The sequence below is a fragment of the Sorex fumeus genome, unplaced genomic scaffold (assembly GCF_029834395.1).
Source record: "Sorex fumeus unplaced genomic scaffold, SorFum_2.1 ptg000058l, whole genome shotgun sequence".
Classification (NCBI taxonomy): Eukaryota; Metazoa; Chordata; class Mammalia; order Eulipotyphla; family Soricidae; genus Sorex; species Sorex fumeus.
Window position 1 is genome coordinate 20,470,756 of NW_026606115.1, and position 1,153,433 is coordinate 21,624,188.

General features: G+C 37.4%; 3 protein-coding genes, 1 long non-coding RNA gene, 1 other non-coding gene and 3 pseudogenes across 5 annotated transcripts; 3 read left to right on the forward strand and 5 right to left on the reverse strand.

Annotated features, from left to right (window-relative positions):
• Nucleotides 1-2,634: 2,634 nt before the first annotated feature.
• NRK (Nik related kinase) lies at nucleotides 2,635-141,385 on the reverse strand. Its single transcript, XM_056125691.1, has 30 exons — nucleotides 141,329-141,385; nucleotides 132,704-132,769; nucleotides 75,120-75,176; nucleotides 71,788-71,859; nucleotides 67,038-67,163; nucleotides 63,213-63,323; nucleotides 61,246-61,336; nucleotides 58,609-58,739; nucleotides 56,047-56,101; nucleotides 51,763-51,841; nucleotides 50,407-50,582; nucleotides 48,119-48,182; nucleotides 46,554-47,718; nucleotides 43,659-43,766; nucleotides 40,274-40,341; nucleotides 38,409-38,500; nucleotides 35,726-35,820; nucleotides 33,229-33,590; nucleotides 30,784-31,120; nucleotides 29,069-29,185; nucleotides 26,247-26,418; nucleotides 24,831-24,983; nucleotides 22,480-22,623; nucleotides 19,287-19,445; nucleotides 15,299-15,403; nucleotides 13,535-13,677; nucleotides 13,116-13,263; nucleotides 9,736-9,897; nucleotides 4,665-4,804; nucleotides 2,635-2,748 (listed from the first exon to the last, which is right to left on the reverse strand). Exons 1-30 carry the CDS (start codon nucleotides 141,383-141,385, stop codon nucleotides 2,653-2,655), a joined length of 4,851 nt encoding a protein of 1,616 aa, XP_055981666.1. The 3' UTR covers nucleotides 2,635-2,652.
• A 65,645-nt stretch (nucleotides 141,386-207,030) lies between these two features.
• On the reverse strand, nucleotides 207,031-945,056 carry IL1RAPL2 (interleukin 1 receptor accessory protein like 2). The gene is made up of 10 exons (XM_056125692.1): nucleotides 945,050-945,056; nucleotides 944,441-944,714; nucleotides 903,627-903,813; nucleotides 877,358-877,511; nucleotides 572,115-572,189; nucleotides 279,682-279,811; nucleotides 255,150-255,295; nucleotides 226,448-226,591; nucleotides 221,258-221,428; nucleotides 207,031-207,750 (listed from the first exon to the last, which is right to left on the reverse strand). Exons 1-10 carry the CDS (start codon nucleotides 945,054-945,056, stop codon nucleotides 207,053-207,055), a joined length of 1,986 nt encoding a protein of 661 aa, XP_055981667.1. The 3' UTR covers nucleotides 207,031-207,052.
• On the forward strand, nucleotides 494,578-494,690 carry LOC130034327 (uncharacterized; annotated as a pseudogene).
• LOC130034205 (BTB/POZ domain-containing protein 10-like) lies at nucleotides 538,737-540,820 on the reverse strand (annotated as a pseudogene).
• On the forward strand, nucleotides 540,362-541,490 carry LOC130034206 (uncharacterized). Its single transcript, XR_008794063.1, has 3 exons — nucleotides 540,362-540,710; nucleotides 540,745-540,923; nucleotides 541,335-541,490. It is a non-coding gene; the product is annotated as an uncharacterized LOC130034206 (long non-coding RNA).
• LOC130034337 (U6 spliceosomal RNA) lies at nucleotides 911,595-911,701 on the reverse strand. The gene has a single exon (XR_008794103.1). It is a non-coding gene; the product is annotated as a U6 spliceosomal RNA (small nuclear RNA).
• An 83,821-nt stretch (nucleotides 945,057-1,028,877) lies between the features above and the next one.
• LOC130034137 (paternally-expressed gene 3 protein-like) lies at nucleotides 1,028,878-1,042,161 on the reverse strand (annotated as a pseudogene).
• A 42,311-nt stretch (nucleotides 1,042,162-1,084,472) lies between these two features.
• LOC130034138 (zinc finger protein 675-like) lies at nucleotides 1,084,473-1,087,287 on the forward strand. Its single transcript, XM_056125693.1, has 2 exons — nucleotides 1,084,473-1,084,492; nucleotides 1,085,784-1,087,287. The coding sequence occupies exons 1-2, from the start codon at nucleotides 1,084,473-1,084,475 to the stop codon at nucleotides 1,087,285-1,087,287; spliced, it is 1,524 nt and encodes a 507-aa protein (XP_055981668.1).
• Nucleotides 1,087,288-1,153,433: the final 66,146 nt, after the last annotated feature.

Sequence of the window (1,153,433 nt, forward strand, 5' to 3'; positions counted from 1 at the left end):
CCTCCCCGTTGTTCATCGATTTTGCTCGAGCGGGCCCAGTAACATCTCCATTTTTTTTTTGAGACTTGTTAGCACAGCGGGTAGGGCGTTCGCCTTACAAGCGGCCAACATGGCTGACCCGAGTTCGATTCCTCCGCCCCTCTCGGAGAGCCCGGCAAGCTACCGAGAGTATTGGATATGCCAGACACAGTAACAACAAAAGTCTCCAATGGAGACGTTACTGGGCCCGCTCGAACAAAATCGACGATCAACGGGAGGGCCTGTTGTTACTGTGTTTGGCATATTGAATACTTCACGGGTAGCTTCCAGGCCTTGCCGTGTGGGCGAGATACTCTCGGTAGCTTGCCGGGCTCTCCGAGAGGGGCAGAGGAATCGAACTCGGGTTGGCGGTGTCAGCTGCACGCAAGGCAAACGTCCTACCCGCTGTGCTATCGCTAAAACTCCATTACATTGTATTTATTCTTAAATGTAATTGTCTCTTTTCTTTAGAATTTTTGCTGGCAAAGGATATATAAACTCCAATAGGATTTACATTGAAATAGTAAATTTTCATTATTTGAAAATGATTTTAAATATCTCAGTCTTCCTTCTTAATGTGTGCCAAAGTCCCTGTTTCTTTTACATCTCACCACTTAAAACTAAGTTTATATGTTTGTAACATCGTTTGCATGGTTAACTTTGGGACATCTGTGAAGAGTCAGTTCACCATTGTCTTTGTTTACTACAATAACCACCAAACACAATAGAGGTTAGTTTCCAAAAAACAGTTAACTGCCTTACTTACTTAAAATATGATTTTAAGAAAAAACTTAATTGCATACCTAAAAGCTTGAGTAAATATTATAAAGAACAAGTCTTAGAAAACTTAATTCTACATGCTACTTAAATGAGAAAATTTTCTAAAATTCAAACTTAGCAAGCTCCATTTGCTCAGCGATGAGGTACTGCACAAAGTTCCCCATAGCCTTTCAGGTGTACAAAATAATAATAATGAGAACTACGTCTACGGAAATAATTTGAAAGAGAAGTTCTTTTTATCTTTAAACTACTGTACTTAAAAAGTCATTCGAGCTGTAAACACTCAAGGATAAGCTGTTTTAGGATCACATTATTGTGTCACAGTAAAAGAAATGTGAATCACATTTATTTTAAATTCATGGATTTAGGTTCTCCTAAGTTCTCAATACTGAGCTACTGCACTCTTGATAAAAAATTGTTAGGAAAATCCAATCCAGATATTCATTCCTGGCACCAAAGTGCCAAGATATAATGTGATGATATGAAATCACACATAGTAAGCTGCTTTTGTACTTGGGTTAACCAGGTAGTTTAAAATTATTATCCCAGTAGCACTGTCTTCACATTTTAGAAGCAGAACTAGAGTAACTATGTTGAGGTATACTTTGTGGTAGCTCTGATGCTTGATTATTGCCCCAGAACTAACCACTGTATTAAAGATGGATATGTAGAAATTATGATTTTACCAGCTACCATTTACCATAAGTGACCACCACCTATCTATGTTTTCTCTAATATATTGATGGGGGGGGTAACAGACTAGTATGATTTCACTATTATAGGTTTAATTACTTGATGAAAGCTGTATTTTTTCCAAAAATCTATAATTTAATCCTGTACCCTTAAGCGTCAATTTATGGATTTATTACTTTCAATTTTTTATTTTACTGAAATAAAAACATGGAAGGACACAAGCAATAGAAAATTTTGCCGTTCAATTTTATAACTGGTGGGAAATTTCTTGATAGTTTAATCTTGGACCGAAAAAATTATTTAATACTATCTGATGGTCACATTGTTGGCTAGACAAGAAGTTTGAAAAATCCATTTTTGAAGTGAAATTTGATGCCTACTTAAAGTGTTTTCAAAAATAAAAAGCTACAGTACATTTGTATAGGAGTTCAGTCCTGTACTCAGGCTTACAAGTGTATTATTTGGTGGTTTGTAAAAACAGCTATTGCACATGGTTGGGGGTGATGAGGAAAATAAAACACCTGAGGCTTTCTTCCTTTCTCCTTCTTAGAACTTAACTTCTCAGGAGAACTTAATATGGGGTGAACTAGTCTGCATTTCTGGGTTTAACTGTCTATAATCAAACAGACTCTTCTGCTTCAACACTGTGCTTTTCTCCAGACAGATATGTTCATCCTTGGTTTGTTTTATAGGACAGGTCTTATGATTTTTGTATAATAATCTCACACTTGGGGATTATTATATATCCTCAAAATTGTATTGGTTTGCGCTATTTTATTTTTTCTTATAAATTTTATTCACATAGAATTATTTTGAATGCTGCTTGAATCTAATTAATTACTGTTTTCTTCCTCTTTGTTATAAAATCTGAATAGTGATACTGTCCAAATGGTCCAAAGAGTAATGTTTGAATTGAATTCACAGTAATGAAAGTTTCAAAGCTTGTGCAAAAGACATTGTACACCAGTGGAGTACATAGAGCTTGCTATAGTTAATTTTTTATATGAAGTTGCATTTCTCATTAAAACTATTCTGTGCTACATTAAAAGTATCTGAATTAATTTTCCCCTAACAATAAAACTGAAGTATCATTTAATCTCAGAAATCTTAAGATGCAAATTGCTTATTTATCATGTTTGTAAATGTTGTCATTGTAACGTTTTAAACACCAAAATTGATCTTGAGCTCTTCGAGTTTCCCCAGGGTCATGAAGTAAACACGGCTGTGGCGGTTGCGCAGGGTAGAGGAAAAGAACAGCTTTAACAAGGAGAGAAAGAGGAACTTCAGTAAATGTTTAAAATACATGATATTTAATAGTTACAATTAACAATTTTATTTTTATCTTCATCAAGCAACTAAAAAATTTAGTATGCAGTCAAATTTATATATTGAAACAGCCTTTTACCATACACTGTATTGTTTTTTATGTAGCAATTCCTTTTTGATTTTTTAAAAATACTCTACTTTTAATCAGCCTGGTTTTCTTTTAATATAAGAAAGTAACACTACACTGTAGCACTGTCCTCCTGTTGTTCATAGATTTGCTCGAGCGGGTAACAGTAACAACTCCATTGTGAGACTTGTTACTGGTTTTGGCATATCAAATACACCATGGGAAGCTTGCCAGGCTCTGCCATGCGGGCTGGATACTCTCAGTAGCTTTAAGGGCTCTCCAAGAGGGACAGGGGAATGGAGCCAGGGTCGGCCATGTGCAAGGCAAACTCTCTACCTGCTGTGCTCATCATTGCTTCCTGGCGTATACATTATCATTGAAATTTTCTACTTAATACAAGTTTCTATTTCAGACTACGATCAACCAACTGATACAGTGAGTAGTGAGCTAAGTGAATCATCTGAGACTAACAGTACATATAAATATAGTCTGCTCTATAATGAAAATTAGAACAGAGTATAATATTACTTATAATATAAACATAGATATTTATCTATAATAACAGATTTCTGTGTTATAGCTAAGACTTTAAACATTCACAGTGGCTATACTTAAGAAGGAGGGTTTGTCACATAATGAAGATGATAATGTCACTCTTATCACTACCCTGTACTTAACATGACATATACACCAACCTTAGATGCCTATTATGTATATAAGCAATTTTCACATCAAAAGGAGTTATTAATATTCCCATTGTAGTATTGAAAGAACTAAGAGTCAGAAACTATAACCACTCTTACATGTTCATAAATCTAAGTTGGGAAAAGATTGAGCATCATACCCTAGTCTATCTAATCTCAAACGTGTGCTTGCCATTATACCCATTTGCACAACAATATTTTTATTGTTATTGCACAACAGTATTTTTCTCCTTGATGCAAACTGCCTTTACTCTGGTTATGCTGGTATTAATTGGAATCATTTGCAAACTCTTCTAAACATGAATGCTTCTTGTTATTATTAGTATTATTTCTTTACATTGTTACTTCTCATAATATGTAGGGACAGTAATTATTTTGTACAATGCATTTGTCAATTTAAGGTATATAATTGCCAAATACCTACTTTACTTCCTTCCTATAAAATGGGCATAATAACACTCACTTTGAAGATTAAATGTGTTAGCTTTATTTATTTATTGGTTTTTGAGCCAAACCTGGTGGTGCTAAGAGCTTACTCATTGCTCTGTACTAATGGATCACTCCTGGCAGTTCTAAGGGAACTATGAGGTGCCAGGTATTGAACCCATGTCAGCCACATATAATGAGTACAAATCAAGTGTCCCACCTGCTGTATCATTGCTCTGACCCTTAAATGTTTTAAAGTTTTTAGCAAAATGTCTACCACACAGAACAGCAATATTTGCTTTCCATTATTGAATTACGTTGTAAATTATCTGAGGCAAAATTTACTCAAGCATTCTTCTAAATATACGAACATGAAAAATGGTAATTGCAGCAAACAAAATAATGGCTATGTTTTGATCAGAACATAATTAGGACTTTTACTTTAAAAAATGCTTTCATTTTCAAATTTTGTAGGTTGAATCACCTGCAAAACTAATGTCTCTACTGCAAAATGAAACATTATATCAACAGCATGTCAATTTAAGAAATATAGTCTAAATATGTTTATGGGTAGAATGAAAAGTACATAGATTTCTTAAGTCACTATTCATTGCTTGCTTTATTTTTGCTCTGGGAAATGTAAGCCATACCTTGTCACCTCGGGTACACAGAAATCTCAGTTTCTTAACTGCTCTGTGCTTCAGTTCATTTTCCAGAACCCTTGTCGGAGAAGAGCGAACTTCAATGGCCTTTTGACCCCATCCTGTGGTTCGCTGAGTACATTCATATGCTACGATGAAAGTTTTAAAATCAGAAAAAATGCACACTCTCAGAATTAGAAAATAATAGCCAGTTAACAATTAATATGAAATTCATTATTACTGTTCAGAAGAATATATCCTTTCTCACTCTTTCTAGTCTGTACTTTGACTTAATGATATCTATAAGGGCAACAAATAAAGTATCCATTTTCACTGCTGAGACTAATGCTAAATTTCTAGGTCTCAACTTTTTTTATTAATGTTCTCCAAATAAAATAAAAAGAAACTTTACCATTCTTAAAGTCTACATAAGATGCAGCACTATAAAAGGATTTAATTTTTTTAATCTTTTGTTCAGGATAGGGCTAGGGCTGGAGCGATAGCACAGCGGGTAGGGCGTTCGCCTTACAAGCGGCCAACATGGCCGACCCGAGTTCGATTCCTCCGCCCCTCTCGGAGAGCCCAGCAAGCTACCGAGAGTATTCGATATGCCAAACACAGTAACAGCAAAGTCTCCAATGGAGACGTTACTGGGCCCGCTCGAGCAAATCGACGATCAACGGGAGGGCCTTTACCTTTACCTTTACCTTTGTTCAGGGTAGTGGTAGGGTACCATACAATAATGTTCAGGGCAGTGGTAGGGTACCATACAATAATGTTCAGGGCTTACTTCTGGTTCTTCACTCAGGGATCACTCCTGGCGGTGCTCAACAATCAAATCCGGGTCAGATGTGTGCAAGGCACGCATCTCACCCACTGTCCCTGAGTATTTTCATTTGTAGTTAATTGACATAATAGAAATACAAATCTTCAAAATTAAAACTTAAAAGTGTCTTGCTCAATTAATGATTTTAGAAATTATACTGTAATTAAACAGCAGTTAATGCATGAATGCCTTGCCATGCTATAAACAGAACTAAATCTAATTTGATACTGTTAAGATTCTCTCTTGCTTTGGAAATTTTTATAGTATTATACAATAACTTTTGGGCCTTGCTTTATATTGTTTAGTGACTATAAAGATGGTGATAACCACCTTAAAGCACTGTTGCACTGTCTGTAACACTGCCCTCCCATTACTCATCCATTTGCTCGAGCGGGCACCAGTGACGTCTCCATTGTGAGACTTGTTACTGTTTTTGGCATATCAAATATGCCATTGGGGAGATTGCCAGGCTCTGCTGTGTGGGCGGGATACTCTCAGTAGCTTGCCGGGCTCTCCGAGAGGGACTGAGGAATCGAACTTGGGTCGGCCATGTGCAATGCAAATGCCCTACCCACAGAATTGTGGAAATAGTCATACAGTCAGCTGGTTCGCTACATTGTTTTCTGACACTGGGGACAATTTTATCACTAAATATTTAAGTTGACACTAAAATGCCCAATGTTTATATTTTTCATGCAGTTTATGAGGAAACAAGTTTCTGTAAATAAAAAGAAATATCAAGATTGTGAGTCAAGTGAAAAACTGGAAAACATCCAAACAAGGCCTTATCATTGAAATATTACTGGGGCTAAAATTAGAATTGGATCCATTAAACTTCACATGTTCTTCTATGATAAAGCAAACAAAACATATACTGAAAATTATAGCAGACGCAATTTTATTATTATCTTCCCAATAGGTCATAGAATGCCATTGTTGAATCCCGTGCTCATCTGAGTGCACCCTTTTTCAGCCTTATTTCCCTCAAGGACCAATGGGAAACCGTTTCCTACCAGTTGGTTTCCTAGTCTTACACCATGGCACCTCATTTATGTAATTTTCACCTGGGGTTCCCTTGGAATATCCTGGAGCCTCTGGGAGAGAAAAACAACTTAAATTTATCTTATATGTAAGATTAAGACTTAATAATTTAAATTATTAAGACTTAAATGCATAAAAATTCATAGAGGAATTATTAAAATATTACAAAAATGACTGTCATATGCATAGTATGAGCATTTCCTTTTGTTTTTTGGGCCACACCTGGTGGTACTTAGGGCTCTTTGCTCAGGGATAACACTTGGCAGAGCTTGAGGAATCAACATGGGCCAGCTGCATGTGAAGTAAAAGCCCTACCCCTTGTACTGGCCCCAGTATCTAATCTGGTTCCAGTATGAACCACTTTCAAAACCTAAATAAATTTTCTCAAGTATTTACCATTCCAGGATTCCTTTTGCATTACAATAAAAATACTGAATTTTGTTTAAATTTGTCATAAGAATTATAAACAACTTAGACATATTTTATTCAGAAAATAGCTCTCCTAGAAAATATTATATCTAAAATGAAAATTCATTTATGAAGCACATAAGAGAAATGTTAGTATCTGAGAGATGGGAGAACAAAATAGATTTAGTCAATATGGATTTGAAAATTTTCTCTCATGTGTTGTTTAATTAAAATGCTATTAGTAGGGCAGAGAGATGGCTCGACAGGCAGGAGCACCTGCTTTGAATGTAGGAGGCCCAGGTTCAACCTCTGGCACTGCATGAGCCAAATTACTGCCAGGCGTAACTCCAGAACACTGATTCAGGGGTGCCAGGCTACTCCTGAGCATCACTGGTTATGGCCCAATGAAAAATATCAATACAAATAATAAAAGTTATCTCAGTCAACGCGCTGCAGCGATAGCACAGCGGGTAGGAGCGGGTAGGGAATTTGCCTTGCACGCAGCCAACATGGCCGACCCGTGTTCCATTCCTCCGCCCCTCTCGGAGAGCCCAGCAAGCCACCGAGAGTATCTCACCTGCATGGCAAAGCCTGGCAAGCTACCTGTGACGTATTCAATATGCCAAGCACAGTAACAACAAGTCTCACGATGGAGACATTACTGGGCCCGCTCGAGCAAATCGATGAACAATGGGAGGACCGTGACCGTGATCTCAGTCAACAACCACACAGAGCAAAGTCTTTTCAATTTAATTTATAGGCTGCTTGCTGATTCCAAGTAAACAATTCATAGCACATCACATAATTCCCACCTTAATTCCTAAACACATTAATCTGGCACTTAATCTAAGAGTAACACAACTTGTTTTATGTTGGAATACAATGATGTAGAGGAACAATGCTCAGCAATACTCTTGTTGTATTAGGCCTTATATGTTGGAATCCCAGAGCAATCGTCTTATTTAAAACACCATAAATCACGGTATCAGAAATTTTAGATTGTGGAAATCTGAATCTAGGTTACTTTTAAAAATAAATCATTTGTTTTATAGCAAAATATAAAAATTGATTTTCTTAATAACAATGATAAGTTCTTTATATTCTCAAGATGTCTTAATAACCAACTATCATGTTCTTGTGGTATTATAATTTATTGTACATATAGAAATTAACTTTGAGAGGCAAGAGCAATCCTACAGTAGTTAGGGAATTTGTCTTGCATGTGCCTTGACCTTGTTTTGATCTCTGGAACTCCATATGGTTCCTTGAGCTTACCAGGAGTGATTCCTGAGTGCAGAATCAGTGAGCACAGCTGGGTGTGCCCACAGCCCATAAGAACAGAAACTAGCTTTGAAACTCTAGAAATTTAAAATACATTTTAGGTTATACTTTTTTAACATAAGGATAAGTATTATTGCAAATGAATTTTTAAGATCTCTTTGATTTTCAAATTTGTCCAGTGGCATAAATAAAGGGTTTAATTTGGTTTCTCATTTAAACAGATTTTTCTTATTCAAATTGCTCATTAATATATTGATCACAAAATTACCACCATAGAGGCTAGAAAAATATTCATCATTTTTGGATTAGTTCTATCCATTTTTTGTCAATCACAATTTATGTATTTACCTTCTATCTCTAAAATGGTTTTAGATCTGCTGTAAATTCTTTTCTCTTTGAAGAAAGTGGAAGAGATTTTTCAGAACAATTTTTAAAACTTTGTGTAAACTGAAAACATTTTGCAGATGCAATGCAAAGTGCCTTCATCTCAAAATTTAAAAATAAGCCATAAGAGGATGATATTTAATTAATTTTATAGCTCTTTCAGAATCTGTCTTCTGTATTGACTCCTTACCTTTCTCTTTGTCACTCTTTGTCTACCCCCATCCAATCCCCTCCCTCTCCCTTCACTTCCTCCTTTAAGTACTTCATTAAATTTCTCCTTCTTCCAGGGATATATATTCTCCATTAAATAACTATAATTAAATTTATTGTTCAGATGATTATGATTCATCTCTAGAATCAATTATGCAATCACCAAATTTCAGATACATAAATGAAAGTCTTGAAATACTTGGATTTACTAGGTCAGCACTCTTTACATTCATTAGCCAGGAGAAGTAATTGTCTGGAGAATACTTTAAATGTATATGGCTACCTGATTGGTATCTTATGGACATTCAACTCAATAATACTCATCTCTTTTCTAAATGAGACTGGTTAAATTTTAGTGATAAATAGTATGTTATCTGTGTGATATGTTTATACGTGTTTCTTCTACAAGAATGTCAATTAAAGAACAAAGTACTGCTATGTTGATTAAATAAACACATATTTTTTATCTTTTATGACTATTATGTAGTTAACTGAAAAAAGTTGAGTCCTCAAGTCAATGCATTGGGGTAAAGCATATTTTATGCTTTTTATATAAATAAAAATTTATAAAATTTATAAATAAAATTTAGAAATAAAAATTAAATAAAAGTAAATAAAGATTATGCTTTTTGTGCATAATCTTTAAACAAAAGGATTCAAACAAAATTTTAAAAATATACAAAAAGAAATTTTGCATTAACTGTATAATTATTATTAGTGAACAATTATGACTGCCAAAAATTATTCTCTTTGGGATGTCATGGACTTTATATACATACAAAGCACACACATATTATGTTACTAAGGGAATAAATTTGCAGGATCACAAATTAACACTGTATTAATAGCAAAACTGTGATACTTTAGGAAACAAAAGCTCTCTGAAATTATCAGTAATTAAAAAAATCAACAAAAAAGCACTCTACATACCCACTGAAGATGGTACGTCTTTCCAGGCTTCAAGGATCCTCTTGAAGAGTTTTTCATTTGCTTCCACAGAAAGGGCTTCAGCATTGAAAGTGATCATCATACCAATTCCCAAGGAGTCAGGTAAAATGATGATATTCTGTAGTATAATGATTTCCAGGGGATGGAATTATATTTCATAAAGATTTATATGTTCAACAGTTTATCACTACTGTTTAACTGAAGAAGCATGATTACCAAAATAGTTTCAAGTGTAGGAAGAACAAGAAACTTCTATTTTTGTATTTATACATGTTACCAAATACCTGAAAAAATCCCTTCCCAGTGTCACAGAGACATCATTGTTTAATACTTTGCTTTATAGTTAAGAGAAAACCTTCTTTGAAAAACGCAGGTATTTATTTTCAACACAGAAATTCACTAAAAATTCACAAAATATTATGTATATAAGAGGATATACTGTTACAGAATTAGGTGGCAGATATACTTTAGTGGTTAGTGAGTACTTTAGTAATGAATGTGTGAATCAAATAGCACTCCATAGTGGATGGTTATTAATAAATTCATTATTATAAGAAAGATAAAATCACTTAAAACAGCTTGAATTAAAATTTTTACCAAGGAAGCATTATAACATTGTCTGCTGTATGAAATATAGCTATCATTCTGTTAGAAGAAACAATGGACTCTTAAGCAAAATTGTTATTTCAAAATACTTTTAAAACACAAATTTGAGAGACATAGTAAGTGATGGTCTATGAAATGCCAAGAAATAACTCTGAATTTCTAAATTTCTTGATTTTTATGACAAAACTTGCTTAAACTACAGATACTACATAACAGTATTTCCCAGAGAAATGAATAACTACATTGTTCTATAATTTCTCCAAGTTAGCAAGTTAGAGAAATAAGGTCAGAAACTATACTTGCCAAACCAAGCGTACTCAGGCCAAGTGCTTGAGGCCATGTCTCAGCAACAACAATTCTTAAAACTAAAATGGGAATCCAGAGGCGGAAAGCAATTTTAATACGTTCCCTGGGCACTCTCATTAGTGATTGAATTAGAAACGAAATGAAGGAAGAAAGAAAAAGAAATCACAAGAAATAAAGTTGTCTCAATAAAATATATGTAAAATAAAACTAGACTGTAGTAAATCCAGAAAGCGTCAAAAGCAATACTCTTGCTTCTCAGATGGTTCCTGAAGTAACCAGATATTCCTAAACGCAATTGAGTCCGTTATAGCATTACCGCTTTTGTAATCTAGCACTCCTAGAAAAATATTATTTTTAGTACATCTGTTACTCTCCCCTCCCTTAGAGTCTTTTCTTAATGGGTCAGATAGTAGGACATTTAGCTAAAAATACTGTTTTTGAAAATACTTAAGATAACCTAATTAGGTCAGAAAATAAATTTTTGAGATTCATTTAGTTTCATTCTTGATTCCACAATAATTAACTGATTTCTTCAAATGGAAATAATTCTCTTCGTGTGCAAATTACATCGAATGCATAGTTAAATATTCTTAATTAATTTTTCAAATAAGTGTAAACTTAGAGCAATTCTGCAATGTTCAATACTGTACCAGCTTCAAAATACAGGCTAACATGGCATAAAAATATAAGATGCAGTAAGCTATAAGAGACATTGTGGTTGAAAAGTATTGTTTAGCCTAAACTCATATCGAAGTGGCCTAGTTGGAAATGGTTTAGTGTATTATTCCATATCAAGGGCGATTTATATATAATCATAGGTGATAGCTCAGTGATCATATAAATTGCTATGATAATTGTAACAATTTTATGTATATAAACATCTAATAATTAATAGTTCTGTGCAACTTATTAGAAATGTATAATTATGGGTGCTCTGCAAAATATCACATTACTTCAATGATTTAAAAGCACAATAAAGTTTTAATCTATACTCTTTTTATATAGATTCTATGTTAAGATTCCACTTATTGACGAACATGAGTTAAAAATGGGTGAAATGAAAAAAATCTTGGTTTAGTCCTTCTTAGCTTACATTTTCATACTTCTATATTCAGCAGTGCTCAGGGTCACAAAACCATTCCTATAAGAGCTTTGCTTGGCATGGGCCTGCAGTGCTCTGGAGCCACAATTATCATATCTGGCTTTTTTGAAAACCGGTAATGGTCTGGATTTTCAAGAGTACTGAGGTCTACACTCAGCAATGCTTAGAGTCCACAATATCATATCCAATTATTCTGGTGGGGCATGCAGTTTGGGGGACAGAAATCAGGTCACTGTGCATGCTAAGCATAGGCTGTACAATTTTATCTCCCCATTTTTAGCTCTTCATTTTAAATACAGTGTTTAATAGGAAAATCAGCAAGATAAAAATCAAATTTGAGATAGCAGACCTAAATTTTTATATAGTGTGCACATCTGGGGAGGGCATTATGTTTTTGTCATATTCTTCATTTGAATAACATGAGCAACAATTTATGACTGTTTGTATTTAAACATGTACCATACTATCACTATGATTATTTCCTGACTCCTAAAGATATAATAATGTTTTTGTAGAAAATTGCGGGCTGGACTGATAGCACAGTGGTAGGGCATTTGCCTTGCACACAGCCAGCCTGGCCAAGCCAGTTTCGATTTTTCTGCCCCTCTCAGAGAGCCCAGCAAGCTACTGAGAGTATCTCATCTGCATGGCAAAGCCTGGCAAGCTCCCCGTGACGTATTCAATATGCCAAACACAGTAACAACAAGTCTCAAAAAATGGAGACATTACTGGGCCCGCTTGAGCAAATCAATGAACAATGGGAGTGACAGTGACAGTGACAGTGTAGAAAATTGTATAACTTTGTGTTGCAGTAAAGAATACTACAATCTGGATATTGAAGGGAAATACACATAATATTCAGTACTGGTATTTTTAGAGAATCTGTTAATCATTATGGAGTACACACAGATTAGTGTAAAATTTAAAACTATATATTTCATATAAGATCAGTTATTATAAATAGATAAAGTTTACTGGAGAGAAAATGTAGATCATATTTTACATTTATAGAGAAGGAGCCACAAATTGATTCCAGCTGCTAATAGACAGATAGTTATGGGAATCTGATGTTTGTCTTTTGGCTTATCAATAGAAGCACATCTTAAAGTGTAAACAAAGACATTATGACAAGCATACAAAATCTGTATGTAGATTTGACTTAGCTGTCTGCAGAAAGGAACTGTAAGTTATTTTTCTTTATCCATGAGTTCTTTCTTTCACTTTATATTTACCTTTTAAGCCTCAGTTCCAGTACAGACATCAATAGTATTATTTTAAAATCTTAAAGAGCTGGTAGAATTAGAAAATCTGTAATTGTGGCATACAATAATTTCTAGGGATCTTACATTATTTGGCAGAGTCACATCAGACAAAACCTCAGATTCTGCATCAATGATATAATATCCATCTGCTGAGCTGAAGAAAATCTTGAGTCTTTTTTCAGAACCAATAGTAAGGTCAGTTGTTACTGGCTTATGACCAAGTGTTGGAAATACCTGTAGATATAAAACCAAATACGGCCAAATGGCCAAAAATGACACTCTAAGTAAAAGAATTCTTCCCCCCCATATTCAATAGATTTATAAAAACTTATTGGATTTTCCAAATTACATCTTTTGTTTATTCTACATATTACCACTTTTTAAGGACTGTTACTAGACAAATATGACTATATTCAGGTTATAAAGAGTGGGGGTCAATTCAAAGCCTAAATATTCAATATTAAAATGAGCCCTCTATATATTCTGTTGTCTTTTAATTCCTTGCCTTAAGCTTCAGCAAATGAAGTAACTCATCTGGTCTCTTAAACCGGTTCACTGGGTCAGCTGCCTGTATTTTTGCCAGTATTCGTATATAGGCTTCGTAGGACATATAGTCTCCTTCAGAATCTGCTGATTCATCAATGCATACTTGGTAGGGAATGAAAAAGGCCAGACATGTTAATCTATATGTAATAACCTACATGTAATGATATATTCTGGACTTCTGTTGTTTCTACTTCAAGGAAATAAAAGTCTAAATAGTATTCATCACCATCTCCAGGTTACAGTGGAGCATATGACATCACCGGATTCCTATATGTAGTCACGAAGCGCAATGCAAGGACTGGAATAAGGACTCAGACCAGGGACTGTGTATCAGGCTCTATAGACTGTTTGTATTCATTTTCTATGATTTCCAGCTCCATACCAGGCAGCTCTGACCAATCAGCATAAACCCAAGAATAAGCCCATATACAAATACTGACAACTGACCCAAGGTCCAACTGACCCAAGGCCCAATTTAGTGAGATCAGATCAGGGATGAGATTTGCATGAAGAAAGACAAAGTCTACCTATAGAGTATCAAATATTTTAAAATAATATTTATAGCATATTAGAAATGCAGTGGCAGTCATAGGAGTTTTCCTATATTATTTTGTATGTATGCTAATTTGACTCATAAAAGTATACCATGTAAACAGAACTTAAGCTTAAAAATGATTCACTAACAAATTATTGTCATCTATCGTGATGTATCCCTATCAGTATTTTATAAATACTTGTCCATATCAACTAATTTAAAGTCACCCAGAAAAATTGTTAAAATATAGATAGTCAGGCCTCACCCCAGACACATTAATTCAGCCTGGGGTTTGGGTCTGATATCTAAACTTTTAACAATAATTCAGATTCTGAGGTACACCTTATACTTGCAGTTAAGTCGGCTCCATATTATGATGTCAGTTTTATTAAGCAGTTCTTAATATTATGGAATACATAAAACATGATCTTATTTAAAGCTCATAACATTATAAGAAGCTAATTGAAAAGTCTCCAGTTTTTGTGAGATGTGATTAGAAATTATCAGCAACTTATCTGGTTGGGACACTATACAGTTACCTTAATGAGGCTGATCCACAGAAGTTCAGTTAAATCATAATAAAGGTAGACATAGTACTGGTAATCCAAATAAGCCTAACCACCAATCCTTGTAATATTTCTAGAGAAAAATGTGTTTAGAGTTCCAGCTTGGAAGGAAAGAAACACATCCCTTCCCACCCCCCTTTTGCAGTCCTATTAATTAAAGCAAGGGAATTCTATTATCTCATTCCTCTTCAGTAGGGCCCCCCATTTACCATTGTCATACCTTTTATTACCTTACCTCTGCTCTCTACCCCCCACTAAAAAAGAACAATGACTTTCTCAGCTTCAAGTCATTGGAGTGACACCCAAGGTTTGCATTTGGATCTTTAGAAGAGGTCTTCATGTTGACTACAAGAATTGGGAGAGGAGTTATTGGGGATGTCCATTAAGGGGAAGGACCAAGGATTTCCCTCACACTCCCTTGATGTGGTGCCTGTGAATTATCTAAAAATGGTTAGTGAATTAATTAACATTTAATTTATTCAAATTTTAATTATTGAAATTGCATACTTAAATTACTTTAAATGCAGAGCAGTATATGTTCATATTGCTACAGTCTAAAATACTGTTCTGTTTGTAACTTCACAAGGGAGAAACTTCAAGATTCAAAGGACAGGGGGACCACTCACTTTAATAGCAGTGCTTTCATCAAAAGACTTTGGGGCCCATGCATAAAGGTGAATGGATGATTTCAAAGCAATAGCAATATAAGTTGTTTCTTCATGTTGAACTACAAAGTAAAAATACAAAGAAGAAATAATGTCAAGATGTTAGCAATGATACTCAAATATTATATTTTCTATTGAACACGTCTTAATCACAATGCAAAAGCACAGATCTTATATTTTATACAACTTGTTAGTTTAAAATTGATAGCCCACAAAGAACTAATATATTTTATAGAGTTAATATATTAATTTTAAGAAATATATAGTTTCATCCACTCATTTTTTAAGAATATTACACATTTTAATATAAAGCTGGAGATAATACAATGGGCAGGATGCTTGCCTTGCACATGGTCAAACCAGGTTCAATCCCTGGCACCCCTGAGTAGCACTAGTAGTGATCTCTGAGTGCAGAGTGAAGTGGGACCCAGAACACCACCAGGTGTGGCACAAAACTCAAAAACAAAAGACAAGAACATTTTTGAAGAAATTAAACACCTAAGTAAGTGAGAAGATTTCCTTTATTCATTCGTGGCTAGGCATAACATTGTTATTCTATTATTCTGATGATTATTTAAAAATGAAAAATACAAAATCATCCCACAGTTTCAGTGAAATCTCTAATGAAATAACTGGCCCCCTGGGTGGTTCTGGGCAGACCCTGACCGTGGCTACTAGCACAATGTTATTGGCCCACAGCTTGTCCGAGTGACTGGAAACACTTCTGCAAAAATTGAAATGCTGATGCTACAATTCATATAATAGAATTTAAAGAGATCTTGAGCAGCCAAAATTATCTCAAAAAAGGAAAATAAATTTTGAGGACGCACATTGTTTTTCAAAACTTACTACAAGATAAAGAAAAAGAAATAAATGATAAAGTACTGATATAAGGAGAGGTTATGTATCAATAGAATGTGAATTTAAGTCTACAAGCTCCTCCATCTATGGTTGATGCTAGCAAGAATATTCAATAGAAAAAAAGTTTCTTCAACAATCGTGGTGGGGCAAGCAATATCCACATGAAAAATATGAAAGTTAAAACTCTTATATCATATTACATAAAAATAACTCTAAATGGATCAAAATAGTACGTGTAATGGGATAAAAATTATCAGTAATTAAAAGGCAAATATAAGAAGTAATATCCATGACAATGAATTCTATTATGTGACACAACAAACATAAGCAACAATAAAGCAGATTTGATCAGAGAGATAGATCAATTATCTGCGTGCTTTGAAAACTGACAGTACACGGTTTCCTGAGCTACACTTGGAACAACATCCATTAACAGAGTTGGGAGAAACCTCTAACTACTGCCAGGTATGGCCTCCAAATTACTAAAAGACCCTTAAAATTAGATAACTGGGATTAATCAATATTGATATTTGTGTGTATCAAAGAACATTTTTATAGTGAAAAGACAACCTACAGAATTAGAGAAAGCATATGATTATTTATCTGATAAAGATAGAGTATACGCTATATACATAATGTTTTCAACTCAAAAACAAAACAGTAAGCATTTCAAGGGATATATACAAATGTACAGTAAAAATAAATGACCACTTGTAAAGATGATGGAATCAGTCAAGAAAAACTCCAAACCAAGACAACAATAAAATATTACCTTATAGTCACATGTATGGCTAGAATTAAAAGACATATAACTTCATAAGCAAAGAATAAGATTTAAAGGAATCCGTTCACTTACAGTATAATGCAGCAACCATTTTGTAAATGTTTAAGAGAAAAGAAAGCATATAGTCTTATAAACAGACATTTACAGAAACCATTATTAATAGTACTGAAAACCACAGAATCTCAACCAATTAACAATCCAAAACTAATAGAAAATATTTTAGAAGAAATATTCCTTGCATCACAAAAGTAGAAACAGTAAAATGTTTACAAGGATGTATTACAGAATTGGATACAAGGTGGTATGTTAATATGATCCAATATTATTCAGAATTTTTAAAAGGCAGAACTGGTCATAGAGAGGTTACTACATTAGTGAAACCTGAAAAATTATTCTGAGAAGACTGTCACAAATAATGGCATGGTACATGGTTCTCCTTAGCTCAGTTGTTCAGAAGAGACAAATTTTATAGCAAATGAGAGGAGATCATGACTATTCTGAGCAGAATGGGGTGAGTATAAAAAAAGATGAACTATGTAGTGGAAATTAAATGTTATGGGATTTCTAATTGTGACAATGAGAATTACATTACGGTGGAGATTAGACAACTATGGAAATAATAATAGCCATTGAATTATACACTGAATGTATATACTTTATGGTAAGTGTTAATGTTTCCAGGAAGCTATTTCTTTTAAAAGGAAATATGCACAAAAGTAATTTTTGTTCTCATCTAGACCTTCTGATTCTTATGGAGTACATTTCTGTGAGTCTAGATTTGTACTTTGTGTTAAATGCCCTCTTCACTGAGTCATTGCTTCTCTCTTCTCTAAACTCTTGCTTTACCTCTCTCAGCCTTCAGCTTATTCTCTTAATGTCCTCAAGAAAGTCTAAGAAGATTATTAAATGCCCAACAAGCAAAAGAATTCCCTGTTAGGCAAAATATATATAGCTTGAATAAGTATCAATAACTGGAATAAAGTCATTATTTTAAAGACCTTGGAATGTAATGAAAATACCACAGAAGTATGAGTATACTGCTGCTATATTTATCCTATAAGAAGTTAGTACTATTTTATCTGTGAGATGGATAAATGCTTTTTGTTCTTATGAGAGCTGAAATGGGTTGGAATGTAGACAGCCAAGAAAACTAGATTTACTCAGTTCAAGAACTTCACAAATTTGTAAACTGACTATGTTTTTAGGGGCCAGAGAGAGTATTTCGGGCTAAAGCTCTTTTTTGCATGAAGTCCATCCCTGTTTGATTTCTAGTACCTAATTTAGTCCTCTGAACACCAACTGAATGACTGCTCAGCAAAAAGCAAGGAATAAGCCTTGATTCACTGATGTCTGTTGGCTAACCGCGCCCCCAAATCAAAATCCCAAATTAACTAAGACTATGTATTTAGTAGGAGGCTGTTTTCCTATATAAACCCCTGGGTTATCTAGAAAACTAACCCAGGCTATTCAATTTATGGAAAATGATTTAGAGATAACTAATAACAAAATTTGAGGTAGCATATTTATTTAATGCCTAACTTATGTAAGTACTAATTTTATCTTTAATAGTATTATATGTATACACATACACATCTATGAATATCTCTTCCTGAGAAGCTTTTTTATATAAAGAACAGAAATAGTCATGATTGAAATAACATTATGCAATATAGGACTCACAACTTCAGTCACTAGTTCTGTCAGAAGATGTAGTTAGTGAAGAAGAAAAGACTGAGAGTGGAGGGGATTTACTTCAGAAATATAACTGGATGGAATGACATAATTACCTAATTGTTGACAACTTAAAGGGGATTCTGAGACCCTCCAGTTACTCCATTTCACAATGGATGACAATGAAGAGAAGTGATATACACTCTTCCCAGACAGGAAATACTTAGAAGAAATTACACATATGAATATATTCAGTCATAGCAAGAGTCAGTAGAGCATAAAATAATTTTCTTTTGATTTATCACAGGTCCCTAGTCATTCTGAGGAATTTTTGATTTTAAAAGAGGGAAAATAAAATTATTCTATTTTATTTCAAAAGAAATACATTTCCAAACAAGAAAAGATAATATATTGAATATTCTTGAAGGTAAACTGAAGATAAGAAAGTTTTTTTTTTTTTGGTGGGGGAAGAAATGTTTGGGCAACACCGGCAATGCTCAGAGTTTACTCCTGGCTCTGTTCTCAGAAATTACTCCTGGTAGTGCTTGAGGGACCATTTGTGGTGCTGGGGATCAAAATTGGGTCAGCTATGAGCAAGGAAAGCAAGGTAGACTTGAAATGAAACTTACGGACACTGAAGTGTTCACAACCAGTCAGTTTATCAATAGCCTTACAGGCTTCCTCAGTCTTTAGCATTTCCTCCTGTCTTTTATTACTGTCTGGATCATCATTCAAAATCTTGTTCCTTAGCCAGGTCAGATGATACACACGGAGTCTGTTCTTATTTCCTAACAGACACAGAAAAAATTCGTGTTTAAAATCAGATTATTATTGTTGAATATATGTTAAAAGAATGAAAAGTAAGGCATGTTGGCCTTTTAATAAAATGTATTCATTGAGAGTGAAGCACTGAAAAGTAACTACACTGTATCAGAGTTTGAAAATGTGATAGCAAAGTCTCTTTTAGTCTCTCAATTCTAAGAACTAGTCAAAGTGTCAATCTGTATAAAGTAAATATAAAATACTTGAAGACAACTTAAAACTGACACAGAAACACAATGGAATCACTATTCATTCATTTCTTCCATGGCATTTATTTAGTCATAATTCTTCCGGGGTTTGGATGCCCAAAAACTGTTCCTCATAGTCCCTATATATGATGTATTGACTGTGAATCACTAAGGGCCACTGTGATGGACCTCTATAGGTATTTTTATATTCCTGCATACTTATAATATAATTGAATAATGTTATTTTTCCTCAAGCTAACTTATAATTCTTATAATTTCTTCAGGAAAAGTAATTCAGGGGTTGAAAAGAGATAGCACAGTGGGTGGGGAGTTGCCTTGCATGTGCCCATCCTAGAGTCCATTTCCAGAACTCCATATGAATCCCCGTACCTCACCAGGAGTGATCCCTGAGCCTAGAATCAAGAATAAGCCCAGAGCATTGCTCTATAAGGCCTGCAAACATAAAACCCATTAAATTCACTAAAAATTGAAACATTTTTAATCAATTGTTCAAAACAAGGCAAGAATCCTACTTGTTATACTATTGTTCTAGCCTCTATACATTTCTCTTAACATAGAGTTACTTTACCCTTATTTTTAGGTTGATGGTTACAAGATTTCTAGCGAAACAATAGGATTCTTATACATGTGTTTAACCTCAAATGTTTTCTATGTAATTTTTTCCTGAAGTTTGATTAAAATCTAGGTATCTATGTTTACTGTCATTCAGATCGAAAATGACAAGATAAAATGGGTGCCTACATTTTTATGTGTCTTTCTGTGCTAATATTCTAGCACTATATAATGCAAGCAATAATCCTCACTTGAGTAACAGTTGAGGCAATTTGACACTGGTGGTGTGGCTGGTGTTAGAAACTTATAGACTAAAACTCAATTACCAATTTCTTTGTAAATCACAGTTCTCAAATTAAAAACCACTAAAGCTCTCACTTGAACGAAACTCAAGCATTAAAAGCAACACTTCTGGGTTAGAGAAATACGGGCATAAAGAAGTCCGTGTTCAGATTTCTAGTTTCTAAATCATCAGAAGTTTTAGAAAACTAAACATTCCCTCCATGCATCTCAAGCAAACAAATGACCATAAAACATTATACAAAATATATGAAGAATAAGAAAATCTACAAAGAATTTTTGGATCAAAGAGATAGTGCAGCAGAGAAGAGTTCTGTCTTGCACAGGACAGGACTGGGTATAATTTGTCAGTACTCTGTTCGGTCTCCTGAGCCTGCCACAAGTTATCAATCCCTGAACACAGATCCATTACTAAGTCCTGAGCACAACCGGTGTGCCTCCATCACACCCCAGAGGTTTCTCCTCTGGGTATCGGAGTGATAGTTTAGCGGGTAGATAATTTGTATTGGGTGCAAGAAGTTTGATCTCTGGCCCCACATATGGTTCTCTGAGCTCTTTTTTTATGTAGGAGTATTGCTATTTATTTAGCCATTGATCAGGCTGATTGAATTGTCTGAGTCCTTTGTTGAGTGGTCACTGAGGTTAGTGCAGGTATAAGCTATGAACACTGCTAGATGTGTGCTGTTCCCAAACAAAACAAAATAAATTTTAAAAATAATTTTTGTTTCCTCAGGGTGCAGAGAGGGTGTATAGGGGTTAAACCTTTACATTTGACCACTTCCGGTTCCTGGCACTACATGTGGTCCCTAAACACCACCATGATTGATCCCTGAGCACAGAACTAGGGGAAAGCTCTGACCACTGCAGGGTACATCACAGAAACAAATAAAAGAGGAATTTTCTCTTCTCATAAAACAATTCAAAATATTTTATATTTAGGAGTATATGCTTCTATACGAGGGCAGAACGATAGCACAGCGGGTAGGGTATTTGCCTTGCACGTGGCCAATCTGGGTTCGATTCCTCGGTCCCTCTCGGAGAACCCGGCAAGCTACTGAGAATATCCCGCCCACACGGCAGAGTCTGGCAAGCTCCCTGTGGTTTATTTGATATGTCAAAACCAGTAACAACAAGTCTCACAATAGAGACATTACTGGTGCCCACTCGAGCAAATCGATGAACAATGAGAGGACAGTGCTACAGTGCTATAGTATATGCAATAATTAAGTGTAACATTAAATGTCAGCTATGGGCACACACATATAAATGATTGTGATCAGCATTCTTTTTTTCAACAGTCAAAGCATTTTAAAAATTATTCCTATTATTTTCTCAAACATTCTCTGCCTATAGTCAGGTTTAATATAGTCTTTCCTGTTCCCATTTACTGATTAATAATCACAGTAAATTTCAGCATAACTTTATTTGCTCTTTCATATTCAAAGGTCAGTCTGCTATGATTGACCAAAACTATGACATTTAACCACTATGTGGGAAGTCAGTAGGTTCTTATACTAAGCTAGAGACAACAGTTTTTTATTTAACTACCCTTTGCTTTATACCTTGCTGCTCCTAAAAAAATCACTAGAAATAAATGATGAGTACGGGTGAGTTAACTTATGAGTTATGAAACCGTAAGTGGCTAGATAGTAGAGATCTAAAATGATAATTTTTTTCTTATAACCAAACCTGTAAGTATCATTGCAATGAGATAACATATGCCAAAATCAGACATTTGTTTAAATTTTAAATATATATAACTTATATGTTATGTATGTATATATACAATAAATTGTAAGTAAGGATATCTGGTGCCCCAGTTAGAAACTACATTTAAAGTGATTTCCTAAGAACACTTTCACCTGAAAAAAATTTTAACCCAGTTTGCAACCTAATTAATCCACATAATTATTCAGCTAATTTTAGTTCTTAAACAAACCGGAGATGGTAATCAGCAAATTGAGTGGCTCTACAACTTGAATCTGACGAAATGGTCTTCGTTTTATAAGTTTTGTAATGTCTGCCTTTCCACTTCTATCCATCAGATACAGATTAGAACGGGTTCCCAACAGCAAATTCACTCCTGTTTGCATATAAAAATAAGTACTATATTAGTTCATATAACATTTTACTACTGAATTTATATTAGGATTTTTGCTATTTTGGAGTGGAAATGTTTATCATTTTAGGAAAATATTAACCCATTCTGTGTAACAATAAACCCTGCTTTTTAGCAAATTTCATTTAAATACATTAAAATAGAGAAAATATGATCCTATGACAATATTCTTATGGCTGGTATATGATGCACCATTTTGCAAATAGAAAATTATGTGTGCATATTATATATGTACATCAGCATCATCTTAGTATTGTCGAAAACTTCATAAAAATCAATAAACCCTCTGAAATTCACCATTACATACTAAGAATGCCTACTGCACACAAAGGACTTGAGTTAAATTGTTTAACTAATAATTCCAATGCCTTAAATAATTATATGTGTATTATTAATTGTATGTAAATTAACCTTAAATTAAGTGATTCTATTAAAAAATTCACATTGTCTCATGCCTACTAACTTAGTCCATATTTTCATGTACCTAAGAGCCTACTCTGTTATTTGCCTGCTGGCTCTTTCCTTACAATATAAGCAATGTTTACTGGTCGAGATGGGAGATGTGTGCTGAAAGTAGATAAAGGACCAAACATGATAACCTCTCAGTGTCTGTATTGCAAACCATAATGCCCCAAATTAGCGAGAGAGTGTGGGAATATTGTCTGCCATGCAGGCAGGGAGAGGGTGGGAAAGGGGGTGTATACCAGGGATATTTGTGGTGGGGAATGTTCACTGGTGGAGGGATGGATGTGATTGTAATCCAAACATGAAAGCTTGTAACTATCTCATGGTGATCAATAAAATAAAAACAAAATCAAATGAAGGGCTGCAGTGAAAGTACAGCGGGTAAGGTGTTTGTTTGCCTTGCATGCAGCCAACCCAGGATTGATCCCTGGGATCCCACGTTTCTCGCCCCCCTGCCCCCACACCACCAGGAATAATACTGAGTGCAGAGTCATGAGTAACCCCTGCACATCGCTAGGTGTGATCCCCCCAAAAGCCAAAACAAATCAAAATAAGAAAACTTAAGCACAAGTCCTAAGGTTAGAATACACTCTAAATCACTGCAGTATCAATTTTCCCCTACATAGCCTGAGATGTAAGAGAGAGTGATCAAAGTCGCATGAGACAGTAATCCAGTAATTTACTTCTACTTAATATGGAGAATAGTTTGTTGATTGTATATTACTTACTTGATTATTTCTTGTGGTGTAAAGAGGAAAAATAATTCCCTCCACTTTTTTTCATTAGTTCTTAAAGAAACAGTACATGACTAGTTCTTTAAGCAATGGCCTATAGAAGGTTTAGAAACGGTATCTTGCTCCCAGAAGTTCCACCCAGAAGAAGGGTGAAGTACAACTGACTTTGACTATATTCATTTTTCAGTAATATAAAATCACAACTTATAAAAATCATATGCTTTGTATTAACTACATCTACTGGTGAATGAAATGACAATGAAGCACAAATTGCTTTCTTCTTATTTAAACTATCATATTAGCAAAATATGGAGGAAATGTTTTTGTTTTCCTGTGATGTTCAATCTACATAACTATGACGTTTGCTACACTGCTCTATTTTTATTGAAAATACGATCCTCAGCTTAATCAGATATTAAGCACAATCTATGAAGTTTCAACTTGGATTCTGGTACTTATTCTGGATTTTACTCTTCCTTGATTTCATTTATTTGTCTTCATTTACGATTTAAAATAGCTGGAGTTAAAATACTGTCTTATCACACTTAAGAAGTTCTTCTGGAAAAAAATTACAAAGTCTATCATAGATGGTACTCTAAAACTCAAGATTATTTAAAAAATGAACACACAATAATGTTTCTTATACTACTTAACTAGGTATTATCTGCTGCATACTTATCTTAAATTAAAAACATTAAATTCATATTCTCAAAAATAATAATCCTGCTTTATATTTTAATCAAGTGATTCAGGTTAAAAAGTTGAATATAATATAAGAGAAGCTTTAACAAATCAAAATCACACTACATGGTGTGGAAATATATCAACAACAAATACATTATTATAAACACATATTTTATTTACTGAGTAACTGATAAGAGCAAACAAAAATTTTATGCTTTTATATAATATTGACGTACATATAAATTATCTCTTTAAAAATATGATTAAGTTTTAATGAACCAAACTCACCCCATAACGAACCACAACAGATCTCAGAAGAAAATTCCTGTTCATATACATGTATCAGTGGTTTTATACAAGCAGGAGAGACATATAGTGGGTTAACATTTACTTCAGATGGTTGCTGAGATGATTTCTCACCATCCACTAATCCAGCATATACTGTATGGAAGCAAGAGGAAGTTATAAGAGAAATCACTACTCTATGCATTATATATGCTTTAGCATTTCTACAAATGAGAAAGTTTTAAAACTTAATTTTCCTTTCGTTTTCTTTTTCTGGAGAGCTATACTTCTCTTACCCTTAAATCTTTATATAACACAAATTATGATAGACAAAATATATTTCCGAATATAAATGTAATTCCAGGTACTATGACTGGGATTTCAAAAATATTAAGGACTTAGTTTCTCAATTGTAGTTCAAGTTTAGGTGCCATGAAGACTCCCTGAAGTGTAGGCTTTTAAAATGCTTATAGCCAGAAAGCTGGATGAGGGAAAGCATTTTGTAGTAAAGGGAGGATACTTAGATCACACTTGACCCCAGAAGTTATAGAGGAGAAAGACCAAGAAACCAAGAGGGAAGAAGAGATTGTGACGTAATGGGTAAACAGGCACCAGGGTTTCAGTTATACTGACGATAGGGGTGAGTGGTATATTCATATACCCAAAACACAGACTCAACAAAACTGAAAGTGTATGATCTAAACTGAAATCACTGAATATTTTAAATGTGCCTATCAAGTTAACAGGAGGGAGTGGGGCAGGGTTGGGGTGGGTAGAGAATATTTGCGAACACTGGTGAATCAAAGTTGGCACTGGTGATGGGATTGGTGCTGAAATATTATATGCCTAAAATTCATCTATCAACAACTTTGTAAATCCTAGTTCTTTAACAAAAAACAACAGAAGCACATAACCATTCGATTTTTATCAAATGACTATCAAAAATTGTTCTTTTCAAATAAAGATGCGGTGACCCCAAAATGAATTTAATATGTGAGCCAACTGCAGAATTTTTAAAGCTTTTTTATTGAATCACTGTGAGATAGACCCTTGCAAAGCTGTTCATTATTGTATTTCAGTCATGCAGTATTCCAATACTTGTATCTCCACAAGTATACAATTCCCAGCACCAGCGTCCCAAGGTCCTAAGTTCCCTCCCATCTCCCCCCACTTCCCACTTTTCTTTTCTCTCTTTCTCTGTCTCTCCTTTTGAGCACTTGTGGTTTGCAATATTGATATTGAAAGGTTATGAAGAGATAGAATGACTGCATTCATTTGTGGTATATAAAAATATATAGTAGATTAAAATCAGGGAAAACAAGCTTTAGGACTGGTCAATGATTGGCACTAATCACAAGTGAGGGGACTGAGGGTAGGTAAGATAGAGAAGAATTTTAAAAATATGTGGAATTCACTTACTGATGGCACTGGCAAAGTCACCGCTAGTACCCAAAGATCCATTGGAAGCAGACGAACAGCTTGCAGATAAACCTGATTCTGCGAATGCTTCTGATATGACCATGCTGTCATTCTCATCATGGGACACTAATGGTGCAGTCCCACCTGAGGGCTCACTTTTGCCACTTGAATCCTTAAAAAAGAGTGAAAATTCATTAGGAATCTAATAGTACTATAAATATAAAATATGCATAGTGGTCATTTGAAAAAGGAAAGACAAATTATAACATTTAAAAATTTCTAAACCTTTGTGAAATCCACATTCATCAGAATTCAACAATGTTACCAAAAAAGGAAACTAAATTTATTCAGATAATTGAGGTCAGAGGATAAATGCCTAGAGTTTGAAGTTTCAACCTACATAATGCGGGAACCAAAATTTGTGGAATATTAATTATGTACCAGTTACTCTGCATGATTCATTTATGTATGATGGTGAATCATTATAACAAGCCCTAAATAGAATATATATACATATATGCGTACTCCCTGTTTTATTTATAATGAAACTAGAGGTTAGAGAATCTACAAAATTTGTGCAATAATAAAAAACTTAATAGGCAGACCAGAGATTCAGAGTTTGTGGCCAATGTCTGTTTGATTCCAAAGATTACAATCAAAGATACTACGTTAAACAGCCACTTGGGGAGAAAATGTCATTGTGGGGCTGTCTTTTCCTTTGTCAAATAAGGAAACTAATAATAGGAGATCAACCAACACAATTAAAGAGTTTGAAAATAGTTTGCTAAAAAATTAGTCTGCTTTTACTAACATACAGATAATAAAGTCAGGTCACATTACAGCCCAAAGCGACTGACAACACATATAAAACTCCACAGCTGGTGGAAAAGCATACCAGCTGATTTTTAGTATAGCTTTCCTTTGATAAACATTTCTTTGTGTCTAAAGAGAGGTTTTAGACATTTAGCGAGTTATGGTCTCTAATAAAATTTATTTTCATGTATTTCCAGTACAACAGCACAGCAGGTAGGGCATTTTGCCTTGCACACGGCAGACCTGGACAACCCGGGTTCGATTCTTCCACCACCTCTCTCGGAGAGCCCTGCAAGTGACTGAGAGTATCTCACCCCTGAGTCAAAGCCTGGCAAGCTAGCCATGATGTATTTGATATGCCAAACACAGTAACAATAAGTCTCACAATGGAGACGTTACTGGAACCTCTTGAGCAAATCGATGAACAATGGGAAGACAGTGACAGTGACAGTATTTCCAGTACAATAGCACAGCGGGTAGGGCATTTGCCTTGCATGTAGCTGACCTGGCCGACCCGGGTTCGATTCCTCCACCCCTCTAGGAGAGTCCAGCAAGCTACCGAGAGTATCTCTCCCGCAGGGCAAAGCCTAGCAAGCTACCCATGACGTATTCAATATGCCAATCACAGTAACAAAAAGTCTCACAATGTTACTGGGCCCGCTCAAGCAAATCGATGAACAACAGGAGGACAGTGCTACAGTGCTATAGTATTTCCAATGGGCTAGAGCGACAGCACAGTGAGTAAGGTCTTCAATTTGCACACGGCTGACCCGGGTTCGACTCCTTTGTCCTTTTCAAAGAGCCCAGCGAGCTACCCATGGCATATTCAATATGCCAAAAACAGTAACAACACATCTCACCACGGAGAGGTTACTGGTGCCCCCTCGAGCAAATCGATGACCAACGGGATGACAGTGCTACAGTGCTACAGTATTTCCAGCAGAAAAATGCTGTATAGCAGCATTAATAACCATTCCTGAGGGCCACAGTGATAGTACAGTGGCCAGGGTGCTTGTCTTGAACACATCCTACCCAGGTTTAATATTGGCACCACAGAAGGTCTCCAGTGTCCCTCCAGCAGTGACCCCCAAGAGCAAAGCCAGGACAAAGCCACGTGCACAGCCAAAAGAAAAAGAAAACTCAATAATCAAAACAAAAAACAAAGCGTTCTTTTAGGTAAATAAAAACAGAAGGGTTTCTAAGAAAATTTTATTGAACAACCAATTTTAAGATTTTTAATAAGTACATGGATGACAAGTAGAGATACCGGACACTTTCCCAACAATCCAGGGATGCTCCTTTTCCAGTGGAAACCATCCAGGATGCCTTGCTTTTCATTTTTTGTTTTCTTCTTCATGGATTAATCTATGATTACTGTGAATTTGTGAATTTCATCTACAATTACTGTGAATCTATCACAGAATCTCACTTGAGTCAGGGGATTAGATGAGTAGATAATCAAAGACGGTTTATACATGCTCCTACCTTGAAGAGTTCACAATCTGGTGTGACAGCAAATAAGGGAATATCTAAATCAGGTTCATAGGTAGCACTGCACTGTACCGCAGTCCTCCCATTCATTAATTTGCTTGAGTGGGCCCAGTAACATCTCCATTGTGAGACTTGTTATTACTGTGTTTGGCATATTGAATATGCCATGGGTAGCTTGCCAGGCTTTGCCGTTTGGGAGAGATACTTGGTAGCTTGCCGGGATATCCGAGGGGGGTGGAGGAATTGAACCTGGGTCGGCTAGGCCAGCCGCGTGCAAGGCCAATGCCCTAACCACTGTGCTATCGCTCCATTCCTGTGTCATAGGTACTATAATTAATCTAAGGGCTAAAGATTGGCTGGAAAGCAGGCCAGGAGATAGTATAGTAATTAGGGTGCATGCCTATCATATGCCAGATATGATTTCAATTCCTGGCACCACATAGTTTCCTGAGCATAGGTAGTTCCATCCCTGAAGGTCTTTGAGAACCACGGGGATGGTGCCTGGAAGATCTCAGTACATCCAGGGTTGCCTGGGTAATTCGTAGCATCAGAGCCCAAGGAGAAGTGCCTGCTGGAGACTCTAAACTGAACTTCTGATCTGGTTGTAGGTGAGCTTCCCTGTCCCAGAAAAGGTGCTTGTAAGAATAGAGGAAACAAGGTTTAATCATGTCAAAAAATTAGAAGCAAATTGGGCCATGAAAAATAACCAGTTCACCAGGAAAAGGAGTGAGAAAACAAGATTTATTTCTTTCTTAGAGCAGAAAAGATTTCTATTGTTTATATATACCACAACATCTTTATCTATTCATCCATAGTTGGCATTTGGGTTGTTTCCATAACGTGGCTATTGTACTAAGTGCAGCAATTGAGTTGCGGGATTAAGGAAGGGGACATTGGGGTCCTTGGGGAATAGGAGATGGGCACACTGGTGATGTGCAGTGTCTGAATAATGTGCTTAAAAAACATCATTAAAAGCACTGTCAGTTACAGAACCAAAATAATTTTAAAAAAACCTGAGGGGCCAGAGTGATATTTCAGTGGGGAGAGAGTCTGCCTTGCATGCGGTTTACCCAAATTCAATCCCCAGCATCTCATATGGTCCCCTGAGCACCACCAGGAGTAATTTCCGAGTGCAGAGCCAGGAGTAACACCTGAGCACTGCCGAGTGTGACCCAAAAAGAAAAAAATAACTGAGAAAGCAGCTTTACAGAGACTATAGCTCTGCAATGGCATTTATGAAAAAGCATGGTATTTTATAGGCTTTTTAGATGATATGGCAGTCTGAGAAAGCGAACTGGTATATGTACTTTGTCTTATATCTCTCCTGCATTTTTTGGATATCTAAATATTTCCCAGTTTCCAAGAACTAGTTAAAATACCATGTATTCCAGAATTTCTTCTCTGTGCTAACTTCTACCATCAAGTGCATGTGGAACTATTTGAGTATTTCTAAACCTGCTCATAAAATGTTTTGTGGATGAAAAAAATCACTGTCTAAACACAACACAAAATTTCTATTTAAACTCTATTTGATAAAACTTCCTCAAAAAATTTATATAGAATTTAGCAATGCCACTCTAACAATTCCACATTGAGCAACTGTACTTTTGTTTAAATTGCCCCCAAAATTGAAAAAGGAACTACAATAACAGATCCTTGCATACCAATGTTAATACTATAATTATCAGTCACATCCAAAGGTGAAAGCAACCTAAGTATCAAGCCACAGGAGAATAATAAAATGTAATATAATCTATTTTGGAATATTATACAGCCTTCAAAAGAAGGAATTCTGTTGCAATATAATCTTAAACATATTATGCCAAATAAAACAGGCCAGTCACATAAGACATTATTAATTACTACATACACATAAGGTAGCTATATTGGAAGTAGAATAACAGTTACCAGGACCCAGAAGGGATTACGTGGAAGTTTTGCCTGGCATAATGAAGAGTTGTCATGATTGCGCACATTGTGAAATGTATTTAATAAGTGAATCATACACTTAAATTGTTAAAAATGCAAAAAAATTCTATATTTGTCTTTCTACAATAACATCTTCCCATGTCAAAAATATTTATTAAGGAACACTACTTAGGGCAGAAGAGATAGTACACCAGGTAGGGAATCTGCCTTAAGGCTTTGCAAGAGAAGTTCAAAATATATTTTCAGTAACTTGAAATATCACATTGAGAAACATTTACGTTCCCCTTGTAAAATTATGTATTACCTTCTGTGGACGTTCAACGTCTTGTGATGCCAGTTTCTTAGATACAGGATCATCTTTTTTTGAGCTATTTTGTCCTCCATTGCGTTTAAAGTCTTCACTTGCTTCATTGATTTCACTGACTTTTTTATCTCCATTACCTTCCTTGCCTCTTAATCCTTTGCCCATATTAATTCCACATACTTCAAGGTCATTAAGGTCTTCATTGCCCTCACTGGATATACCTTCTCCAGGGTTTTTATTCTCTACATGGCTTCCATAGCCACCACAGGCTCCTTCTATTCCATCATTTTCAACTGTACCATCTTGCTTGAGTCTTCCAAAATTGCCATAGCTTGCCCTAATAGAAGATGAATATAATGTTATAAAACCCCCAATAAAAATTCATTTGAAAGTCTGCAAATGACGCAAATTATGTGCCATCACTAGGTATGCTTTTGATGTACGTTCACTAGTATGTGCTGTATATGCACTAGTAAAATATAAAACCAACTCTGTGTTTTGCCAATCTAAAATACTAAATTAAGATTGACAGTAACCATAGTTACTGTCAATTTCCGGGCTGCATTTGGATGACAGATGGAAGATATTTTGCATTCTTTATTAGGAACATGTGTTAGGTTAGTAGCAAGAGTATGTTTTGCTTTGTTTACACAAAAGATACTTCATGCATTAGCAACTTCACAGCCACATGAAAGACCAAAGCTATAATTCTGGCTTAACCACAACACATTGCAATAATTATTCTCACAATACATCTATTTTGTTAACTTTAGCATGTAACTTTGCTTTCTAACATATGTTTTGATTTCTTTCCAACACTCTTCCATTTACTGGTCTACTGCTACTACCAGGAGTTTCAGTAATATAGATCTCATGAAGCTGATAGTGATTTAATGAGATTTTAAGAAACACTAAACTTAATAGGAAATTAACTTTTGTATAAGTGATGACATTAAGCATGCAGAAACTCTAAAACAAATTTTATTTGACAATAACATTTTTGGTAAATTTTCTTTGGTCAGCAAAAAAATGCTGATTTATATGTATTCTGTTCTTTCACATAAATATATCCCCAATACATTTATTTGAAAACTAATGAATCAATATATGAATTTCAATTCCATAAAGCAAATAATTCTGTTAATGTTTTTTAATGTAAAAGTGCCGTGTCTGGAAAGATAATAAAGTGGATTAGTGCTTTTCTAGCATGTGTCTAACCTGGGTTTGAGCCCTGACATCCTATATTTTGGGCCTGTCAGAATTGATCCCTGAGCACAGAGTAAACAGTAAGGCATGGACAATACAGGATGTGGTCTCAAAAAAAGATAAGAAAAATGAATTATCAACATTTGAAGAGCAGCTTAGTATCTGTATTGAAAACCACAATTCTGAGAGAGAGAGAGAGAGAGAGAGAGAGAGAGAGAGAGAGAGAGAGAGAGAGAGAAGGCAGGTTGGGAGATTTGTGAGTATTGATGGAAGGGAAACTAGGGCCACTGGTGCTGGAAAATGTACACTGGTGGAGAGATGGGTATTGGAACACTGTATGACTGAAACCTAATCATGAAGAATTTTGTAAGGGTTTATCTGTGATTCAATAAAAAGATCTTAAAAATAAATAAATACAAACCATGATCATATATAAAGGAGTACACATTGTTTAGAGCCAAGAACTAGTATATATCAAACATATGCTGATATGCTGAAAACACTATTTTACTAAATATTATCTTCATAAAACTTCACTACAGGAGATACAATTGAATAAATACTGAAATTAGTTAGAAATCATTTCAGAGTTTCAGTAACAATGCTGTTAGTAAACTGTAGTTTAAACCTGACAAGTGAGAGTCAATTCTATAATTTATTTTTCTCAGAAAATTTGAAGATTTTATTCTTTAATAACAGCTTCAACTTCTATTCATTAATTTGTTCGCTAAATTTCTTGCAATGCTTTTGAAACATTGTGGTTTATAGGGTTCGATAATTCACTTAGCAGGATTAAAATTTAATAGAAACAGAAGCAGTTCCACTTTTAAAGTACCTGATAAATACTTGAATGCTAACAAAATGCAGTACACAAAAATATGAAGGCAAGTGTTTAGTATTAAAAGTATTTAAATTAAAATTTTGCCTTAATTAAAATTGGGCCTGAGAGAGAACAAATAGTAAGGTACTTTTCTTGCATATAACCAACTTCAGCTTAAACACCCTGGCACTGAGTATGGTTCCTTAATACTGTCAGGAGTGGTCCCTGAGCACGGAGCCAAGACAAAACTTTAGCACAGCCAGATGTGGCTCAAAATCCCTTCTTCCACCCCAAAATCCCCCAATACAAGAAACTAAACCAAAATTTGTTTTTTACAATCAAAATTTAAAATAAACTAAAAATTCAAACAGTTATGAAATTATAAAACATGGATACCAAAAGTCTTCCAGAAAACCAACCTTGGCCAGTTACGAGCATTATCACGATTGTCTTCATCATCAGCAGTATCATTTTTGTGATCATCACCACGGACATCAACAGAGCCATTTGCATGGTTAACTTGGTATCCCATGTGTTCTTTGTCACTGCCATGGTCGTAACTATCTTCATAGGCATCATTAGAATCATTCTCATCGTATTCAGTATCAGCACATGCATCATATAGTTCAACATAATCACCATCTTCTTCAGGTTGTTGATTGACAGAAGCAGGAGTTATCCAATCACTCCGGAAGATTTCAGAGAGTGCATTATAGCCTACCCATTCATTTGTCAAGTACACGGGAGGTGATATTTTTCCTACTTTAAATCCGTCTGGAACCTGTGTGCATAAGAAAGGTAAATGCAGTTTCTATTATCCTTTTTATTTTCTCCTATGCTGGAAAGTTTTCAAACTGGCAATAATTTAAAATATATTTTCATTTGAAATGAAGACAAAGCCAACATTTTGTGTGTGTGTGTGTGAAGATATGATATCAAAACCTAACATTTACACTGTGATCATTAAAAGCCTTTCTAAATGATGAGGAAAAAATGCTGTGTCTTTCTTTAATGACTGACTTATTTTAGAAGCAGCTAATTGCATCTGATGCTAGAGACTAGAACAAATGACTTTGGTGCTCCATATAGAAGGCCCTTTCCCCTTTTGTTTTATCTTTTAATATAAAGATTAACAGGTAAGTTTTTAAAATTGACATGTTCATTTCCCAGCTCCATTTTAATGCAACGCTTAGTGCTTTTTTAAAAATTTCCTCTTTCATTGGACTGGAGTGATAGCACAGTGGCTAGGGCGTTTGCCTTGCACAGAGCCAAAATGGCCAACCTAAGTTCGATTCCTCCACCCCTCTCAGAGAGCCCGGCAAGCTACTGAGAGTATCTCGCCTGCACAGCAGAGCCTGGCAAGCTACCCGTGACGTATTCAATATGCCAAACACAGTAACAATAAGTCTCACGATGGAGACGTTACTGGGCCCACTCTAGCAAATCCATGAACAATGGGAGGACTGTGACCTCTTTCTTTAAATTCCGTGGTTTAAAAAGTTGTTTGGAATACATTTATTATAGGCACTCAATATTTTAACACCACTTCCAAAAGTACTGCCTTCCCTTCATTTTGTCCCCATTTTACCTACCATCCCCCCACACCTACCTTTTTAGCAGGCACATGCTTTATTTTATATTGCTTGCTACAAGTAAATAGCTAATGGATTTATAAAACAATATTTCAGCAAAAGAAAATTTGTGAAGTTGTTCTATTTCACTGTGAGCTCATTAAGTCTTTTTCTGAGGGCTTACTAAGATTTTGTTGCTCGCTGAGACTTCTCTGTTAATGTTTGTGTTTATGGAGCTAATTGGCTTCTATGTTAATTTCCCATATGATTTTGTGTGCTTGTACTAGGATGTAGTATAGAATTTGGAGGTGTCATGTGGGCACAAATGTGGTTCCGTGGTCCGGAAACAAAAATCTGAAGTACTTGAGAATTTCCAGACTGAGAACTCTGGTGTCTTCTCAGAATGAAGCCCCAATACTTACTGAAGCCCAATCAGCACACCCACATTCCACAACTGCTGCCACATAAACACATTGTTTTTGGTATAACTGAAACTCAATCATGAACAACTTTGCAACTCTGTATCTCACTGTGATTCAATTAACTTTTTTTAAAAAAGACTTACTGTTTTAAAGTTTCAGAAATTTCTAAAAAGCATATTTATATAAACCATCCCTTATGTTGTTATGAGCAGCACAGTAAACTCTGAACAATATGGAAGACATATATTTTTATGGTACAGAAAGAATAATTACAAAAGCAGAATGGAATGATTTGAAGCCAAAAAGAAAAGTATTAAGATATTAAAAAGCATGCAACCAGAGGTATTTTATTTTTTCATTAAATGTTTTCTTTTTCTGTGAACTGCCTCTTCATTGGAGATTAGACAAAAATTGAGTATCTAGCCTTTATTCATGAATTTGAAATTAGCTTCCGCAAGTAAATTTTATGTAGGGCGTTTGCCTTGCACGCAGCCAACATGGCCGACCCGAGTTCGATTCCTCCGCCCCTCTCGGAGAGCCCGGCAAGCTACCGAGAGTATTCGATATGCCAGATACAGTAACAACAAAGTCTCCAATGGAGACGTTACTGGGCCCGCTCGAGCAAATCGATCATCAACGGGAGGGCCTTTACTTACTTACTTTACTCTGTCAAATATGTTTTGATAAATGAATATATAGTTAAAATATTTCACTATGAATGACAAACTTTTCATATAAAATTTAATTTCTATGTATCTTAGTCATATTTCCACATAGAAATGAAACTGTATAAGATTTTTTTAAAAAACACTTACATTAAATATAAACTTTTACCATTGGCCCACATGAAAACAAAAATGTATAATTAAAATAACTTGACATTTTAAAAGAAAGAACAGAAATGTGGTAAGACGGAAACATACATGGACATCAATCAGCAACTTCTGATCAATTGTAGAATAAGGTGGTGATGACTGGGATCTCCTCCTAGTCACTGGACTCTCTTCTTCAGATGATTCTGCGGAATGCCAAACATACAATTATAAATGTGGGGATCATATACATTGCCCTGATTTACATAGTATAGAAATTCAATCCCATTGAAATTTTTATGGTATCTCTTGTGATTCTATTTAGAAAATAGCATCTGATAAATTACTATGGGACTAGAATCTTTAATCTCTGTGTTCTAGTAGCAAGCTCAAGATTTCCTCCCTCTGGAGACCTACACAACTTATATGTTTTCAACATTGAGTACATACTTACTAAGCACCTCTATCATAAGAAGATACATGGAAAGATTTATAGGTAGGTTCTTAAAAATGAAAGAATGCACCAATAATAAAAAGAGATGAGATGAGGGACATCACTGAGATTCCTTATCTTTCTAGAATAAAATGTTAAGAGTATATCAGAAGGTGACATATCAAGCAAACTTTCAAGAGGTGAGTTCCTTTTACAATACTAATGCTCCACATTCCACTGAAAGATATTACCAATATTTAAATATAAATGAGAAGTGACAAATTGAAATGATACAAAACTTATTCCTTTCTATAAAGCAAGATATGTTTCAGCAGAGGTGTTCTGCAACAGAACTTTCTGTTTTAATAGAAATACATTTCATCTGAATTATCCAGGATGGTAGCAACTAGCCATAGAAGTCTACGAAGCATTTAAGATATGGTAAATGTGTGCGAAGATTTGATTTTTTAATTCTGTTTTCATTTTTGTTTTAATTTTGTTAGCTATATATGACGATCTACTATCATAATGCACAACTGAATTCCATAGCATAACTATTTCCATTGGGGGTGCACACCTAGCATTTCTCAGGGCTTACTCCTGACTTTGAGCTCAGGGTTCACTCCCAGCAGATTCAAAGGCCCATATGTAGTGTTGGAATTGAACCTGTACCAGACATATACAAGGCATCACCCTATTCACTATATTATTGCTTTGGTCCATCTATTTTCATAAAATATGCAATTTTCTTTTATTGGAAGTCTAAATTTGATGGTAAAGGCCAACACGTACATTCATCAGGTTCAAAAGCTAATAGTTCTGGGTCGGTGGAATTAGACAAAGCTTTGGTAATTAGACACTAAGGTCTCTGTTACTGTGTGCTTGGATTTGAAAGATAGTAATAGTCCTCTTTTATTTATAGACTTTGTTTATAAAATCAATGAATAGATACCAAAGTTTCAGAAAGCATCTATTTGCAAACAGTGCTATCTTCCTAGTATCATATTGAACACACCCTATGATTTGTATCTGAATCTTCTGGCACTCACTGCTGTAATTAATCACTTAATATCTTTTTTCCAGGAAACTATTTTACTTTCAAGTCTATTCATGTAATATTAAAATAAATATGTTTTAAGGCAAATTCATTTCAGGATTCTCTATTGTTTACTGGATTAGTCATGGAATATCTCAGAAACTTCTCTGGAGTATAATACAGAATAGTTTTTTCCCAACAGGAAATATTTTAAAGACATTAAATTTTTGATGGTTGTTCAATTTCAGCAAATTAAGTACCAGTTAAGAAAATAGAAAAAAAGACTGGGTGGTGTAGATTTCTAGTATTACTTTTCATTCAAGTTTATCATATTTCTCACAGGATAATATTTCTGTATGAGTAGAAAATACAATGTAAATTTGTTTAGTTTTAATATTGGTTAAAATTATTTAAAATTAAATAGCAACAGATTTTATGAACCAAGACACTTGTCATATTTTGGCTCAATCCCCCAATACCCCTATATGGTTCCCTGAATTCCACCAAGTGTAATACCTGAGCACAAAACCAGAAGAAGTCTTGAGCATCAACTATATCCCAAAACCAATAACAATAATTTGTGAAGTTATTTTATATATTTTTAATAGTTTTTCATGAATTTTGATTAAAATCATCAACTTGTGGTATTATTTTTCTGAATGTTACCCTTTATACTTGCAAAGGTACACAGAGATACTTCTCTAGGACATTTACAAAGAATTTTCTTCACTGTAAAAAAAAGTGTTTTTTTTCTTAAATTTTTATTAGTGAAACACCATGAGGTACAGTTGTAGACTTACAAATTTTTGTGCTTGGGTTTCAGTTATACAATGATCGAATACCCAAACTGTTTTAAAACAAATATACATAACTTACAATATTTAAAATGTTTATGTAATACTCTATAAATTTATTCAATATGAAGGTGAAATGAACTAATTAAATACATTACTACAAAGACTAATGTACTACTGTAATATTTCAAATATTCCCTATATATACTAGCCTGTGAGATAAGTCTATTCTTTCCCATATTTTTCTCATATGGCATAAGAATTAAATGATATACCCCTCATCTCTACTCTCATTTCTTAATACATTCCAACTGAAAAAAATTTCAGAAAAATTTCTTAAAAATTTAATATTTAATGTTAACCATTGATGATCTATTGTCAAACCCTCACTTTCTTGCTTATTTGTCCTCTGACATTTTAAATCACTTCTTGAAATTCATTCTTTTTTGACTTCTTTAATACTGATTTAATATCAATTGTTAAAATTGTTATTATGTGTTTTGACTGTTTAAAGTTTGTAATTTGAATCACCTGATGATGATGGACAATTCTGAGGATTTTGAGAAGTTTTTTGTCTGATGTCAATGGGCTTCTGAGCTCTCTCCAAAGATACCTGAGAAACACTAATGAAAAGAGAAAATCATGTACCATGTCCAACTTTAATAAGGGAAATATATAACAATTTTTCAAGTATATGTGTTCACATTAAACTGAAAGTTAGAGATTTAAGTAGTATTTCTAATTGCCTTGTAACCCCAAAGCTATTTTTCCAGAGAAGCATTTCCAAATTATGTAAATATGTTTTCATATAGTATATGATTCCTTCCTATGTAATATTTATCAAAATTACCACACTTTCCTTAATCTAATACTTAGAAATAATTATACTTCAGTTACATCAATAAGCATAATTTTATAGAGTATTTTAGCATGATTAGAAAGCTCCTATTGTTTCATCTATTATTCCAGCATTAACATTTTTATTTAAATAGTCAAAATTCATATATTTGAATGTTCTCTTCCAAAAGTAGATACATAGCTATATAAAAAGGATAACTTAGCTCTTACTATTCAAGTTGAAAAAATATTTAAACACTGCTGTGAGTCAGTGCTGTTGAGTTTGGAGTTCTGGAATTTCAAAATTGGAAAAACTTTATTGATGCAGGCTTAGGACAGACAAAATATTATATGGCCCCAAGTTTCATAAAGTATTCAAGTTTTGTTAAAATTAACTTCACTTATACATAAATTTAAGACATTTACAGCTATAGGTATAAAAATACGTAAGTTTTAATATCAAGATTAATCTTCACTTATTAGATTTTAATAACCCTTATTGATTGATTTATTAAATGATTCTAAGAAACAGATAAACAAAGTGAGTTTCTCCCCTGTTTTTAGATAAACCAGGATAACATAATAATGGAATGCAGGGAACAATAAAGTACAAAATCTATCTTTTCAGTTTTACTAGAGTTCTGATGTTTTCAAATGGTTAATTAGGAATGCTAATGCTAACATGTATATTGACTATACTAAATGGTCAATAAATATTGATGCATGACTGAGTGAATGAATATGAGCTGAATTCTCTCAATTGTGAACTGGGATTGGAGGGAGTATGATTTTAAAAATACATATATTAATTTTTGGATTTTATATAAAATTGCATGTAACATTAAAAATATGAAACATGAGCTGTGAAAAGTACTTAGGATTTATCAATAGTACATATATTAAAGTATAGTAACTGATATATAATATAATATAAATGAGTTTTGGCTTTGAATATCCCTATCGGTCATTTTTGATTTTCAAATTTAGTGCACTAGCCTCTGAGAGTAGAGGCAGTCTCTGTGTGTATACATGAATGTGTGTTTGTTTTAGTATGTAGTACATAATTTTAAGTTTAAGTACATGATATATATGAAATTTCACATCAGGGCATTTGCCTTGCACACAGCCGACTGGGTGACCCAGGTTCAATTCCTCGTCCCCTCTCAGAGAGTCTGGCAAGCTACCGAGAGTATTTTGCCCGCACGGTAGAGCCTGGCAAGCTCCACGTGATATAGTCGATATGCCAAACACAGTAAGTCTCACAATGGAGACAGCAGGACAGTGGACAGTGGACAATGGGCTAGGCAAAAACTGCCAAATAATTCATCAATGTTTATTTAATAAACTGTGCATTATTAGCTAATGATCAAACAAAATACTGATGTTGAAAGGTCTAGTTAACAGATTACTGCAGCTTAGGTTTTAAATGTGGTTCAATGAAATAAATGATGATAATAACACGTTAATATTTTAGTTTCGACTTAAAGTAAAATTATCTTCCATGTTCAGTATGATAGTAAATCATGAATAATTTGAATAAATAAATGAGAGAGGCATACCTTGGAGAGAATGTGACACGGTGCACACGATTCTGGTTGCCAGGCACTGATGAAGATTTCCCTTGGGCCTTAGAGACATAGTGAATTATTTTAGTGGTACTCTAAAGTGTAAATTCTTTTGAATTTTTAATTTGTAGAAAATATCTTATGTAAATATATTCCCAAAAATAACTAGTGAAATAAATTTTATTTATAAAATGTATTTCTATAATTACATATTGCATAACATTTAAAGTTATTAATCATAGTTTCTGATATTCTTAAATCTTAGTATGAAGACAAATTTTGGAAGCCAGGTAAGCATATTTTACACCCACCAACTGCCCCCTGCGCCATGTAATCCCATCAACAGATAAGACCCAGAGACTATAAAATCCAGCTCTTGGAAGAGAACAGTGCAGAGTCTCCTGCCTCTGCGCCTGGCTCTCCTCTCCCGGGCCCCTTGGAGGAGGGTGGGTTGAGTTTCCCTCCCCACGCCGAGCAGAGCCCCGTCAGCTGAAGACCTCCGGTTCCAGCCACAGCCATGCTTAAAACCACTCTCCACACATTCGGACGAGCCTCTGGCAGAGGAAGCCAGGTGTGCAGGACTTGGTGCACAGATCTCCAACCCTGCTCGGATTGAGACTGGGCCTCCTCCACCCAGATCCCCCATCTTCCAGTATGGAGGTGTTACACCCACCAACTGCCCCGGGGGCCGTGTAATTCCATCAACAGACAAGACCCAGAGACTATAAAACCCAGCTCCCAGAAGCGTGTGGCCGTATTTGCGGCCTCACAACATCTTATTATCTAATTCTTACGCTGGAGAATCTGGCAGGCTACCAAAAGTATCCTGCCCACACGGTAGAGTCTGGCAAACTCCCCATGGCGTATTCAATATGCCAAAAAACAGTAACAATGATGGGTCTCATTCTCCTGACACTGAAAGAGCCTTGAATGTGGCACTTTCTAAAATCTCAGGGCTAGGACGAAGGAGACGTTACTGGTGCCTGGTTGAGGAAATTGATAAACAACAGGATGACAGTGATACAGTGATGTAAGCAAATACTGTCATCTTATTATTGAGAAATATGCATCCCAGAAAGGGAAAATTGCTTTCAAAATGATTTTACAAACTAATCAAGTGAAGAACCTGAGACATAGTATATCAGGTATCATGCTTCCCTTGCATGCCGCCAACCCAGTTTCACTACCTGGTACCACATATGTTCCCTCAGCACACCAGGAGTGATCTCTAAGTATAGCGTCAGGAAGAAGCATTGAGCGCTGCTGGGTGTGACCTGCCTTCTTCCCCATAAAACAAAAATAATCAAATCAAAAAATATCTAGCATCACATTCTAGATATGATGTGATCACATAAATCACAAACTGACCCAAATATCCCTAAATAGACAAGTATTCTATCTTTAAATAAGTATGCTTCTCTATTTGAAACTTTCAAAGTATTGTAATAGTTAGAATTACACCAATTTTTTATTTATAAGTTAATTGTTTTTTTTTAATTTTTTGCTTTTTGGACTGCACATGGTAGTGCTCAGGGATTACTCCTGGATCACTCCTGGTGCTATTCAGTGAACCAAATGGAGTGCCAGGGATAAAATCTATAAGCAACATGCAAGGCAAGCACCCTATCCACTCTTCTATCTCTCTGGTCCTTAAGGGAATTGATTTGGAAAGGTATTTAGTTAAAAATCATCAAGTAGGTCTGAATGCAGATTGAAATAAATGAAAAATAAAATAGAAATATTAAAAACAGAAAACAAACAACACAATAGCATCAAGTAAACCCAATCCTTTCTATGTTTTACTGTCATATGTATTTATATTCTGTATAATGCCCTTTCATGTGTTGCTTCGCTTTATTGTCTTGCTTCGCTTTATTGTGTCTTTTACATTGCTTTTTCCCCTTTTGTTCTGTGCAAAGCAACATTTCATAATTAAATGTTTTTAATTAAAATGAAATTCGTAACTTTTTTAAATAATAAGAAACTAATAGAAATTAAAGCAGAGGCTTGGAGACAGTAAACAATTAGGACGTATTCATGGAAGTTGCTCAACCCATCTCAATTCCCAGGACCACATGATTCACTGAATGTTGCTGGGTGCAGCCCTGGAGGGCCCTGGCACCAACTGAGTGGTCCAGCCTCGGTATTCCTGGCACTTCAGGTCCTGACCAGCATTTTGTCCTTGGACTCTTGCTCCTAACCAAAGGCCTGTTTGGTTAAGAATCTCCAGTGTCCCGCAGTGATTCACTATAAAGAAAAAAAAAAAAAAGAATCTCCAGTGGGGCCCTAGGGCCTGCTAAGAATTGCTTGGGAGATTCCCTTTCCAAAATAAAAGTAATTGTTGTGAGGTAAGCCTGTCAATTAAAGTAAATATTTAATACATTTAGCAATAATAAAAGTAGTCTTCCTTAAAAAACTGTCACTGTCACTGTCCTCCCATTGTTCAGCGATTTGCTCGAGCAGGTCCAGTAACGTCTCCATTGTGACAATTGTTACTGTGTTTGGCATCTCAAATATGTCACGGGTAGCTTGCCAGACTTTTCTCTGCAGGCAAGATACTCTCAGTAGCTTGCCGGGCTCTCCGAGAGGGGGTAGGAATTGAACTCGGGTCAGCCACGTTGGACGCTTGCAAGGAAATGCCCTACCAGCTGCGCTATCACTCCAGCCCTTAAAAAACTAAAATTTTTAATTCACATTGGTCATCATATGCATGACTGTTTATATCATATATATATATATATATATATATATATATATATATATAGCAATGATCTACTCTAATACCCTTGACCTGATCTCCCATTGCTTCTTATCTATCCCTTCCCCTCCCTTCTTGCTTTCTTTCCTTCTGGGCCACTCTCAGCAGTACTTGGAGACTATTCTACCTTTAGTGGTCAGAGTTTGCTTCCGGAATTGTTCAGGAAACCATGTAGTGCCAGCTATCTCCCTGAGTCTGTGCACTTTTAAACTATAATATAAACAATTATAACAAGTAAAATTCCTCCTTTCCAAAATCAATGAATAGGTAAGAATCCATTTGTTTTCTCTAAAAAATGTATTTTTACTGACATCTATATGTAATATATATAGATGTTTCAATATTTCCAAACATTTATAAATAATACAAATTATTTTGTTTTCTATATGAATAAAATTCTACTTCATTAAAATTTTATTTACTACTCATATGAAATAACTTTCATTACTTTTAAGATCAATATTTAAATTACTAATATTTTATATATGAAATTAAAATTACAGGTAAATGACAGTTTTCTAGGGTATTCAGTGTTAAGCATATAAATATATACCATACAAAATTAGATTCACTTTCCTTAGGCACTTATGAATATCACAGCAACCCATAGTGGGAACTTACTTCATTTCCTTTAGGATTTGGAACATATGGCTGCAATGGTTCTATTTGGACTTCAGCCTGAACTGAGCGAAATGCTTCATTGTTTTCTGATGATTCATCTCCTTTGTTCTTTGAAACAAATAGAGAATTAAATATTTTGTTTAAAAGCAAATTACAGGACTAATTGCATGATTATCATATACAATTAAATAATTTTCAAGTAGTAAAATTGGCATTAACAACTATTTTTGTAGCAGTTTTTGGTTTCTGTATCACTTTCAGAATCTGAAGAGTTCTATATATTCTCTAGAAAACTCGATGTACACATAATTACCACAAATACTGTCATAAAGATTATTGAACTTCAGGTGTTAATTTATTAGATCTAAGAATCTCTCTCCCAAAGTCCTTTTAACTGTCACTGTCACTGTCCCTCTTCGTTCATCAATTTGCTTGAGCGGGCCCAGTAAAGTCTCCATTGTGAGACTTGTGTGTTTGGCATATCAAATACATCACAGGTAGCTTGCCAGGCTTTGCCGTGCGGGCTACTCTCAGTAGCTTGCCGGGTCTCCAAAAGGGGCGGAGGAATCGAACCAGGTTCGGCCGTGCTGGCTGCGCTCAAGGCAGACACCCTACCACTGTGCTATTGCTCTAGCATATTTTCTAACTGATAAACTCAAATTATAATATTTGAGTAAGCTCTTGCAACCCCAATGTTTCAATACCCGTGCAATGTGAGATCTCAGAGGATATTGGTGGTAGGAAATATACATTGATGGAAGAACGGATGCTGGAACATTGTATGACTGAAACTCAATCATGAAAGCTTTGTAACTGTATCTCATGGAGACTCAATAAAATAAATAAATAAATCTCAAATGTTTAGAAAGTCCTAAAAGTTTAAGAAAGCCTCTGTTTTTTTTTTTAATTTAAGCGAATCAACAATATTTAAGAGTAATAGGAAAGAGTTTTCTTCTGGTGAGTTGAACCACAAACCAATCTTAACATTATAATAAATTGCCTGGAGGCTATCAGTGTTATTACTTCCTAGGAATTCTATTGCCATGGGGTCTTTTCCTATTTACCTTCCTACATCAAAAAAACCTATGACTTTTATATCAATAACAATATCAATAATTTCCTGTCCCTTTGTTTTCTTTATGTGCTACACATAAAAATATTAATCCCTATACATATTAGGCTGGAGCGATAGCACTGCGGGTAGCTCGTTCGCCTTACAAGCGGCCAACATGGCCGACCCGAGTTCGACTCCTCCGCCCCTCTCGGAGAGCCCGGCAAGCTACCGAGAGTATTCGATATGCCAAACACAGTAACAACAAAGTCTCCAATGGAGACGTTACTGGGCCCGCTCGAGCAAATCGACGATCAACGGGAGGGCCTTTACCTTACCTTTACCTTTACACATATTAGATAACAGAATTTGTGACTATTATTTTGACCTTGTCCATTTTTTTTTTGCTTTTTGGGTCACACCTAGCGATGCTCAGGGGTTATTTCTGGCTCTGCACTCAGGAATTACTCCTGGTGGTGCTTGGGGGACCATATGCGATGCCGGGGATTGAACCCAGGTCAGCTGCGTGCAAAGCAAACGCCCTACCCGCTATGCTATCACTCCGGCCCCTGACCTTGTTCATTTTAGAATGTTTCTTCACATATATATTTAAAACAACAAATGACAACTGCATTCCTTACTTTTAATACTTAATCTGATGGCGATAAATAAAAACAAAATCTTTTGTCATTTTCAGAAGTGAAAAAAATCTCCATTAGATCTTAACGTTAGGTAGAATTTTAGGAGATAGTTATTAGCAAATCAGGTAACTCAATTTCAGGCAAATAACACCATTCTAGACTCATTTCTTTTCTGTTTCTTTTTCTCCTCTTTTAACCTTTATTTTATATGGACTACATATTTATTTTTCCTTTTAATTCCTTATTCTCTTGAAATTTTATCCTATTTTGTAAAACTTAATAGGGAGATAGCATGTTCAATTGGCTGAATTTGGACAAGCCAAATGATTCCCTAATGAATGTGGATGAATACAAGATCAGGCTCACAATGATTCACTTTATGTAAATGAATGCTGTGAAGTATTATAAAAATTTGCTCTTCTAAGTTTATTGACCACATTAATTTGATTGTCACACCCACAAACTCTTCATTGTCATATTAGGGTTTGCCCGATTGAATCAATCAACTTCATCCACATTATAATCACTTACAGAATTTTGAAATAATAGATTTTTATTAAATAGTTCAAGAAAAAGATTGATATATTACATTTCCTATATCAAGAGATTAATCTCTCACTTGTGTAATGCTCTATGCAGTTATATCATTAGGCAAAATGGCTATAAAATTAACAATATAAATCATGCATCTGGTACAATGTGTTTTACAAGATACTCTACTTTTTCTTCTCACTTCACTATTGGCTTCGATATTCTGAAGTAAAGAAATTATGCAATACAACTCAATTAGTACCGTTCATTATGCTATGATAAAAAGGGATCAGGGAAATGAGAGTAGAAAGACAAAAATATTTTGATGTTTTCTAAAATTATATTAAAATTTTGATGATTAAAGAAATTTTAAAGAAAATATATAGTATTCTATATTAGCTGTTAGAATAACAGGTAGCAAACTGATAACTAATTGATATTGCTATAGAAATATCAAGTCATTTATGGATCACCTCAAGCAGGTGTTTTATTTTCTTAAATTTGGTCTCAATTCTTTAAAAAATTGGGTGTGCTTTCAAGGAAAGACAAATTAGACAATCTTCTTTGGGTCACAAGTAATATCTGTTCCATTTGATTTTAGAAAGAGAAAACATCACTATATTTTGTCAATTTATTTGTATTTGACTCAGCAAGTATAACACAAACTCTTACATTTGCAGCTTGTCTCAATTCTTCCTCATGTTGGTTAAAGATATCCTCCCATCTGCGCTGGCGCCTTTGTCTTCGGGCTTCTAAATCTGACAGCTCAAACTCTTCAGACTTCTGTGTAAACTTTGCCCGGAAGCGTTTTGGTGATAGTGTTTTTGTCAATGCCTGCTTTAGGCTAAATACTCTTGATTTTTTCTTCTGTACCTGTTCTGGTTTAGAGTAAAATGTGTTTGATGACAGATTTTCCATCAGGGTTTGTAGTCGACCAAGCGGCTTTGAGTTCTTTGAGTCTGGCGCTCGAAGTAAATCACCTGATAATCCTTCTACCAGTGCTTGAACTGGGCCAACTGCCTGTGGGGGTTCTAATGCCCAGGCTTGTGCCTGAGGTGATCTTTCTGTTTTCCCCTCTACTGGAACGAGCACCTGAGTGTCCAAATGTAGTGGTAACAGCACATGATGGTTCTGTGACAGTAGAGGCAGGCACACCTGGGCATGAACTTTTAAGGATTCAGGTGCCTGTGCCCCTGCATCTGCCTGGGCAGGCCCAGAAGCCTGCTGCTGTACCTCTGGTTGTTGTGGCGCCTGACTTGGTGCCATCTGTTCTTCAGGAACCTGGTTCTGCCTCTGCCGTTGTTCAGCTTCCTGGCCTTGCCTTTGCTGTTGGTCAGGTGGCTGATTTTGCCCCTGAAATTCCTCTGGTACCTGGTCCAGATCCTGTGGCTTCTCTGACTTCTGGGTCTGGGCCTGAACCTGCTGCTCTTTGGGTACCTGGGGCTGCACAGGAAGAGGCCTGGGCACCTTAAACTGAGCTTGTAGTGGTCTGAACCTCTTGGCTGCCCTATGTAGACGTGGAGGTGGCCTAAGCTGCATGGGCTTAGATGACTTAGCCTTCATGTGAGGCTGAAGAGGCATGAGCACCTGAGCTGCTGCCCCGTGTAGTCGCCGAGGTGCACGAGGTTTCCCCTGTAAAGGCTTAGGGTCAGTGCTCTGAGCCTTTATTGGCATGAACACCCTGGCTGCTCCCTGCAGATGGTGAAATGCCTGAACCTGTCGTTCATCTCCATCAGGTAACCACCTTGGCTGTGAGGGCTCTCCACGCAGGACTCTAAGTGGTCTGCACCGACTACTGGTTGGAAGTCTCAGAAGTTCATGAGTACAAGAAGGTCCTCTAAACATAAACATATAAGTAATTGTCATGTGGTAATAATTGCCAGTGGTGTAAAGTTTTGAATAGAAAATTATTTTATTTGAAAATAAGTATTTTTTCTACATAAAATATGTTTCAGTGCATCTTTCATGAAGTTTTCATGCAATATCAATAATATTCTTTGTATTTCTAATATATTCAATATTAAAGGTCTTATCATTTACTCTATCACTCTAATGTCAGATAATAAGAATTCTTTGAGTACTAATGGAAAAATTTCACAATATTTCCACACATTATCCCTTGAAAAGTACTATTATTGTATCTGACACAAATTTTTTTCAACCAAATGTAACAGTATGAAGTCAATTGCATTATTTGATTTGCTAAAATCAAATTATATGTTTAATTTTTATCTTACCTGAATCTTCTCACTGTGTACTGTTCCTTAATAGCTTCTTCCTTTTCACAGACCAGAGGCATTCCTTGTTATGAGAGAGAAAACATAACGCATAACCATCAGCACAGATAAAGATAAGATGCTTCAATCAATTTGTACACTTTAATGCTCAGGACACTGAGTAAATTTATAAGGACAAGAAAAAGGGAACCCTTCAAATTACTAGTTTAATGATGCATAGTTAGTATTCTAGTTCCTAGGCTCATTTTTGCATAGTTCTTGTTCAGACATGCTACATTTTCTGGGCATAGGAAAGAAAGTCTAGAAATATGATTGCTACAATTATAAAGAATGAGATATGAGAAAGGCAGAGAGAGTAAGGATAAGGGAAACTCTGGTTGATGATCCATGGTGAAGATGGCTTAAAGGTGTGTGCTCTAGATATAAGTATTTCATGGCTTGGGTTCATATCCCTCTTTGAGTTTTGCATCTTTGAGACTGGCTAGCCCTGGTTATGCCAAACAAGTGTACTTTCCACGTTGATTAAATAAATAATTTCCTTTGCATCCCACTCCTAAACAGGGTATGTATCAACTCATGCAGATAAAAGGTCCACTACAGTTAATCCTGCTATCTCTGCCTACCATTTTTCCAGGTAACTCCGCCATATTCACTGTCAACATGCCTATGGCTCTACAAATTAAATGTGGGATATACCACACAACCTAAAATGTTAAAAATTTCTCTAATTAATTTCCTATGATTTGCTAAAAATTCTTCCTGATATTTCTGACATATATATATATATAAAAGCTTACTTGCATAAGTCAGTTCCTTAATGAAATCTTACAATTCGTGAAGAGCACATCACAACAATATTACTTAAAATAATAAAAAAGTTAGCAATCACCAATTATCAGGGAGATGCAAACCAAAACAATGAGATCTCATGCCACAAAGAGTGGTACACATCAAAAAACAAACAAACAAACAAACAATGCTGGCGTGGATTTAGAGAGAAAAGTATTCTCATTAACTGCTGGTGTGAATGTCAATTGGTTCAGCCTTTCTGGAAACAATATGGACTTTCCTAAGACACTAGAATTTGATCTTCCATATGACCAAGCAATACTGCTCCTGATAATATACCCTAGTCCCTCAAAAACAAAATGCTGAAAAGTCATCTGCACTACTATATTCACTGAGCACTATTCACATTAACCAGAATCTGGAAAAGACCCAGGTGCCCGAGAACAGATGAGTGAATAAAGAAACCATGAAACATCTATACTATGAAATACTACGCAGCTGTTAAGAAAAAATGAAATTTGCTTATACATGGATGGAAATGGTGAGTATCATACTGAATAAAATCAGTCAAAGGGAGAGGACAATCATTTGTGGAATATAAAAAAAAGACTAATAAGTGAATAATGACCAAAGACAAGAAACAAGGCCAGGAGGACTGGTCCATGGTGGGAAGCTTGCCACAAACAGGTAGGGAAATGCAGTTAGGACAGAGAAGGAACCACTATGACAATGATAGCTGGAAATGAATACTCCAAACAAAAACTGAGAGCTGACAGGAGATAAGGTAATATGCATGATACTGTTTCAGTAACAGTATTGCAAATCACAGTGCCTAAAGGGAAAATAATAAGAAAGACAGAGACAGAGATAAAGAAACTGACATAGAGAAGTTTCTAATATAGAGGCAGACTGCGGGTTGGGTCGGAGGTGGGGAGAGGACGACAGGAAGGAAACTGCGGACTTGGTGGGGAAAATGTGCATTGGTGAAGGGATGGGTGTTGGAACAATGTATTACTGAAACTCAGTCATGAACAACTTTGCAACTCTATATCTCACAGTGATTCAATACAAAATAAATTTATAAAAATAAAATAAAAATAGAAAAACAAATAATAAATTAAACAAATCTGTAAATCCCATTGGGTTTTATTAAAATATCAGCTAAAGGACTATATATTTAGCTTTTATTTTTATTTATTTCATTTCTCTAGTTAGAATTTTTCTTAAAATTTTCTTAGAATTTCAGTTTTAATATGAATGCTTGCTGTGTATAACCAGAACCAATTTATAATCATATGTATGTTTGTATATATATATATAGATAGATAGATAGATAGATGCTTGATGGAGAACTGCACATGAACATTATTCTTAGTAGAAAAACAGTACAAAATCCTCAGAATCTTTTGTTTTCCGCCTAATTAGTAAACAATTGTTACTTTCTTGAAAAAAATATTGAATTCTACTGTCATCTGAATATTCGAATTCATAGATTCTACCTTTTTTCTGTCTCTTTTTTATAATTCCAGTAAGATGCTTCTTTAATGACTCAACAACATGTCCTTCATTTTTTATATTTTGAACAAATGGATGACGAAGCATGTTTGCAGAAGTAGGACGAAACAGGAAATTTTTTATCATGCACTTTTCCATGAAGTTGTGGAACTTGCGAGACCTAAAAAAGTCGAAGAGATAGAAGCATTTTCAGGCTTACCACAGTTTCTCCAACTTCCACCTAAATACTGTTCTGAAGATCATAATTTTGGATAGTTATCTCTAGATATAAACAACTTTCAAATTTCCAAATATCTTACAGTTTTACAGTATGCCTCACACAGTAACACAAATCAAGCCTCAGGAGAGACCAGAGTCAATGACAATTTCTACCCAAACAAGTAACGGAATACTTCAATGATATTGGGAGCATATATGTGGTAAAAGTCAGGTAGTAAGTTGGCAATTAAGTAACTTATATTACAAATGTTAATCATAGAACAAAATAGTTCATCCTACAAGGATCATACTTTGAATTACAAATGTTTCATGTGCTTTGAGAGACAAAGATACAGGGGTAAATCCCCGAAAAGTTTGATAATAGTACCAGGAATAACTAATATCATAGGATGGTTCATTTTAAAAAATGATGTGCCCAGAAAGTCTCAAACTGTATAGTTAAAATGTATCATTAGTGGAATGTCAGCAAGAAAATTTGTCATTTTTACCAGAGTAAGTAGCCATCACTAATATTATGCAAGATGCTACAGTACCATATCATTGTAATACAAATATAAAATCTCATTTTAATATAAAAATTGAATTAAGCTTTAGAGAGAAGGTTTCCCAAGTTTGCTTTGTGTATAGCACCCAGAAGGAACAAGTCCTCTGCATTAAGTCCAAGGGTATTTAATGGACAAGAAAACTGGGGTTCACATCATAATGACGACCAACCATTATGAGGTCTCTAGCCATAGTGAGAGACTTCATAAATGTCTCATTTAATACATACCATTCCCTAGGAAATAGTTCTACAAAAAAACCTAGAGCAGAAGATATGTCTCCACACCTCAGTGTGTTTTAGAGGCCAATTATCTTTGAGAAGTTTTTCTTCTAAAGCTTAATGGGATAGTACAATAGTTTATTAATCGCAGAACAATAGTGTCATCATAATATAACATGGATAGGACTAGTAATATTTAGTTAATAGATCTTAGGCAAACTAGTTACTTAGATGTATTGCTTTCTTAGGAAATGTCACTCGAAAAAGGTTAACCAAACAAATTATAAGAACCAAATGAGTTTTCCTTTGCCAGATAAATATTTCAAGCTAATGTAACTAAGAAACTAAATGTTATTACCATCCACTGGATTTGACTTTGGGAGCAGATTCTCGCAAAATCACGAAGAGGGCTTCCAAGGGCTGAAGGTTACACAAAGCTGCAAAGGGAAATAGACACATTCAAGATCGACAAGAAAAATCACTTCAGAGCCTAGTTTACACTGCAGAAGGGATTCTGTTTCTTCATGTCATGTGGAATAGATAGAAAGGATTAACTTGAAACAAAAGAATGCATATAGAAGAAAATTTTATTTTAATACAAAGATTGAATTAGTTGCTTTAATATAACTAATCAGTTTTACTTTCGATCAGTTTTTGAAACACTGGGGTAGGAGAAAATGGTCAATGAACTGAGTGCATATTTTGCATGCAGAAGGCAGGGGTTTGATCCCTAGTTCCACATGGTCTCACTCCCAAGCATCATAAAGAACTAGCCCTAAGTACTGAGTCTAGCATACCCTCCTCAAAGCACTGCTGAGCATGGCATAAAGACCAAAAATATTTTTTAATATTACTGATAATTTATATCTAAGAATGCAAACAAAGTCGAGAAAAGCACTAATCTGCTTAGTGCTCTTCTGTATTTTGTATTGTAGGCGTCTCTTTGCAAGCTGAGAGTTCTAGTAAAAGAGGTAGCTATGGTATACCTAATTGTTAAGTACATATCCTCTAGAATGAGATCACCTGAGTTAAATTCTTTGTGACTATACCTAATTTTCTTTATATAAAAATGGAAAAATATGAATTCCCATGAAGAAATGCTATTGTCATGAGGATTAAATAATAATCTACATGCAGGAATGTCTGGCACAGAGTAGATAATACAATTAGCTTTTTATATTTTTTAATTCTGATACCAAATAACTAGTCTGCTGTTCTCTTTTTCACTCATATCTCCATATCAAAAAAGCCCATTCCAATAGGTACTGTATAAATACTTGTCAATGGTTTGGAATTCTGAGCTTTTTAAAATAAACGTTTAAATATGTGTTTCACCTAACTCATTTCCTCTAATTATTAAAGAAAACTCATAGTGCAAAAATTCGCCAATGGAGAGCTATAGTATAAACTTCCTTTAACATTACATGTGAGGACAGTTTGATATTATATTTAGATAAGGGCAGTTTGATGTTAATGACATTTAGAGTCATACTAGCCCCAAATGCTTCTCTAGTGTCTAGCAAGTAATAAATTGAAATACAAATGAAGAAAATTTTCCCAGCGTGATTTATTAGAGTTATATAAAGTCTATTACTAAAAGGTCAAGGTTTTGTTTCAGTTACATAGGTATAAATTACTGAACTGTTCCGTTTTATAACAGGGCAGTATCGTTCCCAAACTCAAAAGATCAGTACTATATCTGACTCTTCGTTTCATCACTGTGCCCATTTAAAAGGTTTAATCTTTAAATACATTGTAAGTTTATACAATATTAACCAGTTGTCATTAATTCACATCTGAGCATTCAGTAAATAAACAACATCCTAAGGACTCAAGATGAAGTAGACCAAGTTTAAAAAGGAAAAAGGAACAGCCCACAAAAGAATGGGGTATACAATAGGTACAAAAATTTTGTCAGACAGCAACTGTGTTGGTTTCCTTCATGTTCTAACTTCAGGCATAGCAATAAAGGTGCTCTTTACTCTATCTCTTAACACAACCCAACTTTTCAACATGGTTTCTACTCCTTTGAAACAACAAATCTTTTTTTATGAATCTAACTCCTCATAGATTAGAAATATTAAACCCGGAATAATCTGAATTAGTTTAAATAAGGAAGGTGCCCTATTCACTGTACTATCTCTCTGGCCTTTAGTTCACAGCTTCATTCACTGAGATACCCTACAACAACCGTCAGGGAAAAGTTATTATTCGTCTCTTTTTACTTCTCCAGGGGAGAAGATTTTATTGCCTGAATCTCAGAAGCAATGATCATCTGATGGGCATCTTAGAAGGTAATCTCCTCAGAGATAATTATCATAATCTGGGGTATTTCTGTTAGTATTTCAGACAATGACAATAGAAATAGGTTGTGAAAGATAAATATTTTAGAAGGCTACATTTTTCATAACCAAAGTTGCAACATTTCAGTTACTTATGCAGGATTGCTCTATTTTATCTCAATGTGAATTCAGAATTTCAAGGACTTGATTATGGCTCGTGGGCAGAGGACATGACCATGTGAGACTCTGAGTTTTATCCCTAGTATTGAACATTAAAAAGAATCTGTTGGTTTGTAACCTTATTTTTCAAGAATATTGATATTCATATACTCTGAAATTCTCTTTCTTCATAGAGTCTGTCAGTTTGCTCATTACATTGTTTTTCACCCAGCACTAAATAGTTAAAAATGCAAAAATTAAACAAAAAGTAAATCAAAAAGTACAAATTTGAAAAATATTTTTAAGTCATAGTATGGAATGCTCAGAAACAATAGAAAAATTACTAATCAATGTAGGAATTAATTCTAAACAAAAATAAGCATTGAGACTAATATAAAACACCATATATATAAAAATAGGAAAAAGACGTAGCAGCAGCAGTAAGTGGCAATCTCAGAGACTAAGAACATTGCCCATAGAAAATAAAGAAATGGTCAGGAACAATATCTATCTCCCCAATATCATTTCAATTTTATATATGCTATATACACAATTTAACCATAATTTTATTATACTCATCCAACATAGATACTTTGTAATTTAGAGTACTAAAGATTGCAATCAGCAGCAGCTGACATCCATATTTGTCCCACTTTTAAATTCAGCCCCATCAGCAGATAGATAATCCAAGATTGCGAGGGTAGAGGTACACTCCTGATAGGTATGGTGTTGGAATTGTGTGTATGAGAAACCATTATTACCAAAAAATCTCAATGAAAATATAAAAACACTGTCACTGTCCTCCCATTGTTCATCGATTTGCTCCAGTGGGCCCAGTAACATTGTGATACTTGTTGTTACTGTGTTTGGCATATTAAATACCACACAGGGAACTTGCTAGGCTCTGCCTTGCGAATGAGATACTCTTGGTAGCTTGCCAGGCTCTTCGAGAGGGGCGGAGGAATCGAACTCAGGTCGGCCAGGTTGGCTGCATGCAAGGCAAATGCCCTACCCACTGTGCTATCGCTCCAGACCATAAAACAAAAGATAAAACTATATATAATTAAAAATAACTCATTGTCACTATGAATTATCGACAATTTTCTCACTACAAATTATCCTTTTAAAAATTATTCCCATTGACCTTGAAATATAGGGCCAATATAACCCAAGTGTGTAAAGCTTTGTGGGTGGATACTGTGTAGGCAAGCTTGCAAGAATATGGGAACCTATAGTGTCTTTTTGGAGAAGATGAGAGAAAAACAACTCTGCCTTCTCCACCCTTACACACTTCAGGCATTTTTTTTACTTCTCACCTAATCTATATATCACTAATATAACTAGATTTATGAAAAATACGCTATGTAAGGTAAACGCCCTACCTGCTGTGTTATTGCTCTGGCCCCAGAAAAAAATGCTTTTAAAATAATAGAATATTGATGAGTTATTTAAATATTAGAATGGTTAAGGAAACATGAGGAAACTTTTGAACAATTAATGGCACTAACATTACTAAATGGAAAAAAAGAAAGTACCAAAGGGATACAGGACTGACTAATGAAGCAAACATTTTTTTACTATCTAACAACCAGCATATTAGCTCAATTTCAATGGACAACTAGAAGATTTTATAAATTGTAAAAACCTGTAATACCAACAGTATGCAACTCTTCCAGAACCTAAATGTTACATTCTACAAATATTTACTGAAACACTTTTGGATCTTGCTTGGTTGGGACTGTCAGAAACAAATACTACTGAGGTTAAAGGTAAAGGTAAAGGCCCTCCCGTTGATCGTCGATTTGCTCGAGCGGGCCCAGTAACGTCTCCATTGGAGACTTTGTTGTTACTGTGTCTGGCATATCGAATACTCTCGGTAGCTTGCTGGGCTCTCCGAGAGGGGCGGAGGAATCGAACTCGGGTCGGCCATGTTGGCCGCTTGTAAGGCGGACGCCCTACCCGCTGTGCTATAACAATAATTAGCTGAAAATTAGTAAAATCCAGCAATAACAAACTCTTTCTATGCACTTATATCATCATTATCACTACACTATTTGGTAATTACCGAACAGGAAGTCACGTATAGTTTGGCACATAGTGTGGTACCTGCGTGGCAGTAGTGGAGATCTCCTGTTCCAAAGAAACAGATTTATAAAGCATATCTCTCTAACCTTTAACAGATATTAAGAAATTATACTCACGAGGAGCTCCTTCAGCCATTTCAATTGCAGTGATTCCCACAGACCACACATCACTCTGAAAGAAAAAAATTTATCAAAGATATGTAAAAATAGGAAACTGGCATTATTTAGAATATAAAAAGAAACTTTGTTTGAAGAAAGAAATCAGTACCAGAGACATTTTATGGATTTTCTATAGTGAATCTTGCTACAGACTGGTATACTGAAGACAACACTTTCTGAACTTTAGACCAGCCAGTATTGGACCATTGAACAGGTTGTTATGAGATGGAATTCAGTTTAAATAATCTTTATTTTCAAAGTATATCTATTGCTGCTTTTACAAAAATACCAAGAGTGTGCTGTAAGGAAATCTCATAACAAGGATGTACAAAATGCACAATCTTAAGTAATTAATTAAATTCTGTGAACCTCAAGGTTTCCATGTGTAAGTGACAGATAATTGTGGATGCCTCCTGACAAACCTGTAACAAGTATTACATGAAGTAATACATAGTACATTTTCTGCAGTTACTATGACAATACAATTATGATTTATCATCATAAAAATAAGTCACACATACTATAGTAAACTATATGAATTTGCCTTCACTGTTATCAACTGCATTGCAAGTGTATTATAATATTGTTCTTTAAAATGTAAAAAGAGATCTGGGCTAGATGTAAAGGATCTGACTAGATGATTATAATCATGAAATAATCATGACTAGATGATTATTAAACAATTTAATTGATTTCCAACTATCATTGTCAGAGTGATCACTTCTGTACCCTAACTGCCTTCTACCTAAGCACTTGAAGCAGGCTTCCAAGTTGGAAATGACCAGTCTGGATAAGAAATGTCTGATGAAATAAGGAAAGGAACAATCATGATAACCTCTCAATATCTGTATTGCAAGCCATTAAGCTCAAGAGGAGACAGACATAGAAAAAAAGGAAAGTGCTAGCCGTAGAGACAGGCTGGGTGGTGGAGAGGGTCGTGGAAGGGAAATTGGGGACATTGGTGGTGGGAAATATACAGTGGTGGAGGATTGGATGTTGAAACATTGTATGACTGAAACCCTATCATGAAGCCTTGTAAATCTGTATCTCAAGGTGATTCAATTAAAAAAATAAATAAAATGAATAATTAAGTTGAATTTTTAGTAATCCAAGCTTGTAGATCTCTTAGAATCAGAGTTGTGATGGTTTGTTTAAATTTTCAATTACATAGATTTAAAAAAATAAAATACTAATGTGGGTGAAATTTCATGGAAGACAAAAACAGTTTTACAGCCTAAAATCACTGTTTTTGCAGAAATTCATTCAACAAACATCATTCTTCCATAATCTCTATGAATCCTAATTATACTGGACTATAATACGTTTTAAATAGATCTTTTTGAAGATCATGTTGAAAGTATTTAAGGAAAGGGAAAAGAGATGAACGTTAAATCAATCAACTTCAACTTTGAGTCCTAGAATCCACACAGTTAAACCACAATGAATTGTTTGGATGAGTTATGAGTTGAGAGCAACTGTGGTTTTTCTAGTCTATAGCAACTGGAGAGATTTCTTTCCATAGCAGCTTTTTGAAAAAATGTACTGTATATGCACACAGTCCAAATTGCAGATTCAGTGGAAATTTTAATAAATATTATGAATGTTAATTTGTCGATTCCACTGACATTTTGTGTGGTTTAGAGGTTAACTATGCCAAAGATTTTTTTATCCCAAGTAATCAACTTATTTTTCTTTCTGGAGCTATGATACTATGGGGATTAATAATTGGCCTTGCATTTACTTATTTTAAAATTTACAAAGCCCTCAGCCACTGGAAGTTAAATTTTCATATGCAATATAATAATAGTATCAAAAAGTTATAAGAACAATGAATTAGATTCCTCAAATATGGCTAACTCTACTTTGTGTAAATTATTAGAAAATATTGCTTTGGGGCTGGAGAGAGGGCAGTGTGAATCCTTGCCCGGGGCTGACAGAGGTTCATCCCCAAACTCCGTATGATCCTCCAAGACTACTAGGAGTGATCCCTAAGCAAAGAGCCAGAATTAAACCCCAAACACAGCTGGGTATAGTACCAACATTTAAAATAGTGCTATTTATTACTACAATATTAAAAATGTACACATGTAACCAAGCTAATTATAGGAATTGTAGGTAGTATTTTCTATTAGTGTTTAATATTAAAAGATTACTGTCACTATCACTGTCCTCCTGTTGTTCATCGATTTGCTTGAGCAGGCCCAGTAATGTCTCCATCGTGAGACTTGTTACTGTGTTTGGCATATCGAATACATCACGGGTAGATTGCCAGGGTTTGCCATGCAGGCGAGATACTCTCAGTAGCTTGCCGGGCTCTCCGAGAGGGGCGGAGGAATCGAACTCGGTCGGCCACGTTGGTTACATGCAAGGCAAATGCCCTACCCGCTGTGCTATCACTCCAGCCCATTAAAAGATAATCTACTTAATTTTTAACCTTTTATTTTTATCACTAGAAATCTGTAGTCATCAAGAGTCCTTTCCAAAGTTTTATTCCCACTCACTCTAAATGCTCACACTTACTCTGTAATCATAGGAGCGTCTTGGATCCTCATCACAGTCAATCACCTCAGGTGCCATCCAGTATGGTGTCCCAATGAAGCTATTTCTTCTTCCATTAGTTCTGCTTACCTGGGCACTAACTCCAAAATCCACTGTGAAAATCAGCATAGGCAAATAATTATTTTGTAACAAAGAGCTCAATAAGTTATTACTTTAACTTGGAAAGCCAATACAAATGCTACAATGGATAACAGATTTTTATTCCAGCTCAGAAAACTTTACCATGAAGTCTACTCAAGAAAAACTGGGAAGTACAATTTCACTGCTATTTATGTTGGAAAGAGACTCAGGATAACAATTATAAATCTACAGTAGGTTTGGCTAAATGTTTACCATTAATACTAAAAATAAAATTCCATCAGTATACCCTGAGTCTCTGAAATGATAACATATGTAGTTTTTGGACCTGCCACAAAGTTCAAAGAAGAAATGCAATAAAAGTTGTATCTGAAATCTACTAGCAGTATAGTAAGCTTACTCATGACCTTAGAAATTTGTATCACATTGTATTTTTCCTGGTAGAATATAGATTAAGTCTGTAAAACTTCTGAATCAGATACAAATATATACTATGGTATTCAATCTTAGCTTACACTAAAAATGTCTTCTATTCATCTGTGGGATTCATTATATGAAAATATTTAATATTGTATCCTCAGAAACAGACAGAATAATGGCTAAAGTAGATGATTTGTTTAGTCCAGAAAAAATAAGACAGGAATGAAAAATGAGGTTGATTTTATAATTTAGAATGGTTTCCTGGAAAGGATGGAGAATAACACTGAAAAATAATTTAAAGAATGTTAAAGAGAAAAGGATAAGAAAAAATAAGAATTTAAGACAGTCTTCAGGGGAGCATCTAGAAAGAACAAAACATGTTTGACTATAAGTGAAAATTACCATTGGGTGTTAAACAATCTCATTATCTAGGACCAATTTTAATTGCCAAAAACACTTATTACAGACACACTTTTATTTATGACTACCAGAGAAGAAGTGGAAAAATGCAAATATTTTAAGAAATAGTGATAATCAAAATAAATAGAAAAGATGAAATTAGAGAAAATAAAGTTCAGTGGTAGTACAAACTTTCCCCTTATTGTCTGGGAAGAAAATACACAGAGTAATGACCAAATATAGTTGCAATACAATAATTTTCCTATCTCACCAAGTAAAAAATAATTTTGTGCAGGAGCTGAATAGATAGTAGAGATGTTAAGGTATTTGCCTTGGATCACGCTGACCCACTTTGGTTCCCCCAAACCGTATGTGGTTCTCCAAACACTGCCAAGAATCTCTCCTGAGCACAAAGTTAGGAAGAAATCTTCAACACAACTGAGTGTACCACCGCATCGCCCACAAGAAAAGGGTGTAAAATAAGTCTAATTTCGGTGTTAAAAGTTAGCTTCTACAGAGTAAAGTAAATGAGCTTTAATGCATGGATTTTTTACCAATTTTTCAGTGATTTTTCACAAATAATTTCCCTTCTGAATTATAAATAGTAGGCTTGATCAGTAACTTGACTTAAGTATATGGGAATCCTGCCTCATAAACAATGTACAATGTAGTTTTATACCAAACTACCTATACTACACAGTTAAATATGAGAGCTACCAATCTTTGATATATTTAGCACAGTATTTCAATATCTATTTGTAATGGCTTTTCACTTATTTTGAGAAGAAATTGTTCAACTTCTTAGTGAATGAGAAAATTCTCTATTCTGGTTGAATTTATCAGTGAAAATGAAAAACTTATCAATACAATTTTTAAAAAATGCATTATTTCCTATTATATAGCACTGTCATTCATATGGTATTATGTAAACAAAACAACAGTCCTTTTGACAAAAAAGGAAGTGACCTACTTATTCTCTTATGAGATAATATGTTAGGATATTCAAATAAATTATGTCATTCTAAACCTTGTAATACAAAATAAGGGACTACCTGGTAATTTGATTTCACATTACAAGTACATAATTTCTTACTGATAATATTTATTTAAATTTGAGAAAATATTCCAAATAAGTAATTTGTGATTAAGTACTTTAACAGTCCTTTAGTTTTCTTTGTAAAAGGTATCTCTCATGTGTGAGATATTTTATTTTTTGGGTTCAGGTGGTCATACCCAGCAGTGCTCAGGGCTTACTTCTGGCTTAGTGATCAGGATACACTTCTGGCAGTGTTAGGGGGACCAAATACAGTGCCCAGGTTTGAACCAGGTTAGCCACATGCATTGCAATTGCTTTGTTTGCTTTACTAACTCTTAAGCACCTGGAAAATTTCTTAAACGCTATTAATGGTATGGGAGTTTGCATATGATAAATATTCAATTAAATTTAGTATTACATAGGATAAAATGCGTCTAAACATAATTGAAAATCTTTTTTATCTACATGTTTTAAAGGAAGCATGTTGAACTTGCTCTATTTCCACCTCTATTTCTAAACATGCTTTCAATTTATGACAATTTCTGCATGTGGTGAGATAACTTAAATCAGTGATAATATTAGTGGCATGATAGAAACCAGTTACATGAAAGTAATAATCTTCATTAAGATACCTCAGACTCAAAGTAAGGCATGGAAAAGCTTACCTAGTTTTACTTCAGCATTATGAGTGAGTAGCACATTCTGGCCTTTAATGTCCCGGTGAATTACACGATGTGCATGAAGATGAGCTAAGCCCTGCCAAAAGATTACACATACATAGTATCTTAAATCTATGTTTTTAACTTCTAATACTGTTCTTAGTGTTCATGAAAAAAAATCTTTTTTGTAAGAAAAATAACCCAGATTTGATTTTTCAGACTAAATTCTTTGTTTTAACTGGAATTACGACAAACAGTTCCTAGAAACAGTACTTTTGGCTATAAGTGAAGGAAAATAAATCAGGATTCCCATGGAAAAAAAGCACCAAAGAGCAATGTTTGTAGACACTGGGCCAATCCTTTCTTTTCTACTCTCCATATTTCTTCATATTTCCAGTTAACCATAGAATAAAGACCTGGACATCTTAAATATATTGTTCAGTCACTGTTCTGCTTTGTTTCTCATCCAACCATTTGTTGAGTCCAAAATATTTTCTAATCAACCTTGTAGGCTGAGAAGTTGATAAAATATGGAAATTAATTTTAAATCACTCCAAATTTGTACTGGTTTACTATCCTGGATCCTGCCTCATTCACTGCTAAGATTAATCAGTGACCTGACTAATCCATAGACTGACTTCAGTGGCATTGTTCCAATTAGAAGAGATAATAGTAGAAGTAGGGTCAGAGAAATAATACAGGGATTAGAGTGTCTGCCTTGCATCCCAATAACCCAGGCTTGAATGCTCAGAACCATAAACAGCGCTCTAAGCACCATCAAGAGTCACTCCTGAGCAATAACCCAGGGATAAGCCTTGATTACCACTGTGTATGGCCAAAAACCACCAAGATGAAAAAAATAAAAGAAGTAGAAGTAAATAATCCTAAACTTTACAAAGCTGAAATAGTAAAGATAGATATTTATTGTGTCATTATTTGCCAGGCACAGTGCTAAACTCTTTACATGAAATAGATTTTTATATCTTGGTGTTGGAACCATAGTGCAGTGTGTTGGGCATTTGACTTTCATGCTGCCAAATCTGGCTCAAATCCCAGCACCTGAGCGTAGCCAAAAGTGATCCCTGAGCACAGAGCCAGGAATAGACACTGAGCACTTCTGGCTTTGGCCCCTAAAGTAAGACATTATATCATAATAGCAACTCTCCAATCAATCTACTAATCACCCCTTACTAAAAATGAGGAAAATTAGGTATGTAAAATCATGTAACTGATGAGAATCACAGGCATGATATTATATAAAAATGTAATATCACGCCAGATTTTGTGGTCTAAACTGTTTACACTATTAAGAGAATCAGACCCAACCAAGATAGGACGAATGACGCTGTATTGGCAGTGCTGCTCAATTCTTTAATTATTAGGTAAGTACTAAATCCACAAATGAAAACTCGTTTAACATAAAGAAATCATTTATGTAGGGCATTTTTCAAATGGTTTTTGCAAAGTAGTTGAAGATAGTTTGGTATCCTTCAGTGAAACACTTGTGTCTACCTCACATGCAACTTAATTTCTAATGACATTGAAATAATATTATTAGGAACTCTGAAAATCATTAACACAATAATTACTCAGTAATCGTATTCATACACTATTGAACACAACACTCTGACTTTAAAAGTTGTGATTTAAAAGGACCTTTTTTTACCCATATTGTAGTATATATAAGAATTTCAAAAAATTACATGAAAACTCCCTCTATAGCTTTTGGTCTTTCTGCTCTCCTGATTCAAAGGTTAAAATGCTGTTAATGAGCAGACATACATGACAAAGAATTTACATAAATACATATATGCACACACACCACACACACATGCACACAGCCCTTCAAGAAATTTTCAGGTCAGGGAGAATGACGATACTAAAACTCACTGTCTGTAGCACTGTCCTCCCGTTGTTCGTCGATTTGCTCGAGTGGGCCCAGTAATGTCTCCATTTTGAGACTTGTAACTCACCTGAAGGATTTCTCGGCAGATATAAGCAATCCAGTCTTCTTTTAAGCTTTGATTTCTGGTCATTCTCACTACGTCAGTGACCGAGCCTGCTGCACATAACTCCATCACCATCTTCAGGAAAATCAGAAAAGTATAAAGAATTAGAAGGTAATTCTCTGAAAATTTCTGGAGAATTTTAGTCCACATGATTTGAATTGTATGTGATGTTTAGAGATTACAATACTGCAAAGACTGTTCAACTTTCTGGTCTTTGAGAATATTTCAAGTTTGTGAAATTAATTGCTAGGTAAATCCAAAGAGTTGAAGGAGACAAAGTAGGCACCACACCAAGGGTTAGTTAACCATACGTGGGATTTCGGGGAGGCCCTGTAGATCTGAAAATAATTTATAGTTAAAAATTAAGACTAAATTGAGCTTTTATTTTTGTTTTATTTTACATTTAATTTATAAGTTATTTTTACTCAAGATAGTGGCAAACTACAATTGCAAGAGGGGAACTGCCAATTGAATCTTGCATATTTCCCTCAAATTTTATTTACTGCCAAAGAAAATCTGTTTCTTTTGTTATTGGTTTACACCTGGCAATCTTAATGGTTTATTCCTGGTTCTGCACTCATGAATTACAATCCTGGCTGTCCTCGGGGGAGCATTATGGATGCCGGGATGGAATCCAAAAAGAACTCATGCAAGGCAAGTACCCTACTGTCTCTCCAGGCCACTCCAAAATCCATTTTAAGGTAGATATCTTAGAGTATATCATTCACATTTTATGTTATTAATGATCTCAATTTCTCAGAAAAACTTGATTTTTGTCACCAAAGTATTAGGGCAATTTTCAACTAGTAAATGTCCATCCATATATTATCTATCTTGAAGATTGTCCAATGATATAGAGACTATATGATCAAACTAGAAGATTTTTCTATAATAACAATCTTATGAAATATTTTACATATCAAAGTTACTTTATTAATTTAAAAAATTACGTTTAAACGTTAGGCTAGTTACTTATTATCACGGAGGAAAGAAAGAAAAAATATCAACCCCAATAGAGTCAAAATGTCTCTTTCCTTTTGTAATACTAGGACTACAATATTTTCATAAAATCATTCTCAGTTTATACATGTTCAGAACTTATATACTTGCCCACCTTTCACCTGAGTACAAGGTCATATAAAAAGAAAAGATGAGCATGAGGCCAACCCACATTCAATACTTGACACCCCATACCTGGAGCCTGCCAGGAGTGGTGTCTGAGTGTAAAGCCAGGAGTAAGTCCTGATGCCAGCCAGGTGTGGGCCCATGTCCACATAGAGAAAATATAAAACAGCCTAACAATCCAGACAATCAAAACAAAGTTAGATTTCTTTATTCTTTCCACTCCCAGTTGTACTCAGGGTTCACTGTTGGATCGTTGCTCAGGGATCACTTATGGCTCAGCCTCAGTGGAAAATTATGTGGTACTGGGAATTGAACCTGGTTCAGCCATACGCAAGGCTAGCACCTAATCCTCTGGACTATCTCCTTGGACCCCCCTTTCCCCCAAGAAAAAGTTAATTTTCATGTTTGCTGCCTTTAAGGGGAACAATGTACATTGTGCTCACGGAAGAAAGGTAGTTAATTTGAACCATTAAAAACCAGAATTAAAACAACTGAAATTTTGTTGTTTTTGGTGCACACCTAGTGGTGTTCCTGGCGTGCTTCTGTCTCTGCATTCAGGGATCATGACTGGTGATCTTGGGAACTTATGATTTGCAAGGGGTCAAATCCCTGTCTGTTATGTAAAAGGTTAAGTGCCTGAAGTAATGTACTATGTCTCTAGTCCCTGAATTGAAACATTCTCTAAGATGCACCATGAAAAATCTTAAAAATATTACTTGACCTAGAAGATTTCTATTGCCTAAGGGTTGTGGAATATCATTAGAAAATAGAATGCTTTTTTCAAGCATTGTCACTGTCACTGTCCTCCCGTTGTTCATCGATTCTCTTGAGCGGGCCCAGTAACATTGTGAGACTTGTTATTGTGTTTGGCATATCGAATACATCATGGGTAGTTTGCCAGGCTTTGCCGTGTGGGCGAGATACTCTCGGTAGCTTGCCAGGCTCTCTAAGAGGAGCGGAGGAATCGAACTCGGGTTGGCCGTGTTGGTTGCGTGCAAGGCAAACGCCCTACCCGCTGTGATATCACGCATTAATCATTAGAAATAGAATGCTTTTCATTTTAAGTTTTATTTTTCATGGAAGTTTCTTATTTTCTAGCTTGATTTTGAACCATCTCTTTTTTACCCACATAGAAACATACTTTTTCCTTCTGAATACATTGTGTGATTATTTAATTGGTGGTCCTTGAAAATAAATGGTGTGCTACAATGATCCAGAAATGTTTCTATTCAGCTTACTATTGCATTTCTAGCATATAGCAGATGTCTTGGCAAACAGATGGTGTCAAAGAGTATAGATTTAATAACTGACTGATTTTAGTACTGCTATATCAAAAAAGGAGATTGTCACAGAAGAAAGCCAAAAAGAAAATGTCTTAAAATGAAATACTTAAGAAATTACATATCAATAACACCAGTAACCTTTAAAGCTGTGCAGAAATATTTACTAAATATCAATAAGAATTGTGATAGTAAGGAAAATTTTGTTGGTGGTGGACATTTGGGAGAAAATTGGGGGAGAATATTGGATTAAACTGAAGCTATCTTAATGTGCTGGCTTTCAATTTGTAAAAACTACAAGCAGCAGGAATATTACTTGTGACTACTAAAAAGCCAAATTCATGATTCTACATCTCAGTCTAATTGAATAATTCATAGGTTAGAACCAGCAGTCTGTATTTTGCTAGACTCTCCAACAGATTCTAACGCATATTAAAGTTTGAAAAACTAGTACAGTTAGATGTGCTCTAAAAATTAAAAATAAAAAGTTTCTAGGAGTTATGTTTAAATGCAAGTGAATATACAGTGAATCTTCATTAGCATGTTCCATAGATTCTTTAAAAAGGTGACTTAAAGTGAAATGACTTATTTATAATGAAAGTAGGACCTGAAATAGTGTCCTTTCCTTCTATTTTCATTGGTATAATTTTTGATCTCATCAATGTTAAAATAAAATATTATTGAATGAGATTATGTTATTTTGTTGTTTGCAACTCTTAAAATGGACTCATATGTTGATGTCAACTGAAAACACTCGTATTATTTGAATTGACATTTATCCTACCATTATTTGCATGTTCTTTCAAATATGTCTCTAATTTAGGAAAATCAATTGCATAAAAAAACAAAATTTTATTTGAAAAGAAATAGGATACACATTTCCAGTGTTTATTTAAATCTTCCCCCATATGACCCCAATACTCTTGCCAAGTTAGTAAAGGGTTTTTCTGTATTTTATTATTATGAGTGGGCTGGAGCGATAGCATAGTGGGTAGGGCATTTGCCTTGCATGCGGCCAACCCAGGTTCGATTCCTCCATCACTCTTGGAGAGCCCAGCAAGCTACCTAGAGTATTCCGTACACACGGCAAAGCCTAGCAAGCTACCCGTGACGTATTTGATGTGCCGAAAACAGTAACAAGTTTCACCATGCAGACGTTACTGGTGCCCGCTCAATCAAATCGATGAACAACTGGAGGACCATGCTACAGCGCTACATTATTATGAGCTTCAAGAATTAGAGACTGACTTTTCACACTACTTCAAGAAATGTTCGTGTGCTTAAATTCTCTTGTAAGTGGATAAAAGTGACATCTCAGATCATGAAACTGTGCGTCCTAAAGTAAGCCTCTGTCATATGGAATAAATATAAAATAATTATATACCCAAAGTTGATGCCTCTGACCAGCTGGACTCATTTTGAAAAAAGCACCATAAAAAGATACAATGTTTTTGTGGAAAGAGTACTTCTTCAAAAGGTTGAGTTCCGTCCTAAGATCCTCTTCCTCATCCTGCAGAATAAGAATAGGAGTTAAATTCATAAATTATGCCAGTCTGTGACTCTGAAACTTAATCTACTATCTAATTGTTGTAGATGAAAGGAGGTTCCTATGGAATTAAGAGCAATCATAGAATTCTCATTATTATAGCACACTGAACCTTATAATCAAATTTCAAGTAGATTATCAAGGAATGGATCTCTTTGTTTAACTGGGAATTCTGGAGATAAAGATCTTGAATTTTACTTCTTTCAAACTATCGTATCCAGATCAACAGTAAAGTCCAATGTAAAGTTTGAATGAATAGTCATCACGTTTTACTTCCTATTAACAGTTTGATAAAGATATAACTTAAATATAATTAACTCGTTTAAATGACAAAATTCAATGTTTTTGGTAAAGTTACAGAATTATATAGTAATCACTTCAATAAATTTTGGAAAGCATTAATATATCCTTGTCACTGTCACTGTCACTGTCCTCCCATTGTTCATTGATTTGCTCGAGCGGGCCCAGTAACGTCTCCATTGGGGAATTTGTTGTTACTGTGTTTGGCATATCAAATACATCACGGGTAGCTTACCAGGCTCTACCGTGCGGGTGAGATACTCTCGGTAGCTTGCCGGGCTCTCCGAGAGGGGCGGAGGAATTGAATTCAGGTCGGCCATGTTGGCTGCATGCAAGGCAAAGGCCCTACTGCTGTGCTATCACTCCAGCCCTTATCTTTATATTGATATATATATATCTTGATATATATTGATATATATAATATATCCTTGTCTTGATAAATTATGCATACTGCATAAATTTATTTTTAAGACTATATTCTTTATTTATTTACATATTTTTTGCTTTTTGGGTCACACCCAGTGATGCTCAGAAGTTAATCACACCCAGTGATGCTCAGAAGTTAATCCTAGCTCTTCACTCAGGAATTCCTCCTTGCAGTGCTCGGGGGAACATATGGGATGCCGGTAATTAAACCCAGGTTGGCCACATGTAAGGAAAATGTCCTACCCACTGTACTATCACTCTGGCACCATAATATATGTATACTTCTCTTGATAAATTTATACTGATATTTCATTTTTAATATAAATTTTTGTTTTTTTCTGGGCCACACCCAGAGCTTACTCTTTAATCCTGGCTCTGTGATCAAGGACCACTCCTGGAGATGATCCGAAGGCAACATTTAGTGCTGGGGATCAAACCAGCACCAAGCTGCATAAATAGTAAGTCCTTTAACTCCTGTACTATCTCTCCAATTCCTGTATATACTTGGGATATATATATGTATAGTATATAAAACACAGTATATTTTATGTAAATGAAAATCATACAGTGTGTGGACTTTTTGTGACTATTATTCTACCAAATATTTCTCTGTTGTAGTGCACATCAGTATTTCATTTCTCTTTGTTTACTGTCAGCCAACAACCATCATTTGAATTACTTCACTTCTAGGCTATATAATAGTCATTTTGTGATTAACAATTGTGCTACATGCATTCAAATTGCATTTTTAGTGGAAATATGTTGTAATTGGTTGGCTTAAAACTAACAGTAAAGCTATGAGATCAGAAGCAACTATTTTAACACTTCGATGCGATGTCAAAGTGTTTTCCACAGTGCTCTAACACTTTTACATTCGCAGCAGTGATAATAGCTTAAATTTCTCCAGATCTTCATGAACACTTACTATCTTCTACTTTACAATCACTCTCGTTTTTGTGGAACTGGTAACTCATTATGTTTTTTCAATTCCCTGATGACTAATGACAGTAAGTACTTTTATGTGCTTAGTGTCCATTTTATGTGTTATTCACAGGATTATCCATGAAGAAGCTAGTCCCAGTTTTTTTTTTGCTAGTCCCAGTTTTTGAACTGAATTGTCATTTTAAGAATGAATTACAGGATTTGTTTATAATTTTATAGATAATGTTTGCATAAAGTTTATGATTTGCTAATATTTTCTCAAATTCTGTGTTCTGTTCTCTTGATGGGTTTTTCGAGGCAAAAAATTAATTTGAATTCCAATGATTTGTAGAAGTACACATCTCATATATTTTGTTGCTTTCACTTTCAAAATCATATCCAGGAATCTGTTGATCAATCCATATAAAGTTTTACATATACATTTTCTTTTAAGAAGGTTGTAGTTTTAGTTCTTTTTGTAGGTTAGTCACACCAGCAGAGCTTAGGGCTCTCTCCTGGATCTGCGCTCAGGCAGTGCTCAGGAACCATATGGTTGTCAGGGATCTAACTATTGTCAGCTGTGTGCAAGGCAAACTCTGGGCCTAGTATAGTTTTAGTTCTAATACTTTCATCTTTAATCAATTTTGAGTTAACTTTAATATCAAATAGGGTCCAACTGAATTCTGTTGCATGTGGAGATCACAGTTGTCTCATGATTATTAGTGAAAAACTTGTTTTCTCTATCATTGCATACTTGTGAAAACTAGTTGACTGTAGGCATAAACAAATAGTTCGATTTCATTGCTTCAAATACTATTTTTGATTTAATATTTAATCTCTGGCACTGCAGACGGTCCTTTGAGCACTGCCAGTAGTGATCACTGAGAACCGAACCAGGAATAAGCTCTAAAATACCAGATGCGGCAAAAAACATCAAAAAAGTTTTAAATGCTATAACAGAGGTAAGACTATCACACATTGCCTTATTAGTTTGTGATTAATTGCATTTTAATGGAACTGTTTATAATTTGTATCAATGTTTTTCAATATGTTCAATTTTATTTAAGTGGTCACAAAAATTTGGCCATACATAAAACTGTGCTTTCGTATGTGTGATATATATATGTATATGTGTGTGTATGTGTACATATATGCATATATATACACATAAAGTATAGTATAGGCTTCCTGAACAGTTTTCTATAGCAGTGCTAAATGTTAAGTGTATATTTTTGTGAGGACTGGAGCGAGGGCATAGCAGATAGGGCATTTACTTTGCATGCGGCTGACCCGGGTTCAATTCCTTCAACCCTCTCGGAGATCCCGGCAAGCTACCTAGAGTATCCAATCCACACAGCAGAGCATGGCAGGTTACCTGTGGTATATTCGATACGCTAAAAACAGTAACAACAAGTCTCACAATGGAGACATTACTGGTGCCCACTCGAGCAAATCGTTGAACAATGGGATGACAATGCTACAGTGCTATATTTTTTGTGAAGTAGAAACAGGCTTTATTTGGTAGATCTTTAGAAGGTGAGGAAGAAAAGAGAGAGATAAATGTGTTCAATAGAGAATGCAGGCTTCTCCAGAGAAGAGAGAGATCCCTAGTACACATCACAACATTAAAGTATGAAAATACACATTTCAAGAGGAGAGATATGACAGCATATACATGCAGGCACCATGAGCATGGGCTCGCAACACACATGTGTGAAGGCAGCATATGTGCTCCAAAGTACATCTTATTTTAGGTATTTTATATGCTAATGAATCACTATGGATAAAAGCAATAAATGGGTATAGATATTCTCAATAAATTATAATTTATTCTAGGCATTTATTTTTAATCTAAAATAAAGAAAGGTAAAGGTAAAGGCCCTCCCGTTGATCGTCGATTTGCACGAGCGGGCCCAGTAACGTCTCCATTGGAGACTTTGTTGTTACTGTGTCTGGCATATCAAATACTCTCGGTAGCTTGCCGGGCTCTCCAAGAGGGGCAGAGGAATCGAACTCGGGTTGGCCATGTTGGCCGCTTATAAGACGAACGCCCTACCCGCTGTGCTATCGCTCCAGCCCCATCTAAAATAAGCTCAAACAATTATACATCTCAGACTTTGAGTGTTCTAACTAAATCTTCAATTTACATATTTTATTTTGAAAAAAGTATATTTTATATCAATTAACATAAATTAAAATTACTTCTATGAATGCATTACTTCTATAAACATTTAGAATGAAAATGTAGGTCAGTAAGTCAGGGGGCTACAGTTAACTTCAATTACAGGTATTGCAACATTTTAGTTGATGTCACCGAACTGTAGTGTCAAGAGTCATGTCTATCAGAAGATGGTATGATGTTAGAAAAGTATACTGACACTAGCTACTAGGACCCATAACCTTTATCACTGATAGCTACGCTTTAGACATTTATACCACTATCAAGACATTTACATCAATATCAATTTGTCCTCAAAAGTCACTGTTACTGTCACTGTTCTCCTGTTGTTCATTGATTTTCTCGAGCAGGCCCAGTAATGTCTCCATTGTGATACTTTGTTGTTACTGTGTTTGGGACATCGAATATGTCACGGGTAGCTTGCCAGGCTTTGCCATGCGGGAGAGATACTCTGGGTAGCTTGCTGGGCTCTCCGAGAGGGGCGAAGGAATCGAACTCAGGTCGGTCCTCAAAAGTACTGAGGACAAATTGATATTGGTGTAAAGATATTTGGTGATTGCAGTCATGATCTATCTGTGGAAGGAACTGTTTCTTAGAGGCCCTGCTTTTCACTATGCTAATATGCCTAACATATAAATATGAAATTATTTATAGGCAACAACACTTTAGTTCCTATAAATATATGAGAAAATATAGAGATTAATTTAAATCTCACAATTAAAGGAATACAAGGTGGGGGTTGAGAGAAGTCTGAGTACTCACACTGTATCTCCACCCTACAGACTTTTGGTACTTATTCACTCTCACTCGCTTTCCAATTTCAGGTACAGCAGTCTGCAAAAACAAGAACAAAATGTCATTAGACTCACTAGTACACTTTTTTAAAAAGGCCAGGGCACTAGACCAATAACCTGGAATTCATCTTTTGCGTCCAAGAGTTCTGGGTTTAATTTCTGCCACCACTTGATCTCCCAAACAACAACGAGAGTGACCCCTAAGCAGTGAACTGGGTGTAGTCTCTGAGCACCTCTGGATGTAGCACCCAAAATCAAATAAAAATGCTCTACAAATCACATAATACTTTGTGCTTTCATCTAGTACTAAAGAATAAAGAATAACATTGCTTCCTTCTCAATTTTCATTAACAGAATAGATTAGGCCAAACTGTGCTGCCAAGTTCATGTTTCATACCCCATATGCAGGTGGGGAGATGCAGAGAGTAGCAATAGGAAGAGAACTAGTGTGACTGGTGGTCCAGCTGTGAGGGCCAATCCGTCCTGTACTATCAGTGTTTAGACCGAAGGAACAACACCTGACCCTCTGTTGTGCTACCCACAGTTAAATTACTTTAGAACTTGACATTCTGAGTCTTGACTGCTAAGTAAGACAGGTGATTATGAACTGGAGAGAAGTTCACTGAGGGGTCAGAGATGTGGGCTCAGCAGTAAGACACTAGCCTTGCATGTATGACACTTTGGAGTTTATTTTTGTCACCATACATACACAAAAATGTAGTTCACTGAATTTTGTTAAAGCACTGGCCTTGCATGCAGTTGGCATCAGTTTTATCCCTGGCACCATGCAGCACCCTACCCCTCAGTACAGAGCTAGACCTGGTATGGTCCAGACACTCACTCCTTTGCCAAGAAATGATAAACACAAGATTTGAATTCAGATTCTAGCTTCACTATTAACTAACTTGTGATGATAACTTGTGAACCAGATCACAACTTTAAATCCACAAAGTGAAGTTACTGATACATAAGGTGGCAATAATCTTATTTAGTTTTGCCTTGGTTATCAAAAACAGTATAAAAATACATGAGAGGCGCTGGGGGATAGCACAGTGGGTAAGGCACTTGCCTTTCAAGCGACTAACCCAGCAGTCTCGACCCTCGGCAACCCAGCGGTCTCTTGAGCCCTGTCAGGAGTGACCCTTGAGTTCAAGATCAGGAGTAATCCCTGAGCACTACTGGGTGTGGCCCCCCCAATACAAGTAATAATAATATGATGTTATTACTATTAATATTGTTATAATAAGTACAATTAATTATAGTTTATTGTATATAATAATTATGGTTAATTATAAAATAATTAATGGTGGAGCGACAGCACAGCAGGTAAAGCATTTGCCTTGCACGCAGGCGATCCGGGTTCAATTCCTCCGCCCTCTCGGAGAGCCCGCAAGCTACCGAGAGTATCTCACCTGCCCGGCAAAGCCTGGCTAGCTAACCGTGACATATTTGATATGCCAAAAACAGTAACAAGTCTCAAAATTTTGTTGTGAGACGTTACTGGTGCCCGCTTTTACAAATCGATGAACAACAGGAGGACAGTGCTGCGGTGCTATAGTTTTAGCTAGAAGTTTAGATTTTGTTAGGGTTGGATTGGGCCACACTCAGGAGTGTTCTGGGCTTACTACAGGCCTTCTGCTCAGGGATCACTCCTAAAGGTGTGCAGGAAGCCATATGTTGTGCCAACACTGAACCAGGGTAAGCTGCATGGAAAGCAGATGTGTTAACCACTGTAACATCTCTCAGCCCTAAAAATTTAGATCCACATATATATGCAATTTTGGCAACAAATTCCTAGTAACACATTTTATTTTGTAATAGGGAAATTATATTGTTAGTAAAGTGATCTCTAATTGAAAAACACGGTATTGGGGAAAGAGGGTTACAACAGTGGGTAGGTGGCTTGCCTTGCATGTGGCTTAGCTGGGGTCGATCCCAGGCATCACATGTAGTCCCTGAGCACATATAGACCCTGAGTGCAGACCCAGGTGTAAGACCTGAGCCTCTCTGGGTATGGCCCCAAAACAAACAAACATTAATATATAAAATGTGCTGATTCTACCTGTTGGCTTAATTTAACTTTTAAATATTTAATTCTAAAATTAAACTATATAAAATGTAGTTCAAGATCTCCTAGTTTAAAACAAGAAAATAAATACATTAGAAATTCTCAACCAAAAACACAAACTAGTGGAGTTCATGCCCAATTCAATCAGCTTAACGAATGCCTGAATAAATAGCAGTACTCCTACATTTAAAAGAAGTACAAACTAATTGTTGGAAGCTTAATTTTAGCTTAAAAAATATTCACAGTCTGGGCAGGGGGAAGGAAGTGGTGGGAGAGAAACTGGGGACATTAGTGGTGGGAAATGTGCACTGTTGGAGGATTGGGTGTCGGAACATTGCGTGACTTGAAACCTGACCATGAGCAGCTTTGTAACTCTCTATATCATGGCGATTCAATTTAAATAAATAAATAAATAAATAAAACGAGAAAAAAACCCTCACATTTGTTTTAAAAAAGTGTATTCTGGTAAAACAAAAATCTTGGAACTGTTTATAGTTTCAGCAATTAGCTATTTGCACAAACAAGAAAAGAAACTTCAGTGAATTGGATACTTTTCAAAATAATATTTGAGCATTTTCATTGGTATGGAAAAGTTAGAACATAACTTTTGCTATATTCATGCAAATAATATCCAATAAAAGTGAGGCACTTGTGCTGAATATGACAAAAATCATTTCTTATGTAGCAAATTCTATTACAATATGTTTTGAATGTGACACTACTTCATGAATATTAGTAGGAATAGTGCCAATTAAACTGTCTCTCTTGCTCATGTGTCAGAAAATCTATGAAAAAAGTGCATCCCTAAAAATTCTCCTTTTACCTGTCACTGAGAATCTAATGGTCTCAAGTCTCAAAAGGAATATCTGAAGAGGGACATGACTATAACAAATTGCAACAGGATCAACACAGTATTAGAAGCATCCTTTTTCCTATATCTGGAAATATATTATCCACTAAAAGACAGGAATGCAGATGTGTTATATTTTTGTCTAATACTAAAAAATATAGGTCTTTTGCTGCAAGTAAACATTTTACATATAAATATAATTAATCAATTATTAATATAATATGCTAATGAGAATGAGTATTAATTGGTATATATATTAGGCCCACATTAACATAATTAAAATTGCTTACAGTAATGGATTAAAATATACAATTCTCCGGTCTGCATTTCTGAAGACCACAATCCATTAAAGGAACAGAATAGAAACAGAATTTAGTATTACCTTACGTGCATTCATCACTTTAACAGCTGTAAATGCACCAGTCTTTTCATGTAGTCCCTGAAACACAGAATAGAAATAAAAATAAAAGTCTCGCTATATAATACAGCAATCTCAAAGCAAAAAAATAATGTCATATATTGTAGGCTGCTATGAAATTTTAAATATTATATACACATTAAATCTAAATGATTTTAACTGAAATATTAACAGATATTTTAAAGTATTTCACCATTTTACTAAAGAAATTGAGCAAGCTAATGGAGTTGTCTTGCTTTTTTATTTCTATTAATTAGTTTCTAACATAGTCATTTCAAAATACTACTTCTTTGTATCTTTCATTACTGTTTGCATGGCATCCAAACATATGACACTTATATAACATTCGTTTCATTCCAAAATAATGAAAAGTGAAAATTTCCAACTGGAGGTGCATGTGTGTGGGGGAGGAGTTGCTCAAAGAAACGTTGTTTTCAACTAACTGAATGCCTCTATATACACTAAACAAATTTTTGCATAATACAACTAAGATTCAAAGTTCAATGACCTCTAAACCTTTAAGTTTTCCATCAACATATGATCAAAAAATCCTAAAGATTCTTTTAATGGAAACCTTGCAAGTACTAAGAATAGTCTTATCCCAAATTCACATACAAATTACAGATATATGATTTTCTAACAGAACAAACAGATTCGAAACCAGAGCTTTTATTTTGTGACTGACACCTTTTATAAATATTTCAATGGTCATTGAAAGAGTCCAGTCTGATACTGATATGAAAGGGTTTCAAGTTATAATAGAGTACCTTATCAGGAATATCACCTTTTCTAAAAACAGTGTCATTGTAAATGAAATCAAGATTAATCACACTGGACGATAGTGGCGAATGAGTGGTTCATTTTCAACCTTTCCTTTCCCTTTGTCATTGTTGTAATTATGAGTCTTACATTCTTGGTAGCAAAGCTTGCACACTTGGTTACAGTGCAACCAACTAGGGGTCAAAATCAGAGTGCTCAGATGGCATTTGATGATGTGGGATTAGGACTCAAAGATTTAAACATGAAAATGTAGGTACTCTACCATTCTGCCACATCACTGGGAAGAAATTTTGAAATTATATATATATATACATCTCTATATATATATGATAGACATGTACACAAATGGAATATGATCACAAGCAGAGATGAAGAAATTGGAGTGATACAACTATATAAAACAAGAGATGCCAAGGTTTTCCAGCAATTTCCAGAAATTAGAAAAAGGTAAGAAAGGATTTCTCCTTAGACTATATCCTTCAGAAGGAGGATAAAATTGAAGATGTGTTGCTTCCAGAACTTTGACATAATAAATCTGTTTTTAAATACATAGTTTGTTATTACAGCTGCAGTGGTAGATTAATGTAAGGGTACTAAAGCCAAAAGAGTTTACTCATGAAAAAGACAGCAATTCTTTTTATTCAGAATGACCAAATGAGAGGTGGTGTGTCTGGAGAGTTTTATTAATTTATCTAAACACGTCACTTTGCATATTTAGTGAACTTCCAGGTCAAAAAATATGTAAAATACCGGGATTCCTTGTTTCCAGGGAAGTGATTCTTAAATATATTGCTTACGTAAGGGGCTAGAGATAAAGTACAATGGGAAAGACTTTAACCTTATATCACTCAATCCCCAGTATCATATATGATCTGGGCACCACCAGGAGTGATTTCTGGGTATGGAGCCAGGAATAAGCCCTAAGATTTTCCAAAAATCCTTTTCTCCTCTATAATCTCTTTTTCAAAATCTGAGGTATAATATTGTTCTTTTATGTGATATCAACAACCTTTCTCAAAAAAATAGAGCTCAAAGAATCACAAAAGTTAAAGAACCCCCTCTACAATTACCATTAATGTTACATGTCACATGTGAAAGTCTATACTTTTTCATTTTTCTCCACAAAAGACTGCTATAATTGGGGGGGAGTAAGTATCCTAAGTGGTGCTCAGGAAGACTGAGGGCACATTCCTGCAATTCTCATTCAATTGGACTTTCAGTTCAATGTAAGTATCCAAGGATGCAGTGCTGCTCAGGTTTTGCAGTGCCAAGATTATCCGGGCCATCCCAGCTGTGCTCAGGGGTCTCCAGGGTTATACCAAGAAGTGTTCAGGATACTCTAGGGCTACATCCAATGATGTTTCGGAAACCTTGTCATGCTGGAGAGTGAACTGGGGTTGGCCACATGTAAGTCAATTGCCATAACTTCATAATATTTTTCCAGATTAGACTGATAAAATTTCAAATAGAATTCAAAACAAGGATATAAAATAAAATTTAACCCTATCCATTTAATATTAGTTCAATCCTACTGAATGTTGCAATATTTGTTAATGGAGACATCCATCTGAAATGGATCAGAAGATTTTCTTGGAAATATAGTTACTCTAGGAACACTGGCACCTCTACTCTAGTTCTTGTTAAAGAATTAAGTGTTGCATAACTATTAGAATAGCCAAGAAATGGGAAGGACTTGAGTGCCTGATGGTGATTGAATGAATAAAGATATTTAAATTTACATATGAATACGGGTGCATAATTATTTATAATATGAAGAAACAGTAATGAATTAAGGAGGGCGCTACAAACAGACTACTATCATTATAAACACAGAGAAATTGAGAAATTTGGACTCAAAGAGAATGCTATGTAATAAAGGAGGCATAAATTGGACTGGTGTCTATAAGTAAAGAAACACCAAGGATTGTCTATAGTTGCTCAAAGGTAGAAGAGACAAGAAAGACTTCTCCTCTATGGCCTTCAGAGGACAAACTGCCCCGAAGAACACTTGGTTTAAGAATTATAGACTACATGCTGAAAGTAGACTATAGACCAAACATGATTGCCACTCAATTCCTCTTTTGCAAACCACAGCACCCAAAGGAGAGAGAGAATAAAAGGGAGTGCCCTGCTACAGAGGCAGGGTGGGATGGGGGGATGGGGGTAGGATTAGTGGTGGTGGAGAATAGGCACTGGTGGAGGGATGGGTACTCAATCATTGTATAACTGAAACCCAAGCACAAAAATTTGTAATTCTACAACTGTACCTCATGGTGTTTCACTAATAAAAATTAAAAAAAAAGAATTATAGACTCCAGTTTTGTGAGGGAATAAATTCCAGTTTGAGGAAACCTGCTACAGTCAGTGTAGGAAACTACTATACCAGTGTGGAAGTCTTGCAACTAAGCAAGGGAATAAGCTGGTCTTGGGACAGAATTAGCAAACCACTGATCAAGGTGCCAGAAAATATCTAGAATGAGGTTAGGAGTTTGGGTTGGAGTTTCTTTAATATTTTAATGTCTTTAAAAGAAAGGGAAAGCTGTCAATTATCAACAAGAGAATATTAGGTATTCAGTATATTACCTCCATCCCAGATAATTTGCAAATGTTTTGTCCCATTGCAAAGACTGGGTTTTCATTTAGCGGACTATTTCTTTGCTGTGAATAAATGTTTTTCAGTAGATGATCTAGGGGGCATTCCTGGTAATACTCAGTCAACTAGGCTGGACAGTTCAAATGTAGGGCCAGAGAAGGCATTACAACTAGGGTACTGTGTTGCTGAAAACCACAAGGCTGTATCTGTAGTGCAGGACTATTATGAACACTAAGCAGGACTTCAGAACCTCTGGTCTGCACCGAGAAGTTGAGGGAACCATGTATAAGACAAGGCTACCATGCATGTAATCCATGCCCTCCTGACACCTGTGCTATATCTCTGGCTTCACTGTGCAGAAACTTTTTAGTTTGATGTCACTGTTACTGTCACTGTTCATCGATTTGCTCGAGCGATCACCGGTAATGTCTCACAACAAACTGTGAGACTTGTTGTTACTGTTTTTTTGCATATTAAATACGTCACGAGAAGCTTGCCAGGCTTTGCTGTGGGGGTGAGATTCTCTCGGTAGTTTGATGGGCTATCCGAGAGGGGCGAAGGAATCAAATCTGGGTTGGCCGCGTGCAAGGCAAACGCCCTACTCACTGTGCTATCGCTCCAGCCCTAGTTCGATGTACTAACTTTTATTTTGATTGGCAATTTGAGCCAATAATTTTCCCAAGCCAAATGTTCAAGAAGTCCAGAATACACAGACATTATTCTCATGACATATATTAATGAGAAAATTTAATGTCACCTTTAAAAAATGGGTCATACTGAGGAGAGCTCAGGACTTACTCCTAGCTTTGTACTCAAGGATAATTCCTGGTGGGAGACCATATATAGTGCCTAGGATTGAACCATCATCATTTGTGTGGAACGCCAAAGCCAAGGTACTATTGCTCTGGCCCCCTGAATACTGTCTGTAAAAGGTTTATCCAATGGTGCGGTACTGAGAAAATCAGCTCAGTTGTACCTTTTTTTTATCTTCAATTGGTATACTTACTGCTAAATAACACAATTATTTCAATTCATCCTAATTTGATATATGTGAAAATAAACTCACTGTGTCTGTAAAGAAATAAAACCCTAGATTTGTAATTATGTTCTATTTCCAAATGGTTAGTCAATATGCCTAAACATTATGCCAAATATCCATACAAGTATGATATAGCCAGATAAAATATTAATAGGAAATTGCTACCTTATAAGATCGAATCCTTTATATTTATTTTTTAAAATTTGAAGTAATTTTAGATTTTGTAGTTTCATAGTTAGCACCAATATATTCAGCATATTCTTCACCAAGATTCTTCTACTGCTAACAGTATGATTGCAGTGCAATTTTCAAAACTAAGAAATTAATTTTGTGACCATAATCAACAACATTGTAGTAGTTCTTTGTATTTTACAGATTTTAACTAATGTGTTTTTTTTTTCTGGAAATCCAAATGTGAACATTTAGCAAGCCATGTCACATTAGGTTCAATTTTGTAACCGTTTTTTTTTCTGTTTTTTATGACCTTGACACTATGTAGAATTTCCCTTTATTTGGGGGCTGTGAGATATTTTCTAAAGATTTATACTGAGGTTGCAGAGGTGAAATGCACTTCTCATTATATCATGTCAGGAGCACATTGTGCTGATGTGACTTATAACTGTTAATGTTAACCTTGACTACTTGCTTAAGATAATATCCTCTGGGTTTCTTCACTCTTCCACTACTATTTTTCTCCTTCACACTCTGTTAACTAAAAGTAATTTATGCTGGCTTTGGAAAGAGATATTACTTTTGAACATCTATATGGAAAGCAGGAATCATCTTGAGATAAACTAATTGTTCGGTGGTGCCATCTTGTGGTTCACTGACTAAACAGGTATTTCTTTTGTGATCTTAGCTGAAAACTAATAAACGGCTTATTTCCCCTTAGATAATATTGAATAAGGACACACATCCAATTTAAAAAGGTTATCTTTCTCAAATAAAATTGTATGCTCTTTGTAAAATTAATTTTAAGCCCCATTTTTTAAAATCACATATAGTGAATACAAAGGAAGGCTTTGTATTCCAGACTGAATATTAAGTAATATCACAATTCCCATGACCTTAATTAATACTATATAGAAAAGTTAAAAATTAAAAGGAAAACCTTAAATTTTAAATGTTTGGTTTTTGTTTTTCCTATTAGTTATAATGTCATATTATATAGGAACCACTAGCTGCACTGGATTATAAATGCTCCTTCAAATAGAGTATGTATTTATTGTATGTATTTATTGTATTATTGTATTGTATAAGTTCACTGGCCCATCTTCGTTGAGAAACAGAATACGTTATGTAGTGAGAATGTTCTGCTACATTCCTAACTCTAGGCTCAAATCCACTTACTTTTGGAATCAAATAGTTTTATCTTCACCTCATTTCATCTATATCATTCAGTTTTTTTCAAGTTTAATTATTGGTAAATGAGGTTCATATAATATTATTTTTGACATACAATATGACTTATTTTTGACATACAATATGACTTAGGTGCAAAATTAGGTTAACTGTTAAACTCTCCATAAAACTTGTGACAAAATAAAAATGTCACTTTTTTATTTTATTATAGTAGTGAACAACTTTTACTACTCAAATGTATAGTGTAAGAAACTTTCAACCGTTACTGGTCTCTAGCACTTTAAATTATCACATTAGACAAGTACAAAATATCTATGGATAATTAAATGGCCATGCACATTGACAAAAGCAGAAGACATAGGAAGGTAAGGGATAGTTTATTAGGACTACAGGAGAGATTATACCTTAGTTATAATGAGGGTAGCAGGAGTCTGGAGCAATAAACAAAGAAATGGTGAGTAAACAACTTTCCTCTGAATGGTTCTAATAAAATAGATATATAGATTAAACCAGTATTTCTCAACTTTGGGTCCTTAGGATATTCCAAGGAGGACACAGGTAAAAATCTTGTAAATTAAGGACCACAGACTAAGAATAAGAGGCCAAAAGTCGTACACACCAGAGGAAAGAAATGAGGTCTAAAGCCCACAGTTAGCAAACTGCTGAAAAATACTAAGTGACAAAATATGAACAACTCACAAATTTTAGTAGATGAAGTCACAGATTTTAATGTGCATAAACATAAAGCAAATAGAAAAAAGAATCAAATGCAAAAATTAGTTAATAACATTGCTTAGGCTCCAAATACAGTCTACGAACAGTATAACTGCAGTTTAAAAGGTCCAAACAAATGATTATAGGACACCACACAAATATCTTAAGTAGGTTCATAGCCTAATTTATGCCCTGATTAATTTGATGAGGAACAGCCAGTGATGCTCAGAGATTGCTCTTGGTTCTGAGCTCCAAGCAACTCAGGAGACACTACAGGGTCCTGGTACCGAACCCCAGTTGGTCAGGTGCAAGGTAAACACCATATCTTCTGAACTATCTGAACAGCTGCTACACTTCGATTATATTCTCACAATTATTTCCTAGTATTCTACTCTAAATATAGTAATTAAGATGAACACATATTTTGCAGGACCATTTGAAATTATCCAGGAGAGAACAAATAATTGACAAGTAATTGTGTTCGTAATTAAAACAGTTAACTAGCTGAGTCAAATGAACGGCTCAGAATGATGCCCCAGGGGTGGGAGGGAACAGGCTTGAGAGCTAGTATGTTAGGCAGGGTGTTTGTCTTGCACATGGCTAACCAGAGGTTAATTCCCAGCTCAACATATGGTTTCCTGAGCATTTCCAGGAGTTATTCCTGAGTGCAGAGCCATGAGTAAGCACTGAGCAAAGAAAGGTGTGGTAAATCCCTGCTTTAAAATGAAAGAAAGTTTTTCCCCCTGGGCAGCAAGATGGCGGCCTCCTCAGAGCTTTTTGGAAAGCCAGGTATGAGCCTGCGTTGACGGGGCAACTGAAACCTCATGGGAAGGGGAACGTTCCCAGCTCATCCTTCACGCCCTACCAGGGTCACAAGTTGTCCCCCCACGAGCAGCTCTCCGGCACGGCCATGGCTCCAGAGCCACAGAAACCAATCTCGTAATTATCTGGCTCTTGGCAGAAATACCTTCAGGCTTAATAAGTAAAATATCAGAAATCCAAAATCGCCCGGCTGCTATCGTGGCCATGAGACATCATATGGTTCTCATAACTAACTGTAGAAAACAAATTATTTCACAATGCCTTTTCAGCAGTTCTGATTGTTGGGTGTAAACTCTAAACAATAATAGTGCTCTTTTGTTGAAATAATGAATGTAATCGGGTCGGCCATGTTCGCTGGAGCGATAGCACAGCAGGTAGGGCGTTCGCCTTACAAGCGGCCAACATGGCCGACCCGAGTTCAATTCCTCCGCCCCTCTCGGAGAGCCCGGCAAGCTACCGAGAGTATTCGATATGCCAGACACAGTAACAACAAAGTCTCCAATGGAGACGTTACTGGGCCCGCTCGAGCAAATCGACGATCAACGGGAGGGCCTTTTAATGAATGTAATCAAAGTAGATAGAATGTTAAGTAGAATTCATCTGCCTCACAGTCATTGGGAGGGGTGGGGGGTATATTGGAGTTCTTGGTGGTGAAAAATAAGTACTGGTGAAGGGAAATGTGTTTGATCATTGCATGACCGAGACTTAAACCTGAAATCTTTGTAACTTTTCCCACAGTGATTCAATAAATATAAATAAATAAATAAATAAATAAAATGAAAGAAAAAGTAATTGTTACCATGGTGTTACTCTTCAGCGACTCCAAGCTTTTTGTCATCTAAATAGGAAATGTGTTTATCACTGAAGTTTAAGATACTGGTCACTTAAAAATATTATTTAAAGTCACATAAACCTACTTTAAACAAGAAACATGAGAGAATAAATGATATAAAGTAATGAAGGAATAATAATAAAGACAATACTCTACAAATGAACTTGCACTAGAGTTCATTAAATACTACAGTCGTTAAATTTATTTTTGGGAAGTCAAATTACCTAAGTTAAGATTACTTAAGCACAGGGCTTACTCCTGGCTTTGCATTCAGGAATTATTCCTGGTGGTGCTTGTGGGACCATATGGGATGCTGGGAATCAAACCCGGGTCAGCTGCGTGCAAGGAAAATGTGTAGATGTAACAAGTTTCTTTAACCAGTCATCTGTTCTAGGGCACTTGGGTTGTTTCCAGTGCCCTATAACAGATGACTGGTTAAAGAAACTGTGGTACATCTACACAATGGAATACTATGCAGCTGTCAGGAGAGATGAAGTCCTGAACTTTGCTTATAAATGGATAGACATGGAGAGTATCATGCTAAGTGAAATGAGACAGAAAGAGAGGGACAGACACAGAAGGTCTGCACTCATTTGTGGAGTATAAAACAACACAACATGAGGCTGACACCTAAGGACAGTAGATACACGGGACAGATAGATTGCTCCATAGCTGGAAGCCTGCCTCATGAGCAAAGGGGAGAAGGCAGCTGGAATAGAGAAGGGATCGCTAAGAAAAAGATGGCTGGAGGGAGATGTGTGCAGAAAGTGGATAAAGGACCAAACATGACAACATCTCAGTGTCTGTATTGCAAACCATTAATGCCCAAAACTAGAGAGAGATTATGGGGGATATTGTCTGCCATGGAGGCAGGGGGAGGGTCAGAAAGGGGCCGTATACCAGGGATATTGGTGGTGGGGAATGTGCACTGGTGGAGGGATGGGTGTTTGATCATTTTGTGCTTGTAACCAAACATGAAAGCTTGTAACTATCTCACGGTGATTCAATAAAATTAAAAATAAAATAAAATAAAATAAAAGTTCAGATTTAAAATTAAAAAAAAAGAAAATGCCCTCCCAGCTGTACTATCACTCCAGAACCAAAATTACTTTTAATTGGGAAGAATATCTCAAAAATAAATCAGGGCCAACTTGTGTATTCATAATCAGAATCAGTCTATAAATTGCATAGTGATTCACTGTCACTGTCACTGTCCTCCCATTGTTCATTGATTTGCTCAAGCGGGCCCAGTAACGTCTCCTTTGTGAGACTTGTTACTGTGTTTGTAGTGTTAGGATGCAACAGGTTATAGTTCTAGGGTGGGTGGGCACAGTCTTCTAAAATTATAAACCAGAATCATAGTCACAAGCATGATATCCAGGTAAATTAATTACATGCAAAGAATTACAATGAATTTAACATTAAGGCAGTAATGACCAGTTCAACTGTATATTGCTCTGTAGAGGATTTGTTATTCAAAATTATGTGGCATAAAAGTTACTGAAGTCTGTGAACATACTTCATTTCTAAATAAATTTATTTCTTTTGTGCCCAGTATACCTATGTAAGATTCTTTTCATTGATATTAACTTAATTAATGACAAATAGAGAAACTAAAAATACTTTCTGGAAGGTTTAGAATGTCAATTGAACTGTTCTTAATGATAGAGCATTTGAACAGATCTTAAGTGTATCAGTGAGTATAAACACCATGAAGTTATGAGGTAATAAGATAATGCTGAGTATGAAAGTTGTCACTGACCAAACATGACAACATAAAAATAAAAAGTGGAGTTGTCGAAAATGGTTTAACAAGTGACAGAAGAGGTGATATAGCTGTTTCTGGCATTTTGGGAATTTCAATATAATTTTTATCAAATATCCTTTAAAAGAAGACAGACTAGATCACTGTGAAATTAGCCACTGGTAGTTTACTACTTTATATATGGCTTTAATTTGTTGATAATGTCATGCAGAATTCATGTTGGTTAAGAAAATTAAATAACAGAATTGGATTTTATTGGATTGTACTGGATTGTATTAATAATCAGTTTTGGGGGATTACAAATTTAAACTTTGAGATAATTTAAAATGTCAGTTGAAACAACTGTGTTGGAAAAATCCATCTTCCAATGGCAGTTAAACACCATGTTTCACTTAGATAAAGGATCATCATTTTATTGTTGTTGTTACTTTGGGGTCACACCTGACGGTGTTCAGGACTTACTCCTGGCTCTACATTCAGGAATAACTCCTAGCAGTGCTCTAGAAACATATGGAATGCAGGGGATCTAACACAGGTCAGGTATATGCACAGCAAGTGTTCTACCTGTTGAACAATCACTCTGTCCCAAGAATAAGATAGTATTTGGTGGCCTTATAATCTTGATTAGTATAAATTTTTATTTTAAACATGCAATTAAAGAAAGAGTTTTGATTTATCAAGGGTACTGATGTTATTACAAAGCCTCTACATACTCCTTTTAGTTATCTGGTTTCGCTTATACTGACAAATCTCAACCACAGCGAATATCTCTTTCAACTGTTTTTGTGATGACAAAAGTGCACAAGGCACTCACTACACTTATGCCCATCTAGTAACCTTGTCTTTTATTCACTGTTTTGTCCTTCGAGTCATGTGTTTGGGCTCCAACTGTCTTTTAGCAAATAAACCAATCAGCTATTGCTTCAAAGGCAAAAAGTGCAACCATTAACAGAAAACGTGACTGCATTGTGCCGTTTCTATATTATTGAGGACAAGACAGCATGACTACCAGTATGGTTTTGTCAGCATTGTGTCATACAAAAGTAGACATATAAATGAAGAAGACTTTCAAAAATAAGGAACTTCACATCCCTGCCTCCAATTTAGAATTTCTTATTGCTTGAGACAGGAATTAATAAGAGTTGGTCTCTTTTCAATTTGTCTCTGTTTTCATCCGCCCACGCCATCAGACTCAACAAACCCAAAGACATGAATATGAAGTCTGACTTTAGAGACGTGACCAAATTAAATAGGATCTATCAACAGATTGATAGTAGTGTTGAGTAGGGAGTGAAGAGACATGTAATGGAGTATATCAACTAATTTACACCTCTCATCTCATCCAATCATGAAGACTTACTTATTTCAAAAGTTTTACAACGTAATGAATTATACAGATATAACATTAAGTTGTTTAAAATTTTTAAGAAACTCATATATGTGAGTTGATAAGTGTTACTTGATGTCCGATAAGATAATTTTGTATGTGTCATAAATTATACTATAGAGCTATGGCAGGAAAATCATACTCATTATATCTGATTGTGGGGAAATAGTCATTTAAGTGCTAAATTGCAAAATAAAAAATAGTATTTTATTTGATGTCTGTATGATAACACGTCACCACAAATGTTTTGATATATCCAACTTTGAAAATTAAATTTTAGTTTGAAAGTTCAGAATAAGCCAGAGCAGATACTTCTGGTTTTGAGAAAATGGAAACTCAAGTTGGAAAAAATAGTATTTTGACTTCAATTCACTAGCATTTAAACCTTCTATAATCAAGCTGTTACAAGTTGCAGCAAAAATGATGCAATTTTAGATGAAAGATAGCAACTATTAACTATTAACTTCAAGAACAGTAACAAAGAGTTTGTTGCAGACCTTTTGCAAACATTTTCATATAGCTCTCACGTTGAAGCCACACTGAAAAGATTTCATATCTTTATTTATTTATGAGAGTAAATTCATATTTAAGTTGTTGGAGCAACAAAATTAAGCAAAATATGATTACAAATTAGTACTTTACATACTCAAAACCTACAATTTTACCTTTACTTAATATATTTTACCTATTCATCTCTTCTATGAGATTAATAACTCTCTAAGTGAAAATTTATTTTTTATATTTCTTAGAGAGTAAACTAATACTTGGAATATCACCAGCACTCAGCAAATGTGGGTGGAACTAAATCAAGTCACTCTCAACATGGAGCTCTCAATAGAGGGGAAGCTGCATAGATAAATGTATGCAAGTCCAAGTGTGTGATAGGGAGTACACAGATAACTTTCATTCAGAGTATGCAGGAGAAGTTCTATTGGGATCCCAAATTCAATGTGCCTCCATTTTATACTAGAATTTTCTGACAAAATTTGTAAGATGCTACACTACAGCAGAGTATCCCAAGAAACTGGAAGGCCATTATTTTTCCATAGGTGAATTTCCTTCTTTCTTATAAGATCCACTTTGAATACATTCAAATTTCCTTACAACTGTCTTCAGAGAGGGTTAGGGAATAAATGTGAGTTAGCCAAAGTCATCGGGCACAAGGTCACAAAAGTAATGGAAGAGCCATTTTTTTAAGCCAAAATGAAACAAGCTTGGTTTTGTCAGGTAGCATTTATACCTAATTTTATCCTTGCCTACATAACCTAGAGTTAGATTTGGTTTGTGAAGTGTATTCACCAAAAACATGTTGCTTTTACTGCTGATAAGGAGTACAAGAGTTCCACTTCAAGTTTCTAATCAGTTTTTTTTCTTAACGACCGCCAAATTACCCCAGTTCTGACTAGACAGAGAATTAATGTATACTGAAACAATTTTTGTAGCTCAAAAGCTACTAAAACGGCAGCCTATTCCAACTGAAATGTTTTCCTCATCCAGAATTGTGGAACAGTTATGCTCATGCTTATTAGAACTGTGAACGGAGTTGGGAGATTGCCACTGTGGTTTCAGTGGTTTTGTAACTTAGAAACTGCCCTGTAATTTGAGGCAGTTATATATGCTTATACAGCAGCTTCAACTGAGTTTATTACCCTTCTTATTTTTTCTGCAGGGGAAAATAGGTCAAAATATGTACTAACACTATTTTCAAATGGAGCTGTTCTCTAATGTGCTACAGTATTCAAATGATGTATTGCACAAAAAAAAAAGACAATAAGGTTCAGTGTTCTTGGCTGCAGGGTACATGCAACATTTGCTAGAAATAAATGAATAGGTTACTGATAGGCAACTAAGAAAAAAAACCTCAATGCACTGCGTTTTGATAAACATTATGGTCTACAGGGGACAGAAGTAAAAATACATGGAGAGTTGGTGCTACAAATGAACGACATCATAAAACCTTCAAAACTACTCACAAATTCAAGTTTAAAGTCAGAAGCTGTAACTATATCCATGCTGAGGAAACTATGTAGAATTTTTGTAGTATTGGGTTCCAAACTATATCAAAATCTTAAAGAGCATCCAAAGAGTTTTACCTGTTTAGTGAAATCACAATCAAGTAAGAGAAGGATTATTTATTTCTCTAAGTGTGAATATTTTCCACAGGGTATAATTTAATTTTTCCCTCTGAGAAAACACATAGTAAAAACATGAAAGGAAACTCTGCTCCCAAAAGCATTTTTGTATGCACATATTTTACCTTCTTTCCCTCTAAATTATAATTTTCTCCCTTGGAAATATATAGTTTACTTTTTGTCTTCATGGCTTGTGGTATTAGCCTTGACCATACCAAAGTGGATGAAGTCATGGGTAGAGGCAAAGACTAAAACCCTCTATAAGCATGTAGGTTTCGCAAAATCAGATAATGCTTTACTTCAATGTCACAATGTTTTAACACAGATTGCTTTCTTTACGTGATGAATGAATCAATTTAAACTTATACAAAATGCTTTCCATCTGTTTAGACAGATGTAGGCTGTTGCGATTTCTATTCTAACAAACAGAACAACTGGCTGAAAGATAAGTACTGAGGCACATGTGAGAACAGTAAGGCAAAGGACCCAACCTCTACCATTTCTCTCTCATCCTCATCTCTCTATTTATGACTGATATATGTCTATGGGCCGGAGTGATAGCATAGCGAGTAGGACGTTTGTCTTGCACGCGGCCAACCATGGTTCAATTCCTCTGCCTCTCTCGGAGAGCCCGGCAAGCTACCGAGAGTATTCTACCAGCACGGCAAATCCTGGCAAGCTACCCGTGACATATTCAATATGCCAAAAACAGTAACAACAAGTCTCACAATGGAGATGTTACTGGTGCCTGTTTGAGAACATCAATGAACAATGGGAGGACAGTGTTACATACAGTGCTATATGTGTATGATAAATTTATAACTACCTAATGAATTCTGTTATCATTTTCTACTTGCTTTCTAGGTTGTACTAAAATCTGCTATAATAGTATATTTGTTCAAGAGATTCTTTGGTATTAAAATTTTCCCTTATAGGCACGCATATAGTAAATATTTCAAAATGATTTATATGTGTGAGGATGTTTATATTTTCTTTGTTCATTGAAAAGCTCTATATATCAAGCTGGCTAACTGCATTGTTAATTTTCTATCAATTTGATATGTAAAATACTAGAATAGGTATCAAAGTTTTCCATTGTGTTTGAGGGTCATTCGTATTTCCTTGTAATTCTATTAATTTATTCTTGCTTACTTTTCAGATATATCTTTAGGTTCATATGCCTAAGAGTTCTGATATATTAACATCATGCCAGTGGATTTTATTTCATTATTCAGTAAACCTATTTTATAAACAATAAAAATATATTTTAGCCCTAAATATTTACTTAACATAAACCCAAACCCATCATGACAAAATCCACTGGATTCTATTGCTTACTTTTTGCTCTGTGAACCTGACTTAATTTTGCCCAGAGCTATGCTATCTAGACTACTCTCAGAGTAGATAGTGATTTTTTACTTTGGCTTTTATTTTTGTTGGGTTTTGTTGTTGATGTTTGGTGGAGTCACACTTGGCAGAGTTCAGGAGCTACTTACTCCTTGCTCTGTGACTGGGGATTGTTCCTAGTGGTGTTCAGGTAACCACTCAGTTCCTGAGATCAAACCTATGTCTCCTATATGCAAAAAATGTGCTAACTTTGCGACAAACTATAAAAAGAAAATAGCTGACTGAACTGGTTTTCCCTGAATTAACCAACTAACGGCTATGCTGGCAAACTTTAATGAGGAAAAGATTGTCTTGCTATAGCAATTGTCTATGAGACTATTAAGACCAATATATGTTTCCTTAATAAGTCTTCAGACAGATATAGAAATGGAGCTAGAGGCTTGTGAGTAAAGGCAGCGTGGCTCCTTTGTTTATTCTAATTTTATTTAATAATACACAAAATCTAGTTACTCCCAGGCCCAAATTACAATGGTTATATAAACAGTGGCTTAGCAGCTTTCGCCATTTGCATGGATTTCTCTATTTAGTGCATCTTCTTTTACTGCTGCAGCAACACATATTGTAATGTTTCAAAGTCAGCAAGAAAATTATTTGAAAAAAAATCCCACACTAACGCACACCTGACATTTCACAGAACCAAAGTACTATTTTTCAATTGTATTTATAGGTATTATGGTCAAGAGTTACTATCAGTGAGGTAATTTAGAAGTTGATTTTATTTATCATACAGTATATCTTTATTCCAAGGTGAACAATGAAAAATTAGAACATGCCTATATCCTGATGGTGTAGAACCTGAAAGAGTGTCAAATTCAGGAGCCTCCTTAGGGAAAGAGCATGTATACAAAAATTAAACCTTCTCGTCTAGGAATTTACTAACTCTCTCTCATTCTTCCAGCTCAACACCATTGCTGTGTGGACTTTGAACGAATTAAATTATTTTATAATTCTCTTGCTTAATAAAAGAAGCCCTGGAAATAGATTTTACCAGATCTTATGTAGTACAACAGCATTTTAAAACATGAGCAATGCACACACTGAAATAAACATCGAAGGCATTTGTAAAGGACCTAAAATCTCCCAAGAAAAGTGTGAAAGGGAGCTAAAGAGAATGACAGAGGAAGAGACACAGTCACTTGGGTGATGATGGAAGTCCTACGGGCATTCTTTCTTGTTAAAAGAGGAAGATATGAGAGGGAAATAAAAAAGCTGAAAGTGAAAAAGAAAGGGTGGCCGGGACAAAAAATGAAAGGGAAAGACTTTTTCTTTAAAGAAAAGGCAAAACGTGAAGCCAGATTAATTCACCTTACTTGTTATTTTGTCTAGATAATGAAATTTCTTGTTCCTCATTAAAATACCCCCAGACACCTAGTTTTGTACTTCCTAGATTCTGCGCTGACCAAGACTTGGCTTATAGAAGGCTAAGTGAAACTTAGATTTACTATCCTGGCATATTAACTAGAAAATTAAATCAATACGACTACTTGGGGTTGAGAAATGTGTATGTATGCACAGTTATAACTGGGCAGTCACCCATGGAGATCTTAAGATCTCTATGTTTACAAGGTAACTAGATGTCCATATGCCCAAATAACTGAGTTTTGTCTGCATTTTATTTAGATTATTTAAATTAAGCAGTACCAGGAATGGTGAGATTTTTCAAAAGGAATTTGTAAGTTTACACTCTGTCCCTTCAAAGTATAAATGAAACACAGCATAACTCCACAGTATACATACTAAACTGAGTTACAGATATAAAGAAAATAACCTTTTGATTTAAATATTTATGTCATCATCCAAATTAAAACTTTACATTGTTACATATGACATTGTATGACCAGAAATAAAGGAAAACTTCGAAAATTGTCTTGCTGGAAAAATAAAGTCAATTTCATTAACTTGTTATTCTCTTAAATTTATGACTGAATTGATGTTATGCCAAAGTCTCTGAGAAATGCCTAAATGCCTTTGACTTAGCTTGCTTATACAGATTTCAAAAACCACCACACACAGTAAGAAGTGATAGCTGCAACTATGGCAAGGTGAGGAATTTCAGGCTCCTAAACAAACATCTGAGACTTGTGTGGGTCATCTGAAAAAGTACACAGACACCCGAAAGTAGTATACTTAAGCCAGTCTGGGCCTTAGCCTCCAAAAATGAATACATAACCTACCAAAAACAATGAATATGAGATATCAGTAAAGTGATGGAAAGTGAATATTTCTAATAAAGTTTGGAGGAGTTATAATTATTATCTTTATGTTTTATTTGAGGTATGGTGATTTACAATACTTTTAATGATAGGGTTTCACACATACAACATTCCAATGTCACACCTTCTACAAAATGACCGTTTCCCTCCACCACTGCCCCAAGGTGCCCCCCCCCCCCCCATCCATCTCACTCTGTCTTGGAAATCTCAACTTTTGTCCAGCTCCCACATTCTCTAGCCATTAATCGTCTATCATTACGTTGCTGTGCTTTTTTGCTATCCCACATGTGAGAGAGATCATTCAGTATCTAAACCTCCCCTTTTGACTGACTTCACTAAGTATGATGCCCTCTAGCAGTTTTGACTAGCAGAAAATTGCATGATATCGTCTTTTCTTACAGTTCAGCTTATTTCATTATGTATATACATACCACAAATTCCATATCCACTCATTGGTTCTTAGATACTTGGGTTTATTTTCCCCAGACTTTTGCTCTTGTGAGCTGTGATACAATGAATATAGGAGCATACATATCTTTTTAATAGTCTTTGTGCTTTTGGAGAATATACCAAGAAGTGGAATTCCTGGATCACACGGAAGCTCAATTTTCAGTGTTTTGAGGAGTGCCCACATTGTTTTCAAAAGAGGCTTAACCTATCCACATTTGCCACAACAGTAGATGAGGGCTCCTTTTCTCCCATATCCATGTCAACATTTGTTGTTTTAATTCTTTTTGATGTGTGCCTGTTTCTTTTTTTTAAAATTGTATTGAATCACTGTGAGATAGTTACAAGTTTTCATGTTTCGGTTACAATCACACAATGATCAAACACCCATCCCTCCACCAGTGCACATTCCCCACCACCAATATCCCCGGCATACCCCCCCCCCCTTTCCCACTCTCCCCCTGCCTCCATGGCAGACATGATTCCCCATAATCTCTCTCTACTTTTGGGCATTATAGTTTGCAGTACAGCCCCATTTTGATCTTTTATCCACTTTCTGCACGATGTATGCCTGTTTCATTCTTGTGAGTTGATAATCTCATTTTTTATCTGCATTACCATAATGACAAGTGATTAAGAACATTTTCCATTTACTTATTTGCTATTGGTATGTCTTTAAGAAAGTGTCGGCTCATCTCTTCTCCACATAATTTTAGAGGGTTGTTTGTTTTGGTTAAGTTTTATGAGAGCTTTATATATCTTGAATATTAGCCTTCTGTTAGATAAGTGTGAGCAAATATTTTCTCGCAGTCTGCGGGGGTTTCTTTATTCTAATTATTTTTCTATGTAAAGTATTATAATTAGTAAACTGAGAGAAAACACATTCCATGGTTTATCAGAAGCTTGGTTTCCATGAAACAGAAAGGCACAGATAGTTTTGTGCTTATAAGAATTGATTGAAAAGGAAACAATCTTTAATTAAAGCAGGAGAAATTTTCAGTAAACATCAACAATTCTTTGACATCAGAATGATTACACACAGGTTTGAGTAACTTTCTTTTCATAAAGATTTTAAAATTACATGTTTATGTAGTAACTGGACTGGGCCTTGAAGTTTGTCTAATCTTAATGGAAGAGTGATGGAATAAAATTATTCTCTTGGTAGAAGTGTTTTTCAGTAATTCAACTTCCATTTTACTTTTTGAGATGTCAGCAACCTAAAATCAAGCCTATAGTGATCAGAGGGTATCCCCCCAATTTTCTCAGGAAATGAAACCAAGTAGTATAAAGACCCAGACTAAGGTTTCCTAAAAATAACATATACTAGCCTATAGCATTTATTCCTTGTACACCATTTAAAAATATTGGCCTTTTTTCCCCAGGTGAAACCTAGAGGATAAATTAAATTCAGTCTTGCTTGCTATTTTTTAAATTTTCCATGATTGAAGTTCCAATTTTCAAACTGACCACTCACCATATGAAGGTTTAAAAACAGGTAATATATACATTTTATAAGCACTGTTTGAGGCCTCTCTGCCACAAATGTTTTGCACACAGGAAACAAATGTAACCAATTTGCTGAGATGCCTTCAGAGCATAATAAACACAAGTTATTTTAGCCTTGTTTTTAAGTTCTGACACTCATTTTATCAATTGTAAATGTTGACTTCTGTAAGTTTCAACCACAAAAATATCCGTTTTAATCCTGAGTTTTTTCTTTTAATAGTTTGTTTGGACATCAAGTGATCCATATCGTAGCATCAAAACAGTCGAGACACCCATTGATATTCTTTTAAATAAACCTCTGTTCTCTGTCAAATGAAAATTATTATGACGAAAGCACTTCAAATACTAGAAAACCTATTTCTTCTTCATTGTGGATATGAAGAGAACTTATCTTTTAATTAGTATTTGTTTTTAAAAATAATTTAGATTTTGATTTACTTTGTGTATGATGTCTTTCTGCTTTTGTTTCCTCTTTATAATTTTAGTGAAAGACCAAGAAAGGAATTTTTCCTTCCATTTAATACAAAGCAACCAGTGGTAACATTTATATATTACTTTATTCAAAATTAGCTTCTGGAAATTCCATTTCACTGCTAATATTAAACAAAAGTAGAGAATAATTTATTAGCAAAAGCCCAAATATAATTATTTTCAATGTTAGAACAAAAGTTCTGCTTACTTGAATTTTGTCAACAACTATTTTACAGCAAATACTCATTTTTATCTTATCATTATCTAAATATATATGAAGCTCAAAAATCTGAATTTTAAGTTTATGAGAGCTATCATATAAAAACCTTGATAATTTGGGGGCAGAGAGAAAGTACAGAGGGTAATTGCCTTGCATGCAGCTGATCCAGGTTCAATCCTCAGTACCACATACGGTTCCCTGATCATCACCAGGAATCATCCTTAAGCATAGAGCAAGGAGTAAGCCCTGAGCAAGAAAGCCTGACTATGGCCTAAGTAAACCAAGTGTGGTCCAAACACCCTACTAATTCCCCGTAATTAGATGACACTAACATAAACCCTTACATCCATATTTTTGGTCAAATTATTATTGACCAGAGTGCCAAAACCAATTACAGAGAAAGAATAAGTACAATAAATGATTCTGAGTAACTTTAAAAATAATCATATGCATAATTAACTCAAGTGCATCAGCTACCTAAATGTTAGAGCTAAAACTATGAAATGCAAAAAATAAATAAATAAAACTATGAAATGCTTTGAAGAAAAAATAAGTCAGTATTAGTGACACTGAATTGAATAACAGGTTTTTAGAATGACCAAAGAAATGGAAGTTGTACTTGAAAATGAAAAGAAAATTCACAAAAAAAGAAAAATAATACATAATATATCACTACATACTTTCTGAAAAAATCACCTTCAGTTACCATGTAGCTCATTGTTTTCACCACAGGATTTAACAAATAGGGTGAACAAAAAGATTTGTTCGAAAACTTTAAGGTGAATTATAACCATAATGCTAAAACAAAGTAAATATCAAATTTTTTTTTGCTTTTTGGGTCACACCAGGCGATGCACAGGGTTACTCCTGGCTCATGCACTCAGGAATTACTCCTAGCGGTGATCAGGGGACCATATGGGATGCTGGGAATCAAACCCGGGTTGGCGAGCAAGGCAAACGCCCTACCCGCTGTGCTATCGCTCCAACCCCTCAAAATTTGTTTTAATGTGGTATATCCATAAAAAGATTATCATTCAATCATAAAAACAAATAATATATTCACTCATCTACAATATACTAGAGCTTGAATTCCATTTATGTAAAATTTCTACAATTTTATAAATTTAACAATTTTTCACAATTATTCAAAGATTCTGAGACAGTACATTAGTGGTCTCCACATACTATGGAGTGGGGGACGGTAAAAAATTAATCCTAATGGCTTTGAGGTTTATTTTAGGGAGATGAAAATGTTCTAGAATAAGGCCATGTCCATGGTTATCAAAATTGGTGAATTCAAGTCTTCCGTGCCTTTTAAGAGCAATATTATACCACTTCACTTTTATGAAAAACTTAGATTAATGCCTGCTTTTTCTATGTGAGATAATTGTGAAAACCATTTTTTCTTTCATAATGGAAGGAAAAGAATAAAAATATCACCAGCATTCATTTTGTCAACCAGTATTCAAGAGTCAATATATACTCTAAGCAGGAGAACTGCACTCTCAAGCAACTCTGGGAACTACTATATTCAGGTAGGGTAGTTATCATCCCTGCTTTTACTGTATGATGATTTTCCCTTTATAAAATTTATTAATTTTGGGGTTAGTTCTACTGATTTCTAAAAAAAAAATTAAAGATAAAAATTTCCTCTAAAACCTTCCATAAAACTTCCAGTAAAATTTCAATAAAAACTTATGGTAATTTGCTATTTGCTTTATGTCATGCTGATTAAAGATTTTACAGGGATGATCTTCACTGGATAGTAAGACAACTTGTACATTAAACACCACTTCTTGTGTCAATATTTCCTCAACAAAGCTTATTTTTTTTCAAATGAAAAATAAATGTGGGGACATAAAGCATGAATATCCTCTTTGTTACAATAATTTAACAAAAGAAATCGCTTAATAGGGGCTGGAGCGATAGCACAGCCGGTAGGGCGTTTGCCTTGCACACAGCGGACCTGGGTTCGATTCCCAGCATCCCACATGGTCCCCTGAGCACCGTCAGGAGTAACTCTTGAGTGCAGAGCCGGGAGTACCCCCTGTGCATCGCCAGGTGTGACCCAAAAAGCAAAAAAAAAAAAAACAAAAAGAAATACATTAAGGAAGCACATTCATTCATGGTTGATCTCTTTGGACAGTGAAGCAAGCTCTGGCATGGTAAAAGTACACTGATCTTTGAATTTAAATTGTTTACTATTACCTAACTATATGTGTAACCATTATGCAATACCTGTTATTGACCTCTCTAAATCTCAGTTTTTCCATTTGAAAGTGAGGAAAATGATACATTTTTCGAACCAGAATCTTGAAAATTAAAATAAATAATTTACATAAAAAGAGTAACACAGCATGAAAACATTATAGAAGCACAGAGAATTAATTCAGTGCAGAGTGCTACTTTGAGTTTCCAAAAAAAATTTGAAATTTCACCTTAAAGTTTTAAGAATCAACTAAACTCTTAAAAATGATCACCAGCCAGTTTGTTATTTTCCCAAACTTTCTGTGTGGCAAAGGATCTAACTATCCATTTGTCCTTCCCTTCAGAGGATTTACAGACCCTACCACTCCCTCACTGTCATATATATGATTATAAAAACATTTAATTTGGGAACCACAAAGAATTATTTTTACAATTATTGTTAAATAAATACCATTAAATCATATTTTTTCTGGAATACCTATATTTTCAAGTATGTAGCCATACAATCCTGGCTTACACACAATGTGTTGAGAAACACATTCCAAGATGTTCTCTATGCTCAAGCTACATTTTATTTTGGCCATATTCTTTGTGCTATGAGGCAGTAAAAATCATGCTGATAATATATATATATATATATATATGCCATAATAGTACTCTAACTGGGCTGGAGTGATAGCACAGCGAGTGGGGCATTTGCCTTGCATGTGAGAGACCCGGGTTCGATTCCTCCGTTCCTCTTGGAGTACCCGGCAAGCTACTGAGAGTATCCCGCCCACATGACAGAACCTGGCAAGCTCTCTGTGGCGTATTCGATATGCCAAAAACAGTAACAAGTCTCACAATGGAGATGTTACTGGTGCCGCTCGAGCAAATTGATGAACAATGGGAGGACAGTACTACAGTGCTGCAGTGCAGTACTCTAATTCATATTAGAGAATCTTATCTAGCAGATTTCACTTAAAGATTGAAGACAACCAAGTTCAAGAAAATGAAACAGTTTGCCTTGCTTCCTATTATTTATTATTCAAATAATCATGCTACCAAAGTAACTGCTTTATGTAGGTTTATTAGCACTTTAAATGAAAAAATTAAGTTTAAAAAACAAAAAAAATCAAATTATGTTACAACAAATGTCAATATTGCTCTATGAATGACTGTCATTCTATTCTATACAGGTTTTTCTGTATAAAAATCATCTGTTAAGAGCCAGTGATACAAAATTATATTCCATTTCTGTTGGAAAAGATGCATTTAAGTAAGCAATTATAGGAAAGTAACAGTAAATTATTCATAAATCACCACTCAATCATCTTAAAAGCAAACTTTACTCTTTCAAGATGAATATATTTCTCTTCTACTGAGAATAATTATTCAGTATTTCACTCTTTCTCTTTTGTAGTAGCTAAAAAATCCCATGAAAGTAGAGAAAGTGAAAACAATCCTAAAAACTGTAAAACTGGCAATAGTCTTTTTTTCACACTAGCCTAGGAACTTGGGTCAACTAGATTCTGATTTCGACAACTTGATCTATCACTTCAACCCAGGTGGCTCCATTTTGACCCAGACACCGCTATAGGCAAACAGATGTTCTTCAAATTTCAAATGACATTATCCATTCCACCTGTTTTGTGACAGATGATTTACTTTCTGACACTTAAACAAATCTGCCTAACTGTTCCTCCCACAAATCAGGCCACCTCAACAGAAGAGTGCCTGAGTTTAATGATATTCTACTCCACCCTGTCAAGTTTATAGAGACAGAAACAACCTCTGTAAAGGGAAAGGAACCAAGTATCACTTGGAGAAGTCTGTAGCTAATGGTGTGGCTAATACCAGAATTTTACCTCTGAAGTCTTCCTCAGAACATGTTTTCAGTCTCCAAGCTTTTATAGAAATAAATTTATCTCTATAGCACTTTAAATATGTGCCCATTCATTTATTCATATATCTTTCAAATCTCCAGTTTTAGTGCCAAAAAGAAAAATAAATGATTTTGCATCAGGAATATTTAAGTATAACTTATCTTAATAATGTTACTGTTTTAGTAGATATTTCCACATTTTGACAAATATGTGCAGTCTCGATATAAAGAATAGATTTTCATTCCTACAGAAAATCCCTTGGGGTAACACTTTATTTTTACTATAACAGAGCTGGTAATAGTCTTATCATTTAATGAAAAGTTTCATTGACTAAATGTTTGTTTTAACTGTTAGGTAAACAAAAATAATTTTCTCCTGATTTTGCTGAAAAGTTTTATAAAATGCAAGTTCATTGATTGCATTAAAAGTTTGGGGAGGGGCTGGAGCAATAAAACAGAGGGTAGGGCGTTTGCCTTGCATGCGGCCGACCTGGGTTCGATTGCCAGCATCCCATATGGTCCCCTGAGCACCGCCAGGAGTGATTCCTTAGTGCAAAGCTAGGAGTAACCCCTGAGCATCGCCAGGTGTGACCCAAAAAAGCAAAAAAAAAGTTTGAGAAGAGAAAGTGTATGCAATGCAGTACAATTTTCTTGATAAGGTAGTAGAAATTCTGAGGTGAGAAATTGGATGGAAGGGGATAATGAAAATCGATGGAAGGAGACAATGAAGGGAGGCAAAAAGCAGCAAGAGAGGGAAGGAGGATCGCAAAGGAAATTTAGGCAGTTTTAAGGTGGTCTATGCAGATTTGTGTGCGTGACTCCTAGAAAATGCATGGAAATATTTTTAAAGCTAGTTTTGTTATCTTTATTACTGCTCTATGAATTATTTAAATTTAAGTACAAATAATTTAAATATATTTCTTTAAATCAAATCCTTGGGAGCCAGAGAGAGAGTGTAGTGTGTAGGACTCTTGCCTTGCATGCAGCCCTCCCAAGTTTGATCCCTGGCACCAAATATAGTCTCTGGAACCTCACTGGGTAAGATCCCTGAGTACTACCAGGTGTGGCCCAAAATGCTAAAAAAAGTGTTTTAAAAAATCAAATCCTTTGTAAGCAAGGCAACTGCATTGTATGCAAACAAGCCCAATTAGATCTCCAGCACCCTACAGTTCCTAGGCATTAGTGGGTTCAGCCTGGAGGTGCTCCAGCACTTCTCAGTAATACTGACACCTTATGCAGCTTGCAACCTCAGGCCCCTGCACTGAAGTGCTGACTAGGATGTCAGAGAATCAGTGGGAGGGTCCCCTGAACCACCCGAGAGTACTGCCTGGGAGACCTCTACTTCCCCCTGCAAAATATATAGTTTTGAAAAAGTAAGGAATGACTATCTTTAGATCCCTACTTGCCAGCAATTTTCCTTTATATTGAAAATTGATAATATCATCCTTCAAGGGATAGCCACTGAGGAGATAATCAGTTATGCCCGCTGCAAATAAATACTTGTCTTTCAGACAGAGGTGGTGAGAGGTTACTTCTCAAAGGGAATAATTTCATTATATCTCCCTCTCAACTCCTAGAAACGTCACGCTATAGTACTTATTAAAGTATGAAGGTTTCACAATTATTTCTGAATTATTACCTAAGTTCAATTATGAAAATATGTTTCCCTTCATCCTCTCAATTTAATTCTTTCAGATTTTATTTTTGTTTTATCGAATCATTGTGTGATAAGCAGTTACAAATTTGTTCATGATTGAGTTTTGGTCATACATTATATGACACCGATCCTTTCATGTTCTCTCAGTATTCTTTACTTCAATTGTGCCATTATGTATTCTTTCCTCCACTGAACCAAATCCATTTTATTAAATCACAAAGTAGTCAGCCTCAAGATCTCTTCTCTTCTCTCCTCTTCCATTCTTTTCAACAACCTTTTTCCACATGCACACAGTGTAGGTACATGATTGATCTGACAGAAATTTAATTGGTAGACTCCCTCCAGGATATGAGGACTGCTAAGCATTTGCTTATTACAAATTTTCAAATGGAATTTCAATCATTTTTCCTGAAAGCAGGTAATTCTGATTGAGTACTTCTTAATTACTAGATACTGACTATAGGATAAATATTATAATCCTTTATTTTACAGACAAGATAACCCAAGTTTCGGATAGATTAACTAACTTGCCCAGAGCCAAACAGAAAGTGGCAGAAATAGGGTTAAAACTTATGTCTGAGTGACTCCAGAGCTCATGCTATCTGCAGTACACTCTGTAGTTCCCCTAAGACAATCCAGGCTTTATTTGTTTATAGTAAAAATGAAGAGATCTTAACATAACTGAGGATTCTCATGTAAACACTAGAACTTAACCTCTGAGAGAGCAGAAGCACATTTATCATTTGACTTTTAATGCTGTATACCAAACACAGTGCACTGTCAGCTCTGGTACAGGTTTAAAGAAACATAGGTAAAGTATACTAGATTATAAGACTTCTCATTCTTCCTGTGACTCAAGTGATTATGCTTCATCTGAAGGCCATTAAACAAATATAAAATTATATTCATATGGTTTGCAGATGGAGGCATCTCCTCAGTTTCTTACTAGAATATTTCAGACCTTGTCTACGTCTTAAGGCTGTATGTCTTAAAGAAAAATAACCTACAATATGGTTAATGGAGAGTTGATTTAGCCAAAATTCTAGCTATTAATTGATGGACAAAGACAAATTTCCTTTTTATATCATTACATTTACTGATCAAGAAGAGTTGAACAGACAGATCTGTTTGGTCGCCCCAAAACAAAAGTCTTCAAATCACCTACAAAGTTTCTCACTTTGTAAATACTATCAGAGAAGGGGATATTAAGTGCTCTCCAATACCATAGTCAACTTTTGCCCTTTATGAAAACTATGCCCAGGTTTCTAGATATGAAACTTCTACAGAAACATTTAATGAATTCTAAGGTATCATCACAAGACAATTTATTGCAGAATGATGTCACTGTCTGCCAAACCATGGCCACTAGGCTGCTACTACTAAGTTGACAGGGGAAAAGAAACAACCTCGTGAAGAAAGTCCTCCCCCTACACTAAAGTGCTTCTTAACTCTGTATTAAGATGTATGGAACAAACAGCTTAAGTTTACAATTCACTAAGAGGGTACACATGCAATGTAAAGAAAAGCAACTAATCCTATAATCAAAGCAGGATTACATATATTTCTAAACATTTAGGGATTTGTGGCATGGAGATAGGAGGTTCGCTTTTATCGATGTCCAAGGACATACTTTCACAGTTTACAGTTCATGTCTGTTGTGAAAGAAATTTTTATTGTGAAAGAGACTTCAATACTGTCCTCAGACCTAGATCTTCTAAAAGCTTAATCTGAAGAATAATCTACATCAATGCATATGCCTAACATGGGAACACGTAATATATGCAATAGAAGGATGAAAGCACATCTCAAGGGATCAGGGATCATCTTTAAAGGCTAGAGCACATGCCTTGCACATCTGCTAGCCCCAAGTTCAATCCCTATAAAACATGACGTCCAATGATTGCTGTGTGTGGCTTCCCCAGCAATGCTGGATCAGAGCAAAGCAGCACCACACAAATAGGGCTTGGGACTGAACTAACTGGCCAACACAGCCAGGCTGAGTAATGGAGGTTACTTGACTCTTGCCCATCTTACCAAATAAAGTAGGTTATTTATGACTTTGATGAGAGAAAGAGGGAGAGGAGATAATAGTAGTTTGAGTGCTGGAATCTTCCTGCTAGATCTACTTTGATCCTCTAGGAAAGGGCCTGAGGGGACTAGGCACATAAATTCAGCTATGAGTCCCTGCACAGTGTAGATAGGACCATCCCACTAGGCAGCAATCAGTCTGAGCCTGAGGTACACTTGATTGAAATGGCATGGGAACTTGTCCTCAACACCTGAGTTCTCAGAAAGCTGTGGCCTCGGGGTGAAATGAGGATTGCTCTTCTGCAGCTAAAGGAAAATCAATCCTAACCTCTGTCCACGTTTCCAGGTCTGTAATCTATCTCCACAGAACAGAATTTCAGGAAGAGACATATAACAAAGTAAAATCATTTTATTTAGGTTCATATGTGAAAGGAGAGAGCAAGAGAGATAATATGAGCTTCTCTACAGGTGAAAGAAGGGAGAGAACCTTGAATAGCCTTTTTTCTAGGAAGGGGAGGGAGGGTATGTGGATATTCTTGTGTTGGCCTGGAGTTCTCTGCACACATAAAAAAATCTGTGTCACAGGGGAAAATCTTTGAATTTTTGGTGGTATTTTCATGTTCATGTCACAGCCTTATGCCCTTTTAGAGTTTCTCTTTCCTGAAAGTGGTGACTCAGTTTCTGCCTTTCAAAAATAGTTATCTTCATGCCTTTTGGCTACATCCAGAACTGGTAACAAGGCAATTTTTCTATCACATCTGAGAATCTCCTTGAGGAGCCCCTTATCATCTACCTGCCTGCTTTATGCAGATCTCTGGAGTGGCACACAGGGCCCTTCATCACTTCTTAGCAGCTACACTCACAAAAGGAGCAACTTAAACAGTGCTATATGTATAAAAACTAGGGCAGTGGCTCTTCAACTTGGTGTAAGCATCAGAATTATGTAATGTATTAAAACAATTTGCTTACCCCTACAATTGACACTCAATTCCCATTGTTTGATTTTTTTTAGATTTTTGAGTGACACCTGGTTCTGCACTCCCAGTCACTCCCGAAGAGCTCAAGGATGCCAGGGATCAAACCTGGGTCAGGCAAATGCATGGTAAACTCCCTACACACTGTAATATTGTTCCAACCCCTAGAGTTTGAAATTCTGATCTTGAAATTCACGGGATGATATTTCTGGTCCTAAAGTCAAACCCTGAGAACCATAGTACTAGGGAATTACCAAGTGGCAGTAAATTCTGTAACTCAATTCTTCTAAAGGTTTAAAAAACAAAGACTAGAATCTTTACAAGACTGACTGTGGATATGACATTAAATTTTATTGTAGAAAGTGATAAACCAAAGAGGGGACCCAAAACTTCTAATTTTAGTTGATATATTGGATGTTCATAAAAGTATCCAAAATACTTTACATTACTATATCCCCACCTTACTTTGCCACCAAGACCATTAAAAACTTCATCATTTGGGGGAAATTTGATTATTTTGGGTAAATGCAGAGTGACTAGATTATAATTCTAATATGCTATCCACACAGACTTCAGCCCTGGCTCTGGGATTCCCTAGAGAAGGTTTCCATTCCTGTCATTTCGGTTGTCTTCCTTAACTGAAAACATTGGTGCTGCTTTAGAGACTTGATGCACACTACTCAGGAGTGGGGAGCAGGCATAGGCAGAAATAATTGATGTACTTATCCTGATACTTCAATATTAAATATATTCTAACCCCTTTCTTACATGACCAAATACTTAAAAGATAAAAATTGGGACTTGAGTGATAGCACAGCAGGTAGGACGTTTGCCTTGCACGCAGCCAACCCAGATTCGATTTCCAGCATCCTATATGGTCTCCCGAGCACTGCCAGGAGTAATTCCTGAGTGCAGAGCCAGGAGTAATCCCGGAGCATCACCAGGTGTGACTGCCCCCACCCAAAAAAAAGATAAGAATTTTTTTAAATCTAAGACTGCCTGACATCTCATGGTCCCCTGAGCATCATCTCAAGCAAACCCTGAACACTGAGCTGCGATTATCCCCTGTGCACTGTCACCTATGGCCAAACAACCAAAAAGTATTTAAAATTCAAGTTATTTTACCAAAGAGCAACTTAATAATTCAACAGTAGTGAATCAAAACAATTTTCAAGGAGCTATAACCCCTTAACTATATGACACTCTGGACATCTGGGCAAATGAATGGTCTGTCTCAGTTTACAGAAAGAGAGATCAAAGACATGGTAGAAATCATGATTACTGATATATCAAAGCATTTATAACTGACATTGGAAATGTTAGCATTTCATGATTTTTCTGTTCATGTGAAACAGTCTAACCTAGATCAATATTTCCCTCAACAGATCCCACTACAGCATAGTCTCCAAGTTTACTATCACTTCAATATTATCAGGACACTGAAAGGTTCGGAGAATAATTTTTCTAACCCAAGAGCCAGTTCCCTATTCATCACAGAATGCAAAAGCCTCTACAACATAGACCTTGTTGAGGTTTAGGTGAGCAAATAGAAAAGACCACTTGCAAAGATTGTGAAAGTTGTTTCTCCATTTGTCTTGCATAGTTTTACTGTTTTCCCCTGAAGTGACAAAGTTAAACCAAAAGCTTTGAATAAATATGTGCATTTTCTCCTCACTAAGTAGTTTAAATCAATCAGCTCTTTAATATTGAGTAACCCAAAAGGTAGGATTAAATCCCTCAAGCCTTTCACCTTCTGTTGATTTGCATTTAAATGATCTAGGGTCAGTAGAGGGTCATTCTAAACTAGAGAGACCTGAGCCTGTAAGAGTGGTAAAAGCAGACTCCCTCATCAAGGGCAATTGGATAACCTCTAACAAAATATAGTTTACCTTCAACCCTTGCCTCTTGTCTACTGGCATCCTTCCTCGTTACCGCTGGGGTCTCTGCAGAGCTCTTACAGAGGTGTTATATCTGGCTTTGCTCTTTTTTTGGAATAAGTATTCATGTTATAAAACTCTCTCCCCTCTCTCTCTCACAGTCATCAAATATAATTTACCTGCTTATTACCTCATTTCCTTTGGGACTAAAATGAGAACTAATCTCTTCTGTGCTAAATAGTTAGTTAGTGATTCTGCACATTACTTAATTTACAATATGCTAGAGAACAGATGATTGCTAGTAAAAAGTGCAAAAGAATGAGTCTCTAATGGGAATTTCAAGGAATGTGGTAAGTTTTTTTTTTCTGTGGGACATATGTATTTTTAGTTTAGGATGGTTTCTCTGAAAACCACAGCATTTTTAGTTAAACATGTGCTTCCGACATATAGGCTTAATTTTTCCACCTCTTAAATAAGTAGTAAAATCTCTCTTAGATTTATAGTTTGCATCTAGAATATCAATCCAGCAAAGCAGTGCTCCATAGTTATAATCTCTTAAAGTGTGTCCTGAGCATGTGCATTTTCATTTGATTTCTCTAGAGGGTTCTGGTATGTACTCCTGTTTAAGAACCAGAGCAATATAGAAGGGCATTCAGCTGCTGCCTATGCTCATAATATTGCTAAAACACAGCTTCTCAATTCATATCAAATTCTGGATTGCACTGCAAAAATTGCAACATTGAGATCCGTGATTATATATATTTTATTCACTCTCCCTCACTGACTCTTTTCCAACTGCATATGTAGCATATATATTACCAGTTGTTATCTGATCTATTACAGGATATTAAGGAACAAAACATTTTTTAAGTGAGTCAGGCCATGCCTTCACTTAACTTCAGTACTTATCATCTGATAAGCATGAGATAAATTTCTGAAAATTGTCCAGAATAGCACAAAGCATATGGAGATAAGTAACAGAAAGTGACTCGGGGGAGTCAACCACTTTCTGTCCTCTCTCTTGAGAATTTTCCCCGGACTCACATTAAAAATTCATAATAATCAAAGTTATTTACTATACATAAAATTGTTAGTATCTAAAGAAGGAAATGAGCAGAAAGGATATAAAATAAGGTGGTGTAAAATAAAAGGAAAAGGACTTGATAAAGGAAATAGAGGTAAAACAGAGCTGCTGTGAACTGAAGATAGAAAATCATTTTTAAGTGGCTGGAGTAAAGCCTAACTTTTTGTTTTCTTTTTAACTTTTTTATTAAATCACTGTTGAGATAGACTCTCACAAAGCTGTTCATGACTGCATTTCAGTCATACAGTGTTCCAACACCCATCCCTCCACCAGTGTACATTTTCCAGCACCAGTGTCCCCAGGTACCTTCCCATCACCTCTCTCTCTCTCTCTCTCTCTCGCTCGCTCGCTCTCCCCCCACTTAAGCATTGTGGTTTGCAATATTGATACTGAAAGGTTATCAAGAATATCCTTTACCTACTTTTAATCCTCAGATCTTGTCTAGCATGATCATTCCCAGCTATTGTCATACTGATCTCTTCTCAATCTTATCTACCCTTGGCCCCCCACACACACTTGTGGTTAGTTCCAACCATTACCAGTCCTCCTAGGCCCTGTTTTCCCTGACCATAGATAACTTTTTTTCCTTTTGGGTCACACCCAGCAATTCTCAGGGGTTACTCCTGGCTCTGCACTCAGAAATTACTCCTGGTGGTGCTTGGGAGACCATATGGGATGCCAGGGATTGAACCCAGGTTGGCCGCGTGCAAGGCAAACGCTCTACCCGCTGTGCTATCACTCTGGCCCCCATAGATAACTTTTGACATACTTTTATTCTTGCTTTTAGTGTCAACCAAGTAACCTTTTAATGTACTCTGAACAACATCATCCACTCATACATGTTACTCATACTCAAGAGGCACACTTGACTCATCATTTCTTATTTTAAAAATAATATACTTTTTGGAGGGGTTGGAGAGAAGTACAGTGAGCAAGTCATTTGCTAAGAACATGACCTTAGTTCAATTCTCAGCAAACTAGATGGCCCCCCGAATATTGCCAGGAATGAGCACAGAGCCAGGAGTTAGCCCTGAACCCTGCCATGTGTGGACTCTTTCCCAAAAAAGAACAAAAATTTAAAGTTTCACTGGTATTTTTAATATTATCTATTATTAAAAACCTGAAATACTGGCATTTTAATTATTCACAATCTTGTATGAGAGAGAAAAATGACATATTTTACACCTTTAGCTCCCATCCCACTTATGGGATGACTACCTGGAAATATGAGTATTAGTTAATATTTCAGAAGTCTTGAAGAACAGGTGTGAGTCAGCAATATACAGGAAAATGATATTCCTCTACAAAGGTAAGAGTTTATATATTTAACAATTTTACCTAAGTAAGTCATTTTCCCTAAAAAGGCTTGATCCCTAAAAAGGTTTCCTCATCTCTTAAAAAAAAGGGTTGATCTACAACCTCTTGGAAGCACTTATAATTCTATTATTCTATCATAGAGTTTGATTCTGTTTCATCTCCCTTAGCTTTATTAGTGAAAGAAAGCATTCTCCCAACAATTTCACTACCAAATTTCAGTACTAGTGACATGTCCATATTTTTAGTATTGATGACAGTGATTTTGCATGTTATCTTAAGGGGGAAGTAACAGCAACTCTGAATAATGGGTTTTATTATCATTATTTTTGTGACATAGGGCCTTAGAGCTGTTAAGTGACATGCACTCTTGTTAATAATCTCATTGCATTTAATTCAGTCTATGTTCCACCAAAGTTTATTCCAATGGAGGCAGGGTAAAGGACTTGGGGACTTGACTATATAAATATACAAGCTCCATATTCAAAAGTTGTAGCAAAATAATTTTCTACATGGAATTTTAGTTGCCACTTTGTAATTTATTCTATGATCCTAAATTGATACCTTTCTGACTAGGGTTCTCACTAAAGGGACTAATATTACATGGTTTTTTTAAAGATAAGAGACTTCTCTCTTGAAAATTCATAGCACACTATCAATAACATGTATAATTTATTTAATTTGCTTCTTTCCAAAATTTATATTGTGCACTTTTATGTCAAAATATTTTACATACAATTTTTTAAAGCTAGCTCTAATTGAGAAAACTAATTGAACCCTTAAATATTTACTAACAAGTACTGAATAAATGATACATTATATGACTGTTAATATTCCCCATAAAATGCACCACATAGTTTGATTTTGTCAATTAAATGAAAAAATAATGCTCTAATCCTCTCTATCTTCACCTGAAGGGCTCTCTGAGAATGACTAGGTAAAATGAATAATGATACTTAAATTAACTATTGTACATACTAGAGTCTTATCAGACACTCCTTTTGGGGTTGGTGTGACCATTGAACAGGTCCAAAAAGACCCAACTCTATCATATAGAAAGCTGTTATTTCTTGTACTTAACAGTCCTCTTGTAATTTTACATGGCATAGTTAGAGCTTTGCAGGCCAGAGAGATCTGGTTTCAAACCTGGCTTAGCTACTTACTGCATGACTTTAAGCAAGTTATTTAATTTTTTAAATGCCTCAACTTCATATATAACATGAGAGTTACATTTATAAAAGTTACCTCATTGGATTACTGGGAGAATTAAATGAGTCAATCCTTATAAAGTGTATTGAGCAGTGGTTGGTATATAGTAAGTACTTAATGATAACTTGAATTGTTATTGGCTAGAATATAAGAAGGATTTATTTTATATCTATATATTATAGTTCATTGCATTTTCCAATTCTTAATTAAGAAGTGCTTTTTTTTCCTGGAGCACAACAGACAATTCATGATGAAGGAAAGTCCAACAAATAAGTCCTGAGATTGTGGGGATGAAATTATTTCAAATGTTATTTCTTTCTCTACTAGATCTCTCTAAAAATCGAGAAAGAGCACACTACCAATGCAGAATCCACTGGAGACCTCCAGTATATGTCAGCCCCTTTTGGAATCTTAATATCTACCAAAAAATCTTGCTTTGTATATCATTGCTCGAGCGGGCCCAGTAACGTCTCCATTGGAGACTTTGTTGTTACTGTGTTTGGCATATCGAATACTCTCGGTAGCTTGCCGGGCTCTCCGAGAGGGGCGGAGGAATCGAACTCGGGTCGGCCATGTTGGCCGCTTGTAAGGCGAACGCCCTACCCGCTGTGCTATCGCTCCATCATTAGTCTTCTTTGGGGGAAATATTCTTTACAAAAGAGAAAGAATAGACCATGTATTCTTTAGGTCAGACTAAAAGATATTAGAATCAGTGAAATAAGACAGTTGGATACAAACAATTTTGCTAACACTCTACTGTGGGCAATCTGTACAGCAAAGTCACTGATAACCTGTGTTATGAAATAGAAGATAAAGACTTACAATTAAAAACATCAACATCACTGAATGATATTCATTGCAATTACACTAAATGAGTAAGTCCATATTAATTACAATAAACTGAGAAGGAACAAAGGAATTTGATAGCACTGCATTCTCTTATTTGTTTTGATTTTTGGATCACACTTGGCAGTCCTGGAGGACCACATTTGGTGCCAGGGATCAAACCCAGGTTGGCCATATGCAAGGCAACCACCATTTCTGTTGTACCTTTGCTAAGCCCACCCGACCCTTTAGAGTTCTTTTAAAGTGAAAAAAAAATGTGACCTTGATTCTCATCTCTCTCCTAGAGCACTGAGCCTGAAAAACATCTTTTTAGCATGTCCAAAAGAAGTTCTGCTTTACTCTATCAGGTCCTCAGTAAGGAACTATAAAACTAATATCAAATATTTGGCTAAAATACACAAGGGAGCAGCTGTCTTAGAATTAAAAGACCACATTCTCCCTATTCTTGGAACTTGTTAAAAGGCTGAACTAGCATTCTCTGACACACCACAATAGCTGGAAGAGAAAAATCTTCCTCCCATGTTTTTAACAAAGAGTTATAAATCTGTGACGAGCTAAGTTTGGTTCATAATTTTTTAATTTCAAATGCATACCATTTTAGCATTCAGTTTTTACTACTGGGACATACTCCTACTGAATCTATCAAAATTCAAATTTAACTGAGCACTGTGACAACTCGAGTTCAAAGTTTATCTTTTCTTTATAGCTGTCTCCTCTCTTTTTCTTCATTCCCTATTCCCCTACTTGATTATCAAGATCCTGAAATAAACTATTTGAATAACAAAACCCACAAAGTACAGAAATAACCAGAATAATTTGTTTTAGCATAGTGCTATTACAGAAAATATTAAAAAAGAAATGAATATTATCTAGACTCAAAACCCTCATAGCCCTCTAATAAAAAGTGTGATTAGGGCCAAGTGAAACTGTTTAGGTTGCAAATCTCATTCTGAAAATTTTAATGCAAGTAGAGGGCAAGTTGCATCCTTATAGACTTAAATAGCTTTTGATTCCATATGAACCTGAGATATCCTCAGGCAGTAAATTTATGTAACTTTAATTCATTAAAACTGCAATGTAATTCTCTACCAAGTGCACAATGATAGAAAAAATATGAGTAAATGGCAAGATGATTCACAGAACCAAAGGAATTCTAAAGAAAGAAACATTTGTAAAGAAGTTCTGGGCACAATAGTATAACTACCAGTTGCTACAGAGAGGCAAATTTTTTGCCTGTTACAAAACACACACCTTCTGATTTCCAGATAACTAGGATGACTTTTTAGAAGGCCAATGAAGTTATGAAAATAGTTACTTTACTGATTATTACATTTTCCATATTGATTAACTGGCCATGTTGTAACTGATTTATGAAAACTCTCAGCCCAACTCACCTATCACTCATGACACTGCCAGATCCAAAAAGGTTGAAGGAATGGGGGAAGGTTCATGCCACAATGCCTGGCCTCATACCAGAACATCCCATCTAAAGTGCCTTAAGCGAGTAGGGTGACAGTGATTTATACTTCAATAATCATCCTTCCTGAGTCCAAGTATTTAGATCTCTCAAGAAGTCCTCTTTTAAAAGTGTTTTGGATACAATGTAAAACATTTATTTTGCATTTTTGTAAGGCTATGTACATTAGATGTTAACATGCATTCTGTAGTTTCCACCAAATAATTAAATTAATTATGTCTGTATATTTTATGACAGATGGTGGTGGTGAAGAAATAACTCAAATCCCTTTTAAAATTGTGCTGTGATTAACACAGACTATGTTACCTATAAATATCACTCGTATTTTCCTTATCTCTTAAGCTATTTTGCATACTTCTATTCATATTTCACTTCTGCTCTGAGGGCAGTTTTGGGGAGGATACAACTGTATGTTACTCAGTACAGCATATTGCTCAAGTATGAAAAGGCATATATTCATACCCTGGATAGACGGAAGTTTCCCATGGCATAAGATAAGTAAAGTACCAAGCAAAGCAAACCAAGGCAAGTTGAAATATACATATATGTATATATATGATATATAGTATATATATGTGTGTATATATATATGTATATTGAGGTGGGGAGAGGTAGGGAAGAGAGAGAGGAAGAGTGGGAGAACCTGAATATATTAACACTTTTAGAGTTTAACATTTTTGGTCATTTAATTTTTTTGAAACTCACTAAAATTTAAGGTAGTGAAAAAACCCATTACAACAACTGGCAAGTTTAGGTAGAAGGCTTAAATAAGCAAGGACATTTGTAGGCTCTTATTTATGTGTTTTTTTTCCTAATGACTGCCAGTCTTCCAAGTCAGGAAATATTTGCACATGTTCTAGACATCTTTCTGGAGGTATGAGGCTCACTTGAAACCATCCTTACATTTGGCTGTGCCAACAACACTACAGCTAAGTAGAGTACCCCAAGAAAAAATATACTCTTTCAAGGTCCCTAAATGATTCATTCAGCAAAAAGTAATAAAAAAGCAAGGGTATATTTCCATCCTTTGAAAATATTTATCTCTACACAGTGCCACCTTTTTAATAGTCTAAGTAGAAAGTTACTTTGGTGGTATAATTTGAAAGACCAACCTGTCTCCAGCATTGGATTAATAGTATATCATTAGTCAATCCTTTCCATCAATGCACATTTGCAGAGAGTCCTTATTAAAATATGTCATTTATGATGGAGTCACTCTTATACACATCTTTTTCGTCCCTCAGGAAATTATCACACACATATATGAAAGTATATATGTATATATGTGTGTATGAATATATATATATATATATAAAATGAAATTATGTTAGTACCACCCAAAGAGATTACAAAGGCAATTTCGATATATTTTCTGGACACTTTTAAACTTGTTCATAATAACTACTTATAGAATTACAAGACCGATAACAAATGAAGAAATTAAGTGTGGGCAATAGAAAATATAGTCAAAAGCCTACACTAGCATTTTTATTGCATATACCCTTAATGACTTTGAACTGACTATACACAAGACACATTACTTGGTTCTTAGAATATATCGCAAATTTTTAAAAGTCCGGGTCCTTGACCCTTAGCAAGCTAGTTTTTAAAGAATAAATGATTCTGGACAGAAGCGATAGAACAGCGGATAAGGCATTTGCCTTGCACACAGCCAACTTAGTTTGATCCCCGGCATCCCATATTGTCCCCTGAGAACCGCCAGGAGTGATTACTTAGTACAGCGCCAAAAGTAACACCTGAGCATCTCTGGGTGTGACAAAAAAAGCCTTAAGAAAAAAGTAAATGATTCTTAGGCTTACGCTAATCTTTTCAGCTGTCTTTCTGCTGCCATTGCAAACCTTTTACTTGTTGACAAAATGAGAAAACTTGGCTGTTTGCAAATAGGCAAATACTTATAGAGGTTAACCACCAGGAAACTCTCAAACTGTAAATTTTCTTGAAACCTATTTTCTTGTACCATGAGGCAATATAGGGAGAATTTTATCTAAGCAGCACACTTAGTGTACAGGTCCCTATCTCAATGTCTACATCAATCTACTCATGTCTGTTCCTATGCTACTCTCTTATTTTCCAAATCATGGTCAGTTAACCCTGCATGTAATTTGCTATGGCCTAGAAACTTAGGCAGGAAGCTACAAGATTATCTTAAATTTTATTATATATACATACTCATATTTTGGGTCGGGGCAATAGTATAGTGGGTAGGGCGTTTGCCTTGCATGCGGCCCACAAAACCAACCCGAGTTCTATTCCTACACCCCTAACGGAGAGCCCGGCAAGCTGCCTAGAGTACCCTGACACACGACAAAGCCTGGCAAGCTACGCCTGACGTATTTGATATGCCAAAAACAGTAACAAGTCTCACAAGTTGTTGTGAGATGTTACTGGTGCCCGCTCGAGCAAATTGATGAACAATGGGAGGACAGTGCTACAGTGCTACTCAGATTTAAAATTTTCACCCTTGTTCTCAGAAATGCATTGATTAGAAATACAGACGGTTTCTACTCCAGGGACTACACAGACAACTAACACTAGATTGGACTAGAGTATATGGGGATGCTCTAGACCTATGCTGTGGGTAACACTATAGGGCCAACCTGGTGGTGCCTGAGGCCCTCCAGTACCAGGTCCTGCTATGTCTCAAGGAGGGATACAGTGTTGCCGATAGAACCAGGATCTTATGTACCCCTGAATCCTCTGCTATCTCCCCAACCCTAAATTAGTGTTTAGTTAATTTTTAAATTTCTCATCAATCAGAAATTACTGAAACTTTGCTTCAATTTGGAGACACTAATTTACACTGATACTTCTTTCCCCCCTTCTTCCTTGGGAACCCCAGAGTAAACATTAACTGAGACAAAGTAACTAGCCCTGAAGAGAGGACCTTAACTTTACTTACTTGAAGGATAAAGGAGTGACATAGCAGCAAACATTTTTTCAACTTTTCAGGGTTTCCAAGAGTCTTACAGTTTAGCCAAAGACCTCCGATACATTCCATCCGCTTATTTCTTAAATTCATTAAGAAATAATAAATGGGGGCTGGAGCAATAGCACAGTGGGGAGAACATTTGCCTTACATGCCGCCAACCCGGGTTCAGTTCCTAGCATCCCATATGGTCCCTCAAGCACTGCCAGAAATAATTCTTGAGTGCAAAGCCAGGAGTAACTCCTGTGCATCGCCAGGTGTGACCCCAAAAGAAAAAAAAAAGAAGAGAAAAGAAATAATAGATGTCCATTTCTTAAATTCTAAGTTCCCCCAAACAGTCCCTTATGAAGACACAGTGCATCATGAAGAAAGCAAATATGCTAGAGGAACACATATTAAATATCATCATCATTAGCCTCAGATTGCTAGTTTCTTACAATCTTTTCCTAATTTAGCAGATGTTATTTTCAACTGATTTAGTTCAACATTTTACTCTGGTTTGTGCATATTGACTTCAATATAATATGCTAGAGTTAAATGCACAAACCTAGAAATTAGGCAAATTGTTTGACTCCTGCTTCTGAAAAATTTAATAACTGCAAAAACTTGTTTAGTAACCTAATTTTCTATATTCTATTTTTCTTATTTATAGCCTGAGAAAGATGATGATTTTACTACACACATTGCATTTCCAGATGATATCATGATATAAATTATATAATACAAATTAAGAACTAAGCACAATGTAAACACTCAGTAAATGTTATTCAACATTAAAACATTGAACTATCTTTACAGTAATTCATTTCTATCTTCAATTTTTCTTCTCACCAAATTACTAGACCAAATAACTTTACTTAATTTTCTTTCTCAGAATCAAGAAAAACTTCCCTTTCTGAGGATGGGCTCTAAAACTTGTTCTTTTTGATTATGGTGGTGGTTTTGTTTTGTTTCTCTTCAGAGTTAATGATTTATTCAAAATGTTACTGGCAGTGCTTAGAATATAATCAATCTTCTTTTCCCTGAGGGGATCCTGAATAATCCAACTTCTTTTTCCTAGTCACCAAGGAACTCTGCCTACAAATGACATACCTAAAAAGTGATTTCTTATTTTTCCTCGCATAAATCAGTAGTAAATCATCTTCATATCATTATTTTTCAAATAAAAGTGAAACACATTTATACAATTTACATCACTTTCTCCATACTACTAGAGGAGGAATCTGCTATAACCTGTGTACAGCTAAGGAAAGGAAAAAAGACTTCAGTTTAAATAAATGCTTATATATTTAGATATTATTAGCATAATTTAACTCATAAATACATTTTTAAGAGTCTGTCTTCAGTATAGCCTTAGTAACATAGAAGTGAAAGAACCTCCACTTCTACTTTGATACTTACAGAGAGCTACAAAGGCACATTATTTTCTAAATACAATTTTGACATTGTCTATAAAACCACTTTAAACACTGAAACAAAAATTACAGCAGATCAGAACATCATAAAATCAACTTAATAAGCAATCTTATTTCAACATTTTAAGTAACTTAAATCCTGTTATCTTAAGTATCTATTTCAAGATACACAGTGCAAACCTAGTTATCTAGTTTTTAATATTTACTAGAGAGTCAATAAAACCTTCAGCTCTTAATAATTTAATCTTCACTTTAATTTAAATTTTACTGAAAATTTAACAACAATAATACACATATAATATATAAACCAATATGACACCATCCAATATATACAGTGAATAAGCGTTCATGTTGCTCTTGTGCATATTTGCATATATGTGCATATATGTATATATACACATATTTCATATATACACATGTAGTATATACACATAGATACACATTTACATGCAAAATAAAACAAGGTTTGATTTTCTGTATAGTAGAGAAAAAGTACATTAGATCTTCTAGCAGTGCCCCATTCTTTCACATGACTTATAAAAATGACTCATGAAAACATCTCTATGTAAATTTTCCTATACATTAAAAACAGTTTTTAAGATGTAATACCCTCTACAATGCTAGCTTCAGCAACACCATTGGTTATTTAGATCTAACCACAAGGGAAACCAAAGGGAAAATGAGCAAATAAGATTACATTAAACTTAAAAGCTTTATCATAGTGAAAAAGACCATCATTAAAATGAAAAGACATCCTACTACTAAACTGATGAAAACAGTTGCACACAATATACCTGACAAGGAGCTAATATCCAAGATATTCAAACAACTCATAAAACACAACAACAAGATCCCCTCACCCCCGCAAAAAAAAAAAAAAACTCCAACAATAACAAAAGATATGAGCAGACAGGCCAAAGAGCTGATATGGCATTTGCCTGCATACAGGCGACATGGGTTTGATCCCCGGTACCCCATATAGTCCCCTGAGACTGCCAGGAGTAATTCCTGAGTGCAGAACTAGGAGTAAGTCTTGAAAACCACTGAGTGTGGCCTACCACTCCTCCAAAAAATGAGCAGAAGCTGAATGAGAATTTCTCCAAAGAAGATAAACATCCAATCTAAGACACATGATAAAGGTCTGATAATCACACATTAAGTGGGAAATGTAAGGGACTGCAGTGATAGAACAGCAGGTAGGACATTTGCCTTGCTTGCGGCTGATCCGGGTTCAATCCCTGACATCCCATATGGTCCTCCAAGAACCACCAGGAGTAATTCCTGAGTACAGTCTGAGGAGTAACCCCTGAGCATCGCTGGGTATGACCCAAAAAGCAAAATAAATAAAGAACTTGCTGGTTTAAAAAACATTTTTTTAAAAAAAGAGGGAAATGTAAACTAAAACTTTAATGAGTTGTCACCTCACAGTAGACTATAAATGAGTGACATCAAGGGGGAAGAGAAAAAAGAAACTTCTGCACACTGTCAGAATGAATATAAACTGTTCCATCCTCTATGGAGAAACAGTATGGAAGTTACTCAAAATATTAAAAATAGACTTACTATATGATCCACAATTCCATATATATACATGTATATACACACGAATATTTCAGCAATACAAAAAAGCAGATTAAAATTTTCTATGTGGGCCAGAGAGATAGTACAGAGATTAAGGCATTTACCTTGCATGTAGCTGACCTTGGTTCAACCATCAACACTACATAATAGTCTCTTAATACTGTCAGTGGTGACCCAAGAGCACTTTCAGGTGAGGCCTAATCTCCATTCACACCCCAGAAATAAGTTATATGTACAACTTTGTGCATTACAACTCTATTTACAACAGTCAAGATATGGTGACAACTTAAGTACCCGTTATAGGTGAATAGATAAATTAAATGTGAAATTTACACTGCCAAATTGAGGTTACCAAATGTGGAAAAGGGAGTCAATTTATAATATGATAGTGGTTAAATGGACTATAGTGGAGGGATACTGGAATTTGGTGGTGAAACTATTGTGACAACACTGTACTTCTGAATCACAATATTTACAATACTGCAAACGGGTACCTCAATAAAAATACACATATATAATATATACACATATATAATACACAATGTAATATTACTCAGACATTTGACAAATGTAATATTGTCATTGTTAACAAAATCAAAGGAACCAGGCAGTATTATATTGAGCAAAATAATTTAGATAGAAAAAAAGACTAATACCTCATTCTTTCCCTCATATGTTGGTTATTAGGAAACAAAGCAAGGGAACAGACAAAACCAAACCAAACTAAATTATGATAAATAATGGGATTTTAATCACAGAACTGAGGGTGGTAGAATAGATGGGAAGAGAGAGATCAAAAATGTAGTCAGTCCACTAGACTGTAGTGTAGGAATACTAGTACTTTGGTGGTGGCTGTGGTTGAGTATGTTACATTTGAAGAGTTGTGGAAACATATTCCTCAAACATTCACAGTATTGTAAAAAAAGTCATCTTAATTTAAATAAATTCATGAATGCATTTTAATTAAATAAGCTAATCATCACTTAAATAACTCTGCAAATCTATTGCTTTAGCCACACTGAGCAGTGCTCAGAGACTAATCCTGGCAGGACTTGGAGGACCATGCCATGCCAGGAGCTATATTCAGGATCACACATGCAAAGCATGTACTCCAGCCCTCTCACTAATCTCCCCAATCTTTATATCTATTATTTTGATAAATATTATTTCTCACCAAAATGTATATTTATAATTTGGATGATTTTATCCACATCACTGAATCTTCATGTAATAGCAAATTAGTTTTAGTTTAGAAATGTATATTTGCCTCCTTACATTTTGTATTTAATGCTCCTTTAGCACTGTAGCCCTGTCCTCCCGTTGTTCATTGATTTGCTCGAATGGGCACCAGTAACGTCTCCATTGTGAGACTTGTTGTTACTGTTTCTGGCATATCGAATGCGCCACAGGGAGCTTGCCAGGCTCTGCAATGTGGGCGGGATACTCTTGGTAGCTTGCCAGTGTCTCCGAGAGGGACGGAGGAATCGAACTTGGGTCGGTCACATGCAAGGCAAACACCCTACCTGCTGTGCTATCGCAACTTTATACAATAAAGTGGACAAAATCTGTGGAAACATGAGATCTTATTTTTATTAGCCCGAGGAAACTAATATATAATTTGAATTATTCCCCATAATATGTAAATATATTATATAGATTAGCATAGTTGTAAAATATTGTTACCTAATGAAAACACAATTGCCTTGAACTTTCACCTTTTACTCCCGTATTAATACTTGCTTCTTCATCCCTCAATATTTATTGGAAGACAAAAGTAAATATTGGTATAACACAGAAAGAAAATGGCAAGTCTTTAACTCAGAGACCTACCTTATACTCCATGGTTGGAGATATGCCACAACCAAGATAGAAATATTCCATTTTATCCAAGACCTTTAATCCTCAGCATTTTCCACTAATTTGTTTCCCTGAGTCTCTATTTATTTAGCCCATATTGGTTCCTTTCACCCCCAAAGAAAATACTCAACCTGTTTTCTCATGCTGATAAAAAATTGTTCCTGAAATCTTACTTAGAAGCCTTATTATAATTCCTACACCCAAGATGGAAAAACACAGAATCTTTACTTCCTCGATCCTTTGTCCAATCCAATCCCTTCCATTCTGTTACCTATCACACCTATCAAAAGTAGAGGTCAGGGTTGTAGGTAAAACAACTCCCATCCTAGCATAGACAAAATTCAAAACAGTATAAGTAACAAATTTATTCAAAAATTTTTTTCTTTTCTGACAAAAACGTAGTACCTAACAGCACTTGGGACAAAGTGGGCATTCTATAACAGTTTTAAAGTTATGGAACGTTTATGCATTTAAATAAATTTTACTTTGATGATTACTTTTATTTTAAAAATTATTTATTTTTTATTGAATGACCATAAGATATATAGTTACAAAGCTATTCATGGTCAGTTTTCAGTCATACAATGTTCCAACACTCATACCTCCACCAGTGTACATCTCCATCACCAATGACCCATTTCTCTCCTGCCACCCCGCATCCCCAGTCTACCTCTATGTCAGACACTTCTCTTCTTTCTCTCTCTGTCTATCTGTGTCTATTTGTCTCTTTGTCTCTTTGTTTCTGCCTCTCTCTCTCTCTCTCTCTCTCTCTCTCTCTCTCTCTTCATGGCTCTCGCTCTCGCTCTTCCTCTGCCTGTCACTTTTGGGGCATTATGACTTACAGTTCAGATACTGAGAGGTTAACATCTTTGTTCCTTTATCTACTTTTAGCACCCAGTTCTTATTCAGAGTGACCATTTCCAACTATCATTGCCATAGTGGTTCCTTCTCTATCCCAACTGCCTTCTCCCCGCCCACCCCCCCAGCACCTGAGACAGTCTCCCAACCATGGAACAATCCTGCTGGCCTGTGTTTCTACTGTCCTTGGATATATTAGTTTCATATCATGTTATTTTTTTATGTCTCACAAATGAGTGCAATCTTTCTATTTCTGTTCCTGCCCTGTTTTGTTTTCTATGTTAGAGAAGCACAAGAGCTGCTTAAGGAAATCCAATCTCTATGTTTGAGGCACATTATCATAAGGGGGCAATATCACAGGAAGAAAAAAAAGTTAAGAAATAGGCTTGAACTATGGTACTCAATTAGGAAGGCAAAACAACCTAGTAAGTTTGTGGCCTCAAGTAGGGTTTAGGTGCTGCTTTTGAGGCTTGCAATGTATAAAGAAATGCACAGTGTTATGTACTTTACGGGCACTCAAGCAATATTTATTGGCTGACTTAGTTGAGCTATATTTGCAAAATGGCAAGGATGTGAGGAAACTTTCCTACCTAAAAAGAAAGCATTCACAGTGCTAGACATTTGGTAGGCAAATAAACAGTATAATTTCAGCCTGAAAGGAAAAATACTCAACCCCTTATCCAATATACCTCGTGGACAGGCAATCTAAATCTCAGCACCATATTTTTGAAACTTAATTTAAAATATCATAAATTTTGTGTTATCAACTTTGAGGATTACACCTTTCCTATCTTTCTTTTCCCATCATTGTACCAGATTTAAATCTAGAAAGTATAATGAATAATCCTAAATCCAACCTGATTGGTTTTAAAGTACCAAGTAAAAGCAATATAAGAGGCAGTAATTTTTAAAAATAAAATTTAAGTAAACAGAGTTTTGAATGTAAAATTCCATATTCAACAGTGTACTTCTGGGTTCAAGGAATTGAAGAATTTGTTTTAAATTGTATATCATACTTTCATTAATATGACTGACTTCGAAGCTGCAGAAAATCAGGACAGGGGTTTACTTATGACTAGGATGTGCTTTTAAGTCTTAGAACAAGATACTGCGGACATTACCTTACAGAGATATTGAGTTCTAACTATGACAATTAAGCTTTAAACTGAATAGTAGAGATTCACCCTACTTCAAGTCTGTTATTTGCTTTGCTTTAAATGGTTGCCTTGATCTATCTTCCACTCCCTTTCCTGTCCTCACCACTTGCAAATGGAAATATGGAAAGACGTTATTGATGTTAAGGATACAGTCAAATTCATGAAAGTAGTAGCACATTGGTTCATTTTAGAGAACCAGTTCATTGTCTTACTTCACCACAATTATATCTAACAAATTTGAGTTAGATAATAGCAAAATATTATGAAGTATTCTGTCTTCCTATGTAAGTTCTAAACTAGTTTTACTTTTGTATGGTGTTTAATTGTGTTATAAAATATAACTGAATAAAATATAACATCTATCAGGTAATAGAAGAAAATAAACATAATTAAAACTATGTGATGAAATAGAAACTAATCTAAATAATTCACAGTATTCCATTTCTATTTTGTAAAGCAGTGAAATAACTTTAACAAAAATAATTATTTGTGATGGTAATAATAAGAACAAGAACAATTTACATTTTATTGGGGCTGGAGCGATAGCACAGCGGGTAGGGCGTTCGCCTTCCAAGCGGCCAACATGGCCGACCCGAGTTCGATTCCTCCGCCCCTCTCGGAGAGCCCGGCAAGCTACCGAGAGTATTCGATATGCCAGACACAGTAACAACAAAGTCTCCAATGGAGACGTTACTGGGCCCGCTTGAGCAAATCGACGATCAACGGGAGGGCCTTTACCTTTACCTTTACATTTTATTGATTGTATGGTAGTGCTAGATTCTTAAAATTATCTAATTTAGAACATGTTATTGTTGTTCTTTTTATTGTTGTGGAGAAAATGGACTATTAAAATCAAGTGACATGTATAGCTTATGTTAGTGGGAAAGCGAGGTTGCCACACAGTGCCCCACCCTGAGGAGTCTTAGTAATTTTAAAATAATAAAATAATAGTAAAATTGTAAGACTAAGCTAAATAAATATATAAATCAGTGTTTTAATTGCAGAATTATTCATGATAGCAAAAATATGACCCATCTAAATGCTCATCAGCATATAGCAAAATAAAGAAACTGTGGTATATTAACTCAAGGGAATACTACACTGCTATTTAAAAGATTAGATTGTGATATTAGGGACAAAACTGATGGGTCTTGAGATGCTATGCTGTGTGCAAAAGTCAGAAAGTGAAAACGAACTGTTGAGAGGTTTTACTCAGATGTATACACGAATTATTAAATAAAATAAAACTGCACTAAGCAACAAAAGCGACACCTAGACTCAGTAACTGTTTACCAAAGTGAAAGGGGCATATTGGAGGAATGAAAAGAGGGCCTTTTTGTATGGTGGGTTGAGTCTTCTATAAATGTTCAGGTGGTGAAACTAAATACCACAAATTCCATAATACTGAAAAGCAATGATAAATCAAGAAAAATAAAAACAGTAAATATACTTGAAAACACAACAAGTCCTAATTTCTTTATTTTCAACAATATTGTCTAAACATTCCTCCAATTTAAATGGCATCTATTTAAGCTATATGACTAGAAGCTACTGGGGAAGATGAAAGCATATTGCATGAGGAGAAAAGGGAAGAGTATCAATCCATTCTCCTAAAGAGCAAAATGAACCCACAATTTTAACTGAGGTTTTTACTGGAAGGAAGTGTGACTGTGTATGAGAGGTATCTAATTAATATACAAAGAATGAAAGTATATGGATTATAATGTGGATGAGACTGAGACTTCATTTCAATGCGCAGAAACCTCAGCAGACAGCTGAAAACCTGCCAGAGAAAGAGGCCTTGGAAACAAGCTGGAAGACATTGAAGAAACTTCAACCAAAACAAACACAAGCAGGGGATGTGGTTGGCAGCATTGAAAAAGCAAAGGAGTCTATGAGTCACTCTGACATTAATTTTGAACAGTATCATACTTCCATTTTGCTGTAAGGAATATTTATACAGCATTTGGTACTGTATTCTTTTTATTAACTAGCCATTGGCATATATCTATGTAAGTTTCATGAGCACATGTTCATACTTCCATACATGTATATTTCACACTACATTCATCCAAGTTGTAGAACTACACATATAATCTATCATTAGAAAATAAAAAAGAATCATATAATAGAAATAACCCAAATCTCACTGTCCTTTTCAATGCAACGTTTTTATGTACCAATTTTAACATAGTTACAATTGGGATGTAAATATAACAGGGTTTTAAACAATTCATAACAGAATTTTTGTACCCACTAATTAGTCTTATAGTCAAAAGCTTATTTTTTAATGTGTTTCATTGATTTGTTACCAGTGGCTCTAGAAAGTGGGGAGTAAGGGAGGCTGACTAGAGAAAAGAGAGTTTTCTTCTCTGCTTGAGCCACCTTTGCCATCAACGCTCAGGGAAATGCTCTAATTCATGTCAGTCCTAACTTAGGCACAGACATTGTCTGGTTCTGTAGCCCTCACAGAAAAAAAAAACTGCATAAGAAGGTCAAATAGAAAAGAAAGGCAATTTTTTTTGTTTGCTTTTGCTTTTTGGGTCACACCTGGCGATGCACAGGGTTTACTCCAGGCTCACACACTCAGGAATTACTCCTAGCAGTGCTCGAGGGACATATCAGATGCTGGGAATTGAACCCGGGTTGGCTGCATGCAAGGCAAACACCCTCCCCGCTGTGCCATTGCTCCAGCCCCAAGAAAGGCAGTTTTTATCGAATAAAACTCGCTTAGACACATGTGAGAGGAGAGAAAGAAAGGAAATACACTCATATAGAACACAGGCTTATTCAAAGTGGAAATAAACAAGCTAAGGGACAGAAACAAGCAAGCGAGGTATGTGTTCAAGAGAGAAAATGGGCTTAAAGAGCAAGCCTGAATTTCAAAATGTAATTTTAAACAATGATATACTGTGGTATGACTTCATAAAATTACTTCTTAGAGCAATTATACACTGACTTGATATAACATAATTTATGTATACTGTTTTTACTATTTATTATTTTGCTAAATCTGTGTTATTTACAAATAACAGTATGATAATTATATAAATATTTCAAATGTAATTGCTAAATATTCAAGTTTGTTTTCCAGGAGATGTTGATTTACAGAGCCTAAATTTCAAAACTTTGTGTAAAGAATATCAATTCAGAATAAAATGAATAATATAGACACATATATTTGTGACAAATGAAAAGCTGCATAATACAGATAAAAATCTGTAATCATCTACCTTCTACCTTCTATAATACGGAGGATTCTATTCTGAACATTTTATGTTAGAAAATCTTTTGTATCTCTAGATATACTTAGTCACATAAAAAAATTTAGGCATAACCTAGTTAAAAATTTAACTCCATCTGCATCACCTTGTTAAAAATTCTGAATGTTTTGGAGCATGAGGTTAGAATATTTAACCTGTAACATCTTAGTAATCTCTTATACAAGGGCTTAATGGCTCCATGGTGAGATAAAACAATCTACACTAACATTTTCTAAGGAAACATTTTTCCAACATTCTTTTAGTATATTATTTATACCAAGAAATTTAAAATAAACTATTGAGGGCTCGCTGGCGGTAGGCTTAAGGGGTAGTCGGGAGAACTGCAAAAATTGGTGTGGAAAGGTAAAATGGTGATGGTATTGGTGTTGGAATATTGAATGTCTATAAAAAATCATCATGAATATCTTTATAAACCACAGTGTTTATATAAAATGTAAGGGGAAAATGAAATGTAAATCAAAAATAAAATTAATAAAATAAAATTTTAGGCACAATAAATGTGTGCAAGACCTGGCTTTATGGTATGATAGGTGTTTTATGAAGAGTTAACTAAAATGAATTGTTATGGAAATCTGGCTCTTGATTCAGATGTTTGAATGATTGCTATCCTCAGCCTAACCAAAAGCATGCACACAATCATAATTTTTCTTGAACCTAGAGAAAAGTCTGAAAGCAAGAAATTATTCTGAAGTCTGAAGAAAGTGAAGTACCAAAAGGAAGATACGGGATATAAACACTGGTTCACCTGTGGTTATAGGAGCATGACTGTATCACCATAGAAGCAGCATATAAATAATTCAGATTAATTTTAGTGAACAGATAAAGGCCAATTATGTTTCATAGGCACGATTACTCTTGAGATTCAGGAGCAATTTATACACACTTTCAGGGATACCACCTCCTGATTTATGGTTCTGATCTGGTAGAGAGAATCCATTTCCAGAGAATAGGAAAAACATGGAACCAAGACTAATTCCTTTTCCCCTATAAATGTCTTACTTAATGCTTATAGAAAAGTCAACAACGTTTATCCCCCAAGGTAGAAATGAAAATCTACTGCAGCTAGAAGAAATGTAAATTATATATGTATATACATATGTGTGTATTATATATTCACACATATAGACATGGCATGCATACAAGACACACACACACACATATATATTTTTTTTCTCTACTTCAGTACTGAAAACAGACCAATGGAAGTGTTCTGTTATTAGCAGAGGGACATAATACCCAAGAAAGTTCTCTCTTGACCTAGAGGCACAAAATTTGCCTAAGAATGAGGTTATAACCCCTCTGTGTTTCACAACACAAGCAGCACACCAATCAATAAGAAGCAAATAGAAGTACCTCAACTGCTTGGTAAGTTGCAAAAACATAGATAGAATCTCAGAGATACAAATTCACAAGAGATTTAAATATAAAGAGATTAATAATATTGAGGAAAAAATTACTAAACAACCAGCCAGCACGCTAAAAAGGGCTAACAGAAGAATCTGAGGTTCGTGGTGAACTGAGAGCAATCCTAGTAATGACATAATACAACATACCTCATTTTCCTATTAAATAGGAAATTCAGAATAAGTGTACCAACTTCCACACATAACAAACATTTGAATCCCTACTGTATTTGACCCACATTCAAACAAAAAAAAACTTGAGAAACAAAAAAGCAAGCAAAAGACTTGTACTGCAAACCACAATGCCCAAAAGGAGAGAGGGGTGAGTGCCTGCCATAGAGACAGCCTTAGGGGTGTGTGTGTGTGTTTTGGGGGGGGGTGATGGGAGGGAAACTGGGGACACTAGTGCTGGGAAACGTACACTGGTGGGGGGATGGATATTGTAACACTATGACTGAAACCTAATCATGAATATCTTTATAAGTGTCTATCTCATAGCAATTCAATAAAAATATCTTTAAAATATTTAGAAAATTGGGCTGGAGCGATAGCACAGTGGGTAGGGCATTTGCCTTGCACGCAGCCGACTTGGCCGACCTGAGTTTGATTCCTCTGCCCCTCTCGGAGAACCCGGCAAGCTACCGAGAGTATCTCGCCCGCACAGCAAAGCCTGGCAAGCTACCCATGATGTATTGGATACGCCAAATACAGTAACTACAAGTCTTACAATGGAGACGATACTGGGCCCACTCAAGCAAATTGATGAACAATGGGAGGACAGTGCTACAGTGCAGTGCTAATTTAGAAAATTATTTCAAGGTGATATATATCTCACTGCAGAAAGATAAAGTGATATATATCTCAATGCACAAAGGTGCAAAGATAGGATGAATAGCAAATTTCAGAAACTATAATTCATAAAAGACTAAAGTAGAATCGCTGAAGTGATGAAAAAACTGTCAATGCCAAGTTATAAATTGTTTAATTAATTTTCAAAACTGAAGAAACAATATTCATGTTTCACAATCAAAGGCAGAAGATTCTTTATAAGAAGTCCTTTATGCAACAACCATTACTCTCAATGGGAAAAAACTTAAACCTTTCCTTCTAAGATCAGGCACAAGACAAGGATATCCACTCCCATCATTTTATTCAATATAGTACTGGAAATACTTGCCATAGCATTTTAGTCAAGAAAAAAATATCAAGGGCGTCCATGTAGGAGAGGTAGAAGTCAAGATTTCACAATTTGCAGATGACATACTGTGTAAAGAAAATTCAAAAGACTCTAGAAAAAAAGCCCCTAAAAATAATAGATTTGTATAGTAAACTGACAGGTTACAAAATCAACGTCCAAAAGTCCATGGCTTTCCCATATACAAATAAAGAAAGGAAAGAAAGAGACATAAAAAACAGTCCTGTTGGGGCTGGACTGATATTACAGCGGGTAGGGCATTTGCCTTGCACATGGCTGACCCAGGTTCGATTCGCAGAATTCCATCTGGTGCCCTGTGCACTGCCAGGATTAATTCCTGAGTGCAAAGTCAAGATTAGCCCCTGTGCATTACCAAGTGTGACTCCAAAACCAAAAATACTCAAACAATTGTGCCTCTAAAATTCAAGTACCTCAGATCAGTTTAACTAAAGAGATGAAGTACCTCTACAAAAAAAAAAACCTACAAAACACTACTTCAAGAAATATAGGAAGAAATGATGAAATGAAGACACATCCTCTTCTAATAGATCTGGAGAATTAACATTGTAAAAATGCCAATACTTCCCGAAGCATAAAACAGATTCATTAGTCTTTATAAGGATGATCAAGACATTTTTCAAAGAAATAGTCCAAACACTTCTGAAATTCATATGGAACAATAAACCCAAGTAAATAGTAAAAGCAATCCTTGGGGGGAAAGATGATGGGAGTCATCAACTTCCACAACTTCAAACTGTACTACAAAGTGGTTGAAATGAAAACAGCATGGTATTGGAAAAAAGACAGAACTGACACCGACCCTCAAATAGATGATATAATCTTTGATGGAGCAATAGCACAGCGGTAGGGTGTTTGCCTTGCATGCAGCCAACATGGCCGACCCGAGTTCAATTCCTCCGCCCCTCTCGGAGAGCCCGGCAAACTACCGAGAGTGTCTCGCCCGCATGGCAGAGCCTGGCAAGCTCCCCGTGACGTATTCGATATGCCAGACACAGTAACAACAAAGTCTCCAATGGAGACGTTACTGGGTCCGCTCGAGCAAATCGACGATCAACAGGAGGGCCTTTACCTTTTACCTTTACCTAATCTTTGATAAAGAACCAAGAAATATGAAGTGGGGCAGGGAAAGCATCTTCAACAAGTGGTGCTGGTAAACAAAAGTCAGGTAAAAAGAGATCAAACACCTCAACATCAGACCTGAATTCATAGGTATATGGAGGAAAACGTAGGCAAAACCCTCCATGATACTGAAACTAAAGACATCTTTGAAAATGAAACACCAATGACCAAGCAAGTGGAGCAAAGATAAACACATTGGACTATATTAAACTGAGAAGCTTCTGCACTTCAAAAGAAACAAGTGACCAAGATTTTTTTTATAAAAGCCCACAGAATGGGAAAATTATTTACTCAATAACCATCTGGTGGAGCTGTAGCGATAGCATAACGGGTAGGGTGTTTGCCTTGCATTCGGCCAATCTGGGTTTGATTATCACCATCCCATATGGTCTCCAGAGCGCTGCCAGGAGTAATTCCTGAGTTCATGAGCTAGGAGTAACCACTGTGCATTGCTGGGTGTGACCCCAAAAGCAAAATAAATTAATTAATTTAAAATTAACCATCTGGTAAAGGGTGAATATCAAAGATATATAAGGCACTGGTCGAACTTTACATGAAAAATACATCCAACTGCATCAAAAGTTGGGGAAAATGAAAAGAAACTTACTCGAAGAAGAAATTCAAATGGCCAAAAAGCAAATGAAAAAAATGTCCCACATTATTACTCATCAGGGGGATGCAAATCAAATCAACAATGATGTATCATTTCATGCCATTAAGACTGCACACAACGGAAAGAACAAGAACAACCAGTGCTGGCCTGGATGCAGGGAAAATGGACTCTCATTCATTTTCCGTGGGACTGCCAACTGGTCCAGCATTTTTTGAAAATGATATGGACATTTCTTGACACTTAAAACTGATGTCCCATTTGACCCAGCAATACCTCTGGGAATATATCCTGGGGGCACAAGTGTGCACAGCAAAAATGCCATCTGCACTACTATGTTCATTGCAACAATATTCACAATACCCGGAATCTGGAAAAAACCCGAGTGCCGAGAACAGAAGACTGGATAAAGAAACTATGGTACATCTACACAATGGAATACTATGCAGCTGTCAGGAAAAAAAATGAAGTCACGCATTTGCTTATAAGTGGATTGACATGGAGCATATCATGCTGAGTGAAATGAGTCAGAAGGAGAGATACAGGTATAGAATGACTTCTTTTGTGGAATATAACAATATATTATGAGACTAATATCCAAAGCCCGGTTAGAACAAGGGTCAGGAGGACTCTTCAATGGTTGGAAGCTTGTAACAAATGTGTGTGTTGGGGGAGGATAAAGGAGTTAGGGTAGAGAAAGGATTAATATGATAATAATAGAAATTATCAGTCTGGACAAGAACTGAGTGTTGAAAGTATGTAAAGACATATACATGATAAACTTTCAGTATCTGTATTGCAAACCATAATGCCCAAAATAGAAGAGAGAGAGGGAAAGTGAGAGTAGAGGGAGAGGGAGCGTGTGTGTATGTGTGTGTGTGAGAGAGAGAGAGAGAGAGAGAGAGAAGAAGAAAATTAGCTGCCATACAGGCGGGCAGAGAGGGGAGCAAGAGGGAAACTGAGGCTACTGGTGGTGAGAAATGAACACTGGTAAAGGGATGGTCATTGGAACATTAGAAATTTGAAACCCAATCATGAACAACCTTATAACTGTGTATCTCAATGTGATTCAATAAAACAATTGAACAAACAGAAATAGTATAGTATATGAAACATTATAAAAGTTATTATCAGTTAAGAAGTATCATATAAGATAACAAGTTGGATCCAAGATTCCTGAAATGAGAAGCACGAAAATGGCTCAAATACATAAAAGAAATTTCCTTCTTTTTAATTACTCTGAAATATAACTCACTAAAACACAGAATTACTCAGTATAAGTAACAAAACTGTAGGTTTGTGCAATATGTAAAAACAAAGTATAACAACTTATTTATAATATGTAAGCTAGACCAACATACTGTGAATTACCAGAATATTTCTTAAAGGCATACCGTAATTAATTTTGTATGAATATTGAAATATTTTAGCATATCTTTAATGAAATGTTTTTTCCAAACTCAAAAATTGTATACTTTTAACAAGATAAATTATACCAAATATAAAGATACCACATAAATTCAAGTTAAAACAAAACATATTTATTATACAAAACTCACTCACCTTTTTACCCTCTTGACTTCTCTTTTTATCGCATCAAAGTTCTGATGACATCTAAGACAGCTTTTTGTACTTTGTCAACTCACCTTTGATTTTTACCTTATATTCTGCAGTTTTTATTTCTAAGATCTGGCAGTGGAAAGAGTACTATACCTTTGAATTGGAAGAAGTATAAACACATGCACATCCTTTACAACTTAAAATGTGTTGAAAGTCACAGAAATTTTAATGTAATTTACAGTATGGAAACTTCCACTATAAGGTGTAGGCATTTCTATATATAAGGTGTAAAATTCAACTATTTCATACAGCTTAGTTCACTCCTATCTCACATGGAGGTAACATAAATAATAAACTTGTGTCTGATTACAGTCTATTATCAATTATTATCAATTCTATCAACAGGTAAGGTCAAACTCTTTTGACTTTTTATTATTAATATTAATTTTCTTTGCTTACAATATACATCAACTTTATGATTTTAGGACTCTTCTACAATGTCATTTATATCAACAACCTTTTCTGACATGGACACATTTGTGCATATTTTAAAGATTACCCCAACTTGGGTAGATAAATGAAAATAGAGGTCACTTATGGACAAATGTAGCCCCAAAGCTGCAAGACTTGGCAGTAAAGGGCACCCTTCTCTGAACTTGAAAGAAGTGCCTTCATACTATACCTGTAACAGAATCTGGAAATAACCGATATCTCAAGGACTTGGGATCAGATTCTCATAAAGAAATGAGCAGGGACAGGGATCTGGTTTTCAAGGGCTGGGCCAAAAAGTAAAATCTACATTGATGAAGAATGCTGCATCAGAGGCTGGAGAAAAAATACCACAGCTATGGTGCTTTTCATGTGGGCAACCCAGGTTAAATTCCTGACACTCCATATTATCTCTCAACCCCTGCAAGTAATCATTCCTGAGCACAGAAGTAGGAGAAAGCCATTTCTACTGGGGGTGTGGTCCCAAAAGTAAAACAAAAAGAATGTTATATAAGATTAAGAAAATATCTATTCCACATATTCAAGAATAGCAGGATGAGATCAAATTGACATGGCTACTAAAGCACACCTATTTTAACACTGCCCCTGCCTATACATAAAAAATTTTAATGTCGGCCTCAACAACTGTATCTTTGTTTGTCATTTATGTATTTTTATTCGTTTGCCTGTCTCTTGCCTGTAAAGGACAAAACTGACCCTTCAATCCAAATTAAACACATAGTACTCAATGCCTTTATATTTTAAGGATTATTTTACAAGGGATATATTACAATTGCAATTATACAGTTATACAGTTGTTTGTGCTATTACTTATGTAATATATGTGCTTCTCCAACTCCCTTATTACCCACCTCACCTAGGCACACTTTTAACCACATTTCTAGACATGAAGTCACAGTAAAACAGGAACTGCTTTGTTCATTCCCTTATCACCAGAGACTATCACATTGCCTGGAACACATATACTTTATGTTTAGTAAAGTATCAGTAAATAAATAAATTTTTGTTAGAGTCTTTGGCAAAGTCTGTAAAACATTTGCATACATATGTGACTCTATGATATAGAATGATATTAGAAATGTACATGAAAGGATTTTGTAATATTCAATGTTGGAGTTTTTAGGAGTTTTTGTTATTATAAAGCTAAATTTCAAATTTGAATGCAACTGGAATGTTGGAGAAGTAGAATGGCAGATATGTGTAATTTAAAACAAGCATTACTTTGCTTTGGGTACATATTATTTAAGTAAGTGCCCCCCAACTTGTGAATTTTATGTTATTTATTTTATCTTTTAAGTTTTGTGGAAGGTCTCCCAAGCAGTGTTCGGGGAGCCTGTGAGCCACGGCCAGGAAGACATGACAATCTCATTGGTGGTTCAAAGATAAAATTTAAAGATGTGACCCTATGGTGGGTGAGGCCACCATGGTCACATCCAGCAATCCATGATGTTACAATCACCCAAGTATATATCAACTGCTCATTTTGCTAAGAGTCTACTAATTAAATTTTGTGGGGCACTGCATGGAATCAAACCCATGGCATCACAGATGCAAGAAAAGTGCTCTATCATTGATTACATTCCTGGCTCTGAAATTTTAGACCCTTTATTTTGTAGGTGGCGTGCAAAAATTTGACAGCCATTCCTTTTATCCTCATAGATGTCACTTGTCTAATCTTAATTTGCTTCTTCTCTCTGAAGTGAAATGCTATATTCTGGCATTATTTGTTTTGCACCCTAGGGTTTTAACATGTAATCTCAGTTGTTACTAGCAAATGAAGAGTGAATACACAAATCTACTTACCAAATAGATTCTGCCATAAGTTCCAAGACCAATGGTTTTGTCCAGAGAGAATATTCCAGTTGGATCCTGAAAACATGTAAAACAGAATTTTAAAATTGTGAATTTTTTTTCAATTTTTCAGTTTGGGGGCCATATGCATTGGTACTCAGAGATTACTCTTGACTCTGTGCTAAAGGATCACCTCTGAAAATGCTCAGGGGACAATACACAGTGCTGAAATGGAACCAGAGTTGACTGCATGCAAGGAGGTGCCTTAATCCATGTACAATCTCTCTAGTCCAATTTTCTTGTAAATATTGGCAAACATTTAGCACTCCAGAATGGAATTGTAAATTTTACTTGCTCCTTTAGAATATCCACATGAAGAACTTACCAAATAATTGAAACTCTACCAAAATAATAGACATTAAAATGTCTCTGCACTGAGTATAATGAATAATATAAAAACAAAATAATATTTTCATTTATAAAACTATTATGTAAATTAAGTTGCTATATATCATAAAATCTGTAATTGCGTATAATTTGTCCAGTTGAGACATTCAGAACTGAATTAGAGATTTCTCAAAACAGTGATGGATTCATTTACTTCCATTGAAATACTCCTATATTTAAATATTTTAATTGAAATTCAGTGTATTACAATGGTATTAATAACGGTTTCTCATAGTACATAATTTCAACACCACAGTCATCACCAGTGTGCTCCCTCCCTCTCTCAAGCTCCCTAAAATCCCTCCCTTTCAAGCCTTCCAACTAAATTAAGTGAAGCAGTTCTCCCATTTTATTGATTTGAACCGTTGTTACTACCTTACTGTCCCATATATGAGAGATAATTGTGTATCCATTCCTTTTCTTCTGATTGACTTCACTTGGCACTAAATACTCTAGCTCCATCCATGTTGCTGAAAATTGCATGATTTTGTTCTTTTTCAGAACTGCCCTGCTTCTTGGCATTTATCCTCAGAATACAAAAACATTAATTTAAAATGGCAGATGCACACTAATGTTCATCACCACACTTAGTACAATAGCCAAGATATGGAAATAATCCATATCCCCCAACTATGGATGAATGCATCAAGACCTCCTTGTGGTATATTGGAGCTAGAGAAATAGTTCAGCGATTAAGGTGCTTGCCTTATCCACAGCCAATCAGATTTCTATCCCTGGCATCTCTTATGATTCCCTGAGCTCAGCCAGGAATGATTCCTGAATGCAGCACCAGGAGTAACATTTGAGTATCACCAGGTGTGACTCAAAAACAAAGTAAAACAAAACTTTTAAAAAAGAAGTTGAAGTATATATGCATGATAAAATACTATAAAATACTCCTATAAGGTTCATCTTTTGAGTGATAAGCAACCTGGCCAAATATTAGTATAAAATAATGAGTATATATTGAATGAAAATTTAGATAGCTTATGTATTCAATAGTAATTTATTATAATAAATATTTTTAATATATAAATAACAAAGTAAATGATGGAATCAAGAACAGTATTTTTAAAATACTAGTCAGCAGGGAAAACAGGGGCAAGGAGGACTGGTCAAAGGTTGAAAGCTACCACAGTGTGTGGGGGTGGAAGTGCAGTAAGTTAGGTAGAGGAAGGTCCAGTATGATGACAATAGTTGGAAATGATCACTCTGAACAAGAACTGAGTGTTGAAATTAGGTAAATGGATATGGGATATACATGATAACTTTTATGGTTTGCAAGCATCTGTATTGTAAATCATGATGCCCAAAATGGGGGGGGGGGGGTGAGGGAGAGAGAGAGAGAGAGAGAACAAAAGAGGAGAAAGAGAGAGGCAGAGAGAGAAGAGAGAGGTGCTTGCCATAGAAGCAGGCTGGAGTGGGGGGGGGGATTTGGTGGGTGGGAGAGAAACTGGGAACATTGGTGCTGTGAAATTACACTGGTGAACTGGTGGAGGGATGGGTTATGGAACATTGTTCGACAGAAACCCAATCATGAACAGCTTTGTAATGCTCTATCTCATGGTGATATAATAAACATAAATAAATAAAAATTTAAAAAACACTAGGCCAAGCTTTTTAAAATTAATATGTGTATCAGCTGGAAAATACCTTGACAAGACACAATTTCACTGATGCTCTCTCTTTCATAATCATAAATATGTCACTACAGAAGACAAAATAAAACATGTTTATGGAAAGAGTCCTAAGATTTCCTTATTCACTCATTAATAGTGACCTTATTTTAAAATAGACATTCCTTGATCTCTCGCATATATGGGACTTAAAGAGACACGATGAGGCAGCAAATAGAACACAATGGGAAAATAATTGAGTTTGGGGGTTTCCAGAGGGGCGCTGGTTATCTTGGGGGACAGAAACAGGGACACTGGTGACATGTGTGAATTTTGGAATTATGTCTGTGATAGGTCATTATTAATAGTATTGTAGACCAAAAAATAAAATTAAAATAAGACATACCTTTCTTTCTAATTATGAAAAATAATTTCCTGAATTTTCTCTCTGCTTAAACATTTATCCAAGCATCTTATTTTTCTATTTTAGCAAAATTTTATAAGGTATGAGTAATTGCCTATTTGTACAAAAAATCATATACAAAATGCCTGCTTATACACAAAATATTGGTAAATTCATGAAAATTCATATAACTTACAGAAATGCATTTTATATACATAGTTTGTTCAATCTTTTCTGAAATATTTTTATCACTGTGACAAATGCAAGCTAGACAGAAAGACTCTTAAACACAGATAATGTATAGGACTAAGATTATAGACACCTTAAAACTGGTCTGATATTTGTATAATCTAGAAAAGTTGTCATAGGAAAGTGACATAGCTTTGGAATCATTTCAGTCAACAAGTATTCAAATGTGTAATACTCAGGAGACTTGAGTATTAACCCCAGCTCTGCCATTAATTAACTATATGACTCTGGGTAAGTTATTTACTCTCTAGGGGTTTCAGTTTTCACATATGTAAAATGAAAGTTCTGTGTACACTGCATGATTTCACAGTTTTGAAATTCTATAGGAAAAAATCCGATTATACCACTCTAAAATCCAGAAGTTTTAATTATGATGTTATAAGCATTGATAAGGAAATAGCTATCAACTCTTATTTAAAATTTTAGTACCATGGTTAACGGAGTTATTCATAGTTAAGTTTTAGACATACAGTGTTCTAACAGCAATCTTAGAAGAAGGGCAAACACAGAATAATCTCACATACTCTTTAAAAACCACAAAAATCAAAGGCACAATATGTACTGTATAATTTTTAGCAAATTGGAACATAGTCCCAATTAAAATTTAGTTATTATCTAAAGCGACAGTACTGAGTATGCAAGAGAAGTAAAATTGATTGTTCAATATTTTTATTTTAAGCATATTCTTTTTTCATAAGTCATTAAATGTTTTATGGGGAAAAATCTAGCAAGAGAATTAAATTGATAAAAACATGTTTGAACAATTAATTATTTTAGCACATTAAATTGAAGGACATCATTGAAAGGGTCATAGTAGACATTAATTCTGAATTTTAAAAACCTCTGGACACATATTAATAAAAGCCTTAACTATTTTGGTTAGTTTCTCTTTGTTCTATTTTGTAGTTAAGACTGTATTTTAGTTGAAAATTATACCATATATTAAGAATTGACTGTGATACAAACAATGTTATTTCTGTATATTTGGGCACAGTTTTAAATTTCTTTGATTCTTTTTGTAATCCTCAATAAACACTTATAAATTAGTAACATAAAGTAAAATTTGAATTCAGGTTACTACTACTCAAAAAAAAGAGCAAGAAAAATACTGGGACAATATAATGCCCGGAGAATTAATAGAAGCCTTATTTTATTTATATTAATGTTTAAAAATATTTCCTATTCACAAATGACGAAATCATCTTAAATTTCCTCATGCTCATATTAACATAAAAGGTTTATTTTTCAAATTTTCTTAAAGGCAGTTAAAAAGTATTTCTCAAGTTCTTATATGTTCCATTGAATTATAGTCAAAGAAAGTTTGTCCTTAGCTCCAAAGTAGGCATCATTGAAATGAACCTTCTTTTCATCACTGGAAAAATGAAATACTTGGTTCTCTCTCTGCCTTGTAACCCAAAGATAAGAAAATCAGAAGAGGAAATGTCTTTAAACTATGACTGCTATATCAATTTTGAGATTATTTGGAGGGTTGGTATGCTTTGTTGTTCCATCTGGGTAAGGAAAAAATGTCAGGAAACAGAACCCTATTCTACTTGTTTTATTTTTCCTCAAGATAAATTACTAAAATTCTGTCTTAAAAATTTGAGGCATAAAGTTTTGGGCGAATACTTAATACTTTTGCTTTATATATGTTTGTATATATATATGTATATATAATGTACACATATACTTTTGCTTTATATTTATTATATATACATATATAAACACATATAGAAATATATAAATTATCATCTGCAATTAAAAAGTTCTAGTTTGGCTCTCCCCTAAGAATTCCAAACTTTGAGAAGTTACTTCTGCCTTCTGAATTCAGAGGGAAAAGTGATTTTTTTTTTTAGTTTGGGGGCTGGGTGGGGTAACAGGAAGAAAAGGAACCACTAGAAGGCACTGTTTACTGGTCACAGACTCAAAAGGAGAAAGTGGTAGACAAAAAAAATAGAGAAGAGATTAAGAAGGAAACACAGATAAATAATCAATTTGGTTCCCAAGAAATTTCATATGTAGAACAATGAAGGAGAACAGAAAAAAAAAAACATTCTAATTTTCAAGAGGCAAAAGAAAGGAACAATTAAATAGAGATACTTAGAAGAAATACCCAAGATTTTCATGTTTAATTTTTTGTTATATTTTTTGCCAGGGAGAGAACCTGAAAACGGCAATTATACACGTTAAGTGCATAGTGTGTTTCAGCATCACTGGAAGGAATGGGTTGCACAATTCAAATGGAAAATTTAAATGGAGAATGTCTTCCTCTGGACCAATGTCTCTCAAACAGCGCTGTGTAGATTCTCCTTACCTGAGAATCATCTGAAGAACCCTGTTCAAAATGCAGACCCTTATCCTTAGCACAGAATTATAAAATCTAAATTTCTATACATAAGTACCCAAGACCTCCCACTCCCAGTCCCCCCACACAAATTCTTACGTACAAACATAAAATTCAGTGTTCTTGAAGCTGGAGATGAAAGAGAAAATAGGTCAAAATATGCTAAATCTATTATTACATGTGTACTAAAGAGAGAAAATTCAAAACCAGGGCCTAATGGTCTTGAAAAGCTAGAAGATTTACATGGCTGAGTATGGAAATCTGGTTTATACTGGATAGTGTGAGCCTAGTAGAGCTGGTGGTTATATTTAAATTATAAATCTAATGTAATTCAAATATAGTTTTTGGATCATGTGCTATTTCAGATCACCTCTGCCACTACTGTCCTCCAAGACTGTCTAATCCTGACCCCAATATAGATTAGGACTACACTTGGCAGTGTCAAATACCAAGACCACAGCCGTGAGGAATGCCATTACCATACTGGGCACAGAAGGCAATGAAGACTGTCACAGTGAAAGACATGCCAGATTTGGAGATGAAGAAATAGTTTCCAGTCCCAAGGATTGAGTGACATCCATAATATTATTAAAATGCACAGGTATTCATTGTATTATTGCTAGCAGAAGATAAGATAAAAAATGCATACACATTGTACATATTTATATATTTACACATATATAAAGAAATAATGTTGTAGAATTCTCTTTATAAAGGAAGTGCAAAATACAAATCTCTACTTTCTCTCTGGTTTTGTAAGCTACACAAAATTTTTAATTAATAATAAGTCAGGAAAAATTATAGGAACCCATTAAATAACAAAATATAGTTGACTGGTCTTCCTATGGTTATTCAGAGTCTCATTTATTTTATATTTCTAAGTAAAGGAAATAGGCAGAAATAATTATACAATTTCTCCTGTTGTAATTCTACAGCTTTTGCTTTTATTTACTACTTTAAATTAAAAACTGCATAATGTAATATAAAAAATAAAAAATAATTTTCCATCTCTTTAAATTTAAATATGCACAGCAAGCTTCACCTTTGTCAAGAGACCTTGTCTTATGGTTATTTAGCTGAATAGCACTACAAAAAATAACTATAAATTTAAAACAGATACATGTTTAATTATTCTATACTCTGCAGGACACTTTTGTACTAATTGTGAATTCAAAATCTGAGATCTAAATCTTTCCAGCATTATTGGGTTGTTGCCAAACTTAAATATTTGATGTTGACAAATTAGGATTCATATTTTCTGATAAACACTCATACCTATGTATATATACAAAATATTAAGAATAATTATTGTAAGGACCCTAAGCAGATTTCCTCATTTCCTTTGTCCCTGACTAACATAAAAATTTAAATTTCTAAACTGCTAACTTAGATGTATCTCTTGACATCTTTAATTGTTTTTAGTTCTTTAAAACTCCAGAAATCCCAAATGTAAATAAAATAGAAATCACTGAATTCTACCTCAGCGACCAAAAGAACATTGAACTTTCCACATCTCTAAAAAAAAAGGCCAAAAAGAAATAAGTGAGGGGCTCAACTCTTCTGCTAAACTTTTTTCTGTAGTTTTGTCTCCTACATTAACTCATGCATCCTCACTATCCCACTCCCAATTCTTAGAAAACGAATATTCCATTGAACTAAAATATAAAAATGGCAACTTTCCCATTTATCTAATAGACACTCAACAAAATTTTATGTTCCCAGGGCCATGACCCTTCACTTTGTCTGAGCCATTTCCCTAAGTTTTTTTTGTGTTGATAAAACCTTTACTTCCTCTTACTTCTTGGATTTTGAATTCCTTCCCCTACTCTATCATTTCTGTTGAGTTAGTTCCCATTTCCCATTCCTTTCTTTAGAAATTAGTTTATTTCCATTTGCCCAAGTGTAGTTTCATATATTTGCCCTAGTTTACTTTCTCCTCTATTTCTCCATTATACATAGAATATTGGAGGAGGGCAACATTTGATTGTATATTTTTAGAGAAAAATCTAGTAGAAATATGAAGGCTGTCTCCAGAAAGGAAAACACCCGTTGGTGCTTCCCTATTTCATAAATCTCCAGCATGTACTTACTGGATGCTTGCTGCTTGAAAAAAGATTTAACTTTGAAAAGTTCTGTGACTTTATATTCTGAAGTTGCCGCAATAATATCTATTATGAAAACTAAATAAAATTTAAATTTCTATTCTGATGTTCATAATTCAATGTTTGTATAGAGGTTGTTCCCTTTAAAAATACTGAGAACAATTTGATAAAAAGCTTATACATATATACTCCAAACCATCCCAGTGTAAAATTATATAGGCAAGACTTTTAGATGTCCCTTTTTGGTGTGTGGCAAAGAAAATTGCCAACATCGAGACAATAGTTAAATGCCATCTATATCATATATTTATACATGCATATTAAATTAAGAGATTGCGTCTTTGAATAGACCTATTACTTCAAGGTTAATATTTAGCTTTTACAAAAGTAAGCAGGCCACTGTTCTGAAATGCAGTGGGGTAGTTCTCATTCTAACATGACGCATGCTCACTTCTTTTCAGAGGCCAGGGGCCCTTAGCATTCAGGATGGGGTGCTAGTGAATGCCAATCTAAAAGGGGAAATGGAAAAAAGGATTTGAGTGGGATCTAGTATCAGCCAGAAACAATTTGCCAGAGAAATAAATGGAGTTACTAAAACAATAAGTCTCTAAAAGTGTTGATGATAATAACTCACCAAAGTTTCCACTAGGGAAGAAAGTCAGCATGGAGTTGGGGTGCGGGGGGTGATACAACTTAGGAAAACCAGTGGGGGGAAAGCTAAATCTGGTTAGCTAACGAGTACAATACTTTTCCCTTGTCGTTTCCATTTTTTTTTCAATCTTTCCTTTGGGATGTGCAGGATACATTTCGTCCCCAAGCAGCGTCGAGTCCTCTAAGCTCCTGCAATACTAAATCGGGAACAGTGCCCTGGCAGAATAAGGTTTTAGAAAGTGCTATTAGAAAGTGAGAGAAATTAGACTCCAGCGCCTTGATTTTCTAGACGGCTGTTACCTAGAAGGTCGCTTTGCGGTGGGCACCTATGGGAGTAAAAGAAGCAAAGCAAAAAAGTGACGAGACGGCAGGATGACACGGAGCTCTGGCAGACACGCGTCGCCCTCCTCGGTCTGTCCTTGGGTTCCGCTAGAACAGGTACCAAAGTGCCACCAGACAAAACAGGCGACGTTTAGAAAACATCCCGCTGTTTCGGGGCCAAACCATCCCCCGCCACACCAGCTCTTTCCCCGCACCCCTTGGCCATCCTCAACTCTGAACTGGCCTTGGAGATTCTGGGTGCCCCGTGTGCGTGTGGGGTGCCCCGCTGCTTTCCCACCAGTGCGCGCGCCTGATCTCCTCCCGCACCCGCGGTCCCATCGAAGGCCCTGCCTAATCACCAGCGACCTCTGTTCCCTGCCCCATCCCCAACCCCCAGCTCTACCCACGCTCCAAACCAACTGAAAAGCCAAACCGCACTTCGACGGGAGGTGGCGTGGCAGGGGGGATGGGTGGTGCTGAGGGCGAGGGGCGTCCTCGACTCACCGGCAAATGGCCCAGATCCGTGATTTCCTTGTCCCTCCAACCCCCGGGTCCCGCCATGGCTTCACGCGGCACAGCAGGAGGCGAAGGACTTCGGCCCGCTGGGGGAGTCGGAAGCCGACTAGAAGTTGAGGAGGGGAGGGGAGGTCGCTGGAGGAAGGGGATTGGGGGGAGGGTGCGGGAAAGGAAAGGGGATCGGGGTTTGTGGAGAGCTTGGGGGATAGAGAAGGGGGAAAAGGAGAGGCGGAAAGTAAGCTAAGAGTGGAAGGAGGTTCAGACTGAGTTGGAGAGGCGGGAAAGCAAAGTTTCGCTCAGAAGAGTCGAACAGCCAAGTGCGTCCGTCCGGGAGACAGAGCAGCCGGGAGGGGTGCTCCGAAGCCAGGGCGCACTGTCTGGCCGCCGCTGGGTGCGCCTCTTTCAGGGATGGGAGGGGGGCGGTGCAAGGGGCCCCCAGCCCCCCCCGGCCTGGAGTAGCTCGAAGGGGATTGGTGCAGCGTCACGTCGCCAGGTGGGCTGCCGCGCGGCGGGGAGGCGGCTTAGGGGGGCCCACGGGCTAAGGGAGGTGCTGATGGGCTATAACGGTTTACACGTCGGCCCCTGCGGCCTCCCACCGCCCCGCCGCATTCCCGCCCCCTCCCACGTCCACTGCCGCGCCCGCCCGCCCGCCCCCGCTGGCGAGGGTTCTGCAGGAAACTTTTTCTCGGCAGCTGCTGGCCCCAGAAAACCGGTCCGCGCCTCGCCGCTCCCAGACTGGGCCCCACAACTCGGCCAACAGGGCCAACTGCTCATGTCCTGCTCCGCCCGGGAGACAGTTTTCTCACTTGGCTCCCTACCCACCCCCCTCCCCCAACCCCCAGTCCCCAGTCCCCTGGTCTTTGGACGCGTCTCAAGTCCATGGCTACATTTATTCCAAGAGCCCCCTCATGTTCGAAAACAAGAGTTTGGACCCCAGTGAGTCCCCGGCACGGGTGGTGTGAGCACCAAGTGCGCTCCTGGAGCTCCCGCAGTTTGGCCTTCGAAGGCACTGACTGAGGGCAGTGCAAGCGAGGACAGGGCCGCTATAATGTGCCCTCTGGAACAAGATGCAGGTCCTCTGGCTCCGGGCTAGTCGGTACCGGGCCCGGATTCCTCATTCGGAACCGCACCTGTTCACAGGTGCCAAGAATGAAAAAGTGGACTACATCTCTGCGGTTTCCACTCCCTCCCCACTCTCCAGGGTACTAAACACCGCGCGCTCTCAACACATGGAGAAAGTTCCCGCACGATTCCCCTTCTCTAGCGCTTGGTCAGGGTTTCATTCATTTGCGCTTTCGTTGCAAAATGTTTCCTGGCGTCGCGTCGGTTCGCCTTCATTTCCCCAACACAGCCCCAGCGATCTGCCACATGGTTTAAAAGATGTACGTGATTGATCCTGGAGAAGGAAAGCATTTCTTGGAAAGTCCACGGGATAGGGAGTCGTGCAGAAAGGATAGTTAGCCGTGCTTAAAACTGACCGCATTCTAAGCTCCTGCATTGCAAAGAGCTCTTTAGTAAATGTCCCGGAGCTGCTTACTTTGCCTAGAGCTCCCAGACTGTGTTCTGAACACCCGCACTCCGGGGGTCGGGACGCGACGTGGAGGGGACTGTTTCCTGTTTCTTTCTTTTAAAATTCAGCATCTTCTCCTTCCTCGAGAAAGATGTAGAAGAATAAATTCTTTCCTACGGACATGGAGCTAATCATTTCTGACCCACGCTTCCAACTTCTGTATCTTTTTCTTTCTTTATTGATTTTTTTCCGTATGTGCTTGAACGCCGGAGTTTGACCTCTTTATATTCTTTAACCCCCTAGCCTCAGTGAGCTCTTGAAATGGCCACAGCTTGAGAACTCCGTCTCTCTAAAGAAAAAAAAAATTCTCTGTTAACGGGTGCGGAGAAAACCAACCATTTCTTCCCCCCAAATAACAAACTCCGGTGTTGTAGAAAGAATTTTCTTGTCATTTTAAATATGATGTAAACCGTAGGGAAATTACATATCAAAATTTGACCACCCTACCGCACAAAATCGTGTCCTTTCATAACACAATTTAGGAATTCCTGGATTGTCACTAAAACCCGTCTGGGTGTTGATAAATAGGAGTCGGAAAACAACATTTCAGAGCTAGAGACAAGCAGGTGAGCGAGTTATGGAAAGTCATACTTTTCTATACGTTTCTAGTTTTTAGAAACACGGAATCTAGAATTAAAACAATGAAAGACATTATTTGCTAAAAGGAAAAGCGTTTATAAATGCAGACTTTGTCTTTGGACTACGCAGTTTGCTGAAGTTAGAATGTAAGGAAATGCCCCGTGGCCCCCCATGACAGAGATTGTTTTTGCCTGACTAAAGGGACATGTCCAGACCAGGCGAAAGAATCCAGGCTAAATCATTGGGCTCTCTAGTTGCAAGGCTCCGTGGGAGGCTAGAGGCTTCGGGACTCCAAGGGGATTAGCCGCATCTCTGGATGGGACCCTATTGGAGGGGGAGGGGAAGCTAGGTGTTTGACCGGAACTCCACATAGAATCATACATATTTTGAAATTCTGTATTTTCATGAGGAGAGGCATGGTAAAACACAGAAACTTTGCCTTGTAAATTGGCCTTGCGGAGATTTTTGTAGTTAGCTTATTAGAGATGGTCAATCTCACTAGTGGATCTGAAAGCATGAGTCTGAGTCTTGAATAAAATTCCTAAATAGGCCACTTTTTCCCAATTCCAGACCATCCCCAACCCATAAGACAAACACCCTCACCTCTGCCCCCAACGTGTTTCTTTCTCTCTCTCTTTTTTCTTTTCAAAGTGCAGGGGGAAAAAAAACACCAAGTCTGTCCAGGGTCTAGGAACTTGTCAGATTGTGTTTTACACAGAAAAACTTCTTTGCCGGCGTTTTATTTCCCATATTTCCTTCTTTATCCCCTAATACCTAGCTTCTTAAACTGTAGAAAATTCCATATGGGAATGTGTAAGGTTAAGTTTTTTGTTTTAAAAATAAATGTATATAATGGTTTAAAATGAGTTAATGTTTGGTTTGTGTGCTTGTTTCACATATCTATATACCTAAAGTCAAGTTAAAAAAAGTTCTAGTGGGGGAAGAGGAAGAGAAGGAGGGTGGAAAAATATAAAGAGGAAAAAAGGGGAATTTAATTCATTAAACTGCCTTGATTTATTCTCTTTTTTTAAGGCCCGAGTGCTTTGTAACTTCTCATTTCTAGTATTTTTTTAACAGATAAAACTATTTGAATGCTTTAGTACGTGTTTTGTATATGTTATCTCATTTAATTTTGTATAAATTCTTCCCGATTTTCAGACATTTATGACCATATCTTAGGCAAGGAAACCAAGGCTCAGAGAGATGAAGTAACTTCCCCAAAGCCTCACAGCTAGTAATTGGAGGAGCCTGGCTTCCAACTCAGGCAGTCTGACTCCAGACCCCACTTGTCAATGACTGTTGAAGGGTTGGTGCATATTTTGAGACTGTGTGAAGAGGAGCCAAATTCAAAAAAGCCTCGGGGTAAGAGAGATCAGATGACATTAGCTAGGCCCCTGAGCTATCCAGTTCCCCCTTCTCCCTTTCAGCCTTCAAGCCCTCCTAACAGAAATAACAAGAGCTTTATAAAAAGAAATGGGACCCAGTCAGAGCCGAGGAGTAGCCAGTGAACTGCCTGATCAGAGATTACCAAGTGGATCACCTCACAGAGAAAAAAATCATGAATTTCCAACTCAAGAACCGTCTATAGGAAAACACAACCTAGTAATTTTCAGTGCTTAAAAATATTAAAATCCATTTCTATTCCTTCCAGAGAGTTTTTTGGCTGAGAACAAACCTTATTCAGTGAAGACTTGAAGGAGCCTGTGTTTGTGGGCAATCGTGCTTAGCAGAGCTGAGATGCTAAATGGCTAGGTTACAGTCAGTTAACTCGGTTGGTAGGAGTATTTCGGACATGGAGCCAAGGGTATGGGTTGGATCCCTCACAGGGCCTGTGTGTGCATTGTTCTACTATTTGGTGCATGATAGATAGCACCTTCACCCTGGTTAGTCTGTGATGCCTTTCAGAAAAGTAATTCTAAAATTTATGAGTATATACCTATTTACAAATATATGCATATTTATTTTTATATAAATTGCCAGTCACCATACTCTGAAGTAATTGCACACAGAGCATGTGGGTAATAAATTGATACATAGTCATAGTCAAAGGATTCTAAGTTACGCATTTGTAGCTGGCAAAATATCTTAACAGGTCCTTTAAAAAAGAAATTTTATAAATTTAAAAATAAAAACAAATAAGCAATGTGAATTACATAAATATACAAAATATTCTGTCATTTCCTTTCACACGCTTATGATTGCAAGCACTTAAGGTCCAATATCTTCCAGTATACCTGTAATTTGTTGGGACTGTCTATCTGAAAGATTCTTGCAAGTCCTCCTTGATGGATGAAAGACCTTTGGGAACCAATGAGCTAAAGGATTTTCTCAAGGTTCCTTTCTTCACTATGGAGAGACCTTTGCAACTATAGAATTTATGCCACATACTTGCTGCTATTTCTTCTGATTTTTCCTGTGTGCCCCTCTGCTGGGGACAAAGGAACAAGCCACCTGATGTTTCTCAGGGTAAAGGTCATAAAATATGGCTTCTGACCATAGTCTGCAAAGCTCTGTCACTTGTCATGGAATGCTCTTAAGCTCAGCATGATTTGAGCTATGCTTGTTTCTAAAATGGGGCCCTAGAAATCTGATCTTAACTGAATGTGGATATCATTGCTATTGAAAACTGGAATGTTACTCTAAAAAAAGACAATTGTTTTATAAGAGAACTAAAACAGAAATTAAAACTTAGGTAAGATAAATTCTGAAACTGATCATTAAATGTTTTTTTTTGTTTGTGTGTGTGTGGGTTTTTGTTTTTGGTTTTTTTTTTTTTTTTTGGTCACACACCATCCTTGTTCTGGAATTCACAGTTCAAAAACTTCAGACTAGTGATCCTCCATCATCCAAATGTTCACAAGAGCACTTTTACCGTGACAAATGAAGGGAATATTTCAATACACTTCACTTACATTTCTGAAGGCTGAGAAATTGTCATAGTAAATCTGTACTTTTTAAAAATACATATACATAAATTTTATTGAAGTGAATTTTCCACATTATAAAGGTGTAGGATCCAACAAAATTTGGATGCAGCTACAGGGTTATAATGTAGAGAAAATGTAATAAAGTAGAAATGTGTGCATAATCTTCATAATGTCACATATTTGACCAAATAACAGTTGTGATCAACAATCCACAAGTAGAGAGTATGTTCTCTGAAGAAGAGGAAAGCCCAAAGAACAGTGGAACGGTGTAACAGCACTAATCTCTAAGAAATTATTTCTCTATATAGAAAGGAATACATTACATAAGCAGAATGGATATACTTTTGATTTAATATAAAAGGAAAAGAGCAGAAAGAAATGAACTCATTGTTGGAGAATGCTACAGAATGATGATAGGAATCAAATAGGCAGCAATTTTCTAAATCTTGATCACAACGCTGCCACTGGGGGGAGAACGTACAATGAAATAGAGAGCATATTTTAATGTTTGATCATTATTAAAACTTAAAAATCAATATATGTGCATCACATTAAGTAAAAAAGTCACAGATGATATCAGAAAAAAGAAATCTCTTTTTAATCCAGTCATATATCATACAATCATTCTCCCCAACAAGTTGTTAACAATTTGACAAATTCCCTTCTACATCATTCTCACAACTCTTACCTTCATGGAAGCACAAACATACGGTGGTTCTCTTTTGTTTTTTTCTTTAGTTTTCTTTTATTTCTTTTAACAAAATATTGCCATACCTCAAATATTACACTGAAACTTAACAGTATCTACCAATGATGTATTTCAGGTAAAACATAAAGATGTCATTCTAAAATAATGCCCATTTTCCCGTGAAATTAAAAAAATAATACAATACGTTTGAGTTCTTCTGCTGAAATTTTCATTTTTATAGAAACAAAAAGTAAGAATAAAAACACTGCTTCTTGGAGTTAATTCTGAACAATATATTAGTTGGTGATTTGCAAATTGTAGGATATATATCTGTATATACATATACATATGGTCCCCAAAGTGTAGTTTTTATTGTTTTCGCAGTTTTATTTACATGTGAGTAACCTGATCAGGCCCATAATTGTGGGAGCCCACCAAGGTAACCCTGGTGGTATTTAAAGGACATGTGGTGCCAGGGATCAAAATTAGGTTTATGAGCAAAAATTCTTGAAGATTGAGCCATCTCCTCAACACAGGTTTTACTTTTCTAAATTGAGACAACATTAGCTTATAAGTATTTAACTGCTTTTAAGTTTCAGGGCTACAATGTTAGCATACCATGCCCACCATCAAAGATCCATTCAATATTTTATCACCACTATTGGTAGGAGCCTTTGTGTGTGCACACCTCACTCCTTTGACTTAATTCTGTTGTCATTTTAAGTATTTGTTTTCACTGGACATTGTTTGTTCTTTGATTTGTTTCTTTATCTATCACGTATGAAAAAGAAAATGTGATTCGTGTTCACAGTTATATTTTGTGTAGAGCAACACCACATGTGTTTGCACAGATATAAACACATTTACACACAGAATTAAGACTATTTTGAGAGAACATTTGATCAAAGTTTGGATAGGAGATAACACTTATTCAAAATACCCAGCTGTTGTGCTTAGGGACAGATCTCTAAGCTTGGAAAAATTTCAGACTTAAAATTAAAACCAACAAATAAAACCATACAGATGTTACTCCAGTTATCTTCTAAACATAGTGGACGTTCCACAAGTTTTGAAAAAGGCAGGTTTCCAATTTTCAAAGAAGAACAAAAAGATTGCTTCCAGGAAATACATGTAAGTAAACTTGATGTTAGTTTTAACTTAATGTTAGCATTAGTACAGAATATTGTACAGATGACTCCTTAGAGTTTCTTCTCAGGAACAAACAGTGATACACTAATATTAACCATTACAAACCATCTCATCTTTTATTTATTTTTATTAAAGAACCGTGATTTACAAAGTTTGTATAGTTGAATTTAGGTATACAATTTCAACACCAATCCCATCACCAGTGTCAACTTCCCTCCACTTCCCTCGCAAATTCTATTCCTACTCCAGCCCCCACCCCATACCCACCTGTCAACTTGGCAGGCATAGTACTCATTTTATTTTGTATAGTATAAAATAAATTCTTCAAGTTAATTTACAATGAACAAGGTAATCTGTTATTTTTGAAAATTTGCTTTGATTTTTTTTCACATTGAATCAGTACTGTTCCTTTGTTCTCAACAGAGAATGTTACTGGGCCCGCTCGAGCAAATCGATGAACAACGGGAGGGCCTTTACCTTTGGAGCTGGAGCGATAGTAATAACATATAACTTATAAAAGACATAAAAACTTATAGCTTTGTGTTTCAGATTGCCGTGAAATAAATGGGGAAACGATTTTGCTAACGCTTTAGAATACCAATAGCACCATCCAGGGAGACATGGAGAACTAAGGACCCTTGGCCAACAGCCAAAACTATCTTGCCAAACCTGCAGTGAAATTTGGTGCCTTTGAATTACAAGAGTCTCATGAAACATCTAATAGTAACATCATTAGAGTCTGAACTAAGTTACTACCAAGTTAGTCACCGATAGAAAACATGTGAGATGATAAAATGTCAATGTTTTATATGAGAAAATTATGCACATAATTGTTGATGGACCCAGAATGGGAAGAATTATAAACATAAAGCTTGACAGCATTTTTTCTAGGTCTTGCACTCCAAAGTTGGAATAAGAAAGGAGTATAACTAGATAAGTGATTGGACTAAGACATAAGGTAGTCTGATAGTTAGTTCAAAGAAAGGGGTCTCAAGGCCAGAACAGTGTAGAGACAAGCAATAAATTGGGCATTGGTTTGGGAGGCAGTGCAGAAGACAAGCTAAGAAGATAAAACTAAAAGATGAGACTAAAGCTGACAGGAAACTAGAATGATGAATGATTAGAGGGTTAAGAAAGGAGGTAGGGGGCAAACAGAAACGGAGCAAAGAATAAGCATAAATGAAGACCAGTTTTTGCTGGATGTTGGCTGCTGTCTTCTTCCTGTTGTTTTTGCTTATGTCTTTTTTTTTTCTTTCTACTCAGGCATGGGCCAGAGCTTTAAAGTAGTAGGAACATTCCATAGACAATCACAGTATTGAAGATCCTGGAATAATTGGCCTAAATAGGTTAGAAACATTTAACATTTATAAGTGTGAAAAGTTTAGAAACAAATAAGCCTTTAATTCCATAAACACAAAAAGTGGAGAAAATTAACTTTAAAAGATACTGTGGTGATTAGAAAGATAGATCAAAGGGATGAGGCATGCTTCGCATGCAGATGGACATGGTGCAATCTCTAGCTCTATATAAGCTGCCAAGAACTGCAGTGAGTGACTACCAAGCACAGAGCTGGGAGAGCACAACAGGCTCACCACCTAGTGAGGCCCTAATATCCCCAAAAGGTACTGAATGGAGGTGGATATGTAACTCAGTTGTAGAGTATTTGCTTTCTATGTGTGTTTTATGAGGTTTGATCCTGACACCACCTCCTCTGCCCAAAATAAATAAAAGAAAGAAAAACATCAGTACTAGGGTCACAGACACGGTCACCCCATTGTTCATCGATTTGCTCTAGCGGATCCAGTAACATTGTGAGATTTGTTACTGTATTTTGCATATTGAATACATCACGGGGAGCTTGCCAGGCTTTGCCCTGCGGGCGAGGTATACTCTCAGTAGCTTGCTTGGCTCTCCGAGAGGGGCAGAGGAATCGAACTTGGGTCAGCCATGTTGGCTGTGTGCAAGGCAAATGCCCTACCCACTGTGCTATCGCTCCAGCCCAGTACTAGGGTACAAGTATTTAATTAAGAGCAAATAATTACCAATAAAATATCAAATCAAGAAATCTAGGTTAATTTTATTAATTGCCCCTTACAGAAAGAGCCTCCAAATGTGGCACCATTGGGGAGGACGAGTAAAGAGAGGCTGATTAAATCTCGGGGCTAGGACAAATGCAGACGTACTGGCGCCCACTCGAGCAAATCCAAATCGATGAACAATGGAATGACAGTGATACAGTGATACATTATATGTCTTAATATGTTAAAGGTATGATTATTTCATAGAATTATATTTAAGCTAAGGAAGGCATGAGTGAATAAATTAAAAATCTCTACATATTTGGAAAGATTAAGGAGGCATATGGAGACAGAGTAGCAGTACAAATTTCAGGGAATTTTTAAGGAAGTTATAAATAAGAAAGAACAATGAATAGACTACAAATGTGTAAAATTAAGAGTAGAAAGAAAGTAAGAACAATTATGTATGTAGGGAATTAGCTTCTTTATACAGAAGAGAGCACTCTTTTTTTTTTTTCAGTTTTTTTTCCCCCTTTATTTTATTTTATTTTTTTTAAAGTTGTAGATTTACAATTTTTTGTGCTTTGGTTTCAATTATACAATGATCAGATACCCATCCCTCCACCAGTGCCCATTTTCCACCACCATGGATAATATCCCTCCCACCCCCATCCCCCCATCCCCCCGTCTCTGTGGCAGGGCAATCCCCTGTGTTCAGAAGAGAGCACTCTTTAACTGGAAACATTTCAAGGGGAGACTAAATAATCATCTTCCCAAGATTTATACAAAGAACTCATAGATTAGAAGACAGATTGAAATAAACAAACTCTTAAGTCATTTCCAATTCTGGATTGCTGCAACTAGTATTTTTTCTTCTATGTATTGTTTTTCTTTATTACCAGAAGGCATTACTATTATGTTTCCTTCTTAGGAACATGAACTGCCCTTAAGTCACACCCATGAAACTCATTTTATATAAAGTTACAGAACAAATGCTACACTTGCTTAGAATGCAAAGGCATATCTAGCTATTTTTATATGTAGAGCAAGTGCCAAGCAATGCAAACATTGCCACCACTCCTTCCCTCTCCCTTTAACCTTCTTTCACATTGCAAAGTGTAATATCATCATGATCTGTAAATATGTACTCCAAATGTTTTTTTACCTTTTTATTTAGGGTTAGATAGCATGGATGTTTTAAGAGGTACTGTGCCATATTTGGGGACGTGTGTATGAGCGACTGTCATGCTCACCCTCCAAAAAAAAGTTAAAAAACTTACAATCAATTGTTGCTATTATTATTTCTTTTAAAATTATTATAGCGTTTTTCAGAGATAGACAAATGGGACTATCTTAAACTAAGAAGCTTCTGCACCTCAAAAGAAACAGTGACCAAAATACAAAGACAGCCTACAGAATGGGAAAGAATATTCACCAAATACACATCCGACAAGGGGTTGATATCAAGGATATACAAGGTACTGGTTAAACTACACAAGAAGAAATCACCCAACCCCATCAAAAAATGGGGCGAGGAAATGAACAGAAACTTTCGCAAAGAAGAAATTCGAATGGCAAAAAGGCACATGAGAAAATGCTCTACATCACTAATCATCAGAGAGATGCAGATCAAAACCACAATGAGATGTCATTTCACACCACAGAGACTGGCCCACATCCACAAGAACAAAAGCAACCGGTGCTGGTGCGGATGTGGCGAGAAAGGGACCCTCCTTCACTGCTGGTGGGAATGCAGGCTGGTCCAACCCTTTTGGAAAACAGTATGGACGATTCTCAAAAAATTAGAATTCGATCTCCCATTTGACCCAGCTATAGCACTCCTGGGAATATATCCCAGAGAGGCAAAAAGGTATAGTCGAAGTGACATCTGCAATTGTTTGTTCATTGCAGCACTCTTTACAATAGCCAGAATCTGGAAAAAACCTGAGTGCCCGAGAACAGATGACTGGTTAAAGAAACTTTGGTACATTTACACAATGGAGTACTATGTAGCTGTTAGAAAAGATGAAGTTATGAAATTTACATACAAGTGGTACTACATGGAAAGTATCATGTTAAGCGAAATGAGTCAGAAAGAGCGGGATAGACACAGAAAGATTGCATTCATCTGGGGAACATAAAGCAACAAAACGGGAGACTAACACCCAGGAAGGGCTCAGATTAGTACCAGGAATTTTGCTCCATGACTTGAAGGCCAGCCACATGTGCTAGGTGAGAAGGAAGCTCAGATAGAGAAGAGAGCACCAAATAAAGGGTGTTGTGAAGACCCTCCCAGGGTGGGAGAGACATGCTAAAAGTAGTCTATAGACCAAACATGATTGCCACTCAATGCCTCTCTGGCAAAACACAGTACCCAAAAGAAGAGAGAGAGAACAGGGGGGAATGCCCTGCCACAGCGGCAGGGTGGGACGGGGGGGGGGGGGGGGATGGGGGTGGGAGGGATGCTAGGACCCGTGGTGGGGGAGGATGTGCACTAGTGGAAGGATGGGTACTTGATCATTGTATAACTGAAACCCAAGCACAAAAATTTATAAGTCTATAAGTGTACTTCATGGTGTTTCACTAATAAAAAAATGATAAAAAAATCATTTTATAAATTTATAATGAAAAAAATTATTATAGCGTTTTCAAAGAATCCGTGAAAGACAATTTTATATACTCACATGGTTATTACTTTCCTCCAAGAAGAATAGTAAAAGCACAGCTTCAGTATCTTAAAATACTTTTGATTTTTAATGGGCTTTTAAAATTACAATTAATACATACACAAGTCAAATAGTAGAGAAACATATAAAGATAAATTTGACAATTATCTTTCCTTTATCTCATGACCTTAAGATAATCAGTGTTAATAGGCAAAGTTTTATCTTTCCATAATCTTTATATTTTCTCGCATAAATATCTGCGAATTTATGTCTTCTATTATTTAAATCAAGAAATATGGCCACACATCTAATCTTTGATAAGGGGGCAAGAAAAGCGAAGTGGAGCAGGGAAAGCTTCTTTAACAAATTGTGCTGGCAAAACTGGACGGCTACATGCAAAAAAAAATGGGCTCAAATCTCTGCCTAGCTCCATGTACAAAAGTAAGATCTAAGTGGATTAAAGACCTAAACATCAGACCGGAATCTATAAGGTACATTGAGGAAAAAGTTGGCAAAACCCTCCATGACATAGAAGCTAATGGTGTCTTCAAAGATGTCACACCATTGGCCAAGCAAGTGAAAACAGAGATAGACAAATGGGACTATCTTAAACTAAGAAGCTTCTGCACCTCAAAAGAAACAGTGACCAAAATACAAAGACAGTCTACAGAATAGGAAAGGATATTCACCAACTACACATCTGATAAGGGGTTAATTTCAAGGATATACAAAGTACTGTTTGAACTCCACAAAAAGAAAACATTCAACCCCAACAAAAAATGGGGATATGAAATGAATAGAAACTTTCACAAAGAAGAAATCCGAATGGCTGAAAGGCACATGAGAAAAAGCTCCACATCCTTAATCATCAGGGAGATGCAGATCAAAACCACAATGAGATATCACTTCACATCACAGAGACTGGCTCGTATCCACAAGAACAAAAGCAACCGGTGCTGGCGCGGATGTGGTGAGAAAGGGAGACTCCTTCACTGTTGGTGGGAATGCCAACTGGTTCATCCATTTTGGAAAACAGTATGGACGATTCTCAAAAAATTAGAAATTTAGCTCCCATTTGACCCAGCTATAGCACTCCTGGGAATATATCCCAGAGAGGCAAAAAAGTAGTCGAAGTGACATCTGCAATTGTCTGTTTATTGCAGCACCCTTTACAACAGCCAGAATCTGGAAAAAACCTGAGTGCCCGAGACCAGATGACTGGTTAAAGAAACTTTGGTACATTTACACAATGGAGTACTATGTAGCTGTTAGAAAAGACGAAGTCACGAAATTTACGGACAAGTGGTACTACATGGAAAGTATCATGTTAAGCGAAATGACTCAGAAAGAAAGGGATAGACATAGAAAGATTGCATTCATCTGGGGAACATAAAGTAACAAAATAGGAGACTAACACCCAAGAATGGCCGAGATTAGTACCAGGAATTTTGCTCCATGGCTTGGAGGCCTACCACACATACAAGGGAAAAAGGGAGCTCAGATAAAGAAGGGAACACCAAATAAAGGTGTTGGGCGGATCCTCCCAGGATGGGAGAAGCATGCGGAAAGTAGGCTATAGACCAAACATGATTGTCACCCATTGCCTCTTTTGCAAACCACAACACCCAATAAGAGAGAGAGAACAAAAGGGAATGCCCTGCCACAGAGGCAGGGTGGGATGGGGGGGTGGGGTGTGGGAGGGATACTGGGATCTGTGGTGGTGGGAAATAGGCACCGGTGGAGGGATGGGTATTTGATCATTGTATAATTGAAACCCAAGCACAAAAATGTGTAAGTCTGCAACTGTACCTCATGATGTCTCACTATTAAAAATTTTAATAAAAAAGGTGAAAAAAATTTAACTTACTACTTACAGGTATTAGAACATAGATCAAATTAATCAAAGTATCATTTTAAGAATTTTAGGGAAAAAACTTATAGGTTTGTTCACATAAAAAACAAAAAAGGAGGACTGCAGAGACAGTACAAACACTGAAGTGCTTCCCTTGAATGCAGCTATCCATAGATTGATCCCTGACATTGCATATGGTCCCCCAAACACTGTTAGGAGTGATCCTTGAGCAAAGAGTTGGGCCTAAGTTCTGAACACAGATGGTTATGGCTCAAAAAAGAACAAAGCAGTTTTAAATTTGTCTTCAGAGTCTTACTTTCTATAAGGTAACCATATTTACTATTTGTGACACAATTCTCTACCATCTTACAAAAAGAAATCCATAACAAACCTTATATTAAATAAGAGTGGTATCTCCTAAATATTTTTTCCTAAAATCCTATCTTTTCATTTACCATTTTAATGGGCATTCTCCTTTTCAATCTGAAGTATTCCATAGAATAGATCTACAACACTGTATTCAACCTTTTCGTTCATATTCAAGTATTTTTGAGATTTCCTTTTATAGTAATTCTTCAATAAATTTTATTATAAATATAACCTGGAGCGATAGCACAGTGGTAGGGCGTTTGCCTTGCACGCAGACAATATGGCCGACCCGAGTTTGATTCCTCAACCCCACTCGGAGAGCCCGGCAAGCTACCCAGAGTATCTCACCCGCACGGCAGAGCCTGGCAAGCTACCCGTGATGTATTCGATATGCCAAACACAGTAACAACAAAGTCTCCAATGGAGACGTTACTGGGCCCGCTTGAGCAAATCGATGAACAACGGGAGGACCGTGACCCATGATAGATATATCCTATGTGCTGATGTTTGTATTAGCCAGTGCAGATTTTCAAAACTGAAAATTCTATATTAGAGGGAGCACACAATAAGCAAATGTTATAGTTATTGCCACATTACTGTCTAAATTAATTGTTAGCAAATGTATCCCCACCAGAAATTTCCTGGATTTCTCATATTTCCATTCATACCTTTGTTTCAATAGATGACTTCAATATTCTTCCTTCCTTTTAAAAAATTTTAAATAAGCGTGCAATTTTATGATTCTTGGTTCATGAGAAAGATAAGCTGAGCAATGTTCTTTCATATGAGTAATTTTACTGATTTTTTGAGAAATAAATGGCTGTTAGTATTGTGTGTATTTTAACTAATATATAATGGCACATACACAAAATTATGTATTGAGCACATTTTCTTTCACTATCCTAACATCCTATTTGCTTCACATATGCATACCTCTCTACTAATATCTTCAATGATTGGAATCACTAATTTTTTCACTATATGCAAAATTTTACTTTTTCCAGTACATCAGTAATTGGAATCAAATAGTATCTAGCTTTTTAATATTGGCCTTTTTCCCCACTAGTACAAGTAGATGGATGTTTCCATGTGTCTGTCATATGTTGATAACTATTTTTTTAAATTCTTATTTCTAATTTGGTGACGAAAAGGACCACAACCAGTTGTGTTCAGGGTTTACTCCTGGCTCTGCCTTCAGAGATCACTTCTGGATATGCTCGGGGGACCATATGGGGTTCCGGGGACCAAATCTGGGTCTGCTGTCTGGTGACTGACCTGCTGTACACTCTTTAGCACTTCATTTATTTTGATTTCTGGGTGATATTTAATTAAAAGGTAAAGGCCCTCCCGTTGATCGTCGATTTGCTCGAGCGGGCCCAGTAACGTCTCCATTGGAGACTTTGTTGTTACTGTGTCTGGCATATCGAATACTCTCGGTAACTTGCCGGGCTCTCCGAGAGGGGCGGAGGAATCGAACTCGGGTCGGCCATGTTGGCCGCTTGTAAGGCGAACGCCCTACCGCTGTGCTATCGCTCCACCCCCCAATATATTTAATATATTTAATTACTTGTATCATAATTTATTTATACACTTGTTAGGTGAATGAAGTCTTAGTTACTTCCAAGCTTTAGTGGTTAGTATTTTTGTTTGTTTAAAGGCCACACCTGGTGATACCCAGGGCTTATTTCTGGCTTTATCCTCAGGGATCGTGCCTGGTTGTTTGGGGGAAACTTATGAGGTGCTGGGAGCAATCTAGTTTGGCTGTAAGCAATGCAAGAACCATATCTGCTGTACTATCTCTCTGGCTCCCAAGTTCTAGTTACTATGAATAAAGTTGCTTTGTACATCTGTGTGAGGTTTTTGTGTGCGTATGAGATTTTACTTTATTAAGGGAGAGGGTCATTTTTTTATGGGTTTTGGGCCACACGCGGCTGTGCTCATGACTTACTTGAGTCTCTGCACTCAGGAATCACTCCCGCCAGGGCTTTTGGGACCATTCGTGGTGCCAGTGATTGAAAGCAAGTAGGCCCTACCTGCTGTTCTATTGCAACAAACCAAATTGCTTGATCACTGGATAGGAGTATTTAATTTCTGTTAGTACAGCGGTAGGGCATTTGCCTTACAAGCGGCCAACATGGCCGACCCGAGTTCGATTCCTCCGCCCCTCTCGGAGAGCCCGGCAAGCTACCCGTGATGTATTCGATATGCCAAACACAGTAACAACAAGTCTAATGATGGAGGTGTTACTGGACCCGCTCGAGCAAATCGATGAACAATGGGAGGACCGTGACAAACAAAACAAACAAACATAAACTGTCAAACTTTATTCCAGAGAGTTGGAAACATTTAGCATTATCACTTGTTGCTCTATATCTTCACCAGCATTTGGTTTTTCTTGACTGGATTTGGAATTTTATAATGGGTGCACCGTAATATATTTTTACTTCCCTAGTGATACAGAGGATCTTTCCATCAACATATCTTCTTTTATTGTATTGTTTGTTAATATTTTATAGGTTTTAATCAGCTAATTTCCATATTGTTTTAAGTGCTTTTCAAAATGTTTTAGGTAAAAAACCTTTATCAGGTGCATTTTAACAAGTACTATCTCAAGTTATTTGATTTTTTTTATTTCCATTATGCAGAAGCCAACGTTTTTATGAAGTTAAGATTATCAATTATTTCCTTCACTCATTCTGTTTTGGTTGTGTATCTACAAAATCTGCACTATAATCAGTGTTCATCCTTATATTATTTACTCATTTTGTATTTTGATTTAATTTTTGTGATCAGTTTAAAATTTGCATCTAGATTATTTTTCTTTAGTTTTTATATATTAAAGTCAATTATTCCAGCACCATTTATAGAAGGAACTGTTTGTGCTGTTATATTGCACTTGTCCCTTCGTCAAAATTAAGTTCTTCTATTTCCATTTATTAATTTTTCTGCTATAATTTATTTCTCACGCGTCACCGACTGCCAGCGAGGCAAAAGATACCTTAATAATTACTGGCGCCCACTCAAGCAAATCAACGATTAACGGAAGTCAGTTGATCAATTTATTTCTAATCAGATATACTTGTCTGTTTTTTCACTTTTATTATTATTATTTTTTGCTCTTTGTGTCATACCCTGTGATGCTTAGGGGTTATTCCTGACTCTACACTCAGAAATTACTCCTGGCAATGCTCGGGGGACCATATGGGATGTCGGGAATTGATGGGGGTTGGCAGTGTGCAAGGAAAATGCCCTACCTGATGTACTATTGCTCCAGCACCTGTTAGTTTACCTGCACCAGAGTTTATTTAAATTTTTATTAGTGAGAGACCATGAGGTACAGTTGTAGACTTACAAATTTTGTGCTTGGGTTTCAATTATACAATGACCAAATACCCATCCCTCCACTAGTGCCCATTTCCCACCACCATGGATCCGAGTATCCCTCCCACCCCCGATACCCCCATCGTACCCTGCCTCTGTGGCAGGGAATTCCCCTCTGTTCTCTCCTTTTTGTTGTTGTGGTTTGCAAAAAAGGAATTTAGTGCACCACAGTTTTGATGACTGTAACTTCATTGTAAATCTTGAGGTTGTGTATTGACGATGCCCCGACTTTGTTCTTTTTCAATACATTAGTTATTAAGGTATCTTTTGCCTCTCTGCACAAAATTTTGAGTTAGATTTTTAAGATCTACAAAATAACGATACAATTTGAATTTGGATTGAACTGAATCTATAGCTCGTACTGTAAAAGGCTGACATCTTGAAAATATTTATTCTTTTTTGTTTCATTCTTTGTCTTATGGGGGGCATATTCAGTGGTCATCAGGGTTTACTTATGACTCTGTACTAAGGGATCACTCCTGGAATGGTTGGAGATCATTTGTGGTGCCAGAGATTGAACCAAGGTAGACCACATGCAAGGCAAGCACCCTATCTGCCAAACTATCACTCCAGGCCCACAATGATTATTTTCATTTAATTCTTCTAAAAGATTTAAAAATTCTATTTACATAAAATTGTTCACAGTAATTGATCACATTCAATATTTCAACACCAATCTCACCACCATTACACCTTCCAACCACCATTATTTCGATGTGTCCCACCACCACTAATGCCTGCCCCACAGGCAGATGCAAGATAAATTATTTTGTATTGCTTGTTATGAATAGTATAAGACCTGTAAGGGTCTATCTCACAGTGACTCAACAAAACAAACAAAAAATAGTGTGAGATATCTCACGGACGCAAAAGCATCCGTGTGCTCCTGAGATTCTAAAAATTAAAAGATTGGTTCCAGAGCCATCTCTGCAGTAAGCTTCTTGGTTCTGAGATTCATTTGTGAGTCTCTGGATCATGGCCATTAATTCGCTTAAATGGCACCCAGAGACAGTTTGTGGGTGTGACAGCCAGGAACCCGGAAGGGACAGCCCAGTCCCGACCCCTTGAGGCCTGGCATTTTCAGTCACTGGTCTTTTTCAGTACCTGGGTTTTTTGGGCAGATTTATTATCTTGCGTTGAGGGTCCAGGATGAGCCTGTGAAGATCGGCAGTGAGGGTGGCGGCAATTGGTTTCTGGAGGTTTGGGGTTGCAGGGGTTCATCTGGTGCAGGTGGAGAGAGAGGAAGTGCCCCTAGAAATCGCCTGGTGCATGGTCTGGAGCCATCCCTGCAGTGAGCTCTTCGGTTCTGAGATACATATTTGAGTCTCCACAATGATTCTTTTTATCCAAGAATATGTCTCCACTTATCTAGTTACCTAGTTTTACTTTGATAACAATACCTACGATTCATTGATGCTTCCTCATATATTTATGATATATATTTTATGACTTTTTTTTTTGCTTTTTGGATCACACCCAGCGATGCACAGGGGTAACTCTTGGCTTTGCAACTCAGGAATTCCTCCTAGTGGTGCTCAGGGGACCATATGGGATGCTGGGAATCAAACACGGTCGGCCACATGCAAGGCAAATGCCCTATCAGCTGTACTATCACTCCAGTCCCTATTTTATAAAATTTGTGCTAATATATTCATGTTTTGGATAACATAACATAAATAAAATGTTTCTAAAACTTCAAATTCTAACTTGTCATGTGACCTTTATACACTAACTTTGTTTCCTGAAATCTGGGTATATTTGCTTATCAGTTTTAAGAATTTTTTGTATATACTATTTTGAATTGTCTATTAAGATATGTACTTAAGATATGCAAAAGAGTCACTTTTGCATTTTTCTTCTCAATCTATACTAGTCTTATCTCAGTCTTATTTTATTGCATTATTTTCAGGTATAATTTTGAAATGTAGTGAGGACATCCTTGCTCTGTTGTTTACTTTGGTGGTAAAGATTCAAGTTTCTCTCCATTAATTAAAAAGTTCGGTATAACTTTTAGTAGTGATTCTTTGCTAAGTTATAGTTCCTGTTCATGGTTTACTGAGAGCTTTTAAAATTAAAAATGGGTACCAGATTTTTCCAAGTGCTTTAAATTTTTTTAACATGTTTTAGTTGATTTTTTTCTTGTTTTGCCTATTTTATCTCCCACCTTTTGTGGGTAAAGATGATTAGAGTGCCTGGTGTTAGTTATTTCCATTTCTCAAGGTAAATTAGTCTCTGAATTTACCTTGGCAGGTTAGGCTCTGGTTAATTAGTTTCTGATGAGGGTGAATCTGTTTAAGCAGAACAGAGTACTCTGGCATATTTCAAAATGTTTTTTTCCCTTTTCTCTACTTGGGAGGGGCTTTTCTTTGATTTGTACTATAAGAATCTATTTCACCTCTGAGAGGTAAATTTCACAATATCCTGGGGGTTCCCTTAAAATTCACATTACAGTTTTTAATTCTCAGACTGGTTCACACCGAGTCTCCATCAGTTACTCATTTATAGTTCAGGTTTTCCTAAACTGGCACTGGTTTCTGTGGCAATGCTATTTATGGGTTTCTGTGTTTACCAGTTGCAGCCCTCTAAATTCACTTATATCTCTCCGATCTTGCTTAGAGATAACAGTTTGTTGAATGCCCTCCCTTTTCTTATGGATCCAGTACAGTTGTTGATTTTTCAGCCCTTTTTACTTGTTAAGATAGAGTGGTGAATTCCAAGCTTCTTACATATAGAATTAGATCATAAATCTATTGACCTTTTTACTTTAGGAGAGAGAGGAGGTGTCCAAGTGGTGCCTAGGAGGCTGGGAAGCTTCTCGCAATAATTCTGGGTCAACTGGAGTTGTGGTTCAAAGTGAGGACTGAGAGGATATGGTACTGCTTTCCCCTGTACTGTCTGAGTTACCCAGGCAACCTGTCAGTGCTTGAGGAATCGAAGGCCACACCAGATAGTGTTCAGGGGAGTGTGTAGTTACGTGTATAAAACCAGCATCAGGATGGTATACACTTTAACAACAGGTATATAGGATGCTATTTTAAAGGTGGTTATGATTTCCAATATATCAAGTTGTTGTATTATTGAAGCCCATCACTCATTTAATTTTAACTAACTTCAGAAATTTTAACTACTTCTTGCTGTATGAATACCTTATCCTGTTCACAAACTTATGTGACTTACAAATAATATTGACAATGATAATTAGTATCTGTATTATCGCATACCACCTGACAAGATTAAAATTATAGTAAAGAACTAAGTTTTCAAACTTTAGTATAATGAATTTTTGTATCTTGTTGTGGATATTAGTTTATGCTACAAAAGCAGTTCCATTGCTAAATTGGAAGTAAGAGAAAAATAACAAACTTTGAATTTCAATGTAGAGCTTTCTGGTCAACATAAATAGAATAAAATCATAGAATGGAATTTTAATTTCTTAGAAAATAAAAGTAATCCATTTAAGCACCTTTTTTGAAGCACGCTACGCTACAAATAGAAAAATTAAATTATGTGTTTTTGACAAGAATAACATATATAGGAGAAAAAGAACACTAATAAGGGACTGCCCTTATATGAAGAATCAGATAAATCCTCAATGTAAAGGTAGCATCATTTGACTGAGAATGCTGGCCACCGGTTATGCTTCAAACTTTATTCTGCTTTTTGTAAATTTCAGATTTTGGGGGTGGGGAGAAGCTTTTCTAATCAAGGTACTGACCCCACTAATGTAACATTCTTCTCTAGACATTAAAGATAAAATTAGTTTCTATGCTGTGCATTATGAGAACAGATATTTATTGAGCACTTTTTATGAAGCAGATAACAGACATTTATTACGCCATTTCAATTCATATTTAAACAGCTACGGGAGTCAGTTTTTTATTGGAAATTTGGTACTGACTATGCAGACTCAAGTAACTTTTGCATGTAATATAGGAAACTGAAATTCAAAATAAATATTTTTTCTTTTCAAATTTATGCTATAGCCATTACACCATGATATTGCCCAGTAAGTTATCTCACTAAGACATATAATTGTACCATTTATGATAAGGTATGTACTATTAATTTTAGGGGCAATTATTTCCCTCATTAGTTACTATAGGAGCTACTAACCCATTTTGTGTATGAACAAATGCAGGTCTGGGGGGCTTAAGGAAACTGCTCAAGCAACATGACTAGTTGATTTAAGATAAGCACATGATAATTTTCAGAAACTGATCTGTTATTCAAGCTGTAGACCAATGTTTTCCAAAGTGGATGATGCCTGCCACCCCTCCCCCTTGGAAAGCACTAGCCTTATAGGGTGGGCCTTAAGTGCAATTCAATAGCACTTTCTGTTTGTTTAAAGGAGGTAGATTTCCAGAGGGGTGCCAAACAATATTTTTTTCTGAAAGGGGAGTGGTAGGACAAATAAATTTGGGAACCTCTGTTTTAAACCTATGATTGAACAGGTTTGACATTTCACCAAAGGGCTTGTGTCTTAACATAAGGTTGAAGGAAATGCTAGTCATTAAATTTTTAGGCTCTCACTTTTTTTCAGTCTGGATCTAGGTTCTCTGGTACTGAGGAAAGGCAGTAAAACATGATCACCCCACAAATGCAAAGCAAACAAAATGAGGCAGAATATACTACTTGTGTTTCACTTTTGCAAAGAGAATGCTGCTTTCTCTAGGAAATACACGTCAGAAGTCTGTCACATTGAAATCTCAGAAAGAGAAAGTTCCCTTTCCTGATATAGTAAATAGCTTGCTTGTGAGTTTCCTTCATTGAAAATATAGGTTTCATTGTGTGTATATATACCATAGTTTCTTTATGGAGTTTTCTGTTCTTCGGCACTTACGTTGTTTCCAGACCATGGCTACTGTGAACAGTGATTCAATGAGCAAGAGGCACAAATGTCTTTTTGAAATATTATTTTGGGGTCCTTGGAGTAAATGTCAAAAATTGAAATTTCTAGGTTGAAAAGAAATTAGATTCTTAGTTTTTAAAATATTTTTAGAAGGACCCATGTTGTTTTCCAAAGAGATTGAACTAATAGACATTCTCACCAACAGTTCATAAGGAATCCTTTCCCCCCACATGTATGCTAGCAGTGGTTATTTTTTTTTTTCATGTGTGCCGATCTCACTAATGTGCAGTGATATTGTGTCGATTTGCATTTCTCTGATAAGTGATAAACAATGTTTATTCCATATGCATATTGGCCATCTTTATGTTTTCTTTAAGGGATAGTCCATCTCTTCTCCCAATTTCAATTAGGCTTTTTACCCATGAAATTTGATACTACATGTATGGGTATAGAGGTATCTTGCTGAGTAAAATCAGTCAGAAAGATAGGGAAGGTTACAGGATGATCTCGCATAAGTGGAATATAAAAGAGTCATAGCAAAGAAGCAACAAATGGCCAAAGGCAATAAAACTGGAGAATTGTTCAATAGAACAGAGTTTAACTAGTGGTGGTTGGTTGATTGGAGGGATACTTTGGACATTGGTGCAGGAAAATGAGGTGGGAATGTGATTAGAAAAATGAAATTAACCTAAACAGTATTGTAAAACATGGTATTTCAATAAAATGGAAAAATATATCTATTTTAATTTACTTAGTATTTTATTTATTTAAAATAGATATGGTCCTGTGAACACATCCAGGAGTCATTTTTTAAAATTTTTTATTAGTGAAACACCATGTGGTACAGTTGTTTATCTTACAAGTTTTTGTATTTGGGTTTCAGTCATACAATGATCGAGTACTCATCCCTCCACTAGTGCCCATTCTCCACCACCAATGATCCCAATAATACTCCCACCCCTCCCATACCCCCATCCCATCCCGGCCCTGTGGCAAGGCACTCCCTTTTGTTCTCTCTCCTTTTGGTTGCTAAGATTTGCAAAAGCGGCATTGAGTGGCAAACATGTTCAGTTCATAGTCTACTTTCAGCATGCATCTCCCATCCTGGGAGAATCCTTCCAGGAGTCATTTTAGAGCTTAGAGCCAGGACTAATCCTTTAGCACCTCTGAATGTGGCCAACATTTAAATAACAACAAAGTCTCCAATGGAGACATTACTGGGCCTGCTAGAGCAAATTTAAATAATAAAAATTAAATAACTTTATTTGAATCCTTTTGACAGTTTCTTTAAAATAAAGTACCACAAGTAGCACCTTCAACATCAATATCATATTTTGTCCATTTCTAATGAACAACAAAATAAACTTTTAGGCCCATTTAAAGCAGTTTCACTCTAGCTTATAGCTATTTGTTTTCTATCATCCATGTTACAAAGTTTCATAAGTTGAAATAGAACAGCCAACTGTCATGTTATGTAAAATATAATATCATATAATCGGAATATACTAAATTTCTGTAAAAGTTTCAATTTTCCTTCATTCTACATGTCAGTTTCCATGTTGTTTCCCTTCCTCTTGCCTTACAAACAATATTGAAGGTCTTAATTTCTTAGTTATTTTTAAAAGGTAACTTAGATTTCCTTTCGCAGGCTGTTCAAATCTGTCAAATTCCTTTCTCCTCAAAGTTCTTAAAATCTAATAAAGACTTGAAATTGAAACTTACTTATAGAATAATGTACCAGATAAAAATGAAAAATGCTGCGCTGTTTTATTTATTTTATTTTTAAAGTTTAAATTTTTTATTTTTATTTTTAATGAATCAACATGACATACAGTTACAGACTTACAAACTTTTGTGATCATGGTCCAGTCATACAATGATCAAGTAACTCTCGCTCTACCACCAATGTTCCAGTATCCCTCCTGCCACCCCCTATCCTCCCTGCCTCTGTTGCAGGCACATTCCCTTTTACTCTCTCTCTCTTCTTTTGGATGTTATGTTTTGCAATACGGGTACTAAGTGGTCATCATGTTCAGTCCACAGTCTACTTTCAGCACACATCTCCCATCCTGAGCAAGCCCTTCAAGCATCATTTACTTGGTTGTCCTTTCTCTATCTCAGCTACCTTTTCCCCCAGCATATGAGGACAGCTTCCAAGCCATGGAGCAATCCTCCTGGCACTTGAAAAAGAAACATATAAAAAGAAATAAAAAAATCTGTCACTGTCACTGTCATTGTCCTCCCAGTGTTCATCGATTTGCTCGAGTGGGCCCAGTAACATTATGAGACTTATTACTGTGTTTGGCATATCGAATATGTCACGGGTAGCTTGGCAGGCTTTGCCGTGTGGGTGAGATACTCTCAGTAGCTTGCCGGGCTCTCCGAGAGAGGCAGAGGAATCGAACTCAGGGTCAGCCGCGTGCAAGGCAAACACCTTAACCACTGTGCTCCAGCCCAAAAAGAAATAAAAAATAGATAAAAAAGAAAAAAGAAAAAGAAACATTAAAAAATTTTAAAGCATTCAAGAACTAACAGTGACATATTACTTCTGTATTTTCTCTTAAGAAAAATTCTCTCTGCTAACTTTTCATGTCATTGAATTGAAATAGACATATGACACTTTATCTGTGTTCAAAGTTTAGTATCATTTCTCCAATAAATAAAAGTTTGAAAATCAGAATTTCATTGTAATTTCAAATTTGTCACCTTTCAGGTTAAGGTAATCTCCTACCCAAACTGTAAGAAACATTTTTAATAACAATTAAGGAATAAGACAATGATCAGAAACAAAAAGGAAGAGGCAAGTTGAAGCAAGGAGAATTACTTGAGAAGAGTGCTTTTCTTGTAATAGTAGAGAATAGACGTAGAGAATGGAGCAATGATATGAGTTTTCCAGATATATCTTTTAAAAGATCTTTTTATATTTTATGATGTACTGAACCCAGCTCTACTCAGGGCTTACTCCTGGCTCTATGCTTTGGAATCACTCCTGGCTGTACTCAGGGACTATAAGTGGTATCAGATAAAATGTGGTTCAGTCACATACAGAGCAAGTTCCCAACCACCCCTTGTGTACAAAATTATCTTTAGATTTAAGTTTCTTGTAGGAAGTACTAATATTTGCTTCACTGGCTATTGTGGATACTAAGAAACAATGTATTTGAAAATATTCTGAAAGCTAATCTACCAGTCCCCACCACCTAGGAACCCTCCTCATCAAAAGGCATGAAATGCTTTATGGTTAGTTTCCTTTTTGCAGAGAAATTTTTAGAGTGAGTATTCGTACTAATGCCAAGTAATCTTGGGTTTTTATTTTTAATTTTGTCACTCTAGCTATGTAATACATTTTGCCCAATCATCTAGCCTCTAAGGACTTAAATTTCCTCTAGAAAAAAAAATCATCTAAAAACATGTTTGAGATGTTTATGATATATAAAAAAAGCACAATTCTCGAAATACAGTAGGCACTTAATAAATTATAAATCCCTCTTTACTGTTTTCATTGTAGGTGATCTTTATGAACAAAAAGAAAATGTAATACAAGTAAGATGGCTATTTTGCATTTTTTGGGCAAAGAGTCTGTGCTGCACCGGGTGGTGCTCAGGGGTCAGATCCCACTTATGTTTGGGGATCATATGGTGCTAGATAATGAACTGAGATATAAAACATGCTAGGAGAATTATCTAATACTCATACTATCACTTGACCCCTAAATTACTATTTTGACTGAAATACTGAATTCCAAGATTTAAAGTAATGACAAGATCTACTAAGTACCTTCTTCGGGATTTTGCAGTTCAGTAAGATGATGATAACAAAGACAGGTAATTTATACTGATTTGGAAATGAATAGATTAGAGCATTGCTCATTCCTCCTTGTTTTTCTCTCAGGGAATTGCATGGAAGGAGAAGAAGCTAATCTCCATAGAGAGAGGCCTACATATTTTGGTTAAGTTTAGAGAAACAGCTGTGCACTCGGGCAAAAAAGTCTCCATGTAAATGCATTGTCACTTCTGATAAACTTTTTTTCAGTGTATTGACCTTTCTGTTGTCTTTGAATAGCCCTTAATATTTTAATATATTTAGGCAAAGTTAATAGGTCATTTCCTAGTAAAGCAAAACTTGTCTACAACAAACCCTGGTGGTTTCTATATGTGAGCCTTAATATGTGAATTATCTTCCAGGCTTTGAGTTTAGAATGCTTGACAGGCACATAAATTTACTGATATGAACTTTATCTGTCATTATAATTCACAACTGAAGTTTTCATGTCCCAGTGATATTTCTGCCCTCCAAATTAAACATTATCTTCCAAGATCACATTTGCTCTATATTTATTTTTTTCTTTTAGGACATAATGGAAGTTATGCCAGAATTAAGAGGCTGTCACAGTTCTTTCACAGACATGGTTTTATTACTGATAAGGGTCAAAGGATAAATACAAAATCATAGAAGTCATAGCCAAAGCTAAGCTGTAGGCCCAGCTATAAAATATTTTTCTGAAATTCTTATAAGCATTGGTGACTTACATGTCTGCCCAGTTTTATTTTAATTATTTTTTGCTTTTTGGGTCACACCTGGTGATGCACAGGGGTTACCCCTGGCTCATGCACTCAGGAATTACTCCTGGCAATACTCGGGGGACCATATGGGATGCTGGGAATTGAACCCTGGTCGGCCGCATGCAAGGAAATGCCCTACTCGCTGTGCTATCACTCCAGCCCCTTAATTTTTATATAGACACTATGGTATACAAAGTTCTTTACCAAAGGGTTTCAGACATATAATGCCCTCACTTTCAAAGCCACCACCCTGTAACCTTGTCCATTACAAGTGATACAAGGTCTGTTCCCATCTCCCAACCTAACTCCTTAATAGATACATTATAAGTTTAATTATTGATGTTTGATTTAATGTGGTTTTGGGTCTAGTGGTTTTGTTCTATACAGATACCTCACTTCTACCCCAGAGACCCCATAGGCCCCAAAGCTTGCCTGTTACTTCCAGACAGCTTCTGGCTTATCCTCTCCATTAGTCTCCTTATTTGAGTTTTTTTTTCCTGTAACCTAGAGACAAGGTTTAGCTCATATTTGATGTGTTCCATTCCCTGTAGATTATTCTACTGATTTTTCTATAGACTAGTAAGAAAATGTCATATTTGTCCTTATTCTTCTGACTTACTTCACTAAACATGATACCCTACAATTTTATCCAAGTTTCAGCAATTCGCATCAATCTATCATACCTTGTGGCTGCATAGTATTCCATTGTGTACATATGCCTTAATTTCATTATCCAATATTATATTGCTGGACATTGCTGCTGTTGCTACAATATCCTGACTATTGTATCAAGTCCTACTACAGACATATTTGTGCATATATATTTTCTTATATATATATATTTCTTTATTGGTTTTGTTTATTGCCAGCACAACTGGCAGTGCTCAGAGCTTATTCCTTGTTCTGTACTCAGAGGTCATTCCTGGCGGGCTCAAAAGACCATATGAGATGCTACGCATCAAACCCATGTCAGCCATGTGTAAAACAAGCACCTACTGTTGTAGGTGTCCATTGAGTTTTTTTCAACTTCTTCCATGTTTAAACACATCCTTTATTTTGCTTCTTAAATTTTTTAAATGACTTGTGTTTTGACCCAATATTCACTGTATGATTTTTGGCATTCAGAATTTTGTTTCTGTGCCATGCTATTATTTTGCCCCTACAATTCCATTTGTATTCCAATATTTGTATTGTATGTATCATATTGTAAGATTTATATATTTGCATAAAATTCACTATTCTTTAGCTTCAATTTCTTTTGTATAAAATATCTAATATCCAAATAAATAAATCACTGTTACTGTCAATGTCCTCCTGTTGATCATCGATTTGCTTGAGGGGGCCCAGTAACATTGTGAGACTTGTTACTGTGTTTGGCATATCAAATATTTCACGGGTAGCTTGCCAGGCTTTGCTGTGTGGGCAAGATACTCTTGGTAGCTTGCCTGACTCTTAGAGAGGGCCGGAGGAATCGAACCCGGGTCAGCCATGTTGGCTGTGTGCAAGGCAACTGCCCTTACCCTCTGTGCTATTGCTCCAGCCCAAATAAATAACTAAACGGACAAAATTAGTTATTTGATTTGCTTGAATTTCTCTTCTAGTGTTTCTTTACTTCCTATTAATATACTATTGAAATTTATGAGGTCAAAAATTAAGGATCTTTTAGCACTTGAGGACTTACCTGGGCCTTATATTCATGTTTTCTGACTAGCTTAAGATTCCAGAATATTTTAGTGTGGTCATGATATGTTATTTATACTATTAGTCTGCAATTAATGCTTCTATTATTTTATGACTGTCCCCACATCTTTGTGAAGGTATTTCAGCAGGAGAGAAAAGCATGAATGTTCCAATTGTGGGAACATTTGTAGGGAAATTTTGGCATTCAAGCAAAATCCTATGGATTTTCAGCTACCCTTAGAGTGTGTGAAGTGGATAATTCCCTGTAGTTATAAGCAGAGACTGGTCAGGAAGCTAGCCAGGTGTACACTTGTATGAGAATTAAAGGTAACCCATGCTCTGAGATTCATCTACCAGCTTAAGCAGGAATAGGGAAATCAAGCAGGGTAGAATTTTTCCAAGCAGTTTAAATAAATTTAATAGATTTTGTAAGAAATTAAGTGAATGGGGTGAATTTATTCCTTAGAAGTATATAGACATATGAGACATCACTGACCAAGAAAGTGGAAGCAAAGATAAAGAAATTGAATTACATAAAACTAAGAAGCTTCTGCACCTCAAAGGATACGGAGATAGCCCACAAAATGGAAAAAAAGTATTTCCCAATACCCATCAAATAAGGGTTAATACCTAAGATATATAAGGCACTAGTAAAATTTTACAGAAAAAAAAATCCAACATCAAAAAATGGGGAGAAGAAATGAACAGAAAATTCCTTAAAGAAGAAATACAAATGGCCAAAAAAGCACCTGAAAAAATAGTATATATAGATAATCATCAGGAAGATGAACCAAAACAACAATGACATATCATCTTATACCACAGTGATTGGCACATATCAAAAAGAACAAAAATAACCAGCGTTGTCATGAATGCGGGGAGAATGGACTCTCATTCATTGTTAGCAGGAATGGTTATAGGTCCAGCTTCTTTGGAAAACAATATAGGCATTCCTTAAAAAACTACAAATTAGACAGCCCGCCCCCAAGGGCCTGGGTCCCTCTCTGGGCATGCGCAGCTAGAACCAGCCCCTAGAAAGCCGGGTTTCAACCCCTGATCTGAGTGGGACAGGCACAGAGGCCCAGCTCTGGGCAACAAAGCTGAACGGCTCCAATTCCAACAGGTACAGCCCGCCCCAAGGGCCTGGGTCCCTCTCTGGGCATGCGCAGCTACAATCAGCCCCTAGAAAGCCGGTTTTCAACCCCTGATCTGCGTGGGACAGGCACAGAGGCCCAGCTCTGGGCAACAAAGCTGAACGGCTCCAATTCCAACAGGTACAGCCCGCCCCCAAGGGCCTGGGTCCCTCTCTGGGCATGCGCAGCTAGAACCAGCCCCTAGAAAGCCGGTTTTCAACCCCTGATCTGCGTGGGACGGGCACAGAGGCCCAGCTCTGGGCAACAAAGCTGAACGGCACCAATTCCAAAGAGGAGACGTTCCCAACTCCTCGCCCAGTGCCAGGGACTCTTTCCGGAGCCGTGGCCGCTGAGGCGGCCACGAAATATTTTCCCACTACGTATGCCATAGGAACCATAAGCTACCTTCTTAGATGGAAACTTCTCTATTTTAGCTCAGCCACTAGAAACACAGTAGCCAATAACTCATAAGCCTATCTTAACTCACACTGCATATCAAGCAGAATAGTAACAGTGAAAGTGAAGGACTAAACCACACCTCTCACAATGGTAAAGCAACGCAAAAGCCCACCAAACTTTCATATTGAAGAGTCTAGCCCAGATGACACCAACAGTACTGTAGTGTTAGACAACCTCTCTGACAAGGAATTCAGAAGGGAGCTACTTAGGATGCTTAGGGAATTAAAAGAAACAGTGGAAAGCAATGTCAATAGAAGACAAGAGGATCTGAAGGCAGAAATGAGGAAAATGCAATCAGAAATGTCAGACCTGAAAAATCTCGTAGGCGAATTGAAAAGCTCAGTGGAAGGCCTCAGCAGCAGAGTAAGAGCGGCTGAGAACAGAATCAGTGAGCTCGAAGATGAAGTTCAGAGACTCTCCAGAAAAGAGCAGAAAATGGAAAAGAGACTCACAATTCGGGAACAGATGGCAAGAGAAGATCGTGATGAAGCCAAGAGGGGTAACATAAGAATTATTGGAGTCCCAGAGGTACAGGAAGAAAACCTCGATGAAGAAGAAATTGTCAAAGACATCATTGCTACAACATTTCCAGAGCTGAAGAAAACTTGTGACCACATTCAGGAGGCCCGAAGGGTACCAGCTAGAAGAAATCCGAATAAAAATACCCCAAGACACATTCTGATCAAAATGACCAAAACCTTAGACAGAGACAAAATTCTGAAAGCATCAAGATCGAAGAAAGAAATATCTTACAAAGGAGCATCCTTAAAATTCACAGCTGATTTTTCTGATGAAACCCTCATGGCCCGAAAACAGTGGTGGGACATAGTAAAAAAACTCAATGAAATAAATGCCTCCCCCAAAATACTTTTCCCAGCAAGACTCTCATTCATAATAGAAGGAACAACACACAGTTTCACAGACAAACAACAGCTCAGGAACTTCATAGACTCAAAACCATGGTTACAAGAACAACTAAATGGGCTACTTTAAGGCAAGAAAGGCCCCTCAAATACACCAAGTTTTAACAGAACAATGGGACAAAATCCCATAACAATAATCTCTCTCAATGTCAATGGGCTAAACGCACCAATTAAAAGACATAGAGTGGCAGGATGGATTAGAAAATTGAACCCAACATTCTGCTGCCTGCAAGAAACGCATCTCAATAGTCAAAGCAAACACAGACTCAGAGTCAAAGGCTGGAAAACAATCCTATGGGCAAACAGCTCCCATAAAAAAGCTGGGGTAGCCATCCTTATATCAGACCACATCGATTTCAGAGTGAGGAAGGTCATAAGAGACAGTGAAGGTCATTTCTTATTGATCAAAGGATCTGTACAACAGGAAGAACTTACAAAAATAAATGTATATGCACCTAATGAGAGACCAGCAAAGTACTTAAAACAACTACTCATGGATTTGGAAAAAGACATCAATAGCCACACAATACTAGTGGGAGACTTCAACACTGCTTTGTCACCTCTTGATAGATCAACCAGACTCAAGCTTAGCAAGGACGTACTTCATTTGAGGGAAACAATGGAAGAAAGGGACTTAGTAGATATATACAGGACACTTCATCCACAAAAAGCTGAATACACATTCTTCTCAAGCGTACATGGAACAGTCTCCAAGACAGACCACATGCTGAGCCACAAAACATGCCTCCATAAAATTAAGAAGGTAGAGATTGTATCAACAATCTTCTCAGACCATAATGCGCTGAAATTAGAAGTAAATCACACACAAAAACAGAAAACTAAAACAAACACCTGGAAATTAAACAGTGCACTATTGAACAACGAGTGGATTAGACAGGAAATCAAAGAGGAAATCAAAAGATTCCTAGAAACGAATGAAAATGAGAACACTAGTTACCAAAACTTATGGGACACAGCAAAGGCTGTGTTAAGAGGAAAGTTTATAGCTCTACAAGCATTCCTCAGGAAGGAGGAGCGAGCACACATAAGTAACCTAACCTCACAGCTTAAGAGCTTGGAGAAGGACCAAAAAAAGGAGCACAACCCGAACAGGAGAAAGGAAATAATAAAACTCAGAGCAGAGATTACCGAGATGGAAACCCAAAAAAACAATCCGAAAGATCAATGAAACCAAAAGCTGGTTCTTTGAGAACATTAACAAGATCGATAAGCCTCTAGCAAAACTCACAAAGAAAGGGAGAGAGAAAACACTAATAAACCGAATCAGAAATGAAAAGGGGGTCATTACAACAGAAACCACAGAAATTCAGAGGATTCTCAGGGAGTACTTTGAGAAGCTTTATGCCACGGAACATCAAAACCTCGAGGAAATGGATAAATTCCTAGAATCCTACAGACTCCCAAGGCTGAACCAAGAAGACCTGGAATACCTGAACAGACCTATCACCATCAAGGAAATTGAAATGGTAATAGAAAGTCTCCCCAAGCACAAAAGTCCTGGCCCGGATGGACTCACTAGTGAATTCTTCCAAATCTTTAAAGAGGACTTATTCCCAATGCTCTTTAAGCTTTTCCACGAAATTGAAATATCAAAAACACTTCCGAACAGTTTCTATGAAGCAAATATCACACTGATACCAAAAGCAGACAGAGATACCACAAAGAAAGAGAATTACCGGCCGATATCCCTGATGAACACAGATGCAAAGATCCTCAACAAACTACTAGCAAATAGAATCCAACTACTCATCAAAAAGATCATACACCATGACCAAGTAGGATTCATCCCAGGGATGCAAAGATGGTTCAACATTCGGAAATCAATCAACATAATCCACCATATCAACAAAAGAAAAGATAAAAAGCATATGATCATATCAATAGATGCAGAGAAAGCATTTGATATGATCCAGCACCCCTTTATGATGAAAACCCTAGCCAAAATGGGTATAGAGGGGACCTTCCTCAACATAATTAAAGCCATCTACCACAAGCCTACAGCAAGCATCATCCTCAATGGGGAAAAACTGAAAGCCTTCCCTCTAAGATCAGGGACGAGACAGGGATGCCCACTCTCTCCACTGCTGTTCAATATAGTACTGGAAGTACTTGCAATAGCGATTAGGCAGGAAAAAGATATTAAGGGCATTCAGGTAGGGCTGGAGCGATAGTACAGCGGGTAGGGCGTTCGCCTTACAAGCGGCCAACATGGCCGACCCGAGTTCGATTCCTCCGCCCCTCTCGGAGAGCCCGGCAAGCTACCGAGAGTATTGGATATGCCAGACACAGTAACAACAAAGTCTCCAATGGAGACGTTTACTGGGCCCGCTCGAGCAAATCGACGATCAACGGGAGGGCCAGGTAGGAAAGGAAGAAATCAAGCTCTCACTATTCGCAGATGATATGATACTCTACTTAGAGAACCCAATAACCTCCACCAAAAAACTCCTAGAAACAATAGACTCGTATAGTAAAGTTGCAGGTTATAAAATCAATACCCAAAAGTCCATAGCTTTCCTATACGCAAACAGTGAGAGAGAAGAAAGCAACATGAAAAAAACAATCCCATTCACAATTGTGCCCCAGAAAATCAAGTACCTAGGAATCAGCTTAACTAAGGAAGTAAAGGACCTGTACAAAGAAAACTACAAAACGCTACTTCAGGAAATAAAAGAGGACATGAGGAAATGGAAAGATATCCCCTGCTCATGGGTCGGGAGACTTAACATTGTCAAAATGGCAATACTACCAAAAGCATTGTATAAATTCAATGCAATCCCTATAAGGATACCCATGACATTCTTCAAAGAATGGAGCAAACACTCCTGAAATTTATATGGAACAATAAGCCCCCACGAATAGCTAAAGCAATTCTTGGGAAAAAGTAAATGGGATGAATCAACCTCCTGAACTTCAAACTGTACTACAAAGCAGTAATAATTAAAACAGCATGGTACTGGAACAAAGGCAGAACTGCAGACCAGTGGAACAGGGTTGAATACACTGACATCTCCCCTCAATCATATGCTCATCTAATCTTTGATAAAGGTGCAAGTAATGTGAAGTGGAGTAAGGAAAGCCTCTTTAATAAATTGTGTTGGCATCACTGGACGGCTACATGCAAAAACATAGGCTCAGAACTCTGCCTAACACCATGTACAAAAGTAAGATCAAAATGGATTAAAGACCTCAGCATCATACCAGAAACCATAAGGTACATTGAAGATAAAGTTGGCAAAAACCCTCCATGACATTGAAGCTAATGGTATCTTCAAAGATGCCACGCTACTGGCCAAGCAAGTGAAAACAGAGATAGATAAATGGGACTATCTTAAACTAAGAAGCTTCTGCACCTCCAAAGAAACAGTGACCAAAATACAAAGACAGTCTACAGAATGGGAAAGGATATTCACCGAATACACATCTGACAAGGGGTTGATATCCAGGATATACAAAATACTGGTTAAACTCCACAAGAAGAAAACATCCAACCCCATCCAAAAATGGGGCAATGAAATGAACAGAACCTTCCTCAAAGAAGAAATCCGAATGGCAAAAAAGCACATGAGAAAATGCTCTACATCATTAATCATCAGGGAGATGCAGATCAAAACCACAATGAGATACCATCTCACACCTCAGAGACTGGCCCACATTCAAAAGAACAAAAGCAACCGATGCTGGCGTGGATGTTGCGAGAAAGGGACACTCCTTCACTGTTGGGGGGAATGTACACTGGTTCAGCCCTTCTGGAAAACAGTGTGGACGATTCTCAAAAAATTAGAAATTGAGCTCCCATTTGACCCAGCAATACCACTCCTGGGAATATATCCCAGAGAGGCAAAAATGTATAGTCGAAGTGACATCTGCACTTGTTTGTTCATTGCAGCACTCTTTACAATAGCCAGAAACTGGAAGAAACCTGAATGCCCAAGAACAGATGACTGGTTAAAGAAACTTTGGTACATCTACACAACGGAGTACTATGTAGCTGTTAGAAAAGATGAAGTCATGAAATTTACATACAAGTGGTATAATATGGAAAGTATCATGCTAAGCGAAATGAATCAGAAAGAGAGGGATAGACATAGAAAGATTGCATTCATCTGGGGGATATAAAGTAACAAAGTATGAGATTAATACCCAAGAATAGCTGAGATCAGCACCAGGAGGATTACTCCATAACTTAGAGGCCAGCCGGGTATCCTAGAGGAAAGGGCAGTTCAGATAGAGAAGGGAGCACCAAATAAAGGATGTTTGGAGGATCCTCCCAGGAGGGGAGATGCATGTCGAAAGTAGACTATGTACTGAACATGTTTGCCACTCAATGCCTCTTTTGCAGACCACAACACCCAAAAGGAGAGAGAGAACACAGGGGATTGCCCTGCCACAGAGACGGGGGGATGGGAGGATGGGGGTGGGAGGGATATTATCCATGGTGGTGGAAAATGGGCACTGGTGGAGGGATGGGTATCTGATCATTGTATAATTGAAACCAAAGCACAAAAAATTATAAATTTACAACTGTAAAAAAAATAAAATAAAATAAAGGGGGAAAAAAAACCTACAAATTAAACTTCCATATGACCCAGAAATACTATTTCTGGACATATACCCTGGGTTTGCAAAAATACAGAACAGAAATGCCATTTGCACTTCCATGTTCATTGCATCATTATTCACAATAGCCAGAATCTGGAAACAACTTGAGTTACCAAGAGCAGAATAATGGATAAAGAAATTATGGTATATTTACACAATGGAATACTATGCAGCCACCAGGAAAACTGAAGTCATGAAATTTGCTTATAAATGATGGACATGGACAGCATCATGCTGAGTGAAATAAGTCTGAAGCAGAGGTACAGATATAGAATGATTGCACTCATTTGCATGACATAAAAATAGTGTGAAACTAATATCCAAAGATTGTAGAAAACAGGCCAGGAGAATTGACCCATGGTTGGGTTGGAAGCCTGCCTCAGATGCTGAGGGATAAGGCAATAGGGATAGAGAAGGAAGCACTCTGGCAATGATAGTCGGAAATGATCACTCTGTATAAGAACTGTGTACTGAAAGTAGGTAAAGGAACGGAAACGAAAACCTCTCAGTATCTATATTGCAAACCAAGGGCAAGAACGAGGGAAAGAGAGAGCAAGCAAGTGAGCGAGCAAGTGAGAGCGAGATGGTGGGAAATGTACATGTACACTAGTGGAAGGATGGGTGATGGAACATTGCACGACTGAAACCAAATCATGAACAGTTTTGTAACTGTGTATCTCATGGTACATAGACATAAACATAATACTGGATGCTTTTAATTCTCTCATTTGAAACATTCTAAGGAAATAATGAATAATTTAACTCCCTAGAAATTATTTTATCAAGTTTAACAAGTCTCACAGGATCATTTGGATGCTACTGGGGCAACATTGGACACATTTGAGGTTAAGGATAAAACTGATGAGCTGGAGAGAAAGTGCAACCAGTAATGTGTTTGATTTAAATACAGGCTAACCTGGAGTTGATCCTTGGTATCATATATGGTTCCATGCACCCTAACATAAGAGATCCTTGAGTGTAGAGTCATGACTTAGTCCTAAAAGCCAGCTTTCTGTACCCTTTCCAAAAAATGAATATCAATGATATATTTTAAAAGTTACATGAGTTTGTTTTGTCCATTTCAATGTTTTTCTGACATGCAGACATGATCTCTATATTACTGTTAAAGGAAAGTTATGTACAGATAGAAAAAGGAGGGGGTTGTTAGAGCTATTTTTCCTATGCATTAGTAATCTTGAGAACTAAAAAAATACTTTGTAAAAATTAATTTTATATTTCTTGTCTTTATTTATGAAAATTTCTCCAGAGCTATATAAGACAGAACTTACACATAAAATAATTCTTTTCTCTCTCATGTGTCCCAACTGAATTTATTGAAGCAAGCATTTAGATGATAGAGGTCACAGTTAGTTCACTAATAGACATGCTAATGGAATAGAATTGAGACCCCAAAGATAAAACCTTCAATTTACAGACAGTTAATCTATGACAGTAGATCTGAGTACCTAAAATGGAGCAAAGAAACTCTCTTTAACAAACTGTACTAAGAACTGTATGTGTAAAAAATGAACCATATTTTACACCGAACACAGAAGTTAATGCAATGTAGATAATGAACATAATTCATATAATAAATGAAAGAAAACACAGGCAGAACTCTTCAAAATATGTGAAGACACCTTGGAGATGTCTTCAGTTATTTGATTTCTGAGTCAAAGAAATAAAAACAAATATCTACAAGAGACGACATAAAATATAAAAATATTGTGTGGCAAAATGAACTGAGGTCAAAATAAAAAAAAAACACCTACTGAAAGGGAAAATATTTTCACACATCTTATAAAAGACTAATACAAAGATATTTTAAGAACTAACAAGACCCAACAACAGAAAAACTAGTAACCAAAATAAAAATTAAGGAGATGAATTTAAAAGGTGAATTTAACATCTTCCTCAAAGATGCTTGGTTGGCTAGTAAGAATATGAAAATTGTATATCATCACTATTTACTACAAAAATGATGTAATTAATTCTTACTAATTTTAAAAATTCTTACAGAAATAGCATCAATTTGATAAAAGAATTTTCCAAATTTTATTTCATATTTTACCTCATTAACTGTTTCTATGTTTTAATGCAGCACAATACAAGGCATATTTTACTTTTGTAGGAAATTTTAGGTTTGCATTTAGATAAGCTTTATAAGGTACAAGTAGATACTTTTATTCACAGTTTAAAATTTTCTTAAAATATTGTTTTCTTTACTTGAAGGTTTAACAAAGTGTAAAAAATATTAATTTTATTTATTGTATTACATTATATTGAACAAATAAAATTATGTTGTCACTACATATTGTCATGTTCCATGTTCACCATAGCCAAAGCCACATTAAAAATTATGCAGAGGTTTCCTAACATCATGATTATTATGACAATTAAGTGTATATTGCAAAATTTTTTGACATTTTTTTTTGTTGTAAATTTTGATGTACTACAACCTGGTAGTAAAGACTCTCCCTAATTGTCATTAGTATTTTACCTCTTTTAAGTTTTGCTACTTATCCATAGCTGAAAAACATTTTTGTCAAAAATATAAATATTCATGATATCTCTAATAGAATCTAATTTTAGTTTATGAAATTATATTTGTGATTAATTTTTATTTTTATTTTTTTTCCTCTTTTTTTGTAGGAGTACTGCTATTTATTCAGCCACTGATTAGCTGATTGAATTGTGCATGAACTCCACCTTACTTTTTTTTTTCTTTTTCCATTTTCTTTAATTTTATTTATTGAATCACCGTGAGAGCAGTTACAAAGCTTTTGGGTCTAAGTCTCAGTCATACAATGAAACACCCGTACCTTCACCAGTGCCATTCTCCACCACCAAAAATCCCAGTATACCCCATCCCACACCCTCCCCCTGCCTTTGGGGCAGATGATTTTCACATTACTCTCTCTCTACTTTGATCACATTCACTATTTCGACACCAGACCCACCATTATTTGAGATTTTACCCCAACACTCACATCTGCTGAAAAGGCAACAGTAGACAATTTGTGTTCTATTGCTGGTTATGAATAACATATGATGTCGTGTGGCTGCAGTAGGGCCATGTGGTTTTGAAATTCTGAAATTTTAACACTTAAATCTGGAGGGATTTCTGCCAAAAGCCACTGGGTTTAGAGATCTGCTCCTCAGTCTCTGGGATCATGGCCGTTGAGCAGCTTGATGAGGAGCCAAAGAGGCCATTCGTGGGCGATGACTTGGGGTCTCATTGGGGTGGGGAAGACAGGCCCGGCTCCACCTCCCCCCCCCATCCCGTGATACCCAGCAAGTTTCGTCACTGCGGGTCCAAGCCTGACTGTCCAATGGCCTCTGGAGGATGACAGCCACCAAGTTGCCAAGAGGGAGCAGGCGGAGGGACAGCACCCATTCCCCCCCTGGGGTGGCCCGGCGACAGTAACCTACTGCGGGGTCTGGACACATTTCTGACAAAAGCCACTGGGTTTTGAGATTTGTTTCTGAGTCTCTGGGATCAAGGCCGTTGAGCAGCTTGATGAGGAGCCAGAGAGGCCGTTTGTGGGCGATGACTTGGGGTCTCGTAAGGGTGGGGAGGACAGGCCCGGCTCCACCTCCCCCCCCCCCCCCATCCCATGAGACCCAACAAGTTTCATCACTGCGGGCCCGAGCCTGACTGTCCAATGGCCTCTGGAGGATGACAGCCACCAAGTCGCAAAGAGGGAGCAGGTGGAGGGACAACACCCTTTCCTCCCTGGGGTGGCCTGGCGACAGTAATGTACTGTGGAGTCCGGATGCATTTCTGCCAAACGCCACTGGGTTTAGAGATCTGCTCCTGAGTCTCTGGGATCATGGCCGTTGAGCAGCTTGATGAGGAGCCAAAGAGGCCATTTGTGGGTGATGACTTGGGGTCTCATTGGGGTGGGGAGGACAAGCCCGGCTCCACCCTCATCCCGTGAGGCCCTGTGTGTCTCGTCACTGAGGTCCCAAATGTGACTATCCAGTGGCCTCAGATGGGTGGCGGCCACTGGGCCGCCAGGGGGAACAGGCCAAGGCTCAAAACCTATTCCCACCTGGGTTGGCCCAGCACCGGTAGCCTACTGCAGAGACCAGACGCATTTCTACCTAAAGCCACTGGGTTCTGAGATTCGTTTCTGAGTCTCTGGGATCATGTCCATTAAGCAGTTCAATCAGGAACCAAAGAGGCCTTGCCTCCAATTATATAGCTGAGCCGGAGGTGGTTTGTGGGTGTGTTCCCCACATACCTAACTTTTGGCCATTTACTTTCTTGGTAAACTTTGCCCCAAGTTTTTGGGGTCTGACCAAAGGCACAGCAGCAATTTTGGGGTATCTGGAAGTCTGAAGGCGCCATGAGGCTGCTGATGCACTTGCCTCACAGGTACAATTGGACCTGCTGGCGGCACCATACCCCCTGTGATTAATTTTTAAAATTATGTTCATGCATGCCGATGGCAGGTAAATATTATTACAGGGCTTTTTTTATTCGCAGCGACTGAACACGAATTTCAGTTAAAGAAAGACATAGAAGAAAATTTGAAAATCAAACATTCTGACACAACACAACACAAATATATACTAATTAGATATCTGCATGTTGTCAACAATGGCATCTTCCCATGTTGCAGCAATAGTGCCAAAGAGCTCCCAGTTGGTGGTTGTTCTGGGAGTTCTCTTCTTAAACTTTGCAGCCCTTTCTCCCCGCTCTGTGAAGTAGAATTTTGCATGAAGGAGACGGTGGTCTGATCCCGTTTGGAATTTTGGGACAACAGCGACATGGGTGAGGCAAAACCGTCGATTGAATATAATGTGGTCATTTCGTTGTGGAACCGTCCACCAGGAGACTCCCAAGTCCAACGTTTAGATTCGGCCTTCTGGAACTATGAGTTACCATGGATGGTCTTGTTTGACATGATGAACTCAGACAGTCTCTCACACTGTTTGTTCCATTCTAGGCCATCGGTCCTGATGTGGAGTTCTTCGGCTGATCTTCTCGGTCCTATCTTGGCATTAAATCACCAACAACGATCTTGTAGAAGGTGTGGTCTTCTTTATAGAACTTCTCCAGCTCCATGTAGAACTTCTCAATTTCTCATTCATCATGATTGGATGTTGGTGCGTAGACAATGAAGATAGAAACTGCTGTCTACAAGCTGATCACTCGAGTCATCATAAACAGGATTGGCAGAACACTAGATGAAGGACAACCATGCAAGCAAGCCGGGTTCCGCAAAGGATTTAGCACCATCGACCATATCCACACGATAACCAAGCTCATTGAGGTTTCTCAGGAGTTCAAGATGCTGCTCTGTCGAACGTTCATTGATTTAAAGAAGGCCTTTAATTCTGTTGAGACGGAAGCAGTCATTGAAGCCCTAGCCAATCAGGACATTCAAACTCAATACATCGGGATCCTCTGTGAGCTGTATTACGGATTCACTACCAGGATCTCACCATTCTACAAAGAAGTAATCATTGATGTCAAGAGAGGGGTTCAGCAGGGTGATACCATTTCACCGAAACTCTTCAGTGCCACCCTCGAGAACATCATGCGATGACTGGAATGGGAAGAAATGGGAGTGAAGATAGATGGTCGTCAACTACACCACCTCCGCTTTGCTGATGACATTGTTCTAATAACACCAAACATTAGCCAAGCAGCACAAATGCTGGCCGACTTCGACTGTGAGTGTGGAAAGGTCTGACAACAGCTGAATCTTACAAAGACAGTCTTTATGAGAAACAGCCTCGTTCCTGACCCTCCATTTGCTTTCAACGGAATGACCATCTCCAAATGCAACAGTTATGTGTACCTAGGTCGAGAAGTCAACATGATGAATGACCTGGCACCTGAGTTGCGAAGGAGGAAGAGAGCGACTTGGAACGCCTTCAAGAGCGTCAAAGAAACCTAAGAGGATGAAGAAACTTGGGCTCCGGGTACATCTCTTTGATTCCACTGTTCTTCCTGCATTAATATATGCCTCAGAGACCTGGGCCCTACACAAACAGGATGAGAACGCTATTTGGGTATCCCAAAGAGGAATTGAAAGAACTATGCTTGGAGTATCACGTTTCACTCAAATGAGAGAAAGAATCTGGAGTTCCGACCTCCATCAACGATCAAGAATCAGGGACGCTGTCTCGTTTGCCAAGGCGTCAAAAATCAGATGGGCTGGACATGTAATGAGATTTAGAAACGACCTCTGGACTAGAGCCGTTACGGACTGGATTCAACGGGATGTCAAAAGACTACGTGACCGCCCACCTACCAGATGGTCAGACTTCTTCATCAATCCTGAACGATCGGTTTGAGGCTCCTCGTGTTCCTAGAATGAACAGATGCCATTGGGCTACACTAGCATGCGATGGTGGAAAATGGAGACGTTACTGGTGCCTGCTTGAGCAAATCGACGCTTAACGGGAAGTCAAGTGATCAAGTGAAGATATCTGCATGCTAAAGGAATTGAGTGGTATTCAATTTTATGGCCCATATAGGGTTGTGGACCACCATGTATTTGTGACCCAAAGTTCATGAAGCTTTGAGATGGAGGATATATCAAAATTATTTCTAGATTTTTTTCTTTTTGCTTTATGAGTCACACCCAGTGATGCACAGGTGTTACTCCTGGGTCATGCACTCAGGAATTACTCCTGGCAGTGCTTGGGGAATCATATGGATGCTGGGAATCAAACCCAGGTCAGCCGCATGCAACCAAATGCCCTACCCACTGTCCTCCAACCCCTATATTTAGATTCTTAAGTCAGCTTAAAACAACCTAGAACAGTTGTTTTGGTAAATTGTTGTAATAGCTCAGTATGCACCAATAAGTAATTAATTGAGGGATAAATGTTAAAGTGGGAAATTGGACTTATAGGAAGTAGCACAGTGGTAGGGCGTTTTCCTTGCATGCGGCTGACCTGGCTGACCCAGGTTCGATTCCTCTGCCCCTCTCAGAGAGCCCGGCAAGCTACTGAGAGTATCTCACCTGCCCAGCAAAGCATGGCAAGCTACCCGTGACGTATTCAATATGCCAAACAAAGGAACAACAATCTCACAATGAGGACTTTACTGGGCCCGCTCGAGCAATTCGATGAACAATGGGAGGACAGTGCTACAGTGCTACAGGAAGTGTCCTTAGTGATAGAGATGCCCCTACTTCTGAAACTTTTTTCTTGGTCATTAGAATAAGAATATAATGGCCGAAACTCTAACAGCTATTTTTCAACCACGACATAACAACAGAATGTAGTCACAGTGAAAAAGAACCTGAATTTTGAGTCCTACCCCAGAACACCTATGCATATGTCATTTTTTGTTTATGGTTGCTTTAGTTTGGCTTTTCTATAACTTGAAGACACAATGAGAAGTCATAATAGTATCTAATACTCATGTAGCAGGAGTGAAAAGGTGAAGTTAGTCAGTCACTTTGAATAGGTAGCCCATGTTACACATTGCCTATCAAAATAGATAATGGGATGCCCAGGGTGGGAGTTGACAGCAGAAAAAAGAGACACCCAATGCCTCTTTCCCTCTTCACTCTCACTCTCTCTTCACATACACCCAGGTCGACTGCAGGATCAGGTAGAGCCTGCATGTGCCAGGACAGATGGTATATTCAGGGAGGTATGGCTACTAAGCACAGAAATCTCAACCGTGTGCGCTGTGACTGTGGCTGGAGACTACGGAGAGCTGGAACAGGACTACTCGAACTGCTGGGGTACTGTTTGACAGAGGTCCAGAGACAGATACAGCAGAAAGATCTCACCCACAAGCGCATGATGTAGCCTGGAGATGTAAGGAAAGCCAGGGTAAGGCATCAGGAACCCACTGGGGTAGAGTCCAGGAAAGATCCAAGGCCACGATTTCAGATGAGGAAAGTGTTCACGGTATACAGAGCGACACGTGGAATGGGACCTGGTCTTCATATGCTGGAGGTGAGTAACGATAGGATATGGGATTATGAGGTTGTACACTGGATGAGGCTGCATGAACTGGATGAGTCACTTCAATCACTGATAAAGGAGAGGCCTGGAGACTTGGAAGGCACCCAGAACCACCTACTTAAACTATGCAATAAACTAATTTTCAATCTTCTGAGTTTTGTATGCAAATCTTTATACAATTCTCAAGAACCCACCAGCACAGGAAAATCCATCCAATTTCACCCTAACAATCAATACTACTCTTCACATCTGGCGAAATGAGTCAGAAAGAGAGGGATAGACATAGAAAGATTACATTTATCTGGGGAACATAAAGCAACAAAATAGGAGACTAACACCCAAGAGTCGCCGAGATTAGTACTAGGAATTTTGCTCCATGGCTTGGAGGCCAGTCACACATGCTAGGGGATAAGGGAGCTCAGATAGAGAAGGGAGCACCAAATAAAGGTTGTTGGAAGGATCCTCCCAGGTTGGGAGATGCATGCTGAAAGTAGACTATAGACCAAACATGATTGCCACTCAATGCCTCTTTTGCAAACCACAACACCCAAAAGGAGAGAGAGAACAAAAGGGAATGCCCTTCCACAGAGGCAGGGTGGGGGGGGGGGGGATGGGGGTGGGAGGGATAATGGGACCCGTGGTTTTGGAAAAGGTGCACTTGTGGAGGGATGGGTACTTGATCATTGTATAACTGAAACCCAAGCACAAAAATTTGTAAGTCTACAACCGTACTTCATGGTATTTCACTAATAAAAATTGAAAAATAAAAAAAAAATGCTAGTTTTCTTTATGCCAATGTATCAAAAAATGGATACAAAATACTTTGTGGCAAAGTTCTATTCTTTTATATATATAAAAATATCCACAGGAAGTCAAAAGATTGCATGGCGACATGGTCAGTCTTCCTCAAGACCCTGAACAATTCGTTTGAGGCTTTTCATGTTCCTAGAACGGGCAGATGCCATTGGGCTACGCTACCACTTAACAGGGATGAATGGAGATGTTACTGGTGCCCGCTCGAGCAAATCAATGAGTAACGGGATATCAAGTGATCAAGTAATATAAATATATATATATATATAAAATCTAGTTTCAGAATAATTTGATGTTGAAACTAAACTTTTCTTATATAACTGATTTCTGCCAGTCCCTTCCTCTTTGGTTCATTATATTATATTTTCTAAAGATTATTGGGTTCTTTCATGCAACAGGAAAATATTTGGCGATGGCATTATTTGCCTCTGATTCTATCCATTGATTAAGGATATTGGTTTTTAAATTCTATTAGTTTTAATGAACTTTATACATTTTACACATTCAAAGTAATAATATTTACATATGTGACTATTGGGGCTTTTGTGTTTTTGTTTTGAAGGAAGCCACACTCACTGACGATTGGGAGATACTCCATGCTTAGTGCTTGGTGTCACACTTTTTAATTTAATTTTTATTTTTTTAAATTTTATTGAATTGCCATGAGATAGTTACAATATTTCATGTTTGGGTTACCATCACACAATGATCAAACACCCATCCCTCCACTAGTGCACATTCCCCACCACTAATATCCCAAGTATAACCCCCCTTTCCCACCCTCCCCCTGCCTCCATGGCAGAAAATATTCCCCATACTCTCTCTTTACCTTTGGGTATTATGGTTTGCAATACAGACACTGAGAGGTTATCATGTTTGATCCTTTATATACTTTTCGCATACATCTCCCATCCTGACTGGCTCCTCAAGCCTTCATTTTCTCAGTGATTGGTGTCACTCTTGATCATACTCAGGGACCATTTGATGTCAGAGTTCAACCCGAGGTCTTCCACATGTAAAACACGCACTCCAGCCCTTTAAGCTACCTGTCTAGCCCCATGAGTTCCAGCGATGATATTACTTCCACGTAAAGGTTTATTAAAGGATATAAAACACCTACAATATTTACCAAGTATTCCACACAATGTGAATTCAAATGTCATGTTATTTGAATTATTAAACTTCTCTAGGGTAAAGATTTTGTGCTGGGGCTGGAGCGATAGCACAGTGAGTATGGTGTTTGCCTTGCATGCTGCCGACCCGGGTTCGATTCCCAGCATCACATATGGTCTCCTAAGTACCTCCAGGAGTAATTCCTGAGTGAATGAGCCAGGAGTAACCCCTGTGCTTTGCTGGGTGTGACCCTAAAAGCAAAAAAAAAAAGTTTTGTCCTTGCCTTTTTAATATGTAGAATTTGTCCTTGCCTTTTTAATATGTAGATTTTGAGATTCCCTTGAGAGAATGCCTAAACCGAGAATAAAAATGTGTCTAATGTGGAATTTCCAGGCACTAAGGCAGAGTAAGAGACAGGTTTTACTCTTTTCTGTTTTCTCTTCTTCTCTTCAGCCAGGTGGTCAGCCTTCCAGGCATTCATAAAATTCTTCATGCATGAAAGTACCATTGATTAGTATGTCTATGGCAGACCCAATAAAAAATAGATGATTTATTTTTCAGAAAAAAACTTTGGTGAATTCTATTTTACCACACTTTTCTTATGTACTTTTTGATAATGTTTTTCTCTCTTAAATGCTGAAGAATCTCTTCTTTAGGACTTGATTTGCACTCATGGAAAGATCTGTATAACTACAAATATCCATACTAGTTGGCCATTGGCATTATTTACAACATATGTGGTTATATATTTGATGAAATGTTGCTCAAAATTTGGTCTCTACTGTGTATTCATGCAACTTTTGGCTATGGTGGTTATATGTGGAATAATTAATTTTGGCAAATATTTACTGGCCTAGTTTTCTGGAAGCAAAATTCATCATATAATCTTGTCCGAGGTTTATATGAATTTCTCTGTGTGGCTCATCCAACAGCTTTGGCTTGCCAAAAACTTCTCAATACCAGAATTTTTATACAAAGCTTTTGTAGCTCCACCCCACCCAAGCATCTAGTTCCCTCAAGGGTGTGATCAGAATTGAAATCACTGGAAAATTATTGTTGTTCTAATTGATGATAAAGAAATCCTGAATTGGCCTTAAATTTTTGCAGAGTCAAGCATTTTTAAATAACCTTTGACAGAGAAAATTAAATCTAGAGTCTTTAATATTAACAAATAAATGTATTTTTTTTGCTTTTTTTGGGAGGGATTACAGCCGGCGATGCACAAGGGTTACTCCTGGCTCTTTACTCAGGTATTACTTCTGGTGGTGCTCTGGGGACCATATGGGATGCTGGGAATCGAACCCGGGTCGGCCGCGTGCAAGGCAAACACCCTACCCGCTGTGCTATCGCTCCAGCCCCTGAATAAGTGTATTTTAAAAGAGAATAAAGATGTCTTAATTTGTCATCATGAAATTTTAGTGATCGTGTTTTATCTTTTTTTAGTTGAGTAACTAGATCTACACTTTACAAAATCTCTTTTAACTGGTTAGTATCTTGTATAAAATTAACATTTTCAAAAACATTTGTAATATTGACCAGGGTTTTAAAGAACTGTGTTAACTGTTCATAGATTTTAATGATAGTGACCAAAGTTTCCATTGCTTGATGTGATATTCTACCAAAACGTGACTTGAAGTATTTTTCTCTCTCTTTTGTACTGTAGCAAGTTTTATCTTATCCACATCTATTAGTGTGTGTAGGAATAAGACCCTTCACACATTTATGGTAGGAACATAAAGTAGTACAGTTGCTGTGAAAAAGTTTATGCATTTACTGTAGAAGTACCATATAATCTAGTAATCTTATATCTCAAAATATAAAAACAAGTCCTAAGTAGAAAATGTATACAGTTGATAGTAATATTAATCACAATATTAATAACAAGAAAAAACTCACATGTTTAACTTTTATTTATAAATTCATTCACTGAGTGACAAATAAAATGTGGTATATCCAGGCAATGAAATGTTATTGAATCATAAAACGAAGTAACCATATATTTTATAGCTTCAGGAAACATGATGTTATATAAAATATGTCAGGCACAAAAGGTAGCATGATGAATGGTACTACTTATATGAAATATCCGGATAAGAAAATACATATAGATAAGAAACAGACTGGTAGTAAGGACTGAAAAGAGGAGGGATGACAAAAAGGTCCCTTTCTGGGTGTGGCATGGTGTGATGTAAATATTTAGGAACTAATTTGAGATGTTGGTGACACAAAATTCTAAATGTACCAAATGTCACTTGTTAGTAGGCTTTAAATATCTTTTGTGTTATATGACTTTCATTTCATAAGATATTTAAAATGTGCTCTTTTTTGTTTTAACAAGTAATTTTACTGTTTTATTTAAAAGAAAACAGGTAGCCACCTTCATTTTGTTTATACGCACATGTCATTTAGCATTAATGTTCATATTTCATATTCGGAAATGTGTTGGAATTAAGTATATTTTAAATATATATGTATATATATACATATATATTTAAAATTCAGTGCTATTCCACAGACATCCCCAACTTAAAGGTCATCTGAGTCACAAAATCCGAATTATTATTTTCTTGGATGTTGTAGATCATGACTCTGTAGAATCAGTGAATATTGATCCATAAAATATATAATAGAATGCTTAGGCAAAACAGTCAATGATATTGATTTCAGTAATGTTCTCAATGGTTGAATTTTATTGGCAGAGAAAAAAATTTAAAAAAATAAACAGGTATGATTTCATAAAATAAAAGCATTCTTCGTGACAAGAAAACTATCCCCCTGAAAAAGAAATTGTACCGAATGAAAAAATATCCATACACCATGTATATCAAAATGGCCTAATATGCAAGATACAAAACAAACTTACAGAACTCAATAAAAAACAAATAGGGAGAATACCTGAGAAAACATTTCACCAAAGAAGAAATGCAGATGTCTGGCAGACACATGAGAACAAATCATCATTACTGATTATCAAAGAATTATCATCAAAACAACAATGAGACTGGGCTGGTGTGATGGCAGAGTGGGTAGGGCACTTGCTTTGCTCAAAGCCAACATGCATTTGATCCCAGGAACCCCTTATAGGGTCTGGAGTCTGCGAAGAGTAATTCCTGAGCTTAGAGGCAGGAGTAAGCTCTGATCACTGTTGGGTGTGGCCCCCAAATTTTTTAAGTGACCTATATAAAAATCCCAGAAACAAAAAAATTATTTGCAAGGATGTGGAAAGAAAGAATCTATCAATCACTCTTGGTGAGAAAGTATATCGATTTACCCTGTATGAAAACAGTATGAAGATTTATTTAAAAGAAAGAGCTACTATACGATCTGGCAATTCTATTAAATTCAGATTCTAGATTAAGTTTTATTAAATTCAATTTCTCAAGAATGCAGATACATTATTTTGGAAAAATGCATGCATATCTCTGTCATTGTAGTGCTATTTACATTATTTACATTAGGCAGGATATAGAAACAATTGATGGAGAGATGAATGGGTAAAGAAGACGTATGTGTTGCAGTAATACTCAGTTGTGAAAGATGAAATCTTTCCTTATGCAACCACATATATAGTATTAGAGGGTGTTATGCTAAGTTAAATAAGACAGAAAGAGAAAGACAAATGCTAAATCACCTCACTTATCTATGGTACATAAATATAGCAAGTAAGGGAGAAATAGTCAATAGTCAGTAAGATGAATTCTTAAATTCTCATGAAAGAACTGAGGTGACCGAGTGATGGGAGAACACAGAAGGGGCCAAACGTCCTGTGGTGAAAAGATAATGGCATTTTGTTGGTGGGTGTGGTGTAGTAGCAGTATAGAAACATTGTAAGCCAATGTTACCTCAATAAAATTTAAACAAGAAAATCAACACATGTAATGAACATGCATTTTTCTGTTTCATTTGTCACATTTAATTCTCTGATAGCAATATCCTATTTGTAGTTCTCAAGATGTGCATATTACTTTATGTCTTGGTAACTTGGTATTCTTTGTTCTTTTTTGACAGAAATGTCCTTCTTCCTTTAAAAGACCTCGTATACTTACCACGACTCTTTATAAGAACTAAGTGGAAGTGTCACCTTCTCAGGATAACTTCACTTTTCTTTTATTTTTTTGAACCTGTATCTTGCCCTCAAAACATCACTCTTTTGCATATGTAAATTTATATATTACCACTAGATGATGAGTTCCTTAAGAAAGGGAACTTTTTATGTATTATGATCTCTGACTTGTTCCTTCTGCTTAGAAAAGTGCATGGCATATAACAGGAATTCTTCAAAGTATGTTGAAACAAAAACTTATACTAGTGGTAGTATGATGTTGGCATTCTCAGACCCAAAAGAATGATGAAAACCCCCTTAGAAATATGGTGATATCTCTGGGTGATTTCAACAGCCACAAATTTTTTTTTGAGAATTTCTCCCAAAAAATACTGTCTCAAAGCCACAGCAATTTATCTCCACCCAAGATATAATGTCTCTGCTGCTATGTTCCCAACTTTTCCATTTAAGAAAGGTTCCTGATTATTTGTGCTGGCAAGAGTATTTCCTGTAGATGCTCTTAATGTAAAATACAGCATTCTGAAATCATGGGATCTGCACTGAAGAACTTTTTTCTACTTGTATCTGCTGCCATAACTCAATTGTTCTAAAGACTTGGACACTGTTTGTGACCTTATTTTCTCTACAAAAGACAACTCCCTCATCTCTAGGGCTCTTGAATGTCTCTAGATGCTGAAACAAGGCAGATGAGACCGCCAACCTCAACATTCTGCCAGTTTCCATCCTGTACATGTTTTAACCCTCAGGGTAGAGTGAATGCCTGGAGATATTCTTTCATAACATTTGTTTGGCAAGTAAAATCGAAAAAAATGATAGCAGCCAAAGGTCACAGTTTCCACATTCTGCAAGAACATCTTAAAGCATAATGTGCTTTTATTTTTGCAAACTAAGAAATTCATAGTTTTAAGAGAACGCCTCCCTTTATCTTTTTGTTTTATTTTGTTGTCAGAAAGGTACTATCTATCACTGTTATAATTCCAGATTACTTACATTCTTTTCATTTTTGGAATTCACTTGAAAATGCTAACTAATATCCCCCACTTTTTCTCTTTATATACTTCTTTCTTCTAGTGTTCAATTGTCAACTTCTAGCAGAGCAATATTAATTTTGAGAAGAGTGGCACCATAGATGGACTTCTGTCAATAAATAAAATCTCTCAGATTCTGAAATGAGTAAACTGTGTGTTTCATATGTGTGCACTTTTATGAGCACCAGGATGAATGAATCCTTAAATTTCACCAAATTCTTAATTTCACCCATAAGCAAAAATATATGTGCAGAACCTAGAAAAATATGCTTTAAGAGACCCACTCTGAATATAAAATACAAATATCTGACTCAAAAAGAAGTTTTCTCCCAAGAGGAGCTTTTTCTCTTTGGGGGTAGGGGGTGGTGGTGCTCATGAAATAAGACAAACTTCTGAATTGTAAAAGCTGGTTTGGAGATCGCATGCTTACACTTTGAGATTGAGTATCTTTATTCAAGTTGCTGGAATTTACAGACTACTAGCTGAACTGTTAGAAGTCATATAAAAATCACCAGTCGTAGTTCCTACAGGAGAAACAGCAAAGTAACTGTTGCTGGACTTATAAATCTTTTTTCAAATATTTGAGGTCCAGTTGTTATTTGTAGGTTTCTGGAGAAAATGTTCTAGCATATTAATATCTGTGAATTTATATGAGTAAACCTGTGTACATTTCTTTATCAATCTGCATTTATTCAGCAGTCTAAGATGATTTACACCCTCACAGTCCCTGAAAACCCTGAGGACAAAGTGTTACACATACTCCCAATTATTTATGCATAAAAATATGAGGTTTGGCTATTGGACCCACTGACATAGCTAAACATTTTTGGCCTCCTCACAAGGTAAAGAGTGGAGATCTGGTGGTTTTTGGACTTACATTCCATAGTCTGCATTGGTCTGTGGGGGAAGTGAGCAGTGCAGGGGGAAAAAAACTCCTGCAACTTCTAGGCTACGCTTAGAGACACAATTTTATCTATTGAGGCACAGCATAAGGACAAGTATATTTTCACGTTTTATTAACTTGGAGGTCTTATCTGCCTAACACTATTTCCTACACATGTTCTTTGGTAGGCATAATTGGGAGGGGTCAAGGGATATTATTTATTAAGTACTTACATTTCATAGTTGTTACTTTAACAAGATTCAACTAAAACTGACAAACTTTATTTTGATTATAACAAATACTTTTGTTTTATTTTGAGACCTTTCCTGGGAGTGTGCAGGGATTGTTTTCGCATTGCACTTAGGAATCACTCATTGATGGCTCAGAGATCAAACCCTGGTTGGCAGCATGCAAGGCTAGCACCCTGCCTGCTCTAATGTCTCCTTAGCTCTGATATTTGAGACATTTCATTCTTTTTCTAACATCAGGAAAGTTGATAACATAATTTGTAAGCTGTGTTCTTCTTATTGTCTAGCACAATGTTTCAAATAGATACTCAGCATCTACTGATCGATTTAAATTTTCATGTTGTATAACAATTTTGACCTTTTTAGTGACTTAAAGCAGTATGGAAAACAACTATGACTGAACTAAATGACTGAATTTTCATTTTAAATAAAAAATCCATGATTTTGATAACCAAAATCAATTATTTTTTCTTAATTGTGGTCAACTTGGTTTATAACCTGAACACATTTAGTTAAATTTGATGGTACTGTAAACTTTCAGGAAATGTCTTTGTTCACAAAATAATGGTGGATTACTCTTTATTAAAAAACTATTTAAAGAAAAATAACCTAATTTTCATAGTTTACTCACATAGTAAGGTCTGTGTGGTTTACTTTAAGTCACTTCAATGGGATCTAAGGATATTTATTCCACGAAGGATAAGTAAAATCAGCTACTCTTTTAACAAATATCACTTTTCCATGAGTTTGCCGGGCATGCACACATTAAGTTTTCTATTATTTATATATTATTATTTATTATTATTAACCACTAAATATTTCTTTTCTATGGAGTTTGTAATTTATGCTACCCATTAAGTAAGTTCTACAGATCACATGTATCGCATGTTCACATATGTTTTATCAAATTCAAGAATCCAGTTGCTAGAACAGTGTCTGACAGAGAGAGAGAGAGAGCACAATAAAATTTTCAATGTAGATTCAGTCAGAACACTACAACATTCTGTTTGAATTTTCTCAGTGGACATTGACTACGTGCCTAAATATGTTTCAAGTTCTCTAAAGATTAAAAAAATTAGAGAATGTAAAGATACAAAAAATTAAAGATTTAACACACATCTTTGTTTTTCATAACTTAGAATTTACCTGGAATGATAAAAAAAGACACAAAGTAATTACACACTAACCTGCCCAGAATAAGAACAGAAATATTCTCTTGTTGGCTATGCAAGGAATTTGCTCAGCAATCTTGGATAAGTCACTTTATTTGGAAACATTGTAATTTCCACATTTAGAGTAAATGCAATTTGCACTTTGTGTATTAGATTAAATTAGATACTTTAAAATGGTGATTTGATATTTATAAATACAGATAAATGGAGAAACAGTAGTAGAGAAACTGTATACTAGTAGAGAAACTGTCATATAAAATATTGACTAGCATTTGATCTTAAGCAATGTATATTACTTAGCATACCTTAAACAAAAAATACTACTTAATCTGTAGAGTATGATGGGGAACATTTGAAAGAAGTTTAACATATATGAATGCCTGGAGTGAAACTCTTGAATTGAAGTAGGGTTATATATGTAGAAAATATGTTTTTGAAAATAGGGACAAATAAATTTCAAATATGGGGGTTTAGGAACAAAAATAGCAGGAAAGACTTTTTAGAGCAACATATAAAATAATAAACACTCATATCTAAAGCATAAGTGTTTGTGTATATAAATACATGTTATAGCGCTAAGAACAGTGCCCAGCACACATGAACCTAACATATTTGTTCCTGTATTTTTCATGTGTAAGTGGAATAAAGGAGAATAAGAGAGAGTGGAAGTGAGTAAATAAATAACGGGAGTGGGGAGAGAAGAGAGGGAAGTGGAAAGGGAGAGAGACGAAAGCGGGGGTGGGGTGGGAGAATGGCAAACAAAAATTAAGCAGAAATATCAGTCTGAGAGTACTGTAGCAATTTGGTGGTTCATTAAAAGCTAATCAAATTAGACAATTATTTCAGAAATCTGACCATATGTCAGAGTTGGCTACAATCATAAAATGTAACTTGGAAATATTGCCAGTTATCAAAATAGTTGCATTTTAATATCACACTTCAAGTAGAAAATCTTTCTGAATGTTCTCAGTGTCTTTTCTCTTTGGTGACAAAATCCATTTTGCAAGACAGCTTATTTCATTTATGGGTAGTATGCATGTAGTATGCATGCAGAGCTTTCTGATTCTGAGACTAAATTTGTCTTCTCATGAGTTCTGCTCGGTATCCTTTTTCTCCCCTTGAAAATACACTTAATATGACTTTTGCTATCATGTCACATTCTGGGTAAATTCTCTCTTTTTAGGAAAAATATATTTAAGTTCCTTCACTCATCTTTCTATGGCATGATTTTGTAAACGTCACCATCTGTACTATTTTTGTTTGAAATATCTCTAGTCCAGTAAAGTTCTTATTAGAATGTGGGCGCCTTGAAATGAACACAAACTATACCATATTTAGTCTGACTAGTGCAAATTTCTTCCTAGAAAGGGGTATTCTGTCCTATCCTAAAAATGATCTTTCTAAGTAACTAATCATGCTGTTAACTTATTTCAACTTATGATTGCCTAACAGTCACAACTATGCAATAGTTTGTTGACCTGGTGAACTTCCTATTTTTTACTTTTGACTTTCAAACTGGTTGAGATATTTCTGAGTGGAAAATCCAGGGAACTTGGCAGGTTGTAAAACTGTTTCTTTTGAAAAATGTGTGATTTTGTTATTTGTGGGGAGAGATGGAGAGTGTTCTATATAGTCAAATTTTACTAATTCAAGAGTAGAGGATATACATTTTAAACTAGTGCAAATTCTGAATCACCTTCTAATTTGAAAAATAATTATATTTTAAACAAATTAAACTAGAAACCATAATGATATTTTCAAGGAAAAAATGTGTTCAGCTTGCTGTAATGCATAAATAGCACCGTCCTCCCGTTGTTCATCGATTTGCTCAAGTGGGCCCAGTAACCTCTCCATTTTGAGACTTGTTGTTACTGTGTTTGGCATACTGAATACGTCATGGGTAGCTTGCCAGGCTTTGCCGTGCGGGCTTGATACTCTCGGTAGCTTGCCTAGCTCTCCGAGAGGGGCGGAAGAATCGAACTCAGGTCGATCGCGTGGGCCACATGCAAGGTAAACGCCCTACCTGCTCTGCTATCGCTCCAGAATAAATATTGTCAATAATTAACAGCATTGTTTTCTCTATAAATTTCATCGTTAAAACTCCTTTAAAACTAGCTCCTAAAGTACTCAATGTTAGACTTTGATTTTATGAGCCAACTTTTATACCTATGATACAGAGAGGAAAAATATTAGTAAAAGCTAACACTTTTATTTTTTATTTTTTTAAATGTAGTAGTACTGCTATTTATTCAGCCACTGATTAGCTGATTGAATTGGGCATGAACTCCACAAAAGCTAACACTTTTAGAGCATTTATTATTTTTAAGGCTTTCTTATAAGTGCTTTATTTGAGTACTTAATCTTCTCAACAATTCTATGAACTAAATAGTATTTTCATCATCAGAGTCCTCATCTATATTTTACAGAGGGGCACACTGAGATACTAAGAATTTGAGTAAAATTCTGATGTAAAATGGCCTGTAAATCAAACACGGAATTTGAATCTCTCTACAGAGTTGATGTTCATAGTTTTTCTCCTATATATTCATCTCTATTGGAACAGTATAATTTAAAGAATATTTTATAATACTTAGAAAGTGTTCCAAAATTCTTTGGTCTAAGAAAACAGAATGTAAGGGTAAGTGAAACTTCCATAGTCTAGACTAATAATATGTCTTCTCCACAGCACATTGCTCTAGTAGTTGTCAAGGAAGTTTCAAAAACGATGTCAGATGCTTTTTGTAAGTATGGTGTTTGATTAAACATTTCAGGAACTCATTAATGAATTTATGTGACATAAAGTTGTTTATGGATATGTGGATTCATAAAAATTAATTAATCCGACCCTGAAAGGTAGTTAGTCAGAATCTAGTCTATGAATTGTTGAGTGAATAATTGTTAAAGTCAATTGAGACATCAATCATGAATCCCAGATTTTAGTTTTGACTCTGTTGCAATGATTTCTCTTTCTTTGCATAAGTATTTAACATTCTTAAATTTCAGTGCTTCTGTCTTTAAAAGATGTAGATGATTTCTCCAAATCTTCAAGCTCTTTCCTTCAATGTTTTAAGATATTGAAAGAAAATAGCAGTAGAAAATCAGAGAAAAAGTTTAAAGAACTAGCATGAATGAAAGAATAAAATATAGCTTCTACTTCACCATTTTCAATCATCCTGTGTTGAAACAGTAATGGAAAAAGCAAAGAGGGAGATTGATGACTTTCATTCTCCACAGTGTGGCTCAGAGCATTGCTCATATTAAATGACTGGAGAGAAAAGGAACAGAAAGTGGAAGGAAAGGAGTGGTAGGAGAAGGGAGGGGAGGTAAAAGAGAAGGGAGAAGGAAATGAAGAGAAGGGAGAGTTTTCATATGAATTGACATCAGTGCAAAATATATTAGATGAATTGTTTATAATGTATTTCCCATAGTAATCTGGCTTTCCTTGAAACATTGAGCTATTAAAACAAATTTTAATGCCTAGTATATGACTTTGTGGTCCCTGACATTGCACTCAAGTAAAAATGCTGACAACTTGTTTTCTGTTTCCATTTGGCAGAATTAATGTTTTTAAATTGAAATGATAAATGGTTGGTTATGCTACAATGGTTGAACTGAATTCTATAGTGAAGGTCTATATTTCTCCTTAATGCGCAAATTTTATTCCCAGGTAGATTTCTATTATATTAAACAAAATGGTCATCTTTTTTGGTCCAACATATGCAATATGAGATGTCCTAATTTAGGCTTCTATTTCTTATTCAGCAGTACTTTTCAGAAGACCAGAGAACTTTGAAAATAAGTCCAGATTTTTTTTATTAATGGGGTAACCCAGGTGTATAAAAGATTTTCCTACTTTTCTACCATGCCTTTGAAAGCATTCAAGTACAGTATTGCTTGAATATTGATTTGTATTTTCTCCATATATTGCCAAAGACAGTGCTAGAGACCTGGAAAGATTCACTTTGATCTGACAATAGTTTTGCTTGCCATGTGCTTACAAAGTTGAACACAGCCTGATTATCAAATGCAACTCTCCAAACCTACACTTAGTCCCTTGAGGATTTATTTTAGTTTTTAAGATAAAACTTAAGCAGTTGTATTTGAATCTGTTAAATGAGCTGATTCAAATCACAAATAACTTTATAGTTATTTTTAGTCATTATGTGAGATGAAATTATCATAAAGTATTTTAATATGTAATAAATATTATTGAAACTATTAATAAAATTATTCATAAATAAAGCTTTCTCTTTGGGATTCCTATGATATTATTTGGTGTTCACCATACTTCCACTCCTATCTTCATCCTCTTTCCAGAATTCTCCATGAATTCAATGCCTTCTGAATTCCAGAATCCTTAACACTTTCTGCCTTCACATTACTAATGAGATCTAAGTTTCTTTAGATCTGTTCAACACACCTTTGTCAAAATATATGTTTAAATGCCTTGAAATGGTAGGATTCTATGTTTTTGGTAGCACTTGTGACTAGCAGATTTTGGCCTTCAGATTACCCACAAGTAAAATAAAGGATTTTAAATTATGACCTAGAAGTGTCCACATATTAATAAAATTGCTTAAAATGAGTTTTTCCTCTAAAATCATTTAAATTTCAGTTAAATTTAGATTTAAATTTTAGTTAAATCATATGGGCTGAATGTGGCAAATACCTAGAAACATAATAATTTAACTTTGTTATAGTTGTCTTAGAACACTAAAATTGATATTAGAGGGAGTTCTTTATGAATCTTTATTTTCTTCAAATAAGATGCCATAAATGGCTACATGATATTTATTCCTTTAATCAACTCTCTTTCTTGAATTTCATGCAGAAATATTCAGCTATTTCATAGATAAAGGTGGATTATATGTACTTTTAAAACTTAAATACTTACTCAGATCCTCATAACAGTTTGTTTTAATTCTAATTTTTTTCATCACATTTCCCTTTGCTCTTAGTGTCATCCCATCCATACTCTCTCCGACAGTTGATTCTTATCAAATTTCCAAGAAATTGTCTCTTTCCAAAAGTGATCACATCTATAAACTGCGACTCATATATCAGATGGCTTATTTTAAAATATCTTCTCTTGAAAGTTCAACCGCTGATACTATAAATAATCAGTTTGAGAGCATTTAAAATTTCTATGTCAAGAAACCAACATTATTTTACCCAGCTTAAGGAAAATGACACAACATGTTAGATTTTATTCATTTTTTGATTTCCCTATCTGAAAACAAAGGAAAAGATGATAAATCCAAATTGAGGCATCTGGATGTCTTTCTCACATTTTAAACATCTGCATTGTTTCACTTTTCATCCTGTTTGGTCTTATATAAACCTAACTACAGTGAAGGAGAATATCAAGGCATTTTGATTAACATAGACAGCAAATCTGAGTAATCCATGTTCTGAGAGTCCTGTTTTTTGTCTAGATTGGAACATATTACTAATGAGGTCAAAGTTTATGTAGGTTTGTTCTTTGTATGGGCCAGTTAGCCCTGATTGGTTTACGACCACAAATTGCACCTCTCACCTCAGCCAGCTGACCAGAAAATGAGTTTCCTTGGTTTCTTAAGACAGTGACATAAGAAACTAAATGGAAAATCTCAAATATTTGGAAAGTAACATAAAATACATTCCCCATGGTTGATAGAGTAGCCGTATGATTTTTGTATAAAGGTAATAGTTATGGTAACTCATATAAAACAAATGTGGCAACCACTGTCCCATGCACTTTACACATATCAATTCACAATTTTCTCAAGAATATTCATATATAATTATCCCTATATTACTTGTAAGGATATGAAGGCACAGAAGTTTAAGTAATTTGCCCACGATAAACATGGTATCTTATGTTTTTTAAACCCTTTAACTGTATCTTCTCTCTAATTAAATTGGGATACTCATAATACATCAGTATAAAGAAAATTATGTCAAAGAATGTCACAAATAAATATTTATTCACACTTAATTCATCGATATATCTGTAACTATGTCTATGCTCAGTGAATTTATTTAACCTAATTCCTATTATTTCAACCAAAATGATCTTTACAGGCATAAAATACCATTTACTAATGAGAAGGGCAATGTTTTTGTTGGCAATGAGTCAGTATATAAAGTCTATATTTAGGAAGAAAAATCTATGTAGTTAGAAACAATGAATGACATTGGGTAGCTCCATAGAACTAAATTTTATGATTGAACGAGTGTTCTGAGGAAGAATGAACCACAAAGAAATCTCAGAAATTTTGATATACAACCAGATATATACATACAATTAGAAAATCCTAGATGTAGACACAACATGCAGAGATAATCTAATCTTGTTCTTTCTTTTAAAAATGATATAATTAATATTACTTGGCTGAAGAAAACAAATGAAAAAAACACTCTCATAATTTTAAGTGCTCTAATGGTTGAAGCTGTACATATGCTCCCAAATTCACTTGTCTAATTGACAAATGTGGCGAGAGTAGCTATTCTTTGACCAGTTCCTTTATGGGCACTTGGACTATAACAAGAAATAATAAATAGTTAACTATTTTCAGAAAAGCTTTATCTCTTCTATCATTTTCTGCTTCAGAAACTAAAGGCTCCTTTCATATTTTGTATTCTTTTTATTCATCTTCTAGTATTAAAACCTTGCCAAACTCTAATGCATCCTTATGTCAATTTAACTCCATTTATTCTTCGTCCTGAACACATAGTGAGGCTATTTTTCATATCCTCCCCAACTCACGATCCTTCTCCTTGCTTTGGTTGTGAGTATCATATTATGTCAACTTCTTTGTGTTTGGTTTGTTGGTATTATTGCTTGGGAACCACAGCCAGCATTGCTCTGGGTTTATTCCTGGCTCTGCACTAAGGGGTCACTGCTGGTGAGTTTAGGGGATCATATGTGGTACTGGGGATCAGATCCCAGTAGGCCACATGCAAAGCAAGCACCCTACTCATTGTACTCTAAGACTCTGTTGCCTTCTTTATTTTTGACCCATGAAATGGATGAGTTAAGAAGACTCTTTGGACTTAGAGGAAATCAAAGAAACATATTGAAAATAACTTGTCTCTGAATGGCTGTGCAGTGACACCTATTTTCCAAACTCTATAAAATACTTATTAGACCATTATGTGGTAATCAATATCTTTTTATTTTGCTAGCGTGCAGGAATATTGCGGCATTTACCTATACTAATAAAACATTTGTTATAAAATTGCCTTAGTAAGTTACAAGATGATGATTACTCTGCCTTTAAGTTTGGTGAAATATTTTCCTTTGATTTCAAGCCTTGCATGGTTTTCAAGTATTCGTTTCTTTTCACAGGTCTATACTGTTTACTTTCCCCACCACTCCAACACACTTCAATAAATCCCGCATTAATTTAAGTGTGCCTATTCCAATATTTCTCTTTTAAAACTGCTAAGAAACACCCCATTCTCCAGTTCTTAGAATCCTCTGATTATATAACTTTAACTTTCTTAAAACCATATGTTTTACACAAAATTGGAGACTGAAATTTAAAGATAATTGGAAGATAATATCTAAACTAACTAACCTCATTCTTTCTTTGAGAACTTGAATTTTATGTTTAGTGAGGTGAATATAATTATTTGTTCTAAATAAACTAATTTGTAATGGTAAATGATAACTTATCCTAACCATTTTCTTTCTTACAACATTTGTGAGGTTCTCCAATAGTCAATATACCTGCCATTGTGTTGCCTCTAATTTCATTCTTATAGTATGAAGTAATTTAATTGAAAACGTAAATTTAGTACTCTAAAAGTACCATTTTGATACCACTAACATTTTTAGTCTTTAGAGTCTTTATTGACATTTTTCCCTCCATTTTCCACTTTTTCACATAATTATAGCTTGCCTATCCTTCCTCCTCACACTTCAAAGAATTCCCATGGGTTTAAAGTGTGCCTGTCATGGTGGCAGATGAAGGTGGTTTGGGGAGGTGGAGGGATAGGAGGGGCAGTAGGAAGCATGGGAACACTGCTGAAGGAAAGTGAACACTGGAGGTGGGATTTGTGATAGAAGATTGTATGACTAAGACTCAACTATCAATAACTTTGTGAATATTTGATTAAATAAAAATTTTGGAAAAAGAATTTGCATGGGGTTGGAGTGATGGTAATACAGAGAACAGGGATGGTAGGGTGCTTGCCTAGTATGCTACAGACTCAGATTCCATCTACACACCCCATATGGTCCCTTAACCAGATAGAAGTGGGACTGATTACAGAGCCAGAATAAGCCCTGGGAACCACTGGGTATGGTCCAACTCATTTCTCCCTCCACAAATTATCCAGGTCACAACTTCCCATCTCTTAACTAAACTTATGTGTGAATTGTAACAAGTGCTCTTTGAATTGTCCTGTCACCAGTTTTTTGATTTATTTAGTTCCTCCTGTATCTGATACTAATATGAATGAAAGTACCCTCTCAGTCTTAATTCTTATTATACTTTCACATGGATTTCTGCTCTTGCTAGCCAAATATACTTGTTATCAGTTAAGTAGGACTTGCCTGTTTTCCCCCTTAATTTTCACACATACCGGCACTTGGAAGTCCTTTCTCCAACACTGTTTGCTCGTTTCCAAATTTATCTCATACCTGTTATTTACTTAGTTATTTACTCTACATATATAATGTAAACTTTCATACACTGAGGTGTATTTTTCAAATACTAATTTTGTCATGAAGTTGAGATGTAACTACTTGAAACCAGAGACCTCAGTTTTCAAAAACGTATTAGTATTATACTTTATTGGAAAGTATACAGTGGAAACTCAATACTCATGACTGACTTTAGTACTGTTTGTAGAAAGTATGGTTGAGTATCCTAGAAGTGATCAGAGGTAAGACAAATTTAGATGTGTGTAGGTGATTTTACAAGCTGTGACCTCAAAGTAAATAGAGAAACAAATGACTTTCTTAAATTGCCAATATTGATTTAAATTCTAAAAAATAATTTGCTATAAAATTATTTGAAGTAATTGAATACTGTTTATCAAACATCTCAATACAGTCATTAGAATACCTTAATGTTCAAATTTCTATCAAACTTTTTTACAAAAATGCCTGAATAATCAAGAAATTTGAGCCACGTTATTTTCAACATTATTTTTCCCCAAAAAATAACAACTTTTTGCATTCAAATTTAATTGAACGCTGTTGAAAAATTTTCTATTTTAGTTTCATTCTGGTTTTATCAATTCACTACATGACCTTAGGAATAAAAATAAGTAGTGTAAAGATTTATATATGCATTTTCAGGCTATTTCCCTTGGTCACTACTTGATTCTTTATAAAGTACTCAGTGAAAATAAACCAATTTATTTAAAAATAAAATACCAAATGGGAATCATTTTTTGAATTATGTAGTTCTGTCTTGTAAACCATTCAGATTTTCTTTTATATTCCTTTCCAGAACATCCTTCTTTTGCACCTATCAATTTTTCAGTGCGTTATAGAAATAAACAATAATTTTTAACTCACTTTCATGTCCTCTTGAACTCCTTAATAAAGTTATCTTTCAGTGAAGGAAGGATAAAACAATGGGTAGGGTACCTGACTTGGACATGGTCTACCTGGCTTAATCCACCAAATATAGACCCCTGAATCCCATAAGGAGTGATCTCTGAATATAGAGCCATAGGTAAGTACCGAACGCTGAGTGTGTCGTCAAAAGAAAAAATTTCCCTTTCATAACTGAACTGTTCTCACCTTATTGCACCCTACATCCCTTGTTAAAGCCCTAGAATGTTATCCCATAATTCTCAAACAAAATATCAATATTTCACTTAGGTTCAAAGCTTATTATAAGCATCCAAGTGTCTTTTTACACATTTTTAAAATTTATTTTTGTTTAATTTATTTTTATTTTGTGATTATTTTTAATTAAGAAACCCTGATTAACAAAGTTATTGATAGTTGAGTTTTAGACAAATAATATTCTAGCACCATTCTAAACATCAGTATCAACTTCTCTATCAGTGTTCCCAAGTGACAGACACTTCTTAAAGTTTGGTAGCTACACTTTGAATCTCATACCCTCAGTGTTGTTGACTCTGTGGTTTACTATATATCTACACCATCCCCCACCATTACTGGTATGTACATCTTTTTTAAAAAGAGAATTTTTGTACCAGGAGATAATACAGGGATTAAAGTGTTTGCCTTGAATGCGGCTGACCCTGGGATCACATATGTCCCCTGAGCAAGCCAGGAGTTATTCCTGAGCACAGAGCCAAGAGTAAGCCAGATATGACTGAGAGAGAGGAGGGTGGATAATTATTGAAAGAATAACATACTTATATCTAATTAAATTAAAGTCAGATGGAGGAAACAGCTCCCTACTTTTCAAACACTCTCTAGGTAGCTTTCATAAGTTTCAATAATTATATTGGAGCCCATAGATTACCAAACTGCTAGATTTTATGTTTACCAAATTGAAACTATTGTCTTTTTCAATATGTTTTCATTTATGTGTACTATAATTCTGAGTATTTATGTCATAATTACAACCATTTACATTTTAAGAATATTTCCAGTGATAATTGCATCAAATTTTTAAAGTATGTGTATCGATGACAGGTTGGTTAAATAAATTTTCTATGAATATATAGAAACTAGTTGCATGTGTACTTTTCTAAATATTTAATATTTATTTAAGAGAAAATTTTAGAAATAGATCTTTCCCAGTGTTAAATAACTAGAAGAATCCATAAGGTTCTAGACTAAATACTTATTATACCTGCATGGACTATATAATTAAAAGTATCAGATGAAGATCAAATTTTGAATTAACATCTAGAAATAAATTTTTATAGATAGTGTACACATTAGTTCCTGAAAATGGTAGAAAAGGTTTCTTGTCAAGTTCCCCAGCACAAGTGTGAATGCTCTGTTTTTGAGTACCTACTAGCAGTGAAAGGACACATTGTGGCCAGCCAACTCAAATTGCTACCCACGTTTAATCATTGTAAATAAAGGAAGCAGAGAGACCCATGTTATATTTTCAGAACTGGCATGCTCAATACAGAACTATTAGTTTAAAAATACCACTGAACATTCTATATGAATTAATCTAGACTTCTGTGAAAAGCAAAATAATAAAAAGTACAACTGGTCACTTAAACACATACTTCTCATTTCATGCAGGTTATTAACAGTAATTTTACATAGCATTAAAGAACAATGATCGTAGTACAACTTTTATAACACCTGGAAAACAGTTCAGAATAGATAAATTTCTATCTTGAAATACCTATTACAATTGTAGAAGCAAAATCACTTTTCTCAGTGGAAAAAATACATCTATATATCTATAAAACACCTATATACTAAGATTTTTCAAAGGAGGAACTAATTGTTCAAATGTGAAGTGAATATGTATCACTGCTCAGCATTTATATAATAAACAATGCATTTTCTGAGTAGCTAGATTAGAAAAGTAACAGAGAAACAAGTACTTTGAACAAAATCCTTGGATTTCAGGGAATCAGTCATGTAAATAGGAGCAGTAAGCAAATAGTCAAAAACATATTATCTAATTTTCTCTTATACATTTGATTTTCACAATTACAAGGACTGAAAAAATTATTCATCTTTTACACACTTTATATTTTTAATGCATATATTTGTCAAAAACTTAATTTAAGAATCATTTTCAAAGTATCAGAATAAGTCTTGATTAATGACTGACCCACAGAGGCATCTGGGTGTAGAAAATACCAAATTGCTTAATTGGAAAAAAACATAAAGCAGTAACTCACAAGAAATATTAGAATACAAACACAATCCTTACAGCTAATTCATATTATTTTAGGTTATTCACGGGTATATTCTAATATGGTACAGTCACAGTCACAATTTGATGGTGGAAAAGTTTAGTCTATCAAATATAATATTTGAAGAGCCAGGAATAGTGCTTTTGCAGGAGCCTTAAATGCATGGCCAAGCAGATAGTGTATATGTACATATTGGTTTCACAACTACATATCAGATGAGAAACACTAAATTACTGCTCTACAACTAATAAACTAGATTATTTTCACACTTCTTCTATGAATATTGTGATTTTACTTATTTTTTACTGCTAGCATATGCAGTCAATATTTATTTAAAGTCAAACTCCAGAGATGCTGGAAAAAATGTAGAAGGATGGTCCAATCTTGCTAAAAGATTGTAGCAGGTCATGATATCACTTGGGGAAAAATCCAAATGTAAATTTGTTAGCAATAACAATACGATATACCCCTAAAATATGTTTTAAGTGATCAAAACGTTTGAAATAGATACAGAGCTATAAAGAACTGTTCAAAATTATCCTAGAAGAACTAACAACCTATCTATTAATTTGCTTAAGAAATGCACATTGTTGACTTACCTAGAAGTTTGCCTACAGAGGATGTTTTTGCCTAAGAAAACCAGAAAATTTTGTTTTGAAGTGCTGATTTAGTCTAAAGAAGGTTTCCATTATGTTGAAGTTGTTCTAAATATGTTAATCACATTTTTCTTAATTAAGTTTCCTTTACAATATTCTAATTGAAGTGCTAATTCTTGATTTTCCATCTACTCCATAAAACTGCTCATTTCCCCCCTAAAATTAGTTTCAAAATTTTCAAGATCACTGAAAATATTTTGTTTCCCTATTTCAACTACTATATAGATATTGAATTATTCACAAATACTGGGCAACATAGCTCAGCTACTAAGCTTGCAGTCCAACTGGTGTCATAAAACTGGTAACTAAATAACAGAATTATTTATTTTTCTGTTCAGGAAGAAATCCAAACTGTATAATAATGTATAATATAAAAGCAGGAATTTGTCCCTACTTTTCTAGCTATGTAAACAAAGAATTAGAATACAAAATGCATTTTTGTGTTCTTTTCTTCAAATACTTTTTCAACACCTCAATGTTAGTAGGTGTACTTTATGCTTAGTATAGCAAAATTCTGCATGCTCACAGGGTTCTTCAGAAAATTTCATAGTTTTCACTACCAAATATCACTAGTGAAGCTTAGCTCTTTGGGTGATAAAGAGAGCAATGTATTGTTCCTATGAAATTCGTGGGTATCTTTCAGGGTGGCATTAAGGGGTACCTGTCCATTGAGTAGTGTAAGAGGCAGGTTACAATAGCTATGGTGGTTGCCTAAGGAAGGTACTTGCAAGGTGGTGGTTGGCATCTCATGTTTATAACTTCTGCAACAATGCCTCATTTGCATTGAATCTGAATGGTGGAAATCGGGGAGATCAGCTTGAGATGACACAAGAGAGGCTGAGGTACTGGTCATGGCAATAGAGGGTATAGGTTGGAGTTCACCAAAAAGTCCTTGTTCTGCAGAGTCAAGAACATGGCATCGAGAAAGCATTTCTTTTTTCCTTATGGGCATTTCATACACTAAGTGCTTCCAAAACTTAGAATTTAATTTGTTGCTTTTAGGTCCCTTCCACTTGATCATGGACAGAAGTTTGATGTTGCGCTTTAGTGATTCCACTTCCTGGTAATTCACCTTCCCTTTTAATTCTGTGCATTCAATCAAAATCACTTTGATTTCTCCACTGACTAGCATGTTATGGAGCCTGCTTTCCAACTCGAAAATACTCCATCCTCGTCTGAGAATATAGTCTGGAGTTAGCACGATAATAAGTCTTCTGCTTTGTTCAACACATCTTGTGAGATCTTCAATGTATGCTACAAATCATAGAAAGAGAGAAAAAGTAAAACAAAGACATTTTGTGTCTTCAAAGCATCACACTCTAGTACAGCAAAGATGTAGTTTTTCAATATGGCACATCACATCTTTAAATGTATTGAATATTTAGCAAACATTCTCAAATTAAAAAAAAACTGTAATCCTTATTTTTTCCAGCCCTAATCATTACTTTTATGTTCTATTGGATTATATAGACCACCCTTTTCAGAAGTTATGTGTACTTTGTTTCATCATTTAATTCAAAATAAGCATTCAAGCTAGTATTCTAAGTAAATAATCAGTTAATGGGTTAATGAAAAGATAAAGTGTGCCTCTTAATGAATCTGTGTTTTTGGTTGGTTTCCGATACCCTCACCACTACCTAGGATTTTGCAGTTCTTAACTACAAACACATAGAAGGGCTTATAGATATGAATACTCCAGAGTTAATTTTGATAGAGATGGTTGAATATCTTTTCTAGAGCCATAATTTTTGCTCCCAAATACAATCTGTTAATTTCAATCTTAGATTTTTCTCTTCAAACTTGGAGATAGGGAGTGGGGTTTGTGTACGGCTGTCTGTGTGTATATGTGTGTATGTGTGTTTTTGTGTGTTTATGTCCATTCATGAGTTGAGTTTGAACCAGTTGCTCTTTTTACAGAGGAAGAGTGAGAAGATTGAATCATAGGTGGATTTATTGGTGTGAAATGAACTGTAAAGGAGGAGAGGCCCACTCTTTGAGAAGTAAGTACACTTTGAGGAGCAATTCTGTGAGGTGAATATGTCATGTTGAGTTTTATGACTTCTCATGGCAGAAAAATACTCAACTAACTTTGGATTTGTTTATTCCACGGTACAATTCCTTTTTAGTTATGCTTTCTAAAGACTTATTCACCAAGAAGGGAAATACACATATGTGTTAACAAATGGAGACTTAGACACAGGTGCTGCAACAGAGAGCTGTTTTTACTAAGTATAGGCCATGTCTACCATACAGTGCCCTAGAGCAGAAGCAGTGCTTATAAAGAAGCATAGCAACATTTGTCACTGCAACTCTAGGCAAGGTTACAAACTGATTTCAAGGAGTCACATGCAGCCCAGTACAAGTCATTTGAAAGGAGAAACTTGTTTTACAGATGCATATTTTGCTGATTATCTCTCTTTTCCAGGTTTTATTTCCACCAATGGGCAGTAAGAAAACTTTCACAAGAGAAATTGATCAAGCTTTCTAAATATTCTATAGAAAAACAGTGTTTAAAAGATACATAGAATCACTCATTTAACAATTTGATGTTACTCCTGTTTTGAAATACATTTTAGGACTTTCTCATGCAGCAATTACAAGACTTATCAGAGATAATAAAGCAACTTCTATGTAAGGAAGGAATCTCTTAAGAATTTTAAGCACTTATTTTAGATATTATGTTTTTGGGTAAAAAAGGAAAACACCTCAGTATTGAAATCTGCAAAAAAAAAAAGTGAAAACAAAAACAAAATAAAGCAAAGCAAAAACACCGGATATATATCAAGAGGCAATTGTCACTCTATAATTATTATTTAGAGAACTGGTGAAACAGAATGACAGGAAAGGTAGAAAGTTTCAATAGAGTGGAAAAATATTATCCCAATGTATCAACAGCTCTGACTCTTCATTTTCTTCCTTTCTCTCTGCTCCCAAAAATAAAGAAGTTATGTGGGAAGCTTCATCATTAGAAGTTGAATCTGTAAGATACAGTAAAATAAACTATCATGCATCTTTCCCATTATTCTTTTCACCTTTTCTCCAAAACTAAATGCACCCAAACCCAAACCCAGAATCATGGTTTAAATGCAGGAGTCCACAAAAATACAGTTTTATAATGTAAGGGTGAGTTAGCATTTGACATTATAGAATAATTCCTTACAAAGTAATTTACCAGTGGGTTATTCTGAGTTTTATTCTTGCATTAGTAAGTACAATTTTTATTTGATTCTTAAAAATTGATTCTGTATAAACCTTGTGCCACAAAACTATATCTGTGCAAACAACACCTTCTTCATGTTGAATTGCAGTTAAATTTACTTTTGTATTTTACTTTTGAAATTAAAAATATTTCTATATATACCTCTATTTACTCAAAAGTTAAAAATGACAACTTAGTTGTTCACCATTGCAAAAGAAACCCAACATAAGTGTTATAATTAATTTGATTAATATTCCATGTGACTGTATTTTCTTTTCTAAATGGGGAAAATCCTGGGCTAATGGGTTTCTCCGCTACTAGTACAGTTCTAATTCTATTTACAGTCTATTATATTTTGACATTTGACAGGCAGAGTGCAACATTTGGGTTCTTGGGCTTCGTTGAGATTAATTAGACAGAATTTGTATTTGGCCTCTGAAGAAAAGCCTGTTAGAACAGGTCCCAATAAGCTCAGCTGCACAGGGTGTGGATATTTAAGGGAACCTTGGAGAGAGGGAGTGGTCCCTGTCTCTTGCATACTACACTGGGTGTGCTTATTCTGGCAAAGCCTAGTGGAGAGTCGGGGCAAGCATCCAGATAATTCCAGCTGAAAACCTGCTGTGGAAGAAAAAAAGGTCTGAATTATCCTGGTTTGCCCTATATATACATTAATCATATGCACTGGAGTCAGTCAGTCAGTACATCAAAATTTCCCTGGGTAGACATAGCCTAAATGTCCCAAAGAAAACATGAACCATTTGCTTGGGCCCTGGATTTTGTGTTCCATTTCACTTGGTGAAAAACCAAGTGGAAGTTTTCAGATGTGAAGCCCACATTTCACTTCTTAGGATGGTGATCAGTGGCCAGCAACCTCAATGTTTGAAAGCAGCTGGGGAGGTGCCGCAAAGAGCTGCCTGGCTCTAAGGAAAAGGAGAGATTGTACCCTAGTTTCCAGATTCTGGCATGCTCTATTTTTTTCTCTTTTATTAAAAAAAGTTTTTCCTCCTTATATTTCTTCTATCTACCAACTTCTTTCCCCTTTTTTATTTCCCCTTTTCCATCAGTCATCTGTCTTATCCTTTTGCCTTCCTCATTGCTTTTTTTTTTTTTTTTTGGTTCTGCATCTCTTGTTCTTCCCTTCCTGTCTCATCTGGCAACTTTTGACATTCACACTCCACCCCCAGGTTTATTTCCTGTCTTCTTATAGCTTTTCTTTTTTTTCCTTTGGGAAAAGCAAGAACCCAGACATCACAGAAAATGTAAGTAAATTAACAAGAGGACAAAGAGGTAGGTAGAGAAAATATTGTTTATCGCTAATCTTTACACAGGGAGTTGGTGTTTCTATGCACCAGGTGCTCCAAATAATTTTTCCTTGCTTTGGGGTGACGTGTATGCATCCATTGACTGTGAATTGAAACTTGATTGATTGGAACCATGTCCTGCTTTTGTATGGCTTTTGAGCTAAAATGATTTTAAAAATATTTAAGGGTTTGTGCAAAAAGAACAATGATGTAGCAGAGACCACACAGGAGCCACAAAGCCTAAAATATTTATTATCTGCACCTCTAGAGAGAAAATGTGCTGCTCATGTATTAGAAGCCAATCAGGATGCTTAAATTTGGAAAAGTTCCAAGTAAGCTAAGCAGAAACAGGTATTGAGTTAAAACATTGAGGAACCATAGCTCTTGTTGTTCATGACAAGCAATGCTGCTTGCTATAGCAGGACTGTGGTTTTGTGGGAGAAATTTTAGAAACCTGCAGAAACTGTTTTTTTTAAAGTTACTTACCACAAAGTGATAATAAAGAATTTTTTCAAGTTCCTAAATCCACAGCACCTATAAATGCTTGCTAAACTGTGCCTTGACTCATTCAGGAAAATTTAGGAACTGTATATCAGGAATCCTTTAAAAGATATTTTTTCCATGAAAAATATAAAATATACCTTAAATAAAATGTCATTATTTCTTTGTAAATTAAAATGTTTGATTTGAAGTAAATTATGGTGGCAGAAAAAAACTAAAGGGGGTTGTGTCTCATATCTTAATTTCTCTAGAAAAGATGTGAAACTATACCAGAGTTTAGCTTACATATAGTAAGCAAAACTAATTATATTAAAAATTATTTGTGATATCACAATTTGGAAAAGAAAAAATTCTCTTCAACATTGATTGTATAGTGTATTTAGTTTGGTATATGTTCATTTCTTTGTATTAAAATTCAAACTTCAGAAAGTATTTTCCTTTTTTCTGTTTTGGGAGTTTAAAGAAAAATATTCTGGAATAAAATACATTGACAACTGGCTCTACCTGGGATGAAAAGCTATCAGAAAAGTGGAGAAAGTTCATGTTGCAGTATCAGCATTTGTAGTAAATAAGGAAAATGATTACCTAATATTTAAAGAAAATGAAATTTAATGGGAAGTTCCTTTCAGGGACAGTTGTATAAATAAAATCCCAGTGAATTTAGGAAAGTAGGACCAGATCTAGAAAAGTGACTTGAAAATGGGTCATAATATTCTTAAGAAAGTCAAAAAATAAGTCCAAAAACAAAAGAAGCAAGACTGATAGCCTTGTGAAATGGTCTCTAATAGAATATTTGGATAGATACAGATGTAGATATAGATACATATATACATTTAGAGATACACATATAATTTAAATTTGGTCATGCTTGGTGGTGCTCAGGACTCACTTCTGGCAATGCTTGGGGGAACATATAGGGTTCTTGGAATAGAACCAGGGTTGACAGCATACAAGGCAAGTAAGTATCTTACATACTGTACTAGCTCTCTGGTTCCTTTATATACTTTTCTAAAAGAACTCAGTACTACCTTAAATCTGAGGCACTTTACCTAATACAGTTGTAAATAAATAACAAGGGAGAAAAATAATTCCTCTACATTCATGAATTTCCATTTGGCTTTATATAACTATTCACCATCTGACTAATCAAACTAATAAATTAACTATTTGAAAATTATTTTATTGACACTTGCACTTATTAGGAACAGTTAGCAACCTGAAAAAGTTAAAAGAAAACATTTAGCTTGTGAACAAGGGTACCATTTATTACTTTGCCCTGTTCAAGTAATAGTATTTGATATGCTTATACCTACAACTATATATATTAGGTTGATGAAGAATACATTTTAATTCTGCTGATGTTTTAATGTTAGATAATTGATATCAATAAAAAGTGATACTTATGAAACCTTTGGCTCACTATATAAAGACTTAAAACTAAGGAGCCAAACTCAGTGCTATAGTACAGGAGGTAGAGTGCTTGCTTGCATGTTACCTATCAGGGGTCAACCCCAAGCGGCAAGTATGATTACCTATTACATCCAGGATTGATCTTTTAGTATAAAACCAGAAGTAAGCTTCCAGCACTGCCACATGTGGCCCCAACAAATGTAAAAATGCTTTTGGTGGATGTTGTCTCCTAAGTGGTGCTCAGGAGGTAGAAAGCTCTAACTGCAATTCTCAAAGTTGGTGTGAGATTAGTACAAGGACCTTTGGATGTCATGATTCTCTAGCATTGCTCAGGGGCCTCTAGGGGTGCACCCATGAATAGGTGCCATAGGACCATAGGACCAATAGGACCAATAGCTATTATGTAGTGGACTGAGGTTGGCCGCATGGAGGGTATGTGCCATAATCCCTATGGAACCTCAAAACACTTTTTAAAAGGGTGGACAACATATTAAAATACTGGGAACAATCTGTGTTGGCAGAAATGTGATGAGAAGGGAACCCTCATCTACCGCTCATGGTAATTTTGTCTCGTTCAACCCATATGGAAAATAGTATGGCGAGTTCTCAGCAAATGTAGCTGCCTTATCATTCTTACTGGATTCCACTTTTGAATACCTACACTCAGGACAGAAAAATATTTACTCAAAAGGACATATGAACATTATTCATCACAGCACTTATTAAAATAGCAACAAATGGAATCAGTCTAGATGTCCAATGATAGATAAGTGGATCATGGAGATGTGATATTATCTATCTATCTATCTATCTATCTATCTATCTATATCTAAATTTAAAAGTAATACGGTGTATTTGTAAGGAACGATTAAATTATACAATTTACTGCAGTTTAAGTGGAAGATATCATGTTAAATGAAATAAGCCAGAAGCAGGAAAAACACAAAATGAATGAATTCAATTCTATGTGGTATTTAGAATAACTGGACAAGGGAATACCAAGGTGTAAAGGGGGTGCCTAGATCACCTCTGGTCCCAGAGTATAGGAAAAATAATTTTTAAAAATTTGAAGTATGAGGAAAGAAGAGAGTTTGGAAGCAATGAGAGCAGGGGTCAAGGGGCATTAGGTATGCCCATTGTGTAAAGGAATGGTATAGCGAAATATCCAAACCACAGAGCCAATACAATAGCACTTATATCATGAAATAAAACATTAGCAACAAAACTTAAAAGGTGCCTGTCAAGATGCAGGCTGAGTGTAGGGAATGGGGAAGGGAACCTAGGAACACTGGTGGAGGAAAGTTGACACTGGTTATGGGATAATTTCTGAAATAGTGTATGTCTAAAACTCAACTATATGAGTAATTTTGTATATCACAGTGTTTTAATAAACTAAAATAAAGTAAAACAAAATAAAATGGTGAACAATATGGTTCTCTACCTATAATTGGTGCGAAGAAACCAGAAAAATGGTATTGGTACCAAATAATATTGGAAAACTCATGTACCAAAGAAAAATGGTACGAATTACTATATACTTGGGGAGATTTAATAGAGCTTTGGAATAAATAGAGGCTTCCAATGAAGTACTTTACAATATATTCTTAACTGAAATACTTTATTTAGTGATGCAAAAGACTAATCTATTAAAATAATTAAACAAGTTAACAACTTGACTATCTTGGCTGATGTTGCTAAAGCTTTGGGGTCTCGATTTTCATGCTAGCAGATGGAAGATTTGGTCTTTGTTTTCTCTTCTGGATACCAAATCCACAACTTTTTTATTTAGATACATGTAATTGGATGTTTTTGGGCAGTGAGTTTTCAAATTGTGTATTATATTATTTGCCCCGTAATAATTACCCCTGACCCCTGCCTCCAAGACCTTGACCCGATAATTCAAAGCTAGTGTGCTGGGAAAAATTTCTAGACAGTTTTTTTCCTCAAGTGACTAGTGTAAGTCAATTAATTATGATTAATAGGTTAAGCAATAACTAATAGGGAATTTCTGAGACCTTGAGCACTACAGTCTTAAAGGAGGCTATATTTTTGTTATTATCTTTGTTTTGCTATTGTATTTAACTCATGGATAGTAGAGGAAGAATTCTAGTGAGAAAAATATTTTTGTTTCAAATTCTTCTATCTTCACCAATTCATTGAGAGTAAAAGTAAGTAATGGGACATACAGAGAGATTAATAAAATAGAGATAAAGTGGAGAGTAGCAATCAGTCTACAAAAGTTCCTTTCTCTCCTGTTTTTCCTCCCTTGACCTCAGGTCCTTGAAACTTACAGATATAATTTATTTCAGTCACTGAAATCTTAGAAAATATGAAACAAGACAAATTGTTACTTACATAGTGTTTTCTGTGGTTCCTAATATACCTAAGACATTTTAAAACCACTCTTCAACCTCACCCCCTCTTTTTAAGTGCCTGTTCTTTGTGTTACCAAAAGCATGCTAATCCTGATTGAAATCCTATACAATGATTTTAACTTTACCTCAAATTTGGGAGAAAACCCTCAGTCCATTATCCTCACTATGTTTCTGAGCATATTGGAAAATCGTCTTTCTCTTCATTCTAACACAAAGGTGATGATTTTCATATATAATTTATCCTATGTGAGCAAATCACACACAATGCGTTAAATTGTCCTGGTTATGCATGTCACTCTTGCCTCACACTTTTTAGGTCATAGTCAGATTGCTTGGAAAGGGATTTTATTACTCCCCAAGGACAATTTCCTTGAATGGTGTCCAATATATATGGCTATTAGAGGACTATTGGCAAAGAATACTTACATATCCATGTACAAAACTGTTTTTTGCATGCCTCACTTCAGAAGTGACTAGGGATCATCTGACACCAGATGTATTCTCCAGTCATTTGTCATTTTATTGTCAGCACAATCACATGGCTAGTACTAAGCACTAAAGAAGTAAGGTTAGTGAGAAAAGTCTAACAAATGCAATAATGTAATTAGACATTATATTTTCTACTTTGAATTATGAAAAAAGTCTTAGAGTTCTTGATTTAGGAAAACTCAAGAAAAATTCAACATGAAAGTAAATGGAAAGACAATTTAATAATTGAGGCCAAATTTGTGAATATAGTCAATACACATGTCTTGTAAGTATAAATATTTTATTTCATGCATGTATTTACTTGTATAATAATTCATAAGCAAATCAGAGAAATTATCATAATTTTGTATAACTAAAAGAGGAAATTGAGGTGAAATATTTTAAATATTTTTTCTCTTCAAAATACACTTGGACAACATAGATTTTTCTAAAGCTTTAATCAGAATTGCCTTAATTTATAATTTTCCGCTATTGTATATGTAGTTGTAAGTTCCTTGCTTGCTTTTTCTTAAATAAAAAGAAAACTACAGGATAGGACTTATTCTCCTTTTAGTCTTAGGATAATATTTTATTTGTCATATCAGTGGCCCTTAGTCCAATGTGTTAAACATGTACATGTTTAATATATAAATATATTAAGTTTTTAATTCTTTGTTGAAACACTGAGATAATAAGGGCTTTAGAGTCCAAATAGTACTCATCCAAAAATGTCCCCAATCTCAGGATCTCAATTGCACAGCTGGGTTCTGTTGGTCACATGTAAGCTTTAGAGCACATCTGTTCATTCCTCAAGGATCCACTAGGCCCCACGAACACAATGTGCTCTGTGTAGAATACTTTACACCACAAACCCCAGCAGCTGCAGGAGTGAGAAAAATCTCTGCTTCTCAAGTTTGTGTCTCTAGGCACTTTGAGTAGGGTGTTTTCTATCTGGCTTTCCTTTGGTTGCCTGTCACTTCTGACATTCAGACGCCTGTTGGCAAAAAAAAAATTCTTTTGCTATTCTCAGACAGATGTTTTTTGCCTGGGAAGAGACAAACCAAGCTTTTACTGGAAAGTAGGAATTCTTGCCATGTTCAGGCTGAAAACCTGAGATAACATAAGGAAGATCCTGGCCACAGGCTCATGATTTGAAAGGTAGGTTAATGCCAGAAAAATAATGTCCAGATATAGAGACTTTATAATTTTAGTAATTAAAAAAAGTTAAAGTCTTTTCAACTATGCTGGTTTATGATGTGACCATTGCTATAGTGAAGGAATATGGAATGTAGTAATGGTACACCTTGAAAAGTACATTTTTGTATTGAGTGTGATAGGGAGAGAGGAGAGGAGAAAAAGGGAGAGAGAAGAGAGAAGAGACACGTTTGGTAAGAGTGTTAAGAGAGAAAATAGAGGGAAATATTCATGTATTTTTTAAACTATTCATAGAAAAGTTTTGCATATTGATGAGTTTCAGTTGGAATAATATTAGAATTGTACAAAAGATACTGATAAGAAATAAAATTAAGGATATTAAATATGAATATGTTTAGGTCATAGACATCATTAGCTTATTTCATAGAAAAAGATCATTGTATATTAAGAATGTATATTATGGAGTCTGTTTTTAAATCCACAGAGGCCTTATTACTAGTTTTTGGAGGAAGGACTAGTCCTGGGTCAAGAAGTTTTAAATGAGATGTGTGGGATAAACACAGCTTATAATATTGTAACGAGTATCCCCCCATCCCCAGGAATGTGTCTATATTTGTATAGCATAACCTGTTAAATCTGTACCAATGGCTGCAAGTACAGACCACAGAAGATTCTTTAATAACACCTTTACACCAAGTCCAAAATGTTCTACTCTGCCATTCATGTGTAAATCAACTATATTATTCATATACTTCATCGACTTCCTGAATGCGTGCTAAAAATGCCAAGGAAAAACTCGTTAATCGTGACATGGTGACTGCTCAGCCAGCTCTGAAATGTTGATGGAAAAGAAAAATTGTCAAAGAGTCTTTTTAAGAATTTTTGCAGGGTACACTTGCAAATCAGAATTCAGAGAACATGAATTTCCTCGTCCAGGAAGGAAGAATTAAAATCAAACACCCTCCAGTGGTTGTATCTAAAAACTGCTTAGTTGTCCCAAATGGTCTACCTATGAATGGAGTCTTCCTATGCACTCTCAAGAAGTCATGATTCAAGTTTCTGCTTAACTTAAGAATTATTTCAAAATATTAAATAATATTCCATAAACTATAAAATCTTTGACTGATATCTATAGCTTCTGGGATATTTTTACGTTGCTTCTTTAAATGTAAAAGTATTCTTCATGACAACCAACTACCATCTCTTAGGCATTACGATATAGTCCTCAACTAAATTCTAGTAGTTTTGAGCAAAGGAAATGGCTTTTATTATTTCGCATACCCCATGGTCAAGAACAGTGATTTGCTAAAACAAATAATCAAATCCAATCAAGTTGGCTAAAAAAACTAGCATACTCAGTGAGGTACAAAACATGACCACGTCTTTGGTCAAATCAATATAGCAGGTAGACTCACTTGACATTTTAAGTCATATAAATAGGAGATGAATATTTTTCATAATTTTTGTCCATTATTTATCAATTTCTTTTAGGTGTTCTTTCCAGTATTAAAAAATTAAGTAGTATACTCTTTACCCTCTATTAAGGACTGAAACTATTCTTATGAATTATACATTTTTCTTTTTTTATCCACTCTTGGGATGGTCAGGGGTTACACCTGGCTGTAAACTCAGAACTTACTCCTGCTAGAGGTTGGGGAACAATATAGGATACCAGGGATTGAACCTGGGTCTTCCATGTGCAGGGAAGATCCAGTCTCTGTATTATTTTTCCTGAATTACATTTTTTTTCTGCTAGGAGTTTCCTTTTAGCATTAACACTAATCTTGTTAAAGAAAAGTATCTTTCAGATATGTCATGCAAAAACTGAGGCTCTGATTTCATTCTTACTAATTCCCATTGTCATAAGCAAATATGGCTCACATAGAGTCAAGAGGTAGCTATGAAGCAATCTATGAGTTCTAGTGGTATGCAAAATAACAATTGAGGTATGAGGATAAAAATGATACCGTCTCTGCTCTTGTAGAACTTACAATCTTTCTGACTATATAAGACATAAGAAGTGTAAAATGTAAAGGTAAAGGTAAAGGTAAAGGCACTCCCGTTGATCGTCGATTTTCTCGAGCGGGCCCAGTAACGTCTCCATTGGAGACTTTGTTGTTACTGTGTTTGGCATATCGAATACTCTCGGTAGCTTGCCGGGCTCTCCGAGAGGGGCGGAGGAATCGAACTCGGGTTGGCCATGTTGGCCGCTTGTAAGGCGAACGCCCTACCGCTGTGCTATCACTCCAGCCCCAGAAGGACAACATTTATAGGCAAACAAGTGAATGTACACAATATAGTCTAGGACTTGTGAAATTACCATTATCTTAGCACAGGGAGAGATACCAAGAAGGATACATAGTAATTGTAGAGATAGACAGTGTATATAATAGGGACTATTTTGTTAGAGTAGATAGTATGAGATCCTGGCAAGCTTCTGAGAGTATCTCACCCACACGGCAAAGCCTGGCAAGCTACCTGTGATGTATTCGATATGCCAAACACAGTAACAAGTCTCCAAGTCTCCACGTCTCCATGGAGACGTTACTGGGCCCGCTCGAGAAAAATTGATGAACAACGGGGAGGACAGTGACAGATAGTATGAGTAGGGGAAATAGGAGGAGACAATTTTACAAGATAAATAAGTTTTGACACAAGAGTATTGAAGTTTTTATATTTAGCAAAGGGTTATGGAATCTATAGTATAGAAAATGTTAAACAACATAAGCTTATTGGACAGGGGGATTACATGATCAAAGAGGCTGATAAATTTATGGGAGTAGAAATCTGAATGGAAAAACTAGAAATGTAAAGTGTAATCATCATAACAGTTTTTACTAGAATGACAGGTGTGAGAGTGGGATATAGTGTCTTGTACTCTGGATTGAGAGAGATATAGAAGACTAAAACATGACTGAGGTATTAACATGTCCCATTATGTTAGATACATGGGGAGGCCTATTGCCATGTTATTTTGGTCATGTTTGCATTTCTTCTTTTTATCCCTGGGTTTTGGGACTTCACCTGGCAGTGCTGAGCTACATGCACAGGGATCCCTCGTGGAGAACCATTTGGATATAGCGTGTCAGGGATGAACCCAAGTAAGCCCTGTGTAAGACATGTGCCCAAGTGCCATACTCAGTGTTTTCTGGCCCCAAGTTGACTATTTCAGGTTACTAACATAGGCATATATGCATACTAATTACAGAACTTTCATTTTTTTGTGATATTAAGCTCTGGAGAACAAAGATTGGATATTTTTACTTCCCTTACACTTTTTTTATTCTGAAAATGAACAAGAAATAGCAAATAGTACATCTTTTTACTTGAACCAGAATTTACTTTGAAACTCAGATACACTCTTCAATATGTTGAGCAATTTAAAGGCAGCATCAAGCCCACACTCTGGGGCGTAGTTCTCCAAGCCTGCTTGGATTGGGACTGGGGCCTCCTCCACCCAGATCCCCCATCTTCCAATATGTAGGCATTACACACCAACTGCCCCTGGTGCTGTGTAATCCCATCAAAGGCCAAGACGCAGAGACTATACAACTCTGCTCCTGGAAGCATGCAGCCACATTTGCAGCCACGCGACATCTTATTATCTAGTTTTTACTCTGGAGAACCTGGCAGGCTACCAAAAGTAGCCTGCCCATACATCAGAGTCTGGCAAACTCCCCGTGGCATATTCAATATGCCAAAAAAAAAAAAAAGAGTAACAATGATGGGTCTCATTCTCCTGAGCCTGATAGAGCCTCGAATGTGGCACTTTTTAAAATCTCAGGGCTAGGATGAAGGAGACATTACTGGGGCCTGCTCGAGGCAATCGATGAACAACAGAATGACAGTGATATAGTGATCAAGCCCACATTCAAAATTCTATAAGTACAAAGTGAAAGTGCAGTGAAATGGTTTCACGTACCTTTTTAAATGGATATTTTTCTAAAAATCTAGGAATGAGTAACAAGGCATACATTTGTAGTTATTAGAGACAATGATTATAGGTATAAGTAGAAACATAATGAACAAACTTTGGAACTGAAAGTATTAAAATGACTTTCAGTGATTTATAGAGGTTATTTTTAAAAGGTTTATTATTTTCTCAGAACACCAAGGCAATATATTGAGAATTACCACTGGGGTACAATTTTAAAATGATAACTAAAGTATAAGTGAGAGTAACTTTAAAAAGTTGTGTATGTGAAAGAACACAGAACTGGGGATAACGTTTAATTTAATAATATCTCTTTAAGAAAAAAACTGTCTAAATCTTTGACTTTATTCTTGAAGTATCTCTATAATTTCCTACCAGAAACCAAAAGGTTTTTTAATAAAAACTTGAAAGCACTTACTTCCACTTGGAATCAGGTCCCTTTCTGGGATGAAGAGTTTATATCCATAATGTTTTTCCAGGATGTCTGGCAGTATTTCAAGAGCAAATTGTTCTTCTTCAGGATTGTCACAGTCTAACGTATCTTGGTCCACTTTTGTGTAAGAAAGATAAGCATCATATTCTTTGTTGTCTTAAATAGAAAGAACAAGTAAACGTTATATGTATCAGCAGATTTTCCTTAAGAACAAAAATTTAGTTGCCTCTAGTATTAATGCTTTGTTAATTGGAAAAAATGACATGCTATAAGAAATATAGTGCGTATTATATAATCTAGCCACATGTCATGAAATGAAACTATAATACATTGAACAATCTATAGTTAGAATACAATATAAATATTTTTGATTTTTGGTAATCATACATATTTGTGATGTTCAGTGATGAATGAACGATTAGATCAGTGTGTTTGAATGCAGGACTAAATAGATTAAAGTCATGGATATGAACTCTTTCTGTGCCAGTTGGCTTGGCTATCATACTTGGTCACAGACTATACCTTGTTTGGACAAATATGTGCCTGTGATCCAAGAGGGGCTAAGCCAAATAGTGTGAAAGATCATAGTAATCCATTCTCATTTTTGCTAGCACTACTCACAGCATATGCCATACTTCCAGTTGGTTAGTGTTATCATTTTCCTATGTAAAAAGAAGTTCATTACCAAATATTAGATACAGAAGCTGGGTTTATGCAAGTTCATTACCTATTATTCTTGTTTAATCCATGACCAACTAATTAAATATGTTTCCAAAAGGAGATTTTGTTTAGAAATATGTATCCTCTGTTCAGAAATGTACATACTTCCTGTATTTACAAACTAGATTTTCACTGCAAAGTTTAGGTAAGAGTGTTAACTGCACTTTGAGAATGCATTTTTCATGTATTGGCTAAAACCCAATTTCACTTTGGTGAAAATGTCCATACATATATGTGTATTTATCGCCCCCCCAAATGTTAATGTGCACAGCTACTCAATGTAAACCCTGCAGGATTTGGAGAAAAACAATGTTGAAAACATTGGAAAAACCATATTGGTTTTTAAATTCACTAACTGTGATTAAAGGTTTAAAATCAGAAAACCTCCAGTAGAAAAATATTTAACAGATAATATAGTGAACATTTAATTTATATGTAACTCTCAGTACTTAATAAACCTATTACTTTCAAAAATTATTTTAAAAGTTTGGTGTTGATAGTATGATTTTTAAGCACAATATTTGCACTGAAAATAAACTGATTAAAATATAAACAAATATAATTTACAAATATGCTGTACCATTAATTATCTGGCTCTACCTAATGAAAGGGGAATAAATGGACATATAAAGATATATAAATACCATATAGTAGGAATGAATGCACCCCCCCACAAAGTTTTTTGAGAAAAATATATTGTTCTGTCTAATTCTAGTAAGGTTCTAATTCCAGTAAGGTTCTGATCACATCAATCCCAAATGAAAGGAACTCTGGTTATTTATGTTAAGATGGTGCCTGAAGCCTGGAAGGTTCTCTGGTGGAAAACACTCCCATATATATTGAGTTTAGGTTACTTGATTTTTTGGAAGCAGATGCACATGAAAGACTGTACTGGATAGTTGAGATCAGTTGGCTTACCAAGGGGCCATATTCTACTATTATGTATAAAATACCACTTGGAAGTGAGAATGTTCATAAGCAATGCTAATATAAGAACCTTCTGGTACGCCTAGCACCTCTGCCCCTATTCCAATCAAGTGCAGGATGCACCTGCAGGCTCTTGACTTTCTAAAGCTATAATTACTCACCTGGGATTTAGTGCTGTTGATGATACACAGCTGGAAGAATAAAATAGGCCAAAGTACAAACAGCTCCACTTGTATGAGCAGAATGTACTTCATTGTTTTTGGAGGATGGATGGTGTTACCACTCAAACTTCGTAATAGCAGATCTGCCCCGTATTTCATATGAATTTGATAAATTTACTATTACAGATATCTCTAAATTTAACTACCTAATAATTATTCAGCAATGATTTGTTGATATTTTTCTATGAGTGAGCCTGACTCATGTCTAATGGCAACCTGACCAGGACATCTGGACTCTCACACTATTTCTTGTCTAGACTATGACTTTTTGCCCCCTAATCATGCCTGAGCTCTCCTGTCTTTACTTGCTTCCCTTATATTCTTAATACAGTTTATGCTACAAAGACTTTCTTCCAAAAAATCTACCACTGTGTTTGCATACCCCAAATCACCGAATCACAAAGAACATGAATAATTTTGGTATGTGTTAACATCCCAAGGTGTCTAGACAATAATTTTCCTAACATTACAGAAGCACACCACTATTTGGAAAATGATTGCTTCTGGTTTCAGTCATGACCCTTCACAATGAACCAAAGGTAAAGCACTTATGGTGCTGACTGTAGCACAAAAGGCGCTCTCAAAGCCATAATGTCAGATGTCCCAGAATCTCTAGGATGCCAGCTAGTGAGCAAACAGTGACGCAGATGCCACAGTTTAAAAATTCACTTCAGCTTTATGTAGGCAGCCAAGAAAGCCTCATGAATAGCCACAGCTGTTGTTCCCAAAGAGGAGCAAGATGGGTAGAGCAAATTCAACAGCATGATTCTAATAGGGTTAAAAACAAGACCTGAAAATTATTCTAAAACCCAATGGCACTTCAGTGACACCGCTTTGCTAGGCAAGGCTAATGAGCTGTTTTCCTTGTTAAATTATGTCAACTATGCACCATTTGAGGAACTAGAAAGTAGACCACAATACAGATAGAGGTAGGGGGTTCACACAGTTTTCAATAAGGAGGGATATTATGAATAAAGGAACCAAACTGCCTGTGAAGAAATTTTTCTGACCCCACAACTGCTATTCACTGTTCTAAAATCTCATTTTATGATGTTCAGTATCATGAAGGTACCCCTATTTTAAATCCAGTTCTAGGTAGTGCTAAATACAGTACTACCATTTACTTACTAAAGTGTAAAGATCGTGTAAATTGTTGATTATTGTATGCCCCTGCCATAGTATCTGTGTATGTCTCTCTCTCTCTCTCTCTCTCTCTCTCTCTCTCTCTCTCTCTGTGTGTGTTTGTGTATGTGTGTAGTCTTGATTATCTAAGAATATAAGTAAATGCATCATGCATGGTGACATCAGTATATCTGCTACCTGACTAGATTTTATTTTATAAAATATAGGGCATTCTTTTGCCGGAGAGAGTACAAAGTGTAAACTGCTTGCCTTTCATATAGCCAATGCATATAGCCAATTCAGATTTGATTCAGGGCACTCTGAGCACTGCCAAGGATGATCGCTGAGTACAGAGCTAGGAACTAGCCCTGAGCACCCCAAGGTATGCTCAAATTCTTTTAAAATTCATTGTAAAATTAACTTTCAGGAAATATAGCTATAGATTTGAACCAAAGAAAAATAGGCAAAAAATTAAACAAAATTAAAAAGTAAACTACGTCCAAAAGATACCAAAATATTTAAATTTTTAAGAAAGGTAAATTATCAAGTTCAGGACTCCACACAACTTTAATATACATATCTCCTTTCACAAGACATTTTTGCATGACACCAATTTATATGTATGTAAAATGGGTTAACATATCAAATATTTACAGATAGTAATTCAAGAAATATATTTTAAAACAAAAATTTGAAATGTTACATGATCCCATGTGGATTTGCAACCCTACAGTTTATGAAGCTACAATCTATTTAGCATCATAAAACCTGTTATTTTCAAAAGGTTTTTAATATTCATTTATTCATTTCACTATATACCTGCTAAGCCTTTGTATTAATTTCAGCAAATTACAGACTTTATGTACTAAATATCCAAGTTTCCATGAAGGAATATAAATATTTTAATTCTTCAATCTCAATGAACACTCTTAAAGTACTCCCACATTATGTACAAATTGCATTTTTACACTTCAAAAGATTGTTGGAAATCAATATATATAGACATAATTCTCTAGGCAAAATTTATGTATTACTCATCATCTTTGACTGTCTGGCCACACTGGAGAAGTTGATGTTAAGTGTAACATTTCATCATATCAATATTAATTTAATATTCAGTTATGCACTAGGATATTGGGTTTGAAAAATGAAGCTATTGTTGCTGCAAAACTTAACACATTTTATTATCTTTTATAGAGTTAAAATAGATCACTTATCTTCAATCTAAACCCTGGTTACCTATGCTATGGGTTTTGACCCCATAGAGGTTCAGGTAACTCAACGTGGAGGGCTTAAAAATTGGCAACAGTTAAAGGTTTTTAAATTTATGTTGATGAAAATTAATTCAAAATCAAAAATATGAATTTGAGGTATTTTTTGGCACAGTTCCCCCATGTTGTCTTTCTTCAATAAGAAAGGTCTGTAAGGAAAAAGGTTTAAGAAGCCCTGCTCAAACCCAGTATTTCTCAGAGGGCAATATTACCCCTAATCCTGTTAAGGCAGTAGTTTGATCCAGGTAGGTGGATTAGCCTGAGTGTAATTGGGGGTGTATTTTTGCTGTGATGAATAGTGGTGTGCATATGCCCATTTGAGTGTATGTTTTTGTGTCTTGGGGGGTAGTTACTAAGAAGCAAATTGCATTCTGAATTTCTACCCGTTATGTTCACTTTAGAATGATGGCTCTTTAGAATAATCTAAAATACTATTTTCAAATCCAGATTTATTTTGAAATTTAGAAAAAGTATCAATATAGCTTTTAGTCTGTTTCCTGCATTATTTTTGGTGCCAGGAAAGGAGCCATTCTTGGAGAAACACAAAATGTATCCTAATTTGTTTCTCACTAAGGGAGAGGGCTTTGACAAATTTTGTTTTATTGTTCGATCAATTAGTGTTTTATGTACTTCTATTTGGAAAAAATTCAAAAATTTCAAACTTATGGGAGAATTAAAAAATGAAACTTTTAAATAATGCTATGAATACCCAAATTTACCCGTTGCCAATATTTTTCCACTATGCTCTCTTTCTTGAGAAGTAATCTGAACATTAATTAAAAATCAATTTAATGTTTTACATTAGCCATTGTTATTTAAATATTTCAAAATGTATTTTTTAACAATCTCTTTATTTCTTAAGTAATCTTAGATTTTTCCCTTTAATTGAATTTGAACTATAGGAGATAGCTTACCATCAGTCGTTTCATCACCTCCAAAATGCTGCCTATAAAACAGCATTAATTCAATATTGTAGCATTTGTAGATGATCATGAGCAAAACAAGGAGGAGAAAGATTGCTCCCAGACCTCCTGCAAGTTCGATCCTGTAGATTAAATCTGGAATCAACAGAATAAATAGGGATAGGCAATTAAATCAGCACATTTTGGATTTTCTTGTATTTCTGGTCTGGAAAATGTGCAATCCATTCTGTTATTTTTTTCCAGATGATTCTTGCTTAGTGCACTAAGTAACTTTGTTATAATTGTGCATAAGACATTTTATTGTAAAATTAAATCTCTTTTAAAGACTTGGGTAGTTTTGTTATTGTTAATATTGAGTAAATCTGAGAAGAAACTCATTTCCAATTTGTTTTGAACACATTTAGTATCACATATACACTGAATTTTCACTTAAGCTTGTCACCATATTCTTGTAAACTGTAGCTTTAAGTAAATACATATATTGAAACCAATTTATTGTAGACTAATTGATATAAACAAGAGTTACTTTCTGGTTACAGAACATTACCCAAATTCTAGGGGCTAAACATCATCCTCAATGGGCAAAAAATGAACCTGAGAACGTTCCCTCTAAGATCAGGGACGAGACAAGGATGCCCACTTTCTCCACTGTTTGCCCACAGTTCAATATAGTACTGGAAGTACTTGCAATAGCAGTTAGGCAAGAAAAAGATATTAAGGGCATTCAGGTAGGAAAGGAAGAAATCAAGCTCTCACTATTTGCAGATGATATGATACTATACTTAGAGAACCCTAAAACCTCTACCAAGAAACTGCTCAAAAATAGACTTATATAGTAAAGTTGCAGGCTATAAAATCAATACCCAAAAGTCCATGGCTTTCCTATATGCAAATGATGAGAGAGAAGAAAGTGACATGAAAAAAAAACCAATCCCGTTCACAAGTGTCCCCCAGAAAATCAAATATCTAGGAATCAGCTTAACAAAGGAAGTAAAGGAACTATACAAAGAAAACTACAAAACACTACTTCAAGAAATAAAAGAGGACACGAGAAAATGGAAAAATACCCCCTGCTCATGGATCGGGAGAATCAACATTGTCAAAATGGCAATACTTCCTAAAGCATTGTACAAATTCAATGCAATCCCTAAAACGATACCCATGACATTCTTCAAAGAAATGGAACAAACACTCCTCAAATTCATATGGAACAATAAGCCCCCACTAATAGCTAAAGCAATTTTTTGGGAAAAAGGAAATGGGAGGAATCAACCTCCCTAACTTCAAACTCTACAATAAAGCAGTAATAATTAAAACAGCATGGTACTGGAACAAAGACAGAGCTGCAGACCAATGAAACAGGGTTGAATATACTGACATCTCCCCCAAGCATATGATCATCTAATCTTTGATAGGGAGCAAGGAATGTGTAAGTATAGGAAGGGGAGTCTCTTTAACAAATTGTGCTGGCAAAACTGGAAAGCTATATGCAAAAATGTAGGCTCCGATCTCTGCCTAACACCATGTACAAGAGTAAGATCAAAATGGATTAAAGACCCATCAAGGTATCAGAGCCATCAGATAATTGTACAGCTACCAGTGTGTCTGTATTTCACAGAATTCCATGTATGAGATTTTGCCAATGTACAGATATGGTACAACTGTTGTGGTGTAATGCCAACTGGATCAGAGATAGGGTGCAGGGGTTAGGGATAGGGAGTCTGGGAAAGATGTAATAATTTAGGTAAAGATCCATATAAAACTATGTAAACCATATAAAACCATGTATCCTGATTAGCTGTCCTGGATTCAAACACTGAAACACTAAGTTTTCAACCCACGCAGTAAATCTGTTTCTCATCAAAGAAAGAACATTTTAGACAAAATCTCTTTAAAGATCCCTTTTAGAACTCAGGCTGGGTAAGTCTATGAGTTCAAATAGTTAACATCTACCTTAAACTTTTAGGATCTTTTCTATTCTGAAGATATGAAACCTTGAACATAAATAAATCTCCCTGCCCACTTGGGATAGGAGATGCATGTCAAAAGTAGACATAGACCAAACATGATGGCCATTCAATACTCGCATCGCATACCACAAAACCCTAAAGGAGAGAGAGCAAAAGGGAATGCACCTGCCATAGAGGGGGTGTGGGGGGTAGGGAGAGGATGGAGGATGATGGGAGGATACTGGGAACATTGATGGTGGAGAACAGGCACTGGTAGAGGGATGTGTACTCGATCATTGTATGACTGAAATGCAAGTTCAAAAGTTTGTAAGTCTGTAACTGTAGCTCACGGTGATTCACTTAAAAATAAAAATTTTAAAAATAAGAAAATAAAAAATAAATAAAACAAAAAATGGATTAAAGACCTCAACATCAGACCGGAATCCATAAAGTTCATTGAAGACAATATTGGCAAAACCCTTCATGACATTGAAGTTAATGGTATCTTCAAAGATGTCACAGCACTGGCCAAGCAAGTGAAAACAGAGATGGACAAATGGGACTATCTTGAACTAAGAAGCTTCTGCACCTCCAAAGAAACAGTGACTAAAATACAAAGACAGTCTACAGAATGGGAAAGGATATTCGCCCAATACCCATCAGACAAGGGGCTGATATAAAGGATATACTAAGTACTGGTTGAATTCCAGAAGAAGAAAACATCCAACCCCATCAAAAATGGTGTGACAAAATGAACAGAAACTTTCTCAAAGAAGAATTCCGAATGGCTTAAAGGCACATGAGAAAATTCTCTACATCATTAATCATCAGGGAGATGCAGATCAAAACAACAATGAGATATTATTTCACACCACAGAGACTGGCCCACATCCAAAAGAACAAAAGCAACCTATGTTGGCACAGATGTGGCAAGAAAGGGACCCTTCTTCACTGCTTGTTGGAATACTGACTGGTTCAACCCTTTTGGAAAACAGTATGGTCGATTCTCAAAAAATTAGAAATTGAGCTCCCATTTGACCCAGCAATACCACTCCTGGGAATATTTCCCAGAGATGCAAAAAAGTATAGTCGAAGTGACATCTGCACTTGTTTGTTCATTGCAGCACTGTTTATAATAGCTAGAATCTGGAAAAAGCCTGAATGCCCGAGAACAAATGACTGGTTAAAGAAACTTTGGTACATCTACACAATGGAGTATTATGTAGCTGTTAGAAAAGATGAAGTCAGGAAATTTACATACAAGTGGTACTACATGGAAAATATTATGCTAAGCGAAATGAGTCAGAAAGAGAGGGACAGACACAGAAAAAATGCATTCATCTAGGGAACATAAAGTAACAAAATAGGAGACTAAAACCCAAGAATAGCCAAGATAAGTACCAGGAGGTTTACTCCATGGCTTGGAATCCAGCCGCACACGCTAGGGCAGCTCAGATAGAGAAGGCATCACCAAATTAAGGGTATTAGGAGGATCCTCCCAGGATGGGAGATTAGTAATGAGAGTAGACTATAGACCAAACATGATTGCCACTCATTGCCTCTTTTGCAAACCACAGTACATAAAAGGAGCAAGAGAACAAAAGGGAATGCCCTGCCACAGAGGCAGTGTGGGATGGGAGGATGGGTGGTGGGAAGGATACTGGAATCAGTGGTGGTGGAGAATGGGCACTGGGGGAGTTCTGGATATTCGATCATTGTATAACTGAAACCCAAGCACAAAAATTTGTAAGTCTACAACTGTACCTCATGGTGTTTCACTAATAACAAATTTTTAAAAAGGAATGAAAAAAAATTCTAGGGTCTTAAGTAAGTAGAGTGCTTGCCTTGAATGTAGCTGGTCTAGTTTTGATACCCTGAACCGTTTATGGACCGTCAAGCACCACCAAGAGTGATTCCTCAGTTGTTACCCATGAGAAAGTCCTGAGCACAACAGACTATAAGTCCACTCCCCGCCCCCAAATCACCAAAATCCTAAATATATGCTCAAAACACGTCTCATATTAAATAGTAACCTGTTTATTTATTCATTTATATATTTTTCCAGAGGCTTGTTCCAGTTAAGGGTTGTGAGTTATAGAATCTATCTCTACAGCACAGTGTGCAAGGTAGGAACTAACTCTGGGCAGGATGCCCTTCCAACATATGATGTATTCACAGATACTCACACATTATTGACACAAACCTAATGTGCACATGTTGGGTAGTGGAAAAGTGAGGTATCCAGAGAAAACACACAAATGGGGAGAATTTTCTATCTCCACATAGGCAGTGCTCTTGAACAAAAAAAAAGTTTATTGCTGTTTTAAGTGTATCTAACACAACTATTAGCATTGTTTTTCCTGGTTCCAGGGCAAATATTTTGGTGTTTCTGTAAAATTATCTTTCTAGCTCACAGAAATTATAATCTTGTACTTCTCAAGACACAGGTCTCACATCCACACCAATACTGGTTGTTACACTGTTTTTTGATGTGTTCTACTATCAATGATGTGAGGTAATACAGTTTTTTTTTAAATTTGCATATCTCTGATGATAATTGACACAGCGAATTTTTACGACAACATTTTTACTTTGAGGACATTTTTGTACATCTATTCTCCCTATATTTTGTAATAAGTTTTCTTGTATGTTTTCTTCTTAATATTTAAAAGTTCTTTTTATATCTTTTAGATTACATTATCTCAAATGAGTAGTAAGCAAATATTTTCTCACTATGTACATGTGTAAGTCCCTCTGTTCTATTTCTTCACTAAAGTCCAATATTTCATTGCTGAGTTTTACTTTAGTTTATTTATCAAGAAATATTAGTGCAATGTTGAAATCTTCATATGTTATTGCTTTGTTATAGACGGCTTTCTTTAAGGCTATTAGCAGTTGTTTAATGTATTTTGAAGGTCTCTTGTAGGTGTATATATATGTATATATATATTTAAATGTGTGAGTTATTCTTGAAATACATATCCTTTTATCATTAAGAAATGGTACTCTATGTCTCTTATGATTTTTTTAATTTATGAAGTCAGTATTATCTGATACCACTATGGCCACACCAGCCTTTTACTGGGGGTTGATTACTTGAAATATTATATTCCAACTTTTGAATTTGAGTCCATGTTTTCCTTTACTGTTCAAGTGTGTTTCTTGTAACCAGCACTAAGTGGGGTTCATTTTTCTAATCTATCCTGCTACTCTATGTCTCTTAACTGGTACATTTAGGCCATCAGCATTGAGTGAGATTATTGTAATGAAGTTTTGTGACAACTTTCTGTAGTTATTTAGTGTGATTGTAAGATTTGTATTACCTTAGAATAACTCTCCTTTTTAGTTATGCTTTTAGAGATGATTTTGAGTCTATGAAGTTCTTGAGCTGCTTTATATCAGTGAATTTGTATATGTTCCTTCATATCTAAATGAGTCCTTCTGGGTAAAGTATTCTCAATGAAGCATTAATTTAATTGAGATTTTTAAAACTATGTCCCACCTTTGTCATCAGGCCTAGGGTCTCACATGATAAATCCACTGTAAATCTTATCAGTGCTCATTGTATGTAATGTCTTTCTGTGACCTTGCCTCTATAAGTATTATAGATCTGCCTATGGCATTTGTCTTTGTGATTAGGATCTGTCTAGGAGTAATTTTATATGGATCTCTTTTATCTGTTCCTTCCAGCCTCTTGGACCTGGGAGCATTCACTCCTCAGGCTGGTAACACCTCAGTATTATGTTTTAGACTGCTGCTTCTTCATGGGTGTTGCCTTCATGAAACACTGGGCCCCAATGGTTCTTAATTATTCTTAATTAATTAATTAATCCCAGTATTCTTTGCTTCCTGTTCATTTATTTTGAGACTTTTTTCTATCTTCTGCTGTTCTTTGGAGGTTCCCTTCACTTTCTCTTGGAGTTCATTGAATATCTCTTCAGCTATTGTTACTCTGCTTTGAAGTCCTCCAGTGGGTTTTTCATATCATTTGCCAAATTTGCTTAGTCATTTCTGCTTGTAGTTTTCTAATTTCGTCTCTCATATCAAAGAAGGCCTTTGATTCTGTTGAGATGGAAGCAGTCATTGAAGCCCTAGCCAAACAGGGCGTTCAAACTCAATACATCAGGATCTTCAATACATGAGCTCTATTACAGATTCACTATCAGGATCTCACCATTCCACAAAGAAGTGATCATCCATATCAAGAGAGGGGTTCGACAGAGTTATACCATTTCACTGAAACTCTTCAGTGCCACCCTCAAGAATGTCATGCGGTGACTGGAATGGGAAGGAATGGTAGTGAAAATAGATGGTCGTCAACTACACCACCTACGCTTCGCTGATGACATGGTTCTCATAACACCAAACATTAGCCAAATGGTTCAAATGTTGGCCGACTTCGACCGTGAGGGTGGAAATATTGGATTACAGCTGAATCTCATGAGGACAATGTTTATGAGAAATGGTCTCGATCCTGATATTCCATTCACTGTCAATGGAATGAACATTTCCGAATGCAACAGTTATGTGTACCTAGGTTGAGAAGTAAACATGACCAATGACCTGGCACATGAGTTGTGCAGGAGGAAGAAGTCTTCAAGAGTGTCGAAGAAATAGCTAAGAGGACAAAATATCTCTGGCTCTGAGCACATATCTTAGCTTCCACTGTTCTTCCTGCATTAACATATGCCTCAGACATCTGGGTCCCACGAAAACAGGATGAGAACGCTATTTGGGTCTTCCAAAGAGGAATTGAAAGAGCTATGCTTGGAGTATCATGCTTCACTCAAATGAGAGAAAGAATCCAGAGTTCCAACCTCTCTGCCAACGGTCAAGAATCAGGACGCTGTCTTGTTTGCCAATGTGTCGAAAATCAGATGGGCTGGACACGTAATGAGATTTGGTGATGACCGTTGGACTAGAGCCATTACCAACTGGATTCCAGAGGATGTCAAAAGATCACATGGCCGCCCCCCTATGAGATGGTCAGACTTCTTCGTCAAGACCTGAATGATCGGTTTGAGGCTCTTCATGTTCCTTGATCGAGCAGATGCCATTGGGCTACACTAGCACGTGACAGGGATGAATAGAGATGTTACTGGCACCCGCTCGAGCAACTCTATGAGTAACGGAATGTCAAGTGATCAAGTGATCTCCTTGTGTTTTACTGCATATCTATTCCATTGCTTCTTTATGCTCCCTAAATATTTTTAACATTTCCTCTCTATGACCTTATCAGAGAGGTCATACAACTGTTTATTTCTGGTGGAATCTTTAGAGATACCATCGTCAGTTACTAAGTGTTGTGATGTTCTGCGCTGCTTTCCAATTGTGCCTCTTGCACTTTGGAGATGAGTTCTGTGTTTTGTTGTGTGGATGAACATCTAGAGTTTGAATGTTGGTGTATTCTCTTTGTGAGATATGATGAAGTGAATAAAATTGCCGTTGCATTAGCAACCTCTCGCTTCATGGGATCCTGACCACCCTTGTGGTGAAATGGCACAATTCTGAGAGAGGCTTCCTAGCTATTTGAGTTAATTATTTTACAAGTGGCCTTCCTTGCTCTAAATAATGTACAAAAAAGATACGATAAGTGCATTCATATTGGAAAAGAAGTGAAACTCAAATTTTTCAGATGATGACACAATACTATTTTAAGAAAAGTCTACAGATTACAAGAAATAATAAATATATAAAGTGTCAGCTACAAAACAAAAACATAGAAATCTGTAGCATTTCTATTGCAAAAATGAAATTAAGGAGAGAAATTCTTAAACAATGCCATTTACAAAGTTGTTCATAATATAGTTGTTTCAGACATTCGATGCTCCAACACCAATCCCACAACCAGTGGAACCTTCCCTTTACAATTGTCACCAGTTTTCCACTTACCCCCAAGTCTTCCCTTTGTTAGGCACAAAATAACTAGTTTTATATTGCTTGTTTCAACAAAATGACTAAAGGAATTATCAAAATAATTAAGTAAAATAAAATTTTTTAACATTGTTATGTCTTACAATGGGGTCATTAAAGTCATTTTTGAGGGTTTACTAAGCTATGTGCTGCTATTAGAACCTTCTGTGTTATTGTATTTGTTTATTGAGTTTAGTTGGCTTCTATCATATTTTCCCATCTAATTTGCTTTACCATTTCTTGGTTGTCAGTATTGTCAAATTTGGAGGTGATGTGCAGCCACATATATGGCCATGCATTCCAGAAACTCAGGATCTGTAGAACTGGATTGATGAGTTTCAGTGTCTTGGCTTGGCTTGCATCTCTTCCAAGATTATTGGTGAATTTAAAAGCTGGACTGTTTATATGGGGCAGCTGTGGGAGGTGTATATGGTTGGTGGGGCTTTAAGCAATATGGAGGGGAGTGGAAGAGTAGGATACCTGCCCCCACTCTGAAAAGACCCCAGAGTTCTCAGCCCCAAAACTGGTGTACCTGGAATTTTTGTCAGCTTGGTGTCTCTGTATAGAATAATCGTGAAGTAGTGAAGTTGGTCCATTTGCTCACTCAGGACGAGGACAGCAGGAATCAACCTGTACCCTCCTGAGGGAGCACCAGAATTTTCAGCCCAAAGACTGGTGTACCAATGATTTTTAGCTGCTTGGCTTGCATTGCTTCCAAGACTAATGACGAAGCTAGGAAACTTGGCTGTGGTTTGCATTGTGGTAACTATGTGATATGGACAGAAAATTTCAACAAGATAACTAGGGAATCAATGAGGCCTTTTCTTCATCTGTAACCACATTTCCTGAAGGCAGATGCAATTACATCCTCTGTTGTCACTAAGTTCTCAGGAATAATTCTTAAGAAGCTGCTCAAAAGTAAGCAGTGATACCACCTGGGTGCTTTCTAGGGTATTCAGTCTTGTGGGGTTCTAGAAGCAGACCCCCCAGAAATTGGTGGAGTGTTCCAGAGCACAGTGCTCATTCAGAGGCATCCAACTATCCCTCCAGTGGTCTTTGATCCAGAAGGCAAGAGAATTTTTTAAAATTCCTTAAAACTCTGCCTTAGAAAGAGAGGTATGTGGGAATCAGCTTAACAGAAGAGGTGAAAGACTTTTCAAAGGAAATTATAAACAACTACTGAAAGAAATAAAAAAGACATTTACTAATGAAAAAAACAACCTTTCATGGACTGGAAGGATTGATATTCTCACAATGACAATTCTACTCAAAGCACTATATAGATTCATTGCAATACTCATAAAAAATATCCACTACAGAGGGGCTAGAGAGATAGAACAGCAGGTGGGCATCAATCTTGGATGTAGCGAACCTGAGTTGATTCCCTGGTGCACCATGTGGTTTCCTAAGCACCAAAAGGAGTTATCCTTGAGCACAGAGCCAGGAGTAAGCCCAAGCACAGCTGAGTGTGACCCCCAAACAATAAAACTACCCATTACAGTATTTAAAAACATAGACTAAATCTTGTAGAAATTTGAATGGATTTTTAAAAGACTATGAATAACCAAATAATTCATATAAGTAAAAGAATATGGGAGGATTCTCTTTACTAAATTTTAAATTGTATTATTAAGCCATGTTAAGCACAAAAGTGTGGTACTTGAATAAATACAAATACTTAGACCATTGGGATAGAATTGAGAGCCCAAGTACAGATACTTATGTATCTGCTACTTTTAATGATCTCTTAGCACCAGTATCATCAACCCATCTCTGAATACATTCTTTGTTTTTCTAATGGTTTCTCGAGAGAAATTATCCAGGATCTTCATAAAAATTAACGATTAAGTTTAAGAGCAAAGATAAACTTAAACGGAATGCAATTCAAGAGAAATACGTTGTTGGTCTATAGCATTTTCACACACACACACACACACACACACATATATATATATATATATATATATATATATATATATATACATTGCCTTATGGATAAAGATTGCTGTTTTCAGTTTATAAATGAAGAATCTGAGATGAAGACATTTAATTCACTTATCCAAGAAGTTCTTAAGAGCCAAGAGTACCTTATATTCATACTTATGTCTTCTTAAATAAGAACATAATTATACATTTTAGCCTGCAGAGTGTCAATAGAAAATTTGTTTCTCGACTCCTGACGGCGGTGCCCATCTCAACTTAGATCCAGGTCAACACAGCTGCCGGCTCGCGACCCTGGGACCTCCATCTTTCCCTGCAGGACCCCAGGTGTCCCCCAAGATGCCTGAAGAGAAGCAGTTTTGAGCGTCTGCCCTGCCCTCTTCACTCCTGACGGCGGCGCCCATCTCATCCCAAACCCAGGGTTCTGTAGAGGCGTGGCCTCCTCAAAAGTGGGCGTGGCCTCAAAGTGGGCGTGGCTTAATTTCCGGCGGGCCAACGCTCACGCGGCCACATGTTGTTTTCCCATACTAAGGAACCTAGTCCCCAAGGAATCCAGTTCCCAACCTACTCAGCAATATGAAGAAACAAAGAAAATCTCCAACACAAGGGGAGAACAACGAAAACAATCTAGACCATTCCGACAATACAGCTCACCTAAGGGACCTCTCTGACATAGAATTCAGATACGAAGTCATCAAGATGTTCAATCAACTCAATGAAACAGTCAGACAGACAGCCAGTAATACCACAGAAAAAATCGACAAATTACGAGAAGAAATGAGAGCAGAAATGTCACGATTAAAAGACTCCATAGATGAAATGAGAAACTCAGTTTCTTCTCTTAAAAATAGAATGAACATAGCTGAAGAGAGAATCAGTGAGCTGGAAGATCAGCTGCAACAAGCCAACACGCAACAACAAACAGTGGCAAGGGACCTCAAAATGGCTCTACAGAGAATCAGAGTCCTAGCAGATGATTCCAAGAGGAACAATATTAGAATCATGGGACTACCTGAACCTCAGGGAAACAATCCCAACGAAAAAAACACTGTCAAACAAATCATTGCGGAAAACTTCCCAGAGCTGCACAATGCAGCCACTCAGGTTCAAGGAGCCCGAAGGGTGCCAGCTAAAAGAGACCCCAACAAAAACACTCCAAGACATAGCATAGTTAGAATGATCGATTCTGCCGCTAGAGACACAATACTACAAGCAGCAAGAGCAAAGAAGGAAATCACATACAAAGGAGCATCCCTTAGATTCACAGCAGACCTATCAGAGGAAACCCTACAAGCCCGAAGGCAGTGGCGAGATATAGTCAAAAAACTCACGGAAATGAATGCTTCCCCAAGAATACTCTATCCGGATAAACTCTCCCTCAAAATCGAAGGAACGGTACACTACTTTATAGATAAACAGCAGCTCAGGAACTTCATAGACTCAAAACCAAACCTAAAGCAAGGCCTAAAGGGGCTACTATAAGAAAAGACAAACCCTACAACCACAACACACCCGCACAGAAAGATGACACAAAACCCCATAACCTTTCTCTCTCTCAATGTCAACGGTCTAAATTCACCATTTAAGAGACACAGAGTGGCAAAATGGATACAGAGACAGAACCCAACATTCTGCTGCCTACAAGAAACTCACCTCAACAGCCAGAGCAAACACAGACTCAAAGTCAAAGGATGGAAAACAGTCCTGCAAGCACACAACTCCCTCAAAAAAGCTGGGGTGGCCATACTAGTATCCGACAACATTAATTTCACCTTGAAAAAGATTAGAAGGGACAGTGAAGGCTATTTTCTCTTCATCAAGGGATACGTACAACAGGAAGAAATCACACTCTTAAATGTATACGCACCTAATGAGGGAACAGCTAAATATTTAAAACAACTGCTAACAGATTTTAAGGAGGACATCACTACCAACACAATAGTACTTGGAGACTTCAACATCGCCTTATCACCTTTGGATAGATCAACAAGAACAAAACCCAGCAAGGAATTATTGGCTTTGAAAGAAGTAATAGAAGAGAAAGGGCTTATGGACTTATACGGGGCTTTACACCCCAAAAAGAAAGAATACACATTCTTCTCCAGTGCGCACGGAACATTTTCCAAAATAGACCATGTGCTAGGACACAAAACATACCTCAACAGAATCAAGAAGATAGAAATAGTATCAGCCATCTTTTCAGACCATGATGCACTGAGGATAGAAGTGAATCACACAAAGACACGGAGAACCAAATCAAACACCTGGAAATTAAACAACTCGATGCTGAACAATGAGTGGGTCAGGAACGAAGTCAAGGATGAAATCAAAAGATACCTGGAAACAAATGAGAATGAAGACACAAACTACCAGAACTTATGGGATGCAGCGAAAGCAGTATTAAGGGGAAAATTTATAGCTCTGCAAGCATATCTTAAGTCGATAGAAACAATGCACATAAACAATTTGACCTCACAGCTCAAGACCTCAGAAAAGGATCAACAGAAAGAGCCTAAATCAGGCAGAAGGAAAGAGATCATAAAACTTAGAGCAGAAATCAATGACATGGAAAACAAAGAAACAATCCGAAAGATCAATGAAACCAAGAGCTGGTTCTTCGAGAAAATAAATAAGATAGATAAACCACTAGCAACACTCACAAAGAAACAGAGAGAGAGAACCCTAATAAATCGAATCAAATAAGAATGGGGATATCACAACAGAAACTAAAGAAATTCAAGAGATCATCAGAGACTACTTTGAAAGTCTGTATGCCACGAAACACGAGAACCTGGAAGAAATGGATAAATTCCTGGATTCCTACCATCTCCCAAAGCTGAATCAAGAAGATATAGAGTACCTGAATAGACCTATTCACATCAAGGAAATTGAAACTGTAATCAAAAGTCTTCCCAAAAACAAAAGCCCAGGCCCAGACGGATTTACTAACGAATTTTTCCAAACATTTAAAGAGGACCTATTGCCAATTCTTGTCAAGCTTTTCCAGGAAATTGAAAAAACAGAAACTCTCCCAACAGCTTCTATGAAGCCCATATCTCTCTAATACCAAAAGGAAACCAAGACACCGCAAGAAAAGAAAACTACAGGCCAATATCCCTGATGAACACGGATGCGAAGATTCTCAACAAAATACTATCCAATAGAGTACAACAACTCATCAAAAAGATCATACATCATGACCAAGTGGGATTCATCCCAGGGATGCAAGGATGGTTCAACATTCGGAAATCAATCAACATAATCCATCATATCAACAAAAGAAAAGATAAAAATCATATGATCATATCAATAGCACCCATTCATGATGAAAACCCTTGCCAAAATGGGCATAGAGGGGACTTTCCTCAATATAGTTAAAGCCATCTGCCACAAACCTACAGCAAAGATCATCCTCAATGGGGAAAAACTGAGACCCTTCCCCCTAAGGTCAGACAAGGATGCCCACTCTCTCCACTACTGTTCAATATAGTACTGGAAGTACTTGCAATAGCGATTAGGCAAGAAAAAGATATTAAGGGCATCCAGATAGGGAAAGAAGAAATTAAGCTCTCACTATTCGCAGATGACATGATACTATACTTAGAGAACCCTAAAACCTCTACCAAGAAACTCCTAGAAACAATATGCTTGTATATTAAAGTTGCAGGCTATAAAATCAATACCCAAAAATCCATGGCATTCCTTTACGCAAATAGTGAAAGAGAAGAAAGTGACATCAAGAAAACAATCCCATTCACAATTGTGCCCCAGAAAATCAAGTATCTAGGAATCAGCTTAACTAAGGAAGTAAAGGACCTGTACAAAGAAAACTACAAAACGCTACTTCAGGAAATAAAAGAGGACACGTGGAAATGGAAAAATATCCCCTGTTCATGGATGGGGAGAATCAACATCATCAAAATCGCAATACTTCCCAAAGCACTGCACAAATTCAATGCAATCCCTATAAGGATACCCATGACATTCTTCAAAGAAATGGAGCAAACACTCCTGAAATTTATATGGAACAATAAGCCCCCACGAAGAGCTAAAGCAATTCTTGGGAAAAAGAAAATGGGAGGAATCAACCTCCCTAACTTCAAACTCTACTACAAGGCAGTAATAATTAAAACAGCATGGTACTGGAACAAAAGCAGAGCTGCAGACCAATGGAACAGAGTTGAATATACTGACATTTCCTCCCAAACATATAATCATCTAATTTTTGATAAGGGGCAAGAAAAGTGAAATGGAGCAGGGAAAGCCTGTTCAATAAACTGTGCTGACAAAATTGGACGGCTACATGCAAAAAATTGGGCTCAGATCTCTGCCTAACACCATGCACAAAAGTAAGATCAAAATGGATTTATGACCTCAACATCAGACCAGAATCCATAATGTTTATTGAAGTAAAGTCGGCAAAACTCTCCATGATATTAAAGCTAATGATATCTTCAAAGATGTCACACCACTGGCCGAGCAAGTGAAAGCAGAGCTAGACAAATGGGACTATCTTAAACTAAGAAGCTTCTGCACCTCAAAAGAAACAGTGACCAAAATACAAGGACAGCCTACAGAATGGGAAAGGATATTCACCAAGTACACATCCGACAAGGGGTTGATATCAAGGATATACAAGGTACTGGTTAAACTCCACAAGAAGAAATCACCCAACCGCATCAAAAAATGGGGTGAGGAAATGAACAGAAACTTTCGCAAAGAAGAAATTCGAATGGCAAAAAGGCACATGAGAAAATGCTCTACATCACTAATCATCAGAGAGATGCAGATCAAAACCACAATGAGATATCATTTCACACCACAGACACTGGCCCACATCCACAAGAACAAAAGCAACTGGTACTGGTGCAGATGTGGCGAGAAAGGGACCCTCCTTCACTGCTGGTGGGAATGCCGGCTGGTCCAACCCTTTTGGAAAACAGTATGGACGACTCTCAAAAAATTAGAATTTGATCTGCCATTTGACCCAGCTATAGCACTCCTGGGAATATATCCCAGAGAGGCAAAAAGGTATAGTCGAAGTGACATCTGCAATTGTTTGTTCATTGCAGCACTCTTTACAATAGCCAGAATCTGGAAAAAACCTGAGTGCCCAAGAACAGATGACTGGTTAAAGAAACTTTGGTACATCTACACAATGGAGCACTATGTAGCTGTTAGAAAAGATGAAGTTATGAAATTTACATACAAGTCGTACTACATGGAAAGTATCATGTTAAGCGAAATGAGTCAGAAAGAGCGGGATAGACACAGAAAGATTGCATTCAGGGAACATAAAGCAACAAAAAGGGAGATTAACACTCAGGAATGGCTGAGATTAGTACCAGGAATTTTGCTCCATGAATGGAAGGCCAGCCACACGTTCTAGGTGAAAAGAAGTTCAGATAGAGAAGAGAGCACCAAATGAAGGGTGTTGTGAGGACCCTCCCAGGGTGGGAGAAGCATGCTAAAAGTAGTCTATAGACCAAACATGATTGCCACTCAAAGCCTCTCTTGCAAAACACAGTACCCAAAAGAAGAGAGAGAGAACAAGGGGGAATACCCTGCCACAGAGGCAGGATGGGACGGGGGGAATGGGGGGTGTGGGGGATGCTGGGACCCGTGGTGATGGATGACGGGCACTGATGGAGGGATGGGCACTTGATCATTGTATAACTGAAACCCAAGCACAAAATTTGTAAGCCTATAACTGTACCTCATGGTGTTTCACTAATAAAAAAAGGAAAAAAAAGAAAATTTGTTTCTTCACAGAACTGTTTCAATGCTCCCTGAGAACAAGTGACTTAGAGTGAAATTTTACTCCTTTAGTTATTTCAATTACAAAGAAAGAAGTTAAACTAAAATTTACCAGACACAATGAAAGAACTGACTAGATTGCAGGCACTTCATTGGAGGGTGCTAGAGAATCCTGTAATTTTACCAGAGAAGGTGGAAGTGCTCCCTGGAGCCCAGATTTAGGTTTTAGATTTCATGATGAGAGAAGGAATTTTGTCTTCAAAAGGAAGTGGAATGAGAGAAGAGATGGTCATAGCTAGAGACAGCATGACCAATCAGAAGAGTCATTGGGTGGAAATGTAAGAAACATAAATAAATGTCACTCTTTTTGAGTAAAGAGGGAAGGGAATGAATGGAAAAAAGAATGAAACTATCGTCTGTGAGAGACAACTAAGTTAATAAAGAATATTATGAGGACACATATGAGTAGGGACAGGGAATTGAAATATACCTCTGTTTGTCTGATGCAAGACATTGTCATTTAAAAAATTTAACCACAGATTTTTTCCAAAAATATATCCTGTTACACACATTAAATTTGCCTCCTGTGTTCTCTGTATAAAATGGTTTTCTAGGAATCACTGCTTGCCTCTATGTGGGTGGTAAGGCAGCCTTGTTTATAAGACCTTTGGAAATACAGTATCAGAATATTTCCTTGTCTTTTCATCATCTTATATTAATTATTATATTTCCTAAGAGCCAGTGTTAACTTGACAGAATAACATGACTTTTCTTTTACACTGAACTGACTTATCTTTTATAGAAGGACATTGATTTGATTCAAAATAATTTTCCTGCTATGTGTTTCTCTTTTTTTCTCTTTCTCAGATCAAATTTACAATGGTTTTCAAAGTCACCAAATGGAAAATTTCTTTAGTAATTTCTTTGTTATTTTCAGAATATAGTGACTGTTATGTAAATGTACATACTTAAAAGTAGGAACAATTTGTGCTAAGTATCTGGCACCTTTTTTCAGTAGTAAATTTATGGAAGAAAACGCGTGAAAGGTGCCTTTTGTGGTTTTGGGGTCCATTTTAAAAAAAATTTCTTTGAGAAATGTTGCCTCATGATGTTTATTTACAAATAAAAACATCAACTACTCCCTGAGACTCAATCATTATTTTTTATTTAGCCTAAGCAATCACATTACAGGAAAATGAGAATCCTATAATGAGGGCAACATAAACATCACCTCAATGACATCTGATTTATCTTCTGTTTTCAGCTGCCATTTTCAATCCCAGCGGGATCTACACTTCAGAACATTTCCTGACTGAAAATAGCAAAAATATATGGGACTGTAATATTTTAAGGCATCCAAAGTACAAGTGTAATTCTTTCTAACCTCTTTAGTTGAAACTTATTTTATTGCTTTTTAAAAAAATTTTATGTAGGAGTACTGCTACTTGTTCAGCCACTGATTAGCTGATTGAATTGGGCATGAACTCCACCTTACTTTTTTTTCATAGCTTTATTTATTTATTTATTTATTTATTTGTCTTCTTATATTTATTTATTGAATCACTTTGGGAAATGTTACAAAGCTTTCAGGTTTAAGTCTTGGTCATACAATGATCAAACACCTTTCCCTTCACTAGTACTCATTTTTCACCACCAAGAACTCCAATATACCCCCCTCATACCCCTCCCAATGCCTGTGAGGCAGATGATTTTTACTTTACTCTACATTGATTACATTCATTATTTCGACAAAAGATGCACCATTATTGCTTAGAATCGCCCCCCAACAAACAGAATTGCTGAAAAGGCATTGTGAAATACTTTGTCTTCTATAGCTGGTTATGAGAATCATATAATGTCACGTGGCCACTATTGTGGCCATGCGAATTTTGAATTTCTGCAAAGAGCCAGATAATTACGAGATTGGTTTCTGTGCATCTTGTGTTATGGCTGTGCCAGAGAGCCATTCGTGGGGGGCAACTCATGACCTCAGGAGGGCGTGAAGGATGAGTCAGTACCGCCCCCCTTCCCATGAGACTGCCATTGCCCTGTCACTGCCAGCTCATACCTGGCTTTCCTATAAGCTCTGAGATGGCGGCAACCCTGCTGCCGGGGAGGAAAAAGGTGGAAGGGAGCAACACACTTTCCCTCCCAGGGAGGCATGCACAGTAGTTTAATGCATGGTCCATTCACTTTTCTGTCGCAAGTTGCTGAGCTCTAGACTAGTCCTTTTGCCTCTGGAGTCATGGCTGTGCCGGAGAGCCACTCATGGGAGGCAACTCATGACCTGGGTAGGGCGTGAAGGACGAGTCGGTGCCGCCCACCTTCCCATGAGACTGCAGTTTCCCCGTCACCGCCAGCTCCTACCTGGCTTTCCAATAAGCTCTGAGGCGGCGGCCATCCTGCTGCTGGGGTGGAGGGAAGGCTGAAGGGGGCAACACCCTTTACCTCCCGGGGAACATGGTGCCATAGTTTAACGCATGGTCCATTCACTTTTCTGCCGCAAGCTGCTGGGCTCTGGACTAAGTCCTTTTGCCTCTGGAATTATGGCTGTGCCAGGGAGCCGCTCGTGGGGGGAAAATCGTGACCTCGGTAGGGCGTGCGGACGAGCCGGTACCACCCCCCTTCCCATGAGACTGCAGTTGCCCCATCTCCGCCATCTCATATCTGCCTTTCCAATAAGCTCTGAGGCGGTGGACACCTTGTATGTGGTCCGGATGTATTTCTACCAAAAGCCACTGGGTTTCGAGGTTAGTTTCTGAGTCTCTGGGACATGGCTGTTAATCAGCTTGATCAGAAGCCAGAGAAGCCGCTTGTAGGTGGCGACTTGGGGTCTCGCTGGGATGGGGAGGAAAGGTCCAGTTCCACCCCCATCTGGTGAGGCCCCACGTGTCTTGTCATTGCAGGCCCAAACCTGACTGTCCAGTGGCCTCTGAAGGATGGTGGTCACTGGGCTGTCAAGGGGAAGAGGCCAAGGCATGAACCTATTCACACCAGGAGTGGCCCAGCACCAGTAACCTACTGCAGGAACAAGATGAATTTCTACCAAAAACTTCTGGTTCCAAGATTTGTTTCTTAGTCTCTGGGATCATGGCAGTTAAGCAGTTTGACCAGGAACCAGAGAGACCATGCCTCCAATTACATAGCTGAGTCGGAGATGGTTTGTGGGTGTGTCTCCCACATACCTAACCTTTGGCCGTGTACTTTCTTGGTAAACTTTGCCCCAAGTTTTGGGGGTCTGGCCAAAGGCACAGCAGCAATTTTGGGGTATCTGAAAGTCTGATGGTGCCACCAGGCTGCTGATGCATTTGCCTCACAGGTACAGTTATTGTTTTTATTTTTCTTGATGCCAGCAATAGGACCTAGGTCTTCACATATGCATGTCAATTGCTGTTACTACTGAGTTACATACCTGGCTGAACCTATTATTTTTCACATTAAGCATAAAGATTAAATATTATAGAGCACTACAAATAGTCTTTTCAGTCAAGGTACTAGATGAAAATAAGGTTGAAAATAATTTGAGGGTGGGAGTAATAGCACAGTGGGGAGAGCGTTTGCCTTGCATGTGGCCAACCCGGGTTAGCTCTCCAGCAACAAGCAACAAGCAACGCCAGGAGTGCACCTGAGCAAAGCCAGGAGTAATTCCTGAGTGCAGAGCCAGGAGTGACCCCTGAGCATCACTGGGTGTGATGCAAAAAGCCAAAAAGAAAAGAAAAGAAAAGAAAAAAGAAAAGAAAAGAAAAGAATTGAAGCTGCTTATAAATTGGTTAACAGGATAAGAGTGTCTGCCAGAAACTTTCTTATATAGTTTTGGTGGTAATTGATTGTAGGGCAATAAAAATAAGAGAAAGATTCAGGGATTTGTTTTAAACTATGGAAAATAAACAGTTATAAAAATTACCATAACCTAAATTCAATACAAATTTGGTGAACTTGGTTCGACAAAAGAATTCGTATATATTTCTTACTGAGATGTTTATTGCACTTGTTGGCAAATTTTCAACACAGAGTAAAAATGTTATAGGTACAGTTTAATATTCATAGGAAGGGACATTGATCTTATTTAAGTAAACCTTACAAAAATAAATGTAATAGGCCTAGGAGATTGCCTTACAAATGCTCTTTTCAATTTTCAGAAGGATTCAAATTGTTCTTCCCAAAATAATCACATTGTCAACTCACCAAAAATTTATCAGTCTATAAAACAAGCTATACCCATGTCCCAGGTGGAAAAAGTAGATACTAAAGCCAGAACATGATGTGATAGACTTGGAAAAGTTCAACTCCCGTTATAGCTGAACTTTCTAAAGTAAAGTTAAATGAATATCTGGTTAAAACATAAGAACTGGCATGGGCAGGGTGGAGATATGAACAGAAATGTCACAAAGAAGATACAGATGACCAAATGATATGTTAAAATATTCTCTACATCAGGGCTGGAGAGATAACATGTAAGGTCCTTGCTTTCATGTGGCCTACTCAGGTTCTGTCCCTGGCATTTGATATGGTCACTGAGCACTGTCAGTATTCATTTCTGAGTGCAGAGTCAGGAGTAACACCAGCGTATCACTGGCTGTGGCCAAAAAACAAAACCAAAAACAAAATGCTCTGCATAACTTATTATCAGGGAATTGCAAATCTAAACAATGAGATATGAACTCATACTAGTGATACGTGCATATCACAAAGAACAAAACAACCAGTGTTGGCATGGATGTGGGAGAAAATTGACCCTCATCCACTGCTGGTAAGAATGTCTACTGGTCCAATTCCTTGGGAAAGTAATATGGACACTTCTCAAAAAACTCAGCATTGATTTTATGTATGACATTTGTAAAACATAGCATTAAAAAACTGGCTAACTATTTCACTTATTGACATATACCCTATGGGCTAAAACTTTTCAGAAAAGACATTTGCACTTCTGTGCTTATTTTAGTGCTGTTCACAATAGCTAAAATCTGGAACCAACCAACTGTCTAAGAACTGATGACTGGATAAAGAAACTGTGGTATATATATACAAAATCAAAGTACTTGTTTGTGAGAAAAAATGAATTTATGAATTTTCTGCTATGTGGATGAATCTGGAGAGTATCATGCTGAGTGACAAGTGAAGTAAGTCAGAAGGAGTTGAACAGACACAGAATAATCGCTGTCGTCTGTGGGCTATAAACAAACAGTAGGGTAGCCAGAAAATGAGAACTTGTCTTCAGTAAGAAACTTATTATGTTGTGTGTGTGGGGGGGAAGTGTGTTGATGGTGGGCTTGGAAACACTGAGACAATGGTGAAATGAAGAAGCAAATTAGATAGGGTGTGGGTTGCAGGAATATTTTATGCATGAAATACTGCCATTAATAGTATTATAAACCACAGTGCAACAAATAAATTTTAACTGAGAAATAAAAGAAAACCTGAGCAGGGCTACAAGGCTTCCTGCACTATTCTAGAGTTGCACCTTATTGTAGAGAAATCATCCAAGGAGACTGAGTAAGGGAAAGTGAACACATATTTTTAAAAGAACAATAAAATATTAACTACAGCTTAAAAGAGTGAAACCTGATATACCGTGGGCCAGAAGTAATATTTGTTTCAACATAACATTTAAAAAATTGGCTAATATTTAAAACCAGAGATATTATGTACACACTTTCAACTTCACTTGTACACACAGAAGATCTCATAAATCCGGAGTTCAAATTATTGCAGGAATGGCCATATTATAGAAGACATTAATGACTGCCCCCTTAAAACAAGGCATGGTTTCTTTTGTGTGCATTGTATCTTCTAACATCCAACCATCACTAAATCAATTTTAAATCTGCTTTGTCTTTAAGGTCTATGAGTTTTCAATCTCCAACCCAGCAAATGAATCACATTGAAAAGAGAAAATGCCTTTAGATAACAGTTTGGATATTGTTAAGACAAAATCACAAGTAGATTAGCTCTTAACAAATCTCTGTTATCCAACCCACACCATAGTGTGCTTGATCTCTAGGAAGGTAATTTTCACCCAATAAAAATTTTTGACACTATGTTCTATGCACTAGGGGCTCATCAATAAATATGGTATAAAGAGTCCTTGTTTACCCAATTTACAGTCTAATAACGGGAAAAGACAACAAAATCAAATATGGAGTATGATATCAAACATGTTATTGTAATAAAGTCAAAAAAGAGAAATAGCGCCAAGGCGTAGGGTAAAGAAATTGGAGTGTGTAATCTGGAAGTAAACAGTTAAATGCATTACAAAACTGTGACACATATACCCTTACATACATATGTGTAGTAAAATATTATTACGCCTTAAATGTTGATATCCTGTTATGTGTTATAATATTGATCAATCTGGAGGAAATTATGCGTAGTGAAGTAGTTCAGAAATAGGAAAATAAATGTTGTATTACGCTGTTCATTACTTAATATTTAAAAAATAAAAATTTTAAAAATAATAGAAATAGTATAAAAGAGGTCAGGTATTAGGCAGAAAGCAAAAATATTGAGCAGTTGTTAAAGGATAAAAACTTCAAGCTAAAGAATAAATATGTTCTATATAGTAAATGTTTAACATCATGACCATAGTTTTATCACATTGTATCGGAGTGTTGAAATTTATTAAGAAAATAGAACCAAATGAGCTCCTCATAAAAAAGGTAAATATGAAAGGTGATGGACATGTTAATTAACACAGTGGAGGGAATTATTTCACCACATATATATGTATATATATGTATATAAATCATCATGCTTTACACTGTAAAATATTATAGTTTGTCAATTATACAAAAATAAAGCTAAAATATATTTTTGTTTCATTTGGGGGTAACACCTGACTGTGCTCAGGACTTATTTCTGGCTCTATACTCAGGGTTTACTCCTGATTCTATGCTCAAATTATATGCTCTTGACGATGCTTGGGAGACCATATTGGGTTCTGCAGACTTCACCAGGATTGGCTGCATGAAAGATAACTGTGCACATTGGGCTATTGTTTCATACCCTAAAGTGAAAATAATTCTGTGTGGTAAATTGTATTTAATATAGGGAAATATGAGAAGGCCTGTGAACTGATTATTCTTATTGACTATGTAATATTTAAGCAGTGAACTGTATGAGAAGAGGGAGTGAGTCTTGAGGACAGGTTATAGTGTGGGAGATTTTTCCAAGTAGAGGAAACAGCTAAGACTCTCCTTGGTTAATATCTCCTTGGTTAATATCATAAATGTCATAAATATTATACTTGAGGCAGAATGTAGAAAAATTGAGATCATATGTAACAATCCAAGTAGAGGAAACAGCTAAGACTCTCCTTGATTAATATCATAAATATCAATCAGAAAATGTAAATTATATTTGAGGCAGAATGTAGGAGAAATTGAGATCAAAAGTAACAATAGAAGTCATAAGTAACAATCAGAAGTCATATTTTATAGGTTATGGCTATGATTTGGGATTTCATTCTAAGGAAAACAATTTGGACTCTATAATTATATGGTTCTAATCAGAGGAATGATATAATCAAACTTGCTTAATACTTTCAATATTAGAAGTATTATTCTGGATTCTCTGAAGCAGACTTTAAAGTGCCATGAGACACTTTTACTGATGCAAACTGGTAGCAATGTAAAAAGGGAATGTGATCAGAGTCTAGATATGTTTTAAAAGAGGAGTTGGAATTTTTCTGGAACCAAGCAGGGAAACGAAAAGGTCAAAGATGACTACGAGGATATTTGTCTAAGCAACTGGAAGGATGGTGATAGAGATGAAATAGGCAACTGGAGGATCAAGTTTATAGGGAGAAGCCATAAGAGAACCTCTTTGAGACAAGTGAAGTTTGATATGCATTCTTGATATGCCTACTAGTGAAATTTTTGAACAGCCCTTGAATAGGTGTACAACTTTGGAGTTTAGGTGAGGAGACATGGCTAGATATACACATTTGGGAATTATTAGCAGAGAAATTTTCAGCATGTAAGCAACTCCATTAAGTGGAGGTGTTTTATCTCCCTAAATAATCAGGAAACCAAAGAAGGAACCAAAACCTTTGGGAGCTCGGGAGTTCAGAAAGATGCCATTTATACGAAACTTTATTTTTTCATGATATAGACACATTTCCAAACAGACACCATGTAAAGTAGGAGTTTTTATAGTGTGCTTTGGTTTCTAGTGTCAGATTATTAAAACTTTTAAATCTGCCACTGCTTTACTAAATTTCTCTGAAGAGAAATTAACTAATTTTAAAACTCAGGGCTAATTCTGGTTTCATTTGTTTAATGTGGTGTTCCTTTTCCACATTATTTGTGATCATAAAAATATTAATTGGCATGTTATAAGTATTTGTGAAACTTTGTTTCCTGTCTTTATTTCTTTGCACCTTCACAGATTTGACGATTGTGGGACTTACTCTGCTGTTGATTAGCACCGTGAATTTTATTGATCACTTGATAACTTGATCACTTGACATTTCGTTACTCATCTAGTTGCTTGGCGGGCACCAGTAGCATCTCCATTCATCCCTGTTGTGTGCTAGTGTAGCCCAATGGCATCTGCTCGATCAAGGAACACGAAGAGCCTCAAACCTATCATTCAGGATCTTGACGAAGAAGTCTGACCATCTTGTAGGTGGGCGGCCATGAGATATTTTCACGTCTCGTGGAATCCAGTCGGTAATGGCTTTAGTCCATCAGTCGTCTCCAAATCACATTACATGTTCAACCCATCTGATCTTCGACGCCTTGGCAAACGAGACAGCGTTCCTGATTCTCGACTGTCAATGGAGGTCAGAACTCCAGATTCTTTCTCTCATTTGAGTGAAGAGTGATACTCCAAGCACAGCTCTTTTGATTCCTCTTTGGGAGACCCGAATAGCGTTCTCATCCTGTTTTCATAGGGCCCAGGTGTCTAGGGCATATGATAACGCAGGAAGAACAGTGGAATTGAAGAGATGTGTTCAGAGCCAGAGGTACTTCAACCTCTTAGCTATATCTTCAACACTCTTGAAGGCATTCCAAGCTGCACTCTTCCTCCTATGCAACTCAGGTACCAGGTCATTGGTCATGTTGACTTCTCGACCTAGGTACACATAACTGTTACATTCAGAGATGTTCATTCCGTTGAGAGTGAATGGAACGTCAGGAATGAGACCGTTTCTCATGAACATTGTCTTCGTGAGATTCAGCTGTAGTCAGATCTTTCCACAATCCTGGTCGAAGTCAGCTAGCATTTGTGCCACTTGGCTGATGGTGTTATTAGAACGATGTCATCAGCAAAGCAGAGGTGGTGTAGTTGCTGACCATCTGTCTTCACCCCCATTCCTTCCCATTCCAGTCACTGCATGATGTTCTCAAGGATGGCACCGAAGAATTTCAGTGAAATGGTATCACCCTGCCAAACCCCTCTCTTGACATGGATGATCACTTTCTTGTAGAATGGTGAGATCCTGGTAGTGAATCCGTAATACAGCTCACGGAGGATCCTGGTGTATTGAGTTTGAATGCCCTGCTTGGCTAGGGCTTTGATGACCGCTTCCGTCTCAACAGAATCAAAGGCCTTCTTTAAATCAATGAATATTAGATACAGCGGCATCTTGAACTCCTGAGAAACTTCAATGAGCTTGGTTATCATGTGGATATGGTCCATTGTGCTGAATCCTTTGTGGAACGAGCTTGCTCGCATGGTTGTTTTCATGTAGTGTTCTGCCAATCCTATTCAGGATGACTCGAGTGAACAGCTTGCAGATGACAGACAACAGGCAGATCAGGTGGTAATTGCCAATGTCATGGATGTCTCATTCTTGTACAGTAGTACAGTCCTGCTGGTTTTCCATTGGGATGGAAACTTGCATTCATACAGGTAGCATGTGATGAGCCATGCCAGTGTATTTATGAGTACTGATGGCAGGTTCCTCAGGTGTTCGGCTCTGACCTTGTCTGGGCCGGGTGCTGTTTGCTTCTTTACCAACGAAATGGAGTGTCGGATTTCGGGATAGATTTGAATAGATATGGGTCACTGCTGGCAGTTTCTATCTTCATTGTCTATGCATCAACATCCAATTACGATGAAGGAGAAATTGAGAAGTTCTACATGGAGCTGAAGAAGTTCTATAAAGAAGACCACACATTCTATAAGATCATTGTTGGTGATTTTAATGCCAAGACAGGACCGAGACGATCAGCCGAAGAACTCCACTTCGGAACCCATGGTCTAGAATGTAACGAACGGTGTCAAAGACTATCTGAGTTCATCACGTTGACCACGACCATCCATGGTAACTCACAGTTCCAGAAAGCCAAATCTAAATGTTGGACATGGGATTTTCCCGGTGGACAGTTCCACAATGAAATTGACCACATCATATTCAATCAACAGTTTTGCCTGGCCGATGTCACTGCTGTCCCAAAATTCCAAATGGGATTGGATCACCATATCTTTCATGCAAAATTCTACTTCACGGATTGGGGAGAAAGGCCTGAAAAGTTTAAGAAGAGAACACCCAGAATGACCCCCAACTGGGAGCTCTTTTGCTCTACTGAGGCAACATGGAATGATGCTGTCGTTGACAACATTGATGAAGAATACGATCAACTAATTCAGCACCTCCATGATTTTGTGAGGAACCCCAAGTGAGAGATAGCCATATTAAAACACCTGTCTTCGAAAACCTGTGAGTTCATTAGCTAATATGGCTTGGTGCAAGCCTCAGGCAGCCGCAAAGGAACATCCGAGCTCGCAAAGCAGTGCAGAGAAGCAATCAAGGAAGACCTCAAAGAGAGAAGAGCAGCATTGCTGGCAAATGTGGCAGAAGCCGGGAAAAACATTTGCAACACCTGCCTGTCCTTAGTCAACTACAAGACCAAGATGACTGCCCTCCGACGTCCTAATGGATCTATCACATCTTCCAGAAGGGCAATGGAGAAGATTATCCTTGACTTCTACTCGGAACTCTTTGATAGCCACGTCTACCTGCCCATATACCAAATTCCGCAGGATGGATATGTCATTCCAAACTTTCTCCCTTCCAAAATTTTATTCATGAAACTCAAAAAATATTGTCCTCTAAATGGTCAGGCACTGCCTAAGCTATTGGGGATCAGGAGGTGCAGCAAACCTGGTTTAGAAGCTGTTTAGACCTAAAATAAGACTAATAGTGGAAGGAACAAGGTAAGCTGTCCACAAGGTATCTGGACATGATCACTGCTCTCAATTTCTGTAGGTAGACTAAGCGGTTGTTTAATGGACAGTGATAGTATACTGTTCCATATAATATGAACACAAGGTATACAAGTTCCATGTAGTAACACACTATTCAAATTGCTATATTTCGTGGCATATCTTTATTGTTTGAATATCAAAATGACTTACAAATCAGATGAGATTATTAATCTTACTAATGAGGAAACTGGTGCTTAGTAGATCAGATAGATAGAACAGTAGGTGGGGCATTTGCTTTGCATGTGGCAACCCCAGGACCATCCTATATGGTCTCCTGAGTCTGCCAGGATTGATACCTGAGTGCAGAGCCAGGAGTAATTCCTGAGCACCACTACCCATAGCCAACACCCCCAATAAAAGAAACAAAATCAAATAAACAGCAACAAAAAACCTCTAAGACTTTGGAGTCAGATCAGAAAAATTACCCCAGATAGCTGAATATGTGGCTGACCTAAGATCTCCTAACTTCTCTTTCCATATTATACTCCTATATAATTATCTGTTCCTCGTTTTAAGCTAGAAATTAGTCAAGTATGGTAAGAAGTTGTTCTAGGGAGATTTTTAGAAAACATATTCCTTTAATCATGACATTTTCATGATCCTGATAGAGTCCCGGTCAAAGTTAAAATGAGAAATTTCAGCATAGTTAGGAGATACAACTAGTAATCTGAATCTGTTATATTCTTCTATAGTTTAGACAACAAGAACATTGATTTAGAATATTTTATAATATTTCTACAGAATCAATAGTTTTGACATGATGAAAACTGTTTTGAGAATCTGTTTCAACTGCTAAGATTGTTTTTATACCAAACTTTATCTCACTATCTGTAAATGTTTACTTTTGTTTCTTTCTCCATTATATAAAAAGTCCACCCTATCTGGAACCAGCTCTATAGGGGATTCCCATAAGTGCCAAATTACTTTCTTAAAATATATGCACGTGTAAAGTCCTTTAACACAAAGTTATAGCTGAAATATCATTTATAATCTTTATTATAAATTCAGAACTCCCATTGAGAGCTCAGTGGTAGAACACTCGCTTAGCAGGTATGAAGCCTCAACTCAGTCTCCAGTACCAGTACACAAGTTTTATGTGACACTACTTTTTGGGATCAATGGCACTGTTACAACAGTGTGCAGTCAGTCTCTAGTGTGCTGAAACTTGTGTGCCAAAATCACAAGTGTGCAGTCCCCACTGTATAAACTGTTCAAGCATGTCAAGATGTTCAATTCGCAGTGAGTGCAGAAAACAAAAGTATGTAAATACTGAAACCAAGTTTCCAATCTTTAGCAAACACTGAAACTAAAGTGTATGAGCACTAAAACCAATTATTCACTCATTAGTCATTACAACAGCAGCAGCAACAGTGAAAGAAAGGGGGAATAAAAAAATGACATGTAAGGAAATTAGAAGATCTCATTCATTGTTAGTCTTGCTATTAAAAAATGGCTTTGTCTTCCATTCCCTTCTTAAATGAAATATAAGATAATGAATTATAATAATATATTTCATTATTATTATATATTTTATATATAATATAGCTTATGTATTTATATTTTGCATATTATGATAACGTGATATCTTGCATTTCATTTAAGCAATATAATTAAAATATAGGAGATGAAATATAAAGAAAGAATTTCATGTGAACTCCCATAAGATCTTGTCTACACTTATAATTAATTTTATCTCACTAGATTTAACAAATAACAATATTTACCTTTATTTTATAGTCTTCTGTTCCTAAGCAAACCATAGATATATGCTATTATCTATAGAAAGAGACATTTTTCCTTTGAAAGATAAAGTATTTAACAAAAGCTCACACTAAAAGATAAAATAAGACCAGGAAACACAATCTAAATTCAGTTGTTATTTAGTAGTGAAGCAAGCGATAAGTTATAAGAGTAAATACCCTTTTTACGCAGTAGAATGCTGGCATGTTTACGTCCATTTCTGTTTTCCACATGGCAGGTATAATTTGCCAGGTCAGCTTCCACCACTGAATCAAAGATTAGTGCCAACTCAACTTCTTTTTCTCCAAGATGTTCTTTGAGAAGCCTGAAATAAAGACAGTATTCTTTGTGAATTCTTTTGATTTGGGGTAATAGAAGCTATACAAGGACTACAGATGGTTATATGTCATGCAGGTCACTAGAATGCTATGTGTAGGACCTGCAACAAAAAAATACAAAAAACGAATCTTAACCTGAAGGTCAGATGAGAAGGGAAAGTAGTAGACAATTCACTCAACAAAAGAAAATATTAACATTTCCCTAGACTTTTCATACATGAAGCAAATATGATATGTATGGGAAAAGAAAACACTGATGTTTATATTCTATTTTCATCTTATAAAAATTTGAATTTTTGTACCATGCTATGAAAGTCAAGGGAAAAAACCTGCAGAAATATGAAGTTTATATTAAAGATAAGTGTTTTTACAAGAGTGTGTAAGAGGGTAAGGAAAGGGTCTTGGACATGACTGCTTTATGAGAAATAAACTGAGGGTAGAGTTGGTTTTCTAACTACCCATAATGGTGAAAACCTTGTTTACTTTTCTCTTGCCTTTTGTCCAAAAATAAAAAAGCAGTCGTGTCCTATGTCCTAATCCTCTACTGACACCAACCCCCTCCAGTGACCCTTCTTTCTCCAGACATTGCTCATCATTTGTCTTTCTCCTTCCTCCCAGAGAAGAAATTCTGCCCTCTGTGACATTTTCTCATGCTTCTTTTTGCAAAGAGCCTTTAATGGCTAGGAACAGGTGTTTTTCACAGAGGAGCATAGTTGCCAAGAACATTTCCTGAGGAGTGTGCCTCCTGTTTCTTTGGAGAGTTATTATTTCAACAATGTTCAACTGTATTTTGGGAGAGGTGAATCTGGCTACCCTGCTGCTTGTGAACAAAGAGATAGAGAGAAATAGAGGCTAAAATATGTTAACTCTGACACTACATTCCAGAGTGAGGTTCTTAAATACATACTTTCAAGTACAAAACATTTTAGGTGGAAAATCAGATTATTGGAAGTAAATGTTATCTTATTTTTTGACGTATGTTCTTTGAAGGTTGAGGACTGTCAAATTTGCTGAAATTTAGTATAGAGTTGGAAAGGACAAGTGTTTAGAGAAAAGTGGCTTCTAGGTACAGTCCCCCTCTTACAAGCTCAAACTGGATCCTAATGAAGTTATTGACAATAGTGTCTTAAATCATCTTTCAATTAGAAAATATTTCTGTGATATTTTCCTAAAGTTTTTTGTAGGAGTAAAATGGATTAAAGTGATTTAAAAAAATAACAACCAAAATTGACTGTTTGCATTAGGCTCACTCCATGTATATCTGAATTTATATTTATTGATATGCAAACCAGAGGCTATAAAACCCAGCTCCCGGAAGAGAACAGCACAGAGTCTCCTGCCCCCTCGTCTGGCTGTCCTCCTCGGGGCCCCTTGGGTAGGGGGTGGGTTGAGTTTCCCTCCCCACCCCAAGCAGAGCTCCGGCAGCCGAAGACCTCCAGAACCGGCCACAACCATGCTGAGACCACTCTCCACACGCATGAAGGTACCAGCAGAGGAACAAAAGCATGCAGGTCCCGGGGCTGAGATCTCCAAGCCTGCTTGGATTGGGGCTGAGCATCCTCCACCCAGATCCTCCATCTTCCAGTAGGCAGAGGTCACACCCACCAACAGGCCCCCTGGCGCCGTGCAATCCCATCAATGGCCAAGACCCAGAAACTATAAAATCCAGCTTCTGGAAGTTTATACATCTTATTATCTCGTTCTTACTTTGGACAGCCTGGAAGGCTACCGAATGTAACCTGCCCACACAGCAGAGTCTGACAAACTCCCCGTGGCGTACCCAATATGCCAAATACCAGTAACAATGATGGGTCACATTCTCCTAACCCTGAAAGAGTCTTAAATATGGCACTTTTTAAAATCTCACGGCTAGGACGAAGGAGACGTTACTGGTGCCTGCTCGAGGCAATCGATAAACAACAGGGTGGTCGTGATGATTGTGATCATGATGCAAACTAGTTTGGCTTCTTATCTTCTGTTTCCCATTTGAGAGAAGAATGGACTTACTGTTGAACAGGAGGGAGAGTGTTCCTAGAATCTGATTCTCCCATATAGAAATCTTAAGCTCAAAATAATCTTCACCAAGATACACTCTTTAAATGAACCCATTTTTGTGCCCACTGAAAGTATAATTCTGGAAGTTTTATCTTCTGTCACTGTCCTGTGCCCTTTAAATAAATGTATTATCAATGAAATAGATAAATATGCAAATTATTCATATTTTTCCAAGAGTTTGTTCATTTTTATTCCAGAATAAGTTTCTTCCTGGCTGTTTCTCCCAAAATAAACCTAACCAAGAAAAAATATGGAAATTCATCATCTTTGTACCTTCTCCTTGTAATGGACAAATCTACTACTAATTTTTCAGTTCTGTGTTATCTTCTATGTAAGAACCCCTATTAGTGCCAGAGGTTTTTTAGGCACCATAAATTAATTTTGATTTCAAGTCTCATGCATAAGGTAGCCACTGTTATCTGTGGTATAGAAAGTTGACCTCGTGCCTCCGGAAAAATATCTCTCTCTTTGTTTTCAGAGCAGTTTCTTTTTTTTTTTTTAATTTTATTTTTTTAATTTTTTTTTATTTTTTTTATTTATTTATTGAATCACTGTGGGAAAGGTTACAAAGCTTTCAGGTTTATGTCTCAGTCATGCAAATATCAAACACATTTCCCTTTACCAATACTTATTTTTTACCATGAAGAACCCCAATAAAACCCCACCCCCCACCCCTCCCCGTCCCTGTGAGGCAGATGAATTCTAGTTAACACTCTATCTGCTTTGATTAGATTCATTGTTTCAATAAAAGATTCACCACTATTATTTAGAGTTTACCCCCCCCCCCAAATCAGACATGCTGAAAAAGCATTGTGAAGTGATTTGCTTTCTACGGCTGGGTTCAAGAATTAAATGTTGGTTTTGGATTTCTGTTCTTTTACCTATTGACCCTGGAAGTATTTCTACTGAAAGTCAGATAGTTAAGAAATTGGTTTCTGTGTTCTGGAGTCCTGGCCGTGCTGGAGAGCCGCTCGCGGGGGGCAACCGGTGGCCTCGGTAGGGCGTGAAGGGCGGACCGAAACGCCCCCCTTCCCATGAGGTTTTAGTCGCCCCCACACTCCCAGCTCATACCTGTTGTCCACAAGGCTCCCATGTGGCCGCCATCTTTCTTTCCAGAGAGGAGAGGGCGAATGGGGCAACACCCTTTCCCCTCCGGCAGACTTGATGGCCTGGATCAATGCATAGTCCGTTCACTTTTCTGCTCCAAGCTGCTGGGTTCTGCATTAAGTCCTTGTGCTTCTGGGGCCGTGGCCGTGCTGGAGAGCCGCTCGCGGGGGGCAACTGGTGACCTCGGTAGGGCGTGAAGGACGGACCGGAACGCCCCCCTTCCCATGAGGTTTTAGTCGCCCCCACACCCCCGGCTCAGAGCAGTTTCTTGAAACAGGTATTTTTACAGGCTGGATATTACCTAAAATATCCATTAATCCATTCATTTATCGATTTATTATTGAATCACCATGATATACACAGTTACAAAGCTTTTCATGGTTGGGTTTCAGTCATACAATACTGCAAAACCGATCCCTCTACCAGTATGTATTTCCCACCACCAATGACCCCAAGTTCCCAACCACTCCCCGTCCACAGTCTCCCTTTAGGGCAGGCCTTTTCTTCTTTATTTTTTAATCTCCTTTTGGGAATTATGGTTTGCAATTCAGGTGCTGAAAGTTTATTATGTCCCTTAAACTACCTCAAGAGTTATCACGGATCACGGATCACAGTCCCCCCTTGTTCATCAATTTGCTCAAGCGGGCCCAGTAACGTCTCTATCATGAGACTTGTTGTTACTGTGTTTGGCATATCGAATACATCACGGGTAGCTTGCCAGGCTCTACCGTGAGGGTGAGATACTCTCGGTAGCTTGCCGGGCTCTCCGAGAGGGGTGGAGGAATCGAACTCGCGTTGGCCATATTGGCTGCGTGCAAGGCAAACGCCCTACCCGCTGTGCTATAATTTCCAACTATTATTGTCATAGTGGTTCTTTGTTTATCCCAACTGCCTTCTGCCCCAGTACTTGAGCCAGGCTTCCATCTGTAAGCCTTACTTAATTTATGATTATAGTTATAAGGTACCTTAATTATATAATCTTAAATAAAAACTTTCAGGTAGAATCAGTATATAAAAATCTATTACATTAACATATGAAAATGATGAAGAGAAAGAAATAAGAGTTCTATTTAAAAGTGACAAAAAGCGTCATATTTCTAGAAATAATCTTAACAAAGTGTGAGAAAGACTTAGACATCTAAAATATAAATCATGGGGCTGGAGCAATAGCACACTGGGTAGGGCCGTTTGCCTTGCACGCGGCCAACCCGGGTTCGATTTCCAGCATCCCATATGGTCCCCTGAGCACCGCGGGGGGTGATTCCTGAGCGCAGAGCCAGGAGTAACCCCTGTGCATTGCCGGGTGTGACCCAAAACAAAAAATAAAAACATTAAAAAATAAAATGTAAATCATGATTAAAATAAAAAGAAGACAAAGCTAGAAAATGGAAAAATTCTGTATTCATAGATTAGAAAGATTGCCAAACACTGACCCACCTAAATCATTATTCATATTTAATAAAATCCACATCAAGAAATGGATTGAGAGGGAGATATGGGAGGGAACCTGGGAACATGGTGTAAGGAGTTAACACTGATGATGGGAACGGGCAATGTTGTATGTCTAATATTCAACTATAAATAAATTTGCAAATTATGGCACTTTGATAAAGTTTCAATTTTTTAAAAAAACTTCCAATGACATTCTTCAAAATTTAGAAAAAAAGTGTTCCTAGATATATATATATATATATATATATATATATATATGAAACCATATAGTAAAAATTCCTGGATAGTGAACAATATACTGAGAATAAGTAATACAGTAAGAATTTCACTTTGTGAATCTAAATTGGGCTGAAGCAATAGCCCCTCTCAGAAGCTACCGAGATGATCTCGCCCACACGGCAAAGCCTGGCAAGCTAGGCAAGCTAGGCAAGCTAGATGTATTCAACATGCCAAACACAGTAATAAGAAGTCTAAACACAGTAATAATGGAGACATTACTGGGCCCACTCGAGCAAATTGATGAACAACAGGAGGATAGTGCAGTACAGTGCAGTCCAGAATTTAAATTATCCTATGGTGTTATAAGTAATCAAAGTGTATGATACTGGAATAAAGATCAAATCTCAAACCAGTGGAACATAATTAAAATCCCAGAGATAAGTCCTCAGTTCTTTTTTTTTTGCGTGTTTTGGGGCCACATCTGGCATTTCTCATTGGTTATCTCTGGCTCTATACTCAGGAGTCATTTCTAGGGGTGCTCAGGGGACCATTTGAGAATCCGGGTATCAAATTCAGGTTGACTGCATGCAAAGCAAGGGTTTTACCTCCTAAATTATCTCACTTGCTCCAAAAATTATCAGTTTTATGGAGTGTTGATTTATGGCAAAGGAAGTAGGTATAGAAAGTGGAGCAAGGAAAGTCTTTTTAAACATAGTATAAGAAAAACTAGACACCTACATACAACAATGAAACTGAATTCATATGTATGACATAATCTACAAAAAGTTAATTCAAAATGGCTAAACGATCTTAAGACCAGAATTCATGATATACATTGCAGACAACACAAACAGAACAATCCAGAATATGATAGGGCATGTGTCTTGTATGCAGCTGACCCAGGTTTGTATCTGACATTCTATATGGTCCCCTGAGAACTGCCAAAAGTTATTTCTGAGTGCAGAGCCAAGAGTAATTCCTGATCATCACCTAAAAACAAACACAAAATAACCCCCCCAAAACAACCCAAAAATAAATGAAATTACATCATATTCAATATTTTAACCTTGCAAAAGAAATGTGAAATAAAATTAAAAGACACTACTGAATGGGAGAGAATATTCACACATCATACATATGAAGAATGAGTAATATCCAAGATAAAACACTCATAAAGCTCAAAATAACAAAAAAATTACCCTATCCAAAAATGGGGAAAAGAGATTAGCAAATACTTCCATAAAGAGGACAGTTAGACAGGTTATAGGCATGTGTCAAAGTGTTTGTTGTCACTAATGATCAGGAAAATGCAAATCAAAACTACAATGAGGTAAAATTTCACAACAGAGAAAACATCATGCATTAAAGAAATCAGAAACCAGAGTTGGTGGTTATGGAGTGAAAAGAGAACTTTTATTCAATGTAGATGAGAATACTATCTTATTCAACCTTTATGGAAAACTGTGTAGCTAGAGTTTTCATTTTACTGAGTGATACAATTTCTTGGTTCCTATCCCAAGAATATAAAAACATTTATTTGAAAATATGTATGCATATCTATATTAATTTCTCTGCTTAGTATATATATTATCACATAAAAGCAAGCCAAATATCTAATTGGAAGAATAATGGATAAATGAGTTGCGGCACAACTACACAATGGGATACTATACGACTATATGAAAATGTGAAATCTTGCAGTGTGATAAAACATGAATAGAAATGTAGTCTATCACATTTAAGTCTAATAATTTAGAACGAGAAGGACAAGTATGGGATGATCTCATTCATTTGTAGTATGTAGAGAAGCCAAACCAAACAAGGAAATTAGCATAGTATTTGAATGACAAATTGTTGGTCCTGAATTACAAAACTAAGACTACCAAGTAAGAGTAAGGGTTGGAGGGGAATGAATATGTGGACTAGAAATGCCATAAAGACATTGGTGGAGGGTACTGGCAATTTTTGTTGTGTCAAAGATCTGCTTGTACAAGACCATAAATGTTAACATTGTAGACACATTTCCTTAACTATAACAATAAAATAATCTAGAACTTTTTTATCTGAAAATCAAAGAGTAAGTTACTGTTTATATCTACAAAGCATTATGCAGGGGCTCAAGAGATAGTACAGCCTGTAGGGCATTTGCTTTGCAGATCAGATACAGGTTTGATCCATGTCATACCGTGTAGTCCACCGAACCCACAGGAAGATCTTTGAGTACAGAGCCAGGAATAATCCCTGAGTATGAGCCCAAACAGATATAATTATGCAGAATAGTAAGTATAAATTCATAACAATCTATCACTGATTTTTTCATTTCCCTAGTAAGTGTCAAGCATTGGATGTAAGAGAACCCAGCAAGCTACCGAGAGTATCTCATCTGCAGGGCAAAGCCTGGCAAGCTACCCGTGACATATTTGATATGCCAAACACAGTAACAAGTCTCACAATGTTACTGGGCCCCACTCCAGCAAATCGATGAACAAAGGAAGGACAGTGACCTAATGTCTAATTCCTGAAAATATTAAAATTTAAACGAAAAGACAATATATACAATATATATACTACCGATAATGTAGAAAGAATAAAGTGTTCGAGTCATGCTTACAACAGATTTTTAAAATTTTTATTATATTAAGGAGACCGCCGTCTCCTTCTTGTGAAATTCTACTTCATTGAGCAGGGAGAAAGGGCTTCAAAGTTTAAGAAGAGAACTCCCAGGATGACCACCAACTGGGAGCTCTTTGGCACTATTGCAGCAATATGGGAATATGCGGTAGTTGATAACATAGACAAAGAATACGATCAACTGGTTCAGCACATCCTTGATTGTGCGAAGAATGCTGAGAGAGAGAGAGAGAGAGAGAGAGAGAGAGAGAGAGGGAGAAAGCCACAAAAAGACATCTGTCCTAGAAAACTCTCGAGATCATTCACGAATGTATTTTGGCGAGAGCCTCAGGCAATCACAAGCTAACACCCGAGCTCCCAAAGCTGTGCAGAAAAGTGATAAAGGAAAGCCTCAAAGAGAGAAGAGCAGCAGTGTTGGCTGATGGGACAGAAGCCGGGAAAAGTATTTGCAATTCTCGCCTGTCCTTTGCCAACTACAAGACCAAGATGACTGCCCTCCGACATCCTGATGGATCTACCACATCTTCCAGAAGGGCAATGAAAAAGGTTATCCACGACTTCTACTCAGATCTTTCCGATAGCCACGTCCACTTGCCCACATACCAAATTCTGCAGGATCAATATGTTGTTCCCAACGTTCTCCCTTCCAAAATCTGACATGCCATTTCATCGGTTAAGAAGTGTACAGCACCAGGTCCAGACAAGGTCAGACCCGAACACCGAAAAATCTGCTGCCAGCACTCATCAATACACTGGCTGGACTCTTCGCACGCTACCTGTCTGAATGCAAGGTTCTGTTCCAATGTAGAACTGCCAGGACCATCCAGTTGTACAAGAAATGAGACATCGACAACTATCACCCGATCTACTTGTTTTTCATCATCTACAAGTTATTCACTCGAGTCATCCTGAATAGGATTGGCAGAACACTAGGCAAAGGACAACCTTGCGAGCAAGCCAGGTTCCAAAGAGCATGATCGACCATATCCACACGGCGACAAAGCTCATTGAGGTTTTGTGAGAGTTCAGGATGCCTCTCTACAATACCACTCCTGGGAATATATCCCAGAGAGGCGAAAAATACAGTCAAAATGACATCTGCACTTCTATGTTCATTGCTGCACTGTACACAATAGCCAAAATTTGGAAAAAAAAACCCTCGAAAGCCCAAGAACTGATGACTGGTTAAAGAAATTTTGTTACATCTACACAATGGAATACTATGCATCTGTTTGAAAAGATGAAGTCATGAAATTTACATACAAGTGGTTCTACATGGAAAGTATCATGCTAAGTGAAATGAGTCAGAAAGAGAGGGACAGACACAGAAAGATTGCACTCATCTGGGGAATATAAAGTTACAGAATTGGAATCGAACACCCAAGAATAGTTGAGATAAGTACCAGGAGGTTGGCTCCATGGCTTGGAAGCCGGCAGCACATGCTGGGGGAAATACTACATGGAGTAATTCCTTAACATAGTTAATTTTTAGTTCTGAGATAACTTTTTTTACTTAAATTAGTTTGAAAGAAATTCAAAAGATGAAGGTCACATAAAAAAAAAGTAATATAGTATTTCCCAGGAGGGAAGTTAGGAACAGGAATTTGAAGGCTATGCAAGATATGACACTAAAGCTACTTCTTTTGAAATGGAGGGTACAAAGGAGAAGATCCTGGCATTTACTTCAGTAGCTTTAAATGTAACTATTTCCATTCCAAGTCATAATATTTGGAGGTAAGTATATGTAAATCTGAATATCAGCAATTGTATTAATAATAGATGAAAGTTACAGAAATCAGCAACATCAAAACTTTTTAGACATAACTTATTATTTAAAATATTAAAATAATTTAGAAGTTATCACTTCCATACAAGAAACATGTTAAACAAAATGTAAATCAGCAACTCTTCACAGATCCAGGGAAAACTAGTGCCCCTAGACTTGAGGCAGTGGCAAATACTTAGAATCTGGGCTGCAAAGAGTGTAAAGTGTTTGCTTACACTCAGCCAACTTCTGTTGGAGTCCCAGAACTGCATTTTGTCCCTAGAGCCTCGGCAGGTGTAAACCCTGAAAAGAGAGCCAGGAGTAAGTCCTGAGCAGATCTCTGCATGGCACAGAAAAGAAATAAAATACTGAGATTCACAGCTTACTCAAAGCAGAATCCAAAAGTTTTGGTAGAAACAGATGCCGAGAATCACAGTACACTGGCATCAAAAAAACAGCCAGAACTGGTATTGTTTAATTTGCAGTCCATGTGACTAGGGTTCCAGAATTGACCAGTTTGGCTCCATGGGATCTAATCTTAGGTGTGCCCCTACACGTTCATGAGTTTCACTTCTAAGACTTTCCTTAACATAATCAAAGGGGGAATTAATATGAGTTTCCTTTGGACTTGTGGCAAAGTTATAGAGAAAATCAACTGTTCTTCTATGAGCACAGCGTAACTTTCCATATCTTAAACTACTAAATTTTGTCTTGAGGCAAAGTAAATATGCAACTCCAGCTCCCTCAAAGTTTTTCTGCATTGCCTTTGGAAGGGGGGCTGGTGATGAGCAGTACTACTTAAAGGTCATAACCCAGAGGTACAGTCTCACTCAAAGACTTTACCATAGGATTACAGAACACTTATCACCACATCAATTAGGGTCCTACTAGACAGCAAGGCCATTTAGTTAAAGGGAATGAGAAGTGCAGACCTTATTGAAGAAGCAGTCTATAGGAAAATATAATGAAATAAACTATAGAAAATTTTAGGTTTTCATATCTATAATTGTAGTACACATGAAGTAAGTCCCATCTCCTAGCCAAATAAACAATATTTCACGCAAAAAAATCTAATTTTTGCCTAATATATCATTTGTCTGATTTAGCAATAAGAAAATTACAAAGTGTGATGAAAAGAAAAAAACAAAGCCAAACATACAGTCAGAATGATAGTCAGATATGGTAAATTTTTGGTATTATGTGGTGAATATAAAATAATTATAATTAACATGGTTAATTTAAAAAGGATAGGTTAAGAGTAAAAGCGTAAAGTGGATCACATATGTCAATGGATGAGTGATGTAAAAAGAATCGTGTTGATTACTGAATTTTGAGGATGTGATATACATACATAATGAAATACTATGCAGCATCAAAGAGCAATGAAATCATTCAATTCAATGCAACTTGGATGGAACTGGAATATATCATATTAAGTGAAGCAAGAAAAAGAATGACAACTATTAGGTGATCTCACTAATTAGTGACTTATAGAATAACTGGAAGAAGCAATATAATGTATTAAAGGGTAATACTGGGCAATATAATGTATTAAAGGGTAATACTGCACTTGCCTTGCAGACACCTAAAGTTGGATTTGATTCCGAACTTCCCTTATTGTCCCCCAAACCCAGCCAGGGATGATCCATGAGCACAGAGACTGGAGTAAGACCTGAACATCACCAGATGTGGTCCCCCAAAATAAGATATCAAATAAAATTAAAATATGAATTGGAATAACTGTTTTCATCTTTATAGATTCTTTTATAGGGCAGTTCATAATAGAAATCACATTTTAGATAGTGCATCTAGTGTGTACTTGGTATATACGAAGGATATATGTTTTAGGCAGACTATAAATATGCATATGTCAAAGATGAAACCTCATATAAACTATGAATAGTACAAACACAACTGTTTCAAAGTTGTTTTTTAGATAATAGCCATTTGGATTATCTTAAGGAAAACTGCATTGCTTTTGGGTTTATTTCCTTTGAAAATTCGACAAGATTCAGTAAATGTACATTCTCATAAAAGTAGGATACAGTTGGAACCTTATTTACATCAAAGGAAAAGTGATTGATTTTTCCAGTGGGATGGCCTCACAGTGGCAGAAATGAAGTGTGTATTTATGTGTTTGTATGTACTTAAAAGATATGGTGGAACGATAGTAAAGGTAAAGGTAAAGGCCCTCCCATTGTTCATCGATTTGCTCGAGCGGGCCCAGTAACGTCTCCATTGCAGACTTTGTTGTTACTGTGTCTGGCATACCGAATACATCACGGGGAGCTTGCCAGGCTCTGCCGTGCGGGTGAGATACTCTCGGTAGCTTGCCGGGCTCTCCGAGAGGGGCGGAGGAATTGAATTCGGGTCAGCCATGTTGGCTGCGTGCAAGGCAAATGCCCTACCGCTGTGCAGAAAACAGAGTTCATAATTTTGCTTAGGGCTGACTGAAAATTTAATATAATATGTATAATATAGTTTCCTCTATATTTTGCGGATAAGCTACATATTCACAGCTCCATAGTTTTAAATTATGATATGTGATCAATAAATAATTGGGATCTTTAAGATAGATTCACATCTTTCCAAATATAAAATATTTTCACATATGTAGCATATTGTCTCCTTTTGAAAAATCATTTTTCTCACTCAAGAAAGAAGGTTAAGGTAAAGAAAAACAGAAACAAGTTTAAAAAGTTATGGCATCGTCATTGAGGATACCAGATGTAAATGAAGGTTCCTATTTGACTAGAAGCATTTTAGAAATTAAAAAAAATTAAATTATTTTCATTTTAAGAAGCTTATACAAAATTTGAGAAAATTCAATATATTTCAAGTTCTATAAAAGTCAAAAAATGAAGTATTTTATGGTATTTCTTGAGGAAACTACCATAAAATATTGATATGAAGATTTGTAAAGTGAGATTAGTGATGGAAAATTGTTCTCCACTTGGGAAAAGCTATTACACTGAAATTCATGCAGTCTTTTTTGACAATTAGATACAATTCACAACCCTATAGGCAAGTTTAAAGGTATTCTTTATTTTTTAAATTTTTATTGGTGAAACACCATGAGGTATAGTTGTAGACTTACAAATTTTTGTGCTTGGGTTTCAGTTACACAATGATCGATTGCCCATCCCTCCACCAGTGCCCATTCTCCACCACCACTGATCCCAGTATCCCTCCCCCCTATCCCCCCCCCCATCCCACCCTGCCTCTGTGGCAGGGCATTCTCTTTTGTTCTCTCTCTCTCCTTTTGGGTGCTGTGGTTTGCAAAAGAGGCAATGGGTGGCAATCATGTTTGGTCTATAGTCTACTTTCAGAATGCATCTCCCATCCTTGGATGATCCTCCCAACACCCTTTATTTGGTGCTCCTTTCTCTATCTAAGCTGCCTCCCCCCTTCAGCATTTGCGGCTGGCCTCCAAGACATAGAGTAATCCTCTTGGTACTTATCTCAGCTATTGGGTGTTAGTCTCCTATTTTGTTACTTTATGTTCCCCAGATGAATGATATCTTTCTATGCCTGTCTCTATCTTTCTGACTCATTTGACTTTAAAGTTATTATTTCATGTTTAATTGAGCTAGTTCAGTTTTTCCGTAACTTTTATTAGCTCTGTGGAATGTATACTTGAATAGTAAATTATTATTTTAGTAAATCATCAAGCATCTACTAACACAAATTAAAGACAGGTCTATAAAAATGTGAAACTCCACAAACCTTCATGGACTCAATATTATCCAAATATTTTTCATTAATTTATTTTTTATTTTATTTTACTAAAACACCCTGTTTTACAAAGCTATTCATATTTGAGTTTTAGAAATACAATGTTCAAGTACCAATCCCACCACCAATGTCAACTTCCTTCCACCAGTGTTCCCAAGTTCTCTCCTGTCAACCCCTAGCTTGCTACCCTACAGTCACATTATTAAATTTCATTCTTGAAGTTTATATATCTTTCTTTCAATGTTGTTGGTTCTGTTACTGTTTATTGCAATTATTTTAAATGGTAGATATGAATAGCAAAACTTGTAGCAGTATACTACTTCCTCCTAAATTCCCTTAAAATTCCCACCAATAATATATTCTGGGGTCAGTGGAAAGATATTTGTGCATGGAAACTACAATTGAGTTGAGATTTATTTTAGGGCTCATTCTCTTAGCAACACTAGAAAATTGGTAAGGATATAACAATTTTTGCCTCAGGGGTGACAGGTCTATGAAAAATCTGTACACCCAGGATGAATACTGAGTATTTTGGGTATTGTAAAAGTAGTACATGGGTTAAGGCACTTACTTTACATGAGATCCCCAGCATCAAACATAGTCACAAACAGGAGTGATCTCTAAGATAGGGATAGGAATAAGGCAGGAGCACTGTTCAGTGTGGCCCTCAAACCAAAAGCAACAACCAAAAAAATGACTGAGTACTTTGGAAGATACCAGGAACCGTGAAACTCATTTAGTAATGGTTAAATTACTAAAAGAGGCAAAAATGAGAACTCCAAACTGGCTAGTGTTTGATCAAAGGTTCTAGTCAACCTACAGGGAAATTTCTAAAATGTAGATGTTGCACTACTATAGTGAGAGCAACGTTAATTTCAGCAAAATTTTGTCAAATATACAAGCCTTTTTCCTAGGTAGAATTTTCCAAATTTCTCTTTTTTTTGGGGGGGGGGAATACTAAGAGATCAAAAGTTGCAGCACATACTTCTAAGATAAAACTGCTGCCCAGAAAATGGAGAAACAAGGGTGCCTCTGTCAAGCTTCTCCAAATGTTAACTGCTTGAGGACAACTTTATTACATATCACTTCTTATATATCGACTGTCCAATGCACTTCTGGCATATATGTATATGAGTTGAGATTCAATTAAAGTATGGAGTAAATAAAGAACCTGAAAAGAAAATTATGCAGACAGAAAGAAATTTTGTTTCCGGAATGTTTTTGAGAGGAATAGTATACTTAACAATAAGCATTCTGCCTTAAGAACTGTTTCCTTTGGAGAAAATATGTAGGCAATGAGAAAATGAAGATCTTCTCTTGACTGAACTTATAATACAATTGGAAATTTTTTTAGTAAAACTATTAGATGTGTACCAATTGAGTTGCTGTGCCAAAATATTCTATGACTAGTTTTGAGATTGGTTTCAAAGAATTAAAGGCAGATTCTAATAATAAAATCCTGTTAGAAGTAAATAGCTATTGCCTGAAGGAATCCCTGCACCTAAGTAGATAACAAACAGACAGATATGTTACTCAATTGTTATGTCTTGTCCTCCCATTGTTCATTGATTTGCTCAAGCGGGCACCAGTAATGTCTCCATTGTGAGGTTTGTTGCTACTTGTTGTTACTGTTTTTTTTAAATTTTTATTAGTGATTTGCTTGATCGTCGATTTGCTTGAGCGGGCCCAGTAACGTCTCCATTGGAGACTTTGTTGTTACTGTGTCTGGCATATCCAATATTCTCGGTAGCTTGCCGGGCTCTCCGAGAGGGGCGGAGGAATCGAACTCGGGTCGGCCATGTTGGCCACTTGTAAGGCGAACGCCCTACCCGCTGTGAGAAAAATAAAGTCACAAAATACCTGAATGTCAATATTTCAAGGGCTGACTCCCCAGTAGTGTGATTAGCTCCTGGATTTGTAGTTTGCTTTGTTCTGGGGTCACACTCAGCAGTACTCAGGGGCTACTCTAGGCTCAGAGTTCAGAGGTTGCTCTTGGTAGTACTCAAGGGACCATGCAGTACTAGGGATCAAACCAAGCAAAGCCCTGGATTTGTAAAATAGAGTAGTTAAATCTTTAATATGTGATGCTTTACTATACATTAAATTATCTTGTCTAGTGCACTGGGGGAAAATGTTGAAATAAATAAAAGGGGCCTACCTCAGTGGCCTTCCATGCATAGAGCTGTTTGACCCCTCCCTGGCCCTTTACTACATGTGTGGTGCAACGGTAGTGGCAGTGCCCTTTCTGAGTATGGTGTCACATTAAGGTGTACAGCTTCTGCCTCAAAACAGCAAACAAATGAGTGCGAGCACCTCAACTAAAATGTGTGATCTTGGTTAATACTGCAATCAGGTGTGCTGATCCCTAGTCGTTGTAACAAAGGGGGAAGGTGGTGGCAATGGTAAGTCATTGCAACAACAAAGGTTAAGAAAAAATGTGGCAGTCTGAAGTATAGGTGTTCCATTATTTATGAACCGAACTGTGTAAAGGGCAAGGAACTGATTCAAAAAACATTTTAAAAGACCCTGACTTAAAACTGAACTGGGTTTTTTTGTACTTGTTTTCTTTTGGGGCCACCCCCAGAAGTGCTAAGGGCCTACTCCTTGCTCTGCACTCAGGGCACACTCCTGGTGGGCTCTGGGGGAACATATGGGGTGCCAGAGATTGAACCTGGGTTTAGCTGCATGCAAGAAAAACATCCTACCCTCTGTACTACCTCTCCAGCCCTTAGCTGTTTATTTGAAAGTAGCACAGCGGGTAGGGCGTTGGCCTTACAAGCGGCCAACATGGCCGACCCGAGTTCGATTCCTCTGCCCCTCTCGGAGAGCCCCGCAAGCTACCGAGAGTATTCGATATGCCAGACACAGTAACAACAAAGTCTCCAATGGAGACGTTACTGGGCCCGCTCGAGCAAATCGACGATCAACGGGAGGGCCTTTACCTTTACCTTTACCTTTTATTAGTGAGACATCATGAGGTATAGTTGCAGACTTACAAATATCTGTGCTTGGGTTTCAATTATCCAATGATCAAATACCCATCCCTTCACCAGTGCCCATTTCCCACCAACATGGATCCCAGTATCCCTCCCACTCCCTATCCCCCCCCATCCTACCCTGCCTCTGTGGCAGGGCATTCCCTTTTGTTCTCTCTCTCTTATTGGGTGTTGTGGTTTGCAAAAGAGACAATGGGTGACAATCGTGTTTGGCCTACAGTCTACTTTCAGCATGCTTCTGTTTTTGATATAAGGAATACGCCCTGGGTATTTGTGTGGGTGGGATACTCTTGGTAGCTTGCCTGGCTCTCCGACAGAGATGGAGAAATCAAACCCGGTTTGGCTGCATGCAAGGCAAACGCCCTATCCACTGTGCTATCATGCCTGATAATTGTGTATCATTACACAATTAATATTATGAAATGGCCAATTGTTTATCCTAGCCAGTAATCCCTGCTACCTTATCCTACTCTGAAGATGACTTATTTACCTAGTAACATACATATGTTCCTACTGCTTTATTTCCTGATAGAAGCAGTAGGACCTAACACTTCTGTTGTAAAATTATGCAAAAACCTTGGAAAACATTTTTTTCAATGCACTTGGCATATTTAAATAAAGCAGGAAAAGAAAAATTGGTAAATTAAAAAAAATTATGTACTCTCAATGAAGATGTTACTGGGCCCGCTCGAGCAAATTGACGAACAATGGGAGGACAGTGTCACAGTGCTGTTTTTCTTAATAATTGATAAGTGACTGCAATAAAGGTACCATAGAACATCAGATGCTACTAGTGAATCTAAGAATGGAATATATAGAAATTCTCTATAAAAGCTTTTATGGACTGTTTTCTGCCCTCACCCCTCTACATTCACATATTGAAATGTGGGAGCAGAGATGTAGTACAGCACATTGGGTACTTTCCTTAACATGGTCTACATGTGTTCGATCTGTGGCACCCCAAAGTGTCCCTTGAGCCTGTCCAGAGCGGTCCATGAGCACAAAGTCCAGAAATTAGGCCTCTAGTATAGGCATATGTGGTCCCCAAAATAATAAACAAACAAAAAGATATATTTAAATGCTAAATATTAATGCAATGGGATCAGAGGCTGTGCATATGTGTTTGGCCGGGGTGGGCTTTGGGAAAGTGATTATCTTATAGTGGTAGAGGTCTAATGAATGTGTTTGTTACCCTTGAAAACAACAAGTGCTGGGAAGAGTATGGAGACAATTAAACAAGTATACTGTCTCAGAAAATGCAAACTGTTTCAGCCAGTTTATAAAATCTTATGGAAACACTATTTATTGAAAATGTGTAATCAATATATAATATTCCAATATATAAGCAATACCACTCAGTCTTTCCTCAATATAGTCAAAGCCATCTACCACAAGTCCACGGCAAGTATCATTCTCAATAGGGAAAAACTAAAAGCCTTCCCTCTAAGATCGGGCACGATATAAGGTTGCCCACTTTCGCCACTCCTATTCAATATAGTACTGGAAGTCCTGGCCATAGCAGTTAGGCAAGAAAAAGATATCAAGGGCATAAAGATAGGAAAGGATGAGATCAACTATCACTATTTGTAGAAGATAGGATACTAAGAAAACCCTAAGAACTCCTAGACACAATAGGTCAATATAGAAAAAGGGAAGGCCACAAAATCAACACCCAAAAGTCCATGGCTTTCTTATATATAAATAATAAAAGAGAAGAAAACTGCATTTAAAAAAACAACAATTCCGTTCACACTAGTACCTCAAAAAATCAAGTACCTTGAAATCAGCCTAACCAAAGAGGTGAAAGAACTATACATGGAAGATTATAAAACATTTCTTCAAGAAATAAAAGAGGACACCAGGAAATGGAGACACATCCCCTGCTCATGGATTAACATCATCAAAATGACAATACTGCCCAAAGCACTATATAAATTTAATGTAGTCCCAATTAGGATACTCGTGACATTCTCCAAATAAATAGACAAAACACTCCTGAAATTCATATGGAACAATAAACCCCCATGGATATCTAAAGCAAGCCTTGGGAAAAAGAAGATGGGTGGCATCATCTTCCCTAAGTTCAAACTATACTACAAGGCAGTAGTAATTTAAACAACATGGTATTGGGCTAGAAACAGACCTGCAGACCAATGGAATAGAGTTGAGTATGCTGTCACAGATCCCCAAATATATGGCCACTTAATTTTTGACAAAGGAACAGGAAATGTGAAGTGGAAAAAGGAAATCCTCTTCAACAAGTGGTGCTGGGAAAACTGGATAGCTACCTGCTAAAAATGAACTCTGACCTCTGTCTAATGCCAGGCACAAAAGTCAGATCAAAGTGGATTAAAGCCCTAAATATCAGACATGAATCCATAAGGTACATAGAGGAAAATGTAAGCAGAAGCCTCTATGACATTGAAACTAAAAGCATCTTTAAGGATGAAACAGCACTGACCATGCAAGTGGAAGCAAACATAAACAAATGGGACTACATCAAACGAAGAATCTTCTGCACTTCAAAAGAAACAGTGACCAAAATACATAAAGAGCCCACAGAATGAGAAAGAATATTTAACCAATACCTATCTGATAAGGGATTAATATCCAGGATATACAAGACACTAGTAGAATTGTACAAAGAAAAAAATCTCCAACCCCATCAAAAAATGAGGAGAAGAAATGAACAGAAGTTTCCTCAAAGAAAGAAATACAAATGGGCAAAAGGCACATGAAAAAATGCTCCACATCACTAGTCATCAGGGAGATGCAAATCAAAACAACAATGAGATATCATCTCACAACGGAGACTGGCACACATTCAAAAGAACAAAAACAACCAGTGTTGGCGTGGTTATGGGGGAAAAGGAACTCTCCTTCACTGTTGGTGGGAGTGCCAACTGGTCCAGCCTTTCTGAAAAACAATATGGACAGTCCTTCAAAAACTAGAAATTGAGCTCCCATATGACCCCGCAATACCACTTCTGGGAATATATGCCGAGTTCGCAAAAAGGCACAGTAGAAATGACATCTGTACCAATATGTTCATTGTAGCACTGTTCACAATAGACAAAATCTGTAAACAACCCAAGTGCCCTAGTGCAGATGACTGGTTAAAGAAACTTTGTTATATCTACACAATGGAATACTATCCAGCTTCTATAATAGATGTAGTAATGAAATTTGCTTATAAGTTGATAGACATGGAGAGTATCATTCTAAGTGAAATGCGTCAGAAAGAGAGGGACAGACATAGAAGGTCTGCACTCATTTGTGGGTATAGAATAACATAGCATGAGGTTGACACCCAAGGATAGTAGATACAAGCACCAGGAGGATTTCTCCATAGCTTGAAGCCTGCCTCATAAGTGGAGGGGAGAAGGCAGATGGAATAGAGAAGGGATCACTAAGAAAATGATGGCTAGAGGAATCAGTCTGGATGGGAGATGTGTGACGAAATTATGCCGAAAGTATGGACCCAACATGATGTCCTCTCAGTGTCTGTATTGCAAACCTTAGTGTCCAAAGTAGAGAGCGAGTATGGGGAACATTGTCTGCCATGGAGGTGGGGGGAGGGTTAGAGAGGGGCTATACTGGGGAAATTGGTGATGGGGAATGTGCACTGGTGGAGGGATGGGTGTTTGATCATTGTGTGATTGTAACCCAAGCATGAAAGCTTGTAACTTTCTCACAGTGATTCAATAACATTAAAAAAAAAAGCAGGAGGCAAGGGTTAAAAATAACCTTGTAGCTCATTGATATGGTAATTATCTTGACAGTGATGATACTTTCATAGGGTATTCATATATCAATCAATCTTTATTGATCATGTATTTTAAATTCTTTGATGTGTATCACATGCCAATTTTTACTCAATAAAACTTTTTCTGATTATTATAGTTTAGGGAATTACAATAGTGCTAAAATTTATGGTATTCATAGACAAAATTCTTACATCTATCATCTATCAAAAAATGTAGAGAGTTTTATTGCAATACAGGAGAGATAACTATTTTGGTTCTAATTATGACTCTTGACCATGAAAATCTGAGCTTTCTCATAGCAGAGATATTCTACTATATACATTATACATAAAACTCTCTCCTTGGGGATCATTTTCTGTCTTTCAAAAATGAAGAGTGACCCTCGAAGTCTTTTACAGTCAGATTGACAGATAAAAATTTTAAAGATGTAACTTATAAAATAAAATTTTGGCTTCTCAATTAGTGCTCAGGTATGCTAGATTCCACTCTTGGCAATACTCAGTCAGCTGTGTTGGTTGTATGGTTCAATACATGAATGCAATGCTTCTATGACCTTGTGATTCTTGGGTCACTAGGTAAAAAGTGATTCCCAAGGGGCATACAGTGTCAGGGATCAAACTCAGGACCTCGCACATGTCGGGCGTGTGCTTCAATCCTTTGAATTATCTCACTGCTCACCTTCTCTAGAATAATTATAAATAAATTCAGTCACAAGGATCTCATATATTTAACCTGAAATTAGTTAAAAAGGTATTCAGATTGGGAAACTTAAAAATTAAAATATATATTGACAATTATTTGCTCTTATTTGTATATGGAATAAAAATGATTATTCTCTATATTTGTTCTGTGTGAGAGTGTACCTCAGAATATTTCTTGTTCTGTTTGTTTTTGGTTTATGGTCACACCCAATTATGCTCAAGGCTTACACCTGGCTCTGTGTTCTAGTATCATTCCTGGCTGCATCTGTGGGCTTATAGGTGGTGCCAGGAACTGAACCTGAGTTGGACAAGTGCAAGGCAAACACTTTAACTCCTTTACTATCATTCTGACCCAATTTCATAAAAGTTTTATCATGTGAAAAAATAAACCCCAAATAGATAGTAGGTACAGAATTTTCTTTGGAAATGATCAAAATTATCTGAAGGTAGCTGGTGGTAGTTGTTGTAGTAGTGCTGTAGCACTGTAGCACTCTCCTACCGTTGTTCATAAATTTGCTCGAGTGGGCACCAGTAACGTCTTCATTGTGAGACTCGATGTTACTGTTTTTGGCATATCGAATTTTGAATATGCAACCGGTTGCTTGCCAGGCTCTGCCATGCTGGTGGGATACTCTCGGTAGCTTACTGGGCTCTCCAAGAGGGATGGAGGAATTGAACCTGGGTCGACCTTGTGCAAGGCAAAGGCCCTGCCCTCTGTGCTATTGCTGGTAGTAGTACTGTGAATGTCTTAAATGTCCCTATACTATATTCTTTAAAATAGTGCATATTACGTTTATTGTATCCACCACACCAACAAAAATATCCATATATTTTTTATTTCTACTTCATTATTCCCCTATCAGCTATTACTATCATAGTTTCTATCTTTATTCTGAGTATCTAATATAAAATAAATGATATAAAATATATCTTGTCATTTCCTTTGCTGAGAATGTTTTCAAGATTTGTACATGTAATAGGTAAGTACTTCTTTAATTCCTCATAATATTTGAATAATTAATTTGACTAATTTAATTTCTCATAATGTCTGAATATTTCATTGTATGAATGAATAGAGCAGATTTTATTTACCCATTCATTTATTGATGTATATTTTTATTACTTTCACATTTTTCTAAATAAAAAGAAAAGTACGACTACAAATATTCCCGGGCCAGGAGGATTGGTCCTCAGTCAGAAGCTGCCTCAAATTCTTGAGGAGAAAGAAGTTGGGACAGAGACGAAAACACTATGACAATGATAATTGGAAAAAATCTTTCTGGATGAGAACTATGTGCTGAAAGTAGGTAAAGCAACAAATATGATAACTTCACTGTATCTGTACCGCAAACCATAATGCTCAAAAGTGACAGAGAGAAGAGAAATAAGAGGAAGTGCCTGCCAGAGAGGCAGGCTGGGGAGTCGGGGAGTGTGGCAGGAGGGAAACTAGGGACATTTGTGGTGGGAAGTGTACACTGATGGGAGATAGGTGTTGGAACATTGTAGCACTAAAACCCTATCATGAACAGCTTTGTAACTGTGTATCTTACAGTAATAAAAGTGTACTACTACAAATATCCCCTTTAAACTTGTTATGGGAACTTATGTTTTTATTATCTTAAACACCTATAAGGGGAATTTCTGGAAACTTTCTGTTTATCTATTTGAGGACCTGTCAATCTTTTATCAAAAGGCGTTATAATTTTTACACTCTCACAAACTGTGTCTGAGGGTCCCAGGTTCTCCACATCTTCACCAACAGCTGTTAAAATCTAACATTTTAATTATAATTATCCTACTAGTACAATGTGGTGTCATGGTATTTTAATTTGCTTTATCCTGATGAAAAATGATACCAGCACGTTCTCATGTATGAGAACCAAGAATTATGTTCATGTGGTCAATTGTTTGCATAGGTTTCATGAACTCTGAAAGTTACAGACCTATTGTCTAGATACAAGAAGAGAGACTATGATAGTAGTTATTGTCTATTACATTTAATCATAATAAATCATAGAATGTGTACTTGTTACTTTTACACTGGTATATATTCTAAAAGAAAAGTAGAATTACACACTTTTACATAATTTTTACTGAAACCTTACATTAGTTTCCACTTAATAATTCTTAAGGGACGTAGAGGTGGTAATAGGGGTCTAATTTCTTTCATTTACTTTTTTTGGGGGGGGAGTTATATCAAGCAATGCCCAGGGTTGTTTTCTGACTCTGTGTTTAGATATCACTCCTGACAGTGCTAGTATAACATTATCTATTGCCAAGGACATAACCTAGATTATTTGCATGCAAGGCAAGAGGCATGCATGCAGGGCAGCTTATCTGGTAGACTTTTTCTATTTTGGAATGAGAAATGTACACTCTATGGTATTATCTCTAAAATAAAAGTGAAACCTTAAAGACTATGTAAAGTAGTAATAATTCCCTATCTTTTATTTATGCAGATGAGAAGGTACTAAACAGGGTAAGAAAATTAATAGAATAGTTGTCTGCCTACCAGAAATTTATCTAACAGGTAAGTTAAGGGTTCTAAGTTTTCTTCTATGGTTTGTTGAAAGTTCAGAGTTTGTTAGTTCACTAACAAACCTGAAAGATCAGTCACTTTCAGAATGAACATGAATACTAGGAAAAATAGACACTACATTACAAAGAGTTGATAATTATTTTGACAAGCGCCATTTTATTACTGTCAGCACAGTTGTATACCTATGATATTTGAACACTACACTCCCAAGGCATAACTGACTATTTGTCTGGTTCTATGAAGTATTACCTATAAAACCAAGCTTTCTTGCCATAGTGCCCCGAGCTCTGAAAAAATAAAGGAATTTTCTTTGGTAGCCTGTAGGGGGTCATTACACCCAAAACCATGTCATTAGAAACTGAGAAGACCTTCATATCTTGCTAGCTTACAAATTTGCAGTTTTTAAGAAATCACGATCACAATCATCCTGTTGTTTGTCTATTGCCATGAGCAGGCACCAGTAATGTCTCCTTCATCCTAGCCCTGAGAAATGCTCTTTCATGGTTAGGAGAATGACAGCCATCATTGTTACTGGTATTTGGTATATTGAGTACGCCACAGGGAATTTGTTAGACTCTGCCGTGGGGGCAGGATATATTTGGTAGCCTGCCGGGTTGTCCAAAGTAAGAATGAGATAATCCGCGGCTGCTGCGCGCTTCCGGGAGCTGGGTTTTATAGTCTCTGGTCTTAGCCGTTGATGGGATTACCTGGCTCCGGGGGGCAGTTGGTGGGTGTGACGCCTGCCTACTGGAAGATGGGGGATATGGGTAGAGGATGCTCAGCCCCAATCCGAGCAGGTTTGGAAATCTCAGCCCCAGGACCCGCATGCCTGGGTTCCTCTGCCGGTTCCTTCATGGATGAGGCTTGTTTGGACATATGGAGAGTGGTCTAGGCATGGCTGTATAATTATTTTTAAATTTTAAATCTAAGGCAAAGTATTTTGATTTTAGCTAATTTGTAAATCACTATTTATTAACTCTATTCTGAGCGACTTTGTGAAATCACAAGATAGACTTTGAGGTGTACGTTGTTTTAATACCAATCCCTCCACCAGTGTGGCATTCTGTCACCAATGTCCCTAGGTTCCTCCGACCCTGCCTACCTCTTTGGAAGACGCATTTTTAAGTTTAGTCATTATAGTTTGGATCTCCTCCTAATTGCAGTATTAGTTTTTTTTTGTTTTGTTTTGCTTTTTTAGATTATTGAATCACTGTGATTACAGTATTAAGACAAGGGTATTCAAGGTGGGGGGGAGGACCTAAATTACATTTGCATTTCTTAGGACACGCAGATTATCTCCAACAGATCAATTTTTAGAAAATGAATGATTAGGATATACTCTTCTAAAATGTTTTATTGCTTAACTGAAAATACTGCAAATAACATTAGCAATTCAAGTTCTGTACCTTATTTCACCTTCTCTGATGTGATTTGCCAGTTCTTCAATAAACTTCTCCCCTTTCATCCAGTAGATCATTGGCCCAGATTCTCCACTGAATCCAAAGAATGCCTTGCAAGGAATGTTCAGAGGTTTACCTGAGAATTACAGAGAAAAAGAAATAAATCATTCCTCGTTATAATCTAAAGACAGAAAAATACAGTATCCCAAGGAAAACCCAGAGGTGCCGAGTTCTTACTTTTCTTCCAATTGTCACAATACAAGAGAAAAAAATTTCAGTAGTTTGGAACATCTTAAAAAATATAAAATTTAGGGGGCTGGAGAGATAGCACAGAGGGTAGGGCGTTTGCCTTGAACGCAGCCAACCTGGGTTTGATTCCCAGCATCCCATATGGTCTCCTGAGCACGCCAGGAGTAACTCCTGAGTGCAGAGCCAGGACTAACCCCTGTGCATCGCCAGGTGTGACCCAAAAAGAAACAAAAATTAATATATTATCAGAAAGGAAACAATAAGAAAGCTAATTTTTAGGACTGCTTATTTTTTAACAGATTCTTGAAACTAAATGAAATAATCAAATGGAAATAACTTATTTTCCCTTTGAAAATTTTAATTATTCCATTTTTTTATATTTTATCTTGAGCCTAGAATTAACCGAAAGTTTAAGTCAATTTTTGATTGGTGAAATGTAATTTCATCATAGAATATGCACTGCTTTTCTGATTTTGCATAGACGTGTTATTTTTTCTGATGACAGTCTATCCTAATGGTAAAAACATAATACAAATGAAAGGAGCACGTATTTTTGGATTTTTAGGTCACACTCAGCTTATCAGGGAGCTTATTCCTGACTCTGTGCTCAGGTATCATTCCTAATATCACTGTTTGGGGGATCATTTAAAATACCCAAATATGAACCTGAATTGGCCACATGCAAGGCATGCTTCTTATCTGCTCTACTATCTCTCCTACCCCAAAGGGAGAAATTTTTAGTTGAAAATGTTTCTATAAAATTTACATGCAGGTAAGTCTCACTTTAAGCACATTTTATTTTTTCTTTGTGTCAACCATAGTACCTGAATATGCTATGCAATATTTCTGCACTTTTATTATACCGCTAAAGCATTTTAATTGTAAATTTATCATTATATATGAAAGAAACTACTTTTGCTGTAATTGATTCAATTTTCTCCCTGCAATATAGATGAATAAAGGAAGAGTATTACAGAAACAATAACCTTGGCATTTCTGACAAAGGAATTCCCTGATTCATAATCCTCATATAACATAACATATTCTCTACAAATTACAATATTCCTCTGGCTATAACATTGGATAAAGTACTTTTAAAATATTTTTCTTGTTGAGTATGTGGTGGACTTGTTCCCATAATCCCTCTAAGTCATGGACATATTCTATTCTTAACTCAATCCGAATTTCAATGTTTTAAGAACAATTACTTTCTGGCACTCTTCATTTGATTATTATCATTAGTTGATGAATCTCTTAGAAGACAATTTCCCAGTGAAACAATAATAATTTTAGTTATGAATTACATTAAGACAAAGAAGAAAATTTTAAAAACCTAACAGACCTGTAGATGGTGGGTAGTAGGTTAGGCAGAATTGGAGTACATGACTTGTTGCCAGTATTAATCTTTTTACAGTGAAAATTTATATGCAGTTAATTAACATTTCATAGACCTTTAGGATTATTCACTTGTCAGAAATATTGATATCAAAGTTGTAAAATATGTCCAATGCTAATATATAACAAAGTTGTTTACAAACAACTTTTGTTTTATTATATATTAGCATGGCCTGGAGCGATAGCACAGCGGTAGGGCATTTGCCTTACAAGCGGCCAACATGGCCGACCCGAGTTCGATTCCTCTGTCCCTCTCAGAGAGCCCGGCAAGCTACCGAGAGTATCTCGCCCTCACGGCAGAGCCTGGCAAGCTAACCGTGACGTATTTGATATGCCAAACACAGTAACAAGAAGTCTTATGATAGAGACGTTACTGGGCCCGCTCGAGCAAATCGATGAACAACGGGAGGACCGTGATATATTAGCATTGGACTTTTTTTTTTGCTTTGATATGCTCTATGACATAAACTCCTTGAAAAATAGAAGATAGCTGTGTATGCTTCAAAGTGTCCTGGACTTGGATCCAAGTTTTGGATCTACATGAAGAAGCAACTCTCTGACCCTTGAGCATATTACCTAACTGTTTACAAATTTGTAATAAATTTGATGAGGATAATAATGATATTTGGTAAGTTTAGATAAGACATTTCCTGTTAAAGTACTTGGTAATTTCAAAAGTTCCATCCAAGTTTAGCATATAAGTATTTTCTTTTGACATGTTTTCACTCAATAATTCAAAAACTTGACAAGGTTGAAAAGTGTTCATTTTGGACTAGAGAATCTTTTTCATTTATCAGGTCCTATGGGGAAATATCATTCTCTTAACAATGTTTGAAAGATATTTTTTTGATTATAGTGTAGAGGTAATTTATTCAAACAGTCCCTGTGCTACCTAAACCTGAGCATATGCTCTATTCTGTGTATTACAACTGATTATTTCAATGAAGATATAGTACAGAATCCCAAAATATTTCAGTCTCTCTCCTGAATGTCAGAGATTGTGCTAAATATTATTATAAAAACTAAAAGTTACTAAAACTACAAGTATATACCTTTATGCCATAAATTCTTATTGTCCTTCTTTTAGGCTATGTTGAAAAAATATATCAAATAAAATACGTTAGTGATCTCCAGCATATGGGTCCTCAGCTGTGGTTTGATTTTAATGGAGAAAGACAGATATATGCAAAGACAGTCCTCAAAATAGCCTATTAGAAATGACAGAATCGGCCCTTTCGTTGGCACTGCACAATAGGTACTGACTACTGCAGTTATTTCTCCTGGGAATGTGTTACTGTATTATCAGGCAAGTTGTTTAATAAGTGTAAGAGACAGGTACTTCAGCAATCTAGTTTCTACTAGGATTGAACAAATATCCTGAAGCATTTGTCAGAACAGGATAACCTCCAAACTATCACAGGAGGAGAGGTTTAAATAGATCAACTCCTGGGCCTGATAGTGAGACTCAATTCATACCAGGGAGAGGCTACCTCTACTTCTAAAAGTTATGGGAGAAACCTTTTCATTGATGGTGCAAATAACCAGAAACAAACAGATTTTCTTAGATGTTTATCAAATCAGACATATGTCCTTATTTACCATTATTTTGCCTCTAGAAGATATTTCCAATGTTATTCATATGTTACTAAAGACTCTCCTTGCAGATACTTATATATGAATGCTCACAGCAATTTTATTTTTCTTTATTCATTGTGGAAGCAGTCCATCAACAGGTGAAGGTACAAGTATTGATATATTCTTACAACGAAATACAAATCTGGTATGAAAATGAATGAGTTACTGATGCATACCACAACATAGATATTTCATTTTTTGGAGGGATTGGTTTTTGCCACACCTGGTGGTGCTCATGTGATACACAGCACATTTCTCAAGGAGCTACATTTGTTATTGCTCAGGACACCACCTGGTTTCAAGTTAAAAAACCCAGGCTTTCCATTTGCAAAGGATCATACTAGCTCTTTAGGCTATCAAATGCACCAGAGATTTTGAGATTTCAAAGAAATTATGGTAATGTTATAAAACAGACAAGACAGTAAATTCTATATGACTCTATATGAAATTTTAAGAACTTTAATATAAATTCTCCACAAGTTTAATATAATTTCAAAAACTTTAAAAATCGATTTGCTCGAGCGGGCCCAGTAACGTCTCCATTGGAGACTTTGTTGTTACTGTGTTTGGCATATCGAATATACTCTCGGTAGCTTGCCGGGCTCTCCGAGAGGGGCGGAGGAATCGAACTCGGGTAGGCCATGTTGACTGCGTGCAAAGCAACTACCCGAGTTCGATTCCTCCGCCCCTCTCGGAGAGCCCGGCAAGCTACCCGTGATGTATTTGATATGCCAAACACAGTAACAACAAAATCTCCAATGGAGACATTACTGTGCCCGCTCGAGCAAATCGATGAACAACGGGAGGGCCTTTACCTTTACCTTTTCAAAAATAATTTCATTGAGAATATTCTAAACTTTATTTAAACAATGTATTTTGTAAATTTTTTCAAACTTAAGTTGCTTTGGACATTCAGCGCTCCAATACCAATGCCACCACCAATGTGACCTTCCCTACACCATTGTCCCCAGTTTCCCATCCATATCACAAGCCTGCCCCCTTAGCATACACAAAATAATTTGTTTTACTTTGCTTTTTATAACAGAGCAGGTAATGGAATTTTCAAAAACTACTTCGGTATAAGAAAATTCGTGAAAATTGGTATATGTCACAATGGGGTCATTAAAGTCATTGTGTGAGGATTTACTACGCTGTGTGTTGCTAGTAGAACTTTCCATGTTATTGTTTCTGTTTATTGAGTAGTTGTCTAAAATGCTATGTTCCCATCTAATTTGGTATACTCCTACTGGGAGTATTGTAGAATTTGGAGATACAGCCAAAAATCCACCTTCATGCTCTGAAACCTCTATGATCTATAGAACTGAGCTGATGAGTTTCAGTGGCATGGCTTGACTTGCACCTCTTCTGAGATTAGTAATGAAGCTGTGAATCTGGGCCATTGCTTACTTGAGATCAGCTCTGAGAAATGGATGTGACTGAATGGACTTCTGGCAGTACAGGGTGGAGGATGGAATTTGCCTGCCTCTAATCTAAGAAGACCTCAGAGTTCTCAGCTTGACACTTGTGCACTTGTATTTTTGGTGGTGGTAAGGGGGGGGGTGTCCATACATGCCAATTACTCCTGACTCTGCACTCAGGAATCATTTCCTGACAGTTCTTGGGACATTATGTGGGATTCTGCAATGAGCCTAGATGGGCTATATGCAAGAAAAGGACCTTACCTACTATACTACCTGTTCCCTGGTGTACCTGAAATTATTGTCAGATTGGCATCTACAGAGATTGGTAATATAGCAGTGAAGTTGGATCATTTCCCTGGTTTGCCTGGTAGTGGCTATGGAGTGTGAGTGTGGCTTCAGGGTCTTCAGCAGGTCGGGGGTGGACCCCCCTCCTTCCATAAGGTGTCACATAGTTTTCTGCCTGAATACCATTGTATGCATGAGTTTTAGTGGCTTGGCTTTTATATCTTTGAGATAAATGGTAAAATTGTGAAGAAGGGCTATTTTTTACATTGCAGTGGCTGTGGGATTTTGTGGAACACTGTTCCATAAAGCTCAGCCAACATGGCAGAAGAAGCTTAAATGACAGAGAAAATCTTTAACAACATTTTTTATGTCATGGCTTACTGGATCTATGATGATGGCAAAGATTGGGTTTGCATTTTTATTTATTTATTTATTTTTACTGACCAGGATGGCCATGGAGGTGTAATATGTGGTTATGGAAACTCAAAACTACCCAGACTCCGGTCATCCTTCAGAGATTTGTGGGACTCTCCTACGTGATTCATTGCCCCCTTCTCATGGTTTCCTCAGATGAACAAAAAGTTCATATCCACTCCATTTTTAATAGCTCAAACAACAAAAGATTTCATTACTGTTTTGGATGAATTTTGATATGTATATTCTATAGCAAAAATAAACTTCAAAAACATTTTTCCTGAGGAAATGAAAAAGGACACAAAATAATACATACTGTATGAATACTTAGATATGGCATTTCTATAGAACACAGAACTATGAATACCAGAAAGTATATTTATAATAACTTAAGGTCTAGATGAAAACCTGGTGCATACTATCTTTCTGAAATGATGTTTTAATCTTTCACTGTGAAGACAGCAATATAAACGTGCTGAAAGCCATTGAATTTTACAGTTACATCAATGAATAAGGGGCAGTGTGAGACTAGAATGAGGGGCTTAGTGAGACTGGAACAGGCATGTAGGGAGAATGGAATAAACAGTAACTGATTGCCAATCATCCTGGTGGCCCTGTTCCCTCATTCATGCGTCTGTTGGCATTGGCCGTCCTGGGTGGAAGTGGCCAGAGACCACCGAAAGCAGGCGAGAAGAGAGGGAGCTGCCAAGGCTTTCCCTAGCCTCTCGGAGAGTACACAGTATATGACATATCAATAAAACTTACAAAAGTAAAATAGATCTTCTATTCAGGGGACAGAGAAAGCAAAGAAGAAACTTACATTATAAAAAATGTAAATTGTATACATGTCCTGAGAAATCTTAATATTTGTGTTGTTGAAGAAAAATCCTAATCTTAATTCATGAATGTATTATGCTTTGGTTTGAAGGCCATTAGTTCATTAAGGTGTTGCCTATCCCTAAACTCTGTATTAAACTCTGTGTTACTTCTCCAAATAATAAGGAATATTAGCTTGATAGAGTGTTCTTGGTGAGATTATTTGGCACTATTGCGGCAAAATGGAAGATGCCATCATTGACAACATTGACGAGGAATATGATCAACTGGTTCGGCACCTCCATGATTGTGCAAGGAACACCGAGAGAAAGATGGCCACAAAAAGAAGCCTGTTTTCGAAAACTCTTGAACTCATTTGCCAACGTGGCTTGGTACAAGCCTCGGGCAACCACAAGTGAACGTCCGAGCTCACAAAGCAGTGCACAGAAGTGATAAACAAGACCTCACAGAGAGAAGAGCAACAGTGCTGCCGATGTGACAGAAGCTGGGAAAAGCATTCGCGACGCCCTCCTGTCCTTCATCAACTACAAGACCAAAATGACTGCCCTTTAACATCCTGATGCATCTGTCACGTCCTCCAGAAGGGCAATGGAGAATATTATTCATGAATTATACTCGAATCTCTTCGATAGCCACGTCCACCTGCCCACATATCAAATTCCACAGGAAGGATATGACTTTCCATACGTTCTCCCTTCCAAAACCCAACACGCCATTTTACTGGTAAAGAAGTGAACAGCACCTGGCCCAGACAAGATCAGACCCGAACACCTGAAGAACCTGCCATCAGTACTTATCAATACACTGGCTCGGCTCTTCACACACTACCTGTCTGATTGCAAGGTTCCGTTCAGTGGAAAATCAGCAGGATTGTATTACTGTACAAGAAGGGAGAAATCCACAACATTGGCAACTATTGCCCAATCTGCCTGTTGTCTGCAGTCTACAAGCTGTTCATTTGAGTCATCCTGAATATGATTGGCAGAACACTAGATGAAGGACAACCATGCAAGCAAGTCACAAATGTTCCGCAAAGGATACATTATGATCAACCATATCCACACAATAACCAAGCTCATTGAGGTTTCTCGGGAGTTCAAGATGCCACTCTGTCTAACGTTCATTGATTTAAAGAAGGCCTTTGTTTCTGTAGAAATGAAAGTGGTCATTGAAGCCCTAGCCAAACAGGGTGTTCAAACTCAATACATCTGGATCCTCCATAAGCTGTATTACAGATTCACTACCAGGATCTCACCATTCTACAAGAAAGTGATCATCCATGTCAAGAGAGAGTTCGACAGAGTGATACCATTTCACTGAAATTCTTTAGTGCCACCCTCGAGAACATGATGCGACAACTGGAATGAGAAGGAATGGGAGTGAAAATAGATGACTGGCAACTACACCACCTCCACTTCACTGATGAGATCGTTCTCATAACATCAAACACTAGCCAAGTGGCACAAATGCTGAACTACTTCGATCGTGAGTGTGGAAAGGTCCGACTACAGCTAAATTTCATGAAGACAATGTTTATGAGAAACGGTCTCGTTCCTGACGTTCCATTCACTCTCAATGGAATGAACATCTCTGAATGCAACAGTTATATGTACCTAGGTCGAGAAGTCAATATGACCAATGACCTGGCACCTGAGTTGCACAGGAGGGAGAGAGTGGCTTGGAACACCTTCAAGAGCGTCAAAGAAATAGCTAAGAGGACGAACAATTTCTGGCTCCGAGCACATCTCTCCGATTCCACTGTTTTTCCTTCATTAATATATGCCTCAGACACCTGGGCCCTATGAAAACAGTATGAGAACGTTATTCGGGTCTCCCAAAGAGAAATCGAAAGAGCTATGCTTGGAGTATCATGCTTCACTCAAATGAGAGAAAGAATCCGGAGTTCTGACCTCTATGGATGGTCCAGAACCAGGAACACTGTCTTGTTTGCCAAGACGTTGAAAATCAGATGGGCTGGACACGTAATGCATTTTGGAGACGACCACTGTACTAGAGCCATTACTGACTGGATTCCACAGGACGTCAAGAGATCGCATGGCCGCCCACCTACGAGATGGTCAGACTTCTTTGTCAAGACCCTGAACGATCGGTTTGAGGCTCTTTGTGTTCCTTGATCGAACAGATGCCATTAGGCTACACTCGCATGTGACAGGGACGAATGCAGATGTTACTGGTGCCTGCTCAAGCAAATCGATGAGTAACGTGATGTCAATTGATCAAGTGATCAAGTGACTATTGTCTCTATTATATTATAGCTATAGAGTTTTATTTGATAGATCTGCTGTGAATCTTTTTTTTTTTTGCCTTTTCGTTCACACACAGCGATGCAAAGGTGTTACTCCTGGCTCTCTACTCAGGAATCACTCCTGGAGGTGCTGATGGGATCATATGGGATGCAGGGAATCTCTCTTGGGTCAGCCACGTGCAAGGCAAATGCCCTACCTCCTGTACTATCGTTCCAGTCCCAGCTGCTGTGAATCTTTTGCGCTTTCCTTTGTATATAAATTTATTTTTATCTTGTTTATTTCAATATTCTTTCTCTATCATATTAGCGAGTCATTTTGAGTACAGTTTGTCTTGGAGTTTTCCAACTTTTCATTGGGAACCTTCAGTCCCCCAACCTACACAGTTTCAAGGGTTGAGTTCCACAGCTCCTGAATGCTGTCACACTGCACGAAGTAGATCAGTCTCCCAGCTGACAAGACTGAGGCCTTTCTGAGTTTTCTGGAACCTTTCTCCTTCTTTTTGGTGAGACCCAAATTGTTTCCTTGACTGACCTCCACCTTTTCAATAGGCGCAGCTCCACACTCCTTAGTCTCTGCTCATTTTCACACTCAGTGACACATACTATCACTAGATGAAGACAGGCAGGAATGGTAAAAAGCAATTTACAGCCTAATTTTCAGAGTGTCTTGGGGTGGGAATGTGTCTTGCTACAAAGATACACTGTGAGCACAGCAAGAACATAAAAATCCCAATTGGAAAGTTTTGTAGAAGCCCACCAAGCTTGATGAGTAAAAAGAGTAACACAGGAGTATCAACTAGTACCAAGTTCAATAAATCCGCTGAGAATGACATTAATGACACCATTGTGAGTACATTCAGTAATCTCAGTGAAATAGTGGCACTGGGTATTCAACAAAGCACAAGAAAATATGAGTGCTCATAAGAGAATATTACAGCAGAAATGAAGAATATAGTAGGTGATAGAAAAATGCAATAGAAGCTCTGAACATCAGATTATCTGCAGCTGAAGAAATAATCAATTAGCTCAAAATGACATGTAGAAAACTTCTGGAAAATAAAAGAAGGTGGAAAATAGTCTGAAAAGAAATGAAATAATACCACATAACTATGAAATGAGTTCAAGAGTGAAAACACAAGAATCATTGGAGTGCTTGAAGAGCAGGAAGAGAATTCTATGGAGAAATAATAGAATTTCCCAGAGTTTTACCATGAATTTTTCAGGACAATTTTACTTTCAATTTCTTTATCTAGCTTTTCTAGGTCCACAGTTAGTCCTATTCTGGCCTCCCATTCCTTTATGTTTTGTGCACACAAACACACACACATATTGGTCACCTTTTGCTCATCGTTTTATCAATGTTTATACCTGGCTCTGTGCTCTAGTCCCCTCAGTCCTTGTGGGACTTGGGGGACTATATGTGGTGCTGGGGATGAAACTTATGTAGACTAAATGCAAGAGAAGCACCCTACACAATCTGGCCATCAATGTTATATTTTTGCTAACAATCAGTCTTCATTCTTTGTTTTATCTTTATAATCAATTTCAACAAACTTCTTCTAATGCATCTTTATATTATACTGTTGTCTTTTGAGATTGTGCATTTGGTTATTTGGTTCAATTTGTATAACTGGAATCATCCTCATGGCAGTCACATTTCTTGCAGGGACTGTAACTTTATTTCTATATTTTTATCTGAGCATCATATTTTTTTGTGGGAATCCTGGTTATCAATCGCTATGAATGTGTTCCATTACATTGGTTCCAAGTCCGTCTCTGTCAATGACTTAAAAGTTTCGATGACTTTTAATCAGACTTCTGTTTATTTCTTTAAAAAAAATATAGGCTTAGATTTTTTGTATATGGCTTGTTTGAATTTCTAGACCACAATCACGGTTCGTACAATTTTAAGATTCTTATATCTCTTAAACGTTTCTTTTTATCATTACCATGGCCTTAAAATGAATTTTCCTGTTGCTTTTCTGGACCAATAAATAGAATTTTCTAGTTACTATTTCATAATTTTTGAAGTTTCATATACCATTCAGGTGTCTAGATATTATTTATAGATTACAGATGGGTGATTTTATGGTTTGACTCTAAATTTTCAAGTATTTAGACCCCTAATTTCCATATCTCATTAGGAGATATTTAGCTTCACTTTATATTTCCCATTTTGGATTTGAGCTCTCATTTGAATTATAATTGCTTGATTTTATGCTCTAGGCTAGGCTTGCACAATCTTTCTTTGATTTTTAGCACTATTTCTCTATATTTAGAACAAGAAATATGTTTTAATCATATAAATTCAGTATACTATATATCTGAAATACCGTCACAGAAATTTCTAAACTTTTTACCTATGCTTTAATGATTATGCTAATTGTATTAATATTCCTGGAGTTAAGATAATTTATTTTCTTATTACTGGTCAAATAAATAGTGGTTGTTCTTTATTTCCTGGATTCATACATAAGTTTGATCTTTATTAAATGAGTTCATTGTTATGATCCCAACATGAGATACATTAACCTTATTCTTGTGATTTATGTACTTTATTATGTTTGAAACCTTAACTTTCAAAATGTTTATTTATTCAGCAAAGAATATATAACTAGTGAATACACATTTTGTTTCTTTGTACACAGGTTTCTGGGAGTGTTTCTAAAGCTATGTGCCAATATGGTAAGTCAATATAAAGTCACATGAAACAAAGGAGTATCTTACTTTCAGACATAAAAAGTGTTTTTTCAAAGATTTTATACAGTAATGCAGTAAACTTTGTAAATTTAGAGACTTGAACATTCATAGCAGGCCTGCATTTAACGTTATACTTGCACTATATGAACAAGTACTACAGTATCGTGTTTCAAAGATGAGACAGAGCAGTGCTTTGTTGCCAAAAAGTTTAAGAAATATATTGCTTTTAGTAAGTAATTGGATAATTAGTACACATGATGCCAAGAACACTGGAGAATGGGTTGTTCAGTTACAGGATTTATCTAGTTGTGTCACCAAATATCCTCAATCCCAATAGAAGTTCTGTTGCAGAATTTCATCAACGGTGATAAAAAGAATTTCCATTGTGACTATATATCTTACCCTTAAACATCACTTGATTTTATATATCTTACTCATAACCAATACTTACTTCTTTTAGTTTCTTTTATCTCTTTAGAATAGGTACTGAATATCTTGATGGCTGAAGACAATATTTTTGATATATTTGTTCAAATAATAGGAAAAGATACTAGGTAAAGGTAAAGGCCCTCCCGTTGATCGTCGATTTGCTCGAGCGGGCCCAGTAACATCTCCATTGGAGACTTTGTTGTTACTGTGTCTGGCATATCGAATACTCTCAGTAGCTTGCCAGGCTCTCTGAGGGGGCGGAGGAATCGAACTCGGGTCGGCCGCGTGTAAGGCGAACGCCCTACCCGCTGTGCTATCGCTCTATTTTTTGTAAATAAAGGAGTTTTTTTTTATTAGTTAAACACAATGAGGTACAGTTGTAGACTTACAAACTTTCATGCTTGGGTTTCAGTTATAAAATGATCAAGTACCCATCCCTCCACCAGTGCTCATTCTTCACCACCAATGATCCCAGTAGTCCTCCCATCCCCCACCCATTCCCCCAGCCCGCCTCTGTGGCAGGACATACCATTTTGCTCACTCTTTCCTTTAGGGTGTTGTAGATTGTAATAGAGGTATTGAGTGGCCATCGTGTTAGGTCCATAGTCTACTTTCAGCACGCATCTCACATCCCAAGCGAGTCCTCCAAAAATCCTTTACTTGGCGTTCCCTTTTCTATCTGAGCTGCCTTTTCCCCCAGCATTTGAGGCCGGCTTTCAAGCCATGGAGCAGACCTCCTGGCACTTATCTCAACTATTCTTGGGTGTTCGACTCCCATTCTATTACTTTATATTCCCCAGATGAGTGCAGTCTTTCTATGTCTGTCCCTCTCTTTCTGGCTCATTTCACTTAGCATAATACTTTTCATGTTTCTTGGTAGAGATTTTAGGGTTCTCTAAGTATAGTATCATATCATCTGCGAATCACGAGAGCTTGATTTCTTCCTTTCCTACCTTAATGCACTTATATCTTTTTCTTGCCTGACCACTATTGCAAGTACTTCCACTTGAACAGCAGTGGAGAGATTGGGCATCCTTGCCCCGTCCCTGATCTTAGAGGGAAGGCCCTTAGTTTTTCTTCATTGAGGATGATGCTTGCAATAGACTTGTGATAGATGGCTTTAATTATATTGAGGAAAGTCCCTTCTATACGCATTTTGGCGAGGGTTTTTGTTATGAACGGGTGCTCGATCATGTCAAATGCTTTCTCTGAATCTATTGATATGATCATATAGTTCTTATCTTTTCTTTTGTTGATATGATGGATTATGTTGATTGATTTCCCAATGTTAAACCATCCTTCCATCCCTGGGATGAATCTTACTTGGTCATGGTGTATGATCTTTATGATGAATTGTTGAATTCTATTTGCTAGTATTTTGTTGAGAATCTTCCCATCTGTGTTCATCTGGATATGGACCTGTTGTTTTCTTTTCTTGTGGTGTCTTTGTTTCCTTTGGAGATTAGAGAGATATGAGCTTCAAAGAAACTCTTTCGGAGTGTTTCTTCAATTTCGTGGAAAAGCTTGAGAAGAACTGGCAATATGTCCTCTTTAAATATTTGGAAAAATTCACTAATGATCCATCTGGACATGGACTTTTGTTTTTGGGGATAATTTTGATAACAGTTTCAATTTTCTTGATATTAATAGGACTATTCAGGTATTCTAGATCTTCTTGGTTCAGTCTTGGGAGATTATAGGTCACGGTCACGGTCACTCACGGTCCTCCCGTTGTTCATCAATTTGCTCGAGTGGGCCCAGTAACGTCTCCATTGTGAGGCTTGTTGTTACTGTGTTTGGCATATCAAATACATCACGGGTCGCTTGCCAGGCTTTGCTGTGTGGGCGAGATACTCTCAGTAGCTTGCCGGGCTCTTGAAGAGGAGTGGAGGAATCGAGCTCTGGTTGGCCATGTTGGCTGCATGCAAGGCAAACGCCCTACCACTGGAATTTATCCATTTCTTCTAGGTTCTTTTGGTTTGTGGCATACAGACTTTCAAAGTAGTCTCTGACAATCTTTTAAATTTCTTTGTTTTCTGTTGTGATATCCCCCTTCTCATTTCTGATTCAGTTTATTAGGGTTCTCTCTCTCTTTCTTTGTGAGTCTTGCTACTGGTTTGTCTATCTTGTTTATTTTCTCAAAGAACCAGCTCTTAGTTTCATTGATCTTTCAGATTCCTTTTTTGGGTTTCCATGTCATTGATTTCTGCTCTAAGTTTTATGACTCTTTCCTTCTGCCTGGTTTGGGGTTGTTTTGTTGGTCCTTTTCTAAGATCTTGAGCTGTCAAGTAAAGTTGTTTATGTGGGCTTTTTCTTCCTTCTGAGAAGTGCTTGCAGAGCTATAAAATTTCCACTTAACATGGCTTTAGTTGCATCCCACAGGTTCTGGTACCTCATGTCTTCATTCACATTTATTTCCAGGTAGGAAACAAATTTTGATTTCTTTTGATTTCTTCTTTGTATTCTTTCCTGACCCACTCATTGTTCAACAGTGAGTTGTTTAATTTCCAAGTGTTTGATTTGGTTTTCTGCGTCTGTACATAATTAATTTCTATCTTCAGTGCATCATGGTCTGAGAAGATAGTTGATACAATGTCCATATTCCTGATTCTGCTGAGGTATGCTTTGTGGCCCAGCACATGATCTATTCTGGAAAATGTTCCATGTGCACTGGAAAAGAATGTGTATTCTTTGTTTTTTTTTTTTTGAGGGGGGGTATAGAGTCCTGTATAGATCTATTAGTTCTCTGTCTTCTATTTCTTCCTTCAGAGCCATTATTTCCTTGCTGAGTTTTAATCTTCTTGATCTATCCCAGGGTAATAGGGCAGTGTTGAAGTCTTTAACTGTTATTGTGCTACTTGAATGTGCTTCTTAAGATCTGTTATCAATTGTTGTAGGTATGTGGCTGGTCCCTCATTGGGTGCGTATATACGGTTAGGAGTGTGATTTCTTCCTGTTGTACATATTCCTTGATTAATAAAAAAATGGCCTTCACTGTCCCTTCTAATCTTTTTCAACCTGAAATCTATGTTGTCTGATACTAGTAAGGCCACTCCAGCTTTTTTTTTTAAATTTATTTATTGAATCACTGTGGGAAAGGTTACAAAGCTTTCAGGTTTATGTCTCAGTCATGCAAATATCAAACACATTTCCCTTTACCAATACTTATTTTTTACCCTGAAGAACCCCAATAAAACCCCACCCCCCACCCCTCCCCGTCCCTGTGAGGCAGATGAATTCTAGTTAACACTCTATCTGCTTTGATTAGATTCATTGTTTCAATAAGATTCACCACTATTATTTAGAGTTTACCCCCCCCCCCCCAAATCAGACATGCTGAAAAAGTATTGTGAAGTGATTTGCTTTCTACAGCTGGGTTCAAGAATTAAATGTTGGTTTTGGATTTCTGCTATTTTACCCATTGACCCTGGAAGTATTTCTACTGAAAGTCAGATAGTTAAGAAATTGGTTTCTGTGTTCTGGAGTCGTGGCCGTGCTGGAGAGCCGCTCGCGGGGGGCAACCGGTGGCCTCGGTAGGGCATGAAGAGTGGAGCGAAACGCCCCCCTTCCCATGAGGTTTTAGTCACCCCCACACTCCCGGCTCATACCTGCTGTCCACAAGGCTCCCATGTGGCCGCCATCTTTCTTTCCAGAGAGGAGAGGGCGAATGGGGCAACACCCTTTCCCCTCCGGCAGACTTGATGGCCTGGATCAATGCATAGTCCGTTCACTTTTCTGCTCCAAGCTGCTGGGTTCTGCATTAAGTCCTTGTGCTTCTGGGGCTGTGGCCGTGCTGGAGAGCCGCTCGTGGGGGGCAACTGGTGACCTCGGTAGGGCGTGAAGGACGGACCGGAACGCCCCCCTTCCCATGAGGTTTTAGTCGCCCCCACACCCCCGGCTCATACCTGCTGTCCACAAGGCTCCCATGCGGCCGCCATCCTTCTTTCCAGAGAAGAGAGGGCGAAAGGGGCAACACCCTTTCCCCTCCGGCAGACTTGATGGCCTGGATTAACGCATAGTCCTTTCACTTTTCTGCTCCAAGCTGCTGGGTTCTGCATTAAGTCCTTGTGCTTCTGGGACTGTGGCCGTGCTGGGGAGCCGCTCGTGGGGGGCAACTGTTGACCTCGGTAGGGCGTGAAGGACGGACCGGAACGCCCCCCTTCTCGTGAGGTTTTAGTCGCCCCCCAAACCCCCGGCTCATACCTGCTGTCCACAAGGCTCCCATGCGGCCGCCATCCTTCTTTCCAGAGATGAGAGGGCGAATGGGGCAACACCCTTTCCCCTCTGGGCAGAGATGATGGCCTGGGTTAACTCATCGTCCGTTTCACTTTTCTGCTCTAAGCTGCTGGGTTCTGCATTAAGTCCTTGTGTTTCTGGGGCTGTGGCCGTGCTCCAAAATTAACTCTGATTTTCAGGGAGAAAGATTGGGTGGTTTACTTCTCATTGATCACTTTGTATATAGAGAGATGTCGCGCGGCCGCCTATGCGGCCGCGCGGTTTTGAGAAAAAGTCCTCGTTCCCGCATACTCGATCTGTGTTTGTAGAGGCTTCTGGTCACCGGGGTTCCATCTGGCGGAGGCGGGATGCGGCGCCTACTCCATCTGGAACTTGCCGGTGATCTCGGCTCTTTTTGGAACCTGTTTTTTCTTTTTTTTTTTTCCTCCGGGATCCCGCACCCTCCATGTGTTCCTTCTCTTATCCACTCCAGCTTTTGAGGGGGTTGTTTGCTTGCAGAATTGTTTTCTGTCTTTTGACTTTGAGTCTGCGTTTGTTCTGATTGTTCAGATGTGTTTCATGTAGGCAGCAGAATGTTGGGTTCTGTCTCTGAGTCCATTCTGTGTCTTTTAATTGGTGAATTTAGTCCATTGATGTTGAGAGAGATTGTTGCTATGGGGTTTTGTGTCATCTTTCTGTAAGGGTTTGTTGTGATTGAAGGGGTTTGTCTTGTCTTACCTTTAGTCTTTTTTTAGGTTTGGTTTTGAGTCTATGATGTTCCTGAGCTGTTGTTTATCCAGAAAATAGTGTACCGTTCCTTCGAGTTTGAGTGAGAGTTTAGCCAGATAAAGTATTTTTGGTGAAGCTTTCATTTTATTGAGTTTTTTCCACTATATTCCACTATTGCCTTCGGGCTTGGAGGGTTTCTTCTGATAGGTCTGTTGTGAATCTAAAGGGTGATCCTTTGTATATGATTTCCTTCTTTGACCTCGCTGCTTGCAGCATTTGTCTCTATCCATGGCATCCATCATTCTAATATGATCTGTCTTAGAGTGTTTTTGTTAGGGTATCTTTTAGTTGGTACCCTTCGGGCTCCTTGAATCTGGATGCCTGCATTGTCCAGCTCTGGGAATTTTTCAGCAATGACTTGTTTAACCATAGCTTTTTTCGATGGGACTGTTTCCCTGACCTTCTGGTACTCTAATGATTCTAATGTTGTTTCTCTTGGAATCATCCCCTAGGACTCTGATTTGCTCTAGGGCTATTTTGAGGTCTCTTGCCATTGTTTGTTGTTGCCTGTAGGCTTCCTGTATCTCATCTTCCAGGTCACTGATTCTGTCTTCAGCTCTAGCCATTCTACTGTTGAGGGCACAGACGGAGTTTTTTTTATTTCATCTACCAAATATTTTATTCGTGACATTTCTGTGCATAGCTTTCCAATTTACTGCTGTCATTTCTTCCTGTATTTTCTCGATTGTTTCTTTCATGTCCTCCTATAATTTACTGGATATTTGTCTAACTGTTTCATTGAATTCATTGAACATCTTCATTACTTCATATCTGAATATCAGAGAGCTCCCTTAGGCGAGTAACACCTAATGAGGCTTCTGGTCTCTTTTTATCATCCTCTTCTCATGGTGGGGATTCGTGTTGTTTCTTCATGTTGGTATGGAAACTGAGATGTTACATGAGATTGCTGGGTATGAGTAATCACCTAAATTAGCCCACGCCCACTTCTGCAGAGGCCATGCACCCATACGGGTACCTGGTGTGTGTGAGGGGGGTACAACCTGGGGGAGGTGAAAGCTGGACACCGTGTTGGGGACAAATAGGAAGAGGCTCAGGGATGGAGGGTGGCCCAGGGTCCTAGAGGACACGTGGGGCGTGTGTGAGAGGAAATCGGACTCCCGGGTTAGAATAAATGACTGACCTGGAGGAGGAGAAAACCGGGTGCAATGTTGGGGACGAACAGGGAGAGCAAAAAAGGAGATTTTATTGAAAAAACTTTCTTAAAAAATTGTGAGAGGAGAGAAAGTGGAAATATCTTTAAAGAGAGAACACAGGCACTAAAATTCCAGCAACAAATTAGATGAGAAAGTAATATAGAAGCCAACTAAACTCAACAAATAAAATCAATAACACAGATGCTGAATGAGCAACAAATAGCTTAGTAAATCCCTGAAGACTAGAACTCAATGACTAGAACTCCGTGTGTGGTAAGACAAAAAAAACTTTTAAAAAATTTTCTTTAACTGAATTTTTTTTTTGCTTTTTTGGGTGGGAGGGGAGTCATACTCAGCGATGCTCAGGGGTTACTCCTGGCTCTGCACTCAGGGATCATTCCTGGAAGTGCTTGGGGGACTATACGGGATGCCGGGAATAGAACCTGGATTGAGTGTGTGCATGGCCAATGCCTTACACACTGTACTATTGCTCCGGCCCCTGAAATACATATATTTTTTAATAATTCCTTTAGCCATTTGGTTGTAACGAGCAACATAAAACAAATTATTCTGTGTCTGCTAAAAGGACAGATTTTGGGGGGTTGGGAAAATGGGGACAATGGTGGAGGTATAGTCAGTCAGGTGTGGGATTGGTGTTGGAATATCAAAAGCCCATACCAACTGTACTATGATTTAATTTGGTGTATAAATAATAACTTATTTAATTATGTTAAATTAGTTCAATATAGTTCAATGGGTAGGGCATCTACCTTGAACAATGATGACTTGTGTTCAATCCCTGTAACACAAATGGTGCTCTCAGCACTGCCACAAGTGATCTGTGAGCACAGAGCCAGGAGTAATCCCTGAGCACTGCAAGGTGTGGTCCAAAAACAAAATCAAAAATAAAAATATACATGCATTTGTGTTTGACATAGAACTGCTAGGCCATAAATAATAATTTGAGATAAAGAAGATCAATTTTCTAAATAAAATGCTATTACCATTTTTCTTGATATGCACAATTATAAATTTTAATATTTTGAAGGGCTGGAGCAATAGCACAGAGGGTAGGGCATTTGCCTTGCATGCAGCAAATCTGGGTTTGATTCCTCTTTCCCTCTTGGAGAGCCCAGCAATCTATAGAGAGTATCCCACCTGCACGGCAGAGCCTGGCAAGCTCTCCATGGCATATTCAATATGCCACAAACAATAACAACAAGTCTCACAATGGAGACATTACTGGTACCCACTCGAGCAACTAGATGAACAACGGCAGGAGAGTGCTACAGTGCCACTGGATGTTTCAGTGTCTGAAGAAAATATTTTTGTCAGTCATCATTCCCATTCAAGGTAAGTAGATGTAGTCAAAGTAAATACGTATCTTGCAAAAAATATTGGAGTGAGGACATTGAAATTATAGTACTTATCTTTCCATTAAGTTGATGTGGTTTTATAACAAGTTAATCCTTAAGACGATCAGTATCTTCATCTAAATAGTTATAGGTAAACTAAGATTTTTATATGTTTGTTGGTCTCATATTAGAAGTTGGTTGCCCAGAGACACACAGTGAATCCCAGAAGACAGCAGCTCACCAGAGATCTCTCTGGACCCTGTACTGAGATAATTTCACCAGGGCACCTCAGATGAAGAGAGTGTGCCCTCTCCACCTTCTTCATATGAAACCATGGTGGCTACAAGCTTCTGAAAGCAAAACCCAGGTACTAAGTTTCAGGACAAAGACTCCAGGTCACGTGGCAGAAGTGTAAACAGCCAGCCCTTCCTGTCTCCCCGTCCACTTGCTGTCTGCCTCTGGGCGTCATCTCAGTGCACCAACGGGCTTGTTCCAGAGACTCCCAAATGAATCTCAAAATGGATTAATTCCCTACAGAGATGTCTTTGGACACCAACCATTTACAATTTTAGAATTTCAGTAGCGACCACAAGACCTCTCATGATATTCATAATAAGCAATAGAAAATAGATTATCTACCATCTGCCCCTGGCAGGCAGGCGTTAGTGGTGGTGGGAAAATTCAAAATAATGGTTGTGGGAAGGTGCAATCGTGGTGGGATTGGTGTTGAAATATTCAGTGTAATCAATTAATGTGAAAAACCTTATGAAAATAAAATTTTTAAAAAGAATAGTTAAAGCCTGAAACAGGGAAAAATTAATTAATAAAAAAAGAAGTTGTTGCTAAGAGTAGTGATACATAGAGATTTTAGGGTAACGATTGCTTTGCTTGGCAGTTAGCCTTGAATAAATAATTCATTGGTCCTCTGTGTGAAACAAAGAGGTTGAGCAACACTATGTCTCATATAAGGACAATACTTTAGTTCCAAAGTAGCTAGCCTTTTGTAACTGTGTTTGCTTGCTGTGCCTTGAGTGACCTCCCTCAAGTATGAATTTCATATATTTTTCCTTTTTTCCATAAATATTTCACTTAAGTTCAACAAACCTAATGCCCACTCTTGGAAGGGTCAATTCAAGATCTAATGAATATATCAAGTTAAATATTATATAGTCATTTTCTGCCTTTTAGGATTTTATAGTGTCACTAAGAGTTCTTTACCAAACACATATAAGACATTTAGTAGGGTGGTAGTTTTATTTTCACCTATCTTCAGTATTCTGAACTATTCATAAGTTTCTAGAGTCAGGGCCATGTCTCATGCTTCCCATAATTTCTACAACATGTGTTATATAAGTAGTAGGTGGTTCACTAGTCAATAATTAGCCTCCATTTTATTTGATAAAAGCCAACAGGAACCTCAATATCTTTCTCTTTGGTCCATTCCTTAAACTCTTTGTCACTTATTCACTGAAGTCAGGAGTTGATTGTGGAAATTTATTAAAAACAACCTCTTTTCCCTCCATCTTCAATATAAGTAGATGCTCAAAGATGAGTTTCCTCAGCCTTGAAAAAACTCATCTTTCATCAACCGTTTGGGCAGTAAATGGTAACTGGCCAATGTGTGATGTGTTTTATGTACATCGACTGGCACTTTTCCATATCAATATTCATATCTGATGGAATAGGTAGCCTATCTATTTTCAAGAGGCATGTCAGTTTTTTTACTGAGAAATGTGTCCAGTTTTCCAGATAAATGTGGGCTAGAAGGTAGCTTGCAAAAAAATGGCAATACATTTTTTGGAAGAAATACTCAAGTTGACAATGTGGAATAGTCTTTACAAGTAGGAGTGAAAGATCTGTACTCTTATTACCTCTATTTCTTGTATTTATCCAAAGAACTACATAAAAATTTAATTTTATGAATTTGAAGCTTTTTGAGGGTAGGGAACTGGGTATTTTCTTATATTTTCTTTAGTAGACAACAGGGCATTAGTCAGACAGAAAATTTGAATTAATTTTCTGACTATAATACTCTTTATTCAATGATGGGTGGGTTTGTACACAGATATAGAACATATATATTTATTTTGATAAACTCCTCTGTTTAATTTATGCATTTTCTTCTATGGACAGATAATTCTCTGGGCTTTATTTGCATTATTATCATTTTGTAGTATTTGCATGAACCAACTTCTAGGCGAATCTTCAGTATGCTACTCCTAAATATATTTACTTTTACATCTTTATTCCTACTATTTATCTTCAGTGTTTCCTTTCCTGTACACAAAGGATTAATTTTAGCTCATTAAATTTGTTGAATCATTTTATTCTGGTTTGTACACTGCTAACTTAAATTTATTTTGAGATAGGACCTAGATCTCCATTATAATATCCAACATGTTTCTTTCCATAAGTTTTTATTTATAACATTTGAGGGTTAATTTCTACGTTTAGACTTTCTTCCTAGTTTTCATATATTTACTACAACATATATATCCTCTCTCTTGGCATTCCTCGCACAATCATGGAGGTGCTGAACCAGTTGATCATATTCCTCGTCAATGTTGTCAACAATGGCATTTACCTATAGTGCCAAAGAGCTCCCAGTTGGTGGTCGTTCTGGGAGTTCTCTTTTTAAACTTTGCAGCCCTTTCTCCCTGCTCTGTGAAGTAGAATTTTGCACGAAGGAGATGGTGGTCCAATCCCGTTTGGAATTTTGGGACAACAGCGACATCGGTCAGGCAAAACCGTCAATTGAATATGATGTGGTCTATTTCATTGTGGAACCGTCCACCGGGAGACTCCCATGTTCAACGTTTAGATTCGGCCTTCTGGAACTGTAAATTACCATGGATAGTCTTGGTCGACATGATGAACTCAGACAGTCCCTCACCATGTTTGTTCCATTCTAGGCCATGGGTCCCGATGTGGAGTTCTTCAGCTGATCTTCTTGGTCCTATCTTGGCATTAAAATCACCGACAATGATCTTGTAGAAGGTGTGGTCTTCTTTATAGAACTTCTCCATCTCCATGTAGAACTTCTCTATTTCTCCTTCATCATAATTGGATGTTGGTGCGTAGACAATGAAGATATAAACTGCAGGCAGTGAGCCACATCTATTCAAATGTAAATGTCCGATTCGGGTTGTTAGGCATTCGAATGAATCAATGCTCATGGCCAAGTTTGTGTTGACAAGTACACTAATGCCTCTGACGCCTCTTTTATCACATGTTCCGAGGAACGAACAATTCTATATCTCCAGTGTTGAAAATGGCGTGATGTGTATGGTGCCTTCTTGTCTCGGTCAGACCAATGATGTCGTTCTTGATCTTTCACGCTTGTACCATCAGGTCCTCAATGGAAGCATCTGATGCCAGCGTACACGCATTGAAAGTACAGATGATCATTTTTGTCTTCCTTCTTTTTGGCAGCCTGGAAGGGCCTTGAGATTTTATCAGCCTCTCCTTTCTCATCCTTCTCAATGCTGCCATATTGATGACGCATTCAGGGTCAAGGGAATGAGACCCTTTGTAATTACTGGTTTTGGCATATCGAATACACAACAGATAGCTTGCGAGGCTCTGCCGTGTGGGTGGAATACTCTCGGTAGCATCCCAGGATCTCTGGGAGGGATAGAGGCTTTTGGGGTGGCCTCTAATCACCCTTGTAGGTGATCCCATGGTTCAAACTATATTTAAACCCTATCAAATAAGGTACGGCAATTCTGGAAGATGGATATTAAGTGTCTTATAATGTGTCACGTGGCCGCTTTGTGGCCGCACAGTCTGGAAAGCATCCTGGAGCATGGTAACGGCTGGGTAGTGGAGGTAGTGGAAACTGTCTTTGAAAACTCTTGAGCTTATTTGCCAGCATGGTTTGGCGCATGCCTCGGGCAACCGCAAGCAAATGTCCGAGCTCGCAAAACAGTGCAGAGATATGATCAAGGAAGACCTCAAAGAGAGAAGAGCAGAAGTGCTGGTAGATGCGGCAGAAGCCAGGAAAAACATTCGTAACGCCTGCCTGTCCTTCACCAACTACAAGACCAAGATGACTAACCTCCAACATCCTGATAGATCTATCACATCTTCCAGAAGCGCAATGGAGAAGATTATCCATGACTTCTACTCAGATCTCTTCGATAGCTATGTCCAACTGCCCACATACCAAATTCCACAGGATGGATATGTCGTTCCTAATGTTCTCCCTTCCGAAATCTGACACGCCATTTTGTCGGTAAAGAAACAAACAGCACCCGGCCCAGACAAGGTCAGACCTGAACACCTGAAGAACCTGCCGTCAATACTCATCAATACGCTGGCTCAGCTCTTCATATGCTACCTGTCTGAATGCAAGGTTCCGTCCCAATGGAAAACCAGCAGGACTGTACTACTGTACAAGAAGGGAGACATCCACAACATTGGCAACTATCGCCCAATCTGCCTATTGTCTGTCATCTACAACCTGTTCACTCGAGTCATCCTGAATAGGATTGGCAGAACACTCGATGAAGGAAAAACATGCGAGCAAGCCGGGTTCAGAAAAGGATTCAGCACCATCGACCTTATCCACACGATAACCAAGCTCATTGAGGTTACTCAGGAGTTCAAGATGCTGCTCTGTCGAACGTTCATTAATTTAAAGAAGGCCTTTGATTCTGTTGAGATGGAAGTGGTCATTGAAGCCCTAGCCAATCAGGGCATTCAAACTCAATACATCAGAATCCTCCATGAGCTGTATTACAGATTCACTACCAGTATCTCACCATTGTACAAAGAAATGATCATTGATGTCAAGAGAGGGATTCGGCAGGGTGATACCATTTCACCGAAACTCTTCAGTGCCACCCTCAAGAACATCATGCGATGACTGGAATGGGAAGGAATGGGAGTGAAGATAGATGGTCGGCAACTACATCACCTCCGCTTTTCTGATGACATTGTTTTAATAACACCAAACATTATCCAAGTGGCACAAATGCTGGCCAACTTCGACTGTGAGTGCGGAAAGGTCGGACTAGAGCTGAATCTTACAAAGACAATGTTTATGAGAAACAGCCTCGTTCCTGACACTCCATTTGCTCTCAACGGAACGACCATCTCCGAATGCAACAGTTATGTGTACCTAGGTCGAGAAGTCAACATGATGAATGACCTGGCACCTGAATTGCGCAGGAGGAAGAGAGCACCTTGGAACGCCTTCAAGAGCATCGAATAAATAGCTAAGAGGACGCAGTACCTCCGGCACTGGGCACATCTCTTTGAGTCCACTGTTCTTCCTGTATTAACATATGCCTCAGAGTCCTGGGCCCTACGCAAATGGGATGAGAACGCTATTCGGGTCTCCCAAAGAAGAATTGAAAGAGCTATGCTTGGAGTATCATGGTTCACTCAAATGAGAGAAAGAATCCGGAGTTCCGACCTCCATCAACGATCAAGAATCAGGGACACTGTCTCATTTTCCAAGGTGTCAAAAATCAGATGGGCTGGACATGTAATGAGATTTCAAGACGACCGCTGGACTAGAGCCGTTACTGACTGGATTCCACGGGACGTCTAAAGACCTTATGGCCGCCCACCTAACAGATGGTCAGACTTCTTCATCAAGAACATGAACGATCGGTTTGAGGCTCTTCATGTTCCTAGAATGAACAGACGCCATTGGGCTACACTAGCATGCAACAGGGACAAATGGAGATGTTATTGGTGCCTGCTTGAGCAAATCGACGATTAACGGGAAGTCAAGTGATCAAGTGGTATATATCCTAGATTTGTCATGCCAATATCAGAATCACTGAAATATAATTATCCAATGGCTATTAAAATAAAGAACAGGAAATATAAGTAATTGAAATTAATAACAATTATTAAATCACATTATATGTATTCCTTTAAATTTTTCTTCACAATTTCCCAGTAAAAATAGCTTACAAAGCCAAGCTGGCCTGCTTGTTAATTCCACTACCTGTCTATTCATGAAATAATCTGTGGGAGGAAACAGTACCATAAGTTAGTAGATGATAGGAAGAGAAATAAGGCAACCAAAGAATACAATGAGTTCCTAAATAGTTGTCAGTTGTATGTTATTTTTCTCTTTGGTCTAGACAAACAAATATGCACATATATGTATATATACACAACACATACCTGCTCACATACATATAGCCACATATGAAAATATTTATTTAATATCATCAATCTCTATGCATAGATATGTGAAATGGCATTGTCTCCTTGAATTTATTACATGTGCATTGGCACTTCTCCGTTGTGTTATATATATATATGCACATATACGTAGCTAAAATTTATCTTAGGTAAGATGTATTAACCAAAGTACTATATACACTATATATACAACTTAGCTGATCCCTTGAAGAAAGTGAAGCAAAAATAATAGAAAACAACTCAAAAGTTAAAGTGTTCGTTAGGCATTTGCACCTAACTTATTGAATGATTTAGTTCAAATAGCTAGTATATTGATGAAACCCAAATACCCAATAACAGAACAATGGGTAAAAAGACTGTGGCATGTCTATGCAATGGAAAGTTATGTATCTGTAAAGAAGAATGAAATCTTGCAGTTCACCATAATTTGGTGAAACCTGGAAGTGGAACGTGTTCCGTGAAATGGGCCAGAGTGAGAAGAACAAATACTGAATGCTCTCCTCATGTGTGGTATATGGAGAAACAAACAAGAGAAAAACGGTACTGAACAATGATAAACTCTTGGCCCTGGATTACAAAATATGAGATTACTAGTCAGGAGGGGAGTAGATGGTAACAGAGAGGTGGATGAGAAGTTACATAAGGACATTTGTGGAGGGTAATGGGCACCATGTTGTACATAAGCAATACTACTAAAGTAATGCTATTTTAAATGCAATAATAAAATATACTTAGTTAAATGGCTGGCTTGTGGTAAACCGCAACATTTAAAATACTGCTAACTTAGATAAAAATATTACTGAACAGGAAAAAAGTGGAGATTTCAAGAACGTTCTTTAGGTGATCAAAAAATTTTAAAGGAGAAAAATTTCAATTAATTTCAAACAAGCACTTAGAAATACACAATTTTCTGATTGTCAACCATTCTCATCAGTCTATTGTGGAGCAATTATAATTAATTTGTATATTATAATATAATGTAGAACAACCATAATATTTATATTCTAAGATATATATCTTATGTATGTTACTAACCTTAATTGAGTTATGGATTATTGATAGACATTAATTATTCATTACTTGGATTTTCAGAAACTCAATGAAAAATGTATGCATTTTTAAAACTCAATTTTCAAAGTTTGATTTTGAGTTAAAAATATTGAATAATAATGATGCTCATGTCATAATATATTTTTCTTGTGCCTGCCATTTTTTTCCTTTTCCTCTTTTTTATTATGTCACTTATATGGGTTTTAGAGCACATATCAGTATTTAACATTATATATGTATATATTTATACACATATACACACATATATTTTATTATTCATTTGTATTTAGTCCTGCATGTATTTCCTGCTTACTTTCTTTTTAAAAATGATGGAGAAGCTTAATGGCTCTTAGAAAATTAAAAGGTCTATTTAATTGTTTAAAGAAGGAAATACTCCCTGAGGGATAATATCAAGAATAGCAAGGAAGTAATTTCTATTAAAATCAGGATACAGAATTACTCTTAGATGCAAAGGAGGCTGTAATTTTATAGAGCAACATGGAGAGTTACAGAAATTTCTGGCTAAATACTACATTTTGGTAGAATGGTGGTTCCTAGAACTTTTTTTTTTTTGCTTTTTGGTTTTTGGGTCACACCCAGCGATACACAAGGCTTACTCCTGGCTCTGCTCTCAGGAATCACCCCTGGCCGTGCTCAGGGGACCATATGGGATGCTGGGAATCGAACCTGGGTTGGCCGCATGCAAGGCAAACGCCCTACCTGTTATTGCTCCAGTCCCGGTTCCTAGAACGTTTTACTTTTAAAAAATTATGGTTATGGTCCCTAAAGCACCACAAGGAGTTATCCATGAGCACAGATCCATGAGTAAGCACTGGGAACTGCTGAGTGTGGTGGAAAACCAACAAAGTTAAGCTTATTGTTGTTCAAATTATATTTTCATCAAATGTATATACTTTTGTAATGATATATTTTCAATTAAAAATTGAAAAAGACCTGAAACATATTTTGTTACTTCTGAAAAACTGTTAGCTTGAATATTTTTAACTTGGAATTCAGCTGTACTGTTAAACAATTTAAAAAATGTGGTTATGTTTATGAGACTTGCACATATGGTTAGTTTGGAATGTACTACATTCTCCTCAGTATTACAGTTGTATATATTACTGATCTCCCTTACTATACAACAAGTTTCTTGGCAGGACCAAAAGCTAATTCATCTTCCTAACCCTTGGAAAGCCTAGCACAGTGTTTTGCACTTAGTATGCATTCAGTAAATGTTAATTCAGTTAACTATTCTAGTTTCAAAAAAATCTTTGCTTAGGCAATATGTCAACAGTTACCTTCTAAATGTACCAAGTCATCAAAACTAACAATCTACAGATACTTGTATTTCAAACCACAATGTCCAAAAGGAGAGCAGGAGAGAAAAAGATAGAGGGAGAGAGAGAGAGAAGGACGTGGCAAGAAGGAAACTGGGGACATTGGTGTTTTGAAAAGTACATTGGTGAAGGGTGGGTGTTGGAATATTTTATGACTGAAACCCAATCATGAACAACTTTGTAACTATGTATCTAACGATGATTAAATTTAAAAAGAAAAAAAGAAAAATATTTTAAAGATAAGTCAGATGAGCAAGTGCTATTAAAGGTAGTAACAATTATTAGTGACACAATTATATCCTGATAAAAATACATCTTTAGAGATGAAAGTACAACATAAGTTACACTTCTCTTCTTATACAGTGCTGACCTGGGTTTGATGTCCAGAACCACATGTGGTCCTCTAGTTTGCCAAGAATGATCTCTCAGAGTATAGCCAGGAGGAAGTCCTCAGTATTGCCAGGAAAGCCCCTCTGGGCAAAAATACCAAAAAAATGTATCTTTAATAGGCTCAAGATAGATAAAACTAGAAGGATACTTAAAGATAAACTTTTCTTACCATCTCACCCTGTAGATGAGAAATGGAAGGCACAATTTTTTAATGACATGTACAGTACATATACATGTACTGTTAACAATGCCTGCAATGCAAATCAAGTGCCCTTTCTCCAATTTTAGTTTTTGTTTTGGGGTCAAACTTATAGTGCTTGGGGATTACTCCTGGCTCTGCAATTGGGTATCACACTACCAGCTGTACTATCACTCAGGCCTCTCTTCATCCAACTTTAATACCCTTTCTGTATAATTTAGTCTCTATTTCTTACTTGAAGTCTTTTTGTATCCTCTGGTCAGATCTTTTTACCTTCCATTGTTTCTTACAGAATTATTTTAGGTTTCAAAATCTGAAATAGTTCTCAAAATTTACTGTTTTAACTGGTCTCAACAGGGGAAAAGTTTTCTTTATAAAGGGACATTAACCAATTTCTGGTCATCAGAACTAGGAAAATGATTTATATTGACATTTGGTGTAAAGTTGAATTAGTAGTATAGGTGAACATCTTGCAATACAAAAGAATTCCTACTATCAAGAATTATCTGTTCCCAAATATAAATAGTTCTGAGGTTGAGAAATCCTTTCAAGAATTAGAGTATTTTGTATAGAACATTTTTGAGATCTTATTTTTGCTACATGTCTATATTTGGAAAATTATGCCTAGTATACCTTGTAATTCATTTACACCACAATTTTTGATATTGCTGAATTGGAATAGCTTTTTTTTTATCTTTTCACACTTTTTATATTTGTTAAAAAGTAAACTTATTTGATTTTATTCATCAAAAGCTTCCTTAATACTTTTATATATACCATACTTTTCTCATCTCAAAAATCATAGGAAAGTCAATGCATACTGTATACATACATATATATGAGTGGATTATATGTATGTACCCTCTCTACATGTATAAATATAGACAAAAATGTAGATAATACTTTTGGGGAAAGTGGATATTATATAACGAAGCAGCTATGAGAAAAAGAATATTTTTTAAATACCAACTTGGAGATACCATTTAAACTCAGCAGTCTAATATTTTGAAACACTAAAATATGGTACATAATTCTAAATTTGGTGAGAAAAAGCAAGCAAAACAAAGTGAATAAAATATTTTTAGTAATAATGGCTACACCAATATGACAGATTGTTATTATTACTGAAAGGAGAACTAGCCCTTTAAAATAGCAAGCACATATTACATTTTGAGTTGTGCGGGTAATAAATGCCATTGACCATACTGCAAAGTTTCTAGCTGACCTTGAATGAGGACATGGAATATGCTTAAGTATGTTTTTCCATGAAGAATGAAGTGTAAAAATACAGTTTGTTCTTTATGTCTTGAGCCTAGTAAAATGGTAAAGTAAAGCATTTCCTTTCTCTAGAGAAGAAAGAGAACAGGTGAGTGCACAGCCAATTACTTATAACAGGAATGCCAGGGGCAACAAGAGACCTTCAAAACAAATTTTTCTGCATTCAAATTTATCCAGCTTATAAATAATGTCATAATTGACCTCCAGTTCCTTGCAAGGGCATTTTAAATAGTGGTGCTCTGCTGTCTCACATTACAAGAATGCACGTGTTCTTTTAGCAGTCAAAGCTTAGTGATAAACTACATGGCAATGAATAAGAAGAAAACCGAGTTAAGTGTTTTAGTACAATGTATCAATTTATCTCATGAATACAGGTTCGAAGAATTAAATTTTTTATAACATCGTTATTGGTGGAAATTAGGGATATCTTTGGATAAGAGGCCCTGGAGTTTGAGATTATAACTATACAAATATTTCACACTAGAGGTCACTCTTGCGATCTAACAAAATTCTGAAAAGAAGAAAACAAAGAAAAACAAAACAAAGGCAAACAGTCAACAATAATAACACTATAAAATACACACAGCATAAAGGGAACGAATAAGAGTATAGATTTTTATATGAAATATATTTGCATACTATTAATGTAAGCAAATGCATTGCCAATGGGTGAACAGACATTACTGAATGCAGAAAAGAACTAAGAAAATAATGTTCTACTCAGATGGAAGTTGGCCAAATCAGATAAGCAGCCTGTGCACCATGATATAAAACATAAACCCCAGGTATCATGAAGTTATATGCTTGATATAAACCTAAATGAACTGAAATGGCATAGACATTTCAGGGGAAAGTGACTACTTAGCAGTGTTCAGGGCTTACTCCTGGTTCTGTATTCAGGGATCACTCCTGGTAGGCTCAGAGGACCACATGGGCTGCCAGAAATTGGCTGTGTACAAGGGAAGTACCTTACCTGCTAGGTCCCACAGGTACATTTTAAACTGAGTTCTTAAAAGGAATTGCAGAAACTCAATGAAATTTAGATAAGAAAAATATTCTGCTAAGCTTTTATTATGAAAATTCATTTCTAAATCTAATGTCAGAAGTCAAAATGAGTGCATTATATTCATCTTTGGAATTGTATAGAGGACTAGGTACATATTACATAATGGAGCACTCTATTTTTTATTAAAGAAATCTTCAAATGCTTCCCTCATCAAATTCAATTTCATTTCATCTGCAAATAAAAACTAGCTCCCAGAACTGCGCGGCCGCATTTGCGGCCACGCAACATCTTATTATAACATCTTATTATCTCATTCCTACTTTAGACAAACTGGCAGGCTACCGAATGTAACCTGTCCACACAGCAGAGTCTGGCAAACTCCCCGTGGCGTACCCAATATGCCAAATACCAGTAACAATGATGGGTCTCATTCTCCTAAAGAGCCTTGAATATAGCACTAATCTCAGGGCTAGAATGAAGGAGACGTTACTGGGGCCTGCTCGAGGCAATCGACGAATAACAGGATGGTCGTGATTCCTGATTCTCATCTGCAAACTTTTTTGGGAGGGTCACACCCGGCGATGCACAAAGGTTACTCCTGGCTCATGTACTCAGGAATTACTCCTGGCGGTGCTCAGGGGAACTTTTCAACTGTACTTACTATAAAGCAATACTCATCAAAACAGTATGGTACTGGGAAAAAAAGTAGGCTCTCTCACCAATAGGTCAAAATCAACTATCCAAGAATATATGGACAGCTATTTTCAACAAAGGAGTTGAGAACATGAAATGGAGTAAAAATAGCCTCTTCAACAAATGGTGCTCCAAAAACTGTATAACCACGTCTAAAACATTGAGGTTGAATCTATATCTTACACCTTAAACAAATGCCAATTCAAATGGATCAAATACCTTGATATCTTACCAGAAGCTATCAAGTACACTGAGAAAAATATAGGCAAAACTCTCCAAGATTTGAACTTCATATGGGTCTTAAATTAAATAATTCCTCTGACAGTGGCAACAGAACTAAAAAAAATAAATGGAACTATATTAAATTAGTTTATGCATGGCAAAGGAGACATGTTCCAAAACTAAAATACAGTGAAATGAATTGGATAAAGTTTACATTCAATTCTTTTAATAAAAACTTGATAGCCAGAATATATAAAGTACTCACAACGATCAACAAAAATTTTAAAGAATACTACCAAAAATGAGGAGAGGAATAACAGACACTTCTCAGAGGAATACAGGTGGATAACCAGTAGGTACATAAAATATGCTCATCACCACTTATCAACAAGGAAATCCAAAGAATGATGACAATGGGATATCATTTCACACCAGTGAGAATGGAACATATGAAAAAAATAATGAGAACAATTCGTGTTGGAGGAATGTAATGAATAAGGAACTCTATCCACTATTCGTGAGAATTTTGTCTGGCCCAATCCTTTGGAAAAGTATGGAATAAACTTAGAGTTAAGCTGCCATATGACCCAGCAATTCCACTTGTGGGTATCTACACCCAAGATGCAAAGTTAACCATTCAAAAGGACATATGTACATGATTATTAATCGAACACTGAAGAAATAGCTAAGAGATGGAATCTAACTAGGTGTGCAATGATAGATGAATGGATAATGATGTTGTGGTATATATACACATTAAAATTCTATACAGCCTCAAGTAATAATGACTTCATGGAATTTACTGTATTCTGGATGGAATTGGAAAATATCAAATGAGTAAGTAAGAGAGAAGAAGGTGAAACACGAGATGAGTTCACTTATCTTTGGTATATAGAATAACGCGAATAGGAGTGCAATGTAATAAAGAGAAGGATGCCAAGATCACCGTTGACCCCAAAGAATAAGGAGAGAAACTAAGAAATAAAGAAATTGGGATGGGAATGAAGATGAGAAAGGAAAGTAATGGGGTATCATGGATCAGGTATATAAAATGGATTAGCAATATGGAGTTGTAGAGTTATAGGGCTGGAGGATAGCACAGTGATTAAGACACTTGCCTTGTATGCGACCAACCTGGGTTCAATTCCTGCGTCCCTCTCAGAGAGCCTGGCAAGCTACCAAGAGTATCCCACCAGCACGGCAAAGTCTGGCAAGCTCCCCGTGACATATTCAATATGCCAAAAACAGTAACAACAAGTCTCACAATGGAAACGTTATTGGGCCTGCTCGAACAAATCAATGAACAATGGAAGGACAGTGCTACAGTCCTACAGTAGAGCTATATATCCAAACAACAGAATCAGCAACCCTGAAGGCATGAGATCCAAACTACAGTCACAAAAATTTAAAATGTGCCTGGCAAGTTGGTGGCCTGGAGGAGAGTGTCGGTTGAGTGGGGGCCAGTGGCGAGAGGAACTTGGGATTGCTGCAAAAACATTACATATATATATATATATATACATATATATATGTTATAAATAACTTTGTAAATCATGGTTCTTTAAATGAATTAACTCAAGAGTCTGCATGGCAAAGTAAAACAGGTAAACATTTCATAGACAAAAGATTATATATCTGCAGCACTGCAGCACTGTCCTCCCATTGTTCATTGATTTGCTCAAGTGGGCCCAGTAACATCTCCATCGTGAGACTTGTTGTTACTGTGTTTGGCATATTCAATACGTTACGGGGAGCTTGCCAGGCTCTGCCATGTGGGCGAGATGCTCTCGGTAGCTTGCAGGCTCTCTGAGAGGGACAGAGGAATCAAAATTACATAAATCTTGGTTTAATTTAAAAACTAAAAAAATCCCATAATATATGTGGGGAAGAGAGGAACATAAACTTTCCCAAAGGAAGCATAAAAATGGCCAAAGAATACATGGAAAGAAACACTCTGCATATCTTTTCATCAGAAAAGTAAAAATCAAAACATTGAAGAGATACTTCTTCACACCAGGGAGACTGGCATATATCTTGCAGAACAAAAATAAATATTGTTGGTATAGAGGTCAGGAAAATGGAATGGATCTTCATTCACTGTTGGTGTGAATGTCAGATGGTTCAACATTTTGGGGAAACAAGTATTCTTAAAATTTCCAAAACACAAAGGAATTAACTTCTTGTCATCTACCCAAGGGCCCATTGTCTTATCAGAAAGGACATTAGCATTCTTATGCTCATCGTAGTACTGTTCACATAACGAAAATGTGGAAAGAAACCAAATTTCTAAGAATAGATGACTAGACAAATAAACTATTATACATACACACAATTCAATTCTACATGGTCATAAGAAAAGAAAAAAAAAACTACAACTTGGTCCTATGTGGATGGAACTGGATATATTTAGTGAAGTGAGCCAGAAGGAAAGATAATATAGAGGAAAATCTTTTTCATACATGGTGTATAAATTAGCATAGTAGGTTCTAAAGACCAAAAGCATAATAATCTAAGAACTAGTCTACAGAACTTACCTATAGAACATGGCAATCAGATGTAGAGGGTAGTGTAAGGAGCCTGTAGAAGAAGGTGTGAGGAGTAAGGGGGGGACTTGAGACAATCGTGGAGGAAAACTGACATTTGTTGGCATTGTGGTGTTGGAAAGTTAGCACTGTACCACTGTCCTATCGTTGTTCATCGATTTGTTCGAGCGGGACCAGTAATGTCTCCATTGTGAGACATGTTATTGTTTTTGGCATATCAAATACACCATGGGGAGCTTGCCAGGCTCTGCCGTGCAGGCAGGATACTCTTTTTTTTTGATTGAACATTTTTTTATTAATTTTTTTATTAGTGAAACACCATGAGGTACAGTTGTAGATTTACAATTTTTTGTGCTTGGGTTTGATTATACAATGATCAGATACCCATCCCTCCACCAGTGCCCATTTCCCACCACCATGGATAGTATCCCCCCACCCCCATCCCCCCATCCCCCCCTGCCTCTGTGGCAGGGCAATCCCCTGTGTTCTCTCTCTCCTTTTGGGTGTTGTGGTCTGCAAAAGAGGCATTGAGTGGCAAACATGTTCAGTCCATAGTCTACTTTCGACATGCATCTCCCCTCCTGGGAGGATCCTCCAAACACCCTTTATTTGGTGTTCCCTTCTCTATCTGAGCTGCCCTTTCCTCTAGAATGCCCGACTGGCCACTAAGCTATGGAGTAATCCTCCTGGTGCTGATCTCAGCTATTCTTGGGTATTAATCTCCTATTTTGTTACTTTATATCCCCCAGATGAATGCAATCTTTCTATGTCTATCCCTCTCTTTCTGACTCATTTCGCTTAGCATGATACTTTCCATGTTTTACCACTTGTATGTAAATTTCATGACTTCATCTTTTCTAACAGCTACATAGTACTCCATTGTGTAGATGTACCAAAGTTTCTTTAACCAGTCATCTGTTCTTGGGCATTCAGGTTTCTTCCAGTTTCTGGCTATTGTAAAGAGTGCTGCAATGAACAAACAAGTGCAGATGTCACTTCGACTATACATTTTTGCCTCTCTGGGATATATTCCCAGGAGTGGTATTGCTGGGTCAAATGGGAGCTCAATTTCTAATTTTTTGAGAATCGTCCAATGATAGCTTGCTGGGCTCTCCAAGAGGGACAGAGGAATCAAACCCGGGTAGGCCACGTGCAAGGCAGATGCCCTACCTGCTGTGCTACCACTCCAGCCCAAAGTTATTTTTATAAAGTCCTCTTATTGACAGTATTATAAAATTCTCAATGATGGTGACTAAAAAGAAAGATTTTAAATGTTATTTAATAAATTCTAACAGTTCCAGACCAGTAATAAATACAAAGCTAACACATTGATTTTATTGTTGTCATCATGAAAACAAAATAAAATTGTCGAACTTGGTTTCAAAACTTAAACTGCTTTGTCCCCAAAGCACCTTAGCATAGTGTCTCCATAACGTCCCAGTGAGCTTTAAGACAGAAACTCAAGTACCAGCAGAAATAATAAAAAGGAGCTGTGTTGAAATGAGGAAAATAAAATTAGTGGAATTGAGTTTTGAGGAATAGGTGAGTCAATTTGAGAAACTTTATTTTACAACATACTTATTTGAAGAATATCAGATGATGTGTAATGCTCTGTCTGAACATAGAGAATAAAGCAGTTATATATGTCAATTGTACCAGTAATAAAAGCCCCAAATAACCCACCATTTTTAGTTTCATATTGTCCAGAAAATTGACTTCAGAATTCACATTTTTCTAAATACAATGATAGAACCAAAGTCACTACAGAAGAAAGCAACTTTTAGTGAATACATTTAAAACACTCAAGTTTTATTGCAGCCTTTATTCTGCTTTCACATTCCCATGGGACAAATTACCTTTCCTTCTTAACACCCACCACTTTCATAGTAAATGAAAAGTTGGAGAAATCACAGAGAGGAAAAATTCTTAGCAAAGAAAACCCAATTTATTTATTTATGTATGTGCTACTGATATTCAGTAGTTTCTGGGGGGATATTTCAAAGGACTAACATCTTAGAACACTTTTCCTAAAAAATAAAATTTAATGGTTAATGATTTGTTCTCTGACATACAAACCAAGTGAAAATAGAAAGTTCAAAATACCCACTCATGACCTAGAGAAAAGGACAAGAAGGCAAACAAATTTTTATTCAGGATTTGCTTCATACAAAATAGATAAAACAAAGCAGTTTTGTATGAATATTCCTCAAAAACAGAATGAATATAGTTTCCCTATGACCCAGTGGTTCTGCTTATTGGCCTTTATCTACCACAAACCGAAATACATAAATTTGAAAAGATATATGCACACCTATTTTCCGCATAGCTCTAAGTACAATAGTTAGGATGTGGAAACAACACGAATCTACAATGGCAGATAAATGGATATAGAAGTTATAGTATACACATACAAGAGTGCCATGCAGTTATAAAAGTAGAGAAAATCTTGCTTTTTGCCACAAGACAGTTAGAACATAACTGTATCATGTTAAGAGAAATAAGTGAGAGGGAGAACGACAAATACCAGATGATCTAACTCACCTCTGGTATATAAAGAGACAAAATAAGGTCATCAACAGTATTGGACTGGAAAAAAACACTTGTTTTTGAATAATAAAATTCTGATTACCAAGCAGTGGGAGTAATTGAGGGATATGAAAAAGAGGACTAGAAATAATGTAAGAACAGGGGAAAAAGGTCTTGGGCATTTTTGTGGTATTGAGATGCAGTAAGTTTGTTCATAAGAACTGTAAACCCACATGAGTTCGAAGATAATACAGCAGGTTAGGCTCTTGCCTGCACAAAGCTGACCTGGGTTCAATACTCAGCATACCACATGGTCCCTGGATCCCATCAGTAGTGTTCTCATGTTCACTGAATAAACCCTAAGTACCATCAATTGTGGCTCCCAAACAAAAAATAACCCATGAACATATGATTTGGTCCCACACTTTGTTGTGCTCAGGGCAAGCACATTACCTGCTATACTATCTCTCTGGCGCCAATGACATTTTTCAATACATAGCTTAAATGCTATTGAAAGTTACATGGAATTTTAAAAATCTCCAAAATAACCAAAACAATCCTAGAACAAAAGATGATAGAAGACTTCTCAAACCACAGGCTATACTATATAATTGAAGTAATTGAAACAGTGCTGTACTTATGTACAAAACATGTACATATTATCATGTGCTCAAACTAGTGGAATAGAATTGAGAGTCCAAAGCAAGATGGGATCATCAGACAGGTAATCTTCAGAAAAGGAGCAAATGAATGAAGTAGAGTAATGAAAGCCTCTTGAATGATGTTGGGGGAATTGATTGGTCATATGCAAAACCAGAATGAAACCAGACCTTTTTCTAAAATCACTCACAATGGTCAAATCAAAATGTATTTAACACCCTGGTACCAGATCTGAATCCATAAATTACATTGTAGAAAACATAAAGTACTTCATACCATTGAATCTGTAGTTATCTTTAGTGATTTAATGTCACTAGCCAAGTAAATGGAAACAAAAATAAACAAATGTTACTGCATCAGAATAAGAAATTTATGCATCTCAAAAGAAATAATGACCAGAATAAAAGACACATAACACACTGGGAGAAAATATTTTCCCACTACATATCTGACAAAGGGTCAAAATCCAAGATGTATCAAATGACTGGTAGAACTTAACTAGAAAATTCAAACTAATCAAAATATGGCAGGAAGAGATGAACACAAACTTTATCAAAGAAGACATGAAGATTGCCAAAAGGTAAATGAAAAACTTCCCAGAATCACCTATGGTCAGGGAAATGTAAATAAATGCAACAATGAGATATTTTCTGACACCCTTCACAAAGAAAAAAAATCACATATCATTACTGGTGAGAATGTGGGAAAAGGTGACCCTCATTCATTACTGGTGGGAATATCAACTAGCCCAACCCTTTGAGAAACAATATGGACACTTCATAATTTTAAGAAGTTTTTGACATTGACCCCAAAGGCCTCAAAACTATTCATAAAATACATTTGTGTTAATATGTTCATTTTAGCACTATCACAATAGTTTAAATCTAAAAACAACTCAAATGCCCAAGAAGAGATGACTAAAGAAACTATGGTCATATGCAAAATGAAACACTACTCTGCTTTGAAAAAAAGATGAAATGATTCAATTTGTTACTATGTGGATGGAGAGTATCATGCTGTGATGTGTGATGTTTGTCAGAAGAGAGGAACAGACACAGAAATATTTTTAATTGTGGAATATAAAGAAACGGGAAAGAAATAAGTGTCCAAAGGCAAAAGAAATTGAAATCTGGTCTTCAGTATGAAGCTTACAATAGCAGGGTGATGCTGAGAGGGAAACGATGGGGAGAGACACTAGGGCAATAACAGTGTTGTAGGGAAGTTAACCCACTGATGTAGGATACAAAAATATTGTATTGTATCCTACTGTTAACAGTATTATAATTTACAGTGTCTAATATAAAATATATTTAAATATATATATCAATAGTAAAATAGAATGCCACATCAGGACATAGAAAAATAGTACATGTTTATGGATTAGAAAAATAAAAATCATTAAAAACACCATCTCATCCAAAGTATTATATGGAGTCAATGAAATCCTTACAGCATTCTTCAAAGACATAGAACAAATACTACTAAAATGTGTATGTACCCATAGAACCATTCAAACAGTCAAAGCAGAAAAGAAAAACTTTATGAGAGGCATGATTCTTTTTTTTAGAATAAAGGAATGTTTTATATTATTATTTTATTTCATTTTTTATTAGTGAATCACCTTGAGGTACAGTTACAAATTGCAAACTTCCATGCTTGCATTTTAGTCATGCTATGATCGAGTACCCATCCCTCCACCAGTGCCCATTTTACAGCAACAATGGTCCCAGCATCCCTCCCACCACCCCTACTCTGTCCCCTCCAACCCCCCCACCCCCGGCCTCTGTGGCAGTTCATTCCCTTTTTCTCTCTCTCTACTTTTGGTGTTGCAGTTTGCATTAGAATTATTAAGTGGCCATCATTTTCGGTCTATAGTACACTTTCAGCCCGCATCTCCCATCCCAAGTGGGCCCTCCTAGCTCCTTTTACTTGGTGGTCCCTTCTCTGAGCTGGCTGTTTCCTCAGCATGTGAAGCTGGCTTCTAAGCTGTGGAGTAATCCTCCTGGTACTTATTTCTACTATTCTTTGGTGTTAGTCTCCCATTCTGTTACTTTATATTCCACAAATGAGTGCAATTCTTCCCTGTCCCTCTCTTTCTGACTCATTTCACTTAACATGATACTTTCCATTTAAGAGGCATGGTTCTTTATTTTATATTAGAATATAAAACTAATAAACAGTAATACTGGAATAAAAATGCAAGTTTTGTATCTACTGAATAAAATTGAGAGGGCAGAACTAGCCCTTACTTGTGTAGATGGATAATTTATGACCAAGCACCTATTTCATGAAGTAAAGCAAGGAAAGCCTCACCAACAAAAGTTGTGTAAACTGTATATCCGTATGCAAAAACATAGATAAATTTGTATCACACACTGACTATATGCAAAAGTTAATTCACAGTGTTTAGACATATAGAGATTTGACTAGAATCCATAAAACACATTGAGGAAAGCACTGGCATAATTCTCGAGGATAGTAACCTCAGAGGTGTCTACAGTGAGTTGACTCTGTTGCAAGGAAAAGAAATAAGAACAAACAAATGGGTTTCTATTAATTTGAAATCTTTTTGCATGGCAAAAGAAACTCATACTAAAATTAAAAGATATCTTAAATGAATGGGAGAAAATACTTGTTACATACTTCATTTAAGGAGCAAATATGCAAACAACATAAAACAATCACAATGCTCAAAAATAATAATAACGACAGAGAGAAAAAAATGAGCTAACACTTCCTTAAAGAAGACATGCGATCATTCAAACAGGTACTGCTGGCGCTCAGGACCAGGGACTCTTTCTGGGCATGCGCAGCTAGCCTGATCCCCTAGAACAGCTGGTTTTCCCCCTGGATCTGCGCAGGGCGGGGAACCGAGTTATCAAAACTTATGGGACACAGCAAAAGCTGTGTTAAGAGGAAAGTTTATAGCTCTACAAGCATTCCTCAGGAAGGAGGAGCGAGCCCACATAAATAACCTAACCTCATAGCTTAAGATCTTGGAGAAGGACCAACAAAAGGAGCACAACCCGAACAGGAGGAAGGAAATAATAAAACTCAGAAGAAGAGATTAACGAGATGGAAACCCAAAAAACAATCCGAAAGATCAATGAAACCAAGAGCTGTTTCTTCGAGAAAATTAACAAGATCGATAAGCCTCTAGCAAAACTCACAAAGAAAGGGAGAGAGAAAACCTTAATAAACTGAATCAGAAATGAAAAGGGGGTCATTACAACAGAAACTACAGAAATTCAAAGGATCCTCAAGGAGTACTTTGAGAAGCTTTATGCCACTGAACATCAAAACCTCGAGGAAATGGATAAATTTCTAGACTCCTACAGACTCCCAAGGCTGAACCAAGAAGACCTGGAATACCTGAACAGGTATCACCATCACCATCAGGTAACACCTATCACCATCAAGGAAATTGAAATTGTAATAAAAAGTCTCCCCAAGCACAAAAGTCCTGGCCCGGATGGATTCACTAGTTAATTCTTCCAAATCTTTAAAGAAGACTTACTCCCAATCCTCTTTAAGCTTTTCCACGAAATTGAAATATCAAAAACACTTTCGAAGAGTTTCTACAAAGCACATATTACCCTGATATGAAAAGCAGACAGAGATACCACAAAGAAAGAGAATTACAGGCTGATATCCTTGATGAACACAGATGCAAAGATCCTCAAAAAAACTACTAGAAAATAGAATCCAACTACTCATCAAAAAGATCATACACCATAACCAAGTAGGATTCATCCCAGGGATGCAAGGATGGTTTAACATTCAGAAATCAATCAACATAATCCATCATATCAACAAAAGAAAAGATAAAAACCATATGATCATATCAATAGATGCAGAGAAAGGATTTGACAAGATCCGGCACCCCATTATGATGAAAACCCCAGCCAAAATGAGCATAGAGGGGAATTTCCTCAACATAGTTAAAGCCATCTACCACCGGCCTACAGCAAGCATCAACCTCAATGGGGAAAATCTGAGAGCCTTCCCTCTAAGATCAGGGACGAGACAAGGATGCCCACTTTCTCCACTGCTGTTCAATATAGAACTGGAAGTACTTGCAATAGCAATTAGGCAAGAAAAAGATATTAAGGGCATTCAGGTAGGAAAGGAAGAAATCATGCTCTCACTATTCGCAGATGATATGATATTATACTTAGAGAACCCTAAAACCTCCAGCAAGAAATTCCTAGAAACAATAGACTTCTATGGTAAAGTAGCTGGCTATAAAATCAATACCCAAAAGTCCATGGCTTTTCTATACGAAAACAGTGAGAGAGAAGAAAATGATACGAAAAAACAATCCCGTTCACAATTGTTCCCCAGAAAATCAAGTACCTAGGAATCAGCTTAACTAAGGAAGTAAAGGACCTATACAAAGAAAACTACAAAACGCTGCTTCAGGAAATAAAAGAGGACATGAGGAAATGGAAAGATATCCCCTGCTCATGGGTCAGGAGACTTAACATTGTCAAAATGGTAATACTTCCCAAAGCATTGTACAAATTCAATGCAATCCCTATAAGGATACCCATGACATTCTTCAAAGAAATGGAGCAAACACTCCTGAAATTCATATGGAACAATAAGCCCCCACGAATAGCTAAAACAATTCTTGGGAAAAAGAAAATGGGAGAATCAACCTCCCTAACTTCAAACTCTAATTTAAAGCAGTAATAATTAAAACAGCATGGTACTGGAACAAAGGCAGAGTTGCAGACCAATGGAACAGGGTTGAATACACTGACATCTCCCCTCAACCATATGATCAACTAATCTTTGATAAATGTGCAAGAAATGTAAAGTGGAGTAAGAAAAGCCTCTTTAACAAATGGTTCTGTCAAAACTGGATGGCAACATGGAAAAAAATGGGCTCAGAACTGTACCTAACACCATGTACAAAAGTAAGACAAAAATGGATTAAAGACCTGAACATCAGACCAGAAACAATAAGGTACATTGAAGATAAAGTTGGCAAAACCCTCCATGATGTTGAAGCTAATGGTATCTTCAAAGATGTCACACCACTGGCCGAGCAAGTAAAAACAGAGATAGATAAATGGGACTATCTTAAACTAAGAAGCTTCTGCACCTCCAAAGAAACAGTGACAAAATACAAAGACAGTCTACAGAATGGGAAAGGATATTCGCCGAATACACATCTGACAAGGGGATGATATCAAGGATATATAAATTACTGGTTGAACTCCATAAGAAGAAAACATCCATTTTGATCTTACTTTTGTACATGGTGTTAGGCAGAGTTCTGAGCCTATTTTTTTGCATGTAGCCGTCCAGTTATGCCAACACAATTTATTAAAGAGGCTTTCCTTACTCCACTTCACATTACTTGCACCTTTATCAAAGATTAGATGAGCATATGATTGAGGGGAGATGTCAGTGTATTCAACCCTGTTCCATTGGTCTGCAGTTCTGCCTTTGTTCCAGTACCATGCTGTTTTAATTATTACTGCTTTGTAGTACAGTTTGAAGTTAGGGAGGTTGATTCCTCCCATTTTCTTTTTCCAAAGAATTGCTTTAGCTATTCGTGGGGGCTTATTGTTCCATATAAATTTCAGGAGTGTTTGCTCCATTTCTTTGAGGAATGTCATGGGTATCCTTATAGGGATTGCATTGAATTTATACAATGCTTTCGGTAGTATTGCCATTTTGACAATGTTAAGTCTCCCGACCCATGAGCAGGGGATATCTTTCCATTTCCTCATGTCCTCTTTTATTTCCTGAAGTAGCGTTTTGTAGTTTTCTTTGTACAGGTCCTTTACTTCCTTAGTTAAACTGATTCCTAGGTATTTGATTTTCTGGGGCACAATTGTGAACGGGATTGTTTTTTTCATGTTGCTTTCTTCTCTCTCACTGTTTGCGTATAGGAAAGCCATGGATTTTTGGGTATTGATTTTATAACCTGCAACTTTACTATACGAGTCTATTGTTTCTAGGAGTTTTTTGGTGGAAGTTATTGGGTTCTCTAAGTAGAGTATCATATCATCTGCAAATAGTGAGAGCTTGATTTCTTCCTTTCCTACCTGAATGCCCTTAATATCTTTTTCCTGCCTAATCGCTATTGCAAGTAATTCCAGTACTATATTGAACAGCAGTGGAGAGAGTGGGCATCCCTGTCTCGTCCCTGATCTTAGAGATAAGGCTCTCAGTTTTTCCCCATTGAGGATGATGCTTGCTGTAGGCTTGTGGTAGATGGCTTTAATTATGTTGAGGAAGGTCCCCTCTATACCCCTTTTGGCTAGGGTTTTCATCATAAAGGGGTGCTGGATCTTATCAAATGCTTTCTCTGCATCTATTGATATGATAATATGCTTTTTATCTTTTCTTTTGTTGATATGGTGGATTATGTTTATTGATTTCCGAATGTTAAACCATCCTTGCATCCATGTACAAAAGTAAGATCAAAATGGATTAAAGACCTCAACATCAGACTAGAAACCATAAGGTACATTGAAGATAAAGTTGGCAAAACCCTCCATGACATTGAAGCTAATGGTATCTTCAAAATGCCACGCCACTGGCCGAGCAAGTGAAAACAGAGATAGATAAATGGGACTATCTTAAACTAAGAAGCTTCTGCACCTCCAAAGAAACAGTGACCAAAATACAAAGACAGTCTACAGAATGGGAAAGGATATTCACCGAATATACATCTGACAAGGGGTTGATATCCAGGATATACAAAATACTGGTTAAACTCCACAAGAAGAAAACATCCAACCCCATCCAAAAATGGGGCAATGAAATGAACAGAAACTTTCTCAAAGAAGAAATCCGAATGGCAAAAAAGCACATGAGAAAATGCTCTACATCATTAATCATCAGGGAGATGCAGATCAAAACCACAATGAGATACCATCTCACACCTCAGAGACTGGCCCACATTCAAAAGAACAAAAGCAACCGATGCTGGCGTGGATGTGGCGAGAAAGGGACACTCCTTCACTGTTGGTGGGAGTGTCCACTGGTTCAGCCCTTCTGGAAAACAGTATGGACGATTCTCAAAAAATTAGAAATTGAGCTCCCATTTGACCCAGCAATACCACTCCTGGGAATATATCCCAGAGATGCAAAAATGTATAGTCGAAGTGACATCTGCACTTGTTTGTTCATTGCAGCACTGTTTACAATAGCCAGAAACTGGAAGAAACCTGAATGCCCAAGAACAGATGACTGGTTAAAGAAACTTTGGTACATCTACACAATGGAGTACTATGTAGCTGTTAGAAAAGATGAAGTCATGAAATTTACATACAAGTGGTACAATATGGAAAGTATCATGCTAAGCGAAATGAGTCAGAAAGAGAGGGATAGACATAGAAAGATTGCATTCATCTGGGGGATATAAAGTAACAAAGTATGAGATTAATACCCAAGAATAGCTGAGATCAGCACCAGGAGGATTACTCCATAACTTAGAGGCCAGCCGGGTATCCTAGAGGAAAGGGCAGTTCAGATAGAGAAGGGAGCACCAAATAAAGGATGTTTGGAGGATCCTCCCAGGAGGGGAGATGCATGTTGAAAGTAGACTATGGACTGAACATGTTTGCCACTCAATGCCTCTTTTGCAGACCACAACACCCAAAAGGAGAGAGAGAACACAGGGGATTGCCCTGCCACAGAGGCAGGGGGGGATGGGGGGATGGGGGTGGGAGGGATATTATCCATGGTGGTGGAAAATGGGCACTGGTGGAGGGATAGGTATCTGATCATTGTATAACTGAAACCAAAGCACAAAAAATTGTAAATCTACAACTGCAAAAAAAATAAAATAAAATAAAGGGGAAAAAAAGAAAAAAAAAGAAGAAAACATCCAACCCTATCAATAAATGTGGCAATGAAATGAACAGAAACTTTCTCAAAGAAGAATACCGAATGGCAAAAAAGCACATGAGAAAATGCGCTACATCATTAATTATCAGGGAGATGCAGACCAAAACCACAATGAGATACCATCTCACACCTCAGAGACTGGCCCACATCCTAAAGAACAAAAGCAACCGATGCTGGCGCTGATGTGGTGAGAAAGGGACACTCCTTCACTGTTGGTGTGAATGCCGACTGGTTCAACCCTTTTGGAAAACACTATGGACCATTCTCAAGAAATTAGAAATTGAGCTCCCATTTGACCCAGCAATACCACTCCTGGGAATATATCTCAGAGAGGCAAAGATGTATGGTCAAAGTGACATCTGCACTTGTTTGTTCATTGCAGCACTCTTTAGAATAGCCAGAATCTGGAAAAAACCTGAGTGCTCGAGAACAGATGACTGGTTAAAGAAACTTTGGTACATCTACACAATGGAGTGCTATGTAGCTGTTAGAAAAGATGAAGTCATGAATTTTACATACAAGTGGTACCACATAGAAAGTATCATGCTAAGCGAAATGAGTGAGAAAGAGAGGGATAGACATAAAAAATTGCATTCATCTGGTGGACATAAAGTAACAAAATAGGAGATTAATACCCAAGAATAGCCACGATCAGTACCAGGAGGATTACTCCATGGCTTCGAGGCCATCTGGGCACTCTAGGGGAAAGGGCAGCTCAGATAGAGAAGGGAGCACCAAATATAGGGTGTTTGGAGGAACCTCCCAGGAGGGGAAATACATGTTGAAAGTAGACTATGGACTTAACATGATTGCCACTCAATTTCTCTTTTGCAGACCGCAACACCCAAAAGGAGAGAGAGAACAAAAGGGAATGCCCTGCTACAGAAGCAGGGTGGGATGGGGGGATGGGTGTGGGAGGGATACTGAGATCCATGGTGGTGGAAAATCGGTACTGGTGGAGGGATCGGTATTTGATCATTGTATAATCGAAACCCAAGCACAAAAATCTGTAAATCTACAAGTGTACCTCATGGTGTTCCACTAATAATAATTAAAAAAAGAAGAAGACATGCAGATGATAAGTAGCATTATAGCACTGTCCTCCTGTTGTTCATTGATTTGTTGGAGCGGGCCCAGTAATGTCTCAATTGTGAGACTTTTTGTTACTGTGTTTGGCATATCAAATACGTCATGGGTAGCTTGCCAGGCTTTGCCGTGCAGGCGAGATACTCTTGGTAGCTTGCTGGGATCTCCGAGAGGGGTGGAGGAATTGAACCCATGTCTGCCGGGTGTACCTCGTGCAAGGCAAACGCCCTACCCACTGTGCTTTCACTCTAGCCCACATATGGTAAGTAGGGATTTAAAAAGTGTTCATTGTGTCATCACTTATTATCAGGGAAATGCTAATAAATGAGATATCATATAAGATCAGTGAAAATGGCATGCATATGTATGTAATGGCAAAATATACATATATAATTCATATACATATTATCTGAAAGACTGGGAACAACCACGTGTTGAAAAAGAAACGCTCTTTCACTGTTGATAAGATTGTAAACTGTTTCAGCCTCTATCAAAAATAGTATAAGCACCTCTAAAAATTGAAAAAAGAGTAATACTCCATTATGCTTATGTACCATATTTTCTTGATCCAATCATCTATTCTTGGATACTTGGTTTTTTTCCAGATTTGGCTTATTGTGAATAGTGTTGCAAGGAACATGGGCTGCGAATGTATTTTCTCTGTTTCCTTTGAGGACCCGTTGTTTATATTACTCAGCCATAAGAAATGAAACAGTCATTAAATTTGCTGCTACAATGGAGGGACCTGGTGAGTATCGTGCTGAATGAATTAGTCAGAGGGAGAGAGACCAACACAGACAGATCCCTCTCATATATAGGACAAAAGAAACAGTAATGGAATACAAATACCAAAGACAATGGAAATAAAGAACATTGTAACTGGTATTCAGTAGGAAACATACCACAGGAGAGGGCTGGGGAGGGAAGATAAATTGGAGTCACACCAGTCCTTTACATATACTGGACAGGGAGGAGGAAACATCTCCTATGGAGGGAAGCATTCAACCAGGAGGAGGTAGTACTGAAAGTTGATAAAGTGTTATGAATGAAAACTTAAGAACCACAGTACTGTAAACCACGGTGCAAAAACTTGCATATACAAAAAGGAGCCTTTTGTAAAAGACTGATTGTTAGGAGGCAAAGAGGATATCGGTGGAGGGAAGTTAACGTTGGTTAAAGGATCTTCATTGGAACACAGTATACTTTAAACCTAATCAAGAATAATTTTGTACTTTCATGGTGACTAAATATTTTTTTAAAAAATTGAACCAAGAACTGCCATATGATCCAACAATTCCACTCCCTGGTATTTTTTCTAGAAACATTAATTTGAAAATATATTTGCACACAGATGTTCATTAGAAACCAAGTACCCAACAGATACACAGAAATGAATATGTTATATATATACATATATATATAATATACATATATATGGGCTGGAGTGATAGCACAGCAGGTAGGACGTTTGCCTTGCACGCAGCCAACATGGCCGACCTGAGTTCGATTCCTCCACCCCTCTCGGAGAGCCCGGCAAGCTACCGAGAATATCTCGCCTGCACAGCAGAGCCTGGCAAGCTACCCATGACGTGTTTGATATGCCAAACACAGTAACAACAAGTCTCACGATAGAGACGTTACAGGGCCCGCTCGAGAAAATCGATGAACAATGGGAGGACTGTGATATTTACACATACACACACACACACACACACGTGGCTGGAGCGGTAGCACAGCAAGTAGGGTGTTTGCCTTGCATGCAGCCAACCCGGCAATTCCTTCGCCTCTCTCGGAGAGCTTGGCAAGCTACCAAAAGTATCTTGCCTGCATGGCAAAGCCTGGCATGCTACCCACGAAGTATTCTATATGCCAAAAACAGTAACAACAAGTCTCACAATTTGTTGTGAGACTTTACTGGTGCCCACTCGAGCAAATTGATGAACAATGGGAGGTCAGTACTACGGTGCTACATGTGATATATATATATATATATATATATATATATATATATATATATACATATATATAAAATAGTTGAGTACTATTCAGTTTTTAGAAAGGGTGAAATTTGCCTTATCTTGAACTAGGATAGAATTATATCATTTATTGTATATCGATATGTGATATACATGTGATTACATATACATATATATTATTGAATACTATTCTGACTTTAGAAAGAGTGAAATCTTGCCCTTATCTTGAACTAGGACAGAAATATATCATTTATTGTTAAGAAAAATAAGTCAAATTATCTAAGACTAGGAATATTTGGGTTATAGTTTTCCATTCTACTAGTGTCCTTTTCTAGCTATGAGATAATGGTGATTCTGGAATCATAAAATGACTTTGGAAGTACTTCCTCTTATTTCACAATTTTGTGGAATACACTTTTATAATTGTCCATTATAATAAATCAGTGTTTTATCTACTCTTTTATTCAATTTTAATTCTAATTTATAAGTCAAGCTTCCCAAGAACTTATGTTTATTGTGTGTTATTTTACATAAATAAAATTAAAACACACCCTGACCAGTCCAACATTATAGAGCTGTAGTCTTTGAATTGTCAATAAATTCACATAAATAGCAGGGGTTTACTTAATTGTACAAGTAAGATTGGCAAGGATAGTGAGATATGTTTTTTAGAGGGAGAAGCACAAATAGAAATAAGATAGCTGGGTATTTTATTTTCTCAGAAATAATTTCCTGTATATCTTTATTGAGTTATAGTCATGTTTTGTTCTCTCCTTCAAGGGTTATCGATTAACTGAAATTTGTTTTTTTTTATTTATCTCAATTTCATCATTTTTTGCTTATTTTCATAAAAACATGCATTGGAGAAACTTCTTAGAATTTCCTCTGCATCACTCATTTGATATTTTTCTCAGCATCAAATCCATATTTACTTGATTTCAGTGTAGGTTATAATTTGAAATTTATATTTTAATGATTTATTTCATTTATTAGTTCTCTACAAATATTATGAGCTGAAGTAAATATTCAATTTTTCTTTTAGAGTTCAAATGCTTGGACCTTAAATAAATTAAATTTTTGTTTAATAAAGAAAAAAATAAATGGAAATGACAGTAGCACTGTAGCACTGTCCTCCTGTTGTTCATCAATTTGCTCGAGCAGACCCAGTAACATCTCCATTGTGAGACTTGTTACTATGTTTGGCATATAGAATACGTCATGGGTAGCTTGCCAGTCTTTGCCGTCTGGGCGAGATATTCTTGGTAGCTTGCCGGGCTCTCTCAGAGGTGTGAAGGAATCGAACCCAGCTCAGCAGGGCCGGCCGCACGCAAGGCAATGAAATGACAGTGTCCAGTGAAAATTAACACTTTGAAATTATTAGTTTACAGAACTGAATTTATCAAAGAGTGTAGGTGGTGTAGATGTGGGCAGATATTGGGATGATGAGAAGGGACCTAGAGAAAGGAAGGCGGATTTTAGCACCTTAGTGGTTGTACTGCAGTAATTCTGTATGCCAAAAACATACATATTAACACTATTGTTAACATTGCTATCCCAATAAAAATATTTATTATTTTTTATTTTAATGGAATCATATGAGATATGCAGTTACAATGTTGTCTATGATTGTTTGAGCCACACCATATTTCAATAATATTTCAATACCTATTGTTGGATAATACCTGTTGTAGGGTTGTTTTCAATACCTATTGTAGGGTTGTCTTTGCTAACCCAGTGGGGAGCTTAGGTTTATTGAGCTACTCCCACAACAGCGCCCCTGAGGCACACCAATTCCATCAAGCACTAATAATTCTATATTGGTTTTCTCTTTCCTTTATTTTATTTGCATGGCTTATTAGCAATGTCCTTTTTGTATAGCTTTGTAACATAGGAGTTAATTGACTCCAAAATAATATTTACTCCTGGGTATATTCATTTTTACTTGACTTAAGTCTCAGTTGCCCTTTGTTCCTAGCACCCCAAAAGCAAGATCTCAACGTGGGACTGGATGAACCAAGGACAAGTTCTATTATGTGCCATAAAGAAATAACTGAATAAGGACCCTATTGGGGTTAGGAAAGACTAACCTGGCCTGAGGACTATGGTCTGAAATATACAGCGAGATGTACCTAGGTAGATCCAACCTTTAAACTTAATACATCTATTACTGTGTTCATACAAAATGACTAGGAATATTATAAGAAGTAAATTTACTATGATTGTTTAAATGAATTAATAGCTGAGGAAAGGAGAAAGCAATACACCCTGGATGGAATCCCACCCTTGAGTGGATCTCCTAGTGCTGAATCCTCAGATGAGATTTGTCTTTGAGTTAATCTCCTAAAGGAGTGACTTTACCTCTGTTGTTATGATAGTATTCACCCCCACCTTTTTTGTATCCCCACCCTTCATGATTTCTATATAACTATGCTGTAAGGGGTAAAAGGGGACTAGATGTTGAAATTTAGAAAGTCGATGACTAGTAGGATGATAAGAACTTTGGAGACTTTGGGACTTTGGAACCAGAAGGAGGACTAGATGACAATGATGACTGGAAGAAGTACATGACTATGAGACTACAAAGACGAGGCGATTAAGAAGATATAACGAAAGAGATGATTTTGAGGTCTACAAGGAGACTAGGATGATATAACTATGATGACTGGGACTACAACCAAAACTATGACTACGATTGTGCCATAAGGGGAGAGATAGGACTACATTTGGGAGGAGAGAGAAGTAAACCGACTATCGACCAGCTTGGGCCCCAGTTCCTGTTTTTCCATTCCCCCTGGTCATGTGACTGTCCATCCATCACAGCCTTTGTCCATACTGGGGAGTTGGCTCTTGGCCACCAAACACGCTCAAGTCCCACCACACCTTTTCTTTTGAAAATTACAACCAATCCTATCAGCAGTGTACATATCCCATCGCCAGTGTTCCCAGTTTCCCTCCTGCATCCTAATCTGCCTCTATTGCAGAAATTTCTTCCTCTTCTTCCTCTCTCTCTCCCCCTTTCCTTTTAGGAACTGTTACTGAAAGGGTATCATGCATATTACTTTAACTTCTTTCAGGACTCAGTTATTTGTTCATAGTGATCATTTCCAACTATCATTGTCATAGTGTTCCCTTCTCTGTCGTAACTGAAATCCCTCACCAATTCCACTTGTGCCAAGCTTCCTACCACGTTCAAATCCTCCTGGCCCTCATTTTTAATGTATTTGGTTATAATTCTCATACCATGATTTTTATATCTCACAGATGAATGTGATCCTTTTAAATATAGTTATTCTAACTATTGTGAAGCAATATCTCATTGTGGTTTTAATTTTCAATTCCATGATCTTCAGTGATGTTGAACATCATTTTCTGTATCTGTTTGCCTTCTGCATGTGTTGTTTGAAAAATGTGCTTTCTTACCGATTGTTTACTTTCTAAGTCAGATTGATTTACTTTCTATTGAGCGTATAAATTATTTATATGCTTTGACTAAAAATCCCTTATAAAATATATTATTTGTCAATAGTTTCTCCTACTGAGTATGTTGTCTTTAGCTAAATTCCATAAGCATGATATCCTAACTAGTCAGCAATCGTCTTAAAAATGTGCCCACTAAGGAGGTAGATTGGGGAGGGAGAGTACCTGGGGACATTGTGGAGGTAAGACGAGACTGGTTCTGGGAATGGTATTGGAACATTGTACACATTTAAACTCAGTTAAGAATAACTATGAAGTGCTTTAATATTTAAAAATTTTATGCAAAAATATTACAGACCTAAAAATGATTTTCCATACCAGAATAATTGTACAGATGGTAAGGTGTTTGCTTTGCATGCAGTTGACCCCAGTTTAATCCCTTGCACCACATATGTTTCCCCAAGCACTTGCTAGGAGTAATACCTGAACCCAGAGCCATCATTAGTCCCTGGGCACTGCAAAATGCGGCCAAACAAGCAAAAATGAATTGTCTTTGCTATATATCAATTTATTTTATTTTATGTATTCAAACCATTTTTACTTTTGTTCTCTATTTTTGTAGTCAGATTTTTTAAAAAAAGCATCATCAATACTGATGTCAGTGAAGTTACTGACAATGTTTTCTCATATTATTTTACACTCAAGTTTTGTTTGTTCCATTTTAATCTATTTACTCTAAAAAGTTATTTAATTGTGTATAAGACACTATTTTTCAGTTTCACTCTTTTGCATGCAACACTCCAATTTCAAATTATAACCTACACCAAAGTCAAGTAAATGTGGATTTGATGCTGAGAAAAAATCAAATCAGTGATGCAAAGGAAATTCTAAGAAATGTTTACAAAGCATTTTTTATGAAAATAAGCAAAAATGATGAAATTGAGATAAATCAAGATGATGGGACCTCCTCCTACTTTTATATATCAAGAGCCTTTATGACTGACAGGGTGTTTTGTAGTTCCATGCAAATCATATTTCTATGAAAAAATCTCATTGAAATGTTACATGCATTGAACTGAATCTACACACTGCTTTGGGTGATAGGGTATTCAAAATATTAATTATTTCTATCCATAATCATGGAATTCCATTTTACTTACTTGTGCCACCGTTTAATTTCTCTCATCAATGTCTTTATTGTTTTTCAATTTAACTTATTATTTTAGGTTTCGGGGGCGGGGGAGATTCTTGTAGTCAGGATAATTGGTGTCTGTACTCTCCCAGTGATTATCACTCAATGGGGCAGAAAGTTCAATTCAAGGGCTCAAGATATGCTTCTTGGACCCTGTGATGCTGGGGATTACCAAGGCCAGACTGATGGTGCATTGGGGGCCTCCAGCGCCACACTTAGTTGTTCTTAGTGGTTTCCAATGATGTACCGATAATGGTTGTGGAACCATGTGGTGCTGGGGATAAAATGGGGGTCAGTTCCATACAAGGCATGCAACTTAAACACTTTGTTTTTTCTCAGCAATGACAGTCTATATGGTTTAATTCATTTATACATATTTTACTGTTTATTTTAGTTCCCTTATCAGTAGCACTGTAGCACTGTCCTCGCATTGTTCATCAATTTGCTCGAGCAGGCACCAGTAACGTCTCACAACAAATTGTGAGACCTGCTCTTACTGCTTTGGCATATCGAATACATCACAGGGAGCTTGCCAGGCTCTCCGAGAGGGGCAGAGGAATCGAACCCGGGTTGTCCGCGTGCAACGCAAATGCCCTACCCGCTGTGCTATCTCTCCATCCCACAGTGGTAGGGCATTTTTCTTGCATGCAGCCTGCTCGGCCGACCTGTGTTTGATTCCTCTGCCCCTCTCGGAGAGTCTGGCAACCTATTGAGAGTATCTCGCCCCACTGCAAAGCCTGGCAAGCTACCTGTGACGTATTCGATATGCCAAAAACGGTAACAGCAAGTCTCATAATGGAGACATTACTGGATCTGCTCAAGCAAATCGATGAACATCGGAAGTACAGTGCAGTGCAATGGAGTAATTCCCTTATATGAAACTAAAGTGTCAATAAAAAAAAAACTATTGCTTTTCTGAACTCTCTACTAATCTTGGCATTTTGTATTATATATGGTGTGTGAGTTATACTAGTTTGTGATTTGTACTTTTGGTGATGTCTTTCTGTATTGCTTCTACAGGTCTATAAGATAAAAGACAACACAGAATATCTTGTATTAGCTGTTTATCAAAAATTTAATCTTATTGCAAAAATATCGGTGATGTATTTATTATTAGTTACTGCAGATGTCTTATGCTCTATGGATAAGAGATAATATAGTTGTTATAGGTTCTCATTGTTTATCCGTGTAATGTGTTTTCCCCCAAATTTTACCTTATTCCCCAAATTTTACATGATGAGTTATAAAGTTATTCAGAGTTGAGTTTTTGTCATCTATGTTTCATCAATGATCTCAGCACCACCAGTGTCAACTTCACTCCAACAGTGTTCCCAGGTTACCTCTACTCCCCTCTCACAGCCCCAGTCAGCCACCTTGACAGGCACATTTTAAATCTGGTTATAAAATTATGGATCTTTTGATTTCAGTGTTGTTGACTCTGTGGTTTGGATATTTAGCTCCATCGGTTAAAAACATCACCTCTGTATCTCAATCCCTTTGACCCCTGAACCCATTGCTTCTCATCTACCTCTTCTCCCCTTCCCTTTCACTTGATTTCTTTCCTTCTCCTCCCTAGTCTCTGGGGCCAAGGGTGATCTAGACAATCACATTTTAAACCATTGTGTTTCCTCATCCAGGTACTCTCAATCTCACATATAAGTGATACCATCCTGTGTTTATCCTTTTTTATGCTTTACTTCTTTTAACATGATGCCGTCCATTTCCATCCACATGGCTTCAAATTTTATGACTGCATTATTCCTTAAAGCGGTCTATTATTTGATGTGTACATAAAGTACATCTTTATGATCCACTATTTGTCATTGGACATCTACTTTGTTTCCAAATCTTAGCTATTTTATTAAGTTCTGCAATGAGTAATGGTGTGCATATGTCCTTTTGAATTTCTTTTAGTCCTGAGGGTAGATACTCACAAATGGCAATTTCTGGGTAAATTAGTAGCTCAATTTTAAGTTTCTTGACAACCCTCAATACTGTTGTCCATAGGGGTTGAACCAGACAACATTCCGACAAGTAGCAGATGAGAGTTCCTGTTTTGTCACATCACCAACAAAGATTGTTCCCATTATTTTTTGACATGTGCTGTTCTCACTGGTGTGAGATGGCATCTCATTGTTCTCTTATTTTGCATTTCCATAATAAGTGAGTGTAAATATTTGTTCATGTACCTCTTGGTCATCTGTTGGTCTTCCTCAGAACAAGTTCCTGTTAATTTCCTCTCCCAATTTTTATGTGTCTTTTGGATTATTTTTTCTGATCATTGTTAGTACTATATATACATATGTATATACATATATTTGATATCCAACCTTTATCTTATGTATTGACTACTGATACTTTCTCCCTTTTAGTTTTAGCCCATGTTTCTTTTTCCATGCAGAAACTCTTCAATATGATGTAGTCACATTTGTTTATTTTTTATTCTGCTGCCTTTGCCAGTGACATTGTTTTATTGAAGACATCTTTGAGATACAGATCCTGGAGAGATCTGCGTGTATTTTTCTCAATGTATTTCATAGGTTCTAGTCTGATCTCTAGGACTTTGATCCACTTTTGTGTCAGGTTGAGATGCGAATCCAGTTTTGACTTTTTACACGTAGTTATCCAATTTTGCCTGTAACATTTTTTGAAGAAGCTGTCTTTATTCTTCATTTCATTTTATGCTCTCAGCACCATTGTCAAAAATTATCTGACCATATGTCTGATGTGATTGTTTTTCTTTGGATATTTTATTCTGACCAATTGGTTAGAGAGTCTATTCTCATTCCAATACAATGCTGGTTTTATCTCTTTGTTTTGTTTTGCTTTTTGGGTCACACCCAGCAATACACAGGGGTTACTTCTGGCTCTGCACTCAGGAATTACTTCTGACGGTGCTTGGGGGACCATATGGAATGCTGGGAATCAAACCCGGGTTGGCTGCATGCAAAGCAAATGCCCTACCCACTGTACTATCACTCCAATTCTACAATGCTGTTTTGATCACTATGGCTTCATAGCTTAGTTTCAAGTGTTAGGTAATGTGATACTCCCAGTTTTTTATTTTTCAGTTTTGGATATTTAGGATCTTTTATGATTCCATACAAAATTTATCATGGACTGTTCTAAGTCCTTGAAGAATGTCATCTGAATTTGAATACGGATTCGAATTAATCTATATAGCAGTTTATGCAGAATATTCAATTTTACAGCATTGATTCTTCCCATCCAAATATATGGGATATTTTTCCATATACTTCCTAGGTACATGGTGTTCTTGAACACTATTTTTATGGAATAGATATTTTTATCTCTTTGTCCTCTGATTTATTATTTGTATATAAGAATGCGACCTCTTATTACCTAATTCTCACTCTCAGAGAACCCGGCAGGCTACTAAGAGTATCATGGCTCCATATATGCCTGAGTGGGAACACCTGTAAGGGTGATTAGAGGCTTCCCTAAAAGCATAAATCCCTCTCAAAGAGTTGGGCAAGCTACCGAGAATATCCCGCCTGCACGACAGAGCCTGGCAAGCTACCCATGGGGTACTCGATATGCCAAAAACAGTAACAATGATGGTCCTCATTCCCCTGACCCCGAAAGAGCCCCCAATATGTCATCGGGCTACACTAGCATGTGACAGGGATGAATGGAGACATTACTGGTCCTGCTCGAACAAATTGATGAACAACAGGGTGATAGTAATAGTGATAGTGATATAAGAATGGAGCAGACTTTTTGTATATTGCCTTTGTATCCAATCACTTTGCTGACTTGGTTTATTGTTCCTAGTAGTGTTTTTTTGGACTCTTTAGGGTCTTCTATATATAATATCATGTCATCTGAAAATAGAGTTAATTCTACTTCTTTCTTTTTTTAATTTGGACTAATTGGTTTACTTTTCTTGCCATATTGCTATTTCTCAGACTTCTAATAAAATGCTGAATAAAAGAGGAGACAGTGAGCATCCTTTCCTCGTACCTGATCTCTGTGGGAATGCTTTTTGCATTTTTCAATAAGAATAATATTTCTGTAGGCTTGACAGATAGTCTTTATGATCTTGAGAAAAGTTTCTTCCACTTCTATTTTGTTTAGGGTTTAAGTTTTATCATAAATGGATGATGGATCTTGTCAAAAGATTTCTCTGCATCTATTTATATGACATTTGGTTTTTCTTTCATTTCCTGATGTGGTGTGTTATGTTAATTGATTTACATATACTAAACCATCCTTTCACCCCTGGGATATATCCCACTTGATTGTGATTTATGATTTTTGGATATGCTGTTGGATTAAATTTGATAATATTTTGCTGAGGATTGTGACAGCGGTGTTCATCAAGGAGATTGGTCTGAAGTTTTCTATTTTAGTAATGCCTCTCTCCTTTAGATATCAGTGCAATGTTATTGATGCAGAAGGTATTAGGAAAGATTCTTGTTTATTGTATATTTTGAAGAACTTTAGCATCATTGGCAGTAATTTTTCTCTGACAGTTTGATAGAACCCGTCAGCAAACCTACACGGACCAGGATGTTTGATTTTGGGGAGAGTCTTAATTACTGTTTCAGTTTCCTTGCCTATAAGTGTCCTGTTTAGGCTTTCTACTTCTTCTTCATTCAGTTTTGGGAGCTTATATGTTTCTAAGAATCTGTCCAATTCTTCAATGTTCTCCAATTTAACTGAATAAGTTGTTCATAGTAATCACTCACCATGTCTTAGATTTCTGGGGATTCTGTTGTAATGTTCCCCATTGCATATCTGATCCTATTTACTTGAATACTTTCTCTTTTTTTCCTGTGAGTCTATCCAAAGGTTTGTTTATTTTATTTATTAATTTGAAGAATCAAGTTCTCTTTCTTTTTTTAATACTTTAATTGCTTTCTTGATTTCTATTTTTATTTCTGCTCTGGTTTGTATTATGTTATTACTTCCTTTTATTTTTATTTCTGCTCTGGTTTTTATTATGTTCTTCCTTTTTATTATGTGTGTTGATATGTATAGCCTTGTCTTATGTCTTAATATGTTATTTATCCTAGAGAATGTTCTGTGTGCACTACAGAAGAATGAATATTCAGCTTTTTGTGGATGTAATGCCCTGCATATATCAAGTTGTCCAAGAAATTCTAGTTATTCATTTAGTGCTCTTATGCGTTTACTGACATTTTGTTTAATTAACCTCTCATTGGTGACAGTGGAGTTTTGAAACCCCCCACTATTGTTGTGTTTCCACCCATACATTTCTTTAGGTTTTCTTGGGGTTTGTGAGATAGCTCCTTATAAACTTTGCTGATCTTACATTCATGCTTATATGTTAAGTATAGTTTAGCACTTCTTGATCTACTGTGCCCTTAACCAATAAATAGTGTACACCTCTATTATAATTAGTTTCCTTAGATTGAATGCTATTTAGTCTGATATAAGTATGGCTTTTCCAGCTTTTTCCTGTTTACCATTAGCTCGGATGATTGTTTTCCAGCCTTTTACTCTCAAACTGTGTGTGTCCTGTGATTTTAGATGTGTTTCCTATAAGCAGAAAAATGGATGTATTTTGTTTCTGACCCATTTCACCACTCTGTTTGTTTTGATGGCAGAGGTCAGTCCATTGCAATTCAGATAAATTTCTGACATAAAGGACTGTATTGCAATTTTATTGTGTAGGGTTGTTGTTTATAAAACTTACTGTTATTTTATACAAATGGCATTTTAGTCTTTCACACAGGGCCAGTTTAGATATATCAAATGCTGCCTGCTCTTATTTGTCTGAGAATATTTTTATCTTTCACTCCCATCTATATGAGAGTCTGCAGATTAATGAACTCTAAGATGAAAGGGTTTCATTTCAGTGAGTAATTTGAAGATTCCATTTCACCATTTCTTCTTGTAGAATTTTATATGGGAGTTCTGTTGTGATTCTTATGTTCTTTCCTGCACACTTGACGTTTCTCTTCTCTATAGAAGCTTTAAGAAATTTGCCTCTCACTATGTTTTTGCCATTTTTTACAATGATTTTTTAAATTTTTATTTATATTTTTACAGTTGTAGACTTACAAATTTTTGTGCTTGGATTTCAGTTATATAATGATTGAGTATCCGTACCTCCACCGTTGCCCATTTCCAACTCCATTGCTCCCAGCATCCCTCCCACACCCCCACACCGCATCCCACCACACCCCTGTGTCAGGATATTCCCTTTTGATCTCTCTATCCTTTTGGGTGCTGTGGTTTGCAAAAGAAGATTTGAGTGGAAATCATGTTTGGTCAATAGTGAATTTTCAGCATGCATGTCTCATTCTGGGAGGGATCGCCTTCTCCGTCAGTATATGCGGCTGGTCTCCAAGCCATGGAGTGAACCTCCTGGTACTTATCTCTGATATTATTTGGTGTTAGTCTCCCAATTTGTTACTTTATATTCCCCAGATGAATGCAATCTTTCTATGTCTTTCTCTTTCTTTTTGACTCATTTCGCTTAGCATGATTCTTTCCATGTAGTACCACTTGTATGTAAATTTCATGACTTCATCTTTTCTAACAGCTACATAGTACTCCATTGTGTAGATGTACCAAAGTTTCTTTAAACAGTCATCTGTTCTCGGGCACTTGGGTTTTTTCCAGATTTTGGCTATTGTGAATAGTGCACCAATGAACATAGAAGAGCAGATGTCATTTAGACTGTGCATTTTTGCCTCTCTGGGACATATTCCCAGGAGTGGTATTGTTGGGTCAAATGGGAGCTCAATTTCTAATTTTTTGAGGATCATCCATACTGTTTTCCAAAAGGGCTGAACCAGTTGGCATTCCTACCAACAGTGAAGGAGAGTCCCTTTCTCACCACATCCATGCCAAAACCGGTTGCTTTTCTTCTTTTGGATGTGGGCCAGTCTCTGTTGTGTGAGATAATATCTCATTGTGGTTTTGATCTGCATCTCCCTGATGATTAGTGATGTAGAGCATTTTCTCATGTGCCTTTTAGCAATTCGGATTTCTTCTTTGGGAAAGTTTCTGTTCATTTCATCAACCGATTTTTTGATGGGGTTAGATGTTTTCTTCTTGTAGAGTTCAACCAGTGCTTTGTATATCCTTGATATCAACCCTTTATCAGATGGGCATTGGATAAAACTCCTTTCCCATTCTGTCGATTGTCTTTGTATTCTGGTTATTGTATCTTTTGAGGTGTAGAAGCTTCTTAGTTTAAGATAATCCCATTTGTTTATCTCTGTTTCCACTTGGTTGGTCAGTGGTGTGTCGTCTTTAAAGATACCACTAGCCTCAATATCCTGCAGGGTTTTGCCGACATTGTCTTCCATGTATCTTATAGATTTTGTCCTGATGTTGAGATCTTTAATCCATTTTGATATGACTTTTGTGCATGGTGTTAGATTGAGATCTAAGCCCATTTTTTTGCATGTGTTTGTCCAGTTACATTTTGATCTGACTTTTGTGCATGGTGTTAGATTGAGATCTAAGCCCATTTTTTGCATGTGGTTGTCCAGTTATGCCAGCACCATTTGTTGAAGAGGCTTTCCTTGTTCCATTTCACATTTCTTGCTCCCTTATCAAAGATTAGATGTTCATACATTTGGGGTTGTGTGTACGGATATTCCACTCTGTTCCATTGGTCTGCAGCCCTGCCTTTGTTCCAGTACCATGCTGTTTTAATCATTACCACTTTGTAGTAAAGTTTGAGGTTGGGGAGGGTAATGCCTCCCCATGTCTTTTTCCCAAGAATTGCTTTAGCTATTCATGGGCGTCTGTTGTTCCATAAGAATTTCAGGAGTGTTTGATCTATTTCTTTGAAGAATTCCGTGGGTATTCTTATAGGGATCGTGTTGAATCTGTATAATGCTTTCGGGAGTATTGCCATTTTGACGATGTTGATTCTTCCAATCCATGAGCAGGGAATATGTTTCCATTTCCTCGTGTCCTCTTTTACTTCATATAGTAGTGTTTTGTAGTTTTCATTGCAGAGTACCTTTACCTCTTTATTAGGCTGATTCTGAGTTATTTGATTTTCTGGGGCACAATTGTGAACGGGATTATTTTTTTCATGTCGCTTTCCTCTCTCTCATTATTTTTATTCAGGAAGGCCATAGATTTTTGAATTTTGATTTTATAGCCTGCGACTTTACTGTACAAGACTAATGTTCTAGAAGTTTCTTGGTAGAGGATTTAGGATTCTCGATATATAGTATCATATCATCTGCAAATAGTGAGAGCTTGATTTCTTCCTTTCCTATCTGGATACCTTTAATGTCTTTTTCTTGCCTAATCGCTATCGCAAGTACTTCTGGTACTATGTTAAACAGAAGTTGTGATAGTGGGCATCCTTGTCTTGTCCCTGATCTTAGAGGAAAGGTCCTTAGTTTTTTCCCATTGAGGAAAACACTTGCCATGGGTTTGTCTTAGATGGCTTTGACTATCTTGAGGAAAGTTCCTTCAAAACCCATTTTGGCAAGAGTTTTCATCATAAACGGGTGTTGGATCTTGTCAAAAGCTTTCTCTGCATCTATTGATATAATCATACGGTTTTTATTTTTACTTTTATTGATATGATGGACTATGTTTATTGATTTCCGAATGTTAAACAATCCTTGGATCCCCGGGATGAATCCCACTTGGTAGTGGTGTGTGATCTCTTTGATGAATTGTTGGATTCTATTTGCTAATATATTGTTGAGGATCTTCGCATCTGTGTTCATCAGGGATATTGGCCTATAGTTTTCTTTGTTGGTGGTGTCTTTGTTTGCTTTAGGTATTAGGAAGATATGTGCCTCACAGAAGCTGTTTGGGAGAGTTCCTGCTTTTTTTTTCAATTTCCTGAAAAAGCTTAAGAAGAAATGGCAAAAGGTCTTCTTTGAATGTTTGGAAGAAGTCACTAGTGAACCCGTCTGGGCCTGGGATTTTATTTTTGGGAAGACTTTTGATTACTGCTTCAATTTTCTTGATATGAATGGGTCTATTCAGGTATCCCAAGTCTTCCTGGTTCAAACTTGGGAGATTATAGGAGTCCAGGAATTTATCCATTTCTTCTAGGTTCTCTTGTTTCTTGCATACAGACTCTCAAAGTAGTCTCTGATGATCTTTTGGACTTCATTGGTTTCTGTTGTAATGCCCCCTTTTTATTTCTGATTCAGTTTATTAGGGTTATCTCTCTTTCTTTGTGAGTCTTACTAGTGGTTTATCAATCTTATTTATTTTCTCAAAGAACCAGCTCTTGGTTTCATTGACCTTTCATATTGTTTCTTTGGTTTCCAAGTCGTTAATTTCTGCTCTAAGTTTTATTATTTCTTTCCTTCAGTCAATTTTGGGTTCCTTTTGTTAGTCTTTTTTTAAGATATTGAGCTTTGAAGTCAAGTTGTCTATGTGGGCCCCTTCTTCCTTCCTGGAAATGCTTGCGGAGCTATAAATTTTCCACTTAACATGGCTTTACCTGCATCCCACAGGTTCTGGTAGCTCATGTCTTCATTCTCATTGGTTTTCAAGTATCTTTTGATTTTGTCCTTGACTTACTTCCTGCCTGACTCGTTGTTCAACATTGAGTTGTTTAATTTCCAGGTGTTTGATATGTTTCTCTGTGTCTGTGTATGATTTACTTCTATTCTCAGTGCATCGTGGTCTGAAAAGATTGTTGATTCTATTTCTATCTTCCTGATTCTGTTGAGGTATGTTTTGTGGCCTAGCACATTGTCTATTTTGGAAAATGTTTCGTGTGCAATGAGAAGAATGTGCATTTTTTCTTTTAGGAGGTGTAGAGCCTTGTATAGGTCTAAAAGACCTTTCTCTTCTATTTCTTCTTTCAAATCAATGTTTCCTTGCTTAGTTTTGTTCTTGTTGATCTATCCAGAGGTGATAAGGTGATGTTGAAGTTTCCATCTACTATTGTGTTGCTAGCAATCTCCTCCTTAAAATCTTTTATCAGTTGTTTTAAATATTTAGCTGGTCCCTCATTAGGTGTGTATACATTTAAGAGTGTGAGTTCTTCCTGTTGTATGTATCCCTTGATAAATAGGAAATGGCCTTTGCTGTCCCTTCTAATCTTTTTCTTTTTTTAATTTTTATTAGTAAAATACCATGAGGTACAGTTGTAGACTTACAAATTTTTTTTTGCTTGGGTTTCAGTTATACAATGATCCAGTACTCATCCCTCCACCAGTGCCCATTCTCCATCATTTACATTTTTTTAAAAATTTTTGTTAGTGAAACACCATGAGGAACAGTTGTAGATTTACAAATTTTTGTGCTTCTAATTTTTTTCAACCTGAAATTTATGTTGTTGGATACTAGTATTGCCACCCCAGCTTTTTTTGAGGGAGCTGTTTGCTTGCAGGATTGTTTTCCATCCTTTAACTTTGAGTCTGTGTTTGCTCTGACTGTTCAGATGAGTTTCTTGTAGATAGCAGAATGTTGGTTTCAGTTTCTGGATCCATTTTGCCACTCTGTGTCTCTTGATTAGTGCATTTAGACCATTGACATTGAGAGAGATTATTGTCATGGGGTTTTGTGCTATCTTTCTGTAGGGATTGGTTGTGTTTATAGGTGTTTTCCTTCTTATCTTACAGGATCCCCTTTAATCCTTCTTTTAGATTTGGTTTTGAATCTATGAAGTTCTTGAGTTGTTGTTTATCTAAAAATGTTTTATAGTTCCATTGAGTTTGAGTGAGACTTTAGCTGGATAAAGTATTCTTGGTGAGGCATTTATTTCATTGAGCTTTTTTCACTATATCCCACTATTGCCTTCGGGCTTGGAGGGTTTCCTCTGATAGGTCTGCTGTAAATCTAAGGGGTGCTCCTTTGTATGTGATTTCCTTCTGTAACCTTGCTGCTTGTAGTATTGTGTCTTTGTCCACAGCATCCATCGTTCTGACTATGATATGCCTTGGAGTGTTTCTATTAGGGTCTCTTTTAGCTGGCACCCTTCTGGCTCCTTGGATCTGGATGTCTGCATTCTTTAACTCCAGGAACTTTTCAGCAATAATTTCTTTGACTGTGGCTTTTTCATTGGGGTTGCCTCCCTGTCCTTCTGGTACTCCAATGATTCTAATGTTGTTCCTCTTGGCATCATCCCCTAGGTCTCTGATTCTCCTTAGACCATTTTGAGATCTTTTCCCATTGCTTGCTTTTCCCTATGGGATTTCTGTTCCTTATCTTCAAGCTCACTGATCCTCTATTCAGCTGAATTCATTCTACTGCTAAGGGCACTTACTGAGTTTTTAATTTCGTTTACTGAATCCTTTATTTGTGGCACTTCTTTCTTAGCTTTTTTTTATTTCTGCTCTCATTTCTTCCTATATTTTCTTGACTATCCATTCTATTGTTTCTTTCATTTCTTCTTTTAGTTTTCTGGATATCTTCTCCGTTGATTCTTTGAGTAGATCCTTGAAAATCCTCTGCATTTCGTCTCAGAATTCTTTATCGGAGAGAGCATATTTGTGAATAACCCAGGTTGAGGATTGGGGAATCTTTTCTTCGTCTTCTCCTTGTAGTGGAGATTTGCACTGCTTCTTCATGTTGTTTTGGTTGTCTAGTGGTAAAATCCTGAAATTCACTAGTACTGTACCTCTTATTGTGGGAAAGGATTCTGGATAAGGTCAGTCGATGGTGGTCACCCTTCTCCCTTTCTATAATCTCACCATCGTCTCAGACATTTTCTTTGGCTTATGATGGGCATCTAGTGAAGCTTTGGAGGAATTGCTCTTTTAATATTGGGCTTGTACAGCTTCTTTGCATACTGGTCTTTTGTTAGAATTGGAGTAGGCCAGTGGATTATTGTTGTATTGTAGTTGAGGTGCCAGAATTTTTGCACAGATTTAGGTGATAAAGGCTGGGATGAAAGTTCAGAAAGCTGGGAGTGGGAAATATAACTGGGCAGGAGTTTCCCACGCCCACTTTTGAGGAGGTCACTCCCACTTTTGAGGAGGCCACACCCACATTTTGATATATATTTTGGATTATTTATTTATTTTTAATTTTTATTAGTGAAACACCATAAAGTACAGTTGTAGACTTACAAAATTTTGTGCTTGGGTTTCAATTATACAATGATCAAATACCCATCCCTCCACCAGTGCCCATTTTCCACCACCACAGGTCCCAGTATCCCTCCTACCCTCCATCCCCGACATCACACCCTGCCTCTCTGGCAAGGCATTCCCTTTTGTTCTCTCTCTCTTTTTGGCACACCCACTTTTGAGGAGGCCATGCCCCTGCAGTGGTGGCCAAGCCCCCCACTAGTCCAGATGCTAGTCCACAGACCTGGGCTGTTTGGGGAGGGTGGTGACTAGTTGGGCCGGCGCTCGCTGTAGAAGTGGAGACAGGTGCCCCGGTCTGGGGTCCCAGCACCAGCTGGTTTTTGCAGGTGCCAAGTTGGGGTGGGGAGTGGGCGCCAGGCAGGTGCCTCTGGTTTTACCATTTTGATTATTATATGTCTTGATGTTATTCTGTTTGGCTTTATTTTTCTTGGTATTGATTGAGACTCTTGAATCTGTACATCAGTCTGCCTACAAAGAATTGGGAAGTTCTCAGCTATGATTTCTCCTACTACATGTTCCCGTTTCTCACTTTAATCTCCTTCTGGTAATCATATAATTCTGAGATTTTTCCTGTAGCCATTATCCTCTAAATTCCTTACATTCTCTTCCACTCCAGTACATCTCTTTTCTATTGCCAGTTCACTTTCAATGTGGGCCTTGTATTTTGTCTTCAACTTCGTCTATATTGTTCTCTACATATGCTATTCTGCTACAGTGGCTTGCTATTGAGTTCTTTAGTTCTTTCAGTTCATTTTATATGGAATCTTTCACCCTCTCACTCAGTTCTTTGAGTTTGTTGACTTTCTCATGTACTGATTGCCTTATTTCACTGGCCAGTGATTGTTTAAATTTTATTGGAATGTAGTGAGTTTATTTCAGGTCCTCATTTATCATGCTCAAGTTTTAATGTGATTGAGACTTTACCTGCGGTTCTATCTTTGGTGACACAGCAGTTGTATTACTTAGTTTCTTCATTGTTCTTTTATTTGTATATAGGTTGATGTTAGAGGTTTTCTTTCCTGTTACTATAGTTTTTTATACTAGACGGCTACTGAAAATACTTCAATTGTTCAGATTATCTCCTTTACAATGTAAAGTTATTAGATTATGACAATGGGGCTTTTAACTAGTCAATCTATTTAGTTGATGAAGATATATCACTCTAAAAGATTAGTGAAGAATGGTTATATCCAGTTGCTTCATAGGAAGAGTGTGTTCACTATTAATCTTACATATATGCATTAGCATATTCATGGGTTTTAGGTTCAGATAATTAGAATAGATGTCAGACGGTGTGGCTCCCTGATTATAGGGCTGGAGTTGGTGAGATAGAGGCCCTCAGAATCCTGGGCACAAGGTTTTCTGTCCATAGCCTGGTCTTGGTGAGTGGGAGAAGATAGGGATTACTGGTGCCAGGAAGCACATACCTAGGTTTGAAGCATTAGAGGTGACATCAGATAGTGCAGCCCCCTGATCTAAAGACTGGGATTGGTGAGGAGGAGGCCCTCATGGTCCACGGAGCAAAGCTTTACATATGGAGCTTCTTATCTGTCTACTTTATATTCAAATTGGGCAACTACTGTTTCCTACTGAAAAGAAAACAGCTGTTTGAAAAGTTGAATTTAGTAAAAATTAAAAGTAATATTAAGGAGGCAGCTTTGGCCCACACCCCATAGTGACCACTCAGTGGTTAGGGAACACTACAGGCAGTATTCAGGATATCATATTCTGGGGATTGAACTCGGGATTGAGGATTGATTTGACAGTTCTAGGGGTTTAACTGGGGTCAGCATATGCAATGTAAGTGTGTTACTTCCTGTATTATCTCTTCAGTCCCTAAAATAATAATATAATTGATTTATCTTATTCCTTATGAATTTATAAACTATAATACTCATTGAAAAAATATATATAAACAATTTCACCTGATCCAATATTAATATCTTTCCTTTTATTAGAAAATAATACTCCATATACAACTAAGGACTTGTCTATAATGTTATATTTGAAAACTATGCACATTTAATCAGGTATTATTAGAAATATTTAAGAAACAAATAGTTATTGTACAACTGTGAAGCTTAAAAAGTGTTAGTGAAAAAAATGGTCTGTACCTGGAACTCAGAGGTACAAGTATACACAGACAGTTACATCTCCACATATCTGAAACCTAGGTATAACTCACACAAATGCATAGACACTACATATGTAATCTGCTTGTTTTCTATCCTTGGAAATACAAACTATAATAAATTTCTAAAGTATAAGATTTCTATAAAGAAATATGGTAGAAAGGGTGCCCAATGAGTTACATCTGGTAAAGTATTCAAAAAAACAGATGTGAAGAAACTATTCTTATAAAGAAAGTACTTGGCAGCAACCAGGAAACTTCTATGAGAGTTTTTTCATAAAGAACAGTGAAATAATGAGCAACATTAAAGGTGTGAACACACTGCTGAGAGAGGGATATATAGAGTGAACAGAATGCTGAGGAGCCCATTGAAAATTTACATACTGCCTTTTGAATCTCCACTGGTGCAAGGTGTGTAAACTAGTTCAGAGACCAAAAGAACCACAGAACAGCAGTAGCAATTGGAGCATGCAGGTATAGCTACAGGTCGGGAAGTGACTATCTGGAATTCTAGGCTGAGGTGTTGGGCAAAATGTCACAGGTTGCACAAAATATAGACAAAATCAGTGTTCCGTTCTCAAAGCATACCTCATGGCAGTTGTCTAGCTAGTTTGAGAATGAATTGATTTCATAACCAAAAAGAAAAATGACTGGCACTAATGTGCTAGTTGCTCAAAACACAAGACTGAGGGAACAGAAGACTGTTAAGCACTAGGGATTTTGAATCCCTGGAAGCCTGTGCTGATTTGTACTGCAAAATCTCAGCAGTGGTCTAACACAACATAAATGCAGCAGCACATGTTCCAGGTAGAATAAATAAATATGAATCTGAGATTGCTACCAAAGTATGTATAAATCTAGATCTTCGCCCCCAGCCATCACTATGTAGTAGATACTCTGAAGAAGCAAAGGAGCCCACAAAAATAAAGAATAGAGAATGGAATAAAAATGGTTTCCCAGCATGCACCAGCTCTATCATGCCTCAGATTAATACTTCAAAATATCCAGTCAGTTTAATGAACTGAGAATAACAACAGAACATACCTACAACAAGGGCTGGAGAGATAGCACAACAGGTAGGGTGTTTGCCTTGCACGCAGCTGACCCAGGTTTGATTCCTCTCAGAGAGCCCATAAAGCTACTGAGAGTATCCTTTCCACACGGAAGAGCTTGTAAGCTTCCCATGGTGTATTTGATATGCCAAAAACTGTAACAACAAATCTCACAATGGAGACACTATTGATTCCTGCTTGAGCAAATCAACAAACAATGGGAGGACAGTGCTACAGTGCTACCTACAACAAAGAAAAGGTGTGAAAAAGAATATGAGGAACCTACAAACATAAGTCACTGAGCATAAGAGCATGGTCAGTGACCCCAGAAACTCTTTGGAACGTTTCAGCATCAGAGTGGCATTGGCTGGGGAATAAATTATTGTTATGGAGGATAAGACACAGAAAACGATAAGATGGCAAAATATGTAAATACACAAAGAAAAATGAAGATAAAAATTGGATAATTTGGAGAGGAACAATAATTTAACTAGAAGAATATATAATAAAGTGTAACTTATAATGGAGAACAATTGGTCAAAATTATAGATAAGAAGTCCCCAACCAAAGTAATGAGTTGCACACAGATCCAAAAATTATCCCCCCATAAACTTGATATAACTCCAAAATACAGTAAATAATATCTTGAAACAAAATATAGAGATAAAATCCTGAGAATAGAACTGGAATGATAGTATGGTGGATAGGCTACTTGCCTCGCATGTGGCAGACTGAGGGGTTTGATCTGAAGCACCACATATGGTTCCTCAAGCCTACCAGCAGTGATGCCTGAGAGCAAAGCCAGGAGTAAATCCTGAGTACCATTGCATATAGACCAAAATAAAGCAACAACAACTAAGAATCTGGAGAACTGGAACAACAAAAAAGGTACTTTCATATAAAATATCCCTCATAGGGTTCACCTAGCAGATCTATGAATTGAAAGCCTAAAGGCCTGAGGAGAATTATTGAAAAAAGAAACCAAGTTGGATAAAAAATTACAACATGAATACCCTATCCAGCTAAGTAGTCATTAAAATCTGAAGTAATGGTATGAAGCTTTATAGACAAAAATCAGGTAAGATGTTCAATTTCATTGAATCAGTTTTGCAAGAAGCACTAAAAGGTCTCCTTCAAGAGGTGAGGAAATATTGGAAACAACCATGATCTCTACAAAATAATGGCAATAAGCTAATTCATCATAATAATTTTATTAATTATTATAATCTGAACTCACTAATCAAAAAAGCACAGTTTCTGTGTGGATTACAAAACAGAATTCAAATTTCTGCTGCTTATAGGAGACATAAGTAAACTGATATATACATACAGATTTAGAGTAAAAGGCCAGAAAACAATTGTATAAAGAAGGCCAGAATGCTTATATCATATAAAGCTTATATCATATAACATAGATTTCAAATTATAAAAGGTTATAATTAACATTATCTAATGATTAAGGAATCTATATATCAAGAAGGCTTGTAATTTAAAATATGTATACACTAAACATATAACCATAAACGTATAAAGTAACTGCTAATATATCTAAAGAATGAAACAAATACAGCACAATAATAATAGGAACTTTTAATACCCCCCTGTTATCACCAGATAGATCAACTAGCAAGAAATCAATAAGGTGACATTGAAATTAAGGGAAAATGTGAGAAATATACCAAATAGAAATGTATAGAGCTTCCATTTCCCCTAAAAATCAACTACATTTTCTTCCCCGTAGAACATTCTCTAAGATAAATGAATCACATATTGGGACATAAAACAGGTTTCCTTAAAATCAATATGACATAAGTCATATCAGCTATATTCTCAGACCATGGTGCATTGTAAGTGGAAATTTACCACAAATAAACACCTTAGAAGTCTTAGCTTTAGAAACTAAACAACTTTTAGAACTGAACATTTAGTTTGTCAAAGAAAGAATCGAGAAAAGAAACAAAACAAAAAGATTAATTGAAACAGGTAAGAATGAAGATAGCAGTTTCCATAACATATGGGGCATATGAGAACAGCAAGAGTTGTTCTAATAGAAACATTTCTAACAATGAAAATGTTTGTTGGGATACAGGAAAAGCCCTGTGTACATAACCTAAATATACATTTTAAGTTACTTGAAAAAGACCAACAAAGGTAGCCCAAATTAAACAGGGGAGGGAAATAAACTTGGAGTGGAAATGAGTGGAATAAAACGAACAAAAAAAAATACAAAACCGTAATGAAGCCAAGAACTATTTTTAAATACTAAGAAATATCTTCTAGTTTTTACCAAAAACTAATAAATTTGATCAATAATAGAAGTGAAGAAATTACCGTATATAATACAGATATTTAAAGGATTACCTGAATTTACTATGGAAAACTGTGCAAGAAATAGAAAAGCTTGCAATAAGTGAACATTTTTTTTGATCCTGGAACCTCCAAAGATAGTAAAAAAGAAACAGAATATTTAAGTAGACCAATTACTAACATAAAAATTGAAACAGTAATCAGTTGTTTTCACCTCAAACAAAAGCTTGTTTTGCTTTTGTTTGTGCTCCTATGTGTTCATTAGAGTGTTATTCCAAATCTTTGAAGAAGGTCTACTTCCTATCCTTCTTAGGTTATTCAAAAGAGTGGTAGAAACAGAAATATTTCAGGACAGTTTCCAAGACTAATTTACCTCAGTATAGAACTCACAAACTCACAGCTAGCATAATATGCAAATTTGAAACGGAGATTTCAAGCTCTCACTTCTGGCAGATGATATACTTACAAATATATTACCTAAATATCCTAGAAAAAGTAAACTTATACATAAAGTTGCAGGCTACAAAATCGGTATACAGAAATTCATTGCATTTATAAATGCAAAGAATCAAGTAGTTGAGAAAAAAATTAAAATGTATCACACTCACAAGTGTGACTTTCAAAATCAAATCTGGAAACAAAATGAGAGGTGAAAAACCAAGGTAAAGAATATTATAAATCACTATGAGAATAAAAGCAGACAGAAGAAAATGAAGACACATTACCTGTTCATAGAGTGGAAGAATTAACATTGTTAAAATGTATCCTAAACAAAGCTCTATGTAGAATTAATGTAGTCCCCACAAATGTTTCAATGATATTTTTAAAGGACATGGATCAAATTCTACTAAAATTTATTGGAATAGCAAAAATTCCTGAATAGCTAAAAAAATCCTAATAAAAGAAAAGAAGCTTGTATCTTCCCAATTTTAAATTATACTACAAAATTATACAGTAATCATGACGAGTAATGTAGTTCTGGAGTAAAGGCAGACTCAGAACAATGTAATAGAATTGAGAGCTCAGACACAGATGGTCAGGTATACAAACAGTTAAACTTCAAATAGACACTGTCACTCACACTGTCTTCCCATTGTTCATCAATTTGCTTGAGCAGGCCGCTAACATCTCCATTGTGACAATTGTTACTGTTTTTGGCATATCAAATATATCATGGGTAGTTTGCCAGCCTTTGCCGTGCTGCCAAGATACTCTCGGTAGCTTGCCGGGCTCTCCGAGAGGGGCTGAGGAATCAAAGTCAGGTCAGCCATGTTGGCTGCTTTCAAGGCAAATGCCCTACATGCTGTGCTATCGCTCCAGACCCAAATAGGCACTAGTTTCCTGAAATAGAGCAAGGAAATCTTCGTCAACAAAAGGTACTGGGCAATGGAGTACTATGTAGCTGTTACAAAGGATGAAGTCATGAAATTTACATACAAGTGGTACTACATGGAAACTATCATGCTAAGCGAAATGAGGCATAAAGAGAGGGACAGACATAGAAAGATTGCATGCATCTGGGGAACATAAGGTAACAAAATGAGACTAACACACAAGAATAGCGGAGATAAGTACCACGAGGTTTACTCCATGGCTTGGAGGCCAGCCACACACTCTAGGGGTAAAGGCAGCTCAGATAGAGAAGGGAGCACCAAATAAAGGGTGCTGGGAAGATCCGCCCAGGATGGGAGGTACATGCTGAAAGTAGACTATAGACTGAATATGATTGCCACTGGAGCGATAGCACAGCGGTAGGGTGTTCGCCTTACAAGCGGCCAACATGGCCGACCCGAGTTCGATTCCTCCGCCCCTCTCGGAGAGCCCGGCAAGCTACCGAGAGTATTTGATATGCCAGACACAGTAACAACAAAGTCTCCAATGGAGACGTTACTGGGCCCGCTCGAGCATGATTGCCACTCAATGCCTCTTTTGCAAACCACAGCACCCAAAAGGAGAGAGAAAACAAAAGGAGTGCCCTGTCACAGAGGCAGGGTGGGATGGGGGATGGGAGGTGGGAGGGATACTGGGATTAGTGGTGGTGGAGAATGGGTACTGGTGGAGGGATGGGTACTCTATCATTGTATAACTGAAACCTAAGCACAAAAATTTGTAAGTCTACAATTGTACCTCATGGCGTTTCTCTAATAAAAATTTAAGAACAAAAGGTACTGGGGAAACTGATCACGTTAGAAAAAAAGAGAATCTAATAAGACACTCTAATGGCGGATGTGGTGTTGAAATATTGTATGCATTAAACCCTATAATTAACCGTATTATAAGTCATGGTGACTAAAATCAAATTTAAAAATAAGAATCTAGATCCTATCTTACACAAATACAAAAGTCAATTAAAATGGACTAAAGAGGGGCTGGAGAGATAGCACTGCGGGTACGTCATTTGCTTACACGCGACCAACCCGGGTTCAATTCCCAGCATCCTATATGGTCCCCTGAGCACCGTCAGGAGTAACTCCTGAGTGCTGAGCCAGAAGTAACCCCTGTGCATCGCCAGGTGTGAGCCATAAAGCAAAAAAAATGGACTAAAGATATTAATCTCAAATTTATAAAATACATAGAGAAAGCAAAGGCATGAATCTTCATGATATTTATTATAGATATGTTTTCAATGACTTATGCCATGGCAAAGAAAATAGAAACAAAAATTTAAAAATTGTACTATGTTAAATTAAGGAATATTTTCGCTAAAAAGGAAATGCTCATGTGAATAAAAAGATTCGTAACAGTCTGGAAGAAATATGTTCCTCAATACACATGACAAGAGGACTAATAACCAAGATTTATAAGCATTCACAAAACTTAGCATCGAAAAACAGGAAGATTAGCTAAAAGTTCTCTTCATCGTTTATCATTAGGAAAATTCAAAATGAAGACAATAAGATATCATCTCAGAGTTTTACTGGCGTACATGGAATAGAGTAGAAACAACCAGTGGTAGGAGGGGTATATGGGAAACAGGAATCTTCATTTGCTGTTGGTTTAGCCTCCATAAAAAGCATTTTGGAAACTTCTCAAAAGTTTGAGAATTAAATTTATTAATGATCTAATGACTTCACTTCCTGAAACATATTTGATAAATGTTAATTCAAAAATACATGTACAATTTTCCATTGCAGTGTTATTGATAATAGCCAAAATCCGAAAGATCTGAAAACAATTCAAGTGTTCAAGAACAGAGGAGAGTATCAAGAAACAGTGGTATACAGAAAAGGAAATAAATCAAGGGAGGAAGAAAACTAGAATTAATGGTTGGACAGGCATCGGGGCTTCGGTTATACCAGTGATATGAGTGAGAGATATAGCCATATATCCAAAATACACATTTAACAAAACTGAAAATATGAGACCTAAGCGGCAATCTCTGAAATATTTTAATGTCCCCGTCAAGTTGGCAGGAGAGAGTGGAATGGGGTTAGGTTGGGAAGGGAATCTGGGAACATTGGTGGAGTAGACACTGGTGTAGGTATTAGTGTTGAGTTACTGTATGCCTAAAACTCAATTATAATTAACTTTGTAAATCATAGCTCTTAAAAAAAGAAAAGTAACAGTGGTATAAACAAAATGTAATATGACTAAGAATAAAAAAGGATGAAATGTGTAGCTTGCTGCTATCTAGGTAGAACCACACCTGTATCATTTTGAGTGAAGTTCGTCAGAAGCAGAGGGATAGGTAAAGAATTATTTATTTCCTATAATTACTATAAAGAAATATAGTAAGTGAAAAATATGGCCAGAACCTGAGAATCAGCCTATAGTATTAAGTTTTCTAAAGAAATAGGAACAGGACTGGCAAAGTGATATGAGAGAAGACATAGAGAGAGTGATAGAGACAGTGACTCTTTACTGGTAGATGTGCTGTGATATTATCATATGACTGAAACATTACTATAAAATGTTATAAACCAACATGTCTGAATTAAGAGACTGAGGGTTGCTGGTGGGAGGGAAATTGGGAATACTTGTGGTAAGAAATGTGCACTGGTAAAGGATGGTATTGGAACATTCTATGACTGAAACCCAATCAGGAACAACTTTGTAATTGTGTATATCATGGGGTTCAATAAAGATTATTTCAAAAATAAAAAATAAAAAATATAAGCAATGTAACATAATTTCTGAATATTTGGTCAGGGCTGGAGCGATAGCACAGCGTCAGGGCATTTGCCTTGCACGCGGCCAACATGGCCGACTCGAGTTCCATTCCTCCACCCCTCTCGGAGAGCCCGGCAAGCTACCGAGAGTATGAGAGTATCTCGCTCGCACGGCAGAGCCTGGCAAGCTCCCTGTGACATATTCAATATGCCAAACACAGTAACAAAGTCTCCAATGGAGACGTTACTGGGCCTGCTCGAGCAAATCTATGAACAACAGGAGGACTCTTGGTCAGATCTACCTGGAAAAGAAACATACATTGTGACCAAGAAAATGTTTCAGATTGTTTCTGGTCCAAGAAGAGACCAATTGTAAACACAAATTTTGTCTTAATGGAAAGCTATGTATCATATAAATGTAGTCATCTTCACTGTCTGAGATATTTTGTAGATCTGTTTACTTTACAGAAAATCTCTGGGTCCAACATGTTAATAGACTAAGACTGAAATAATTTGTCATTATTTACCAGCAATGATTCCTGTCTGTCACTAAACTGTCTTTCAAATAAGGATTACCCTGAAAAAAATTTATGACTTTATTAAAATAACATTATCTATTCTGTTTCTAATTTGTTACATATTGCTTTTTTGTTTGTTTTTGAGTCATATCTGACTATTCTCAGGGGTTACTTTTGGCTCTGCCCTCAGGAAATACTACTGGGGATGCTCAGGGGATAATATAGGGTGTCAAGGATCGAACCTGAGTCAGCCATGTGCAAGGCAAATGCCCTAACTTCTGTATTATCACTCTGGCCCCAAATATTTATTTGTTATTAATCTATATTAATAGGGATGGTGATGAGGAATGTGGAATGTTACAGAAGCTTAAGTAATGCAAAATGGAGATATGCTGAGTTTAAGAATGTACAATGCACATAGATGCTTAATAAAAAATAATCCTGCAAAGTTAGAAAGGTTTTATACACCCTATAAAATCCAACATTTGTATTTAACATAAACTGGTAAATTACAAGCTTGGGAGGATTGTAATTAAAACAGAGAAGGGACCACTAGGATAATGATCATTGGAAATTATTACTCTGGACAGAACTGAGTGCTGAAAGAAGGTCCAGTGATATGCATGATGCCCTTTCAGTAATAAAATTGCAAACACAACCCTGAAAACAAGAAAAAGGATAGAGAAAGAGAGAAGTGTTGGCTAATGAGGCAGGCTGTGGTGGGGTGTATGGAAAGGAAACTGTTGAAGGGATGGTTGTTGCAACAGTGCACAACTAAAAGTCATGGACAATTTAGTAATGGGGAATCTCAAAATAATCTAATATAAAAAATCATTTCTTCCTTTATAAAGTAAATCCCCTGTAATGCAAAATAAGTGTTATAGGCTATAATAAGTAAAAAAAATAAAAACAAACAAACCAGTTATGACAACATCCTCAGAAGATATTTAAAACTTTAAATAATGGAGACACAGTAACAACAAAGTCTCCAATGGAGACGTTACTGGGCCCGCTCGAGCAAATCGACGATCAACGGGAGGGCCTTTACCTTTGTTTACATAATACACAGAAGAAAACTATTAATTTACCATGTGTCTTTGTTGAATAATATGTAAGAATAAAATTTTATGTCCTACTGCATCACTTAGAAAATAAATATATACTCACTAGTGAGTTATGACAATATCTAATTGCTTTTCTTTCTTTTTCTTTCTTTTTATTAGTGAAACACCATGAGGTACAGTTGTAGACTTACAAATTTTTTGTGCTTGGGTTTCAATTATACAATGATCGAGAACCCATCCCTCCACCAGTGCTCATTTTCCACTACCACTGATCCCAGTATCCCTCCCACACCCCATCCCCTATCCATCCTGCCTCTGTGACAGGGCATTCCCTTTTGTTCTCTCTCTCCTTTTGGGTGCTGTGGTTTGCAAAAGAGGCACTGACGGGAAAACATGTTTGGTCTATAGTCTGCTTTCAGCATGCATCTTCCATCCTGGAAGGATCCTCCCAACACCATTTATTTGGTTCTCCCTTCTCTATCTGAGCTGCCTTTTCCCCTAGCATGTGCGGCTGACCTCCAAGCCATGGAGTGAACCTCCTGGTACTTATCTGGGCTATTCTTGAGTGTTAGTCTCCTATGTTGTTACTTTATGTTCGCCAGATGAATGCAATCTTTCTATACCTGTCCCTCTCTTTCTGACTCATTATGCTTAGCATGATTCTTTCCATGTAGTACCACTTGTATGTAAATTTTATGACATCATCTTTTCTAACAGTTATATAGTACTCCATTGTGTAAATGTGCTAAAGTTTTTTTAACCAGTCATCTGTTCTCGGGCACTCAGGTTTTTTCCAGATTCTGGCTATTATAAACAGTGCTGCAATGAACAAGAGCAGATGTCACTTCGACTATACTTTTTTGCCTCTTTGGGATATATTCCCAGGAGTGGTATTGCTGGGTTAAATGGGAGCTCAATTTCTAATTTTTTGAGAATCGTCCATACTGTTTTCCAAAATGACTGAACCAATCGGGATTCCCACCAGATGTGAAGGAGAGTTCCTTTCTCGCCACATCCGCGCCAATATCGGTTGCCCCTGTTCCTTTGGAGGTAGGCCAGTCTTTGTTGTGTGAGAAGAAATCTCATTGTTGTTTTGATCTGCATCTCCCTGGCGATTAATGATGTAAAGCATTTTCTCATGGGCCTTTTAGCGATTTGGTTTTCTTTAAGAAAGTTTCTGTTCATTTCATTACCCCATTTTTTGTGGGGTTGTATGTTTTCTTCTTGTGGAGTTCAACCACTACTTTGTATATCCTTGATTTCAACCCCTTGTCAGATTTATATTGGGCGAATATCCTTTCCCATTCTGTAGACTGTCTTTTTATTTTGGTCACTATTTCTTTGGAGTTGCAGAAGCTTCTTAGTTTAAAATAGTCCCATTTGTCTATTTCTGTTTTCACTTGCTTGGCCAGTACTTTGACATCTTTGAAGATACCATTAGCTTCAATGTCATGGAGGATTTTGCCAACTTTTTCTTCAATTTACCTTATGGATTCCAGTCTGATGTTAAGGTCTTCAATCTACTTTGATCTTACATGGTGTTAGGCAGAGATCTGAGCCCATTTTTTTTGCATATAGCCATCCAGCTTCGCGAGCACAATTTGTTAAAGAGGCTTTCCTTGCTCCACTTCACATTTCTTGCTCCCTTCTCAAAGATTAGATGATCATATGTTTAGGGGCAGATGTCAGTATATTCAATGGAACCCTGTTCCATTGGTCTGCATTTCTGCCTTTGTTCCAGTACCATGCTGTTTTAATTATTACTGCTATCTAGTAGAGTTTGAAGTTATGGAGGTTGATTACTCCCATTTTCTTTTTCCCAAGAATTGCTTTAGCTATTTGTGGGTGCTTATTTTTCCGTATTAATTTCAGGAGTGTTTGCTCCATTGCTTTGAAGAATGTCATGGGTATCATTATAAGGATCGCATGAATTTGTACAATACTGTGGGATGTATTGCCATTTTGACTATGTTAATTCTCTTGATCCATGAGTAGGGATCAGGATTAATTCCTGAGAGCAGAGTTGGGTGAGAGTCACTGAGTGGGATCCAAAAACCAAAAAAAAAAAAAAAAGGGTAACAATGTACATTCAGTTCTTGATCACTTGACATCCCGTTACTCAAACTAAGATGAAATTGACTGATAATATGTAATTTCTTTTTTAAGCACTTATGACACAATACTTTCAGCTATGTTGAAAGATAGAATTTTAGAAGTAGGACTTGATCACTTGATCACTTGACATCTTGTTACTCATTGATTTTACTCGAGCGGACGCCAGTAATGTCTCCCTTTGTCCCTGTCACGTGCTAGTGTAGCCCAATGACGTCTGCTCGTTCTAGGAATACGAAGAGCCTCAAACCGATCATTCATGGTCTTGACGAAGAAGGCTGACCATCTCATAGGTGGGCGGCCACACGGTCTTTTGACATTCCGTGGAATCCAGTTGGTAATGGCTCTAGTCCAGTGGTCATCTCCAAATCTCATTACGTGTACAGCCCATCTGATTTTCGACAGCTTGGCAAATGAGGCAGCATCTCTGATTCTTGACTATCGATGGAGGTCGGAACTCCGGATTCTTTCTGTCATTTGAGTGAAACGTGATACTCCAAGCATAGTTCTTTACATTCCTCTTTGGGAGCGTTCTCATCTTGTTTTCGTAGGGCCCAGGTCTCTGAGGCATATGTTAATACAGGAAGAACAGTGGAATCGAAGAGATGTGCCCAGAGTCAGTGGTTCCTCATGCTCTTAGCTACTTCTTCGATGCTATTGAAGGCGTTCCAAGCCACTATCTTTCTCCTGCACAACTCAGGTGCCAGGTGATTTGTCATGTTGACTTCTCTACCTACGTACACATAACTTTTGCATTTGCGATGTTCATTTCATTGCGAGTGAATGGAATGTCAGGAACGATATTGTTTCTCATAAGCATTGTATTTGTGACATTGAGCTGGAGTCCAACCTTTCCATACTCACGGTCGAAGTCGGCCAGCATTTGTGCCACTTGGCTAATGTTTGGTGTTATTAGAACGATGCCATCAATAAAGTGGTGGTAGTGTAGTTGCTGATAGTCTATCTTCACTCCCATTTCTTCCTATTATAGTCATCGCATGATGCTCTCGAGGGCGATACTGAAGAGTTTCGGTGAAATTATATCACCCTGCTGAAACCCTCTCTTGACATGGATGATCACTTCTTTGTAGAATGGTGAGATCCTGGTAGTGATTCTGCAATACAGCTCATGGAGGATCCTGATGTATTGAGTTTGAATGCCCTGTTTGTCTAGGGCTTTGATGACCGCTTCCATCTCAACAGAATCAAAGGCCTTCTTGAAATCAATGATTGTTAGACAGAGTGGCATCTTGAACTCCCAAGAAACCTCGATGAGTTTGGTTATCATGTGGATATGGTCCATCATGCTGAATCCTTTGCGGAACCCAGCTTGCTTGCATGGTTGTCCCCCAGCGACCCAGGGATTACACAAAGAAGAACCACCTTACTGGTGCCAGGTAAATACCTCACTGGCAGACCTCTACTACCTCCAATACCTCCACTAACCAGCTGCCTCCATGCTCCAGGATGCTTTCCATTCTGTGCGGCCACATGACCTATCATAAGACACTTAATACATAACTTCCAGGATTGTGGCACCATATTTCATAGGGTTCAAATATGGATTGAACCATGGAAACATCTGCAAGGCTTATAAGAGGCTTCCCTAAAAGTCTCTATCCCTCGCGGACAGTCTGGCAAGCTGCCGAAAGTATCCCTCCCTCACAGCAGAGCCTAGCAAGCTGGTGTATTAGATATGCCAAAACCAGTAAATACAATGGATATCATTTCCCTGACCCTGAAAGAGCCACCAATATATCCGCGTTAAGATGGATGAGGAAGAAGAGGCTGATAAAATCTCAAGACTGAACTAGACTGCCAAAACAAAGAAAGACAAAATGTCATGGATGGTCCTTGAAAAGTACAGCTTCAAAATTTAATGATAGCAGATACTCAAATTATGCCATTTATTCATTCAACACTGACTGGGATTTTTGCCACTTAACGTTAAATGTGTGGATATTTAATTGATCACTTGATCACTTGACATCCTGTTACTCATCGAATTGCTAGAGCGGGCGCCAGTAACGTCTCCATTTGTCACTGTCCCATGCTAGTGAAGCCCTATGGCGTCTGCTCACCACAGGAACACAAAGAGCCTCAAACAGTTTTTTCAGGGTCTTGACGAAGAAGTCTGACCAGCCACTTGTTCTTTTGATGTCATGTGGAATCGAGTAGGTAACAACTCTAGTCTAGCTGTCATCTTCAAATCGCATTACATGTCCACTCCATCTTATTTTCGATGCCTTGGCAAATGAGACAGCGTCCCTGATTCTTGATAATCGACAGAGGTCAGAACTCTGGAATCGTTCTCTCACTTGAGTGAAGCGTGACTCTCCAGGCATAGCTCTTTTGATTCCTCTTTGGGTGACCCGAATAGCGTTCTCATTCTGTTTTCATAGGGACTTACTCATGAGAGAAGCCCCACAAAACCAGGTGAGCAGAACTTTGTGACCTTGCACTCCAGGCTCAATGGGACCCAGAAACAGTGATCCTCTGCCTGCTCCCACCAACCTCTGATGACCCAGGGATCACACCCAGAAGCCACACTCTGCCAGTGCCAGAAAAATACCTCATCAGCTGACCTCCACTACCTCCACTATCTCCACTACCCAGCCACCCCCACACTCCAGGCCACTTTGCGGACACATAAAACACTTACTACCCATCTTCCAAGATCACCACACCATATTTGATGGAGTTCAAATATGGTGTGAACCATGGGAACACCTATAAGGGTGATTAGAGGCCACCCTAAAAGATTCCATCCCTCTTGGAGAGCCTGGCAAGCTACCAAGAATATCTTGTCCACATGGGAGAGCCTGGCAAGCTACTCGTGGCATATTTGATATGCCAAAAACAGTAAAAACAATGGGCCTTGTTCCCCTAACCCTGAAAGAGCCCCCAACATGTCAGCATTAAGAAGGATGAGCAAGGAAGGCTGATAAAATTTCAGGGCCTAACTAGGCTGCTAAAATGAAGAACTAAAATGACTGTACTTTCAACGCATGTATGCTGGCATGGGAAGCATCCATTGAATACCTGATGGTGCAAGCACAGAAAATCAAGTACAACATCATTGGTCTGAGGAAGATGAGAAGGAATCAACCACACCACGCCACTTTTTTTTTCCCCCTTATTTTATTTTATTTTTTTTAAAGTTGTAACTTTACAATTTTTTGTGCTTTGGTTTCAATTATACAATGATCAGATACCCATCCCTCCACCAGTGCCCATTTTCCACCACCATGGATAATATCCCTCACACCCCCATCCCCCCATCCCCCTGTCTCTGTGGCAGGGCAATCCCCTGTGTTCTCTCTCTCCTTTTGGGTGTTGTGGTCTGCAAAAGAGGCATTGAGTGGCAAACATGTTCAGTCCATAGTCTACTTTCGACATGCATCTCCCCTCCTGGGAGGATCCTCCAAACATCCTTTATTTGGTGCTCCCTTCTCTATCTGAACAGCCCTTTCCTCTAGGATACCCGGCTGGCCTCTAAGTTATGGAGTAATCCTCCTGGTGCTGATCTCAGCTATTCTTGGGTATTAATCTCATAGTTTGTTACTTTATATCCCCCAGATGAATGTAATCTTTCTATGTCTATCCCTCTCTTTCTGACTCATTTCGCTTAGCATGATACTTTCCATATTGTACCACTTGTATGTAAATTTCATGACTTCATCTTTTCTAAGAGCTACATAGTACTCCATTGTGTAGATGTACCAAAGTTTCTTTAACCAGTCATCTGTTCTTGGGCATTCAGGTTTCTTCCAGTTTCTGGCTATCGTAAAGAGGGCTGCAATGAACAAACAAGTGCAGATGTCACTTCGACTATACATTTTTGCCTCTCTGGGATATATTCCCAGGAGTGGTATTGCTGGGTCAAATGGGAGCTCAATTTCTAATTTTTTGAGAATCGTCCATACTGTTTTCCAGAAGGGCTGAACCAGTGGACATTCCCACCAACAGTGAAGGAGTGTCCCTTTCTCGCCACATCCACGCCAGCATCGGTTGCTTTTGTTCTTTTGAATGTGGGCCAGTCTCTGAGGTGTGAGATGGTATCTCATTGTGGTTTTGATCTGCATCTCCCTGATGATTAATGATGTAGAGCATTTTCTCATGTGCTTTTTTGCCATTCGGATTTCTTCTTTGAGAAAGTTTCTGTTCATTTCATTGCCCCATTTTTGGATGGGGTTGGATGTTTTCTTCTTGTGGAGTTTAACCAGTATTTTGTATATCCTGGATATCAACCCCTTGTCAGATGTGTATTCGGTGAATATCCTTTCCCATTCTGTAGACTGTCTTTGTATTTTGGTCACTGTTTCTTTGGAGGTGCAGAAGCTTCTTAGTTTAAGATAGTCCCATTTATCTATCTCTGTTTTCACTTGCTCGGCCAGTGGACCACGCCACTTTTGACACTGGTGAAGAACTGGCTCCTCGGAACATGCAAAAAAAAAGAGACAGTGATGTCGGTGTCCTCGTCAACATGAACTTGGCCATGAGCATTTATTCATTCGAATGTCTAACATCACGAATAAGAAGTTTACATTTGAATAGATGTGGCTCATTGCCTGCAGTTTTTATCTTCGTCGTCTACGCACCAACATCCAACTACAATGAAGAAGAAATTGAGAAGTTCTTCATGGAGCTGGAGAAGTACTATAAAGAATAACACATGTTCTACAACATCATTGTTGGTGATTTTAATGCCAAGATAGGATCGAGAAGATCACCCACTGAACACCATATTGGGCCCCATGGCCTAGAATGGAACGAACAGGGTGAGAAACTGTCTGAATTATCATGTCAACCAAAAGCATCCATGGTAACTCACAGTTCCAGAAGGCTGAATCTAAATGTTGGACATGGAAGTCTCCCAGTGGACAGTTCCACAAAGAAATTAACCACATCATATTCGATCTACGGTTTTGCCTGACCAATGTTGCTCTTGTCCCAAAATTCCAAATGGGATTGGACCACCGTCCCCTTTATGCAAAATTCTACTTCATGGAGTGAGGAGAAAAGGCTGAAAAACTTAAGAAGATAACTCCCAGAACGACCACAAACTGGGAGCTCTTTGGCACTATTGCAGCAACACGGGAAGATGCCGTCGTTGACAACATTGACAATATGATTGACTGGTTCAGCACCTCCATGATTGTGTGGAACACTGAGAGATAGCCACAAAGAGACACCTGTCTTCGAAAACTCTCGAGGTCTTTTGTCAACATGGCTTGGCGCAAGCCTCAGTCAACCGCAAGCTAACATCCGAGCTCCCAAAACAGTGAAGAGAAGCGATAAAGGAAGGCATCAAAGAGAGAAGAGTAGCAGTGCTGGCAGATGTGGCAGAAGCTGGAAAAAGCATTCACAACGCTTTCCTGTCCTTCACCAACTACATGATCAAGATGACTGCCTTCCGACATTCTGATGGATCTATAACATCTTTCAGAAGGGCAATGGAGAAGATTATCCCTGACTTCTACTCATATCTCTTCGATAGCCACTTCCACCTGCCCACATACCAAGTTCCACAGGATGGATAAGTCGTTCCCAATGTTCTTCCTTCTGAAATCTGACACGCCATTTCATCCATAAAGAAGTGAACAGCACCCGGTCCAGACAAGGTCAGACCTGAACACCTGAAGAATCTGCCGCCAGTACTCATCAATACACTGGCTTGGCTCTTCACATGCTACCTGTCTGAATGCAACGTTCCATCCCAATGGAAAACTAGCAGGACTGTTCTACTGTACAAGAAGGGAGACATTCATTATTTTGGCAAATATCGCCCTATCTGCCCTTTGTATGTCGTCTACAAGCTGTTCCCTCGGTCATCCTGAATAGAATTGGCAGAACACTAGGTGAAGGACAACTATGTGAGCAAGCTAGTTTCCTGAAAATAATTCAGCATGATTTCCCATATCCACGTGGTAACCAAGTTCATTGAGGTTTCTCAGGAGTTCAAGATGCTGTTCTGTCTAATGCTCATTGATTTAAAGAAGGCCTTTGATTTTGTTGAGACTGAAGCAGTCATCAAAGCCCTAGCTAAACAGGGTGTTCAAACTCAATACATCAGGATCCTTTTTATGAGCTGTATTATGGATTCGCCACCAGAATCTCACCATTCTACAAGGAAGTGATCATCCATGTGAAGAGAGGACTTTGGCAGGGTGATACCATTTTACTGAAACTTGTTAGTGCCACCCTCAAGAACGTCATGCAATGACTAGAATGGGAAGGAATGGGAGTAAGGATAGACGGCCGGCAACTATACCATCTCCACTTTGCTGATGACATCATTATCATAACACCAAACATTAGCCAAGCGGCACGAATGCTGGTCTACTTCGACCGTGAGTGTGGAAAGATCTGACTGCAGTTGAATCGCATGAAGACAACGTTTATGAGAAACAGACTAATTTCTGACATTCCATTTTCTCTCAATTGAATGAGCATCTCCAAGTGCAGCAGTTATATATACCTAGGTCGAGAAGTCAACATGACGAATGACCTGGCACCTATGTTGCACGGGAGGAAGAGAGAGGCTTGGACCGCCTTCAAGAGTGTTGAAGAAATAGCTAAGAGGTTGAAGAACCTCCGGCTCTGGGCACATCTGTTGGACTCCACTGTTCTCCCTGCACTAACATACACCTGGGATATTAATTAAAACATTTTAATTTGAGGACCTGCAATATATTTCTCCTATATTCAGCTGCTCCCATATTACTCTACTCCATAATGTTCTTTAATGGATCACAGTGAGCCTATTTGTTGGTGCCAACCAGGTCATGAAGATGAATCCTTGGATGCTGCCCTGCAAGCAGGAAGCAGAACCAGGACCCCACATTGCGCTAAGTGGGTGAGTATAAGCTTGAGAGTCTGATTGATATGGAAAAGGCAAAACTAACCCTCTATGGCCAACAAATTCTTACAGCACAAAACAGCTGCTTCCCCTTCTCACATATTTCAGATCTAGCTAAACTTTAGATGTAAATATCCTCTGCGATTTATCATAGACCCCAGGTGTGAGGAGGTCGTAAGGTAATTGAGGATATTTTCAGGTGTGAGCACCACGTGACCTATGTAATTGACTATATTTTTGGGTCTATAACTGTCCATGTTTTTCTTCTTGTAACTGATCATGTTTTTCTTCCTGTAATTGATTATGTTTTCAGATCTCCGTTTCTTTGTTCTTCCAGCTATTGAATTTCATTGGTGATTCTTCCTATGCTGTAAAATTTCATTGGACGTGATTATAATAAGCCAGCAAATAAAAGGAGGCTGAACCGCCTGCTCTTGGATGTAAGATCTGAGTGAGTCTGTGATCCTCTGAGTATGTGATCCTCTGTGAACCATAAATTATTTCTAACCACTGAATGTTTGTGCAACGCCTACTATTGGAAACACTTTGTCATATCTCTGTAGTAGAGTCTGCTTTTGTAGTAGAGTCTGCTTAACTATGAAGCAGACCAAAAGTTGTTCTCCCTTTCAGCTGATAAATAAAAAGTATAATTATGCCCAATATAAAATTTATTACCACCTATATAGCACATGTCAAATTATTATGAAATGATGGAAGTCATGGTGAATGAGCCCTAGCCTGTTATGATTCAGTGACCTTGAAAGGGCGCGTTTCATTTTACCAATAGGAAATCTATTCAGTTGGATATATTTTATTTATAAAACTATTTTATTTCATATTTTCTTTATTGAATCATAACAGTTACAAAGCTTTCATGATTGAGTTTCAATAAGGAATCTGGAATGAGGAATATGCAACAGTTTAATCTATCATTGAATATTACTCTGGTATTTTATTTTTATTATTTTAATTGAATAACCACGATACAGTTACAAATGTTTTCATGATTGGTTTTAGTCATACAATGTTCCAATTCCCTTCCCTTCACCAGTGTAGATTTCCCACCAGCATGTCGCAATTTCCCTCCCTCCCTCCACCCGCCAGTCTCTACAGTGGGCACTACTTCTCTTTCTCTCTCTCCTCTCTCTCCAGATTTTGAAAGGCTGTCATTTATATCCCTACCTACTTTCATCACTCAGTTCTTCAGATGTATCATTTCCAACTATCATTGTTATAGTGGTCTCATCTCTGTCTTAACTTCCCTCTCTTTACAATTTGTGGCAAGCTTCCACATGTGGGCCAGTAATCCCAGCATTGTTTCTACTGACCGTGGGTAATAGTCTCATACTATGCATTTTACATCCCACAAATAAGTTCACTCATTCTATGTCTGTCCCAGTCCTAAGGTCTATTTATATACATTGTTTAAAACGTAATAAAAACACAATGAACTATTATTGAGTGATAATTTTATACTAAAATGTCACTACAAATTGTATTTAAAATTAATTTTCATAATTTTCTATTTAATACTGTATTACTACATGTGTTTAATTTATGCACTATTATAAATTTAAAAATATATACTACATTAAATTCACTACTAAAAGTTTAATTCTATTCTGCACCATAAAATTGAACCCACTTATCTTACCCACCTCCCTTTTTCTCTTGATAAGTAATTTGGGCTTCTAGTCTAAAAAGCTTAAATTTTTGACTCTTCATTTGTTCATTTCTTTATATACAAGACATGAATTCAAATGGATTACTGAGTTCACATTTTAGCCTTCAAGTTGGGCCAAGTTAAATTCTATATTTTACATTGTGTTTGTTCATAGAAGCAAAAAAATAAGTTTGAGAAAAGTAAAGTAAGGGAATAAAAAAATTCAACTCAAAATAACACACTCAGCTATTGAATCAATGTTTTATTTTTGTAACTCAATAAACTATGTCATTTAAATTAATCTCTTGTTAGCTGCCAGAATTCAAGAAAATATATTGCTAGTTGTTCTTTTCAGAAAAATAAGCAGTTTACTTATGTTGGATGTATTTTTTTAAATGTCAAGTGTTTTAGACATTAATCTATAAAAGTGTACTCTTTGTGTTTGTGTTGATTAATTATCCCAAATTATAGAAGTAAATATAGTACATTAAGCTTTATAAGTGAGAAAACTTTTACATACACAAAATAACAGCTCATTAAATGTCATTTAAAAATCAGTGTTATGGCTAGAGCAATAGAACAGCAGGTAGGGCATTTGCCTTGCACGCGGCCGACCTGCGTTTGATTCCCAGCATCCAATATGGTCCCACAAGCACCACCAGGAGTGATTCTTGAGGCAGAGCCAGGAGTAACCCCTGAGCTTCACTGGGTGTGACCCAAGAAGAAGAAGAAGAAAAAAATTAGTGTTATAATTATTCAAGAAAAGATTCAAACTATTAAAACCCATTATTCTAGATAATTTGAAATATTTTCTATATAATATAAGGTAAAGGTAAAGGTAAAGGCCCTCCCGTTGATTGTCGATTTGCTCGAGCGGGCCCAGTAACGTCTCCATTGGAGACTTTGTTGTTACTGTGTTTGGCATATCGAATACTCTCGGTAGCTTGCCAGGCTCTCCGAGAGGGGCGGAGGAATCGAACTCGGGTCAGCTATGTTGGCCGCTTGTAAGGCGAACGCCCTATCACTGTGCTATATAGATAATAATTTTATAGAAAGTATTCATAGAATTTTTTGGTGTTGGGCTTACAACTGGTGGTGCTCAGAGTTAACTTCTGAGTCTCTGCACAGCCCATGGATTTAAAAAATATATATATTAAATAGCCATGATTTACAAAGTTACTTAGAGTTGCTTTTTAAGTGTACACAAATCTATGAGAAATAATTGTCTTATTATTTAAAGATGCTAGAACATTATTATCTATTTGTATGCAATTAATTCCTCTAAAATTTAGTGGATTCAAAAATAAATATTCTCTAAAAGTTTTTATTGTTTAATAAATTGGAAATATCTTAGTTGGATGGCATTGGTTCAAATGTCTCTAGAACTTGCAGTCATGAAGTTGGCTAGGAAATTCTGGAGTAGATGCTATTAAGCATAGGTCTCTGTTAAACAACAAACAGAGATCAACTGTATATAATAGAAAATCATTTATCATCACATACCCTGTTTCATCTCAGAGACAAACAAATCCAGGAATTTTAATGTGGATGACTGCAGAATGGAATCACAGAGGAGGAGATGGGGGTCCTGATCAGTAAAGATAAATTCAGCCTGGCATAATTCACAACAGTCACATTACTGTTAGCATACTTGACACTGCTAAGGAAGAACCAAAACTGAACATAACTATCCACCTCCCAGACAGAGATGTCTGAAATAAACAGCTGTAATAAACAACTCTGCATATAGGGAAAACCAAACTGTCCTGGCCTTTAAAACTAGCATAAGCTGGAGCAACTATCACCTCTTTCAGAGAACAGCAAAAATGACCAAGCATTGGTCCAGAAGTAAGAGCTATAACATACATTTTGACATAATAATGATTGGAAGTAGTTGTGAAGGCAGTAATGAGAGTGTTAACTTCTCCCTCTAGGCTTTTTCTCATCTACCACCCCCATTCTATCATTGACAATGATTTTGGGATTGGACTTTCAATCATTTTTCTCAATACTTTCACTTTTATCTCCACAGTCACAGAACCAACATATGGTTCAAGTAATAAAGCCACAGTGCCACATGCAAGTGAAGGAATGAAAATAACCTATATGTCTAAGTAGAAAATTATTCAAATAGGCACCAGAGAGAGTTGCAGAATGCAACTTGAATGCAGAAGCTTGCCCAGGTTCAGTCCTCTGCATGCACTTTATATGGTCCTCTAGGGCTACCAGGAGTGATCCCTGAGTTGAGCCAGGGAGTAAGCCCTGAGTACCACCAGGTGTAACTTCAACAACCCCCAATAATGACATAGAAACCAAAAAGGTAATATATAAGATCAACGAAACCAAGAGCTGCTTATTTACAAAGGTTAAGAAAATTGATAAGCAACTTACTAGGCTCACCAAGAAAAAAATTAGTGAAAATTCTTATTTTAATAAAGATCAGATCTTGAGAGTATCATGTTGAGTGGTATCAGTCAAACTAAGATGAACAGATTTAGAATGACATTTCTCAATTGTTGGAAGAAAAGAAATTTCTTAGGAGAATACGAAATGCCCAAAGATAGTATAAAAAATAACAGGAGGTCTTCAATAGGAATCTTGCCACTGGGGCGGGGCTAAGGGAAATAAGAAGGGAACACTGGGACAATGGTAGAGGGGAAATGTGTATGCTAGGGCTGCAGGCTGGGAGTGGGGGCACAGGAGGGAAACTTGGGACATTGATTGAGCGTAGTAGACTCTGGTGAAGGGATTGGTGTTGGAATACTGCACACTTGAAACTCAAACACACACTATCTTTATAATTTTAAATTCAAGGTGTTTCAATAACTTTTTATAAAGATCAGAAACAAAAGAGAAGTTACAACTAATACTACAGAATTACAAGGACTCATAACAGATTACTATGAACAATTTCTGCACACAAACTTGATAACCTGGAGGTTATCTAGAAAATCGGACACTTTCTAGAATAATAGAGTCTTTTATTTTGCTCTTTGGGCACACCCAGCAATTCTCAGGGGTTACTCCTGGCTTTGTACTCAGGAATTACTCCTGGTGGTGCTCAAGGACCATATGGGATGCTGGGAATGAAACCAGGTCAGCCATGTGCAAGGCAAACACTCTTCTCAGTGTACTATCGCTCCGGCCCCCAGAATAATAATCTTAAATTTCAATAAGGAAAAACATATGGGAAAGACCAACTACAATATCAGAAGTAAAAATAGTAATCTGAAGTCTCCATAAAAACAAATGCTGAGAAACAGTTTCATCAATGAATTTTACAAAACTTTCAAATGCAACTCATAACAATCCTGCTCAAACTTTTAAAAAAATATAAAAGCTAATATCCCCAAGTACACTCTACAAGGTCAATATAATTAATTCTATTCCCCAAACAAGAAATAAGTGACTGCTCAATAAAATTTTAGAAAATTAAGCATATCAAAATAATCGTTTTCTTCGACAAACAGGGATGCATTCCAGAGAAGCTAGGGTGACTAATCTAAAAGTATATGGAACTCACCATAACAATAGAAAGTACAATACAGATGACTTGATGATATTATTCCCTGCTGAGAAAGCATTTGAGATTCAATATCAACTAATGATAATGACACATACTATGATGAGATAGGAATGTACAATACAATAAAGGTTATTTAGGTTAGACTTACAGCTAACATCATATCCAATGCATTTTCTCAATATGCATTTAGATCAAGCACAATAAAGGATATCGATTATTGCAATAGCTCTTCAACATATATTTGGGAATCATAGTCAGAGAAACTAGGCAACTGAAGTGTATAAAAGGAAACCAATTAGAAAAAAGAGTAGAACTATTACTAGCTGTGGATGATCTTAAAAAACAAAGTGCTAAGGACTTCTAAAAGCTGCTAGAACTAATGAATTAGTTGAATAAAATGAGACAATACAAAATCAGTAAACAGTAATATGTGACACCTCTTTATGTAAATAAATTGTAGGAAACGTAAACTGAGAAAACAATCCCATTTACAATTGCATACCCCAATAATACATGAAAATGTATTATGTACCTAGCAAATGTTGTGAAAGATCTGTATTATGAAAACTACTAGGCACTATTTGGGCTGGAGTGACAGCACAGTGGGTATAGGGCGTTTGCCTTGCACCTATCCAACCTGGGTTCGTTTCCCCTGCCCCTCTCAGAGAGCCTGGCAAGCTACTGAGAGTATCCCGCCCGCACGGCAGAGCCTGGAAAGCTACCCGTGGCATATTTGGTATGCCAAAAACAGTAACAAGTCACACAATGGAGACTTTACTCGTGCCCGCTCAGGTAAGTAGATGACAGTGATACTAGGCACTTCTATAGACCGAACATGATTGCCACTCAATGCCTCTTTTGCAAACCACAGAACCCAAAAGGAGAGAGAGAACAAAAGGGAATGCCCTGCCACAGAGGCAGGGTGGGATGAGAGGGATGAAGGGTGGGAGGGATACTGGGATCAGTGGTGGTGGAGAATGGGCACTGGTGAAGGGATGCGTATTCGATCATTGTATAACTGAAACCCAAGCACAAAAATTTGTCAGTCTACAACTGTACCTCATGGTGTTTCACTAATAAAAATTAAAAAAAATAAATGAGTAAAATAAAATCACTTATCACTTAATCACTTAATCCCCGTTATTCATCGATTTATTCGAGCGGGTGCCAGTAACGTCTCCATTCCTCACGGTTGCGTGCTAGCGTAGCCCAATGGTATCTGTTCGTTTTAGGAACATGTAGAGCCTCAAACCGATCATTTAGGGTCTTGACGAAGAAGTCTGACCATCTTATAGGTGGGCGTCCACGTGATCTTTTGATGTCTCGTGGAATCCAATCAGTAATGGCTCTAGTCCAGCGGTTGTCTGTAAACCTCATTACATGTCCAGCCCATCTGATTTTTGATGTCTTGGCAAATGAGACAGCGTCTCTGATTCTTGAGCGTTGACGAAGATCAGAACTCCGGATTCTATCTCTCATTTGAGTGAATCGTGATATTCCAAGCATAGTTCTTTCGATTCCTCTTTGAGAGACCCGAATAGTGTTCTCATCCTGTTTTCGTAGGGTCCAGGTCTCTGAGGCATATGTTAATGCAGGAAGAATAGTGGAATCAAAGAGATGTGCTCGTAGTTGGAGGTTCTTTGTCCTTTTAGTTATTTCTTCAATGCTCTTGAAGGCATTCCAAGCCGCTCTCTTCCTCCTGCGTAACTCAGGTGCCAGGTCATTCATCATGTTGATTTCTCGACCTAAGTATATATAACTGTTGCATTCGGAGATGGTGGTTCCGTTGAGAGCGAATGGAGCGTCAGGAACAAGGCTGTTTCTCATAAACATTGTCTTCGTAAGATTCAGCTGTAGTCCAACCTTTCCACACTCACGGTCAAAGTCCGCAAGCATTTGTGCTGCTTGGCTGATGTTTGGTGTTATTAGAACTATGTCATCAGCAAAGCGGAGGTGGTGTAGTTGCCGACCATCTATCTTCACTCCCATGTTTTCCCATTCTAGTTGTCGCATGATGTTCTCGAGGGTGGCACTGAAGAGTTTTGGTGAAATGGTATCACCCTGCCGAACCCCTCTCTTGATATGGATGATTACTTCTTTGTAGAATGGTGAGATCTTGGTAGTGAATCCGCAATAGAGCTCACGAAGGATCCTGATGTATTGAGTTTGTACGCCCTGATTGGCTAGGGCTTCCATGACCGCTTCCGTCTCAACAGAATCAAAGGCCTTCTTTAAATCAATGAACGTTAGACAGAGCGGCATCTTGAACTCCCGAGATACCTCAATGAGCTTGGTTATTGTGTGGATATGGTCGATGGTACTGAATCCTTTTCGGAATCCAGCTTGTTCACATGGTTGTCCTTCATCTAGTGTTCTGCTAATCCTATTCAGGATGACTCGAGTGAATAGTTTGTAGATGACAGACAATAGGCAGATTGGGCGATAGTTGCCAATGTCGTGGATGTCTCCTTTCTTGTATAGTAGTACAGTCTTGCTGGTTTTCCATTGGGATGGAACCTTGCATTCAGACAGGTAGCGTGTGAAGAGTCGAGCTAATGTATTGATGAGTACTGATGGTAAGTTCTTCAGGTGTTCAGGTCTGATCTTGTCTGGGCCAGGTGCTTTTTGTTTCTTTACCGACGAGATGGCATGTTGGATTTCGGAAGGGAGAACATTGGGAACGACATATCCATCATGTGGTATGTGGTATGTGGGCAAGTGGATGTGGCTATTAAAGAGATCTGAGTAGAATTCATGAATAATCTTCTCCATTGCCCTTCTGGAAGATGTGATAGATCCATCATGATGTCGGAGGGCAGTCATCTTGGTTTTGTAGTTGGTGAAGGACAGGCGGGCATTACGAATGTTTTTCCCAGCTTCTGCTGCATCTACCAGTACTGCTGCTCTTCCAAAATAAAATAAAAATCAACAAATAAAATGTTTAAAAGAAAAAAATCTACACTCACTAGGGGTTAATAATAATATCCAGAGTTTTTTTAAAAAGGTGTTGTAAATACAAAGAAATAAACTGATTGGAGGAATAAGCATTATTAAAATAGCAATCTTCCTAAAGCAATGTATAGCTTAAACACTATTCTTATGTAAACAACAATGGTACATATGAAGGAAATAGGATAAAGAATTCTAAAATTTGAATGGAACAAAAAATTCTGAATAGTTCAAATAAATATTAGTGTAAATAAAATAGAGGGGGGCTTCAAACTTCCTGACTTCAAACTATATTACAAATCAATAGCAATTTTAAAAGTATGGCATTGGAACAAAGATACAATGATCAATGAAATTTAGTACTGGGAACACAAATAAACATATACCTACATATACATATAATATTTTAGCCAAGTTAATACCATGGAGAAAGAAAAGCCTCTTCAACAAATGAATAGAGCTGGGGACACTGAGTAGTATATGCAAATAATAGAAAAGAAGAGACTATAACAATGTTTTATATATGGCACACACAGAATAAATTAAAAATGGATTAAATAGGTGGGACACTCCAAGTTGTCAACATCAGAAATGATTTACACAGCAAAAGAAACTACAACAAGAATAAAAAGATATCTTAACTATTGAGAGAAAATATCTGCACAACCTAAGTCGAAGAGCAGGCTAATGTTCTCTGCATACAAGTCATACCAAATCCATAACTACAGTTAAGCAAGTCAGCCAATAAATTGGGCAAAACCTAAACAGATATGTCTACAATGAAGACATATGATGCTTATTATCATTTAATAGGTAAATTAAAAATGCGATGAGATATGAATTCACACTCTTGAGAATGGCCTAAATAAAGAAGAGCAGAAACAAATCTAGTAAAAAAGAACCCTGATTTTCTTACTGTTGGTGAGGATGGAATTGTGCAACAACTATAGATATGGTATAGGTTAGCTGAATGGGGAAATACAATGGCTTAAAGGGGGAATGCCTAGATCACAATTTGTGCCAAAGCATATGAGGAGAAGGAAAGATAATGAGTGAATGGTAGGGGTAAAAGAGACAGAGGAGAAGCAATGGCAGGGGGAGTGTCAATGTAAATGTACATCAGTGGTGTTAAGGAATGATACAGCTAAACATCCAAACCAAAGAGTCAACAACAATGAAATCATGAAATAAACAATCGTCAAAAGGAACCTGTTAATATGGAAGACTACGGTAGGGTTGGGGTACGAGAGGGAACCTGAGAACACTGGTGGAGGGAAGATGGAACTGGTGGTGGGATAGGTGTTGGAACATCACATGTCTAAAACACAACAATGAATAAATTACAGTGCTTTCATAAACCAAAATGGGGGAGGGTGGAAACGATATACATAACATTTAAGGAAACTAAACTGCAAGTAATATATGATTGAGTGATACTTCTCCTAGGCATATAATTTTTTAAAAATTTTATTGAATCACCGTGAGATAGTTACAAGTTTTCATGTTTGGGTTACAATCACACATTGATCAAACACCCATCCCTCCACAAGTGCACATTCCTCACCACCAATATCCATGGTATAACCCCCCTTTCCCACACTCCCCTGCCTCTATGGCAGACATTATTCCTCATAATCTTTCTCTACTTTTGGGCATTAGGGTTTGCAATAGAGACACTGAGATGTCATCATGTTTGATCCTTTATCTACTTTCTGCCCACATCTCCCATCCTGCCTGATTCCTCCAGCCATCATTTCATTAGTGATCCCTTCTCTATTCCAGCTGCCTTCTCCCCTCCCCTCATGAGGCAGGCTTTCAGCTATGGAGCAATCTACCTGTCTCGTGTATCTACTATCCTTAGGTGTCAGAAAATAATCACAGTTATGTAACAAAGCATAAACAGTGGAGTAAGGTTGGAGACTAAATAATAAGATGCACTGACAGATGCACTGAATTCTTTCTTTATCACACTTTCTTAAACTTTCTTAAACTGCTAACTCTGGAGGAAGTGTGTATTAGAGTTGTGGAGGAATTTGTTTTCTTCTAGGGTGTGTGTTGAATGGATTCTTTTCTGAGATTTTAGTTCATGCAGATTTCTTGGATCAATGGCTCTTATGTATTATCAAGTTATTTCTTGGATCAATGGCTCTTATGTATTATCAAGTAGTTCACATAGGTCATAGTCTATACTTTAAGGTAAGATTAACTTACTAATGAACACATTAATAATATAATTTTTGGATAGAAATATGTTTTAATATATTTTGGAAAGTACATTTCCCTTTGATTCTTCCAAACAGAATTGTTTCCCAAAGTACAAGTTCTTTAGAATAATTTTAGTGTTGATTTAAGTCTTTTAATATACCATTATATGCTGAACTCTACTGAGGCTTGAAACAAAATGAGATAACTCTCAAATTTCTCTTATTAAAGAAAATGCTGATAATAGTAGAGATGGATAATATATATCAAAGAAGTAATTATATTATCAAGGACAGCTAAAATCTTAGAATCTATAGATAATTTTATGACAATTACATGGTATTTTTGTCTTTTTACAGTAGATGGTAGGCTCAGAGATTTTAAACCAAGAGATAAAACTTTCTAGATGTATAATTAAGGTCATAGCAAAATTATAATAAAATCCTAAGTCATAGATTTATACTGTTAATGAGAGACTGAGAGATTAGAAAATATAGGGATGTCCTTAATTTTTTGAGGTCGATGTCATGGATAACATTATCCTACTGCATGTAACTTAGTGCTCTTGTCTCTTGTCAACAATAGTATGTATGTGTAAGAGAGTGGTAGTAGTATTGTAGTAAAGGAAATGGTCAATTTTTGTGGAGTTTATAAATATGACAAGGGTGGAATGGTTTATATTTGTAAACCATCATATTTGTTTTCAATATCTAAATTGCTTTTCATGACTGGATATTAAAATTATGTTTAACTATATGAATTAAACTGGCTGAGGAAAATAATAAGAAAGCACAGATTTCTGAACAATGACCTGGTGCTTTCTTTGTAAGAAATGGTGGATTTTCTTGTGTAGTTAAATCCATGATTGCTGGTTGAGATACAGAGAAATCTGATAGTCCATGCAAAACTTTTCAACTATACATCTTGTGAAAATAAAGGGGAAACAAATTCTCAACAGTAAACTACATTGCCACAAAAGGCAATGGAAACCAGATTGCAGTTATTAAAAGAGACCACAAAGATATTGTTAAGGTTTTTAGAGTTTTTACCTTTCCAGGAAACTAAATGAAGACATGTACTCAAAAAGAAAAAAGTAAAACGAGATATATCTTGGACAATACACTTTTTGATGAGGTAAAGGTAAAGGCCCTCCCGTTGATCGTCGATTTGCTCGAGCGGGCCCAGTAACGTCTCCATTGGAGACTTTGTTGTTACTGTGTCTGGCATATCCAATACTCTCGGTAGCTTGCCGGGCTCTCCGAGAGGGGCGGAGGAATCGAACTCGGGTCGGCCATGTTGGCTGCTTGTAAGGCGAACGCCCTACCGCTGTGCTATCGCTCCGCTCCGATATATCTAAATATTAGTCACTTTTCATCTCCCAGATAACCTAAAGATAAATAAATCTAATGCAAAGGTTTCTGTACTGCTAAGGAAACAATAGAATAAAACAAAAGATTACCCACAGACTGGGATGAACATTTTTTCCACCACATATCTGACAAAGCGACACTATTCAAGATGTCTAAAAGACTTTTAAAACTTAACAACAACAAAAATAACCCATTCAAAATATGGGAAAAGAGATAGGCAGATACTTATTGAAGAAAACATACAGATAGCCAATAGATGTATGAATAATGCACTTAATCGCTTATCATTAGGTAAATGCAGCTCAAAACAACAATTAGGTATCACCTCACACTAGTGAGTCTAGCCATATCATAAAAAAACAAATACAGAAAGTTCTCGGAGGGATGTGTAGAAAAATGTACTCTCATTCTTTGTTGCTGGGAATATAAACTGGTTCAACCTGCTTGGAAAATTATATGGACACATCCCTCAAATCTGAAAAAAATGAGCTTTCATATGACACAGAATTTTCACTTCTATATCAAAATCTCACAAACATTGTGAAAAGATATTTGCACTCATGTGTTTATTTTAGCACTATTTACAATAGCCAAAGTTTGGAAACAACACAACTGTCCACCTATAGATGAAAGGATAAAGAAGTTCAATTATATAAACACAATGAAATACTACTCAGCTCTAAAAGATATTGGTGGTGGAAAATGTACACTGGTGAAGGGATAGGTGTTGGAACATTGACTGAAACCCAATCATGGGCAACTTTGTAACTGTAAAACATTATTTTCTACCATGTGGATCAATTAGAATGTGACATGTTAAATTCTATTAAGAATAGGGACAGATGGAGAGTGACTTCACTCATATGTCAAATGTAAAACAAAAACATAATGATAGAATAAAAAATGGCCAAAGGCAACAAAAACTGGTCTTCACAACCAAGTCTACAAAGATGGGGTATGTAGGTGAATGGGAAAGGACCCTAGGACAATAGTGGAGGGAAAAATGCATTATGATGATCGTTGTGGTTCTGAAGCATTCCATGGTGAAACCCTGTCAGTAACAGCATTGTATGTTATAGTGCCTCAAATAATTTTCTTTAAAGAAATATATGTTCACAATTATAATGATGGGAGAAATGTAAGAAAGATAAATGAACTTATGGAAAAGATAATAATTTGGGGGGTATTCTAAAATATCTGAGCTAACAGTAGATTTTGGGGAGAGTATGAAATAAAGGAAAGAGTTAAGTTAGAAAAAAAAACTAATTCTGAAGAAGCCAAATAAGATAGTGGAAGGTCATTTCAAAATTGAGAAGGAATTTGAGTTTCAGAATAATTCATTAACACATTTTTCTTATAGGTGGCGAGGAGTAACTGGCATTTGATGGGTTCTTGTTTCACCTATGGTTGTTTAGGTATTTTTTGTAAGAAAAGTATGTACCTATCTTTTTCAATATAATCCAGTACATAGAGAAATTAAGAAAATCAATGATTTTTATCTAAAATTCTCTATTAAGTGGATTTATTATTTCTCTTAATAACTGCCAACCACTCATGCATTTGTTCATAAATGGAACGAGTGGTTAGTTTGATGTCGACACAAAAACTGTACAATTATATATATGCATATACGTTTACATTGATGTCCCAGTGAAAAGATTATGCTTATGCTAAAATGATCATTTTAGATAATATTTTTTCATATTGAATACCATCCTGAGATTATTAAAAGTTAGCATAATCACTGAATGTGCTAAATATTATGCATTGCCTACACACCATCTCAGTTTGATTTGCTGTGGAGTAAGTGTAACTATACAAGTGAAAAGACAAAAAGTAGCAAAATGAAGAAAGGTAGAACTTGAAAATAGAGGAAGAACAGCAAGGCTGGCCACATTTTCAATACTCCATGAAGAAAGAAAAATCACACAATAAGTTTCCATTACTGAGAATAAGTGAGTTATTAAAACGTCATGAATTGGAAATATTCTGTAAAACACATTATAAAGGCATCACCTTATGGGAAAATAAAGAAACAGACTTTATAGAAAATATATTGAAATATCATTCTGTCCTTTCCTTTGGTCTTCAAGCAGATGGAACTTAACCTCAATTATCTAAGAAAAGGAAGAATATATCACACTTGAAACAAAATTGTAAAACATCCCAGAAGTAATTTCTATATTAATGTATTCTTAGGTTTAATATGCTTCACTAACAGTAACTTTTCTTAAAATTTCTTATGTTACAGTGTCATGGCCTGTGGCTCCTCCCTCACTGCAGATGGGGAGCATCTGGTCCTAATGATTGCCCTTCAGATCCTAGAAGATCATTACTAAGTCACCTCTTAGCCAGATTTTCTACAGGCTTGACAATCTCAATTCCCTTTGGTCTTCTCTTCTGTAGCTTATTTTCCTGCTGTTTATCATCTCTGTTCTGGGAGTGCTTTATAATAAGAAAAACAATCTTGCTGTCTTCCATGCCAAATAATCATACAATTAAAGCCCTAGCTTTTACAAGAAGAGCATATATCTTCCTAGGCTTCCAAGGCCAAGAACATTTTAAAAATTAGTCTATTTCCCTTTACTCAATGACAAACGCCAGTGGAAAATCTTACTTAACCTAAAAACAGTATTTCTCAAAGGAGTTGAACTGTACAAAAGAATTATTTCTGCTGTGGACAGAAATGAAACTTTTTTCTCCTCTCTGTTTTCATGGGTAAATTGTGTACTTACATAAAAGGAAAAATTACACAGTGTCACTGACATAGGAAGTTTTACCAACTTATATAGCCTTAGGCAAGGGTTATGGTCCTGAACTCTGAACTCACCTTTTCTAGTTCTCCTCAGTAATACAAATAGAGCTAATGATAGAGGGAAAACTCCATGCCTTTAAATGATAATGTAACACTTTCCCAAAGCCTATGGGACAAATGCTGTCAGAAGACTGAGAAAGCCACACCAATTTTTGAAATATTTGACCTATAAAAAGAAGTGCATCAACTCTGAACTGATGCCTTACCTCTGTAACTCAGATGGAAGCCTTTGTGTATTGTTTCTTAGGCAATTTAATTTACTAACATAATTGCACATTAAGCCATTTATAAAGTCCTGCAGGTTTATCTCTTCACTTGGAAGCTGAACCCCTGGTAGGATTTAAACATAAGACCGATATTAAAGAGGTTAAGATTGTAGCTTAGTTCCCATGTGAGCTTTATAGCTTTATTCTATTACATAGTCACTGGAAACATTGTGAGTTGCTAATATAGACCAGGTGGTATGAAAATCTAATATTTTTCAGAGAAAAGGTTGGCAAAGATTTCCACTAAGGATAGCATGCCATCTCTTTTTATTTTTATTTTTTTTAATTTTATTAAATCACCATGAGATACTTACAAGCTTTCATGTTTGGGTTACAATCACACAATGATCAAACACCCATCCCTCCACGAGTGCACATTTCCCACCACCAATGTCCCTGGTATACCCCCCCCCCCCCCCCCCGCTTCACACACTTTCCCTGCCTCCATGGTAGACAATATTCCCCATACTCTCTCTATACTTTTGGGCATTATGGTTTTCAATGCAGACACTGAGAGGTTATCATGTTTGGTCCTTTATCTACTTTCTGCACTCAACTCCCAACCCATCCGGTTCCTTAAGCCATCATTTTCTTAGTGATCCCTTCTCTATTCCATCTGCCTTCTCCCCTCTACTCATAAGGCAGGCTTAAATTTTATTGAATCACCATGAGATAGTTACAAGCTTTCATGTTTGGGTTACAATCACAAAATGATCAAACACCCATCCCTCCACCAGTGCACATTCCCCACCACCATTATCCCCAGTTTACTCCCCTACTCACCCTTTCTCACCCTCCCCCTGCCTCCATGGCAGAGAATATTCCCCATACTCTCTCTCTACTTTTGGGCATTATGGTTTGCAATACAGACAGTGAGAGGTCATCATTTTTGGTCCTTTATCTACTTTCAGCACACATATCCCATCCCTAACGATTCCTCAAGCCACCATTTTCTTAATGATCCCTTCTGTATTGCAGCTGCCTTCTCCCCTTTGCTCATGAGGCAGGATTCCAGCTATGGAGCAATCTTCCTGTCTCATGTATGTACTATCCTTAGGTGTCAGCTTCATGTTATGTTGTTTTATACTCCACAAATGAGTGCAGTCCTTCTATGTCTGTTCCTCTCTTTCTGACTCATTTCACTCAGCATGATAATCTCCACGGATATCCATGTATAAGCAAATTTTATGACTTCATCTCTCCTAACAGCTGCATAGTATTCCATTGTGTAAATGTACCAAGTTTCTTTAACCAGTCATCTGTTCTAGGACACTTGGGTTGTTTCCAGATTTTGGCTATTGTGAAGAGTTCTGCAATGAACATATTCACATCCCAGAGCTGTAGCTATCTTTTAAGTATTACTATAAAGAGATTTTGGGGAAATACCACCTTTTAAAATAAATATCAGATATTTTCCCAAGGTCTATCAGTTTGTTTAGGAAAGAATTGAGGAATATAAGGCCCAATTGCACTAATCAGGAACAAAGAAGAATAAAATAAAACACAAGTAAATTTGGTCTCACTCTTAATAGAGTAATAACTGGAATCCACGCTATGAGAGTGTCTTTGCCTTCTATCACAATTAGGTGTTTCTCTAAATACCCCTGTAGAGTAGTTTATCAAAAATAGGATTTTGCCTTCCATGAAACATCTAGCAATGACAGTAGTAAATTTTGGCTATAACTACTGGAGGTGGCAGTGGGTGTTTCAGTGGATAAAGGGCAAGGATCCTACTGAACACACAGTGCACAAGACAACCACCACTACTGACAACAAAAAAGTATCTATTCCAGTATGTTGAGTTTCAAGTGCAAGAAATATTGATTGAACCTAGAGTTTTCTCTAACTGATAATACTATTTAGAGGAGGAGAGTTTCTATTGAAGAAGTCTGCATTCAATGTATCCAATGTGATATTCAGTTTTAGGATGTTGCTTCTCTACCAAGACTATATATATATATATATATATATATATATATATATATATATGTCTTATATATAAGACATGAGAAGACATAAGGATACTATGTAAATTTCCTCACCTACTTGGAATAATAGTAAAAATTTCTATATCTGCATGTCATGTACTTCATGATTCATTGTCTCAAATCTGCACCCCTGTGGGAAATTCCAGAATGAACATATGCCATTTCTCTTACGTTATGTCAGAAATACTTCATTCACGCTCACAGAGCTAAGCTTCTTTGGACACCTCTATTTTATTCATTTATATTTTAGAAAAAATTGTAATTGAATTGTAGTGAATTATAAAGTTACAAAAATATTTATAATTGAGTTTCAGGCAGTGTTCTAAAACCAATCCCTTCACCAGTGTCTACCACCTCTCACCAATATCCACAGCTTCCCTCCAACCCTGAAGCCTTTTCCCCTCCCCTTTTTTCCTAGTGTTTCATTTCCTAACCTATATCCCTCCCCCATCCCCTAGTACGAAGCTTTCAACTGAAGAATAGATATGCTTTTCTTTATTTCTATTGACAGTGGTTCTTTGATAGTCCCCTACAAGTTTTCTTTATATGCCACATATGAGACACATCCTTCTGAGTCTATTTCTCTCTCTCTGTCTGATTTCACTCAACATGATTCTCTCCAGATCCATCCACGTTGCAGCAAATTGCATGATATGATCTTTTCTTTAGGTTGCATAGTCTTGCATTGTGTGTATATACCATGGTTTCTTTATCCAGTCATCTGTTTGTTGACATTTGGGTTGTTTTATAATTTTGGCTATCGTATATAGTGCTGCAATGAACATGGGAATGCAGATGTCTTTTCTGATTTGTGTTTTTGAACACTTGACATATATTCCCAGGAGTAGAATTGTTTGGCCAAATAATAGCTCAATTTCCAGTTTTTGTACCCTCACTCTGCTGGTCCAGCCTTATTGGGAGACAATAGAAACACTTCTGTTTTTAAATACAGATCAATTTCCTATACAAATCAAATTTAGTGTCTGCCTAATTATAGCTCCTGACTACACTTGTATGTACTCAATTTAAGTATTAGCAAGTTATCGCTATAGTTATTGAAAACTGTCCATTTCCAAGTTCATGGTGACTACTTATATAGTGAATATCATATAGTCTTAACTATGTAAGTGGTTCATTTGGATCCTCTAATGCCTTTGATAAATTAATAGAATCATCTTTGTGTTTCATTACTTGTGTTTCATTTTGCATGATTGAACCTGGATAGAGGAATCAGTTGAATTAAATAATTATTAGAAAAAGAATCAGGCACTCAGTAAAAACTACTGACAAAAATACTGAAATACAGGTTACCACCTAGCAGAAATCTGTTGTCCAGATCTTGAGAAATATAATCTAGAACATAGAAAGAATTGAAAGCAAAAGTAAAAAAAATGGTGTGACCCCGTAAATTGCACACTGGATAATCACACACCTATAATTTCCCATATTATCTACAGTAACTTAGAAAATAGCAATTTTACAATTTAAAGAGATTTTTAGTCATGTTTTTAAGTAATCTACTGGCTTTCCTCATCTATGTAGTCAACAGGTAATCCATATTCTGCTTCAGTCTGGGACTCTGCTATTGCATTAGAAAATTAATGTTGATTGTAGTAAATGCTTTGAACTATTATGCTTTTCGTGACCCATTCCATGACTTCATAGGAATTCTCTATAGTTATGCAAGTACTCAAATTTAGTGACCAGGTTGCCTGTCAAACAAAGATCACAGTCTTGTTTTGTTGCTTTGGAAAATAGAATGTATTACATTCTCTGTGCCGACTATGGTAAACACCTAACAAATTCTTCCTCAAAACCACAAATGCTAAAGTTAGAGCAATGTACCCTTAACAAGGGATCAGAATTCTTTGCATCAATTCTTATTTATTCTTGTAAAGCACTTTAATATTTGACAGATTACCTGCATATCACAGATCTTGTGAAGTTTCTGAGGACATTTAAACAAAGTTTTATAAAAATTTTGCTTCCTGGAATTTGAAATGTATTTCCTTCGCACATAATTTTCTTTAATTTTTGTTTTTTTTTTCTTGTTGTTTATCAGCTATGAGATAATCTGTACAAAGCAAACTTTTTGTGTTCCCAGCATGATAGGCCCCAACAGTTTCTAAAAGCTGCAGTTCCTGGGAATAAGTTATTTTCTATCTATTATCATTTCCACTAGAAGAGAACAAAAACTGTAATCTCAAACACCAGAAAAAAATCTGATTCTTCTCTAAAGATTACATTTTCTTATGAATAAATGTATTGTGTGTTTATTATTCCTAAGAAAAATTTAGTTATCATAACTTCCCCTCAAAAAACTGCAAGATGGTTTTATGAACCCTGTTTTATAGATGTGGCTATTGGTTCAGAGCATTTAGTGAAGTTTGTTTTTTATTTTTTCTTATACGATGCTATGGCTCCTGAATCCCTCTACTACTTATTAAGTCTCACTTGTGACCAAGCCAGTTGTCAGATCAGCTGACAAAGTTGTATGGTATGTTGATTCAAGTATTCTAAGAAGCAAATTCCATGGCAGTATGAGACATGGTGTGCAAGAGCTATAGTGGAGCAAGGCTGTGAGGAGAAATGGGGACAAAAATAAAAGTAGGGAGAGAAAAGAAACAGAATAGCCAATAGGTTATAAGGCAGTTCGGAAGCCTATAGTTGTGAAAAGGAAGTGAATTACTAGAATTTTAAACCACATAGCAGTTCTCAGAAAGTTTTAGCAATGCAACAGGGAGTTCTCAAGCTAAAGGCATCCATCACAGGATTCTTGTAGCTCTCAGGAATGAGCCTTAGTGTCCTTGCCATGCTCAGTTATGGACTGAGTGAGCATATGAGAAGTATGCCTCCTAACACAGAAATAGATTCAGAACACAACAGCTGTCATTAAATAACATGCCCCACAGTAGAAGGACTGGAAGTCAGATTTTTATTGCTGCTATGGAAATATGGTCTAGGGTAAATCCAGAGCTCTACTTGAGGTTAATGACCTAAGTAAAAAAGTTCCATTTATCCACGTTTTAATAACCAAACTTTTTGTTTTGTTTTGGGTCCACACCCAGCAGTTATTCAGAGGATATTCCTGATTTGGTGCTCAGGAGTTGCTCCTGGAAATGCTCTGGGGACCACACGTTATACCAGGGGATCAAACCAGGCTTCCTTTAGGAGAATCAAGCTCTCCATCCTATTGTGCTATCTTTCTAGGTCAAACAAAATTTTTTGACGGTAGGAATTTTGCTTAATCATTATTTCATTATTTAAAGCACCAGATTATTAAAACAAACAGGTGCTCACACATTATGTGGACTCATAATGAATTGGGCAGCAGCAATATACCATCGTGCAAAGCAAAAAATAGATAAATAAATTTAAAAATAAAGATAAAAGATTTGATGACACCTAGAGAAAAAGAGAGGGTAATGTCCTTAGGCAGCTCCTTAAAAATCAAAGCTTATAATTGAAGCTAATTATGATTACAATCATTAAGAATAATACAAGTAACTGCAATTCTTTGCCCTGCCTAATCTAGCCCCTCTTTACAAAATGAAGAGACTCACAATATAATCTTTTGTCAAAGCTTCACAAGGCACACAAACTCAGACAGGCATACACAAAGTCACCCTTAATCACATTGCTGTGTTCTAATTTCAACTTCATATAATACAGTCATGTCTTTACTCTGGAATGTAAATAATTTCTGTACACACGTTAGAGCTTCCTTCAACTACGAAGGTCACCATTTAAGGAAGACAAATAGCTGAAGAAAGTTCCTAGGCACCCAGGTTGGAATAAAATCTGTTATGAGCAGGATAAGAAGAAAAAGCAACTGTGAAAAGTATGTAAGGCATTTGGGAGAATTCCGGAAAAAGTGGGGGGGGGGGGGGAGAAAGAGAACAAAAGAGAAAGAATAAAAGGCTGAATTTGTGCTGGATATATCAGGACACTAATGTTAATGATCTTTGGGAAAACAGAGGCCAAAGCCTTGGATTACCACTATCAACAACTGCAGCTGAAGAGCTCAGCGGTTTAGGCAATTAACCAGAATAAACTCCAAACATAATATTAGCTACCATGTGTTTAATACTCAGGTGCCAGGTCCTGGCTAAGCAATTTCCCTGGGTTCTGTCTAAAAATTATTTTACAAAAAGCCTGAAAAGTAGTTGGCAATATACTCCATTTTTCATATGAAGTACTAAGCCTGCAATGATATTAACTTACTTGTGTAAGGTCATACAAATAAAACACATCAGAGCTCATAACAGAATCCAGTTTTGGAAGATTTATCAAGTACACTATATTGTTTGTTTGCCTATATGTTATTATTCATACGATTTGTTTACACATATTTTCTATTTTAATTCTTAATCTTTAATTAAAGAACTGTGATTTAGTAAGTTATTGATAGTTGATTTTTAGGCAAAAATATTTCAAACATCAATCCTACCATTAGTGTTTAATTCCCTTCAACAGTGTTCACATATTCCACCACCATATCTATAGTTTATAACCACATATTTGAGACTCTTGGCCTATAGCTAGTATTACACATGGTCCTTGCTATCAAAGACCACATTTTTAAAAATTAGGAAAGTGCTTTCTAGACTTCAAAATAAACACAAAAGCAATATAGAAGTATTAAAAAATTGAGAAATGTGTATTGGGAGAAGGGAATAGTTATGTCAGGTTAAAAACTTGTCTGTCTCCTGAGGAAAGTTATGTATGAGGATATGATAACTTTAAGGTAGCTATGCAAAATCAAAGAGAGAAGAAATTTCCATGGTTCAATATTTCTTTTTCTTTTTGGGGGGCTGGGAGCCACACTCAGTGGTGCTCAGGGGTAACTGCTGAGTCGACACTCAGGAATTACTCTTGGCAATGCTTGGGGGAACACATGGGATGCCGGGATCAAACTTGGGTGAGCCACATGTAATGCAAACGCCTTACCACTGTACTGTTGCTCTGTATCCTGTGGTTGAATGTTTCAAAACAGAAATTTATCACCATTTTGTGAGAATGGATTACATGCTGCAGGGTAGCCTGATAAAGGACTGTGGAGAACTCAATATCAGGCTTGTGATTTTGATTCTGTAAAAAGTGATGATGAAAACACTTTTAGGATTATTTTTAAATTTTAATGTTATTTTTTTTATTGAGTCGCCGTGAAATACAGTGTTAAAAAACTGATCATGGTCGGGTTCAATTATTCAGTGTACCAACACCCATCCCTCCACCAGTGTGTATTTCCCACCACCAAGGTCCCCAGTTTCCCTTCCACCCCTCTCCTCCCAGCCTGTCTCTATGGCAGACATGTTCCTTCTCTCTCTCTCTCTCTCTCTCTCTCTCTCTCTCTCTCTCTCTCTCTCTCTCTCTCTCTCTCTCTCTCTCTCTATCACTTTGGGACATTATAGTTTGCAACACAAATATAAGATGTTATCATGTTTGTTCCTTTACCTGTTTTTAACACATAGTTATTATTCAGAGTAATCATTTCCAATTTGTATCATAAGATAAAATCGTCAACATAAGCTGAACATGTCATTATCAAAAAGTATTACCACTTGGTGGGATCAAATCACCAGCACAAATGGCACCCTGTTCAGAAATTTCCATCAAGAAACCAAAGGCTGACTAGTCCTGAAAGGTGGCAGATGGATAGAGCAGAAAAGGAGCTTGTCCAGCTGCTGACATTGTATAAAGCATTATCTAACTATGAAATTCTTTCTGGACCAGAGTAGGAAAAATTCTGAGACCATCAAACTGAGTCCAATTTTTTTGTAATGACGCGAAAAGCTGGAAGTATGACCTAGGGAGAGTACACATTTCAACTGTTTTCTATCAGATTTTACTGTTGTTCTTGTCCTTTCATCATGTCATTTAAATGGATTTGACCTATCTCTGTAACATACTAAAGAGGCACATTAAAAAATCCAGATTTAGGCAATGGCACTGTGCCTCAAGTCTAATTCTCTTGCTCAACTACTTCTTATTTCAATTGGATGCCTTTTTTTGTGAATCTCAGATCCTAATGGCACTACATTCTGACTGGTAATGCTTACTTCAGGCAGTCCTTTCTTTGACAGTACTATTTTCTCTGGTTTATTTACTTTGGTTTTCCATATACAACTTTCAATTTTCAAGTGCGTACATACTATTTGACTTACAAACAGTTACAACTGTAGGTAAAAAACAATCTTATAACCCACTCAAATTTTACTAGAAGAGGACAAATGTTCTGTACAATACACAGTTACTATGCCAGCTTGTTTGGAAATTGTGCCAAGATAATGGATGGGAAATCTGACATAGAAGAATAATTGTTCAGTGTAAAAACAGTTTTAAAAATCTGAATTCATGCAGACTTTTGAAGGTTCAATGAAAAATTGAAGAGGAGAAAGCCTTGATAGTCAAGAAAAATCTACGGTGTCAAAGAAGTTTGTGTTTCAAGCAGAGTGGGCAATGACTATATGTTCACATAGGAGAAAAGTCAAATCTTGATTATGTGAAAGAAAATGAGGATTCCAGACCAAACACCTATAAAAGAGTTGTGGGAGCATTGTCCCTTTCATAGATTTGATTTTTCTTTCTTGTTCAACTTTTAATTAGGCATCTTTATTTATAATACTGTTTATAATAAAAATTCAAACAGAAAATTTTTCAACACCATTCCCAATGCCAGAGGACGAGAATGTCAGTGTTCTACCATCAATGCCTCAATGTATTTATTTTCTAATAAAGAAAGTATTGGATTAAATAACTTTCTGAGGTCACTTCCACCTCTCTTCATCTATGAATAAATGACTAAAGAAGACAAAACTGACCTTTTTGTAGGTTCTCTCTCAAGACTGATTGTCAGTTAACTAAATTAACTGTTGTGAAACAAAATACGTTGCAAAGCTAATATGAGTTATCAGGAGTTGGACAGATTGCAATTTGTGACTCTAGGGCAGAGTGCTATAGTTGGTGAGAAGTTATAATATGTAACAAACACTTATGATGAATTAAATGTCCCCAAACTTGTTTTTAAATGAAACTAAAATATATGTTAGTGATGATGTTTAAGTGAAAATACTTTAAAAATACTAAAGAGGCCCATTTATATCCAATAAGTTCTCTGCTATTCTAATATTTCCTTGAGATTTCTACATTCTTGGTGCTTCTCAAAAAGAAAATATATTATTACAGAATTATAAGAAAATGAAGTTCATAAAGCCATGTTGGGTCAGTTGCACTTAATATATTCAGATTATTTAACAGGATTCTTAGTGCATGGAATTCAGGATAGGTAAAGCTTTATGGGAGCATGGATAGAAATGGTGATAGCAGGAATCAAAATATGAAGGGAAAATGTCCTGAATGTGTGGGTCTATTTAGGAGTAGAACTCAAATAACATATTCTAGCCTATTTTCTTAGCTATTTCCTAGCCTATTTCCTCAATGAAGACTGACATAAAAAAACACCTGAAGCAACTTTGTGGTATTTGATAGAAGAAAATACATCAGGGGGTCAGAAAGAAAAACCCAAGCAGAAATTTTGTAAATGCCAGCTATAGGCATTCTAACATATAAAAGTTCTAGCCTCTCCTGTGCTTCATACTCCATGGATTCAAAAATATATAGGACATCCACATCCAGTCATACTACCAAGCACCTCAAAACCAAACCATCACTATTTATCAATGTAGCTAGCTAGCTAGAATAGGAATGAATACTATTCATATTATTAGATATAATATAGAATATTATTATAATTAAATATATAATTTTGGTTGATGGGACCACTTCCTGTCTTCTTTTGCTTTCGAGTCAGGCATAAAAATTTCCTTCTAGAATTTTTCTTTTTCCTAATCACATCATTACTAAGATAGAGCCCTTTCAACCATAACCAAGTTATTGTTACCTTTTAAAGAGCAGTGTATCTGTAATCCCTTTCCATTCTCTCTTGCACGGTTTTCATTTGAGCTCCTCTTCCTTACTATATGGGCAATAAAAGAGCATCCTAATAATCTGCCTCTATCCAGGCTTCTCTAAGAGACTATTCTCAGATACTACATTATTCTTCCAACGTAATCTCAAATGCTAATCTAATTATGCTATACCTTTGCATGTTACTAATGGCTTTGAGAGTAAACCCCAAATTCTATAACATGTCTTAAAAGCCATGCTCTGTGTTCTGTCTACCTCTTCTAGACTTGTCATGCATCACATTGGAACATGTTCCTTATTTAAAATTTGTATCATATTACTTAGGAACAAAACTTATGTGCTTCTCAACATTGGAACTCCTCCATTCATTACAAAATTTGAGCTAGCACATGTAAGGATTTATCTCAGATATCATCACCACATAGAAGTCTCTATCTCTTCCCTCTCTGCCTGGGATATCAGTTGGTGAGGTATGTTTCCGCTATGTTCTCATAAAATCTATGCTTTGTACTGATATATTCCTTGTTATGAAATCAAGACTTTCCAGTTGTACTCCTGGTATATTTACCAGACATGTCTTGCCAGACAAAAATTTTATCTAACTTCTCTGTTTCAACCACATAGAATAGGGACTCAGTAAATACTTGGTGGCTAAAGAAATGAATGAACCAAAGAATTCAAGCATGTTATTTTAAAATAAATTATGAAATTCAATATTATAACCAGTTACAAAAGTTTTAAAGGAAACTAAGAGTTTTTGTGAGTGGAATTACTGACTTAAGAAATTCTGTTTCGTGGGGTTGGAGAGATTGCACAGACGGTAAGGCTGTGGGCTTTTGCCTTGCATGCTGCTGACTCAGGTTTGATCTTCACATCTCATATGATCCCCCTAGTGAACACCACCAGGAGTAATTCCTGAATGCAGAAACAGTAGTAACAGAGAAACCTCTGAGAGTTGATAGATATGGCCAAAAACCAAAACAAACCAAAAATAAATCATCTATTTCAAAAGGAATCACCCCTCTTTTAGGCTATATATATTGCTAAATCTGAGATTTTAGCCTATAATTCTCAAAATTAAGTAGCTATATCCTATGTTTAGTTTGTGCTTAATTTTCATTAATTCAACATGTATTTTCAATACTTTATCTACTCAGCCATCATTTTCCTTTAAAAGAACTACCCATCCTGATCCATCCCTTCTATCCATCATTGTAATAATGGTCCCTTATATATCCCAACTTCCTTCTCCCCCAGTCCTTAAGGGAGGCTTCCAACTTTGGATTAGTCATCCTGGTCCTTGTTTCTACTGTCCTTGTGTGTTAGTTTCATACTATGTGTTTTTTATATCCCACAAATGAGTACAGTCATTCTATGTCTGTCTTCTCCGTCTGACTTATTTCACTCAGCATGATACTTTTCATGTCCATCCATTTATAAATGAATGTCATTACTTCATTTTGCTAACAGCTCTATAGTATTCGATTGTGTTGATGTGCCATAATTTCTTTAACTAGCCATCTGTTCTTGGGCACTCTATTTTTTTCTGGATTCTGGCTACTGTGAATAGTGCTGCAATGAACATACAGGTGCAGATGCCATTTCTTGGAGATGTGTGCTAAAAGTGGGTAAAAGACAAAACATGATGGCCTCTCAGTGGGTAAAAGACAAAACATGATGGCCCCATAACCATAAACTGGAATGCCCAAACAGAGAGAGAGCAAGAGAGCGAGCCTGTGCATGAGAGAGTGTGAGAGAGAGAAGAAGGAGAAGGATTAGAAGGAGGAGGAGGAGTAGAAGGAGGAGGAGTAGAAGAAGGAGGAGGAGGAGGAGGAGCAGGAGGAGGAGGAGGAGGAGAAAATACAGGGGAAAGGGGTTATTGGTGGTGGAAAATGTATGCTGGTGGACATAATTTGGATGTTGAACATGTATGACTGAAATAACTGAAACCCAATCATAAAACCTTTGAAACTGTATCTCATGGTGATTCAATTAAAAAATTAAACTTAAGGAATCTAAAGTAGAATCATTAGACACTATATCAATGTCAATTTGCAATGCTAAATAAATAAAGAAAAGAACTACCCAATTAAGATCTTCACAGTACTCATACTGGCTTAGTTTCATTTGCCAGTCAATTCTAGCTATTACTTGGCAAACATCAGAGCTTGGGGTTAAGGGAGGAGAAAAACACAAATGGTCACATCCATTTGACTAAATTAATAAATTTTATTAAATGGCTTTGTATACCTTAATTACCAGTCTTTTTGTTTTTAAAATCTTTGGAAAATGTTTGGAGTTTGGAGCTTTTAGGGAAATATTTTTAGTTGACCAGAGTTATTTTGGTCATCTCCATGCACAGTGGAAGCAAGCATATTCAACAGTTTGTTTAATCTCCATACGCAAAAATTTGATCTATCTGATATTCTTGTAAACAGGCCTCAATAGGCATGGATGTTTTAAGATTTGCAGCATTATTTTACTTACTGCACAAGACAAAAAATCTGTTTTGGTTGATACAGAGAGGAAGAAAAGGTACTTGAAAAGTATTTTGTCGTATGTCTGTGTCTAATTCCTTCCTGGGCTGAGTTCTGTTCAGCTATGACATTTAAAAGTTCCTGAAAACTCATTTTTCAAGTGATTTTTTTGTTCTAATTCAAATCTACAACATAAATTATGAATAAATTTAGATATAAATTATACCAACGGTAATATATTTAAAAATTCATCATTTTCCCCAGACATAAGGAATTCATACTATAGTTTTCTATTAGATATAAAATATAATAGATATGCATAGATAATTATGATTGTGGACTTTCACACAATTTGTTTGGAGCTTTAGCAGATATAAGTGATAGTAAAGGGCAGGCTCCAAATTTGGCATCATTTGACTGACTGTAATGAGAAACCAATGATTCCACAGAGAACTATGTAAAATAATATGCCATATGGTACCTGTCACTTCTGCCAACAGGCTTCGTGTCTTGGGTACTCTAAACTGATTACTTTGTGTGAATCTATGGAGATTTTTCTTCCTCCATTATTATATATTTCTCTTTTTTCTGGCATGAAGTTGGGGGAGAGGTGAGTGAAGTTGATGATAAGGAGATTAAAAAAAATTTTTTTTATTTTGGGGCCACACGCAGCTTCCTTCAGAGATCACTCCCGGTGGTGCTCAGAGGACAAAAGTGGAACCAGGGATCAAACCAGAGCTGGCCCTAGGCAAGTCAAGCACTTTAACCTCTGTAGTCTATCTCCAGCCCCAGAAAAGGAAATTTTAGTTAGAAAAAATGGAGCTTCGTGTCAATGATTCTACTATAATAAGGACAAGCATAGAAGATTATTGGTAAGAAGGTGAATTGTAATATGTTGTAGTTTGCCATTAAATGAAATCATTGAATCATTTTGTTGAATATCTAAAATCAATAAAATGCCATACCCCAATTAAATATAAACAAAACTGTATTGAAAGAAAATCCAATCATAGATTAGATTTTTTCCATGGTGAATTTCTCCACCAAAGGGATTCTCATCTTTTTGGTTGTGATTTAAGCTTCTCCACTTCTAGAAGGTGTTAACTTTAATTGTAAGAATATAGCTCCTCTGTTTTCAGACTGTTCTAGATCTTCTGTTACTTACCATTTTAGAATTTCTATTTTCAGTATCTTATTAACAGTAACAGCCTGAATGTTGCACAAGTGTTCATATCTTCCTTGTGCCCAGGGTTCAAGACAGCAAGGCTTTAACTCAGCCCCGTATGGAATGCTCTAGTAGGCAGTGTCTGTACAGTGCAGTGAGTTTCTGCTGACTCTTCTTAGACTGAAAATATTTTAATTGTAATATGTAACCAGTTGATTTATTGAGCAATAAGAACAATAATTTGAGATAACATGGCTATACACATAATTATTTTATACACTAATCTTTTTCCTAAGCAAAATCTGACAAATTCATAGTGGAGACTAGCAAGTAACACTAAAATAGACATAATATAAGCTGAAAAGGGAAAATAAATGTTTTAAATATTACTTATATTTCTATTCTGACTCCCTCTATGGCTAACATATTTAATATTCTATGTACTAATTCAGGTTTAGAAATGAAATGCTGACTTGATCATTAAGGTAATTTTAATTTTTAAAGGACATTTTCATTATTAATTGTTGAGAATCTTAGCTGATGATTTACAAAGGCAGAGGTCTTCTCTGAACAAAGTCTATCTTGTACCATATGTAGTAACCACAGTGTATAAAATACCTGCTCCAAAACCAAATTTGTGTGTGTATGGCGGTGGGGGAGATGGAATGTTAGGGCCAATATTCACAGTGCTCAGAAACTACTCCTGGCTCTCTCATCAAGAGTGACTCCAGATGGTGATCAGGGGTACCATATGCAATGTTGGGGATAGAACCTGAATCAACCGCATGCAAGGCAATAGCCTTAAACCCTGTACTATCTCTCCAAAATCACACCATAATATTCAATTTTTTAGAAGACCAGATCCAACAGAACTGTCAAGGGATGGTACTCGCAGCAATATTTGGCTGGTGGAAGACCTAATGGTTGAATGCTCAGGCAGTGTTGGGGATACAACCAGAGTAGTTCAGGGTTTCATGAAGGGGCCATGAGTTGCCTGGAGTTGAACTTTCACGCTTCACATTGTCTTTACTAAACATACTGATTCTCTGATAATCTTTGATCAAACATCAAGGACAGATAACATCAAATAAGCAATTAAGATACAAAGCAAAATAATAAAGTTAATCTTGCAAAAAATATGTACAAAGTCCATAATGTCTTTGAGTACCACTAAACCCAGTATTTTTGATCTGATAATCCTTATGTCTACCCATAGTTTTTTCTGCATCAATTAATGGTTATTTTCTATTGTTCAGAAAAAGAAAATGATTACTTAAAATGCAAACTAGTCAGCTGAGTATTTTCTATAGCATGCCCTACTCTGCAAATGAATGGAATGGGGTGAGGCTGCATGGTTGAATATTTAAAATAGACAACTGTCCTTCATTGTTTCTTTAGAGTTTTAGCTGCATACCAGGACAGAGGGATACAATACAGTGTGTCTGATGAAATTGAGAGAGACATTTCACTTATTTTCTCTTTGTAAAATTTAAATTTAGTTTTCAGTTTCCTAGAGTGAATATGCCAGGGAGACAAAGTGTTTTAGGAAAAATGAAAACTGGTCCATAATTGCTCTACTTTCACAAAAAAATAAAGTTTGTTGGCGTTTTCATACTGAAATCTTTCTGCAAGGATTCAAACAAGAGGCAGACAGGAGACATTCTTCCCTGTAGGCAAATACCAGGGTAACTCTTCTAGCCCCTCTCGCTTTCCATTTCTCCTTTCTCACCATTCCAGACCTATAAAATGAAGAATGCCCACTTATATTATAATTTGGAACTAATAGCGTTCATAGCATCTTACTACCCAATAATTCAGAGGTTAGATTTAAAGTCATTTTATATACTGCCAATACCCCTAAAATTTCAGCTCAGTGACCTTTATGTAAGACATTGGAGATGAAGCCAGAGTGGCAAGTTGCAGCTGTTGCCTGTAATGTGACACCTTAGGGAAATGCCTGGCCCCTTCTGCAGACCCCTATAAAAGCAACAGTGCAAGGTCAAAACTCATCTCAAATATCACCTCTTTTGGGAAGCCTTCCCTGCATCCCACTCCCTATCTCCTTACGCTGTGCACAAGCATTTCATGTTTTTTATTTCTATCACAGTATTTATCATGGTACTATATATATTGTTGATGTCTCTACCTCTTAAACAGTGTGGTCATGGGGGATATAAACTCTCTTTTGTCTCTGCCTCTTCATTGCCTAGCAGAAAGTCTAGCACATAAATGAATTTTAATGAATACCTATTAAAAGAATGGTCTGTTCATTTTAGCATGCTCTGTTTCTGAGGGTCACCAAGAAAGGCTATAAATTTTCTTCTCTGTTTCAGTAACTCTAAGAATTTAAATTGCACAAGAATTTTATATATAATTACTAATACCTTGGTATCCAATTTATTCATTACACATTTACATATAACCCAAAATTACGCTAAGAATTCATATTAATTTCACATTATTATATTTGTATGAATAAAGTTTTACCTAGTGAATAAGTATAGTTTAGCAAAGTAATGTATAAACTGAATTAGACACAAAGACATCAAGTCTTGGTAGGATCAAAGAATGGAGAAAATATCAAGAAAAATGACTACCAAATAAATGTTTCTCTTCCCTTTAAATTGAATCTTTCCTCCTATCTTCTTAATCTCATCCTCCTTTCTCTGACTCATTCCTGCTTCACAAATTATGTTTGCCTTTCCTTTCCACTGGCCATTCTTAAATTAACAATAGGTTTAGTATTTCCCATCCTAAAAGAATAAGGGACTCCTCACTGCCCTTAAACTATCCACCCCCACTGTTTACCTTCTTAGTGAACCTTTCTGAACTGTAGACAGAACAAGTTGATACCTGTAACCTCTGCTATCTTACCACCCACTCCTTCTGCAGTCTCACATCTGCTCTCTCCGATCCAATCAATCTTTGTTATCTCACTCCTATCCTTATTACTCTCCTGAAACCCCTCTTTCAAAGGTGCCATAAATTCAATGGCAATAGACTTCAAAGATTAAGAACATGGCCTTCGGAATTAAACAATTTGGGTTTAAGTTCAGCTTGTATGCTTTTTTGTTTGTTTGTTTGGGGCCACACCTGGTGGTGCTCAGAAAATTCAGCCTCTGTACTCAGACTCACCTGCTTCTGACAATACTCGGGGGATCATTCTTTGCCAAAAATTAAACCAGGTCCTCCTTCAGGCAAAGCATATATTCAGCCTATAGATGTATCTCTCTGCTTCTCATGCTGTACCTCTAAACCAGATATCAAGCCACAACCAAGTTCCTCTCTAAGGAATGACATTTTATGTGTCCCCGGGATGTTTCAAGGAAGTGTCACAAGTGAAAATTGTGTAAATTGAGGGCTATGGCCATAGAGTAAGGGGCAACTTATATGATAGGGACACAGGAAGGAAACAAGGTAAGAAGGAGGGCACATTTGGAAATATGATAGAGAAACACAGCTCTAAACTTCAGTTTTAGCAAGCTTAAAATGAGGGGATCTATCAGTCCTTATTTTATAATTGTTTCTGCAGATTAAATGGGACATTTCTGATAAGTAAATATCATGCTTATAATAGTAGCTGAAGGATAGAAAGTAATCTGTAAGTGGTAGCAATTTAGACTACTATAAGCCTCAATTCTCTTTAATTTTTATAGCTCCCAAAACTATGGACTAGAGATGCCCAAAAGTGGAATTGCTGGGTCATATGGTAGTTCAATTTTAAGTTTACTGAGAACTCTCCATACCTTTTTTCATAAGGGTAGTACCAGACAACATTCCCCAGACTCCACAACTCTGAGAAGATGAGATCTAAGCTTCAACAATAGGAGCTTTATAATGTGCCTGTCAAGTTCACAGGCATGGATGGGGAGGGAGTTGGATGGGGAGAGGGAATATGGGAACACTGGTGAAGGAAAGTTTACAATGGAGATAGGATTTGTATTGAAATACTATAGGCCTAAACTCAAGTTTCAGTAACTTTGTAGATCACTTTTTTTCTTTTCTGGGTCACACCCAGCGATGCTCAGGGGTTACTCATGGCTCTGCACTAAGGAATTACACCTGGCAGTGCTTGGGGGACCATATGGGATGCTGGGAATCAAACCTGGGTCAGCCGCATGCAAGGCAAACGCCCTACCAACTGTGCTATCGCTCCAGCCCCGATCACAGTTCTTAATTATAAAAGAAACAAAAACCAACTATTGACTAGATAACTTCTTCTAGCACTTTGTCTTACAGCAACATCTATTACACTGCAAACCTCTGGTTTACCTCTTGCCAGTATAACTACTTCGTTTCTAAGAGAATTGCTAATGACTTATCTACGTCCTACTTTACCAGTCTAATCATCTCACAACATTTCATTGTGAGAGCTCTCAAGTAGCTCTCAGGAGGCCTGGGTGCCACTCCTACTGATATTCCAAATTGAGCCAGATGGTTCAATGTTCAGAGTTAGCAGCACGGTGCTGCTTGGGCCTAATTTTGCTGGATGTTACTCCAGCTCTTTGAGCAATCTTCCTAATCACAAGATTGTATCCTTGACTGTTATTTCTTTCTCAGTATCTCCTGAAATGAAGAGAGAAATAGAGATCCTGAATAAAGGAGTAAAACTAATATTTCCAACTACACTTTGATTTCTTTTTCTGATTTTGGTCTTTCTGTTACAATCACCACATATTTGAGTTTGATTCACTGTACCGAGCAAATACAACCCTCTAAATATGCCACACACTTGAATGTATACAGCTATAAGAAAAGATAAAGTATTTCAGTTTGCTGTAACTTGGATAGAACTGGATGGTATCACATAAGTGAAATATGGAAGAGAGGGGACAAATATTAAACAATATGACTTCTATGTAGTATAAAGAGAAAAATCAGAGGAATATAGTTAGTGTTGAACACAGACAAAACTTTGGACTTGGATTCCCAAAAAGATAACAGAGTATAGCAGATAGGGGGAATAAAGAAAACACTAGCGGTTACAAAGGGACAGTATTGGAGGGTCCTGGGTACTAGTGGGGGGGGAGGGTGTAGTAATTTTCTACATTAAAAAAAATTTTAGCTTTTTTTTTTTTGCTTTTTGGGTCACACCAAGCAATGCTCAAGGATTATTCCTGGCTCTGCACTCAGGAATTACTCCTGGCGGTGCTTGGGGGACCATATGGGATGCCGGGGATCGAGCCCAGGTTGGCCGTGTGCAAGGCAAACGCCCTACCCGCTGTGCTATCACTCCGGCCCCCCAAAAAAACAAATTTTAAACATAAAATTCACTTGTAAATGGATGGGCATCTAGAGTATCATGCTGAGTGAAATGAGTTAGAAGGAGAAGGACAGGCATAGAATGATTGTTCTCATTTGTGGGACATAGAAAATATAGTATGGGACTAATACTCAAGGACAGTAGAAACAAGGGACAGGAGGACTGGTTCACATTTGGAAGTTTGCCACAAGTGGTAGTGGAGGGGAGAGGGCAGTTAGTATAGAGAAGAGACCACTATGACAATGATAGTTGGAAACGATCACTCTGGACAAAACCTGAGTGCTGAAAGTATGTAATGGGACAAACTCGATAACCTCTCATTACCTGTATTGCAAGCCATAATGCCCAAAAAGAAAGAGAGAGAGAGTTTAAGAGAGAGAGAAAGGAGAAAAGTGTCTGCCATAGAGGCAGGCTGGGGGGGAAGGAAACAGGAGGGAAATTGGGGACATTGGTGTTTGGAAGTGTACACCTGTGAATGGATGAGTGTTGGTACATTATATGACAGAAAAACAACCATGAGCAACTTTGTAACTGTGTATCTCACTGTGATTCAATTAAAAAATAATTAAATAAAAAAGAAACCCAACACATGTGGTTGAAACTCCTCTCATTAAAATCTGTAGCACTGTCCTCCCATTATTCATCGGTTTGCTCAAGCAGGCACAAGTAACGTCTTCATTGTGAGACTTGTTATTGAATATGACACGGAGAGCATGCCAAGCTCTGCCATGTGGGCGGGATACTCTCAGTAGCTTGCCAGGCTCTCTGAGAGGGATGGAGGAATTGAACCCAGGTTAGCCACATGCAAGGCAAACACCCTACCCACTGTGCTATCGCTTCAGCCCCCCTCATTAAAATTGGACGTAAAATTATAACTCCTCAGGGCAGGATTTTGAACTCCCAAATAAGAAAAATAAGAAATTTGTACTGTTATATTTGGAGTAATTTTCATCACTGATGACAAAGTTTTACCAATTAGGTTAGATGTTCTTGTGAAGACATATAACAATGGAAGGGCTGATCAGTCTATGAGAACTCAAGCATTAAAATTTTTCTTCCAGTCAGTACAACTAAAATTGAGCTAATATCTTGCCTATAGTTCAGAATGAGTTTTCAAAAATAAATGACAGCCTGTAAAACAGAATGAAAGTTACCAAGAATTGTTATGAACTTCAGGCGGCTCATTCCTACACTACCTTTACTAAAATGAAAATCTTTGATTTTTCTCTTATGGCTGTTAACAACTTATCTAATAGTGATAAAAAGGAAATATTAAAACTCTATGGACTCTGAAGCAGGTTTAATTATAACTACTCGTGTCAATGTCAAACTCTGTTAGCTATCTGAAATCAAAATATCTTATTAAAACAAATATATATCAAGTAGAGGAATGAATCATACATTATGCTTTACAAAAATTACTTAAGGAAGTCTTTTTTTAACTTCTTACCCTATATTTTGCAGAGAGCACAAAAGTATGTAGTAGAACTTTTTGTCACAGAGATATTATGAATTCCACATTAGAATACCCTACAGGCAAGAGGCGCGTGACAACTTTAGTTTCTGTGTAATTGTCAGCTGACTTGAGCCATAGTGATTCAAATAAGTATTAGATTGTCGCAGAAAAATACAGAGGAGTAATAGAGGACCTGGGAAAGTATAAAAGACACAGTACAGATTGTATGACACTGAAATACAGGTACAAAAATGGGAGTGGGTGGAGAAAAATTAGTTAGGAAGAAAGCAAACTTTCTGTGGGCCTATTCCTCTCATTAATATCTACACCAGTTTTACAAGGACTAACATTACTTAAGCCAAGAGCCATAAGCAGACAGCTGTGGTTTTAAGTTTGAGATTGTTAATGAACAGTGCCCTTCCATCTGCTCACATCCCTCCATCAGCCTATCATAATATTAAGCCTTAGAAGTTCCTAAACTTGCATGAAGAATGAATCCTCAGTGCATAAGGTTTGAACAGTCTGAGTATCTTGCCTCTTAAAGGAAGAGTAAATTTCACATCAATGGTTGACGGTGTGTTGACTTTGCTACCATATTTCCCCAGGTGGAAGCAGGCTTCACTTGTTCATCTATTTCTGAAATTGGAATATGGATGCTTGAAAAAGAGCTGTTAACTGAGGTAGTTAGAAACTGATGAAATTAAAAGGAAATATTAGGGAAGCATATTCAACCATTCCTATTTGTTGTGAAAAGAAAACAAATAGGACAGCAAGTTGACTTTCATGGCTATGTGTAATTCAAATTCTTGAATATGCCTTATCTAAATTCTTGCCAGTTAGATTTATTTCACTTTGAAACTTTGGCTATACTATATATTTCACCAGTTGTACTAGAGTCATAGACTAAATCAGATTTTTTCCTCTCTGGCACTTCATGTTTGCCTGAATGTCTCCACTCAGATACAAATATTTTAAAGTATGTATTCTGTGGACATATTTCAAAGCGCACTTAAAGGATTCATCACTTCCCCTCCCCATGTCACAATTAAATTTTGTACCCCAAAAGGCTATTAGGTTTCCTGGGGGTGATTTTCTACAGATAAATATTTCCTTTAGAGTTTTCCCCCCATAACTGGATGCTATCCTACTTAAATTCTTCTTTAGTCTCCATATTCATTTTCAGATGATATCATCAAAATAGTCCCTAATTTTCCTATAATCACAGAATCTAAACCAGAGTACCTAAAGACTATTCAGTGTTCCTCATCACTAAAAAAGGGAGGAAGTCATGACCCAGACAGGATATGGTACTTGTCCAAATTCACACTGCAATTTATGGTAGAACTGGGACCTTTGACTTGAACAGAAATAAATAGGATCATAAAAAATTCAAACTTAATATCTTTGTTTTTCTTTCTTAGGTGATTTATTCTTTTAATTTTTATTTGCCTTCTAACTTATTGGCACTTAATTTGCTTGGTATTTACTTTCCAGAGAGTTAATTTTTTTTCCACTCTAAAATCTAAATGACTAATCAGTTTTTCCCTTTGATTAAAACACTTAAGAGGGTTTTGTGAAGTGACTCAGTACACCTGCTTTGCTTGTATAAGGTCCTGCATTTGATTCCCAATATTGCATGACTCCCTGAAAACCACTGGGGAGTGAGTAGCTCCAAAAGAAAAAATATCATTGAATGGGGAATTGTTGAATCTTCTAAATGCTTAATTCTCCATCGTCCCTTTAATAATTTTTGAGCATAAAGTTTTTAAATAAATAATACTCATCAAATTCATATTAATATTTAACATACCACATTGTTTAAATAAGAAAAACGGGTAAAGATATTACAATTTCATTGAATGATATAATTTGCATTGTTAATGTTACAATCCTACAAAAGTAGTTTATAGCATAATGCCTAACAAGATTCCATGTTAGTCTTCAAGGAAGTAGAACAAAAATTATATGACTTTCTGTGAAATCACCAAATACACTATATAAGCATAGACATTTTAAGAACAATTAAAAATTAGAGTTATTACATTACTTAGCTTCAAACTACTGTACAAAGTTATATTTAGCAACATAATATGGTATTGAGTTCAATAACTCACGGCTGCTTCTCCCAAAGGGACCATAAAATGAGGGCCCAAGAACCATGCCACCAGACTTCACGCCAGGCTGTTTTCACTTGGGGCATCCTACAGTGGGGTAGGTGAGAGCCCTCCCCACCCCAAGGGACCCAGTCTCGGCAGCGGATCTCCACTATCCAACTGCCACCACTCTCCAGGCCACTTTCCACACATTCTGGCCAAGCTTCACATATGAGTGAACATATTCCTGGACACATCAAAAGACACTCCCTACCCATTTTCCATAATTACCACACCATATTTGATGGGGTTCAGATAGTAGGCAAAAAATCGTAGAGGGAAATATATATATATCAGAGAGCCTAGCAATGCCCCCTACACAGTAGAGCCTGGCAAGCTACCTGTGGTGTATTCAATATGCCAAAAACAGTAACAATAATGGCTCTCATTCCCCTGACCCTGAAAGAGCCTCCAATATAGCAGTGTTGGGAAAGACGTGTAAGGAGAGGCTGCTACAATCTCAGGTCTGGGACGAATGGAGACGTTACTGGCGCCCGCTCAGTGAACAACAGGATGACAGTGATACAGTGAATATGGTATTGGAAGAAAATGGCAGCTAAGTTCATGCAGTGGAGAAAGGAACTCCTCTTCAAAAAATGGTGGTAGGAAATCTAGAAAGTCACATGACTAATTAGATTACCTCAGGCACCTTAGATAAAAGTAATTCAAAATGGATTAAACTTGGGTGTCATAACTGAAACCATGAAATACACATAAGAAAAGTAGGCAAAACACCAAAAAGTATCGGTTTCAGTGACATATTATAGGACTTGACTCCAATATCAAGGAAAATGAAAGAAAAGTTAAATGATTCGAACTACATTGATCCAAAAGCTTTTGCATGGTAAAATACACAATCTCAGAAAAAAAATACTAATAATTATTTAAAATGTATAACCCCTATCTCAGAAGCTAGCAATAAACAGACCTTTCAAAATCTAGTAGTATACAACGGTAAGTCCATGGGCTAATTCCGTATTTAATGGTGAAGTTTTGAGACTTATTTTGTCTTTTAAAGCAACTCCTTTAATGATTCCTGAAAACGGGTTTCGATGTGAGGGACTATCTAAGTGGCTTCATACCCTCATTAGGCCTTGTATCATTCCTTGAAATAATAATAATCTATCAGATAGAGTATTCTTATTGAGAAGTTATTTCCTGGAGATTTAAAATAACTGAACCAACATCCTCTTCTGCTCCATAGTGTCATTTGATAGCTCTGCTATGATTCTTACGGAATTTCCTTTGCATGTAACTGCCTTTTCTGATCTTGTGACTTTCAATATTGTCTCTGTATTCAGATTTTGTCGTTCTGATTTCAATATGTCCTGGAATTTTTCTATTTAAGTCTATTTTGCCCAGACTCTTATGCCTCTTAGATCTAGGTACCTGCACAACTTATCTCTGGAAAATTCTTGTTTATAATTTATTTGAATAGTGATTTTGCCTCTAATTTTCCCTCTATTTCTCAGTGGCTGATGATGCTTATATTGTTCTTCTTGAATTCATCCCATGTTCTCTGGTCTGCAGTTCATTTCTTAAATGAAATTTAAAAAAAGTCTTCTGCTGTTTTCTAGAGATTCCCTGCATCATATCTTGAAGCTCCCTGGTATTTTTCCTCAACTGCTTTATTCTGCTACTGAGGTCTTTCACTAAGTTCTTTATTTCACCTGTCATATTCTTCATTTCTCTCACATCTGATTATAGTTTTCTAATTTGTATTTTCATTCTTTTTTTGTGCTGTATTGATTACCTGTACTATTGTTTCTTTAAGATAGTAAAATATGCTCACCATTGTGTCTCTAGAGTAATTATCTCAGATGTTACAGAACTGGTTGGTCCTGGTAAAGTTTTTCATGCAATTATCTTCATTCATAGGGCTTGGTGGGTTTCTAGAGAAATTCCTCATGGTGTCTGTTCTGCTCTGAATATTCTGACTATAAAATTTTGTAGATTTCCCCAGTGGGAGCTTTCTGATGGATTAGGTGTATTGTTTATCTACCTATATACCCTATATACTCCTTCCTTACTGGTCCTCATCAAGAGACACATACACAAACATATATATATATATATATATATATATATATATATATATATAGGCTGGAGCAATAGTACAGCGGGTAAGGCGTTTGCCTTGCACAAAGCCTACCTGGCTGACCCGAGTTCATTTCCTCTGCCCCTCTCGGAGAGCACGGCAAGGTACCAAGTGTATTTCTCCTGCACGGCAAAGCCTGACAAGTTACCCGTGACATAATCAATATGCCAAATACAGTAACAAATATCACAATGGAGACATTACTGGGCCCACTCAAGCAAATCGATGAACAGTGGGAGGACAGTGAGAGTGACTCACATACATATATAGAGATAGAGATAGAGATAGAGATAGAGATAGAGATAGAGATAGAGATAGAGATATACATGGAAGGCAGGTATGAAGGAGGCTTCTATAAATCAGGTGGGAGGAAAAAGAATCTGTTTCTCTTCCAAAAAGCTTCCAGACATACTGAATGGGGAGTATACCTCAACAGGGAGATGGAGGAATATTCAAAGCTTCTGTTGTCTGAATGTGGGTCTGCAGAGACCATAAAGTTGGCATAAACCTTAAAGAGGTAAACCCTTTATACCCAAGAATTCTGTGTATGATGTGCATGAAGTTTGTATGTATCGATGTATATTCTCTTGAAAAACAATATATGCAGAAATTTTTAAAAATAAAACATAAACTGAAAACAAATATACCAAAACATAAGTAAACTGCTATGTATACTTGGCTTTATGATATGGACAAAAAATAATCTTGCAGTATTATCTTTCACTGGGGAAAAGGAATCTGGAGTAGAAACTGAATGAGGAAAATGTTGCTTGTTAACTTCTGACTTTATATGTCAAGTGTTTATTCTCATTTTCTATTCATTGCCATGACAATGCAACTGTTATATCAACAAATAGTGCTATTTTGAAGGAACACCTAAAATAATTCAGCAGCAGGATAAAAAGCATCTAAAACAAATGTCATGAAATGCTTTTGTAAGATAGCCAGTTCAGGATGAAGGAGATTTTGGAAATCTGTGACATTTAACCCACTGGTTAGTCATGTCAAGGCCTAGTCCATGTTCCCAAACATAATGTAATAAAAGACATACTTGAATGAAAACTATGTAGTGTTCATATATTAACAGGTTATCTAATCCTATTAATTCACTATGCTTGAGCACTTTTATGACTTTGCAATTGCATAAAAAGAAAGCAATGAAAAATAATTATTTCTTCTAGACATACAAGTTCTTTAGTGGCTGTCCACTACTGTGCCTTTTAGATTCCAAAGTGCCTAATATGTCTCCATTTGCTCATATATTTCAATATATCTGCTCCATAAATATCCCCTTTCCTCTCTATTTTTCCATGAACTGTTTGTGAAAGCCTAAGAAGATTCTTTAATATTTAATTAAAGAATTCAGTATTTGTTCATTTTTATATCTGTATGAGTAAAATAATTTTATGTTTTAGCAAAATTATCTACAAAAGTCATACCAAGGGTGGGTGTAAAAGTCCTCTGGCCCTTAGTATCTATTTGGAAACAAATGCAGTAAATAGCAAAATTTAAAATTTATGATTTTGGTTATAGTCTATTCGTAAAGGAAGCAAAAGGCAGTCAGATGAACTGGAATGTATTCCTCTGATTTCCACAACCTTCCCCCTCCACACAAGCTTTAGCAAAATTAGGAAATTCTGCTTATAGAGTCTCTACTAAATAGAGAAAGTAAACTTTTACAGAATTCCATTCTGAACTCAATCACTTCAGCAATTTAGGTGCCAATCCTGAACCTACCTCATGCATAGAACAACTGAAGTGCAGCGCAGCATTTGTGAAGTCAACTAGTTAACTTAAACTTTGAATGGGATTATGCTATGCATGTTCAACACAAATCCTTTGGGTCTATTCACAATCAAGCCACAAAATAATCAGGGATCAGGAACAGAACTGATTTTAAATAGTGATCAGCATGACTTTATGTCATTAAGAGAACAACTTTCTGAATTTCCAAAAGTTTTAAATAGGAAGCTCAATTGTTAAAAATGGAAACAAAATTTCATTTTGAACATTGATAAGATTTGCTAGGGGAGGATCTAGAGACATAGTACAGCAGCTATGGGCACTTGCCTTGTACATGGCCTTCCAGGTTCGATTCCTGTCATGACATGCAGTACCTCAGGCCACACAGAGAGTGATGCTTGAGCACAGAGCCAGCTGTAAACCCTCAGCACCACTGTGGTTGCTCAAAAAATGTCAAAATTATCATTGTGGTAGAGGTAAGAAGTATTTGTAAGAGATGACCAGGTAGGGCAAGGAAGCAATTCAGTATCATGTCTCAAATGTCAGTTCTTAGACTGACATTTATAGCATAAAACAACACTCACAGAATACTGAACTGGGGTTTAGAAAATGTAGATTTCTCTCTTTAACACTGCCTGTAAAATCTGTAACATTTGTTTCAATTTGTAAAACATAATCTTAGAATGAGGATTTTCATTAGAAGATAATGTTTAAATATAAGCCACTATAAGGTAAAGGTAAAGGTAAAGGCCCTTCCGTTGATCGTCGATTTGCTCGAGCGGGCCCAGTAACGTCTCCATTGGAGACTTTGTTGTTACTGTGTTTGGCATATCGAATACTCTCGGTAGCTTGCCGGGCTCTCCGAGAGGGGCGGAGGAATCGAACTTGGGTCGGCCATGTTGGCCGCTTGTAAGGCGAACGCCCTACCCGCTGTGCTATCGCTCCAGCCCCATAAGCCACTATGGATGATACAAAATGTTTTTTTATTTAAATAAAGCAAAAAGTGACTCTAACTCAAAGAATAATCATAAGTTTTTCTTACATGCCATTTAAGCTCCCATTAAATAAAGAAAATCTTATATTGGAAAGTTATGTCCTTATCAGTATAACCTTAAGTTTTCTTGTAACTAGTCCTGAGGATTAATGGGCCAAAACTGAATCCTACCAAAGGAGAATCCCTGGAGAGAGGGGGAGCGGAAATCTGCAATTAGTATAATTTCTCCACATATTTTTACGTGCTCTGAAATCTGTATATTGCTAGACTTAATACAGTAAGGCCGATTTTTAGGTACAGATGGGGGGGGCTTTTAAAGGACTAATGTTGAGAATTTTTCCACCTGTGCTTTTGTTTAAAACTAATAAAATGTTTCACCTTTAAAGAACAAATTTATTTGACAATGCTTATATTTAACTCCTCCTTCCATAAACTGAGAATCTGAAATTTCCATTCGTCACACGTAGGTGATGCCAAAATCGAAGGTGTAGCCAAAATCTACTATCAGATTTGCTTTCCTCTTTTTAGTCGCTCTAGGCTGGAGAGGGAGTTCTGGATTTGTCAGCACAAGTTCCACCTGGGACCACTCTGAACTCAGATAATAGATTTAATGAGCTCAGAATGGGTTGTTGACCTTTACCCAACACAGTAATGCCTTTCAGCAGTTTTCTTCATTCCTCACTCCCAGTCAGCTTCTTTCCAAACACACCTTGCTGCATTTCACTGACAAAAGGATGCATATGCACCTTAAAAATTCAAAAATACCCTTTTCAATGGCTCATTTGACAAAAGATGTAAGGGTTGAAAGCATTTCATTACATCTATGCTTTTTTCTTATATCAGATTGCTCCTGTTCTGAAAATGTACACAGCTCTGAGTGCCTGGAAGTCTTTTATCTTCACTAATTCATACTGAACCTACCTGGCTTTGAACTAGCTAAGAATCTCTGAGCTAAGACTTTCAACAGAATTTAAATAAAGCATTCCTAAAGAAATGTGGTATAAATCCAGATTAACAAACATTAAGAGATTCTGACATGCTGGAATATTTTTCATTTTTTAATTATTTTGTAGTAGATACTATTTCAATGTTTCTCTAAACATCCATAGGAAGTTTCTAGAAGCTTAAATTGATGTTTGACTCATCATCAAGTACTATGGATTTTTTTCTATCCAATTCAACTCATCCTGGCCTCTTATTCTTTAACACAGGAAGCGGAAGTGCTAGAGTGAATAGAAGGTTATTGCTGGTCATTGTTTTGCAGATAGGTAGGTAACTTGAAAGTCAGAACCAGATAGATAATATGTTTCTCCTCCATCCCCAAAAATGCCTATCACAGAATGAACATTCAGGAATTTGTGTCCTATTTATCTTAAGTAAATATTCTGCTGATTAAAATGTTCTCAGCAGTTACAAGATGAACAATTTTGAAACTTATTTTTATTAAGACTCAGGACCTTCAGATTATGAGACTGACATGCTGTCTACTGCGCTAAGGAGACGTTACTGGTGCCCTCTCAAGCAAATCAATGAACAATCGGAGGACAGTGCTACAGTGCTATTTTTATTAAGACATACAATGTTTCAAAACCAACCCCACCAGTAGGGACAAGAGAAATAGTATGGTGGGCAGGGTATTTGAATTGCATGCAGCTGACCTGGGTTTGATACAGGGAACCACAGATGGTCCCCCGAGCCCTCCAGAAATGATCGCTGAGTGCAGAATCAGGAGTAAGTCCTGAGTGTGAACCACCCCCCCAAATCAAAAGAACATAAATGTAGAAAAAATATTAGACTTATTTCATGAAACTTAAGGTTTTAGTGATGGGTTAGGATTATCACAGACACAAAGAAACTGTTTTAAGTGTCAGCACTCTTCAAAAATGAAACATATAACTATTTTAAGATTTAAGGTCTTTGTCCTGGAGTACATGCTAAGAAAGTCTAAATGTTATTTTGTTGTGTATATGAGAGATAGGATAACATCCTTGGGGAAAATAGCTGGAAGATACAGACACAAATAATACTCTCAAATTTTGTAATCGAAAGATAATAATAGAAATACATCAACATAACACATTTAAAATGGTATGATACAGTGCCAGTCTACCTTTCCAACCTCATTTGTGAACATTCAGTTCAATACCATTCATCAGATTCAGTTCAATTCATTTCAATGTCAGAACAAAAAAATAATTTGCTGAGAAATAACCTCTTTCTGTTCTAGCAGGAAGCTGCTATGTATTAGCAGTACATTTATTAGAAGTAGTGTTTTGAAAATGTCAGGAAATTTCTATGCTACTATTATTGTTACCAATATTAGTTTTACTTGTAATTTGGCTTATGAAACTGTACATTAATACTTTTCTATTGAATACTTACCTGTCCTCTCGTTCATCAATGTTGCTCGAGTGGGCCCAGTAATGTCTCCATTTTGAGACTTCTTGTTACTGTGTTTGGAATATTTAATACATCACAGGTAGCTTGCCAGGCTTTGCCGTGCAGATGAGATACTCTTGGTAGCTTACCGGGCCCTCTGAGAGGGGCATAGGAATAGAACCCAGCTCAGCCAGGCTGGCTGCATGCAAGGCAAACGCCCTACTGCTTTGCTATCGCTCCAGCCCAATACTTACCTATCAAATACATTTGGTATCATTGTGGTACAATTAAAAAGTATAGAACGTGCAATGAATTAAGTGGAATCTTCCAAACTAGAGCATCCTCAAAAAATACATACTAGGATTATTTAAAGTGCTTAGTAATGATGACAGAGGAATGAGCCCCAATAATATGAACCACTTTTACTCTCCCAACTGTCTCCAGATACAGACATATTTAGGCCAGAGGGAAGAGTTGGAAATGTCCTTGAATACTGTCTTCAACGTATGTAGTGACCAACATTGGTGAATCAACTTTATGTCACATTCAGGAGTGACTGAAAATATGTGTGTGTAGTAGTACTTTCAGAAAACTAAAGGTAAAGGTAAAGGTAAAGGCCCTCCCGTTGATCGTCGATTTGCTCGAGCGGGCCCAGTAACGTCTCCATTGGAGACTTTGTTGTTACTGTGTCTGGCATATCCAATACTCTCGGTAGCTTGCCGGGCTCTCCGAGAGGGGCAGAGGAATCGAACTCGGGTCGGCCATGTTGGCCACTTGTAAGGCGAACGCCCAATCCGCTGTGCTATCGCTCCAGAAAACTAAAGGATAAATATTTTTCCTTTCTGGTACATAACTGTCAACCAATATTCACAGTTCACTTAGAATTATTTTAACCTAACCCCTAAGATAAGTGACTGTTGCCAACACAGATTGCAATAGTGAAGTGGTTTAGCATTAGCCCAATAAGGAGATGCTAAACTCAATTCCTATATTTAAAATGTCTGAAATGTTATTAAGTCTCTAATAACATAATCAACTGTACTGAAAATACCTCTATGCTTCACTGTCAGTCAATTCTGCTGCTCTATTTTAGAACTTACACAGACACTCTCTTCCAGAGATTGTTTTCAAATATTTTATACATATTCCACTTCCTTCTTATGATTGGTTCAGAAAATTTTATATATAATTCACCCTGTCTCCATAGTCGGTTGCAAATTTCCTGCTCACTCACTTCCCAGAATGCTTAATAGACATTTCCCGCCTAAACTGCTAGAGACACACGATAAAAGATTTCCCAAAACTGTAGTAAAGAAGGTCTCTTTCTTTGTAGGGTTCCCACTGTATAAGTCTGACCAGTATAGTCTTTCTTTAATAAACTTATTTTGCTATCATCACAACCATCTTGCTTTCAGTAAAACCTCGAAACATCCCACGGTTTGGAACAAGCAAGGTCTAGATTGGAATTCTGCTCCCTTCTAATATCTTTAATTAAAACACAAGCAAATGCATATTTTTCACATGACCCTTACCAATTAAATAGTATTCCTTCATTTTCAAATTAAATAGTATGCCTTAGTTTGGGGAAAACACTAGATTTTAGTCTCTTCACCATTTATTAATCTTGTACTGAGCCATTTAAAATGTTGTTTTAAAAAACCTCACAAACAAATATTAATTCATTTTAACTCGGTCTGAATCTTTTTCTTGAGAAAAGTTCTATAAAGTGAGAAATAGGTGGTTAAAAATTGGAGAATCAAGGACACATTGGTGGCCATTAAATTTGATGATCATTACTGTAAATATAAATACTATATTAACCATTTTGCCAAGAGTATAATAAAACATTTTAAAAACATGTCGATGTGTGTGCCATGATGCTTCAAATATATCTAGTAAAAATTCCCTTTATCTGAAGTTTTGAAGGCTCATTTATCAATGAAAAAGTTATTTGTGATTAGCAACAGATCTCCAAAGATAAATATTTTCATCACTATGTCTCTACATCTACCAAAACATTGAAAAGCAATTTGATATTCTTGGAGAAATTATTGATATTCTTTGAATACCGTACATATTCATGAACTGTTTGTCAACATTAGATATATTCATGACATGTTTAGAAATGTGGGAATGTGGGGTTGAAACAGTAATATAGTACATAATACACTTGCCAAACAGTGGCTGACCCTGGTTGGATCCCAGACATCTTATTTGATCCCTCAAGCCCCTCCAGAAGTGATTTCTGAATGCAGTAAGTACCAGGATTAAGCCCTGAGCACTGCAGGGGTGGCCCAACTTTCCACAAAATAGATATTTGAGAGTGGAGGTGAAGGGATGGGATTCAATGTAATTTAGTAAATATAATTGATCATTTTAAATCACACCGACATGAGGGGTAGCCAGTGTGATAGTGAAAACCGGTAACAGAGATAGTAACCTAAAAGAGCAACACAGGTCAGGGAATTTCCTTGTTGACTCTATGCTCATACCTAGATAAATGGCAGTGCTGGGCAGACAACAGGAAAAACATCAGCTCCCAATCATGTGCTCTGAGAACAAAGAAGTCAAAGTTACAAAGAGCAATAAGTTAATGGGCCCTGAGAGTCAGACTGTGGAGACCCTGAAATCAGCTAAAGAGCAGCAGTCTTGTACAAAGACAACAGAGAAGCTCATCGGTCTCACAGAACAGGAAAGGATGGGAAAAGTGACATTATTCATTGGAAAGGAAAAAACAGATGGGGGACAGGACAATGACGTCCTATAGCTGAAGCAAAAGGAGAGAGGCCTGGAAATATGAAAGGGAACTACTAAAACTGTACAATAAAGAAAATTTACTATCATAGTGACCTGGAATTTTGCATGCTAATTTACAGCCTTTATTTCTGAACAGAAAAAGATAATGGGTAAAGAAAAACTGCATGTATACCTTTATGCTGATATGTTCAAGGATCTTGGGCCCAATCAAGTAAATTTGTCCATGCTTTTAGTGCATCTCCTGATATTTTCAAAATAGCCAAAAGAAAGATCTTTAGATATATTAAGCATTTAAAGAAAAAAACTATCCTCAAAAGCCAAGGCCAGGTGTAAATATTATATTGATTTGTGATAACTGTTCTGTTTAAGGGCCGCAAACAGCATAGATCAGAGGAATAATTATATTGTACCTACTTATACCACTGGATATTTAAAGATGTTAGCTTTAGAAAATGTGTGCAAATGTCTCACAAGTATCCATTGTTCTCCTGAATTTTAATAATCACCTATAGATTGTCACTTCTAATAAATTTATTTTTAAATACCTGAAAATTTTAATGTTATGGTTTAATATACATTTGGGTATAGTTATATTCCCTTCTAGAAGACACATTTTCCCCTCTAATCTAAAGTCTGAATATGATTAAGCATGTGAACTCAACAATAAGACAAATGTGTATTCCAAATCCCACAGCCCCATGTAAGATTATGATTGTTATTGATCACTGGTATTCCTAAGCTTTTATGTCAAAAAATGTGGAAAATAAAAAAGTAGAGTTTTTATGACAATTAAATGAACGATATGAATCATTTATCCCTAAACCTAAACATTGTAGATACTCTGAAAGGGCTGACATTACTATTGTTATTATAATACATTACATGTGAAGGTTAAAGGGTTATACAATTTATCAGCTCCATTATTTGCTAACAGTAATCTGGTATACATTGTTTTTCTTTTCTGAACTTATGTCCTTATATGTATATCAGGATGTTATTAACAATCTTCTAGGCCTATTGTGAGAATTAAATATGATCAATGCAAATCAATTAGTATATAATAGGAGCTCTGTAAATATTAGATTGAAAAATAACAGGGAAATCTCAAAGTCAATAATTTTAATGAAATCTCCTTCCAAATGGTAAGATTGTGGAATTTAAGTCGTCAGTTGATTATGCTCTATATTTCAAAACAGTAAAACCGTGAGATCAGCAAATATTTTTCTCTAAACCGAATGATATTGACACCTATATTTCCCTATCATAGGGAGAAGTTCTCACTTAATATATGTGCTTATTTAGATGACTCCTAAATCTGAAATTCCTGTAGAGTTTTCTTCTGAGATCTAAACGCATATCTTCTTTACACTTCTACTTGGAAGTATGCTAGACATCACATCACTTCACGTTCCTCCCGTTGTTCATCGATTTGCTCGAGCGGGCCCAGTAACGTCTCCATCATGAGACTTGTTTTTACTCTTTTTGGCATATCGAGCACGTCACGGGTAGCTTGCCAGGCTCTGCCATGCGGGTGAGATACTCTCGGTAGCTTGCCAGGCTCGCCGCCGCATTGGTGGTATAGTGGTTAGCATGCTAGACATATCGTATTAAATATGTCCTTTTTAGTAAAGTAAAAGTAAAGGCCCTCCCGTTGATCATCAATTTGCTCGAGCGGGCCCAGTAACGTCTCCATTGGAGACTTTGTTGTTACTGTGTCTGGCATATCGAATACGTCACGGGGAGCTTGCCAGGCTCTGCTGTGCGGGCGAGATACTCTCGGTAGCTTCCGGGCTCTCCGAGAGGGGCGGAGGAATCGAACTCGGGTCGGCCATGTTGGCTGCGTGCAAGGCAAACGCCCTACCGCTGTGCTAATGTCCTTTTAAAAAAAATTTTTATTAGTGAAACACCATGAGGTACAGTTGTAGACTTACAAATTTTTGCGCTTGGGTTTCAGTTATACAATGACCGAATACCCATCCCTCCACCAGTGCCCATTCTCTTCCACCACCAGTCCCAGTATCCCTCCCACCCTCCATCCCCCCATCCCACCCTACCACTGTGGCAGGGCATTCCCCTCTGTTATCTCTCTCCTTTTGAGTGCTGTGGTTTGCAAAAGAGACACTGAGTGGCAGTCTTATTCGGACTATGGTCTACTCTCATCACACATTTCCCATCCTGAGAGGAACCTCCCAACACCCTTTATTTGGTGCTCCCTTCTCTATCTGAACTGTGTTTCCCCCTAGCATGTGTGGCTGTCCTCAAAGCCCTGGAATAATCCTCCTGGTACTTATCTTGGCTATTAAATATGTCTTTAAAAATATACTCTCGATAAGAGAAGGAACACATGGAGGGTGCGGGAACCACAGATCCCGGAGGGAAAAAAAAAAGAAAAAACAGGTTCCAAAAAGAGCCGAGATCACCGGCAAGTTCCAGATGGAGTAGGTGCCGCATCCCGCCTCCCCCAGATGGAACCCCGGTGACCAGAAGCCTCTACAAACACAGCTCGAGTATGCGGGAACGAGGACTTTTTCTCAAATCTGCCAGACTACACCTCCCAGGAAACCTCTGATTCCGGAAGTCACGCCCACAGCCCGCCCCCCAGCGCCATCTTTGAAGCGTGCAGCATAAGAGAAGGAACACATGGAGGGTGCGGGAACCACAGATCCCGGAGGGAAAAAAAAAGAAAAAACAGGTTCCAAAAAGAGCCGAGATCACCGGCAAGTTCCAGATGGAGTAGGTGCCACATCCCGCCTCCCCCAGATGGAACCCCGGTGACCAGAAGCCTCTACAAACACAGCTCGAGTATGCGGGAACAAGGACTTTTTCTCAAATCTGCCGGACTACACCTCCCAGGTAACCTCTGACATCTCTCTATATACAAAGTGATCAATGAGAAGTAAACCACCCAATCTTTCTCCCTGAAAATCAGAGTTAAGTTTGGAGCACGGCCACAGCCCCAGAAACACAAGGACTTAATGCAGAACCCAGCAGCTTAGAGCAGAAAAGTGAACGGACGATGCGTTAACCCAGGCCATCATTTCTGCCCAGAGGGGAAAGGGTGTTGCCCCATTCGCCCTCTCTTCTCTGGAAAGAAGGATGGCGGCCGCATGGGAGCCTTTTGGACAGCAGGTATGAGCCGGGGGTGTGGGGGGCGACTAAAACCTCACGAGAAGGGGGGCATTCCGGTACGTCCTTCACGCCCTACCGAGGTCAACAGTTGCCCCCCACGAGCGGCTCCCCAGCACGGCCACAGTCCCAGAAGCACAAGGACTTAATGCAGAACCCGGCAGCTTGGAGCAGAAGAGTGAAAGGACTATGTGTTAATCCAGGCAATCGTTTCTGCCCAGAGGGGAAAGGGTGTTGCTCCCTTCCGCCCTCCTCCCTCTGGAAAGAAAGATGGCGGCCACATGGGAGATTTGTGGACAGCAGGTATGAGCCGGGGGAGTGGGGGCAACTAAAACCTCATGGGTCGGGGGGCGTTCCGGTCCGTCCTTCACGCCCTACCGAGGTCACAAGTCGCCCCCCACAAGCGGCTCTCCAGCACGGCCATGGCCCCAGAAGCACAAGGACTTAATGCAGAACCCAGCAGCTTGGAGCAGAAAAGTGAACGGACTATGCGTTGATCCAGCCCATCAAGTCTGCCGGAGGGGAAAGGGTGTTGCCCCATTCGCCCTCTCCTCTCTGGAAAGAAAGATGGCGGCCACATGGGAGCCTTGTGGACAGCAGGTATGAGCTGGGAGTGTGGGGGCGACTAAAACCTCATGGGAAGGGGGGCGTTTCGCTCCGCCCTTCACGCCCTACTGAGGCCACCGGTTGCCCCCCGCGAGCGGCTCTCCAGCACGGCCACGACTCCAGAACACAGAAACCAATTTCTTAACTATCTGACTTTCAGTAGAAATACTTCCAGGGTCAATAGGTAAAATAGCAGAAATCCAAAACCAACATTTAATTCTTGAACCCAGCTGTAGAAAGCAAATCACTTCACAATGCTTTTTCAGCATGTCTGATTTGGGGGGGGGGGTAAACTCTAAATAATAGTGGTGAATCTTTTATTGGAACAATGAATCTAATCAAAGCAGATAGAGTGTTAACTAGAATTCATCTGCCTCACAGGGACGGGGAGGGGTGGGGGGTGGGGTTTTATTGGGGTTCTTCATGGTAAAAAATAATTATTGGTAAAGGGAAATGTGTTTGATATCTGCATGACTGAGACATAAACCTGAAAGCTTTGTAACCTTTCCCACAGTGATTCAATAAATAAATAAAATTAAAAAAATATACTCTCATGGGGCTGGAGAAATAGCACAGCGGGTAGGGTGTTTGCCTTGCACGCGGCCAACCCGGGTTCGATTCCTAGCATCCCATATGGTTCCCTGAGCACCGCCAGGGGTAATTCCTGAGTATAGAGCCAGGAGTAACCCCTGTGCATTACCGGATGTAACCCAAAAAGCAAAAAATTAAAAAATTAAAAAATTAAAAATAAAAATATACTTTCATCACACACCAAACTGAACATCTATAGCATATTAATTGTATGTCCTTCCAGTATGTCCTCTCTCCTCTTTTGAATTTACATTATTATTTTATCCTTAATAAGCATATCCTTCTCTATATTAGCTTCCACAAATTTTGTTTAAACCATTATCTCTTGGCTTGACAATTACTAAACTATCTTAATTTATCTACCCACTTCTCTGCTGGGACTTCATATCTTTACCCTAGTCATTTATTAAATGTGGATCTGGAAAAGCACTGAGACAGCTCTCTGTAGGTGAAACAATTATGGAATGAGTTGAAACTTGAGTGCATCCTCACACTTTAGTTGTTGGAGAAATAAGTCCCTGTATTGAAGCGGGTCTGGAGAGTCCAGCTCCATATTAATCACCATAGATATTTCAATTAAAAGTTCTTACTTGAGTAGGCTACAGCATATAAATGGGTAACTCTACCACATTCCTTTACTATTATAGAACAGTCCATTTAAATTAAATCATGCATTAATTTGAGTATGTAACAAAAGCATTTTTATCACCATATTTCCCTCTAGGAAGTTGAGTAAAAGAAGTTGTGACTCAAGGCCATGCTTGATTTTTTTGCTCTTATTTTAAAATATGTACTGATAAAGCATATACCTTACCATTCATTTTTATATTGAATAAAGAAATAAATGTTAATATACTATTCACATTTTTATGGTATTTTTGGCTCATGATCAGCAAGGAACACATTGAGTTGTTATATTTTAGTACTACTAAATACATTTAGTATGAGTTCTAATATTTTAGTACATTCATACTATTATGAAATTGTGTTGAGCAAAAGTCACTTATTGTACAAATATATATAAGGTACTCCACTTATTATATTATTGTCTAAAACTCTCAACTGAGGGTGGTTAAGTTGTTTTTGGTTTATGTTCAGCTGACCTGAGATCGATATCTGCTACCATTTATGGCTGCCTGAGTATGGCCAGGAGTAATTCTTGAGCACAGAAGAAGAAGTAATCACTGAGACCATTGTTTTTATTTGGGGGCCACAAACAGTGGTTCTCAATTATTCTTCACTGTGTGGCCCCAAAACAAAGCAAATCAAACTCCCCTAAAATATCCATCAACTGAAATTAGGCTGGTATCAGAAAAAGAGTGGTGGATTTTTTAAATGAAACCAAAACACCTATAAAATAGTTGCATGCTGTTCCTATATATTGCATCCATATGCTCCTATATAATAGGAAATTAACTAAAAATTGGCAAAAATAAATCTTAAAAGTAGATAGATATATGTTCTACTATTACTGGAATAGTGGTTAAATTGATATTTGAATGTGTCAAACATAATCAATTTGTACATGTAAAGCATGTCAGTTTTCTTATATATAAATTATAGTTTAACTTTTTGAGGTTATATAGGAAAGAAACCTTTACTTTATACTTTGCATGCTGGAGAGATAGTATGACAGATACGGCACTTGCCTCATACGTAGTAGAGCCATGTTTGATCACTGTTACTGCATATGATTGCCTGAATACAACCAGAGTGACCCCTAAACCCAGAGCCATGAAGTAACCCTGAGCACAGTCACATGTGATTCCCAAACCACAATATACATAAAAAGGATACATTGAGAGAAAATTTTGGATTAATAAAAATAAAAGAATAAAATAAGTCACTATTGTTATGATGATGTCAAAAATCAATCTGATGTACTACTAACCAAATTACAAGCAACTGTTATGGAAATCCTGTTACATAAAGATGAAATTATAATAGATCCTTGTATTTTATGTATTTTGTATATGGTAGCTTCATTTTTCCACTGAGAGCTATTAAAATGACAGAAACAGGCAGGCAGAGAGTCTAGTTATTTCTCCTGTCAGGATTTCTCACAGGGTACAAAATGTCACTGCCCTCCCCCACCTCCAGCATAATCCTATTTCTTGAACAGCTAATAGGTCCCCAGAAAACTAGGAAGATAAATGTCTCTCGAGCACAGATCCTCAGGCTATCCATAATAACATCCTTCCTAGCTCACTGACAGCAGCTAGTTCTGCAGGTATCAAGAAACAAGAGTAAAGATCCCTAGACTTGTATAAGGTATATGACCTTGATTATCTCCACATACTGTTAACCCCTGGCCATAAGACTTCTGACTCTTTTGGCTAAGAATTTATCTTTGCATTCGTTATGGAAGGCATCTCCAATTTTTAAAATATGAAGTTATTAATCTCTTGACAATATCTAAATTTAGCAACAGAAATTCTCTTGACTTTGCCATTATGCATAAAGGCACCATGATAAATCCTGCAATATTATGAAATTTTACACATTATTGTGCTTCGTATAACAGCCATAATTAACATTCAGTTGGGTTGATGAAGAAATGTAAATTCTGAGCCCGGAGAAATAGTACAGTGTTTAGGGTGCTTGCCTTGTACATGGTCAACTTGGATTTGATCCCTGGCACACTATTTGGCCCCACAAACCTTCCAGGAGTGATTTCTGAGCACTGAACAAATATAAGCCCTTAGAACAGCCAGATGTGACCCCCAAATATAAATTTTTCTTTTTATCTATGTGACTAGCGAAGACAACTAGAATTTCAGTTGAATTAATCATGAATTCATAATCATAGCTACTGCTTGACACTTGCAAATGATCAGCTTCTGCCTAGACTAATTTTAACATGGGTCATTGTCCCCCATCCTCAGGTTGCACCAATTATAGAGAGTAAATCGGAATGTGTCCAAACTGATGGATAAAGAAAAGCCAAGGAAGAACCCTAAACAAACTCAGAGTTATGTTATCTCTCTTATGAAGACTTCAACGCAACAGTACTAAAAATACTCACTGAGAGGTGGAAGTAAATGGCAGACAACTTCAACAAAGAGAAAATACGCAAGAAATTATAAAAAAAATAAAAATTACTGAACTAAATCCACTAGCTTAACTAAAATAAACATAAGGGCTTAAGAACAAACTGACAGAAGTGGCACTAATTAAATTATCTTGTGGATAAAGTCACTGTCCTCCTGTTGTTCATCGATTTGCTCGAGCGAGCCCAGTAACGTATCCATTGTGAGACTTCTTGTTACTGTGTTTGGCATATTGAATACTCTTGGTAGCTTGCCAGGCTCTCCGAAAGGGACGGAGGAATCGAACCCTGCTCGGCCGGGCTGGCTGCACGCGAGGCAAATGCCCTACCACTGTGCTACAGAGTAGAAGACACAATCAAAGAGAGCAGAAAAAGGAATAAAGAAATTTTACAAATATATACAAATGAGTTTTTTTAGGAAAACTCATATCAAGAAAGCCAACAGTTTAGTTTTCATAGAGGCTCTAGAAAAAGAAAGAAAGAAAAGAGGCAGGATTTTTAATGGCAAAACTAACTAATAACTTCCCAAATATCAAATAGAGACAGATATCTGGATGCAGGAATCTCAAAAACGCATGAACAAAATTAACTCAGACATACATCAGAACACATTCTATTTAAAATAATAAAATTCAAAGATAAAGAGTGAATACTCGTAGAAGCAAGAGAAATGGAAGGAAATGAAAAATCACACATTTTACACACATACCCTTATACAAAGATATCCATAAGATTATAAGCAAATCTCTCTCCCCTTCTCCCTCAGTTTTGAGCCACACATGCTATGTTCTGGGTTTATTCCTGGTTTTGAGCTCAGGCATCCATGCTGAACCATATGTTGTGCCAGGGATCAAACTGGGATCAATTAGAACCTTACCTTTTTACTATTTCTCTGGTCACAGGGGTATCAGAAAATTTCTCATCTGAAACTCTACAGGACAGAAGGGGAAAGCTTAATAAAGACAAAGAGTTGAATAGAAAAGACAAATGAAACCCTATTAGCACTGTAGCACTGTTCTCCCGTTATTCATTGATTTGCTGGAGTGGGCAACAGTAATGTCTCACAACAAATTGTGAGACTTGTTGTTACTGTTTTTGGCATATCGAATATGTCATCGGGAGCTTGCCAGGCTTTGCTGTGTGGGCAAGATACTCTCGGTAGCTTGCCGGGCTCTCTGAGAGGGGTGGAAGAATCAAACCTGGATAGGCCGCATGCAAGGCAAATGCCCTACCCGCTGTGCTATTGCTCCAGCCCTAAAAACCCTAGTATACAGTTAATTTGATCTATATTCAAATGAGTCAGTTATAATAGTCTGTTATAATAATGTGATACTAGATTCAAATGGGATTTTCGGACAAACAAGTAAAAATTTATTACCGCTAAACTAGCTATATAAGAAATAATTTTATGACGGCCCCCAATAAAGAGAAACTAAATTTCACTTGGAAGTAATAAAACACATAATATAAAATATGAGAAAGACTGAAAATAACAGTGGGGCAACTTTGTAATAGAAACTTATTTGTATTGGATTAACATTTTTTCTTGGGGGTTTCAGGCCATACCCCATGCTGTGCTCAGGCTCTGTGCCTTGGGGTCACTCCTGTATGAGCTCTAAGAACCATGGATGCTGTGTCTGTCAGGGAATCAAACCAGTGTTGGCCACCATGCAAGGCAAGCACCTCAACCTTTGTACTTAGCTATGGCCCCTGAATTAAATTTAGTGTGACATATGTTTACAAATATAGATGAAAACTTCATGGTAATTTCAAAACAAAAATACATAGAGTGAACAAATAAAAAAAGCAAACAAACCTGATCACTAAACAAAAGGTGAATTTCAAAATATGAGATGAAAATAAAAAACAAACTACATTACTTTTTGTTTATTCTTATTTTTATTTACTCACTATGATTTGTAATACCATGAAAAACATAAAAATTTTAAATTCTACACCCAAAAAAGTGTTAGAAACCCTTCACCATTGTCCCAGGGTCCCTTTCCTGCCTGCCCCCCACTAGCAAATTCATTTTTTAAATTTAATTGCCATTAAATAGGCTTACTCCTGGGTCGATGCTCAGGGCCTACTCCTGGCAGACTCAGGGGACCATGTGGGGTACCAGGATCAAACCCGAGTTGGACACATAAAAGTCAAACATTTAGCCACTGTACTATGTTTCCAGCAACAGGACTAATTTAATGTTTAGAATCATATAGCCCTGCCCCCTGGAGCGATAGAACAGCGGGTAGGGCATTTGCCTTGCAAGCAGCCAACATGGCCGACCCGAGTTTGATTCCTCTGCCCCTCTCCGAGAGCCCAGCAAGCTACTGAGAGTATCTCGCCTGCACAGTAAAGCCTGGCAAGCTACCCGTGATGTATTCAATATGCCAAACACAGTAACAATAGTCACAATGGAGATGTTACCGGGCCCGCTCAAGGAAATCAATGAACAAAGGGAGGACAGTGACAGTGACAGCCCTGCCCCCAAGACAGAATCAGGAGAAAAAATATATATATAAACAAACAAGAAAATTGAAACAGTAATTTTTTTTTCTTTTTTGGGTCACACCCGGCGATGCACAGGGGTTACTCCTGGCTCGACACTCAGGAGTTACTTCTTGCGGTGCTCACGGGACCATATGGGGTGCTGGGAATCGAACTCAGGTCAGCCGTGTTCAAGGCAAACGCCCTACCCGCTGTGCTATCTCTCCAGTCCCCAGAAACAGTAATTTTTAAAATTCTGCAAAACCAAGATTCATATCCTAAGGATTTGTGAGTTCTGCCAATCATTTAAAAATGAACTATTACATAGAACTATAATACACATAATAAAATAAAGAAATAAAGATGATTACAATTTCTAGGAAACTAACATAATCCTCATGCTAAAATCAAACTATACAAACAAAAGTAAAATTAAAAGATAGCAACACTTATGAACATAGATGCAAAATTTTCTTTTCTTTTTTTTAAAAATTTTTATTAGTGAGACACCATGAGGTACAGTTGTAGACTTACAAATTTTTGTGCTTGGGTTTCAATTATACAATGATCAAATACACATCCCTCTACCAGTGCCCATTTCCCACCACCACTAATCCCAGTATCCCTCTCACCCCCCAACCCCCCCCCCCATCCCACTCTGCCTCTGTAGCAGCCATTCCCTTTTGTTCTCTATCTCCTATTGGTTGTTGTGGTTTGCAAAAGAGGCAATGAGTGGCAATCATGTTTGGTCTATAGTCTACTTTCAGCATGCTTCTCCCATCCTGGGAGGATCCTCCCAACACCCTTTATTTGGTGTTCCCTTTTCTATCTGAGCTCCCTTTTCCCCTAGCATGTGTGGCTGGCCTCCAAGCCATGGAACAAAATTCCTGGTACTAATTTTGGCCATTCTTGGGTGAGAGTCTCCTATTATGTGCCCGAGAACAAATTAATGGTTAAAGAAATTTTGGTACATTTACACAACGGAGTACTATGTAGCTACTACATGGAAAGTATCATGTTAAGTGAAATGACTCAGAAAGAGAGGGATAGACATAGAAAGATTGCATTCATCTGGGGAACATAAAGTAGATACAAAATTTTCAGTGAAATTATAGTGAACCATATTCAATAATACATTGAAAGCATTATCAAATACTATTTATTGCAGGGATGCAAGGATGGTTCAACATAGGCAAGCCAATTTATATACCACAAAAAAGGGAAGGTAAACATAATATAGTAGTATAGATTCATAGAAAACTTGTAACAGGATTCAACATCTGCTTTAAAAAAAACTTTTCTCAAAGATTAGACACAATAATGTGATAATGACTTTCACTGTTACTATTAAGCACATTGGAACATTGGAATCATTCAGCTACAGCAATTATAAAAGAAAATAAAAGGGTTCTAAATTTCCAAATTAGAGGTAAAATATTCAAATTTGTGAATGGCGTGATAACAAGCATAGAAACATTTAAAGATTCAACTAAAATTTTGAATAACTAGTAAGTAAATACAGTAAAATGTGTTTCATTTCTATATTCAAACATTAAAGTAGAAGAGAAAGAAGTCAGACACAGTCTCATTTACGGTAAGAAATTCTCTAAAAAGTAACCAATGAAATGAAAGAATTATACATAAAAACTAAGTTGATATTACAATAACTGCAGACAAATAAGTGGAAACACAACTTGTTGTAGATTGTAAGAATTAATATTGTTTAAATGCTATCTTACTTAACACGTTATACAGATTGGTTGCAACCTTATCACATTCATCTGTTGTGTTTAAAGAAACTATATTATAAACTTTGCATGAAAATAAAAGCATCCAAATTGTCATATGTTCTGAAAGAAGAATTACATGCTTTGCACATTCTGTCTTTAAACTGTTATATACTATTATAATAAATAAAACAAAGTGTGATTGGATTTAAAGCACAGTTTTTCCAGTGGGATAGAATTTAGAGCCCAGAAATAACTTCACATGCATGGAGGGTTAATTGCAACAAAGTAACAAGTATATATAACAGAGCAAGAAAATTTCCTTTAACAAAATAATCTTGAGAAACATGCCAAAGAATGAAATGTGATCATAAATTCACACCATACAGAAAAATTAACTCATAATGGATTAAGGACTTAGATGTTAGCCATGAATATCTAAATATCAAAGGAAACATAGGCAAAATACTTTCTGGTTTTGGATTCAATTCAATTCTTCAGAAATTTGACTCCATTAGCAAGGAAATACAAAACAAAAATCAACAAATGTGACTATATAAAAAAGAAAAGCTTCTGAAAAAGAAAAAATCTAAAATTAAACCAAAAGACACCATGCTAATGAGAAGAGATACACAGCATAAATCTGACAAAGACTGATATTCAAGATAAGTAAAGCATTCATTAAACTCAAGAACATTAAAACAGATAAAACAATTGAAAAATACAGAGAAATGGATAGATTCTTAGAGTCATGTAATCTCCCAAAGGTGAATGAGGAGGAAGTAGAAAACCTAAACTTACTAATTACAAGTAAGGTTATTTAAATAGTGATTAATAATCTCTCCAAGAACAAAAGTACTGGTCCAGATGGGTTCACTTGTGAGTTTTATCCAACTTTTAAAGATAATTAACTGCCTATACTCCTTAAGCTCTTCCAAAATATCAAATACAACAGGAATCCTTCCTTACACCTTTTATGAAGCTAAGATTACACTAAAGTCCAAAATAAAAAGAGACATTTCGGGTATAGAGGGGACCTTCCTCAACATAATTAAAGCCATCTACCACAAGCCTACAGCAAGCATCATCCTCAATGGGGAAAAACTGAGAGCCTTCCCTCTAAGATCAGGGACGAGACAGGGATGCCCACTCTCTCCACTGCTGTTCAATATAGTACTGGAAGTACTTGCAATAGCGATTAGGCAGGAAAAAGATATTAAGGGCATTCAGGTAGGAAAGGAAGAAATCAAGCTCTCACTATTCGCAGATGATATGATACTCTACTTAGAGAACCCAATAACTTCCACCAAAAAACTCCTAGAAACAATAGACTCGTATAGTAAAGTTGCAGGTTATAAAATCAATACCCAAAAGTCCATGGCTTTCCTATACGCAAACAGTGAGAGAGAAGAAAGCAACATGAAAAAAACAATCCCGTTCACAATTGTGCCCCAGAAAATCAAGTACCTAGGAATCAGCTTAACTAAGGAAGTAAAGGACCTGTACAAAGAAAACTACAAAACGCTACTTCAGGAAATAAAAGAGGACATGAGGAAATGGAAAGATATCCCCTGCTCATGGGTCGGGAGACTTAACATTGTCAAAATGGCAATACTACTGAAAGCATTGTATAAATTCAATGCAATCCCTATAAGTATACCTGTGACATTCTTCAAAGAAATGGAGCAAACACTCCTGAAATTTATATGGAACAATAAGCCCCCACGAATAGCTAAAGCAATTCTTGGGAAAAGGAAAATGGGAGGACTCAACCTCCCTAACTTCAAACTGTACTACAAAGCAGTAATAATTAAAACAGCATGGTACTGGAACAAAGGCAGAACTGCAGACCAATGGAACAGGGTTGAATACACTGACATCTCCCCTCAATAATATGCTCATCTAATCTTTGATAAAGGTGCAAGTAATGTGAAGTGGAGTAAGGAAAGCCTCTTTAATAAATTGTGTTGGCATCACTGGACGGCTACATGCAAAAAAATAGGCTCAGAACTCTGCCTAACACCATGTACAAAAGTAAGATCAAAATGGATTAAAGACCTCAACATCAGACCAGAAACCATAAGGTACATTGAAGATAAAGTTGGCAAAACCCTCCATGACATTGAAGCTAATGGTATCTTCAAAATGCCACGCCACTGGCCGAGCAAGTGAAAACAGAGATAGATAAATGGGACTATCTTAAACTAAGAAGCTTCTGTACCTCCAAAGAAACAGTGACCAAAATACAAAGACAGTCTACAGAATGGGAAAGGATATTCACCGAATATACATCTGACAAGGGGTTGATATCCAGGATATACAAAATACTGGTTAAACTCCACAAGAAGAAAACATCCAACCCCATCCAAAAATGGGGCAATGAAATGAACAGAAACTTTCTCAAAGAAGAAATCCGAATGGCAAAAAAGCACATGAGAAAATGCTCTACATCATTAATCATCAGGGAGATGCAGATCAAAACCACAATGAGATACCATCTCACACCTCAGAGACTGGCCCACATTCAAAAGAACAAAAGCAACCGATGCTGGCGTGGATGTGGCGAGAAAGGGACACTCCTTCACTGTTGGTGGGAGTGTCCACTGGTTCAGCCCTTCTGGAAAACAGTATGGACGATTCTCAAAAAATTAGAAATTGAGCTCCCATTTGACCCAACAATACCACTCCTGGGAATATATCCCAGAGAGGCAAAAATGTATAGTCGAAGTGACATCTGCACTTGTTTGTTCATTGCAGCACTGTTTACAATAGCCAGAAACTGGAAGAAACCTGAATGCCCAAGAACAGATGACTGGTTAAAGAAACTTTGGTACATCTACACAATGGAGTACTATGTAGCTGTTAGAAAAGATGAAGTCATGAAATTTACATACAAGTGGTACAATATGGAAAGTATCATGCTAAGCGAAATGAGTCAGAAAGAGAGGGATAGACATAGAAAGATTGCATTCATCTGGGGGATATAAAGTAACAAAGTATGAGATTAATACCCAAGAATAGCTGAGATCAGCACCAGGAGGATTACTCCATAACTTAGAGGCCAGCCGGGTATCCTAGAGGAAAGGGCAGTTCAGATAGAGAAGGGAGCACCAAATAAAGGATGTTTGGAGGATCCTCCCAGAAGGGGAGATGCATGTCGAAAGTAGACTATGGACTGAACATGTTTGCCACTCAATGCCTCTTTTGCAGACCACAACACCCAAAAGGAGAGAGAGAATACAGGGGATTGCCCTGCCACAGAGACAGGGAGGATGGGGGGATGGGGGTGGGAGGGATATTATCCATGGTGGTGGAAAATGGGCACTGGTGGAGGGATGGGTATCTGATCATTGTATAATTGAAACCAAAGCACAAAAAATTGTAAATCTACAACTGTAAAAAAAAAAATAAAATAAAGGGAAAAAAAAAAGAAATTTGTAAAAAAAAAAAAAGAGACATTTCCAGAAAAGAGAATTTTAGACCAATCTCTCTGATATCAACACAACTAAAAATCTAGGTTAGTACAATTATTTTGAAAATAAACAAAATATTGGAAAAATTATTTTATTTATGTGTTTTGCTTTTTCATATTCATTTTGGTCCAACAATAAACTTTTTGGCACTTTGCAAAATCTTTGGATATTGGAGGTAAACTAATATATTGTTAAACAAAGTGACTCTGTTCCCAAAATTCTCAAACACTTTATATACTAATCAAGCTCTTTATATGTGTTGTTTTTTTTTTGTTTATTTTTGGTTCTGAAGTAACACCCAGAGATGCTCAGGGGTTACTCGTAGCTGTGCACTCAGGAATTACTCCTGGTTGTGCTTAGGGACTATATGGGATGCTGGGGATTAAACCTGGGTCACCCAAGTGCAAAGCAAATGCCCTACCTGCTATATTATCACTCTGGCCCCAATATGTGGATCATTTCACCTTAGTCAAATAAACTTGAAAATCAAGTAACTGCTACCTAATGGTGATAGTTCTCTAATTCTTGGTCTTTGCTTTCCTGCATGTATGAGTTAATTTAATTTAATTTAATTATTTAAATGATTGGCTATTTAAAATTTTAAAACTAATATCTAATTAATATTTTCTGTTCATTTGCACTGTATAGTAAAAACATCTCTCTGAGTCAATGACATAAAATTATCAAAAGAAAAATCACAAAGAAAAACACCTGAAATTGAAAGAACAACTACCATAATGGAATATACATATCAATTTAAATTAGCTTAATCAAATCCACATTCCCTTAATGTAATAAGAACTCACTTGAGCCATTTCAGCTTTGAAAGGTTGCCCTAGGCCTCTGAGCACAAGTCCTGTTTGCAGCGTGTGAAATCGGTTGGCTCTGATTGAGGGTGTAGTGTATTAAGTCCTGGCAACAAGTTGGTTGCTTTAGGCTCTAAAATTGTTTAATGGCCTGCTAACTATAATTATTCTCTCCTAACACTTTACCTAGTCCTAACTCACTGGCTATTCCCACTTTGACTTTATCTTCTGGTAGTCTTTCGGAACAGAAGACAGACAGTGAATACGTTCACTCCTCATCACATGAATTTAAAATATAAAATGCTAAACAGTTGTCAAGATAGTAACATGAAAAACACTTGTTACCTGATTTTGAGTAATTTTTTATGTTTGTTCAAACTTTCTTTCATCCTCCCACACTTTATTTTAGCTTGGTAAATTATACACAAGGTAAAGTTTAATATTTTAAATATACATCTCAAAGACTTTAAATATATTCACAATCTATCCACTTTCAGGATCTTTTTATCATCTAAAAACTGATGAATTAAAAGTCACATATTAATTTTATCTCCTTGCTTAGCAGCCTCTGCATTTTGGAACTGGAGAGATAATACAGAAGTTAAGGTGCTTTCCTCGCATGCTTCTAGTCCGGGTTTGATCTTCTGGCTTGCAGTTTCTCAAGAATTGAGCTGGGAGTAGTCCTTGTGCCCTGCAGTTTGTGTCCCCGAGTCTTCCCCAGAACAATCTTTCCCACAAAGGTCCTCTAAATTATGCCCAAGTTTATTTGCTGCCTACAAAGAACTGGCTTAAGAACCAGGTAACTAATTTCTATCTGAATATACATCAGTGAAGCATTTCCAGTAGTTTCCCAGAATAGCATATTACTCACGTAGACATTATGGCACAAGGGGTGTGACATTTTTCCATGGTTCATAGGATGATGTTTCAGAGAAGATCTTAGAGAGGACTTGAGTTTCCCCCTACTGAACTCTGCCTTTATTAAGGAAAGTATCCACTGCATGATTTATGGTGAATCATCAGACTAGAATAGAAGGCATGACAGCTGGACTCTTCTTCAACATAGATAAATTTAAAAAAATCTGATATAGCTCATGATATATACTTATTAATATTTATTTTAAAAATAACTTTGAATATAATAATATAGTTTTAATTTGTATGTAATGAGGCTAGCCATGCAAACATGCATAGGGTAAGTTTGAAAAAATATGTGTGATATATTTAAAGCTTTTGTTTTTATATTCTACTTAAAGCATCAGGTTGCAAAAATTGCTGAATTTTCAAAATAATTATGAACTTATATCATCTTAAGTCGTTTAAGCAATTTACTTTAAGTTGTAAAACGTCTCATTGGCATTTTCTTGGTGTCAAATATTGAAGTCATAAATACTAATTTTCCAGCCTTTTTATTCTGTCCTGCTAAAATCACACATTTCTGCTTAGTCTTTATCTTAAAATTCTACTTTCTCTTCCTGATTTCTCTTGCCTTCGTTCTATTTACAAACATTTCATTTATTTATTTTTTGCGCATATGAGATGCTGGGATTCGAACCTGTGTCGGCCGCATGCAAGGCAAATGCCCTATCCGCTGTGCTGTCACTCCAGCCCCTACAAACATTTTAAACTAGTGCCATATCTGTCCGTAAGCTTCTCAGAACTTGTCTCAAGACTGATTTCTTTTTTTTATAATGTAGGAGTACTGCTATTTATTCAGCTCTTGATTAAGCTGATTGAATTGGGGATGAACTCCACATTACTTTTTTTTTAATTCAGAATGTTAATTTTATTTTATTACTTTATTATTATTTACCCCTTCTGGGGGCGAGAATACAGGGGATTTTGGTGGTGGAAAATTTGCACTGGTGAAGGGATGGGTGTTTGATGATTGTATGACCGAAGGTCAAACATGAAAGCTTTGTAACTGTATATCACGGAGGCCTGATTTCTTTAGGAATGTTTATTTGGCATTTCAAAGCTAATTGTTTAAAGAAGTTACATAGCACCAGTAACAAGGACAACCTTGGTTTAAGTTAAACACTATGATAAATATCCACATCTAACATATTAAATGTATATATTTTATAACATGGGTGGAGCAATAGCACAGCGGTAGGGCATTTTCCTTGCGTGCAGTTGGCCCGGCCAAGCTGGGTTCGATTCCTCCACCCCTCTCAGAGAACCTGGCAAGCTACCGAGAGTATCTCGCCTGCATGGCAGAACCTGACTAGCTACCCATGACATATTTGATATGCCATACACAGTAACAAGTGTTACAGTGGAGACGTTACTGGGCCCGCTAGACAAATCGATGAACAATGGGAGGACAGTGCTATTTTATAACATTTTGTATAAATATAGCACAACAGGGTTTTCCTGTTGAACAAATGAATCAGAAAGCTTTCCTTAAATAATACTTCCTATCATATTTTACAGCTTAATAGTTTCCTTATCAAAATTTTTTTCTGACTAACCCAGCTTGCAAAAGGTCAATTTTTTCCCTAAATTTCTACAGCAGTCCCTCTGGTTCCTTCTACATTAAACCATTCTTATACTTTTATGAAGAATCTCAATCAATAAAAAAAGAAAAAAAAGATGGTAAAATGATCATACTATTTCCCTGCTCAAAACCACGTACTAGTTCTGCCCTGCCCTAAGTACTGGTTGTTTTGCTGTTGTTTTGTTTTGGGAGACGCATTCAAATCTACTCAGGGCTTTCTCATGGCTCTGTGCTCAGGGATCACTCATAGCAGGCTCTGAGACACCATCTGGGGTGTCAGTGATTGAACTGGGTTAACCCCATGCAGGCAAGCATCCTACTTGCTGTACTATTTCTCCAGTGCAAATAAATTTTAATCCTTAACAAAGCAATAAAAACCTCTTATAACCTGATCAAAATAATCTTTGACATTAAAAAATCCATCCCGGTCTATAAAATAATTTCTCTAGTGACATTAGAAACATGAGGATCCTTAAATACTTTAGACAATTCTATACCTTTGTTAATGAGTAGTTTCCTCTAGTTAGAATAGTCTATATTCTTTTTATTATTTTTTTAAATATTTGTCCAGGAGCTGAGTTTTATAGACTCTGGGTCTTGGCCATTGATGTGATTACCTGGCGCCAGGGGCAGTTGGTGGGTGTGACCCCTGCCCACTGGAAGATGGAGGATCTGGGTGGAGGATGCTCAGCCCCGATCCAAGCAGGCTCGGAGATCTCAGCCCTGGGACCCTCATGCCTCTGTTTCTCTGCCGGTTCCTTCATGCCTGTGTAGAGTGGTCTCAGCATGGTTGTGGCCGGTTCTGGAGGTCTTCAGCTGCCGGGGCTCTGCTATAAAACCCAGAACCCAGAAGAGAACAGCGCAGAGTCTCCTGCCCCCGCGCCTGGCTGTCCTCAGAGGAGGGCGGGTTGAGTTTTTCTCCCCACCCCGAGCAGAGCTCCGGCAGCTGAAGACCTCCAGAACCAGCCACAACCATGCTGAGACCACTCTGCACACGCATGAAGGAATTGGCAGAGGAACACAGGCATGCAGGTCCCGGGGCTGAGATCTCCAAGCCTGCTCAAATTGGGGCTGAGCATCCTCCATCCAGATCCTCCATCTTCCCGTAGGCAGGGTTCACACCCACCAACTGCCCCTGGTGCCAGGTAATCCCATCAAAGGCCAAGACCCAGAGACTATAAAACCCAGCTCCCAGAAGCACGCGGCCGCACATGCGGCCGCACAGCATCTTGTTATCTCGCTCTTACTTTGGACAACCTGAAAGGCTACCGAATGTAACCTGCCCACACGACAGAATCTGGCAAACTCCCTGTGGCGTACCTAATATGCCAAATACCAGTAACAATGATGGGTCTCATTCTCCTAACCCTGAAAGAGCCTTGAATATGGAACTTTTTAAAATCTCAGGGCTAGGACGAAGGAGACATTACTAGTGCCTGCTTGAGGCAATCGACAAACAACAGGATGATCATGATCGTGAATTCTTGTCTGTATTTTAAAATTTGTTAAGGAGTCACTTCCTGCTTGAGAAATCAAGTCTTTCATTAGCCAAACTCATTTTTAAATAAATAAGGCTATTGTGTGATATAGAAATATATATGTATACATACATATATATATATATATATATCAGGAAAACATAAAAGAGCACCAAAGTCAATCAATATATACCTGACAATTAATGAATTGCAAAGGAGGAGTTTCAAGTCAACAATTCTGAAAGACCAGAGAGATGCATATGTACACTGCAGTTTCTTTATCCACCCATCTGTTCCTTGACATTCAGATGCACACACACACAAATACTACTCAACTATAAGAAAAAGTGACTTCCTGCAATTCACTGTTATGCATATGAACTACTGTATCTTGCTGAGTGAAATCAGTGAAGGAGAGGGATAGATACAAAATGATCTCACTGTTCATAGAAGATAAAGAACATAGTAAGGGAATAACAAATGACCAAAGTCAATAAACCCTGAAAGTTTACCTACAGAGTGGATGAGTTTGCCAATGCATGGTGGGATGGAGGTTACTATGGGAGGAGAATTTAAACATTGATCGATAAATGCTGGCACTTTGGTGGTGGGTGTGGTGAATGCCACACATTGTATGCCAGGAACTTTCAGGGTAATATTTGCCTCATGAAGCTATTTGGGAGTGTATTTGTTTCATCTTTCTGGAAATACTTTAAAAGGATTGCAGTAGTTCCTCTTAAAGATTTAAAAGAGTTCACTAGTAAATCCATCTGGTGATGGGCTTTTGTTTTGGGGAAAAGTTTTGATTACCATTCCCACTTCCTTAATAGTGATAGGTCGTTCCGGTATTTCAAATTTTCTTGGCCAGCCTTTGGAGGTTATAGGAATCCAGGAATTTATCCATTTCATCACGGTGCTCTTGTTTTATGGCACAAAAATTCTCAAAGTAACCTCTGATGATGCTTTGAATTTTTGTGGTTTCTGTTGTGATGTTCCTCCTTTCATCTCTGCTTCTTTGTGAGTCTTGCTAGTTGTTTATCAACCTTGTTTATCTTTTCAAAGAATCCGCTCTTGGTTTTGTTGACCTTTTGGGTTGTTTTGAATTCCTGCTCATTAATTTCTTCTGTAAGTTTTATTATTTTCTGATTCAATCTCAGGAACTATATATAGGGCCTCTTAAGCACCACCAAGAGTTACCCTTTAGCAGAGAGCCAGGAGTAATCCCAAAGAAACAGCAGGTGTGGAACCAAGCCCTGCCTCCCACAATGAAGCTGAAATAAGTCAAATTAATTAGGTATAATTAGATTAATGAATCTGGATTATATATGTTACATATTTGTCATTTTATCACTTTATCTATAGCAAAGGACATTTTTTATCTAAAATAGGAAAGAATTTTTTTTAGTTTTTTTCACGATTAATTTTTATTTTGGATCCATTATATACAATATTTTCAATAATAAAGTGCTAGGAGAGAAGGCAGTTGGAATAGAGAAGGGACCACCATGACAATGACAGTTGGGAATGATCACAGATAAGAACTGTGTACTTAAAGTAGGTAAAGTAACAAACATGATGGCCTCTCACTCTCTACATTGCAAACCATAATTCCCTAAAGGAGGGAGGGGGGAGACTGAGAGTGAGAGAGAGAGAGAGAGAGAGAGAAATAAGGAAAGTGTCTGTCACAGAGACAGATTGGGGGTGGGGAGGGATGCTGGAGAAAAACTGGGGTCACTGCTGGTGAGAAAGTTACACTGGTGGAGGAATGGATGTTGGAATATTCTATGACTGACTGAAACCCAACCATGAACAGCTTTGCAATTTTGTTTCTCAGAGTGATTAAATAAAATAAGCAAACGAAACCCTTCAAACAGCATTCAACTTCTAGGTACCACTAGGAACAGTTCTGGTTTGTAGGTAGAAATCAAACTATTAAGGTTAATATGAGTTTGGGACCGCATTACAATCTTATTCAGGAGAGTCTTCAAGACTTTAACAGAGGATGTAACTAGAAAAGAATGATAATAGCAAAATGTATAAGAGTCTGATGATAGAATGATACATTTGAATGGGTAAGGTGTTGATATTTAAGAATGAACAAAAGATGTCATTCCTTGAAACGGAGTCTAGCGGTGAAAATGTTGCAGAAATTGTTGAAATAAGAACAAAGGATTTGGAGCATTACATAAACTGCAGTAGCAGGGATTAAGTGGATTGACCCCAATTTTGAAAAACAGTTCTACTACAGGTGAAATGTTATCAAATATCACTGTAGGATATAGAGAAGTCTTTTGCGAGAGGAAGAATTCACAGGTGGCAACTGATGTTGCTGTCATTTTAAGAAATTTCTAGAACCACCTCGAATTTCAGGAATCAGGACTTTGATCAGTCAGAAGCCACAAACATTGAAACCTCACTTTATGGTTAAGAATTTTATCAATAAATCATTTTAAAGGGCTGGAGCGATAGCACAGCGGTAGGGCGTTTGCCTTGCACGCAGCCAACATGGCCGACCCGAGTTCGATTCCTCCGCCCCTCTCTGAGAGCCCGGAAGCTACCGAGAGTATCTCGCCTGCACGGCAGAGCCTGGAAAGCTCCCCGTGACGGATTTGATATGCCAAACACAGTAACAACAAGTCTCATGATGGAGGCGTTACTGGGCCTGCTCAAGCAAATCGATGAACAACAGGAGGACCGTGAAGACCGTGAAGAATTATTTTAAAATAAAAGCAAACATAGCGTTTCCTCGACATTACCATATTGCATACTCTAGAGACACATTGTATAGTGAAATATAGTTGTATGTATGCACTGTAAAACAGATATAAAAGATTAAATTCATTGTGGGGGCATCTATTCCCAGATTATTAATATCTATTAGGTATGTTATACTGTTGGTAGCTGTACCTCTACTCAGCTGGTGAAGATAAGTAATAAGAACTTTGCCAGCATATGTTACAAAATACATGAGGCTCACTTAATAGTATTTAGTCTTCCTCCCTACCAGCATCAAAACACAAAAATTGCTTAGGAATATTCTTCTTTGGGTCTGTTTCTCTCTGTATAAAGGAAGCTTCCTATTCATTTCTTAATAATTTTTTTTCTGCTGCGGTATTATTAGGGCTGGAGTGATAGCACAGCAGGAAGGGTGTTTGCCTTGCATGCAGCCAATATGGCCGACCCGAGTTCAATTCCTCTGCCCCTCTCAGAGAGCCCGGTAAGCTACCAGCTACCAAGAGTTATCTCACCTGCACCGTAAAGCCTGGCAAGCTACCCGTGACGTATTTGATATGCCAAACATAGTAACAACAAAATCTCATGATGGAGATGTTACTGGGCCCGCTCGAGAAAATTGATGAACAATGGGAGGACAGTGACAGTGACAGTGACAGAGGCATTATTATATCTGGGTGGAGAGATAGCACAGCAGATAGGGCATTTGCCTTGCACACGGCCGACCTAGGTTTGATTCCTCTGTTCCTCTCGGCGATCCCGGCAAGCTACCGAGAGTATCCTGCCCACAGGGCAGAGCCTGGCAAGCATATCCGATATGCCCAAAAAAGTAACAACAAGTCTCACAATGGAGACATTACTTGTGCCTGCTTGAGCAAATCGATGAACAACAAGAGGACAGTGCCACAGTGGACAGAGGTATTGTAATATATAACAGGGGCTGCCTATTTAAAAAATCTTTTTAATTTTAGTTTATTTTAGCCTTATTTCACTGGATATACAAATGGCAACTGGAACAGGAGGCACATAAAATGATTAGTTATGGTGTTTCTATTGAATAGCCTCAATAATGTAAATTTACCTACCAAGGACTTTTTTTTATTTAGTGCAGAACACAAAGGTGATTTTACCTCAACAATTCCCTTATAGGAAAGGAGTTGGAAAAGAAATCCATGGTACAATATTTCAGAGAGTGGTGAAGCAATATAGGTCTCGTTGGTGTGTATATTAAAGCAAAAGAATAACACCTGAACTTAAAGACTATTTTTGGTTTCTTAGCTGTCAAAAATCTGTGGGACACTTCACATATCCCAGTCATTTATCTTGGACTTAGAAAGCTTTGAACATTTTATATTTTGACATTTACCAATGTGTCATTCTCAGGCACTATAAATTAATGGATAACAATGTACAAAGAAACTAGAGTAAAAATTGAGCAGTATCTTCATGTATTCAGACATATATGATGTTCAGCAAATTCATGTTCCTCATTGAGCCTTAGTTCCATATGTATTATTTGAACATTAGTTAAATGTTGAAAATATTTAATAATAAAAATTTAGAAGTACCCCTGTTGGATATTATTTTAAACATATTTAGTATAGTTCTTAAAGTTTTTGCCACATTTTTATTTAAAATGCTATATTCTTCATGTTAATTTATTTTAGCAATTGAAAAATCACCATAGGGTTTGTGTTTTCCTCCTGAAAGTGAAACTAAAGTCACTGGTATAAAACAGACATGAAAAGTCAGTTAGAGAGAAAATCTACTGATTTTAGCAGTTCCCAAATGCCAAGTGTAAGTGTAACTAGCCAATAGGACTTTCCAAATGCCAAGTGTAAGTGTAACTAGCTAATAGGACTTTCCCCAGTGGAAAAACATCCACAAGACTTGCAAATCAAGCAAAAGTCAGGGAGTTCATAAATACCAGGAGTCTATCTTTAGCATATTCATGAGGAGAGGGGACGGACTACTGAAGAGGTGGTAATTTCTATCCAGTGGAATTCAATTCCTAAAAATGCAGAAAACTTTCAATGCAAATTAAACCTCAATTATAAGATAGCCCTATAACATAAACCTTGACAGCCATATATATTTACTATGCATTTATATATATTTACTATGCATTTATTCATTCAATATTTGTGCATCATTAGAAAGTATTAAAACAAGGGTATACATACTTTCTAAATCACTAATAGAAAACTGTTAATATCATGGATAGAAAAAGAAAGAAATTTTATGATACATCCTTTGACTATAGTTTGGTGTCTGTTCCTTTTGCATTTACTAATTCTGCACTTTCAACGACCAATAGTTTTGAAAGCATCTTTCCCTGCACTGCACTGTAATAAAATTTGTATCAGGGTTTTTCTCAACTTTTCTCTGTGTCCTTATCATTGGTATTTAGACTTTAGGAGAGTTCAATAAAAAATAAAATATTAAAGCTTTAATGAAGCAGTATCTTTTTAAATTATTAGTAAGATTTAAAAATACTTAAATCATAAGTAAATGTAAATAAATAAGAAAAAAGTAAATAAAAATACCAAATGTAAATATTTAAATATCAAGTCAGGCAGAGTATGCATGGCATATGTCTTTAAAATCCTTTATTTTTTATGTTTGATATATTGCTTAGTTTGCTTAAGGACCTAACCCCAGTAAGATGTAATTATATATGTTTGCCAATTTATAACTACATTAATTGGAAGTTGATGAAAATTTCTTAGAGCCTTTATTCTGTTACAGATTATTATAAAATAAACCTTGTGTAAAGAAAGTCAAATATATCCTACAACTGGAAATACTTGATACTTCAAGTCTTGCATGACTTTAGAGCAACTGAAACCACATTTTTTTATTCCATCCTATGTACTACCACATAATGGATAAAGAGATGAAATGTAGTGGGTAAATATTAGAGTGTGGTCATTAGAAATAAACTATGGTATTTTGCACTTGAATGGGTAGGTATAAACTTTCTTATGTGGTAGGAAATTTTTCCTTAATTTTGGCTGAGCAGTGATGTACCAAATATTAAAAAGACTAGACTACCAATAAAGTTAATCATAAGATTATGGACCTTTGCCTATTGTATGAGAGGGGAAAAAAAGCAGGAGAGGTCTGTCTGGTTCAACTATAACCTAGCGATAAAACACAGATTCTGCTAAATCATGCTTTACTGTATTAGGACCATCAGAATTTAGGAAAATACAAAGACAGAGATTGACAAAATCTTACAATTTTTTTTACAATTCATTCCATTGAAAAATATTCTATGGTAACAAAAATATAAAGAGTAGTGTCTTGTTTTTGTAATTATTTCTAGAAGTAACTTTCCAGTAATGTGTAACCGTATAATGAGCTCATCTAAAAAGATGAAATGTTTTCAGTATTCAGCTCCATTCCCAGTTAAATGTTCTGCATATATTAGGGATATGATGAATTTTTGCTGGTTGTTGATATTTCCCTTTTAACGAATTGTATCTTATTTGTATTACCCCTTGCAATATTCTCATGCTGTATAGTAATTTGTAGGAATTTATGCATATTTTCATTAAATCTACTATGGAAATGTTCATATTGTCACATAGATACAGCACATAAGTATTATATCACATAACTAAGTCTTACAATTCAAACAGGACATGCGTTCCTCAAAGGCAGTTACTTGGTTAATACTTCCAAATAACTCCAAGGTGACTTCTGGAAAATACATGTACTGTATAATTACATTGCATACTTTAAAAATTTGTCACATATATTCAGAAGACACAGTGATATCGACTGTTCTCATAGTTGTCTAGCTCTTTAGTTCTAATTTTCCATTAATGAGCAATTTGATTAATGCCTGTATGAGCCAGGGGAGTTTTAATAAGTTGTACCTATTAATATGTAATATAGAAGAATTCTTTCCCCAAGACATATCTAGCATATTTTTGTCATCTAACGAATTGTACCATGTGCCACTGGGAAGAAAAATATAATTGTAGAGGATATGGTAACATGTTAGGCTTCTCCCCTGAACACTCAGTTTTTGGCTCCGCCTGCCTAACGTGCCTGCTCTCGAAACAGGAGTGACTGAGTCCTCAGAAGCCTATATACATGCACGCTTGGCACTTGGGAGCTCAGGGAGTTTTCTTTGTGCACTGTGCCAGCTTTGTTCTGCTTACTATAAAACAGCCCTCCTTAAGACTTTGTAGACATCACAGTTGCAATATAATGGACTCAATATAAAAGCATCTGTAGACAGAGCAAGAACAATGGGAGAGCTGCTGAAATAAAGCACGACAGATCCCCTTCACGGCTCATCTCCTCCTTTGGGCTGCCTGACTCCCAGACTAAATCCCCCAGGGTGGACCAGGTAATTTACAAGTGGCATAGCCAGCATAATTGAATGTCAGACTCTCAAGTTTCTCCCAACTATACACAAATTAAAATCATTGTACTTCTTGAAACACTGCATTAACATAGAAAGAGTTGAGCAATAAAGTACCATCACAGACAGCAAAGGAACCATTCAATTCTTAACACATATGCTATGGATCCTACCTCAGGGCATTTAAATGTATTTTAGAAACTAAGGAAAAAAATCAAACTAAGGGAACCCCTTAGTTGATACTACTAAAGAAAGATATCTTTGAGAAAGCAAGTGCCTTGGAGCTGTGACTCATATTCTAAGACATGTGGTTATCATCATAAATTCATATGTTAGTTCTTTTTGAATTATTCTTGGATGATATTGACTTGAGTCAATAGAAGACTGGACTGCATCTATAGGCCTTGCTCTTGGCTGGATAGTCTGAGAGTGCTGTAGATCTTTATTCTATGTTGAAACTCTCCTCTGAATACTCCCCCCACCTTGCATAATACAGTTGCTTAAGTTTTCCAATTATTAAGAAACATCTCTTGAATTTAAGAATGCCTCTTCCTGATGTCTTTCCTAGATGGAAAAAATTACTTTATATTCAGATATTTTTATTGCTTTTAATTAGCTGCTTTACCAAATTCACCATGAAAATACACATATTTCTACATTTACAAGCACAGGGAATAATATTCTGCCATTATATTACATGTTTCCTTGATTTTTCTTAACGTGATTGACATTGTTTTTTAAAATTTCACTTCCTCTTACTTTTCCCCCTCCCTATCAAGTGCAAGCTCCCTATCAAGTGCATTTTAGTTCATGGACTTCCACTGTAATTACTTAGACATTTATGTGAGTGCTGCTGCTCATCTATAGCCTTCTGTATTTTGATATTCTAGAAATTTTTAAATGATTTTTCAAAACTGCAAACTATGGGCCAGAACAATAGTACAATGGGTAGAAATTGCTTGCCTTGTACACAGCTGACCTGGGTTCAATCCCTGGCACCCTATATTGTCCCCCAAGCCCACCAGGAGTGATTCTTGAGCAGAGAACCAGGAGGAAACTCTGATCACTTCAGTATGTGGCCCACAATCTAACCACCCTCCCCCAAATCCTGCAATCTAAATTTCCAGTTAACATGATACTTTCAAGCATATATTACAGAACTTTACATTGTGTTACAGATTCACATTTCAATTTTCTCTTAAAATGTGTCTAAGTAGATTCCTTACAATCATATCCTACATGTAAAAAACCTATAAATCTATGGGGCTGGAGTGATAGCACAGTGGGTAGGGCGTTTGCCTTGCATGTGGCTGACTGGGGTTCGATTTCCAGCATCCCATATGGTCCCCTGAGCACTTCCAGGAGTAATTCCTGAGTGCAGAGCCAGGAGTAACCTCTGTGCATCTCCGGCTATCATCCAAAAAGAAAAAAAAACCCTACAAATCTATATTCTTCCCTAAAACTTTCTTCAGTGTCTATGCTACCATAACATGTTATAACCATAACTTGTTAACATTGTCTAAATAAAAAATATATGCATGTCATCCTATATTCCTCCCCTTTTTAACTATTGAATTACATTCACCTATTCACAAAATCATATTGGCTCTGTCCTGTTAGTAACAATAGATTCTGTTTTCTTTAGCTTCCTTTATATTTAATTTTTCAGCACATATATCCTGGTATTCATCCTTTCTTGCCAGCTAACACTACTCTTATCATTGAAGTCCCTTTACTTCATCTGCCACTTTGACACCAGAGTAGGGGACGCTAGTCCACTGAATTTTTAAAACTTCTCATGGAGGATTCCAGCAAGATAGTGGATGATTAAAATGAGGATAGAACGAACATGAAACCACTGGTATTATCATACTTAAAATTGAAAAACTGAAACCCTTTGCTCTAAGTTCAAGCTCAAGACAAGTTTGCCCACTCTTACCACTGTTATTCAATAAAGAATTGGAAGACCTTGCAATAACAATTAGGTAAGAGAGAGAATTTAAAACTATACCAAAATAGAAAATAAAACTATCAGTGTTTAGAGATAACGTTATACTGCACTGCACTGCACTGTCCTCCTGCTGTTCATTGATTTGCTTGAGCAGGCCCAGTAACGTCTCCACCATTGTGAGACTTGTTGTTACTGTGTTTGGCATATTGAATACGTCATGGGTAGCTTGTCGGGCTTTGCCGTGCAGGCGAGATAATCTTGGTAGCTTGCCAGACTCTCTGAAAGGGGTGGAAGAATCGAATCCAGGTCGGCTGGGCTGGCCATGTGCAAGGCAAATGCCCTACCGCTGTGCTATTGCTCCAGCCCTATACTTAAAAAAAAACTGACTCTACAAAAATGCATATAGAAATTAAAAAAAAAACTTATATAATAGCACTGTAGCACTGTAGCACTGTCCTTCTGTTGTTCATCGATTTGCTCAAGCGGGCCCAGTAATATCTCCATAGTGAGACTTGTTACTGTGTTAGGCATATCGAATACGTCATGGGTAGCTTGCCAGGCTTTGCAGTGCCGGCAAGATACTCTCGGTAGCTCGCTGCGCTCTCCAAGAGGGGTGGAGGAATCGAACCCGGCTCGGCCGGGCCGACTGCACGCAAGGCAAATGCCCTAGCGCTGTGCTATCAGTCTCATATATAGTAGCATGGCTATGAAATCAACACGCTAAATTTCATGGTATTTCTATATACTATGACATAAAGAGTAGGTCTTTAATAACTAATAACTACATCTTCAAGTATCGAATACCTGGAATCAAGTTAACAAAAGGAGATTGACACAAATAAAACCATGTCACTATGAAAAGAAGTAACAAAAGACATAAGTAAATACAAATACATACCTTATTTGTGCGTTGCAAGGATTAATAGTCTCAAAATGACAAACACCAAAGTACTATACAGATTTGAAGCAGTTCTTATAAAAATACCCATGACATTTTGTAAAACATAGATGAAATGATGTTAAAAATTATATGGTGTACTAAAGTCTTCCGAATAGTCAGAGTAATCTAAGGTAGAAGGAAGATGGTAAGCTTTTCTCTCAACATTAAATTATACTATATTTATATGAGAGAGAGAAAGAGAGAGAAAGAGATGGAGATAGAGACAGAGAAGAAAAGTGCTTGCCACAGAGGCAATCTTGGGGGAGGAGGGAGCGTGGTGGAGGGTTGGAGGGAAAAAGTGGTGGGAAAAGTAGGGACGGGTGTTCAATATTATATGACTGAAATCCAATCATGAACAACTTTATAACTATGTATCTCACTATGAGTCAATTGAAAAAAATATAAAAAAGTTATACTAGAGAGCTACAATAATTGAACGAAGTACTGGATTAAATCTATGACTGATACAGTAGAACTGAAAACCTGGGTAAAGATTGTCAGGTCAATGGAGAACAAATATTTTGAAAAAGGAAAGGAGGGTATGAAGTTTAGCAAGGAAAACCTCTTCAAAAATTGTGCTGGGAAATCTACTGTCATATTTTTTAAAATGAACTCAGATCCGTATTAAAACATATTAAAGACCTCTATATCATACTCAGTTATAAGTTGTAAGGAGGAAAACGTAGGCAAAATTCTTAATGATATTTGAGAAACATCTTCAATAACCAAATTCCACTGGCTAAGCAAACAGAAATAATGATAAACAAATGAGACAATATAATGTTGGAAGTTTCTGCATCATTAGAAAAATGGTGACCAGAATAAAACATATCTCAAAGGCAGTTAACAAACATTTTCCCATCACTCATTTACCAAAGTTGGTATTTTCTGAATTGACATTTCTAAGCATAAGAGCAAAGACTTTGACAAACCAGTAACCAAAAATTCCTTCTTAGTCTACCTCCTCAGCAAGATCAAACAACCGTTATTTAGCCTTTAAATATATTCAACTTAAAAAATGCCTAAAATGATGCTGCAAATATATACCCCATGTTCCGTGTTTTGACACATTACCTCATTTCTTATCAAATGCAGCAAAGATATTTGAAGTTATCTCAAATAAGTTTACAAATTCTAATAAAAAATTATAAATGTTTAATGTAGCCCCCTTTGTTTATCTTTGTTTCCAGTTGCTTGGTAAGTGGTATTTCATATTTGAAGATGACTTTAGTTTCAATGTCATGGAGAATTTTGCCCACATTTTCCTCCTTGAACCTATTTATATAAGAATAATATAACAGTATAAAATTATTTAACTTAAATCATTTAGATATATAATTTAAGGTATATATAAATGATTTAAATGAACATGATGGACTCTCAGTATCTGTATTGCATACCATAATGTCAAAAAATAGACAGAAAGAGGGAAATTGTCTGCCATAGAGGCAGGGGGAGGGAAGGATGGTGTGGGAGGGATACTGGGGACATTGCTGGTGGAAAATGTATACATTGGTGGAGGGATGGGTGTTTGATCATTGTATGACTGAAGCCCAAACATGAAAGCTATGTAACTGTAGCTCACTGCGATACAATAAAAAAAGGAAAAAAATTGAAAATCAAGAGGGAAGTTGTGCTAGGTAAATGGTAAAACTGGAGACACTCCTGCTGTAGGTATCTATATCTTGATCTGAGGGCTAACTTAAGTAAGTTTGGGGCATAGAAAACTTAGTATTTTGAAGTTTCTAACAATCAAAAGGCAAGAAACAAATATTATGGCTCAATGTACTAGTTATAGCTTGTTAGGTAAGTACGTGGAAGCAAAGTTCCTCAGATCTGTAGCTTGATAGCTAAAGACAGAAATTTGAAGCGACTTAAAATGGTGGCCAAGAAACACAATGAGAGAGCGTAACTGGCTATATGCTGGTACCTATTTCTCAGTCCCTTCCTCTTGCTCCACTACTTTCAAATAGCTTGACTTCACGTGCATCATATTAGACTTAAGTACCAAGAGCTTTCTGGGTTTCTCCCAATTAGAATATACATGTTCCAGTTGTTGAGTTGGCAATGATTTTATTTCCCTCAGGACTCTTTTGTACACAAGAACTTTGTTTTGTTTTCCTCTTATCTGGCTTCCATCCATACTGACTCAACTTCCCTTTTATTCCCATGTGAATTACTACAAGCCAAGTTAGCATTCCACACTCAGATTCCAAAGCTGACAAGACACTCTGAAGTTCTAAATCAGCCAAATTATTCTCCATAGGTTTCTTCACATGTTGTACAATTGCATTTTCTACTGACTACCATACAACCTTTCCCTCTTATTTCTTTGCTCCATTTCCTTTCCTTGCTGACAGTAAGTCGTCGGTGGTGTCTTGGAAAGAGAACCTGGCACCAATTCAACATAATGAACACAAAATGTTTATCAATTAACTATTGTGAATTCCAAGACTTTAATGAGTGATTAGGCTATTCTATACTTACTCAGTAGATCGCAAGACCTGAGCATGGTAGTGTAGTGTGGTAAAATAGGACAGAAACAGCACAATATGAGCCATATTGTTTCAGTTAATGAAAATTCAACTTGATTTTTTATTCGCTATGATTAAAATTTCTTAACTACATTAAGTTTGAATATTTTTGGGTAAAATAGTATTCAGTCTATTTAAAAAGATGGGCTACTGGCAAGAGATTCCATAACAGTTGTCTAAATTTGTCTCTTATATCAGACTTGGAAACCACATAAAATAATAGAATGTATTGATTTCAAGGTCCTCAAAGACAGTGTACATATCCAAACTACTTTAAAGTCATTTTGCTCATAGTTTATTTATATACATTTTCAGTTCTCAATAATCTCATTTCCAATACAATTGGTGATAAGCCAACTTGACAGTTATATATTATAAATTGGTCCTCTGAGAGTATTATGTAAAGGGTGACATTATCAATTTAAAATGCAATTTCCACCAACACCTAATGAATTAAAAATACCTAGTTCTGAAGTATTAATAACTATTTCTTCAAAGCACAGGAAAAGTTGCATTTTGCGATTGAAAGAAAAAGGAGTCACAAAGTGTTACCTAAAGACAGAAGATTTGTTTTTGTGAAAGTGGAATTATGTAATTGTGAAGAAATATAACAGGATGAAGTTAGGTTAATTACGCAATATTTGTAAACAATTGTGTAGCTCTTGTATATTCTAAATACTAAAGTTTAATTCCTCATGGTCTTGCCTGCTAGTTGCAATGATCTTTGGTAGAAAATTCTTATTGTCTGTACTCAGGGAGTGCCTAAACTTGGTTGGTATTGATTGTTAAGTCTCTCTAATAAATTACATCTGTATGTATTTTCTATGAAAAAGAGTTAACTAAAGAATACAAATGATGGAGCTGACACTCTCACACACTAAACCTCACTCAGTTTCCCTTTGTGAGTAGCCACCTAAAGTTCAGTTAAAAGTAGAACAGACAAATTTTCTTGTGGATTTATTTTATTTGCTTAATACTCAGCAACAGTTAGAGCCTTAGACTGTTTGAGTATGAGGACTGAAAGGGAGAAAAGATAAATGCAAGGCAAAGCAAAGCAAGCATGAGGTGAGAACAAGACTGTGGCATGTCCAACAAAATGAATTGGTGAGTCAGCCCCATATGGCAAGTGTTCTCTACCCATTCCCTAGCTACTTAACACCACACAGAGTCTATGACACAAGACATAAAACAAGCAGTGTTCCATTTGACTTTATTTGCTTCCTATGCCCATCAGCCTATTTTTTGCCATTCTATTTTTTTACTATTCTACTATTTATGAAAAATGGAACCAATGGCAGGTAAGGCATTCCTAACATTATTTACTCAATGTCAACTACTCTCAAATTTACTTCGTAATAGAAAAAAAAGGAGATGCAAAAAGAATGTAAGTGAGCCTTAAAATATCCAACAGGTATCAAATTTCCCTTCAACTCTTTATTGTTTACATTGTTTTTCTTGGGTACTTGATTCAGTGATACTATTAGATATAGAAGAGTATGTGTTTTTTAAAACTATTTTACATAAAATCACCAGCTTTTAATAAGTAATTAGATTTACTAATTTTTGGGATGCCCAACTTATATGCTATCCATTGGGACCAAAGTGTTATTGTTGGTAATGTGTTTGCCTTCTGTACAGCCGACCTAGATTCAAGCCCCAGCATCACATATAGTCCCCAAGTCCAGGTAGGAGTGATTCCTAAGCACAGAGCAAGGAGTAAGCTCAGAGCACTTTCCAGTATGGCAATGAACCAAAAAAATCAGGCATACATTAAAATTTATTTTAGTTATGGTGAATTATAATACTGTGAATGGTAGGGCATCATACATAAACTATTCCAGCACCACACCCTTCATTCCTTACACCATTGTTTCAAGATAACTAGCCTCAAAAATCTACATTTTCCATCTCCGTTTTATGTTGTTTAATACTGTTAAGCAGTCCTCAGGTTTTGTTTATTTGGTATTGCTTATCCACTTACTATATTTCCTTATATTCCATATATGAGGCAGACCATTCTGCATCTGTCTCCTTCCTTCTAGCTGACTTTACTCAGCATAATGGCCCCCTGTTTCCATCAACATAGTTCAAATTGCATGATGTTTTTCTTTTCTTATAGTAACATTCCATTGTACATATACACCACACTTTCTTTATGCATGCATATATACTTGAGAACTTAGTTTATTTCCAGGTTTTGTTTATTGTAAGTAATGTTGCAATTTACAAAGGAACATAAATGTCTTTTTGAAATAATAGATTTTTCAACTCTTGGGATAGATGCCAAGAGGTAGAGCTCTGGAAAGTCTCAAAAAATTCAGCTAACTCAGTATGGAGAATTGAAGCTCAAAATGAAGAACATTTTAAAAATTTTCCTTAAACTCATCAATACCTGTCCAACTCAACTTACTTCTTCAGAAGTAACTGAGGGCAGAGATTAGTGGCCTTGGCAACAATGGTAATGAAGAGGATTTCTATAGCTAATATCCAAACTGCAGAGTCCGTAACAATAAGGAAAGGATATCCATACCACAAGAGCTAAACATGAAAAAAATATGTATGTCAGGCAGGTGGCCAGTAGGCACATGAAAGAATAATCAGAAGCACTTACAAAGAAATATCAATATGACAGAGAGATACAATTTCAATCCAGTGAGAATGGCACATATCAAAAATAGTATGAATGATCTTCTGGTGGGAATGTTGTCTAGTACAAGTCCTGTAGAAGACCTATGGAGAGATCTCAGTAAACTTAGTAATATATTGCCATAAGATCCAGCAATTCTATTTTGTGTTATTTACCCCCAGGATATGAAAACACTCCATCAAAATAACATGTGCACATTCATTTCTACATGCAGTACAATAGCTAAGATGTGAAATCAACTTAGGTTTCCAGTGAAAGATGAATGGATTAAGAATCGTGGTCTATGTTAACAATGGAACACTACGCAGCTTCAAGGAGTGATGAAATCAAGCAGAAGTTCTGCAATATGGTTGAAACTAGAAGATATCATATTGATGCAGTAAGTCAGAAGAAGAAACACAAACTCAGAATGATCTCGCTTATATGAGAAATATAGAATAATGGATGAGGAAATGAAATTTAGTAAAGGAACTTAACCAGATACCCCTTACTCCAGCGTTTAGAGTTGAGAAGGACAGCGGAGGAATGAAACCAAGAGGGGAAGAAGAAGAAAATAGGAAGTAATAGGTAAACAGGGGTCAGCACTTCAGTCACACTTGTGATGTGGCAGAGTGTTATAGCCATATATGCAAAACACAGACTCAACAACACAGAAAACATGATACGTAAGCTTAAACCACTGGAACTTTGTAAGGTGCCTGTCAACTTGACAGGTCAGGGATGAAACAAGTGTTAGAGTGGGACTTAATATGGGAACACCAGAGGGAAGTTGACACTGGTATTGGGATTGGTGTTGAAATATTATATGCCTAAAACTCAACTATCAACTTTGTAAATCACAGTTCTTTAATTAATTGAAAAAACTAACTGTGCCCATCAAAGAGGCAGACTTGGGGTGCATGGGGAGGGGGGACCTGGGAATACTAATAGAATAAAATTGACACTTGTGTGGAATTGGTGATGGAACATAATATGCCTGAAAATTAATTATGAATCACTTTGTTAGTCATGGTGCCATAATTAATAATTAAAAATAAAAAAATTCTCAGTTCCTAAATCGACTTTCAATATTTTGCTGTTTCTCCCTCTTTCTGAGTTTGCTTACAGATATTCCTTATTATTTTGCTTCTCTTTAGTAATAGCGTAGCGTACTAGAAACATGGTTTTGGTGTTTGACCAGAAAGAGGGGAAAAAACAAAATATTGAGAGTAGATTTAGGAACTGAGGATATTTTTTAATTATTAATTATGTACGATCGACCATATCCACATGATAACCAAGCTCATTGAGGTTTCTTGGGAGTTCAAGATGCTGCTCTGTCTAATGTTCATTGATTTAAAGAAGGCCTTTGATTCTGTTGAGACAGAAGCGGTCATCAAAGCCCTAGCCAATCAGGGCATTCATACTCAATACATCAGGATCCTCCATGAACTGTATTAAAGATTCACTACCAGGATCTCACCATTCTACAAAGAAGTGATCATAGATATCAAGAGAGAGTTTCGGCAGGGTGATACCATTTCACCAAAGCTCTTGAGTGCCAACCTCAAGAACATCATTGACGACTGGGATGGGAGTGAAGATAGACGGTCGACAACTACACCACCTCTGCTTTGCTGGTGACATCATTCTAATAACACCAAACATTAGCCAATTGGCACAAATGCACAAATTCAGGCCGACTTCGACCATGAGTGTGAAAAGGTCGGACTCCAGCTGAATCTCAAAAAGACAATGTTTATGAGAAACAGTTTCAGTCCTGACGTTCCATTCACTCTCAACAGAACGAACATCATTGAATGCAACTGTTATGTGTACCTAGGTCGAGAAGTCAACATGACGAATGACCCTGGCACCTGAGTTACACAGGAGGAAGAGAGCAGCTTGGAACACCTTCAAGAGCATTGAAGAAATAGTTAAGAGGATGAAGAACCTCCTGCTCCCGGCCCATCCCTTCTATTCCACTGTTCTTCCTGCATTAACATATGCCTCAGAGACCTGGGCCCTACGAAAACAGGATGAGAACTCTATTCAGGTCTCCCAAAGAGGAATCAAAAGAGCTATACTTGGAATAGCACGTTTCACTCAAATGTGAGAAAGAATCTGAAGTTCCAACCTCCATTGATGATCAAGAATCAGGGATGCTGTCTCATTTGCCAATGTGTCGAAAATCAGATGAGCTGGACACGTAATGAGATTTGGAGACAACCGCTGAACTAGACCTGTTACCGATTGGATTCCACAGGACGTCAAAAGACCACATGGCTGCCCACCTACAAGATGGTCAGACTTCTTCGTCAAGACCATGCACTATGGGTTTGAGGCTCTTCGTGTTCCTAGAACGAACAGATGCAATTGGGCAACACTGGCACGTGACAGGGATGAATGGAGATATTTCTGGCACCCACTGGAGCAAATTGATGATTAGCAGGAAGTCTATTGGTCAAGTAATAGTTAATTTTGAAAAATTTAAGTGAAAATACATGCGTAAAATAGCTTACACATAAAAAGAACAAATATTTGTCATTTTATTTTATTATTTTTTGTCTTTTTATGTACCTTTCTCTCTCTGTGTTTTCTGACTGGCGCTTCTTTTACTCAGTTATGGTAATTGGTGTATTTCTATTATCATGTTAATGCTATATTGTCATTGGGCCAGTTCAGAAAATGTTTGCATCCCTCTTCTTTTATGCAGGTTCCAAAGTGCTGAGCAGCATAATTATTTTGAACATATGATTCGGCTCTAGACTGCTTAATATCAAACACCAGAACTGTCTTTAAATATTCTGTTTCCTTGGACAAAATATGTAATTTCTCTGGGGCCAGACCTTCTTTCCACTTTCCAGTAAAATGACAATACTAGCTCTCCTATATCATAGGAATTCAAAACTATAATAAGTTAATTCATGTTACTGGCACATAATACTTGTTTAATAAATAAACATTTTTAAAAATCAAGTGTGGGGCTGGAGCAATAGTACAGCAGGTAAGGTGTTTGCCTTGCACGTGGCCAACCTGGATTCGATCCCCAGCACCCCATATGGCCCCCCAAGCACTGCCAGTAGTAATTCTTGAGTGCAGAGCCAGGAGTAACCCCTGAGAATCACTGAGTGTGACCTCGAAAAAAAGGCCAAAAAAATCAAATGTTATCTCCTCAAGAGAGGCCTTTAGACACTATACATTTAATATTTTATTTTTTAGTTGATGCACCATGATTTACAACACTTTTAGTATTAGTTTCATGCACATATTTTCCAACATGACATCTACAACCACTGTGCCTGATCCACTCTACCAATGTCCCATGATTCACTGTCATCTAAACCTTCCTAATGTAAACTTAGTTATGTCTGTCAACTTTCCAGTTCTGCTGCCATTGGCCATTTTTTTGCCCCCTTACTCTGCTCCCTTAGTATCCCACATATGAGAGAAATCATTCTACGTCTGTCTCTTTATTTCTTACTCATTCAGCATGATGCATTCTAGTTCTGTCCATGAAGTAATAAATTGCATGATTTCATTTTTTTTACTGCCATTATTACTCCACTATGTCAATATGGCACATTTTATTTTCTTTTTCATTTATTCATATGGGTACAGTAATTCTATTTGTCAACAATAGAATTACAGGCATACAAATTTCCCACTCTAATCCCACAACGAATGTCAGCATCCCTCCACCAATGCCCCAAGGTTTCCTCTCACCCCACCTCGCCTCCTAACAGGCATATTTTTAAGTTTCATTGTTATTGTTTGTGTCCTGCAATTACAGCGATGTTGGCTCTAGTAGATTAAATAAATGCAGATACCTCAGCACTATTCCCCTGATGTATCCATGGCCCCTGATTTCCAAAGAGGAAGTCTCAGATTTCCCTTACCAGTTTAGGAGAATGACTTCCATTTTTAACTATCCCCATTGTATATTGTAAATATTCTTGTGGTTTTCCCAGTTTTCTTTGAAACTAAGGGAGTCTATAGTTTCCCAAGGCTATATCTTAGGACAAATTGATTAAATTATGCTCCAGGCCTTGGGTTAGTTCACAGGAGTCTGGAAATAACAACAGGACATGCCAGGGCAAACAATCAAAGGGGCCCTAAATAACCAAACACTTCTAAGAAGATGACAGCCTCACTGGCCTAATTGGGAGTACCGGCTTGTTAAAGTTATCTTAACATTCAAGGGCCTCAGTTAGCAAAACATCTGTGCAGAACAATTGGGAACCCCCTTGTACTTTGCTAACAACCTAATCACCTTATCAGAAGCACAAAGACTTAGTTTCCTGTAAAAATTCCTACAAAAATGAGCCATACTTTAATTTATTCCTATGCTATGATCCTCCCTAGCACAGGAGTAAGTTCTTCTCTTTTTTCTATTCAAAAATCTTTTCTATTTCTTTATTCTGTCAAAGCATTATTATGCAATATTTTTATTCCTAAAAATATTGAAGAACCTGGGAAAGATAAGTCACCACAGTTCTTTCATCAATTCTTACCCCTGTTACCTCTAGGAGGGGTAAGAAGATCTCTTCTTACTCCCTCTCCATTTTCCCCTTTCCCTAGCCTATTAATCTTTGTAGCCTAGGGCCAAGGGTTTCCCCACCTTTGATACCTTACATTCCTCCTGTCATGTTAATGTATATACCACAGATACATGGAACAACCAGTATTAGTCTTTCTGATTTACACTACTTAACATGATATCCTACAGGTTCCACAGAGACATAATAGCCGGTAAGTCGCTTCCCTTGCATATACCAAACCAGGTTCAATGCCTGGAACCCTATATGGTCTCTGGAGCCTCAATATAAGGAATGTTTGAGTACAGAGCAAAGATAAGCCCTGAAGATAGCTGGTTGTGGCCCCCTAGGAAACACAAAGAAAAAAATTGATATCCTCAAGCTCCACTCAAATTGTAGCTTATCATATGATTTAGTTTTGTTCTTAGTGATGATTTATATTTGATTAAATATCACTTAATCACTTGATCCCCCTTTATTCATCGATTTACTCGAGCGGGTGCCAGTAACGTCTCCATTCATCCCTGTTGCGTGCTAGCGTAGCCCAATGGCATCTGTTTGTTCTAGGAACATGCAGAGCCTCAAACCGATCATTCAGGGTCTTAACGAAGAAGTCTGACAATCTTGTAGGTGGGCGTCCACGCAATCTTTTGAGGTCCCATGGAATCCAGTCAGTAATGGCTCTAGTCCAGCGGTTGTCTGTAAATCTCATTACGTGTCCAGCCCATCTGATTTTTGATGCCTTGGCAAATGAGACAGCGTCCCTGATCCGTGAGCGTTGACGGAGATCAGAACTCCGGATTCTATCTCTCATTTGAGTGAATCGTGATATTCCAAGCATAGCTCTTTCAATTCCTCTTTGAGAGACCCGAATAGCGTTCTCATCCTGTTTTCGTAGGGCCCATGACTCTGAGGCATATGTTAATGCAGGAAGAACAGTGGAATCGAAGAGATGTGCTCGTAGCTGGAGGTTCTTTGTCCTCTTAGTTATTTCTTCAACACTCTTGAAGGCATTCCAAGCCACTCTCCTTCGTAAGATTCAGCTGTAGTCCGATCTTTCCACATTCACGGTCGAAGTCGGTCAGCATTTGTGCCGCTTATTTACTTATTTTTATCTTACCCCTACTACTACTAGTGTGTTACTGTTATGAAAGTAAGTTGCTGTGATTTGTTTTAATCCCCCAAACCTAGAACAGTGCTTGAAATATAGCAATAACTAAGAAAGCTTAAGGCATCTTAATGATCAGATAATCTCAGACCTCCCAGAATGAGCGAGATCATAATGTACTTGTGGAAGCTTTCTATTTATCTATTGATTCTCTTTCTAGGAAACTAATACTGAAAGTCAAGCTAAGCTCTCTGCATGAATTTAACACTTGTCTATATTTTAATGCAGGTATAATTTTTTTACCTAAGAATCTGGGCATGAGGTGTTCTAAGACATCATTACATTACATTGTTTTTTTAAAATACAACATAATGGGGTGTCTAATATTTCTTAATGTTTTTTTAAATGTACTGGAATAAAAGATAGATCCTCTGTGAACAATGCTTCAGAATTGAATATCCTATGACAAAACCCCATATAAATGGGCAGTTAATTTTCAATAAAGGAACTGAGAACATGAAATGGAGTAAAGGTAGCCTCTTCAATAAATGATGTTGGAAAACTGAGTAACTACAGGTAAGAAACTAAACTTGGGTCCATATCTTATAGATAACACAAGAGTATATTCAATTCAAAGTAGATCAAAGACCCTGAGAGCTGAACAGAAACTATACAGTTCATTGAGAAAAATATGGACAGAATATTTCAAGGTTGGACCACATAGTTGCCTTCAATGATCTGATACCACTGGCAAAGACAACAAAATCAAAAATAAACAAATGCTACTGCATAAAGTTAAAGAGCTTCTGCATGAAAAAAAAACAAAGCAAAACAAACTAATTAACAACAAACATGGGTTGACACTCAAAGACAGATAACAGAATGGGGAAAATATTCACATTCAACACATCACATAGAAGTTTGATATCCAGGATATATAAAATACTTACAAAGATCAACAAAAAGAAATTCCAAAACTCTATCAACAAATAGGGAAATGAAATGAATAGACAATTCTCAGAGGAAAATAGCCAGATGGCCACTAGTCACATGAAAAAATGCTCAGTATCATATGTCAGCAGAGAAATTTAAAACAAAATGACAAAGATATACCATCTCACACCAGTAAGAATAATACATATAATAAAAAAAACTGTGTTGGCAGGAATGTGGTGAAAAAGGAACTGTCATCCACTGCTGGTGGGAATATTGTCTTGTCAACCCCTGTGGAAAACAGTATGGAGAGTTCTCAATAAACTTAGAATTGAATTGCCATATGACCAGCAATTCCACTTTTGGGGCATCTACCCCCGAGAACATAAAAATTCTGTCTCAAAACGACACATGCACACCATTATTCATTTCTTCACTCAGTACAATAGCTAAGATATGGAATCAACCTGGGTGTCCAAGGACAAATCAATAGAGTATGAAGATGTGATATATATACACAATGGAACACTGTGCAGCTGCAAGAATTGATGAAATCATGCAATTTGCTGTAATATGGCTGGAACTGGAAGATATAATATTGAGTGAAGTAAGCCAGAAGAAAGACAAAGACAGTATGATCACACTTACCTGTGGACTATAGAATATTAGATGAGGAAATGTGTTTCGTAAAGGGTGATGCATACATTCTCCTTGAACCCCATATTCAGAAAGGAGACAGAGAAAGAAAGAAACCATTGGAGGGTAGAGGAAGAGAACAAAATAATGGGTTAATAGACATCAGGGCTTCAATTATACCAATTATATGAGTGAGGGGTAGTGCTTTATACCCTAAACACAGATTCAACTGAAAACTGAAAACATGATATCTAAGCCGCAATCACTGAAACGTTGTAATGTACGTGTTAAGTTAATAGGCAGGGGTGGAGTGGGGATTGGGGTGGAGGAGGAATCTGGGAACACTAGTGAAGGGAAGTTGACACTGGTAGAGGGTTTGATGCTGAATTATTGTATGCCCAAAACACAACTATCAGTAACATTGTAAATAATGGCTCTTTAATAAGAATTAAAAACAACAACAACAACATCTGTTTCCTTCAGATTTCTTTCACCTGTCATAAGGTATTTTAAGTGGTTTATCACTTGAATGGAGTGGCAACCCTATATCTCATGTACTTCCTATTCATTTTTAGTAACAGATTCCCAATTGAACAGGTCTGTGTGGCAGAACAATCAAAGCAATACTGTATATAACTAAGGGATACAAGTCATAATCATTGCTCAGGTCTACTTGTAAATCACAGGAACAATGAATTGCTTCTAATCACAGTAAGTTTTTTACCCTAACTATGACATCCTTTAACTTTTTCCATTGCTAAGAATTTTCCATTTTCCATTTTGGTTTTTGAATCTATCTTTCTTTTGACAAGAAAAGTCATATTGTCTCTAAAATTTCCCTTCTGCTAATTTCTGCACATCACTATCGTTTTTAAAAATATAGCAAAGGTCACCTGAGAATAAGGATTAGGCATTATCTCAAGAGAGAAACCAGATTACTGTGTAGTGGCAAAATGAAGCAGAGCCCGTCTATTTATTAAATTGTGAGAAGAAATAGCTCCAAGGTTTAGCATTATTCATATATGCTTTATATGCATGACCTTAACATGGCAGTAATGAATATTACTTTTTCTATTGATAAATACTATGTCCTATGCTAGTGGGAACTACAAGTCCATTTAGATTTGGTAACTCCAGTGATGACTTTGTCAGGGTCTATATGCCCCTGAGCGTATATGGCTGCTTACCCACCTACCAATTATGGATGAAAGTAACAAAATAAATAAAACAAAATAACAAAATAAAAGAACATATTTGACATCACAGGTACAACATGATTTAAAGCTACAAGGTAAATAGTTCGGGGCATTTGTAGGTGTGGTAGATCTCACCCAGAATTGCTTGAGATCTACTCCTGACTATGTACTCAGAGATCCCTCTTGGTGATGCTCAAGGGACCACAAGCAATGTAAGGGATCAAATTGGGGCCAACTTCATTCATGCAATCACCTTCATCTGTGGTGATTGATCTCTGGCCCAGTGAAACTGAATGTTAATGCTTCTGTAAGGTGCACATTTCCATATATATGACCACACTCTTGCTAAAAGCACTCCTTCCCATCCCCTTCAGGAAGGCGGATTAGCTCAGCACATGCCAAGCAGATCCCTGGCAGCCACAAACCTCCACATTTCACAATCACTGCCATGCTTCCTGGTGGACTCCACTGCATGGTCAAGCCTTATCCAGAAATTAATCTGTTGAGAAACTCAGGTATGTGGAGTTTTTTGACTGGTGGTGGGAAAGTGCAGTGGTTATGGGATTGATGTTGGAATACTGAACATCTTTAACTGAACTAATCACTTAATAACCTTATAAAAACAGCCATGTTTGAGTGTGTATAAGGCAAGGGAATGCCCATCTTTGTAAGTGTTTTTAATACCCCAGAACTATTCTAAGGGTTTAAATTGTGTGAGTTGAGTGCACTGAATGAATTCTCCTGCTTGACAGTTCTCTAGAGAACATATGGTTTAAGACTTATCTAGTTTAGGTATGATGGGCTCACTGGCTCATGCAAATTATGAGTGACAATTCAAGATGTTATAGATCAATGAAGAAAATAAAAGTTGCTGAGATAGATCAAGTCTGAAAGAAAATAAAATTTGGATTTCTAAGGAGTATCTACTATTGAAAACAAGGGATCTTTCTCCTAAAGAATTTTTTTTTATGTTTCTGCCTCTGATTAATTTTGCGCAGAAGGATTTTTGTTTTGTAAGAGGTTTGCATTGCGAAGGGAAGTCTGGTCTCTGTCTCCATCTTTGCTCATTACTACAATCAGGAGAAGCCTGACTCTCAGTTCTGTTTTTACAAGTCTATGCATTGACTTAACCTGACACATTTGTTTAATATATTACACAATCCATCATTTGTAACCCCGACCTTCTATGTATCAATCCCCAGCTGCAAGGTTGGACCCAGCTGCAAGGTCAGGCTCAGCTGCAAGGTCAGACCTCTATAGTGTTTAACTAAGGCATCAGATGAATTTGGTTGTTTGCTGCACATACTCTGATGCTGAATAATTTTTTCTCATTCTCATGAGTACCTATCTTTGTTTCTACACTTTGTCAGGCTATTCTGTAACAGTCTTGATTTATTTTGATTTGTTATACTGCTTTGTTTGCTTGTACTCAGGGCTTAATTCTCACTCTACATTTGGGGATAACTACTGGTGAGGCTGAGGATATCATATGTGCTGCAGAATATTGAACCCGTGTCTTCCTCTTGCAAGGCAAACACCCTACCTGTGATATGCTGTCTCCAGTGCCCATTAAAATATGGGCAATAGATGATGAAAAGAAGAGGAAGAAAAATAGGGAAAATGCTTAGAAATTAGAGGTATATGGGGGCAGAGTGATAGTACAATGGTTAGGGTGTATTCTAACATTGCATGGCACAGATCCTAGTTTGATCCTTGGAAACCCATACTGTCCCTCAAGCCCATCAGCAGTAATGTCAGTCATAAGCCCTGAGCACCATCGCGTATGGCCCAAATAGGAAATAAAGGTGCAAAGCTGTTTTCTTTCACTTTTCTCTCTCTTTCTTCACAGGACACAAAAGTAATATTTGGAAAGGAAATTTGATTAATTTCATAAAGTAACATGCCTAATTCATGGTAATACTTGATTAATATATGGTTTATTTTGTCAAGGTATAGCCCTGTAGTGAGTAGTGTTTATTTTATACTCAGGTAGTCTTTCACATATTTTCTTCCTCTAGAGTCTATATGCTCTCTTTCATCTATTCTTGTTCTTTTCCTATCAAAACCTGTTCTTTATTTCTACTCAGTTGTATATTACTGTAAATTGAGTGGTGTATTCCCTTTTCTAAGAAGGATTCTACGTAAAAATCAGATATATCAAGTGATAGAACACATCTATTTTAGCACAGTGTAGTGTTAAGGAAATAGTTGACAAAAGATGAATACTCTGGGGGGCTGGAGAAATAACATAGCGGGAAGGGCATTTGCCTTGCATGTGGCCAACCCGGGTTTGATTCCCAGCGTCCGTTATGGTCCCCCAAGCACCACCAAGAGTAATTCCTAAGTGAGTAGTAACTCCGGTGCATTGCTGTGTGTGACCCAAAAAGCAAAAAAAGAGATGAAAGTTTTTCCTAGTAATCAAATAGTATCTTACTTTCTTGAAATCACGACATAGAGCATTTCTTAGTCTATGCTGCTCTGGTCCAGAAATGTAACTTCAAATTATTGCAGATGCTTTTATGGTAAACACAGTAGTTGTCTCAGCATTATTCTTATATACACTGCTAGATCTAAAGCAAAGGTGAATGACAATAGAAAACCAATAAAGGAAGTGGGAATGCTCTAACCATGACTGGCACAGTTTTCTAAGGAGATAAGAGTAGTCAGGATGGTTCCTGGAGTCTCGTCTAGTCTCAGGCTTTTGGATAAGAGTCCTATGGAGGGCAGTGAGCTTAAGACAGAAGACACAGGTGCTATTTCCACAAGAGCAATAAAGGAAACTAGCGACTCAAGCAACACAGAGTCAATTTATAGGTATAAGGTAAAGGTAAAGGCCCTCCCGTTGATCATCGATTTGCTCGAGCGGGCCCAGTAACGTCTCCATTGGAGACTTTGTTGTTACTGTGTTTGGCATATCGAATACATCACGGGTGCTTGCCAGGCTCTGCTGTGCGGGCGAGATACTCTCGGTAGCTTGCCAGGCTCTCCGAGAGGGGCAGAGGAATCGAACTCGGGTTGGCCATGTTGGCTGCGTGCAAGGCAAATGCCCTACCACTGTGCTATCGCTCCAGCCCATTTATAGGTATAAAAAAGTATTATAGATTAGGTCAGAGTCACACTTTATCCATTTTTATCACAGAAGCACAAACACAATGAGACTTGAAGAGACTATTTTGGATCTTAACAAGGTTTGCTACTTTGGAGGCACAATAAAAAGTTATTATAAGCAGAAAATTATGGTAAAATGAGATAGCATGGTAGTGACAACAGCATTAAAGTTATATATCCAGGCGTATTCTTAGGAAACGGGCATTAAAGAATTGAAGTTGGTGACTAGGGTGAATATGAACATAGTACTTGTGAGCACGGTGTGTGGGAGAAACATCCAGTTATCCTACATATTTCCATGATACTTTGTGTAGAAGAAATAAAAGATCCTGAAATATTTGAGTAAAGTTAATAAGACAGTTATTATTACAATTATTACATTTCTAATCACTGGTTGGGCTGGAGCAATAGCACAGTGGGTAAGGCATTTGCTTTACACATAGCTCCTCCTGGTTCGATTCCTCCATCCCTCTCAGAGAGCCCAGCAAGCTACCGAGAGTATCCTGCCCGCACAGAAAAGCCTGGCAAGCTCCCCGTGGCATATTCAATAGTCCAAAAACAGTAACAAGTCTCACAATGGAAACGTTACTGGTGCCCACTCAAGCAAATCGATGAACAATGGGATGACAATGCTACAGTGACAGTGCTAATCACTGGTTAAAAACACTAAGGTATCTAGATTATACAAACAAGGAGATATGTACTAAGTCAGATGAGCTCATGCATTTTCATTTTTTTCTGTTTTATTTTTTAGTAATGGTGGTGAATTTTGGCTAAAGAATTAAAACCTCTCAATAAATCAACCTTAAGGTCAAGTATTTGCATCTGTGGTAGAAAGTCAATGAATAATTTTCATTTTCAACCAGCTGTTCTGTTTGAAATGCATGTTAGCTAAGAATCAAATCTCCAGAGAATCTTTCTCTGGAGAGAAAGAATAATGGATGAGGCACCTGACTTACACACAGTCAATCTTATGTTGGATACCCAGTATTGGCCCCACAAGTACTGCTAGGAGTGATCCCTGAGAACAGAGCCAGAAGTAAGCCTGGGCATTATCAGAGGTGTGGACCATAAATGACAAATGAATAAGAATCAAACCTACAGCCTTGACCTCATTCTATTACAACCATATAGTTTATTAATTAGCATTAATTCTGGGAAATAGTTTCCTTCTGAACTCTTGAAACGAAATAGTCTCAGCGGAGTGATAAAGATAAATTAGTTTATGTGTAAAAATTAGAAAAATGCTCTGAGTCAATGGTCCTAGGCTTAGAAGAGGCAATGTAAAATAAAGATAAACTTTTGCTCTGGGCAGGGATTAAAAACCATACTGAAAGATACTGTAGAACCTAAAGTAAGAGAATGAAAAATAAGTAATGAAACTTGAGATAAACAGAAGTAATTAAAACACAGACTTCCTAAATCCATTTTATGTGATTATTTGTTATTATTCCTAGGAATGGATTAAGCAGTAGCAGATGTCACTAATACACAAATCTCATTACACATGTAAAACGTGTTAAGAACATAGAAGAACACCATGATTAAAATATTTCGGAAAGATACTGCTAAATACTTCCTAATTGATTTGAAGGGAAATGTATAGTTTATACTTCTAAATATTCATAAAGTTTGAATAAAACCTTGAGTCTCATTCTGGGAAATAAAAATACAAAATTGAGGCTGTTTTGTGTATTCAGATGAAAAATATTTATTGAGTGTCAGTATGTGTTTATCAATCAGAAAAAGGAAAGAATTTTAATATTTTAATTGTTTAATTATTTTAATAAATTTAATTATCATTTAATTTTTCTTAAGGAATAAAAAAAGCAAAACAGTAAAGTTAAAGTGGTGTGAATTATTTCTTTTTGGGGGTCAATGTGGAAGATGGTTTACTTAGACGGCATTTCGAAATGAAGTTATTAGTAAAAAAATAATGATATGGCCTGAGTTGTTTTGCAGTGTGGTACTTTCTTTTTATAGGGAAAATCTGTGTAGTGCTTATGACCGTTCAGGTATACTAAGTTCTGTGCATGTTTACATACTACCATAATGCTTCCAATTATATATTTACTGTGACCGACCTCACAGTAAAAGATACAGGCAAAATGGTGACAAGACATAGCCACAGTCTTAGGATGTGACAGAACCTTTTATCCCATGGTTCATACTGTCAACCACACAATGCCATCTATCTTTTATTGTGAATCCCTACATATTTTGATTTATTCTACCAGTTTGAATGATCAATTATCTTTAATACATACACTGTCCACTGTCCACTGTCCTCCTGTTGTTCATCGATTTGCTCGAGCGGGCCCAGTAACGTCTCCATTTTGAGACTTGTTGTTACTGTGTTTGGCATATTGAATACGTCACAGGTAGCTTGCAAGACTTTGCTGTGTGGATGAGATACTCTCGGTAGCTTGCCGGGTTCTCTGAGAGGGGCAGAGAAATCGAACTCGGGTCGGCCATGTTGTCTGCATGCAAGGCAAATGCCCTACCATACATATACTTTAAAAATGAACATTCCAAAAAGAGTGTTATAGTTTTCCATTATAATCTCTGATAGAAAAGAATACTGGCCAACTTCGACCGTGAGTGTGGAAAGGTTAGACTACAGCTAAATCTCATGAAGACAATGTTTATGAGAAATGGTATCATTCCTGATGTTCCATTCACTCTCAACAGGACGAAGATCTCCGAATGCAACAGTTAAGTGTACCTAGGTTGAGAAGTCAACATTGACAAATGACCTGGCACCTGAGTTGCGCAGGAGGAAGAGAGCGGCTTGGAATGCCTTCAAGAACGTCATCGAAGAAACAGCTAAAAGGACAAAGAACCTCTGGCTCTGGGCACATCTCTTCGATTCCACTGTTCTTCCTGCATTAAACATATGCCTCAGAACCTGGGTTCTACGCAAACAGGATGAGAACGCTATTCAGGTCTCGCAAAGAGGAATGGAAAGAGCTATGCTTGGAGTATCACGTTTCATTCAAATGAGAGAAAGAATCCCGAGTTCCGACCTCCATCGATGATTAAGAATCAGGTACGCTGTCTCGTTTTCCAAGATGTTGAAAATCAGATTGGCTGGATATGTAATGATATTTGGAGCAGACCGCTGGACTAGAGCCATTACCAACTGGATTCCATGGGATGTCAAAAGATCGCGTGGCTGCCCACCTATGAGATAGTCAGACTTCTTCATTAAGATCCTGAATGATAGGTTTGAGGCTGTTTGTGTTCCTAGAATGAGCAAATGCCATTTGGTCTACACTAGCACACTACAGGGACGAATGGAGACATTACATTGCCTGCTCGAGCAAATCGATGAGTAACTGGATGTCAAGTGATCAAGTGAAGAAAAGAATACATAAGGAAATGCAGCACAGGCTATTAGAAACAATTTTCTAGTGTCGTGAACTGTTCAAAACTATGTGATTTTCCAGTAGATATTTTTTGTGGCAGAATCAGGAGGATTATTTTCCTGATCTATTACTGAGAATTGAGATACAGCTTGCATGATCCTCAATGCCATGAAAACAGACAAGTAAGTTAATGCTTGGAGAGGTGCTCCAAGATGAAATTAGGAAGGGAGTGCTTAGTGTTGGTCTCCTAATTCAAGGTAAGAGCATTTCAAGAAAAGTGCTAAGGAAAAGCATAAATTGTCAAACTGAAAGTAATCAAAAGGGATAAGGAAGTCTATGGAAAAATAAAAGTCAGACCCTCGGAAAGATGACTTTATAAATATTCTCTAGGTCACAATATATGATATGTTACATTAAGTGATTATTTTAATTTGAATGCTACAGAAGTATTTTAAACTACAAACAGAAAAACAGTAAATTCCCATTTGAGAGATCAAATGGAAATTTTATACAGCTTAATTTTGCAGGAGTATGAAGAAAATGTCATAAGAGGAAAACAATTATACATATCCCTGATTTTCTAAGGAGGTTTTGGACCAAAGACAGGGTTGTACTGTCTTATATTTCCGTAGAGTATTTAAGTATGTATGCGTTTGTTTGCATTGTATATGGTCAAAATTTATTTAAAAATAATTTTATATCTATGAAAAAGTTACATGTTCAAAAATATTAGTAAAATGTGGCAAGCAAATAAAAAACAAACAAAAGGCTGATTCTTTTATTGAAAATGATAATATTGGGCCAGTCACATATATGTCCTCAAATTAAAACACTTGAGATTAATTTATTAAAGGTATTTGTGTGTGCATTAGTATTTATCATTAGAAATTACTATGCAAGAATGGAATGAGGACTTAAGGTTGTGTAGTAATTTATATGACTTTGGAAGACAAATATGAATTGCATGATAGCATTTGGGTAGCATTATGATTTTGGAGATGCTATTACGCTTTTGGAAGCGACTGTGCTATATTCATCAAAGATATTAGGAGAAAGGCACAATTCATTTAAAAATTCGAGATGCAGTTTTATGTAAAAATTCCATTTCTTAGTTATGGATAACTTGAATAAATAACTGAATTATTTGATCCCAGTTTCCCCATGGTGGAAAGTAAACAATTGTATTAACAGGTAACTGCAGAAAGTCATTATTTTACTATATTTTGGGGGTAGGGGACTCCCAAGTAGTGGACAGTAGGCCAGGGCTTTATGCTGCATTCTTGACATTCTGAAAGGGCAGTTCTTATTGGAGAACATAAGAGGATGCAGTGTTGCTTGAACTCGACATTGCCAAGGATTATGTGCGTTAAATTAGTGGAGTTCAGAAATTATTCTGCCCTTAAATATGGTATGATTTTTAAACTGTGGTGTAGGGTAGGATCACCCAAACTGAATATAGTAGTCTATTTAAAAAAATTATTGAATCACTGTGATATAGACCCTTACACAGCTGTGCGTGATTAGGTTTCAATCACACAGTGTTACAACACCAATCCCTCGAGCAATGTACATTTTTCCAGCACCAATGTCCCCAGTTTCCCTCCCACCACCCTATTATTTCCCAACTCCCTCAGCCTGTCTCTATGGCCGGAAAGAATAGGATGACCTTTAATTATGAAAACCTGAAAGAATTACCTCTGAGATCAGGTATAAAATAAGGAAGTCCACTCTATCCATTAATACTCAACATAATATCACAAGTCGTTGATATAGCAATCTGGTAAAAAATAAATCAAAGGTATACAACTTGAAAAAATAACTCAAAATTCACAGGGTGATATATATAGAAGATGCTAAAGAGTCGAAAGAAAAGCCCCTAGAAACAATAAACCAACATTGCTAAGTGTCTAGCTATAAAGTCAATACAAAATTGGTTCCAATCTTGATCATTTGATCTCTTGACTTCCCGTTAATCATTGATTTGCTCGAGCGGGCGCCAGTAACGTCTCCATTTGTCCCTGTCGCATGCTAGTGTAGCCCAGTGGCGTCTGTTCGTTCTAGGAACATGAAGAGCCTCAAACCGATCATTCAGGGTCTTGACGAAGAAGTCTGACCATCTGGTAGGTGAGTGGTCACGCGGTCTTTTGACGTCCCGTGGAATCCAGTCGGTAATGGCTCTAGTCCAGTGGTCGTCTCCAAATCTGATTACGTGTCCAGCCCATCTGGTTTTCAGTGCCTTGGCAAAGGAGACAGCGTCTCTGATTCTTGACTGTAGATGGAGGTTGGAACTTCGGATTCTTTCTCTCTTTTGAGTGAAATGTGATACTCCAAGCATAGCTCTTTAGATCCCTCTTTTGGAGACCCAAATAGAGTTCTCATCCTGTTTGCCTAGGTCCCATGTCTCTGAGGCATATGTTAATGCAGGAAGAAAAGTGGAATTGAAGAGATGTGCCCAAAGCCGGAGGTTCTTCGTCCTCTTAGCTATTTCTTCGACACTCTTGAAGGCAATCCAAGCCGCTCTCTTCTTCCTGTGCAACTCAGGTGCCAGGTCATTCGTCATGTTGAATTCTCGACCTAGGTACACATAACTGTTGCATTCAAAGATGTTCATTCCGTTGAGAGTGAATGGAACGTCAGGAATGAGACCGTTTCTCATAAACATTGTCTTCATAAGATTCATCTGGAATCTGACCTTTCCACACTCATGGTCGAAGCTGGCCAGCATTTGTGCCGCTTGACTACGGTCTGGTGTTATTAGAACGAAGTTATCAGCAAAGTGGAGGTGGTGTAGTTGCCGACTGTCTATCTTCATTCCCATTCCTTCCCATTCCAGTTGTCACATGATGTTCTCAAGGGTGGCACTGAAGAGTTTCAGTGAAATGGTATCACCCTGCTGAACCCCTCTCTTGACATCGATGATCACTTCTTTGTAGAATGGTGAGATCCTGGTAGTGAATCAATAATACAGCTCATGGAGGATCCTGATTTATTGAGTTTGAATGCCCTGATTGGCTAGGGCTTCAGTGACTGCTTCTGTCTCATCAGAATCAAAGACCTTCTTTAAATCAATGAACGTTAGGCAGAGCGGCATCTTGAACTCTCGATAAACCTCAATGAGCTTGGTTTTTTATATAAGACTGCAACCCAACAAGTCATTACAATGGTTTTCAGTCTTATATAAAAATAATGAGTCATGGAAGAAACAATCATAAACAACCTTCCCACCTAAACTATTAAATATGCAAAAACATCAAATGTTTAGGAATAAGCTTAAGAAAAGTCTTGGGAGTTCTAAACATGATATCTTTAAATCATTTGAGAAAGGGATAGAAAACCTTAGAAAATGGAAAATATCACACGTAGGTGGGTTGGAAAAATCAATATTATTAAAATAAGTATCCAAACTAGTCTATTTTATAGATTAGTTGGGATGTGAAATATCCAATGAAATATCCAATGAAATATCCAATGAAATATCCATGCAAATTCAGATGACATTCTTCCAGGATCTAGAAAAGTCAATAATAAATTTTATGTGGAATCTGATAGAAACACAAATATTCAAAACCTTCTGAAAAATAAAAAAAATTGAAAGTAGTCCATTACTTATTTTCTAACTATATTATAAAGATATAGTGATCAAAAGTGAAAGACACTTAAAATATTACACCCTCTCTTCTTATTGGGTCAGAATAGAATAACCCATGACAAATCCCCATATAAATGAGCAGTTAATTTTTGGTAAGGGAACTTAGAAAAATGAAATGGTGTAACGATAGTTTCTTCAACAAATGGTGCTGTGAAAACCAGATTACTGCGTGTAAAATGTTAAAGCTGGATCCATCTTACATCTCACACAAAATGTAGTTCAAAGTGGATCAAAAAACTTGACATTAGACCAGAAACTATATAGTACACTGATTAAAATATGGGCAGAAAACTTCAAGACTTATTCCTCAGAGGTGACTTCAATGATCTGATATCATTTCAAAGCAACACAAATAAAAATAAACAATGACACTACAGAAATTTTTTTTTTATTTGTGAAACACCATGAGGTACAGTTGTAGATTTACAATTTTTTGTGCTTCCCAAAAGGAGAGAGAGAACACAGGGGATTGCCCTGCCACAGAGGCAGGGGGGGATGGGGGGATGGGGGTGGGGGGGACATTATCCATGGTGGTGGAAAATGGGCACTGGTGGAGGGATGGGTATCTGATCATTGTATAATTGAAACCCAAGCACAAAAAATTGTAAATCTACAACTGTACCTCATGGTGTTTCACTAATAAAAAAAAATAAATAAATAAAAATAAAAAAACAATTCTTTGTGCTTGAGTTTCGATTACACAATGATCAAATACCCATCGCTCCACCAGTGCCCATTTTCCACCACCATGGACAATATCCCTCCCACCCCCATCCCCCCCATCCCCCCTGCCTTGTGTTCTCTCTCTCCTTTTGGGTGTTGTGGTCTGCAAAAGAGGCATTGGACACTACAGAAATATAAAGAACTTCTGTATGGTGAAAATTCTGACTAAAATTAAATGACTGCTAACTGAATGGAATAATATTTCATTCATTGCATCAGGTAAAAGCTTGGGACACTACAGCTTTCATTCAACAAAACATTTCTTTGCATATTTGAGTTATGTCCCATTTTGAGAAACTGAATAGAAGTTTCTCAAAATTCTATTAGAACCATTGGAACATTTTTTATTACAGATGTTAGAGCCAACAGGTATTTCAGTAGGAAGACCTTAAGAGATTACAACGAAAGAACAATATGCCGATGTCTTCAGGCTAAGGGACAGGGATTGTATGGCTAGGAATGGAAATAGTATGAAATCTTGTAGTATGACCAGAATAGCCCAGAAAGTTTTATTTCATAGTTTATTTGAACACGCTTGGGATGCAGGCTATAAAATATAGCCTTACTGTTCAATCCCATCACTTTGTATTGAATCAGATGACATTTAAAGGAATTTATAGAGCACTTGAAAAGTCAGTATTTTAAATAAATGGCACTAAAAAAGATTATATTGAGAGAGACCCTGGTGAAATGTAGAACATAAGACATGAAAGAATTTATAATGGTTGACATTGTTGGGCAGAATATATTCAGCGGTAGACCTCAGTGAAATGCTTGCTCAACTTCCTAAGTACTAGTTTCCCTTACTACTCCTTCCTTATAAATGACAATTTAAGGGTTTTCAGATCCTATATTCTGAAACCTAGTTAAAAGGTATGTATAATAGTATAATAGTGCCATTTTCAGACACAGAAATTACTCCTAATACTTAAATACATCTCAGCACAGAGTTAGGCAACTGTCATAGAAACTAATAATAGCCCAAATTTTTGTAAGCATGCTGAAAAGCAATAAAAATAGTTAAAGGCATGGAAAATAATACTATCAAGAAAAATTTGATATAGAAGATAGGTATAGTTACTAGATAGTAAAATTCGGAATGAATAAACTGGGTTTGAGATACAGGCACATCAGTAGTCAAGAGATAGAAAAAATTAAGAGAGATTTGATACCTTTGAATATAGATATTGAAATTGGATACCTTTGAATATAGATATTGAGACAAAATATGTAGCACTGTAGCACTGTAGCACTCCTCCTTTTGTTTATCGATTTGTTCGAGTAGGCACCAATAACGTCTCCATTGTGAGATACATTGCTACTGTTTTTGGCATATCAAATACGCCACGGGGAACTTGCAAGGCTCTGCAGTGCAGGCGGGATACTTTTGGTATCTTGCTGGGCTCTCCAAGAGGGACAGAGGAATCGAACCCTGGTTGGCCGTGTACAAAGCAAATGCCCTACCCACTGTGCTATAGCTCCAGCCCACAAAATATGTGTTAGGAATTTTTAAATATTTATTAGGTGTCAACATCCATAGAATGGAGCACCAGAAGACTGGATTGCACAGGTTAAATGACACACTCATGTAGGTCATTCGTATAAGGATATCTGGACTATATATGACTTATCAATGTTTCTCATATTAGCTCAGGTGGCTGTGCATTTATACTCCCGCTCTAGCAAATTAACAGTTAAGAAGACCATTGATTATGGGAAGATCTTTCTGTTCCTGAGACAAGCATGAAACAGGAAACCCACAGCATTCCCAGAGATTGATTAACATGCCCTTTCTAATGGCAGTCTGACAGCACGTGACTGTCCACCACAAAAAGGAAAGAAATGTCAAGAGAGACAGTAAACGGGGTAAGGCAATTGCCTTGCAATAAGCTGTCACCTATTCAACCCACAGCACCACACATGCTACCCAACACCACATAGGGTACCCTATATCATTTATGGTACCCAAACACAGCCAGGTGTTATTCCTGAGCACAGTTGAGTACAGCACCAAAACAGTTAATACATAAATAGATACACTTTTAAAGGGAGCAAATTTGTAAAATGTTAGGCTAAATGAAAGTTTAGGTTTCAGTTAGCTTTAAAAATTATTATTTAAAAATGATAACATTCAAAAAAGACAAAAATAAAGATGATAACATTCATCATTAAATTTATACAATTTAAAAATCAATATATGTGGTTGAGGAGAAATTACAACAGAAAACTTAGAAATACACAAGATCATGAAAGGATGCTTTGAATAAATATGCGACCAACCTCAAGAACCTAAAAGAAATGGATGAATTTGTATAATTATAAGAACTCCAAGATTAGCCAAGAGAAAGTAGAAAGACTGAATAGAAATATCTTGGCTATCTGCAAGCTATCCATTGTGTATTCGATATGCCAAACCCAGTAATTACAATGGGTCTCATTCCCTTGACCCTGAAGGCTTCACCAATATGGCAGCATTGAGAAGTATAAGAACGGAGAGGCTTATAAAATCTAAGGCCGAACAAGGCTGCCAAAACGAAGGAAGACAAAAATGATCGCATATACTTTCAATGCACGTATGCTAGCATCAGATGCATCCATCGAGGGCCTGATGGTACAAGCGTGAAAGATCAAGTACGACATCATTGGTCTGACTGAAACAAGAAGGCACCAATCTCATGACGCCATTTTGGACACTGGAGAAGAATTGTTCCTCGGAACATGCTATAAAAGAGGTGTCGGAGGCGTCGGTGTCCTTGTCAACACAAACTTGGCCATGAGCATTGATTCATTTGAATGCCTAACAGTCCAAATCAGACATTTACATTTGAATAGATGTGGCTCACTGCCAGCAGTTTCTATCTTCGTTGTCTATGCACCAACATCCAATTATGATGAAGGAGAAATTGAGGAGTTTTACATGGAGCTGGAGAAGTTCTATAAAGAAGACCATACCTTCTTCAAGATCATTGTCAGTGATTTTAATGCCAAGATAGGACCGAGAAGATCAGCTGAAGAACTTCACATTGGGACCCATGGCCTAGAATGGAACGAACAGGGTGAGAGACTGTCTGAGTTCATCATGTCGACCAAGACCATCCATGGTAACTCACAGTTCCAGAAGGCAGAATCTAAACATTGGACATGGGAGTCTCCCGGTGGACGATTCCACAACGAAACAGACCACATCATATTAAATCGATGGATTTGTCTGACCCATGTCGCTGTTGTCCAAAAATTTCAAACGGGATCGGAACACCGTCTCCTTCGTGCAAAATTCTACTTCACAGAGCAGGGAGAAAGGGCTGCAAAGTTTAAGAAGAGAACTCCCAGAATGACCACCAACTGGGAGCTCTTTGGCACTATTGCAGCAACATGGGAAGATGCCATCGTGGACAACATTGACGAGGAATATGATCGACTGGTTCAGCACCTCCATGATTGTGCGAGGACTGCCAAGAGAGAGATAGCCACAAAAAAATTCATTTCTTCGAAAACTCTTGAGGTTATTCGCCAATGTGGTTTGGTGCATGCCTCAGGCAACCGCAAGAGAATGTCCGAGCTTGCAAAGCAGTGCAGAGATGCGATCAAGGAAGACCTCAAAGAGAGAAGAGCAGAAGTGCTGGTAGATACGGCAGAAGCGGGAAAAGTATTCGTAATGCCCGGTTGTCCTTCGCCAACAACAAGACCAAGATGACTGCCCTTCAACGTCCTGATGGATCTATCAGATCTTCCAGAAGGGCAATGGAGAAGATTATCCATGACTTCTTTTTTTTTGTAGGAGTACTGCTATTTATTCAGCCACTGATTAGCTGATTGAATTGTGCATGAACTCCATCTTACTTTTTTTCATTTTTTATAAATTTATTTATTGAATCACCATAAGGGCAGTTACAAAGCTTTTGGATCTAAGTCTCGGTCATATAATGAAACACCTGTACCTTCACCAGAGCCTATTCTCCACCACCAAAGGACTTGTACTCAAATCTCTTCGATAGCCATGTCCACCTGCCAACATGCCAAATTCCACAGGATGGATATGTCGTTCCCAATGTGCTCCCTTCCAAAATCCGACATGCCATTTCGTCAGTAAAGAAACGAACAGCACCCGTCCCAGACCAGGTCAGACCTGAACACCTGAAGAACCCGCTGTCAGTACTCATCAATACGCTGGCTCGGCTCTTCACACTCTACCTGTCTGATTGCAAGGCTCCGTCCCAATGGAAAACCAGCAGGGCTGTACTTCTGTACAAGAAGGGAGACATCCATGACATTGGAAACTATCGCCTGATCTGCCTATTGTCTGTCATCTACAAGTTGTTCACTCAAGTCATCCTGAATAGGATTGGAAGAACACTGGATGAAGGACAGCCATGAGAGCAAGCTGGGTTCAGCAAAGGATTCAACACCATCGACCATATCCACATGATAACCAAGCTCATTGAGGTTTCTCGGGAGTTCAAGATGTCGCTCTGTTTAACGTTCATTGATTTAAAGAAAGCCTTTGATTCTGTTGAGACTGAAGCGGTCATTGAAGTCCTAGCCAATCAGGGCATTCAAACTCAATACATCAGGATCCTCTGTATTACAGATTCACTACCAGGATCTCACCATTCTACAGAGAAGTGGTCATTGATGTCAAGAGAGGTGTTCAGCAGGGTGATACCATTTCACCAAAACTCTTCAGTGCCACCCTTGAGAACATCATGAAACAACTGGAATGGGAAGGAATGGGAGTGAAGATAGATGGTCAGCAACTACACCACCTCCGATTTGCTGATGACATTTTTTTAATAACACCAAACATTAGCCAAGCGGCACAAATGTTGGCCGACTTTGACCATGAGTGTGGAAAGGTCGGACTACAGCTGAATCTTATGAAGACAATGTTTATGAGAAACAGCCTAGTTCCTGACGTTGCATTCACTTTCAACGAAACGAACATCTTTGAATGCAGCAGTTATGTGTACCTAGGTCGAGAAGTCAACTTGACAAATGACCAGGCACCCGAGCTGCACAGGAGGAAGAGAGAGGCTTGGAACGCCTTCAAGAGGTTCGAAGAAATAGCTAAGAGGATGAAGAACCTCCGGCTCCGGGCACATCTCTTCAATTCCACTGTTCTTCCTGCATTAACGTAAGCCTCAGAGACATGGGCCCTAGGCAAACAGGATGAGAACGCTATTTGGGTCTCCTAGAGAAGAATTGAAAGAGCTATGCTTGGAGTATCACGTTTCACTCAAATGAGAGAAAGAATCCGGAGTTTTGACCTACGTCGAAGGTCAAGAATCAGGGATGCTGTCTCGTTTGCCAAGGCATATTAAATCATATGGGCTGGTCAAGAAATGAGATTTAGAGATGACCGCTGGACTAGAGCCGTTACCGACTAGATTCCATGGGATGTCAAAAGACCGCGTGGCCGCCCACCTACCAGATGGTCAGACTTCTTCATCAAGATCATGTACAATCTGTTTGAGGCTCTTCGTGTTCTTAGAACCAACAGACGCCATTTGGCTGCACTAGCACCTGACAGGGACAAATGGAGACAGGGACAACTGGCACCCGCTTGAGCAAATCAATGATTAACGGGAAGTCAAGTGATCAAGTGATCAATACTATCCCTAAGAACAAAAGGCCACATCCATGTGGACTCACTAGTGAGTTCTATGGAAACTTCTAGGAAGACCTCATGCCCATTCTCCTCAGGCTCATTTAAAATTCCAAGTAAATAGGAATCCTCCTTTAGAGCTTCTATGAAGCCAATTTTACAATAATACCCAAAAATACAGAAATAGTACTAAAAGAGAACATTGGAGAACAATATGATGAGCATCATTGCAAAGATACTTAACAAAATCCTACCAAAATGTGCTGGCAAAACTGGATGGCTAGATGCAAAAAAGTGGGCTCAGAATTCTGCCTAAAGCCATGTACAAAAATAAGATCAAAGTGGATTAAAGACCTCAACATCAGACCGGAATCAATAAGATACATTGAAGAAAAAGTTGGCAAAACCCTCCATGAAATTGAAGCTAATGGTACCTTCAAAGATGTCACGCCCCAGGCCAAGCAAGTGAAAACAAAGATAGACAAATGTGACTATCTTAAACTAAGAAGCTTCTGCACCTCAAAAGAAACAGTGATCAAAATACGAAGACAGTCTACAGAATGGGAAAAGATATTCGCCAAAGACTCATCCAACAGGGAGTTGATATCAAGGATATACAAAGTACTGGTTGAACTCCACGAGAAGAAAACATCAAACCCCATCAAAAAATGGGGCAAAGAAATGAACAGAATATTTCTCAAAGAAGAAGTCCGGATGGCTAAAAGGCACATGAGAAAATCATCAGAGAAATGCACATCAAAACAACAATGAGATATCATTTCAACCATAGAAACTGGCCCACATCCACAAGAACAAAAGAAACCGGTGCTGGCGCAGATGTGGCGAGAAAGCGACCCTCCTTCACTGATGGTGGGAATGCCGACTGGTTCAGCCCTTTTGGAATACAGTATGGATGATTCTCAAAAAATTAGAAATTGAGCTCCCAATTTACCTAGCAATACCACTCCTGGGAATATATCCCAGAGAGGCAAAAAAGTATATTTGAAATGACATCTGCACTTGTTTGTTCATTGCAGCACTCTTTACAAAAGCCAGAATCTGGAAAAAACCTGAGTGTCCGAGAACAGATGACTGGTTAAAGAAACTTTGGTACATTTACACAATGGAGTACTATGTTGCTGTTAGAAAAGATGAAGTCATGAAATTTACATACAAGTGGTACTACATGGAAAGTATCATGTTAAGCGAAATGAGTCAGAAAGAGAGGGATAGACATAGAAAGATTACATTCATCTGGGGAACATAAAGTAACAAAATAGGAGACTAACACCCAAGAATGGCCGAGATTAGTAAGAGTAATTTTGCTCCATGGCTAGGAGGGCAGCCAAACATACTAGGGGAAAAGGGAGCTCAGATAGATAAGGGAGCACCAAATAAACGGTGTTGGGAGGATCCTCCCAGGATGGGAGAAGCATGCTGAAAGTAGACTATAGACCAGACATGATTGCCACTCAATGCCTCTTTTGCAAAACACAACACCCAAAAGGAGAGCGAGAACAGAGGGGAGTGACCTGCCACAGAGGCAGGGTGGAATGGGGGGGATGGGGGGTGGGAGGGATACTGGGATCCGTGGTGGTGGGAAATGGGAACTGGTGGAGGGATGGGTATTTGATCATTGTATAATTGAAACCCAAGCTCAAAATTTGTAAGTCTACAACTGTACCTCATAGTGCCTCACTAATAAAAATTTAAAAAAAAATAAAGTATATGTTCTTTAAAAAAGAAATTCAACCAAATCTAATCCAGCAGCGTATCGAAAGGATTACTCAATGAACAAGTGGAGTTCATTCCAGGGATGGAAGGATAGCTGATTATAAACATATCAATTAATATAACACAGGAAATCAATTGAAATACAACGAAAAGTCATATAGTCAAAGCAGAATCCCAATTAAAAGTTATGTTATTTATAACATATTTTGTAGATAATGATCTAATATGGCAAGAGGACATTTAAAAATTTTAAAGAGTTGGGGCTGGAGCAATAGTACAGCAGGTAGAGCATTTGCCTTGCACACAGCCAACCCAGGTTCGATTCCCAGTATCCCATATGTTCCCCTGAGCACCACCAGGAGTAATTCCTGAGTACAGAGCCAAGAGTAACTCTTGAGCATTGCCGGTTGTGACCCAAAAAGCAATAAATAAATAAATAAATAAACTAGGCATGATGACTACTAATAATCCATTGTTTACTATAGTCTGGTGTTTTGTGTTGATTCATTTACATAAAGCATTCTACCTAATTTACACAACATTCACAGTACTTGTTATAATCTCTAGTTTAAAGATATTAAAACATTACATATTAAGTAGTTGTGTAGAAGCACTTATTTACTAAGGTATTAAACCTACACTCTCAATCACCATCCTAAAATGTTATTACATAATTAATGGAGGTTTTGAGTTGTTCACTAGGATTCCAAAACATAAAATCACAAACCTTTACAAGGTTGTGCATAATACATTCACTGTATACTTATTCAAGTTATTTGAAACATTTTCAACCTAACTATAATAGTACTTGCTTGGAGAAAGTAAAAATTTTCAATCTCAGAAACTTTGCATATACTGCTTGTGTTACTTGAAATGCTCTTTGACTCACTCTTTACCTATTTCATCCTTATGTTATCTTCCATTATGATTTTCCTTAACTCCCTTAAATAATTTTATTTACTTAAAATAAAGTTAAATTAACAATAAATTCTTGTCTAATGTTTGATCAATAAATTATTTTTCAATGCTGGAATTGAATGCAGGTCCTACACATACAGTAATTCACATCTACAACAGATGTACTTTTGTGACGCTCAGGTGAAAACTTAATATCTAACAGGAGGAGATTATCAATGGTCCAAGAGTCTAATAAGTGAGAATTTTATTTTTTAAATTTTTATTAGTGAAACACCATGAGATACAATAGTAGACTTACAAATTTTTGTGCTTGGGTTTCAGTTATACAATAAACGAGTACCCATCCTTCTACCAGTGCCCACTCTCCACCACCAATGATCCAAGCATCCCTCCCACCCCCTATCCCCTCATCCCAGTCTGCTCTGTTGCAGGGCATTCCTCTTTGTTATCTCTCTCTCTTTGGGTGCTGTGGTTTGCAAAATAGGCAATGAGTGGCAATCATGTTTGGTCTATAGTCCACTTTCAGCATGCATCTCCCATCCTGGGAGGATCCTCCCAACACCCTTTATTTGGTGCTCTCTTCTCTATCTGAGCTGCCCTTTCCCCTAGAGTGCCCAGCTAGCCTCCAAGCCATGGAGTGAACCTCCTGGTACTTATCTCGGCAATTCTTGGGTGTTAGTCTCCTATTTTGTAACCTTATGTTCCCCAGATGAATGCAATCTTTCTATGTTCTTCCCTTTCTTTCTGACTCATTTCACTTAGCATGATACCTTGCATGTAGTACCACCTGTATGTAAATTTCATGACATCATCTTTTCAAACAGCTACATAGTACTCCATTTTATAGATGTACCAAACCTTCTTTAACCAGACATTTATTCTTGGGCACTTAGGTTTTTTCCAAATTCTGCCTATTGTAAACAGTGCTGCAATGAACAAACAAGTGCAGGTGTCACTTCGACTATACTTTTTTGCCTCTCTGGGATATATTCCCAGGAGTGGTATTGCTGGGTCAAATGGGAGCTCAATTTCTAATTTTTTGAGAATCGTCCATACTGTTTTCCATAAGGGCTGAACCAGTTGGCAATCCCACCAGCAGTGAAGGAAGTTCCCTTTCTCGCCACATCTGTGCCAATACCAGTTGCTTTTGTTCTTTTGCATGTGGGCCAGTCTCTGTGGTGTGAGATGATATCTCATTGTTGTTTTGATCTGCATCTCCCTGATGATTAATTAGATAGAGCATTTTTTCATGTGTCTTTTTGCAATTTGGATTTCTTCTTTGAGAAATTTTCTGTTCATTTCGTTGCCTCATTTTTTTATGGGGTTGGATGTTTTCTTCTTGTGGAGTTCAACCAGTGCTTTGTATATCCTTGATATCAACCCCTTGTCAGATGAGTATTTGGCGAATGTCCTTTCCCATTCTGTAGACTCTATTTGTATTTTGGGCACTGTTTCTTTTGAGGTGCAGAAGCTTCTTAGTTTAAGATAGTCCCATTTGGGGGCTGGAGTGACAGCACAGCAGGTAGGGCATTTGCCTTGAACGTGGCCGACCCGGGTTCGAATCCCAGCATCCCATATGTTCTCCTGAGCAATGCCAGGAGTAATTACTGAGTGCAGAGCCAGGTGTAACCCCTTAGCATTGCTGGGTGTGACCCCCCAAATAAAGCAAAAGAAAAAGATAGTCCCATTTGTCTATCTCTGTTTTCACTTGCTTGGCCAGTGGCATGGCATCTTTGAAGATACCATTCGTTTCAATGTCATGGAGTGTTTTGCCAACTTTGTCTTCAATGTACCTTATGGATTCAGGTCTGATGAGGTCTTTAATCCATTTTGTTCTTTCTTTTTTACATGATGTTAGGCAGAGATCTGAGCCCATTTTTTTGCGTGTAGCTGTCCAGTTTTGCCAGCACAATTTGTTAAAGAGGCTTTCCTTGCTCCACTTCACATTTCTTGCTCCTTTGCCAAAGATTAGATCATCATAGGTTTGGGGGGAGATGTCAGTATATTCAATCGTATTCCATTGGTCTGCAGCTCTGCCTTTGTTCCAGTACCATGCTGTTTTAATTATTACTGCTTTGTAGTAGAGTTTGAAGTTAGGGAGGTTGATTCCTCTCATTTTCTTTTTCGCAAGAATTGCTTTAGCTATTCATGAGGGCTTATTGTTCTATATAAATTTCAGGAGTGTTGGCCCCATTTGTTTGAAGAACATCGGGTGTATCATTACAGGGATCACATAGAATTGTTACAGTGCTTTGGGAAGTATTGCCATTTTGACAATATTAATTTTCCTGATCCATGTGCAGGGGATATCTTTCTGTTTTTTCATGTCCTCTTTTATTTCCTGAAGTAGTGTTTTGTAGTTTTCTTTGTACAGTTCTTTTACTTCCGTAGTTAAGCTGATTCCTAGGTACTTGATTTTCTGGGACACAATTGTGAACGGGATCGTTTTTTTTCACGTCACTTTCTCTCTCTCACTATTTGCGTATAGGAAAGTCATGGACTTTTGGGTATTGATTTTATAGCCTGCAACTTTACTATAAATTCTATTGTATGCAAAGATTCTCAACAAAATACTAGCAAATAGAATTCAACATCTCATCAAAGTGGAATTCATCCTGGGGATGCAAGGATGGTTTGTCATTCAGAAATCAATCAACATAATCCATCATATCAACAAAAGAAAAGATAAAAACTATACGATCATATCAATAGATGCAGAGAAAGCATTTGACAAGATCCAGCACCCGTTTATGAGAATTTTGTTTTAGTTTATATCTCTGATCTGTATTTGTTTAATGCTTTTCAATATTTTAACAAGTAGAAACCACAAATTACAAGCTATTTACCAGTAATTCATACATATAAAGTGTAAATTTATGGTTATAGCATTATACATGAGTCAAAAAATCAGAACAAAAAGTGGTTTAAAGGGAACAGAGCGATAGTACAGTGGGACAGGCATTTGTCTTGCATGTAGCCAACCTGGGTTCAATCTCTGCTCCCCAGAGCACCGTCATGAATAATTCCTGAGTGCAGAGCCTAATGTAACCCCTGAACAGTACTGGGCATGACTCAAGAAGCCTAAAAATGTCTAGAAATATTTTTATATTTAGGGCACTATTACTTTCCCAGAACAACTAAAATTTTATTTTATTAAAACTATGCAACTAAAATTATTCACGAACTAAAATATTTGGCACTGTTTACTTATTGTTACAAATATAAAAAATCAAATTACATAATTACAAACGTTATTAAATTGTACATGCTCGTACAAATATATTCGTAATTCTTAAGAGGAAACAGTGTATTAAGTGGGAATTAAGTAATTTGTGAATATCTTGTTATGTTATTTCAGAGTTTATATACATATGCTATCTGATTTCTTCAAGTAAAAACTGAATTAAAGATTATCATATTAAGTATTATAAAATATTGTCAAAAGAAAGTTAAACTTTTACAGAACTACACTGTATGCAATATTTGCAAGTATCAAAGATATTATTTAGCCAGAATGTTAAAAAAATCATTCAACAGAAGGTGGGAAATAATAAATTCTAGAAGAGAAATCAAAACATAGAAACCTATTAAAAGAATAATTAAACAGTAGCTGGATCATCAAGAAAATAAACATGATAGATAGAACTTAAGCTCAACTCATGAGGAAAAAAGAAAATATTCAAATAAATGGGATCAGAGTATAAACAGAAAAAATTACAAAGGATTTTTCAGAATTTCACAATATAGTGAGAGATTACTATGAACAAATATATTCTCTTAAGCTGGGAAACCTAGAAGAAAAGAATAGACAACTTCTTAGTCATTAAATCTCCCACAGACGAGCAAGGAGGAAGTGAAAAGCCTAAAAAGGCCAATCAAAAAAAAGGAAATTGAAACAGTAATTAAGAATCTCCCCAAGAACCACAGTTCTAGTCCAGCTCCGTTAACTCGTGAACTCTATCTACTGTCAAAGATTTACTGCCTATACTCCTTAAATTCTTGCAAAACATCACAGAAGGGCTGAATTTCTCCCGGACCACGTAGAAGGCTGGGTCATCCAGGGCCCCCAAAAGTGGCGGGGGAGGGGAAACAGGTGAGCCCAGTGCTTGCCCAAACATAGGCCTGGCAACCACACTCCACAATCAGGGCATATTAAGAAGGTAATATTAGAACATTGATAGATGGTAAATCCACCAGATGACTGTAGTCACATAAGTATACTCATGGTAAATCTGGGAATACTGAAAATCTTAGCTTTAATCAGAATTGTGACACATAGAGTTATCAGAAATAGAATGCTTTAAGTTACTATGTTTTAAGTCACTAAATTTTGAAGGATTTTTTGGATAACAAAGGATAACTGAATCAGGAAACATTGGAGGAATTTCTCCAGTAACAGCTACAGATATTTATTAGATGAACGTTAATGGACCTTTAAATATTAATAATATATCATTGTACTTCTACTTCAGACACCAATTTGAAACTGTTAACATGCCTTGTTGTATTAAAAATGCTCCATCCAGAGAGGCTGTTCTTCCATTTCTTTAGATTTACTGAAAATTCCATAATTAAAGAATTTCAGCACTTGATTTGTACCTAGAGCTCACATAATTTAAATACATTTGCTAAATCCTTCCCAGCAAGCAAAATAACATTTATACTGTAATGCCTATTCTATGTCACTATACACAGACTGCAGGAATTATAACTCATCCATAAAAGACAGCTGAAATATGTACTTATTTCAGTTGTTTTAATATTGTTCACAAGAGACTGGAAGAGAAAATTAACTGCTGTGTGCTGCCTCATTCAAAGTATCAGAAGGATAATAATACAATAGAAAAAATATAAAATCATTTAGAACCATTTCAGGACCATATGCTCAACCTCACTGACAATAATCAACTCTAATATACTGCTGAAAATAAAAGTTGCAAGAGTATAATTCTACTCATTATATCAGGTGTTAGACTCAAACTCATTTGAAATTTCATAGGTCTATAAAAATGAAATTTTCACCTAGAGATAACTAGAACTCTCATAAAGATAAACTCAATTATTCAGGTGGCATGTTTCCCTCTCTTTGCTATAATTCAAGTTTCTCCCTTCAAATACCAGGTCCCATGCTCACAGTTTTCAGGAAATATTCAAATGCAACAAAATTCATACTTATATATCCTCCCACTGCACTCTCCCAATTTTGTATTTACCCTGAATAAATAAATATATAAATGCATGATATGTGGATAGATACATAAATTATTAATATTAATATTTTAAAGGGCTGGAGCGATAGCACAGTGGGTAGGGCATTTGCCTTGCACGTGGCTGACCTGGTCGACCCGTGTTCGATTCCTCCACCCCTCTCAGAGACCCCGGCAAGCTACCGAGAGTATCTTGCCCGCACGGCAAAGCCTGGCAAGCTCCCCGTGACGTATTCCATATGCCAAACACGGTAACAAGTCTCACAATGTTACTGGGCCTGCTCGAGCAAATTGATGAACAACGGAAGGACAGTGACAGTGACAGTGAATATTCTAAAAACTTACTGTAGCATCCCATCAAGCAGCAAAATCTTAGTTTCTCTATTTTCTCTTTCTCCACTTAAATTATCACTGTGTTGATTTAATATATTTTATGAATTTAGATGAATAAATTTTTATTTTCTCGAGAAAATGTAAAATATGTGATTTAGAGTACTAGATAGATGTTAAACACTAAGTTATCAAAAAAAATTGAATTAGGTGTTATATCTAATTATCATATTATTAACTGATTAATTAGGTGTTAGGCCTAATTATGTGCTAATTGATTATATGCTAATGTTAGACTTAAATTATATGCTAATTAAAATATTCAGATCATATTCTACACATATTATTTGATAAGCACAATATTGTATAATAACATGTATTTATTATGAATCATGCAATTATTTTGTTTATTTACTTTAGAACTTGTTTATGGTATTCTAATTCTTTTGTAAGAAATAAGTCAAAAAATGCAGAAAGACAATGCAGTATATTCAAGTTCTGACAGAGTAAAGTCATTTTTAAATGCCCTCCTACTAAATCAAACTTGAATGACAGTGGAATGGTCAATTAAAATAACCATTCAAAAAATCTGAGAATTGGCTAAAGTCATTCAACAATCTGAAAATAATTTATTTGATTTCCAACATGAAAATTGATAATTTTTTAGTAAGAACATTTAAAATCTGTAGTAGATTATCTCTTACTACTGCTCTATCTCCCACCCTCACAGAGATTCTATTGGGGGGTGGCTACCCATGAGAACAGCTAACTCTAATCAGCTACTATCAGTGGAGATTCACATGGTTTTAAAAGGTGAATACTGGAAACCATCTCTATAAGTTGTATCAATAGAGGTGATCATCTTGAGAGTGAGAGAAATTAAAACCATGATTTACTCAATACATTACACCAGTTAGAAGACCAATATGAAGGATTCTCAAAATTTTAAATATAAATCTATGATGTTATTCAGAAATTTTATTTCTAGATATATATTCATGGATATAAAAACTATTTCAGAGCTATATATGTGCATGCATGTTCACTGTAGTTGTGTATAAGTGGACAAGACATGTGAAAGTCTAAGCGTTCATTAATGAGTCAGTGGGTAAAGTAAATGTGTTATCTAAATATATAGTCAAATACAATTAAACACTGAAAGGAAAATACTTCACTTCTAACAACAACATTAATAGACATGAGTGTATTATGGTAAGCAAAATAAGTAATAGATGGCACATACTATATGATTTTAACTATATCTAAAAATTTACTAAGCTCATATATACAGTGAGCAGAATGTTGATTGAAAAATCGGTGAGGGGGTTGAAGGTAGGTGAACTTGGTAAAGTTCATAAAATGATACAAGTTTTATGTAGGATGACATTGCTTTGTCCTTTCTCCCTTTCTCCACCAGGAGCTTAGGTTTATCAGGTTACACCCATTAGTTAATCAGCTTTCCCCCTAATCAGACTCTGCTAACTTGTAAGGTTAGATTCCTCAGAAATCTATGATTTTATATGTATGAGTGAAATATTGCCTTTCTCCTCTCCTTATGCCTTATGAACTGATTACTTTAAAGCAATGCCCTTTTTGTATAGATACAGGAAGACCATTAACATTATGCTTTGTAATTTAGGATTTAATTGGCTTTGAATATTATTCACTCCTGGGCATCTGCTTTCTCTACTTAAGCCTCAGTTGCCCTTAGTTCCTAATACCCCAAAAGCAGAATCCCGACAAGGGACTGAATGGACCCAGGGCAAGTGGTGAGCTACCCTGGCATCGAAATGGGCCAGGCCAAAGTTCCACGATTCTTAACTATAAGTTAAGAGCTTGATCATAGACAAATGCTGTCATGATACAAAAGTTAACGATGAGAGTAGGACCCTGCTAGGGGTAGGAAAGACTATCTGGCCTTAGTCTGAGATTGAGATGGCCCTAGGAGGGCAATTCTATAAGTTTAAGGTATTTCTTACTGTATCCATACAAAATGATTTATATTATATATGCTTATATGTTTCCTAGACAAGGAGAGGAGAAACACACCCAGGGGAATCTGCTCTAGGGTGGATTGATCTGATAATGAGGATCTGTCCTAGGTGCAGATGTCCCCGAGGGAAAGAGGGAAAGAATTCTACCCCTATTGACTTGTAGCGGATGTCCCCAAGGGAAAGAATTCTTCCCCTATTATTTGTGATAGAACCTATGTGTAATTGTTACCCCAATTCCTGATGCTGGGGGATATAATGAGACTGTAAGAATGGCAGAGAGAGGCAGAGGACAGAGACAGAAGTGGATGGAGAGAGGATTGGAATAAATTGCAACTAAGACCAACCAGCCTGGCCCTCGTTTGCTTCCTTCGCCTGCCCATCGCCATTGACCTCCCCAGGGTGGGGGAAGCAGGGTGAGACTACCAAACGCTGGCGGCGGGAGAGACAGAGCCGCTGCCACTGTTGTCCTTTTTTGAGTTTACACAGTTTTATTTATATAATTAATGGTTCTTAAGGACATGATGTTGTTACATTGTGGTGACTATAGCTTCTGGGTAATCTACAGTCAAGAAGTTCAAGCAGAAATATCCAAAGAAACTCACTCCTAGGTATATTGGCAGTATTAAATATCAAAGGCTAAAAGCAAAGGCACATTCTTTTGTCTAGTTTCTCTGTCACACCCAGCAGTGTTCATCACTTATTCTGGATATGTAATCAGGGATCACACCTGAATGGGCTCTGAGGAACACAAGCGGTGCCAGGGACAGAATTTGGGTCAGATGCAAGCAAAGCAATCACTTTTGCACTTGAAAACTATTTCTATGGTCCCAAAGACAAATTCTTGCACTCAATAAAGAGATATAACTGATTGCACCCAAAGAAGCATTAATCTGATGATTTCATAGTAAAGAGGCCAGAATGACAAATTAAACATTCTAAAGTAACAAAAAAATAAAAAAAATGATAAACTACCATTCAAAATAACACCTACTCTAATTATGTGTCTTTAAGTTTGTCCTCAGGAAATTTGTCATTTTCTTCAAGTTATTCCATTGTATCTTTTAAAAGGTTGCTGGTAGCTTATGTAGCTTATGTAGCTGTTAGCTTTCATTGTTTTCTTGATGGAGGTTCTGTGGATTTAATGCTGGTACTGTACTTGGTTTATAACAGTCATAATGAGTAGGAGGAAAGATACTGGTACCAGGAAATAATTCTTGATTTTCCACAGTGTGCTGGGGGTGGATATGAAGAGAACATGAGAGAGAGAGAGAGAGAGAGAGAGAGAGAGAGAGAGAGAAGTACTTCTCTCTGTCTCTCTGTTGACATTTACAACCCTTATTATAAAAATAATATGCATTAAAATTCTGTGTCATGGCTAGATTACTTTGCTATTGCCTACACAGAATGGGGGAGACTCAGATACTCTAGATGTAACTATTCTAAAATCGCTCCTCCCAGAGCTCAGTTTCTGGAAGCAGCATTTCTCCCCTGTCCTTAAGATCCCTGATCTTATTATTACTTTCCTCTCTAAACTGGGTGAGTTTATCCATTACTATTAATGGTGAAATGGTCAAATCCAATCCTCTGTCTCACTCTATTATTCCGTTATACATCTTCATATATATGGATGCATGTGTCTCTTAGGCAAATCAGGCTGTGATGTGAGAAGTTTATTTTCTCTCATGTTGTTGATTTCTGGTTGTGCTGGAACAAGTTAAAACTCAAAAAAAAATCAAATGTATTACTTTGAAAAAGAATTTAAAGTGTCCCTTTCTCGCCACATCCATGCCAACAGAGGTTGCTTTTGTTCTTTTGGATGTGGGCCAGTCTCTGTGGTGTGAGATGATATCTCATTGTTGTTTTGATCTGCATCTCCCCGATGATTAGTGATGTAGAGCATTTTCTCATGTGTCTTTTAGCCATTCGGATTTCTTCTTTGGAAAAATTTCTGTTCATTTCATCACCCCATTTTTTTGATGGGGTTAGATGTTTTCTTCTTGTAGAGTTCATCCAGTGCTTTGTATATCCTTGATATCAACCCCTTGTGAGATGGGTATTGGGTAAATATCCTTTCCCATTCTGTAGACTGTCTTTGTATTCTGGTCACTATATCTTTTGAGGTGCATAATCTTCTTAATTTAAAATAGTCCCATTTGTTTATCTCTGTTTCCACTTGGTTGATCAGTGGAGTGTGGTCTTTGAAGATACAGTAGCTTCAATATCGTGAGGGGTTTTGCCAACCTTGTCTTCAATGTATCTTATATATTTTGGCCTGACGTTGAGATCTTTAATCCATTTTGAGCTGTCTTTTGTGCATGGTGTTACATCAAGGTCTAAGCCCATTTTTTGCATGTGGCTGTCCAGTTATGCCAGCACAATTTGTTGAAAAGGCTTTCCTTGTTCCACTTCACATTTCTTGCTCCCTTATCAAAGATTAGATGTTCATACATTTGGGGTTGTGTGTACGAATATTCCACCCTGTTCCATTGGTCTGCAGCCCTGCCTTTGTTCCAGTACCATGCTGTTTTAATTATTACCACTTTCTAGTAGAGTTTGAGGTTGGGGAGGGTGATACCACCCCACGGCTTTTTCCCAAGAATTGCTTTAGCTATTCGTGGGCGTTTGTTGTTCCATATGAATTTCAGGAGTGCTTGATCTATTTCTTTGAAGAATTTCATGGGTATACTTATAAGGATCATGTTGAATCTGTATAATGCTTTCAGGAGTATTGTCATTTTGACGATGTTAATTCTTCCTATACATGAATAGGGTATATGTTTCCATTTCGTCGTATCCTCTTTTATTTCATGGAGTAGTGTTTTGTAGTTTTTATTGTAGAGGACCTTTACCTCTTAAGTTAGGCTGATTCTGAGGTATTTGATTTTCTGGGGCACCATTGTGAACAGGATTATTTTTTCATGTCACTTTCCTCTCTCTGATTATTTGTGCATAGGAAGACCATGGATTTGGGGGCATTGATTTTATATCCTGCGACTTTATTGTACATTAAAGTCTATTGTTTCTAGGAGTTTCTTGGTAGAGGATTTAGGATTCTCGAGATATAGTATCATATCATCTGCGAATAGTGAGAGCTTGACTTCTTCCTTTCCTATCTGGATGCCTTTAATGCCTTCTTCTTGCCTAATCGCTATTGCAAGTACTTCCAGCACTATGTTAAACAGAAGTGGTGATAGTGGGCATCCTTGTATTGTTTCTGATCTTAGATGAAAGACCCTTACTTTTTCCCCATTGAGGATAATGCTTGCGATGGGTTTGTCATAGATGTTGGGAATGCTAACTGGTTCAGCCCTTTTGGAAAACAGTATGGACGATCCTCAAAATATTAGAAATTGATCTCCCATTTGACCCAGCTAGACCACCCCTGGGAATATATTCCAGAGAGGCAAAAAGTATAGTCGAAATGACATTTGCACTTCTATGTTCATTGCTGCACTATTCACAATAGCCAAAATCTGGAAAAAGACCGAGTGCCCGAGAATAGATGACTGGTTAAAAAAAACTTTGGTACATCTACACAATAGAGTACTATGCAGTGTTAGAAAAGATGAAGTCATGAAATTTACATACAAGTGGTACTACATGGAAAGATTCATACTAAGTGAAATGAGTCAGAAAGAGAGGGACAGACATATTAACATTGCATTCATCTGGGGAATATAAAGTAACAACATAGGAGACTAACACCCAAGAATAGCCGAGATAAGTACCAGGAGGTTCACTCCATGGCTTGGAGGCCAGCCGCACATGCTATGGGAAAAGGCAGCTCAGATAGAGAAGGGAGCACCAAATAAAGGGTGTTGGGCAGATTCTCCCAGGATGAGAGATGCATGCTGAAAGTAGACTATAGACTGAACATTAAAGCCACTCAATTCCTCTTTTGCAAACCACAGCACCCTAAAAAAGAGAGAAAACAAAAGGGAATGCCCTGCCACAGGGGTGGGGTGGATGGGGGAATGGGGGGTGGGAGGGATACTAGGAGCACTGGAGGTGGAGAATAGCCACTGGTGGAGGGATGGGTACGAAATCATTGTATAACTGAAACCCAAGCACAAAAAAATTATAAGTCTACAACTGTACCACATGGTGTGTCACTAATAAAAAAAAATTGTGAGTCTACAACTTTACCTCATGGTGTTTCACTAATAAAAATTTAATAAAAACAGAATGAAGAGTGTTACAGCCCAATATCTAAACCACAGTGTAAACAACATTGAAAACAGGAGAACCAAATTTCAACAATCAAACTTAAAAGCGTGCCTGCTGAGGAAGCAGGCTAAGGGATGGGAGTTGGAAGGGAACCTGGAACACTGCTGGATGAAAGCTGACAGTAGTGGTGGGATCGGTGCTGGAATATCATATGTCTAAAACCCAACTATGAAAACCTTTGTATCATGGTGCTTTAATAATATAAAATAATATTTAATAGAAAGAATAAAGAATTGAAGTGACTGAATAATGCCAAAGTGGAAATGATAAAATATTATTTATGAAATAAATAAAATATTATAAAATTCCAAACAGGAATGATGGATATAATTATACAATAGTGAAACTTAAGACAGAAAAAGGGGTTTAGCAGTTAACAAGAGAAAAGCCAGTAGGTAGTAAGTTGGAAAATTTGTTAGTGATATACACACAAAGGAGAAAATAAAAAAATGTAAAACTTGAACAAAGTGCATGAATCCTTGGGAGTATATCAAGAGGAACACCTATGTATATTATGCAGTCCCAGAAAAAGAAGACAGCAAGAAAGGAACAGACTTCCTTTTTAAAAAAAAATTATTAGTGAATCACCATCACTGTGAGGTACAGTTACAGAACTTACAATCTTTCGTGCTTGTGTTTCAGTCAAACAATGATCAAGTAGCATCCCTCCACCAGTGCCCATTTTCCCCCACCAATGGTCCTAGCATCCCTCCCACCACGCCCATCCTGTCCCCTCCACACCACCCTTCCTCTGTGGCAGGGCATTCCCTGTTCAGTCTATAGTCTACTTTCAGACCGCATCTCCCATCCCAAGCGGGCCCTCCTAGCACCCTTTACTTAGTGATCCCTTCTCTATCTGAGCTGCCTCTTTGCCCAGTATGTGAGGTTGGCTTCTAAACTATAGAGTAATCCTCCTGATCCTTAGCTCTACTATTCGTGGCAGTTAGTCTCCCACAGAATTCCTTTTTCAAGGAAGAACAGGGCCAGAGAGAAAATACAGAAGATAAGCCTTGGATATAACTGACTCTGGTTCCATCACTGGCTCTATAAATGGTCCTTTAATTACTGCCAGGATTGATCCCTGGGCATAGGAGCAATTATAAGCCCATAGTAGAGCTGGCTGTGTGCTGAACCCCCCTTAAAATACAGAAATAATATCCATTATCATTTTGATTTGGATTTCCCTAATAGTAAGTTGTGGTGAGCATATTTTACTGTGCCTGTTGGTTTTCCTCAGAGGTCTCTGTACTATCTCACACCTCAGAGAATGTCACATGTCAAAAATAATGGAAACAACCTGTGTTTTTGGGATGTAGTGAAAAGGGAACTCTCATCCATTGTTGGTGGGACTGTAGTCTGGTTCAACCCCCAAGGGAAACAATATGGAAAGTTCTCAGTAAACTGAAAATTCAGCCACCCTACAACAAAAACAATTCCACTTTTTTGGTATCTACCCCATGGACAGAAAAAAATTCATTCAAAAAGACACATGCACACCACTCTTCAATGCATCACTCTACAATAGCTAAAAAATTAATCAAAGTAGATTTCTAACAGCATTGTGTATCTATGCCACATTTCTAATGATGCCACATTTATTTTTTTCCTTAAATTTTTATTAGTGAAAAACCATGAGGTACAGTTGTAGACTTACAAATTTTTGTGCTTGGGATTCAGTTATACAATGATCGAATACCCATCCCTCCACCAGTGCCCATTCTCTTCCACCACCAGTCCCAGTATCCCTCCCACCCCCCTTCCCCGCATCCCACCCTACCACTGTGGCAGGGCATTCCCTTTTGTTATCTCTCTCCTTTTGAGTGCTGTGGTTTGCAAAAGAGACATTGAGTGGCATTCTTGTTTGGACTGTAGTCTACTCTCATCATGCATTCCCATCCTGAGAGGAACCTCCCAACACCCTTTATTTGGTGTTCCCTTATCTATCTGAGCTGCCATTTCCCCTAGTGTGTGTGGCTGTCCTCAAAGCCATGGAGTAATCCTCCTGGTACTTATCTCAGCTATTCTTGGGTGTTAGTCTCCTATTTTGTAACCTTATGTTCCCCAGATGAATGCAATCTTTCTATGTCCATCCCTCTCTTTCTGACTCATTTCACTTAGCATGAAACTTCCATGTAGTACCACTTGTATGTAAATTTCATGACTTCATCCTTTCTGACAGCTACATAGTATTCCATTGTGTAGATATACCACAGCTTCTTTAACCATTCATCTGTTCTTGGATGATGCCACATTTCTTATGATGAAATGTGGCATAGATACACAATGGAGTACTATGCAGGGAAAAGGAAAGATTAAATCATGCAATTTGGTGCAACATGAATGGAACTGAAAGATATTGAAAGAGGAAGCCTCAGTTTCCCCTTGCCAGTGAGAGAAAAAGTCACAGTTTTATAGGATTATATCACTTATATGTGGCATTGAGAGTAACAGGATAAAGAAATGCAATGTTTCAATGGGGCGGGGAGGACTAGAGAGATACTACAGTGTGTATGTAGTTTTCCTTGCATGCAGCTGATCTGGGTTCAATTCCAGACACAGATAGGGTCCCCAAGTCTTGCCAAAGTGATCTTTGGGTTCATAGCCAGGAGTCAGCCCTGAGTACTGCCAAATGTGGCCCTCAAAAAACCAACAACAAAAAGAAGACATTGGTAAAGGAAATGATACACAAAAGGAGGATTTATAAATAAATGAAATATAAAGAGAGAATGATATGCCAAACACAGTAACAACAAAGTCTCCAATGGAGACGTTACTGGGCCCACTCGAGCAAATCGACGATCAACGGGAGGGCCTTTACCTTTACCTTACCTTTTACCTTCTATGAAGAAATAAAATATTCCCAAAATTAACAAAACCACAAAATAGTTATTTTTCAATAAAAACTGTAATAATAACAAATAATATAAATTCACAATGTGTTTAATACACATAGAATATTTCACCCTAACAAGTTTACTTTTTTCAGGTATTTGCTGAACAGTACTAACCAGGCCCGACCTTGCTTAGCTTCTGAGATCAGACGAGATTGGGCACGTTCAAGGTGGTATGTCTGTAGAGTGATAGCACAGTGGGTAGGTCATTTGCCTTGCACACGGCCAACCCAGATTCAATTTCTCCGCCCCTCTTGGAAAGCCTGATAAGCTACCGAGAGTATCTTGCCTGCACGACAAAGCCTGGCAAGCTACAGGTGACGTATTCTATATGCCCAAACAGTAACAAGTCTCACAATTTTTTGTGAGACATTACTGATGCCCACTCGAGGAAATCGATGAACAATGGGAGGACAGTGTTACAGTGCTCCATGCTGAACTGTGAATATATTAAGATAAAAATCAAAGAAAATATTTTACAGATCACAATGTTATAAACGTAGATATCAATCACAAATGATGACAAAGAATGAACACATAAGACAAAGTTAAAAAGGTTTTGCAATGCAAATGAAACTTGGGCTAAAATTTAGAGACACTAATAAATGTGAGAAAATACTTGCACAAAATATGTCCAAGATATTCAAAGCATTTATAAAATTGTTCTGTTACATTAGTATCAGAGGCATCTTTGGAGAACCAACTCCAATCACTAGGGGAATGAATCCAAATATCAACAGCTGGGACTACATTAAATTGACAGTCTTAAGTACATCAAAAGAATATATAAGCAGAACAAAAATACAGCCCACAGAGTGGAAGATGATACTTTTATATCTTTTTCATATTTATAATAAAGGGATAATATTCAAGATAAATAAAAACTCTTACAAGTCAACAAAAATAAAATGCACCAAAATAGAGAAAAAATATTTGAATAGACTCATCTACATGGGCAAATTAAAAGATATTCATTATAATGGAATAATAGAAAAATTAAAATTAAAACCACAATAAGATATCACCTCACATTTCTAAGGATGGCTTGTATAACAAGGATCAAAACCACCAAGTATTGGCCAGGGTGTGGAGTAAGAGGAAGCATTTTGAACTCTTTGTGGGAATATAATTTGGTACAACCAGTTGGGAAACCAGTTTGGAGCACCATCAAGGAACTGAAAATTAGAGCTATTATATGATCAATAATCTCTCTTCTGGACTTCTTTCTCAAGAATATAAAAATATTAATCTAAAAATTTTATTCAACCCAATTTTATTGCAGTGTTATTTAATATAGCTAAATATGGAAACAACCAAAGTGTGCATCAATAAACTATTAATTAATAAAGTTCTGTTATATTTACACAGTGAAATATTTTTATCTTACCGAAAAGAGAAAAATTTTCAATTCAGAACACAATGGAAGAAGTGTAAGGGTATATGAGAAGAAAAATAAGTCAGAAGGAGTAAGACAAATTATGGATAACTTGAATCAAAATTGATTAAACAACATAACAAAATAAAAAGAAAACAATGAACATAAGTAACAGAACCAGGGGTACGTGGGGGAAAGAAAGCATGGTTGTGAGAAGAGATGGGTCGTATGTAAGAAAAGTTGGAGGAGTTTATTTATAAAAATATTAAAAAGGAAAAATTCAACTATTGGACCAGAGAGATAATACTGTATGCACTATCCTTGCATATAATCAACCCCTGTTTGATCCCTTGCACACATATGATTCAGCTCCATCTGATCAGAGTCAGATGTGAATCAAAACCAAAAAACATCAAAAGTTCATGAGAATGTGAAGAAACTGAAAAACACACATTGCTAGTGGCATTCTAAAAACCCCATTTTCATCACTGGCATACAAAGTAAATGACTCATTCAAAATTCCACTTCCAGACACATACCCAAGATAAGTAAAATTATGTCCACAAAAAGGCTTGTACATGACTACTCATAGCATTGGTACTTTTATTACCCCAAAAGCTGAAGCTACATAAAATATACATCACTTTATAAATGGGACAGCAAAAGCTGTTATATTTATACAAGAAATATCATTCAGTCATGAAAAAATTACTGGTGCCTGCTACAGCATGGATATCTCATAACATATTAGTAAATTAGAAGTCACCATGGACCATATACTATAGGATTCCATATAAGAAAATCGTAGTTAATTCCTAGTAGGTGCCCATTCACTATCATAGTCTTCCTTGCACCCACATATCTCATGATCTAGAAATGTTTATGGAGCTAATGAGTTCTAAACCTTAGCCTACCTCACATACTTTTACCTTCAAAGTGCTACCTGGGGAAGAGGTAACCACTAATTAGAGGTTAGGGAACAGCACAGAATTGTTGACATTTGTGTTTCTTTGTCAACTCTACCACATTCATCTAGATATTTTTAACAATTTTGATAGGTTCTTCTTTAAACTGTGAAATTTTGCTTTCTCATTTTGACTTATTTTACTTAGCATTAAATCCTCCAGTTGCATTCAAGTTGTAGCAAATACTAAAAATTCATCTTTTTTATAGCTGAGTAATATTCAATTATGTATGTGTGCCACAAATTTCTTACCCTTTACCCTCTCTCTGGAGATTTAGATTATTTCCATATCTTGTCCGTTTTAAGTATACGTGGAAATATCTTTCAAGTTAGTTTTTATATTTTTGGATGGATATTTAGGAGGTAAAATTCTAGAGCATGTGGTAGTTCTATTTTAAATTTTGAGAAAAGGCCATACAACTTTCCCTAGAAAGTGGACCAACTTATATTACTATGAATAGTGAATGAGGACTTCTTAATCTTCAAAATCCTTTTTCCCCCTTTTTTTGTTTTTGGGTCACACTCAGTCATGCTCAGGGATTACTCCTTTTAGGACTGGGAGACCATACTTAGTTCCAAGGATTGAGCTCCTGTCAAATGCGTTCAAGGCAAACACATTAAATGCCATACTATCTCTCTGGCACCAAGGTTTATTTTTTTCCACATCCTTGACAACACTTGTTTCTGGCCTTTCTGACATAGGTCATTCTTAATAGTGTGAGAGATATCTTATAGCTATATTGAATTGTATTTGATTTGTATTTCCCTGATAATCAATGAGCAATTTCACATGTCAGTTGGAAAACATGTCTCTTCTTTGAAAAATGTTTATCTCATCCACGTTAGAAAGCAGGGTATGTCTGGCTTGCTAGTCAGAGGATGCTCCTAGAGGTGTTTTTTTTTGGAGGGGGGAGGTAGACAGTGCTGTAATTTGAACTCAGTCCTTCCGTATGTGAAAACAATTGTTCTAGTTCTTTGAGGTATCTCTACAGAGATTTTTTTTCTTGTAAACCATTTTTTTTGATTTTTAATTTTTTAAAAATTTTTATTAGTGAAACACCATGAGGTACAGTTGTAGACTTACAAATTTTTGTGCTTGGGTTTTGATTATACAATGATCAAATACCCATCACTCCACCAGTGCCCATTTTCCACCACCATGGATCCCAGTATCCCTCCCACCTCCATCCCCGCCACCCCATCCTGCCTCTGGGGCAGGGCATTCATTTTTGTTCTAGATAGATGTTTTATGGGGTAATTTTATCATGTTGTTGCAATGTGAATACCATAAATATAATTCCACTGTTAGATCTATACTGTGAATAGGATTCCTTTTCTTGCAAACTTCATCATAAACTGTTGGGAGACAGATTGATAGTAGTGCCCAGAGAACTTGCCTTGCATGTATTCAACCCCGGGTTTGATCCCTGGCATCCCCTAGGGTCCCCTGAGCACCAACAGAAGTGATATTTCTGCACAGAGCCAGGAGTAAGCCCTGAATATTGCCAGGCATGCTCCCCCATCTCCGCCAAGGCAACAAAAATAAATTAAGTAATTAACTGTTAATATACTTGAAGGTTTCTTTCTGGGTTCTAAATTCAGTTTCATTGGTTTAAATATCTGCATTTCTCCAGATATCACAGTTTTGATTTTACTATAGCTATATTATATAAGGCAATTAATTTGATACCTCCATTTTTATATGATCACAATTTATTGTCTTACTTTCTTTGTGTTTTTTATTTGGTTTATTTTTGTGGACGCTCACAAGTGGTGATAGATCTCAGGGTCACTCCATACAATACTGAGCAAACCAGCACTGCGAGCAGTCCAATGCAAGGACCAAGGATGTGGTGCTCTTGGTGTTCTGTGGTGCTAAGTATCAGCAGAACAACTCCAGTGATATTTGAGGGAACCTAGATCTATACTAGGTGGTGCTCAGGGGGTCATATAATCCTAGGGATCAAGCCCAGTATGGGTACATACCAGACCTACACCCCAATCCCTAACCATATTTCATTTCTCCTATTCATTAAAGTTAGACAACATGGTATGTACTCAAGATTTACTAGTTGTTTGAAATTTGCAGGTAAGCTTACTGTTTTCACAGGATTTAGATGAAAGAAGATGCCAAGTCACTTCCTTGGAAACATATTTGCATAAGGATTTTTTTTCTTCATAGTTCCATAAAAGGGCAGTGTTTTCTTTCAAAGAAACCAATGTTAGAAATTCTTCGCAGAAGTCTGCAAAAGTTTGCCTCACAAATGAACTAATATTTTTGTCAAAGTGCGGTATAAATGTAGTATAGTATGGTAGCTAAGCAGTGTCAAAACAGAGTCAGACCTGCACTGTAGCACTGTCCTCTAGTTGTTCATCGATTTGCTCGAGGGGGCCCAGTAACTCTCCATTTTGAGACTTGTTGTTACTGTGTTTGGCATATTGGATACATCACAGGTTTATCCAAAACAATAAGGCCCTAAGACCATCTTGGATATTGAGAAGAAAAAAAAAATAATGCTGCTAGCTTTTTATTACTACTGTTTATTATATAGAATGACAGGGCTAATAAATACGTGTTTAATGCAGGTTTTAATCTGAGTTAAATACCAACTTCTACATTTCAATCAGTGAATTTCTTTGATTTTAATTTCTAATTTAAATATTATTGGTTTTCACACAAATCACAAATCACAAATCATCCTGTTATTCGTCGATTGCCTCGAGCAGGCCCCAGTAACATCTTCATCCTAGCCCTGAGATTATATTCAAGGCTCTTTAGGAGAATGAGACCCATCATTGTTACTGGTATTTGGCATATTGGGTATGCCACGGGGAGTTTGCCAGACTCTGCCGTGTGGGCAGGCTACATTCGGTAGCCTGCCAGTTTGTCCAAAGTAGGAATGAGATGATAAGATGTCAGCCGCGTGGTTCCGGGAGCTGAGTTTTATAGTCTCTGAGTCTTGGCCGTTGATGGGATTACACGGCGCCAGGGGGCCAGTTGGTGGGTGTGACCCCCGCCTACTGGAATTTGGAGGCTCTGGGTGGAGGATGCTCAGCCCAAATCCGAGTAGGCTTGGAGATCTCGGCCCCGGAACCCGCATGACTTTGTCCCTCTGCCAGTACCTTCATGTGTGCGGAGAATGGTCTCAGCATGGTGGTGGCTGGTCCTGGAGGTCTTTGACTGCCAGAGCCCTGGTCAGGGCGGGGAGGAAAGCTCAACCCGCTCCCCTCCAAGGGGTCCCGGCGAGCGAGGACAGTCAGGCGCTTCTTGGTCTTTTGGCTAAGATCAAGTGTAGTATCTGTTCTTATCAGTTTAATTATTGGTTTTCAATATTTTAAAAATTCATGCATTGGTTTAGCTTCAAAACTCTCTATGATTATAATTATTATCACTCCCACTACCAAAATTCTAGTCCCATGCCAGCAGTCAAAAGACCCCATTGCACAATCCTCCAACTCCCTTCTCTCTCTAGGAGAAACCAATGTTTTCACTAAACTAGACCAACATTGAATGCTGACTTATCAGTAATTCTATACTTCAGTTATCATACATGTAAAAATAGCATTAGATTTTAACTATATTCCTGAATTAAATGACAGGACTTCCAGTATGTTATGTCACAGAAATGATGTTTTAAGTGTATTCTTGAGCACCCAGTTCCTCTAAATCAAAACATATTTAGTTGTATATTGTCCTAAATTAGTCTACTAAATTATGTGTCTAACAAATACTTGCATAAAATCATACCACTTTACCTGAGCCCTGCAAATAGAACTATGAAGAAAAAAATATGATGCTTAACTTTATACATTATACATGCTTAACTTTATACATTATATGGAAAAGGCAGATAAATTCAAGTAAATGATGGTGGCTTAACCTAAAGTAATGGTAATGATATATATATATATATGTATATATATATATATAGAGAGAGAGAGAGAGAGAGAGAGAGGTGCCACCAACAGGTCAACCTGTACCTGCAGCGTGAGCATCAGCAGCCTGATGATGCCTTCAGGCTTCCTGACACCACGAAATTTCCACTATGCTTTTTGCCAGACCCCAAGACCAAGTTTACCAAGAAATTAAATGGCCAAAAGTTAGGTATGTAGGAGCTATCTCCACAAATCAACTCCAGCTCAGCCTTACAAGCTCATGTACTATTGGCCTTATTTCAGAGACCCATACATAAATCTCCAAAGAGATCAAAAGTCACAGTTAATCTCGGACCTACACATGGCTAAACCAACTGGGATAAATCGGAGAGGGGTAGTTTGACCTGTGCCTGCCCAAGCAGAGCTTCTTGGAGCCACTTGATTCCACAATCCAAAATCTCTGCCATCCAAAATCTCAATCCAAAATCCCAGCCTGACTCCACCGTCTCAGGACAGACCACACCAACACATAATCTGCTGAAAATATAGGTATGCTGGTTTTGTGACTGAAATCTCCAGTCTTTCATGTAGTTGGGGTTGGCTAACTCCCCCCACTTTTCAATACACATGGAAGCACTGGCAGTCAGCAACCCCCCCCCCCGCCACCGCCAAGGAACCAGCTCCAGCACCACCCTTTAAACTCTATTACTGGCCTGGCTTCAGGGACCCATAATGAATCTCGAAAGAGATCAAAAGCCAGAGATACAGCAGCAAGTCCTGGAAGACATCAAAGACTCGGAGATCTCTCCAGGATCCATACAGAACCAACTTCACAGGGGCACCCCAGATGGAGCAGGTGCAGTCTCCCCTCCTACTCCAGATGGAATCCTGGTGACCAAGAGCTTCCACAACCAAGGCCCAAGTATGAGGGTTCCAGAACGAATTCTCCATTCTGCATGGTGGCAGAGAAGTTGAACTGTCCCTCCCTGGCTCCCTATCCGCTCATCGGCCTGGTTATCACCCCCACAATGTGCCTCTGGCCACCATCTTATCCCACCAACAGCCCTGGTCCAGAGGTGCACAGTTGAATCCCAAAATGGATTATTGCCCTACAGAAATGTCTCTGGAACCCAACCATTTACAATCTAGGATTCCAGAATCACACAACTGCAGCACCCATGATATTCAAAATGAGCAAGGGACAATAAATGATCTAGCATCTGCTCCTGGCAGGCAGGCTTAAATGGTGGTGGAAAAATTCGAGCAAAATATAATGCCCAAAATTAGAGATTGGGTATTGGGGAAATTGCCTGCCATGGAGGCAGGGTGAGGACTGGTATAGGGGAGGGCGATGTAATGTAGACACTAGTGATGGAGAGTGTGCACTGGCGGAGGGATGGGTGTTCGATCATTGTATGGCTGAATCTCGAACATGAAAGCTTTGTAACTTTATCTCGCATTGATTTAATAAAAAAAAGGATTGTGGAGTTCATGCCCAATTCAGTCAGCTTAATCAGTGGCTGAATAAATAGCAGTACTCCTACATTATAAAAATGATGTATATACAGAAATGAGGACTGATTCAATGTATGTTTTGGAAGTAAATAGTGTTGGAGGTACTGAAAATTTGAATGTGGAAGAAAATAAATAATAAAGATAATATTTTAAAGTAAATTTTACAGTTACAGTTCAGGTAACATGTTTACAATATTACAATTATATGTTAATGTTTGCGTGCAAGGCAAATGCCCTACCCACTGCACTATTGCTCTAGCCTCTTAAGGAGACTTTTAGAGGGTTTTCCCAAGCTGCCACTCGTGGGGCTTTATGACGAGGTAAGAGCCCATTGCTAGGTTGTTTCTAAGGGGTGAGTTGGGAAGGGTCTTCTTGGAAATTACTTTTCTCGACTTTTACTTCTGTGGGATACCTTCTCGGAGCCTTCTCTGGTCTGGACTAGCCGAGGGTTAATCAGATTAAAGGAAGGAGTTGCGGGTTCTCTAGTAACTTTTTTCAGGCCCTCTCTGTAGGGAGACTTCCCATCTCCTCAGGGTCATCTGATGGAGAAGGTCTTGTGTTCTGTAGTCACGCGGTGCATCAGACTTTGGCCTGATGGCTTTATTACTTCCCAGGAATTTCATTGCCACGATGGGGAGGGGGAACTTCCCTAATATGCCTGCCTACATCATTGTGGGGCAGAGTGATAGCACAGCGGGTAGGGCATTTGCCTTAACATGGCCAACCCGAGTTCGATTCTCTATCCCTCTCGGAGAGCCTGGCAAGCTACCAAGAGTATCCCGCCTGCACAGCAGAGCTGGGCAAGCTACCCATGACGTATTCAATATGCCAAAAACAGTAACAAGTCTCACAATGGAGACGTTACTGGTGCCAACTTGAGCAAATCAATGAACAACGGGAGGACAGTGCTACAATTCTATGTTAATGTTTGTGGTCCTGGTGCAGAGTGTGTGATCACAATGGGGTCACTGAAGAAAGTATTTTTTCCAGTTTTATTGATATATAGTGACACATAACATTGTTTCAGATTAAAATTTATAATGTGATTATTTTATATATGTATATATTGATACATGATTGTTGCAATATCAGCACATTTATCACTTTAGATAGGTCAATTATCACCTTTATCACTTTAGATTGTCAACATTGCTTCTAAGATCGTCTATCTTTTATCTTAGCAATCCTCAATTAATATAGTAGTACAGTAACTGAGTTGCACATTAGCTAACTAGAAACATTCATCTTGTAATATTGTTTGTACCATTTAAACCAAATCTTCCTATTTTTCCCATTTCATGCCTCTCACAGACAGCCATCTATCTTTCCTGTTTCAATAAATTCAACTTTTAAAATTTCCAAAACAATTACTCCAATATAATCTAGTGATTCTGCCCCTTGAATGTATATAAAGAACACAAAAATAATAACTTGAAAATATATTGAAAGACATGATGCACACATATGTTCACTGTAACACAATATAAAATAGCCAAAATATGGAAACACTCAAAATGTCCAATGACAGATTAAAACATAAATATATAAATATGTGTATATATGTATATATACACACAAATACAATGGAATATTCAGCTATAATAAAATATTAAATATTGACTGACTATGCAATGTGATGGTGATAAAGAGTGTAATATTAAGTAAAACATGTCAAAGGGAGGACAACTATCAGATGCTCTCACTCATATTTTGCATATCAATAAATGAATCAAGGGAATGGACATATATGATGTAAAACCCTTTTGACTACCAATTTCAGGTTACCAAGCAATGGGAGAAGGCCAGGGGGAAGGAGAGCATGAAGCCTACTGACATATGGATGGTGTAAAATAAAATGAATGCATAAATGCACATTTCATTAAAAAAAGAGGTTGGCTGGAGAGATAAATCAGCGGGCAAGGTGCATGCATTCTGCAGTGCTGAACTGGGTTCAATACTCAGCTTCCTACATTATTCCTCGAGCTCTGCCAGGAGTAATTCCTGAGTGCAGAGCCAGGAGTAAACCCTACTCATTTCCAGGTGTGTCCCCAAATTCCCATTGTCCATCTCAAAGGAGATGTGTGAAAAACAATGCCTTTTTTGTTTTGCAAAATATAATAAATTAGTAGGTAGAAATAAATGATACTTTAAGCATAAAGTTATTAGATAAGTAAGGGGTAAAATTTATAAAATTTATTTGACTTTGCTTATTAATATAGTATTTATTTTTATACTGATTAACATTTTACATATTTACATAAAACTAAAACATTAAAGGGAAAACTTTAAAACTGGATGCAAGCAAAACATATGAACCTAATTGCACATTTAATAGGCAGTCCTATGTATTTAAAATAATCAAATTATATTTTTCAGGGAATGTACACTCAGTGGATATATTTAGTGGATATAACTGAAGATATTTTAGAGTAAACTAAAAAATATTTATTGTCAGTATTTATACAAGTGTAGAAACCCAAACCTTTTTTTTTTTTATTTCTACTACAGAGATGAACAAATAAATAAGTGCATGGATGCTTTAAGGGACCAGAGCTCACACTTTATTTTTATTTATTTATTTATTTATTTATTTTGCTTTTTGGGTCACACAGGGGTTACTCCTGGCTCTGCACTCAGAAGTCACTCCTGGTGGTGCTCAGGGAACCATATGGGATGCTGGGAATTGAACCCGGGTCGGCCGCGTGCAAGGCAAACGCCCCACCGGCTGTGCTATCTCTCCAGTCCCAGAGATCACACTTTAGGTGACAGGAAGTACAAAAAGAATGACTGCTAAACAGAGATTGGTAACTGCAGTATTCATTGGAATTACATGTGTCAATATGAACTCATTTAAAAATATAAAAAATACTAGATTCACTGACATTTAAATAGCAATGAGCACTATGTTGCTTCTCTTGGACTCAACGGGTCTATAAGCAAAATAAATCAGTATTTTTCTATGGCTGGAAAAAAGAATGTGTATTGTAACTTTGGGACAGTCTAATATCAAATAATGAATACTTTAAAAACAATGACAATCTCGGAGAGGAAATTTGCCTCTCACGGAGGCAGGCAAGAAACGGGACATTGGTGGATGCTAGTGGTCACTTGTGAAAAGATTGGTGTTGGAACACTGTATGCCTGAAATACAATCAAATTATATTTGTAACTTTATATTCATGATGGTTCAATAAAAAATAAATATTTAAAAACTTCTAAAGAACACAGTAGTCATATTATAGTGACCCCACTATCTTAATTTGGAAAGTTGTACATTAAAACTATAATAAATTACCTTAACAACATTTAAAACTGCCGTGACCATTCAAAAAAGTAAAACCCACATCTGTCAGATAACATTGTTTTGTCCTTCCTGCATAGCCTCAGGTAGTTTAGTTTAATTGGGTTGCTCCCATCACAGTGCTCCCATTCCTCTGTGTTTATTTGTAACTTCTTTCTTTGTGGTCTGTTGACTTGTAAATATAGTTTTTTCTTCTCCCTAAGTCCTTTGCATAGTTTATTCAGAGCAATGTCTTTTTTGTCTGGACACAAGAAAACAGTATATGCTATGCTTTTGTAATGTGACTCTCAGTGGTATTTTCCTCCTGAGCTTCTGTTCTCTCACCTAAGCCTCAGCTGCTCTTACTTCCTAGCACCCCCAAAAGCAGGGTCCCGATGAGGGACTGGATGGAACCAGGGCAAGCGGTAAGCTATGTGCTACCCTGGCATAGAGATGGGCCTGCCTAAAGTGCCATAATGCTTAACTATAAGTTAAGAGCTTGGTCATGGACAAATGCTATCATTATCCAAAAAGCTATAACTAGATTCGGAACTTGCTAGGGTTAGGAATGATTAATCTGGCCTGAGCACTATAGTCTGAGTCTGTGGCAAGATGTTCCCAGGAGAGCTGCTGTGTCCATACAAAAATAACTGGTATTAAGATGTTGATTGAGTCTTTGGACTGAGGAAAGGAGAAAAACACCTTAAGAGGTATTTTGCCTTAGGCAGTCAGGAAGGGCTTTGGAATTACCTCCTTGGTGGTGGGTGGTGTTTCCTTTGAACCTGATGGGCCCTCAGGAAGGGCTTTCTTATTTTGGTTTGGCTACCAGACTGGGTACAGTGTCTGCCCAGAATACTGGGGAGGGGAGTGGTAGAGATGAAAGAGCTGGGGAGATAGGAGAGAGAGAGAGAGAGAGAGAGAGAGAGAGAGAGAGAGAGAGAGAGAGAGAGCAGGGTGGCAAGATGGACCAAGGAGAGACTAGCAAGGGGGACAGAGAGAGAAGAATGTAGATGAATACAGGAACAGGCCTGTGGAGAGAGAGAGAGCGCCCAGGCTGCTAGATGAAGTGCAAAAGATGAGTGGGAGAGACAGGAGGAGACGGGAATGAAGGGCAGTGTGAGACTAGAATGGGGGGTTCAGAGAGACCGGGTCAGGCTCGTGGGCAGAATGGAATAAATGGCATCTGATCAACCAACCAGCTTGGCCTTCGCTTCCTCCACCATCTGCCCCATGGCCCAGGCCGCGGCCCCCCCCAACCTGGGCAGCTAGGGGGAAGAGCCATGGGGGCCTCCCCCTGGCCATCCCTGGAGATATTATATACCCATCATTATTAAGAAAGTCAAAATCCAGACCAACAAAATTGGAGAAAATATTCAAACTACTGCTTCTTTTTTTTTTGTCTTTTTGTTTCACGTATAAAAGATGTCATAATGACAGATAACTATAATCCTAAGGTTATGCAGCCACATTAAAAATCTTTTGGCAGTTCCTGTTAAAATTAAATTTTACCACATGATCTCCTGATTCTACTATGCATATATCATCTAAGAGATATAAGACCTAATGTTTATAAAAAATCTTAACAATAATTTTGACATTAACTTGACATAAATAAAAATCTGGAAATAACTCAAACACTCGTTAAAAAAAGAAAATGATAAATGAGCTCTGGCATATTAAGAGAATGGAATCTCCTCATCAATAGCACTGTTCTGTAGCACTGTCCTTCAGTTCTTCATCAATTTTTTATTTTTATTTTTTTAATTTTTTTATTAGTGAAACACCATGAGGTACAGTTATAGACTTATAAATTTTTGTGCTTGGGTTTCAGTTATACAATGGGCACCAGTAATGTCTCCATTGTGAGACTTGTTGTTACTGTTTTTGAATATGTCACGGGTAGCTTGCCAGGCTTTGCCATGCGGGCAGGATACTCTCAATAGTTTGCGAGCTCTCTGAATGGAATGGAGGAATCGAACCTGGGTCAGCCATGTGCAAGGCAAATGCCCTACCCTCTGTGCTATTGCTTCTCATCAATAGAAGAATAAATTACACATTCTGGCTTTTTCCATACTGGAGAAGCCCATGAACACATGAACACATCACTTTCCCTTTCTTTCCTCTCTCTCCCCTCATACTTCTGTAAGTAAATTTATTTAAATAAAACGATTGTGCATCACTAAGAAAATTTCAAAAATGACATATCCAGGGAGAGTGTGAGGGCATATTAAAGTACATTGACAGCTAGGGAGACAGTTCAGTAGTTAGCAGTGTATGTCCTTTACATGCACAGGACCCAAGTTCAAACTCAGAGACTACATGGCTAGTCACTGCTGGCTAGTAGTCCTAGAGGCCCTTAAGCACAGCTGGAGTGGCAATGATGATTCTTGAATTATCTGACCCCATTGACCAAGAATCATATGGAGTGTCCTCAGGCTCCCTGGGCACTACTTGGAAGGTACACTCTATATGTGAGCTCTCCACGCACACCACGGGGATGTGCCTCCTTCCCCCAAAAAAGCAGTCAGAGACGGACAGATGCCAGAGGATCTTATTCATCTGTGGTATAGCGGAGAAAAAGTAAAGTTGTGGATTTCATATAAGTAAAGGGGATGGGTTTCATCTCTTCATTTTTCTGTTAGGGTAATTCATTTTTATTGTTGTTATTGGTGAGCATTGAGAGTACTTTGTATATTTTGCATATTAGCTGTTTATCTGATGTATTCTGTGCAAATATTTTCTCCAATTCAGTAGGATGCCCGCTAATCTTGGCCCCAATTTATTTTTCTTTTTGGGTCAAACCTGGCGATGCTCAGTGGTCACTCCTGGATCTGAACTCAGAAATTATACCTGGTGGTGCTTAGGGGACCATATAGAATGCTGGGAATCAAACCCGGCTCAGCCATATGCAAGGCCAATGCCCTACCCACTGTGCTATTGCTCCCACCCCCCCAAGTTTTTTTTATTGCATTTTTAATTTTTTGAAAATTTTTATTAGTGAGACATCATGAGGTACAGTTGTAGACTTAAAATTTTTGTGCTTGGGTTTCAGTTATACAATGATAAAATATCCATCCCTCTACCAGTGCTCATTTACCACCACCACGGATCCCAGTATCTCTCCCACCCCCCAACCCCCATCCCAGTCTCAGTTTGATATAGTACCATTTGTTAGTTTTAATTTTTGATATTTTGGAAAATAGAACCAATCACTGCTAACACCTGTAAGTTCCCTATTGTGCAGAGTTATGTTTACATATCAATGCATTTTTGTTTATTATAGTATTAGCAAAATATAGAGTATGCAAGCAACCCAACTACAGGTGAATGGATAAGGAAGTTATTATATATAAATATATATATATCAACATGCTAGTATGCATCTGTATGAAAGAATGAAATCTAGAAATCTGATGCAACTTGTAAGTAACTAGAGGGTAGCACAAAAAGCAAAATATGTCAGAGGCAGTGCAGAGCATTTGTACAGCAGGTCAGATGCTTGATTTGCAGGCAGGAGACCTAGATTCAATCTTCAGCACCCCAGATTGTTCCCCAGGCCCTGTGAGGGGTGAATCCCTGAGCACAGATCCAGTAGCAAGCCCTGAGCATTGTGGAGGTGCGCCTCCTTAATCCAAAAAAGCGAAGTCAGAGACAGGAGGACAAATGCCACAGGATCTTATTTATCTATGATATATAGGAGAAAAAGAAAGGGGGATGGGCTTCAAATAATGACAAATAATGATTACAGAACTAAAAAACTATAAGGAATTTTCCCATGTGGAGGAGTGGGGGTAGAGAATGATGTGAACGGGCAGAAACATAACATTACTGGTGGTAGCTCTTAGATACTTAACTTGGTATGAGGTGAAGTAACTGTGAACATCAAAAAAATCACATATTAACACTATTGTAAATATTTAACCTAACATACAATTATTAAAATTCTTAGTTATGTAGGACTACACTACAGTGGGGGTTGAAGGGAAACTTAGTGGAGGGATGTTAAGATGGTGGTGGGTATTGTTTACTTGAAAAAATATTATTAAAATATTACCAATCATGGTTTTTAAATAAGTGGGTACAAGAATAAAAGAAAGAGAAAGAAAGGCTGAATGGCAGGTAAATGTCAGTACAAAACAACAATTATTGTTTGTCTCTAATGATAGTATGTGTTAAATTTGTAGAGACAGAAATTATAATGGTGATTGAGGGGAGTAAGGAGAAATTACTTTTTAATTATCTTGCAATTTCAATATGGAAAATAGGTGGTGTTTATGATGGAAAAATATGTATTTTTTTCTTCCCTGAAATAGACACTTCAAGGGGTAATTAAAACAAATGTGGCTATAAATATTTCTTATATGCATCAACCTGTGGTCAAGCCTTGGCAATATGTATTTGACTGAGCACAGTCAATAGTAACCCCTGAGCACAGAGCCAGGAGTAAGCACTGAACACCACTGAGTGTGAACCTAAAACAAAACATTAATAACTTACTGAGCTATAAATTTAACATATGGAAACTCCAAAATTCACATCATTTGATAAAAGAATCTATAATACACAGTATTATTAGTAAAAGTGGGGATATATCAATTTTATTTAATAAATAAATGCAATAAATGCAAACAGAAAGATTGTATGAAACTGCCATCATAGTAACTAAGGAAATAATTGACATAGGTTTTATATGACAAGCTATACAAATAGTCTCAAGATATTAATTAGTAAGTCATTTATTAATTTTATACAATTATCGATGTCTTTATAATGGGTTGATCTGTCAGAGACTTCCTCAACCAAATCATCACATTCAGAACACCTAATAGCTTGAGAAACATAAATTATGTACTTTTTAGTAATAGATACAGGGGACATAAAGTTTCACACAAGTACCATTTTGGTTAAAAATAATGTGTAATGTGAATGTAATCATTCAAGACAACAACAAAACATTAAAGGTAATTATATATAAAATAGGACCCTTGGCTTAAAAATATTAGTGTCATTATATAAGTCAAAAGCATATTTTATAGCAATCTCTCCCAGTGGTGTTAGGTAATATTCCTGGGACAGTAATGGTGATACTCATTCCAGTCTTGTTAGATTCATGGTTTATTGTCCAGGTCTCACTCCACAGTGCTTAGGGCTTGAGAGTTCTAAGGGAAATTAGTTCTAAGTTCTAAGGCTACCTCAGAGGTACTTGGGAGCCACCAACGTCATATCCAGTGATGCTCTGGGGGTCCAATGGTACTGGTGATTGAATTTAGTGACTTACATAGCCAGGAATTTGCTCCATTCAACTGATCCATACTCCTGACTTCTAAAACAAATTTAAACATGGGGGCACCAAAACTGCTCACTGGTGAGTTAGCTGCATTGCAGACCTAACACCACTAAATCGATCTTGGACATGCAATCCTGATGGCACTGCCATTTGACATCCCTGGTTCCATTTGCAATCTAATGTATGTGAAGACCATAATTAAAGTGAGCAATCCCTTGTGAGTACTGCAACTAAAATGAGAGTACCACAGAAGTGTCCAACCTTCAACCAGTCCCACAACCAATTGTGTAAGTCTGCAACCACGTATGTCTGACTCCTGACCATCAAAACAGGAAGGAAAACAACAAAGGAAATGGAAGGCAGGAATTTTTTAAAGTTAAAGCAAAGTGTAAAGTGCAGGGAAATGTCTTAGATTAAAGTGGAAAAAATATGGTGAATAAATTACATGGTTTTAAATTTGTTTTTGGATCAGAAAAACAGTATAAAGGTCATTAATATAATAACTGGAAAGTTCAAATATAAAGTACACATCAGATTTAGTATTGTCTTAATATCAAATTTTCTGTAATATAATAATCAGATTCTAGTTATATAGGAAGAGGTAGATGAATATTCATTTTATTTTCTTGTGATCTTTCTTGCAATGTGTTTGGATATTTATAAAGTAATGCAAAATACTTTAAATTAATTATAAAGAATAACCACTTTATTTTTTGAATTGTCTTTATACTGGACCTGAAGTTTCTATGTTTGCAGGAAGAAAAGCGTGATTGGATTGCTAAGTAGTTAGTGTCAGATATTCCAAATTCTAAATCAGGTTCTGCCATTAATTTATTTGTGCTTTCTCATGACTGAAATTGGGGGTGAGAATTTCTTCTTGCTAGGCCTACTTTATAGGGCTGTTGACAGAATTAAATGATATGAAAGATGAGACTATGTTCTGACAAGGATGACAGTTTTATTTTAATTCAGAATGCCTTTATTGTCATCTTAGAATAATTTACCTTGCACACAAATTTATTTCCAAATGTTATAAAAATGATTTGAATATTATTCCTTTGATTTTGAATTCCCTTTATGCTATTCCTTGGGTATTCCCTGAAATGATTGATAGCCTTTGCAAGCTATCATTAGCATTGAATGAGACTACTGGCATCCAAGTTGATTCTACCACATGCTTGCTTTCTGGGCAGCAATTTTGCATATTTTCCACTTGAGTCACTGGTAGGAGTTCTGGTTAAGTCAAATGTAACTTAAGAAGATAGTGGAACAGAAAAGAGGTTGGTGGAAATAAAGAGGAAGAAAAGGTGGCAGAGTCACAAAGAGACTACTTGATATATTTAAAGAAAACATTTAGAAATCCCTGCCAAAGTTGAATATGTACCTTCTTGGGGCATTCTAATTTCTTACTAGAACAACAGTTAAAACTGCTTACCAACATTCTATAAGGTTTAGTGGCAAGAAAAGTATCCAGAAGTTAAAGTCTTATTACACTATATGAAAGTACTCAATGTAGTTTCTTTTCAACAATATTATGTAAGGCAGAATACATTTTTCACTTAAGTATCAATTCAATAATTGGTGTCTGTATTTAATACAGAAATGTACATATGTGAATTGTGTTATAGTTATCCAATGGCAATATTCATAATAAGTATATTTAAGTATATACATTTATATTGTCAATAAAATCTGATCCCCAAATTATAACAGAAAAGAAAACGTATTCACAAAATATTCTAGATAAAGACCTTGATCTACATGGGGATCAAAATACTAGAAGCTTGAAATACAAGTCGATTCACGCTTACTATCTTAGAAATATAGACATCAAATCAATCTTCCCTGCATTTTATCTGCTGCTATTTGTTTATTCAATTCTTACAAGACTAGTGTCCTGTCTCCTGACTTCTAGTTACGTGTTCCTTGTAAAATTCTCTTTAATATTGTATACAAGTTTTATTATGAAGCAGAACATTACAATTGGACAGAGAATTCAAGTGAGTCGGTCTCTCTCGTCTTTGTGATTTTTGTAAGGGTCTATCTCACGGGGATTCAATAAAAAAAACCTGGGAAAACTTTAAATATTAAGGCTAAAGTATTATTTTCTTCTTCGTTTGTAAAATAGACTAACTACTTATTGTTTAAGCAAAGTGTGATGACTTTTTTGCATGAAATTCTAACCTATATAAATGTTTTTCATGCTAAGAAAATACGAAACTAGGAAAGAGCACAGCAAATAACTTAGAGTAATTTTCAATTACAACTAAGTCAACAGTTGAGATGTCATATAGAACTTCTAAAGAACTTCTATAGAACTTCCTGTATTGCCAAGCTGTAAATCTTAGAAGAACGTTTAGAGCTTGGCAACTGCCAAAAATGCCAGAGCCCCTTTTTTCCTGGCAGCATTAATAGAGCTGATAATAGCAAACTGTGACAGCAGTTCTGTAAGTAACTAGCACCATGAGAATAAGAACTGTACAGTGCTTGTCTAGGCATGATGGGACCCATGCTATTTCTAAATGTGGTGTTTTGTCCAAAATTAAATATTTGACTAAAGACTTAAGCACGTATACATGGGACAACACAATTACAGAAGACTTAAGTGTGGGATACATCAATGAAGTATGTTATTAAATAATTAGCTACATTTTTGATGTAATAAAACATTTTGAGGGTTCTGAATTTTCCTACAGCATCATTTTGGCCTCAGTTTCAACGTATAAATATATGATTCTTTGTTATTTTCAAAAATTAAGGTGATATCATTTTTGATATGTTAATGTTTGCTCTTTTGGCTTTCAAATTTGCCACATCACCACTATTACCAAAGTGCAAAATTCATTCACCTCTGAACTTACTTGAGTATTTTCTGACCCATGCACACTTCACTCCCTCCCCCAAGTCCTGCATGGCCATCTCAGTGATAGTGTCAGAGTCTAAGGGTTTATTTTCTTTAGACAACAAATTTCCTTGCATAGTTTCTTCATATGCCACATATGATAATCTGACATTTTCCCTTCTTCTGACTTTTCTTAACAGGTCAAACCTCAAATAGACAAGACACATCACATTTGATAAAATTCAAAGATGTTTTATATATCAAAAAATTGTTCAATTATTTTCCAAAATGCTAAAAACAAGTTTAGTTTTTTTTTGGGGGGGGGAGTCACACCCAGCAATGCACAGGGATTACTTATGATTCTTCACTCAGGAATTACTCCTAGCAGTGCTCTTGGGACCATATGGGATGCTGGGAATCAAACCCCAGTTGGCCACGTGCAAGGCAAATGCCCTACCCGCTGTGCTATCACTCTAGCCCGGAAAAAAACAAGTTTAAAAAGATAGGAAGGAGAGAGAAAAAGCTATCCTACATGTGAAAATTGGTAAAAGATTAGAACTTGTGGTTAACATACCTTGCCTTAAAACCAGTACTTCTAACAGGAGCAGTGGTGAAGGGGATTCAGGTACATTGGTGGTGTTAAGGAATGATAAGGTGAAATATCCAAACCACCGAGTCAGCAACACTGAAATCAAATTTTAATAGCCAAACATAATAGATTCCTGTCAAGAAGGCAGTCTGGGGCTGGGGAAGGAGGTTGGGTGTAGGAGAAAGAACCTGGTAACACTGGTGGGGGGAAAATGACACTGGTGGAGGACTGGTGTTGAATTATTGTATGCCTAAAACAAAACTATCACTAACTTTGTAAATAATGGCTCTTTAATAATTTTTTAAGCTTAAGGACTTTAAAACTTAAATAAATCATAAAGAAAATCATAAATAAAAATACGTAATATTATAGAAGTATGTACATAAAGAGCTAGAAAACACAAATGTAAAAAAAAAACCCACATTGAAATTTATAGTGCTGTGATAAAATAAAACTTGGGGAAAAAAAGAACATGTGCTTTTAGAATTCATATAGTAACTGTTTTAATTATCATCAATGTGATTTATTTCAACTACAATATTAAGATATTGACTTCTGTCTATGACTTTAAAAATATCTAATAAACATGAACTATCGCAGTTTGGGATAAGTTCGTGATTTGTGGTAGTTGGGACTTGACATTATTAATTTCACCTATGAATACAAGATGCAATGGAAAAGAATAAAACTGTTTTAATTCACGAAGTAAATAAAATTTGATTTATCCTCATTTTTTTCTTTTTGGTGACTTGGAAAGGGAAAGAAAATAACCAATGAGAACAGTAGATAAGGGTTTGCTGATTTGTGATCAGATTTGCTGACCATTTTGTGATCCAAATGGCAGAACTCTGAAAAAACAATAAAAGTGCATAATGAAATTAAATAGCTGGTAAATACACCAGTACGTAATTAGTACTTTTACCCACATTTGTTTCAATCATTCATATGAAGAATAATAGAAGCCAATATTCCTGACCTTCAGGAAATCCCAAGTTTCTTTAAATGCACCAATTTATATTGCTAATTTGTCATTATTTTGAACCTGTATCTTAGAGAATTGGGGGATAAAGCATAATGTAATATGATTACCTAAATCTAGAAAAACAGATAGACTATGCGACAGAACACTATCAATCCTAAAATCTAGGCATATGATTGCCCCAGGTTCAATCACTGCCACCTCACATGGTCCCCTGAGCTCACCAGAAGTGATGCCTCAGTGCAGAGTCCGGAGAAAGCCCAGACCACCATCTAGTGTGGATCCCCTCCCCAAAATCTAGGTATGCAATATATTATTGTTAATTATACTGTTCTCTTTGTTTTTTATAAATGCCTTCGAACTTTTATAATGAAAGATTATTTTTTGTCTTTTCAGACTTATGGGGAAAAGAAAATTTAAATCATGAAGTCTGAAAGAACAACAAATTTTGAGAGAGAACTTTTTGTATTTTGATTCCTTAGTAATTGAAGTTAAGCTAGTTTCTTCTTATATTTTATCTATTGCCTGATTTATAAATGTTCATTCTAAGAAAAATTGAACAAAATGAAACAACATAAAATCATAGTAATACTCATTATTTTAAAAGAAACCACAAAATTCTTGTCTTCAAACTTGCGTAAATTGGGAAACAAAGTAAACCATATGTAAGCAGTCTTGCAGCAAGTCACAGGGAAATATTATTTGGGAGAAAATTTAGCCACCAAAAGAAATATGATACTATTATAGCTAATAATTACTCAGTAATTGCCATGTATGTGAGGTATACTTCTAAGTATTTTTCAGATGTAAATCCATTAATTCTTCGCCACAAGGGCTTATTTTATTCTCATTGTATTCCTCCCTCAAGTAATGGAACTGAGGTTCATAAAAGTAAAATTATTTGCCAGAGGTCACATAGCCACATAGTAGCAGGATTTACCACCAGCTAATATTGGTTCAAAAGCCACATTTTAAGCTCTAATTAATATCTTCTCTATTCCCATAGGTAAAATATCCATAATAATGAATCTAGTTAGAAACACACTCCATATTTTCTTGTAAATAAAATAATGAATACCATCCTTTGAAAATCCTAACTGCAAACAAAGCAACAAGTTTTATTGGACTTGTCAAGATGATTTATAATTATCCTATATAATATTTGGTATCAACAAATTCTTATGTGCTTGAAAAAGATGTGTCTTAAGTATCTTAAATATCTTCTCCTACATCTGCTAACACTTTTTTCTTCTATGAATACTTGCATTCCCATTTTTTCAGAAAACATTGATTCATCACAAATTCTGAATTACCAGAGGCTGAGTCGGTGACATGTTAAAAGTGGCAAAGCTCATTTATACTTACTTTATCCATATTCTGGCTAAGATCATGTGTGTACTCTTTGAATATTTTAAAAGATTAAATAATAAAGTCAAATAGTGGGGAAATGAATAATGAGAAGCTTGACTGATTGTTAAATTCTTATTACAGCATGCTGTGAATTTGGTCTTGAACAAATCAGCCACATACACTATCATATACCTATCTCTATATTAATTCCTTGACTTATTTCTTATTCTTTCTCTAAGCTTGATATTTGAGACCAAAAGTTCCATACAAAGAAAATATCAGTGATGATTGTGAACAGACACTTCGATTCAAGGATTTTATTTGAACTAATTTAATAAAATGTGAAATTAAAATACACTGTCACTAAGTTACAACATTACACCACTTGAAAGTCTGGGTTTTCTCCATTCATAAAAACTATTAATTCATAAACTGATCTGAAGAAGCAGAGAAAACATATGGCCTATTACTAGATCCATTAAATGAGATTTATACATTGTATATCCATCTTGAGACAATTAGGCTGGTATTTTATTTTCCTTTATGGCATCGATAAAAATTCTTGGCAATAAAGCAATTGCTAAGTATTATACTAAGTAAAACTAGTGTAATAGGTAAAATAAGGTAGATAAGACAATTTCTGATGGTCAAATTATTGTTTAATACTTTTAAATAAGCTTCAATTACTACGTTTCAAATTTTTATGCTTTAAAAACAGATAGATGCTTAGCACAATATATGGATTATGGAAAGATCATACATGTTTGCATTTCTTCAAATGTAAGATAACATACCACTCCCACCATCTGGGGGTCTGAAGATCCTCAATCACACTCACTAGAACCCTCCATTGTTTGCTTTTGCTGCATACTCCTTCCTCTCTAGAAACTTAATCTCTATTATCAGAATCCAAGGTCTTGATTTGTTTTGTCTTTTTGTTTTGTTTCTTTGTAATCCACATGAGTGAAATCATCCAGTATTTGTCCTTCTTCATTTAAATTATCTCACTTAGAACAATGCTTTCAGTTTCTATTCATGTAGCTGCTAACCCAAGATTTCATCCTTTAGGTTAGATAGATAGTACAAAGTTTAAGGTTAATCCCTTGCTGACCCATTCCAATACCTGATTTCATAAGAGAATTTGAGTACCTGTGAGTGGACCTCTAAAACCCCACAAGCACTGTCATGTGTGACATGGAGGTGGCTGATGACTTCCTAGATGGCCAGGTTAGTCTCTGGCACTGCAGGGTCTAAGAAGCATTGCACTTTTGAGCCTTCATACTGAACATGAGAAGTTTAGCTGAGAATCAATCACTGGGATGACCCCCAACCTTCCTAGGCAGTGCAGAAGCCTCTGATCCCGTCACTACCCAAAAACGTTCTTGTACAGCTGCCATTCAAAGTCAGTGAGGACTTGGATAGTTTTTAGGTCCTGGCTATTATAAATATTATTATGATGATTCTTTTCAAATTGGAGTGTTCATCTAATATATACATATATACATATATAATATGCAAACTGAAATTGATAAATCATATACTAGTTTTGTTTTTAGTTTTCTTAATTTTATTTTATAAAAATAAAATAATTTTTATTTTTATAAAATAAAATTTTATTTTATTTAATTTTATTTAATTAAAATTTTAATTTTATTTTATTTTATTGGTCACAATAATTTATTACATTCAATATTCCAACACCAATCCCAACACCATTACACATTCCCACCACCATTATTTTGAATTTTACCACCACCACCCAAGTCTGCCCCAAAGGCAGATCTTAAATAATTTATTTTGTACTGCTTGTTATGAATAATCTGCTAAGAGTGATCCAAAACGTTTTCCATAGAGGAAAGTACGTGAAAAATTGTTGTATCTCACCTTGGAGCCATTAAGCCCTTATATAAGAGATTAATAACATGTTTGTTACAGTTTGAACCTTGTATGCTTGTATATATATTTGATCAAGATTGTTTGCCTTCTACTTTATACCCCATCAAATATGATGTGCTACTCCTGGTACATCAGTGGTGTAGAGATTGTGATATCGCTCCAGGAATTATAATTTTTTCAATAGGGTGATAGAGCAGGAGTAAAATTTTTAACGGAATAGTGACTTGGCATCAGGAGACTTCTCTATAGCTTATTGTTCTCTTGTGAGATTTATTTAAAAAGAGATGGACAAGCTGTAGAGATGCCTCTGGACTCCAAAGTCAGCATCCAGTTAAAATTTAATTACAGCTGTTTCACCACATTCAAAGTTTTAGAATTCTCCGAGCACATAGCTGCATTCACAGCTATGTGACGTCTCAAACTCTATGCCATTAGTATAATAGGAGTAGAATACCACATTGGATGGAATGTAAAGTAGAAGGTAACTAATCTTGATTAAAAAACATTAACACACAGGCTTAACCTGTAACAACATATTGGTAATCTCTTATACCAGGGCCTAATAACTCTTAACTGAGAGTTATTAAACAATCTTTACACACTTTATTCTAAGTAAGTCTTTTTGCATCATTTATAGAGATTTATTCATAGCAAGCAATATTAAATACATTATGTAGGGCCTGCTATTGGGACAGACTTGGGTAATGATTAGGAAAATTGCAAGGACAGGTGCAATGGTGATGGGATTGGTGTTGGAATATTGAATGCAACAAATCATTATGAATAATTAAAAAGGGTGCTCGGGGAGAGGACAGTTGGGATAGAGAAGGAACGGTTTGACAATGATGCCTGGAAGGGATCACTCTGGATGGCAGATATGTGCTGAAAGTGGATAAAGGACAAAACATGATTTCCTCTCAGTATCTGTATTGCAAACCATAATGCCCAAATGGAGAGAGAGAAAGAGAGAGAGAGAGAGAGAAAAGAATATTGGAGGTGGGTGGGAAAGATAATAGATATATTGCTGGTGGGAGATGTACACAGGTGGATGGATGGGTGTTGGAACATTGTATGACTGAAACCTGATTATGAAAACTTTATAACTGTATCTCATGGTGATTCAATTTAAAAAATTAAAAAAATCACCAGAATCCAAGAAACAGAAGTAGAAATTCTTTGAAAAACCACCACTCAAAAATATAGATAACTATATAGATAATGATTTCTCAAAGTTGAGGAGTTCATACATCAGGATATCCATGGGTACCAAGGGCTCCCAGTGAAAATAGACTCAAATTGAAAAACTCCAAGACATATTTTAATCAGGACAAAAGACAGAAATATTATTGAAGGCAGAAATATTAAAGAAGAAACTACTTAAAGAAGAAACTACTTAAAGACTTTAATTACATGGAGAGTTTTGCCTATGTTTACCTCTGTTTACTGATTCAGGTGATCAATCAAGATTTTAAATCTATTTTGATATGAATTTTGTGCACAGTATCAGAAAGATTACTCAGTTCTTTTCTATGTGGCTGACCTGTTTTATGACCACCAGTTATTGAAGAAGATTTCCTTGTTCCACTTCAATATTTAGTTCTTTTATCAAAGATTAACTAACCGTATACTGAGGATCTGTTTCTGGAATATAAATTATATTTCATTGATTTGTGTGTCTGATTTAATTCCAGTACTGTGCTGTTTTAATTACTACTGCTTTGTAGTACAGTTTGAAGTTGAGGAAAGTGATACCTCTCATATATTTTTCCAAGGACTGTTTTGACTGGGGGGAGGGTGTTATTTTTCCATATGAATTTCCGGATTTTTTATCTATTTCTTTGAAAACTGTTATGGGACAGGGTTGAATCTATATAACGTTTTGGGGAATCTTTCTATTTTGGCAATGTTAATTCTCCAATTCATGAGCAGAGTATGTGTTTCTATTCCAGTTCCTTTTTTTCTATTTTATTTCTTTCGTCTTTTGTAGGGTTTATAAGTAGGTCTTTTACATCTTTAGCTAAGCCAATTTTTAGGTACTTGATTTCTCTGAGGCAGAGTTCTGAGTGAAATTTTTTTAAATCTATTTTTGTTTATTTTATCTGTTACTGTTGCTACAGCACAGCGGGTAAGGCATTTGCCTTGCATGTGGCTGACCTGGCTGACCCAAGTTCAATTCCTCCACCTTCAATTCCTCCGCCCCTCTCAGAGAGCTCCGTAAACTACTGAGAGTATCTCGCCTGCAGGGCAAATCCTGGCAAGCTACTGGTGATGTATTCGATATGCTAAACACATAACAACAAGTCTCACAAAGTTACTGTGCCTGCTTGAGCAAATCGATAAACAACGGGAGGCCAGTGGAAGTGACAGTGATTTTTGTTTATTATCTTATAAATTTATTTTTATTTTTGAATAAATGTGAGCTACAGAGTTACAATGTTGACCATGGTCAGGTGTCATTCACACAATGTTCCAACACTCATCCTTTCACCTGTGTATATTTCCCGCCAGTATTGTCCCCAGTTTCTCTCCCACCACCCTCCCCACAATCTTTGCCTATGGCAGGCACTTTCCCTTTCCTTTTTCTCTAACCCTGTCTCTGTCTTATCTCTCTCTCCCTTTTGGGCATTATGGTTTGCAATACAAGTACTGAGAGGTTATCATGTTTGCTCCTTTACCTGTTTCATCAGAAAGTTCTCATCCAAAGTGGTCATTTCCAACTATCTTTGTCATAGTGGTCTATTCACTATTCCAATTGCGTTCTCCCCCAGCATTTGAGGTAGGCTTCCAACCATGGACCAGTCCTCTTGGCCCTTGTTTTTACTGTCCTTGGGTATTGGTCTCATATTCTGTTTTTTATATATATCACAAATTATTCCAATCATCCTGTCTATCCTTCTCCATCTGATTCATTTCACTCGCCATGATATTCTCCATTTCCACCCCTTTATAAACAAATTTCATAACTTCATTTTTCCTAATAGCTGTATATCTAAACAAAGAATTGTACTTTGGCCTCTGTCTCTCTTTTATTTCATTATTTGAAAATATGAAATCCATGGATTTTTTGTATGTTGATTTTGTACCCTGCCAAATTAATATAAAAATCTATTTTTACTAAGATCTTTTTGTAGAGATTTTAGAGTTTTCTAAAGTCAGTCTCATGCCATCTTAAAATAGTGAAAGCATGACCTCTACCTTGCTTATTTGGATGTCTTTAATATCCTTTTGTTGCCAATTACTATGGCAAGTATTTCCAGTACTGTATTGAATAGAAGTGGTGAGTGTTGGCAAACTTGTCTTGTGCCTGATCTTAGTTATATTTTTGATTATAATGTTTGTTGTGAGCCTGTAGAAAATGGCTTTCCTTGACTATGTTAAGGAAATTAAGAATTTTCTGCAGCTCAAGGGAAATGATGATCAGATTATAAAGACAGCAGAGACTAGAACCATGATACAAAGATAAAACATAGACTAGGAGATAATACTTGCCTGTTATTCTTCTGACAAATCTTTACTATCAAAGACATGTAAGGCACTAGTATAACTCTACAAGGTAAAACTATTCAACCCTATCAAAAATGGGGAGAGGATTTGAAAAGAAAATACCTCACAGAAGAAATTCAAATGGCTCAAAGGCATACAAAAATCACTATATATCACAATCATCAGGGAAATTCAAAAAAGAATAATGATATATCACCTCAAACCGGTGAAACTGGCACTTATCAATGAGAAAAACAGCAACTAGTGGTGTCATGGATGCAGGAGAAAAGGGACCCTCATTAATTGCTGGTGGAATGTTGACTGGTTCATCCTTTTAAGACAACAGGGACATTCCTCTAAGAATTAGGAATTGATCTTCTATTTGACCCAACATTTATACTCCTAAAAATGTACCCAACAGACCCAAAACACAATGCAGAAAAGATATCTTCACTCCTATATTCATTATAGCACTATTAATAATAGCAAAAATATGGAAACAACCCAACTTTCCAAGAACCAGTGATTGGATAAAGAAGGTATGGTGCATATACACAATGGAATATTGGGTCACAAGGACAAAATCTAAGTATTAAATATTTAGACTGTCTACCATGATTACTAACCATATGATTAGGTCAGAACTTTCAGTTTAAATGCTGACCTAGACTGGAGAAGGGCTGAAACCTAAATCTATCACTAAAGACCAATTTTCATCAATAATGCCTATATAATGAAGCATCCATAAAATCCTAAAATGACAGAGCTGGAGCGATAGCACAGCGTTAGGGCATTTGCCTTGCACTTGGCCAGCACAGCCAACCTGGGTTTGATTCCTCCACCCCTCTCGGAGAGCCTGGCAAGCTACCGAGTGTATCTCACTTGCACGGCAAAGCCTGGCAAGCTACCCATGACGTATTCGATATGCCAAACACAGTGACAAGAAGTCTCAAAAAATGGAGACGTTACTGTCCCACTCGAGCAAATTGATGGACAATGGGAGGACAGTGTTTATTTGTGATAGAGTAAGAGAGTGTACACAAATTGTGAACACATGGAGATTTTGTAATATTAACATATATACTCAGAGAGCATGGAAGCTTTTCTCCTTTTCGCTTATCCCTTCCCCGGTGTATATCTTCAGCCTAGTTAGTCCTTAGTTATAGATATTCACTATAAACAGATAACAGACAAGCATTGTTCTGGGTTCAATAAGCTGTTTTAACAAATTAATTTCACTTTAGAAAGGGATGTGGAAATCTCTAATTTATTGCCAATTGAACAAAAATAACAGCTTAGGATGTTAATGTAGGGGAGAATAGAGTGTGATAAAACCAAACATTTAATCTATTGTATCTCACACAATGTTTGGGTAGAGAATGACATATATTAGTTTAATTTTGCCTACTGGTGGAACGGGGAAGTCCCTGAACATAAATATTAGATTCTGATGACGAGATATAAAAATAATAGTAAAGAGTTATGATAATTTAAATTCAAGAAGGACAAGTTGATAATTTATTTGAAAGTGTTAGCCATTATCAAATGCAAGAAAATGTCAAAAATAATTTAATAAAATATCCACAAACCATGTATGCACTGTTTAGGTCAGTGAGTGGCTTTTGCCCATTCCACCACTAATAGTGGCCTAATAATAGTGGCCTATTATTTTACTTGGTGGTAAAAATAATTTACATCTCTAAGAAATATGAACCTTCATGATATACATCAAAACATCAGATAAATGCTTTTTGACAATTAAATGCAATATAATTTTTTTTAGAGATTATGTCACAAAATAATCACTCTTCCATGTCCCTCCTTTCTGGAATTCTTCTTGTTGCACAAAAAATTCCCTATGAGCACATGGCTTATGTAAATATCTGACAAAATCTAGGTGATCCAAACTGAATTTCATTGCTATGATATATGTAGCTGTAGCAGACTATTTGGTTGACATGTTTTTGTTCACTTTAGAAAAGAGTATATATTTTATTTACTTTTTAATTATAGTTTAGGTAATATGTTTATGATCATGTTAATATTTATAATTTTATGTATACAGTTCCCTCAACTTTACCACCAACAAAGTGCTAAATCCCCCCAAAAGTCTTTATGTTCCTTTTAGTTTGATTTTTTTATTTCCCCACTCCTTATATCATGCTTGGCAACCTTAGTTTTGTAATCTAACTCCAAGGGTTTGTCATTTTACTAATGTTTTGCCTACTCCACTATTTGTCTCTTTGTAGTATTACCAATGAGTGAAATCGTAAGCTATGTTCCATTTTTCCTCTGACTGATTTCACTTAATATAAAGCCCTGCAGTTCCATCCAAGCTATAGCAAACAGCAAGATTTCACCATTCTTTGGATCTATATAATATTCCATTGTGTAAAATAGACCACAGATTCTTTATCTATTAATATTTCACTGGATATTTTTTTCCATATCTTGGCTATTGTACTAATTGCTGCAGTAAACATGGATGTGCATGTCGATCTTCTCCTCTAATTAATGATTTTGTGTTTGGGTGTGAGGTAAAATTCAAGAAGTGAAATCAGTAGGTCATATGAACAAGTTATTCTTATTTTTTGGTGATATCTCCATACAATTTTCTATAGAGACTGAACTAGACAACATTCCCAGCAACAGTGAATGAGGGCTCTTTCTCACCCCACACCTTGACACTACCTATGCTATTCTTACTTGTGTGATATATCATTTCATTTTTATTTTTACTTCCATAATAATGTGTGATGATAAATACTCCTCATATGTATACTGGCTGTTACAATGTACTCTTCAGTGTAGTGTCTTTTCATTTACTCTCCCTATTTTTGAAGGCGTTATTAGTGGATTTTTATGGTTGCTGAACTTTATGGGTGCTTCATATATCTTGGCTTTGTGTACAAACTATTATGTGCAAATATTTTCTCTCATTTTGATGTGAATCACATATCTTTATAAAACTGTAAGAAATAGAAAAGAAAATGAAAAATAGTTCATATGTTAGAATGATTAGCATTGTTAAATGGCAATTGTGCATAAAATATTATACTGATTCAATACAAATAATACCAAAGTTCTGATGTTTTAAGTCATTCTTTAATGACTTACAACAAATTCTACGAAAATGTGTGTAGAATTATAAAACTCCTCAAGTAGCCAAACTTATTCTGAGAAAAAAATAAATTAGAGATACTGAATTTTCTGACTTGAATTGTCCTTTATATCAATAGTACTCAAAATAGTGTGGTGCTGAATTAAAGAGACTTTCAGAGCAATGAAAGAGAATTGAAAATCAAGAGATAAATCTGTAGTAAAGTTTCTGGATGCATGAAGTGGAGCAAGAAAAACCACTTCAACAAATGTCGGAAAAACTGGATAGCCAAATAATAAAATAAGAAACTGGATCTGTGTATCAAACCATACAAAAAATTTAATACCAAGTGCATTAAAAACCTCAAGATTAGAACAGAATACATATAATACATTGATGACAATTAGGCAGAATTCTTCATGATATGAACTTCAGAGGTAACTTCAATGATTTGACTCCACTAGTAAAGGCAACAACAACCAAACAATGGAACAGTATCAAATTATAAAGACACTATTTGAAGACTGGAGAGATAATTGGAGGTTTAGGTGCTTTACTTGCAAGTAGTTAACCTAAGTCCAAACATTAGCATCACATATCCCCTGAGCACAAAGCCAGGTGTGGTTCAATGTTTCCCCACCCCAATGTTTTGTAGGACAAAAAAAAATTCTGGTTGACATCTTGAGATCAAATAAATATTGCCTGGTTGAGATGTTAAGGCAGTTTTGCTTTTAGCAAGCATTGTATTATAGACACGGTCCTGATATTATATTTCTCTTCCTTTGTTTGTAGTCACCTTTGATTTCATTAAGTTTTTGCCTGTAAAAGGTTCTACATGACTCTAACAAATATCTGCATAGGAATAATTTCAGAAAATTGGTGGGACAGAAAACTGTTTCTAGAATAAATAAAATTATATGCTATAACTCTAAGATAAAGAGCAAAATTCACAGTCATGAATGTACTATAATTTAAATTTGAGGGGACAGAGTGATAGTATAGTAGGTAAGGCCCTTGCTTGCACACAGCAAGCCCAAATTTGATCCCTAGTATCCCGTATGGTCTTCTGAACTGTAAGGAGTGATCCCTGAACACAGAGTGAGGAGTTATCCCTGAGACCCGCTGGGTGTAGCCCCTAAACAAAAAATGAGAATGAATAAATAACAATCTAATACTTTAGGCATAAGTATTTTATGCAGCTTACAGAATTCAAAATGGTTTCAATTTTATAAATCCAAATTTACATAAGATTAATTCATAGTAAGTATTAGTTAGAATGGTTTATAAAACAATTTCAAAAAGTATAATAAATCACAAGTGAAAATCACCTGAGTGTGTGCATCTCAAAATGCAAATTATGACACTAACTGATTGTTCAATGAGGGGTAAACAATAAATAAATATTGTTTCTGTTTGAAGTGATGTAGAAGTGAATAGAATTAACCATTCAAGACACGTTTACTTCAAGCACTAATGACTTCTCAATTTAAAGTTTTAAAACTCAAGCAGTTACATACTGGAGAGCAAAGAAAAACAATCATTCCATAGTATGTAATAAAAGGCTTTATTTAGGGAAACTGGTGAAATTAGCTATAAGAACAATGATATTCTTGGGTAAGAATAGTAACTAAATCTACACAGTAAAACTGATATCTAAGTGAAGAAAGTGAATTTTCATTTATTTGGACAATGGGAAAAGTTTCATAAAGTTATGTATTTGTTTAAGTTTACAAGTTTATAATATTAAATGTCCAACACAGATTTTCAGATTTCATTTTTATTATTTTTTCTCTCCCCAAATGTTTCTGTGTTGTCACTCATTTACTATGAAAAACAAATAGAATCTAGTGAACTCTTCATTTACTATTTTAAAATTTGTTCATTTTTAAAATGTTTTGATGATTATGGCTTACTCCTGACTGTGCTCAGGGCTCTCTTCTGGTGGTGCTTGGGGTACCAAATTTGTTGCCAGGGATTGAAACCAGGTTGGCATGTGCAAGGCAAATGCCCCACCCTATCTACCATTGCTCAGGCCCAAAATTGGTTCATTCATAATGATTTTATTTATCCTTGATATATTTATTTTTTATTCCACTTTCTTCATCTACCGTTATTCCAAACTGTTAAGTATCACTTTCTACACATTTTATATATCTGATTTTGTTGCTAATTATCTGCCCCCAAGACAAACATACAAATATTTTTTGACTTCTTTTCCACTCAGATCCCTTGAATTGGATTTCCTTAACTCTAACCTTGATGTCCTTATACTACCCAATTTGTCCCTTTCTCAGTTTCCCTTTACTTTATGTCTTCAATTATATCTGTATATTTGTCATGAAAATATCTCTGTGTAGAAAGATAAAAGTTCAGATATATAATGTTACCATTTGAATAAAGTAGTGACTTGATTCAATACATTAAAAGAACAACTTCTGAGCTCTTTTTAGTCACAATTTATTCCTAGAGAAACTGAGGGAATTAGAAGTTTTAAGGTGTGAGGATGTGTTTCTGAAAAAAGTCCACAAATTAGGGGAAAAAGGAGATGGCTGTGAATAATGTAGAAGTTCAAACATTTTCAAAAGTTTAAACATTTGGATGTATGATTCAGGTTCTGTGGGTAGCTGACTATCCAAATTATGTTCTCATCAGTTATACAATCTTTATTTAGACAGCAAGCAACTCTGCATAGCAGCTATTTGGCAAGACAGGCATTTATTACTCTGGCACTGGAAGGTATATCTAATGCAATCCTTTATTCTGAATTTGCTGCACTTTTCAAAAGTCTCATCAAATTATTCAGAGAGAATTGTACAGTAGTCCCAGAATACCGGGAATCTTAACCCATATTAGGAAGATGATATAACATATGGAAGAGAAGTCAAGAACCGTCCAATTGTAGTATTCCCAGCAATCGATAGCAATGAAAGGCTTTCAACGGACAGTGAAGGTTCTAACAGGAAATTAATCTTTATCAGGTAAGCAATATCCACTTTCTGGTGGATATTACAAAGCAGCTATTAAGAAATTCCAAGTATAGCTTTTCCACCCCCTACGTCTTGTTACAAATCCCTGGTTTTCTTTTCCATCTCAGTCTAATGAGAATCTCTTCTTATTGAGATAGTGTTATGTAGTAACCTGAGCAGATTTTTCTTCCATTTTTCCTACTTTAAATGATTCAAGAATATTCAGACCACTGAGCCTCACTAAAGGTTTCCCGATCACTCATACCTAAAGAGAACTCCCAAAACATTTATTATTTGTTTCATTCTAGTTGTGCTACAACTTGCAAAACCATGATGTGACATTTGATTAAATGGTTTAGTGCCTAAATGTACAAGTGATAAGATTCTCTAATATCCTCACTAATCTTTTTCTTCAGTGACGGAGATGAAAAATTAGCACGCAAAAAGATACAAGAGGGACCAGAAAAACAGAACTGTTTAAAGTGTTTAAGTGTTAAACTGTTAAAATGACTAATGTTGTAGTCCCTGAAACCATATTAGGTCTGCTGAGTACCTCCAGGATCACTTCTGACAACTGGGACAGGAATAGCCCCATGAACACCACTGGGTATGACCCCCAAACCTTCCAAAAGCAAGTTATAAAAGTAAAAAGAAACAAGAATAGGCCAGTGATACAGAGATTTCTAACCTGGAATATAAAATACTATCAATCTCATGAACTTCCTTGCACAGTTCTCATAGTGTAGATAATAGTTTCTCTATAGAATTTGCATAAATTTTACTAGGTTCGCAAGATGATACGTGACCAAATAATTAAGAAATATGAGTTTCTATTTCCTTCTCTGATTAGCAATGTCTAGGTCTACTGTTGTGTTTTTACATAATATGATGCATCAGTGAACATAACTTCCTAACTCAATAGAGGTTTTAAAGAAGAAAATGGCTGTAGAGCCATAGGCAGTTAATTTTTTTTATAAAAAGTGAGAAAATTAAAAATGCTGTAACCAAAGTTTAGGAGTATCATTAAATGTCATAAAATATAATTAGTACATTTTTTTCTGACATGTTTATAGTTCTGGGCAATTTACAACTGTCTTGTTATACACTAATTGTATTTTTATCTTAATTCTGTACTTTTTCTCCACATCTACTGCTCCTCAAACCTGATTTGATTCATCTTCTTGAGCAGGATCACCTTGGCATCTGGCATAGATTATAGCTTGAAAGTATTAAGTATAACATAACCTTTCATTATATTTAGTAATATCACAGCTGCTGCATAAAGATGCTTCTTAGAATTGTTAAACAAAATTTCTATTAACCCACTGTTTCCCTTATTGTGCCTATTCCCAATTAACCACACAATGATAATTTCTTCTGAAAAACCTTCTTTTAATGTCCACCGTGTATTCTTGGGAATTTCTACTTATATTTTATTTTTCATGTACCACATCAGGTTGTGCTCCTGGGTATCATGCAGTGACAGGTATCAAACTCAGGACCTCACATAAGTTAGGAATGTGCTAAACTATTTGAGCCATCTCCCTGCCCCAGGCTTTTATTCCTGAACTACTCTTAATATAGAGGATTACAATATACTATGAATTTCAAAAATACATTGTGTTTTTTTTCACTATTATAGCTTCACTTTCAAAGACTTTATCAACATATAGCATGCTTTATTGTACTCTATATGATATCATTCTTCTCATTTGTAAGAGAATATACTAAATCACAGTAGGGCCTGGCAACATTCTGAAGAGTCAGCAAAATTAGGAACAAGAATCTCTTATTGTCCAACTAACTACAAGATGACACTGATCATATCACGCATGCTGCACTAGAAAATTTCAGTAATGGGATTCCAAATATTATTTCTTATAAATAAAAAGTTGGGATAAGTAGCTTTTTAGGGTTATATCTAGTAAAATAATTTTCTATTTGTTGGGCATATATGAAGATATGAAGATAGAAAATTAGTAGGCAATTCATAGGAAATGTTCTCTAATAGCATGTTGATATGTGTTTAAACCAGCTGTTTTTGGCTTATCACTTATTTTTGTTTTGGGAGAGGCAATATACAGTGGTGCTTAGGGCTTACTCCTGGCTTTGAGCTAAGGCATCAGTCCTGGTGGGGCTTCAGAGACCATGTGTGGTGCAGCTGCATGCAATGTAAGCACCCAACCCACTGTACAGTTGATCTGTCCTGACTTATCACTTTTATGATTACCCATAGATTTAGTTAGTGAACAATAACCTTTCTCATTCTATTGCTATTTTTATCATTTGATAAAAGATCCTAATTAAATTTGATGGAGTCAGCTTAAGAATTTAAACAATACTGTTCTCAATCTAGGGCATATCTATAAAATTACAATTTTTTAAACATGCCTCTCTTCTGTTCTGTGGCTGTATACTTAGCCTCATAATCATCTATTATTGTCAACAAAAAGTCATATCTTTCTTGCTTTTCTTCTTAAATTTTCATGAGTTCTTGAAGGAGTACTAACCACATAATATTACACAATGACTTAGAATTTTTTCAAATCTAATGCTTTAATGAAATTAAGAGAAAAATTGCTGATTTGATTCTTAGTCTGTGGAGTAGTTTAGAGGTGATAATTTCATTCTGTATTTTAACTTACACAACCCATAAAACTAAATAGATTTGTCAGGCACTGAATGAATGATTGTGAATAATTCATGAACTATTTATAGGACTGTATTGGAAAAATGAGATACTACAATTTTGGAAGGAGCAATTGCCGGTCAAAAATGAAATTCAGTCTTACTCTGAGGGCATTTGCCCATGAAAATCCATATTTCAATTGGTGAAATTCAATATATTAAAACATTTTGAACAAAATAGTGGTATCAAATTATACAAGCTATATGTTATTAGGTACTTGGTTGTTTTGTGCTCATATGATTTAAGAAAATCCTTATATACCAACATACAGCTCGTTGAAAAAGTTTTAAAAATAGTTGGATGATTTTTTGAACATAGGTTAGCATAAAGAAAAAAATAATTTTTCAATGCTGAATTTTTTCTCTTATACTTTCCAGATAATTTTTGATGTGTAAATTTTTATTTGAATTTTAATATTGTTTGAGGGGCTATTCTTATCTTATAAATTTTAACATTTCCCATATAAATGGTGTTTAGTATATAATTAGATGTGACTCTTTTCAGTTGTAAGGCTTTCATCATAAATCAGAAAAATGTTGATTATGTAGTCTAAATCTTGTTTGATAAATATGATTATTAAAATTTCACTGGGTTTATAGTGGCCGAGATTAGTACCAGGAATTTTGCTCCATAGCTTGGAGGCCAACCACACATAGTAGGGGAAAAGGGAGCTCAAAAAGAGAAGGGAGCACCAAATAAAGGGTGTTGGGAAGATCCTCCCAGGATGTGAGAAGCATGCTGAAAGTAGCTATGGACCAAACATGATGGCCACTCAGTGCCTATTTTGCAAACCACAACACCCAAATGGAGAGAGAGTAAAAAAGGGAATGCCCTGCTACAGAGGCAGGGTGGGATGGGGGGGATGGGGGGAGGGATACTGGGATCCATGGTGGTGGAAAATGGGCACTGGTGGAGGGATAGATATTTGTTCATTGCATACTTGAAATCCAAGCACAAAAATTTGTAAGTCTACAACTGTACCTCATTGTGTTTCACGAATAAAATTTAAAAAATATTCACTGGGTTTGAACAAGCATAGGAAAACAAAATGTATAGTTGAATTATCACTATGGATTCCATATTTTTAAATGATACAAAAAGATTTCTTATCTATAGGAAAAGACCAAAAAATACGAACTTGTAGACACTGAGTGATAGCTCTGTTAAAAGAGAGGTATGCACACTGCGCGGAAACAAAGCTGAACGGCTCCGGGCATTCTCTCCTCATTCAAACAGGTACCACCCGGCTCCCAGTGCCAGGTACCCTTTCCAGAGCGCGGGCCGCTAATGTGGCTGCAAATTATTCTCCCACTATATATTCCATAGGAACCATAAGTTACTCTCTTAGATGGAACCTTCTCAAGGTTAGCTCAACCACTAGAAACACATTAGCCAATAATTCGTTAAGCCTATCTCAATTGATTCTGCATCTCAAGGAGAATAGTAACAGTGAACGTGAAGGTCTAAACCACACTGGTCACAATGGTAAAGCAACGCAAAAGCACAACAAACTTTCCTATTGAAGAGACTAACCCAGAAGACACCAACAGTACTGTAGTGTCAGACAACCTATCTGACAAGGAATTTAGAAGGGAGCTACTGAGGATACTTAGGGAGCTAAAAGAAACAATGGAAAGTAATGCCAATAAAAGACAAGAGGATTTGAAGGCAGAAATGAGGAAAATGCAAATGGAAATGTCAGACCTGAAAAACCTGGTAGGCTAATTGAAAAACTCAGTGGAAGGCCTCAGCAGCGGAGTAACAGCTGCTGAGAAAAGAATCAGTGAGCTCGAAGATGAAGTTCAGAGACTCTCCAGAAAAGAGCAGAAAATGGAAAATAGACTCACAATTCGGGAACAGATGGCAAGAGAAGATGGTGATGAAGCCAAGAGGAGTAACAAAAGAATTATTGGAGTCCCAGAGGGACAGGAAGAAAACCTTGATGAAGAAGAAACTGTCAAAGACATCATTGCTACAACGTTTCCAGAGCTGAAGAAAACTTGTGACCATATTCAGGAGGCCCGAAGGGTACCAGTTAGAAGAAATCCGAATAAAAATACCCCAAGACACATCCTGATCAAAATGACCAAAACCTTAAAGGCCCTCCCGTTGATCATCGATTTGCTTGAGCGGGCCCAATAACGTCTCCATTGGAGACTTTGTTGTTACTGTGTCTGGCATATCGAATACTCTCGGTAGCTTGCCGGGGTCTCCGAGAGGGGCGGAGGAATCAAACTCGGGTCGGCCATGTTGGCTGCATGCAAGGCAGACGCCCTAACCGCTGTGCTATCGCTCTAACCAAAACCTTAGATAGAGACAAAATTCTGAAAGCAGCAAGATCAAAGAAAGAAATTTCCTACAAAGGATCATCCTTAAAATTCACAGCTGATTTGTCTGATGAAACCTTCATGTCCCAAAAACAGTGGTGGGATAGACTGAAAAAACTCAATGAAACAAATGCTTCTCTAAAAATACTTAACCCAGTGAGACTCTCATTCATAAGAGAAGGAACAACAAACAGTTTCACAGACAAACAACAGCTCAGGAACTCCATAGATTAAAAACCATGGTTACAAGAACAACGAAATGGGCTACTTTAAGACAAGACAGGCCCCTCAAATACACCAAATTTCAACAGAAAGATGGGGAAAAACCCATAACAATAATCTCCCTCAATGCCAATGGGCTAAATGCACCAATTAAAAGACACAGAGTGGCAGGATGGATTAGAAAATTGAACCCAACATTCTGCTGCCTGCAAGAAACACATCTCAATAGTCAAAGCAAACACAGGCTCAGAGTCAAAGGCTGGAAAACAATCCTACAGGCAAACAGCTCCCATAAAAAAGCTGGGGTAGCCATACTAATATCAGACCACATCGATTTTGGAGTGAAGAAGGTCACAAGAGACAGTGAAGGCCATTTCTTATTGATCAAAGGATCTGTACAACAGGAAAATCTTACAATATTAAATGTATATGTACCTAATGAGGGATCAGCAAAGTATTTAAAACAACTACTCATAGACTTGGAGAAAGACATCAATAGCAACACAATACTAGTGGGAGACTTCAACACTGCTTTATCACCTCTTGATAGATCAACCAGACTCAAGCTTAGAAAGGACATACTTCATCTGAGGGAAAAAATGGAAGAAAGGGACTTATTAGATATATACAGGACACTTCATCCTTAAAAAGCTGAATACACATTCTTCTCAAGTGTGTATGGAACATTCTCCCTATAAGGACACCCATGACACTCCTGAAATTCATATGGAACAATAAGTCCCCACGAATAGCTAAAGCAATTCTTGGGGAAAAGAAAATGAGAGGAATCAACCTTCCTAACTTCAAACTCTACTACAAAGCAGTAATAATTAAAACAGCATGGTACTGGAACAAAGGGAGAGCTGCACACCAATGGAACATGGTTGAATATACCGACATCTCCCCTCAATCATATGATCATCTCATCTTTGATAGAGGAGCAAGAAATGTGAAGTGGAGTAAGGAAAACCCCTTTAACAAATTGTGCTGGCAAAACTGGATGGTTACATGCAAAAAAATGGGCTCAGAACTCTGCCTTACACCACGTATAAAAGTAAGATCAAAATGGATTAAAGACCTCAACATCAGACAGTAATCCATAAGGTACATTGAAGACAAAGTTGACAAAACCTGACATGACATTGAAGCTAATGGTATCTTCAAAGATGTCACACCACTGGCCGAGCAAGTGAAAACAGAGATAGATAAATGGGACTATCTTAACTAAAAAGTTTCTGCACCTCTAAAGAAACAGTAACCAAAATACAAAGATAGTCTACAGAATGGGAAAGGAAATTCATCGAATACACATCTGACAAGGGGTTGATATCAAGGCTATATAAAGTAGTGGTTGAATTACACAAGAAGAAAACATCCAACCCCATCAAAAATGGGGCAATGAAATGAACAGAAAATTTCTCAAAGATGAAATCCTCATGGCTAAAAGGCACATGAGAAAATGCTCCACATCATTAATCATTAGGGAGATGCAGATCAAAACCACAATGAGATACCATCTCACACCTCAGCGACTAGCCCACATCCAAAAGAACAAAAGTAACCGGTGCTGGCTCAGATGTGGCGAGAAAGGGAACCTCCTTCACTGCTGGTGGGAATGCCAACTGGTTCAGCCCTTTTGGAAAACAGTATGGACGATTCTCAAGAAATTAGAAATTGAACTCCCATTTGACCCAGCAATACCACTCCTGGGAATATATCCCAGAGAGGCTAAAAAGTATAGTCGAAGTGACATCTGCACTTGTTTGTTCATTGAAGCACTCTTTACAATAGCCAGAAACTGGAAGAAAACTGAGTGCCCAAGAACAGAGGACTGGTTAAATAAACTCTGTTACATCTACACAATGGAGTACTATGTAGCTGTTAGAAAAAGATGAAGTCATGAAATTTACATACAAGTGGTACTACATGGAAAGTATCATGCTAAGCAAAATGAGTCAGAAAGAGAGGGATAGACATAAAATGACTGCATTCATCTGGGGGACATAAAGTAACAAATACCCAAGAATAGCCAAGATCAGTTCCAGGAGGATTACTCCATGGCTTAGAGGCCAGCCGGGCATGCTAGGGGAAAGGGCAGCTCAGATAAAGAATGGAGCACCAGATAAAGGGTGTTGGGAGGATCCTCCCAGGATGGGAGATGCATTTTGAAAGTACACTATGGACCGAACATTATTGCACTCAATACCTTTTTTGCAAACCACAACACCCAAAAGGAGAGAGAGCACAAAAGGGAATGCCCTTCCACAGAGACAGTGTGGGTTGGGGGAAATGGGGGTGGGAGGGATACTGGGATCCACGGTGGTGGAAAATGGACACTGGTGGAGGGATGGGTATTTGATCATTGTATAATCGAAACCCAAGCACAAAAATCTGTAAGTCTTCAACTGTACCTCATGGTGTTTCACTAATAAAAATTTTTAAAAAAGTAAAAAAAAGTAAAAAATTTAAAAATAGAGGTCACCATGAACCTAGAGCAAGTTCTAAACACACATATGAGCTCTGTAAGAGCCGACAGAAAGTCAGTCAGATGGTAAAGAAAAGTCCAGACCAGATTACTTTATTGATAAATTTTCTAAATGTTAATAAAACAAATAGTATCCATCCCTAAACACTTCAAAAATTTTAGCGACAAAACAACTGAACTCAATTTTTAATGTCATCCTTGCCCTGATATCAATGTCAGGACATACACAAAAATTTAATTCCTCTTGTTTCATTGTCTCCTGACACTGAAGCAAAGAACAAATGTAGCTCCTGAGCACCAACTGATGTCACCTTAACAAATAAGCCCTACCCCCCAAAGAGCAAAGAAGAATGCACATATCAATATCCTTGATAAATTTATGTTTAAAAATCCACAGTGAAACATTAGCAAAGGGGGTTCCACAATTCATTATACAAATGATATGACACTGGATAAGATGTATCCCAAACACACAACTACAACCTAATTTCATCTAAGACAAGGAGTGACAAGTGTCTTCTTTGAACAATTTTATTTAACATAATATTAGAAGTCCTAATTAGCACAACCAGACTATCAAGCAATTGATTAACCAAACAAACGAAAACAGAATGGAGGAAGAAAAACTGCCTCTATCTGCACGTGAAACATATGCAAGAAAATTTTATTTGCAACTAGTAGAGTAGGCTTGAAAAATAAATTGAGTAGGACAAAGATAAATTAAAGCTGTTAAATATTTTTTAGTTGAGAGAATTGTTGTTAAAGTTCCTACATTGAATAACATTTTGTAAAGTTTCAGTGGAATCCCTATAATAATTCTAAGCATTTTTCTCTCTTAAATAGAGAAATCCTGAATTTATATGGAAGCACAAAATACCCCCATAAGTTGAAGCAATAGGCAAATTAATTTGGTAGGATTGTAAATTATCCAGTTTACAAGTTATTGCATCAGTATCTGAGAAAAACTACTGCTTTAGTGTACGCTGTTGAAAAATAACAGAGAAAAATAACGCTTTTAAAAATAACTCCTTTAAAAGATCTTTTTAGGGGGTATGGTGCCACCAGTAGGTCAATTTTTGTACCTGTGAGGCAAGTGCATCAGCAGCCTTATGGCACCATCAGGCTTTCAGATACCCCAGAATTACTGCTGTGCCTTTGGCCAGACCCCAAAATCTTGGGGCAAAGTTTACCAAGAAAGTAAACGGCTGAAAGTTAGGTATGTGGGAAACACAGCCACAAACCACCTCTGTCTCGGCTATATATTTGGAGGCATGGCTTCTCTGGTTCCTGATCGAACAGCTTAATGGCCATGATCCCAGAGACTCAGAAATGAATCTTGGAACCCAAAGGCTTTTGTCAGAAATACATCCTGTTCCTGCAGTAGGTTACTGGTGCTGTGCCACTGTGGGTGGGAATAGGTTTCGTGCCTTGGCCTGTTCCGCTTGACGGCCCGGTGACCACCATTCTCCAGAGGTCACTGGACAGTCAGATCTGGGCCTGCAGTGACAAGACACACGGGGCCTCACCAGATGGGTGTGGGACTGGCCCCTTTCTCCCTATCCCAGCGAGACCCCAAGTTGCCACCTACAAAAGACCTCTCTGGCCCCTGATCAAGCTAATTAACGGCCATGATCCCAGAGACTCAGAAACAAATCTCGAAACCCAGAAGCTTTTGGCAGAAATGCATCTGGACCGCATACAAGGTGGCCACCGACTCAGAACTTCTTGGAAAGCCAGGTATGAGCCAGTGGTGATGGGGCAACTGCAGTCTCATGGGAAGGGAAGCAGTACTGGATCGTCCTTCATGCCCTACCGAGGTCATGAGTTTCCCCCCACAAGTGGCTCTCTGGTACAGCCATGGCTCCAGAGGCAAACGGACTTAATCCAGAGCCCGGCAGTTTATGGCAGAAAAGTGAATGGACCATGCATTAAACCACGGTGCCATGCCTCCCCGGAGGGAAAGGGTGTTGCTCCCTTCCGCCTTTACTCCTCCCCCCCCCCCTCCGGCATCAAGGTGGCTGCTGCTGCCTCAGAGCTTATTGGAAAGCCAGGTATGAGCCGGCGGTGACGGGGCAACTGCAGTCTCATGGGAAGCGGGGCGGTACAGGCTCATCCTTCTCGCCCTACCGAGGTCACGAATTGCTCCCCACAAGTGGCTCTCCGGCACAGCTATAACACCAGATGCACAGAAACCAATCTCATAATTATCTGGCTCCTTGCAGAAATCCAAAATCGCAAGGTCGCTATTGCAGCCACATGAGAATATATGATTCTCATAACCAGCTATAGAAAACAAAGTATTTCACAATGCCTTTTAGCAATTCTGATTGTTGGGGGGGTATTCTAAACAACAATGGTGCATCTTTTGTCGAAATAATGTATGTAATCAATGTAGAGAAGGGTTAAGTGGAAATCATCTGCCTCACAGGCATTGGGAGGGGCTGGGGGTATATTGGGGTTCCTGGTGGTGAAAAATGGGTACTGGTGAATGGAGAGGTGTTTGATCATTGTGTGACAGAGACTTAAACCTGAAAGCTTAGTAAATTTTCCCAAAGTGATTCAATAAATAAATAAAAGAAGAAAAATAATAAATAAATAAGATTATGAAAAAAACAGTAAGCACCACTGGAAGTGCCCTCCACCCATATTTCTTCATAATTTTGCTTATACCCCTGATAATTTTGCTTATATCCCTGATGATTAAAGAAGTTGAACATATTCACATACTTGTGAATTTGTTTGTCTTGTTAGAAAAACTTATACTCAAATCCTTTTCAAATTTAAAAATTCTATTTGCTTTTTGTATAGTTTCTCTGTTGCTATTTATTTATAGAAGATTTTGATTTGCAGAAGTTTTACATATTTGGATATTTTTAATACATAACCCTTATCTTATTGAATCACCACTGTTACAGTTACAAAGCTTTCATGCTTGAGTTTCAGTCATACAATCATCAAACACCCATCCTTCCACAAGTGCACATTTCCCACCATCAATGTTCTCAGTGTCTCCTCCATCCCACCCATCCCCCTGCCTCTATAGCAGACAATTTACATCATACTCTCTCTCTACTTTTGAGCATTATGGTTTGCAATGCAGATACTGAGGAGCTATCATGTTTGGTCCTTTACTTTCACTGCACATCTCCCAACCGCAAATAATCCCTCCAACCATCATTGACTTATTGATTCTTTCCTATTCCAGCTGCCTTATCCCCCAGCTCACTGACAGTCTACCAACCATGGATCAATATTCCTGGCCCTATCTCTACTGTCCTTGGTTGTCATTCTCATATTATATTATATTCCACAAATGGAGTACAGTAATTCTATGTCTCTCACTCATTTCTGACTCATATCACATTTAGCATAGTATTCTCTGTGACCATCCACTTATAAGCAAATTTCATGACTTCATCTTTACTAACAACTGCATAATATTTCATTGTATAGATGTACCAGAGTCTCTTTAACCAGTTGTCTGTTCTCAGGCACTCGGATTGTTATCAGATTCTGGTTACTGTGAACAGTGCTGTGATGAGCGCACAGGTGCAGATGTCATTTCTAATGTACTTTTTTGCACCCTCGGGATATATTCCCAGAAATGGTATTGCTGGGTCAAATGGGAGCTCAATTTCTAGTTTTTTAAGAAATGTCCATATTATTTTCCAAAAAAGGCTGGACCAGTCGGCATTACCACCAACAATGAAAGAGATTTCCTTTCTCTCCACATCCATGCCAGCACTGGTTGTTCTTTTTTTTGATGTGTGCCAGTCTCTGGTATGAGATGATATTTCATTGTTGTTTTGATTTGCATCTCCCTGATAATTAGTGATGTAGAGCATCTTTTCATGTGCCTTTTGGCCATTTGTATTTCTTTTTTGAGGAAGCTTCTTTTCATTTCTTCTTCTCATTTTTGATGGGGTTGGACTTTTTTTTCTTGTACAATTCTACTATGGCTGGAGCAATAGCCCAGTGGGTAGGGCTTTTGCCTTTCACACAGCTGACCCAGGTTCGATTCCTTCATTCCTCTTGGAGAGCCCAGCAAGTTACCGAGAGTATCCCGCCCGCACAGCATAGACTGGCCAGCTCCCTGTGGCATATTCAACATGCCAAAAACAGTAACAACAAGTATCGGAATGGACACACTACTGGTTCCCGCTGGAGCAAATCAATAAACAACGGGAGGACCATGCTACAGTGCTGCAATTCTACTTGTGTCTTGTTAATATATCACCTTAAGATAGTTTGTAAAATATTCTGCATTTCATAGATTTTGCATTTATTACATTATAGTTTTGTTGTTCATAAGTCTGAGATTAGTCTCAATTGGTCAAAACTATTGAAAGATTTTCATTTTTTCTTGAAGTCTTAAGAGCCCATCTATTTCTTCTCATTTTCCAGCTTCTAGAATTTGTGATCTTCAAAGTCACTAACAGTCAAGTGAATCATCTCACGGCATCTTTATTGACATCAATCTGATCTATTTTGCCTTCTTACAATTTAAAGATCTTATAATTAAATTGGGTCAACTAATATAAAACATTTTCAACAGAATTCTTTGTCCCTAATTGCAACACATATTTACACATTGGAAGTTTCAAGGGACTAGAAAGTAGACACTATTTGAAAGAGCACTGTTCTGTCTACCACAAGAGGTACTCGTGTTGTGAGTACAGGATGGAGGAAAAGGAGAAGAAAGATGTAATGAGATAGATTTTTAAATGGTCATGGATTTATTTAGTTACAGTGGAACAATAAAATTATTCATGGTTTCATTTCAAGCATATATATGTCATATATACATATATGCATATATATGGAGTAATAAGATAAATTTATTCTAATTTTAGTTCCTCATTTGAAAAAATAGTATTATGATACATTATGTTGACCTTCTCTGTGTTGTGTATTTTGATTCGTTGGCTATTTCACCCCTTTTATACAGTTCACTGAGGCTGTAAACAAGAGAAGATGTACAATGGCATACTCTAAAAATTTACATTCTTGAAAAGGTCAAAATAGTAGAATCGAATGTCACCATTTGTAATTTACAGAATATATGAGATATTCAAATTCAAATAACTCATTCTATATGCATAGGGTTAGAATAAAATAAAATTCCACAACATGAATCCATATGGGAAACAGGCAAAAGAAATACACAGAGAGAGGATGCAACTAAATTTTTGTTTTCTAATTATGCTTCATTTACTTATTCACCCTTAGGCAGTAGAAAGAATCCAAATAGAAATCCTGAAAAGCAAGTTACATGTGTTTCAAATGTTCGCTAATATATAAAGTTGAAAAAAGGAAAAAAATTTAAATAGATCACACTTTCTTAGGCGAACAGCAGGAAAGAAGCATGAAAAACTCTGAATGACTTGGGATATAATTTACCAATTACATGTAGTACTTTAACATTTTCATTAAGCACTCCCAAAGTTCAACAGCAACAATAGCACACTCATAACCCATTTAAAAAGGAGGGGTATGATGAAAAGACAATTCCTCAAAAATGACTAAATATGGCAAGCAGTGTCCCTCAAAGCATTACCAGATTGACCCTTGCACAGAAGCCCAAAAAATCAAAACAAAGTCCAACAATAACATATGACTTCACAACAGTATGAATGGTCTATGTAAAAAATCTGGAAACAATAATCTTTAGTGGGAATGTGGCAAAAAAGGAATTCACTTACTTCTAGAAGTACTGTTCAGCTAATGGAAAATGGTTTGGAAACTTCTCAAATTAGGAATAAAACTTCTATGTGACACTGTATTCAAACTCATAAAAACACACACTAACACACTCATTCATCTGAAAGGACATATACACATTTATTTCATTCCAGCATGATTTACAACAGTCAAGATCTGGAAACAATTCAAGTGTCAAACAATATAGCAAATACAAAATTGTGATCTATATACACAATGGAATAATACATAACAATGAGAAGATCTGAAATCTGGTAGCTTGCTGCAACTTGGAGCAACTCATGCTAAATGAAATGACCAAGACAGGAAAAGACAACACTAAATGATCTTACTCATTCATATGCAGGGACTAAAGGAAAAATCAAGAGATAGGCAATCCCCAATGGAACTAACCCTGATATATTGAAGATAAGGTCAATATAAATGCATTCTAAAGGTTCTAAGTGGGATGAAGGGTCTTTAGAATAAAGATGCAGAGACCATGGGGTTCTGGTGGTGGACAGAATATAACAACATTGCCGATATAAAACAATAACATTGGTACTTTTGTAAAAAGCAAATAATTGACTTTGAAAGAAAATTTAAAAATACGGTTGTTTTTCTTTTCTCAGCAATTTTCAAGCAAGAAAATTGACCCAAATTTCTACTAGAATCCCTGTAACTAACATTCTGACCTCTCATTACATCTTATGATTTGTTCCAAATATTCTTAAAGAATTGTATTCTATGTGTTTTTGGATTTTTTTGCCACACCCAGCTTTGCTCAGTGGTAAGTCCTGGCTCTGTGCTCAGGTATCACTTCTGGTGTTTTCCTGTGAGAATATATGTGGTACTGGGAATTAAACCTGTATCCATCACATCCAATGCAAGCTCCTTGCCTGCTGTACTATCTCTAGCCCTCCCAGACGTTTCTGTGGCTATAGATAATTTATTAATATACCCATTAATTTAATGTATGAGTTTCTTTTTTCTATTAATAATTGTAATCTATTTCTCTTCCCTTTAATTTTGGCTTGACTTTGACCAGTTCCTTTGACCAATAGTATAGGATACCAGAGATACATTTTCAGGAGGCCTAATGTTAAGAGGTTTGGTATATCTTCTACTGACTTAGAAGAGAGTTTCTAAATTATAACTAGGACTAAAAAATGTCAATAATAAAATATATTGAAACAGGAGTACACAGAAGTGCATAGGCCTTCTGTAAAAGGACCCAAAACTTGTTAATGAAGCCATTACGGGTGTTTTAGTCTAAACCAACATCACAACTGCATGCAACTGAATAAATGACTATAGTCAAAATTATCTATAGCACAGAATAACTCAAGATTACTAAGTGCAATAATAATTTGTTTCTTTTATTTGGAACTCAATAGTACCCAGGGCTTATTCCTTGGATTTGTTTTCAAAGATCATTCCTGGCAGTGTTTGGTGGATCATATACAGTGTAAGGGTAAAACTTGGGTTAGTTGTATGCAAGGTGGTGCCTTAACCACCATAATATACCTCCAGACCAAATAGGAAATAATTTAAAATATTTTAAAAATATTTAATGTCCCAAATTGGGGGATCATTAGGGAGTAATATATAATTAAAGTACATATTGTAATAAATGACTTTCCTACTCAATTCCTCAGTAACAATAAAAACTGAAGATGTTTATTAAATGACTCTTTTTCTCAATGTCTTATTTCTAATTATTTATATATATTTTTGGTGAGTTTGGGTCACATCTGGTTGTGCAGACACTCTATGCACAGGGATCACTCCTGGCAATGCTCAATGGTTACTTTTGGCTGTGCTCAGGTGGCACCAAGGATCAAATCAGGGTCAGAATCACACAAACAAGTGCCTTATCCTTTCTAGTATCTCTCAAACTTGAGATAAAGATTTCTGAAGATAGGAACATTGTCATTTTTCCTCTCCCTTGCATCTCAATCATTTATAATAGTGTCTACTATATTGCAGGTAAATTTAAGGAAGTGTTACTGAGATTACATCCATCAAGATTTTAGTCTGATTAACTTTTCTATTTTGACTACAGCAGTATGACATTTTTAAAGCTTTCATTAAGTGAAGCAAGATGAAGGGTTTATAGGAACTCCATAAAATTTGCAACAGTTATGTAAGACCATGTTTATCAAAAATTGATATATAGCCAGAGGGAGAGCTCAATTAGATGAATGCATATGTTGCCAGGCATCAAATGATCCTACAAGCACCACCTGGAGAGACAGCAAAGCAAAGAGCTATAAGAAACACCCATATATATGTGCATACATATATTTGTTTAATTGTGCATAGACCTTAATGTATATGTAAAAGTTATGTGACTTTCCAGCATGTTCCAAAGCATGAAAATAAATGACATATCAATGAGTCATAAAATCTCCAGGATTAATGTTCTGACCTCTCATTTTGTGTATACACATAAATATGTATGCAAAATATGCACACACATACATACATTTATCAATTCTTTAATGTCATTTATAACATTTCAATTTCCAGTTCCACATATTACAAAGTTCTAGTTACACTGCATCAAATATTCTGAAAGATTTCCAACTTTTCCATTCCGTAGGACCTTGACATATGCTATTATCTTTTTTTTACAACAATGGAATTTTATTTGATGAAAAACTTGAGTTCACAATCATTTAGTAAATAAAGAGCAAACACTTCATTTTCCTATCCCATAACTCTTAAGACAATAAAAGTAGTAAATAAATATCTGTGAACAGATTAAGAGTAAGGCAGACTGGATAATAAACCACCTCTGATGTGATATTCATATTCCCTGCATGTGACTCACTCTAAAAGAGTGATTCACTCAAAAAGGGTGAAACGGCACTGGCGACAACATATTAGGATGAAATTCAATGTTCATATCTTAATTCAAATAATCCCAATGATACTCATTTCTAGTTCACCATGGGCAGCAAATCATATACTTTTTACTGAAGGAATACTTTGATAGAAGCATTTAAGTTATATTGTGCATCACAACTATAAAAATGGCTTAAACAGTTCCATTTAACCACCATTTATAAAGTGCAACTATATAATAATTTGCATTTTGTCCAGGCCGTGACAAATATCAATCTAAACTGAAAGTATCCCAGCTGCCAATTTCCACAAGTTCTGAAAAGTTCTAGATATGTGAAAAAGGACTGTCCCCCATACAAATCACCAATTTCACAAACCAACTGGTAAATAAATACATTTATATAACTGGAACCTCAGGATTATAAGAGTTGTAGTCATTTAAAAAAACATTCAGCTACCTTTGGTATTTAAAAAAGCCTATACTGCAATATCCTAAACATTGTTATGTGCATCTCACAATGAAGATAGTGGTCTTGCAGTGCAGAATGAGGAGAGTTCAATGTCACCGTGAATAGTAGAGTACTATGGTTTCAAGGAAGATCATCACAGCATTGGATTCTGTGCATCAGGATTAAGGTAATTGTTACCTGAAGGAAGATGAATAGGGAGAATATATAGCTCATCCACTTGTGGATTCAGGTGCATGACTACCAGTTGGTCCTGGGGAATGACTGCAGCAGCTGCTACCAGGTTGGTAATAGATTTACTCTTTACACACTGAATGTCTACATGCCAACTCTTTCCTTCTTCCTTCTCCCAGGACATCTGAATAAAATGTCTTTGGACATAGCTGTAAATCACTTCGGGGTACCCCAACCCAGGCCTTTTCTTCACTTTCTCTTTGTAGGTAGGATAACCTTCTATGCCCAATCTAATCTTCTTAAGACCCCTCTCCTTCAAAACTGATTTGGCCACATCTCTGTTTTCAATGTACATGAAAAATTTATATAATTTTGTGCTATAAATAATTTGTGAATACTCTTCCCCCATCTGTGGTGGATACTCTTCATCCCAATCAACCACATCATCATCTGTAAACACCACTATGTGGCATTCTCATTCCCCACTCCGGGCACAAGCTATCATAAGTGGTAATATCATTTCTTCAAGGTAAAATTCAAACTGTCTACGAGCACCATCATTTGATAACTCATGCATTAGAGCACTGATATCTCTACATTTAACAATACTATATTCAAAAGAGTTACAAAGGTAGTCTCATGATTCTCTCAGCTCAGGAATAGATATGCCATCATGACAATGGATTATTCCTGTTTTATAGTAACACAAAATAGCTCGGAATACAGTGGAGCCAATTCCCTCTGCCACCTCATACTCTCCTTTCTCATTGAGTCGTATAAAGTTATGTTCTCTGCCAGATCCAAACATCCTGCCCAACATTGTATTTGGCTGTGCAGTAAAAATGGATGGATCTACAACAAATCTAGTGTTAGCCACTATTAGCATCACTCGTTCTAATGTTCTTAAATTATGAGCACCTTCTTTTACATTTTCATATATAAATACCATCTTCCAGAAGTTTTACTGCTACCATCGTAACTTGACTAACTACTATTTCTGCTACTGTTCCCGGCACTGCTACTGGAACCATTTGGAGATGCTTTTTGAGGACAACAACTACTTGGGCGAAAGGAACTATGATCTTTTTCTCGTTCAATATGATGCTGTCACGTTGGAGAAGTAACATTTCTAATGCAAGGAATTAGTTGAGATTCTGTTCTTTCATGTGATGAATCCCATGATTGGTCAGTTGATCTTCGTCTATCTCTTGATCATTCATGTCCCCTACAAGCACCATGTAGATTCATTTTGTTGTGGTTAACAGCTCCTTTAGCAACACGTGAGGGAGTGCTTGAATGTTTATAAAGTTTACAAAGTTTATAAAGTTTAACTTTATAAAGTTTATAAAGGTCTACTATGCAATTTCCTATCCCAATTCTCTGGATCACTGGAGTTACTGTCATAAAGATGAGGTCGTCCTGCCATCCGACTTCAAGCTTCCTCACACTACTGCTCTGAAAGCAGACATGTAGCACCCATAACCTGAATACTCACATTTAATTCTGTATAAACTACATGAGGCCCTCCCGTTGATCGTCGATTTGCTCGAGCGGGCCCAGTAACGTCTCCATTGGAGACTTTGTTGTTACTGTGTCTGGCATATCGAATACTCTCGGTAGCTTGCCGGGCTCTCCGAGAGGGGCGGAGGAATCGAACTCGGGTCGGCCATGTTGGCCGCTTGTAAGGCAAACGCCCTACTGCTGGGCTGGAGTGATAGCACAGCGGGTAGGGCGTCTGCCTTGCACGCAGCCAACATGGCCGACCCGAGTTCGATTCCTCCGCTCCTCTCGGAGAGCCCGGCAAGCTACTGAGAGTATTCGATATGCCAGACACAGTAACAACAAAGTCTCCAATGGAGACGTTACTGGGCCCGCTCGAGCAAATCGATGATCAACGGGAGGGCCTTTACTTTACCTTTAAACTACATGAAGGCCTTCAGGAAAAGCCTACAGGAAGGAGGAATTTCTGCAGGGTCAGAATCTTGAGGGATTTCATGAGTCTCTCTCCTTAAGGAAAAAAAGAGATTGTACCACCCTGTAAAGCCTGTTGAATGTCCACCGAAGATTTATGCAGCGGCCAGTGCCAGTGACACCTCCGCTCCTGCCCACTGGTTCCCTTTGGAGGTGACTATTATTATTATTATTATTATTATTATTATTAAATTATTATTTTTATTATTTTTGCTATTATTTTTGCACAAAACATTTTCACTTATTTTTATGCAGTATATATTTGTCATTCTTTAATCTTCAGCTTCTAAATTTTATCTAAGCTATAAACGGCACCCATCAATAATTCAATGGATGTTCTGCACACCTTTCTTTTTCCCATTTAGAGCAAACAAAATATTTAAGTTAGACAAAATATTAGATTTTGTGTAACCTGTACACACCCTACTAGTAATTATTATATGAAAGAAATTATATCTGTCTTATATTTCCGGTAAATAACTTATATTTTATAAATATGCAGGTGTATCATTAGCCCTTTACAACTTTATTGCTTAGTTAACCCTATTTGACCTATGTTTAAATTACCTTCTTGTATGAAGTAATAATTAAAATCTACACAAACTGGCATACACTGGCAAAGAGCATGTTTTGTGCGTAAAATATTATCTTTCGAGAATGTAGGGAAAGTGATAGATTAAGTGTATAGTCCCAGAGAGAATGACAACTCTCATTAAACCAAGATTAAAAGGAACTAAGGATCATAGTAGAAGTTAATGCTATACCTGCATATCTAGTCCAAAGTGCTATTACATTTAGTCAAGACATTTGTTTATCTATTGCCTAAAGTACTTGTTCAGCCACACATAGGCAGTACAGACTGTATATGTGGAATACACACTACATTATAAATACATATGTAAGAGTATTTGTATGTGTGTGAGAGAGAGTGTGTATATAATCTGTACTTTCCTGTACTAGATGTAGAAAGGAGACCCAGTTTGGGCCATATACTAAGAATAAAAGAAAGTCAACACAGCTGATGCCATGTTGACTCACCAACCGGCCCTGCTCTACCTCATGATTAAATCTCTGAGGAGATTCATGTAAAGAGGCTAAAATTCATGAAAAAAACTATTCCCTATGACTGAAAACTCTGGGGTGCTCTCAAGAGGTGAGTGGTCCAAGTACCCGTATTACCAATGCCCTGGCAGCCACAGCCACACCCCACCACTGCAGTCATGCCAAGGCTCAACTTCACCAATTCACTAATATTCTCTCTGCAGTGACACTAAACTGCAAATAATTTCTGGTAACCCGATGCCCAGCTTTAGAACTCTGGTGTCATTTTGGAGCAAGGTGGGCAACCTCCCCTTATGCTTCCATACTTCCAGAATCCAGAAGCCATGCCAACCTCCCATATCCATAATCATTTCAACTCATTGGTCCAGATCATATATCCCAAAAGTTCTGGACCGTGTTGCTGTCACGTGACACTTCCTAATTTCTCAATACGGAAATTCCAGTAGGAGCACACCTAATTAGATGTGAAAGTGACATAGAAGCCAATTACAACAAAAACAAAATCAAGGACACAGAAATTTCAACTAACAACAAACAACATAATACGTTCTTATACAAGGATTTAACACCTGATGATAATATATAACAATTTTCACATAAAAGTTATTTTATACTTATTGATTTTAATAGTATAGCTTTGTTATATAATATTTAACTCTAGAATTATATCAATATTTATGGATTTTGTCTATATTAAAATTAATTTAAAATTTAAAAAATGAAATAAGAAATTGCAGTGATGACAGTAAATGTCTTATTCATTAATAAAATAATACATAAGTCTGTTTCATAATTTGTTGATACAAGAACAAAAATGTGTCAGCTATCAATTATTTTCCCCTCAACATTGTGGGACTAATATAAGAATAGAATAGAACCTTAAAGTTTAATATTATCATTTGAATTATATGCACATATACCCTTTTCATACTATAGTAAACGGTTTTATTTTTTTCACCTAAAAACTGATTTTAAAAAAAACACTATAGACATCCACTCCCCAAACTTTCCCCATGACAGAAAAATATTTGTATTAAAAGACATATTTCAATGTGTAAATCTTTATGGGAGTAAGACATGAAGAAAAATATCAAAACTGAAAAAGGAATTCAGTTGCTAAAGGAGCTTAATATGTATACAACAATTTTCTCCCTGGACATGGTAAAGCATTTGTAGATTCAGAGTTGAAGCTTCAGCATGTGTTTTATAAAAGATTTTTTAAAAAAAGATTTAAATGTTTGTCTAGCATTATATTCTTTTACCTTTTAGAATAATAGTAATTTTTTCTTCAAATTAGATTAAAATGTAAACATTACAAGTTATAACAATTAATATTTTAGTTCATCAACATTCTCATTTGGGCACTGAAGTTTTTACTTGTCATTCAAATTGTTTGCTCTTGTATAAATATCAATACGATATTGTGGTTTGAATTGTGTCACTAGAGAGCTATGTATCTAATCCTTGGTACCTGTAAATGTGATTTTATTTGTAAATATTTTTTACATAGCCAATATGCAATATTATATCATACCAAATTAAGCTGGCTTAAAAGGTGTCTTTATAATAAAAATGAATTCAAAATGAGAAACCAATGACAAAGAAAATATGCCCTAACTAAAGATAAAGTGCTAAACCTGTAAGTCAAAAGACACAAAAGATTGCTGGAAACTACCAGAAGCTCTGAGTAAGACATGAAGTCAATTCTTTAAAAATTTCAGAAGTAACTAACGTTGCTGACACCTTGATTTCAAAGTTCTTTCTGAATCTATGAAATAATAATAATATATGTTGCTATAAGCCATCCAGTTTATGGCGCTTTGTACTACAGACCTTGAAAGCAAGTGCCTAAGGTCAGAATCAAAGTGGATATGACATAGTAAAAGACAATCACTGTATCTATATATGATGCATCTATATAGCATTCACTACTGTATTCTTGAGGCAAATATTCAGAGAAATAATGTAAGAATTTTAAACTCAGTCAATTCACTATGTATCTTTTTCTATTTAACATAGATGCTGAGTTTTCTCTCTTAGACAAGGGGAAATTCTTGTCTACCAAGAGTAGAGAGACAGTTAATATGTTTGAATGTTGCCTTTTACTGATAGAAATAGTACAATTAATGCAATGAGAACTTTTTCAAGTGTTAAAGAATATCAGAAAAATCATTAAAATTCCCTATTGAGAAGTAAAAATATGCAAAGCAATGAAAATAAATGTTTTACTATTTTGCATCCCTTCAAATATAGACTACTAATTCTGGATTTAACAGATGACTTGATTTATGGATTTGAGAGGTAAATGAGCCAGAACGTTCCTAGAGAGCGGGAAGAATATGGTGGGAAATGCATGATTTTCCATATTTTTGCTTTAATTGTACTAATCTTATAATACAAAGGCTACTAGTATTTAGGGTTTCAGTGTTTCTTTGTAATTTAAATTGCTAGCAATGTTCAAAAATTCCAAGAGAATATGCCAGACTTGACCACAGAAAGAAACTAATGAAAGCAAAATCATTAGCTACTAAAGAGAAACATTTTAAGTTAAGATTTTTCCTGTACCATAAAACATCTTTCATAAGTTATTTTTGTCGTGAAGACAAAATTTTTAAATGACACTAACTAAATTTATTCTTAAAAGAAGAAAGAGTGAATTTAGTCAAAGTCTTTAGTTCAGATTGATGTGATTTAAACTTGTAAAGAATTTAAAGATGGTAGTTAGCCCCAGGAATCTAGATATTATTAAGTCAATTTTCTCAAGGACAAAAAGTAAATGTGTATATATCACTGACCATGGAACAAATGATTATGGGGTTCTTTAATGCAGCAATTCACATGAAAAATGTTTGCAGAGTTAGCTGACCACAAATTTAAAATTGGCCAACAGTGTAATATGGCTGCTGAATAAGCTCACATAATATCAAACTATATTTTCAATAGTAATAGTATCTTCTATGAATGTAGTGTTTTTCATTGTGAAAAGTGCTTCCATACAGATTATATTGTTTTGCATAATGACTATATTTCAAGCAGTCTTACCACTTACATGAGTCAGTCCACGTTAGTATTATCTTATATTTTAAAAAGCAAACTAAGAGAATTTCGTAGAAAACTTGTAAAATTCACAAAAATAGCCCAGTTTCACAATGAAACTCATCAAGCCAGTAAGCCACCAAATCATTCCAGCTCCATAAATCCTGCAGTGTATGGCCACATCCAACTTTCATAGTACTGTAAGACCAGTAGAACCACAGCAAATCTGATGGGAAAGTAGCATAGAAGACCGCCAAACTCAATGAGCAATAACAGTAACACGAAAAGTTCATCTAGCGAGCGAGCGAGAGAGAGAGAGAGAGAGAGAGATAGAGAGAGAGAGAGAGAGAGAGAAGAAAAGCGCCTGCAATAGAGGCAGGCATGGGGTGGCGTGGGGGTGATTCGAGGACCCGGGGACACTGGTGTTAGGAAGTGCACACTGGTGGAGGGATGGGTGCTGTAATACTGTGTGACTGAAAGCTGATAATAAACAGCTGTGTAAGGGTCTATCTCACAGTGATTCAATAAAAAAGTTTTTTTTTAAGTTTTAAAAAAGAAAGTTCAACTAGCACCAACCAGCCCAGTAAATTCTAAGAAAAAGACTTTAATAAAATCATTGTAAGATATAACAATGATCACAAATTGATTTTTATTACTTGACTTTTAGATAATTCTATTTGCTTTGTGGTGTAGCAAGCAATATGAAGTAAACTAATTTGTGCCTGCTAAAGGAGAAGGCTTGGGTGGGAAACTGTGGGAATTGGTTGGAGATATTGTCCCACTGATTGTAGGACTTGGGTTGGAGCACTGAATTCCTGAAACAACTCTATGATTTATAACTTGGTAAGTCATGGTGTTAAAATATAAATTAAAATTTTTAAATTTTAAAAGAATTATTTAAAAATATATATACCCTATGGAATTTAAGATGCTGGAATAATCTATACATTACCCAATGGCTAAATGGAATAAAATATAATTATGCCTTTTACTAAAAGGATATTATAACTCAGCAGAAAAAGAATTTTCTAGTGATTATAATAATAAAATATTAAATATGGATTCAAAAAGATAGTAGAACCTATAGGGTATTTGCTTTTCAAGGCGGCCACATGATTTGATTTAGGGCATTACATATAGTGCTTGGAGACCTCTTGGAGTGATTCCTGAGCAGACAGTCAGCAGTAAGACCCAAGAACTTCCGGATGTGGCTCAAAATAAATAAAAATATGTTTTAATTAAACAGGATGCTTTTTACAAATAGGGATTTTTTGCATTATCATAGAGCCATATTCTTTCGTCCGGGATCTGGATTTTATAGTCTCTGAGACGAGAGCAGTGCAGTCTCTGCCCCCGCGCCTGGGTGTTCCTTCCCGGAGTCCCTTGGAGGGGAGTGGGTTGAGCTTTCCTCCCCGCCCCGACCAGGGCTACGGCAGCCGAAGACCTCCAGGACCAGCCACCACCATGCTGAGACCACTCTCCGCACACATGAAGGTACTGGCAGAGGGACAAAGCCACGCGGGTTCCGGGGCCGAGACCTCCAAGCCTACTGGAATTGGAGTCGAGCATCTTCCACCCAGATCCTCCAAATTCCAGTAGGCAGGGGTCACACCCACCACCTGGCCCCCTGGCGCCGTGTAATCCCATCAGCGGCCAAGACTCAGAGACTATAAAATCCAGATCCCGGAACCGCGCGGCCGCAAATGCGGCCGCGCGACATCTTAACAGAACTTTTTTTTTTTTTATGACATCTTATTGCTTATTCCTACTTTGGACAAACTTGCAGGCTATCGAATGTAGCCTGCCCACAGGGCAGAGTCTGGCAAACTCCCCGTGGCATACCAAATATGCCAAATACCAGTAACAATGATGGGTCTCATTCTCCTAAATAGCCTTGAATATAATCTCAGGGCTAGGATGAAAGAGATGTTACTGGGGCCTGCTCGAGGCAATCGACGAATAACAGGATGATGAAATGAAATGAAAATATTCTTTCAGACAAATCTCTTAGATATGGTCTAACGAGTTATTGGAAATGAGTCATTTCTCACTGAAAAGGAATTTATGACGATTATATGGAAAATCCTATATATGTTTTCCTCTAAGTTCTTTAATCTCCCTTGATATAAATTAGGTTGATACTGTAGATAAACTCTGTACAATAAAATATCATTGAAGATAATGTACATTACTTTGTATTTTGGCACCTAAAACACTCATGCATTTTATCTCTCCCAATCTCTCCCTGTCTCTATCTTGTTTTCTGTCTTAAACACACACACACACACACACACACACACACACACACACACTCCCTCTCTCAGACCCCAGAATGCTCGAAAATATCACTAGGAAAATTTTGTGCTACTGAGTTATATAGATATAGTTATATCTTCATAAAGTTATAGTGCAACAAAGGATATCAGTTTACTTTATACCTTTAATATTTCTTCATGAAAATATGGGTCAGGATTCTGGGAGGACACCACTAGGAGGTAAGTTCAACATTCTTATTTTTAAAGAAGTGTTTTCCAGGTCATTATGGGTGGAGAAACAAAGGAGTGTTAGCAGCAAAAGTGGGGAAATGGTGTGGTGTAACTGAAGTAATAGGAGACAGAAGATGTTAGGGAGAACTAGATCGAAGAATAATAAACCACATAATCGTGGTTTTATTTATTTATTTATTTTTTAATATTTATTAGTGAGACACCATGAGGTACAGTTGTAGACTTAGAAATTTTGTGCTTGGCTTTCAATTATACAATAATCAAATACCCATCCCTCCACAAGTGCCCATTTCCCACAACTGCGGATCCCAGTATTCCTCCCACCCCTCATTCCACCCATCCCACCCTGCCTCTGTGGCAGGGCATTCCTCTCTCTTCTCTCTCTACTTTTGGGTGTTGTGGTTTGCAAAAGAGACATTGAGTGGCAATCATGTTTGGTCTATAGTCTACTTTCAGCATGCTTCTCCCATTCTGGGAGGATCCTCCCAACAACTTTTATTTGATGCTCCCTTCTCTATCTGAGCTACCTTTTCCCCTAGCATGTGTGGCTGGCCTCCAAGCCATGGATCAAAATTCCTGGTACTAATCCCGGCCATTCTTGTGTGTTAGTCTCCTAATTTGTTACTTTATGTTCCCCAGATGAATGTAATCTTTCCATGTATATCCCTCTATTTCTGACTCATTTTGCTTAACATGATACATGACATGTAGTACCACTTGTATGTATTTTTCATGACTTCATCTTTTCTAACCACTACATAGTACTCCATTGTGTAAATGTACCAAAGTTTCTTTAACCAGTCATCTGTTCTCGGGCACTCAGGTTTTTTCCAGATTCTGGCTATTGTAAAGACTGCTGCAATGAACAAACAAGAGCAGATGTCACTTTGACTATACTTTTTTGCTTCTCTGAAATATATTCCCAGGAGTGGTATTGCTGGGTCAAATGGGAGCTCAGAAAACATCCAACCCCATCAAAAATGGGACGATGAAATGAACAGAAACTTTCTAAAAGTAGAAATCCAAATGGCTAAAAGGCACATGAGAAAATGCTCCACATCATTAATCATCAGGGAAATGCAGATCAAAACCACAATGAGATATCATTTCACACCACAGAGACTGGCCCACATCCAAAAGAACAAAAGCAACCGTTGCTGGCGTGAATGTGGTGAGAAAGGGACCCTCCTTCACTGCTGGTGGGAATGCCGACTGGTTCAGCCCTTTTGGAAAACAGTATGGACGATTCTCAAAAAATTAGAAATTTAGCTCCCATAATCATGGTTTGGAGCGATAGCACAGCGGTAGGGCATCTGCCTTGCACGCAGTCAACATGGCTGACCCAAGTTCGATTCCTCCGCCGCTCTCGGAGAGCCCGGCAAGCAACCGAGAGTATCTCGCCTGCACGGCATAGCCTGGCAAGTTCCCCGTGATGTATTCGATATGCCAGACACAGTAACAACAAAGTCTCCAATGGAGATGTTACTGGGCCCGCTCGAGCATATCGATGAACAATGGGAGGGCCTTACTTACTAATCATGGTTTTACAATTCAGAGACTGGTCCACATCCAAAAGACCAAAAGCAACTGGTGCTGGCACATATGTGGTGAGAAAGGGACCCTCCTTCACTGCTGGTGGGAATGCCAATTGGTTCAGCCCTTTTGGAAAACAGTATGGACGATTCTCAAAAAATTAGAAATTGAGCTCCCATTTGACCCAGCAATATCACTTCTGGGAATATATCCCAGAGAGGCAAAAAAGTATAGTCGAAGTGACATCTGCACTTGTTTGTTCATTGAAGCACTCTTTACAATAGCCAGAATCTGGAAAAAAACTGAGTGGCAAAGAACAGATGACTGGTTAAAGAAACTTTGGTACATCTACACAATAGAGTACTATGTAGCTGTTTTCTAAGATGAAGTCATGAAATTTACATACAAGTGGTACTACATGAAAAGTATCATGCTAAGTGAAGTGAGTCAGAAAGAGAGGGACAGACATAAAAAGATTACATTCATCTGGGGGACATAAAGTAACAAAATAGGAGATTAATACCCAAGAATAGCCAAGATAAGTACCAGGAGAATTACTCCATGGGTTAGAGGACAGCCAGGCATGCTAGCGGAAAGGGCAGCTCAGATAGAGAAGAGAGCACCAGATAAAGGGTGTTTGGAGGATTCTCCCAGGACAGGAGATGCATGTAGAAAGTAGACTATAGACTGAACATGATTGCTACTCTATGCCTCTTTTGCAGACCACAACACCCAAAAGGAGAGAGAGAACAAAAGGGAATGTTCTGCCACAGAGGCAGGATGGGATGGGGGGGATGGGGGGTGGGAGTGATACTGGGTTCCACTGTTGGAGGCATGGGTATTTGATCATTGTATAATCGAAACCCAAGCATAAACATTTGTAAGTCTACAACTGTACTTCATGGTGTTTCACTAATAAAAAAAAAATTTTAAAGAATAAAATAAATAAATAATAAAAAATGTATTTGTGTCCAGACATTGCAGTAGGTCACTGTCGCCGGGCCACCCTAGGGGGGAAAGGGTGCTGTTCCTCTGCCTTCTCCCACTTGGTGGCTCGGTGCTCACCATCCTCCAAAGGCCATTGGACAGTCAGACTTGGGCCCGCAGTGACAAAATTTGTTGGGCCTCATGGGATGGGGGTGGAGCCACTCCTGTTCTTCCCGTCCCAACAAGACCCCAAGTTATTGCCCACAAACGGCCTCTCTGGCTCCTGATCAAGCTGCTTAACGACCATGATCCCAGAGACTCAGAAACAAATCTCGAAACCCAGCGGCTTTTGGCAGAAATGCATCCGGACCATGCAGTAGGTTACTGTTGCCGGGCAACACCAGGGGGGAAAGGGTGTTGTACCTTCGCCTGCTTCCCCCTGGCAGCTTGGTTGGCCGTCATCTTCCAGAGGCCATTGGACAGTCAGGTTTGGGCCCGCAGTGATGAGACATGCAGGGTCTCACGGGATGGGGGTGGAGCCAGTCCTGTCCTCCCCACCCCAATGACATCCCAAGTCATCGTCCACAGACAGTCTTTCTGGCTCCTAATCAAGCTGCTTAACGGCCATGATCCCAGAGACTCAGGAGCAAATCTCAGAACCCAGCAGTTTCGGGCAGAAATCCCTCCAGATTTAAGTAAAATTTTGGAATTTCAAAATTGCGCGCCACTACTGCAGCCACGTGACACCATATGTTATTCATAACCAGCAATAGAAAACTAATTGTCTACTGTTGCCTTATCAGCAGATCTGAGGGTTGGGGTAAAATCTCAAATAATAATGGTGGGTCTGGTGTCAAAATATTGAAGGTGATCAAAGTAGAGAGAGAGTAATGTGGAAATCATCTGCCCCACAGGTAGGAGGAGGGTGTGGGATGGGGGTATACTGGGGTTGTTGGGGGTGGAGAATGGGCACTGATGAAGGTACGGGTGTTTCATTGTATGACCAAGACTTAAACCCGAACGCTTTGTAACTTTTCTCACGGTGATTCAATAAATAAAATTATAAAAAATTTTTAAAAAGTAAGGTAGAAGTAAGGTGGAGTTCATGCACAATTCAATCAGCTAATCAGTGGCTGAATAAATAACAGTACTCCTACATGAAAAAATTAAAAATTTGTTTTCATTCCTAGAAACACATAATTAGATTCCCATTTTTTTTGCATTTTATATAACTAGCTATGATGATCAGAACATATCAAGGAGATGTAAGACAAGAGACTGAAAGATCAATTCAGAATTGGTAATAGTACTTGTGCCAGTGACATATGTGGGGTGAGATGTGAAGTTGTGGAAGAAATGATAGAGAAAATTCAAAATAGGGAGATACCTTAAGTTCTTTGCTGTGATACTTGATAAGGTAGATGGCAAAATCTATTTTATGTCTGGGTCTTATTACTTAAAAGATGCTTTAAAATATTTATAATGGTTTGTTTATTCTAAAGTAACAAAGCTTTACATGCATGTGAATGTTTAGAGGTACAAATTTATACAATTTCAAAATGTTGCCTAAACATTTGTTGTTGGGTTGTTCTGCCACGCAACCACCACTAAAGTACCAATATCCTTTTAGAACAGTCCATTAAGTCCCTATTCAGTTTGTTGTTAACTGTGGGCTTTTTATACATAATACTTGGTATTATTTAAATTAATTACCTTCTAATTTTTCTTCATTCAGAATGTAGCATGAAAGCATGCTGAATCTTTTTCTTCTTATATTTATTTATTGAATCACTGTGGGAAAAGTTACAAAGCTTACAATGATCAAACACCTTTCCCTTCACCAGTACTCATTTTTCAACACCAAGAACCCCAATATACCCCCCTATTACCCCTCCCAATGCCTGTGAGGCAGATGATTTCTACTTAACTCTTCTCAACATTGATTACATTCAATATTTCAACAATAGATGCACCATTATTGTTTAGAACCCCCCCCCAACAATCAGAATTGCTGAAAAGGCATTGTGAAATACTTTGTTTTCTATAGCTGGTATGAGAATCATATAATGTCATATAATGATTTTGGATTTCTGCAAAGAGCCAGATCATTACGAGATTGGTTTCTGTGTGTCTGGTGTTACATGCTGAATTTTTGAAAGCTTTTTGCACATCTATTTTGATGATCACGTTATGTTTTCCCTGTCTTTGCTAATGTGGTATTTTACATTCATTCGTTTTATTTTTTAATTTTTTTTTTGTTTTTTGGGTCACACCCATCACTGTCCTTCCCCATGGCGGTGTTGGGGGGGACCATATGGTATGCTGGGGATCGAATCCAGGTCGGCAGCATGCAAGACAAATGCCCTACCCGCTGTACTATCTCTCTGGCCCTCATTGGTTTTCTTATGGTGAACTTTCCGCACATCCTAGGTATATATTTTACTTGGTAACCTTTTGTGGTCATTTGAATGTATTCTTGGAAGTGGATTGCTAGTATTTTGTTGGGGATTCAGATATCTATATTTAACAAGGATAGAGACCTGCAACTTTTTCTTATTGTGGTGTCCTTGTCTAGTTTTGGTAGTCATAGCTCAATGATGATAATCTCGTGGGATGTGTTTGGCAGTGTTACTTCAAGTTTTCATTTTTTGACAAAGTTTAAAGGAATAGGCATTAATTTTTATTTAAGGTTCTGACAGAATTGGTAAGTAAATGCACTTAATTATGCTGTTTTCTTTAATTTGAGATTTGTGTTTCTGCTTCAAGTTTTGATCCTACAAGTTGAGGTTTATTTAGTATCTTTCCCTTCATGGTTAAATATTGTTATGTTGTATGTTTCTAGAAAAGTATCTATTTCTCTTAGGTTAATGTGTAGTTATATTTATGTATTTTATCTAAACTAGAACTAGTATATGATTTATAGTAGTCACTTATAACCCTTTGTAGTACTAAAATAATATATTAATTGTAACATCTTATTTTTTCATTTCTGATATTTACCTATGATAGTGTTTTCTACTTTTTCTCTTTTTTGAAGGGGGACTCCCTAAAAAAGCTTAGGAGATCCAGAGCCCTACTGGCAATTCTTGGCCAACCAGGCCAGCAGTTCTATTTAACAACTCAAGATTGTGATGCTGCTTGGGATCTGTGGTGCCAGAGATTACCCAGGCCATGGAGGCAATGTTAGGGACCTTTGGGCCCACACCAATGGTGCTGAGAACCCTCAAGGCTGCACCTAGCTATGCTTGAAGAACCATATGGGGCTGGGAATTAAACCTGGATCACGCACATGCTACATAATCACACTAACTATTGTATTGTAATTGTCCACTTCCAGTTTTTCTAATTTGAGTGAAGGTTTTATTTTCTTAATTTTTAATAAATAAATGATTATTTCTGAAAAATTTTAATGAAATTCTCCCCTATTATGTGATTTTTCTTAAATTGTATTAGCTGTGGACTTATTTTGTTATGTAATCATTAATATGTTATTTGAAAACGTTTTTCTTCACTAAAACATAAATTTTATTAAACTATTGTGTTTTACAGTTATTCATAGTTGATTTTTAGATGTACAGCATTCCAGCATCAGTCCCACTACCAGTGTCAGCTTCTTTGCACCAGTGTTTCCCAGGTTCCCTACCAGCCCACAGTCTGCTTTTGTGGAAGACACACTTTTAAGTTTGGTTGTGTTAGTTTGGATATCCTGCTATCAGTGTTATTGGTTTCATGGTATGGATATATACCTATAACACTTCTTTATGTCACATATGTATGAAAAGTCTTGGACCACTGCTTCCTGCTTCTTGCTATCTAGTTTTCTCTTTTTGTCCCTCAATTTCCTTCTCTCTCCTTCTTCTCCCTATTCAATAGGACCAAGGATGATGGAGGCAACCGCCCAATTTATATATTGCATTCTCTTATCCAGCTGTTCTACATACCACATATGAATTAGATTAACCTGCTTTTGTCCTTTACGTCTTACTTCACTTACTGAGGTATCTTCCAGTTCTATTTATGTTGCAGCAAATTGCATGATTTCATAATTTCTTAGAGCTGCATAGTATTCCATTGTGTGTGTGTATATATACATAATCTTTATAATCCATTCATCTATCATCTGGGACCTTGGTTGATTCTATATCTTAGCTATTGTTTTAAGTGCAGTGATGAATAATGGTGTGTGTATATATTTTTGAATGGATGATTTTGTGTCCTGGGGTAGATATCTAGAAGCAGAATTGCTGGATCACATATCTGCTCAATTCTTACAATTTCTACCTTTTAGTGTAGGTAATAATCACTATATAATTCTTTCAGAGTTGCTTTCTGCATCCTGTAAATTTTGGATAAATTATATTTATTTTAGCTTCTTATTTAAAAATATTTTTAAATTACTGCTCTGGTTATTCTTTGACCCACTGGTCACTTAATATGCTTTCTTGACATCTACATATTGTGAATTTTCCCATAATTCTTTCTGCAATTTTTCTGATTTTAGTTTCACTTCACAATGATTGGAATACACACTGAAAAGGATAACAATTTTCTTAAATTTACTAAGGTTTGCTTTGTGATATAACATACGATTTATGCTGGTGTGATTGGAAGCCAGCCACACACTCTAGAGGTAAAGGCAGCATAGAGAAGGGAGCATGAAATAAAGGGTTTTGGGAAGATCCGCCCAGGATGGGAGACGCGTGCTGAAAGTAGACTATAGACCGAACATGATTGCCACTCAATGCCTCTTTTGCAAACCACAGCACCCAAAAGGAAAGATAACAAAAGGGAATGCCCTACCACAGAGGCAGGGTGGGATGGGGGGATGGGGAGTAGGAGGGATACTGGGATTAGTGGTGGTGGAGAATGGGCACTGGTAGAGGGATGGGTACTCAATCATTGTACAACTGAAACCCAAGCACAAAAATTTGTAAGTCTACAACTGTACATCATGGTATTTCACTAATAAAGATTTAAAAAAATAATAAAAAATTAAATTTAATAAACTTTAAATTTTAGATGTTCTGTGTGTGCTTTTTAAGAATGTATATTCCTCGAAGATGGTCAGAATGTTCTGTATATATCCATTGTACGTATTAGGTTATATTGAGTTGTTTAAGTTCTCTGTGTCCTTATTGATCTTGTCTGAATATTTTTGCTGACATCACCTACAATTAATACATACCTATTTATTTCCCATTCATTTCTTTCAAATGCTGCTTCACATATTTGGGCACTTGATGCTGGGAAAACATCTTTATAACTATTACATGTTCCAGATAAATCGACCCATCTCTCATCATATGTTTTTTTGGTCATGAAAACTGCTTACTTAAAGTCTATTTTATCACTCTATTGGTTAACATTATCATGTAGTTACTTTTCCCACCCTTTTACTTAATGCATATTTGTGTCTATAAAACTGAAATAAAATTCTGTTAGAAAATACATATTTGATATTATTTAATAATTTTATCCAGTCATAATTTATCCTTCAAATCTGAGTAATAAGCTAGCTGAATAGAGAATTATTGGTGAGACATTAATTTCATGGAGGACTGTATATATATATGTATATTGATTTCTGATAGGGATTTGGTACTTATGCAAAACATCTTATAGTCGTAGTAAATTTTTATTTGCTGCTGATGACTTTTCATCTCATACAAAACTGCTCTTTTCCTTTAGTGCATAATCTTTAGTGCATATTAAGTTTTTACTGATGTCAAAATTTTATTTTTTACATTTTAATTAATGTTTATATTTTATTCATATTTTTTAGGATTTGCATTTTAAATATACCATCATTAAATTGATTTATGTGTCACTATATCAATATAGCAATATTTTGTATTTAAATATCATTAAGTTTGCCAGAAAGTTTTATAATTTCATATAAATTTGTTCTACTAATTAGTGGCTTATTTTATATCTCATTTTATATTAATTTACTGGTTTTGGCATATAGAACTATTGCAGCAACATGGGAAGATACCATCATTGACAACATTGACAAAGAATACAATCGACTGCACCTCCATAATTCATGATTCAGCATCTCCATGATTATGCGAGGAATGACGAGAGAGAGAGAGAGATAGCCACAAAAAGATGTCTGTCTTCAAAAACTCTTGAGTTAATTCGCCAATGTGGCTTGGTGCAAGCCTCAGGCAATGGCAAGCGAATGACCAAGCTCCAAAGCAGTGAAGAGAAGCGATCAGGTAGACCTCAAAGAGAATAGAGCAGCAGTGCTGGCAGAAGGGACAGAAGCCAAGAAAAGCATTCACAAATCCCGCCTGTCCTTCGCCAACTACAAGACCAAGATGACTGCCCTTTGACGTCCTGATGTATCTATCAAATTTTCCAGAAGGGCAATGGAGAAGATTATCCATGATTTCTACTCAGACCTCTTCGATAGCCATGTCCACCTGCCCACATACCAAATTCCGCAGGAAGGATATGTCTTTCCATACGTTCCCCCCTTCCAAAATCCAACACTCCATTTTATTGGTAAAGAATCGAACAGCACCCAGCCCAGACAAGGTCAGACCTGAACTCCTGAAGAACCTGTCGTCAGTACTCATCAATTCACTGACTCGGCTCTTCATACGCTACCTGTCTGAATGCAAGGTTCCATCCCAGTGGGAAACCAGCAGGACTGTACTACTGTACAAGAAGGGAGACATCCACGACATTGCCAACTATCACCCGATCTGCCTGTTGTCTGTAGTCTAAAAACTGTTCACTCGAGTCATCATGAAAAGGATTGGCAGAACACTAGATGAAGGACAACCATGCAAGAAAACCGGGTTCCAAAAAGGATTCAGCACAGTCAACCATACCCAGATGATAACCAAGCTCATTGAGGTTTCTCAGGAGTTCAAGATGCCACTCTGTCTAATGTTCATTGATTTAAGGAAGGCCTTTGATTCTTTTGAGATGGAAGCGGTCATCATAGCTCTATCCAAACAGGGCATTCAAACTCAATACATCAGTATCCTCTGTGAGCTGTATTACGGATTCACTACCAGGATCACACCATTCTACAAGAATTGATCATTCATGTCAGTATAGGGGTTCGGCAGGGTGATACTATTTCAACGAAACTCTTCAGTGCCTCCCTCGAGAACGTCATGTGATGACTGGAATGGGAAGGACTGGGAGTGAAGATAGATGTTTGGCAACTACACCACCTCTGCTTCGCTGATGACATCATTCTAATAACACCAAACATTAGCCAAGTGGCACAAATGCTAGCCAACTTCGACCAGGATTGTGGAAATATCTGACTACAGCTGAATCTCACGAAGACAATGTTCATGAGAAACGGTCTCATTCCTCACATTTTATTTGCTCTCAATGGAATGAACATCTCCGAATGCAACAGTTATGTGTACCTAGGTCGAGAACTCAACATGACAAATGACCTGACACTTGAGTTGCACAGGAGGAAGAGAGCAGCTTGGATTGCCTTCAAGAGCGTGGATGAAATAGCTAAGAGGATGAAGAACCTCTAGCTTCAGGCACATCTCTTCGATTCCACTGTTCTTCCTGCATTGACATATGTCGCAGAGATCTGGGCCCTACGAAAACAGGATGAGAACACTATTCAGGTCTCCCAAAGATGAATCTAAAGAGCTATGCATGGAGTATCACGCCTCACACAATTGAGAGAAAGAATTCGGAGTTCCAACCTCCGTGGACAATCAAGAATCAGGAATGCTGTCTCTTTTGCCAAGGTGTCGAAAGTCAGATGGGCTGGACACGTAATGAGATTTGGAGATGACTGCTGGACTAGAGACATTACCGACTGGATTCCACAGGACATCAAAAGATCGTGTGGCCTCCCACCTACGAGATGGTCAGACTTCTTTGTCAAAACCCTGAATGATCGATTTGAGGCTCTTTGTGTTCCTAGAACTAGCAGATGCCATTGGGCTACACTAGCATGCGACAGAAACGAATGGAGATATTACTGGTGCCCACTCTAGCAAATCGATGAGTAATGGGATGTCAAGAGATCAAGTGATCAAGTGATTTTATATGTATATAATTTTTAATTAACTTGTATAAGTCATTTTATGCAAATATATTTACAATAACAAAATAATAAATCCTACAAATATACAATTAGTAAGAGTGAGGAGAGAACTAGGACATTTTTTCAATATTTGTATATAAAAGTACAAAATTGTGATTAGTATTAAAAAAAAATTGGTTCATGTTAAAAATATTAAAGATAATTTTAGTTATCTACATTAATAAGTAAATGCTTTTAATAAAATTTTATAGACATAATAAAATCACCTGAATAGACACAGAACATTTGATACAAATGAAACACTAATTCAGTATCAAAAAACTGTAAAATCCTTTGACCTATAAAATGTACTTTATCTTGATTGAATCGTTTTAGCATTTCTTGCAAGGTGGATACAACAGTAAAGAAGCCTCTGTTTTTTATTATTTGGAGAATTTTTATTGCTACAGTTGCTGCATCTTAGGTAGAATTTTTTTCTTTCAAGCACTTAAAATATAATAGTCCTTTTTTCTGATGAAACATTCATTTTCTTCTCAAGGTGTCTTGCTATTGTGTAATCAATCACGTTTCTCTACATAATATGATTTTTACTCTATTGATGAGTTTTGAATACTTGCTTGTAATGTTTCTTGGTGTCTACTTCTTTGAGTTTATCCCTGCCGGATTTTTTTTGTGTGTTACACCAGAAATCGAACCCAAGGTATGACACATGCATTGCAAATTCTCTACTCCTAAGCTTGGCTGGAGTGATAACACAGAGGGAAGGGCGTTTGCCTTGCATGCGGCCGACCCATGTTCGATTCCTCTGCCCCTCTCGATTGCCTGGCTAGCTACCGAGAGCATCCCACATGCACAACAGAACCTGGCAAGCTCCCCATGGTGTATTCGATATGCTAAAAACAGTACAAGTCTCACAATGGAAACATTACTGGACCCCGCTCGAGCAAATCAATGAACAACAGGAGGACAGTGCTACAGTGCTACTCCTAAGCTACTTCTTTAGATCGCTAGTTGGAATTATTCAGGTATATTGAATCTCCACTTTTTTCCTAGATTGGGAAAACACCATTGTTTTTTCAAATTAGATTTCTGTCCCCATTTTTTTCCTTTTAAAGTTTCTAAACTAAGTATAGTTTTACCTTTTTCACATCCTGTAATTCCCATTAGGCTTTTTCACATCTTTTATGTTTTCTTTGTCAGTTTAAGATAATTTCAAATGACCTTCTTGAGTTCATTTATTCTTCCTTCTACTTGACTGTATAATTTTAACTTTCTTAGTAGTTTTTTGACTCCATTTGGGCTCACCAAGTTAAAATATTATCCAGCCTGACTATGTGTAGAAAATCATCATTATATTAATGGGTGAACACTTTTGTAGCTGAGGAGAATCTAATGGAGGTCTTCGGTTAGTCAGAGTTCTGTTTCTTCAAAAATATAGTCTTTAAAGCATATGAAAAATAACTATATAGAAAAGATCATGTGCAATACTGCTTTGGAAACAAAACCAAAGCATATTTGTGTACATGGTGCAGGCATTACCATTTGTTTTTAAATTGAGATATAAGGAACTGTCACTGTCCTCCTGTTGTTCATCGATTTGCTTGAGTGGTCCCAGTAATGTCTCCATTGGAGATTTTGTTGTTACTGTGTTTTGGCATATCGAATACCTCATGGGTAGCTTGCTAGACTCTGCTGTGAGAGTGAGATACTCTTGGTAGCTTGCCGGGCTCTCTGAGAGGGGCGGAGGAATCGAACTTGGGTCGGCCATGTTGGTTGCGTGCAAGGCAAACGTCCTACTGCTGTGCTATAGAATATATTATTATTTTCTAATAGTGATATATCTGCATTTCTCCCCAAAAGGCCTGAAACTGCTTAGCATTGCCAGCTCTGTATTTTGCATCACTGTTTTTTTACCTTGCAATTTTTTTTCAGAGACTATATACACACTGACATACTAACCCACATCAGAATCACCTCCATGTCATTACAAGACTAATATTATTGTTTTTCATTCTGTAATGTCATTTACTTGTCTGGTTAAAGAATGTTTCTTATCAGTGTACTTTCTCAACTTGCAAGAAAACCAGGATTTGTACTTTCCCTGATTTGATTCACTTTCTTACCACCTTGCTGAACTACTAGGTTTATGGTTGACACTCAACTCTAAAATACTAATTCTTATCTCACAAACCTCTGACAGTCTTCTTGAGGTATAACTTTGGGCCTAGGTAATATTATCATATGCACAGTAACAACATTATGAAGTAATAAATAAAAATAACAGATGAAGATAACCAAAATCTCATCTTATAATTTACTAATCATGCATACTCAAGATTGCTATTATATCTCTCTGAGGATTTAGTATTATTTGAAAATTGTTCACGATACCTTTGTGAGAAAAATGATTAAAAATTAATTAAATTATTAAATTCTTTTGTTCACATCATATAAAATCATGCTATTGACATTAAATGAACGTGCTATGAACAGATGAGTGGATGAATAGCTGTGCTATGTATACACAATAAAACACTAAGCTATTAGAAAATATAAAATCTCACATCTTTTTAAATTAAAGAACCATGATTTATAAAGTTACTGGTACTTGTGTGTTAGGTATACAATAATTTCTAGACCAATATCTCCACTAGTGTCAACTTTCCTCCACCAATGTTACCAGTTCTCTTTCCATCCCAACCCCCACTCCATCCTTACCTGTCAACTTCACAGGGGCATTTACAAAGTTTCAGTGTTTGCCACTTAGATCTCATCATGTTTTCCATTCTATTAAATCTGCATTTTGGGTTTAGGGCTATACCTCTCACTGTAACACTGGTATAACTGAAGCCCTGTTGCCTATTAACCTATTACATCTTGTTTACTTCACCCTCACCCCGATTTCTTTCCTCTCTGTTTGTCTCCTATTGCATTTTGCTACAAAATGGACAGAATCAGATGTATTCATGGGAAGCAAACGAGTTGTAAAGAGTAAAGAACTAATGGATGAAGTTCAAAGAGAAAAAAAATGGATTAATTCACTTAGACTGGTAGGACATCTAAGTTTACTAAGGCAGGGTAATGAGAAAAATCCTCTGGACAATATTGGAGTCGCGGATGTGAGATAGTAACATTGTATCCATAAAACATATAGCTATTTAATCTTATAAATTATTGTTACCAAAGTAAGATTAAATACAAAACATGCATTCAAAATTTTATTAATTTCTCAATAGCTAATAAATATTACCAATGCCTCAAACACTAACATATACACATAAGTCTCTTAAAAGATCAAGTTTCTAGGTTTCTCATTGTCAACTTGTTACGTTAAAAATAAATCTTTCTTATAAGGGGATAATCATGGTGAGTATCATCCTAAGTGAAACTAGTCAGAAAGCGAGGGATAGACATAGAATGACTGCACTCATTTGTGGAATATAAAATAGCATAATATGAGACTGACACCCAAGGACAATAGACAGAAGCACTAGGGATACTACTCCAGAGTTGGAAGCCTGCATCATGAGCTTGGGAAGAAGGCAGCTGGAATAGAGAAAGGATCACTAAGTCAATGATGGTTGGAGGGATAGTTTCAGATGGGGGATGTGTGCTGAAAGTAGATAAAGGAACAAACGTCATAACTTCCCAGTATCTATATTGCAAACGACAATGCCAATAAGTAGAGAGAGAGTATGGGGTAAATTGTCTGCCATAGAGTCAGGGGGGAGGGTTGGGATGAGGAGGATACTGGAGACATTGGTGGTAGAAACTGTGCACTAGTGGAGGGATACGTATTTGATCAAAGTATGACTGAAACTCAAACGTGAAAGTTTTGTAACTGCATCTCATGGTGATTCAATAATAAATATATGTATATATATACCTTCCTTAATCTTTACATTTTTCCATTATTGTTTTTAAAACAAGTACAAAATGGATTAGAGAGATAGTGCAGATGATAAGGAGCTTGCTTTTCTTCTGGGGCACCAGACTTCTAACCCACGAACTCTACATACCCCCCATAATGAAACAAAACAAAACAAACAAAAATAAATACCTGAGCACATGTCTAAAAGTAAGAAAGCCCTGGGCATCATTGGCACAATTTTGACTCCTAAAAATATAATTATAAATTATATAAATTTGGAAGAAATAGATAAACCAGTATCAGATATGGGCCTTTATATTTCATCCAGCTCTTAAGGAAAAAACTTGGCCCAGATATTCCAGAGATGTAAATAATGCACATGTTGTATAATCTGTTCAGTATTACTCTCCTGTTTGGAGTAGTCCGTAAAAAGAATGTCCAGATTATTTTGTTGTCATTTTTTTGGTTTGTTTTGGGAGCCACACCCAGTGGTTCTCAGTGCTTACTCCTGGCTCTGTGCTCATGCACCATTGCTGGCAGGCTTGGGGGATCATATGTGGTGCCAGGAATTAAACCCAGATCGAATGCCATACAAGTCAAATATTCTGTCTTCTTTACTATTGTTCCGGATCTTGTTTATATTATTTTGCAAAGAGAATTATCTATCTTTTAGGAAACATTTCTAATCCCAGAGTGTCGATAATGGGGAAAAAATACTGCTATAAACCAGCTCCAATTATATATGCCCAGAAAAGAGTAAACTTTTATTTAATCATAAATAAAAGAGAGGACCTTAAAAGGAAGACAAATATTCTGATTAAATAAAATTTAATTTTATGAGTGATAGCACAGCGGTAGGGCGACTGCCTTGCATGCAGCCAGCCCGGCCGAGCTGGGTTTGATTCTTCCGCCCCTCACGGAGAGCTTGGCAAGCTACCGAGAGTATTCAATATGCCAAACACAGTAACAAGAAGTCTCACAATGGAGACGTTACTGGGCCCACTTGAGCAAATCAATGAACAACAGGAGGACAGTGTGAGTTATTTGAAGCAAAAATATTAGGAGTATACAGAAACTTGAAAAAACTAAAAGAAATATCTTGCCTTAACCACTAAACAAAATTTATCTGAATCATGACAGAATGTGATCTAGTGAATTATCATGTTATTATTAGTAATACTACTATTCTGCTTTGGTATTTTAACTCAATAGATGAAAAATTTTTGAACTTTTTTTTTCTATATCAAATTTAGGAAAAGTTAATCAATTTGCAAGAGACTTGAAGAAGCTCTTAGTAACTTGCTACTATGTAACAAATGGTGGTGAATTTGTCATTTCGAAAAGTTGTACATGTTGTAATTTTAAGTTATTTACAAATAAATCTAAAAAGTAGGCTGACATTACAAATATATGCCATTATGTTGAATGAAAGACAGTACATATTTTTAATTTATGAAGTCTTGTTGCTTATATGTAATTCTCCTTTCTCCTCTCTTGGCAGTTATTATATTGCATTGACGTTTTTCCTACATATTTGTCTTCACCACTAGGCTGCCAATATCTTAAACACAACGACTTCACTCTTCATATCTTTATACCCAGAATTTAACAACATTTCTGCAACTGAGAACTCAATATTATTTGGGATAGAGTTTTAAAAGGTATGTTTTATTTAATAACTAATTCAGGGTGCAATTGGATTTTAATTTTTTCCTAAAAGACCCAGGTATTATATTAAAAGCACGTGATGCCAGATTCTTTTAAAGTGTCTTTAACAGCATACTCAAAGGGACATAATAAAATCTCAGGAGAGACTGATATGCTGATTAAGTCCATTTCTGAAGAAGATTAACATTCCTTATGACAAAAAAGATTTCAGGCATTAACAAGTAACATCCATGACAATGGAATTTTGTATGTCTTTAAATTTAAACAAATTCTAATGAGAATAAACACAACTTTCTTATCAAATATGAGTCATGTAGAGATAATTGTTTGGTTTCAGACATCTCAGGTATATAATTGTATTGGTCATTTTTTTTCTGTATGGTTTAAGGTTTGATATAACATCCTTTGTTATATCAAAGGGCTTGTTTTATTTGTCGAATTCTTTGGAAAACATAAGATAAAGTAAATTGTATTTATACTTCTTCTAAGAAGACTATTTTCATCCATGAGAATAGGGAATCTTTCGAAATTTACTCTGAATTGAAAATTAGATACCAGATAAAAAATTTCTGTCTAAATTTGTTCATGGCTTTTTCAGGGATTCCAGGTTCTCTTACCTTTAGTTAAGATTGTATTGCCTTATAAAAAGGTAGTATACAAAGGATGTTATATCAAACCTTAAGACATTTCAAATGTTTAAATATTTTTGTTATTAAAGTGCGTTGTAAATCAATATGCTAAATTGGTGTTATTTTTCTTAGAAAATTATTAAGAATGTATCCATTTTCAACTGCCATAAAAGTATAAACCTTAGTCACTTGTCACTTGTCGTCCCGTTGTTCATCGATTTGCTCGAGTGGGCACCAGTAATGTCTCCATTAGTCCCTGTTGCATGATAGTGTAGCCCAATGGCATACTGAGGGCTCTTTCAGGGTCAGGGGAATGAGACCCATTATGTTACTGTTTTTGGCATATTGAATACGCCACGGGGAGCTTGCCAGGCTCTTGCCAGGCGGGATACTCTTGGTAACTTACTGGGCTCTCTGAGAGGGCCAGAAAATACTGAGAGCTCTGTATAGGAGGCTAATTTGTGGTTCCTATGTGATTTATTGGGGAGATTAACTGGAATCTGCTAATAGAGCCACAGATCTGGAAGCATCTCCCACTGGTCCTCTAACCTATAATTTAAAGTTTAAGGTTCTTGCAGGTTGGACAGTAGTTTGAAGCCTCCTGCAGCATGGGGTTCGCCATTCAAAAACTTCCGCAGCACTGTTTTTCATCCTAGTCCAGCCAGCCCTGTTTAAAAACCTGATGCTTCAGCTATCTTAGCTACAGTAGGAGCTTAAAACATGAAAATAACTACAATGTCACAATCTAAAAAACTTCTATAAAAGTCAAATGTTTAGTTAAATGTTTATACTCTATGTTTTTTAAAAATAGAATCAAGCTTAGTGTAGTAAGGATTTGTTTATAAAATTTAGGGCAAAATTTACCTCCAAAAAAGAAAATAAACAGAAAATATCAGAAATAAACATTGGATTTTGTGTAATTTGTACATGGTTTTAGGGAAGGTGCATTGATCCATACCTCATTGTACTGAGGGTTTATGTCTAGTTCTGTGCTCAGAAGTTCATATGTTGCCAGAGATCACCCACTGAACTATTTCTCCAGTCCACTGCCTTGTTCTTATATTCATATATTGCTACTGATAGCTTTCAGTATATATGCTTGCTTTATATTTGCAATAGTTTTCAGATAATTTTTCCTAAAATGTGTCTATCCTCCCTAAAATATAGTTATTTGATAAATATTAATCTTTGAATATTGCAATGTAAACACAATTTAGTAAGAAACAATGTGCCATCATTATGTCAGGAAAGACTAGATAACCTTGTGAGTGATTAATGAATTACACTATGGGAAAGAGAAAGCCAAGATGTTTACTTTGCTTTACAGACACAATAAAGTACCTGTTTTGATGCCAAATTTGTGAACTAAAATGTATTCATTTGTACTGAGAATTTTCACTTATCATATTTCCTTTTAAAAATATTTAGGCAACAGCTCAGGCAATATATAGCTTTGAAATCTGGTTTGCTAGAGGCATTAAAAGAACTCCTTTAAAGGACAGGAGAAACTTCTCATCATGTGGTATTGAATATAGTACTCACTAATGTTGTATATGGTTATTATCTTCAAGATTAAGAAAGGTCAATATATTTAGTAATTAGTTATCACAAATTGATTTTATTGATTTATTTTCTAATAATTCTATTTGCTATCCTATTAAGAGTTTTGGATGAAGTAATACGAAATAAATTTGTTATAAGCCTTCCAAGGGAGTAAAAATAGAAGCCTCATATATGACAGAAAGATATGATTATTATTGCAATATGGTTCAAATACAAAAAGTAATTTAATACAATATGATTTTGATGGTAGACGTGCAAAATTAGTTATGTAAACAAGAATCAGCAGTATACTATAAACTATATTGTATGAAATGATTTGAATTTTCTTATTTAAATAGGTTTAATAGTATAAAAATTGTTACTAAAATTGACTTTTGTTGATTTACCTTCTGATAATTCCATTTGCCTTTCCTTTAAATTTTGTTAGAAAAAGCAATATAAAATTAATTCGTTATATGCCTGTCAAGAAGACAATCTGGAGAATGGCAGGGACCTTTGGGACAATGATCATGGGAATGGTGTCACAACATTATAAGCCTGAAATATGCACAAGTGTGTAAACCACTGTTTATAAATAAATAAATAAATAAATATTTAAAACTGGAAGATTAATATAACCACTCAGGACATAGGTGCGTGAGTATGCCTATATGAAGGTACCAGCAGAGGAACCCAGGTACGCGGGACCCAGAGCTGAGTTCTCCAAGCCTGCTTGGATCGGGACTGGGCCTCCTCCACCCAGATCCCCCATTTTCCAGTAGCTTGGCAGTCACACCCAAAAACTGCCCCTGGTGCCATGTAATACCACCAAAGGCCAAGATCCAGAGACTATAAAACAAAGCTCCCAGAAGTGTGTGACCACATTCACGGCCCTAGCAACCTCTTATAGTCTAGCCCACTGATGTACCTAAAGCAGCATGCATGTGTTGGTATTAACATACTTGCTTGTATTCTCTTATATACATTTTCCGTCCCTCTCGGAGATCCCGGCACATAACAAGAGTATCCTGTCTGCATGGCAGAACCTGGCAAGCTCCCCATGGTGTAGTTCAAAAATAGTAACAATAACGAGTCTCATTCCCCTGACCCTGAAAGAGCCTCCAATACGGCACTGTTGGGAAGGACGAGTAAGGAGAGGCTGCTAAAATCTCAGGGCTGGGACGAATGGAGAAATTAATGGTGACTGCTCGAGCAAATTGATGAACAACAGGATGACAGTGATACTCAAGATATAAACAATCATTCCAGCCTATGTTTTCTCAAAGCACCTTGTTATTAGTACTCAACTATTTCCTGTAAAGTTATTTTTCATAAAATAACTTCATGTGATTTATATACACCAGTGGAAGAGAAATTTATTGAGCTCCAGAGATAAGTGTTCGCTTTTGTCATCTACTTTTCATCAACAAACTATACCAAATTTTGCAACTAATAATTTTTTTTGTCTTTCTCAAGAGTTTTAGGTTAAAAATCAGAGAAAAGTTCTGTTGGTTTATTTATCTCTGAATTTCACAGCTTAAATTTAGGCAGTTTGAACTAGAAATATATTTACAAAATCACCTTGTTACTTCCATATCTGGTTTCTTAATATTAATTTGTATCTCTTTCTATAAATGATGTATCATCCTTGAAGTCTTTTACACATGGAATAAGTTTCTCACAGTATGGCTGTTACAGGGTAATTTAAAGTACAAGTGTTTTTGCCCAACCTTCAAAGTCAAATAATAAAGATTCTACCATTTTGTGCTGGTCAGCATGCCTTATGAGCAACCCTGATCCAAAGGGGGAAAGAATGAGAAATTATGTATATATGGTAGAAGTAGAAAAATATAGGGCCAATTTTTTCTTAGACATTATCTTAAATAATTTTGAACTTGTTCATTAATATATAAATGGCATCTCTATCAGTATAACACATTTCCCTCTCATATAGAATTAATGCACATTATATTGGATTTATAAATAGAAAATACAAAATTAATCAAATTTAAAAAACGGATGCACTGAGAGATATTTCCTTTACTTCTACTTTCAATTTGGGAAGACAATTAAAGACATATTCTATCTAATTGCAAAGTACGTTTTAGAATTTTATCACATAGATTAGAACTTCTAAGATTTCTAGGGAATATTAAGTATCTGCCATATAGTCATAGGGGCAGGTTGTGGAGAAGGGCCTGGCGGGAGGGAAACTGGGGTCATTCGTGGTGGGAAATGGACACTATTGGAGGGATAGGTGTTGTATTGTTTATGACTGAAACCTGATCATGAAAAGCTTGTATATTAACTATGTATAGTGATTCCATTAAAAAATAAAAATTAAAAAATAATAATATACAAATATGTGGTTAAGTTAACTTTCCAATGTCACATACCATACATGTAGACATAGAATTAAAATCTAATGCAAAAAAGTGGGAGTATTTGTAGAACTTACATAACATCGGGACTTTGAAATGTATGAATTTTAAAGTATTAGGATTTGGTAAACCTAAGAATGATGATATGTTTGAAAATTCTGATTAGATGGCCATTGCTTTTATAAACAGTTATAATTTTAGTTCCATTTTGAGGGTATTTAAAGCCGAATCTGCTTAATGCTTTTTACTATGTCATAAAAATAATTTCTTGGAAGTATATAATCTTAATTAATTCTTAAAGTATTCCAGATGTAACTGATATGTCCAGACATCCTGATTATCTTTCTCTTCTTTTTAACACTTATGTATTATAAAATCCTTGTTATTCTTACTTCAGATGTCCCTCTGTCACTGAGTTTTCCTACATTTGTAGTGCTCCCAGAATCAACTTATTAAAGAGGCATAAGAGCAAGTTTCAAAATGGTTGCCAGCTGTCAATAAATCGTGCTATATAAATCTGTGAAGTTAAACTTTACCAATAGTGTGCTCCTTGAAAAGGCAAGAATCGGGTTGAACATATTTTGGTTTACTTTCTATGAATTATACGGTTACTTTACATCTTAGCCAGACAGCTTTTCTTGGTTGAAAATGGGGATGTCTCCATATTTCTGTCGATACAGATTTTTATAGTGTGCTGCAAACAATTGAAAGTTCTTTTTCTTGCCTCTAATGTAAGTTGGGAGAAAATTGCTTTAGTAATGATACAGGTTTATTTCATTATGTTTATATTGGTATACATACATTTGGGGGGTATACATCTATTAGAAGACAATTAGAGATGTGTTGAATAGCATATATAGTTGGTGTACACAATGAACAAAAATTAAGTATACACACTGCAAGGACCTCTCTGTTTCAGAGCAATATTTATACTTTCCTGTTGAAATTTGCCAAACAGAAGTGGGGAATGAACAATTATTTCCCCAAAGCTAATGAATACACAGTTTACTCATGTTTTGCTTGAAATTGACGTGTAAATTTTGCTTTTCTCTCCTGAACATATGTTGTCAAAATTATTCACTTGAAAATCAATGACAACTAATAGTTCAGTTAATCTTAGTTTCATGTAATTTGTGACAAAACACAGAGCATCCTTGTTGTACTTTTATCCCAGTATAAATGAAGAAGATGGAAGTAAGAAATTACTGAAAGGATTATTAACACATCTATATTTGGCTTTAAGAAAATCCAATAACATACAAAATGAGTTAAAAGTTGAGAGAACCACTACTCTCTAATATTAACTATAAATTCCAACTTTCGCAACCTGGTCTTGACAACATATTCATTATGTTTTTGTTTTTTCTTCCATCAAAATATTTCATGAGTCATTATTCTTTCTAACCTACTACTGCCAAATTTGTCCTCATTCTTTCCCTTTTCCCCAGTCCCTCCCCACTGTACTGCCTAGAAGACAATGGGAGTTCCAAACACTCATGCCTTCGTGGCTCATGTCAGAGCTCCAGAGACCAATATATGTGATATGAGTGACAAGTGATGTGAGTCACAAGAACACATTTATTACTTTATTGTCTCTTTAGTACTCATTTTTATACTTGTACTGATAGACTCCATTTAAACTATATTGTGGTATATATTGGAGGGTTCTGCCAAGGAATACACAGGGGCCTGAGGTCCAATCTAAGAGTCTACACCAGAACGTACTTTCAGTGGGACAAGCATCTCAATGCTAGGGCAAACGGGTCCTGTGCTTGTCAGGCCCTGTTTTGGTGGGGACTATAAGATATGGGCCAGTCAGAAAGTGCTCAGGAATCAAACCTAGGTGGAATGAATTTAACGCCAAAATTCGAACCTAGGTGCAAGACAACTGCTAAACTACTTCTAAGTCCTAATGTGCAACATTTAATTTTAGAAAAATAAGCTTTTTAGTGGGCTGGAGCGATAGCACAGCGGTAGAGCGTTTGCCTTGGGTGCAGCCAGCCCGGCCAAGCCGGATTTGATTCCTCTGCCCCTCTCGGAAAGCTTGGCAAGCTACCGAGAGTATCTCTCCCACACGGCAAAGCCTGGCAAACTACCCGTGACATAGTCAATATGCCAAACATAGTAACAACAAGTCTCACAATGGAGATGTTACTGAGCCCGCTCGAGCAAACCGATGAACAATGGGAGGACAGTGACAGTTAAGTTTTTAGTAATTCAATTTCAGTCACTTATTTTCAAGATAAATATAAGTCCCTACTCTTTTGAGGTAAATTAAAAAGATAAAAATATTGAGGCATAACACCTCAAAAAATCCAATTAAATTTTGGGAACAATTTATCTTTCTTGTCAATAGAATTGGTAGATATTATTATGGTCTCATATTTCACTAAAAAGCATACACAAAAGGAAACTAATAAAGTTCCAGCATATTTATTCATTTCCTTTTTTGCAGAACTGAAGAAATTCTCAGAATTAAAAAAATCAGTAAGATTTAACCTCAAAAAATTTTTTACAGATGTTAAAGAACATTAGTTAGATTAAAAGTGACAGTTCATTTGAGGAGACCACACAATGTCTGTGCTAAGAGTTACCCAGGCAGAGCTTGGGGGAATTTTGTGATACCAGGATTTAAAGTGGAGCTGCTCCATGCAAGGCAAGTGCCTTAACACCATTTTGTATCTTTAACCTCGATAGGTAACAATTTAAATGAGAAACTAATAAGTCACTCTATTTCTATTTTAGAATACTCGAAAGACAGGATTAGTAACAGCAGACTTAAAATTTTATTTAGTGGCAGATCAGATAGTGTAACAGGAATGATGCCCTGCCATGACCAGTTCCACCCCCAGAACTGATGTGATATCCTAGTACCACCAGAAATATATAACATTGGAGCAGAGGAATAAGCCCTAGTACAGAATGATATGGTTCCAAGTATTTACCCAGAGAGAGAGAGAGAGAGAGAGAGAGAGAGAGAGGCTCCATATGTCCTTTATTTAAGTCTGTATAAGACGTTACTACCCATAAATCTACTTTTCAGTTTCCTAGCACCAAATAATTTATGAGATTCATAAATATTCAAGATCTCAACCTAGAAACAAGTTATAAAATTTCCAGTTTGTGCCATTGAAACTATATGACCAAATAATTTTAAAGGATGTGCTGAATAACACTTTTATTTTCAAAAGTACTTGTTCTCCGGGAGTTAATATTTTCTAAATAAAATTTATTACTGACAAGCATGAAAAGTTTACTGCAGCGATTGCCAATGTAAGACATCTGAGCATCTATCAATCAGAGTTAAAAAGCTCTGTCCTACAGTACACTTAATACCCAGTGTAACCAATTAGTACTACTACTCCTTAATGTAATGCAAACTCATTTCCTTAAACTACAATTGTGCTGAGAATTCCAGAGATATAAATGAGCAGACACAAATTGATTTGCATGTAATAACAGTAGCTACAAACCTTTCCTGATTTATGTGATTTTCTGCATCTGTTAACAGAAAGCAAGTTTATGTTCTATTATTCCCAAAAGGCAACTTACCCAGCTGGACATCTATAACACTTGGCTGATTCTCCATGGGGAACAATGGCTTTGGGGGCTTGTCTGTGAGCAAAGCTAGAAAAGAAATGAAAGAAGGTAATTGAAAAATTGAGATAAATTACAAGATAACAAATGTTCCATTGTGTATAATATTTACTCTTTGTAGACTTGATGGTATGTAAACATTTATTGGATGATATTTCTGATAGTTCTATTTGAACTGCTATGCTATCCACAGAATATACATTTATAAGCACATTTTGAGCATCATTGATTCACATAAATAGGTAATTTTGACAAATCACTTTCCAAAATAATCAGACAAATGAGTGATTTGCATTTTCTTATAAGATGTTAGAATAAAAATGTAGATATTAGAAGTATAATTACCAAAAATAAGTCTCCATAATTAATTTATGAGGTTAAATATTTCTTCTGAGTTAGACTGAACTGTCTATAGTTCAGAATTATCCCTCATTCTCCTGATAAACTCCAAACATAATATAATAAACCATTGACATCTTCTTTACAACAAATAATCCAAATCATAATTGAAAACTTTTTGTCTACCAAGTTCCATGTGAACGTCTAAAAAAAGAAAGGAAAGAAGTCTTTATTCTCTCCCTTAATTTACAATCCAAGGATATAATAACACATTTAACCCATCCAAATAAAGAGTTAAACATGAAATAATACACTTTTTAAAAATTATTATAGTGTTTTAACAAAAAAAGCTATATGAATGGAGAAAAAAGCAATAAATATTGGCTGACAAGGTCAAGGAAAATTTTATGAATGATATGAATTTCCATACAGACCATAAGAAGTAGAGAAGCTTTGAAAAAAGCTGAAAATAAGGAAGAATTGGAGGAAAGATTAAAATATAAATAGAACACTGGTAGAATTTAATAAGTATAATGTAAGTGAGAATAATCTGTTGAAAAGGAGTCATGTAAGGTAGGGTGAAGGGGAAATTGTACATGATATAGAATGCCTGGAAATAAAACAAGGCAAATAAGATGACATACACTTCGAGAAGAACCCGAGAAACACAGAAAAGTTTAGACATGATATAGTAGGCTAGAAGGCTATTGACGATTCTTGAAATGATAACAACAAAAGGTTCAAGGAAATTGCTATCTAAAAATCAGTCACTTGATGTATAGCATGGGCCAAAAAAATCAGCTAAGAGAATGTGGTAACACTACTGCAGTGGAGGAAAAATGATTAAAAGTAGTGAAAGCTGGGGTGGGGATGAGACAAATATGATAAGCATCTAGAGGTAATAAATGACTTAACTTGGCATACAATTGCACGATACATTATGGCAACTTATCACAGCTGTAGGTCATTTGCCTTGCACGCAGCCAGCCTGGCTGACCCAGTTTCGAATCCTCTGTCCCTGTCAGAGAGCCCAGCAAGCAACCCGGAGTATCTCGCCTGCATGGCAAAGCCTGGCAAGGTACCTGTGACGTGTTGGATATGTCAAACACAGAAACAACAAGTCTCACAACGGAGATGTTACTGGGCCCACTAGAGCAAATCGATGAACAATGGGATGACAGTGAAAGTGACAGTGATTATTTATGTCTTAAATTCCTGTACATTGTTTTGTACTGAAGTATTGCTTCAACAATGTAACTGGACTCTTATCTAGTATAGGGAAATGTGAAAGTTGTAATAGTCTTTTCCTTAGAAAAAGAGGAAAGGATCTAGGTGGCTGAGAATAATTGGGGAATATGGTATAGGATGGTATCTGCAGGTATAAGAAGATTTCAGTTTTTTCTCATTTTTTGCTTTTGGGATCATACCTGCTGATGCACAGGGATTACTCCTGGCTCATGCACTCAGGAATTACTCCTGGCAGTGCTCAGGGGACCATATGGGATGCTGGTAATCAAACCTGGGTCAGCCACATGCAAGGCGAACGCCCTACCTGCTGTGCTATTGCTCCAGCCCCTGATTTGATTTTTATTGCATATCTTTGTTACATTTTAAATAGCATTAATGTACTATGTATTAAATCACAATAAAATAAAAATTAATACACAATTCACCATAATTTATTTATCAAATGCCATTTAGGTTCCTTGTAGAATAAAAGGTAAAGGCCCTCCCGTTGATCGTCGATTTGCTCGAGCGGGCCCAGTAACGTCTCCATTGGAGACTTTGTTGTTACTCTGTCTGGCATATCCAATACTCTCGGTAGCTTGCCAGGCTCTCTGAGAGGGGCGGAGGAATCGAACTTGGGTCGGCCATGTTGGCCGCTTGTAAGGCGAACACCCTACCCTCTGTGCTATATAGCTATATAATTAATTTCTAAATATATAGCTATATAGCACAGCGGGTAGGGTGTTCGCCTTACAAGCGGCCAACATGGCCAACATGGCCAACCCGAGTTCAATTCCTCCGTCCCTCTCGGAGAGCCCAGCCTCCAATGGAGACGTTACTGGGCCCGCTCGATCAACGGGAGGGCCTTTACCTTTACCTTGTAGAATGAGTTATAAAAATTGATTCACTCACCCAGATTATAGATATTTACCCTGCTAAAAACTATTAACAATATTTTCAAATATGCCTTGCCTACAAATAAATTAAATGAAATGTGATGGGTGAAAATAAATGAAAATAATATATTTCACATCAAAAGATAGGTATCTCACGTTACTTTACTCTATATGAAATTGAAATAATTATCCTCCAATTTACCACTTGTTGTGAACTCTGGATTTATTTATTCTGATTTTTTTACTGCTAAATGTCAAATCCTGAAATTATACTTACCAACATTAATGAGTTTAAGAATCTTACATTTACAGGTAATTTATAATTTTCACAGCTTACAGATCCGTTTTGTCATGTGGTCTACACAATGACCTTGGAAGTTAAGGAGGACAATTACAATTGTGACCAAATTAAAGATGACGTTAAATGAAACCATTTGGTGTTCCCTGTGACCAAAAGTCCCCATTTTCAAGATGAATAGGAAGACAGATACAGATATAAATCATAGATATATGTTCAGTAGGGAGTCAATATTTTTTAGCTCTTTAACTATACTCTCATTAATTTGGTTAATATTCCTAAGTCAATGGGAGTTATTATGGCATAGAGACAGGTGGAACATGATAACTGTAGGACAGTGAACACATATACATCCCCTCTCCACCTTTCATTCATAACTACATGAATGAAAATGGATGAACTTATACTTACCCCAACACAACCCATTGGGTTGTATAGTCATGGTGCCTCATAAAATTCCAATATATATTTATGCTTCAAAATTGCCAAGTAGTAAAGAACAATTATGAAAAAGCAGTAACTACAGCAGTTCATTTGGACCAGCTCAGAGAAATATTTATAAGCATCCAGCATAATTAAAGCATTTGCAGATTAGCACCTTATGCTTTCATGAGCAGAAGAGCTCATGTCTTTATTATTTTACCTTAATGGTTTCTCTTCTCATTTAAAATTCAGTTACTGTTTGAGAAAAGAAATCTAAACCTGTCAATATCATGTCCCCTGCACTACAAAATGGAGATTTTCCATTTTTTAGAAACTTATTCTGGGTCTCTAGTGGGTCTAATTGAGGTCTGAGAGAGTCTTTGTATTTGCTTCTCAAGCTTCATGTTTTGATTGAAGGAATGGGAGCAAGGAATGCAGTTTGGCGCTGATTAACAGTTTGCAATGTCTCCTGTATCTTTTCCTCTATAGCTGCTTATGCTTAATTAACCTTAGATATAATCACTCTACTGAGCATACTGTGACAGTAGTCTTATGGTACTAGTGAAGTTACTGTTACTGTTTGCTTTCCTCCCTGCCTTTGACATTTTCCTGAGGAGAATGTTCAAATTAGCTCTTTCTTTTATACTGGAGAAAAAGGTTGTGCATGCCTGTACATACAGATTGATTATTTTGAGTGAAAGGATTATTTGATTTTCATGAACTGAGTGTAATAAATCATTAGATTTAATTTTTGATCAAATAAATCTGTTTATTTGACTCCATTGCCATTATATACTATTACTACAAATTTAATTGTTCTCTGCTATTTGTTTTTTATTTAAATGAATGTGCTAGATAAATAGGTAGAAAGATTAAAAGGACATTTTGATGAAAAGGGACTTAATGTATGAATTATATGGCTATTGTCATGAAGTTATTCATTAATTTCTATTAATTAAGCAATTTTAAATTATGTAAATTAAGAGAAATTAAATGGATCCCTCAAAATACACTCAAAGCAATGTTGAGATGAATTTTATTGGTATTTTGGGGGGACCCACCTAATTGTCCTCAGTGCTTACTCCAGGCTCTATGCTCGAGAACCACCCCTTGCTGTCTCAGGGAACAATATGTGGTGTAGGGGGTCAAATCCAGGTTAATCACATGCTAGACAAGCACCGTACCTTTACTACCACTCTGTCTCTGAAATAAAATTTAAAATATGGGCTGGAGCGATAGCACAGAGGTAGGGCGTTCGCCTTACAAGCGGCCAACATGGCCAACCCGAGTTCGATTCCTCCGCCCCTCTCGGAGAGCCCAGCAAGCTACCGAGAGTATCTTGCCCGCACGGCAGAGCCTGGCAAGCTCCCCGTGTCGTATTCGATATGCCAGACACAGTAACAACAAAATCTCCAATGGAGACGTTACTGGGCCCGCTCGAGCAAATCGACGATCAACGGGAGGGCCTTTACCTTTACCTTTACGAATATATCCTTTATTTATAAGGATGAATCGGAACCTGCCACCCGAAAGAATATAAATAAGGCATTCATAACCTGTCTCCCAAATATTGCCTTCCTTTTCACCAACTTTCTTCTATATTTTGAGTACTATAGTTAAATCATTTACATCATTTGCCCCACTAATGCATTGACTTAATTTCTAACTCTTTTTCTTACCTTAAAACCTTTCCCTGGGGCTGGAGCAATAGCACAGCGAGTAGGGCATCTGCCTTGCATGCGGCCGACCCAAGTTCGATTCCCAGCATCCCTTATGGTCCCCTGAGCACCGCCAGGAGTGATTCCTGAGTGCAAAGCCAGGAGTAACTCCTGTGCATCGCTAGGTGTGACCCAAAAAGAAAAAAAAAAAAAAAAAAAAAAAAAAAAAAACCTTTCCCTAAGCTTAGAAAAAATAATGGTAGTTACCACTTATTTTGTATCTACTATGTGGTTGGCACTGCTTTAAGTTAATGTTATGCAATACTTTTTAAAAATACTGTACCCAAAGTCCAGTAATTTTTGACTAGTAAAACAAGATTCTGAGGTGATTTCTGTCTGATTTCATCATGCTACTCATAATGTTTTTCTGAGACCTTACTTTTCCTTTTCACCACCCCATTTCCTATCTCTTCCAAAAGCCAGTTTAAATCCTACATCTTCTATACTGGCTTTCCTTTATAACAATCTAAGTTAACCTTTCCTCTTAGAAGTTCTAAAGCATTTACTATTTCTTTGACCTATTCGTTTTGTTCAGAGCACATACTGCTTTGTATACAAATTAAACTTCACTTTATAGGGTGTGTTTAATCTTTATAAGTAGATTTTCTAAGCTCCCAGAAGCCGAAGATCTAGTCTCAGAACCCAGTAATTAAGATAGTGCCTGACACCGTATAACATATAAACACAATCACGAAATAAACTTCCTCATAGCATTTTTCTGTAAAAACAAGTGCTCCTGTAGTATTCTTAGTTTACAGTGAACAGAAACAAACTTGCAAATTTAAGCAAAAAAAAAGAAATTGTTAGATATCTCAAGAGTGGACAGGAAGTCTGGGGAACCAAATTTAGAGAAAAGAAATAAACCAGGCTAGGTTAGAATTATAGGCAGAGGGGATTAAATAACTTCATATTAATCACATCATTGGATTGAATTACTTCAACAGGTTTTACATTTATTTAATAAGTAGTTCAGCTATGCTGTCCGAAGAATTTTGTTCTTTGATCACTTTTTATCAAGATTCAGAATCCAAGGAAAGTGGAGCCAAATGCTTTGAGTTTCAATCCTAGCCAAGATGGTATCTTGAGATGATGATAAATCTCCTAAAAATATTTCAAAACCTCAGCACAATTAATTTTCAGTGCCAGAGAATTCTAAGTTGTGTGTGGTTGTCTGGTGCATTTAAGTATGCTTAGTTGAATTCCTTTACTCTGTTCACTAAATTTTAATATTACTCTTCCCCAGATGTCACAATCAACAATATCTCCAGATATTAGTAAATATCAATTGTGGAGCAAAACTGTTTCACGGAAATTTAGATTCCTGATGTGAAGAAAAAAATAATGCTAAGTGATATGAACATTCCCTACTCTATATTATCTGCTGGCTCTTTGACAATATGCATTAGATTCTATGTAAATAACATTTCTGGTTGTGCATGATATTGCTGGAATTACCTGAATTTGAGCTTTGATTTGGCCTTGGCCACACAGGGTCACTCTCTGGCAATGTGTTTGTTTGATTAAAAACGCGATATTTTAAATGCCAAAATATTCTCAAGCCCGTAATCACTGACTTTTTTCATTGTTAGTAAGTGTTTACTGGTTCTTCCCTCAAAAATCACGAAAACTAAACAGAACAACAGCAGTCCTTTAGCCTCGATATGCCCATTTTCATATGTGCCACATATTATTTTGATGTTAAGATTAAATTGAGGATATTGGGAAAGAAGCCTTGGGAATATTCTCAAAGTGTAAAAACAAAATTTAGGTCCTTACTAAGCAAATTAGAACTAGAAAAAGCCAGCTATCATGTTAATATCCTTAAATGCCCCCTTTAATTATGAAGGGATATTAGCCAAGCCTAACAAAACTAGTTTCAAGATTTCAGGAATCAAAGAATCCAAAAATGACTGGATACTGGAAATACCATAAGCACAATTACTCTTGGGAAAAATATTCTCTTAATTAACTACATAGGCTTTCTTATTCTGAATAATGATGCTTACATTTTATAGGCCACTTAGTGAACTGAAAGTCATATATATTATACATAGCTTATATTTAGGATACGTTATTACTAGTAGTTCTTTTCCCACTGGTTCAGTTCCTTTACAAAATCTTCATAAAATACATAAAATACACTATAAATATTATTATTTAATCCATATTTAATATTAATTTAGTCTTCCAATTATATAAAGACCATTCTGATCCTGGACATCTGTATCCTTTGCTCTAAGCATCCTCATTTTATGTACTCCACTTCAAAGGCATTTCTTCTCTAAACTGCTTTGAGATACTCACATACAAAATAGGCTACAAAAATGCCTTTGGAATTTATCGTTTACTATGAACTTGGGACACTTTTGACTCCTCGCCTAAGTACTTATCTTTTGATTGATTATCTCTAAATGTTAGAAGTTGGTAAAGACACAAAATGTTATTTTTCTCAAAGTTTCAACCAGCATTATTATGAACTATTTCTCTACTACTTAGGAGGAAAAGCTGATGCATATTCTAATTTTAAAATTACATCACTGCATATTAAAATACAAAATTTGCTTATACAACTAGACTTATCAAGTTGAAGGGACAGAGTTTGGTTGGCCCAGAGAGAAAGGTGGAGGAAAAAAACACATTTGTTGAGGGTATGATGTTAGAAACTTGGATACATGAATCCTGAATATGAAGCTCTAACCTTTGTGATTAACAATGTTGTAAATTGCAGGACTTCAAGAAAATGAATCTTGTTTTCCTTCAGCTTGCTGTTATCTTCATTGACTAAGCACTAAATCAATTAATTTGTAACATTTTTCTCACGAAGTTCTGAATATCACCATATTTAATAAGAGGATAAAGACTAGCACTTAATATTTATTAACTTAATTCAGATAAAATATTTATTTTCTAGGTATTCCTGTCACAATAATCAGAAAATATACCATCCACACACTGGGAGAAGATTTTCGCCCACCACCCACCTGACAAAGGGTTAATTTCCAAGATAAAAAAATCTCTTAAAAAATTTAAAAAGAAAAATATCAACCAACTCCATCATCAAATGGGAAGAAGAAATGGAAAGTACATTTTACAAAGAAGACATACAGATGATCAAGAGACATAAGGAAAAATGCCCTGTATTATTGATCAGGGAAATGAAAATTAAAAAAATATCACCTCACAACAGTGAGACTTATTCACAACACAGAGAATGAAAACACCTAGAATTGGCATCAATGTGGGAAAATAGAAACTTTCAACCACTGCTGGTGGGAATGCTTATAGGTTCAACCTTTGTAGAAAACCATATGGACCCTTATGAAAAAACTAAAAATTGAGCTTCTATATGATTCAGCAATTCCACCTCTAAGCATCTCCTCCAAGGGCCCCAAAACTTCAAGTAAAAAAAATTCATGCTACCATACTTATGGCAACACTGTATACAATATGTAGGGCCCTAGGTAAAGAGGATGAGAACGCTATGCTATTCGGGTCTCCCAAAGAGGAATTGAAAGAGCTATGCTTGGAATATCACGTTTCACTCAAATGAGAGAAAGAATCCGGAGTTCCAACATCCGTCGACGATCAAGAATCAGGGATGCTGTCTCATTTGCCAAGGTGTCAAAAATCAGATGGGCTGGTCAGGTAATGAGATTTAAAGACGACCACTGGACTAGGGCTGTTACTGACTGGATTCCACGGGATGTCAAAAGACCGCGTGGCCGCCCACCTACCAGATGGTCAGACTTCTTCATCAAGATCATTAACGATCTGTTTGAGGCTCTTTATGTTCCTAGAGCGAACAGACGCCATTGGGCTACACTAGCACGCGACAGGGACAAATGGAGACGTTACTGGCGCCTGCTCGAGCAAATCGATGATTAACGGGAAGTCAAGTGATCAAGTGAAGTATACAATAGCCAAAGTCTGGAAACAATCTTTGTGTCCAAGAATAGATCACTAGATAAAGAAACTATGGCATATATACACAACAGGATAAAACTAGGCTATAGGAAAAGGAAAAAAATCATGAATTTTCTGCTTTGTGGTTATAACTGGAAGGTATCATGCCTAGTTGAAGTCAGCCAGAATGAGAGACAGATACAAAATTATTTCTCCCATGTGTGGGATAAGACAACAGAGTAATAGAATAGCAAATGGCCACATGCAACAGAATCTCAGAACTGGTCTACAGCCTGAAATTTACCTGGATAATAAGACTTGGAGATTGGGGGTGGGGATTGTAAGGTGGGGAAGAGGGTTTTGAATATAACAGTGGAGGGAAACTATCACTCTGCTAGAAGGTGTGGTATTGGAATTTTGAATGTTTGAACCCTATCATTGATAATAATGTAAAATTTTACATCATGTGGCTAAGACAAATTTTAAAACAGGACCCGTGGAGTAATGAGAAATATAAGGCCACTGATTCCCAGAGTCACTTGGAAATTTGTTTTCAAGTTATTGGTGGTTTAATTTTGTGCTATGATTTTCCCCAAACTTCCTTTCTGTTCATTAATAATAATTTCCTTTAGCAAGTGACCTTGAAATGTGGTAAGGGCTCATGTTCCTGGTGTGTGATTTTGAAAGAGAAATTATTGAGAACTACTGAGTTATAGAGCAAAAACCATATTCATATCATGAAAGTCCATTTAATACCAACACATTTTAGTTACATTTAAAAAAAGAAAACAACAACTTCAGTGCCCATTTAAGCCATTGGAAGTTATTTCCCTCTGTTTAGCATAGAACTTAAAGTGAAATATTTCTACAAATTAATAAGTTATCCTTTTATAGGCAGATGCTAATTTGCCTTGTCATTTCTGGTCCAATTACTCGGCAATTGTCTTTCTAAATTTAGGGCCCCATGGCAACTGTTCTACACATCTGGCTGAAGATCTGGGATCTCTCTTGTAGTTCAATAAATGTGTTTTGAGGGAGGTACTGGTCAGGACTACTGAGAGGTTACTCTGAGGTAGACTTTCCTCAACATTTCATATTTATTTTTACTAATATTCGAGTTGTGAACAATGCGTGAGATTTGGGAAAGCTTTACTCTAGAGGCAGGGCAGTTCTTCTAAATGCCATTTGACACAGGGCCTTTCTCTGGAGAGAAGAATGTTTACTCAGCACAAATCTGCCAGACATAAAACAACCTCTTCAAACTTGAAAAGAAAACAACCTTGGGGGAAATGGAAAATTAAACAGAGGTTATGTTGGTCTGGATTTTTTTCCTTCACTCATAGAGGTTGCATTTTCTGTACTCTGTCCTTTTCCTCCTCAATTAGCATTTTGTCTTCTCTCTCTAAAACAGAAGCTCCTAAATGCTTATATTGGTGATGTTTAACACATTTCGTATATTATATTATCAAAGTAATAACTCACAATAGAATTTGGGATAAAATATAAAGTAATAAAATATAATAAAATATAAAATAATTATTTTTAAAATCTAAAAATGTTAAAAAATTACTTAGAATTTGGGATAAAAATATAAAATAAATATGAGAGGTTAAAAATAGAAGGTGGCTCAATTTTTGAGTCTGCTTTTAATAGAATATAATTGACATTAAATATTGTACAAGTTTAAGGCACATAGTATGTTGATTTTATACACTTATATTCCAAAAAATATTTATAACTCAGTTTCATTGTACCAATTGTATCTAGTTCTCACTATTGGAGAACACGACAGGCTACTGAGAGTATCCTGCCCGCACGGCAGAGTCTGGCAAGCTCCCAGTGGCGTATTCAATATGCCAAAACCCAGTAACAATGATGGGTCTCATTCCCCTGACCCTGAAAGAGCCTCCAATGTGGCACTTGCTAAAATCTCAGGCTAGAACAAATGGAGACGTTACTGGTGCCTGCTCGAGGAAATCGATGAACAATGGGGTGACAGTAATACAGTGATGTGGTGAAAAGTTTTAAGGTCTAACCTCTTAATTACTTTTAATTATAAATGTGGATATTGTATACTACATCCGTGATACTGTTCATAATATTCCAAAAACTTAGTCATTGTAAAACTGTAAGCTTTTACTTTTTCACCAAAATCTCATTTCTTACATCCCCAGACCCTGACAATAACTCTGCTATTTCTACCGGTTTATTTTTTTAATATTTCACATACAAATGGTAGCATTTAGACTGAAGGGATAGTATAGCAGGTAGGGCACTTGCCTTGCACATAGCCGGCCCAGGTTTAATCCATAATATCCCATATGGCTCCTGAAGCCCCACCAGGAGTGATTCCTGAACACAGAGCCAGAAATAAGCACAGAGCACAACCAGGTGTGGTCCCACAAAAATGGTAGCACACAACATTAGTTTTTAGCTGATATATTTTAATATATATATATATATATTCAAGCATGTGTATGTCTATACCCATATATAACCCTTTTAATTTGAGGTAGATGTATATTTAAATTATATCAAAACATTCAATTATGCAATTATCATATTATAGAAATATGACACAGATAGTAATAACTAAGAATACAAAATACTCAAGGATAGATCATTTTAGAGCTAGACAAACTCTTAGCGGCTTAATTCATCTGGCTATTTTGACAGATGAAGAACATATAAAGCAGAAACTTAAATGATTTGCTGAACACCAAATTACATTTTACTAATAAAGCAGAAGATTAGAATTCTTGAATTGAAGTACAATAATCTCATTGTATCCAGGATAACACTGATTCAGCATTCATTCCATCACCAAAACTTTAACATTCATTCCCTCAAAATTTTAAAACAATGTATGATGTGGATTCTAATATTACCAACAAGTCATCTCATAATGGTGACATTACTGGGCCTGCTCGAGCAAATTGATGAACAACTGGAGGACAGTGACAGTGATTATATATATATATATATATATATATATATATATTTCTTGAATCTCAGGTTGTAACCAGTATCCTGTACTGCCATTTCTCTCTCTTAATTTATTATTTGAGGTATTATTTTTATCTTAACCTAAAATTCATCCTGGTTACATATAAGCATCACCAAAAAGCAATATATTTTACTGAATTAATAGACTTTGAGGATGAAGTGACTAATTACCTTAGCTGTACTCACACAATTTTTCATGTCAAAAAAGAGCATTAAAATTATATTTTGGATTATTTGGCATTTCCATTATTTTATAAAATAAAAACTTATATATCTATTATAGAAGGCAATCTGATAAACAGTGTATTGAGACTGGTAATGTAAACAAAGTCTAGAGAATATGTGGCATCATTAAAAAGGTGTAATCTTGTATGATTGACATGTATGAATAAATAGTGGCAGTAAATAACAAAAAGTGGTAATTGTTTGGGTGTAACAAGTAATCATTAACAGTGATTAAAACAACATATTTATCATCATCTTTAGTTTGGGAAGTCAGTTGTCTGGTGTGGGAAGTCAATTATTTGATGCAGACATGAATAGTTAAAATTAAACTATCATTTTAAGAGATCATTTAAACTGATCATTTTAAGAGATCCTAAGACAGAATATATTACCTTTTCTTTTCAGATTCTAGTGACTTCCCACATCTTTTGGTGCTTGGCCTCCTTATACCATCAAAACCAGAAATAGCATATCATGGCTTTCTCATATTACACAACTACAACCACCTCATTTGTCTCCTTCCTTTACTTTTAGGAACCCTTGTGATTATATACCGGGCTCATATGTATAATTCAGGATAATTTCTCTATTTTAAAGTCAGGTTATTAACAACTATAATTACACTGGCAATCCTAATTTGCATTTTCTGTATAATCTAACATTTCTAACATATGGGATATGGACATCATTGTGGGCTACTATACTGCCTACAAATGCTACTAGACATTATCAAACATAATGCAATATGCAATTTAAAGCAGATAAATATGCTGTCATGACTGCCATATGGAACAACTGCATACATTGTATATGTTGTATCTTTATAAAACAGACTTTTGTTTATGGTTCTGATCTCAGTCAAATCAGTTTATGGATATAGACATCATTTTTATGTTTGAAACCAAAGTCCATAAAAATAATTTGAGTAAATGAGCAGGCATTAATACTTCTGTTTCCAGCTTGGTAATTTACTTATTTATGGCTGTTGAATTAACTAGGCCTTCATAGCTTGTCATTCAAATATCTTGTGAAACAAAAGATGAAGGAAATGAAAAATATCACAAGAAATTTCACCTATTTGTATACATTAATTGCCCCTAATGAGTAGTACAACAGTGATATGTAATTCTCATTTTAGAATATTTTTTCTGAAAGGAAATTGAATAATATATTTAGTCACTAAAATACTCAAGTTTTGATCAGTGAAAAAATACAAATCGCTTATTTTTAAAAAAAAATAATATAGGAGTGGAGTGATAGCACAGCAGCAGCCAGCCTAGCCACGCCAGGTTCAATTCCTCCGCCCCTCTCAGAGAGCCTGGCAAGCTACCGAGAGTATTCAGTATGCCAAACACAGTAACAAGAAGTCTCACAATGGAGACGTTACTGTGCCCGCTCGAGCAAATCAATGAACAATGGGAAGACAGTGCTATTTGTTCAGCCACTGATTGATCTGATTGAATTGGGCATGGATTCCACATTACTTTTTTTTAATTGTATCACCACGAGAGAGAGTTACAAAACTTTCATGTTTGAGATTCAGCCATACAATGATGGAAAACCATCCCTCCACCAGTGCATATTTTCCACCACACACATCCCAGTCCTCACTGTGCCTCTATGGCAGACAACTTCCCCAATACTCTTTCTCTAATTTGAAGCATTATGGTTTGTTCGAAATTTCCCACCATCATTCAAGCTTACATGCCAGGGGCAGACGCTAGATAGTTTATTAACCTTGCTCATTTTGAATATCATGAGAGCTTGCGTGGCCCCGATTGTAAATGCAAATTTCTAGATTGTAAATGGTTGGGTTCCAGAGACATCTCTGTATGACACTAATCCATTTTGGGATTCAATTGGGAGTCTCTTGGCCAGGGCTGTTGGTGAGGTAAGATGGCAACTGTAGGCAAATTGTGAGCATAACAGCCAGTCTGCTGGGTGGGACCGGACTCAGGGAGGGACAGTCCAGGTCCTCTGCCACCACACAGCCTGGAGATTCAGTCTGAAACCTACATACCTGGACCTTGCTTGTGGAAGTTCTTGGTCCTTGGGGTTCCATCTAGAGTAGGCAGGGAGACTGGCCCTGCTCCATCTGGGGTACCCCAATGAAATTGACTCGGTAAGGGGCCCAAAGATATCTCTGGTTGTGTGGTGTTTTCCAGGACTTGCTGCTGTGTCTCTGGGTCAGGGCTATTGGTGCTCTAAGATCCATATTACAAAATTTTAAGCAGATTATATCTTGGTAAAGTCCATCCTGAGACAGTGAACTCAGGCTGGGGGTAGGGTATGGCAGTGATTTTGGATTGTGGAAGCAAGTGGCTTCCGGGCGCTCTACTTGGGCGGGCACAGGACAACCCAACCCCCTCGAATTTACCCTGCTTTGTTCAGCCATACACGGGTCTGAGCTTTTCTGCAGCTTTTTATCTCTTTTGAGATTTATTTAGGGGTCTCTGAAGCAAGACTGGCAGTAGAGCTTACAGAGTGGTGCTGGAGTTGGTTCGTAGGGGTTACTGCTAGTTCTTCCATGTGTATTGGAAAGTGTGGGGAGGTAGCCACCACAACTCTGAGAAAGCCTGGAGATTTCCATCACAAAACACACACACCAGAATGTTCAGCAGATTATATCTTGGTGAGGTTCATCCTGAAACAGGAAGGGGAATTAGGAAGGGGAGATGGCGGCAATTTTAGATTGTGGAAGCAAGTGGCTGCTGGGACCTCTGCTTGGGCCGGCCACCAGGCCAACCCGCCTCTCTCCAATTTACCCCAGTCTATTCAGCCATATGCAGGTTTGAGATTAACTGTGTCTTTTAATCTCTTTCAAAATTTATCTATGGGTCTCTGAAATAAGGCCAATAAATGATCTTGTATAGCTGAGCCAGAGGTGGTTTGTGGGTGTGGCTCCCATATACCTAATTTTGGCCATTTTATTTCTTGGCAAACTTGGTCCCAAGTTGTTGGGGTCTGGCCATAGGCACAGTGGCAATGTTGGGGTATCAGGAAGCCTGAAGGCACCATTAGGTTATTGATGCACTCACCCCACAGGTACAGGTTGACCTGCTGGAGCTACCATACCCCCAACATTTTAGAATATTTTTATGACATAAATACTTTCATAAATCTTCAGTATTTTCTGTTGAACATTAAACAGGATACGGTGTTTAGAACTCAGGAAGAAATTGTTCTCCTAATTCAAACCATTCTAACATAATTGCTTATTTAATTAGGGGTCTGAGCTAGAAATTAAATATTATGGCAATCACATCTCCTTTTCTCTCTACTATTCCTTATGTCAGGTTTGCATATCAGAAAATTTTACTTTATTGTTTTTTTGTTTTGGAACCACACTCAACACAAGCAATGCTGGTGTACTCCTCACTCTGTACTCAGAGATGACTTATGGCTTTATTCAGGAAATGTGAGTTTCTGGGTGTTGAATTCAAGATGGCTACATGCAAGGTAAGCTTCTTACTCATTATATGATCTCCCCTGGCCCATTTTCGAGAACTGTTCATAATTGAAAAAACTATATCACTAAACAAAAAAGAAAAATTCTGAGAAATAGGTGACTTTATCTTTGTCTTACTGTCATAGTGTGTATTCCAGAAATGCATATAGTATCCCCGTGGTATAAGTGGTCTGCTACTGAATAAATATATTGTCAGCAGAACAGTATTTCATATTTTGCATATATGAAAATTGAGGTTCTGGGAAGTTAAATTGCTCACTTAAGGATGCACAGTTACTAATATCCAACACTAGGGTTTAAACTTAGTTCCCTAATTCAATTTCTGTAGTCTACAAATATCACTTAATCCTCACCATATTCCTGAGAAAAGTTCTGTTATTATCAATGTTTCAGTTTTTAGGAAAATAATGTTTTCAGACTCAAACCTATGTTATCTAACATTAAAGTTGTGATCTCTTCTCCATAATATATCTAATAAAATGATTATGCTGTGATCTCATCTCCCGTATTATTCTATAATCAGCATGAATTAGTACTTTAAGTTAGCTAAATAATACAGTAGTTTTTCAATTATGAAAAGTATCTGAAAATAAAGCCATTTGCTTGCCATTTTCATTACTGAATTCAGAACGTTAACTTAGAAATCTTTATTAATTTCCCAAATTACGGGAGTCCTCTGGAAGTTTTATAAGTTTATTCCCTATCTTTGTAATACTGATGAATCCTAATTTAATTAATCAAATATAAGTTGATGACCTATGATGCAAAACATTGATTTTCAAATGAAGCAAATTATGACTATTAACAGTTCCAAGGAGAAAAATGAAAGCTAGGTGATTTCAAGATATGATTATGGAATGCAGATGAATCAAAGAGGAAAAACTCAACTGGACTTATAAAGTACTTTCTCCTTCCAGTGATTATCTCATTAAGCTCAGCTAGGCTAGTAAGGAAAATTATTGTCTCTAGAAAGTGAAATATGGATGCTCAGAAATTTTCTAAATAGAATCAAAGTCTTCTAAACCAGTCTGACTTGCCCTTCTGAAACATCCTCATAAACATCTCTACTGTGGAATTTGTTAATGACCCTATATTTTCTGATAGGTCAAGCATTTCCTCAGATATCATTAAAATTTACCTTGTCTTAAATTTTTTCAAGAAATTACAACTTCTGCTCAGGAGAATCTACTATTTCTGATTAAACAGTCTTTTTTAAAAAATTTTTATTAGTGAAACACCATGAGGTACAGTTGTAGACTTACAAATTTTTGTGCTTGGGTTTCAGTTATACAATGATTGAGTACCCATCCCTCCACCGGTGCCCATTCCCCACCTCCAATGCTCCCACCATCCCTCCCACCCCTGCTCCCCCATTCCAACCCACCCCTGTGGCTAATTAAACAGTCTTTGAATACCAAAAGCAGGCAATGATTTGTCAGAATAGTGGATATTATTTTAATCTTTTCTGGTTAAAATAGAGAAGATTCCAAGTGTAGTCTAATACAACTGAGAGTTCTAGGCATTCACCCCTTCTCACCTAATAACCCCTGTTCTGGACAAATGTTTCTCTAAAGATTATAGAACAGACGGAATCCCAGGTATTCAAGGCTGCTTTGGCCTTGTGCCACATTGATCTGTTCCCATGGATTTTCCTACAGTAAATCTGAACATTCTAGATAGATGGACTTTAGTTCAGAAATGGTCACGTCCTCTGTGAGAGAACAAAGGGTTTTTCAGGAAACTCCTGCCTGTATGTTTACTTGGGGTTACATAATGAAAACTGAAGATAGATCTTGTTGCGTCAGTGTCTCAGTGTCTAATAAATGATTTTGGCACAACAGGCTACCCATATGCTCTTAGAGGCCAGCTGCACATGCTATGGAAAAAGGCAGCACAGGTAGAAAAGGGAGCACCAAATAAAGGGTGTTGGGAGGATCCTCCCAGAATGGGAGATGCATGCTGAAAGTAGACTATAGACCAAACATGACTTCCACTTAATGCCTCTTTTGCAAACCACAGCACCCAAAAGGAGAGAGAGAACAAAAGGGAATGCACTGCCACAAAGGCAGGGTGGGGTGGGGGGATGGGAGGGAAGGATACTGGGATCAGTGGTGGTGGAGAATGGGCACTGGTGGAGGGATGGGTACTCGATCATTTTATAACTGAAACCCAAGCACAAAAATTCGTAAGTCTACAACTATACCTCATGGTGTTTCACTAATAAAAATTAAAAACATAAAACAGATTTTTAAGAATTTGTCTATGTATTGTACCCTGTCAATGTCTGACAGCCAGAGCTCACCAGCATATAGGCTTTTTGTTTCAGATTCCCAAAAGAAAAAGGCACTGCCAAATTCTTGAGGACAATTTCTGTTTATTAAGATGGTAAAAGCTCCTCATTGTTGCCTTTCTTATGTACATTCAGACCTCGTAAATATCTGTGATATTCATCAGCATCAGGTCTGTTCTCACTCTAATTCAGAGCAGATGGTTGCTTATATTTTATGATTTTATAAGCAAAAGTTTATTCCAACTTTCAAAAACATCTGCCACCCACTATATAGGTCACAAACCCTATAATGTTGCTGTTGAAAGCAGAGGGGTCTAGGTTAAAAAGACTTAAAGTTTAGATTCTGACTTTGTCGCTCTTTGACCTCTGTCCTTGATCATGTTTCTTAACCCCTTTGTGATTCCAATCCTTTAATGTGTAACTGTGGATGGTAACCATGTCTACTTTTTAAGATTATTATGAGGATTAAGTGAGATAATGCTTTACAGTGAAAAGTGAAGACCTAATTTATAATTAATTCTAAATAAAGTGTAATCATTATCAATCTAATATAGAGGGCATTAAGTTGTGTCTGCAGCTAGAGAGTAAATTCAGTTTAAAGTTGTGCAGAGAATTCATAAAAGATGTGGAATCCTGAAAAGATAAGAAAAGTGGTACAGAAGGGAAGAGATGGTAAGAGGGTAAAAATGGTGCACTAAGGTTGCCAAAGTACCACTCACTTTGAATAATCAATTTTCTACTACCTAACACCATTGCAACACTGTGTATAGAGTACAGATCTAAAACTTGCATGGCAATTTCTCCCTCAGTAAAGGCTTAATTTCCCTACAAGTTTTTTAAAAATCTATTTTTTACGTGTAAGTAACTGAATGAACTAGCATGTGTGCTTCAATAATATCTTTGTGGATAATACAAATTATGCTTACAACACCAATTTTATTCATTTATTCATTTATCTATCCCTTATAAAACCAAAAGGAAATTAAGGCTATTGGCTAGAGTTCCATGTTAATTTCAATTCTGTTGCAAAACTGGTGAATTATTGGTAAGATGATGTAATTCATTTTATCAGCTTAATAAATGTCTTCCACAAATGTACATACTGACAGCAGCATATTCTCCATGCAGCAAATTGTCTAAGAACTTTTTAAAATTTCTGTCTGAGAAATTTTTAGAGAATTGAGTTCTAAACCTCTCTCCTGGTTATTTATAATTCAGTTATCTTTTCTATTGCTAGGTTTATTCTTTAAAATGTTGGTGAAATCTGGATCAAATGAAATACAAATAAAATACTTGTGTGTTTTAAACTATAAAATATAAGATACATATTGGGAAGATAAAATGAACAGTGATTTCTCTGAGATGACCAACATGCACATGAGATCAATGAGGGAACACACTGTCAAAATTCCAACTATGACACATAGTTGGGTACCTTTGTAACTCATGGTGATTTAATAAAATTTGAAAAGCAATGTAATATAAGGTATTGCATACTTTTAATGTTATAACTTTCAATGGTATATCTCAGAGATGCAGATTTCTTAATGCATTTTTAGATATCCCTGAGGAGAGAATATACCAATATATTGGTTACTTTTTCAGTGTTTTAAAATGTTGTACCTTGGGGTGAGAGATGGTACAGATAAAAAAAGTGCTTGCCTTTCATACAGCCAACAGAGGTTTGATCTCCAACATAAATATGATCCCCTGAGTACTTTCAGGAGTGTTCCCAGATACAAAACAAGGAGTAATTCCTGAGTGTAGCCCCCAAACGATAAAGAAAAAAAGTTAATAAAAAACCCAAAAACTTTGCATTGTATCATGTGTCTAGTGTAATTTGTATTTTTTAGTCTTGTAGTTTTAGTGTAAATTTATCTAATTGTATTTAAATGACTACACTTACTGAAAAAGAATTATCATCAAGTACATTTAAAATGATATAATGCCTATATAGAACTCATTATAAGTCAGGATGTTCAAAATACTTAGTAGGCATCAATTCATTTCATGTTTACAACCTTTTTATGTGTTAAGGTCATGATATCATTACCTCTTAATTACAGAGGAATAAATGAAGCAACAACAAATCACATTATAGAAAGAAGGAGAACTGATATTTCAATGTAGGCAGTCTGACTCAAAAACCAGTGTTTAGGACAATATTAAAAGGATCTAGTTCAATAAATAGCAGTACTCCTACATTTGAAAAAAAAGATCCAGTTCAATTTATGCTATTTCAACAAAATTGGTGCTATAGATTTAAAATTAGCAAGGTCCTTTTCCTATCAGATATGTTTCTGTATAAAAAGTTCTCAGTATTAGTCATGGGCAATTCTTCTGCAATCAGCTTAATAACTCACATGACTGATCATTAAAATTCTAAATAACTCTATTAATTGCTTCTTTATGTAAAGATAAATTATTTATACTGTTTATTTGTTGGTCTTTTCTCTTTGGAATACCACAAAATAAACTAATATACCTTCTATGTAGATCACCGATATGCCAAACACAGTAACAACAAAGTCTCCAATGGAGACATTACTGGGCCCGCTCGAGCAAATCTATGAACAACGGGAGGGCCTTTACCTTAAAATATTTACAGATTGATTTATTTACTTTTCACCCACTGTCCTGACAATTGTTCTCTTTCCAGATTAAACACTCAAAGATCCTTTAATAGCCTGTTGTATTTTCATTGACATGTATTTAAAAACTTTTTACCATCTTACAATTTTTGGTGGGGACAAAATCTAGTCTATTACTACATGTATAACAAAATCAAACTGAGTATATAAATTCATATGTCATTTAAAGTGCACTGGAACCAACATTTCTATTGCTCTGAATTCTGTCTTTCTGTGATGAAGACTAAGGGAGAATTAGCATTTTTGGCAACCTAATCATACAACTTGTACTCTTAGCCAAGTAAAATCCCGAGACTATACTTTCACAGTTGGAATTTTGGATTTGAGTGAAAAACTTTACATATTTTTTCTGATTAAATGTCATCTGTTTAGCTTCAACTCATCATTCCAAACTTCTGAGATCTTGAATAAGAATTATATCTTCCAAAGAATTAACTGTCCCTCCCAACTTCCTTTCCTCTGCAAATGTTATAAATATGAATTATATGTCATTGAAGTCACTGATAAAAAATGCAGAATAGGACAGAAGCCTGAGATAGGCTCACTAGTGGTCAACAACATTTGTTCATTAATTAACATTTCTCAAGTGCAATGCACATAGACTGTCCAAAATTCCCCACTGTGCTATAATTCTCTGAACCTTATGTTCTGTGCCATTTTTTCAAACTATAAGAAAAATAATTTGTGTAGCCCAGAGAAAAATAAAAATTGTCATCCTTTGTTTAAGAATTTCAATATAGTAATAAAAGATTATTAAACCTAGTGTAAGTTTCTTCTAATTTTTTGATGAGCCAGTAAATATCCTGTGACAAAAATTGCTAGCTATTTAGCAAAATCTGTTTCTTTTCTTTCTGGGAACATACGTATATTAGCTCTACAAGCCTTTCTTGCTGTAAGGTGTAGCCATGAGTCTAAGTTCTAGCCAATAGGAATATGAATATAAATGATATTCACGTATCTAGACCTTGCTCATAAAATCTTCCACACAAGCCAAGTTTTCTTAATGTAATTTTTTTCCCATCAGCTCGATACATGCAATATTGGGACCTTTGTCATTAACATGCTAAATAAAGAAATAAAACTTGAAGAAGGAAGGTACTTAGGTATTTAGGTTTAATTAGGAACACATACTTGGGACTTTGTGCAAGCGAAATACAAATTTCTATTGCTGTTTATCTATTGTTAGTGAAATCAAAATAAAATACATTACCTGATCATCAGACTGAGAGCTAATTAAATTCAGATTGCTGATTTCCTCTAGCAGGAAACCATTGGTTCTCAGAAGAACAGGGATCTATATATTAAACATAATCCCACTGCTGATTCTGGTGATTAAATAAGTTTAGAGAACAGAAATCTCCCCATTATAATGTTTTATTTTATACTTTTAATTTCACACATAACATTTGCCTTGTGATTTTTATTAATCTAGCTCCATGGATATCATGTTGATATCCAAATTTCCATCAGTCATTTTATTGTTTGTTAATGGAAGTTCCATTTAAAAAATAGAAAGGAAGAAAGACAGTAAAAGTGGAGATGACTTCTTCAAACTTTCTATACCAATCTAACTCCTGATTACTTTTGCCTGAGAGAATGAATGCTTATGTGTCTGAAAACCTGTTATGTAGGGTTATTACTTACATGTAGTGGAATCTAGTCTTAACCTATGGAGGAGTATGTTGAATACAGAAATGGTTGTTCTGTGTCTTCATATTAAAGTCAGACTTTCTCAAAGCATCAGGCCCAAGCAAATGAAAAATGGAAGCAATAAATTAAATACTGCACTCTAAAAGGATATAAATTCATACTCTATTGTTCTTTGCATCAAGGGCTATATCATAAAAATTAAAAATATTTGGGCTGGAGCAACAGTACAGTGGGTAGGGTAGCCTGCTCTGGTTTGATCTCTGCCATTCATATAATTCCTTTGGCACCCCTAGGAGTAATTCCTGAGTGTACTGCAAAGAATAACCTCTAAGCATCGATGGATCCAAAACAACAACAAAAGATAATATTTATCTGACACCAACTCCTATGGTATGAATAATTGTAACTCCTGAGCAAAAATATGCTGCAAACTAATGCCCAATGTGATAGTATCAGAAAGCAAATTATTTGGAATATGCTTAGGGAATGAGAGAATAATCTTTATGAACTTGATTAGAGCCATTTTATATGAGAAGTTGTGATTATAGAAGAGGTTGTGATGGACCAGAGAGATGGCTCAATGGGATTAGCTTTGTTGGAAGTCTAGTTTAATTCACAGCACTGCATGGTCCCCCGAACAATACCATACATGATCCATAAGAACACACCTAGGAATATACCCTGAGCACAATCAGGTGTAAACCCTTCAAAAAAGGCCTAGATATAACCTTTGTCGTATATTTTATATGAAATTATTAATAGAAGGTGACTCTCATCAAGAAATTAGACTCTTATCTAGCACCAAGTCATCAGGTTCAGTGATCTTGGACTTCATACCACACAGAACTATGAGAAATGAATTTCTTTTTTCTATCAGGTACTAAGCTTATGAATTTTTGTTATGAACACCCAAAATAACTAAGACAGAAATGATATTCTTCGTAATATGATAAATAATAGACCATTTTTGAGAAGATGATTGAGGCACCACAATTTTGTTCAAGGTACTTTTGTAAAACATTTTAAAGAACTGTTATTTTATTCTCCACTTGTCATTTTTTAAGAACATAGAAGCAGTGATAGATGAAGCACGAGTCCATCATTAGTCTTGAAGGGACACTTAGAGCTTTTGCATACAAATGAAAGCTATCATTCTTGTCAACCTTAAGTTAGATTTCTAAACACATGTCTGCAGCCAATTAATATAACATGACCAATCAAAGCACTCTTTGAAAGGCTTTCCCACTTCTAAAAACTAGTCACAGTGACAAAATGTATTAGCTTCAAAAGATAAAGCAGTTGAATTCTACTTACTGAAAACACCCCACGCAGTTTTTGGCAGTTTGTAGCAGACAGCATTCCCACCAGCAGTAGATGAGAATTCCTATTTCACCACATTCACACCCAAACAGATTGTTCCTACTATTTTTGATATGTGCCATTCTTATTGGTGTGTGATATTATCTCATTTTCCTCTTGATTTTGATTTTTCTGATGATAAATTATGGTGAACATTTTTTCATAGGCATACTAGTCATCTGCCTGTCTTCCTCTGAGAAGTATTTATTCTCTTTCTCTCCCAATTTTAATAGGATTTTTAAAATTTTTTTTATCTTTGTGTGTACTTTATAAATTCTGGATATCAAATATTTATCTGATGTCTTGATGCCAATAGTTTCCCTTTCAGTTAGCTGTCTTTTAGTTTTAGTTCCTGTTTCTTTTGGAATGCAGATTCCTTTGAACTTTATGTAGTCCCATTTATTTATTTCTGATTGCTCTGCCTTTGCCAGTTGCTGCACTCAGCATAATAGCTAAAATATGTAATCAACTTAAGTGTCCAGTGATAGATAAATGGATTATAAAGTTGTGATATATATATATATATATATATATATATATACAATGGAATACTATGCAGCTGCAAGGAATGATGAAATCATGCAATTTTCTGAAACTTGGTTGAAACTGGAAGATATCATATTGAATTAAGTAAGTCAGAGAGGAAAGAAATATAAGAAAATCTCATTAGATGAGGAAATGTTTTATACTAAAGGGGAATACTTAGATCACCCTTGCCACCAGTGTTTAAAAAAGAGGACAGAGAAGAAAATAAATCAATGGAGGGGAAAGAGAACAAGAAGTAAACAGGAATAAGGGCTTTAGTTATAATGGTGATATGGGTGAAAGGTCTAGGCATATATCCAAAGCAGACTCAAAAGGCTGAAAACATGCTATCTAAGCTGCAGCTACTGAAACTCTGTAAAGTGTCTTTCAAGTTGACAGGTGGGATGGGGCATGGGTTGGGGGTGAGGAGAAAATATGGAACACTGGTGAAGGTATTTAACACTAGGGGTGGGTATGATGCTGAAATATTACATACCTCAACCTCAACTGTCAACAAATTTTAAATTAGTCTTTTTTTAGTTTAGAAAAATAAAAAAAGATAGAATACTGTTAATATGTGACTCTGAGCTAACTTGAGTCTGCATATTATTGAATTCTGTTAAAAGCATATATTTTCCAAACTTGTTTTGACTAAGTGTCTTGACAATTAGGAGCAGCTGAATTTAAAAGCTAAAATTATCTGAGAATAGGCACTCTAAAGTAATATCACCAAGAAGCCCAATCCCACAAAGGTCGATTTTCTGAGGGCTTACTCATTATTACTAGGTTTATGCAGAATTCTGATTCTGAATCAAGAGACAAAATAGCCACTTAACTGGTGACTTGTTTGAATTATTGATTCTGACTTTCAGCAGTGCTACCTATATAGCTTGCAAACCCTTATGTAATGCCAAATTGAAGAGTCTAGGAGGATATATGCATGAATAATATCAAAGATAAAGTATGTCCACTGAGCATGCTCAAGGTATCCTGTGCCCTTAAAACACAGAAGTACTAGAGAATAAACATAGCAGGATTATTGACAGATGATAAGCAGACATGAGAAGCTTTAAAGCTGGTGAGTCAGAGAAATATTTGCTTAAAAGTGTTGCAATTAACAAAAGGAAAACCCTTTGCTCAAGAGAGGTAGATCAATATTCCAACTTTGAAATGTTGGCACTAAATTCCAGGGTTAGAAAACTAATAAAAGGTGGACCAGGGAAATAGTTGAAAGGAGTGGAGTTAATGTTTTGTATATTGGGACACCAGATTCCATCCCTACCAGTGCATGGGCCCCTGAACACCAACTGGAGTTACTTCAAGACATGGCCCAAACAACCAAAAATAACTTTACTAAGTGGGAAGATATTTGGTGTCCTTACCGTTCCAAATTTATAAAATAACTATGTATTGTCTCTTCTGGCTCTGCACAGTAAGGTTAAAGAGGTTAAAGTGTAGGAGCAGATGAAGCAATTTTCATCAGGGTGTATTGATTAGTTGTCCACAAATACAGAGTCCATCTATGTAAAAGTATATTTTTTAAAAGAGTATAAACATTCTTCTTTATTTCCCAACACTTTAATGTAAAATTCTTTTGTCTTAGGCAATGGTAGAGGAAAATAAAATTATTTACCACTAGTCTACTTAAAGATAAAAACTGTCTTTCAAGTTCTACCACTATTTATTTCCATGAATGAATAGGATAAAATGAGAAATTTTGTTGCTAAAATTATTTACATGCTCAGGAATAAAGACTTTTATAGAATGAAATTGAGACAAAAATATGACAGTCAAAAAATATGACAGTCTTTTAGTATTGGAGGCTGGAAAAATAGAAATAGTAAACTAGATTACTGATGGTGGACAATATCTGAGGAAGCTTTTTTCCTCACTGCCAGTGTGCCAATACAAATGAAATTAAGATTGTTAACCAGTTATTGTCTCATGTTTTAGCTCTAGCACTTGTTAGATGCATGGCCTATGTAAACTATGTAAGCACTCTGTACCTCAATTTCCCCACAACTGAGATATTAAATTTTTCTTATAGAGTTATTTTATTCAAATGTTTTACATATATAAATTGGCTGGCACATAGAAAACACTTGATAAATATAGCTGATGTGATTTTGATTCTGAACATAGTTTTACTCTATTGGATTTATATAAAACCTTTACAAAATTCAAATAGGAATTTTCAAACTTTGGTATTATTTTCTAAAGACGCCTGTATCAGAGAGTATCTACTGGGTATTATGTGCCTAATATTGTGTTAGGTATTACAAACAAATAGAAGACAGTACTGCTTCTTTTTAAAAAAAAATACAATTATTTACACACAACTGAAGTACGTGATATAATTTTGTCAGACTGCTAAAAATGGTGTCTGGAGATTCTATAAATGCTAAATCTTTAATGTAGGGTATGGTTAGGACAGGAATATTAAACCTATGCTAGATTTCTTTATGCATGCATAGATAAAATGGGAGAACATAAACTAAGATCATACTGTAAACTGATTCATTCACAGTTTTTAGATAAATCTGAAACAATAGACAAGGCAAATTTCCCAGTTCCATTATTATTCTATATACAAAAGAGACAAAATAAAATTTAAGAATATATTCTAGGGATTAAAGTGATAGTACATCGAGTAGGAACTTGAGTCTGGCAAAGCCTGGCAAGCTACCCGTCACATATTCAATATGACAAAACACAGTAACAAATGTTACAATGGAGACATTACTGGGCCCACTTGAGCAAATCGATGAACAACAGGAAGACAGTGACAGTGACATCAAGTAGAGCCCTTGTCTTTCCTGCCATCAGCAATCAAACCTTGGTACCCCATATGGCCTCCTGAGCCCCACCAGGAGTGTTCTCTGAGTGGAGAGCAAAAAGTAAGCCCTGAGCACTGCCATGTATGGCCCAAAAGCACAAACAAGACTACATTTGTATAAGTCATTTTCATTGACTCATATTTACAAAATTCTTCTTACTTTGCATGTATTCCATATACATGTGCATATATATGTGAGAAAGAGAAAGAATTGAACATAAAGACAAACGCTCTATTCTCATAAAAACAGGAACCAAAACAGGTAGGATTAATTTTCTTAAAATCAAATATCTATTTTTTAGTAAGTTAGAAGTTAGATCCTAAGTTACAGCAATTGATCACATCTCTGTCCCTATTATAAGCATAAAATTGAAAAATCAGCCACTTCTTTAGAGGGAAATTAATGATATATTTATGCCTTTATGAGTGGGACAGTCATACTCAATACCCTTTGCATCCTTTCACTCTCCAATCCACAATAATCCATTTAGTAAATGTTAAACCATTAGATATTTGTCTAGGAAAAGACAAAAACTGTAACTTGATGAAACATTTATGGAAAAATAATCATGGACTTGTATTTTCTGTAGTGTGTACATATATTGTTGCTAAAGAAAATGCTAATTATTCTCTCTGCTACAGCTCTCCCCCATACAGTTAACAGGTTTTTTATTTGATGTTTTATCAATTACATTTCATAGAGTATACTATTCAGCTAAGTATACCGATGAGTGATCTCAAGGTAGGGGTTACATAAAAATATCTGAACCCATGTTAATAACACCTACTAGGTGGATAAGAAACAGAAGTTAGTCTACAAATGACATCAGAAAGTTTCATAATAATCTAATTCAAGGGAGAACTTTGTGAGTGAATAGAACTGAGAAAGAATCTATGTGTGCTTGTATAAGAAAAATTAACCCCTTAAATTGAATGCAGGGCTAAATTATATTAGACAGAAGGGGTGGGATGAAGTCCAGATACAATACAAAATATTGGTATTGAAATAACTGGCTACCTTTCTCACAGACCTTAGTTTGATGAATTACCAGATAGAGAATACATAGATTTGCATCTAGGAACAATCATTCTGACCTTAACTTTTCAATAAGTAGTTTAAAATCTATTCCTTAAAAGTTCTAAACTGATAACAAATATCTAATCACAAGAAGCCATTCCTCTCTATTTACACAATGACAAAATTTAATTCAAACCAGCTACTATTTCAATAACTTTAATAAATAAGGATAAAACACAATACCATTTATGTATAAATTCCAAACATTCCTCATTGTAACTAAAATGATATGCGGAATGCAAATCTATAGCTTCAGAAAATTTTTGTTTTCTAAAAGTGATTCATCACCATCAGATTACTTTGCAATTTCATGAAATGTGTTTCAGAGACATTTTGAAAAATTAGAAAGGGAGTCTGCAACTGGAATGAAATAAGGAAAATATTACATAACCCCAAGTGAGATATAAATCTCTATCCAGATGGCCATCGTGCTTTCATTATCAGGAAACACGGCCTCACACAGCTCCTTAATAATCCAAATTTTGATAGCGTTAAGCAGTCCAGTAATGAGATAATTTTGGGCCTATCCCCAGGCAGGAAGAATTAATGATGCCTTATGAAAGATTTCCAAGGGTGACAAGGAGAGAAGGCTAAGCAAACTAAGAGTGCAGCTGAAGGTGGTTATATTCCTGTTTTGTTTATTTAGAACCAAAAGAACATTTATAACCAGAGATTCATTTTCTAATATTCAGTAATTTATAAATTAATCACATACACAGACACACATTCATACTCAGACATATTTCTACACATAAGAACAGAAAACATTCTACCTAGACATTGCTTCCTTTTGATATATTACATTATTGGGATGCTTATCCATTGAACACCAGGATTCCATTATTGCTAATAAACCATACTATGCTATTATTTACTTCATTTTTAATTCAACAGATATAAAACATGACAGGATTATTCTTGCCAATGAAAGGAACTTCTTAAGATGGAAGAGTGAATGATTTTCTTAAAGGTTGTTTTTTTTTAAGTTGCTTTAAAAATATAAAGCTTAGAATTAAGAGAGTCTGAACTTTCAAGGAAAAAGAAAATTGGTTGATATTAAATAGTGCAGATGTATAAGGATTTGTGTTCATATTGGAGTAAGGGATGTCAAAATACTCCATTTGGAATTGACACTAACCCTTTCAATTTACTAGGGTAATACCTAGGGACATTATCGAAGCACTTACTAAGACAGGCTTCTTAACTCATCAAGATTTTGATGTTGATTTAACAACTTAAAGGAATGAGTCTATGGAGGAAAAACTTATTAGCACTATATTTTTCTTCTAACGTCTCAAGTCAGATCTCTCAACAGTAACTCTTCCCCTGCTAGAAGATATTAAGAACCACTAACACCACTGGAAAAAATTCAATGGTATGGAGTGATTCTATCAGGGGATTCATAGGGCTTTAGGTCCTGGAAACTTCTCCTTGAATGTTAGCAGCAGCCAATAATAATTACTGAGTGTTTATTACATGTCAGGCACAATCTTAGTCACTTTGTACTTATAATTTTATTTAATCCTACCAAACTCAGTTACTTCAACATTCAAAATATTCAATAGGATGCAAAAAACTCATACTTTATTTATAAAGAAATGAGCACATATATTCATGCCTACATCTGTCTTACTACAAAGTTCCTATATTTCCTTAATGCTCTCTTTTTAGAGATAATCTGAAATGACTCATTTTAACTAAAATGCTCTTCTGTGCACACAGACATGGTCTTATTTGAAATAATCAATGGCTCTTACTGCCTGTTATTTGATCTTGTCTGACAGGTAACTGAGTTTAGCACACATCTGTATAAAAGTGATCTGCTAAAGATAGATGGTTTCATAAAAGAATGATATTTTTAAATGAAGATGGGAAAAACAAGGGAATCTCTCTCACACATGAGCATCTAAACAATATCAGATGTTATTTTTTCTGCTAAAAATATAATATTCTAGTCACATACCCTGCCATTATGTGCCACAGTGCAGGAAGAGGAAACATTGAAGAAAGCTCATTATATAGCTAGCCACTGATGCTTAAAAAATTCCCCAGATGAACAGTATGCCATTATTTACAGACTTATCTGATTAGTACTCCATATTTGAGAGAGATTTTATAAAATAAAGTCATTTACATATGCCTGGAACTGAAAAAGAAGAATGGGAAGAAGGGGATTGAGAAAAGAACAAAAGAGAGAAGAAATAGAGAAAGAGAAAGGGAGGGATGGAGGTAGCAAAGTATCATCATACCTTGTTTTATAAGGAGACAGAAGGAGAGATTATTCAGAAATGGAATGTGCTGTGTTTTCAGTTGATGCATTCTTTCTTAAATGCAAAAGCATTTTATGAAAAGGTATTTGTTCTTTTTTTAATTATTATTGAGTCACTGTGAACTACACTTACAAAGCTTTCATGTTTTAGTTTCAGTCATACAATGATCAAACACCCATCCCTCCACCAATGTATATTTTCCACTATCAATGTCCCCAGGATCCCTCTCTATCCATCCCACCCCACTCCCTGCCTCTATGGAGACAGTTTTCTTCTTACTCTCTCTTTCTACTTTGGGGCATTATGGTTTGCTATATACATACCGAGAAGCCATCATGCTTTGTCCTTTATCTAATAGCAGCACATATATCCTATCCCAAGTGATCCCTCCAACCATCATTGACTTAGTGATCCCTTCTCTATTCCAGCTGCTTTCTCCCCCTGCTCATAAGGCATGCTTCCAACAGGGCTAAAAGGAATTTGTTCTTAAAAGTTAGAGTCACTTGAAGAACATAATATGAAGGTTAACTGCCTGCTAAAAAAATCAGGAAATGCATCAAGATATGTGGGTACTAAAGATAAATTTGGATCCTTCAATTATTTTTGGATATAGGTGTAATATGATTATCTGATGGAAAATATTATTTTAAAATACTTTAATATACCAGAAAAATATAGGCACTTAATTTTAGCATGGCCAATATAACTGTAGTACCAAATTATATTAGAAAATTGGACATGTTCATGCCTAGTTTAGCATTCACTTCTTTTAGTCAATGGAATTTTTTCTATAGTAGCACTGTAGCACTGTCCTCCCATTGTTCGTGGATTTGCTCAAGTGGGCCCAGTAACGTCTCCATTGTGAGACTTGTTGTTACTGTGTTTGGCATATCAAATACGTCACAGGTAGCTTGCCAGGCTTTGCCGTGTGGGCAAGATATTCTCGGTAGCTTGCTGGGCTCTCCAAGAGGAGCAGAGGAATTGAACCTGGGTTGGCTGGCCAGCTGTGTGCAAGGCAAACGCCCTACCTCTGTGCTATCGCTCCAGTAGTTTAATAAATGTACATTTATTTTTGCTTATAGTTGTTATTTTTGGATGCCTGATTTGAATCATGTTACCAGATGGGATAGCCAAGCAAATTGTAAAAAAACAATATGGATTTTTTACATAAAGATTTTTATAACAGAAAAAAATATATATACATATATATATTCCAAAGACTCATGTTATTTATGTCAGATTTTCAGTTTTCTACATGAAGAGTCACTACATAATACTAATAATACTAATTATATGTGTTATTATAACAACCTGGGTTGGAGCGATATCACAGCCGGTACAGTGTTTGCCTTACAAGCGGCCAACATGGCCAACCCGAGTTTGATTACTCTGCCCCTTTTGGAGAGCCCAGCAGGCTACTGAGAGTATCTTGCCCGCAGGGCAAAGCCTGGCAAGCTACCCGTGAGGTATTCGATATGCCAAACACAGTAACAATTGTCACAATGGAGACGTTACTGGGCCCACTCGAGCAAATCAATGAACAACAGGACAGTGACAGTGGCAGTGATTATAACAACCTTCTTGCTATCAAAATAACTTGTGATGTTATTCTTTGCATCCTAGTGATATTCCCAACAAGAAAAAATTTTGAATAGTGAGTGCACTACACTTATGTACAAGTGTACATGTACTGATGATTATATACGGCAAAAGAAGGCTGACTAACCAAAAATCAGAATGACCAGTGGGAACCCTGGGCCTCCAGAATACAGCTTGGGAGATGCCCTCAAAGTAAAATAATAAAGTATTACAGTAGAAACATTAAAACATGAAGTATAAATACAAGTACATGAATAGAATTTTGAAGTGTATGTCGATGTATAAGATAATAATGCACACACAGGCACGGTGATTGTGTGCACACACATATAAAATCCATTCTATGATAATGTATTTAAAAAACATTCATTCTAGATGAATACTTGTGAATTGGTGTAATAAGAACCCCAGAAATCTGATGCCTCAAAAGAGACACTGGCAAAAATGATCAAAGTCAACTTTATCAGAACAGTGAAAATAAAGTAATGGTTTTTAACAATCTAGGGAGTAGTTAATATAGAGATGGCTGTATCTCAGTACTAAATGTGAGTTGTATGCTAGCATGGCTTTCCTTCAAATCCCAAACTTCTTAGTATCCCATTAGCCCCACACTCATAGAAGCTTGAAAAGCAGTAGCCTAACAGCCACTAAAGTATGTAGAATGAATTTGGAACAATTCAAAAGCCTCATCCCCAGTTAACTGGGGATGTTATGATGTTATGTTTTTATGTGACATGTCTGGAAACTTGGAAAATGGCTCCATTTTCAGAGATTGATATATTTTCTTGTCCAGACACCACACTAACTCTGTACAAATAGTCTTATCCACAGGAACTTTATTTAAAAAAATTTAACAGTGGTGATAGTTTAACACTACTGCTGTCTGGGGTGCCTTTACTTGCTGGAATTAACAAAACTGACCCCAAAATTTCTTTAAAAGCTGGGGCATGAGATATACATAGAGACCTTTGTCAAACTGTGATATATCTGAAGGCCATGCACATGAACAAGATTGCACAACAGGTCAAGGAAAAACCTGAAAGAATCTTCTGTTTATTTGAGAAATATGGAAATATCCTAAAATTTAATGTGAAGACTGAACAACTCTATACATAATATATTAGAATTGTATTTAAAATTTTTTGATACTTTAGAATTTATTTGCTTTTCTTTTTGAACAACAGTTGATTGTATACCATGTTTTCTCTATCATTTGTCAATAAAGATGTTAGGTTTTCGACCTTTTGTTTTATTGTATCTCCATTAAAGTTTTTGTGTAGATGTATGCTTTTATATCAACAGAAACATATAAACAATGCCAAACAAAATAGCTACATAAAGGTTCTGAAAAACTAAATATTTATTGCAACCACTGCTTGAAAATGTAAACTAGGGTTTGGGTGTTAATTACAAACAGTTGACTACTAAAGTAGAAGAATTAAATAGATCCTAAAGTTTCCTAATATTATAGAAACACTGTTGGAGAATAAGAAAAAGTTACATAATAAACCAAGAACCAGAGACATGATAATGTAAATGTGAAAATTCAACATTCCATTGACACATATATTAATACATATATATTTTTAACATATATATATTTCTTTAGTGATTTATCTATTAGAATTTTGCTGAATCCTATGTTTCAGCATTTGGATAGTGTTGTTACGAACATCACTCTACCACTGCCATCCCATTGTTCATCAATTTACTCGACGGGCGCCAGTAATATCTCCATTCATCCCAGCCCTGAGATTTTAGCAGCCTCTCCTTACTCGTATTTCCCAACATTGCTGTATTAGAGGCTCTTTCAGGGTCCGGGAAATGAGATCCATTATTGTTACTATTTTGGGCATATAGAATACACCACGGGTAGCTTGCCAGGCTCTGCCTTGCAGGAGGCATATTCTCAGTAGCTTGCCGGGCTCTCCACGAGGCATATATATAGTTCCCTCTATGATTTGTTTCCTACTGTCTAAATCCCATCAAATATGGTGTGGTAATTGTGGAAAATGGGTAGGGAGTGTCTTATGATGTGTCCAGGACTATGTTCACTCATATGTGAGGCTCAACCCGAGCATGTGGAAACCAGCCTGGAGTATGGCAGCGATTGGGTAGTGGAGGTCAGCTGCTGGGGCTGGGTCCCTTGGGGCAGGGAGGGCTCTCACTTGCCCCTCTCTGGAGCACCCCAAGTGAAAACAGCCTGGCGCGGAGTCCCGTTAGTAAAATATTGGTAAGATATTCTCTTGGATTAGTGCTTTAATAGTTTTCAGATAATTGCTTAGGAATAATATTGTTTAGATAATGCTGAACTTTCATTTTTACTTTTTTTTTGAGGGTGGAAATTTGGCAGTCTCACGGGCTATTCTTGGCTCTGTGCTGGGAAGTAAATCCTCGTGGTACTTAGGGGACTATATTTGTGCCAAGTATCAAACTGGGATCAGCTGCATGTAAAGCAAACAGCTTGCCTCCTATAGTATTGCTATCATCCTCCATTTTTACTTTTAAAGGATTCTCCATATCATTTTTTCACATTCTTTTCACAAATGATGTCACCATGAACAATGTACCAGAGATCCTTTTTCTTTACATTCTTGCCAATAATATATCCAGATATATATAGGGGGATCATAGGATCACACCTGACGTGCTTAGGATAGACTCCTAGTTCAGTCCTGAGGGATCACTCCTGATGGGTTCAAGGAACTGTAGGGGATGCCAGGAATCAAACACAGGTTGTCCACGTGCAAGGCAAGTGCCCACTCACTGTACTGTCACCCTGATCACATCCCAAATAAGCATTCTCAGCATTTTGAGGTCATATCTCAAAAATGGGTTGATTTATATTTACCTAATAATAAGTAATTTAGAGCCCTGTTCATGAGTCTCTGAGCACTCTGTCTTCTTTATAGAAATAATTTGACTGTTTATCGCATGAGGTGTATGCATTTTATTATGTTGTGTGAGTTTATTGTATAATCTTGAATATTAATCTCCTATCAGATATACAATATCCAAACATATTGTTCCAGTTGCTAGGATTTTTTTAATTTTCCTTTTAGAAGTCTTTTATTTTAATGTAGTTCCATTTACCTATTCTTATTTTTCTTTCTTTTGTAACTGGGGTGGAATCTTGTCAAACAACTCTAACATTGAATCTGTGGACTTTTTTTAATTGAACAACCACAAGATAGAGTTACAAAGATTTCATGGTGAGTTTCGGTCAACCATGATCAAACACCCAGCTCTCCACTAGTGTATATTTTCCACCACCAACGCCACCAATGTCCCCACTAACCCTTGCGCCACCCCACCCCACCCGATCCCTCCACTTCCTCTATGGCAGGCACCTTCCTATTAACTCTCTCTCTACTTTGGGGCATTCTGGTTTACAATACAGATAACTGAGAGGCCATCATATTTGGTCCTTTGTCTACTTTCAGCACACATCTGCCATCCCAAGAGATCCCTCCAACCATCATTGACTAGTGGTCCCTTCTCTTTCTCAACTGCCTTCTCCCCCAGCACATGAGGCAGGCTTCCAACCATGGAGCAACCTTCCTGACCCTTGCCTCTATTGTCCTTTGGTGTTAGTTTCATAACATGTTGTTTAATATTGTTGTGGACTATCTTACCTGCACTTTTTCCTGTATATTTTATGGCACATGGTCAAATATCTAAGTTTTTTTTTGTCTATTGCAGCAAGTTTGTGTATGTTGTTAAACAGTGATGAAGTTTCTTTATCTTTTTTTCACATGTCAGTTCTGTTTTTAAATAAGATCTCATTAAAATTAACACAATACTCCACAAAGCTTATTACAACACACTATTAAGTGTCCAAAGAATATTCATTGAAATATGCAATATGTTGCTACATGATATAAATGTCAACAAACTTAAAACTGCATAAAAGATATTAGGTTTCAATATGACATTTAACTAGAAGTCAATAACATGGTAACAACAGAAAAATTCTAACCACTCAAAACTAAACTACAAACTTCTAAATGATGAATGAATCAAAAGGAAGTCTCACAGGGAAATCTAAGATATTCAGGACCAAATGTAAGGAAATATATCATATGAACTGTATGTAAGATAATAGTAGAGAAAAATTTATAAACTTATACATTTATTTTGGAAACAACAGAAAATATGAAATCAATACTGTAAGGTCATACTTCAAACACTCAGGAAAACTGAGCAAAATGACTCCAAAGCAAGAAGAAAGGAAAGAGTAGTAGGAAGGGGGCTGCGGAAGTATTATAGGGGTTAAAGTGTATGTCTTGAATGCATCAAACCCTAGTTCAATTCCTAGTACAACCTAAGCACCACTATGTGTGTCCCTGGAGGACTCTAAGCACTACCAGGACCTGCCACCCCAGGACCCAAGAAGTACTGTATTCTTGGGCCCTCACATTGAACATTTGAGGGTTCAATCCTCACATAGATGCATTTGGCTGGAATCATAAGGAGTGATCTCTAAGCTTTCTCAGCACTACTTGGTATCCCCCCAGAAAAGAATAAACAGAGGTATTATTAAATTTTGAAATGGAAAAATAATGTATGTAAAACATACATTTTAAAAAGATGGTACTTAAAAGTGTTGTTATCCCTCTCTTTCTGACTCATTTCGTTTAACATACTTTCCATGTAGTACCACTTGTATGTAAATTTCATGACTTGTCTTTTCTAACAGCTACATAGTACTCCACTATGTAAATGTACCAAAGTTTCTTTAACCAGTCATCTATTCTCAGGCACTCAGGTTTTTTCAAGATTCTGGCTATTGTATTGCATTCATCTGGGGAACATAAAGTGACAAAACAGGAGACTAACACCCAAGAATGGCTGAGATTAGTACCAGGAATTTTGCTCCATGGCTTGGAGGCCAGCCACACATGCTAGGGGAAAAGGAAGCTCAGATAGAGAAGGGAGCACCAAATAAAGGGTGTTCAGAGGATCCTCCCAGGATGTGAGAAACATGTTGAAAGTAGACTATAGACCAAACATGACTGCCACTCATTGCCTCTTTTTCAAACCACAACACCCAGAAGGAGAGAGAGAACAAAAGGGAATGCCCTGCCACAGAGGAAGGGTCGGATGGGGAGAGGATGGGGGGCGGGAGGGATACTGGGATCCTTGTGGTGGGAAATGGGCACTGGTTGAGGGATGGGTATTTGATCAATGTATAATTGAAACCCAAGCAGGAAAATTTGTAAGTCTAAAAAAAATGTTGTTAATGTTTACAACCTGTGAGCAAGACATACAAAACTAGCAAGAAAACTTTAGTCAACTAAAAAAACCATGAATTATATAAAAACTACTACCAGATATTTGATAATAATTGGGAGAAAAATAATGGAATATCATGAGCAACTTTAGACTCATAATTTCATAACTTAGAAGAAATAAGTTATCTACCTGAAAATACCAAAATAAAGTTAGATATATAAAAAACCTTATAACCATTAATTTAATTAAATTATGATTCAGAAACTCTTGAAAATAATAACTTCAAAACAAAACATTTCGCTGGGAAATTCTAAAAATCTTTTAAAGAAAAGTATATGCTATATTGTTAACTATTTCTTTCAAAATATACAGCAACAGTCCACAAAAAGTTTGAATATACAATAAACAAATACACCAAAATTGTCAGCTACAGAGTCAATACACAGTAGTCAATTGAATTCCTATATACAAATAATGAATCAGAGGATAAAGAGATCAAAGCATCTATTCCATTGAAAGTAGTGTCGATAAACAACAAGTACGTAGGAATGAACTTAACAAAAGAGGTTGGAGAGCTATACCATGAAAACTTAAATGCAATTAAGAAATAAATTAAAAAGACATTAAGAAATGGAAAATATTCATGCATGTGGATTGGAAGAATTGACATCAAAATGACATCCTGCCTACCCTACTATATATATAATCAATGCAATCTCTATCCAAATTCAGACCACATTCTTCAAGGACTTAGAACAGTCAAGCATAACTTTGTTTAGACTCATAAAAGATATGGTCATAACAATACTGAAAAATAAGAAACTGGAAGGCTTCTCATCACCTAACTTGAAGCTATAACATTAAGACATAGTGGTCAAAACAGTGAAGTACTGGAACAAAGAAATACTCTATGGCCAATGGGTTAGAACAGAGTCTCTTACATCATCAGTGAGGATGACCCATATCAAAAATACTGGAAACAATCTGTATTGTCAGGGATGTTGTGTAAAAGGAACTCTCATCCACTGCTGGTGGGAGTTTTGTCTGATAAACTGTATGGAGGGTTCTCAATAAACTCAAAATTGAGCTTCCATATGACCAACAATTCTCCCTTTGGGTAGCTCTCCCCAGGACAGAAAACATTCATTTATATGGATGCATGTACACCATTATTCACTGCAGCACTCAGTACAGTAGTTAAGATTTGGAATCAACCTTGATGTCAAAGAACAAATAAATAGACCATGAAGATACGTTATGCATATACAATGGAATACTACACAGCTGTAAGTAAAGATGGTATCATGAAATTTGCAGCAAAATAGATGAAAATGGAAAATATTATATTAAGTCAGGAGTTAAAAATAAACTCAGGATGATAGCACTTATACATGGTATTTAGAATAACTAGATGAGGAAATGCAGTGGTAAGGCTGAAATTATTACTTCACAGGAATGGGTCTCAGTTTCCTCCTCTGACACTGTGGCTTCCTCACTGGATGGTTGAAAAGAATAAATATTTGAATACAAGTAATGTGCTGAGATGCTCGCTAGCACACAGTAAGCACTACAAAGGTATCTGCTGCATACCCCAGCTCAAGTTTGCTAAGAAGTACAGGGCAAGGGCTGTAGCCAAAAGTGGAAAGCTTAAATTCAGAATTCAAAAATGGCAGCTTCAAGGTTAAATTAATTTTTTTAGCTTTTAATAATCATATTTAAAAGACTTTTTCCAATTTCATGCCAGGGTTTTATGTTTGTAAAGGAAAAGAATGTAGGGACTAGGATGTGGCTCAGTGGTAATGTGTGAACCTTGAACGCATGAGATCTGGGTTCAATTCCTGGCAATGGGGAAAACAAAACAATACCCATCTATTTGATTTACTACTCTGCAGTCACCCACTCTTCAACCTGGGTGTGTAGTTCCTTCCTTTGAATCCATGTCATTTCCTTCTCTCTCTCTCTCTCTCTCTCTCTCTCATCCAAAACAGGTAGAAGAGCATGATAGAATGATTCTAAAACTATTCTTGGGCTATTTACCATTTTGCTTCCCAATGGAGGCAGAAAACATCCAGCATAACATTATTCCACATCAGAACTAGTTGTCAAGTGTTTAAGAGTTTTATAATGTTCGTATTGTACAGTTTCTATGAAATGTGCACTACATGTCTAACTTTGCTATCCTTTTCAAATCACTTCAAATACCTGCCTTTAAGTATTCTTAAATATTGTTTTTAAAATTTCAATAAAATGTTCAATTAAAGGTCAAAGATTATTGTTACCATCTAAAAAACAATACCAAATCTGTCAGAACTCTCATTTTCCATCCTTTAGTGGGATTAACAATCAGGAATTACAAGATACACATGACAGAGCGATGATGCAGTGGGTAGGGTGTTTGCCTTGCAAGCGGCCAACATGGCCAACCCGAGTTCGATTCCTCTGCCCCTCTCGGAGAGACCGGCAAGCTACTGAGAGCATCTCGCCCACATGGCAAAGCCTGGCAAGCTACCTGTTCAATACGCCAAACACAGTAACAATTATCACAGTCAGAATTGAGTCTGGAAAAATATTTGAGTAAAAACTTGTGATCTTTTAACCATACAGCTGCTTCTGGAAGGGAACATAACATGAGGTCCCCATAGCCATGCCACCGGACTCCCCATGAGGCTGTTTTGCTTGGGGTGCTGAATAGGGGTGTGTGTGTGAGACCCCTCCACATACCCCAAGGGACCCAGCCCCAGGAGCCGACCTCCACAACCCAACTGCTGCCAAGCTCAAGGCTGCTCCCCACACGCTTGGGCCGAGCCTCACATAAGAGTGAACATATTACTGGCCACATCATAAGACACTCCGTACCCATTCTCCATAATTACTATACCATATTTGATTGGGTTCAAACAGTAGGAAACAAATCATAGAGGGAAATACATATATGCATATATACATATTTTCAGATCACTGTATAACTGTCACTGTATCATTGTCATCCCATTGTTCATTGATTTACTTGATCAGGCACCAGTAACATCTCCATTCATCCCAGCCCTGAGGATATTAGCAGCCTCTCCTTACTCGTCTTTCCCAATGCTGCCATATCGAGGCTCTTTCAGGGTCAGGGGAATGAGGCCCATTATTGTTACTGTTTTTGGCTTATCGAATATGCCATGGGTAGCTTGCATATATTTTCAGAGATATATACTAAAGCTTACATCACCCAAACTTTAACAACATGTTAGTGATATCCTATAGAATGTCTTAATGGATCCTGCCAAAAGAGGACAATCTTCACACTGTTTCCTATATAAACAATTTTTTGGAAGCATGTTTAGCAATTCTTCATAACAAACAATATAAAATATATTATTTTGGTTTTGTTTTTGGACTGGAATTGGGGGTTGGAATGGAAACTGTAATCACACAAAAAATGGGCAAATGGACGGCAGAAGCCTATCTCTCCCGCCGCCTGCGTTTGGAAGTCTCAGGCTGTATCCCCACTCCAGGGAGGTCGATGGCGATGGTTAGGCAAAGGAAGGAAACGAGGGCCAGGGTGGTTGGTCTTAGCAGCAGTTTATTACATGGAAGAAGTGTATGTCATAGAGGCCCCAAGATCTCTCAAGCAGGTGCTCCAGATTCTCTCAGCCTGTGGTCCCCATTCTCTCAGGCACACGCTTTCCACAGAGAGCCCTGAAAATCTCCTTATATAGATCATGGAACCTCTAAAGGGATCAATACAATGATGCCATCAAAAGTAGTTACAGAGAGAATATTGAGGTGGCAAAACATACATTGTTTCTTTACATCCACAGGCCAGTAAACTTGGCCTGTAGGAAAGAAGATACAAAACCAAGACTGAAACCTTTCACAAGCTACAAACTCTTGGATTTGCATCTCAAAGACCTGGAGCTTGGAATCTACATCCCAAAGACAAGTATTTGAGCTTTGCATCCCAAAGATTAACCTGGCTAAACCCTGGAATCTACATCCCAAAGATCAGGCCTGGCTAGCACCTGAGATCTGCATATCTAAGACCAGCTAGATTTCTGTAAGAAAAGGGAAGCTGCCTCTTACAATATAGCGAAATTGTTAACTGAAGGCAGTTTGAAGGGGAGAAATGTTCAGTCTCATTTCAAACACCAATGAGGTGTCAGGACACACAGGAAAGCTGCTTCTAGGACAGATTTTCATTTAGCAGATTAACCCACCCTAGAACAAAATTCCCTGGGTGTGTTTCTCCTCTCCTTGTCCAACCAACATATAAGCATACATAATATAAACCATTTTGTATGGAAACAGTAAGAAATGCTTTAAGCTTATAGAATTGCTCTCCTAGGGCCATCTCGATCTCAGACTGCAGTGCTCAGGCCAGATATCTTTCCTATCCTTAGCAGGGTCCTAGTCTCATCCATCGTTACTTTTGGATCATAACAGCATTTGCCTATGATTAAACTCTTGACCTATAGTTAAGAATCATGGCACTTTGGCCTGGCCCATCGCAATGCCAAGGTAACACATAACTTACCGTCTTGCCCTGGTTCCATCCAGTCCCTCGTCGAGACCCTGCCCTTGGAGTGCTAGGAAGTGAGGGCAACTGAGGCTTAAGTTGAGAAAGCAGATGCCCGGGAGTGAATAATATTCAAAGACAATTAAATCCTAAGTTACAAAGCATAATATTAATAGTCTTCCTGTATCTATACAAAAAGGACATTGCATTAAAGTAAACTATTCAAGACATAAGGAGAGGAGAAAGGCAATATTAACTCACAGTACAAGTTCAGTGTCCTAGAAGGATGAGACCTTACAAATAAACAGATTCTGATTAGGGGAAAAGCTGGTTAACTGTTTGAGGAAGAGAGCATAGATGTGGTTACAGACAAAGTAATGGGAATGACTCAGAAGCACTGTGATAGGTGCAACCTGATAAACCTAAGCTCCTTGTACTCCAACAGGAAACATCCTGAATTTGGTGGTGGGAAGGTGTAATGGTGATGGAATTGGTGTTGAAATATTAAATGTGATAAAATATTGTGAACTAACTTATAAAAGTTAAAAAAATAAAAATTAAAAGAAAACATCTATAGACAAATAAAATACAGATGGATTAATGTCAATCTTTTATGATGGGAATAAAACTGTATTATGCTGCTGTTAAAAAAGTTTGTGATCCTTTGAGAATTTAAGGGTGAAGAGATTTAAGGCAATTAAAATACCCTACCAAAATATGCAAGCTACCGAGAGTATTCAATATGCCAGACACAGTAACAACAAAGTCTCCAATGGAGACGTTACTGGGCCCGCTCGAGCAAATCGATGATCAACGGGAGGGCCTTTACTTTACTTTACTTTTACCAAAATATGCTAGATATAGATTCAAAATGAAACATGGTTCTTGCTTTGACTGGAGCAATGAAGATTTCACTCAATCAAAGGATGAAAGCTGCTTCTGATACATATACAAAGTCAGGTTCACCCTAAAAGGATAGTTTTATATTATGCTGGCATACAGGGTTAAAATAAGATTTGTTTTATGGGATGCCAATTATTGGCAAATTCTTTGCAAAGAAATTTTACTGAAACTACTATAAGTTGCGTTCTTTAATCGTCTATTAATTATGCAATTTTATATAATAGTTAGAAAAGAACCTATGTCTTATCATGTTTGAAACTTTCTTGAACATTAACTGTATTCTGATGTTCAATATATTAGTAGAAAAAAGCAAGTTAATAGAAAAAAGGAAGTTAAAAAAGACCAATAACAGCTTCCAAACTAGGAGAAAGTTTTAATTTGAGTCTAAAATTGGTCAAAATTGTAGGGGTTTCTTCTTTTGTACAAGAACTGTTTTTTTCCGACCTTTGTTTTAATATACACATCAAATTTAGATCATTGCAAGATGACGTAAAATTCTTTCAATGCTATCATTTATCATAACAGGAAGTGTTCAAGACTGGAAATTTTGCCTGGGATTAAGCACAGTTTTAAATACCTCTAATATCAAAGGTGCATTTGAAAATATAGCCTCAGGAAGCATCTAAAAGTGTTTTAAAGATTTATTTAAGGCCAAAAGACTATATTTAGATTAGTAATTATATGCTTGTGGACATTTTACAGGGCAATCAGGATACAAAGCTTATAAGTTCATAATTATCACTAGGAAAAGACTTTACATCTCTATTTTATGTGGTTAATGGTTAATTCACCAAATATCTTTGTATATTTAGGGGGGCATTCACAGACACGGAGAACTGAATTGAACATGATGACATGAGTACCTGCATACAATCTGTATGCAGAAGTGATTGATTCTAACCTCTTCATTTAGCTATTACGTTTGCACACATACCTCATCATTTCACAGATGTTATTGTGGATAGACTAATCTGGGAAACAAGAATGTTTATGTAATCAAAGCACAGATGTTCATGAAGGGAACAGTGGGAAAGCAAGCATACTCAAAGTCAAGAGGAAAACTTAAAAGGCTACAAACTACTTAAAACACTTACTTTACTTATTCTTTCTCTTTGAAACTTTAATATTTGCTTCATATTCTAACAGCTGCGTTTTGTTAAGTGCTTCACTGTGTGCACTAAAATGCACAATCATTCTCATTCTGTTGGTTCATTCCTGTAAATATTTTTAATTCCCATCCAGCAGACAAAACGATAATAAGGAGTTAAAATTGACATTTTCCTTGAAGAAGGGAAAATAGTGGGCACAGACCATTAGATGATACTGAGCATGCACAATTGGATAAGGCCATGGGGTAAAGGTGAGAGGTCAAGATATAAAGATGTTTAAGTGCCATTTGTATGAAGAGAACAGATACTATTTCATTATTTCACACAATTCAATTTGGGCATTCTTTAAGTGTGCTTCTGTCAGTGTAACATGTATAATTGTGTAGGCAGTTGGAAGTTTCTATCATTTGGGATCATTAGATGTATGAGATGGTTTTTAATTAGGCTGTAATTTGGGGATAACAGAGAGACACCATTTGCAGAGAGAAATAATAAAATGCTACCATTTGAGGGAAATAATCAAAGAGTAAAATTTGATCCCCATCAATTTGTTTGCCTTGGCCTAAGATCAGAAGACTACCCATAATTATTATACCTCATGTGTACAAGATCTTTTTATTAAAAAGGAGTCTTTTTAGCAAATTTTTTCTTAATAGTGCTATAAATCAAGTGCCTTGTGCAGGAAATAATTACAGTTATAAGAATTTACTTCATAGCTTAACAGTAAAACACCTCCCTTGCAAATAGAGGGCCATGAGTTCTATGCCCTCACAGCACAAGCCAAGTGCTATCTGGTGGTATTGCCATTTGGGATCCCTTTTGGTACAATAAAGTATGCAATCTCTGGTACATAGCAACCAACTGTTTGTGACCACTACAAAGAAAATTTACATGAGTACCACTAAAAAGTGTATAAGATTTGCAACCAAATTTGCACGATAGTCACTACCCTGTTATTGCAACAAGAACAAACAATGCAAAAAAAAGGGGAAATAAATAAATGAAAAACAAGCGAATAAATATTTTAAAGAAGTGAGAAAAGAGTGTATTTCAAACCAAACCAAGAATGGATCAATCATGGCACTGCTACTTATCTGAAGAAATGTCCTGAATATATCAGTATCAAAGGAATTATCTTTCAGTTCTTTCTGCTCTTTTTCCCCCTGCACTTGAGATAAAGTTCTATAAACAGGCTCTACAGAATAGCATATAAATATTTGTATAAGTTTGCACACTTACAGAATAATATTCATACATACACATGTGATACACATATAGAACACAAAGGTAGCTATACCTGTAAGTCAGACCCAACTTTCAGTATATTCGGTACACAGGGCCATGCTTGTATAGTTTTGAGAATCTTATTTTGATTTTTTCAATTACATATATCTATATCTATATCTATACCTATATCTTTATCTATATCTATATATATCTAAATATATATATGAGCTGGAGCGTTCGCTCAGTGGGTAGATGTTTGCTTTACATGCGGCCAACCAGAGTTTGATTCCTCCGCCCCCCTCAGGGAGCCTGGCAAGCTACCAAGAGTATTCTGCCCGCACGGCAGAGCCTGGCAAGCTACCCATGACATATTCGATATGCCAAAAACAGTAGCAACAAGTCTCACAATGGAGACATTACTGGTGCCCGCTTGAGCAAATCGATGAACAACGGGAGGACAGTGCTACAGTGCATATAATATATGTGACTGTGAGAAGGATTAATGATTTAATCTTATGAGAATTATACCTGTGAACTCACATGTTTTAGGGGTGAACTAAGGTTTATTCAACATCAGATATATTGAGAGTTCTTTACAAGGATTAGATACTTAAATGGATACTTCAATGCTTGACAATACAGAGAGAGAACTCCATCTATGAAGATTTAATACCTAAATTATTTTCCCTCCCAGTAACATAATTTACTTACTACTGTTCACAAAGGCTGAAGAACCATATAATTGTGTGATGTGGTAGCTCTACCGAAGGAGGAAATCTGGGGAAACTTTTTATTTTCTCCCATGTGGTGATTATTTTTAAAGTTACGGTGTGAAATATTATTCTAAAGTGAGGAATGGACTAGAAAATAATATTCAATACATTTAATTACTTTTAAATTTAAAACCACTTCACTAAATCAAAATCCAGATAACACTGCCTAAAAGAAAAAAGCAGCTCTATAATATGAGGATACATTAATAAGCCTTTGAATTTCTTGATTTTTTCTATTATTTATTTTAATTTATAATTATAAGTGCTCCTTTTTTCTCAGGCATATCTTCATCTCTAGCTGAACCAATTACTTAAATAAAAGTGAGTACCATATACAGATTTTTGCCAGCATTCAAAACTAGAACGTGATCTTATATCAAGGCAACATAGCCTTCAGCTTTCATAACTCTGACTTATAATAAATATTCCTTTAAAGGACAGTTTTTCAGTTGCTTAGGTTAAGGACAGCATGAATCCTTTTGTACAAATTGTGGCTTGACTATTAAAGGATTGTCTATATATATATATGGTGTTACACTTAAACTATTAATATAGTTAAAATATGCCATCTTTTCACTAGAAAAATGAGCAAGTTTTTAAAATGGTATCATCAATCAAATGAATTCACTAAATGTACAATTGAAACAGTAATAGAAGAAAGAAAACACTGTTGGGCAGATCATTTGTCACTAAGTCAAATATCTCCATTTTTCATTAGATGAAGGAACTAAAGACTTACAAGATCTATAGTATAGATCATTCAAAATTGAATTTGTTTCCAAGGAGACAACCCTTCACATGCTGTCATGTCAAAAATGATGATGTTCCCAGTGTTGGTAAAAGAATTAATTTTCAGAGTTAAACCTCTACGACTTTTTTCTATATGTTCCTAAGTTGCAATTTACCTATGAAAAACTTTCACCCAAGGCAGTCTTCCCCTTGTTTCTGCCAGCACAAATAGTTGTCAACAGGGAAATATACATGAGGACTCTTGTTCTTAAAATCCCCAGCCATCTCTTAAGTCAGGTTTAATTTAGTTGGCTACTAAGGTCACCAGATGTTTCTCATTAGGCAGGATAGTCTTGGATTTCAACTTCCTATCCCATTCTAATTGGTATTTTTTGTCCTCATTGGGCCTGGCTTCTATCCAGGCCTACACAATACTACTCTGGGACATAGCAATTATCCGTCCTGTGTTGTATGTTTTCTTCTGACCTGCACCAGAAAAATTTTCATATAAGACTCGTGTTCCCTATGAGATAAAATACAAAATATGAAGATCCCTGAATCATTGTAATGTTCTTACTCTCTCTTCCCTTCTGTCCCTCTCTTTACCCCCATTTTTCTGGTTCAGGAATATAGTTATGTTAAGAGTTGTGGGTCTTTCAGGTTAAATTACCATAGTGGATTAAAAGGAATCATAGAATAATTCATGTATAAGTTCTAAAACCAAACATTCCTGCACTTTGCAGTTAAAACATTGTTTGGGTATTTATGCTTAGAAACACAGAATCAAATCAGGATCTGAAGTAAAACAGATGTAGAAAGCAATGGAAGTGATGCCAAACATATAGGTTCTTGGTAAATAGCCTAGTCAAGTTGACAGAAGAACTAGGATTCAAGTTAACAAATGGCAACAAAGTAGGGACTGAGTCAGAGTTACAGCATAGTGGATAGGGTGCTTGCCTTGCATGGACTGATCCCGGGTACTGCATATATTTCTCTAGCACTTCCATGAGTAATCCCTGATCAAATTGTTAGGAGTAAGCCCCTAGCACAATCGGGTGTAGTCCAAAAAACTAAAAAAAAAAAAAAAAAAAAAAAAAAAAAAAAAAAAAAAAACCGACAAAAACCAACCAACCAACCAAACAAACAAAATGTATGAAGAAACTAGGGACAGCAAGGAGGTCACTAATTAGTAAACAAAATGGAGGTCATTTTGTTGCTTCTGAAATGAACCTAAGCTCTGTCAAACAATCTAAAATTCAGTTATTTGTCTTTTCCTTGAAGCCTTGAAGACCAATGGGAGAAGAATGTTATGGCAATGCCCTGCAATCTTGCAACTCTGGTGCGCTGAGGGACTAGATTTTGTTTTCGTATAAGGCCAATTTTGTTTCAGTTCATCACAAATGATCCCATCTCACAGGAACAAAACTGAAATGATAAGATTCCATTTGATAAACACAAATGTTTTATATTACCATGGCTCTTTACCCATAACAACACTTCTTTCTGATGCACTCACATACCACATCCGTAATTCAACTCTGAAAGTCACCACCAAATATAGTTACTCATTTGGGCTAATAAATTTGATCTTTCATATCCTGCCTAATTTACTTATTCACTAATTATTTTCTGATTTATTAAATACTGTCCCTCTTATCTGACTCTACATGCTTCAGGATAATTTCTTAGTCCCTTTAAATCTTTCCTTTGTACCTACCCAAAACCTCACCTCAATCAGTACCATGCACCCTTATATGATACTTTAATCAGAACGTCTTTAATAAATATCTTTATATTATCACTCAAATCTTCATTTAATTTTAGACATTTCTGCAGCTGTAGGAAAGTAGAAGGTGATTACAGTTGGTAGAAAAGACTTATATCCAGAAGAAAGTATCCAACAACATTTAAAATTAAATTAATCACAGCCATTTTAATTGAGGCAGGTCTTGGATGTTAGTTTTCATACATTCTTCTCTTTCTCAGGTTCAAATATATTTTCTTGGCTTTTCTGGTATCTCTGATAGTATATTTCACATCTTATTCTTTTAAACTATGATAGCAGAACTTTGTTTGAACTGTTAATGTACTTATGTCTTGGTGGGAAAAAACCTTTAATAACTCAAATTATTCAAATTGAAGTCTAAGGGATGAGACCAAGTATTTAATTCTTCAACTAAATGTTTTACATTTTGTCATTTACTGCTATTGTTTACCTCAAGGAAAATGCTGACTTAGAGTGCCTTTAAATTGAATTGAAACGTGATACTAGAAGTTAGTAGATAAAACCCAAATGTAGGAATTCCTAGACCAGCTTCAAGGTTGGTACCGGTAAGTATATACCCTATTCTATTTTAGTAATTAATGTGTTTCCAGATCCATTAATAAAAACAGAACCAAAAGGTTTCAATAAGACAATATACCTCAAAAATCCAGAGAATGTCTGAAATGTTTTATAAAGCACAAACAAAAATGAAAATCAATACAGAAAAATATATTGAAATAAAAAAAAACATAATTACTGGGATGGTTTTGGAAAACCCTTACATAATGTGTGATTTATTTTTAAACCTTTTATTACATTTACTTAGATCCAACACATATGAATTTATATGATGCATGTATATATACTCACTGTTTGTTTTATCACTTGGAATGTGTGGTTTTCCTGCATTTGAAATAAAGAAGGGATGAACAAATTCTACAAAGTTTAAAATTTATTGAGATAGAATAATAGAGTATGTAATCTCTTGTTTCTGGTTTCTTTCACTCACCCCAGTGCATTTTAGAGTCATTCATGTTATTAAATTTATCAATTACGTTTTGTTTTGGGGACTACACTCATTGATGCTCAGGGTTTATCCCTGGCTCAACCCCCAAGTATCACTTCTTGCAGAGCTCCTGGCAGAGCTTGAGGGACCATATGGTGTGCCAGGGATTGAATTCAAGTTGATATGTGCTAGGCAAGAACCCTACCTGCTTTATTAGTGCTCCAGCCTATATTTTCAATTTTTTTAAATTTTTATTTATTTATTTTTTTACAGTTGTAGATTTACAATTTTTTTTTTGTGCTTGGGTTTCAATTATACAATGATCAGATTATTTTCAATTTTTATTCCCTGTAATTGATGAGTAGCATTTATCATGTATATGCACAGTAGTTTCTTCTTTCTTTCTTTCTTTCTTTCTTTCTTTCTTTCTTTCTTTCTTTCTTTTTCTTTCTTTCTTTTGTTTTTTTTGAGGAAATAGCTACCAAGCAGTGTCCAGGGAAACTTCACTCCTGACAAAATTCATAGTGACCTGGGGATTCAAGTAAGGACCTCAGGAAGGGGTGCCTCCTGTGCCCTGTGCTATGGTGCCAGGGCCATTCAATGACACATCAAATAGTATTCACGGGTCTCCAGGACTAAACCTAGAGATGTTGAAGGGATAATTGGGAGTCAAAACCATGCAAGGATGTGAATTAATGTTTATATTATCTCTCAGACTCCTACACTAAATTTTTTTAATCTATTCACTGAAAGGATATTCATGTTGTTCCCAGTTTGGTGTGGTTATTACTAGTGTGGTTATAACCCTCCTATAACCATGACACCAGATTTCGTATCAGGCTGTTTTCATTCAGGGCGCCCCAAAGGGGGGTGGGTGAGAGGCCTCCCCGCCTCTAGGGACCCAGGCCCAGCAGCCTATCTCCACTACCTAACCACCACCACGCTCAAGGCCGCTTTACACACACTCGGGCTGAGCCTCACATATGAGTGAACATATGCCTGGACACATCATAAGACACTCCCTACCCATTTTCTATACTTACAACACCATATTTGGTGGGGTTCAGACAGTGGCAACAAATCATAGAAGGAAATATCGCTTGATCACTTGATCACTTGACATCCCATTACTTATCAATTTGCTCGAGCAGGCACCAGTAATGTCTCCATTTGTCCCTGTTGTGTGCTACTGTAGCCCAATGGTGTCTGCTCACTCCAGGTACACGAAGAGCATCAAACCGTTCATTCAGGGTCTTGACAAAAATGTCTGACCATCTCGTATGTGGGCGGCCATGCCATCTTCTGACGTCCTGTGGAATCCAGTCAGTAAGGGCTCTTGTCCAGTGGTCATCTCCAAATCCCATTATATGTCCAGCCCATCTGATTTTTGACACCTTGGCAAATGAGACACCATCCCTGATTCTTCATCATAGATGGATGTCGGAACTCTGGATTCCTTCTCTCACTTGAGTGAAGTGTGATGCTCCAAGAATAACTCTTTCCATTCCTCTTTGGGAGACCCAAGTAGTGTTCTCATCCTGTTTTTGTACGGCCCAGGTCTCTGAGGCATATGTCAATACAGGAAGAATGGTGGAGCCGAAGAGATGTCCTTGAGTGAAGCGTGATACTGCACAAGAGTATGCCCCCCACAGGATAGAGCCTGGCAAGCTACCTATGGCATATTCTGTATGCCAAAAACAGTAACAATAATGGGTCTCATTCCCCTGACCCTGAAAGAGCCTCCAATATGGCAGAGTTGGGAAAGATGAGTAAGGAGAGGCTGCTAAAATCTCAGGGTTGGGATGAATGGAGATGTTACTGGTACCTGCTCGAGTAAATCGATGAACAATGGGATGACGGTGATACAGTGATACAGTGGTTATAATTATTTATGTATATTTTATGTAAGCCTTTTTATTTATGAAACTTCTCACATAGGTCATGTGCTTGGTATATGTTTAACTCTATAAAAACATATAAAGCCATTCTATATCTGTCCCTTTTCTTCTGACTCATTTCACTCAGCATGATATCTCCATGTCCATCCATTTATAGGCAAACTTCATGACTTCATTTGTAGTATATAAAAAACACATATGGTGAAAGAATAATATCCATGGCCAGCGTAAACAGGGGTTAGGAGTACTGGTCAATGGTTGTACCTAACCACAAGCATGTGTGGGGCTGAGGGTAGGTAAAGAATAGACAGATATGACAATTATAGCTGGGAATGATCATGCTGGATGAGATCTGAAGGTTAAAAGTAAGTAAGGGATATTCTTGATAACATTTCAGTATCAATATTGCAAATCACAATGTCCAAAAGGAGAGAGAGGGGGAGAGAAAGATACAGATATATATATACATATATATATATATATATATATAGAGAGAGAGAGAGAGAGAGAGAAGAAAAGCACTTACCAAAGAAGCAGCAAGCTTCTTTGTGGGGGATGGGGAGGTGACGGGAGAGATCCTGAGAATACCAGTGCTTGGAAATGTACACTGATGGAGGGATAGGTATTGAAATATGGCACAACTTAAATTTAATCATGAATGTACTGTAATGCTCTAAAAAGGTAAATTAAAAATCAAAATAAACCCTATAAAGCCATTTTCTAGAGTGACTACACCATCTTTCATTTTTACTAGTTGCACATGAAAATTTGGTTGTTCAAACTCCCAGGACACTGGAAGAAACCTGAATGCCCAAGAACAGATGATTGGTTAAAGAAACTTTGGTGCATCTACACAATGGAGTACTATGTAGCTGTTAGAAAAGATGAAGTCATGAAATTTACATACAAGTCGTACAATATGGAAAGTATCATGCTAAGCAAAATGAGTCAGAAAGAGAGGGATAGACATAGAAAGATTGCATTCATCTGGGGGATATAAAGTAACAAAGTATGAGATCAATACCCAAGAATAGCTGAGATCAGCACCAGGAGGATTACTCCAGAACTTAGAGGCCAGCCGGGTATCCTAGAGGAAACGGCAGTTCAGATAGAGAAGGGAGCACCAAATAAAGGGTGTTTGGAGGATCCTCCCAGGAGGGGAGATGCATGTCGAAAGTAGACTATGGACTGAACATGTTTGGCACTCAATGCCTCTTTTGCAGACCACAACACCCAAAAGGAGAGAGAGAACACAGGGGATTGCCCTGCCACAGAGGCAGGGGGGGATGGGGGGATAGGGGTGGGGGGATGGGGTTGGGGGGATATTATCCATGGTGGTGGAAAATGGGCACTGGTGGAGGGATGGGTATCTGATCATTGTATAATCGAAACCCAAGCACAAAAAATTGTAAATCTACAACTGTAAAAAAAAAAAAAAAGAAAAAATACCTGTACCATCATTCATTGCTGCACCAAGTAAGATCACTAAGATATGGAACAACCTAGGTATCCAATGACAGATGGATGGATTATGAAGATGTGGTCTTTATTCACAAAGGAATACTAACAGCTGCAAGGAAGAGTAAACTCATACAATTTTCTGCAACATGATTGGAACTGGAAGTTATCATCTGAATGACGTAAGTCAGAAGCAGAAAGACAAACACAGGAAGATCACTCTTATCTGTGGTAAATAGATGACTGGATTAGAAAAATATAGTAAAGGGAAGGCCTAGATCACCCTTGATGCCACTGTTTAGAGGAGATGAACAGAGAAGAAAATAAATCAAGGCAGGAAGAAAATGGGAAGTGAAGAGTGAACAGGCATCAGGGCTTCAGTTATACTGATGGTAGGGGTGAATGATTATATGTAACAGGAACACAGACTCAATAAAACTGAAAACATAAAAACATGGTACCTCAGCTGTAATCACTATAACTAACTTTTTAATGTTCCTGTCAAAATCACAAACAAGGATGGAGGTGGGGGGAATGGAGAGGGAATACAGGAACACTGGTAGACAGAAGTTGACAATGGTGGTGGAATTGGTGTTGAAATATCATATGCATAATTCAACTATCAATAACTTTGTAAAACAAAGCTCTTTAATTATATAAAAAAATTTGTGAGGAAAATTCCAGTTTTTCCATATCTTTGTCATCTCTTGGTTTTATCGGCATAATACTAGCTATTCCAATTGTACTTAATAGAAGTTAAGTGCTTTAATCTATGTTTTACAAATGAATAATGATTCTAACATAATTTTCATGTTTGTTTATATCTAAGTTTCTTAAGTTTCTAACAACATGTTTTCAATTAGACTTACATTAATTGTTATTGAATTATGAGTGTTAAGGATAGTAGATACATGGGACAAGAGGATTTTTTGATAGCTGAAAGCCTGCCTCATGAGCAAAGGGGAGAGTGAAGCTGCAATAGAGAAGGGATCACTAAGAAAATGATGGCATGAGTAACCGGTTGGGATGGGAGATGTGTGCTGAAAGTAGATATAGGACCAAAAAAGATTACCTCTCAGTGTCTGTACTGAAAACCATAATGCCTCAAAGTAGAGAGAGAGTATGGGGAATGTTGTCTGCCATGAAGTCATGGGGAGGGTGGGGAAGGGGGGATGGGAGGTATACCAGGGATATTGGTGGTAGGCAATGTGCACTGGCGGAGTGACAGGTGTTTGACCATTGTGCGATTGTAACCCAAACATGAAAGTTTGTAACTATCTCTTGGTGATTCAATAAAATTTAAAAAAGGAGTTATGAGTGTCCTGGATTCAAATACTTTATTTTTAAATACCCCTTACCAGTTAAGACTTCAATTTAATTATTTTTGTATTATTTGTTTCAGAATAAAGATTTAAATTTTGAAAAAGTTTGCATTTTTCATTCATTAATCAGTCTTTTTGTGCCATATCTATACTTTCTTTTATATTTCAAAAGATGGTCCATGTTTATGAACACAAGAGGACAAGAGGTATTGTTGAATTATCAAAAAATAAAGTCAAAATATTTTGAATTCTTTCTCAGATCCATAACTTTAACTTGGGATAAATCATTAAATTTCTTTAGAACTCCAATTTTTTTATAAAATAGGGATAATAAAGGTAAATAATGCCCGGGCTTTATATTCTCAGAGTCCAAAGAAATTGAATATTCTTATTTTTTTGATCTAGTAAAATCAGGAGCGATAGCACAGCGGTAGGGCATTTGCCTTGCACGCAGCCAACATGGCCGACCCGAGTTCGATTCCTCCGCCCCTCTCGGAGAGCCCGGCAAGTTACCGAGAGTATCTTGCCCGCACGGCAGAGCCTGGCAAGCTCCCCATTACGCACTCGATATGCCAAACACAGTAACAACAAAGTCTCCAATGGAGACGTTACTGGGCCCGCTCGAGCAAATCAATGATCAACGGGAGGGCCTTTACTTACATTTACTTAGTAAAATCTGGTAAAATAAATTATGGTTTCTTTATTCTGTAAATTATTTTAATAAAGTAAGAGAAATAAAGTTATTGTCAATTTTTAATTCTTACCAGATAGAAATACAATCACTGTGGAGGAAAATTTTGATAATAGCAACAGTGTATTCAGGAATAGGCATGGGTGCATTAAATTTAAAGATTAAGCATGACTGGACTAGTTTGTTATACTTTTAACTATTTAGAAATTAATAAAACAGGAAATTTAAAATGTAGTTTATAAAATAGTATTAAAAACAAAGTTAAGAATAGCTTTGTAGTACTGGTTGAACTCCACAAGAAGAAAACATCCAAACCCATCAAAACATGGGGAGATGAAATGAATCGAAACTTTCTCAAAGAAGAAATTCAAATGGCTAAAAGGCACATGAGAAAATGCTCTACATCATTAATCATCAGGGAGGTGCAGATCAAAACCACAATGAGATATAATTTCACAACACAGAGACTGGCCCATATCCACAAGAACGAAAGCAACCGGTGCTAGTGGGGACGCGGCGAGAAAGAGACCCTCCTTCACTGCTGGTGGGAATGCCGACTGGTTCAGCCCTACTGGAAATCAGTAAGGACAATTCCCAAAAAATTAGAAATTGAGCTCTCATTTGACCCAGCAATACCACTTCTGGGAATATGTCCCAGAGAGGCAAAAAAGTATAGTTGAAGTGACATATGCAATTGTTTGTTCATTGCAGCACTCTTTACAATAGCCAGAATCTGGAAAAAACCTGAGTGCCCGAGAACAGATGACTGGGTAAAGAAACTTTGGTACATTGACATAATGGAGTACTATGTAGCTGTTAGAAAAGACGAAGTCATGAAATTTACATACAAGTGGTACTACATGAAAAGTATCATGTTAAGCGAAATGACTAAGAAAGAAAAGGATAGACGTAGAAAGATTGCATTCATCTGGGGAACATAAAGTAACAAAATAGGAGACTAATAGCCAAGAATAGCCGAGATTAGTACTAGGAATTTTACTTCATGGCTTGGAGGCCAGCCACACATACTCGGGGAAAAGAGAGCTCAGATAGAAAAGGGAGCACCAAATAAATGGTGTTGGAAGGATCTTCCCAGGATGGGAGAAGCATGCCGAAAGTAGACTATAGACCAAACATGATTTCCACCCATTGCCTCTTTTGCCAACCACAACACCTAATAAGAGAGAGAGAACAAAAGTAATGCCCTGCCACAGAGGCAGTGTGGGATGGGGGGTGGGAGGGATACTAGGATCCGTGGTGGTGGGAAATGGGCATTGGTGGAGGGATGGGTATTTGATCATTGTATAATTGAAAACCAAGCACAAAAATTTGTAAGTCTACAACTGTACTTCATGATGCCTCACTAGTAAAAATTTTTAAAAAAAGAATAGCTTTGTAGATTAAAGTTCAAGTTGACCTAATGACTCATGCTCAGGTATGGTGTATCAATTAAAACTGTTAGTTTCCATCAGTTACCAGGAAAAGGAGTCTATTAGACAAATTTCCAGATTGGAATTGTTTAAATCGATAAATTTATTTAAAAAGTACTGTGGAACCTGATAAATAGTACAGTGGATAAGGAGCTTTCCTTGCACTTGCCCAACTCATTTTCAATCCCCAATTCCCAAATGGTCTGCACTGCCAGTAGGGATCAGTGAAAACAGAACAAAGTATAAGCCCTGAGCTCTGCTGGTTATGGCCCAAAAATAAAAGTAAACAAATACAAGAAAAGGAACAAATTACTTTTTGTTCGAAGACAAATAATTTTTGAGTTTTCAAGGAGCTCCCTATATGTGATGTCCTCCCTAAGGCCTGGATGATACTGTATACTTCTTGTCTATAGCCTGTGAGTTGTCATTAACTCTGAATATAGTTCTCTATCCTACTCATAAAATAATATTTTAAATATTTCGGTAATAATACAGAAGTACTGGGTGGACCATGTGGTGCTGGAAGTCACAACTGGAACTCCTGAATAAAACGCATATGTGCCTGTCCTTTGAACATTTTTCTTAACTTCTTAAAATAATGTTGAACCAAAAATCTAATGAAATACAGATTTCTTTGTAGACAAGTTTGTGAAAAGTCTTTAAAGACTACCTAGTATTTTTAAATTTTAATTTCAATATAAATAAAATTAAAGTGAATGCAACAATAGAAAAAAAGAGATAATGCAATTCAAATACAACAAGACACAACTTCTTCAGCCTTTTTTATTTGTATTTACTTTTTCACCATTGGAATAGACTTTATCCATGGTCTATGATATAAGTTATTTCAGGAGGTAGTGAGAATGCTGGCTAAATCACCAATACCTCCTCCATGTAACAAAGGAATATACAAAATGTCTAAAAAAGGCCATTAACTGAACACAAGGCACATCCTCTTGGGAAAGGCCACATATTGAATCCTCTTCCCATCATTAACACTTCAGAATGAGTGAGCTACCTAAGTCTTTTCCAGACATTATAATTTCCATAGCAAAGGGATAAAATCATAAAGAGGATAATAACACCAAAAAATATACTTTATGAAGGCCACATTCTGAAGTGAAAAAAGCACATCAAAGACAAATTATGGACTCCGAACTTACTACTCACAATTTCTGAGAACTGGTCCTGCCTACAAACCCTGAAACATGAGGGTTGTTGGTGTAATAAACTAAGCTAATCAATAAGGAGTTAAAATACCTGCTCAAAGCTTTTATTCTTTTTATTTTTTTTATTTTTATCAAGTTGTTCACAATAATTCAAACACCAATCCCACCAACATTGCACCTTCCCACCACCATATTTAGAATGTTTCCACCCCAAATCCTGGTTTGGTATTTGTGGCCTGGTCAAAGTTTTGATCAGAGCACAGAAAACAATTACTTAGATTTTATTTCCTGCAACACATTTAAAACTCTAGTCACAGGAACAGAAGTGGTTCCTGAGCAGAGATCTAGAAGTAATCCCTGGTGTGGTCCAAAAGCCAAATATAATTAAAAATAAAATTCTAGTCACAGATTTCTTAGCCCTATCACTGTCACTGTCACTGTCATCCCATTGTTCATCGATTTACTTAAATGGGTGCCAGTAATGTCTCCGTTTGTCCCAGCCCTGGGATTTTAGCAGCCTCTCCTTACTCATCTTTCCCAATGCTGCCGTATTGGAGGCTCTTTCAGGGTCAGGGGAAGAAGACCTGTTATTGTTACTGTTTCTGGCATATCGAATACACCATGGGTAGCTTGCTAGGCTCTGCTGTGAGGGCAGGATACTCTCAGTAGTTTGCCGGGCTCTCTTGTTGTTACTGTGTTTGGCATACCGAATACATCTCGGGCAGCTTGCCAAGTTTTGCCGTGAGGGTGAGATACTCTCGGTATCTTGCCGGGCTATCCGAGAGGGACAGAGGAATTGAACCGCATGCAAGGCAAATGCCCTACCACTATGCTATCGCTCCAGCCCCTATTATATAAATATACATATATACATATATATATATATATTCCCTCTATGATTAGCCCTACATTTTTCAATACGAAGATCCTTTGGCAGATTGGAGAAATAGTACAGTAGGTAAGGTGCAATCCCCAGCACTTCATATAGACAATGCCCCCAGGAAGGCACTGTCAAGAGTGATCTCTGAGCACAGAACCAGCTGTATTCCATGGGCATAGTTCTATATGCACCCCTAAATCAAAAGGTGAATTTGTACCAACATTTATTCACTCTTTTTCCCTTTAAGACTAACATGAGTTCCATGTCTTTCGTCATTCTATAGTCACAAATTCTCTCATATTTAGCATGCTCTTGGTAATTTTTAACAACTGATAATACCTGAAGTGAACATATTCTTATCTGTCTCAAAGTTTACAACTAAAAAGATGTGAAATATGTGATTTCTGAGTAACTTTCCCTCGAGTCTCTAATAAATGCCCTCTTTGTATGTAAAATATTTTTGAGAATCAAAAAAATGGATTTTCCATACTATAGAAGAATCAGGTTGGTAAAAATAAAAAGACAGATCTTGTTAATAATATTTGGCCATAATACTAGAGCTTTGACACTATTTTCTGAGACCTAATATGGATTGTAGTAATGGCCTAGAGGTAATGAATTGTCTATAAGGGAAGTTTGTGTGTTAAAACTCACATACTATATCTTGAGGGATGCTAGTAAAGATCTGTTTAAGTTTGATATTGCAGCTTCTATCAAATTGACTATATGAAATGTTGTGCATCTGATGGAGATTGTCTCTTATGTAATGGAGTATTATTTCCTGGCTGTCAAACCCTGGAAACTTTGGGACAAGAAACCTGTCATGATGGCATTGGTGCTCTGCACTTAGTTTTATTTGTTTTATAAACAATAGTTCCAAAATTATTATATTTTCAGTGCTACTGTACCATGCCAATCATCAAAGTGCAAGAATATCGCCACCATTATCCTAAGGCCCCTACTCATCAACACTACAATTAATACCCTAATGCATGCTGAAAGCAGACCATAGACTGAACATGATTGCCACTCAATGCCTCTTTTGCAAACCACAGCACCCAAAAGGAGAGGAAAAAAGGGAATGCCCTGTCACAGAGGCAGAGTGGGATAGGGAGGGGATGGGGGGTGGGAGGGATATTGGGATAAGTGGTGGTGGAAAATTGGCACTGGTAGAGGGATGGATACCTGATCATTGTATAACTGAAACCCAAGCACAAAAATTTGTAAGTCTATAACTGTACCTCATGGTGTTTCACTAATAAAAATTTAAAAAATAGATCAAAGTTCTATTGATTACATCTCAGGATTTGTTTCCCTTGGGGATTGTCTAGTCTCGTGCTCTGTTTCTTTAGTTTACATATAAATGGAAGCTTTTGGAATTTGTTTTTTCTTTCCTCACTCACTTCACTTAGCATTCCCTCATCTAATTTTATTCAAGTTCTATTTTTTTTTTTAGTGAAACACCATGAGGTACAGTTGTAGACTTACTTACAAACTTTCGTGTTTGGGTTTCAGTTATACAATGATCAAATACCATCCACCCACCAGTGCCCACGCTCCACCACCAATGATCTCAGTACCCCTCCAACCCCCTCCCCCGAATCCTACTCTGCCTCTGTGGCAGGGCATTCCCTTTTGCTCTCTCTTTCCTTTAGGGTGTTATGATTTGCAATATTGAGTTCCCTTCATGTTCCAACAAACTACAGCATTTCATTTTTTCTCAAGGCTAAGTTGTATTACATTGTATATATAGACCACAATTTTTGTATCCACAAACCTGTTGTAAAATAAGATTATTTATGATTCTCTATTGTAAATAATGTTTTGATGAAATAGATATGCATAAATCCTTTTTGAATTAATATTTTTGCATATGTGTTTACGAGATTCCCAAGAGTAGGGTTGCAGTGTCATATGAAATCTCTATTCTTAATTCTTTGAGATATTTCCAAATGGTTTTCCAATGAATCTGAAGCAAGCAACAATCCCATCAGCAGCAAATGAATTATTTATTGCCATTTCCTCACTGGAACTTACTGTTTCCAGACTCTTAAATATATTAAATTATTTCTTGTAAGAAAAGATGATTGTAGTTTTGATTTGCAATTACCCTGATAGTAATGATGCATTTTCTGTCATTTAACTGTTACTCATCTGCCATCCTTGATTGTCAGTTCATGTCTTATCATTTTTGATGAAGTTTTTAGATTTTTGTTGTTGAGATTCATACACACACATGCACAAACACACACACATATAGCATTTTAGCCTTTTTTACACACTGTGATTTACAAAGCTGTCAACAATAGGATTTCATGCATAAATGCTCCAATTCCAAATAGAAGATTGTGTCAGCATATCCATCAATATACTCAAGTTCCCACCCCACAAAAACAGTCCACCTCTTTCACAAGCATATTGTTAAGTTTAACTGTTAAGTTTAGATTTGTAGGCAGGCATGTTTATATAGTGATTTAAATAAGTGTGGATATGTCACTTCTGGGGCTAGAGTGATATCACAACAGGTAGGGCGTTTGCCTTGCACACAGCCAACCCGGGTTTGATTCCTCTGTCCTCTTGTAGAGCCTGGCAAGCTACTGAGGGCATCCTTCCCACACAGCAGAGCCTGGCATGATACCCGTGGCGTATCTGATATGCCAAAAACAGTAACAACAAGTCTCACAATGGAGACATTACTGGTGCCTGCTTGAGCAAATCAATGAACAATGGGAGGACAGTACTACAGTACTACATGTCACTTCTACAATATTGATGTATCCAAGATATTATTATCTACAGATCACCTTAGTAACTCCTCCCTCCATTTCACTAATTCCCGGGCCTTCCCATCTCTGAAATCTAGGGCCAAATGTTTGCCCATCTTAGAATCATTGCAGTTCCTTGTTATGTTATCCTACATACCAAAGAAGAGTGAGTATGTCTGGTATTTGTCCCTTTTCACTTACTTCAGTCAAAGTGATATCCTCCAGTCCCACCATTTCAACAAATTGTATGATTTCATCATTCCTAGTGACTGCATAGTGTTCTGTTGTGTATATACCTCAATTCTCTGTTATTGCACATTTCAGTTGATTCCATATTCTAGCTATTGTGCCAAGTGCTGCAATGAATAATTGTGTGCATATGTCATTCCAAATGAATGTTTGTATCTTGTGGGTAGGTACCAAGAAATGGAATCACTGGGCCATATGGAATCTATATTATTGCTTCTTTGAGAAATGTCCATATTCCTTTTCATAGAGACTGAAACACATAACATTCTCACCAACACTGAATGAGAGTTCCTTTTTTCCACACCAATATCAAAACTGTTGATTCTATAATATTTGATGTATATTATTCTCATTGGTGTAACGTTATATCCCACGGCTGTCTTCATTTCGAATTTCCTGATAATAAAAGATTATCAAGACCTTTTAATATTGCTATTCGCTATTTGTTTTCTTCAAGAAAGTGTCTGATCTTTGCCTCTCCACATATTTTGATGAGATTACTGGATTTTTTTTTTGCTGTTGATCATTTAAAATGTTTTAAATATCTTGGATTTTAAGCCTTCATCTAATTTATTTTGTGCAATTGTTCTCTCTCATTCAATAGGGCATCTCAATTTTATCCGCATTTCTTTTGCCTTATCACTTTTCAATGTCCTCCCATTTCTTCATAAATGTTCCTGTTAACTTTGCCAATGGAATAAAATCATACGAACGCCTCTGACATTCAAGTACTAATGAACTCTTCCTATATTTTCTTCCATATTTCATGGATTTTGGTCTAATATTAAGCTCTTTGGTCCACATTAGGTAAAGGTAAAGGCCCTCCCGTTGATCATTGATTTGCTCGAGTGGGCCCAGTAGCGTCTCCATTGGAGACTTTTTGTTGTTACTGTGTTTGGCATATCGAATGTGTCACAGGGAGCTTGCCAGGCTCTGCCGTACGGGCGAGATACTCTCGGTAGCTTGCCGGGCTCTCCGAGAGGGGCGGAGGAATCGAACTCGGGTCAGCCATGTTGGCTGCGTGCAAGGCAAACGCCCTACCGCTGTGCTATCACTCCAGCCCGGTCCACATTGAATTGAATTTTATTTATGCTGTGAGAAATGGATCCACGTTCACTTTTTTTGCATGTAGCAATCCAGTTTTACCAACACAATGTGTTTAACTGTATATCATTACTCATTTCATTTACCAATGACCTTTGTCATATATCAGTTATACAGAGAAAAGAGGGTTTATCTTTGGAATTTCTATTCTAATCCTTTGGTCAAAGAGTCCCAGAACATGCAGTTTTGAATACATGGCTTCATAGTATAGTTTCAAGTCGTGCAATGAAATAATTCTCCAGTCTATCATTTCTCATAATGTCTTTTATATTTTGGTTTATTTTGATTCACACAAATTTTATTAGTCACTGCCCTGGTCCTTGAAGAATGCCATCATAATTTTGATAGAGATTGTTTTGAATCTATAGTTACTTATGTAGGATATTCATTTTAACAATCTCTATTCTTCCTATCCTAGACTCCATGGGAGTCTCCCGATGGACGGTTCCACAATGAAATAGACCACATCATATTCAATCGGCGGTTTTGCCTAACCGATGTTGCTGTTGTCCCAAAATTCCAAACGGGATCAGACCACCGTCTTCTTCGTGCAAAATTCTACCTCACAGAACGAGGAGAAAAGAATGCAAGGTTTAAGAAGAAGACTCCCAGAACAACCACCAACTGGGAACTCTTTGGCTCTGTTGCAGCAACATGGGAAGATGCCGTCATTGACAACATTGATGAGGAATACGATCGAATGATTCAGCACCTCCATGATTGTGCAAGGAATGCCAAGAGAGAGATAACCACAAAAAACCGTCTTTCTTCTAACACTCTTGAACTTATTCGCCAACGTGGCGTGGCACGTGCCTCAGGCAACCACAAGCAAACGTCCGAACTGGCAAAACAGTGCAGAAAAGCCATCAAAGATGACCTCAAAAACAGGAGAGCAGCAGTACTGGTAGATGCAGCAGAAGCTGGGAAAAACATTCGTAATGCCCGCCTGTCCTTCACCAACTACAAAACCAAGATGACTGCCCTCCGACATCATGATGGATCTATCACATCTTCCAGAAGGGCAATGGAGAAGATTATTCATGACTTCTACTCAGATCTCTTTAATAGCCACATCCACTTGCCCACATACCACATACCACATGATGGCTATGTCGTTCCCAATGTTCTCCCTTCCGAAATCCAACATGCCATCTCGTCGGTAAAGAAACAAAAAACACCTGGCCCAGACAAGATCAGACCTGAACACCTGAAGAACTTACCATCAGTACTCATCAATACATTAGCTCGACTCTTCACACGCTACCTGTCTGAATGCAAGGTTCCATCCCAATGGAAAACCAGCAAGACTGTACTACTATACAAGAAAGGAGACATCCACGACATTGGCAACTATCGCCCAATCTGCCTATTGTCTGTCATCTACAAACTATTCACTCGAGTCATCCTGAATAGGATTAGCAGAACACTAGATGAAGGACAACCATGTGAACAAGCTGGATTCCGAAAAGGATTCAGTACCATTGACCATATCCACACAATAACCAAGCTCATTGAGGTATCTCGGGAGTTCAAGATGCCGCTCTGTCTAACGTTCATTGATTTAAAGAAGGCCTTTGGTTCTGTTGAGACGGAAGCGGTCATGGAAACCCTAGCCAATCAGGGCGTACAAACTCAATACATCAGGATCCTTCGTGAGCTCTATTGCGGATTCACTACCAAGATCTCACCATTCTACAAAGAAGTAATCATCCATATCAAGAGAGGGGTTCGGCAGGGTGATACCATTTCACCAAAACTCTTCAGTGCCACCCTCGAGAACATCATGCGACAACTAGAATGGGAAAACATGGGAGTGAAGATAGATGGTCGGCAACTACACCACCTCCGCTTTGCTGATGACATCGTTCTAATAACACCAAACATCAGCCAAGCGGCACAAATGCTTGCGGACTTTGACCGTGAGTGTGGAAAGGTCGGACTACAGCTGAATCTTACGAAGACAATGTTTATGAGAAACAGCCTTGTTCCTGACGCTCCATTCACTCTCAACGGAACCACCATCTCCGAATGCAACAGTTATATATACTTAGGTCGAGAAATCAACATGATGAATGACCTGGCACCTGAGTTACGCAGGAGGAAGAGAGCGGCTTGGAATGCCTTCAAGAGCATTGAAAAAATAACTAAAAGGACAAAGAACCTCCAGCTACGAGCACATCTCTTTGATTCCACTATTCTTCCTGCATTAACATATGCCTCAGAGACCTGGACCCTACGAAAACAGGATGAGAACACTATTCGGGTCTCTCAAAGAGGAATCGAAAGAACTATGCTTGGAATATCACGATTCACTCAAATGAGAGATAGAATCCGGAGTTCTGATCTTCGTCAACGCTCAAGAATCAGGGACGCTGTCTCATTTGCCAAGACATCAAAAATCAGATGGGCTGGACACGTAATGAGGTTTACAGACAACCGCTGGACTAGAGCCATTACTGATTGATTCCACGAGACATCAAAAGATCACGTGGACGCCCACCTATAAGATGGTCAGACTTCTTCGTCAAGACCCTAAATGATCGGTTTGAGGCTCTACATGTTCCTAAAACGAACAGATACCATTGGGCTACGCTAGCACGCAACCGGGATGAATGGAGACGCTACTGGCACCCGCTCGAATAAATCGATGAATAACGGGGATTAAGTGATTAAGTGATTAAGTGAAGTGATTCTTCCTATCCACAAATATGGAATATTTTTCCATTTTTTAGTTAGCTGCTATTTCATACATAAGCAGTTATTTCTTTTATGGTTGACCCATAAATAACTGAAAATTTCTTCATTTTTTCATCTTTGTGTCCTAATTTTTTGACTGTTTAATATATCTTGTCTTTTAGTACACTTATTTTCCCCTCGGCTTATGTCATTCTGATATTCCCTTTATTTCATTTTTCATTTTTCCTTCTATGTGCTTCAGACAGGTGACTTATGATTGAAATCTGCTCATATATTTTTCCTGGTTGAAACTTCTCTCCATTGTTTTCTTCAACTCAGTGAACAGCCTAATCATTGTCACTTGTAAATTCTTATCCAGGAGACTCGAGAGGTCTTCTGTGCTTGGGTCTTTCCAAGGTTTTTGTTGTCCATTATCGTTGATGGATTGTTCTACGTCTGTTGTTGCAGCTGCTTTTATCCAGGGAGCTGGGCAGAGTTACTGAGTGTCTTTGGGCTGGGTTGCTGAAGCTGATGGAATCCTCATGTGTCTCACCTGAGAGGTATTTGGGGGCAGGAATAGTTTCTGCTGTTCCATGGGGCAGGAGATTCCTCTGCCAAGTTTGCGGTCAGAGGCAATGAAGTCAATAGAGTCATTTGGGGGTTTGCCTGTGGTATTATATCAGATTCACTCTCATTTGGGAGCTGTTTCATTCACTGAGGTTCAGAGACTCTCTGTGGGAATTATCTTGGGGCAGCAGGGAGCCTGCACTTAGTTTAAAGATATTCAATTTATGGTTTTGTTCCATTCTTCATAACCAATTCTATCAACAGTAGAACACTAGCTGCAAGCACAATAAATGATTAAGTATAGTCGTATTATACATGAGCTTATATACCAGCATAAAATTCATATTGCTTTGAAATTGCCTAGCATTGTTATATGATAGTTTTTTTTTTACTGACAAAGTTTTACTTAAACAGCTAGCATATGATTTCATGAGTTTGCAGAGTCAGTACTACTCTATAGAACTGAACCTACTTAATGCTAAAAACTATATTGTACTTAGTAAGCAATTATTTTGATTATGTAGTTGAAAAAAATTTTAACATTATTAGTCCAAATTGATCTAAATGTTATTTCAAATAATATGTTCTCATTTCATAGTATCTGACAAAAAGTAGATATCTCTTCAATTTCTAGATTGCCAATGTTCTCAGTGTTTATGGTTTCAAATGTCCCTTAATTAATTCATCAATTATCATCAAAAATATAACATTGGCATATTTATTTGAAAAGATTCTGAATAAAACTGACCATAATTGCTTCTGGAATGATTTCAGAATGTAAAAGAAACAGGGTATACTCCTCGAATTTAAAGTATTTCTTATTTTAAAAAAATGCCAAGAAATCAAAATATGTATAAAACGTAATTTCTTCAAATAATGATAATCATCACTTGAATTGTTATAAGTAATATTATGTTCACCCAAATGAAAAACCACAGCTATTAAACCATCAGTTAACAAAGTAAGATGTTTACTCATTTTATTTACTTTTGGGCCACACTGGCAATACTCAGGGATTACTTCTGTCACTATAGTCAAGGATCACTCCTGGAGGTCTCAGGAGACCATATGGAGATCATATGCAGATGAACTATATCCAAGACAAGTGCCATACTCGCTGTCCTATCACCTGTGACCCAAATTTAGTGTTTTTAATGGATCCATTTCATCTCAGATGTAAATGAGGTTTGGTTGGTAATGAATACATGGAATTTTGAGAAATATTTTGTGGCCATACATATAATCAAAGGAAAAAGTACTATAAGTGATGGAGTGTAAGTTTCAAATGAAAGGGCAGTGTGGAGTGTGTGCATGTATGGGACTTGAGCATTTGGTGGCCAGGAGCCACCTCCCCAGGCCAGTAAATTACGATGGATAATAGTCAGTTTATTTCTCTCTCCTCCCCAGCATAGTGCAATTTGTCCCTTAGTGGTAGTTTTGGTCACAGTTCCGGTCATCAGAGTTCCATCATCCTAGTCTCCTCGTAGACTTCAAAGTCCTCTCTTTCATTATATCCTCTTCCTCCTCTTGACACAGTCTCATAGTCCTCTGCTTCCAGTCATCATCATCTGGTTCTCTGTCTAGTCCTCGCAGACCTCAAAGTCCCAAAGTCTCAGTTCTCCTCTACTCTTCAAAGTCTAGTCATTGACCATCCCATCTTCAATGTCTAGTCTTCAGTGTCTAGTTCCTAACGTCTTCAACATTCTTTCTCAGCATCTTGTCCCTCAATATCTAATCCTCATCTCATCTAGAGCATTCATTTTTCAGCGTCTAGTTCTGACTTTTTTGTCCCTAACATCTATCTCCAAAGTTTTCAGCATCTCCTTCCTTCTTACCCCTTACAGCATAGTTATATAGAAATCATGATGGGTGGGGATACAAAGGTGGGGTTGAACATTATCATAACAACAAAGATATGTAAAGCCACTCCTACAGGAGATTATCAAGGAAAAAATCTCATTTTAGGATTCAGCACTCCAGATTACTAGGAGATGTGCTCAAGGGAGGGAATCCATCCAGGTACATCCTGGTACAAAAAGGATATTGTTAAATAAACCATACAAATGACATAAAGGAAAGAGAAAAGCAATATAAGATTATTAGTGCCTGATGGAATTGGGTGTGCCTTAGAGGTACTGCTGTGGGAGTGGCTCAGTTAATCTTACGCTCCCTGTGGGAGGAGCAAGGACAACCCAATATTATCCAGCAACTGACAATGTTTACAGTGGATGTAAAAAGTGAAAAAATCAGAATTTATACGAGTCATTTTCAATACTTACTTGTACTAAAATGATTTTGTTCTATCTGTTGCACCAAGCTATGGTCCTGTAGGGGCTTTGGATTGTTAATATAGAGTGTGAAAAAACAGAAGCAACACTATGCATTGGGTTATCCATAATAATGCAAAAATAATTTTAGAGACATGGTTTCTGAGCATTCTTTTTAATTTTATGCACAGTTCAAGGAAATCTGATTCATTTTTTTGATAACATTAAAATGGGTGATATTTCAAAACCATAGTTGCCCAAAAGACGTGGCTCTCTCCACCCCAGAGACATCTTGGGCTTCAGCATCTACCTGCAGCAACATTACACCATAGAAACCTTGGAAACTCTACAGGAAAGTACCCATGATAATCCAGGAACCCAGCAGAGGCAACCTGGAGTCAGGCAGGTACAGCAAGACCCATACCTAAAGGCCCCAGATCAATTTCCAACTCGGAGAAGTCCTTGGGTTCACATCTGCATGCAGCATCACTGTACCACTGCAAGACAGAGAACTCCCTAGTTGAGAGCCCTCAACAACCAACCACCCAGTGGACATAACTTGGTGCGTGGGAGGGATATCATGATTCCAGTCTAAAGACCCCATGGCTGAATCACTGCAGAAAAATCCCAGGGTCCAATACTTGCCTACACAATATTATCACACTGTCCAATTCTGCTAACTCTCCAACCCAGCCCACTCCCTTTTTCCTCAAAGGAGACCTGATGCCGTGGGAACTTCTGATTCAACAGAATTGTCTTGTTGTGTGACTTACTCCATATCACCATACTTACTCTAGAGTAACAGATCAGAAGTACTTGTCTCCTCCATAACATAGAGCGACCATAGTTGGACTCAGGTAAAAATTATTCACAGATCTGAAGCAGGCACAATAGGAAAGCAGTACAGAAACCTATCAACCTTAATGAGCAAAGAGTCCTGAATACTCAGCTCATTCTAACCAGCTACATAACCTCTTATATACGGACATTAGAAGATGTTTAATGAGCCAAAAGAAACTATGTTACATGTAGTCAATGATGCACAAAAAGTAAAAGCGCAGAAATGAGAAAACTACAATAAGAAATGACAAAACTAAAATATTTGGTGTGAGAAATTAAAATCTCAATGGAAGACCTTGACATCAGATAACAGCAGTTAAGGATAAAATCAGAGCTCTCTAAGATAAGATGCAGAAAATCTCCAGAAAAGAGCAGAAGCTATTAAAAATATCTCAAAATAACAGTAGAAGAGAAAACTTTGGGATGAACTCAAGAGGAACTACATGAGAATCACTGGAGGAATAGGAAGGCAATTTCAATGAAAGGCATTAGTCAAATAAATCATAAGTGAGAAATTCCAAGATTTGAAGTTCCAATCTAGTTGCACAGGCACCTAGATTCAAGAGTGCTGAAGTGTACCATTTAAACAAGTAACAAATAAAAGTACTCCAAGTCACATTCTAAGGAAAATCACAAAAACCAAAGATAGAAATTGATAACTGAAAACAGCAAGATCAAGGAAGAAAACACTAACAAAGGGGTATCCATAAGAATCACGGCTGATTTATCAAATGAGACCCTGTGGGCCTAAATAAATGGTGGGATATAGTAGAAAAAAAAACAGAACAAAACAAAACAAAAAACTTAAGTGAAATGAACATATTACTAAGAATACTTTACCCAGACATAAAGTCATTTGAATTTGAAAGAAATATATACAACTTCAGAGACAGACAACAGTTCAGGAACTTTATGGGCTCAAAATAAAATATGCTTATGCGAAGAATCGAAAAAAGATACATTTTATGAACATGCCAAACTTCTAAAGCAAGATGGCAAAAGCTACCTCCCCCGCAAAAAGGAAAAACAATGATTATCTCATTCAGTGTCAATGCACCAATTAAGATATGCATAGTGTCAGGATGTATTAGAAAACTGAATCCAAGCTTCCACTGACTACAAGAAACACATATGAATATTCAATGCAAATACAGACTCAAAGTTCCAGGGATGGAAGATAATTGTTCAAGCAAACAACTCAAAAATGGATGTGGTAGCCATAATTATATGAGACAACTTAGACTTCAGGCTATAATTTATGAGAGACAAACATTTCTTCTTTTTAAAAATATAACAGATATTTGGAAGTTTTGCGGAATGTCATGTGTGGAGAGATAGACAGAGAAGCGGGGAGTGATTACCTGCTCGAGAGAACAAGGGCTTTCTTGAAGTGAAAAGGCTTTCCTGAAGTAGAGAGGGATTCCAGCCACACATCCAAGCATTAAATATGGAAGTGTGAAAGTACACATCTCAAGAGAGATGTGAGCAACAAATGTGCTCAGGAACCACATGCAATCTTCAGCACATGGGAATAGGCAGCACATGGGCTCTGACAGCATACTCACCAAGAGACAGCCATTTCTTAATGATCAAGGGGGATGTGCATCAGGAATAAATCACATTGCTCAACAATTATGCACCTCATGAGGGACTTGTGAAATGATTAAATTAAATGGCCATAGACTTGAAGGGAGACACCGATAGCAAAACATATAATAGTCGGAAACATGTACACAGCTCCATCACCTCTTGATAGATCAACTAAACTAAAACTCAACAAGGTATCATTGCGTTTGAAGGAAGAAATGGAAGATATGGGCTTAGTAGATATTTAAGGATTTTTGTCCCTCAAAAGTCAAATACACATTTACTCTCTGATGCACAGGGGAGATTCTCCAAGATAAATTACAAGCTAGGCCACAAAACATAACTACATATAATAAAGAGGATAGAAATTATATCAACAATCTTCTCAGACCATGATGAAATTGAAAATATAAATTAATCAAAAACAGAAATGAAAAAACACAGACACCTTGAAATAAAACAGTTCACTACTGAACAAGTGCATCAAAGAGGAAATCAGAGAGGATATGAAAACATATCTGGAAACAAACAAGATTGAGTATATTAGTTGTCAGAACTTGTGGACACAGAAAAATTAGATTTAGTAGGAAAGTTCATAGCAATGTAAGTGTTGAGTAGAAAGGAAGAAAGGACCCACATAAATAACAAATAACCTATGTGAGCGGCTTAAGAAACTACAAAGAGCCAACAAAAGTAGTCCAAACCAGGTAGAAAGAAACAAAACAGAGCAGAAGGTAATGAATTCAAAATTTAAAGAAATCTAAAAGATTTTTAATAAACCAAGAGCTGACTGATTCTAAGAAAATGTAAACAAGGTCAACAAACCACTATGAAGACTCACAAGAAAAGAAAGAGAGCTACTTGCACCATTATCTCATGTGCTGTAAGCTCCTTAGGTCCCTTGGACTATGAAAGCCCTCACTGCTGACTGTTGAAGCCAGGACCTGCCATTACTGACCTGTAGTATTGACACATGCCCCTGTTGTCATTTAGGCGATTCAGCCAAGGATGCTGAATCTCTGTTCACCCCATTCCCCATTGCACCATGACCTCCTCCTGGATCCCCTCAAATTTATTCATTCAACCCCACTATTTATCAGGGCTTGTAAACTCTGATAACTGTCCTTGAATACTTCCATAATAATCTCTTTATCTAAATTGGAATAATTATATATCTCCCTGCAATACCAATAAAATAACATCTTCAGGGCACAAAAATTGTTAGATTGACATATTAGAAATCGTAACATCTTACAGAAAAATAATGAATCATCAAATTTCAGAAAACTAGGAATCTGATGCTCAAATTTCAGCATCCAGGAATCTTTAAGAACAGAGGAAGAAGTCTCAGCAAAATATAGAACTCAAACAAAGCCTCAAGGTTCATTAAGGAGGACCTCAAAACAACACTGCGTGCAATGGCAATGGAATTTAAAAAATACTTGGAAGAAAAATTCAACTAGCTCAAGGAATAATTGATCCAGAGCACCAAAGAGTACATAAGTATGAAATTGAAGGAGCTAAAAATATAATATCAGCCACAGCAACAGAATTCACTATGTAGGAAATATATCAGCGGTACTGTGGAAAACATGATAGCAACTCATTGCCTTTTTTGCAGACCACAACACCCAAAAGGAGAGAGAGAACAAAGGGGAATGCCCTGCCACAGAGGCAGGGTGGGATGGAGAGATGGGGATTGGGAGGGATACTGGGTCCCGAGGTGGTGGAAAATGGGCACTGGTGGAGGGATCGGTATTTGATCATTGTATAATTGAAACCCACGCACAAAAATTTGTAAGTCTACAACTGTACCTCATGGTGTTTCAATAATAAAAAAATATAGTAGCCCTCAGCAATAATTAAGTGGCAAAAGAAAAGTGAAATTATTGATTGGAAGATAATATTCTAGATAGATAATAGCAAGATGAATAATCTCCAAATAGGAGTACTGGAAAAAGAATAAAAGAAAGGGGAAGAATGATCAGTGGAAGAAATAATAACTGAAAACTTCCCTGGTCTCTGAAGAAAGGTTGTTGCACTTACTCAAGAGGTCCAAAGAGTACATAACATATAGAGAAACAAAACCTAAAGACCAAGACATATAGTAATCAAAATGCCAAAATAAAATGACAAAAGACTATTGAAAGCAGGAAGAGATAAAACACTCAAATACAAGGGAAATTGCAAAAATTGCAACATATCTTCCACATGATATCATACAAGCCAGGAAAAAAAATTGCAATGATATGGGGCTGGAGCAATAGCACACCGGGTAGGGCGTTTGCCTTGCACGTAGCCGACCAGAGTTCAATTCCCAGCATCCCATATGGTCCCCTGAGTACCGCCAGGGGTAATTCCTGAGTAAAAAGCCAGGAGTAACCCCTGTGCATCGCCGGGTGTGACCCCCCTCTCAAAAAAAAGAAAAAAAAAGAAAAAAATGCAATGACATATTCAAAGTATCACTGTAGCACTGTCATATAGCATTGTCCTCCAGTTCGTTTTTCATCAATTTGCTCAAGCTGGCACCAGTAATGTCTCCATTGTGAGACTTGTTGTTACTGTTTTTGGCATATCGAGTATGCCATGGGAAGCTTGCCAGGCTCTGCCATGTGGGCGGGATACTTTCGGTAATTTTCCAGGCTCCCTGAAAGCGACAGAGGTGTTGAGCCCAGGTTAGCCACGTGCAAGGCAAACGTCCTACCCACTGTGGTATGGCTCCTGACAGAAAAATAGCTTCCACCCTAGAGTCCACTACCTTGCAAAGCTATCATTAGATTGAAAGGAGGTAAAGAACCTTTTTGGACAAACAAGAGCTAACAGCATTCTTCAGAGAAATTGAGCAAACACTCCTGAAATTCATATGGAACAATAAGCACCCACAAATAGCTAAAGCAATTCTTGGGAAAAAGAAAATGGGAGGAATCAACCTCCCTAACTTCAAAATCTACTAGAAAGCAGTAATAATTAAAATAGCATGGTACTGGAACAAAGTAAGAACTGCAGAACGATGGAACAGGGTTGAATATACTGACCTCTCCCCCAAAAGATATGATAATCTAATCTTTGCTAAGGGAGAAAGTAATGTGAAGAGGAGCAAAAAAGCCTCTTAAACAAATTGTGCTGGCAAAACTGGAAAGCTACATGCAAAAAATGGGCTCAGATCTCTGCCTAACACCATGTACAAAAGTAAGATCAAAATGGATTAAAGATTTCAACATCAGACCGGAATCCATAAGTTACCTTAAAGACAAGGTTGGCGAAACCTTCCATGATATTGAAGCTAATAGTATCTTCAAAGATATCACACCACTGGCCAAGCAAGTGAAAACAGAGATAGATAAATGGGACTATCTTAAACTAAGAAGCTTCTGCACCTCCAAAGAAACAGTGACCAAATATAAAGACAGTCTACAGAATGGGAAAGGATATTTGCCCAATACCCATCTGACAAGGGGTTGAAATCAAGGATATACAAAGTACTGACTGAACTTCACAAGAAGAAAACATCAACCCCACAAAACATGGGGCATCCTTAATCAACAGGAAAATGTAAATAAAGACAATGATGAGCCATCACATGACACCAGAGACTGGCACACATCAATAGAACAAAACAAGTGTTGGCATGACTGTGGAGAAAAGGGATTTTCATGCACTACTATTGGAAATATTAGTTGGGCCGACATTGGGGGAAAATGATATGATTGGTCCTCAAAAAACTAGGAATTCAGTTTCCATATGATCCAGAAATTCCACTTCTTGGAATATACCCCAGGGGCCTAAAAACCCAAAGGAGAAAAGACATTTTCACTTGTATTTTTATTGTAGAACTATTTACAATATGAAAAAATTTGATAACAACCCAAGTGTCCAAGAACAGATGACTGGATAAAGAAACATGGTATATATATGCAATGGTATACTAATAAGCCATAAAATTACAGTCATGCAATTTGTTGCTATGTGGATAGTTCTAAAGTGTGTAAATCTGAGTGTAACTATTCATAATGAGATGGAAAGAAACAAATTATTTCTCTCATATGTGGGATAAATAATATATAGTAGGAGGATAATAAATACCCAAGGACAATAAATAAGACACTGAACATGAGAACTGGTCTTCAATAAGAAGCATATCACTGTGCTTCTGCACGGTGATTGTAGGACAGGACAGGAAACAAAACACTAAACTCTAAAGTGATGCACATGACACTCTATCAGTAATAGTACTATAAACTTAAAAAATTTTAGAGATGTTTATCATAGAGGAAGGCAGGGTATTGGGAGGAAAACTGGGGACATTAATGAAGGAAAGTATACACTGGTGAACAGATCGGTGTTTGAAATTTGTATGCATAAAATTTAGTTTTGAATAGCTCTGTAATTCATACTTACTCAAAAATTTTTAAATATTGTTTAATAAAGTTCCTCTCAAATATAAATGACATATAAGCTCCAGAAAAAAAAGAAAAAAAAGCAAAGAAACGTGAAATGGAAAGTTTTAGTTTATAAGAAAAGTCAAGCTTTAGACCATAAATCAGAATCAGAAAACTATTCTTAGTATGTATGCCTAAGGGTCAAATGCAGCAATGGGGCTGTTTTTGTAGATAAAATTTTACATAACACAGTCATCCCAGTCTGTTTTTGTCTTTCATAGGGCTGCTTTCATGCTACAAACAAAGAGTTGAGTAGCTGCCAAAGGTAGTATATGGTCAACTTGCTTTTTTAAGATGTAGATTATTGGGCAAACTCCAAACCCACTGACACAAAAATCTTCATTTTATCAAGTGTGACTAATGCTGAATCAGAATGAATTTTTAAAGTATTGTTCTGCATCATCAAATTTTATAGTCTTTCAATCAAATGTATTTACAGTAAAGGATATCTGCTATATCTTTAATTTATCATATGATTAAATTATTTTATTGTGGTTGTTATAGTTAAACTACAGACATTTTAGTCCTTATTTTGTTCCTGAGCTTTCAAGTATGCCCATGCAGAGGTTCAAGAACTTATTTATAAGTAGAAATTCATCTTCAAGAATTGTATTAATATACTAATTTGTACAATTCCATTTTTAAAATTTAGCCTTAGAATAAGTGTCAACTGGCAAATAATTTCTGTAAAGCAAAGGTATAATTAGTATATGATTCTAAGATTCATATTCAAATATTTTCTGTTCAAAGATTTTGTTCATTGAATTCTAACATGACCTTCATTTCAGATCAAGAAAATTCTGATTATTCAAGGGATTCTGTCTTTGGGACAAAATATGTTTTTAATTAATGCAGCAGATTGTCTCCAAGAAACTCAGAATCACAGGTTTTTCAGAAAGAAATTGAGGGCGGTGGTGGAATAAACACAGTCAACCTAATTTCCAAGCTTCTCAACCAAATCTGAATTCTTAGAACAACTGACCTTCCTGCACTTGTTTTACATAAATCATAGTGATCTTCAGAGGATGAATATGAATGAGGGCTAAGCAACATGAATGACTAGTTGTATAATAGGAACAATAATGCATCCCCAAATTGGCTGGAACAGTTGGACAATACAAATGCACTACAAATTTAGCATTGGCTAAATCTCACAAGTTTGTTTAAGAGCTTTTTTGACTTGACTATCACAATTATGTGAATGTAAATTGTAGATGCTATTGATTGCAATCATTTTTAAACATAAAAAGTAGGTGGGAATGGGGTAATTTTCTCTTGAGAGGTAAATAAAAGAATCAGTTTTTTATAGGTAATCAATTGACTATAAAAATTTAGGAGGTGCCTCAGTAGCCAATGTTGCTGTCAACATTTGTTAACATTTCTGGAGGAAATAACTCCTTAAATTATAAAAGTGAATTGAGTTTAGCCGAAGTAAGTCTGAGCAAAATTATGTCACAGGGATAAATATAAAGTTGAGAGTCCATGAAATTCTATTGGCTTTTGTTGCTTGTTTTTCTTCCATGTACTCTGTTCCATTCTGTCCTCTCTTTTCCTCTATTTTCTGGGAGCTGGGGAAGTGACAGGGATTGAAATCAGGGTCTCATATATACAAAGCACATGCTTCATTACTGACTCATATTCTTGGATTAAAATTCAGTTTCAACCCCCCCAAAAGAGAATGTTGTTATACCTGGTGTGGTTTTTTAACTCATGAATGTTAGCTTTCTGATATACCTATATGTTGGAAACCATAGTCCTTTGAAAATGTTTGAGAATTCAAATTATTTGAAGTCTAAATTATTTTTAGACACTTTTCTTTTTATTGTAAATTTTAAAAAAATTTTATTTAGTGAGACACCATGACATACAGTTTTCTTAAGATCCCACAGCTTCCTTTCTTTTCTTTTCTTTTCTTTCTTTTTTATTTTTTTTTTGGCTTTTTGGGTCACACCTGGCGATGCACAGGGGTTACTCCTGGCTCTGCACTCAGGAATTATCCCTGGTGGTGCTCATGGGACCATATGGGATTCTAAAAATCAAACCTGGGTTGGCCATGTGCAAGGCAAACACCCTATCCACTGTGCTGTTGCTCCAGCCCCCCCCCTTTATTTTCTTACTAATTTTTAAAAATAAATAAATCTAGTATTACCATGAGAGCACCGCTTAATTCATTTCCATATTAATATAATTTATGGATTTTTCATCTCAATTTTTTCATATGCTATTTAAATTTTTATTTTATTTTTATTTTATTTTTATTTTAAAAAAGTTTTGGCCACATCTGACAATGTTCATGACTTTCTCTTGGCTCTGTACTCGGGAATAACTTCTCGTAGTACTCAGGGTACCATATGGGATACTGGGGATCTATCACAGGTCAGCAGCATGCAAGGTAAATGCCCTATCACATCAGACACAGCTCAAAAATTAAAAAAATTTTAAATCAAAATTTAGCTGGGATATGCTAAATGTCCATCATCTAGCTGTAATGACATAATTTGTACATGTATCTGTATATTTTTTTAGATAAGTTCTATGATGACTGAATTAAAAAGTCAGATATTTGGTCAATAACCCTTCTTGTTCATGACAAAATTCAGAATTTATGAATTATTAAATCATAATCTAAATCTTACCTAAGCATATTATGTATACAAATAGAATTCTCAAGATGCTCAAGGGATAAAGATGTTTTCTTCCTAAGATGACAGAACTTTTGGGTTCTATCTATGCAAATAACACCAATAAGTTCATATTTGATCTAATTCAAGTAAATACTTACAAAATATCTAGTAAAACGTGGACTGGTGCCAGGAGCTGTAAATTAGCAAGTTCTATATGTAGTACACACATCTGTTGCATTTATAAACATAACTCCAGAAAGTTTAGACATGACACTTACTGGGAAGGATAGGAAAGCAGAAGTTACATGTCCAAAAGTAAATAAAATATTTGAGATGGTTCCACTTGGGAAAAATCTCTCTCAGGACCTAGTTATATAAACCCCCTGTTGGACACATGCTTGAGTCAGTGTCAGAGACAACAGCTGCTCAAAGTCATGGGGTATTAGAGAGTCCCCAAACAGGTGGAAGGATGAAGAATAAGAAAAGAGAGAGACAGCCTAGAATTGGCAGCAGGATGCCTGACTGGGAGCATGTAAATGCCTTTTCCCACTTAACATAGAAAGAGAAAAAAAATGGAGTCTAGCCCACGATAACAAATAATTCAAGGTGACACAATTAAAATGATTTAATAGGCAAAGATAGCCAAATTCCCACAGAACTATGATACCCAATTGAGAATTTGCTACTTGTGACCAAAATAACAATATATTGTCACACTGCTGCCTAGTTGTGCACTTATAAAGAAAACCTAGCTGTGGACCCAAATTACCTTGCAAATAAGAAATGGAAACAAATAAGAATTCCTATTTTATAGTTTTTCCCTTCAAAATTAATGATTGCTATATTTTGTATTATATATTTGAATCATTTATATATTCTTTAAATTGTTTATATATTTAAATCATTCCAATTAAATTATTTTATATAATTACATTATTACTATGCAAATTATCATTTAAAATGAGTGTAGTATAATTATTGCTACCCAGTTTTTCTAACACAAGATTTTCTCTATTGTGGTGTCACAACACATGGATGTGTCTAGAATTTCATAAAATCACCAGGCTCGTTTGATCATTGTGTGATTGTAACTGAAACATAAAAGCTTGTAACTATATCTCACGGTGAGTCAATAAAATTTTAAAAAAAATAGCCAGGCTCAGGAAAGCATGTCTACGTATTGAAGAATGGTGACAGAATAATAATATTAAATATTTTGTAGATTCCCTCAATTACATTAAATTTGAAACTATTTCATGTAACTATTAACTCTATATTAAATATTGTTTTAGATAAAAGGGATATAAATTTGAAAAACCAAAAAGACACAGTCCCAGTTCTGATGGATATCATAATGGGTATTGAGGTAACATGAGGTTAGACAACAAATTATTAAATTAATGTATAATAATAAATTATAATATAAAGTAACTGGTAGTAAATAAAAATAGTATACAGAGAGATAGTTAAGGTAGTAGGGCTGGGGATTACTTTGATAGATGTATTAAGAAGGCCTCAGTTAAGTGATTTAGAATTAAAACTGAAGGATCATGATTGCCCTTCAAGTCTTTGTTCTCCCTTGAACATAAATCTCAGTTGCTTATCTCTGTTTCTTTGCTCCATGTGTTATTTCTTGAACATATTTCCCCATATTCTCTCCTCCCATATACTTCTAAGCCAGTTTTGTTCAACAAAAGTACCTAACTTCTTCTTTTTTATTAGTGAAACACCATGAAATACAGTTGTAGACTACAAACTTTCATGCTTCGGTTTCAGTTATACAATGATCAAGTACCCATCCATCCACCAGTGCCCAGTCTGCACCATCAATGAACCCAGCAGCCCTCCCACCCACCCCATCCCCCCCTCACCCTGCCACAACTCTGTGGCAGGGCATTCCCTTTTGCTCTCTCTTTCCTTTAGGATGTCGTAGCAATGGTCATTGTGTTCTGTCTATAGTCTACTTTCAGCATGCATCTCGCATCCTGAGTGAGTCTTCCAAACACTCTTTACTTAGTGTTCCCTTCTCTATCTGAGCTGCCTTTCCCCCCAGCATGTGCTGCCGAGGAGCAGACCTCCTGGTATTTATCTCAACTATTCTTGGGTGTTTGTCTCTCATTATGTTACTTTATATTCCCCAGATGAGTGCAGTCTTTCTATGTCTGTCCCTCTCTTTCTGAATCATTTCACTCAGCATGATACTTTCCATGTAGAACTACTTGTTGCAAATTTCATGACTTCATCATTCCGAACAGCAGCATAGTATTCAATTGTGTAGGTGTACCAAAGTTTCTTTAACCAGTTATCTGTTCTCAGGCACCTGGGTTTTTTCCAGATTTTGGCTATTGTGAACAGTGCAGCAATGAACATACAGGTGAAGATGTCATTTCAACTATATTTTTTTGCCTCTCCAGGATATATTCCCAGGAGTGGTATTGCTGGGTCAAGCAGCAAGGGTAAATAAGGAAATCACATGCAAAGGAGCACCCCTTGGATTTACAGAAGACCTATCAGAGAAAACACTCCAAGCACAAAGACAATGGTGGGATATAACAAAAAAAAAAATCAATGAAATGAATGGTTCACCAAGAATACTTTATCCAGCTAAACTCTCAGTCAAACTCGATGAAACAATGCACAATTTTATAGATAAACAACAACTAAGGAACTTCATAGACTCAAAACCAAACCTAAGAGAAGGACAAAAAGGGCTCCTGTAATTCAAGAAGGAAAACACCCATAAGCACAACAAACCCTTACAGAAAGATGGCACAAAAACCACATGACAATAATCTCTCTCAATAGTAATGGTCTAAATTCACCAATTAAGAGACACAGAATGGCAAAATGGATCCAGAAACTGAAACCAACATTCTGCTGCCTACAAGAAACTCATCTGAACAGTCAAAGCAAACACAGACTCAAAGTTAAAGGATGAAAAACAATCCTGCAAGCAAACAGCTCCTTCAAAAAAGCTGGGTTGGCCATACTAGTATCCGACAACATAGATTTCAGGTTGAAAAAGTTTTGAAGGGACAGCAAAGGCCATTTTCTATTTATCAAAGGATGTGTACAACAGGAAGAAATCACACTCTTAAATGTATATGCACCTAATGAGGGACGAGCTAAATACATAAAACAACTGCTAACAGATTTTAAGGAGTACATTGCCAGCAATACAATAGTAGTTGGAGACTTCAACATTGCCTTATCACCTCTGGATAGATCAACAAGAAAAAAACTCAGCAAGGAAACACTGGCTTTGAAGAAAGAAATAGAAAAGAGAGGGCTAATAGATCTAACTTAATTTTTTTAAAAAAGAGCTTGCCTGGCATTCTGCTTTATTAGCTTCATCATCAGTGATATCCTAGGTGAAATATCACTTACAAACTTATTACAAACAGGAGGAAAAGCTCAAATGGGAGGTGGAACTCCTCCCTCCTGGGTGGATCACAGTAGCCTCCACACCCAACCTTCTCCATATTAAGAGTAACAGGACCATATTAACTTCTCCTCACTGTAGTTCCTGAAGTTACATTTCTACTCAACATTACATGTTACTCTCACAATTAGTCATTCTTACTTTCATTATATGAGGACATGAAAAGACAGAGAGCAATTTCTGGCTCAATCCATCAGCATCTTCCAGGGGGATAACTACAAACACTTACTCACAGCAGAGCAAGAAATCTAGAAAAACTATGGGAGGAACACATTGGAACTCATGAAGCTCAATAAGCTAACATATTATCACCAAAGACTAGAACAACCCAGTATACTCTCAATGTCTTTGGTGACACTGTGGTGATGATGTTCAATGTGTTTAAATAAATAATACCATAGATGCAAAGCACAAGAAACTATGAGAGTCAAAATGAATAAAACTCTAATACAGTCAGAAATGACAGAAATGCACAACATTTAGGATAGGATGTACAAAAACATCAATAGAAGCTCTGAACAGCAAAATATCAAAAGCTGAGAAAAAGGAGCTTGGAGAGTTCCAAGAAGAGAAGAAACAATTAAATAGAGCAGAAATTGGAAAATAGTTTGAATAGAAATGAACAGAATATAAGAAAACACAGAAATTGGAAAATAGTTTGAATAGAAATGAACAGAATATAAGAAAACAATGGGATGAGTTTAGGACAAAAAATGCAAGAATCATAGGAGTCCCTGAAAAATAGGAAGGTAAATGTGACAAAGAAACAGTAAAAAAAATCATCAATAAGGATTACCCAGATTTGAGGATTATAGTCACCAAGATCTAAGAAGCCCAATGGATCTCAGTGAAAATAAATGCAATTAGGAAAACTTCAAGACACATCGTATTCATAATGAAAAACACCCAAAGATAGAGATAGAATAATGAAAATAGAAATATCTCAAAGGAACTTTCATACAAAGGAAAGCACGTAATATATACAGCAGATCTATCAAATGAGACTCTCATAAGCCGAAGAATATGGAAGTATATAGAAAAAAACTCACAGAAACGAACACCTCATCAAGAATACTCTATCCAGCCAGATTATTATTCATAGTTGAAGGAACTATACAGAGTTTCATGAACGGGCAATAGCTTTGGGAACTCATAGCATTGAAATCTGTTTTACAAGAATCTTAAAAATTCAAAGCTCCTTTGAAGGACAGGAGAAATTTGCCATCATGAGTATGACATTCACCAAAGATGCATATGATTTTCCTCTACTAGATTAAGAAATGTTAAAAACATGTAGCAATTAATCATCACTGATTGACTTTTATTGATTTATTTTCTGATAATTCTACTTGCCATTTTTAAAGATTTTTTGGACCAAGTAATATGAAAAATATATTGTTATATGCCTGCTTCGGTTGGGGGGTTCATTTATGACAAAGAAAATGTGATTACTACTGCAATAAGATCCAAGTAAAAACTAAAACTTAATTTGATACATTTTAAATGCCAAAGTTAAAAAGTTATTTATGCAAATGAGAATAGTCAGCATACTATTGCAACTGTACTGCCTCAGTAATATGATTTTCTTGGCTCTGTGCTCAGAGATCACTCTTGGTGGGCTCAGGGTACCATATGGGTTATTGGGAATTGAACCTATGTCAGTCCTGTGTAAGGCAAACACCATACCCACTCTACTATAGCTCCAGGCCCATACATTTTTTCCCTCCTTCACTCTCTTTCTCTCTTTCGTTTGTCTCTATCTGTCTGTTTGTTTTCACCCTTTTTAGCAGATTGAGAGTGAAATGATATTCAGTAATCAATTTTTTACATCAGGGTAAGCTAATTTGGCCTTCCCAGTCAAAAATTCAAATTTCCCATTATTGAGATGAAGTTATAGGAAAAGAGACAAATATTAAATACTCAATTAAGGATTACTATGATATTGAATACCATTGTTGAGATAACATTCAAATGAAGATTAGATGTTCACTGAAGGTCATACATCTGGAAATATGCATATACACATATATGCTCTACCAATATAAATGCTTCTTGCATTACAGTTTGGTGTCTTGATATGAACACTCCATAGTCTCTGTGTTAGAACTATCTAAGACAAAGTAAGAGTCCCCACGATGGGCCAGCTACATATCTGAATGTGAATATCTTGTTGTGAGGTTGGGGCACACACTATTGGTGAGAGGAATTCAGGACTTCAATTTAACACACAATACTTTTCAACTAGAATTCCCCAATAATGGAATAGGCTTCCTTGAACTCTTAAAAACCTGCTAAGGAATTTGTATAGGGTTTCTACATTGTGTAAGAGCTGAACCAAAACATAAAACTCAAAATTATATATAAATCAGTTATATTGAAACATCCTTCAGGCCTTTTTATAACATAGGCTCTTAACTTCATTTTAGATTGCCTGATTAAAATCCCAGAGTGTAACCCTTGAATATATATTCAAAATGTACCTGTAGGTCATTTATAATATAAAGACAGGCTTGGGAGTCACTGATCTAAATTATATCCCAAAGTCTCTTCACAATTCATTTTTAATTTTATTTGTTATACATAAAACAGTCAAAAATCCTAGGTTTATTTTTTTAAATGTGAAAGAGAATCTATAGTACTAGATGAAACAAACTTTCATTTATACGTCACAAATATTTATAATGTACCTGGCTTATTTTCATAAACATCTTCATGAAAAATATTTTAAACTTCATATAACACTTTATTTCAATTACAATGTATATATTACAAAAACAAGAGTGACAAGATATTAAAAATGCCCTATGAAGTGAAATATTTCTGGTTTTAAAACTCCTATTTGATTTTATTATTGAATCAAATATTATACAGTTTTATTTTCAGTTTGTAGTTGCCACTGGTTCACACTTGCTGATTCTGCATTCGAGCAGTTTTGTAGACCCAAGCTGTCAGCAAAAGAATATATATAATTGTTGGCACAAATTTTCTGTGATACTTGCATTGCTCTCTTGTCTGAAATAAATATAGCACTTTTTTTTTCTTTACATCTGTTGCCTTCTTCTGTGGATGTGTTTGTGATCATCTGCCCAAAATATAGTAGCATGCAAGTCTATTTCTAGAAAACAAAAAACACCAACCCACTCTTAATTCAGTCAAATTTTAGTTTTGCAAATGGCTAATAGAAATAGAAGTGGAATCCTGAGGCAGCTACTCAAAGTAGCTTATTATATTGAATGCTATTTCTGCCACATAATTTGATTCTTAACAAACCAACAAAATTTTGAAAACAATTTGTCAAAACTAAAAGCTATTGTCATCATATTCCTATACTTATGGTACATTATATAGGTCAAAACACACAAAAACAAAAATTAAAATAGTAAAATCTTCTTTTATAATAAACAAATCATGTTTTATCCACTCTGGAGAATCCCATGTTCTCTCTTGAGCATGCATCAATCTCCTCACATTTTTAAGTAAGTTTCTATTAAGAAAACCATTTTGTTTACCTCAAAAGTTTAACAAAGGGAATGGAACTTGAGGACCATAGGAATGCCAACATATTTATGATGATGTTTTTCAAAAGATATAATTAATGTTTATCTATGTATTTTCAAAAAACTCAGATTTATAGTCAACATTTTTGTGAGAATAACTTTATAACATCCTTCTGAGTATTCTTCATTTTTACTCCCAATCAAATAACTACAGATTAGGCATTTGATAATGCCTGCAAAAGAGATCAGTTATGTTACTGAGGATGATGAAGTAGTTACTTACTAACTGACTAATTTTAACAGACCCCTAAACAACTATAAAGCAAAAGTTACTTGCATACTTTATTTTCTTGAGAATTATAAGATAATGTAAATTACAAGTAAGCTCATTGTCAGGTATTTGAGAAAAGCAAATACTCATCATCTTGGAAGTAGTATAGTATGAAACAACTTTAACCTGTGATATCTGACATTCAGTGATCACAGATCACCAAATACAGAACCATATTTAATAATGGTTAGTAAAATTATAATCACTAGTATATATTGCAGCATTATAATTCTACTAAATTATTCAGTGCTTATCTCTGTAAAAGGATCAATCCAATATGAAATTAACCAAAATATTTCAAATTCATTGTGCATATTAGCATATACATTAGATGACATATTTTCATCTATGATTAAATTCATTTTGTTTGTTTCTCTGGATATATTTGTTCTGGGTGCTTATATAATCTACCCTCATAATAGACAATGATTTTGGAAAAGTCAAGGAAAGTCAGAAAGTATAGAAGTACAGGAACTAAAAAATAAGAGGATTTGAACTATGGTAGATAATATCAACCATGAAAGGAGGAGTTTGACATTGACACTCAGAAAAATACTACACAATGCAACGATTATTCCTATTTTAATTTTAGCTCTTTCAGTGTATTTGTGTAAATTAACCACTTTATTTTAGCTTTTGGTCACACCAAAAAAATAGGGTTTACTCCTGGCTCTGTGTCCAGGGAATATTCCTGCAGGTGTTGGTGACCATATGGTTTGCTTAGGATAAAACTCAGGATGGTCACATGCAAGGCAAGTGCCCTGCCCACTGTACTATCTCTCCAGAACCTGTATTAATTTTGAATTATTGATTCAATTATTCCTCGAGGTATTTTAAACCAATTATATATTGAGCAATGCATTAAGTCAGACACTGTGATCAACCCTAAGATTATAAAATCATTCAAGTCGCAATCCTTTCTGCAGTTCAGTATGGAATTGGATCAATAATAAATGCATACTTAAGATTTCAATAAACTAAATATTGAGAAGTAAGGCCAACGAGTATGTAAAAGAGATGAGAGTCATTTTTAGGGAGACTGAGTTGACTTCCAAACAGTTCACGAAGCAGAAAACAAGGAAAAGTCATTCTAGACAGAAGCAACTATAGAAGAGAAGTATAAATACACAGGAAGTATTCTCAACAGATATCTGAGTATTATAAAGCAAAGACTAGAGCACATAATACGACCACCAAGTTGAAATGGATTGCCAGTCATTCAAGATTTTCTAATTATGACATGTATATTTTATACAAATTCTATTTTCTGCTTGAAAGAATATTTTATGTATCATACATACTCCTTCACTCCCTCTTCATTATCTAACACAGAATCAGGTACTCCTTAAATACTTGGGCCAGAGAAATGATGCAGCGATCAGGCTACTCACTTTCCATTCATCTCACACTGGGTTTCAGTCCCTAGGACCACTCTGCCTGAGCACAGAGTCAAGTATAAACACTGAACAGAGCTGGTATGCTGAAAAAGCAAGGCAAAAAGAACTTGTTGATCCTGAATGAAATCAAATAACTAAAGAAAGAAGAAAACAAAGTTTGAAAAAATACTGGAGCCTAGGTATCAAGAAGGTGAAAGGAACAGATTTCATAAAAGCCAGATTTGATGTTTAATATTGTACTCGATATTGCTTTTGGGTTTGAATTGCATTAGCCAAATAGATGCTATGTTAATCCCCTCTGTCTCTGTATGTGTCTCTGTCTATTTGTCTCTGTCTCTGTCACTCTTTCTCTCTCCCTCTCTCTCTGTGTATGTTTCTCTCTCCAATGAGAAGCAAATGAGACTGAGGTAAACACATGTTAGAGGAAAGTATCTATTCTCTATAATACAGGAATTCTATTGTGAAGGTAATTTGTAGAACTTGATTTAGCATAAAAAATAACTTTCATCAAACAACAGGGAGAGGTTATGGAAAACAACTTCTTGGAGGGAAACTAACAGATGGCCAACAGGAATCATTACTTATTTTAATACTCATGCTAACTTATTTCTAGAAAAATCCAAATCAAGAAAACAATGGAATACCATCTAATACCAGTGAGAATGGCACATATCAAAAAAAATGGTAACAGAGTGACACCCAAAAACCACAAACCACCTCCAGTGCCATGCAAACTCTTTCAGCGGACATGTTCCAGAGACTCATAAATAAATCTTGAAGGAGATTAACAAGTTGCAGAGATTCTTCAAGACCCTGCAAAAGGCTGAGTTGTCTGGGGTACCCTGTGCGTGGGGCAGGTGAACCCAAAACCTACCCATACAGATCCCTGGCAGTCAAGAGCCTCCACACTCCACAACCACCCTCATGCTCCTGGCTGGATTCCACTGTTGGGGATAAGCCTCATCTAGAAATAAATCTGCTGAAAAACTCAGGCATGCTGTTTTTGTGACTGAAATCTCCAGGCTTTCACTGAGTAAGGGGTGGGCTACCTCTCCCAGTTCTCCTTATATTTCTGGAAGCCCTGGAAGTCATGCCCACACCCCAAATTGCCACCTTGTTAAAAACTTCACTCCAACTGTATCACCTTGTTAAAAATTTAGAATTTACTGGAACACCATCTCAAATTCTACAACACTGACAAGCCAGGAGTATCACACCAGATTGGATAGGATGTAATGTAGAAGGTATCCAATCTTGATTAACAAAATATCAACAGCAGGCTTGACCTATAAAAACATCTTGATAATCTCTTATACAGGGACTTAATGGCTGCATGGTGATATACACAATCTTCACTAACTTTCTTTTGAAGAAACATTTTTTGATCATTTTTTGACAAATGATAGCATAGTGGGTAGGGCATTTGCTTTGCATGCGGCCGACCTGGCCGACCCAAGTTCGATTCCTCCTCCCCTCTTGGAGAGCCCAGCAAGCTACTGAGAGTATGTTGCCCGCATGGCAAAGCCTGGCAAGCTACCCGTGATGTACTCAATATGCCAAACATAGTAACAACAAGTCTCACAATGGAGATGTTACTGGGTCCCCTCAAGCAAATTGATAAACAACGGGACGATAGTGCTAGTGCTACAACAAGCAATATAAAATAAATTATTGAGGATCAGCTATGGGGGCAGGCCTAAGGGTTTTTTTGAAAAATTGGTTATATTGGTAGTGGGAAGGGGCAATGGTGTGGGATTTGTGTTCGTAAATTGAATGTCTGCAAAATTCATTATAAATAAGTTTGTAAACTACAGTAATTATATAATGTTTAAGGGCAAATAACTTTTTAAAAAAATGGAAACAATCTGCATTGTTGGGGATGTGTTGTAAAAGAAACTCTCATTCACTGCTGGGGGTAATGTAGCCTGGTTCAACCACTATAAGAAACAATATGGAGAGTTATCAGTAAACTTAAAATTGAGCTACCTTACGACCCAGCAATTCAACGTTTGTGTACTCAAGACAGAAAAACATTCATTCAAAAGCACCTATGTACAACAAAAGTTACTGCAGCAGTTTGTACAGTAGCTGATATTTGGAAACAACCCAGATGTCCAAAAACAGATCAGTTGATTATGAAGGTGTTTTATATATACACAATGGAATAGTATGCAGCCATAAGGAATGATGAAATCATGCAACTTTCTGCAATATGGATAGAAATGGAAGGTATCATATTAAATGAAATAAACCAGAAAAATAACAGAGGATGATATTACTAATATATGGTATTTAGAATAACTGGATGAGGAAATGCAAGAGTTTAAGTGGGGGGATGCCTAGATCATCCTGGACCCCAGATACAGGAAGGAGAAGGAAAGAAATAGAGTGAAGGGGAAGAGGAGAAGAAATAGGTGAGGAGTACTGAAAGTAGGTATCAGAAAGGCCTATGTACATTGATGGTGTTAAGGAATGTAGCACTGTCCTCCCATTGTTCATCAATTTGCTCGAATGAACACCAGTAACATCTCACAACAAGTTGTGAGACTTGTTACTGTTTTTGACATATTAAATATGTCATGGAAAGCTTGCCAGAAAGAGCTTGCCAGGCTTTGCCGTGTGGGTGAGATACTCTCGGTAGCTTGCCGGGCTCTCCGAGAGGGGAAGAGGAATCGAAACCAGGTTGGCCAGTGCATGCAAGGCAAATGCCTTACCCACTGTGCTATTGTTGCAGCCCATTAAGGAATGGTAGAGTTAAATATCCAAAACACAAAATCAACAACACTGATATCATGAGACCCAAGCTTTAATAAGCAAATTCAAAAGGTGCCTGCTAATATGCAGGCTGGAGCTAGGGGTGGGGTAGGAGGTGGTCAGAAAGAGCATTTGGGAACACTGTTGACCTTGTTGAGGGGATTGGTAATGGAACACTATGTGTCAAAAATGAAACAATAATTTTTCAATTCACAATGCTTTAATAAAATAAAATTTATGAACAAAGGAAAAATGAAGCTGGTTTAAGACCCCAAACTGTATGTTTGAGGCTGGGGAGAGTCCAGAGAGTTGGGTGCTTGCTTTGAAAGTGGTTAACCTAGGTTCAATCTCTAACACCCGCATTGTCCTCTAAGATTATCAGGAATGATCCCTGATCACCACCAGTGTGGACCACAAGCCCTCCCACCCCGCCAAATCCAAATAATTAAACTAAAATTATAACAGTGAAGGACTAAGGTAGAATATTTGGTAAGTGATTAGAGGGATGAGAACTCTACATGGTGGGATTGAATGTGGGAACATTGTATTTTGAAAATATTTTAAATATTTACACAACTCATGACATATTATTTAAATGAATACCATTTTTAAACCACTAAAAATAAAAGAAGCTGGTTTAGTAAATATTGAATAATTCGAAGACTACCAGAAAAAATATTATCAGTATTATAGTAGTAAATATTAAAATATTATAGTAAATATTAACATTAATTAATATTATAGTAAATATTAGTAGTATTACAGCACAAAGTAATAAAAGTGGCATCTTATATTTTATTTCAAAATACTTTATATAGGTTACTTTTATCTTCATCGATAATTATAGAAGTAGTATTATCATTATCCCCACACTACAAATACAGATTCTGAAGTACTGGTAGATTCACTTGTGAAGGTCACATATCTAGTGAAAGATTTGAACTCAGGCTGCCTTATTTGAGACATCATTATTAGAGGAGGTACAGAGCACTTGGAGTGATATGACAGAAAAACTATAAAAGTATTTATGAAGAATGGAAGGAGAGGTGATGGGAAAATATATTTACTAAGGCAAATTCTGCAAGATAGCCAAGAAACAACTAACAGTACTCTGGTTTTAGCTTATTTAGCTTACTGAGTAGTATCTTGTAATAATGGTCCATCCACATTCCTCAAAATTACCTTAACTCTGATTCTATCTATAAATACACAGTTATAAATGTTGTAGTGAATGAGAATTCTGACACTCCCTAAATATATCAATGGTAAAAGACTACATTCATGGAAAGGGATTTTAAAATCAAAGTTACATTCTCTTTGAGAATATATTTACATTTGTACATCTCCCTTAATCAATTATATACTTAATAGAAAATATAATTTTTACTGTGCCTTCAGAGTAACTTTCTTAAGTGTTTTTCATCTTCTTCCCAAAAGTCTTCTGCATTAGTCATGTTTCTTAAAATTGACACCTGGGAAATTATTTTTCTCATTCTTTCTCTCTCTTCCTTTCTTTCTATCTTTCTCTCTCATTATAACACCACTATACCCATTCTCCACAAACCAAATAAACTCTTTTACTTTGTCTTTAGTTTTCCAAATGTGAAGTGCAGGAAACCAATCTTCATTATGAAAGCATAAAGTTCAGAGTATTATTTCTCAAGTATCAAATCAGGATTTTATACTAAATATAGAGTGGACTTAATCTTGTCTAAGATCTAGAGAGGTTTTAAAACCCAGAGCAATAACTGTACTAACAAGTAATTTTGTTATGCTTTCATGACATTTCAATTTAAATACAGATCATAATGCACTATTAAGTGTAAGGTAGAAAAATTTGGCTATTAAAATTCAAATGGCAATTTAAAATAAAATGAAATGATAAAAGAAAGTTTAACTTTAAGCTAGAAACTATTGGTATAAAGGCACAAATGTAGGGAAATTTACTTTAAAGTCATTTTAGAATGGCTAGACTTGAACTTTGACTTTGTTGACAAAAAAGATTCTTTTTAGAAAAAATAAAGTAGACTGAAATAATACTCCCACATAGCAGCATTGCTGAGCATTAGACGAAGAGCATGCTATCATATTTTCATGTTGCAGAAAGCAATAGTCTCAAGTAGGCAAAATTCTCTGGACAGTTTCACCTACGGTACAAAAAGTGAATTGACAGGCCACAAATATTTCTTACCACTGAACCGCCTCTCTTAAATGTGATGAATTGTACAGGCCCTGATACTGTAGTTTCAGAATGGTTTCAGATTTATTTAGGGCTTCTTAAATTTCCCCAAAGCTTCATCTTCACCAATATTCAATTTCCTATTTAGGTGAGAAAATGTGACTTATGCCCCGCTGCCCATCACAATGACTTATAGAGGCTTCCCATGCCCTCTGTGTATTTATTCAAGGCTACTAAATCAACTTCTGGGACTGAATTCAATCAAAAAGCTCTTTTGAATAGTGTTGCTAGTGATTTATTCACTTGTTAAAATGACCACTGAGTGTTGGCATAAGAGAACCAGAAGAGACTGGGCAAGTAGGAAACTGAATCTCCTATGAATGGCAAAAATGTTTTTACGTTGTTTCGTTTGTGTTCTGATTTTCTGCTCTATAACTATTATCAAAATATCACCAATGTTGTTTCCACTTTTCTTTCTGTACCCCTGCTACTTTCTCATGATGTTTTTCCACGATGAAAGTAAAGGCATATGACTTACAGAAGGCTACTAATTACCTGGGTCACCAAAAATATGTTTAGTAAACTTTCAAAAATAAGTTCTTTAAGAGAAAAGCAAAAAAAGTCATTAAAATAAAAAAGAAACGGCAGTATAATATAGTTCTCTATTCTGCTGTTTGTTGCCAATGATCTAATGATACAACCCAAGAAACCAAGAATATATATTTAAAATTTGATGCAAGGCCAAAACTTTAAAACAACTTTAATTTGTTTTTCCCCCTTTCCCCATATTTCTATGTATCTTTCCTCTGTTAGCCTAAGCATACAGTGTTTCAAAACAGACACTGTCTGTTAGGATAATGTTGGTTTGCCCTTCCTTCCTGGCCACTGGGAGCTTGTGTTTGTTTATTGCTCCCTAACCTGTCAATTACCTTTGTCTCCTGATCGGACTCTGACTTGTAAATATTGTCTTTCTCTTCTCCTTAATGTCCTTTTCATGGTTTGCTATTTCAGAGCAATTACTTTTTGTATGGACAAACACAAGCTCCCAGCCAGGTCCATTTCGATGCCAGGGTAGCTAGTTCACCGCTTGCCCTAGGCCCATCCAGTCCCTAATAGTAATCCTGCTTTTGAGGATCTAGGAAGTAAGGACAACTGAGGCTTAAGTAAAGAGAGCAGATGTCCAGGGGGTAATATTATCTGGAGTTAATCAATTCCCAAGCCACAGGCTGTAAAGGACATTAAGGAGAAGAGAAAGACAATATTTACAAGTCAGAGTCCGATCAGGACACAAAGGTAATTGACAGGTTGGGGGGCAATCAACAAACACAAACTCCCAGTGGCCAGGGAGGAAGGGCAAACCAATGTTATCCTATAAATGTCCTATCATTTTCAAAGGGAACTTCAAACACAAGAAATAAGTGTATCATTAAATCTTCTGAAAATGGTCATCAAGCAATAGATCAAGGTGTTATAAATGAGAGAGGACATTGGACCTAATTTATAGTGAGAGGTCAGATGTCTGAGACAACATGGAAGGAAGAGAAATTTTTGGTTAGATGTTGACTAGGATGATGAATTTTCCAGGCATAGCAAAAAAACAGGTTTGCAAAGACTCTTAGAAGAAGAATCAGCCTTGGCCCATTAGAATGGAGTGAAAGTGACAAAATATGAAGTTTTTAAATACAAAGTCACAGAGAAGATGCAAGACTTATATAATAAAATTAGAAGACCTCAACAATTCTATTTGTCCTGTGATAAGTAATTGAGTATTCTAAATAGAAAAATTACAGTTTAAATATTTTATGAGTGTTGTCTAACAGAAATACAATGTGACTCACAATGTAATTTAAAACATTCTTTACATTTTAACAAAATAAAATAAAGCAGGTGGAATTAATTTTATTGCTGTATTTTAGCCATAGCTTCCAAATATTATTATTTCAATATGAGTCATGCAACATACCATTAATGAGAAAATTTATGTTTTTACACTGTCTTCAAAAATCCAGTGTGCATCTTAACATACTGTAGCCATCATATCAAGCTAGTCATATTTCAAATGTTCAATAGCGTCATGCTGCTTATGGCTGCTGTATAGGACAATGCAATTCTACAAAGGTTATTCATAAAATATAGAAAATATTTGAGAGTCAATTAGCAACTCTACTACACAAAAAAATTTTAACATGCAAAAATATGACAAGCATTTAGCAAAAACCATCCCATAAACATAGAATGCAAAACAGATAGACTTACAAAGATAGACTCACCGTACATATTATATTTTAAATAAAATTATTTTATTTTAAAGTAATTACAATAGAGAATCTTAAATTTAACAAGTAAAATAAACTGATTTCAAGTAATAACTGAATATCAAATACATTTTTATTAGAATATATATATATATTAAATCTTAAATTATCTCTCAAAGTTTAAAAAGAGTTTGCAAAAATTATCAAGTCTTGCATCAAAACACATTGAATTAATGTTAGTTTCTTTTGTTTGGAATTCCACATAGCTGTGCTCAGGGGCGGGGGGGGGGGGGGGGGAAGGGGCGGTATCAGGAAATGATCCAGAGCTAGTCTGGATCGCAAGGCAAGAGGCGTACCCACAGTACTATCACTCTGAACCTAACTAACATCTTTTAACACTGATACATAGAGAGATAAGAACCTTAAAGCTGAGAAAGCCCAAATGATTTGCCCAAAATTGGAGTAAATTTCTTTTCCTTAGTAGGTTCCCTTTTCCATAGTCCATAATTACTATTTCATCTCTTCCCGTTTCTCCACAAATATTCTACATCTGTTCATTTCAATTAATTGTGGGTGATCTTCTCATACTACATGGAGAAAAAGGGATTAAAGGGAAATTCCTAAATATGAATGCTCAGAATTTTCCTTAATTCCTATGGCATAAAATAATAAGATCTTCACTTTAAAGGCCAGCATCTCTTCTTTGCAAGGGTTTCACTTCTCTGCCCACTAACTCCTCTGGCCTTTTTAAAAAAAACTTTCTACTAATTGATATCTGCCAGCAAACATCAGCTCTAGTAGCCAATAAATCAAGTAAAACAAAAATCATTTCTTTATTTGATATATTTCACCTTTATCCTCATATTATTCTTCTTGCTGTTGTATGGAATAGCTAAATTCATCATTCCAGTCTCTCCTTAATCAACATGAATTAGGTTTCCTTTATCAGCACTCAAGAATCTCTCGGATACTACCAAGAGTATCTTGCCCGCACAGCAAAGCCTGGCAAGCTACCTGTGACGTATTCAATATACCAAACACAGTAACAAGTCTCAAAATGGAGATATCACTGGGCCCGTATCGAGCTAATCAGTGAACAACGGGAGGATAGTGTTACCCTTTCAACATTAGTTACTTTTTTGTTTTGTTCCTGAATTTTTGGGGATCACCCCTGAAAGTGCTCAGGGCTTATTCCTGGTTCTGTGCCCAGGAACACTTCTGTGTGTACTTGAGTGACCATATACAGTGCCAGGGATTGAACTTTGCCAGTTGCATGCAGGGACAGTTCGTACCCACTGTACTATTTTGGCAGCCCCTTGATATGTCTTTGTAATTATTCCTCCCCATTTGAACCTTTTATTTTCTTTTACCTTAATTAATACTAATAGGACAACCCTATCTCTTTTCTAAACTCACTTTTTCTTCTATTTATTTGTAGGTAAAATCTCCTTTAAATTCTTCAAACACATTTAACTAATCTTCACTTTGTATAATATCAGCCTGGAATGTTTTGCCACACATCTTCGTGTATCTGGCTCCAATGTGCCATTCATATCTCAGCCTTCACTTACATCACAATGCACCAAATCCTATCACTCTGAAACCATAGCACATATGTTGCTTCTCTGGGTGGGGATTGCACTGACCACAAACTAATCTCATTTCATATGTATTTATTGTATGTTCCATACCTCTTTGCAAAAGAACATACACTTTGTAAAAGCAAGCACTGTCATTTTTTTTGGCACTGTCATTTTTATACCTCTTTATTTTAAAGTGATTCCTAAAATGTAGTAGAGTCAATAAAGTATAAAAATTGTGTATAATTTTATTCTACATTAAAATCACTGTCACTGTCACTGTCTTCCCATTGTTCATCGATTTGCTCGAGCAGGCCCAGTAACACTGTGAGACTTGTTACTGTGTTTGGCATATAGAATATGTCACGGGTAGCTTGCCAGACTTTGCACGAGGGCGAGATACTCTCAGTAGATTGCCATGCTCTCCGAGAGGGATGGAGGGATCGAACATGGGTCGGCCGTGTTGGCTGTGTGCAAGGCAAATGCACTACCCACTGTGCTATCGCTCCAGCCCCATATTAAAATCATTGAAGATTATTCTTGGGGCAAGAGATAATACAGCAGGTAGGGGGCTTGCCTTGCACACAGCAGACCCAGGTTGATCCGCAGCATGCCATATATTCTTCTGAGTACCACCAGGAGTGATTCCAGAATTCAGAGTTAATACTTTCTCCTGAGCTTCACAGGGTGTGGCTGACCCCCAAGATTAATTTCTACCACGTTATAAGGTCCAATCATATTTTTGAATTTAAACTATATATCCTATTATGCAGAAATTATTTTACTGGTTTAGAAGAACAGGCCTTCAAAAATTAAATTTGTACAGAGTACAAAGTTAAGCATGCAAATGTGGTTTGACACTTTAAGTCCTGTGATTATAGACATAATCAAAAAGAGAAAGTGATAGGTAAACACAGTAACAATTATTACAAAAAATGTGGTGAGTTGGAATGACATGTTGTAACATTAAATTTTACAAATAGTTGTACTAAGGTCAAGGAAAGAAATTTAATGTAATCAAATCATAGATGTGATAGAGAAATATTTGAAACCTAAGCTACATCATTCTGAAATTTCATGCAAATTAAAAGTAAAGGTCATGCTATGCTATAAAAATGATCTTATCAACTTTTTATATTCAGATCTTCCTGAGTTCTCAATTACAGATGATAAGGTATTTTTTAATCTTAGTGATCTCTATTATTGCTTGCTTTCAAATTTATAACAAAATTAATCTTATATTATTAAATCAAAGTGAAATCTAAGTGAAAGCTATGGTAAGTAAAGGATACTTTTATATTCATTGTAATCTTATGTACTTATGAAAACAAATGTAGTTTTCAATAATTAACATGTTAAATGAGTTAAAACAACTTTAAGAAAGATAAAGTTTAAAAACTCGACTGAATATCTAGAGGGACCTCAAACATTTTTAAAAACAAATATAGGGGCTGAAAAAATCTTATATCAGGTAGGGTGCTTGCCTTTCATGTATTCAAGCTACATTTCATCCTAAAAAAATCATATGGTCCCTCAAGCCCTGCAGAGAGTTACTCCTAAGCATAAAGTCAAGAGTAAGACTTGAACACCACCAGGTATTACCTAAATACCAGAACCAGAACCAAAACAAAATAAGAAAAATAGAGGCAGGGTAGGATGGGGGATTGGGGGGTGGGAGGGATACTGAGACCCGTGCTGGTGGAAAATGGGCACTGGTGGAGGGATGGGTATTTGATCATTGTATAATTGAAATCCAAGCACAAAAATTTGTAAGTCTACAACTGTACCTCATGGAGTTTCACTAATAAAAATGTTTAAGAAATACTTAAATTGACATCTATGAGAATTTTAAAATATTAGTTTTCGATCATATCACTATTAGTTTTGATCATTTGTAAAACATATTACAAATTCAATTGATAAATTTATCCAGAATTTTTTCTATAATAAAACAATTTTGGTAGGCACCTGCCTATGAAAAAAATCTATATCTTTATTTATTACTATGTGTGAGAATGAAATAAACCACTGACTGGCAAGTTTTCAAAATACAAACAAAAATGTTTGGATTAAAAACATATGCATGTTTCTGGCTATTGTAAAGAGTGCTGCAATGAACAAACAAGTGCAGATGTCATTTCGACTATACATTTTTGCCTCTCTGGGATATATTCCCAGGAGTGGTATTGCTGGGTCAAATGGGAGCTCAATTTCTAATTTTTTGAGAATCGTCCATACTGTTTTCCAGAAGGGCTGAACCAGTGGACATTCCCACCAACAGTGAAGGAGTGTCCCTTTCTCGCCACATCCACGCCAGCATCGGTTGCTTTTGTTCTTTTGAATGTGGGCCAGTCTCTGAGGTGTGAGATGGTATCTCATTGTGGTTTTGATCTGCATCTCCCTGATGATTAATGATGTAGAGCATTTTCTCATGTGCTTTTTTGCCATTCGGATTTCTTCTTTGAGAAAGTTTCTGTTCATTTCATTGCCCCATTTTTGGATGGGGTTGGATGTTTTCTTCTTGTGGAGTTTAACCAGTATTTTGTATATCCTGGATATCAACCCCTTGTCAGATGTGTATTCGGTGAATATCCTTTCCCATTCTGTAGACTGTCTTTGTATTTTGGTCACTGTTTCTTTGGAAGTGCAGAAGCTTCTTAGTTTAAGATAGTCCCATTTATCTATCTCTGTTTTCACTTGCTCGGCCAGTGGCGTGGCATCTTTGAAGATACCATTAGCTTCAATGTCATGGAGGGTTTTGCCAACTTTGTCTTCAATGTACCTTATGGTTTCTGGTCTGATGTTGAGGTCTTTAATGCATTTTGATCTTACTTTTGTACATGGTGTTAGGCTAAACTGGAAGAAACCTGAATGCCCAAGAACAGATGACTGGTTAAAGAAACTTTGGTACATCTACACAATGGAGTACTATGTAGCTCTTAGAAAAGATGAAGTCATGAAATTTACATACAAGTGGTACAATATGGAAAGTATCATGCTAAGCGAAATGAGTCAGAAAGAGAGGGATAGACATAGAAAGATTGCATTCATCAGGGGGATATAAAGTAACAAAGTATGAGATTAATACCCAAGAATAGCTGAGATCAGCACCAGGAGGATTACTCCATAACTTAGAGGCCAGCCGGGTATCCTAGAGGAAAGGGCTATTCAGATAGAGAAGGGAGCACCAAATAAAGGATGTTTGGAGGATCCTCCCAGGAGGGGAGATGCATGTCGAAAGTAGACTATGGACTGAATATGTTTGCCACTCAATGCCTCTTTTGCAGACCACAACACCCAAAAGGAGAGAGAGAACACAGGGGATTGCCCTGCCACAGAGACGGGGGGATGGGGGGATGGGGGTGGGAGGGATATTATCCATGGTGGTGGAAAATGGGCACTGGTGGAGGGATGGGTATCTGATCATTGTATAATTGAAACCAAAGCACAAAAAATTGTAAATCTACAACTTTAAAAAAAATAAAATAAAATAAAGGGGAAAAAAAAAAACATATGCATGCTGGTACTGGAACAAAGGCAGAACTGCAGACCAATGGAACAGGGTTGAATACACTGACATCTCCCCTCAATCATATGATCATCTAATCTTTGATAAAGGTGCAAGTAATGTGAAGTGGAGTAAGGAAAGCCTCTTTAATAAATTGTGTTGGCATCACTGGACGGCTACATGCAAAAAAATAGGTTCAGAACTCTGCTTAATACCATGTACAAAAGTAAGATCAAAATGGATTAAAGACCTCAACATCAGACCAGAAACCATAAGGTACATTGAAGATAAAGTTGGCAAAACCCTCCATGACATTGAAGCTAATGGTATCTTCAAAGATGCCACGCCACTGGCCGAGCAAGTGAAAACAGAGATAGATAAATGGGACTATCTTAAACTAAGAAGCTTCTGCACCTCCAAGGAAACAGTGACCAAAATACAAAGACAGTCTACAGAATGGGAAAGGATATTCACCGAATACACATCTGACAAGGGGTTGATATCCAGGATATACAAAATACTGGTTAAACTCCACAAGAAGAAAACATCCAACCCCATCCAAAAATGGGGCAATGAAATGAACAGAAACTTTCTCAAAGAAGAAATCCGAATGGCAAAAAAGCACATGAGAAAATGCTCTACATCATTAATCATCAGGGAGATGCAGATCAAAACCACAATGAGATACCATCTCACACCTCAGAGACTGGCCCACATTCAAAAGAACAAAAGCAACCGACGCTGGCGCGGATGTGGCGAGAAAGGGAGACTCCTTCACTGTTGGTGGGAATGTCGACTGGTTCAGCCCTTCTGGAAAACAGTATGGACGATTCTCACAAAATTAGAAATTGAGCTCCCATTTGACCCAGCAATACCACTCCTGGGAATATATCCCAGAGAGGCAAAAATGTATAGTCGAAGTGACATCTGCACTTGTTTGTTCATTGCAGCACTCTTTACAATAGCCAGAAACTGGAAGAAACCTGAATGCCCACGAACAGATGACTCGTTAAAGAAACTTTGGTACATCTACACAATGGAGTACTATGTAGCTGTTAGAAAAGATGAAGTCATGAAATTTACATACAAGTGGTACAATATGGAAAGTATCATGCTAAGCGAAATGAGTCAGAAAGAGAGGGATAGACATAGAAAGATTGCATTCATCTGGGGGATATAAAGTAACAAAATATGAGATTAATACCCAAGAATAGCTGAGATCAGCACCAGGAGGATTACTCCATAACTTAGAGGCCAGCCGGGTATCCTAGAGGAAAGGGCTGTTCAGATAGAGAAGGGAGCACCAAATAAAGGATGTTTGGAGGATCCTCCCAGGAGGGGAGATGCATGTCGAAAGTAGACTATGGACTGAACATGTTTGCCACTCAATGCCTCTTTTGCAGACCACAACACCCAAAAGGAGAGAGAGAACACAGGGGATTGCCCTGCCACAGAGACAGGGAGGATGGGGGGATGGGGGTGGGGGGATATTATCCATGGTGGTGGAAAATGGGCACTGGTGGAGGGATGGGTATCTGATCATTGTATAATTGAAACCCAAGCACAAAAAATTGTAAATCTACAACTGTAAAAAAAATAAAGGGAAAAAATTAAAAAAAAAACATATGCATGCAGAGCTATTTACAATAGCTAAGCCCCGCAAGCTCCCAAGAGTATCCCGCCCGCATGACAAAAGCCTGACAAGCTACCCGTGACATATTCGATATGCCAAAAACAGTAACAACAAGTCTCATAGTAGAGACCTTACTGGTACCCACTCAAGCAAATTGATGAACAATGGGAGAACACTGCAATAGTGCAGTGCTATAATCTGGAAACAACCTGAATGCAGTAGAATAGATGACTGGACAAAGAAACTATGGTATATGTACACAATGACATACTATGCAGACACCAGGAAAAATAAAACCATGAAATTTGCTTATGTATAAATGAATATGGAGAGTATCATGCTGAGTGAAATGAGTCAGAAGAGAGAAAGACATAGAATGATTGCTCTCATTTATGGGATATTTAAAAAAAAACAGTAGGAGACTGATACCCAAGGACAGTAAAAGTAAGGGTCAGGAGGACAGGTCCATGGTTGGAAGTTTGTCACAAAGGTGAAGGTCAGTTAGGGTAGAGAAAGGAGCACTATCAGAATGACTTTGGAAATGAGTGATAGCATAGCGGTAGGGCGTTTGCCTTGCATGCAGCCAACATGGCCGACCCGAGTTCGATTCCTCCACCCCTCTCCGAGAGCCCGGCAAGCTACCGAGAATATCTCGCCCACACGGCAGAGCCTGGCAAGCCACCCGTGATGTATTCAATATGCCAAACACAGTAACAACAAAATCTCCAATGGAGACGTTACTCGAGCAAATCACTCACTCTAGACAAGAACTGAGTGTTGAATGGAGTAAAAGTATTATGTGTGTATCTGTATTGCAAACCATGATACCCAAAAGGAGTATCTGTATGGTAAACCATGATGCCCAGAAGGAGAGAGAAAGAGAGAATAAGAAGGAAAAGGGGAAATGAAGAAGAAGCAAGAAGGAAGAAGGAAGAATAAAAAGGAAGAGAAAGAAAAATACCTTCATAGAGGCAGATTGGAGGAATGCAAGAAAGAATCTGGGAACATTGGTGGTGGGAAAAGTATACTGGTGAAGAAACAGGTTTTGCTGCACTGTATGACTGAAACCCATTCATTAACAATTTCTTAAATGTGTATCTCTCAGGGATTCAAAGAGTAAAAGAAAAATACATGCATGATTATGGATTAATTTTACTTTCATGTTTATAGGGATCAATCCCAGAGTGTCATCCCTGTAAGGCATGTAAACCACCACCAAGTACCAAGTCATGAAATATTTATACATTAGGGTAACATATCAACTAGATATCTAGAAGCATATTTTTGGTAGCACTGTAGCACTGTCCTCCAGTTGTTCATCGATTTGCTCGAGTAGGCACCAGTAGCATCTTAATTTGTGAGACTTGTTGTTACTGTTTTTGGCATATCAAATGTGCCACAGGGAGCTTGCCAGGTTCTGCTGTGTGGGCAAAATAATCTTGGTAGCTTCCCGGGCTCTCCGAGAGGGACAGAGGACTCGAACTCGGGTTGGCTGCATGCAAAACAAATGCCCTCCCGACAGTGCTATTGCTCCCACCCATATTTTTGATAGCAAATAATATTTTGAGAAAGTAGAGTAAGATATATTAAGATATGTTACTTTCATTGTCTAAGCCAAAGAATTTTTTGTTTAATTTTCCAACAGAACAAATTGAATGGATATTGAAAACTTACTTTTCTCCTCCTCAAGATATGAGACAGAATATCCCTTTCAGATGACAGATTATCTTTGCTGAAACTTGTATGTTATTGGATAGCACTGTAGCACCATCATCCCGTTGTTTATACATTTGCTCGAATGGGCACCAATAACATCTCCATTATGAGACTTATTACTGTTTTTGGCATATTGAATACACCACGGGGGGCTTGCCAGGCTCTTCCGTGTGGGCACGATACTCTCAGTAGCTTGCCTGACTCTCTGAGGCGATGGAGGAATCAAACCCAGGTCATTGTTCGATAATTTTTATATATCTCGCCCGCACTGCAGAGCCTGGCAAGCTACCCGTGATGTATTCGATATGCCAAACACAGTAACAACAAAGTCTCCAATGGAGACGTTATTGGGCCCACTCGAGCAAATCGATGAACAACGGGATGACAGTGACAGTGACAGTTTGAAACATAAAAATTTAATACCAAGGGATCCTGACAGCCTTACTACCCTCTGTATCTGTTTTCTGTGAGAGAAAATGTCCTAATTCCTACCTGAATAAAAACAGAAAAAAATAACAGATAACAGTAAATTTCAGTGATTGATAAAGCACAGTCTTCAGGGAAACCAATTATATATTAGAATTCATGCAACAAAAGTAATAAATATTGATATTGAGATCCGTGTTAGGGTATAAAGAAACTGACAGAATGTCAAGAGGTTAAAGCATGCTATTACATTATCTTACTCTAGCTTATCTGTAAAGTTGAAGATGATAAATAAGAACTTAACTAACAGCAGTCAGATAAACCATCTTAACCAGTTTCATGCTCTAAAACACAAGGATGAAATTCACAGTCTGCTCTTTTACCTGGCACTTTGTCACTAGATAGCTCATATTTACATATTTGCAGAAACCATACGTGAGTATGAAAAATTTCTTTTAACAAATGTCTAAGAATAGTTGAGTGACAAGATACAAGGATATTTACTCAATAAGTCTTTGCTATAGATTAATTTTATAACTGACATTGTGTATGGCATATTGAGGGATAGAGAAATATAAGTCTACTGAAGCATACCATCTAAAAAACTGGACACAATTATCGGAATGAAAATAATACATTTTTGTTTCCTGGATATAGTCTTAAAATTATTTAAGAAAGGAGGTAATAAAGGTCATGACAAGCAATAGGATTGAAAACTTCATAGACTTTTAGAAATATGGAGTTCTGTAGAAATGATGAGGGCAAGTATATTATAGAAAGCAACTCAAATATTTCAGACTGATATGGGGAATAGTGCAAAACTTAACATATAAAGGTCTTCTGAACATTCATGTGCTAAAGAGTTTGATTCTGAATACTCCCTAAACATCTGATGGTCCCATAGCATAAGACTCAAACCGTTCCTAGGACATTAACATTAAACCAATATGACAAAAACATGATGAATGTGACATGCACTCCATGTGAGTTACCTAATTCCTTTGTTTTTGTTTCAGTTCTTTATACATATTCTGTCGATTTTCATGAGCTCCTCTATAAATCACAAACATGTGCAACAAAATTGCACTAGTAAATCTCATAAAATATCTCCCCTATGACTAGATTCAAGATTTTAACAATAGGTTTCCTTATTTTATATAATAGCTGGGTGAACTTTTTTTCATCCTTAGAAAAAAGTAATATTTCAAAATGTCATTTACTAGGTAGAGAAACTCCAAAGCATGGTACTGTTGAATCTCATAAACTGTGCATTTGCATTCATTCTTAGAAGATATCTAGAAAGGAAAAAATGTCACATTAACCTCCGACTATTTCACCAAATAATTCATTGTAAAAGAAAGCATTTTCAATACCTAGTTGAACTGGTCCTTTATAAATGCAGAGTCCAGTTAAAGCCTTTAGAACTTTCTAATTATCATTAGATGTGACAACACTGGCTGGTATAACAAACCAGGAAAAGAAAATTAACTAATATAGAGAATTATACATTTCTCTAAGAAGCACATAATGGTTTTATTTTTCCCCAATACATTGCAGCAGATTATAATCATGAAAGTTCTCCTTTAACATGTGCAGTATTTTCAAGATTTGTAAAGCTTTAAATAATACAGGTAATAAAGGAAAGATACATAAAATAAGCTATGAATATGAACAGCTTGAGCCTCTGTTATGAGTTCATAAATTCTTTAAATTGGGAAGAATTACAATAGGATTTAGACCTATTGGGATATATTTGCATCCTGAGTGGAACTTTTAACCACTAAGCAGAAAATTTTACTCATTAATTCTTTATAGAAAGCAATGCCATATTGTTACCTACTGTAATCTATTAACGTAAAATATTTTGAAAGCATCACAATGCAAGTACATGGAATTTGAAACATATGTTCTAAATTGGAATCAAAACCAATGACTTGGGTCACCATCAATAAAAACAATGTAGATAATCTCAGTGGATTTCTTTCCTCCTATTTTCAACATATAAAAGTACAACTGTTTTAATGGAAACAGAAAAGATATTACAAAAACATAGAGAGTGTAATTCATTCAGTGAATAATTACATGGGCTGGAGTGATAGCAAAGCAGGTAGGGCGTTTCCCTTGCAAGCGACCAACATGGGGCAACAAAATGACAAATATAGTAACAATTGTCACAATGGAGACGTTACTGAGCCCGCTCAGCAAATCGATGAACAATGGGAGGACAGTGACAGTGACAGAATAATTACATATAATTCTCTCTATACATACATACATACAATCATACATATATGTGCATATATATATATCAAGGGATGGCACAGAACCTACTATTATAATGATTGGAGCATAAACTTAATACTTGGAATATAGACTAGGAAAATAAATTTTCTTTTTCACTTCATCTTAGTGAAATTTTACCAATATTCAACATTGATATGCCTATTTTATAAAATTCTTGCTAAGTAGCCATAGATTTTTATATAAAATATTATAGCAGGGTAGTATATCATTTTCAATAAAATCTTAAAATTATAGAGATTTGAGACTATATTAATTGAAAAAATAGATGATGATGTCAAAAAAGATTTTTAGTGGATATTTGATTATCCTAAACATTTATTTTCAGGTTTTCAAGATTTTCTTGGCAGCTTCTCTGTGAAATCTTCCTCAGTAATCCCTTCTAACATTGAATTAATTAATTGCTAATTATCTAGGCAAATAATGTTGCATAATTTAGGAAGCTGCTTCCTTCAAATTTCAGTTCAAGAAGGAAGAAATATTTTAGTAAAAATTCAGTCACTAAGTTTCAGGATGATTAAAAATATATCCTGATCAGCAGTATAATGGGTGTTCTATATATTCTACAATAGAATAAGAATTTTATTGGATATTAAGGAGTTAGGACAATTTCAAGGAGTTAGAATAAATAATTAGTATTCTGTAATCTTGGTCAAAACCAATCTAAAAGAAAATAATTAAAAACAACAACAACGACTATTGATCTGTGATAATTGCTGCTATCCATCTGCAGACTTCTCCATAAATTTAAGTGACTACCAAAAGAGAATCACAGACCTCAGGAATAATGAATCTGGATTGCCTCACAGTTGGAAACAAGTTTACCTGAAAATCTTAGATAAATTACTATTCCTACAAAACTCTTCTATTGTAGTACCTGTATATTGTATGCTGTAGTACTAACATATTATAGTACCTGTAGATATTCTTAGAGGTTAGAGGTTCAATAGAAAAATTCCCAATTAGAATAGTCTTTTGTGTGTATCTTGAATGCTGAATTTATTCTAAAGCAACTTGAATTTGTATTCCAAATCTTATGGTGGGGTGTTAAAAAGATGCACAGTGGGTAAAACATTTGCCTTGCATGCAGCCGACCTGAGTTCAGTCCTGGGCACAAAATGATTTGCAGAGCAACATCATCAGGAATGATACATGAGCCAGGAGGGAGCTCTCAGCACATTAGTGTGGGCCAAAAACTTAACTAAAATATATTATGGTGGGGTTGCATTTATTATAAAAAAAAAGAAATACTCTGAAATCTCTCTCTGTGCATCCAGCAGATGCCCAGAGCCCAAGACTCAATTAACATCATTGCCACCCAGGCTTACACCACAAACCAGCATGATGCAAAATTATACCCCTTTTACATATTCCACACAGAACACAACATATCCTATACAAGAAATCCAAAACTAGTAATAAAAGTTACACTGGATAGCCTTGCTAGGGAATGAGGAGTGCAACAAATAGCTAGAATACCCAGAGATTCTACTGTGGTGGAGGGTCACAAGCAGTAAAGTAGAGAGACTCTCACCCAAATTTGCAACAGGCACAGTAGGGAAGAAGTCTAGAATCTCACTACACATAGTGAGAGAAGACAGTAGTTCCAAAGACTCAACCATTAATAACCAGATATATAACCTCTCAGATGAAGACTTTAGAGAATTAATGTAAATACCTTTGAAGTTTGCAATTCACAATGATTTGATTAATAATAGAGAAAAACATATGCATCATAGATGAGAACAAGAGCCCATCTGGCATTTTTTCCTCCCAGATGCCATCTTACCAAACCACATGGCAAAACTGCCTATCTACTGATTTGGAACTGTACTCTCCCTGGCTCCCCAGTCTCCATAAAACACTAGGACTAATTTTTTTAAATGAACTCAGATGCCTCAAACAAAGGACAAAAATCCGGATAAGTTGACAAATTTGAATTATGAACATCGGACTGCTAAATAACTACTGGATCAAAAGAAGAAATAAAATGATTCCTCGAAATGAACACAAACTAGGAAACAAGTGATCTTAACTTGTGGGACACATGATATAAAGCATTAAGGGAATTGCATAAAAATACAAGTATGCTAAGGAAAGAAAAAATAAATTAAATGCATAATTGAATCATATAGTTTGAGAAGAAGAACAACAAATAAACCTCAAAATCAGCAAAGGGGAGGGAATAATGAAAATCAGAGGATAAATCAATGATATAGAAATCAAGGAAATAATAGAAAGGATCAATGAAACCAGAAGCTTTTTATCTCACAGAATATACAATATCCACAAAAGCTAGCTATACTTATGAGGGAAAAAAGAAAAAAAAACAAATAGATTAGAGATGAAAAGGGAGAAACCGTAATAGACATCTCAGAAATACAAATGATTGGAAGAGGTTACTGTAAAAATTTTTATGATGTTAAGCTAGAGAACCTAGATGACAAGAATTAATTCTTAGAAACATAAAATCGCCTGATTAAATTATGAGAAAATATAAAACCAGAACAGACTAATAATGAGTTATCAAAAGATCTCCCCTAGAACAAAATTCATGTTCCATATGAATTTTCAAGTGTATTCAACCAAAATATATGACTTACTACCTGTAGTCCTCGAGCTTATACAAAACTGTGAAGACACAGGAATACTTCTTAAGAGATTTTATGAAGGATTCCTAATACAAACAGCAGACAAAGATGTTACTATAAAATAAAATTACAGATTAACATTCCTGATGAACATTGATACAAAAATCATCAATAAAATCTTAATGTGTTAAATCCAACTATATATCAAAAGGATTGTACACCATGATCAAGTGGGATTCATTCATTCCAAGGTTGCAAGAAATGTAAGAAATGTATTTATGTAAGAAATGTAAGAAAATGTATTTAGTTTGACATGTGGTATCAGAAAATAAAAGAAAAAATATATGATAAGATCAATTGATGTGATCAAGAGAAAACTTTTGATAGAATTCAACAACCGAGGTGGGTAGGGGGCGTCCAGCCAGGAAGCTCTTCTGCCCCCAAGCCGGCCTCCATTCCCGCCTGAAGCCCAGTGGGGAGACTTGTCCGTCCAGCTCCGCAGGATCACCCACCAGTCCATCGGCCCCTCCCCTCCAGGTGGGTAGGGGGCGTCCAGCCAGGAAGCGCTCCTGCCCCCCAGCCGCGCCTCCATTCCCGCCTCCATCCCCGCCCAGCAGGGAGACTGTTCACCACCCTTCCTCCATTCCAGGATCCTGGGTGGGAGTGGCCTGGGACGGGCTAGGGGCGTGGCCACCAGGAAGGGGCGTGGTCTCCCAAAATGGGCGTGGCCGTCTCCTCATAGGGCAAAAGCTCGCGCGGCAGCAGTTATATCACTCACATCAAGCACTCAGGACTCTCATCCCACAACTTGTCGCCTAATACCAACCAAATATTTCCCACCTCTTCTACTACAGTCCAACAACATCCCACTCGCCTACTCCATTTCCAACAAAGACCTGTTTGAAAATAGCTGTATAAGCCCAGTACCAAATAGCACCTCCTCAAAAAGTTCCATTCAATGTCGGTTATAAAACAAAGAATAACGCCTGATTGAGAAGAAGGTCAAACTCAGAAACGTAGAAGGGTTCCTACTATCGACCAACCTTATCCAAAATCCTGTCCCACCATAAGAGGGAACAGTATGATCTGCGCAAGATGGGAACCGAGACCCATTTTTCGGCAACAAAACTGAACGCCTCCTGGCAGCCTCTCCTCTTTCAACCAGGTACAGCCTGCCCCCACGGATTGGGACTCTTCCTGGGCATGCGCAGCTAGCTCGATCCCCTAGAATAGCCGGTTTTCTCCCTTGACCTGAGCGGGATGGGAACTGAGGCAACATCCCATCTCATGGCAACAAAGCTGAACGGATCTGGGAACTCTCTCCTCACTCAACCAGAATAGTAACAGTGAACATGAAGGACTAAACCACACAGGTCACAATGGTAAAGCAACGCAAAAGCCCACCAAACTTTCTTATTGAAGAGGCTAGCCCAGAAGACACCAACAGTATTGTAGTGTTAGACAACCTCTCTGACAAGGAATTCAGAAGGGAGCTACTTAGGATGCTTAGGGAACTAAAAGAAACAATGGAAAGCAATGCCAATAAAAGACAAGAGGATTTGAAGGCAGAAATGAGAAAAATGGAATTGGAAATGTCGGACCTGAAAAACCTGGTAGGCGAATTGAAAACCTCAGTGGAAGGCCTCAGCAGCAGAGTAACAGCTGCTGAGGACAGAATCAGTGAGCTCAAAGATGAAGTTCAGAGACTCACCAGAAAAAAAGCAGAAAATGGAAAAGAGACTCACAGTTCGGGAACAGATGGCAAGAGAAAATTGTGATAAAGCCAAGAGGGGTAACATAAGAATTATTGAAGTCCCAGAGGGACAGGAAGAAAACCTTGATGAAGAAGAAACTGTCAAAGACATCATTGCTACAACATTTCCAGAGCTGAAGAAAACTTGTGACCACATTCAGGAGGCCCGAAGGGTACCAGCTAGAAGAAATCTGAACAAAAATACCCCAAGACACATCCTGATAAAAATGACCAAAACTTTAGACAGAGACAAAATTCTGAAAGCAGCAAGATCGAAGAAAGAAATCTCTTGCAAAGGAGCATCCTTAAAATTCACAGCTGATTTTTCTGATGAAACCCTCAGGGCCCCAAAACAGTGGTGGGACATAGAAAAAACTCAATGAAATAAATGCATCTCCAAAAATACTTTACCCAGCGAGACTCTCATTCATAATAGAAGGAACAACACACAGTTTCACAGACAAACAACAGCTCAGGAACTTCATTGACTCAAGACCATAGTTACAAGTACAACTAAATGGGCTACTTAAAGACAGGACAGGCCCCTCAAATACACCTAATTTCAACAGAACAATGGGTCAAAATCCCATAACAATAATCTCTCTCAACGTCAATGGGCTAAATGCACCAATTAAAAGACACAGAGTGGCAGGATGGATTAGAAAAGTGAACCCAACATTCTGCTGCCTGCAAGAAACACACCTCAATAGTCAAAGCAAACACAGACTCAGAGTCAAAGGCTGGAAAACAATCCTACAGGCAAACAGCTCCCATAAAACGCTGGGGTAGCCATCTTAATATCAGACCACATCGATTTCAGAGTGAAGAAGGCCATAAGAGACAGTGAAGGCCATTTCTTATTGATCAAAGGATCTGTACAACAGGAAGAACTTACAATAATAAATGTATATGCACCTAATGAGAGACCAGCAAAGTACTTAAAACAACTACTCATAGATTTGGAAAAAGACATCAATAGCAATACAATACTAGTGGGAGACTTAAACACCGCTTTGTCACCTCTGGATAGATCAACCAGACTCAAGCTTAGCAAGGACATACTTCATCTGAGGGAAACAATGGAAGAAAGGGACTTAGTAGATATATACAGGACATTTCATCCTCAAAAGGCTGAATACACATTCTTCTCAAGTGTACATGGAACATTCTCCAAGATAAACCACATGCTGAGCAACAAAATATACCTCCATAAAATTAAGAAGATAGAGATTGTATCAACAATCTTCTAAGACCATAATGCGCTGAAATTAGAAGTAAATCACACACAAAAACAGAAAACTAAATCAAACACCTGGAAATTAAACAGCGCGCTATTAAACAACGAGTGGCTTAGAAAGGAAATCAAAGAGGAAATCAAAAGATTGCTAGAAATGAATGAAAATGAAGACACGAGTTACCAAAACTTATGGGACAAAGCAAAAACTGTCTTAAGAGGAAAGTTTATAGCTCTACAAGCATTCCTCAGAAAGGAGGAGCCAGCCCACATAAATAAACTAACCTCACAGCTTAAGAGCTTGGAGAAGGACCAACAAAAGGAGCACAACCCGAACAGGAGGAAGGAAATAATAAAACTCAGAGCAGAGATTAACGAGATGGAAACCCAAAAAACAATCCGAAAGATCAATGAAACCAAGAGCTGGTTCTTCGAGAAAATTAACAAGATCGATAAGCCTCTAGCAAAACTCACAAAGAAGGGGAGAGAGAAAACCCTAATAAACCGAATCAGAAATAAAAAGGGGGTCATAACAACAGAAACTAAAGAAATTCAAAGGATCCTCAGGGAGTACTTTGAGAAGCTTTATGCCACGGAACATCAAAACCTCGAGGAAATGGATAAATTCCTAGACTCCTACAGATTCCCAAGGCTGAACCCAGAAGACCTGGAATACCTGAACAGACCTATCACCACCAAGGAAATTGAAATGGTAATAAAAAGTCTCCCCAAGCACAAAAGCCCTGGCCCAGATGGATTCACTAGTGAATTCTTCCAAATCTTTAAAGAAGAATCACTCCCAATCCTCTTTAAGCTTTTCCACGAAATTGAAATATCAAAAATACTTCTGAACAGTTTCTACGAAGCAAATATCACACTGATACCAAAAGCAGACAGAGATACCACAAAGAAAGAGAATTACAGGCTGATATCCCTGATGAACACAGATGCAAAGATCCTCAACAAACTACTAGCAAATAGAATCCAACTACTCATCAAAAAGATCATACACCATGACCAAGTAGGATTCATCCCAGGGATGCAAGGATGGTTCAACATTCGGAAATCAATCAACAGAATCCATCATATCAACAAAAGAAAAGATAAAAAGCATATGATCATATCAATAGATGCAGAGAAAGCATTTGACAAGATCCAGCACCCCTTTATGATGAAAACCCTAACCAAAATGGGTATAGAGGGGACTTTCCTCAACATAGTTAAAGCCATCTACCACAAGCCTACAGCAAGCATCATCCTCAATGGGGAAAAGCTGAGAGCCTTCCCTCTAAGATCAGGGACGAGACAAGGATGCCCACTCTCTCCACTGCTGTTCAATATAGTACTGGAAGTACTTGCCATAGCGATTAGGCAAGAAAAAGATATTAAGGGCATTCAGGTAGGAAAGGAAGAAATCAAGCTCTCACTATTTGCAGATGATATGATACTAAGAGAACCCAATAACCTCCACCAAAAAACTCTTAGAAACAATAGACTTGTATAGTAAAGTTGCATGCTATAAAATCAATACCCAAAAGTCCATGGCTTTCCTATACGCAAACAGTGAGAGAGAGGAAAGCTACATGAAAAAACAATCCCGTTCACAATTGTGCCCCAGAAAATCAAGTACCTAGGAGTCAGCTTAACTAAGGAAGTAAAGGACCTGTACAAAGAAAACTACAAAACGCTACTTCAGGAAATAAAAGAGGACATGAGGAAATGGAAACATATCCCCTGCTCAAGGATCGGGAGACTTAACATTGTCAAAATGGCAATACTACCGAAAGCATTGTATAAATTCAATGCAATTCCTTTAAGGATACCCATGACATTCTTCAAAGAAATGGAGCAAACACTCCTGAAATTTATATGGAGCAATAAGCCTCCGCGAATAGCTAAAGCAGTTCTTGGGAAAAAGAAAATGGGAGGAATCAACCTCCCTAATTTCAAACTCTACTACAAAGCAGTAATAATTAAAACAGCATGGTACTGGAACAAAGGCAGAACTGCAGACCAATGGAACAGGGTTGAATACACTGACATCTCCCCTCAATCATATGAGCATCTAATCTTTGATAAAGGTGCAAGAAATGTGAAGTGGAGTAAGGAAAGCCTCTTTAAGAAATTGTGCTGGCATCACTGGATGGCTACATGCAAAAAATGGGCTCAGAACTCTGCTTAACACCATGTACAAAAGTAAGATCAAAATGGATTAAAGACCTCAACATCAGACCAGAAACCATAAGGTACATTGAAGACAAAGTTGGCAAAACCCTCCATGGCATTGAGGCTAATGGTATTTTCAAAGATGCCACGCCACTGGCCGAGCAAGTGAAAACAGAGATAGATAAATGGGACTATCTTAAACTAAGAAGCTTCTGCACCTCCAAAGAAACAGTGACCGAAATACAAAGACAGTCTACAGAATGGGAAAGGATTTTCGCCACATACACATCTGACAAGGGGTTGACATCAAGGATATATAAAATACTTGTTGAACTCCACAAGAAGAAAACATCTAACCCCATCAAAAAATGGAGCAATGAAATGAACAGAACCTTCCTCAAAGAAGAAATCCGAATGGCAAAAAAGCACATGAGACAATGCTCTACATCATTAATCATCAGGGAGATGAAGATCAAAACCTCAATGAGATACCATCTCACACCTCAGAGACTGACCCACATTCAAAAGAACAAAAGCAACCGATGCTGGCGCGGATGTGGTGAGAAAGGGACACTCCTTCACTGTTGGTGGGAATGCCGAGTAGTTCAGCCCTGTTGAAAAACAGTATGGACGTTTCTCAAAAAATTAGAAATTGAGCTCCAATTTGACCCAGTGATAACACTCCTGGGAATATATCCCAGAGAGGCAAAAATGTGTACTCGAAGAGACATCTGCACTTGTTTGTTCATTGCAGCACTCTTTACAATAGCCAGAAACTGGAAGAAACCTGAGTGCCCAAGAACAGATGACTGGTTAAAGAAACTTTGGTACATCTACACAATGGAGTACTATGTAGCTGTTAGAAAAGATGAAGTCATGAAATTTACATACAAGTGGTACAATATGGAAAGTATCATGCTAAGCGAAATGAGTCAGAAAGAGAGGGATAGACATAGAAAGATTAAATTCATCTGGGGTATATAAAGTAACAAAATATGAGATTAATACCCAAGAATAGCTGAGATCAACACCAGGAGGATTACTCCATAGTTTAGAGGCCAGCTGGGCATTCTAGGGGAAAGGGCAGTTCAGATAGAGAAGGGAGCACCAAATTAAGGGTGTTTGGAGGATCCTCCCAGGAGGGGAGATGCATGTTGAAAGTAGACTATGGACTGAACATGTTTGCCACTCAATGCCTCTTTTGCAGACTACAACACCCAAAAGGAGAGAGAGATCAAAAGGGAATGCCCTGCCACAGAGGCAGGGTGGGAGGGGGGGCTGGGGGTGATATTATCCATGGTGGTGGAAAATGGGCACTGGTGGAGGGATGGGTATTTGATCATTGTATGACCGAAAGCCATGCACAAAGATTTCTAAATCTACAACTATACCCCATGGTGCTTCACTAATAAAAAAAAAGAATTCAACAACCATTATAGCCCTGTATCACTGTTTTCCCGTTGTTCATCGATTTGCTCTAATGGGCACCAGTAACGTCTCCATTGTAAGACTTGTTACTGTTTTATGCATATCAAATACGCCATAGGGAGCTTGCCAGGCACTGCCGTGGGGGCAGGATACTCTCAGTAGCTTGCTGGGCTCTCTGAGAGGGATGGAGGAATTAAACCCGGGTTGGCCACATGCAAGGCAAATGCCTTATCCACTGTGCTATCACTCCAGCCCTCAACATCCATTAATGATTAAAAATAACCTCTCAAAAATATATGAATTGAAGGAATGCTTCTCAAGAGAGTAATTGCCATTTACTATATGCACATATCCAACAACATACTCAATGACTAAAAACTGAAAACCTTCCCTTTGTTATCAGGCATCAGAAAAGAGTGTGAACTGTGATAATTATTGTTATATATAGTCTTGGAAATCTTTATCAAAGCAATCAGGTAACAAAAAGAATTCAACCTTCCAATCAGTACAGAATTCCAACCAAACCATCATTATTTACAGATGGTATGATAATACATCCTAACGCTCCATTAAAAGTCCCTTAGAAATAATAAATCAGTAAAACTATAAATCAATGTGCAAAAATCGGTTGCATATGTGTAAATAAAGAACTTTATAGGGAAAGGATTAGAAAGTTTGTTCATTATAACAAGTGACCCCAAACGGCTGGAGCAATAGCACAGCGGTAGGGCATTTGCCTTGCACGCAGCCTACATGGTCGACCCGAGTTCGAGTCCTCCGCCCCTCTCAGAGAGCCCAGCAAGCTACCGAGAGTATCTCGCCCGCATGGCAGAGCCTGGCAAGCTCCCCGTGACGTATTCGATATGCCAAACACAGTAACAACAAAGTCTCCAATGGAGACGTTACTGGGCCCGCTCCAGCAAATACCTAAGAATCAACTTCAAAAAAATATGAAAAGATTTTGATAAGAAAGATCTATACCATGATGTTCTCTCACTTGTGAAATAAATAGGACAAGAGAAAAGGAAAGACATTCCATGCTAATGTATTGGAATAATTAACAATTAAAATAACTATACTACCTAAGGCATTATACAGATATAATGTGATTCTCATCAAAATCCCAAAGATTTTCTTCAAGGAATAATAAAAATTGCTAAAATTTATATTAATGCAAAATACTCACAAATAGCCAAAACCATATTGAAGAGAGGGAAAAAACTTAGGAAGTATCATATCTCCAGACTTTATCTTGTAAAAGTACAGTAATGAAACAAGTATGATACTGGAATAGATCACTGGCAGTCAGATCACTGAATTATAATTGAGAACTTAGTGACTAACATTTGATATATGAACAGTTACTCAATGGTGAAATGCCTGAGTGCATGAAGAGAAAAAAGTAAAGCCTTTTAAAGAAATGGTATTGAGTTACCTGTATAATCACTTGCAAAAAAATGTAAAATTGGCTTTATACCTCCCAATATACAAAAATTACTTAGAAGTGAATCAAAGAGTTAGAGATTAAACCATAAACCATAAAATACAAAAACACTGAGGAAAACAGGCATCTTTTGGATTTAAACTTCAAAGGTGTTTTCAATAACCTGATTCTACTGTTACAAAGAACTAAAATAAATACAAATAAATGGGACTATATGAAGTTTAAAGGTTTTACATGGGAAAAGAAACAAATTAAAAATATATCTGAGCACACAGCAACACAGAGAACTGGCCGGCGGGCTCAAAAACTTCTGGAGAATTCTCTGGGCCGAATACTGAGCCAATATCACTGGGAGGTCCCAGATGGGGTAGGTGCTGTCTCCCGGCCTTCTCCAGATGGAAGAATCCTGGTGACCATGAGCTTCTACAAGCATGGCTTCTGTATGTGGGCACTAGGATTATTCTTTTGAAATGAGCGGCCGCACGACATTTCCTGATATGTAAAGTGAGCAATAATCTAGCATCTGTCCCTAGAAAGCAGGCTTGAATGGTGGTGGGAAAACCTGAGAAAGATATAATGGCCAACCAAAATGCATCTGGCCTGTTCATTTAGCTATGGTGCTATGCTGCCCTGGAAGGGGAAGGGTGTTTTTCCCTCCGCCTGTCCCCCTCTTGCAGTGGCGGCATGATGGCCTTATCTTTTGAAGCCTAATAGAGAGCCAGGTATTGGGCTGCATTGATGAGGCATGCGGGACCTCGTGGAATGGAGGGTGGAATCGGCCCTACTCCCTGCTCTAACAAGGCCCCGGGTTGCCACCCACAAACGCCTCCTCTGGCTCCTGAATGACCATGATCCCAGAGGCACACAAACCAATCTCAGAACCCAGGGGCTTTGGGCAGTTATCCCTCTAGGCTTATTACTAAAATATCAGAAATCCAAAATCGTGTGGCTGCTAATGCGGCCACATGGCATCATATGCTCTTCATAATCAGCAATAGAAAACAAAATATCTAATGATGTCTTTTTGGCAGGTCTGAATGTTGGGAAAAATTCCAAATAATAATGTTGTGTCTTTTGTCGTAATATTGAATGTGATCTACGGAGAGAGAGAGAGAGAGAGAGAGAGAGAGAGAGAGAGAGAGAGAGAGAGAGAGAGAGTAAAATGGAAATCTGCCACACAGGCGGGGGCGGTGGTTAGGGGAGGTATACTGGGGTTCTAGGTGGTGGAAAACGTGTACTGGTGAAGGAACGGGTGTTTGATCATTGTATTACCGACAGAGACTTAAACTGAAAGGCTTTGTGACTGTTCTCATGATATTTCAATAAATAAAACTTGGAAAAAATATATCCTCATTGGGATAAGATATTTGCACAAATACATTAGTTATAGGACTAAAATTAAAAATTATAAATCACTTACAGATTTATAGCACTAAGTTCATAAAAATATTGGTAGAAGAGATGAATAGACTACTGCATAAAGGGGACATAAAATGGCTATTAGCATATGAAAAAGTGCTCATCATCACTTAAGTATAGAAAAACAGAAGTCAAAATGGCAAGGTGGTATCACCTCGAATGAATTTTAAAAAATCTGTAAATAACCAGTGATGGAATGGATATAACAAAAAACGAATTCTCATTCAATGGTTCTGGGTTTCTGGGAATATCACCTGGTCCAGTTTGTTTGGAATACAATATGGAGATTTCTGAAAATGTAAGAATGAAACTCCAGTATAAATCATCACTACCTCACTTTTAGGTATCTGACCCCAGAAACAAAAGCATTAAATCAAAAAGGTATGTGCACACTTATGTACATTTGAACTTAATACAATAGTCAAGATACAGAAATAACCTAAATATTCAACAACCTAAGAATGGATTAAATAAGTTGGAGTATACATACACAGTGAAATACTAGACACTCTAAATAAAATCAAATCATGAGTTCATGGAAACTTGAATGGACTCAGATGGAATCCTGTGGAACAAAAAAAGGACCAGGAGGACAGGTCCACAGCTAGAAGCTTGCCACAATTGGTGTGGGGGAGGGCAGTTAGAATAGAGAAAGGACCACCACAATATAGTTAGAAATGAAAATTATCATGACCACTATGGACAAGAACTGAATGATGAAAGTATGTAAAGGAACAAACATAATAACCTTTCAGTACTTGTAGTGCAAACCATAATGCCAAAAGGAGAGAGAGGGAGAGAGAGATACAGAGACAGAGAGAGAGACAGAGACAGGGATAGACAGATGTACACAGACACCGAGACACAGAGAGATAGGGAGACAGAGACAGAAAGAGGAAAAGTGCCTGTCATAGTGGCAGGCGGTGGAACAGGATGGTAGTGTGAAAGGGAAACTGGGACCATTGGTGGTGGGAAACATACTCTGATGAAAGTATAGGGGTTGGAAGATTGTATGATTGAAACCCAATCAAACAACTTTGTAAGTGTGTTTCTCATGGTGATTACATATATATATGCGATATATATATATAGCATATATATAACATATATATTTAAAAGAGGGCTGGAGCAATAGCACAGTGGGAAAGGCATTTGCCTTGCATGCGGCTGACCCAGGTTCGATTTCTCTGCCCCTCTCGGAGAGCCTGGCAAGCTACCGAAAGTATCTTGCCCGCGCAGCAAAGCCTGGCAAACTCCCCATGATGCATTCAATATGCCAAAAACAGTAACAACAAGTCTCACAAATTAAGACGTTACTGGTGCCCACTCGAACAAACCGATTATCAATGGGAGACAGCGCTACAGTGCTATTTAAAAAGAACAAAAATATAAGTTTTATGATAATAACAGAAGCTCCTTATCATGGCCTCTAATGCAGTAGATGAATTGGGCCCTGCCTACCTCTCTGACTTTATCTCTTTCTTTTGCTGCCTCTGATCCATCCTCCCAGGCACCATTCTCACTTCCAAAAACAGTTTCTTTTGACTTTTACATATGTAATATTAAATTGTTTCAAATCTCAGTTCAAGAGTAACTTTTTAAAAAATTTTATTAGTGAAACACCATGGGGTACAGTTGTAGACTTACAAATTTTTATGCTTGGGTTTCAGTCATACAATGACTGAGTACCTATCCCTATACCAGTGCCCATTTTCTACCACCACGGATTCCAGTATCCCTTCCACCCCCACACCCCCTATCACACACTGCCTCTGTGGCAGGGCATTCCCTTTTGTTCTCTCTAACCTTTTGGGTGCTGTGGTTTTCAAAATAGGCATTGAATGGCAATCATGTTTGGTCTATAATCTACTTTCAGCATGCTTCTCCCATCCTGGCAGGATTTTCTCAACACTCTTTATTTGGTGCTACCCCATCTGGGACCTATCTGAGCTGCACTTTCCCCTAGCATGTGTGGCTGGCCTCCAAGCCATGGAATAAACCTCCTGGTAGATATCTCAGCTATTCTTCGGTGTTAGTCTCCTATTTTGTTTCTTTATATTCCCCAGATGAATGACATCTTCTATGTCTGTCCCTCTCTTTCCGACTCATTTCACTTAGCATGATACTTTCCATGTAGTACCAATTGTATATAAATTTCATGACTTCATCTTTTCTAACAGCTAACTAGTATTCCATTGTGTAGATGTACCAAAGTTTCTTTAAACAGTCATCTGTTCTTGGGCACTCAGTTTTTTTTTTTTAGATTCTGGCTATTATAAACAGTGCTGCTATAAACAAACAATTGCACATGTCACTTCAACTATACATTTTTGCCTCTCTGGGATACGTTCCCAGGGGTCAAATGGGGATTCAATTTCTAATTTTTTGAGAATCATCCGTACTGTTTTCCAAAAGGGCTGAACCAGTTGGCATTCCCACCAGCAGTAAGGGAGGGTCCCTTTCTCGCCATATCCGCACCAGCACCGGTTGCTTTTGATCTTTTGGATGTGGGCCAGTCTCTGTGGTGTGAGATGATATTTCATTGTTGTTTTGATCTGCATCTCCCTGATGATTAATGATGTAGAGCATTTTCTCATGTGACTTTTTGCCATTTGGATTTTGTCTTTGAGAAAGTTTCTGTTCATTTTGTTGCCCCATTTTTTGATGGGGTTGGATGTTTTCTTCTTGTGAAGTTCAACTGGTAGTTACCAGTTGAAGGACAACTATGCAAGCAAGCCGGGTTCCTCAAAGGATTCAGCACCATGGACCATATCCACATGATAACCAAGCTCATTGAGGTTTCTCGGGAGTTCAAGATGCCGCTCTGTTTAACGTTCATTGATTTAAAGAAGGCCTTTGATTCTGTTGAGACGGAAGCGGTCATTGAAGCCCTAGCCAATCAGGGCATTCAAGCCCAATACATCAGGATCCTCTGTGAGCTGTATTGCGGATTCACTACCAGTATCTCACCATTCTACAAAGAAGTGATCGTTGATGTCAAGAGAGGGGTGCGGCAGGGTGATACCATTTCACCGAAACTCTTCAGTGCCACCCTCGAGAACATCATGCGACGACTGGAATGGGAAGGAATGGGAGTGAAGATAGATGGTCGGCAACTACATCACCTCCGCTTTGCTGATGACATTGTTTTAATAACACCAAACATCAGCCAAGCGGCACAAATGCTGGCTGACTTTGACCGTGAGTGTGGAAAGGTAGGACTACAGCTGAATCTTACGAAGACAATGTTTATGAGAAACAGCCTCGTTCCTGACGCCCCATTCGCTCTCAACGGAACGACCATCTCCGAATGCAACAGCTATGTGTACCTGGGTCGAGAGGTCAACATGACAAATGACCTGGCACCCGAGCTGCGCAGGAGGAAGAGAGCAGCTTGGAACGCCTTCAAGAACATCGAAGAAATAGCTAAGAGGACGAAGAACCTCCAGCTCCAGGCACATCTCTTTGATTCCACTGTTCTTCCTGCATTAACATATGCCTCAGAGACCTGGGCGCTACGCAAACAAGATGAGAACGCTATTCAGGTCTCCCAAAAAAGAATAGAAAGAGTTATGCTTGGAATATCACGTTTCACTCAAATGAGAGAAAGAATCCGGAGTTCTGACATCCGTCGACGATCAAGAATCAGGGACGCTGTCTCATTTGCCAAGGTGTCGACAATCAGATGGGCTGGTCACGTAATGAGATTTAAAGACGACCGCTGGACTAGAGCTGTTACTGACTGGATTCCACGGAATGTCAAAAGACCGCATGGCCGCCCACCTACCAGATGGTCAGATTTCTTCGTCAAGATCATGAACGATCAGTTTGAGGCTCTTCATGTTCCCGGAGTGAACAGATGCCATTGGGCTACACTAGCACGCGACAGGGACAAATGGAGACGTTACTGGCGCCCGCTCGAGCAAATCGACGACTAACAGGAAGTTAAGTGATTAAGTGAAGAAGTTCAACTGGTACTTTGTATATCCTTGATATCAACTTCTTGTCGGATGTGTATTGGGCAAATATCCCTTCCCATTCTGTAGACAGTCTTTGTATTTTGGTCACTGTTTTTTTTGGAGGTGCAGAAGATACTTAGTTTAAGATAGTACCATTTGTCTATCTCTGTTTTCACTTGCTCGGCCAGTGGCATGACATCTTTGAAGATATCAATTAGCTTCAATGACATGGAGAATTTTGTCTACTTTTTCTTCAATGTACCTTATGGATTCCAGTGTGATGTTGAAATCTTTAATCCATTTTGATCTTACTTTTGTACATGGTGTTAAGCAAATATCTGAGCCCATTTTTTTCATGTAGCCATCCAGTTTTGCCTTCACAATTTGTTAACAAGGCTTTCCTTACTCCACTTCACATTTTTTGCTCTTTTTTCAAAGATTAGATGATCATATGTTTGAGGAGAGATGTCAGTGTATTCAACCCTATTCTATTGGTCTGCATTCAAGAGTCACTTTTTTATATATTTGGTTAACCTTCCATGCTGAGTTTTATTAGTACTTATATACCTGTCCTAAATGATAGTTATCACAACTAAATTTTACATTTATTTCTGTATTTATGAGTCTGTCTTTTCTACTGGAATATATATCACTATCACCCCTGTGTTCATCGATTTGCTCAAGTGGGGACCAGTAATGTCTCCATTCATCCCAATTACATGCAAGTGTAACCTGATGGCATATTGGAGGCTCTTTCAGGGTCAGGGGAATGAGGATCATCATTGTTACTGATTTTGGCATATTGAGTATGCCATGTGTAGCGTACCAGGCTCTGTGTGTGGGTGGGATACTCTCGGTAGCTTGCTGGGCTCTCCGAGAGGGATGGAAGCTTTTGGGGCAGCCTCTAATCACCTTTACAGGTATTCCCAGTCAGGCATATATGTGGGCAGGAGACTCTCAGTAGCCTGCTGGGTTTTCTGAGAGTGATAACTAGACAATAAGAGGTCATGCAGCCATTTACGACCGTGCTTCTGAGAGCTTGGTTTTATAGTCTCTCTATCTTGGCCGTTGATGGGGTTACAAAGCAGTTGGTAGTGTCACTGTCTAGCTACCGGAATATGGGGGATCTGGGTGGAGGAGGCCCAGTCCCGAACCGAGCAGGCTTGGAGATCTCAGTACCGGGTCCTGCACATCTGGTTTCCTCTGCCGGTTCTTTCATGCGTGAGGCCCGTCCTAGTGTGTGAGAGTAGTCTCAGCATGGCTGTGTCTGGGTCCCAGAGGTTTTCAGCTGCTGGGGCTCTGCTCAGGGTGGAGAGGGAAACTCAACCTGCTTCCCTCAAAGGGGCCCCAGTGAGGACAGCCAGGCGTGGGGGCAGGAGACTCTGCGTTGTTCTCTTCTGGGAGCTTGGTTTTATAGTCTATAGTTTTATAGCTAGCCTGGCTAGCCCAGTCGGTAGAGCATGAGACTCTTAATCTCAGGGTCATGGGTTCCACTGGAATATTAATTGTACATGAGGTATAAGAGTTAGAGTTATATCTATTTTCAACTACCATTATATCCAGAGAGTCTAATAAGGTCTTATGCTATTAAGTACTGATCAATAGTTAATTGTGCTAGATAATTAAAATAGGGTAAAGTTAAAGAAGTCCTTACCAGTAGACTATAATATGACAGAATATATGACAATATCATACATTAATTTATATACCAAACATACTGAATATTTATTATCCACTATACTTTTTATGAGGTACACAGGGATACAGAAATGGAAGGTGTTTCTTGCCTGTACCTTATTATATATGAATGACATCTGAACAGAGTAAACCCTTACAATGTAACATGATCTCTGATGTGATAATATTATAGAGTCTTTAGGAGCACTAAAGAAAGAAACTCTATAAAGTATAGTGATGGTAGGGGAAGACTACCTCATGGTATAGTGAATATTTAAAGTAAATATAAAGAAAAGTCACTATAGGTATAGAGTGTAGTGAACCCTGAATAAATTTAGAGGGAAATAAATAAATCAATTACCAGTCATATGACATTAGGAGACAGCAACAGAAAATTTTTAAAATATTTTACATTAAGAAAAATGAATAAAACTGTTCATTCCAAATGCTGTGCCTGGTTTCTTCCTCCCCCAGTTCAGTCATTATTCGAACCTGGAACTTGGCTTTCCCCCATGCACATGCCCCAGGCATCCTCTAGGACCCTTGGATGCTCACCATCCCTGAGTATCCTGTTCATCCCTAATGCTGTGCCCGGTATTCTCCCTCCTCCAGGTTGTACCCCACACACAGCAGGTACGCATAGGTGGCATGGCCTCTTAGGAAGTGGGTGTGGCCGCTTCAGAAGTGGGCACGGTCTCTTTGGAAGTGGGTGTGGCCTAATTTTGGGCCAGCAAATGCTCACATGGCCACAGGTAATTTACTCATCCCAGCAATCTCATGTAACATCTCAGTCTCCATACCTTCACACCAACATGAAGAAACAACACAAATCCATACCACAAGGAAAGGATGATAAAATGTTAAGAAGTTTCATTAGGTGCTGCTCACCTAAAGGACCTCTCTGAGAAAGAACTCAGACATGAAGTAATGAAGATGTTCAATGAATTCAATGACACAGTGAGACAGATATACAGTAAATTAAAGTAGGACATGAGAGAAACAATTGAGAAAATACAGGAGGATATGAGAGGAAAAATTGGAAATCTACACACAGATATGTCACGAATAAAAGCTTCGGTAGATGAAATAAAAATCTCAGTCTACGCACTTAACAGTAGAATGGCCACAGCTGAAGACACAATCAGTAAGCTGGAAGATGAACTGCAGGAAGCCTACAAGCAAAAACAGCCAATGGCAAGAGACCTCAAAATAGCTTGAGAGCGCGAATCAGAGTCCTAGGAGATGATTTCAAGAGGAACAACATTAGAATCATTGGACTACCAGAAGGTCAGGGAAACAATCCCAATAAAAAAGCCACAGTTAAATAAATCATTGCTGAAAAGTTCCCAGAGTTGGACAATGCAGTCATTCAGATTCATGGAGCCTGAAGAGTGCCAGCTAAAAGAGACCCTAACAAAAGCACTCCAAGACATATCATAGTTAGAATGATCGAAGCCACCGATAGAGACAAAATACTGCAAGCAGCAAGGGCAAAGAAAGAAATCACATACAAAGGAGCACCCCTTAGATTCAGAGCAGACCTATCAGAGGAAACCCTCAAAGCCCGAAAGCAATGGTGGGATATAGTGAAAAAACTCACTGAAATGAATGTTTCACAAAGAATACTCTATCCGGCTGAACTCTCACTCAAACTCGAAGGAATGGTACACTATTTTGTGGATAAACGCAACTCAGGAACTTCATAGACTCAAAACCAAACCTAAAAGAACGGCTAAAGGGGCTACTATAAAAGAAGACAAACCCTATAAGGCACAACAGACCCTTACAGAAAGATGACACAAACCCCCCCTAACAATAATCTCTCTCAACATAAATGGTCTAAATTCACTAATTAAGAGACACGGAGTGTCATCGTCGATTGCCTCGAGCAGGCCCCAGTAACGTCTCCTTCATCCTAGCCCTGAGATTATATTCAAGGCTCTTTAGGCAGAGTCTGGCAAACTCCCTGTGGCATACCCAATATGCCAAATACCAGTAACAAGGATGGTATAACATTCAGAAATCAATCAACATAATCCACCATATCAACAAAGGAAATATAAAAACCATATGATCATATCAATAGATGCAGAGAAAGTATTTGACAAGATTTAGCACCTGTTTGTGATGAACACCTCGCCAAAATGGGTATACAACGGACTTTCCTCAATATAGTTAAAGCCATCTACCACAAGCCTATGGCAAGCTTCACTCTCAATGGGGAAAACTCAGAGACTCCTCCTTAAGATCCGGAACAAGACAAGGATGCCCAATCTCTCCAATGCTTTGCAATATACCATTTGAAGTACTTGCAATAGCCGTTCACTTAATCACTTAATCACGTAACTTCCCGTTAGTCATCAATTTGCTGGAGTGGGCACCAGTAACATCTCCATTTGTCCCTGTCGCGTGCTAGTGTAGCCCAATGGCATCTGTTCACTCAGGGAACATGAAGAACCTCAAACCGATCGTTCATGATCTTGATGAAGAAGTCTGACCATCTGGTAGGTGGGCGACCACGCGGTCTTTTGACATCCTGTGGAATCCAGTCGGTAACAGCTCTAGTCCAGCGGTCGTCTTTAAATCTCATTACGTGACCAGCCCATCTGATTTTTGACACCTTGGCAAACGAGACAGTGTCCCTGATTTTTGATCGTTGACGGATGTCGGAAATCCAGATTCTTTCTCTCATTTGAGTGAAATGTGATATTCCAAGCATAGCTCTTTCAATTCTTCTTTGGGAGACCTGAATAGCGTTCTCATCCTTTTTGCGTAGGGCCCAGGTCTCTGAGGCACATGTTAATGCAGGAAGAATAACAGCAATAGCCGTTAGGCAAGAAAAACATATTAAGGGCATTCAGGTAGGAAAGGAAAAAATCAAGCTCTCACTATTCACAGATGATATTGTACTATACTTAGAGAACCCTAAAACCTCTACCAAGAAACTCCTAGCAACAATAGACTTGATGGTAAAGTTGAAGGCTATAAAATCAGTACCCAAAAGTCCATGAATTTCCTATATGCAAATGATGAAAGAGAAGAAAGTGACATGAAAAAACCAATCCCATTCACAATTGTGCCCCAGAAAATCAAGTACCTAGGAATCAGCTTAACTAAGGAAGTAAAAGACCCGTAAAAAGAAAACTGCAAAATGCTACTTCAGGAAATAAAAGAGGACACGAGGAAATGGAAAGATATCCCCCGCTCATAGATTCAGAGAATTAATATTGTCAAAATGGCAATATTTCCCCAAAGCATTGTACAAATTCAATGTGATCCCTATAATGATACCCATGATATTCTTCAAGGAAATGGAGCAAACACTCCTGATATTCATATGGAACAAAAAGCACCCACAAATAGCTAAAGCAATTCTTGGGAAAAAGAAAATGGGAGATATCAATTTCCCTAACTTAATACTCTACTGGAAAGCAGTAATAATTAAAACACCATGGTACTGGAACAAAGGCATAGCTGCAGACCAATGGAACAGGGTTGAATATACTGACCTCTCCCCCAAAAGATATGATCATCTAATCTTTGCTAAGGGAGAAAGTTATGTGAAGTGGAGAAAAAAAGCCTCTTTAACAAATTGTGCTGGCAAAACTGGACAGCTACATGCAAAACATGGGCTCAGATCTCTGCCTAACACCATGTAAAAATGTAAGATCAAAATGGATTAAAGATTTCAACATCAGACCGGAATCCATAAGTTATATTAAAGACAAGGTTGGCAAAACCCTCCATGACATTGAAGCTAATGGTATCTTCAAAGATATCACAGCACTAGCCAAGCAAGTGAAAACAGAGATAGACAAATGGGACTATCTTAAACTAAGAAGCTTTTGCGCCTCCAAAGAAACAGTGACCAAAATGCAGACAGTCTACAGAATGGGAAAGTATATTTGACCAATACACATCCGACAAGAGGTGGATATCAATGATATACAAAGTACTGGTTGAACTCCACAAGCAGAAAACATCCAACCCCATCAAAAAATTGGGCAACAAAATGAAAAGAAACTTTCTCAAAGACAATATCCAAATGGCAAAAAGTCACATGAGAAAATGCTCTACATCATTAATCATCAGGGAGATGCAGATCAAAACAACAATGTGATATCTCACACCACAGAAACTAGCCCACATCCAAAAGATCAAAAGCAACCAGTGCTGGCATGGATGTGGTGAGAAAGGGACCCTCCTTCACTGCTGGTGGGAATGCTGACTGGTTCAGCCCTTTTGGAAAACAGTCTAGACGATTCTCAAAAAATTAGAAATTGAGCTCCCATTTGACCCAGCAATACCACTCCTGGGAATATATCCCGAGGAGATAAAAAAGTACAGTTGAAATGACATCTGTACTTCTATATTCATTGCAGCACTTTTCACAATAGCCAGAATCTGGAAACAATTTTAGAGCCCGAGAACAGATGACTGGTTAAAGAAATTTTGGTACATCTACACAGTGGAATACTATGCAGCTGTTAGAAAATATGAAGCCATGAAATTTGCATACAAGTGGTTCTACATGGACTGTATCATGCTAAGTGAAATGAGTCAGAAAGAGAGGGATAGACATAGAAAGACTGCACTCATCTGGGGAATATAAAGTAACAGAACAGGAATCTAACACCCAAAAATAACTGAGATATGTACCAGGAGGTCTGTTCCAGGCCTTGGAAGCCGGCCTCACATGCTGGGGGAAAGGCAGCTCTGATAGAGAAGGGAACACCAAGTAAAGAATGTTTGGAGGACTAGCTCAGGATATGAGATGTGTACTGAAAGTAGACTATAGACCAAACACAGTGCCCATTCAAAACCCCTATTGCAAACTACAACACCCTAAAGAAAGAGTGAGCAAAGGGAATCCCCTGACACAGAGGCAGGGTGGGATGGGGGGGATAGGGTGTGGGCATGGGAGGGCTACTAGGATCATTGTTGATGGAGAATGGGCACTGGTGGAGGGTTGGGTACTCGATCATTGTATAACTGAAACCCAAGCATGAAAGTTTGTAAGTCTACAACTGTACCTCATGGTGTTTCACTAATAAAAAAAATAAAATAATTATCACAGAAATACAAAAAAAAAAGAAAAACCAAATTAAAATGGCTCATTGAATTAGAACTTAGAACATAAGTGCTTCCAGTTAAAGCACTGGTAAGGTAGAAGGATGAATCTGTCAATCAGCTCTTGTGGTCCTTTTGAGATTTTTGAAGATTATATGAATTACCTAATTCCCTTTATGAATTTTTATTCAGTATGCATGTGAACATAATGAGCATATGATCCACAGATATAACTTTGTCTGCAGACTCAATGAGAACCCATTTCCTAAATATATTCTCAATAGGGATCTTCTTTAAGGTAGAGACAGAGTGTTTCTATAATATACTGTGTTTCTATGGTATCTGAATCATACCTGGTGTTACAGAGAAAATAGGAGAAAAACACAAGACTTAGCAATTTCTTAAAAACTGCTAACATTCTCTTTACCTAAATGCCTCTCCAGAAAAGCAGTAGAAAAATAAATTGTTTTCTCCTTCCCTTTCTTTATTATTGTTGGCAATTGTGGTGTTATACTTTGGTGACACACTTGACTATGAAGTTTGTACACTTAGTTGCAGTGCCAAGAATCAAACTGGAAGAGTCAGAGGTCACACTCAGTGGTCATGTAGGCTGGTTCCAAGATGTGAATTCATGACCTCATAGATGTAGAAAGGCAACAGGTATACCACTAAACCACATCCCTGGATCAAATAACTTTTATTCTTATATTCGTAATCTATTTCATTTGCAGGTTACTATTAGAATTTTGTAAAACAAATAGTGAAGGGTTAAAAACTAATTATCTGTAGCCTCCTCAAGCATATTGGTTCAATTCCAAGTCATTTCCTAAAATTAGCCACAGTGTCTTACTTTGAAATAAATATAGTAAATTACTACTTTGATAATAAAGCTCTTGAGCATCTCTGCTTCTATTTCAAATGGTCATTCCTAATTATATATATGAAAATTTCAAATATATCTTTAGATCAGATTTTTCTCTTTGGACAAAAATAAGTGTCCTGCTTCCACCTATGTATAACATCCACAATTTTACTGTGAAACTACTTATATATTTCTGAAAATAACATGCCAACAAAGTAAAAGAGAGGAAAAGTTGGAAAAGGAAAGTTATTCTATTTTATAATTATTGTTGAAAACTTCTAAACAACTCTTCTCAGATCAACAAGGAAAAGAACAAGGGTTACTTCTACAAGAAGAACTGAAAGAGAAATGAAAATAGAAAAATAGAGATGGAGCATTTGGAAAGGACAGGAAAGAAAATTGAGATAAGAAAGAGCAAATAGCTAGTAACTATAACATAGCAGAACATTACCTTCAAAATCAATCTAATTTTACTTATATAACATAGTTCAGTAGGAAGGTAAACATAAGAATATAAATGGTATAATTATTCAGTGATTCTCTGAGTATAAAAATATCTTGTCACAACTCAGTCTCTCCTGCCTCAGAAAGAGAAACTGAACATAGACCCATGTCCTCTCGTAATAAAATATAGTGATAAAAGAGTTGTGAGGATATAAAATTAGGGAAACCAACAATGTAAATAGGATAAACAGTATGTAATTAAAAGTCGTCATTTATTCAATAAACATTTACTGAGCTTAGTATATTAGGAACTGAAATATTGTCCATTCATTTGAGGAGTTTTCAAATTTTGTGGACGAGAGTGAGCTATATTAATTGAAAATACTGGCAAAATACTCAAAGTAAATACTTCTTCCTGCACTTTGAATAATTTCCTGAGTAATCTTTTGGGCCATTATTCTATCATCTTTCTGTACTCTACACTCTATCTTTGTACATTCCTTCCTTAATTATTTTTAATCCATACTACTGTTCTTTTAGATTATGAGCATATGTGATTCTCTCATTTAATAGAAGAAAATTCCACTGATGATGCACACGAATCTAGGTGCCTTTCTCCTATTCCTTCTTTATGTGTAAACTTATATTCAGCCTAGTCTATTCCATTTTGCTACTCAATTTTCTGCTCTCAAAACTTCTCTGAGGCTATGACTATTAAGGAAACAGTGATTCTCAAAATTAAAAATATAATTATTTCTAATATTGACATGTCTGTGGCATTAGATATGCTTGCCCTCACTGATATTCTATTCTCCTGTCTCCATCATAAAAATATTCTTCTTTCTTCCTTTCTATCCAATTGTTCCTTACTCTTATCATTTTTTCTTTTTTAAAAAATTTTATGTAACAATGTGGTTTACAGAGTTGTTCATAATATAATTATTTCAGGCATTCAGTGATCCATCACCAATCTCACCACCAGTGTGGCCTTCCCTCCACCATTGTTTCCAGGTTCCCAGCCCACCCCACCCCCAAGCCTACCCCATTGTCAGACATGAAATAGTTTCTTTTATATTGCTTATTATAACAATGGCAAATGTAATTATCAAAAAACAGTTCAGTAAAAGAAAATTTGTGACAGTTGTTAAATCTCACAATGGGGTTATTACAGTCATTGTCTGAGTGTTTTCTGAGTAGTTTGCTGCTAATTGAGCCTTCTGTGTGTTTGTTTATTTATTGAATGTAGTTGCCTTCTATGCTACATTCCCATCTAATTTTCTTTTTTTAAATTTTTATTTGTGAAACACCATGAGGCACAGTTGTAAACTTAAAAGTTTTTGTGCTTGGGTTTCAGTTATACAATGATCCCATCCCTCCACCAGTGCCCTTTCTCTACCACCAATGATCCCAGTAGCCCTCCCACCCCAATCCTCTATCCTCCCCATTCCATCCTGCCTCTGTGGCAGGGCATTCCTTTTGTTTTCTCTCTCTCCTTTTAAGTGATGAGGTTTGCAAAAGAAGCATTGAGTGGCAATCATGTTCGGTCTATAGTCTACTTCCAGCATGCATCTCCCATCCTGGGAGGATCCTCCCAACACCCTTTACTTGGTGTTTCCTTCTCTATCTGAACTGCCGTTTACCCTAGCATATGCAGCTGGCCTTGAAGCCATGAAGTGAACCTCCTGGTACTTACCTCTACTATTCTTGGATGTTAGTCTCCTATTTTATTACTTTATATTCCACAGATGAATGCAATCTTTCTATGTCTGTCCCTCTCTTTCTGACCCATTTCACTTAGCATGATACTTTTCATGTAGTGCCACTTATATGTAAATTTCATGGCTTCATCTTTTCTAACAGCTGCATAGTACTCAATTGTGTACATGCAACAAAGTTTCTTTAACCAGTCATCTGTTTTCTGGCTCTCAGTTTTTTCCAGATTTTGGCTATTGTGAACAGTGTAGCAATGAACATAGAAGTGCAGATGTCATTTCAACTATACTTTTTTGCCTCTCCAGGATATATTCCCAGGAGTGGTATTGCTGGGTCAAATGGGAGCTCATTTCTAATTTTTTGAGAATCAACTATACTGTTTTCCAAAAGGGCTGAACCAGTCGGCATTCCCACCAGCAATGAAGGAAAGTCCATTTTTCACCACATCCACACCAACACCAGTTGCTTTTGTTCTTTTGGATGTGGGCCAGTCTCTGTGGTGTAATCTATAGAATGGGAAAGGATATTCACCCAATACCCATCTGATAAGGGGTTGATACCAAGGATATACAAAGCACTGGTTGAACTGTAAAAGAAGAAAACATTCAACCTCATAAAAAATAGGGTGATTAAATGAACAGAAACTTTCTCAAAGAAGAAATCCGAATGTCTAAAATGCACATGAGAAAATGCTCTACATCACTAATCATCAGGGTGATGCAGATAAAAACAACAACGAGATATCCTTACTCTTCTCTTAAAGGTCTCTTATATATTGGTATTGTCTGGAAATTCTGCTTTGGTCCTCTTTCTACCATAAATGTTTTTCTAGGTTATTTAACCCATACAAATAATGACAGTGTTTATGACCAACTAGTAGACGGTTGACTCCGATTTTTGTTTGTTTAGGTGGCCCATTCACCACTCTTCAGGGCTTACTCCTGACTCTTTGCTTAGGTATCATTCCTAACAGTGCTCAGGGGATCATATAAGGTGCTGGTGATGAAACTAGGTCGTTCACATGCAATTCGAGCACTCTACCAGCTCTACTATCTCTCCATCCCTGATTCCATCTTTAAGGCATGACTTTTCTCATGAGGTATTAAAATATCCACTTAAAAAAAAACCCATACACACACTTTGTACTATCAACTTAATGTATGAAAAGGAATGAAAGATATAAAACAAAAGAAAAAAATTAACTCTTGCCCAAACTCGGTCCCTCTTCTTCACCTGATGTTCGGGTCTCAGTAGCCAGCCTGAGACTTTGATCAAATCCCCTGCCCCTGAAAGAAAGAGCCGGCCCTGTTTACAAGGACCCCGGGTGCTTGCGCAGCACTCCACACATGTAGGCACTCTGGTTAAGGATGAGAGATGTAATAGTTACCATCTGCCTAAGCTGATACATCTGGCCCTGAGAGCGGGAGATGTAAATCATTAACTAACATCTGTATTGAGCCTGACAAGGTAAACGTGATACATGTGGATTGCCCCCTGAAATGTATGTATAAAAACCCCTGTGTGACAGCCAAATTGACTATCAGCTTCCCCCTGTCCAGGTGGTTCTTTATCGATGGTGGTGGGAGTTCATAGGTACGAGGGCCAGGGCAGAGGCTTCTCCCCTTCTTACTCCCTCTCCTATAGGGAGTACGTTCGGTGACCAGGGGTATCATACTCCAGTGTGCTCAGGTCGACTGGCCAGGACCCTGATACCTTATGCATCCAAATGATAATTAAATTGATCAATGCTAACACATTAAAATTCCATAATTCTATCTTTTCTATTTAATTTCTGGATTTCTTTGTATTCTGCTAATTCCACTTCCTCCATTTTACTCAAAATAAATGTCAAATGACCTTCCTAAACAGTATATGTTAATAGGTTTCTAGCTGCTTCAGACTTCTCAAAGATTCCTCATTACTTACAGCAGTGACAGTCAAGATATTCTCATGCAAATAAACACCTGCAGGAATTCCAGAAAACAGAAAATAATACCACATCCCTCCAGGTTTGCTATTGAGTAGATTTGTTACCAAGCCTCAAAATGTGCATTTCTAACAATTTCTCAAATGAGTTAAATGCTTAACTCTGCAAAGGTGGGGGAGAAACAAGAAACTGTATGGATAGTGGTAAATAACTGGAGAAGGAAGATCTAAGTAGTGAACTAGGAAGAGAGCAGAAAACACAATAAATTCAATTTTGGAAATCTTTTAAAACATCTTTTTCAACTGAATCATCCACTTCCATACTATTACTTGTCTTGATTAAATTAGGTACTAAATGTACAGGAGATATATCATGGTTATATTCCAGAGATCTATACTTCTGGAATTCTTTTGAAGTCATGCCATTGTATTATTAATGCCCTATATGTCGGCCATAAACCAGTTAAAGGATCTAGTCCTTGTTTTGTTCTTCCCTTCATTTCCCACTTCCCTTCCCTCTTTTTCCTCATCTCTAAAATTAGCTTAGAAAAGAAACTTAATTCATTCTAGTGCTGAGAGTACCTTTGAGTTTTTGGCCACATCGAGCTGTATTCAGGTCATACTCCTGACTCTGAACTCAGGGATCATTCCTGGTAGGCTTGAAATACCTATCAAGTGCTGGGTAATAAAACAGGGCCAGCTGCACGCATGGCAAGCAACTTACCCACAGTATTATCTCTTAAGACCCCAAGATTGTTATAGAACGGTCATATACTCGTCAGTGATCAGGCTATATTCAATTATATGTGCAATTACTAATCCTATCTAGTAAAATTATATAATGCCTAATTCATAGAATCTATATACAAACTATTTCATAAGCAAACAAAAATATAATGGATTATTGGGTTCTTTATGTGTAATATGTTGCAAAATTCTCTGGAGTATTAAAGTTTGATTGTACAAATAAAAATAACATGTACCAAATAATTAAATACTAAAATATATGCAATAATACCTTTACCTTTATATTTTGGCAATAAGATGTATAGAAAATGAGCATGACTCAAAGAGTTACAGACTTTGGTTGCAAAAAGATCTGGAGCTGAAGGTTGTTGGCAATGAGCATTTGAATATGTAGACATAATCATAATTATCTTTTTGCATAAGAACAATAAAAATAATTAGATCTTAAAGTCCACAATTAGCCTAGCTTGTATACAAGATAAAGACAATTGGGTTAGCAAGAGTATATGTTGAAAATAAGGTTAGGGTCTGAGAGATAGTACAAGAGTTTTGGTGTTAACTTGTACCTATGCAACCTTGAATCAATCCCTGGCACTATATATGGTGCCCTTAACACTTCCAGGAATGATCCCTGAGCACAGCATTGAGAGTAATTTGTGAAAATACCTGGGAATGTGCCAAAAACAAAAAAAAGAAGTTTTGCAAAGAAATTGAATTTTTTACAAATTTCCAAACAGAGGTACTCACTAAGAAAAAGAATGACTGATACGAAAACCTCTATGGAAAGCACAAAAGCCTCAATACAATATTTCAGAGAAAAGAATAAGTAAATTCAAATTTAAATGGAAGCAATGATTTATATGGAAAGGAGTGAAATAAAATTTAAATAATTTTCAAGAAATATCAAACCCCTTCAAAAGGGGTAATAGTAGGATAATAGTTATTCCATGAAAAAGAGGGAATCATGGCAGACACAATTGCATGTGAAGACAATGTCAAAATACCAAAAGTCAATGAGAAATCATTAAAAGTTGAAAAGTAAAAAGTAAATATATGAGGGCACCTTCACAAGCTATCACATATCTCAGAAGAAATCCTACAGCCTAAGAGAGAGTAGAACGACATATTATAATTACAAACTATAAAAACCTTGCCATCAAGTATATTCTACCCTAAAAAATTATCATTCAAATATGATTTAATATAAATATTTTTTCAGAAAGAAAAAATAAGCTAATAGCAGTTACCATCACTAGACCTGTAATACAAGAAAGGCTTAAAGACTACAAGAAAATGAAAGAATGTTAAATCTGAAATAGATTATATGAAATATAAAATGAATAAAGGATCAACAATAAAATTCACATTGGAGAAATAGGACAAACTGCATTCATTTTAAACATAATCAATTACTGTGAGTACAAAAATGTGATACAGAGAAGGATTTTTATCATTCTTCTAGTAACTGCTAAATTAAGATCTCAAATAGATATGCTTAGTAGAAGATAACAAAACTAACAAAATAGCCAGGAGAACCACCTAAAGGAAAAGAACCACCTAAAGAAAAAGACAAATTAGAAGTACATATGGGAAAAAACATAACTGCAAAACAATCATTTAATAAAATGTATTAAGATGTATTAAATGTTTTAAATTAAATGTATTCAGTATTCAAATCATCCTAAAGACTAATGGTGACTGAAAACACTAAGACACAGAGTGAATATATATATATATACATATATATATATATGTATATGTGTGTATACATATATATGCATGTGTATTCGTTATTAAGTAGGATTTATCTATACTATATATACAAGAATATAGCATTAGATTAAAGAGCAAGTATAAGTAAACTATTACACTCTAATGATGCAAAAACAATGAACAAAGATTTGTTATTCTAATATCTAATAAAACATGAATGTTAAAAATAGATATTTCTTAATATCAAGGGATCAATTCATCTAGTTCTACAACAACAGTAATACATAAATATATATTTACCAAACACCAGTTTCCCAAATATACAAAACTATTGATTATATTTTAAAAATCAAAAAAGCTGGAGCCATAGTATATCAGGTAAGGCACATGCCTTCCACACACCAACCTAGGTCTGATCCTTGGGCATCCCTCATGTTCTCCTGAGCCTCACAAGTAGTAATCAATGGCAAAGCACGGGAATTAGTACTGAACACCACTGGTTTGACCCAAAAACGGTCACGGTCCTCCCGTTGTTCATCCATTTACTCGAGCGGGCCCAGTAACGTCTCAATTTTTGAGACTTGTTACTGTGTTTGGCATATTGAATATGGCATGGGTAGCTTGCCAGGCTTTGCTGTGCAGGCCTGATACTCTTGGTAGCTTTCCAGGCTCTCCTCTGAGAGGGGTGGAGGAAGAAAATCCAGCTTGGCCGGGCTGGCTAACCGCTGTGGCCAAACGTCCTACCATTGTGCTATCGCTCCAGCCCCTTATAGTTAATATTGTAACAGCATATATAGTAACTGAGAAACCACGCAGTTCTAAAATTAACAAATAGTGGGTATGGTGCCGCCAGCAGGTCAATCTGTACCTGTGAGGCGAGTGCATCAGCAGCTTCATGGCGCCTTCAGTCTTCCAGATACCCCAAAATTGCTGCTGTGCCTTTGACCAGACCCCAAAAACTTGGGGCAAAGTTTACCAAGAAAGTAAACGGCCAAAAGTTAGGTATGTGGGAAACACACAACAAACCACCTCTGGCTCAGCTATATAATTGGAGGCAAGGCCTCTTTGGTTCCTGATTGAACTGCTTAATGGACATGATCCCAGAGACTCAGAAACGAATCTCAGAACCCAGTGGCTTTAGGTAGAAATGCGTCTGGTCTCTGCAGTAGGCTACCGGTGTTGGGCCAACCCAGGTGGGAATAGATTTCATACCTTGGCCTGTTCCCCCTGGCGGCCCAGTGGCCACCATCCGTCTGAGGCCACTGGATAGTCACATTTGGGCCCCCAGTGACGAGACACACAGGGCCTCACGGGATGGGGGTGGAGTTGGGCTTGTCCTCCTCACCCCAACGAGACCCTAAGTCATCGCCCACGAACAGCCTCTCTGGCTCCTGATCAAGTTGCTTAACGGCCTTGATTCCAGAGACTCAGAAACAAATCTTGAAACCCAGCGGCTTTTGGCAGAAATGTGTCTGGACCCCGCAGTAGGTTACTGTCGCCGGGCCACCCCAGGGGGGAATGGGTGCTGTCCCTCCGCCTGCTCCCTCTTGGCGACTTGGTGGCTGTCATCCTCCAGAGGCCATTGGACAGTCAGGCTTGGGCCCGCAGTGACGAAACTTGTTGTGTCTCATGGGATGGGGGAGGGGGGAGCCGGGCCTGTCCTCCCAACCCCAACGAGACCCCAAGACATCGCCCACGAATGGCCTCTCTGGCTCCTCATCAAGCTGCTCAACGGCCATGATCCCAGAGACTCAGGAGCAGATCTCTAAACCCAGTGGCTTTTGGCAGAAATCCCTCCAGATTTAAGTGTTAAAATTTCGGAATTTCAAAACCACATGGCCCTACTGCAGCCACACGACATCATATGTTATTCATAACCAGCAATAGAACACAAATTGTCTATTGTTGCCTTTTCAGCAGATCTGAGTGTTGGGGTAAAATCTCAAATAATGGTGGGTCTGGTGTCGAAATAGTGAATGTGATCAAAGTAGAGAGAGAGTAATGTGGAAATCATCTGCCCCACAGGCAGGGGGAGGGTGTGGGATGGGGGTATACTGGGATTTTTGGTGGTGGAGAATGGGCACTGGTGAAGGTACGGGTCTTTCATTGTATGACTGAGACTTAGACCCAAAAGCTTTGTAACTGCTCTCACGGTGATTCAATAAATAAAATTATAAAAAATGGAAAAAAAATTAACAAATAAATTTAGGCATTAAATGAAGCAATTAAAGAGTTGCAATACTACCTCTCTCTCTCTCTCTCTATATATATATATATATATATATATATATCAACAAGAAGAAAAGAATACATATTATTTTCAAGTACACAAGGAGTAATTTCAAAGGTAGTTACAAAACTCAATAATGAAAAGTCCATGCCTTTGCTATATACAAATAATGAAAGAGAAGAAAGAGATATCATAAATACAACCCCATTCACAACAGTCCCTCAGAAAATAAAGTACCTGGGAAACAGTTTAACAAAGAGGTGAAGGACCTATGTAAAGAAAATTATAAAACACTATTTTAAAAAATACAAGATGACACTAGGAAGTGGAGACACATTCCCTGTTGATGGAATGGGAGGATTAACATTGTCAAAATAGCAGTACTATACTTTTTTCCCTTTCTGGGATATATTCCCAGGAGTAGTATTGCTGGGTCAAATGGGAGCTCAATTTCTAATTTTTTGAGAATCGTCCATACTGTTTTCTAAAAGGGCGGGATGGCAGAGTGGGGGATGGGAGGGATACTGGGATCAGTGTTGGTGGAGAATGGGCACTGGTGGAAGGATGGGTACTCGATCATTTTATAACTGAAACCCAAGCACAAAAATCTGTAAGTCTGCAACTGTACCTCATGGTATTTCACTAATAAAATTTTTAAAAAAATTTTTTAAAATGACAATACTCCCCAAAGCATTATACAAATTCAATACGGTCCTTATAAGGACACCAATGACAGTTTTCAAAGAAATAGACAAAACACTTCTAAAATTCGTATGAAGCAATAAATCCCCGTGAATAGCTAAAGCAATCTTTGGAGGGGGGGGATGGGTGGCATCACCTTCCTCAACTTCAAACTGTACAACAAAGGAATAGTAAGTAAAACAGCATGGTATTGGAATGAAAACAGAACCACAGACCAGTGGAATAGAGTTTAATATTCTGACACAGACTCTCAACTATATTCTCACTTAATCTTTGATAAAGGAGCAAGAAATGTCAAGTGAAACAAGGAAAGCCTCTTCAACAAGTGGTGCTGGGAAAACTGGACAGCCACGTGAAAGAAATAAACTCTGACCTCTGTCTAATGCCAGGCACAAAAGTCAGATCAACGTGGATTAAAGAACTCAATATCAGACCTGAATCCGTAAGGTACATGAAGGAAAATATAGGGAGAATGCTCCATGATATTGAAGATAAAGGCCTCTTTAAAGATGAAATACCACTGACCAAGCAAATGGGAACAAAAGTAAACGAATGGGACTACATTAAACTAAGAAGCTTCTGCACCGCAAAAGAAACAGTAACCAAAATACAGTGAGAGCCCACTGAATGAAAAGATTATTTCCCCACTAACTATCAGATAAGGGGTTAATATCCAGTATATACAAGGCATTAGTAGAATTGTACAAGAAAAAAATGGAAAACCCCTAAGAAAATGGGGAGAAAAAATGAAAAGAAACTTCCTCAATAAAATAAATATAAAAGGCCAACATGCACTTGAAAAACTCTTCTACATCACTAATGATCAGGAAGATGCAAATCAAAACAATAAAGAGATTAAAGAGATATCTTATACCAAGAGACTGGCAAACAGCAAAAAAACAAACAAACAAACAAACAACAACAACAAAAAGAACAACCAGTTCTGGTGTGGATGTGGAGAGAAATAAATGAATTCTCATACATTGTTTGTGGAAATGCTGACTCATCCAGCCTTTTTGGGAAAATAATATGGATATTCCTCAAAAAGCTACAAATTGAGCTCCATATAATCAGCCGTACTACTTTTGGGAATATATCCTGGGTATGCAGAAAAAGCACAGTAGAATTGACATGTGCACTTGTATATTCATTGCAGCACTGTTCACAACAGCCAGAATCTGGGAAAAAAACAGTGCCTGAGAACAGATGGCTGATTAAAGAAACTTTGGCACATCTACATAATGGAATATTATGCAACTGTTAGAAAAGATGAAGTCATGAAATTTGTCTATAAGTGGATGGACAGTGAGAGTTTCATGCTAAGTGAAATGAGTCAGAAAGAAAGGGACAGACACAGAATGACTACTCATTTGTGGAATATAAAATAACATGAGACTATTACCCAAGGACAGTAGAAACAATGGCCAAGATGATTGCTCCACAGTTTGGATGCCTCCCTCATATGCAGGGGGAGAAGGCATTTGGGATGGAGAAGGGGTCACTAAATCAATTATGGTTGGAGGGATATCTCAGGATGGGAAATGTGTGCTGAAACTAGACAAAGGACCAAACATGATGGCCTCTCAGTATCTGCGTTGCAAATCATGATGCCCAAAACAAGAGAGAGAGTAAGAAGGAAAGTGCCTGCCACAGATGCAGGAGGTGGGATGGGGGTGGGGTTTGACGGGAGGGACACTGCGAACATTGGTTGTGGAAAATGCGCACTGGTGGATGGATGGGTGTCCAATCATTGTATGACTGAAACTCAGTCATGAAAACTTTGTAACTCTATCTCAAGGTGATTCAATAAAAAATAAATAAAAATGAAATACCACACTTTTATGCAAAAAAGATGTACTAAAATATATGAAATATGGGGAAAGTGAATACAGGGATTAAGATACTTGTCTGACATGTGACCCCAGTTCAATCATTAACAACTCATACATTGCCCCAAGCACAACCAAGAGGAATCCTTGAGCACAGAGCATAGAGTAACCCCTGAGCACTGGCAAGTACGGTTTCAAAACTCCCTCCAAAAGAAATTAGTATCAATTTAACCATCTTACCACAATAGCATGGGGATATAAATAAACTACAAAAGTAAAATAGAAGAAATCATGAACATTGGAGACTAAACAACATTCTTCTTAATAGTACATAGAGCAGCTAGACATCAAAGTAGAAAAAAGTATATTATTGGAGAATAGCAATGAGAGACAAACTTTTATACTCTGTGGTATGCATTAAATCAGCATTAACAAGGAAATTCATAGTAATATGGCTTCTAAATAAATTAAAGCAGTCTCAATAATCCTATAATAAAGAAAGAAAAATGGGAGAGGGTAGCATAATGCTGCAGCAGGTCAACTTGTACCTCTCAGGTGAGTGCATCAGCAGCATGATGGTTCCTTCAGACTTCCTGATACCCCACAATTTCTGTTGTGCCTTTGGCTGGACCACAACACATTGGGACCAAGTTTACCAAGGAATTGACTGTCACTGTCCTCCCGTTGTTCATCGATTTGCTCGAGCGGGCCCAGTAATATCTCCATTGTGAGACTTGTTACTGTGTTTGGCATATCGAATACATCATGGGTAGCTTGCCAGGCTTTGCTGTGTTGGCAAGATACTCTCTGTAGTTTACCAGACTCTGCGAGAGGGGCGGAGGAATCGAACTCAGTTGGCCATGTGGGCCACTTGCAAGGCAAACGCCCTACCCCTGTGCTATTGCTCCAGCCCACCAAGAAATTAAATGGTCAAAACTTAGGTACGTGGGAGCCAGGAATACAAGCCACCTCTGGCTCAGTTATTCAATATCATTTAGTTGCCTTATTTCAGAGACCCATAAATAAATCTCGAAAGAGATCAAAAATACAATTAATCTTGCACCTGTGCATGGCTGAATAGACTGTGGTGGATCTGAGGGGGACAGGTTGGCCTGGTAACCGCCCAAACAGAATCCCTGGAAGCTGCTTGCTCCCACAATTCAAAATCGCCTCCATACCCTCAGCCTGACTCCACCATTTCAGGACTGAATTTATCAAGACATAATCTGAAATTTCTGATATGTGGGTTTTGTGGTTTTGTGACTGAAATCTCCAAGCTTCCTCAGGGTCGGGATGGGCTATGTCCACCCCCCCAATCCCTGTACTTTTGGAAGCCTCAACAGTCACATCCACACCCCAAAGCTGCCATCCAATTATAAAGCTACTCCAGCCTTGCCATCTTGATAAAAATATTGAATGCCCTGAACAAACACCATGATCGCTTAGAACCTGTATTGCAAACTGTAATGGACAAATGGAAAAGAGAGGGGGGAGAGAGAGAGAGAGAGAGAGAGAGAGAGAGAGAGAGAGAGAGAGAGAGGAGAAGGGGAAGGGAAGGGAAGGGAAGGGAAGGGAAGGGAAGGGAAGGGGAGGGGAGGGGAGGGGAGGGGAGGGGAGGGGAGAGGAGAGGAGAGGAGAGGAGAGGAGAGGAGAGGAGAGGAGAGGAGAGGAGAGGAGAGGAGAGAAGAGAGAGAAAGAGAGAGAAAGAAAGAAAGGAAGGAAGGAAGGAAGGAAGGAAGGAAGGAAAGAAAGAAAGAAAGAAAGAAAGAAAGAAAGAAAGAAAGAAAGAAAGAAAGAAAGAAAGAAAGAAAGAGAAGGAAAGTGCTCCCATAGAAGGAGCCTGGGGAAAGGGGGTGTTGGGTTGGGCGATGTTGGTAGGGAAACAGGGGACATTGGTGGAGGGAAACATACATTGATGGAGGGATGGAAGCTGGATCATTGTATGACTGAAACCCAATTATGAACAGCTTTGTAATGGTCTATCTCATGGGTATTCAATGAAAACTTTTTAAAAAAAAGTAATGTGGAGTTCATGTCCAATCCAATCAGCTTAATAAATGACCAAATAAATAGCAATACTACTACATTTAAAAAGATAGGAGAAATCCTCAAAAGTAAACATAATTATGAGAATAATTTAAAAAATAAGCAGAAATAAATTAAATAGCAACAACTTTAATATATGAGAGGTCATTGATGCCAAGAACATGTTCATTGAAAGGATTAATAAAAAGTTCCACACTAGGTTCACTAAGAACAGGGAAAGATCTGATCAAAACAATCAAAAATAAAAGTGAAATTCCAACTGAAGCTACTATTATGAACAGCTGTAATAGAAACAAACTGCAATCTTCATACAAACAGAGAAAGGTAATGCAATTTACAAAATTGCGTTGGTAAAACCAAACATCCGTATGCAAAGTATTGGGTAGGAGGAAACCACTATTTCACACCAGAAAGAAAAACTAACTCTAAATGAACTAAATATTTGGTTATTAGGTCCAAAGAAACATAAAAATCCATAGAAGTAAACATAGGTCAGCAACAGAAATGAATTTAGAAACTCAATTCCAATTGCAAGACATAGAAAAGAACTAATAATAAATGGGACCATATGAAATTTAAAAAAAGGAACTGTCACCGAAAAAATAGAAGTAAAAAGTAGTTGGGAGAGGACATGTACACATCATTTACTTGTTCATGTTTTGATATCCAAAATATGTCAAACACTCATACAAATCAACAAAAACAAAAACAAAAAATCTAATTTTTAAATGAACAAGTATTCTGATAAGATAATTCAAAGAGGATCTAAAAATAGCCTAGATACATGAAAATATTTACTACCACTTATTATTAGGAAAATGCAAATCATACCACAATGAGATAACGCACACAGATGAGAATGACTTATGTCAGAAAATGAAAAGGAATCAATGTTGGGAGGATATGAGAAATAAGAACTCTGGTACACTGCTGGTGGTAAAGTAAACTGGCACAGTCTATGGAAATTTGTATGGAGACTCCTATACAAATTAGAACGTAGGGACAAGAAAAATAGTACAGTCTTTAAGTCCCTTGCTGTGCACATAGTCCACACAGGCTTGATCTATAGCAGCATATATGGACCCTTGAGACCTTCCCGGAGAGATACCTGACCTCAGAGCCAGTAGCAATCTCTGATCATACCAAGTGTAGTCTAAAAGTCAAAGTAAAATAAAAATTAAAATGTAAATACCATCTTATTCAATTACACCTGTCCTAAGTATTAATCAGAAGAACTTGAAAACTAATTAGAAATCATATCTGCACCCTTATTTTCAAAGCATTATTCACAGCTCCCTGTGACGTATTTGATATGCCAAACACAGAAACAAGTCTCACAATGGAGATGTTACTGGGCCCGCTCGAGTAAATTGATGAACAATGGGAGGATAGTGCTACAGTGCTATTCACAACAGTAAAAAATTGAATCAACCTAAATAAAATAGGTATATTATTAGATAAAGAATCTGTGTTGTATAAACTCAGTGCAATACTCTAACAGTAAAAATGAATGCATTCCATTTGAAACAAAGTGTTTGTAAATTTAGGTGAATGCACTAAACATAGAAGGGAAGAAGAAAAACAGTTACCCGATGATTTCACTCTTATTTGGAATATCGGTAACTGAAAAAAAAAAACAAATTCCTGGACTGTTAAAAATATTGTTACAAGAAGAGAAAAGAGGTAGAGAGATGTTGGGGGAGAGTCTTTTGTTAGTGAGATTGTGTTAAAACTTTTTTGGTGGGTTCAGTGAATCCTACAGAGAGAGGTGTTTAGATACGGTGATAGAATCCTATAATATTGCATAGTAATGATAAACCAATAAAGGCAGGCGAAAATCTCAAGCCTTGAATATTATAACTATTTTACAGGATATTTTCCTCACACAGAAATGCAAATAAAATTTGATTGACTGAAACTCAGAGAATTGTCTCCTTTTAATTCATGTATTGAGCTCCCTTAAATATGATAAAAGCCCGAAGGAAACACTCTTTCATAAAGCAATATATTTTAATGCTTTTAAAGAATTATTATAGGATAGACTTTACTACAAGGATCAAGCAAACAATGACTGTTCTATTCTAATTCATATTCCCAGAAGATTTCTTGAAGAAATTGCTTTTAATTCTAAGGCTTTTGACTGTTCATTCAATAAAGATTTATTAAACAACAAAGATAAATCAGGCACTCTCCTAGATCATAAGACAACATTTTCATATAAGCATAATAACTCCTAACGAGGGAATTCAATGGTATGAGTATTTCCATGTCATTGGACTGCCAGTTTAGGGAAGGGGAGAAAGTGGTATTTGATGAAAGTTGTAGGGTAGAAGCTTGCTGCCTCAGACCCGTGTTTTCTCATGAACAGTGCATTACTTCCCATGAACAGATATCTTTCTATGTCTCTTTGTTTTTTGCTTCTTGCTTGCTCTTTTAAGCTTGTGCTCTCTCTTGAGCATGCATTTCTTTCTTTCTTCCATTAAAAAACTTATAAGTAAGTTTTGTTTAATGAAACTATCCTGCTAAGCTAAAAATGTAAGTAGTGGGGTAGAAGTGATAAAATTTGAAGCATGGACAGAAAACAAAGTTTTTGTGTTAGGGAACCATTACAGTGTTTTATGAAGTAAAATGATTTGAGTAGATTTGCATTCTAGAAAGAATATGGTATAATTTTTCTTTTTCTGTGAAAATCTCCCTGATGAATAATGTACAGCATTTTGAAAATGTTAATTCTTCTAATCCATGAACAAATATATGTAGAACTCTCTAGGATATGGACCTCAGAGAAGTTTTCAATTATTTGACTCCATCAGCAAAGAAAACAAAACCAAAAATAAACAAATAATACTACATAAAACTAAAACAGTTTTGCATGGCTAAATAAACCTGGGGGAAATTTAAAGACAACCTAATGAATGGGATAAAATATTTGCAAAAATATATCAGGCAAGCATGAAGGTACTGGCAGAGGGACAAATCCACGTGGGTTCCAGGGCTGATATCTCCAAGCCTACTTGGATTGGAGTCGAGCATCCTCCACCCAGATCCTCCAAATTCCAGTAGGCGGGGGTCACACCCACCACCTGGCCCCCTGGTGCCGTGTAATCCCATCAACGGCCAAGACTCAGAGACTATAAAATCCAGCTCCCGGAACCGCACGGCCGCATTTGCGGCCGTGGGACATCTTATCAGAACATCTTTTTTATGACATCTTATTATCTCATTCCTACTTTGGACAAACTTGCAGGCTATCACATGTAGCCTGCCCACAGGGCAGAGTCTGGCAAACTCCCCGTGGCGTACCAAATATGCCAAATACCAGTAACAACGATGGGTCTCATTCTCCTAAAGAGCCTTGAATATAATCTCAGGGCTAGGATGAAAGAGACTTTACTGGGGCCTGCTCGAGGCAATCGACAAATAACAGGATGATGAAATGAAAAAAAACATGAAAATATCAGGCAAAAGGATAATATACAAGATATGTAAAGTGCTCAACAACAATATAAAACCAAAATCCCCATAAATTTTCCAAAGAGAATATGAATAGGCACTTTCCTGAAGAAGGGATATACAATAGGATTAGTAGAAGAGAGTAGGAACATAAAAATGTTCATAATCACTTATTGTTAAAGAAGTGAAAATCAAAATAACAAGATTTTATTTCAATAGAATACAACAATCAAAAATAGTGGAAACAACTAGTGTTGCTAGGGAGTCAGTGAGCATATCACCCCACTCATTGTTAGTTATAATGACATGAAGTTCAGCCTTTATGAAAAAGAGTATACAGTCATCTGAAAAAAGTATTAGGGATTCCATATAACCCAACAATTCCACTTCTTGACTTATATCTGAATACATAAAAATAATTAACTCAAACAGATATATACTATGTTCATTGCAGTGCTAGGTATAGTAGTCATAATATAAAAAAACACAAATGTCAAAAAACAGATGACAAAAGAACCTGTAATTAATAATACTATGCAGCTACAGAAAGAAGGTTGAAATCATTTCTTGAAGAGGTGTTAATAATCTGCTCTTCTGTTAAGGATTTGCTGTGTGGATAGCTGAGGATCTGTCTATGCACCCTCAATACTATTCCATAGGTCTGAAGACTGACTTTATCAAAGTATCGCACTTTCTTGATTATGATAGCTTTATAGTATAATTGGGCTGGAGTGATAGTACAGTGGTTAGGGCATTTGCCTTGCACATGGCCGATCTGGGTCCAATTCCTTCCTCCCTCTCAGAGAGCCCAGAAAGCTACCAAGAGTATCCCACCCACACAGCAGAGCCTGGCAAGCTCCCCATGGTGGATTCAATATGCCAAAAACAGTGACAACAAGTCTCACAATGAAGACGTTACTGGTGCCCGCTTGATGAACAAATCAATGAACAAGGGGAGGACAATGTTACAGTGCTATAATATGCTTGAAAATTAAAGAAAGAAAAGACTCCTGTTTTTTCCCCCTAGACTTCTTCAGCTATTTCAGTAGTTTAGTTCTCAGTATAAATTTCAACAGCACTTTATTTAATCTTAAAACAAAATCAAAGGTATTTTTATTTTTTTTATTGAATTACCATGGGATAGAACATTAAAAAGCTGTTAATCCTTCACTTTAGTCATAGAATGTTCCATCACCCATCCCTCCACTAGTGTAATTTCTCAGCACCAGTGTCCCCATTTTTCCTCCCATCTCTCCAAACTACCTACCACCTCTGCCTGCCAGTAGGCAGGCACCTCTTTTTCTTTCTCTTTCTCTTTCTCTTTCTCTTTCTCTTTCTCTTTCTCTTTCTCTTTCTCTTCCTCTTCCTCTTTCTCTTTGTCTTCCTCTTTTTCTCTTACTCTTTTTCTTTCTTCATCTCATTTTAGGCATTATAGTTTTATAGGCGCTTCTCTGAATTATACAGTGCTTTGGGTAGGATTTGTCAGGTTGATACCAATAAAAAAAGGGGGTGTATTTCATTAAATTGTCTCTTATTTTAGGGAGAGTTGTAGGTTTATATATATATAAGTCTTTCACCTCTTGTTGATTCTCAGATGTTTGATTTTTTTAGGCACAACTGTGACTGTATTGTTTTTAATTCCCTCTCATCTATCTAATTGTTACCATATAGGAATACCATGTATTACTCCATGTTAGCATATAGGAATACCATGTATTACTCCATGTTGATTTTGCAGCCTGCCATGTGACTACACAAGTTTATTGTTTATATGAGGTTTTTCTAGGGCATTTAAGGTTTTGTAAGTAGAGTATCAAATCCTACGCAATTAGTGATAGCTTGATATCTTTTCCAATCTTGATGTCCTTAAAATATTTTGTTGCCTAATCCTTTAGGATCACTCTGGACAAGAACAGAGTGCTGAAAGTAGGTATAATTCAGAGAAGCACCTATAAAAGTACCAGGAGGTTTACTCTATGGATTGGAGGCCAGCCGCACACTCTAGGGGTAAAGGCAGCTCAGATAGAAAAGGGCGCACCAAATAAAGGGTGTTGGGAATATCCGCCCAGGATGGGAGATGCATGCTGAAAGTAGACTATAGACCAAACATAATTGCCACTCAATTCCTCTTTTGCAAACCACAGCGCCCAAAAGAAGAAAGAGAACAAAATCCCACAAAAAAAAAATCCCACAGAGGCAGGATGGGATGGGGAGATGGGGAGGGATACTAGGATTAGTGGTGGTGGAGAATGGGCACTGGTGGAGGGATAGGTACTTGATCATTGTATAACTGAAACCCAAGCACAAAAATTTGTAAGTCTACAACTGTACCTCATGGTGTTTCACTAATAAAAATTAAAAAAAAATAGAAAGGTGTAGTACTGTAGCACTGTCCTCCCGTTGTTCATGGATTTTCTCGAGTGGGCACCAGTAATATCTCCATTGTGAGACTTGTTGGTAGTATTTTTGGCATATAGAATGTGCCACAGGGAGCTTGCCAGACTCTGCCATGCGGGCAGGATACACTCGGTAGCTTGCCGGGCTCTACGAGAGGAGTATGGATGGAAATATGATTAAAAACATTTTGAGGGATGGGTTTGAAGACAAGTCATTGAAGATACTTATATTATTCACAATCCAGTGGTAAAAGAACAAATAAATGTGAAAAAGATCACTAGCTGAGCTGTACATTGCAAAGAACATTTTATAAATTTTGGATGGGGAAATGTGGTTATTAGGAAGAGTGAAGGCAAGATAAATTTTGGTTTTGGTTTCCCAAGCTGATTAAACCAAGGAAGTTTGCTTGGGAAAATATGATATATGTAGCTTATGTCTTAGTGTAAATTAGTAGCAACCTCTTTCTCAAAGAAAATTTAAGTTGATCTGGTAAGTTAAAAGGGCACACCTACTAACAAAATAAGTCATGCATTAGTTTGAAAGCAACATAGAAAATAAAAATATTCAAGATTCTGGTTTCTGATACAGACATAACAATGCAAAACAGTCTTTACATTCATTCTCCCCTAGACTTAGAAGAATAGAGATTTCCAACAAAGTAAAATATGAAATGAGTAATAGGATATCTGTCAAATCCATACTTGATTATCTCCAGTGTGTACCATTAAAATGTTTAGAACAATTATCGTAAGAAATCTTGTCTAAGTGATTCACGGCACTTGAAAATTTTTTAAGTGCAGCTGGACACAATCAAGTCATCATCATCACATCTACAGCTTTTGGTATTTAAGAGAGGATCACAAATATAATCTCCTTTATTGAAAATAACAAGTTAATGCCTCTGCTTAGCTCATAGATGTACAAGAACATGTAGAGGTGGGGGGGGGAGTCAAATAATGTCAATACCTTTGAAATAATTAGATTCACCTGTGTATTTATTGGGTTAGTAAATGCAAAGGGCATGTGGTACAGATTTCAATTCAATCTGGTTCATCTACTTTCTATCAATGAAAAGTTTAAAATTACAAATAAAGAATCCTGAAAATAGTGCTGCACTTGGGGGAAAAGCCTGTCATGTGCCAAACAGGGTTTATTCCTGGCAATAAATGATCCCCTGAGCATTACTGTTTGCAGCCCTGAAAGACTCACTGAATCATGAGATTGACCTGTGTCTCCTACCACCGCTGGGCCTGAGCAGCTTCACATCCTTAGGCCCTGGTACTGAACTGAAATTCCAGTTGGCCAACAATGGCCAGAGGGATCCCACAGCCTCTTGAGCAATGCTTGGGAGACCCCACTGCAAAAAGTTACAAATAAATGATTCTATGAATTCCCAATGGTAGCAATACAGCTCAATCAAGCACGTGGTATATCTGTCATTCCACAATGGCAATGATATAAAAGAATCTAGAAAAATTAGAGGGGGAAAGTCATTTCTGTGAAAATATTTAAAAACACACTAAATTTAATAATTTAAGCTGAGAATATATCACACTAAGAGATTCTTTGCAGTCAATTATTTATAATCAGAAACACAAGCTTACAAGTCAGTTTGAAAATTTCAATGGATTCTAATAAGGATCTAATTCCCAAAGATTAGTAACCGTTTTATGTATTAAGACAGAATACAAATCAAGATAAAAATGATAACACAACACAACCAGCCTGTATTAAACACAATTCAATTGTGGGAGAGACATTCCACTCAGAAACCTCTGATAAATGTAGACACAGGAAAATGCATGTTTTTACTTCAAGGGTTATTTAAAGAGCAAAATAGCCACTAATTTTTAGTGTGGGATACAAAAAGTTTCTACTATTTTCAACAGATATAAAATAGTACTAAATTGGCCTGTCATAGACAGTGGTTATAACGATTGCTCTTATTTTAATTTTCCAAGGCAAACAGTATAAGAACATAGGAAAATTAAACCAAAAATTATAAACACTTCTCAACTAATAAGTAACATTTTGTCATTTCTGCATAAATCAGTATTCACGAAATTATTTGTTAATATTATTTCCTGGAGTCATTATGAGTGAAAAAAATTATGCTTTGGTAAAGTATTTACTCTTAATTATATTTTTCTTGTGGTATTTCTTGATATGAGTGTGTATATTCTAAATATTTTCTTTAATAAAAATGTGTGAGAACTGACATGATTAGAATTATTAATTTATGTTTTTATTAAATAGCTTATTTTCTCCAATTAACCATTTGTTAGATTTAAAGCTTAATTTCAATCACTATCTAGTTTTTAAGCAATTCTAAATTCTTTAACAGCTAAAGGAGTTTTAATCTTTAAAGTGTATTGCAAACTTCAAGCCCTTTTTATCTCATAATTTCCAAAGATGTCTTTATTAATTTTAATGTCATGCTAAAATAAATATATACGCTTCAATTTCAGCACAAATTTATATATCTCACAGTAAGGAAATGTTTCTGATAACTGGCTATGTAAAGAAAACATAATGTCCACCCATAATTATTACATTAGGTTTTTTCTGGCTTTGAGGCCACACCCAACAGTGCTTAGGCCTTGTTCCTGGCTCAATGTACTGGGCTCACTCCTGGCAGTACTTGGAGGGCCATATTCAGAGCCAGGGATCAAAACAGGGTCAGCCAAACGTAAGAAAAGCACATAAATCCTGTATTTTTCTTTGGCCCCAAGGTAGACATGTTTTCATAGAAATGTACATAGTGAAGTTTATTAACTATATGAAAGGTGAGAAGGTTTTAAAATAGGTACAAAATTTATGATTATGGGTCCAAGCAGCAGCAATTCATTATAAGCATTTGAGTTTGTGCTCTTTCTTCACAATAGTCCTAAGGCCAGTGAGATATCCCAAGGTCTTAAAACGTGTGTTTTGCACTCTAGAGATCTAAGTCCTGAATGATCCCTCTGAGCAGTGTTAAAAACAACCCTCACGGCAGCAAGCTAGGAGTAAGCACTGAGTATGTTGTCTCTGTCCCCCAAATCAAAATATCAAAAACAAAATAACATAAATGACCTGAGACCACAGTGTAAAAAGATATTATGTAAGCAAGTATATATACAGGAACAGTTCCATACATATTTTTTCAACCCTCAAATGGATGGCATATGTGAAAACAAAAAGAACCTAAAATTATAATATTGTTTCTGACTCTTTCTTCCCAATTATCATTTTATAGATGACAAAAAACCTCAAAAAAGTAATACACTTTCATTTAAAGTGCTTATAGATAGTAGAGTCAGACGCTAAGTCATGCCTCCAAAATTTCAGTGTCATTATATGATCATATAATCAGGATTAAATTTAGCAGTCCTCAGAAAACGTCATAATATATTAAGTCATATTAAGGTTGTATGTTGGAGCTGGAGTGATAGCACAGCGGTAGGGCGTTTGCCTTACAAGTGGCCAACATGGCCGACCCGAGTTCGATTCCTCCACCCCTCTCGGAGAGCCTGGCAAGCTACCAAGACTATCTCACCCGCACGGCAGAGCCTGGCAAGCTACCCGTGATGTATTTGATATGCCAAACACAGTAACAACAAGCCTCATGATGTTACTGGGCCCGCTCGAGGAAATCGATGAACAATGGGAGGACCATGACACAAGGTTGTATATTACCTTTCACCTGCAAATCACCATAAATGTTCTTGTATAACAGCAAAAAAGTATCTTATTTTCTATTCCTGCTTCAAACAGTTTCTGTATACAATACTCTCTTTTAGTGTCTGTGCAAGTGTACACATCATTGTATCACTGTCATCCCATTGTTCACGGATTTACTCGAGTGGGCACCAGTAATGTCTCCATTCATCCCAACCCTGAGATTTTAGCAGCCTCTCCTTACTCATCTTCCCCAATACTGCCATATTGGAGGCTCTTTCAGGTTGAGGGAAATGAGACCCATTATTGTTACTGTTTTGGGCATATCGAATATGCCACAGGTAGCTTGCCAGGCTCTGCCGTGTGAGCAGGATACTCTAGTAGCTTGCTGGGCTCTCCGAGAGGCATATATACATATATATATGTTATTATATATATATTATTTTTTCTCTATGATTTGTTGCCTACTGCCTGAACCCCATAAAATATGGTTTGCTAATTATGAAAAATGGGTAGGGAGTGTCTTATGATGTGGTCCACGAATATGTTCAGTCATATGTGAGGCTCGGCCTGAGCATGTGGGAAGTGACCTGGAGCGCAGTGGCGGTTGGATAGTGGAGGTCAGCTGCTGGGGCTGGGTCCCTTGGGGCAGGGGGAGCTCTCACCTGCCCCCTTCTGTGGTGTCACAAGTGAAAACAGACTGGCGCGGGATCTGGTGTCATGGTTATGAGGACCTCATTTTATGCTCCCTTCCGGGAGCATAATATAAGCATACACATAACTTATATTATTATAATTAATGTGTTTTCTCACTCTGTAGTTTTTGACCTGCACGTTTATATTTTAGCACTGTGACATAAAGGAATGATGAAGAAAGGAAAGGTGAAGGTGCAGACGGAATTTTTCTGGAGTACTGTTTTAGTTACAAATAAATCTAAATGAGACATTTTTGAAAGAATAGATGAAAGAGTAAGGCCAATTTTATCCCACTCCAAGATGTGATATTCTTGATTGTGTGACCTTGAGTGAGTGACATACCAAGTCTCTGATCACTTATACATTTACTATTTAAGGATAATAATTTGCATTCTCAAAAGGTTATTGTGAGGGAATCAATATAATGTCAATCAGATGGTAAAATGTTATCTCCACAATGGTAGATTTTTATTTCCCTTACTTATTGATAGATCAGTTCCTAGAACTATCTGGCCAACAGTGGGAACTCAATAAGTATACCTACATGACTAAAATTCCTAACACATGATGAATGCTTATTCATGCAATAATCATAATGAATCCCCCTCTTCCCTCTGCATTGGTCACAATTATATTAAGTAGGGAAAAAATTTTGAATAGTGCCATACAAATAGAAGCAAAGGTAAACAAATGGGACTGCTTCAAATGAAGAATCTTCTGCACCATAAAAAAATGATGACCAGAATTGAAAAAAAGAAAACACAGACTGGGAGAAAATATTTGTCCACCATTTATCAGGTAAATGGTTAATTTCCAAGACATACAATACAATGGTAAATCTTAAGAAGAGTAAATCAACCAACCCCATCAAAAATGAGGAGAAGCAATGAAAAGAAACTTCCTCCAAAAAGACATAGAGGTTTATGCAAAACTGCTTTGTGTTACTTATCACCAGGAAAATGCAAATCAATACCAAAGCAAGATATCATTTCATATCAGAGAGATTGACACACATCAAAAAGAATAAAAACAAGTATTATCATGGATATGGAAGATAGAACCCTCATCCACTGTGACTGGGAATGCTGATTGGTTCAACCTTTTTGGAAAACAATATGGACACTTTCAGAAGCACTAAGAATTGAGATTCTATACAACCCAAAAATTTCACTTCTAGGCATCTAACCTATGATAACTAAAACTGTAATTAAAAAGTCATTTGCTCCCTTAAGTTCATTGCAGTTCTAGTCACAAAAATCTGGAAGTAACACAAATGTCCAATAACAGATAAATGGATAAAAAGGATAAAGAAGCATGTAAATACAGATCTCTAATAGGACACTACTCAGCTTTAAGAAATGATTCATCATGCAGTTTACCATGGCATGGATGGAATTGGAGGGTATCATTTTTAGTGAAGTCAGCCAGAATCAGAGAGATCAGATACAGAATGATTTCGTATAAGGGATTAAAAAAAACAGAAAGTGAATGAGAAATGGTCAAACCCAAGAGAATCTAAGAGCTGGTGTGGGAATGGTGATATTGGAGTAGAAGGGGAGCAGTGAGAGGTTGATGTTGGAACAATGAGTGTTAAGGGAACATGGACACAATGGAGTAAGGTAAGGAGTGGTAATGTTATGTGAATAAAGCCCTAATCATTGACAGAATTGAAAAATGGGGGGAAAATAAATCTCTCGCATTCCCTAAATCCAATGTTTGTATATGTATACCCACACACACACATATATGTGTGTGTGTATATACATATGTATATGTGTTACTTTGCTCTGAATCCAGCTTCTTTCATTACAATCCTACCAGACCTAACAAATTTGAAAAACAAAGGGCTGAGCAACAAGAAAGAAAAAACATTTCTAAAAAATTATAAATATAAACAGAAAATTCTTCAGCTTCACAGCAGGAGGTGGTGATATTTCAACTAAAGAGAAATTTAATACAATAGATACATTTTCATATTAGTTATTTGTAAATTTCTAATTTCATTTTAATTCTTTTCACAATGTTTCAGACTAACAGTGTTTCAATATTAAAATAGGGTGTAGGTCATTGTTATGAACTCAAGACAAGATTATTAGTATATTTCTTTGCTTTGGAGAGAAATGAACTGCAGAACAGGAATCATAAAAGTTTTTGCACTATTTGCTCTATCAGAAGCAGCTTTTGTCAATTTAGCAAATTCCTTAGCTCTTTGGGTCTCAGTTTCCTAATTTCCTTTTCATTGAAGGAAACAATAAGTCATGTCTTCACTTTAAATATACATGGGAACAAAATTTTATTTCTAAGTTTTGTACTTCAGAATTCTCTCTGGCCATAATTTCTCATCAGTTTCTAACCACACTTATTTCCCATTTCCTCTAAGCTAAGAAGTAACAATAGTGCAGTTTAATAATTCTCAATAGATTCAGCTAAAAGGGAATGCTTTATTTTCCTTCCATCTTCTTCCAACACTAAAATCTCCTAGATCAGCTGCCTTTATAATGTAAAATCATTTTCCCCACCTCTATTCAATAAATACATATATAACTGTCAATCAGTTCCCCATCAGTATGAGATAGCTAGTATTATCAAAATAAGTTGATATAATTTCAGGCAAAAGCAAAGAAACTTGACATTTTAGTTGATTTGTGTAATTTATCACAAGTAAACAAATGAATGCTCTCTGTGAAGCTCCCTTCAATTATTGAAAATGACTCATAGAATCACATTATTACCTTTACAGATTCCCCTTGGAGAGGGTATAGGCAGAATATTCTGGCTGGAAACAGATGGAATAATATAAAGAATACTGGATTTTAATAAATGAAATAGTCTTAGAACTTTATCTTTGACTTTCTATTAATATAGGAAAATAGTCCAAGGCATGCTAACATGAAGTTTGACAATTCGAGTTTCACCTTATATGTGATTGCACTGTTAACTTTCTAAAATATATAATATTTATAAACCAATCATATTTTATATTATTAATTTACAAATAAAAAACTGAGGCAATTGATGTCATGTGAATAACCTAGAAAATACTACTTGCAATTTGGTGGACCAAAGATAGGAAATCAACTTTTTAAATGAACCCACAATCATAATAGCTTTGTCTTATTATCACAATCCACACATAAGTGATATCAAAGTATTTTACAGGTATTAAACAAATATAAGGCACAGTTTCTATTATTGATTAATAGTCTTTAATGACCCATGCCTATGCTCCATCTATCATGTTGCTTTAAGAACTCTACTACTTGTCTATAATCTATTTCAAAAATAAAACATTTTCAAATGTGGATTTCTGCAACCTTCATCAATGACAAATCCCAAGTAATATACAGGATGAAGAACACCCACAATAGTATCAGAGTAGTTCAATGACCCTTATTTCACCATTCAAAAGCCACATGTTTCAAGGCCACTTCATGATTCTATTAGTGACATTATCCATTGATGTCACTATAATGATAGCTTCTTCCTTTGAAACCTGTTCTATGTCATTCTGTTTTTGACTCTCTTGAAATTACTAATACCTTTCTACTTTATCTCATAGTGCCTCTGTAAGAGTTTCAACCTGCAGAAAATAATGTATACTTCATAGAGGTACAAAGTGTTTTGCTGCTAGAAATGAACAAAACTCTGGTTTAAAAGGATCTCAGAGATCAATTATTGCAGACCAAAGTCTTCAATAAGAAATGAATTTCTAAGTCACATTTCTTTTAGCAAAAAGTTAAACTTCAATTAGAAGATAAAACTCAAATTTAGAAACCATTGGGGATTCCTTTGAGTTTTTATACTCCACAGTGCTTATCAATATACCTATACATAGGTACTATTCAATAAATATTTGTTTATTCTAATTGAAAAAATGCAGAAAATTTATATATTGAAATGCTGATGTGTTTTGTACTTTATTAAATGCTGGGTCATAAGATTTTATTTGGTGAACGTGCTACAAGGAATAGAATTTAAATGGCTAACTGGAATATTTATTTGGATGAAAAACATAGTTCCCTGAATGTTTTATAGTTCATACCCAAACTTTGTTAGAGAAAGGACATTTTTCCCATTCCCTGATTTCATTATAACTAAATGTTCTCTCTCTGTGAAAGCCAAGTATTCATCCTGTTATCAAAACATAGTTTCCAAAAATTTTGGATATGAAGCACAGCATGTTTTCCTCCCAAAGTATTTTATCACATTTTATCACTGTATATTTTGTTGAAATGAATGTGTTAGTACAAAGAAGTCTGTGATCTGCCAAAATATCCAATTCTAATCCATATTTCTTCTTTCTTTTTAAAAGAACCAAAATTCAAGACAGGAAATACTAACTGAAGAACATAAGAAAAATATAGCATCCTTATACATTAAAAATTACTATTTCTGTCTTCTCTCAAATCTTTACCCCTCAAACTTTCGTGACCAATACTTTCTTTTGGGGTTATCTTTTTGGGGAGTTCATGCATGGCAATGATTGGGGGCAGCTCATGGCTGAGTGCTTGAGGTCTGTCCTGTCACTGATTGATGAACATTGTGGCGCCAGGGATCAAACCCAGGTTCCCCGCATGCAAATCATGTTCTATAGGCAACTGAACTATATCTCTATTTCACAAACAGCATTTTAGAGCTCAAGGATATTCCTTTAACACATGTCAAGGGTTAGCTATTTAACCAACATGCCATCACTCATCATTTCTTGTTTGTTTCTATGAAATTATTTATATATGTATATATATATTTATAATTAACAATCTCCAGCAAAATAAGGAAAGTGATTTTTGAAAATAAATTAGAAAAACACTAATAATAAGAATATTTGTACTCCTATATTAATGAAAACATTATCCACAAATCAAAATATAAAATCCTAACAAATTATCTATTGATAGACAAAAATGGAGCACAGTCAAGCCAAGTATAATCAGGAAAGGCCCAGAATCCCATATTTAAAAAGGGGTCATAACTATTCTCATAATTGAGTAAAGAGACTTTCAACCAAATCACTGTAATTCTGGCTAAAATGAGTTGGAAGAGAGGGACATTAAGAAAACAATCATACTTAAATTTGCATTAGAATTTGGGAATAATATTGTGCCATTGAAAAGAAAAAACAATCCCTTGGGGGAGATAAATAGAATTTGGGTGATTATGCTAAGTGAAATACAAATTAAAATGAGGTGCTTACTGAGTATTTTCACTTGTACCTGGAATAACAGTATCTAAAGTGAATGAATATACGAAACAGTAAAAAAAAACACTTAATTCTTAAACTCAGTGAAAATATTAGTGTTGACCATATAGAAAGTGAGGAGGTATGGGAGAAATGAGCAGAGAGCTGTATCTCAGATTGGTCTTCAGGTCCCCTGAGCACTATATGGGAGGTCCTGATACCCCAGAGAAGAAACAAAATACATTCCTAAAACCTTAAACAAATGAACAGGTAAAATATACATTTTTTGAGTTGTATAGAGAGAACAAATGAAGGTAGATACAAGCATACATATGTATAATATATATAACACATTTGATAAAATACCCATGGTAATCAGAAAACAAAATTCCAGAGCAGAGACATTTCATGGGGAAAAGAGTGCTAAAATTTAGATCATCACCATGGAAAAGCATTCACATAAAAAGTCAGAAACCAAAAGAATAGTTTAGAAAAATACAAACAATATCACAAATACAAAACTACCATAAATCAAAAGATAAGAAGGTATTTCATTAGTCATTTGAGAAGTGAATGGTTTAACAAATTCATCAAAATACTTGCAATGGCAGCATAGATACGAAAACAGATCCAACAGTCCTTGTTCTTAATCTTTGGATTGCAACCTCTTATGATGTTGTATGACTTTCAAATTTATTTTCAAATAAATTTCTGTTTGTATGTTCAGTAAATATTTAATTTTAATAACTGTTTCATATTTCTATATATCCAATCACATAAACATTCTCAGATGAAGGAGTTAGAGAGGAAGTAGAGAGGGTAAGATGTTTGCCTTGCATGCAGATTTATTTTCAAATAAATTTCTGTTTGTACGTTCAGTAAACATTTAATTTTTATAACTGATCCATGACAGTTGTATTTGATCCATGACACCCCACAAGGTTCCAAGACTACCGGGAGTGCTTCATGAGTGTAGAGCCAGGAGTAATCCCTGAGTGCACCCAGTGTGGCCCCACAAACCAATAATAATAACAACAACAATAATAACAACAACAGCAATACAGGAAAAGGGCAGGAACCACTTTTCTAATGTTTGAAAAAAATAAACTTTCAAGTAAAATATTCTAATTCTGAATAGAGTTGGGGAGGAAAATTAAGAAAACAATTTCACGTACAACTCCACCAATAATAGATAAACTCTCTTGGAGTTAAACTAATAGATGAATCATTTATACACTTAAAACTGTATGTTTAAAATAAACTGAAGACACAAAGAAATGAATCTGATGTTTATATACTAGAACAAACATTACTAAAATCACTCTTTTCTATTTGTAATTTTATATTAGGATATCTCCCATCCAAGTACACAGAGAGTAGGGCGTTTGTCTTGTATGCAGCCCACCCGGCTAATCCGGGTTTGATTTCTCTGTCCCTCTCAGAGAGTACAGCAAGCTACCAAAAGTATCTCGCCTGACTGGCAAAGCCTGGCAAGCTACCCGTGACGTATTCGCTATGACAAACATAGTAACAACAAGTCTCACGATGGGCACACTCGAGCAAACCGATGAACAACGGAAGGACAGTGCTACTCCAGTGCTACATATTAAGATATCATAACTTAGCAAGGATATTCAGAGTTGGGATTTAGACACAATAAGTTCAAAACTAGTCCTGCCACTTGTGTTAACTTCCCTCTACCAGTGTCTGGTTCCTCCCCCACTACCCACCCTTCAGCCTCCATCTTTGAGGGACTTCTTTAAGTTTGCCTATTGTGGCATGGATCTGCTGCATTTAGTGTAGTTGACTTTGTGGTTTCAATATATTTTATTTAACTATGCCATTCTTCTAGACCAGCAATTAAAATCACTGATTTTTCTAAAGCAGTCTATAGATTAAATACTGTCTTTGTAAAAATACTGTGGTTTAAAAATAGAACACCTGTGACTGAATCCTACTCATAAACAGCTTTGTAAGGGTCTATCTCACAGTGATTCAAAAGTAGTTTTAAAAAGTAGACTAAATAATTCTAAAATATGCATAGAAGTACAGAAGACTGAATATTCTTTTTTTTTTTTGTCTTTTGCCTTCTGATTTATTTGGCTTAGCATGTTACGTTCCAGTTCAACCCAAGTTGCAGCAAACTCTGAGATTTATTTTCTTATACCTATATAGTAATCTGTTGTGTATATTACTACAATTTCAGTTTTTTATTTTTATTTTTTTTTATTAGTGAAACACCATGAGGTACAGTTACAGACTTATAAATTTTTGTGCTTGGGTTTCAGTTATACAATGATCAAGTGCCCATCCCTCCACCAGTGCCCATCCTCCACCACCACGGGTCCCAGCATCCCTCCCACCCCCCGTCCCCCCCCATCCCACCCTGCCTCTGTGGCAGGGCATTCCCCCTTGTTCTCTCTCTCTTCTTTTGGGTACTGTGTTTCGCAAGAGAGGCATTGAGTGGCAATCATGTTTGGTCTATAGACTACTTTTAGCATGCTTCTCCCACCCTGGGAGGGTCCTCACAACACCCTTTATTTGGTGCTCTCTTCTCTATCTGAGCTTCCTTTTCACCTAGCACGTGTGGCTGGCCTTCAAGTCATGGAGCAAAATTCCTGGTACTAATCTCAGCCATTCCTGGGTGTTAAGGACTGAATATTCTTTACTGAGAGAAAAGAGTTGGTTTCGAGGTGGCCTCAGCTTGACTTACAACGAAACCCAGATATAAAACCTTAGACATTGTTCCATCATAAAAGAGTCAATACTATAGATCAGAAAGAAAGCTTGTTCAGGAAATGTTGGGAAAATTGGACTGCAGCATGCAAATTTAAAAGGAGGGATAGACCTCACAGAGATAGAATGTATATCAGAAATGCACCTAGCTCCCTATACTACTGCTGGGAGTTTCCCACATCAGATTGAACCTGGTTGCCCCATAGGACTAAAGAATCATCACGATGCTGGACCCAAACACAAAAATGTTAAGAAAGCACAGTATGATAAAATACCATCGGGAGAGGACTGGAACTCCATGATCACTACTTGAAGGTCACAAAGTAAACAAGGAAACTGTATCATTACCAGACAAAAAGGTAACTCAACACTATTAAATACTTGGGTGTGCAAACTGAAACATAAAATACATCAAAGGAAACACATGTAGGTGATACAGCTCAAGATCTCAAAATGCTAGATGTATTTTGGGGCTCAAATCCAATGACAAGGTAAATAAAAACAAGAATAAAAAATGGGACTACATAAAATTGAAGATCTTCTGCACAACAATAAAAAGACAAAAAATATCACAAAAAGGAAAAGGCAGCTAACCTGGTAACCAGAAGTTATTTACACTTCATGCATCGTAATGGATTAACTGTTAAGCCAAATACATTAATAACTCACAGAACTCAACAACCAAAAGCAACCATTCCAAACAGAGAATGGGCAAAAGATATGAATATATACAACCCAAACTTAAAAATACAGAAGACCCACCAACACATGAAAAATGTTTAACCTCACTTGTTATCTGGGCAATGATGGTAAAAACTACAGAGAATGACCTATAACAAAAATATTGAGCACAAATGTCAGCAAAGGCATAGGGCAAAAGGAAGTCTAGTACATTGTTGCTGGGAATATAAAACTGTACAGACAAAAATATTAAATATATTTAACAATTTTTTTTAAAAAGGAACTGAGGCTATTTCTTTAAGTACTGGATCATATTCCTGGCATTTGCCAAGCATCAAGTTTGATCCCTGGTATCACACAGTCCTCTAGCACACTTGATGTTTCCCAAGCAGTGCCAGAGTAATCCTACTGGCCTCCAGTAGCAACAGACAACTATTGTCACAAGTTCCAGCCAAAACACTGAATATTTAGGCCTGCATTGTAAGGCTGAGCATAGCAGAAATTGGTCTTCTAGCTTCTCAGCACTACTAGGTAAGGACCCTAAACATTTAAAATGGAAATTGTATATGATCCATTGATATCACTCTTAGGCATTATGAGGCACATGCAGAATAAGAACAATTATAAACTAACATTGCAAACTAATGATAAAATTCAAAATTTAACAGTATATTAATATCCCTAAAAGTGTGACCAGGACTAATTATAAAGTGGAAGAAGGGGTAAGATAAAAATTTCATGTTAAAATAATTCCCATTTGTACAAAAGGAAAAAAATGCATATATAGCAAAATAAACATACTCTCCAAACTTAAATGACTATAAAAATTGTGGGGAATTTAGACCAAAATTAGTGGTAGTGAATAGATATAAAAATGGGCATTGATAATGAGGGACAGAATAATCTTGCTTTGAGCAATGCTAAAATGTGTGAACATTTTATTTACTACAGAATGCACATATTTTAAAACTAATAAACTAATTAAAACATTAAGAGATTCATGTATAAAATCATTAATAGCATAGTTGATTTAGCAAGTTTGTGCAGTGTTTGACAATTGGTATATAAGTTCCTGAACAAGATAAAATTATACCTCTTAAAATCCCTATAGATCAATATTCTGAAAGAATATACTTGGACTTTTAAAGCAGCTCTTCATTCAACAACCCATGTCTCTTTCCTATTCCCACACCTTTTTGTTTTATGGTGATCTGACCTAGAGAATGTGAAATACTTACTTTTATTAAAATAAAAACTAGAAATACCACAGTGACTTTTTCAGGTAGTGAAAATTTCTGGGAAACAAAGCTTACACGTTCATGATCTACCATGGAAATCTCATGCAATTAGAGAAATGCTGAGTAGTAGACATAGAAGCATCAGAGTAAGGAAGCTGCTGTTTTTCAGCTGAGCCAAGTAGAAAAGGGTGGGAAAAATGGATGTTCTTTAGTAGATATTGAAAAATAGGTCAACATAAAATCTTCATGACTGGAGACAAATTTCATATTTGGTAGAGAAGGGAGAAAAAATGCTTGCCAGAAGGAAAAACATATCTCTTTGAGGCAACATGTAAGTCATGACTTGGAGGAGTGTTTGGCCTAATTTGTGAACATTATTAATGTTCCACAAAGAGCATGCTAAGGTTACATGTAGAGTCTTAAATTTTCCAGGGTCAATAAGTTTCAATAAGTGTATTATTTACACAAGCTGAGGCAGTTTATATCAGAACAGAGCATAGGTATAATAGTTTGTTCTCCAAAATTAAGACTTGTTTTCTCAAATTCATCAAGACTTCCCAGCTAGGCCCCATGTGACTAAAGTCTTCCTAGAAAGCTGGGTGTGGTTAATGAAATAAAGTAGAATGTTAAAATGAATCCAAACTCCACAGATCACACACAAATCTTGTCTAGTTAAAAAGTAATTATGAAGTGCTTACTGTACTAAATGTTCCATGGTGGGGGGGGGGCTGCTGGACAGGCAGTGAGAGGAACAACAAAAGAATTGAGACTTACCCTTGGTTCCAAAAAGCTTATGAAACAATTTGGCAAGACGTGATTTGTACACATGAACTCAAGAATAATAAAAGACATTATGTAACCAAGAACTAGGCTATAAAGAACAGATTATGAATGTTATAATTCAAATCATTGATGATGAACTTGAACAAACTGATCTAGCTTCTAATACCTCATAAATGAAAGCAGATGTTGAGTTAATTCAAAACCAATGTGGCAGTAAGCAGTTAAGATATTTATTTAAAAGTCCACTTATTCTCAACATTTTATTTTAATTTCTTTTTGTTCTTATTTCTTTTATTTGGCTTTTTGGGTGACACCTGGTGATGCTCAGGGGTTGCTTCTGGCTCTGCACTCAGGAATTACTCCTGGTGGACTTGGGGAACCATATGGGATGCCGAGGATCTAACCCTTGTTGGATCTCACTCGAAGCAAATGCCCTACCTGCTGCATTATCGCTCCAGCCCTCAAATTTAATTTTAATTATAAGGAACCACTACATACAACTTCATAATAGGCTACTTTGACATACTAAAAATTTTGAAGTAACAGCAAAAGAAAAATTAACATTGTTTGAGCCTTCTGGGCCTGCTAATTCATTTCTGCCTAAATATTGGGCACACATTTTCCACTTTAAGGCCTCACCTCTCATATAAGAAAAAATAAAATTATTAATATCACCAGAAACAGAAAATATCTAATAAACCTTACAAAAACCCCTTACTTAATTATAGCTTCTTGACTATTTCCCTTTTCCTGTCTTATCTTTTGCAGTCCAAAGTACCTTTACCATTTTTGAGTCATTTCCACAATCTATTCAAGTAAGTTAAAATGATGTATAACATGAACTCACATGGTCTAACTTATTCTTTGGATTTTTACTTCTTTTCTATGAAGCCCTAGTGAATTTTCAAATATCAATTTACTTCTGTTACAGGAAGACAGGAAAAGCTAAAATGAATTTTTGGGGAAATAATAAAACTAAGAAGAAATTGCCTAACCCTAAAGTAGCCCCAAACCATGAAGCCCAAATGACTTTGAGATGCAAATAAAGAGCTCTTGGTAGATGGAGAGAATTAGGCAGGACCTAGATTCAGAAACTGAGGCACTATCCAGGGTGGATGCCCTCCCAAAATGAGTAGCTTCTGAAGAATCTAAAGGTTGTGATAAGAATATGAAAGGCCTGTCAAAGTCCAAGGCTTTTTCCCTGTGACAACACCTGAATTAACTTTTTATATGGAAAGAATTCCAGGCTGGGCAATTTGGAAGAATCTAAACTAGAAAACCAACTGTATAAATGCTTGCAGGTCTCATTGGCCACTTGGATATTGTCCCACATCTCAACCCGGAGATGGATATGTGTGTGTACTCTCAGCACTTTATTTTCCATCTGGAGAGAGCCTGAATTCTCTTTTGCTACCCCCTCCCTCCCTCTCTCTTTCTCTTTTTCATTCTCTCTCCCTTCCCCCTCCCTCTTTCCTCTCTTTCTCTCTCTCTCTTTATCCCTGCCTCTACCTCCTCAGAATTATCTAAGAAAATTTCTTTAAATAAAACTATCTTACTTTACTGTTTTCATCTCCTGAAACTTTTCTGCAAGAGAAAATGACATTTCTGAAGCCATGACAGTGGTTAGGACTGATTTCCTCTGCCTCCAAAGAGGAATTTCTCACTCCAGCTGGACTCCACAGCTCTGCAGGGAACCAGTCACTGTGCATGCTGTATAGACCCAGGAGATTTCAGGTACAGCTTGCAAGCTGCCTCACGGGGCTGGTGGTACATGGTACAAAGGTGCTCATAAGAGATTTTTACCAATCCTAACCCACTGCACACATTTTTCAGGATGACTAAGTTGAATCAAACAAAGAGGTGGAAGCACTCTTTTTTTTGAGGCTACCTCCCTCCCAGTCCACATCATTAGCCTGCAACATATTGTATGCCATTTCTCTCATTAGTATACTTTTGGTTAATTTAATTCATAGGCCTCACTGACTTAAGAGGATAGAGGAAATGTTTTCCTTATCTATATAAAATTATGATTTGCTTTTATTTTAAAAACTCAAAAATATGATGAACACAATTTTTTCTTTCTGGCATTTAATCCAAAATTGTTTTTCCTTTTGAACTTTTATGTTCTTAGGATGGGAAGACTTTAGAAAATATGTCATGGTCATGTTTCAGCCTCCTGAGAGCTGTAGCCTTGAAGTCCAGCTGTGCAGTTTCAGCGGGTACAAGATCTACCCTGGACAAGGAAGGCACAGCGCCAGAACTGAGGGAAAGAGTTTCCAGTTTGTTAATGCAGAATGAAAATCTGCATTCCTTTACAAGAGGAATCCTTATTAAGAATTTCTTGACTGTCCTCTCCAGTTATGAAAGAAGACACACACAGAGACAATGGAAGGAATTCAAAAGAAAGGAACTCCCATATAATCCAGTTCTAAAGGGGATTCACTCCTGCAAGTCTTGCTGATAGAATGGCAAAGAGGAATCAGAAAACTTAAGTTAAAAAGGTTCAATGCAGGGTGGGATGGGGGGTATGGGAGGTTGGAGGGATACTGGGATCCGTGGTGGTGGGAAATGGGCACTGGTGGAGGGATGGGTATTTGATCATTGTATAATTGAAACCCAACCACAAAAATTTGTAAGTCTACAACTGTATCTCATGGTGTCTCACTAATAAAAATTTTTAAAAGATAATAAAAATAAAAAGGTTCAATGACAGCAAGCTATCTGAGATTTCAAGGATGCAAAGAAGTCTCAGCAAACATCTAAAAAGACAAAAATGACTGCTTCTAAGACTCTCACAAAGAGAAAACCACGGCAAATGACCATAAAATGTGTGAAACAGTCTGATCCCCAGGTAGGTGGGAAAACAAATTTGCAGGATCCAAAATTTTAAAGACTTGACTAAAGTGTTTGCCTTGAATGACTTATCAAATATTGTCTCAGCTAATATTCTTACACTGATTCACATAGTAAGAGGAGTGTTAGGAATCTCAGCTCCTATCACCGTATCACTTTATCACTGTCATCCCGTTGCTTATCAATTTGCTTGAGTGGGCACCACTAACATCTCCATTCGTCCCAGCCCTGAGATTTTAGCAGCCTCTCCTTACTCGTCCTTCCCAACGGTGCCATATTGGAGACTCTTTCAGGGTCAGGGGGATGAAACCTGTTATTTTTACTGTTTTTGGCATATTAAATACACCATGGGGAGTTTGCCAGGCTCTGCCGTGTGGGTAGGATACTCTCAGTAGCTTGCTGGGCTCTCTGACAGGGATGGAGAATGTATATAAGAGAATACAAGGAAGTATGTTAAAACCCAACACATGTGTGCTGCTTTAGGTAAAACAATGGGCTAGACTATAAGAGGTCACACGACCGCATGACAGCTTTGTTTTATAGTCTCTGAATCTTGGTCGTTGATGGGTTTACATGGTGCTAGGTGGGCAGTTTGTGGGTGTGACTGCCAAGCTACTGGAAAATAGGGGATCTGGGTGGAACTCCTACACATTAAGTTAATTTTAAGAGGTAAGTATACAATATTACACTGAATTAATAAGGTTCTCAAAAAGAGTGATATCTTCAAAGCTAAAAACGTGAAAATTTTGTCAGCAAGAGGTAGAATGCAGGGTCAGATATATAATATTGCGAGTACGGTGCTTGCCTTGCATGCAGCCAACCCAGATTCCCTGCCAGCATCCCATATCACCAGGAGTGATTCCTCAGTGCAGAGTCAGGTGTTATCCCTGAGCACTGCTGGGTGTGCCTCATAAAGCAAACGAACAAAAGAAAGGTAGAATGCAATAAAAATTGAAGTTATTATTATTATTACCTTAACTAGAACAATGGAAATAGTCTTCTGGAAATCTACTTGGGAGTTTCCCAATTCCCAACCTGAGGTATATAACTTCTTTTACTTTATGAGGTTCCTTCTTTCTCCTCTATCCTCTCTCTTTACTTTCTAAACACAGCTACTTTAATTTTTTAAAAACAATGGCTCAGGGCTGGAGATATAGTACAGTGAGCAGGGTGCTTGCTTTGTGTGCAGTCAACCAATGTTCAACTTCTACCACCCCAAAAGGAGCCATGAATGCTGCTAGGAATGGTTGCTAAACACAGCACCAGGATCGTAGAACCTGAGTATCGCCAGGTATGGCCCACAATTTTTCTGCTATCTAGTTATAGTTTCTCATATGTGTGATAATCATAGGTATATTAACATTCTATTCTAGTATCTACAGAATTAACTTCTAAAATAATTGAGGGTTTGAAAAGCATGTCATAAATATCATGATCCATCGAGGGAGTTAGGCTTTGAGTGTAGGAAAGATCGTGACTCTTCTCTTCAGATTTTAATAGGATTAATGTGTAGAAAATAAAGCAGACTTAGTTTCTGTGATCTCAGAATACACAAGGAACGTAATGGGTTTGAGTAATAAAAATTAAAGTTGTTTAAAAGCATGATTTTTTATTTCAAAATTTTATTAAGGTAGTGTGATTTATTCATAATTTTAAGGCATACAATGTTCTAGCACCAATCCCATCACCAGTGTCCACTTCCCTCCATAAATGTTCCAAGTTTCCCTCCCATCACTAGCCTGTCTCTGACATAGACATTACTCTTTTAATTCTTTCTTTATAAGCACTTTGGTTTGCAATACTCTCACTGGTAGGTTTCATGTGTAAGATGCCGCAGCTCCACAATCCCCACCAGAATGACCACTTTCCTCTCCCAAAGAATGCTTTTTAAATATCAGGCTAAAAGGCTAGATTGCAGCTTATGGAAATCAGATTATAGCTCAGGAAATATCTCTATTGTTTAATGTGCTCAAATATGAGTATAGAATCTACTCACAATAATATAAAAATTAAGGCAGAGAAAAATGAAAAAGAAATAATTTATTATAAGCATCAAGTTTTAAGAGACAAGCTAAATTTAGTACCAAACTTCTATATATACCTCCTCAACATCTTAACATCCACCTCATATTTTACAAAATGAGAAAAAGAGGTTTTAAATATCTCATGCTATATTCAATTTTTCAATAAGAATTGTTTATTTAATAATGGGGACGTGTAATGATATATGTGAATATATTTCCATGCCAAATATTGAAATGAAAATGTCTTCACATTTATGCCTCAGTTTACTAGAAAACAATTTGATATCCCAAAGCTATGGCTCAGTGCTAGAGGTCGTGCATGCATGAGGTATCAAGTTGAATCCTCAGTATTTCATCAAACTATCCAGTGTGATGATCTAGTTAAGGAAGATGGGAAAGGGATGGGCACCAGGAAATGTAAATTATCCAATTGGTCATTTTAATCTTGCCTTTATGAGGCACAGCCAGTCAAAAATATATTGGGAATACCTAAGGTTAGGGATAAATAATACTTAAAAGGGAGTTCTTTGACCCTACTAGTGCCTGAGTGGAAGACAAGAAAAGCAGCAGTTCTTGCACACATGCTTGGCTAGAGAACAAGAACAAGAAAGGGCAAAGAGCATCAGACAACAGCAGTGTGAGACAGATCACAGTGTTCCAGCAACAGACAGTGGACCACTAAAACTGGACAGCGTGGAACCGAACCAACATGAGCATTTTGAGACCAGACCAAATGTGAACATCTTGGGACAGGACCAGAGACCAAAAATCATACACGAGACATTACAAGACAGGGAACTACAGTCAACAACAGAAACACGCATACTTATGCTGCAAAATAAAGACACTAAAATAACAAAATGTCTGAGAAGTGCGTTAATTTTACTTGGTGTTCCCCCCAAGGGCCCATTTAGGAGCTAGACATATCAATTTGTACATCTTTTTGTAGTTTTGATACAATTAAAGATGGTGCCACACACTTGATAAGCACTTGTGAAGTTGTGACTCCGGAGACTAATGACGAAACTAACCAGATCTGCTTGAACTTGGAATTACAGTAAGTACCTGGTGCTGACCATGGCAAATCCCTAGATAACTATGCAATTCTTGTTAGTGTTATAGGTGTAACACAGTCTTTGATATGTGATCGCCACACCATAACAATTGTAAACCTTGCATCATTGTCTCTGTAGCAGAGGACATAGCATAGCAAATTCCTGAGTTCATCCCGACCACACAAACTCAGAACCACAATCATTGTCTAGAACTTACAACTGGAAACCATAAATCATTACCCAGTCCTGATTATTCATAGACTCTTACCCCCAGAAGAAAATGAGTAAATCATCTGAACTTATGCATGAAGAAAAAAGGTTGGGCAGGACCTTGTACCCCAAGTTAAGAACATTCTAAACTTCCTGATGAAGACTTCAATCAACATTCCTAAAGATATCAATTTTTAAAAAAGAAATAAAGACTTCATTTTTCTTAACATCTGCATAGTATTCAATTGTGTAGATGTGCCATAGTTTCTTTATCCATTCGTCTGTTCTTGGGCACTCGGGTTGTTTCCAGATTCTGGATATGATGAATAGTGCTGCAATAAACATAGTGGTACAGAGGGTGCTTCTCCTGTATGTTTTGGGGTCCCCAGGGTGGATTCCCAGAAGTAGTATTGCTTGGGGAAATGGGAGATAAATATCTAGTTTTTTGAGAAATGTCCATATTGTTTTCCAAAAATCGTTGTACCAGTCGGTATTCCCACCAGCAATGAGGGAGAATCTCTTTCCCCCCAGATCCACACCAACACTGGTTGCTTTGGTTCTCTTGGATGTGTGCCATTCTCTATGGTGTGAGTTGATGAAATTTGCCTATAAATGTATGGATATGGAGAGTATCATGCTGAGTGAAATGAGTCATAAGGAGAGGGACATATATAGAATGACTCCATTTATTTGTGGTATATAAAACAAAATATATATAGTAGAATACTAAGGCCAGGTATAATAGGGGTTAGGAGGACTGGTCAATGGTTGAAACAAAAATGTGGGGCTGAGTGTATGTAAGATAGAGAAGAGACCAGTATGCAATAATACCTAGGAACAATCACGCTGGATAAGATCTGAGGGTTAAAGTAGGTAAAGGGAGTTTTCTTGTTAACCTTTTCATAGCAATATTGCAAAAAGTGCCCAAAAAGGGAGAGAGAGAAGAAGGAGAGAAGAAAAGTGCCTTCCATAGAGACAGAGTCGGGGGTGATGGGAGAGAATCTGGAGACACTGTTGCTGGGAAATGTACACTGGTGGAGGGATGGGTGTTGGAATATTGTATGACTGAAATCCAAGCATGGACAGCTGTGTAAGGGACTATTTCACAGTGATTCAATAAAAAAGTTAAAAATAAAATAAAATCAATAAGTAATAAAAAAGAAATCAATGGAAGAGAACCTTAAGAGGGGAAGAAAGTGTGTGAAAACTCTGAACAGATATCAGTCAGAATTATTAGCATGGCTCAGTGGAATACTACTAAACTATTGGAAAGTAGAGTTACAGTTTGCTGCAACATAGATGAAATAAGAGGACGTCGTTATAAGCAAAATAAACATATGGAAAAAGACAAATGCCACATGGTCTCGCTTCTACGCACTAAATAAAAATAATAAAAGAAATACGCAATGTATAATGAAAACAATTCTTTATACTATGACCACAGAATTAAGTTTACCATGGGTTTAGATGGTGTGGACAGTAATCAAAGAGTATTAATATTTACTAAGGGGTATGGTGGTGTGATAATATATAAACACTTACATTCTATACACCCATGATACTCAAAAAACCTACCTTATGCAAAATAAGTATTGTTTAAAAATTATATGCTTGAAGCATAAAACTGATGATGTAAATTAATTAATGGTTCCATATAAATTTCAGGAGTGTTTGCTCCATTTCTTTGAAGAATGTCATGGGTATCCTTATAGGGATTGCATTGAATTTATACAATGCTTTTGGTTGTGTTGCCATTTTGACAATGTTAGGTCTCCCGACCCATGAGCAGGGGATATCTTTCCATTTCCTCATGTCCTCTTTTATTTCCTGAAGTAGCATTTTGTAGTTTTCTTTGGAACAATAAGCCCCCACGAATAGCTAAAGCAATTCTTGGGAAAAAGAAAATGGGAGGAATCAACTTCCCTAACTTCAAGCTCTACTACAAAGCAGTAATAATTAAAACAGCATGGTACTGGAACAAAGGCAGAACTGCAGACCAATGGAACAGGGTTGAATACACTGACATCTCCCTTCAATCATATGATCATCTAATCTTTGATAAAGGTGCAAAAATGTGAAGTGGAGTAAGGAAAGCCTCTTTAACAAATTGTGCTGGCATCACTGGATGGCTACATGCAAAAAAATGGGCTCAGAACTCTACCTAACACCGTGTACAAAAGTAAGATCAAAATGGATTAAAGACCTCAACATCAGACCAGAAACCATAAGGTACATTGAAGACAAAGTTGGCAAAACCCTCCATGACATTGAAGCTAATGGTATCTCCAAAGAGGCCACGCCACTGGCCGAGCAAGTGAAAACAGAGATAGATAAATGGGACTATCGTAAACTAAGAAGCTTCTGCACCTCAAAAGAAACAGTGACCAAAATACAAAGACAGTCTACAGAATGGGAAAAGATATTCGCCGAATACACATCTGACAAGGGGTTGATATCCAGGATATACAAAGTTAAACTCCACAAGAAGAAAACATCCAACCCCATCCAAAAATGGGGCAATGAAATGAACAGAAACTTTCTCAAAGAAGAAATCCGAATGGCAAAAAAGCACATGAGAAAATGCTCTACATCATTAATCATCTGGGAGATGCAGATCAAAACCACAATGAGATACCATCTCACACCTCAGAGACTGGCCCACATTCAAAAAAACAACAGCAACCGATGCTGGCGTGGATGTGGCGAGACAGGGACACCCCTTCACTGTTGGTGGGAATGTCCACTGGTTCAGCCCTTCTGGAAAACAGTATGGACGATTCTCAAAAAATTAGAAATTGAGCTCCCATTTGACCCAGCAATACCACTCCTGGGAATATATCCCAGAGAGGCAAAAATGTATAGTCGAAGTGACGTCTGCACTTGTTTGTTCATTGCAGCACTCTTTATAATAGCCAGAAACTGGAAGAAACCTGAATGCCCAAGAACAGATGACTAGTTAAAGAAACTTTGGTACATCTGCACAATGGAGTACTATGTAGCTGTTAGAAAAGATGAAGTCATAAAATTTACATACAAGTGGTACAACATGGAAAGTATCATGCTAAGCGAAATGAGTCAGAAAGAGAGGGATAGACATAGAAAGATTGCATTTATCTGGGGTATATAAAGTAACAAAATATGAGATTAATACCCAAGAATAGCTGAGATCAGCACCAGGAGGATTACTCCATAGCTTAGAGGCCAGCCGGGCATTCTAGGGGAAAGGGCAGCTCAGATAGAGAAGGGAGCACCAAATAAAGTGTGTTTGGAGGATCCTCCCAGGAGGGGAGATGCATGTTGAAAGTAGACTATGGACTGAACATGTTTGCCACTCAATGCCTCTTTTGCAGACCACAACACCCAAAAGGAGAGAGAGAACAAAAGGGAATGCCCTGCCATAGAGGCAGGGTGGGATGGGGGCGGTGGGGGTGGGAGGGATATTATCCATGGTGGTGGAAAGTGGGCACTGATGGAGGGATGGGTATTTGATCATTGTATAATCGAAACCCAAGCACAAAAAATTGTAAATCTACAACTGTACTTCATGGTGTTTCACTAATAAAAAGAAAAAAAAAGGAAACTTAAAAAAATAAAAACTGAATTAATTAATGGGTGAAGATTAAGACAGGGAAGAGTAGTGAATTATATAACCTAAAGAATATGCTCTTTTGAAAAAAGTAGCTTATACTCAGCATTGTGTTTACATAAAGGAATTAAAAAGAATGAGAGTGCGGGTGTTTATGTGATTTTTGAGATTTCTAAATTTAGGCATCTAATTAAAATTTTTAAGATAATAGAGGTCTTACAAAGGAGATACAAATGTTAATACCCTGTCAGCATAACACTTTTGAAATGAACAGACTTGTGTTCAAACTATAAAAGTAAAATCAGCTCAGTGGTCTTTAGTCATTCTTATAGACAACAATCAAACACCCTCAGAAATAACTTTCATCAAGAAAGTAAAGAGAGGAAGACTGTTTAATAAATACAAGTATTTTGAACATCTACAAGTGGATTAGTGATGTTGTCATGATATCGGCATGTTTGATGGGAGTAAACATAGGAATCTTATTCAGTGGTTTGGTTTCACAAGAAGATCCTTAACGCAGAAAATGAGCTGCCTAGCAAAAGTCACGTAAAAAAAGCTGTGCAGCATTTCAAAGGTCTGGCAGACTGAGGCTCACCTCGCTAAGATAATTAACTGTGAATGGCAAGCTCAAGAGGCCTCACCATTGCTCAACTCTGCCCCAAAGTTTCTAGAATGGGCTTAGGCACTTCTGTCTTAGCAACTTGGCCAAACAAGACATATAGAACATGCCTTTGTCACTCAAATTCCTAGAATTGGCCCAACTACTCCTTTCACAGGAGAGAGTAAATTATTTTATGTTCATTTTATTATATTTACATAACTGGCCCAAAACATTTTTATATGTGCTTCTTATTCTTTGTATGTGATTGGCTTTGAATTTTAAGAATATTTTATATACAATTTAATTTATTGTCAAATTGTGTACATGCCTCTTACTCCCATCTCCCAAAACTTATCTATAGAATGTAGAAATTTCCTACCTAGAGAAGCCCAAAATTATGCTTTAAAGAGTATCCCCTCAGAGTGCCAGACAAACCTTTACTTTGAAGGCCTTCACAGTGTCAGTCAAAACGGTGCCTCTATCTCTTCTATAAACTTGGTTTGCTCTTGCTTCCGTCAAGTTTTCCCTGATAAACTATTTTACCACAGTTTGAATCCAGAGAGTTTGGGTGTGAGAAACTCCTCAAAACCCTTCAGGAAAGTGGAAGGATCAAGAGAGAGACACAAGGGCTGGAGCAATAGTATAGTGGGTAGGGCATTTTCCTTGCACATGGCTGACCTGGGTTCAATTCCTGGCATCCCATATGGTTCTCCCAGCACCGCCAGGAGTAATTTCTGAGTGTAGAGCCTGGAGTAATCCCTGAGAATCGCTGGGTATAACGGTATGACCCAAATAGAAAAAAAAAAAAGATAGAGACACAGGAAATCTTAGAATTCTTGAATAGGGATAGTAAGGTAAGGTCCACCTATGCACACACTGGATAAATAGGAATTCAGTACTTGAGAGCAACGTTTTATTTGTTTTGTTTTGTTTGGGGGGCACATTCAGTGGTGCTCAGTGTTTAATCTTGGCTCTATGCTGAGGGATCACTCCTGGTATGCTTCCGGACCATATAGGGCACCAAGGATCGAAATCTAATTGGCTACATGGAATACAGCTGCCCTACCCATTGTTCTATGTTACTCAGGTACAAAGAATAATATTTAAAATAAATATTCTGGCAGGATAATAAGAGATAATGGGGCAATATTTAGGCATTTTTAAAATATATATATATATATATCCTACAGACAGTCTTCACATGTCAAAGTGGAAATGAAAGATATTAATCTTAACAATACTAATGACCACTAAATTAACAAGACATCTATGAGAAATAAATGGGAATTGTCTAACACATTGTTTGAGAAGAAACATAAAGACCTAGATTTCCTACCTAAAGAAAAACACAAACTGAAGCACACTTAACTAAGTCCTACAATAGGTTCAACCCCAGCTGTATATCTTTCTCTTCTATTCTGAATATACTTTTCTATTTTTTAAAAAAGGCCATAAAAAGTTAGTAATAATAAATAGGGACCAATTTATGTATTTATGAAGGCATTTCTAATAAAGAGAAATATTATTTCAACTGAAGAATCATGTATTGCATACTTGCTAATGTACAGATTCCTATTCTCCAGAACACCAAAGTAAAAGGGAGCATTGGAGGTAGAGAACGGGCACAGGTGGAGGAATGAGTACTCAATCATTGTATAACTGAAATCCAAGCACAAAAATTTGTATGTCTACAATTGTACCTCATGGTGTTTCACTAATAAAAATTTCAAAAAAAATTTCTCATTTGAATTTCATTACTCCTTCTTTTTTGCTGTTTGGGTCAGACCCAGTGATGCACAAGGGTTACTCTTGGCAGTGCTCAGGGGACCATATGGGATGCTGGGAATAGAACCCAGGTTGGCCACATGCAAGGCAAATGCCCTACCTGTTGTGCTATCACTCCAGCCCCTCCTTTTTATATTTTCAAGTTTGAAATTCAAATAGCAATGTTTCAGATGGGAAGAACAAATATTTGTAATAAAATTATTTTGTATAAGCAATCATCTATTGTGACTTCCCTCCAAAATGCATTAATTGGCATTCTCACAAAGGAGGGAAATTGGGTATATTGATGATGGGAAACGTACACTGATGGAACATTGTATGATTAAAACCCAATCATGGACAAGTTTATAACTGTTTATCTCTTGGTGATTTAATTAGTTTTTCTAATATTGAGATGATAGTCATAATACAAATAGTCATAATCTAGATAATAGTCATAATTCAAATAATAGTTTTGAATAGTAACAGAGGGTAGGGGGTTCGCCTTGCACACACCTATGTGGCTGACCCTATTTCGACTCCTCCAGCCTTCTCGGAGAGCCGGGCAAGCTAATGAGAGTATCTCACCCGCACGGCAAAGCCTGTCAAGCTACCCGTGACATATTTGATATGCCAAACACAGTAATAACAAGTCTCATGATAGAGACGTTACTGGGCCTACTCGAGCAAATTGAAAAAAAAAACGGGAGGACAGTGCTACAGTGCTACAGTGCAGTCACATATATGACTATTGTCTTAACACTGTACAGATTTATGTGGTCCTATAAGGATACCCATGACACTCATCAAAGAAATAGACAAAACACTCCTGTAATTCACTACTGGAACAATAAACGTCACAAATAGCTAGCTAAAACAATACTTTGTGGAAAAAATATGTTTGGCATCAGCTTTCCCAACTTCAAACTATAATACAAAGCAGTAGTAATTAAAACAGCATGGTATTGAACTAGAAACAAACTTGCAGATCAAAGGAACAGAGTTGAATATTTGACACAGACTCTCAAATATATGATCACTTAATCTTTGAAAAAGTAGTAAGAAATGTAAAGTGGAACAGGGATAGCCTCTTCAACAAATGGCGCTGGGAAAACTGGACAGCTAACTGCAAAAAAATTAACTCTGATCTCTGTCTAATGCCAGGCACAAAAGTCAGATCAAAGTGGATTAAAGACCTCAATATCATGTTATCTTCAAATATTTCAAGCCAATGGCCAAGCAAGTGAAAAAGGAGATAATCAAATGGGACTATCTTAAACTAAGAAGCTTCTGCAACTCAAAAGAAACAATGACCAAAATACAAAGACAGAGTACAGAATGGGAACAGCTATTTGCCCAATACACATCTGTAAAGGGGTTGATATCAAGGCTATACAAAGTACTGGTTGAACTCCAAAAGAAGAAAATATTCAACCCCATCAAAAATTGGGCCACAAAATGAACAGAAACTTTCTCAAAGAAGAAATCCGAACGGCAAAAAGGCACGTGAGAAAGTGCTCTACATCATTAATCACCAGGAAGATGCAGATCAGAATAACAATGAGATATCATCTCACACTACATAGACTGGCCCACATCCAAAAGAACAAAAGCAACCACTGCTGGTGCAGAAGAGGCGAGAAAGGGACCCTCCCTTACTGCTGGTGGGAATGCCAACTGGTGCAGCCCTTTTGGAAAACAGTATGGATGATTCTCAAAAAAATTAGAAATTGGGCTCCCATTTGACCCAGCAATAGGACTCCTGGGAATATATCCCAGAGAGGCAAAAAAGTATAGTTGAAGTGACATCTGCACTTGATTGTTCATTGCAGCACTGTTTACAATAGCCAGAATCTGGAACCTGAGTGCCTGAGAACAGATGACTGGTTAAAGAAACTTTGGTACATCTACACAATGGAGTACTATGTAGCTGTTAGAAAAGATGAAGTCATGAAATTTACATACAAGTGGTACTACATGGAAAGTATCATGCTAAGTGAAATGAGTCAGAAAGAGAGGGATAGACATAGAAAGATTGCATTCATCTGGGGAACATAAAGTAACAAAATAGGAGACTAACACCCAAGAATAGCCGAGGTAAGTACCAGGAGGTTCACTCCATGGCTAGGAAGCTAGCCACACATGCTTGGGGAAACGGCAGCTCAGATAGAGAAGGGAGCACCAGATAAAGGGTGTTGGGAGGATCCTTCCAGGATGGGAGAAGCATGCTGAAAGTAGACTATAGACCAAACATTATTGCCACTCAATGCCTCTTTTGCAAACCACAACACCCAAAAGTAGAGAGAGAACAAAAGGAAATGCCCTCCCAGAGATGCAGGGTAGGAGGGATACTGGGATCAGTGGTGTGTGGTGGAAAATGGGCACTGGTGGAGGGATGGGTACTCAAACATTTTATAATTGAAACCCAAGCACAAAAATTTTTAAGTCTACAACTGTACCTCATGGTGTTTCACTAATAAAAATTTTTAAAAAATGACCTCAATATCATACTTGAATCCATAATGTATATAGATATGGAGGAAAATATAGGCAGAACTCTTCATGACATTGAAGCTAAAAGCATCTTTAAGGATGAAACACCACTGACCAAGCAAGTGGAAACAAACAAACATAAGGACTACATGAAGCTAAGAAGTTCCTCCACTTCACAAGAAATGGTGCCAAAATCCAGAGAGATATCATAGAATGGTAAAAATATTTACCTAATACCCATCTGAAAACATTTACTGAATACCCATCTAATATCCAGAATATACAAGACACTAGTAGAATTTTAAAATAAAAAACTTCCACCCCCACCAAAAATGGGGAGAATAAATGAACAGAAGCTTTCTCAAAAATTAAATGCAAATGGTCAAAAGGCACATGAAAAAAGTGCTCTACATCGTTAATCAGCAGGGAGATGCAAATCAAAACAACAATGAGATATCTCACACCACAGAGACTGGCACACATCAAAAATAACAAGAACAATGAATGCTAGCACAGATTTGGGGAGAAAGAAACTCTTATTTTTGGTGAGAATGCCAACAAGTTAAGCCTTTTTGGAAAACAATATGGGCATTCCTTTAAAAAAAACTAGAAATTGAGCTTCCATATGCCCAGCAATACCACTTCTGTCAATATATCCTGAGGATGCAAAAAAGCACAGTAGAAGGTACATCTGCACCTGTATGTTCATTGTAGCACTATTCACAATAGTCAGAATTTGGAAACAATCTGAGTGCCCGAGAACAGACAACTGGCTAAAGAGACTTTGGAATACTATGTAGCTGTTAAGAAAGATGTAGTCATGAAATTTGCTTAAAAATGGATGGTCATGGAGAGTATCATCCTAAGTGAAGTGAGTCAGAAAGAGAGGGACAGACATAGAATGACTGAGTTCATTTGCCAAATATAATGTAACATAATTACATTATAACTACCAAGATCTCACCATTCTACAAAGAAGTAATCATCCATATCAAGAGAGGGGTTCGGCAGGGTGATACCATTTCACCAAAACTCTTCAGTGCCACCCTCGAGAACATCATGCGACGACTAGAATGGGAAAACATGGGAGTGAAGATAGATGGTCGGCAACTACACCACCTCCGCTTTGCTGATGACATCGTTCTAATAACACCAAACATCAGCCAAGCGGCACAAATGCTTGCGGACTTTGACCGTAAGTGTGGAAAGGTTGGACTACAGCTGAATCTTACGAAGACAATGTTTATGAGAAACAGCCTTGTTCCTGACGCTCCATTCGCTCTCAACGGAACCACCATCTCCGAATGCAACAGTTATGTATACCTAGGTCGAGAAATCAACATGATGAATGACCTGGCACCTGAGTTACGCAGGAGGAAGAGAGCGGCTTGGAATGCCTTCAAGAGCATTGAAGAAATAACTAAAAGGACAAAGAACCTCCAACTACGAGCACATCTCTTTGATTCCACTATTCTTCCTGCATTAACATATGCCTCAGAGACCTGGACCCTACGAAAACAGGATGAGAACACTATTCGGGTCTCTCAAAGAGGAATCGAAAGAACTATGCTTGGAATATCATGATTCACTCAAATGAGAGATAGAATCCGGAGTTCTGATCTTCGTCAACGCTCAAGAATCAGAGACGCTGTCTCATTTGCCAAGACATCAAAAATCAGATGGGCTGGACATGTAATGAGGTTTACAGACAACCGCTGGACTAGAGCCATTACTGATTGGATTCCACGAGACATCAAAAGATCACGTGGACGCCCACCTATAAGATGGTCAGACTTCTTCGTCAAGACCCTAAATGATCGGTTTGAGGCTCTACATGTTCCTAAAACGAACAGATACCATTGGGCTACGCTAGCACGCAACCGGGATGAATGGAGACGTTACTGGCACCCGCTCGAATAAATCGATGAATAACGGGGATTAAGTGATTAAGTGATTAAGTGATTAATGTAACATAATATGAGACTAACACACAAGGACAGCAGAAACAGGGCCAGGAAGATTGCACCATGGTTGGAATTCTGTCTTAAGAGATGGGTGAAAGAGCAATTGGGATAGGAAAGAAACAATTAAGTCAATGATGGTTTGAGGGATCATTTGGGATGGGAGATGTGTGCTGAAAGTAGATAAAGTACAAAACATGATGGATTCTCATTATCTGTATTGCCAACCATAATGACCATAAGTAGAGAGAGAGTAAGAGGCAAACTGTCTGTCACTGGGGCAGAGAGAGCAGTGATATATGGGGGTAGGGAGGAGGGATACTGGGGACATTGTTCATAGAAAATGTACACTGGTGGAGGGATGGGTGTTTGATCATTGTATGACTGAAACTCAAAAATGAGAGCTTTGTAAGTGTTGCTCATGGTGATACAATAAAAAAGTACATAAGAAAAAAAAAAGAAATCGTCTTAATTTTTTAACATCAGGATCCTCCATGAGCTGTATTACGAATTCACTACCAGGATCTCACCATTCTACAAAGAAGTGATTATCGACATAAAGAGAGGGGTTCGGCAGGCCATTTCACCTAAACTCTTCAGTGCCACCCTTGAGAATGTCATGCGATGACTGGAATGATAAGGAATGGGAGTGAAGATAGACAGTTGGCAGCTACACCACCTCCACTTTGTTGATGACATCGTTCTAATAACACCAAACATTAGCCAAGTGGCACAAATGCTGGCCAACTTCTACTGTGAGTGTGGAAAGGTTGGACTCCAGCTGAATCTCATGAAGACAATGTTTATGAGAAACAGTCTCGTTCCTGATGTTCCATTCTCTCTCATCAGAACGACCATCTATGAATGCAACAGTTAAGCGTACCTAGGTCGAGAGGTCAACATGATGAATTACGTGGCACCTGAGTTGCACAGGAGGAAGAGAGAAGCTTAGAACGCCTTCAAGAGCGTCAAAGAAATAGATAAGAGGACAAAGAACCTCCAGCTTTGGGCAAATCTCTTCGATTCCACTGTTCTTCCTGCATTAACATATGCCTCAGAGATCTGGGCCCTATGAAAACAAGATGAGAACGCTATTCAGGTCTCCCAAAGAGGAATTGAAAGAGCTATGCTTGGAGTATCATGTTTCACTCAAATGAGAGGAAGAATCCGGAGTTTCAATCAGGGACACTGTCTCATTTGCCAAAGTGTAGAAAATCAGATGGACTGGACACGTAATGAGATTTGGAGATCACTGCTGGACTAGAGCCGTTACCAACTGGATTCCACGGGATGTCAAAAGAACGCGTGGCTACCCACCTACAAGATGGTCAGACTTCTTCGTGAAGGCCCTGAACGATCGGTTTGAGGGTCTTAGTGTTCCTAGAACGAACAGATGCCATTGGGCTACACTAGCACGGGACAGGGACAAATGGAGACGGTACTGGCGCCTGCTCAAAAAAATCAATGATTAATAAGAAGTCAAGTGATCAAGTGATCAAGCTTTTAACAAGATTAATGTTGATTGCAACAAAGTACAATCCTGGATCTCCTCCTTCACTGCTGGTGGGAATGCTGACTGGTACAGCCCTTTTGGAAAACAGTATGGACGATTCTCAAAAAATTAGAAATTGAGCTCCCATTTGACCCAGCAATACCACTCCTGGGAATATATCCCAGAGAGGCAAAAAAGTATAGTCGAGGTGACATCTGCACTTGTTTGTTCATTGCAGCACTGTTCACAATAGCCAGAATTTGGAAAAAACCTGAGTGTCCTAGAACAGATGACTGGTTAAAGAAACTTTGGTACATCTACATAATGGAGTTCTATGTCTCTGTTAGAAAAGATGACATCATGAAATTTACATAAAAGTGGTACTACATGGAAAGTATCATGCTAAGTGAAATGAGTCAGAAAGAGACGGACAGACATCGGAAGATTGCATTCATCTGGAGAACATAAAGTAACAAAATAGGAGAGTAACACCCAAGAATAGCCGAGATAAATACCAGGAGGTTTACTCCATGACTAAGGGAAAAGGCAGCTCATATAGAGAAGGGAGCCCCAAATAAAAGGTGTTGGGAGTATCCTCCCAGGATGGGAGATGCATGCTGAAAGTAGACTATAGACTGAACATGATTGCCACTCAATGCTTCTTTTGCAAACCACAGCATCCAAACGGAGAGAGAGAACAAAAGGGAGTGCCCTGCCACAGAGGCAAGGTGGGATGGGGGTGAGGGGGGCTGGGAAGGATACTGGGATCCGTGGTTTTGGAAAATGGGCACTGGTGGAGGAATGGGTACTCGTTCATTGTATAATTGAAACCCAAACACAAAAATTTGTAAGTCTACAACTGTACCTCATGGTGTTTCACTAATAAATTTTTTTAAAAAGTACAATATAGGTCCCTTCTGATTCCTGAGCAAATCCACTGAGAGGATTATGTGACAAAAACTTTCAACAGTCCTAAGTTTAGTGTGGATTGAAGAAGGGAACCAGGTATCTAGTAGTTACAAGTGCTCACGTTAAATCTTAACAACAGGAGTCAAATGGACATGAATAAACATGAATAAGTGACAGAATAACTAACACTTAAAAGAGATTCATTGTGTCTCACTAATAAAAATTTTGAAAAAAAAAGATTCATTGAACAGGTAACCTCCTCTCTTTGACCCTACAACTCAGAAGGTAGCCATTTTAGGTCCCGAACTATTCCCGGCAGGAATAGAGTAGCTTTCACTACAAGGCCTGAGAATAAGGGAAAACCTAACAAAGAATCACGAGCTATGGACTTTGAGAAGGCAGGCCACAGATCTCCAGCAACAGACTATAGAGTATCAGTGACAAACCAAAAGGACAATGGTGCACTTAGAGGTATAAGATTAGTGAGATGCAAGAATTGAGGAAGAACTAAGTACACTAGAATCAGCATGAGGTCTCTACATAGAGCATGGGTGGTGGATCCAAAATTTTATCTTCTTAAAGGTGTTCAATAAGTAGCTATACTTTTAAACATTGGGGCTGGAGCCATTGCACAGCGGGTAGGGCATTTACCTTGCACATGACTGAGCCGGGTTCAATTCCTCCATCCCTACTGGAGAGCCCAGCAAGCTACGAGAGTATCCCGAATGCATGGCAGAGCCTAGCAAGCTCCCTGTGGTGTATTCGATATGCCAAAAACAGTAACAAGTCTGACAATGGAGACGTTACTGGTGCTAGCTTGAGCAAATCGATGAACAACGGGACGACAATGCTACAGTGCTGTTTTCAAACATCTGGAAATTTTCTTGTCAATGTTACATTAAAAATATAAGACCAATGGGGCTGGAGCGATAGTACAATGTGGAGGGTATTTTCCTTGCACACGGCCAAGGGGTTTGCTATCATCCCATATGGTACCCAAGCACCACTAGGAATAACTCTTGAGTACAGAGTCAGAAACCACTGAGCATCACCAGATGTGACCCAAAAAAGAAAAAAAAAAAAGAAATACAAGCCCCACTCACAAATTATCCATTTTCTCACTAGCGACACAGAAGTTAGAGATATTTCAGTTTGAGTTCTATTGGTGCTTATTTTCAATTTTCAGTTTTATCTATAAAAGAATATTGTTTTTCTTCATGGGTTTGCTGTGGGGATGAAAGGGAATTTATAATAGTTCCAGTGAAAATGGCAATGATACTTTTTAATCCCGACATCCATTAAAATTTACTGACCCAATTTTCATTTCCTAAGGGCATTGCTCTCCACAAGGATAGGTTAATAGTAGCTAATGTGTGTGCATGCATATTCAAAAAGTCTAGAAGTAAATGCTAATGATGAAATTATATGCCACTTCTGTGGGAAAAACACTTTAACTCAAGGAGGTCTTTGATGCCCCTCAAGGCATTTCCAACAAGGTACACCCAGTTTGCCTAAAAGTTTTATTAGGCCTATGAAAATTATTAATAGTCATGCTAAAACAACTATGATGACAATATGCTAATTAACTACAACATCTACTAAAGCTATTGTTTAAATAACTATAGTTAATAATTTACACTGAGAGTTACTATGGATAAGAGACGCTCAAGTCTAATTTAATGTTTCCAATAATGAATATGAGATCATCAGTCAAGAATTCAACAACAACACTGTCCTCCTGTTGTTCATCGATTTGCTTGAGTGGGCCCAGTAACGTCTCCATTATGAGACTTGTTTATACTGTGTTTGGTATATTTGTTGTTACTGTGTTTGGCATATTGAATACGTCACAGGTAGCTTGCCAGGCTTTGCTGTGTGGGTGAGATACTCTCCGTAGCTTGCTGGGCTCTCGGAGAGGGGCGGAGGAATTGAACCTGACTCGCGGGGCTGGCTGCTTGCAAGGCAAACGCCCTCCCGCTGTGCTCTCTCGCTCCAGCTAGTCAAGAATTCAAGAGTGTGAGGGTGATCTGGCTGCGACATCTGTCACCCCATTGATCGCCAGGGTTGATTCAGCTGATCTGGCTGGCTACGCGGATATCCCCTTCCTCCCTCACCACCCCAGGTGCGTCGCTCCCGAAGCTGCATGCTCGGTCAAAGAGAACGGCCTTCCCTGAATAGAGATGGACTGGTCTTCCATCGAGGGTATACGAGTAGCCACGCTCCCCTGCTAGAACCTCCAAACAAGCTCTCAAGAATTCAAGATAAGGAAAAAGGAATTCATCAAAGTCAAGTAATATCTGCCAAACTCTTTATTTAGTGTCCCATGCTTTGATCATAAGGTAAAGGTAAAGGTAAAGGCCCTCCCGTTGATCGTCGATTTGCTCGAGCGGGCCCAGTAACATCTCCATTGGAGACTTTGTTGTTACTGTGTTTGGCATATCGAATACTCTCGGTAGCTTGCCGGGCTCTCCGAGAGGGGCGGAGGAATCGAACTCGGGTCGGCCATGTTGGCCGCTTGGAAGGCGAACGCCCTACCCGCTGTGCTATTGCCCCAGCCATATTATTCTTTCTTCAGAGTGATTTTATTTGTCCCCATTTAAAGATGAGCAAACTTAATTAAAAATGCGAGCATTAAAAGCAAAAGGAAAAATTTAATCTTAATTTTAATTTTGGTAAATATGCAACTATCAGTCAATGCTTCAATTATCTAAGCTTCATTTTCCCTAATTATAAAAGAAATATAATATCAGAGAAGGATTATTACAAAAGCTAAAATCAGTAAATGTCTACTATTTGTATCGTATACTACTTGTATTGCTATAACCAATATTGTATTGATGATCTTTTTTCATCGGTTTCCAGGATTATGAGTAAAATATTCATTATGAGTAAAATATCATTATTCATAGTGTTGAAGATACAGAATACTATGGCTAAATAACATATTTATGGGACCTATCTATGTTAAAAGTTGTTGATTCTCTGAAATAAGTTAGATTTTTAATGATTTAATGAAAATGTTCTGGTGCACCAAGAAAACAATACTTTGTATAGTGATGAATCACAATTTTATTAATTAATAGAATCCGAATGTGAAACCCCAAAATATATCATTTGATATAAATATTGTTTTGAACTTAAGGCAAATTAGAAGCACAAGAAGAGCAGACATCTTTTGCTGTATCATTTTCTGCATAAAATGAATATAAATTTATGTTCTTCATCCTCTCTCTTCTGTGTATAACTGGACATAGAAAAAAGGTAGTCAGAGGAATCTACAGAAACAAAACTTAGTAAAATTACCCTTAAGTCACATTAATTTTCCCATATATCTGCCTTTTTAGTTTAGCACTCCTATAAGTCCAACCAATTTCTAGATTGTTTTGTTACTTCTCCACAGGAAAACACCATGTGTTAAGGTGGTATATAAGTTAAAAAGCTAGTAGTATTTGGGTTTTCACTTTTTTTCTGTGAAATTTGCAGCAAATTCAAAATAAACCTTTCTTCCTGTTAAACTACTCTCCTGTTCAGTTTTACTAACAAGTCTAAGCTACTTTATCTAAGAGGTTGAACAAATTTCCTTATAAAATTCTACAAATATCCGGCTGGACTCCGCCAGACCCGCATGCCTTTGTTCCTCTGCCAGTACCTTCATGCATGTGGAGAGGAACAAAGACATGCGGGTCCCGGGGCTGAGATCTCCAAGCCTGCTCAGATCGGGACTGAGCATCCTCCACCCAGATCCTCCATCTTCCAGTAGGCAGGGGTCTCACCTACCAGCTGCCCCCCAGCGCCGTGTAATCCCAACAACGGCCAAAACCCAGAGACTATAAAACCCAGCTCCCACTGTACCTCATGGTGTTTCACTTAAACAAAAAACAGCTCCTGGAAGAGAACAGCGCGGAGTCTCCTGCCCCCGTGACTGGCTGTCCTCACCGGGGCCCCTTGGAGGGGTCAGGTTGAGTTTCCCTCCCCGCCCAGAGCAGTGCTCCGGCAGCCGAAAACCTCCAGAACCAGCCACAACCATGCTGAGACCAAGAAGTCAACATATTAAAGGAAATTATTTCCAAACTTTTCTTGGAGACCTATTAAGGATTGATACCTTAGTTTTGTTACTATTGTTAACAGTAGTCTGGTATCTTAAAAAAATTATATACATATATATATGTAAATTGATCATGTCACAGTTCCATGTCTCAAGAATCCACATAGGCTCCACTCAGGATCCAGCATATCTACATCCACTATACCCTGATATCACCAGATACTGGCTGGTGATTGATTATCATCAGAGATGTAATGCAGTAAATATTCCCTTCCAAGTTAACAGTTGTTGTTAGAAGAATTTTTCCCCACATAGTTGTGACTGGAGTCTCATTTTTATGCTGGACATTAGGTAAGGATCTTGCTCTGCTTTAGAGGCAACAGACTTTCTTGACATTTTATTATTACCACAGGACCTTTCGTAGCATGGCTACATATTTCATCAAAGTCAGCAATAGAGAATCTCTAACTCCTATTAGCTAAGAGAATTTCTATAAAAGTGTGATAGGAGAGTGAAAAATTACTAGCACTCCCGTATTTTGTTGACTAAAGACAAGTTACAGATGTTTGCATAGTCAAGGCGAGAAGATTTGCACAGAAGTATGATTATCAGTGTGTGGAGTAACTGGCTTCACCTCAGAATCTGCCTGCCACAGAGAAGGCAAAATTTCTCTCTACCTCTCCTGTACCTCTAGTTGGTTTTTATTCTATGGGGACTGTATTAAAAAGAATTAATCATTTCCTAGTCTGTCTTTGATTTTTCTAATATCTTCAGAGCTAAATATTAGAGTTGCCCTCTAGTTAACTGTGCAAGATCTCGTGGCATACAGTTTAGGCAATTTTATCAAAATTTAATCTTTTTGCTACTGCTATTATTTTATCTTTATATTTTCTCTTTTCATTTTGTATTACATTCATGTCTCTGTGACTCTCTGCACTCTTTTTTGGAATATGCAAGACATAAATATGAATATAAATGAATAATTAAATGAATGCTGTAATCAATTCACCCTAAGAAGTAACTTTCAAGACTTCACCATTAGGAGAGTATTATTCATACAAATGATCTGTTTAATAAAAATTATTTTTCTCTTATATCAAGGTGTTGTGTGTGGATATTGGGGCTGGAGCGATAGCACAGCGGTAGGGCGTTTGCCTTGCACGCACCCAACATGGCTGACCCGAGTTCGATTCCTCCGCCCCTCTCGGAGAGCCCGGCAAGCTACCGAGAGTATCTTGCCCACATGGCAGAGCTTGGCAAGCCACCCGTGATGTATTCGATATGCCAAACACAGTAACAACAAAATCTCCAATGGAGACGTTACTGGGCCCGCTCGAGCAAATCGATGAACAACGGGAGGGCCTTTACCTTTACCTTTACCTTATGGATATTAATCCCATTATAAAAATGTCCTATTTCACTTTTATTTTTCTAACAATCTTACCTGCTCACTGAATTCAACTACTCTCCTGCCTCTTACCACCTTCAAGCAATTTTACTTACAGCAGAGACCACATTCTATTTGCACTGATTTGCTAATTTGTACTGTTTTCTTAAAGGGAAGACAACATTCAAGTCATCGATCAGATGGGAATTTCACTGCTCCCTACCAAAATTTTGAATGAAACTGATAAATATAGTCTTCAAAATACATATGTTTTATATATATATATATATATATATATATATTCTTGATGAGTTGGCTATAAACACTTTAATCTTTTCTATTACTACTGATCTCTGAATTGCTCATCTTATGCCAATTCTATTCTAGAGGGAAATAAATAGCTAATGCTAGGAAAATGATTTTGTTTTTTATACCACTTGTGAGTCATTTGGCAAAAGATTAAAATGACATCTCATTAAATGCTTTTTGGTGTTCCTCTAACATTCGAGGAATGTTTGTGTCTCCAGATCTGCGTTCAAACTTTCTGTGTTTCTTTGCCTGTAATACTCTTACTCAGCATATCTTCAGGGCTCATTTATCTCCAAATGTATGTTCACATATCACTTTACCAAAAGAGACACTTCTGACCATCTAACTTAAATACAAAACTCTCTCCCACAATACTGCTCTCCCAAAGCTCATTATCAGATTTTAATTTGCCTCCAGAGCCCTGATCACGTTCCGGGGCACTGATCACCTGATTACCTCTAAATAATGACTAAATATCTAGCTGTTTACTTGTCACTCAGCTGTCTTCATGCTCTAAATCAGAAACTCTATTAAGATAAGGAATTGGCCTGATTTTTGTCATCTGGAACAGTGCCTTACACAAAATAATACTCAAAATATATTGTTATAGGCCATATAATTTATATAGCAGGTTGGCCACTTGCCTTGCACATGGCCAATCTGAGCTCTATCAGAAGCATCCTATATAGTTCTCAGAAACCCTGGGCAGCTGAGAACACTGGTGACACTGGGAACTTGGGAAACTAGGAATACTGGTAGAAAGAACTTTTTGGAACTGATGCTGGAAGCCAGTGTGCCTAAAACTCAACTATGAATAACTCTGTAAATCATGGTATCATCATAAGAAATTTTAATAAAAATAAATAAAATAAATAACAGTAATTGTTATTAGTCTAAAATTGTCCAATATCAAAATACAATTTGTCTCTGAAGCATTAATTGAAAATAATTTAATTTTTAAAGTATATAACTATGATATTGATGATTTTAGTAGTATAGCCAATATTAATTGAACTATTGAATTATTAGTATTTATTGAATTTTAGAATATTAAGTATTTCTAACTTTGGAATACTTAGTGTTTATCAGAGAAGTGCATTACATTATCACAATAACTTTATCTATTATATAATCTCTGCTAAGTGCACTAATGTCTCATCTAAACTTCCCCACTTCCCCACAATCTTTGAATTTAGTGTGATCTTATTTTCTTTTTATTTTTTAAAAAATTAAATAGATGTGAGATATATAGTTAGAAAGTTTTTCATGGTTGGGTTTCAGTCATAATATGTTCCAATACCCATCCCTTCCCCAGTGAACTGTTCCTTCAACCAATGTCCCCGGTTTCCTCCTGCCCTAATTTCCATTTTATAAGAGAGCAAGCAAGTCTTAGATAAGCAAAACAAATCTTTGAAAACCATATAGGTTGAATGGTAAAGTCAGGATTTAAACCCAGGTCTTCCTACTAAAACTATGATCTTATAAACTATATCTATATTGCATGTATGCCCCCATAGTGGCATAAACAATTTTGGTTGTATAATTTGTCTTCATGCCAAGTATGAGTTGTATACTTTTAGCTCAAAATATAAGATATGTTTTATTCCTTCAACAAATATTTATTTACAACATTCCATGAGTCAGATAATAATAAAGTAATAGTGTGATTATCATAGTGAAGATAATCCTGACTTCTATTTCCATTCTTTCACACATATTATCTAATCTATTTCTAAATTCTGCTGTATTTGATATAGGATCATAAATGGTGTAGAAGGGAATCAATGGTTTTACATGGAAAAACTAGACATGTATCTGAAGATATACAGGAACGATTTTCACAATTCTCACCCTGGATTCTCCAATGTAAAATGGGTTGTCATTAAGATAGGATACTTGAAACTGAAATAGTATTCTCATCATTTAATGTAAGTTTCCTCTTCACTCAATAAATGCAAATACAAATAAACTGAGTGGAAAGAATCGTTGCTTGAAAAAGACATGATACAGGTTTGAGAAAATAATTTTTAAAAAACAATTGGTACGTTTACATTTTATTTAAAAAATGCCAATTTAGGTTAGGTCTGTTGAAAACAAAGCAATAAGTTTCCTGACATATGGGATATTTTGAACGATGCAAGTATCATAGTGCTTTCAGAGGAACTGAATTAGAGTCCATTACTTGCAATACTATTTGTGATTGATGATGTCTACATACATTCTGCATGAAGAAAAGAGAATCGTTGAGTATTGTTAACAGACATATTTTCAATAAACAAAAAGTCTAACAAAAAACTACTCTGAACCTTTGTAAACTGAAGGCAAAAACCTCATCTCAATGTGAATCTTCCTATAATATCCACCCTGAATTCAGTTTCCAGATTCCTAAATCACATACACACACATATACCCACATAGGGACCTAGAAGTTCTAGGTCATTTTAAGGTTTTATAAAAATCATTTAACACCTTAACCAAATTATAGGTATTTCCCAATTTAAACTAAAGGTTGGAATAAGTTTTAAGGGTGAGTGGATAATACTTTAAATCCAAGGTTATTAACAATCAATACAAGTATTAACTTCAAAATTATGGACTGTAAAGCTCTTTTGGTTGTGATGTATCCTCAGATTACGATAAAAATGTTCTGCAATTTGACTTTAGCTATGCAACATTCCCTGGTCACTCAAGAAATAAATAATTTAACTGTATAATCACTAAACATTTACCAGCAGTTTATGATACATATAGTACTATAGAAGAATATTAATCACAAAATATTGCTTCCATTTTCAGTAAATTTGAATCAAATCAAGTAAATAAAACAGGCATAAGGAGCCAGAGAGATAGTTCAGTGGGTAATTAGCTTATTTTACATGCAGCAGATCAAGGTTCAATCTCTAGCAGGACATATAACCCCTTGAATACTATAAGGAGTTATAACTAATCACTGCTTGCTATTATCCCAAACCCACAAAAATAAAATTAAACAGAAATATAAATTTTAATAGTGTGAGGGGAAATATAATATGAGACTTTCATTAACACTCTATGTGCTGTGGCTACTCTGTGCTAGAGCTCACAATGGTGAGCATAAGAGATATTGATCTCTGACTTCATGTTTCATAGTGTAACTAGAAAGGAAATAAATAAGAAATTATATTAAAAAAGTGTGGAGTGTTTCAATGCCTCTTTTGCAGACCACAACATGCAAAAGGAGAGAGAGAACACAGGGGATTGCCCTGCCACAGAGGCAGGGGGGGATGGGGGGGACGGGGGTGGGGGGGATATTATCCATGGTGGTGGAAAATGGGCACTGGTGGAGTGATGGGTATCTGATCATTGTATAATTGAAACCCAAGCACAAAAATTGTAAATCTACAACTGTACCTCATGGTGTTTCACTAATAAAAAAAAATTCCTAAAAAAATAGTGTTGAGTGTTATGAAAGGGAAATGTTCCATGTCATGAGGTAATCTAACAAAAACATTCACATAAAAGGGTAAGAAGAGAAGAACGTAGAAAAGTACAAAAGGGTATTACTTATATAGCATGCTTACTATTCTCGACTTTATCCTGAAGGCTATTGAAAATCACTAAAGATTTTATAAGGCGAGGCAAAAAACTGAAGGTTGTGGCCAAGCGAATAAAGAAATGTAGGACAGAAAAGGAAGACAGAGTGTGAGAAGAGCAGCCAAGTTAAACAATTAGTGATATGTAAGAAGCACTTTGAAAGGAAAGATGACAGGGCTTCAAGATTAATTACATATTGGTGTAAACCATGGTAATTGGTGACTTCAAGGTTTATAGCTTGAGAAATTGGATAAATAGTGATGACATTTTCTGAGAAAAAGTGGACAATATAGAAGAGGCTGATAAATAGTATAAATTAAAGGAAGCATAGAACTGACACTGACACACGGTAAAAAGGCAGCACTTGAATTAGATGGCATTTTAGGAGAATAGTGAGAGTAGTGAATTAGAGCAAAGGATAGCCAAACAATGACAAATTATCATGACCCTATAACATCTGGTTTTTTTCAGGGTCTTCTGGAAAACATTGCTGAGTATTAAATGCAGACAAACTCTTTAAAATAATTTCATTAAAGCTTATGTAATATTGTAACAGTGTAAGTTTATGCCATTACAGTATATAGCTACTAAACCCCACCAACTCTTCTACTACCTATCTGTGAAACTCCACCCCTTTCCTCCTATGCTTCCTTCCACTGCTTCATAATTGCTTTTGTAATCCAAGGCCAAGGGCTTTTCATTGTTTAATATAGTCTATTCCCTTGTTTTGTCTCTCCATATTCCACTGATTTAATAGTAATTCAGTATTAATACAAAAACCTTTGAGACTAATATTATGGTCTGCAATGGAGCTTTGTCACTCTCAGCCTGTACCTAGGAAAGTCATGTAATCTTTCTTACCTCAATTTTCAATTAATGAAATAAGTAGCTCTAAAATATTTTTATTTCATAGGTCAGTAAATTGTTTCAAAAGTTGTGTACATAGGGGTTGGAGTGATAGCACAGCGGGTAGGGCATTTGCCTTGCACACAGCCAACCAGGGTTCGATTCCCAGCATCCCATATGGTCCCCTGAGCACCTCCAGGAGTAATTCCTGAGTGCAGAGCCAGGAATAACCCCTGAGCATCATCGGATGTGACCCAAAAAAGCAAAAAAATAATGGTGTGTACCTAAAATAAAAAGGTTTAACATAATTTTATTAAGAATGAGCACTGAAATCTATAAATATTAGTCTTATTGGTATCTTTACATAAAATCACTGTAGCACTGCACTGTCCTCCCATTGCTCATTGATTTGCTGGAGCGGACCCAGTAATGTCTCCATTGTGAGACTTGTTACTGTGTTTGGCATATCCAATACGTCACGGGAAGCTTGCCCAGGTTTGCTGTGTGGGCAAGATACTCTTGGTGTCTTGCTGGGTTCTCCAAGAGGGGCGGAGGAATCAAACCCGAGACAGTCTTGGCCGTGTGGCAAGGCAAATGCCCTACCCGCTCTCCTATCACTCCAGCCCTACATAACATCATTTTGTATTTATTTTTATTATTATTTTAATTTGGGCAATATATTTACAATGGCTGGAGAGATAGCACAGCAGTAGGGCGTTGGCCTTGCACACAGCCAGCCTGGCCAAGCCAGGTTCAATTCCTCTGACCCTCTCGGAGAGCCCGGCAAGCCACCGAGAGTATCTCGCCCACATGGCAGAGCCTGGCAAGCTACCCGTGAAGTATTCAATATGCCAAACACAGTAACAACAAGTCTCAAAATGGAGATGTTACTGGGCCCGCTCAAGCAAATCGATGAACAACGGGAGGACAGTGTTTGTTTGTTTGTTTTGGTGGTACCATTTGTGTTTTTGATGTACATGTACAATGACTGAATTTTACCAAAACCCAAGCAGTCAAATCCCTCCTCCACAACTTTTTGCTAATTGTAGTTTTCATCTCTCTCCACCCACATGATAATCTTGATGTTGTAGTACAAGACCAGGAGTTTTTTTTTTTAATTTTTTTTTTATTAGTTAAACACCATGAGGTACAGTTGTAGATTTACAATTTTTTGTGCTTGGGTTTGATTATACAATGATCAGATACCCATCCCTCCACCAGTGCCCATTTTCCACCACCATGGATAATATCTCCCCCACCCCCATCCCCCCATCCCCCCCTGCCTCTGTTGCAGGGCAATCCCCTGTGTTCTCTCTCTCCTTTTGGGTGTTGTGGTCTGCAAAAGAGGCATTGAGTGGCAAACATGTTCAGTCCATAGTCCACTTTCGACATGCATCTCCCCTCCTGGGAGGATCCTCCAAACACACTTTATTTGGTGTTCCCTTCGCTATCTGAGCTGCCCTTTCCTCTAGAATGCCCGACTGGCCACTAAGCTATGGAGTAATCCTCCTGGTGCTGATCTCAGCTATTCTTGGGTATTAATCTCATATTTTGTTACTTTATATCCCCCAGATGAATGCAATCTTTCTATGTCTATCCCTCTCTTTCTGACTCATTTCACTTAGCATGATACTTTCCATGTTGTACCACTTGTATATAAATTTTATGACTTCATCTTTTCTAACAGCTACATAGTACTCCATTGTGTAGATGTACCAAAGTTTCTTTAACCAGTCATCTGTTCTTGGGCATTCAGGTTTCTTCCAGTTTCTGACTATTGTAAAGAGTGCTGCAATGAACAAACAAGTGCAGATGTCACTTCGACTATACATTTTTGCCTCTCTGGGATATATTCCCAGGAGTGGTATTGCTGGGTCAAATGGGAGCTCAATTTCTAATTTTTTGAGAATCGTCCATACTGTTTTCCAGAAGGGCTGAACCAGTGGACATTCCCACCAACAGTGAAGGAGTGTCCCTTTCTCGCCACATCCACGCCAGCATCGGTTGCTTTTGTTCTTTTGATTGTGGGCCAGTCTCTGAGGTGTGAGATGGTATCTCATTGTGGTTTTGATCTGCATCTCCCTGATGATTAATGATGTAGAGCATTTTCTTATGTGCTTTTTTGCCATTCGGATTTCCTCTTTGAGAAAGTTTCTGTTCATTTCATTGCCCCATTTTTGGATGGGGTTGGATGTTTTCTTGTGGAGTTTAACCAGTATTTTGTATATCCTGGATATCAACCCCTTGTCAGATGTGTATTCGGCGAATATCCTTTCCCATTCTGTAGACTGTCTTTGTATTTTGGTCACTGTGTCTTTGGAGGTGCAGAAGCTTCTTAGTTTACGATAGTCCCATTTATCTATCTCTGTTTTCACTTGCTCAGACAGTGGCGTGGCATCTTTGAAGATACCATTAGCTTCAATGTCATGGAGGGTTTTGCCAACTTTGTCTTCAATGTACCTTATGGTTTCTGAAGACCAGGAGTTTTTATCTTCTCTTTTTTTCTTTTTTCTTTTGAGTCAAAGTCAGATAGGTTACAAAGTTGTTCATCATTGAGTTTAAGTTATATAATGTTCCAACACCCATCTGTTCCTATATATATATATCATAGATGAGATCACCTGGTATTTTTTTAAGGAATATCACATTATGAGGATATTTCATGATAAAAATGCAAGATTATTTCAAAGAATTTTGAATAAATAGAATTAGTCTTATATAGTGACCACAGTGATAGGACAGCTGGTAGGGCACTTTCTTTGCATGCCACTGACTGGGTTCGATTCCCATCATCCTATATGTTTCCCTCAAACCATTAGGTGTGATCCCTGAGCAAAGTCAGAAGTAAGCCTGAACATAGCCAGGTGTGTCCTACCCATGAAAACAAAAAGAATTAATTTTAAGTAATGTTCATTTTTTTGCTGGCAAGAGACATGAATTCCACCAGGAAAGATGTAGGATTTCCTGGGTTTCTTATGTGAAGTGGGGAGGGAATATCAGCCTCTGATATTTGTGATTGCAATACAGAATGCTGGTTTACCTCGGGAAAAGAGAATTTTTAATAAAAGTAATCAAATAATAATATAAAATAATGTCACTAAAAGCTCAAATCGTACTATTGCCTTTCCAGATGTCAAAGCAAAAGTACAGGGGATTGGGTGTTTGCCTTGTACAGGGGCGATTACTGCCAAGAGTGATTTCTAAGTGCAGAGGAAGGAGTAAGTGCTGAGCACTGCAAGGAATGGCTCCAAAACCGAATTCCTCTTTCCAGACAATAATCTAGGAAGGGATTTTTTAAATTAGTTTATTTTTATTGCAATTCTATGATTAATGATATTATTAGTAATGTCTTTCATGTGGTAATTCCAATACCACACCCATCATTATTGTACTCACCATCCTCTCATGAGGATTTTAAGTACATAGAAATCCTCAAGCCAGAATAGTTTACAAAAACTCTATAAAGCTAGGCGTGCAAAGTAAATCATGTACATTATATTCGGTAATTTCCCAATTCCCAATTTGAGGTACAAAATTACTTTCTTTATGTGGCTCTATCATCATTTACTCTTCTGTCTGATATTTCTTTTCTAAATGTTAATTACTTTTCTTTTTTCCTCTCTGTTTTGTTTTCTGGTGACAACTATCAGTACTCAGGGCATACTCCTGGCTCTGCATTCAGAGGTCATTCCTAGGGCCTCTCAGAACAAAAGTTGTGCCAGGGATCGAACCTGGGTTAGTCGCATGCATAAAATCACCTTAGTCACCGTACTACTGCTCTGACCTCTTATTTTATTTTTGAGGCATCACGGTTCATAATAGTAATGAAATTTTTTTTTATTTTTTAGATTTGGAGACATACCCACCAGTGGGTTACTCATGCCTCTCACCAATTCTTATAGATTCCTTAAGTACTTTTTTCTGAATGTCTAAGTATCTGATTTTTTTTTTTGAGTTACCATGAGGTACACAGTTACAAAGCCATTCATGATTGGGTTTTAGTCATAAATGTTTCATTATCCATTCCTCCACCAACATACATTTACCACCACCAATGTCCCCATTACCCCCCCCCCACTATGTCCCCTAAACCTGCAACTATGGAAGACACTTTTTTTTTCTCTCTCCTTCCTCATTTTGGGTATCATAGTTTGTAATACAAACTGTCTGTGACAGTAACAGCTTGTAATACAAACTAGGGACTGAGAGGTTATCATTTTTGGAACTTTATCTACATGAAGAATGCAGTTCTTTTCCAGAGTGATCGCTTCCAACCATCATTATCATAGTGCTCCATTCTCTATCCCAACTGCATAACCCCCAAGAAGTTGAGACAGGAGTACAACCATGGACCAATCCTCCTAGCCCTTGTTTACACTGTCCTTAGGTATTAGTCTCATACTATTTTTATATCCCCACAAATGAGTGCAATATTCTATGTTTGTCCCTCACCTTCTGCCATATTTTTCTCTCACCAGAATTCTCTCCATGTGCACCCATTTATAAGCAAATTTCATGACTTAATTTTTTCCAAGCAGCTGCATAGAATTCCATTGTGTTGATGTACATAGATTCTTTAACCAGTCATCTATTCTTGGGCACTTAGGTTGTTTCCAGATTCTGGCTATTGTTGTTGCAATGAGCATAGACATGCAGATGTAATTACTGCTGTGTTTCTTTGAGACCCCAAATTATATTTACAGGAGTGTGATTGCTATATCACTTAATTTCTAGTTTTATTAGGAATGCCCATATTGTTTTTCAAAAAGGCTGGACCACAAAAACAACAATGAATGAGAGTCCCTTTCTCCCCACATACACACCTGCACTGGTTTTTCTTTATCTTTTTAATGTGTGCCAGTCTCTGTGGTATAAGATGATAGCTCACTATTGTTTTGATTTGCATCTCCCTGATGATTAGTGATGTAGAGGTTTTTATTCATGTGCCTTTGGACCATCTGTATTGCTTCTTTGAGGAAGGTCCTGTTCATCTCTTCTCTCCATTTTTGATGAAGTTGAAAGATTTCTGTTTGTAAAGTTCTGCAACTGCTTACATATCTTGGATATTAACCCCTTATTTTATAGACCTTGGGTAAATATTTTTTTTCATTCTGTGGGCTGTTTCTGTATCTTGGTCACTGTTTTTTTTTGAGATACAGAAACTCCTTATTTTAATGTAGCCCCATTTGGTTATTTGGCTTCCAATTTCTAGGTCAGTTGTTTATCACCTTTAAAGATGGCTTCAACTTAAATGTCATGGATAAGATGTGAACATTTTCCAATAAGGTGGTCTCTCACATCTTCACCTGAGATGTTCATTCATCTTTTTCCTCCTCTGTAGAAGCCTTTGCTCACTCTTATACACCTATTTTTCTACTTCTTCCTATTTGTCTTTGTTATCTTTTCTCTTTCTCTCTCCCATATTTTTCCAAATAAATCTATTCTATTCAATTATTTGTCTTGTACTTAAATTCTTTTCCGTAAGAGAAGACCTGGGTATAGTTTAGAACTGACTTTCCTTTTCCCTAAGGATCATTTCTTACAGAATGATCTCAGAGTCAGATCCTAAATGTTTTTAGTACCATGGAATAGTTCTTGCACCATGTGGGTGAAATGGACTTGGGGCACAGCTTGATAACTATCTTGTGGTGCTCGTGGGACACACGTATCAAAATTGAATAGATGTTCATAACAGACTTTATCAATCCTAACCCTTTACATGGGCTGGAGCGATAGCACAGCGGTAGGGCATTTGCCTTGCACGCAGCCGACCTGGCCAATCCCGGTTTGATTCCTCCACCTCTGCAGAGAGCCCAGAAAGCTATCAAGAGTATTTTGCCCAAACGCCAAGCCTGGCAAGCTACCCATGATGTATTCAATATGCCAAACACAGTAACAACAAGTCTCACAATGGAGACGTTACTGGGCCCACTTGAGCAAATCGATGAACAATGGGAAGACAGTGCTACAGTGCTACAGTGCTACAGTGCTACAGTGCTAAACCTGCACACATTTTCTACATATGACCAAGGTAGGTTGAGTAGAAAGATTATAGTACTACTTCTCAAAGTTATCTCCCACTCCCTCCACTTCACATAAGACTTTTTCATCACTTGGCCAGAAAGTAAGGAGTTAGTTAGATCACCTGATTTGCAACATTTTTGGCAAGCCAGTCAGGAGACCCTTTTTTAATAGCAGTAATATCACTCACCTATAGCACTGTGAAAAGTAAATATCACTCCAAACTATTAACCAACAATCCCCCAAACTATGGTGGTAAGAAGAAGTTGCCATATAACATACATCAAGTGGATCACAGATGCAGCTTTATCACTATCTTGAAAGGCTGGTTGAGACCCCAGGTCCATGCCATGTAAGTGTTTATGCAGGCTTTACCAATCTTACCCCTATCCCCTAGGTATTTCCAAGGTAATGTCCAATTAGGCCAATCAGGGAGAGTAGCATCACTATCTATTGTGGCTATCACCTCCCTGATTGTCACTAGTAATGTAGATTCCCATATAAAAAAAACAAGACTCAGACAAACTAGCTCTCTTCATATTCTGAGTTATTTTTATTCATTGCAAAAGGAGAAAAATGTTATAACACAAAATGAGTGAATCATCATGTGAACTTTGAAGTATTTCTTTAACATTACTGACTTAAGTTCTCATAGCTCTACACTTATAGAATGTACTACATTCAGAGCTTTTAGAAAAAATGTGAATACATGTTTAAAACTTAACAATTGTCAGAAGTTGCCTCTTTAGGGAAACATCTTAATTTGTTCAAAGAGGAAAAGCAGAAAATCTAGAGACATCACAAGTCCTGCAGAACTAGAAGAAACATGAATCTGAGTGTTAAAATAAGAAATCATAATTTCTAGCTGGGTCACCTTTTTGGAACATTTTTCCTTTAATTTTGATGAAGCAAGGGCAGTTTTCAGACCAGTTATGTGGACCACTGCCTGACATAAATGGGTTACACATGGTTGAGATATTGATCTTCTTAGCCCTTGGATAGTCAGACTCTCTTTAGACCACTTTTCTGGACAAATATTTATCATTTTCAATATGTGCCATAGCATAAAACATTGACAGTCTCTTTGGATTTCTGAGAAGGGACCTGAAGTTGCATTATGATAATAGTTCTCAGATGGGAGTCTTTATGAACATAGTGATCAGTGTTTATACTTGTATGGTTTTGCCATTGTTCCAGGAATCAGTATGAGTATATTTAAATCCACATTATCCCATAACAACCCTATGAGGTATTGATAATTAATACTCTAAATTTACAAATTGAGGTAAATATGAGATTAAGGCAAAGACCCCTTAGTATTTGGTAGGGCTTAGAGTTCAACCCAGGATATCTGACTCCAAAATATCAATTTAAATTGCCTTTTATATAAATATTTGAAACCAATGACCACTAGCTTAACATTAGGAAATGGCAGATTAGGACTACAAGGCCAGAGCAAGGAGCCATCACTATTTCTTAGTTGAGTGATGTATTAAGGATCAGAGTTAAGTCTCTCAGTCTCTCATAGTTGCAAATTTATAATGCAGTAAAAGGGCTTAGAATTAAAACCCAAAGCAAGGAGCCCATAGGAAAAGTTCTTTTTGAAAACAAAAGGAATATTCTAGTTGAATACTACAGTTGACAGTGAAAGAAGGGCCAAGCTAAGACCAATAATTATATGAACTGTGAATGGCAAATGGATTTCATTAAAATGATAAGACTGCTATTGGAATATTTTATGTCTGAAAAATCAAGTATATATGCAATTGTATGTCATGGCGCCTAATATTTTTTAATAATTAATCCAAACACTAGTATCGCATTTATCAAGTGGGACAAATTGTGACCCAGAGGGCATTTGACGATTTCTGAAGACATTTTTAGTTGTATAATGAGTTGGAGTAAGAACAGGGCCAGGGGAGTAGGATGTGCTATTGACTTCTAGTATGTAAAATCCAGAAATGATAGTGAGCATGCTACAAAAGGACAGAAGAACTTCTTCTACCACAAAAGAATTATTTATCCAAAAATTCTAAATGTGCCATTATGGAGAAACTGTTCTAGTGATTTTTGCTTTATGACCAATCCTGACCAGGGAGTCTCTCTGGGTAAAATTGGTCAAGGATGCTTTTTGTTACTGTTGCTGATAATGCTGCTTCTAAGGACAAATAATGAACTAAATTATACCCAACATCAGAAAAAGTAGAATGCCCTTTCCTCCCTTTTAATATTTACTAGATACTCTGCAAGGATATTTATTGAATTATCATGATGAATCTTCAAACTGAACTTTTTAGATTGGTGTTATTATTAATCCAAGTTTACCTAAATGAGAAATTAGTCAGAGAAGATAAGCATTATGCCAAGCCCATGATCACATAACTAGTAAGTGACTCAAAGGATATTCACATCCTGGATTCCACTACACCCTTTACACTCTATGTGCCATTAGCTAAGGTTTTAATTTTTGCCCCAAAATCAGGATGCAGAACAAAATATAGAATATACCCTTTTGCAGGTACTATTTGGAGTCATAGATGGGAGTGTTGAGGGATAGATAGGAGAGGAAATGGATAAAAATTGGAAAATATAGTGATATAAAAACAATGAATTGTCTAAAAGATTTCTCATTACTTAATAAGTTTACATTACATTTTATGAAAATATAATGGAATAAATTTATTTCAAACTCAATTCTGCATTTTTATTAATTCTGTATTTGGCAGCCAGTCTTTTTTTTAATCACCAAGGACAACTTATGTACTATTTTGGCTTAAAATTTAGATGTCTGTTTAAAATTGCTCCATTCTACAATTTTACATGGAAAATGTAGTTTCACTTACTGTATTTTCTATGGTAAATTTGTTAAGCAATTAAGATCTTAAAAACATAAGTAGGCCTTATACATGAGCTGAGTATGATACCCAAAGGCCAGACTTCATCTTGGAAAGACAACAACTTCATTAAGTGAATAAACAACACTATGCTAGATAACTTGTGACAATGATGCAACTTCTGTCCCCCAAAACTAGAATTACTAAACTGGTTATTCTTCTTTATTAAATTTAATAAATTTAATTTGTTATTAATAAATTAAAATAAATATAATAAATTCTATTGTATTGCTGTCACAAATGTATATTCAGTCAATATGACATTTGATTTCTCATTTTAAAGAAGGCTCTATCATAACAAGTAAATTATGATATTTCCTTTTATGAATGCTTTTACGGGCTAGAGCGATAGCACAGTGGTAGGGCGTTTACCTTGCATGCAGCCAACCTGGCCGACCTGAGTTCGATTCCTGCACCCCTCTCGGAGAGCCTGGCAAGCTACCGAGAGTATCTTGCCTTCACGGCAGAGCCTGGCAAGCTACCCGTGATGCACTCGATATGCCAAACACAGTAACAGCAAGTCTCATGATGGACACGTTACTGGGCCCGCTCGAGCAAATTGATGAACAACGTGAGGACTGTGAAAGCTTTTACAGTTCATTAACAGGCAGAATTTTGCTTTTCTGTGGATTATACAATTACAGGAAAGTGAATATATGGGGACTCTGTTAGTTTTCCTTTCTCTAATTGTTTTTACTTTTATTATTTATTTCTTTAATTTTTAATTGAATCACTGTGAGATAGATCCTTACAAAGCTGATGTTGACTAGGTTTCAGTCATACAGTGCTTATTTTTTAAACTTTATTTATTTTGGATTTGGAACACATGCAATGGTTCTCATGGCTTACTCCTGTTTCTACACTCAGGTATCAATCTTAATGAGTCTCAGTGACCTTATGTGGTGTTGGGGATAAAATCTATATTGACCACATGCAAACCAAGTGCCCTGCCTGCTGTACTATTTCTCCAGTACCCATCTTTTCCTCATTTTTATAAAGAAAATCACTTCCCGTATAATTGAAAGTTAAAATACACGGAGTACATACACTGTATTGCATTTTAAAGCTTTTAAATGACTCAAAACTTATTGTGTCATTTTATTTTCCTGTGACATGTAATCATTGTCTCCTCGTTTATGGTAGTGATTAAATAGCACTTCCCAATAAAATTATAGCCTATAATGCCTAAGTGTAATGCTTATTATTCAAAAACTATGTGGTATTTATATTCAGTGGTTTCTGCTTAAGATAAATTGTGTATGTTTTACCTTTATTTTTTATTTTATAAAGTAGTTCACGATATTTGAATACATTCAATATTCAAACACCAATCCCATCACCATTACAACATCCCACCACCATATTTCAGGTGTTTCCATCCAGAATCCCAATTCCTGCCCCAAAGCAGAACCAGTATAGTATATTTGATTGCTTGTTATGAAAAACCACTGAAAATGCTACAAAAATGTATCCTTAGTGGAAAGAGTAAGAATTTTGTTGTATTTCACCCAGGGACCATTAAGCCATTTTTTGTTTTTTGCTTTTGGGTCACACCCGGCAATGCACAGGGTTTACTCCTGGCTTTGCACTCAAGAATTACCCCTGGTGGTGATAAGGGGACCATATGGAATACTGGGAATAAAACTCAGGTCGGCTGCTGCAAGACAAATGCTGTGCTATCGCTCCAGCCCCCATTAATCCCTTCTGTAAGAGATCACTAACATGTTGTTAAAGGTTAAGCCCTGTATGCATATATATATATATATATCTGTAAAATAATGTATATTTCACCACTAAGATTGATTGGATCCTACTTTGAACCCTATCAAATGTGGTAGGTAGGGTAATCTTGGAGTATGGGTGGGGTGTGTGCTTTGAAGTATCCAGCAACTGCAAATGTGGCTGCACAGTCCAGGAATAGATTCACTTGTGGGTGATGCTCTGCCTGAGCTTGTGGAGAGCATCTGTGAGCATGGTGGTGGCTGGATTCTGGAGATTGACGACTGCCAGGGCTTGAACCCTTGGGTCAGGGAGGAGTCTCAACCACCCCCCTTGGGGGCACTCTGAGTAAAACAGCCTGACATGGGGTCTGGCAGTATGGTTATGGCGAGTGTCACATTATGTTCCCTTCCTGGAGAGAAGCTATGTTTTACCTTTACAGAAGTTATACTTAAGTTATGAGGAATTTATGAAGATCTGAGAATAGACTTTCTATCATAGTTTATATATTATATTATAGTATAGTATATAAATTATACTATATAAATATAAATTATATTTATATTATATAATTAATATAAGTGCATTTTAAGTTACACGTGTAAAAACTCAGTTGTTAAACATAGATAAAATAACAATCATTACTAATCTAATCTCTGATGATCTTCACTCAGTGAGCGTCTCAGTATACTTCATTATTTATCTATTTTTATTGGCAAACAAAACTGCTGGAAATAGATAATTGAGTGGTGATTTGGTTAATGATTTTTAATTGGAGGTAACTATGATAAAAAATAATTCATAAATTTTTATATCTGTTAAATAATTCATAAATTGTTCCCCTGCACTAATGAGTTTCTATGTAGATTCCTCATGCTGAAATTACAAAATAAGTGAAACTCAGTCCTTATATTTATATTTACTGATAAGTTACATATTGTAAATATTTGGTATATAAGACAACAAAAAAAGATATTTAGTTTTTCAATGTTTCATGAAACAGAGCAATCACTTAGCTTCTAGGAAAAATTATCCATTCATGTTTATACAGATTACTACAAGATTATCTATTTATGATTAATTTTAAGATTTATATTAAACTATACTCGTTTAAGTTTAGTGCAAATCACAGACACAAGTTTAAGATATGTGGAGACTATCATTGCAAGTCTGCTTTACATTTTACTTGTCCAAATATATGTGGTTCTCAGGATATCCCACCTTTTCCTTCAATTAAGCAACCCTGGAGAGCAAAGAAAATCGTTTACACCTGTGGGATAATATAAAAATCTACATTTCAAATATCACTTCTTCTAATTATACAACTATTTAATAAAGTCAAGTATAATTTTTCCTAAAAATTAACTGCTCTGGAGTGAATTTATGACATAATTTTATTTATTTGCTTGTTTTAAAACTATACTCAGCTGTGCTTAAGGCTTACTCCTGATTATGTGCTCAGGAATCAGTACTGACAGGGCTTGGGAAACCATATTTTGTGCTGGCACTTGAACTTGGGTTGGTTGAGTAGATGGCAAGTGCCTTACTCACAGCACTATCTGTCCTGCCCATGATGTTAGAATTTTAGAAAGGCTGATCGATGTGAGGAATGGGAGATTTGAGTTGCCACTCCAGTGCAAAAGAATAATGACAAGCTGACATTGATGGGGTATTTATTGTAATGCTAGACATTATTCTCAATACTTCATATGAATTAATTCATTAATCTTCAAAACTCAGATATAAGATAAATAGTTTTATGTGTTATTTACCGCTATTATCCAAAACTACAAAAGAGAAAGGTAAGGTACAAAGATTAATTTACATGCTTGATAATAAAGAGCTACTGAGCATTAAAGCAGAAAGATAAACCTATACAGTGTGCCCTCACCGTCCAAGCTCTGGTTCATTTTCCTAACACTGCTCTTAGTTCATTACCCATGTTTTTGTTATTTTTGTTGTTGTGGGGGTCATACCTGGCAATGATCAGAGGTTACACCTGTGTCTGCACTCAGGAATTACTTCTGTCAGTGTGCTCAGGGAACCATATGGGATGCCAGACGTTGAACCCTGGTCAGCTTCGTGCAAGGAAAGCACTTACCCACTGACTGTTGCTCTGGTCCCCTATTACCGTTTTTTTAAATTTAAAAACAGTGATTTGGTAGTCGGCATGGTATGGTAACAAATGTTTCAAAAAATGTAAAGCCATATATCTAAAATGAAGTTTTATGAGCAAAAAAAATGCCTCAAAGCATAATAATTAATTTTTAAATGCACATTCATTCCATGAAATGTTGATTAACAGTAAATGAAACAAGAGATAAAAGTACTTTGATATTTGCAAACACACCAGCAAAACAAAAATCACTCTGAAATATTAAGTATACATGATCTTTCCAGACACACATACACACACACACGCACGCACACACACACATACACATACACACACATCCTTTGCAAATGCGAAAGCAAACTAATATTTTACAAATGAGATACACTTTAACCCACTGGTTTGATTTCTGGGTGTCCACTCTAAGGAAAACATCCAATTATGGAGAAATAATGATGTGGATCAATGCCCACTAAATAGTTGTTCATAATCATCCAAGTTGGAAATAATTCAAGTGTTCATCATAGTATATTTATTTAATAGATAATTGCACAGCCTTTAAAAGCATGTTCATTAGAATTTAGCAGCATTTGTGGAAAGGTTTATGATAAAAGAAATATTTTCTGTTTCTCTGGCTACATGCATCAGTGCTCAGGAAATAATCTTGACTCCATGCTCTGGGATTCCTTCTGGTGGTGTTCAGAGAATCACATACAGTTCTGACTATTGGGAAAGGGTAGGCTGCACACAAAGCAAATGCCTCAACCCCTGTATTTCTCTCCAAGTCTATGATAAATTTTATGCTGTATCAGAGAGGAACTGCCATATAGCTTAGTGGTAGAGCTCATTCCTGGCTTGTATGAGGCCATGAATTTGATTCTCAGCACACTTATTATTATATCAATTGATTGATTAATTAATAAAAAAACAGTACACAAAAGTGTAAGAACAATGTGTTTTCTGGACAGCAAAAAGAGTATAATAAAAAAACTGACATGTTTTATAATAAACTTTATAAGTATAGTGGCATTGGGGTCAATCTTTAAAACCGGTTCATATTTTTATAAATGTTTACAATAGAGATTTCCAATTAACTGTGTTTTGTTTTAAGGGCATTAGAAAAATTGCAAAGAATTTATAAACTACATCTTAAGCCAGCCTTGCTTGATAGATGGACAATTAGAACTTCATTAGCTATATTTAATGATTTTCTGAGGATAAATTGGCCTTCAAGGACTGTGACTCTTCAGAACTACCCAATCAACCTTTTTATTTTGGAGGCTTCCTCCTTTTTTTTCCCCAGCAGAATAGCTGTGTCAGATCTATTGCCTAAGTTTCAGTATGCAATAAATTGTTGTACTTTTCTGTTTTTCCTTCTAAGATAAAACATGATATATGAGACCTTGGAACGATAGAAATGAGATCTTCCTTATTGCAAAGTAGAGATTTTTGAAATTTATCCTCCAAAGTAGTATCATGTCAGACTAAATTGCCAGGGTACCTTGATGGAAAATTTTAACTTATTTGCAAAATGTTTCTCCTCATTTATCCTTAAATAAATCAATAAATCCTATGTCATGTCTTAATTGAAATTAAATAAATAAGAAATGGGTTTAACCTTATCACAAAATTGATATTTTAAACATTTCATAAAATAGCTGAATTTCATTGATGGTTAAATTATAAAGGACTAGATTTCTACAGAGGTTATATTTTCATCCCATTCTCCCCTGCTCTAGGAAATGATCTTCTCTTTTCAACAAATGCTTTGGGGAACAATTATGCTAGGTATGAATAAATGCAACTGCAGAATTTCCTTGTGAAAATTGTGAAGAAAATTTGTTGAGAAAAACTACAGGTAATTTTGGAAAATAAAAAGTAATTACAAATGCTTGTAATGAAGGATTTCAATATATCCCTCTCTAATGACTATTGAATTTACATTCTTTGCCTGTAAGAATAAACAACGTTTAACACATTTCACAATATAGTCATTAAATTTCGTAAGATTGATACCTAAAGCAGGAAAGCTAAGTTTCCCAAATTTATTTGGCCTACAACCCTCTTCAAAATATGTCTCAGATCAGAGAGAGAGAGAGTACAACAGGTAAGTACAACAGGTAACCTTGTACATGAGTAACTCAGATTAAGGGCATGGCATATGGTTGCTCGAGTCCCACCAAGAACGATTCGTAAGCACATCCAGGTGTGTCCCCCAAATAACAACAACAAAAATCTCTGGAAATCTATTTTTCTTTAAGTGAGCAAACAGAAGGAATGCTCTAATGTACCTGAAACCACTAAAACCTCCCTGGATTCCAGTTCCCTCCTTCAGGGGATATCAAAAACTTTGGGAAGTATTTCATTAAAGTGTAACTTACAGATCCATTGGAGAATGAAAGTTAGTTTGAAAAAAGACAATTAAGACTCAGTTTATATGATGTTCTAAGATCATTTCTCCTTTTGCCTTCTTTTGTTTTCATTGGAATCACTGAAAAATTTGAGGGTAGAAAAAGAATCTTGCTGATAGAAATAATCCTGTGTCACATTTGCCACAACTTAGAGTAAAATCCATTCATAGATAAGAGTGAGGAATCTATGGCATTATATTCAATGGAATAGTACTCTACTTTTATAAAGTTTAAACTATGCTCTTTGGTGGAGCGATAGCACAGCGGGTAGGGCGTTTGTCTTCCAAGCGGCCAACATGGCCGACCCGAGTTCGATTCCTCCGCCCCTCTCGGAGAGCCCGGCAAGCTACCGAGAGTATTCGATATGCCAGACACACTAACAACAAAGTCTCCAATGGAGACGTTACTGGGCCCGCTCGAGCAAATCGACGATCAACGGGAGGGCCTTTACCTTTACCTTTTTAAACTATGCTCTTTGTAAAAAGTAGATGAAACTTGAGGTGATTATTTTAAGAGCAAAAATTAGGGAAGTGAAAGACAAACACCAGATGATTTCATTTGTGTGTGGGATATGACCCCCTGAAAAAGAGGACTGGCAAAAATGCCAAAACAAACTTCCAAACTTGTGAAAAATTACCAGAAAGTGGGAGAAACGAGTCTGTCTGTCTGTCTGTCTGTCCTCCAGTTGTTCATTGATTTGCTCAAGTGGGCCCAGTAAGGTCTATACATGTAAAGGTTAAAACTTTAACATGTAAAGTTAAACCCTTATTCCACAGCATTGTAAAATTAATGATAATCAATTTAAAAAGTCCTGTGTAATTACTTTCAAACAATAGAAATAACAAAATATCACTGTAGTACTATCATCCCATTATTCATCGATTTCCTAAAGCAGGCACCAGTAATGTCTTCATTCGTCCCAGCCCTGAAATTTTAGCAAGTGCCAAATTGACTCTGTTAGAGTCAGGGAAATGAGAACCATCATTGTTACTGGGTTTTGGCATATTGAATACACTAATGAGGAGCTTGCCAGACTCTGCCGTGCGAGCAGGATACTTGGTTGCTTACCGGGTTCTCCAGGAGCAAGAACTAGACAATAATAGGTCAAGGCTCTTCTGGGGCAGCGAGGGAAACTCAACCCACCCCTCTCCCAGGAGCCCCGATGAAGACAGCCAGGCACGGGATCAGGAGACTCTGCATTGTTCTCTTCCAGGAGCTTGGTTTTATAGTCTCTGGATCTTAGTTGTTTGTAGGATTACATGGAGCCGGGGGCAGTTGGTGGGTGTAACTGGCTAGCTACTGGAAGATGGGGAATCTGGGTGGAGGAGGCCCAGTCCCTATCCGAGGAGCCTTGGAGACCTCAGCTCCAGGTCCCACATACCTAGGTTACTCTACCAGTTCCTTCAAGTGTGAGGTTTGTCTGAGCGTGTGGAGAGTGGTCTTAAGCATGGCTATGGTTGGGTTCTGGAGGTCTTCAGCTGCCGGGGCTCTGCTTGGGTATGGAAACTTAACCTGACCCCATCCAAGGGGCCTCGGTGAGGACAGCCAGGTGTGGGGGCAGGACACTCTGTATTGTTCTCTTTCAGGAGCCTGGTTTTATAGTCTCTGGATCTTGGCTGTTGATGGGATTACACGGTGCTCTGGGGGCAGTTGTTGGGTGTAACTGTCTAGCTACTGGAAAATGATTTAACAAAATAAAAGCCATAAAAAATAAAGAAATTATAGAAAGGACCCATAAGATAGTTCAGTACCTTTTAAAGCACCCAGAGTGGGCCGGGAGATAGTACAGTGGGTATAGCACTCGCTTTGCATGTGACCAAGCTTGATTCCTGGCACCACTTATGGTCCCTTAAGTAAGCCAGGATTGATCTTTGAGCTCAGAGGAAGCAGTAAGCCCTGAGCATTTCCATCATGTCCCCCATCCCTTCAAAAACACTCAGAATGCTATGCTTAATCCCCAGTGCCACAGATGCGAAGAGAAGATCACCATTGGCCAGGCCTGAGTGGCGGTGAAGGAGAATGAGATTAAACTCCATACAAGAAAATACACCAACAGTCACAAAATCATCAGAATATAATTTCTGGTGTATCCCAACCATGTGTCATAATTTCTCTATCTCCATTTGTTTATATTACCTTAATAAGTGATGAGAAAGTATAATTAAATGAAAGTTACTTATCCAGAAATAATTTATGAATACATATATATCTTACAGGAAATATTCTTGGTGCTGTGTCTCAACAAGAAACAAAAACCCATGCTTACAATCAATTGAGGAAAGACAGAAAATAATAAGCAAAATTAATATGTAAATTTAATAGAAAATTAGAAAGTAATACATGAACACAAATTTCCCTTTTTAGGATAAAATTCATTTTTATATTTTTGTAGTATTCATACCTCCTTAATTTTTACTAATTATCTTCACTCTTACTAAATTTTACATTAGTGTGATTTATCTATTTTCATGTAAAATTTAAACTGTATTAGCACAAAATTTCATAAAAAATGTGTTTGCTCCATGGCTTGGAGACCAGCCACACGTGCTAGGGGAAAAGGGAGCTCAGATAGAGAATGGAGCACCAAGTAAAGGGTGTTGGGAGGATCCTCCCAGGATGGGAGAAGCATGCTGAAAGTAGACTATAGACCAAACATGATGGCCACTCAATGCCTCTCTTGCAAACCACAACAGCCAAAAGGAGAGAGAGAGAACAAAAGGGAATGCCCTGCCACAGAGGCAGGGTGGGATGGGGGTGTGGGGTGTGGGAGGGATACTGGGATCCGTGGTGGTGGAAAATGGGCACTGGTGGAGGGATGGGTACTTGATCATTGTATAACTGAAACCCATGCACAAAATTTTGTAAGTCTATAACTGTACCTCATGGTGTTTCACTAATAAAAAAAAATAAAAAATTGTAAAAAAGAAATACATGGTTTTTGAAAAAAAAAAGGTTATTGACCAAAGAAAAACCTAGAGATCATGGCAGATAAGACAGTGATTTTATAGTCAGAGTTGATATATTTCAAACTGCCTACAAAACATTCTTGTCAGGGAGTCTTAGAGATAGTATGCATAGTAGGCACTGTTTTTATTCCTTGACTTCACAAAAGATCCTTCAAACACCACCAAGATGACCCTTGAGGATAGAGTGAAAGGAAGCCCTGAGCACCATTGGGTGTGTTCAAGACAAACTAAAATAAATAGGAGAAAAGGGGGGAAAATAAAATAATAATATGCAGTTCAGGATAAGCCATATTGAAAGATGTCATTGGCCTAAAGATCTGAATTGAATATTGGAGTGAAACATGCAGATATTAGGTAGAAAACTATAACAGCCAGAAGTGGTTATAGCACACTAAAGCATTATATTTGTCTACAAGGTAAAGTAAGGTAGCTAGTGTGGTTGAGGGACTGGAGTGAAAGGAGTGAGTTAGAGGAAATCACGGAGGTGTCAGGACATCAAACAGATATACTCTTGTGGCCCTTATAGGGGACCTTAGACTTTTTTCCAGGAGGAATCAACCATATTTTATTAGGAGAGTTATAAGTAAGGAGACTTTTGCAGTAATTCAGTCAAGTTATAAAGTTTACTCAGAACAGATAATAGTGAGAGTGGAAAGACGTTCTTTGATACATGAACTAGAGGACAGTCGATTTCCCTATCAGGTTGTTGATGTATGTGAGAAAAGGAGAATGTGTGAGGGATGATTCAAAGAATTGGATCTGGTAAACTGGAAGAATAAAATGCTCATGAACTGAGATGGGATAGAGAGTGGATTTAAAGGAGCTATTGAGTTCAATTTTAGAAATGTTTTATTTAAGATACTTATTAAACTTTCACATGAATATATTGATGTAGCAGTTGAATCATCTCAGAGATAATAATTTGAATGTAACCAGTACATGAACTAACTTAAAGGGAAAATATCAAGAAATTAATAAAATGAAAGCATGGAAAATCCAAGGATCAAGTCTGGGTCACACCAATATAAAATGCAGTTCTCTCTCTCTTTCTCTCTCTCACAGCTCCCTCAGTGTGTGTGTGTATTAGATAGAAACTGACTGTCATAGTATGATACTTTTCTTACTGGCAATGTTTTGAATTTCCAGTAAATGGTGACAATAAAATACAAACCAACTTTTAATCAGACATGTAACCATTTCTATGTCTCCATACATGCAATAGAGTCCTTAATTATCTGAACTAAATATGTCCACAGACACTCTGAAGTATGCCGTAATCAAGTGGTATGTCCACTATAGCACTGTCCTCTCATTGTTCATTGATTTCCTTGAGCAGGCGCCAGTAACATCTCCATCATTGTGAGACATTTTTTTTTTTTGCATATTGAATACGTCACGGGGAGCTTGCCAGACTTTCCATGTGGGCGGAATACTCTCGGTAGCTTGCCCGGCTTTCTGAGTGGGGTGGAGGAATCGAACCTGCATATATTTTCTATATATTTAGATAATATATATATTCAATCTGGGAGATGCCTTTGTTTCTCTCAACTCTATTAGAAGTCTCACTACCAAATATCTTTTGAAATCTTGAGCATACAGGTGGTTTCTGAGGTGATATATGTATAATATATATATATTATATATATATATATATGTGCCTAACTGGCATAAACATAAGAATGACATTGGAATGTAATTTTAAAAATTAGGAATTTTGGTTTTATAAATTACCTGTCATTTTGCTGTTCTGTTTAAAATGTGTCTTGCCTTATTTTCAGGCACATGTTTACGACACATCTCCTCAAATTCCCCTCCATTTTCCAGCTTTAGTGTTTTTTCCCAAAAAGCTCCATGAATTATTAAGTTTGAAGACTTGAAAGTTTATCTAGGAAGGAGTTCCAACAGTAAAATCTGAGACCAGCTTTCATTCTGAGACCTTATAAGTGACTAACTATACATTTAAGCAACATCTGGACATACAAAAAGATTTTCCCTGGAAGATAACAAAATAGTATATGTAAGAGAACAATTCCAAAATAATGCTCTCTTTCTCTCTGAAACATCTGGGAGCCTTCCTGGAACTTGTGAACTAGTACAACCTCCCAGTGGTGTCAGTATGTCAAGCAGTTTGATGTGCTTCTGTTCTAAATGAGTAGGTAGACTGCTTTAGACAATTTTAGGGGATAGTTGAGGCAGGAAAAGGTGCTTAGGGACAAAAAATAACAACAAGAAGTATAAAGGTGATTCTTTAGGAGTTTTTTTTTCATGTTCAGTGTTGCTGTGCTGGGCTGGAGTAGGGCAATTGCAATTTGGCTTGACTGTAGCGCCGATGTATCTGCAATGCTATGTAATGGAACTATAGGCACTTTAAAAATGACAGATCCTTGTATGCTCTGATTAAAGGGCCATTATGGAAGAGGGACAGGAAGAAAGCAGGCATAATTTGTGTCTGAGTTTAGAAATGGTCAACACTCCCAAGACTAACACTGAACCTTTGTATTCACAGAGAGAAACATCAAAAAGACATTAAGAATAGCTTCTATATTTGTTGCAATATTCTGGGGTGCTTTATCTGATAAAGAAACAAGGCCTGTACTTTCTATGTTGCTGGTAGGCTGGCCTCTTCATCAACAAAATGTGTCTATAATTCTGATTATGGTCCTGCCATTAATATGAACTAGGACAAGTACTCCACTGGATTCCACTATATGTGAATAAAGAACAAAGATAATGAGACCATCAAAACTGGACTTCTGTGCCTGTAGCATGTGTCTCTTGCCTTCAACTCCAATGCGCTGGCTTTTATTTTTGGTGAAGCAAGAAATCTTTCATTGAAATTTATTTAGAAAGATGTAAGGGTAGAGAGATGGGGAAGTACATGAGAGTGAACATAGGCTCCTCAATAGTGGAAAAAGGCAAAGAAAGATTAATAAAAATTAATTAAAAAAAGAAACAGTGACGAGCAAACAAGATACTTTTTCAAGAGAAAATGGGTTTTGAAGAGTAAGCCTCAGTATGTTGGCTTTTAACAAAGAATAAAGAAGCATGTTATGGGAAAGCATCATTAATTTCCAAGCACCTTTTTCAAAAACATATAATTTTGTTAGAAGTCCATGTAATTTCATAAATTTACTACATAGGTTTATTTAATGTTTTATATTTATTTTAAAAGACTAATACTTTTAGAAATTTATTTCTCACACATTAAGTAATATACTCTTTAATAAATTTCATATTTAATGTTTTCAACACAACCATTAAAGGACATATTTTTATATTTCCCGATGTTAATAGTATCCATAAAATAAGCATTCAATCTCCATCATCCAAAAATCTTTATGCCACAATATTTGTAACAGTTATTATTTAGGACACAAACAACAAAAAAGCAAATCTGTTTTCTGTTTCACATACTCTATCTATCCTTCAAGGCTTGGATGGAACCTCTAATCCACTGTTAATCTTAGTCTGAATACAGTCAACCAAAATAATCTTTTCTAGAGACTGATATAGAATTATATCCCTAATACACAGGATATAAAAACATAATGGCAGAGTAAAGAATACCCAAAGATAATGGAAACAAAGAATATCATATTAGGTATTTAGTAGTAAACATGCCACTTGATGGGACTGGGGTCTTGGATAGGGATAGGAAAACATCTATGATGGAGGGAGGCATTCAACATGGAGGAGGAGATGGTTTTGTAGATAATATGTGTAGTTTGTATCAAAAGGAGGTAAAATTATGTCTTTTCTAATGGACCAGCTGGTAGTTTGTATCTAAAATTTAGAGACTAGCCAGAAGCAGAAATATACATTTTAGAAGTCATACTAAGTATACAATATTACTCAGAAGATGTAGAAAAAGAAGAGAAAAGGATCTAGGACAAAGATTCAAAGAAAACCCTGCGTTAGGAGTTAGAGAAGAAGAAGGCTACATCCATAAAGAAGGAGCAGAACTAGGAGAAAGTTGCATCTCAGAAACCAGAGAAAGTTTAAAGAATAGGCAGGCTGGATAGACTTGTTAATAGTGTTTAGCACATAATTAACATACATTAAAATTATATTGACTGAATAAATGAATTAATGATGTCCTTTTAAAGAATCTAGTGCAATGAAAACATGAAAATCAGGCCACTTTAGAGCCCTTTTCAGAAGAAAAAGGCTAAGTAACTACTAATGGCAACTGGATATCTCAATTATAGTACTATAATGTGGAAGAGATGCTATCATATTACAACTATGTCTTCTTTTTTCTATAATGCTCAACAAACTTCTTGCTTCTATAAGAATCATTTTCATTTTACTTGAATGACTCTCTGAACACTTGTATTTTCACACTGGCTATTTACCAGTACCATCAATCAATCACATTCAATATTTGAGAAAGGCTGCAGAAATGTTCTTCAGACAGCTTTGAACATTCTAAATGAGAAACATTTGATCTCAACCTATAACTATACTTATTTGAGCAGGTATTATTATTGGAAAACATTACTTTGTGTTACAGCACAATATATCTTTGAAAAACATCCTCTGGTTTCTCCTATTGTAGAGTAAAACCAGAATTTTATTTGTAAAACTTTTTTAAGATCAACTCAATATAAAAATTTAGTTTGATGTTTGCCACTCAATGCCTCTTATGCAGACCACAACACCCAAAAGGAGAGAGAGAACAAAAGGGAATGCCCTGCCACAGAGGCAGAGTAGGATGGGGGGGATGGGGGTGGGAGGGATATTATCCATGGTGGTGGAAAATGGGCACTGGTGGAGGGATGGGTATTTGATCATTGTATAATCGAAACCCGAGCACACAAATTTGTAAATCTACAACTGTACCTCATGGTGTTTCACTAATAAAAATTTAAAAAAAAATTTAGTTTGTCCTGTCTAGGAAATTGTTCAGTCCTTTCACCATAATCTATCTATTTGAGTTCCAACTAGAAGCTGGTTTTCCCAAAGCAGCACAATATTTATTAAAATACATGTCACTATTTGAGGTAGTCAACTGGAAAAATTGTCATCTAAGTTTTTTTTCTGCAATATAAATGGGTTTTAAATGCATATGTATGTTCTTTCACATGCTTGGATACCTCAGACTTTAATTCAAATTCTGTATCTTGGGCCTAACAAAACGCCCAGGCTAAAAAAAACATGTTTTCCCCATAAGTATGAAATAATTTGGTAAGGCATTAGGGGCAAAATAAGTGTTATGCCTGCTAGATAAAAAACATCAGAGAAAATACTCAGCTTTTCCTTTATTTTCAAAAGCGCACTTAGAAAGAATCTGTGTGAGAGAGTTCCAGGCCACACTATGAGTTAGTTACATTATTTGATGGCAGAATGTAACTTCTTGCACACACAAATCCATATACCTATAAAGTTATCTGAAGAAATATGTCCCTATATGTTTCAGAGACATGGTATAGTTATTTTATGGGTAAGGGGTATAAAAATTCAAATGTTTAGCACAGATAATGGAAGAAGAAACAAAATTCCTTATGCAAAAAAGGAAAATGCAAATAGAGTGAACAGAATGGCAGCCTTGACAAAAACAGGTCCAGAAGATTTTATTTTTAGGCTATACTAATTTGCACCAAGTCAAACCTTGTTCCGGGTATTCATCCCAGCATCAAGTTATTTTATTAGATTATGCATGCTATAATCTAGAGATTTCTTAAGAAAATCTCTATGTAAACATGCACTGACTTCTAGGACTGTAATTATAGTAAAGCAGATAGGGTGTTTGTCTTTTCATGGCTGGCCCAGGTTGAATCCTTGGCACGCCTTATGGTCCCCCAAGCACACCAGAAATGATCCCTGGGTACAGAACCAGTAGAGAGACCTGAAAACTGCCAGATGTAGCCACCCCCCCCCCCCAATGGCACTGTCTTATTTTCTAACAAACTATTAAAATTTTATTGAGGTATTTTCTATTTGATGTGTGTTATATGTGTATCACATGAACATGCAAGGTTAGGGTGGTTAATAAAATACTGAGGTTTTTAATAAGAGATACAGGGCTAAGATACTAATTCACAGACAAGGAGTTCAGACTTTATTAACAGAAAATATTCAATACTCAGGGAGAGGTATTATTCCCAACAGCAGAGTCCATTGAAATCATTTTAAAGGTAAAAGGTAAAGGCCCTCCCGTTGATCGTCGATTTGCTCGAGCGGGCCCAGTAACGTCTCCATTGGAGACTTTGTTGTTAGTGTGTCTGGCATATCGAATACTCTCGGTAGCTTGCCGGGCTCATTTTAAGTAAGAATATTTGAAATGCAAGCGAAAGAGAAGAGACAAGACAATAGAATTATGTATAGTTAATATAAGGTAGAAAAGGAGCAATGTATATTCAAATAACCAACATAGTAATCAAAATTAATAATAGCAGGAGATGACAGTACAGTGGATAAGGCTCCTGTCTTGCAAGTGGCCAACCAAGGTTCAGTCCCCAGACCCCATAGACTTGAAAAAAGTGATCTCTAAGTGCAGAGCTAGGAGTAAGTCATGAGCACCGTCAGATGTGGCCCCCAAACCAAAGTAATAATGATAGTGAAGATTACTGCTGGAGAGTAGTAGTAAATGCAGATGATAGAGTGAGTGTTCTCAAATATTTTATACATCAGCATTATATGGATGAACACTTACTAAAAATGAAGATCTTTGAACCCACTCCTAGAGAGTTGACCTTGTAGTTTGGGGTGCTTTAGACTAATCTAGACACCTAATAGGCACCTAAAAGGAATGCTAAATAAGTGATATTATGGCAAGATGTAATATAATATTTAAAGTCCATCTTTACTTAATGCCACTATTGTAATAAATATTTTTGTTTTGAGGCCACAGCCAGTGATTCTCGGGGTTTAGTCCTGACTTTGTGCCCAGGGATCCTTCTGGTAGTACTTCGGAGACCATATGTTTTACCAGAGATCAAATCCAGGTTGGCCACAGACAAGGTAAGCACCATACCTGCTGTAATAACTCTATGGCTCCTACTATGATATTTTTGAAGTAATTCTATTTTACTGTATCTTTACTTAGAGACATTTTATAAAGCAAGTTATTCCTGTAATAAAAATTGGAATAACTTCAGATGGAAGAAGAGAAACATCAAGCAATTTTGCCTTAAAGCTTTGTATAAACTGGACAACCATAATTTTTTTCAATCAGTGTCTGCTTGCTGTAATAAAGGACACTTTTTCCTCTTATTTTGGAGAAATTAGGAAACTTCTTGACGTTCTATTTATAAAAGTTAGCTTTCTGAGAGAACTCTGATTCTTTGGTTTGGATGTTCATGGGAATGATGTCTGAAATGCTGCTGTACATTCCATTTGGAAACAATGTAAATTTACCAAATAGCATCTATAAACTTCCAAAGTTAACCAATCACAGTTTATGGGTGCATATCAATACATGTAACAGTATATAGGTAAAGATTTGTAAGTAAAAAAAGAAGCCTTGAATTCCAAGAACCTTGATGAGAAAAAATGTGAAGTGAGATTTTTTTCAAGCATGAAAATAATCTAAATGTATTCAAGAAAGAGCAAAGAGAATGAGGGGATGTGCATAAACAATAAAATGTGTATTTAAAAAATGGTTTTAATATTCTGTTGACAAGAAAGATCTACTGAGGTCATATGCTATAAAACTGTTGGTTTAACTGTTTGTCAATGGTGCCCCATTCCAATTTTTACTCTTTCCTGTGCCTTCTTTCCCAGAGATTCACCACTAAAATCTGGTCAAACCAGCACCTTATGCTTTATCTCAGAGAGTGGTTGCAAAAAATGAGACATAGTGACTCTCCACTGGCAAGCTAGCCTGATAGACCCATATGTGGGGAAGTTTAGGTTGATTTATATCTAGTTTCAACAACACCTGCCCTTGGTTCCCATAATGAGGATAATTTTTTGTTTGCTTGGAGGCCATACCCAGAAATACTCAAGGGTTACTTTTGGCTCTGCACTCAGAAATTACTCCTGTCTATATGTGGGGGACCACATAAGATGCTGGGGATTGAACCTGGATCCACCACATGAAAGTCAAATGCCCCACCCACTGTACTGTTTTCCCAGCCTCATAAGGACCTTTTCAAATTTAATTACCATGAGATACAGAGTTACAAAGCTGTTTATGGTCGTGTTTTAGTCACACAGTGTTCTAACACTCATCCCTCCACCAGTGTACATTTCCCAACACCAATGTCCTCAGTTTCCCTCCTGCCACCCTCTCCCAAGCCAATGCATGTTAACATACAAGTTAACATACAGTTAACATAAAGGCTTGAATTTTTACCTAGTTGTGGCCATAGGACTACATTAACCAACAAGTTCCTTAACGCATAGCATTGAAGTCATCATAATCTCATATTATGATGACAGTATGTTTAACAATATGTTTGCTTCTTGAGTGAAACTTTGCAACCCTCACTGTTTAAATATAAGCTAAACTGGTTTTATCCACTGTATTTTCCCATCCTTTTGACTTTTATTAGGGAGATTATTTCCCACACCTTGTCTTACCAGGTGTACCTACCCCTAGTCACATGCCATGGGCTCCATATATGTGTTTTTCACCTGTGACCCCCTTGGTGATTTGGCTTCCAGTATTGAATATGAGCCCTGACTGAGAAATATTGCTATAAAGGGTCTTTGATAATAATACAAATGCGAGCTTATCTCATACATGCATAGAATTTACTCTGTGTCAGGAATTTTAAAGAGTTAATATAAACTAAATTATTATAACAAGTTTTTGATGCAAGCAATATTATTGTTTCCATTTAACAAAGATATTGAGCTATTGGAATGTCAGGAAAGAGCTGTAACCTGGATTAGATATAGGTAAATGAGAGAAAGGAATTTAAGAAGGCAATGTGGGAATATGACTTAGAAAGAAAACTAGTGATATAAGATATGGTAAAGGCTAGTATAATAATTCAAGTAAAAATTAATGAATGAACTAAATTAGTCCTGTAGAAATTGGAAGTCAGGACATATTTTGGGGAAGGACTAAGAGTGAAAAATAGAGAGAACTGCGGTATATTAACCATATTAAGTAAACCAATTGGATTTAAGCTTTAGGGAAAACAGTGAGAGAAGATAATCAGTTACAACTCCAAGTTTCCTGTGTTAGCTGGTGGTAACACTTGCCATGGCAGAAAATATAATATGAAGCACATTTTATTTTATTTTATTTTTGCTTTTTGGGTCACATTCGGTGATTCACAGGGGATACTCCTGGCTCATGCACTCAGGAATTACTCCTGGCTGTGTTCAGGGGACCAAAAGGGATGCTGGGAATAGAACCCGGGTTGGTCATGTGCAAGGCAAATGCCCTACCTGCTGTGCTATCACTCCAGCCCCTATGAAGCACATTTTAAATAGGAAAAATGATAAATTTTATTTTGGGCACTATGTACTATTATAGTAGTTTTCCAGGGAAAATAGAAAACAAACCATGGGCTGTCTAGATGTAGAGCAGGAGAGATGGCTAAGCATTATATATATATATATATATATATATATATATATATATGTATATATATATATATATTTGGATATCAACAGGGTTTCTACTTTTTATCTTTGGTCTTTTATTTTAAGCCTTCATCACTGCTTTCTGATGTACTAGAAATCCATGTCAGTGTAAAAGCTGTGTTTTTGATCTTGGTAGAGAAAGGTAACTTAAAATCATGCAAAACTTAGAGACAGCATATCTTGGGTTGTCCTGTCTCTAAATGCTACATGTCAAATCATATGGGGTACAGAACATTCTATATGGACAATTGGGATGCATTATAATAAATAGTATATTTCTAGATCAGTATTTATAAAAATTAATGAGCCTACACAACACCTAGGGAATCTTGAAAAATTCAAAATTAAATTTAGTATTTTTGATTGGACATAAAACTACATTTGTATTCCTCAAAAATTAAGAATTGAGCCTCTTCGCCCTCTCCTCTCTGGAAAGAAAGAGGGCAGCCACATCGGAGCCTTGTGGAGAGCAGGTATGAGCCGGGGGTGGGGGTGCAACTGAAACCTCATGGGACGGGGGACGTTCCGGCCGTCCTTCACACCCTACCGAGGTCACCAGTTGCCCCCCACGAGCAGCTCTCCGGCACGGCCATGACTCCAGAGCACAGAAACCAATCTCTTAATTATCTGACTCTCAGTAGAAATACTTCCAGGGTTAATAAGTAAAATAGCAGAAATCCAAAACCGCATGGCCACGCGACATCATTTAATTCTTGAACCCAGCTGTAGAAAGCAAATCATTTCACAATGCTTTTTCAGCATGGCTGATTTGGGGGGGGGGGGGCTGAAGTCTAAATAATAATGGTACAACTTTTATCAAAACAATGAAGCTAGTCAAAGTAGATAGAGTGTTAACTAGAATTCATCTGCCCCACAGGCATTGGGGGGTGGGGGTTTATTGGGGTCCTTCGTGGTGAAAAATAAGTATTGGTAAAGGGAAATGGATTAATATTTGCATGACCGAGACCTAAACCTGAAAGCTTTGTAACTTTTCCCACAGCGATTCAATAAATAAAAAAAAAAGAATTGAGCCTCTTTATAATCCAGCAATCCTACTGCTGGGAATATAGCCCAAGGTCCTAAAAACACAATTATGAAAGGACACCTGAACCCCTATGTTCATTGCATGTTCATTGCAGCACTATTCACAATAGCCACAATCTTAAAACAATCCAAACGCTCAAGAGTAGATGGATGGATAAAGAAGCTAAGGAACATATACACAATGGGATACCATTCAGCCTTAAAGAAAGATAAAGTAATGCAATTCTCTGATAAATCAATGAATCTGGAGAGTATCATGAAATGAGTTAGAGGCAGAGGCACAAACACAGAATGATCTCACTCTTATACGGAATATAAAGAAACATAATAGGGGATTAACTAATGTCTGATGGCAATGGAAGCAAAAAGTAGAAGAACTTTTCTTTGTAGGATTCTTTTGACTGGGGGAAGTGTGAATAGTGGGACAGGTCAGATAAAAACCACTGTGACAATGATAGAGGTTATAAAAGAAAGTGATCACTGTGGACCAGGACTAGGATGTTGTAAGGAGGTAAAGTGACATGCATAACCCACTATCAGTAATGAGTAAGTAAACCACAGTACCTAAAAGGGAGGAAATTAAAATAGAGGGGAAAAGAAAATATTGCCTGCCAAAAGGCAGGCTAGTGGGAGATGTGGGAAACTGGGGACATATTTGGAGGGAAGTAGACACTGGGGAAGGGATTGCTGTTGGAACATTGTACACCCTGAAGCTCAATCATGAATAACTTTAAAATTCATGGTGATTCAATAATTGGTACTGATGAGTTAGTACAGAGGTTAAGGAACTTACATTGTATGTGGCTGAATCTGGTTTGATCCCAGCACCACATATGGTTCCCTCAAAAGCAGGAGTATAGGTCCAGGAGTGGCATCTGAACACCATTGCATATGACTCCAAAACTACCACAGAAATTAATAACTACACTAATATAAAGTTATTTGGAAATATCTATACTCAAATCCCATGAATCGTACTTTTGGAATTATCTAGGTGATTAGAATTATAACATGCACACATTTATAAATAAATCTAAATGTTTTAAAATTATTTTTACAATTATGACTTATCTGTCACAATTGGACTAGTCAAATTTTAAGTGTTTAAATCTCACATACACATAATAGGCTCAGATATTGAGCTTCAAATTCATTACCATGATTTAGAATCAACAGCCTTTCTCCATGTTAAAAGACCTCAATTCTCCAAAATGCATTTCAAAATGTTTGTCCTATTTTATTCAGTTTACTTCTCCCTTATTTTTCAATGTGAATGTAAGTGGTTGCTTAACTCAATGTTCACTTTCAATTTTCACATAGCTACCTAGTATATGATAAACTCAATTCAGATGAGATGAAGTCATTTAAGAAATTTAACAGGTAACAAAATTTGAAGGTATAAATTCAGACCCAAGACAGTTCATTTCTCATTTACTTACTTATGACTTCTGTCAAACCAAGTTTCCTACTCAGATAAATTTATGTATGTGGAGGGAGAAAGAGGACAAAAAAAGAATTTCTGATGTTTCTCCCAGTTCTTATTTTCTATTAATCTGTTTAAGGTAATGCATCAAAAGCACATCCTCATCACAAACTAGCATTTGTTGCAAAAAATGAATAGAAACCAACACTTTCAGATCCAAATATTTTTGGAAATGCATAAATTATTTGAATGGCTTTTAATAATGAGCTTTGAATGAGAATCCATTTCTAAATATTTTCTAATGACTAAGTCTACTTACAGTCAATCAACAAAGAAAAAACAGCATTTTCTATGACAGGAGGAAAAGATTGAGTTTGTGATAAAAAATTCAATAGCTCAATTCTAATTAATCATCTACATGCTTAACTGAATTCTGTAGAATTTTGTTCCTTATAACATGTCATTTCAAGGTCAATATGGAACAAGTAGATAAAATCTACAAAGTAACCAAAGAAATTAACATGTCTATTGCATCCACATCATTGTTAAACCTTAATGAAATAAAATCTCTCTTCCATTCCAAGATGACTAAATTTTGGTTAATGCAATCTACATTTACAGGTAAGCTTACTAGGATGGCTATTAGTCGTTGGAGTTAAAATACTCAATAAAATAGAATTTTCTGGATGAAGTAGAATATATGCATATGTAGAGATATGTTAAACTCCTGAAATTCTATAGTATTGACAACTAATGATAAATTCTATAAGAAATTCTACACTGTAAAGCATAATTTAGCTTAAAATACTGAAATTCCTCGTGACTTCCAATTATATAGAATAGATATGCATATATAATTAAATATTACATAAAATATAGAATATAAAGTATATACAACTATTTCTCTTTATTGTTTGATTTTCATCCTTGTTCTGATATCTGATATCTTGTCCATATCCTTTTTTAGAAATTACTATATTTTTGGACATTCAGAGCACTGGAGCGATAGCACAGCGGTAGGGCATTTGCCTTGCATGCAGTCGACATGGCCGACCCAAGATCGATTCCTTTGCCCATCTCGGAGAGCTCGGCAAGCTACCAAGAGTATCTCGCCTGCACGGCAGAGCCTGGCAAGCTCCCCGTGACGTATTCGATATGCCAAACACAGCAACAACAAAGTCTCCAATGGAGACGTTACTGGGCCTGTTCGAGCAAATCGATGAACAATGGGAGGGCCTTTACCTTTACCTTTTACTATATTTTTAAAACTTATTTTAATTTTTATATTGCTATATAATTGTTTAAAAAAACATGTTATGTGACAATCTAAAATCATTAAAAATCTATTTCCAGAACATAATTTAATTAAAATATTTTCTTTTACTAATTTTAAGTTTACAGTAGTATATAATTTTAGGGGTTTAGCATCACCACTCTCTATGTGCATAACAGTTACCATACCCACCAATATAGTTCCAGTGTTTACCCACCAAGAATACCCTCTGCTCATTCTCTCCACCCTCCTCATACCTCTAAAAACTGACTGCTATGTTTACAGTCATGCTCACAACAGTTTTGTTGTTTTTTACCATATTTTTAAACTTAGAAATTCATTTTCCTAATAAGAATTAAATAATGTTATAATTCTCTCTTGGGCTGGAGTGATAGCACCACTGTAGGGTGTTTGCCTTGTGCGCAGCCAGCCCAGCCGAGCCGGGTTCTATTCCTTCGCCCCTCTCAAAGAGCCCAGCAAGCTACCAAGAGTATCTTGCCACACAGCAAAAGCCTGGCAAGCTCCCCGTGACGTATTCGATATGCCAAACACAGTAATGAGTCTCACGAAGGAGCTGTTACTGGACCCGCTTGAGCAAATTGATGAACAATGGGAGAACAGTTCTACAGTGCTATAATCCTCTCTTGCATATTTCCCCTGACACAATCATGTCAAGATCTATTAATTTTTGTCCTGAAATTACAATTTAATATTTTGTAACAACAATGTATATTTCATTGAGTATATATACAAAGTTCTTTGTCCAGTAATCTGTTGATAGGCACAACATTGATTCTATCATTTGGCTATTGGTAATAATGCTGCTATAAATATAGGATTGCAAATATTCTTTTGAAAAATAATTTGAAAAAGAAGTTGTATGATAAACTATCTAAAATAAAATAAATTCTTTATCCAGGAAACACTTTTGCTTCTTTTGCAGGTGTAGTATGGACACAGTGTTTCTTTTTCCTTTAATCTTTACGACCATGATTTAAGAATTTTCTACCTCAAAACTCATATCCTGCAGTTGACAGAAGCTGAAACGATATCATAAAAGAAAGACACTTGAAATCACACGATAGCTCACCCCAAAAGAAGATAAACTTTTAGATTTGAAAACTTAGTTGAGAAAATAATCTTTCACAAAATTTTCTAATTTAGATGTCTAATTCTTATATATATAAAGATGAGATACCTTCAGTACCTACTTGCCTCCATTAGAGACAACATATCTTTTCAGCAACCCCACTATTCTAGATACATGCTGTTTCCAAGATCATGATATGTTCATAGTTCCTTAAAGGAAAGCTGTATTTAATGAATGAATCTTCATAGATACAAAATCCATATATTCTGTAAGCTTTCCACCAACCTCTATCAAATTCCAGTAAATTTATCCTCAAATGGTATGGATGCAAGAGGTACTTACATATATAGAAGGAGTCTCATGTATGATCTATCTGTATTCCTTTATAAAATCTACTGCTAGTGTCAATGTTGTTGAAATCCAGACTTATTCTCCTTAACAACAATGACATAATCAAGCACATGGGACCAGTGAGAGAATGAACACAGGAGGACCTATTTTGCACTGTAGTAGGAGTAAAGAAAAACTAAACATAAAATAAAAGTGATTCTGATCCTTCCTTTGAAGTTCTCATAGAAATAGAGAAAACTGTTGAATGATCATGTATTGTGATTATCATAAGAATATAACTCACAGACTTTAAATTGTTGGGAATGTCATCAATATCTAAATGCTTTAATACTGATTCTGAGGCAATATGTCCTACGGATTTCTCGCAATCTCCTATTATGATAGGGATACTAAAACACGTCCATTTATGGGAAATAGAAATAGCTTTGATTAACATGAATTACAATTTCACTGTTTGCCTTGCCTAACATAGCTTGGACAATTAGTTCAAGATTCTTCCATCCAATTATCTTCCCATATCTTATTCATTTATGAATACAATAATTGATTTTAGCTAGTCTCAAAGATGCTGTAAATATGATTTGTACTATCCTTCCACATAGCATACTTTATTATTTTTATTATCATCATTATTTTTTACCCAACATGCTAGCATTAAATTTTATTATATATTCCAGCCATTCTAAAACCAGTTTGGAACCGTACTTTAATAAAGTACCATTACATAATGAAGTATTTCATCTCTGTTCTCAACACATATATTTAAAGATAACAGAAATAAGAAGAGAGGTATTCTGAATCTCTGAGCTGAACATTTACTATTAGTAAGATAACAATGATCCTTCTTTGATCAATAAATCCTCCAACTGTTCAATAATTTCATGACAATATCTATTCTTTTTGAGCATACAATCAGAAATTAAAATGCAATGAAACCCTAATTAAACAATATATTTTAAAGTGCTCTGTGTCAAAAACTTAGCATACGGATTTAAAAACACAAATACAACATCTACCAAAATTTTAATAAGCCTTTATTTGGTAGAAAATGCCAAGTTACTTCTAAAATTTTGTTGAAAGTTCTAAAACAGTCGTAGCATGCTTAAAAATAAACAAAGGCAGAAAATTAAAACTTTGTAAAGAAGGACAAAAATAACCCCCCAAATTGATAGTTGATAGATTTTTTCTTTATAGTTTCCCTTTATTATTGGTTGTTATGGAATTTCAGGTAAATAGCCTAACAACTCTATGTGTATAGAAGATTCACTGTACCCAACAACAAATTCTCTATCCATCCTTCCACTCATCTCTCTTCCTCACCAATAACCATCTTTTAACCAATTCTAAGAATTAGTTATTTCTTGTTTTGCTGAGTTTCAGTAAATTTTTGAGAATAGTGAAAATTTATTTCATTGTATAAAGCATATATTCTCAAAAATGACACTAGTTCAACAAAAAAATTAATTTAGATATCTACCTCTCACCATATGGAAAATCATTTACTCAATAAAATTACATACCTAAATGAAAGACCTAAAGATATAAAATATAAGAAGAAATTCATGGAATAAATTTTTATGATCTTTAGTTAAGTAAAGATTTTATATATATGACTTCAAAGCACAAGTGAAAAAATTAAAAACTAGGACAACTGGACATAATAAAAAAATAAGGTATTCATCACTGTAAAACTGTAATCCTTAAATTCTTTAGTACTTAAGACAATATAAACCAACAAAATAATCAATAAAATTGTTTTTCAAAGGTCATCAATAAGATAATTACAATACTGCAGGCAAATAGATAGGGTGGACCCTTGCTAATGAGTTTTTACTGAAGCTTCCTAGTCACTACTGCCGAAGTATCCTGAAAGCATGAGGAAAATATAGCTTCTAATATCTCAGAGATACAAACACTGAGATCTTTGGATATAAAAAAAAAATGAGGCACCAGTCAGATGCAGTAACTGAGGCATCACTCAAACAAGGGTGGCACTATCTCAGAAAAGGAGGAAGTCTAGCAACAAAAGGTCATGATGAGATTATGGAGAAGACTGTCAGGAATGTAAGGCTCTTCCCCTCACAACAAAGTCCCATGCTCTGCACTTTCCATTCTTTTCCAGGTATTATCTTCTATGGAAACACTCTTTTGCAGATGTTGTCTTCCTTTTGTTATCATCTAAGTCACCCGCAACACTTGGCAAAATATCAGGAATCAAGTGACCTACAATATCATTCACTACTTATCCAGAAACCTGTATCTTATGGTGGGAGTCACTTCTCCCACTTGCAACAGATCTGAGAAAAGTAACAGACCAAAGAAAAATCATTTTCAAATGATACATAGAATGTCACTATCCTCCTGTTGTTCATCTATTTTCTCATGCAGGCCCAGTGGCATTGTGAGACTTGTTATTGTGTTTGACATATCCAATACGCCATGGGTAGCTTGCCAGGCTTTGCCCTGCGGGTGAGATACTCTCGTAGCTTGCCAAGCTCTCGGAGAGGGGTGGAGGAATCGAACTCGGGTCCGCCATATTGGCTGCGTGCAAGGCAAATGCCCTACCCGCTGTGCTATGGCTCCAGCCTAATACATAGAATAAAAAACATACATCTACAGACAGTATGGCCATTGTCTTGCATGTGGCCAAGTTGGATTCAATCCCAACACCCAGTGCTAGAGGTGACCTCTGAATGCAGAGCAGATTAAGTACTAAGCTCCACTGGGTATGAACTGACCACAAATAATAAAATATAAAATGAATAAAACTAAGTAATAGTAATAAATCTGTTTGAAGTAGCAATTAGTCATTGGCTTTTTTAAAATACACAGTAAAAGGTATATTTAGCATTTTGATGTAAGTGAAGCTGCAATAAGTTTGTACACCAAAAGCATTAACATGAACACTTTTGTAATATAAAAAATAACAGTGAAGTATTAAAATATCTAATTTAAATGAAAAATATTTTCTTATCTTAATCAATTATACCTTCAAATAGATTAATTCTCTGATAAAATACTGGCAAAATTCTTTCAAAAGTATTTGGTTACAGGTAACTAACTGCTAGCCAAGGCATATTATCTGACCCACCAGTAATTGTATTTTTTTTGTGGGAGGGATGGTGTGGAGCACTCAACAATGCTCAGGGTTTACTCCTAGTTCTTACTTTAGGAACCACTCCTGGCGGTGCCCTCCTGATTATTTGTTGTGCCAGGAGTTGAACCTGGTCAGCCATATGCAAGGCAAGCTCCCTACACACTATACTCTAGCAACCACCAGTCATTCTTAACAGCAATTAGGTATTGGACCAAGTTTAAATACAGCTCAGAATTTTGTCTCAGGGAAAAAATACACAATCACGCAATATTTTGCATAATATCTTATATAATTTTTTAACATGCCTCCAAAGTGCATTTATGGATATGTGGTAGGTAGAATTCTAAGATGGCATCTAAGAATAGTAACCCCTGGTGTTCACATATTGGACAATTTCTTCTATAAAATTATATAGTATCCTCTCTCTATTACATCATGTGACATTTAAAAAGTGGGGGTACTTTTGGATGGAATTCTGCCCCTATTATTATGTTTGCATTAACAGAAAAGGAGATTTAACTAGGATAATATAGAACTAACCAGGAAGATGTAGAAATATTACTGTGGTTAAGATTCATGTCTTATACATGGCAGACACCAGTTGAATCCCTGACAAGTAAAAGATACCCAAGCACTGAGAGGTGTAGCACTAGGGGCCCTGAATACGACTCTATTGTCCCAGAGAATAACTACCACTACAGAGCAGAATCAGCACCATAATCTCTGGCTCTTGTATTGAACTTCCTGCCAGATTGGCAATTTCTCAGACATTCGCCCAGGCCTTCCAAGAACCACTTGGGGGACACCAAAAGTGAACCTAATCAAGTAAAATCCTAAATTACTTTAAAAATCAGAAATTCTAAGCAACATATATGTACTTCTGGGGCTGGAGTGATAGCACAGTGGATAGTTCATTTGCCTTGAATGCAGCCAACCCGGGTTTGATTCCAAGCATCCCATATTGTCTCCCAAGCACCACCTGCAGTAATTCCTGAGTGCATGAGCCAGGAGCAACCCCTGTGAATCACCAGTTGTGATCCAAAAAAACAAAACAAAACAAAAAATAGATGTACTCATCCTGGAGGAAAGCAATAAAATGTGTATAGAGAAAGACAAAAATCTAGGACTTGAAGACAAACTCTCAAATGTGAGAATGACCCCTAGGTGACAGTGAAAACACAGAGAACTTCCTTTTATTCACAAGGAACAAAAATCCTCCTAAAAACTTTAATGATTAAAAAAATTTAACTGATGAAAAAAACTGTAATGATCATATCGTCTGCAAATAGTGATAGCTTGACCTCTTTTTCCCTATCTGTATGCCCTTCATATATTGTTCTTGCCTAACTGTTAAGGCCACAACTTCCAGTACTACATTGAATAGGAGTGGCAAGAGCAGGCAACTTTCTCTTGTCCTCAATCTTAGAAGGAAGGCTTTTAGTTTCTCCTCACTGAGAATGATACTTGTAATGGGTTTGTGGTAGATGGTTTGTTTATATTGAGGAAAGTTCCTTCAATTCCCATTTTTCTGTGATTTTTCATCATAAACAGGTGCTAGAGTGTGTCAAATGCTTTCTCTGCGTCTATTTATATGATCATATGGTTTTTATCCTTTTTTGTTGATATTATGGATTATGTTGATTAACTTACAATATTAAACCATCCATGTATCCCTGGGATGAATCCTACTTGGTCATGGTGTATGATCTATTTGATGATTCGTTGAATTCTGTTCGGCTGGAGTGATAGCACAGCGGGTAGGGTGTTTGCCTTGCAAGCAGCCAACATGGCCGACCCGAGTTCAATTCCTCTGCCCTCTCGGAGAGCCCGGCAAGCTACCGAGAGTATCTTGCCTGCACGGCAAAGCCTGGCAAGCTACCTGTGACATATTTGATATGCCATACACAGTAACAATGGTCACAATGGAGATGTTACTGGGCCCGCTCAAGCAAATGGATGAACAACAAGAGGACAGTAACAGTGACAGTGTATTCTGTTTGCCAGGATTTTATTGAGGATCTTTGCATCTGAGTTCATTGGGGATATTGGTCTGTATTATCTTTCTTTGTGGTATTCTGTCTGCTTTTGGTATCAGGATGATATTTGCTTCAAAAAGGAACCTGTATTGGCATGGATATGGGGGGAAAGGGATGTTCCTTCACTGTTGGGGGGAATGCCAACTGGTCCAGCCTTTTTGTAAAACAATATGGGCATTCCTTCAAAGACTAGAAAATGAGATTCCATATGACTCCACAGTACCAATTCTAGGAACATATCCTGGGGCTGCAAAAAAGCACAGTAGAAATGATATCTGCACCTGTATATACGTTGAGACATTGTTCACAATAGCCAGAATCTGGAAACAACCCAAGTATCTGAGAACAGACAATTGGTTAAAGAAACTCCGTATATATACACAATAGCACACAATATATATACACAATATAAATATACACAATATAAATAAATATAAACTCCGTATATATACACAATAGCACACAATACACTATGCAGCTGTTAGGAAAGATGAAGGCATGAAATTTGCTTACAAGTGCATGGCCATGGAGAGTATTATGCTAAGTGAAATGAGTTAGAAAGAGAGGGACTGACATAGAAGGACTGCACTCATTTGCAGAAGATAAAATAACATGAGACTGACACCCAAGTACAGTAGAGACAGGGACAAGAATATTGCTCCATAGTTGGAAACCTGTCTCAAGAGTTGGGGGAGAAGGCAGCTGGAATATAGAAGGGATCACTAAGTCAATGATGATTGGAGGGATCATTCAGGATGGGAAATGTGTGCTGAAAGTACATAAAGGATCAAACATGTTAGCCTCTCAGTATCTGTATTGCAAACCATAATGCCCAAAAGTAGAGAGAGAGTATGGGGGAAATTGTCTACCATAGAACCAGGGGGAAGGCTGGAATGGGGGAGGTACAGGGGACATTGGTGGTGGAAAATGGGCACTGGTGGAGGATGGGTGTTTGATCATTGTGTGATCAAAACTCAAACATAAAATCTTTGTAACTATATGTCACAGTGATTCAATAAAAAAAGTTAAAAAAAACTTTAATGATCAAAAAAAGTTAAAAAAAACTTTAATGATCTTAGAGAAGTATTCAAAATTTCAGATGAAAGCACAGCCCACACATTAAATTGACTTATGTACTGAGACACTGATTAGAGAAAATAACTATGTTATGGCTGGATTTCTGGCCTACATAAACTGTCACTGTCACTGTTACCGTCAGATAAAAAACTAGGTGGCTTGTGGGACAGAAAAGTAGGTCTATGTACTGGAGTACAAGCAAGAGCCCTATGATCAATTCCTAGTATTACATGGCATCCTGAGCAATTTTAGGGGCACTGATCCAGGACTATCCCTGTGCACCCTCTTGTGTGGTTCCTAACTAAAAACTGTATATGACTTAAAAGCCACTAACATTTCACTAATTTATAGCCCAAAGAAACAAATACAAAATTAGAACCAATGGCCTAAATCAGAGGTCCTCAAACTTATATGGCCTACCACTCCACTCCTTTTCAGAAAAAAAATCACTTATTATCTTCCTAAAATGTACCTTCTTGAGAAAACAAACAAAACTTCCTCCCCAAATTGCACAAAAGACTACTAAATCACCCTGAATCACACATACATTTCCCAAAAGTCATAATACCCATTTTTGGAAATACTTCTCTAGGAATGATATGGACAACCAAAAAATTATTCCAAAAAAGTTGTAATTTAAAAAGACCTGATGACATAATTGTAAATTCAGACATCTAGAAGAGCTCTGGTTATTATTTAAGTCTAAACACACCAAGATTGCTTACTGTACATCAATTTCCACAAGTAGATCAAATCTAATAAATTCAGGTTTAGTTTTGCACCCCAAACCATTTCTTAATAAACATGTAAGTTGCCCTTTATGAAGAAAATATTTTATTTTGCCTCCTAGCCTTTTGCTATAATATGGCTTCAGAGTTTCTTTGCAATTCATTGTTTCAATTTGAAATTTTTCTTACCAGTAAGTAACCATGTGTGGTCATTTCAAACTTGATTATATTGAGCAATCCCTATAGCAATCTCACTTCATGTGTAAAAGCTCTTATACATATCCCAACATGAGCATTTCATAACCTCATGTTTAAGACGTATCTTTCTTCTCGGTAATGTTTCTATAAACATATTTATTTGACTGTGTTTCATTCTCAGATTCCTGGCAAATGTAAAATGTTAATTACATTCATTCATTCATATGACATTTAAGAATAGAATAATCTTTCACATGAAAAATACTGTGATAGACAGACCCGCACACTAATAGAACATGGTATAATATCATGACACAACCCTCAAACAGATGATCATTTAATCTTTGATTGGGATCAAGTAATATAAAGTGGAGCAAGGAAGCTTTTTTATGAAGTGGAGCTGGCAAAATTAGAAAGCTACATGCAAAACAGTATGTTCCTACCTCTATCTAATACCATCACATAAGTCAGATCAAAATGGGTTAAAGACCTCAAATCAGACCAGAATCCATATGGTACATGAAAAAAGGCAGGAAAACCTCTCCACAATATTGAAGCTAAAAGTATCTTCAAAGATGAAACACCACTGACCAAGCAAGAGGAAGCAAAATAAACAAATGGGACTACTTTAAACTAAGAATCTCCTGGGCCTCAAAAGAAACAGAGACCAAGATACAAAGACACCCTACATAATGGGAAAGGTTATTCACCCAATACTGTTATGATAAGGCGTTAATATCAAATATATACAAGGCACTGGTCAAACTTTGCAAGAAATAAAACATCCAATGCCATCAGAAAATGGTTCACTGAAATGAACTTAAACTTTCTCAAAGAAGAGATCTGAATGGCCAAAAGACACATGAAAAGTGCTCTACATCACTGATAATCATGAAGATGCAGCTGAAAACAAGAACGAGATATCATCTCACACCACAGAGCCTGTCACTCATCCAAAAGAACAAAAACAACCAGTGTTGACATGGATGAGGGGATAAAGAGACTCTCCTTCATTGTTGGTGGTCAATGCCAACTGGTTCAGTCTTTATGGAAAACAATATGAACATTCCTCACAAAACTAGAAATTGATATCACTTCTTGGAATATAGCTTTGGGACCCAAAAATCACAGCAGAAACACCATCTGCACTCCTATGTTCATTGCAGCACTATTCACTATAGCCAGAATCTGTAAACAACCTGAGTCCCTGAGAACAGAAAAATGGATAAATAAACTATGGCATAATAACTACACAATGGAATACTATGCAGCTGTTATGACAAATAAAGCAATGAATCTTTCCCATAAATGAATGGACATGGAGAGTAATCTCAGGGCTGGGGCGAATGAAGGCGTTATTGGCACCCGCTCCAGTAAATCAATGAACAATGGGATGACAGTGATACAGTGATACAGTGATGTCAGAGAGAGAGAGAGAAGAAAAGTGACTGCCATAGAGGAAGTGTGGGGGGGTGTCGGGGGTGATAGGAAGGAAACTCGGGACACAGGTGCTGCGAAATATACATTGGTAGAGGGATGGGTATAAAACACCGTATGACTGAAACATTATCATGAAGACCTTTGTAAGGTTCTATCTCACAGTGATACAAAAATTTTTAAAAGTTATAAAATGAGTAAAGTGTCTACTTCCAAGTAGCTCAATAGTTGGAAACAATTCCAAATTGTTGGAAATGATCACCACTTTGGACAGGAACTGAGTTTAGAAAGTAGGTAAAGAGATATACTTGATAACCTTACAGTATCTGTATTGCAAAAGCCATAATGCCCTAAAGTGGGGGGAAGAAACATACATACACACACACACAGAGAAGAAAAGTGTCCGATATAAATGATATAGAGGCATGTGGGCGGGAGTGATACTGGGGACATTGATGGTAGGAAATGTACACTGTTGAAGTGATGAGTGTTAGAACATTATTTAAGTGAAACCAAATCAGGAACAACTTTGTAACTGTGAATCTCACTTTGATTTTATTACAAAAATAAATATTTTTTTAAAAAGAAAAAAACGAGGGGCTGGAGAGATAGCACAGTGGGTAGGGTGTTTGCCTTGCACGTGGCGAACCCGAGTTTGATTCCCAGCATCCCATATGGTTCCCTGAGCACTGCCAGGAGTAACTCCTGAGTGAAGATCCAGGAGTAACCCCTGTGCATCGCCAGGTGTGACCCAAAAAGCAAAAAAAAAAAAGGAGAAAATACTGTCAATATTATGTGTGGGATAAATCTAACTTTAGGCAATTGTCACCTGTGCAATAACACATGGCTTTGTTAGGGGAAAGGCCCTGCACTTAGTTTACTGCTTTATCTACTGAACTGAGATTTTTCTAATAATTTTGTAACAAGAAACCATAAGCTATTTATTTTACAAGGCTCTATGAATTATTTCTTGCTAAGGGAATGTAATATTAAGGGGTATACAATTAGATTAAAAAGACAGTGGGGGCAGAATCTCCTGCCCAGGCTGTCTTCACCAGGGCACCTACAAGGGGGTTGGGTTGAGTTTCCCTCCCCACCCCAAGGAGAACTCTGGCAGCCGAAAACCTCCAGAACCCAGCCACAGCCATGCTCAAGGTCTCTCTCCACACTCTTGGACAAGCCTTACCCATGAGGGAACCGCAGAGGAATCCAGATATGCGGGACTTGTGGCTGAGATCTCCAAGCCTGCTCAGATCAGGACTGGGCCTCCTCCACCCATCTCCCCAGTTTTCCAGTAGCTTGGCAGTCACACCCAGTAACTGCCCCTGGCGGTGCCATGTAATCTCATCAACAGCCAAGATCCAGAGACTATAAAATAAAGTTCACAGAAGAGAGCAGTGCAATATTTCCTGGATTGCATGGCCACATTTGCGGCCATGAGACCTCTTATACTCTAGCCCACTGATATACCTAAAGTAGCACATACTTGTTTGGTTTTAACATACTTGCTTGTATTCTCTTATATACGGGCTTAAATGGCCCCAGAATTAAATATAACAACCTTCAGGCACTTCCATCTTATTGTGGTGGGAAGATGCTCACTGGTGGGGTGGGTATTTGAATATTATCTGTAATGGACTATTGTGAACTGCTTTATAAAAATAAAATGTATAAAAATCGCAAAAAAAAGACAGTGAGCTTCAAGCATGTTATTCTTGTTTCTGTCACTTGAACAATTAAATGATCTTGGGCAAGTCAATTTACTCTCCAAAGCATAGTTATTTCTTTTATACATTTAATAGATAAGACAGAGTCCGTATTTACTCAATTTGGCCATTAAAAAGAATCATTGTGGGACATTAATAGGACTGCAAAGCACAACTTCTGAATGCAAACCTCACATCTTCCTGTCAGCGTACTCAACATTTCTAACACTCTCCCCCTTGACACAATATTACACCCCATTCCATAACAACATACAGGAGATGTGGCATGAAATCCTGGAACGCTTCACAGGGATGGCTATACATGAGCTGGACTTTTAGGTATGAGGTATGATTTCCAAGGCTGAAATAGAACGGAAGCTTTTCTTTTCCAAGAGAGGAAAAAATGTTTTTGTATAAATCCAGGGATGATACTCATGTCACCTGGGCATGACAAGTAAGGAGGGGTTCAAATCAAGCTCTGAGAGTAACTGTCTATTTCTATGGCCGCCATTACTCTTCTGTGTCTGTGCAAACTTCATATACACATACACACCAGGATGATGCATATCTCCCTATGCCCTTTCGTTTTTGAGAACATAAGCTATTCTGGTATTTTGTTAGTATAAATGTGAATTCTACCATTTTCACTGATGCTCCTTTCTATACCAGACTTAAAATTTCTGCCTAACTTTAGGTCTCTCAAGACCAGACTTATATGTGTTTATATATGAATGAATACACAAGGTGCTGTTTCTATAGTATATGCATATTTTTTGTGATATCCTGGTATCATTTGGGAACATATGTTGCAAAAACAAGTAGACAAATATCCAAATAAAAATAGCACCAATTATATTTGGTTTGACTGACGAATATATATTTACTTAAAATAAAATAGGGCACAAAAATTAGTAGCAAGAAAGCAGGCAAGAAATGACCCTTGTTTTTAATTACCCAATAGTTCATAATTGCCTGGCCATTCTCTAAATCAGCTTGCTTCTTTCATGAATGCATTCCCATTAGAGTGGTGAAATGGCCATGTCAGTGCCAATAATTCTGTTATAATGTTCCCATCCTTAAGTTCAATTTCATAGAACTTCTGCCTAATATTTCACACCAGTCAGAATACTGATGCCTGACTTTGAAAATGTGAGCATGGACATTTAATATACTGAAAGTTTTGCACCAGCCAAACTTGGGGCATTTCATGCAAGTTTGTAAGCATTGAGCTTTGTAGGTGACCTTGTGATGGCATTAGATGGAACTAAGTTTACTAATTTTTACCACTCTTATGCTGATAGCAGAGTAAGTAAGAGTCAACCTGGGATCTTTGTCAGATTGAAACCTAAACAACGATAAGCACATAAAGAATGACTCATCTCAAAGATTCTTTTCTGTGCTATAAGAAAGTTAGTACAAAAGCACAATATTTAAGCTCCACAAAGACCTTGTGATTAAGTGTGACAGCAACAGCTGGAGCTACTAGAACTGGAAGAACATTGAAAGACACACAGACCCATTGGAGAAATGAGGAGGAAAAAAAAGTATCATTTGAAATATTAAACAAAATATCCCTGGGATGCTAGTGGGCATAAAAATTCCTAGCAGCTTCAGTGAAGTATTGTCTGACAGGTGATAAACTATAATTCCCTTAGGACATCTGGACTTGTTTTGTCACATTTTCCTTTACTAACATAATATACAAGCACTTGGGGAAGTCAATGCATCTCATGTTTGTGTGATGAATAATTATATTGTGAACAGTTGGGACAAGCAGAATCTATTCAATAAATAAGGCCGAGAGAAATCTTTGAGGCTGGCATTCAAGGCTTATCTATTTAGCTCCTTGCCCTGCCAGATTAGTTGTCACTCCACTCCTCTCTACCACATTTTCAACATGTCATATTCTTTCCTTTTAACTTCATTCTATTCTGTACTCTGTTAGAAAATAATCACTTTCCTGACTCCAACTTCATTTTACTGCTTAAACATTCCTTTAAGAGTGACCTCATATTTCACCATTTCCAAGGAAACGAATTTTGCTTTCCTGATTTAGCAAACCCTGTGTTGTTTTCCATCCATTTTTTCCATATAGTTTATTAGGTGTACTACACAGCCTAATCCCTGCTTCACCTCTATATTATTTTATACAGTTTTCTAATATAAAACTACTGCAGGTCAAGAACTTGTATTCCCCATGGTGCCTGCATATTTAGCATATAGTAATTTGAGAAATACTTATGTAGTGGTCAAATACACAATCTTTAGCTAGAGAAAAATTATTTCTCTCTATTCAGCTGTAGGTTCTTCATCTGCAAAATGGAAATAATAGTAGCTACTCACAGCAGTAACTCTTTCCTCTTTCACATTTAAGGTTATCAAATTTGAACTTTTATCAATGTTTTCAGTTTTTAGGGAAAAATATTCCACTTCAGAGAAACTCTGGTTGTCCTTGCTCTGTAAAGAATATTATTGCATGCACATGAAAATCACCTGATATAATGGCCAATAATCATGATTTTTTACCTTAAGTATGAGACTAAAAAGTTATTCTCATGATTTCTTTCCCCTGTCCCAAACCTCATCTACAAATTGCCTACGAAGATACACAAACAATGGATGTTTATTCAAATTCTGAAAGTGACTTCTTTAAGAGCGATGGAAACAAAAAAAAAATCTGTAGTCTTAAGTAGTACTTGTGAATGTGGCCAAAAATGAAAAATGAATAATAGTCATAATTACTGTAACAGCAACAACTGGAGTGCTTAGTAAGAGCCAGGTGCATTGGTTAAAGATCTGAACAGATTTGCAGCAGTTGGGGTGGTGGGTGGAGTTGGGGGAAGGAGAATTTACCAAAGGCCAAAATAAAGGCAAGCAAGAAACAGATTTATTGCAAGACTGAATAGAGCAGTATTCCCTGGAGTAGAGATTGGATTGGAGGCATTCATTAGATTACTTAAGAGGAAAGGGATGTTGCCTATTTCATATTGTAATGCTTTTACAGCACGGTTGCAACAATTCTGCAGCAAGTTTTTCAGATGAAGTTTTTCCACAAAACTTGGGTAGGCAGTGTTGCTTCCTACCCAACATACTAAATAGCAAGATATTGTGAGAATGGTGATGTCCCTGCCATCAGCCTATCTTTACAACTGTAAATTATGTATGATAGTGTAGCCCTCTTTGCAGCCAGCAGGATTTCCACCTCTGAGAGCAAGTAAATCTTAGAATGAAGACAATGGTCTGTCTCCTTCATTTAGATTTAAGTCTGCAGAGTGTCTCTCCATATGTCATTGGCCTGTCTCAGGGGGAGGTAGCCAAACCAAAATATTGGATTTGTTGGTCTAAGATGTTGGGAAACTGGACCACAAGATATAGGTAAAGAAACTGGAAGGGAGAGGAAACAACTTTGATTCTTAGGTTAAGAAAACAAGGAGCAGATGTCAAGATTAGTGGTTATTAAGACTTACTGCCTTTCCTAGGAACAGAGAACATATCTGTGCAATAAAAATAATTGCAATTAACTATGAAAGGGTTGACACTGGTGTTCACTTCTGACAAAATATTTAACGTCACAGGTTATGAAAAGTGAAGAGGATAATGAAAAGAGAGTCAGTTCTTAAATTATTACCTGTAAATTTTACCAAATAGGCATTTAAAGTCAGTTATGGGCTTACATATACAGTTTGATGATGGTTTGTCACTCCTCTGTGGGTGGAACAAATATAATTTTTAATTGTATCACCATGAGATAGTTACAAAACTTTAATGTTTGAGTTTTAGTCATACAATGATGGAACACCCATCCCTCCACCAGTGCACATTCTCCAACAATGTCCCCAATATACCCACCCACCACTTTCCAACACTACACCTGCATCTATGGCAGACTATTTCCCCCATACTCTCTACTTTTGGGCATTATGGTTTGCAATACAGATACTGAGAGACTAACATGTTTCATCCTTTATCTATTTTCAGCACACATCTCCCATCCCAAGTGATCCCTCCAGTAACCATTGACTTAGTGAACCTTTCTCTATTTCAGCCGCCTTCTCTCCAAGCTCATGAGACAGGCTTCCAACTATGGAGCAATATTCTTGTCCCTGTCTCTACTGTCCTTGGGTGTTAGTGGCATATTATGTTATTTTATCTTCCACAAATGAGTGCAGTCCTTCTATGTTTGTCACTCTCTTTCTTACTCATTTCACTTAGCATGATACTTTCCATGACCAACCACTTATAAGAAAAATTCATGACTTCATCTTTCCTAACAGCTGCATAGTATTCAACTGTGTAGATGTACCAAAGTTTTTTAACCAGTCTTCTGTTCTCAGGCATCAAGTATAATCTTGAATCCTGCCAAGGAATCCATGATATCTCTGAAGTTTAACTGTTCATGGTATTGTCACAGGATTTATGCAGCTTTTCCAGCTGTGTTACAAGGGAATACTATCCTTGGGAAGTATTTTTATTTAGTATTTATTTTTTATTTTTATTTTTTGCTTTATGGGACACACCCAGCGATGCTCAGGGCTTACTCCTGGTTCTGCCCTCAGGAATTACTTCTGGCAGTGCTTGGGGGACCATATGTGATGCCGGAGATTAAACCTAAGTAGGCCCTGTGCAAGTCAAATGACCCATCCGCTGTACTATCTCTGCAGCCCTGGGAAGTATTTTTAAAAGAAACAATCACCTGGTAAATTTTAGAGCTTTGGGAGCCAGAAAGAAAGTAGCATGGTTATGATGCTTGAATTGAACGTGTGATTCCACACATACCAGGAAGGATTTCAATCCCTTGTAAGGGATGTATGTGTATAATCAAGTTTCCGGTATTACCCTGAGAGGTGCCTCTTGATAGTTACCACATATAGTCCACTGAGCACTGTCATGAGTGATTCCTGAGCTCATCTGGATGTGAACCAATCCCTCCCTCCTCCACTCAGAACACTTTAAAGGATTTTAGAGCGTTCTGATTAGAGGATGAAAGGTGTCAGAACTGGGGAATGCCTACTGGAGAAAGAATATAAGGTCTCAATTTTCTTCATAAGGGATATTAGTGTTGTTATTTAAGTAATTCCACTCAAACTTTATCTTTAGATCAGTTGTCTAAAAGAGCCAGCCTTAGAGGACTTCAAAAGACTAAGTTTTATGAATATATGTGGGGGTTAGTTTGGCCCTGATTAAAGATAATTGTAGTAGAGTGATTTGTAATTATTGAGTGTCACATATTAATTTTTTATTTTTAATTGCATATAACTTTTAATTGCTTACCTTTTCCTACTTAACCTGAAAATTGAGGGTTTGAGGTTGCATGTAGGTGGTTTAGGTGTTGTAGTATTATATTAATCATTTGTGAGATGCTTGAGACAACGTCTGGTCTGCTATATAACTGCAAGATTATGGCCACCCACAGCTAGAGATTTTGCGATCTCTATATGATGGCCATGAATATTTCAGAGGATTTTTATGTTTTAGCCGGAAAGACATCAATATACCCTGTAAAGTTATCTACACATACCAGGAAATATTGCAATCCCTTGTAAGGGATGTATGTGTATAATCAAGTGCCAGTATTACCCTGAGAGCTGCCTCTTGATAGATGATAGTAAAAAATGGTGGAGTTTTTAAGTGGTTCTAGGAATTAGTTTGAGTTAAGCCACATAGAGTTCTTTTCTAAAAGAGTTCCCTCCACAAACCTTTCACATGCACATATCTTTGGTAAATTTTACTTCCTTCTCTTTCTTTTTCTTTCTTTCTTTCTCTCTTTACCTTCCTTCCTTCCTTCTTCCTCCCTCCCTCCATCCCTCCCTCCCTCCCTCCGTTCCTTCCTTCCTTCCTTCCTTCCTTCCTTCTTTCCGTCGATCCTTCCTTCCTTCTTTTTGTCCTGGTTTATTCCCAGTTTTGTGCTTAGTGGTCACTCCTGCAAAGTTCAGCTGACTACTCCTGGTGTCAGTGATTGAACCAAGGGAAACTGCATGCAAGGGAAGTTTCCTTCCTTCTTCTTTCTTTCCTTTTTATTTTATTTCTTTCTTTCATTATGGGGTCACACCTAACAGTGTTCAGGGTTTATTTCTGGCTCTGTGCTTGAGAATCACTCCTGGTGGGTCCCAGGGAACCAGATGCAGTGCCAGGTCATACATGTGAAAGCAAGTGCCTTACCCACTATACTCTCATACTATACTATCACACTCTCTTTCTGTCCACCATCCCATTTTTTAAATTAAAATTCCCACAAACCTCATTACTTCTATCTTTCTATTCTCCTAACAGAGTACATATACATAATGTTTACTTCATTCTTTATTTCACCTTTCTTTCCCAACACTGAAAGTCAGTAAAATTTTCTAGCAAATTTATGTTTAAATGGCTTTCTTCTCATTTTTCCTTTAGTCTATAGTTGGTGCTTACCAAGGTGAGATTCTACTTCAAACTCATATGATTCTTGAAGCAAGATGTTGGGGCCTGACTGTCATGTGACACTGCTGATTGAGGCCTTAAGGAAGTGAAAGCCACAACCATCAGCCAGGCCTGTTTTTTTTGTTTCTTTTTGACTTTCTCTGATAACTTTCCACCTAACTAGTTCTTCTCTGTTAAAAACCCAAAAACCTGGTTTAGGAGAACAGGTAGAGCATTTTATGATTCCTGACCCAGTTTTTGTAATTTTTGTTTTGGTGGGGGAGGGGTGGTTGGGACACACTTAGAGGTGATCAGGGTTTATTCCTAGCTTTGTGCTCAGGGCTCACTGTTGCAGAGTTCACATGACCATATGTGGTGTCTGCGATTGAACCAAGGGCTGATACATGCAAAGAAAGTGCCTTAATCTCTTAGACTACCTCTCTGGCCATAATTTTGTAATTTCAGTCTCCTACTGTTAGCAGATTAGCCAATAAAGTTCATTGTTATTAGTGTTTCTCTCAATGGAACAAGGATTAAATTTTGTTTGTTTATTTATTTTGGGGCCACATCCGATGATGCTCAGGGGTTACTCCTGGCTTTACACTCAGAAATTACTCCTGGTGGTGTATTAAGGAACCCTTTTGAGATGTGCTCTATATGGAATGTGCCCATAAGGCAAGCTACCCTACGTGGTGTACTATATCTCTAGCCCTAATTTGCTATATTTTCTAAGGACTGCAGGGAATCTAAAATGTAAACGGTCCAGATTTACATTGGGACTGAGAGTGAATGAACACGTGTAATTCACCACAGTTTATGGATGCTTTATTTGATGACTACCATGAGACAGGTAATCATGTGATCCTTGTGGCAGTACTCCAAGCTCTCAGCTTGCAAATTCCACATGGGTTTGAGATTGAATACTGCTCTTGCAAGGTAATCATTTTGCATTTGGGCTGCCAATTATAATGGTTTTGTTCTCTAATATGATTTTTTCTCCACCAAGGAGCAGCACTGTTCTCGTCCGGGATCTGGATTTTATAGTCTCTGAGTCTTGGCCGCTGATGGGATTACACGGCGCCAGGGGGCCAGGTGGTGGGTGTGACCCCCGCCTACTGGAATTTGGAGGATCTGGGTGGAAGATGCTCGACTCCAATTCGAGTAGGCTTGGAGGTCTCGGATAGATTCCCTGCAGTCCTTAGAAAATATAGCAAATTAGGGCTAGAGATATAGAGATATAGGTCTTGGAACCACCACCATGCTGAGACCACTCTCCGCACACATGAAGGTACTGGCAGAGGGACAAAGCCACGCGGGTTCCGGGGCCGAGACCTCCAAGCCTACTCGAATTGGAGTCGAGCATCTTCCACCCAGATCCTCCAAATTCCAGTAGGCGGGGGTCACACCCACCACCTGGCCCCCTGGCGCCGTGTAATCCCATCAGCGGCCAAGACTCAGAGACTATAAAATCCAGATCCCGGAACCACGCGGCCGCATTCGCGGCACCGCGACATCTTATCAGGACATCTTTTTATTACATCTTAATATCTCATTCCTACTTTGGACAAACTTGCAGGCTATCGAATGTAGCCTGCCCACAGGGCAGAGTCTGGCAAACTCCCCGTGGCGTACCAAATATGCCAAATACCAGTAACAATGATGGGTCTCATTCTCCTAAAGAGCCATGAATATAATCTCAGGGCTAGGATGAAAGAGACGTTACTGGGGCCTGCTTGAGGCAATCAACGATTAACAGGATGATGAAATGAAAAATGAAAAAAAGGAGCAGCAAGTAATGAGTCAATGTGGATGTCTTGCAAAATGAGGTCAAAGCCATGGCAGGACTCTGGACCTCTGAAAAATCAACAGGGATCCTCTGAGGAGGAGCCTAAGTTTGATCCAGTTTGTGCTAAGTCATACATGGAAAATAATACATAGACATTGTTTAGGTATCCCTATAAGCAACAGAGAGGAAGTTTGGGGGCCAGGCTTTGATGTGGAAAGAACAAATTGTGTATAAAAGCAACCACTTCAAGTGCATGCATAAGTATATGGAGGTGGAACAGTATCCTCTGAAGGAGGTCTGTCTCCTTCAGAGGTCTGTCTATAGATACATTCTCTCCCACCTGATCTTTCGGAAGAATTAAAGGTGGCTTGGAGGAATTCTAGAGTAAGCAGTCATTGAGTGGATCTTAGGGGGATCAGGATATTTTTTTATTCACATATAATGTACTTTATGGAGGTCAGGTATCTGCCTTAGACTTGAACATAAAGGGCCTCAGACCCCTTTTCTCTAAGTTGTCAATAAACTTGAAGAATGGTATTAGTAACTAGAATAGTTACTTTGGCCAAGTTACCAAGTCCTCAGTTTACACTGTGGTCATGCAATATTCTTGAAAAACTTTAGGTGTTTTTCTTGAGGGGGATAGTGACTGTATTTAATCTACCTGTTAGGGAGACAGTCCAGGGGACTCTTGGAGAATGTAGGCAATTTTCCCATGGTTCTGAAAATCACTAGGGATTCCCCAGATCCAGGTTGTTTTGATGCCAAGTTGTCAAAAATCAGATGGGATGGACATGTAATGCAATTTGGAGATGGCCGCTGAACTAGAACCTTTACCGACTGGATTCTATGGAATGTCAAAAGATTGTGTGGCCACCCACTTACGAGATGGTCAAAGTTCTTCATTAAGACCCTGAACAAATGGTTTGAGCCTCTTCATGTTCCTGGAACGAGCAGAAGCCATTGGGCTACACTAGCATGCGACAGGGATGAATGGAGATGTTACTGGTGTCCGCTCGAGCAAATCGATGAGTAATGGGATTTCAAGTGATCGAGTGATCAAGTGATCTGAAAATGACTAAATGTTAGTGATGACAATGTTCTAGATGGCGATAATAAGAACTAGGAATTCCCCAGGTCCAGGTCGTTAACCCAGGACAAGACTGTTATCAGAAGCATCAGTATGAAAAAGAGATTTCCTTAAACTAGTAAATAGCCATGGAAGGGTCAGTGTACCCATGTGACATCTGGGTCAAAAGTGCTAGTCTAATTCTTGAGTAGAACAAAAGCCTAGTCTTTTGCTTTACCAATCTGTAAATTGCTAGGACTTTCTCATTGTCTCAAGAGATCAATACAGTGAAAACACAGGAGAGGAGTGAGAAAAGGCAAAAGCAAGGTAGAGGACTGACAACCAATGTGTATTAGCTCCAATGACCTGCAGTAGATAGAGTTGATCTAGCCTGAAGAAAACACTCTACTGAACAGTGATAGGTGGAGATGAAGTCAAGAGCCTTTCATTCTGTCTGGAGAGTAAATACACTACTAAATACAATCTGTGAGTAGAGGATCTGGCTAGTTTCATATGAGTAAAAGCCTGTATCAAAGTCTAAAGGAAAGTGGGAGGAGAAGGATGGTACAGTGGGTAGGGTTCTTGCATTACACATGGCTAATCTGGCTTCAATCCCTGGAAACCCATATGATTCCTGAGCACAGTACCAAGAGTCATCCCCTGAGCATTGCTGGGTGTGCCACCCTCCACCCAAATAAAAGCACTGTAGCACTGTCCTTCTGTCTTTCATTGATTTTTTCAAGCGGGCCCAGTAATGTCTCTGCTGTGAGACTTGTTACTGCGTTGGGCATATTGAATATGTCACGGGTAGCTTGCCAGACTTTGCCCTGCGGGTGAGATACTCTCGGGAGCTTGCCAGGCTCTCCAAGAAGGGCAGAGGAATCGAACCTGCGTCAGCCGTGTGCAAGGCAAATGACCTACCTGCTGTGCTATCGCTCCAGCCCAAATAAAAAAAAAAGTTTAAAGTGATGGCATCAGGCACTATTCTAAATAAGTTTTATAGATGAACTCATATTGTCTTATGTCAAAGTCATAAAATATATACTACAAGGGCTGGAGAAGAAATAATACACTAGGGAAGAAGTTTGCCTTGTACTCAGCTAACCCATATTTGATTCCCAGCAACCCATAGGCTCCACCAAGCACTGCCAGGAGTGGTCCCTGAGTGCAGATCCAGGATTACATTATTTTTAATTTGACCTAAAACAAACAAAAATGATAGGCATTATTGTGGTTAATTTTATTTTACATATGAGGAAGCTGATGTACTAAGAGACAGTAAGTAGAGCTAGAGCAGGGAGTAAGATATTTTAAGAGCTAGAGTGCTGCCGTGCATACACCAGGTCCTAACTTAGATCCCTGGTACCACACTGCTCCCAGAGAACCACCAAGGTGGTCCTGACTACCACTGGGCCCAAGCAGATAAGGATGAATAAGGTCAGAGCACTGAACTGTCAGGCTCATAAAGGCAGTACGAGTATCACTGGGAATGATGAAACTTCAGCCCCAAAACAAACCCAGAGTTTAAACTTAGCTTTCTTTGACCTGACAACCTGTATATCTAATTATCTAATCATACTGAGTCCTCAATAACACCTTGAAGAGGAAAAGGAAAATTATACCTAATAATTAATGTCTTCCAAATGAACATATTTATAAGGTAGATTGGATGTTGGTTAGCTTGCTTATTTTTATTTTATGTATTTCTTTTTTATTATTTAATATATTTCATGAGAAAAATGCATATCTTAACTCTAGTCTCTCTCCAACTCTTGTCCAAGAGGCCAGTTAAAGTGATTTTTCGAAAATGAAAATATTAAAATATACCCTGAATAAACCCTTTAAATGGCTCCCCAGGTCCTTAATAATAAGATATCTAAACTTAGCTCTTGCCAAAAAGTAATATTCTTCATGATTTGATTTGGTTACCTCTCTAAATTTGTGTACTGTAAGAACATTCTTCCCCTAAGTGTGGATTCAAATGATAAATAACTTAATTACAATTCCTCAAAAGTGCCCTTATCCTTTGAAATCATAGAACACATGAAAATATTGTAGTTTGGACTGAATAAATACAAAAGGCTATTGAGAGCTTTCTTCATCTTTTCTTTCTTTTCTTTTGGAAATTGGGGTTTTGGAGCCACAGTCAGCAGTGCTCAGAGTTTATTCCTATGTTCAGGGATCATTCCTGGTGGTACTTGGGAGATCATATGTGGTGCCAGAGATTGAACCAGGTCTGCTGTATGCAAGGCAATTGCCTTAATCTACATTCTATATCTTTGTCCCCTGCTGAGGGCTTTAACAGACAATAAATCAGAAGCTTATATTAGAGAAAAGTAGGAATGTTATACAAATGGATAAACATTATAAGCATAATTTTCATAATTACAAACTACATTTTAAAAGGCTTGAAGTTCTAGGGGATTATGTAGAAAATTATATGCTAGTAATAATCCTTAATAATTAATTAATCCATAGTAATAATTTTTTTCTTTTTTTCATAGGTTCAACAAATATTGGTAAATATCCAAAGCATAAATTGCTGAGTTATTCTACAAAGGGCTTACTTTTTAAATACACTTTTTAAATATATTTTTAAAATATTTTTTCATTTTTAATTTTAAAATCCTGAATATAGGAATGGTAAATGAGAAAAGAAGATGAGAAAGATAAATTATTAGCCCAAATTTATCAAGTTGGACTAGTAAAATCCAGATTAGAGCTTCTAGAGATCAGATTACTAATACAGCTCTCTGAAACTGGTTTTATGATAATGTGTTTTATATTGCAAAAACAAAAATAAAAATAAAACACTGGATATGTTCAACTTTGAGGAATAGAATAAAAACAAATGCTTAAATGTACTTTCCTTGTCCACCTAACAGCATTTCTAGTACATCTGGCTTCAGACGTATTCGTAGATTAATTGTTGTCAGTCAGTAACCACAAAATAGGGCTTAGTCTGGAATTAAATGGCTCTGCTAATTCCTTCCTTTCTCACTCCCAGAATCTCTGCCTCACAATAGAATGGCTAAATATTTCAATATGGATAAAGCTGAATTTCCTCATAAGAAGGAAATTATGTGTTTCTTTGATTTTATATTCTCCAAGTTCTAATTTTTCAGGGAAGATTGGTGTTTACATCATAGATTAAATATGTTTTTCCATTTTAAGGTGGAAAGCCTTCTTTATGTCTCCAAATTTCCTAAACTTTTTGATTTTTGCCTTGTTTCAGTAACAATTATATTTACAATGACTCTACTAAAACCAAATTGTGTACATATCTTCGCTTCTTTTTTCTATTTAAAGCCATAGAATTAATGTGTGCTTAGTCTTGGCTATCACTCATCTCATGCTTTTTCACAGATTAGCAAGATGATTTTTCAATGGTGGCTCAACACCAGATATATTTGCTTTTCAATATCCTTATTATTTCATTAGACTAATTTCTTCAATATTAGTTCCATCTGTTTTTCACCAGTTTCATCAAATGGCATACTGTCAAAAAATCTACAAGAGAAAGCAAAATAGAGATTGTTTGGTTCTATAGGGATTGGACGTTTCTGTTTTGTGGGTGAGGAGTTTCCTTTTGAGTGATGAAAATTTTTTGAAACTAGGTAGTGGTAAATGGTTGCACCACATTATATAAACTACTACTGTGTACTTTAAAATCACTAATTTTATGTTACATGAATTTCACCTAAAATTTTAAAAAGGGTCACTGTCACTGTCACTGTCCTCCCATTGTTCATCGATTTGCTCAAGTGGGCCCAGTAACATTGTGAGACTTGTTACTGTGTTTGGCATATCAAATACGTCATGGGGAGCTTGCCAGGCTTTTGCCATGCAGGCGAGATACTCTTGGTAGCTTACAGGGCTCTCCGAGAGGGGCAGAAAAATCGAACCCTGCTTGGCTGGGCTGGCTGCACACAAGGCAAATGCCCTGCCACTGTGCTAAAAAGGGTAATGAAATTATATTCCCACCCTGCATTTAGAGTTCAGTGAGGGAGGAAATGCAGATAATGAATAATTTATGAAGTAAATTGCATTTTATAGTAGAAGATTCTAAGTGTCCACAGTACAACACAGTTTAAAGTACTTTAAGGTTGGTTTGGGCTGGAGTGATATCACAGCTGTAGGGCTTTTGCCTTGCACACAGCCAACATGGCCGACCCGAGTTCGATTCCTCCGCCCTTCTCGGAGAGTCTGGCAAGCTACTAGAGTATCTCGCCCGCACAGCAAAGCGTGGCAAGCTACCCGTGATGTATTCGATATGCCAAACACAGTGACAACAAAGTCTCAAAATGGAGACGTTACTGGACCCACTCGAGAAAATTGTTGAACAATGGGAGGACAGTGACAATAAAGTTGGTTTTAAGCAGAATGTTAATGAAACCTTCATTAAAAAGAGAACGTTTAAGTAAAGCTATGAGAATGCTAAGGAAACTGGGTACAGGTGGTAGAACATCCAAAGCTGGTGTGATAACGAGGGTAAATGCTCTGATGTCCCCAAAGTATTTGGCTGCTAACAGTTGCCTTAAACAAATCCTCAATATCCTATGACAGGTTGGAAGGGTTTAGAATCTGAGATAGTCATTTTCCAATTAAATATTATGAATGGTTTGTCTGGTCAGAATTGCAGAAAATAAAATAATATGCTGGATGAAAAATTAACATATATTATCACTTAAGGTTTCTACTTCTACAAGGAAACAAAGGCATATATACTTATATACATTTAGCAGAAATTTCAACAGTCCTATGATCACTGGCTATTTGTTTTGTGCAGCCCTTAAGACCCCAAGCACTGATAGATGTGGCCTTGGAGGCCCCCAAATAACCAGTAATCTCCATCAAGTCCCTGAGAGGCACTGTCCCCTCTAGCTTTCGCATTGAACAACTGTTCTAGTTGGCCAAGAATCACTAGCAGTGAACTGTATAACCCCTGAGTACTATTTTGGAGACAGCAGCTCTCACCCACCCCAATAAGGATAGAATTCAGAAAATAGGTCCAAGATGGCTATGTTGGCAATTCATCTGTCAGCATTCTTTGGGTGAATAATATGCCAAAATCTTGAACATCTAGATTGTTGACTGAGATGCACCCCCTATCATTAAAGATGCTGGGGGGTGGGGGAGGGCTCTGACAGGGTGTGGAGCTGAGTATTAGTAGGAATTTCTCACCAGGAGTGAAACATCACAAAACAGCAAGCAAAAGTAATGAAGGAAGTGAACATCTATGGAAGAGGGTCTTGATAAAAATAATCATAGTGGGACAACACATCTAAGGCACAGAATTTTGGAGTAAACATACAGCTCAGTGGTAGAGCCTTCACCTTGCACATTTGAGAAGCTCAGTCTGAGGAACTCAACAGTGAGATCTCCAGCACTGAAAACAAGAAACTTACTTCTAAGGAATGAAACACTCTATGAAGTAGAAGGATATAAGAGGTTCCTGTTACCACAGCTTCACAGTTTTATTTTTTACAATACTAGGACAGGATAAAAAGACTATGTTATAGACTTATAGGCAGATAGCAGAACCAGTAGCAGGCATCATCTCTGTGGACTCTTCAATCCTGCTTAGAGATAATATTCCTAAAGTGAGCTCTGACTACGTTAGGTCTACAGTTGTGGAAGTTGGCAGCTTCACTTGTCTAACCAAACAGATCCATTTTTCTGACAACCAGCACTGACCGTACCAAGCAGGCCATTCCTCCAAACACATATTGAGGTAGCAAGGGAGCTCATGTTCAGCTGGGCAACATTTAGCCGCAGAGGGCATTCTCAGTGACTGAGGCATCAGTCTCTTCTTAAACCCTCTACTCTTCACACACTCAAGTTACCTAGACATAAGCACAGACATATGTGACAACAGCAGGGCAACCTGGAGATGGCCAGGCTCTGGTTATACTAATTCCTTAATTGCTCTTCAAGGCGTCTCATTATCAGTAATCAGGCACTTTGGAGTACTTGAAATTTTGAAACCAGCACAAAGTTTGAATGAACTATTAACACACTAGGCTTCTCACAAATATGAATTTCCTGTTCCTATTGCCCAATTCCTTGTAATATGGCATAAAAATACTGCCAAAAAATTAAATTGTTGTGCAGTTGTTTGCACAACATGACTGCATTTGACTGAGAGATACCACTGGATAATTGTAACTATACCTTCCTGGTCATCTTTTAGGTTCGCACACAAGCGGTTCATAAGTATGATAGGACACCTATGATTTGGAACACTTAGTGTCAATTTCAAATTTGGTACTGCAGGCCTTACCATACACGACTTTGTATCACAGTATACACAAGTCTGCTGGATATTGACACTAGAGTTGCTACCAGGTGTTGGCAAACACATGTCTTGGAGTTGCAAAGATCAGTTTGGTGCTCCACTTATACTTGGGTAATCACAACAGTTTTCTGTCACAGCCCACTGAATTTTGATTTCAATGTCAGTGCCCTGAATTAGAAACATCAAAGACCTGGAATATAGTCCTGGCTGATTAGCTCTTGGTGCTCTAGCTGCTATAGAGCATTCATGACTACAAAGTTCCAGTAAATAATCAGGTTCATGCAAACTCATAGCCCTATGAAATTCATAACTGTGAACCTGCACATACTGCAAAGACAGGCTCAAACTCAGTTTTCACTCCCAGCCCTCACATATCGGGTACCAGAAATAATGAAGAAATGAGAAGTTTGCTTAAAGGAAAGGATGAAAACAAGAGTCAGAAGAAACCAGGGAACAGAATAGATTTCTAAACATAGTGATGAATACATACAAGTCCCTAATGATGCTCACTGAAATGAGAAATACGATAAAAGAGAACTGTAACAAGGACAAAGAATGTATGAGAAAATTCCAAACAGAAATCATTAAGATAAAGAATACGGTAGCTGTATGGAAAATTCACAAAACTTAAACATCAACAAAAGTCAGTCATCAAAAAAGGGGAAGACACCAGATAGTATAAAGGTTAAGGTTCTTGCTTTGCATACAACCCAGCCTGGCTTGGATACCTAGTACAACATATCTACATATATGTATATCTGCATATATATGCATTGCCAAGAGTGATTGCTGAGAACGGAGTCAGGAGTAAACACAGTAGGATGTGTCCCACACCATAGCCCAAAAGGGAAGTAAAGCTGAACATACACTTTTACAAAGAAAACATACAAATGAACAATACACATATGGAAAACCAGCCCTCATCATTGACAATCAAGGAATAAAAATCTAAATCTCAGCAGTGAGTATGGTTTATATAATAAGTCAGAAACTAGCAAGTGTTAGTAGGCAAAAGAAACTTCATTCACTATTGATAAGGATATAAACTTGTTTAGACTCTATGGAAAAACATTATGGAGATTTATCAAAAAAAAATCTTACGGTCTGCAGTCCTCCGCTCTACCAGCTGAGCTATTGAAGGGTGTGTGGAGCGATAGCACAGCTGTAGGGCATTTGCCTTGCATGCAGGCAACATGGCCGACCCGAGTTCAATTCCTCTGCCCCTCTCGGAGATCCCGGCAAGCTACCAAGAGTATCTCGCCTGCGGCAGAGTATGGCAAGCTACCCGTGACGTATTCGATATGCCAAACACAGTAACAACAAGTCTCATGATGGAGACATTACTGGGCCAGCTCGAGCAAATCAATGAACAACCGGAGGACCGTGACCGTGACCATCAAAAAAAAATGTAGATATAATTACCATATGAACTAAATACCACTACATTGGTATTTACCTAAAAAATACAAAAACACGGGGGTATGGTGCCACCAGCAGGTCAATCTGTACCTGTGAGGCGAGTGCATCAGCAGCCTGATGGCACCATCAGGCCTTCAGATACCCCCAAATTGCTGCTGTGCCTTTGGCCAGACCCCAAAAACTTGGGGCAAAGTTTACCAAGAAAGTAAATGGCCAAAAATTAGGTATGTGGGATACACACCCACAAACCACCTCCGGCTCAGCTATATAATTGGAGGCATGGCCTCTCTGGTTCCTGATCGAACTGCTTAACAGCCATGATCCCAGAGGCTCAGAAACGAATCTAGGAACCCAAAAGCTTTTGGCAAAAATGTGTCCCGATCCTGCAGTAGGTTACTGGGACTGGGCCACTCCAGGTGGGAATAGGGTTCGTTCCTTGGCCTGTTCTCCTTGGCGGCCTGGTGACCGTCATCCTCCAGAGGCCACAGGACAGTCAGGTTTGGGCCTGTAGTGATGAGACACGCGGGGCCTCACCAGATGGGGGTGGAACTGGCGGTTTCCTCCCTATCCCAGAGAGACCTCGAGTCACTGCCTACAAACGGCCTCTCTGGCTCCTGATCAAGCTGATTAATGGCCATGATCCCAGAGACTCAGAAACAAATCTTGAAACCCAGTGGCTTTTGGCAGAAATGCATCTGGACCACATACACGGCCATGGCTCCAGAGGCAAAAGGACTTAATCCAGAGCCCGACAGCTTGCGGCAAAAAAAATGAATGGACAATGCGTTAAACTACAACACCATGCCTCCCCAGGAGGGAAAGGGTGTTGCTCCTTTCCGCCTTTTTCCCCCCTGGCAGCAAGGTGGCCACCTCCTCAGAGCTTATAGGAAAGCCAGGTATGAGCTGGCAGTGACGGGGCAACTGCAGTCTCATTGGAAGGGGGGGCTGTACCGGCTCTTCCTTCACGCCCTACCGAGGTCACAAGTTGCCCCACAGAAGCGTCTCTCTGGCACAGCCATGGCTCCAGAGGCAAAAGGACTTAATCCAGAGTCCGGTAGCTTGCGGCAGAAAAGTGAATGGACCATGCGTTAAACTATGGCGCCATGCCTCCCTGGGAGGGAAAAGGTGTTGCTCCCTTCCGCCTTTTCAACCCCCCAGCAGCAAGGTGGCCACTGCCTCAGAGCTTATAGGAAAGCCAGGTATGAGCTGGTGGTGACGGGGCAACTGCAGTCTCATGGGAAGGGGGGCGATACTGGCTCGTCCTTCACACCCTACCAAGGTCCTGAGTTACCCCCTACGAGCGGCTCTCCGGCAAAGCCATAACACCAGATGGACAGAAACCAATCTGTAAATTATCTGGCTGTTTTCAGAAATCCAAAATTGCTTGGCCACAATAGTGGCTGTGCAACATTATATGATTCTCATAACCAGCTATAGAAAACAAAGTATTTCACAATGCCTTTTCAGCAATTCTGATTGTTGGGGTAGAAGTTCTAAACAATAATGGTTCATTTTTTGTCAAAATGATGAATGTAATAAATGTAGAGAAGAGTTAAGTAGAAATCATCTTCCTCACAGGCATTGGGTGGGGTGGGAGGGGGTATATTGGGGGTTTTGGTGGTGAAATGTGAGTACTGGTGAAGGGAAAGGTGTTTGATCATTGCATGACCGAGACTTAAACCTGAAAGCTTAGTAACTTTCCCCACAGTGATTCAATAAATAAATATAAGACAAAAAAATAAATAAATAAAACTATGAAAAAAAAAAGTAAGGTGGAGTTCATGCCCAATTCAATCAGCTAATCAGTGGCTGAATAAATAGCAGTACTCCTACATAAAATAATCATAAACAATATTTTGAATAGATATAGAACACCTAAGTTCATTACAGCATTAATAGAAGTTATTAAATAACTCAATTACCCAACAGCAGATTTTAGATTTAAAAGTTTTTATATACACCATTTTAATAAACATTACATGTACAATGGTTATATGTTTATAGGAAAAAAGAACATCTTTTGGTAGTCCTCCTCACTAATACTGAGGGCCATCAGGGTTACTCCTGGAAATGTGTGGGGCACTACGTGTGGCCGTCAAATTCATGGCCTCTACATACCACACATGTGCTTCACCTTTTGAGCACATATAGCTTTGTCCCCAAGAAAAGTTAAAATTTGGATTTTGAATAAACATACAGTGATCACAGTGGTTGTAGAAGTAAGCAATAAGCAACAAGAAGAAAGAAAAAATCTAGATTATATCAATGTTTTGTTTTGTATTAAAAAAACAAGTCATCTTTCAGTGAAAATACTGACTTTGGGGAATAATTCCAAACAGTTCTCAAGGTCCCACAGGGGTCAATCCTAGTTATACTCAGCCAAGTGAGCTGGGAAGTTCAATCCTAAAGCTGATGTACCCTTATACTACTAAAATATAATCGAGATTACTAAGGGTTGAGGGGTTGGAAAGAAGGATCCTATTGAATATGATTGGAGGGATATTGATGAGTGTGGTGTGGAAACATTATACCCGCCAAACATACAAGCATTTATACTCTTGTAAATCATTGTTATTTACTTTTTCTTTTAAAAAGTGAATATTTTATAAAAAAGTATTTGGTGGGTTTGAGTTTTATCTGCTTCTCCACAGACACTTATATCATGATCATATTAACCTAACCTAAATCTGGTAAGTAACAAACAATTTATATTATTAAGCAGCTCACTAAAACTACTGCCTTTACAAGACTGGACAAAATCTGTAAAAGTCATCACAAAAGAAAGGCTATTGACATATTTGAGAGATATCATTCCTGGAAGTTATTAAATAATTTTTTTCTTACTCTTGGCTGTGCTCAGGACTTATTCCTGGCTTTGTTTTCAGGAATCACTCCTAATGGGGCTCAGGGGACCATATGAGGTGCCAGGGATCAAACACAGCAAGCTTCTTATGTGCTACACTATCTCTGCAGTCCTTAAATGACTTTTTAAAAATGTCTTTTGTCACTAGTAATTGCTTCCAATTGCCCCTTGGATGTCATGGTAGAATAAGCATATTGTTAAGAAAAAATGCAGAACTGTGAGATGCACCTCTCCAGAGCCTATAGCATCTTGACTGAAAATGTTCTTAATAATTTTTAATCAATAGACTCTGCTTTCTGCCAGGTCAAATAGTGTGGCTGAAAGATGAAAGGGACCATGTCCTGATACTGCTGTTAAAATAACCCTGAACACGAAAATTATTTCTGATCCACTGGTTTTCAAGTACCTATGGTATCCTATTTAATAATTTTACCTGATAAAACTCATTATCATTTCTTTAGCATTTCCAAGCTCAAACCAAAATCTCTTAAACCTCATTAAACCTTTCAGGGAAGATACAATTTAAAGTAGTCCACAATAGGCTAGAGAGAGAGAGAGAGAGAGAGAGAGAGAGCGAGAGAGAAAGAGAGAGAATGAGAAAGAGAGAGTTACAGAGAGAGTATATTACTCTGTTTCTAGTGCTAATTGGGTACTCAGTCAAAATAGGGTCATAAAAAATTTATACAAAACTTTTAGAATATCTGCAATCTTATTCTTATAATATTAAAATTTTGTATACACATATCTCAAAATTGCCAGTACGGGTGAGATACTCTCAGTAGCTTGCGGGGCTCTCAAAGAGGGGCGGAGGAATTGAACCCGGCTCACCCGGGCTGGCTGCATGCGCAAGGCAAACGCCCTACCCCTGTGGCTGGAGCACAGCACAGCAAGTAGGGTGTTTGCCTTGCACGCAGCCAACATGGCCAACCCGAGTTCGATTCCTCTGCCCCTCTCGGAGAGCCCGGCAAGCTACTGAGAGTATCTCGCCTGCACGGCAAAGCCTGGCAAGCTAACTGTGATGTATTCGATATGCCAAACACAAAAACAATTGTCACAATGGAGATGTTACTGGGCCCGCTAGGGCAAATCAATGAACAATGGGAGGACAGTGATACAGTGATCTCAAAATTAAAGAATTCAGTCTAGTCTCATACTTTCACTTTTCTGTTACTTTATACTTCATTTTCATCCAGATAAGGATATTTTTGAAAGTAGGTAAAACTTTCATCTTAGGAATATAGGAAATAAACAAAGGTAGAAAGCTGTCTTTTATCTTCACTACTTTTTGTTTAGAGAATTTGATTTATCTCATAAAAGTAAAAAGCAAAACAAATTTTATTTCACAAAATACAAAAATAGCAAAAATAGATATAGAAAATTGTAAGTAGAAAATATTTACTATATATACATATATAAGTAACAAAAGACATTTATACAGAATAGATATGTATATTGAAAACCACCTAAAACATAGTTAACAAGGGGGAAATGCTGATTTTTAAAATGTATTGAAAAAAATTTACAAAGATATGCAAAAGAAAGTCAATGATTGATTAATAGGGAATTATAAGGTAAAACCACAATGCAGGTCAGAGATAGATCTGAACAGTAGAATACTTGTTTTGCATATTTGAGGGCCTCTAGAAAGTAAGCAAGCAAGCAGGAAAGAAGGAAAAAAAGAAAGAGTAGGAGAAAGACAGAGGGAGAGAGAGTGGTGGAGGGAGGGAAAAAGGGAAAACCACATTTTTTACCTTTTTAGAAGGAAAAAATAATGAAAATATAAGACAGAGAACCCACACGTTTTTTTCCCCAAAATGGACAACATAAACACCATATCCTGGGAAGTGGAACCAATAAGGTGGGGCTAGTAACCTAATTGAAAATTCAGGGGCCTTTCAGTGTGCACTTTTAAAGAATTCGGCTTTATAGGGGGATTAGTGACTTTTTATCTGAAAAAAAAGTAGCATATGAAATGATACAATCATTTCAGCAAAATTTCTGACAGTTTCTTTTTTTTGGGGGGGGGGTCACACGCAGCGATGCACAGGGGTTACTCCTGGCTATTACTCCTGGAGGTGCTTGGGGAACCATATGGGTTGCTGAGAATTGAACCCGGGTCGGCCACATGCAAGGCAAACACCGTACCTGTTGTGCTATCACTTCAGCCCCCCTGACAGTTTCTTTTTAAGTATCCAGCTACTCTTTGAGTTGAATCTTTGGTATATACACGGCGATACATGAAAATATATGGACATTTTGTACAAAGTGATGATAATAGCTTTCTTTCTTTTCCACTGGATGAATAGGAAAGTAAGCATCTGTTCAAGAAAGCAGAGAGGTACTGGAGGAGAAGGGCAGATATGAAGGCCTAGACAGGACAAAATGTTCAACGGAGGGAAGAATCCCTTCCTCCATAATTTAAACTTAAACCCCATAGTGTTCTAGGATCTTAGTCATGTAGTCCCCTGAACCTGCATTCCATGGAGGCTAAGAGCTGCCTCTACAAACAATCTTGACTTATGTCCTTGAAATGCCTGCTAGTACATACACTTCATAGTACTTTTTAAATTGAATCACCTTGAGACACAGTTACAAAGCTTTCATGTTTGAGTTTCACTGAGACAATGATCAAACACCAATCCCTCCACTAGTGTACATTTTCCATCATCAATGTCCCCCGTATCCTCCCCATCCCACCCTTCCCCCTGCCTCTATGGCAATTTCCCTCATACTTTCTCTCTACTTATAGGCATTATGGTTTGCAATACAGATACTGGGAGACTATCATGTTTGGTTCTTTACTACTTTCAGCACACATCTCCTATACCAAACAATCCCTCCAACCATCATTCACTTAGTGATCCCTTCTCTATTCCAGCTGCCTTCTCCCCCAGCTCTCAGCTTACTGAACTGCAAACTGGAACTGCAAAATCTTGCAGAGCCTCTGAACTGGAATACATTAGGAAAGAGTACATTTTGTGAAAGTCTTTCACTGTTGTCCTGGAGATTTGACCATAGTGATTGATAGTAGTGTTCTTAACTATTCCAAGAAAAATCTAAAAATGACAATAGGTGTTTTTCTTAATTTCGTAATGTATCCCCAACAAGGCAACTTGCAGTCAGAGTTTAAAGACTACCATTTAGTAGAACAAGAGATAATACAGGTCCTAGCTTGCTTTCCTTTCATTCTGTACATACAGGTTCAAACATCTTACACCACACATGGTACCCATCACTACACCAAGGAAATTAGAATATTCTTGGTGCTTTTGGAAAAGAATTGAAGGTATCAGTATGAAGTCACAATTTTGAGTGAAAGTCCAGAATTGTCTTTTTTCTATCCATGAAAAAGAATAGAAATAACAATGCAATTTGTTAGACTGAACATGTTTTTATTTCTAAAGCATTTCCTTCAGTAAAAGGAAATAGAATCCGATAAAGTAATGACTAATTTTAGTATAAATTCTGGAATAAGTAATATGAGCCTGAAAGAGCTCTTAATAGCACAAAACATGTAAGCTCTTACCTAAAATCAACAAAACCTGATAAGTAAGATATAGGAGCCAACTTGATGGGAGCCCTTCAGGAAACGTGTGCCAATTTGTGTATCAAAATTTTTTATGGATTTAAATCCAATGGATAGATAAGAACCGCATAAATCAAATATTTGTTTTAACAATAAAATATCAAATAAAGGTAGAGAGAAACTTTTTATAGTGAAATAACAAACACAAGAGTGAGAAAACATCAGTGCATGATAAAATTCATAGTAAATCCATATGTAGCAGTTAGTCCACTACTTGTCATGTAACCCAAGGGCTTAAAACTTTATTCTGAAAATATATTTACACTTCTACATTCATTACAGCACATTCATGGTAGACAAAATCTGGAAACAACCCAACTATCCAAGTACAAATGACTGAATAAAGAATTTATGGTTCATATACACAATGGAATAGTACTGAGAATTAAGAAAAGATGAAATCATGAAATTTGCTACTACCTGGATCTACCTGGAGAATATTATGCTGAGGGAAGTCAGTCAAGAGGATCAGACACAGAATGATCTCGTTCACATGAGGGACATAAGGAAACAGAGGAGGGGAATAACAAATACCCAAAGGCAACAGAAATTGAGGACATCATTATCAATATTATAAATTACAGTACCACAGTCAGTAAAAAAATGGATAATACCCTGAAACTTCTCTTCAGTAGGAGCTTAGCACAGGGGAGGAATGAGGGCTGTGTGATGGGGGGACAACAACAGAGCAGTGGTGGAGGGAAATGGATGCTCTGAGGCAGGGTTCGATACTGCAAGGCTTTATGCAAGAAACAATACATCAACAGTTTTGTAAATAAAGGGGGCTAAAATAATTTTTAAAGGTGAAGGAATTGTGGACACAATCCTGCTGTTCAACCTAGAGTTCAACCTGGATTTGAGACCTGTGTCAGATGTCTAACTTGCAGAGAACTGTATCAAGTTTGTTTCCCCTTTTTAAAATTTATTTATTGAATCACCATGAGAACAGTTGCAAAGCTTTCAGGCTTAAGTCTCGGTCATACAATGATCAAACACCCATCCCTTCACCAGTGCATATTTTCCACCACCAAGAACCCCAATATACCCTCCATCCCACTCCTCCCCATGCCTGTGAGGCAGATGATTTCTACTTAACGTTCTCTCTACTTTGATTACATTCATTATTTCGACAAAAGATGCACAATTATTATTTGGAATATTACCCCAACAATCAGACCTGCTGAAAAGGCATCGTGAAATAATTTGTTTTCTATTACTGGTTATGAAGACCATATGATGTTGTGTGGTCGCAATAACAGCCACGTGATTTTGGATTTCTGATATTTTGCTAATTATGTCTGGAGGGATTTCTGCCAGAGTCCGCATAGTTCCAAAATTGGTTTGTGTGCCACTCGTGGGGGGCAATGCGTGGTCTCTGCAGGGCGGGAAGGTTATGCCTGTTCCGCCCCCCCCCCCCCTTCCCATGAGGCTTCAGTTACCCTGTCACTGCCGGTTCATACCTGGCTGTCCTGTCTGAGGAGGCAGCCACTGTGCCACGGGGGGTGGGGGGAAGGTGAAAGAGACGGGGGGGGGAGGGGCATGGCACCATAGCTTAATGCATAGTCCATTTACATTTCTGCCAAAAGCTGCTGGATTTCGAATTAGTGTGCCTCTGGGGCCATGGTTGTGTTGGAGAGCCGCTTGTGGGGGGCAAATCGTGGTCTCAGTGGGGTGGGAAGGGAAGTTTGTTTCCCTTTTAAGTCACTAACTTGGAGACAACTGGTTATAGCAATAGTAGAAAACTAAAATAAGCATTTCTTTAGGTGGTTTTATTATAAAATCTAGGACTCAATTAAAAAATTTTGAACTCAATAGAACTCTGTGTTGAAGTAAATATTTTCTGTCATCTTAGTTGGAGGAGTTTTAAAACATTTATAGAAAGTTATAAAAAATAAAATCTTTTTAATTAAAATGACCAATTTTTTCATTTAAACAATAACGACATGTTGGAAACAAAAAAATAAAATAAAACTCATGGTAGAAAGTGTAACAAGGTAAAGAATATAAATATCACTTCCATATGTCTCTCAAAAGTCATTTATTATTTACAAAAAGAACAGTAACTCCATAGTTATTCCCTAGTTGAAAAACTTTGTGATTAGGATTGCTGTATCTATCCCATATTCTCCCTTGTACAGTTATCTCACTTTCTTATCTCTCTCTTCTCTTGCTTGCTTTTTCAAGCTATTATTCTCTCTTGAACAGGTATTCCTTTCTTTCCTAGTCTCCCTTTTCCCCCACCTCTCATCTTTCAAAACAAGTTTCATTCAGTAAAATCTTTCTTCACTAAAAACTAGAAAAAGAAAAACCTAAAGGTAAACATATCATCAAACTTAGCGTCACCAATGTTTTTCTACAAACTCAATATTTAAACAGATTTCTACCAAATTTACATAATCTGAAACTAATTAGGAAGAGATATTGGGTAAGATCTAATAGAGGGTATTCTACACTTTTGAGAAGAACTGGGTCACACCTGGTTATGCTCAGGGCTAATCCCAGCTCTTTGCTTGGGAATGGATTATTCCAGTGGCACTTGGGCAGAACCATGCAATGCCAGGGAGAAAAAGTGGGTCTTCAACATACAAAGTGTGTACTATGTCCTTTGAACCTATCTCTTTGGACCCTGACCTATGCTTTCAAAGAAACTTCAAAATGAATAAACACAAAGTTAAACACAAACATTTGAAAGATGACTGAAGAAATATGACAACTAAATGTGATTTGTTGCCCTAAAAGTTTTTATCCTAAAGAGTTATCAATATAAGACTTGATTAATGCAAATAAACAAATTCTAGCATGAACAGCAGAGTAGAAAAAAGTAATATGTAAGTATTTAATATCCTGGTTTTGATGACTGACATATTGTGGTGGGTGTAAGAGAATATGACTGAATTTTTTATTTTAAATGCACACTAAATATATAATTAAAGGTAGTGAAACAGGCAAAATGCTCTCAAAATATTCATAAAAACACATGCAATAAAACACATATTAAATTATATAGCATAATGTATACATTACAACTTGTCTATAGGGGCCAGAGAAGTAATAGAAGTAGTAGTAGAAGTAGGGTGTTTGCCTTGCAAGGGGCTGGCCAAGATTCAGTCCACAGCATCCCATACAGTCCCTCAAGTAGTGCCAGGAGTAACACCTGAGCACTGCTGAGTGTGACCCAAAAACAACAACAAAAAACTTTCCTATATATCTAGTTAAAGATACAGATTTAGATATTAGAAATAAGAAAGTGGGAAAATGTAACGAAAACATGGATCTGTATCTAAAAATCTGTGACTTGTTAAATGACACTTGAGAATTATTTTACCCATGTTGGAAACCTTCCAACTCCACACATATAACTACACATTCAAGGTTAAGAATTGAATCGGGGGGGCTGTAGAGATAATACAGTGCACAGGTCAGATGACTTGCATGAGATCGACCTGGGTTTTATATCTGGCATCCTATATGGTCCCCTGTGCACAGATAGGGCTAATTCCTAAGTGCAGAGTCAGGACTAACCTCTGAGCCTCACAAAATGTTTGGCCTTAAAACTGAAAATAAGAATTGAGTCTAGAGAGCCTTGGTATATATATTTCAGCAGTAGAGGGTTTGCCTTGCATGTGTGAAGCCCTGGATTTAATCCCTTGCACTAAAAACAAAGAAAGAAGAACTGAACCTGTATAATAATAAGCAATGTCATCTAACTGCTCAAACAGGGTAAGAAAACATTCAGAAAAATAATTTAATGAATCCTAGATTTGAAAAGCTACTTCTTGGTTCTCTTTGCAAATATAACAAAGGCATAATGGGGAAAAAAACTGAAAGACAGCAAACTCTGACCTAAACAGATGCTACTTCTTAGACTCTCATTTTACATCTCATGGATTTATAAATTATCTATAAATGTTTTTAATTAAATTCTTTGGGGGCTATCCAGTGGTGCTTAGTATGTTTGAGGGCCAATTCAGGAGCTATCTTGCCAACTGTGTGAGCAGTTCAATGCTAGATCTGGAGAATGTACTAATGCTGGAGTCCCGCACACATTACCAGGGACCACCAGGGATATTCTCCAGGGATATAATTTCAGATTTTCAAGAAGTTATGTGAAGGCTAGAATTGAACCCAGATTGGTCTTACTCTCTCCCCTATTACCAAATAAATTATTTATCTATCCATGTAGACTGTTATCCCTAAGAGAGAGGGAGGAAGGGAGAAGTGAAAGGGAGCCAAAAAATACACATCTCAGCTGTAAAGAAAAAGATTACTTTTTTAAATTTTAAAGATATTTTAAATACAAAAGAATTTACTGATGGTACTGAAAGAATATAGTATGCTAAAAGAAACGTCTAACATACACAAAATAGAACAGCGATTATTTCATTTAAACACGTACTTTTGTTGGCATTTTTGTTTCTGTAATTTAAGAAACAATGTTTTGCCCATCATTGAGGTGGTCTAAAAGTAACAAAGGGGCAAAGGTCAGGGGCATTTGACTCATCTGTGTTGTAGAGGTGAGATATTTGTGTATATATATGTATATAAATCACTAGAGCCAACACTACTATAAACACAAAAGTACAATAAATTAAATGTAAACATGTGTCAGATAATCAGATTGGGGAGTTGGGAGGATCCTGGAGTCAGTGGTGGAGGAATGAGGTCACTTGGTAATGAAATTGGAGATGAGAACACCATATGACTAAAACCCTATTGCAAATTACAGTGTCTAATTATTTCAATGTTTAAATAGCACTGTAGCACTGTCCTCCTGTTGTTCATTGATTTGCTCGAGTGGGCCCAGTAACACCTGCAGATGTTACTACATTGTGAGGCTTGTTGTTACTGTGTTTGGCATATCAAATATGTCACATGTAGCTTGCCATGTTTAAGTAAAATAAAAAAAATAATAAAACACATACACAAATAGGAACCTCGTCTACATTGCATTTTATTCATCCACAAGTACAGAAAGTTTCTTTGATGCCATTCATATTACTTTAGCAGCTTTATTGATTTCTACTTCATATGAAAATCTCTGGGCTGGAGCGATAGCACGTGGGTAGGGCATTTGCCTTGCACACAGCCAAGTCGGCCGACCTGAGTTCGATTCCTCTGCCTTCGATCCCTCCGCCCCTTTCGGAGAGTCCAGCAAGGTTCCGAGAGTATCTCAACCGCACGGCAAAGCCTGGCAAGCTTCCAAGACGTATTTGATATGCCAAACACAATAACAAGTCTCCCGATGTTACTGGGCCCACTCAAGCAAATCGATGAACAACAGGACAGGGACAGTGACAGTGACAGCGACAGTGATGAAATTCTCTCTCAATGAAGAAGGGAAGAAAATGAGTTTGTGTATACATATCATGTACACACATATAGGCATATGTTAATTACACATGAATGCGCATGTCATAATAAATATGCATATTGCATACACATATGTATATATATTATGTATATACACAGATGTATATATTTAAGCTACTGTTAGCGATTGCCTGGTGGTTCCTGGCGCTGCAGGGTACAAGTAGTAGCTCATCCTGTGGTCCTAGCATTGTACCATTAACCCAGTTGACCAAAAGTCTCCTTTACCATCTCCCAAACACCCTGAGCACCAATGGGGAGTATACCCAAAGAATTTAATTAACATATACACATATATATGTGCATATGTATATATAAAATGTTCATTATTATCTCTTATACATTTCTCAGTCTCCATCCGATCCCATTGACATTAGGCTTTGTCTCTATCCATAACTATATCAAAAATAAATTTTATTAAAGTGCCATATCAATGAGATACCAGTTTTTATGTGAAATGATTGTCTGTCATCTACAAGTTGTTCACTCGAGTCATCCTAAATAGGATTGGCAGAACACTAGATGAAGGACAACCATGCAAGCAAGCCGGGTTCTACAAAGGATTCAGCACCATCGACCATATCCACACGATAACCGAGCTCATTGAGGTTTCTCGGGAGTTCAAGATGCCGTTCTGTTTAACGTTCATTGATTTGAAGAAGGCCTTTGATTCTGTTGAGACGGAAGCGGTCATGGAAGCCCTAGCCAATCAGGGCATTCAAGCCCAATACATCAAGATCCTCCATGAGCTGTATTGCAGATTCACTACCAGGATCTCACCATTCTATAAAGAAGTGATTGTTGATGTCAAGAGAGGGGTTCGGCAGGGTGATACCATTTCACCGAAACTCTTCAGAGCCACCCTCGAGAACATCATGCAACGACTGGAATGGGAAGGAATGGGAATGAAGATAGATGGTCGGCAACTACACCACCTCCTCTTTGCTGATGACATTGTTTTAATAACACCAAACATCAGCCAAGCGGCACAAATGCTGGCCGACTTTGACCGTGAGTGTGGAAAGGTAGGACTACAGCTGAATCTTACGAAGACAATGTTTATGAGAAACAGCCTCGTTCCTGATGCCCCATTCGCTCTCAACGGAACGACCATCTCCGAATGCAACAGCTATGTGTACCTAGGTCGAGAAGTCAACATGACAAGTGACCTTGCACCCGAGCTGCGCAGGAGGAAGAGAGCGGCTTGGAACGCCTTCAAGAACGTCGAAGAAATAGCTAAGAGGACGAAGAACCTCGAGCTCCGGGCACATCTCTTTGATTCCACTGTTCTTCCTGCATTAACATATGCCTCAGAGACCTGGGCCCTACGAAAACAGGATGAGAACGCTATTCAGGTCCCCCAAAGAAGAATAGAAAGGGCTATGCTTGGAATATCACGTTTCACTCAAATGAGAGAAAAAACCCGGAGTTCCGACATCCGTCAACGATCAAGAATCAGGGACGCTGTCTCGTTTGCCAAGGTGTCAAAAATCAGATGGGCTGGTCACGTAATGAGATTTAAAGACAACCGCTGGACTAGAGCTGTTACTGACTAGATTCCACGGGATGTCAAAAGACCGCGTGGCTGCCCACCTACCAGATGGTCAGACTTCTTCGTCAAGATCATGAATGATCGGTTTGAGGCTCTTCATGTTCCCTGAGCGAACAGATGCCATTGGGCTACACTAGCACGCGACAGGGACAAATGGAGACGTTACTGGCGCCCGCTTGAGCAAATTGCCGACTAACGGGAAGTTAAGTGATTAAGTGATGTGAAATGATTTATTCCTAGTCTTTAATTTATTCAAACTCTCAACAGTATTTATTAAAGAAGACCATTCTCTTCTGTAAAAAATATTCTCATTGACCAAATTTTGGCAGTCGTTTTTGCTAATTCTTCCCCTAGATTTTAAATGTTGAAGCTCTTCTGATTTTACCTTGTGTATTTTTAATTTTTCCTAAATAATTAGATTTTCTAGGACCTGTTTAAAGTATGACAGTCCTTGAAATTATGTGCCCAATACTGACTTCACATTCCAGAATCATATTCAATTTTATATTTTCTTATTAATTTAAAATTCTAAAAGTTTTTTTTAACTCATAATATTACAGACTAAACTCCTGATTTAACATTCAACATCAACCCTTTAATTTTAAATTCTTTAATTTTTCCCCATTTTAGTGAGTGGTATCCCTACAGGTCTACTTCCTGGTCCACTGGCAGCTGTGTTTTTGCTGTTTCTTTTAGCTCTTCTTTTATTCACTGTCACTGTCACTGTCCTCCCATTGTTCATCAATTTGCTCGAGCAGACCCAGTAACGTCTCCATTGTGAGTCTTGTTGTTACTGTGTTTGGCATATCGAATATGTCATGGGTAGCTTGCCAGGCTTTGCCGTGCAGGGGAGATACTTCCGATAGCTTGCCAGGCTCTCGGAGAGGGGCGGGATAATTGAACCGGGGTCAATTGGGTCTGCCACATGCAAGGCAAACGCCCTACCGCTGTACTATCACTCCAGCCCTTTTACTATTGATTAGAAATCATTAAAATATTTATTTTGAAACATTTTAAGTACTAATAAGTATTTATTATTCATTCTATTTTTCCTGGGGGAAAGAAAGGGAATGAGAAAAGGATAAGCACATATATACTAAAATGATAGCAAATAAGAAAGGAAGTAACCAGAACAGCAAAATCAACAATCATCAGATATACATTTCTCAACTGCAAGGCACTGATTCCATTTATGAGAGTTCCACTCTCATGACTTAATCATCTCCAACCTCCAAATACAATGGGGATAAGGATTAAGATTCAACATGAATCTGAAGGAGAACAGTGTTCAATCCATCACACTCTTTGATCTCACTTCCTACAACTTAATCCTTGCCCTCTATGAGCCAGTGACACTAGCTTTTATTTTGTTCCTGCAAAAATGAAAATCACATTCTAAACTAATGGTTTATGCAGAGCAGTTCCCGCTATTTTTTTTTCCCCTTTATTTTATTTTATTTTTTTTTAAGTTGTAGATTTACAATTTTTTGTGCTTTGGTTTCAATTATACAATGATCAGATACCCATCCCTCCACCAGTGCCCATTATCCACCACCATGGATAATATCCCTCCCACCCCCATCCCCCCATCCCCCCGTCTCTGTGGCAGGGCAATCCCCTGTGTTCTCTCTCTCCTTTTGGGTGTTGTGGTCTGCAAAAGAGGCATTGAGTGGCAAACATGTTCAGTCCATAGTCTACTTTCGACATGCATCTCCCCTCCTGGGAGGATCCTCCAAACATCCTTTATTTGGTGCTCCCTTCTCTATCTGAATAGCCCTTTCCTCTAGGATACCCGGCTGGCCTCTAAGTTATGGAGTAATCCTCCTGGTGCTGATCTCAGCTATTCTTGGGTATTAATCTCATACTTTATTACTTTATATCCCCCAGATGAATGCAATCTTTCTATGTCTATCCCTCTCTTTCTGACTCATTTCGCTTAGCATGATACTTTCCATATTGTACCACTTGTATGTAAATTTCATGACTTCATCTTTTCTAAGAGCTACATAGTACTCCATTGTGTAGATGTACCAAAGTTTCTTTAACCAGTCATCTGTTCTTGGGCATTCAGGTTTCTTCCAGTTTCTGGCTATTGTAAAGAGGGCTGCAATGAACAAACAAGTGCAGATGTCACTTCGACTATACATTTTTGCCTCTCTGGGATATATTCCCAGGAGTGGTATTGCTGGGTCAAATAGTTCCCGCTATTTTTATTCAGACCTCTACCCAAATGCTGCCTTTTCTTATGAACCTTTCCTATCACTTATTTTCTTTGCCTTTTTTTATTTTTATTTTACAACTCATCAGTTCCTTCTATATTAAATTTTTCTTTCTTAATGTTTGTCTCCACTATCTTAACATCGGGTCCATGAAAAAGTGCAATTGCTTCATTTAATGCTGTATTTCCAGTTAGGATATCCCAAGTGGTGAGTAATTGAAATTTTCAGTTAATAATCTAAGATTAAATATTTTAGTGTTATAAATTATCTTACTTAACTATACAAGTACAATATTTGTCCTTCCCTCCAATAAATCAGTGCCCCCAATAAATCAGTGTCTTAAGCAAAAATAATCAGCTATATCAGTTAGCACAATAAAATGACAAAATTTTCTTGTTACAGAGTCAAGATATTGAGGTCTTCTAATTCTTAATTCTTTTGTCTTGTTCTGTCTCATGCTATATTAACAGATATAGAACTGTAGCACTGTCCTATTGTTCATCACTTTGCTCGAGCGGGCACCAGTAATGTCTTTATTGTGAGACTTGTTACTGTTTTTTGCATATCAAATATACCACAGCGAGCTTGCCAGGTTCTGCCGAGTGGGCGAGATACTCTCGGTAGCTTGCTGGGCTCCAAGATGGGCAGAGGAATTGAAGCCAGGTTGGCCACGTGCAAGGCAAACACGCTATCTGGTGCACTATTGCCCCAGCCAAATAGAGGAATATACTGGAAAAATACTTAATTAGCTATATTAGATCATTCTGATAAAAAAGAGAAAAGATATGGTGCTATGACATGAATTCTTTGTCTTTATATATTTAGCATCTATTGACTATATTTTGCCATGTGGAAGGCAGTGTTTTCTTCAAAGGGATAAAAAATGGTCCTTACTTTCAAGAGTTTTGAACCTAGAAAAGGGAATAAACTCCATTAATATATGAAATATGTAGCGTGATAATTGCCATTGGTAGAAAGAAAATAATTACTTCATTCAGAGGAGAAAAATAATCATGCAAAGCAGAGATGATTATTGAAAAACCCATGATAGGCAAGATAGTATTAATCAAAGAATAAGAAGGGCAAGAAAATGGGGGATGGCATAAAAATAGTAGGATAAATGAGAATATATGAATTCTAAGAAGCAAATACTGCAGTGAAACTCATTCACGGAGACTCAGTGAAAGGTTTTGCATACCTTACTAAATAGAGAGTTTAGGTTTTGTTTCTTAAGTGTTCAATCCTCATTTGCTGAATGAATAGTAAATAAATGAATCAGACCATCCACTCATTCTTTTGGAAAGAGATAATTGTATAACATAAGCAATAACAAAGAAAATTTGTCTCCTGGATAGATGATGGATTGGTATGGGAAGACCGAAAGCAGATAGGTCAGTTTGGGAGACTGGGTTAACCAAGAAAGAGATGCTGATCAGGTTTTTCTTATACAAATAAAATATATATAATATACATATTTATTATATATAAAATATATATATTACATATATACACTAACAATATACAAGGCAGGAAAAAATAGACTATATAATTTAGTGTTAATCTAGGTCAGAGACTTCCAAATTTTTTCTTTCACACATGTCATAAGAATAGCTATATTATGTCATGGCTTAAAACAAATGAAGGCATATACATACACATAATTGAAATAAAAGTTTGCAGATATTCTCTCATTTTCAATGCTATGATGCTCTATTATACATATATATATGTGTGTATATACATATACATATATATTATTTTTTGGGTCACACCCAGCGATGCTCAGGGGTTACTCCTGGCTCTGCACTCAGGAATCATGCCTGGTAGTGCCTGGGGTACCATATGGAATGCCAGGAATTGAACCCAGGTCGGCCGTGTGCAAGGCAAATGCCCTACCCACTGTAATATCACTCCGGTCCCAACATTTTATATTTATTTTTAAATAATAGCAATCACAATTCTGGAGGTACCACAACTGGCAATACTTGGGCTTACACCTAGTTCCATGCACAGTGATAACAACTGGCAGGACTCAGGGGTTCTGGGGATCAAAACTAAGTTGCTCGAAATGAGTCAGAAAGAGAGGGACAGACATAGAAAGATTGCATTCATCTGGGCAACATAAAGTAACAAAATAAGAGACTAACACCCAAGAACAGCTGTGATAAATACCAGGTTGTTCACTCCATGGCTTAGAGGCCAGCCGCACACTCTAGGGATGAAGGCAGCTCAGATAGAGAAGGGAGCACCAAATAAAGGGGCTGGGAAGATACGCCCAGGATGGGAGATTCATGCTGAAAGTAGTCTATAGACCGAACATGATTGCCACCCAATGTCTCTTCTGCAGACCACAGCACCCAAAAGGAGAGATAGAACAAAAGGGAGTGCCCTGCCTCAGAGGCAGGATGGGGTGGGGGGTGGGGGGTTGGAGGGATACTGGGATTGGTGGGAGTGGAGAATGAGCACTGGTGGTGGGATGGGTACTGGATCATTGTATAACTGAAACCCAAGCACAACAATTTGTAAGTCTACAACTGTACCTCATGGTGTTTCACTAATAAAACAAAACAAAACAAAACAAAACAGAAAAACTAGGTTGGCTGTAGCATCAGAATGAAAACACAGTGGTAGAGCGCTTATCTTGCATGCAGTTAACAGGGGTTCGATCACTAGAACCCCAAATGGCCCCATGAGCCCACCAGTAGTGACTCTGAGCAGATAGCCAGGATTAATCCCTAAGCAAAGAAATGTGTGTCCCCACAAAAAAAAAATAGATTGGACACATGCAATGCAAGTGTCCTACCCATTTTACTCTCTCTGGTCCCCAGGATATACTTTATAAATATCTAACATATAAAGAATGAGTTGATCCTGTACCATGATTTCTGTACCATCTGTGACCTCTCTCTGAGTCCTCCTTACAAAAAAAAAAAAACAACAACAACAACAACAAAAAAAAACCCTCCCAAAGCCCTCTCAAACCGAGAGCATACCCTCAGGTATCCAGAAAGCTGACACTGTCCTCCTTTTTCATCCAGATGCATCAAGGGATCCAGTCCCTATCCTTTCCTGTGAATCTTGCACCTTCTGTGACTTGTTCCTGGGTCCCCTGGACTGAGGAAGCACTACCCCTATCCCAAGCCCCTCTAGAATCCAAAACCACCCATTCTTCCTCAACATTTTTTTTTTGCTTTTTGGGTCACACCTGGCAATGCACAGGGGTTACTCCTGGCTCTGTGCTCAGGAATTACCCCTGGCAGAGCTCAGGGGACCATATGGGATGCTGGGAATCGAACCTGGGTCGGCTGCGTGCAAGGAAAACACCCTACCCGCAGTGGTATTGCTCCAGCCCTAACAATTTTAAAGGTCCTTGTATCTAATATATTTCCTCAAATATGTCACTTTTATTTTTATTTTATTTTTATTTTTGCTTTTTGGGTCACACCTGGCGATGCACAGGGGTTACTCCTGGCTCTACACTCAGGAGTTACTCCTGGCAGTGCTCATGGGACCATATGGGATGCTGGGAATCGAACCCGGGTCAGCCACATGCAAGGCAAACGCCCTACCCGCTGTGCTATCTCTCCAGCCCCAAATATGTCTTTTTTAACCCTTTTATGTGAATGGAAATATTAGACACTGAACTGCATGACCAATGAAGTAATTCGCTAAGGGCAAAAGGCGTGGTTAGACTATTGTATTATAAACAGTACTGCTTGCTAAAAAATAACAAATTAGATCAGATATCAGATATCTGGAAATATGAAATTCAAGCTGTAGCATGTACAATTCGTTGGGAACAAAGGGGGAAACTAAGGATTTCATTTGCTCTGACAGATAGGGATGGACAAAAGTCCCTACAAATCACTGAGTTCAACTAAACCCTCAAACCTCATCCATGAGGAACCCAAATCAATACTCCATGAAATGGCTATGGAGCAAAAGCAATCACTGGAATAAAAATTCAACCAACTTAAAGATGAGCTAATTCAGGACCACAAGGAGTCGACACAAATGGAATTGATGGAATTAAAAAAATACAATATCAAGTCACAGTAACAGCACTCAACATGCAGAGAGCCATAACAGTGATACTGAAGACAAAATATTAGCCATTACCAACAATGAAGTGAAAAATAGAAAAGGAAATGAGTGGATGGGAGTTAAGATTCTTGATATATCTTGATATTTTGATATTAAGGTTCTTGATATTTTGATATTAAGAACTTGTTATTAAGAATCCTGATATTTCACTTGGTATGTCAAGAGAAATAATTTTTGTATCATAGAAATATCAGAAGGAGAGGATAAAGGTAGATGGGAGAACTGCTGGTCAAACAAAATAATAACTGAGAACTTTCCCTTATATTTTGAGAGAGGCTCCTGCATAGATTCAGGAGGCCAAAAGAATACTAAACAAAATAGACTAAAAAAAACAATGCTAAAACACATAGAAATCAAAAGGGTAAAATCAGAGAACAAAGACTATATGAAACTTAATTGGGGTCTGAGAGATAGTACAGAGGTTTAGGCACATTCTTCACATGTGTCTGACCCAGGTTCAATCCTTAGTACTACATATATTCCAATGAACACTGGCAAAGAGTTATCCCTGAGCACAGAGCCAGTATTAAACCAGAGCCTTGCCAGGTATGAAGTCCACCCCTCAAAAAATTTCTAAACTATATGCTATAGCTTTCAAGATACATCATATTTTATATCCATTCTTCAAGCCAAATATTTTGTAACTCACCAGTTTCATGGTATATTTATTAATAGTGCAAATATATTGTATCTTCTCTTTAGTGTGCTCATACTATGACCATTACATTCAATTATCTCCCTTGTTTCTCTACCAATCACAAATCTTCCTACTTTATCTCATCTACTACATGAGGTTTCTTCTGCTGATTACTCTGCCACATACCGAATCATTACATCACACTCACACACACACACACACACACACACACACACACACAGAGAGAGAGAGAAGAGCACGAACACGTATACAATTGGTGTTTGACTTAACATTAGTATGTTTATGTTTATTTATAAATTTTAACTGTATGAGATTTATCACCATAGCTGAGATAATCTTGGACAGTAGAAGGGTCCTGCTGGTTTTCCATTGGGACAGAACCTTGCATTCAGACAGGTAGCGTGTGAAGAGCCGAGCCAGTGTATTGATGAGTACTGACGGCAGATTCTTCAGGTGTTCAGGTCTGACCTTGTCTGGGCCAGGTGCTGTTCGCTTCTTTATTGATGAAATGGCATGTCAAATTTTGGAAGGGAGAACTTTGGGAATAACATATTCATCCTGCGGAATTGGTATGTGAGTAGGTGGACATGGCTATTGAAGAGATCTGAGTAGAAGTCATAGATAATCTTCTCCATTGCCCTTCTGGAAGATATAATAGATCCATCAGGATGTCAAAGGGCAGTCATTTTGGTCTTGTAGTTGGTGAAGGACAGGGGGGCGTTTCGAATGCTTTTCCAGGCTTCTGCTGCATCAGTCAGTACTGCTACTCTTCTCTCTTTAAGGTCTTCCTTTATTGCTTCATTGCACTGTTTTGCGAGCTTGGACATTAGCTTGTGGTTCCCTGGTGCTCGTGCCCAGTGATGTTGGCAAAAGAGCTTGAGAGTTTTCGAAGACAGGCGTGTTTTTGTGGCTTTCTCTCAGCAATCCTTGCACGATCATGGAGGTGCTGAACCATTTGATCCTATTCTTTGTCAGTTTCGTCAACAATGGCATCTTCTCATGTTGCTGCAATAGTGCCAAAGAGCTCCCAGTTGGTGGTCATTCTGGGAGTTCTCTTCTTAAACTTTGCAGTCCTTTCTCCCCGCTCTGTGAAGTAGAATTTTGCAAGAAGGAGATGGTAGTCCAAACCATTTGGAATTTTGGGACAACAGCAACATTAGTCAGGCAAAACCATCAATTTAATATGATGTCAATTTTGTTATGGAACCATCCACTGGGAGACTCCCATGTCCAACGTTTAGATTCGGGCTTCTGGAATTGTGAGTTACCAGGAATGGTCTTGGTCGACATGATGAACTCAGACAGTCTCTTACCCTGTTTGTTCCATTCTAGGCCATGGGTCCCGATGTGGTGTTCTTCAGTAGATCTTCTCGGTCCTACCTTGGCATTGGAATCACTGACAATGATCTTCTAGAAGGTGTAGTCTTTTTTTATAGAACTTCTCCAGCTCCATGTAGAATTTCTCAATTTCTTTTTCATTGTAATTGGATGTTGGTGCATGGACAACGAAGATAGAAACTGCCAACAATGAGCCACATATATTCAAGTGTAATCATCCGATTTGGATTGTTAGGCATTCAAATGAATCGATGCTCATGGCCAAGTTTGTGTTGACAACGACACCAAAACTACCGATGCCTCTTTTGTCACATGTTCCGAGGAATAGTTATTTTCCAGTGTCGAACATGGCATGATGTAATAGATACCTTCTTGTCTCAGTCATACCAATGAATGCATACTTGATCTTCCACACTTGCACCATCAGGTCCTCGATGGATGCCAGCATACGTGCATCGCAAATCAGATGGGCTGTACACATAATGCGATTTGGAGACAACTGCTGGACTAGAACCATTACCGACTGGATTCCATGGGATTTCAAAAGATAGTGTGACGGCTTACCCACGAGATGGTCAGACTTCTTCATCAAGACCCTGATCGAATGGTTTGAGGCCCTTCGTGTTCTTGGAGCGATCAGACGTCATTGGGCTACACTAGCACACAACAGGGATGTATGGGGACATTACTGGCGCCCGCTCAAGCAAATTGATGAGTAACAGGATGTCAAGTGATCAAGCTGAGATAATATTATCAGTACAGAGAACACAAATTTTAAAGCCACACAAACCTAAATTCAAATGTGCAGGCCCTCATTTACCTATAATGTTTCCTTTCAAATATATTTAAAGAAAATATCCATTAAATATGAGAGATGGCTGTGACTGGATCCAGAGGTCTTCAGCTGCTGGGACTCTGCTCGGGTTGGGGAAGGACACTCAACCCACCCTCCTCCAAGGGGCCCTGGTGAGGACAGCCAGGCACGGAGGCAGAACACTCTGCCCTGGCAGCTGAAGACCTCCGGTTGCAGTCACAGTCATGCTTAGACCACTCTCCACACATTCTGACGAACCTCACACATGAAGGAACCAGCAGAGGAACCCAGGTGTGTGGGACCTGGGGCATAAATCTCCAAGCCTGCTCGGATCGGGACTGGTTCTCCTCCACCTAGATCCTCCATTTTCCAGTATGTAGGCGTTACACCCACTAAGTGCCCCCGGCCCGTGTAATCCCATCAATGGCCAAGACCCAGAGACTATAAAACCCAGCTCCCGAAAGCGACATCTTATTATCTAGTTCTTACTCTGGAGGACCTGGAAGGTTACCAAAAAATATCCTGCCCAAATGGCAGAGTCTGGCAAACTCCCCGTGGCATATTCAATATGCCAAAAACCAGTAACAATGATGGGTCTCATTCTCCTGACCCTGAAAGAGCCTCAAATGTGGCACCTTTTAAAATCTCAGGGCTAGGATGAAGGAAGCATTACTGGGGTCTGCTCGAGATAATCGATGACCAACAGGATGACAGTGATACAGTGATGAGTAATATTTTCTAGTTCACAAGGAGATTAGCTCAATGATAAACTCAAGGATTAACTCAAGGAGATTAACTCAAGGATAAAATCTCATCCCTTCCCGCCCGGAGCAGAGCTACAGCAGCCGAAGACCTCCAGAACCAGCCACAAACATGCTGAGACCACTCTCCACATGCATGAAGGCACCGGAAGCGGAACAAAGGCATGCGGGTCCCAGGCTGAGATCTCCAAGCTTGCTTGGATCAGAGCTGAGCATCCTCCACCCAGATCCTCCATCTTCCAGTAGGCAGGGGTCACACCCACCAACTGGCCCCCTGGCGCCACGTAATCCCATCAAAGGCCAAGACCCAGAGGCTATAAAACCCAGTTCTTGGAAGTGACATCTTATTATCTCATTCTTACTTTGGACAACCTGGCAGGCTACCGAATGTAATCTGCCCACACGGCAGACTCTGGCAAACTACCTGATATGCCAAATACCAGTAACAATGATGGGTCTCATTCTCCTAACCCTGAAATAGCCTTGAATATGGCACCTTTTAAAATCTCAGGGAAAGGATGAAGGAGACATTACTGGGGCCTGCTCTAGGCAATCAACAAACAACAGGATGATCGTGATTGTGATTGTCATTCTGTATGAGCACAGTAAGAGATATAAACTTACAGTTTGGTTCTTCCTGAGGACATCTCACGATATATTCTGCATTCCTCAGGCCAGGTTAGTCTTTCTAGCCCCAGCAGGGTCCTAGTCTCACCATTACTTACTTTTGGATCATGTCAGCATCTGCACATGATCATGCCCTCAACTTATAGTTGAGTATCGTGGTGCTTTGGCCTGGCCCATTTTGATGCCAGGGTAGCTCACAGCTTGTCCTGGGTCCATTCAGTCCCTCATTGGGACCCTGCTTTTGGGGTGCTAGGAACTAAGGGCAACTGAGTCAAGAAAGCAGATGCCCAGGAGTAAATATTATTCGGAGTTAATCCACTCCCAAGTTACAAAGCATAATATCTACTGTCTTCCTGTGTCCATACAGAAAGAATATTGCTTTAAGGTAAACTATGCAAAAGACATAACTTACAATACAAGATCAGTGTCCTTAGAAGGATCTGATCTTACAAGCTAACAGAATCAGATTAGGGAGAAAAGGTGATTAACTGGTTGGGGAGGAGAGCACAGAGAAGAGTTTACAGATAAACAGAGGAATGGGAGTGACTTGGGAGCACTGTGATGGGTGTAATCCTATAAACCTAAGCTCCCTTTGGCAATGTTATGCTACAACCATCATTATTTTTCTTCCCATTCTTCATTTTAGGGTTTTAGTGGTGATCACATCAAGTGGTGATCAGGGATAACTTCTGACTCAATGCATGGAGTTATTTCTAATAGTTCAAATATTTTTTATTTGGCATCAAATATATATATATATATATATATATTTATATATATATAATATACTGGCATCAAAATAATAATTAAAAAGACTAGGCAGTGCGAGCTTTAAAACCAGGGTCCCTCAAACAAGACGGTTGTTCCAATGCTTTAAGATGTATTACTGGACTGTATAGCAGTAGGTTTTAACAGAGTATAGGGCCTACTTTTGAGAATTATGGCATATGGTTTTGATGACTTTGTGATCAGGTCATAAATGCTAAAAATCCACCATGGTATCTGAAGAAGTAGTATGATTCTGACACAGGTCATCATCCTAAGTTTTACTCTTATTCCCTTTAACTTTCTGTCAAATAGTTAATAAAATGTAAACAAATGTTTAAAAGAAGCAAGCTTTTTATCACTGAAAAATATATCACTAATGTGCGTGCCCTGTAAGATTACCATTTCTTTATTTTTAAAACATAAAATGTTTCACAAAGGTTTCAGTTAATTCATTCTCAAGAGGCTTTAGTGGGGAGTGACTCAGCACAAAATATAATAACTCATTACATTTCAAAATGGCTTTGGTTTTGATGAAATCTAAAGGAGGCTTTTAGTAAGCAGAAAAGGCCTTTGTAAGGAGCTAAGGGCCCAGCTGTGGATCTCAGTGATGGCCCTCCAGAATCATGTGTCTAGCACTCGACCTAATTTTGCTTTAGCAAAAGAGAAAAGCTCCTGTTAAAAAATTAAACTTTGATGAACTTGGGTGGTTCACATAGATCAGGACTTCATAAGCTTTTTATACTTTCAACCCCTTTTTACCTAAAATGCAACATGGGCTAGTTGAATACCTTGGATTCATTGTATGTCTGATTTTAAACTAATTTTTAACTAATTTTTTGGTGGTTGAGCATTCAGAATTTTATTTTTGCCAAGTTTTTCTAGACTGGCACACCTCACCCCCCCATCCCAACTCTGCAATCAGTTACACAGAAAAGGCAACCCAAAGTTTAAGATAAGAAAAATGAAGGGCTATTAAGTGTAAATGGGGAATCTGATTCTTTACTACTAATCTCTCTAGTTTGTAAATACTCAGTTCCAGTAAAATGCGGGGCAGGATCTGTACTCTTTATTTGATATCCCTCTGCCTAGAATAATTGTCCCTGAGATATCAGCATGGTCAACTCCTTCAGTGAGACTTTTTCTGTACCCTTGAACATTCTTTATAATATAATTAAAATTCTCTACCATCTTGGCTGGGCTGGAGTGATTGCACAGTGGTAGGGCGTTTGCCTTGAGCACAGTTGGCCCGGCAGAGCCAGGTTCGATTCCTCCGCCCCTCTTGGAGAGCCTGGCAAGCTATCGAGAGTATCTTGTCTGCACAGCAAAGCCTGGCAAGCTACCTGTAACGTATTCAATATGCCAAACACAGTAACAACGAGTCTCATGATGGAGACATTACTGGGCCCGCTCGAGCAAACTGATGAACAATGGGAGCACTGTGCTACCCATGCTACCATCTTGGCTGTGTCATCTCGCATTCACATATACACATACACACACTGCTCATTTGCTTATCGTCTATTTTCCATTATCAGACCCCCACCCAATAGAACGTAAGATTGTTCCATGAAGAGAGTTGATTTATTAGCTGTTGCTAAATTTTTGTATCCTATAACAATACTCAGTGTATAATATATGGTCAATTAATACTTTTAATTGAATGGACAGGTGAATATAATGGTTGTCAAAAATAAGCAAGTTATCATATTATTTTAGATTATTTTAATCTCCAGTAAAATTAGAGGTTTAAATTAAGGCTTTATCAATTTTCTTCTTGTTATTTGTTGTTGTTTTGCTGTTGTTTGTTTGGGGGCCCTACCTGACTGTGCTCAGGGATTACTCCTGGTTCTATGTTCAAGGATCAAGTCTAACTTTGTTCAGAGGACCATATGTGGTGCTAGGGTTAGAACCTGGGCCAGCTGATTGCAAATTTATTTTTCACTTACAAAAGTTAAAAATGAAAGTTTTAATAAAATAAGAAAAAGTAAGTGCTAATATATAGCAGAAACAATTTATATGGGGATGATTTATTAACTGGTAGTGATAAAGTCTCATTATTATGTAACTCCTATAGATTTATATTGCTTGGATTCCTTTGAGAATATTATCACCATAACCTCGGGAAGCACAGTAAAATAAGGTTGTTGTACGTATTTTCTAATCTGTATACTCACATATATTTTCATAAAATTAGGATATATAAATTTTAAGTTAAAGTAAAAAACAAAGTAATTTCCTACCAGTATTGACTCACATTGCTATTCGAAGTAGGCCATTAAACTTAAACTCTCCCAAAACTGATCTAATGAGAAAAAGTAGATAAAGGATGAAGATAATTAACTTCAACTTTTTAGAGTTACATGGATGCACTTATTTGTCAAAACCCTTTCATTTATAAGTGAATTTTGTTGAATATAAGTTACCTCTCAATTAAGTTGATTTAACTATAAATAAATGTGTATAAAAAACCTATTCAGAAGTTATTTAAATAAATGTTAAATAAACAAAAAGCATTGCAAAAACAAAGTTGAAGAATCAAATTTGACACATGGATAAGGTAAAAGCTTTTATTTAAGTAAAAAGCACAAAAGGTCACTTTACTTAAAGCAATACTTAATTTATGTCAACTTTAGTTAAAACTACTTTTAGGAGGCTATTGTATCTTTCAATAAGAGGGGATAACTGATTGGTTTTCCAGAAATGGAGAAATCAATCCAGAAATTTCCTGTTAACTAATAAGCATGGAATATAGAGCGAGATTACTTACTATAGGATGAAGATGAGGAGTGAGACACAAGTTATCTTTTTTCTTTCAAAATGGATAAATTCAACAAATTAGTGCATTCCAAATCTAAAATAATCCAACTTCACAGTGACCCCTTTCTTCCATGACTTCCCTATTGATGCACAGTGATTCTGATCTCCACCTCGACTGGGCTTCCACATCCATCACACATGCAGCGTTCTATTAAAATATATAAAACACTATTGTACTCACTGTTACTATCTGTTGACTTTCTGCGCCCATCCCTCACTAGATTGTGAGTTTCTATGCATAAGGACCAAAATTTCCACATATTATTCCTCTGATTATTCAACACCTACTATAATACCTATTATAGAGTTCATGAAGGACTATATGACTAAATAAGTACTGTAATATATGTATCTTCTCCAAATGGACTTTATAATGAGTGCAGCTAAACAAGAAACCTAATCATCACTTAAGAGACACCTATTTATTTAATACTTTATTTCTAATATATCACCAAGACCTATTTGTTTTACTTTCTAACTAGTTTTCAAATCCAGCTACCTTGCTCTACTTTGTTCAAATTATTAGCATCTTTATCCTATACTGGGGCAGGTGCATCTATTCTGGCTCCTTTTCAATTTATATTGCATACTGAAACCAGATGATGTCTTTTCCACACTATAGTTTATAATCACATTAATCACTTTCTGTTACTCTTTGCATATAGAAGAAATTATTTTTTTCAATTCTTTTTTTATTAATTTTTTATTAGTGAACACCATGAGGTACAGTTATAGATTTATAATTTTTGTGCTTGGGTTTCGATTATACAATGATCAGATACCCATCCCTCCACCAGTGCCCATTTTCCACCCCCATGGATAATATCCCTCCCACCCACATCCCCCCCATCCCACCTTGCCTCTGTGGCAGGGCAATCCCCTGTGTTCTCTCTCTCCTTTTGGGTGCTGTGGTCTGCAAAAGAGGCATTGAGTGGCAAACATGTTCAGTTCATAGTCTACTTTCGACATGCATCTCCCCTCCTGGGAGGATCCTCCAAACACTCTTTATTTGGTGCTCCCTTCTCTATCTGAGCTGCCCTTTCCTCTATTATGCCCCGCTGGCCACTAAGCTATGGAGTAATCCTCCTGGTGCTGATCTCAGCTATTCTTGGGTATTAATCTCATATTTTGTTACTTTATATCCCCCAGATGAATGCAATCTTTATATAGAAGAAATTATTAAGGTCCACTATTTGTCATTTATCCATCTGTCTAGACAAAGCTTATCCTATTCTATTTCTCACTCACTTTACTCCATGTAAATTCAGCTTGTCTTATTTTTTTGCTGCTGGTATTGTGATCTCTCAAGGGAATACATGTTGATGAGTTTGTTGGAAAAGTTCTTCCTTCCTTTTCTTTCCTAGGTAATACTAACTTACCGTTTGTTATCCCTGCTTTGCTACAGTTCCTTACTTCCTCTTAGCCTTTTCTTATTAAATCGGTACTCCCGTGACTTCTTTTAGCTCATGTACCTCTTCCACTGATAGTATTTTAACAATTAAAACCTGATGTAAATTTGTGTGATTAATTAACGTCTGTCTTCCATTACATTGTAAGATAGATGTATACCATTTTGTTCACTACCGAATCCTCAGTGCCAGTCGAGCAGTAAAATTTCAAAAATATTTTATTAAAAAACTTAATACAGTGTTTCAGAAATAATGTCATGCAAATAATACATAATTGTACCTTTAAAAATTTTCTCACTCAACAATTAATATTATTTAATGTAATTCTTTATGTCAAAACTGTGCTAAAGAAATAGAAATATAAAGCAACAAGATAAATTTGGTATTTTAATAAAACTAATAAATGAGTTTAATAAAATTATTTTTCAAAAAAAATGTGTCACATAAATAACTTGACCTCACAGCTCAAGTCCTTAGAGAAGGATCAACAGAAAGAACCTAAATCAGGCAGAAGGAAAGAGATCATAAAACTTAGAGCAGAAATCAATGACATGGAAACCAAAGAAACAATCCGAAAGATCAATGAAACCAAGAGCTGGTTCTTCGAGAGAATAAACAAGATAGATAAACCACTCGCAACACTCACAAAGAAACAAAGAGAGAGAGAACCATAATAAACCGAATCAGAAATGAGAAGGGGGATATCACAACAGAAACCAAAGAAATCCAAAAGATCATCAGAGACTACTTTGAAAGTCTGTATGCCACGAAACAAGAGAACCTAGAAGAAATGGACAAATTCCTGGACTCCTATAATCTCCCAAAGCTGAATCAAGAAGACCTGGAGTATCTGAATAGACCTATTAACACCAACGAAATAGAAACTGCAATCAAAAGCCTTCCCAAAAACAAAAGCCCGGGCCCAGATGGATTCACTAGCGAATTTTTCCAAACATTTAAAGAGGACCTGCTGCCAGTCCTTCTCAAGCTCTTTCAGGAAATTGAAAAAACGGAAACTCTCCCAAACAGTTTCTATGAAGCCCATATCTCTCTAATACCAAAAGAAAACAAAGATACTACGAGAAAACAAAACTACAGGCCGATATCCCTGATGAACACGGATGCGAAGATTCTCAACAAAATACTAGCAAATAGAATTCAACTACTCATCAAAAAGATCATACACCATGACCAAGTAGGATTCATCCTGGGGATGCAAGGCTGGTTTAACACTAGGAAATCAATCAACATTATCCACCACATCAACAAAAGAAAAGATAAAAATCATATGATCATATCAATAGATGCAGAGAAAGCATTTGACAAGATCCAGCACCCCTTTATGATGAAAACCCTAGCCAAAATGGGGATAGAGGGGACTTTTCTCAATATAGTTAAAGCCATCTACCACAAGCCTACAGCAAGCATCGTCCTCAATGGCGAAAAACTGAGAGCCTTCCCTCTAAGATCAGGGATGAGACAAGGATGCCCACTCTCTCCACTGCTGTTCAATATAGTATTGGAAGTACTTGCAATAGCGATTAGGCAAGAAACGGATATTAGGGGCATCCAGGTAGGAAAGGAAGAAATCAAGCTCTCACTATTCGCAGATGATATGATACTATACTTAGAAAACCCTAAAACCTCTATCAAGAAACTTCTAGAAACAATAGGCTTGTATAGTAAAGTGGCAGGTTATAAAATCAATGCCCAAAAGTCCGTGGCTTTCCTATATGCAAATAGTGAAAGAGAAGAAAAACACATGAAGGAAACAATCCCATTCACAATTGTGCCCCAGAAAATCAAGTACCTAGGAATCACCTTAACTAAGGAAGTAAAGGACCTGTACAAAGAAAACTACAAAACTCTACTTCAGGAAATAAAAGAGGATACGAGGAAATGGAAAAATATCCCCTGTTCATGGATCGGGAGAATTAACATTGTCAAAATGGCAATACTTCCCAAAGCACTGTATAAATTCAACGCAATCCCTATTAGGATACCCATGACATTCTTCAAAGAATTGGAGCAAACACTCCTGAAATTCATATGGAACAATAAGCCCCCATGAATAGCTAAAGCAATTCTAGGGAAAAAGAAAATGGGAGGAATCAACCTCCCTAACTTCAAACTCTACTACAAGGCAGTAAAAATTAAAACAGCATGGTACTGGAACAAAGGCAGAGCTGTAGACCAATGGAACAGGGTTGAATATACTGACTCCCCCTCCCCCCCAAGCATACGAGCATCTAATCTTCGATAAGGGGGCAAGAAAAGTGAAGTGGAGCAGGGAAAGCCTCTTTAACAAATTATGCTGGCAAAACTGGACGGCTATATGCAAAAAAATGGGCTCAGATCTCTGCCTAACTCCATGTACAAAAGTAAGATCTAAGTGGATTAAAGACCTCAACATCAGACCGGAATCTATAAGATACATTGAGGAAAATGTTGGCAAAACCCTTCATGACATAGAAGCTAATAGTGTCTTCAAAGATGTCACACCGCTGGCCAAGCAAGTGAAAACAGAGATAGATAAATGGGACTATCTTAAACTAAGAAGCTTCTGCACCTCAAAAGAAACAGTGACCAAAATACAAAGACAGTCAACTGAATGGGAAAGGATATTCGCCAACTACACATCTGATAAGGGGTTAATTTCAAGGATATACAAAATACTGGTTCAACTCCACAAAAAGAAAACATTCAACCCCATCAAAAAATGGGGAGATGAAATGAATAGAAACTTTGACAAAGAAGAAATCCGAATGGCTAAAAGACACATGAGAAAATGTTCCACATCATTAATCATCAGGGAGATGCAGATCAAAACCACAATGAGGTATCACCTCACACCACAGAGACTGGCCCATATCCACAAGAACAAAAGCAACCGGTGCTGGCGCGGATGTGGTGAGAAAGGGACACTCCTTCACTGTTGGTGGGAATGTCGACTGGTTCAGCCCTTCTGGAAAACAGTATGGATGATTCTCAAAAAACTAGAAATTGAGCTCCCATTTGACCCAGCAATACCACTCCTGGGAATAAATCCCAGAGAGGCAAAAAAGTATAGCCGAAGTGACATCTGCAATTGTCTGTTTATTGCAGCACTCTTTACAATAGCCAGAATCTGGAAAAAACCTGAGTGCCCGAGAACAGATGACTGGTTGAAGAAACTCTGGCACATTTACACAATGGAGTACTATGTAGCTGTTAGAAAAGACGAAGTCATGAAGTTTACATACAAGTGGTACTACATGGAAAGTATCATGTTAAGCGAAATGACTCAGAAAGAAAGGGATAGACATAGAAAAATTGCACTCATCTGGGGAACATAAAGTAACAAAATAGGAAACTAACACCCAAGTATGGCAGAGATTAGTACCAGGAATTTTACTCAATGACCCGGAGGACAACCACACATGTTAGGGGAAGGGGGAGCTCAGAAAGAGAAGGGAACACCAAATAAAGTGTGTTGGGAGGATCCGCCCACGATGGGAGAGCATGCTGAGGGTAGACTGTCGACCAGCATGATTGCCACTCAATGCCTCTTTTGCAGACCATGGCACTCAAAAGGAGAGAGAGGGAAATGCCCTGCCTCAGAGGCAGGGTGGGATGGGGGCTGGGGGGGGAAGGGGATGCTGGGATCCGTGGTGGTGGGAAATGCACATTGGTGGAGGGATGGGTGTTTGATCATTGTATAATCGAAACCCAAGCACAAAAATGTGTAAGTCTACAACTGTACCTCATGGTGCCTCACTATTAAAAAATAAATAAATATAATAAAAAAATAAAAAAATAAATTAAAACATAAAAAATTGTGTCATAAAGTTACATTTGCTATAATTAAACTGAGACATTTTTATTCAGTAGGTTGTTTGATCTTTCCAGCTTGTAACATAGTTTTACAAGCTGTTTTGTTCTAGTATTGATTTTTTATCCAGTATCAAGTCAAGTACTCAAGTATTCCCTGTTTTTGAGCCATATGCTACATTTATAAAAAACATTTTTAATCCTTTGCAGTCATCTATGTTGATAATCAATTTAATTGTAGTAGTAGTTATTAAGGGCCTAAGAGATAGCATAGCAGGTAGGGCGTTTGTCTTGCACACGGCCAACCCGGGTTCAATTCCTCCGCCTCTCTCTGAGAGCCCAGCAAGCTACCGAGAGTATTCTGCCCGCATGGCAAAGCTTGGCAAGCTACCCGTGACGTATTGGATATGCCAAAAACAGTAACAACAAGTCTCACAATGGAGATGTTACTGGTGCCCGCTCGAGCAAATCAATGAACAATGTGAGGACAATGCAGTGCTACAGTAGTTATTATACAACTACAAGTTTGGGTAAAAATAACTGTAAATAATAATCATAATGACAGTGGTTGTTAGAATGTACTGCCATTGATAAAATAGCTACAGTGTACTCTAATCTCAAGTTCTCCCAAGAATCCTAGGTAAAGATATACATACAGATTTAAAAGTGGAGGCTCAAATAAATTCAATAACTTGCCCAGAGTCACTGAGATATTTAATAGTAAAGAAACAATCTGAGGGCCAGCGACATAGTAGAGTGGGTAGGTCAATTGCATCTAAGATTTGATCCCTGACATCCCACATGGCTCATCAAGCACTGCCTAGAGTAATTTCTGAGTGCAAAGCCAGGAGTAACTCCTGGGCATCACACAGTGTGGCAAAAAAAAAGAACACCCTAAACACCCAAATTTACAAATAGCTGATCAAGGGTGTAGAGGTGTGATAACTGTATTTATCTAAATCAAGGAGCAAACAGCATTTTAAGTATGGGACCCAGACTACAACAAACCAAATTTTAAAATATGCCTGTTAAGAAGAAAAGCTGGGGGTGAAAGAAAACCTGGGGACATTGGTGTAGGGAAGCTCATACATATGGTGGGATTGGAGCAGCAACATTGTATGGCTATGAAACTCTATTATGAATAACTTTGTAAATCACAAAAAAAGAAAAAGAGAAAAGTAAAAGTAAAAATTTGAAACTAAGTCTTTCCTAATTTAAATTCTACATATATCTATGCCACCACCATTTGTCTAGTGATGTAAGGATTACTGGCCCCAGGGTAGTGCTGGAAACACGTAGGGGTGTGATAGTAGCCTCAGGTCCAAAGATGTGGGACTCACATCACTTTGAGGAAGAAGGTAAAATTTTTTAATTTTTTATTGAACCTCCAAGAGAAACAGTTACAAAGCTTTCATGTTTGAGTTTCAGTCATAAAATGAACACCCATCCTTCCACCAGTTCACATTCTCCACCACCAATGTCCCCAGTATAAACCCTCCTTTCTAACCCTCCCCCTGCCTCCATGGCTGACAATTTCCCCCATACTCTTTCTCTACTTTTGGGTATTATAGTTTGCAATACAGATACTGAGAGTTATCACATTTGGTCCTTTATCTACTTTCAGCAAACATCTCCCATCCCAAACGATTCCTCCAACCATCATTGTCTTTGTGATCCCTTCTCTATTCCAGCTGGTTTCTCCCCTAGCTCATGAGACAGATATGATACTACACTTAAAAAATACTAAAGATTCCACAGAAAAGATCCTAGAAACAATAGGTTTGTATAGTAAAGTGGCAGGCTACAGAATCAACACCAAAAAGACCATGACTTTCCTATATACAAATAGTGAAAGAGTAGAAAGTGACATTAAAAAACAATCCCGTTCACAATAGTACCTCAGAAAATCAAGTACCTCAGAATCAGCTTAACTAAAGAGGTGAAGAACCTATACAAGGAAAAATTACAAAACACTACTTCAAAAAATAAAAGAAAGCAAATTTTTTAATTAAGTTTTTTTTTAATTCGTTTTTTTTTTTTTTTGCTGTTTGCATCACACCTGGCGATGCTTAGGGGTTACTCTTGGGCTTTGCACTCAGGAATTACTTCTGGGGGTGCTCAGGGGACCATATGGGATGCTGGGAATTGAACACGGGTCTGCCGCATGCAAGGCAAACACCCTACCCACTGTGCTGTCGTTCCAGCCCCAAAGGTAAAATGCTAAGGCAATACTGAGAGATCTTCTTTTTCCCTAAAAGGGGTAGTAAACCAAATAAGACTGAAAATTTGTGCAGAGCATAGCTGTGTATCTTAAATGTAACTGTGAGAGATTTCTGTTGGAAAACTGGTACCAAATGTTAAAAAGCTGAACCTTATTTTATTCATTAAAAATGTAGGACTTGGGGCTGGAATGGGTAGGCATTTTCCTTGCACGCAGCCAACCCGAGTTCAATTCCCAGCATCTCATATGGTCCTCAGGAGTAATTCCTGAGTGCAGACCAGAAGTAACCCCTGAGCATCGCTGGGTGTGACCGAAAAAGCAAACAACAAAAAAGAAACCTTTCTACAGTGCATATTTCCAAATATTCAAATAAAATGTGTTATTCTCATTAACATTCAAGACCCTCCAATAATCAAGCCTCTTTTCCCTATTTAACTTCCCCTCCCATTGTTTTCTATTGCAGTCCCCTATCTTCACTGGTATTAAATTTCAAAATCCATGAATCACAGTCTTAGGAATGAGGGAAATTGGAATTCATTTCAAATAAGTCCAGCATTAGTTGTACAAACTTGGTGAATTACTTTACCTTGCTAACTCTTAACTTCCTCACCAGTATAATAATTATGTACTTCACATGAGATGATAAAAATTATAATAATAGTGTTCATCACTTATTATGTATGAGGATTTATTATTTTTTTTGTTGTGCCACATACATAGATATTTGTCCTCCAGATAGTGGTCAACCTCAAATTAAGAGTTCAGAACAAGATATATAAAGGGTATAAAAGACCTAGTCTAGGCACACAGTCAGGCTCAGAATAAATGACAGCAAATGTATATGTCAACTTTATTTCAATCAGCCTGTGTGGGGGTGGGGGAGTGGAATTGGCCAGCAAATACTCTGCAGGCTGGTGGCTTAGTTTCAATTTCCAGCACCACTTGGTTGCTAGCACACTACGGGAGCAACTACCCTAGATTTGAGCAGGGATTATCCCCTGAACACTGCTAGATATGGTTATATTGTCCCCAAAATGTTTGTGAGGTGATTAACATGGTTCTCTGGATATACAAGAGTGGTGAAATCATTTTGACTTTACTTATATTTCTCTAGCTTTGAGGTAGTCAAATGTTTGCAAGATGCAGGATGTCATACCTACACATCAGCAAAAATACAGATATAAATATCATGTTTGATATTTAACAATTTGATGAGTTTTAGAAAAATCATGATAAGTAGCATTCTTATACTTTCATGATTCCAGCAAAAATATGTAACAGAGTCTAGGAGATACATTTTGCATTGATCTCCTATAGCAATCATCAGTAGTGCCACTCAATTTAGTACTTTATTGTATCCTACCCTATTTACCATGCCAGACAAATAGCTTCAAATTTATATGTCTATGTCAGGCTTCTCCCTGAATGCCAGAGTCATATATTCAACTGCCTACTCAACATCTCCAGAATGTCTAAAGGATATCCTTAAATAAAAACGTACAAAAGAGAGAGAACAAAAGGGAGTGCCCTGCCACAGAGGCAGGGTGGAATGGGGGGGTGGAGGGTGGGAGGGATACTGGGATTAGTGGTGGTGGATAATGGGCACTGATGGAGGGATGGGTACTCAATCATTGTATAACTGAAACCCAAGCATAAAAATTTGTAAGTCTACAACTGTGCCTCATGGTGTTTCACTAATAATTTTTTTTAAAAAAATGGACAAAAGAGAATTCTTGAAACTTGCCACAAAATTTTGCCTTCCTCAGTCTTTCTTGCTTCAGAAATAATGTTACCATCTCTAATTAAAACCAAATACCTATGAATCATGGTGGAAAAGTCCAATCAGAGGTCTAGAGAGGTAGTACAGTATGTAAGATACTTATCTAGCATGTGATTCATCTGGGTTTGATCCCAGGCAATCCATATGGTTCTCTAAGCACCTCCAGTAGTTCTGGAGCACAAAGCACAACTGGGTATGTCACAAAATAAACAAAAAATTCCCATCATTTCTTTGTCTATAGTACATCTTATGTCTATAAATAATCTTATATTTCTATTACCAATATGATCCAATCCACTATCATCTTTAGTTGAGATGATTCAATTTCTCAATAAATTTCTTTGATTTCTTCCATCAATTCACCATGGAATATGTACTTTGTTTTGATTTACCTAATCAGGAGGAATGAGGATATTTTCCACTTAAAATTATCCAGTGACTTTCCCCTGATTTTAAGGAAAAAAGAACAAAACCAGTAAGACAGTGTGTGTTTTGGCCATTGCCTAAAATTTCAGTCTCCCAATTTGCCCAGCCTACCTATTTCTCCTTACTGATCATACTTTTCAGAATACAAAGTTGTTGGGCACTTCAAAATCAACATGCACTCTTTCCTCTGGAAATTTTCCTTACTCCCCCCTTGAAATATTGTTGATCTGCTCCTAACCAATACCTTGATTTGCTTGTTTATGTGTCAAACCCAGAGGTGTTCAGGGCTTACTTCTGATTCTGTGCCCAAGGATCACTCCTAGCATTACCCAGTGTACCAAATGTGGTACAGGGGATTGAACCTGGGTTAACGCTATGCACAGAAAGTGCCTTATCTGCTGCACTATATATCTGGTCTAGAGACATCATTTTTTTAACCTTCAATATCCAGTATTAACAGTACTTTACTTCAAATAGATTATCCCCGATGGTCCAATATAATTCAAGAACTCACATATTTCTTAGCTTTTTTATTCCATTTTATCATTTAAGGTTTAAGAAGAGGACTCCCAGAACGACCACCAACTGGGAGCTCTTTGGCTCTCTTGTGGCAAACATGGGAAGATGCCGTCATTGACAACATTGATGAGGAATACGATCGAATGATTCATCACCTCCATGATTGTGCAAGGAATGCCAAGAGAGAGATAACCACAAAAAACCGCCTTTCTTCGAACACTCTTGAACTTATTCGCCAACGTGGCTTGGCACATGCCTCAGGCAACCACAAGCGAACATCCAAACTGGGAAAACAGTGCAGAGAAGCCATCAAGGATGACCTCAAAAACAGGAGAGCAGCAGTACTGGTAGATGTGGCAGAAGCTGGGAAAAGCATTCGTAATGCCCGCCTGTCCTTCACCAACTACAAAACCAAGATGACTGCCCACCGACATCAAGATGGATCTATCACATCTTCCAGAAGGGCAATGGAGAAGATTATTCATGACTTCTACTCAGATCTCTTTAATAGCCATGTCCACTTGCCCACATACCACATACCACATGATGGATATGTCGTTCCCAATGTCCTCTCTTCCGAAATCCAACATGCCATCTTGTCGGTAAAGAAACAAAGAGCACCTGGCCCAGACAAGATCAGACCTGAACACCTGAAGAACTTACCATCCGTACTCATCAATACATTGGCTCGGCTCTTCACACGCTACCTGTCTGAATGCAAGGTTCCATTCCAATGGAAAACCAGCAGGAGCAGGAGTGTACTACTATACAAGAAGGGAGACATCCATGACATTGGCAACTATCGCCCAATCTGCCTATTGTCTGTCGTCTACAAACTGTTCACTTGAGTCGTCCTGAATAGGATTAGCAGAACACTAGATGAAGGACAACCATGTGAACAAGCCAGATTCCGAAAAGGATTCAGTACCATCGACCATATCCACACGATTACTAAGCTCATTTTAGGTTTCTCGGGAGTTCAAGATGCCGCTCTGTCTAACGTTCATTGATTTAAAGAAGGCCTTTGATTCTGTTGAGATGGAAGCGGTCATGGAAGCCCTAGCCAATCAGGGCGTACAAACTCAATACATCAGGATCCTTCGTGAGCTCTATTGCGGATTCACTACCAAGATCTCACCATTCTACAAAGAAGTAATCATCCATATCAAGAGAGGGGTTCGGCAGGGTGATACCATTTCACCAAAACTCTTCAGTACCACCCTCGAGAACATCATGGGACAACTGGAATGGGAAAGCATGGGAGTGAAGATAGATTGTCGGCAATTACACCACCTCCGCTTTGCTGATGACATCATTCTAATAACACCAAACATCAGCCAAGCGGCACAAATGCTGGCCGACTTTGACCGTGAATGTGGAAAGGTCGGACTACAGCTGAATCTTACGAAGACAATGTTTATGAGAAACAGCCTTGTTCCTGACGCTCCATTCGCTCTCAATGGAACCACCATCTCTGAATGCAACAGTTATATATACCGAGGTCGAGAAATCAACATGATGAATGACCTGGCACCAGAGTTGCGCAGGAGGAAGAGAGTAGCTTGGAATGCCTTCAAGAACGTTGAAGAAATAACTAAAAGGACAAAGAACCTCCAGCTACGAGCACATCTCTTTGATTCCACTGTTCTTCCTGCATTAACATATGCCTCAGAGACCTGGACCCTACGAAAACAGGATGAGAACGCTATTCAGGTCTCTCAAAGAGGAATCGAAAGAGCTATGCTTGGAATATAACAATTCACTCAAATGAGAGATAGAATCCGGAGTTCTGACATTCGTCAACACTCAAAAATCAGGGACGCTGTCTCATTTGCCAAGACATCAAAAATCAGATGGGCTGGACACGTAATGAGGTTTACAGACAACCGCTGGACTAGAGCCATTACTGATTGGATTCCACGGGACATCAAAAGATCACATGGACGCCCACCTACAAGATGGTCAGACTTCTTCGTCAAGACCCTGAATGATCGGTTTGAGGCTCTGCATGTTCCTAGAACAAACAGATACCATTGGGCTACGCTAGCATGCAACCGGGATGAATGGAGACATTATTGGCACCCGCTCGAGGACATCGATGAATAACGGGGATTAAGTGATTAAGTGATTTATCATTTACTTTGTAATTGTTAATTACATATTAATTTATGTAAATCTGTTTAACCTCTATTCCCTTCTATTATACTACAGATTTAGTTAGGGCTGATAACTTATTTTTTAAATTTAATCCTATCTATACACTGAGCAGTCAGTGAATATTGAAAGAGCAAAGAATTATGAACCCAGAGTTTATGAACACTAAGTTATATAACAAATACTTTTCTATGATTCCAAACTATCCTTTTTACCACATAAGCTAGTTAGGAGGTATATTAAATAGTCTCATGAAGATATCTTTACTGCCATAAAACATAGTTATATAGACGCTAACAGATTTTAATTATAAGATCAAGGGTAATAAGTGATTAAATTATCATTTTAAATGACTTTTATTGGAAAAATTAAAAGTAAAGCCCAATTATTATCATGCAGATCTTATGCCAGAGTTTATAGCACAATTTATTATCAAAATTGATTATCAAAGCTGAGCAAACTACTCAGGGTATTTCTTCAATATCTTCTGAACATTACAACTATCTTTTCATATCGTTTTCTTAAATTATACCTGAAGGCAGCTATTAAACACAATAGGTCAGTTCTGAAGCAAAGATTCATATTATATAAAATATTTAAATGTATTCATTCAACAAACATATTTAGTAACTTCTATATGCCAGACACATAGGTTGGTGTTTTTCCAAATCAGTCAAAGAGGAGAAAGGTCACATGTCTCAGCAAGGAATCAACTTTTTCGCGTCTGCAGACTTGTATTTATGCAGCTCATCACTCAGGCTTCTACATATGGTGCTACTCTATTGTTCCATAGGACCCCTATGAGAACACAGTACCAAATCACAGAGAGATTTCTAGCTATATAAAGTGCTTCCAGTCTCAAGAAATGATTTATGGACTTGAACTGATTAATTATTTTCCTACTTGACAGCCAAAGGAGGCCATTTAACTGCCTTTATAAGGCACCAGTGATGAATTATAATGACACAAGGAATTGCTTAAAAAAAGGGAAGGCCACTCTCCTTAACATGCATGTCCCTGGGACTCATTTCTACCTAAGTTTCATCTCAGCAGACTTTGCTCATGGCTCACACATCATTAAAATGCCTTGCTGGCTGCAGAAGCTCATTTATAAGATGACAATATTTGCTCTGACCACCTTAATTGAAAAATTATTCCACATGATTGCATCCCCTTAAATGAAATAGTTTTGTCTAAAATACTAAAAGTGACAGCTCTTCACTTGTATTTTTTCATAGCCAACTAGATAACTTCCTAATTTTTAAAATTCACCCGTGTAAATGAAGAAGCCTATAAGAATTAGCAATTTGTCTCAGATCATTTGTTGGGAAGCTTTCTTGTAATACAAATGGCTGTGAGGTGATCTTTTCAAACGTTCCAGTGGTAAGAATAAAGATCATTGGACTTTGAAATATTCCTGTCAAGGTGGCAAGCTGTGAGGAGTGGGGATTGGAGGGAGCATGAGGACACTGGTGGAAAGAAGTTGACACTGGTGTTAAGATTAATATTGAATATTTTAAATCTAAGACTCAAATATCAATAACTTTGAAAATCCTGTCTCTTTAACTAAATGAATGATTAATTTACCACAGACTTCAAGGTAAATGCTAAAAGTAAAAAAGAATAAACCTTGAGCCTTCAAAAATTAAAATAAAATAAAGATTATGGTAGTATTCATAATGACACTGACACTGTCCTCCCGTTGTTCATCGATTTGCTCGAGCGGGCCCAGTAATGTCTTCATTGTGAGACTTGTTGTTATTGTGTTTGGCATATCAAATACGTCACGGATAGCTTGCCAGGCTTTGCACTGCAGGCAAGATACTCTCGGTAGCTTGCCAGGCTCTCCGAGATGGGCAGAGGAATCGAACCCAGGTCAACCGAGTTGGCCACATGCAAGGCAAATGGCCTACCTGCTGTGCTATCACTCCAGTATTCATAATAATAAGTATTATTTACTGAGCAGTTACTACTTCCCTCTTATAACTCTAAAATTTATTTTTAATTTTTTGGTTTTGTGATTAACACTGCAACAGCATCCCAGTTTGCATGCAAAAACACCTGGAGTTTAAAATGATGCATTAATACTCTCAAATTCATATAGGTAATATCAAACTAAGGAATTGAATCGTGGTTTACAGGTTCTGAAGCAATGTTGGAATAGGATTTCCTCGGGCCTGTATTAATAGTACAGTGGGTAGGGTGCTTTCCTTGCATACAGCCAACTCAGAATTGACCCTTGCCATCCCATATGGATTCCCATGCCTGCAGGAGTTATCCCTGACCAGTCAAGAGCCAGAATTGAACACTCCCAGATTCGCAGCCCAAAAACAAAAAGCAAAAGGAAGAGAAATACAATGCCCTTCTCTTTTTTTTTCATCCCATTTTGGGGTCAAGAGGTCTGGGGGACACACTGGCAATTCTCAGACAACCACACCAGAAGGGTTCGATGCAAGAGTCTAAGGATGTGGGGCTATTCAATCCCTGTGGTGACAGATACCTGGGCCACCTAGACAGTGCTGTGAATCTCCAGAGTTCCACATCCATAGTACTATGGTACCTTCAGGGCTGCAGCCAGTGATTACTAGGGTACCATGTGGTATGGTAATTTGTCGCATGCACTCTAACTACTGTAATATCTCTGAGCCTCTGAAATAGAATTTTCAGTGGGTTTTAACTTACAATCAGATTTTGTGTGGTTAGATAAAAGTCCCCTATACATATAAATATATTTATGCATATTATATATATATTTCTTAGAAATAAATTTAGGTATTCTCAGAAAAATGTCATTCTTCCACATACAAGAAAAGTTTTTCTGTTAAATCATATTATAGTTCTGTAAGGATTTACTAGTGGAAAGTCACAAGCTTTGGGAAAATAATGTGAATCTTCATTCCATAACTATAGAATATTGAGAAATAAATATTTCTATGAATTTCTGGCTCTGTAAAGTGGAGATAAAATGACAATCAATCATCAGGAATTTGGGACTCTTTAATTATATTATATATGGGAAAACATAGAGACTCTTCTACTCCATAATTTTATGATTCCAAATATTATGGCAAACGCAATGGATTTATGAAGAACATATATATTGAAGGAAACTAACTAGTGAGATAAAACCTATGTAAGAAGTATCAAGATCTGTAGTAGTGTTCATTGGTTGGTTTAAGCGGGCACCAGTAATGTCTCCATTTTGAGACTTGTTGTTACTGTTTTTGGCATATTGAATACGCCATGGGGAGCTTGCCAGGCTCTGTCATGTGGGCAGGATACTCTTGGTAGCTTTCTGGGCTATCCGAGAGGGATGGAGGAATCTAACCCAGGTTGGCTGCCAAGGCAAACACCCTACTGGCTGTGCTATCGCTCCAGCCCATCTAAGATCATTAGTCATATATTAGTATCAGTGAGTGTGATGAAAATGTTCAGTTTTCAGAAGATTTAGGATAGTGTATTTAGAATAAAGAAATAAATAATGAATAGGTGACTGTGAGATGAGTTTAATTTGTGAAAACTTTATGGAAAAACTAATGTGTCTCACCAAAGAGGAGTGAAGGTGTATGAAGTAGACTAGCAAGCAAAAAAAAGGTAGTGTCACCCTTGTTAAACAATTTTAAGTAAAGGATTCAGTAGTTTGTAGAGGATATTTTAAGTGAAAGGTTTTAGACAGACTTGAGTTCAAATTCAGCTCCACCACTTACTAGTAGTGTAATCAAAAAAACTTATTCTTCATGGTTCTCTATTTCTTCTTTTATAAAACAGAAGAATAATATCAAATTTCCAAGAATTTTGTGGGTACCATAGAGATAGTACCGTGGGAAATGAAGTCAAATGCCTTGCTCACATGTGACCCAGATTAGATATCAGACACCACAGATGGCCCTGTGGTACCATCAGAATTGATCCTTGAGCAGAGTAAACACTTAGGAAACATGGTTGTGGCCTCCAAAACCAAACAAACAAAAATCCATCGCATATAAATATTTGATATTTAATTGGTAATATTAAATGTCCAGTGACAATGGAAACAAAGAACAGAACTGGTCTTAAGTAGGAAGACTGGCACTGAGGCATGGGAGAAGGGGAAGTTAGGGAAGGGAACACTACGTCAATGCAGAAGGTAGAAAGTTTATGCCACACAGGCAGGATTGGGGTGGGAGGGAAACTGGGAACTTCGGTGAAGGGTAGTGGGCACTGGTGAAAAGATTGATGCTGGAATCATGTATGCCTGAAACTCAATCATACATACCTTTGTAATCTTGTAATTCATAATGATTCAATATAAAAGTTAAAATAAACTAAAATGAAATTTAAAAATAAAAAAGATTCAAAATCCACCCCAAGTTTATTGTGAAAATAGGCTAATTGGGAAGGACACTCTACCGGATCTAATTACTGAGTTCTCCTCTGCCACACAAAATTGCTAGTTTTCACTCCTTTTTGAAGGGTGAATTTGAGGAATATTCTCAGGTGAATAATACTACTTTCATGTTGGAATAGAGCATGGTATTTGACACTCGTATAAACATACATAATTGAAATAGGAAATCTAACCCCCTGGATCTCATTCATGTATATGCTGAAGAGCTACAATGCTCTTCTTCACAAGAGCCCCTATCTTCATGCCTAACTATACTCATAGAAGTCAGCCAAGGAGTCAATGATCACCTCAGGTGGTGGAAGAGAGTCAATGAAGTGGAACTGGACTGGATAAGGCACGTTTGTCATATCCTGCTGCCATGTGCTTTAACTTGCTCACCATCAGCCCTCCAAGCTTGTCTCCTGCAGAGCTACTTGCAAAATTTACCCACAGGAATAAACGTTCTCATAGTCCTTGACTCTGCACTAAAGGAAGAATGACTTTCTGATGATGGGACAGTTAATAGTGTTTGTTCATCTCCTGGTTAGGCCTAAAAACATGAAACAAACATTTTCTTTGAAGAGACTGAAATAGTTTTGACCCCGGCTGTGACCAATAGTTAATAGATAGCCCTATGGCATATATTAGGACAGAGGGAAGGAAATTTAAATCAAGAAGAAAAAAATAGTGAAATAAGAAGAGTAAATAACTCCTTAAACCGAGCCAAGAACTCCTTCTCACTAATACTAGGCAGGCTTTTATTTTTCTCTTAGTTACCCAAGGTACAGTTGACCTTGCTGCAAAAAGAAACAAGAAGAACCTGCAGGGTATAAATTGTGACTCTCTTGGAAAGGTCTCCCATGAACCCTGCAAAGCTGCCAGAAATACCCTCCCATTAGTCATGCCTATGAGTTTCATAATTGAAATATCTATTAAATTGCAAATATGCCAGCTTAGAAGGAAAACATTTTTGGACATTATTGGTTGTGAATTTTTATAATCTCATGGAGTGATAGCCAGAAGAAGGCAAGGATCTGAGTAATACAGAACTACACAAAGTATAGGGCCTTCAGACATGTAAAAGAGTCACAAAAGAAATAAGACATCATCTAGGGTGACCTGCAGAGGCTAGGAAGGGATACAATCACCTGGAAGGAAGAAAAAGCCCCAGGAATAAAGGTAAAGGATCTGCTACAAGCCAGTTCAGTCATAAGATCTCCACACTTGCAATAATACAAAAGAACAGTCTATTATTACATGCATAATCAGTCATGTGAAAATTCCTTAATGTGGCCAAGGATTATTGACTACTGAGGGTATTTTTTCATCAAGTTACTCAAGAAGGTAAAAACAACAAGATTTATATGTAGTAATTAGGATGCAAACTTTCAGATCTTTCTAAATGGTTTTCTCAGTGAGAACATGAAGGAGATAAAACCTATGCCAGTGATTTGTTACTTTTGGTGCTTGACATCTCACTGTTTTTGGATAGCTTCAAGGTTGTTGCTTTAATACTAGGTCTCTTCATTTTCTGTAACATTTTTTAAAAATTTTTATTAGTGAAACACCATGAGGTACAGTTGTAGACTTACAAATTTTTGTGCTTGAGTTTCAGTTATACAATAATCAAGTACCCATCCCTCCACCAGTGCCCATTCTCCACCACCACTGATCCCAGTATCCCTCCCACCCCCCATCCCCCCCATCCCATCCCACCTCTGTAGCAGGGCATTCCCTTTTGTTCTCTCCTTTTGGGTGCTGTGGTTTTCAATAGGGGCATTGAGTGGCAATCATATTCAGTCTATAGTCTACTTTCAGCATGCAACTCCCATCCTGAGAGGATGCTCCCAGTATCCTTTAGATCAGCTTTCTTCATGATCTAACTGCTCCTCTATAAACAGTGATCAATTTGTCAATATCCTTACTGAGGTACAGTGGGTAGGACATTTGCCTTGCACGCGGCCAACCCGGGTTCGATTCCTCCACCTCTCTCAAAGTGCCTGGCAAGCTACCGAGAGTACCACGCCCACAGGGCAGAGTCTGGCAAGCTACCTTTGAGGTATTAGATCTGCCAAACACCTCGACAAAAAGTTTCACAATGGAGACGTTACTGGGCCCACTCCAGCAAATTGAACAACAGGAGGACAGTGCTACAGTGCTACAGTGCACCCGTCAGTGTAACTGGATCAACTAGTAGTTGGGTTGTGTGATTAGGGACCCAAAGACTTAAGCCTTTAAATGACCTACTTTGGAGAAGTGCTTTGTTTTTATGTCATATCTTCCTGACCCATGAACCAGGATTAAGGGATTATGGATAGGGAAACATTGTTGGAGGATAAAAATTTATTGCGATCATAAATAGAAGATAAGGATTCTAGTGTGGGTTACTCCATTTCCCAAATGCCATCTATGGTTTAAATTGAGTTATAATTTCCTCTGCTTAACAATTCATACTACCATGGTGGTGATGACAGCAATAGTATAGTAGTAGTAACAGTAGTAGTAGTAGTAGTAGTAGTAGTAGTAGTAATTGTGACAGTATCAGAAGCAGTGGTACTATATTTTACTTAGGTACTATATTTTACTTAGGTACTATATTTTACTTAGGGTACTATATTAACAATATAAATAACTTTACTGTTGATCTCATAATCCTCTATGAGAAACAGAATGATATCTAAAAAGTAGGAGTTCTTTGAATTTACAGAGTTCCACAAATACAAAGCTTTTAAAATTTCTACCAGACTCAAATACTCTTCAATGTAGTGAAACCCAACTAATCCAAGCTACACAAAGTGTTTGAGTACTGTAATCTACGTTCAGCACTTGGAAAAAGTTACCATCAAATTTCGTGTTTAAGAAATCATATATTCCAGTAAAGAAAAATAGTAACAACATGGTATAGCTATTTATATCCACTAAGTATTTTACCGGGGAACATAAAACGAGGCTCCTATAACCATGCCACCAGACTCCACACAAGGCTGTTTTCACTCGGGGAGCCCCGTAGGGGGCGCAGGTGAGAGGCTTCCCCACCTCAAGGGATCCAGCCCTGGCAGCCGACCTCCACTACCCAACTGCCGCCATGCTCTGGGCCACTTTTTGGACCGCTCGGCCGTGACGCATAAGACACTCCCTACCCATTTTCCATAATTACCACACCATATTTGATGACATTCAAACAGTAGGCAACAGATTATATATATATATATATATATATATATATATATATATATATATATATCTTTGGAGAGCCCAGCAAGCTAATGAGAGTATTCCCGCCACACAGGCAAAGACTGGCAAGCTCCCTGTGGCATATTCGACATGCCAAAATCAGTAACAATAACAGGTCTCATTCCCCTGACCCTGAAAGAGTCTCCAACCATTGGGAAAGACGAGTAAAGAGAGGCTGCTAAAATATCAGGGCTGGTACAAATAGAGATGTTACTGGTGCCCACTCAAGTAAATTGATGAATTATGGGATGACAGTGACAGTGGAGTATTTTACCAAAACTCTAAGGAAAGTATTGTTAGCAGGCTATCAATGACTCTAGGTTTTTGTTTGATTAAGTTTTCTTAGTTTATTCTGTGGAGATTTAGTATTCTCAGATGCTCCCAGGAAGTGGTACAGAGAGAAGCATATGGCCATAGAATTTTAGTAGCACTGTAGCACTGTTTTCCTATTGTTCATCGATTTTCTAGAGCGGGCACCAGTAACATCTCCTTTGTGAGACTTGTTGTTACTGTTTTTGGTATATCGAATATGACACGGGTAGCTTGCCAGGCTTTGCCGTGCAGGCGGAATACTCTCGGTAGCTTGCCGGGCTCTCCGACAGAGGCGGAGGAATCGAACCCAGGTCGGCTGCGTGCAAGGCAAACGCCCTACCCGTTTACTATTGCTCCAGACCTTTAGTAAATATCCTAAATTATATCCTATTATATCCTATTCCCCTTTTAACAAATTATAGGACACGCTACATTATTATATAAACTATGATACCCTGAGATGCCTTGCAAAAGAAAACTCTAAGTTTCATTTATCTGAAAACATATTAGTAAAGAACTTCTCCACTCTAATCCTTTCCTTTCATTCTTCCAGAAAAACTATTAATATCTCAGAACACCATTTGGGAAACACTTCCAATGAACATCATGATTAAATTTTTACATTTCTAAAGGGAACATAATTCTGTCTTTACTGGTATGCTTTCAGAAACACATTAAAATCTGACACTGAGCTTCTGGTTACAGAGTTGATTACTCTTTACCAAACAATTTAACATTGTTTAACTAGATCACTCTCCAATGCTTCATTTCATTAGCCTGAAATTACTGTCATAACTGTAACAGACTACACTGGAAGCCATTTCTTTCCTCAATGTGTATTTTCATACTAACAGGACCATATGGCACCAAAATGAAGCTCAGCCAATTCTGTCTTCTTTGCATTCATACTTTTCCTGGCAAGACACTACTTTATGATTTTCTCCAGACACTTTCCTCAACTTAAATTTGATTTTGTGTTCCATGCTACTGAATTGACCTAACACTGTCACTGAGAGCTACGGACTAGGCTCTAAAAGATAGAGTTTATCATTTTCAGTGATTTCCTGAATTTCCATAGGGAATTTCTGATTAATAAATATTTAAACCTACATAAAGGGGTATTGTAATGGAATGATGGACATTATTATGGTCTGTATTATTTTTGTATGTTATATGTTTATAATATATGTTTAGTAAATAAATTTTATGGGGCATGTGCAGTTGTGGTTAAAAAAGTTATACTTCACAATAATAAAACTTAGATTCCTACCCATACTCTGCCAATTACACAGTGTGTGGCATTAGGTAACCATCAGGTCACTTTTCTAAGGAGACAATACCTACTGTCATATGGTTGCTGTGAGGACTGAATTAAAAATTAATGAAAAACAATATCCACAATAAAACCTACTGTCTAGTGAGTTCTTGGTAGACTTTAAGCTCTTTTAATCATGAAGGTCACTCTGATGATTATTACATATGCGTTGACTTGACTTAGAGATCATTTTGGTTGTATTATCCTTACTTGGAGTTTCTCTGTTTATTCCCCCAAGTTTCATATATATATATATATATATATATATATATATGTGTGTGTGTGTGTGTGTGTGTGTGTGTGCGCATTATATGTTCCAACATTTTTTCCTAAGTACAGTCTTACTCCAGTTTCATAGCATTAGAAGACAAAGAGTGAGGGCCACAAAAGTCTACTTTCAAACCAGATGTAAAATTGCTTATTCTGTCAATGAACACCTGCCTTTCCTATATAAGAGAAAATTATTCTAACAAACACACTTGTAGCAATGCATTATAGTTTCCTTTACTTTTGTGAAGAGAAATTAAAAGGATTTACTAAAGCCACAAATTTTAACATCTTCACTAAATAGAGCTACAAATTTCTACTGACACAATAGTCAAGCTTTAGATGAAAAAGTTGCTTAACTTCTATTGCAAAACAGTATCCAAGTTGCAAATCTATGAAATATATCCATACAATATATCTTTCTTCCTATTCATAGCATTATGATGCCAATAAATTAAGAAATACATAATGAATTTTGAGTCACAAATAAGAGTTTTTAACGCTGCATGCTATAATTAAGAGGAGGTGTATTATTTGCAAATTCATCAGAATACAGGTGTTTTTTTTCTCTTCTAAATAGTCAATGCATATTTCTAGGAAGCTCCATGAAAGCCTGCATTTGTAATTGATTTACCAGGCGAATGGTGAATTATTTTCAAAATACAGTTAATTAGTTCTGGCTCTCTGCTTGTGTTCATTTTGGGGAACTCCTTGAATTTGTTTATGTACATCTTTGACCTTCTCAAGACAGACATTCTCCTTGAATGCATTGGGAGTCCAGTTAAACTACCTTGCCCACCCTTTTCCACTTCTTATCTGTTTTGTTCATTACCACCTGTTCAATATTCTCACAACCACCTAACTAGTTTTCTCTTCTGTCTTTATAACTTCAAATAACTAGGGCTGAAGAGAGAATATAGCCTTTTACAAGGTCAACCTGAGTTCAATCTCAGACACCACATAGAGTCCCTTGAGCCTGGAAAGGAGTCCTCTCTGAGCACAGAACCAGGAAACCACAGCTGGGTATCTCCCAAAAAGAAACCCAAAATGGATAACAATAATAACTATAACAATAATAGCAATAATAATAATAATAATAATAATAATAATAATAACTTCAATTTGCCTGCTAGAGAAAGTTAAATGGGAGAATAATGGGGAAATGTCTTTGAAATAGTAAATACATCAAGAAATGATATAGATAAATATCTAAACCACAGAGTGAACAACACTGAGATCAAGAGAACCAAATTTTAACAAGCAAATTTAGGAAGGTGCCTGTCAAGAGGTTAGGCTGTGTGGGATGGTAAGGGGGAAATATGGGAGTGAATCTGGGAATGTTTTGGGGAGGAAGTTCATACTTGGGGTTAGAATTGGTGCCACATTATTCTATGTCTAAAACTCAGCTATATAACAGAGCTTTAAAAAATGTGATAATTAAAAAATAAAATACTTTTTTAAAATGCTGTGGGAAATAAACTCTTGGTTGTTGGCATATTTGGAAAGTGTCAAAAAGAGTCTATTGCAATTATCTATTTGTTGGAAACCCCTCCCAATTCTTCTACAGTTTCCAAAGGAACACAAAAACTTTTCATAATAACTCACATGTGATGATGTGATTTACATGCTAAAGTGTTGCAAAAATGTTATCTTTAAATCAAATCAAACCTTATTTTATGCAGTACGAAAGCTGGCTATTTAAAGAATCCTATAAAATCCTTTATATAGGAAACAGTCTGATATTAATTTCTAATTCTTCATATTTGAATAATTAGATATTTTATAATTGATCTATTTATATTTAAAAATTATTTATTAACTTACATATTGTTTGCTTTTTGGATCACACCCAGCAATGCACAGGGGTTACTCCTGGCTTTGCACTCAGGAATTACTCCTGGCGGTGCTCAGGGGAACCATATGGGATTCTGGGAATTGAACCTGGGTTGGCCACGTGCAAGGCAAGCGCCCTACCCTGCTGTGCTATCTCTCCAGCCCCTATAATTGATCTATTTAGAGTTAGTGTCTATATCTTTAAGAGAACAATTGCTTTACTGAATAAGTACTTCTCAGATTTATAAATTTTAAAATTACAGTAATAAAATAACCTTGTAAGAATCTCATTCTCACTTTCGGTTCTTCCACATGATTCTGGTGCACATTAAAATTTGAGAACCTCTACGAGATAGAGTCCAGGTGAAATATTTATATTTCAACTATACCTTTAAAAGTATTATATGTTATAAAAAACAGAAAATAAATAGTTCTAATTCTGTTATTCCAAAATCTAAAAAGAATTTAATGAAGAAAATATGTTATTAACATAACCAATTAGATGGAAGTAAAAAAGAGGTTTGGCATTTACTTTATTCTGGTTCAACTTCAAACTCATGCCAAAATTATAACACTACAAACATTAGCAAATGATTCCTAAAAGGAAGTTGCCTTCTTAGCATCTGATAAGGATTGTGTGATTGTGGTCAAAATGATGGTACTACAAGGATTTGTGCACTGTCAGGACAATTATTAATGGTGCATAATTGCATATGATTGACTCTTCTGCCTGAAAGAGGCAGGGAAGCTATTTTGTGAAAATCCGTAATGAATCAAAAGCAGAACTTTCTTACTTGGGATTGGCCTAATATGTTAATTATTTTGAAAGCTCACAGGGGAAATAATTGCAATCCCAATCAAAAGCATAATTTAAATTTTCACAAAAGTTGTGCTAAAAATTCAGACAAAGAAGTAAAGCTGTCATGTAATAGGATCATGTATTAAGGTAAATATATATAAATATATATTTGTGTGTGTTCAAATTTTAAAATGCTTAAAACCTCTAAGAAAATGTAGTTTTACTCATTGCTTTACATTAAGAAATTTGGAAAAAAGATGAAACCAAGCCAAAACAAATTTAGGGAACAAAAATTCAATTAATATATGATTTATAAAAATAAACTCAATCCTCAAAAATCATTATTAAGAGACTTAGTTTAACACTACCTAAGTACATCACCTATACATAAACAAAGAGATACAGAAAGAATATATTCCTTAACAAATGCCTTAACACGGCCATCTTTACAACATACAGCCGAAGAGAAGGACCACATGGAGGGTGGGAACCACAGATCCCGGAGGAAAAAAAAAAGGTTCTAAAAAGAGCCGAGAACACCGGGAAGTCCCAGATGGGGTAGGTACCGCATCCCGCCTCCCCCAGATGGAACCCCGGTGACCAGAAGCCTCTACAAGCACAGCTCGAGTATGCGGGAACTAGGACTTTTTCTCAAATCTGCCGGGACTACAGCTCCCAGGTAACCTCTGATTCCGGAAGTCACGCCCACAGCCCACCCCCCAGCACCATATTTACAACATACAGCCGAAGAGAAGGACCACATGGAGGTCGGGAACCACAGATCCCGGAGGAAAAAAAAAACAGGTTCCAAAAAGAGCCGAGATCACTGGGAAGTCCCAGATGGGGTAGGTACCGCATCCCGCCTCCCCCAGATGGAACCCCAGTGACCAGAAGCCTCTACAAGCACAGCTCGAGTATGCGGGAACTAGGACTTTTTCTCAAAGATGTATATAGACATCTCTCTATATACAAAGTGATCAATGGGAAGTAAACCACCCAACCTTTCTCTCGTTAATCCAGGCCATCAAGTCTGCCGGAGGGGAAAGGGTTTTGCCCCATTCGCCCTCTCTTCTCTAGAAAGAAGGATGGCGGCCACATGGGAGCCTTGTGGACAGCAGGTATGAGCCGGGGGTTTGGGGGCGACTAAAACCTCATGGGAAGGGGGGCGTTCCGGTCCGTCCTTCACACCCTACCGAGGTCACCAGTTGCCCCCCATGAGCGGCTCTCCAGCACGGCCACAGCCTCAGAAGAACAAGGACTTAATGCAGAACCCAGCAGCTTGGAGCAGAAAAGTGAACGGACTATGTGTTAATCCAGGCCATCATGTCTGCCCGGAGGGGAAAGGGTGTTGCCCCATTTGCCCTCTCTTCTCTGGAAAAAAGGATGGCGGCTGCATGGGAGCCTTGTGGACAGCAGGTATGAGCCGGGGGTGTGGGGGCGACTAAAACCTCATGGGAAGGGGGGCGTTTCCGTCCGCCCTTCACGCCCTACCGAGGCCACCAGTTGCCCCCCACGAGCGGCTCTCCAGCACGGCCACGACTCCAGAACACAGAAACCAATTTCTTAACTATCTGACTTTCAGTAGAAATACTTCCAGGGTCAATAGGTAAAATAGCAGAAATCCAAAACCAACATTTAATTCTTGAACCCAGCTGTAGAAAGCAAATCACTTCACAATGCTTTTTCAGCATGTCTGATTTTGGGGGGGTAAACTCTAAATAATAGTGGTGAATCTTTTATTGAAACAATGAATCTAATCAAAGCAGATAGAGAGTTAACTAGCATTCATCTGCCTCACAGGGACTGGGAGGGGTGGGGGGTGGGGTTTTATTGGGGTTCTTCATGGTAAAAAAATAAGTATTGGTAAAGGGAAATGTGTTTGATATTTGCATGACTGAGACCTAAACCTGAAAGCTTTGCAACCTTTCCCACAGTGATTCAATAAATAAATTTAAAAAATGCCTTAACAAATAGTTAAAATAATATTTGTGAAAGCTGAAAACCTTAATGAAAAAAGAGATATGAAACACAGCCAATCCTGGCCCTTGTTCTCTAAGTTAACTTTTTATATTCCATAAATATATTTATATACATAAATATATTTATATATATTCCATAAATATATTTACATATATAATATCTATGATCAGTACAAGTGCAAACATTAATAGTGAGCCACCGAACTATTTCATTTACAACCAATTCTAAATTTAAAGCAAGTTCCCTTTTAATTTTGGAAATTCTTTCTTCCCATTCAAAATTATACTTTAAATTTCATTTGTCACAACTTGGTAGAACAAATTCTTACCTGTAACTTTCAATTCGGTTGTTCGTCTTATGAGCTTTCCTTCATACTTAAGTTCACAAGTATAATTTCCTCCATCTTCTTCTTGAACTTCTTGGATTAGAAGAGCATTTCCTTTCTGTATTATTATGCTTCTCCACATTTTTGGCTTGCATTCCTGCAGAGAAAATATTTACATGTAAGCTGTGTGAGAAATCACATCATTAAATCTCACTACTGGTAAATTTGTATTTTCATGTTTTATAATCTTTTTAGTTCAAAATATATGTGAAAATACTTCACAGACCATAATGTATTGCAAATATGTATCCATTTCAAATATCACAGCAATATTCTTAAAAGCTAGTTTTAAAAGACCAGCACAAAAAAACAAACAGCATGTGTGTGCCTGAGTGTGTGCAGGGAGAGAGGGAGGCTATAGCTGGCCTCTGGGGCCATGCCCAATGATGCTTGTGTTCTATAATGTTCTATAATGTTCTACAAAATTTAGATTAAGGGATTCTCTAGGAAGATATATGGATAAAATGAGAACATACTTTGTTTTAGTAACATAATGAAGAATTATCCTCATATTTCTTAGTTGAGTGAAATATGGCCATAGTGTAAGATTTGAGTTTTGAAGTGAACTATTCTACTCTCTGATGAAAATGTAAGGGGGGTCTTGCTACTGAGATAGGACTTCCCCCAGAAAGGAAGAGTTAACACATAGGTAAGTTGCTTGTCTTACACACAACTAACATGGGTTAATCCCCAGCATTGCAAGACCCACTAGGAGTGATCCCTTAGCACAAAGCTAAGAGTATTCCCTGAGCACCCCCAGATGTGTCCCCAAAGAAATAACAAAAAAAAGAGTAAAAAGCAATGTGGTGAGTATATAGCAATAGGCAACTATGGAAGAATTCATGCAGATAGCACTACATTTTGGAATTTTTCTCCAACTATATATATATTGTTCCAGTTTGTCTATAACTCATGTCAAAAGTTCAACTAAAGTGGAGGTCATATACTTAGTGGATGCATGTAATGGCTATGAGGAGGTACTAAATAGTTAAACAATATTTAATTTTTTCATCATAATTCTGAGTTTTTTGTTAAAGAAAAAAGTTAAGGAAATATAATTGTTAAAAGAAGTTTTCTCACCGTGGTATATATAGCATATTCTCAACTTCTCCTCCTAACCCTCTTGTCCTCCAATCACAAACTCAAACATTCATGTAACCCAACTGCCGTCATGCTCAAGACTATACTCCACACGCTGTGATGAGCCTCACCCATGAAGGAACCGGCAGAGGAACCCAATTATGCGGTAACTCATGACTGGAATCTCCAAGCCCGCTCGGATAGGGACTAGGCCTCCTCCCCCCATCTCCCCAGTTTTCCAGTATTCCAGTACTTACAGCATTCCTAGCCATGTGACTTCTTATACTCTAACCCTCTTACTTACCAAAAGTAGCACAAATTTGTTTGGTTTTAACATACTTGCTCGTCGTAGTCTCTTATATTTGGGCTTAAATGGCTACAGAATGAAATACAACACCCTTCACACATTTCACTCTTTGGTGGTGGAAAGGTGCTTGGTGCTGGGACTGGTGTTTGAATATTATCTGTAATGAACTATTGTGAACTACTTTTATGAAAACAAAATATATAAAAATTGAAAAAAAAAACATTCACATAAGGTGGTATTCATACAATGATGTGGCTCAGTGGTAAGCCACAAGCCTTGCATATGTCAAGCTCTTGAATAAATTTCTGGTTAACACACACATACAAACACACACAAATTTTAGGACCTAAAAAGATAGCTCAATGGTCTGAGTATATCCTTGGCACGAGGAGGCCCAGGTTTTATTTCTAGCTCCATTGATGTATACAAGACCCCAAACACAGAGCAAGATTAGCCCCAAGTAAGAACAGATATGTCCCCAAAATCAGAGAAATTAATAAAAATAAAAATATTTGGGGGAGGCACACCCAGCAATGCTCAGGGCTTAAACCTGGCTCTCCACTCAGGGATCACTCTAGCAGGTATCAGGGGACCAAATTAGGTACTTTGGGATGAACCAAATGGGCTGCATGTGAGGAAAGTGCCTCACTTGCTGTACTATATCTCCAGCTATAAAATATAATAATTAAAAAAAACTAAACACAGATGACAAGGTAGAATCTATGTTGACTCTCAGTCCCCAATTCCATAGATGCATGTACTTGTGTAAAATGATTTGGTAATTGTGTATCCATTTATTATATCTTGTATAATTTTTTTCTTTTATGATAAAATAGTCCTGACAACACACTGAAAATTGGCATGTAAGTATATAGGTATAATATTTAATAATTTAGGGGTTCTGCTTCCTTTATATCCAAATGTAACTAACTACCCACAAGCTTTATTAAAGAGTAAATAAAAGTAATGCTATATGGGGCAACTAGCTACTAGGCTGCTTTGCTCCCGTGGGTCTTGAAAAAGAACAGTAAAGGGTCAGTCTGAAATCACATTACATACTATGTCTGGCAAGGTTTATCACCTATATGAGATTTGCTTCTGAGTTAAACCTTGGGATATAAGGTTTCTGGGAAAATGAAAAAGAAAGTTTGAACAGAAAAGAAAAAAAGCCCAGCTGCCACTATCGTCATACAATAATAATCCACAATTATTTTCGCATTGCTTCCAACTCTGATAGCTTCGGATTTCTAAGGAATCATTCTGACGGTTATTAAACAAAAATATGGTTCCTCTGGGTATTTTGAGAGGAAAGTAAAGTGAAAACTAAGCTGTTTTTTTTTTTCACATAGCTCTGATGGGGGTGGGAGGCAGGCAAATGAGCTCACACACTCACTTTATTCAAAGACAAATGGTGTATCCTATGTCATTTGGGGGAGTAAGTCCATATATAATTAGCAGTAACCATTTTAAATTTCCCTGCACACTGCTTTGTTTTTTCCAACCCTCCTTCCCATACCACGAAGGAAAAAATAGGGAGTTAGAGATACTAGAAGGTAACTCCTGATGAAAACAGGTTTGAAGCTACGGATTGTTGAGGATAGATACAGTTTCCAATTGCGTTCCAAGTTGTGATTAGTCCAGAGCTTCAACTTTCTGTTTAATCATGACACCTTTTTACAGAGAAATGCAACACAGATGAGCACTGCAAGAAACACCTCCTTTTGGTTGTTGACAGAAACTTCTTGCTGTTGCCAAATTTTTCACAGCCCCCACATTCAGTAACATGACCCCAGATGAGGTCATGATCCACAGTTAAGCAGCTAGGATCTAGCCTTGTAAAGAATTCTTTGTATCCAGTAGAGGCTGACTTGTTTGGTTTTTAAAAATGTGGCATGGGAAAATGTTTTTTTCAGGTCGATACCACTCCTCTGGAGACAACTAATATAGTAATATAGATGAAAATGCAAACTGACTTTGGATCAAAACAGCACTGGGTCAATATTTGGAGTTCATTTACCCCAAGTTCTATGATCTTGGACAGTTTAATTTCTTAGCTTTCGGTTTCTTACTCTGCACTACTATGTGAGCAGCTAAAATCCAGTAACTTAGAGGTTATTCATTATATTCTGTATACTCTACTATAGAAATCATCCAGCACAAGAGAATGTTTTTCACTTGGAAACTTTCCCAAAACCTGGATCATGTCTCTTTCAAACCTCCAGCCATGCTTGTCAAAAATTGGTGCTAATGGACTACTCAGAGAAAGATAATATTCAGTAATTGGTTAACTATAATCTAGTCACACATTACTTCAAGTCACTAAACATGTGTAGTTCCCAAGAAACCAGTGCCACACTAATTTGAGCAGGTATGTAAGACTTATTTTGTTCAAAAGAAGCTTTTGGCTGACCACTCTGTTTCAACCAATTTATCTTTCATAAAGTTACCCCGTTGACAATTTTACCTTTATCTGTTATTTAATCTCATTCTTCCAGACTCCCTGCTCCATTATTTGTGCTATCTCTCCCTTAAATCGCCAGTATTAGACTTACTACACTGCTTGTCTTCTGTCCCCAAACTTCTCATAACCTCTTTCCTACTGGGCATACAATAATTCATACCTTTGGACTGGAGAGATAGTAGAGCAGGTAGATTGCTTGCCTTGCAGGAGCCAACCCAAATTAGAACTCCAGCACTCCATATTGTTCTTTGAGCCCAGAGTGATACCAGAGCACAGAGCCAGGAGTAAGACCTGAGCATTCGTGGGTGTGGTGCCCAAAACATTTTTTTTATTTTTTAGTTTTGGGGCCACAACTTGCATGCTAAGGCCTCACTGCTGGTGGACTCATGGCACCATGTTGGAATTCTTGGGATCGAACCCAGGTGGACCATGTGCAAGGCAAGCACCCTACCAGCTGTACTATCACACCAATCCCTAACTTAATTCTTATAGTTTAAATGAAAAAGCATTGAAATACATAGGTCAAATCTCAAAACAGTTAATATGAGGCAAGAACAATCTGCAGAAGACTTAAGTATAAGAAAGTCCCAAATATTGCCCTCAATTTGTAATTCCTTTTTTAGGAATTACAAATTGGTCTCTAACGGGGTATTACATGGTACCCCTGTGACTATTAAACATTACCAACTTGGAGGTTTTACTGAATACTACTCTGGCTGAAGGGACTTAACTTCAACAGTTTATTGTAAGGCATGATTTCCCCATAAAAACAATACCGGATTTTAAAGCTCTCTTCCATTCCAACTGTTCTGTGGCAATTATTATTTGTCACAGTTGCTGGATTGGAATCATAGGACACACAAAAGAAACATCTATTGAACAAGCCTCTTGAAGTAACATGTTTCCGACTATATATTTGCCTTGTAGTTTTACCCTGATATAGTCACAGATGTATCCACAGTCCACTTGTAAGATATCATCACAGGTATTTTTTTTATCGGTTTGATATGTGCTCACGGTTACTTTCATACTATTCCAAACCCATTATCCATTTCTCATGGCAAGAACACCAGACTAACTTAAATATTTATTCTGATTCTGATGTTTACATACAAATCAGCTATGCAGCTGAGACAGAGAACTAACTACCTGACAGCATAAAGCCTCCCACTAGTTTTTTGCCATTTAGCTGACACCTTGAAGCATTTTTCAGGAAGTGTTTTCACACCTGTCAATACCAGAAGAATTCAAGATCATGGATATAAGGAAATAGAAGATGTAAAACCAGGTTCTTAGAGAGAAGAAAATTCAAACAACTCAGAAAATTCATGAATAAATTTTGTTTGTCTTTAAATACAATAAAAGTTGATTACAAGAAACTCATGAAACTCTCCTAATGGAGTTTAATACCCTGTGTGCTGCCTCCTTTTCAATAAAGTCTTGTTCTTGAATTTCATTTCTTCTATATGATTTCCTTCCTATGAGTGCAAAATATACTTCCTGTTTCACTGCAACACAATTATAACACAACATTATAATACCCAATTCTCGTTGTCATTTTGCACTGACACCTAACATGAATCCTCTAAGGCACTACTTTCCTTGTTTCCTCTAGAAGCTATTTTTTAAATGCCTAGACATCTTTATAATAAGCTGTAGGGAATCTGGGCTTTCCTCAATTTTTCTCATTTGCAAAGATATTCATGTCTTTTTGTGGTTAAAAACAGTTATGTATTTTTATTTATTTGATAGGGTCCAAACCTGGCAGTGCTCACTCCTGGCTCCGTACTGGTAAATCACTTCTGGATAGAAAACAATGGTGAATTAGATATAAACTTTGACCCTTTGAAGTCCTTCCTATAATTAGAAAGCTGAGAATAACTCACTTCCCAGAGTCTTTCCCTTCCCAGGTGAATATCAACAACTTTTTATCTTCAAGGTTCTAATCTTGCAATTGGGAGTCAAGTGGTTAAGAAAATAAGTTCCATACTCAAATAGTTCTGTTTGAATTCAAGTTGTACATTCATCAACATATTTCTTCATTGCTCTAAGTCTCAATTTCTATATTTATAAAACATATAGTGATAATATTTATCAATAGGGAAACTACAAGTATTAAATAAGATAGCACTGCACTGTAGCACTGTCCTCCCGTTGTTCATTGATTTGCTCGAGCGGGCCCAGTAATGTCTCCACTGTGAGACTTATTGTTATTGTGTTTGGCATATCGAATATATCACGGGTAACTTGCCAGGTTTTGGTGTGCAGGTGAGATACTCTTGGTAGGTTTCCAGGCTCTCTGAGAGGGGCAGAGAAATCAAACCCAGGTCGACCAGGCCAGCCACGTGCAAGGCAAATGCCCTACCACTGTGCTATCGCTCCAGCCCATTAAATAAGATAACACATGTAAACAAAATATTTCCATTGGGACAGAACCTTGCCTTCAGGTAGTGTGTGAAGAGCGGAGCCAGTGTATTGATGAGTAATGACGGCAGGTTCTTCAGGTGTTCGGGTCTGACCTTGTCTGGGCCGGGTGATGTTAGCTTCTTTACCGATGAAACGGCATGCCAAATTTCAGAAGGGATAACATTGGGAACAACATATCCATCCTGCAGGATTTGGTAAGTGGGCAGGTGGACATGGCTATCAGAGATATCCGAGTAGCAGTAATGGATAATCTTCCCCATTGCCTTTCTGGAAGATGTAATAGATCCATCAGGACGTCAGAGAGCAGTCATCTTGGTCTTGTAGTTGGCAAAGAACAGGCGGGCGTTTCCAATGTTTTTCCTGGCTTCTGCCGCATCTGCAAGCACTGCTTCTCTTCTCTCTTTGCGGCCTTCCTTTATCACTTCTTGCACTGCTTTTCGAGCTCAGACGTTTGCTTGTGATTGCCTGAGGCTTGCGCCAAGCCACCTTGGTGAATGAGCTCGAGAGTTTTCAAAGACAGGTATCTTTTTGTGGCTATCTCTCTCTCAGCGTTCCTCACACAGTCATGGAGGTGCTGAACCAGTCGATCATACTCCTCATCAATGTTGTCAAGAAAAGTGCAGTCTCTGCCCCCGCGCCTGGGTGTTCCTTCCCGGAGTCCCTTGGAGGGGAGCGGGTTGAGCTTTCCTCCCCGCCCCGACCAGGGCTACGGCAGCCGAAGACCTCCAGGACCAGCCACCACCATGCTGAGACCACTCTCCGCACACCTGAAGGTACTGGCAGAGGGACAAAGCCACGCGGGTTCCGGGGCCGAGACCTCCAAGCCTACTCGATTTGGAGTCGAGCATCTTCCACCCAGATCCTCCAAATTCCAGTAGGCGGGGGTCACACCCACCACCTGGCCCCCTGGCGCCGTGTAATCCCATCAGCGGCCAAGACTCAGAGACTATAAAATCCAGATCCCGGACGAGAAAAGTGCAGTCTCTGCCCCCGCGCCTGGGTGTTCCTTCCCGGAGTCCCTTGGAGGGGAGCGGGTTGAGCTTTCCTCCCCGCCCCGACCAGGGCTACGGCAGCCGAAGACCTCCAGGACCAGCCACCACCATGCTGAGACCACTCTCTGCACACCTGAAGGTACTGGCAGAGGGACAAAGCCACGCGGGTTCCGGGGCCGAGACCTCCAAGCCTACTCGATTTGGAGTCGAGCATCTTCCACCCAGATCCTCCAAATTCCAGTAGGCGGGGGTCACACCCACCACCTGGCCCCCTGGCGCCGTGTAATCCCATCAGCGGCCAAGACTCAGAGACTATAAAATCCAGCTCCCGGAACCGCACGGCCGCATTTGCGGCCGCGGGACATCTTATCAGAACATCTTTTTTATGACATCTTATTATCTCATTCCTACTTTGGACAAACTTGCAGGCTATCGAATGTAGCCTGCCCACAGGGCAGAGTCTGGCAAACTCCCCGTGGCCTACCAAATATGCCAAATACCAGTAACAATGATGGGTCTCATTCTCCTAAAGAGCCGTGAATATAATCTCAGGGCTAGGATGAAAGAGACGTTACTGGGGCCTGCTCGAGGCAATCGACGATTAACAGGATGATGAAATGAAAAAATGAAATGAAATGTTGTCAATGATGGCATCTTCCTATGTTGCCACAATAGTGCCAAAGAGTTCCCAGTTGGTGGTCGTTCTGGGAGTTCACTTAAACTTTGCAGCCCTTTCTCCCCGCTCTGTGAAGTAGAATTTTGCATGAAGGAGATGGTGGTCCAACACGTTTAGAATTTTGGGACAACAGCAACATCAGTCAGGAAAAACCATCAATTGAATATGATGTGGTCAATTTCGTTGTGGAACCGTCCCCTGGGAGACTCCCATGTCCAACATTTAGATTCAGCCTTCTGGAATTGTGAGTTACCATGGATGGTCTTGGTCGACATGATGAACTCAGACAGTCTCTCACCCTGTTTGTTCCATCCTAGGCCATGGGTCCCCATGCAGAGTTCTTCAGCTGGTCTTCTCGGTCCTATCTTGGCAATAAAATCACCAACAATGTTCTTGTAGAAGTTGTGTTCTTCTTTATAGAACTTCTTCTGTTCCATGTAACACTTCTCAATTTCTCTTTCATCATAATTGGATTTTGGTGCATAGACAACGAAGATAGAAACTGCCAACAGTGAGCCACATTTATTCAAGTGTAATCGCTCAATTCGGGTTGTTAGGTATTCTAATGAATCAATGCTTATGGCCAAGTTTGTGTTGACAAGGACACTGACACCACTGATGCCCCTTTTGTCACATGTTCTGAGGAAGGGTTCTTCCCCAGTGTCGAAAATGACGTGATGTGATTTATGCCTTCTCGTCTCAGTCAGACCAATGATGTCATACTAGATTTTTCGCGCTTGTACCATCAGGTCCTCGATGGATGTAACTGATGCCAGCGTATGAGCATTGAAAGTACAGATAGTCATTTTTGTCCTTCTTCACTTTGGCAGTCTAGTTCAGCCTTGAGATTTTATCAGTCTTTCCTTCCTCATCCTTCTTAACGTATTGGTGGCTCTTTCAAGGTCAGGGGAATGAGACCCATTGTATTTACTGGTTTTGGCATATCAAATACTACACAGATAGCTTACCAGTTACTGCTATGCGGGCGGGATATTCTTGGTAGCTTGCCAGGCTCCACGAGAGTTATAGAGACTTTTAGGGCAGCCTCTAATCATCCTTTCAGGTGTTCCCATGTTTCAAACCATACTTGAGCTCTATCAATTATGGTGCGGTAATCTTGGAAGATGGGTATTAAGTGTCTTATGATTTGTCACATGGCTTGGAGCATGGAGGCAGCTGGGTAGTAGAAATAGTGGAGAACTGTACTACTGTACAAGAAGGGAGACATCCACGATATTGGCAACTATCACCCCATCTGCCTGTTGTCTGTCATCTACAAGCTGTTCACTTGAGTTATCCTGAATAGGATTGGGAGAACACTAGATGAAGGACAACCATGGGAGCAAGCCGGGTTCCAAAAATGATTGAGCAGGATCGACCATATCCACACAATAACCAAGCTCATTGAGGTTTCTCTGGAGTTCAAGATGCTGCTCTAACGTTCATTGATTTAAAGAAGGCCTTTAATTCTGCTGAGGCTGAAGTGGTCATCAAAGCCCTGGCCAAACAGGGCGTTCAAACTCAATACATCAGGATCCTCTGTGAGGTGTATTGCAGATTCACTAGCAGGATCTCACCATTCTACAAGGAAGTGATCATCTATGTCAAGAGAGAGGTTCAGCAGGGAGATACCATTTCACCGAAACTCTTCAGTGCCACCCTCAAAATATCATGCGACAACTGGAATGGGAAGGAATGGAAGTGAATATAGATGGTCGGCAACTGCACCACCTCCTCTTTGCTGATGACATCGTTCTAATAACACCAGACATTAGCCAAGCGGCACATATGTGACTTTAACTGTGAGTGTGGAAAGGTCGGACTCCAGCTGAATCTCATGAAGACAATGTTTATGAGAAATGGTCTCGTTCCTGACATTCCATTGACTCTCAATGGAACGAACATCTCTGAATGCAACAGTTATGTGTACCTAGGTTGAGAACTAAACATGATGAATGACCTGGCACCCGAGTTGTGCAGGAGGAAGAGAGTAGCTTGGAACGCCTTCAAGAGCGTTGAAGAAATAGCTAAGAGGATGAAGAATCTCCGGCTCCAGGGACATCTCTTTGATTCCACTGTTCTTTCTGCATTAACATATGCCACAGAGACCTGGGGCCCATGAAAACAGGATGAGAATTCTATTCGGGTCTCCCAAAGATGAATCTAAGGAGCTATGCGTGGAAAGCTACACTTCACTCAAATGAGAGAAAGAATCTGGAGTTCTAACCTCCGTTGATGATCAAGAATCAGGAACGCTGCCTCGTTTGGCAAGGCATCAAAAATCAGATGGGCTGGACATGTAATGAGATTTGCAAATGACTGCTGGACTGGAGCCGTTACTGACTGGATTCCACGGGACGTCAAAAGATTGTGTGGCCGCCCACCTATGAGATGGTCAGACTTCTTCATCAAGACCCTGAACGATCAGTTTGAGGCCTTCGTGCTCCTAGAAAGAGCAGATGCAATTGGACTACACTAGCATGCGACAGGGACAAATGGAGATGTTACTGGTACCTGCTCAAGCAAATTGATGTGTAACGGGATGTCAAGTGATCAAGTGATCAAATGATGTAAATAAAATATAGTATAAAACATGCTAAAAACCACTTGGTAAAGGTAAATACTAATTATTTTGTTATTGTTATTATTCTAATTCTGGTTTCAGATTATGGGCATTTTCATTAATATAACCATCTGAATTAACGGGCCTCTCTGATCTGTATAAATAAATAGATAATCCAAAAAACAATCCAAAGTTCTAAATAATAGAATTAGGCAGAATGCACTTCATTTCTAATTTTACAACTTGTTAATACTACCAATATTACAAAAAATATTGACATACTGAAAATTAGCAACTCTTACTATAGTCATTATATAATCGAGACCATAGTAAAAATTGATGAAGTAGACTCAGGAGAGGCTGGTGAGACTGCAATTCAGAGATTTCTAGCTATTAAGCAGCTATTGAACCAGGAACTGATGGGAAGTCTTAAAGGCCAATTGACAAATTTTTGTAGACTCTGAATTAGCTTAAGCTATAACATTTCAGGGTACTCAGTCTTGGAAGTGGTCACATTTTTGTGGGTTTGCAACCAGGAGATTTATTGAGTTTGTTGACAGAGTTCAGAAAAATATCCCTTCAGACTTTTGGTTAATGGAAAAAGAACTGAGAAAAGGAACTGTTCTGAAATAAACTCAAATCAATTTGTTTTCCTTAATAATATAAATGTAATACCCAACTTCAGACTGCTCTAGCCCCAAATTCCACCTAGCTATTGAAGAGGGGAAAACACAAGCCAACTCCATCTTCTGTTTTTTTTTTCTCACCAATTGTGGGTTAGGGAATAAGAGAGAAGCTAAGAAGAACTTACAGCAGTCACAACCCAGGGATAGCGTCCACTATAAGAATTAAATGTCATCATAGAATTTTAGGCTTTTCACCTTTATTTCATACTTTACCAACATACTGAGAGGGATCTTGTACAATAATAGGATACAACTAAAATAAATGCACAGTACAGGCCATATTCGATAAGATTCTAGAAAAATCTAGATGACATGAGGCCTAAGCAATAGTACAATGGATAGGGCTTTTACTTTGTGTATGACAAACCCAGGTGCGTCATATCCCATACAGTCTCCTGAGCATTGCCAGGAGTGATTTCTGAATACCCAGGAGTAACCCCTGAACATTGCCAGGTGTGGCCTAAAAGCAAAAACAAAAAAACAAAACAAAACAAAAAAACCCCCAAAACTAAAAAGATAAGAAAGAAAAAAGTCCAGTTAATAGACAGTGAAAAGAACAAAAGAGGGAATCTTGTCTCTAAATCTCAAAGCTAAGATAAGCAATAAATCTACTTCTTAAGCAAAGAAATCTAAAATTTCTTATCAAAGTCTTCAGTTCATTTTATGCAGTAAATACAGTCTGACTTTCAAAAAATTTTATATCTAAAGATGCAAACTCATTGTTTGAAGGGAGAGAGAGAGAGAGAGAGAGAGAGAAGCATCAAAACTAGTCTCAAAAAGAAACATAGTAAGGGAATAAATAATGATCAATGATAACAAACCCTGAGAGTCAACATATGGATCTCAGGTCACTGAGTGGGGGTTTGAGGTGTGTGAAAGAAGATCTCTCTAGGTCTCCCCAGAGGTGGAGACATGCTGATACTCTGGTTTAAGTGTGATGTGGTAACATTATACATCTTGAAAATTTAATAGTATAAATCACAGAAATTAGTGGTAGGGCATTTGCCTTGCACGCAGCCAACATGGCCGACCCGAGTTCGATTCCTCCACCCCTCTCGGAGAGCCCGGCAAGCTACCGAGAGTATCTCGCCCGCATGGCAGAGCCTGTCAAGCTACCCGTGACATATTCGATATGCCAGACACAGTAACAACAAAGTCTCCAATGGAGACGTTACTGGGCCCGCTCGAGCAAATCGATGATCAACGGGAGGGCCTATACTTTTTTTACTTTAAATATGGCATTAATTTTATAATCATTAGACTGGAAAATAGACAACATGTAATAACAGAAGATACATAAAAGTATTATAATTAAGCATAAATTAAAGTATAATTAAACGTAAATTAGAAAATATGCTGTAGTAGGAATAAAGGTCATGTTTGATAGGTGCATTAGTAGACTGGACATGAATGAGAAATGAAATACTGAGAATTAAGAAAAGTCAATAGAAATATCCAAAGTGGGAATTAAAAAATAATAAATAGAATGGAAGTGAATATCTTAAAACTATAAGAACATATTATTAACTATTGCCTATGTGGCAAAATTGAAATTCAGTGATTCCGTGACATCCTGTTGTCTAAATTAATGGTGGTATGCTAATCATAACCAGTAGTTCTTACATATACCAAGTACACATTCTTAATCACAAACTCATATTCTACTCATCTTCTTTATCATATACTTGATCACTTGACTTCCCATTAATCGTCGATTTGCTCGAGCAGGCGACAGTAACGTCTCCATTTGTCCCTGTCGTGTGCTAGTGTAGCCCAATGACGTCTGTTTGCTCTAGGAACATGAAGAGCCTCAAAGCGATTGTTCATGATCTTGACGAAGAAGTCTGACCATCTGGTAGGTGGGCGGCCATGCGGTCTTTTGACATCCTGTGGAATCCAGTCGGTAACAGCTCTAATCCAGCGGTCGTCTTTAAATCTCATTACGTGATCAGCCCATCTGATTTTTGACACCTTGGCAAACGAGACAGCGTCCCTGATTCTTGATTGTTGATGGAGGTCGGAACTCCTGATTCTTTCTCTCATTTGAGTGAAATGTGATATTCCAAGCATAGCTCTTTCAATTCCTCTTTGGGAGACCCGAATAGCGTTCTCATCCTGTTTGCGTAGGTCCCAGGTCTCTGAGGCATATGTTAATGCAGGAAGAACAGTGGAATCAAAGAGATGTGCCCGGAGTTGGAGGTTCTTCATCCTCTTAGCTATTTCTTTGATGCTCTTGAAGGCGTTCCAAGCTGCTCTCTTCCTCCTGCGCAGCTCGGGTGGGTGCCAGGTCATTTGTCATGTTGACCTCTCAACCTAGGTACACATAGCTGTTGCATTCGGAGATGGTCATTCCATTGAGAGCGAATGGGGCGTCAGGAACGAGGCTGTTTCTCATAAACATTGTCTTCATAAGATTCAGCTGTAGTCCGACCTTTCCACACTCACGGACGAAGTCGGCCAGCATTTGTGCCGCTTGGTTGATGTTTGGTGTTGTTAAAACAATGTCATCAGCAAAGCGGAGGTGGTGTAGTTGCCGACCATCTATCTTCACTCCCATTCCAGTCGTATCATATACAAATATCGTATCATATACAAATATTGAAAAATTTCCCTGTAATGCCATATACAAGATGGGGAAAATGATTATTTGGGATTTAAGTCCTGTATCAAATAACTTGTCATAGATCATAATACAATGAAATCTTATGTCTGCCCACCTGTGCTAATTGCGACACTCTTTACAATTGCCAAAATCTGGAGGCAATCTGAGTGTCCAAGATCAGATGACTTGACAAAGAAACTGGTACATATCCACAGTGGAATACTAAGCTATAAGAAAAAAAAAATGAAATCCAAATAAATCTTGAAAGAGATCAAAAGCCACAGTTAATCTCAGAACTACACAAGACTGAACAGACTGGGGTAAATCAGAGGGGGTGAGTCAGCCTGGAGCCCACCCAAGCAAAGTCCCCAGAAGCCTCTTGCTTCCACAAAATCGCTGCCACACCCTGGGTCTGACTCCAATGTCTCAATATGGACTTCACTGAGACATAATCTGCTGAAAATTCTGGCATTATTAAAAATAAAATAAAAGAGAAGTGAAAAAAGAATAAAATAAAATCATAACATTTTCTACTACATGGATTCAGCTGGAGAATTTCATACTGAGTAAAGTTACTCCAAAGGAGAAGGACAGACACAGAATTATTTTTCTCATATGTGGAATATGGAGAAACAAAACAGGTAAATTACAAATGTCCAGGACCTATCATTGGGATGAAGAGGGTGGGTGAGGGATCCTTGGACAATGGTGGAGGGAAGTATACCATGGGTAGAGGTTGTGGTGCTAGAATAGTTTGTACAAGAAATCCTATTAATAAAAAAGAAATCCTACAATAACAATTTGTAAAACATGATGCGCAAAGGTATTCCTCGTCAATGTTGTCAACAATGGCATCTTCCCATGTTGCCACAATAGTACCAAAGAGTTCGCAGTTGGTGGTCATTCTGGGAGTTCTCTTTTTGAACTTTGCAGCCCTTTCTCCCCGCTCTGTGAAGTAGAATTTTGCACGAAGGAGACAGTGGTCCGATCCCATTCGAAATTTTGGGACAACAGCGACATCAGTCAGGCAAAACCGTCGATTGAATATGATGTGGTCTATTTCGTTGTGGAATCGTCCACCAGGAGACTCCCATGTCCATCGTTTAGATTCTGCCTTCTGGAACTGTGAGTTACCATGAATGGTCTTGGTCGACATGATGAACTCAGACAGTCTCTCACCCTGTTCGTTCCATTCTAGGCCATGGGTCCCGATGTGAAGTTCTTCAGCTGATCTTCTCGGTCCTATCTTGGCATTAAAATCACCCACAATGATCTTGTAGAAGGTGTGGTCTTCTTTATAAAACTTCTCTAGCTCCATGTAGAACTTCTCGATTTCTCTTTCATCATAATGAGATGTTGGTGCATAGACAACGAAGATAGAAACTGCAGGCAGTGAGCCACATCTATTCAAATGTAAACGTCCGATTCGGGTTGTTAGGCATTTGAATGAATCAATACTCTTGGCCAAGTTTGTGTTGACAAGGACACTGACGCCTCTGACACCTCTTTTATCGCATGTTCCGAGGAACAATTCTTCTCCAGTGTCGAAAACGGCATGGTGAGATTCGTGCCTTCTTGTCTCGGTCAGACCAATGATGTCGTACTTGATCATTCGCGCTTGTACCATCAGGTCCTCGATGGATGCATCTGATGCTAGCGTACGTGCATTGAAAGTACAGACGATCATTTTTGTCTTCCTTCATTGTGGCAGCCTAGGTCGGCCTTGAGATTTTGTCGGCCTCTCCTTTCTCATCCTTCTCAGTGCTGCCATGTCGGTGAAGCCTTCAGGGTCAGGTGAATGAGACCCGTTGTAGTTACTGGTTTTGGCATATCGAATACACAGCGGATAGCTTGCCAGGCTCTTCCGTGCGGGCGGAATACTCTCGGTAGCTTGCAACATGGGAAGATGCCATTGTTGACAACATTGACGAGGAATACGATCGACTGGTTCAGCACCTCCATGAATGTGCGAGGAATGCCAAGAGAGAGATAGCCACAAAAAGTCGCCTATCTTCGAAAACTCTTGAGCTAATTCGCCAGCATGGTTTGGCGCATGCCTCAGGGAACCGCAAGCTAACGTCCGAGCTTGCAAAGCAGTGCAGAGATGCGATCAAGGAAGACCTCAAAGAGAGAAGAGCAGAAGTACTGGTAGATGCGGCAGAAGCCGGGGAAAGTATTCGTAACGCCCGCCTGTCCTTCGCCAACTATAAGACCAAGATGACTGCCCTCCGACGTCCTGATGGATCCATCACATCCTCCAGAACGGCAATGGAGAAGATTATCCATGACTTCTGGCCGACATACCAAATTCCACAGGATGGGTATGTTGTTCCCAACGTTCTCCCTTCCGAAATCCGACACACCATTTCGTCGGTAAAGAAACAAACAGCACCCGGCCCAGACAAGGTCAGACCTGAACACCTGAAGAACCTGCCGTCAGTACTCATCAATACACTGGCTCGGCTCTTCACTCGCTACCTGTCTGAATGCAAGGTTCCGTCCCAATGGAAAACCAGCAGGACCGTACTACTGTTCAAGAAGGGAGACATCCATGACATTGGCAACTATCGCCCGATCTGCCTATTGTCTGTCATCTACAAGTTGTTCACTCGAGTCATCCTGAATAGGATTGGCAGAACACTAGATGAAGGACAACCATGCGAGCAAGCCGGGTTCCGCAAAGGATTCAGCACCATCGACCATATCCACACGATAACCAAGCTCATTGAGGTTTCTCGGGAGTTCAAGGTGCCGCTCTGCTTAACGTTCATAGATTTAAAGAAGGCCTTTGATTCTGTTGAGACGGAAGCGGTCATTGAAGCCCTAGCCAATCAGGGCATTCAAGGCCAATACATCAGGATCCTCCGTGAGCTGTATTGCAGATTCACTACCAGGATCTCACCATTCTACAAAGAAGTGATCGTTGATGTCAAGAGAGGGGTGCGGCAGGGTGATACCATTTCACCGAAACTCTTCAGTGCCACCCTCGAGAACATCATGCGATGACTGGAATGGGAAGGAATGGGAGTGAAGATAGATGGTCGGCAACTACACCACCTCCGCTTTGCTGATGACATTGTTTTAATAACACCAAACATCAGCCAAGCGGCACAAATGCTGGCCGACTTTGACCGTGAGTGTGGAAAGGTAGGACTACAGCTGAATCTTACGAAGACAATGTTTATGAGAAACAGCCTTGTTCCTGACGCCCCATTCGCTCTCAATGGAACGACCATCTCCGAATGCAACAGCTATGTGTACCTAGGTTGAGAGGTCAACATGACAAGTGACCTTGCACCCGAGCTGCGCAGGAGGAAGAGAGCGGCTTGGAACGCCTTCAAGAACGTCGAAGAAATAGCTAAGAGGACGAAGAACCTCCGGCTCCTGGCACATCTCTTTGATTCCACTGTTCTTCCTGCATTAACATATGCCTCAGAGACCTGGGCCCTACGCAAACAAGATGAGAACGCTATTCAGGTCTCCCAAAGAAGAATAGAAAGAGCTATGCTTGGAATATCACGTTTCACTCAAATGAGAGAACGAATCCGGAGTTCTGACATCCGTGGACGATCAAGGATCAGGGATGCTGTCTCATTTGCCAAGGTGTCGAAAATCATATGGGCTGGTCACGTAATGAGATTTAAAGACGACCGTTGGACTAGAGCTGTTACTGATTGGATTCCACTGGATGTCAAGAGACCGCGTGGCCGCCCACCTACCAGATGGTCAGACTTCTTCGTCAAGATCACGAACGATCGGTTTGAGGCCCTTCATGTTCCCGGAGCGAACAGATGCCATTGGGCTACACTAGCACGGACAGGGACAAATGGAGACGTTACTGGCGCCCGCTCGAGCAAATCGACGACTAACGGGGAGTTAAGTGATTAAGTGATTAAGTGATGCGCAAAGGAAAATAAAATGAAATAAATGAAAATAAAGTGAAGTCTTCATAGATTCCATGGCTGATTTCTTCTGAATTCATATGTCATTGAAAACTTTGATTATTAGATCAAATTTTTTAAATAAAAGTCAACTTTGATGTTAAAATACAAATAGACATTGCTAACTATTATTGATGTAGATGAATGAGTTATTTACTCCTTTCAATATATTTTAAATTTATCTCAAACAGAACATATGTCAGAAATGTTTATTATTTCTAAATGTATAGACAATTATGTGTGCTTCATTTTACTGACTTATTATTACCCCTTTATGTCCACTAAAATTAAATGTTATCATATATTAATGCACAAAATAAAAATCATGCATGTATATAGATGTTGATATATATGGATTTTCTATTTTGTTAAAATTATTTTTTTCTACACTTACCATTTTAATTAATAATAATTGAAATGATAGTACCCCTACAGCTTTCTTGGCTATTCTGGTAAATTAATTCATCTATGTCAACTCATCTCACAGGCTTTTTACAGTCTGGAAAGCCTATGCTGCTTCTTTTTTATTATTAGTGAAACACCATGAGGTACAGTTGTAGACTTACAGATTTTTGTGCTTGGGTTTCAGTTATACAATGATCGAGTACCCATCCCTCCACCAGTGCCCATTCTCCTATGTAGGGTAACACTGTTCTGTCCTTCCTGCATAACCTCAGGAATAGTTGATAGTTGATAGTTTATTGGACTGAGAAAAAGAGGAAAACACCTTAAGGAGATATTTTGCCTGGAGCAGTCAGGAAGGGCTTTTAGAATACCTTTTAGGTGGGCCCTCAGGAATGGCTTTCTTATGTTCATTTGGCTACCTGACTGGGTTAAGTGTCAGCTCAGACTGGAAGGGAGGGGGAGAGACAAGGGAGCTGGAAAGAGAGCAGGGCTGCAAGATGGACCACAGAGAGATTAGCTAGGGAAACATGTACTTGAGAGAATCTCGGCCCTCCATAACATAAATTTCTTCTATGGTATAAACTTCCTTGTAATAAACTGCTACTAAGATCAACCGGCCTGGCCCTCGTCTCTTCCTTCGTCTGCCCTCGGCCAACAGCCATCCCGATCCTCACCGAGCGCGGGCGGTGAAATAGAGCCATCCAGAGAGCCCGTGAACACACAACCTTCTGCGTGTATAGTTTTTTACACTCCACCACCAATGATCCCAGTATCCCTCCCACCCACCCCCATCCCTCCACCCCACCCCGCCTCTGTGGCAGGGCATTCCCTTTTGTTCTCTCTCTCCTTTTGGGTGCTATGGTTTGCCAAAGAAGCATTGAGTGGCAATTATGTTTGGTCAATAGTCTACTTTCAGCATGCATCTCCCATCCTGGGAGGATTCTCCCAACACTCTTTACTTGGTGCTCCCTTCTCCATCTGAGCCTATGCTCCTTCTTGAACACATATCTCTTCCTGTCTTTCTCTCCCCTCACATCTCTGTATGTGTCTTTCAATAAAACCTGTTTTAGGGGTCAGTGAAATAGTATAATGGATAATATGCTTGCCTTGTATACTACTGACCTGGATTTGATTCCTGGAACACATCGCCAAAGAAAAAGGAAAAATATCCTGTTACCAATAACCTTAACAAATAATAGTCCTGGGGCAGGAGAGATATTACAGAGGAGTGTATGCTTGCCTTACATGTGGCCATACCAGATTCAATCCCCAGCATCCTATATGTTACCCTGAGCTCTGAAGTAAGTGATCCCAGAATACAGAGCCAGAAGTGAGTCATGAGCACAGCTGGATGTGGCCCCCAAACCAAAAATTTAATAAATAAGGAAACATTTGGAGCCAAATAGATAGCAAAGCCGGAAAACTCATTTCACTTATATAAAAATAATAATTTAGTCAAACAGCTTAATGGACTGAGCACATGCTTTGGATGCATGGCTATTGGGTTTGATCCCTGATACTTCATGGATCACCAAGCACAAAGTGAGGAGTAGCCCTTGAGCACTGCTAGCTAAAGAAAAAAATGGCAGTCTAGAATATTAGATAATTTAGATAAAACCTAAAGGAACTGGTTTCTTCTTCTATGAGATTTCCCCATGTTTATATATGTTCTGCTTTTCCATCAATTAAGACTTATTCTGTACAATTAAATATAGAGATAAATTATATAGATTCCTTCTCATTTTTAAAATGCATGTCAATATTCTTTTTTTTATTGATTGATTATTTTACAGTTGTAGATTTACAATTTTTTTTGTGCTTGGGTTTCAATTATACAATGATCAGATACCCATCCCTCCACCAGTGCCCGTTTTTCACCACCATGGATAATATCCCTCCCACCCCCATCCCCCCATCCCCCCCTGCCTCTGTGGCAGGGCAATCCCCTGTGTTCTCTCTCTCCGTTTGGGTGTTGTGGTCTGCAAAAGAGGCATTGAGTGGCAAACATGTGCATGTCAATATTCTATGTCGGAGTATTTTATTTCCCCCCTTAAACAGATCTAACTGTTGCTAGCAAAAGCAAAAGTTACTGAATATTTTATACAATTTTATTAAGCTGTTTTCTTTTGTTAGTCTTATTTTAAGATTCTCTGATTTTAATGATATGCAATAATATAATCTTAAAAATAGACAAATTTATTTCTTCTTTCTAATATCTATACAGTATATTTCATCTTTGTTTCTTATTGGATTAGCTGTCAACTCTAAGTAATGTTGAATAGTAATGGTAATAGAGTATATACATGATTACACAGTTATATAGGTATATTCACAATGCTTTTTATCATAACACTGTAATTATAAAAAGAACAAAATATTCCTCAGAAAAATAGATGAACAAAAATAAAATAAGGTATTTCTAACCTATAAACTATGTTAAAACTATTAAAATAATTTTGATCCATGATATCAGTATGAAATTATTTTTGCTATACATTTGATTGTGATGAGGAGCACTAGACAAAATGTTTCTATTTGAAGAAAAATGAGAGATGTATCTAAACATACAAATATGTATCTTTATGTATAGATAGTAAATAATGTATTTAATGTATTAGCAGAGTGGAACATGTCATATGTAATAAACAGGAAACATCAGTTTCTGTAAATGGCTAAACTGGAGTAGAAAATGAGAGTACAACTGATTTATCTATCCCTATAATGCTATTTATCAAAATAACAACAGCTTTGAAACGTATATATGTGTGTGTATACACACACATGTTTATATTCAAACAAAGAGGCATCCACCCTTTGGATTGTTTTTCAAAAAATTTTTTGGCTTTATGTGTCATTCCCATGTTTCTCAGGGGTTAATCTGGCTCTGCCCTCAGGTATTACTCCTGGGGTTGCTCTGGGGACCATATGGGATGGCAGGGATCAAACCTGGGTCAGTTGTATGTGAGGCAATCACCCTACCCGCTGCACTATCTATCACTTCAACTCCCTTCAAATTTTTTGAGTACTTAATATATGTCAAAACAGAAAAGATAAATGCGTTTTATTAGTCTTGACCAAATTATAAAACTTTAGCAAGTCATTATGGACTTCTGTGTCCTTTTGCACAGTAAGTCTGAACCTATTGTTAATAGTTTCTGAAATTTCTACTTTAGGCAAAACCACTATAATACAACCAGGTACTTAAACACATGTTTTTTTAAGTATAAGCCAGGATGTTTTATTTTTTTCATTAATGCTACACAGTGAAACCACACTGAATGAAATGATGCTTTACCAAGACACAAAAGAAATGATCTCTAAGATCCCAGTTATGTTATAATTTCTTTTATTCAATTCCAATTTCATCTTGAGAAAATTACTTTTCTGGATCATTTTAGTACATTTGGAAGTAGAATCATTGAGGTATTCTTTGAAAGGATTTCAGAAGTTGGCCTAAAGTAACAATTTTGAGAGAGGATTCTATTTACATCAATGTATCATGTATATAAAGTACACACTTACCAGAACAGAGTGATATTATTACAAGAAAGCTAATACAAAGCTAGTTTAGGGTTTGAATCCTTAATTAGCTATGTGTTCACTAATTGACCTCTGTAAACTTATTTGTTTGCTCATCTGTAAAATACTATCATGACAGCTATCAATGTGCAGACTTATCCCCTTTTTCTTACAGAATTCTAATAGAAATTGGTCACCTCCATACACCTTTGCATTACAAGAATAGTGTTGGCTCACAAAGTCTTCTTTAGGCAAAGTATTATATATTACACTGTATGTAAAGGTAGACCAGAACTGCTAACTCAGTGGGCCACAGTACCTTAAAGTAGTAGTGGATAAATAGTAAATAGACACTTTAATATGCAACCTAGCCTTAACACAGTAACACAGGGGCCAGAACAGTCAAAGCCCTTAGGATGTCCCATCAAATTATCTCATCAGCCACATTATCATTTTCTGTGCAAGTTATAATATGAAACTATTTGTGAAAAACTGCTCTCAACTTTTATATACTTTGGGAATATTAACTAATAGATTAGTTAAGATTTTTCTCCTTTGCAAAAATACTCATGTCTCTCTGTGGTTAAAAACATGTATATATTTTTATTTATTTATTTGAATAGGGTTCACACCTGGCAGTGCTCACTCCTGGCTCTGCACTCGCGAATCACTTCTGGCAGGTTCAGAGGACCATATGGAGTGCTGGGAATGAAACCCAGGTTGACCACAAGCAAGGCAAGAGTCATACCCCTCTACTCTCTGGCCACAAAAGGAATATATTTTTATTTATTTATTTATTTTTGCTTTTGGGGTCACACCCGGCGATGATCAGAGGTTATTTCTGGCTCATGCACTCAGGAATTACTCCTGGCAGTGCTCGGGGGAATATATGGAATGCTGGGAATCAAAACCGGGTTGACCACATGCAAGGCAAACACCCTACCTGCTGTGCTATCGCTCCAGCCTGGAATATATATATATATTTTAAATAAATTTTATTGGATCACCGTGAGATACAGTTACAAACTTGCATGATTACATTTCAGTCATACAATGCTCAAGTACCCATCCTTCCACCAGTGCATATTTTCCACCACCGTTGTTCCCAGTGTTTTTCCCACCACCACCCTTCCCGATCCCTGCCTCTGTGGCAGGTATAATCCTTCTTAAAACATTATACTGGGAACAACCTCTGTTAGCAGGGATCTGGTATAATAAAAAAGGAACCCTCATCCACTGCTGGTGAGAATTTTGTCCAGTCCAATAACTATGGAAAACAGTATGGGGGGTACTCAGTAAACTCAGAAACACATTGCCATATGACCCAACAATTTCACCTTTGGTTATCTCTCTATCCACAAATCAAAAATCATCCATTCAAAAAATGTGTGCACAATATTTTTCATTACAGCAACCAGTATAATAGCTAAAGTTTGTAAGTACAATACCTAGATGTCCAGTGACAGATAAGTGGATCATAAATAAGTGGTACATAAATACAACAGAGTACTACACTGTTGTAAGGAATGATGAAATCATGCAATGGTTTCATGTTCACAGCAACATGGATGGAACTGGAAGACATGTTAAGTGAAGTCAGCCAGAAGAGGAAGGATAAACACAAAATTATATAACTTATATGTGGTGTTTAGAATAACTGGATGAGGGGATGCAATGTTTTAAAGAAGGGGATGCATAGATCAATGTTGGCTCCAGAGTATAGGGAAGATAAAGAAAGAAAGAGTGGTCAGGAGGGGACAGGAGACAGATGAGACGCAACAAAGCCAGGTAAGGGCATTCAGGTACAAAAATGGTGTTAAGGAATGATAGAGCCAAATGCCCAAACTATAGTCAAGGACACTTAGATCAAGCGACTCAAACTTTAACAACCAAACTTAGAAAGGTGCCTGTCAAGAGGGCAAGCTGGAAGGGCATAGATATAGGAGGGAAACTGGAGACATTGGTGATGGAGTGTTGACACTGATGGTGACATTACTGCTGCAATTTTGTAGCTCTAAAACTCAATTGTGAACATCTTTGTAAATCACCATGCTTTAATAAAATTAAAAATGTAAAAAATAATAAGCACCTTGATTTTCAAGGTTATTTATTTATGAGATAAACAGGTAAGTCCTTTGCCCCTTACTTTTTCAACTGTGATTTATTTCAAATAGCAGCTGTTCCCCAGATCCTTTATGACTGTTGCTCAGGGCTTACTCCTGACTCTGCACTCAGAAATCACTCCTGGAAGTGTGTGCAAACCATATGGGATGTCTAAGATCAAACCTAGGTCTGCCACATAGTAGGCAAATGCCCTACCTGCTGTATTACTGCTTCATCCCCTAAGATTGGGATATTCTTTAGGAGGAGGTCATTAGGGAAACACCGGTGGTATATATGGTCTACTCCTGGCTCCATGCTCAGGTCCATATTCAATACCAGGCATTCACCCAAGGCTGACCAGTTACAAGGCAGTTCCCCTATACTATCTCTCTGGTCTGAAAGTTACAATACTTAGAAATATGATAAATTTTACACTCTGGTGACAACAGAGTTCTCAGTGAATAATGAAGTGTTTATTAAGTAAAAATTCAAAAAGAGGTAAAAAGAAAAAAATTAAAACTATGTATATTTCAAAACATGACTTGGAAAAGGATTGCTGCAAGGCACACTTTTTACTATTATTTCCAAACACTAGGGAGACTATATCGTACATTACATTTCTAAGTTTGGGTTTGCACCAGAATGAAATATAGAGCAGTTGAGCCCTCCGTTTTACATTGTTATATCCAAAGCAAAATTACTTCATGCTGCAGTGGTATAAATTGCACTTACGGAAAAGCAAGCAGGAGAAATGACTGAGAAAGGAAAAATTTTGCCAGTACTTTGTTTCTTTTGGGACCATGCCTGACAGTACTCAGGGATCACTCTTGGCTGTGCTCAGGGGTTCAACTGGTGTTGGCCAGGTGCAAGGAAAATGCCTTAATCCCTGTAAATTCTCTCTGACCCTTGCCAACACATTTTATAGTGATTTACTCAAAACTACGTGTGAGAAGCAGGGTCAATAGTGCATTTGGGAATTTAAAGAACTCTTAAGTGTTCTGTTCTGTTTTTTAAAAAATAGATATTGATTCATTAGTATAGTGTAATGGTTAAGGAGAAAGTTACTGTAGCCAAGCTTTAAATCACAAATTGTTTTATAACTTTTGTGAAGTCACTTATCTTCTCTAAACCTCCAAAAGTCACATTTTCTATAAAATGGAGGCTAAAATATTGTTAGTAATCAACTATATGTTATCTTTAATTATTTATTTTGTTTTTTATAAATATTAGAGAAGTATTAAATATTATAAAGGCAGAGATGGAAAAGCCATCTGTTTCACTATTGTTAGTATACTTATTCATCCCCTTTTTTTTGGTGGGGAATTGGGTCACATCCAAAACTTCTCAGTACTTAGTTCTGGATTTGTTTTCAGGGTCACTCTTGGTGGTGCTGTGCAGGGCAGGGTGGAATACATGCAATGCTGGGGATCAAATCAGCCTAGCCACATGAAAGGTAAGTGCCTTAAGCACGGTACTATTACTTTTGTCAGAATTTAATTCTATTTCTAAGAAGTGAAGATTAATATTTAGAAGAAATAAGTTACTTTTGCTATTCAATGATAGGAATATTTAACAAAGTGAAGACAGTTCAAGAATTCAGCAGAAAAAAATAAAAATACCGATGAGATAGAATGAATGTTATAAGAGAATGCTGATGGCCAGAACTGATTCCTATGAATTTGCACTAGTCCATGGATGCAGTGTTTGAAGACCACTGGGTTAGAGTATTTATCTTGCTTCTCTATTTGCCACAGCTCATATAGTGCTCTAAGGCCACAGGACTCTTGACAAGCCCACTCTCTTTAGCAATGCCAGACTCTAGTGAAACTGTTCCTTCCCCTTTACACTAAACACCTATGAATAGTAGTTTATAGATCCCTTCCTTGTTGCTTCTCTTAGACATAACTCTGTAACTCCTTTTCTAATCAACATTCTTCTGTTGAAGGTAAGTTTGAATGTAAGTTATTTCCAGCTAACCATGTTATTTCAGGTGTTCACATACCCTGCACTGAGCCCATTGTCTCTTTTGCATTGATTAAAGTAGTTCTCATGATGTAGACCATAGCATAGTTGCTATTCATTATACCTTTACTCATAATTACTGCTCCTTGTATATCACAATCATATTTCTATTGACCTAAAACCATTTCTTTCATGTTATTTAAATCTTCACTCTTCTTCACTTTTGCCCTCATAAATTGTGGTAGAAGAGATTTTACTCTTTTTTAGCATTTCAAGAAGGTGGAATTGCTTCTGATACCTACTGGCAGAAGTAAATGAAACCCAGTGTTATATACGAGTCATGGGCTGAATTATCCAGCTGTGGATCTGTTGATTATTCTCCATAAAACATCTAATACAATATATGAAAAATAAAATCTGTTTTTCCATTTCCAATATGGTTATTGGTTTAATGTTTTAAAAATTCAGTTCACAACATACTGAATTACCTTGTACCATACAACATCAGGCTCTTGATCGGATTTTTTGAAGTCATCCATATCTGGGCAGAAGATCTCTTTTCTTTTAGTGACTTCAGACTTTTCTAAATAGCGGATCTTGCTATTGTAGCACAGACCTGATTCATTTTCTGCAACAGTCAAGGACATTGACACCTTCATGCAATATGTCGAGTTTCTGTAGAAAAAGAGAAATAGCAAAATGGTTTCATTGGGTGTTTACTAGTTTGTCTGTACACTCTATACTTCAAAGGTATTGACTTTCCCATTTAGAACCACACTTACAAATAAAAAACAATAGCAAACAAACACAGAACAGTTTTCTACCGCAACTGAAAGATATTAAAATCCTAATGTATAGACCTCAGCCCATGAAATAGATACAGAGCTACATCGAATAGATAGACACATCTTCTCAATGGTAAGATTATCAGGTGTTTTCCCCAGTAGAAAAATTGCTAGGATGTGGATTTGGTGTAAAAACTTGTGAAAATGTCTGTAACTTAGAGCTACACCAATTTCTGTTTTCGACCTGTGTAGTGCCTTAATAAGTATTTCAAAGATTGTTTCATTTTCCCATTGTTTCCTAAGTCATAATTTTCTTTCACTAGATAAATATATACTGAAAGCCAGAAAATATATAGAAGATAATATGACTTTTATAATTTTTAAATTTGAGTAATTGAGAAATGCCATGAGTTTCTTTCTAAGGTCCTACAGAATATAAATCATAGTAGAGTATGGTCAGTCTGGGTCAATTTTATTTACTAATATAAAATTATAAATGAATTTAAACATATAATTTTATCACAAGGCTTAGAAATTAATTTATGTTAAGTATCTGTCTCATACTTATGGACTAGAACTCTGCTTTCTATTTACTATGTATAACCTATGATTTCCCCCTTCACTACTCTACATGTATTACAACAGTTGTAAAGTCTATACACAAAAAATTTGGAAGAATGAAGAAGAAATCTTGAGCAATCTGGTAAGCTATAGAAAGTCAACTGTATATCTCTTGGTGGAACATAGCACAGAGGCAGGGCGTTTGCCTTTCATGCAGCCAACATGGCCGACCCGAGTTTGATTCCTCCGCCCCTCTCGGAGAGCCCGGCAAGCTACCGAGAGTGTCTCGTCCGCACGGCAGAGCCTGGCAAGCTCCCCGTGACGTACTCGATATGCCAAACACAGTAACAACAAAGTCTCCAATGGAGACATTACTGGGCCCGCTCGAGCAAATCGATGATCAAGGGGAGGGCCTTTATTTTATTTATTTATCTTTTCTAAATATCAAGGATATTCAAATATTCAAATATTAATATTTGCCATTAAAAATGCAAATTGAAAAGGCACATAAGACAATCAAGTGTCTGGGGCAAGAGAAATAAGACAGGAATTAAGTCTCTTGTCTTGCATGTGGTTGACCCTAGTTTGATCCCCTGCAGCACATACGGAGTCCCAAGCTCTGCCAGAGGCCACTTAGCCCCTGAGCACTACTGAGTATGAACATAACTCTCAAAAATGAACTAAAAGTGAAATGATCTTGTAACTAAGTGACAACATCCCTTTATATAAAATCAGCACTGCAGGCAATAATTTGGGGGAAGCAGGATGTTGCAGACATGCCCAGCAATACTCAGGTATTCCTGGATCTGTGCTCAGGAGTGATCCCCGTGGTAGTGGGGGAGCTTATATGGTAGGTGTTGTATGTTAACCCTAAGTGTTTCAGGCTTCATCAATGAGTTGCCACTTTTTATCCACCGCAGAGAAATTTATGGTGATCTTATGAAAACTCCTAATCCCCTGAGTTTATCTTTAACTTTCTCTTTGTGCTTTACAATTCCCCAAGTGAGGCTAGTTACTTATGTAACCAAGTCTGGATTTGTATTTGTAGTGAATTATTTGCTTTTCTATTTTTCCTATAAATTTTCATATTTAACTACAGAGTAAGGGCTGGAGTGATAGCACAGTGGTAGGGTGTTTGCCTTGCACGCAGCCAATATGGCCGACCCGAATTCAATTCCTCCGCCCCTCTCGGAGAGCCCAGCAAGCTACCGAGAGTATCGCGCCTGCACGGCACAGCCTGGCAAGCTATCCATGATGAATTTTATATGCCAAACACAATAACAACAAATCTCACAATAGAGATGTTACTGAGCCCGCTCGAGCAAATCGATGAACAATGGGAGGACCATGACCGTGACTACAGAGTAATATTTTTTGCTTAAACACAGAAAGACTGTTAATGCTATGCTACTAATATTTGGGAGTTGTCTGACTCTGAAGTATATTTACTCTTGGGCAGGCATCCATCATAATTACTTGACTCTGCCTTCAGTAGCCATAGTTCCTAACACTCACAATGGGTAACCCCACCATGGGTCTTGAATGGTATCTTCTGAGACAAGTGTTATCAGTACAGTTCTATTCTGATGTTTAGGTCTAGCCCTGTATACAATGTAGGTGGTATGTTCTTTTCTTTCTCTCAATTTCTTTCTATAACTCAAATGGTGTCAGAAATTCTTGTTGATAGTCAAATTTAAGTGTATTTTGTTCACAGTTTTATTTGAAAACCTAAAGCCATAAACCCAAAATCAGATTTTTTTTCTTTGAAATCACAGGCAAGATGGTAAAGCTTGTTTCAAGCAGTTTGGCTCTTCTTGACCCCATTTATAATAATTCATGATTCAGTGTTCAATATCTCCATGTATTTTTGCTTCATTAAAAGCCGTCCATGTAGCTGGAGAGATAGCACAGCGGGTAGGGTGTTTGCCTTGCACGCGGCTGACCTGAGTTTGATTCTCAGCATCCCATATGGTCCCCTGAGCATGGCCAGGAGTAACTCCTGAGTGCAGAGCCAGGAGTAACCCCTGTGCATCGCTAGGTGTGACCCAAAAAAGCGAAAAAAAAAAGCCCTCCATGATCTATAATTTTATAGTTCTTTGTTCTTCACTCAGTATTTAGGCACAATGGTATTTATTTGGATCTTAGAATCACTAAGTCTATTTCAGCCCTGAATTTCCACTTTTTCTCTTCTCTGTTATTTTCTATCATTTGCTTATTAGAAAATTAAGCCTGGGGTTGGTTGATTTTATGTATCTCTTGGATCTAAATAAAGCCATAACACTGTTCAATAAATGCTATTTAAGTGAAAAGGCATCAAAATGTATATATTCAAGAGATACACCCTAATGTGGTACTAATTACCCTGCTCATTATAGAGACTGAGTTATATTATTGGTTAAAAAGTCACATTTCCAGAAATCAAAGGTTCAATACCCAGCAACACATGAGTTCCCCTACCAACAGTAGAAATATCTAACGCAAAAGCTAGGAAAAAATATAAGTCCTGATCACCAAATGTGGCTCAGAAACCAAAAAAAAATAGTGGGAGTAGTCAGAAATCAAGGGAACTGAGTGATAGCACAAAGGGTAGAGCATGAGAGTTTGGCCCCAGGCACCCCATAATAGTCTCCTGAGTACAGAGCCTGGAGTAAGTCTTGAGCACATCCAGGTGTAGCCAAAAAACAAAAACAAAAAACATTCCCAAGGTTAAGATTAAAATTTTGTGCTAAAATACATGAAAAGCAATAATTTTCCCTGTGATTAGAAAATATTACCCAAGATAATTTTACTGGGGTTTCCATAGGATTAGAAAGTGTTCTGTATCTGCATACCAGCAAGACAGGGAGAAACTAATATACATTAGGAACGAGGGAAAATAAATTATCACAGGTTTTTCTTATATGTATTAAATGCAAAAGGAAGATAACCACCTCGGCTAAATACTCCAAGGCCACTGAATGCACTGGAAAGCAGTGGTTTACAACAGACCACTGACTTAAGGGTGCTACTTGATTGGGAAAAATCTAGAAGAGGGCAATTGAGTGAGAGGCACAGTACCAGTGGATCATGAGAGGTCTTAAAGGATGAAAAATATACATTGAAATAGGCACACACAAGTTAATCAAAGGCAGAGAGACAGAACAGTGCTGCCAGGATGCTTGACTTGCACGCAGCTGACCCAGTTAGATCCTGCACTACATAGAGTCCCCAGAGCCCCTCCAAGGAATGATTCCTGAGCACAGAGCCAGGAATAAGCCCAGAGCACCACTGAGTTTGGAGGCCAAACCAAAAATTTTAAAATTTATGTGCATGAGAAACCATTATTAATAACATCGTAAGCCAAAAAGAAATCTCAAACAATAAAAATATTTTTTCAGTTAATCAAGAGAAAACATTTAAAACAGGAAGGAAGATCATCCCGTTTATTTTCAGTATTAGCTACTCTCCAAACACCAATACCTTGTAGGTTGAATAGTTAAAAGAGATCCAGTAAATCTTCTGTGAGTTTCTTAGACTAATTTCCTCTGTAATAAAGTCCAGACCTCTAGGTAAGGTTTCCAGGACAAAAGACATGAGATATTCCTCTGTGTACATTCCTTAGCCCTGCAGCCTGTGCCGCCCGGCCGGGCTGGTAAGGTGGTAGGGCGCGCTGTCACTCTGGGAGGTCCAATCTGAGCCAGAGGCCAGGGTTAAGAAGAAGGTCGAGACTTGCTCCTTTGCCTCAGCCCCAGAGGGCCGGTACTCTTGGTCTCCTGAGCCTGCCAGCTGCAGCGTCTGCTTGCTGCGTGCTTGCCTGCCAGCCCGCCTGCCCAGACAGCAGTTTATTAACTTGGAAAGGGATGTGCACGGGGAACCCTCAGGAAGGCATATAGGTTGAAGGTGGGAAAGTTTCTGTCTTTTCTAAACCTTAACCACAAACAACCGTGCAACCAGGCTCCGCAGCAATCCACTCTTGCTCCAATCTTTAGCTTGTGAAAGAGGCTACTGCCAAATACCTTTTTAACCTACGAACACATGCTAGATGATGACCAAGGGCTCTGGAATTTGAAGACAAGATCTGGTGTGAGTCTGGTTGTCACTATTGCTGACCTAGGGAAGGTACGAGCAAGACTGCCTGACAGACTCGGGATGATTTTTATTACTTGTGTAATCCAGTTCCTGGAACGGTTCCCACCCGCAATCTTGCATTATTTAGATTTTATTTTGGAAAAATGCCCCCAGGCTGGTTCTATTTAAAACGTTTCCTTCAACTGGGACCTAAAAATGCTACTTTTCTTTCATTAGACACAATTAGAGCTGTGCAAGTTTGAGAAGGAGACTGAAATGTATGCAAAAAAATGGTGATTGGACTTTTTTACTCTTATTCCTTCATGTGCTGAGGAAGACCAGGAGCACATTCTGGTTTAATACTGGCAAAGGGCTCTTGCACTAATATTGCGGCAGTGCTAAATAATTGCATGTAAGTGTACTTTTTAAGAACTTCCATATATTTTATATTAATTCATTCTGCAAACTGTGCAAAAAAATGGGCAGGGCAAGTAGCATCTATACTTGGACCCCAGCTGTGGTCAAGGCTGATTTCTGACTCAAGGAATTTTCGTAACTGTGCCCAGGGGACCATATGGGGAGCCAAGGAACATAGGCAAGTTCCTTACTGGCTTCACTATCTCCACAGCCTCAAGTAGCAACTACATTTTGCAGAGGAGTAAAAGAGACACGGAGCGGACAAATAACTTAGATAAATGCATAAAACTGGTCAGGAATTACACTTAAAGTTTAGGCGGTTAGGCCCTGGCTACTGTCAATGCCCGATTGTAACAACATGAGTTAATAGTGAAACTATGTTTATCTCTAGAACTTGGGAAGATTCACAGAAAGAAATGCAGATGTGTAAAGATAACATTTTAAAAATGCTATCACTATGCACAAAATTGAAGAATTTACTAAGTTATGTCTAAACTTCATTTTTTCTCTAATGATTTAATGTTACCTGCTTTAGGAAATAATTTATACTTTTTCTAGAGGGAAAATATTGGCAAAGCTTACAGTTCCTGGGGGGAAAGAAAGATCCAGTATTTGAAACATGCTGGAAAATCCAGATGCCTTTGTAACCTCCATTTTAAAAACATGTTTATAGCATAAAATTTTATATTTTATTTTCTCCTTTGAGTTAATGTAAACTTGCTATATCACCTATTTAAAAGAAACTAAATAAACTGAGGACATTTTTCATACGTAAAAGCAAAAGTACTTAGATAAAATACCTCAGGATATAGTTGTGATTTTTCTAATTATTTCCTTCAATTGTCATAGCTACTTCAAACACTTTCTTTGCAAATTCTAGAAGCATATAAGTCAGTGAATAAAAATTTCGCATTCTAAATTTTTAAATATTTGCTACCAGAGTGAAGACCTTTCTGACATTTTTGAAACATGAATTGACTGATATATTTAATTATTTATCTGCTATCTTCGAATCATGTTATCCTCATCAAAACATAAGAACAATGAATTGTAACTATAAAAGATTCAGGGAAGAAAACTGATAAGCAAATAAACAGGAGCTTTGAGTTTTTGAACTTTGGTGTTTAAGCCACCCCCAGAAATATTCAGGGGCCTCTCAGCTCAGTGCTTGGGGGGCCACTCCTGGAAGTGCCTAAGGGACTATGACAGGCTCAGAATCAAATCAGGGCCTTCTAGATAAAAAGCAAGTGTTCTAGCCCTCTAAACTGTCTTCCCAAACTCAAAATTATTTGGGGGCGGGGGAATTGGAGCCATACCCAGTCATGCTATGGGGTGCTACTCCCAGCTCTTTGCTCAGGAAACCACATGGGGTTGAATCTGTGTCAGCTGTATACAAGGCAAGAGCTTTAGCCCCTTTAGTAATGATCCAGCCCCAAGTCCCAGGATTTTTTTTATTTTTGATGAATTTGATTTCATGAGAGCCATTACAAAAGAACATTTTATTGAGAAATATTTTAACCTTGCTAGAAAAAAATTTAAAAAGGATAAATAAATCCAAACATCTGATATCAATATGTGAGCAACCTGTATTAACAAACTTGATAACTTTGATTAGTGTATCCATAGTGGGTAATATTGTATCCTGAAATAATCCAGCTAGGGCAGCATTATTCTCAGGTGCAAATGGGACACACTTTCTGCTTGATTACTTAAAGAAGCTTGATTTACGAGGCATATTGGGTATTTTTCTGAAATGGGGGCAGTAGGCCAAGTAAGTTGGGGAATGTCTGATCTAGATGAAATGAACCAAGGACCAATTCCTTTAAATGCACAATATGTTAAAATTCACAAAGAAGAAACAAATTTTTTAAATGGTCAACGGGTTACTACAAAAAGCCCTTCCTCTAAAATCAGGAATAAGATAAGGATATAGCATCATATTGAACATCTTAACCACAAGAATTGTGGCTATATGGATAGGGCAAAAAAATAATTTAAAAGTACTATAATAATTCATAGATGACATAATATTGTACATAGAAAACCCAACCGACTCCTCCCAAAGCACTCCTAGCAACAAACACATACAGCAAAGTAGCAGGCTAAAAATATCAATGCACAGACATTTGTTACATTCTTTTTTTTTTCCGTTTTTTTTTTTTTAAAGTTGTAGATTTACAATTTTTTGTGCTTTGGTTTCAATTATACAATGATCAGATACCCATCCCTCCACCAGTGCCCATTTTCCACCACCATGGATAATATCCCTCCCACCCCCATCCCCCCATCCCCCCTGTCTCTGTGGCAGGGCAATCCCCTGTGTTCTCTCTCTCCTTTTGGGTGTTGTGGTCTGCAAAAGAGGCATTGAGTGGCAAACATGTTCAGTCCATAGTCTACTTTCGACATGCATCTCCCCTCCTGGGAGGATCCTCCAAACATCCTTTATTTGGTGCTCCCTTCTCTATCTGAACTGCCCTTTCCTCTAGGATACCCGGCTGGCCTCTAAGTTATGGAGTAATCCTCCTGGTGCTGATCTCAGCTATTCTTGGGTATTAATCTCATACTTTGTTACTTTATATCCCCCAGATGAATGCAATCTTTCTATGTCTATCCCTCTCTTTCTGACTCATTTCGCTTAGCATGAAAAAAAATATGGAATGCTTCACGAATTTGCGTGTCATCCTTGCGCAGGGGCCATGCTAATCTTCTCTGTATCGTTCCAATTTTAGTATATGTGCTGCCGAAGCGAGCACCATTTGTTACATTCTTATAAAATCATGATTTAATTTATGTTAGATCTCTAAGCAATGAAAAACTTAGGTAAGCATTTAACGGAATATGTACAATATCTATACAAAGAAAACAAAAATGAGAACAGTGCTGGAAGACAGATACCGATTTTGAGACTAAAAATACAGTAAGTCAAAAGTACAGTATTTCTAAAGGATAGATAAAAGGACTCGGGTCGGCCATGTTGGCTGCGTGCAAGGCAAACGCCCTACCGCTGTGCGAACTTGGCAGTAAATGTGCATCAGCACAGTTAATTGATCCTTGGTAATGTCCAGGACAATATTTTCAACAAATGTTATTTGAACAAGTGACAGAGAGAAATCGGGAGGGAAGAGGTGAGGGAGAAAGGCACACAGGGAGAGATAGTACAAGTGCTAAGATATCTGCCTTGCATATGGCTGAACACAGTTGAATGCTCCAATGCTCCTGAGCACTGCCAGAGTGGCCTCTGAGCACTGATCAAAAATCAGTTTCTGACCACCTCCAAGTGAGTTTCCAAAAAGAAAAAGAAGAAAGGAAGAAAAGGAGCAAAAATAAAATTTCACACACATTTTTTTCATTTGGTTTGGAGGTCATTCCTCGCACTGCTCAGGACTTACTCTTGGCTGTGTTCTCAGAGATCACTCTCTGTGGTGTGTGGGGGGACCGTATTCGGTACCAGAGATCATACGCGGGGGTCGGCCATATGTAAGGAAAATATCCTACCCTATACATACTCTCTTTCCAGCTGCCAATTTACACATATCTAATATCCATAGAAGAGTAAGTCAAAATGAAGAATATATATATATAAATGTAAAATGCAAAGTTGTAAAAATCCCTAAAAGACAAACATAGGAGAAAACTAGAATAACTTAGATGTGGAAATAATTTTTAAATTACCTCTCCAATTTCAAAGATATTACCATTAGGAAAATGATAAACTTGCCTTTGTTAAGATAAAAACAAATATCTCTATAATAAGCAAGACAAGCCACAAATTTGGAGAAAATAATTGCAGAATACACATCTGCAAAATTTAAAAATATTCAAATTTATCAATAATTAAACAGAATTATTTCAAATTCTTTAATTTTTTTTTTTTTTTGCTTTTTGGGTCACACCTGGCAATGCACAGGGGTTATTCCTGGCTCTGCACTCATGAATTACTCCTAGTAGTGCTCAGGGATCCATATGGGGTGATGGGAATTGAACCCAGGTCGGCCCGTGTGCAAGACAAACACCTTACCCGCTGTGCTATCACTCTAGCCCCAATAATTTAAAATAAGTCCATGAGGCCAGGGAGCTAGCTCAAAGGGCATGTGTGCATTCTTTGTATGTGGGAAACCTGGGTTCAATCTCCTGCACAGCACAGTTCTCCAAGCACTGGCCAGAGCTACCTCCAAGCAGTAAGCCAGAAACAGTCCTTGTCCATTTCTGGACGCTGCCCCCCAAACCCGCCACCCCCTTATGGGTCAAATAAATTAAAATACATTAAAAGACAATTCAACAAAATACATATATGTAAAATAAGCATTTGGAAATTTGTACATCATTGGATGTGTAAATGCGAACTATTAGAATGGCCAAAAATCCAGAAAATACCAAATGTAGTTTAGGATGTAAGTAAAGTAAAGTAAAGTAAAGGCCCTCCCGTTGATCATCGATTAGCTCGAGCGGGCCCAGTAACGTCTCCAGTGGAGACTTTGTTGTTACTGTTTCTGGCATATCGATGTAGAATAACAAAACCTCTGTTTTATTATTTGTGAAGAAGTTAAAAGTTGTACACACTTTGAAAGGGAATTTTGCATTATCTTACAGAACTAACCATGCATACACTTACCATATAATGTAACATTCCCAGTTTTGGTATCCACACAAAAGAGAAGAAAACTCATATTCAACACAAAAAACTACATATAGATATTTATCGCAGGCAGCTTTGTTCATGATTGCCAAAATTCATAATCAAAAAATATTTCTTTCAACAGGTGAAGGGATAAATTGTGATAATCCAGACAATGGAATATTGAGTTCTAAAAAGAAATTATCTGCCAAAATATATTCCTCTGGACAGCAGAAAGATTTTTAAAAATTTGTTTTTAGCCTTGACAGGGTAAGTCGGTTCCATTCACTCTATTGTGGTTGAAGTGGGGGCCAGTCTGGAGGTAAAGGAATCAGCCTTTTTCACTCACCAACATATACACACATATGATCCTTATATATAAGTGTTGCAGGTGGAACTCTGGTGGTGACTAAGTATACTGATACTTGTCCTGCTGCTCCCATGCCAGCCCCCCCCCCAAAAAAAGAGAAATGAGTTATCAAAACGTGAATATATACAAAGGAATTTTAAGTGAATATTACCAAGCAAAATAAACCAATTTGAAAAGGCAATATACTGTATGATTCTAATTTATGAAACTCTGGAAATGGCAAAGCTATAAAGGATAATAGAAAAGATGAGTTGTTGCCAAGATTTGGGATAACAGAAATAGGTATAGCACAACAATTTGGGGAGTTAGTGAAAATGTACTGTTTGATACGATAGTGGATATAACTCTTAATATATTTGGCCAAACCCAAAGGATATAAATCACTGAGTAAACCTTGAAAACCAACTGGATTGAGCCAGGGCAATGTCTGAAAGGACTGGGGCACATGCTTTGCATGCAGAAGAACTGGTTTCAGTCTGAAGCATACTGAGCACTAGTGTACCTCCAAATATAAACACTATGAATCTAGAATTTTCAGGATGTATCAGTGGAGGGACCTCAATTATAACAAATGGACCACTCTGGTGGAAGATATTGATAACATGGGTTACATTTTTGAGGATAGGAGGTATATAAGAAAGATCTCTACCTTCCTCTCAATTTACTTCGAACCAAAACTTCTCTCAAAAATTAATTCTTTACTTTCTTTTTGGTTTTTGGACATACCTGGAAGGGTTCAGGGAACACTTCCCCAGCTTAGTGTAGGGAGGCTGCTCCTGAGATGCTCAAGGAAACACTGTGGTGCTGAGGACTGAACCGATAATTCCACATACAAAGCATGTGCTCCAGACTTTGAAGCTATTTCCCTATCCAAAAATTAAGGTGATGTGTTTTGGTTTTATTTCGCTTTTGCTTTGAGACCACCTGGTGAAGGCTGAGGTGCTGCTTCTGGCTTTGTGCTTTGGAATCACTTCCGGTGGTGCTCAGAGGTTGTTGCACAAATATCACACAACATCAGGGATAGAATCCAGCTCTTCCATATAAAAGCATGCACTGCGTGTTCCCAGCCCAAAATTAATTTTAAAGGCATGGTAGCACGGTCCTCCCATTGTTTATCAATTTGCTTGAGTGGGCCCAGTAACATCTCCATCATGAGACTTGTTGTTACTGTGTTTGACATATTGAATGTGATACTCTCGGCAGCTTGCCGGGCTCTCCTAGAGGGGCGGAGGAATCAAACCTGGCTCTGTTGGGCCGACTGCATGCAAGGCAAATGCACTATCGCTGTGCTATCTCTATGCAGAGCTAGAAAGATAGTATAGTAGTTCGGTTGCTTGCTGAGCAAATCCAGGAGTGTGAAACCTGAGAGCATACCAAGAGTAAGCCCTGGCACAAACAAGTGTGTCTCTAAAATAAACTAACAAAAGAGGTCTCTGCTATAATAAAACTTGAAGGAAATAATGACCTTCTGAAAGGCGTATATGTCATTTTAAACCATTAAGTAAAATAATTTTATTTAGAACCTTGAATAATTCAGGGTCTTATAATTCCTTTCCATTTTGTTTATAACAAAGAATTTAATTTTTTCATGACTTTCTCTTGACTGTGATCACTGTATTACTGTATCACTGCCATCCCATTGTTCATCGATTTACTGGAGCGGGTGCCAGTAACGTCTCCATTAGCCCAGCCCTGAGATTTTAGCAGCCTCTCCTTACTGATCTTTCCCAACACTGCCATATTGAAGGTTCTTTCAGGGTCAGGGGAATGAGACCCTTTATTGTTACTATTTTTGGCATATCGAATACACCACAGGTAGCTTGTCAGGCTCTGCCGTGCAGGCGCGATACTCTCAGTAGCTTGCAGGGCTCTGTACATATGTACATATATATTTTTTCCTCTGTGATTTGTTGCCTACTGTCTGAACCCCATCAAATGTGGTGTGGTAATTATGGAAAATGGGTAGGGAGTGTCTTATGATGTGTCCAAGTATATGTTCACTCATATGTGAGGCTCGGCCTGAGTATGTGGAAAGTGGCCTGGAGCATGGTGGCAGTTGGGTAGTGGAGGTCGGCTGCGGGGCTGGGTCCCTGGGGAGGGGAGGGCTCTCACCCACTCCCCTTGGGGCGCCCTGAGTGAAAACAGCCTGGCGTGGAGTCTGGTGACACAGTTATGGGGGCCTCATTTTTATGCTCCTTTCCGGAAGAAGCAGCCATGAGTTCCAGAGGATGTCCAGTGAAGAGACTATCTGCCCTGGAACTGGCAGGAGGTAGCTTATGTGTGTGATCCTTGGGTTGCCGGAGACTGAGGGAAGCAGGGAGAGGTTAATATAGAAATAATATATAAATAATAGGTTATGAGTTTATGTACATTTTCACCCATTAGATTGAAATTATGAGCAAACACTACCTTATTAACTCTTCTCTACTGCTGACAAAAACATTTAGCATTGGGATGACACTGAAAATATCAATCCTAGCGTAGTTCAAATATAATTTCCCTATAGTTCGTGATACAATCAAAGAAAAGGTCTACCCAGGGATTTAAATTAGACTTGAGTAGCTCATTACTTAAGTAAATGCTCTTTGGAGTCAGAGTGGCTAGGGTTTAAATCCCAGCTCTGTAATATCTTAACTCTGGATCTCTGGGCAGCTCACTGAATCTAATTTTTGCATATTTAAAATGAGAGCAATAAAAGAGCTATCCTTATTAGGCTGTTGCATTACACAAATGTTAAGAACCATGAAGAGTCTGATGTTTTGCCATACTTGCAAATCAAAATATTACTCTGTTAATGGGTTCCGGTAGAAAAGGAGAGAGTCTAAGTCAGAAATAATGGACATTTAATTATAGATAGCAGCAAATTCAGCAAGTGTAAGCATTTGTATTGCTTCCTCAAACACAATTCTCACTTAACAATATGATGCCACGTGATACTTGCAAAATAGTGGGTTGCATTAGAGAAGAATGCCAAGCTTAGGAAATGTTAGTAGTTCATAAAGGGCCATAAATATACAATCTTTTGCTCTAGAGGGAGATACTAACTATATAGTTCAAGACTAAGCAAACAAAACTTTGTTCTTAAGGAAGCCACAATTTCTAAGATGGCTCTCACTATATCCTTGAAAAGATGATCTGGGACAAGCAATAGTCAATGCTTCTGCATACAAGAAATGGAGAATTGTCTGATAACAATAAGATGATTCTTTTAACATATCTATCAAAATATTTTGTATAAATTTACCTGGGTGGGAGTGATAGTACAATGAGTAGGGTGCTTGCTTTGCACATGGTCAACCTGGGTTTGAACCCGGCACTACTTATGGTCCCCTAGCTAGGTATGATCCCTGCTTGGACTCAGCAGCAGCAATGATTTGCAGCTCAGCTCACACTAGTTCACGCTTCCACCTTCCTGGAATATTTTCTGTTCCTGATGCAGTCCAGCATTTCACCCTGAGACTCCAAGAAGCCTGACTCCAGAGCACTGTAGCACTGGCCACCTCTGTCTCAGCACTCAGGCTCTCAGGTGTAAGTTGTAAATCTAAGTGCCGCCAGGTATGGCCCCAAAACAGAAAAAAAATCTGAACCGCCCTTTAAAATATCATCATGATTAATATGTATCTACGAAATCCTAAGCCAAACTGTATAGTGAATCAAAAATTTTAAAGCAGCCAATGAACCACCTGACTATAAAATTATATATAGAGATATTAAAAAACTATTGAACACAAAAATTTATCAACAATATATCTTTCACCTTGAATTTAAGGAAATACATTAATATAGGGCTGGAGTGATAGCACAGAGGATAGGGAGTTTGCCTTTCAAGCGGCCAACATGGCCGACCCAAGTTTGATTCCTCTGCCCCCCTCGGAGAGACTAGCAAGCTACTGAGAGTATCTTGCCTGCATGGCAAAGCCTGGCAAGCTACCCGTGACGTATTCGATATGCCAAACATAGTAACAATTGTCACAATGGAGACATTACTGGGCCCGCTCAAGCAAATCGATGAAGAAGGGGAGGACAGGGACAGTGACAGTGACATTAATATAGATTTTAAGCATTATAGAATTTAAGCATTAGTTTCCTATCCAGGAAAAAAATAAATTATATAGATGATAATATATTCATAAACAGTTGATATTATTTATCTTTTATTGACAAGCTCATTTCACCATTCTCAAGGGAAACAATCGCAATTTGGCCTATGGGTACAGGTAGATAGTTGCAAATCTGGATGCTGTTGATTGACTAAGATGTGGATAAATATAAGGCAATAACCAAGGTAAGTTCCAGAAGGATTCCTGCCAACATTATCTGCATATTGATACGAGTGATCTATTTTATACTTCTTAGATGAAAACAATTTTAAGGCTCATTTTGCTACAGAACATGCATAACCAAAAATGGTTCTGCATTCTTCTAAAATCTGTAGAGAACTATGATGTTTCCATTATTCAAAAAAAGAACAAATAAAAAAATCTCTTCTCCAGTAAGTCTTCCTGAACAAATTTCACTGAGTCTGATATCTATTATGTTCTTCCTTATCTCTTTCCTTCTTCTTGTGCAGATTATATTGAAACTTTTCTATAAATATATTTCATAATTATTTCACAGAATTCACAAAAACTTGGCTTTTGGTTTGAGTGTTCAGCAAGCTTTTAAAAAGTACCAAATTTCGGCCGGAGAGATAGTACAATGGTTAAGGCACTTGCCTTGTTTGTATCCAACCTGGATTTGATCCCTTGCACTTCAACCCTCTCTGGGAATTATCTGTGAGCACAGAGGTCTGAGCATAACCCAGTATGGATAAGAACAAAAGACAAAGAGAAAAACACACAAGAATAACTTTCAATCTTCATGTAGCTTTCAACCCATCAGCCAAATTGAATTTTTATCTCATAATTCACATGGATATATTAGCCAAATTTGAGTAACTTCTGTTCATACTTACCTTATATGATCCCTGTACACAATTAAAGATTTGTAACTCCACTGACTTATAAACTGCTTCTACGATTCTTCTAATTATTTTTCCACTTCTCTGATCCCTCCTATTATTGGCACTCCTGCCCTAGCCTATCTAGCAAATGCTAGTCATGTACTCCCCTGGCATCAGAATTTTTACTGTCATCTATGTGTTGGGTGGGTGGAGGTGGGGGTGGGGAGGACACCAGGTAAAGCTCATGGCTTACTTTTACTTGTGGCTCTGTGTTCAGGGATCACTCCTGGTGGTGCTAAGGAATCAAATACGGGACCAAAGATCAAATCAGGGTTGAATGCATGCAGGGCAAGTGCTTAATCTCTTGTGCTCTCTCTCTCTGAAACCTTTCCTCTGTCATTTTGTGTTTATAAGTATGTGTTTGAATGTACTACTGTACATTTGTATATTTATACTGTCTTCCCAACTATTGTCACTAGCAATTTTGTTCAAGAACTGGGGTCCAACCAAAATGTAAAAACATTGAAGTTTATGAACCTTATTCCGGTACCATACTCTTCCTATATTCTAGTCAAAAGCATCAAACTATAATTCTGTGTTACTGTCATAGCAACTTATCAGTCCCATACTAAACTTATTTTCTCTTCTTTAATATCTGTTATATGCTCTTTAGTATTTATCATTAGTAGAGGCATTATAATTCAAACTATCTACTTTTGAGGTCAGAGAGATAGCAGTGGTGTCATATAGAGTACTATCACATGTATAGTACAAGATAATTGCCAATTCCACAGCTGACTTAAGTCTGATCCCTGGCACTGCCTATGGTCCCCAAGCACTGTTAGGAATGAGTCCCTGAGCAAAGAGCCAGGAGTAAGCCTTGATCACAGCTTGATGTAGCCTCTAAGCAACAAAATTAAAGCAAAACCCAAAAACAAACTACCTAGTTGTTCAAAATTATAGTCTATTCAGCCTCCTTACACATAATTTATCAACATTTTATGCTAATCGTATCTCAAGTTCTCTCCTCATGATACATCATCTAGGTTCTGCTATATTTCAAGCCCTACTGATGTTTTAACTGTACTATTGAAGCAGTGTCCTGATAATTAATCCTATATTTATTTTTCCCTTCCAATATTTTGCTCCAAAGCAATAACTAAATTTTTCTAACAAGGTTTATAAACAGAAGTGTTAGGATGGCAGCAGTCAGAGATAAGTGATTCCTGAAGTTTAAGTGTAATATAGTGGATAAAAATGATAGTGTAAAAGATGTTCTGAGGTTAGAAAAGTAGGCAAATGAGTAAGCAGTTCTACTATAAAACCTTTAATGAGAGTGGACATTGGTAGAAAGGAAAAAACAGAGAGACAGGTTAGGGATCTGTCCTCAAAACTCTCCTCTCCTTGCTCTATGTTTTCTTTCTCTACGGATATTTCCATTTGTTCAGATCTAACTTCTGCCTCTCGTTGTCTCATTTCCATCTCTGATGTCTTCCTCAGATCTATATTAATATTTAATTTCCCTTGTCTTTATTAGGGTCTGCCTACTAAGATTCCCTCATGTGCTTCAATGCGAAAATGCTACCAAAAGGCAATTTTACCTCATCTAGCTTCCCCTTCATTCTCCATCTAGTGTCTAGCATCACTATGTCACTATGTATTGATTTAGTCCCTATAGCAGAAACCTGGAAATTACCCTAATTTTTCTCTTATACCCATAGCCACTCCTATGAAACCTACCCATCAAATGTCTTTCTATACATTGTTCTGGAAAACACATTTGGATACACATTTTTGCTGCTGTCATTTATATCTTTTATTTGCAAGCGGCAGCTCCCAAGTGGTGCTTATGAATTCTGGATGCCCCACTGATGATTTTTGGCCAACACATTCATTGGCTTAGCTCCAGGGTCTAAAGGTGCATTGCTAACTGGGGTAATCGTGGCAGTGCTGGTTGTCTCTAGAGTCACAACCAACAGTGTTCAGGGATCTCCATAGCTGCATCTGGTGGTACTATGTAGGCCATATAGTGTTGTGAACTGAACCTTGGTAAGGTGCATGCTTGAAATGCACCACTGGCACTATACTATCTCTATGCCTTTGTTTATATATGCAATTACAGTGATATCCCCTAAAGAGTCTTCTTTACAATAGTTTTTCGCTTTTTATTCATCATTTAAGTTTCTTTGCTATCTTTTGTATGTTCTTTCTCTAGTTGTAACTCTAGAATAAGGCAAACATGAACCTTTTAAATGGGGGGAGGATGATAAATAAAATTTACATATTGAAATAGAAGAAAACCTGTAAGTCCACAACTGTACCTCATGGTGTTTCACTAATTAAAAAATGTTAAAAAATTTAAAAAAAATACACAAGATAAAGCTTAAAAATAGCAAAATTTGGGGCTGGAGAGATAATATACGAAGGTATCTGCCTTGCATACAACTATTTTCCCCAGCACTTCCAGGAGTACCCCTGAATTTAAAAAAAATCAAGTTATTAACCCCTGAGCGTCTCTTGGTGTGACTCCTCAAAAACAATACCAAAATAGCATATTTTATACAACTGGGATTTACCAACCTTCTTACACAGTATTTGAATGATTAGTTTGTTTCCTCTCACTCGCATAATTCCTTTAGAGACAAAATGCTGTCTTTCTCAATATAATTTATAGAATGAAGGTAATGCCCATCTAATAAATACTATCACTATCACTGTCCTCCTGTTGTTCATTGATTTGCTCAAGCGGGCCCAGTACCATTGTGAGACTTGTTACTGTGTTTGGCATATAGAATATGTCATGAGTAGCTTGCCAGTCTTTGCTGTGCAGGCGAGATACGCTAGATAGCTTGCTGGGCTCTCCGAGAGGGGCAGATAAATTGACAGCAGAGGAATTGAACTCGGGTTGGCCGGGTTGGCAGGGTTCTAGGCAAATGCCCTACCAGCTATCATCTCATTTTTCAGATGGCAAAATAAATCAAATCTCAAAATGAGTATATCACTGCATGACAAGTTACCTGGTGGCATAAATGAGAGAGACAAGAATGAAGGGATGAAATTATAAATTTATAATTTGTGCTAATTCTTTTAATGTTTCTTTACTAAAAATATAGGAGAACGATGACTTAGAAGAAAAGAGTTACATTATAGACATTTGTACTATGGATGTCTTTGGTACATGAAGATTGTTTATAATTTATTTTGTTGTTGTTTTGTGGTTACACCTTACACCAGCAGCACTCTGTTAGGACTTACTCTTGGCGTTGCATTCAAGAAACACTCCTGGTGGGCTCAGAGGACCATTTGGAGTGCCAGAGATCCAACCAGGTCAACCTCATACAAGGTAAGCCCCCTATCACTGTGGTACCCTAAAATATTTTTACACTCTATGGGCCTTTGTCCTTAATGTTTTAAATAATTACCATTTGGCCCTTCACAGAAAAATTTGTTGATTCTTTTCTTAGAATTTTGGAATCCTAGAACAGGATGACCAAACATTACTCCCAAAATGTACACTAAGTTGCGACTGAGGACTTGGAGTGATCTCCTTTTCTAGAACATTCTCTGGGAGAAGGCAGCCCCGGGCATGGAATGAACCATTATGGCGGAAGAGGGGGGGATCTAGGGCATTACTTTTAGTACTTTATTACAAGCAATGAATATATTTTTAACTGTCATTTTTTACTATTCCTATTTTTATCCTCCTTCAAGGACTTTCAACATTGTAGCCGGTTCTCTTAAATACTTGGAGCAGGGGCGTTCCTGGATCTCTCTCACACCCCCACAGTCACCGGAAGTTGGAACGTGCGCAGGGTAGAAGTCTCCACACTTGACGACAAGGCTACCATTGCTCTTCAGCACCTTCAGAGAAGAGTGGCACCAGTTCTCTTCAGACCTGGTAAGTGGAGGGTTCGGCGGCTATGGTTGGCCCTGCGCCTCTTTGGACAGAGGCCACAGTCATGAAAAGCTGTGGGAGTTGTCTGCGGGGCAGCACGCTGCTTGTGAGAGGATGCCTTTGTGTGGGTGAGGGAGGAAGAAAGCAGAAGGCTGCGGTAGACTGAGGTGGGGAAAGGCCTGAGGGCCGGACCAAAGCCTTATGGAACATAACTTATTGAAATTTCTCCACAGGTCCAGCCAACCCACCAGCATCTTTCAGAATTATGGCCTCGAATCTTGATGAACTCTGTTACGGTTTTCATCATGGCCGAGTGGTAGACTTCATTAACGAGAAGATGACCAAACATGTGAAAGGCACGGAGTTCTACTTCGAAAATATATCACTGCCCTGGAAGGAGGTGGAGGACAAGCTCAGGATCATCCTGGAGGATGACACAGTTCCTATTGAGGCGAAAGAGGCCTGCACCTGGAGCGGACTGGCTTTGGGCATGAATTTTGCCCAAAGGCAGAGGGACTTACACTTTCGCAGGATTCAGTGGCTGCAGGGCTTCACTAAATTGTACAAGTCAGCTGCGCAGGCTTTGGCATCAAACCTTCAAGAGACCACAGAGCAGCGGGAGGCAGAGCGCAAGGAAGCTGCCCTGATATTGCAGCAGACCAAGGCTAACCTGGCAGAGATGGAGAAGGAAAGGGACCTACTAAAATGGAAGCTCTCCCAGGTGGTAAGATTACCTCCAAAATTTTCGGTTCATTTTCCTCATGCAGATATCTTGACCCCAAGCTGCCCTCTTTTCTCTCTTTCTCTCTTTTTCTCTTTCTTCTTTCCTTCCTTCCTTCCTTCCTTCCTTCCTTCCTTCCTTCCTTTCCTTCCTTCTTTCTTTCTTTTTCTTTATTTTCTCATTTCTTCATTTCTTCCTTTTCTTTTATCTTTCTTTTTTAAAAATTTTCATTAGCGAAACACCATGAGGTACAGTTGTAGACTTACGAATTTTTGTGCTTGGGTTTCAGTTATTCTTTCTTTATTTCTTATTGAATCACCATGAGATGCAGACACAGAGCTTTCATGTTTGAATTTCAGTCATAGAGTGATCAAATACCCATGCCCCCACCAGTGCACATTTTCCATCATCAAAGTCCCCATTATTCCTCCCTCCTGCCATCTCTACTCCATCCCAACCTTTGCCTATGTGTCAGGTACCTTCCTTCTTACTCGCTCACTACTTTGGGGCATCATGGTTTGCAATACAGATACTGAGATGCTATTGTGTTTTGTCTTTCGTCTACCTTCAGCATACATCTCCCATCCCAAGTGATTCCTCCAACCATCATTGACTTAGTGGCTACCCTATTTTCTAACCCAGAGTTTTAATGCTGTGATTTTCTCTCTAGGAGCTGGAGGTTTTCCAGAACAGAGATGACATTAGGACTGAACAGGCCATTGCCAGAGAGACTTTGGAAGAAAAAGCAGGTGGAACAAAGGAGAAGGCGGCTGGAACTTTTGCTGCTGGCGTCATAGGACAAGGAAAGGGAGAGAACTGTGTGGAGTGGGGGCAGATGGGTGGAGGTTTAGTGCTATATCCTGGAAATGTGGATAAGAACAGTGTTAACATTGGCAGGCAGAGGAAGGGACAACCCAGGACATCAGACCCAGCGGTGTTTAATTTTTCTGATCCCCTAAGGCCCAAGTCCAAAGACTCAGTGTCTTCTGTCTCTGCCCAGTTCCCAGACCCATTTATGCCCAGTGGCCCAGTATCACTCCTTCCTGTCCAGCTCCCTGCCTCATTTACCTACTCATACCCTTTAACCTCTTTCCCAGGAGACTCCTCACTATCTCCACCAACAGTGGCAGCTACACCTAAGACATCTTTTCCCTGGCGGTCCTGTGACATTCGCCTGCTCTCTGATGTGGAGGCCAAAGAGATAGATCCTTTCAAGTCTGAGAGAGAGAGGAGAGGTCCTAATGCCCGTTGGCAGACAAAACCCGCATCATTTCGCAGAGCAGGGGATTGGGACTGCCCCTGGTGTAAAGCTGTGAATTTTTCACGAAGGGAAACTTGTTACCTTTGTGGGAGGGGAATCTGGCTGCAAAGCCGTCAGTGAATCTAAAAATACATAGCATTATAGAGATATATCTCTATAATGGGAATTATTTTCAAAGTTCAGAAAAAGGCAGGAGAAAGGCATAGGTATATGTACGTATGTGCTTGAGCACACATACTTAAAAATATGAGAAGGGAGGGAATAGTATAGATTCAAGGGGAGAAAAGTTTTGATTCTATTCCAGACCATTAGCATTCAACATCTCAGAATTGCTAAAGCTTCCAATTTTGTCTCTCCCCTCTATTTTTAATATCTGGTATTCCTAGGCAGCCATGTATATAACAATCCACACCTGCCCCTATGTTATGACTGGAGTAGGCCTCATCTTGAGCCAAAAAGATTCTCATACTAGAATTCTAGTCTAATTGTATCTCATTAAAGTTGGAGTCAAGATCAGAGCCATGGTTGCTAGGGCCACTAGAAGCCAAGGCCTTAACAAAATTCAAGTGACTTTTATAGGACAGCAGAATGAGGTCTCAGGAAGGATACAGATAAGGAGAAATAGGATTTGATCCTGTCTCAGAGGTGTAGATTGGCCACCCAACCACTTTCCCAATCCCTGCAAACCCCTGCCCCCTTTTCAAAAGCTAACTTGTCTGGGTTCCTGTCCTGGACAACCAGATTATTTGCAAGTGAGAAATTGGAATCTGAAGAGCAAGTGCAAATCACAGGGTAACAGATAAAAGTTGGAACTAGATGACATGGCTTTGCAGCAGGGAGTGGCAAATAGTAGGGACTCCTGCATGCCAAGATTGTCCAGAGTGAACTGGACAAGAGATTTATTAAGATGGAGTTTTCTAAGATAAATTATCAAAACAGGCTCAGGATTAACCTACAGTCTTACTAAATAGCAGCCTGTTGTAAACTCTTAGTTCTCTTAGAGGTATGAGAAGACGAATGCCAGATGCAGAAGAGGGCTGATTCAGCTCTGCTACTGGAGAATCCTCCCTAGCTGATACAGACAGAACTAGAAACTCATTTCAATAGGGAAGCCAGGCCAATGGTAAACAAATGAATCAGCAACTGATAGTTCCTGGAGGGGTTGCTGTTCTAGACCATTGAGTGGGCTATAGGTCCATCCTGAGGTATTCTCTCCCACAACATACAGCCCGGTATATGTCAGAGGGAATGTGACTGTAAAGCTCTTAGAGAATTAAAAAAATGGGAACAGAACTTATTCCAGTGGGAAATCAATTTTCAGGAGAGGATGAACAGGCTGAGGATAAAGACACCCCTTCTACTGACGAAGCAGTATTGGCATAGGTTTAAGGATGGTGAGGAGTCACACCAGAAACAAAGTGAGGCAAATGTGGGAAGACTGTGGACCTAGATACAAGCTGCTATGGTTTTTTGACACCTCAACGCAGCTGAATGTGACTTTACACTCTTTCCTATTGGGCAAATGTTGACAGCTATAGAAGATTCGTAGACTGTCACTAAAAGAAATTTCCTTAGGCTAGATAATACTCTTCTGCAGGCAGAATTTCCCAACCTCAGTACTTTTAACATTTGGGATTGAATTTTTCTTTGTTCCAGTGGACTTTCTAATAAACTGGGATGTTTCAGAGAATTATTCCCTCCAACCAAATACGTGTATACATGTAGATACACATATATTTAGCTATACATGGAATATGTTTGTATTAATAAGAGTATGGAATTTTTCAGAAAAAAATATTGAGTAGGGTAGTGTTCGTAGCATATAAGATTTTTATGTTTATATATACAGTATTAATGTTTGCAAATACCCAAAAATAAAAGTGAGTGAATTTATTAACTTGGGTAAATTTAGAAAAGTATTTTCCTTCAGGCCTGTAGGGCAGGGAAGCAGAGATAAGGATTCCATCCTAGTATTCTTTACAAAGGTAACTGACCCCTATATTCCTCCTCCTACAAGAAAAAGAAAGGGAAACGTACCAGAGACAGGGTGAGGTGAGCAAGGTGGGGTCTTCGTGTAAGGAATGGAGAATAGAAGGGAAAGGGTAATCAAGCTCCACATCAAAGGATCCTATTTAGAATGGGTCTAACTGAAAGCAAAACTAAGGGAGCTGGCACTGGAGACCTATGTAGGGGCATTGCAAAGTAAGATAACTAACTCCAGAAGGGCCACTGGATATGTATCTGTGGTTGCAACTTCGTTTTATAACCCATTTATTGAAAGATTGCTCTGTTTGGATTTGAGTTTACAACTTGTTTTCATAACTCCCTTTAATGAAACATTAGCTGTTTGGATTTGTATTTTATGTTAGAATTAAGGAAATAAAGTGATATCATTACTGACATCTTTATCATTTTGTGCATTAATACTCATTTCAAAATTATATTTTCCTTCAGTGAGTGCAGAGGAAAGGATTCAATAAACTGAAATTAATTCATTTATGTCATATCTCCAACAAACCCAATTGTGGTCATCTTATTTGACCTTTCAGCTCTAAGCCTAGAAGTGCATAGTGACATGAGCAGCTAACGATTAAGAAAGCTTTCAAAGTGGTGTTGGATAAAGATGCAGTTCTAATGGTAAAGGTAAAGGTAAAGGCCCTCCCGTTGATCGTCGATTTGCTCGAGCGGGCCCAGTAACGTCTCCATTGGAGACTTTGTTGTTACTGTGTCTGGCATATCGAATACTCTCGGTAGCTTGCCGGGCTCTCCGAGAGGGGCGGAGGAATCGTACTCGGGTCGGCCATGTTGGCTGCGAGCAAGGCAAACGCCCTACCGCTGTGCTATCGCTCCAGCAGTTCTAATGAGCAAGAAGTAAAGATGGAAATTTTAGATCTATCAGTTGAAATATATTCTAAACTCTAGAAAAACTGCAGCAATCCTCCCTGGATTTGCCAAGCAAAGAAATACAAGAGAATGACCAGTCAAGGCTCCTCTGTTAACTTTCTCTCTAGCAACTTTTGCACATGCTAGGCAGTCAAGCCCTGAGCACCTATCTTTAAAATAATAGTAAAAATGACGTAAGCCATATTTTATTTAGTAGCAATGATACTTTCTGAAAAGTTGTCGTTTTGCTTTTTTCTTTTATTTTGGTGTGGGCCACACCTGTCAGTACTGAGGATTTACTTCCTGGCAATGCTCAAGGATCACTCCTGGACATGCTCTGGGGAAATCAAACCTGGGTTGACCATTTGAAAGGGAGTGTTTTGCTAGTTGTTCTATCTCTCTGACCCCTGTTTATTCTTTTAGGCGGGGGGCTCTTCCAATTGGTGTTAAGGTGGACTGGGAACCACTCCAGCAATTCTTGGCCAAGGGTTCTGATAGTTCAATGTGAAGACATGAGAATGTATTCTTGCTTTACCCTGTAGAACCAAGGAGCCACCAAAGATACTCTTGTAGTGCTCAGGGGCTTCCAGGGCCACACCTGTGTTGTTCAAGGGGTTGGGGCTGTATCCAGTGATGCTCTGGAAGTCATGCTATGCCAGGAATTGTACCTAGGTCAGGAGCATGTGAAGCATGCATACTTTCACCTTGTGGAACTTTCTGGACCCTGAAAATTTTGCATATTATGGTATCAAAGTATACCGGATTATAAATACAAAGATATTAACTAATAGGAAGGTCTCTTGAATGCCTTAAAACTTAGAATTTTGGGGGATGGAGTGAGTACAGTGAGTAGGGCATTTGACTTGCACACAGCCAACCCGGGTTTGATTCCCAGCATCCCGTATGGTTCCCCAAGCACCGCCAGGTGTAATTCCTGAGTGCAAAGCCAGGAGTAACTCCTCCGCATCACCAGGGTTGACCGAAAAAGCAAAACAAAAACAAAAACAACAAAAAACCAAAAAAACTTAGAATTTTTTGTAATTTTGCACTCTGCTGTAAAATACTGGTGTGCCTGTCTTCATACCTCATATTGCTATCTCATAATAATCCATCTTCCCTTAATCTTATTTTTCCTTTCTATTGGTAAAAATTGAAAAAGGATTTATGCAACCAAATAAAATAAATATCTTCAGATCCTACTGATCTGAGAGTTACAGCCAGTAAGTCATCAACTAATATATTTGAAAATCCTCTGGTATAGATGTGTAAGTGTGTAGTAGTTCAGGATTATGTTTTGGTGGCATTTAAGACAAGGAGGATAGACATATTGTCTGAAAGTGAAATGAAATGCATGTAAAATGCAAAACACAGTTAAGCTACTCATGGGGAGTTAGAGGAGGATCGTAAGTATTGGGACTGGAACTAGGGTTCTTTGTAATTGCTCTGTTTTATTCCTTTCTGGGATTATCTTTACTATCACCACTTGTATAAATGTTCAGCCACCTCAGATACACAATCTGTAAGTCAAATACTATTTTCCCTACTTTCTACTACTACTGATCACTATCACTATTTTTAATAGTACATTTCTCTTTCTCATGTGTGATGAAATAAAAAACCTTAAGTTAGTGTTGGCAGTTTTTCATTTTTTCTTTCCTTCCAAAGATATGTCTTGTTTTGGCTCATGTGTCTTTCCAAATTCAGCAACTTCTAAGGAAATTCTTGGTATGCCAGGTCAGTTCCCGAGAGCTTTTATTGTACGGAATAGGTATAATGGGCAGAAACATCTGACAAAATAGTAAGGAACAATACTAGTTGAACATTAAATTACATATGAAAAGGGAGCAAGACCTCGTTATGGAAAAAAAGCAATAGAGACAGCAGAAAAAGCTGCAGGGTATGCATTTTAGGGTGAGTTTTTCAGTTGTAAATAATAATGAAGGGTTGTGATATGAGTTTCCTGCAACTACAGCATGTACAAGGTATTAAGTGGGAAAGTAATGTGGAATATAATTTTAGATGTTACTAGGTTTTACAAATTGCTTCCCCCTTGATGTTTTTAAAAGGACTACAGTAAATACTTAAGTATTCAAACTTTTAAAATCAGTTGATGAAATGTTTCCTGGAGTACAATTCTTTCTTTCTTCACATAAAATCCTCTTTTATCAGTCTTGTTTCTTTGATTAAAATTTGTATATACAAAATTTTAAAACCTTTTAAGACAGTAATTCTGTTAATTTGACTTTTATTTTTACTTTTGGAAGTACCAATGGTTAAGTTTCTGCTCAGTAAGTATTTGTTTAATGAATAATAGATGCCTTTAACCAGGAATGCATCAGTTGAAATATTCCTTTTATTAAAAACAAAATGAAACTGTAGTTTAGAAGGAATAGTTTCATTTTTCTACAACTACAAAATATTTCAGTCTTTGGGACAGATAGTATAGCAAATAGGGCACTTATTTGCGGGACAGAAGGTGAACCTGGGTTCAATCATTCGTACCACACATAGCCCCCTGAGTACTGTCAGGGGTGATCCTGGAGCACGGAGTACAGAGTAAGCCCTGAGCACTACTTGAGGTGGTCTAAAATGTATATAAATCAGTGATATTAAAACATAACCATGCATTTGTATACCCGATTATATTATACTCATTTTACAATTTGGAATAGCCCAATGCATATGCTTCTCTAATGGTTTTATTCTAAGTCTTATGTTTAGGAAATTTGGAAGTAGAAGTAAACATTAAAAATAAAGGACCAGTTAATAACATGACAAAATTTCTCTCTTTTCTTCGATAGAAAACATCTTTTTTTTTTGCAGTAAGGGATTGAACCCATCGAGGACCTTCAGCTCGATAACCGACTGAGCCACATTCTCAGTCAATAGAAAACAAATTTTAAGCAGAGCTATGTAATGACTGGTAACTGAGAAATGATTCAAAGTATTTCAATCTTAGTAAGACAGACAGTTAGGTTTTAGCTCTTAAAACTCCTGCTTTAATTTGATCATTTTTTATCATGAACTCAGAATCTCTATTTCACTGCCCTCTGCTGTTAATATCTAATCAATAAAATTACATCTTCATCATCAAACATTATATATCATGTTTGCTTTTGTTTTTGTTTTTGAAAACTCAGTGGTTTTCAGGAATAATTCTTGCCTCTTGCTCAAGGATAACTCTTTGTGGTGCTGATTAGACCATAGGTGAAGCTAAGGACCAAACAGGAGTCAGTCTCTGTGCAAGGCAAGCACCTTAACCCTTGTAGACAAGCTCTCTGACTTGTATAAAATGGCCAGAACTGAAAACAGAAGCACAAAACTTCCTACAGTCAAGAACTAAGTATCTCACTCTCTATTTTTTGGTAGAACATAGTTACAGACACCTATGGAGAACAGTTAGTAGGGAATAAACTACAAGGTGATAGTGAAATGGATTATATGCATATATGCATAAAAAATATAGGTCTGGGTCCAAGTCTTATTCCCACCCTAGCCATGTATCACATTATCACAGGGGAAGTCCTTTAAACTCCTTAGATATTAGGTTTTTTTGCCTTTTCAATAATATGATCTACATCATAGGGCTATTCTGAGATTAATCATTGTTTACCCTATAATAGACCTTAAAAATTGTAGCTAGTTGGGAGGGAGGCAGGGTAAGGAAGTCTTTGGCAGTAAATTTTAAGGGGCAAAATACTGAAATATTTGGAGAGACAAATAGCCTTAAAATCAAGAAATGTTTGGAGACAGAAGATATATTCTGAAAGGAGTACCCTGCTGCCAGTTTAGGATGAAAACCAGACACAGTCTGGAAATTATTGACTGCCAGGAATGATGCCCTGATAAGACCTAGGGGAAACAAAGAAACCCCCAAGCCTAAAATTCCTTCCCCTTGACAACTCCCTAGCAACAACCTTCAGCTTGAGCTGAGGCAGCATAAAGAAGGAAAAACAAACAAAAAACTTGTGTTTTAAAAAAACTATAAAATCATCTCCCAGCACCTCACGATACTCCATTCTGGAATTGCAGCATCCCAAGTTAGAGTGCATTTCCTTTATTTCGCGCTACGGAATTCACTCTTCTCTCTCCGCTCCTTTCCTAAGTCATACTATTTTATGTCCCTATTTGTCTTCTCTTAAATTTTGTTTTTCTGCAATATAAAGACAAGGCCCTGAATCAGGATGGAGATTGGTACTGACTTCTTTTTCCAATCCTGTTATCCACAGGCACAAACCACACTAACAACAGTAGTAAAGATGTAGTAGTAAATGTGAACATAAGAGATTTTGTGTTTAATAAGATCCAAGAAAAACCAAACTTAATGCAATGTATTTTTTTGTTATATTTATTTATTGAATCACTGACTTTCTAATAAGCTCTGAGGCAGTGGCCACCTTGCTACGGCGGGGCAGGGGGGGGGGGGGAGAGAAGGGAGCAACACCCTTTCCCTCCTGGGGAGGCATGGTACCATAGTTTAACAGTCCATTCACTTCTCTGCCACAGGCTGCCTAGCTCTGGATTAAGTCTTTTGGCTCTGGAACCATGTCCGTGCTGGAGAGCCACTTGTGGGGGGCAACTCGTGACCTCGGTAGGGCGTGAAGGACAAGCCGGTACTGCCTCTCTTCCCATGAGGCTGAAGTTGCCCCATCACTGCCTGCTCATACCTGGCTTTCCAATAAGCTCTGAGGTGGCAGCCACCCTGCTGCTGGAGGGGGAAAAAGGTGGAAGGGAGCAACACCCTTTCCCTCCCGGGGATGCATGGTGCCATAGTTTAACGCATGTTCCTTTCACTTTTCTGCTGCAGGCTGCCGGGCTCTGGATTAAGTCTTTTTGCCTCTGGAGCCATGGCTGTGCCGGAGAGTCACTTGTGGGGGAATGCATTGTGTTTTAGATGCCAGAGATGAAAACTTATTTATCTTAATGTGAATAGACAGTATACTATACTGTATTGAAGGATTTGAATAATTTTATTTACACTAGTTATACAGCAATCAATCATCACAGGTGGAATTTATTGATTTATTTTCTGATGATTCAGTTTGCCACTTATTTAAGTTTTGTTGGGATAAATAATATAAAGTAAACTTTAAATGCCTGCCAAAGGGTCAGACTGTAGATTGAGAGGGAATCTAGGACATTGGTGCTGGGATTGGAAGAAGAGGAAACAGGTAGTATTATTGGTGTTGGATTATTGCATTTCTTAAATAATTTTATTATGAGCAACTTTGTAAATCATGGTGTCCTAATAAAAAAATTTAAGATAAAAAGCATTGTCATTGCTATGACAATGATGGGTAGAAGTAAACACTCTGGATGAGAGATGCGTGCTGAAAGTGGGTAAAGTACCAAATAGGATGGCCTCTCGGTATCTGTATTGCAGATTATAATGCCAAAAAGTAGAGACAGAAGAAAGAAAAGTACATGTCATAGATGTAGGCTAATGGGGGGGGTAATGTCACGAAGGATACTGGGGACATTGGTGGTGGTAAATGTACACTTATGGAGGGTTAGGTGTTAAAACATTGTATGAATGAAACCAACAGATTTGTAACTCTATATCTCAGGTGATTCACTTCAAATAATGAGATAGTGTGTTGAAGGTTTAATCAGCTTTGATGCTCAGTACTTTTTAGCATTCCCCAAGCTATTATCCTATTATCATATATATCCTATTATCCTTGTTCTCATTGTTTCTCTCTCTCTCTCTCTCTCTCTCTCTCTCTCTCTCTGTGTGTGTGTGTGTGTGTCTCAGTTAATAGTCCTATGATTTACTCAGTTACTTGAAAGCACACTTTTTCAATAAATACTTTGGGAAGAAAAATTAGAGAAATATCATCAGGAATATGGTAATAGGGATTAGGCAGTAGAGAATCATAAGAGAATCTTAAATTCATAAATAACTTCAGAAAGATAGCACAAGAATTAAGGTGTTTGTGTTGCATGTAAGTGATGCCAGTTTTATGCCTAGTACCTATTTTTTTCTAAATTTTGCTTTTTGGGTCACACCCGCTGATGCTCAGGGTTTACTCCTGGCTCTGCACTCAGGAATCTCTCCTGGTGGTAGCTCAGGCGACCATATGGGATGCTGGGGATCGAAGCCGGGTCGGCCGCGTGCAAGGCAAACGCCCTCCCCACTGTGCTATCACTCCAGCCCCTGCCTGGTACCTCTTATGGTCCCCTGAGCACATCAGGATTCCTGAGCACAGGGCCAGGGCTAAGCCATGAGGATAGCCAGATGTGGGCCAAAACCCCAAAATTGCAGAAACATAATGAATAGGCAGAAAGAAAGGAATTAAAATTTTATATATACTGGTTTTGATTCCAAGTGTTGATGTCAAAATCTGTTAGATAAAATATATTGCATTTCAGTAGAGAAGAATTGGGCTGAAAACCATGTTTTTGAGTTATCAGTGCACAGATGGCATATAGACCGAGAAGATTATGAACAGTGGGCTTGTAAATATATATAAATATATATGTATATATATGTATATTAAGAACCGATTGGAATGGTCCTCTAATTTTAAGAAGTGAGGAAGTATATGAGGAACCAGCAGAAGAACTTAAAGAAAGGATAACTGCTATAGTATTGATTCCAAAATTCAGTACCTTGTACCCAAAACTGATTCTGGAAACAATTTTTTGGAAAAAAAAAGAAAAGCTGTTTTTGTTAAAGTCTCTGGCAGTGTCTTTAACAGTAGTTTGAAGGAAACACAGAATTTTTATTAGTCAGGTCATCAGCAGGTTGGGGTGGGGGCAATGTTGGTTGTTATTAGACATGATCACAGGATTTGGTTTCATCAGAGTTTGCAACTTAAAAGTTGCTGATCATTCACTTTTTCCATTTTCCTGTCCATACTTCAAGGTCATCACAGTAATTTACTCCAAAAGGACTCAGAAGGGAACAGGAAACAATAGAAGTTTTGATTGTATCTGGATTATATTTCAACTGGGTTATGGTGTTAGGCACTGTGGAAAAACATGTATACTGACCATACTGTATATTTGGTAAAATACACCCCAATACAATTAATAACATGAGAAAATAGTGAGAAACTAGGAGTTTAGGGTGCTCTAAATATGAGAGAAAATTAGAGAATAAGATTCTCTGTAAGTCACATAAAGAATATGTATCATAAACAATGGATCATTATGCAGCAATTAGGAAAAATGAAGTCATGAAATTTGCTTATACATGAATGGACATGGAGAGTATCATGCTGAGTGAAATGAGTCCGAGAGAAAGGTACAAACATAGAATGATCTCCCCTATTTGCAGGATTTAAACAATATAGTATGAGATTAGTATCCAAATATAATAGAAGTGAGGTCCAGAAAGACCGATGCAGAGTAACGGATCCATTGTAGGATGTTTGCCACAAGGAGCAGGGAGTGCTGTTAGAACAGAGAAAAGACCACTATGACCATGAAAGTTCGAAATGGTCACTCTGGACAAGAACTGAGTGCTAACAAGAGATAAAGTAATAGTATTCCAACCCACAGTGTTGGAAAGGTAAAAAAAGAAAGGGAAGGGAGGGAGATAGAGAAAACAAATATCTGCTATAGGGGTGGGCTGAGGGGGCTACAGGAGGAAAACTGGGGCTATTGGTGGTAGGAAATATATTATGGTGAAGAGATGAGTATTGGAATATTCTATGACTGAAACTCAACCATGAACAACTTCGTATATCTTGTGTTGATTAAATTAAAAATAATCTGGGCTGGAGTGATAGCACAGCAGGTAGGGCATTTGCTTTGCACATGGCTGAATCAGCATCCCATATGGTTCCCTGAGCACCACCAGGAGTAATTCCTGAGTGCATGAGCCAGGAGTAACCCCTGTGCAATGCCAGGTGTGACCCAAAAAAACAAAAAACAATAAAATAAATTTAAAATAATTTTTTGAAAATAGTATTTTTAAATATATATGTGGCACAGTTGATCACAGTTGCGAGCAACTGTGCTAAAAATGCTGACCAAGTTATAGACAAAATAAAATTTAACCTCAACTATGGATTGTTGAGGTCATTGAAGACTTTGTTTAGGTTACTGGGAACTGAGAAGAACAATTTTTGTGATGTGGTTGAAAGTAAACCTCTAATTTGAATTGAACAAATATAGGGAATTTATGGAGAGAAGCTCAAGATTTTTAAGAAAAAATCTTTGAAGCAGTTTTGTTGCCATAAAAACAAGAAAGTAGGAATAGTGGGTGGCAGAAAATAGAATTCAGAGGACTTTCTTAGATGGCATAAATATTGATCTGCATGTATTCTAGAGATAGAATTTAGTACACAAGGGAGGTTACTGATCTTATCTCGGAACAATACCAATCTATCAATGATAAATGTCTTAAAAGTTGAGTGTGTAGATTTGGATTCCAGTAGGTGAGTGGAAATAATGAAAGTCCTCTCATAGTTGCTTCAGGTTTTCAGTGAAAAGAGAAAAAAGTGGAAAAGATGTTTCACATTTGGGGGAAACCATGAAAAATAACCATCTATGATAATACAGCAGGAAGGTTGTTTTCCTTGTACAAGAGCAACCTGAGTTTGATCCCCAGAATTCCATATGAGCCCCATCGAGAGTGATCCCTGGAGCACAGATCCAGGAGTAAGCCCTGGTAATTGCTTTGTGTTGCCACCAAAACAAAAACAAGTATCATCATGGGGATAGGGAACTGAGCAGATGAAGAATATATAAGTGGCACAATTATAAATAAATATATTTGTGGCAGAATTAGGGCCAATTTAAGGTTGAAGATGATGAATTTTATTTTAATTCCCTTCAGTCAATTTTAGCTTCAAAGATGCAGGTACAAGCACAGATTGAGAGTTGTATGTAAACATTGATATATGTTCACAAGAAAGCATCTATTGAATGAAGACAGTGTCTACAGACTTGATAATAACTGTCTTGAAATTTAACTATGATAGGTTAAGATATAATTAGAAGAGGCATAAGGATTAGAACATACAAGGAGCTGAGAGATATGTTGAGCAGATAGGAAACATGTTTGGCATGCATTCAACCCATGCTTGATTTCTGGTACCACATGACCCCCTTATCATTGCAGAGAGCATCCCTGCAGGCACTGAAGCACTCTCAGGTGTGGTCCTGGAGGCACCTACCACTCTGTGAGGGGTCCAGGTAATCCTCAGCACCACAGAGCCTGAATAGCATCACTTAATTGTCCCCATGTATTGAACCTCAGGCCAGTTTGAGAATAGCAGTGGGACTCCCATGCCTCCTGAATATTACGACTTGGGAAACTTCCCCTCCCAAAGAGGTTTGAAAACATGAAAATGAGGTTGTAGAAAGGATAGCTATAGTCTTCAGCACTCAAAAATGTGGCAGGTTTTCCATAATCACTGCGTTACTCTGCATCCTGAAAATATTTTGAGTTTGCAACTACAACTAGAGGCTGATATGAGGAAAAGGAACATAAAACAAAAATTCATTGACATTTATGTAATGTTGGCTGCGTGCAAGGCAAACGTGCTGGAGCGATAGCACAGCGGTAGGGCGTTTGCCTTGCATGCAGCCAACATGGCCGACCCGAGTTCGATTCCTCCGCCCCTCTCGGAGAGCCCGACAAGCTACCGAGAGTATCTCGCCCGCACGGCAGAGCCTGGCAGGCTCCCCGGGACATATTCGATATGCCAAACACAGTAACAACAAAGTCTCCAATGGAGACGTTACTGGGCCCACTCGAGCAAATTGATGAACAACGGGAGGGCCTTTACCTTTACCTATTTATGTAATGATATAATGAGGAAACTTTTAAAAACATATAGCAATAATATGTTCATCAATGACTATCAGAAATAAACTATTGCTTTATGGTCAAATATAATGCATTAATCTCATTAATTCTTATAAAGCACATAAATAGGCTGAGTAGTATGCTAACATATTCCTTCCAATGAATACACTGAATATAGTTAATATTACATGCAATGCAATATATGGCAGAGAAATTATATTTCTGAAAATAACATAGCTAGAGAACAATGATATTGTTATATTTCTAAACTATAGCATATCTATTCACTGTTAATAAATAAAAAATGCAGCTGGCACTTCTTAACGATTTAAGATACCTGTAGTTTTATAAAAATGAAAATTTTTAACATTTGGAGGCTGAAAAATAACTTCTCATGTTATTTATGTGCTCATTTATACATAACTGGTATAAAAGATAAGCAAGTCATGAGTTCTATCTTATAATCAAATCCAGATAAGAAAAAGCAGTTGGGGCTGGAACAATACTGCAGCGGGTAGGGCACTTGCCTTCTATGCAACAGTCCCAGGTTCAATCCCTAGCATCCCATATCCCATATCCGAGCCCAGCCAGGAGTGATTCCTTGGGGCAGAGTTAGGAGTAAGTGCTGAGTACTACTGCATGTGACTCAAAACAAAAACAAAACAAAACAAAACCAAAAACAAGAAGTCAATTGCATTAAACTTTATTCTACAAAATCTATAAAAGGCATTGCCACTGTCTTAAACTCTGCATACAATCTTGATATTTTCTGAGGTCAATTAATTCTAAAAGATCCAGAATCTCATTTTCTTACAAGAAACTATCTCCTGGAAATTGCTATCTAGGCAACCAACTTGAAACTTAACTTTTTAAGGATCAATAGTTGGAATTGAATTATGAGAAATGCTTTCTACACTTGAAAATCTCTTGATAGCCACGATAGGGAGTTGGGCGGGAGTGTAGAAAGCAATAAAAGCTATTTTTAATGTCTTAGGTAAACTAGGACAATTTTATTTCTAATCAGAAAGGTTTCCTTGAAATATTACATAAAGCAAATCTCATGGCACATGCTCAATGACTGCTTATTGACTGGAAAAATGTTTCATATAAACTACACAGGTGTTTATAGGTCAAGATAACTTAAGAGTCACAACATCAGGCATAGTAACTGTGTACTTATATTTAGTTTTTAAGTTATGAAATGCTTCAAACACTCAAAAAAAAAGAATATAATGAACCTTCATGTCTTCATTGTACAGAAGCAATCTTTAGCAACATGCTTCATTTCTTTCTAAAAATCTCCTTCCCTAAATATTCTAGTGAAATTGTTTGGAGTAATAATCATTCAAATGTCAGTAATAACAAGGCAAATGACATGCCTCTGAGCTGGATAAATTGACTAAAACGAACACTTTAGTAAAAGCTTGTGAAGCATTCAGATTTTAAGAAATTCATTTATTTCAATAATTACTAAAGTAGAAATTAGATTGTTTCCATTTAAGAACATGTCTTTTTTTCTGTTTACTTCTTTGGAGAATCATAATGGTTTTCAATAAAACCGTCTCTCTTCAATTAACCATTGTTAAATCTAATACATAGATGTCTACAGATGTTCAATTATATTTAGTCATTCTTTTCAATATGTGAATTAAGTCAAGGATTATATAAAAGCATTTATTTCAATCAAGAACTTAAATTGCTCTTTTTCCAAATTGTCTTATTTGTGACATAACATTATTTAGAACATTTTATCACACTAAGTGTTTTTACTTAAAATATTAAGGTGGGAATTGGGGAGAAAAGATAATTTTTGGATTGGCATTACTTCTCAAAATATGACTCACTTCGCCAATCCTTTATTACTAACCCACTGACATACTGAGAATTTCAAATAATCTTTTGAGATTGGCCAAATAAAATAGAAAAGGAGTAATTAGCTTCTGAAAGGTCACAAACAGTAAACTTTTCTTCCTGTGATTCAAGTGGGTGGAGAATATTACTAAATATCACATATTTGCATTTTAAACATGCTGAGACCAATAAAGTAATTTACTGGGCCCAATAAACAGAGAAATCATTCATAATTGCCTTAAATTATTTATCAAATGTGGGGGTAGCTAAACATATACAAAGTCCAATTTAATAACTTTTTCCAGTAAAAGTGTGATCTTGGCAATGGCATAAAATTACTGATATGTACTGAATTTCTTAGTAAGCACTCATTTGGAATGAGTGGTAACTACTCTGCATCAATAAAGATTAAAAATAAAGATAATAGTTGGCATTAATATAGGAAAATACCAGTGAAATGATTTTATTTAAAAACACAATCACTGGGCCAGAGAAATACTACACAGGTTCAATTCTTTGCCTAGCATACAACTGATCTCTGTTCTGTCACTGGCATCACATATGGTCCCTTGAGAAATGTCAGGAGTGATCTTTGAGCACAAAGCTGAAAGTAAGCCCTGAATGTTTTTGGATATGGTCCTGAAATGCTTCCAATTCCCCTAAAACAGAAAACATATTTATTATTGTAGCCATATCTTAGCTACTCTATGTGTCATTATGGAATATAGTTCTGTATTTCTGAGTTTCAAAGGACTAGTATTTCCTTCAGAAGAGATGTTCCCCAAACTTTCTCTTTCTTTATCAAGGCATATATGAGGTATACTAGTCAAGTTTCACAAGCTCCATCAGTAATACTGACTTCCTATAGTCTAATGTATGAACAAAAGAAGCAATCAGAATTGGGTATGCTCGAATCTGAGTTTTTGTCTAGTATAATACCATCCCATTCTTCTCTTTTATTAATCTAGATTAATATGAGAGAGAGAGAGAGAGAGAGAGAGAGAGAGAGAGAGATGAGATCTATCTCCAGTACACGCTAACAAGGTCAAACTATTCTTTACTTGAAAAATCAAGTAAAGAGATCTTGAAAGAGAGAGCCACCTTCAGGAAAGGGCTTGAAGGACATTGGTAAATCCACTCTTGAAAGAATAGTACAAAATTGTTTAAAACGTTCAGGCACTGACGAAGCAGTTAGTACAAGGATTAAGGTGTTTTCTTATGTACCACTAGTGCTGGTTTGATCTGTGACACAACAGAAGGTCTTGCAAGCCTTGCCAGGACTGATCATTGAGCACAGAACCAGGAGTAAACCTTAAGCATTAATAGGTGTGCTCTCCCACACAAAAGAAAATAAATTATATAGACTGAAAGATGAGAGGCAGTAGAGATTAAATTATAGCAGCAAAGAGTAAAGCTAGCACTGAATATCTTCGTTTTGAATATAATTCTTCATTAAAAGTGATGAAAAATAGCTAACTCTATGATTCGGGAAGGAAATATACAATATAAGTCCTGGAGCTTCTTACAGAGCTGAAAAAATAAGGAAATTCACAGGAAACAAGATTCACAAAGATAAGATTATGTCAAAAAGATAGATGTGTCAATTGAAGGAGCTTCCAATAGAAAAAGTTAAAGAATTAGAGCCAGAAAATAAATTGAATTATAAACCAATATATAATATAAATATTCATGAATCCATATTAATATAAATAAATGACTGAATTAATAAATGGGAGAGGAGACAAATATCCTATGCAGAAAAATTCCAACTAAATTTAATTAGGTATTCTACTTTAATGAAATGGAGCATAATTTCCTACTCCGTAAGTATGAATTGTGAATAGTTATTTCTTCCAAGGATAGTATGAAAAGAGATAGGGAAAGTTATTGATATTCTATACCCTTTGATAAGATGTGATGAGAATGTTATTTTAACTTTATAAAGTGTTTTTCTTGCCCAGAACACTTTTCCTCAGTTTAACCATGGAAAAAATCAGATAACTCCCAACTGAGGAATAGTCTACAAAATATCTTTACAGTAGTACTCAAACTGTCAAGGTAACCGAGACAGCACAAAATCTGAGAAACTACCACCTACAAAAGAAGTGTAAGAAGATATGATAAGTAAATGTAATGTCCTATAAATGGGCTCCTATAACAGGTCTTTAAGGGAAATCCTAGGATATTTGAACAAAATATAGGCTTTAGATTCTAAACATTGTACCACTTTTGACCTATTAACTCTGAAAAGCATATCAAAATCATATAAAGTGTTAATAGTATAAAATGTATACAGAGTATTTAGGAACTCTGTATTATCATTTCAATGATGAAATAAATCTAAAATTGCTCTCGGCCAACAATGTAACTCAGTGATAACATTCATGGTATTCATGTATATGACTCTAGGCTTGATCCCTGGTATCATCTAAATATATATGTATATATGTATATATGTATATATGTATATATATGTACACTTTATATGTAATACAGCCTATATTATGGATCACTTTTGCAGAACTGACCTGGGTTACATCGTCAGCACTCCATATGGTCTCTGAGCCACCAGGATTAATCTCTGAGAACAGAGCCCAGAGAACTACTGGGTACAACAACAAACCAAAATAAAAACCAAAATAAAACAAGAAAAAAAAGAAAAATAACTCTGGAAATTGGTAATGAAATGATTTACTAAACTAAACTGTGGAACCATAACGAACAGATTGCTCTGTTCTTTAAATGATATGTGAACTTTTCTTTGTGAATTTTCTTGAAATTAACTTAGAAAGATTTCAACTGTTTTTACTAAGAAAAGAAAATGAAGATAAATATGTGACTTTCATTTAATGTTGTAAAACAACGAGATTAAATTCCTTATATATGTGTGTGTGCGTGTGCGTGTGCGTGTGCTTATACAATTTAAAATGTGAGGGATCAAAGAGAAATACTATTCAGGGAAAGTGTATTTTTAGACGCCAGAGGCCCAGGTTGTATCCCTGGCACTGCATAGTCATTTGAGCACTGTTCAGAGTGATACATGACAGCCAGGACTAGTTCCTGAGCACTACTAGGTGTGCCCCACCCCAACAAAACAAAAATTAGAGTGGAGAAAAGTATGCAAATATTCACTCCACACATTTTGTTTAACTTGGGGGCCACATCTGGTATACTCAGGTTTTCTCCAGGCTCTGAATTTATATATCACTCCTTGTGGGGCTTGAGGAACCACATGAGCCAGATATCAAATGTGGGTTGGCCAGCATGCAAGCCTAAGTGTCCTAACCTGTGGCACTATCGCTGCAGCCCAACAAAGATTCACCCTTGGTAGTAAAAGGTGCTAAAATTAAGGGGGTGGTATTAGAAAAACAAAAGACCACAGAGAAGAAAGTTACCAATACTAGGTAAATCAGCAGGGCGGGTGGGGGGGAAGAAGTAAAAATCAATTCAGTATCATTTTAAATATAGTGCCTATATAACAAGCAAATGTGTTGCAAAAAAAGTTTATTTTGGGAGGTCAGAAATATAGTACACTAGGTAAGGTGTTTGTTTTGTACATAGCCAACCCAGTTTCAGTTCCAGGCCCCCCAGATGGTCCCCTAAGTCCCTGATTTCAGAAACAGGAATAAGTACTGAGCACACCCACATGTAACCAACCCCCCAAACAAAAACCAAACCTAAAGTTTAATTCTTAAATCAATTAAAAAAGATAAACAAAGTAGGAAAAGGGGAAAATTTTATATTGACTGACTAATAATGGTGTGGGATGGAAAAGCAGTGAGCAGGAAAAAAGTTGAACATCCTCACCCCAACAAATATAGTCTCAATCACTGAAGCTGAATTATACAAACTTCTCGGTTTGTGAAGAGTTGCCTAGATAGATAAAAATTTTGACTATCATTGAGGGTGTGATCAAAATTACTGCTAAGTATGCAGGTATCCTGGAGCTTTTCCTATCACAGAAACTCAACTCACACCATTTTCTTTTCTAACACTACACATATATGCACGTGTGCACACACGCGCGCACACACACACACACACACACACACACAAATGCACACAGCCACACATGTTTCTCAAAGCATCAAGAGGTTCTCTATTTTTATACCACCTTTTCCTTCTGGCCTTTTGAACAATGAAGCCTCACCAGGGATTTCCAAGGGCTTTTGATAAAGAGATAACATATCCTTGCTATCAGATAAAGTCCATAAGAGACAAAAATAGGAAAGGTCTGCATTTCCAAGAAGTTAAAATAAAATAATAGAGTTCAGGTCCCAGGTGAGCAATATCAAAAACTCCTGAAATGGCAGAACTGAAAAGTGGTTTAAAGGTCATTCAGACATACTTCAATGTCTAATGCCGGCTTCTGAGATGCTAGATCTTAGAGACTAGCATTGGGCTGTAGGGGGAAAGAAAGGCATATTGTTGAATCCATAAGAAAAAGATAGATTGCTTTTCACTATAAACTTCTTATAAGCAGATGTTGCCTTGTGATGTTTTCCTGTATAGTAACAAGGAACTCAGAATGACCTTGTGTTTACAGGACTCCATATTAAGCATTAAATTGCCAAATTGAAACTCATATTGAAAAATCTGTAAATAAATTGATTTAATTTTTTTAATTTTATAAGTGTTTGGGCTACAGTTAGCTCTATGGAAAAATTGTAACAGTAGCTTATTTGCTAGGAGATTTCTCAGCAGCATGTGAATATATTTTCCATAAACAAGAAAGAAAAGACTTTGGCCTAAATTATTCTTTAGGTCATTTTTTATGGACAGATATCAAGATCATTGAGCCAACTGGCTCTATGCAAAAATATTTAATAATAAAACCCTGGGGCAGGGGTGGAGTTGAGAAATAAATGAATCATAAAATTTTCTAAATTAAATGAGTGCACAGTAATTGGGAGTTTCACTTTATGAAAGTTTGATAAGAATTTGATGTGTAGCTCCAATACATAACTGGAATTGAATTTACTGTAACTTCAAATTCACTGCAACCTTTTGAGAATATATCTGCTATATAAACTGAGGTACAGCTGGAGCTGTTAAACTTTGGGGAAATCCTCAGAAATGATTAATTTTTGTATCATGGAACCTCTTACTACTTTCAAGACACAATAATAAAAACAAAATCAAAATAAATAAAAATTACCAGCTATTGGTCAAAGTTTCATGCACCACTCACCGTAAAACGCAAGTGTAGAATCCACTGTCTTGTGCCTCAGCTGAATGAAACCATATTGAATCTTCCTCTTTGCTCATCCTGACCTCCGAAAAGATGATGGGCTCTTCTAAATCACCTTTGTTTTTGTACCACATAAGCCTGAGTCCAGTGCTCTGGGCCATGCTATAGTTGGTGCGAATATAACTGTAGAATAGGGCACATTTCACTCGAACGGGTTCACCTGCTAAAGCCATGTATGTCTTGAGATCCACTGACCAGTCAATACAGCCGTCCACTAAAACAAAAGTAGATTAAACATGAGATTTAGAGAGTGCTCTTGATAATAATGGTAAAAGCACTAATAATCGTCAACCTGTACTGGGAATTTACCATGAGCCAAAGAGTATCAAGTATTGTAGATATATTTTCTCATTCTGTCTTCTCAGTGGTTCTATACGATAGATCAGTGTTTCCTAATCCTCCACAGTAACCATCTTCATGGGGGCTAATTAGGTCTTCAAATGAGCTCTGATCTATGTGATATATTGAGACCCCGTGTCAGAATTCCAATTCTATCAGAGCAGCCTGGCAATGTGATCACCTCTGCCAGCCATGAAGCATTTGTTCTACTGGTCATGTTGAGATTGTATTTCTAGAATGACATGGGCATGTTAATCTTAGGTGGCTCAAATTGTTTATATAGACAGAAGTACCTCAAAACAAATACTTCCTTCAAACCCCTGTACTAATTAGAAGCAGCCCTGAGATGGACATTATTTTTTCTTCTTTTTTTACAGACCAGAAGACTGATTTTTGTGACTTTGTCCAAGATCACACAGTACTAGGTGGTTAAAAAACAAGCTTTGATTCTAGAGACTGTTCTTAACCCCTACCCTATACTACTTTTGTCCATAATTGTGAAAGGAATCATGGTATTATTTATTCACTTTTGAAAAAATGACTGCCTTATTGGAAGCCATGAGCATTAAAAGTGATTGTGATTATCTACATGACAATTATTCATACATTCATCTTTTAATAACATATATGTAATATTTAATCCAGTTAAAATTATTTTATACCCTTAGGTTTGCCTGCTTATTTGCTGCTGTATGTGCATGTGAATATGCTATATCAATGCCAGGTTTAATAAAATAATAAGTGGGTAAATGTGCTACCAAATAAAGTATACAGCAATTTCCCTATTTTTAGAAATTATTAGCCATAAGACACTGTATAAAAATTAGGGTATTCTGGGGCTGGAGCAATAGCACAGTGGGTAGGGTATTTGCCTTGCACGAGATCAACCCGGGTTCGATTCCCAGTATCCCATATAGTCTCCCAGGAGTAATTTCTGAGCACCACCAGGAGTAATTCCTGAGTGCATGAGTCAGGAGTAACCCCTGTGCATCGCTGGGTGTAACCCAAAAAAGCAAAGAAAAAAAAAAAGAGGGTATTCTATCTCCATTGTTTTGCCTTCAAAGACCTTCATTAAATTATACTTCATTTGTTTATATTGCTTGATAACCCTATATAAAATAATGTTTCATAAATATATAAGGTTATTTTTCAGAAAATCTAGAAACACTAGCATTTAAAAATGTAGTAGGGCTGGCCCACAGTTGGAAGCTTGTCACAAGTTGGGGGAAGGGGGGTGGTCAGTTAGAATAGCGAAAGTACCACTGTGACAATAACAGTTGGAAATGATCACTCTGGACAAGAAATGGTGCTAAAACTAGGTAAAAGGGTATATATGATACTCTTACGGTACCTGTACTGCAAACCATTATGACTAAATGTTAATGGAGGGTGCAGGTAGACTGGGGGTAGGGGGTGGGAGGAGGGAAATTTGAGACACTGGTGGTGGGAAATGTAAACTAACTGGTGAAGGAATAGGTGTTGGAACATTGTATAACTGAAACCCAATTATGGACAACTTTGTAACTGTTTACCTACCTCGAATTAATAAAAAAATTTTTAAATGGTCTGTCTTACTTAGAATTTTGTGAACTGATTTGCTTCCTTTTTTGATGTTGAGATCTCTGTAGCCCAGTGTGTTCATCACTTAACCTCATTTGACAGAAAGTTCAAATAAAATGTAATGCCCAAATTAATTACTATCTTCTGCCAGGATTTTGCTTTCTGTCTGTGAGATTCATATTCAAGGACATTCATGGGAAGGGTGCCTGGATAGTTTTCAAGGTCCTTGGTAAAATGTGTCTATTGATATTACAATATTTTTCTGAGCCAATTTCTCATAGTTCTTCATCAGATTGTCAAAAGGTCTAATGAAACTTTTGAATTCTGTGGTTTTTGATCTCAGCTTCTAACTTTAATTTTTATTTCCCTGCTTCATATAAATTCTTATTTTAAGCCACCTCAAAGTCCCTTATAGTATGTGAAATATAAAGTGGTAATAAATAAGTTATCAATCAATCACAATCACGACCATCCTGTTGTTCGTCAATTGCCTCAAGCAGGCCCCAGTAACGTCCCATTCGTTCTAGCCCTGAGATCTTTTAAAAAGTGCCATAATAAAGGCTCTTTTAGGGTTAGGAGAATAGATCCATCATTGTTACTGGTATTTGGCATATTGGGTACACCACGGGATAATTGCCAGACTCTGCCGTGTGGGCAGGTTACATTCGGTAGCCTGCCATTTTGTCCAAAGTAATAATGAGATAATAATATGTCCGGGAGCTGGGTTTTATAGTCTCTGGGTCTTGGCCATTGATGGGATTACATGGCACCAGGGGGCCAGTTGGTGGGTGTGACCCCTGCCTACTGGAATATGGAGGATCTGGGTGGAGGATGCTCAGCGAGAGAACAGCGCAGAGTCTCCTGCCCCTACACCTGGCTGTCCTCGCGGGGCCCCTTGGAGGGGAGCGGGTTGAGTTTTCCTCCCCGCCCTGACCAGGACTGGCAGCCGAAGACCTCCAGCACCAGCCACCACCATGCTGTGACCACTCTCCACACGCATGAAGGGACCGGCAGAGGAACAAAGGCATGCGGGTCCTGGGGCTGAGATCAATCAATACTTTTCTGAATTTATACTAAAGTACATTTAGCTTTATTTGAGGCTTCATAGATTAATTAATTCATTCATTTAGTTAAATTAACTTAAATTAATTCATGTAACATTAATATCCATTGAATCCAATTAGGTATAACTGATTTGGACTATATTGTACTGATCAGATATAACTGACTTGTACTACATTGGACTACATTGAACTACATTATACTGATAATTGACTTGTTCTGCAAAATATTTTATCTTTGGTTTTCTTTTTGGGACACATCTGGCAATACACGGTGGTTACTACTGCCTCATACACTCAGGAATTACTCCTGGCGGTGCTTGGGGGACCATATGGGATGTTGGGAATTGAACCCACGTCGGCCGCGTGCAATGCAAACGCCCTACACACTATACTATCTCTCCATCCCCTCTGCAAGATATTTTTTAAAAATCATTCCCAGCTACCTGTCATTTGTAATTCATATAAAATGTCAAGAACAGAGAAGGAGAAATCTCATGGTTGTGAATCAGGCTAAAATTTCTGATGCTTTACCTTTGGGTTAAATGGAACTTAATCTCTATAGTTTAAAATGAATTTCATATTATTATTTTGTGGATTCTCTTTGATACTGTTCCCATGATAATTCACAAACTGATTCCACAATGTGGTTTTCAGAAATATTTTCCTCATACCTTTAGTTTAAAATTTTCTTTATAGACCAAATTTGTTACAAAGCCATCATAACAAAGCCTGCTCTGATTGGGATCTGGGCCTCCTCCGCCAGCTGCCCAGTTTTCCAGTAGCTTGGCAGTCACACCCACAAACTGCCCCTGGCACCTTGTAATCTCATCAACAGCGAGATCCAGAGACTATAAAATAAAGTTCCCAGAAGAAAGCGAAGCAGAATCTCCTAACCCGGTGCCAGCCTGTCTTCACCGGGGCACCTTGGAGAGGAGTGGGTTGAATTTCTCTCCCTGCCCCAAGCAGAACTCCAGCAGCTGAAAACCTCTAGAACCCAGTTGCAGCCATGCTCAAGGCCACTCCTGACACATTTGGACGAGCCTCAACCATGAAGAAATCGGCAGAGGAACCCAGGTATGTGGGACCCATGGCTGAGATCTCTGAGGCTGCTTGGATCGGGACTGGGCCTCCTCCACCCAGCTCCCCAGTTTTCCAGTAACTTGGCAGTCACACCCACAAACTGCCCCTGGTGCTATGTAATCTCATCAATGGCCAAGATCCAGAGACGATAAAATAAAGCTCCCGGAAGAGAGTGATGCAGTATATCCTGGAGCGTGCAACTGCAAATGTGGCCGCGCAACCTCTTAGCTCACTTATGTACCTAAAGTAGGACACATTTGTTTGTATTTAACATATTTGCTTCTATTCTCTTATATATGGGCTTAAATGGCTCCAGAATGAAATACAACAAGCTTCACCCAGTTCCCTCTTGTTGTGGTGGGAAAATGCTCGCTGGTCAGGTGAGTGTTTGAATATTATCTGTAATGAACTTTTGTGAACTACTTTATGAAAATAAAATCTATAAAAATTGCAAAAAAAACCAGAAAACTATCATAACAAAAATAATGTGGTATTAGGACAAAAACAAAAATGCAAACATAGCACTGGATTATAATAAAGAGCCCGTAAATAAACTCACATACACATGGAAATTTAATTTTTGAAAAGGGAATCAAGAGCATACAATTGGAATATTTTATGCCTTGAAACTCAATCACATATAACTTTGTAACTTTGTAATTCACAATGATTCAGTAAAAAAAATTATGATAGGAAAAAGCAAGTCTTTTCAACAAATGATGTTAGGAAGACTGGAGTGTCACATGCAAAAACAAAAAACAGGATCGCAGTTTTAATTTTTTGATTTTTTTGTTTGGGGGATATGCCTGACAGTGCTCAGGTTGCACTGAGCAATGATTTCTGGTGGAGCTTAAGGGCCCATATGGAGTGGCAGAGATCAAATCAGTGTTGAATTGTGCAAAGCAAGCACCCAACCCACTGTACACTCCAGTCCACAGATCACTATATTAAATCATTCACAAAAGATGACTCAAAATGGATTAAAAGCTTTGGTATAAAACCCAATGCCATGAAATACATAGAAGGAAAAAAAGTCATACTATTCAGAATTGCAAGATCTTTTGGAGTCTCAACAACAAAGCCAAAGGAAATACAAGAAAGAAAATATAAATAGGACTATTAAAATGCTTCTAAATGCTACAGAAACTACCACCAAAACAAAAAAATGTCAACCTAGAAACTAGGAAACTGCATTTTCACATTATTTACCTAACAAAGGATTAATACACAAAAAATATATAAAGCTCACAACTCAGCAACAACAACAACAAAAAGCAGATTAATTTTAAAATGGGCAGAAGACCTCTCTAGACACTTCCTCCCCAAAGATATACAGACATCTATTAGGCACATGAACAGATGCTTATCATCACTGATAAATAAAATACAAATAAAGACCATGATGAGATGTTACCACACATGAATGAAAATGGCCTATATAGAAAAATCTTGGAAATGAGAATTGTTGCTAAAATGTGGATTAAAAGGAACTCTGGCGCACCACTGGGGGATATAAACTCATGATGCCACTATAGAAAGTGGTACAAGAGTGTTCCAATATGTACAATGATATGGGAATGTATTTTTAAAATGAGCTACTTGATAGCATTCCTAGGCATTTATCAAACAGATATGAATGAAAACACAAATTAGAAAAGACATTTGTACCCTTTTGTTCATCGCACAATTATTCATGATAGTCTAAATATGGAATCACTCTAATTCCCAATCAATATCTGACTGGATAAAGAAGTGGGGTATAGGAGCCAGAGTGATAGTACAGTGTGTGGAGCATTTGCCTTGAAAGTGGCTGAACCATGTTCAATCCCAAGAATCCCACGTGGTGCCCCAAACACTGCCAGGAGTAATTCCTGGGTGCAGAGCCAGGAGAACCCCATAAACATTGCCAAGTATAACCCAAAAGGCAAAAGAAAAAAAAGGAAAGAAAAATGTGGGATATATGTGTATATATATTACAGTGGAGTACTAGTGTGTCATTTAAATGTGAAGCTGTGCTGTTTGGGAATATGCTCAGATCTTAAGGTGATTATGCTAAGGAAATATGCTAAAATGCAAAATAATTACGGGATAGTTTCACTCACATATGAAATACAAATAACCAAATAAGTAGCCACAGAAAATAAGTTGGAAAAAAATGTTTAAAAGAAACTTAAAATCGGGGGCTGGAGTATAGTGCAGTGGGTAGGGCATTTGCCTTGCAAGTGGCCGACCCAGGTTCGATTCCCAGCATCCCATATGGTCCCATGAGCACCGCCAGGAGTGATTCCTGAGTTCATGAGCCAGGAGTAACACCTGAGCATTGCTGGGTGTGACCCAAAAAGCAAAAACAAAGAAACAAACAAACCAAAAAGAAAAACAAAAAAGAAACTTAAAATAAAAAACCTAAACAACAATAAAATAACTCTTACTGTTTTTATTTTGTTTGGGTGCCATACCCCCTATTCTCAGGATTTACTCTTTGCTCTATGTTTAGGAATCCTGGTGGGGTTCAGGGGATCACATGGGGTGCCGGGGATCAAACCCAGGCCAACTGCCTGAAAAGCAAGTAAGTGCCCTACCCTCTATAATATCACTTCTGCTCCATAACTTCCAAAGTTGGTTAAAACTATAGTAGTTACCAGAGGGAAAGGGGAAAGTGGGAGGGACAATGAGTCAGGGGTCTTTTTGGTGATGGGTGGCTCTGGAACTTTTGTTGTGGTATTGGTTAAAATTATGCACATAGAGAGATGGGAAATGCTAAAACTCAAAAACATTTTAAAACAATTATAAATTAATGGAAAATTATAGTTGACTTATTGGAACAAAGAAACATAGGAACAATTTTTAAAAAATCTTTAATGTTTCTGGTGTTACCCCTTTACTTTAAGATGCAAGGTATTTTAGAGTAAACAAATGTGTGTTGGCAAGGTAATTTTAACCTCGTAACCATCTTCTCGATTAAAAAACAAACAACTTTGGGAATCCATTTACAACCTGGCTTTTTAGTTACCTCCTCCAAAGGATTGTTGTTGCATAATCTATACCTCTACAATGTTAACATGCTGTTTTGATCCATTAGTGACAGATAGTTTAATTTTGGAGAAAGTCATTAAAATTCATACTCCTTAGACAATAACTCTCAAAAATAATTGAAAACATTAAACTGCTATATTACTAACTTTATTTATCATATGAATCTTGAGAAAATATTGAGAATTTTCTTGTGTTCCCTCTTTCAGTAGTAGAGAGGAGGAATTAAAAGTTAGAATGTAGTCAGAAGGCATTGAAAAGATATATAATAAAGGCAATATATTTCCAAATTCTACCCCTTTATTATTTTCCTTTAATATTAGTAATACAAGGTTACAGTATGTGGTATCTCACTGGACCTTAGAGAATTTCTCCAAGAGTATAGACAGAATAAGACACCAGTGTTCCATGAAATATTTTACCACTGAACTTTCATCAGCAGAAAAACATTCCCAGAAGTTAAGGCACTTAGCATTATAATCTAGAGAACACCACTATTGAATTCCCAGAAGGTGGAATGATTTGGGGGAGCTAAATTGCTATTCTTAGAAAAACAAACTGAGTTCAAGGAAGAGGAAAAATCAATGGATATATAGTAGATCACTTTTATATATGTGGCTAGTGAAGCAACCCAAAGGGATATACTGAGCTAAGGGACATAGAAAGTCAGGTAGCAAGGCAGCGTTATGGTCTCAACTTTCTGAGGGGTTAAAATTAGAAGCACTGAAATAACTGAACGTTTTTAAAGCATCACACAAAAAGGCAGGAGAAGGAGAAAGGGCATATAGAACTTGATGGCCAGAAGACATTCTAGGAAGTAATGGCAGCAATGCTAGTCCTGAGGTTTGCAGTAATTTTCCACAATTTTACAGTTCATGATGACAAAAGATACAGATTTGGCAAATTAGCTGTAGAAACAAATGTATTGTGTAGTTGATAATAGAGCATGTTGCTATGGCCAGGCTGTGGATTGCAAAAATTCTACAAAATTGCAACAACCTACCACAGGAAACCAACCTGCAAGTTTGAGCTCATCAACATAGTCTTCTAATCCACAGAGTGATCTATCCCTGTTCTGTTCACAACTCATTTGCACCTATTTAAATCAGCCCTGAAGGGCTCAGAGAAAAGTGGTTTCCAGACAGATTGGATTCTCCCACAGGTGGTTTGATAAATAGGTTTTACTGAGCAGTCACGAATTTGAATAGAAGCACTGCAGGGAGGAAAAACTTTTCCACCAAAACAAGGAAATTCTTCAGTTGGATTGAAGCTTTCTGTAGGGCAAACCCATCCACTGAAAGAGTAAGTGCTTGTGTGCCTCTCTTCTGAGTCCCAATCATTCATTACAGTTATAAATACAGTGGTCATTCTATTAGAAAATATCTCCTATTTCCTAATTTTTCATTTTCTGTTCACTCTTGGGTCTATTGAATAGAAATTCCAATATTTAAAAGAATAGTAGTTTTTCTTTTGGTTCTCATCTCTATTTACCTGCTTTAGATTTCTGTAAGGCTCACATTTATTTCTCTTGCTGATAGAATTCTTTTAATATTTGAGCTATCTAAAAACAATTATAATGAAACAAAGGAGACCACTTATTTAAAACCCATGTATCAATCTATTTTCTCATTTCATTCCTATCTTCAAAACAAATTTTACGTATGCTTAAGAAGTTTGACACTAAGGTACCTCCTGGCACTGCAGAAAGGGCATGTATTATGTATATCAAGGAGCAAGTTGCTGTCCATGCAATTTATTTTTCCTAAAGGAGATTGCTAGATATAAAAACTAATACAATTTCCTGGAAAGTGCCCTGGGTAACCAAAACAAACCTATTTTTCTGTTTATGTTTAAATCTGGGACTCCTCCATGAACAGGTAATGAAAATTGTGCACATACACCTATTATGAGAATGAAGCCCTATAAAAACTTCTAGAATCATTAAAGAAGATAAAATTCTATAGGAATATATAGTTATATACATAACTTTCAGTTCTGCACTGTCAGTTTCCCAAATTAGAAATCCTTTTAGGTAAAATTGCTAATACACATAAAAAACCACACTCTTCAAATATCTTACAGTCATTCACTTTAATTTAAATCCTTTTTCCAGAATGTACATCCCATACTGGTTTATTATGTGTATGCAATTACTAAATTTATTTCTTACAATACCATAGTGTACTTACATGTGTACTGTAAAGAAAAAAATAAATCTCATAAAACAGGTTGATGTTTTAAAATTGACAAAATGTGTGAGAAGTAAAATAAAATTATTTTCCAATTATAATAGCAACAAGTCTGTGAATGCAATATACATTATGGTTACTATGGTTAATAGAGCGGTGCTGTATACTTTCAGTTTTCTAGGCAAGAGGGTCTTAAAAGTTCTCATCATAAGGAAAAATTATCCTAGGAGCTGGAGAGATAGTACAGCCATGCCTTGCAGATGGCAGAGCCAGGTTCAATTTCTGGTACCACATGATACCCTGAGAACCACCAGAAGTGATCCTTGAGCACAGAGCCAGGAGTGAGGTCCTGATTGCTGTTGGGTGCAGTGCAGAACGAAAAAAGGTAAAAGAAAAAGAGAAAACAAAATTGAATCATGTTGACAAGATTTAATATCTGTTATACTTTTTACATATGAAACAAATATAATGTTATACGTCAATTATACATCAATAAAAATAAATTTATTTTGGTTTTCTTAAGCGGTGTCAGTTAAATTGCATCTGTTGTACAAGTCAGCTTTCCTGGGAATTAACAGGGCAACTGTTGGGGGCAATTCATTAAACTGCCACTAGAGGGCGGGCTGTCCAAGTTTTTGTGTAGCGCTTAAGTTCTTCCCAACAAACCTTTCTAAATCTAATATACTTGCTGCTAATAGGCAGCTATTGGTTGCTGCGAAGAGATCGCTCCACACCTAAGGGGATGTGCCATTGTCGGTTATAGAGGGAGCGGAAACTTGCTCATGTAGCAATTTTTTCTTAATCTTTTGTTCAAACTGTATAACCATGTCACACACACAGGAGATGGATGACCCAGCATGGAAAGATGCAAAAGCTTCTACTGCCATTCACAGAGCCCTTGGTATAGAACAGCTAGGCACTATGCTAGGAACTTTACGTGTATTTTTCCTAATTTCATTATCATCTCAATTCAGTGAGGTGAGGATTCAAATTAGTCCCTTTTTACTGAAAACAGCTCTGAGAGTTTAGTGACTGCTCAAGGTCATTCAGGTTGGGGTGGCAGCTTGAACACCCTACCCAGGTAATCTGGGCTCTAGAACCTGTGTTCTTAATCAGTTCGCATTATTTACACTGCCTTTGATCCTACTTCATGAATCATTATAATACTAAAATTTGCCTTGTACTATCCAAGCTGTCATGTTTTCAAAGAACTCATGCCTATAAAAGTGCCAAGTGATATTATAACCCCAAATACTAACTGCTGAGGTAAAACATCATCAAATAACACATGCCAGTTGTTTATCTATGAGTTATACACAGCATTTCCTAAGTAATAATTTTTAATATTTTCTGTATGTGACATAACCTCTAAAGATTAGGTGTAAAATTTGTATTCATTTTATAGGACTCAAGTTGACTTACTAAACATAAACATCTAAAGACTATCTCCCCATCTCTAATATAATCTTGGCATAGAACCCTGTGCTTAACATTTGTACTCTATTTTGTATGAAGCTAACTGAACATAATGCATTATTTTCCTTATACTTAATATTTTAATATGAAAGATGAATTTCTTTTATTTCTCTCTCAGTTTTACCCCATATACACACTTAAGTAAAAGTTTTTTCTTATTTAGGCCACCACAGGGATTCTTCTATTTTGGTGGGGAGGGCATAGCCAGCGATATATAGGGGTTACTCCTGGTAACCTCTCAGGAATTACTTCCGTCACTGCTCTGGGGACATCATTGGATGCTGGGGATTGAATCTGGGTAGGCTACAGACAATGAAAGCACCCTACCCATTGTGCTATCTTGAAGGCTCAACACTGGATTCATTCATTCAATTAATTCTAATTGGCAACCCCCAAGCAAACAAAGTGGAACTCTCCTGGGAGTGGCCTATTTCTATTGTTGAACCCATATGCCTTTGTCCTCATCATCTATAAAGCTGTTTCATAATTTTAAGAAGGTATTCTCAGTGGAAAATTTAATTTCTGAAATTTTTACTGCACATCAGTATCCACTGATAGAGCATACCCCCACTACAGCTCTATAAATACAATAAATGTTTATTGCTCCCGCTTTTAAAAAGCATTTCTACATTTTTTATGAATTGGATTATATGCTTTCTTTCACACTTTTACCCCCTACCATTTGTCAATGGGAAAGTTCTGCCTAAATGGAGTTCTTCATCTCATTTCAACCTAGTTATTACACTTAATAATGGGCTGGCAACATCTTCATTTCCCTTTCATTACAGGATCTATGCTATGCTTTGTCAAGATCATTCCTTCGATTTTTATCTGACAAATGAACCCCAATTATGTTGTGGATGTGCAGCCATGGGAAGCTTTACAACGACTCAACTTCTGATTACCTGAGGCCAGATGAGCCTTGCTAGGAATTAGTCACTAGCCAGGAGCTCTTCTCAGATAAACAGATGTTAATTCTAAGGAGTCTGAAACAAACGTGCCTGTGGGAGACAGGATATCAGCAAGCCCACCAATCCCTTTAGCAGGCTTTCTGCTGCTCCTTAAAATCCAGGATTTTTGGCAACACATTCATCTCCCATGCCAAGTGTGCTCCACCTCCCCTGTCAGTACCCATGTAAGCCCTGAACTTTGGGAGTCATCACTAAATCTTACCCTTCCCTGCCCACAGACCTCTCTCTACTTACTCATCACATCATCTTCAAAAATTTACTCAGTTCTATCCCCACCTCTCTATCTTCATAGATATAAAACTTCCAGCATACTTAGACTAGTCCTCCAGCCTTTGACTACCAAAAGATGTAGCTTGGTTTTAGAACACTTGTCCTGCCTGGGATTAGTCTCTGGGACTGCCAAATCAAAAAAATAAATAAATAAAAAACCCTAAATGATAACCTAATGATAACCTAAATGATAACCTAAATGATCATCCAAACCATCTATTTTGATGTGATTTCTATTTATTTATTGGTTTTTAGGGTCACACCTGGTGATGCTCAGGGGTTGTTCCTGGCTCTGGACTCAGAAATTACTCTTGGTGGTACTCAGGAGACCATGTGAAATGCCGTGGATCAAACCCGGGTAGTCCACGTGCAGTTGTCCTACCCACTGTACTAACCCTCTGGTCTCTCAATATGATCTTTAAATTTGTACTGGAATAATCTTCTGAAATGTATGTAACAAGTCACTGTACTGCTCAAAGCTGTCAGTGCTTTGCCTTGTGTCTAACTGTCTAACTTTACCTTAGTCTAACTGTCTAGGTTCAACTGAAACTGCCTGCATTTTCTGCCCGAGTCCCAGCCGTTAATGGATCCTACAGTCAAAGCTCACCATTCCTTGAGGATCCATTCACTGCTTGGCCTCTGTTCTTATGGTCCCTTCCACTTGAATACTCTTTGTCTCTGTACCTGTCTATTGAGATTCTACTCATCCTCCATGACCCAGTTTCAAATGTCACTTCCACGAAACTGTACAGTACAGAATCTTGTGATTTCTTTCCTGTGTGGCACTCTCATCTTGTACTTGGTCACCCACACATATCCTTCTCAACTATACGTGTACTTCATTTAATTTATTATCCCTAGGATCAAGTTTAGTGTATTGCACTTAATGGGCAGTCATTTAAAACTGTAGCATTGTCCTCTCATTGTTCACAATTTCCTCAGGGAGGCACCAGCAATGTCTCCATTGTGAGACTTGTTGTTACTGTTTTTTGCATCTCAAATACACCATGGGGAGCTTTCCAGGCTCTGCCATGAGGGCAGGATATTCTCCGTAGCTTGCCGGGCTCTCCAAGAGGGACAGAGGAATCGAACCTGGGTCGGCTGCATGCAAGGCAAACACCTTATCCACTGTGCTATCGCTCCAGCCCTGCGCAAGAATGACATTAAAAACTATTTTTAATTTTTATTTTAGGCACTGTGAGTTACAATACTGATAATGGTTTCATTTTGTGAACAACATATTTCAACACCACACCCTCCACCAAGTGTTGACTTCCTTATGGCCCAGTGTCTTTTTCCAGTACAACCTACTCCCATCCTATTCCCCATCCCCCTGCAGTGATATGCTTCCTACAACAGACCAGTTCTTAGTTTCTCTTGCCTTTGGATATTTGTCCTAAAGTTGACTCAAGATCACCCTGACTCCTTTCCCCACACAGAGGACAAGACTATTTCACCAGGCCGCATTCCATCCACCTCCTGTGGATAACGGAATGCCAGCCCAACCACACCATCCTTTCTACTTCAGTCTTGCCAAAGAAGACACCTTCCTTTTGTTCCTTTCCTGCCAAAGAAACTGTGTTGTCCTTTGTTCCCCCTTCTACCAAAGAGACTTTAAAACAACACTGAATCTTGGGGCTGGAATTATAGCACAGCAGGTAGGGCGTTTGCCTTGCATGCGGCCAACCCGGGTTTGATTCCCAGCATCCCATATTGTCCCCTGAGCACTGCCAGGGGTAATTCTTGAGTGCAGATCCAGGAGTAACCCCTGAGCATCACCGAGTATGACCCCCCCAAAAAAATTTTTAAAAAACACTGAATCTCACCTAAGCACAACCCTGCCCCAATCTCACCAGAGGTCAGTAGTACTGCCCAGGAGCACACCCCAATAAGCCTTTTCTTTTTCTTCACTTGTCTCTATCCCTCTATCTGTATGGGGTAGGGTCTTCAAACCTATCATTTGTTATTTACTTACTATGTTTCTTTATACATCACATATGAGGGAGATAATTGTTTCCGTCCTTTTCCTTCTGACTTTACTCAATAAAAATCTCCCAGATCCATCCACATAGCAGAATATTGCATAATTTTTATTTTTCCTATAGTTGAGTAGTATTCTATTATGTATATATACCGTAATTTCTTTATCCACTCATCTTTATGGCACATTAGGTTATATCCCAAACATCCCATAATAACCAACAGTTGATTGCTTTCACCAAAGACATATTAATATTTCTCCTGCTGCTGAATTACTGTGACTAAAAATTTGTCTTCAGTGCAAGGTATATGTGGGATAATGATCAGCCTACAGATCAGTTTTTATGGAGTTTGTTCCAGTGAATTGAAATCTCAGAGTTTGTACTAAGAAGAATGCTCAGAATTCATACATGCAAATCATGTACTGCACACATATGAAGTCAGAGGAGAAAGAAAATTTCAGTCTATGGGGACTTCTTGAGTTAGTTATCTCAATGCTCTGAGTTGCCACAACTATTTCTGGTTGAGTACATAGAACTGAGAGTTTTTATTCACTGCAAATTAAAGGATTATTCATCAAGTAGCAAGACTTAAAAAGTTACAGGTACAAGGCAGAAGTGAGATCTTCTGCTCCACACTTGGTTGCCCCTCCTTCCAATCAAATTTTGGGTATACCCAAATCAAATACTAATTGTGGTATTTCTCTCTCCATTTTAAAAGTTAGTGACACCATTTGATTTCCATAAATCCCCTTTATGACGATCTAACTAAAAAATGGAAAGTCTCACCAGCTCTGTCAAGAAACTATAAGAATTAAATATATCAGTGTTCTTCAAGTGCTTAGAATAGTAACTGACATACAGACAATCTTAGAAAGTCTCTTCTATTGCTACTATAGTTACTTTTATTCTATTTTATAATTATAGGTACATTTTGTTAAGGCAGGAGCGATAGCAAGGTGGGTAGGGCGGCTGACCCGGGTTCAATTCCTCCGTCCCTCTCTGAGAGCCCGGCAAGCTACCAAGAGTATCCGACCCACACGGCAGAGCCTGCAAGCTCCCTGTGGCATATTTGATATGCCAAAAACAGTAACAATGTCTCACAATGGAGACATTATTGGTGCCTGCTTGAGCAAATTGATGAACAATGGGAGGACAGTGCTACAGTGATACATTTTGTTAATTACACTACACATCTCAAACCTTTATATAGGGCTATATTGTGCTATTCTAATTTAAAATATTCTTTAATATAATCTTTATATTAAAGTTAAGACATTCAATAATTTTTTCAAGTTTGGAATATAGTTAAGCCATATAATGTGCAAATTTCATTTCAGGCAAATGAGGGGAAAATATAAAATATTTAACATGATACCATGTTTTCTTACTAATTAATATAACAATATAGAATGATATACACATAAGTGTATATATTTAATATTATTGTAATGTATGATGCATATGGCATTATAACAACTGATGCTCATTAAAATAATATATTCATAGTTTGTAAGTAATAAATAAATCTACTCTATCATAGATTTTATGACATATAGTTCATAAATCTGCATATATTTAGGTTTTTAATTTGTACAGCTATAACTATATCTTTTTAACAAATAAAAATTGAGACAGCTACATTAGTTTATAACTGTAAATGAACTATAAAAGGTTGAATAAATGCCATTTCTATAAATAAAAATGTTAAACATTTACAATTTCATTATTTATCCCAATAGATATCTTTTTCTGAGGCACACTTTGTGGTGCTTGGGGGCGCTTGTTATTTCTGCAATCATGAGTTACTTATGTAAAAAAAAGTAAAAATTTTAAAAAATCACTCCCATTGATGCTTGGAAGAACAATATGGTACTAAGGGATTAAACTTGGGGCCTCCTGTATGGAAAGCATATGTTCAGACAATTTAGCCATCTCTTAGGATGAAATTAGGACTATGGCCCTAAGAAAACTGTATATCAAAAGCATAGACTCAACAACACTGAAAACATGAAAGCTAAGCTGCAACCTTCACTCTCTGAAATGTATCTGTAAAGATGGTAGGCGAGGGTGGTGTGGGAAGGAATATGGGAACACTGATGAAGGGAAGTTGACACTGGTGGTAGATTAGTATTGAAACACTGTTTGCCTGAAGCTCAATTATCAATAATTCTGTAAATCACATTTAATTAAACACATTTATTCTTTAAAAAATTAAAAAGCTAATCATAAATTATGTCATGAATGACCTCCAACACCATCTAAGCTCATTTACTTTACTGGCCACGATCCAGAGACTCATAAATAAATCTCAGAAGAGATCAACAAGTTTCAGAGATTATTCTGGACCCAGTGAAAGGCTGAGTTCTCTGGTGCATAGTGGAGAGGAAGGTAAACCCATTACCTACCCAAACAGAAGCCCTGCACTCCATACTTCACAATCACAGTCATGCTCCTGGCTGAATTCCACTGCTTGGGATGAGCTTTATGCAGAAATTAATGAGTTGAAAACTTATGTATGCGGGTTTTGTGACTGAAATCTCTAGTCTTTTATGGACCAGAGATGGGGTACCATTGCCCCATCTTCCTTTACTTCTGGAATCCCTGACAATCACACACAACTCCCAAATCTGTCATACAGTAAAAATTTAGCTCCAGCTGTATCACCCCATTAAAATTTTTGGACATCCTGGAGCATGTGACCATGTGACAAGTACAACACAGATAAACCAGGACTAGCACACCAAATTGGATGGGATGTAATACAGAATGCATGCAATCTTGTTAACAAAGTACCAACATGGAAGGTTTAACCTGTAACAACATATTAGTAATTTTTTATAAAGGGCTTAATGGTCCCACAGTGAGATGTAACAATCTTCACTATCTTTCTTCTGAGGAAAATGTTTTTGATTATTCCTGTAGCAGCTTATAACAAGCAATCTAAAATTGATTATTGAGGGCCTGCTATGGGGGCAAGTTTAAGGGGCTTTGGGGAAATTGGAGATAATGGTGGTGGGAAGTTGCAATGGTGGTGAGATTGGTGTTGGAATATTGAATTTCAATTACAAATCATCATGAAGAACTTTGTAAACCACAGTGCTTATATAAAGTGTAAGGGGAAACTAATTTTTTGAAAAATGGGGAACCATCTGATGTGGAATAATCACAATGTCAGTGCCATAGACGTGGCTTAGATGGTTCCTGATAAACTAGATAATCTAGGCATTGCTGTATCTGGACACCAGAAGATAATCATCGTAGCATCCTCTCCCTTGTTTTAATGTCCAACATGCTTAGAATATAAAAAATAAATGTGCATCCATCCACATTTGTTAAAAAGCTATAATGGGGGAAATTATTTGCCTTTCTCTGGATTTCTTTGGAATTTTTCTTTAGGAGCCCTTACCATAATCTGGGAGCTCCCATGCATTCCTTTACCTTCCCTTATATAAAGTCTTTTCTAAATTGGGAATGGAGATAAAAATACACACTTAAACACCAGTTACATAAAATTATAACGATCTTAAAAGGGGATAGTAGAGCCAGAAGAGCTGAAAACTGCTGCTAGTTGGTAAATATCTCATTAGTTGTCAACACAAATTGGTCTGTGTGGGGACTTTTCAAATAGTTCATAAAAAACAGCAGAGCTTCTCTATCCTTCCAGTCTTTGTAATGACCGTGCTCAACTGCCTCATATACCCACATGATTCACTGGTGGCCAGCCTCCTTCAATTAATTGTTCAAATCAGTGAAGGAGAGAAGATCTATTGATTCAGGAATTTAGCAAAAATAATCAGTAGCTTGCAAACTTCCTTCGACTCCCCTCACCACCAGAGACATATCCCGGGCCTGAGGAATTCCCTTGTATCCCAGTTTCTTCCCACCCCAGACCCCAACTCCCACCCATTCTGAAAGTATGCCCTATCCATACCCATTCACAAAGTACTAAGTGCATTTGTTCCACACCTTATACCCCAGAGTCATCCTGTAGTGGAAATGCCATTTCTCTTCCCTCGCTTCTAGCAGCAGTGCCAGTTGGCCTACATACCATTGAAGAGAAAATGTATATGCTACTGTTACCATCCAGCACTATTTCACAGCCACCACAGAAGGAAACATGTTTGTAAGATTGTGTAGAGAGGTGCCAAGGACTAAGAGAAAGTTAGGGCCATGAGTTGAACAGTTAAAAGCCCCAAACCCATGCTGGAGTTCTGGGAAGTTGTGGTGTGTGTGTGTGTGTGTGTGTGTGTGTGTGTGTGTGTGTGTGGTGGGAAGGGGAGGATGGTGGATGGCTAAGATGCATAGCACAGCAAGAAATGGCCCAGATAGTGCCCATATGGTCAAAGTTGTTCACAAGAGGGCACTACCATAATAATAATGGAAAATAATGCGGATGTGGTACCAGAATTCCTAGCCAGAAAACGACCATAGTCAGTATTTTTTCTGTTAAGACCTGAATCTGTATAGTGCCATTAATGCTGTCATCTGTTTCATCACCAAGGATTTTTGTGTGAAATTTTCCATTCATGAAATTTATTATGGTTAAGGGTCATTCCATAATGTTACTTTGTGTATTTATGCTAAAATTAGAGGACCAGGGCTGGAGAGATAGAACAGCAGGTAGGGCATTTGCCTTGCACACGGCCGACCGGGATTCGATTCCTAGCATCCCATATGGGCCCCTGAGCACTGCCAGGAGTTATTCCTGAGTGCAAAAGCCCTCAGGAGTAATCCCTGTGCATCGCCAGGTGTGATCAAAAAATCAAAATACATAAATAAATAAATAAAATTAGAGGACTAATACATATCACCATAACTGGGTTCCTGTGAAGAAAGAAACATAATAACAGTATATCCATAATAATATTTTTAAATTATTGTTATAGGGGCTGGAGAAATAGTAAAGAGGATAAGGAGCTTGTTTTTGCATGTGGCTGATCTGGGTTCAATCCCTAACATCCCATATGGCCCCCAGGGCTGCCATGGAGTGATTCCTGAGCAAAGAGGTAGGAGTAACCCCATAAGCATCTCCAGTTGTGACCCAAAAGCCAAAAAGAAAAGTTATTCTTGTTTTAATTTTAGTTAATCATGAAGCAGTGCTATGAAAGTTTGTGTTAACTACTTTATCTTTTGTTACCTGAGGAAAATTACCATGCATCATTATTACTATTTGTATTTTCATAATTATTATTTATTTTATTTTCATAGTACCAATTACTTTAAGATCATGAATAATTAAGCCACTGATTTTCAGATGTTATTAATCATAATTACAATGAGTAACACAATCATAATATTAATTATTATGTATGCTATATCATTTCAATTATAAAGAATATGTACTTTAATAATTTAACTAATAAGATTAATAATAAATCAATTACCTACTGCCAATAAATCCTATTAGCTAACCTTTAAATTATAATACAATCATTGTAACTTAAAAAATTAATAAGGCTATAATTTGCATTATCTTTATATAAAAAGTGAGAAAAACTATTGTAACTATAACTTGGCAATGATAATGTGGTCTTTAATTCTCTGAAAAATGGAATAAGTATATCATATATTTATCAGTGTTGTAGTGGTGGTTGTTATTATGATTATCACTGTTATTTTAGCATCTATCATAATAGTGGATAACAATAGAAAAATGAGGCTGTTATCTATACCTACTTGTGATATAGATGATTTTAGAAGACTGATAGTTTCTATTATGTTAATATTATAAACATAATCATAAGCAAAACCTACCCTGAGAATATTGGTGTGTGTCTATAAAATGGGCATAATCATATAGCATTAATGACATTTTAATTATTTGCATTTATATTAGTAGTGCAGTTTCAATGACAATTATTAATTTCTTGAAAGTAGAGAGACCTTACATCTCACAGGGTTTTTGTTGGATTTTAATGAATTTAACACTGACACGTAGTATTACTGATGATAATATTAATAATAGGAAAGTTTTATAACTTTTGCCATGTATAGTAAAACACTTTAAACACTTAACATGCATTCACTGATCACTGTCACTGTCATCCTGTTGTTCATTGATTTCCTCGAGCAGACACCAGTAATGTCTCCTTTCGTCCTAGCCCTGAGATTTTAGCAAGTGCCACATTGGAGGCTCTTTTAGGGTCAGGGAAATCAGACCCATCATTGTTACTGGGTTTTGGCATATGGAATACGCCACAGGGAGCTTGCGAGACTCTGCCGTGCGGGCAGGACACTCTCGGTAGCCTGCTGGGTCCTCCAAGAATGAAACATGCATTAGTTCATTTAATCTTCACAACAGTCTTCTACAACACTTATACAACAGGTATGATTGATAGCTACAGTTTATATTTGAACAGACTGAGATACAGAGATGTTAAATGTCTTCCCTGAGGTCTTATAACAGGTTTGAGTCTAGGTTCCAGCCTCTGAACCACTACTACGTTCTTTGGACATTAATGGGAAAATTATCGCATACAACATATTTGAATTAAGAAAACATTTTATAGTTATGATTTTATAGAGAATAATGGGGGTTGCTTCACAATGATAGGAAGAAACCTATTATTATTGAGGGACAATTAGAGATTGCCCCCAAAGCATCCATCTTTCCCCCGGTGAGCCCAGAAAGCTACCGAGGGATCGAGCCTGCATGGTAGAGCCTGGCAAGCCACCCATGACATACCAAATATGCCAACAACAGTAGCTCAAATGGGTCTCATTTCCCTAACCCTAAAGGAGTCTCCAGCTGAGTTGGGAAGAATGAGAAGGCTAATACTAAGCAGATGGTGTGCAAGTCAACAGGCAGGAAGGTGCCCCACAAGCAGCTGGCCACCAAGGTGGCCTGCAAGACCATGCCAGCCATAAGTGGCATGAAGTAGCTGCACTGCTACCGGCCTGATACCATGGTGCTACATGAGATCCGCCAGCTGCTATTCCATCTGCTGGTGCGCGAAATCGCGTAGGACTTCAAGACTGACCTGCGCTCCCAGAGCTCGGCTGTCGTGGCTCTGCAGGAGCTGCAGGAGCCGTGCGAGGCCTACCTGATGGGGCTTTTTGAGGCTACCAATCTCTGCGCATTCCCTGCCAAGTGCGTCACCATTATACCAAAGGACATCCAGCTGGCGTGTTGCATCCGTGGAGAGAGAGCATAAAGCTTACGATTCTAAAATCTCAGGGTTGGGACAAATGGAGATGCTACTGATGCCCACTGAGTAACTGATGATTAATGGGATGACAGTGACAGTGACAATGAGGGTTGCGTTCTTTTTCATAATGATCACAATAACGATCATCCTGTTGTTCGTCGACTGCCTTGAACAGGCACCAGTAACGTCTCCTTTGTTCTAACCCTGAGATTTTAAAAAGTGCCATAATCAATGCTCTTTCAGGGTTAGGAGAATAAGACCCATCATTGTTACTGGTATTTGGCATACTGAATATGCCATGGGGAGTTTGCCAGACTCTGCCATGCTGGCAAGATACTTTTGGTAGCCTGCCGGGTTCTCCAAAGTAAGAACGAGATAATAAGAGACTATAAAACCCAGCTCCCGGAAGAAAGTAGTGCAGTATCTCCTGCTCCCGTGCCTGGCTGTCCTCACCAGTGCCCCTTGGAGGGGGGCGGGTTGAGTTTCCCTCCCTGCCCCGAGCAGAGCTCCGACAGCTGAAGACCTCCAGAACCAGCTAAAGCCATGCTGAGACTACCCTCCACACGTCCGGACAAGCCTCATGCATGAAGAAACAGGCAGAGGAACACAGGCATGCAGGTTCCGGGACTGAGATCTTCAAGCCTGCTCAGATTGGGGCTGAGCATCCTCCACCCAGATCCTCCATCTTCCAGTAGGCAGGCGTCACATCCACCAACTGCCCCGGGCGCCAGGTAATCCCACCAACGGCCAAGACCCAGAGACTATAAAACCCAGCTCCTGGAAGAGAACAGTGCAGAGTCCCCTGCCCCTGTGCCTGGCTGTCCTCACTGGGGCCCCATGAACGGGGGGGGCAGTTTGAGTTTTTCCCTCCCCACCCCAAGCAGAGCCCCAGCAGCCAAAGACCTCTTTTTCATAATAAAATATTTATATACAGACCAGGCTGGAGCGATAGCACAGCCGTTAGGGCGTTTGCCTTCCCTGCAGCCAACATGGCCAACCCGAGTTCAATTTCTCCACCCCTCTCGGAGAGCCCAGCAAGCTACCGAGAGTATCTTGCCTGCACGGCAAAGACTGGCAAGCTACCCATGATGTATTCGATATGCCAAACACAGTAACAAGTCTCACAATGTTACTGGGCCCGCTCGAGCAAATTGATGAACAATGGGAGGACAGTGACAGTGACAGTGATATAAAGACCATTATATGGAGGACAAGGGATAAATTGTTCTTTCCAGATGTCAGAAGACTCACTTGAAGTACTTCAGGATAAATATACCAAATAGAGAACTGCTGTATAAAAATTACTTCCCAAACATTTGTTGATAGTTCATTCTGACCTCTAATTTCCCAATAATATACGTAAAAATAGCAAGCAAAGTTTAAAAGATAATAATTTCAAGAAAGATACTTTTCCTGAGCTCAGTTCAATCTTTCAGTTTCCACCTTTGGCACAAACTTGTTCACATTTATCCATCTGTCCTGCCCTCCCTGTTCTAAGGAAGGCAAATGTCAACAGCTTGTTGTTTACAGATGTTTAGGCAGCTAGCATTTGACATCACAAGTGGTGCAAAGTTTCCAGCTTGCTTGCATTCAATATATACTTGGATAAGGTCCAGCTCAATCAATATGGCTTGGAAGAATTCAGATGGAGTAGAATGTGCCTCTTTTTCCTAGGAGAAAAGAGGGATGAATGATGATGGTGCCTGGGTGAATGTGGCAAATGAGACAAGAGACATGGGAGATTTGTTAATAGGGTAGGATCTCTCAGTCCCCAGAGGAATTGGAGGTAAGCATTTCCTCTAGAAGTGGTGGGAAGGTGAAGGTGATGCATTATAAATGATTGCTTAGAAGTCTAAGAAGCAATTAGAATATCAGACACTACTCAAACACCAGTTAAAAAACATAGGCTGGAAGAAAGGAGCCTATCACAACCCACACTTTCCAGTTAATAACAGTTTGTCTATTACTGAGTTTGGGCATTTCACAGAACCTTTCAGAGTAATATCTCAGACTCACAGAGTTAGGGCCAGAAGATTACCAGACTCAGTACCCACTCCATCCACCATACCATGGGGGCCCAATTATAGTCTTCCCTTCCTACCTGGAGCGATAGCACAGCGGGTAGGGCGTTCGCCTTACACGCGGCCAACATGGCCGACCCGAGTTCGATTCCTCCGCCCCTCTCGGAGAGCCCGGCAAGCTACTGAGAGTATTCGATATGCCAGACACAGTAACAACAAAGTCTCCAATGGAGATGTTACTGGGCCCGCTCGAGCAAATCGACGATCAACGGGAGGGCCTTTACTTTACTTTACTTTACTTCCTACCTGGAAAACAGGAGAGAAATGCCAAAAATTCCAGCTTTCTGCCACACTCTCCTTTGCTTGGGTTCTGTCCCACACTACTTTTGAGCAAGTCTGCATTTGATGACTGATAGGTTAGGACCTGAACATTAGAGATGTCATAATACCACATAGGTCTCACCATGAAATTCTTGAGGGGCAAGTGAAATCTCCATTTATGCTTTTGAGTGGGGCAGAGAGCTCTTCATATTCCTTTTTTTTCAAAATATAGAAGTGGAGAAATGTTTAGATTGTAGGCTGGAGTAATTTCAAAATTTAGAACCATAAATGCCCGACTGATCAATTTCTTCCTCATTCTGTTGTCACCTTCAGTTATTGTGCCACAACTTCTACAACCCATCAATATCACTAGTTCATAAATATTTAAGAAATCATTATTTCCAGCAAATCACTACTATATTCTCCCCCAACCTACCTCCTGACCCAAACAAACTCCTAGAGACTGTTTTACCCTCCTTCGTGGGGCATTAGTGTCTCTTCTGAAATATTAACTTTCTTGCCCCAACCCCATAAACACTACGGTAGTAAAAATGAACCCTACAGTGACACTCAAATCTGTCGTATCCTAATTTCAAGAACCTATTAATATATTATATATTCATGCTTATTTTATAATGTATGGCACAATTGATCATAAATTAGAGAGACTTTTTAGGTGGACCTGACTTAATTACAGAAACACAAAATCAGAGGATACTTTTCTGCTATAAAAGAAAGAAAAGTCAGAGAAAGTTAAGGGGTGAGGACAAAATTCAGAATTACTCCCTTGAAGATTGATGGGGGAGTTCAGCAGGAACAAAAGCAGCCTAAAAGGCAAAGAGACCATATTCTGGATGACATGAATGAGCAATAACTAGTCATTTCTGTTAATATCCTGAGAAGCATCAAGGGGAATCTTCTATAGCACCTCCACCTCAGATGGCTAATATTTGACTTCTGTCTTGGAAGAGAGACCCAAATAAACTGAACTGGATCTCTGACCTATCCAAGAATGAGGTAATAAATCAGTTGTGATTTGGAGATGCTAAAATTGTATTAAATTTCAATAGTTTAAATAGAAATTAAATTATCATGAATCAGAGGGATAGCTCAAAGTGCATGTGTTGAAAGTGGGAAGCCTGGATTTCTTTTACCCCTGCACTGCATGGTCCCCCAAACACTGCCGGGAGTGATCCCTGAGCACAGAGCTGGGAGTAGCCCCTGCCAGCGGGGACCAATCCAAACCCCACCAATAATATAATTTATTCTTCCTTGGACATTTTTATTTTTCTTATGCAGACTACCAGAATCCAAGGAGGCCTCACTCATTGACTCTTGTCTTTTTCACGGGTGATATTAGTTTTCTCATAAAGCAATGCCCCCTGCTTCTTGCTGTTTTTTGAGATTCAAATTATGATCATAGACCTTTCATACGTGCATCTTGACACCAAGTTTCCCTTCTAGAACTGTCAAGGACAGCTGTTTCTTTCTTCACCCTTCACCCTGGCGTTCTAGTATAATAGGTTATAGGGTAAGCACAAGTGTTCAGGGGTACTTTCTGGCATGATCTTTGCTGCATACCAGAGTCTGAGGGTTGGGACTTTGCAATTCATGAAACAATCCTATGCAGTATCCTAATGTGAGAGCTTCTCAGGAAAAGATGTGACATTTCTGTGTGTGGCCCTTTCAGGTATTACTGTAGCCAAAGGGACTGCTCTATGTGGTTTCAGCTGTCTTTGGTCCCTTTGACTCTCTTCAGGTCCCTGTTTTTTCCTCCTCTTAATTGTTTTTGTCTGGGGGGGCTACACCCAGCAGTGCTCAGGGATTACTTCTGGCTCTATGCTCAGGTATCATTCTGTCTCTGTGCTCAGGGGACTATAAGTGGTGACAAGGATTGAATATTGGTTAGCTGAAAGTTGGAAAATCTGAGGACAAACTACCCCACCATCCAGAGATTTTTCGCTCTCTCCCTTGCCAGACATCCTGTTCCCAAGTCAATGATATATGATTTCTGCAGTCAGTATTCACTTTGAGCACCCAAATACTTGGACAATGACACGTTTCAGTTGCTTCTCCAAGAGGCCTGGGAAATTTGACAAGATCCTGATAGATCCCAGCTGTCATATTTTCAACTAGCACTGACTGCCTATTATTTGATCATCATCTCCCCTATTACCTGCGGTATTCCCAAATTGTCCATTTCTGGATGTTTTAATGTGCTGGTGAATTGTGTGCTTTCTTATAAGATTGCTTAATTAAAATTATGCCCACTTTAGAGAATTTCTTAAGCTGCATATTTAAAATGTACAAACTTTTTGTTACTTGTTATTGCCAAGTTTAAGATCTGATGTTACCTTCTTATAAACTAATAAAAGAGCTAATTATTCTCTCATGATGGTGGCAGAAGACAAAGACTTTGGGATTATGATAAGTTGCAGGGTATCAAGAAACAGGGACAGCAATACATTTATTAGGTTCTCCCTTTTCCAGAAGTTCAACAGATGTTATAATGTACAGTCAAGCCGGTTTCTGTGTATCAGAATTAAAGAATACTGGGCTTGAGGAATTCACTAATTTGTAGCAAGAAGTAAGAGCCCATTCTTTATTCCAGAGGGACATATTACGTTAGTCCTTAAGAATTCTGTCTGCAATTACAACCCTGAGAAATGGCCCAGATAAACAGACTTCAATAAAACTTATCCTCCAAATGCCTGACAACACCCTCCGCCCTTTTGACAAAACTGCCTTTTATTTCTTCCATCTCCTCTTTCACTCCTTCCTTTTCTCGTTCATGTAAAACCCACACTCTCTATGATAGTCTTTCCCCCAAGCTAATCTTTCTATTCCCACCCTGACCATAACATAAATTCTAAGTCAGAGAAAGGTTGTGATTCAGAGAAATGAGAGGTCTCACTTTGTCACATTCTAAATCCTCTAGAAATATTTCATAATGTATAAATCACCTTTAGTGGAGGGAGAAAGTATGAGCATTGCCTTTGTCTCAAAGCAGAAGCTACCTTTCTGGGTGTGTATGCTTCAGGAAGACATTAGCAGGTAGGCAGGCCAGTTGAATTGAGTGAAAAATTAGATGGTGTATTGACAGTAAGTCTGTCCAGGTCACAGAAGTTTTGGCTATTTTTAGTTAGTACTAAGTTTAGCCTCATATTTTTTTATCATAAATGAGGCCCCCATAATTCTGCCACCAGACTTCTTGACAAGTTGTTTTCACTCGGAGCACCCCAGAGGGGGCCAGGTGAGAGCCCTCCCCACCACAAGGGACCCAGCCCCGGCAGTTGACCTCCACTACCCAACTGCCACCACACTCCAGGCTGCTTTCCACATGCTTGGGTCAAGTCTCACATATGAGTGAACATATTCCTGGACACATCATAAGACACTCTCTACCCATTTCCCATAATTACCACACTATATTTGATGGGGTTCAGACAGTAGGCAACAAATTATAGAGTGAAATATATATATATTTATGTATGCCTATATTTATATATTTATATATTTATATATGTATATATACATATATATGCCTCTTGGAGTGCTTGGCAAGATACCGACAGTATCCCTCCCACACGGTAGAGCCTGGCAAGCTTCCAAAAGTATCCCTCCCACATGGTAGAGCCTGACAAGCTACCCGTGGTGTATTCAATATGCCAAAAACAGTAGCGATAACAGGTCTCATTCCCCTGACCTTGAAAGAGCCTCCAGTACGGCAGTATTGGAAAAGATGAGTAAGGAGAGGCTGCTAAAATGTCAAGGCTGGGATGAATGGAGACATAACTGGTGCCCGCTTGAGTAAATCGGTGAACAATGGGATGACAGTGATACAGTGATATGAAGTTTAGCAAGCTTTCATGACAAATAGGAAATACAAGTTTCAGAATCAATGTTTACAAATATGCTTATTTCCATATGATAGGACAGACCCCTAAACTACAGAAGAGAGGGAAAGAGTACTCTTTCATACAGTTTTAACCTTGATATTATAGAGTGATAAAGAGTGTGGGAACAAAAGAGGTAAATAGAAGCAATCTGGCCGGATGGGCCCTGCTGTCTCTGTCAGTTATTATTTGCCTCATCTTCTTCTTGACTTCTGTAATTCTGTTTCCATTATCCCTATATATGACAATTTTTAGCAACATGTGCCTCTTCTGAATTCATATGCATGGAACTCATACTGCACCTCAAATGTGTATTTCAGAAGTCCTTCCCCAAGGAACCTCCACCAATCATGACCTCAGAGGTTTCTGCCACAGTCTCCAAAGGAAGAGATAGTCAACAGATACCCACTGGAGCTGCCTCCAGAGAAGTCACAGCTCCGATAGTCAGGTGAGGCTATTTCTTTTGAATCAGAGGTCAAAACTGTGAGTTATCTGAGGATCTGAATCTTTACCTGTTATCTTCCTCCTGCTGGATCTCCTGAAGAAGAGGCCAGAGGGATAGCACAGTGGCTAAAGCTTGCATTGAACACAACTGATCGTGATTTGATCCCTTGCACCATTCACCACCCGGAGTTATCCCTAAACAAAGATCCAGGAATAGCCCTTGAGCACGCCCAGGTGTGTCCACCTCACCCCACCCCCAACCTTGGTCCATCACCAAATACTAAGTATTCTTCTTTCAAAAGACCCCCTCCTTTTTAGAAAGGGTCATTAATAACAAACTGTATAGAAACTTTTTGTAATAAGGAAAGCATTGTACTTTTGCTCTTCAAGATATTGAATTCAACATTATGAGGTGCTTGAAAAGGGGACCATTAGTTAATACTTTATTGATGTCTGCTGACTTTCAAGGGCTGGAGCAATAGCAAAGTGGGTAGGGTGTTTGCCTTGCACGCAGTCAACATGGCCGACCTGAATTCGATTCCTCCGCCCCTCTCGGAGAGCCCGGCAAGCTACCAAGAGTACCTCACCCGCACGGCAAAGCCTGGCAAGCTACACGTGGCATATTCAATATGTCAAACACAGTAACAATGAATCTCATGATAGAGACGTTACTGGGCCCGCTCGAGCAAATCAATGAACAACGGGAGGACAGTGACAGTGACAGCTGACTTTCAAAGCTGTAGCATACAAAGTTGATTTTTTTTCTGATTTTTCCTGAGAAGCAGTTTTATGTATCTTCCTGAACCCATCAATCCTACCATTCTTCCATCCACCAGTTCTTGGCACTGAAAGCTTTCCTAACTAAATAAATTTACCCGGAAGAGCTTCTTTTTGTCACCTTTAAGAATATTCAATTATCACTCAGTTTTACTGGATTAGTATATATTGCTATCCAAGAGGAGTGAAAGACTTCCTAGCAGAGATATTACTGCTAGATATCGATGGGCATGGTTTACTTAAGCTTATTAACCAAATACATTATATATTATCCAGCACAAATCTATTGAGAATATGAGACACTGGAGGCATAGTTTTGATATGACAAGGATAAAAGATGGAAAAAGGGAAAGGGACTAAATTTTTAGAATTTTTATCTTAATTAATTAAATCATGTTATTTTTCAGAGGAATCCATAATGTTTAAATCCTATATTTAAATGACATTTGTTAATATTTGTGTCTAATTCTACTAAAAGGACATTGGTCCGCCTCATGTGGTCAGATCTATCCATTGAAAAAAGGTCTGAAAAAAGGTGGGTTTTCACTGAATAAAATAATTTTATCATGTCTGACAGCATTAACTTGGGACACTTTTTTCGTCCCTTTGAACTCAAATGAAAACATCAGCTCTTTCTGGGTAGAAACTTTAGCAGTCAAACTCAAACTTACATCAAAATCCCTACCAGGTCACTGATTTGCTGATTGTGGATCTTGGCATTTTCAGGTTCCATAATCACATCACCCAGTTTCTAATAATAAATGGCTTGAGCGATAGCACCAGGTGTAGGGTGTTTGCCTTGCACATGGCCGACCCAGTTTTGATTTCTCCATCCCTATCGGAGAGCCCAGAAAGCTACCGAGAGTATCCCTCCCTCAGGGCAGAGCCTGGCAAGCTCCCCGTGGCGTATTCGATATGCCAAAAACAGTAACAACAAGTCTCACAATGGAAATGTTACTGGTGCCTGCTCAAGCAAATTGATGAACAACGGGAGGACAGTGCTACAGTGCTATATATGTGTAAGGTATGAGAGCATGCATATGTCTATATATACAATTATATTCAAACACAGATGCATGTGTGTAAAAGAAAGTGATTGTACTTGATATCATTTGATCCTCACCAAAACCTTATTTGTTAATAAATGGTGAGTCCTGAATTTAATTGTACTGCATAGATTCTTTTCCTTATCATTGTATGCAGCCAGAGAGACAATACATACAATGGGGAAGGCTCTTGCCCTAAATGCAGTCAACCTGGATTTAATCTCCAGAATCCCGTAGAGTTCTTCAAGCTCACCAGGAATTATTTCTGAGTGCAGATCCAGGAATCTTCCCTCAATATGTCTGTGTGGTCCCAAAACAAAAGCAAATAAAATCTAGAAAATGATTTTTTAAAGTATTGTATCACTGGGATCAAATAGCTAGGCCTCTAGGGGATCAAAGAAAATGTCTGACCCTGGCCTTTCTGGCCAATCAAGAGCCAAGGGATCAATGTGCCCACTATGCGAGGCACACATGCCTGAAAATTTAATTAAGGCACAATCATATAGTTAATAGAGAAGTGATGTTAATAGAAACTGGTCATATATATATATATATATGTTGGAATAGGGATCTTGATTCTTTCCATATGACTGTAGGAAATTAAAATAATCTCTTAGTGGCTCAGTCTATGAATAAAATGGGGATTGCAGTCATACCTTTATTGAAGGCCATTAGGGAATGAAATTGCATCACATAAAGGACCTCGTGCTGATCTTACTGTCTTGTAAATATCAATATTACCACTAAAAATGAGCAAAATGTTGTCAACAAGGTACATGTTTTTTCACTACTCTTTCTGAATACACAATTCCTCAGATTTACAACTTTAAAATAAAACTGACCACCTTGTGTTGCAGGCAAGACTGGTTCTAGAAACTGCTGTATTTGAGTGCATGTGCATGTGCACACTTGTATGTGTGTGTGTGTTTTGAGAGAGTAGGATGAGGCCGTTCCATTTTCCCACTTCTCTCTGCAATCCTCTGCAATTTTGTAGTTTTTGATCATTTCCCACTAAAGTAAGTGACCTGTGGACTGACTGAGTCAACCAAACTGTGCAGTCACTTTGCCATCAATTGTGATAATCTAAGGTTGCAGTAATTCAGTGAGAAACGATAAGAAGCATATTTGAGGAACGCAAAATAAAACTGACTAAATAAAAGTAATATCTATCTCCTGAAATATTTGTGCCAGTCATACAACCAACTAACAGAGTTTGGCAATCACCAACCTCTCACCAGAGACTCAGTAAGATGCCAGAAAAATTAATGGTCATAAAATGACAATCACTCCTATATTGTCATCACTAAATATTGAACCAACCTGAATAACTCTGAACATCAGAGTTCAAACAGCTATCTTACATTATCTAGCCAATGATATGAAGCTATTTATTTGCAGATTCAGACAAAAATGTGAAAAGTTGGATCACTAAGCTCAGCTTATCTTTTACTGAATGAAGACACAATATAAAATCAAAAGAGCAGAAATGACAACAAAGTGAAAAGAGTGAAACACGGTAATTATAATAAAATTTGATTGACCTTTTAAAATGGTCCTGCAAGGAGATTAGACTAAGTCCTAATTAAATGAGTTGCCACTCAAATTTAAGATCTATTCTAGACTCTATCAGCACCACTAAGAACTCATCTCTTGTGTAACTATATAGTTTCAAATCTAGGTCAGGCTATCTCTGACTATGTGAAGCAGAGATGTTTGTCTCATTGTGCTGTCAGTCATCCCAGATCATGTGCCTTCTGATTAATCTGAAACCTGGCAAGTTCTTGAAGTCATCACTCCAAGTGACTAGAATAAGCAGGATGGAGCACAGCTAGCTCCATGATTAATAAACTTTTCCAAATTTTTTCTTCTCTTTTGAGATTTGGTAAAACTTCACTTTTGGATTAAGAGATCTTACCTCTCTTTGATTATTTTCTCAGAGGTTAAATTGATAGTAAAGAGAAAAAAATCCTGGCACTTGAAAGTGTCGCTGAGCTTACATACCTTACCTCAAAATCACAGTAGATATTGCTTATGCAAAAAATAAAGGCTTCTGGAAGCAGTAGTCTCTGCCTCTTCCAAGAATATGAAGTTAAATGGAGCTTTGTGGGTTGGGATGTTAATTGCATTTAGTGGGGGAAGAAATTTAACTTCTCCATTTTTTTTACTAACTTCTTCAGTCTTGCACTCATTCCTTTTGCAACAGTCATTTACTGAGTCCTTATTTATCAGGCATTAGAGTAAGCCCTGTTACTACATTGACATATAATGTGTTGACATTTGTATCTAGGATAACACATATACAATTAATATTATTAAATAAAGCATTACTGATATCAATAAACAATTGATATTATTAAATAAAGTATTAATAATATTAATAAACCACAAATTTCTGCCATATGCCAGGTATTATTCTAAAGGTTTGACATGTATTAACTGACTTAATCATTACAATAGCACCTAAGATAGGTTATTTTAATGTTTTTCTGAGTATAGAAAAATTCTCTAAGTATTAAGTAATCTGCCCCAAACTACACTGCTATTAAGTGCTGGAAACAAATTAAATTAAGAAGAAAGTGCTCTTGAGACCACACTTTTAACCATTAAGCATACATTAAGCCTCTTCAATGTAATATCATAGAGGAAAGAGTTGTCGTGGGAACTGTCAAACCAGTTTGAAAGGAAAAGGAGGACTTTTCAGAGGAGGGGATGCTGGGATTATGTTTTAGAGAATGAGGAAGCAGTACCTTAATCAACAGAGAGGAAAGAATGTTCTCATGTGAGATCATAGAGGCCTGAAACAATGTGACATGGTCAGGAAACTACAAGTAGTTCCATATGGTAAGAGCATATGGGATGAGAGATGTGTGCTGAAAGTAGATAAAAGACGAAACGTGATAGTCTCTCAGTGTCTATATTGCAAACCATAATTTCCAAAACTAGAGAGAGTATGGGGGGAACTGTCTGCCATACAGGATGGGGGATGGTTGGAAGTGGGGGGTATACTGGGACATTGGTGGTGGAGAATGGAATGTGCACTGGTGGAGGGATGGGTGTTCAATCATTGTATGACTAAAACTCAAACATGAAAGCTTTGTGACTGTATTTCATGGTGATTGAATAAGAATAAATTTTAAAAAAAGAGCATATGGGTGAATATCAGGAGAGGATTTGAGCAAGGTAATAATAAACAGATCATACTCTTACTTTGTATAGTAATAAAGAAACTTGAAAATTAACTTAAAAGTTAAGTGCAATCATTGCAATGATGTCTAGAAAATTTTTTCTCCAATGTTCATGTTGATAGTAGCATTGAGTGAAGACTGAAGGGATTCAAAATTGGAAGTAGGGACTGAAGAGACAGTATAACAGATAGGGCACACTTGCCTTGCACCTGGTCCACCTGGGTTTGTTGATCCTCCAAAACCCATATGGTCCCCTGTGCACTGCCAGGAATTAATTCTGAGTTCAGAGCTAGGAGTAAACCCTGAACACCACTGGCTGTGTTCCAAAAGCAAAAAATAAAATACCTGGAAGAGATATGATTTATAAATTTATTAAAATAGCTCAGGAAATATCTGTGGAATTAAACCAAGATGACAATAAAGGAAGTAGTAGAAGGGGTGAATATAAGCAATTATAATGAGGTAGAAAGATTGACCTTGTAAGATATTTAATGTGGAGGAGGGAAAGTAAAGAATTAATAGCTTCCAGGTTTCTACTGCATTGACAGTTCTAACAAACTCCCAAAACTTTTAGCACAATAGACAGCAACCAATAAGCATTTTATTATAAGTGGAGGAAATATAACTTGGAGAATGAGTGACTGGTCAGTGTAATATATTTGGGGGAATAAAATACCAGTGCCTGCATATGACAGTGAAGGATTATAAGGAGATAAGAATAGTTCAAGATTTTTGGCTCAGGTAACTTCCTTTCAAAGGTGGACAACTGTGGACAAGAATTAGAAGTACCAGTTTAAATATATTAGAAGCCAGAAAGACAGTAAAACAGGTAGAGACACTTGCTTTACACTTGACCAGTCCAAGTTTGATCCCCGGCATCTCCTATGGTTCCCCAAGCTCACCAGGAGTGATTTCTGAGTATATAGCCAGAAGTAACCCATGAGCACTGCTGAATGTGACTCAAAACCCACCACTAAAAAAAAGAAATCTATAGTGTTACAGGTATTTATGTTATATCCACCTACTATGCAAAGAAAAATAAAGTATATATAAACAATAGCATAAGTAGCTAACACAAGTTGTGTATCAAGCTCCAGACACTATTCTAAGTGCTTTGAAATTATATGCATAATATTTTTCTGAATCTCACATGATAGCTACTACTTATTAACACATTTATAGATGGTGAAATTAAGGGATGGAGACACTAAATAAAAGAATACAGCTTATAAGTGCTAAGAAAAGATTAAAAACTCATACTGCCAGATTCACAAGACCGAAATTTGAATCATTATGCTATAGTACCAATCCATAGCAAAGATAGCATATGGATAGAAAGAACTACAAAAAAACTTAAGCCTAGAAGTTCCTGTGATATGCTGTTAATTATGATAACTCAACGTAGCACCTGTCTCTTGCTAAGTAGTGGATATCATACTAGTAGTGAATATTTGATCACTTTTCCCCCATTTATTTGCACAGTATCTAGGACGAAGTTGATATGATATCCAATAGTCATACCTGGAATGTCCAATTTGTCCCAGGTTATATGGGATGAAGGTGTTTTCCAGAACTTGGGACTTTCAGTTATAAAATTAAGAGATTTGAAAATTCTGGTCTTTAATCCCACATTCTATAATAAATATACATTCCACTCTGGAGAAGCCTATGTTCACTCTCAAACATGAATTTTTCCCTTTGTCTCCCCTAACTAAATAAAGTTTTAATGGGAAAAAATTTTGGGAAACACAGAGTTCAGTACCTCTAACCACAGTGCAAAATGGGAAGCTTTGGGATCAGCTCAGGTTATTTTCAATCTTACTAACATCTTTCATGTGAAGGATGAACTTGAATGAGCACTGCTTCCGAGACACAATATGCTGTCAGCTATCAGGAAGACAGCACTGAGAGGCCAGCACAGACTGGACATAGGAGGCAGGAAGGAAAATGAGGTGCTGCTGGTCAGACTTGCTCCATGCCATGACGTTTTGCTGCTCTCAGTCCTGAGCCAGGCAGGCCACTGTTTCTGCCCCACATACCTCTGTCCCTGCACGGTGGGTGGGGCGGGGAGTCCTTGGAAATCTGGGCGTGTGGCCAGAGCCCACGTTCTTCTTAGACTCCTCAGAGGGAGTGAGGAGGCCAGGTCCTGCTTAGATGAATGGATGCATGGGCACATAGAGGGGTAGACACAGGGACAGATGGATCTATGGATTAGTAAATTCTAACATAATGTAAGATATTTCATTGCTTTTTCAAAAACTGTTAAAGTCTTTTGAGGCTATGTTGGCTTTCATCAGGGGTATTTTTGGCGTGGGGGTTCATTTCTAATGTGCTGGGGCAACAAGAACTGAATCTAGGCCTCCTTTATGCAAAACCTAGAATTTTGAGCTTGCGCGCCAGCTCATCACCTACATTAAGCTTTCGATGTAAACATGTGAATTAACTCAATTAATCATAAGAAATATCTAATTCACTATATCCCTCAATAAGTTGTTTAGAGTTTTATATCTTTGGAAGAGGTGTTTTTTTTTTGTTTTTTTTTTTCTTTTTGGGTAACACCTGGCATTGCAAAGGAGTTACTCCTGGATCATGCACTCAGGAATTACTCCTGGTGATGCTCGGGGGACCATATGGGATGCTGGGAATCCAACCCGGGTCAGCTGCATACAAGGCAAACACCCTACTGGCTATGCTATTGCTCCAGACCCTGGAAGAGTTCTTTTATCTCTCCTCTTGGTAACTCAGGTGGTGTGTGAGGAGTTTTAATCCAATGATGTGTCTTCAAATAAATTCATTGATGTGATATATATATATATATATATATATATATGCAAGTAAAAAGACTTTGCACCAGTCGTTTCCCACACTGATCCAGTCCTCAAAGTGAAGTTTTCCTTCCCTGAAAAGGCCATCTTCTTGGAAATGTTGTTTGGTTGGAAAAGACACCCTCAAAATGTATAGATCCAAAAATGATAGAAACTTCCAGATAATGGGGTAGAAAGCAGTGAAGGTGTTTATTGTGCTGCCATACTTGTGGGTTCCAATAATTCGATATGAAATATACATGAATTGTGATATAAAATACATCAAATGATTCAGAAAACATTGTCTACCTCCATACATGAATGAAAGACAAAATCTGCCATACTTTGTAGGAACTCTAGTGAAGATTAACTATTCCTCCTACTGGCTATAACTGGGGAAAGTTAGGACAAAATTGTAAGTAGTCAAAAGTAAAAGCAGGAGCCTTGTCAGTTGACAGTTGCAATTTATTTCATTGGATAAAATAAGCCCCTAAAAAGTGGTTCACTTTAGGGTGTAAATCATGTGAAAAGGGGTTCAAAATTATCAGCAGACTTTTTTGCAAGAAGCAGGAGTCAGCACATTTTTTTCTGTAAAAGGCCCAGCAGCAAATAGTTTCAGCATTGAAGGCCATAGTGTCTGTCAGAAATACTAAACTTTTCCATTCTGAAAAGTAGCCATAGCTATATATAAACAATTTGATATAGCTTTGTTTCGACAGAACTTTTTTTTTGTGAGGCGCACATCCAGCTTTGTTCAGGGACTGTTCCTGTCTCTGCACTCAGGAATCATTCCTGGTGATGCTCAGTGGAGCATGTGTGATACCAGGGATCAACCTCATGCAAGGCAAGTACCCTATCCACTGTAATATTGTTCTGGTCCTAAATAGAACTTTGTTTTCCATTGCATTTTTTAACTTATATTTATTTATTTATTTATTGAATCACCTTGAGGAATAGTTACAAAGTTGCTCAAAATGGAGTTTCAGTTATATAATGCTCCAACACCTATCTCTTCCCACAATACATTTCCACCACCGTGTCACCAGTTTACCTCCTGCTTATCCACAGCCTACCTCTATGGAAGGCACTTTTTCTCTGTCTCTGTCTCTGTCTCTGTCTCTCTCTTTCTCTCTCTCGCATTCACTCTCTCTCTCCTCTAGCATTTGAATTTTCACTATAGGTAGTGAATGGGTTTCATTCCCCTGACCCTATAAGAGCCACCAATATGGCAGCATTAAGAAGGATGAAGAAGAAGAGGCTAATAAAATCTCAGGGCCGAACTAGCCTGCCACGATGAAAAAAGACAAAAAAGACTGTCTGTACTTTCAATGCACGTACACTGGCTTCAGATATATCCATCAAGGATCTGATGGTGCAAGCGAGAATGATCAAGTACAACATCATTGGTATGACTGAGATGAGAAGGCATCAAGCACATCAAGCCATTTTAGACACTGGGGAAGAACTCTTCCTCAGAACACGTGACAAAAGAGGCGTCGGTGGTGGTGTTGGTGTCCTTGTCAACACCAAACTTGGCCATGAACATTGATTCGTTCGAATGCCTAACAACCCGAATCGAACAATTACACTTGAATAGATGTGGCTCACTGCCAGCAGTTTCTATCTTTGTTATCTACAGACAAACACCGAATTATGATGAAGGAGAAATTGAGAAGTGCTACATAGAGCTGGAGAAGTTCTATAAAGAAAACCACACCTTCTACAAGATCAATGTCGGTGATTTTAATGCCAAGATAGGACCAAGAAGATCAGCCAAAGAACTCCACATTGGGAGCCATGGCCTAGAATGGAACGAACAGGGTGAGAGACTGTCCAATTTCATGATATTGATGAAGACAATCCATGGTAACTCACAATTCCAGAAGGCCGAATCTAAACGTTGGACATGGGAGTCTCCCAGGGTATGGTTCCACAACAAAATTGACCACATCATATTCAATGGATGGTTTTGCCTGACAGATGTCACTGCTGTCCCAAAATTCCAAATGGGATTGGACCACTGTCTCCTTCGTACAAAATTCTACTTCACAGAGTGGGGAGAAAGGGCTGCAAAGTTTAAGAAGAGAACTCCCAGAACAACCACCAACTGGGAGCTCTTTGACACTATTGTGGTAACATGGGAAGATGCTGTCATTGACAATATTGACGAGTAATATGATAGACTGTTCAGAACCTCCATGATTGTGCGAAGAACGCCAAGACAGATAGCCACAAAAAGATGACTGTCTTCGAAAACTCTCAAGCTCATTCGCCAACATGGCTTGGCACAAGCCTCAGGCAACCCCAAGCAAACATTCGAGCTTACACAGCAGTGCAGAGAAGCGATAAAGGAAGACCTCAAAGAGAGAAGAGCAGCAGTGCTGGCAGATGTGGCAGAAGCTGGGAAAAGCATTTGCAATGCCCGCCTGTCCTTCGCCAACTACACGACCAGGATGACTGCCCTCCAATGTCCTGATGAATCTATCACATCTTCCAGAAGGGCAATGGAGAAGATTATCCATGACTTGTACTCAGATCTCTTCGATAACCACGTCTACCTGCCCACATACCAAATCCTGCAGGATGGATATGTTGTTCCCAAAGTTCTCCCTTTTGAAATCCAACACGCCATTTCACCTGTAAAGAAGCAAACAGCACCTGTTCCAGACAAGGTCAGACCTGAACACCCAAAGAACCTGCCATCAGTACTCATCAATAGACTGGCTTGGCTTCACACATGCTACCTGTCTGAAGGCAAAGTTCCATCCCATTGAAAAGCCAGCAGGACTGTACTATTGTAGAAAAAGGGAGACATCCATGACATTGGCAACTATTGCCCATATGCCTGTTGTCTGTCATCTACAAGCTGTTCACTGGAGTCATCCTAAATGGGATTGGCAGAACACTACATGAAGGTCAAACATGTTCAAAGCATGTTTCCGAAAAGGATTTAGCAAAATCAACCATATCCACATGATAACCAAGCTCATTGAGGTTTCTTGGGAGTTCAAGATGCTGCTCTGTCTAACGTTCATTGATTTAAAGAAGGCCTTTGATTCTCTTGAGACTGTAGTGGTCATCGAGGTCCTAGCCAAAGAGGGCGTTCAATATCAATACATCAGGATCCTCCTTGAGCTGTATTGTGGATTCACTACCAGGATCTCACCATTCTACAGGGAGGTGATCATTGAGGTCAAGAGAGGGGTTCGGCAGGGTGATATCATTTCACTGAAACTCTTCAGTGCCACCCTCGAGAACATCATGCGGTGACTGGAATGGGAAGGAATGGGAGTGATGAGAGATGGTAGGCAACTACACCACGTCTGCTTCGCTGATGACATCGTTCTTATAACACCAAACATCAGCCAAGCTTCACAAATGCTGACCGACTTTGATTGTGAGTGTGGAAAGATCGAACTACAGCCGAATCTCACCAAGACAATGTTTATGAGAAATGGTCTCATTCCTGATGTTCCATTCACTCTCAATGGGACTAACATCTCTGAATGCAACAGTTAGGTGTACCTAGGTTGAGAAGTCAACATGACGAATGTCCTGGCACCTGAGTTGTGCAGAAGGAAGAGAGCAGCTTGGAATGCCTTCAAGAATGTCAAAGAAATAGCTAAGATGATGAAGAACCTCCAGCTCTAGGCACATCTCTTCGATTCCACTCTTCTTTCTTCGTTAACGTATGCCTCAGAGACCTGGGCCCTATGAAAACAGGATGAGAACACTATTTGGGTCTCCCAAAGAGGAATCGAAAGAGCTATGCTTGGAGTATCGCGCTTCACTCAAATAAGAGAAAGAATGCAGAGTTCCGACCTCTGTCGATGGTCAAGAAGCAGGGACGCTGTCTCATTTGCCAAGGCATTGAAAATCATATGGCCTGAATACAAAATGAGATTTGGAGACTACCACTGGACTAGAGCCATCACTGACTGGATTCCATGGGATGTCAAAACATTGCTTGGCCGACCACCTATGAGATGGTCAGACTTCTTTGTCAAGACTCTGAATGATAGGTTTGAGGTTCTTCGTGTTCCTAGAACGAGCAGACCCCATTGGGATACATTAGCACGCGACAGGGACGAATGGAGATGTTACTGGTGTCCGCTCGAGCAAATCAATGAGTTACAGGATGTCAAGTGATCAAGTGATCAAATGATAGGTAGTGAAAGGACTACATGATAATTAATAGAACTTTTTTGAGAACAAGTGCTAACTAGGTCAGATTTGACTCTGGCATAACTTGCCAAGACTTGTTGAGGGCTGACTCCTGGCTCTGTGGTCAGGGATAACTCCTGGTGGGCTCAGGGGATGCCAGGGTTGTCCCGCATTGTCCGCATGCAAGTCAAGAGCCTTACCTACTGTTCTATTTCTCCATACATGCCACTCTGATTTCTTATTTGGGGGGAGGGTAGTACCCAAGTGGGATTCAAAATGTCTAAAGGACCCTCCTGTGATTCTTTGCCAACCAAAGAATGTTCAAGGGTCTGAGGATATGATGTAGCCGTTTGAGATGCATCCTTAAAAACTTGGGGGAATAATATGGAGCCATTAATTAAACCAGGTTGGGCACACATACCTTAACCTCTATACTACTTCTTTACCCCATCATTTTGCTTTCTTGATAATATTAGCATCATAAAAATGTATTTTTGTAGAAAATTATTAATTTATTTAAAATAAATTGCTATAGAATTCACTTGAATATTTTTGTAAAGGAAAAAATTAAAGCAGTTTAACTAATTAAACCTACAGAATCTTTCATTTGTGGAAATATAGTCATTCACTTTGTACGTTGTTGCTAAAACATATAAATACAGTAAATACCTATGAAGCAGCACCCATAACACAATTTGGAATGTCAGAATGAAGTCATACAATATTTACCCAGCACTTACTGAAGCTCAAAATATACTCCAATTCAGTAAACACTGAATTAGAAGACAAGAAGACAAGAAGACAAGAAACTGGAATCATAGATGCTATTAATTTCTATAGATGCTCTATGTTCAGTATGGTAATATAGTTAATAATAATTATCAGCATAATGGACCAAAAATAGACCAATAAAGACTGAAGCAAGCCCCCTGAAATAAAAGCACACATACACATATATTAGTTTTGAGGCCACACCGGGCAGTCCTCAGGGCTTAATCCGGGCTCTGTGCAGAGATCACTCCTGGCAAGGCTGGAGGACCATATTGGGTGCTGTGGATTAAACTCAGGTGGGCCTCACACATTGTAATTTCGCAGCCCAAGTACCATCATCCTAGTTCTGAAAATACATATGTTTTTATAAACTACTTTGGGTCTAGAATTGGACTTGGTAGGATGAGTACCTAGGGAACAAGATATAATTTCTGCCCTGAAGAGGCTCCTGATAGAATTTTCTGTAGCACTAAACATCCTCAAATTCAAAGCCAGTTTAGTAAAAGCCATATTCTGTTCGTGTTAAGTGTCCCCTAAAAGCACTATTATTAGGTCCTTTGGACTTTAGAGTTTTCAAAATCACCAGCACCTGGTGAATTTCCACTTAATTTCAGGCATCTATTATGCTCAATAGCACAGTGGGTAGGGCATTTGCCTTGCATGTGGCCGACACAGGTTTGATTCCTCCATCCCTCTTGGAGAGCCCGTCAAGCTACGAGAGCATCCCGCTTGCAAGGCAGAGCCTGGCAAGCTTCGCATGGAGTATTCGATATGCCAAAAACAGAAACAACAAGTCTCACAATGGAGACATTACTGGTGCTCACTCAAGCAAATTGATGAACAACGGGAGGACAGTGCTACGGTGCTACTCTTTCAGTATAAGATCTACAAGGAGCACTGAAGTTTGAGGGATGGAAACATTTTGCTATATATACCGGAAGTCTACACCCTTTCCTCCTCACCTACCATAAGAAAAAATTCAGCTTTCCACAAAACCTTACCAAATTTCATGTCATAATGCCCCACATATTATCATCTGAGTGAGTGTGGAAAGGTCGGACTATAGCTGAATCTTACGAAGACAATGTTTATGAGAAACAGCTTCATTCCTGACGCCCCATTTGCTCTCAACGGAACGACCATCTCTGAATGCAACAGCTATGTGTACCTGGGTTGAGAAGTCAACATGACAAATGACCTGGCACCCGAACTGCACAGGAGGAAGAGAGCAACTTGGAACGCCTTCAAGAGCGTCAAAGAAATAGCTAAGAGGACAAAGAACCTCTGGCTCCGGGCACATCTCTTTGATTCCACTGTTCTTCCTGCATTAACATACACCTCAGAGATCTGGGCCCTACGCAAACAAGATAACACTATTAACACTATTCAGGTCTCCCAAAGAGGACTTGAAAGAGTGATGCTTGGAATATCACATTTCACTCAAATTAGAGAAAGAATCCGGAGTTCTGACCTCTGTCAACGATCAAGAGTCAGGGACGCTGTCTCGCTTGCCAAGGTGTCAAAAACCAGATGGGCTGGTCACGTAATTAAATTTAAAGATGAACACTGGACTAGAGCTGTTACCAACTGGATTCCACGGGACCTCAAAAGACCGCGTGGCCACCCACCTACCAGATGGTCAGACTTTTTCATCAAGATCATGAACGATCGGTTTTGAGGCTCTTCGTGTTCCTAGAGTGAACAGACGCCATTGGGCTACTCTAGCATGCGACGGACAAATGGAGACGTTACAGGAGCCCGCTGGAGCAAATCGACAATTAACGGGAAGTCAAGTGATCAAGTGATCAAGTGATCATCATCTCTCTCATCAGATTAGTTCTCATTACTATTCCTTTGAAAGCATTCATTAACTCACATGTGAACTCCATTATAACCGCCTAACCAGATTTCCTCTACCCAGTCTCTACTACCCCCACTCTGTTCTGGACACAGCTGCAAGATTCATCTCCCTGAATTGCCAGTTTTATCGTGTCTCATTTTGCCAAAATCAACATTTTAATTTATTTTGCCTAATATTTGTCTCCCTATAACCAGAGTCCAGACAACATTTCCAACTTCATTTTTCCTGGAATCGTGTTCTGGTTTAGCCATTCGTATTATTCAGACTTTTCTTATATATGCAGTCTACATTTCTTAAATTCCTTAAACATCTCCCTCAGTCTTTATTCCTTAAACATCCCCCTCAGTCTATATTAATTGGCATTAATTATTTCTCCTTCATAAAGATTTTGTTGATTATGTCGGTCAAAAAAGAGAGCTTGCTCTTCTGATTTCAAACTATTCTGTGGGTATTTATTTTAATTCTACTTAATTGTGGGTATGCTTTCCTTCCTTAAGTTCATCTAAGAGACTATGGGGATATGAAATAGGAAAAGGCATGAGGGGGCAAGCACAATGGCAACCAGGATACCAGTTAGAAGGTTATTGTGCTCTTGCAAGAGATGAGATAATGATGACTGGAAAATAGTCAGGCCCTGGGAATACAAAAGACATAATGTGTAAGAAACATTACAAAAGAAGAATGAACAGAACTTGATTTGATTGATGAGATAAGGGAATCAGAAAGATGAATAACAGAAAATTTTGAATATGTGCTACATCAGAAGGTTAAAATTTAAAAGGAAGAGTCAAATTGGTTGTTAAAGGGAATACTGAGCTATTCTCCGGTTAATTGAGCTTATGGCCATGCATACTAGATGGTCAGAGAGAAAATAGATAATAAATAATTAGAGAGATATTGTTTGAGAGAAATTTGCACAGAGGTAGTAACATGAAATGGTTATAAAAATGCATTTATAAATAAAACTAAGGAATAACAAGAAAAATGGCAAAAGAAAAGATCTAGTGGATGAGACATAGAATCAATAGCTATGGAATTAAATAAACAGAACTTGAATATGAGATGGAGAAAACAAAACTGCAACAACCCTAATTTTCATCCAGAGGAAATCAATAGTAATCTCTTAACAGCCAGGTTTGGGATTGAAACAATCAGAATAATATGTAAAATGCCCCATTGTTATGGAAGTGGAGACAATAGGCATTTGTTTGGCACCTAGGATAAAAGGTGAGGGAGAGGGATTTAAAGGCACAGGACACCCCAAACATATGATCATCTAATCTATGAAAAGGGAGCAAGAAATGTGAAGTGGAGCAAGGAAAGACTCTTTGACAAACTGTACTGGCAAAACTTTATGGCTACTTGCAAAAAAATGGGCTCAGATCTCTGCCTAACACCATGTACAAAAGTAAGATCAAAATGGATTAAAGACCTCAACATCAGACCAGAATCCATAAGGTACAGTGAAGACAAAGTTGGCAAAACCTTCCATGACGTTGAAGCTAATGGTATCTTCAAAGATGTCACACCTCTGGCCAAGCAAGTGAAAACAGAGATAGACAAATGGGACTATCTTAAACTAAGAAGCTTCTGCACCTCAAAAGAAACAGTGACCAAAATACAAAGACAGTCTACAGAGTTGGAAAAGGATATTTGCCCAATACACATCTGACAAGAGGTTGATATCAAGTACTGGTTGAACTCAACAAAAAAAAAACATCCATCCCAATCAAAAAATGGGGTGACGAAATGAACAGAAAGTTTCTCAGAGAAGAAATCCAAATGGCTAAAAGGCACATGAGAAAATGCTCTACATCATTAATCATCAGGGAGATGCAGATCAAAACAACAGTGAGATATCATTTCACACCACAGAGACTGGTCCACATCCAAAAGAAAAAAAAGCAACCGGTGTTGGCACGGATGTGGAGAAAAAGAGACTCTTCTCCAATTCTGGTGGGAATGCCAACTGGTTCAGCCCTTTTGAAAAACAGTATGGATGATTCTCAAAAAATTGGAAATTGAGCTCCCATTTGACCCAGGAATACCACTCCTGGGAATATGTCCCAGAGAGGCAAAAAAATATAGTCAAAGTGACATCTGCAAGTGTTTGTTCATTGCAGCCCTCTTTACAATAGCCAGAATCTGGAAAAAACCTGAGTGCCCGAGAACAGATGACTGGTTAAAGAACCTTTGGTATATCTACACAATGGAGTACTATATAGCTGTTAGAAAGGATGAAGTCATGAAATTTACATACAAGTGGTACTGCATGAAAACTATCATGCTAAGCACAATGAGTCATAAAGAAAGGGACAGACATAGAAAGATTGCATTCATCTGGGGAACATAAAGTAACAAAATAGGAGACTAATACCCAAGAATAGCCAAGATAGGTACCAGGAGGTTTACTCCATGGCTTGGAGGCCAGCTGCACATGCTAGGGGAAAAGTTAGCTCAGATAGAGAGAAGGGACCAAATAAAGGGTGTTGGTAGGATCCTCTCAGGATGGGAGATGCATGCTGAACGTAGATTATAGACTGAATATGATTGCCAATAAATGCCCCGTTTGAAAATCACAGTACCAAAATGGATAGAAAAACAGGGAATTCCCTGCCACAGAGGCAGGGTGGGATGGGGGGATGGGCAGTGGGAGGGATACTGGGATCAGTGGTGGTGGAGAATGGGCACTAGTGGAGGGATGGGTACTGGTCATTGTATAACTGAAACCCAAGCACAAAAATTTGTAAGTCTACAACTGCACCTCATGATGTTTCACTAATAAAAATTTAAAAAATAATAATAAAATAAAGCACAGAACACATCAATACTGTTTGTGTAAAGGAGCTATACCATAGTATATGCAGACATTATGAATAATAGTGTTTAGCAATTAAAACCAGTTGCTGACTCAAAAAATACTGTTTTTTATTATAGAAAGTTTTCTCCATACATTTTGTTTTATTACTTATCTTTAAGGAATCCAAATATGAAGACTGATTAATCTCTTGTTCAACATTCAAAATGTTTAACTTTTTTCTTGAGTACACATTTTGCTATTAATTTATGTCCATACATGTCTCTCATATTTATTTATTTATTTATTTTTTATTAGTGAAACACCATGAAGTACTGTTATAGACTTACAAATATTTGTGCTTGGGTTTCATTTATACAATGATCAAGTACCCAACCCTACACCAGTGCCCATCCTCCACCACCACGTGTCCCATCATCCCTCCCACCCCCCATCCCCCCTATCCCACCCTGCCTCTGTGGCAGGGAAATCTGGGGAACATAAAGAAACAAAATGGGAGACTAACACCCAGGAGTGGCCGAGATTAGTTCCAGGAATTTTGCTCCATGACTTGGAGGCTAGCCACACGTGCTAGGGGAAAAGGAAGCTCAGATAGAGAAGAGAGCACTAAATAAATGGTGTTGGGAGGATCCTCCAAAGGTGGGAAAAGCATGCTGAAAGTAAACTATAGACCAAACATGATTGCCACTCAATGCCTCTCTTGCAAACCACAGGACCCAAAAGGAGAGAGAGAGAAGAAAAATAGTGTTTTTATTTCAGGTCTGCAACTCTGAACCCATGCGAAACAAGGTCATATATTTAACGACTGCTATAAGTTTTCTCTGATATAATTTGAGTGTAATAAAAGTTTAAACTGATGAGTGTTTTCAGAATTAGTAAATTAACATTAGATCATTTGATTAGATTATAAAATGATAAAAGTTACTTCATTATAACGGTATTTATCCATAGTCCATGATCCAGTTCACTTGTTGGCCTCTTCCAGAAACCTACACATTTTGCCTGGAAGTCTTCAAGTTGGAAGCCCTATTCAAAATAAATCCTAGGGGCTGTAGCGATCGCACAGTAGGTAGGGCATTTGCCTTTCACGTGACTGACACGGGTTCAATCCCCAGCATCCCATATTGTTCCCTGAGCACCTCCACGAGTCATTCCTGAGTGTAGAGCCAGGAGTAATCCCTGTGCATTGCTGAGTGTAATCCAAAAAAAAGTACAAAATAAATACTAGTGTTAATACATGCTGAAAAAAAAACCTAATGTACATGTATTAAGTTGTTTCAAAGTTCAGTTGAGCTAAATAAATAAAACAACCAATTAAAATGTGTTAGGAATGTTTAGAAATTGAGTATACTATCTAGACTTTTAAACTTCCTCAATAGGATTCATGAACAGTACCTAATGACTAGTCAGGATTTTGCATATAGTATGATTCAACATGGTTTAAAATGAACTGGACATTCAAATGAGGGCACATAAAACGCTTCATTTAATTTGATTAGAGAATTTAGCAAACAAGAAAAGAAGTAGTTGTTGCTTGTTGTGGTTCTTCAAAATAATACCCGTATCTAATAATAAAAATGTACCTTGTTATTTTTATAGGCCACAGAGCACATTCAGTGTACTATGAATAGCATGATCCTCAACTAGCTAAAAATGTCTTTTATGAATTGAATTGCATGCACTCATTGTCAGCAGTATATACCTGAAAGATAATTTTTATACAAGACAAACACTGCCATACAGCCCATTTTTTAATATGCTGACATAACATAGTCTCTGGATACTATTCCAATTTTATTATTTATCTTTATCATCTTACCAGAGTCAGTAAAATAGAGAAAATGCAGTTTTCCTTCTACTTGAAATCTCTCTTGTTCGCTATGATATGCTTTCGGACAAAAAAACCTTCTACACTATGTATATGATCACTTAATGACCCCCATTCTTCTATTAAAATAAAATGTTGATTAGTCATATCCCAATGATCATGTTTAAGAGAACTCTCAAAACATAGTTTGATAACTGCCTTGAAGAGGAAGCAGCAAGCCACACAGAACAAAAATGTAGAGGTAATCCACATGAAGACAAACTGCAGAGCAATAATTTAATTTTATACACTCCCAGGTGAAGCATACAATCAAATCGACCCAACTCCAGCAAGGCGATGACTTTCTCTCTTGCCTAATATAATCAAATTATAGATTAAAGAAGTCTCTCTGTCTATAAGCCAAAGTAGCCCAAAAGTCTCATGGCTGGAAACCCATTGAGATGTACAGATAAAAGTCATATAAAATTCTTACTGGTGCCACTACTGACAAAAGGCCATAGTAAAAATTTGAAAGTAGACCAACAAGCAAGACCCTAGGAGCAAACTCTTGGCTACACAGAAAGCCCCAAGTGGGGACAGTTTGGGAAAATAAGAATAAGAAAACTGATTTGTAAAGATAAGCACAGCAGACACCCCAATCTGGGATTCACCTGCATCTCAACTTCAGATGTGTACTCTTGGTTCTCTCTCCTCTGGAGAAGCTAACATTTTTCTCTTGAATGGTATTATGTCTATGTCTCCCCTCATATGCCCTGCATAAAGATATTTTCATTTTTCATGTTCTTCCATAAACCCTTTACTAGAAAGATAGATGATGGACCTGGGAACCTTATAAGGAGCAACATTCCTTTTCGTGAAAAAAAAATTGCTCTTTCCTATACGATGCAAGGACTTCCATAAAATTCAGGTGGTGAAAATCAGATCTTGTGCCATGAAGATCAAGTAGATCTTGGGTACAGTTTTATAGCTGCGCAGTGAGAAGAATAGAATGTAAGTGTTCAAAGTGGGCAAACATTTGTGATAGAGTTTACTAGACTGAATTCTTTGCACAGTACTTTCTTAAGTGACTTAGTTGCACTAACAAGAAAAGTTTTGGTGTTCTCGTCCCATCCAGTGCCGCACCCCCCATTGGCCTGCCACCCGGACAGCTATCTGATAGCACCGCATGGGCCCACTCAGCCCCTGCCTTTCCTCTGCACAGGTGTGCCCTTCTGTGCATTCCTGTCCCATCAGAGCCCTGCCCTACCCATCTGCCTACCACCCAGACAGCTTCCTGAGAGCACCCCCGGGAGATCCACTAGGCGTGCTCACCCAGCCCCTGCCTTTCCTCTGCACAGGTCCTTGTCCCAGGTGTGTGGACTAGCATCAGGACAGGCTGGGGGCATGGCCTCCACTGTAGGGGGCATGGCCTCCTCAAAGTGGGTGTGGCCTTCTCTGAGGAGGCCTGCAGCCATTATATTTCCCACTACCAACCCTCTTGACTCACATCCCAACTTTTATCACCTAATTCTGTGAAAAAAGTTCTGGTCACCTAAACACAATATGACAATAATCCACTGACCTACTCCAATTCCAACATAAGACCTGAATGCAAGAAGCTGTACAAGCACAATACAAAAGAGCACCTCTTCCACTGCTTTACTAGATGCCTCTTATAAGCCACAGATTAATGTCTGAGAGGAAGTCCCGAACCCTCAACCCACAAAACTGATCTCTCTGATAAAGAATTCCGAGATGAAATGATGAGGATGTTGAAGGAACTATTCAAAGAATCAATAAATGAAACATCCAGAAAATTAAAGGAAGAAATGAAAGAAACAGTGAAATGGATAGTAGAGAAAATATAGGAAGAAATGAGAGCAGAAATAAGAAAGCTACAAAAAAAAGTGTCACAAATAAAAGATTCAGTAGATGAAATTAAAAACTCAGTGGATACCCTCAGCAGTAGAATGATTATAGCTGAATACAGAATTAGTTATCTTGAAGATGAGCAACAGAAATCGTACAGGCAACAATAAACAATGGGAAAAGACCTCAAAATAGCTCTAAGGTGAATCAGAGAACTAGGGGGTGACTCCAAGAGGAACAACATTAGAATAATTGGAGTACCAGGAGGAGAGGAAGGCAACCCCAATAAAAAAGCCACAGTGAAAGGAATCATTGCTGAAAAGTTCCCAGAGTTAAGAATGAAGACATCCAGATATAAGGAGCCAGAAGGGTGCCAGCTAAAAAAACACCCTAATAAAAACACTCCAAAGAATATCATAGTCAAAATGATGAATGCAATGGATAGAGACACAATACTGCAAGCAGCAAGGTCAAAGAAGGAAATCGCATACAAAGGAGTACCACTTAGATTTACAGCAGACCTATCAGAGGAAACCCTCCAAGCCCAAAGAAAATGGTGGGATATAGTGAAAAAAACTCAATGAAATGAATGCCTCACCAACAATACTTTATCCAGCTAAACTCTCACTCAAACTCGATGGAATGATACACAATTTTTTAGATAAACAACAGCTCAGGAACTTCATAGACTCAAAACCAAACCTAAAAGAAGGACTAAAAGGGCTCCTGTAATTCAAGAAGGAAAACACCCGTAAGCACAACAAACCCTTACAGAAAGATGACACAAAAACCCCTGACAATAATCTTTCTCAATGTCAATGTTATAAATGCACCACAAAGAGTGGCAAAATGGATCCAGAAACTGAAACCAACATTTTGCTGCCTATAAGAAACTGATCTGAACAATAAGAGCAAAGAGAGACTCAAAGTTAAAGTATGGAAAACAATCCTGCAAGCAAGCAACTCCCTCAAAAAAGCTGGGGTGGCCGTACTAGTATACAGCAACATAGATTTCAGGTTGAAAAAGATTAGAAGGGACAACAAAGGCCATTTTCTATTTATCGAGGGATATGTACAACAGGAAGAAATCACACTCTTAAATGTTTTTGCAGGTAATGAGGGACCAGATAAATACTAAAAACAACGGCTAACAGATTTTAAGGAGGACATTGCCAGCAAGACAATAGTAGTAGTCCGAGACTTCAATATCGCCTTATCACATCTGGATAGATCAACAAGAAAAAACTCAGCAAGGAAACACTGGATTTGAAGGAAAAAAATAGAAGAGAGAGGGCGAACAGACCTATACAGGGCTTAACAACCCCAAAAGAAAGAATACATATTCTTTTCCAGTGCATATGGTACATTCTCTAAAATGGGCCACGAGCTGGGTCACAAAAAATATCTCAATAGAATCAGGAAGATATAAATTGTATCAACGATCTTTTCAGACCACAATGCGCTGAAGATACAAGTGAATCACACACAGACGCGGAGAACAAAATCAAACACCTGGAAATTAAACAACTCAATGTTGAACAATGAGTGGGTCAGGAAAGAAGTCAAGGAAGAAATCAAAAGATACCTGGAAACAAATGAGAATGAAGACATGAGCTACTGGAACCTATGGGACGCAGCTAAAGCTGTGTTAAGAGGGAAATTTATAGCTTTGAAAGCATTCCTCAGGAAAGAAGAAAGGGCCTACATAGATAACTTGACTTCACAGCTCAAGATCTCACAAAAAGACCAACAGTGGGAACCCAAACCTGGCCAAAGAAAGAAATAATAAATTTTAGAGGAGAAATTAATGACATGGAAAACCAAAAAACAATCTGAAAGGTCAATGAAACCAAGAGCTGGTTCTTTGAGAAAATAAACAAGATTGATAAACCACTAGCAAGACTCACAAAGAAAGAGAGAGAGAGAGAGAGAGAGAGAGAGAGAGAGAGAGAGAAAAGCCCTAATAAACTGAATCATAAATGAAAAAGGGGACATCACAACAGAAACCAATGAAATTCAAATGATCATCAGAGACTAATTTGAGAGTCTGTATGTCATGAAACAAGAGAACCTAGAAGAAATGGATAGATTCCTGGATTCCTACAGTCTCCCAATACTGAGCCAAGAAAACGTGGAATACTTGAATAGACCCATTTATATGAAAAAAATTGAAACTGTAATCAAGAGTCTTCCCAAAAACAAAAGCCCGGGCCCAGATGGATTCGCTAGAGAATTCTTAGAAACATTTAAAGGAGAGCTGTTGCCAGTTCTCCTCAACCTTTTCCAGGAATTGAAAAAACAGAAACTCTCCCAAACAATTTCTATGAGGCACATATCTCCCTAATACCAAAAAATAAACAAAGACACCACTAGCAAAGAAAATTACAGGTCAATATTTCTGATGAATACTGAAGCGACGATCTCAGCAAAATACTAGCAAATAGAATCCAACAACTAATCAAAAAGATCATACACCATGACCAAGTGGGATTTATCCCGAGAATGCAAGGATGGTTTAACATTCGGAAATCAATCAACATAATCCATCATATCAATATAAGTAAAGATAAAAATCATATGATGATATCAATAAATGCAGAGAAAGCATTTGACAAGATCCAACACCCGTTTATGATTAAAACTCTCACCAAAATGGGCTTAGAAGGAACTCTCCTCAAGATAGTCAAAACTATCTATGACAAACCTATGGCAAGCATTATCCTCAATGGGGAAAAATTGAGGACCTTCCCTCTAGGATCAGGGACAAGGCAAGGATGTCCACTATTGCCACTTCAGTTCAATATAATAATGGAAGTATTTGCAATAGCAGTTAGGCAAGAAAAAGATATTAAGGGCATCCAGATAGGAAAGGAAGAAATCAATCTCTTTCTATTCGCAGATGATATGATACTATAGAGAATCTTAAAGCCTCTACCCAGAAACTCCTAGAAACAATAGACTTGTACAGTAAAGTTGCAGCCTATAAAATCAATACCCAAAAATTTATGGCATTCCTATACACAAATAATGGGAGTCAGAGGAAAGAGACATGAAAAAAGCAATCCCGTTCACAATCATGCCCCAGAAAATCAAGTATCTCGGAATCAACCTAACTAAGGAGGTAAAGGACCTCTACAAAGAAAACTACAAAATGGTACTCCATGATATAAAGGAAGACATGAGAAAATGGAAACATATCCCCTGCACATAGATAGGAAGAATTAACATCGTCAAAGTGGCAATACTCCCCAAGGCACTCTTCAGATTCAATGAGATCCCTATAAGGATGCCCATGAAGTTTTTTGAAGAAATGGATGAAGCACTCCTAAAATTCTTTTGGAACAACAAACACTCACAAATAGCTAAAGCAATTCTTGGGAAAAAGATGATGGGAGGCATCACCCTCCGCAACCTCAAACTCTACTACAAAGCAGTAACAATTAAAATGGCATGATACTAAAACAAAGGCAGAGCTACAAACAATGGAAGAGAGTGGAGTATCCCTACACACAACCCCAAATGTATGAACATCTAATCTTTGATAAGGGAGCAAGAAATGTGAAGTGGAGCAAGGATAGCCTCTTAAACAAATGATGCTGTCATAACTGGACAACCACATGAAAAAACAGGGTTTAAAACTTGACTTAACACCATGCACAAAAATCAGATCAAAATGGATTAAAGTCCTCAACATCAGATCGGAATCTATAAGGTACATTGAATACAAGGTCGGCAAAACTATCCACAATATTGAGGCTAACAGTATCTTCAAAGATGACATGCCACTGACCAACAAGTGGAAACAGAGATAAACAAATGGGACTATATTAAACTAAGAAACTTCTGCACTGAAAAAGATACAGTGACCAAAATACAAAGACAATCTACACAATTGGAAAGTATATTCACGCAATATCCATCCAATAAGGGGTTGATATCAAGGATATACAAAGCACTGGTTGAACTCCACAAGAAGAAAACATCCAAACCCATCAAAAAATGGGGTGACAAAATGAACAGAAAGTTTCTCAAAGAAGAAATCTGAATAGCTAAAAGGCAATAAGAAAATGATCTACATCACTAATCATCAGGGAGATGCAGATCAAAACAACAATGAGATATCATTTCACACCACAGAGGCTGGTCCACATCCAAAAGAACAAAAGCAACCAGTGTTGGCGTGGATGTCGCAAGAAAAGGACCCTCCTTCACTGCTAGTGGGAATGCTAACTGGTTCAGCCCTTTTGGAAAACAGTATGGATGATTCTCAGAAAATTAGAAATTGAGCTCCCATTTGACCTAGCAATACCACTCCTGGGAATATATCCCAAAGAGGCAAAAATGTATAGTCGAAATAACATCTACACTTGTATGTTCATTGCTGCACTGTTCACAATAGCCAAAATATGGAAAAAATGAGTGCCCGAGAACAGATCACTAGTTAAGGAAACTTTGGTACATCTACACAATGGGATACTACGAAGCAGTTAGAAAGGATGAAGTCATGAAATTTGGAAACAAGTGGTTCTACATGAAAAGTATCATGTTAAGTGAAATTAGTCAGAAAGAGAGGGACAGACATAGAAAGATTGCACTCATCTGGGTAATAAAATGTAACAGAATGGTTGATGAACACCCAAGAATAGTTGAGATAAGTAACAGGGGGTCTGTTCCACGACTTGGAAGCTGGCAGCACATGCTGAGGGGAAATGCAGCTCAGATAGAGAAGGGAACACCAAGTAAAGGATGTTTGGAGGATTCACTCAGGATGCAAGATGTATGCTGAAAGTAGACTATAGACCAAACATGATGGCCACTCAATACCTCTATTGCAAACCACAACACCCTAAAGGAATGAGAGAGCAAAAGGGAATGCCCTGTCATAGAGGTGGGGCGGGGTGGGGGCTTGGGGGGAGTGGTAGGGTAACTGGGTTAATTGGTAGTGGAGAATGGGCACTGGTGGAGGGATAGGTACTTGATCATTGTATAATTGTAACCCAAACACAAAAGTTTGTAAGTCTACAACTGTACCTCATGGTGTCTCACTAATAATTAAAAAAAGAAAGATTTTTGGCACTCTCCCTTGAAACAACTATCTTCTTCATTCTTTACGTATCCCACTCAAGTAACCTACATCAAATGGTAAGAAAGCCAGGAGTGTGGTAGATTATGATATAAGGAATGAATGAAAATATCAGTGAAATTCAGCTCAATCTCCTAAACCTTCCTCAGCTCCATCTATACGGCTGAAATTTTTTCATGAATGGTCAAAGCAATTTGCTCGAGCGGGCCCAGTAACGTCTCCATTGGAGACTTTGTTGTTACTGTGTCTGGCATATCGAATACTCTCGTCAAAGCAATTGCCCAGAGACACTGCCACTAAAACTGCCTAACAAACTTGCTCAAGGAAGAAATGACAGTTTCTATTTTATGGAAAGGTTTATTTCAATTTGAACAACTTTTTATTAAGGACAGCTAACATAGTCTAGAAAAATCTCCTATTTGAAATATAAAACAAGCTTTGAAACTGTGGCACATAGTTAAAGTAATCTCTTTAGAAACATGGTTTTACACTCCTAAATATATAGTGATTGATGTTTTTGCCATTTCCCTAATTTCCAAGACAGTTCAAGGAAACTGTGGGACAAATGGTTTATGTTCCGTTTGAAAATCATCACTGGTGATGATTTTCTTTGACATTTAGTTGTTTTATTAGTTATACAAGTGTGATTTACAAGTGTATAACCAAAACGGTAATTTATTGAGATCCATGACAGATTGAGTGCCACAGTCTAAGCAATTATAAATGCACTAACCAACAAGAGAAGTGCTGATTAAACTCTATGAAAGACACACCACTTAGTTTCTTTCCCCTAAGGCTGAGGCAACCTTAAAACTGTCAGCCCAGTCCATTCTGAAATAGACAGTGGATCTTTCTACAGAGACAGCTGCTCCTTTACTCAAAGGAATGAAGATGTTTCAGGAGACCTGGAAGCAAAGAATTGTCAAAAAAAAGAACTCACTGTGTAGAGAAAGATACCCAGGGGCCCTATAAAGAGTTTCTAGCACCAGAGATATTGGAACAGATGAATTTTTAACCCTTGATGGTCCTGGAGGAAACATATTCAGCTGGAGTGAGCTTGTACTTCAGAACACTGAAAGTAAATGTTACTTCACCTTGCAAACTATTCTCTTCCCCACTAGCAGACAAGGGTGAAATATTTAACTTTGATTGTGTAATGAAAGGGTAACTAAAATTATAAACTGAGGATGCAGGATTCTTGGGCTTGTATATTTCTCTTTTAACTCTTCTGTATAAATGGTCATATTAAACAATGTGCACAGTGAACTAGCATCCTAAGGTCACAGACATTGCTAAACTAATAGATTATAAAGTGTATTGCTTGCTGTAACCGTGTAACCCCAACAAAGGCCAGGATCCAAAGATTATCACAACAAGCTTCCGGGAGCGCGCGGCCGCATTCGCGGCCGCGCGACTATTTATTTAATAATTTTCAGGATACCTTAAATATCCTTAAATATCCAACCCACACGGCAGAGCCTGGCAAGCTATCCGTGATCTATGCCAAATAGATCAAATTGATATGCCAAATCCAGTAATAAATGGATCTCATTCCCCTAGCCCTGATTATGCAGAGTCGAGAAGGATATGGAAGGAGAAGCTGATAAAACACCAAGGCAGACATGGGCTGCCAAAACGCAGAAAAACAAAAATGATTGTCTGTACTTTTAATGCTCGTACGCTGGCATCTGCTGCATCCATTGAAGACCTTATGGTACAAGCACGAAAGATCAAGTACGACATCATTGGTCTGACCGAAACGAGAAGACATCAATCCCATCATGCTGTTTTCGACACTGGAGAAGAACTGTTCCTTGGAACATGTGATAAAAGAGGCGTCGGTGGTGTCGGTATCCTTGTCAACACAAACTTAGTCACAAGCATTGATTCATTTGAATGCCTAACAACCCGAATCGGACGATTACACTTGAATAAATGTGGCTCACTACCGGCAGTTTCTATCTTTGTTGTCTACGCACCAACATCCAGTTATGGTGAAAAAGAAACTGAGAAATTCTACATGGAGCTGGAGAAATTCTATAAAGAAGATCACACCTTCTACAAGATCATTGTCGGTGATTTTAATGCCAAGATAGGACCAAGAAGATCAGTCGATGAACTCCACATCGGAACCCATGGCCTGGAATGGAACGAACAAGGTGACAGACTGTCTGAGTTCATCATGTCAACCAAAACCTTCCATGGTAACTCACAATTCCAAAAGGCTGAATCTAAACGTTGGACATGGGAGTCTCCCGATGGACGGTTCCACAATGAAATAGACCACATCATATTCAATCGGCGGTTTTGCCTAACCGATGTTGCTGTTGTCCCAAAATTCCAAACGGGATCAGACCACCGTCTTCTTCGTGCAAAATTCTACCTCACAGAACGAGGAGAAAAGAATGCAAGGTTTAAGAAGAAGACTCCCAGAACAACCACCAACTGGGAACTCTTTGGCTCTGTTGCAGCAACATGGGAAGATGCCGTCATTGACAACATTGATGAGGAATATGATCGAATGATTCAGCACCTCCATGATTGTGCAAGGAATGCCAAGAGAGAGATAACCACAAAAAACCGTCTTTCTTCGAACACTCTTGAACTTATTCGCCAACGTGGCGTGGCACGTGCCTCAGGCAACCACAAGCAAACGTCCGAACTGGCAAAACAGTGCAGAAAAGCCATCAAGGATGACCTCAAAAACAGGAGAGCAGCAGTACTGGTAGATGCAGCAGAAGCTGGGAAAAACATTCGCAATGCCCGCCTGTCCTTCACCAACTACAAAACCAAGATGACTGCCCTCCGACATCATGATGGATCTATCACATCTTCCAGAAGGGCAATGGAGAAGATTATTCATGAATTCTACTCAGATCTCTTTAATAGCCACATCCACTTGCCCACATACCACATACCACATGATGGATATGTCGTTCCCAATGTTCTCCCTTCCGAAATCCAACATGCCATCTCGTCGGTAAAGAAACAAAAAGCACCTGGCCCAGACAAGATCAGACCTGAACACCTGAAGAACTTACCATCAGTACTCATCAATACATTAGCTCGACTCTTCACACGCTACCTGTCTGAATGCAAGGTTCCATCCCAATGGAAAACCAGCAAGACTGTACTACTATACAAGAAAGGAGACATCCACGACATTGGCAACTATTGCCCAATCTGCCTATTGTCTGTCATCTACAAACTATTCACTCGAGTCATCCTGAATAGGATTAGCAGAACACTAGATGAAGGACAACCATGTGAACAAGCTGGATTCCGAAAAGGATTCAGTACCATCGACCATATCCACACAATAACCAAGCTCATTGAGGTATCTCGGGAGTTCAAGATGCCGCTCTGTCTAACGTTCATTGATTTAAAGAAGGCCTTTGATTCTGTTGAGACGGAAGCGGTCATGGAAGCCCTAGCCAATCAGGGCGTACAAACTCAATACATCAGGATCCTTCGTGAGCTCTATTGCGGATTCACTACCAAGATCTCACCATTCTACAAAGAAGTAATCATCCATATCAAGAGAGGGGTTCGGCAGGGTGATACCATTTCACCAAAACTCTTCAGTGCCACCCTCGAGAACATCATGCGACGACTAGAATAGGAAAACATGGGAGTGAAGATAGATGGTCGGCAACTACACCACCTCCGCTTTGCTGATGACATCGTTCTAATAACACCAAACATCAGCCAAGCGGCACAAATGCTTGCGGACTTTGACCGTGAGTGTGGAAAGGTTGGACTACAGCTGAATCTTACGAAGACAATGTTTATGAGAAACAGCCTTGTTCCTGACGCTCCATTCGCTCTCAACGGAACCACCATCTCCGAATGCAACAGTTATATATATACTTAGGTCGAGAAATCAACATGATGAATGACCTGGCACCTGAGTTACGCAGGAGGAAGAGAGCGGCTTGGAATGCCTTCAAGAGCATTGAAGAAATAACTAAAAGGACAAAGAACCTCCAACTACGAGCACATCTCTTTGATTCCACTATTCTTCCTGCATTAACATATGCCTCAGAGACCTGGACCCTACGAAAACAGGATGAGAACACTATTCGGGTCTCTCAAAGAGGAATCGAAAGAACTATGCTTGGAATATCACGATTCACTCAAATGAGAGATAGAATCCGGAGTTCTGATCTTCGTCAACGCTCAAGAATCAGAGACGCTGTCTCATTTGCCAAGACATCAAAAATCAGATGGGCTGGACATGTAATGAGGTTTACAGACAACCGCTGGACTAGAGCCATTACTGATTGGATTCCACGAGACATCAAAAGATCACGTGGACGCCCACCTATAAGATGGTCAGACTTCTTCGTCAAGACCCTAAATGATCGGTTTGAGGCTCTACATGTTCCTAAAACGAACAGATACCATTGGGCTACGCTAGCACGCAACCGGGATGAATGGAGACGTTACTGGCACCCGCTCGAATAAATCGATGAATAACGGGGATTAAGTGATTAAGTGATAAGTGATTGCTTGCTGAAAAGTAACAAATTAGATCAGAACTCAGATATTGTGCATCTGAAAGTCAAATCATAGCACCCACATCTCTTTAGGAATAATGGTGAAACAAAGGATTTCACCCCCTCTGACAGAGAAATAAGTCCTGGCAAATCACTGAACAAAAATCAACAACACTCAAGCCTCCTCGATGAGGAATTCAAATTAATACTTCACAAAGTGGCCATGGACTAAATAACTGCAAGATAAATTCAATGAAGTTAAAAACAAACTGATCCAGGTGTCGAAGTGTTCATACAAACACAATTTTAACAAAGACAATAGCAAGTCACAGCAACAAAATTCAACAGGCAGAAGACCCTATCGGTGATACTGAAGACAAAACAGTAACTAGCACTAATGAGGTGAAAGAAGAAAAGAAAAATAAATGAATAGAAGAGATTTAATACTCTTGATAGACAATAACAAGAGAAATTATCTTTGAATCATAAGAATACCAGAAGAAAAGGGAAAAGGGAAGAACAGCTGATCAAATAAATAATAACTGGGAACTTTACTGATAACTTGATTAAGGCTCCTGAAGAGAGGTCCAAAGAGTACCAAACAAAATAGACTCAGAAAAACTAACATCAAAACACATAATAATGAAAATGGTAAACTAAAAAGACAGAAATAGAATACTTAAAGCAGTAAGAGAGAAGAATTCCAACAAACATAAGGGAAACAACATGAGACTCAACAGACTTTCATATGTCATCTTACAAACCAGGAAGAGAGGAATTACATAGTCAAAGTACTATGTAATTTGGAGATAAAAGTTCCAGTCTAGAGTTCACTAACCTACAAAGCCATCATATATACTTGAGGGAGGGGTAAGTACCTTTTTAGAAAAATAAGCTGACAGAATCTGCAACAACTAAACCAATCCTGCAAGAATTACTGAGAGGTCACTTATAGAAAAGACTCTTGCAAAAGCAACTAGATCATACACATATAGCACACAAATGCAACACAGTCCTTCATATCAATAATTTTTTGAATGTCAATGGACTAAACTCCTCTATAAAAAGCCATAAAGTATCTGAATGGATAAGGAAAGAAAATCCATCCACTTGTTTCATACATCCAACACTCCTAAACTCTCGGTGTAAATAAAGATTAGAAGTGAAACAAAAAACAATCTAAGAAGAAGACAAAAAAATCTGGGTTAACCATACATATATCATACCAAATTCCATTCATTGCAGCACTGTCACTGTAGCACTGCCCTCCCGTGTTCATCGATATTCACGAGCAGGCACCAGTAACATTTCCATTGCGAGACTTGTTGTAACTGTTTTTGGCATATTGAATATGCCACTGGAGAGCTTGCCAGGCTTTGCTGTGTGGTGAGATACTCTTGGTAGCTTGCCAGGCTCTCTGAGAGGGGCGGAGAAATCGAACCTGGGTCAGCCGAGTGCTAGGTAAATGCTCTACCCACTGTGCTATTGCTCCAACCCAAATTCCATTCAATATAAAGAAAATAATTAGTGACAATGATGGATACTAATTATTAGTAAAGGAATCAATAGATTAAGAAATATTAATTGTCATGAACATTTACAAACCAAATGAAGGATCAGCAAAGTTCACAAGATTCTGCTCACAAACCTACATAGATTCTGCTCACAAAACACATAGATGGAAACATGATAGAACTGGAAGACTTCAAAATTATTTTCCTCACTAGACAGATCAACTAGAGAGAATATCAATAAAGAGACAAGAGACAAATATGAAGTTAAAATATAGAGTTCTACATCCTCTCCCAAACAAGAATACACATTCTTCTATAAATGCACCTGGAATATTCTTCAGGATAGATCAGATACAGGGGCACAACTCAAAAATAAATAAATATATAAAACAAATATAGACATTTTGTACAAACTAACTTCTCAGACCACAACACCACGAAAGTAGAAATTAATCACAGAAAGAAGATATGAAAAACTTCCAAAACTTGGAAGCTGAAGAAAACACTGATAAACAATAATTGGATCAAAGATGAAATCAAGGAAAAATAAAAAAGATTAATTGAAACTAATTAGAATTAAGATGCAAGCTACCAGAATCAATGGGATAAGCAAAAGCTGTACTAATGGGGGGAATTCGTAGCAATGCAGACCTACATTAAGAAAGACAACAAAGCTGAATCAGCAACTTAACTCCAGAACTCAAAAATCTGGAGAAGGAAGATGAAACAAATCGAAAAATTATTAAATGGAAATAAATGATAAAAACTAGAACAGAAAACAACATAGAAACCTAGAAAGCAATTTAAAGAATCAGTGAACCCAAGAAATGGTTATTCAAAAAAATAGACAAGATAGATAAACGCTGACCCACTTCACTTAATCACTTAACTTCCCGTTAGTCGTCGATTTGCTCGAGCGGGCGCCAGTAACGTCTCCATTTGTCCCAGTCGCGTGCTAGTGTAGCCCAATGGCATCTCTTCGCTCCGGGAACATGGAGGGCCTCAAACCGATCGTTCATGACCTTGACAAAGAAGTCTGACCATCTGGTAGGTGGGCGGCCACGCGGTCTCTTGACATCCCGTGGAATCCAATCAGTAACAGCTCTAGTCCAACGGTCGTCTTTAAATCTCATTACGTGACCAGCCCATCTGATTTTCGACACCTTGGCAAATGAGACAGCGTCCCTGATCCTTGATCGTCGACGGATGTCAGAACTCCGGATTCGTTCTCTCATTTGAGTGAAACGTGATATTCCAAGCATAGCTCTTTCTATTCTTCTTTGGGAGACCTGAATGGCGTTCTCATCTTGTTTGCGTAGGGCCCAGGTCTCTGAGGCATATGTTAATGCAGGAAGAACAGTGGAATCAAAGAGATGTGCCCGGAGCCGGAGGTTCTTCGTCCTCTTAGCTATTTCTTCGACGTTCTTGAAGGCGTTCCAAGCCGCTCTCTTCCTCCTGCACAGCTCGGGTGCCAGGTCATTTGTCATGTTGACCTCTCGACCTAGGTACACATAGCTGTTGCATTCGGAGATGGTCGTTCCATTGAGAGCGAATGGGGCGTCAGGAACAAGGCTGTTTCTCATAAACATTGTCTTCGTAAGATTCAGCTGTAGTCCTACCTTTCCACACTCACGGTCAAAGTCGGCCAGCATTTGTGCCGCTTGGCTGATGTTTGGTGTTATTAAAACAATGTCATCAGCAAAGCGGAGGTGGTGTAGTTGCCGACCATCTATCTTCACTCCTATTCCTTCCCATTCCAGTCGTCGCATGATGTTCTCGAGGGTGGCACTGAAGAGTTTCGGTGAAATGGTATCACCCTGCCGCACCCCTCTCTTGACATCAACGATCACTTCTTTGTAGAATGGTGAGATCCTGGTAGTGAAACCGCAATACAGCTCACGGAGGATCCTGATGTATTGGGCTTGAATGCCCTGATTGGCTAGGGCTTCAATGACCGCTTCCGTCTCAACAGAATCAAAGGCCTTCTTTAAATCAATGAACGTTAAGCAGAGCGGCATCTTGAACTCCCGAGAAACCTCAATGAGTTTGGTTATCGTGTGGATATGGTCGATGGTGCTGAATCCTTTGCGGAACCCTGCTTGCTCACATGGTTGTCCTTCATCTAGTGTTCTGCCAATCCTATTCAGGATGACTCGAGTGAACAACTTGTAGATGACAGACAATAGGCAGATCGGGCGATAGTTGCCAATGTCATGGATGTCTCCCTTCTTGAACAGTAGTACGGTCCTGCTGGTTTTCCATTGAGATGGAACCTTGCATTCAGACAGGTAGCGAGTGAAGAGCCGAGCCAGTGTATTGATGAGTACTGACGGCAGGTTCTTCAGGTGTTCAGGTCTGACCTTGTCTGGGCCGGGTGCTGTTTGCTTCTTTACTGACGAAATGGCGTGTCGGATTTCGGAAGGGAGAACGTTGGGAACGACATACCCATCCTGTGGAATTTGGTATGTCGGCAAGTGGACATGGCTATCGAAGAGATTTGAGTAGAAGTCATGGATAATCTTCTCCATTGCCGTTCTGGAGGATGTGATGGATCCATCAGGACGTCGGAGGGCAGTCATCTTGGTCTTATAGTTGGCGAAGGACAGGCGGGCGTTACGAATACTTTTCCCGGCTTCTGCCGCATCTACCAGTACTTCTGCTCTTCTCTCTTTGAGGTCTTCCTTGATCGCATCTCTGCACTGCTTTGCAAGATCGGACGTTAGTTTGCGGTTGCCTGAGGCATGCACCAAACCACGCTGGCGAATTAGCTCAAGAGTTTTCGAAGATAGGCGACTTTTTGTGGCTATCTCTCTCTTGGCGTTCCTCGCACATTCATGGAGGTGCTGAACCAGTCGATCGTATTCCTCGTCAATGTTGTCAACAATGGCATCTTCCCATGTTGCCGCAATAGTACCAAAGAGTTCCCAGTTGGTGGTCATTCTGGGAGTTCTCTTTTTGAACTTTGCAGCCCTTTCTCCCCGCTCTGTGAAGTAGAATTTTGCACGAAGGAGACGGTGGTCCGATCCCGTTCGAAATTTTGGGACAACAGCGACATCAGTCAGGCAAAACCGTCGATTGAATATGATGTGGTCTATTTCGTTGTGGAATCGTCCACCCGGAGACTCCCATGTCCATCGTTTAGATTCTGCCTTCTGGAACTGTGAGTTACCATGAATGGTCTTGGTCGACATGATGAACTCAGACAGTCTCTCACCCTGTTCGTTCCATTCTAAGCCATGGGTTCCGATGTGAAGTTCTTCAGCTGATCTTCTCGGTCCTATCTTGGCATTAAAATCACCCACAATGATCTTGTAGAAGGTGTGGTCTTCTTTATAGAATTTCTCTAGCTCCATGTAGAACTTCTCGATTTCTCTTTCTTCATAATGAGATGTTGGTGCGTAGACAACGAAGATAGAAACTGCAGGCAGTGAGCCACATCTATTCAAATGTAAACGTCCGATTCGGGTTGTTAGGCATTCGAATGAATCAATGCTCTTGGCCAAGTTTGTGTTGATAAGGACACTGATGCCTCCAACACCTCTTTTATCGCATGTTCCGAGGAACAATTCTTCTCCAGTGTCGAAAACGGCATGGTGAGATTCGTGTCTTCTTGTCTCGGTCAGACCAATGATGTCGTATTTGATCATTCGCGCTTGTACTATCAGGTCCTCGATGGATGCTTCTGATGCTAGCGTACGTGCATTGAAAGTACAGACGATCATTTTTGTCTTCCTTCGTTGTGGCAGCCTAGGTCGGCCTTGAGATTTTGTCGGCCTCTCCTTTCTCATCCTTCTCAGTGCTGCCATGTCGGTGAAGCCTTCAGGGTCAGGTGAATGAGACCAGTTGTAGTTACTGGTTTTGGCATATCGAATACACAGCGGATAGCTTGCCAGGCTCTTCCTTGCGGGCGGAATAGTCTCGGTAGCTTGCCAGTCTTTCCGAGAGGTAACTGACCCACTAACAAGGGGAAAAAAGAGAGAAAATATCCAAATAAATAGAATCAGAGATGAAAGGGAGAAATTATAATAAATCCTTCAGAAATTAAAAATATAATGAGAGGTTACTATGAACAACTTTATGCTCTTTATCTGGAGAACCTAGAAGAAATGGCTAGATTCTTAGAGTCATGTAATCTCCCAAAGCTGAATGAGAAGGAAGTAGAAAGCCTAAAAAGACAATTACAAGTAGGGAAATTGAAAGAGTAACTAAGAATCTCCCCAAGAACAAAATCACCAATTCAGATGGGTGAGAAAGGCACATATCAAAAACAGTAGGAACAGTATTGGAGCGATAGCACAGTGAGTAGGGCATTTGACTTGCACACGGCTGACCCGGTTTGATTCCCAACATCCCATATGGTCCCCCAGCACTGCCTGGAGTAATTCTTGAGTGCATGAGCCATAGTAACCCTTGTGCATTACCGAGTGTGACCCAAAAAGCAAAAAAAAAAAAAAAACCAACCAAACAAACAAACAAAAAAAACAGTAGTAGGAACAATCTGTGTTGGTGTAGATGTGCTGAAGAAGTTCTCATCCACTGCTCTAGAATTACTACCTCTGTGGAAAACATTATGGAAAATTCTCAGTAAACTTAAATTGAACTGCCATATGACCAGAAATATCACTTTTGGGAATCTACCCTGAGGGCATAAAAGTACTCTCTCAAAATGACATATTCCCACCATTATTCATTGCTGCACTCAGTACAAAAATTAAGATTTGGAATAAACCTAGACGTCCAATGGGAGATGAATTTATTATGAAGATGCTGCATATGGACACACTAGAATATATGCAGCTTCAATGAACAATGAAATCATGCAATTTACTATAATAGTTGGAACTGAAAGATACCATGTTGAATGAGTTAAACCAGAATATGAAAGACTAACAGGATAATATCACTTATCTGTGGCAATTAGAATACTGGATGAGGAAATATAGTAAAGGGGGGATGCCTAGATCACCCTTGACCCCAGTCTTTGGAGGGGAGCAAGAGAAGTAAAAAAACAAGACTGAATCAAGTGAACAGAAAGTAATGGGTGAATAGGTATCAAAACTTCAGTTATACTGGTGATATGGGTGAGTGGTGTATCCATACACTGAAAACACAGACTCAACAACAATGAAAACATGAGATCTAAGCTGCAGCCACTGATGCAATGTACCTTTCAAATTGACTTGTAGGGATGGGATAGGGATTAGGGTGGGGAGGGAATACATGAACACTGGTAATATTGGTAAAGGAAAGTTAACACTGGTGGTGGGATTGGTGTTGAAATAGTATATGCCTAAAACTCAACTCTCAATAACTTTGTAAATCAGTTCTTTAATAAAAAGAACAAAGCCTCTCCCCCCAAACCAAAAAACAACTTGCTGTTATCAATATTAAAATTTTCATTGACATAAAAACAAAACACAAAATTGTATTGTGGCTTAAAATTGCATAGTATTTTTATATTCATTTATTTATGTATATGTTAATATTTTATAATTATATTGTTGTTTGCCTTCATTTAGCACATGAGGAAACTATGATGAAGGTTGAACAACTTGTTATCCTTTACCCAGTCAGTGACAGATATAAGAAACTGACCCAAATATTAAGGACACTGCTTTTTCTCCCTAGTCCTGCTACTTTTTTTATATTGCGGGGTCAGAGTGACTGTGATATTCAGTGATATTCAGTGCTTTTCCTGAAGATGTACTGCTGCTCAGGCCATGGGTACTGTTATATACCAGAGTCACATTTAGCAATTTGGGGTGGGGACAGGCAGAGAATTATGTGATACCAGGGATTGAAAACAGGACCTCAAACATGCAAAATATACAATTCAGCCGTTATTTGAGCTATCATCTTGCCTACTCCCATACTGCCCCTGCAGCCCCTCACCTGCTACTTTTCACAGAGTTTTCAGGTTTTTCACTTCTAGGCTTTCATTACGCTCTCTTTTCCTGCCCTTTAGTCTATGGGAATTATACACATGGATATACCTTATATTTGTTGGCATTCAGAATAACAGGGCAAGGAAATGCAAGGTAAAAAAGGAGATACCTAGATTACTCTTGACTCTATAGAAATTAGAAGGATAGGGAAAGAAAGAAATTGAGGCAGTAAGGAGAGGTAGATGGGAGGCAACAGCAGTGGGGCATAAAATTCTTGGGCACATTGATGGTATAAGGGGTAATACATGTTTATCTCTAAATCACAAAGCTAATAACACTACAAGTATGAGTCTCAAACTACAATAGTCAAACTTTAAAATATAACATTAAGGAGAAAATCTGGGGGTGGGGTGGGTGGAACCTGTGGACATGGATAGAGGGAAGTTTTTTCAACATGGACCTCAACAAACAGGTTTTGGAGTATTGTATGCTTGAAACTGTATTATAAATAACTTTGTAATTCAAGGTGACTTCATAACAAAATGAAAGTCTTTAAATAATTCCCACAGATTTTCCCAACAAAGGAAACAAATCAAATACAAGGTTTCAGATTAAAAATAAAATAATAGCTTGTTTTCTTAAATATAGTTCTGAGAAGTTGATATATAATGCTGTTCTATCCTTATCCATCATGAATGCACTGTTTCATTCGATTTCTGCTTTCACAAACAGAGCCAACGAGCATGAAGATCCAGTGACCTATGTGTTTTCTTTCTATTCAGGAAATTTTCTTTAAGAAGGCCTTGTAGTCACAGAAAAAAAATGAGACTATCAATGGATGTGAAATGGCATTTCATAATTCTCTTTAAGAAGAAATTTTTAATAATCTCCTTTAACCCTCACGTCTGGCTGTAAGAAACTATACCCACTACATTTTTTACATCAAAACATATTTCTGGACCTACATAAAATGTTTTACTTTAATTATAAATAAAGACAAAATGATATGTTTATGAAATATGTCACACGACACATTCATAATATGCTATTTATAAAATTCAAATAATATACTTTTACAAAAATCCCTTGTATACAGTTAACACAATTTTGCTATATATATGTATGAATTCATACAGGTAACAAAAGTTAAGACATTGTTATAGCTTATATGTCTAATTGATAATTAGCTTTGCTTATATTTTTCTGAAGGAAGGGTATCTGTGACTTTGAAACAGCAAAATTAATAAGCTGAAAAACAATTTTTTTCCTGATTACATGGGTGCTTATAAGCACAAACTATCTGGATTTGACTTAAGGTCATGCAAAAGGCAACTTCCGTTAAAAACCAGTTTACTCTGTTTACTCTGATTTAGAAGCTAGGAGTAACAAAGACCTTCTTATCCCACCCTCATGAGGCAGTACAGTAAATATTTGTGTTTCTGTAATACTCAAGAGTCTTAAACATTAAAAGCAAGTTAGCAATATAATTGCTTGGTGTCTAATCAAGAGAAATGAAAAATAAAAGATTTATTCACAAAAACCTGATACAAATATTTTCACAAAACTTTTATTCATAATAGCTAAAAATACAAACAACGGCATATGATGCAGCTTAACATGCCTTTTAGATGTGAGTCCTTGTTCTGATCCCCGATACTCTCTGGCACCCTGAGCTCTCCTGGGAGTGACCCTGGTTTCCATCACAGCCAGGTGTGGATACAACATCAATAGCCAAAAAAGTGAAAAGAACCTAAAATGTTCATTAACAAATACATATAGTAGAGTATTATCAACTACAAAGGGAAATAAAGTTGCGATACCTGCTATAATGATGATTTTTAAAAGGTTGTGCTAAATGAAAGAAATCATAAAAATACATATATATGATTCTATTTATAGGAACTATCCGGAATAGACAGAGACAACAAGCTGATTAGTGGTTGCCAGGGGCTGAGAGGTGGATAGGGGTGACTGTAAATAATTTTGAAATGGTGACAAAATATTCCAAAATTAATTGTGCAATAGTTGCACAAGTCTACAGTAATACTACTGACTTATATACTTTATATAGGTTGGTTGTATTGTATGGAAATTATATCTCAATAAAGCTGTTATATTAGAAATAAGTGAATTAGAAACCAGGAAGTGTAGCTTATGTAAAACAACAGATATTTATGAACTGTATAATAACCAAATATCTTAATATGAAAAACTTTAGGCTCCTGGTAGAAGGCAATTGTGAAACTAAGAATCTTTCACCTTTACATAGTGCTGTGGGAGAGTTTTTAAAACTTCCAATATGTTCTTAGAAAGTAAGGTACTTGTAAAGGTCTAGAACCTAAATTTGGACCAGAAGAATGTGACATAACGTCAAAACAAGAAGAAACAAACCCCCCTTGAACAAACCCAGATTTAAGGGAAGGCAAGATACAACTAGCTAGAATTTATTTTTCAAGAGTGAGTGATAATAAAATTTCTAGCAAAGGAGGTGACACTAACATCAATAGAGTCTGGATCACTGAGTTATACCCAAGCCCCACCTACACCTGCAAATGACAAGAAAAAGAGGCAGCTTTTTTTATACTTTCCAAAGACTAGGAAGTCAATTAAAGTAAAACTACTATATAAGGTGTCCCATGATTTTATTTTGCACTTAAAATTTGAATCTGTAGATCAAGCTCTCTAACTGGGTAATTTCTTATTCCAAGAAAAGTAGATCATGGCTAATATTATTTTTCATTGTAAATAAATCCCACTCCTTGACCTATCTAAGTTTCTGCCCAACTTTTGTGGCAGCAAGTAACACTCCAGCCTTACTATTTTTTCCTCTTTTCACTTGAGCCCTCTTCTTCCAGAAATTGCCCCATCAAGAATTCCCCAAATCTACCTCTACTCTACATATTCAGTCAGGTTAGAGGACTTGAAGTACAAATCTGATTGGTCTCAGACATCACCCAGTTAGAGTTCTAGACCACCATGGATCATGCTGAAAAATTACCCCTTGGCAGTCTTGGCTATCAGAAATTATACTAGAGTCATAAGCACTAGCTTGACATCCTCTACAGGTGCACTAGGTCTATGCTTAAACCACCAGAAACTTGGAGCTCTGTCCTTAGCACCCATGAAGCACCAGTGAAGTCAATCAGAAGGAAAGGGATAGATATGGAACGATCTCTCATGTGTGGGACTTGAAGATAAATAGCAAGGGAGGAATGAAGGGCCAAAAGCAACACAGCAGGAGAACTAATAAACACAACTGAGTTTAAGGAAGAGGTTGAAAAAGGATGTCAGTTAGGGTCTATGGGGTAGGAAGGGTACACTGGCAATGGCTGTGGTGGTGGGATTATGTACACAGGAAACCATTATTAACAGTATTGTAAATCACAGAACCTCAATAAATATAAAAACTATAAAAATAAATAGATGAAAGTTAAAAAAATGAGGGAATTCAGCTGCTTCACTAGAGAGGCACAGAAACCTATCGAAGTACATCAAAATTTTCTACAGTGCCCCAGAATGACCTCAGAACAAAAATTCTCTTGATATTCACTGAACTGAGAAAATCTTTGGAAAAGAAAGTCAATAAACTTGAGGAAAGATTGATGGAAAAAAATGAAATAATTCAAACAGAAAAAATAGAGCTAAGTAATACAGCAGCAGGATTCGGCAGCAGAATGAAAGTAATGGAAAATAAAATTAATAACCATAAAGAAAAGGCAAATGACATCAATAAAAAGGCAATAAATTATTTTAAAAATTAATGCAATTTAAAATAATCTGATAGACAATACATAGTAAAAGGAGTGACCTACAAATTACAGAAATTTCAGAAGGAGAGGAAATAAATGGGAGAAAAAGGCTAGTTGAAGAGATAATAACTGAGATTTCTCAAGTCTGAGAATGGAGACTGGTGCTTTTATTCAAAAGGACCAAAGAGTGACAAACAAAATAAACTCAAACAGAACACATTGCATTCTAAAGGACAAGAGCAAAAGAGAGGTAGGATACTTGAAAATGGGAAGAGACAAGCAAAACCTCAAATACAGGCAATTTCTTAAATAGAACTGTACATGCAAGGGACTAGAATATTATACTAAAAGCACTGCATGGAAAGAACATACAACTAAAAACCTTTATTGGCAGAATTATCACTCAGATTGAAGATAGTGGTGAAAACATTCTCAGATAAATAATAGCTGAAAAAAATTTGTTGCAGGCAAAAAACTCTGCTCTGGAAGTTTCTCACCACTTACCATCTTTTGTACAATAAATTGCAAGGAGATTTCTAGGACTTTTAAAGAACCAAAGAAATAGTAAAAGGATAAAGTAGGGATGTATAGAACCCTAGATTCAACTGAAAATGTTCTGAACAGCTTCTTTCACTTGATATGTACAAAATAAATAATGCAGTTCATCAGTATAATGCAGTAAAGTTCATAAAACAGCGTTAAATGACACTTAAATACCCATCTTCCAAGATTACTGCACCATATTTGATGGGGTTCAAATATGGTTTGAACCATCGAAAAACCTGCAAAGGTGATTAGAGGCCTCCCTAAATGCTTCAATCCCTCTCAGAGAGACTGGCAAGCTACAGAGAGTATCCCACCTGCATGGAAGCACCTGGCAAGCTACCATGGCATATTCTATGTGCCAAAATCAGTAAATACAATTGGTCTCATTCCCCTGACCCTGCAAGAGCCACCAATACGGTCGCATTAGGAAGGATGAGGAAGGAGAGGCTGATAAAATCTGAAGGCCAAACTAGGCTGACAAAATGAAGAAGAACTAAAATTACTGTCTGTGCATTCAATGCATGTGCGCTGGAATCAGATGTATCCATTGAGGACCTGATGGCACAAGTGTGAAAGATCAAGTACAACATAATTGGTCTGACCACGATGAGAAGGCATCAACCACATCATGCCATTTTCTAAACTGGAGAGAACTCTTCCTCAAAACATGCAACAAAAGAGGCATCGGTGGAGTTGGTGTCCTTGTCAACATGAACTTGTTTATGACCATTGATTCATTCGAATGCCTAACAACCTGAATCGGATGACTGCATTTGAGTAGATGTGCCACACTGCTGGCAGTTTCTATCTTCATTGCCTGTGCACAAACATCCAATTGTTATGAAGAAATTGAGAAGTTCTACATGGAGCTGGAGAAGTTCTAAAAAGATGACCACACCTTCTACAAGATCACTGTCAGTGATTTTAATGCCAACATAGGAAGGAGAAGATCAGCCAAAGTACTCCACAGCAGGATCACATGGACTAGATTGGAATGAACAGGGTGAGAGACTGTCTGAGTTCATATGTCGATGAAGACAGTCCATGGTAACACACAGTTCCAGAAGGCCGATTCTAAACGTTGGACATAAGAGTCTCCCCGGGGACAGTTCCACAACAAAATTGACCACATCATATTCAATGGATGGTTTTGCCTAACAGATGTCACTGTTGTCCCAAAATTCAAAGGGATCAAACCACCATCTGCTTTGTGCAAAATTCTACTACTTGGAAAGGGAAGAAAGGGCTGCAAAGTTTAATAAGAGAACTCCCAGAATGACCACCAACCGGGAGCTCTTTGGCACTATTGCAGCAACATGGGAAGATGCCATCATTGACAATATTGATGAAGAATATGAATAACTGGTTCAGCACCTCCATGATTGTGCGAAGAATGCCAAGAGAGATAGCCACAAAAAAAAAAATGCCTGTCTTCGAAAACTCTTGAGCTTATTCACCAACGTGATGTGAGGCGAGCCTCAGGCAACAAGAAGCAAACATCCGAGCTCACAAAGCAGCACAGAGAGTGATAAAGGGAGAACTCAAAGAGAGAAGAGCAGTAGTGCTGGCAGATGCGACAGAAGCCTGGAAAAGCATTTGCAATGCCTGCCTGTCCTTCGCCAACTACAAGACCAGGATTTAATATAACAGAGCGATAGCATAGTGGTGGGGCATTCGCCTTACAAGCGGCCAACAGGGCCAACCCGAGTTCGATTCCTCCGCCCCTCTCGGAGAGCCCGGCAAGCTACCGAGAGTATTGCATATGCCAGACACAGTAACAACAAAGTCTCCAATGGAGACGTTACTGGGCCCGCTCGAGCAAATCGACGATCAACGGGAGGGCCTTTACCTTTACCTTTTATGTATAAAATTAACAATACAAAGAAAGTTATGTGCATTTTCAAAAGACCATTTACATTGTTGAACAGAAGATGAATTTGAGGTAGCCTCTTCTGAGGCTACTAATGAAAGATTGCACTTACATCAAGACAGAATCACTAAGAGGTAAACTGTATCCTCCAGGGAAGGACCTGTTTGCCCTTTGCCTTCCTTCCAATTTATGAATCTTAGGCCCCACCCCTTAAGAGACTGACAGTGAGGTTAGACTATAATTATATCTAGTTAGTAGAACTAACACTGGTTTAATGTTTAATTAATTAATAGATTTACTCATTCATTTGGTAACAAGTATCTGGGACATTTATCTGTGAAGCATGCACTATGCCACCATTTAAGGTTTGTGTTTCAAGTAAGAATTTGATATCTCAATGATTCAAAGGGATAATAAGGATAAAATATCTTAGCCCTAAATCTCCCAATATTAATGGTAAATCTGCTTGCTTATCTATCACAGGTAAGTAGGAAAAATAGAAAAATGTCTTATTGATTGATTTCACTAAGAGAAGAAAATAAAGAAGCAATGGACACAGCAGAGGTTAGCAGAAACAAATAGGAACATAGAAACAGGGGAGAAAACAGATTCACACACAACATCCAAAGGAGACTCTGGCCGGAATCTTTAGTCCTGGAGGTATATACAAGAACTAGCTTTCTAATGTTCTGAATAAGTGAATCTCTATATGAGAAGATAGAGAAGTTTGGCATACTAGAAATATGATTCTTCTTAAAGTCACAAATTTAAAGAATTTTCACTGAATCTGCAGAGTGAAATCTGTTTCATGTCCCCACCCCTAGCATGCCATCTTTCTCTACCTAATGATGAGAAAAACACAGCATCCAGTACTTGCTTCTATAGCAAGAAGGGAAAAACAGGGATGGTTTATAAATTAGTCCAGCTACGTGTAAATTTATGAAAAAGATAATGAAACAAAACATTTATTCCTTTTAAATAAGGAGACAAAGTGGTACTTCTGGGAATTAATCAGAATTACAGTAAGATCAGATGATGGATAATAATAAAGGTAATTAGATGGGTACTTTTCTAAAAAATACCTTTCATGATGCAATATTTTAGGAAACGTGTTGTGGCAAATAGGACTACTGAGATATAGATTAAGACTAAGGACAAAATCTGAATGTCAGAATTCTTCAGTGATCAGCTAAACTTTTTTTTTATTTTTGAGAATGATGGGGGAAGAACAACTCTGAGAGAAAAAGAAAGCAACTTCATGGAAAATAGGATTTGTTCTTCCTCTTATGAACTCAACGAAGAAAGCAGTCATTTCTCCTATTTTGTGTGATGCGCTGGTTTGTAAAACAAAGAACCGTTATTTGAGCTCACATTTGACAGTGTAATAAATGCAATTATAATCATTTGCATATTAAAAGAATTATTATTACTTCATGGAAAATATTTCCAACAAGTTAGAACTGAAAAGAGTCCTTCCTTCCAAACATGCTACAAATGCTTTTGTAGGATTTGACATAATCTGAAGCCATGCTGTGTCAAACTGTCAATTGCAGGAACTCAGCAAAGCTAACAAAAATCTTGTTCTAATCTCTGTTAAGATTCATTTGATACCACATAATTGAAAATAACCATTGGTTTCGATGTGTTAATTTTATGCAAGGAAAATAACAGGGTATGATATACTCTCAGCCAACATATTTAGGGGGAAATCTGTACTAAAATTTAGTCTCTATGACAGTTCCATAACCCTTTTTAAAGTCATTTGGGTACCTTATTCAAAACTAAGTATCCTAAAATACAGCATTCACAACAACAATATTTGATGTCTCATTTCCTGAGGACTTATTAGTGTGCCTTGGGTATTACACACAAAAATGTAAGGTAATTTATACTGAGTTACAAACTTTAGCTGGGAAAAATCTTTCTCCAATCCACATTTTCTATCTCTCTTTTCAAACTTTTTAATTGAATCACTCTGAGACAGACCCTGACAAAGCTGTTCATGATTAGATTTAAGTCACACAGTATTCCAACACCCATCTCTTCACCAGTGGACCTTTCCCAGCACCAGTGTCCCCAGTTTCCCTTCCATCACCCCCCAATACTCACCCCCCCATACGTCCTCTATGACAGGGGCTTTTCTTCTCTTTGTCTCTCTCTCTTCCTATCTCTCTTTATTTAAAACACTGTTATTTCTACTTGAAATCCCCTGTATGTGCTGTAATAATAAACCTCATAGAAAGATCTGCAGCACCTGAAGCCTTCTAAACTAAAATTCACCTAATGGCTTCAAACATTTTTTTCTCTATATTTGGGTATCTCAATAGAATTCATATAGTCAGTAGTTAAAAATCTAAACGAAAGAGGTAATTTAGATTAAATTCTGAAAGACAAAGTGAAAATTTAATCAGATATAAATTAGTAACTTCTACAGCTTTTCCTTAAAGTAAACATTATTGATTTTTAAAGAACTTACTAATGAAAAGGAATGACATTCATTTAAGCTGAAGCTGAGACACATTATAGATTCATTTATAACAATAAATGAGCACCAGACAGGAATGGAGCTTTGCATTCTGGCCTGGTCTCCCCGTTGCAATCCCTTTTGGGGCCAATTAGATTGGAATATTCTCTAGTTACTATGTGTGCCCCATGATTATTGAGACCCTCTGAATGTAGGACAATTGTACCTCTTTCCTATATACCCGAAGCCATTTATCATATTCCTAGTATACTTTTCACAGTTGAATTTCTTTACATGCATTTCCTCTTGTGGACATCATTTTATATCCCTTATTAGCATTTTCTATTAAACATCTGAACTTGTTCCCCTGATTCTTCAATATTTTCACAAGCTTTTAAAATTCGTCCATGGAATATCTAAGAATGTTAGCATTTACATTTGAAGTTTGGAATGGACTACTTTATGAATTTTCATTTGAGTGAATTCTAACAAATAGATAAAATAACCTCAGTGGCTTAGATGTATGCTTGTTTCCTGTCCACACAATGGAAAGGTCTGAAGTAAGCAACCCAGTACTGCTACATTGTAGTAGCTCTATCACAATGCTAACAATGTTCCAGTTAATTATATCCTTATGCTTTCTGCTTGAAGTTGATTTTTGTTGTTGTTGTTGTTGTTGTTTTTGTTTTGTGTCACACCTGGCGATGCACTGGGGTTACTCCTGGATTTGCACTCAGGAATTACTCCTGGAGGTGCTCAGGGAACCATATGGGAAGCTGGGAATCGAACCTGGGTCGGCCGCGTGCAAGGCAAACACCCTACCCGCCGTGCTATCACTCCAGCCCAGGAGTTGATTTCTATCATTGTGTTTGTTAATTCATAGCCCCAGGAGGGCTATTACATTAGCAACTTAATATATGCATTATTCTAAATAAAAAGTACTACATTTTCCTCTCAAATGTGTCATTTGCACACAAGTTCCATAGTTACACTTAAAACTGAGAAGGCATTTTCCGTGCTCACTACAAAACTAGGGCTCTGTTAGAAAGATCAAAGGAGAATTGCTATTGAGATTTCAGTATAATTTCACTGCTATAGTGTTCCTCACATTATCCATGTGATCACAGTCTATTCTCTAATTTAACTATAAATTATCTTTGATCAGAGGTCATTATTAAATTTATTTATTAAGTATGCTAAATGATTCCAAATCTGATGGTAATTGAAGGAAATAAGTAGGTATCTTTACTACAAGTGTCTTCTACAACCTCGCTAGATATTTGTCTATGAGAATAAGGCTGTCACTGTCACTGTCACTGTTCTCCCATTGTTCATAGATTTCGCTTGAGTGGGCCCAGTAACATTGTGAGACTTGTTGTTACTGTGTTTGACATATTGGAATACACCACAGGTAGCTTGCCAGGCTTTGCCGTGTGGGTGAGATACTCTTGGTAGCTAGTCTATAAAAAGGAAACTCAAGCAATATTTCACTTTAAAAATCATCACAATGGATGATGTTTGTTTCTATTTTTCTACCAAATAACTTCCAACTACTTACTGAGATTTGAGACTTCCAACAACCTAATGTCTCTATCAAACTATATAGCTTTCCATTTTTAATTCTTGTTCTCAAAGTCAAATACTCCAGTGACTGATTCAAACTACATATGGCTTGTTTTGTGTAACATGTTTAGTTAGACAACAAAGACATAAATAAGCAATGAAAAAACAAAACACCTGACAAATGAATATGTCCATCTACACACATTGTTTGATCACCATATTCAATACTGAAATTCTTCAAGGTCTTATAATTAAATATTTCCTGATTAGATAAAGTAATATGAATATGGGATTATGGGACTATTGGTTGGAATAAAGGTCCCAACACCTACATATTCTTTACAACTTGACACCTTTAGTATAGTAAGGATTATCTCTAGCAAAGTTACACACAAGAAATAATAAGTGTTAATAGAAAGATATTTATCATTTTAGTGCTGCAACATCAAGAATATGAAAGAACATAAATGTATTTCTACAAAAGTTGAAAATAACTGGCATGGATTAATATCAAGAAAAATAGGCTCACTAGCTTCCATAAGTGGGCCATAAGTATGATGGATCCAGGAGACTAGGAAGAGGACAGAAGAATGGAAAGAAGAATAGGGAAGATACTCCCAAGTACTAATTAAAGAAACTCTATATAGCATCCATTGGGCTCACTATAGCTAATACTGAAAAGATATTATTCCTGAACAAAATGTACCAGTTAACCTATGATGCACTTAAGACCAAGTTTACTTAGGTCAAAAACTCAATGTACAGTAGGCATTCAATAAATGGGAATGAGTATTCCAGTTCCCCACACCCAAGAGAACTCTTTCTTTTTCATATTTTCATAACTTTTACCTATACCCCTCTTTTTGAAATTTTCATTTTATTTTCTGTATGTGGTTATGTCTTATTGAATTATAAATATCTTCCGGGTAGAAATGCCTTAATTTAAACTAGTGATTCACTTAACTCACAATAACAGTTATACAACCTAAATGAACTTTTATGCTGGTCAGTGGAGGGACATTGAAAGAATGCAAGAGAAAATTTAAGAGGAGTGCTGTAATTAATCTATTGTGTCAGTTATTTTTGTAATTTTTTAGAATAATACTGTCTATAATATCTTTTAGTGATTGTAGAAATTTTCTATAGTTGTATTATCCAATATGTTATTTGAAAACTTTGAGTTTTAGCTAGTTTGATAACAAAATTGAACTTTTAATGTAACTGAATCTTAACCATTTACATTTACATGTCTACATATGTTTAGTGGCTATTGCACTATACGCCAAAATTCCAAAATGTAAGGAAAGATTAGCGCTTCTTATGAAGACCTGGATATTCTCTGTACTTGTCTCAGAAAATATTACTTTCCATCCATCAAGTTTATCCTATTGTAAGTCTTCATTGTCCTACTAGAAAGCACACAGTGATTCACAGCACATTCCTTCTTAAGATATTTGGTAACGTAAGGAATGGTTCACAATGGAGGACACCTGCATCCAAATGAGTTTTTAACTGCTTTGTTGCTCCCACAAAACTCTCCAATTCAGGAGATATGAAAACCTCTGAGGACATTCAAATTTTGACACTCAAATCTGACCTCTTACACAAACTTATAATTTTACAAGCTAACTTAGAAGTTTACTTCCACGGAAAATTTCTCCATATCACTTCTGCTTTTCCTCTACTACTAGACTTCCACTAATTTCTTGCTATTAAAATTGCATATTTTAGTAAGCAGTGTACAATGTAAGTGGTGATAGAGCAAGTGTTTAGAAGAAAATGTGAGCTTGTCATTATTTCAACCCATTGTCATCTAAACTATAGAGATAAAACTATAATTTCCTAATCATGGCTTCTTCCAATGAGCCTTAATCCATAAGCAAATTATAACACTCTTTAGAGTCAATTAGTGCATGTAAATAAATATCATACTTGAGCACAGCCTCCTTCAGAGTGACTCACTACCGTCATTCAAGTACTGATTTATTCCACAGCATTTGTGCACAGCATGTAAATGAGGGTGAACGAAAACATAGATCACATCTGGGCATGTCTATGTGGAGTATATTTACTGCAATCATTTGCATCACTCCAGAAAGGAGGGTTTAGGAGAATCCAGACAACAAAATTTAAAGTAAGTAAAACTATTATTAGTAAAATAAGTAAAATATTATTTTAGTGTTAGTAAAATTGTAAAATAAACTGACACCTTGTAACAGTTGTTGATTATAACAATTATATCTGAATTTAGCTGGATAAATGTAAGCAACACTGTACTAATATATCTTCTTTCAATAGAAAGCCATAACCTGGATGCATATTGAGTTTCAATCAATAATCATCATGTTAATACCTGAAAATATTCAATAATACATGAAGTAACAAAATGTTATCCTCCCTAAAGCTCTTGGTTGATCTTAATTCTATGCTTTATTTGACATACATCGAACTTATTCAATTAAAGTGGAGTCTACCACCTTCTTAGCTATCAGTAGAATACTTTTCTCTCCCAGGATTCCCTGTGGTAACAATCTCAAGAAATTGCTAAAGTGGAATTAGTTACACTTAGTTTAATATTTCAGTAGAGCAGAACAGGAACTGGTAATTAAAAATCTCAAACCTGCTCTGACACTACCTGAGAAGGCTGTAATTTTCAGGAGAATTTGGTCTGCATAAAATATCTCCTGTGAAAGAAAATAAGAGTATATCACCCAAGCTATCTATGAAATCACCAAGCTAATCCTAATCACCAGGAATTAGGACCAGAAGTAATCATTTTAATATAAATTTATCAAAAATATTTTAGTATTTATGTGTCCATCACTGTTAAGTTAATAAGGACTAAAACTATGAATTTATATATGACCCATATCCCTAAGGACTTTACAGTTTGATTCTTTATTACAGTTCTGCCATCATGTATTAGTAATATAAATATTTATTTAGAAAATATCTCTTCCACTGCAAACATTGGACATTCATTCCATGTAGATTACAGATAATAACATTCTTGAATAGCATAAAGACATGCTTCTAAAATTCTCCAGTTATTTAAATATGCATAAAGAAGCAAACAACTAGTTTTTTGCTTTACTAGCTTTTAAAACATCAAAGCTCAATGACAATAATGTGTTTATAGGCGATTCCTACAAACGTATCATGTCTTTTAATAGCAGCTCCAACTACTGAACTTATGGCAGTTCAACTTCTAAGGGAAATTTAAATGAATGCATTGAATGGGGTTTCCTCATGCTGGTCGATATAGGAGATATTTAATTATGTTACCCAAAAGATTTGGGTAACTCTGGAATTGGTTCTGGCAGTTCTCAGGGGGCCGTATGGGATGTTGGGGATCAAACCCACATCAGTCCTGTGTAAGGCTTTGCCCCCCTCCTTCTCTGAGAACATCTCTGCTTTCCTTTCAGGCCTTTGAACAGCACGAACAAAACCAGGCAGTCCTCTCTTATTCATTGGGGTCCTTTTGAGCATCCTCAGATTCTTTTTTGGAAACACCTGGAAGGGCTCAGGGCTCACTCCTGGCTGTACAGGCTCAGGGGTTATGTGGTGATGGGGATCAAACCCAGGCATGCTGCAAGGAAGGTGCCTTACTTACTGCTGTACTCCTCTCTGGCCCTGGTTCTTCTTAAAGAAGAATCAGGTGTCATCTTTGTTTTGTGGGAGGGGCTGTTCAGCAAACTCCCCGCCATCTGGGAGTTTGCTCTTGCACGACCCTGATGACCCGGTCTCTTGAGCCATAGATATCTCAGGCTGGGAAGGAAAAGTAGGCCTCAGGTTAACTTCCACCTTCCACACCAGCCACTGTGATTAGGCCCCACCTTGGTCAAGGATCTGAAAATGAAACTGAGGCTTTTGAGTGAAAGACACACGTTGGGGGCTAGTATCCTAGTGGTGCCCCTTTAATCCACGCTAGATTTGGCAGCCATGTTCTCAGGGATTTTCATTCCTTTTAAAAATCACAATCATGGGGTAACAGTGGGATCCATTACTAACAGCCCAAAGACTAGAGAGTATGTATAATGTCTGCCAAGGATATTTTTGTTGTTTACATTGGTTTTAGCCTGCCCACAGGGCAGAGTCTGGCAAACTCCCCGAGGCGTCCCAAATATGCCAAATACCAGTAGCAATGATGGGTCTCATTCTCCTAAAGAGCCTTGAATATAATCTCAGGGCTAGGATGAAAGAGACGTTACTGGGGCCTGCTCGAGGCAATCGACGAATAACGGGATGATGAATGAATGAATGAATACATTGGTCTAAATCAGCAAACTCTATTGGATATTTAGACTTAACAGCAATTTTATCAAAACTTCTGAGATATTGAGCTAGGGATTAAATTGAATAATGAAGGTTTTTATCTTTTAAAACACAGGACTGGGTGGGGTTAGTGACAGCTCACTAGTAGAGTATCTGCCTTGTAATCACAAGGGTATGAGCAGAAACACCAAAGGGACAAAAGGAGGGAAGGGGAAAATTTAAGAAATTAAGAGGAAAATTATAAACAAAGGCAAATATGAGATTGAGTTATATGGATATGAGAATATAGGACACACATAAGATCAATAATTGGTCAGAAATAAAAGTAGATATATTCTGAAGAATTAATGGAGGCTTATATAAAAATGTCATTGTGAAACCAGAATAAGGAATAGGAGTTGAATTCAGTATAAATAACCATAAAACTTGTCTGATTAGGTATAGTTCATTATGTCAAGAATATCTCCCTTATCTTTTTCTATAGGATAAAAGGATGAAAACATTAATATGATATCCATTTTGATCTAACTTTTGTGCATGATTTTAGTTAGACATTTTGCATGTAGCTGTCCAGTTTTGCCAGCACAATTTGTTAAAGAGACTTCTTTGCTCCTCTTTATATTTCTTTCTCCCTTATCAAAGATTAAATGATCACATATTTGAGGGTATGTGTAAGGATATTCAACACTATTTCATTGGTCTGTGACTGTGCCTCTGTTCTAATACCATGCTGCTTTAATTATTATCACTTTGTAGTGCAGTTTGAGGTTGGGGAAGGTGATGCATTCCATCTCTTGTCCCCAAGAATTGCTTTAGCTATTTTTGCGGACTTGTTCTTCCACATGAATTTCAGGAGTTTTTGATCAATTTCTTTGAATAATGTCATGGGTAGGGCGTTTGCCTTGCATGCGGCCAACCTGGCCACCCTCAGTTTGATTCTTCCGCCCTTCTCGGAGAGCCTGGCGAGCTACTGAGAGTATCTCACCCACACGGCAGAGCCTAGCAAGCTACCCATGACATATTCAATATGCCAAACACAGTAACAACAAAGTCTCACAACGGAGACGTTATTGGGCCCGCTCAAGCAAATTAATGAACAATGGGAGGACAGTGCAGTGCAGTGCAATGTCATGGGTACCCTTACAGGGATCACAATGAATCTGTATCATGCTTTTGACATTTTTTTACATTTGACAATGTTTTACATTTGACAAATGTATTACATTTGACAATGTTAATCCTCCCAATCCATGACCAGGGAGTATATTTCCATTTCCCCATGGCCTTTTCTATTTCTTGAAGTAGTGTTTCATTTTTGAATTGAAGACCTCAACATCAGGCCATAATCCATATGGTACTTGAAGAAAAGGTTGCAAAACCCTCCACAACATTGAAACTAAAGGTATCTTCAAAGATAAAACCTACTGACCAAGCAAGTAAAAGCAGAGATAAACAAATGGGACTATCTTAAACTAAGAAGCTTCTGCACCTCAAAAAAAGTGACCAGAATACAAAGATATTCTATAGAATGGGAAAGGATATTCACCCAATACCCTGCTGATAAGGGGTTAATACTCTACAAGAAGAACTAATGCCATCAGAAAATGGGGTGATGAAATGAACAGAAATTTTCTCAAAGAAGAAATCCGAATGGCCAAAAGGCACATGAAAAAAGTGCTCTTCATCACTAATCATCAGGGAGATGCAGATGAAAATAATAATGAGATATCATCTCACACCACAGATACTGGCTCACATCCAAAAGAACAAAAGCAACTGGTGTTGGCAAGGATGTGGGGAGAAAGGGACTCTCCTTCACTGCTGATGGGAATGCTGACTGGTTCAAATTTTGGAGAACAATATGGCCATTTCTCAAAAAATTAGAAACTGAGATCCCATTTGACCCAGTAATACCACTTCTGGAAATATATCCCGGATATGCAAAAAATACAATAGAAATTACATCTGCACTTGTATGTTCATTGCAGCATTATTTACAATAGCCAGAATCTGGAAAAAGCCCAAGTGCCTGACAACAGATGACTGGTTAAAGGACCTTTGGTTCATTTACATAATAGAATACTATGCAGCTGTTAGAAAAGATAAAATCATGAAAGTTGCATATAAATGGATTGATATGAAGAGTATCATACTAAGTGAAATGAGTCCGAAAGAGAGGGACAGACATAGAATAACTGCACTCATTTGTGGAATATAATGCAACTTAACAGGAGACTAACACACAAGGATAATAGAGATAAGGGCCAGGAGGATTACTCCATGGCTTGGAAGCCAGTCTCTCATGACGTGGGAAAAGGCAGCTGGGATAGGGAAGGGACCACCAAGTAAATGATGCTTGGAGGGCTCACTTGGGATGGGAGAAGTGTGCTGAAAGTTGACTATGGACCAAATATGATGGCCACTTAGTACCTGTACTACAAACCATAACACCCAAAGAGAGAGAGAAAGAGAGAGTAAAATGGAATATGCCTGCCACAGAGGTGGGGTCGGGGTGAATGGGTGGTAGTAGAGATACTTGGAACATTGGTGGTGGAGAATAGCACTTGTGGAAGGATGGGTACTCAATCATTGTATGATTGAAACGTAATCACAAAAGTTTGTATGTCTGTCACTGCATCTCATGGTGATTCATTAAAAAATGAAAAAAATGAAAAACCCCCATTTCATCTGAAATCCTTATTTAATGTTCACATTGGAAATGTGCCTCAGGGAATCATTACCTAAGTGAATTTAGTAATCGCTCTGGCACTCATCAACCTGTAACTCACTCTTCCTAAAAATGTGCTTCTTGTTGTCAGGCAGAAAGACAAGATCATTGCTTTTAGGGCATGAATCCACCATTTCCAATCCACCTGCATGTTGCAAAAAACATCCATCTCTTAACGTGTCACTTTGTCTCATCTGATTGGTCTCCTAAATTTTGGTTAAAACATAATAAAACATAGTATTTCTGAGTAAGAATTTGCAAGCTACTGGGGCTGGAGTGATAACACAGAGGGTAGGGACTGCATGTGACCAACCTGGGTTTGATTCCCAGCATCCGATATGGTCCCCCAAGCACCGCCAGGAGTAATTCCTGAGTGCAGAGCCAGGAGTAACCCCTGAGCATTGCCGAATGTGACCCCAAAACAAAAACAAACAAACAACAACAAAAAATAATTTGCAAGCTTCAATGTGGCAACTATTTGGTTGCCAACAGGTTTATTGTAATGTCTGTCGCAACATGAGGTTCTAAAGTGCTGGTATAGTCCAAATGTCTGAAAGAAAGCTCAAGTCCTCCTCCTTTCAAACAGCAAAGTTCTTTATCTCTTTTTATCATTCATAACTACAACTTTACTTGAATAGTTTTAGATTAAGAGATAATACAAAGTCAGTTCTCATAACTAAAGAGATGGATCAAATAATGCACCATCCCTGTATCTAAAATGTTTACAAATATATTCCAATTTGTTGCTCTCTACCTTCTCAAAAGCAAAATAACCAAAACAAAAAAAAATCCCCACAGTGCCAGGTATTGTACCTGTGTCCAGTGAACTAGAACTATACAGCATATTCAATTCAAACATGTAATTACTATGGCTACACTTTGCTATTTTATATACATGTCAGAAAACATTGGGTCTAGGCTATAGATATTTGTGTGGAGTGTCTACTGTTGATAGGGCAATCTAGTCCCAGTCTCCTGGTATCTCCCTCAGAGTGGCTGCTCAGGTAGAAGGTGGAGTCTGTGCTATGGCTTTCTCACAAGCATATACTGGAACTTGACTGGGGAGCGTGAAGGTGGAAAGAGTTGCACCTGAAGGTTCTTCAACCCAAGATGCATCTGGGCTCCTTCGTGAAGCTTTTCAGGCTTGGTAAGCACTGTTTTGTGAATAAAAGACTTACTATTTGTGGCAACAGATTGAACCTGGTTTATCCACTTTTAAGGCAAGTCTGAGGGGTCTATGCCAGAAGGCAGGTAAATACATGGACACTGTTATGGCATCGTTTCAATTCTCCGTCCTTATATAAGGGCTCAGTTCTGAAAGACACTAATCTCATTTCTCCTTGGATTCTTAGCCAGTATAGGTATTTTGGTGTCTAGCAAGGAATAGATGACCACGGAAAGCTGGCCACAGACATCACACCTGAAGCGCCTGTCACAGGTTGCAAAGCAGTTCCCAGTGCTGGTGCCAGCCACATGCACAGCATAAGATGAGCTTCCTCATAGGCACTTCTAGCCTCAGACACTATCACCCTGGCACAGACTGTCAGGTGCTCACGGTGGGCTGAGTTGTCAGTGAAGTTTCCTTACATTCATATAGGGCTCTTTCACCTCAATTTCTTTATCTTCACCTTCTACCTCTGGGTCTTTGATTCCAGCACCAGCTGGTTCGTCTTCATGTTTCTCTGGCTCTTCAGCTCTATTTTCTGGTTCTTCAATCCCAGTACCATCTGGCTCATCGGCATCCCCAGTGTGTTGTTCCACCTGTTCGCTGGGCTGTTCAGCTTCACCGTTTGATTCTGCAGTCTCCTGGTCAGGTCTTTGGGCTTCTCCACTGGGCTCAGCAGCCTCCATGTTGGACTCAGCTGCCTCCACCTCTGGCTCAGCAGCCTCCACTTCCTGCTCTGCATCCTCTACATTTGACCACGAATCCGCAGAACTTCCCACGGAACCAGAACATTGGCTTCTACTTCCTGGGCTACTTCATGAAGCTTTTGATGCTCGATGAGGACTGTTTTGTGAATAAAAGACTTTCCACGGTGGTCCTTACATTCATAGGTCAGCAAAACTCTTCTGGTGGTGTCATTTGATTGGTCTTAGCACAGGAATTGATGTGAACCTTTATGGTTGTAATTGTGTAGCTTTTTAAAATTTATGTATGTAATGCTTATTACAAAGTATGAGGCCCCACAATGATCAAATCTTTCTTTTACTTGTTTTAAATCTCCCCTAACCCTTGGATAAAAATTCCCTATAGATAATGTTAAAGACATGACCTCTGAACTCTATTTGATTACTAGAATTGAGTATTGAAAGTAGAGTAGAAAAACTAAGTAAACAGGTAGAGTTGAATAACCCTGTCTAAAGTATACTGAAGAAAGGAATATTGTCTTATAACTCACTGTATCTCTAGAACTTAGCAAAATGCCCATCACAAAATAAAAGGTAAAGGTAAAGGTAAAGGCCCTCCCGTTGATCATCGATTTGCTCGAGCGGGCCCAGTAACGTCTCCATTGGAGACTTTGTTGTTACTGTGTTTGGCATATCGAATACGTCATGGGGAGCTTTCCAGGCTCTGCCCTGCGGGCGAGATACTCTCAGTAGCTTGCCCGGCTCTCTGAGAGGGGCAGAGGAATCGAACTCGGGTCGGCCACGTTGGCTGCGTGCAAGGCAAATGCCCTCCCGCTGTGCTATCGCTCCAGTAAATATTTGTTGAATGGATCAATGTCTAACATATTACAATATTTCAATGACATGAAGTGAGGTCAGAAACACCATCGTAAGGGTGTATAAACATGAAAATACTTTTTCTACAATTTTTATTTAATTGACAAAAAATCCAATTACAATGTTCGCTAATTTTAACAAATAAAGGACTAAATAAAATGTGTTCAAACATTGATTAGGCAATGAGCCACAGATAATACAGCAGGTAAGGTACTTGCCTTGCATCAAGCCAACCTGGGTTTGATCCCCAGTATCCCATATGTTCTCCTGAGCACTGTAAGGAGTAGTTCCTGAATGCAGAGCCAGCAGTAACACCAAGCATTGCCATGTGTGACCCCAAATTTTTGTGAAAAATTGATCAGGCAATTAACTAACATAATTGAATCAACTTTGGATTATTGTGATATAAGTAGTTTTCAATCAGAAATAGAAATAAAATGCAGTTTAAGTTTGATGATATATGGTATCATATATGGTGCAGGCATATACAAAAATGTGGTATGTTGATGCACTTTCTGTTTTTTTTTAATTTTTTAGTCGCAATTAACTGTGCTCAAAGTATATCTCTGGATCTTTGTTCAGATATCACTCATTACAGTGCTCAGAGGACCACATGTAACACCAGATTGAATCTGGTTTATCCATTTGTAAGGCAAGTACCTGACCCACTCTCTGCTCATATGTCTTATTTTTTAATAAGAATATAACATAGTTTTTTTCTGATATAGTGAAGTATGACTTGGAATTTTTTATTACTGATTCTCACAGATAATTTAATTTATTTGTGGTACACACACAGACCCCTCCCCACACACACACACCAAAACGACCACCACCATCACATTTAATTCCTTAACTTAAAAGAAAATAAATTCAAGTGGCTATTTTTGTAAATATGGCTTTTGGAAAATGTTAACTTTGAATTGCCTTTAGTTTTAATTAGATTTTAAGCCTTCATTTATAACTTACAATTTGACAAAAATTAGGAGTAGGAAGGAAAAGAAATAATGCTAAAGTGTTAGCAACCATACTCAATTAAAGATGAATAAAAATAACAATAGCATTCAAAATCATGATATCAGTGTAGAAATAGAATTGGATTCAGGGATTCTATATATACATAACATCTCAGTAATGTCTTTACTCAGTAAAACTAAGTCTACTATTTGTTATTTGTTTTAAGATAATTACTCAGTTTTATGAGTGTATGTATGTTTAAAAGAAAAGAATAATTATGGTAATTCTACTGCTAGTGAAATAGGGAGAGCAATGCTACCTCGTAGAAACAGTTTTATTGAACAAATTTCAAATACACGGGAACTCTACTCATATCAAACTTTTAGCTGATTCAAGCTTCATACAATCATTTCAGCACTTTTTATTCTTTGCTTTTTTTCATATTGATTTCAATTAAGTTTTGCCTCTGAGAACCTAAGAAACTTGAATTGTGCTTATTTTTTCACTAGAGAGTTTGCCTCAAATGTCTTCTCTCTGCTTTTACCACAAATCCATGGGGTTATATGAAACATCATAACCTATTCTTTCTAAATATTCTAAGAGTGTAAAACTTTATTGCAAATATCCATAGTAAGAATGTTTTTAACTTTCTGTACTGAATAACTTTTTTTTTATAAAGAAAGTCATTAGTTTGGAAAGGAAGTATGCTGGGAAGCAAGCCAGTGATACTGTCCTCTTTTCTTGGCCAGCTTCCTCCTGCGGCTGTTTGTCCAAAGACTGGGCTGTCTGTGAAAATACCACTCTGGAATACTTAAATTCCTGCTAGTTTTTCTCCCTGGAAACATTTTTGTGAACCCCAATTATAAATTGATTATTATTATCATAAAGACCTTGACCAACTTATAAATTTTGAAAATATTCTTAACTAAATCTATTTGAGAACTGGCAACCTACTCTCACCATTTGAATAAAATTTTAAAAGTCTAATGACATTGGAAAGCATTCTGGTTGTATCTCCAACTGTGATATCCCTTGGGTTAAAATAAAAAAAATTAAATGATAGAGTACCAACTTTGTCACCTAAGCATTGTAAAATATGACATTTGCAGAACAACTATGCTAATATGACATTTCCCTTTTATTTTTGTCACTTTAATGTGGTCTGACAATGAACCAGGAGAACTTTCCTTGAAACCTTTGGTATTTGACCAAGTGCCATGAGCATATCCATTGCTTTCTAACTACTGTCATTTTTCTCCCTCTTGGTGATGAATTCAAGGAATAAGTCATGGTTCTCCCGTTGTTCATCGATTTGCTCGAGTGGGCCCAGTAACATTGTGAGACTTGTTACTGTGTTTGGCATATCGATACTCTATGGGAAGCTTGCCAGGCTTTGCCGTACAGGCAAGATACTCTCGGTAGCTTGCCGGGCTCTCTGAGAGGGGCGGAGGAATCAAACTCGGGTCAGCCATGTTTGTTGTGCGCAAGGCTAACACCCTACCCGCTGTGCTATTGCTCCAGCCCCAAGGAATAGGACAGATCGAAAATTAGCAGATTCCTATTGCACCACCATGAGTAAAACACAATGCTCCCTATTTAAAAACATACTTCTGTGAATATGCTGTAACACATTACTTTAGTATGCCCACCTACTTTTTTTTTTCTCTTTCCAAATAATTACCCTCCCTGGACATTAGATATGATTTAGCACAGCACTCAGGTACTTTCTTCTAACTGTTGGCTTTCCTTAGTTAACAAAATTAATGCAACACCACTTATCCTACAAGTGAACCTTGAAAGTTGAATTTGTTTTCCTTATGATATACAAGAAATAAATACCCACTCAATTTGAATAAAGAATATATTATCATTGGGTTGAAATAACTAAACAAATTCATAGGTGATTCAGCAAATTATGGCCCTTGGGGTAAAACTGATTTGCTGTCAGCTTTTGTAATATTTTGAGAGTTAAGAATGGCTCCTACAGCTCAAAATAGTTTCTTTGATCAAAAGAATAAATATATTTAATGAAATGTAAAAATTCAAAATTCAGTACTCATAATTCATGGCCATTAATGTATTAATATAAATGTACTCATATATGTATATTTGTGTATGTCTGTGATGTATACATTACATATGCATGCATACATATGGAATGTAAACATCACACAATACCTGGCAGTTGCCATAATCTACCTGCTCCTTCTCCCCTTCATCCTCCTCCTACTCCTCCTACTATATTATTACTACAGCAGTTTAGTATTAGTGACAGAGCCACAAAGTCTAAAATATTTACAATTACAATAAAGTTTGTTGAATTTGGTTTAGTAATATTTAATTAAGAAAAAATCTGCAATAAGTGGTCATTGCTCCTATATAAAATAATACAATTTCAAATACTTAGACCAATATAAAATTGACCATACTCTTAGAAAACAAGACTACCAACCAATAAGATCAAATACATGTGTCAACCAGAATAGTGATTGATTTACATATTTTCACTAATGCCCTATATAAAATTATATCTTTTTATCTTTTATTTTTATCTTTCTTGCATTTCTTTTGGGATATTTAAAATAAAAATGATTGAATACAGTCGTCTCCATGATCATTTACACATCTATGTGTAACATTATTTTCACTGTTTTAAAATTTAATATTTAATGGAAAATTAGTCATTAACTTTACTAAAGTTCTCATCACAGGATTTCTGTAACTGTTCTAAGGTTTTTGAATATTTGCTTAAGAGGTTATTCCTAACATAATGAGAACTCTCCTCTAGAATACATAGATCAGATATTTCTCATGATTTGCAAAGACTTCAAAGTTCTGCAATTTAACTCCGTCATACAAATGGCCTCTTCTCTACTAGCATTCCCATCTCTTCCTCCTACTCCCAATCACTATGATGCTCTCCTCACTGTCTCTTGAATGAAGCAAGCTCATTCCTGTCACATGACCTTTCAAGTGAACTTCTTCCTTTAAATAACTCTAAGTGAGTTATCTAGATTGTTATCTAGATTGTTATTAGATTCTTAAATAGTTGACCACTCATCATCCCCCACTTACTTGGTCAACATTCTGCTTTGTTTTCACCATTAAACAGTCTCTTATTTTATAAATGTAAATTTTTTTCTCTCCACACTAAAATGTTTTCATGACTCCTTTTTCTTTGAGTCCTCAAATATCTGCAGTTCAAAAAAAACAAAATAGACTATCTTGTTAAAAATGAATGTCACTCTATAAAAATTTTGCTGAATATATGATTTGGATGTCTATTACTGAGTGAGCTTTCAAACCAGTATTCTATAACTCTGTTGCAACCAGAGGAAAATTAAAGGAAATAGTCTTAACTTTACTTGATTATAAGTACTTTACTTGATTATAAGTAAAATTATAATCAAGTATTTTATTTACTTAACTTATCCATATTATTTTCATGTTTATTTTCTTTTTGTGTAATTTTATTTTATTTTAATTGAAGCACTGTGATTTACAGTTACCAAGCTTTCTTGATCTGGTTTCACTCATACAATGTTACAACACACATCCCTCCACCACTATACATTTCCCACCACCAATATCCCCAATGTCTCCCCTGATACTGTAAATAACTAAAGGTGCTAATGTATAAAAGGGAACAGTAATGAACAGTAGAGATGAATTCCAATGATATACCATAAGAAGGTGTTCCAGAAGATGAACTAGTGGGAAATGCTCTTGGGGGCAAAAAAACTAGTAATAGTGTTCTGGAGTGTCAGACAAGTGGTATGTTCTTATGTAATATATTAAGGGTAGATATTCGTGGGTGATGAACTGGTGGGAGGTATTCTATGATGGTATTATAATGGAAGATAGTTCAGGGTGATATTCAAAGGGTATAACTCCATGTCAAAGAGACAACTCCTGGGATAGTAAAAGTGGAAATGGAAAACATTAAAGGATTTAGGATAAATTTGAAATTGGAGCTGGCATGACTTGACAATGATCTGCTATTGTAATCATTGGCACTGATTTGATTTCTTGGGATTAATTCTAAGGTTTAGATATATAACCATAGATCTCTTTAAAAATATGGTGAAAAGAACATTAGTGGTTTAAACAATAAAATTAACTTCTGAAGGAAAAGAGGTAACTCAGGAGATCAAAGAGATACTACAGTGGCTAAGTCACTTGCCTTGTTTAGGATTGACCCATTTTAAATCTCATGGGCACATATAGTTCCCCAAGCACTACCAGGAGTAATCCTAGAGCACAGAGCCAGAAATAAACCCAGGACACCTAAAGAAAGAGGGGTCATGCTTTAAATAAATTGTACTATATAAAATTTAAAAATATTTTACATATCAAAAAAATTATCACAAAACTACCAGGTAACCTAGCAAATTGGGGTAAGATATTTGCACATCATCTATCCCCTTAGAAGTTAACATACAAAATACAGAAAGAATTGCACATTAAATAACAAGCAAGCAATTTCCCCAAAATGGGCAAAGGAATTGAACAAGACATTATTCCAAAGAAGACATACACCTGGACTGTAGACATAGAAAATGCTCAGCATCAGTTCACACCTGTGATAATGCCCTGTTTCCAAATGACTGGACAAAATCTGCCTCTGTGCCAGACACTATACTTCTCTCTCTCTTTCTCTCTTTCTTACTCATGTTATCTCTCTTTTATGTTGCTTTTAGGACTGTGTTTCACAATACTGTTATTGGAAGGGCATCATTCATATCATGCACTGAGTTTTGCAGTACTGTTATGAAATGATATCATGCATCTACCCTTTCAGTACACAATTAGTGACTATTTACAACTACCATTGTCATAGCTGTCCCTTCTCTGTCCTAACTGCACTCCCCTTGCCCATTTGTGGCAAGCTTCCTGCCATGAACCTATCCTTCTGGCCTTTGTTTCTGCTGTCTTTGGGTATTATTCACATACTACTTTTTTATCACTATCCCACAAATGAGTGCAATTGCCTATGGTCCTCTAACTGTGATTTCACTTCACATGATACTCTCCATGTCCCTCCATGTGTAAGAAAATTTCATGGTTTCATTTTTCCTTAAGAGCTGTATATTGTTTCATTATGTGCCATGGTTTCTATATACACTTATATTTTCTCTGGGACTCAGAGTTTTTATTTTATTTTTTACAGTTATAAATAACTTTATTTGTATAACTTTCAATCATACAATGATTGAACACACATCCCTCCACCAGTGCGTATTTTCCAACAACAATGTCCCCAGTATCCCCCCCCCCCCTTCCCAACCATCCCCTTGCCTCTATGGCAGATCATTTCTCCCACACTCTTTTTCTCTACTTTTGGGCATTATTATTTGCAATATAGATATTGGGAGGTTATCACATTTTGTCCTTTATCTACTTTCAGCACATATCTCCCATCCCAAATAATTCCCTCAACCATCATTGACTTAGTGATCCCTTCTCTATTCCAGCTGCCTTCTTCCCCGGCTCATGAGGCAGGCTTCCAAACATGGAATAATATCCCTGGCCCTTGTATCTACTGTCCTTGGGTATCAGTCTCAAATAATGTCATTTTATTTTTCACAAATGAATGCAGTCATTCTATGTCTGTCCCTCTCTTCCTGACTCATTTCACTTAGCATGATATTCTCCATAATCATCCACTTATACAACTTATAAGCAAATTTTCATGACAATCCTTCCTAACAGCTGCATAGTATTCCATTGTGTAGATGTACCAATTGTGTAGATAGCACAGCAGGTAGGGCATTTACCTTGCATGCGGCTGACATGGCCGACCCGAGTTCAATTCCTCCGCCCCTCTCAGAGAGCCCGGCAAGCTACCAAGAGTATCTCGCCCACATGGCAAAGCCTAGCAAGCTCCCCGTGACATATTCCACATGCCAAACACAGTAACAACAAGTCTCACGATGGAGACGTTACTGGGCCCGCTCAAGCAAATTGATGAACAACGAGAGGACAGTGACAGTGACCACTGTGTAGATGTAGATGTTTCTTTAACGAGTCATCAGTTCTCAGGCAGTTGGGTTGTTTCCATATTCTGGTTTTGTTAACAGTGCTGCAATGAACATAGAGATGCGGATGCAATTTCTACTGTGCTTTTTTGCACCCTCAGGATATATTCCCAGAAGTGATATTGTGGGGTGATATGGAAGCTCAATTTCTAGTTTTTGAAGAAATGCCCATATTGTTTTCCCAAAATGCTGGACCAGTTGGCATACCCACCAACAGTGAAAGAGCTTCCCTTTCTCCCCATATTCACACCAACACTGATTGCTTTTGTTCTTTTGAATGTGTGCCAGTCTCTGTGGTATGAGATAATATCTCATTGTTGTTCTGATTTGCATCTCCCCAGTGATTTGCTAAGTAGAATATATTTTCATGTGCTTTTCAGTCATCTGCATTTCATTTTTGAGGAATTTTCTGTTCATTTCTTCTCCCCATTTTTTTATTGGAGTTGGAGGGGTTTTTTTCTTGTACAATTCTACTAGTGTCTTGTATATCCCACTCAAGTGTTCTTAAATAAACTTCTATAAAGTAGTTTTCATGACTTCATTTTTTCCTAGTGACTGCATCGTACTCTACTGTGTAAATGTATCATAGCTTCTTTATCCAGTCATCTGTTCTTGGTCACTTGTAATGTTTCTAGATTCTGGCTTTCGTGAATAGTACTGCAATGAACATAAGAGTGCAGATGGCTTTTCTGCATTGTGTTTTTGGGCCACTATGTTATATTCCCAGGAGTGGTATTACTGGGTAGTACAAAAGCTCAATTTCTAGGATTTTTTTTGAGTACTGTCCATATTATTTTTCAGAATGACTGTACCAATTGGCATTCCCACCAGCAGTGAATGAACATACCTTTTCACATCCATGCCAGCACTTGTAGATTTTTGTGATGTGTGTGACTCTCTGAGGTCTGAGATTATTAGATTTGCATCTCCCTGATAATTAGTAATGTAGAGAACTTTTTCTTGTGCCTTTTGTCTGATTGTACCTCTTCTTTGAGAAAGTTTTGATTCATCTCTTCTCCTCATTTTTAATGGGGTTGTATTTTTTTCTTCTAAAGTTCTACCAGTGCCTTATAATGCTTGGATATTAACCCCTTATCAGATGAATCTTGGATAAATAATTTTTTCCAATTTTATGGGTTGTCTTCATACTCTGGTCATCATTTCCTTTGAAGTGCAGAAGCTTCTAGGTTTAATATAGTCCCATTTGTTTATTTCTTCTTCCACTTACTTGGTCAGTGGTGTTTTATTTTTGAGGAAGCCTTTACCTATAGTATGTTAGAGAGTTCTTGCTATGTTTTCCTATGCACTTTCTGGACTCAGGTCTTTAATCCATTTTGATTTTAGTGTATGAGGTTAGAAAGTGGTCTGAGTTTACTTTTCTGTATGTGCCTGACCAGATTTTCCAGCACTGCTTGTGAAAGAGTCTTTACTTGCTCCACTTCATGTTTTTTGCACCTTTGCCAAAGATTAACTGATAAAATACCCATGGTTCTGTCTCAGGCTATTCAAGTATCTTGCATTAATCTGAGGGTCTGTCTTTATTCCAATACTGTACTGTTTTAATTACTACTGGTTTGTAGTACCATTCAAAGTTAGGGAAAGTGATACTTCCCATCTTCTTTTCACCAAGGAATTCTTTATCTATTTGTTTTCTTTTTTAAAAAATTTGCTTTAGCTATTTGTGCAGGTGAATGAGACCAGTTGTAGTTACTGGTTTTGGCATATCGAATACACAGCGGATAGCTTGCCAGGCTCTTCCGTGCGGGCAGAATACTCTCGGTAGCTTGCCAGTCTTTCCGAGAGGGATAGAGGCTTTTGGGGTGACCTCTAATCACCCTTGTAGGTGTTACCATATTTGAACCCTATCAAATATGGTACGACAATTCCGGAAGATGGGTATTTAGTGTGTTATGATGTGTTGCGTGGCCGCTTGCCGCCGCACGGGTCCGGAAAGCGTCCTGGAATGTGGCGACGGCTGGGTAGTGGAAGTAGTGTCGAGAGTGGAAGTCTGCCAGTGGGGTATTTATCTGGGTAGGGTGGGTCTCCTGTGCACAACTCGATCCCTGGGTGGTTGATGGAAGCAGACAGGGCAGGGTAGGGTGGGGCTCCTGATTAGAATCCCTTTGTCACCTGTGGTGGTGGGAGCAAGCAGAGAAGCTCTGTCCCTGGGTCCGCCGAGCCTGGAGTCCAAGGTCTCAGAGAGTTCCGCTTATCTTGTTCTGTGGGTCTTCAGTCGTGCGTGGGTCTCGGCCGGAGCTGCCATGCGGGTCCGGAAAGCGTCCTGGAGTGTGGCGACGGCTGGGTAGTGGAAGTAGTGTCCACTAAGTTCAAAAAGAGAACTCCCAGAATGACCACCAACTGGGAACTCTTTGGTACTATTGCGGCAACATGGGAAGATGCCATTGTTGACAACATTGACGAGGAATACGATCGACTGGTTCAGCACCTCCATGAATGTGCGAGGAACGCCAAGAGAGAGATAGCCACAAAAAATCGCCTATCTTCGAAAACTCTTGAGCTAATTCACCAGCGTGGTTTGGCGCATGCCTCAGGCAACCGCAAGCTAACGTCCGAGCTCGCAAAGCAGTGCAGAGATGCGATCAAGGAAGACCTCAAAGAGAGAAGAGCAGAGGTACCGGTAGATGTGGCAGAAGCCGGGAAAAGTATTCGTAACGCCCGCCTGTCCTTCGCCAACTATAAGACCAAGATGACTGCCCTCCCACGTCCTGATGGATCCATCACATCCTCCAGAATGGCAATGGAGAAGATTATCCATGACTTCTACTCAAATCTCTTCGATAGCCATGTCCACTTGCCGACATACCAAATTCCACAGGATGGATATGTCGTTCCCAACGTTCTCCCTTCCGAAATCCGACACGCCATTTCGTTGGTAAAGAAACAAACAACACCCGGCCCAGACAAGGTCAGATCTGAACACCTGAAGAACCTGCCGTCAGTACTCATCAATACACTGGCTCGGCTCTTCACTCGCTACCTCTCTGAATGCAAGGTTCTGTCCCAATGGAAAACCAGCAGGACCGTACTACTGTTCAGGAAGGGAGACATCCACGACATTGGCAACTATCGCCCCATCTGCCTATTGTCTGTCATCTACAAGTTGTTCACTCGAGTCATCCTGAATAGGATTGGCAGAACACTAGATGAAGGACAACCATACGAGTAAGCAGGGTTCCGCAAAGGATTCAGCACCATCGACCATATCCACACAATAACCAAGCTCATTGAGGTTTCTTGGGAGTTCATGATGCCGCTCTGTTTAATGTTCATTAATTTAAAGAAGGCCTTTGATTCTGTTGAGACGGAAGCGGTCATTGAAGCCCTAGCCAATCAGGGCACTCAAGCCCAATACATCAGGATCCTCCGTGAGCTGTATTGCGGATTCACTACCAGGATCTCACCATTCTACAAAGAAGTGATCGTTGATGTCAAGAGAGGGGTGCGGCAGGGTGATACCATTTCACCGAAACTCTTCAGTGCCACCCTCGAGAACATGATGCGACGACTGGAATGGGAAGGAATGGGAGTGAAGATAGATGGTCGGCAACTACACCACCTCCGCTTTGCTGATGACATTGTTTTAATAACACCAAACATCAGCCAAGCGGCACAAATGCTGGCCGACTTTGACCGTGAGTGTGGAAATGTAGGACTACAGCTGAATCTTACGAAGACAATGTTTATGAGAAACAGCCTTGTTCCTGACGCCCCATTCGCTCTCAATGGAACGACCATCTCCGAATGCAACAGCTATGTCTACCTAGGTTGAGAGGTCAACATGACAAATGACCTGGCACCCGAGCTGCGCAGGAGGAAGAGAGCGGCTTGGAACGCCTTCAAGAACGTCGAAGAAATAGCTAAGAGGACGAAGAACCTCCGGCTCTGGGAACATCTCTTTGATTACACTGTTCTTCCTGCATTAACATATGCCTCAGAGACCTGGGCCCTACGCAAACAAGATGAGAACGTTATTCAGGTCTCCCAAAGAAGAATAGAAAGAGCTATGCTTGGAATATCATGTTTCACTCAAATGAGAGAAAGAATCCGGAGTTCTGACATCCGTCGACGATCAAGAATCAAGGACGCTGTCTCATTTGCCAAGGCGTCGAAAATCAGATGGGCTGGTCACGTAATGAGATTTAAAGACGACCGCTGGACTAGAGCTATTACCGACTGGATTCCACGGGATGTCAAAAGACCGCGTGGCCGCCCACCTTCCAGATGGGCAGACTTCTTCATGAAGATCATGAACGATCGGTTTGAGGCCCTTCATGTTCCCGGAGCGAACAGATGCCATTGGGCTACACTAGCACGCGACAGGGACAAATGGAGACGTTACTGGCGCCTGCTCGAGCAAATCGACGACTAACGGGAAGTTAAGTGATTAAGTAAGTGATTAAGTGATTTGTGCAGGGGGTTTTGTTCCATATGAATTTCAGAAGTGCTTTTTTTTTTATCTAGTTCTTGAATTCATCCTAACATTTTCCTGTCATCCATTGGTTTATTTTGGATCGTTTTTTCCATCTTCTCTGGAGATTTTCTAGTCCTCATCTTGGATGTCACTTATTCTGTTCTTTGCTGTTATGACTCTACTGCTGAGGCATTCCCATGAGTTTTTTATTTCACCTACTAAGTTTTTCAGATCAGTCATTTCTGTTTGTAGTTTCCTCACTTCTGATCATGTTTTATTGTTGGCTAATTCCACTGTTTCTATGAACTCCTTACACATTCTCATCAATTCTCCTTGAAATTCCTTATCATGGAGGATATATAGCTTGTTATTACTGGTTGAGTCTTCCAGGCTAGTATCTTCACTCATGAAGCCCGGTGGGGTACTATGTTGCTTTACCATCCGTGACCTTGCAGTCTGGAGTTGTTTCTAGTGTGCTGTTGTGTAGTTATATGCCTACAGTTAGGATGTCTTAGTATATTTATGGTAAGTCATGGAAAGGTGAAGAAATGCGCAGCTGCTGAACAAAGCAGAAACTCCCAGCTCTTCATGGGGAATCATGCCCTGAGGCTATCCTGAGAAAAAGCAGGGCAATGGACACTGCTGAATTTCCTTAGTTTTATGTGACTGGGGCTCTAAAAATGAGTTTCTTTTTGAAATTCAAAGCAATTTTCATGCGTAATATTTGAGAACTATTGTCTTAGTGATAGAATATGACATTTTTAGTTGAAGATCCTTAGTTCCCCCTTTAATAATTCGTATTACCTAACCACTTTGATAATCTACAAAATAGTCATAAATAAAGCTACCCACTGTGTAGGTTTTAGTGAAGCTTCAAGTTGAGAATAAATGAACCTAGAATACTGTAAGCACTCAGTGGACATTCACTAGTACTGTGAGGAGTATTACATTTTTTATCACTACAACCCTTGTTGTTCTCCTCTTTCTGCTTTTTCTCCTTGTCATCATTATCAGGAAAGGAAGAGAAAAGTGAAGCTAAATAAATGGGAGTGATGAGAAGAGGTAATGTGAGTACTTGTTATATGTCAATCAACTTGTGCCTTAACATGTATGTATTAGAGAACCATAGAAAAGATTTAAGAAGACGCATTATCCCTGCTTGATTAATTTGGCTATGGTAAATGTTACTCAGTGGGGACCATGATTATCTGGCTCTTTGCAGAAATCCAAAATCATTATATGATTTTCATAACCAGCTATAGAAAACAAAGTATTTCACAATGCATTTTCAGCAATTCTGATTGTTGGGGGGAAATTTTAAACAATAATTGTGCATCTTTTGTCAAAATAATTAATGTAATCAATGTAGAGAAAAGTTAAGTAGAAATCATCTGCCCCACAGGCATTGGGAGGGGTGGGGGTATATTGGGGTTCTTGGTGGTGAAAAATGAGTACTGGTGAAGGGAAAGTTGTTTGATCATTGTATGACCGAGACTTAAACCTGAAAGCTTAGTAACTTTTCCCACAGTGATTCAATAAATAAATATAAGAAAATAAATAAATAAATAAAATTGTGGGGGAAAAAAAGTAAGGTGGAGTTCATGCCCAATTCAATCAGCTAATCAGTGGCTGAACCAGTGGCTCACCAGTACTCCTATATGAAAAAAAAATAAATACAAAGAACTAAGACTCTTCATAGAAAAAAATATACTTTGAATTAAGTTTAGGAAAAGAATTAATGTCTGGCAGAAATGACAGTATAAAGAAAGCTTAAAGACTTAGGTCCATCTATTCATACCTTGACTCACAGCTTTGAAATTTATACTTTATTATTGCCAAATTATCAAGTGAATACTCTTGCTCTGTGAACATACTCTGTTAATTATTGTGGCTAATATTAAAAAGAATTTATGTACTTCTGTAAGGAGCTTACAAAGTATTTGTAGAAATAAGGCCTAAATACAAGAAATCACTAGAGGGCAATGAAAGACAAACTAGAAGCAAGCAATAGAAGAAATGTGTTAGGCTAATAGGAGTAAGAAAAGTGGTATTTTGAAAATAAATAGTCCGAAGCACAGATAAAAACAGGGTAAGTCAACAAACATTATCATATGTATGAAATTAGGAAATACTATAGTTTAATTATTATGACACCCTCCTGATACTTATAAGGTATTTTTAAAAAATATTGAGACATCAATCTTGCAGACTCGCAGTGACTTCCAAGACACTACTAACTTAGAATGCAGAGATATTTATATAGCATAATATAATTTTGTGTTAAATAAAAAAATCTCCCATATGTGTTCATATGTTTATAGGAAATTGCGTGTGTGTCTATCAAGTTTGGAATATTTATTTGTGTGTAGTGATAGGTAGATGGTTATGATAAAGGAAGTTAATGCAGAGTAATAGGAAGGGGAAAGATGAATATAACATGCTTTTTCAATTTTGTGCAAGTGCTTAAAAAACAGAAACAAGAAACTAAGGAATAATAATTAAATCTTGAAGCAAAGAGGAAATATTTCAACAAAACTTCATTGGATAAAACACAGGGACACAAAAAATCAAAATCAAGAATTATAAGAGATCCTTCTATTATACACTATTTAATGATTATTACAGAATTCTAATGTATAAGTAATAGGAAATCAATAGCCGTATCCTTGCATATCATTTTACTTATTTGTATAGAAGCATACATACAAAATAATGGTTTGTCATAGAAACCTGTGTAGTATGTATATTCTTATATTCCTGTATCTCTCAATGGAATGAAGTATAGGATACAGATAGTCTAGGTCTCAAGTTTGTCATAAAAAACCTGAAATGATTATTTTGATGATTTCCCCACAATTTTTGGTATAGGATTTTGAAATATATTTATATAACTAGTTCTGTCTGTACCTATGATTCAGCTCTGTGACTTTGCACGTCACTTCATTCTCCATGTGCATAATTTTCCTAGCCTAATGGGACTGGAAACTTAAAAGATATTCTTCCTATTATATACTGGTACTCGCTCAAGCAAATAGATGAATAATGGGAGGACAGTGCTACAGTGCTACAGTGGTATATACAATTTATACCATGCTCAAACTAGGCCCTTATGGTTCTCAGTCACATCATTTATTCAGGTAATAATGCACATATCTAAACATATAATAATTACAATTCATGATAATTTATGGAACTAATATTTGGTTTACAGTATTATGGGAGGTAAGGACTCTGGCTGAAATTTAAAACTCTGTCTCCAAGACTCAAGTTTTCAAATATTGAAGCTATTGGTTGAAATACAGCGTTATTGGTTTCTAACTGCTTTATAACCTCACTGATTACCCTCTCCTTATCTGAGATCTTCTGAAATGAATCTAGTAATTAAACTCTTTGCCTTGCTTACTCCGGGGAGATTTTATAGCACACATACAAAAACTAGAGGAAAATCATCATATACAATTTTTATAAAGAAAAAAATAAGGAAAAGCTGAAGGTTTAGCTAATGTTGGTTACTTTTGCCGCACTATAACTAATTTCTAGCTCTTGACAACATTTCTGGGCAAAATATCAAAAGGTCATATAGGGGAGAGATATGCTCATTATTATATGTGGTACTGCCCTTCTGGCAGAACCTTTCAGCAATAGTTAATCAACTTATATAGAACAATGAGTTTCTGATTTGTTGCCTTATATTTTTTTACTAAGAAACTGTTCTGCTTGTTTTCAAAGAAAATTAACACAGTTGGCACCAAAATCATTATATAAACCTTTCCAGTGTAGTTGTAATGAGGAATAAGATGAAGAAAACAGTTTGCACAATAAAGTCTGCTGCATTTCAGAAGCTTATTAGTTCACTTTGATCTATCAGTTGTATTTACCTCTAACCACTAAGAAATACTAACATCTTTTTTTAGCAAATGCCTAAATGGGGTGCTTTGTAAATCCATAGCGAACACACACACACACACACACACACACACGCACGCACGCACGCACACGTACACATAAACCAAGAACATAGATCCCTCTAATTTGGAGTATATAACAATTAGAAAAGTATTTTTATGACATCTGCTTTTCAATATATGTAGGGTGATGAAAGGGAACATAAGTAAACACTATTTCCTTAAGCCTGTATAGGGAATATCCAGGATTAAATATATAAGAATGGGCTGGTGTGATAGCACAGCAGGTAGGGCATTTGCCTTGCACGCAGCCAACTAGGGTTCGATCCCCGGCATCCCATATGTTCCCCCCAGCACTGCCAGGAGTAATTCCTGAGTGCGAATATGTAAGAATGTTTACCATCATAATTTCATATCCATGTTCTTATCATCAATGGATTCTTAGAATAATTCTCAAAAGAGATGAGCAGATTAAGGATAAATATATGGATATAATATGTATTCTCCAATTTCTAGATTTTTCCTTACTTGAAATTTTCCAGTCACATGCTAGTACAGGTTGATATAGAGTTATATGCTAGGTCAACAGGATATATATTTATGTATTATTGTTAGCTTTATAAATGTATGTCTATTAGCTCCACATGATGACATAAAATATGTGAAGTATCTTCATATATAAGAAAATTAAAATTTTCCCATAATATAACAGTTTAACTAGGACCAGATACAGAGCAGTTGCAGGAAAGCAGGATTTGTGCTAATATTTAAGAACTTCTAACAATGAATAGACTTGCTACAAAAATAGCTTGCTCTCTGACATTACAGAGGGATATTGTCAAAGATTTCCTATACTGGGTGGGAGCGTGAACTATATAGACTCTAAGCACTTTTCTAATTCTGAAATTGTATGTTGTAAGACTATATTTAGCCTACTCTTGAAAACTAATTTTAAGACTTTGTAAGTATCTAAAAGGAAAAATGGTAATAAATAATTGTGCCTATCATTCTCTTTTATCATTTTGTTTCTTTACAGGGACAACATATTTGTATCCATTCTATGATTCCTGGTCTATAGTGCCACCAAAATCACCACTAGGGCCACCCTGGAATTGCTCAGAGGCCACACTTTATAAGGCTACCTTACCCAGCAATGCTCGGAGACATGTGGTGCTACAGGATGAACTCAGGGCCTTGCACGTGCTATGCATGTGCTGTACCACTGTTATGTGTGGTTTTTAATAGAAATTCATTGGAATTTCTTTGTTTGAGTTAAAAATTGTACTACAAAAATGTTTTGACTGGCTTTCCTCTGCTAGGATGCCTGTCACTATAGTTGCAATTCAACAGGAGGTAGTGAAGAATTAGCACATGACTCTGAGAAAACATATGAGAAGCAAAGGAACTTGCAAAATTAGAATGATTAAATGACTTTTGAAAACATTTGTCTTTCTCCAAATTAACAACATTCACTGCTTCATTATAAATTCCACACACGATTTAGGAGCACCTTTTCTGTGCCACTGTGCTAAACTCTGGGAATAGACACAAAGAAAAATAAAACAGACACTTCGTTCTTGGAGTTTGTGATAATACCTATTAAAATTTAGGTGAAGAAATGTATTTGTATTTAACAAACAATTCTAAGTGTCTAGAAATTGGCAAGCAGCTGGAAGAGAAAATAACACAAACTATATGTCATCAGAACAAAGTCTGTGCAGACTATCCTTAGATAAATGTATGGTTGTGTAAATTGTAGGGTACATTAAAATCTTTCTTTATAAAATATTCTGCACATAAAACAAATAAATGTAATGAATTTAGGGAACCATAAAAGCATACTAGAAACACATTATTCAACTTTAATATACTCGTCATGGTGACTTATTTAATGATGTATTTCAACTCAGGTGAAAATTTTTAAGAGAAAATTAGAGGGGTAAAACAGAAATATATACAACTTTCAATAATTTTAAAAAATATGATAATGCAACTGAATCTGTAAGCAGGTATGGTCAGTGTTTATTTAAAGCAAATGTTTACAAATAATATAATTCTGACACTGAGGTATTGTTATCTGAGATCTTTGTATGGATTATAAATCCCCTGAAAATGTATGTAAAACAATGTGCATATTAATAAATCCATTTTAAATGGACTTATTTCTCAATTTTCTCCAGATTACCAAAATACTCTACAATGCACTCTATAATACCTGCAAATGAACTGCAAAAGTTTTAAAAATAATTTTTTAAGGAAGATAATTTTTATTGAAACTTAGATGTGAGGGGAGGTGCTGGAAAGATGGTACAGCAGGTAGGGCACTTGCCCTGCACTCAGCCAACACATGTTTGATCCCTAACATCCCATATGGTTCCCTGAGCCCACCAAGAGTGACCCTGGAAAGCACAGCCAGGACTAAGGCCTGATTATTCCTAGATGTGGCAACAAAACCATAAAAGAAGAAAGGAAATAAATGTTTGAGGGTAGGGGAAGAGAGGATGTGTTTGAGAAATAATATGGGCTTGAAGAGAAAACCTAAAATCTGTTTTAATAGTAATATGGAAAAAAATACTAGAAATGTAAGATGAGCAATTGGCAGTATAAACTTTTATAAAAAACAAAAAGGAAGAATAGTGAATAGTTAAGCACTTTAGTAGAGAGCCAGGGTGGTTATGAGTCCATTTTAATTGTTGGAAATTCAAAGTTGTATCTTTATCTTTCTTTCATTGTCCTGATGAAGGAACATTTAGATAAATGATTAATAAGATGGAAATTGATGAGAATTTGTTACCTCCAAAAGGAACCACATACAGTTATTGCATTTAACCAAGTCATATTTTCACAATTTATCTCTCTCTCGGTAGCTTGCCGGGCTCTCTGAGAGGGGCCGGGCTGGCTGCATGCAAGGGAAACACCCTACCGCTGCGCTTTCACTCCAGGCGCTGTGTAATTCCATCAACAGCCAAGACCCAGAGACTATAAAACCCAGCTCCCGGAAGAGAACAGTGCAGAGTCTCCTGCCCCCACGCCTGGCTGTCCTCGCTGGGGCCCCTTGGACGGGGGCGGGTTGAGTTTCCCTCCCTGCCCCCAGCAGAGCTCCAGCAGCCGAAGACCTCCAGAACCAGCCACTACCATGCTGAGACCACTCTCCACACGCATGAAGGTACCGGCAGAGGAACAAAGGCATGCGGGTCCTGGGGCTGAGTTCTCCAAGCCTGCTCGGATCAGGCTGAGCATCCTCCACCCAGATCCTCCATCTTCCAGTAGGCAGGGGCCACACCCACCAACTGGCCCCATGGTGCCGTGTAATCCCATCAATGGCCAAGACCCAGAGACTATAAAACCCAGCTCCTGGAAGCACGGCCGCGTGACATCTTATTATCTCATTCTTACTTTGGACAACCTGTCAGGCTACCCTATGTTACCTGCCCACACGGCAGAGTCTGGCAAACTACCCGTGGTGTACCCAATATGCCAAATACCAGTAACAATGACGGGTCTCATTCTCCTAACCCTGATAGAGTCTTGAATATGGCAAGGGCTAGGACGAAGAAGACGTTACTGGGGCCTGCTCAAAACAATAGATGAACAACAGGGTGATCGTGATTGGGATCTCTCTAACAATTTTGGAAGAGACTCAGTATAAAATGTTGATTAGTTGAGAGAGATCTTTGTTTTAAACCTGTAGGTTAGAAAGGAGGGCTGTAGTGCCCCTATTTATCCTCTAAAATGAGAATATTGATAAATATACCTCTACTTAATGATCACTGAAGGAACGGGGAAAATTAATTCATTTAAACACCAGCATGCATACTTTTGAGTATTTGATATATATTTAAATAGTCTCTTTCACATTACCACCTTCAACCACAAAGAAATCTCACTCAGAATACCTGGTTTTAAAGGACTTGCAGAATTCATTGCTCTAAATCACAATTCCAATTTCAAATAACCTATCAACTCTGTTATATATTGCTGATCATACCGAAAAAGGGGGCTGGAGCCATAGCACAGCAGGTAGGGCGTTTGTCTTACACTTGGCTGACACGGGTTTGATTCCTCTGTCCCTCTCAGAGAGCCCGGCAAGCTGCCAAGAATATCCTGCCCCCACGGCAAAGCCTGGCAAGGTGATGATGTATTTGATATGCCAAAAAGAGTAACAATAAGTCTCACAATGGAGACGTTACTGGTGCTCACTCAAGCAAATCTATGAACAACGGGAGGACAGTGCTATAGTGCTACCAAAAAAGAAGATTTTTGATCCATTTTTTCCTCCAGTAGCAGAAAATATGTCCTTGTTGATTTTTGATTTGTGTTCCTCTGAAGACCATTAGGGTTAAGAGTATGGGATATATCTGAGCTAACTGGTTCAAACAAATGCTAAATCTTTTTTTTTAATTTTTATTAGTGAAACATCATGAGGTAAAGTTGTAGACTTACAAATTTTTGTGCTTGGCATGCTAGGGGAAAAGGCAGCTCAGATAGAGAAGGGAGCACCAAATAAAGGGGGTTGGGAGGATCCTCCCAGGATGGGAGAAGCATGCTGAAAGTAGACTATAGACCAAACATGATTGCCACTCAATGCCTCTTTTGCAAACCACAGCACCCAAAAGGAGAGAGAGAACAAAAGGGAATGCCTTGTCACAGAGGCAGGGTGGGGTGGGAGAATGGGGGGTGGGAGGGATACTCGGATTCGTGGTGGTGGGAAATGGGCACTGGTGGAGGGATGGGTATTTGATCATTGTATAATTGAAACCCAAGCACAAAAATTAGTAAGTCTATAACCGTACCTCTTGTTTTGTCACTAATAAAAATTTTTAAAAAACACAACTTTTTGTGCTCACAGCCTGTAGTCTATTTTCAGCCAAATGTGAAGCTTTATTATGTGAGTCCTACTAACTTAACTAAGTCACTTGGGTTTTGTTCCTGTATGTGAATGCATCATTAGCGACAATAACAAGAAAGTTTTCTTGACTAGCTCCCTTATCTTTCTTTGTATGGTTTAGCTAAGTTTTGTTCTTAACTTCAAAAAAAAAAGTCATTATTTGTTTCAACCTTAGCTAAAGGCATTTTCACAAATTCTATTTCTCTATTCCTCCTAAAACGCTGTATCAAGCAGTATATAGACTTGGGAAAAACAAAGGAAAATTTCAAAACAAATGTTAAACATAAATACTATTTCATTAAAATAATTGCATATTCTATTTTTATCATAATACAGATAAGGATAATATGTGAAAACTCAGGAAAGCACCCTAAAATGTTTGCATTATCTTTGAGTGAGCGTCCAAATACAGGACTAACTTATGAATCCCAGAGACTACAGAAAAGATCACTGTATCACTGTATCACTGTCATCCCATTGTTCTTTGATTTACTTGAGCAGATACCAGTAACATCCCCATTTGTCCCAGCCCTGAAATTTTAGCAGCTTCTCCTTACTCGTTTTTCCCAACACATTGGAGGCTCTTTCCGGGTCACGGCAATGAGACCCGTTCTTTTTCACTGTTTTTGGCATATTGAATACGCCACAGCTAGCTTGCCAGGCTCTGCTGTGTGAGCAGGATACCCCTGTTAGCTTGTCGGGGTCTCCGATATATATATATATATGTATGTATATATATATTTCTCTATAAAATATGGTGTAGTAATTATGGAAAATGGGTAAGGAGTGTCTTATGGTGTTTCATGCGGCTGCAAAAGCAGCCGCACTGTCCAAAAATATGTTCACTCATATGTGAGGCTAGGCCTGAGCATGTGGAAAGTGGTCTAGAGCATGACGGTGATTGCGTAATGGAGCTCAACTGCTGGGGCTGGGTCCTGTCCCTTGGGGCGGGGAGAGCTCTCACCCACCCCCACTTTGGGGTGCACCCAGTGAAAACAGCCTGGTGCGGAGTCCGGTGGCATGGTTATGGGGGCTTCATTTTATACTCCAGTCTGGGAGGAGCAGCCATGATAACAGGTTATCAGAAAAGATAACAGGTTTATTTGTTTACTTACTATCTTGTCACACTAATATTTTTGCTTTATGTTAAACAGACTTAATTTTATATGCTAACATATCCCCTGAACCCCAAACAAAGTTGGGTACCTATTAGATGCTTGGTAAATGTTTTTCAACTTCATACAGGAATTATTATATTTCTGACTCCTTGTAGATATGCCCAAATATGTATTTCTAGGAAATTCCAACTGGATTTTTATTTATAAATAAAAAAACTAACTTTTTTCTGGCTCTCTGATTTGATTCAGAAATCACTATATCATTTTCTTGCTTTTCCAGAGAGCAGTGGGCATTTGCCTGATTTTTCCCTAAATCTTCATGTTGTTATCTTGGTATGATTCATTCTATAGGTATCAACACTTCCTAGTTGTGCCTCAGGTTTTATGTAAGGATATTTAGAATTGTTGTATATTTTTAATCTCAGTCTTCCAAGTACTCTTTGTTACATCATATAAGTATAATATTTTCTTCTTTCTTTCTTACATATCCAAAAGAGAGACATTTAAAATTCTCCTCAAGAACTTACTAGAAGAATTGGTACAATTTATTTGAGCAAACGCTCTTGAAAGAGCTCATATTGTTTGCCCAAAGCAAATAAAAAATATAATGTTCTAAAGGTCATTGTGGTTCAAAGGGTTACCATTTTCACCTTGGGCCCTTCTAATAAAAAAATTCACTTATCTTGAAATAGAGACACTCTACGGACTAGAAATTAAGCAAACTATTACAAGTAGCCTAGATGCAAACAGATGGACAAATGCTGGAACTTCAGCTGCACCATTCAGTGGGGTTTCCTTTAGCCAATTTGAATATCTCTGAGGATGAGAGCTTTTACACCTGACACATCTGTGTTCCAGATCCCCTGCCTTTAAAATGACTTTCCTGAATGTTATTGGGAACAACAACATTAAGATAATGGCAAAAATGACAGTGAGATATGCACAAGGGAAGCAAAATAAATGAAATCAATTAGTATTATAAATACTGGTTTCTCATTCATGCGTATTTCATGTCAATTACATATACACAATATCTTGAGCCTCCAAACATTAACCACTTTGCTTTGACTAGAGAAGAAAAAAATAGAAAGAAAACAATATTAACTTCTATACTTCTATAGTATCTGCTTTAATCACTCTTTCTAATGTGACGAATTATAGAACAAAACAAAATGAAAAGAACCCCTCCAATATAATAAATTGCTATGAAAACTAAAGGCATGATTTATTTAGAAAATAAAATAGTGGTTTGAGTTAACCCATTAATAGAAAACCAGGTGCTCCATATTAAGTGACTTAATGGAAAACGCTCATAGCTCAGATTAAATGAAGACAAAATGTGCATATCCAACAGCCCTATTAAAATGAACAGTAACAAAATGTATCATTCTGAGGTCAGCTGTCATTCTGTTTGAATGGGTCCCTTAACATATCTCAGAGCAGATGGAAAAGGCCAGTGTGACATGACTCTCTGACTTAATTATAGCATTACTAAGACAGCATATGGACTTTGTATGTACAGGATAATTTTCATTCAGTGAATTTATGTGCACATAAATACTGTGATGTACCTCTTTTGGTTTTATGTTACCTTCAATATTTATACTTCACTATAATTGAGTTATTTTTATCTATGAATTAATAGGTTGGACTGTTCTAGCAATTACAGCTGATGCTTATTGAACTCTATATAGTAAAGGAGTAGGGTTTCAATTTACATCTTGTTCAAAATTCCTCAATTTAGAAAACTATTAAGTTAGGCATACATCCACCATCCTTGAAATTGGGCGAAGGTTCTTAATGCAGCAGATATTTGACATCTAATAATATCTAGGAAATAGTGTCTATCTTTTGCTTTTTAAGAGGACAATTGGTTTGCCAGATGGTAAAATGCATAGGCGGGGGTGAAAAATCCCCCTAAATCCCAAAGGAGAACTAAATCATTTTTGTGGAACACACATCACTTTACAAGCCATTGCAAAGTCAAATCCATGCGAGCCACTGATCTAATTTATTTTTTTAAGGAGTTGGAGAGCCCTGAGATTTTACTGCAAATCTGTCACACACAACTCTGCATGGATACGGTATGCATCACTGGAAAATAATTTAAAACTTTTGCAGACATAAGGGACTATAGTCTAACTACTAAATTTAGGTGACAGCACAGATAAAACTGAAGGTGAAATACTGCCCCAAAAAACAGCCCTTGACTTGGTCAAAGCCAGAATTTAGATCTGCAGTCCACAATATATCAGAAGCTGTAATTTAACAGGATTCCCGGAAGAGTAATAAAATGGTAGCTCGGGAAGAGGGTGGCAATATCATATACACCGATATTTACTTCCACCCCAAAGTGCTAGATCTTACTTTTGATCTTTGATAAAGGCAAATTTAATTTGAATTCAAATAAATATTAAGGCAAAGAGACAAATGGGTAATGCTCTGATAATGAATATTTAAAGGTTATTTCATTTATCTGAAAGTACTAGAAGAACTCAATGAGAATATTCTCTTTTACCTACATAGGCAAATAGGCAAATATTTCTTGTACTCCTTATATCTTTCTTTGAAAATAGAGATTTAGGATAAAGTGCATATATACATAATATATATATATATATATGTATGTACCTATCCAGCATATACTAGAAGGACTTAACTAGTTAAATTAAAAAATGAACTGTCTCTTTTTGGGCAAATAAGCTCATTTGCAACCCGCATTTTACACATTCATCATGCCTGTGTTAGAATTAGCAGTGAGTTAGTTAAGGGCTTAGTAGTTTAAGGCACAGTCAGCCTAGCTTTGAGTCTTGCCAACTAGCCATGTGATTTTGAATGTGTCACTTTATTTCTTTGTGCAAAAGCATTCCTATCAGTAACATTTTGGATAGCAATAATATCTACAATGATGTTGTGAGAATTAAATAGCAGTGAATATAATATGCTTGACAAGAGCTCCATAAATTTAGCTCTTTTAATTTTATAATGATGTAATTACTATAGACATTGTTCTAATTATTGTTACAATAACGTTTATATATGATATATTAGTCAATTTGTATGCAGTGCCAAACTAACTCTTGCTTCAGCTACATTTCTCACAGTTGCACAATCTTGATAAATACCTTCCCTCCCCCCTCACAAATTTTTCTAGGAAAATACACAACATGGAAATGAGTCAATCTATTGACTGGTAAAAGCCAATTGTATTATTTTCAGAATTTGAACAAAGAGAAACAAAGACTAAATAGAACAGAAGTTGGAACAGAAGTTATCTCGCATTAGAAGTGCAAGGTTACAGAATATTTGAGGGTGCTGGAGAAATAGTACAAAGGTCACAGTGATTGCCTGGCACACAGCTAATCCGGGTTTGATCACTGTTACTGAATATTATTGTCCACAGAGTGAACTCTGAGCACAGAGAAGGAGAATCCATGAACGCAGCTTGGTGTCGTTCAGCAACAAACAAAAACCATTTGAGAGCAGAAAAGGTGTGAGAGCCTAAAGCCCTAGGTCAGTTGAATGGATCTGAATGAATCTGCAGAAAAGAACAAAAATCAGATGGACACAGCTATTATTCAGATGACTGCATCAAACAGAGATAACAGAGCGTGAGATACATGAGCTGTCTGAAAATATTCAGTTACCTATGAGATGAGGATATATGACATTCTCTTTACCCTTAAAAAACATTTCTCTTTACTCAACTGACCTTGTAAGAGTAACTGTTCTGTAAAATCTAGTTTCCGCTAAGACACATCATGATATACATTCTTTTTGAAATATTCTTGCTCACTTTATCAGTTCTTTTACACTGTCACTGTCACTGTCCTCCCGTTGTTCATCTATTTGCTCGAGCAGGCACAGTAACGCCTCCATTGTAAGACTTGTTGTTACTGTGTTTGGCATATTGAGTACATCATGGGTAGCTTTCCAGGCTTTGCCGTGCGTGCGAAATACTCTCAGTAGCTTGCCTGGTTCTCCGAGAGGGGTGGAGGAATAGAACCTGGCTTGGCCGGGACAGCCATGCACAAGGCAAATGCCCTACCGCTGTCCTATAGCTCCAGCCCCTTTTTTACAAATGTAATTAATTTATATTTTGATTGAGGCTCTGTGATGTATTTAACCCCAAAATACAAAAATATGAACTTGAAAGGATACTTCCTCAATTCTTTCATTTATTTATTTAATTTTAATTTTGGGGACACAATTGAAAGTACTCAGGACTTAGTCCTGGCTCTAACCTCAGAGATCACTCCTGGCAGTGCCTTGCCTACTGTATTATCTCTCTGTTCCCACCTTAATTTTTTTTGATTATTCTGTTTATGGTGGTGAAGATGGAACACAGTGCCTCACATGTACAAAGTATGTGCCCCACTGTATATATTCCTGTCACTTATTTCTTTTAAACCTGGCTTATGCTCTTTCCAACTGAAACTATAGATATTCATGTAAATCTATGTATCTATGTGAAAGACATTAATTCAACTATGATGGAATTTACAGCAAAATTTTCACAAGTCATAGTGAATCCAATAAAATATTAACAACTGCAGTGCACTCTGTTTTCTGTAAGACTGACATCCCTAAACTATTCTCAAGTAACTGGCTTGGTTAATCAATGCATCGATAAGTCAGTATTAAAGAATAACTATTATTACATTTATATTGTTGGAGATCACGGTCACGGTCCTCCCGTTATTCATCGATTTGCTCGAGCGGGCCCAATAACATCTCCATCGTGAGACTTGTTATTACTGTGTTTGGCATATCGAATATGTCACGGGTAGCTTGCCAGGCTTTGCTGTGCAGGTGAGATACTCTCGGTAGTTTACCGGGCTCTCCAAGAGGAGTGGAGGAATCGAACTCGGGTCAGCCATGTTGGCTGCGTGCAAGGCAAACACCTTACCCGCTGTGCTATCACTCCAGCTCTATTGTTGGAGATAACAAAGACTAAATAGTATCATACCAGAGTAATAGTACAGAAGTGCCTTAACCGTTGGTCAACCTGGGTTCAATCCTTGGCACCATATATGGTCCTCTGAGCATGCCAGGAGTGATTCCTGAGCATGAAGCTAAGAGTATACACTGAGAACAAGATATGATACCTACACAGTCCCCTCCACTCCAAAAAAACCCCAAACAAGGGATAAACAGAAATATATACTAATTTTAAGAGAAAAGAGTAAGAGAGAAAAAACATGTTCAAGAGAGAACATGGGTATTTCCAAAGCAGAAAAAGTCTATATTTTATTAGCTTACTGTACCTTATACTTTTTGAATGATTGTACATGGTAGACATTTCATAGTATGTTTATTTACCTCTGCTTTAAGGGGAACAACTTCCTGTGTATGAGAATCCACAATCAGGACTACTCAGTTATCATTTATTTTTTTAATGTAGGAGTGATGCTATTTATTCAGCCATTGATTAAGCTGATTGAATTGGGCATGAACTCCACACTACTTCTTATTTTTTATTGAATCACCGTGAGATACACTTACAAAACTTTCATTTTCGAGATTCAGCCATACAATGATCAAACACCCATCCCTCCACCAGTGCACTCTTTCCACCACCAGTGTCCCCAGTTTATCCCCCCATCCCAGGCCTTACCCTGCCTTCATGGCAGGCATTTTCCCCAATACTCTCTCTTTACTTTTAGGTGTTACATTTTGCTCAAATTTTCCCACCACTGTTCAAGCCTGCCTGCCTATGGCAGATGCTAGATCATTTCTTGTCCATTGCTCATTTTGAATATCATGGGTGCCACTGCTATGCACTTCTAGAATCCTAGATTGTAAATGGTTGGGTTTCAGAGACATTTCTGAAGGGCACAAATCCATTTTGGTATTCAACTGGGCACCTCTGGACCAGGGCTTTTGGTGGGATAAGATGGTGCCTGGGGACACATTGTGGGGGTGACAGCCAGGCTGATGAATGGGCAGGGAGCCAGGGAGGGACAGCCCAGCTCCTCTGCCACCAAGAGGCATGCAGATTTAGTCCTGGAACCTGCATCCCTGGGCCTTGCTTGTGGAAGCTCTTGGTCACCAAGATTCCATCTGGAATAGGTGGGGAGACTGCACCTGCTCCATCTGGAATGCCTCAGTGAAATTGTCTCAGTATGGGACCTGGAGAGATCTCCAGCTCTTTGGTGTCTTCTGGAACTTAATGCTGTGTCTCTGGCTTTTGATCTCTTTTGAGATTTATTTATGGGCCCCTGAAGCAAAGCCTGTAATAGAGTTTACCGGGTGGTGCTGAAGTTGGTTCATGGCCATGACTGCCAGTGCTTCCAAGTATATTGGGAAGAGGGGGGTGGTAGCCCACCCCAACTGCATGAAAGCCTGGAGATTTCAGTCACAATACCCGCACACCCAAATTTTCAGCAAATTATATCCTGGTGAGATTCATCCTCAGACAGTGAAGTCAGGCCGGGGGTATGGAGGCAATTTTATATTGTGGAAGCAAGCTGAGGGTTCTGCTTGGGCAGGCACAGGTCAACCTGCCCCCTTCCATTTTACTCTAGTCTGTTTAGCCATGCGTGGATCCGAGATTAACTGTGGCTTTTGATCTCTTTTGAGATTTATCTATGGGTCTCTGAAATAAAGCCAATAAATGAGCATGTATAGCAGAGCCGGAGGTGGTTTGTGGGCATGGTGCCCACATACCTAACTTTTGGCCATTTAATTTCTTGGTAAACTTTGTCCCAAGTTGTTGGGGTCCAGCCAAAGGCACAGAGGCAATTTTGAGTATCAGGAAGCTTGAAAGCACTATTAGACTGCTGATGCACTCGCCCTGCAGGTACAGGTTGACCTGTTGGCGGCACCATACCCCCATCACTTATCATTTAACAACAAAATCGGAGAAAGCAAAATATTTTAGAAGAAAATAGAAATAGTATATAAACCCATGAGAATTTTAGGTATTTTTTTCTGTTTTTCTTTCCTTTATATTGTTAGCTTGGCATTTATTTTTAAATAATTTTATTGCGGTATCATTGTTTACAATAGAATTGTTAATGTTGAGAAGTTTCTGCATCCATACTTGGATAGGTACTTAGATTTTTCCCTCTAGAGAAGCATTTGTTCTCTCTTTATTTAATACACATTTTTCTTTCCTTCTAATCACATTTCTTATATAAAATTTCTTTAAATAAATGTATCATATGTCACTATTCTAACTTTTTGAAATTCCTCTCTGTGAGGGAAGGCAAAGGACCTGTAAAACCTGGGTAGGATTTAGGGATTACTTTTCTTTGCTTCAAAAAGCAATTCCTCACTCCAGCCCAATTTCCACAGCTCCCTGAGAAATCAGGGTGGCAGTGATCATTTCCAATATTGTGTAGAAAAAGTGTGGTGCAGGTGTTTGATGACTGCCCCATGGAGCGGGTGAGAGGTAAAGTCTGTGCAACACAGGTGTTCATAGCAGGCTCTCATCAGTCCTAATCTTCCTCAGGATCTTTCCCAGGTGATTCAGGTCGGGAGAGAGGGAAGCTGTAGACTCCCTTCTCAAGGCTGCCATCTGTCTTCTCCCCATTTCACATAAGCCACCCACAATTGTATTAATAATATTGTTTTATGCTTGCAATGCTACAGGAACATCCGCATCACCAGAGTCTCCTAGTTTCATCCAAAAGTCTCCTCACTATTGTCCCAATGTCCCTTCTTCTTGCTCCCTCCTTTGGAAAACTCAGTTCTCAGTTCCTTGACAATATCTCAAGGTTTCATTGGTTCTATTCTTTGTTTGCTTTGTTTGTTATTCTATTCTTTGTTTCTTTAGCTTGAAATTCTTAAAGTTACTCAAAAGAGTTGTAGTAGCTAAAACGCTGCTCTGCTTCCTCACGCACGTGAAACACTTCTTCAGAGTGAATTTAGTACATAGTTTGCATTTAGTTTACTTGCACATTTGCAAATAGGCTGTGTTAGTCAGTGTTGCCACTTGCCTCTGAGATAAGAACTAGAAAAGTCAGAGCCTATTCTGTACTCTTCTCACCAGCATTTTGCATTATCACCTTTGTTTAGTTATTGGGCCCGATGGTTCTGACCTTTGGCGATAACACAGATTAACTTTTCATTTGCTGGTTTCGTGTTAAATTGTTGGGTTGCTATCATTTCAAATATGTCCTTGAATCAGTCACACTACATACATGCACACTACTGTGCTTTCTACAGTGAGTTGAGAACTTTTTGTAGCTGTTTTGGAATTTGCATTTGAATATATACTCGGTTTTTGGACTTTAAGGCTACAGGATAACAACTAACAGAGACATAAAAATGGAGTCTGTGCACAATTCTATAATGTATAAAGTGGGACACTATAAATCATTTCCTTAAATTGTGTGAGTGACCTTAATCAAAAATTTAAATGTTGGTTTGTTTATTCTCTAGTGTGGCTAGGATACTTTCAAATTTCTCATACAAAACAATAATTTAGTTGGTATGTTTGGTATAGTCTCAAAGCAAGAGGTCATCAATGTTGTGTTTAGTAACCAACTCTGTCAGTTCTTAGGAAGCAACTTGTTCTTTGAGGGGTTAAATTAAAAGGTGTTGCCCCATTTAAACACAGAGGATGTAACCATTTTATTAGAACAGAGGTTAGGACAACAATGCTTCTAGGGACTTTCCCTAAAACATAAAAAAATAAACAAAATGTTGAATTTTCTCTGCCATGTCAGTGTCCCCAACACATCCATCTTCAAACATATTGAACTCTCATATAAAACTGAATAATCCATGCTAGACTCCAAAATACCTAAACTTCACATTTGCATTTGCTTTGTGTTAAAAAATTGATAAATTTTTTGTTATTGAAATTTCTTACTTTTCAATTAAAGTTATTTTAAGTGTTGTTTGGATATACAAGTAACACCTATATATTCAAAACTAAATTAGAAAAGTAATTCATTCATCACCAATATAAGACTTAGGATGGCATCAAATGATTATCTAAAGAAGAAATAATTGTACCATTACACTCTAAGGGAGAATGCAATTTTCCATGGGTAGGAGCTTCCTAAGTATTGCTCAGGGGACTGGTAAACCAAGGTCTGATAAACTCAGGACTGGTATTAACTCAAGTCCTGGGTATGTTTGGCATGTATACATGACTGCCTAGATGTTTTATGCTCCCAACTTAGTCTTTTAAAGGAATATTCTTAAATACCTTGACAATTAGTCTTCAGGCACTAAGATGCTCAACATGCATCATTTTAATTAATCTTCACAGTAATCTCAGATACTAAGAGGAGAACCCTATGCCTCACTCTTCATGTATCTATAGCGTGGAATTACACTTCCTAGGAAGAACAATTATAGCTTTCTACCTTCATCATTTCTGCCTAAAGAAACAGATACATATAAGTTTGGCAAGATTACAAGAAGGTACTAGCGAAGTATGAATTAATATTTTCTGAAAGTTGAGATTTTCCTTTGGATGGAAAAACAAAAAGAAAACAAAAAAATTCTGGCTCAGTTAATTAGGAAAAACTTTGGGAAATATTTTCCTTTGAGAGGAAATGTTACATCCCTCTAGTTCTCCCTCTACTATCCAGTTGGGTAAGTATAATTTTAGATGAAGATTTAAGAAAACTTAGTAGTTTGCAGTATTTAAAAACTCTGACATTTTAATCTTAATTTGCTGAACTGATTCAGTGAATGAATCCTAATACAGAATATGGAGAAGACAAGTATACTCCACTTCAAAACTCCAAGCAAAGGTATTCATAGTGGCTCCTTTTCCCAGAGAAAGTAACTGAGATTCAGAGAACACAAACAATGTGCTCCACATAAGGGAACCAAGTAGAAGAGATAGGATTTTAACCTAGCTCTGCCCTCAATATTTTAAATAAACTTTTAATTAACTGCACTCATGCAGCAAAGATTATCATGGACAATCAAGTGTTATAGTAATTTTTCAAGTCTGAAGTAAGGATATAAAGAAATAACAATAAATATTGATTGATAACAACAAATAAAGGTAACTTTTCATTATCCTATATAATTCACACATATCTCATAACAATCTAAAGGTTAGAATGGATTCAAGAAAGGTAAGTGGAATATGAAGAAGGGGTAGACACACAAAAGCATAGCTAGAATTCAAAAGGAAGAGACAATAAGAAGAGGAACAATAGTGCACTCTAAGAAGCCCTACTCTGAGGCAGGCAAGTGGGGATATATTTCTGGAAAACAAGGTACATACACAATCTCATTTTGTCCCATATGAGTTCTTGGTTAACATATTTATGAATAATAAGTTTACTGAAACTGATGGGGGGTGAATGTTCAGTAACTAAGTGTACCTGCCTTGCAAACATGAAGGCTTGAGTTCTAATATCAGTGCTACCAACATGCACTGGGTTTTGCCCCATTCTCGGTTATCTTGGATGCCAGGTGCAGCAACAGACTGTGGTAATTGGAGCACACAGCCAGATGTATAGTTATAACTAAAGTATTTAGTGCCTGGCGAGCACTACAACTAAAGTTGTAGGATTAGTATGATCAGAAATGTGACCACTTACAAGCATGTGTGAGCACTACAAGCAGATGTGCCAGCCAAGGCAAACATCATGAACTGACTAGGAATTGGGCAACATCAACAAGTGTGGGCAATCTTGTTTAAGCGATCAATCATATCAATGAAAAATTGAGAAAGGAGCCAGATTGGATAGAGTGCATGCCTTGTTTGCAGCCAACCTTGGTTGATTTCCAACACCCCATAAAACACCCTGAGCTGGCCAGTTTCAATTCCTGAGTGCAGAGCCAGGACTAAATCCTGAGCACTGCTAGGTATGGGTCAAAACTGAAAAAATTAAAATTGCAAACAGGAAGAAGAAATAACCATGCTGCTAAGATTATCTGTCTAGACTCAACTCCAAATCTTTCTTTTCACACCTAATACACACACAAGCAGATATGCAAAAACACACGGGAACACTTGATATTATCTCTTAGAAGGATACTAAATGCCTCATTATGTAATCTTTATTTATGCTTGGAGGTAAGAGACTATAAGAAGAATGTTACTTCCACTTAGTATGTGCTGCATAGCGTATCACACAACAACATCACATCACACAACTGCTAGCCTTAATGAAGCTCACTAGGAGAATAGCTGTGATCCTTCAAGCAAGATAGGCTTATTTCCAATTTGCCAATAGTCAGACCCTTGAGAACACACTGCTAATAGATTTCTTAGCTCTAACTAGATATTTGTTGTTGTCTTCATAAGATTGCAGTCTTGTACCAATTAAAACAGATTTAAGGTTTGATGCCAAAATTTTTGCTTTTGGTTAGTAAAGATGAGATCTGTGGAGGTCCCCCTTCCCCCAGTCTTAAACTGTTAGGTAGCTTTTAAAAGCCACATCTAAAGTAGCTTTGAGATTAATTGGGAACTTTACTAACGACTTTACTAATTTTCCTTAGAAGGAAATGCTCAAGAATGAGCATTTATAATTCCTTCCAGGGACACCCTCTACTTTAAAGGCCATCTAGAAAGCTATACACTGTATGAATTTTAGAAGTTTCTTTTCATAGCAACATTGGATAAAGTGGATGTCTGCCTCTGCAAAGGTGTGAACTGAGAATGTAGGACTTGAACTACACCGATTTGTGTTGATTTTGTGTTTGCAAAAATGCAATCTGACCCATAAAGATGATATATATTCCATGAGCTTGTGCTTTTGAATACCAAATATACATCTTACAATTTCCAAAATATCTGTACTTTAATTAATACAGAGGACAGTATAAGTATAGTTCCAGGGTTGTTTTGTATTTTTTCATAGAAGCATCATGTTAGGGACTTGGAAATGGCTCACAGGGCTGGAGCATATGTTTTGCATGCAGAAGCACCAGTTTTGATCCTTAGCACTACATGGTCCCCTAAGCACTGCAAGGAGCAACATCCAAACACCAAGTCAAGTTTAGTTCCAGAGAACTGCCAGGTGTGGCCCCCAAAACAAATATTCTAATTTAATGATAAAAATGCTCGAGCGGGCCCAGTAACGTCTCCATTGGAGACTTTGTTGTTACTGTGTCTGGCATATCGAATACTCTCGGTAGCTTGCCGGGCTCTCCGAGAGGGGCGGAGGAATCGAACTCGGGTCGGCCATGTTGGCCGTGTGTAAGGCGAATGCCCTACCCGCTGTGCTAACGGGCTGGAGCGATAGCACAGTGGGTAGGGCGTTTGCCTTGCAAGAGGCCAACATGGCCGACCCGAGTTCGATTCCTCCGCCCCTCTCGGAGAGCCCGGCAAGCTACCGAGAGTATTCGATATGCCAGACACAGTAACAACAAAGTCTCCAATGGAGACGTTACTGGGCCTGCTCGAGCAAATCGATGATCAACGGGAGGGCCTTTACCTTTACCTTTACAATGATAAAAATAAAAATCTCAATCAAACTTATATATTGATATATTTGTGCATTTATGTGTCTGTTATATTTTCAGGGGAAATTAAGAAATGAACATGTAGTTAATAAGAATTCTCATTTTAAAACAAAATTCTATGGCAACCTCAAAATTGGAAAGTACCCAGTGATAGAAATATAGTCACTTTAAACAAAATTAATGGTTTTCCTAGAGGCAAGCACTCCTGTAGTTAAATTGTCTACAGACTAATTTTACTTGTCCAATGCTGCTGGGTAATAGAATTCCTTATGCTTCAGAAAAGGGAATCCTCTTTGTGCAATGGAAACAGACAGTATGGTTTCTGAGCCAGAATCACTAAAATTTACACAGTGCAATTTGGCAAAACCTGAGTTGGTTCTTTGGTCCTGGAGGTGGATTAGTAAAGTACATAGATGCCCGAACTAGAAAGCTCTATATAATTCCTATCAAAGATGAATTTCTCCTGTAATAGTTAAATAGCAGCATCGTCTTGATTTCTTTATTTTCATGCATGGGAGCATGAAAAATGAGACCAGCCATTAATTTATGTCATCTAGAGAAAGATTCAAAAGAATGCATTTAAATAACTACCATATAATTTCCTTCCTTCATTCTCAGTTTCAAAACAACAACAACCAAAAAAAATGTCCAAGGAGACTTTATAAGTTAATTAGAAGTCAGATATATTTTCCTAAAGACTAGCATTACAGCATGGGTACTCATTACAATGCTCCAGAACAACCCATGTTATCTAATATCATTAGTATATCAAGAAGCATTCTCCCAGGCAAATAATTAATGTGTCTGAAGAAATTGTCATTGAATGCTCTTTCCTACAAATGGAAAATATTACATGACTCTTTGGGTTGAAAGTCAAAAAAGTAAAAATAATTCTACAAATCTGATTTGTATTTTGACTACTTTAGTTTTAATTTTTATTGAAGTAACATTGATTGTGATTGACATCTTTATATAGATGTCTAGTATACAGTAGCATAATTTTAAATTTGTATATACCACATTAGGACTACCACCAAAAGTCTATTTCTATTATCACTACACAATTAACCTCCATAATTTATCCCCACCATCCCTCCTCCTCTTATTAACTGTTTTTATTTTATAATTGAAGAATTAGGTTTTTTATCTTCAACAAATGAGTGCAGTCATGTGGTAGTTTGATTTATTTTCACATGGAATATCCTCTAGCTTCATTCATGTCATTGGTGGATGCTTCTGTTGTTTTTATGTGTTAGTTAATAAAAATAGCACTAAAAAGAATATAGGGTTGTATGCATCTAATTGAATTTGTGTAATATTATTCAGATATATAATGCTAAGTGGTGTGACTGAATTATAAGGTTTTTTGCTCTTAAGTTATTGAGAAATCTCCATATTGTGTTCCATACTTACCACATCTGTTTACATTTCCAATAGCATATGAGGTTGAAGTTAATTTCTTAATCAAAACAGAGTATATAGAGAATTGCCACTTCTCCCAGTTTGTTCTCTAAGCATTAAGCTTCTAGGTATTTAAGTGTCATCGATATCAATTTCGTTGAGGGTGAGTTATTAGAAATTTTATAAGAAAAAGAGACTAACATGCTACCTAAAACCTAGATGTATCTAATGCAGATTTGCTTTATGGAAACTGTTTTGAATAAATATAGAAAAGAAATAGAAAAACGTGAAAAATATTACAAATCTTTTTTTTTATTAAACTTACTATGGTCAAGGATAAAGTTGATATTTAAAAACTATTTTCCTCGGGGCAGGAGCCATAATACAGTAGATGGTGCATTTGTCTTGCACGTGGCCAACAAGGGTTCTAGCCCTGGCACACCATTTAGTCTCTTGAGCCCAAGAGAGATGATTCTTGAGTGCAGAGGCAGGAGAAAACGCTCAGCACTCTCGAGACTGGCCCCAAATTTTTAAAAATCACTTTTGCCATTTTGTTATTTCCAAGACTAATTTGAAACAATAATATGGGATGCTGTCCACCCATTATCTTAAATAATTGTAATAAATATGGTAAAGACCACAAAAGAAATCATTTGAGTTTAATATATATAGAAATTCAAATTATATGTACACACACATATATTTATATAAGTTAGGAAAGACAAACCAATCAATATTTTTATACTCCAGGTTACAGTTTGCATTCAAAAAAGGTCTTTCACCTTCTGTTTCTTAATTCCAGGACAGTGAGCGTTACTTGATTTGTTTCTAAAGTAAAGTTGCATTCATTTGAAACAGTGGTGCCTTGCAGCCAGTCACTGCCAAATACAATTTACTGGGAGAAATGCTGAGTCTGTGAACTGGGGCTGGAGATGTTTATCATGAAAATAGTGCAGTGTGTAACTATTCACACTCTGCTGAAAATGTTGATGCGGACTGTAGAAGTTACCCCAGAGAACACTGGGGTTACCTGGATCTAAATACACAATACATACCTATCCAGATTATTCAGAAAAAGTACCTGTTGTAGAAACAAGAAGCCTTATCAAAGTCCATTTCCATTTTCTTGTTTGACCACCAGAAACACATTTCTAGTCTCCCTTGTGTTTCACCTGTTTTAAGCTTTCACTTATTTGAATTTTTGAAACAAATTTATGAATGGATTTTTAAAAAAAATACTTCTATGTTCTATTACATTTTTCGCATGCAAAATTGTCATAAGTTTCTGTGTGTTGATTTTGTAGTCTGACACTTACTGCACAAGTTATTCTTAGTTTTTTAGTAGAGCGCATAAGGGTTTCTTAAATATAATATCATGCCATCTACAGACTGTTAATTCAACTTCTGATTTGAATGACATTAATATCACTTTCATGCCTAATTTCTGTGGATTTATCTGTTATGATAGCTTCCCTTCCATTTCTGATATGGGTTATTAGAGATTTCTCTCTAAATATTTGTTAATCTGGCTAATGGTATGTCAATATTTTTCATTGTTTTAACAAAAATTAGCTCTCTGCTTTGTTCATTCTGAGTTTTTACTTTTCTAGGTCATTGAATTCTGCTCTACGTTTTTTATTATTTTATTCTGCTTGTTAGAGTTCCCTTTGTTTATCTTTTTCTAACATCTAGGGCTGTGTTGTTAATATATTTATTTTTGGCCCTTCCTAATGAATACTTGAATTACTATGAACTTCCCTCTCAACACTGCTTTTGCTTTGTCCATTATGTTGTGGTAATTCAACTCTTCCTTTTAATTTGTTTCCAGAAATGTTTCATTTCTTCTCTGATTTACTTTTTTGATACACTGGTTGTTCAGTATTATATTGTTTAGTTTTCAAGTGTTTGAGTTTTTCTCAGTACCTATTAGTGATTAATTTCCATTTTCAAAGCATCTTGGTCTGAGTGAATAGTTAATATTATTTCTATATCAGCCTCTCCTTCCTCATCCTTCTTAATGCTGCCATATTGGTGGCTCTTTCCAGGTCAGGGGAATGAGACCCATTGTATTTACTGGCTTTAACATATCGAATGCACCACGGATAGCTTGCCAGACTCTACTGCATGGGCGGGATACTCTCGGTAGATTGCCAGGCTCTCCGAGAGGGATAGAGGCTTTTAGGTGGCCTCTAATTGCCCTTGCAGGTGTTCTCATGGTTCAAACCATATATGAACCCTATCAAATATGGTGCGGCAATCCTGGAAGATGGGTATTAAGTATCTCATGACGTGTCGCACAGCTGCAAAGAGATCTGAAAAGCATCGTGGGGTGTGGCGGCAGCTGGGTGGGTAGTGGAGATAGTAGAGGTAGTAGAAGTCTGCAGGTGAGGTATTTATCTGGTACCAGTAGGATGGGTCTTCTGTGTGGAATCCCTGGATCACTAGCAGTTGGTGGAAGCAGACAGGGCAGGGTAAGGTGGGGCTCCTGATTTTAATCCCTTGGTCACCTGAGGTTGGTGGGAGCAGGCAGAGGATCTCTGTTCCTGGGTCCATTGAGACTGGAGTCCAAGGTCTAAGAGTTCCGCTTACTTTGTTCTTTGGGGCTTCACTGGTGCATGAGTCTTGGTCATCAACCGTGCGAGGAAGCTGGGTTATGCAAAGGATTCAGTACGATCAACCATATCTACACAATAACCAAGCTCACTGAGGTTTCTTGGGAGTTCAAGATGCCGCTCTGTCTAACGTTCATTGATTTAAAGAAGGCCTTTGATTCTGTTGAAATGGAAGCAATCATTGAAGCCCTAGCCAATCAGGGCATTCAAACTCAACACATCAGGATCCTCCATGAGCTGTATTACGGATTCACTACCAGGATCTCACCAATCTACAAAGAAGTGATCATCCATGTCAAGAGAGGGGTTTGGCAGGGTGATACCATTTCACCAAAACTCTTCAGTGCCACCCTTGAGGACGTCATGCGACAACTAAAATGGGAAGGAATAGGAATGAAGATAGACAGTCGGCAACTACACCACCTCTGCTTTGCTGATGACATCGTTCTAATAACACCAAACATTAGCCAAGCAGTACAAATGCTGACTGACTTCACTGTGAGTGTGGAATGGTCAGACTACTGCTGAATCTCACAAAGACAATGTTTATGAGAAATGGTCTCGTTCCTGACATTCCATTCACTCTCAACAGAATGAACATCTCTGAATTCAACAGTTATGTGTACCTAGGTTGAGAAGTCAATATGATGAATGACCTGGCACCTTAGTTGTGCAGGAGGAAGAGAGCCGTTTGGAACACCTTCAAGAGCATCAGAGAAATAGCTAAGAGGACAAAGAACCTTCGGCTCCAGGCACATCTCTTCGATTCCACTGTTCTTCCTGCATTAACATATGCCTCAGAGACCTGGGCCCTACGAAAACAGAGTACGAATGCTATTCAGATCTCCCAAAGAGCAATCGAAAGAGCTATGCTTGGAATATCATGCTTCACTCAAATGAGAGAAAGAATCTGGAGTTCCAACCACCGTTGATGGTCAAGAATCAGGACACTGTCTCATTTGCCAAGGTGTCGAAAATCAGATGGGCTGGGCACATAATGGGATTTGGAGATGACCGCTGGACTAGAGCCATTACTGACTGGATTCCACGGGTCATCAAAACATCACATGGCCGCCCACCTACGAGATGGTCAGACTTCTTTGTCAAGACCCTGAATGATCGGTTTGAGGCTATTTGTGTTCCTAGAATGAGCAGACACCATTGGGCTACACCAGCACACAACAGCGATGAACTGAGATGTTACTGGCGTCCGCTGGAGCAAATCAATGAGTAACAGGATGTCAAGTGATCAAGTGATTTATATATCATTGGTTTTATGGAAATATAATTTGTGACTACCAAGATGTTTACCTTGTTTGATATCCCCAGTGTACTTAAGAATATTTAATCAACTTTGGCGTCCTATATGTCTGCTAGACCCATCTCTTCCATTTCTTCCTTGATGGTCAGTATTTTTGTTGAGATTTTGCATACATGATTAACAGTAATTTAAACTAGTATGTTGAAGAAAACAGTGTGATAGTAATGTTAATGTCTCCTAGAACTTTTGTGTTGCTGTAAACATCTTCATTCATGTATATTAGCACCTGTCTTAACTATTTTGATGATTCATCAATGGATACCTATCTGTTAAAAAGTTAGAGTTTTGCTTGATTGATGCATTGATCATTAAAAATGACCAACACTATCCCATATAACCTTTTAAATTCTGAATTCTGTTATTTGATATAAGAATAGTCACCTGGCCCTTCAGGAATTGTTTTCTTGTTTTTCAGTCTAGACTTTGAACTCATGTGCACCCTGATTATTTATATGTATCTCTTTTTTTCATTTTTTATAATTTTATTTATTGAATCACCATGAGAGCAGTTACAAAGTTTTTGGGTTTAAATCTCGGTCATACAATGAAACAACCATACCTTTATCAGCGCCCATTCTCCACCCCCCAAAACCCCAGTATACCCCCCCACACTCCCCCTACATATAGGGCAGAATATTTCCACATTACTCTCTCTCTACTTTGATTACATTCAATATTTGGACCCCAGACCCACCATTATTATTTGGGATTTTACCCCAACACTCAAATCTGCTGAAAAGGCAACAGTAGACAATAAGCAGCAGAGAGTTGGTTTCAGTTTTGTGATCCATCCTGCCATTCTGTGTCTCTTGATCAGTGAATTTAGGCCATTGATTTTGAGTGAGATTACTGAAATGAAGATATTTATTGTCCTAGTCTCATATTGTTGTGCATATTTTTGAAGTCTTTCTTGTCTTTAAGAGAAGCACCTCTAATGTTACTTGTACAACTAGTTTAAAAGTTATGCAGTTCCTAAGCTTTTACTTGTCCACAAATTTTTGTATCACTCCTAAAATCTGAATTAGTTTCAGTCTTGGGGGAAAATTGTTGCAAACTTCAAGAGAAAAAAAAGAGATAAATATGCCATATGCAGCCTTATATCCCCAGTACAATTTTGTGTGAAAGTGTTTCCTCCAAATGTAGAAATTAAATAAAAAATGTACAGAAAATTTTGTAAATCACTTATCAAAATTCCAATAATCAATGACAAGAGATAGAGGATTGTCAAGGTTGATGATTAAGGTTTTTTTTTTAATTTTTATTAGTGAAACACCATGAGGTATAGTTGTAGACTTAGAAATTTTTGTGCTTGGGTTTCAATTATACAATGATCGAGTACCCATCCTTCCACCAATGCCCACTCTCCACCATCACGGATCCCAGTATCCCTTCTACCCCCTATCCCCCCATCCCACCCTGCCTCTGTGGCAGAGCATTCCCTTTTGTTCTCTCTCTCTCCTTTTGGGTGCTGTGGTTTGTAAAAGAGGCATTGAGTGGCAATCATGCTCAGTCTATAGTCTACTTTCAGCATGCATCTCCCAACCTGGGAGGATCCTCCCAACACCCTTTATTTGGCGCTCCGTTCTCTATCTTAGCTGCCTTTCCTCCTAGCATGTGTGGCTGGCCTCCAAGCCATGGAGTGAACCTCCTGATACTTATCTCTGATATTCTTGGGTGTTAGTCTCCTATTTTGTTACTTTATGTTCCCCAGATGAATGCAATCTGTCTACGTATGTCCCTCTCTTTCTGACTCATTTCGCTTAGCATGATACTTTCCATGTAATACCACTTGTATGCAAATTTCATGACATCATCTTTTCTAACAGGTACATAGTATTCCATTGTGTAGATGTACCAACGTTTCTTTAATCAGTTATCTGTTTTTCAGATTCCAACTATTGTAAACAGTGCTGCAATGAACAAACAAGTGCAGATGTCACTTTGACTATACTTTTTTTGCCTCTCTGGGATATATTACCATGATTTAGGTTTTTGTTTAAAAGATGGCTGGATGTTTCTTGTTTTTATTGAAGTGCATCGGGAAACTGTGGAAGCAGCAGATTGAAATGCAGAGTTGAAGTTAGTTAATGAATTCAACAGTTAATTATGTTGAAGTTACTACTCTTTTATGTTATTCAGATTCAGGTATTACAGAATGGTTGACTATGTAGGTCTGAAGCTTAGGAAAGCTTGGTCAAGATGAATAGAATCTGGGATCCATTATGCATACGTGATAAATAAATCTTATATGTGGTAAACATGCAAGAAGAAACTGAGTTTTGTGATTTTTTAGCATAAAAATTTAAATAAATGAGTGAATCTATTTGGAGATAGAATACCTATAAAGGAAACCAGGTGTCACAGAAGCCAAAAGAAGACATTGTATCAAGAAGGTAATTGCCAACTATGAAGAATGCTGCTAAAAGTCACATTAAATGAGATTTTCAGAAGATACTGTTAGATATATAATTAAAAATAAAGTTCACTGCCACTGCCACTGCCATCCTGTTGTTCATCGATTTCCTCGAGCAGCCCCAGTAACATCTCCTTCGTCCTAGCCCTGAGATTTTAAAAAGTGCAACATTCTGGCTCTTTCAGGGTCAGGAGAATGAGACCCATCATTGTTACTGGGTTTTGGCATACTGAATATGCCACGGGGGGTTTGCCAGACTCTGCCGTGTGGGAAGGATACTTTTGGTAGCCTGCCAGGTTCTCCAGAGTAAGAACCAGATAATAAGATGTCACGCAGCCACAAATGAGGCCGCACACTTCCAGGAGCTAGGTTTAATAGTCTCTGAGTCTTAGCCATTGATGGGATTACACAGCACCAGGGGTGGTTGGTGGGTGTAATGCCTACATACTCGAAGATGCGGGACATGGGTGGAGGAGGCCCAGTCCCAAACCGAGCAGGCTGTAGTATACTTACACAAATTTAGAATACAAACAAAAGGCCCAGGCTTTACAATCAGTTAAGCTATAACACTCAAAATAAAGTTAATGATAAACATAACAAAAATAATTTTAGCCATGCAGTAGAACTTGGGATAACTGTAATCAACTTAATGCCATTAGGGTCTTTCTCAATATTCTCAAAGAGAATGCGATCATTAATAGCAAAGGCTTTCTATATTTTAATTGTGAGAGGAAAAGGCAAGGGAAACTAAGAACAAAGTATAAAGCTTCCCACATGGGAGGAAAGTTGGGAAATAGTTGGAGAAACCCTGGGACAATGGTGTTATGAACAAAATCCTATCATTGACAATATAGCAGATCATGGCCCCTGAAATAAAATTTAAAAATAAAGAAAGAAAAGAAAATATTCTGATCTCCTGTGCTGAAAAATGAGTATATAGTTGTCAGTTGTTTTCCAAATTTTTATTCCATTCAATATTCTCAGAATTGTAGCCTATCCAGCTACACAATGGCAAAGCCTTGACTCAAGTCTAATTTTTCCAACTTTAAGCCTATTGCAGTTACCCAAACCCCAGAGTTATATACCTTTTTATATTCTTCTCAAGGTACCCACTAAAACTAAGTAATATATAAATGCTTTGTGAATGGTTTTCTCATTAAAATACTATGTTCAATGTGTGATAAGGAATGAACTTTTACAACTAGTACTAAAATTGGCAGCTGCACACCATCTGGTCTTTAAAATTACATATGCTTAATAGTTGACTGATTAAAAAAAAAGAGAAGATAAATGATAGCAAATCATTCCTGTGGTTGGAAAGATTGAAGAAATGGTGTGTGTAATTGATGCATATTTCTTGTGCCTAACATAATGCTTATTCCAGATGGAACATACAATAAATGCTTATTTGATCATATACAGTAGCATTGTAGCACTGTAGCACTGTCCTCCTGTTGTTCAATTTCCTCAAGCAGGCACCAGTAATGTCTCCATTGTGAGACTTGTTGTTACTGTTTTTGGCATATCGATATGCCACAGGGAGCTTGCCAGGCTCTGTTGTGCGGGCAGGATACTCTCGGTAGCTTACCAGGCTCTCCTAGAGGGACGGAGGAATCAAACTCGGGTCAGCCGCATGCAAGGAAAATGCCCTACCTGCTGTGCTATCACTCTAGCACAATACACAATATAATCAATACACAAATAAAATATATTTAATGAACACATATAAATTTTCATACACTTTCACTTGCTGATGTACATATGCAGGTGTATATGTACTCTCAAAGATGGAAACAGCACACTAAATTCTTAGACCATGAGGAATAAGGTGTGATTGAACAAATTTTCAAGAAGGAAAAGTGTGAGAATTATGTGACAAACACCAGCAATAGTTGAGTAATGTAACATTAAATCTGAAAATACAATTATAATATGGTATGATTAGAAAATGAAAATAAATAGTAAGCCATAAAAATGAGAATCTCATATTAAATAAGGACTATTCATGTATCTTTCAATCATTTTCCTATATGAAATAAATATTCAATATTGTTGTTATTTAAAGTATTTGCTAAATTTAGTATTGGTGGAATTGTGATAAGAAAGGAAATCACATCCACTGTCAGTGGGAATGTTATTTGGTTCAACCTCTATGGAAAGCAATGTGGAGATTTCTCAAAAAACAGGAATAGAACTCCCATATGACCCAGCAATACCACTTGTTAACATCTATTACCCCCAAATACAAAAATATTAAGTTGAAAGGATATAAGCACACCTATGTTCATTGCTGCACTTAGTACAATAGTCGTGATGTGGAAACAACCCAAATACCCAACTACAGATGGATGGTTCGGGAAGTTGTGCTATATGTACACAGTGGAATAGTATGCAGCTCCAAGGAAGTACAAAGCCATGCAATTAGTAGCAATATGGTTGGAAGTAGAGGATATAATGGTGAGTGAAGAGTGTCAGGATGAAAGCAATGGGGCTAGAGCGATAGCACAGCAGAAAGGGCATTTTCCTTGCACGTGGCTGACCTGGATTTGATTTCCAGCATCCCATATGGTCCCCTGAGCACCACCAGGAGTAATTCCTGAGTGCATGAGCCCGGAGTAACCTTTGTGCATCACTGGGTATGATCCAAAAAGCAAAAAAAAAAAAAAAGAAGGAAAGCGATACAGGATGGAATCAATATGTGGGACTTAGAATACATAGCAAGGTAGCAAAAAAAGTCCCAAAAGGCAACATATTGGGAGAACTGATCCATACAATTGAGTTTGGGGCCAGGGGGATGAGAGGGAAAATTATTTGGTAAGCAAGGGAGTGATATTGGACTATGAACATGAGAAACCATTATTATTAGTATTGTAAGCCATAGAATCTCAAGAAAAGAACAAAGGAAAAAATTCACATATATACATACAAAGCAACTCTCCCCCTCCAACACCTGCTATGAAACTTCTTCATTATTCTTTCATATATCCTTTCTCCCAAAGAGTGCCATATTCAATGAAAGATGGTGACCCTTCACTTTTTTGTGTGGAGATAAAATAATTATAGTTAGTTACTTGTGTTTCAAGGCACAAGAACTTTGGGGGAGACTTGTATCTGGTGCTATCAGGAAATCCTTAGGCACATTTGAAATACTGTTTATCATACAGCATTCCCTTCCGTGTTCATATTTCAACAATCAGAATTGCATGTACATTTGACTGTGGTGCTGGCTGAAAGTTGTTTATCAGTTTGTGGTATCTGCACACAAATGACTGTGATGTACTGGAAAGTGCTTGCACTTCCAGAGGTCTCAAAAAGCAGAACTGCAAGGGTCAAGACACCAGAGCTATCAGACCTGTGCTTAGTACCTGTGGTGACACCATAAACTGAATTTGTGATTACATGTTTGTAACATATGCATTCTAAGTCATGAAGCCAGTCTTTAAAACTATTAGCACTGAAACTTAGATTCTTAACTCGCATAAATATTGTTTGTCACCTCTCTGCAGTGACCACAGTTCCTGCGATTCCTCGGTAAGATCAGATGATTAAGGCTATCCTTTCAGGAAAAGACATGCCGAAGCAGACTTTTACAGGCATCTAATAGTGACTTCTCACAAAATAAATGGTCATCTATCTTTTATTAAAAATCAGTCACTTTCCAAATCTTACAGTTCACTCTCAGCATGACAGAAGCAATCATTTTGGGTCACTCTGATCTCTCTCAGAGTGTAATGACTTACCTGTGCTGGTACTAATTTTTGAATCTCTGCCACATAATCTTCATTAAATTCTTTTATTAGATCCAGCCTTCTTTTTATGTTTTTCTACCGTCATATTGTAAAGATGGATGTTTATAACCAATTGTATTTATGTATGCATCCATAATTCATAAACCAGCATGTACACACATATTCATTTATTAACTGGCAAGTTATAAACTTGTATGAAATTGTTGGCTTTGCTTTTAAGTATGAATTAGAGATATATTTTGAACTCTTACATAATGAGTTCATTAACCTAGTCAGAATAACTGGTATTCCCTTTTACAAATGAAAATAGATGACATAAGTTTACAATGTAAGGATTGATGCAAGGTTAAAAACATGCTTCTAGCTGCTTTTTTCCCTACACGTAGAAAACCAGAAAAAAATATTTTTCTTTATACTCTCAGAAAACAGGAACTAGATTAGATTAAATAAGATACCCTAACAATGGTTATATAAAACCATTTTTAAGGCTTCTTGACATCAAATATGAAAATACATTATAAAAAGGAGTAGATTAATTTGGTTCTACTAATAGAAGGTGGGAGGGACATAAAGGTCATCCATTCATTTACGTTTAAAAGAAAACTACTGGGCACCAACCTTGTACTCAGTATTACTCTATATACCAAAGAAATCTAATTTCTATTCAAGGCCTATATTTTATCACTGAGCCATGTCCTGGACTCTTTCTGTATTACAAAATGTAGTAACCCTCGTGCTGATAGAAATGTGCTTAATATGTAGCAGACCCTCAACAAATATTTGTTGAAAGAATAAAGTGGTGAACAAAGATCTAATTCTCATGAATATTCCATTACAGCAAGAGAACACAAACTACAAATAAAATATCAAATAAGAAAACTATAATGTATAAAATGATATGTACTATGCAAAGAATTTAAGCAGGCTGAGAGCATCTAGGTTTTTGTTGTTTTGTTTTGTTTTGTTTTGGTTTGGTTTGGTTTTTTTTTTTCTTTTCAGAATTGGTGGTTGAGAAGTTTCTTTCTCATAAGGCAAAATGCAATTAGCCAATCCACATAAAGATCAGAGGGAAGACTGCTCCTGGCAGAGGACCTTGTGAAAACACATAAGGAAGCCATGCTCGGATAACCACAATACATTTACATAAGCAGTACACTGTTTATAAAACGTTCCTAAAACCAGAAATATTTATGTAGCCTTTAAGACATAGGCTATACTAGTAAATACTGGCTTATTTGCAAATGAAATCAGAATGACCCCTTCAAAAATGATCTGAAAAATGGTTCAGAAATATTCTATAAGCAGTTATTCTGCAATGGGAAAAATTGCAGATTTTTCCAGAATTGCAGAAAAATTGCAGATTTTTCCCATTGCAGAATTGCAAAATGGGAAAAAAAGGCAGCATATTTCCACATAGAGGTATGCTAGTCAACTAACATTCAGCATTTGTCTAGCATAATATGGTAGGTAAATTCTTGTGCTTAATTTAGCCTTTCCTGTGCTGATATGAACAGGCCTTATATATTAAACTTGACTTATCTGAGTTTAATGAGCTAGGGCCCAGTAAACTCTATCTAGATTAAATACTAACCTTCTGGAAGTCCACTGGACCTTAGTTCTATTTAGAATGCATTTTTACTACAAAGACTATTAATCACAAACCCATGAGGGAGAAAAAAGGGGCAGTTACTCATTCTCTAACTTGAGAATAATTACACTAGATCGAGTTGTAAAAACTGTGAGCACATTTAGGATAAGACCCTTGTATCATATATGTTATGCCCCTGCCTATGTGATATATGCATAGGAATGTACATGGAGCTGAGAATAAATTGGCAGCAGAAAGTGATCTTCAAATATGAATTTAAGAAAAGCAGAGTTGGCATTCAGCCATTCTTCCAAGAATGCTTGTGCTAATGTCTTAGTAAGTCAAACTTTATAATATCTTCTATCAGAAGATATCAGCTCCTGCCCACTGGCTCCAGCTGATCATACCAATAATATTTGGATATGTAGGAAACCATTTATTTCCTGAAATTTTTAATCATTCTGATATTTTTAATATCAGACGATCTATAAATCCTTTCAATTATCTATGACCTTTACCAAATAATTGAATCTGTCATCACAGAATGAAAAATCCACCACCAGAATTCACAACTTATACTATCATTCACAAACTATAGCCACAGCACTTACTATTACAAAAGAATCTACTATTTTTGAGGTGAGGAAGGGTCAGGGGATATTCCTGGTTCTCTGTTCAAGGATCATCCCTTGGTGGTGCTCAGAGAAACATGCAGTAGTTTTGGGTATCAGCCTGGGAGTATACAATATGCAAGGCAAGGACTGTAAGTACTGTACTATCTCTATGCTCCCAAAATAACCTGATCTCAATCACTACCAGTCAGTTTATAGACTATGTCCAATGAGGACTAGTTTTCACCCAATTAAAAAAAATTAATAGGGGAAGCTGAGATGTAGACTGTATGATGAGTTTAATTATACTGTTGAGGACTTTTCTTGGTTGGGATATGTTATTTGATACTCTAAACCCTTAAAAAGGGTCGACAGACCTCTCAATGCATTCATTAAAAAGTATACTTGATCAATCTTATACTCATTAATTTGACCTTTAAGACATACTGGAGGCCAGAGAAAGCTTTCAGGGTGTTTCCTTTCTTCAGATCAAATCGGTAACTTAGTGATGTAGAAAAATTGCTAGACAAGTATAATCTTGTAACACTTAAAATTGTGTCTAATAAAGTATGTACAATTTTTAGTTTAATGTTGTTCTCCCTTTGGTGGAGGGGAATGCTCCCAAGCGGTGCTTAAGATTGCACCAGCAAATATCAGAAAACGGAGTTGGGCATTTCAATGGAGGGGACCAAGAATGCTACGCTATTTGGGCCCTGAGGAATATTTGGAGATTCTAGATGGCCACCAGATGTGCAAATGGAGTTTCTCAGGTGCCTATTAATGATTCTGGGGATCAAATCCTGGGTCAGATGCCTGCAAGGCATATTCCCTAACTGCTTTACTATCTCCTGGCCCCCTTTTCTCACTCTAAGGCATATTAGCTCTCTCAGAAACCAAAATATTCTTGTACATAAATTCATTGTTCAATGATTGACAGTATTTGTTCACCAAATGTTTATGAAAATAAAGTTGAGAGCAATACAAAGAACAAAGTTGGTATTATTATAGTCTTGCTTCTGAAGAGAGAATTGGCTCCTATACCCCCTTACTCTAATATTTGCTCTGTCTTGAGAATAACTTTTTCAAGCTACACTTTTGCCACGTTAAACTTACCCTATAATTTTATGTCATAACATAATGTTTTCCTTGTATTCATTTCATGCACATGAAAGGAACATAGAATAAACCATAATTGAAAATGGACAACTTCCCAAATCAAACAAGACTCTCACCCAAATCAGGAAGGGAAGAAACAGTAATTCATTCTGGCAGTTTAATTAATTATCACACAGATTGCTTATTGATTTTCTTGTATTCAGTCTGTTGCTTTATGAAGTACACTCCTTTCAGACAAAGTGTGGGCAGCAAAAGAAAGGCCTGCAGATCAAAAGATACATAAATATTCGGGAATATGAGATTTTCCTGGAAGTCATTTCAAATCATACCTAAAAAGACACAGAATATGTTTACTTGGGGTGTGTGGGGGAGGTTTGAGCCACACCTGGCCATTCCCAGGGCTTATTCTTTACTCTGTGCTCAGGGATCACCCCTCTAAGTGTTCAGGGGACCATTAATGATACTAGAGATTAAACCTGTGTTAGCAGCACACAAAGCAAATACCTTATTCACTATATTTTCTCTTCAGTCCTTCTGTTAAGTATTTCAAAACATATTTTATTTGCTTTAATCAGTGTTTCTTAACTGAGGGACCTCTCACCCCTGTGTATCCCAGGATACTCAGAGCAGGCCACAGGTGAATATTAAAACAAATATGTGGGTGGGGAGAGGCACAATATGAGATAATAATAAGATAATAAGACAAGAGATACATAGGAAGGACACAAGGTCAGAAGTGGACCATGATCAGAAAAACTGTTGATAAATGTTGACATAGATGGCTAGATTCTTGTCACATGACAAGAAAACATTTCAAAATAGAAGCCCCCTACGGATTTTTGCCCAGTACTTTATGAATTGTAATAGGGTGGCGTGGACTCTACCCAAGAACCATGGGAAGAATTAGAGAGAGATTAGCTGAAACCAGAAAGAGAAGTCTGATAAAAATATAGAAACATGTATAGTTAAGTAAATCTTGTCTATAAATTAAAAAATTGAAGAGTTATAAGATCTGCTTTGTCAAGGAATCAGGATAGAAAAGACACAGGGAAACTGTAAAGTGCTGAGGGAAGTACACCAGAAGAAGACACTTAAGAGGACCAGTAAAACAAAAAAATTCTGTGAGATAGATAAGCAGGGACATTTTAAAATCAAAAGGAAGATAACATTAAAATTTAGAGTTACTCAGCTTTAAAAGTAAGAGCATTTCAACTCTCAGAAAAGCCCTACTAAAGAGGTAAATAAATGGTTCTACCACATACCAATTTAGAAGTATTTTCATATATCTTTTTCTGGAAAAGGCTTTATAAATTAATGTCAAATTGAAGTTTAAAAATTTATAAAACTCCCAGCATCCCTCTTACCACCGCACACCATCCCCTCCACCCTACTCCGCCTTCTGTGGCAGGGCATTCCCTTTTGATCTCTCTCTCTTTTGGGGAGTTGTGGTTTGCAATAGAGGTATTAAGTGGCTATCATGTTTGGTCTAGAGTCTACTTTCAGCCCGCATCTCCCATCTCAAGGGAATTCTCCTAGCACACTTTACTTAGTGGTACCTTCTCTATCTGAGCTGCCTTTCCCCGCAGCATGTGAGGCTGGCTTCTAAGCTGTGGAGAGATCCTTATGGAGTGATACTTATGGGCACTGGTGGAGGAATGGGCACTCGAACTTTGTATGACTGAAACACAAGCACAAAAGTTTGTAAGCCTGTAACTGTACCTCATGGTGATTCACTAATAAAATTTTTTTTAAAAGGAACCTTTATATCTAATTATATGAAATTTATATTAAAATTATATAAAAATAAAAAATTACAATGCTGTTGAATTAGTTCTGTAACAGTTGTAGAGAACATAAATAACATTTATCTATCCCAATCTTTTAATCACTGTTTCAAGATTTCTTCACCATTATCCCTCATGACCTTCTCTTCTACCTTCCTCTGGCTTCTCAGTTCCCAATTCTATTGACCATATCTCAAAGTTTGCTTGCATGGGGTTTGTCTGATCTTGTAATGAGCTTAACACTGAATCTGTAAAGAAACTGAGATAACAAAGGCTGATCCTAGAAACCTTTCTCACTATGTAATTTCTACACTTCCTAGCCCTGTTCCACATGGCAAAATCATAAATCTCAAAGATATTTCAGATTAGGTGATTTTGTAGGAAACTTAATTATGATAGAAACTTGTGCTGGAAACTAATTAATTGCTATGCTTCATTCGAAGCAATCTGATTTGGGTGCAGGGGAAAGAATAAGCTGCAATAATCTTGTGAGAGTTAGAGGAAATAAAGGAGGAGAAAAGATGACTGAGGATTCACAGAACCATAAAATGGGATATTTTCCAATTATAGTTCATTATTTCTAAAGTAGTAACAATATTTGCATGTTAAATTTTTAAACATTGCTGGTATGTGCAACTAAATAAATAGCCTTTTGTATCATCTTAGGTGGGAACTTTCACAAAATGGAGGTAAAGCGATATGCAGTTTTAACTGAAATTGAATGTTGCTTAGCCTTGAGACTGAGGTTTCGTCTTAGTTGACACTGAAGAGACAAAACAACCATATTCTGTTCCCTACCACCTACAAGGAGTACACACACATTTTCAATATTTTTGAATAGAATTAAAAATGTTTTAACTATTATATAGTTTTCAAACTATAAAATTCATCATTTTAATAGGTTAAATTAAAAGTAGTTATGTTTAATCACAAGGTTCTTTAGTTAGAATCATCTGGAGTTAAATCCAGAACATTTTCATGATCCCCAAAATAAATGTCATTCACAGACCTGGAGAGTAGTACAAGGGGTTAATACACTTGCCTTGCATCCTGCTGACCCTGGTTCGAGCCCCTGAAATTACAGGTTCCCTGAACTTCTTCAAGGTTTACTCTTGAGCCCAAAGGCAGGAATAGTGTTCAACTGGAAGGAAGAGGTGGTGTTGGAAGGTGGTAAATTGTTATATATGGAACTCTATCAACAACAGTACTATAAGTACAGTTAACAAAACAAAACAAAACACTTCTTGTAGAAGCAAACTGGTGGGTGGGATGGTTATGGGGGGGACATCAGCAGAGGGAAGTGGACACTGGTGAAGGGATGAGTGCTGAAACAATGTATGCCTTAAATCCAACAACTTTGTAATTTCATGACTAAATGGAAAAAATCCTTTAAATCCAGGAAAAGTCCTTGAGCATTACTGGGTGTGTCCCCCAAACTAATGAAAATGAATAAGGAATGAATAAGGAAACCCCATTTCCATTATGCAAATACTGACTCAATTCTGTTGTATGAGAATTTTGAACATATTTGTGAATTTTAAAGTTTTACATCTTGTTAATTGTATATACAGTACAATAGAACTTTTGTGCTGATTGTATAGGCTGCTACTTTATTGTTATTGTTTATTATTTCTGGAAGTTTTCGTGGATTCTTTAAGGTTCTCTTTGTATAGTGTCATATTGTTTGCAAAATAGTAATAGTGTAACTTCTTATTTCCTTGAATGGATGCCTTTGATTTCCTTTTCTTGCCTAATTACTGTGCATTCTAATATTACTTATAAAAATTAACACTGGTCCCCCATAAAATCATTTTTGCACCTTTGTTAATATTCATAGCTGTATGGGACTTTTAGAGTCTCTTGCATCAATTTTACTGTTTTGTCAACATTTATGACATCACCACAAATTTTATTGCTGTAAATTTGTAATAATATATAGAGAGCAGAAAAAAATCAATCACATGAATTTGGGGGGTTGGGGGCCATGCCCACTGGTTCTCAGGAATTGCTTCAGGCTCTGTACTCAAACATCACTCCCAGCTGGGTTCATAGGACCATATGGAGTGTTGGGGATTGATTTCAGGTGAGCTGTGTGCAAGGCAGGTGCCATAACCACTGTATTATTTCTCTAGTCCCTCTTGTATTGTTCTCAATGTTCTCAGGAAATTTTTTCTTGGGGTGTTTGTTTGATAGAATTTTCAGTGTTAATCCTGGAATAACTCCTGAGCAAACCAGTCCATATGTTCCCCCTTAAAAGATAGCTCTACAACTTTACTCTTGTACTAGTCCTACTTCTTATGTGTGGAATTCATCAGGGTCATATCTAGTAAGTTCACTGTATCACTGTATCACTGTCATCCTGTTGGTCATCGATTGCCTCGAGCAGGCCCCAGTAACGTCTCCTTCGTCCTAGCCCTGAGATTTTAAAAAGTGTCACATTTGAGGCTCTTTCAAGGTCAGGAGAATGAGACCCATCATTGTTACTGGTTTTTGGCATATTGAATATGCCACGGGGAGTTTACCAGACTCTGCCATGTGGGCAGGATACTTTTGGTAGCCTGCCAGGTTCTCCAGAGTAAGAACTAGATAATAAGATGTCACATGGCTGCAAATGTGGCCACGCACTTCTGGGAGCAGGGTTTTATAGTCTTTGGGTCTTGGCCATTGATGGGATTACACGGTGCTGGGGGCAGTTGGTGGATGTAACGCCTACATACTGAAAGATGGGGGATCTGCATGGAGGAGGCCCCAGTCCCAATCCGAGCAAGCTTAGAGATATACGCCCTGGGTCCTGGGCTTAGTAAATTAGGAACAGAAAATAATTACATAATCCATAAATTCTCAATATCAAAGATAATTCATTAGAAAATCACTTCCAGGTGCTCCTATGAGAACAATCTATCTTTGAAATGAGCTCCAGGTGGTGCCTCCTGAGAGCCTGCTCTGGTTGGAGAGGAAATCTGGAATGTGCACAGTATACAGATGCAAGAGTCTTCACTTCAGATTAGTTCCAGAAGATGTGGCCTTCAGTTATCACAGGATCACTTGATCACTTGACATACCGTTACTCATCAATTTGCTCGAGCGGGTGCCAGTAGCATCTCCATTCATCCCTGCCGCGTGCTAGTATAGCCAAATGGCATCTGCTCATTCTAGGAACACGAATAACCTCAAACCAATCATTCAGGGTCTTGACAAAGAAGTCTGACCATCTCGTAGGTGGGCGGCCACATGATCTTTTGACTTCCCGTGGAATCCAGTTGGTAACAGCTCTAGTCCAGCTGTCGTCTTTAAATCTCATTACGTGACCAGCCCATCTGATTTTTGACACCTTGGCAAACGAGACAGCGTCCCTGATTTTTGACCATCGATGGAGGTAGGAATTACAGATTCTTTCTCTCATTTGAGTGAAGCGTGATACTCCAAACATAGCTCTTTAGATTCCTCTTTGGGAGATCCGAATAGTGTTCTCATCCTGTTTTCGTAGGGCCCAGGTCTCTGAGGCATATGTTAATGCAGGAAGAACAGTGGAACCGAAGAGATGTGCCTGGAGCCGGAGGTTCTTCGTCCTCTTAGCTATTTCTTTGACGCTCTTGAAGGTGTTCCAAGCTGCTCTCTTTCTCCTGCTCAACTCAGGTGCCTAGGTCATTTGTCATGTTGGCTTCTCAACCTAGGTACACATAACTTGCATTTGGAGATGTTTGCCCCGTTGAGAGTGAATGGAATGTTAGGAATAAGACTGTTTCTCATAAACATTGTCTTCGTGAGATTCAGCTGTAGTCTGACCTTTCCACACTCACAATCGAAGTCGGCTAGTGTTTGTGTCTCCTGGCTGATGTTTGGTGTTACTAGAACGATGTCATCAGCGAAGCAGAGGTGACGTAGCTGCTGACCTCCACTACCTCCACTACCCAGCCACCACTACACTCCAGGATGCTTTCCGGACACTTGGGCCGAGACTCATGCATGAGTGAAGCCCCATGGAACCAGGGAAGTAGTACTCTCTGACCTTGGACTCCAGGCTCAATAGACCCAGGAACAGAGATCCCCTGCCAACTCCCAGCAGCCCAACAGACCTCCATTACCTCCACTACCTCCACTACCAGCCACTGCCACACTCCAGGATGCTTTCCAGACATCAAAAAATACTTAATACAAGATTACTGCACCATATTTGATGGGGTTCAAATATGGTTTGAACCATGGGATCACCTGCAAGGACGATTAGAGGTTGGCCCCCTTCAGTTATGCCTTTACTAAAGTAAGTTTTTATGTTAAGGTTCTCTGCAGTTTTCAAAATAGCTAAAATATTTAGTAACACAAAACCACATGTGGAGAGCAACAGTAAGCTTTCAACCAGCAGTGGCAATTGAGACAACAGAGCTAAGCAACTCCACTGTCTAAGGTCATCTGGATTCTGAGGCCTTATGGTTCATATTAAGAGAATACAAAATAAAGTTACATTAATCAAGTAATAATCATGCATGACTAGATACCTGTATGATTCTTATGAGGGACTAATGGTTTGGAAAGCAGGAATGAAATAATGGTGAAGCAGCCATTTTAAAGCATTATTTTGGAGTAGGAAAAATTCTCTTGGCCACTTTTTCTGTCATCGGGAGGTTGCTCCAACATGTATTCTAGTTAAATTTTTATTTAGCCCTAGAGAAACAAACAGATTTGTGTGTGACAGGGACTATCTAGAAGACCTAATGTAAACTTGTGACATGCCATATCTAAAACTACCCTGAGGGAATTCATTCTCACATAAGTTACTGTGACTTGTGAGGAGTTATACAGTTAAGACTGCTACTGTGGTCACAGGTGAATGAATCAGAAATTTGTTCACTTATTGAGGAGGAAGATGAGTAATATTTATGTCATGTTCATTGCATTACCTCATCTTTGGGAGGCCTGTACCTCACCAAGGGGAAAGAGAAGCCTAGAGGTTGTCAGTTTGGATGGTCAATTCATTGTCTATTCCAGATTAAGAATTAATCACTCCTTCCCCTCTAATTTTCTTCCTTGCATTACTTGCTCCCTATGATTCCTTAAAACTGATAGAATGAAGCAAATATATAAAAATGAATTACAAAATATTTGGAGGTAACAGTGAATAATGCAATTTTTAAAAACATTTTCTGGGGGTCGCGCTGGCGCTTTGAAGATGGCGGCCGCCTGGTGACCCCGTGAAGGCTCCGGGGCACCCGGCCGGCGCTCGGGGTGGGCGTGGAGTCGCCTGCCGCTCTCGCCCCGGAGTCAGCGCCAGGGCGGCGGGGGCCACTCCGCCTCCTCGGTGGCCCCCAGTGGCCACAGCCGAGGCTCTTTTGACATTCAGAGATGTGGCCATAGAATTCTCTCAGAAGGAGTGGGACTGCCTGAACCAGACCCAGCGCTCGTTATACAGAGATGTGATGCTAGAGAACTACAGGAACCTGGTTTTCTTGGCAATGTCATCTAAAGACACAGAGGGCCTTTTGCTAAAGAAGTACATAGACGATTCATTCAAGAATGTGATGCTGAAACGATATAGAAGCTGTGACTTAGGATATTTATTCTTCAGGACACACGGGGAAAATAAGCCTGCAAGTGAAGGGCTGAGAGGATGTGATGAGGAACTTAATCACTGTGTGAAAGGCAGACAGAGTCCATTTTGGGAAGAAAGTTTAGACCATGGGCAAGACTTTCACAGCAGATCTGTCCATAAAATAGAACTTCATAGAACACGGGTCCCACAGCACCGTTATGAATGTAGTAAGTGTGGGGAAGTCTTTGGACATTGCTCAGATCTCACTATACATCAGAGAAACCACACTGGAGAGCGGCCTCACAAACGTAAAAAATGTGGCAAAGATTGTGATCAACTCTCAAAATTGACTCAAGGTCAGGGAATTGACACTGGGGAGAAATCCACCAAATGTCAAGACTGTGGGAAGGTCTTCCGAGATTCGTCATATCTAAGGAGACATAAGGTCATTCATTCTGGAGCAAGGCCCTACAAGTGTGGAGAATGTGGCAAAACCTTTAAATGGGCTACAAGCTTTAAACAGCATCAGCAGAATCACAGTGGTGAGAAGCCTTACAAATGTAAAGAATGCAGTAAATCCTTCAGTTACTCCACAGGTCTGGCTGTGCATTATAGAACACATACTGGAGAGAAGCCTTATACATGCCAACAATGTGGCAGATTTTTTAACCAGAAGGGAAACCTGGTTATACATCAGAAAAATCATTCTGGAGAGAAACCTCATATATGTAAAGAATGTGGGAAAGCTTTTATCCGATACACAGACCTTACTCGGCATGAGATGATCCATTCTGGAGATAGACCTTACAAATGTGAAGAATGTGGAAAAGCCTTTAGCCGATACTCAACCCTTATTCCACATCAGAGAATTCATTCCGGAGAGAAGCCTCACCAATGCAAAAAATGTGGCAAAGCCTTTAACTGGAAATCATACCTGACCCGACACGAGAGGTTTCATTCTGATCAGAACCCTCACAAGTGTGAGGAATGTGGCAAGGCCTTCAAACAGTACTCAGATCTTACTCGACATCAGCGGATTCATTCTGGAGAGAAACCTTACAAACGTAAAGAATGTGGCAAAGCCTTCACCCGGTGCTCAGGCCTAAATCTGCATCAGGCAATTCATTCTGGGAAGAAAGCTTAGAGAGATGAATGGAAATGGTGTTAGTAAGTCAACTTCTAAATGTCTTTCAGGTGGTACATATTGGAATGAAACTTCAGATACGTGAAGAATGTAGCAGTTCCTTTTTCCTGTGCTCAACGCTTCAAAATTTGAGGATAGTAATATTATAGAAATGCTGTAACTAGTAGACATCTGGAAAGAACAGTTTTCACCCAAATACCCTACCCCCTGCCTCCATCCCCGCCCCCTGGTTTGGTTGTGTGTGTCTGTGGGAGTGTAGTACTTTGGGTGCAACTGAGAAGTTTTTTTCTGTTCATTTGCTTAAAGAAGGTAGATTTCCAGGGTAGTTGTGATTTTTTTCTTTTTTCCTGTAAAGAGGGCTGTAGGCCAGATAAGTTTGGGAACCTCTGATCTAGAACATATTTATTTATTTTATTTTTGTTTTTAATTTTTGAGTCACACCTGGCGATGCTCAAGGGTTACTCCTGGCTTTGCACTCAGGAATCACTCCTGGAAGTGCTCAGGGAACCGTGTGGGATGCTGGGAATCAAACCCGGGTCAGCCACGTGCAAGGCAAACTCCCAACCCATTGTGCTATCGCTCCAGCCCCTGATCTAGACCATAAAAGTTGGAGATTACCTAGGTGTTAACAGAGAAATAATACTTTGAAGATGGTAGCAAAGGCATTCCCATTCTGCAATTACTGCACATAAAAGCAGAGAACATGCAAGTTAGATTATATGTAGAAGACTATATGAAATATACAACTTAAAACATTAGACTTTGTATTTGAAAGAAATTTTACAGGTCAAGACAAAAGTGGGGAAAATGTTTATTTGAAAATGCAATCAAGGGGGCTGGTGAGATAGTACAGCAGGTAGGATGCTTGCCTTGCACATGGCTTACCAGGATTCGATCCCCAACATTACATATGGTCCACTAGAGCCCCTCCAGGAGTAAGCCCTGAGCATGGCCAAGTGTAACCGCCAAACTAAAATAAACTAAAAAGAGGTCTTGGAATGATAGTAGCACTGCCCTCCCATTGTTCATCGATTTGCTTGAGCGGGGCCAGTAACATCTCCATTGTGAGACTTGTTACTGTGTTTGACATATCTTATATATCACGGGGAGCTTGTCAGGCTTTGCTGTGTGGGCGAGATACTCTTGGTAGCTTGCCGGGCTCTCTGAGAGGGGCAGAGGAATCGAACTCTGGTTGACAATGTGCAAGGCAAGCGCCCTATCCGCTGTGCTATTGCTCCAGCCCCTGGAATGATAGTACAGAGGGTAAAGCTTTGCATGTGGCAAACTAGGTTTCCATCCCGAGGTTCCTCCAAGCCCCATTAGATCACATCACTAGGAGTGATCTTTGAGCTTAGAGCCAGTGCTCAGTAAGCCCTGAGCACTGCTGATTGTGGCCCCCAAAACAATAGGCTCCAGAAAATGTATGTGCTCTGTGAAAAGTCAAAACTTAGGAACCCCACATTTACTCTGTAATTTGCCTCATTCTTAAAACCTGGTGGGAAAAATGCTGGGATCCTATCCAGAGAGCAGGATACTTCTGAGTTTATAATCTGAGACTGTGAAAACATACATGTGTCTTGCAGCACCTGAGAAATACACAGTTGATTTTGTTATTGTTCAAATGTTATTGAGTGTAATAACACGAAAGCTCATCTGGTAGAGCCAGCTGGGACCAGTATTGTGGAGGTGGACCCTGTCCATTGATTAGAGCCTCTTCAGTAATACATGGCTGTTTTAGATTGAGAACTGCTTTTGACGTAACTGATTTTGCTCTAGCTAATAAAAATGAATGGATTTTTGTTTTGGGGTCACACCTGGTGGTGCTCAGGAATCACTCCTGGTAGACTCGGGGATCATATGGGATGCTGTTGATCAAAGCAGGGTTGACTGTGTACAAGGCAAATGGCCAACCTACTTTACTTTCACTCCAGGTCATGAATGGATTTTAATACTTGTGATCCTGCCACCAAAACGAACCTTTCATTCTAAGTTTTTGTTAACAGTAACTGTAGATTGAGTATCAGTAGATTACATCCTTTAGCAGACTTCCGTAGTTGCTTAAAACCAAAATTGTATTTGACAGCATTGTTTGTACAGATTATACATTCTAATCTTTTTTTTAATTTATGCACTGACAACTGGGACACAATGAATGTCATAATGAAGATTACATAGGAGGATGATATAGTCACACTATTACTAGTTGTGAATGTTAATTTATAAACTCTTGCCCTATTTCTTTGCACGCGACTCTTGCTAGGACCACAGAAAGCAGAGAGACTCTTGGGTTTGATTGAACTTGACACTGGAGGAGCATGGGAACCAGGAAGGAGGAAATGTACATGGGCATGGATGTGCCTTGTAGGCCAACTCTGTCAGGAGGAGAAGGCATTTGTAGACCAAACACTTACTCGGGTCTACTGCATTTCATATTTAGCAGCAGTGAAAGAGACTCATGGTGCATATATATTTCCCCGTAACCTTAATTGTTCCTGTTAACTTCACTCAGCCTTTTGATGTTGTGGTTTGCTGATAGTTGTGAAAGTTGAGCATCTTTTGACACAGGTATATTTTACATTGTGTAACACTGAATGGTTTTAGGTTATGTCTTACCCAACTTTGCTATTTGATCTTTTTCTAAAGTATTTATTAAGTTTTTCCATTAATGATACACATTATTCTCTCTTAGCTGTGTCTTTCATGATCTATATATTTCAGAGCTAATTTCCCTTTTCTGCTTTAGGTTTAATATCCCTTTCACCCCCTTTCTGTAACACAACTGTGTCCTTATTCAAAACCAAAGGTCTCCACCCCCCCTTTTTTTTAATAAATTGTTTCTCAATGGTGAAAAAAAAACATTTTCTGGTATGTTAATGCATTACTTGTCATAAAACTAAGAAGGCAGTACACAGTCTCATAATTAAGAAATGGTATCTAATGAATAAAACAAATGGGAGTGAGTCCTCTTGTTATGGGAATTTAGACAATTCAATTAGTCTTTCCAGACTCAATTTTATTGCATATAAATTGAAGATTAAATAAAGTAATGCACATTAAATGTTTAAAGGGGAGTTCAAACATTGTTGTGTCTTGGGTTATTGACACAACAGTCATTAACTCAATACTAGTCATCATTTTTGTTTTTATATTGATTCCAACTCCTGACATCACTACTGCCAATAATATTCTTAACCAACAGCAGGTGATTGATGAAACATATTTGTATCTACTATACTTTGTGGAGTCAAAATGAGGAATGGATAAAAGGAGGTAAGACATAACAATAAGATCTTATATGGAGCATTGTACTAGAAATCTAATTCTGGAAGACCAATGGGCATATGCTAGTTGGGCAAGTTGAAAAGAGGCACGCATAGAGGCTGGAGCAATAGCACGGCAGGTAGGGCGTTTGCCTTGCATGCAGCTGACCTAGGTTTGATTCCCAGCATCCCATATGGTCCCCCGAGCACCACCAGGAGTAATTCCTGAGTGCATGAACCAGGAGTAACTCCTGTGCATCGCCGGGTGTGACCCAAAAAGCAAAAAAAAAAAAAAAAAGAAAAAAGAAAGAAAGAAAGAAAGAAAGAAAGAAAGAAAGAAAGAAAAGAGACACGCATAGAGAAGAACAATGATGAAGTAATGCATCACAACTTGGTATATCTGTACACTTGTTGGTAATTTTTGTGCATTCATTTCTATGTGTTTCATTTTCTCTAGCTTGACTGAGAATAGTTTTAGGGTTGATGATGGGAATAGCAGATATTGAAATATCCCCCAAATAATATAGTATCTAATCATTCATGTAGAAAGAATACCACGGATAAAATTAGGCTGAAGAAGTACAGTATATTACTTCCATTTACACAAAAAATTCCTAGTAATCTACTTAAATGAAAATCAATTTTAGTGTCTTCTTTATTACACTTTTATGGTCTGCAAAGTTCCATTTTTCACATTGTAGAGTGAATGGTATGCAATTCTATACCAATGATAAATTTTTCTTTAGGAGAGAAGGTTTTAACTTTTTAATAAGAATACGTTCCTTAGAATCTTTAGCCAGTAGACAAACTGTCTAATCTGCAAGGTAGTATCTCTAATTCACAAAACTTTAAGTGACAGTAATCAGACTCAGCTATTTTCATTATTAATATACAATGCTAATCTAGTGTAAATGGACTCTTTGGCCATAAATAAGTCTTTTTTTACCCTAAAGCAGAATTTGGTATTAGCAATAAAATTTTAAATTGTATCTACTTACTTTACTAATGTTACATTCATTGAAGATTATCTACCACTAATAAGTGGGTCCTTAAAATGCATATTTAGTTCTGTGGGTTTCAGGGAATATTCTAATCTCAACATCACATGCAGCATGAAACTAAGATGAATTTTATAATAGGATAAGACAAAGCAATAAAATGAAACAAAACATTATAATCTATAGCCATTATATGATTTCATTTTTTAATTTTTAAATTAATGTCAGTTCTTATTAATGCAGACCCCATTGATTCAAGTTTTTAGATAATTTGTACACAGGATGGGCTTAAGTTGACCTTGCATTATCTGTGAAGAAAGACTGCTGAACAAATTAATGGTCTAAACAGAAATGCTGGAGAAATATTCAAACTACTTAATAGACCAAACTGTGCTTTCAAATATTTTAATTCCATTCCATTATTGCAGTGATTACAATTGCAAATGAATCTTATCTTTCATTAAAGCAGACCCAGCATGATTCTTATTCATCACCAACTATCCAGCACTCTTTTTCACTTATTCTACTGTTGAGATTTATCATAAGCTCAGACTAGTCTCTCCCACAATAATCCTGAATTAATAGTGATGACTATTTAGATAGATATTATGATTTACATGTCAATATTTTTCTGGAAGAACTTCATAAACATTTTACATTAACATTTACCAAGTCTCTTAAATAGTCTGACACTTTTTAAAAATTTTATTGAATCACCGTGAGATAGTTACAAGCTTTCATGTTTGGGTTACAATCACACAATGATCAAACACCCATCCCTCCACCAGTGCACATTCCCCATCACCAATATCCCTGGTATACCCCCCCTTTCCCAACCTTACCCTGCTTCCATGGCAGACATGATTCCCAATAATCTCTCTCTACTTGGGGCATTGTGGTTTGCAATACAGACACTGTGGGGTTATCATGTTTGGTACTTTATCTACATTCAGTACACATCTCCCATCCTGACCAACTCCTCCAGCCATCATTTTCTTAGTGATCCCTTCTCTATTCCAGCTACCTTCTCCCCTTTGCTCATGAGGCATGCTTCCAGCTATTGAGCAATCTATCTGTCCCAGGTATCTGCTATCCTTAGGTGTCAGCCTCATGTTATGTTGTTTTATGCTCCAGGAATGAGTGCAGTCCTTCTATGTTTGTCCTTCTCTTTCTGACTCATTTCACTTAGCATAATACTCTCCATATCTATCCATTTATAAGCAAAGTTCATGACTTCATCTCTCCTGACAGCTGCAAAGTATTCGATTGTGTAGGTGTACCAAAGTTTCTTTACCCAGTCATCTGTTCTAGGGCACTTGGGTTGTTTCCAGATTTTGGCTAGAAACAGTGCTGCAATGAACATATAGGTAAGTAAGTAAGTAAAGGCCCTCCCGTTGATCGGCGATTTGCTCGAGCGGGCCCAGTAACGTCTCCATTGGAGACTTTGTTGTTACTGTGTCTGGCATATCGAATACGTCACGGGGAGCTTGCCAGGCCCTGCCGTGCAGGCGAGATACTCTCGGTAGCTTGCCGGGCTCTCCGAGAGGTGCGGAGGAATCGAACTCGGGTCGGCCATGTTGGCTGCGTGCAAGGCAAACGCCCTACCGCTGTGCTATCGCTCCAGCCCAAACATATAGGTACAGATGTCATTTCTACTGTCCTTTTTTGCATCCTCGGGATATATTCCCAGAAGTAGTATTAAGGGGTCATATGGAAACTCAATTTCTAGTATTTGAAGGACTGTCCATATTCTTTTCCAGAAAGGCTGGACTAGTGGGCATTCCCACCAACAGTGAAAGAGTGTCACTTTTCCCCCACATGCACGCCAGCATTGATTGCTTTTGTTCTTTTGAATGGGTGCCGGTCTCTGTGGTGTGAGATGATATCTCATTCTTGTTTTGATTTGCATCTCCCTGATGGCTAGCGATGTGGAGTATTTTTTCAGGTGCCTTTTGGCCATTTGTATTTCTTTTTTGAGGAAACTGCTGTTCATTTCTTCTCCCCATTTTTTGATGGGGTTGGAGGTTTTTTTCTTGTAAATTCTACTAGTGTCTTGTATATCCTGGATATTAATCCCTTATCAGATTGCATAAATATTCTTTCCCATTCTGTGGGCTCTTTCTGTATTTTGGTCACTGTTTCTTTTGAAGTATAGAAGCTTCTTAGTTTGATGTAGTCCCATTTATTTATGTTTGCTTCCACTTGCTTGGTCAGTGCTGTTTCATCCTTAAAGATGTTTTTAGCTTTGGGGCTGGAGCAATAGCACAGCGGGTAGGGCGTTTGCCTTGCACGCAGCCAACATGGCCGACACAGGTTCGATTCCCAGCATCCCATATGATCCCCCGAGTACTGCCAGGAGTGATTCCTGAGTGCATGATCCAGGAGTAACCCCTGAGCATCGCCAGGTGTGACCCAAAAAGCAAAAAAAAAAAGATGTTTTTAGCTTTAGTGTCGTGGAGAGTTCTGCCTACATTTTCCTCTATGTACCTTATGGATTCATGTCTGATATCGAGGTCTTTAATCCACTTTGATCTGACTTTTGTGCCTGGCATTAGACAGAGACCAGAGTTAATTTTTTTGCAGGTGGCTATTCAGTTTTCCCAGTACCACTTGTTGAAGAGGCTTTCCTTGTTCCACTTCACATTTCTTGCTCCTTTGAATAGCTCTCACACTTTCAATAGCCCTTTGAAAAATAGTCTTGCAATGGAGTATATCACAAGCATCTGGTTTGAATCTGTTACAAAAACCCATTCCTCCAATCAAACCAGGGCAAGGTTCAGAAGTGCCCAAGTTTCTTTCATAGCTGAGAAAACTAAAGGAAAAGATGAAGAATACTAGAGCAACCTCAGAACTAAATTCAAGGGAGTAGGTTTTAGAAGTTTTCTTTCTTCAAATGTTACATGCGTTTGTAAATCAGCGCCAAGTTAAGTGGGAGAGAGAAGGGTTCAGCAAAAAAATAAGACATCTTATTAAAAAGGTAAAAGGTAAAGGCCCTCCTGTTGATCGTCGATTTGCTCGAGCGGGCCGAGTAACGTCTCCATTGGAGACTTTGTTGTTACTGTGTCTGGCATATCGAATACTCTCGGTAGCTTGCCGGGCTCTCCGAGAGGGGCGGAGGAATCGAACTCGGGTCGGCCGTGTTGGCCGCTTGTAAGGCGAACGCCCTACCCGCTGTGCTATCGCTCCAGCCCTTATTAGTCAAGGATAAAAAATAGAACATTCCCTATACAACAAAATGTCTCCTTTCCTTTATAAGCACAAACTCTTTTTGTTTGTTTTTGGACCATTCAGCTGTGCTCAGACATGACTCCTGGCTCTGTGCTAAGGGCTCACTCCTGTAAGTGCCACTAATTGAATGTCTGTTGGGCACATTGAAGGCAAGTGCCTTACCTGATGTACTATCTCTTCAGCTGTAAGCACTGACTCTTTCAAGTAGAAGGATCTGTATTTCCTATATAAGCAAAATACTTCGTGGTATTTTATATAGGGGATACATTCAGTGCCTTTGGAGTCCCAGCAACCCTCCTTGTGGTACTTAGGATGATATTGTGGTAGGATTACACTCATCGGTGCTCAAACTCAGAGACTCATGCTTGCTAGGTATGTGCTCTATCACTTGAGCTATTCTCCACAGCTCCTGGTCGGTGGTGTATTTAAAAATTAATTATTGCAACAACCTTATAGGAAATATTGTAATTATCCTGCTTGAACAAGGAAACTTCTGTAGTACATGGGACTGAGGGAACTGATTTTTCTCTCAAGGTATCAAAGAACTGACTTGAGATACAGAATCAATAGTATCTAGCTACATTCCCTGATTGGTGGTGGTGATCAATGGTGGAGATTTGATTGCTGATGCTGTCAATGGAAATGAAAATGGCAGTTGCAGGGGCAGTAATAGCAGGAGTCAGCATTGCATATACTGTGTTAAGTTATAAGTACAGTGTTAAATTCTAAGGACATGCACTTTACATGAAGTTCTCCCAGTAGAAATAAGGAACTAATATTTTCCCTATTTTATAAATGAGGAAACTCAGAAAGAGGTTAGGTGATATTCCCATGATTACACAAGTAATAAGCATTAGAATTGGAACTTGAACAACTGTCAGACTAAAACTTTTAGTCATTAGTCAATTTTTCTCCAGCAAACCAAAATGCACCTTGCCTTTATTCTAATAAATACTGAGTGTGGTAGCTCAGGACATTGCCTCGCTTCCTTTGAGGGTAAATCTTCAATTATCTCATTTCCAAGTATCATACACTAATTATATATGCTTAATTTTATTCTTTCTTTTATGGGGGGTTCACAGAAAGTGTTCAAACAGGTCTGGGGCCCAATTGTAATCTTCAAACAACTGTGATACTGGTTTAATGCCAAACTGGTATATGCAATGCTGATTGGGTGCTGCAGTTCTGCGGATACCTGCTCACTTCATTGGTACTGTGCATCTTCAGGGTTGCATCTGGCATGGTACCATGCAGTACTGGAAAATAAACCCAGGTCCTGTGAAAACCTAATTTGAGGCATTTGTTCTAAACCACTGACCTATCTATTGACCCCTGTATGCTTAATTTTAATCTGTTTTAAACTAATTTAATTTTAATATTTCATGTCCCATGACAAAATCCTCAACCATAGCCAGTCCTTCTCCAAAGACAAACACTGTTGATAAGATGGATGGAAGAGTCAGAAAGTACATACAATGTCTTTAACTGTACTATTGATATTGCACTGGAAAGTATTACAGTTCTTTTATAATCAAGAACCTGAGAAACTAAATCCCCTGTCAAGGGTCACAAAGTGAAATGGCAGTATTATAATTTAAACCTAGTTTTGTTTATATCAAAACTACTGAAATTCCTAGTGTTCCATGTGGTTTAGTTTCTAGATCTAAATTGTCTGCATTTGAACCCACAAATTCTTCATATCTTTCTGTCAGAAACAAAGTACCTAATTTCTATATGTCTCTGTTTTAATAACAGAAAATTTTTCACAGTATTGTGAAGATTAAATAAGATAATACAATAAAATATTGGTACCATCCACAGGTCTATTACTCATACTGCTGCTGTTTTCTGTTCTATGTTTCTTGTTTGTATTATTTGATTTTGCAATGCCCAGTATAAATGTCAATAGCCACAAGTGATTATTAAAATGTGGATAGATGGGAAACAGGGTGAACTGTTGGTAGAATATTCTATACTGGTATAGCCATTATGAAATGCATTATAGATTTCCTTAAAAATTAAAGATAGAATTCTACCAGATAAAGTTTTTCTTCTTGAATGTCTGTAGAAGGTACCATATAATAAGTATAAGAAGGTCACTGTCACTGTCCTCCCATTGTTCATCGATTTGCTCGAGCGGGCCCAGTAACGTCTCCATTGTGACAATTGTTACTGTGTTTGGCATATCAAATACATCACGGGGAGCTTGCCAGGCTTCGCCGTGCAGGCGAGATACTCTCAGTTGCTTGCCAGGCTCTCTGAGAGGGGCGGAGGAATCGAACTTGGGTTGGCCATATTGTATCATATAATAATAATAAGTCAAATGAAAAAATAAAATGCCATGTGATTTCACTCCTATATGGTTTATAGAGAATAAACCAAAATGATAGACTAAATAGAACATAAATAATATTTTGACTATAAGAATGATTAGGATTATAAGAATTCAAAAGGAAAGGGAGTTGGAAAGTAAAGACGTAGGGCACAAATAAATAGTGAATTATACATCTAGACTTTTAGCAGTGACCTTACTACAGTATTAAAATGTTACTTAATCATTATATTTACCTGAAATTTATATAATGGTATAATAGAGCATTACTTTGAGAGTTAGCAACAGAAACAATAATAACAAAAAATAACCCACATTGGAAATGGGCACTGGTGGAGGAATGGGTATTTGATCATTGTATAATTGAAACCCAAGCACAAAAAATTGTAAGTCTACAACTGTACCTCATGATGTCTCACTAATAAATATAAAACAAAATAACCCACATTGTATAGCCCGGATCAAAATATTTTTTCATAGGGCGAAAAGTTTCATTGGGTGGAGAGAAAATTCACATAACTTATATACATAACTCTGTAGATGAATAGAGATGGAACTGGAACAGTACCAATGAGACCAGTTGGATGAAACAGGAGATTAAAGAAGACATGGATGATTTGTTCTGTATATGCTATGTTGTCTGGAGGATGGATATCTTTCTGTGGAGCATGGCAATAGGCAACAGAGCAGATAAGACCTGTCCCTGCATAGTGACCCAGTAGGGAGTTTCTGGGCACCAGGTATCTGGTGTTGAGTCCCATCCCCCAAGAACTGTCACCTAACTGCAATCCTAAATGCAGTATCTAGCCTTATCTCAGATTGGGTCGGGGCAAAGCAGAGTTGGAAAGGTGATAGGTCAGTAATACTAAACTTTATGTGATTGGACCATCCTCTTAAGCCAAGACCCTTTATAAAATGTGTGTGTGTTTGGCAATAAAGTGAGTGGCCATCAGCTGTCTCCCAGAGTGGTTTGTTTCTCTGAGCACCCGTCATCCTTCGTCTGGTGTCTGCCCAGACACAGTGCGCAATGTGTCTATGCAAGTTGGGGAAAAACAGTTCCCCAATATCTTTCAAAGTTTTAAATTTAATAAAACTAATTAAAAATATTTTTTGGAAACCAGTTGCTTTTAGAATATAGGATAAGGAAGACCTTTCTAAGTGAAGTGGAATTGTCCAGACCTTCCTACTGATGGATTTTCACTTAAAAAAAAAAAAACTGCTTGGCCGGAGTACAATGGGTAGGGGCAGGACACTTGTCTTTTTTTTTTTTTAATTAGTGAAACACCATGAGGTACATTTGCAAACTTAAAAACTTTTGTGCTTGGGTTTCAGTTTTACAATGATCGCGTATCCATCCCTCCACCAAGGGCACTTGTCCTACATGCACACATCTGCGTTCGAACCCATATTGTCCCTTGAGCCCACCATGAGTGATCCCTTAGCACAGAGCCAGAAGTAAGTCCTGAGCACTGCCAGTGTGGCCCCCAAACAAAACAAAAACAAAATTACAAAACCCAGCAACAACAACAACACTTACTGTTTTCAGCATCTGACATAGAGCATGACACTTGCTGCCAAATAAAGAAAAAGTTTCTTTCGGAGGCAGGAGAAGGGAAGTGGATTTTTTCTCCCCCCACCCAATATTAAAAGACCTTTGAGGGACCTGGAGCATATCACGCTGAATGAAGTTAGTCAGAGGGAGAGAGACTAACACAGAAGGATCAGTCTCATATGCAGATTATAAAGAAATATAATAATGGAAAAATGAATACCCAACGACAATGGAAACAAAGAACACGAGAACGGATATTCATTAGTTCCCACTTGAGGGAGCTGAGGGACAGGAAGAGAGCAAAGTCTATGGTGGAGGAAAGCATGCAAATAGGAGGAGGAGTTGGTACTGAATGGTGGTAAAGTGTTATGTGTGAAACCCTATCAACATCACTACTGGAAACCACAATGAAAAAACCTACAGAAAAAAGCACCTCTCCAGAAGCAAAGGTAAATGAGGGTGGGGGCGGGTGGGCATTGGTGAATGGAAGTGGACACTGGTGAAGGGATCAAGATTAAAGCATTGTATGCCTGAAACCCAATCATGTAATTTTGGGTAATTTTTGTAATTTCACCATGACTAAATAAAAATATAAAAAAAATTTAAAAGACCTTCGCGAGATAATATTTTCTGAGGGGCAAAACAGCTCATTGCATCTTCTATCCCAGCTCAAGAAATGTTCAAGTTAAATTTAAAGAAAATCATGAGTTATATCAATCAAAGGAAGCTATGGTAAACCTTTTTTTTAAATCTAGTCAAGGGGCCCAGGATCAGGAACTACTCATGCCAGCTTATTTGATACCTTAGTGAGAAAGTCCTCATTGATTCTCTGGTTCCTCAATGAAGAGATGATGAAATAAATCAAGAAACGGAATATCAATTCCAATGAGAATGATAGCTTTTAACTTTTAAACTAAATGGAAAAAGCTGATGATATAAAACTACATTTTTGACAACTCAGCCTCTATTAGAAGAAATTAATAATTACCCCAAGTCTTCAAGTCTCCCCGACTCCCTAATGTCACACCTACTTCCTATCTCACCTTGACTCTTATGCTTTCATAGCTCAATTTTTTAAAAAGTAAATTTTCGCTTTTTTGCTATCTTGGTGGATAATGAAAGGAGAAATCTGGATTAAAGAAAAAAACAGTAATGATTGCTATATTGAGGTCTTTCAGAGTCTTCTTCCTGATTCTAATAAATTGAACCCAGATGCCTCAGAAAGAAATTATTAACACGTATGGAGGACAATTTCTTGTGTCCTATTAACCACTTAACATGTCATAGAGCATCCCTGATTCTCAGAAACTTAAAGCATAGAATATACCAACTATTTGGAAGCCTAGAATGTTTGAATGTTAGTCTAACACTACAGTCTGTCACTGAACATGATGTTACTTTACAACACCTTAATAAAAGTTGGCAGATTCATTTCTGCTATGAGAAGTCAGCTGTCCACCACACAGGGCTTCATTCTTTCTAATTAATACTCATTCAAAAATCTCAGGAGATAGGCTGTAACAAATGCCTTTTAATTTGAATAAATAATTGTTATGGGTTTCTCTCATAATGGATCTTAACAGAATGAGAGGATGTTAATACTGTAATAAGTGCTGTCATGTTTATCTTGGGCAAATACATGCATGTTATAGGTAAACTGAGGCTTAGAAGTCAGTTGGGATAGAGAAAGGATGACTCTAACAAAGACAGTTGGAAATGATCACTCTGGATTAGAACTGCATGCTGAAAATAGGTAAAGGAACAAACATGATAATGTCTCCATATTTGTATTGCAAACCATAATGCCCAAAATGAGTGAGAGAGAGTGAGTGAGAGAGAGAAGGAAAGAACCTGCCACCTGCCATAGAGACAAGCTAGTGAGGGGAGGATGGTGGGAGGGAAACTGAGGACATTGGTGGTGGTAAATGTGCACTGGTGGGGGATGGGTGTTGGAACATTGTATAATTGGCTATGAACAGCTTTGTAATGTGTATCTTATGGTAATTCAACTTTCTAAAAGGTAAAGCAAAAAAAGGAAAGAAACTGAGGTTTTACAGAGATAAGGACCATAGAAACCATATGTTTCAAAGACAAGATCAGAATCTATGTCCCTTTGTATGTAGACTACTCTCTGAGGTAACGTAATGTTTTAAGGGCCAGCATAGCACCATAGATTAACAAAGAAAGGGACTAAATTTTTCTACTAGTTTCTGAAGTTCTACTTCCTGGATTTGATATTTTAACAGGTATAACTTTGATATTGGAATCTATTTGAAGTTATCAAAAAGATACATGATATTTATTTTATTATGAAAATACAAGAAGTAATCACTACAGTAATAAATTTGGGGGGGGGGTCTTCTAATAGTGGTCAGAAGGTCAGATGCCCTTCCCAGTGACTATCAGCCAACTGGCCAAGAAGCTCAATGCAAAGTGTCAAGGATGCAGTGCTACTTATTCCCCGCAGAGCTAAGGATTTTCTCAGTGTACCAACTATGCTTAGAGCCTCCAGGGATGCATGCAGAGATCCTAGGACAATGTGGTTTGGGGGATCTAACCAGGGTTTTTGTATGCAAGACGTGTGTCTTAACCTCTGGACCATATCTCCAGTACCCATGACAATGAATGTTACTGATAACAGTGAACATGCACATACTTAAATATATATGCATTGTGTCTTATTTTTCCTTTCCTTCCCCCATAATAAAATTCACCAATGTTCCAACTCCCCTGTTATTAATTTTGTTTTAGGAGAGTTAGAGGTAAAGTTGATTCACATGATCCTTAATATTCTGAAATGAGATTCAGGTGTTTTCTCTCTGATTTAAAGTTATCACGTACAGCTATCTCACAATGTTCACGGAATTTGATATATAATTGAATTAGTAATCAGTAAGTTCCTATGGGACATTTTTGTCTTTGTACTTATGATAGAAGATTATTGGTGTGATCTTAAGGTACATACTTCATTTTGCCTTACTGTGCAGTGGGAAAAATAATTGTACTTACCTCACAGGGTCCATGAGGATCAAATTACTTAATATTTTAAAGCACTTGGAATGGTGCATGGCAAATAATATGTGTTAAAAATCTGTTACACAATAAAACATCTGTAAGCATTAGACTTGAAGATAAATACAAACCTCTGAGGCAGGGATTTTCAATGTTAATTATGAATAATAATGTCCTACTCAGCATTTAAAACTTCAGATGTTCAGTTCCTACTCTAAAACTACTGAATCTTGAGCCTCTAGTGAGGAGCAAATTTGGATTGAAGTAGTCTACATATTTGTCGACATGTAGGATTATATATATTTGCATATTATAGTTTCAAAAATACTTTTAAGAAATACAGTTTAAAAAAAAGAAATACTGTTTTTAAGGGACTGGAAAAAGTATAGGAGGTGAGACATTTCCCTTGCATGAGGCTGCTATAGTGGCTGTGTTCATGCTTCAAATCCCTGGTACCACATATGGTCCCCTGAACATCAGCAGAGGTCACTACTTGAAGTCGCAGAGTACTTCAAGATGCGTCACATCCTAAAACATGTTCAAAAACATTTATTTTTGGATTCAAAGATAATAAACGGTATCAATAAGGTGCTTACCTTGCTTGCAGTCCACCAAGTAGCACCAGAAATGGGCCCTGAAGACAGAGCCAATTGAATAAGCCAAGATCACTACTGGGTGTTGCCCAAACTTGAGATCCTCATATCACAAACAAAAAGATAGTTGGTCTTCAGTAATACCACCTCTTGGCATCTACCCTCAAACACACACACACAATTAATGCGAATAGGTATATGTATATATGTACATATATTCATATAATATATATGAATATATAATATTCATAGCACTGTAGCATTGTCCTCCTGTTGTTCATCGATTTGCTCAAGCAGGCACCCAGTAACATCTCACAACAAATTGTAAGACTTGTTGTTACTGTTTTTGGCATATCAAATGCATCACGGGAAGCTTGCCAGGCTTTGCCATGAGAGCTAGATACTCTTGGTAGCTTGCCGGGCTCTCCGAGAGGGGCGAAGGAATCGAACTCAGATCAGCTGCGTGCAAGGCAAATGCCCTACCTGCTGTACTATCGCTCATATATATTCACTGAAGCATTAAGTATTACAGCCAGAACATGGAAATAACCTAGACATCCAATTAAGATGAATGTATCAAGAAACTGTTATATATATCATATATACACATATCAGAATACTACACAGCTATAGGAAAATGTGAAATCATAAAGTTTGCTACAATGTGGATGGTATTGAGGATATTATATTATGCTAAATAAACCAGAGGGAAAAAAATACAATCTTACTAATCTGTGAAATACAGTCAAAACCAGAGAATAGATAATAATAAATAATGGCAACCTCTTGTCATTGGAATACAAAATCAATTACCAAACAGTGGGGGCTAGTCAGGTAAGAGTGGAAAATCCCATATTAGAAGAGATATGTGCACAGTGGTGGATAGTGGAAGGTAATGGGCACTTTGTTGCTGGTGGGATGAATTTTATATACTGATATCATAAACTTCAACACTACTGTAACTACCAATACTTTAGTACGTAAAAATAAAATTTAAAAATCTATACAGTACAAGAAAAGGGTAAACATATCTTTCTGTGAGGAAAACAATTATTTTCTTCACTTGCAATGTCTGATTAATTTAGAAATATAAATTTTGCTGTTTTTACTGTATTGAATGTGCTACCCATGTATATCCTAGCACACACCTTCTCGAGTAAGTAAACTCTTCATAATAAGTCAAGCTCATTTGGAAATTAAACATTATTATTTGACACAAGAATCTTGTATAAATAAATATCTTTGTTGATAAATAAATCATTTGTCTAACACTATGTGAGACAATTTCTAATTTTCATTGGAATACTGAAACCTACATTTATCTATCTTGTACTCTGCTAAAATTCATCAAAACCAACACTCTTGCAAACTTACTCCAAGTGCAAGGTTCTTTTCCCTTTATTTTGGTGTCATACCTGCTGTACTCAGTGCTTGCCCCTAGCTCTGTGCTCAAGGATCACTCCTAGCAACTCACTGTGAATCAGAAGTGATGGCAGGGATAGAAAATGAGTTAGTTGTATGTAAGGTGAGTGTCTTCTTCACTGTACTATACCTTCAGTACCCAGAAGTAAAACTCCTGAAGCAACCTCCTGATATATAATTCTAGAATATGGTTTAAATATGGTTTTACATACAATGGATGACACATTTGGGCTGGAGCAATAGCACAGCGGGTAGGGCATCTACCTTGCACGAGGCAGACCTGATCGGCCCATGTTCAATTCCTGCCCCCCCACCGGCTTGGAGAGCCCAGCAAGCTACCAAGAGTATCTTGCCCGAACAGCGAAGCCTGGCAAGCTACCCGTGATGTATTCGATATGCCAAACACAGTAACAACAAGTAACAACAAAGGAGATGTTACTGGGTCCTCTTGAGCAAGTCAATGAACAACTGGAGGACAGTGCTACAGTGCTACAGTGATGACACAATAGCTAAGTTAACTTTTAAAAGAGGACTCTGGGAAATAAGAGTTTGTAATATAAAATTTAGAAATCTATTGCCTCATTCATCTTAACTTTAAGGCAAATTTCATTAAAATATTTTGACGCTGATACTTTTCATTTCATGTATTTATTTTGGTATAGATTATCATTTTTATTTTACCATAAAGACTCAGGATTTTCAAAATAAACATGAGGTTAAAATAATATTATAGGGACTGGAGAGATAGATAGTAAGATGGCTAAGGTGTTTGCCTTGCAGGCAGTTAATCCATGGTACTCCCATGTAGTCCACCAAGCACTGCCAGGAGTGATCCTTGAGCAGAACTAGGAGTAATCACACCAAATGATGTCCCCAACCAAAAAAATAACATATCATATAATTAATTTTGAAGAGACACCTGATCTATTATTTGAGCTCTAATCTTCCTTCTTTGAACCAAAACTTATTTACCAATGAACAATTTAAAATTTGTGATGTGAGCAAGGATTTAGTGACAGAGAACATTCCTTGCTTGTATGAGTCCTGACTTAGAACCCAGCAATGCCCAACTAGTCTGACCTCTGGAGTTTGAAATGTTTGAATCCCACACCACAACCACTACAAAAAAAAAGGCAGGCTCTCCACCAAGATAAAGTATGTCATCAGAGCATAGTAGCACTGTAGCACTGTCATCCCATTGTTCATCGATTTCCTCAGGCGGGTCCAGTAACATCTCCATTGTGAGACTTATTGCTACTGTGTTTGGCATATCAAATACGTCACAAGTAGCTTGCCAGGCTCTGCCGTGCGGGCAAGATACTCTCGGTAGCTTGCTGGGCTTTCTAAGAGCGGCAGAGGAAATAAACCCGGATCAGCTGCGTGCAAGGCAATTGCCCAAGTACAATAATTGCAAGGGACATCCAAATGATTTATTTTATCTCTGATATAAATACCAGAGCTGATCAGTCACATGCAAATGAATTTTTCCTTTCAGCTGACTCTTACCAAGACAATGTTTATGAGAAACAGCCTCGTTCCTGACGCTCCATTCACTCTCAACGGAACCACCATCTCTGAATGCAACAGTTATATATACCTAGATCGAGAAATCAACATGATGAATGACCTGGCACCTGAGTTGGGCAGGAGGAAGAGAGCGGCTTGGAATGCCTTCAAGAGCGTTGAAGAAATAACTAAGAGGACAAAGAACCTCCAGCTATGAGCACATCTCTTCGATTCCACTGTTCTTCCTGCATTAACATATGCCTCAGAGACCTGGGCCCTACGAAAACAGGATGAGAATGCTATTCGGGTCTCTCAAAGAGGAATCGGAAGAGTTATGCTTGGAATATCACGATTCACTCAAATGAGAGATAGAATCCAGAGTTCTGATCTCCGTCAACACTCAAGAATCAGGGACGCTGTCTCATTTGCCAAGGCATCAAAAATCAGATGGGCTGGACACGTAATGAGGTTTACAGACAACTGCTGGACTAGAGCCATTACTGACTGGATTCTACGGGACATCAAAAGATCTCATGGACGCCCACCTACAAAATGGTCAGACTTCTTCGTCAAGACCCTGAACGATCGGTTTGAGGCTCTGCATGTTCCTAGAACGAACAGATGCCATTGGGCTACGCTAGCATGCAACAGGGATGAATGGAGATGTTACTGGCACCCGCTTGAGTAAATTGATAATAACGGGGGATCAAGTGATCAAGTGAATTTATTTTTATGGAGAGTAATTTATTTTTTACCGAGAGTATCCTGCCTGCACGGCAGAGCCTGGCAAGCTCCCTGTGGTGTATTCGATAGGTCAAAAACAGTAACAAGTCTCACAATGGAGACATTACTGGTGTCCACTCCAGCAAATTGATGAACGATGAGAAGACAGTGCTACAGTGCTAAGTAAAACCATAATGGCTACTCTTAGAATACAATTACATTTAGTAGTATCACAGTTCATACCAATAAGTTTTGTTTCAGGGAATTGTAACTCAGAAAATCAAGTACTTTTTCTTTATTTTATGTAGGAGTATTACTATTTATTCAGCCACTGATTAGCTGATTGAATTGGGCATAAACTCCACCTTACTTTTTTATAATTTTTTTTTCTTCTTATATTTATTTATTGAATCACTGTGGGAAAAGTTACAAAGCTTTGAGGTTTAAGTCTTGGTCATACAATGATCAAATACCTTTCCCTTCACCAGTACAAATTTTTCACCACCAAGAACCCCAATATACCCCCCACCATTCCCAATGCCTGTGAGGCAGATGATTTCCACTTAACTCTTCTCTACATTTAATATATTCATTATTTCGACAAAAGATGCACCATTATTGTTTAGAATTTGCCCCCCAACAATCAGAATTGCTGAAAAGGCATTGTGAAGTACTTTGCTTTCTATAGCTGGTATGAGAATCATATAAAGTCATTTAATGATTTTGGATTTCTGCAAAGAGCCAGATCATTATGAGATTGGTTTCTGTGTGTTTGGTGTTATGGCTTTGCCGGAGAGCCACTTGTGGGGGGCAAATCGTGACCTTGGTAGGGCATGAAGGACGAGCCAGTATTACCCCCCTTCTCATGAGAATGAAGTTGCCCTGTCACTGCCAGCTCATACTTGGCTTTCCTATAAGTTCTGAGGTGGCGGCCACCTTGCTGCTGGGAGGGGGGGAAGGCTAAAGGGAGCAACACCCTTTCTCTCCTGTGGAGGCATGGCGCCATAGTTGAACACATGGTCCATTCACTTTTCTGCCGCAAGCTGTCAGGCACTGGATTAAGTCCTTTTGCGTCTGGAGCCATGGCTGTGCCGGAGAGCCACTCGTGGGGGGCAACTTGTGACCTCGGATGTGAAGGATGAGCCGGTATAATCCCCCTTCCCATGAGACTGCAGTTGCCCCATCACTTCTGGCTCATACCTGGCCTTCCAATAAACTCTGAGGTGGCGGCCACCTTGCTGCCAAGGGGGGAAAAGGCAGAAGGGAGCAACAATCTTTCCCTCCCGGGGAGGCATGGTGCCGTAGTTTAACGCTTGGTCCATTCACTTTTCTGCCGCAAGCTGCCGGGCTCTAGACTAAGTCCTTTTGCCTCTAGAGCCATGGCCGTGCCAAAGAGCCACTTGTGGGGGGCAACTTGTGACCTCGATAGGGTGTGAAGGACGTCAAGTAAAATTTTAAACATAAAGTGATTCAATTAAGAGACCATGAGGGTGAGATGTGGTAATCAGGCAAAATGCTATGGATGTGAAGACATGCTGTGGGGCCGTAAACAAGGCAGCTACCTCATTGAAGACTAGGGACAAGATGGAATTTTGATAGTAAGAAAGACAGTTGGAGTTTAATATTTCAAAATAGCATAAATCATTTTAAATTTCTGTGCCCATTCATTTTAGGTTACCTTCCATTTAGTCTTCCCACCTTCATTCATCTGTATGAATATTTCTCACCACCAATAATTTACAATGCTAAATTAATTCTAGCCTTTTTATCCTATGTAAAGCAAATAGTAATCTGAAAACCACAATAGAAACTTTCCCTCAGTTTTGGGGAAGCTCTGGAGTCAGGTAGAGTGGAATGGGTGAGAGTTGGAATAGGAATAGATATCACTCATGACCACTGATATAAACACAATGTGATAAAAACAAATACTGATAAAAGAAGCAACTCCTTTTTACCCCAATTTCTATTGTTCCTTATCATGATAAGAATCTTTAAGTTTGGGTAAGTAACCAAACTTTAAGGTAGCATTTTATTTACATAGGATATTTTATAAGTCTAAACAATGCCAGTTTATAAAAATAAATGCAGTAAAGAACAAAAAAGTTCAGGGGACTGAACGATAGTACAGCAAGTAAGGTGCATATCATACATGAATTTAAGCCATGTTATATCCCTAACACCCCATCTGGTCTCCTGAGTCCAGAAGTGGATTCTGAGCATTGAGCCAGAAGTGATCCCTGAGAACTCTAGAGTGTGACCCAATAACCAAAATTAATCAGCCAACCAAACAAAAGATTTCTATTAGTAACAGTGAGTATATAACTCCACTGCTGGGGTTTAATGATAAAGGAATGTTTTTGTTTGTACTTTTTTTGCCTCTACAGGATATATTCCCATTGCTGCACTGTTCACAATAGCAAAATTTTGGAAAAATACTCGAGTGCCCGAGAACAGATGACTGGTTAAAGAAACTTTGGTACATCTACACAATGGAATACTATGCAGCTGTTAGAAAAGATGAAGTCATGAAATTTATATATAAGTGGTTCTACAATGGAAAGTATCATGCTAAGTGAAATGAGCCAGAAAGAGAGGAACATACATAGAAAGACTGCACTCATCTGGGGAATATAAAGTAACAGAATGTAAGATGAACACCCAAGAATAGTTGAGATAATTACCAGAAGTTCTGCTCCATGGTGTAGAAGCTGGCAGCACATGCTGGGGGAAAAGGCAGCTCAGATAGTGAAGGGAACACTAAGTAAAGGATGTTTGGAGGATTCACGTGGGATGGGAGATGTGTGCTGAAAGTAGACTATAGACCGAACATGATGGCCACTCAATACCTCTATTGCAAACCACAACACCCTAAAGGAAAGAGAGATCAAAAGGGAATGCCCTGCCACAAAGGTGGAGCGAGGTGGGGGGGGGGGTCTGGGGTGGGGGGTGGGAGGACTACTGGGATCATTCGTGGAGTAGAATGGGTACTAGCTGAGGGAGGATACTTGATCATTGCATAACTGAAACTCAAGCATGAAAGTTTGTAAGTCTACAATTGTACCTCATGGTGTTTCACTAATAAAATAAAATAAAATTCAGGAATGCTGTTATATAACTTTAAAAAATAAATAAAGGAATGTTTTCTAAAAACATTATTTAACACTGAGAATCTCCTTTTTTTGGTTGTTGAGACACACCTTGCAGTACTCAGGGTTTACTTCTGACTCCACGCTCAGGGAACACACCTGTCAGGCTCAGGAGACCATAGGTGATGCCAGGGATCAAACCCAGGTTGGCTATGTGCAAGGAAAGCACCCTAACTGTTGCACTATCACTCTGGCCAAACTCTGAGCTTATTTTATACTGTCACTGTCACTGTCCTCCCGTTGTTCATCGATTTGCTCGAGCAGGCCCAGTAACGTCTCCATTGGAGACTTTGTTGTTACTGTGTTTGGCATATCGGATACATCACGGGGAGCTTGCCAGGCTCTACCATGCGGGCGAGATACTCGTGGTAGCTTGCAGGGCTCTCCGAGAGGGACGGAGGAATCGAACTTGGGTCAGCCATGTTGGCTGCGTCCAAGGCAAACGCCCTACCGCTGTACTATTGCTCCAGCCAAGCTTCTTTTATACATTTTGAAAATTGTTTCATATAGTGTAGTTTCATATAGTGTCGGTCATATGTTTATTCCTTACTCCTCCCTAATATTCCATGTCCTGTTTACTTGATATTTTGGCAGGGGGCAGAACGGGAGGCTTAACCAGAATGCGAATCTAGTGCTTTGTGGGATGGGACAAGATGACCATTTGTGATATTAATAATCAGTTTGGTGGAAATAAACTAATATAAATATCATGTAGACATTAGATCATATCTCAAGACACCCAGGAGACATTTTTATCACATCAGTTTTCATCAGATGAATTAGAGAATTGTATTATTACCATATATTTGTGTGTTTGTGTGTATAGTAAAATATTGTCTCCGTAGCACAGTGTGTTGGGCATTTGCCCTGCACATGGCCGACCTGGCCTACCCAGGTTCGATTCCTCTGCCCCTCTCGGAGAGCCTGGCAAGATAACGAGAGTATCTTGCCCACACGGCAAAGCCTGGCAAGCTCCCCGTGACGTATTCGATATGCCAAACACAGTAACAAGTGTCACAATGGAGACATTACTGGGCCCACTTGAGCCAATCGATGAACAACGGGAAGAAAGTCACAGTAACAGTGACCTTTCTGACTATATATATTGGAATATTGTTCTTTGGAAACATATTTCATTATTTGCAAATTTATTATGTGATTTTATTTCCTTCAATTAAAGGCAAATATTATGCTGAGTTTGCCCTTTCATTTTCATACATTTGTTTCCAGAAGACTAACATAGCATAAAACATGCAACCTTCTAAAAAAATCTCAAAATAGTTTCTTCACTTAAAACTTCAAAAATACAGCCTCTAGGTTTTAGAAATACAGTAGGTTTACGTTTCCTTTGGGTGAAAGGCACTAGGGAAATGATGAGGTGGAGCAATAGTAACAGATTTAGTCCCTATTTGGAAGAGGAAACTCAAAATTTTTGTTGGTGGATTGAAACAGAACATGGTTCATTGCTTTCAGAGAAACAAATGGAAGATTTCTCAGTATTTAGTTGCAATGGGCTTGGCAAGTCTATAATGAAGATAAATAAAGTGATTTCTTGGATTGGATGTCTTGGCACAAATATCACAGATGGAACATGAAGTACACAAAGAGCAGCTCTTAATTTTGCTGGCAAAGGGATCGATTTTGTATGCTGTTGCAGAAGTGTGCCTAGAGTCATTACTTATCACGGGGTGAACCATCAACATTACAGCTAATATTAAAGCAAACTCCTTTACTTTGTACTGAGCAGAAATCAAGCTCTTCCAACATGAAGAGCACTTTTCATCACCTTAATTTTTGGTCAGTCAGGAAATGTCATGAAGCACGTCCTTGCTGTGCATATTTACATTTACTTTTGAAAACAGATAACTCTTGATAATTATCTGTCAACAATTTAGAAACACCTTTGCTCTTGGTTGTCAGGAGTCCACATGGAGATAAAATGGCCTTGATCTTATTCTTATATTTTCAAACTTTGAAGATAATTAGGCAGAAAACTGCCTGTGTGATTACCCTCATTAAAATATTTGGCTTCATCATGGAAACTGACAACTCCCTCACTTGGTGCTGAGTTATGTTCATATTTAAGAGAATGCTATTTGTTGAGTGTGTCAACTCCTTTCGTGGGCACACTTTCACTTTGTCAATGTCATCGTCTAAATTGAGCTAATTCTAAGTTCGACATTTTTCTTCTGGAGCAAAGGGAAAAATGATCTGCAAAATGGCTGTTTTCTTAGGTGCCTTTGTATCTACTATATTCAGTGAATGACTTAATTGAGTAACTACTGTGTGTCAAACTATGACAAACATTTGACATCAAAGATCTTCCCATTTTTTCCTCGTTGACAGGAGAGAATACATTTTCTAAAGATATATAGACAGATATATTTCAGCATCGTCTTAGCTAAAATTTGATCAATCTATTTTATGATCAGATCCAGGGGCTGGAGCGATAGCACAGCGGGTAGGGCGTTCACCTTACAAGCGGCCAACATGGCTGAGTTCGATTCCTCCAACCCTCTCGGAGAGCCCGGCAAGCTACGGAGAGTATTCGATATGCCAGACACAGTAACAACAAAGTCTCCAATGGAGACGTTACTGGGCCCGCTCGAGCAAATCGACGATCAACAGGAGGGTCTTTACCTTTAGCTATTTTATGAAACTACAAACCTGACCTTCAAATAGTAACCTATTTATCAACAGACACACAACTTCTTGTTTCATTAGTCATTTATGATGCTTCTTCTATAGGATAGACACATTAGTATGCAAGGGATACTAATTCCTTCCCTGTAGTAGACAGACCCTGCTATTTTACTTCAAGGGAAGTCAGCTAGATGGATACAGCTAGACTGTGACATAGCACAGGACATAGAACATAACAGAGCAAGAAAGGAAAATTAACTAATAACTGTTTCCTAGAAGTAGGTAGAGATTCATTATCATTTAATAAGTCCATTGGGGAACAGTAAAATCATGTACCAGCAATTTCAACTACTTCTGCTAAAGCTTGACTGTGCTCATCATATACAAAGTGTTTTTTTGCCTTACCCAAAAAAACTCCATACAACTATGATCATACAATTTTGCTTCATTAAAGAGAAAAATAAAATCTAAGCAATCACATCAATAGACATATAGCCAGAGCAAATAATTCACTTTCCCCAGTTAATTAACTTACTAGCAAGTTTAAAGAAAACACACTGATTAGCTGATATACTTGGGGGTTAGGACATTGTAGATAATTTAATTGCCTAACCAAAAGTTAAATAAAAAGCATATATACTGCTTTTAACCCTTGCTGAAAACTATTTTTAAATAAGGGAAATTCTAACTCAAGTGTGAGAGACCTAATATATTGAGTTGTATTTTACTGGGAAGCAACGAATATTCAGGACATCATAAGTTTATTATACACATTATGATTCACTTTCTAGAGCTGGGGTAGAAAAGTGGAATGTCTAAGACTGTGCTTGACCTAAAACCATTTCCTGAGGATAACAGTGCTGGTGGTGGTGATTATATTGATGATGGCTATGATGATGCTATATGCTTCTAATTTACTCTTAGTGAAGTAGAACTTGCTAAAACACTAACTAGATGCTTTGCAAGTAACAAGAAATCATGCACAAACCTTGTTTTTTCAAGGGTGATTAACATATTTTTAACTGAGGAGAAAACAGCGGTTTAAGGGGAAATGAACATAGTTTAGTCAAATTTCCACAATTAATCTTTAAGTTGAGTTCTTGAATAAAGATTTTCTCTTTCATAAATCAGGGTTTGATTTACCATTAGTTGATTGTGTTTTTTTTTCACTTAAGTTTTGGTTTTGGTGGTCACAATACTGTTCCCCAAAATCACTGTCACTGTCCTCCCCTTGTTCATTGATTTGCTCAAGTGGGCCCAGTAACGTCTCCATTGGAGACTTTGTTGTTACTGTGTTTGGCATATCGAATACATCACGGGTAGCTTGCCAGGCTCTGCCATGCTGGCGAGATACTCTCGGTAGCTTGCAAGGCTCTCCGAGAGGGGCGGAGGAATCGAACTCGGGTCGGCCATGTTGGCTGCATGCAAGGCAAACACCCTACCACTGTGCTATCACTCCAACCTTTTCCCCAAAGTAAATTATTTTTTTAAAAAAATTTTGTGTCATTATATCTGCTTTAGAAAGACTACTTTTAAAATTCAGTTAAGAGGCATAGATATAACAATAAAGTGGATGTTTGGATTTTACATAGTACCTCAAATAAGACAATGCAAGGCAGGGTGCTAAAAATTGTGGGAAGACTTCTTTATTGTAAAGTCATGTTGAAATAGAACTTTGTAAGATCATTAGTCTGCTCTTGATTATATGTCTCATATCCCCCGCCCTTTTTTTTTTTGGCTTTTTGGATCACATCCAGAGATGCACAGAGGGTACTCCTGGATCTGCACTCAGGAATTACTTCTGGTGGTGCTCAAGGGACAATATGGGATGCTAGGAATTGAAGCTGGGCTGGCTGAATGCAAGGCCAGCTGTACTATTGCTCCAGCCTACCCTACCCGCTTTACTATTGCTCCAGCCCCATGACTGATATCTTTGATTATAATGCAAACCCATTTTGCTTTTGGAATACCTATTAGTGGTATGAAGAATTCTAGTTTATGGAGGTAAAATATATATTACTGTGACGTTTTGTTATTTTTAGTTGAGCTCCTCAATACATAAAAAAACAGAAAAATAACTGATTTGACTATGATGCTTAGTAGAGGAAACTCATCATTTCTTTTTTTTTTCAAAATTAAAATGACCAGTGTTTTCTATATTATCTTTTGAAAATGTTTTCTTAGACACAGAAGGATGAATATTTAAATTTCAGGATAATCTTGATTTTTTAAATTAAAAGTTTCTCTTTCAACAATGAGAAAAGGAAATTGGGGCTAATTGAATGCATGTTAAACTATGGTTGTTCTTTCTTTGGCCAACTATCCCAGCAGTTTTAAAATAGGATTTGAAAAAATGGGCTTTTATTTCTGTAAAAATGGGTGTGATTTAGTGAACATGGGAGAGGGGTGCTGTGGTTTGCAAAAGAGGCATTGAGTGGTACACTTTTACCACAAAAGTTCTAAAGTTGTAACTTTGATGCATCTAAAGGATAAGATTTTGCATATAAATGCACATAAAATTCAGATGATTTCAGTAACTTTTATAAATAATCATATTTTTATCTTTCTTTTGTGTCTGTGTGCATGCATGCGCATGCATGTGTGTGGGGGGGGTGTGTGTATGTGTGCGCATGCACACGTGTATGCACATACCAGACCAAGTGGTACATGGAGGCTATTCCTGGATCTTTACATGGGGGGAATAATTCTTAGAAGAACACAAGTGGGTCAGATTTGTGTTTTCTAAATCATTACTGAGAGTCTCAAAAGATACAATAATCAGAATACAAAGACAAACTACAGAATGGGAAAGGATATTTACCCATGCCCATCTGATAAAGGGTTGGTATCAAAGGACATACAAAGCACTGGTTGAACTCTACAAGAAGAAAACATCTAACCCCATCAAAAAACAGGGTGACAAAATGAACAGAAACTTTCCCAAAGAAGAAATCCGAATGGCTAAAAGGCACATGAGAAAATGCTCTACATCACTAATCATCAGGGAGTTGCAACTCAAAACAACAATGAGATATCATCTCACACCACAGAGACTGGCCAGCATCCAAAAGAACAAAAGCAACTGATGTTTGCGTGGATGTGGCGAGAAAGGGACTCTCCTTCACTGCTGGTGGGGATACCGACTGGTTCAGCCCTTTTGGAAAACAGTATGGACGATTCTCAAAAAATTAGAAATTGAGCTTACATTTGACCCAGCAATACCACTACTGGGAATATATCCCAGCAATACAAAAAAGTACAGTCGAAATGACATTTGCACTTCTATGTTCATTGCTGCAGTATTCACAATAGCCAAAATCTGGGAAAAAATTGAGTGCCCAAGAACAGATGACTGGTTACAGAAACTTTGGTACATCTACACAATGGAGTACTATGCAGCTGTTAGAAAGATGAAGTAATGAAATTTACATACAAGTGGTACTACATGGAAAGTATCATGCTAAGCGAAATGAGTCAGAAAGAGAGGGACAGACATAGATTGCATTCATCTGGGTAATATAAAGTAACAAATTGGGAACTAACACCCAAGAATAGCCGAGATAAGTATCAGGAGTTTCACTCCATGGCTTGGAGGCCAGCTGCACATGCTGAGGGAGAAGGCAGCTCAGATAGAGAGGGGAGCATCAAGTAAAGGGTGTTGGGAGGACCCTCCCAGGATGAGAGATGCATGCAGAAAATAGATTATAGACTGAGCGTGATAGCCACTCAATGCCTCTTTTGCAAACCACAGCACCCAAAAGGAGAGAGAAGAAAAGGGAATGCCCTGCCACAGGGGTGGGGTGGGATGAGGGTTGGGGGGGTGGGAGAGATGCTGGGCGCATTGGAGGTGGGGAATGGGCACCAGTGGAGGGATGGGTACTCAATCATTGTACTCAATCAAGCACATAAATTTGTAAAGTCAACAACTGTAAACATGGAGTTTCACTAATAAAAAAATTTTTTAAAAAATCATTACTGAGAGTCACTCTGTGATGATAGTCATATTCCATCTTTACATTGTTTGGTAAAATAGCAAATAACAAGTTAAAGATACCCATGTTATTTTTCAAAGAAACAGATAAAATCCTCCTGAAATGCATATGAAAAAATAGGCCCCCTCTCACCTCAATTTAATTCCTAAAACAATACTTGAGAAAAGGCAGATGGCAAGTATCACTTTCCCCAACTTCAAACTGTACTATACAAGGTGGTAGCAATTAAAACAACATGAAACTGGAACAAAGACAGACCATCAGATCAATGGAATAGACGTGGATATCCTGAGACAGACCCCCAGGTATATGATGAGTTAATCTTCAACGAAGGAGTAAAGAATATGAAGTGGAACAAGGAAAACCTTTCAAGAAGTGGCGATCGGAAAACACTACAGCTACATGAACAAAAATAAACCCAGGCCTCTTTCTAATGACATGCCAAAAGTCGAATAAAAATGGATTAAATACCTAGATATCAGACCAGAACCCATAAACACATTAGAGGAAAATAGGCAGAACTTTCCATGACATCGAAGGTAAAGGCAATTTCAAGGATGAAACAGCACTGACAGAGTAGCACTTCACTGTAGCACTGTCCTCTCATTGTTCATCGATTTGCTCGAGCGGGCCCAGTAACATCTCTCTCTTGAGAGACTTGTTACTGTGTTTGACATATCGAATATATCACAGGTAGCTTGCCAGATTTTGCCATGAGGGCGAGATACTCTCGGTAGCTTGCCAGTCTCTCTGAGAGGGGCAGAGGAATCAAACTCCAGTTGGCCAGTTAGGTCTCATGCAAGGCAAATGCCCTACCCGCTGTGCTATCACTCCAGCCCCACAATGACAGAGTAAGTAGAAAAAAAGATAAGCAAATGGGACAACAATAAACTATGAATCTTTTGTACCTCAAAGGAAATGATGAGCAGGATACAAAAATTGCTCACAAAATGGGAAAAATTATGTGCTTAACACCATTTGATAAGGGGTCAATATCCATGATATATAAGGCAATGTTGAACTTCACAAGAAAAAGCAAACATCCAACTCCACCAAAAATTGGGGAGAAGAGATGAACACAAACTTCCTCAATAAAGAAATAAAAATGGACACAAGCACATGAAATTGTGCTCTCCATGACTAATTATCAAGGAGATGTAAATCCAAACAACATTGAGATATCATCTCACACCACAGAGATTGGCATGCACCACAAAGAACAATCAGTGTCAGCATGGAGTGGAGAGAAAAGGAATCTCATTCACTGCTGGTGGGAATGTCCATTGGTCCAACCTTTCTAGAAAACAATATATAGACATTTCTCAAAAAACTAGAAAGCGAAGTTCCATATGACCCAATAATAGCACTCTGGGAATATATCCTAGTGGCCCAAAAACACAATGAAGAAAGGCTATCTGTCCTCTTATGTCTATTCACAGTAGACAGAATCTGCAAATAACCCAAGTGCCTAAGAACAGATGGATGAATAAAGAAACTACAATACATCTATACAATGGAACACTATGCAGCTAAGAAAATTGAAGTCATAAAATTTGCTTATACGTGGATGGACATGGAGAGTATCATGCTGTGTGAAATCAGTCAGAGGGAGATGGACATAGATTACATTCATTTGTGGAATATACAAAAAACAACATAACGTGAATAATACCCAAAAGTATAGACAAAAGGGGCAGTAGGACTGGATCATGGTAAGAATCTTGCCACAAAGTGGGAGAGAGAGTGCGGCTAGGAAAGAGAAGGGACCACTATGACATTGATAGTTGAAAATGATAACTCTGGACAAAAACTGAGTGCTGAAAGGAAGTAAATTATTATGTATGATACCCTTTCAGTAACATTATTGCAAATAACAGTGCACAAAAGGTGGGGGCAGGAGAGAGAGAAAGAGAAAGATAGAGAGAGGAAAGAGAGGGAGAGAGGGAGAGAAAGAGAGGAGAAAAGTTTCTGCCAGAGAGACAGGCTGGGTGTGCAGGAACTAACCCTGAAACTGGTGTCAGGATGAGTGTTGAAACAATGTATGCCTCAAACCCAAATAATGAATGACTCTGTAACTGTGTATCTGGAGGTGATTCAATAAAAAAAATTCTTTTAATCATGTGTGTCTTGGCTGGAGTGATAGCACAGCGAGCAGGGCATTTGCCTTGCACACAGCCAATATGGCCAACCCGAGTTCGATTCCTCGGCCCCTCTCAGAGAGCCCGGCAAGCTACCGAGAGTATCTCGCCCACACAGCAAAGCCTGGCAAGCTCCCCGTGACATATTCAATATGCCAAACACAGTAACAAGTCTCACAATTTGTTGTGAGACGTTACTGGTGCCGGCTCAAGCAAATCAATGAACAACGGGAGGACAGTGAATATGTGTCTAATGAGCACATGCTACGTGGCTATTGACATGCGGAGTGAATAACATATTTTTTGTTTTGCTGAAGCTAAAGGTAAGTAGTCAGAACTTGGGGATACTTCACAGGGCTGGAACACATGCTTTTCATGCCCAGCACCACACAGATTCTAAGCATCATCAGGAGAAGCCAAAAATCCCAACAAACAATAAAAAACTTTAAAAAGTGAGTAGCCATATGTACATGCAAGTGATTACAGTGTTTACCTAATTTAGATATTTTTAGATGTTTAAATCTAATTTAATTTAGATTTCTCCATATAGAATATGTCAGCCAATCACGATGGGTAAATTGTGGCTAAAGCTGGGGAAGTTAGAGGTGGTATCTGGATTCAGTTTTTACATGAATCCTGAACTCCACCACTCACTAGCTATAACTATTTGGACAAAATACATAATCCGTATGAGCTTCCTCAGTTCCATAACAGAAAACAGTATGACACAGATACCAAGTTTTTCCCCAATAAGCTTTTGTTATATAAAAATAGAATTTCACGAGATGAGAGAAACAGAACTGTGGGTAGGTCATTTGCCTTGCCTACAGCCAAACTAGATTTGATCCCTGGCACCACATACGGTCCCTCTGAGCCCTCAAGGAGTGATTCCTGAATGCAGAGTCAGGAGTAAGTCTTGATTACAACTGGGTGTAGCTCAAAAAGAAAAAAAATCACATTTTTACCTAAACATGGCTGTCTAGAATAAATACACTATTTCATAATCTTTGCAGTTAGTGTGACTAAAAGATCAAGTCCTGGAAACTGAATTATCAATGAAGATTGAGAATTTTGAGAATATAAATTCTGGAAAATAGTCTCCAAATAGAATATGTCCTTATTTTCCCTTTACTCTTCTTACTAGCTAGAACCACGGCAGAGCCTGGAAAGCTCCCCGTGATGTATTTGATATGCCAAACACAGTAACAACAAAGTCTCTAATGGAGACGTTACTGGGCCCACTTGAGCAAATCGATGAACAATGGGAGGACAGTGACTAGCTAGAATGAAGACACAGTAACTAGAAGTCCTCTTTCCCCACAAATTGTCTTTCAGAATGGAATCCAGGTATGAAAAACCTGTAATATAAAATGGATGCTTCGTACCAGTGTGCTGTGAAACAATCTATCTTATTTAAGCTTTCTGTCACTCACAGTAAAACCTAGCAGTACATAATATGACATATTCTGGTTTATAATATTAATATTTCTGGTTAACAAATGTTTTATGGCCATTAAAAATTTTAAATTAATTCAAATTAAAACATTTTGATTGCTTTTTTGGCTATACCCAACTGTGCTCAGGGCTTACATCTGGCTCTGTGTTCAGGGGACGATATGAGGTGTCTGAGATAAAACCAGGTATGCAAGTTAAAAAAAACTTAACTCTTGCACTGTCTCTTCATCCTGGTTTGACCATCTTAAAAGTGAGAAACACATTTATAGAGTGCTCACATAAGAATTTTCTGTACATTGCAACTCTTCCTATACAGTATTTAGGGGAATAATCAGAAATAAAATAGCTGCTAAAGGGTCTATAAAGAGGGATATCAATAGAATGTAGATCTATGAATGTCATAGAAAAATGTAGCTTTACCTTATAGCATCTATTTATTGAACTGCTATAGAAGTGGAAAATTGCTACCTTCATTTTTAAAGTCTATATACTCTTTTACAAAATTCTTTAACTTTAGATGGTGTACTGACATTCACTATGCTATACTTTTCAACAGTAACATAGGTTTGGATTTTCCTGCCATTGGTATTAGTAACATTTGGTGAAGAAGACTGTATGGTATGTGTGTGTGTGCACATGTATGCACATCTGCACACATGTGCAAGAGTGCATGTTTGTGTATGTGTGTGTATATATATATATGTATATATATATGGCATTGTATAGTACTGTCCTCTGTTGTTCATCGATTTGCTCAAGGTGGAACCAGTAACGTCTCCATTTTGAGACTTGATATTGTTTTTGGCATATCGAATACACCACGAGGAGCTTGCCAGGCTCTGCTGTGTGGGTGTGATACTCTTGGTAGCTTGCCGGGCTCTCCAAGAGGGGCGAAGGAATCAAACCCGGGTCAAACACGTGCAAGGCAAACATCCTACCCCCTGTGCTATCACTCCAGCCCATAAACATACATATATATATATATATATACACACACACATATACATATATATATTTATTTATACGTATATATTTATTTATGTTCAAACAATGCAAAAACTTCATGGTTTACTGGAGAAATCAAGCAGTCAAAGCTCTCTTTATTTTATTAGAATGTAAAAGATTCCTTATAGCTATTCTTTGAAAGATTAATCAGTATTACATTTTGGGAAGGAAGATGATTAATCAAAACTATTACTAGGATTACTCAGGGGCTTTATAATTTCCCAACTCTTTTACTTATTATTTTTTAGGAACTAAGATACTGTACAGTTTTGGGACAAAGAATTCCTACAGGCCTATAAAAGAAATCAATAGTTTCCCCCAAATTAATACTGGATTTGTTATTCAGAGTTCAGGGACTTAATTTTCATGAACCATGTGTGGGTACTGACATTTCAACTATATAGCCCTAACTTTATTTACTGTAGTAAAAGCATATTAATGTTGATTTATTTAAACACTTCAGTGAAGTGGCAGTTCAGTTTAATCAAATACCAACCTAATTGGGTTATGTTTGATTTGAAAGTTTCAAAACACGGCTATAAGATTTGTTAAAGGCTGAATTTAGAAAAGTTATAATCATTAAAAATTTACATTATGTGCTGAGGCTATACTGAGTTTAGTGGCAAATTTCCAAGCAGCAGACCTTTTAAAAGACTAATTGTCTGTGACTATGTAATTCCCTCAGTGCTGAACAGCCCTTGCCATTGACTTGCAAATATCAAGTTAGAACACTGCCCAGAGCACCTACAAGGAAAAAAAATGCCTAAAATGTAGAAGGTGGGGGAACAGAGTATTGCTATATGTTTGCATTTCTCTTTTTAATTTCTAAACTGCAGACCCTACAATTGTTATAGTGCCAACTAAAATTAAAATGTTTTAGAAGTTATGTCAGCATATTTAGAAATTCACTTCTCACCAAAATGAGATGAGATCCAGGTGCGCCATATATTACAAACACAAGATGCCAGATACCTCTACAATGATTTAAAATGCAACTATTGAAAGGGTAGGGGGTTTGCATTTAACTGGATATTTGAAGTTTATCTTGAACAGTTGTGTAGCCAATAATCAAAAACCTAGTCAAGTTTATTAAAGGCAAGGGACAAGAATTAATTCCTAGTTTGAAAGAGGTTTGGGAATGAAATGAAAAAAGATAGGGCAGAAGTGACTCCACTTTCCTTTTGAGTAGTGCCATCTCTGGCCCATGGCCAATAGGTAACCATGTTACAGGAATAAAATCAGCCTTCATTCTTATTATTATCAAAATGTGCATACAGTCATAAAGCCACAAACACAATCATTAAACTTGTTTGAACAAAGAAGCACCTGACATCTCATTGCTCCTAGGACTTTAGCATCAGTATTCTGGCAACCTGTCATTAGTTAGATATTAAACTAAGACATTCTTTTAGTGGGGTATAAGACCACTACAAGGTATGTAGGTATGACTCTCTCTAGCTTTCTAGACTTACAGACCTGTCCATTATTGCCAGTGTCTGCGTTACCCTTAACAATATATACATTATGGCCTCTCAGTATCAATATTGCAAGTGATAAGGCCCAAAAGGAGAAAGAGAGAGAGTGGGAGAGAAGAGAGAGTAATAGAGAAAGAGAAGAAAAGTGCCTGACATAGAGGCAGGCTAGGTAGGGGGTGTCAGGAGGGATATGGGGGACATTGGTGGTGGGAAATGTGCACTGGTGGAGGGGTCATTGATGGAATATTAGATGACTGAAATTCAATCATGAAAACTTTGTAACTGTATCTCATGGTGACATGGTGATTCAATTATAAAAAAACAATGTACACATTAAACACATGAATGTGCTGATTCTTCAGATTCAAATTGTCTTCTCAATTTGGAGAAATTATTTGTTTTCCCAGTTAAACAGAGAAAAATACTTTTTTCCCCTCATCAAGGGAAAAACAATTCCCTGTGACTTTGACCTTTACATATATGTACCCACATTAGATGAAAGAGTTATTAAGTTTCTAAGTCTGTGATGCTTAACAGTGTAGCCACATTTATCAACAATGGGAAATACTAGTGTAATCAAGTGCAATCTAGAGTAATCAAGTGTCATAAATGTAAATTAGTATAAACTAGAAAAATCAAGACAATTAAGGCTACAAATCAACTATAATTTTAGTTTGATAATCGTTGTTTTAGGCATTCCAAGTGATGCTCAGTGGGCACAGGGGCCCACAACAGTGATTCTTTGTCATCTCAGAACATCCAACTTTACACCTGGTGGTACTCAAGTGCTTCTAATGCTGATGCTTTGGTTATAATGTGATGCTAGGCATCTATCTCGGAGTGGTTGCAAAAAATCATGCACCTTAAGTCATGAACTATCTTCTGGTGCCGACATTTTTGATTCTAAATAATCACTGTAAAACTGTCCTCCCATTGTTCATTGATTTGCTCAAGCGGGCACCAGTAAGATCTCCATTGTGAGACTTGCTGTTACTGTTTTTGGCATATCGAATACATCACGGGTAGCTTGCCAGGCTTTGCCGTGCAGGTGGCATACTCTCAGTAGCTTAAATTTAAATTTAAATTTCTATATAGAGTTATTTTTATTGTATTATGTAGTGCAGGTCTAGTAGCTTGACCAAATTCTGTTTTGATTTGTTTTCAAGTCTATTTCACAGGTTCTGTTGCAAAGAGAGGTATTTCTACGTCTGTGCTGTTTAATAAACATAGCAGCTGTTAGGCTCCTATGGCTATTAAGCATGTGGTAAGAGGCTAGTAAAATTAAGATACAGGGCTAGAAAGATATTACAGTGGTTAAAACACTTGCCTTACTTGCAGCTGACCCTATCCCCAACACAATGTATGGTTTTCTGATCACCACTAGGTGTGAACCCTGAGCAGAAACCCAATTAAGATACCCCATAAAAATAAAACATTCACTGTGTTAAGTATAAATATAACAACTTATTGCACTAGATATCAATAATGGTCTTTTATATTATTCGGTGAAATGATAATTTTATTATCATTATTTGAATTTGGCTCAATAACTGACTGTGTTCAGGGCTTACTCCTGGCTACGTGCTCTTGAATCATTTGTGTAAGTGCTTAGGGGTCCATAAGAAGCACCAGGGATTGAACCAGGGTCAAATGTGTATAAGACAAGCACCAAAACCCCTGTACTATCTCTCTGATCCACAAATGATACGTTTTAATTAGATTATGTTACTATTGGGTGTAAATTCCCCTACTTCTGCTTGTTTTAGGGGAACCACCAGTACTTCTCAGGACTTACTCCTGCCTCTGCAGTCAGGGATCACTTCTGGTGGTGCTCAGGAGACCATATGTGGAGATGGTGATTGACTCAAGGTTGCCCACATGCAAGGCAAGTACTATCTCTGTGGCCTAGATAAGGCACTGTTTTACTTTAATTTTTAAATATTATTTTATTAAAACACCATAATTTACAAATATATTCATAGTTGGGTTTTAGATATATAAGGCATTACTGTCAACTTTCTTCTACCAGAGTTCCCAAGTTTTCTCTCTTGACTAATCATTTTAAACAAGAAAATATGCCAGAAAAAGATTAGCAGCCACTTTCATTTAATTACTTCTAGAATTTTCTCTCTAGGGCATAGGAATCCCGTATTACTAACAGCTGGACTGAAAATCATAACACCAAAGTTAATGTCAAGAATTTTATCAACCAAAAAACAAATCAATCCACAGAAGTAAATTCCTCTTGTCACCAAAGGTAAACCATCGTATTAATTACTTGAGATAAAAATTATTTCCTCCTTAATTGGCTAAAACAGTACACCAATCTTACACAGAGTGAAATGGCAAATTATTCATACAGAGAATGCTCAAATAATGAGACAGTAGTGAAGAGAAATTGACACTTTGGTAGGGCTGTAGATTCAGAACACTGTATACATAAAACCCTTTTATTGACAGGATTGAAAAAATTATAAAGCACTATGTCTAAAATTTTAAAATTTATGTTCCTGTAAGTTTATAGGAACATATATTTCTGAAGCATTGATGGAAATTTTGCAATAATATTAGCTGATAATCAAGTAAAGACAACTTAGGTTTAGCAAATTATTTTAGTATTCAAAAATCAATATATTCTATTTTAAGAAAATAAGAAAAAGAAGCCTGAAGAAAAACAAGCAACCCCAGTACTGTGATGCTTTTTGGTAAAATGAATGGAGCCTATTAATTATGTTTCATCTACAAACCCAAATTTCAAATTTTCAGATTAAATCTACTTTTAAAAAGTAACTATTTATGACTCTTTAAACACCGAGAAGTGAAAAGTACCAGAAAGATTCCTCATTGTCTTCCTCCTTGACATCTACTATTTGTCATCCCTTTCTGCACCCATATACATTTACTTTCTTGTAAATGCAGAGTGAAATAGCGTATTAAAATACATTTATTGCCTGAAAGTGGAATTACATTACAAGTCTCTCAACCCAATACTTGAATTAGGTTTTCAGTTCCAATTCTTTAACAGAGAAAGAACATAACTAAAGCTGTATAGAAAACTAGATAATTACCTTTTTGAGAAGTACGGGGGTCAATATAGACTTGGCCATATCAGCCTTCCTCATTCCAAACTTGAAATCTTTAGATACCGAGGAATAAAAGGACCAGGCAGAGGGAGAGGTACATAACCATGTAAGTGGGTTTGATCTAAAAAAATTGAAAGGAGGTGGAAGATTAAGGAAGTTGAAGAAAGGCTCCAGAGAGTATCTTGATGCCTATATTAGCTCTAAAAAAAGCGAATGTCTCAATGAACATGAAAGTAAATGAAATAATGTGGAGAGTGGATCTGAAAGAGAATCCATTAGTAAGAACGCCAGAAGAAGTAACACTATACTCACACATAGCAGTAAAGAAAGTTTAAATAATATTTTGTTGGTCATCAATAATTTATATTCAAAATTGTTCCCAATAGAGAAGGGACCAGTATGGCAAAGATAGTTTAGAAATGAACACCCTGAATAAGAACAGCTTGTTGAATATAGGTAAAGGAACAAACATGATAAATTCTCAGCATCTGTATTGCAAACTACAATGTGCATGAGAGAGAGAGAGAGAGAGAGAGAGAAAGAAAGAGAGAGAGAGAGGGAAAGTGCCTGCTATAGAGACAGGCTGGCATCAGGGAAGGTGGCTGGAAGGAAACTGGGGAGATTGGTGTTGGGAAATGTACCCTGTGAAAGACGGTTGTTGGAAAACTATGTGACTGAAACGGGACCATGAACAAATTAGTAACTCTGTATCTTATGGTGATTTGATTAAAAAAATAAAAGAAAGAGTAACAAGTATTAAAGGTGAAAAATAAATAAATAAATAAATAACTATAAATTGTTACCATGGTTTTCAGTGAAGCTTAGGTTCATATATAATTTATTGTTAGAATACACTACATTCAATGTGTGGTATGGATAGATATGGGAATAAGGAAGAGAGAAAAACTAGTACTTGGACTGACCTAGATTTACAATTTTAATTTCAGTCACAATTTGGAATTGACATGTGACTAGTAATGCACATAAGAACTGGTAACTGAAATTCTAAAGTAAACACTAAAGAACAATCAAATAATTAGAAGGCATGAAAGTTATAATCCCAAGATAACTTAATATCAGTGTGCAGATTATCAGAATATTCCCAACCCACTCTGGGAAATGGAGCAAGGGTCATATAAAAATGACCCTTGCTCAGATTAGTACTATTTTGTTGCTTCAAGATATATTTATTATCCATATAATTTTTCAGAAGAGACACACATTTGAAGATCCTTTAATCGCCAAAATTAAATAAAATACACACACTTTTGCAGTGGAACACATTCACCAACAACAGTTAAAGTTACAGACAGTGCAAACTATCCACATAGGAAACTTGAGCACTCCATATACCAAAGAAGTCTATAAGGGCAATGAAGTCTTAATTAACCCTGTTCCTAGTGTTATTTAAATTTATGAAAGGGAAGCTGAAACTCCACTAAGGAGAATATGTTAAAGTTACTTTTTTTTGCCTTTTGGGTCACACCTAGGGATGCTCAGGAGTCACTTCTGGCTCTGCACTCAGGAATTACTCCTGGCAGTGCTTGGGGGACCATATGGGATCTGGGGATTGAACCCGGGTCGGCCGTGTGCAAGGCAAATGCCCTACCCGCTGTGCTACCCATATGCTTGGGTGCCCATATGGGATGCAGGTGTTAAAAGTTCTTAAGTCATTAAAATTTCAAAGTAGACAATGCCATGTGCTATCTAGTCAGCTTTTGAACATTATTTTTTGAATGTTATTTTAAACTAAGTAATGGGAATGATTTGTAGCTCTAAGTAAGAACAAAATACAACATCATGAAATTTGCAAGCAACAGGGACAGAACTAGAGGATATTATGTTGAGTGAAGTTAAAGAAGGGAAGTTATAGATAATGATAACTTTTATATGTGGAGCTTAAAGATACACAGCAAGGTTGCAACAAAAGTCTAAAGGCAGCATAACCTGAAAATTTATTCACACAATTGACTTAGTGGGAATGGTGTTAGGGTGTGAAATGGAGGAGCTTTGGAGTTCTTTGTGGAGGGATATGAGTACTCTGATGATGAGTGTCGCATTGGAATTACTTCATTATAAAACATTACTAATAGTATTGTAAACCACATAATCTCAATGAAAAAGGCTCTCCTCTCTTTAACCTATTGAGTTTTTCATGAACGTTTATGAATAAATATGCTAATAATACATTTAAAATGTATGTGCTTTGAGAAGCATAGTATTTATAATAAAAAGAACAGTTCTGTCCCTTCTGTCCAATGTAAACCACATATATTTGCTGTTTCTTTGAAAGTTTACTTACAAATATTTAAATTATATACACACTGCTATATATTTTCTTCAGTTTTAGTATTTGTTGACTTCCTGTTTTAAGATAAAAATTTAGCATTTTAAAAGCCCTCTGAACATACAAATATGTCATATATTGTTAAATTGATTCATTTTATATTTTATTATGATGATGATGTAACATTTATAGATAAGCTACTCAGTTTATGATTACTTTTCCTTTCTTGCATGACTTTATTTTTTTAGAGCTCATAATATTATATTTTCACTTACTTAGCTTGATATTGCTAATAAATCACCCCCAAAGACTCTAAGAAATCAGAATTCTCTGAAAATACAGCCAATGATATTATCCTGCCTGATACTGGTTAGTCTTATGTTATTTCTTGAAGGTTAGAGCTCTCTATTCTACTCCAGAGTCGAAACCTGGATGTCAGTTTCTAGAAGTTGGGTATAGAAAAGGATCGAGGCTTTTTGTTGCTTGATATGTAGACTTTTCTCTAATATGCCCTATTTACGTAGAAGCCACCTTCTCTGTCTTCAGTTAGGCCTGAAATATCTGAATCCAGAGCCTCTCCAAGGAGTAAAGTGATATGTCTGTCTCTGGCCAAAATAGGGGTAGCAGTAACGATTACCATTTTAATCCCTTGGAAATTATTTCCTCAACCAAATGTTAATTCTAAGGTACTGTAGATCCAATCTTCTATTTATTTATTATTTATTGAATCACAGTGAGATAGAGTTACAAATTTTTTTATGTTTGAGTTTTAGTCATAAAATAATTGAACACCCATTCCTCCAACAGTGCACATTTTCCACCAACAATGTCCCAGTATCCTTCCCCCCATTCTAAACCTCCCCCTGCCTCTATGGCAGACAATTTCCCCCATACTTTCTCTCTACTTTTCAGCATTATGGTTTGCAATACAGATACTGAGAAGGTATCTATCACATTTGGTCCTTTATCTACTTTCAGCACACATCTCCCATTGCAAACAATCCCTCCAACCATCCCTTCTTTATCCCAACTGTCTTCTCTACCAGCTCATGAGACAGGCTGCTAACCATGGACCAATAAATTTGACCGAGTCTCTACTGTCTTTAGGTGTCAGTCTCATATTATGTTATTCAATCCTCTCTTAAGAGACTAAATGGTTTAAAGAAAACCACACCAAGGAAGTACCCTTAACATTTGTACTTCCATAAAATTTGATTAGAGAATGAATTAAAGGCAAAGTTTGATAATAAAAAGAAAGTTCATTTTTGGATTTAACATTGGGAGATTGTGATATCTGGGAGTATTGCAATCATGAGTCAGTTGCTATGATCTCTCCTCCATCTGCCTTGCAGGGTCATGTTTAGTTTATCGTCTACATAAGACTTCCCAAAATAAGAACCAGGCCAAGGGTATCTACCATTCGTACTTATTTAGTGGACAAGGGAATTCTCAGACCATTGCTAGAATAAGGTCAGATATTTAAGATATAGTCCATCTGCATTTTCTCTTCCTCCCCTAATTTCTGGAGATACAGAATGATAATCAAAATATGTGCACTGGGCTCCAATTAGTCACTGCAGCTAGGATAAAAGCATTAATATATCATACAATGGTATAAAGTAACAAGTGATTATTTCTGAGCATTCTACATATTACTCTTATGTTTCACAAGATTTTTTTTCTCGGAGAGGAACTTTTTATTCATTTGCATAAAATTTATGTAAATAATATTCTATGAGATGGTGGTACCACAGAGTTATATCCCATTGAGATAGTGACTAGTTGGTTTGTCCCTGTGCAGAAGGACTACAGATGGTGCAAAAATCTGAAATGCTTGGGAATATAGTGCTGCCAGCAGGTCAACCTATACCTACAAGGTGAAGCATCAGCAACCTGATGGTGCTTTCAGTCTTTCTGACAGCCCCAAATTGCCACTGTGCTGTTCACCGGACCCCAACAACTTGGGGCCAAGTTTACCAGGAAATTAAACAGCCAAAAGTTAGGTATGTGGGAGCCACACCCACAGTACACCTCGGACTCAGCTCTACAAGCTCACTTATTGGTCTTATTTCAGAGACCCATAAATCTCAAAAGAGATGAAATGATGCAGTTAGAGCTGGCTGTTGCACAGCAGGCAAGTGGGCACACCCTGCAGGACATATGCAATAGTTTATGTCTCTGGAAAAGATGGAAACAAGGACCATGATCCAGAGACAGAGACAGACACACACAAAAAAACTGAACCGAGCAACTCACTGCAGAGATGCCTCTGTACTTTAAGCCAGGCCAGCTTCACTGCAGTGCCTCAGATGGGGGCAGGCATCGTCCCTCCACCTGCCCTCTAAAAGCCCCGGCGACTGCCAACTTCCAGAACTCAATGAGAAGTGCAGGTATGCAGGTTCAGTGACAGCAAACTCCAAGCCTCAAGGGATAGAGGATGGGCCAGTTTCTCTCATTCCCCATCCCCATGGGACCCTGGAGGTCACTCCTACAAACTGCCTCTGACTGCTACTTAAACTCCTTAATAGCCAAGATCCAAAGACACACAAAAGAATCTCTGAACTGAGCAGCTGGCTAGAGAGATGCCTCCAGACTTTAAGCCAGGCCAACTTCACCAGGGTGCCTCAGACAGGGGCAGGCGTCTTCCCTCCACCTGCACCCTAAAAGCCCTGGTGTCCACCAACTTCCAATGAGAAGGCAGGTACACAGGCTCAGTGATGGCAAACTCCAGGCCTCACGGTCCAGTCCTTCTCATCGCCCCCACGTCCCCCTGGCTGCTCCTTAAGTTCCCTTAGTGGCCATAATCCAAAGATACACAAAAGAATCTTTGAATTAAGTTCTTGCTAAAGAGATTTTCCAGACCTTAATTACCTAAAATTTTAGAATTCTATGAGCTTGTGTCTGTTCTCACAGCTGCATGACATCTTATGCTATTCATAAAAAGCAATGTAAAAGAGAGTATGGGGGAGACTGTCTGCCATAGAGGCAAGGGGAGGTGTGGGATGGGGGGCAGATACTGGGGACCTTGGTGGTGGAAGATATGTACTGGTGGAGGGTTGGGTGATAGATCATTGTATGACTGAAACTCAAACAGGAAAGCTTTATAACTGTATCTCATGGTGATTACAAAATAATAATAATAATAATAATAATAATAATAAAATAAACATTCTGAATTAAAAAAGTAACAGTACCCCATATTTGAAAAAAATCTGAAATGTCTTCACATGGATTTTCACAATTGAAGATCAATGAATGATAAGATCACTGATTATTAGTACCTCAGACATCAACTGCAAACTTGGGTGAGTATATAATGAAAATGAGAAAAATATAGGTCGCTAAAGAGGGAAGGAGACACAGGAGATAGAATACGAATGACTGTAAACAGTCTTTCTATCTCTTTCTAATTTACAAATTTCTAGGCTATCACTATAATGGTGGTGGGGGACATGAATAGTCAATGTTTACTCCAGGGCATAGTAGAGCTTAGAGCTTTTTCTTGGCTCTGTGCTCAGGGATCACTCCTGGCAGGATTCAGGGGACCATATGGGGTGCCAGAAACTGAGGCACAAGGCAAAAGCTTTAACTATTCTACTTATCCTATTGCTCCAACATTAAACTTAGAGATAATCAAAATATAAGGAGTTTCATTTGTATCTTCTTCATTTGATAATAAGTCCTTTGAAGGTTAGGAAGCTGGTTTTCTTTTTCCTTTTTTTTTTTTGGTATTTCTTGCACCTAAATCTTACTTGATATATTAAAAATATTCAGCAAATGCTGAATTAAAACAACAATAGCAAGAACAATAACAATCAATAAATATCCTTTCAGGTATCTGGAAGATTTTAATCTTCTCTCACATTCTTAATTAAGGTTAAATGTCTTCTCAGCAGAATCTTCCTTGACTACTCCATCTAAAATTGCACCTTATGTTCCAGAGCCATAATCTGCTTAATTTTTCTCTATAGCAATTATCATTACCTGAAATTGTATCATGCAATTTATTCTTACTCTATTTATAGTCTAACTCCTCTGCTAGAATCTAACTCATGACAGCAGGTATCTTATTTTTTAATTTATTCCTAAATCCACAATACCTAGTCCAGGTCCTAAGATATAATTGTCTTTATACATATTTGTTGAATTATGTACAAACATCTCTAGGAATGAGATATAAAATGATTATATTTCATTAATTTTGTTAAGTTTTGATTCCAAAGACTATCAGACAAAATTGAAATACAATATTAAGCATAGACATTTAGGAAGAAGAAAAGTTCTTTTGATTCTGCTTCATTGTTCCAGAGAGTCAACAAAATTGTAAAACAAATTAAAAACTAGAATAGGCATTGAGTAAGAAATTCTTTTGGAAATATCATCATATGATTACATCTTATCAAGGTCAGCTAGGTTCTGTAAATATTTGTTTATTTGAATTAATTTACTAGCTAAAACTCTCACTTCCCAAAAGTAGCTTTTCCCATTTCAATAATATTCATTTTCTGAAATACTTTTAAGGACAATAATACCTGCTGAGCATTGAGGAAATACATAGCTCATATTAACTGAAACTTTTTGCAATGGAATTTCTGTACATTTGGCATTTACTATAGTACTGTAGCACTGTCCTTCCATTGTTCATTGATTTGCTCGAGCGGGTACCAGTAAGCTCTCCATTGTGAGACTTGTTGTTACTGTTTTTGGCAAATCAAATATGTCATGGGTAGCTTGCCAGGCTTTGCCATGCAGGCGGGATACTCTCGGTAGCTTGCCAGGCTCTCCGAGAGGGGCGGAAGAATCGAACCCAGGTTGGTTGCATTCAAGGCAAATGCCCTACCCACTGTGCCATCGCGCCAGCCATGGCCGTATAGTGGGGATTTATTATACTACTTTAAAATAAGATTCAAAGCCAGAAAAAATATTTTACATCTATAGATGCTGTATTTTATTGAATGAGCGATAGCACTCCTCCACCCAGATCCTCCGAATTCCAGTAGGCGGGGGTCACACCCACCACCTGGCCCCCTGGCGCCGTGTAATCCCATCAACGGCCAAGACTCAGAGACTATAAAAACCAGCTCCCGGAAGAGAACAGTGCAGTCTCCTGCCCCCGCGCCTGGCTGTCTTCGCCGGGGCCCCTTGGAGGGGAGCGGGTTGAGCTTTCCTCCCCGCCCCGTCCAGGGCTCCGGCAGCCGAAGACCTCCAGGACCAGCCACCACCATGCTGAGACCACTCTCCGCACACTTGAAGGTACCGGCAGAGGAACAAAGGCAAGCGGATCCCGGGGCTGAGATCTCCAAGCCTACTCGGATCGGGGCTGAGCATCCTCCACCCAGATCCTCCAAATTCCAGTAGGCGAGGGTCACACCCACCAACTCGCCCCCTGGCGCCGTGTAATCCCATCAATGGCCAAGACTCAGAGACTATAAAAACCAGCTCCCGGAACTGCATTTGCGGCCACGCAACATCTTATTGTGACATCTTATTGTCTCATTCCTACTTTCGACAAACTGGCAGGCTACCGAATGTAACCTGCCCACACGGCAGAGTCTGGCAAACTCCCTCTGGTGTACCCAATATGCCAAATACCAGTAACAATGGTGGGTCTCATTCTCCTAAAGAGCCTTGTATATAGCACTTTCTTAAAAATCTCAGGGCTAGGATGAAGGAGACGTTACTGGGGCCTGCTCGAGGCAATCAACGAATAACAGAATAGTCGTGATTCGTCGTGAGCGATAGCACAGCAGGTAGGGCGTTTGCCTTGCATGCAGCCAACATGGCTGACCTGAGTTCGATTCCTCCATCCCCCTTGGAGAGTCTGGCAAGCTACCGAGAGTATCTCACCTGCACGGCAAAACCTGGGAACCTACCCATGGTGTATTCGATATGCCAAACACAGTAACAAGTCTCAATGTTACTGGGCCTGTTTGAGCAAATCAATGAACAACGGGAGGACAGTCAGTGACAGTGACAGTGTATCTATCAGCTCAATGAGAAGTTCCCCATGTCAAATTTCAGATTCTAATTTAGGATTTTTCCTAAGGAAATAGCATAATACCTGTTTTACAATTTTGTCTTGAAGTGTCGTGGCTATAGCAAAATAGGGAGACTTATATTTTAAATTGTGTATTTAATTAGAAAATGGCAATAACCCTTTAATCGTAAAGACTATTATATGATATATGTGACCATTTTAGAAATGTTGATCCTACAGATTCAGTTATGAATAGTATCAAATATACATATATGTACATATAAACATATAGAACAATGAGAAAAATATAGATGTATAAATATACCTAGGTTCTTAGAATGCATATGAAAAATTACTCATGAACAGAAGAGATAGGGTAGTCTTGCACATGATTTTCCTTGCACATGATTGGCTGGGTTTGATCCCTGTAACCACATATGCTCCCTCAAGCCCACCAGGTGTTATCGCCCAGTGTAGACCAACAAGTATTCACATTGCACTGCAGGGTGTGGTCCAAAAAACAAATAAAAAGAAAAGTACAACATTCATTATGCTATTGAATGAAAAGAATTATGCTGTAGAATCAAATTATCAGTTGTAAGCTCTTTTTCTAGAAGTTTGAAAACAGTTGAAAGAAGACTGAAAATTACTTGTTGCTAACTTTGTTGTTGGAGACAAGCAGTTTCTAAAGATTCACTCGTTAAACAGAATTACACAATTCTACACACAAAATAAAAAAAACTTATTAACTTAAATTTAACAAAAATAATATTTACTTAGTACTATGATTTTCAATACTGCTAATTGTGATTTCATGCATACATCACCCCAATACTACAATCCACTACCAGAATATTCTTATAGCCCCATCAAGGTCTTACAGGACTCTGCTTTTCAACTACCCCTATACACTCCACAATCTCAGTTCTGTAGACCAACCAACTCTCCAATTCTGTTGCTTTTGCCCTTTGTTGTTACCTTTTTGGGGGGGTCACATCCAGTGACACTCAGGGGTTACTCTTGGATCTGCACTCAGGAATCACTCCTAGTGGTGCTTGGGGGACCATATGGGATGCCGGGGATTGAACCCGGGTCGACTGTGTGCAGGGCAAATGTCCTACCCCCTGTACTATCGCTCCAGCCCCTGTTGCTACCTTAACATCTTAAAGTATCTTAAAATCTCACATATGAGTACTAGGTACATTGATTTTACAACTTTGTTCAATTTTCCTATAGTAGGTGGCTTTTAAGGGGTATGTTGAGTGGTATTCAGTTAAAAAAGATAAATTATTGTACAGTAATGGAACACTTTGGAATTTGGCAAGGATTCTCATTAGAAGTTATTTGTTCACTTTTTTCTATCTTCTAACTTGTAAGTGGAGTTGCCATTATGAACTTCAATTTTTGCCTTTGTTTAGTGATAATATAAACATTTTTGGATAGAAAACATTTTCTATACCCATTGATACCAAGTCAGGTATTTCTCTCAGAACCCTTTTCACTGCAGTGTCATTTAAAAATGAACCTGCTATGTTCTCATTGTATTTTGTAGAGGATTAACAAACAAAAACTTTGAAGATATCTGTTTTGTTCTTGTATAGACCTATTATCAGTTTCACATGCTTTAGATTTCTTTAGGAAAGATCGAAGAAAACTATAAAGAGGGACTCTCAAAGCATTTTTTCTAGATCTCTCAATTTTCAAAGAAAGCCAAAGTTGCTTAAGACCAGTAAATCACTTAGAAAGATTTTATTTGAAAACATAGCATTTTAATTATTGCGAAATACTGATGTCAAGACCAACTTTTTTCAAAAACAGAATTGAGGTATAAATCATTCTTCTACTCTCTTAATCTGGCAAGCTACCAAATGTATCTCACCCACACGGCAAAGCCTTGCAAACTATCCGTGGCATGTTTGATATACCAAACACAGTAACAACAAGTCTCACAATGGAGACGTTACTGGGCCCGCTTGAGCAATTCGATGAACAACGGGAGTACAGTGCTACAGTGCTACTCTCTTAATAGCTAGGCTTTATATTTTACTCAAGTACTAAACTTGACTTCAGTATATTTCTAGATCAGTCTTAAACACCAAATTGTATCTTAAAAATCTTTAAAATATAGGCTTAAAAATGAAAATTTATTTAGGTTTAAAGATGAAAATTTTTACCTTTTTTCCTTCTAATTCAACTATATATCTTGTTTTTGTATTAAAAATTAAACATGTTATTTGATTTTCTAAATTACCAAAGAATCATCTTGATCACAGCATGAAACATATTGTGTTAATTCAAATGAAAATAAAAACAACATTGCATAAAGGTGTTCATAAGCTACTTATGAGGCAGTCATTCATAAATAGTTGTTAGTGATTTTGCAGTTCTTCCCTTTCAGTGTTTCACAAATCCATTGAAATTGCAACTTTTTTTCATATTTTACAAAAGGTGCTTCGAGAAAAAGAATAGAAGGTAGACAAATTGGGTGAAGATGGTAAAAAATACACATTTCCAGTAATAAAGAAATATAATACGCATTATGGTAACTAAAGTTAACAGTACCGTATTGCATATTTGAAAATTGTTAAGAAAGCAAATTTTAAAAGTAAACATTATAAGAAACATGTAATTATGTATGATAATATATACTAACTATATTTATTTTGATCACTTCTCAACACATACAAATATCAAATCATTATATTCTACAGTATTATAATCAAACCCTGATAAAATAATAAAAGTTGTATTTTTGGGGGGGAAAGAGGTAGTGCTTAGGGGTTATTCCTGACTCCTTTACTGTGGGATCACCCCTGAGTTGCTCAAGGCCAGAATGAAACATAAATATTGAAGGACCTGATTCTGATAGTCCAATTGAGTACTCTATGCAGTAATCCTCTTCTAATGTGTCAAATTTTTGTACAATCCTATTATATGCAATAGATCTGTTAGTACTAATTTGAGAGGCCAGAGTATATGATACCAACAGTTATGAATCTAAGTAAAGAAAAAACAATTATGAATAATAATGTCAAGAAAGTCAAAGATGATCAAGAATTTAGCTAGAAGCTATAATTCAAAATTAAAGGTAATAACAAAGACTAGGAAATACTGAGAATACCAAACACGGCAAGTATATAATAGGCACGTGAATTATTTTCATTATAATTAAAAAGAGTTATCTCAGAAGACTGGACTGGCGCTATAGCACAGTGGGTAGAGTGTTTGCATTGCATGCGGCCAACCCAGGTTTGATTCTTCCACCCCTCTTGGAGAGCTCAGCAAGTTACCAAGAGTATCCCGCCTGCATGGCAAAGCCTAGCAAGCTACTCTTGACGTGTGGATATGCCAAAAACAGTAAAAACAAGTCTCACAGTTTGTTGTGAGACATTACTGCTGCCCGCTCAAGCAAATTGATGAACAATGGTAGGACATTGCCACAGTGCTCAGAAGACTAGAGTTGTTAGAGATATATAAAATATTTGAGGCAACACAAGTACCTATATACATCTCTTGGATAATGATAAATATATGTATATTTTTATATATTTTTCATTAATTTTCTTGGTCAGTCTATCTGCTTTTAAATAAAGTTGTTCAAAATCTTGTTTATATAACTTTATAATTTGTGTGATGGTTTCAGATTGTCTAAGTTATTATATCTTTGCTGGATCTAGACACATTTTCTAGCTGTCATTTATTTTGATTTTTAAATTTATGATTACAATGTTATCATAATTTTATGACAATTTGCTCATTAAGTCTAATTATGTATACATATATGTAAGCAAATGAATATTATTTAGCTATAAAGAGAAGTAAATACTTCAATACAACATGGATAGAACCTGAATATATTATGCTAAGTGAAATGGGTCAGTGAAAGATTACTAGTGTATAATCTCACTTTTGTGTGGGATCTAAAACATTAAACTCAGAAACAGACTGTAATGGTAGTCTCTAAGATATGAGGAGTTGGAGATATGGGAAAATATTGGTGAACAGAACATAGTTCATTATAAGATGCATATCAAGTTAGATATGCCACCATGCTGAGACCACTCTCCGCACACCTGAAGGTACTGGCAGAGGGACAAAGCCACGCGGGTTCCGGGGCCGAGACCTCCAAGCCTACTCGAATTGGAGTCGAGCATCTTCCACCCAGATCCTCCAAATTCCAGTAGGCGGGGGTCACACCCACCACCTGGCCCCCTGGCGCCGTGTAATCCCATCAGCGGCCAAGACTCAGAGACTATAAAATCCAGATCCCGGACGAGAACAGTGCAGTCTCTGCCCCCGCACCTCGGTGTTCCTTCCCGGAGTCCCTTGGAGGGGAGCGGGTTGAGCTTTCCTCCCCACCCCGGCCAGGGCTACTGCAGCCGGAGACCTCCAGGACCAGCCACCACCATGCTGAGACCACTCTCAGCACACCTGAAGGTACTGGCAGAGGGACAAAGCCACGCGGGTTCCGGGGCCGAGACCTCCAAGCCTACTCGAATTGGAGTCGAGCATCTTCCACCCAGATCCTCCAAATTCCAGTAGGCGGGGGTCACACCCACCACCTGCCCCCCTGGCGCCGTGTAATCCCATCAGCGGCCAAGACTCAGAGACATCTTATCAGAACTTTTCTTTATGACATCTTATTATCTCATTCCTACTTTGGACAAACTTGCAGGCTATCAAATGTAGCCTGCCCACAGGGCAGAGTCTGGCAAACTCCCCGTGGCCTACCAAATATGCCAAATACCAGTAACAATGATGGGTCTCATTCTCCTAAAGAGCCGTGAATATAATCTCAGGGCTAGGATGAAAGAGACGTTACTGGGGCCTGCTCGAGGCAATCGACGATTAACAGGATGATGAAATGAAAAAAAATGAAAATCAAGTTAGATTATGTACTTTATTTTTTGGGTTGGAGCAATAGCACAGCGGGTAAGGTGTTTACCTTGCACACAGCTGACATGGCCAACATGTTCAATTCTCCTGCCCCTCTTAGAGAGACCAACAAGCTACCAAGAGTATCTCACCCACACGGCAAAGCCTGGCAAGCTTCCCATGACGTATTCAATATGCCAAAAACAGTAACAACAAGTTTCACAATTTGTTATGAGATGTTACTGGTGCCTGCTCAAGCAAATTGATGAACAACAGGAGAACAGTGCTACCCAGTGCTACTTTATTTTCATTTCTTTTTGCGTCATACCTGGCAATGCTCAGAGGTTACTCCTGGCTCGTGCACTCAGGCATTACTCCTGGTAGTGCTTGGGGGACCATATGGGATTCTGGGAATCGAACCCAGGTCAGTTGTGTGCAAGGCAAATGACCTACCTGCTGTGCTGTACTCCACCCCCTAGATTATATACTTAAAATTAATATTCTATGTCAATTCCATTTCAAAAAAACTGGAAATAAGTATTCAATATAGAGACATTTCAGAGATACTGGAGAAACTCTATTTTAATTCACAAGTTAATTTTACATATATCTCTTGGAAAATCAATCAATGTAAAGGATGGAGTCATTCTTTTATAGATATTTATATGCACAATTTTTCTGAGAGATCTTGGTTTAAATTTTCTTGGAAGACAAAAGGATAAAGGAAAATTTACAAGAGGAATATATAAGTAGAACATAACCCAGGAGAGCTGAGTGGAAATTTTATGGGATGGTCCTCATTACCTGAATTTTAAAATTGATAAATGTAAGGGAAAGGAGAAATACGGTGTTATATGATGAAATTATGTCAGAAAGACCAGGGTGACATTGAGTATCATGCTAATGATTAGTGACAGAGGCCTGAGAAAACTAAATGGGGCTGGTGGGTAGGAAATAGGCATCATAGAGTGAAGAATTATTGTCAGTGATGAAAACGTTTGGATTGTTGTAGGAGATCAGTAATGTCAAACTTGGAAATATTGGCAGTATTTAAGAAAGCAAGAGAGGGTAAGAAAAGTAGTAGCCAAGAAATCAATACTCATTAAGCATCCATATGGCAGTTAATAGTCTAGGAACTTAACCTTTATTATCTCACTGCAATATTTTCAGCTGCCTTTAAGGGATACATATTTATGAATTATGTTGTTACTGTGTTACTGTGTTTGGCATATCGAATACATCACGGGGAGCTTGCCAGGCTCTGCCGTGCGGGCACCAGTAACGTCTCCATTGTGAGACTTGTTGTTACTGGTTTTGGCACCACGGGGAGCTTGCCAGTCTCTGTCGTGTGGGTGGGATACTCTTGGTAGCTTGCCGGGCTCTCCAAAACGGACGGAGAAATTGAGCCTGAGTCTACCACATGCAGGCAAACATCTTACCCACTGTGCTATCGCTCCAGCCTGTTAAGAGTACAATGAAAAAAATATCTGCATGATATGTGGTAAAGGATTACCAAGAAGGAAAATGTAGTCAAAGGTCTTACACCATCTGTGGAAGAAAAGATGGCTCAAAGGGCTGAATTGCATGTTTTTTATGTAAGAGGCCCAGGTTAGATTCCTGGCACCTCATGGTCTCCCAAGCAACCAAGTATTCCCACTGAGAATTATTGGATATGGTCTCAAAGCAGAAGAAAATAAAAAATAAACAAACATGAGGTATTTTCTCATACCAGTGGTTGGTATTAAGGACTGGAAATAACTAGTGGTAGTGGGATGAAAAAAGACATTCTCATTTACTGTTGGTGAGAATGCTGTCTGGTTCATCATCTATAAAAAAAAAACAGTACTGAGACTTCTCAAGAGTAAGGATATAAATCCCACATGACTCAGTGATTCCACCTCTTGGCATCAGCCCATCAAACACAGATAACAATTTAAAAAGATACATTGCATTCCTATATTCACAGCAACACTTACTATACAATTTAAGATATGGAAACAACCCAGATATCCAACAACAATTGGATGCTTAAAGAAACTGTGGTGTGTATACACGAGGGAATACTATGCTGCTACTAAAACTATGACATCATGAGTCTTCAATAATGTGATATTAAGCAGAATATCGTGTTAAGTAAAATAAGGCATAGGGAGAAGAAAAAATACTGGTTCGTTTCATTCATCTGTGGAATATAGAGGAATAAAACAATGAGAGAGAGAATCCAACAATGAAGACAGTATCCAACAATGAAAAACCTTTAGACATTGATTACAAAACTTTATAGATGGATGATGTGGAGAGGGGCTAGCAGAAAAGACATCAAACTGAGGGTGACGGAGAGATATTGGTGGGTACATTAGTGGTACGGTATAGCAATTTTATACATCAATACCATAAACTTAACACTATTGTAATAATTTGATGTGATGCAATATGAAATTGAAATGTGATGTAATTTTGGGAGGGCAATAGTAACAAAAAATTGTTTAGCACCTAAAGTACAGCAATTTTTTCTCAATTCCTACACTCTTGAAGAGACACACTAACAGCCTCATGGACTTATTTCTGCTATTTAAGTTACTTCAATATAGCCTCTTTCCACTAAATTCAAGTGGAAGATCTCTTGCTAAGTCATCAGCGAGTTTTATGGTACTTAAAATCTCAGAAACACACAATTCTACTAAGCATGTATTCTCAAGCAACACTTTCACCAGGATTATCTGACAACTGTGCTTTCCTTGGTTTCCTTCTAGTAACTTTCCGTTCTCTTTCTCATTACTTTTTTTTAAATACCCAAGCTTTGGGCTGGAGCAATAGCACAGCGGGTAGGGCCTTGCATGCAGCCGACATGGCTGACCCGGGGTTCGGTTCTTCCGCCTCTCTCGGAGAGAATGGCAAAATACAGAGAGTATCTTGCCGTCACGGCAAAGCCTGGCAAGCTTTTTTCTTTGTGGTGAAATATTATCTACATTTTTATTGAGTTTAAGTTTCTTCTTTGCATTAGTTTCCTCTAACCATATTGAGTCACTATAGGAACATGTCATTGGAAGTTTATGCTTCTGAATTCATTTTTTAACTAAAGTACTAAAGCAACAGCTTATAGGGAAGAGAATGGGAATATAAGAAGGATCAATGCTAATGAGTTATGCTATTATATCAAGGAAAACTGCCATATTTCAATTGTAAACGGAAATAAGCTTTCCTTTGTTTAAGATCCAAGAGGAGCAATTTGTAAAGATGATTAAAGGAACTAAATACATACAACTCGGATTATAAGGAGATCTAAGTATTTGCAAACACCACCAATCATGAAAACATTAGAAAAAGAAAATATTGGTTTAGCTTAGTAAAGGGCAAAAGGGGCTATAACAAAAAATAATGAAGTTATTCTTAAGGATATCAGAAGGAATGCGATGGATATATAATATTCTTATCCAATTATCCATGGAATGCCCTATAAAGGGAAAGTTCCATTAGATGGAAATAAAATTTATGCAATGAAATTGACTATTATGCAAGATCAGTAACATACACAACTCCAAGTCTATATAGCAGTAAAGAATTATAGTTAAGAATTGTGTGTCCCTAATGAATGTGAGAGACTTTGTACTTTCCAACATAAAAATAAATGTGTTTTGGTTCAGTTTCTGCCTGTAATCATCACTTGGTATTTTAATTACAATCACAAAATTTTGTTTTCACATGAAAGCACATTAGGAAAATATATGTTTGGATTACAGGATATGTCTGAGATTCTGTGTCCACTTGAAACCCATCTTCGACAAATCAGTCTTCTTTCATATATTGATTAGGGATTACTATACTAGAACCTTTTGTTTAGGCAAGGGAGGAAGGCAGTTTCTTGAGCACAAAAGCCCTCCATTCTTACTCTTTCACAACTTTCTTATAGCGACAGTTAAATAAGTTCCTATTTTTTCTATTCTCCTGTCTCCTCTACTCACTCACTGCTTTGATAACATAACTCAAGTCATTTTTCCCAAAATATGTACTACTTGGAAACTGAGTCAGTGTAGCCTTAGGAGGAAGTTGAGCAATTCTTTTCTAGTTCTCTAGGTGTCATCCGATTTTGTCACTACTTTTTTTTTTTATTGATTCAGGTAGAAAGAAAGCACTTGGCATGCATTCTGAAATCTTTGCAAGGAGAGTTTGTATAATACATGTAGTTGTTCTTTTTAACCTAGAAAGAACCCTGTTTACCATTAATCATCAGAGTTTTCAATCTCTCAAGTTGCCAAGGTAAGAAAATTTAAGTTCTAGAGCTACTGAGTCTAAATTTAAGAATAGCAACTACTGTGCTGGAGAGATACCGGGGTTAAGACAGTTTGTATTCAACACACCTGTTAGGTCCCTAGGGACCCTGAGGGAGATTCCAGAGTTAAAACTCTATAAATTAGTAACTCTCCCTTTCCTGCCCTTCTTATCTGTTACCTCCCTTAAGAACTATTCCCTTATCCACCTCCGGAATGCAGGGCTGAGAATCTGAGGAAGCAAGGTGATAACCAAATGTCCAAGTTACCTGATGCCCACTAGTCACAATGCCTATGTACGTGTAAATGCTGATCTTTGAATCTATAGGCTAAGGAGTGATGTACTTCTACATGGATTGGTTAAGAAAGCATATGTTGTTACAAATCTATTGGCTATGAAATGCGCGGGCTTTGCTGTAACGGCCAGTGAAGGCCTATATAAGATCCCCTTTGAAGAGGTTCGGGGTCTTGCCTCACCTAACTGACCTGCGTGTCTGTGTAGGCGGCTTGACCCTGGCTAGCCAGTCTTACAATAAACCTTGCTTGCTGTTTGCAGTCTCTGGAGTTTCTTTGTCGTTAAAGGGAGATCACAATCTCCGCGCCCTAACAACACCCTGGTTGCATCCCCTGCACTACTTATGGTTCACAAATCCCCACCAGGAGTAATCCGTGAGCACAGAATTAGGGGTAATCCCTGAACACTGTAAAATTTGCTCTGGACCAAATGGTCACAAGACCAGCGACATTCCTGGAATCAAAGATTACCACCCCTCCCCTGCCACACCCCGCCCCTGCCCATGCAGAAGGCTGGACATAAGGTTCATCTGGCACCAAGAAGCTACCAGGCTACACTCCATGCTCCCTCACATCTACCACTTACAGCTAACAGAAGGCCTGACCAAGAGCACTGGTCCCACTGGTCTCTGTTCCCTTTTCCTTCCCAAGACAAGTTAGGTTTAGCCTCTCTCAGGGTGTGGCTCTACTCCAGCCTCTCCAGAGGACTGTAGGGTTACCCTGGGAGTGCACCCTAATAAACTCCTATTTCTTTACTTTACTCCTCTGTCCCTCTGTCTGCACAGGGTAAGGTCAGCAACCTATCAAAAAACATTAAGTATGCTCCAAAAACAGACAAACAACAAAAAATCAAATGTAATAGTTCTATTTTGTATTTCTTAACAAGTTTAGAACTAGGCACTATAATTTTGGGATTCAGGACACAGTCAGCAGTGCTCAGGGGTCAATCCTATCTCTGTGCCCTGGAGTCATTCTTCACAAAGCTTGGGGAGCACATGGTGTTGAAGAATGAGAGAGGGTTCCCAGATGCTAAGCAGGCATTCAGCCTTTTGAGCTATCTTTCTGGACCTAGGCAATATTTTTAAATGCAAAAGACATTGCTCTCAAAGAAATAAATAAGCCAACTTATGATACAAAGACCTCTAAAGACATTAAATTTTATGCTCACTATTTATGATAAAAAGATCTAAATACTTGCTTTAATGGCAAAAGTAATGGAGAAGATAGACTTTTTCCATCTGAGGGTGTCAGCTATAATTGGAAAGTTCATAGAACCTAGATTTAGGAGTTCTGTGTTCTTTGCTCTGCATTTATCTATTTTAGATAATTTTGTAGACTTAGACCTACTGATCTCCCCAGGTCTTAAAGTGTCACATTTACATTTACATTGGCAAAGAAGAATGTGACTATCTTTCTTCCTGTCTGGCAGATGTTTTTTGTTTGTTTGTTTGTTTTATATTTGAATATTTGAATATTCCATTCAAATGTTACAATTGTTTGCTGCATTTCATTATAAGGCCCTGCAAAGCACTGGGGAGAATCCCCCCCACTTCCCAGGAAGCTCAACTATATATTGTTAATGGGATACTACTCCTCTGCCAATAAAAACAAAATTATGTCTCTTAAGATGAACTTGAGGATTTTATGCTAGTGATATAAGAAGTGAAATAAAAGTATTAGATGGTTTTACACATGTGTGACATAGGAATTATAAAAGGAAATGAATTGACAACAATAAAACTGGACTAATTGAAAATTATGGTGGTTACCAGAAAAAAGGGGAAATGGAGGTAGCAGGAACGAGAAGAGAACTATATTTGGTGGTGTGATGCCGCTGGAAATTTGGTGAGGAGTGTTGCCAATTACACACATAGAGGTATGATGCATTAAACCCCATAACACTGTGAACAAATACACAATATTGTGAAGAAATACAAGATAGTGAACAAATAAAAACTAACACAATAAGATGAAGGATCTTAGACATGGTAGATTGAATCCAAGTGAGTATTGAATCCAAGTTCTTTCCTCAAGCCCTACAAAAACTATTTTTAAGAAATAACCATACAGTTTACCCCCAAAATGACAACAGACAAGAGGTGACAACAAAAATTTGGTAACTTTGTGGACCAAGACCATACATGTCAGCACCACTGTAAGCACATTGCATTAACTATAATTCACTTTTTTTAAAACTGGAAGCTGCAAAGCAGATGGACAGATGTTAGCAATGATTCAGCAGACCTTGGAAAAGTATAAGCTTAGTCTGCAAAGAAAGGTGTTGAGAGACAAGAAGAAACCCTAAATCATTTACACAGAAACCCTAAAACTTTTTAAATATCAATTACTTCATATAAGGAACTAGGGTGAAACTGAAAACTGGTGCAGCCTGACAGACTTCTTTTTTAAAAAAAAAAAGCAGGGAGTTAGACTTTGACCCCAAAATCCTTTCCCAATTAGAGGCCCTTTGTGCGACATTTGCATTTTAATTGAATTCAATCCAACACTTTGACTTGAGCATATCTCAAGGAATTTCTGTAATGTTCAAGGGTGGGGCACATTATTCTGGAAATAATTTAAGTTAACTTCTCAAATTATGTATGACAGAATAAAAACTGAAGACAAATTTATTTTATTTATTTTATTTTATTTTGTTTATTTTATTTTTTAGTATATGTGCTGCCGAAGCGAGCACAGTAGCAGGGGCTGGAGCAATAGCACAGCGGTAGGGCATTTGCCTTACAAGCGGCCAACATGGCCGACCCAAGTTCAATTCCTGCGCCCCTCTTGGAGAGCCCGGCAAGCTACCGAGAGTATCTCGCCCGCACGGCACAGCCTGGCAAGGTACCTGTGATGCATTCGATATGCCAAACACAGTAACAACAGTCTCCAATGGAGACGTTACTGGGCCCACTTGAGCAAATCGATGAACAGCAGGAGGAATGTGATATGAACGTGATGTGATTTTATTTATTTATTTATTTATTTAGTTAGTTAGTTAGTTTATTTGAGCTGGAGCGATAGCACAGCGGTAGGGAGTTTGGCTTGCACGCAGCCAACATGGCCGACCCGAGTTTGATTCCTCCATCCCTCTCGGAGAGCCCGGCAAGCTACCGAGAGTATCTCACCCGCACGGCAGAGCCTGGCAAGCCACCCGTGATGCATTCGATATGCCAAACACAGTAACAACAAAGTCTCCAATGGAGACATTACTGGACCCGCTCGAGCAAATCGATGAACAACGGGAGGGCCTTTACCTTTACCGTTGCCTATTTATTTTATTTATTTAAAAGTTTTTAGTAACCATGGAATAGCAAAGTTATATACTATTGGCTTTCACGCATACATTGTTTCAACACCAATCCCTTAACCAGTGCCCACTTCCCTCCACCAATTTCCCCCTCTCTTCACATTTGCCTTTTACCCATTAGTCTGCCTCCATAAGTGCCACTTTTAAGTTTTTGCATTGTAGTTTACTGTACTGTTGCCAATAGGGTTTCATACATAACATTTTAACACCTTTCAGCACCACCTCCTCCTGCTGGTTGAACACTATCCTCCACCATAGACCTTGTCTCCTCCTTTCCTATATCCCAGTGCTTTTGTTCTCTGTTTCCATTGTCTTTGGGCTTTCATTACCCGACCACCACCACCACCACCACAGACAGTTTCCTTATACTCAGGGAGATCAGTCTAAGACACCAATTCATTTTGTAATGTGGCATTATCTTTGAAAACTGCTGTCACTGCTCCATGACAAATTATGTAAAATATGGACATGCTAAAACACGTGGGATAACACATCTTTAAATGAATGCTTAGACACCTTAATTTAGCATAAAGTCATCATTTCCCCATATCTAATTATATTATATAACAGGTATAATTTCTTTTGTCTTCTCTTCATCAGCCTGGCTGAGTCATTGTTTAAAGAAGATCAATAATACTGGGCTTTCCCAAACACTAGCCAAATGCTGAAGCAACTCTTCCCTTTGATAATTAAATCTGATGAACAGAGGGATTCCCCAGAGTAACAAAGCCAATTTCTATGGAGATCTGAGCTTCAGATACTTCAACAATAGTAGCTAACTTTCATTGAGTGCTTACTTCAGGCCAGGCATTATGCAACCATACCTACATTAACTCTGGAATCTGATAGTCTTGTATTAGTACTGATAATATCAATACCCAGTCTTTTGGGTCTCAGATAATCCTGCCTCTATTAGATAAAGACATCAGACTGATACTTAGGATAACTTGGTGATTTATTGTGCCTTGGATTTTGTTTCTCAGGGTGACATTAACAACAAAAACAGCAGCATCTTCAGTACTGAGCTCTAAGCTTGATTGTCTTATTTCCTTTACGCCTCTTAAATATAACTATGAACTGAGAAGTATTATTTTCATTCTTAGAGGAAGAAACAAGCTTAATGAAGTTAAGAAACAGTGTCTTAAATCAGGAGGAGAAACAGACCTTTTAACACATAGTGTTTTATGGCTCTAAAATCTGGGCTATTTTCTCCAGTGTTTCCTGTGATGCCTCTTGGTCTGCTAAATTCAAGAACTAAATCAATTATCCTTGATGTGCATTTCATACATGCATTAGAATTTAAATTCACGGTGTTTTAAAATCATAACCAGAAATCACTTTCCTTAACAATTTGTACTTGAGGTTTGCATTTGCTTTTAAGGGAGTCCATGCACGTGAAAATAAGGTTAGAGGGAAATTGTTGCCAGTTCTTATTTCTAGTTCAACTTTTAAAACTCAGAAATTCTACTATTATCATGAAGCTCTTTTGGGGGGATTCCCAAAATTATTTTTAGCAAACAATAAGACATTCCTTTGTTATTCTTTAACTATTTATTATGTTTCAAGAAAAGAGCATCTATTACCTACTGATTTTGAGGGTTGGATATTTCTCTCATAACAGATGGTCTTTTGTTCACGTCTTGATTCCCCTGACTTTCTAATTGCTAATATATGTGTTACTACTAATTATACCTTAGCAGTAACCTCATTCCAGTAAGACAGCATTTATGGCTGTTTTTATAGAGCTACTGTTTCAAATTTTATAGTTTTCCCCATGAACCTTCCAGACATGACATTAAGACTTCACACAATGGATGAATGTTTAGTTGTCTTCATATTGCTTTGAACAAATGAAACACATCTAGAGGGACAGTATGGTAAGAATAGAATACAAAAGAACAAAAAATAATTCTAAAGGAATACAAAAGAAGCTATTGAAAATGCCATACACTTCTACAATACTCAATTCCATGCTTGAATATCCTCTTTGCATTCCTGCCCTAAGACCAACCAGCCTTGACTTTGGAATGATGTAAAGACAACTATAAATAAAATACTTGTCCTAATGCCTGAGAAAAATCATGAATAAGTCTTCAAAATGTTAACAAATATGAGTTAGATGATAGGTCTTTTCCCAGATGTCCATAGCAAAACCTGATTTTTTTTCAATCTTATTCTGAGAAACTCCAATTCTCAGAACTCCCTTTGTTTAAACTAAGGGACACACAGAGAAATTAGGAGACTAATATCTTGATGAATTTTCTGGAAAGAGAAAAAAACAGGGGACTTGTATAACTTGTCAGGAATTAAAAAAATGAGTCAGTGTGAAAACCCAAAATAGCATTTAGTTTTCTTAACTCCTCATCCTGTTTCTTTTGTAATTTTCCATACATAGAACCTTAAAATGTCTGTGTAGCTTAAAGACTATCACATAAAAGCCCGATTTTATTTAAAACTCTTCATAACATCATTAACTATAATTGCTGTTGTATTTACTATTACTGTTTGTTTTATTATCATTGTTATCATTATTACTGTTATTCATAGGATTCATTTTAATTGTAATTCATGTTTATTTTATTTTATTTTATTTTCCTCTGTCAATTTTTTTAAATTTTATTAGTGAGACACCATGAGGTACAGTTGTAGACTTACAAATTTTGTGCTTGGGTTTCAATTATACAATGATCAAATACCCATCCCTCCACCAGTGCCCATTTCCCACCACCACGGATCCCAGCATCCCTCCCACCCCCCTATCCCCCCCATACCACCCTGTGACAGGGCATTCTCCTCTGTTCTCTCTCTCTCCTTTTGGGTGTTGTGGTTTGCAAAAGAGGCATTGAGTGGCAATCATGTTAGCAGACTATAGAGCAAACATGATTGCCACTCAATATAATTCATATTTTAAAATAATAAGACTGAAGCTCAGAGAGATTATGTTGCCTATCCAAGGTCACACAGCTATGAAATGTTAGAGCAGGGACTCTAATTCAAGTGTCCCATAATTTATCTTTCCATATGTGTGTTTGGGCAACATCCTTCAATGATAAGGAGTTACTCCTGGATCTGCACTCAGAAATTACTCCTGGCATGCCTAGAGGACCTTTTGAGATGCCAGAGATTGAACCTGGGTTGGCCACATGCAAGGTAGTCTTCCTACCTGCTCTACTGTCATGCTGGTTCCAGTGTGCCATTTTAAAGACAGGACTTTGTTAACCATGTGATATCTGTGAGTTATATATAATAATCAGTTGGTTTAAGAGCCTGAAAATGTATACCAGAGATAAACATATATATATAGAGAGAGAGAGACAAATTACAATACAATAAGAAAAGATAATTTTGATCTGGAGTTGGTGCAAATGTAGAAGGGCATTCTTAGTGTACAGAATAGCACATGTGGAGACATAACATGGAGTGTTCATTTATGGGTAAAGTATAATAAGAAAGATGTTAAACATTAGGGAGATATGAGATTGGATTTGTATGTCTAAGAAATTTTGTTAATCTTCAGTAGTGGGCAAGATTTATTTTACTTCATTCCATTTTATTTTGGGGCCTTTCACAGTGGTAATCGGGGGTTCTAGTTGCTATTCCTGGTAATACTCAACTAGGGCAGCAGGTTAATACTATTGCTAGAGGATGCAAGGATTCTCTAACCTTTTGTCCCATTGTTAGCCTGGGCCACCCCAAGAGGTACACAGTTACTTCTAGTGATATTGCTCAAGAGGCTGTTTTGTGCTAGGGATTGAATGCGGGCTTTGCATGTATCTTAACCCTTGTACTAAAGTCCTTACCCTTTCTCCTTTTGAACTAGTCTGAAACACTGTGATGGTTCCACGTTTTGTATAAAAGTTTTATATATTTTAATATTTAACCCTACCAGTTATTCTGAAGTTTTCCTTTAAGGCAAAGACCCTGGGAAATGCAAAATCATGTACCAAAGATTGAGTTTAATGGGCCCATCATAGCTAGTTTGTTACTTTGGGCACAGTGACTTCCTGTACCCTTTTGTTGCTCTAGAAAGCTTATGTAAAGAATTTGGGTTAACACTTTCACTTCTATTATTTAGCAGCTAATTGTAATGCTAGAACGTGTAAAATGTCAGGGTCACAGATGAAGTTTATCCTGCCATATAATTCCTATATTATCTAGTTCTTACTCTTGGAGAACCTGTCAGGCTACCGAGAGTATCCTGCCTGCAAGGCAGAGTCTGAAAAACTCCCTGTGGCATATTTGATATGCCAAACCCCAGTAACAATGATGTGTCTCATTCCTCTGACCCCTGAAAGAGCCTCAAATGTGGCACTTTCTAAAATCTCAGGGCTAGGACGAAGGAGACGTTACCGATGCCTGCTTGAGGAAATCGATGAACAACGGGATGACAGTGATACAGTGATACATATTATTCCAAGCTTCTGACTGTGAACTGTTTATTTTTTCCTTCGTTTTTAATCCATTTCTTTTTATCTTCATTGCAAGATATACCACCATTCCCTTCCCTTTGGTCTATCCTCCACCAGCTTAATTTTACTCACACTCAGCTGACACACAACGTCTACTACCTGTTATGCTTCTGGTACCTCATTTCTGTTTCTTCTCTCTTTTTAACTATTGCTTAAATCACATACTAAAGCATTTTTCAATGTCTAGTTTTTAAAATCTGAAGTCAAAATTTTAAAAGTCTTATAACTTTTGAAGAAATTTTATAAATGCAAAAGTGATACCCAAGTGGTGATTTATTTTCCTTTGATTTAGGTTAAGAGACCAATGGGTCCTATCTCTCATAAATTAAATTCAACTCACATGAATTTAAATTTTTACTCTTTAGTTTCAACCTATTTAAACTATAGTAACTTTTCACTTAATAAATGTGCTTCAGTCGGATATTCATTGTCCATTTTTTATTGGTATTCTTCCCTGTAGAAAGTATTTTAAAGACACACACACACACACACACACACACACACACACACACAAAGTTACTAGAAGAGATCTAAGTGCAATTGGAGAGAAAATCTTTCTATCCTATTAGATTTTGTGGCTTGGCCTAAAATACTACTTTAATTAATTTGGAGGAGTTTATGGTCCATACCGAGATGTACTCAGGACATACATTGACCCTGTGCTTAGGGATTAAACTTGGGAGTGCTTGGGTGATCATATGTGGTGCTGAGGATCACACCGAGGTTGGAACTGTGCAAGACAACTGTATGTAACTCTGGGGTACCAGGACATAAACTTTTACAAAATTACTATGTTTGTAGTCCATATTATTATAATCATGTTAAAGTTTATGTTATTGATATACAAAGTTACAGAACTTCACCACCACTAAAGTGCCCATGATCCAGTATCACTGTCCCTCTTGTCTAATTTTCATACTCTCTCAACTTTTGACCCACTGCAATCAAAGGTCAACCGTTTGTGACTGTTTAATAGAATTTCCTTATTTTGTCTCATTGTAATCTGCAGATACATGAGCTAGTCCTTCTTCCTCTAAATTATTTTGCTTAATGTGATACTCTCTAATTTTATCCATGATTAAGCGAAACTGCACAATTTTCATCATTTCTTACTAAGAATTAAGTGAAGAAAATATAGGTTAATAGAATAATATCGTATACATTTGTCTTCTTGTCTTCATGTTTAAATGTGCATGTGTTTTCCAAAAGATAATTTAGTCAAGTTATTGACTAAAGAAGCTACTAGTCTAAAATTTTACCTAATATTTTTTATCAAAGAATGACAAATGAGGAATGTGACAAGATATAGAGGTTTGGGAAATGGGGCAGTAAATTGTAAAAATGAGAAGTAAATATATAAGGTAAACTAAGAAAAATAAGGGATAATTCAGTAGATTTGTTTATTTGTCTCTATTTTTCATTGATTTCAACTTTTTTTTATAAGAATGGTTTAGGTCAGACCTCTTTTTCATGAAGAATCATGACACATTTTAAAGCAGAAAGGAATATGAGAGAACTCTTTCAGCATCTGCTTTATCTCCATTATCTTCAGAAAATATTAGTGAAAGCACTATATTTATTGGCATTCAAGACCTTTCTTAAAGCAACCTCTCAGCCACTTCAGTTCAGGTTACAATATGTCTAGTGCATACTTTGCTGTGTAGCCATGATTTTATAATAAAATAATTTTATTTTCTAAAATTAGGAGTCAGTTATAGGAGGCATGGCTCCACTGTCCTTTCTACCAACAGGTTATGATTTCTTTGAGGGCGTAAAAACAAATGTATACAACAATTTTATAAAAGACAGTACTTATACAGACATTGCTCATGTATTATAAGAGACAATAAAAGAGAGATAAATGTGGTAGAAAAGTTCTAGAAATATTTGTAAAAGAAATAAGATTTTAAAAGTCTGGAAGAGGTTTTAATAAGGTAAAATTTGGGGGGGGGTGGTCATAGGGTTAGAAAGTTGATGTTCTAAAGGAAAAAATTAAAACATTGGTGATTTGGGGTGCTGAACAGTGTGTTTTCCTTGTACCTGGATGACCCAGGTTGTATCCCCAACACCACCATGGTCCCCTAGTCCAAAGCTCAGAGCCAGGAGTAAGCCAGGAGCACTGTCAGGTGTCTCCCACCCTCTACCCCAGCCCTCCAAGAAATAGTCAGAAATTCATTTATAGATAGTACCATCATGGGAAAGGGCTGAATCACCACTCTAATTAGAAATAGCTTTCAAATTTTCTGAACCGTACAGCACAGCGGCAGGTCATATTTGCCTTGCAAGCGGCCAACATGGCCGACCTGAGTTCGATTCCTCCACCCCTCTCGGAGAGCCTGGCAAGCTACCGAGAGTATCTCACCCGCACAGCAAAGCCTGGCAAGCTCCCCATGACGTATTTGATATGCCAAGCGCAGTAACAACAAGTCTCACAATGGAGATGTTACTGGGCCCGCTTGAGCAAGTCGATGAACAACGCGAGGACCATGACCATGACTAGCACAAAATAATTCATATTCTTCCTCTGAAAGCTACATGTTACTATTATATATACCACTTGAAAAGACATTTCTGTTTCTGTTAAAGTGGAAATGTAGAGACCTTACCTTACTGGATAAGGAGGAATTTGTCTCTACTTCTCAAAGGCTTCTCTCTCAATGTAGATTCTCAGATCTCAAAATTTATAGATCTGGGGCTGGAGAGATGGCACAGCGGGTAGGGCATTTGCCTTGCACGCGGCCGACCCCGGTTCAATTCCCAGCATCCCATATGGTCCCCTGAGCCCCGCCAGGAGTAACTCCTGAGTGAAGAGCCAGGAGTAACCCCTGTGCATCGCTAGGTGTGACTCAAAGAGCAAAAAAATATATAGATCTATATAATAACTACTGCTCCTTCCCATCTTAACAATCATCACTGAAGATATACAATTCTCATGTACTCCTATTCTGTTGGACACCTAAACATACAAAGGAAATGTTCTCTCTGTACTCACAGTGGTTCTTAATTTTTCTAGTTCTATAGATTTGTCTGATACTGATAGAAACCACATGATATTTCACACATATCACATATAATTACTTTTCAGTTAATTATCGCTTACAAT

What these genes read in the sequence shown, in the direction of transcription:
- NRK (XM_056125691.1), bottom strand. Translation starts at nt 141,385, where the DNA reads ATGGCGGGACCCGGGGGTTGGAGGGACAAGGAAATCACGGATCTGGGC. An exon ending in CTGTAGGGTGGAGATACAGT is followed by an intron (nt 67,164 to 71,787) that starts GTGAGTACTCAG and finishes CTTATTCTGCAG; the next exon opens with GATGAGGAAGAGGATCTTAG. An exon ending in CGTGTCACATTCTCTCCAAG is followed by an intron (nt 38,501 to 40,273) that starts GTATGCCTCTCT and finishes TCTTTTCATTAG; the next exon opens with TGTTTCTCAGGTATCTTTGG.
- IL1RAPL2 (XM_056125692.1), bottom strand. An exon ending in TGTTATAGATGTCCAGCTGG is followed by an intron (nt 279,812 to 572,114) that starts GTAAGTTGCCTT and finishes TGTAATTCTCAG; the next exon opens with GTAAACCTCTGAACATTCCT. An exon ending in CATTCTACTGCGTAAAAAGG is followed by an intron (nt 226,592 to 255,149) that starts GTATTTACTCTT and finishes TGTTGATTCCAG; the next exon opens with ATTTAATCTACAGGATCGAA.
- LOC130034138 (XM_056125693.1), top strand. Translation starts at nt 1,084,473, where the DNA reads ATGTCATCAGCGAAGCAGAG. An exon ending in ATGTCATCAGCGAAGCAGAG is followed by an intron (nt 1,084,493 to 1,085,783) that starts GTGACGTAGCTG and finishes GGCGCTTTGAAG; the next exon opens with ATGGCGGCCGCCTGGTGACC.